This window comes from Tachysurus vachellii, chromosome 12, assembly GCF_030014155.1.
Source record: "Tachysurus vachellii isolate PV-2020 chromosome 12, HZAU_Pvac_v1, whole genome shotgun sequence".
Classification (NCBI taxonomy): Eukaryota; Metazoa; Chordata; class Actinopteri; order Siluriformes; family Bagridae; genus Tachysurus; species Tachysurus vachellii.
Genome location: NC_083471.1, coordinates 14457962 through 15410461, shown reverse-complemented (window position 1 = coordinate 15410461; position 952500 = coordinate 14457962). Strand labels below are relative to the sequence as shown.

Below are 952500 nucleotides of genomic sequence, written 5' to 3'. Positions count from 1 at the left end.
GCAGTCTGGATAAACCTTAAGTATGCTTTGTCATGCAAAAAGGATCCAGCTTCAAGATGGCGCAGCACCTGGAGTGGAATAATTGGCTTCATGAAAACGCTTTCTTCTACTGACATCTTCTAAACCCACATAGGCTGAGTTTCCATTGCAGGAACCCAGGTACGTTTTCTGGATCATTTCAGGTCTTAGTTCCTGCTTCGGAGTAGATAGTTTTTCACAAACCAGGAAGTGCTGTCTATCAGCTTGCTGTACTAAACATCACTGATACATATCTCTACATGAAGCATCAGTAACACCAACCATCTCAAAGCATTTAATCAATTCTAAAGCTTGTGTAATAATAGAGGCAACACAACACAACTGAATGCTGCAAAGTGATCTTAAATTGCTTGTGGTGTCATTATAAATGATGTTGCCATTACTTTGGAAAATTTCATAGAACAAGTTGTAATCACAGTGAAAGTGAAGGCTTCCTACTCCCTAAACATTATTCAACAACACTGCAATGGAAAAAGCTCTGACCTCGAATCTCCCTGTCAGAACAACTGGTTTGATAATACACAGCTGGATCATTCATGAAACCACAACTGATCATCCCCACAAACAATTTCAGAACATGCTCTCAGATCAATGGTAAGGAAGGAAAGCGAGAAGACAGCAGTCACCTACAAGCAGCAGAAACAACAGTTACCCTTACACAGACGACAATAAGCTATGTACTACATTATCACTATCATCTCTATCCCTACACCACATGAAAAACTCCTATACTGAAAAAGAAGCACAGGGATGTTTCTTGAAAAGATGCACACAAGCATTTAGATAAATTAGAACTCTTTCGAACCAAAAGACAAAGCAAAAAGCTCTTTGGTAAACTTTTGTGAAGCTTGGTGGTGGGAGCATCATGACATCATGAATGGAAAATGAATGGATTCTTACACTAAGACTTATTAGAGGGAAATTTCATTTTATTATCCAAGAATCTTTGAAGAAGATGGATGTTTTAACAAGACAGCGACCCCAGACATATAGAATATAGGATAACTCTGAATGGCCTAGTCCTGACTTGATTAATGGAGGAAAATTAAAGATGATTTGAAGAAGAATGGAACAAAATAAACCCGCATTGCTGTAAAAAAAAAAAAAAAAAAAAAAAAACAGGACAGCTAAACGAAAACAGGATTTATTAACTTAAAAAAGACGAAACAGGACAAAGACAACAACAGACATAGACAACAGACGAGGACAACAGAGGATTCCGCGCTGCACAAGGCAACGCGGCTCAACTAAATAGTACAAATAATTAATCCAACATGAGGGACAGGTGTGCAGAGGCGGAGAGGAAAAGACAACGGCGGGGCAGACATGTGAACAAGGAACATAAACAAAAGGCACATGGCCAAAGTCCAGGCAGAGTCCTGACAGGGATATATGTTACACAGTCTGTTCTCAAAGTAAAGAAGTAAAGAAACAAGAAAATGGTCAAGCATAAGGATGTGAGCAACTTTTGACATGGGGAGCATTGTGATGCCTAAACGACTGGGTCAGTATTGTATTTGTAGTGTGTTGCCCGTATGCCCCTAGGTGATTAGTACCTTGCAAAAGTAGTATAGTGGAGTCCATACTTTCAAGGGTACCTACAAAATATTTGGTTTTAATGTAATGGCTGATTGGTATATAATAAATAATTCTCTAAAGGCTTCTTTCCCCTCACTGTAGATAAGAATCGACGTCAGAAAAGCAATAACAGCAGCCATGTTGCAAAAGCGCACACGTCACATATGCCTAATGAGTTGTAGGAACTGCTATAATACAGTGACCGCAGGAGGCTATGTCAGTGCCACTTAAAGTTATTTGTTTTCTTCATTATTCCTGACTTGTGGCATTTCTTTGCCCACTGAAAGTCACAGGAATGAGCAGGACACTTGTCCTCACCGAGAAGGTCGTTTTGGCTACACTGTTCTCGTCAGGCAGAAGTATGTGTCATTTGTCACCGTGCCGTGTAGGAACTTTCAAACAGGCCCGTAACTGTGAAGGCCAGCGAATAAATCTTTATCACTCTGAATATAAAGTGACCCTCTCTGTCTCTCTCTGGCTATCCTTGCAAAATAACAGTGAGACAATAGTGATTTGTGTGCCCTACTTTGGCCTCCATAGGCTATGAAGGAAGCTTTGAAAAAGTCTAAAAGCAGCTTTGCCTTCACCGTGTACCGATCATTAAGGCTTTGAGGCACAGGTATAATTTGTTGGTTAATACACAAGTGTATTGGAGTTTTTATTCTGTCATAATTACATAAGTAGGATAATTCATTCTAATTTTCACCTGAAGTCTATTTCAGAGTGCAGGTATGTGTCCATGCTGATGACATAATATGGAAATTCAGACCTCAGAGGTAACTTGTAATGCTCATGCAGTGAGTGTGTTTGTGTCCCAATTATGTAGAATTCTGTCCTTGAACTTTAATGTGTCTTGTGTGATAGCTGGATTCTCAGTTCAGTTCATATTATGCAGTAGCACTGTTGCTCACACAACATTCTTAGGTCATGTAGAAAACATTTCTGTGCTGTGTCAATGTTGTCAGAGTTCCCAGAAAAGCTGACAGATTGAACATAACTGTAATTTCTCTTTTTGCCCTTGTGCAGTGGTGGAGTCATTCTACAGAAAGGTTAGACCCAGCGAATCAGTTATTAATAAATCTGATTCCGAATTATTTTTTAATATTTTATTATTAGGATTTTTTTTTTGTGGTTTGGTCTCAACGTGATACATTCAACACAACTCACACATTGTAACACACAATACATCAACCACCCTAATATTAAAATATTGGAACATAAGCAGAAATTGGTAGACTCAGATGTAATTTATATTACAGTGGAGGTAGAAATAGCAGCTGCATGCAGTTCAAAGTATGCTAAGCAGAGGGGTACAATTGTGATTAAATAGTAAATGTTTAATTATTATTAATTATTATTATTTTTAATTATGTTAAAAATTATTATTATTATTATTATTATTATTATTATTCAATTTATTTGTATAGAGCTTTTTACATTTTTCAATTCACATTGTCCCAAAGCAGCTTTACATTAGTTTAAAATTAAGTTATTATTTATCTCTAACATTTATCACTAATGAACAAACCCGAGGCGACCGTGACAAGGGAAACTGCCTGTGATGATATGAAGAAGAAACCTTGAGAGGAACCGGACTCAGAAGGGAACCCATCCTCATTATAAATAATATAAATGTAATTAATAATGTATTTTCTACAACAGTTTATAGTTGAGTGGAATCAAGCTCATGAGGAACTAATAGGTAAATCATAATAATAATAATAATAATAATAATAATAATAATAATAATAAGAAGAAGAAGAAGAAGAAGAAGAAGAAGAAGAAGAAGAATTAATTATCTTGTGCAGGATGCAGGAATACAATTATTCCTGTTATAATGTGTCATGGAAGATTGCTTGTTTCTGGCAGGTCAGCATTAATGTGGTGATCACCAAATGCTGCCTAAGCAGCCTGGTTAATAACATAAAGTGCCAGTGGAAAGAATCTGTGTTGATAGCGTGCTGTTTTGATAATCTCATGGAATAGGCCCTACATCAGACATAAAAGACCCGACATCAGTCTGTCATCCAGCAAGCTGCAATCAATTATTTAGCACTTCCTTTAACATAACATTTTAGAGATTTAATATTAATAGCTAACGGTAGTTAATCACAAACTGAGGATATATTATTACCATGTTGTTGCTCAAAATCATAAACATAAAAGAAAAAACAAATTGCGTATCTCTTGTGTAGTAATTTACTTCTGTGTTAGCTAGCAAAACTTTTTACTGGTTTACATACAGCATTACATGCTCTGGCAATCCTCACCACTGGAAAATAATAACATGATGTTTTTAAGTTTTCAGGAGATATTCTAAAGAGCATTGTGATAATAAACGGACAAACAAAGATTTACCTCATTAGCTACTTCCGGGCTTTTTATCATGAGTGTCACGTAGTCTCGTTTTCTTCTACAAACAAACAATAATAACGTCTCTTTAAAAAACAATTATTTTTGATGAAAAAGCTTTTGTAACATACATTAAACTGTTGTTGATTATTAATTGATGAAATAATATTTTAGACTATAAAAATGACAAATCCTTAAATCATTTGATGAATGGATTTTAAATGTGTTTACTATATTTCACTTTATTAATGTTGATTATTTTCTTTCTTTTTTATTCTTCAAAGTGCACCAAGCTTTATTAGGAAACACCTAGTAAACCAGGGAAGATATCTTAGATTTTCTTATATAATTCTTATAATATTTTCTTCTTATTGTTCTTATAGAGCTGTTGCTTGCACCTTCAGTGAATGAAGCAAATGTCAAATTCTGTATTTTATTGGAATAAGGAATATTAAATGTTGCTGTGATTCCAAATCTTATTATTTTCCCATAAAACAATAACAAGGTCCATTCTTCTGATATCATAACAAATGTAAAGGGTTAACGGTCAATTATAAATGTAATACTGATTCCTTTTAACTCCGTCCAGGGTGTATCCAGCCTTGATGCCCGATGACGCCTGAGATAGGCACAGGCTCCCCGTGACCCAAGGTAGTTCGGATAAGCGGTAGAAGATGAATGAATGAATGAATGATTACTTTTATCCTTTTATAGTTACATTTGATGTTATGCGAACAAGAAACACATTGATATAAACCCATGATACTGTTAAAGCGACTGTGTTAGAAAATTAATCAAGACTTTTTGACCAATCAGATTCAAGCATTTAAAATGCAACTTAAGCATTCAACAAGTATAAAATTTAGGAAAGGAATTGACCAAAACTATTCAACTCCAAACTTTTAACCAACAAGCATCCATGATTTAAATGTGTTTTGCATGTCTATAGCTAAGCTAATGAGGTTTGTTGTTGTGTTGGTGTGTGTACGTGAGGATATGATTTTGACAGACACCCAGACAGATATTTTTTCATAACCATTAGTTGGCTATTAGGGAGCAGCTTCTTCTGCTGTTTTTATCACATCTTGTCTGTGTGGATTACAGAATTAAAAACGTTGGCTGTCAGCAAGCTGTGAGAGACAGAGAGAGAGAGAGAGAGAGAGGGAGAGAGAGAGAGTGTCTGAGTGCTAGTGATAAAATGCATCGCTCGTATTGCATCTTTTCTTTTTCTCCTCTTTGTATTACAACAGTTTATTCTTTCAGTAATGAGGTTGTTGTCAGGGTCAAGGGTTCTTAATTCGTGTTAGGAATGTTTCCAGAGATATGGGTGTGTGTATACAGTACGTATATATATATATATATATATATATATATATATATATAAAGCAAACAAATCTCATTTTTCACTCAGAGGCAATAATCAATTAAAAAAAATCTGTGAAATTCTATTTTTTCCCAATTTAGTATAAAAAATATTGTTTTAATTATACTCTAATTATAATTATATTTGATAATTAGTAGTTTGCCTCTTACAACTTTAGTTCTCACAAAAACAATTATATGTATACAAATATACAGTATCTCAGAGAAGTGAAATACACCCCTCACATTTTTGTAAATATTATTTTTGTAAATATAAATATGCATTTTCACTTAGGGGTGTACTCACTTTTGCGGCCAGTGGTTTAGACATTAATGGCTGTGTGTTGAGTTATTTTGAGGGAACAGCAAATTTACACAGTTATACAAGCTGTACACTCACTACTTTACATTTCTACAAGCAAAGTGTCATTTCTTCAGTGTTGTCACATGAAAAGATATAATAAAATATTTACAAAAATGTGAGGGGTGTACTCACTTCTGTGTGATACTGTATGTATACATTATATATGTTTATATTGAATTTGTTGTATATTGCTCCAGTGGGTAACATCTCACCACTCCAGGGTCTCCAGACTGATCCTGCTTGATTACTGTGTGTGTGGAGTTTGTGTGCATTTTCCCCAAATGCTCCTATAGGATTTCTCTGGTTTTCTCGTGCTCTACAAAATCTGGTAGGAGGATTATCTACACTAAACTTCCTTTATGAGTGACTGTATGAATGATGTCCTGGTGACCTCTCCTCTGTGACTCTGGGACAGACTCCAGGATTAATATCAGCTCACTGCAACCCTTACCAGGACAAAGCGTTTACTGAAGATAAATATCTAAATGTTTTCATATAGGAGTTAAATGATGTTATGTAAGTCAACAGAACCGTTATTTGATTTGGTAGGGCTTCTTTACCTCCTGCTGCATCTTTGTTTTATCATCGATTAAGTGATGCTCAGACCACCCGAGCAGACTTCAGAGAGCCTGTGTGTGGTTTTCCTCAGCGAACTGCTTCTCTCTGATCAGACCTCACTCTTTGAAATAGTCTGGATTAATTACATTTTCACAGAATGCACTAATTTGTTCAAAACAAAAATTGTACATGAGCTATAGACAGAATTACTTGGTTCATATTATGGATTATGTTTTTCTCTCGTTCATCTGCTCAAGAATGTGGTCCAGCGGTCAGGGTTTTGTCTGTGAGTCTGAGCAGGTCTCTCAGGACCTCTCTATTTACCAGATCTGTGGTTAAATCGGATTCTCTAACTTCAGATAAACTTCTCCTGAATAAAAATGACAATCAAACAGACAGACAAACAGACAGACATTTTTATCTTTACTGATACAAATTCACCTAAAATACAGCTGGATAGGTGATTGTGTGGAATGAGGGAGACAAGGCTTCTTCTTTATTTAATTCATGTTTGGTTAATTTAAAAAAAAGAAGAAGAAGAAGAAGAAGAAGAAGAAGAAGAATGCTTCATTATTGGCACATACATTACAGTGCAGTGGAATTCTATTCTTTGCTTAGAAATTTGGGGTCAGAGCACAGGATATGCATTGAATTATGTTGTGAACTCTTGCTATGTTTTTTCAGTGATAAAAAAAATAAATAAGTGCATACAAACTATATACATATGAACATATGTACCACATACATACAGACTTCTTACTTAATTCTTACTAAAATAAACACTCCATTAACTACACCTCCTATAACTATGGATACTCTTTATAGATGTATTATAATTCCTACCCCTATCCTGCTTATTTGCATAGTCAAACATATCCACAAACAAAAAGTTTCAGAAAGTCCCATCTCCATGGTGATAATAGATCCCAAAATAGAGCTACAACAGCAGTCATTCCCAGGCGCTTTATTTATAGTCGGTTATATTCAGACCGCTTCATTTGACATATCATATACATTCACTGCTTAATCAGTTTGATCTGTTCAGGTTAAAGTTACTCATATTAATTGCTAACCAACATTCAAAGACTTTTCCTAACATGACATGATGCTCAGAAGTAATCGCAGGGACTGTGAGCAACCCAATGCAAAGATCCCTCCTGGCTTTTTTTTTCCACATTATTACCATTATGCTACCCAGATGTCTTTATATAAAAATCAGGATAACTGCCTGAAAGTGTTAGTGTTATATTTTCCATGCCTGGTCAAGCTTCTCAATTAGATAAACCATCATTACATCACATAGACCACAGAAGAACACCTTTGGTTAAGCGGTGACTCTTGAAAATCTTTTAAAAGACCAAGCTATAAAGAGAATTTCAGCACAAATTCTACCAAGAAAGCTTAATAAGTAATTAACATTATGTGTTTTAAACTAAATCTTGGAGCTTAGCTAGCTGCTTGCGATACTAAATGATGTTGGTTTAAGGGAAACATCACTTTATGGTTTAAAAGAAGAAGGCTTTATTTGTCACATATACATCTGAGCTTGTTAACAAGCTGGAGTTAGAGATAATACAGCAGCCATGGATCATATATGATAGGAACAGTGGTAGCTTGGCAGCCCTGGTGCTTGAACCTCCAACCTTCTAAGCAGAAACCCAGAGGCTTAAGCTCAGCCATTAGCCTCCAGTTCAGGTTAAATTCACACACTCAAGTTCCCTTCATTTTGAAAAAAAAAAAAAATTATTTGCATAGTCTAACATCTCCACTCAATTTTGGGGCCTCAAAAATGGCTTTATATGTATGAATAAAGAAAGAAAAATAAAGCTTTATTTGTAATTGCTGATAGGTGATGGAGGCATTGTGTTATTTTCCAAAGGTTTAAAGGTCACAGCAAGGCCAAGTGTTTTAAATAGTTCTTCAATAGCTTCCTTTAAGTTTGGATTACATTTTAAGCGTACAGAGAAGGACTAAATCTGATGTCAGTGGAGGCATCCCTGCCCATGTCATTGCTGACTTATATATAAATAATTATCTCTACTAATATTTAAGGTAAGAAATATTATTTTACAACATAACATCTGCCTTGATCATTTGTCCATTGACGTAATCAGTGGGCTTGCATTTCTATATACTGAACTGAGTGAGAAGATTAAAGCAGATCAGCCATTTGAGTCAGGGACGTGAAACACAATGACTTTATTAGCAGTAGTATCTCAATCTCCTTTCTCAGACATATCTGTTAACTTTATAAATGACACCTGCACATATAAAGACAAGTCTATTATTTCCCTTCGACATGTGCCATTCATTACTGTCACTGAAAATATAGCACACCTGTAAACAAATCATTCAGTGAATTTATCAGTGTAATACCGAATATTAGTTCTTTTTTTTTTCTTAGAAATAAAGCATGGCATACTGATATAACTTTAACTGTATTTAATACCTGAATTCAATTTTAAGTTTAATTGTAATTTAACTGTAATATTTAGTGAGGCATGAATTACAGTAATCTCTGATATATTTGAGATTTGGTACTGACTGAGCAGAACATGAGTGAATCTGCCATGAGTTTTTCTAGATTAAGAATAAAGCTAAATTGCTGTTACGATTACACCAATGAAGACCTCTCATGTACCTCTATCTCATTTAAGTTCTGCAGACACAGACCACACATTCTCACTAATTTTCCCTCTCTCTCCTTCTTTGTCTTTCTCTCTCTCTCACACTCACACACGCACACGCACACTTTTGCATAGTAACTGATCCATTCTGCCTCTCTTATGACTGTCAAAATATTTGAGCACGCCGGGTGTTTAGGAGCACCACTGAGTGTGGCCCAATAATCTCCCACTTGACTTTCCGTTAGACATGGCTGACTCCAAGTAAAAACCTTTTCCAGTCTGGCATCCACATCTGGAGGATGTGAGGCAGTGGGAAAGATTTCAGGCCTCTTTGATTAAAATCACACACATCCCTCTCCCTCTGTGACACCAGAGTTTAAAAAAGGATTTACAACAGGGAATGGAGTAATGACTTTGTAAAAATAGAATATTAGATAAGCCAGACATGTTCCTGTTAATGCAGAGGCTACACATAGATGTTTATTAGACACATCACTTTATTTACTGTATAAACAAATGTTATTCTGAGCCTTGGTTATCGCATTTTCTTGCATCTATTGGCTTCTTGTTTGTTCTTATTTTATTATTTTTAATAGGTATCCTTACTCTGTCCTTACTTATTATATATATATATAATTTTTTCTCTTATGGATTGTTATTCTTCATCTTGACCTGTAGCCCATGTTTGAAAGGCTGAATTGTAATGTAGAGTGGCTCTAGCTAGAGCAGTCCCAAAGGAAACTTGCTTACATTAGCAGGAAGCTTTTGGCTCTTAGATCAAACTGTGCTAGCGGAGAGAAGTGCCCTGCTTTTCCCATAGACTCGCAGATCCACCACAAATCCCCCGTCATTAGAACAGATGTTTGGATTAGACTTTGTAAACTATGACAGAATTTCAATTTTGGCTATCTCTTTATGATTCTCTGCGGGTAATATTACACAGCATGACATGGAAAGCTATCGCTACAGAGTGAGGCTAAGTGTGTGTGTGTTTGTGTACTGAGAAAATACTCTCAGGGCTTATTATTCCCTGTGTGTTGAAAAGTCGTGGATATGAGGGCATAGTATACTGTGCTGAGCCCTAATCGCTAAATCTTTCAGGAAGGCAGAATTTGGCACTTTTGCTGTCTATTTTTGGATAATACAAAAAACTGCCTTATAGCTTTTATGCCCAATTTTCTGAGTTGGTGGCAGCTGGCATATCAGTGCTGTCACAACATTACTGGATGTTATTTGAGAAAGGGTTAGTACGCCATCACTGCCTGTCAATTACCACACTGTCACGGCAGTTCTAATAAGTTATACAGATATAATCTGTGTAATTGAATGAGGCAGTTACTAAATCTCACCTCTCGCTACGTGCAGTAAGTGCATGGGAATTCCTGAAACCGCAATAAACTATACATCAGCTAAGCAACTCTACGCCAGCGTCCATTCCATTAGCATCTCTAAACACCCACTTGGGATTCATATATTCCAATTGGCCTGGCGTGGACTACGTGCTGACTGACCACATAAGCATAGCAGTATGTCTCTGTTAGCACAAGGCTCTCTCCCTTCACCCGACAAGAGCAGGGTGGACAGAGTTGGGAGGATCCACATCACCCATGATGAATGTTTTTCGACGGAAGAGTTGTATGGAATGTCCTTGACTTTAATCAGAACTATTTGTTCTCTCTCTCTCTCTCTCTCTCTCTCTCTCTCTCTCTCTCTCTCGCTCTCTCTGTTTGCTTTTTTTTTTTGGTCAGGGGTGTTCTGTGAGGCCCAGCTTCACCTCAGCCATGTCCATTGATAGTTTGACAGTAATGACAACATTTATCAGGAAGAAACGTGTTGGAGCTGCACTAGCGTCTCTGGGTCTCTAGGAAGTGATGAGTCTTTTGATGTGCAGTTTTACATAGCCTTGAAATCCATGAACTTACATTGTAAGCCATGTAAATAGCTATGATATGTTACAGGAGCTGCATGACTAAAATTGAACAATTTACAGTATGTTCCACTGATGTGTTAAAAGAGAATTTCAACATAAGTGCAGTCCTTCACTTTGACTGCCATGGCCTGGTTTCGGGTTCCTGGGCTTGAAACCAACCACGCCACTGGAGATTGAACTCCCAGTCTTGGTCATGCCAATTAAAAAAACAAAACAGTGGGTTTTGTCAGGAAGGTCATCCGGTGGAAAACCTGTACCAAATCTAATATGTGGATCAATTTTCTGCTGTGGTGACCCCTAACTTGAGCAGCCAAAAGACCTTCACAACAAATGTGCATGAATTAAATAAACCACTTAAAATTGCTGAAATAATAAAAGCTCCTCTACACTACTTAAAAAATGTATGTATACTTATGAAACAGTATTTTAGCTACAAAACTACACTAAAACTACACCATGATATATAATAATTTTTCACATTTACTCAACTGAACACGTTCAAATTTGAACTATTTGGACTTCATGATGATGAAGAAAAGTAAATTTATTCTTATTCTTTTTCCCCCTTTATTTTCAGCTTCATTGTGATTTTCTCATACAAGGTCACTGGAAAGTACGACCCTGTTCTCCAGATTGTATGCTTTAAATGCCATCCTGCATACAATATGTGTATTTGCTAACTCAATGCTAGAAAAACCTGAACACTTATTTGAGAACAAAATCTATTATCAGCAAGGAAATCTTCCAAAAATCATAATGCTTAAATGTAATGTTTTCCTAGATTTAATGTTTATATTCAATGGTAAAAAGTTATAATTAAAAAGAAAGTTTCAGAGTTACAAGGCAGAGTAATAAATAGCACATCATCTAAAATGATCATTCTATTGTCATATTGTTGATATACAGCATGTGCATTTTTGTGATTAGTCCTTTCCTCTGGATTTGCTCAGAAAATACTTTAATAGAAGTGCCTCAGAATACCAGTCGACGAATAATTGAAACACGCTCTATTCTTTACCAAGCCAAAAAATGACTACATAATATCAAGGTTAAATAATCTGACCACCTTTCCCTTCAAATCTCTACAGCATTTACACAAACACAAGTTTCTGAGAAGTGCAGAAGATGTTTATTGTCGTGTACACTGTGATTTTAGCCTTGATGGATATATGGATGTCCATACAGTCACAGTACAGCTGAGACATATGCCGGCTCTTTTTACAGGAATAAGCCTCATATGCTCTGAATGCGACATGTCCTTCATTTGTCTTGGTGATACACAGTTTATTCCAGCTACACAAGTGTGCCAGCATCTAAACAAAACAAGACATGATTGATGTTACAAGAAGCTGAGATAACTGTTTATCAGTCCTAAACTATGGGAAGACTGTTTCAACGAGGCCAAAACATCTCCAAACACTCATCCATTTTTTTTAGATTCCTTCTCTTGGAGTTTCCATGGAGAGCAAAGTGCCGCAAACCAAGTGATTCCCACGTTTGTCAGAGTGAACCTCCACAGGCTGCATTCTTATGCAGCACTGATTGGTATGATGTCGTTTTTCTCCCCCGCAAGTTTAATTTGGAGACCAGATAACTGTGCTGTTAAATGTTTTAAACCTAATGTAAACTAAGCAAATGGAAAAGTAAGCAAATCCAGGCACTTGTTATAAAAACGGACTTCTTATCTAATATGATTCTATTACAAGACAGCACTATTGTATTTAAAAATGTATCAGTGTTTTTTGTAGCCATGTTTTATTTTAACCAGTGTCAGTATTTTTTCTTACCATTGTCAGCATTTTGTACCACTGTTAAGGTTTAGTAGCAGTGTCTATGTTTTTGTACCACTGTAAGGGTTTGGAACCAGTGTCTGTGTTTTTGTACCACTGTTAAGGTTTAGTACCAATGTCTGCGTTTTTGTACCACTGTTAGGGTTTAGTACCAGTGTCTGTGTTTTTGTACCACTGTTAAGGTTTAGTACCAGTGTCTATGTTTTTGTACCACTGTAAGGGTTTGGAACCAGTGTCTGTGTTTTTGTACCACTGTTAAGGTTTAGTACCAATGTCTGCGTTTTTGTACCACTGTTAGGTTTTAGTACCAGTGTCTGTGTTTTTGTACCACTGTTAGGGTTTAGTACCAATGTCTGCGTTTTTGTACCACTGTTAGGGTTTAGTACCAGTGTCTGTGTTTTTGTACCACTGTTAAGGTTTAGTACCAGTGTCTGTGTTTTTGTACAACTGTTAGGGTTTAGTACCAGTGTCTGTGTTTTTGCACCACTGTTAGGGTTTAGTACCAGTGTCTGTGTTTTTGTACCACTGTTAAGGTTTAGTACCAGTGTCTGCGTTTTTTTGTACCACTGTTAGGGTTTAGAACCAGTGTCTGTGTTTTTGTACCAACATCAGTGTTTAATACCAGTTTATGTGTATTTGAACCAGTGGCAGTGTTTAATAGCAGTTTATGTGTTTTTGCAACAGTGGCAGTGTTTAATGCCAGTTTATGGGTATTTGTACCAGTAGCAGTGTTCTGCGATATTTTCTGGCTCGTCTGTGTGAGTGTTACTGTTTTGTGTACCCTTCCCAGCATTTTGAACCAGTTTCAAGTTTCATTTGTTTTGGCTCAGTATCAATATTCTATACCAGTATAAGTGTTTTGTACCATTATCAATGTAATCAGTGTTTTCTGCACCAGTGTCTGTATTTTTGTGCCAGTATCAGTGTTTTGTGTCAGTGTTTATTAACAAAAATAAACATATAATTCTTGTTGTGAAATGTTTATAGAAATAGAAAAGGAAAGATTTAAGGGAAAGCAGTTCACATTTTTTCATTTTCACAAAAATTTAACAAGCCATGGTTTTTAAGACAATGATACAATCTGTGATTATTGAAAAATTAAACATTGTTATCATCACCAAATCTCTGTGGTAGAGTTATTAGCAGAATAACCCACTCCAGACTGTGCTGTTACACAAAAAACTATCCACCTTGGTGCGGTATCACAACACCATGGCATGGATTATTTTTGTCATGTGTTACTCCTCACATCAACCATTTTTCATTGTTAATGCATTTGATCCACTAACGTCAGTGATAACCTGTGAGCCTCCATGGCACAAGACAACATCTAGAACAAGTTGTTTTCTAATTCTGTCTGTGTTTTCTAATTCTGTCTGTTCTATCTCCTGCCCACCAAATACTGTCAATGTGTCAAATACCATGTCAGGTGCAGGAAATGCTACCTGAACGAGGACAAACAATAAGAAGGATAGAGGAGATGCACTTCAATGCATTTTCCCGAACAGACATTCGTGGTGCGGGGGTTCGCCTGCCCTCACTTGACAAACAAATGACAGGAAATGACAGGCTTTGAGAAAGCACCTCGGCTCGACCTGATGGTAATCAGAGAGCAGGATTGCCGAGCTGGCAGCCCTGCTATAGCCCATCTCCCTGCACTAGAGGCAACTTATACACAGAGAGTGCTTTGCATCTTTGTCATTTTGAACAAACAGCACCTCCAAATACCAGATAGGGCCGCACATGCTGCTGTCAGCTGTGTCCGATCTGATCTGTCCGTCAATCTGTGGTCTGTGTGTTTGTGTGTGCGTGTGTGTTCTAGATTGTCGGGTGTCGTAAGAGAGAGTTAGGCTGTGGCAGGCCAAAGCTGTCAGGGGTGAACAATGAGAAAATCAATGATGTTATGCATGCCCACCTGTTCATAATCTAATCAATCACAGAATGCATAATGCAATGAGACTGTTTATTTATTGCGAGACCTGCACACCAGCAGAGCCATTCCTGACATGTGATTTCACCGTCTCGAAAATAGAATCCTTGAATCTGGAACACAGCAGTCTTTCAGTGAGCTGCCCCACTTTGTTGATGTTGTTTATGACTGTCTTGCTTTGTTGATCTTGGGGTTAAGCTAAGGGATAATTGCCGTGACCGTTCTGTCGTCTTGGCACAAGCTCTAACTGGCTCAGAGTTTATATACTGTACTGAGAGAGATATAACTTAATGAGGCAGGTTTTGTGTGTCATTATTGGCATGATTTCTTCATATGCTATGTTGCTAATATGCTATGTTACTAATCCTCATCACTGGTGCTTATTGCATCATCATGCAAGGAAATGATAACTAATTATTTATGAACATTCTTCAACAGCCACATGTAATGACCACCTTGTGTGTGTAGATGTGTGCAATTGTCTGCCCTTAATTCAATCAGATCCTCCCCTTGCCTTGCTTTTTTGTTCCAATTCGATTAGCAGGGCTAAAGCCGTCACGTTTTCCCCTGACAAAATGAATGCTTATATTAATCCCGCAATTTCCATTTAAAATGCAGGCCATCGGTTTGATTAATAAGGGGACCAATACTGAATAATTATGTCTCAGACATGCAAAGGGTAGTCAGCTATAGGCAAGAGAACAGCTGGGTTTGCTTACAGATGCCCTATGGGATCTCACAGGGGTCAAACCAAAGCAATGGCCATGACTGAGGTGATGAATCAGTTAGCCGATCTCTTCGACAATTAACAAGGCACAGCCCTTCTATTAATTTGCTGCCCCGAGAGTGGTGACTGGTCAGATGTGTCAGGGTCAAGGGTTAGAGGTTGAGAGCAGGGGTCGGGGTCAAGCCTGCCACATTGCCTCAGCAAAATTCAGAGAAGAACATAAACAAGAGATTGCAAATTCAATTGAAATGCTTTGCCTAATTCATCTCCTTCTCCCCTACCACTTACTTCTGTATTACTACAATATGAGCAGGAATGATTAGTTATATAATAGAATATGATCAGGGTGCTTTTAATTAGTAATGATCAATCTAGCTGCATTTGGCATTTGAGCATTCGATAAAAGAAAATCAATGTTAACGTATCAGGGTAGGGAGCAGCCGGTAAACAATACTGCAGATCCTGGTGAAGGGATTATAGGTTAGCATTTATTCAGTGGAGGTATTGAAACTCCCAAACCGGCAGGTGTAATATTAAACCAAGCGATCTATCATCATTCATTACGAGTACATTGATTTTAGAGCCCATTGACTTTTCCCATACCAAGCAATGTTTCACTCTGTGTGTTTTATTGAACTATTTCTGCATTGTATTATTAGATGTGCTATGGACAGACAACCTTTTGTTGGCGTAGACATGGAGATTTACTGTGGGAAGAGTTAAGACACTAAACTCTGGGAAACATGGTTTGCATTTTTTCATGCACACCTATAAACAGTGTTTGTCACTGGGGTGGTACCATCAAACATACTTATTATTCATACCTGTATTCATATTCAAACTAAAATAGGCATGGCCTTAAAATGGAAGTTTTTTGTTTTTTTTAAGATATGTATGTGCCTGTGACATTTCACTGTCCTTCAGTGCACAACACATTGCACAACAAAAAAAGGGTTGTTCAGACCCTTACTATGACAGTTGTTTTGGTTTTGCTTTCTGATCTTGTCTCCACCTCTGTTTTGTCATTGGTTGGTATTTATTTGTTTTCAGTTTAGTTTATAATTGGCTTGGAATTATGTTGACTAATGTTTGGCCTTAAATAAACACCATACTGAGTTTACTCACCTCACCTTCCTGTTACATAGAGAATAGGTTGATGATGTGAGCAAGCCAAGGATCCTACTCCGTAATGATACTGTATAAGCCACATGATGCCAAAGCACCCATGATAGTTTACCTATTCTTTCCCAAAGGTTCAAGTAGGGTTCAAGTCTTTTCACACCTTTCAGACATCACTTGTGTTAAAATGGGTTTGAAAGCAGGGGCTTACAGACCACTTCTCATTAATAGCAGAGTAATCAGTGGAGGTATTGACCTTTACAGGGCCTCTCCCCTGACGACAAAGCCAGGGCTTCAAAGTCTCTCAGTAGACTCTAGGCTAAATCCGTACAAAGCAGCACAGAGAGTTGTCAAAGAGAACATCGTTTGGACGTGTCCCGGCCTCTCGGGAACAGGTCGGCTTTTATGTCAGAAAGAAAGCGTTCCCACATGTTTGAAAATATGGTTAATGCTCCCGGGATCACGTTTCGTGGCAGCCTTCTGTACCACTTCAAAACACTCCCCTGTTAAATGGCTTCAGAGGGGGAAATTAAGCCTGACACTATTTTTGTTATGAAAACACAATTTAAGATGGGCCCGACTCCCTCCGTCACCATGGCCCCTAAATCTGTCGCTCTCTGTGACGCTAGCTGTAACGATTTGCTTCCCCTCCCTTTCTCTCTGTCTCTCTTGCTCTCAAGCTTCCTGTGGGTGGCTCTTGCCAAATAGGAGCACATATGTTTCTCTGTAATTAAACAAGCTCTTGTTAAACGGGACTGCTCTCGTCAAGTATGAATGATTAAGTAATGACGTGATCTAGGGGAAATTAATAGTTATCTCGTTCTTTCACACCCCCTCCTCTTTCTATCTGTCTCTCTGTAACTCTGGATCACTTGTATGGAGGAACTTCAGTAGTGACTATACCTCTGTTAATGCATTACTGCAGTAAATATGGGAAAGTAGTGCTCTTACCAAACTAAAACCAGGCTTGGCATTGTCTTTAACTCTGCAAGAATCTCTTGAGTATTTCAACAGTTCAGAAACTGATAACTAAGTAAAAAGTAGGGAATAAAGCACCTGGGGGTCGCACTGTTATAAGAAAATGATCAAGGACATGGTGCTGTGATGTGGCCTAAAATCTATAATGTTACAGAAAGACAAGGGGAAAGTTTCCTGTGCTGACGACTTTCCAATAACAAAACAATGTACTGCCATTTACAAAACCTTTTACTATTTTTGCTGAATGTTATTCTTACTATTGGTTTCGGGTTAACCAAAAACTTGATATCCAATTCCCAACAGGCATTGTGGCTTGTTTACACTCACTGGCCTTTTCATCACACTTACCAAACTCACACACACAGTTCACCTTTATAAACCACCCTTATAAACCAGCTTTAGTCACTACAACATGCTCTGATGAGCCTTTGTTTACTGTTTTCACCCTGTTTTTTGCCTTCCTAAGTTTGCATAGTGTTTTGGATTGTTTGCTTACAGTATAATAAAATTTTCTTACCAGCATTTGCATCTGTCTCAGCTTAAATTGGTCTTTAGCAATTAAAAAAGTAGTGATAACATCAGAAAATATTAGACTACTGCCAGAGCTCGTTACGGAAAATTAACCAACACCTTCTAACCATTTAGATTTACAGTAGGAATTCAACAGCACTGTGGTAATTGACTCCTATGTACGCATTATAAACCCAGAAAAGTGTTCCTTATTTTCAGCAACATTGCGGTCAGGCTTTGTCAGTGTTTTGCGCTGTGTGAAGTTTCACACTCTTTTCGCTGAGTTTACCCAGTACACTTTGCTGCTGAGAGCCAGCTGTTGAAGACCCAGCACATGACAGCAAGTTCACAAATAAATAAAAAAGTAGTGGGGGTAGAAACTCCAGTCAAAAAGCAAACAAAGGGACATAAACAACATATGCTTATTCTCTTGTGATTTAAAGAGCGGTTCCTCTCTAATACTTCTTGCCACAGCTGAGTGACATTTGCAGTGGCAATGGCCTCCCATCTGCCAGCCTCTAGCCTACAGGCTCATTACTGAAACACATTGAGACAGTGTGTGTTTGTATGTGTCTGAGGCCCTAAATACAGCATCGATCTCTCAGATACTCAAACACACTGTAAGCCCCTTTTCTTAGGATATAAAAATGTACTCAAATTTTGCATGCAACAGCCACAACACACACACACCTGACCTCCGACCTTCATCTGATTCCATTGCCTGGCTATCGGGTTGATGGGGGAATGGGGCGGGTGAGGGGGTTTGTTGAAGTGGTGGCTGGTGAATTTGCAGAGGCAAAACGGGTGTTTTCTCCGCAATGGAAGGCCGACAGGACCTTAAACCCGGCTCAAGGAGGCTTATGCAGATACCATGACCTTTCTTACAGAGAGCAGATTTCCCACTAAAATTACCATTACAGCTTGGCCGTCCCTCAGGAGCCAGCACTCAGACTCTCCAGCGGGGTCAGAAGTCACAATGGCACAGTGCCCGTCCTGCATGCTAACCACCCAAAAACACGTGTTAAGCACAGAGTGCACTTGCAGTGCAAGACATGCCAAAAACAAGGCACTGATGAAAGCTCACTGCAACACTGCATGAACTGAATGTTGCTCAACGTAGGTCAGTCCATGTGGAGGCTTCAAAATTTTGAATTAATTTGCAGTCTTTCAAACAGTTTTTACAATAAGAGTTAGATTTGGTCAATTTAACGATTAACAAATGTTTAGATTTATATATAAACATAAATATATGTATATAATTATATATAAATATAAATAAACAGCTGACAGTCAAGACCACTACTCTTCCTTCTCCATCTAAACTAAACTGCAAGCACTGAGCTCTGGTTTGCATATAAGTCGTGCAGATGTTTTGAAAAGAACACACTTCTAGATATTTGACCTACAGTTATTTTTGAATAATTAAAACATATTACGAGAGAGAGAGAGAGAGAGAGAGAGAGAGAGAGAGAGAGAGAGAGAGAGAGAGAGAGAGAGCATCGGGACTTACATAAACTGTACATTATGTACTATTAGTTTTCCTGATATATCACCACTGGACATTTTATTGACATTGTATTGATTTAAGATGAGAATAACAACAACTGTCAATCAACTACACAAAGATTTCTTTTATTTATTTCATAAACAAGCAAAAGCAAAAGTAGAAATTTGAAGCAGGGATGCTCTATAATTAACTATTTATTTAGATATTTGACCACAGAAGATTCATTTAATTATTTTCACTATTGAGGTGTTTGTGCTGGATTTACACAGGGAGTAGGGACACACGCTTCCTGAATGCACACACACTTTCACACACTAATTCACACCTGGCATTAGAAAATCTCATACAGTGTTGGATACAAGTTTTCACCTTCTCACTGTCACTCTTAAAAAAACACTGTTGTAAACATGTCTGCATGTTTCATACAGAGGTGGCAAGATATTCTTTAGAGAAATGTTGTCTTCTTTGAATAACAGGGAAATGTGTTCCTTATGATGCATTTTGCATGCAGAAATACATTTGGACTAAACCTGCCTGGGGTGCAAGCTTTAAAATTTTACATTTACTTTTTACTAACTAGCTCAAATTGATTATATGCACGAATCTAGGCGGACACCAAATAATGATAAGCATACTGATGCATACTGAGCTTTTCATATGAAATAGATCCAAGTAATTAAGAATATTCATTTTTGGTACAGAATTCATTCTAAATTGATAACGTCATGAGCAGCATCCTAACCACAAAGGTGACAACATGCTAAAAGCGAACATGTGCTAGTCCACATTGTTTACGACACAGAGTATGAGAGCATGTCTCGGGGTTCTGTTTTTTTGTGGAAGAAAAAAGAGAACACATTTTGCTTACTGTGAGGATATCCCTTTAATTCGGTTTTCCAGGCTCTCTAAAGGTGTTGACTACAAACCCAAAAGGACATATTTTAAGTGGCATTAAATCCTTTCCTATATTTATTCATCAAGTCTAGACTAAAGCTTTAGATGACATCGCTGAATCAACACTGATCCTTTGCCATGAACACTAATGCTTGACAACAGTTTTCAGTAATTTACAATAATTATGTTTTTGCATAATGCATGCTGGATTTTGAAATGACACCATACTTATGTATAAAAATGCAATAGCAATAAAATGTCATGAATTCTGCCAAAACTGATATATGCAACACAGCTCTTCAGGATATTACATAACATAACATACGCTGATCTATGTTCTGTAGTGCGTATCCTCACCGGGTCACAGGGAACCTTGTGACACCCTGGATGGTGCGCCACCCCATTACAGGACACAACTGCACACTATGGCTTTAGAAGATGGACACAGGTACCAATAAGCTTATAATGCAAGTTCTTGGACTGGGGAGGAAGCTAGAGAACCAAGAGGAAGCCCTGAAGCATGAGGAGAAAAATAAAACTCCACAGAAGCAAGAATCAAACACCCAACCCTGGAAATGTCATAAAAAATGGTTAATCACCAATCCACTGTGTCCCCAAAGCATTTTCTGTAGTGCAGGGTACCTGGAGTTTATCCCATGGGATTCAGGGTACAAGGTGGGGGACACCCTGGACAGGGTGCCAACCCATCATAGGACACAATCACACACACACTCACACATCCATTCACACCCTTTAGATAATTGGTTGACTGGTGGAAGAAAATGGAGTACCCAGAAGAAACCTCCATACCACCAGGAAAACACTAAGACTCTGTGCCCCCATAACATGATGTGATGTGACACAATCTTTTATGCATGATTATTCATTTAATATTTGATATGCAAATAAAAAAACAGGTAGCCTGGAGGTGCACATCATCAAAAACCTGCAAATTCTGACAGTACTGTAGGGTGTAATAGAGGCAGAATTCTAGAGTATAATGGGGCAGTACTGTAGGGTGTAATATGGGCAGTATTATAAGGTATAATGGGGCAGTAATGTAGGGCTTAATGGGGTAGTAATGTATGATGTAATAGGGGCAGTACTATGAGGTGTATTGGGGTAGTACTGTAAAGTGTAATGAGGTAGCACTGTAGGGTTTAATTGAGCATTAATGTAGTGTGTAATAAGGGAAGTACTACTGAGTGTAATGGGACAGTACTGTAATGTGTAATGGGGTAATGATGTAGGGTTTAATGGGGTAGTTATTATGGGTAGTAGTGTAGCATTTAATTGGACAGTATTGTAGGGTGTAGTAGGAGTAATACTGTAGGGTTTTATGGGGACAGTACTGTAATGTGTAATGGGGTAGTACTGTAGGGTTTAATGGGTAGTACTGCAGAATGGAATAGTTCTGTACTGTAAGGTTCAATAGGGTAGAACTGTAGAGTTCAATGGGGTAGTATTATAGGGTTTCATGGGGACAATACTGTAGGGTTTAATGGGGACAGTACTGTAATTGTAAGGGGGAAGTACTGTAGGGTTTAATGGGAAAATACTGTGGGTGTAATGGTGACAAAGTGATTGTGCTTTTGCGTGAAATGGGACAGTACTGTAATGTGTAATAGGGTAGATTTGTAGGGTTTAATGTGGCAGTACTATAGGGTTTAATAGGAGTAGTACTGTAATGTGTAACGAGGTAGTACTGTAGAGTTTTTGGGGCTGTACTGTAGGGTGTAATGGGGTAGCACTCTAATCTGTAATGGGGTAGTATTGTAGGGTTTAATGGGGTAGCACTGTAATGTAGGGTGTTTTTGTGATGGTGAACACTTTTCAGTCCTGTTCATTTTTAATTGCATGTAAGATTCATGGTCACATCGATATCTAAATAATGTTATTCAGAATCAATGACACAGTTCAGTGGATCCCAGAAGCAGTTAAATCACACATTAACCTAAGAATTAAAAACGTAGATGAATGCATGTTCAGTTATGAGCTGTGTTAATTACAAGTGTTCCGTATATATATGAAGAAAGGCTAAAGGCTTCTTGTTTAAGGTAAAAAACTAATTATGAGTAATTTAGTTATACTGTATGTCTAGGCTGTTTATACCAAATTTGTATGTAGAAAGCTGTATCTTTGGCATAAAATAGATTATTATCCGAGGAATTTGGAATAAGACATTGAGAGACAGTGACTGATTTTTACAGTGACTGGTGTTACTTAGACCAACCATTTAATTAATTTGTTTTAATATAAAATAATACCAAAAATCTGGCTTTGTCTTATTCTCTTGACATATATATTCACTACTTTAGCTGATTTACATAAAAAGCTAATTTAATTCAAGATAAAGAGCAGGAAATGCAATTGTCCAGTCATGTGATGCAGCCTTTTCAGTGAAGTTGTGCTTTCTCCTTGAGTACAATGAAAAACTGATTCAAATTACCATTACGTCCGGCTGAGACCGAATGATGGATGACTTCATGGAAAACGAACATTTCTGGAAGTATTTAGAATCGAAGGAACTACTTACTAAATTTCAAGTCAATAATTACCTCAACCATTTTCTTTACTGCTTTAGTTTCCTTCATAAATCCTACAAGGCTTAGTTATTTTACATCATTTCTAATCAACTGCTTAGTAATATAGAGGACAGACCAAAAATGCTGCATGATCATTCAGATCTAGATTTGTTCAGACACCAAGGGAAGGGTTTGTTTAACCTGTTACACAGATCGTGTTGCACTTCATGAAGATTTTACAAAATAGACTTAATGAAGACTGATGTGTGTTAGAAATGGAATAATTCCCAAAGTACTCATTGTGGTGTTCATTTCCACAGTTGAGCCTCCTTTGAGACAAAATAGAAACATCATATGGAAAGATGAATAAGTTCTATAAGCAGTATAACAGCAGCATGGCATAAATATACAGAATATCTGATGTTAAATATCAGAACACAAAGAAAAATTATGTTAATTTACTGTTGCATTTATTTTGCATTAATTCATTAATGTTACTATATATTGTCTCTCAGTGTACTGGATTTACTGAAATGAAGATAACATAAAAATAATCTCTCTCCCCACATACACACATACACACATACACACGCACACACACACACACACACACACACACACACACACACACACACACACACACATCCTTCCACCATTTACCAGGGGTTTATTTGTCTTTAATTCCCTCCCGCACAGGGGCAATCAGGGAGCAGTGACGGCTGTCATTCTGCGATGACCTCCAATAAGCACTGAGAGGCTGTGGCATGCTGATTGTAATAGGAGAGTTAACTGTGTGCGTGTGTGTATGTGTGTGTATGTGTGTGTGTGTGTGTGTGTGTGTGTGTGTGTGTGTGTGTGTGTGTGCATGAGAGCACGAAACTGTTTATTACTTCCCTAAGGGCATTATGCCAAGGTGTATTCCTGCTTCCTGCCTGTGATTTGAAGTGACAGTGTGCCAAACAAACAGGCATATGAGCTCAGGTGCTAGTGACATGCAGCCATTAGCACTTATTCTGACTGAGTGGAGCAAAGCAGCACACATGACTGTACAGTGTACATAAACTGAGGGAAAAAAGAGAAACAACTGTAGTACACGATTGAGCTCATTTATCCATTTTTCCCCTCATTCTTACATATTTTTCTTTCTATAATGGTGTAAACAACAGTTTATCACAGTGACACTACACTGCAAGAAATGGCATTTTAGCAAGTGATAGCTTTATATATCTTTAAATACATTTACCTTCCACTTTATTAGGAACACCAGCACATCTGCTCTGCTTTGTGCAGTTATCTAAATCATGTGGCAGCAGCACAATGCATACAGTTATTTAGATACAGCTCAAGAGCCTCAGAACATCAAAATGAAGAAAAACTCTGATCTCTGTAACTTTAACCATGGCATGGTTGCTCGTGCCAGATGGGCTCGGTTGAGTATCTGAGAAACTGATGATCTCCTGGGATTTTCACACACAACAGTCGCTAGAGTTTATAGAGAATTGTGCAAAAATCATTCTGGGATCTGGGGGCTGTGTACTGTAACGTCTTGTTGATGAGAGAGATGAGAGGAGAATGAGCAGATTGCTCTGAGCTGACAGGAAGTCTATAGTAACTCATATAATCACTCTATAAAACTGTGCTGAGCAGAAATGTATCTCAGAACACATGAGGTAGATGAGCTACAACAGCAGAAGTACACAGAAGACAAAACCAAGAATGAAAGGTTAAGCTGAAAAGCTCAGTGGTTAAGGTGTTGGACTACTGATCGGAAGGTCGTGGGTTTGTACCCCAGGGCCAAGCTGCCACTGCTGGGCCCCTAAACAAGGCCCTTAACCCTCAATTGCTCAGTTGTAAGTCACTCTGGATAAGGGTGTCTGCTATATGTGTCACGATGCAGGACAAAGGCGAGTGAGGATCCAAATGCAGATTTAAAGTTTAATAGTCCAAAACACAAGAAACAGATGAACAGACAGGCAGACAGAACAAGGCAGCAAACAGGGCTAACAGGACACAGGAACAGGCACACCAACATCCAACATGAGGCAACGACCAACACCAGGGAAGTGAACAAACAGAGTATAAATAAGAGACAAGAACCAATCACACAGCAGAACTAATTAGAGACAAGACAACACACCTGAGGGGATGAAGGAGTACAATTAATGTTCATGGGAACAAAAGAGTGGGCGGAGCAAACAATTAACAACCGGGAAAGACAGCAGACAGAAACAGGACAGAAACACAGACAGACTCATTACAGAGCCCCCCCCTAGGAGTGGATTCCAGACACTCCAACGCAGAACCGGAGGGCGGCGGAGCCGAGGCGGAACAGGGGGCGGGAAGGCGGGCCAGGTCCATGTGGCGGTAGAGGGCAGGGCAGAGCCGGCGAAGCTGGAGGCCAGGGCGGAGCCGGCGAAGCTGGAGGCCAGGGCGGAGCCGGCAGAGCAGGAGGCCAGGGCGGAGCCGGCAACCAGGGTGGCGCCGCAGGCAGAGTCAGCGACCAGAGCAGGACCGGAGGCCAGGGTGGCGCCGCAGGCAGAGTCAGCGACCAGAGCAGGACCGGAGACCAGAGTGGCGCCACAGGCAGAGCCAGCGACCATAACGGCGTTGGCGGCCAGGGTGGTGCTGGAGGCGCTTTGAACCTGTAAAGATGGACAGGAAAGGGAGAGACTGACAGAGACAGGGAGACAAAGCTGGGGACCACTGGTTCCGTCGACCCGGTCGGTTCGGCTGGCTCTGTCGACCTGGTAGACCCGGCTGGTTCTGTTGACCCGGTCGGTTCCATTGACCCGGTCGGTCCCATCGACCCGGTCGGTTCGGCTGGTTCTGTCGACCTGGTTGGTTCCGTCGACCCGGTCGGCCCGGTCGGATCCCGTATTTCAGCGGGTTCAGCAGGTTCGGGCGTTTCAGCAGGTTCGGGCGCTTCGGCGGGTTCGGGCGCTTCGGCGGGTTCATGTGCTTCAGCGGGTTCATGTGCTTCAGCGGGTTCAAGTGCTTCAGCGGGTTCGGGCGTTTCAGCGGGTTCGGGCGTTTCAGCGGGTTCGGGCGTTTCAGCAGGTTCAGGCGTTTCAGCAGGTTCGGGAACCTCAACAGGTTCATGTGCTTCAGCAAGCTCGGGCGTTTCAGCAGGTTCGGGCGTTTCGGCGGGTTCGGGCGCTTTGGCGGGTTCATGTGCTTCAGCGGGTTCAAGTGCTTCAGCAGGTTCGGGCGTTTCAGCAGGTTCGGGAACCTCAACAGGTTCATGTGCTTCAGCAAGCTCGGGCGTTTCAACAGGTTCGGGCGTTTCGGCGGGTTCGGGCGCTTCGGCAGGTTCGGGCGCTTCAGGTGCCTTCGGTGCTCCAGCCGGTGCCATAGGGATGCCGGCCGCCCGGACCGACGCCATCGGGGTGTCCGCCAGCTTGGCGATCAGCCGGTTCCCCCGGGCCTCGCCCGAGCTTTCCGGTCTGGCACCCATGTGGACGGGTTCGGTCACTGGTGTGCACAGGTCTGGGTCGGACCGAGGTACTGTAGGGGCCTCGGGCGTCCGTGGCTGGCCTGGCTCCGCAGCCCACGGACCCCGACGCCTACTGCCCCCCCCCAAAAAATATTTAGGGCCGGTGTCCGACTCTGTCCTGTGCACGGTTAGGGAGGACCCGCCCAGGAGCAACGCTATGTTGGCCAGGTCCGTGAAAGGCCCCACCTCTCGGCCCAATGGCACTAGGTAGCGCAGCCCGTCCTCTAAACCATGCCGGAACAGGTCCTTGAGGGCCCTCTCCCCAAAATCCACCTGATTGGACAAGTCCAAGAACACCTCTACATATTCCTCTAGTGGGGAATCCCCCTGACATAAACGAAACAAAATCTCTGCTGGATCCATTTGGTTGGTCGTTCTGTCACGATGCAGGACAAAGGCGAGTGAGGATCCAAATGCAGATTTAAAGTTTAATAGTGAACAGATGGACAGACAGGCAGACAGAACAAGGCAGCAAACAGGGCTAACAGGACACAGGAACAGGCACACCAACATCCAACATGAGGCAATGACCAACACCAGGGAAGTGAACAAACAGAGTATAAATAAGAGACAAGAACCAATCACACAGCAGAACTAATTAGAGACAAGACATCACACCTGAGGGGATGAAGGAGTACAATTAATGTCCATGGGAACAAAAGAGTGGGCGGAGCAAACAATTAACAACCGGGAAAGACAGCAGACAGAAACAGGACAGAAACACAGACAGACTCATTACAATATGCTGTAAATGTAAATGTAAATGATTATAGACACAGATTCACCTAAATGTGACAGTTGAAGACTGGCTTTTTCTGCTGATCACAGATGTAAAGAGTGATTATTTTAGTTATTATATCCTTTCTATCTGCTCAAACTATTTTGGCCTTTTTTCTGACCTATGGTCTTAAAGTGAAAGTCCTGTTGGTTAGTGTTTTTCGTTTTTCACACAATTCTGTATAAACTCTAGAGATTGTTGCGTGTGAAAATCCCAGGAGATCAGCAGTTGCTGAAATACTCAACCCAGCCCATCTGGCACCAACAACCACGCCACTGTCACAGAGCTCACGCTTTATTTTCCTGATGAATGCGTATCTTTATCTGATTTCATGTCTTGATTAGATAACTGCATGAATGTGCACAGGTTTTCCTAATAAAACGGGTGGTGACTGTATTAGACTACTACTAATCATTTTGTTCTATTGGTGGATAATGTTATTCATTTTAAGCATTTATTTCTAGAAAGAAGCAAAATGATCTACCAGTAGTATATGACACTTTAAAGCTTGAAATGATTCACATATCTAGAAATAGGTCTAATAATTCCATATTTTGTTTACTCTAATCTTTGAATAAGAAATGTTAGATAAAGTATATAAACTATTTCCTAGTTTATATTCCTAGTCATTTTTTGTAGTTTATCTGTTTAATTCTTGAAATATTTATATCTGAGCCTGTAATTGGATATAATACAAAGCTGGTGCTGTTGAATCCTGAAGGTTTATATTCATTTTTATAACTGAATATTACTCACATTCACAATAAAAATGTCTGTCTTTAAATAAATAAATAAATGGGCATCTGCTTTTCATATCTGTATTTGTATTTGTTTAGAACAGACCTGTTCATTGAGAATAATGTATTCATATTTCCTGAATGTAACTTCTTAAAGTTTCACTAGTGCCATTGTATGACTCTAAATTGGTCATAGCAAGGGTTCGTCATGCATAGCTTTCCTGTGTGGTTTAGATCCCACACACTTATTGACAAGTTCCCCAGTTGTAAAGGAATGTGTGAAGCACGTGTCTATGTCCCTTGCACTGCAGACAGAGGGGGAAAGCACACAGAGGGTGTGAAGTGATGGCATGATGCTGACCAGCTGGGCAGGAGGGGCGAGAACAGACAAGGCACGCACTGATCAGTCCAGACTGTGGGTTCAATGTGCAGCCTTTAGATCCCTCCGGGACGAGGTGTTTGTGGTCAACGGACGTGTGAAACTACAAATTGAGTTCTTGAGAGGCTTCGAAGAAAAAAAACAGAATAAAAATGTCAGCTGGAAAGCCCTCGCTTCTGAACTCTGATTCGGCTCGATAGGAAGTGTATGCATGTTAGTGGGAGAGATGCGAGGGAGCAGTATGAGTCATCTTAATTGGAAAGAGTGAGGAAAAACACACACACACACACACAGACACACACACACACACACACACACTAGTACATCCTGTCTCGGTTAATCCTTTAGAAAGTGTTGAACCCAGGTTTAGCAGGGAGTCAGAAACAACAGGCTAAGCCTTGCCTTTGAGCTTGACCTGGTTCTGTCTGTCTCACACCATGATAATGTTTGGGCCTGAGTGAATGAGATGTGTGTGTGTGTGTGTGTGTGGTGTGTATAGACTCTCATCAAGACGATGGAGTTTTTTGCTGAGGCTCTCTCTCCTTCCTAAAACGATTATGTGTCAGCAATCCCTCCAATTTGATTCTTGGTTTCACAGCCGGTGAACTCATCGCACCCATCTGAGGAATTATGCACGCAGCGAAGAACCCTCGTCTGACGGTAGGAAGCGGTGCGCTGGGGCTCGCGCCTGCTGGTCATGTGATAAGTCGGCCCTGACCGGTTCAAAGCTGATTCAGCAAGGGGCTGATTGCTGGCAGCTAATCATTTTAGCAACACCTATGAGCAGAGGCATTTTCCTCAAAAGAGGAAGAGTAGGAGAGTAAGAGAGGAGTGTTTTTTTCTCTCTCTTTATCTGTCTCTCTCTTTTGCTCCTGTCTTACCACTGGCCTTCCTTGAATGAACTCCGAGTGAACCTGCTCATGTTATTTATATATTTCATGTCTTTTTCTTCAGCTGGATGTTTTTTTCTTTCCACTGGGATTTTTTTTATTCAGTGAAGCTCTGCGTGCTCTGCAGCTCCTGCCATAATAGGTGATGTGCACAAGGTTACCTTTTTGAACTGCTCCATCATTAGCACTCCTGACTTCTTTCAAAGATTTCCTGAGTATGGGCAGGAATTTAAAATCTTTATTAGTGCAGTGTATGAGAGAATAATGAAGCAAATGTTGCTTTCTTTCCACTACTCCAGTTAATATATAAAAACATTTCATCGCAATAAGATTTTAATTGTTTGTAATAATATACTGAGATGAGCTGAAATCTAATGACACTGTAATTGGAGTCATAGCATAGTGCCCGATTCTGATTGGTCAGAAAGTGTTGATTAAATCGATTTTCTATAACTGCAGCTCTGAAAATAAGTTTGGCTAGAAGCCATGCTATTATTTCTATATTAATGTCCATGTTCTAGTAAGCGTTTCTTTCTAATTAATTAAACAGTGCTGAGACACAAAGACGCTCCAGAGATGTCATTGTAAGGAGTCTCCAGTGTCAGTATGTTGTACCAGTCAGCGTTAAAGCTATTTAACTTCTTTACGTGGACAAAAAAAGCATTTGTCAGTGTGTAATAAATTGTAATTGCAATTACTGTGTGATATGAGAAATAAAACATTTCACAAATCACATCACACCTCTCTGTCATTGATTAATTTCCTACAACAGCACAACTGTTCATTTTCCATTCCTTACTTAATAACTGGCTTTTAACAGCACAGAATTTCATACTAACTCGAATTTATTTCGGTCTTTATGCTGGGAAACTTCCCAATCTATGTATTTTGTTATAGAGTTGCATTACACAGGTGCTTCAGTTGAATTTCTGGGTGTGTTAATTAAGATTTCTAAAATGAACTTTGCATTGTTCATGTCTCGCAGGAGTCGAGAAATGGCTGACTGTTCAGAATCATTTAAAGCTATCGACTTATCAATAGCAGTCAAAATAAACACAGCAATGTCTAAAATTCTGCAAAATAATCTTATATATTTCTGATTTTAAATGTTAATAGATAATAGCGTTAGATAAATGCTCATTTATCTCCAGTGAGTAAGCCTGAGGTGACTGAGGTGACTGTTGCAAAGAAAAACTCCCTTAAATGGAACAGGTCGAGCTCTTGAAAGAAACCAGACTCAAAGAGAACCTCATCCTCATTTGGGTGACACTGTAGGGTGTGGTTATAAATTATTAACACCAGCGAGTACTGTCGAATAATGTCCTTTATATAGTCATATTCAGTTTAAGAGTTGTGTATTAATTAGTTGTGTATTGTTGTCCTCAAAAACCACATGTAGTTGGCATCTTCTCTTTGAATGTCTGCATTCTCTCGTGGGTAACGGAGCAGATTCCAGGGGTCCGAGCCTCCCAGTGCCTGTACTAGTACTACAGTTGGGTTTTGAGAGAAATGGATGGAGAATGACACAAAACAGGCTGAGATGAAATGATTGGTGTTTATAATTAGTTTGTTTGTCTACGATTAATAAGGAGGATTCATATTAAAGGATTCAGGATTCTTTCTTAAAGAGCAGCTTTGATTAAATTTATTCTTACTTTTTAGTTAATAAATTGTGCATGAATTCATAAAACTCAGTTAGTACATACCAGAACTCATCATTAGTTCATATTTATGTAAGTATTAATTCAGGTATTAATGCATGATTACTAATCTGTTAGTATAGCTGTTAATTCTGTGGTTTGAATATGAAAGTGTGCCGTTTCTTTATGAACCCCTCACTGCACCCACTGATCTCAGCTGAATGTGATCCACAATTACAGTTACAGCAGTGTTTCACTGTATGAAAGATCACAAATGATACCGAAGTCACATAGTACAGTTTGATTTTGATTCTTACGTTGCTTTCTCCACTCTGCTCTTCATATGAGTTAAAATAGGAATGTTAGCTCAAGGCCTTGTTTCACGGTCTAGTATTTTCTTAGAAGGACTCCAGCTCACAGGCAGACAATACAGTGTTCAAACACTTATCCCTGACAAAACACCCAGTAGCTTTGTGTATTTAAACTCCATCACCTGCTATCTCATATCCTGTACATCCCAATAAGAAGTGATGTTGCTATCTGAGCACTGAATTAAACAAGCATAAATGCTAGCACAGCAGGCCTTTCCCAAGCACGCCCCCTCGATGCTTATCTCTCTAAATGAGCATCTCTCACACCCCCATTGTAATAAAAATGCAATTTCTAACATCTCTACATATTATATTCACTCAAAATCATGCTGTGAAGCTCCATCTAGCACCACCATGGTGATACGTCTGTGCAAGGGAGGCTTAGCACACTAGCTTGCTTTTCTAGTTTTTCTATTTTTTTTTTTTGCCCAGAGCACAAACTCACAAGTACCAAGGCTATAAAGTTTCTTTCTTGACATTTATATATTTAATTATGTCTTTAAGCAGACTGTTTAAAAGAAAAAAGCCAAAACATGAGCTTTCAAGTGATGTGTTCTGCATATCTTTTCGTATTTCCGAGACGGGAAGCATGCGTAGATTTCTGTAGGGCAATTTAATTCAAGCACAGCAAAGAGTACCCAGGGAGCTATTAGAAAAAAAAGAACAAGGTGTTGAGGTGTTTCAAAATGCTGCTGATGGATCCTACAGAACAAACAGGGAAAATATCACAGTAGTGCACTGTTGGTAGATGCTTATATATTCCATTTCAGTGGATTAATTGTCTCAATCTGTAAATTAGTCCATAATATAAAGAATGAAGTGTCATGTACAGCTGCATATGTACAAACATAGATGTCTTAATATTTCCAGTAAAATTTATAGTAACATTAAATTACAGGAAGTTGATTCAGTGCTTCTGACTATAAGTTGAATCATGTACTTCCTTTCCCCTTTTCAGTTCTTTTCAAGCCCCAAGTAGCACCATAAGCCTAGGGTAAAAACTTCTATGTAGGCCACGGAATCCATGGAGAAAGAGCAGGGCAGAAGTAGAAACATTTAGCCGTGTGCACTGAAATGTCATGCAAACGGTGTGCAGAAAGCTCTGGTGGTAGCGAGCGAGCACTGGCAGCACTACCTGACCTGTAAGGCACGAAGGAGTAATTAGGACACTTGCAGCCTAAGGAAGTGTTATCTCTGTGGCTTTGACTTTATACGCATGTCCTTTTGGTTAAAAGAAGGTTTTCTTACTTTTATTTTCTGATCTGCACCATTTATAGGTTTGGATTGGGTCTGTTGTGAGAAGTTAAACATAGAATTGAACGTTAAAACTACAGATAAATGTCAATTGCTGTTTGAAGGTGTCTTCTGATGATGGATATTCGGTCGGGTTTTCAACCGACGTAATGTCAGAATGTTATATTGAAGAAGTTAAGTGCAAATATATGTGATAATGTATCCCATACTATGTGCTTCTAACCCATATTTGCTGCCATGTTCCCGATTCAGTTTGACAGCTAAACTAGCCTCAAGAGCAGCTAAATAAGTCCCTCGTATGTGGGGTGTTCTCACGTAGTGATGTGTGCTCTTCAATATGTGAAAAATAGTTTTAGAGGTCATATACTACCTCTAGCACCTTCGCAGACCTATATGTCTGCTCAAACCAATGAAATGACAGAGGACTTTATGACCCCCTTTTTACATATCTATCATAGGCAATTTTGCAGCTTGAACAGCGTCCTGGGCAAAGCAAGGCAGAGAGGAATAGAAGCCAATCTACAAAAGATGTCAAGGACACACTTTGAAATGAGACAGGTGCCCCATCCTCCTCCCCTTTCCATTTTGTTTCATCAATATTGAGAGCTGTTTCACTAAACCCGGGTATGAACCCTGTGCACGTGTGTGTTACGTTCTGCGGTGAAAACACTTATAGACTTTAGCAAACCTTTGTGCTATTGCCTGCTGCTGAGAGGTCAGATCAGGCTCATGCACAACGGATTTTACGACTGATGTGTTGTCTGAGCTGAAATAGCAGTGAATAAAACAAGAGCATCATTCTTACTTGATAGATTTGGAAGTCTGCGCAATACAGTATTCTATGAATCCTGGCCAGGTGAGTTGCCCTCTCCATCCAACCTCAAACCAATCCACTTGACGCATGACATCATCTAGAATGACAGGTGAATCATTTTCAGATGAAGTCTTGGATGCTATGAGACGCAATAGTTTTACAATTCAGTGCCACGTTCTTTAATCTCTCTGTGCATAAAATCCTGCCATCAGCACAACAAGGGAGCGATATTTAGCAGACAGCTCCACCCGTGCTATTGCTCCTCCATCCGCGTACTAAGCGGCAAGTCCGCGTTCCTTTGATCTCGAAGGATGATCGTCATCTGAAAAGGAGATCACTTTCCGGAGCTTTTTGGAAGAGCAAATTGGGTTTAATATTCCTCCTTTACACCATTCTCTCTTATTCATTGTGTCTTTTAAACTAAATGAATTTCTTAAGAATTTCACCTGAGATGAGGCAAGAGTGGGCAATAAAAAAAATGGAAAAACTTTTGAAGCACTTCAGATGTGGTAAGGAAGTAGGAGAAAGAAAAGCAGCTCATCACTAAAGGGCTGTTTCATCAAATCCCACCTGTGCATATGAAGTAAAATGTCTTCATTAGGCTCTGTGCTTCTCGAGAAAATATCAGGCTTTGTACAATGGCGAAGGTCCACTTGTGACCTTTCTTTGGTTTTAATCATTGCAACTCTTGACAGCTTAATAAGTTGAAGGTGCTGGAACGCAGCCTAACTTAATAAGGCCCCAGAGCCCAAGCCTTGGCCACCTATGATTGCTCCCATAAGTCTTTGCACATCTGGTGCCATGTCCTTGGGAGAGAAATATTTTCCATAACTTTCCTTATGCTCCAAAGACCTACGGCCAGCCCCGGCTTTATTGGTATTCGAATGATACAGTGCACTTTGTGGCACTATGGCAGGACCCATCCGCCTAGTGTCACACATTTATTACACTCAGCCTCTGTGGTGCAGACGCTTCACTCTGCTCTATTTTGCTCATTAAATATTACAGTAATTTATAGGTGTACTTGGTAAATCTTGGAGTCATGTTTAATTTATCTTGACGAGGTATATTGTTATATAGGATATATGCGCTCCATATTTTTTGCTTTATTACTATGGATGAATTACACCCCCTTTATGATGCAGCTAAGCTGCGTAATGCCACAAGCAGTAATGGCATTGTTTTATGGAAACTCTACTGTAGCTGTGCAGATGTATACAGTATAGGCCCATAAAGAAAACTCTGTGTATTGCTTTGCTGCATTCGACCATTACATCTATTTTAATAATTCAAAAAGGCAATGCATTTAGTTTGAAGCTATGGAGCACTGCAAAAGATATCCCAAAAATATATTTGGCACCACAAACCTTCCGGCAAACCTTAAATCAATTAAGCCGTTTCAGTTGATGAATATTGTAGAGTACAATTGTAACTTTTCTGGAAGGTTAAGTTGAGTATCTGTGCATTCAATTTCTTCTGGGAAGTTGTAATTACGACATCATGTCCTTTTTTATAGTCACTTGCTTTAAGTTGTGTTAAGTTTTTTAACTATAGAAAAGTAGAAAAAATAAAGCGTATTTTGCTTTACAATCAGTTAATGAAGCCACTATACAGTAAACTTTATTGTTACATGTCATGTGGTATTTTGTGCCAGCATATCTTATGCATGCAGGTAGCTTAATTTATTGTAAATTAAAAAAAAGCCTGAAATAAGGCTATGATTAAACTTTCTGTTAAACATTCAGTTTCAAACAAATTCAACATCAAAATCTGCATCCATTGATTCCGTCATGTTTTCTCACTTTCACGCTTCCAACTTGGAAACTCAGGGCTTATAAAAATCCTGAGTTTCTTCACTCGTCATTATGACTTTGTGATGACGTTCAACTATGGCGTAAATACGATCTTTCTGACGTGACTTGAATGCATAATCACTCAACAATGCTTTATTTATGCTTCCCACTACATAACCTCATGTATGTTTGCAAGGTTATTTATACTATCAGCGAGTGCTGTAGGTTTTCATTGAAACCCCACCTTTATCCTTTATTCTAACTGCATCTGCAATAAAAAAAAATTGTAGAAAAATACATCTCTGTAACCTTTCACGTACATCATCTGGAGAATTATTAATGTGTATTTAAACATCTTATGTAATCGACTGTTGGTGCAGTTTTGTTCTTATTTTTCTCCTTTCATTTTGAATCATGATAATTATGCTATAGTATGTTCATATTAGGCTTTAAATATAATTCTATTATTACAAGAAAAGTATAAAGTCTTTTTGGGTTCTACATCACTCACAGTTCATGCTTAAGAGGGCAAAAATGAGCATTTGGCCTTTTTTTTTTTTTCCATTTCAGTGCTTCCTCCTTTCATGGCCCTTAATCATCTGATGCAAGATGTTGTGCAATTAGTGCAGGAGTTACAATTGTACCACAGGTCATGCCCAAGATTTCTCACCTTCATACAAACAGACATTGTATGCACCAATTCTGACAACTATGCTAACAGCTATTGTAGAGCTAAGTATACCTAAGAGTTTTAGTCTTTTATTTTTTTATTTTGTTCTTTTGTATGATCATAAAGAAGTCACAGTTGTGCTGGTTCTTCTGTACTAACGATAAACACAAACATTAGTGTCTATTTGGAAATGCCAAAGTGAATATTACTTAACTTCCGACCTTATATAAGATTTTATTTATGATGTATGAGGTAGGATTATTAAACAAATGACCAGTGATGAAAAATTAGATATTATTTATTAAGAATGCATTCAGAGTAACTCTCAGCAGCCTTCTAAGCCATTCAATATGATGTACACACTAACCTCTCAATCCTCTCTCCATCCCACAGGTTTAACCGCAGGTGAGGGCAAGCTCAGATCGATAGCTCTCTGCTTGTTTTGCCAGCACTTTGCGTGCGACATAATTGGATTGACACTGACAGAGAAACAATGGCAGGCCGATTTTTTTCTTAACGCATACTATGTTCTGGCAGGCAGCTCAGGGCTGACACCTGACCCTGTGTTTAGAGACAGAGGCCCCAATGCACAGGAGGATTTTACCGACCACAGCCTCGATTTTCTGTCATCCTGGCTGGAGAGCCTGTTTCTTGGCAGACAATCCCTTCCGAGGAAAGAGGGAAAAGCGGTGAAGGGGAAAAAAATGCAGGCCTGGAAGGAAGATCATCATTTTCCCCCTCATTTCCTCCATGCGGTGGGGCTGAAGTATGGGGTTGCTTCACACCTGATGGAGGGACAGAGAGAGAGAGCGAGAGAGAGAGAGAAAGAGAGAGAAGGAGTGAGGGAGCAAAATAAAAACACTGAAAAAAAGCAGTTACGTATGAATTTGTATGTATGGATACTGTGTCAAAGTATGGAGCCAGAAATCTACTCAAATATGCAACAGATAATAGAAATATATTTTACTTATCAAAAGATTAGAATCCAAACATAAAATGTGTTTGTTTAGTATTATGCCATTTCAGACAAAACTAGAATTTGGCTAGCTCATTGGCACATTTGATGTTTCGTGGTATTTTAGAGGTCATTCAAATAAAAATAAAATAAAAATGTAAAAAGCAGAAAGTATGTTTTCAATAATACTCAAGAAAAAGTAAGAGATAAATCTCCCAAACTTGTTCAGTACAGTAACAACATGCAATTACTCGAGAATTTTGGTTTTTGTATCTTTTCAAGTCCAATTATCTCGCCGTGTTCTGAATTACATTTGATCAGGTCAAGGAACAGAGAACTAATAATGTGAAATAGTTCTAATTGGAGCACAGATTTAGCCAGAGCTTCGTTTGGACCATGCCCAGGATATCTTCAATAGCAGAACCCTGAGGCCCCTCTCTCTTTATTTCTCTCTCTCTCTCTCTCTCTCTCTCTCTCTCTCTCTCTCTCTCTCTCTCTCTCTCTCTGCTTTCTCTCACTGTCTGATCTTCATACATATTTGACCTTAAATAGAAACGGATGTGTGATTGGACCTTCAGCGAGGACAATCACAATTACTCTTTGCTCCACTTCTCCATTTGATCTCTCTAGGGCCATGAAGCGGCTCGGTCAAACCTTCCTTTTTTCCATGACTCTGCATGAGATGCTTTAATAAAGACTTTTATTCAGCTTATATTTGTATCTCTGGCATTTGGTTGGCTCCTCTTTAAGTAGGAATGAAGCTTTTGGCAAGCATCATGGTGTTTTTATAAAACTTCTTCTTCTTTTACATAGACAGAATATTTAATGTAAAAAAAGGCTGTAGATGTGAGTTTTTAGTAGTACATTACGGAATTTGGCCAAAAAGTCTAGTATTTATTAAAAATTTAAACTAATGATCAGTGTAATATTAGGTAAGTCAAATGTCGTATGTGTTTCCACTTCTTATTATTAGCACTATGCAAAAAAACTGAAGCATAAAAATCATTTCATTAAACATTCTCTTGTCACATTTCTTATAATTCCTTACTGTTTTATATTGACTAAAACACATTTGTTCATTAGACACATTCTTCTTTTTTTTTATTCCGTCTTCCCCCATCACCCCCCCAATCCCAATTCTCCACCGAGGCGCAAATTAAAATTGCGTGGCAGCAGTTGAAAAGGCCAGACGCAGGTCTTTGCCTCCAGGCCTTTTTACATCACCGTTGACAGAGAGCCATGTGAACCATGGGAAATGCTTCATCGGTCGCGACACATTATGCGCCAAAGTGAAAGCCACATTAAACTTTTCACTTACGCAGCCAATGGCTCACTTTTATTGTCCAGCCCTCAGTTGCTGACATGTCCCCTGCACCAGCCTCTAGAGAAGTTAACGAGAGCAAATGTTTCCCTCAGCTTGGGTTATTCCTCGCTTCGGCAAAACAAGCTTGAGACTCACAGAATTAAAACAAATCATATTGTGTACCTAGTACCAGAACTAGTATGTTTACGTTAAAGAAACCTAAATTGTGAAATTATGTGAACCGGCTTAAAATAGGACTGTCTCTTAAGATTGTAGACATTTAGCAGTATATACAGTATGTACTTAATCTAAAATGTACTATATGTATTATAACATTTTATTTCCAGGATCATACTGTGTGTACTCTTCTTTTTTTTCTGGGCTTAGCCGAGCTAGCCTCTGCCATCTTCCCTTCGGCATGGAAAGAGGATTGCATGCACATGCATACAAACTAACTGATCATTTTTAGGCTGACTGCATCCATGATGTTCACGTCATCTCCATTTGGATGGTTAGGAGACTCGCTGTAACTGTCTGATGGGTTGGGATTGATTCATTTGGATTTAGCTGTGGAACTGATGGGTTTACAGGTTTGGAAATCTGGGGTTGGTGTAGCCATAAGGATGACACTCATGGGCAGAACCATAAACCTTTAGTACAGCATGTATGACAAGGATTCCCATAAGGATTAGTGGTGTTGGTGGTTCAGCCATCTTCCCTGCAGACGTTCCAGCTAGATACCTGGTACAAGGCATTAATGCTAAGAAGAAGATACTTGATCATTTGTGAATATTTTGCGATGCTTAATGTGTTTAAAGTAACTATTCGAAATTAGAAAAGCCTAAAGCTCTGTGACATTACAGAGGCCATATCCAGAGGTCCTCAGTTTGGCCTAAGCTTGCTCTGCACCAGGAAAGATAGCAGATGTGGTCAGTCAGGGTAAACCGCTCTTGATCTTACCATTGGGAAGCTTGTTATGAAACCCACAAATGGCCATTATATTTGTTATCAATCTAAGTTTCTTTCAGGCTGGAGAGGAGGATCTGTGGGCTGGGGTCAGCCAAGGGACATGAGGCGAGTGAGGGGAAGTTGGAGAGGGAGATTAGGAGGAAAATAAATGTAATACAGACAAGAGCTATATTAATGGGATTATCGGCTCACAGATTTTAATATATCATCTGCGCAAATGGGAAGAGGAGTGAATCTGAGAAGGCGAAATGGGAAAATGGGGGAATAATGTTAATAGTTATTTATGGTGAGTGCTGGGCATTTGTGAAGATTGTGATCACAGACAATTTACAGGGTCGAATAACACAATGTAACAAAGCGAAGAAAAAAAAACAGTATGATGTATTTTATCTCTGAACTCAGGGCACAGTTCTTCTGAACTATAACTTTGATTTTCTTCTTGAATACTCTTTAGATACAGCTTGCAAATTGATGAGATTCATTTAGAAAGAAGCAGCCACAATGACTTTCTGTTCAATTATTCATTCATGTAGTAATCGCTCTATCCTGGTGAGGATAAAGGGAACACTAGGCACAAGGTTGTAACAGGTTGGGGATCTCGGGGCACCACATACATTTGCATGTGTTGTACATTTAGTGTACCAACAGGTTTTTAGGAAATGGGATGAACGGAGATAACCTGGAGGAAACCACACAGACATGGGGAGAACATGTAAAACTCAGAACAGTCAGTAACCTGAGATGTAGATCGAACCGAGAACCATGGAGCTGTGTGATGGAAACGCTACCCGCTGTACCACTGTGTCGCACGGTGTTAGATTACTTTTATAAATGCAGGCGACAGAGCGCTTTGACGCTCTCTTGGGGTTTTTTCTTATTTATTCAGCAGAGAGAGATGTTACAGGATCAAGTTCTCAAACCTCACATACTGAATGATCGTTAACTATTAGAATATTTAGACTGAGAACTGTACCAAAAATAATTATTTCTATTTGTATTGAAACAAATAAAAACAGTCAGAGACTTCAGAAACTCATTACTGCAGCTCATTTTTTATTTTATTTTTTTTGCACGTTTTATTTTTCTTCTGTTTGCGCAAACGTTGGTTTATTTAAGAAATAGATAATGGCCAGAACCTGAAATATTACTAGACATCTGAATTACATTGTCTCAGTAAAAAAGAAAATCCACAGTAATCACAATAACCTATGCCATTTTTCCGTATAAAAGGATTCATCAGGTTTATTGCAGAATCATTGCACCACCTTATAAACCCAGTTCTTGTAGTTCTTCCCAGGAGAAAGACAATAAAAGAAGCCTGTCACCTTTCTAAGACGAAGAAGCCTCAGTTTGTCACTAAACACAGCAGTTAACCTCCTTAATACACATTAGTTGAATCTGTGCAAATCTTATTTCTATTGCTTCTATCATGCTTTATTATTGCATGATTGCCCACAAAAATGGGAACAGTTGTTTTTCTAATGCGATTGCATGTTGGCTTCATTAAACCTGCATGCTTTGAAGGTCATGACAGAGTGAATCCATAATATAGTGACAAGCTTCACGAGCTTTCTCTTCACTTTTTCTATTTTTATCCAACACAGTCTACCAGTCTAAATAAAACAACATTCACATGCTTCTGTGCAGAAGAAACAGCTAGAGACAGAGGTGGCACCAATCCGTCCTTTTCTGATTGGCTAGGAGGATGGTACACGTTACACGACCTTGGTATGTTCCACCTTTCAAACACTCTTTATAACTTTCTGCTGGAAGTTTAGCATCTAGTCAGCTGCAACGTGTAAGTCAGCTATCTTCTGTTTTAAAATATATTAAAGACAAAACACAAAAACTGACAAACCTAGTGGAAAATTGGCATTTCATAACGTGATATCCAACCTGTAGGTACATGTTCAAGCTAGAAGGATAAGCTACACTAGCTGGTTAAATGTTTTGATGTTGTACAATATGAAAGTTAATGCTATAGATAACATATATGGGGCAGTGTTTCTAGGCAGGGGGCACATTGGCTTAGTGGTTAGCACGTTTGCCTCACACCTCCAGGGTTTGGGGTTCGATTCCTGCCTCCACATTGTGTGTGTGGAGTTTGCATGTTCTCCCCGTGCCTCGGGGGTTTCCTCCGGGTACTCCGGTTTCCTCCCCCGGTCCAAAGACATGCATGGTACGTTGATTGGCATCTCTGGAAAATTGTCCGTAGCGTGTGATTGCCTGAGTGAATGAGAGTGTGCGTGTGCCCTGCGATGGGTTGGCACTCCGTCCAGGGTGTATCCTGCCTTGATGCCCGATGACGCCTGAGATGACCCGGGAAAAGTTCGGATAAGCGGTAGAAAATGAGTGAGAGAGAGTGAGTGTTTTTAGGCAGCGAACTGCACCAGCTAACTATACCCTTAACCCACTTCAAACAAAAAATGGTAGTCGCACCTCTACTACTGGTAAAAATAAAGATGTTAAAAGTAAAGATATGTACAAAAATGGCATGACTATTTACAAATCTAAGCAACGAACCAAAATCTAAGGGCCAGATCAAGCTTGTAGTATACACAGCTCAGCAAAAAGTGCAGCTACCCAGGACCGGCTGATGTCACAGCTAAATACTGTCAGATGAGGTCCTGAGGACGACCTGGACTAAGTCTGGAATAGACCAACCAGCAAAGATTAGCAAGACATGGGTTCAAGGCTTACAGAGAAACCACTTTATGCTACCCTCAATCAAACACTGATACCTTAAACACATAATCAGTGTCAGCAATGTGGCAGTAAGTATGTTAACCTTTTCTATGGCTGATGAAAACATCTCTAGTAAAGTAATTGTTAACATAGTTTTTCACCAGGCAACTTATTTTCTTTTAATTTGAGTAATTTTATTGATTTTTATCATGTTCTTGTCACAGAATGCTGCTATTCCTTGTGTTATAGGTACTGCAAATAAGTTGCATGAAGGTTTTTCTTGTGTGTTGTATTTTCTGTCTTTATTTCAGCAGCATGTTCTGCTATGTTCTGGTTTATGTGTATGACCAGGTGCTTTTTAGTGCCCTTTTCTAAACACTTGACATGTAATTAATCACTTTGGTGGGGGCTTGCTTCTGGAATCCCAGTGTATACTAAACACGTCGTGTTACACAAGGGTCGAAAAACACAAACGTTTAAATCAGTGTGTTGTAACATGGACTCGTTTCGTGGGAGAATGCTCATGTAAGGAAAAAGGGAGGGCTTCAAGCTGTTAGCATCAAATAGCTCCATTGTCTTTTATTTGGCCACCCGGCTGGTGACTTCAGCTCAGTTGAACTGTCAGTGATTTAAAAAATCCCAACCACTGACTGACCTACAGCCCTACTGACTATCCACAGCCTAAGAGTCTTCCCCAAGCCAGTGCAGTCTTGAAAAATGAGACATTAGGCATTAGATACTTTAACATCTCCTCATTCCTCACCTCTCTGTCTCATTCACTTCCATGAAGCATACGTCTAAACTACGCAGCCCTTCCTTTTTTTCTCCCCCCGTATTGTGTGATCTGGCAACCGTCCAAACACACTGTAATGTTAAGTATCATTTACAAAGTCTGAGGCAAGATAGATACATTGCTTAAGCTCTTAGAACAGGAGAAATCGGTTTCGACAGAGCCAACATGTAGGCCTGTGTAGTGCTCAAGTCGTGCATGGAAGACATTTTTTTTTTTCCTAGACACTTCAGAGGAAGTCTCACACAGATCGTATCATTCTTTGAGTGTTTTTTTGATGGCTTCTGACACTAATGCAGCCACAGACTGAAACCGTATATATGTCTGCTTTTTGATGAGTAGGTATCTCATAACATCATCATTTAATAATTTCTGAAAGTGAAGCACAGAGTGACATGCTCTTATTGCTTTGATAATGTAAACCTGTTTTTTTTTTTTTTTCAGTCTTAAAATGTCATTAAACAAGCAAGCAGACTTTTGTTTTTGAAGAAAAGTAAACCTGAGGCACTCGGTAACTAATCTATATTTTATTGTTGTGCTCCCTGTGATAGAGGAATGCCCCTATTTAATCCCTTTGTTCGGTCACTTCAGGAATAGGTTGCTTGTTAGCTTGGCTGTTTGTTTTCTTTTTCGTCTGTCTCGTTCCCTCTCTTCTTTTCGTGCTCATGTTAAAGCTGGACTTAGAAGTTATGTGATGAATGAGTGGACGTTGTATCATTATTAAAGGTGGGAGATGATTAATAACGACCATGTGTGTTTTCCTCTGTAGTGTAAATAAAATATATCATTCACGTAATACATTCGACGGCTGGGAGAGTGATTTATGGTGTGTTAAAATGCACAGAGAGAGCCAAAGGCTGAAACCCCTCACACACACCCAGCAATGACAGTGCTTTTACTGTGGCCCAGCCATGGCTCACCCCCTCCATCCTCTCTCTATAGTAAATATATAGAGATATAGAGAGATATACATTAGACGTATAGTCACATATATGTATGAATATTTATACATTTACAGTGTTTTGGGTGGTGTGCATGTATATATATATATATATATATATATATATATATATATATATATATATATATATATATATATACATATATACATATACCAAGAATCTATATTTTATCTATAAATATATATAGTGTAGTAAGTACAATATTTCTGTCAGGTTTTGCGTTCATTACTCTTAATTTGCTGCACTATAGCTGTTTAGACATCGTGAATAGCCCCTTTGGGTCAAAGTACACTTTGTAAAGAGGCTGATTTGTCTCTCTTTCACCCTGTATGGCTTGTGAGTAAGACACAGTGCATGTGCCAGTCTGCGTGGCAGCACATCTCACCTCCAGGGCTGAGATATTGATTAAATCCAGGAGGCCCCTAATTTCTCAACTTCACTACAAGACATTTCACATATACTGTATGACCTCGAGAAAAATGCCTGGCCTGCTTAGGACGTTAGTTACGTACAATCAGAAGAATAAATCCTGTATGAGGTACTCAGTAAATGATTCTGTTTGGGTTATGCATAATGTAGATGATTCAAGTGTAAGGATAAAGTTAGTGTTGTTATTTTTTTTTTTTTGTTTGTTTGTTAGAATCATATATGACCTAGATCATATCTAGACTGTTTTTTTACTGACATTTTTCTGTAACATTTAATTTTTTCATGGAAATGCAATGTTTGGAAATACAAAATATTTTTATATCTTATATTTTTATATTTATATTTTATATGTTTTGAATCAATAATGCAATAAGTCATGAAATGTATATCTAAAAACAAAATAATAGGGTGTTTCTATACATCTTTTGCACTGCCCTGTATCTACACTGAACATGAGCTCAGCTAATACCGGAATAACATAACCTCCTTTTTTTTTAATGTCCCCTGTTTATGTGTGGTCACTGTTTCGTTATGTGGCATTAAGGTGGTTTTCATACTGGTCACGTCTGCTGAGGTCCCAGTCTGAGTGTGATTGTTCCTTACTCTCTTTGAAAATTTGGTCTGCATTCAGAGTCACTTGATACTATTGAGCTCAGGTGTTTTTGCGTTCATCTTACTCCACCACAAACCCACATGGCACTACTCACCATATACTCACAATCAATATGAATGATTCTTTATTGTTATTTTAGTGCTTTTATTATATGCAATAAGGCTTGTCACCTCTTCTTCCTCGACTACTTATGCTAAACATGTGTTGTAGAAACTACTGATGTCCTCACAGGCTAAAATACAGGTTTAATTCCTGAACAACTGCAAACTCGAGTACAAGTTGTGTTAACATTCACACAGAAATCACAGCACAAAACTCATGATTACTGCCTACAGGTAGTCTAGAGGTCGGTACCTCTGTGCACATACCAGGTCCACATGCCTGCTTTCTCATTACCACAAACCATCTTCTGTTTCAGACTAAAATACCAGTGGGAAATCCCTCTAAATGAATGTTTATAGGTTTTATAGTTATGAAAAAAAAAAACATTTTAAACATTTTAAAGCTTGGTCTATGATTAAGTTTTGTTTATTATCGGGTATATTCACCACACCAAAACAAGCATTATTGACATTTTATAATCTTTCTACCTGAAGGTGCAACTTCTGTGCCAACAAGGTGTCAATAACACGTCTACTCATACAAAAAAAATTAATATATATATTTCCTTATGCTTGTCTCAGAACTAGTGTTTTTTTTATGGTGTTCACTGGGCATTTGTTTTTTAGGTTCTGGTGCAACAGGGAGAGTGTGCCGAGAAAATCCACAACGAACACCAGCACATGGCGACTCACCTCCAAACTGCCGCTCTAGGATCAAAAACTTGTTGGAAATCTGATCTGAGATGTAGCAGTAACCTCACTCCATATCTCATACATTGAAACTGAATAAAAGTTAAATGAAGGCTAAATGGAGTCTTTTCTGAGTGACGCATTTGGATCAAAGCAGCTTCATGCTAGTTTTAACAGTTTGTTCTGGCCTGAGCTAAGTCTTATAATTGGAACAGGCAGTTCAGGCGAATATATCGCCCCGAGAAATTAACGAATCTTGACCTTAGTATTATAAGGTTGTATCTGGGTTAAAAATGAATGGGAGATAAAACCCTCGTAATGCTAAGGTCATGAAATTAGAAATATAAAACAGTCTGTCATTTGGCATTTGTATGCCATTTGCTAGTTGCCACTTTGAGAGTTAATCAAAAGGGTCAAATATTGCATTAGTGCTAATAGGTATTTGGAGCGGATTTCTTGATCTAGTCAAATGAGATTAAACTAGCACTAGCTTTCTGACATAGTAATGGATCGTAGAGAGTCTTTAGGAATATTTATCTACGTCAAGCTCCTTCTGCTTTACTGTGTACAGGACATAGTGCAGCATCTCAAAATTTGTACATTCCATGCGTAGATGCAGAGTTTAGTCCATTTATCATAAAGCAACCATTTATCAAGAAGCAACCTTAAGTGCAATTAAGACAAGAAATATTCAATTCAATTTCGATTTATTTGTTTAATGCTTTTAACAATTCACATTGTCTCAAATCAGCTTTACAGAAGTATAGAAACAGAAGAGAAGAAAAAAATATATACATTATATATACAGTACTGTGCAAAAGATTTAGGCAGGTGTGAAAAAATGCTATAAACAAAGAATGCTTTCAAAAATGGAAGTGTTAAACATTTATTTTCATAAATGAACAAAATGCATTGAATGAACAAAAGAGAAATCTAAATCAAATCAATATTTGGTGTGACCACCCTTTGCCTTCAAAACAGCAGCAATTCTTCTAAGTACACTTGCACACAGTTTTTGAAGGAACTTGGCTGGTAGGTTGTTCCAAACATCTTGGAGAACTAACCACAGATCTTCTGTGGATGTACTGTAGGCTTTCTCACATCCTTCTGTCTCTTCATGTAATCCCAGACACACTCGATGATGTTGAGATCAGGGCCATCACTTTATGCTGGTTTGAAAGCAAAAAAATAACACCAAATATTGATTTGATTTAGATTTTTCTTTTGTTCGCTCACTTTGCATTTTGTAAATTGACAGAAATAAACACTCATTATTTATATTTCTGAAAGCATTCTTTGTTTACAGTGTGAAAGCATTCTTTGTTTACTGTATATATATATATATATATATATATATATATATATATATATATATATATATATATATATATATATATATACAGTAAACATATATATATATATATATATATATATATATATATATATATATATATATATATATATATATATATATATACATAGTACTAAATAAATACTATATATCTATCCCTATCCTAATGAGCAAGCCGGAGGTGATGAAGGCAAGGAAAAACTCCTTCAAATGATATGAGGAAGCCTTGAGAGGAACCAGACTCAGAAGGGAACCCATCCTCATTTGGGTGACACTGGACAGTAAATAATGTACATGTAAATGTCCTTTCTACAACAGTTTATAATAGTTCAAGCGAGAACTCCTGAGGAACTAATGGGTCAGCACAAACTCTGAGTTCAGCACAGACCCTACACTAATTCCTTCCTGATTTATAAATATAACAGTATACACTGGAAAAAACTGCACTGTTGTTGACACACATTTAAACCTCTTCAATTTCTGACAGCCTGTTTGAGTGCACCCCGTCTACCAACGTTTGGTAGTGTGTGTTTGTGTATGTGTATGTGTGTGTGTGTGTGTGTGTTGGGGGGTAGTAGTCCTATCAATATTCATATGATGATTTGCAAGGATTACTTCATTATGATCTCCATTAATATCACTCCAATCCAGTATAAATACGCCTAATTCAACTTTGAAATACGATCTTAGAAATTAAACATCTTTGCAAAATCCATTTAGCTTGCAAATATATCATCAAGCAGGGCAAATTACAGAAAAGAGCATATCGGGAGGCGAGGAAAAAAAAAGCCGCTTATATTAATTCCACATATTGAAGGCGCAGCGAGTTTGCAGTGTTAAATACAGTTTGAAAGATGTCTGCTGTTGGCTGGACTGACAGCAGGCACCTACAGGCGGTCCCCTGATGAAACACTGCACTACTAAAATGTACTGGAGTTTGGTTTCTTTTCCTGTTTACACGTAATGGAACCAAAAAAAAGGACAGAAATCTTTGTTTACACTCTGAGTCACAAGGGAACATCCCCTGAAGCAGTAGAGAAGTGGGCAAGCTGGCTGCTGCTCTCGGACACTCTGGGAAAGTTGGAGGTGCCATCTGGCGAGAAGGGGGGCAAAGGATAGCTTAAGGTGACCTTTGACCCAAATTCCTTCTATTGCAAACATCTCCACACGGATTTATGGGCTGTTAAAGAACAATAAAGGCGCTCTGGCTTCTACTCCTCAGGTGATGTGGTCTAACCATGAGACAAGCATGAATTCATGAGGAGACAGAAAGTGGCAATCTAATCTAGCCTCATCATGGAAGTCAGTTATGTAGCTGATTTTACTGTCATGAGAGATGTAATGCTTTGAGTAGCGTGCACGTTCAAAGGCTTAAACTGTATTTTTTCAATAACTCCGTACACAAGACCTAACATATTGATGTCCACTCATTTGCGGTACACTATGGTTTAGACTTTCAAGCAAAGCAAAAGATAAAAGTAGACAGAGAAATAGAAAAAGCGGGTCAGTTAATGTTTAGTTTAATGTGCTATGTTTAGTCTTTATTCACCTGAATCTTCAGGAATAGTTATGAATGCGGTACTAATTACACTGAGAATGAGACCAGTGGGGAACCTTGTGTAGGTAAACACTCAATTGCAAATTGTAACGGTGGTATAAAAAACATGAAACCAAGCAGACCCCAAGAAAAGCATCTGAAAAGTTACCTGTCACTCAATTTCCTTATTCCACAGCTCTGATGCTTTCATTCAGACTTCCAATTTCTTCCCTCTCCCCTTCATTCTCGTTCCTTTCTCTCTTTCCCTCTTGATTTAAAGCAGGGGGATGGGTGGGTTCATAAGAGGATTCAGCTGTGAATAGACTTTTGTTTTGCTCTTTCTTTTGCCTCCTGACTGTGTCAATTGCAGGGTGCCCCTTTGCAAAGGCCCAAGCCGTCCTCAGACAGCACCCTGACCATCTAGTTAACATTCACAGGCAAACATGGGAAAGCTGTGCTTTAGAGGTAGACCCGGCGCCTCAAAGATCTCTGGATAAGTCACAATTATTATGGCACGTCATTACAGCATGTACATTTTTTCCCGAATCAGCGTACATGCTGCATACGCCTTCGCAGGAAGCTTAGAAATATGTTCAACAGAAAAAGTAGTCAGCTATTAGCTTCCCTTTCACGTATTTGCTTTGTCTGACCACAGAAAACACATGGCCTAAAGGCAGCGTATAGACGACATTGATGGAATGCATAATCACCACGTCCAGCAATTCCAGGCCCTTCTATGGAGCGGTGACATCACACATGTAACTTGCTCTGGTCAGGGTGGCATCTCGCTGTAGGAGGTGAAGAATTCCAGCCACGCGCTTTATGCCAAGCATTATGGCGCAGTAACGTCAGCTATGCGTGTGATCTCCACACAGAAGCAGAAAAGCTTCATGGCTGCATAATAATGCAAGGTTTTCTTGGACGTCTCAATCGGGGTGGAATGACCCAATGGATTCTTTGTTCTGTTCTTTTATGTGATACATTTTAAAAGCGTCAGAGCCTGGCACATTCTTGGTCTTCATAATAGACTGAATAGAAGCTAGTGAAGTGGAGACTGACTGTGTGGCATGGAAACCAGGAAAATGACCTAGCAGACCTTTTAGAAAACGACAGAAACAATAGCTTGTCTTCGATATATGGTCCTGAATTGATGTTTGAGTATTCATCAAACTTGTGTTTGATTATTTATTTACTCATCTTTATCGTGGTTAGTGTCATGGTGGATACGAAGACTAGCCGGAAATAATGTATGCGGGAATACATCCTGGATGGTACAGCAATTCATTGCACAGGACCATACACACACACACACACATCCACATGCTGACTTAATCTAGGGGCAATTTCAAGTAGCCAGTACACAGCATTTTTCTGCAAGGTGGGAGGAAACCAGACAACCCACAGTAAACCCACAATAACACAAGAAGTATATGTGAACTACCACAAGACAGTATCAGAGGGTCAGACTCAGCTTTAATGTCAATTCTGCTATATGTACAGGACATACATGTGATTTAAATTGTGTTTCTCTCTTACAGGGCAGCAACAAGAAATAGCAACAACTGAAACAAATATGTTTACATACTATCTATTGATATATAAATATAATGTTTATAAATATAAATGTAAATAAGTGTACATATACTAAGGTATATAACAGTAGAAATATATGCATATGGTTTAGAAATTAAATGTGTAAATAAATAAAGTATGTGTAAAAACTGTATTGAACTTAATTGTAAATATACAAAATAAATGTACACAAAGTATATATACATATAGTAATTAAATTTTAAATTTTATGATTTATGTTCTGTTTCTATGTTTCTGTAAAGCTGCTTTGAGACAATGTCCATTGTTAAAAGCACTATACAAAAAAATTTAATTGAATTGAATATACATATGTGTGTCTGTGTGTGTGTGTGTGTGTGTGTGTGTGTGTGTAAAGGTTGTGTGTGTGTAAAACGGTAGAATAAACAAATACGTACATAAAATTAAATTACAAGCATAACAACTATTTACAAATATTAGCAAAACAACCCACATATGGAGGTTACAATATAGACTCTATGGGGCAGTTGAACAGGAGGGGAGAGAGGAGAGTGTCCTGACTGCTGATGGATGAAACTGATCTTCAGCCTGGTGATGTAGGTCTGGAAAATCTGGATTCTTCTCCCAGATGGCAGGAGACTAAAGAACCCTAAGCTTACGGTGGACTCCGGAGTTCTGGAGCTGTGAAGCAACTCTCTCACTCTCTCTCACTCATTTTCTACCGCTTATCTGAACTACCTCAGGTCACGGGGAGCCTGTGCCTATCTCAGGCGTCATCGGGCATGAAGGCAGGATACACCCTGGACGGAGTGCATACACCCATCGCAGGGCACACACACTCTTATTCAGCATTTGTATGGAAGGACAGTATGGGCTGCAAACCTAGCACACTAGTCATCTTTGCTAATTACTATCTCAAAATTCAATGCTGCTCTTGGATTTCTTTTTGTTTCTTGGCATGGAGTCTTTTTTCTATGACAAATATGTCCTGTCTCTCTGCTTGGTTCGAGGTTACTGTGCCCTCTCTGCGTCTGTCCATGTCTGTCTGAATGGACTTCTTTTCCCCTCGCCAAAAACCTCTTACTGTTCTACAGCTTCAAGAATGAGAAGGGGAGAAAAGAGAGAAAAGATATTGTGCTCTAGGGCTCTGCCTCTCATGAAATTAATCTATTATCTTCCTGTGTGGCTGCCATGTAGTGATACAGGGTTGGCTGATGAGTCCTCTCCTCCATTGTAGCGCCGTGACATTTGGTCATTCAGTTCAGCTTGCTGACACGGGCAGGATTCACCAACGTGCTAAATTAACAGCAAGGAAAAAGAAAGAAAATCGGAGTGTCCGGAGGCTCTCTAAAGGCAGGATGGATTTGTGCTCTGTTTAAAGGCCTGACCTCAGCGCTTACTGCCAAATATGCTGGTATTATTAGGGCAGGCTAAATCACTTTTGCTGATCCAGAGATGCATGTCTTATATACGAGATGGTCTAGGTCATGCTAACCTTGGCAGAAGTTAGCTGACGATATTCTCTTCAGGCAAAGTAGAGATGGCAACTTGTCCTGACCGCATGGACACTGGTGGTCCAAATCATTTATTCAAGATTTGATAAAATCATTCACTTGTTTGTTTTTCCTGTTTAATAGAAAGTTTTGAAAAAACTTTGGTCATTTTTGTAGCCAATGATTTTCAGAATCTATTTATTCTAAGCCATCTTAAGCAGATAATTAGCATGATCTTCAATTATGTCCAAAATCTTTTGCATAATGAATTTTTTTAAACATATTGGTCAGTTCACACGGTTATTATCCTACATTTCCCACAATGCTGTTCACCTACTTGCCATTAGTGCAGCAATTCTTTAGTCTTGTACTGCGCTCTCAATTCCACCATCTCTACTCTCTTCTAAAACACTTCTGAACTCCTGTGTGTGATGTTTTCTTTTGTATTTCTCATTAATATCACCAAAACTCCACTGCCACAAATTATGTTCAACGTACAGTTTGTGGAGTTTTCATTTCTAAATTAAAATATTGAATAAAAAGCAATCTCTGTTTTGTGACCTCTGGAGAAGTAAGCTGAACTGTTCAGGCTACCGAGTCGTCAAAAGCAAGGAGGTGAATGCAAGGAGGGACAAAATGGATACTTTTGAAGGGGAGACGAGGGATGGACTATGGCAAGCTATGATGAATGGTTGCTTACAAACATTCCGAACAAAGGGTGTGTGTGTGGGTGTGTGTGTGCGTGTGTAAGGATGAGACGTTAAATAGTACTGTGGGCAGCTCCTGTCAAAAGAGTTTGGTTTTATTTATTTATGGCCGCTGTGCTTAAGAGATAGTCAAGGTTAGGCTATGTGCTCACTCTCCCACTTTTGTATGAGCCAGATCAATTTATGAAATATGTCTATTAACAATCCTGCTGATGGGGATCTCTCTCTCTCTCTCTCTCTCTCTCTCTCTCTCTCTCTCTCTCCCCCTTTCTCTCTTTCTCTTTTTCTCACTGCACTACCTCTCCATGGTAACCTGTAATTCTCTATCAAGGCCATAACTCTGGATGAAGCGCTCTCCATTTTTCTGCACTCATACATTCAGTCAGTTATTTACACTGACTCACTTTTTACCATTATCTGTCACTTCTGCTACTGGTTACATCAACATGTCTTTGTGTGTGTGTGTGTGTGTGTGTGTGTGTGTGTGTGTGTGTGTGTGTGCAGTGGGGGGATTTGGGTACAGAAAAACACCTCCTATCTCTTAGGGTAGATGTAATCCTGGTGAAGATTGATCTTAGTGAACTCCATCGATCTGAATAGTGCTGGATAGAGACTCAGTAATGTGGCTTTGGGAGGCTTGGGAGTCTCACTGTAGACATGTTAGGGGTGTCCAGGTCGACCTCTATAGCACAGAAATAAATCTAAAGAGCATCCGCTGTCTGAGCGTCTGCTCTCCGTCTCCTTGTGCTTCAATGCTTATCCTGTTCTTACTGTGTCTATGTTATTTATACAGCCTTCCCAGTTTCTTCTTCCAATTCTCTGATCCCAGTATCCGACGTTTAAAAGATACTTCATGCCTCTAGTCTAACACTTCAGAATAAACTAAAATGAAATAAAAAATATAGAAATAAATACAATAAAATTGTGTTTGTGTGAACAGAAAGTACATCTTGTTAAAAACAGAATAGAAACTCAGAGACTCAGAGGAGGATAGTGGTGCTGGTTACCTTGTGCTTTATTATCCAAAAAAAATTTTTTGTGCTATCCCAAAAGGTAAACAGGATAAAAAGAAGAAACTTACTTTGTATTGACACAACACAAGAAAACAGGAAAGTAAAAGTGGTACAAGCTGATGTCCGGTGTCTGTGAATTGGGAAGTTCAGGTGTGTTGTGGAAAGTTTTGCAGTCTGCAGTGTGGGATTGGAACCTTCATTTACTCTAATATTCATACCAGAGTTGTTTTTTATGGAGCCAATAGTTGAGAATAATTTACCACTATTCCATTTCAGTAGAGAGTCTCGTCTCCTTGTGGCCACATGGGTTTCTTTTGGGTTCTCTGGTTTCCTTTCACCTCCTAAAAACACGCTGCTTAGCAGGTCAGCTATTGTAGGTATGAATTACATTCAGTCAGTTATTTACACTGACTCACTTTTTACCGTTATCTGTCACTTCTGCTACTGGTTACATCAACATGTCTTTGTGTGTGTGTGTGTGTGTGTGTGTGTGTGTGTGTGTGTGTGTGTGTGTGTGTGTGTGTGTGTGTGGGGTGCCCTTTGATGGCCTGGCATTGCATCCATGGTCTATTCCCGCTTCATTCCCAGTGTTATGAGGAATAAAGGAATGAATGAAAATGTATCATAAAGACATTTCTCAAATTTCATACCATTTAGGAATTTTGAACATTTCTAAATTGTTTCCATTCTGGGATTCAAATGTCTACTTGGGAATTCATCGGTTCATAACCTTTCACTTTTTGCAAAAGTTCAGCAACCCAAAACCAGTTCAAGTGCATCACACACACACACACACACACACACACACACACACACACACACACACATATACACACTCACACATGCACTGATTCCCTTTTATAGTAACAATACTACAAGATACACCTCCCAAAGCATAAACTCTGCTGTTAGTTTAATGATGGCCTTGCACAGGGGTCAGATTCATTCCTCCATTTGGAAGAAATGATGGGATTGAGGGAGGACATGGAAAACAAGCGGAAGAAGGGAGGATAGTAAACAGATGGGGGGAAACTCCAGAATGGTCTGATTTGCTTTGGCTGTGCTCAGCCTGCAATTTATAGTCACAAATATAAACACCACAGAGCAACGACTAATCTTAAATGCTAGATTAAGAAATGAGGGGAATCCAAGATGAGCCCTGATTACAGGGTTAGCGAGGGATCGGATTGGCTGGTAGAATGACAGTGCTACTTAGCGAGCGGAGGGTGAAATCACGTCGGCCACTTTCTTGAAATGATGAGGAGAGATAGTGCTAAGTTTGGCTACGTTTTGTTTTACTGTTAACATATGTGTGAGTTTTGAAAAGTGATTTAACTCTTAGAAACAAATTGCAAATAAAGACCACATTCATTTTATTCAATGGTAATTCCAATGGTCATTTACCAATGTGTGTAAAAAAACATATGAAATGCATTAGATCATGAGTTGAATGTCTTCATAGTTAAATATGACCTTATTGTTATAAAGGTTGTAAAGTACATCATTATAAAGAACAGTGACACACAATAAATGTCAAGCTAAGGAATTACTTTTAATATATAGAAAGTAGATATAATGTTATACAGATAAATACTGGCTTCATAAAGAATTACCAACAATGCTTTATTCCATAATCATGCTGTTGTTATTAATCGAGTTGCAAGCGATTGTGTATCCTTCCCTCTCGTGCACCGAGTCATCTGAATGATCCCAAGTCCATGGCCTCGTTCCTCTGTGCTCCCTGCCACCAGAGTTCACAGGCTTGTAGATCTTTAATTATAGATCATGTTCTTTTGGCCCTGTTTTAGAGCGACCCCAGACTGGCTTCGCTCATGTCATCCACTTGAAAGTTTGAAAACCTCCAGTGACAGGAATATTAATGTGCCAGCAGTGTCATATCAGTTTCAGCTCATGCATATTCAATGTCCCCACAGCTCTCTAAGATTTATGTCAGACTGTGCACAAGCGTGGTTTCCCACCATTTTAGATAATAGCATGCTAAACTGATGTTATCAGAAAAAATCTCTCTCTCTCTCTCTCTCTCTCTCTCTCTCTCTCTCTCTCTCACACATTTGTTTTCACTCTCTCACTCTATCTTTCTCTTTTACCTCTTTATTCACTCTCTCTCACTCGCTCACTATCTCTCTTCTCTTTTCCCACTTTATTCTCTCTCTCTCTCTCTCTCTCTCTCTCTCTCTCTCTCTCTCTCCTACATTTGTGTGTTTGTGTGTGATTAAGCCCATTTTCACACTTCTCTTTAACTCTCAGTGTTGATATATTTGGTGAGGTACAGAATCCAGGTCCCAGGTCACGTTTAAGACAATTAGGTCTTGTGTAAACTTTACTGCTGCCTGCATCATGTGTGGAAGCTGTACACATACACTAAGCAACACTTGTAACTTTCCTGTGGCACACAGGGAAGCGCTTCTGTAGTCTGATGTCTAAAACTTAGAGATTCCCCTTAGAGGTGCTTCTTCCCTCAGGCCACTAGATTCCTCAGCACAGACGTGTCCACCTTACAAATCCCAGAGGACTCCAAAAAAAGACTCTCTGACTCTGTACTCCATTCACAAACACACTGCTACTGTAATGACACATAAACACAAGTGCACATCAATTTTACACAAGTGTTCAATTTATTCTTATTCCTAATGTCGTTATTTTCACTATATTCACAGTCTAAGAAGGAGAAGGCCAGGTTTTCATTTCAAATTCATATGTATATTGATTAGTCTCATAAGTAACCATACACTGTACGACGTGTAGCGAAATGCTTTTTGACTGTCTGTGATATACATAAGAAAAAATACAAGGAAAGAAATTTAAAGTAGCCTGAAATAAAATAACATAAAAATAGAAATAAATAGTTGCAATAAATATAGAAATAGAATTATCTGTACAAGCAAAGGAAAAATTATAGAGAAAATATTTAAATATTTAGATGAATATGAAACTTTTTCTCAACTGTATGACTAGTGGGAATAAAATGCAGCTGTGTGCAAACTGTGTGCAAAAAAAAAAACTCTGCATGTTACAGTTACAATTCTGTAATATAACTGTGTATGTGACAAATAAATTAAAGTAAACAAGTAAAATAATTATGTAAAAAAAAAAAAACAATAAATGAAGGAACCTAGTGTTCACTACTGTACAAAACTGTATACATGATAAATTGAATTTCACAAACAATCCCTGATCCACAAACAAGGAAAACAAACTTGTGGTTATAAGCTCCACCCCAAACAAGCGTAGAATCCGTCCTTGAACACTCTAAGTGTACCCCAATAACACCCTTCTAGGCCTGCACTCACTCACTTTCACAGCGAATGAAAATGCCTCATGGGTGTGTTAAGTGACTTTTACTCCCTGATGAAAAAAAGGTGGAGAAATCATGTTTTGGAAGGCGATTAGAGAACAATCCTTTTGGATTATCATTTAATTAACGGCGCTCGGGTTGTGCCCATTCTGCTGGAGCAAATGCCCAGCTGCTAATGAAGTTTAAACAGACGTTCTTTATTTAATTTGGGCTAATCACTGAGGCCTTAAAGTCCAGCCCTCTTTGATCTGGTAGTGGCAGTGTAATCTCTCTGGCAGATAGCATCTCCCATTCAGCCCCTGCTCTCTGACACAGGCTACTGTGGGAGGTCTGAGCTTAACGAAGGGTTAATTGAGACAGCCGGGGTGGAAATGCAGTCAAGTGTGTGTGAGGGTTTATGTGTACAGGAGAAAGATGGATAGATGGATATTGATATTTAAACACTTTTATTAACAGCCTGGACGTTCTGTTTTGTTTTGTTTTCTATAAGGCTTTCTGTCTTGTGAGTGCTTGTGTTAAATGATTGCATGAGAAGTTATACAGTGGTATTTAATAGCACTAAGTGGTTCTTAATAATGATCATAAATCATCATTTTATATGGTTTTATATGTTTTAAATGCTTTAGTGCTCTTATTGTTCGTTGGCATTTCTTATGTCGAAGCTTTAAAAAAAGGGGGGGGAAATGGATTCAAATAAAAGTTTTGCCTCAGAACTGTATTGGAAAGTGTCACTATACAGCATTTGCATTTGTCTTTCCTCTGTAGCTGTGTAAAGGAGATGTTTCCCACTGACTAATAAGCCTACAATATCCCTGTATCACTTACTAAGCATGAGAAAAAGGGGAAAGGCCAAAAGAAATATTCACGTTCTCTCTCTCTCCTACACTCTCTCTCCTGCCTCTTGCCAATAAGTGAGTGATTTATATTCCAATAAGACAAAAAAAAAAAAACAACACTTTGCATGTATATTCACACAGTTCTGATGATTAGCTTCTGCAGCACAGGAAGCGGAAACACACTGTTTCCTCTGACGCAGAATAGCACCACGGGTCTGTCAGCACCGACAATTAGATTTATAGCTTCAATTAGCCAAAAGTAAAATAGCCAAATTATTCATAGGCTGCTTAAAACGACGCCGAACACATTATGCATTGCTTTCTGTGAATAATTGAATCTTTCATTTGCAGAGTATGACAGAATGGCTAATTTATTAATAGACAGACGCAAAGTCGAGTCAAACTGTCTATCCTCAGGGTGGAAGCGCTTTCAAGACGAGTCCTCGTTAAAGAAGTCAGGAATTGACGAGGCCTCGTGTCGGTGGTGGTACGCGAAGTTTACCCACAAACACCAAAGTGGAAAGCGGCTTCGAGCTCAGCATGCGAGGGTCTCACGTCAGCGCCGCGAGCTCGGAGCTTCCCGCCACATGAAATATTTAATGTGCTGTGTTTATTAACAGAATGAAAGACAAAGGACTTTTTCCCCTTGACTTGTGCACACTGACATTGTGCTCATGACAAACAAGTGGAAAAAAATCAGTTCAGGTCCTTGATCCATAATGGATGACACTCCTTGCTTTTGCAAAAAGAGCATTATTGAAGAAATGGGGCAGATGTGGCGAGCTCGTTTGTCAACTTCACCATTTTGTCAACAACAACGATAGGAAGTCGCGCTCATGCCGCATTGTTAGTCACATATTGCCTCAGTGCATTTTTTAAGCCACATGATAATTATTACAGCAAAACGTGTTGCATTTAAACAACATCACATTACAGTGCTACAGTGCTTCATAATAGTATGAAGAGATCCAGTTCCTAAAGGCTACAATTTGTAATTGTCACTAGAAATTGGTGCGTTAGCATTCTCTAACTGTGCCTGGTCTAAAATATACACCAGATTTAATATTGCTCCAGATTCATATGCAGAATATTTTTACCAAATATAATAAAGCTGCACTGGTGCATTTGAATATATCTGGTTCTGGTATTAAAGCTGTCCATGTGTGTTTTATAACTATTCTAATAAAGCTTACTGGGAGGAGTGTCAGTAGATAATCACCAGATTAGCTCATTTCCTTCCCAGTTCTAATTCCTACATATTGTTTAATAGATGTGTGGCTCTTCAAACTCCTACATGCTCATGCCTGAATTACAGCCAGCCATTTCTAGGGTTTTTATAGCTTAATGTACCATACAGGAAGTGCACAGGGGAAATTCCAAACATCCATCTCAGTGAGAATGATGAATCTTTCCTCAGCCTCCTTGGCAGTGATCCTTGACCCTTAAGACTGGTTTTGTCTGTGAAATGTCAGAAAAGCACCTTTTTTTTTGTTAGTTTGAGTAATCCACTTAACTCAAGAAGTGTGAGAAAAAAGTGGGTGAGAGCAGATAACGTTCCCAAGAAGAAGACGCTCATGAGTATTAGGTTATTAAGTGTGCTTTAAAAGGAAAAAAAAATGCAGAAGAAAAAGGGAAAAGAGCCTGCTGTTTTCTGTGTTTAAGCATGATGAGCGCTTGTTATGATGGGAAAGATACATGATTGAAGTCGTCCTCAGACTTTAGTGCTGCAGATTCTACAATAATCAGTCACTACTGGTTTTTTAATAGTGATAATCATAATATATAAACTTGTTCTGTTTTGGAAACATGCTTCAAACATTTATTGGATCGTATCTTATGTGTGGGAAAAGCTGGGCTCTTCAGTATAAGTACAACACATGGACATGGACTGCAGCACACATCAGTCAGAGAGATGACAGAAAATTACTTTGTATGACATTAATGACTATAAAAATGCTGAAAAAATGAAACTCTAGGATGAAAGCTAGGTTTATTCAGAAGGAAGAATTGATTTTCACTGAAGTGTATTGCCTCACACCTTCAGGGTTGATGGTTCGATTCCCATCTCCACTCTGAATGTGAGTCAATGTTTACATGTTCTGCCTGTGCTTCAGGGTTTTCTTCAGCTACTCCGGTTTCCTCCACGAATCCAAAAATGTGCTGTGTGATATCTTTAAACTATCTGTAGAGTGTGAAAATGTGTGATTGTGCCCTGGATGTGCCCTACCTTGTATCTCGATTACACTGGGATAAGCTTCGATTTCCCTGCAACCCTGTGTAGGATAAACAGTACAGAAAATTGATCGGAGTGTGTTAATCTGCTTATACCCCATTTGCCAGCATTTACAATGAATGATGCTTTAACGCATTTGGACAATTTATACTCAGATTTAATGTTGTGGAATTTCCATGAGACAAGTTAGTTCCTGTTCTCACTTACGTTATAGCCACGATAAACATTTTCTGCTTTAAAAGCGTTTCCTACTCTCTCACTGTCTCTCTCTCTCTCTCTCTCTCTCTCTCTCTCTCTCTCTCTCTCTCTCTAAAACCACAACTTGTCATTTTAAATTTTAAAGCATAAACTCCTTTGACCTGAAGACTCCTGGGAAACTTTACACGCACCACAACAGTTACAAATCACAGAGACCTTGGTCTTTTTCTGTAAATATTAAATAAACCAAAAACTTCACCACATTAATGATTGGTGTATTGTTTAGTTTTTTTAATCCATTTATAATTAGACGGAGATTATGTGGAGCATCTGAACACATGATAAAAATCTGTCGTCAGTTGTGCAGTTATACTGAAATACTCATGCACACCTTCCTGACCATTCAGTTTTCCTTGGGATTTTGTCCAATCAGCAACAAGCACAGTGCTTTGTGTTTTCTGTTTCATATTTACTGCTGCATCACTCATTTTAAGTTCTGATTTGCTGTATGTTTGCTGGATTAATTTTGCCCCGATAGGCCACCTGTAGTCCTATTTGAATGAGAGCTTGCTTTAAGCACTAAAGCTTGCTTAAATTTGTAGTTTTAGGAATATATCCAAGCTTAAAGATTGTGTGATGTGTCTTCAACATCTCAGTGTTTATCTGTGTCTCTGGGGAGAATCTGGGTTTCGCTTCGAGCGGTGACCTGATAACATCTGCAAATAAACCACGACTTTGCCCACATGCTGCAGAGCCATGCAGCCTCACTTACTCGCTCACCCCCTCACTTCTCAGATGTTTCAACACCTCTTCAACACCCACCTTAATAAACATTTGTTTGGTGAAATTCCACACACACTCTCTCTCTTTAGTCTATTAAAAATGCATGCCTCCAGTACTCAGTTTTGTAATCGTTTGAAGTGTTTGGATGAGAGGTGTACATGCTACTTTGTACCCGACTCCAACAGAAACAAGGGGCTGGAAAATAATAATAAAATAATAATACATCATATTGTCTGTACCAGTTATTCTACACGGGGTCATGGGGAACACACACAAGGCACAAGGCAGGGGGCACCTTGGAAAGGGTACCAAACCATTGCAGGGCACAATGACACACACAGACACACAGGGATCTATCTTTCAACCACATAGGTATGAGGCAAATGTGCTAACCACTAAGCCATGAGGAGCACTTACTTTTGACTATTTCACTTTATAAAACAGTATTTTAGTATAAACAAAAAAATTACCATTACATATATTTCTCATCTAACATCATACAAATAAAATGTGGTGAAAAAGGAGCATGAATTATTAAGGTTTGAAAAGTAAGCGTGAATTACTGTGTTGTGTGAAAAAGAAAGAAAGAAAAAAACCTGTATTAATTTGAAGCATGAAGTTTTCAGAATTCTTTTGTCATTTTTCATGTCAGTCCTCACCTTGGTTGTGAATTAATGAAGGTTTGAACCTAGGATAAGGTTTTTACTATTATTTTCCTTGCTCAGTAGTAACACTAGTGTGACTTTATAGCACAGAGCTTTTGCGCAGTATTAATACAACTCGACTTCGGGGAGTGGAAAGCAACAGACAATACAAGATCATATTCATGCCTATTTGTCACTTGCTAATGAACCTTCTTCTCATTTCACAGCAGGTGCATGTCAAGCTTTCGTTCATTAACACACTGTTACATGAACGCGTGAAAGAATGAGTGAAAATAGACTTTTGGGGAAACAGTGAGGAACCAGCATGCATCATTAGTGTTCCGATTGCTCTACTGTGGCAACATCCACAAGGCTCAGCCAACTCCAGCTCTCGGCAAAATCCAGCGTCCTTCACTCTCTCTCTCTTTCTCTCTTTTTCTCTCTCTCTTTTTATCCAAGCGTCCCACATTCCTGCTACTGTACACTGCTTGTCATCCCCTGAAAATTCTCACGGAAACCAAATATGAGAAAGCGAGAGAGGGTCACAAAAAATACCACAAGAGTCTCCAACTAAGAGATGTTCTTGACCGGTCAAGAGAGAGGAAAAATAAACAAGAAGAGCATGGGAGGAGGGGGAAGGATAAGTGTTTCCGTCCTTATCCCAGCTGTTTTCCCATGGAGGAGCAGGTTTGACTATGTTTAACAGTCCTACAGTGTATAGTGAATTCAGCCCCCTAACAATTAACCAATAAATATCTCCTACACCAAACACATGTTCTATTAATAAATCTTATTCTCTAGGTATTAGTATTAATGTCTAGTATAAGGCATTTTTGTTGTTTTAAAGAAATGTACGATAAGTGTATTAGCTACAACTGAGAGTCTTTGAGACAAGCATTTGAAAGTGAATCTATAAAATATTTAGACTAATCTGATCACACATCATTTGGACATTATTTGCTTTTATTGTTGCTTGAAAATACAGCAAGATAATTGGCTTAGAAAAACATCTTAACTGAGAGAGAGAGAGAGAGAGAGAGAGAGAGAGAGAGAGAGAGAGAGAGATGTGATGCTCGCTCCACCTCTGACAGTGGCTTCACTAACAAACTAAATCTTTTCACTAAATTTCAAATAATTGGTCAAATGTGTGTGGTTATTTCTCTGTTTTAGGACACAAAACATCTCTTACAGACTGTTAACTCTACTGAGGAAGAATCATAGTAGATACCATGCAACGCCATTACTAGAAGTTTCTTAAATGTAGGATATGCCGATCGAGCAATTATAATAATTCGCCATTTGTAATAAATGGATGAAATTGAAAACATAGGTAAATTCTTCTAACTTTTTTAACCTACGATTAAGAATAAAATATGTCCAGTGGGCTGAAGAATAAACTTCTTTTTTGCATTGTGGTTACTTTGGCTTTGATTAGAGAACCTGAGGAATGACTCTTCTGGAAGCACACAAAAGCCTGTTGTGAACTGTAGGTGAACCCATCATGTGAAGACTTTATTGAGAGACGTTTTGATTTTTTTTTTTTTTTTTGGCTCCTCTCTCTCTTCAACATGATCAAAAGTTCAGAAACCTGTGTATTTTGTATTCAGGGAGGAGTGAACCTTTGAAACCCTCTGGATTAAAGAGCACTGTCAGTCCGTTTTAAAGCAGAGGAGAGAGCGGGGCTTATAGTTCACAAAGATGTGTGTGTGTGGTGTGTGTGTGTGTGTGTGTGTGTGTGTGTGTGTGTGTGTGTGTGTGTGTGATGGTGTCAGTAGGGGGACATCAGTAGGGCTGAGAGAGAGTCAGGAGTCTGTCAGTATTCCACTACAAACACCTTGTCCTGTTTCACAAGCTCCTGTGTGGGGTGTCTACGTTTTACTGCGATTCTGCATGAACCCATCCGGTTGAATTAGAACAAGATTGAGCTAAACATGTCCCCTGGTGACTGGGGTTTTGGAAAGCTGCCCTCTATGCTTTCATTTGTCCCAGAGTAAATGTATCTTGACAAGCCTCAAGAGGTTTCTGACAGATTTGCAGCTTTTACGCTGTGATGACTGAACACATCAACTCACCTACAATTATTATATCACGTAACATTACAAGACTGTGAACCGTAGTGACTGAGCTGTCCTTCTGATCATGAGCTTAGTCATACCATAGTCTGTAGTATTATAGATGCAATCAAACATATGAAAGCATGCTGTTATAGGAAAATACTCAACGTTGAGGTTATACAGGGTAAAATCACAGCATGACTTGTGTGAAGTGTTTTATTTCTCTCGTAACATAGCATGCTGCTAACTACTTTCCCTTTTTTCATGTACTAATGAATGTCACAGCATACTTTATAACAATTTGGAGTTACACTGAATGTTGTGGAACTTCTAACAAGTTATTTCCTCTTATCATTAACATTATAGCAGAGGAATGTATACAGTTGTTCCTCACCAGTCTCTCTGTTTCAGCTCGCTTACAGTTAATAAGATAAATATAAGTACGGTAGATTCCCATCTTGTCAGGATTCTAATTGGAATTTTATTATATTTTGTATAAATATATCAGTATTTCTATTCAGACTTAAATATCCTGTAGGAGCACTTGTAGGTTCCATTTGGTTCCTGTTCAGATCTATATGCAAATCCAACGTAATATTTTGAATAATCCTAAAGGTTCTAAGGCAGAAAAAAATGCTAAAAAAAAGTTGCTCTCTGCTTAGGATATTTGACATGGGACATTTCCATACATAGCTTGTTTTGAACGAACAAAATATGTACATATGGTTGATATGAGTCATGTTAAAATAAATCAACACCATCTGACCAATTAGGTTCCTGAAATCAACAATGTTTTGGTGTCAATATCAAACCGGGTGACAGCAACAATGAGTATAAATGCTTTTGATTTAGTCCAATATCAAACTTTTTACAGCCCATGAGCCCCTCACACTCATTCACAGCAGGAGCTTCTCGATCAGTCGTGTTTTCACTCCCTCCCTCTGTCCACTTCACCAGTTTGGGAATGCCCCTGATTGTTAGCTGAAATTAGCTGAACACCCAACTCAGTCACTCTCCAGCCTCTGGAGTCGCCCATCTCTCCATCCCCTTCACTCTGCTCAAGCGCCTCTCCACTCAATGAGCCTAGCACCCAGCTGGGAGGCCCATTGATGGCCCGCTACAGTCCAATTGTTTCCTTTGGGAGAGGGGTGGAGAGGCGGAGCCAGTTGTGCCGCCCAAAACCCGCCTCTACACATTGAATGCAGCCTAGCAGGTGTAAACATCCAGCACTTTGCTCCCCATGAGTGGGCAGCTAAGGACCCCAGGTAGTCACGGAGGGCTCCTCTGAGGAATTAAGAAATTAAAAAGAGGAAAGAAAGGGGGCAGAGACGGAGGAAATCGAGAGGGGTGAGGAGGAAGAGAGAGCCAGGCTATCAAGAGAAGGCCCAGGTGTTCATGAAGTGAGCGCGATAACCTTTGGCATTTCATCCTGAGTGAAAGCCAGCAAGAGCTTTTTCATGCTTCAGGAGTCGGTATAATAAAAAAGGAAGCATCTTTGCTTTCACTGTCCAGGTGAGATTGTTCGTATCCTGTGTTGTGACAATACACAGCCCACCAGGTAAAAAGAATCTGCTGCTCCCTCCAGGCTGAGACGTGATATGTTTTTTTTTCTGTTGAAAATCACTGACCCTGTTCAAAGTTAGGAAAATAAGAGAGAGCTCCCAATTTCATGTGTTTACTTGCTTAGTTGTGGATTAAAGTTATAAATTCACATTTAGAAATGTGTTTATCTGCTCTAACATGTCCTCCAAACTCAACCCTATTAAATGATCCTGTTTGTGAAAGACTTAACACCTGTGATTTTTATATTTATATAAACTCTCATTTTGTGTTTTGAGGATGAATCTGCGGAATGAAATCTCGTTAATTTAGCGTCTGTTTTCGCTCTTCTTTCGCCAGCTTTCGCTCTTTCTTTGCTCACGTAGCATTATTTACTAGAAAGATATCATTGGAGCTCTAATCCTCTTAGTGTTGGATTTCAGGTGTACTTACAGCTCCATGCACCTGCTAAACTGCCGTCTCAGAAAGCTGCACAAACACATCAACAAAAGACAAACTGCAGCATTTCCTCAGCTCTGACCAAGTGAGATACTTTAACTCTGGAACATTCATATATTATTATTATACTACTTGTCATTTATATAGTAATATCACAGAGACTTGTATGATGTACGCCTCCTAATAACCGGATTACAAAATGTGTAGTTATTCAACAGGGAACATATTTTGGATTTTTTTATATAGTGAAGCTTTCTGTTAAAGAAGCGTTTAACATTTCTGGTCTCCAGAGTCAGTGTTTTTGTAACAGTCAATAAATATCAGTTTGTCCCTTCAAGACAGAGGACTATGTGCTTTGTGGTTTGTCTGTAACATGACAAATTGTTTTCAGTCTCAGGGATGTTGAAAGACATTATATGTAACTATACTAGCATAAAAAGTCATTCATACAGTAAATAAATTAAAATTTGTAATCATGGCTAAATTGCTGTGGTAGAGAATGAGAGGAATAAAACACTCGTAGGAAAGCAATCAGCGTTGGATCGGTAACTCGGCTTTAAGTTGGGTTTTTAATTATTTTGTTCCCAAAAATAGCACAATCTGACGTGTTTGTCCTCACTTATATTACTCTGTATTACTCTTTGAGCTGTACACATGTCATGATTTGACACACACTCATTGCTGGGCTACACAGGATGTAAGCATCCATCTCTAGAAGTGACAGTGACACTACACGGTAGTTAATGGTCACTCTGCCCCTAGAGAGCTTCATCAGAAACTGAGACCTCCACCTCCTCCTCCTCCTCTGTGAATGGGTGGCAGGGAGAGAGCTTGAGAGAGAGAGAGAGAGAGAGAGAGAGAGAGAGAGAGAGAGAGAGAGAGAGAAAGAGGGAGAGAGAGGTGAGAAAGGTTAGAGAGGTATGTCCAGCTGGAGGCGGACAATATGGAATTTGAAATATTAGCCGCGGATGTGATTGAACATGGCTCCCTTATCACTAGGTTGCCAGGTCGGAGCACCATAACGATGACTTATCACAGTGGTGAGTAGCAGCGAGTATATAACAAGATTCCCCTACGTGACAAACACCACCCGCAGGACACACAGTCTTCGACCTCTTGCTGGAGGGGCTGCGAATGTGCCCCCATGCCCTTCACACACTCACACACACACACACACACCCACACACACACACACACATGCATACAGCAAGATTAATACGACCCAGGTGTAGGTCTTGGTAAAAAAGATTCTTCTGCTTCATTCTTCTTCATTCTTCTGCTTGTTCTTTAATTATGATATAAACATGTTTCACTTTTCTTGACGTGCACTGAAGATTCATATTTCAGTCTTCCTGTATAGTAAAAGGATTCATTCACAGTGACTAATTCTGTGCTGACTAGTTGCTCTATTTGTAAGCATAATTTATAATGTGACACATAATGAACTGTAAAACTAAAAACTAGAAAAAAAAGAAAACGTAAAAAAAAACGTCTTCATCAGCTCTCCCTGATCTCTGCTAAGCCATTACTCAGTTCTCTGCATGAAAGTCTCTACGTAATCAATTACATCACTTTTGAGTAAAAAGATAAATTATTTGATAGATTATTTGAAAAATAAAAGATTTCACATTTTAAACCTTATACACAATACTTTATATTTCACTATTAGAAAAATGACTAAGCTTTCCATCTGATCAAAATCATTTTGTAATTTTATTAGAACATTTTATCATGAAAATGATTAGCAATTCCAAGAAAATTATTTAAAACATATTAAAATATTCTAAAGAATATTAATAAACTATTACAACTATTACTCCAATACAGTTATTACACTTTACGATTAGTCTGTCTTTGAAATGTTTGTCATTACCCTATAAAGTTAATAAACTTTCTATAAACTTTAAATTTACTGTATATAATTCACTGTATCTATTTTGTGTTATTTGTACAGCAAGATAAGACAACAGGCTCGATACAGCATTTTTACATGCAGTGCTGTTCTGTCATGTTATTTACACTGGGTTATTTGTAATAGCACTCTGCTATTGTATTATTAGCTATATTTATATAATTTGTGTATTTTGTCTCTTATTTTACACCAACACAATCCATGACAAATTCCTAGTACATTCAAGCATAAGCACTGAACTGATTTTAATCCTTGAGTCCTTATTAGATTTATTGCTAGTTTTATTGCTATTCTTCCTATTAGTTAAAACAACAACAACAACAACAACAACAACAACAACAATAATAATAATAATAATAATAATAATAATAATAATAATAATAATAATAATAATAATTGAATTGGAGTCCAGAAACTCAGCTATTGCCAAATATGAGTTCTCAAAATGGCGTTTCTAAACAAAAAGGATTTCAGCAACAACAACAACAAGAAAAAAGTACAGATAACTAGTGACATGTTCAAATAATGCAAATTCAAATAGTTCAATAACAACTATTATTGAACATTAGGTACAATCAAGACTGTAATAAAGAGGAATACTATACAAGTACTGAGAAATTCGCCTCAAGATAATGTACAATCTATTTTCTGTAGCACTAATCCTACACAGGGTGACAGGAAATAGGGGCACAAGGTGGGGGATTCCCTGGACATGATGCCAGTCCATCACAGATCACAACTGTGCAGACACACACTCTCACATCCATTCACAATATGGACAGTTTAGAGATGCTAGTCAGCACAAAATGTGTGCTTTTGGACAGGAAGAAGTGACACCAGAAGCAGGGAGAGAACATACAAAGGAATCAGACCTCCAACCATGGAGGTACGTGGATAAGCACTAGGCACCATGTCCCTGTAACTATTGATACTGTGGCAAAGTCTATCTCAATTTATTTATTTTTTTTTTTTAAAAAAAGAAAGATAAAATGTTGCATTTTTTACAAATACTCTTAGAAATAAAATGTTCAAGCTGATGATTAATAATTTCAACATGTGAAATGTTTTCATGTGAAAACTAACTTTAATTGTACATCCAAAACTTCACTGTTTGCCTAAAAATATAATTAAATCTTTATAAGTTTGTAGTATGTACAGTAGCTTATCTATAATTTCTCTTGCTTCCAGGTCAGTTCTTCATTATTACTAGAATCAGTGCTATTCTAACACGACCTATCTAACATTGTTCCTATCTCAGATGGACTACTCATTGAATACCAGTAGATCTAAACATGATATTTTGTACCAAATACACTCCTTATATACACAGCTATTAATGGCTCAGGTATCTTTTGTCACACAAAAATGTTGTGGTACTAGCCCTCGGATCCAATAACAGTCAGGGTCAGAGGAGAAGTCACAGGTCTCTGGACTTGCTAGTCACCATTCCCATAGGGAGTGTGTGTGTGTGTGTGTGTGTGTGTGTGTGTGTGTGTGTGTGTGTGTGTGTGTGTGTGTGTGTCTGTGTGTGTCTGTGTGTGCGTGCGTGCGTGTGTGTGTGTGTGTTCACAAGGGAGTCGCTCTGAGCTATTTGCAGTCTTATCATGTAGTGTGTCTAAAGAGCTGACCAACCTCACTCCAAGCCAAGGACTGCTAACCTCTGACCCCAGTGTTAAACCAAAAACAGATGCCTTTAAACTTACTCATATCCGGCCCTTAAATAAACTGGTGAGGAATTTTTCACCCTCCTCTTCTTTCCCCACCCATTTTCATCATCTCACTGGGCATTTTTTTTCAACTCGGAGTGGTTTTTGAAGGGCTAAAACACAGTCGATTGTTTTTGTTGAGGAGGTTCATTAATTACACTGACTGTACACTTGACTTGCAGTTTTCAGGGTGGAAAAAAATATGGTTATAATGTGACCCTTGCTAAGCAGTCTGAAAACAGCACGGCTTGTCAGCAATAGTGTTCACTTGGCAAGGTCAGTGTGACTCTGTTTACTTTTGAAAAGAGTATTTATCCTCAGGGCTTTTTGAAAGCATCCTGCTAAACTTCATTCAAGAGAAGTAAAGAGAAAGAAAACACATGCACACACACACACACACACACACACACACACACACACACACACACATTCAGGCATACACTCATGTGGGAGAAAGAGAGGCATTAGGGAAGAACAACTCCTAGAATACTTGAATTCATAATAAGGAAAAGCTAAATCTGGGAGGAAGCCTGCTCTTCTGATATTTATATATTTTTATTATATTTTTATATATTACATTTTATTGGATTTTTGATTTCTATGTAATTTTACTGTTTTTTTAAGTGTATTTTATTTGATTTCTTTTTATGTTAGATTTATTAATTTATTTATACCATTTTTCTTTTCATGGTGTAGGTTGAGTTATATTTAAATCTTTTTATTTTTTTAATTCCATGACGTTTTCTGATTTTTTGCATGTTTTCATGGCGTTCCTTTATTTAGTTAGTTATTGCTTTAGTCCTTTATTTAGGTCAACTAATTATATGTATTATAATGTATTATATTTTTATATTATGACTCACATAATGAAAATAGTTGTTTTAATGATATTAGGAGATAGATAGAAGACAATAGTAAAAAAAAAAAAATGTTCGAGATGCTTTCCCAGAATTCAAACATGAGTTGGATTAAACCATCAATAATCACTATCTGCACCACAGCGCTCCAGCCCTCGCCAGACTAATGATTTATACAGCCTTATATGGGACTGATTCCTATCAGATTGATGAATGCACCAACCAATCATGTTCCCACAAACCCACAGCATGTACATACACCAATAAGTGATGATGAACGGCCCGTGTCCAGGTTATTTATGCGTCTACGGGGGCCGGCATGGGCACGAGCTTAGGGCCGAGGTTTCCTTCAGTTGTTCCCTGATAACTGGTAGGTGGTCTTTTCCTTCTTGCATTCGGCTGTTCTCATCCTCCCCTTTGGTCAGGAGGTTCTGCTTAACCTCTCACACACGTCTGCTAGCTGCAAGACTGCTGTAGAGAGGCCTCTGGTGCCCTGATCCAGCCCACGTAGCACTGCTTCACACTCCTCCACATGCGTTTTACATTCTTTATGCCTCATTTGCTGGACGTGACATTCACTAGAAGGGAGTTGGTCATAAGTGGGTATGAGTTCTGTTTGATTTGTCTGTGTTTCTGCAGTGATTTGATACTGTATGAGGATACTCTGTATATTCAGTAACTTTTCCTGTGTATTGTAATTCTTGGGCTGTACTCTCCACATTTCTGTTAGTTGAGATGAATAATTTTCACCTTAGTCTGTAAGTTTGGTTAATCAAATGTCCTCAACCCTCAACATGAACACCGGTGTCCCTCAAGTTTGGGTGCTGAGCCCACTGCTTTACTTCCTGTTCACCCACTCCTCTGAATCTCCAAACTTTTTAGTATGCAGATGATACCACAGGGGTTGGTCAGATCAGCAACAATGATGAATCGGCCTTCAGAGAGAAAATCCAAAGCCTGTTGGCATTGTGTTCCACTAACAACCCCACCCTCAATGCCACAAAGACAAAAAAGCTTGTGGTGGACTTCCAGAAATCTAACAGCAGCAGACACACCCCTATCTACATCAAGAGGACTGAGGAGGTGTTCCCGGTTCCAAGTTCCTGGGTGTTCACATCTCTTGGCATCAGAACACTTCAACTCCGATTAGGAAGGTACAACATTGTATATAATGTCTGAGAAGACTTGAAAAAGTTAATATGTCCAATGAACCTTTCCTAATTTTTACCAAACTGATACATTTTTAATCATTAAGAGTATCCTGACATGACTTCATGTGGTATGGCAACTCCACAGTGTGTGAAAGGAAATCACTGCAAAGGGTGGTGAAAACCATCCAACACATCATTGGCATACAACCTCAGGCTATTGAGTCTCTTGACCACAGCAGATGTCTATGCAGGGCACAAAATCATCCTTCCACCCTAGATACAAACTGTTTAACCTCTTTACATCTAGGAGGAGATCCAGGACCATCTGCACCCGAACCAGCAGGCCGGCGCCATTTTTTTTTTTTGCTACAGCCATAACCCTACTGAACTGTACACCACACCGCTGGAAGACTGATGGCTCACTAATATTAATTCAGTGTCTGTAATCACCCTGAGGTTCTGCTTCACCCTCAACTTGCTACATCTTTTATACATAATTGTATATGTATATAACTGGAATCGAACCCGGGGTGCAGCAATAATAATGTGGGATTCTGCCACTGGACCACCAGGAGGCTCTTACCTCTAGATATGTATATTATTTGTACAAGCACTGTATATTATCAAATCAAATCAAATTTTATTTGGTTAATGTTGGTATAATATGGTTTAATATCTTGGTTAATGTTGTACATACAATGCATATAATCACACATATTGCACAGACCTGCTATAGATTTATTTATATTTGTACATATATTTACATATTTATCTACACTTGCACAATTTTTGCTGTTTGCACTTCTGGTAGATGGTAATCCATTGCTATGTACCTGTATTATACAATGGCACTAAAGTTGTATCTATCTATCTATCTATCTATCTATCTATCTATCTATCTATCTGTCTGTCTGTCTGTCTGTCTGTCTGTCTGTCTGTCTGTCTGTCTGTCTGTCTGTCTTTTATTGCATTTTTTACAATATTCACACTCACCAGACACTTTAGTAGTAACATCTGGACACAGATGTTTGTACAATTATCTAACCAGCCAATCATTTGGCATCAGTGGAATATATAAGATTACAGTTAGCAGATACAGGTCTTCAGTTACACGGGTCACTTTATTTATAGGGCTGTTTTAACCAAACCAAAGATGACCAAAGTGCTTTACAATACAAAATATAATATCCAAAGACATTATAAACAACAATCACAATAGTACATAGCTAAGCAAAATGAATCCAAAGTCTTAAGATTAGCTACAGTATAAAAAGGTTGGGAAGGCCCTGATGTTAAAAAGTAGCTTAGGGGCAGCTACAGAAACAGCATGAGCTCCCTTAGAGTTACAGTGTGAACAAGGAATGGATAAACATTTGAAAATTTAGTCTTAAATTTGACTACATGGTCTTAGTGGCCTAGGGGCTGTATACGGCTGAAAGAGAACACGAATATATGCAGGAGTCATTTTGTGCAGTGTCTTATACATATGAGGAAAACTGGATCTCAGTGAATTTGGCGGTGAAAAGTTTGCCACCAGAATTGCAGGTTTGAATATTTAAGAAAGTGCTGATTTCCTGATATTTGATGAACAACAGTGTTATAGTTTATTCAGAATGATGCAAAAAAAACAAACAACAAAAAAGATTGTTGTACATTTTCTAATGTAGGTTTAGATCAGGTCGGTTGTTTCTAATGTTGAGTTGAAAACCACAATGAGATTGTGTGTGCTAAGAGAAGCTGCCATTACTTTTGCTCTTACCTATTCAATCATTTAGCGTATCCCATCCAGAACATTCTGTAGCTTAGCGCTGAGGTTTATTGGACTGGACTAACGAGCGACGCCTTCTCTTGAACGTTTTTATGGCTCGTCTTAGTGCTGTGGAATGGAGAGCACTGACCCCAGAGCCGCAGGTTTATGAGCTTCCTGTGGGCTTTTGAGCTTCACTTCCTTTGCCCTTCTTCCTCCTGAGCCTCTCATCTCTGCATGTTTAAGCAGACTGAGACTGAGTTTTATAGATGAGCTGATGAGGTAAAGGAGAGGATAACAGTAAAGGACAGTGTAAGATTCCTTCTTCTTTTGGTGTGTTTGAAAGTATATGCACACACCGTATGTAGCTGAGGATAAAAAAAACATAAGGGCCGAGTTGGAAGCCACACACATACAACAGGTGTTTGTGTCTCATCACAGCAGCCAAATCAGGAAACTGAACACACTGTCTTTTTAATTTCTATGCTCCAATTCAAACGGTCGGGTATACACCGGACTCTGTGCTTCAGCCTTTCTAAACAAACGTGACAGTTATTGGTCCCTCTCACCCAGAATAAAAACATGAAGCTATTTCCTGTTGTGTCTTGTTTCACAGTAGGAGTGTATTCCCATGCATTTGATAGGGCCATATTAACCGTGCACTCTTGAGCTCAGTACATAATTCATCCTGAGGTTGAAATTTACAGCTCTCTACTACATTATAAGATGCTCTATATGTGCACACCATTTAATACCTCCTCCTTTACTCCCATGATGCCATTCTTCATAAAGCGCACCACATGTCTGCTTTATGTTTGCTTAGGTCTATCAAGCGTTTCGGCAGAAATGGGCCTTCCCATAACAATAATGGTGGAGGAGTTTAAAAAGCGTTGCCATATGTGGTCATGGGGCTTGAGTTACTGGGTTTTGCTTTGCACATGCAATTCACAGAAATAAAATATGTAAAGGTGAGTTTAACAGCGAATGAATTACAATTTTCATGTGCTACTCTGACAGCATGGATTTCTCCACCTTTCAGCTTTTGAATGCAATTTATTTCTCATTCAATACCATCAGTGTTTTACAGAAGCTGACAAGGCCTTGTTTGGTTGCACTGCTTGATGTGTCAAGAAAAAAAAAAATTTCATTTGACCTCTGACTTTTTAGACCATGTGTGCATGTGTTCTCACGTATGTTTGCAAGCACATGCGTGCAACTGAGTACAAGGCAGCTCATTTCAACCATTCTAGACTAAGCTCTGCTCCCCTGGCTGAGTCACATACACTCACACCGGGTGTGCTGGAGTGTGACTCCATGATTAGGGTGAGCATACATAAGCCATGCATGGTCAGGTCTCTCAGACTCTCCTGAAAGAGAGCAAGTTGGGACAGTTAAGGCTTTTCTGACATATAACTGATTGGGTATGTCTGTGCTTGAAATGACACTGTACTTTTGGGTTAAGTTTTGTAAATAATATCAGGGCAGGACAATGAACTGGCGTCCTTCAGGATTATGGGGAAAAAAACCCTTTTTTTGTATCAGTTAAACATGTTTAATTGGTTTAAGGAGCGTTGATTTATTTTGGGGTAGCTCACTTTCTAACTATTTACAAGATGCAACATTGTAAACTGCACATATTTATGATCACTTAGAAACAAATTTTCTAGAAAGTATAGAAATGGGAAAAATACATTGTGTCAAACGGCATAATAATATCAGTAACCACTCACTACTACAGAAGGTGTACATTGTGACTCATAGTCACATTTCACTATACTACTGCACTCTGGACTGAAAATAAAACTATACAGCGTCCCTGTATCTTAAATTTAATAAATTACTCACTGAACGTGTGTCCATGTGTGTGAGTTTGTAGCATTTGTTTACACTATATCAAACCAATTACATTCAAACTTATAGGAACACCTGAGCCTCTCAAAAATACTGTATTTTTACAGACAAAATATTTACTTCTAGTCAATTAGATTAAAACTGGGGTTAGCTTGGGTTTAATTAGAAACAATAAATCATTGCTGCAATAAAGGTGCTTCATAATGATGAAAAAAAAATTGTGTGTGAGGACGAGGCATGTGTTATTTAATTATTAATTTCATATATTCCTTTTTTTTTTCATAAAATGTGCCAATAATCCTGGAACTGACTGTATGTAAAGCGCTAGCTGGCAGAACGCTAATACATCCTCCTGATATAATGAGCTCTGGCATAAAAGATGACAAGTTTGAACACTTGGTACAGCTTTTGTTTTTACTAATTCCTGCTATTCATCAATCTAAGCTATCTTTATCCTCTACTGGCCATCAGCTAAAATGAATTAGCTGGCATCAGTGTGGGAGTGATGGAGGACAGCAGTGTGAATGTGGACTTCAGAAATGCTGATTCTGATGTCTGCGAATTCTCACAGTGTTCAAGCGGATGTGAAAGCATCTCCTCCAACCAGCAGTCATTACGCAGAGCTGCTGTCAGCATTCATTCTGACACACTGGAGGAACATCTACCTGAGTCAGAATAATGTGGACTAAGCCTGAATAAAAGAAACTATTTATTCATTACTGTTGATGAAGAAAAATCAGAAAAAATAATCAAAATCAAAAATAATGCATTTAATAATCAGAAATCAGGTTGTGTCATAATCCCAAAGCTGATTATTTTCCAATAATGGCATTTGTTTAATTTATCTTATACTGCAGTATTGAGGGTATGTTAATGAATGTATTGTTTATTACTTAAAAATGGTATGTTATGCTTTTTAATCATGTTACATTTATCTTTATTTATTTGAATTATATTATATTTAATGTAATTAAACATCTGCAAAATGCTGCAAAAGGCAAGCTAGTCATCGTGAGTCATCATATGCATTATAACTGCTATAAATAGTCTCTCTCTCTCTCTCTCTCTCTCTCTCTCTCTCTCTCTCTCTCTCTCTCTCTCCCTCTCTCTTTCTCGCTTTGTTTTAATATTTCAATAAGTCATCATCATTGTCATCATAGCAGAAAGCCAGAAAGTGCAATGTCCTATGTAGTGGGATAAAATTCCCTGAGACGATATAAGAAACCTCGAGAGAAACCAGACTCAAAAAGGAAGCCATATTCTTCTGAGTGACATCAGAGATTGTGGTGAGAAATCGGAGAGAAGAGAAGTTTGTTTTGTTGATGGTCACTGATGGAGACTGCAGAGCTGTTTGTGGCAATTGCAGTCATAAACCATCAGGGTGGTTTCTAAATGGAACAATCGCATGTAGCTTTCAATTAATAAAGAACTTGAACCTATTGTCAGAGCTGCTGTTATAGAAAACGAATCAGCATATTCTGACCACTCAGAATCAGAATTAATCTGTACAAACACACACACACATACACGTACACATACACAGAGGCAGTGCAGCAAGTGTATTTGCCCACATGGTGGAGGTCATACTTTGTCATCACATCTCCAGCTTGCTGTGATTTACTCCACCTTGGTCGTGTCTGTTTTTATTGAGCTGAGATCACTGGGAATCTGGACAGTTTCAGTGTGCAGAACGCCGTTAAACAGTCAGCAGGCTGACCTCCTCACCCCTAGGACTTCTGCTGAAGATCTGTGTGTGTATGATTGTTCTTGTGTGTGTGTCTGTGAGCACACACTAGTCAGTATCAGTGTGTCTGTGTAAAAACAATTTAACTGACTGAAATCATGGAGACAGAGATGTGAGCAGTGTAAACAGATAACGATGATGATCACCATTTTCACCAAGGTGAAAAAAACAAACACAAACCTGAATGAGATGTGAAAATGTCACTTTCCTTTTCTCAGCCTCTATATTCTTGACTCTGTCACTCATAATATATTGTGTCTGCTCCTGAACTGTTTTTATTTTAATTCCCTTCATCATCACCAGGCCCCACTACATGTAAACTGGAGTCTTGTATTACTTTCCACTTGTTGAGTAGATCACTAATAGTGTTTAGTTTCATTGGCCTTTTGTATAATTACAGCTGTGGTCATAAATGTTTAGCCACTGGGTTAACAATATGCTCATGGGGAAAACTAATACTTAGGGGATTGAAGCTCCAGGTCACTGAACGTTTCTCTCCATCTCTTTTACTCCATGGGAATATTATTGTAGAGTCTACTCAACACGAATGTTTTATTTTCCTTTACACTTTGCACATTAGCTCTTTTTTATTGAGGATGGTTTTGTATTAACCTTTGCTGAAGGATTCCCCTTCACTGAAATCCCTATGCCACATCTGATATATATGAAGCAGCCTGGGAAAACACATCACATGTCACTTTAGCTGGAAAAAAAGGTCTAACGTTCTGCCAGTAATACACTTTCACATCTCTGCTAAAGAAAAACATAAATATATTGATCAAATGTGGAAATGTTTTTATTCAGGCTATATTTTCTTACTTTGCCATGGAAAATAAAAATCTGAAGTAAACGCAGTTGTTCAGACTAAAGATGAAATGTAATACTAAGGTGTTCTTCTACTGCATATTTGATTTAATTGTAACATGTGGTAGTGGAAGCCCGCTTCAATCCAGAACATATAGTCAGTGCACAGAACATGGTCAAAACTTCATTCAAATGCATACATATGTTGCACGTAGTTGAAATAAGAAACGCAATTCACTTTTATACATGCAATGTGATCACATATTCACATAGCCCTGAATAAAATCAAACCAAGAGTATGAACCGGAGCTGAGAATTGAACTCTCGCTAGACACATGGTCTTCTACCACGCATGGTTTAATACTATAGTTATACATATAGTTAACATAGTTCTCATCAGTGTCACCATCCTTGTGAGATTTCATAATGTGACTGATTGTGGGGGATGTGGTAGCTTGGCAGCCAAGGTGTTGGACTACTGATCAGAAGGTTGTGATGTCAAATCCCAGGACCACCAAGCTGCCACTGCTGGGCCCATGAGCAAGGGCCTTAACCCTCGATTGCTCATTTGTATAAAATTAAATAAAAATATAAGCTGCTCTGGATAAGGGTGTCTGCCAAATACCATACATGTAAATTTATGTTAATGCTACTCAACTCAATCATACTCAATATACATTGTTCGGTCTAGTCATTAGAAACCTGATGGTTAGGATAAGCAAAGACATCATGGAATATTATATGGAAGCTATATGTATTTTTTTTTCTTTTCTTAAATCTGACTCAGCACATATTCCTTTTTTTCTGTGCAGGTTTAAATTTGGATAATCCATAATCAAGACACAAAAACAGTCAAAGGCCAGAACCATAAAACATAGAAGTCAAAGAGAAAGCACAATAACACTTCAGAGAACACATGGACAGAAACAGCAGGGGGTTAAATAGACACACCATTTAAGGGCTATCAGCAAACAGGTGAACACAGTTGGGTACCAGACCAATGACAGGATAGGGGTGGAGACAGGACCAAACCAAAACAATGGCACATGTCAAAACAAACAAAAACACTTGGAGAATGAATGAGACTCACAAGCAGCTCTCACTGTGCTCGGCTCAGAGGGGAATTCATGATGGTCATGATTTGATCAAGTAACCGCACAGCTACGTGACACACTGAAATTTGGTTTACAACGAGAAGACTGAAATTATTAGCAAATTTACTGCAGTGTCATATCATCAAAACAGAGAAGAGTCTGTCAAGATGTCAGTGGACAGTGGAACACACAGTGACAAGGCTTGTGTTTATAGGATAACCAAGAGACTTGTACCTCAGGCACAGAATGATGTGGATGATGCTGATCAATGAAGTGTTTTGTTTCCCAATGCAGGCCTTCTGTTTGTCAGTGGAATGGAAATCATTAAACACAATTTTCAGTTATTCTATGTGAGATATATTGGCTGCTAAAATATTCCAGTTTAACTGAACAGGGGTGTAGAAACTGATGGTCTCAGTTAAGTGTAGAAACTTATTTCCAATAGTGTTTGTTATGGCTTCATCTTCAGTCCTGCTGCTCTCTCTCTCTCTCTCTCTCTCTCTCTCTCTCTCTCTCTCTGTTTTTTTCTCTTATCTTTTAGAAAAGAGCAAAGCATGATCTAACCCCCAGTTTGATGCCTTTGCTCTGAGCAGATAGTTTAGCCCAGAATAAATATTCCCTACCACTTTGATGTCAGAAGCATGTATTGCAAAAAACAACAGCAATAAAAAAGGATGACTGGGACATGTAAGCGAAAGAAAGAAAGAAAGAAAGAAAGAAAGAAAGAAAGAAAGAAAGAAAGAAAGAAAGTAGGGAATAAAAAGAGAGGAGAAAAAGCAGGATAGAAAAGGGATAGAAAAAGTGGCAGAACTGTGATGGATTCCCTCTTGGCAAGCAGAGGCCAGATGTATAATCTGGCATGTGAGCCAGCGCCCTCTCTCTATTTCCCCCCGTTGGCAAGACATGTGACGCATCAAGCGGCTGGCCGTGTTTGCACAAGCATGTCACCGTGGCTACCACAGAAGCGGGGGGGATGCTGGGGGGTCAAAACAGTCTTCACTTTATTGGCCCCTTTGATGGAGTTGCTGGCCCTGAACATTAGAACAATCACTCAAACACAGCTGACCCTCTTTCAGCCAATCGATTGGCTGCATGGTAGAAAGGGGAGAGGGTGGAGAGGGGGAAACAAATGGGGCACGTTATTGCTGGCAGAGTGCAGCTTAGGCGGGATCCAGAGGAAGGTGCCAAAGGTGAGAGACGTCTTGTGGGCGAGAGAGCGCCCTTAATCTGTTCCAGACGAGGCCATGGAGAGCTCTTCCCCCTTCTGCAATAATGACATTAGAGTAAAATGGATCCCACATATCTGACAGCAACACATTTTTGCCCTGAAGGAGAATCCTGGGCTAATTGTAATGTGCCAGAAGACGAGAGGAGGAGCAAACATGTGAAGAGCCTACCTACAGTATGGAGTGCATCTTTATGAGGGAATGTGGAAGAGAGCTGTTTTTGTTGTTGTTGTTTTTTTATTTCTCATCAGAGAGAGCAGGGGCTAAAAGAGGGACTGTGCCAGCCTGTTTGTGTATGTGTGTGAACAATTGTGTGCATTCTCTAAAAAATATGAAGGGGTTTCTAGGTCTATGCAAAGGCATATTTGTACCTAAAAATATTGACCTATATGGAGATAATATGGGTCACAATTTCCAGAAGGTTGTGTATGTGTCAACTCTGCATGTATAATCACTTTGTATACGGCCTTCATTTCTGAAACCAGTGCTAAATAAGGCTCGTTAACATTCCACTAAAACAATATCCTCCAGACTTACTCCCTCAGGATGCTAAATAAACTGCCTGAAATGACTAGGCACAGTCACTGCTGACTTCTTAGTGACCAATAAAAAGTGCATCATCACCAGGATGAGCAGCGGATCGCATCACGCTGCTTTTTTTCTTATCTGTCTGCTGAATACTTTGGTGCTGCCAATCCAGATGATCTTAGTATCTCAATTACTCTTTAAATAATCCTCAGCCAGGTTGTCTTCTCTACACTTGTGTGTCTAGAGACGGGAGAAACAGTAGAATATTATTACATACAAAGGCTCCCAGGCTCAAATATAAAAAAATATATAAAAAAGTATTCAAAATGCTGAGTGAATGTGAGCCTTAGAAGTTAATCTCTGCATAGTTGTGTGTTCTTTCTTCATTGTATGTACTGTATGTGAGTATCTGGGAAAAGTCATCATCATATATATTGTTTTGGCAAACAGCCAAAATTAGTGAAAACCTTTTTTCTTTCTTTTTTCCAGCCTATAACATAATTTGATGTCGCTCTTTGTTGTGAAAAGGTTTTTCGCAAAAGCCGTTTAGAAGAAGTTTTTATTTACTTTCCAAACCTTCCTTCGCATTTAACGATTGACAAACTTGTGTGACAATTTCAATGATTAAAGTGACTGCAAATCGACAAAGTGACATTTAAACTGAGCTTTTCTACTCAAATGAGGTATGTTGCAGTAAAGTGGAAAAAAAAAATCTAACTAAATGCCTCGATTAATTTATAGTGGAGAAAATGAAACTTGGAAGGAATTAGCATATGTAGCTAATACTGTTGAGAGAGAGAGAGAGAGAGAAACAAAAAACATTAGCAGTCGCTACACCCCAGAGACAAAGACAAGAAACAAACTACATGAGACACAAGGGACTTGCTGCTTGCTAGTGAATGAAATAGCAAAAAAACACCAGATATGATTTCTTTTTTATGATTTTTCTATATACTTTGTTCCAGTGGTTGGTTAGTTTAGTTCAAATTATCCATGACACACAAACACACACACACACACACACACAAACATAAATATGTGAATTATATAATAATGTTTAATAAATGAGACATTTAAACTACTGGAATCTTTATAAGAATTGTTTTAACCAGATTTTAAAACACTACACCTTATCTTTTCAGACTGGGATATGAAAATTTGTACACAGTATAGCAGGAAAATGGCAAAAAAAAAAAAAGTTTTCACACCACACTGTAATGACTGTAAGTGTAAGCTTCATGGGACATGCTGTAATTACCTAAGGGTGTACTATTTTCTGAATTCCTTTTATAAAGATTTCAAACTAAAATTGCACCCTTTTGCAGGATTCTCCTTATTTTGCCTACAGAAACTAAAGCAACTTCTGAATTTTCATGCAATTCGTTTTGACCTCAATTTAATCTCAGTGTCATTTTTGTATCTTTTCTACATGACATATGTGTACAGAACTGTCGCTAGCAGGCGAAGCTTGTCATCACTCAGCTGGCATTATGTTCACCTAAATAGGAGAAAAGAGCGGCATTTGCGTGTGTTAAAATAACGTGTCACCTCCGTGTTGTGCCAGATGTCTATCAGCGTTTAGGACCGATGTCAGTTTGGAAAAGCAAAACAAGCAACCCCTGTGCTGCCAAGTGCATGGCATCCATGTAAAACTCAGACACCCACTCATCGAACGCACCCTGCATTCTCTGTCTCACACACATGTGCGCATGCACACACACAAACACACACAAACACACACACACACACACACACACAAACACAGGCTCCTCTAACAGGAGTCACCTGTCAGCTTTATTTACATCGCCTGGCTTTGGCAGAAGAAGCGACAGAGTTAACACAGGTAAGAGAGAGGGTTTGGACTGGCAGGAATGGGCGAGGTGTCAGAATAACGAATAATTAATATGAATGATGGTGGAGAGTGTGTGTTTACCCAGTTCCTATATTTCAGCGTGACAGTTCAGGGTTCTCCTAAAAATTTGTGAGGAATATTTTACAGCTGTACAAGCTTGCATTAGCTTCTGTAATCTGTGATGGATTTCATAGAGTAATATTAATGAAATGTAATTCTTTTCCTAGTGAAGAAAACACTTTATTGCGCAATTTCTTTCTATGCTAACAATATAAATCTTCATTTGAAATGTTTTATAACTTTTCTATTATTCTTTCTTTGCCCTGAAATTATTCCTATTGTTATACGATGTGACACGCAGCTGTGGGAGGGCTAAACATACACATTTAATCTTTTTTTTTTTCCTTTTTCTGGATACTTCCATGTGTGCTAGTGGTGCGAAAGCGAGCGAGCTCTCCTCAGTAAGATGGAGTGCTGAGTGGGAGCAGTCCATTAGAGTGAGTAAGGGGAAGAAGCCCTGTGTTCATACTAGTATGTGGAAGTCTCATTCTGCCATACTGATAGTTCATCATTCCCCATAGCACTGTCCCAGGCTCGGCCTCGGGAACCGAGCTCTCTCGGTTTCTCTCTGTCTCTTTTGCTCTCTCTGGCTTGTTCTCGGTGATGATTATGGATCTCCCACATGGGGAAAGGCACGTCTGGGCTGGAGCTGTCACCCAGGGCAAGCTTTGTCTCTTTAAAAATAGGCCGGGGGCCTGTCTCTCTCAGTAAAGGTCGGGAGCAGGTGGTGCGAACTCATTGTCAGCTCATCGTTCCTCACCGGAATGGAGCATGTTAGATGTGTGGATCTCCTGAGAAAAGGTAGGGGGGACCTTTTCCCCCCTTCTATCCCTTCTCAGTGTGAGAAAAAGGAAGGCTTAAAGCTTCTATCAAAAACGGCTGTACAGAGGGTATCAAATCATCTCACTTCTTTTTTTACTTCTTCTTCTTTTTTTTACTTCTTTCTGTCCACTTATCTGCTTTTGCCCTCTGGTCCTGTACCTCCTGAGTGGTAACAGAGTGATGCTGACCCTGGATTGTGAACGCTTCACTTTTTCTGACTTCTGAACAAATCCCCAACCATAACACCATGCATTTCATTATTTACAACCAATATTTGATCACCAATTGGTGCATTTCTTTTTGAATTGTGACTCCGTGGAGTCTGTTCCCTGTTCATATGGCTAATGGTTTCTTATATTACCTGTTACAGCCTGTTGATAGTGGCAGCAGAGGAAATTCATCTTTACATGAAGGAATGTTCAGAGATTACTTTGTTTAGCCTGTCCAGTTCTCTCACCTCCTAATCTGTATGCTCTGATCAAAAACATCATCTTCCAGTGCTTCAAATTTCATGTAAATACTTCTGTCAATGTCATTGTGCTTGTCACCTCGGAGCTCGCTACCCGAGCCGAGTCTGTTCAGTATCAGTGGCGAATAGCTCCATTCTGCATTCTGAGATTCTGATGTTTGCCATCTCTGCTAATTCTGCGCTACATTTCTCATTAATACAACAATGAATATCACTGGAAAATGCTTTATCAGAATTTTCTTGGAAAATGTTATATCTTATTTTGTTCTTGTGAACTAAAGTAAAACCTTACATTTTCCTTATTTTTGAGATTTGACATTTTCACATATTATAAACCTTTGTAACAGTGCTGACCACCAACAGTCTCACCCCGTGATGTCAGAGCAACAAACTACTAATCTCCCACTAGAACAACAAAAACATCAGCCAACAAATCAGATATAATATATCATACTGTAATATTATATATACTGTATAAACACTTTACAATAATCCTGAACTAATACCTGAATTAATATTTAATTAAAGACAATTTAATGGTGAGTTCAGGCATGTACAGTACTATTCATGTGAGTATTATGTATTCATGTGTGAATATGTTGTTAGTTAATGTATAATTAAAATAGAAGCCTTTATTTTGTCACATATATATTACAGCACATATCCCAACTTTGGAGGTTGGAGTCAGAGGACAGGGTCAGCCATGATACAGCAACTCTGGAGTAAAGAGGGTTAAAGGCCTTGGGCCTTTTGGCAGTTTGGCAGTGCTGGGGCTTGAACCCTGATCCTCTGATCAACAACCCAGAGCTGTAACCACTTGAGCCATAAATGATGAAAGTAATTCATTCACAAAAAAAAAAAAAAAAAAAAAAGATTTTGGTGTACACAGCTGCATATGACAAATTACATAAACAGTTTAATCCAGATTCTTTCTTGTTTAATTTAGTTTGGCTCTCCATGTTAATTAATACATTAACTAACAGCCATGTACTGACATCTACTTAAGGAGGTCGTTATTCACGCATGACTTCATAAGTAATTAAGTTTAGCTCTTTATTTGTTCATGATTAGTACATGCCTGAACTCATCAATAGTTCATATTTAGCTAAGTATTAATTCAGGTGTAAGTGCAGGATTATTAAAGTGTTACCAGGATATTTCACATTTTATCTTGGAATTTTCCGGTAAACTTTCTCCACTGACAAAACGATACAAAATGACTCCTCAGATCTGAACAGGAAGTGATGTCATTTTCCACCATTTTGGTGCTGAAATATAAGCATTCTTATAATGTCATTCTTAATGTCAAGCGAATATGCATGAAACACAACAGGGTCCATCTCTTAGCTTTAATACAGATTTCATTTTCCAGATGACTGGATTATTAATCATTGGACACTGCTGAATGTTTAATTCCCATGAACTTGCCTGCTGATTTCTTTTATGTGAGGCTCCATTCATGGCGCTCTTTGGGCACAGGCCGTGGAATGTCTGATGGAGGAGTCCTCTGTTGTGGCATTGTCTGTGTCTTTGACCAAGCTTTCAGATGACACAATACAACATCATTGTCATTTTTCATCTCTTACTTTATCTCTGTTGTTCATCCTCTCCCTTATTGAAATTCACATCTCTATCTACTTTATCTCATCAATCAATAATGCCAGAACATGCAGTCCAGGCTCTTCTGATGTGTCTTGGGATTCTGGAGCACTGACCATAAAATATGTCACAGTATGTCTAGAGAGTGAGTATATGTATTTGGGCTTAAGAATTAATGAAGCACATCAGATGAGTAAATATAAATATATATTTATATTTAAATTTAAATATTAAAAAATATAAATATATATTTATATTTAAATATAAAAATATTTTATATAAATTACTATCCACCAGGTTGATTCCAGAACAATAGATTTTACTGTATATATATATATATATATATATATATATATATATATATATATATATATATATATATATATATATATATACCGTAAAACTTCAAATAATAGCCCGGGTTTCTATTTACCCAAATCGCCGAACTGCACCGGCTTGTATTTGAAACAGGCGTCTATAAGAGACAGGCCTTTAATTTAGTGTTGAGATGTTCAAGCATGACAGTAGGAGGTTACCACATTATATTACGTTTTATTTATAATTTATAGTTGTGCGTCTTCTGACTGAAAAGTCGTTGCGCTTCAGGAATTTGTCTAGCCAGCCAGCGCTTGGAGTAAAACTGTTGCATACACTTCTTTTGCCTTGGCCCTGATCATTTTACGTGAGACTCTGAGATGCTTTGCCCGCATGCTGTGGATCCACTCACACACGCTCACCTCCAGCTCTTCACTGGCCTTCTTCCTCCCTCCACCTCGCAGTCTGGCCCCGGACAGACGTTGCAGTTCAGCTTTATTTTTACGCCATTCTCGCACTCTCTTTGGATCAACCGAGAAATGTCTTGCCGCTGCTTCTCCCGAAATGTTTTCGGCAAATTTGACAACTGTCAGCTTAAATGTCAAATCATACTTTTTTCTTTTTGTCTCCATGGTGGTATTGAGAGAATTAAGAAAAACTGAATACTAAAAGAAAGTTCGTTAACCTCTTTGTTATGTTGCCATAGTGATGAGTCGTTCATGAACGGTTGCGTCTGTTATGTGAAATCTAATCAAAACATAGAACAGACGATCTGACGGGTTTTAGAAGATCAAATACAACCCGATACTAAAAAACAGACCCGGCCTCTATTTGAGACCGGCCTTTATTTACCCAAACCTGTCGACACATCAGGCGTTTAAAAGAGACAGGCGTCTATTTGGGACTCGGCTATTATTTGAAGTTTTACGGTATATATATATATATATATATATATATATATATATATATATATATATATATATATATATATATATGTTTTTCATCAATTAAGATAAATTTTTGCCTGAAATTTAATGGACATGCTTCAGCGATTACTGAGTAGACAGTGGCAAGAGGATCAGATTAAAGATTACCTTCAATAAGTGATGGTAAAGGAGGACAACGTGGCAGCTTCTAAAGATTTTCAAGCCTATTGATAATCAATCAAAATTAATTTGTGCATGATGTTGATCTCAATTTTTATCATATTATTTATGGCAACAGAGTTCTAGAGTACACATCTTCAAGAAATGTATTACACAATGTTCTTTCAGGCTTTGGGTTTTAAAACAAGTAAATAAAAAAATAATTTTATAGAGAACTCTTTGTTTCCTGTTTTTGTGTGGGGGCCCTGAACCAAAATAGATTGAAACAGACTGAAAACAGAGAAGAATGAAACAGAACAGAACAGAATGAAAAAAATTAAAATAAACGTTTTGTTGTTTTCCATTTTTCATTTTAAAAATCAAAACCACTTGAATTAGAGAACTGCGTAAAAAAATCCAGAAGTATCTCAATGACTGAAAACTATGATGAGCACAGACTGTTCAGAATAGAGACAGATTACGTATTACATTTATATTTATCTATATATTTATATTTATATGGTTCAAATCTAATAGCTTATAAACTCATCATGTTGACTTTTATCTCAAGCACTGTGAGTGATAATGCTTCTCCATGCATCAAGGAAGTGAAAGAAATTCAGGACTGGTACTGATGAGGAATGACAGGAAAGTCTTCAGTAAATAAGACAGGGATGTCAATGGCCCAAGTGAGATGTCAATATCCTGTTAGAACGATGGCCATGATGCTAGTGGAGCTTTCTCGGTATAAATAAGTAGACATCGATATCTTTAAGAATTGTTGACTGGCCGACTGGTAGATCTCACTGAATTGTCTCGCAATTTGTTTTATTTGTTTTAGCTCTCAGTTATGCTAGATAGGTTACTTTTAAAAATACTGCTTGTGCTTGTATTTACAGTTGAGACTGCATATGATCTTAGTGAAAAATGTTTTAGTCTTTATGTTGAGGTTTGGGCCTTTGATCGATGCACAGTGATAAATAGATTGACATTTTGTGGTTCAGGTGCTTGACCATCAAATTACACACAGTCTCCATGTTCAAAAACGTGTCTCTAAAGGCAAATGTTTCCATGCTCCCGAAGAGAAACTTTGCACCATGAGTCTCTCCACAAAAATGGCAGCATTTTCAGGCTCCCATGACGTTGATCCCATGATGTTTGCATTTGTGTGTGTGTGCGTCAGTATGTGTGATAGAAAGAGAAACTTGATTCATTAAGGGGAAAAGGGGTCTTTTGACCTGTCATTTTCTTTGGTGCTGTTAACAATGGCATCGCAAACAGACGGATGTTATTTTGACCTTGTGTGTCCATTACACAGGCACACATACACACTCAAACTCTCTCTCTGACCCCCCCCCCCCACACACACACACACACACACACACACACACACACACACACTCAAGAGGACCATGCTGAGTGTGTTGTGTCATCAGCTTCCATAATAAACTTGTTCAGCTGTGACAGGTGACTCAATCTCCTTTGCTTTAGTTAAAATGCTCTGGGTTTGTATTAAATTCTCAGCAACACAAATTAATGTGAAATCACAAATTACATTTAGATTACATTTTCTTTCTTTAAAAAAATCTTAAAATGTGTTTAATTATATTTCTTCAATAAAAAAATAATCCTTCTTTTCCCTGTATATACAGCCAGGAGCAGTTCATATGATCTATATTGTGTTTCTGTGTGTGTGTTTGTGTGTGCGCGTATGTGTGTGGGTGCTGGGTGTGTGTGGCAAGCTACGCTGCGTCTCTTGATCTTCCAGCTGTCCTAACATGGAGCTGTGTTGACTGTATACACAGCTGTGGGTCAGAGGCCCAGGATGGTCAGATTCAGGGTCAGTGACTGGAAGAAAAAAAGAGAGAGAGAGAGGGAGAGAGAGAGAGAGAGAGAGAGAGAGAGAGAGAGAGAGAGAGAGAGAGATTGTAAGACCAGACAGATAATCTACTTTTAGCGAATGCTAAGTGTTGTGTGTCTGCTTGTTCTAGCTGAGGAGCTACAGTCTGGTTCAGTTTGCATGTTGATTTTTGCAGGATATTTACAGAACATGACTACTATTCCTTTTTGTGTATTGGTGACTGAAATGATTTAAACATTGATATAATGAATCTAATTAGGTTGCTTTCATGGAAAATATCTATATTTTTCTCTCTCAAGTCTGTATTTGGTATATGTTGTGTGAATGCATGTATTGGATGTATTTATGACACATTAACTGCATTTCATTATATATTTAATTTAGTAGCACAGATTTGTATCATATTTCACAAAAAGCCAATTTTCCTTTAAAAACAATTCAAAGCCTTGTTCCTTACACAAAGAGAACAGCAAAACAGCAAAAAAATATGTGGTATTCAATATCATGCTGTGTGTGTGTGTGTGTGTGTGTGTGTGAGAGAGAGAGAGAGAGAGAGAGAGAGAGAGAGAGAGAGAGAGAGAGAGAGAGAGAGAGAGAGAGAGAGAGAGAGAAAGAGTGTGTGTGAATCCCAGCACAAAAACAATAGCCGGCTGAGATACTTGAAGCCCTGGTTATGGTAGTCCAAGTCCCCAGAGGAGCGATCAGTCACAGCTGCTTCAAGCGGGCCAGGGCCATCCCAGGGGTCAAACCCCAACAGTGGGGCCCAGCAAGGGTCAGGGGTCGACCATGGGAGCCTTTGCAGTGTGAAAGGTTAGGTGTCTCCCTGACACCTTAGTGGACTGGGCTTGAGATCTTTTCAGAGCTTGCAGATTTATAGATACTGATATCGAGCCCCGATTGCAAACTCCGACCACAGCTTCCATAGAGGCAGATGTTCTGAATGGTTCGTTCATAAAAAGACTGAACGATAAATAAATCAGACAGATAAGCAGAGAAGGAGAAATTAAGCCATGTTTGTCACTAAACATGCTCCTCTTCATAGCAACAAGACCTTTTTACACAAGATACCAAGGAGACTATGTGGAAGGTCACCGGACCCCCCTTCAGGGTATGTCAAAAGTGTGCGTGTGACTAGGAAGGAGAGAGCAAACCCAAAGAGAAGAACAGATGGAGTTTGTGAGAGTGAGAATGTGAGCAAGAGAGAGAGAGAGAGAGAAAGAGAACAGGAAAAAAAGACAAAAAGAAATAATCAAATTAGCTTGCAAACGGAACTGGAGATGCTGCAATGAGCAGAATCCTGCTGTGTGTTAGTTTCCCGTGAGAACGGGCGACGGGTCCGCAGCGCACACACGCACACACAGACAGTTCAAACATATTTACCCCTCGTTGGAAGGTACAAATTAAATTAGCCCCTCCACAAAGCCAGGATGCTTGCCCCTTCTGTTCTGATGTCATGGTACTGGGGTCCATGGGGCAGGGGGACTATGGCACACTGTCCTCAGTACATTTATCTTAGCGCCCATTCATCTTTACAGGCACATGCACGCACACACTCACACATCGCTGCCGTCTCTAACATACAGGATGAAAGAGCTGCCATGACCCACCACTTCCTCTGCCTGCTAGACTGGTAAAGGCATTGTGGGAGCTGAGGGCAGAGACACGGTCAAGGTCAGAATTTCACTTTGGGTGTTTGGTCATATCTCAGCTAATGAAACATGGGGATAGATGTCTAGAAAAAGTGATGAAGGTTCTTCACCTCAGCTTAGTTTGTCCAACTGCTGAAACTGGTCATACTGGTACACCATTGCCAGTGGATAGGAAAGTTGGGAATTAAAGCTACTACTGTGTCATTAAGAAACACACAGCATGTTTTGGCAGCTGGTAGAGGAGGTAAAATATGACTTACACTTATTACATTTTACAACACATTCTTTGGACCGGCATGTGCAATGAATCAATTCTATATGTTTTAATTTGTTTTGATTAATCAGAAATTTCATGTCCATGTTTCTATACAATTTAGACATCTAGTGCTCTCTCTCTCTCTCTCTCTCTCTCTCTCTCTTTTTTCTCTTCACCTCAGTCATTCCCAAGGTCTCTTAGCATTTCTGGAATGGTGAACATGTTTATTTTTATGGCTGAGAAAATAGAGTGTTGTTCCCAAGAACACTGCAATTCTCTTATTCCATAATTAAAGATATAATACACACTCAGGCATTTGGCAACTCTGTCTCTGAAGGGATGGTTGCATCTTTGGGACTGCTCATCAGAGTTTGTTTGTGTGTGTGTGTGTGTGTGTGTGAGAGAGAGAGAGAGAGAGAGAGAGAGAGAGAGAGAGAGAGAGAGCTCATACTCTTTACCTCCTCTTTCTGCCTAGAGATGATTCAACATTCCTCCTCCCTGATTCTCTCTCTTTTCTTCCCCCTGTCTTTTTTTTTCTAATATGAAACCTTGGTGGATCATAACTACTTCCAGACAGTGCACAAGGACAGAAGGGGGGAAAAGCTTTACCCTGAGACATTTCCCCCCTGCCTTCTTACAGCGCTGCATCTGCTTCCAATGACAGCACCCTCCACTTCTAACCTGCGTACCCTAACATCACTGCTTCTGCTCCACGTCAACTGTATGTCAACTTACCACCGCAGGATGTGTTTGGACTATAATTTTGATTGTTGGGATTAAAAAAGCTGCTAGTTTCCTGTTTGGAGATCAAGATATTTAAAATCTTATTGAATCAGTAAAAATAAGTAATGGTGTATCATATCATTAGGTCATTTTTGACTATACTAAATACAAACTGTTCATTGAGTCACCGTTTAAATTCATATTTAGTGCATTTTTTAGTACATGCATTCGTTTTCTATCAGGATTTTTTTTTTTCAACCTGAATCAGTAGCTTGAATCAATTTGAATCAATGAATCAAAAAGAGATTTGAATAAACTGGAATCAGTATCTATTGTAACTGTTCTGGTTCTTTTAAATAGTTCTCTTCAGCTGTGGAATGATCTTTCCTGATCATTTCATCACTCTATTTCTGCTAAATAATCCATTCCCACTGAGAATATCAAAACAACAATGTTTTATTAAAGCCCCAGTCGAACAGGAAATGCCTTATTCACATACAGCAGTAATGTGTATCATGTCAGATGAGAAAATGGGAAGCACTGGTGTGAGAACGGGTTGTGTTATTGTCTTCTTTTCCCCAAAGAGGTGGGAACATGCAAACAAACAATTCACTAGAGATTCTTCTCTCGCTCTTTCTATCTGGGAATAAAAAAGAAGGGAAAAGACGTGGGCTAACCGGAAGGCTAGTATTTCATGGCAAGAGTGAAGATATCACAGTTTGTTTATCTCTCTCTCTCTCTCTCTCTCTCTCTCTCTCTCTCTCTCTCTCTCTCTCTCTCCCTCATTCTCTCACTCTATCTCTCATTTACTCACTCGTTCTGTCCCTCTCTATTTGATGGCCTCTGACCCTGAAACTATCCAGCTGTTACAAAAGGTTAGTCAGTGTTCTGCCCGCTGGATGTGTAAACAATAGCATTGTTTATATTTTTGTTTATTAAAGCAAAAAGGGATTAGTTGTTAGTAGTTTCCTCTCAGCCTGAAGGAGGGAAAGAGCTGCCACTCAAATGTTAACTCCCCCTCTGTACACACACATATATACATGCACACACACACTCACACACTCCCTCCACAATTCAGGCTGTCACACCCTTGTCAACTCCAATAACAGAGCCCTACCTGAAATATGCAGATGGACGCCTTTGTGGAGTTCAGGGCCCTGGACAGGAGCTCTTTCTTTGGGATCCTAACCATTCTAACAGAGGCCTCGGGGCCCTGGCTCTCCTAGGGTCATAGCCTTTCACCTTCTAGGGCTTGACTTCTGCCACCATTGCCTGACAAATCACCCCCAACACACACACAAACACACACACACATACACTCAAACACGCGCATACAATAGGCCACTTGAGCCACAGCGTGAGAGAACCGGCTGTACATTAGTGGGTCCACTTACACTCCTTAACACTCTTTTTCACTTTTTCCAAACAGTTGGCAACTGTCGGGAAAAAAGAGAAAGAAGGGATGCTGAAAGTAAAAAAAAAAATTCAGGATACGGGGCGAAGGGGTGAAAAACGAAAGAGAGATGTTTGGGTCCTTTCATTTCAGAGGGACTGTGATAAATGGCTGCCCTTTTGCTTGGCTGTGTGCTCCCACCATTTGCTCTGAGCCCCAGATGAGGACAAGGAGAAAGATAGATATATATAGAGAAAGAGAGAGAAAGATAGATAGATAGATAGATAGAGAGAGAGAGAGAGAGAGAGAGAGATGGGTGCAGACCCCACCAACGTTGCTCTTTGTCTGAACTTAGCCTGATCTTAAGCCCTTCTTCTACTTTAAGCAGTAAAAAAGGGCTTGTTTGTGTGTGTGTGTGTGTGTGTGTGTGTGTGTGTGTGTGTGTGTGTATGTATGTGTGTGTGTACATGCATGTATCTGTAACAAAGGCAGAGAAGCGTTGGAGGGAGTGAAGCTGCCAGAGCCCAGTGCTGTAACTTTTCTTAGCAGCTTTTCGAGCACATTGTAGCTATGGGGCAGATTCTGTGGTGATGGGGTGAATTAAATTTGAGACCTTATCCACCCACTGCTTCACAACCTTGGCACTAAAATGCCTGGTTCTGTATGTGTTGTTGCTGTAATATAGCCGGAACATTGCATACAGTATATGCAATATTCATTTCAATACATTTTGACCTTTTCTCACCAAAATGTTTTTTTTTTTTTTGGCTAAACACTTCCCGTTATGCATTTATACAGTAAGAACTTGTAGGAATTATTAATATATTTTTTAAATCCTTTACATTTGACTTGTCAGCTTATTGTTAGGTCTAAGACAATTACTGATTACATGCAATATCAGTACGATCAACCCTACAAAAGCAAATGATCCCATTGAGAGCATTACAATCATTATAATTGGCTTTGAGAAGCTTATTTAACAGTACATTTAATAATAAAATGTATATAAATAAGAGCCCAACTTTTTGACAAAAAAGGGGATGAAAGGCCTAAGCGAATGCTATTAATGTATGGTGGGTTTAATTGTTTCCAAAAAGCCCCCAGTGGAGGCAGACAGGAACGGGAGGCTAGGATTACATGCTGCTTTAAGCCGATGCAGTGCAGAAGAAAAGGAGAAAATTGATTGGCTCTCACTATTCAGAGCATCTCCCCTCCTTCCCTTAGCTGGGAAGTCATGGTTGTGCTATATTGTGCTAAGAAGCACAGGGGGAAGAAAGTGAAGGTTATGCTCCTTTTTCTTGCCAGATCTTTCTCTCTAATCCCACCCTGGAGGCGTATGTGAAGCAGCCTCTTCTGTGAGCATGGAGAAAATACAGCCGTTTTTGGTGTGGCTGTAGCGTGCTAACTGCCTCACTGACATGAAGCATTTCTATTAGTGTTGCGGTTTCAGTGTGTGCCAGCACAAGGGGGTGTCAAATTAAGAGCACTAAGAGCATTTTTCTAAACATACAGTAGAGTACAGCATGGCTTGGTGTGGTTACTAATGCATATCCTAAACTACCACACCTGGAGATGTCCCGCACCCATAGATACTAACCACTTCTTCTGCATACAGCTCAACTTCCTGTTTAAAGCACATTGAAGCATTAACTAATTGTAATGTCACATCGACTGATATATATTTGTCTTAAGCTGCGTCCCAAATGATGTACTACACAATATGAACTTAAATTATGCACTACGTACTCTAACGTCTAGTGTATGGAGTTTACAGGAAATGTTAGTATCTCAAATAGAAAATATTTAACTAAGCGATGACAAACGATGTCAAACAGACAAGCTAGTCTTAGCACAGTGAATTTTTAAAATCCTGAAAATTACCCAGCATGTGCTAATTTAAAAGTCATTTGTAAGATGAAGTTATGGATCCTAAACTGTCTCAGTTATATTATAGAAAAAAAAGAAACTTGAGTTCTTTTAATTCTTTAATTAAAGAAGATCAGGAGTAGAATTAAAAGCCTATGAAAGGCTCTTCAGTGCTACAGCATGTACTCTTCTACTGCATGCATAATCAGCTTGTCCAAATGGTAAACTTATTAATAACAGACTGTATCACTTCTGCATATTTATGCTCTTATCCTACTTTATGAACCATATGTCTCTATAAAATTTATGCCTCAGATTTTCCTTCGACTTGAAAGCATAGACTAGCAGCATGCTAGAACTAAAATGGTTTTGTATTGTATTGTATTGTTTGAATGATAAATGATTAATACAGGTAAAAAAAAAGTTCTAGTTTCCTTATTGACCTCATTATATCTTATTGACTAGCATTTCATCAGAACATTGCTTCTGTAATTGGATTCAACTTTGCTTTAGCATGGCTATGATAAAGCTAATTAATTCTCTGTATGAATCTATGTACCAAAATGTACCAAAAGCACAGCTAAGGCTCCTTCAGGTGCTTATTCACCCGCCTTGATGTGTCTCAAAGTGTTATTATTATTATTATTATTATTATTATTATTATTATTATTATTATTATTATTATTATTATTATTATTCAGTTAGACATGCTGTAGCTACTTATGCTGCTTTCATGCTACTCTGTAAATGGTAATTTAAAATGGGTTATAATGTCATTTTCCACCTTTGTCCATAGTATTAAACAAAAATTGTATTATCTGACCATTTTGATGTTAATTAAATAATTATATTTTCAAAATTGCTAAAATATTGTTTGTAGTCCTGCCTGCATAATTTAAATATGTCCCAATACTTTAATCACAATAAAAATCAAAATTAGTATAAAAACAAGGAAAAGACAGCAAGTCTGTTGAGATTATGTAATCATGTGGGAGTCAATTTAACAAATTGAAGAGATTTTTTTTTTTACATGAATCATGGAAAGGAAAGGAAATTTAAGCTACATTTTCAAATGGTAGACAATAGACTTCCCCTTTCTCTGGTTCTCTCTTTAACTGGCTTGGGACAAAGTACATACTTAGCTTTCACAATTAACATGCTACTGTGAAATAATCTTCACTCTTGCCCAGTGGCCCAAATTTAATTCAGTCTTTCATCAGCTCCTTAATCTGAGATTACAGTCTTGAGGCAGAGTGTGTGGTGTTGGGGGTTCCGCATGGTAGAGAAGTCTCTCTCTTTTCTCCCACTGGAGAGACGGCAGATCTGCATGGGCTTTGGTGTCTGAGCCATGGGCGGGCAGAATTAGATTCTAATGCCTGTTGGGAGGCCGTACTGCGCCTATGCCACTTAGCCTTGGTGGCAAGGTCTGGAACAATGGGCTCTTTCTTAACTATTCTGTCGCTCACAAGAGAAGAGACACTAGCGTTGTCTGTTGTAGACCATGTGCTATTCAAAGAGGCTTTTAGGGCTCTGACAATATACAAAGCTGTCATTTTGCATTATGGAAGATGTTGGACAGTTGTGGCAAATCTGCACTGGTCATATCAAGTGAGCATTTATGAGTGTTTACCCACAATCTCACTGTGAAAGCCATCCCCGTTCATGCTAATAATATCAACATTAATCATACAGAATGCTCTGAACAGTGGGTGTGACTTTGTATATGTTGTTTACTTCTGTTGTGAACCATTAAATCCAGATTTAATTACCTGAGACAAACACAAATGTCTTCAATGATTGGCTTTTAATGGGCATTCAGAGTATCTACACAAAAAAAATCATTTCTGGCTAGGTCTACAGCATAATTTTATTCTAAACAAATAAGCTATTAACTGCTAGAGCAAATTGTTCTATTGTAATAGAAAAATCTGCCAGTGATTGGACTGTAATAGTCATACCATCAAAGGAAAAAAAGAAAGTGTGATTCTTTGCTCTGCTGTGCTGCATCTATTTCTGCATCTTTGACACAACACAGCTCAGTATGAACACATTCCCCCAGCATGAGACACCCCACATGAAGGAAAAGCTTGGGCCGCATTGGCATTAACCAATTTAGCAGTTTATACAAACAGCACAGCCTATGATTACTGGGTTTCCCTTAAAATAATAGTTTACTACAAGGCACGTTGAGAATCATTGGGCTTAACCCAATAGGTAATGGAGACAGAAGCCCCTGCTGTTTAAGAAAAAGAATTCTCCCACGGAGTCCTGGCTACAGTGAGGATAGTTATGTATTTAGGGATTTAAAATGCCTCGTTTAGCTTAGCATTATACTGTATTTTATCTACCATACAAAATCCCTGTATGTTTTTTTATGTTTTTATACAAAATACTAAATATTACATAAATTGTGTGAGTCATAAATGATTAAATCTGGATTAAACAAGAGAAGGGAATGTCCCACACAGCAGAACCATTGCTCATTTTGTCCCCTGTGATTCCTGGCTTTAATGTAGCCTTCTCATAGCTGTATATCAAGCTATAATTTGGTGTTGGCAGTGTAATAGTAATCATGCAGCAATAGGTCAGGAGGTGGCTGTAGCAGCTACAAAGGCAGCCAGTCAATAGTATTGGTTTTATTCCAATCAATGAAAAGGCATTTAAAGCTTGACCTTAGACCAGATGTGGACTTGGACTATGGTCAAAGTAGAGGCCATGGGGCACGATTAAACATGAATGTGAAATGATATGAATTTACATGTCCAATGATTGGAAATGGGTGCAGATCTATAAGTGATGTATACATAGATATATGGTAAGACATCTGGAGGTAAGCAATTACTAATGTTTTCCATGTACTAAACAAAACGACTGCAATATAGCAGACCAATTGATTTAAACATGAGACATAAGACAGGAACATTATTTTTCTGATGTGAAGAGAATCAGTCTGTTTATGTATTAGGTCTAAAAGATTTTTAAAAATCCCAATCGATATTGAACACTTGAACACTGCTGTCCAATAAGCAAGCTCCATTTTTCATGGTTTTCACACTCACTGTAGGTAAACATGATGCATTTATAGATGACAGGAAAGTATATGAGCAGTGGAATGATAATCTATGGATCTCAACTATATATATATATATATATATATATATATATATATATATATATATATATATATATATATATATATATATATATATATATATTAAAGAGTTCAATTCAGTGTTTGTGGACTGACTTAGAACAAAACCACAATATACAAATATATGTATAGATGTCTAATACTGAACATGATTTTATTTCAAGTATAAGATGAATTTTAGAATTATACATTACAGCAATATGAAATTCTTTCTTTGAATTTCCTAGCTTTTGGAAGTTAGGGTCAGACATGATGCAGCACCTTTGGAGCACAGAGGGTTAAAGGCCTTGGTCAAGGGCCCAACTGCAGCAGCTTGGCAGTGCTAGGGCTTGAACTCAGACCTACAGATCAACAACCCATGTATCCTGTTTGGCTGGTAAATGCATTAATTTTAACCATTCTGATCCTGGGTAAGCACAGCATCATCATATTAAACATCATATTAAACTCTTCACCCAACACATGAGCAGTGGATATCTGATAATGGATAGTTTCCTAATCCAGCTCGGGTTTGTTTATATGTATAGGGTTATCTGAGATGATATTTGCTAACGGTTCATTATTTGTTTACTCTTTATTCGTTATTTGTTCACCAGTTCTTGGTCATCCACCTATTGAATATTAAATGTTGCACAGCTTAATGCAACAACATGTTTCAAAAATAATTTCTAGACCATCTCAAATGATAAAACAATTCTTATGTCAGGCTAGTCTAGTTTAGTATACTACAATGAATGCTGCCATATAGCCCGATTATTTTAGACTCTTGTAGTCATACAGTTGAAAAGTATAAATTAAAGATGCTATTTTATATCATGCCTTTTCAAACCTCAACAGACTGAAAGTATTCCACCCTGAGGTGGTGTGATATGCTCTGACATGAAGTGGATTATTCTCATATAGCTGCATCGTCTCAAGTGTGTTATTACACTGATACCACAGATTTCCAGCAATGGCTATGTTAAATTTATTATTGACAATTTTAGTGTAATATGGTTTGATTTAAGTTTGTGAAACATCCACAGGACATGTTAGCTCTTGTTATCACTTGCATTACAGCAATAATAAATAATAATTCCCTCACAAACATTTCTTTCTCTTCTTGAAGGGGAAAAAATAGCTTTAATTTTATTTTTGTTGAAAAAAATAATTTGTTCCGAAAACCTGCCTGTGCTGGGAAAGTTTGCAAAGCACTGTGTTAATAAAACAGCTGACACTAAAAGCACTGATATCTGAGTGTTCCTTTGTAACAACAAAAAAAACAACAAAAAAAACAATTAACAATTATTCATTTCTTTGTTAATATTTTTTTCCAAAATCAGATAGAGTGTATGAGCTTGTGTATGAGTTTACACTATAGAAATATATGCAGTAATATAACATCTAACAGCTCATTAATAGAAACCATTACTGTCATTACTGTTCATTACAGTCCAGACCATGTGGTTACACAAAAAATGCTTATTTCCCTCTGAGCAATTAGATTTGAAAATTCAGCCACATAGAGATATATATTTTGTTACCTCACATGTATGTGATTAACACTCAATTAAACTGAAATATACAAAAAAAAAAAAAATCATTCAAAAATTTTTTTAAATCTGTTCACCTGTTGCAAATGTTCCTTGCAAACTAAATGAATGTTCTTCATATGAATATTTAATATGAGTCTGCATTATTTCTAGGTTCCAGTTTAAATGTAATGTGTGATAAAGTGCTGTGAACAAAAGCTCAGATCTTATCTTTTCTACTGAAGCATGGGTTCAGATTACACACAAATGAATTTCATCTAAAATGGATCATAAGTTTTTGGACTTGCGGAATTCCACATGACAGTGATGGAGAGTGCAGATCAAAGTAGCAATACTGCTCTTCACTAATATAAAAAGCATGGATTAAAACTGGCTTTAGGAAATGTTAAGAATATTAACAAAGGGACATGTCAGCTAACCATGACCACTGGAATCCAGGAATGCTGGATGTTTGATATTTGTCCATGTTTGATATTTGTACTGATGTACTGGAGTCTTTTTTTTAGTAGATTATTCAATACCATAACCTTGTTACACTCTCGCTGTGTCTCTGTCCCTCTCTCTGTCAAACACACACACAAACACACACACACACACACACACACACACACACACACACACACACACACACACTCATAGTTGCCACTTTACAGGACATGCCAGGAAATGCTGTGTTTTTGTAGAATAAACTTTGTATATTCTATCAATAGAGAACATAACCCAACCTTTCTGATGGCACTCAGCATTAGAAGCAGATGCTATCTGTTTCTTCCATGTTCCTCGCGCTGTAGTGCCAACCTGCTTAATTAACAGGGCTGTGTCCTAAATGGACCCATTGCTTTCAGAGTGGCAGCCACGTGTGACATTTGCCATAAATCCCTCTTGCAGTTAGGTGTGGAGACAGAGCTGAGGAGTGACTGACTGTCCCAGGATAGGGCAAAAAGGCCGTATACTGATCTGAGACCTGAATGTGTTGTGTTAAACGCCAACAGAAACTCAGAAACTGTTCCTAGATTGGTATATTAAATGTAGCATGAACAACAAGACAAGTTCACAAAACCTAATAATAAACAAATGAATAAATATATATTTGTTTTTAGATAAAATTGGAAATACACATAAAGTTTTCAATTTTTGAAAAAAAAAAAACAAAGCAAGTTAATGTGCAATATATTGAATATTTAGTATTCAGGATTCTGTACTATTTCTAGGTTCCTATATAAAAGAAAGCAAGTTAATATGGACCAAGTTTGTACAAACTGTTAGTACAAAAGCACAGATATGCTGTGAGACTGATCTTTTTTATTAAACATGTGTTCAGATGGCACTACAATGGATTTGATTTTGATTACAGAAAAAATACTTTTTATTGTCCTATTGCATTCACTCTGCCATGTTATTTGAGTACGTTCACCCCAAAAAATATTTGTCACAAGTCAACTGTTCAGTGAAAACTGTTCATATTCTGAATTTTCTAATGAACATGGAGAGAAAGTTCTCTCTTTTTTCTCTTCTCTTTTTATTTTGAGTTTTTATTCAAACTATACAGTAAAGTAAACCATTAATTTAAAACCATTGATAAAAAGTGATTAAAATGTAAGAAAACCATTGTAATGGCCTTGTAGTTATCCTGTATTTATAATGGATGCTACTTGAAATACATTTTGTACTACTCTTTGCTCAAATTGCACTCATGTTAGTTAAGTTACAAGTTAAGTTATTTAGTTACAAATGAAAAAGTATTTTGTAAAAATTATATTTTCCACTATACAAATGTACAAATGTATTTTACCTTAGATTCTGTTAGGTTTTTTAATGGAATTAGTAATCCTGGAATCACCCATTTAAATCATGGTGTCTTTTTCTAAACTTGCCACAATCCTTTCTGCAAAAAATCCATAAAAGGGCATCCCCATACTTCTTTTTAATGAGTTCTTACATTATCTGTTGTTGCGCAGTCTGCTTAGATAGCATCAGACCTTAGGCTAAATTTTTGGGACACACTGGATGTCCGAGAGAAACAGTCTGAGGTTGTATTTCAGTAAATTAAGCACTTGTGTTTGTTCTTTTTACATTTGACAAGTGACAAGACAAATGAGTGGCCTTGACCAGCAGCTCAGCCTCAGTTTTAATGAACAGGGATCATTGTCCAAGAGGGAGGACATAAATATACTCTCTCTCTCTCTCTCCCTCTCTCTCTCTCTCTCTCTCTCTCTCTCTCTCTCTCTCTCTCTCTCTCTCTCTCTCTCTCTCTCTCTCTCTCACACACACACACACACTCTCAAACACACTCTTACACTTCCACTTGCAAAGCCAGAGACCCTGAAGTTCAGTTAACTCACTCAAACATGCTATCCTTGACACTTTGTAATATTACAAAGTAAATCATATTTATGATTCTTAAGCCGATTTTTCTGGCTGGATCGTAGGACAGATTGTTGGAGAGACTGCCTGTAATGCAGATCGCACCTCATTGTAGGCAATTACTTTAAACTTGGCCTGCTAAGCCTTGGGGGGGGGATCAGTATGAGTCTGAAAAGGAATGGTGTCTAAATGACTTGGCATGGCAGCAATGTAAATGAAGCTGGCTCTGACACAGCCAAGGTCATGGATCCAGCTGTCAGCTTACGTTTGGGAGTAATCGTTTACAGGGTTTCATTCACCTCCTTCTCCTTCTCTCTCACTTCATTCCCTGCACGTCTGTCACTCACCTCTCCCTCTGTCCTCCGTCTTCTCCATCACAGTGTCTCTTCATCCCACTTTCTTTTTCCTCAAAGTTGGGTCCACTTCAGAATTTTACAGAAGGTGCTCAGACACTAAAAATGCAAATTGCTTTGAGAAATGGCTTTCCAAAACTTTAGTGATCTTTGCACTAATTCTGTTTCTTGCACCACACGCCCACGTGTGTGCCACTAGGAGCAAAGGCCTCATCCATCACCCTTGGACCTTTAAAAATGCTGCAGGTTGTAGAGTTCAAGTCCAGCCAAGTGAGTGGAAACAGCTGGTGCACTTCTCTGCTCTGGAGCTCCAGGGCTCAGAGCTTTGAGTCCCTCTCAGTTACACACCCTCATCTGCCTGGAATCCTGAATTTCCTGCAGCCAGATCAAATGGCAGCCCCCTTTGCTGTGTACTTTGATATATGGACACCCATTTCACCAGCCCCTCAGCATCGGGATTTACGCTTGACAACACAGTCAGTGTCACCTCCGCCTGACACACACAAGCTCTTACACACCAGAACACACACGCGGCAGGCCTCGGCCCATGGAAACATTAGGCTCCTTTGACGGCCCTCCCAGAAGTCATTTATTAAATTTGTTGTGTGCAGATATTGTTTCGGGAGGCCCGCTTAGTTTTGGATTGCACACGAGATTTTTCAATTATGTGCTTCATTTCACCGTGCTGGTGGGGGTTACCCCAGCCCTTCCCACTCCTGACCCCCCCGCCTACGGTCGGATCAAGGCCAGAGGACAAGCTTTTAATAACTTCAAAGTAAGGACACAGTACCTCCAATTTGTTTTAGTTTTTTTTTTTTTTTTTTTTTTATCAGTTCGGGAACCTTTAATCTGAATTCAGCAGGACGATCGTTATCACAAACATTTCAGCATTTACGTCTGCGCTAGCTCCAACAACAGAAATAAATCATCTGAACAGTTTGGATTGCATCAGGGTTTTCTTTTTCATGTGGTTCATGTTAGTGAGTCTGTGATTGACAGGTGCTGCTTGTTGTACAGAGGCCTAGTACCACTTTCATTGGATTATTTTACAGGTAATAAGGAGAAGCTAGTCACAGCAGGTCCGGACAAACTATCAGGATTAGCGAGGTTTACAGGGTCGTGGTTCCGCCACGGTTTAGGGTCGCCTCAGGGGTCTGCAGCTTGGATGATCCTTTGACATAATGGCACAGTTTGAGTCTTCTCACTTCTCAGATTGCATTTATGGATAAAACAAGCTATCAGCTTGTCACATGCAGTTTTATGTAGCATTTATAGTTTAACTGCTGGTTAGGGGTACCCAGTCTAAAAGGATGTGCCAGTAATAATAGTGTCTAACAATTCCTTACGTTTTAGCTGTGGTTTTGGTCTTTAGCAACTTTTACTTTAACCAATAAACAATATGGATTGCTTGCAGCTGTTTTATTTTCACTTATGTGTTTTGAATGTTGAACTGATAATATTCAGCAGTAAATTGCATGAATTATAGGAGTCTCTTATGGGGAAAAAAGTTAATTTTCTGTCATCATGGTTCATGGGGTCCAAATGCTGAAGGAAAGGAGGCGAGAAAAGGGTCTCCATAAAAGGCCTGAGTCACAGTGTGATTTAAGAGCTTTGTTTTTAGTAGCGTCACCCCATCATTACTATACAATAATTCATTACTCATGAAAGTATTTTGCCTTGACAATTCATCAGCTGGGCTTTTCTTTTGATTCTGAAATAGAGGGCCATTTGGCCTGCCGGCATTGTTTGAATAAACCGGAGAAAAGGAGGAGGTCTAACCTTGGCCCGGCTGGGGTCGAGTGTGGGAAATGAATCGTTTTGCCTTTTTTTCCTCCTTTCTGCTTTTCCACTCTCTCTCTCTCTCTCTCTCTCTCTCTCTCTCTCTCTCTCTCTCTCTCTCTCTCTCTCTCTCTCTCTCTCTCTCTCTCTCTCTCTCTCTGACTCCCAAGCTGGAGAGTGGGGAGGGCTCGACTAGACGTCCAAAATTTATATCCGAAAGCTGCAGTTTTTTTGGGGGGAGTACTGAACAAGAGGCTGCCCACCACCCTTTCTTTCTTTTTATTCCCCACTCTCATTCCTTACCAACTGTCTCTGTTAATCGTATAAATCACAGCAATAAACTGGCCTTAGCATTCAGCCGGTACAACATGACCAGTGTGTGACCTTTCTGTTTAGGACCCCCTGTGACCCTCATTCTTGGGTTCAAACGGTCAACTGCAGGTCGCAGGTTTGTGTGTGTGCCTACTTTACAATATACACTGTGTACGTCCGCATGTTTGTGCTGGTCTACAGTAAGGCTTCAACTGCCAAACACACCACAAACAAATTTACAGTATATCCACTGACGCTTGTAGGCGGTGCTTCCAGCTGTGCTTCGTCATGTATGCTGAGGAATAAGTGGATATTTAATACCTTTCCTTCTTTCTATCTATTATCCTCATTCTTCTATCTATTATGCTCTCTCTCTCCCTCTCTCTCTCTCTCTCTCTCTCTCTCTCTCTGTGTGTGTAAACACTCAGCAGGACTGGTGTGCCCCACACGGCACACAGAGAATAAAAGTGATGACTGAGGGAGGAATGTTTGACAACAGTTTTAAGCTGTCCATAAAAGCCATTAGACAGATAAATGGTGAATCTTCTGGCAGAGGTGTGTGTGTGTGTGTGTGTGTGTGTGTGTGTGTGTGTGTGTGTGTGTGTCTGTGTGTGTGTGTGTGTGTGTGTGTGTGTGTCTGGAGTAGAGTGTAAGTGAGCCACATGATGGTGATTATAAAAGTTTGACTAATGGTATTTTCTTCAAGACAAGTGCTATACTCCTTTCATTCTCTCTCTTTACAATCCCGAGCAGGTACCAGGTCACAAGGCTAAAACCGCAAGTGGCCCGATGGCCTGTTCTCTGGTGGGGGTTAGAGCAACAGTGCTTGCTTTATTTACCCTCACTGTGAGTGCAAGAGATTTGTCACAAGACTGCCTGCACTTTCCTATCCTGACCCACCTCCACAGATGGCCCTAGTGCTGAGGAATCCCCTCCCTTCCTGTACTCCTCCACTGTTTCCCTCCCTTTCTTCAGCCTTTTAGAGTTCGTTTGTTTAGCAAGATGTCGGGCCCCAGAGGGCATGTGTCTCAGATATGGAAGCCATGTTCAGCAAAGAGCCTCATCCCAGAGTGTCACTCTCAATGACCCCACAACCTTCTTGCTGATAAGAGCCGAGGCAGAGATAACTGCAGAATACTGAAGTAACAAAAAGTGGTTGTGATAAAAATGAAAACATATTTCATTATTTATCTATAAATTCTACATATGTTAAATTTTAGAAACTATTTCTTCACATGCCAAACATTCTATAGAAATGCAGTGTATCTTGTCTGTGTACGTGTGCCCACATTATCCTTGAGCTTTCTTGTCTGTAATTTACACTTGTACTCAATCAACCAAAGATAACATGCATGTCTTTTGGGTCATGAGTCAGTTCTTCAAAATCCCTTTGCACTTCACCTTATTACCGATTGTATAGTTTTCATTTGCCGCTCTGCCAGATTCATAAACAGAAGTGTAAAATAAGATTATAAAACATGTCTGATGAATCATTCTGCTGTGGACCTGACTTGGTGTTAGACATGAGGCACACATATCTTTAAACAGCAGGCAGGTGATGTTGTGCATGCAGGCCTAGCTATTGACGGTAGGTGTTAGAATTTTGCTGTAATCTCGCAGGAACATTGTAATGAGGTTTTGTCTGGCTGGGTGAGTGCCAGTCAGGCCTGCCGGTTTAGGGAGAGTTTCAAAGCAGCCAGTGATATTTATGAGACTCTGGGCCCCTAGGAAACACTGAAAGCCTGCAGTTCAATGGGCTGACTGTTCAAGCAAAACAAAGCAAAAAAAAAAACAATACTGATTCACTTGAATTCAACAAACATGGACACTAAACATAAAAGTGTACACTGTTTTCAGTTCTGTCCTTCTTTGACTTTATGAGAATCTTAGCTCTTAACTAATAAATGCAAAACCCAGGGCTTAAGTCTAATTTCAGTAAACCGTATTTGACCTCAGGGCATCCCTTATTTCCTAAACCGATAACCCAAATCCAACACCTCTTCCTAAACAGATAACCCAAATCCGACCAGCAATATCTCTCTCTCTCTCTCTCTCTCTCTCTCTCTCTCTCTCTCTCTCTCTCTCTCTCTCTCTCTCTCTCTCTTTTCATTTTCCCTCCCCACTTTTCATTCTTGACCTAGAAAACCATCAGAGCACCCCTAAGGTCACAACCAAAGTGTGTGTAATCACTTATGTGTGTGTTTGCTCATTAATGTGGAGGAGTGAGCAAATCTGCCTCTTAAGTATCTGATGGAGCTCGCTTGTCGCTGATGGCATCTGGATTCCTGCCAGGGCAACAGATCAGTCGCGCATGCCTGATGGAGTGACGCAGAGGAAAAAAGAGGGATCCAGAGGGAGAGAGATACAGGGTAGTGGAGGAGAGCACGGACACATTGCTTCTGTCCTGGCAGGAACCAATTCCACTGATAGTTTAATCAGACCTAATCTGCTTATCGGCCTCCCATGGCTCTGGTCAGCCCCAAGCGCTTAACTCAAGGCAGGCGTCCCATACAGCTCTCAAAAGCATAAGGTGGACAGTGGGTTGGGAGGAGTTGGTTGCTTTAATAAACAATTAAACGCCTCATAATTCTGGTCTGCAGGCTAGATGCCTCTCTGTTTACTCTACTTGCAGGTGGCAGCGAGAAAAAATAAACTTTGTGAGTTTTGTGTTTGATAGAGACAAAACTGCTATATTTAAATTGCATTCTAAATCTTCTCCTGTCTTTAGGTTGTTGCTTTAGTGTGTTCAAAAAATGTTAGCATGTCACAGGACAAATATTAATCAAGACATTAGATTCCCTGACAGTAATATTGACTTATGTTCACATTTATGCCCTTATAAATTGCCAGTGAAATCTTAAAAAGTGTAGGAAAAAACGAGAAGTATATTCTGTATATGTATCTGTATATAGATCTCTGATTTCATTAGACACCAACCCACATGACAGCCCTCTCCATTCTAATGACTTGTTAATGATGCTTGTTTTAATGGAGGAACCTGGCCTGTGAACCGAGACCGCTCTGTGTAGTTAACCTAATCAATACACAACATATTGATCTACGCACTCTTCTGTTGAAGCAAAGATAAGGATCAAACCTTGAGCGTACATGTGTGCATTCCTGCATACCCATAAGCCCAAGCCCAAGTTTTAATTCTCAGTTAAGCTGAGAATAGATTGCATGTTGTGTAGTGATTCTCCTGAGTGCTCTTGGTTTGTGCTGTGGGGGTGACTCTGTAGACTTCTCTGTATTTTTCCCTACCGCATTCTGCATTCTGTCCACGGATGAACATGAAAGTTTTAAAACTAGCCTGAGTGGAAAGTGATCTGGAAACTGTGTTGTGTGTTATGTAACAAATAATTGTGGCTAGGTGAGCATTTACAAGAAAACGATAATATAAGGGGGTGTGATGTGAACCAGAGCCTCATAAGCAACCTAAAGATGTTACTTTCCTTTAACTGGACATTTGAAGAATTTCTCTTGTACCACAGGATTTTGTTAACTACTTTGTCTCTTGTAGTAAAGAAGAATAGATCTTAGTTTTCATTCTGTTTAAATGGGTTATCTGCAAAACAGCAACCTATAGCAGTTAAAAGCTTCTATAATTCCACTCTCTCTTTCTCTCTCTCTCTCTCTCTCTCTCTCTCTCTCTCACTCTCTCACTCTCTTACATGAAATGATCTACTGTCCAAGTTGTAATGTTCTAGTAAATTAATCCCCTCAGATCAATCACAATCAAGAATTCATGAGTTCTGTGGTAAATATATCATATATCTCTTCTATGTAAAACAGACAATGCCTGATCCATATAAATGTGTGTGTCTGTGTGTTGTTAATATCAAGTAACTTTCTCTTTCCTGACCACTAATAGATGGCCCTTTTGACCTACAGCTGAGATCCCACTGACCCTGCCTCCTTCTGCTTTCTGGACCTGCATGAGCCATCATGATGCACTACTTCTGGTTGGAGACTCATCACGTGTAAAACCACTCGCTGCTGCTGAAAATGGCTTCACATGGTCATGTAATATATAGTTTATTAATAAAAAATGAATTAATATTTTTTAAATATAGTACATTAGCAAAGAAATGTATTTATCAATTATACAAATATTTGAGAAGCTGACAAGTTTCTCAACTCCATTCGAGGGACCGACTGTCTTTAAAGATTTAGTTTTTGAACTGAATCTCAGCTCATTATCAAGATGTTAGAGTGTTGCAAACAGAGGGAGCTCGAAACTCTTCAGGGTAGTGAGTTCCTTGAGAAAATCATGGTTTTAGAATTCATTTCTTAATAAACGTAAAATTTATTTTTATTAATATTTTTGTAAGTACTAATTAAATTCAGCTTTTATTCTATCTTTTTTGTTTGATACCTAACTACAAATATATCATCCAGCATGTTTTATATGACACTGGTTCATTAAGTGATTATTAATTAACCCTTAATTACATGCTCATAAATAGTTTATCAGCAAGCGTTTGTAAAGTGTTTTACAGTTACAGTTGTAACTGTTATTACAGTTGTCGAAATATATTAATTTCTGTTCTTAAATATATGCTTGCCGATTTTCACATACAGAGCATTCAGGTTATTGATGTTATTGCATCGTTCATAGTGTTAAACATTATTCTCAGTCAGTGTGTAATCATCAGAGTACACTGTAAAACAATCTGGATAGAGCAAAATGGATTTTATACACTCTTTTTAAATGGCTATACTGGATGGTATTGGATGTTTATTTATGTTTTATGTATGATTTATGACTGTGTTAAGCAGTTATTTGCACTGTCTTATGTCTTCATCTGGTTACTAAATTATTAACCACTCCCAGCTATCTCAGATTCAAACCTCAAAAAAAGTCCTTCCTTTTTTTCCCTTCTTGAGCCTAATACCAGTTTCCCTTGAGGTGCTCAGAGTCACCCTCAACCCCAGACAAGCACCTTCTGCTGCTCTTATCAGCTCTCTGCAAGCTGCAAGGGCAGCCACAGGATACTTTTTTTAACATAACGTGGCCTCACATCATCACAGTCCCAGCCACGGGAGGTCCACCAGATTGCATACCTTTTACAAACTCTGTTTTCATCTGGCAGGCCTGGCCAAGGTCACCTGTCTCCAGTCCCAGAGGCCCATGTCAGGTCTGTGTTTCAGCTCTGACCCGACACGCATGCCCTCTGCCTTGCTGCATAGTAAACAAACAGGAGTACAGGCCTGAAACGTGGATGAGAAGCTGGCTCACATCTCCAGATGACTCAGGAACAATATATGGATCAGGAAGAGAGGAGTGCGATAACTGCAAATTGAATATATCTTTCCAGCAAAAGTGCTGAGGCCTCTAGGGAGAAAAGAAGCTAGATTTGGTCATGTTTTATCACACCACAAAATGCATAAAGGATGAAAATATACAGATAAGAGAAATGTGGAACTAAAGGACCAACTGGCTTTAGTCTTCAAAGAAGGTAGGAAATCCAAGCAGGAAGTAAATTCAATTCTCAACAGCCTTTTGAGTGCACATCTAGAAATCACTCATTTCTCGCAGTTTCAGGTTTAATACTAAAACATGTGCTTTTAAAAATATCCATTGACATTTTATGATTTACTTGATTTTAAATGCTTTCTTCAGCTTGCGTTTAATAATCAACTTAATACGTATGTGAGTGAAGACAGGAATGAAGTGCATAACCATAATGTCTGCTTTTTTCTTTCCTTCTTTCTTTTTTATGTCAAGCATCATAATCAAAGCACCATAAACCTGAAAACAGCAAGAGAAGCACAGGTCAAAACCAGAATGTACAAAGATATAATAATGCATAAATGCGCTTTGCAAAGATTATATGTATGACACAACCGGGAATACATAAATAACTAGAAAAGCAAACAATAACTAACACAAAACAGGAGAACATAATGTAAAGCAAACCAATGACTGGACAGAGGCCTATGCAGAACTAGATTCAAGCCACACTGAGCACGCTGGGAATTGTGCAACACCGTATGAACGGAACTTGTGATGCTGTGTTGTGAGTGAATCGGTGCACTTTAAGCTACAAAGGTACTGTGACTGTGAATCACCGTACAGCAACAATCATTGTGGCTAATCTATAAAGCATGCTCATTTTAACATTTTTTAACTACTTACATATTGCTGCCATTGTTAGCCTGATTGACATTTCTATGACTCCTGCCCTGTGACCCATGATGCTGCACTGTTTGTGTCATGATGCTCAACCGCAGTCCCAGTCTAACGTCAGACTGAGTGAAAGCAACTGGCTATCAAAAGATAATCAGCACTAATAGGTACATAATGGCTAACAGTGGGCCTGTTATTTGCCTTGATACATCATCACAGACAGAGCGCATAGACGGCATGACCTTCCTTTCCCACCAGTCTGACAGTGGGTGATGCCAGAAATGCCCCCACCCCATTACACACAGACACACTTGCTTCCCAGCTCTCCAGGCTTGGCCCTGTTCTCATTCTGCATCCCCAGTTAGCTTTGTGTTTTGTTTTGTTTTTTGTTTTTTTCCCCCCTGAAAGAGGCTACGCTGAGGGTTTGGTGGTGCTTTAGACAAAGAAAGTCTTATGAAGTCAACCTCCAGACTGAGGGTCATGCCTTGAATATGAAAGAGCTAATGCGTTGTTATAGATTAGGAATGGTTACCGAATGGTCTGGCAGAAATTTCATTCATTGTCAGATGTTGCGGATGGGGCTAGCTTGAAAACATCTTGTCCTAACTACATGTGTTTTCATTTTTCTTGATTCCAGAACAACAAACAACATGTAACCATGAAAGGGCATGTCAAACCACAATGCCTCGCACAAACCTAGTCTACATAGTACACAGATGATAAGGTCAAATTAGGTCAAGAAAACAAAAGCTGCCTTTATCCCAAGTAGCAAGCATATCATTCAGTAACCCTTGACTTTACCACAGAACCAAGGTTCATCTAGACATAAAGTACATGCTACATGCTATATATGCTATATGCTATATAAGCTATTTACATTCATAAATATTTTGAATGCCCTCTGTTTGCTATATCTACCTTAGCGCTTAAAAATCAGCATGTTTCACAGAAGAAGTAACATTCCTGATGTAGTGCCATGGCAAATAGTAGGTCAAGGGATCATATGCTGACGAACTCACACATGTGAGTTCTCAAAGCTCTGCAAAGCATCCAGGAAACTTGGCCTCTGACAGCACTTGGCCGCTCTCTAACTCTCCGCAGCCGTGCCATGTAAACAAAGCCGCCTTTTGTCGAGGGCCAACGTGTCAAAGCCACCCGCTTCATGGGGTATGAGTGGTGGGGGGCCTATGATGAGCTTGGGTGTATGGGTAATTGCAGATCAATTACATTTGCTTTTGATCTCTGAGATGAGAACTCTGGTGATGGGTGAGCAAGTTGCAAAGAGGAATGCAGAAGTTGATCGTGAGGTCAGGGTGAGATGATGGTTATAGGGCAGAAAAAGAGTGAAGAAAGAAAGAAAGAAAGAAAGAAAGAAAGAAAGAAAGACATGAAGCAATACGTTGTTCCAGAACTGAATAAAACATCAAATTAATTGCCCTTAAGGATTGCTGATTTTCCTTTTCATAATATTCGTGTGTGTGTGTGTGTGTGTGTGTGTGTGTGTGTGTGTGTGTGTGTGTGTGTGTGTGTGTGTTGTACTGCAGTGCAGTACCCTCAGTCGGAGGCAGCTTGATGCTTGCTCTTGGCTTCTAGCTCTTTGAACTCAGCCTACTCACTCTGCTGTGCAGCCTGAACTGGGTTAATTGCTATTAATATTTAACACGCTACAAAAAAAAGTTTAAGCAGTGAACTAAATCAAAGCCTGAGCAAGCATCCCTCACCCCTCTTGCCCTCTGATATATGAACAGCGAAAATCATAATTACGTTATAAGCACACTGTGCATTTTAATATCTCTCTTAATGAAGAAATGATTACTACAGTTATTGACCTGGCAGTTTTTTCTGCATCAGATAGCAAATAATGTAGAAGTTTGAATTGGCAGCTTGATCATATCTGAGATATTGATATATTTTTGATGTGAGAAATGCACAGCAATGGAACACTTGAATAAGAATAAAGTGTAAAATCCAAAAATAAAAAAATCTATATTATTATATCTATAGTTATATATTAAACTTACAGGCACACTTGCTTTACTTTAATCCCATCTTGTTTTGTTATGGTTGTTTAGCCATGTCTGTGGTCAGGAGGAAATGTGATTGCGTATGTGTTATTACCTAAAGTGAACGATTTCATCACTGAGTGGCACTTCATTGCTTTGCCATGCATCCATGTTCCGTGCTCGAGGTTAGAGAGCTCAAAGAGCATGGCTAAATAAGCAGGTCCAACATGTTGCTCATCAAACAGATTCAGGTAGTACCACAACTGGATCAAGGCCAAACCTCTAAATGAAGAGTTACTGTGTCTCAGTGGCTACACTTCACTTCGCGAGAACCTCGAGAGATGACTCGTAAGTAGGTCCACCTGGGCCTTCGAGATGACCGCAAGCCACTGAAATACAACCCTGAAGTTCTCAGTCAAAAAGCCTGCTTTAATAGCATGCTGAGACAACTTTATTTCAACCTGTAAATCATGACACAGGGGAAACATTTCTTTTCTTTTTTTAGCTTCAATTAAAAAAAGTTGAAGCTTTTGTATTTAGAAAGAATCATGCGCTTCTACTTACCATGTAAATCACAGCAAGCAACCTGTCTTCAACTGAAGCGAATTAGTCCTGATTACTTAAGGTTCCAAAAAAAGAATGATTGTTTGTAGTTACAGGTTTTCCCTGTAAATCTGAACAGACCAATCTGTGCAGAGATAGAAAAAAAAGAGCTGGAAGCAATTTGCAAAGGTACCAGATTAAAGTTATTCAGCACCAAGGGTAATTTAATTACCATTCTTTAAATGTTTGAATGACTTTGACCTCTTCATTGCCCTGAGGTCACACAGGTGTATTTACTTAAGCTAAATCAGAATCAGTAACGTGAAACAAGCTCTTCAACTCAAACAGGCTTGTGCTCTCCTCATATCTTGTTCTCCCCACATCACCCCACCCTCCTAAAAATGGCTCTCAGTGTTTAGATGGAAAACTCAATTATTAGCCCGCCCATATCATTAGCTGGTGTGTTTTTAATGAATAAATCTGTTCTAGTTCTTTATTAGCCCCCAGAGTAAACATGTCAGAGCTGAGTTTGACAAGAGATTTAAAAAAAAAAGTGAGACAATAGCAGAGGGGTAAAAGAGAGAAAGAAAAGCAAAAACAGACATGTGGTGTGAACTGACGGTCTTCGCCACTGTTCAGGGCTCCCAGGCTTCAGAGTGAATAGAAACAGGTGTGTCACTGATTGTGTGGTGGGTCTGTGTGATGCCTATGTGGCATGTCTACTGCTTGGGTGATTTGGGTCAATGGAGCACATCTGGTACTAGTCACAACAGAGTGCACACGTTCCCGGGCCCTGATCCACCCCGGGAGGCTCACATCTGGGTTAGCTCTGCTGCTCCAAGGGGGGTGGATGAGGGCAGCAGGAGCTGGATTCTCCAGGTGCATCGTTGGTGAGAAGAAGGGCTTTTTGATGGACGCATCTCATCTGCACCCAAGGGTTGCCCCGGTGCCGGCTGACTGACTTTTCTGTCATGCCAATGCTGCGAGGCAGCTGGAGGGAGTGAAGGCAACACAGTCTTTTCTTTGTCTTTCTTTTTTGTTGTTTTCTTTGTGATCTTATGAGTTATGAGATGGCGTTATAGCATTTATATAAACAAATACTTGTATTGTCCTCGGATAGCAGTGTGACCTGTGTTAGTCTGGTTTAATGACCCCTGTGACTAGCTTGAGCTAATCTGCCATCTAAGACCTGTGTGTGTGTGCGTGTGTGTGTGTATGCATGCTTCATAACCTACCGGTTTAATTACATGATGAGACTGACCGCACACTAACCAGCCACGCTACAACAAAGCCTCTCTCTGTGACTAAGCCCCTGTAATGAAACACTTACAAGCTTTAGGCTGTACAGTACAGAAGAGTCTGGCTCTTGGTAATATGTGAATATGTGAAATGTGTGAGTGATCCTGGTCCTTTCGTGAGATTTTTTTATTTTTTTTTGTTTTGCTCTCCGTTTCTGAGGGGAAAGGCATGGCAACGACACTTGTTCTTGCTTTATGCTAAGCTGTTTCCTCGCCTTTTTCTGAAAAGCCATTAGCAGAACTCATATGAGCAGAGTTACAAAACAATTCATTCACACACTTTTTTTTCCCTCCTGTTCTGTTCACTGCAGGCAGCTGTGAGGGAGTCTAAGCAAAGGAAAGCAAGCAAATTACCAAACACATTATCGTAACAATTAGATAGCTCTTCAGAGACTACAGTCGTCTCTCTCTCTGTCTCTCTCTCTCTCACTTCTCGCTCTCTTGTCGCTCTACCTTCCTCTATCTCTTGTCTTTGCTCATAGTTGTAAAACTGTGCAAATGAGTGCTTTGACTCCACGGCATACAGCACATGAAATACTGTCGCACCAAACAAGCAACACTCTCCCCAATTAAATACACAATCCAAGCAATGTAGGAAGATGGCATGTGAAAGCCTATATGTTAACAACGCTTCCCAAACAAACAATTAATGAAACTTAAGGCAAGAAGCTCTGCTCCTTCACAGTGCTCTGCCAGGCATGGAGCAGCACAATGTACTCTAGCCTGAGGAAGACTTCTGAAATGGAAAGAGGCTGGAAATAAATGGAAACAGCTGAAATTTTTAAAGTTACCCAACAATGCCAAATTTTATTTGCTTTTGCTGGGTGAAATTTCGAGACCTGCATGCATCAATTGCATATCCTCGGTGCAAATATGTGGTGAATTGTGAAAACTGTTCAGAGGTCACTGTGCCAAAAGGGTTTTTCTGCCAGTAATGTACTTGGATATCTCTAATGCAAGACAACATAAGTAGATTTTACCAAAACAACATAGATTTATTTATTATTTAGTCTATTTTCCAAGCTTGTTTTGACTCTCTGTGGGCAAAGCTCATGTAAGGTTTTGTAATGTAAGGTCATGTTTAACAAATGCATTGGTAGATTCAGTCATTCTGCCTTAAGATGTCTAAAACATTGCTAGCTAAGTAAGCTTTTCTCACAATTTGATCAAATTTACATGACAAATTTAAACAGACATCCATCTAATCCATTCTGTTTGAATAATCAGAGAATGTCTGTGGTGCTCCTGCATCATTACATCATCAAAATAAAGAAGAGCAATTACATAATCAGTACAATGAGATTAAATTATTTAAATGACTTAAGGTTATGCATCAATCCATCTTCTGTAGCATTTATCCTACATATAGTCAAAAGAAGCCTGGGGCCTATTATAGGGGACGCGGGGCACCACAAGAGGGACATTGGACTGGGTGCCAACACATCACACACACATTCTTGCCAATTTAGAGATGCGAGTCACCCTACAACGCATGTCTTTGGACTGGTGAAGAAACCCAGAGTACCAGAGGAAACGCCCAAAGCAGAGGGACAACATACAAATTCAACCAGGCCTCATGGCTTAACATCAATAACAATTTAGTACATAGAGCAGAATATAATTGTCAGTCAATCATTGAGTCTTTCAGCACTGATGTTAGCATGAACAGAGATCAAGTAAGTCAAGTAAATAGATGATGATGAGATGCATCATGAGTATAAATATTACGTCTTTCACCTCGGGCACAAGATACAAATATGGTGTGGATTTTGTTGTGAATTAAAGTGAGACCTTTATCACTCTACTGTTTACCACTGTAAGTTTGTAAGTTTTAATATAAATTCTGTAATTACTGTGTTTCTATAAATAGATTTGTCCCTTTTAACATTTGGGCTAAACCCCACTTGACTTTTATTTCTGTTTGAGATCCATGCAAAAGTGAAGAATATTTGGTTTTCCCAGGTTGCCACACACTTTGAGGAGGAGAAGCCTGCAAATGGAGTCATAACACAAGACCCAATGGTGCATTTGCAACACTCTCCTTTAAACAAGTGTCAATTCAGCATCTACCATGTTTTGCTACATGTGAAGCATGAGTGCATTACTAATGATTATGTATGAAGCTGGTAATCTTAATAATATTCATACTATTAAAATATTAGAGAAATTCCCAATTGGTAGCATTTGCAGCTTGCATCACAAATGATGAAAGGACTATATAGGTTATGCATAATGTGTATATGCATGTGATTAGTGAGAGGTCTGCTGAGCCTGTTCTAACCCTGACCCAGAACCTGCTCTGCCTCTCCTGTGACTTCACCCAGCCAGAACTTTGATCAGGCATCTGTTTCATTTGCTGTATTAGATAAGCACAGACCATGTCCCTAATGACTTGAGCTCTTGACCTAAATGTGTTTTCAAATATAACCCTGTGCCCTAATAGTGGTATTTTAAGCTTCAGTTGAATTAATAAACCAATGTCAAAATACTACATTCACACACACACACACACACTCCTTTTATACAACTTCAGTCAGTTCGTAGTCAGTGAGACAGGATGTCGAGGATGTACCATGGTTTTAGGATGCTTTGGATCTTTGGCTATTTTACTGATGCGTGGGTGTGAGTGTGAAAGTGTGTTTAACATTCTTTTTGACCTCAGCAGCCAAGTCAACTAGGAAGAATGCACTCCTACTGAGTACTCCTTTTAGCTAATCCTAAACTCTGGACGTATTCATAGATCCACATCCCTGCATTAAAATGTTGGTCAAAAGAAGGTTACAGGATTAGTACAAGCTGTGCTATTATCAGTAGCTGCCAGGGTCCACTGGGCAAGACCTACATGTGAACTTTCCAACCTCGTCCACAATAACAGTAATACTACTTTAATGCCGTTCAATGTTACATTTAAGCCTCCACTAAGCAGGATTTTAAAAATAATACCCTTACACCAACTGTTTATATAAGATACACCACACTCCTGCTTTCATCGTACTCCCCACACATCCTCATGCTCACACATGCGCACACCTACACATCTACATACTAAGTCCATCATGGCTAATAGGGTGAGTTTGATCACATGCCAGCATAAGCATACTCCTGGTTTACCCTTGCTATTCTATTTTATTGGGGTGAAAAAATTTTCCCATAACCCATGTACACATTAATCATTTTTGTCAGGTGGATTTGGAGAATTTGAGGGTAACTGGAGCTGAGAAAAAGGCCCAGGTAATTAGGCAAAGTTCAACATTTTTATAGTCACCTTGTGTTCGCTGTTCTGTGTTTCCAGCTTAGGTCTTTTGTATGTGTGTAGGTGTGAGAGACTTGCAGCTTTGGAAGGAGAGAAGTGTGAGTGAGATCCAGCAGACACCCAAAGTGTGAACCTCTTTTGCAGACTGTTTTCCACTGGACAATGCTGTCTAGCAATAAATCCATGATATAACATTATTATGCCATTGTTTCCAAATGACCTGTGTTGTGGTTACCGTTCATGCCAGGGTTACAAAACTAAACAGAACATTAAATACAGATGAATCAATCAAGGTTGTGCAACAAAGAGCCAAACGATTTGTCCGAAATCAGACAAAACCCTCACAATATCACAGTGACACAAGACAACTGACTGCATCTGCAAGTTCTATTATGTGGAACAGGGCAGTTCGAGCCAGCTTCACAGATTTTAGACGAAGTAAATAACGTCACCCTCCTGGCTTGGAGCTGTCATGTGATAGGGAGTTAACTAATGGGTGGAAAGCAGCAGTCAGACTGGAAAAATATAAATTAGGATAAAAATGATTAAAAACAGCTTTTTAGCTGTAACTAATATAGCTTTAGGTAAAGCAATCTTCAACAATCCTTGTAGTTATTGTATACCAAAATTTATTTTTAATCAATTAATTATTTATTTACTTACTTACTTTAAGCTTTCATGTGTAAATGGCAATAATCTCAATTTTTTCATTAAATTTAGCAAATAATTTTTACTCACCCACAGTAAAGCTGTCTTGTCACTAAAGTTTTATTCTTGATATTGGATTAATTTTATATTTATTACCCTTGATTCATGTAAGAGCCACAAGGAGGTGTGTGAATCCTTATGATTTTTTTTTTGTATTTTAACATAAATCATTATGTTGGTTGTCTGAACACCTTTGCATTCTCATATTCTCTTTGTTTTTTTTCTAGGGCCCAAATACTTACACATTTCATTAAAGGCTCTAGTCACCATTGGTGCAGGTTAACTCTATCTAAAGTTGAGTAGGAGAGATATGATGTAATTCTAGACAAGTAAAACCTGTGATGGGTTTCATTCATATTTAGATTCACTAACTTCTTTTAGGGTAGCAGTGGTGCATATCCTGGGAACTCACACAGATATTTGCACTACCTGTGACACCTCAAAAAACACTGGTTTGAAAATTTTATGTAATAATTTAAAAGAAGTAACCTTTATTTTTGTCACATATACTATATATTACAGCACAGTGAGATTCTTTCTTCACATATCCCAACTTTCGCAGGTTAAGGTCAGAGGACAGGGTCAGCCATGATACAGCACCCGTGGAGCAGAGAGGGTTAAGGGCTTTGCTCAAGGGCCCAACAGTGGCAGCTTGGCAGTGCTGGGGCTTGAACCCGGGCTGGGCCCCATAGTAAGGCCCTTCACCCTCAGTTGTATAAAAATGTGATAAAATCTGATTCACTGTGCATAAGGGTGTCTGCCAAATGCCATAAATGTAAGGTAACAAAGCAGCTTGATAGAGCTATTTAAAATTTTCCCCAATGAGCAATCCAGAGGCATTGGTGGAGAAGGAAAAACTCACTAAAACAATATTAGGAAGAAATAGAAATTAGGACAGTGCAATTATAAACCTTTCGACTTCCCATTGTTCTTTCTACACTTATATGATGCAACAACAAACACAGGTTACTTGACCAGGGAATGCATAGCTCTAGACTCAAGTTAGTAACCATACTGTATTGTGTCCCACATTCTAATAGAACCATGCTACTATACTTCCCATGTACTCTCATTTGAATAATGAATAATATTGAGGGGAACTGCTGCATGTTTGCTTGCATCACATTATTTTTAATAATGTTTTTCTTAATTCAAAGTTGGTGTATTTCTGTATGATGATGCATTCTTTGTGCCCTTCATTTATCGTGCTTGTTCCACATTCTATTGGATTTGGGTGGATTATTATGGTTCAACAGCTATTAAACATCGTCCATATTTGCTTCCAAACTGATTATGGACCCATATTTAATGTTAATCTGCTTTCTATGCAGAATTTTACTTGGTAGATAATGTAAGCAGCAATATCATGCAAATAAAAACATGAAACATGCCAAAGCCCTGCAGTGTAATTGCAATGATTTTTAGAAGAATCACTCGTGTCTGGAGGATATGTTGTTTCCGATAATCTAGTATAGAGTTCTATAATCTTCAACCTGTGAGTATCTAGATTTATTGAATATTAAACACCATATCTGCTAATCTGATTTGTGTGTGAGAGAGAGCAAGAGAAAGAGAGAGAGAGAGAGAGATGTTTCTTGAATGATTTCATACATTGGTATGACTGATTACAGTAATGGGAAGAGAAGTAAAAACGTATGCCAAAACATTAATTATTGTGAATAATAGATAAAAGTGTACGCACATCTGGAAGAATAAAAGAAATGTTTATCCCAATATTGAATGTGGCTGAACTTTCATGCAAATGGCATTCTGTTGTGCACAGAATGCACAGATAGTCTACAATGCCATTGTTGTACTTTATGTAGTGAGCATATGCAGTAATTAAGCAACCCTTCGGAATACAACATAATAATGATACCTAGGGGTGTGGTGGCCTAGCAATTAGCAGGTTCATATTTCATAACTCCAAGGTTGGGGGTTTGATTCCCATCTCTGCCCTGTGTGTGGACTTTGCGTGTTCTCCTCGTGCTATGGGGTTTCCTACGGATACAGAGGTTTCCCCTGTTAGTCCAAAGTCATACTTTGTTGACATCTCTATATTGTCCATAGAGTGCAAATAGGTTGGTTGATACCCCATCCAGTGTGTCCCCTCCCTTGTGCCTCTAGTGCCCTGGGATAGACTCTGTGTTACCTGTGACCCTGTGTAAGCTAAGTCCTACTTAAAAGAACAGATGAATAATGATGTCTAATTATTATATGGATCATTGGTAGGAAATGTAAAATTAGAAGTTTGTGGTAGAACTGGAGTTTAACTTTGAAGTCCAAATTAATTACAAATAATTAAGCTGAATGTAAGATATTAGTATTTTTTAAAACAAGATAGGTTTTCAAGAAGGACATCTTTAATCCAAACATTGCACAATGCTATACTACAGGTAAGACGTCCCACGCCAGCTCCTAAAAACAGGATTCTTCCTCTCATGCGAAGTTTGTTTGCTGCAGGCACCTGGGTTTAGATATGGGTACTGTTGATAGGTTTGCAGCCAGAAATAGCCAAGGGTCAACTACTCTGTTTTTAAAGCTGTTATTGCTTTCTCTAGGTTTTCAACACACCTAGGACACAACCTGAAACACACATTAGTATTAGACCTGTTCCATTAGTCAACACATTATGTAGCCAACTTGAAACAACCCGTTTTGGATGTTGTGGTGTGCTACTTTGACTTTTTTTAATGTTTAATCTGCTCCACATGCTACCAGGTGATTGAAGAACCTCCAGATTGACATCTGTCAACTAGAAGGATGGACAGACTCTTGCCTGTGGGTCAGTTTTCATGAATTTTCATTTTATATCATGTTCTGGAAGGTAATGGAGACTTGCTGTGCTGTGCTGTGAATTTGACCTAAAGTCTAATGCTTGATTAAAAAAGGAAGAAGGAGAAGAAGACATGCCCGGTGGCTGAAAATAAGATCAGGTTTTCTGCAGTTATCTCCCTTACCTTCTGAGTGCAAAGGTCATCGAACAACAGAGAAAGATTCCTTTGTAATTGCCAGAGCAACCACAACAAAGTTAAGAAAGCACGCTATTTGTTTCCACTTATTGGCTATAGAATGGCAATGAGTGAAGCCTTCAAAGCATTGCTGACCTCGTCAAATGAAAATTAAACAGACCTGGCTTTGTGGGCAGAAATGTTCTTTTAAAAATCCCAGTGGGGGAGGCTGCATTGCACTACACATACTTTAGAAAGCCGTCTGTCAGGGAAAGCAATTTTGACAATGTCAATGACCCCACAGCATCACGAAAATTGTCACTTTGTTTGTACGACCAGAAACAATTGTAATCATAATCCAATCATGTACCTGCTAACACACATGACCTTTCTAAATGCTTGTTTACCCAGAAGCAGAAGTTTATTCTCAACCAGCCTCATCACATAGGCAACTTTTTTCCCCACTCTTTAAATTGGGTTGGTTGAGTCTTTTGTAAGCATCATGAGTTTTAGGATTAATGCCATTACATCCAATCCAAGACTCCTGCTTTCAGACTGCCCATCTTCATGTTTCAGCTACTGATGCAGACTTTCATTGGAGAATAATTTCCAACATGATAAATCCCACCATGCAACTCCAACATGTAATTCTAAACCTTATTATTGGGTGGCTTATGCTTGTGCAAGATGGTGAATCGCCACCCAGCCAGCAGCTATATAAGAATTAGAAATAAATATGCATTGGGACGGGATAAACATAGTGAGCACCAAATCCACCCTGAGATGGTGTGTGAAGCAGCAATTTACAGGCAACATGGGAGAATTTGCAACAGCTCCTTTTTGGTAATTGATGGATTAAATTCAGCAGAGTTAATATAGAGCATAATTGAGGTGAAAGGGAGCGCAATAAAATTATTTAGGTGTATTTAAGGAAATGTTTTGGGCAATTCATATGGACACCTCCACACGGTGAGAATATGGAGCAATCATTTTTTCTATATCAGGACCAGATAATATGTCTGTGCATGTGGAAATGTTTCATTTTAATGTCCCAGTTATGATGCACATTTATCTTTATCCCTTTTATTTTCATTGTAAGAATTTGTCATTTCTTTGTCTTTCAGAAGATCCCCAGTTATTGTATGCTAGTGATTGACATCTCAGTCATTTATAACTATAACCTGCATTTTGAAAACTGAATTTCTCTAAATATTCTGTTCATCATTGGAAAAATGTTAAATAATATTAATGAGACTAAATAATACTAATACTTTTAATACTTGTGTTAAATAATCATCATCTCTCTCATTTTTTCCCTTTTTTTACACATTTGTTAAAGACTCAATGATATGAGAGACTTTTAAATTTCAAAGACACATTTTTCACCATCCACTTGGCCTCTTTTCTGAAAGATCCATGTTTGGAAGTTCAGTGTGTTTTGTTTACTTATTAATTGCTTTTATCCTGCCTTGGAAGCGGTGAACCATGAGGTGCATATGACAGAACCCACTAGGAGGTTGTCTGAAGATGGCTTCTCTCCCCCTTGCTCTTCTGTTGATGTTTAAGCCTGGGGAGAAGCCATGGGGGTCTGTAACACTTGACGAATGACTACATTTATGATTTATGGCCCATTTGATGTACTTCAGTGTAACATTGCCGAACAGAATTCTCATAAATCATCATATCTTTGTGCTTTGTGAACTTTGCATATATTAGAGAAAAGTGTTTGCTAACTCGTTATTGCGACATGAACTGAATGCTTTTTTGTTTTCAACATATGATGGATATGGTTATATTTTTCTCATCTCTCTTGAAGGACTTAGTATTATGTTTGGCACTGCTCTTCATATATGACAGCTAAATTCATAACAGTTAAGAATACCTAAATAATTAATGTATATTATATACCTACTGTGTATTTCTAATCACAACTGTGTTTTTCTATCACACAAACATATATACACACAGGCCTGCCTCTTCTCAGGGTTGAACAAATCATAAATTATATAACATAGTTGACTAAGTGAAAGAAAATTGTTAGCTAATGATAATGCAATAACAAATTACAAGCTAGTTATTTAGTCAAGGTTATTAATGCAGGCAAAGAGAAACAAACAAGTATAAAATGATTATTTTCTTCTAGCAAAAAGTTTATAAAGTAGCACATCGCATTCTCACACTCAACACATAGTATGAGCCAAAAAGGTAAAGCTCAAACATGCATTACATGTAAAATGTAAAATTACTATTAAAACTACTACTAGCTGTCACATGTTATGTCTTAACTGTGAGCTGACTGTTGCTTATGATCCGGAGTCCTGTATATCTGTCAAATGTGCATGCCATTTAATCCATCAACTGAGATTGTTCTACCATCATAGAGATTGCATGTTAGACGTAAACATACTAGCTACAAAACAAATGAAATTGTTAGTTTTGAGAAAGACAACAGGGTGCGTTGTGTTTTCTTGTCTCCAGGATGTTTAGGAAAAAAATACAAGAACAGTAAGAACTCAAATGCTTGTCTTAGGCACCCAGGATTTTTTCTCCATCCATTATGTTCTATAGCAGAACATCTGACCTCACCAGTCCCTGCATCTCTAACATTTATATTTAACTTCAAAAAACACAAACATTTCACTACACTACCTCAAACACTGTGTATTGAATATGCTCTGTTTCCCATGTTCAAACTTCCTGATCTTTCAAGAACAAGAGCATTGGCGCTTTCAGCAAAGACTTGGTTAGCACTCAGCACTCAGTTCTCACCTGATCGAAGGAATCCCCGGAGCCCTTGGTGTGCTCACTAACAGCCAGTGATGAGTCATTTTTGTGCAGTGGCAGGTGCTTTAGCGGCATGAGCAGAAGTCTGGCTTTGGGGTTTTTTTTGTTTTGTTTTTTTTTTACACAAAGTTTCATATCTGCTCTGTAGCTGCCATTATCCCCCAACGTTCCTCACTCCCTCATGGGGCTCAATTCAGAGAATCTGCATGTGGCTGCCAAAGTTTTAGTAAAAGTTTAGGAATTGATTTGTAAGTATAAGGGAGAAATGTAGTGAAAACTTCATGTCTATACACAGCTTCTAATTAGATCTTATTATTAATTGTTATCTGACTCCCACAGAATAGCAGACCAGAGGTGGAAAAGCAAAGTGTAGTGTGGTATAGTGTAGTGTAGTGTAGTGTAGTGTAGTGTAGTGTAGTGTAGTGTAGTGTAGTGTAGTGTAGTGTAGTATAAAGGTGGTAAGGTTCATCAGTGTCTACTAAATAATGGGGGATAAGAAAGAAGCCGTAAAGAGTTGTGAATAAATACTAAATAAGTAACAATTACATTTTTGAAATTATATTAATGAACATATATATGAAATTATAGTAAATACATTGCTATGAATACACAAAGACTTCTACATGCTGGATATCTTAAAAAAGCATGTATGAACAATGAAAAACACTTAGCTAATTTTGTATTTTAATTTAGTTCTAAACTGTTGCGATTGAGTGATGGAAGCATAGTGGTTTAGTTTTTGTAGTGGTTGTGATGTTGCCTCACAGCCTTAAGGTCCCTGATTTGATCCTGAGCTCTGTTTAGTCTCTGTGTGGAGTTTCACAAAGTCTGTGTGGGTTTCTTCTGCACTCCCCAGTTTCCTTGCACCTCAGAATGCGGATGGCAGTGGATTGCAGTGGATCTTATGTACAGTATGAGTGAATGAGTGTCTAAGGAGCTTGCTTACTGGAAAGAGTAAAGTATTGGGAGAAGTTGATTCATTGATTTTCAGTAAACAATTTATACCAGTTCATCTCACACATTCATTCACATGCTTGGTAGTGGGATTTACTTTTGTGATCAAATGTACAAAAATTATAGCTGGCAGTCTTAAACAAAGCGTTTTAGTAATCTGAATAATATTTTATCATACCACAAAGATGCTTAGAGCTATGTTCACCAAACCTTCTGATTAGAAATGTATGCTGCTTATGTTTTTCGCCAACAGCTGCAATATGCAGCAAATCAAAGTCTGGACTCTGAACAATTAAAGCAGGTGTTTTGGATTTGTTTTGGAACTGAACTCTGTAGGAGGGAAGCACTCCAGATCTCTGTGTGGCATTGATGGCTAAAACTGCACAGATGGTATTTATAGTATTTATAATATTCGCTAGATATGATGGATCATGTAGGAAATGGTGTGTGTTGGTAGGATCGCAGTGATACAAGCACAACTCTAGTCAAACCCTAAGGGCGTAATAATTAGAGCAAGAGAATATCTCTGTATCTCTCTTTCTCTTCCACTGTCTGTCTCTTTGTCTCTCAACTCTTTCCCTACCTGTGGGCTGCTGGTGATGCTGTCAGCTTGTGGCTTCCAATTGAGTTCTCATTGCTTCTTTATTTTACAGCGCTACACCCTCGGATTATTATCCAGCTCTCTACACCTCCACCACTGTTCTCAAGTTCCCTTTTTGTCTTTTAGAAAGTAAGCGCTTTCTCTGTATTAAGATGTGAAATGTGTTTTGATAGTAGCGATGAAAATAGAGTGGAAGCAACACTATCACCTCCATCCCTCTGGCACTGTACCCTGCCATCTTTTAGCCTGATATTGTTTTAGGCTAAAATAAGCTTTAAGTCATTTTATTAGGTGTGTGCATGTTTGTGCGTGTGTGTGTGTCTAAGCCATGATATAATTCTGGATCAAGTACACAATACTGACAGAGGTACACACTGTGTGCATTTCTATGCCCTGGCATTAACAGGTCTAATGCCACTTTGGCTGCCTGTGAGTCCTTTTTCTCTCGATACTCAGACTTCCCCTCGAATATTTACATAAACATTGATGATTGCACACCTTGTAATAAAAAGGTGCAGATGTATGCTGTTACTGGGTACAGTTTATGGTGTTTGGAGTAAAGTAAAGAGATTTTCCACATTTGCAAATGTGTCACAAGCTACAGTACAAGAAATACACACAGATTCGGTTCAAAGGCAACGAACAGCTAATGGGTGAATATACTATATATGTGTAAATAATTTTATATATATATATAACACTCAGTATTGTGACAGTTTTATGTTTTTAAGCTACCAACAAAGCAGCCAGTCACTTTCGTTCCTTCATTCCTTGGTCAAGGTCAAGGTCATGGTGGATGCCATTCCATCACAGCGCAACACACACACTATCAGTCAAGAGAAATACAATTACATATTTGTAAATAAATCAAATAAAAATAGGCCTTGGATCATAAGTATGCTATTAAAAATTAAAAAAGAGAATGAAACACTTCTAGATTTTGTTCCTGTTATCTAGGTTGGTCTGCCAGTAATGATGATCCACAAAGGTCATGCGGGTGCCTCGGTTGCAGTTAAGCTGATTCACTGTTAAGGCAGTAATGATCTTTCTGACATGAGGAAGTCAGTACGGGTCACAGTCACGGTGTAGGACCTCTGGCATAATGTACTTCTCTGAAGCGAGTGGTCACTACCAACCACATTCAGCGTTTTCAAATCTAATTAGTCAGCTAATAAAAGTAGAGAGGCAATCAATGGCAGCCTATGGCTATTCAATTTTGCAAAGCCTAACACACACACAAAACATTCTACAGGGAAATAATTGTGCCTTAATATGATCTGGAAGAGGGGACCTATAGTTCCCTAAATAGCCTGAGAGTGAGGGTGAGAGTGGGCCAGGTAAGGCTGTGATTATTAGGATGTCAGAGCTGATGGTAGCCTAGTTGTAGGAGATATTTGCTGTGTGTGTGTGTGTGTGAGAGAGAGAGAGAGAGAGAGAGAGAGAGAGAGAGAGAGAGAGAGAGAGAGAGAGAGAGAGAGAGAGAGAGAGAGAGAGAGAGAGAGAGAGAGGCAAGAGCTGGGAAAAGGAGAGCAAATAATTGCAGCTGACAGTCCAGTCTGCCACACGGCTAATTTGGCGCTCAGGATACAGCACAAGCAGAGCAGCTTCCATTCTCTCTCTCTCTCTCTCTCTCTCTCTCTCTCTCTCTCTCTCTCTCTCTCTCTCTCTCTCTCTCTCTGTCTCTCTCTCTCACACACACACACAGAAAACATGATATCATGATTTGATATTAATGCTAGCCCAATGGTAACAGACAGCCTGTCATTTTAACTCCCTTTACATTTACTATAAACCCATTAGCTTTGTGGAGAAAATGATACAATTGTCCATTCACTGTCTTGAAGAATTTTAAAAGTCACTTTTATGTTATTATTTTTTTTAAATAAATATATTATGTGAATAAATACAAATGCATATTTGAAGACCTGGGGGTGTGTCTATCTTGTTTTTTCTTTGCGCTTCACTGTAAGTTTGGGGATGCCCACTGGCTCATGTGCATTGGTGTACAGATGACATTAGCAGCCCCATATTACCCACAACCACTTGACATTTTAATCGACATTTCCCTCAGTGCTCTTGTATTAAAGGCCACGACATTTCATTTCATTTTCACATTGCACTGATTAAAACAGGACAGTATGCTCCGAAAAGCATGAAGGACACCATTACTGATGCATCTCTATTTAAAGCCATTCAGAAATGTGATAATCTGTTAGATTTTAAAAAAAATTGAGGGTAATATGAGGTTTAAAGTAAACTTGAGCACTTTGAGGATATTACTTTATATTGATCTATTAAAATGACTTTGTTTTCTGATGCAAACAAAATAAATGCACAGTAAGGATTTTTTTTTAATTAATAAGCGCATAAGTAGAGTAAAAAAAAAGTCTTCACTAATATTGAAACATCTTGTGACTTTAGGAAGATCATGTTGACAATAAGCTGTGTATCTGAACCATCAGTCTCACTCATGCTTAAAACACCTGAGGGTGCTTCAGGTAGGACCCAGCTGTGATGCCAGCCCTATCCGCAGGCCACAGCCCACCTGCCAACCTTGATCTCTCGGTCTCACTGGCTCGCATCCCTGGAGCAAGGCGAGCCTGGCATCAACACCATACCCTCCTATAACCATCACTCGCTCTCATCATGCCTGATTCAGCATCACACCATATGACACTCTTTTGTCTACTTAGAATTCATTTACTCAGGTTTGAGCATGCCCCAGAGTATTAAGATGATGCCAAAGGATAAAGCTGGATTGGAGGGATTTAAGGGATCGTAATAATGTGTAATCATTCATACGGAGAGCAAAAGATCTTTCTATTGGCTATATATGAGATAACACATGTGAAATTATGTTTACTGGAGGTTCAGGGTGACCTCCATTTTGTCCTGAGTGTCATGAGTTTAGTCCTACGTATTGCCCAATGATGTAGGCCTCTTTCCTAATATCAGAGCTACGATTATTCTACCAATTTATACAACTAAACATAACATGGTAACCTAATTAAAGGTACTTCTGTTTGATGTAGGAATACAGGATGTAAAAAGAAGAGAGGTGAATAGGTTAATCATAGCCTGGTGGGATCCTGTGAGATGGATATGTTCAATTCTTTAATGAGTTCAATTTTACACAAAGTTATCTGTGTCAATAAAAATATGCTAGCTACGTGTAAGCGATGGGGTTGACGATAAAGATATGACACATTTACAATTACCTCATCTTCAACCTGGATATCCAGAATTGTTTTAAGGTGATGATTGACACATTTACTGTCCCACTTATAAATTGTGTAATTTCATTTAAATGCCTTTTCACATGTCACATTTCTCTATAGTTTAGAACAAAGAGGAAAAAAGAAAGCATACGGTCTATAGTGTGTGTCTGTAGGCTACTGTGAAGTATATTAAATGAAGTAAATGATTATTAGATTATTAGAAGGTGAATGTCAATTGCCTAAATCCATTGTACACACTCATTTGCATCTGTAGAGCTGAGAGCTGGTGCGATTAGAAATGAAGCAAATTGGTCTTTTCCAATGTAGGTTGGGTTTCGGTGCAGGTAGAGCAGTCGTGGAAAGATAAAGGGAAAAAATCAGAGAAGGCAGCCAAGTACAGAGCCCTTAAATTGGGAATCTATTATGGATCCCAGTACGTCTGTGCCTTCTCTCTTGCCCATAAACACACCGAAATGTGTTCAGGTGCCAGGATCCTTTATAAGTCTCCCTTCTCCACGAGTAATGTGCTTTGAATGGCTGCTAAAATGGGGCTGGGAGAATTTCATTCCCCACGCTCTCTCTGGGCGCGTCACCTTTGGCCCGACCATGATATGAGTCCTCTAGCTTTTTTTCCCTTCTCCTCTGGTGCAGTGATAGGAAGCTGAAATAAGCCTGAACCATTGGGGAGAGATGGAGGGAAGCTTATTTACAAACCCCAAGTAAGGCAGGTGCACAGTCTAAAACCCAAAGTAGCCAATCAGTTTAAACATCAGTCACTGAATTCCCTGTAGTGCAGAAAGAAGTGATTGTGAATGCTGCGATTGTAGCAATGGATAATTCAGGACCCTTTTGTTTCTGCTGCTGGACTTTGGTATTTTTCCGGTACGTACAGTATATATACCAAAAGAAAAAGAATGAGGTAGATTTACAGCTTACTGATAATTCATTAAAGTCTCTGATTAAAATAAAATTAATGCATCTGCTTTGGCTTAACATTTTAATTAATCCTCTAATAATGAGAATGGATTTTTTTAAGACAAATCATTAGCTGTAAACGTCACGATGAAATTATTTTCTATTCTTCACAAATCTACACAAATTTACTATATTTACAGGATGGAGAGCAAAATGCTGACATTTCGCATGCATCCTAAATGAAGTCATCTAGATTCCAGTGTCAGTCCCGTCTCTCCACACCCACACATGCAGTTTAAGTGAATGAATAATGAGCTACACACCCTCAAGGCATGAATCCTATGGATATGTGAAATACATATGTGATTACATATTGTGTTCAGGGCACACGCTGAAAGCTAAGACATGTGTAAATGTAATCTGTACGATGTATACATATGCAGAAGAGCTTGTGTAAGACTGCAAGTGTCTGAAAGTGATTTATGGGTACATTTATGATTGTTTGACCCCTTTAGCTTGTAAAACCTGAGACAGTATTTTGCATGCATGATTTTTTTTTAAATAATGTATATTCAGTATTTAGGATTTTATGCATTAAATCTATAAATTTCTAAAAGCATAATAGCTATTAAGCATGAGATCCTGACTCACACATCCAAAGTAGTCCAATAGGACTGTGCATTATTTAAGAAGACATTATATTGTGTATATATACTTAGTGCATTTGCTGATAACCTCTATTACATAAGCTGTAATGAAACACAAAATGTGTTCTAATGAGACAGGCACTATGCTGTATTGAACACGATTTAGAGTAGCATTATGGTGGCTAAGAGCCTCTCCATCTCATGGACGTTAGCAGTAAACCTGTTCATTATGAGGAAACTGGTCTAGATGTCTAGATCTCTAATGGCCACTGCTCTGACCTTGTCCCTTGGGGCTCTGATTGTTTCAAGCGGAAAATCCCTTTGATTGGAGCACTAGCAGTGGTCATATACACCTTCACACACACACAAACACACACACAGCGCTCTGTCTACTAGTGAGGCAGTTATAGCATGTGTGTTTTTGTTTATTGCCTTTTCTTACTGTTTCACTCTATTCAGGTCAGAGAGAGAGAGAGAGAGAGAGAGAGAGAGAGAGAGAGAGAGAGAGAGAGAGAGAGAGAGAGAGAATATGCACACCTCGGGTGAGGGTATCATAGAGGGTGTTGAAAGTTAATGGAGCGCTCCTTCCCAAACATGCTTTCCTTAGGGGGCCTCTCTCTCTCTTCACCTCCCACCACTGGGTCCCCCCTTTTATTTTCCTTGGACTAGGCCACTTTCTAGGGTTTCATCAGCTCAACTGATTACTTTGCTTAATGCTTGATTCTGGAAATAGTTGCAATCCAACCGAGGAATTCCTGAGCTGAGTCTGGGCAGAAGATGATTTTGTGTTTGTGTGAGAAACTGCAAGAGCTTCTCTGTAGTGTGTCTATACATGTTTGTGTGTGTGTGTGTATGTGTATGTGTGTGTGTGTGTGTGTGTGTGTGTGTGTGTGTGTGTGAGTGGCCTCTTTAAGGGGTCCGCTGGGCCATGGCCCCCAATAATCCCTCCTCTCAATTGTTGACCTCGTCCTGCTGAAGAGGGGGGAAAGATATACCTCTCCCACTCACTCTCTCCATGGATGGCGTAAATCCCAGAGGGTGTGTGTGTGAGTTTGTAAGAGAGAGAGAGAGAGAGAGAGAGAGAGAGAGAGAGAGAGAGAGAGAGAGAGAGAGAGAGAGAGAGAGAGAGAGTTACTTAAAGCCGAGCTAAAGAGAAATAAAAAAGGAGTGTATGTGTGCAGTACTTTTATGTTTCTGTTTACCTGACTTCCCTCTTGCTGCATACAGTTTAAGTACATAAACACACAAACCCACATTTACACACACACCGTTTAATAGTGCAGGAGTGTATGCCGGGCCATTTGAAAATGAATGTGTGGTGACTTGCATGGCCCCCTGTCCTCTCCTCTTCACCTCCCCCTCTCTTCTGCTTCCCATCTCTCCATGCTGCTCCCTTATTGGAGCTGATGGGTTTATAGAGACTTTCACACTTTAGAAACTGGGGAGGGGCACCAGCAATTTCATTTAGTTTCCCATCCTCTACTTTTCCCTCTGCCTCTCTCTCTTTCTTTTTCCATCTTGCTATCTTCTTTCACCGCGTAGGTAGATTAAAGCACTTTTATAGGATCACTAACGACAAAATGAAGCCGACTGATGATGAAAACTCAATCAGAGGAAGAAATCGAAAGAAATTAAAAGTTTCATTCATCAAAATTCCATGGATTTTAATTTCAAAGTTCGCTAAATAACTAAATAGATTCATCAAAGTTTCTGCTCATTCATCATGGTGAACTTTGAACTGTTATTCATCACAAAAAAAAACAATGCCAAAAATGGAAGAAGAGTGAAAGAAAAAAGAATTGAAAGAAGGAGAATAAAGAGAGTTCAGGAAAGACAAAAAAAAGGTGAACGAGTGTTATTTTTTCTTTACATTGTAACAGGAAGCAGAGAGCTGGTGTTTGTCAAGGGTAGAGTGATAAATGAAAACGAAGCTAAATGAAGGGAGTGAGACTCTAAATGGGCCATAGCGGAAAGCAGTGTCCCACTGTGAGGTCTGCTCTCACATAGCACCTCAGCCTCTCATCACACACAAACCAGAGGGAAGATGGGGCAAGTTGGGTCACTATAACATGTGGGCAAGTTTCCCAGCACTAACATGTAGAGGGTGGCATTCTCTGAGCCCTGGGGCATCAGCTGTTATACCAGACGGGTCACTTGGTGTAAAAGTCATAATTGAATTTGGCTGCAATTTGGAAGATTTTTATTTCAGAGTGCAGCCTTGCCCTGGAGAGGTAGTATCTTTCCCCTTGTTAGTGATGAGTAGTGAGAAGTCTCCGAGCCCCAAAATTAGTTGGCAGCCGGGAATCGTGATGTGAGTACATACACACACATATGGAGAAAGAGAGAGAATGCTGGGGGTGGGGCAGGGGGTAACAACATATTGCTAGCAGTGGTCAGAAAACCAGTCCAGAATCATATTATCCTCTCTTCTGCTGTCTCTTTATATTCAGATGGTGGGTTGAGGAAAGTAAGAGTGTTCTTTTATTCATATAGATGACCAACAGAAATGCAGAAGAATATAGGGAGGAAAAAAGGAAAGCAAGTTTAAAAAAATGTAGAACACAAAATGAGTGAAAGTGGAGAAAGCATGGTCTTATTAACTTACACTACATGATTTCTAAGTCACCGACTCTTCGTGTCTCTTCGTGGCTTTTAACTCAAAGCAAAGCCTACCCTTTGCCAGCTACTGCTACAAGCTCAAATAGTGTCTGCTCATGTATGTGAATGGTTCAGCAATGCAATTTTCTCAGTCTGCAAACAATTACTGACGTTCTGATATTTTTAAGCATAGTTCGAAACTGTGACTTGTATCAAGAGCAGCCAATAAGCATCCTGAGTGGAAAACTAATTTTGTCAGCTGTAATGCCTGAATCCAGTGTAGTAGAAGGTGTGTGTGTGTTGTGGGGGTGGAGAGATAGGGGGGAGATGGGGGAGATTGGGGGGCGCAGTTGCTAGCAAACATGATTCCTTCTGGCATAACTTCATGCAATGGTGTCATACTACTGTCATTATTCACCATAACGCCATGTCTTGTACACAGGTCTTCACATCTTAATAATGACCTTTGTATCATAAATTAACAGTAATGTTTATTACAAAGCAATGACAAAGGCATCAACAGATTAACAGCATCAGAAGAATGACTGTGTATCAGTTTACTGTATCACAGCTTTACCTTCTGCCTCCAGTGTTCATGTTGAACAGCTGTTGATGGACTTTCTCCAAAATCAGTTCTGCTGCACATATCCAGAAGTACAGGGATATTAAGAGTAAAGAGCTTGTCATGCTTCATCAAAACTCTTTTCTGAGAGCCAAACAAAACTAACTTTGGAAAGTCCTGAGGTTTAGTAGCAGCAACTCAATTGCACTGGGGGAAAAAACAGCTCCAACCAGCCAACTTGCTAAACCATTTTAATGACTGAGTAGCAGAGATAAACACTGCATTGCCTCATTTTCTATGTTCAGCCATCTGTTCCAAAATCATATGAAGTTAATTAAGAAAATTAAATGATGTACACTTCTCAGTTGCTAATATAGTATAATGTTTTGATTTAAAAGGAACACTTTCACCTTGAAACAGGAAGCAAACCTAAGCTATTTTATTGACTATGATCAACCCTGTGATAAGCTTGTTTGAGAGGAAGGTATGAGACATGAGAGTTGTGGGTCAGCCACATTTAACAATGCAATCGAATCCCTGCATTGGAAACTGCAAGTATACAGAAAGTGCAGCCACTTATAATATTTTTTTTAAAAAAGATTACAGACACAGTATGACATCACAATGCTATATTATGTTCCATGTTCAGCAAAAAATATATGCTGGTTTTGATAATGGCCTTCTTGCTTCTTGTGTGTGTGTGTGTGTGTGTGTGTGTGTGTGTGTGTGTGTGCTTATAGACACCCTGGTGTTAAGCCCGGCCAGAGACATGCCCTAGCACAATGTCAGACGCTTCACAGTTCCCATGCTATTTCACATGTTTGTAGTGAAATTAAGTGCTCATGACCAAAATACCACACGTGTGTACACACAACAGGTAAACAGGTACTAACAACAAAGAACATCAGTGTATTTGTTTGGGGTTGTTACAGTGACTTTATGTGCATTTATTTGCAACGTTATTGTTTACAATAAAACATTTTGTTTTTTAAATAATTACCTGTTCAAATATATGTAGTAAAGTTACATATACAGAAACACACTAGTTATTTTTTGACAACTACTAACTGCTGCTGCTTTATTTCAATAGAAATGAACAAAAAAAACATGACCTTGGTATTGTAAGGATAAATCTATATTCCATATCCTAATAAAAAAAGGAAAGAAAAAGTTTGCATGTATGTTTATTGGCTTTGTGTATTCCAGGATGTTTATTGACCTGTGGTAGTGAAAGAGCAGGCCTGCTTGACACATGGCATCATATAAGAAGAATGTTGTGTAAAGAAGGATTTGCTACAGAAGTCAAGGAAGTTCACATCAAGCAGAACCAGAACGTCTAGGATTAGTCTGTGCACAACCTGCATTAGGTTACACACAAAGGAACACGAATATCTGAGGTCACACACAGTGTCTATAAAATGCTGGCATCTTTCTCCTATAAATCACCCCATGGTGACAACTGGACATTTTCATGAGCTTCAAAACACAGCTGCCTGTGGCACTCTAGCATTGTGGGATAAGATATGGCATTGTGTGTGTGCCTGTGCATCCCAGCCATGTCATCCTTTATCCCTTCCTTCAATCCTTCTGTGCCACTGTATATCTCAAAATCCCTTCTTCAATTGACCCAAATCTCCTAGTACCAGTGCTACCAAATAACATCTTAATTAGGTCTCTGTCCAGGCAGGGAGCACTAAGCTCAGTAAGAGTATAAGGCATGTTCTACAGGTGCCTGCAAGCCTAAACCCAACTAAATGGGCATCACTGCACTAGGGCTTTGGTCCCTGCATGCCTCTATTTCCATTCTCACAGATTTGTCCCAGTCAAACCTTCACCCATCATCACAAAGTGTCGGTCAGATGCTAAAGCTGTAAGGCCTATGATATTTTAGAACCTCTATTACTGATGATCTCTGTCATTGTTTCCTGTTTTTGGTGTTAAGACACACTCCTTCACCCCATTAAGTTATCAGCTGTTAAAGTATATTTTGCTTCTGTGTGTAAGAAAATAACTTGCAATGCTGAGATGGCAATAGTTTGTGTATAATCTAAATAGAAAACTAAAGGCTCATTGTTGTTTAAAAATAACAGTGTCATAGTGGCAAAAGAGTTTACTACCTAACAGAATCTGTAGCTAGAAAGAGCTGCATGGTTATTCATTTTTTACAAGTTAACCAGTCATTTAAAATAGTCAACCAGTCATTTTTTCCATGATTCCCCAAAAAGCTGATTCAGAACGTGACTATTTTTAGACTAGCAATGTGAAGTTAATTAAACAATGGCAAAGAATGTGTTCAACTGCACTTCAATTAGCAGCTACACACCATCTAAAAATGATGTTTTTTCCCTTCGATGTTCTTTAGGCTACTCAATAACATTGAAATAATAACCTATAAAAGTGCACAAAAAGTTGCATTTTTACATTTGATGTAATAATAACTCTATAAATCATACAACACAACAGGACACCGATTCTGCACCAATGTGGAGGATCTAATAGCCTTCCTTACAGCTCAGAAGCCAATTTTCAATGAGTGGAAGATGTCTACCAGAGTCTGTGTTTATGTCTATATTTAGCACTAAACAAACTGAGTTGAATTAGAATTAACTCACTATGCTATCATGCAAGGATAATTTAATCATATTAGCTTTAATAAACAAGGAACTGCACAATCCCACGCACATCTTTGCACTTTCAAGCCCTAATAATTACTAGTATTGCTAGCTTTAGTGTGTACTCTTTTGACAAACTAAATAGTGCTCTAGTGTGTTCTTTCAGATGGTACAACAAACTGTAAATCTGTTTGAACAGTACAAACTGGTAAACTGTTTTTAAAAAAAGAATGTTTTTCTTTTTCTTTTCTTTTCATTCATTGCAAACTCAACATGGTCAACAATGGTAAAAAATGGTGAGAAAAAAGATACAAATGCGACAGGAGACTAAGATCAGTTGCATTACATAAGTTCTGTATATTCAAAAATGCATCAGTATTAATAGTGATCTAACTAATCTGACTTCAGATCAGTTCCACCCACATTGCTTCTCTAATGAAATGGAGCTTTGAGTGGCAACACAATAAATAATGATAGGTGAAACAACATGGGGGGTATAAAAGAGGGGAGAGAGAGAGAGAGAGAGAGAGAGAGAGAGAGAGAGAGAGAGGACCACAATGGTTCAAGAAGGCACTCTGTGCATGAGGGAACACCTACACACCCAGCTGATTCAAGCTCTCTCCTCAACCCAGTAGGGGGTGGCTTTTAGAAAGTGCATGGCCACAGATGCTGTTGGCAAACAGGCTTAATAGTCACTCAAGGGGCTGTAAAGGGCCTGACTTAGTTGGCCTCCCATGGGCTCTGGTGTGAAGAAGCTGAGAGTGGAACAGAGATTCGTGAGATTCATGCTAAAGGCTATTCGAAGAGGGAGAAATTTTTCTCCGTGAATAAACCTGACCTTGCTATTTGCACAGGGAAATGTACATAGTAGTTTATTATATTATGTACAACATATACGGAATATGAGATGTAACATGCACAGCAAATGAGAGAGCAAGAGAGAAATAGTGAGAGAGAGACAAAGAGAGATAGAGGAGAGAGGCCTGTAATACATGAGGCCTGTAATGCATGAGACCTGCCCACTTTATAGAACATTGCTCACTTTTGTCTAAATGTCATGTGCTCAGAAGTAGTGGGTGATGTGTGAGGCACTGCTCACAGCCATAGGTGTAAGATGATCCTTTAAAAATAAAGCAACTAAAACCTCGGCCTAGAGGAACTAAGCTACATACTTATGTCACAGATCTCAGTGTCTAAAGAAATTTTTGCTAAATATTTCTTTGATATTTTGATATATATATATATATATATATATATATATATTTCTTTTGATATATATATATATTGATATAGGGATGTATCAGGCTTTGGCAACATGCATATGTTTTATAGATTATATCTGAGAATGTACTTTTAACTCCTGTTGTATGTACCTGGTCTCCTGTCTACATGAAATGGCATTATGTACATTACCAAGGACAATGGCTTCAAAATATTACTAAATGTATGGACTATTAAGGTTCACTCACATTATTAGCTTTTATTGGGACATAAAAAATGTTTGCCAAAAGATTTGCATTAGTGATATGTTTTAAAAGTTTTATTACAGGTTGATATTAAACTATGATGCATCCAAACAAAGAGATAAGTGCGGTCACATTCTGTACTATAAAAGGCCAGTCCACTGCCCCTCAAGGCGCTGAGATATAGTCCTATAGCAAATGCCATCAGCAAGCATGCTCTTTACCGATGAGTAGATATTGGATGCTATGAGTGTTGTGTGGTGCTTGACCCCCTGGTGTTGAGAAGTGTTGGCTGTAATAGGTAGCTTAGCGTTAAATGTCATATGGAGGTCTCAAGTGCAGGAGAGGAGGGGCGGCCTAGAAAGGTCACCCAAGCTTTAACATCAATAGTCCTTGTTTACGATACTACAGCCAGCACTGAATGAATGCTCCAGGCTCCAAATGACATATGCTTCTCCTACAACTTTGCTGTACTGCTAAATGAGTGGCCAAATTACATGCAATATGTAGGCGTTAAATCAGTAGATCTGGCTTAAATATATATAATGAAGTAGAAAGGGGGTACATGTATATCAAAGGCCAACATGCATTGCTTATTTGTGAGACCTTTGGATATGCGTGCATTTTATGGAATGGGAATATGGAGAATGTGCAAATGCAAAATAGGAGAAAAATATTGAGCAAAGAAAGAATTGATTAAAGTGCAAGTTAAGGTATTTCACTTATAACTCACAAAGGCACAGAACTGAATACAGTCATGTTATAGTAACCATTCTCCCTCGATCTTACTCCTCAAAAAGCGTATCATGTGATCTATCTAAATCAATCAGAATACAGAAAAATTAATAATGTGGGCCTTTAGGTTAATTGTTATGTCACTTCTGCTGCTGTTTGTGCATTTTAAACAAAAAAATAACGGAAGTAACAACTATACCACATATGTGATAAGAGATTTTAAATGAATTCACAATCTACAGAAGAGTAAATGATGGAGTCCTGTTTTCTGTAGTTCTTCTACAGTGGTGATGATGGGACTCGGTGATGGCACAGTTGCAGATGTGTTATTTCAGGGCCACTGTATTATGGCTGGCTTTTTAACCATTTGGAATGTACCACATTGCTGGGGTTAATAATAGTGCATGAGGTCCAGGCTTAGAAAAAGAGAGTCTGTGTGTGTGTGTCTGTGTGTGTTTGTGTGTGTGTGTGTGTAGTTTTGGTATGGCTATGGCTGACAGTGGGCTGTTCGCTGTTCATCATTATCCACCCACCCTTAGCTTTCTGACCCCAATTACTGTTTACCCTGCTGAAACATTAGCCATTAGCCATTATTGCTCTCCCTCACAAATCCATTTCTCCCAATCTCTAATAAGCAAATATTATTCTTAAAATCCCTGTAATATTAGTAAATATTTCAGTTGAGAATTAATTACTTTCTCCCTCTCATATTCCAGAAGTCACGTAGCGCATTCTGTAGCAGTACAACAAGCCAAAATCCCAGTATGATTATTAGGCAGCTGTTTGCATGAAGACTGTGTAAATGTACAGTGTGAGTAGATCCATGTGCCCTGTATTCATTTACCCTGTTCATGTATGTGTGCTTGTGCACGTGTGTGTGTGTGTGTGTGTGTGTGTGTGTGTGTGTGTGTGTGTGTGTGTGTGCGTGTGCGTGTGCATGTGTGTGTGTGTGTGTGTTTGATGTTTGTCTCAGATAGCTGATGACTATCAGCACTCGTTAAGAAGATTAGTGAGCTCATTTGCATGCATGAGCTCATTTGCATGTGTTCGTTATCTCATTAGATTGATATCAGGGAGAAAAGGGCTTGACCATAGTGCCTACACACTCCTCTCCCACTGCAGGTGTGCAAGTATTTAATGTTGTTTAATGTGATTTCCTTACTAGATTTGGAGATTAAAATGCCATTTTGTATGTTTAAGATCTCAAAAGGCAATTGAATTGTTTACTGTTATGGAATATAGTGGTAAAATTACAGCTGTAGCTGTCATATTTTTAACAATAGCTGAAAATTGATACACTAATCATAGTATTGATTTTCTAATACAACATTTTGTAATCTGAAACTTCTAGTTAGGACTGATGGTTGTCCAGGTCTCCTACTGTCATTTCTGTAAGGCTGCTTTCACACATAATGTATACAGTAGGCATGTGTATTATAAAAATTTGAAAAAACTATTTCTTATTATTTTTTAAAAATGCAACTACTACTGGTGATTGCAGATAGATATTCAAAAAGATATTTTTTATCCTCGATGATACGTTCAAAATTCTAAAGTGTATTAGCTGACTCATGTCAGAATACATTCTGTGCAAAATTAAAAAAAAAAAATTCAAATAGACAGTGTTCATGCATTTGGTTCTCAGTGCATGCTTATGACTTTTGTTTAATGCAAAAATACCCTCGTGAAGCCAGAAGTACACTTAGTCTCCCCTTCACATAAACTGTACATTACACAACAAATGATATGTCACATGACTGCAATCTGTGGTAGAAGACAGGCAGGCTAGCACTTCTAGCGGTTCTTGCTTGTGCCAAATGGATGTCATCTCAATGTTCCATGATTTTAATTCAATCTTGAATGGTGTAAAACTCAGCAGTCCAGAGATCAGTAAAAAAGATGGTGAGACTCAAACCATGCAAGTAGATAGAGCTCACATATATTATGGTTTGTAGGGTAACACCTTAAAATGGTCTTTAATTAAAGTTTGATTAGAGCTGAAGATGATGTTGAATGACAATACTTTCAGAAATGTAGAAACCAGAAACCAGTAAATGAAATGAAAGGTCTACTCGTGGCACATCAACAGCCGTCCAATTTGCAGGATCTGTGCAATGCAATCATTTTTACATGGTACAACATTTCTACACCAGCATCCTACATCTTGTAGAATCAATGCCAGCTAGAATTCCTGCTGTTCTCAAAGCCAGAGGAGGAACAGCATGCAACTAGAGAGCTGTAGCTAATAAACCGGCAACTTGGTGTAGCGTGGTAATAACCAGTTGTTCCCTTTTTGTCATTTGTTTTTCTCTGACCTGTGTCATTGTGTGTGCATGCTTTTATTAACTGTCAGGACAATGTTAGTAAGGTCACGACATTGCTTTATGAGATCTGTCAGTACAGCCAAAGCTAAGTGCAAACCAATGCAGCCAGCGTATTTATTATCTTCGAGTCAAAGAGCTTTGAGCAGCACCACTTTAAGCTGCTCTACCAAAACTTTTTTCCTCTAACTGCTTTTCTACCTGACACTCAATAAAATGTCAGCTTATATATTTTTCCACAAATAAATCTGCACAATCTTATGAAAAATTTTATTATATTATATTTGTATCAGCCTTTTAACAATAGACATTGTTGCTAATTTGCAGATTTACAAGATTCTAGAAATTCAGAATAGTAATTCTAAATAAAAAAATTTTATTTAATCGTAATGAGCAATCCAGAGGCGACAGAGGCAAGGAAAACTCCCTGAGAAGATATGAGAACAAAACCTTTGAGTGTACTCAGTGCTTTTACAAGTATACAGCTTGTGGGTGAATATGATGATGATTGCACAGAATTCACCTACGCCTAGGTTTGGGTATTATGTACACTGTAGTTCCTGATTAATATGCTTTAAAATGAGTAACTGAGGAATATGTTAGACACATTAATGTTAGGCATATTACGATAGACATGTATTACATGCCACATCTCTTTTACAGACTAATGGTTGATGCAAACACTAGAGAATCCAATACCACCAGCAAAGACAGAGTAAATAAATAAATAAATGCATTGAATTCTCAGAATCTGGTGCATTGGTTCTGTTTGTCACATTAAAAGCCAGATTGTAATGTTTCAAGTTTAACATCTCACATGAACTAAAGAACATAACAAATGCATAGTGTTGCAAAAGTGTTGTTTTTGATGAGCTGTACAGGCAGAGGCAGGATGCACGTGTAAGAGGTGAAAAACTAGAAAATACTAGAGGCACAGAGAGCAATGTTTGTAACACAAATCTTGTTTCCTTTGGTTCCTGTTTAGCTCAGTGTGTATGTGTGTGTGTGTGTGTGTGTGTGTGTGTGTGTGTGTGTGTGTGTGTGTGTGTGTGTGTGTGTATGTGTGATAGTTCATGGTGGCCTGATCAGCATCTGATTCTTCTCTGTAGGACCGTGGTGGAAATCCACCTAAGCAAGGTGAAAGATTGTGTGTGTGTGTGTGTGTGTGTGTGTGTGTGTGTGTGTGTGTGTATGTACATGGTGTCCTGATTGGAACCTGATTCTTCTTTTTGGTAGCATTGTGAAACACCAACAAGACAATGTGACAAAATGAGACAGCTGTGTGTGTGTGTATGTGTGTGTATGTGTGTGTGTGTATGTGTGTGTGTTGTTGCCCTCAGGTGAGCAGGTAGACAGGAGAAAAAGCAAGGACTAGATGTCATCTTGCATCTCTATTCCCTTCCCAGAACTTGGTTCTTATTTAAGCAGCCATTCGGCGGAGTCCCCTATCAGTCTTCTCCTTATGTGCCATTGGGGTTATTCCACCGAAGAAGAGAGCTCTCGTTTCTGCGGCTCCTTCCCCCAGTTCAAAACACTGCCACGTTGCCTGGATCTGTTTTTTGGAACTCTTCAAATCTAAGATTTGAGTTTTGAGAACCCAAGCACATCTGAGCCAATAGGGACCCACATCCATAAGTAAAGGAGCACAAATGTATTGGGAAATCGAAAGACAAAAAAGCAGACACCTGACACCTATGAAAACTACAGTAATTTACAATCTCTCTTTCTCTCTCTCTCTCTCTCTCTCTCTCTTACTCACTCTCTCTGCCTTCAACCTGCATTTCTGGGTCACAAGAGACATTTAAACTGCACTTATAATTAACAGCTATTTTTAAACAGAGAGAGGGGAGAGAGAGAAAGAGAGAGAAGAGGGAAGAGAGAGAGAGAGAGAAGAGGGAAGAGAGGGAGAGAGAGAGAGAGAGAGAGAGAGAGAGAGAGAGAGAGAGAGAGAGAGCAAAGAAGGAAATGGAGCAGTGGAGAGGTACAAAAGCATTAAAATTGCCCCAGATTCGCTATTGAATGGGACACATCATGGCAATATGCTGGGAGATCAAAGTGAGAAAGGGAGAAAGGAGACAGGGCCGATCAGTGGGGATAAATGGATCTCTGTATAATGGCATAAGAATAGCGGCCTTATTTGCAGCTGAAACAATTTAATAACTGCATTCATTATGGGCCACTGTCCGAGACGTCTGCTATCGCACCACACCCACCCCTCCTTCTCACTGTCTGTTCAGAAGCAGATTGTGTGTTCACTGCAGTGGTAAGGCGAGCTGTATTGAGCCTGGCTGTGGCCTAAAATGAAGATGTAGCATCTCACACTGACACACCCAAATGAAAGAGGAGTAGGAGGAGGTGGCAGCAGCTATCAAAGAGCCTCCCACAGGAAGGGCTTCACTATACAGTCTGCTAATTACTGCCACTGTAAATTTGCCCACTGTATGGCTTGTGCCTGTACTTATTTATATATTTTTCCAGTTTTTTAGTTTTTCATTCATTTGCTCGGGCCTAGTGTCATGGGGACAGGATACAAGTGAAGGCTCGCTCATGCTCGCTCATGCTTGCTCGCTGTCTGTCCGGCTCCTATTGAGTTGCTATAAATGTATGAGGCTTTCTGAGGTGACGATCTTTAATGCAGTCCACTGGTGTTCTTGGGTATACAGGCTATAAGAGCACCTTTATTAAAGATGTTTTGTCTTCTGGTGTGTGTGTGTATGTGTGTGTGTGTAAGAGAGAGAGAGAGAGAGAGAGAGAGAGAGAGAGAGAGAGAGAGAGAGAGAGAGAGAGAGAAAATGTGTGTGGGAGCATGTGTGTGCGTGTGTGCTTGCCATCTTATCTCTCCATTAGCCTTTGGTGGCCTGACCAGTCCTCTCTTCCCTCTTCTGTCTGCTTTAATGGGTAATTTAGTGATGCAGGCTTGACATATACTCCTTGTTTGTTGCCATGGCTACCGGACCCTGTAGATGGCTCAATCTCTCTCTCTCTCTCTCTCTCTCTCTCTCTCTCACTGTCTCTCTCTCTGTCTGCCTATCGGTCTCTCACTTCCTCTTTTCCTCCTCCTCTTGCAAGATATCAGGTCACTAAACACACACTCGATGCCCTCTAGAGACGAATGCCACTGGCACACACCAGTACTTTTCTCTCTCTCTCAATATCTTTAGCACAACAATTTCCCTGGAAATTCCCTCTTTATGACACCCTTGTGTTACATCTGGCCTAGAACTGACCTCCGTAGCAGGGTGGATGTGCCTGAGCAGGGTTGAAACCCCTGATTAAGTGTATATAAGTAGACCTTGAAAGAGAACTGGAGGCTTATTTATATGAAACATGCATCATTTTGAAGACAGAATATTTGTGAAAATGAGAGTTTAAGAAGTAGTGCATAAATAATCATAAAGAAAATTTATTTATGTGTTAAATATAATTGATATTTATTGTTAAATGGCCATTTCAATGAAAAGAAGCACTTATGTGACCGCTTCATTCTTTCTGCCCATGTACAGTATACTGTACGCAACTCTCAGCCTTATCCCAATGTCAACAGTCTGTGGTGGACTTGATTCCTTTAGCAGTCAGTGTAAAAATGACTGGTAGGCTGTTTCTGTCTCTTTTGATTTTGTTTTATTGTCCAAGGATGAGGGAATAATAACTTGCCCTGGTGTGGTGCGCGCTGTTGTATTTTTCATCTGGCTTTATGGCCTCCGTCCTGGTGTTATGACAGAGCAGAGTCTCTGAGCGGGACTGAGCCCCTGATAAATGATCAGCTTTGTACTTCCTCAAAAAGAAATCATATCTCCAGCTCCTCTGCGGAGCACCATGCAGAGCCAGCAGTGATGGGTGGTTCCACAAAACCCAATATAAATGTTTTCCCGCTACTGCAGGAAGTCATAACATGAAGAGAGTGAAATGTATGAGGACAGACCAACAGACAGAAAGCCAGACAGACAGTCAAACAGACTATACTGTGTCTGGCACTTGATTGATTTCAGTTGTTTGATGCCAGGTCTCTATTTACTTGCTTGTAAAATTCAGTAACAATTTTACAGCAATGTGTGTTTAAGCTTGTGCAATATACTGGACCAGTTTCATGAGTAATTGTGCAACATCTGATGAGATCTGTCTCAGAATATGCTGTTGCAGTGTGTCTAAGAAATCAGAAGCATGCTGATGTTTTGTTGTGCATGATGCATGCTTACACAGCATAACACTATAGCTGTAGTAGTGAGGAGCAATTACAGACACCAGTAAGTGGGAGGGGTGCAGAATGAGGCACTAATGCCTTGGGTAAGAGAGAAGAAGAGAGCTATTTTGCACTACTTAAGTAATAGACAGAACAACTACATATAGATTCAGGAGGGAGAAAAAGAGAAGTGTGTGTGTGTGCGTGTGTGTGTGTGTGTGTGTGTGTGTGTGTGTGTGTGTGTGTGTGTGTGTGTTTGTGAGTGTGTGTGTGTGTGTGTGTGTGAGTGTGTGTGTGTGTTGGGGGTGGGGGGTCTAGTTTTTGAGGACCTCATGGTTTAAGCGCTCTCCTGTGGAACTCTTCCAGTGATTTGAGCCAAATCTCTAATGATGCATGCAATTTCTCAGCATTACACGTACTACAAGATTTTACATTGTTCTACTTTTATCAGAAAACCAAATTAGTGGTTAAGTCTACATTAAACTATCATAAATGAAAGTTAAATAACCAAATTGAGGTTTATCAAAAAGGAAAAAAGAAAGATAGAAAGTGCGTTTGACCAGCAATCTAGCTCTGGCTGTCCGGCCCATTCAAGTCGAAAGGAGGTTTTTGCTGGGATGAGTGAGTACGCAGAGTGATTTTGAATGAGGCTCCTCTTTGTATATTAATTCAAGCCATGAATGACTGACAAATTAGTTAGACACATCAATTACAGGCTGGGCGATACAGAGTGCCGCAGTACCGCAGAGTGTGCAGAGCAAACTGAACAGACCTAATACGTGCTGTTTTATAATCTATCCTTTTAATTGATCAGGAGGGCATGTGTTCACACTAAAAACAAACCTTGTCAGTTGTAAACAAATCAAATAGCCATTTCCACCCACCCCAGACTTTACTTCATGACCCAACTGGAGCAGTTTAGTAGCCTTAGGAGCCCACGATCCTCCTAAAACTATCTGGGGTTGTTGTTGCTCCCTGTATGTGCCCCCTGCCCCCTTGCCGGCCTCTTTGCTTCTGCTGTTAAAGCACACCTTCTCGCTAAAGGTCACCAGGGTCACACATCTGCATGTGAAATGTGAACCCTTTGACATTCCAGGGCTGTCCAGAGCCCCACCACTCTCTTTTGTTAGCTCAGACGCTAGAGTTCAGCCTAACAAGCTCCCCGTAGAATGAAGTGTGGTAACGTTATCTGTCTCCAGTGGCCAGCTAGTAAACAGAAAAAGCTAGTGATTAATGATTTGGTAATGCTTAAGTGTAAGCAAGATGAAATAGAATATCAAAAGCATGAGCTAGTGTGAAATAAAAGGTCACGGACCTCGGGTAGAGTTTAGGTAGATTTTGTTTAGGGAAGTGTACTGAGACTCACACAGTTATTATTATTATTATTATTATTATTATTATTATTATTATTATTATTATTATTATTTACACTCACACTATATTATTTCTATATTTGTTTTAATCTGATGAGTTAGATGCTGATTTTTTTATACAAACAGCTCAGAAAGTTCTTGCTGCACAGCAAGCGACAGACTTCTATTAATGCACTCGTTCTAATTTTACAGTTTCTATAGTAACAGATGGTTCACAAGGCCTTGTACAGTACACATGCTAAAGAATTTAATCATAAACAGACAAGAAAACGTGATGCTATTTAACAAAGAACATGTAGAAGGTTTAATGTGATAAGTTTTCTTTAAAGAGATGTTTATTAAGCTGGATGGAAGATGTCACAGTATAACATCAGTTTTCCACAAGATGACCAAGGCTATTGCAATTTCTTTGCAGTTTCTTGAAAAAGCTGTTTTATGGGGGGCTTATTCATTTCAAGAAAGAGAAATAGCTAAAAGACTAAAAGACTTTTAATAGTGATGATAACATAAGTGATAACAAGAACTAACTCTCACAGACATTTGAAAAACTATTAACTAATAACAGCTAAAAAACATGATGTGACGTTCATGAATAAATATAAAAGGAATAAAGCGTTTAGGGACATGCTATTATTGTAAAATCATTCCAACATGGATAGTTTTCCTACAAAAGCAAGCCCATGTCATGTTTTATTCCATACATATAATATGTAGAGATGGAGGGAAATCTGGGATTTGGAATGTGTGTGTAGTGTGTGTGTGTTCATAAAAGTGAAGCATTAATGTTTAAATTGAGGTAACAGCTTGATCCAAGCATTACAGTCACAGCGAGCTCCATCTTCGCCCATAGTTAAAGTACACTGTGAAAAGCCGGAGGACCCTTTCCCCACAGCATGCTTCCTTTGGCTTTTTATGATGTCCATAAAATGGAAGAGTGCAGCTTAAGTTGAACTAATAATATCAGGGCTTACAGGCCATGATTGATGATCTCCAAAGTGAGCAGGATCACTCTCATCTTTCTTCAGATTTTTATCACTGACTTGTTTGCAGTCATGTGCAATCAGAAGATCCAGGAGGGGTAACAAGTGTTTGATGTATGATCCTTGAGCCACTTTTGTCAGAGATGCATTTCTTCTTCTTTGTTTCTTTGCTCTCGGCAAGCATTGCTCTTACTCGTCTGATTCCTTCAACATGATTCCTGTGTGCGCTGTCTGTTTATTTTTTTGCTCTCTCTCTCTCTCTCTCTCTCTCTCTCTCTCTCTCTCTCTCTCTCTCTCTCTCTCTCTCTCTCTCTCTCTCTCTTCAGATGGTGGGAATGTCTGTTCTTGGGGGATGGGCCAAGAGGTAAGCCAAACATTTTTCCAGTTTGACTTTTGCCATGAAAGGCAGCAAAAAAATCAACAGTACACCACGCTCACTCCCCAAAAAAACACAGTACATCTCTATCTCTTTCTCTCTCTCACACACACATACACTCACACAAACACAAAACCCCCTTAATGTCCTGCTATCAGAGATTAAAGAGCTCTTCGGTCTTTACCTCCCTTTGAGGCCTTAATATCCTTCGAAGTGTGCCAAGAACGCACATCTTTTTAAATAATATAAATCAAGTTTATGGGTTCAACTGTTTGACTGTTTTAACTCCTCTTCTGCTCGCCAACTCTGGAGGAAATCCTTTGCATGGTGGCTTGGATTTTCTCCTGCTGTGGTTTCAGCAGGTTAAGGCCACTTCAGGGCTGAGGCCTGTCGACGGCTTTTTGACAAGTCACTCCTGTTGCTCCTGGGTCTTCAGATAAGACAGATAGTCTGACATCACTTCGGCCTTGTATATTTTCCAGAGCATTGAATCTCATCAGATCTGCTTGAGCTTTTAACAGACATGTGATCTTTAACTAGCATTAGAGATTATGATTTTTAAAATGCTTAATTTATGATCCATGACATGGATGTGACAATAAAAAAGGAGGTCAAGGTGAAGGAGTCCAGGTCTGGACGTGAGTTGATGTGAATTAACTCTGTTGACATGGCTGTGCTTGGTTGTATCCTCTCTGAAGAATTATTTCATATTCATAGCTGACGGGAGAGAGGAAGGTTTCTGTCTCTCTCTCTCTCTCTCTCTCTCTCTCTCTCTCTCTCTCTCTCTCTCTCTCTCTCTCTCTCTCTGTCTCTGTCTCTCTCTTGCTCTGTCTGTCTCTCACTCACCCTCCCCCACTCACCAAAGCAGCGCATCAGTACCTCCTCTACATGTCAGAGGCCCCTGAAATGATTGATTGTTTCTCAGTGTGTCCTGACAGGATATGTAGTAGCGTGGGGCCCCTGGGGTCTGGGACAGCACTGCTTTCTGATTAAGACCCCAGTAGTAATCATATGCACCAAGCCAGCACTGCACAACACATCAACAACAACAAAAAAAAGAGAAGAATGCTTTGCTTCATTCCTCTAAGATAACAGTTTTGTCCAGCCACAGAGCCAGCTGAAAGTTTTCTCCTCAAGTGATTGCATTCTTGCTTGGGTTCAAGAGCTGTTTATATTAGCTGCAGTGAAGAAAAAGGAAAAAGCAAAGCTGTTAAATCTGAAAAACACCATCTTTTATATATATATATATATATATATATATATATATATATATATATATATATATATATATATATATATATATATACAAGACTAAATGTATTATGACAGTACAATGTATTCTAACTGTATCATTATTCAGATCTGGACTCCTGCAAATAAATTAGTCGATTGATCTGGACTCCTGCAAATAAAATCACACTTTTGAAAAATTAAATTATTGAGGATTTCTTAGTATGTTTTCTTTGTTTCCCCATTTCCATTAGCATATTTGTACATGTCCTGCTATTAGTGTTTTTTTGTTTGTTTGCTTTGTTTTTTGTTTGATAAAAGTAGTAGCTGTCACACTCTGATTTCAAAATTGCCAATGTGTAATATTTCTCTGTGACAGTGAACTCATACTGGAAAACATATTGTCCAAAAACTCAGGATCCAATGAGAATAAAACTACTTATAATTTAGTATTTATTTCCAACATATGTTCTACATTTTCTCAGCCCCTGATACATTGTTTGGTGTTTTTTGTTCAGAATATTCTCATTTAGTTCCTTACTTTTCTAACTTTTTTCCTTTTTTGTGCATTTAGTACTATGGCTGAATATTTTGTTTTATCTATCCTTTTATAGAATACACTAAACTCCCTACTCTGTAGCAATATCTAATACATCCTGCATGGGCCGCATTAGCAGCAAGGGCACCTTATACTGCAGGACAATAGATCTACCGCAGCACAAGGACAGACCTTATTTACTACTTGAGTCCAGTGATGATCTCGAACTCCACTTATAGCACTAAGCCAGACAGCAAAGCAAGCCAAAGCTCCAGGACAGTATTGATTCTTAATTATTTCTGAGGACAGATAGCACAACTCAGAACAGATCAGGTCATAACTGGTCATCTACAGGCCTTGTCCTCTATCGCTTTCTCTCTCTCCTTAGTAGAGGAGACATGCCCTTTTAATGAGCTGGCCTCCGTGCCAGGCTGAATTATAAGACAGCCCACCTTGACCTGCCTTTATAATTCCTAATGCTCTACTTCTGCACACGTGACACACCTTCTGCTGCTACAGCTGGTCCTACATGGATTATCCTAAAGATTGTAATTCTTAGAAAGATTTGTGCTCAGTATAAATCTCACACTTGCTCAGTAGATTATCTGAGTGTAGACTGAGCTGCTGTGTTCACAAAGACTGTCCTGTGGCCATCTTAGTACACCCTGGATTTTCAACACACTGTGAACTTTTTCCATCTGTACTACAGTTTTATACTGTAATGATTTTAAAATCCCACTGTCTGGAATCATTCAGAGGATTACTTAATTTGTCAAATTAAAACAATAACATATTCAAAACAAATTACAAGGACTGAGCTTCATTATGATTCATGAAGCTGATCAGAAGCTTTGCTTTGCAGTGAGTTCATGTACGTGACACTGTTGACTTTGGTGTGGTGGCGCTGTTCAGGTTGCCTCGTCCTAGCATCTGTGTCAGGGAGCACAGCTCTGTATTAGAGGTACGACATTCAAGAGAGTCTCAACACAGATGGTTCCAGCTGCAGCTGGCACAGTGTGTTACAACACCTGAGCGTGAGGCAAGACACACACACACAAACACATGCATACACGCATACACTGACTCACAGCTGTGGGGAACAGACACACATAAAAGCGTGACTAGAACAGCAGGCAAACCATTAATAGATAACTATTTCAGGCAATAAAAATGTATAAATATGCTATATGTATACAACATAATCATGTGCATAATATCTAAGACACTAAATTACACACAAATGGCTAGATTTTATTGTTTATTTTTTATCTCATATTGCAGAGTATTCATGTTTCTTTCTTAGAGGACACACAATCAATTTACATGTTTTACATCATAGAACCAGAGCCAAAAAAAAAAGAAAAACAACTCCCTGTCACATTTGTTTATGAAAGATTCACATTATTCACTACGTCTCTGCAGGTAGTTGCCTGAACAGACATGCCGCTGTCACCCGTGCCGTTTTGATTGCAGAGAAATGGGAAAACATTGGCTTTAGTCTTGTTAACAAAATTTATTTCTCCCCAACTGACAATCCTTTAAGTAGGAGGCAGGAAACCAGCCAGAATGATGTGTCATACATTCCTGTTAGCAAGCATAGCACACATTTTAAAATGTTTCAAGACATGAATGGCTATAGATCTTCCCACCATGTGCCTGTTAATCAACAGACCTGTCTAAACTAACTCAGGTTCGGCATTTTCTATTGACAGATCAAGAGGGAGAGATGGAGGGAGAGAGAGTTTTCTTGCATTTTCTTTCAGGGCCACCAGTGTAATCACTGTCAGACTTGTACGCAGCAGCCTTTTGGACCTTCTTTCAAATCAATAGAAATACATTAGGCCTAGTGATGAGAGGAGATGGAGGGAGGATGTTATGCCAACAGTAAACAGAGTAGTGTTGAGCTCGGTTAAAATATGAGCCTGTACTGGAGTCCCGGGTGAAAATCAATTGGAAGATGAGGGAGAATAATTGCTTTGACTCACAACAGCAGTCATGCGTGTGTACGCCACACAAGAAGCAATGTGAGCAGTTGTTCAACGTGTTGCTTTTCATCGTACTGTTATTTTTTTTCTTCCTTCTCAGTTTCTCACACTCAGTCACTCATTCGGAATACTGCAAAATGTTCTTGGGTAGATCCTAGCCTTTGTATTAGACTGGCAATTGCCATTTTTGAATTATCGTGACTTCCTTACTCTCATTATGCAGACCTCAGACCACAGACTTAAGCACCATTTAGAGGTGTGTCTCAGTTACAAAATATTCTAACCTCAAGTTTTGATTCAATTTTTTTTTTATGAGTGACATCAGCTCGAGTGAGGAGCGGTATGAAGTCCAGTGCCCATACTGCGGTTCATGTAACCACAGTTCATACATTAATGTTTGTTTTGGGCTGGAGATGCACTCCAAACATGTGGAATATCATCCTAGGCCAATATTAAATATACATGTACACTCAATGCACTTTATTTATCCATTAATAGTATCATTGAAAAGGTTTTTTAATGAAAAGGTCCATGAAAAGGTTTTCTATTTTCCTTTAATTTTCACAAGATAGCAGATGAGACAGCATCTTAATCAAAAACACTGCTTATCTTAAGGACCAATTTTTTATAGAAAAAAAGTAATTGAGCTCTAAGCATAGTAGATAAGCACTTGATTAGCTTATCCTTCAAACCATGGGCACACAGAATTAAACATATTTGAACAAAAATACTTTCTTTATTTCATTAATTCAAGTCCAATACTAAATTGTGATGAAATAACATACTCCATACACGTCTATAGAGTTTGCATAGAAACATGTCTAATTCAAGTACCATCAAGCTGGTGTTTGTTTTGTTTGTTCCACTTTTTTGTTTTTTGCACCACTCTGTGTAAAGTTTCTGAAATACTGAAACCTATATATAATGGACTTATTTATCTGGAACCCACCATCCCACTGTAAGACTTACACTATATGCCCAAAAGTGTGTTATTCCCCAAACTATTGCCAGAGTTGGAGGTTTACAATTATAGAGGATGTCTTCCCTTTACTGGAACAATTAGCCCCAAATATATATTTTCTGCTGTATGCAGCAGACTGACACAACATAAGCAACAGTTATTCACTGGTTTTCATTTTGACCCTAAAGCCTGCTCTGATGTGAGCTACAAAAAGACCTGCTGTGTAGCCTGTAGTAAATGCCACCAGTTCATTAGCTCAGCATGGTCCACATTATGATTTGCACATTTTCAGTTCTCGCAGCATCACGTCTTTTCACTTCGCCACAGTTATGTCTTCAGATGATCTGTAAAAAAAGTTATTATTTAAAACAAGCCATTTTATGGATTGCTTATGTGGCATGCTTAGCACCAGATTGATTTGACCTTTTCTTGGATGCATGTACTGCAGGAAAAACACAATCCATGGCCTTTTTTCTGTATTGTTGAATTTTCAGCAATAAATATCGAAAGATGGAAACACTTTGTAATATTTACACACTGTTATTCTAATACTTCTTTTACCTCTTGCTGTCCAAATGTGTAAATGTGACTCTTAATATATGAGTCCAAAGTAACTAGAGAAAGTTGATATTACATGACATCTACCGTTGTCCTCTTATTTAACTTCATTCATTCATTCATTTTCTACCGTTTATCCGAACTATTCTCGGGTCACCGGGAGCCTGTGCCTATCTCAGGCGTCATTGGGCATCAAGGCAGGATACACCCTGGACGGAGTGCCAACCCATCGCAGGGCACACACACACTCTCATTCACTCACGCACTTACACACTACGGACAATTTTTCCAGAGTTGCCAATCAACCTACCATGCATGTCTTTGGACTGGGGGGGAACCAGGAGTACCCGGAGGAAACCCCAGAGGCACGGGGAGAACATGCAAACTACACACACAAGGCGGAGGCGGGAATCAAACCCCCAACCCTGGAGGTGTGAAGCAAACGTGCTAACCACTAAGCCACCGTGCCCCCCTATTAGTTAACTTAATAAATAAATTTATTGTGCGTTTATACATTGAATAATATTTTAGGTCATAAATGGCATAGACCTATTTTTTAATTAGGATCATGTTTCAGGTGGCAGAGTGGTGCAGTAGATATCATTGATTCCCCACAGCTTCAGGGGTGCCTGGGACAATCCTGAGCTACACTGAGTTTCCTCAGGTTATCAGGTTTTCTGCTGGTGTCATGTCAGTAGATAGACCAGCTACTCTATAGACTACTACAAATTGCCCCTAGGGCCTGAGTGTGAGTATGTTTGTGTGAGTGGGTGTCTGTGTTTGTGTGCATGATTATGATTCTTAATCCATGGCAACACCCTGACCAGGATAAAGCAGTCAGTAAATCTAAATTACATTAAAAAAATGTTCATGCATAAGATTATTCATTAAACATCGTGATGTTTGTTTTGTGCAGGTAGCCACTGTAATCAGATGTGATCAGATGCGTGATATGAACTCACACATGTGCTCCGTGATTCATAGTTAATTGAAAGTGAATGTGTCAACCACAAATATTTTTGACTCATCCACTGATTCATCTTTGCTTGAACCTCTGTGTCCTGCCAGCTCTCAGCAAAAGTACTTCCACAGAGAAGAAATAACATATATTAAGCAATTCATATTATCTGCTTAATGTAGCACATTTTGATGTGGTTAAGTTGTCATAATATGCAATAAACCCTAAAGTGGAATTTGTTATCCACTTTGGAAAATTGCTTATGATATGGCTCTTGCTGCAGTCACTGAAAAGACCTTTGGCAGATGGCAGTGCCACATTTATTGTGCCATAATTTAAACATTTCAGTAAACTCAAATTGTACCTGATTCAGTTCTTTAGCTCTTAACTAAAGTGGCTCCTCCATGATCCCACAGTGAAGCATGTGGTTTGCTAATGAAAGACGTCTTTGGTTGTTGGATGTCTGTTCTGAATTAGGCCTAGTTTAAAGCCATAATCATCAGTTCCGGTTAAATGGATTTAATCAGGGTTCAGTATGTCTTTGCCTAATTCCAGAGGAAGAAACTAATGTTGAGGATATTGACTGAGTGTTTGAGCTGGTGTGAATTACAAGTCACACAAGAAGACGTGACCCTCTTGTTGCTGTTGTAGTAGCATCAAGCAGACCCAGTTTCCCTTCCACTTAAGTGGGTTAGTGCAGTAAGTGTTAGGAAACGAGGAAGTGTAAATAGAAACCTGAGAACTGGGGCTAGTCATAAACACAAGGGTCACAGAGTGAGTAGCAGTAGTAGAAAAGTGTGTAGTCAGATTATACAGAAATTGAATGATACGCTTGTACAATAAAGGCTAGGTTTCAAATTGGTTCTATCCTTCACATTTGTTTCTGATAAGCATGTGACCAGCATGTGACCTGCTGAACATTATAAAGTGATGCAAATACAAGTGCCAGCATTACACACCATTACATAACCATCACATTCTAAGACCCCAAAGATTTTATTTATTTACAAATTTTGTTAGTGTCTTCTGAGCATTTATACTTTCTCAATTACTTTAAATTCAAGATCTTGAAATCCCCACTCTCTGTTCATATTATTTGTTTAATGCTGGTCATGCAAATAACTTGATTTTCTCATTTGATGTTGGAGTTTACTGCTGCATGATGTGAATATGATAACTGTGGAGGGTTTTACAACTTGCTAGGAGAACATGTCATATCCTTCAGTTTCTATATTCAGCTTAGACGCTACCATAAACAGTGATACTGGCCAGCAGTATTCTGGCTCAGGAACTAAACCAATTTAGTTGATGCTTTTGTGGTTGAAAAGTACAGACTTCGATTTTTAAAATAATTATTAGTACCTATTAGGGTATGAAGCATCAGAGTGGCTTTCCTGAGCATATTCTGTATCTTTGTGTCTAGGTATGGATGTATATCTAAATTTTCTGTGTGTGTGTGTGTGTGTGTGTGTGTGTGTGTGTGTGTGTGTGTGTGTGTGTGTGTGTGTGTGTTTACTCAAAGGCTAGAAAAAAGTTCATTGATTTATCTTGGTTTCAATGTGGTACAGTACAAAAATCTGCCATTTTAACATGGACTATGTAGACTTTCTATATCCAGTGTGTGTGTTGTTATGGCCTGTGGGACCTGGCATGTTCTGACTCTCTAAAGTGCAAAGGTGGGATACACACACAAATTTTCACTCAAGCTGCTCACTGAGTCATATAAAAGCAATTATCTATACATCACTCGCCAAAACAATTTGAAAACAATTAACGCTGAGGCCGGCTGTCGGTGACTAAGTGAAACTCATCCAGCGTGCAGAGCACACAGTGTAATTACTGTGTATCTAGCTGCTGAGCCTTACCATGCATTAAATGTGCCACCACAAGCATTGAGAGAGAGAGCACAAGTGTGTGTGTGTGTGTGTGTGTGTGTGTGTGTGTGTGTGTGTGTGTGTGTGTGTGTGTGTGTGTGTGTGTGTGTGTGTGTGTGTGTGTGTGTGGCATTGCATAATTGCATATCTAGACCTTTGATTGTACAGGGGTTTATTTTAGCGGTTTTAGTTGTGGCTCATTCATCTTGTTTCATTCTCACCTTCTTGTTACAAAAAACATTAGCAAGCCAGCTCCAGTTTCTCTGCTCCCTGTACCAAGATTCCTTATGCCCTCGTCTGCTTCATGCTCTGATAGTGGCATGCATGGCAAAGGTCATCACTTCAGTCTAGTTGACCTATCTCTCTGGGACAAACATCTGCCCCCTTTTTTGCCTCAGTCTGGCTGGCCATGGCTCTTTACATAAGTCTGGCTTCACTTCACTTTAAAGGCACTCTACTTGTTTTGGGGCAAGCAAAGCCAAGCAAGAGCCACTTATGTAACAGGACAGGGTAAGCTCATTATGCCTTTTCCTGGATTTGACCCTGGAAAAAAGTTGACGTGATATAAACCAATTTGCCAAATGCCCACGCACAGGCCTTGCCTTCAGGGAGCAGTTAAAGGTACTGGGTTGTAGAAGTGTTGAAGCTTGAGAAAGTGGTTGGCAAGTGCTTTTAGGAGTATTTTTAAGTGTTTATGCTCTAAGGGCATGACTGTCTGGCAAATTCTCCATGTATATATTTTAGATATATTTATATACAATTTCTATTTCTAGAAGGCCAGACCCATTTTCCAACATTTTATGACTTGGTAAGAAACATAATGCCTCTCTGATGGTGCTAATTCTTAAGTAAATATTTAGTCAAATGTGACATAGAAGAAGTCTAATATAGTGGCAGTCCTCCTGCCCCCCTGTATGCTCTGTCATGTCTGCTTGGAAGCTGTGTGTTAATCGTTAGCATTCACTGAGTCCTCCTCTCACCTGGGGCTCTCAATCCTATTAGCCTAAGTGTCCTAACTGTACAAAGTGTAGCACTGTTTGATCACTGTTGCTTAGCTGAGACACATATCCTTTTTTTCCAGTGACACCCCTGATCTTCTGTAGACCTGATCCCCTTAACTCTGCTCAGGGAGAGGGACAGTTCAGCTTCTCTACTCTCATTTTTGACAAACTGCAGTACCTGCAGACTCTTTAAGTCATGTAGTCGCTGTAAAACCTGGTGACTTATGACTCTTAGAAGAGTGCTGTTTGTGTTAGCATGTGTGATGTGGGTTTATTAATGTATTGTACTATATCACAGGACTGTTCATTTCTACAATCTTATTGGTCAGAAGGTGTGGCTTTTCTATAACTGCACAGCCACAGGGATAAACTGTGACAGTTTTTTTTTTATGTTTTTATTTAACAAAGAATAAGATCTGATTGTTAATTTTAGTGTAAGCAGACAATGGTGTAACATTTGGCATGGCAGACATGAGCACTTTGTACAATTAGTAAGTTTTCAGATAAAGGAAATTCTACAAGATAGAGGAGTTTGCACTCTGGCTTCATGATAACAGGACAAGCTCTGTTTTTGGCAGGAGATTATTTTGGTGGAGGTGTTTTATGGTAGGTTATTATTATTATTATTATTATTGTTGTTATTATTATTATTATTATTATTAATCATATTAATATTAATTTTATTATGGATTAAATTATTTTTCTTATTATTTTAAGTATCTTTCAAGATGTAAGACAGAGGGGAAAAAGGCCTGTTTATAGATGCTATAATGTCCCAACCTAGTTTCCTGGAACTTATTTTGTGGACATTCCACATCATTAAATGTGAATATTATATGTATAAATAAGTGTGTCATTCATTAATGAATGAAAATTTATACTGCACTTGTTCATTTAAACAATAGCTCTGACTTTTCAACTCTGGCCCTGATTAATTATTACCTCTTTACTGCTTTTAGCTCTTCACTCTCTCATGCACTCTCTCTCTATTTCCCTCTCTCTTTTAAGCTTTCTTACTTTCTCTCTCTATCCTTCCTTTTCTCTCTTAATCTCTGAGGCACTTCTCCATCAGTCCTGCAGTAGAGCTTCTCTCTCTCCCTGACTGGTCTCTTGCTAAAAGACCCATGTGTTTTCAAATGCTTCTGGATGGAAAATCGAAGCTCCGCTTCTCTGTTTATCAAGCAGCCGTTCTGTCACCCAGCCGGCCAAGGCACAGCACAAATTGGTGACAGCAACCCAACAGACACACACACACACACATGCACACACACGCAAACACACACACACACACACACACACACACACACTTCTCTGCAAAGTAGACTGAGAGCAGCATGGGTTGTTGTTCATTTTTATTACCTGTGTCAGGAGAAAAGAGAGGGGTGAAAGGTGGCTAATGCACACACACACATACACACACTGTGGTTAGTTAACCTACTTGTCTCATGGGGAGAAAGAAAAGATGGCTGTGTTACAGGGAATTTCTGCCTTCTGTAACCACAAGGATATAAGCAGGGTACAAATTGAGACTTCCCCAAACACCCCCTGAACTATGCACATATAAAAAAGAGAAAAAAAAGGAAAAGGGCTTACACTTTGAAACACTCTCAGACTGCTAATTTAATAAAACCTGTGCAATTTTATTTTTAGCAGATATGAGCTTAAACACATTTATGCATTAGTCAAAATATTGTATTTTAAGTTAACCACCACTCATAAAACTCTAAGTGTTCGCCACAAAAACAAAGACATTGCCTGCTATCACACTCATACACATGCTTAGAGTTCATTCACTAGGCTCAGGGTTAGCACGAAGACTTGTTGTCAAGTGCAGTTACTTAGAAATCCTAAAACATGAACTAAATGGACACTTGCAAAAGTACAACATTAAGAAATTATTCAGTGGAGAGAAATAAAAGTTTAAGTGGAGTGTTTACCGTTGCATTGACCATCAGAGTAGCATGTCAGCACAAGCAGTGATGTGATGTTGGTGACATCAAAATCATTTATTGCAATTAAATGAAGACAAATTTGATGGACATTCATGCAGTAAATATACACTGTATCATACATAAGGTTTCTTATTTATTATAGAGAGTTAACATTAGAATTGTAAATATACATAGGAAGTTAACATCAGCCTTCTAATTCGTGTTGAATTAAACCACAATATTTTTTGGGGAAAAAACTTGCCATTGTGTTAAATAGCTCTTATTTTTGACAATCTAGGTGAAAATGTTTTCTCTATAAAATGTGGCAAAATCTGAAAGGTGGTCATTTACGGCCTGTTCCAAATTTTGTAAGAGCGTATTCATGGATCCTGACCTATGCATAAGAAAATGTTATGGGTGGAAACTACACACACTTTCATGCATTTTTTCTAATTAAAGATTTCTGCTAAATGCTAGAAAAAATGTAAATAGCAGCTTTTATATATTTTCTGCACTTACATAATAGAAAAATGAGAGAATACAAAATCCATATAGTGCTTGAGAGTTTGCTTCCATTTTTTTTGTTATTTAGTTATTGTGAACTAAATATGTTTCCCCATTTGTGACTTTCCTGCCTTTAATGTTGTACCTTTGAAGTCAAGACCATTTTGTGGGAAAACATTTGAAATTACTCTTCTAATGTTAATTGGCCCACCATTATTAGACCTAGCATGGCCTCTGTGTGTTTTCCGTCAAAGAGTAGCATGCAGCCATGGAAGATGGATGAGATTCAGATCGAAGGAAATTATAGTTATTATAGTGCTGCAGGCCAATTTGCTTTGCAGATCCTTTCTATACATTTTGTGCATGTGTTGCTTTCACTATAGTAATGACCATCATCTTAATAATGCAAGCCATGGTGGAGATAAATAAAGAAGCCATAGGTTAGACAACTGAGAGCTCAACCTCTGCTCATTGTGCCTTACCCACAATGATGCCATTTAATAGGGCATTGATTCTGAGCAATGTGGGTCAATTTGTGGAGATCGATACAGTGTGTTTGTAGCTACAGGAGGGAAAGAGAGAGAGAGCGAGAGAGAGAGAGAGAGAGAGAGAGAGAGAGAGAGAGAGAGAGAGAGAGAGAGAGAGATGCCTGCAGAATACATATTCAGTGACAAACTCTTTAGAAACTTCCAATATAAATATTATATACATTTACTGACCACTTTAATAGGAATAGCTACATAAAATCATGTAGATATAGATCAGGAGCTCAAACATCATATAGGAAAAAAATTTTCTTATCACACCGCACATCAGAATGAGGAAAATGTGATCTTTGTGGCTCTGATAGTGGCATGGTTGTTGGTACCAGACAGACTGGTTTTCAGGAACATCATCAGTAGAGCATACACAGTGGGTAAAAACCTAAAAAAAAAATCCCAGTGCGAAGGAGGAAATGCCTGGTTGATTAAAGTGGGAGGAGGAGAATAGCCAGATTAGTTGAGCTGACAGGCTCAATATGATGGCTATAATAACTCAAATAATCACACTTTATACTCATGGTAAGCAGAAAAGCATCTCCTGAGACACAACATATGAAACTGTAAGGTGCATGAGCTGCAACAGCAGAACAACAAATCTTCAAGGTTCAGGTTTTGCCAGTCAAGAATGGGAATCTGCGACTAGACTGGATACAGGCTCACAAGTTCTTTGACAATATACAGCTTCCTGTTTCGAGGAAAATTAGATCTGTGTTATTAGCTTGTTTGGGTATTTTTCACAGTTTGAACAGATTGTAACAAGATTGTAACAAATTTGCATTGTTTTAAAAAATATAAACAATCTATTTATAGACATAAAACAATGTAATTAAGCAAGGTAGACTGGCATGGAAACAAGTACAGAGAACAAGGAATGTATCTGAGAGGAGTAATGTACACAGCTTAATGAGACACACTAGTTGTCTGACCCAGGTCTTACTGATGATACATGTGTATATGTTTTTACTGGCATTGCATAGTGGCACTAGGGGAATAGAGAATCTGATTTTACAGAAACTGGAACTTGCTTCAAAGAAGACAGCTACTATCCCCCTCTGATAGAGCTCAAGCTAAAGAAAACAGCAAGCCAGTAAGACGCACATATATACACACATAGTCATTACTCAAATACACCACCTCACATCTCTCTCTCTTTGCTTCAGCCTCTCGGAAAATAAATTGCATCCCTTGTTTAATGATCCTCTTCATTTCTCCCAGCTTGCACACACATCATTCCATCTCTCCATCCTTGTATCCCTGGCCCACTTTGTCTGACCGTCAAGTGTTTCTGTCACTTATGCTCAGATTTCGTCCCTGACTAATCCTTCGTCCATGCTTATACCTGAGGGTTTTGCTTTTTGACATGCTGCCAACGTATGCACTCTCTCTCAGAGGTGGGAAGATTTTGACAAAAGCCAACTGGGTTCCAATAATCCAATACATACAAATCCATCTCTTCAAAACAAACTCACACATAGACAGAAGCCTACCGTTATTCAGGCGAAATGGGCCATAGTTGGGGGATCCGCTCTTTCTTCCCTAGAGAAAATGCTTCATTAGCCAGTCTCTTTCCAGTCAGTGTGAGAGCGAGAGTGAGGGATAGGGGGTTTGTTTAATTATTTACAAAATCCTACTTAATTGGTATTAAGTTTTTAAATGGGGTCAAGTGCTGTAGTGCAATATCACACAGGCCTTTCTTTTCCTTTACTCTAAGGCATCTTAGCTGAGGCAGGATGCACAAGTGTTTCACAGACTGCACTGAATTCATTTGATTAGTGGATGAGGATTACAAAAAGGCAAGCAATAATATAATCCCCTGTCAATTTGTGACTCATTGGTTTATTATTTGGACAAGGAGCAAAGAGGTATTAAAGACAGGACTGAGATATGATATAAAATCTGAAATAATCCTGAGCAACTCCAATGATAAGTACTGTCAACTGGTGGACAAAGGGCCTAGATGCATATCCAGCATTTCAGTGGATTGAACTATGCAACATGTTGCTAACAATATGCCAGTATGAACTATGAAAACAGTGGTTGTTACACACATAACAAGTGACAGAGTTTAGATTCTCTAGTCTACTGTGAAGTAATGACATTGCTTTGAAAAAAACAATGTTTAGAGACACGATGTGTCCTACGTACAGTTAGGAAATCTTTACCAAGTATTAAAATGTTTTTAACATCATTCAGATTTGTTATTTGCTCATCCAAAGGGAATTTCATGTCTTGAAATCACTATGAACAATGAACAATCACTAATTTTAGATTAATGTCCCGGCTTAGTGGTTAGCACGTTCGCCTCACACCTCCAGGGTTTGGGGTTCGATTCCCGCCTCCGCCTTGTGTGTGTGGAGTTTGCATGTTCTCCCCGTGCCTCGGGGGTTTCCTCCGGGTACTCCGGTTTCCTCCCCCGGTCCAAAGACATGCATGGTAGGTTGATTGGCATCTCTGGAAAATTGTCCGTAGTGTGTGATTGCGTGAGTGAATGAGTGTGTGTGCCCTGCGATGGGTTGGCACTCCGTCCAGGGTGTATCCTGCCTTGATGCCTGATGAAGCCTGAGATAGGCACAGGCTCCCCATGACCCGAGGTAGTTCGGATAAAGCGGTAGAAAATGAGTGAGTGAGATTAATGCCCCTGCTCTAGCAAATCAGGTGTATATACTATCAATTTGTACTGATTTTTTAGAAAAAACAACTGTTATACCAGTGTTGATATTTAGGTGTGATAACAACGTGCTAATATGCACGTTGTTATCACACCTAAATATCAACATTGGTATAATGTGCCATGATAATTTTATATCAGTTTCATATTCACTGTCTCTTACCACTAATGCAGGTGGGATTTAGCATATTACTAGCCTGTATTGCATTTCTTTAATAAAGTTAATTTATTTTTCTGTCAAGGTCTTAGCACATAAGGCTATCGCTCATCTCCTGCTGAGTAATGTCTCCAGTGTGCTTTTGTGAAAATGGATATGTGCAAGATCTTTAGTTCTTGACTGATTTTCCTTTTTCCCCATCTTTAAGAGATCACAAACTTTGAATACTGTTGCCCCATGACCACATACCTGTCTCTCATTCTGCATGACCAGCATGCCTCCATACAGGGGGAAAAAAGCCATGCTGAGAATAGAAGTTACCCTAATGCATGTAACACGCACTTTGCATAACTTCTCCTGCACCCAGATTCACACAGGTGGGCTAGCCTGCTCTCAACTCATCCACACCAGTGACTGGCTTTGTTCCTGGCTGGGACGCTCCATTTGATGGCATGAAGAAAAGCATTCTCCTTCGAGAGAGCTCTTCACATGCAGTGGAGGGGAGCCGGGCACCGCAAAGGAGAGCACGGAAATGGCTTCTCATCAATCATGTTACACAAAGTCTCAAGGGAAGAAAGAAGCAAGTAGGCCTTCAGCTGTCTGCGTGGGCTGCAGTCTGGAGATCTGAACAGACAACCTGCTTCCTGGATGCAGACTGCATCCAGTTGGAGACAGGCATGGGCATAAGATGAACAGGTGAAGAGGTGAGGTGGAGCAACTGATAGCTCTGCCAGTTAGAATCACACACGACCCACATGAGCTAAACCAGAGTGCCCTTAATCAGTTGTGTCTAGACCACCTGGTTTAAAGACATTCCCTTATGCCTAAAAAAGTAAGGGGATTGAAAATGCAGACTGGAGAAGGAGATTGCATTTTTCCCTTTTGCTGTCAATTGCAATACAATGTAGCATTTATTCATCTACAGTTCGTGTCTCATCCTTTCCAGAGTTGCAGTCGATCTGGAGCCTATCCACAGAACACACCCTGGGAATACACCCAGAGTGGGGACCCAATTCATTTCTGGGCACCAACCACACTCAGTCGCACACATATTCAGACCTTGGGGAATTTGTTGTACCGAATCAACTTATCAGTGTGTTTTCAGAGGTAGGAGCAAACCAGAGAACCCTGAGGAAACCCATGCATACTCTAGGAAAACATTTGATACTCCAGACTGTAGCCCAAACTCAGGATCAAACCAGAGGCACTGGAGGAGTGAAGCAGCAATGCTAATATTGTACGCTGATCTAAATACTCATCAATTATGAGAGTTTAAGATGTTCCCTGATGTTCTAAGAGATGTGAGCACTCACTGAAGTATTTGTTCTCAAATAAACAGTTGGACTTTTTTTTCAGCCAGACATTCTGAGGATGGTGGTCCATTGAATTTTGATGAGCCCACTCAAGCCAGTGTCACCATTTCTTCTGGGAAGCTTTGAAGACCAAAAGCTCTCTTTCCCACGTTTTATTTTATCTGTGCTGCGTTCAGATTTTTGGGAGGAACGTGCAGGGGAAGAGCTTGGGAGATGTGTCTTTTGTTAAGTGGACCTTCCTTTGACAAACAGCAGTGAAAGGTCTGGGTATCTCAAGTGTACAGGCCTCTGTAGCATCTTTGTTTTAATATGTTAGGTTTCCCTTTCAGTGAATGGTGCTGCCATTGAACGTCTCAAAAGAACCTTTGTGATGAACATCTAAGATTCTAATATGATTTTAAACAATTCATAGTTCAAACCTTGTAGAGTAATTAGCATGCAATTAGTGGTCATAAAACCAGTTGTCCTGACTATTTTTTAGAGTCATTTTCATTTCTTTGGATGCCTTTTGGCCACAGTTAATGTGCACCACTCTAGGTATGTGCCTATCCTGAGTCATGGTTTGGAACAGCTTTGGTTCCCTTGTAAATCATTTCATGCTAAGCTGTTGTTCTGTTGGAAGACTCCCTTCCTCAATTACCCCCATGTGTATATTTTAATGCACATGGCTCTGTGAGAAACTAGGAATAGGAGTCAATGCAATGTGGGAATTTTTGTGCAAACAGGGTGGCTGTTGGATGATGTATTTTGTTTTGCTGATTAAGAAAGATCTTAGCTGTTCAGTGTTTCTAACTTGTTTCTGCTTAGTGTTTCTAAGTTAAAAATACGTTGCTTGTGCATCAGACATATGCTTGGCTCCCAAATTTGGATCCCTGTATTTCTATCATATATGTCATATCTTTGCTGAGTAATGTCATTGAGTAATGCCAGGACACTGTTGAGACTGACACGATTATTGGATACTTGTTGACGTAATGATGGTGATGCTGTTCAAACTGCAACACTTGTATATGTTTATTTCATACAATAAAACATTAGTGCCTTGTCCTGGAGATTTTCCAGTGATAACTCAATGTGTAATTTCTGCTGAATTTATTGCCATTGTGTTGTCAACTGTAGACTCCTGCCTCTCTCTCTCTCTCTCTCTCTCTCTCTGTCTGTCTCTTTCTAGTGATTGCTATAGGTCAATCAAAGTATATTTGCTTTAAGGAGTAACTTCATTAGGTGAGTCTCCATCTATTTCTCCCTTCCTGGCTCAAATCTTCTCAATTGTACTGATACATAATGAGAATCTTTTTTTCTTATATATGGGCAAATCATATGTAACATATATACATGAGTAAACTCTTCCCTCATCTGCAGCTTTTGTGATTTAGTGGCAAAATTGGAAAGAAAGAATTATTGTTAACGTGGATGTTCTATGGCTGAGTAGTCAGTAGAGCTTGGTCGTAATTCAGCCGCTGAGCATCTAGTTAGTCAATCACTTGATCTGTAATCACAAATGCTGCCAGATATTACATGAATGATGAGTGGTAATAAAAGCTCTTACTTTCCCCGCACTGAGATCTTAAGTGTTATTGGCAGGGGCCGCCTTGTCCCAGGGGAGTCTGAGCTATGAAACATAAGCCCTGATATAAACGTATGTGGGTGTGGACTGTATGAATTGTATAGAATGTAGGCTATGGCTAAGTTTATTCCAGGTCCTTTTGAGTTTATCATAGCTCATTTAGTTTTCCTTCTGAAATGATTTCATTTCAATATAGTTCACACTACAGTGCTCTGAAGTGCACTGACTTCTTATTTGTAAATCTTTCTAAATGTTTTCTCTATTTGTATATTAATTCAAGTACCTGACACAAACAATACAAGACTAAACTCACTGCCTTTTTAAAATAGTGCAAACATATTGATTTTTTGGAAGTATTACATTTCAGCTGTGTTTTCACCTTGCTCCTGGCCAAAGGACCAAGCATGACAGCTTTATTGATACAAGAGGCAATAATAATTATGGCTTGCACTATTGATTGCCTACCTGTTGATGAAATCATATTTTACTGTAGAGCTTTGTGTATATGATGCAAACCTGCAGAATGTTTAAATCTCTGTCTCAAACCAGCCATGAGTGATTGTCTGAATATAGAAGGAAGCATTCAACCTAGAGATAAAATCTCTCTCCCACACAGATAAAATGCATCAATCTTTATGTTTTAGCCAGTCTAGACAAAACATCAAATTCACTGATATTTTCTGTTCAAGACAAATAAAAAATACATGTTTTTCACCGGGCTGCAACTTTGATAGTACTTGTATAGGGGCTTGTTAGGTGGTTCCCGCCTGACTATTTCATATGATAAAGGGCCATGCTGATGCTGTTTCTGTCATGCTTGATGATGATTTGTGGTGTCAGTGTTAGATGAATACACATTCTCCCAATGGAGGATGATGTGGTTCAAATGTCCCATGGTAAATATGAATAGAGATTAATATGACAGGGGGGCATGCCACTACGAATAGATAGTGAATGAGAAAGCGGGTGAAGACGTATTGAAATAAAATTTGTTGACTGTTATATTTGTCACTAAAAGACTTTTTACACGGCTGTGTAATATGTCCTTGTGTGAACAATTTACTGTATTCCTGCTCTTTGATCTTTGCTAGACAAAAATAACAGCAGAACAAAAAGGAAAAACGAAATTTATTACTATTGAAGGGAAGGAAAATAGCTCTTTTGACTTGGGTTAAACTGTGCTGCACTAGACCGTGTTTCCTTCTTGGCTAACAGTTCAAACAAAGATTGTTCGCTCTTTTTTTTCCTCAGCCAGGGTCTTAGCCACCAGGGTGCCATTACAGAAGGATTGCAGAATGGTTTTCAGATTTAAGGGCCGAATGCTCACAAATGTTCTTGGCCTTGCTGTTCAGTGACAACACTTCCCAGTTCTGACTAGAACACCAAGGCCAATTTTGGCAGGCATGTAAGAATTTCCTCTGCTTTTATTGTATAATCCCTAAGCATTGATTTTATTCAGAGTAATAATTGTTTAAATGTTTATGCTCACTAAGTATGCAATAACATTATCTTGGTGTGTGGCCAGGTATATGTGATAAACAGCAGAGACATTTCAGAGTTAGTAGAGTCATGTCTGATTGGAATGCCAAGGAAAATTCTTCATCCTTTTACTTTGAGGAAAGGAATAATGGGGGTTTTCCACAGTCTTCTAATGATAGGTTTTCTACACTAAAGCAGTGTTGCTTAATTTAACACATAATTCAATTTGAATATTTTAATAATAATAATAATAATAATAATAATAATAATAATAATAATAATAATATAGATCTACTCATATGTATAAAGCATAAAAACCAAAGCTTTCTTTATTTTGTTTCTATATCAGAAGCCTCGAAAAGGTACCACTAGCAAAGTTCTCACTTACAGAAAACATTAACATGTTAAAACGTTACCAGTCTGCTGTTCCTTAGTAATTGAATCAAAAGGAATAGAGTGGAGATTCCCTGTGACAGGGTGATGGATATGGAATAAGTAAGCAGTGAATTTACAGAAGTTGATGGCATTTGAAAAAGAGAGCGTTTTCCACCCATCACTCCTTTTATCTTCCCTCATAAATCACTCCTGCTAGGCTGCATAAATAAGACTCATCTTGTCATCCTCTCTCTGGCACCATGTAGTTCCACTTTAACCTTTACTTGTGGCAGTGGCGCCCACATTAAATGCTGAGTGACCCTCCTGACCTTAACTATTCATATTTTATAGCTATTAAAAGACTAGGGAAATTTAGACAACAAAGTCTCAACTGTATGTGCATGTGAATATCTTTATCATCATTATCTCATAGTAATATGAGACATTAGCTTAAGTGAAATATTCCAGATGGTGCAGATAAGAAGCAGTTGTGTCTAGAACCAATGTGTACATCTTTAACTTTAGAAATTTTTCTCTGTCTTGTTCCCTGTGAATTTCATTTCACTCTCTAGTCAGTCATATAGCCGTGCTAACCTTTGACTTTGGCCCCCATTTTAAAGGCTTTGCTCTTTGCCCCAGGTCCATTAGACCTGACTAAAGTATACTTTAATAATTGCCATGGCTGCCATCAAATGAACATATGAGGGGATAGAAAAAAGGAGCTCGGCCAGTAACCTTTTGGCCCCTAGGTCAGGCCTTAGAGCAGATGTGTCCACTGAGATGATCAGTTTGACCTGCAGCTCTATACAGTATGGGTCTGAACATCAGCGTTATTGATAGAGTCTGGCAATTTTTTATAGCTCTCTCGACCTTCGACATGCAGCAGAATAAAGTGGTTCCTATCAACCTCTACCAAAGGAAAGATCAAATGGTTATGTCAAGGTTGCATTTAAATGAACATAAAGATTGATGTTTGTGTGTACATAAGCATCAGGCAAGTTTTTTGTTTATGTCTCATTTGCAAAGGAATCTAATAAATGCAAATTTCTATGAATTTCTATGAAATCAACCTTCTCTGACAAGTTACAAACAATTGAGTTTAGAGCTAGGGGCAGTTGAGATATATATATAGTAAGAAATCCAAGTACATAACTCTAACTCTTAATATTTAGAATAAAAAATAATGAAACCAATTTACAGTGGTAGATTATACTGAACAGATTGTTCCTATATAACTATTTTTCATATATAGTGTTTGTAAACTGTATACTGTATATTAGAACAAACTAAATATGAATAATGTGAGTGTGAATAATAATGCAGAGAATTCATAGCCTTTAGCAAGTTGTCTCAGTTTATTTGAAACATTGTCATCCACAGAGAATGATTGTATAAGAAGCGAACATCGTTTTATGGATGGTGTATGCATCTTATCTCTCTTTAGCAGTGACACAGCAGCTGATGTATCAAAGCCTTCAGCTGCTCACATGAAATGTTTTCTCTCAGCGTGGAAACAATGTACATAAAAAACATGACAAAACGATTTTTTTCCCTCACCTTGCTTGTTTTGCTTGGAACCCATTATTTTTCATCTAGCATTTTCACCTTTAGAATTGTTTTTCTAGTTTCCAGCATTGCATTTATTCAGCTATTCCTTGTGAATTGCATTCAAATTATTTCAGCATTTGAGGCTAGAAAAAGAAAGAGGAAATAAAAAGTAAACCCCTTGCCTGGCTGCCCCTCCCCTTAACAGTGTTAGTTTTTTCATAACTGAGGCTTGGGCTGCAGCTCAAGCACTGTGATTAAGATAAGCCAACCAGAGCTGGACAATTACCTGACGACTAACCTTTTCTGGAGCCACTTAAGGATGTAAGAACCCCTGAGAACCATTGTTTTTCATGAGTGGAACACAGCACTTGACAGCAGCAGCCTGGTGAGAGAGAAGCCAGCAGCTAGCAATATCATGTTTGAGATTACCTAATCCTCCAACACATCTGAGCTGAAGGACTTCGGTCCATCAGAGGAAAACTGAAATTGCTGTATTGAAGGAAGAATTGACTCAGGCTTAGTTTTCATAGATTTGTCATGAAGGATTTTTTTCTGAAAACAATGCAGACGTTTAGTATGGAATTTAAAATATATGTTGAATGCTACTGTGCTAAATATTTACATTTAGATTGCAAAGCTCATAGACCCCTTTACTGTAAAATATATTACACAAGCACAATCCAATCATTCAAAAATTAGCTTCATTATTTTACCGTTTACAAAAACATGATGCATAATTCTCTGAACCATAGAGATTTTTATTCCTGAACCATCCACCATCAAGGACCACAGTAGGTTTTTGGGTTACTGAAGTTTAGATTAACTCCATTAGATTCAAATGATCAATTACATAAGCTAATAACTTTAAGAATTCAAAGTAGTTTTTATAAAGGCCTGCTTTGATTTTGACCACTATAAAACCCAACCAGTTTCAGTGTTAAACTTTTTAAAATGATCGGTTCCGTTAAAGTGTGTACTGATCATTCAACCTTATTTAAATGAATATGTATATTTTTTATAATGGAGTTGTAGTCATCTATCTATGCAAAATGTACTTGTCTGACATTTTCAAATATGATAGATTACAACAAATAATGTAAGATTTGTTCAGCTGTCTGTGTTCGTGTGTGTGTGTGTGTGTGTGTGTGTGTTTGTTTCCAGGTCCCTGGGGGAGCACATGGGGAGCCCTGGCCAGAGCATTACAAGCACTCTGATCCTCTGCCCAGGTCTGCCACACAGCAACCACATCCTTTCAGGCAGCCCCCTCATACATAGACCTCGGTTCACATTTGTGCCATGTGATACATTCAGTGCTCCATTAATTTTACAGAAAATGAAATACCCAATACAAGTAGCTACAATAAACATTATTTAGTAAATTTTAAACCAGTAAAAGACAGAGTAACTGCTTGTCTGAGTCATCACAAGATAGAAAACCAGGATTAACCTGAGAAGTCAGACAGATGATCATTACCAATCCATCCTGAATCGAAAACTGTAAGTATTCCAGGCTTGTGGCTTTGTTCGGACGCAGCCCAAGCCTCCTCGTAAGGTTCATGCGCATTGTGAGGCCTTCAGAATCCAGCGTCTCTCCACTTCTGCTCCTGACATAAAGTCAGGGGTTATTTGCTGCTATTTTTACAAGAAACGGTTTGATTTGTCTTAGGCCATTACCGTCTATTACGGCTGGGAGTCTCCGGGAAGGAGGTGGGAAGCGGCAAACGCTGGCTTTCTGCCTAAAGAGAAATCAATGAAACAAATTAATCCTTCGCAGGCTGCGGTGACACTGTAATCCATCATTCAGAGGCGCTTTTACACACCGAATCAGAGAGTCTGGGCTCAGGGAGAAAGCCCCGAGGGACAGGGCTCACACAACACACTCTGGCACAACACATACACACATACATACACATACACACACACACACGTACAAGGCTAGACACACAGTAAAGACAGCTGCCACACAGCTGCAACCCTATAGTCCTGTGTGTGAACACAGAGGGATGAAAGACAGATTATAAATACAGCTACTGCATGATACAGGCCATAATCCTGTATCCTGTGTGTCTTGTGTCTATTGGGCTGTGTCCTCTTAAAGGCAGGACATTGGGATTTGCTGTTTACTTATTCACACTGCACAAAAAACAGGTATGACAGGAAAGATTTATAGGAAGGTCCACTAAAGAGGAGCGGAATACAGGAGGAGAAAGAGAAAGAGAGAGGGGAATCACAGTGGGGGTGGGCATTGAAAACAGCGATCTCTTTTCCACCCACCATCACCTCACCATGTGGTGTTGCATTGTTCATGTGGCAGCACATTCATGCACATTGTTCCAACATTCAGACCCTCTGTTGCATGCAAGCATTCCCATGGCTTCTCCTTCAGCCTGCTGAAAAGGGCAGGTGTCATCACCCACAAAATTAGGGCTGTGGTCCCTTCAGCACCACGAATGGTTAAAAGCTTTGCTATGCTTCTATACAAAGGTTATGCCCATAGACACCCCACCCCACCCAATAAAAAAATCCAGTAATACATACCACATTGTTGCCAGCCAATAAGAAATTCATAACTACACACATGATCGGGCCACGTGATCCGCAAAGGGAAGCATCTTGGTCCTTTGAGGGCTGTACACAATAATGCCCTCGATAAACCATGTGATATCAGACAAAGGGAGACTCCAGAAATGAGTGGGGGGCGAAGGAAACGACAAGATGTACATGCTTGTGGTCAATTTATTTCATTCAAATACACAATGTTTCCTCCAGTAGTGTTGTACAATTACACTAAAGGTTGAAGTCATATTTTGAAGATTAACAATAGACTGTATATCTGCTTTCATGCCAGTTGTATCTCAGGTGTATATGGTGTTCACCTGTACTCTCAAAATGCCCAGACATGCCCAAAGAAAGGAAAAGGTGTTCACCTATAAATAGGTAATACAGAACCAGGGGACACACATTAATTTCCTTGTCATCCTAATAGGGGGTGCCACTTACCTTTAACCATGCTCTGATAGAGGAGGAAGCACAGCTTTTGTTCACGCTGGCATGGGTAAATCCCAAATACCTAGAAGGAAAAGTGCAGGACACAACGAGGGGCCAAAATGGTATAATACTTGTTCTTGATGCTCTGTCAGACATGACATTAGCATCAAACGATAACAGTGAACATTAAGTAAGCCAATTATCATTTTGGAATATGAGGAGATATTTAGCAGCCACATACTGTGCAGTCATGATTAGGATAATAAAAGATGTGGCTGAGTTCATTTATCTTTATTCTTACTTACTTTCTTTTCCTTTTTTAAAAATTATATTGTTTTTTGTTCTATCTCTTTTTTTCTTTACATCTCCTTTATGCTGTTGACTTTTTCTTTTGCCTTTAGCAAAATTTTTCAAGTTAGTGGATTTACTGCTAAATTCAGTTACTATTTTATATATATATATATATATATATATATATATATATATATATATATATATATATATATATATACATTTATACAAATACACTGCAATCCAGCTGGGACAGTATAAACATGGTCAGTATTTACATTATAGTTACATTACAGCCGTTAATAGTTTATACAGTTTACACGTCTCACATGATACACAGGTAGTATCTACGCTTAATACACATTTCCAATATAATTCAGTTGTTATACAGGAAGCCTGACAAAAAACACAACTGTAAATACATTTTGTGCATTGTTTTTTAATGTTAACATAAAATTAAAGTTGCAATGCATGTTTCAGACCGGGGTATTATAAAGCTAGCCTAGAGGAATGTGTGTGTTTAGGAATGACTGCTGCATTCTTTCCTCCTCAGATCTGATAGAGCTGATACAGAGAGGTGAAAGAGGACACACACATTGTACAGTGTGAGAGAAGGACAGAGCATAAACAGAGATGTAGGCATAGCACTTCCTGTGTTTGTTTTTCAGTGTGTGTGTCTGTACTGGTTATTAATATGGTTCTCAGCCTCCAAATGTTTTTAGTTAGGATAGCAAAAGAGTTTCAAACTCTTCCAAAAGAGTTTTACTTTAATGGTTCCCTTGAAGATAAAAACCCTTAAAGGCTCAATATTTTACATTTTTCTGAATGTGTGTGAACTCTTCCACTGTCTGCCATTTTATCAATCCACTCCGAGCTCCAATTTTATGACTTCTGCATATATACGGCTGAAAGAATGTCTGATATTGCAGACAGATAATACACATCATTAAGAGAGAACAAATAGAGCTTTAAGAATGCAGTGATTCAGACAAAATATTTACAATCATTCCCATTCCAACATATTTAATGTATGTCTTAGCGAAGCATTCTTGAGTTCATGTTATCTTTATAAACAACACAATCATCGCTGTTGATTGTGTTAGCAAGTTTGGTGCATTTTCATAAGAAACAGACTGCAACTAACAGAGTTGTCACATTAAGTCACCACAGCTTTCCATATTCATGACGAACATGCTGGAACAGAGAGAGGCAGGAACAGTACGTATAGGTGGACACACACACTTTCATGAACAAATTCAATCATCTGCCTGCCAGATGCGAAGAATGACAGAAAGTGTGTCCAAAGCCCACACTTAGTCAAGTGGTTTGTCCAAAAATGACATTTCAGCATGGCAGTAATGATGAGGGAATGATTACACTCAAATACTGACAAGATGGGCAAAGATGGAAAACTGAAATTCTCAACTGCCCCTCTCAGTCTGTAGACATTCAGTGGTTAAGACCAATGCAAGAGCATCCAGGTGGTCCTATCTGACAAGAGCATAGGTTGTTTATTCAGTACAGTAATATTGTTGTGTTATACATAAACGTACAAAATATAATTTAAATATACAAAGTATACACACTGAAATGTTATACAGCAGACAATATTTTAATGTAATTCAATTATGCTTTTCTATATAAGTCACCAGGTGAAAATTAGTACCTTCGTTGTAGAAATGGATGAGAAATATCGCAGCCCCTGGGCAACAAAATCTCCTATACTGCATAAACAGTGGTATTATGTTGCTGATATTATTATGATATTATTGCACTGTGTGTGGGCATGTGTGTATAGACATACCTGCAGCTGCTCAAGTTTCATTGTTAGCCAAACCTGTCAGGAAATCAGGACAACTTATTAGCACACATAAATAGTTATGTGTTCTATTCATCACTCTCTCTCATACACACACACACACACACACACACACACACACACAAACACAAACACACACAGACACAAAAAAGTTTTTTTAATTATTTTTTTAACAGACTAATCTGTTCATCAATATAAGCATGTAAATATAATCAGATCCAAAAATGAACAAATATTATGGTTCTTTTGGTCTGTTTTTGAATCTGGATTTATTTATTTTTTTTAACTTTTGAATAAAACATGCAAATAATAACATGCATTATATGTTAAGTATAGCTTTATTTTTGTAAGGTACAGTTTGAATGAACACCCTGCTTTCAGAAAGCAGTGATTATTTTCATATTGTTTTTGGTTAAAATAGCTGTGCTCTTTTTTCCAATCTTTCACAGATACAGTAGCTAAATGAGGATTGAGCATTGATCAAGTGTCAGGACACACCAAATCACTTTCCTAATTCTTTTATGCTATGCTGGGTTTTGAAAACAAAGAAACAAGACATTTTCTACCCTCTTGTATTAGGCAGCGTCTTAGTGCACCACCACAGACACACATTCAGTGCATAACACTGCTCCCTCTCTAGGTAAGTACTGTAAAACCTAAAGCCACATTCATTTTCATAATTAAATTTAATTACTCAAATAATATTAAACATTTATTTATTCGAATAATAAATAATGAGAATATTCTTCATTGCAGTCAGTGCATGTTATATATACATTATATGTACATGTTTACATAACGTTTTAAAACATGCCCCACAACTCACCATGTGTGTGTGTGTGTGTGTGTGTGTGTGTGTGTGTGTGTGTGTGTGTGTGTGTGTGTGTGTGTGTGTGTTATACTGCTCTATGTAGGCAGTGTGATAAAACACTTTTTTTTGCTTACTCACTTTCCTTCCTACGTTTCTTTCAGTTTAAATCTGCTCATCTCTTTTTTTTTTCTTGTTTTTATTTATTTTATTTTTTTTATTATTATTGTTTTGGGGTTTTTTTGTTTTGTTTTAGAAAAGAAGACAGACACAGACAGGCCAAATTCCAATTAAGTGCCTGCTGAGTGTTGGTTTAAGTCCACCACTATGGAGATGTGCTCTGTTTCACTAGAGCTTTCTCCAGCTGAATCCTCTCTTCCAGCTTTTTCCACCCGTTTTAAATGATCAATACAGTATAAACATCCCGATCTAACGCGATTTTTGCAGTTCACCCATTGCAGATATACTTCAAATAATCATTGCTAGCTGACCTGCAAATACTCTAAACTTTGCTCTGTGATGCCCTGAAATTATTAGCACGACATAAAAAAAAGAAAAAGCATTGTTAGGATTTAGACTCATATTGTGTAATATTGTGTTCAGTGAACCGCTTTATCGCGCACGTGGTTTGAACTTAACTGCCGATTATTACAGAAATAAGTATTGAACGCTTTCCTTTAAACCAACATGCTCTTTAAGTGTTAAGTGCGGATATGCAAAATTGAGTTGTGAAACTTATTTTCCCATAAAAAGTCTGAGCAAAGTAGAATTGCTACTTACAATCCCATGGCGAACTTCACGTCCTGTCCATGTGTCCAATTTTTCTCTGCAAACTAGTTCCCTGTTCACATTGTGTAGCCTGGTGTACATGTGTCCTTGGGTTTGTAGTGGATTTTTTGTGTTTTTATTTATTTATTTATTTATTTATTTTTGGTTTGTTTGTTTTATTTGCCTTTTTTTTTTTTTTTTTTTTTTTTTTTTTGGTCAGTGAACCTCAGAGCCTAATTTGTTGTGGGTCCAAGCTTGTTGTGAACTCAGTGAATTTCTATAATCTCAGTTTCTGAGTGCGTCCAACGCAATTAGCACATGTGCTCTAAATAGATGATAGGAGGCAATAAAGCCATTACGTCCAGCAGAAAAGTGCCATGCTGATCTCACCAGCCGCTCCTGCCACCAATTTTTATATATGTCAATCATCGTCCACTTGCGTTTTCTACCTCTGAAAGATATATCAAGTTTCCTTGCATTCAGCATAGCATACACCATTATCCATAGTTATTCCCAGTGCTATACAGTCTTATTATTATATATTCGTAGTATTATATGCTTAGTATTATAAATTCCTCATGATAGTACAAATAGGTCAAAGTATAAGCACGCAATGAGGCTAGTTAGTTCAACAAGAAGTTAGTACAGCGACAACTGAGCGTGCAAAACGTCACTATTCTGGTATGAATGCAGAATACTGATGGCCGCTGTTTATAGATTGCAGCACAGTATATAACCTATTATATAGTCTTAAAAGTATTGTGCTAGTGTTAAGAGTTGCATTCTGTTTATGGGATTAGGTTTTTAAATATCAAAAAAAATGTCACGGTATTTATTTATTTATTTATTTATTTATTTATTTATTTGTGCGGTGTCCCACTTGCACGTACATTATTTCTGAAATTGTTCTTAGCTACTATCTGAGCGCCTCTCATACGTTTACTCTAAACATGTTATCACTGAATCATTTCAGAAAATTGTTTCTTTTTTTTTTTTTTGCTTACGGCTGAACTAATTGTACTTTCTACTTGTAATCAATGTGGGTTAGCTTTTCTTACTTTTAAAAAAAAGATGAATAATAAAAAAAGCCCTCGAGTCTATTTGCCATAAAATCCACTGACCGGTGCACTCTTGAGTGTGGTGTAGTATAAGAAAGTGTAAGAAATTTTGCTCATCTCTCACGACTGTGCGTTCCATTAAGAGCGATTAGATGATGTCCATTGAAAGTTGCTGATCCATAGAGAAAACGGCAGCGGATAAAAGGCGATTTCAAGTGACCTTTTCGTCCCTTTCACACCAATCTGAGCTCCTCAAATAGTTAGGGGATCAAATCGGACAAAAGCCCCCTCCTCTTCTCTTTCAGCTCCAAACTACTCAAGGCGACAAAACCCCTCCAACGGCTGTTCGGGGAAAAAGCAGCGAAGAGAAGCATCCGAATAATTGGTGCAAGCATCCTACATTTATTTGCAATAAAAAGTGGGCGAATCATCAGGCTATTATTTATTATATATTGATATTTGGTATTTTGATCCATACTGATGAATCAATCTTATCAGCCTATATATATATATATATATATATATATATATATATATATATATATATATACATACATACATACATATATATATATATATATATATATATATATATATATATATATATATATATATATATATATATATATATATATATATATATATATACATACATACATACATACATACATATATATATATATTCTAATTGATCATTCTAATTGATCTCTATTTAATCAATATAATTTTCTTTTATGTATATCTAGAAATACATTGTGCATGTAGGATTTGGGTATGTTTACTAATACCTATACCAAGAATCTTAAATAAAGGCTGTTATTTTTGTGTTTTGTTGTCAATGTGCATGTTGTATAAGTAAATTTTTTTTTTTTTTTTTTTTTTTTGCTATTATTGATTATATATCAAAAGTGTAAGGTGTTTAGTAACTATCATCTTCTCTAGGGTTGTAGTCTAAAGGATAAGAAGAATATATGACAATGCAAACCGTAGCAAACATGATTTTTTTCAAGTGTGCTTTTTATTTTTTTCTTGTTTGTATTTATTTTTCTTCTGGAGGGTGGTGGTGGTATGAATGTATAATTTTTGGCTTGAAAGAAAAAAGATCTTGAGAAGTTTCTTAGAACTCAAAATATATGTAGTTAATTTATTACTTTTAAGTGTCTAGTGTCTGCTGTGCCCTTACAGGGCTTTAACTCACTAAGCAAAGTAGCAAAGTATATTTGCTTTTGTGTTCACTTAATAGGTGGTCACTATCAAATGTGGCACTTTATTACCTTAACAGTTCTTCCTAAAGAAGTAATGAATTTAGATGACATGGTATGCATGTGTATGTGTGTATTCATTATAAAGAGTAAGATTTATAAAGAAGACCAAATTAGTTTAACAAGATCTAGTAGTAACAAGTAACACGTTTAGGTTCTTAGAATATTTATTTATTGGTTGATTTTTATTCGTGTGTTTGTTTAAATCAGCATTTTAATAATTAAAAAGATAAAACGTGGCATGTGTGAAAACACCCCTCTGGGGCAATATTTTAAATAAGATCACTTAAATTATCAATAGTTTCATAAACCTGACGGGGTTATTAAAACTTTTGTAATTTTTATCTGTTAACCAAATACAACTACGTTAACATACTAATGTCTGATAACGTCTGATCCTACATTATTAACAGTTACAACATTTAAACGCAGTAAATGTTGGATTTTATTATAATTAGTCTATATTGGTTTACTTTCAGCCGTTGTTTCATTTTCAGCCACTTATACAAGCTCAGGCCAGGTATTTACTTATTTATTTATTTCTAAATACATATAACCATTTTAGTATATCAACAGAGCAGTAATACTATTGAAAATGGCTGAAATGATTTGCCATCAGTCTGCTTTTTCCCAGACGATACGAGTTTATAAATACATATGTAGGCTAATTGCCCGAAACGCAACACCAAAGTGTATTAGTAAGTCACATCCTTTCACACTTGCTTTTTTCTCAGCTATTATTTCAGCTGGATAACTTGATCGTTTAATTGTGCTTTTAATCCGCTGACATTAACGCAAACACATTGCTATTGATCTGCTCATTATGTGGTCAAACGCGCACAGGTGAGAGTTTCAAAAAGTGATTTTGCACTTAGACTTTGAAAAAAAAGCTCGTTATAAATGGATTAAAATAAGTAAATAAAGTTAAGGGCTTGGGGAGAAAAAAAAGCAAGCTCTAACTGATCAATAGATCCGCACGTAGCAGCTATCAGTTTGCAGCTTTCACCTGCATTTAAGACGACTGGTTAAGGCTCAGCTCTACATTTTCATAGTCTTTAATAGCGAGGCGGCTATGAACCCGAATTTGCGACTTATGTGTAGTCGATGACGCGGTGAATGAAGGATTCAATTGACTTACCTATGTGTTAAGAGCGGAATTGAAGGAAACGGTGTTTCAGTGTAAAGGCGTCTCATTGCAGTGGTGTCCACTTCTCCCTGTTCTCTTGTCCTCGCGCGCTGTTTCCCTGCCTTCGCCTTGCGTTCCCATTCGCTGCCCCTCTCCCTCTCTCTTGCCTCTCCCTCGCTCTCTTCCTAGTCTGTCGAGTAAAATCTTGATGATACACTTACAGAAGTTTGCCCTTTGTCTGATTTAATCCCGTTCGTTTCACCTTTTTTCATAAGGACAGAGGGCAGCGCGGTGCGTTTGCGGAACGCTTCCAGAAGACACGCAGGGAAACTCGGCGCAAACACTCTGACGGAAACAACCGCGTAGCGAGGATCTGATCCTGTTTAATGTCTAACTTCCGAAATAGTGTTTCGCTGTAATTTGTCGGCATACGGGTTTACACAAGGTTCTATATGTAGTATTATCTGAATACTGTTTTTTTTTTACACAAAATAAATCACATACAAAATCATTTTAATGACAATCCCTCCGAACTAATAAGCGCACATTTCCAACTTATGCCAAATGTTCGGAATAACAAATGTTACCAAAGACAATAGCGCTGATCTGCGTTGCGGAAATACAGCCGATGGGTTTTAAAATACATTTAAAAAAAAATAAAAACAATTCTCACTAAATGCTATAAAAAAAATCTCTCAGTAATCTTTTGAGAAATTCCTGCTAACAATAAATGATTCACTGCTATTTCCCTGTAATTGTCTGGCTACTGTACGCTAGATGGCAGCCCGATCCAGACATTATAAGCCTGTAAAGCCTGTAGTGAAGCGCAAGCTTCAGTATTCATGCACAAAAAGCCGGTTTACAGTGCCATTACAGCAGGAACTTCCGCCCTTATTGGATCACAATTAAACAACACCGGTAAACAATAACATTCAGAATCACCTTTTAAGTGTCAAAACATTAGGCTTCACCCTCTGTGTCTAAGCTATCGAACTCAATTTTATTCCCGCTCTCCATCATGATAGCGCAACCCATTATATAGGCGCTGTTACAGCGGCCAAACTGGCAGCAGCTCCAGTGCATGCCAATAGTTTTACTTCGTCTTTTGCACAGTTCATTGATGAAAGTGTGAATTTTATTGTTGATAATAGGATGGTTGTGATTTCGTGCGTTTGGTGATGGAGTTATTATTAAGCGATTAAATGTTTGCTGGATGTATAACGTTCACATATCCAGTCAGATTTCATTCGTAGCCTAATTAAGACTACAGCTTTGAACAAAGCGTCTCAAACTTTCAGGGGTTCGACTCGAGCCCCTTTCACCCAGCGCCACTATTTATTTCACAAGAGTTCTGCTCGCCCTCAGCTTTTCACCCGGTCTAACCGGGGTTTCTTCCTCTTTAGCGACAATAGACGGTCCATTCTAATCGGGTTTCAAAGTAAATAGCGGCGCAGGGGCGAGCGCGATGGAAATCGCGCTTGTCAGACTCCCCCCACTCTCTCTCTCTCTCTCTCTCTCTCTCTCTCTCTCTCTCTCTCTCTCTCCCACCCCCACCCCCCCAGTCGTAGGTAGCAAGGAGCGAGGACTCTAACCAATGGAGTGAAGGAGGCTTGGCTAACCTTAGCCTCCCATTTTCTCTCTCCCCCCTCCATGCAGGGTTCTGACCAGTCAGTCGCCTTTGATTATCAGTTGCCAGCAGCCCCTCTCTTGGCTCCTTGACACGAGCACCATATAAGGCGCAGCGATCTCCATAGAAACGTGTCAGTTTCAATAGTAGTGTCAAAGTTCACTATATACAGACATTCGCGCAGATCTCCGTTTCGGAAACGCTGCTCCACTGGTCCTCCCGTTAAAACGCATTCATTTTTGCTGGGGTCTCCTGCTTCTTGCATATTCTATTAGTTGTTTTTTTCTCTCTCTCTCTCTTTATCCTCGCTCCGTTCCGACTGGAGAGGTGAAACTGCAATAGGCTCTCGGGCGACGTTGTTTTTCTGCTGGACCAGATGAGCTTTATTCATGAACATAGATAGAGAATTCCGCTCTTCAGTGTTTCCTTCTCTCCAACCACGAAGACGGAGAAAGGAGCGGAGAAGGGAAAAAAGAAGGGAATCTATTTCGCACCGCACTTTGGATCTCGGAAGCACCAACGAGTTTTTTAATTTTTTTATTTCGCCGTCAATGTGAAGAATATTTATGAAGATATTTTAAGAAAAAAAAACTGATTTCCGTTACGTCTGGCTTCGCTTTCTCTACGCGACCGGGGCTCCCGAATGGCTGACTGCGAGCTACCTTGGAACTGGCCTCCCGATAACTGCATATCCTAATCGGGTGCCTTTTTCTGCGACTCTTCGCGTGCTGTTTTGAATGCATCGATTGTTTTAGGTTTTTGCTGTTTTTTCTTCTTCTTGTTCTTTTTCTTTCTATGAGATTGACCGCTCCGGCTTGACTTCCGCGCTACCGTTTCCGTCCGCGATTCTACCCTTTGCAAGCTCCGACGTCCGAGCGACCGGTTCGCTTGAAAGCACTTTTCGGGCCCGAGATATGGCAATGGTAGTTAGCGTCTGGCGCGATCCGCAGGAAGACGTGGCCGGAGGAGCGGCGAGCGGCCCGAACCCCGCAGCGCAGCCGGCGAGGGAGCAGCAGCAGGCGGCGTCGGCGGCACCGCACACCCCGCAGACGCCCAGCCAGCCGGGAGCGCCGTCCACCCCAGGCACGGCCGGAGACAAGAGCAGCCAGAACTCAGGCCAGAGCCAGCAGCATATCGAGTGCGTGGTTTGTGGAGACAAATCGAGCGGCAAGCACTATGGCCAGTTCACCTGCGAGGGATGCAAAAGTTTCTTCAAGCGGAGTGTCCGGAGGAACTTAACGTATACGTGCCGTGCCAACAGGAACTGTCCTATTGACCAGCACCATCGCAATCAGTGCCAATACTGTCGGCTCAAGAAGTGCTTAAAAGTGGGCATGCGGCGTGAAGGTGAATATATATTTTTCTTAATTCAGAACACCATGTCAGATTCACCAGACAGACTTATAGAAGCCTGTTATGTAAAAGATTGCACGCAGCACAAATATATTTTTATTTTACTGTTTACTAAAGAGTGTCTGAAGAACCAAGACACATCTGTCACGCATGCACAACGAACAGATAGGCATGCTACCAACAGAAAACATTTTGTTTACTCAGTGTAATATCACGCAGCTTAGCCCATAGGCTAGATGCCTCCATTTCAAGTCAGTCAATTACAAGAGATGTAAGTGTCTTGTTTAAGTCTTAACGGTTGGAGTGTGTGTTATAGTATAAGTTAGAATGGTATAGTTATTATATATATACACACGATTTTATAGAGGCCTACTTAGCTACTAACTCGTGCATAGAGAGCGCGGTTTTCATTATTACTGGAGGAAGTTGTAGTGTGTGTGTGTGTGTGTGTGTGTGTGTGTGTGTGTGTGTGTGTGTGTGTGTATGTCTGTTTAGAGGCCTGTCCCAGTCCCAAGCATATGAACAAAGCGGTATCAACTTATGTTGAACGTCTTTGTACTGTACTACAAACGCATTTTTATCCGATTTAGTCCACTTTCTCGTTAATGTTAAATTTGGCGAATTAAATCTGAAATTCTTTTAGCTCGGAAACATAATAGGCTGTTTGTCCTCGGTCTATAGCTAAGCTAATTCAGACAGTCTATCTCACATGCAATGTTTTGCTATAATTCATATAATATATATATATATATATATATATATATATATATATATATATATATATATATATATATATAGTATTTTTTCACAGTGTATTGAGATGTCGAGACTATAGACTATAGGATATGAGCAGTGCCTTTAAAAGCTAAGTGTAAATCATCAAGGCTAACAATCAGTCATATAAATATTTCATTAAATATCAGTTTGTCGCCGTGTTTCGCGAAAGTGTGTGCGTATGGGAAGTAACGTATAGATTTGTGAATGGCATAGATGAAAAAATCAACATTAATATTTACAATCTTAGCTGAGGTTATATTTGAATCTATAAGACCAAATAAATCCAAGATATGGGTTAAAAAACACTAGAATTTTTATAAACTAATGCTGCAGTGAATACACTTCAGAACACTTAAGAACATAGTTGTAAATACAGATTATTCTGCTTTTTTTTTTTTTTTTTTTTAATAAACAAGCTTCCACACAAATGATGTTTCTCAGTTCTGGATGCACATTTCCTCTCTTTCTCTCTCTTTTTGTCAGCGGTTCAGCGAGGAAGGATGCCTCCAACCCAGCCGAACCCAGGCCAGTATGCGCTCACCAACGGGGATCCTCTGAACGGTCACTGTTACCTCTCCGGATACATCTCGCTACTGCTGCGTGCCGAGCCTTACCCCACGTCCCGGTACGGCAGCCAGTGCATGCAGCCCAATAATATCATGGGGATCGAAAACATCTGCGAGTTGGCGGCTCGCCTCCTCTTCAGTGCCGTGGAATGGGCGCGGAACATCCCTTTCTTTCCCGACCTGCAGATCACCGACCAGGTGTCACTTCTCAGACTCACATGGAGCGAGTTGTTCGTGCTAAACGCGGCGCAGTGCTCCATGCCGCTACACGTGGCGCCGTTGCTCGCCGCTGCCGGCCTGCACGCGTCGCCTATGTCCGCCGACCGCGTCGTGGCCTTCATGGATCACATTCGCATCTTCCAGGAGCAGGTCGAGAAGCTCAAGGCCCTACATGTCGACTCGGCCGAGTACAGCTGCATCAAAGCCATCGTGCTCTTTACGTCAGGTGAGTGATGAGGCCTGCATACTCGAAGGGCAGAGAGAGGAGAGAGTGTGTTTGTGCTGTACAAAAAAGGCCTACGACGCCATATAGGTTTGCAGGAAGGCGCTCGTTCTGGCTTGAGGTTTTGAGAGCAGTTTTGCACATAAATCTGTGTGAATGCATGCACGTTGTACAACCCGCACTGGAAATTAATTCGAATTATTTTTAATTGTAATAATTTTAAATAGCAGGCTGTAATAAAAGAAGAGGATTTTGCAGGTGGATTATAATTAGGTACATAATATATAAGGAGACCCATGCGATCATAAAACGATCTAAAATAAAAAAAACAATAATCTAGGATACATCTTGAAAAAATAACAAATGTTTATTTTCATTAGTAATTTGAACAAAAGCATAGGAATTAATACATTTCGTCGCATTTTGAAGACATGGTTGCATTTTGCTTTTTATTTTAATATACATCGATTGCTTATTCAGGATGGTGTGGGCGGATATTTTGTTGTCACTCTTCAGAAATTCACATTCACCGACGTCCGTATTTAAAAATGGAAAAAAGCGTAAAAATCATAACCTGCATTTAGTGAATGTACTGCTAGTTACAAAATTTACCATTACTAGACGCAATCTGTGATTGATGCGAAACACTCCACTTACTTTAATTTTATGTCTATTAAAATATCATTAAATTGATAAAATGTTATTTTTAAATCTGTTTATATAATATTATTTTTGAATGTAACAGAGGCATTTAAAAAAAAAAAAAAAAAAGGGTGATTTTTTTTAATAAAAATTGGATATATACTATCTTCTTTATTAATTAATTAATTAATTTATTTATTTATTTTGCCAGAAGTTAGGCCCTTAATTGTTTTCTTGATGTATTAATTGTGCCTTATAATTGTAGATTTTGATTGTGGTCATAGAATTTAGCGTTGAACATTTAATGTTTTTATTTTTGCAAAAGAAAAACTGTAAACGATAAACACCAAGTAGGAATAGTTTGTTTTTCTTTTTGCAAAACATGTTTTGATTGCCGGCCAAAGCGGACACACAGAGGAAATATTCTATCCGTGCAAATGCCAAACTGCCGTTTACTATCTTTGACATACAGTAGTTGATAAAAATGTTCATCTTATTTGGTATCACTATTATTTCTCGCGTCATCTCGCTTATTTCTTAAAATGCTATGATTGACTGAAGATTTACAGTTTAATAGGGCCTGGGTCTTAGGGCATTGTATAGCTTGACATAATTTCCAATACCAGGCAGTGTTACTGTTGTTTGCCTTTTTTAGATTTATTTATTTAGGTTTGTTTTTTTTTTGTTTGTTTGTTTTTTGTTTTTTACCAATATTTAGATAGGTCTACATATCAGGCATACTATTAAGTCTGTGTTCAACTTTAGTCTCACTAGTAATGACGTCAGCCTGAATCTTAGTTACCATTAGTTACCATTCTGGCAAAGTATTGCTCTTCATGGGGTCCAAGATTTTGTGCCCGGATCGTGCAACAAACGTGCACATTATAAAAAGCATAAGCTGGGTCGATTTGGAGTGTATTTCTATTTAGCTTAGCTTAAACTTGAATCTAAGGAAACAACACGTCAATACTTTAATGTCAGTTTTTTTAAAGGTAACTTAATGTTGGCTTGGCTTATCATAATCCACAATTTAGATAATGTAAGATAATGCAATGCACAGCTATCCAGTATTCATTCCGAATTGTCGTATGTTCTCCCCTAGCAGAACGTGTTATATGTCCAGTCGGTCTCGGTGTGTGTGTGCGGTCTTCCTAAGTTCAAACCATAAATTCTAAACAAATGCGCTCTTGCACTTAAGTCTTTTGTTTAATTGCACACTGTAGAGCTACAGTCATGATATTTGTTCAGGCTGCCTAAGCCTGAGGTTTCATTAATCAGAGATTTTAGACCGAACTTCCCAGTTCAAAAGTGTAAAAGGTCATAGTAATGAACCGAAGTCCAGTGTAATTAGGATCAATCTCAGTAATGCTGTAGGTGGCATGCCTTGTCTGTATAATACAATACTTTATTTTACAAACCAAGAGCATGCAAAATCTCTTTTGTTCAACCGCCATATTGTTATACTACGTACTAATTGGCCTTGTTGGATTGTGTACATTATGTCGGCGGTTGCTTAACCGAATTTAGCAGGTCATGTAACGTTTATTTATTTATTTTTATAATCTATCCATAATGTTAAGTGACTAAGACAGATTCCTCTCCCAGATAGGGATTTTTCAGGACAAAAATATGTTTGTTTTCGTGTTATGAGTTGTACCTGTTTTTACATAAATTTGAATGTCTAATCGACTAAAACCATTGTAATAAATTTGTCTTCAGCGGGTTCGCCTTTGCCAGCTCCCCCATCCACAGCAGAGCACAAGTAAATAGGAAATAAATGACTCTATAGCATCTGGAAAGTAATTAGCTCGTAATTTCAGTTATTACCAGAGCCCGTGTCTTTCAAAAAATATGTGGCTAAAATATTTCCATAATTTTATACAAAACATAGCCGCCTGCTTCCATGCTCTCCATTAGGCCGTAAAATCGAGATTTAACACTGACACATTGATAAAGATACACAAGTCTTTGTTTGGTTTGATTTAAGAGTGTGGGATGTTCTATACAGTGCAGGCGACTCTTGGGGAATTGCGCAGCCGTGTTGTTTATTTATATGACAGACACACTCATGATGCATGATGGGCTTGGGTTGGGGTTTCTTTTGTCAATAACTGCGCCAATGCTAAATAATAACCCAATCCTTTTTCTTACTATTTCTATGTTGTTTCGTGCGCTCAGACGCTTGCGGCCTGTCGGATGCGGCCCACATTGAGAGCCTGCAGGAGAAGTCTCAGTGCGCTCTGGAGGAGTATGTGAGGAGCCAGTACCCAAACCAGCCGAGTCGCTTCGGCAAGCTGCTGCTGCGACTGCCCTCCCTGCGTACCGTATCCTCATCCGTCATCGAGCAGCTGTTCTTCGTTCGCTTGGTAGGTAAAACTCCAATTGAAACCCTCATCAGGGATATGTTGCTATCCGGGAGCAGCTTCAACTGGCCCTACATGTCAATTCAATGATCCCAGCGAGCGTGCGAAACAAAAAAAAAGCAAAAGACTAAAGGACCAAACCTCTACAACCCTCCTTTCAAGAAGACTATATCTATATCTATATATATATATTAGAGGACCTCGTTTCTGATCACATTGGAAGACTTTCTTTTTTTTTGTTGTTGGACCGAAATGGAATACGTAATGTACAAAGATAAAAGCCCTGGACTAAACTCTTATGTAAATTCATCGTCATCGTCAAGAACACTCTCCATTTTTGTAAAATACTAGTCTTTATTTTCCTTTTTTTGTAAGAAAAAAAAAAGAAAAATCAAAAACAAAATACGTACAGATAAATTGAAGAACATCATATGCGCAGTAAAAATGAATCAAAACTTAGCGGGAAAGTAAAGTTCCCAAGCAATTATAAGAAATGTCCTGTGTCTGTGTATCTCTGTTTTGTATTTTTTCTGGTTCTAAACCAGTTTTTCTGTGATTCTCTACTAATGATTTTGATATAACATTTTGCTTCTTATACTGAGTGCGATATATGTTGTTGAAGCTATGTTCTCCAAGAATTAAAATTGAAGTGACAATTTAAACATAAAAAATAAAGAAAATTTTAGACAAATAAGAAACAGTCTAATCGCTATGACAATATCACTGATGGTTGAACTTTCCCCCCAATTGATGCTCTATGGACATGCAACTGCGGCAAACCTGACCTCATGGACAATTGAAGGAGAGGACGCCTTGGTCGTGTGTGTGAGTGCGTGTGTTGAGTCAATCATCAGACAAAGAGGAAAGACATGGAAAATTAAAAGCACTTTTAATATATCATTTTCAAAATACATTTTGTTTGTTTCGTCTTGATATTTTCGTTGTTTCTTTTTTATTGGTTGTTGCTTCCATTTTGCTCAATCCATGATATGTTTGTGCAGAAGGGTCGCTTGATGAAGTTGTGTGATGGTGACTATACTATTAAAAAAAAAGAAATAGGCAACCATGGCTCACTGTGAGCAGATTTCATGTGTTTCATGTTACTTAGATATCACGTTGATTGTCGGTTTCCGGCATATTATTATTATTATTATTATTATTATTATTATTATTATTATTATTATAAATTGCTAAATTCTTCATATTAGACTTTTGCTTCACTAAAGAACAGTATACACACATATGTGCCTAATTACACCACGCACCGAAGCATTTTTTGTAATACTTTGGAATAATTGCCCCAGCTGCAACTTTGTAATGAGGGTTTTGTCCATTTTTTATAAGATGAATGAGACTTGTTACAAATGCAACCACACGATTATACTTGGGGTCCATATTTTATTCCATTCAGTCTTTTGCTTGTTTTTTTAGTTCTATATTAGCATTAGACACCACACGTGTGTAGGGCACGATATGTGTGTGACGTCGTTGCCGACTGGTTCAAAGATCTATGCCTGCTTCAGCACATTAATGTTTAAAATATTTCCCAGGCTGGATTGAAGGGTTGCTTAAAATCGAGAGAGAGAGAGAGAGAGAGAGAGAGAGAGAGAGAGAGAGAGAGAGAGAGAGAGGGAGAAAACCTTCGATAGAAATAAAGACACGAGGCCTGGCTGTCACGGCAGATGAGAAAGAGAGAAATCTCCCCCAAAACCACATACTAATGTTATTTTGTTGTAGAGCTACGGATGTTTCAGTTATGCGTGATCAATCTGGGAAATGTACACTGCTGCATGTAAACCGGTCGATAGGAACACTAAATGTGATGTATTGTACAAAGACGGTGAGAAATTCGTGTTCAGACTCATATCATTGAGCAGTACTATAGGAGAGAAACATGCTTGTTTTTCACGACGGTCCCTCGCACATTCGCACACATCTGCACCCCAGTTATCAAGTTTTTGGCTTTAAACGATGCGTGGTTTTTCTCCTGCAGGCCTGAAGTCAGTGATCACCATTAATGGATTTGTCTGGTGTGGCTTTAGGAGATGAACCTTTGAAGGGAACGTGGTCTCATGTTTGGTTCTCAGTTGCATTCTACTGAATGATGGGTTTCCCAAAGAAAGTGTATAATGTGTGTTTTTCTCACGAGCTAATCAAGATTGTTTTCCGTGAGAACCTGCCAGCCACCGTTGACCATTTCGGTTTTCATGCATCTCACTGATTGGCTTGAAGCTCCAACACAGACGATTTGTGGTGTAGAGTTCAAGAGGAACAGGCGCAAAGTTTGGGGTTTATTTCTCTTTGCGATCGTTGGCAGAGATGTGTTCAATTGTGGTGACGGATTTTGCACCATGTGTTGGATTTTTGGTGTAATTTTGTGTCAGATCCGTTACTGCTGAATGTTGAATTATGCAGTCTAATTGTTGTCGCAGGACAATTAGACAAATACAATTTTATTAAACGAAGCTTTGATCATGTAAGTTATTTTGCTCCCATGTGAACAGCTATTGCAAAGAGGCTGAATTGAAACTGTGCTAAGACCACGTAGAGCCCAGACGGTTTTTTTGATTGATTACCCCAAAGGACCCGAGACAATAGCTCTTTGACTGCTCTTGGTCTTCAGTGTTTCTCAAGTTGAGGGTTTTTGAATTGAAAATAGTCGCCGAATCGCTATCAGAAACGAGAGCAAAAACACACGGGAGCTTTTGTATGAACAAAAAAGCATGTAAATTGCCTACGTTTAGAATTATTCATCCAAATGATCATACACACGTTGTCTGATTTGGACATCAGCATAGTGCTTAATTAATATGCTTACATCTATACAGTATATGTGATAGGGAATGCAAGCGTGACACTGTTTTATTGTTATCTATGCATAATGCTTCGAATACACTTTTGACCAAAACACTGCGTTCTGGAATAAAACCGAATCCTTTAAAATGTGTTAGACGCTATGCTATATAAAAAAAAAATGCTTTTATCTTATATGTAGCTATATAACAGTACTAGACCTATCTATAAAGGCAACATATCACAAAGCCTATTATTTATCAGAAGAATGGGGTTTGTTTTATTATTAACAATTTGGATGCTTGTGCTATATTATTATTATTATTATTATTATTATTATTATTATTATTATTATTATTATTATTATTATTATTTATCGATTTTACCTTATGAAGCTGTTCACTGAAAGAAAAGGGTACACAGTTATCCCATAGAAAACAAATTATTATTAATATTAACTCGGTTACATGTTGTTGAGAGGGTGTTTATCTGATACTTTCTGGATGTTTGATTATAGTTTATAGTTTATAAAGCAGCAAGCTTTTTAGGTAAAATGTGGAAAACGTATACTATGAAAAGCTCGTAAAAGTTTGAAAACCTTTGAAAGTTACTGTTACTTACAACATTAAAATACATTCAACCAATTTAAAGTTTACATTATGTAACTTGAAAAGCAAACAGGGTCTAAGTTCTATCTATCTATCTATCTATCTATCTATCTATCTATCTATCTATCTATCTGTCTATCGAAGTTAATAAATGCAGTAGAGGAAAATCATATCAACTTTAAATACAGCAGATTTTACATGAGTCGTAGTTAGGTTAGTTTGGAACGTTCTCTGTTATAGAAGTCATTTATTGTTGGGTTCTGCATAGAACCTTTGATGGTTCCTCCAGAAGGACAACCAAGGAAACGTTAAGGGTTCTAGATTTGACCTTTCCCTCCTTATAAGTGTACTATTAATATTTCTGCCTAAATCCATGTCCAAAGAACTCCCCAGTAAGCTGTAAGTCATGGATCACATCCAACACAACAGGATATAAAATGTCCCCAGTTGTGAATGTAACATAAGGGTGTGTGTGTGTGTGTGTGTGTGTGTGTGTGTGTGTGTGTGTGTGTGTGTGTGTGTGGTCAGGCCTGCATGGTGTGAGGGAAGCAGGCGAGAAAGCACAGATCGCTGTGTAAGCGATCCCTTTGTGTTGATTTAGGAAGACGTTTGCTGTATATAACGTTCAAGGCTGATAATATCATTGCCTGGCCAGATAAATAAAGCAGTGTCCAAAGCATCGGGTCAGTTATCGATCCCTTCTGCCAACTGAGAGAAAGGGAATGAGACGACACGGACGAAGAGGAGAAGGAGGTGGTGGAGGAGGAGGAGGAGGTTGAAGGAGGGGGGCGTCTCTTATTAGCATTCCATACCCATGGACCACCACTGACAATTGAAAGAGATATCTAACTCAACACCATACAGTTTCTTTTCTAGTGTTAGCCATCATTTGAGCAAACTCATGTAGGCAGCTTCTTAATGGCACTCACCCCATACATATTAACTGATCAACAATGTATTTAATGACAACTTGTGTCAGACAGTGTTAAAACCTATTGACATTATAATTATAAATACACTTTATAGCTATGATCCTGTAGACTTTGGGCCAAAACCAAAATGTTTCACATGAAATTGGAAGGAAAATTTATTCAAATTTTGTAAATAATGAAAAATAATAAACAAACAAACAAACAAACAAACAAATAAATAAATAAATAAACTATTAAAAGACTGTTTTCATAACGTAATCATTTTTATTTTTAATATTAGAATGCAAGTAGCTACAACCACTTGTAAAATGTAATAAGAAATTTGACATTAATACTACTACTACTACTACTACTACTACTACTACTACTAATAATAATAATAATAATAATAATAATAATAATAATAATAATAATAATAATCAGAAGATTATGAACATTATTTAGTATTTAAATTAATAGCCACTCCACGGAATCATTAAATAAATGCTACAATTTTGAGAAGTTCTTGGTACTCGTGACAATTTGTACTTTGGGAATATACAACTGAAATCTTGTCCAGCACTGACAGCTGTTTATCACTGAGTGAGTTCTTTCCAAGTTTTTCTCCTCCCACCCTCAGACCCGTCTCTGTCTTGCTTTGTTGGTTTAAATTATGCACGTCTCTAAGGAATGCCAGTCACGAGTCCAAACTTTGCGTCCAACCTCCCACATGAAATGATCCCCCCTTAAAGGGGGCTCAATATGTCTCAATCTGCACTTCACTTCAGTCAAACCATTTGGGTATATAAGGACAGGCTCCAGAAAAGCATTAATTAGAGAACGTTGCCTCGGACGCCTTGGACAACACTCTTCCCAACGAGCACGAGCACGACTAAAAAGTGGACAAGAAGGACACACGGAGCTTTACACGGAGCTCCTTTGGAGAAAGTAAGAAATTTGTTTTCATTTGTCCCCCTTAAACGCGCGCGTGTGTGACGAGGGACTTTTTTGTGCGCGCGCCTATAGTGAGAAGTGAGCCTGCGCGCTCCCGTGTTTGGGTAGAATAGAGGGAGGGGGGGCGGGGGTTGGGCAAGAGTAAAAAAAAAACGCTAAGAGAGCAGAGGATGTGTCCCTGTGTGTATGACTAGAGCTGTCATTAACAACAAATTAATCAGCACGTAACATTTAATGTCGAGAGGGACAGTTTTCGGTGTTTGTCTCCGTGCTAAATTACAGCCAGATAAAAATTGGGGGTGGGGGGATTTGGTCTTTAGGGTGGTCGGAAACAAAGTTTGCCTCGAAAGCGTTCAACAAGATATAGCGGAGTCAATGCAATGCTAAATGTCTTTATATATTCTGCCTGTTATTACGACTGAATACTCAGTACATCAGTTAGAAGTTAAAGTGTGTATGATGATATCGATCATTTTAATAGGATCCTTGCAAATCTACTCTATAGTATTCTTAGACTGAGACATACCTGTTGCTAAGCTTCACACAAATAATAGGCTGCTCGGACCAGCTATTCCCCATGCTTTATTCCCTGATAAACACAGTGACGTCAGACTATCGTGAAATCTTCCAAACAAAGCGCATGTAATTACTGTGTTAATTCATTCAGGCAAATATGTTTCCACGGGCCATTATGAGCACACTTTCCGATCCGCCCATCAAACATGGGCAGAAAATAATCCTGCTCTTACATACCTGCTAACGCCCTGGATTTTCAGATATATTTACTGGCTATTTTTATAATAAACACCAGATGGTTGTGCCTATGCCACCGCAGCCAGCAAGTTTCTCAATTTACTCAGCAGCACTTTGTTGCAATTACACTTCATGCTGGGACAAAATGTAACAGTGACCCATTTTCCTCCATACATTACATTTTCACTGGCCATCATATAGATGGTCCACCATCATGTTCAGAGCTCCACAGACTATATTCATTTGCGGCGAAGTTGGAAAAACAAACAAAGAAACAATTAATTAAAATGTATATTTATATATATCATATTACACACACACACACACACACAGACACACACACAAGCGTATATATATATATATGTATGTATGTATGTATATATATTTATTTATATATATATATATATATATATATATATATATATATATATATATATATATATATATATATGTATATATATGTATATATATACACATACATATATATGTATGTGTATATATATATATATATACATATATATACATGTATATATATATATATATATATATATATATATATATATATATATATATATATATATATATATATATATATATATACGCTTGTGTGTGTGTGTGTGTGTGTGTGTGTGGAATATTTAATTAGAAATTTCTGGGTAATAAATAATAATAAATAATAGTTTATGTAGGCCCAAACCTAGGATATATTTCTTTTTGTTTTTCTTTTTGTTTGTAGGTATTTTACATAGGTGTAGCTATCACACATCCAGTAAGGCACAGATGTGACCGTTTGCATGACAGGCTCAGTGAATTATGTTGTTGTTAATAACGCTCTAATTTACTTTTTATTTGACTAATTTCTCAGCACGGCTTCTATTTTCTTTGATAATAAATGACCGAAGCGTTTTTGTCGAGGGAGATTTTTCATCTCCGCCATATTGAGCGGCTCTTGACAGAGGTATTATGTCCCTTGCTCTGGTGCTGGTCTCTGATCCCGCGCCTTTCGGCCTTTTATCTCGCCTGTCTTGCCTATAGTCGTCGCAATTTGTGCGTTTGATAAATACACACACGCGCGCGCCCGCGTTCCTTTACTGAACACGTGCGCGGCGGCCACACGTAAATTGCTCCCGTACTGAGATCCAGCGGTGGGAGATTAACTAATGCCAAAGCCTGCCCGGCCTATTCCGCTTACATTATAAGAACTCACTAATGTCATTAATATAGACGATGTTTCTGTGGTGTGGTGATTTTTATTCATTTTAGTGCATTTGGTAAATATAATCCAGTCATATGCTTTGCCTAAAATTATTAAAAGCAAAAGCGAATACATATTATGTTTATTTAAGTGCAGCTGAAAACAAACTTTAGTAATTAATTGGACTTCTTTTTTCACACTGTCACACTGATTTTTGTTATACATCGAACTTATATTAATAGTAAAAATGGCCTTCCAAAGCCTCAGTTCTTAAATCTGCCATATGTGTAACCGCAAAACCAGCTTTGCTGGAGGATATGCATGTGTTCTCCAAACGATGGGGGTCGGTAGGAGCTAGAGAGAGAGAGAGAGAGAGAGAGAGAGAGAGAGAGAGAGAGAGAGAGAGAGAGAGAGAGAGAGAGTGAAGGCTGGGGGTTTAAGGGAGGGGTTTCGGGGAATGGCCTTTCTTTCAGAGTGACCTGGCCCCTCTCTTCAAAGGCAAGGCAGAAACTAACGGTCTTAATCTGAGCGAGAAAATTGTCTTCCTTCTATTAGAAACGGGGACATGTGTGTTCTTTCTCTCTCGCTCGTCCAGCTTCTGTTTTGCTTGTCATTAAAATGCAGGAGGCTCCCACACGGTCACCACACGCACCAAATATTTCATCTGCACTACAGATATCTTTGGGTGGTATTGTGGCTGAAGCTCGCTCTTATGTGCCCATTATTCTAAACAGAATAAAGAATGGTCTAAAACTGGACAGAGTGGACGAAGAGCCAGTGGTAGACTGATCTGAAAAGGTTTCTTTTTTTCTCCTTTGTGTGTGTGTGTGTGTGTGTGTGTGTGTGTGTGTGTGTGTGTGTGTGTGTTAAAACCGGGAAACAAGAGGTTCGCGATAATTCAGCTCCATACCGACACATCATCTCTCTTCCCACCACTGTGTGGTAGAGCGAAAGACCCAGCTGTAGTCTTCATCACATCACGCCTCATCTCATTTTACTGTACTGTATACAATCCAGAACAGGTACACCCACCATTAACGGTTTGCACCGGATGCATCCACGCATAGTCTTTATATACAAAATTACAGCACTCTGAAGGAGTAGTAAACGAATGAATACCGCCTTTACGCAACAAACGCACCTCAGCATATTCAGCATTGGGGTAAATAGATAGCAGCTACGTGGTATTCAACATATCCGAAAACAGGCTATAGAGAAAAGACAAACTGCATTCTCTCTGAAAATGCTGAAATGCTGAAATGTTGCATGTGACCTGTCGAAGGGATCACTGGCCGAGCTCTGACCAATCCGCATATGGAGCTCTCAATCATCTAAAGCTATATATAGGACAAAAGCACACAAAGGCACGGAGGACTTTCCCAGTCTTAAAAGGTTAATACGTTACTTTTAGAGCTACTTTGATTTTCGCAATCAAATTAATAGTTAGTGGAAACCGTCAAATAGTCGATAATATTTAACACTAGCTTATGTAAGGTATTCAAGACAATAATGTATATTAATATGATAAATAATTAGGCTATGATTTTAATAATTAGGCTTGCTTTGTCTCAAATAGAAAAAATAAAGACAAGAATAATACATAACGATGATCAATATTTTACTGATCAGCCAAAGTTTAAGTATGCTTTAAGGATTCTAGCGTAGGCTGTCTGCAAAAATTGTTTAGACTCCATGTACGACCATTATAGAATTCAAAAATAAAAAGGCTAGGTGTAAAAATAAAAATAAAAATAAATAAAACAAGAAAAAAAATTACAAATGGTTTATACTAAACGTGAAGCTGTGTGCAATAAGCTATAAAGCTAATTAATTTAGCTTTAATCTGATTTTAACACGTGTTGGACGGTTAGTAAAAAACTATCTTATAACATGTTTCCTCTGTTGTGACGTGTATAAGAAATTCAGTGAACTGAGATGATACGTTTCTGTAAAATCTTCTGTATGGGAATGATTTTCATCAACACCCAATCACTTCCACCACTTTCAGCAATATTAATGTGATTTGTTATTCATAGAAATAGAGTAAATAAGACACGACGGATTATTATTATTATTATCATTATTATTATTAGTAGTAGTAGTAGTAGTAGTAGTATTTGTTGTTATTAATTATATTGTTCTTGTATTCTGATATTCCACATCAAACCGTGGACTAGACTAGTATGAAAATGTTTATTTGTTCTACTTATGATTATTATGATTATAATAGCACGGTAATCATCATCATCATCATAATCATCATCATCATCAACAACAACAACAACAACAACAACAACAACAACAACAATAATAATAATAATAATAATAATAATAATAATAATAATAATAAACTTTGTAGACAAACTAGGCTGAGGAACGACATTTACTGTTGAAGCTTGTTCATATCCGCACATGCGCATTACCATCCTTTACAGGTATAAGTATGAAATATTACTCTATATTTGTTTATATCTAAGTTTTTCTCCCTTCCCTTATTTTCTTATTTTTATTTATTTATTTGCTTTTTTTATCCAAGAAAGTAATGAACGGCTAGTGTCGAAATACCACGTTTATACCGTGTATAAATGAATATTGCTAAGTTAAGGTACAGTAAGGTTTTACTGAGGGGGAATTCTGGGAGTTTGCGGTAGCGCGCGCTCGGGTTCAGTGGTGGGGGCTGCGCGAGCTGTTTCTTTCCGCCTTTGTTTGCTAGATGGCGCTCTGTGTTCTGGGACCCTCTGACAGAGGAATAAACAGCTCCTGCTTTATTTACTGTCTCTTCGCTTTTATACAGCGCACCATGGCTGGCTTTCATGCTTTCTACTTTTTAAATTTTTTTATAAATGACTGAAATACATTTGGCTTAAACAACACCATCCATGCGTTAAATCACAGTTCTAGAAATTCCATTTAATATATTTTATATTTATTAATGACTTTGTTTAATTACAAATAAATATCAATATGATATATATTGTAAACAACATATTGTGGGGTTATTAATTACGAATTAATGATCATTGTTATTTAGGTGAACGAATTAAGCTTATTATTTTTGTGCATTTATAGCTAATAATATAGACATTTTTATGGCCAAAGTTTGTATGATCAAAAAACAATCTTCTGCTCAGTGCTTTAAACCACGTATTAAATAGTATGAGGAACGGTCTACTTTCTGTTCCTGTTTAACACCGAGCTGTAAAAAGTTTTCCAAGTAAATGTTATTGTATCTAAATTACAGAGGAGTTTCAATCTGAACGAATACAGTGAGCGCGCAATATATATATATATATATATATATATATATATATATATATATATATATATATATATATATATATATATATATATATATATAGTGCGCTCACTGTATTCGTATATTTATTTATTTATTTATTTATTTTTAAATCGGCATCGAATAGGTTCTCGGGGCAAAGAACCAAAACGGATTTTTGCAATAATGCCTGCTTTGTTTGAGAGTATATATATCATTACGTTTTATAAAGCATTGCGGAAATAAGGAGGCATATTCACACGTTGTAAAAATGCATTGTGTGCTTTGAGAGCAGTGAAGATATATTGCTGCACTTACACTTTCTCTAAATAGAGGCTCGGCCACATTTTGACGTTGATGAATGTGCTAAGACGTGGTGAACATTTAAAGATGTCTTTTAAATGTTCAAGCAGACAGTGGAGAGAACCATCAGCTGCTCCATTCCAATCACAATGTCACACCCACAGTTTAAAGAAAACAAGAAGCAAATAGAAGCTTATATTCTACTTTAAGTTAAATATTTAACTTTGTGTAGGATACTGGGGAGAAAAATAACGTAGACTAATATAGTAATGAATAATGTTTCCTCTATTGTAGACTTTTTAGAACATAAAATAATGTACCATAAATGTTCATTAACGCATGGCTTTCTTTTAGTTATTTTTTATTAGTTTTTGTTTTATTGGTTGTGTTTATTATTATTATTATTATTATTAATATTATTATTATTATTATTACTACCAAAAGTTGTCATACTTTTAAATGACTTTTCTCTGATTTTAAAGTAATACATATAACTAAAAAATATTTTTTTGGGAAATATTCCACTTAAATAAATAAATACATACATAGCTGTCAGTTTGATCTAAATATAATAATCTCTTTAGATGTACAACTATATTACTTAATGAAATGCTAGAAAGAAAAATGCTGTAAACGATTTGTCTCTCCCAATGTTTAGTTCTCGTCTACCCCATAATGGAATGTGTGTATGTGCGTGTGCGCGCGTGTGTGTGTTTGTGTGTGTTTCTCACTCCAGGTGATCCTATAAGGGATTTCTCCTCCTGCACCAGTGTATCCCAACTTGTCTTTCATTCCTACAGTGAACGATCAAAGAAAAAAAAATAAAAAAAATAATTGCAACCACACAACCATCTGATTATGTAGAAGCAATTTTCATTTTATCGGGAAACGTTTTTGTGCACATATATATATATATATGTGCGTGTGTGTATCACATATATATATATGTGCGTGTGTATATATATATATATATATATATATATATATATATATATATATATATATATATATATATATATATATATATATATATATATATATAACCATCGCTTCCATTACAGTACTCTTTATTTCTTTAATCAAGTGTTAATAGAAACTACAAAAGTAATGATCCCGATATTAATGAATTTGTAAATTAGATTTTGAATCATTGAACTGCGTCCGTCTGTTTAATTGAGTTAATTGAACTTTCGGCCTTACAAAATACAAATAGGACATTTACTACTGCAGGGCTTAAGAAATGTCCTCTAGCGTGGAAATGAGAGAGACCTGGGACTAGAGAGAGCCTGAATCTGAGCCTTTTACACGCAGGCCTGTGAAGTGGCTTGCTGTCAGGATAGTTAGCGATGTTCTTATATGGACGTTGGCTCCACAAACTCATCTCTTGGGGTTTTAATTAACAAGCTGTCTCGAAGCTGTAGAGAGCCATCAAACAGTTTTCCCTCACCACCAAATCCTCCTTCTCCTCCGCAGCCCTGCAGCCCTTTAAACCGCTGTTATGGCTCCCAAGGCAACTTTGCGCTCACAGTTACTCCAGATTAAATGTAAACGTAAATCGTGTATGTGTGTGTGTGTGTGTGAGAGAGAGAGAGCGAGAGAGAGAGAGGTAACCGTCCCCTCCACTATTTCACTCTCACTATCAGTCTTACTCGCTCACTCGGTCCTGTACGGGTCTCAAGTCGGATGTAACGTGATCACGAGGCGGGGCGTACAGGGTCACTCTCACACACACACGCACACACACACACACACACACACACACACACACACACACACACACACACACACACACACACACCGCTGTCCATGGTCCTGTGCTCAGGTGCCCGGATGCTCTTGTCAAATTAGACAGGACAAGTTTCAAATCGCCAGTATCTGGAGACTGCCAACAGTTTACAACCTTTAACAAGGTAGCCTGACAGTGCGCGCACACACTCACACACACACACACACACACAAACACACACACACCTGTCACGCTGTGTAAGCGCCCACGCGCCTAAGCGGCGGAAAAGATAGTGTGAGATAGCTGCTCAGGTGATGGGGAATGACTGCAGCAATAACGGCCTTGAACAGGCTGCACTACTTGCACACACTATTTCTATGACCTAAGTGACGTCACCGTAAGGAAACCATTTAATTATACTGCCTACATACTGTAGGCTTAACTCATCTGTTCTGATCCAGTTTACATTTTACTAAATGTCTTCTTTTGTCTTCTCCAGCAAACAAGTTAAAATACATATTTAGATGTTGAAAAAAGCCTAAAGTTACTATATCTTTCCAATCTCATATTTCTACTTCTACATGCCATTTGTTTTGCTTTTTATGTTAAAATTGCATTTATATTCATTTTAAAACGATGGCATGGATCAGTGGGACTTGATCACTGACTAGATAATATACAAAACATGAGATTAAAGAGTTACAAAACTCAGGCATTATTAAATAAATTAATAGAGAAGAAAACACTCCAGTGAAAATACACCACCGTTACAGATGATGCAAGCTGAATATCTCCAGTTCAGTCTAAATAAAATGGAAAGTCCTTCATGAAAATAGCATGTGATTGGTTTTAATATTATAGCTTTTATTCTTTTCTTCGGTAAAACTCATTCTATTCAATTGTAAACTCTTGCGTCTGAAATCTCAAGTGAAGCGCAAATCCAACTGTTTTGTTAGGTTTTTGTTCATTTTGTTTGTTTCATAATGGTCACCACATACAAGAAGATTAATAACACATCTCATGGCTATCGTGGGCATTATTTCGATTTTAATGTATAGTTTTTTTTAAATTTAATTTTAAAGTTCAGAATCGTTCTTTACTATTATCATTAATGTATATATAATTATAGAAATAGTCGGTTGCTAAAGAATATGTAAACAAAATTAGATTGTAAACATTATGCAGTGTGAAAGCTGAAATTCAAAATATTTTCAACAGTGTGTTAATTATTACATTATACAATCACTTTTTTAAACGATTATAATTTAGTTGCTAATGAATTACAGTCAAACCACGAGAAAATGTTCGATTACATTTTTATTTCGATCGAATTTGTGTATAAACGGATGTCAGTGCTCTTTCAAAAACTACAAGCCGTGTAATTTCAGTTCATTTTGTATGGCTTACCGATTTTCCGAGCAAAAAAAATAATTATAAGCCTTGTATGAATTTTGTGAACAGTTTTATTCTTTGCTCGGTTTCTTTCTTTCTTTTTTTTCTTCAAAATGCTAAATATTTTGAAATGACCCAAGAGATTATACAATGCTATTTCGTTCACGCGATGTAAATTCTGGCGACTGATTCACTGTGACAGGTTTGATTAGAGAAAATCACTGATTTCCTGCATCGCCTTCATTCAGGTGGGAACCGACTCTTAACGCGCAAAAAGTCACGCGCTTCGTTTATTGCCGCTTTTCACCTTTGCGCTGACTCAAGGGAAGATGATGACGACAACGACGACGACAGAGAATAACAAGAAGAAGAAGAAGAAGAAGAAGAAGAAGAAGAAGAAGAAGAAGAAGAAGAAGAAGAAGAAGAAGAAGAAGAAGAAGAAGAAGAAGAAGAAGAAGCGAGAGGAGAAGGAAACGGAGACGGAGACGTGGAGAGTAAGCAGAGGCATGAAGAGGGTTGTTAGGGAGCAGTGAAAAAAACAGACGCATCCTCTTCACAGAGCCTTTTTTTAAAGAGCAGATAAGTCTTTTGAAGCATCAGGATGAATATGAATCTGATCAAAAAAAAAAAGAGGCCCGAGGACGAGCAGTGGTGTTCTAACAACACGATAATGGATCACATACATCATCATCATTAACATCATTATCATTATGTTTATCATCATCATTGTCGTCGTCGTCATCTTCCTCAGTCTTGCTTGGCGGTCACTTCAACGTATTTATTTTAAAGCAGCACATCTGGCCTGCACCTCCGCGGCCTCGCTAATTTGGGTCCGTTGGATGGCAACAACTTAATTTGAGCTTCGTCTTTTGGGGCGTTTCTTAATGAGGATGCGCGGGCGAGAGAATAATGCGTCTGCTGCTCAGGTGGGAGCTGCACCAATGTGGTTAGGCTCCGATGAGCCCGTTAGTCTTGATGAGACTCATCTATAATGTGTGAGTGAGAAGCAGGTTGATCCCCCTCCCTCACAGTCAATAAATCGTCACACACACACACACACACACACACACACACACACACACACACACACACACACACACACACACACACACACACACAGACCGACTAGACTAGGACTTATTATGGCCTATCACGTCATCGGTTATTCTAGTGCAACATCACAGGGCGATAGAGAAAGCAGGGTCCTGTAAGGGTTTTAGAGCGCCCTAATCTGGTTTCATTTGAAAGGGCCTCTTGTTGTTTGGAAAGGATCAGGTTTTTATCGTGTCCTCAGCCTGGGTCGCCCGCTTGGCACCCAACGTGGCAATTCCATCCTCACTGTAAAATGACAGCTTGTAATGCTCCGGTTACTCTGCGACCTCGAGTTCTTTTTGAGCTGAGGCTCCTTGTGCTCGACCTTAAAAGTATATATGGTGAACAAATGGACATTTACAGGCGCCATGAAAAAGTGGAGAAGGGAACAGGCCTGTGGTCGTGCTTCAGTATATGTAATCTTTAATAGCTAGAGCACCTACTGTATGAGAGGGAAACTGTTGTCCAAAGGCCAAAAAAAAGGACGCTGTTATAATCATTATCATCATCATCATCGTTGTCATCTGATAAAAATAAATAAAAGTGGTCATTATTATTATTATTATTATTATTATTATTATTATTATTATTATTATTATTATAATATTTTACTTGAAAACTTTTAGTACATTGAAACTTAAGATAATAAAAGGTACAACAGATAGTCTTTGCTAGAAAAAAGACACTAGGTAAGATTATTTAAGTTCAAAACTTCTAATGAATGACACAATCCACATTTATTTTACAGCATTGCTTTTTTTTTTTTGGAGAAAAACGTCTACCAGAGTCTGTAGCACAGAAGAAACGTTGTGGTAATGAGTAAATTAGTAACCTAACTTTGTGTTAGGATGTTACAATATTTCCACTACAATGTTGTGATATCATGTGTGTTATTTTTTGAAAAGCCCTGTGTTATGTGTAACCCTGTATAAATACAGTTTGTTCTATATCCCCAAGCTGTTTTTTTTTTCTGTTACATAAATGACTATTTGAACAGATCTCAAGTGCCTCAGTGATCTGCGATTCATGCTACCAGCTCAATTCCTGACATTAATCGCTGACCTACACTATAATTTCCAATGTTATGAAGACTCATATTGTTGAATATCTCAGTCCGTTCATCAACGTCAAACTAAACGAGTAAACTGTTTTTTTGTTGTTTTTTACGATGCATCCTCACAGGTATTTATTTATTCGTGAGAGATTCGTCGAGCAGGTAATGAAAAAAAAAGCCCGATCTGCTATAGGCTATTGCAGTCTAGTCTGGTCTATATTTCATCTGAGAACACCTCGAAGGCTATAATGTTAATAACGGTCTCACAGAACAATCTCTCCCCATCTCCTGCACTTTTCCCCCATTGTAATCTCCCATCATATCTTCACATTACCTAGACGGGGAGAAGTTTTCTTTGCTCTCCAAATCTCTCCCCAAATGTATTTGATTTCAGTGCCAGGCTTTTACTATGGGCTCTTTACGAGCTGCACTATCAGGCAGGAGGTAATTGAAAGGGCGGCATGGTCCATAGTAGCACAGCCTAAAAGCTACCATTAAAGCGACATAAAACGACTCTCTGTGCCAGCAGCTGCTGTCCAATACTGGCATCAACCCCCATATCCCCCCCCCCCACACACACACACAAATATGAGGTACGTTAAAGAGCACGATTGTGCTGACCATGTACTACACAATTACTAATCGCCATTCGTTAAAGGAGTGTGTTAGAGAGCTTATAAAAGATAGATAGATAGATAGATAGATAGATAGATAGATAGATAGATAGATAGATAGATAGATAGATAGATAGATAGATAGTACATGAGTTTTCTTAAGAAATACACAGTTTCAGACGGAAGTCCTTCATTAAGTTTTACTTCTCTACATAACTAGAATAAAAGAAGGAGCGAGAGAGAGAGAGAGAGAGAGAGAGAGAGAGAGAGAGAGAATTTTAGATTTTCTTTTATTTCAGACACAATAAAACATTGATTGTTGCAGTTTGTTGACCCGTGAAATGTAAGGGTTAGATTCCCCTTCAGAAGTGAGCATATAATTATGCAAATAGAGATCGGAGAGATGTGCTGAAGTGCTCAGGAGGACATGGAGCACATGAGAGACATTCCAACTTCACGAAGATCCCGACAACTTTGGGAAAAATACAGATTCCTGGCCTGAAAGTGCACGACAGCGGTGAAAATATCAGTAACTCTTAATGTGTGTGAATATTTTATTGCGCAACGACTTTAAAGCCTCGTTACTAAAAAACAATCAGCTGCGTTTTTGTTTCTGGGTCTATAGTACAGACCGAGGCCTGTTCACTTAAACCAGAAATTTCTCTCCTGAACAGACATCGACTTAATGTATATGGCTGAATAATTAAGACCCTTTAATGATAGTAAATTCACCCTTATCCATTATTACGCACTGCCCAAAGATACGGAATAAATCAGGCTTGGGTTGAAAAAAAACGAAAGACATTTTAGACCATAAAATGACGTTTGACTAACTGCTAAACCATAAAAATGTATTCTAATGACATGCATTTTAAAGAAAAAGGGAAAAACACCTCGAAACTGAGAGAACATTATTTTAGCCCTGGAAACTTTCCCTGCACCCTATAGGCTACCATGTGTCTTTAGGCGCAAAAGCGGCCTGCATGTTATTGGAGGAAACTTGTTGATTTGAGGCTTCATCTGATACGCGGCAGCCTTTTGACTGACACTTCTTTTGCTTAACATTGGCCTCATTGTGGAGACACGGCTCCTCTTTCGCGATCGAGTTGCGCAGCTGCCGTTAACGCGAGATGAGCAGCTCGACTAGCCGGTCAGACTCAGGTTCTTTGGGAACTCGGCGAGCCACCGGAGCTTCGAGCTTTTATCGAGCTTTGCAGATCTTTATCCCCCTTCCCCCGAAGAGTTGAACTCTAACCCGGCTACTACTTGGGCTGAAAGTAAAGCCTTCACGATAAGAATAAAAGCTGCGTCTTTAAGGTTTGAGTCTATACGGTTGGACTGTTGGCTATGTCCCAAACAACATACAGCCATTGTAATTAGCCTACCTTGCCAATGCGCCATTTGTAATTCGTTTACCTTACCAATGCGCCATTGTAATTAGCCTACCTTACCAATGCGCCATTGTAATTGGTTTAGTTACCAATGCGCCATTGTAATTGGTCTAGTTACCAATGCGCCATTGTAATTAGCCTACCTTACCAATGCGCCATTGTAATTAGCCTACCTTACCAATGCGCCGTTGTAATTAGCCTACCTTACCAATGCGCCATTGTAATTAGCCTACCTTACCAATGCGCCATTGTAATTAGCTTACCTTACCAATGCGCCATTGTAATTAGCCTACCTTACCAATGCGCCATTGTAATTAGCTTACCTTACCAATGCGCCATTGTAATTAGCCTACCTTACCAATGCGCCATTGTAATTAGCTTACCTTACCAATTCAATTCAATTTTATTTGTATAGCGCTTTTTACCATGGACATTGTCTCAAAGCAGCTTTACATAACATAAACATAGAACAGAAGATAAACATAAGGAGTAATATAAAGAATTAATATAATAAAAATTCTAAATATATATATAGTTCAATGCGCCATTGTAATTAGCTTACCTTGCCAATGCGCCATTGTAATTAGCCTACCTTACCAATGCGCCATTGTAATTAGCTTACCTTACCAATGCACCATTGTAATTAGCTTACCTTGCCAATGCGCCAACTACTTTAGACGGTTAAAATGATAGCCCTTCCCTCCCAAATGGTACTGTACTGTACTCTTCTTACTAACTCTTTAGCACGTTACTATGCAGATATTTTTTACTTATCAAAGTTAAATTTCCAACAATAAACGATAAACCTTTATTTGTGTTGATTTGTTTTTTAAGAAGACCAAACAAAAATGATCTACAGCTCGTGAAGCAAACAATTTTTGGACAACAAATGAAAGCTTGTATCACAGTGTACTGTTAAAAAGCGTTTATTTAAGGCAAAATAATTTGTGTGCATTTGGATGAAAAGAAAGCGAAAATAAATTGTAAAAGTGACCAGGTCTCTATGAAAGATAATAGGCTAAAATTATGGTCATAAATTACACTTGGGTCAAAGTTTGAAAACTACTCCTGTTCATTTTTGTCATTTAAAAAAAGACAATACAAACACAGGAAAAAAGATGAATAAAAACAAACTACTTTTGCAATAAAATATGAGTCTATTGACAGCAAATAGGACTTCATAAAAGGTAGAAATTAATAGATTAAAAAGATGATTCATGACTTACATATGAAATATATATTTTGATTTTGGTTTAAGTTTGCAGGTCTTGGGTGATAGCTTGGTTGAATGTATTATAAAATAAAATAAAATAAAAAAAGAGTAGTGTCTTCTTGGTGTTTTTTTTTTTTTTTTTTTAAATCAATGTACCAATATGCAAATTCCAAAGCTTTTACTTTCCGGTCTCGCTGCAATACACAACTACTTACAATTTAATTCTAAACTAATAATGCTGTTGACAAAACTAAAAGCAGTTTAATGTTGATAGATTTAGTGCATTTCTCAATATTTCTCCACATCACACTAATTTTGACTAAAAGATGATCATTTGGTCAAATTTGTTAAAATATGCAAATTATGCTTACAAATATTCAAATAGTCCATCTACAAAAAGGTTCAGTTAAAGCAGGGTGACGTGCTGTCATGTCTGAGCGACAGCTTAAGCCTTGACTAATACCACATTGTTCTATTTGTCTTTTGTTTATGCTAAGAAAGTGACATTATGTGCTTTAGCAAAAGCAGCGGATGTCAGTGTGATATTAAATTGTGAGACTTAACTGGCGTACATGAAAAATAGCATGTGACATTTTGAAAGGCAAACTAATTTTATGATTTAGAAATCAGTAACCCTCATTTTAAGGTCATAAATTCCAAAATGTCTTTAAACATAGAAATGGAGAATATATGGCTAAAATCATTCTTAATATGTCGTTTTAAGTTTAGTTAAAAATACTTTTGTAGGTTTAATCTTTATGATGTGGGTATGAATGTAATGGTGAGGTAAAACCTTGAGTCTAAAGGTATACTTCCAAAAGCATATGCATATTACATATGCAAAATAAGTTCCTTTAATGTAGTGCTAATATCCTTGATGTAAAATGAAAAGGATGAAAATTTCTTATGACTTTCAAGACCCTTATCAATGTAAAAGTGGGTAAAACTGAATAAAAAAAAAACTGTTCAACGTTAAAGTGGGCTAAATGACCTGTGGGTTAAACCTGTGTGTGCACATTAGGTGAGTTTAGAGTGATGTCAGGGCACTTAACGGTACTGTGCAGTGTCACCTGACAGCCTTAATATGGCAACCAAACCCACACAGTAGCCCAGGGGGAGGCACAAGCAGTATATATTGCTTTGATAATTGTGTAATGCAGAAATGCTATTCTGATTTATACATGTCGGCTCCCAACTCTACGGCTTTGGACAGCATAGAAGGAGGTTTCAGCCCTAGGTCTATATTTTCAAAGCATTAAAAGCAAAACTATTCAATAGAGCGCAACCTGGCCAAGAAGGTCTGATGCTATTCCTGTATTCTATAAATCCTCATGTTTGGCATGTTTTTGTGTAGTCAGTGTCGTAGAGCCATCTTCCTCTTCCTCCTTCTGCTCCTCTTTAGGCTCCTCTGTCAGATCTTCTTTTTGCTCCTCCTTCTGCTCCTCCTTCTGCTCTTCCTTCTGCTCCTCCTTCTGCTCCTCCTTCTGCTCCTCCTTCTGCTCCTCCACTCTGCCCTCTTCCATTTGTGCCTGGAGATGTTCGTTGAAGAATCGGAAGATGGACTTGAAGCTACTCCATGATGTCAGCTCATGCCTCTCAGTGCCTGTGAACACATTTACACACAGATTATTGTAAAAAGTCACCAAAAGCTAAATATCTGATAAACATCCACGTGTATATGTTTAGAAAAAGTGTCAAGAATGCAATTGTCCCATCTGACTTCTGCTTCTGACTTAATCATAACTGCAGTGTGTTGGTTATTATTATTATTATTATTATTATTCAGATCTTCTAATAAAACAAGTGATATGCACATGACACACAGAAACATGTAGATGTGTAGCCTTGTACTTCTTGTGGAAAAAGCTCACATTTTACACCCCACACTAATTAAAATGTTTTGCCTCTGGATAAACTTTGTTGTTGTTTTTTTTTTGTGTGTGAGAAAATTGTGTCTTGGCTGCAATCGAGCCAGTGCCATATTCAAATCATTGAATATTTAAATACATTAGGCAGATGACTTTAAATACATTTCTATTCTTGGAATTTCATTTTGTTCTAAATTACTTCAAATAATGATTACAAGTGAAGATCATATATGTGGTGGATGTAATCCTGTAATAAAAAAAGTTGTACAATTGACATACGTTCAGCAGGATTTCATTTACTTAAAAAAGTGACAGTCTCTAGCCCTATTAATCTTACCTATGCCTTAATCTTTGTAAACCTTCATATTACATTGTACAAAAAACCTTTACTGCATTACAAGACCTTAATATTTTTAAATGTGTTTTCAGAAGACATAACAGTTTTATACAAAGGCAGCGATGTGTTGAATACACCATTCAGCTAATCAATGCCTTATTAAGTTGAATAAGTTCTTGGTAGGACTAAAATAAACCTTGAGGAGAGCTTTGCTCATTACCCCCTGATTTAACAAACAGAAATGTAAACTGCAGATAAATAAATTATAAGTATGAACATATCTAACTGTAGAATCTGTTTTGAGGTGAAAATTTATTCAGCTTAACTTCAAGTGGAGCTTCTATACAGGCATTTCAATTGGTCATTTAAACAATCACACGCTGCAACAGAACACTCATATCTGAACTGCATATCATTATACCTGATTTCATGTCGTTTATTTTGAGATTTATCAGATTTTGGCTCCAACTACTGGAAGTACTACACAAGAGCCTGTGCTGTATCGTGTTCTATATATCCCCTTTCTGGCTTTTCCACTTATTAAGATGTATGCGTGGTGGTTAACAATGGAAGCAGTGACCACCAGCAGAGGAGGATTGAGTGTTCTCTCCAGTGACTGAGGCACAGCTATCAACTCATCCACAGAAAGGCTCAGTTTCTGCCTTTCGCAGCAGGTTAAAGAATTCCCATGTTCAGGTCACTGGGCTCTGAAGGAGTGACATATATACCTCAGGTCCTTAAGGTACCTCTTCACTGTGAGAAATACTATGAAGGACAGCAAGCTAGGCCTTCAGTAGCAGTCATTTTCTATCAATCTGTCAGGGTGTTGGTTGTAATTTCAGCCGTTAGTGATAATTGTAATAATTCTTGTTCACATCATGTCATTGAGTATACTTAGTCCAAAGCCAGAGATTTTATACGCTGCAACAGCTTTCCCTGCAAGAGATCTCGACAGGTTATAGCGAGGACAGGCTAGAGATATCTTTCTTGTCCAGTTGTTATTCTTTCCTCTGCATTACAACAGCATTACCTACCCGCAGGGATACAATTAAAAAGCACCTCTAAGGCTCATGCCAAAAGAGTTCTCAAATGGCCACGATACTGACCTCCATGTTTATTAGATTGACCTTTGTCTGGCCAGTATTGATGAAGATAGCTGTAGCGAGATGGGAAAGGTGTGTGTGTGTTGTTTTTTTTCTAGCTTGGCGAGTGATCAGTGCCTCAGGTCAAGTTTACGAAACTGGCAATCAGCGAGTCAATAACTCCTGCCCAAACAATCTCTTTACCTGTGTAGGTCCTGGCACAACACACCACTGGAGAAGAAGACATCGCCTCCACTGCTCTTACTAATAATTTATACCCAATTTAAAGCACACAGCCTCCAATTGTTCTTCCTTCCCCTTACTTCTCTTTCTCTCACCCTCTCTCCCCTTCAGGAGTTATCAATGGCGAGGGCTTTCTTTCTGTTACCTTGAACCAGCAATGAACTCGTGAGCAGTGAAAGCCTCTCACACTAATCCTGGCTATGGGGTCAGTAACAGTGTGTCTCCAAGCAGATATGCAAATGATCCCGGTCCCTTCGGCGACCCTGTGGGTGCTCCGCCCTCTCCGGTGACATCACCTCGTACAATGGCTTAAGAGCATGCTTCACTAATAGGCTTTTATTACACTGCCGTGCTATCTCTAAATTGCCAAGTTGTATCAAATGTAAGTAGTGTATGTGTGGATTACACTTGCTCATTTAGCCACTGAAAAAGCAAGGATAAAGACAACCAGGTGCAGTCAAGTGACAAATTAAAATTAATACTATACTATTAAATGATGCAGCCATGGATTATCACGTTTCTATGAAAAGACTGGCATCGAGAAACAAAGATGACCGTCTCTCTGTAATTGTCCAGGAAATCTGGTTTACAGGAGAATATTTTCATAAGCTGTCAGCTCTTGGAGGATATTAATGATAAATTTAATGCTAATAAGAATAAATCAAAATAAAAAAAATATTATAAAGTAAATGGACGAAGGAATTTAAGGATATAAATCAAGAAAGTTTCTATCAGTGAAAACAATGTCAAAACATTGTGTTAGTTTTAGGCTATTCTCTGTTTATTTAATAAAGTAAGCTGCATTTACACTGGAGATTAAAGCTTTGAAAATAAAGGATTTACTCTACTCTTTCTTTCTGTCTGTCTGTCTGTCTGTCTTTGTTTCTATCACTAAACTGTTCTTTATTATAACATAATAGATTGTGGAATCTGTGGCATTGAATACTTCAAGGAAAGAATTTTCATTACTTATTATTTATGTTAAAGAGTAGCAGGAAAAAAGCTGCAAATATGTACAAATAAAACAGAGCTTAAATAGGTAACACACAGAAATGATGCGTGTACATGTAATTACAGCTATAATTACATTACCAAAATCTCACACATAAGCAATTGACATTCTTGACTGAAGGTAAACTATCAAAACTAAGCCAGACAGAAAATCTAAAAATGTGCTGACTGTAATTAGTCTCCATCTGTAGCATGCCATACAAACATGACTGTTAATTGATTAAACATGACTTTCATTTAATTTTCAAAACTCTTGGCTCTCATTAGGGTCATTTTTATATTCAATAATTACACAGTTGTTGCAAAATAATGGCATCTTTGATTCCAATAATTATGTAAACATAATAAAAAAGAAATAAAAATCACCAACGACTGTGTGTACTGGGTGTTTCATTGTGTTCTGCTTCATTCTTTTAACATTAAAGCCAATGTATGGAAATCTCAAAAATGCTTATTTGTCTGCACATAAAATAAAAAGTCTTAAAAAACCCTTGTGGGTGATCTTTGAAAGGTGAACAGTGTTGAGACATTACTCCATAAGGAGCTAAGCTGGCTCGAGCAGCTCCAATCACATGGAACATAAGGGAACATGAGGACAAAGACACCACATCATGGTTGCTGTCAGTGTCCCTCTTAGTGTCCGAGTTTAATTTCTGACAGCAGTGTTCTGTGAAGTCCTGGCAGTTTGACGGTTCCTCCATTCCATGTCATGGATATGGAAAAAGGGATCTGAGAATATCTGTCCTGAGGACTAATGAGGTGAGAACAGGTGCCAATGTCATCACGCATCACACTATCATGCAACTTGGTAATGATAAACATTACATTCATATATAATCATAAGATGAAAAATTCAAATCTACATTTATTCCATTACACAAAAACCCTCCTAAGCTTCTTCTCTATTCACTGCCAATGCCAAGAGCACTTATTACAATTAATACTGTTGTGACAAAAGCCTGCCTTGTTTATACTGTGTGCAAATAATGTATGAAAAACATACACATAACCACAGAAGCAAACAGAGGCAGAACTCTTTACAGGCAGATCTAAATTGCAGACATATTACAGTGACACTGTTCACATTGTAGAGCTTCTAAAAGAACAGAAATTGAGAAAAGTTCATCAGTGTGTGTGTGTCTTAGGGTCCAACAATATATGTCACTGAGGTTGTGTGTGTGTGCATGTGTGTGTGAGTGAGAGAGAGAGATAGAGAGAAAGAGAGAGAGAGAGAGAGAGCAGTTCCAGTTGTGTATGTGCCTGATTTTTCAGCAGCATGTGTCCCTGAGGTTAAAGCATTGTGTCCCTGAGGTTCCAGCAGTGTGTGTCCGAGTTTTCTCAGTGTGTGTCACTGATATTCCAGCAGTGGGTCTCTAAGGTTCTTGTAGTCCAAGTGTCCCTGATGTTTCAAGGGACTGTGTCCCTGACTCACTGTTAAATGCAGTTTCTTTATTTATTCTTTTTGCTTTGTACCTTGATTTTGTTACAAAAAATGGTGACAAGATTTTACCAGAATGCAAAAGTCAGTGCAGTTTGTACAGTTTGATAGTTTGAGACACTGAAATGATCCAGGCAAAAGCACACTTGTATGAAAGCTTTTTTAGGGATTATTCTTTCAAGCAACAGCAGATTGAATGTATATGATGAAATAATGCTTAATGTCCTCTCCTGATAATTGTACTGGATTCCTTTCAGTATAACTAGGTAGTTCCTGGATCTTTAGGGGATAAAGGGGATAAATATCCTTCACAAACACACCGATAGAGAGAGAGAGAGAGAGAGAGAGAGAGAGAGAGAGAGAGAGAGAGAGAGAGAGAAAGAGAGAGAGAGATCATCTCTAAACAAATGATATTCCTGACTGAAGATAAAGTATCAGCTGCCTTTGAGGTACATCAACAGTAACAACACACTTGAACTACCACAAGCCAGACAAAAAAAATCTAAATTGACTGACTGTTATTAGCCTCCATCTGTAGCATGCCATTCAAACCTGTCTGTTAATTGATTAAACACGACTGGCATACTTCATCTAATTTTCAAAACTGTTGGCTCTTATTAGGGGGCATTTTGATATGCAATAATTACACTGCTGGTGCAAAAATAACAGTATCTATGAATTTAACAATTGTTTAAACAACAAAAATGAAAGAAAGTAAGGAGAGCTTGCATTACAAAATTGTTCTTACATTAACTCAATTGAAAATATCTGGGCTACAACATTATTATGAATAACACTGAATGTACAACACTGAGTTTGAGCTATAAAAGGTGAACAGTGTTGAGACATTACTCCATAAGGAGCTAAGCTGGCTCGAGCAGATCCAATCACATGGAACATAAGGGAACATGAGGACAAAAACTCCACATGATAGTTGAATTTCTGACAGCAGTGCTCTGTAAAGCCCTGGCAGTTTGCTTCCACCAGTGCATGCCTTGGACATGGAAAAAGGGATCTGAGAATATTTGTCCTGAGGACTAATGAAGTGAGAACAGGTGCCAATGTTATCACGCATCTAAGTATCACACACGTTGGTAATGATGTAAAGCTACAAATCAGAAGATGATTAATCAAATATATTTATTCCATACACACACCCCCCCCCCCCCCCCCCCCCCCCCAAAAAAAAAAAAAAAAAAAAGAAAAAAAAAAAATCCGGCTCTCTTTCTCTCTCACACACACACGCACGCACACACACACACACCACACTCAAATAAACTCTATATTGCCTCTTACTGCAAATGCCAGGAGCACTTATTACAGTTGTACAATTATTACAGTTGTGACAAAAGCCTGTCTTGTTTGTATTGAGTGCAATTAAATTAATGTATGAAAAAACATACACGCAGTTGCAGATACAAAGCAGGAAATCTATAAATACATGCACCTAAAACACAAAAACAACACTTGTCCATGAGAGGAAGGATGTGTGCTGATGTTTCCCAACTCTCTGCCTCTTTTAATTACTTTAATTAGTATTGTTCTTGGAGCAAACAGAGGCAGAACTCATTACACAAACATAAATTAGAAAGATGAATGAATGTTTCAAGCATTTTATAGAGAGACTGTGTTCAAGTTAGCACTTCACATTGTGGAGTTTGTAACAGTAAATGAGTACAGCACATGGCATGTATCCTTGAAGGACTGACGATGGGTTCCTGAGGTTCCTGCAACGTGTCCATAAGGTTCCTGCAGCGTGTCCATGAGGTTTCTGCAGCGTCTCCCTGAGTTTCCAACAGTGTGTGTCCCTGAGGTTCCAAAAGTGTGTGTCCCTGGGGTTCCATCAGTGAATGTCTATGAGATTCCAGTAGTGTGTCCCTGAGATGCCAGCAGTGTGAGTCCTTGAGTATCAAGCAGTGTGACCTTGTGGTTCCAGAAGAGCAACCCTGAGGCATCATCAGCATGTATCCTTGAGATTCCTGCATAATGTGTTCTTGAGGTTCCATCAGTGTGGGTTCCTGAGGTTCTAGCAGCTTGTTCATGCAGTGTGATCTGTAGATTCAGCAGTGCACATCCCTGAGGGTCTAGCAATGTAACCCTGAAGTTCCAGCATTGTGTCCCCGAAGTTCTAATAACATGTCTCTCAGGTTCAAGGACCTGTGTGTGTCCCTGATGCTCCAAAAGCGTGTGTCCATAAGGTTCTAAGTGTGTTTTCATGTATGTGCATGTATTCATAAGGTTACAGCAATGTGTGTCTATGAGATTCCAAAAGTGTGTGACCCTGAAGTTCCCACAGTGAGCTGTGTTGTACCTTCAGTGCCAGGTGGCTTAACTTAAGGCCTGTAAGTATTGAGCTGGTATACAGCCTTACATAAAATAGCCAGAAAATGACAGACAGACAATTGTGATAATTTGAGATTCTGCTCCAGGTAACCTTATGCCTTTGCACAACACAGTTACCTCTCTTAGTAAAGATAGCTTTAGATATCAGATGCAGTGGTACATTACTTTCTATATTAGAAGGTCAAGGATGGGCCAAACAACAGCTACTCATTAGCATGGAGGTTCAGAAGGTAAATTACATTTAAATATATATGGGTGTTAAAGTGCTCTCCACAAATTCCATCATTTTCAGTACCTCACTACACCATGTGACTCAGCCACATGAAGACACTGTAGGGGGGAAAAAAAGAACTGCATCCATGACAATTCAGCAAAATTACAGAACATTTCAAGGCTAATTTGAGCACTAATTTGTTGGCAAGTCAAACAGCCTCAGCCCACGTTAGCATGATTAAGTTAGCCTTGTTCAAATGACTGCATATCTCATAGATAAGCTGGAAGAAAAGCAAATGAAAGTGACGGGGAGGCCCAGAGAGCAAACAGCTCCTAAGCTCCTGTGGCTAATCATCATTGTGCTAGCATATTTATGAAATAGATGAGGCAGACCCAATGCTAGAACTAGCTTTTTCAAAGAGTGACTGATGTTTCGGCAGCTAGTCGAATGAGATTCAGGTGAGACACCAGGCACAAAGATTGTTTTAGTGTCTAAGACTGCACACACACGCATGCACGCATGCTCACACACACACAGCGAGCTATCCGGCATCAATTAAAAAGCCCAGCTGCTTGTCTAGCACTAGAAGCTCTTTATAATATAACTGTTGCTCCCTGAAGCCATCAGGTAAACAGGAAAAGATGAATTTTTGAATGAGGTGAGCAAAAAAAAAAAAAAAAAATATATATATATATCACATTGTAACAAACAAACTAAGGCTTAGCATCAGTGTCTGTGTACAATGCGATCCAGAAACAGGCCTGAGAGCGAACTAATTCACACAAGCTTAGCCCTGCATAATAGAATGTGTCAAGAACAAGCAATGACATGTAGCAGATCAACTGAAAAACAAATTGCATGTGCATAGATTAAACGTGTCAGACTTCCTTTGAAGAAGTTGTCACTGAAGACAAAAGCATAAAAGACACAGAAAACTTTAAAATAAGGATTTTTTTTAGTTATTTTTTATGTTACTGTAAGTGTTTACTCACCAATCAATCATATTTATCACTTGTTTATATTGTGCTTATCATACATTGTGTTTATAGAGCTGTTGCAGCACAGGCTAAACATACTACTCTTTGAATGTCATGGCAACAATTCTCTGGGCATGAAGCTAAGATAATGAGCAGTATTGCATACATTGAAGGTTATAGAAGGAAACAGGCATTGTCTGGCTTCTTCAGATAAGCCTACAGATAAACAGATGCACAAGCACAAAAACTCACAGAATACACATCACGTACACTTCCTTTTCTCACTGTTCTCCCTTTTAGCATGCAACTGACCTCTTACGCACAACGTGTTAACTCTGAACGGATGTCAGATAAGGTTAGAGTCCAAATCTCAGCAAGTCTATCCAGAAACACTCTAATAACCTCCACTGGGAAAGGCGTCCTAAAGTACAGCACTTAATTAATATAGAACAGTCCATGTTTAACACCTCCACAACAGCAAGTGAACAAACACATGGCACTTCAAAAGAATTTTCAGTTCAAGGCATTTTCTACAAATTCTTTACAGCTTGGCTACTCAAGTACACCATGTGTCTCATAAAATCAGAGACCTTGGTAAGTGAGACAGAATGTTGGATGAGTATCGGAGTGCAGAGTGAAAAGACAAATCCATCGCTGGTCAATACAGAAATAAGGGCAGAAGTCTGAGTGTGTTTACATTAGGAGTAGCAGGAGTCAAAACAGAAGCGAGCTCTCCAGACTGAATCGTGGCACATGTGTCTTCCATACTGATTGTGTGTAAACAATCAGATCAAAATGGTCAGAATGATTCACGCCAATTCACGCGTTTAAGATATCATGAGTTGAGGATGGTGATGTGTATTTCGAATAAGTAATCTGCTGTAATTTTATTTGGATTTGAATACCACTTTTAAAGATATTCTCAGAAAGGAACCTGTATATAGATTTTTATATTTAGATCCCAAAGAGTTATATAAGTATTATATATAATTTAGAAAGAATGTATGATATGGTAGTATAAAATGGTTGAATTCAACAACATGCATTCTATATACTATCAAAAACACTTAGACAAAATGGTCAGTCATGAATTCCTAATCTCATGATTAAAAAAATCTCACGGGTCCTGCTTTCCACCAACCCATGCCAGGGTTTCAAAGGATTCCAGAGGGGTCATGATTGTCACGATGTATTTTAAAAAACTTCGGTTGTCAAGTGGGTTGTCAGGTATAATGAGATCATTTGTATATTACATGCAATAGAGTAATGGAACTTCAATGCAGTTAACTGGCAATGGATTTGAGTACAATTGTAAACCCTCATAAGGATACTATCCATATAATAAAATGCATGAAAAACCAAGGTGTAAACTGTGCCTTACTGTTCCAGCAGTAATGTTTAATCCACCAAAACAACATGGTCTAATCACTGACCCAGACTTTGTTACGTCAATGAATAATAGTCATGTATGCGCTTCCACCCTCAAGACTGCTCACAACCAAAGAGCCCTTCATGCTTCTCAGGTGAAAATGCCCTATCCACTCCAGAGTGTGAGAGTTTCTTAATCTAGCTCTGATGCCATTTTCAATTAGGGTCATTTTACGAGTGGGCCCAGGTATGGTGGGTGGCAGACAGAATGGACTTAGTAGCAGCAGCTAATGCACAGGACCGCACTTCATACAGGCTGCTCTGACCTCGCTAGCCCTGCATTAGCACTGTTATCTTGGAGGGGAGGTGGAGAGATAGGTCTAGACAGGGCAGTAGGGGCGGGCGGAGCATAAATAGATCACTTAGGGGAACAAAGTGTAATTAATGGGTGGATGGAGATAAGAGGGCCTTGGCTGCTATCTGGGAATGTGCTAATAGGGTTCACATACACTCAGCGCAAGCAGGGAACAACCCCTTACAAAGTGTGTGCAAATGTGTGTGCCTGGAGCAAAAGCCAAGGTGTGGTGTAGACCTTACATTTATGTTGATATTTGAGTATATAATACAATATACTAATAATACTAGGCAAAACTAGATTTTGAAAAAATTTTACACCCATAAGGAATATATAAAGTATACATTAGCAAATGGTATGCTCTCCATTCCGGTACAGAAATATGAAAGTGGGTCGCTGATATTTCAAGGAGTTCATGCAGATAGAATCATGAAGTAGCAGGATATTTCAGCTCAAAACATGGTTGTCTCTGTAAGTGGGTTCCAAATTGACAATACAACAGCTTTCAAGATAATGAGCAAAAACACCAAATCAACACAGAAACTATTAACGGAAAACAAAACCAACACACTGCAATGACAATCTCAGACTCAGGATTGGAATTCTACTGAAAACTTGTGGACTGTTTTTTTTTTTTTTGTTATTCAACCATCACATCAAACCATGAATGATGTTATTACATTTGGCTCTGTGGCTGGACTTCAAATGAACGAGACATTGTTGTTTACTCATCTAAGGGGCCAGAGGAAGTGCTGCAGTCGGTTGAAGGTCAGGCGGCGGTGATGGTGAGGACACTAGCTGACAGGAACTTCCGGACACTGTCCTTTCTACATGGCCCCTGCGTCAGGGGCCCGGCCAGGAGCCAGCCGGGGGGTCTGTATGACCACTGGGAGGTTGTTTAAATTGGATTTCCCCTGTTTGTTTCAGCACAGACAGGGGAAGGAGGACACAGGGGCTGAGCTATGGGATTCCCCGAGCCCTCAGATTCTAAGAAATGTCCAGGAGAGTCAGAGGTAGACACAGATAAGGTTTTGTTATAATGAATTAGGCTTGAAGTCATACAGACTTGCCTAGTTCGGCTATTCTGATTGACCCTAATATACACAAAGTAACATGAAAGAAAGAAAGTAATTTGAACTTTTAAAAAAACATACCATTAACAGTAAAAAAATAAATAAAAATCTTAATGGTATATGAACCCAAGAAAACTTTACTGTACTGTAGGTTATTTTGATATTTCAGACCTATGTTTGACCTTGAAAAAGTCCAGCTGTGCTATGATAGCACTGTGGAGTGAGGATGAGACTGCAATTTGTCAGGAGATGGAATGAAAGAAAGAGGCAACAGAGGGGAGAAAAAATTTCTTCAACAGAGAAGAGTGAGCCTGGGAAATAAAGTCCACAGCAGTTCAAGACTTGACATTGGCCTTGGAATGTCTGAAGAGTGCTGATGACAGGAGAGATGGAGGGTGAAAGACTAAAAAATAAGGAAATGTAGCTCAAAATGGCAAGGAGAGATAACTAGCTGCCCAAAAGCTGTTGTAAGTGGATAATACAATCCTGTGTGTGTGCATGTGTGTGTTAGCAACTTTGACACTCAAAGCCTCTACATTATTGCTATACCTTCATCAGTAACATATCACCAATGAGTCATTTATACCTGTAACCTTCAAAAGTATCCTGCAGGTTATGGCATATAACAAATCCCAAAACACAAAAAATGATTTGAGAACACACTTTTTCAAAACTTGGATTTGCATCTTGTTTTCTGTTTTCACATTCTCAGTTTGCTGCTAATTCACTCTTTTAATAAAGGTACAAAAGGTTAACACCACTGTTATTCCTCAATCCCTTTTACTCACATTTCTTCTCCCTTGCTCACTTTGAGTTGTTCTCCTATTGTCATTTTGCCAATTTGTAAAATTACCTGCTTCTAAAGGTTCTCATAGTCAAATGAAACATTATTTTTCGGTAAAGGTTTGGCTTCTATTCGAAGAGTAACTAGTATCTGTATTATGTCCTGTATATAGTATAACTTCTATTTTGTTTAGTGTCCACACCAATTTTGACTCTGTACCCCATTCTCACACATTCCTTTTAATGGTAAAATTTCTACAATAACGTCCATGTGTAAAGAGGGTGCAATAAAAAAGATATCGCAGAACAGATCTAAATAGCAACAAACCAAATGCAGTAATGTATATTGCTTAGCAAAAATACAAAACTAAGCAGCCAGGTGTGTCAGCCCACTGATGGAAACTGCTCGAACATAATTAGCAGAGGGCTGAAAGTTCAGTTCAAACAGCCGACCCAAACATTATCTCAGCAAACACCAAATCTTGGCATCTTAAAAGAGTAGATTTCTTGTGTAAAGATTCAAACCAAGTGTAGGAAGAGTTAACCTCATGATAGGCTGCTTTACCCCCAGAGTTATGTATTTTTCATGCCATGTCAGTCTGAGAGAATAATTATCATTCACTCTCCCTGCAAATGAGAGCGAAGATGAACCGAGACATAGGTTCACCTCAGGTGTAACATAGAAGTGAACCTGAGTGAGGCAGGCTCAGTGCTGTAGCTTCCAGGCAAGGTTTACTTCCACAACTATACTGACCTCAAAAACGAGGCACATTTCAATCTGCCCTTGCTGTGAGGGCAAAAACACACACAAATCCCACCTTTATTTGATTCTGTAGACCTGTGCCTGACAAGGTCAGATGACATCTGACACACGCACCCCTCTAAATACATACCCACAACCATGTAGGACACACAAATGTAACAACTCACCGTGACCCTGGAGCCAGGTACAATTAATCAAAATTAAATCAGCGATCTCAAGCTTGGCTAGGACAAGATTACAAGGGTAGGGTGTGCATGTGATGGGTCTGTGTGTGAGAGAGGTGAGGGTCAGGAGACTCTCAATCCTGTGCTATTGACTGCAGAGGTGAGAGTCAGAGAGGAAAGCAGCAGATAGAATAAAATGATCGATATGTTTTCACCTGTCAGGAGGGAGAGAGCACTTAAAGTGGAGCAAACTTTCACCCCACAGCATATCATATTGATCAAAGGATGTAAAACTAAGCCAAAGGCGGCATGGCTACCGACCCATATGAGAAACCTGTTGTAGATAACATTGTGTGAAAACATCAAAATGGGTGTAAAGGGATCTCTGATAGCAAGTAAATAAGTGTTTATTTTATATGGCATGCCACCACAAAAAACCCCGATTTTGATTTTTACTTTTAATTAATAAACCGTAAAATGAGATAATTGATACAAACAATTAATTAGCAGAAGAATAAATTCATGTCCATCTTAACATCTAAACCAAAATCAGTTTTTATGACATTTATACTTGTTAAATATAACAAGGTCAATATCTAAACCAAACTATTTCCAGTGAAAAACCTTTCTGAGTGTTTTTTATAGAAAACACTATATAGTTATAGTGAGTTATAATACTCACTATTACGAGTTATAATACAGCAGCTATAAACAGTCGTTTCCTCACAGGGCTCCCTCTTTTTCCTCTTTCTTGAAGTTAAGACAATGCACCTTGTCATGTTAATGAGAAACTATAAAGTACAAACTCCTCTTTCCTGAAGACTCTCTTATGACAGAAAACATATTGCTACGAATTGCTGATACCAAAGACTCCCATGAATATTAAATAAGATAAAATGTCTCTTTAAAGAAAGCTTTAGTACATCACTGATTAAAATGTTTTCTTTTTTCTTTTTTTTTTTTTAAATAACAGTTTTCTTTCGCTATCTGTCACACGATTTCTGGGGAATATGCTATTACTCTGGAAACAATAACATATCATAACATTAAAGCTGAAATTACTGGTAGAGCTTAAATATAATTAATCATTCATCAACACATTTTGACCAGAGTTTTGAGGCTTCAACTGTGCTATGGTATTAAATGTTATAACAGTATGTTATGCATTATCTTTATATTATTAGTTTTGTTTTTAACTGCCAAAATAGAAATTATTTGGCAAAATGATTTGAGCAGCACTGTATTAGATATGTTCTCAACATCAAGTTCAGTCGTTCAGGTTTTAAATGGTGCCACTTTTAATATGCAGAAAGAAATATTATTTCTCCATTGTGGCTTAGAGTTCTGCTGCACTTAATGAACATGTGTGGTCCACCTTTTAATTTTTAGTGAAGTAATGATCCATTACTCATTAGCACAACGTCAACTTGCATTGGAACCATCTGAAGAAAAACACTATTACGAGTTATCACCAAGTATAATGAGAGAGCGAGAGAGCATGAGAGATGGTGCTTAAAGTGTGGGTGGAGAAAGATACTCCCAGTCATAAATCATGAACAGAACGCAGGGAGAATTTTTACGCCGATAAATTATGTCTGAGTTCAAACATCTTTTTATCTGCACTGAGCTGCTAAGTGATACGATTTCATGTATTATGGGTGCCAGTGCTTCCTTTCTCCATGAAAACCCATTGCAATTCAGCAAGTGGACTCACTTTCATCTGAAACGCTTAACATAACATCCCTCCCATGCTTCTACTTGAAGCCTAAATGCCTCGTTAATCCCTCCCTCTCCTCAACATCACCCGTGGCCATCAATCCTTGTCCAAAATGGTCAATCCTCTTGAGTTTTATTACTACCCGTCGTTGGTTATAGGGCTGCTGGCGCAATTTAAATCCTTGTTTCATTCCACATCTTTACAGTATTGACCCCAAGAGTCTCAGTAACTCCATACCAAGCCTGTTTGAAGTTCTAAAATGTTATGACGGTACTGTGCACCCGCACTGGTTTATAGATGATATATTTGATCAAGTGGGTCGACATGCTGAAGCATTTGAAACTTTACTCCAAAAGCATTTCAGTAACTTGCCAGAGGGCTACACATTGTGATGTCTGGAATAGCCAGATTATAACCATGGAAAGCCACACACATTCCCAGTGCGTGTTTGACTTTGGGTGGAAAGTGATATGTTTGTTTTTTTGGGAAAGGGACATGACATATTTTGCTTTAACTCAACAGCATTGCCACTGTGTCCCTGACCACAGCTACAAGACTAATTGCTTGTCGTAGCTTTCATGTCACTGATTAATGAGGAGTGGTCAAATGTCTCACCTAAGAGAGTTAAACAAAACTACCAAAATGCAACAGGGCTTTTTTTTCTTCACCCCATTGGATTTCACATTTTATCATTCTAAGACAGAACTCATTGTCCATTTCCAAAGCAGGAATTTTATATTCAATGTTGCTTAATTGTGTTTATATTTCTGCACACTGTCCATGTACGAAGCTGACCAAATTGATCAAAATTCATCCAGCTAGGCCTGAGTATGCAAGCTTTCATCTCTCTCCCTATATATCTCTCTGCTCTCTGTGATAAGGCTACTTATACAACCATCCTTTCTTTCGTTTACTTCATACATTAATTCAGACTGTGTTCTTTTCCCACAAACTGTTGGAGTTTGTACATATTTCTTTTGCTGTCTCAGAGGGGGGAAGTGATCTTGCACTTCTATCAGCCATGTCTTGTGTATTTTTTATCTGATTTTAACAAACAAGCAGAGCCAGATGATGGAGAGAGGGCTACAAAAGGTCTCTCTCTGCCTTCTTTTAATCCCCCTTCTCTCCCTCGACTCTCTTACCCTGTGAATGAAACTGCATTTCTGCACCAAATATACAAAAAAACAATACAAGATTACACTTTTTGCAATTACAGCAAGGCAAAAGGAAAAAAAATCTGTTCTTTGCAATATACTTTAATGGTCTTTAATGATGCAAAATACATCAAAATCAAAAAGAAAGTTAATAATTCTTTGTTCCCTTTCATAAGCTGCCATAACAGTTAGTGCTATATCATGGGACAACAATTAGTGGATAACCCTTTCAAAAGATACTGTAATAAAACAGTGAAAAATTAGAGTAAAAAAAAGCTTTAAGCATTTTAGTTGCACTGTCCTGTTCTTTACTGCTACAACCAAATGGTATTAAACTGAAGGGGATGGGAAATGGCTGACCTTAGTGAAACACTAAAGCAGGTGAGCTCGAGATGATCTTCTGCACTTCTCATTTTGATTTATATAGAGCACTTTACCCTCCCTATCATAACTAAGAGAGAGATGGAGTCATCTAATAGCAGACAGGAGAAGTGTAAAAGCTAAATAAAAGTTTATAAATGTTAGCTTGTAATAGCAAAATATTGATTTCTTCTATCTTCTTTATGGAAGTCTGGATTGGGCTTGATGGTGGGGGAAAGAATTTTTAGATAAAATGGGAGGATGATGCTTTTATAGGAAAGTGCATCACAACACTGTGTGTATATGAGTGTGTGTTAAGACAGTCGCTCTTGCTCATAGAGTAAAAAGGGATGTTTCTCTGTCTTCAACATAACCACCAACTAAGTGTCAATATTCACAATACTGAGCTGAAGTGAATTATAAATACAGAACAAATAAGGGTCTAAATTAAATATTCCCCAAGCTGTAACCTGACTGTGTGTGATCTGAATTAATACAGTTTGCCATTTTTGCCTCTCAGAGGCAAACAAAAAAGATGTTAACTGCAGGAGTTGATTAGAAACAGTAGGAGAGTGAAATGTCCATGAATGTCAATTCCTGCATTTTTGTCATGTAGACAAAAGAACAGCCTGAAATGTGCAAGCACCCTAATCAGATACTCATGTGTGTGTTCATTTGTGTGTACTAGCATGTGGTTTTTACCTCTACAAAGAGCAATAGATGCATGTACCCCAGGCACAACATGTCTACCTGAGACAGGGGATGATTTGGAAGTTCTAGGCATTGATGCTGGAACTCTAGCTCCTGCGTGTCCTCGGGCCACGGGTGGACAGGTGTTCAGCACATGCACCTGTGCACCTGTGCACTAACACACATGAGCTGTCAAAAGTGGTCCAGCCCAAGCCGACCCTTGAGAGGCCCGAGCACACCTGTGCCATTCAAATATGACCCGCTGTCATAAAGCTGGACAGTTCAGGCCGACATGAAACTTGACATGACACGGCCCATCAGTGCAGGTCAAAACACTCTCTAACGTGCATTTTCAGATGAAGCAATATAGAACCATTGGGGACAAATTCTTAAGAATGTGTTGGTTTGTTCAAGTTCTTATTAAAAATCACATGTTGAACTATCAGCGAAAAAAGTAGGAGAGAAGCTTGATAGTGGTCATGAGTGGCTTTACACTGAGCTGCATGGACAGCAGATTTGCTCCACATGCTAGCCTGAGCAATTATCAAAGCTAATCATGGCCACACATGGGAAGCTGGAAGCTTTCCTAAACATAGTGCAAGAAATGCAAAAGAAGGCCAGGCATCTAATACATATATGATATGTATATAAAAGAACAAAATAAAGATGTATCAAGTTTAAATTCCTTTCATTTTGATGCAGCTAAATCTCAAAATGTGTCTGTTTAATAGCTCATACCTGAGCACCCACGTTGACCTGCTGTTTCTGCTTTCTGGATAAGACCCATCCTGGCCTTCCAACTGGCCTGCGCATGCTACTATGCTGCCCTCAACCCCATGAATGCTGGCAGAGCCTAGTCGGTTGGGGCTAAAAAAAGGCCCCGGTGAGAGGAACAGACACAGAGTCTGCATTACCCAACTAATCCCATTAAATCAATTTCTGTGCCAAGAGACAGGGTCAGCCAGAGTACCACGTCACTCACCCACACCTTTGGCACTGACTGGGACCTGAACAGGAAGAGGGGGAGGTGGGGGTAAGGTTGGAGACGACTGACCTGGGCCCAGGTTGGAGTTGAGGAGAATGCGGGCTACCTGCCGAGGGCTGGGTCTGATGAGTAGTGAGGGCACTGTGGACTGGGATACACTGCAGTAGGCCTTTGATATAGGAGGGCTTGGGTTTAATGTGTTTACAGCAGATTGCATCATTGTCAGCAACAGGGTGAGGCACAACCGGAGTGGCCATGTGTCAGTCAGTAAAGCGCAACGAAAGTCACTCACACACACAAACACTTATTCACTCACTCACCTCCAGGTTGACATCAAATTGACACAAGCATCTACATATACAGCTTAACTTCTACTTTGACCCCCAATCTTAAGTAGCTTCGCTCTTTACTATGATGTAATGCCAGACGCAAAGTCAATGACAGTTACGAGTCATCACTGCAGAGTCAAATCTCCTACTTAACTTGAGCTGCCCCAACAGACGTGGATTTGTCCATCCTTGCAGGTGCAACTTCAGGACAGGATACTGGCCAGGCCACAAATAAAACCCCTCGTATAGGAAATTAGCCAAGCGTAAGTAATTGCATTAGTGATGCAGGTAACATATACCTCACTTCCAGGGCAAGAGTTCTTTTATCTGATGGGGCTTGTACTCAACCATCTCTTAAATAGAGTCCATGGTTAAAATGGCTTGCCTTAGACCACTTTGCATTTAATATGTGTCAAGAGGGATTAATTAGAACATAGGAAAGGATTTTGTGGATAATCCAATCTTGAAAGTGTAGGTGGTAACATTTTTTGTAGGACCTGGGTAGGAAGAGGGAAGGACAGGCAGAAAATGGATAGGTTCAGCTTGTATTGTTACAATAGCTGTTCTTGACTTTATGTATCTATTTAAAGGTAATAACTGAAGAAATGAATTTCCTGAAATCAGGATATGTAAGCATACAACTTAAAAAATACAATGAAAATAAAATTCAAAATCAATCGATTGATCCCATCACCTATTCTTCTCTATCTTTTCTCCATCTTGTGCTTTGAAAATTTCAAAAAGATAAGAGTGAGGACAAGCTCACAGCAATCTATTGGCTCACATGCTTCTAAGCCAGATGGTCTGTGTCTTAAAGCTTGGATGCTTTGCCAGTTTCAGAGTTTCTTCTAATTCTCTGCATTATACTTCTGTACAAAAAAATTTATTGCTTAACAAGAATAATCAACAAAATGCAGAACATCAGAAATGCTTGAGGAACATGTTTGGAAAGCCTTGAAATAAACTGAGATAGTGAGGCAGTCATGAGTGACAAAGCAGAAACATCAGAACACTAAAACTATTCAATGAATCAGATACTCATCTTGTCTCCAGGAACTCATTACCAGAAGAATCAATACACAGCATTCATTTACATCAACCTGTTTACACACTGGACACATTCCTCCACTGCTGGATATTTGAACTGACGATGAAAGACGACTAAATTCAATCATGCAGAAAAGACACACAATTAGATGCTCAGGTAAATATACACACGTGCACACAGGTAGATATTTCTTACTAGCTTTGAGGCATTCTATTGACATGATTATTAACACAGCTAATTTATACACCTAATACACCTAAATCTAACCTAATATCATAAATTAACAAAATAATTCTACTGGCTCTTTTATCTTTTTAAATGAAAAGTTTTTGAGCTGTTTTGTTCATAGGGATCGGTTAAATGTTCCCACATTTAGCTGTTTTTAATCTTTTTTTATCCTAAACCAACACTCATTATCCAAATTCTCCAAAATGCCAAAAAATGTAAGAACCCTAAGTAATAAGAATTCAGTGTTAAATAAACAGATATAAGGAGTGATGAGAGTGTAATCCACTTTCAGAGGAGTGCATGCATGCCAGAGAGCCTGGTGCTTTGGCAGGGCAGATGAAGATATCAAAGTGGGGGAGAGAAAGCAGACTGTGCATGCTGAGGAGGCATGGGAGGAAGACAGAGAGAAGGAGGGAGAGGGAGAATGAGTGTGTAATAGAAGAAGAAAATGATTAAGCAAAAAGTGAGAGAGAGAGAGAGAGAGAGAGAGAGAGAGAGAGAGAGAGAGAGAGAGAGAGAGAGAGAGAGAGAGATGAACAATAGAGAATGTGAGAGATAAACAGAAAGAGAGGCACGAGTCAAACTCTGGATGCTCCCTGAGCGTCTCACTGTGCAAACAGGGCACGATTTAAAGTCACACGTCCTACCCAGGGAGTTCTTCCTCTCTGACTTCCTCTCACTCACTCCTGTTTCTGTCATTCCGACAGGCCTGTAAGACCTCCTACCTTTGCACGGATCATGCAAAGAGACCTGCTGATAGCGTACAAGCCCGAAGTATGTGCAAATACCGTCGCAGTGTGATCAATTTTTAATTTCTCTGCTGGTTTTTCATGTTTGTCAGCAATGCCACGAACAGGCTCTGCTATGAGGAAAACAAGGCGAGAGCGCTTTTAACATTCACATAATGCATACAAAGCACACACGCATGTGTACGCCCTGCACACACGAGAGATTACAGCTCAGCTACTTTAATGCAGCTATCTGTAGAAATCACATTCTGACACGGAAATATTAAATATCACTACAACAACAGAGCTATGAATCTCCAAGCCAATGATAGTGGATGCAGAAGCAGTGGGATTTAGAGAGAAGTTCAGAAGTACAGTAACTAGATTGCAAGGAATGGGAAGGAACAAACCACAATAAAAATATTAGTGCTCAGGTCAAGGTCCATGTACTGTAGGAATTTCCTGAGAGTGGAAACAAATATAATAGGAGGCCTCAGTGATGGGACTGTTAACACTTTTATTACAGGCTGCCAACAGACACAAATAAGAAGAATACAAAAAGATAATATATGGGCCAAAGTTGAAAGAAAAACAGCAAAAAGAAATGTTCTATAAATACACCTATATATATATATATATATATATGAGTCTTCTTATATATATATATATATATATATATATATATATATATATATATATATATATATATATATATATATTATATATATATATATATATATATATATATATATATATATATATATATATATATATATTTATTTATTTATATAATTAAGGAAAAATGTTGCTTGAGAGATTTTTCTGGAACAAATCTGTCTGATCACCTTTATCCTACAGTGTAACATGTCTATCCCGTTAGTAGTGGTGTCTTGCAGGATGACGCCGCCGCCCCATTCAGAGAACATTGGAATGGTTTGATGAGAAGAAAAATTATGTTAATAATTGAACAGCTATTTTATAGCAATGTTTGATTGAAGAGGATAATATTTTGAGAAAATAGTGTTCATCAATAAGATATCTAGTTATCAATTTTCAGAGGCTTGTAGAATCTCGGCCAAGCTGTTTGAATATGGTATACATTTATAGCTAAAATAATATTAGAGTTTTATAATCACTCACATGGCCTATATGACTCTTTATCTGGTCAGGTGAAACGCAGAGACGCACAGATAAATCCGATCACCTCCATGCTGATAGAGCCGCTACTAATGAGTTACTGCACCCCCAAATTTCGTTTTCCAGGAGAGGAGGGGGTCTGAGGAAAGTCGATTTCCTGCGCGGTGGTGCTTATCGTAATTGCACCGCGAGGTGGCTGGGTCTGCCGTCGGTGACATCGCCAGTGAAAACGAGCAGAAAATCTAAGTGTTCCATATCAGAGAATATTTTTTCTCTGGCTAATGTGACTTAAATACCTTGTTCCACAGTCGAGTGGGCTGGCACCTGCTGCATAGGAACCGGCCAATTACCACACAGTCGCTCTAATTTTCTGATTCAATTAGAATGCTTCAGAGCTTTGCCGTCTAATTGCAAACTACTTCACAGTTACCTCTCTGATTAATCGCTGCCCATCTGCGAGCCATCAGAAAACTTGGTGGAACAAATTTGTGTATTTTAGAATGCCAGGGGACTAAAGAATCACAGCCTGCGAGGCTGCCTGAACCCTGATCCTCTGACTCACCGTGCCAAGGCAAAGCAGGGACTCTGATTCGACAGTCACACCTATCGCTTCACAGAGACACCCCTACTGTCAAAATACAAACAGACATGAAAGAAGATTCAGTTTTCCATGAAGAGTTCCTCAGTGAAGTGCAAATGTGCATAATGATTTAATTACAAGAGGAAAAAACTTGCATAATTAAGAAAAAACTAGTCATTAAAATGTCAAACTGAATTTCATTAAGTATTATATGTATGTCCTAATGCCTCAATTTGATAACCCTACTCCAGCTTCTAAGCTCTCCCCAGATCAATATGTCTGCTTTTTTATTGTGAATGGTATCTACTAAGCTCCTTCTCATGACACCAGGCCAGCTGATGTACAAGAAGCAGAGGGGGAAAAAACCAACACACCCACAGTAAAGCTGCACTGTCAAAGCAATAGCGCATTGCCCAGCCTGACCCTGCAGCCTCCCTGCTCATACACACACACCTACTGACATTTCCAAGCACAAGGACACTGGGGTGTTTGCATAGTCTGTACATAGCATTACATCATCCCAGCACCAAGTTGCCCACCTTCCCCTAAACCACTTGGCATCCACACTCAGAGCCAGCATGCAAAAAGTGCAGATGAGGTGACAAAAACGGCCCGCTTCATTTTTCTCCACCTTTCAGTAACCTTAATGAGAAAGTACAGGGGCAAAACAACAGTAAGCATATTGCATGTTGTTGCTGCAGTACTATAATGATGTATAAGCCTTTGGCTGAGGGAGAATATAATTCCGATATGTCAGATCTCTGATTTGGCCACAATTTGCATGGTTATAATAGCTTATCGACTGGCTCAAGGTTAAGGGAGGCCATGGTGGCCGGCTGTAATGACTGCATGCTGCAAGTTTATTTCAAGCTACTGGGACTCACTCACCCGAGCCCTTCTGTCAATATGCAATCTTGATAGCTTCATCTCCCTTTGAACGACTAGGCCAACGGTGACCGCTACGATTCCTCCCCCTCCCTTCAAAACCCTCATGTATCACACAAACATTTCCCATACAGATCAATAGAGGTGGCATTCATTAACCCTGGAATCTGTGCAACGCCATATTCACATATTAGGTTTATAGATTGCAATATTTGAATGCGACCGAATGTGAATTTTTTAGTCTTGCCAAAAAAAATGAAATCACATGAATTTGGACATTTTTCCAGTGAATCATCTGTTCCCAAAAAAAAAAAAATACTGAAAAAAAAAAATACTGACAGACAACCAACACAATAGTTTGTGGTTTTCTTTTTTATTGGGCTGGCATTTTTACTTTTGTTTAAATAAAAAAAATCTATTACATTCCAAAGCCTATCCATACAAATTTGTATACAGGCGCTCACATATGTTATGATGGGTTAGCATCACTATCACTGACATGGTAGAGATAACACCATCCCAATTATGCTGTCTTGGACACACAGCCTTGAATGGCTAGAAAATTTGGATTCAGTATCCTGGTTGTCCACTAATAGTGTGAATGGTTAGACAGCTGCATCACTCCAAAGGAAGCAAAATTGTGCTTTCAGAACTTATTCAGAAACATTAGTAAATGCAATATCAGTGCATTCCAGTTTAATCACAGTTAGACCAGACATCAGCAGATATATAGATAAAGCATTTTTCCAATTGTAAATCTTCTTGTAGTGTCTCTAAAAGCCATAAGAGCTAGCCTGTTTTCTCTCAGCTGTGTGGGTTTTGCAGCTTGGCTCTCATTATACAGGTAAATAAACAGCAGTGTGAGGTGGTCAGTCACCTTTGTAGCTCCAGTAAATGGTAGCCAGAGGCTAGCCACTCACTTTTACCTTTTCTACTATAGTTTTGTTGTGCCTCTGAGAGTACAAAGAGCTAGCTTTTCAGCTAAGTGTGTTTCTCTGGTTGACTGTGATTACATAAGTAAACAAACAGCGGCATGCGACCCTCAACCAGTCACCTGTGCAGGTCGCTTCCTGTGGCTCCTCTAATGGTTTAATGATGAAGCATGGTTCAAGCCACACTCTCTCTCTGTGGATACAGATAGAAAGCCATCAGCAGTCCCTGGCCTGACACACACACACACACACACACACACACACACACACACACACACACACACACACACACACACACACACACACACACACACACACACACACAAACCTAATCTACAGGCCTGGAGAGGAATTTATTGGGACAAAAGAGAAGACAAAAAGGTACTGTGGGCAAAGCTTAAAGCAGCAGGCAGCTTCTTAAATCTCTCTCTCTCTCTCTTTAGGACATTCCATTATACATATGCAACAAATATATTGCATCTACATAACTACCTATATGTAATAAGAGGTTTATACAGCTAATCCTATAGCTAAACCTAATCCTGACCTTAATACCCTCAAAGAAATGTTTTTATCCTTTCAGTTTCGAAAAAAAACCAAAAAAAAACCCCAAAAAAAAACAGACATAACTTTGGTTTGGTCATTTTTTTGTTTTAATTATTACAATCTAAACAAAAAAATTTAAAGAATGTAATTTTCTTATGTATGTATGTGTGTGTGTGTGTGTGTATATATATATATATATATATATATATATATATATATATATATATATATATATATATACATATATATATATATATATATATATAAAAACTAATTTGTAACTATAAGATCACACTAGCACTGATTTATTTTAAGAAGGAAATAATGAAAATTAGTCTCAAAGACTTAATTTGAACTTCTACGACATTGCAAACAACCAACAACAGATTTTTTTTTCACCTGTGGAGATGCATCTTGACATTTATTTTTACTTATCCAGCATCAGTACCTTGCGTCCCACCCATTTTCCACTATGTAGGCAAAGCTGCAAAAGCTGAGTGCATGAAGTGTCCAACATTTCACACTTGAATAAATGCATCATCAGGGTTCTTGAAGCACACTTATTCCTGTTGGAATTTTTAGTGTGAACACACTACTCACACTACTAATACTGCAAAATAGCATAAAATAGTGCGTGACATTTGGGACGGACCTTGAGTGTACCAAATTATACCCAGGCTACTGTATCTTTTATAAATGATCCTATGCCACAGGTTTATGGCTTTATCAGAGTATTTCACACACAGTACATTATACACACAAAGGACATGCAGATTGTCAGATAGGGAAAATGTACTATCCCCCAAAAAACATCAGCAAATTGGTTTCTGCTTAGAGTAGGCGGCAGGTTAAGATATGTGTTGGTCGTCCCTGACAGGAAACTGATCAATTCAACACACAGAGCGGTTAAAAACATAATTATTATCTGACCTTTGACTATGTAACAAAATTCACATTATCAGTGCAGGGACCTGACCTTAGACTTCTTTAAATGGGAATGTATTGATTGTCTGTGCACTGCAGACAAACACCTCACACAGCATGTCTGGGACAGCACACAGAGATGAGAGACAAGCTGACGGAGAGCTGGAGCCTTGGCAATTAAACACACACACAAACACAAACCTGGGAGAAGTTCACTGCATGAGCCAACAATGGACTGAACATGTCTGAGTGAATTAATCACAGCCCGAGTGTGTGAGTGAAAGTGAATGTGTTTTGTGCCAAGGCAGTTACAATGTTCAGGTGCTGTACAGGCCTTAGTGGACTTATTTATTAGGTGCATAACTAAATATAATAAATAGGGTAGGTGCTCACTCTGTGTTTAACAAATAGACTCAGGCTTGATTTTGAAAATTTAATTAAAGTCCATATATAATAACAAAGGTATATACACAAACAAATCCACTACAGTTCATACCATAGCATCATATTGTTCCCTGAATGTATTGCTGCACGCTTGGTGATCGCAGTTTTGCAAGTGTATCATATTGTCCAATTATTTCTAATCCATACTGGAATGTGCTGATAATTTGTAATCAAAAACACATGCCTAATGTAGGCTTTGGATTTCAAATATAAATGGAAAACAAAATTAAACTTACATGCTGAAAATGTGAACAATATTAAAATGTGTCAATTAAATTTTTGCTTTTTTATTTTCCACAGCATGTGTTTTCCATAAATAGTACTGTATCCATTATTATTTTCTCTCTCCCATGCTCTCTGCTTCTCTTCTGACAAATTAATTCAAAAATGAAACCTTATAAAGATATTATGAGGTAGGGGGCAGGGAGGGAGTTCCAAAGAAAAGAGACAGATGAAAAAAAAAGAGAGAATATCAAAGAAAATCATGGGAATGAGGTAGGAGTGGCCCTGGGCCATGAGGTCAGTCCAGTGCTAAGGCTGTTCAGGCTGCCACAGGCACTGAGCTGGAACTAAGCGAGGCCAAGCAACCGCAGACTTGGACGCCAGCCAGAGGTGGGTGTTCCTCAGGGGGCTAGATCAAGCCCCTTCACTTTTTGCTGCTCGCAAACTAATGTTTACATCAGGACCAAAACAGACAGCAAAAGAGAGATACCCCCAAAACACTCCCACCCATCATCACACACTACAGGCGAGAGAAACAGAGATGCAGTTATGTTACTGCATACATTACACACATTTTAGCTGAGCCACCCTGAAAGAGACGAGGGTTAAATAGAGACACAATGGGCCTGAGAGCCACTGCTTTGGGGTGATGACTGAGAGACAAAGAAGGCCTGTCAGACGGGCCAGACAGCTGTGATCTGGGTGTCAAACTGCCTCCTCAGGCCACCATCTGCTGACACTGCCAGATGACACAGAAAATAGGATTACAGTAACAGGGCAGAAGAGAAGCTGATGACCTAAACACTGTAATATCATTTTCTAGGAAAGAGACAACCCAGGCCGGGATAAAGAGCAAGCGGATCAGTGAGGTCAGAAAGGCCTGATGATGTGGTGTACTAATCTACTGTACAGCTCAGAAGAACATTTACCTAGAGCTTAGAAGGGAGGGATCTAATGAGTGGTTTTAAAATGTGTGCACAGAAGCAAACAACCACATTTGTAACACCACCACAATACCATACTAAAACAGGTCAACATAAATAATAGTCGAATGACGAGAAGAACTAAGGTCCATATACTGTATATTTCCCACAAAGAATTTCTGAATTTTAAACCAACATACTCTCTACAAAAAAGCATAGCACTGATTATTGCATTATGAAGCCTGTCATTTTAAGTCACTTGAACCGACATCATATACTTGCATCCTTACTATTACTTGTCAAAACCTTAATACCAGCATAGTTGCTGAGGGATCTATAAAAATGATGTGACATAGTTCACATTAACTTATGGCAGTTTTTGGGCAGGCATGCCCAGTGGAGTTTAAGGACTATGCTTCCTCTATGTTAGAGAGGCAACAATGTGGGAACCCTCAGTGGGACAGCATGAAGTGCGCGAGCTTTGAATTCGAGGTCCAGAAACAACTACGTTGAAGCTTCAGCAGCAGTCCACCCAAAGACCCGTTCCAGGAAGGGAGTCCCTTCCTGATACCACTGTCAATCCCAATCTGTCCCAATCCAGTCAGCAGGAGCCTAACTGACATGTGACTGCAAGAAGCACCTCTGGGTCACAAGGTTAGTGTAGATCTTCACAAATCTCCACAGGCATGGCATCAGATTAAAGTTAAAGGGGGGTTAACATGCCCTACAACCTTAACCCGATAAGACCCTTGAAATCTTCTGCTCTGACCTAGACTTGACTCCTTCATCTGTGGCATTAGCTACAATAATTAATGGCTGATAGGTGCCTGGTGCAATTCATTCTGATGCTTCCACTGCAGTTGGAATGGTGGCTGGCGCCAGGCTCACCTACCCCAGCTGTGGGGTAGAAAAAAAGAAAAAACGAGAAGAAAAAAACATGGAGCCATGAGCTCTGATGTCTTTGTCCTTCAAGTCTGTAATGACCATGGGTGGGTTAGGTGATGAAGACATGCACATCAACTGGAATTTGTGTCCAGCCTGAGCCAAAGAAAAGGTGGATTAAAATAGGACATAGTACATTGACCTACTTTTTTTTAAACAGCATGGAAGAGGTTGACTTTATGACACGTAGGGAAGCCAAAGGGCACTTCCATTGTTTTAATATTTATTTCCCAAAATACAAATGTTCCAGAAAACCTCAGAGACTGATGTGCACATTAAATAGAAGTAACTAATTGTAACTTGTCCAAAACAGGAGGCCATGTTTGTGTGTGGACAGTCAGTAACTGCCCCGCTGATTAGATAAGTCTTAAAATCACTCAACCACAAGCAGCGAAAGCTGTGTTTTCCACTCGCTCCCTGTGTGCTGCTCCAAGAGAGAGGTGATAAGGTGGACCATTTTGGGGTCACTGCGATTAAGTGTCTACATATACCACATTCCTGCCTGCCAGGATGAGATGCAAACGCTTCAGAATGTCTCACACTGACAGGTGTGTCTGAGTAAAGCTTCATCTCCTATAAGATACCCTGTAGTTGAGTACAGAAAAAGATAACAAAGCGTTGTAATGCCTGTTCCTAAAAGGCTCAAAATCGGGTGCCTGCACATGAACGAAAGGTGTGTGTGTGCGTGTGTGTGTGTGTCTAGGCAAGGGCAATTACCATCACATTTGAGGATGCTCAGGCCTCTCCATAATCAAGGGGTGATGGCAGAGAGGAGGCACCTGGTATGGCTCAGTGTGGAATACAGTCTCTAAGAGAAAGGATTGGGTCCAGGATTAGGAGTAATAGCATCATGGATCTTGTTACGCTGAAGCAAGTGAAGTGCAGTGCTCTGAAAGCAGTTTATAATTATGGCTTTCCAGGCCACAAACAAACCTCACTTATTACCCTTCTCCTTGGCATTTTAGCTCCAGGAAATCAGCAGCTAATTGTGATATTTCCCTAATACGCAGCACACACGGGTTGTCACAAGCTGTTTGCTCCTCGTGCCGTCGACTTGTAATAAAGTTTTTATCTGTCAGCCCAGAGTGCGTGGGAAATGAGCCAAGGTCACCGGCATGCTCTCCAACATGACGGTAAAAATATATTCCCTCAACTTTGTTTACATAATTATATAAATAATATCCCATTTTTCAGGCAAAAAGGGAAACAAATAAATATTTTAATTTCGAGGCTGATTATAAACTCAAGGACCTTCAAGGATGTTTGCTTTCTAATCATCTTCCACAATTATGTACATTGCCTAATATATTCTCAAAGCATTCTTGTTTTTTTTTTTTTTTTGCCTTGGTCTGTTTTCTCAAACAATCATTTTAAATGTGCATTTCATTAAATCATAATTGTGAGAAAAAGAAACTGAGGAAAAGGGTGGGTTGTTAAAGCTGCACACAAGCACACACACACACCACGCACGTACACAGCGAAACAGTCACTCACTGTTTAAATTTAATGACTAAATGCCATCAGTGAAAAGTAAAAATAAAAATAAGATCACAACATAACACAGAATAACACATCAGACCCTAATTAATTGATTAGTGTTCTCTAATGGAGAATTCTATTATGAGTATTACAGCCGCTTTGTGCGTAATTATTGTGACTCCCACAGTTCTTTCAACCTGCAGCAGACAAGGCAACTTCTCGCCCTTATCAAGAGCTGTCAAAGAAAGTGCCCCATTAGTCTGCCAGTGTAATAAACTGGCTGCATGCAAAACATTCACAGGGCTTTTCTTTTGTGTCTCTCTGTGTGTGCATGATAAAGAGAAGTCTTACAGGACAAGGGGAAAATGGAAATATAATAACAGCGAGTATCCTTGTCCTTAGATGAGGTCCTGTCAGAGCCAAGCGAGTGTATGTTGACTGCTGCGCTTCTCCGCATGGCAGGACATTCCAAAGTGAGCTGTTTATTAGTGCTGATGGGCAGTCGGGGACAGGCCAATGCTGATGCTATTCTTTTCCAACACTGTGCCTTGCATTATTTAGAGTGTTAACAGAATCACTGCAAAGCTTGCTAAAGCTAACAGCACCTGACTGCGATGTTTGGAATCTGTGTGTGGAGAAGTGGGAGGTGGACATGGGATTATGTGCTAGCAGCTTTTGAATAAACAGCAGCTAACAGACAACTGACTAGATAAAAGATGACTTGGTGTGGAGCTGGATACGGTTTGTTAAACAAGAAGTGCAAAATGACATGCCAAGTGTGGGTTGTGATGAGAATAAAAATACGATGATTAGGTTTTAGGCCAACATCACACTTGATTTGAGGTACGTGTACAATGAACGCAAGATGACAGTGGTAGTGACTATTTAGAGTCCTACGTGAAAGCAGTCTGTAGCTGCACAGACTGCATTTGCACTGAACTGTGGTATATACCCTGGTGGAACATTTTCGGTTGGATGAGTAGCATTGCCCCCACACAGGTTCTGGGACCACATTTGGAGCCTAAACTCAGGTGAAAAGAGTGAAAGGGTGTGTGAAAGGTGCCCTGTGATGGACTGGGGCTTCATGACGGGTGCATTCCTGCCTCTTGAACCTCTGTTTTCCTGACCAGGATAAAGAAGATAGTGAAAATGAATGAATAAATGAGCAAAACTAGCTACTGAAATGCTTACTATTTGCTTAAAATGCATACGGTGCAACACCAATAGTATATATTTTTCTATATTTATCATGAGCACACCAGGGTTCTTTAAAAGGCTCCTTTTAGGTTTCGTCTTTCCAACAGGTTTTCTTTTTAAATTCTGGACACTAATTCTCATTCATTGGTCATACTGCTAGAGTTAGAGCTATAGCTGGAGTATCACATGGCTTGTGTGTTAATTTGGCAATGCTGCTGGGAAAATACAATCCATTTATTCTAAATGTCACACAGAAAACTCCTAAAGGTATATCCCAGACACTGCACTATAAGGACACAGAGTAAATCCTATAAAAATTCAGCATTTTGTATATAACAAAATGTCTTTTAATACACACAGGTTAACATCTTAGGTTAAACCTAACCTAAAATTTCCATACATAATATGGAATAAAACATAAGGCTTAATCTGCCTTTGGCCTCAACCTGACGACACAATTCCAAAAGCAGCTCTGGAAAATATTCATGTTACTAACAGGATTAGACTTAACATAGGCATTTTGGGAACCCATTGCCCAATGACTATCCATTGACCATCATATGAACTGCACTAAGTGCTCCAGAGATGGTAAAGTGGTCCACATAGCATTAAGGCCAAAGTTTGGGGGCATCACTGACTAGCAGGGTGAAAAAGAGGGCATAAATGCTGGATCACTGCATGGTGCTTATTTATTTATTTTTTTTTGAAAAAAGTATAATTTTGCAAAGTGTAGCAACGATTTTTAACAAAGTTAGCACACCCCAAGCTTCACTGAGCTCTGATTGGATATGCTTGCTAAGTCAACATCTTCACCAGGATGTTTGCGCATCAGAAGGAGATCGTCTTGTGTCTGTGGATCTTTCTACCATTACACAGTGGAATGTCGTAATCTGAATTGTAATTTGCTTACCTTCAAGATTCACAGTCAGTGACATTCATTTGGGAAATAAAAAAATCTGGACATCCAATAAGTATAGAAATGACCTATCATGCAGTTTAATTCTGAACATGATCACTATTACAAATGATGAAGGGAAGGTGAAAGGGGACGACGACTACGCTTCACCTGACCTTTTACGTTGCTTAGCAACTAGTTTCCATTTAAAAATTGTAAAACATAAGTGAAAAAAATTGGCAGAGAGATAAGATGAGATCATAAGAAATAACAAAATGCAACAAAAAGACACAGCTGAGGCTACTGCTACATTAGTTTAGGTAAAATGAGCTGAGTCTAGGGACTCATTATGCACAGAAACATGGAATGGATACACACTGTCGTTATCTATGCATGGAAGCACAGACTGTGCATATTGATTTTTTTTTGGCCATAAAAAGAGAACAAATACTCCATTCATGCCTTATAGTTGATCCCTCTTACTTGTTCCCTCTTTTGAATGGAAATAACAGCGCTGATGCCCGTCTCTAATGAACCAATGCAGATAGCCAAGGGGGACCACAGACACTGATGTATCGAGAGGGAAGGAGGCAGTGGTCAATGAGTAGTGTGTGATCTAGTCTTTACCAAGGCCAGGAAATGACAAGGGACATGAACCACACAAGAGGAGAAGAGGCGCTACGGAGCCGTACGTAATCAAATGTGATTGAATGATCAAAGTGACCAGCCTTGAAACGACAGACCTGTGTCTTAGATACAGAGAAGTCTAAACACTGTCTCCAGAGGAGAAACAGGAGGAAAAGATCAAAGATGACTCACATGCTGACCTGGATCAGAAACAAACAGCAATAGATTGGGTAAGTAGCATCCGTATTAAGCACCAATGTTTTTCAATAACATGCCACAGAGAAGGTCGCATCCTTTACTGACCGTTCTCAAGTTCACAGCAAATGGCAGAAAAGATTGTTTTGTGTCCTGCTGCGAAGAAAACAAAACAGGGACTTCAAAAGGGAGCGGCATCAGCTCTACAAAAAGCAGACAAAACAAAAAAGTGGGGATAAAAAAAATACCACAACAAAAGAAGCACGCTACCCAAATCCCAGTGCAAATGCACCAATAAATAATAAACCTTTGAAGGATTTTTCCCTAACTCTAAAGACTGACCCTATCAAAATAATGACAAAAATCAGCGCAAAAAAAAAAGACAGCGAGGGAGAAGGAGCAAGCCTGAGAGACATCACAGAGAATAAAAGGGAGAAGCAGGCAGAAAGGGAGTATAAAATGAAAAGAAAAAAGAAATGACACAGAACTCCTTATACTGCACAATGTTGTGCTGAGATTTTCTAACTGAGGGCTTCGTTCCATAAAACTAAGTGCCAAGTGGGCCAGGGCTGCCACTCATCCTGAGCAGAAGCCGGTTCAAATACATTTAGGCCCCATGTCATTTTTTTATTTTTTTTTGGTGCAAGAAGAATAGAAAATGAAGGATGTGTCTTTTGATCCTCAAGATGGAAGAAAGTCAGAACAAAATTACAAGGTGCACAAAAACTCCATCAAACTTTCATTCAAAGCCACACAGGGGACTCGTATAAAGGGCGTGAAATTGGGGAATAAAAATAACACAAGGAAGTTGCACTGTGATACAATGTCAATATGTATATTTATGACAACTAGGGCTTCCCCTGTGAGCGTGCTCGTAAAACAGAAAGAGAAGAAAGGTAACATCGCAGCAGGGAGTCTGAGGAACTTTCAGCTTCTCCTTAGCAAACCAGTGCTGAACTCAAAATTAATGTGAAGCATATGGAATACAACGACTGGCAGATTGATTTACACTTGCTGTTTACTGAGTCAGAGCTCATCTGTCACATAACGTATGATGTATTTTACATCCATTATTTTTAACTGATAAAGCAGCAGATTAAGATGTAGTTTAATAAACATTTAAATAAAACACTCCATGAGCTATGCATCTTGGGTTCAAGACATTTAATGCTGCTAACAAAATTTAAAATTAATATAACAAAGTGATAAACATATTTTATAAAACAAAACAAAACAAAAAAAAAAAACACCAACTGCATACCAGCTGCTGACAAAAACAACTCAACAGGGCAATTCCTAATCCCAGCAGCCTCGATACACATCACATAGCCAAATACGCGGCTAAATCAGATTGTAATTAATGTCCAACCACCAAGAAAATCTAGCAGTGTACAAACAGCAGCGGAACTCACGATGAAGCCATGAAGCAATACTAAAAGTGGTGCACTATTGGCCATTCCTAATTATTTATTCTCCTCTGGCACAAGATCCAGCTGTTCTCCCTTCACTCTCTTAACACTGCTTAAAATTTCAATTCTATTTACGCTAGAAGTCGGACTTGCTGCATCTTCAGCTTATTATGGGCTTCTTTCCTGATTAAATGATCCCACCCATTGGAAGCCAAAACATTATTCCACGAGCAGTTCTTAATCATGTTGGTTAATTCTTTTCAATTCCTGAAGTCCTAATTAATGGATCATGCTAGCTTGGCTCTAGCTACTAGACAACTTATAAAAATTTTAGTGAATCGTTTTTTTAGGCAGCATGGTGGTGTAGGTGCATCTTGGGTTCAAGACATTTAATGCTGCTAACAAAATTTAAAATTAATATAACAAAGTGATAAACATATTTTATAAAACAAAACAAAACAAAAAAAAAAAAACACCAACTGCATACCAGCTGCTGACAAAAACAACTCAACAGGGCAATTCCTAATCCCAGCAGCCTCGATACACATCACATAGCCAAATACGCGGCTAAATCAGATTGTAATTAATGTCCAACCACCAAGAAAATCTAGCAGTGTACAAACAGCAGCGGAACTCACGATGAAGCCATGAAGCAATACTAAAAGTGGTGCACTATTGGCCATTCCTAATTATTTATTCTCCTCTGGCACAAGATCCAGCTGTTCTCCCTTCACTCTCTTAACACTGCTTAAAATTTCAATTCTATTTACGCTAGAAGTCGGACTTGCTGCATCTTCAGCTTATTATGGGCTTCTTTCCTGATTAAATGATCCCACCCATTGGAAGCCAAAACATTATTCCACGAGCAGTTCTTAATCATGTTGGTTAATTCTTTTCAATTCCTGAAGTCCTAATTAATGGATCATGCTAGCTTGGCTCTAGCTACTAGACAACTTATAAAAATTTTAGTGAATCGTTTTTTTAGGCAGCATGGTGGTGTAGCTCGAGGTCATGTTACTGTCTGTGTGGAGGTTCACATATTCTCTGTGTCCATGTGAGTTTCCTCTGGGGTTTCCTAGTTTATTCCCACTGCCCAAAAGCATGCCGGTAAGTGTGAATGCGTGTGCATGATACACAATGGACTAGCATTCCCATCCAGGGTGTATTCCTTGTGCTCAGTGTTCCTGAGTAAAAGCTCCGGATCCACTGCTACCATGAGCAGGAAAACGTGGCTATTGAGATTTTTTTCCGTGTTTGATTAACCCAACCAAACCCTTGTATAATGAAATACGACAAAGCATGATTATTATGTGAAGTAAAAATGAACTAAAATGTACTCTGGTCCCACTTTGTCACTCCTTTTCTAACTCCTTTAATTGCAACTGTGCTGAAATAAAACTGAACAAAAACACCAAGTGTGTACACAGCTTGAATGAACAATCAATTTGATTTAATGACTTCACTTGTTTATGGTCTGAATAGAGACATAAGGGATAAAAATCTGCTGACCTAGATTTAAAATGCTTCTAAGTCTTATCCACACAAAACACCTAACTTGAAAAGTGCAAAAACACCTGTGCTTCATCAGCCTTTTGATGCCTGACTGTATATTTAATCCTGGCTGACAGCAAACACATTGTTCCACGCTGGTCACAAGACATGTCTTTACGAGTTCATCATGGAAACGAATGGTGATAACCTTCCCGCAGTGTCCTGCTGAACTTTCCCTTCGTTACATGGGTGGCACATCCAGTTGGAAAAGAGTGATATTTCCTTTGATCTTACGGATAAGCTAGAGTTTGCAAGAAGCGAAAACAGACTGGAAAAATAAAAGAGGTCACAAAGTTGAGTGGGTCTGCGTTTCCTGGGGAAATGTGACCAAGGGCACCAACGAGCACCAGGTGCACCTGAATGCTGGGTGTGGAGGGATGAGTGAAGGTATGTCAGTCACTCTGCAAGTCTACTTTAATAGAGTCAGTAGGACTGCACAGTCAATAGCACGTGGAACAAGTGAGTGGGTAAAAAATGGTAATGGAACTCTATTGAGTCAGCATTGCATGGACCAATGACTTTCCATTGTGCAAAAAACATGGCCCAGTGGAGCTCTATGCCGTCACTGACATGGACCAGTGAAGTTACACAAGTGGTCCCAGGGCCATTGTATGCGACTGTTTTCATCAAACATGTCTTTATTAGATGCATTCATGTTACAGAGAGTTGAGCTGCTTTCAGAGATGCTTTTCAGTCCCAAATACTATTTCATTGTTCCATACTTTTTTGATTCAAATGACATTAAAATAACATTTTTATAGGGGTCTTGTTCAATAGCTAATAACAGAGCAGATTCAGGTTGAAAAAACAATTAAAAAAAGTCTGTATAAATCAGTTGACAAAAGAATCTTGCTCTAGATCAAAGGAGGCTCTTGTTTAAGTTCACTACTCCCTCTGTTCTTCTTTATTGTAAATGCAATTAGGGTTAATTACTTGTCTGTGTTCAGAACCTTGTAGTGTGCAGGACAGATAATTACAGTTCAGGTACACGCTAACTTACTTTTGTTAACAATTAATCACTGTTTACATTCAGGGCACTCTTTCCTTTGTAATTAATAATCAGGTCCAGCAATGAGTAATAAGTGCTGTGGAGGCAGATGTGTAAGGAGTGTGACTTTTTTGTGTGAAGATATGAAAATACAAGAGCTTTTAACAAGCAGAAGTGTTTGAAAAAAGAAGAGAGAATAGTTCTGTGATTCAATCCATTTAATCTAATTACCAGTTTCACACATATAGAAACCATAACAGACCAAAACTGGCACTTGTATATCATCCTGAGGACAGATCTGCTTTCTGGCTGTTCTGTGTTGGTTTGTGCAGGCTGTTTCCTGTCTGAGCTTTATCTGTAGGTCAAGCTCTTCAGCGCTACCAAGCTATGGCGCACATATTTGCACATATTTCAGCCGGCTTGAAGCTATAAAATTCTGCCAGACTTTCTGCCAAGGCACACTGACCTTCTCCTGAAGAATCCTTTTGAAAGATGGGGCGCTTGGAAAAGGAAACGAATAAAAAAAAAAATTGAAGGAGGAGAACTGGCCTACGTTTTATCATGTTGGAAACAGAGATGTCAGAATAGGACTCACAGATGGATGCATCCAGACATGCAGACACACTATACCCACATCATAAACACATGGTATGATGGTAGGAGATTCACAGATGATTAAGTGCAATAGACATGCTTTTCTCCACCTTGCTGTATCCCATCGATCCTAGTATAGGATACCACCATCAGGCAGAACCACACATGGAGTAATGAGTGTGTCTGAGTGTGTGTGAACCATTACAACATGGCCCACATACATTGCAGCTCTGCCTGTCCACAGTCTATCTAGCCTGGATTTCAAACAATCTCAGATATTAAGCAACACATCCAATCCTTTTAAATCTCAATGCGCATTATTTTTTTTTGTCATAGAAATAAACACAGCAAGATAAGACTTCAAAGTAAATTAGTGGAAAATGCAGTCCTAATCCTTGACCTGAACCGTAATCCTTGATAGGCCCAGGTCATGTATGGCCTGTATGTCTGCCAGTTTAACATCTCTCCTGTAGTTTTCACACCAGCAGTGTGAAAATAATTCTAGTGTTATAATTCTTCGTCCCATTACTTTTATATATTGTATGTTATATATCTGTTAGTGGTACAGTATAGATTATAGTCTATACCTCTATATCTTTTTTTAAACGATACATATACTATTGTAATATCACTGTTTATATGTTGGTAAAGCAACTATAAATGAAGGGTTCTGTCCCATATAAAGTAATCAGTTTAATATAACTGGTGTTGCCAGGGTTGATACAGAGCACAACCAGGGGCTGATTCTCAGAGCTCATTAAATAAAAATCATTTCTGCTCTAAAATGCTATGAAGATTTCAACCAAAGTCATGAAAAACAAGAAAAGAAATGACATACTTTAGTGATGGCACAGGAAGATCAACTCTAATCAACCCACAGCATGAGAAGCCCTTCATTATGCCATGATAATATCAACAAGATGTTTACAATCTGAAACTATGTCTAACTTGTTTATACATTTGACATGAAGGCAATCAGAACAAAAAGCTCTAATCTCACTATGTAGTGATAAGGGCTAGATCGGGCAAGACACATCCTGGATTACATTAGTTGCAGATTACAAATGTAATCCAGAATTAGGGACACACTAGATGTAATAAAGGAAACAGCATGTACACGTCTATATAATTGTCGAATAACATGACAAAAATATGCTTTCCCGTTGGTAAAGTTTTAAATTAAATAAATCAGTACCAACAGATAAACAATGCTTTGCTTGTTATGATTTTCTGAACATCTGGGAAGCGATGGAGGATCGTCAACTGTAGAGAGTCATACCTGCTGAGCGGCGACGACAGTCAGGGAGCAATGAGTCCACTGGGGTGTCCAACGGCTCAGGACTCGACACCCAGTTACAGCATCGCTGAGAGAGAGAGAGAAAGAGAGAGCGAGAAAGAGAGAGAGACAGGAACAAGCAATTAGGCGGCTTGGCGACATGGCTCTGCGACAGTTAAGAGTGTTTGTTGCTGGGGAGCGAATGCGCCTCTGCTGCTGATCTAGGGGTGACTGATCACACCGGTGACCTCGTCGACCCCCTCTGCCATCAGTCCTGTTACTGAGACAGAGCTGCTCTCATCTCTCATGTTTTCTCTCTTCATTAAGAGCCTTTTGTCCACAGTCACAGCAAGTTTAATTAGACATGCATCTCAGAAATTCGTATCTGAGATGAGGGTAAGGAAATTAGCTACATTCTGAGTTTGGTTATGACGCATTTTTCCTGATTCATGTTAGACGCTATGGGTGTTGTAGACAGTAAAGATGTTCCTAAGGAATGCAATGGAAAAGTAGGTTCTGAAGATAAGATAAAAAAAAAGACAGTTCAATTGAAGAGAGAAATGTAAACGAGATTAGCATGCTACAGCTGGCGGCCTTGTGAAGCGCTGCTTATCTGAGTATGTTTACTTTTGTAGACACTGCTCTGTCAGCCATTACAGCTCCCCCTCCTCAGCCAAGCTGTGACCCAGCCTCGTCCTGGCTCTGATTCGCACACACATACTATCTAATCCGGTGACCCCCAGACCTTACTCCCAAAACTACCCTCCCATGACAAGACCAGAGAAGAGCAGTCCCATTGCTTTGGACACCCCACTACACACATGCTCTTTCAAAATCACACACGCATGACCCTTAGAACACATGACAGGACTCAGGCCATGTCACACCTCAGCCTGTCACCATATTAACCCCTTGAGCCTGATATGTCCCCAGAGGTTACTGTACCCCAACCAACACCTCTGGGTTCAGTATCCTAGTGTGTGCAGGTAGTGTGTGTATGTGTGTATACATTCAGGATAGCCAGAGCTGAGACATTCACTGAGGAAGGATCCTTTGTTTTTTTTTTTTTGTACTTATCGTACTTGCAGACTGAGCTGCTCTTACTGAATAATAAAAATCCATATAGTGCTGTTAATACTGAGAAGGAACTGCATAGTGCAGTTCTGTCTAGCATTAACTTGAAAGGACATGGTGCATGACAAACATTAGCTATTAAACCAATACTCCCTAACAAAGAAGGGCAAACAAAATCAAACTAAACACCAGCACATACAGGTTCCCAGCTGATTTTTCAAACATGTTTTATAACACTAGCAGAGCTAGAAAGACCCCTTGTGACCTCCCCAATGCAGTGCCCCTCCTATTCTTCTCCTGCTTCTTCTTCTTCTCTAATCCTGTCAATCGTCTCCATGCTGAGTTTGGTGAGGGAATGTCACCTGCCACTGGAATAAACAATCATGCACTGTGTATTTTTAGAATTCCTGCTGCCCTAGTTGTGCAGCATGGCGCGCAGCCACCAAACGGAACGCTTCTTGACTGCTACATCAAGTGTCTCATTGTATATCCTTAATTCATGCCGTCTGGAGGAAGATGTCAGATGGGCTGGATGCAAGAGGAGGAATTTCAAAGTCGCTGGTCCCAGTCAGAGAAAGTGGTAGAGGGAGGGTGCGAGAGTTGAAAAAGGAGCTTCAATAGATTTGTCAAAGGCAAGCTGGGACCAGCTTCAGGACAGAGAGCTGGAGCCAAGGCCACCGGGTAAAAACTACAGATGGGGAAATCAGAAAGGAGGACAAATGTTTACCAGACTGGCTGAATCAGCGTTCTGAATGAGGAGATCACTGGAGACAGGATATGATACTTGCAACCATGGAATTCCATTGCAAAGTCACCATGAGGGGATTTGAGACAGGAGGTTAAAGCATATCCACATTATTACAATCTTAGGAAAAAGGGTGCAAAATTTTACTTAGGCATTTTTAAGCATGCCATACACTTAGGTTTATCTAGCACATTTATCTGTTCCCACAGAAAAGGAAAATGTGACCCCTTTTTAATTCTACATTTAACCTATGTGTACAGCATTGCAGCAAAAATGTGACATTACTTTTACAAGACATTTATAACTCACACAACAAATAAAGCCAGTGCTCTGCATCTCACTATAAAGGAAACACCATAACCCCAGAAAACTCCATATTATCTTGTCTCAATTCTTTGCCATAAATGAAAAATAGCCCAGAATGAGCGATAATGGGCCTAGCCTAGGTCCATCAGCATTAATCAGGGCCAGATGGCGACGGCGTTGTGGCTCCTGTGGGCTGTGAGACACGAGACAGGGTGCAGAAGCTTGGTGGGACACTAAGCACTTCCCTAATAGCCTGCTTAGAGAAGGTAAACTGCACACAGGTGCTGGCTCCCGCAGAGAGAGCTCTCACCAACCAACACACCACCATTAAACTCTCTGAAACATGCCTCAGATTCAAATTGGATCCATGACGATATGCAATAAGCGGGACTATGGTAAGGTCAGTTAGCAAGCTCCTTAAAACCTTAAAATCTTTCAAATCTGACTAATCATGTGTGAGTGGGTCATTTTTCTACTTACAAACAAAGAAGGGTTTCTTAGACAGTTAAATTATAAACTCTTGTGGTTTCCCCTTTAAGGATCTTCTTTCATTGATCCTAATCATTCTATATATGATGATAAAAGCAAAGTCAATGTCTACTGGTCTCAAAACAAATTTGTTCTTAGTATTTTAAATGCATTCCTGGTCTCTGTGAAAACTCAATCTTTGTCTCTTGTCTTTCTACCTCAGATAGTAACTTCTTTCACAAGCCTGTCAGTACTCATCTCTATGGTCGATCACAGCTCATTCATCTATAGTAAGTAAGATGGAGACCCATGAGAGCAGTAGAGTGCCAGAGTCTCTGACAGCACACTGGACAAGGCATACTACCTAATCTAATGCACCAGAGATCTCATTTGCTAGGATTCAATTCAATTCAAGAGTTCAAAGATACCTGCAAGTAGATGTACAGCATGTGTGAACATGGTAATCGATCTGACCTCTGCAATTATTATTATTTATAATAACACTGTTATGCAGTGTATCAGCGATTAATTAAGCTACTCACCCAATCACTCATCTATACATCCTGCACTGTAAATAGTATCATGCCTGTATTCTTATGCCTGTGCATTATGCGTGTGACTTCATATGCCATTCTTCCCCTACTCTCTTCTAACCAAGTCCACAGGGACCTTCCTACTGTATATTCTCCTTGGCTGTACATCTCAACTACCCTGGGGATACCGATGCTATGAGAAGCTCGGATTATTTCTGACTCTTTGGTACTCAAAAAAAGCCCTCCCCTTTTCTGATCCATTATGCCCATATCACCTGTCCCACTGTGTGTTGATATCTAAATTCCTCCATCTTTCTGATCTCATACTTACTGTCCTCCCACAAGTAGGGAATACTGTTGAAAGGTTTAATAAGGAGGATGAGGGCAGCAAAGGCAGCCATGGTGCCCTGCCAGGGCCGCAGTCTAAATTTCACACTACTATATTGACAAGATACAGCTACAGCAAGAAGAGGGAGGATGATCTGAGGTCTGGACTGAACTCAGAGCTATGTAAAGTGAAAAAAAAAAAGAAACATGACAGGCTTAACAGTCTTATGTGAAAAGTGGTCCAGAATTAAGCTGTTTAATGAACAAAAAAGAACAAAATTCCTGAAACACAATTCTCATTTTCATTATTCTGGCCTCTGATGTCTGTAAATCAATTAAATTGTTTTGCTTTGTAGCTCATCTGTGTTACACTCATGTAAACTGGAATAATATTCGTGTTAGTGTGTGCTCAACTCTCAAGCCTAAAAGTGTGAGAGAGACAGAATTCAAACTTAAAAGAAAAGATTAAGAAATCACCTAGAGATCTCCTAGCATCAACTAGAGATACAGAAAAATGATATGAATGACAGGAAAACTAAGTCTCTGCCTTTGCTTATATTTAAGAAAATTGTTAAAGTCAAAGTATTCACTGTAATAAAACACTTTCATAGTTATGACATGTATTACCAGGTGGTGAAGCCTATGTGTATGTTATGGATGGCTACAAGTGCTCGAGTACTTACAAAGTGACAGCAATGATTAATCATGATAGCATAATAAATGTGTGTTTAATGTTCATTTAGGCATTTATTAAAGTTAATTAATTGTCCGACAAGATGTACATTTTCCCAGAAATGAAGCCATATTCTTCATTTAAAAATTTGGTGATTTGTTAAGTGGCATTTGGGAAGGGAATTGCAGGTTAATTGGTTGGTATGACACTGTGAGTGGGGTCTATGTTGACTGCACAGACAGCAGCTGGTCAGTTCCAGAGCCTGAGATTGGACTGGTTGCATGGCAAAGTGGTATGAATTAGCCAGCTTTAAAACAATGCATTTAAAAACATATCAAGCAAAAATACGGTGCCTACTTAAAATTGAGTAACATCTTTTTCCAATGTAATGTGCGATGCTAAGAAATTAGTGAGGCAATCGAAAGCTATAGCCAAATGTTTGTCAAAGATTATTTTCTGCAAAGTGCATAAACATGTGCATAAACCGCTAGACCTCCTCTAGTGCTCACTAATGTTCTCTGTTAATATATGTGTCTATGTGTGAGTTCATGCCATGGCCATGATTTCCTCACACATCTTGTGCACATAGGATCTGCCTCCATATTTGTAGTATGAACAGCCTGAAGGTTCCCAGGTGTTGCCTCTGCACTTTGGAATCAGCTTTGAAAGGGCAACAACTGAATAAAGCTACTGGTATAATTGAGAGCCTTCTGGCCTTTGGCTTTGATTTCTCATTGACATCTGACCAAACAGGCAAACAAGACTGTGGCTTGGGACACACACACACACACACACACACACACACACACACACACACACGCACACACACACACGCACACACACACACGCACACACACACGCACACACACACGCACACACACACACGCACACACACACACACACACACACACACACACACACACAGACACACACACACACACACACACACACACACACACACACACACACTATTGGTTTCTTGCAACTGTTCCAGACGTGCCTCTGTGTTCTGAATGAAATGCCACACTGTTTGAGTTGATGTATGCAGTCAATATGTGTGAAGGTGATTGTTTATTGGGAAGTTTATAGTGAAATGTTAAAAAAGCCACTAAGGATGTATCATTTTGGTAGAACTGAGATTGAAGGAACAAAGGGAGATTTCTACCTCTTTCAGCCACTCCCTGGTGGATCTGCTGGCTTCTTGGTGCCACACGTTATGAACCGAGTCAGTCATAGCCACTGCACTTACACGTGACATCACCTCATCTTCTCTTTGGATCATCTGAGGGTAAAAGAAATAGGAATATAGAACATTAAACAAGTATTTTTGAGGAGAAAAAAGTATCGTTTCAACATAACAGATGGACTTGTCACTGGCATCATTAACAAAACACTTTGTATGTATATCCTAAGCACTAAGGGTAAGATAAAGGAGCCAGGGAAGGAGACAGCTCTGACAACAATAGGTTAACAATCACTTCACATGATCCATTTTATAGGGACTAGAGCTTGGCTTGGTGCTACATCAAAGTGTCCATGGTCATTTGAATACAGTGCCTTCCCCAAGCACAGTTAAATTAAAGGGGGTGTATAGAGATAAATGGAATCTATTAAGGCACTAAGAACTAATATATCACACTGCTGATAAGCTACTCTCGGGAACATCCTGTTAAAGAAAAGGCTAGGAAGCAGGTAACACTTGCATGCATAAACACACACACATTCACTCATACACTCGTATGCATGCCTGGCTCAAATTCCTCCCTAGGTCTGAACAGTGCCCAGGGGAATGACAAATTTGAGGCTTTAAAAGTTTTCAAAGTGTCAGTGAAACAGGGATATAACGCTGCTTAAAAGTAACCGAGCCCTACGATCGTCTAGACGCCAAAGTTGTAGACCGTCTCGCCAACAACTATAAAATAACCAGACCAGCGAAGAAAACATTGCACGTCATTGGCAAAGGGAAGCGCCTTTGGGGGATTTTATAGGAATAGCGCAACACAAATGGCATTTAATATCATAAATATCTGCATGTCATGACAAACAGCACAGAGTCGTGTAAACACAACCTCAATGTAAACATGGCAGTTGGCTAAGAGGAGAAACCGCAGAGGAAATGTGTTTTCCATTGGGAACGCAGCCACATGTGCATCAGATGTACAGCGTCGCATGCTTTTGATTGATATCCTTCAGCGCCTTGTTTGATGCACCCACATGCACTTCAACTGCCACCCATACATGTTAGACGTATAATCATGGACGTCCAAGGGTGCTAGTTTGTGCGGAAACAAAAAGAACAAGCTGAACGCATGTGAATGGATAAACTGGAATGAATTATGAATGATGTGATGGAGAGATGAATGTAGGCTAAGATTCCCATTCCCACATGCCCGTCTCTCTAAGCCTGTCAGCAGTAGTGGTTAGCGGCGAAAAGACGGACTGGGCAGCTGCTGCTCATCCATCTTCAGCTTTCGTAATGCAAGCACGGAGATGCTAATGTGCGTGGACTTGTTGCACAAAAAACCAACAAAGACAGATGTTGAAACATTTGCTTGGTTCTGCCTCCTCTACTTGTGCACTTGAGCATCTGGCCTGAAGACAGGACAGAAAAGAAAAAAAACTGGTGCAAAGATGGACACTGTTGGAAATGGACTAATTATGGCTAAGTGGGTGAAAATCCTAATTGGACTACCCAGCCTTCCAAATTACAGTTGGATCTTTTGCTGTAAAGTCATTTATTTAGTACTGCCTGTGTGGAACGGCTCGAAGGCATCCACCTTACAGTGAAGGAAACTCATTTTCAGTCTCGGGATGAGTCAACAGCTTTCCTGATACAAACTTAATCCTTAAGCTGAAAAGGTGATGCATGCCTTAACACCCCCCTGCCACTGCTGGCTTGACCTCCTTCATGACCTCTAGCATAAAAATGCAGCATTTAGCACGTTGAGCAGTCTCAAATTATAGAGCAAGCAAATTGCTTGACTTCTGCTATTTGAAATCATACTTTCTTAAAAAAAAAAAAAAATAAAATTCATAGCTGACAGCAGTGTGATGCACACATGTACATACAGAGCAGCGATAACACATCTCTCGTGTGGAGATAAATATTCATCCATTTCAGCCCTGGCCGAAACAAAGGCAAAGGCTCTCCCCAAGACTTACATCTAAACACACAGGCAAGAAGACAATTACTAAGAGCTTTGATAATTATGTGTCAAAGGCAGCGCAAGACACCAGATAATTAGGTGAGAACCAACTGGTAATCCACAATAGTGTCCCTGGGGGTAGGCAAAAAAAAAAATTAAAAATAAATAAATAAATAAATAAATAAATAAAAAATAAAATAAAATAAAAAATAAAAAATTCCAAAAACAAGGAACGATTAAAAATGAAAGAAAATCTAAACATGTCTGGATGAATGCAGGCGGACTAAAGTAACAAATAAATAAATGAATGAATAAATAAATAATAAAATAAAGCAAGCTTTTTGAGGGAGCTCAAAAACCAGAGAGAAAAGTAGATGATGTGAAGATACAGGATGCGCACACACACACAAACACACACACAGACAGACGTGAATCCAGATGCTGGCTGATTCAGGAAGCCATGCTGTTCGTATCGTTGTTGAGCTCAGCCTAATGCACCCAAACTGCTGCTATAATCCATGCACCCTGCCGCGTGGTAAAATGAAGCTTAAATATTTGATTGATTAACTGTCCAATTACGGCCAGCAAGAGCAGCAAATGCCACATATGCTCCTACAATCGCTTGCTAGAGTTGTGTGGTTCCATTTAAAGCTTGTGGTGCTATTTTGTGAGAAATTTCTAGGCTGAAATCACTCTCCACTTCAAGCTATTACTGAGGAAAACAAGATAATGGACGATGTGATGAGAAAGGCCGCCCGCATATAGCTACAATGTTAAGGGAACACTCCAGCAAACAAATAAAAAAGCAACCATTGATAAGTCTATTGTAAACATGTCTACTCGCCTCTTGCAGCTGTGACAAAGTCAGACGAGTTTTTGGAATATTTCAGGTGAACTTGTTGACTTGGTTTGTAACTTTCTTCCCATTGTCCTTATTAACTAATAAAGGAAGCTAGAGCTTAATGGTGTAAATGTAGACATATGTGTGCCATGCACGACTGGTACCCTAACAACAACCTGACTGCTGAAGGAAGTAAGTGCAACAATGATAAAAAATGTAACAACAGAAACAACACATGAAACAAGGGTTTCATGCCAGGATTCAGCTTGATATCACACCATTGGTTACAGCACACTTTGCTGCAACCCCTCTAGTCTATCTGACCTCTAGACCCATCTGGGGCTCCGGGTTGGAAAGCGGAGTGCCACAGCTCTTCACTGGCTTCAGAGGGCACAGGGCAGCCCTCAGATTTGCCCTTTGGCCTTAGCTTAGGCTGGAAAAACACCAGCAGCTGCCCTGAGGGCTGCAACACCCTCCACAGGAAGAGACAACACTCGCGCTTTCCCCTGCTTTGAAGCGGAGGATTCGAGGCCCGGCCATTCTTTGTCTTCAGAACAGGAAGGAAGGCTTAAGCACCAGGATGCTATGAGGCCCCGGGGAGCTGGAGTGTGTGCGAGAGGGGAGATCTCTCTAACCTGCGTGTGTCCGCATGTGAGTTTATATAATGCAATTGTGTAGCTAAGGTCACATGCATTTGGACGCGCCACGACAATGTTTAATAGGGAACGGCAGCCAGGTTTTGATTAATGAAAGTCAGGGAGTGGAGGCGATAACTTCCTCCTCTATTTCCTGTCTCTCAGCAGGCTGCCACGTGCATGCGGAGTGCTGTCGTCCACCGTCTGTGTGATGGGTGCGTGTGGGTGGACGACATAAAAAGGATATTGGTGAACTGCTGAGTGGAAGGACTGGGGACGGGACATGAGGATGACCCCCCCGACAATACACACACACACACACACAAACACACAAGCACGTAACAGTGCGGACACGTCAGTAAAAGTGGCTGAGGAAAGGGAAGCTGGGTAAATATTTACTGACACAGCACAAGCGGCAAGCGCTCGACACCTACTGGAAACAAAAGCAGGAGGAGAAGGAGCCGTGTGCCAGGAAAGAGCCACTGCTGCTCCACTCCACCTCCCAACATAACAGGAGGAAACAGGGAAGCATGCGGTGGATGACTGAAAAAGGGGGATGGGAGCGACAATCACAAGCCACAGAGACAACATATACACACACACATACGATCCATTCAATTGTATAAATCACAACAAAAATCAGATCACGATTCTCCATGATAAAAGACATTAATAACAAATTATGAGTTTGCTAATAAACTTCTAACAAAGTACATCCTACAAAGCTGGAAGTTCAATCATATGCCTTAATGACATACAAAAATAATCATTTAATACCAAAACTTCTTCCTTTTGTAGATTCAGCAGAAACTCAGTCAGCTGCATAGAGTCAGAGTTACTCTAACAGCACCATCTGCATTTTTATTGACAGTTCTTTAATAAAAATACAGATGGTACAAACGATAAGTCTGAAAAGATTTTTGCGACTATGTTTAATCACAATATTGATATTTTAGCTATGATATTATAGCGTCCTGTTGAGTCCTAAATCAAAGAACTGTTGTTTATGTTTGTTTCTTATACGGTGATATTTGATGATGTTCATAAAATAATGTAATGCAGTAAACACCCATCACTTTAATACAGAGGTGCCATTTCAAATGACCCATGTTTGGAAAAAAGATATTATTAGTCGCTCGTATACTATACTCAGCTTCATAACGGGCTATAAATGGATTATCAGCTTATTAAGAGATATTATATTTTTTATAAAACAGATGAACGCAGTAGCAGGTGAACACGACACTGACTCATCAGCTTTAGATTATATTGCTTATAATCTTAGAGTATAAGATGACCGGAACTGTATTTACATCTATCTATCTCTCTATCTATCTGTCTATGAAAGTGCTAACACTTATTTTAAAGCTTGACTTTCTACGTGTATAAAACCTGTATATGCAATGAATAACCTATTTGTAGCTCTATATACATGAACACCGTATGTGACTGATGTTTTACACCATAATTATTCTTGTGTTGATGTGCAACGCAATGCAACCTTCAAAACACTGATACACACTGAATAATGTACTGTATTTAACAAGCTGCGCTTCAACATTTATGGCTGCTGTTTAATTAAGCTGCCATAAATAAAAACACGGATCACCGCTATAGGTTGGAAACGACACGGATGTCTTTCAAATACGGGGAAATCGAGCTGAGATTAAATAGATGAATCGTTTAAGAGGACAGAGATCTTTCCTGGATCCGGGTGAACACTGCAGTGAGATTAGTTTATAATGCTTTATAATGTTTTTATTTAAATTCAGTGAAATCTTATTGATCACATACACAAACACAGACAGCACGATGTGCAGTAAAATGTTTTTTTTTTGACCGTTTGATACATAAAAAAAATAAAATAAAACACAGTAAAGAATTTGCAATAAAAGTAGAATTTAGCTATACAAGTAGGAAATGGGAAAACTAGAAATTCCTATAAAATTGAATTGACCTGTTATTAAAGTGATATTTCACTATACACAAATACAGACTATACGTATGCTGAGTGGACTTTTCTTACCGCCCTTTTATGAGCTAAGTGACAAGCGGAAACTCAGAGTAGAATCTGTGACTCAGTCGATATTGAGTGTAAGTGTTCGGGGTGATTGGTGGAGAGAGCAGTTCATCAGATTACATAACATCAAGTGCACATAAACTAAAGCACAACTGCTGTGTGGAGAGCAGAACTATACGAAGAAGGACTACAGACGTATTGTAGAGTTGTGTGTGTGTGTTAGACAGACAGCTGGAACTGGCACATGGGTGTTGGAGCCATGGTTTAAATCCCTGGCTCTGGTTTGCAACATCTCCACTATGGTAAGCTGGTGTTTTGTGTGTGTGTGTGTGTGTGTGTGTGTGTGTGTGTGTGTGTGTGTGTGTGTGTGTGTCAGTGAAAATCTCTTTCAGTTCCATTTAGCATTGCAAATTTTAAAGTATGCACATTTAATGCACGTGTATATAATGATGTGTATATACACTATATTCTTTTGCTATGGATACAATAATGTAAACATTCACGGAACAGCAACAACAACAACAAGCACCACAACTCAGCACTTGCTGTTTTACTCCTGTTCAGTCTGCGAGCAAAACCACGTCAGTGCCTTCAAGTATCACAAAACGACTTTAATCCACCACTAATGTACGCTCCAAGAATAAAGACACCTAAATGCCATAAATAAGCCACACGGAAAATATTACCAAAATATCAAGCTATCTATTAAGCGGTGACAAATTAAGAAAAATAAAACTATAATGAGATCTCTAATTGACATCATAACGCTTATGCAAAGGCAGAGTGGAGAACAAAACACCAACATGCATACGGAAACGGAAGCTAATTGGCAGTAAGCAGGTTAATGGACGTTTACGTTCCTTATTCTGCAGCAACACTGATTAATCCGAGCCGTGTTAGAAAAACGACGTGGAATCAGAAGACGAAAACAAACTGCCTTTTTTTCTTTGCTCGAACGCAGTGTGAAAAATATGTCCAGACTAAAATGTAATTTCTCAGCACACCTTCGTGTTTATGCAAAGTCCACGGCAATTAAAGGATGGCACCTAACTCTAATTTGCAATTAGAATTGCATTCCTCTCATGAAGCGAGATTTCAGACCGGCTGCTAATTAAAGTCCTGCATTAATTAGGGGAGATTTTTATTTATTTTTTTAAATGAAATGTTAAGAGAGACGACAATAAAGACGTCTTTATCATCTAGTAGAATCGACAAGCAGATGCTGTAAACGAGTTCCTCAAGGCTGCTTTGTCCATACAGGAAAGGCCGCCTTCGTCCTGTCTCTTTGGGCCGTGCCATAAAATAGAAAGCTAACCTCAATATTTTCCCCTCTCCGCTCGGGGACTTGCTGGCCCATTAAACTTCCCTTCCCAGGTGTCATCCTGCACATTTCCTCCATGAAACTCTCGTATAATTAAACTTTTCTAATGATTTATAAGCTATAATAATAGCCGTGAGTATTTCAGAGCAGGTTAAACTGACACCCTTTAAGTGCACGCGTGGGGCTGACCCTGTTTTAACAGAGTTTTGGATCATTGACTCGCACGGCTGAGAGAGAGGGAGGGAGAAAGATAGAGAGAGCGTGAGAGAGAATGAGAGAGAGAGATGGGTGAGAGAGAAAGACAGAGAGATAGAGAAAGACACAAGGCTGTTGTAACTCACACACCGGCTGACACACTAACACACACGCTCGGGCTGGGGTCAGGCCGCCTGAGGTGTTTACAGCAAAGCCCCTCTCGCAGTCTCAGCACTGAGACCATCTGACAGAAATATCACCTCTCAGAGTACACAGCAGCATCAAACACCGGCTATTCAGGACAAACGTCAAGTACACACACTGCTCCAACACAAACACCACAACCTCTTAACTACAGGACACGAGGAAATATCATCAATAAAGTCTGTGTAGCAATTGCCTCAAACTGAGATATTAAAACCACACACACACACACACACACACACACACACACACACACACACACACACACACACACAGAGCGCAAAGTGAACCGAGAAAAAACTAACAACTCCAAAGTAAACAAGAAAATGCTCCATTTGCAGTAACAAACTGTATCTGACTCAGATTAAAGAAAGAGGAAAAGAAATTCAAATAAAATACCAAAAAGAGGCAAAAGGAATGAAAGGAAAAAATAAAAATAAATTTAAAAAATAATAGGAAAGAAAGGGCAAAAAGTAAAGAGGAGAGAAAAAAGAAATTTGAAATAAGAAAATGCAACAAACAAGTAAAGAAATTTAAAAGGAATAATGCAAAGAGGAGAAAATGTAAAGAAACGAGAAAACAACCACTGAAAAGAAATTAAAAGAAAACAAAATATAAAAATAAAATGATAAACCAAAAGAAAAGAAAAGTTTCCCCTACACTATTGTAGGTGGTTCTTTGCTTGCCCTGGAGTGCACAAAGTGCAGGTCAGGTGTGTGAATGTGTGTGTGTGTGTGTGTGTGTGTGTGTGTGTGTGTGTGTGTGTGTGTGTGTGTGTGCGCGTGTGTGTGTGTGTGTGTGAGTGAGAGAGAGAGAGAGAGAGATTGTGTAGGAGTGGTAGTGTGACAGTTTATTATCTGTGTGTGATCATAAATGTGTGGGTTTATGTAAGAGATGGTTTTGATACTGTGTGTGTGTGCGTGTGTGTGTGTGTGTTTTCCTAAGGATGAATGTCAGCACCAGGTCAATCCTCCTCCTTCTTGCCCAGACTAGCTGCAGACGTTTTATTCCTAAACGTCAAGAAACCTTTTTCTGCCCATCTTTGGAAACGAATTCAAAAAGAATGAAAAAAAAAACTTTGGCAAAAAAAAAAAAAAGAAATAAAAAAGTGGGAAGCAATAGCTAATGAACGTGACCAATCCCCTCTCGCCTATCAGCTATCTGTCTCTAATGCTCCGTCTCTGCAGCCGAGGGGGAAAGAACTCCTGAGCCCTCCAAAAATGAGCCTCTGATAGCCCTGTTCTCAACGGCAGCCGGGCAGCAGGCCGCCAAAATTAATGGAAATATATAACAATCTGAAATTAACTTCCCATAGCCACCAGCAACGTTTTAACCAGGAGTCGCCAAGGAGAGGGGGAGCGTGAGAGACGGCGAGGAAAAGAGAGAAAAACCCATTATGAGTGCACAGCCGATCCGCTCACTCACACACACACCCACACACACACAGAGAGAGAGAGAGAGAGAGAGAGAGAGACGCTTGGCTAGGAAAATCTAACTTTTTTAGAACAAAAAAAAATCATTTTAAAAAGGTTATAATAAACATGTTTCATTCATGAGGTTTTTCCTCAAGATTTCTATAATAAAAATAAAAAGTATCCGATACACACAGGGGCCCTCTGCTGCCTTTTTATTTATTTTTTTTTTTCAAACTTTACAAACTCGTTTTTAAAAGCAGCAAAGAAACAAAATTCAGGAGAAAATGAAATCTAATAATGATCACAGAAAAACCCAGAGAAACTTTATTACACCACAAAAACACAACTAGTAATGATGAATAATAAGACGAGACTAGTTGTGTGTCCCCGTGTGAACAAAACGAAAGTCGTTTCAAATGACGAGTTCGACAGACGTTACCTTGTGATCTAAATTATGGAGTGAGAAAGAAAAGAAAAAGAAGAAAAAGAAGAGGAAGTAAAAGAAGAAGGCTAAACTCTCCTTCACAGATACACAAATTGATGTTATTCACAAACACATATTGGCAGCTGAACACAAAGGAAGTGTAATAATTATCATCTGAGGAATAAAAAAGTAATGTTGTCGTGCAATCCGTTTATTGATGGTTGTCACGCTGATGTGTATTAGTATCTTTTACTTTCTGATTAGCACAATGTCCATTATTATCCTTCATTACTGAGGATATTATTACAGAGAAAGCCTGTGTCACTCAAACACAAAGAGACAAAGTGTGGAATTTTCTAGAAAAAGCAGGCAGCCCGCTAAACACCGCCACGGTGACCTTTCCTCCCGAAAAAAACCCTTAAAGTAGAATTATCTTTTTAACTATTAAATTGCTGTCAACGATTTGTCAGAGTGTAGTCATTACGAACCTCAGCTGAAAGAAAACATTTTATTTAGTTCATTTGGAACGGTGAAAGACATTTTTTGCCATGATGAAGGTAAGTTTGAATGCGGTGATTATCTTGTCATTTGGGTTTTTTATTTTATTTTAGTAAACCCCCATCCACCCCCCACCCCCAAACTCTTCGTTCATTTTTCTCTTTATGATAATCGTGAGTGGGGGAACCGGTGTCGATTTTTGCCATCCTCTTTGTTCGGCAGCGTGTTTGACACCTTCAGACAATGCGCTGGATGACGCTTGTGTTCGGGACACAGAAATAATAAAGTACTCTTTCTTTTGATGGAAACAATAGTTCTGATCTGTCATGTCCTAAAAATGGGACATGCTATCTCTCTCTCTCTCTCTCTCTCTCTCTGTGTTTTTTTTAAAAATATTTTTGGAAGGAAAAAAAAGGACAAAAAAGGGATAAATATGTGTCATCTATCAGCGACAGCTTGGTGTCTTCTGATGAAACTTTGAAAGTTTTAAATACTCATAAGCAGTAAAGGTTCTGAAGCTGTGTGTGAGAGAGTGTGTGTGTGAGTTTTTAAAAGTGCAGTTGCTGAACTTTAAATGTACGTAGAGGTTGAGTTTTTTTTGAGATTGACCCTCAGAGAGCACACAGAAGGAACAAAAAGGGGGATCAGACAGGAACCATTTTTAGAAAGAAAATACACACACATCTATCCATATATAGACGCACGCACACACACACGCACGTGTGTATATATATATATATATATATATATATATATACACACACACGTGCGTGTGTGTGTGTGTGTGTGTGTGCGTATGCGTGTGCGTGTGTGTATGTGTGTTAAAGAGCCATAGGGGAAGAGAGCTGAACTCTTGAATGCTATCATCACAACAAATTAGACAAATAAGTAAAATAAGTGAAGAAATCCTGCTCTGTTCACATGTCTATACTCTATCTATGCGAACGCTAAAACAAAGGACAGGCAGTGCCCCCTAGTGTTTTCATCAATGAGAAAAGACCAAATCAAGAAGCCATCTCCCACAACACACAGAGAAACGGAAAGAAAGAGAAGGGGGAAAAAAAGGAAAAGAGAGAGTTGAGTCACTGGGGAGGTGGCATCACATATGAACAGCCTGAAGAGGCAGAACTGACGAGAGAGAGGGAGGGAGGAAGGAGGGTAAGAGGTTGTGAGGAGGGGGGGGGGGGATGGGTGTCTATGTGGTGGTGATGTTGGGGGGGTTAGAAGAATTCTGACATCACCAAGATGTTTTTAATGTTCCATGGAGAGCACAGAGAGAGAGAGAGAGAGAGAGAGAGAGAGAGAGAGAGAGAGAGAGAGAGAGAGAGAGAGAGGGCGATAGGCCATGCATGAAAGTGGATGTCAGGCAGTCCGGAGGAATTGTGCACTATTACAGAACACAGAGGGAAGTGGCTCTGAATAACATGCATGAACGCTCAACATCTCGGTGTAAAGCCTCAACCACAATACCATCACCAATAAAATTAAATAAATGGAATAAATAAAAATAAATACTTTTCAAAAATATAATAATAATCATAATAATAATCATAATAATAATCATAATAATTACAAGAAGAAGAAGAAGAAGAAGAAGAAGAAGAAGAAAACGAATATAGAAAGATTTTGAAAAATATATACGCACCATGATTTTAGCAACTCTTTCTTAGTTAAAAGAACACCGTGGTATCATTTGTCCTAATATCTAGAGCGTTCACAATTAGCAGAGAAAAGACTGGACAGCTTGTTGACATTCACAATTAAGTGCTCTTATTTCTCTATCATAAATGCATTTTTTGTAATAAAGCAGTGTAACAATCACTTCATTAAAATCACTTAAAGACTCAGTTGCTACGCATTCTGAAGAATATTACTGAATCAGACAAATTTAATTTGAAATGAATGAAAAAAAATACACTAAACCTAGTATAATTTTTTACAAAAACACTATACACTTTTGCTACTATACTGGAGGTGAGTGGTTCACACAGCATTCACAAGCCGTTTTGTTATGCAAAAACATATCTGAGAAATAAAACCCACGCTTTAAAAATATAAACCCTGAAATAAACTAAAAACATTTGAACAATTTGGAAAGATGCTTGTATTAGAAATGATAAATGATAATGCAGTGGAATACAGTTATTCTGATCTGCATCCACCATATCAGTCTCTCACACACCCTTGCATTTGATTGCAGGTGTGTGTGTATGTGTGTGTCATTTCCACTAGTCAGCACTTCCCCTGACTCTGAGAGCAGCAGTGGGGCATGACCCCAAAACTCAAAGAACTCATATCCCTTTCGACTGTGACAACAAAGCCACTCAACGCTACCAGTCACAGATGCCCAGTCTCTCCTTCGTTCCCCCCCCCTCGGCCCACCATCCCTCGCTCCTCCGTGACCAATATTTCACTGGGCGTGCCATAATTCACAGCACATAAAACCTTAAAATGGCACATAAAACAGTTCATCTCTTTTCAGTGTCGGTTTCCTAGGCTTAAAAATTAAATATGCTTTACCGCAGGTACATAACTAAAGCACAGACTTTTAAAAAATGGCCTCGTAAAAAAGGCCTGGGGCAGGGAAATTGGCCCTTCTGATAGGATGATGGGGAAGCTTGCTGACTCACCCAGCGAAAGGTAGTGATAAAATAATGACCAGGAAGGACTAGGTTACCTCATGTGCCTGCATTGACAGATACACACTCATATCCTTGTCTTCACCGTGTGTGTTTAAAGATTATAAGTTATCAGTGAGAGACCAGTGAGGAAGCAAGTGTTCCAGAAAGCGAGAAAAGAAATCCTCAACCCTGTTTCTCGAATGCTTGAGCACATTTTGGAAAAAGAGCCATAAAACACTCTAACGCGCAATCAAGTTTGGCTGAAAAAATAAAGGATGGCAAACGAAACTGACGGAACAAAAAGGAGTGAGATGCAGCCAAGGAAAGGAAGGAAAAACATCTGAACCGTATTGACGGCGAGACGAGAGAGCCAATATCTGATGTTCGACAAAGTTGCAGAGTGCAGTGACATTTGAAAAATATGAGGGCGAACCTTCTCTCTTTCATCAAAAGACCCTTCCAGATGCTTCACTCTTCCCTGGAGTTTCATGAGCCTCTTCTTAATGGAATACGCCTTTTAGGTAAAGATCCGCTCCAAGTTCTACTTGATTATTAAAGCTGGGTCCAAAATGGCTCATCCTTTTCCATATCTACTGGAAATTGCTTCAGCTTACTGTACATGCTAGAGGGTGTTGTTTTGGACAATAATCCAATGCTATTCATAGTGGGAGATCGAAAGTGCACTAAATCTTCTCCACTATTTACTGGATATTTTTTAAGGCTAGTATCATCTCAAATGGAACACTAACAATTTTTTTCCCCAAGCAGAGGCATAAGCAGTTTCCCAGGCGATTCAAATGATGTCAAACTCACGTAAACAAGATTGTACATATCAAAAGACATACGGAAAGAAAGATAAAGCTGATAGCCAGACTTGAATAACCACGCTTACACACAAGATGAGAACAGAGAGCATTAAAACACTGGCCAAAGACTTTGGAGAGAAATTAAATGTACTGTACAGCATAAAAGAGGATGATGGCCATAAATGTGTTGCTCTTAGATTTTATTATTGATTTATTATATTATGGTAGCTACCACTTTCTAGCCACAGTCACACTTTAACTGAAAACTTAAAACAGCAATTTTAAAATCCGTTTTGTTTTGGTTTATTTTCTGTTGGAGCGCCAGAATTTATCATTTTAAGAATTAATATCTAATATTATCACAAAACAAATATCTAAAGAGCCTCTAATCAGATCCATATTTGGCTAGCTTAACTAGAATAGATGAAATAAAAATTGTCAGAGAGAGACAAGTGAACAGAAGGAAGGAAAGAGGGATAGATGGGTGGATGGATGGAGTGAGTTAGTTTAGCTTAAACGCCACAGAACATAGAGCCAAGACTTTAAGCAGACGAAGCAAAGCAAACAAAGGCGAGAGAGCGAGAAAGAGATGGACGCGATCAGTCCAGAGCAGACTGAAGCAGCAGACCTCATGCCCTAGACTCAGTGGGAGTGAGAGAGCAGAAGAAAGATAGAAAAGGCCGTGCGAGACAGCGCGAGGGAAGACTCGGGGGTTCAGGGTTCTTTTGTGCTGGAGGGCAGAGGCGGCTCTTGATTGCTTCACATCCTCTGAATTTAGCCGAACCAAAGAACTACTAGATTAGCGCCCTCTGCTCTGTAAGCTCACAGAGCCGTTACAAAAACAAGGGATTTCTACTCAAGTTTAAGACATCTGCAGTCTGACAGTCCAGCCACTGACATCAGGAGACTGGGTGAGAAAGGAGATGTTACTGCATGGCAGGATCAGACGATTGAGGAGACTTCTGGATCTCCACATTGACAATACTGAGAGAACCAGTAAAGCATACACATCTTAGAAATGTGTGTCTGTGTGTTGGTGTGTGTTTGTGTCTGGTTTGGTGGCGTGGGGTGGGGGGTTGAGTTAGTAGTGATAAGCCTGAGTATTAAACCATTACTCCAAATTTCCTTTCATTTAAACATTTGAATGTGTGCTGCTTGTCTTGCTCATGGGAACACGGGTCAGCGTGAACATGTCAGCTTTCCCATAATGGAGGCAGGTAATCTAGACTTAACCATGGGTGCCAATATTTTTTTGTATATCTTTGTAAAACACACGGAAAAACACAATCCTTGTTAGACAAATACATTTCATGCACTTTTACCTCGAGGCTGAATCCCCAACAGTGTTCTATCAGCCATGGAACATATGTTACGGTCAACCCCGTGTAGTGAGCACATGCAGTGATGAGGAAGCCATTTTGGATTTTAACGGTGTGACATGGTAGTATAATGGATTGCATCAATGGATTGAGCTAATAAAAAATCTCAAGCATATCTGACATTAACATTTAATGATAAAACTGTCATGCTGCTTCAAAAAAAAACAACAAAAACAAAACAAGTGTCAATAGCAGGAGAATTCCTGTGATGTAAACAGTTTCACAATACTGTATTAGCTGGAAAAGCTGTAGATTTTGTGAATATATCCAGTACACATGCACATGTCTTCATAAACACAATGCACACACTGCTGCAGAGTCAACTACCCAACCTGCATGCACAACTAAGGACACACACTCTCAACCTCTCTCTCTTTTTTCCCTATTGCAGCAGAAAAGGAAACACTATTAAGATATTGGCGCCAAAGTTTTCACTCTCAGCCTTCTCCTCTCTCCCAGAGCAGGTCGGGGCAGGGGGATGTGCATGGTGCTTGATATGAACTTGGCGTAACACTGTCTTGGGGAAAAACAAAGTGATCAATGAGGGTAGACGAGGTGAGGCTCCCTAGGACAGGGCCAATCAATGCTGGAGAGAAACCTTGCCAGGGGCCCTTATGGAAATAGGAGCGCGTCCGGTAACCTCGGGAGCAAACAGGCGCGCTAGATCAATGGCACTCCGACAGAAAAAGCTCACAGCTATATCACACCGCGGCACAGTAAATATGCAATGATGAATCCCATAAGGCTCACAGTGAACTCTTAAACTGGAAGGGAGAGAGAGAGAGAGAGAGAAGTGGCTAGATGTGTAGATAAGTAGAGAATGCTGATTTTGTTGAAGGGAAAAATGAGAGGAGAGAAAATAAAAGGAAGAAAAGGAAAAACAACAGTTATTTGAGATGTAATGATTTTTAATTTACGCTGTCATGGAAACACTCGTGGGGGATGGAGGGGTCTGGCAAAATGTGAAAAGATTTTGGCCTTCATTAAGTAATATTCAATCATGTCTAATTTGACCATGTGACCATAAGACTGGAAGGAAGAAAAATGGCCAAAACACTTTGGGTCTGGTAAACAAATCAGTAAAACTAGGCTGAAGATGCTTTTCAAATACACACACACACACACACACACACACACACACACACACACACACACACACACACATATGAACAGATTTTAATGTTCATTAAGATGCTTATTATTTATAATACTTATATATAGTATAGAATAGGCACAACATTTATTATCTATACAGTCTGCTTCATTAGTCCACTACTAACTTCTGATTACTTAACTATAAATTAATAAAGAAATAAAACATAACAGGACGTGCTGTCATTCTGAAAGAATCAGTGACGGCCCGAGTGAAGCTCCTCTTACAGAGTCAAGCAACGACCAGGTTTTATTAAGAATTTATTACAAACAACACATCATACATCTGATCAGTTTGAGGTTACAGTTATTGCTGTTGAACGTTTGCTAAAGTGAATTCCTGTCTTTCTTTCTCTCTTTATGTCAGTAAGACAAAAACAATCGTTTGTCACGTGTTTTAAGAACTGTAATTGCCTTAATGTCCTGAATATTTTCCCATGTTAGAAAATGGTTTGCTGGTTACGAAATAGTGACACTGGATACATTCAAAAAGAAATAAATGCTCAATATGAAAAGCTGTATTGTTTTTTTTTGTTTGTTTTTTTTATAACAAGTCTGTTATAAAAGGTGCTACAAAAATTCTAATGTATTACATGACGTTAATGTAATCCTTTGAGCCAGAACTACTGTCAAAGCTGCTGTGGTATTAAATTCATCATCGTCGTCATCATCAACATCATCTTTTATGGCATTATTGCAAATAAAATGACTCAGTCCTCAGTTATTATTCAATAATATAAGTAATATTTAATAGTTTATTAATCCTAAATTATAATATCCAAAGCTTCTTGTGTATCCATGTCATTAAAATGGTCTAACACTTGAGGTAAAACACGCTATTGTTGCCTTGTAATGTAGAAAGAATTCCTAATACAGACTCCATGAGCAATGTGTTTACTGACATCACTCAAGAGGTGTGTTACTGATGTTAAAATTCTGAGTTTAAGAACTTATTCCCACTAAATATGGGACAAACTGTCGGCTTCAGGTGAACGTTTGAAGGACTAAAAATAATTAAACATAGATTCTGACCGATTAAAATGCTTTAAACTCCAGAAAGTCATTAACTATCTTAGTCATTCGTTACGGCGCTGCAAAATCAGATCAGGATGAGAAGTCTTGAGAAATGTTTTAGTTCGTATTTGACAAAGCGTCAGTCAGCGTTCAATGGAGCCCTGATGCATATTCTATAAAGCAGATGTATAACTGATACACATTCACATGCAAATGACCTGCAGCCATATGAGCTGCATGGGACATGACAGACAATAAGCAAGTCTAACAAACTTGTCTGTGTCAGGGTGCGTGCACGAGCGCACACACACATGCCAAAGACACAAAAACACACCTCAGACACATGTCAAATCAAAATCTCCTCTCACTTTAATGTGTATTCTGAACACAGGCCCATTCACACGCACGCACGCACGCACGTGCACACACACACACACACATTCTTGAAACGGGTCTTATCACCCGTGAGAAGATAGGCCACTCCAAACTGGCGTTTACTGATAGTTTATTTATAGAGAGCAGCGGTGAGATTTCTCTTATCTCTGTACTCGTCTGCGAGTGCATTCATCCTCTCAGCCCTGTTTATGCACTAAACTCTCTCTGCCTGTTAACAAGCAACAGCTAATTAAGTCTGAGACGAAGCAGGGAGAGAATGAGAGGGAGAGAGAAAATGAGACAGAGAGAGAGAGAGAGAATCAGAAAGAGAAACCGACAGAGAAAAAGAGACAGACAGGGAGCGAGTGAAGTAGAGAAATATAAATGGGAGGGTGAGAGAGTGACTGTCTAGTTCCTTAAAGTCCAGTTACAAAAAAGTTCACAGCAATTAATTTACTTTCACATAAGCAACCACAATCTAAATACACACCAAATCATCATGTATGATAAACCGAACACAAACATTTTGACATGTTTTCCAGTTCTAAGAAAAAAAAACAGAATACCCAATTTATTTAAAACTCAGTTAGAAGAGCAGCGGTTGATCCACACCCTATGGCTCGTATCCTCAGGAGATGGTGATTTCTAACACTGACCGTGTCTCAGCTATTCCTACATCTGTGAGCTCCTGTATTTGGAAAAGGGCAGATGGCACTTCACTATGAGTGTGTTACACTGCCCAGTGATGCAGCAGGAGCAGCAGTTCATTACCAAAATAATAAAAACAAAAACAAATAAAGTGTGTGCTAGCCTTCACACTCGCCAGGGGGTAGATATCCTCTGACAGGGGAGAACTTTTAGCCAAATTAGGGAGAAAATAGACGGAGAATCCAAGGTTTAAGATAAGCCAACTATCATTTAATGATAACTAAATCTTTGCCCTTGAACATTCCCCCTATTTTTCCGTTACATTTTTTTTTGTTGTGATGGTTATATTTATGACTGAATGTCTGAACAACATTAACATAACTAAAGGTGAAAAATGGTTAGAATTTCTCACCTTAATTAAAAAAAAAACAAACAATAAATGCTTCTGAAAATGCTCGTCTTCCAAAAATCTGTCTGTCTGTCTTTCAATCAATCCATCCATCCATCCTTCCATCCAGCCATGTCCAGTTGTCTAAAAAACATAAACTCCCCTCAGAATAAGAGAACAAAGTTGTTGTTTTTTTAGTGTAACTCAAAAACCTTTACTACACTTTTGCTAATGTTAGCAATACTCAATACTGCTCCTGAGATCTATTTACATTTATGAACTCTCTAGCGAGCCTTGCTACAAGGCAGCATGACTGGGAGGATGCATGTAGATACACGCAGTTAAGGTTTAGAGCAGTTGGTTTTCAACAGAAATGCACTCTTCCATATAAACCTGAACTCTGACTGATGGATAGAACTGATATCAGATGCTGACTGTCTATGTGCAGTATTATTCACTATGACTCCAAAGTAGGTTCACGTTAGAATAGGTTCTCATTAGAACAGATATACATTAATGATTTATGTATACATGGGTTACAGTTGCACATTACAAACCTGAAACTCTTCTACTTGAAAATTCTTCGTAATAAAACGTGGACACAATAACACTGAAGTTTGAACACTGAACACTGCATTTATACGACGTGAAACAAAGCGACGCACGGCGAAAAACATTACACATTCTAGCAAGTGAAGGCTTCGCATGAGACAGAGACATTCCAACACAGAGGAAATATAATGAAGAGTAATTCTGTCTTGTGTATCCATGTACATTCAGACCCACAAATCTGCAGCACTTTGGTAACACACCTACAAGTTCTTCCATCTAAAAAAAAAAAAGGTTTTTGACATTTAGAGCTTAATTGAAAAACTGCTCTGACTAAAGAACTTCTGAAAGCATTCCATAAAAATATGTTTTGCATGAGCACTTGTTGACGGAATTAAACAACTGCCCTTTGACTTCCATTATAAGTGGTTTGGAGTAAACAAGATTTTTTTTCTAATGTGTCAAAAAACCTGTGGCTAGATTTAAAAGAAAAAAAAACAAAAAAAAAAAAACACATTCCATCCATGTAATGAAACTACAGAAGACCTGATTTGTGTTGATCCACACTGAGAGACAGAAAGCTAATTACTCTATATGTTTCCCCCTTTTCTCTCGTTTGTATTGTTGCAGTCTGTCTAGACTTTTCTGTTGTGATGCACCTAGACAGCAAACTGAAGTCGATTAAAAAGCTTGTGTGGACAGCCCTCCGTTCTCCGAACACGAGCTGCCCGTCATGTCTCAGAAACTAACAAAAATTAGTGCCAAAACGAAGCCGGAAATACATAAATACTGCAGAAACTCTCTCTCTAGTGGAATAAAAGAAAAAAATAACAATGACTAGAAAGAAAAAAAAATACAGAGGGCATTTTTTTTGTTTTTACATTGGCTTATAGGATCCTTTTCATACAACAAAACTGAGAAATTTCAGATTTTATTATTCATCACACACATACAAAGGTAGAGGCCCTGAACTGCGGCTATAAAGCTCATTCTTAATAATCAAAGGGTAAAACATGGAATTACAAAGGAAAGCCTCAGAGTGTTACTCTAGCGTAAATACTGAATGCTGAATGGATTTCCTTGTGCGGCAAAGCTGCACTTAAGTCTACTGTACAGAAACGTATACAAGGACAAGGACAAGGACACAAATTCTCCCTTCCGCACATATTTGAATGAAGAGAGAGGAAGGAGTACGAACGAATCAACACGACTCACCTCAGAAACACAAAAAAGTACAAAAAATACTCATCTAAAAAAAAACCTTCATTAAAGAATACTTCATTTTAACTTTTGCTTAATTCTTTTTCCCAGAAGCCAAAAAATTTCTCCCTGTTTTGTTGTTTCCATGATCAGCAGTGAATATCTTTGTCATGTCAAACTCCACAGTGATGGTTCATGACTCACAATAAAGTAAACACTTCGGGCTTTTCAGCAGTATTACGGTTTCCCCCCTAGTCTTTTTCCTAGTAGGAGCAAGATATTCTTAGAAAAGCTTCAGTTTTTTATTTTTTTCCATACAAATGTTTCACACAAAGTATATAATGATACCAAACCCATTTCTACTCACTGTGATGGCCCAAGTGCTTGTTCATAAGCATCTTCACCTACTTAACAGAGGTAAAAACACCAAAGAAGAAGAAGAAGAAGAATATGGATATAATGAAAATTTCTATATATGAGCAAACTAAAGAGCAAACTGGAGGAGAGAGTGACATGAAAAATCCTCCCTGAGACGATAAGAGGAAAAACTCAAAAGGAATCCCATCTTCATCTGGGTAACACCAGAGAGTGAAATTATAAATCATTTCCCTTCTGTAACTGTACACTACAGGGTCAAACAGCACAATCTTGTAACCCTGTAAAATCTGACTTTTTGGAAATCTTACCAGGAAAAGGCACAAAATATTTGATCTTCTTTAACGCTCAAGAGTCTGAGGAGTTATTTTTTTTGGATCCTGGATGATGATGTTGTTTAGTAACTGGTTAGTCATCAGTCAGTTGTGTCTTGTCTGTCCGGTGGCGAGGGTAGAGATGATCTAGGCCAGTGTAGGAATACTTTGCGCATCTTGTTTCTTCAGAAGATGATCTGTGTATCAAGTGTATCAATTTACAGTACAGGAGCATGATGTACTGCCGATATTCAGACACTTGGACTGACAGGGCTCAAGAAGCAGAATGATATAAATTATACACAGCAGCAATAGCAGTCTTGAAAATGATCCTATATGTTCATGGTGCAGACAAGGTGTGAGGCAGAAGCCAGGTTTTCCCCTATACTGCACTAGAGCATACGCTCGGCACTCGGCACATATCTGCACAGCGACACTTTGATCCCTGTAGAAAAGTAGTGTGTTCTCAGGCAGGCTGCCTGGATACAGTATATACAAGCATGAAGCAAACATGTCGTGAAGCGCAGGGCCGAGCCATGGCGAACATTACAGTATATGCAGACGGCTGACACGGTATGTACTGAGCAGACAGGATTATGGGATGCACTGGGATGCAGAAGTATGCTTATATAAGATCTTATGTAAGGCGCCCTGTCCTCCCTGATATCACTGGCCTTTTTTCTCTGAGCTGAGCCGGGGAAGGTTACGCGAGGTTGTGCTCCAACTCGACAACCGCTCTCGTCACCTCATGGGAGTGGAAGGAGATAAAAGAAGCGAGACAGTGAAACAGATAGAGAGAGAGAGAGATCTGCACAGGCAGCAGAAAAGCAGAGCAGCTAGGTTAAACGGTCAAAAGGTGGAGGGTAAAGTGTGGATGCGGAGAGCAGAGAGCTGGCACAACAGATGTGTTTATAGACTCAGGATCTCAGGACATTAACAAAAGAACGAGATGTAGCAGGATTACATCTCTTTGCCATTTCTTCATGAATATTCATCATCATTTGCTATGTATACTTGGCTTCATTTTCACAGTTACATCAACGGCTGGACTTTACAGTACAATAGAAAAATTAAAAAACAAAAAGTAAAAGCTTTTGAAATTCTTCTATTAGGATCGCTACACAATTAATAAATCCCCATAAACAATAAGGGAACATTATAAAGGTCAGATAACCAGTGTTAGAGGATGTCATGGGAGAACCTGCATGCTACTCGCCAGCTAGTTAGTTTTAGTAATGATCAATGTCATTTGTTCTGTTTTTACATGTTTGGCTATTCAGAGAATATAACCATGAGAAAAGCAAGACTTCTGATATGGAAATCTCTTACTGTAGCAACAAATGCAAGTCAGATTTTGTTATCGTCTGAACACGTTCGTAATTTTATTAAAGTCGTACTTAGATAGATGTCTAAGCAACTATCTAAGTATTCTGTTGAATAAATAACAACAGAAACTGTCCGTTAAACTGAGTAAGAAGTCCGGACGTTCTCATCAACTTCAAATCTTTATTTTTAAATGAGTTGTGCATTGTATATATTAACTTATATTATATATAAGTAGTATAACTTACAGACTATAGAGCTTATGGTTTTAAGAAGAAAAATATACATCACTCATCATATTTACACATACATAAGCTGATAGAGACACTTTATAAAACAAGTTCTGACTTGACCATGAAAACACTACATAGTAACTAGAATTATTATAGCATTTCTGAACACTTTGGCTGGAATAAAGTATGGAGGAAATTACAGAAATTTAAGGCTGTAGTGAAACACTGGTGTGCTGACCGGTGTGAAAGAAGGAAGGGGGAAAAAAGCTAGTGCTCTCTGCCTTAACGCATCCACTCTCTCCTTTCCTCTTTCTCAGGCCTTAAGCTGTACTTTGATGTATCTATAATTAGGCCAGACAATCTATGATGTGTGGTTAAAATAAATAAATAAATAAATGAATAAATAAGATCTGGTAAAAATGCAGTGCCGAGACAGCGAGAGTATGTGAGGATGAAGTGGAGGGGGATTAATCGGTTAGTGTTTGATGTGCTTGATCAGAAACGTGTTTATTAACTGCAGAAGGCGAGCAGTAATTAACCCGCAGACAGCAAGCTTTCTGGAGCGCCGTTCATGTGTCAAACGGTCCATCTCAGCTAAAGCTAGCGGTCTTTTACCTCTCGCTCTCCTCCCCCTCACTGCTCCTCTCGCCTTTAATGCCCTCTGCGCTCCCCTCGGACCACTTTCCCGATCAATTAGCTGCTCGGCTGTTGTTTTTTTCTGTGTTCTGAGCAAGTGGAGTGCTCAAAGAATCTAAGCCTGTATGTTGTGTGCACGGCTCAGTTAATGAAGATAAACATTCTCAAAGCTCGCAAAGGATTTAATCAAGGTTGCAGAGATTACTTCTACACTAACTGTCTGTGTGTGTGTGTGTGTGTGTGTGTGTGTGTGTGTGTGTGTCTGTGGGGAGGGAGATGCTTTTAGAGTCAGATGACACATACATGCACTTTTGGGGTCAGAAGTCAGTGGTGTTGTCCTGACAGGTTTTTGAATAGGTGATTCAGACCATGGTGTCATGGGTGACACACACACCCATGCATGTGCACATGCACACCCTTTCATCACAGACTGACAACTTTTCAAATACTGACAACTGACAACTGTATCAAATAATACACAAATGTATAGAAATCAGTGACATTTAATGAAGCTTATATTATTGAATGCATCGGAAAAAGATGAAGTCTTCCTCAACATCTCACATTTTCCATGAGTGTTAAGTTGGCGTCTATTCTCTATTCTATTCTATGCACACGCACACGCACACACAGCTGTGTGAAGGATGTACATGCATTAGGGAAGTGTCAGATTTTAATGAACAGAAGCTATTGAGAACACTTGAAATTAGCCAGCCGTGATTAGAGACAGTGTCCGTTTCAAACACACACTGCTACCAGGCCAGAATAAAAAATGAGCTTGTGTGTGAAAGAGAGAAGGAATCCATATGGTTAAGAAACCTATTCATTCCAGTTTGGTATAATCGGTGTAATGGTTTGAACTGATAAGCCAGCAAGAGCTGATTGCAACAAGGAAAAACTCCCTGAAAAGACATGAGCAAAATTATGTGCAATAATTATATTATTATGAAATTGTGTGTGTGCGTGTGTGTGCGTGTGAGTGTGTGTGTGGATTTAGAATAATGAATTTGTTTAAGAAATCACAAGCAAGTAGTAGTGTGTGCAGTACATTTATACAATCCCTCCAGACTAAACTTAAACATCTTTGTCTGGTGTGTCCCCTGTCTGTGCTGCCAAAAAGATAAAGATGATTCATTTCTCTGCGCTGAAATCAGACAAGAAATGAATACGTTTGTATACTTTCTCATAGGAGAAAAGAAATATTGATATATGCTGTTTATTTTGTATTGATCCGTTATTGAAGCTGCAGACTTCATGTACTTAGGCATTTCCTGATGTTATCAAATATCCAGAGCTTAGTGTACAACCGGCTTTAAACCCCACTCCACTTCCACACCAGAAGATCTAAATGAAGTCGCTCTCTCCCAAACTATTATTAAAGTAGTTATTTAAAACACAGCAAGCCTGAACAGGATTAAACACATTCCGATGAATAAATCTGAATAAATCAACCATGTAAACAAGCATGTGAGCAATGTCCAATAGGCACCCGATCATAGTCTTTCTTTGTCCAACAAGCTTCAGATATTAAAGGAAAAACATCATGAACATTATAACTGCACTCTCCTGAAGCTTTTTTGTTGGCAACATAGGTTGTAAGGGTGTAGCAATACACTCTGGTCACTATTAGGTTCGGGTCACGATACGACACGGGCTTCACATTTTCGATTTGATTAGATTCCCAGAATATTTTGAAAAACTAAATGAAGTAAGAAAAAAATTATGATTCATATTAAATGGGTGCAATGTGCACTTTGGTCTGTATAAAACTATATAAATCAAAAATTGGTTAATACTATAAATAAAATGCACTGCAGGTTCAGCAAAGTATAAATAAAGAAATATATTAATAAATTATCCCAAAAATTCTTACTGAATAAGAAAAATAACAAATATTATGAGCTCCATTGCAGAATAAGAGCTCCAAAGTGGAAGCCATTTTCCACAACCTCTGGTGTTAACAAGAGCTTTTTATGCAAGTATATAACTTATTCTATACAACAGTAAGGTCCAGTCCACTAATCGGATTGGTGGAGCAGTGTTTCAGTAGTGCTTATATGTAGTATACATTCCACTAAGTGTATTTAAGGTAAAATTCCACTTCCTCGTTCAAAACAGTTATTACAGTAATTACAAAATACAGTGAGTTAATGACATCATTTATGACAAACACAATTTTTCAGGAATACAGCTTATGACTTAAAATGTAAAAACTCTTCAGTAAAAGGAAGAGGAAAAGGAAGAAGGGATGCTGATTTCACCTGAAGCACCTTGTACATGAAGGCACAAATCGATGTGTGAAAGCTAGCTAGCCAGCATGTTATAAAGTCAGTGCTGTTACTTTGAGTTCTATTTTCACTGTGGTGCAAAAAATAAAGGGTACATTTGTCTGTACTCTGTCTGAAATGTCCCTTATCCATCCATCCATGCATCCAATCATCCATCCATTCTCTATACCACTTATCCAGCTGGGTCATGGGGAACCCAAAGCTTATCCAAGGGGCACAAAGCAGGATACACCTTAGACAGGATGGCAGTCTATCAAAGGGCACATTCCCCTTAATCGATATCAATTTTCTGTTCATAGAATTGTTCCTCATAGAATCACGCCAGTGCCTTTATACTGAATACATTTGCATTTATGGCATTTGGCAGACACCCTTATCCAGAGCGACTTACATTTCTCCTTTATACAGCTGAGCAATTTTAGGGTTAAGGGCCTTGCTCAGGTGCCCAGCAGTGGCAGCTTGCTATCGGCACAGCTGTGATTATTCCCTCCAAATACCAGCCATGACCGCAGAAGACCGCACGCTAGCAAACTATCAGAATGATCACATCTAGACTAGCATGGACAATCTTGATATTGTGATCACACTACAAACTGCAAAGCAGTTTGAAGTGAATGTTGTATTCGATCTACTGTAAAAACGGACAAACAACGACAGCATTTACACACTGGATGTTAACAAATGTTCTCTGACTGACTGGATAGGATGAAGCCGCACACTCTCATCAATTATGCTTAAAAAATGTTACACATCATCTGCTGCGTTCCTCCCCTTCCTAATTCTCTCTCTCTCTAAAAGTTGCTAGTGCCCGAGGATAAGGATGTACTGGATTATTTAGAAAAGAGCTTTTTCCCAACAAAGCTTAACATGATGTATTTTTAATCATTCCTCTCCTGCATCTTCTTACCCACTCGGTCAGGCCTGGCTTTCCCAGCGGTGAGGCTGTGTGTGGTGTGTGTGTGTGGTGTGTGTGTGTGAGTGTGTGTGTGTGTGCAAACATCCTTTAACAAAAACAACATACACACTTACCAGCTCCACAAAAGACAGGCCTCCATAGCTGTGAGCAACCACGAAGATGTTTTTGGCGTGCGATCTGGAAATGAAATGGTCCCACACATAGAGTGTGTGCTCCTCGGGTGAACTGTTATCCTGTAAACACACACACGTACGCACACAAGAACTGTAAGAGATAACATCTGTGTACACACACAAACACACACACACACAAACAGAGAGAGAGAGAGATCCTCCCGGGTTCAATGAGCCTTGCATATTGCAAATGCCCCAAATGTAAAAACCGATAGTTCCTGTGACTGCAGGTTTAAATCTTAATTTGTACTCAGCTACACAATCAATGTGGCCTCGATACTAGCAGTAAGCACATAACTGGCCGACACCGGGGAAGGTCGCACAGCAGAACACTGTGGACAGAACACTCGTAAATAACACAGGCCCGAGGTGAGGCTGCGCCCAAATGAGAAAAGAGAGATAGAGACAGAGAGAAAGGCCAAGGATGTGCGTGGAAAGAAAAGACAGACATCGATCCATGTTTGGAGAAGCCATAGATTTGCAGCAAATGAGAATTGCTTCATTAATATCGAGCTGTGCTCTTAAATTAAGACTAATTATGAAATAGTGGATGAAATATTTCCTTTATATGGAGAGGAATTATGTCCATGTTTACCTTAAAGTGCACATGAACATGTCTTTTCAAAACATTAAAACTATTTAATACCTTCAAAACTGCTTGCCCTAGGATCATGTTGACCCAGTCATCCTAATTAAACAAGGAATAAACCTATGAATGTGCATGAACAGGACACCTGAATAGAGTTTCATGGTCATGTTCTCACTGAGGGATTTAATGGATATTTTAGGACCCCTGTTTGGATGATGGTCTGGTTTCATACTGCACTTAATTAAAAATTGGCTGAGGCATATTGACAGGTAATAACATACTTGTATAAAGCTGATGTTTCTATGTCAGAGATACCGAGATTAAAAAATGTTTAAAAAAAAAAAAGATTCTTTGGCTCAGATTATTTTAAATTCAATTTCATTTATTTGTAATTACACTTTTAACAATGGATATTTGTCTTAAAGCAGCTTTACAGAAGTATAGAAACAGAATAGAAATTGTTTAAAAAAAAGTGAGAAGAATCTTCCCTGAGAAGAAACCTTGAGAGGAACCGGACTCGGAAAGGAAGACGTCCTCATTTGAGTGACGCTGGACAGGAAATAATATAAATGTAAATAATGTCCTTTCTACAACAGTTTGTAGTCGAGTAGAATTGTGCAACCAAGAGCTCCTGAGGAAATGATAGGTCAGCGTCATTTCGGAGTTTATTATAGACTTAACACTAATGTAGGTCCAGAAAGAAGAAGCAGTCACACTGGGAACTGAAATCATTAGCTCACATCTGCAAGAACTCAATCATACACAAATGAATAAATGGAATGAATGAATATATGAATGATGTAGGTAACCCAATATACATGGCATGTTCTGTTCCCAGTTGTGACTGAAGAGTTAATTACTTCACTCTGATACAATAAACTTTAAGTTAAAACTATGACTTCAGTAAAGACTCTGATGATCAAAACCAGCGATGCTCCTGGTAACACAATCAGCACTTTCTGACTCTGAAGTCTGTATAAGCTGTCAGATGAGGATGGCTTTCCTTCTGAGCCTGGTTCCTCTTAAGATTTCTTCCACATATCATCTCAGGGAGCTTTTCCTTGTCATCATTATCGTCGACTCTGGCTTGCTCGTTAGGAATAAATTTTAAATTCATATCCAATATGTATAGAATTTCTGTAAATGTCCACTGTTATAAGTGCTGTCCAAATAAAATTGAGCTGAATTAAATTGGGTCGATTCCGGGTCCAATCATTGGGATATCTCACTGCAACTGAGCTGTGCTAATGTTTTCTCATTACGACTGAGACCAGTCGCACAGACTGGATGTTTTTATCCACATTGAAATGTGAAATGGGAAACAGACGAAACACAGGGTATGTGAAAGCACTTTTAGTCACTGCACTTCTTTAGTGACATCATAAACTGAACCCGAAGACAATGCTGCCTGAATGGTTTTTTTAATTAAAAAAAATCCGAACAAAATAATTTGCAAAATGTGATTTCATTAAAAACAAAGCCCTACACTGATATAAAAGCAGAATCAACTTTGAGTCTTGATCTTGATCACCTGAAATCACCACGCATAGACACATCCAACACACACACATACACACAGACACACACAGACACACACACAAACTTTTCTTCCATGTTTGCAACTTTGCTCGTTGTTTGGCTGGTCTCTTGCATCAGCATTCAATTAGAGATTAGGCTCCTGAACACAGCCTAATAACTGAATTAAAATCGAAGCAGCTGACAAGCGGTAAAAGATTTCTTGACAAACAGCTTGTTTATGAAAGTAAATAAAATATGAAAGGTGTAGCTGTGTGATGCAACCCAAGCAGAGCAGATTACATCCTGGACTGTCCCATTGGGGGAGGGTCAGGAGGAGGAGCGAGGAGGGAGGGGTTATTGTGGGGTGGGGGTGGGGTGTTCTGAGGTGTATATTGCATTTACATTGCATTTATAGCAACTTTATACAACTCGGCAATTAAGGGTTAAGGGCTTTGCTCAAGGCCCCAGCAGTGGCAGCTTGGTGTCCTGGGGTTTGAACTCTCAACCTTCTGATCAGTAAAACACCTTAATCACTGAGCTACCACTTTCCACTATGTGATGTATATAGTCAGTGAACACAGCTCCTCACACACGCACGCAAAAAAGCAAGAAAAACACGGATCCTCAGGTTATATTTAGGAGGTTTAAGACCTTTTCACTGTCACTTTAAATAGAATTTAAGATCAAATGCGCAGTGATGAAATATCATGTACACTCGATGCAAAAATAATTCCTGCATAAGCATAAAAGATCTACTGAAGTTTATGCTACAGCAAATAAAAAAAGAAACTTTTCTTTGACGTGCAAGTAATTCCCAGACTAAGGTGAGATTATTTGTGCTTTGCTGTTTGTTTCATACTGTTGTCTGTTTGACATAATGTCAAATTTAATTTTTTAATAGCATAAAAGGGTTAAAAAAAAGTCATCATCATACAAGAAATTAGCAATAAGTTAAAAAAAATCCCAGCACTGTGAAATTCTCCAATCTGATTGGTCAAATGGTGTTGATTAATTATCTCCAGCAGTGCTGCTAGCTTTAAGACAAATCACAGGCTTATATTAATTATATTAATGCTCTCTTTTTGCTCTACGTCTCATTCACAGGAACTTAAAATAGATAATCAAAGGCTATTAATACAGAGAAGGAAAAAGACGTGTGGTGCTTTTTAATATTTAGACGTGGCATTGCTGATAGGATGAAGCGTTCTGCAAGGAGATGTTTAACATTATGGAAGGAGTCTCCAATATCAGTGCTTTGTGGGACTGAATGTGGGAATGTGGGACTGAACCTGAGACTGGCTCTAGGAGTGGATCAGAGGATTTCTGTGATTCCTGTGATTGTAAACACAACTCGTACTCTGGTCTGCACTCATTCAGGAAGTAAAGTAACCTGCATGTGTGCGTTTTAACTGATGACAACATTGCTATTGTTACTATCCACAAATCACATGTAGTACGAGTGGCAGGGGAATGTTGTTGGACACAGAAGAGGTGAGGAGCCTTACTGAGCATTATAGCACTAAAGTAATATTATTTATAAAAAAAAAAAAAAAAAAAAAAAAAAAGTTGATCTGGTTTTGTTCTCCATGCACATTTATGATGATGAAAGATCACTCAAATAAAATAGGGTTTGATAGACACAAATCTGAAACCAGTCTGCCGGGGTATCAGAAACAACCACCTTAATGACTAACGACGAGAGAGAAACAGAAAGAGCTAAAAAGAGAGATCTTTCTCATTACACAATAACAACATATAGAATTGTTAAACAACTGATTAGTTCACTTTCACTTTGAGAAGCACTGTTAATTGCTCTGGAGTGGAAATGACCCTCGGTATTAAAGTGCAAGCGTTTTATTCCTTACTTACGCCATATTAAGGGCTTTAATTTCAAACAAATGGGAACTTTTGAAGAACGCAATATGATGCAGACACTGTGGAAACTGCTTTAGTGCTTCATAAAGAAAAAACCCCAAAGGAACTGCCAGTCCTACTTTTATTCTTTTGGATGTCAAAACAGCAAATATCACAATAAACAAATTGCATGCAGTGTGTCAGTCCTCCAGAGGTGCTCTTTCGCTATAATCATTGTGCTACTGCATGAGTGCGAGTGTGAGCAGGAATGAATAAGAGCTCGGCTCCTCTGCGACGCACTGGCAAAAGCAGGTAACGTCCCACTACCTTATCATCCAAGCACAGAGACTAACACCTGGCCCAAACACACACACAAACAAAGGTGGCCACAGAGTGTGCACACAGACTCAAACATGCGCGTACACACACACACACACACACACACACAGACATTATGCACCATATGATTGACTACCTGCTCTGATAGGGTCCACACTTATCTCAACAGAATTTGCATATTGTGTAATTATTTCCCAGGGTTAATTAGCTCGGCAAAACAGGCTGCCCTTAGAGACAGCCTCCTGGTGACAGATTCACCCGTCTCTCTCTCTCTTTCTCTCTTTCTTTCTTTCTCTCCTACCTAAACATGTGCCAGTCTGGTCAGACTCCCCGCTGTTTCTCTAACCTGCTGCACCTCAGAGAGACTAACATCAAAAGTCTGAAGGTGTGTGTCCACGTGTGTGTGTGTGTGTGTGGAATATATTCAGTCTCCATACGCACACTTGAATCGTCAGTACAGAAAGCACAGGGCTTTGAAGCGCCTCTTGAGCTGAGCTCTAGCCGAAGAGACGAGCTGGTAATGGAGGTGCTGGGCCATTACAGCACATCCTCAGAGCTCTCGGCTCCTCCTGTGATCACTGCGCTCGCTGCTCTATGTTGAATTCTTGGCTTTCCCAATTTTTAATTTTTTTTTACCGCCAACGTTCACACTTGCTCGCACACAGGATGTAAGAACAAGATGCATCGATCTCTCTGCTGAGAGAAAAATAGTGCTTTCACACTCAAAACCTGGGATATTTTGCCAGCATACCCTTACAGTCACTTTATCGTATTGCAGGAAGCATGCATTCACACTATGAAAAGGATGTGAGGTTTAAAAAAAATGATGGAATTTCCATTATTGTTGAACTGGTATGATATTTAAACAATGAAAACAATTTGAATTCTTAAAAAAAAAAAAAAAAAAAAAACAGGAAGCAAAATCTGATATTTAAAAACATTTCCACTTCCCCACCATCATCATGTGGAACACTGTTTACACCACAGTTGCCATGGTAACCAGATTCTTATTAATCACACTGGTTTTCTATGTTTCGCGTTGAACCTGCCCACAAACACCTTCCAACTGCCCCGGCTCTCATTCAGATCCTACATGCATTTCAAAAGCAGCACCGAATGTAATTATCATTATCAAGGAAAGAAAAAAACAACATGCTGCTAATTTAATCATTAAAGATTATCATTCAAAATTTATTAGCCTAATGATGGCCCTCCTTTTTTTGGGGGAAAAAAATAAATCCCAAATTAAAACCCCAAAAAAATCTAAGGATCACTCACTCAAATAAATAAATTCCATATTTTTATTTTTAAATAATTCCTGCTGCTATTTCTCAACTATACAAATCATGATTCTTGGGAAGCTTTATTATTATTCGAAAGATATTTGGGACAATATTAATTTTTCATAAACTGTTAAATGACATCTCTCTAGTTTTCTATCTAGTTTCCCCCTTTAGTCAATTCGGATAGCTCATTACATCATCAGATCCCCAACCCTGATCACCTTTATCTTCTCACTATACACATTTTTTTTGGCTTCCTTCAAAACAATGAGGCGATGTGCTATACGTTGCTGACATCTTTGTGGGTGGAAGTTTTTCATAAATTTCATGCGCTGGTATTAATTGCTAATTCATTCCATTCCTCTAATTCATTCGCTATAATTTTCAGAATGTTCTGATTCTACGGTTTGCATGTTTTATTTTGCACATTTAGACGCTAAATGTCACCAATGGCTTTCTCTTTCTTGATACTGATTTGACTCATGACTCAGAATCACTGAACACAATGCTTAATAATTACTATTAAATTACCGCTTGACTGGGAGACTATGAGACAAGATGAATGTGTCACTTTTTTTTACACCATAATGACATTCTTTCTGTTACCCACTTGGCTATAACCTACAGTCAGCAGGAGAAACGGTACCAGCTGCATGGATGTGCCACACTCCCGGTCACTCAGCCTCCCATCTGTACACCGCATGTGAGAGCATTAAGCAGAGGAAAGTGCAAATATGTACAAACAGCTGCAGACGTGGGGGATCCGAAACAAAATAGCACTAAAACAGCACCAATTTGTTTTGACAAATCCACAATTCATACCAGTCTTTCAGCACTTAGTGCCAAACGCACTGATACACTGGAGCTGGGCTCAAATGTCAAGATTACCAACTGCTAGTTGTCACACTGTGCAAACAGCACATCATGCACAAGGACAGCGGCTACAGTAGAAGGTTAACCAGGCCACAGGAAGGACATGTTTGGGAGACAAGAATGTAAAAGCTCACTGACTGCTGAGTAAGTACCGTAGAGGAAAATACTGTCGCATCCAAACGTGGTCTGTGTGGGTGTCTGGTGGGATTTTTCCTTGAGTTAGTGAGGATTTGTAAACTAATTGAGGTACAGGGTTTCAAACCTCATGAACTATTTAAATGTTAAAGCATGTTAACCTGGCTGTCCTACAGCAGACTATTTCTACAGCAATAGCTTCTAAGTTAGCATTTTACTCTTATTAATCATGATGCCATAACATGCCTGCCACTTCTCCAGGCAAGCATTAATGAGCTTCTCTTAAACAAAAACAACAAAAAAAACATGCCATGGCCACACAAGTTGACTAAACAAAGTTCTCACACAACCAAATCCTCAAAGTGATTTGGATAGCTAAGTCTCATCAGGGAACAAGCTGATTTTTCTCTGGGTAAGTTACGCATCAACAGCAGATCCATTAGAATGTGGACCTTCATTCTTCACCGGATCCATATTATCATTCAGTCGCCAGTTATCCGCACGCTTCCCTTGTCAAGAGCACACGTTCTTGGGAAATTCAATATTATCAGGTTTGAATGGTAGCAGTGTATAGGACTGCTTGGTACTGAATGATAAAGCTGGAGCCGGGTTTTGTGGTGGTGCGTGGGCTTCCTGATAGCACGAAAAAACTAGCCGTCTCAGGTTGGCTAAATAGGTACTGGCACTTCTTTCCTGTAGATTTGTTCTTCACACCTGGCCAGGCACAGACAAGGTGCCTGTTCAAAGACACAAAGGAGCGATGAAAGACCCCTCGTGTCTCGCACAAAAGGGCTAAAAAAAAAAAAAAAAAAAAAAAAAAGAGGGAAGTGGAGAAAACAACTAAAAAAAAAAAAAACATTGAGATTTAACTACTGGAGAGATCACTGGAAGCCAGTGAGATGATAACCAAAGCCAGCTGAAAGGACGAGGCCAGAATAATAACATGTTTTGTGCATGCCAAGAGACAGGAAATGGAAAAAAGAGAGGAATAGTGGGAAAAAATGTTTAATTAAAGAGATCCTAGCAGACACTCGGATACATAAAGAAGCTCGGCAGATCACTGTACAGAGGCGTGACCTTGCTACCATGGAGTTAATCTCAACAAAATTTGGTGGTGCATTGTTTCAAATCAATATCTCATTAACAAAGTACAAAAGGACCGGTGCCTGTCTGGCAGGGGTTCCTTGTTAAAAGACAGCTCTCGGCTACATATAGCCAGAAAGGTCATCTTCGTCAAATCTCGACCCGCCTCGCGCCAAGCCTGTGATTGTCAGATTAAATTACTGCTTGGGTTTAATTGACGCAGGCGAGGTGAGCGAGCAGCCACTTGTGTGAGACGTTTGGAGGAAAGGCCTGCTGTGAGGGGCCTGGCTTCGGGTCCTCGCAGCAGATTGGATGAGTTTAAGGTTGACCTGACAGGAAGATTGGGAGCAGACATCTGAGAGAAGGCCTCGTCCCTTGGAACAAGTGTAAATGCACAGCTTCAGAGAAAGACATGCACTCAGACGATGACAGGTCTGCACGCCAAAACAACACTACACACATGCGTGAACTTTCTCCGGCATAACCACCCACGTACAGTCTGAGCTATAGGATGGTGCCAGATTCTCCTTTTCTTTTGTACATACAGTTTCCATAAATCAATATTACCAGATATACTCACAAACTGAATAAGTACATCTACGGCCATGAGCGCCTGGGTTAAACAGGTGAGCACCCCTAGACTTTAGCTATTGACCCTTGCATTGGCCATGTCATAAGTTCGTAGGTTTAATTAAGCCCAGTCCAGTCAGCACGCATGTCCTTGCAATAAGGTCACAAACAAGGTCTCGGAGGCCAAAGTTCACCCGTGCTTGGGGCTTTAAGAAGTGTCCTGGAGAGATGTGAACAAAGACAGCTTCAAGGTGATGCAATAGCCAGTTGGAATACATATCGCCTCCTCCTGACAGCTCAACCCAGACCGGGTCTTATCTCAAAGACGTGCAGGTTAGTCGTGTACGAGGCAGGCATAGGGGAGCAGAACATCTCCAAAACATGGATTCCGATGCTCCCGCGAGGAATATATGAGTAGGAAAAACAAGGGATAAATAATGGATGGCGATCCTGAGGAGACAGAGGCGGCTGTTGGGTACATGCTGTGTGAACATTATCCACTACCCCAGTCTGCGTGTCACCTTGGACTGATGCTGACTCCAAATCAACACTCTCACCACTGACTTCCTCATGCAGTGGGATTGTTGAGGGGGATTTAGAGGCCATGTTAAAGGCAGGGGTCCAAGTGAACCAACATGTTTCCACTGGCACTGTATTCTTCATTCATTTACTTAAGTTAAGCGATCCAATTTTCGGCAATGGGACACAACGTTGTGGATAAATAAGTAGCCCGGGCTATTAGGCTATTCGTTTTTTTATTCATAGTTTATTAAACAAAACTAAAACATGGGACTGGCAAAAACACTGGAGCTTTTACTTGGTGTGTAGTTTAGCTAATGCATGCATAAGTTTGGATTTTAGTGGAATGGGAGCTTTTTTAACAACTTATAAATTAAATAAATACTACATCATACATTATAGCATATCTTCTTATGCATACACATATATTACACTGACTATAATTATCAGAGTAGTAATATGTACCAATATTTTTATTAATTTCAGATATATACACTGTGCTAAATCTTTGGGGTTCTAGGACATCAAACTGTAAATTGTTATTTTCTATCAAGATCTTTCATCTTCCTGAGTCATAACCATTTAAAATGTCTATTTCTTAACTGGAACACACACTTCCCGAATATTTTTATCCCCAAATCCTTACTCTTGACACAAACCAGGCCTGGGAGTTGTAAAATGATGCAAATAAGTGGTCTAAATCAGGCCATTGACCTTATACAAGAGAAGTAAAACATTGTCTAGATGATGTACAAAAGAGAAACAGAGCAAAGCCATGTACTCAAAGCGTTCAATAAACTCATGCCACCACTGCAAGGATCTGACACTTAAAGTTCTGCAGGCACTTAAGAAATGAATAAACGAAGCGACAGAGAGAGTGCGGAGAGAAGAAAAAAGAGGAACGCCGCTCAGCACAAGCTGCTGCTTCTCAATGCCCTCACTCTTTTTCTCCGTCTCTCTGTCTCTGTCTCAGAACAAAAAGCAACAATAAGAAATCCAAAAGAAAAAAGTGAGAGAGAAAAATATTCTAGTCATTTAGAAAAACGGCTCTTTTCCCTCAGGGGCTCGGGCCCTAAGCCTGTCCTGGTTAGGCCTGAATGAAATCTTTGGAAGCTTCTTAAGCCTTCAATGTGGGTTTTGTTCCTGCTATTCCTTCGCTTGGCTGACAGAAAATAGGTAACTGGATTAGGCCTCAAATTCAGAGTAAAGTGAACTCCCAAAAAAACCTTGTGTATTGAGGCCCCGCCTCTCCCTCTCCCCGGCTCCCTCGTCCACTCGGCCTCTCCAGAGACACTAGACGTGGGCCGTTGGGGCTGTGATCTTTTAAGAGTGCTAGGAGATTATGCAGGCTTGGGGGCTTCGACACTATGAACCCCGGGGGGGAGCAAAAAGTAAGAGTGCTAAAGGCAGTTAAGGGCTCCTTAACGAGGGTAAGGAAGCGTATTAATCAACTCAACTGTGGGCAGGAACAGGCTCCCCGGGCTGAGAAGAGCGACGTGCAGGTGGTCTGCAGCTCAGCAGGAAGTCAAGGAGGGGAGGAGAGGAGCCTGAGCCTGGTACAATACCGCTAGAAAAGATTAAAAAGTTCTAGAGAATGAGAGTGGGCCAGACCCGCCCACTACTCTAGGGCATGAGAGAATGGGTGGAGAAGAGAGAAAAACACACATGTGGACTCGCAAATACAAACACGCCTTTAAGCTGGGAGCCAAAGTGATATGAGCACAGTGTTTATAGACACACGCAACAGTCTGGAAAGGTGTCTGATATGTTTCAGGACACGAAGAAGAACGAGTGTCAGGGCCTGTTTAAGGAATGAATGCATGTCTGATGTTACGTGTACTCTGGTGGGCTAGTGGGTGTTGCCAGTACATCTTCATTTTCAGAAAAGCTTATTTCTGTATTTTCTTAGTTCAGGTGTTCTCACCATACAGCTCATTTAAAATGAAAGATATAAACAGTCAAAATGTGCATTAATTGTGTAAAGCAATGCTGCTCTCGATATCTGTGGTTTAGGATCCAAATCTTCCTGCATTGGGATTTAAACCACCCCGTTCCTAGAAACTACAGATTTTTCTCATGGTGTTTTTTTTTCCATCCCTCTCATACAGTTATTTTGTACCTTCCTGCAATGTGCAAAAAAGTTTTTGTTTACTTCCAAAATTAATGACAAACATAAAGCCGTATTTAAAACCATTGCAAGCCTGACCAGGCAGTTACTAAGGATGAATAACTGAATCTTTATAAAATATATTCTTGTACCATGAGCTTCGTAATTCACCCACATGAAAAACAACTTGCCTGTGTAACTTTATGGCCTTAGTCTCCTGTTACACACTTTTAGTCCCAACCAGATTCAGCGTGAACATTTGCGGGTTTAATTGTGCACCTCCTGTTTCTATCTGTATTTGTATTCTAAATAAAGTGTTGGTGTACAGAGCATGTCCAGAGTGGTTACATGTGTTCGTGTAAACAGTATAATTAGCATTTAAAACCTCTGCAGATACAGAACACACAATTTAAAACATAGTCGTAAATGATTTTAAACACAGTATAGAGTGCAAAAGAAGTGGGAAACAATGAAATTTATGCTCTGGACCATTTACACAAGTGTGATTTCTGTGCCTCATGGAATTGGTGTGGACTGAAACATTATGTTGTATTGAAAAAAGATTTTAAGAATTAGTAGAGCAACCACTACAACAGAGCAAGCACTGAGTCTCAATCTAAACCTGATCCCTGATTCTAAAACTCCATGCAACTAACAAGCACAATAAGCAAAAATACTTGATAAACTATAAGCAAAATAAGCAGAAATACTTGGCGAATGTAGAGTAAAAAAACGTAATTAACACATTTTCAGCCATGCAAAAGGCGCTTAAATGATACAGCCACGTGAAAACAGCCTGTCCCAGAACTGATGCGTGACTGTTTGCTAAATGTTTCCCAGCAAATGTTTTTCCAAATTGAACTGGATACTACTTACTTTGTTAAAAGGTTTCCTGTGGGAATTCTGTTCAGGTGAACATATCTGAGCTTACTGTACACGCACGCACACACACACACACACACACACACACACGCACAGTCACTCGCTGTCCTTGTTCTAGTTCCTTTGCTCCTGTATAGGCATGTATAATGTAAGTGCATGGAAAGGAAAGCCGGACTCGCTTAATGTGAGAGTGTCGAATTGGGAAAACCTTGGCTAGTGCTGCTCTAACGATCTCATGCTGGTAGAATTACAAAGTGCAAAAGGTTCTGGGGACAAGACGGAGTGAGGTGAGGAGAGACTGAGCTAGACCTCATTATATGAATCCTCAACTATTCCAGTTGAAATATTTATTAAGACATTATTATGGGTTCATTCCAGTGCCTCTGAGAGTGTAACACCTCGTTCCTGCTCTTTCTCACACACAGTCCCTGTGCCTGTACCTACACATGAAGACATCAGCAGGACCGGAAAGAGAGTCCTCTTCATACAGCTGGTATGCTTTCCCCTCGTCCGTGCGGCTCTCCACACCTAGTGCCGTGATGAACCGCTTACGTCAAAGTGAGAATGTCTGAAGTGTGAGGATTTACACTCTCTGATGGCTACTTCACAGAATTCCTCATCTCCTTCTTTTCCAGTGTGTGTAAGAGGAAGAAGAGGAAAAAAACCCAACAGTTGAATCCTGATGTAAATCGAAATCATTAAAATAAATGAAAGGCGTCAAAGTTACTTTGACGCGATAGGAAGGCCGTCACGGCGGCGCATGTTTGTAGAGCGTGAGAAAGCGAGCTGTACGGAATCCAATGTGATGTTAATAACGTGGATAATCATGCTTCTCAGAACAGTGCGTGTGAAGGTACCATTGGATGTGGTACAGGAAGTGTGTTGACAGCTCACACGGCGCTCGTGTGTCACGCCGGTAACACACGCATGTAGACGTGTAGAGCGGACATCAGTGAAACAAAGCGTTAGCGATCTGCCAACAGATTTTTTTTTTCTTTTTCTCTTCTTTTGTCAGACCACTACCCTGAATTACTTCAGAGCTGGTTTATCTCTTTGATTGGGCAGGTGTTATCCGTGTAAAAAACAAAAGTGCCCAGGGTGTGTGTGTGTACTGTATATAGGTGTATAGGATTAAGTGTTGTGTCCGCAGAGAGAGATAAGAGATGTGATGGGCTACTGTTGGGGAATTATGGATTTTAATGATAGTGAATCTCATGGTCAACAGCTACAGGGGATATGGCTCTGATCAACCTATTCAGCTGTGTGTGTGTGTGTGTGTGTGCGTGCGTGCGCTTAGCAATGCCGAATACTTGGCCACCATACAATTCTGTTTCATTTCGTCCATTTGCTGCTTTGCAAACATAATATCTTTTTCATCAGGATATCAATCTTGTAAAACAGTAGGCCTGCTGAATTTCCATTAGAACCTGAAAAAAATCTAAATTTAAGCATTATTTGTATTTTTATAATATCTACACACTGGAGGGTGAAAAGAAAATTCATCTTCTAATGTTTCCTGTGTACTTTCAGTCTAGCACGAAACTTTTGAATAGTTTCAACAGTATGATGGTTAATGCTTGACTTTTCTCCATATTTCCCTTTCTAATATATTAACAACAATTCGGCAATTAATTAAAACAAAAATAAAAGACTTGAGATGTAATCATGTAAGCCTTTCATTTCCAGCAGGCGTTATCGGAGACATGCACTATTGGACGTGGTGTATACAGGAAACAGGATGCAGGAAATAGGAATTTAGGATTGGACACAACTTTATGAAGACAGACTGTTTGTTTGTGGATCCTCTGTAGATTAGGAAATGTAAGATTTCGCTAAATAGCAGTAACAATGATAAAAATACTAAATAAATAAATAAAATAAATAAAGTGTGTGAATTTAGTTTCACCTTCACTGTTTATGCAGCTGCTAATTTCCATTTAGTATAAAACTATATGGCAATAAATACATATAGATATAGACAGACAGATGCATAATATTTTCTAATGATTCGCAGCAAATAAAAATTTGAATGCAGTGTTTTAATGAAGTTCGACAACCCTAGCTGTCTGTTTTAAACAGACCTGGATCATTTCTCTCATTCCATGTGTGTATGTGTGAGCGAGTGAAAAGCAGGGTGGTGGTGGTGGTGGGGATTTGGGAGGTAGTGAATATGTGAAAAGTGAGAGTAAAGAGAAGGCTTTTCTGTACACACAGACACTGGAATGCTGCCAAACTCAGCGAGGCTGACCGCACACCCGTGTGGCCCTCTCGCTCAAATCCACTAAACCCTGTCTTACCCTCTACTTCACCCACCCTCCCTCTCTCTCTCTCCCTCTCTCTCTCTCTCTCTCTCTCTCTCTCGCTTCCACCCTCCCTGCCCTCCCCTCCTCACCCCTCCCTTCCCTCTCCTTCTCTCCCACATCTCCTTTCACTCACCCGGATCAGGATGCGCTTGGTCTCGCGCTCCTTCTGTGGGTTGCGGTACTTCTCATGCCCGTCTTTCTTTTGCTTTCCCTCGCACTCTTCCTTGCGCTCGCGTTTCTCTGCCGGTTCGTCCCACGCATCAGCAGACGGATCCCTGACCCTCTCCACCTCCAGAGCATTCTCGTTGGGGTTCAGCACGATCACGCCGTAGCCCTCCTGAGACACATACACAAACAAACAAATTAACAGGCAGGAACAATGCTGTGTGCGTGCCTGTGTGTGACTGTGTGTGCAAATAATACAGAGAGGTATCCAGGGAGTGACATGGTTGCCAGAGCTGAAACCAGACAGAGGGGCACAGAGACAGGCCGGAGATCTGAGACACGCAACGAGAGAGAGATAGAGAGAGAAGGGGTGGGGGTGGGGGGGGTAATTATAGACAGTTTTAGGAAGCCAAGGAGCAACAAATTCAGGACTAGTGTGTTTCGTGTGTTTCTAAAAAAAAACTATTAAAAGCTATTAAAATCTCTCTGCTTGGTGTCCAAAAAATGACTTTGTCTACACCAAACCAGATATGTGCCTTATTTTTTTAGACTTGAAAAACCTCCATTAAAATCCTCAGTAAATTCCAGTAAGACCTGCTGAATCTAAAGCATTCGTTTTGCAATATTTTAACATAATGCATCGAGGAATGTTACAAAGTGAAATGTATAAACAGCCATAGACTCAGCACACTATTTAAATAGCTAATTAAATGATACAAACATTAGCTATGGATTAGACATCCATGTACGATTGCATGGCACTGTCAAAACATGTTCAGAACAAAATGTCACTTCACGGTCGCTGCAAAGGAAATCGGACATTTTTATGGTCAGGGAAACTCTGTGAAAGCAGAGAGATGTTTTTGTGTGTTAGAGTTACCTAATAGTCCTTTTCCACAACACTGTGCTTAAAAAAAAAAAAAAAAAGAAAAAGAAAAGAAAGAAAAAAAAAAACAACCCTGAATGCACTTTTAACACATTTTACAAACAGAAATTTATTTCAAAAAAGTGCAGTTTAAGAACGGAAAATTTGGTTTCTCATTGAAAGCTTCTTTGGTACAATATTGTAGCTGAACTGATAAAAATATGTGTCAAATTTTAGCCCGTAAATAGAACTAAACACAAATCTGATCAAAATAAAAACCCATGTCAATAAACACTATTACACTTGCTCCTGGGGTCACGCGTGCACACGTTTCAAATTTAAATGAATTATGTTGCAACGCAAGCACCAACAAAGCAAGTGTCATTTTCAACAGGCTAATTAAAAATTAAGCATCTGTCGATATCTTGCAATCATAATTAGATCGCGTGATGTAGTGCAGATGAAGCACTTTCGCATTCTAATCAATACAAATCAACTGCGGCTGCCCTCCTGCTCTGCCTGCCGTGCCACTGCAACTAATAAAGTGGAAGAAGTAATTGCAGCTAATAAAGCTCATAAAGCCAACAAAAATCCTAATAAAAGATTACAGTTTTTACAGATTAAAAGTGCTCAATCAAATTTAAATATGATAAGGAAAAAAAAGGAAGATCACAAATAAACTGATATAAAATGTATTATTATTGTTGTTGTTATTAATAATAATAACAACAACAATAATAATAATAATAATAATAATAATAATAATAACAACAATAATAATAATAACAATCTTATATAGACAACAATAATAACAACAATAATAATCTGCAGTAATTAATAACTAGAATTAGTGTATATACAGCTAAATGAATTTGGTAATCACTTTAATTCCCATTTCATTCAAAAAAAGAAAGAAAAGGAAGTTTTAATCCATTTAGCTTTGGTACCAAAATAAAAATCTTGTGGTCGTTACCACACATGAGAGTTTGTATATTCAGAGAGATTTTTCTTTCCCTGACAACTTTCTGGTTGAGGACAGAGACGCTGGCCAGGAGCAGTTAGGCTTTGTGGTTGCACGCAGTGGTGAGACAGCGTGAGTGGAGTTTAGTGTCACTGCCCACTGGTGGCAGGCGAGATAAATGACTAGAAAAGTAAGACAGGCCTTTCTCTCTCTCTCTCTCTCTCTGGCTATATCGCTAATGGCTCCTTTCCCCGGGTTAAATCTCGGAGAAGATCGAGCCTCGCTCCTGCGTTCTCTGATTAGAGCTCACAAACCACAGAGCACAGGTGTGAATGGCGTCTCTCGGGCTCATCAGTGCTCGCTAGGAACTGCAACCTTTTTTCTTTTTTTCCCCCAATTAAATGTGAATTTCTGGGAGAAATGTCCCATTTATGTGGTAATACATAAATAAATCAAAACTATTTTTTATGTTTTAACATTTTAAAAACCATACAATTCAGTTACAATTTTAGAATTATTTTATTTGAAAAATAATCCCTTTTCTGAGCAATAAATGAAGATTCCTCATTAAACCTCTACAAATCTCTCCATATCTTGGTGATAATATATATAGAGAGAGAAGCTTTTCCTAGCCACTGATCTGTGTGTATATATAAAATGCGACAGCGAGGGAGCTTATCTGTGAAATTCTACGCCTCGTGTCTGTTGAGTGGCTGGATCGGATGTCTGGCTCTTCCCATGCCCCCGTGCCCCAGGTTGGCACCTCCTCATGGGGCAGAGTAAGCAGTCCTGGCCTCTGGGCCAACGGTCTGTCTGGGTCACCGTGGCCCCTCAGTAGGGTTCAGACCTCAGTAACCCACCACTGGATGCCCTCTTAAGTGTTCTTTTGTCTGTCTGTCTCAAACTAGCTGACTCCCTTCACCCACAGCCACAATGGCCGCCGCTGCCATGCGCCTTCATCTCACCGACTGACAGAGCAGTGACGCTCGAACTAACATCCACAATATCTGACAAAAAATATATGAGTGTAAAACAACGGTTAAAAAGATTCAAGTCAGAAAATGAACAAAGAATGATTTAGGCTTATTTTTGAGACGGAAGAATTAGACGTTATAACATCAATTAAAATGCATCTTGAACAGATTTGAATTTTAACAATAAAATGAACAACAAAAAAATGCAGTAGAGCTACATTTAAAGGTCTACTGAAACAATGATATTTAAAAGGTTAAGAAGAAAAAATTAATTTAAAAATAATAATAAAATAAAAAAAATGATTCAAGAATAAAGAGAAAGAAAACAAATCTAAAAATCAGCAAAAAATAATACTACTACTTCTGCTACTACTAATACTAACAACAACAATAATAATAATAATAATAATAATAATATCCTAAGAATGTCTGGTCTGTGTCTTGGTAAAACTGTCTAGGTTTATTCTGCAGCCACTTTTTTATTTATAGAGACACTTTATAATTTTTAATAAAATATGCAGTTGGTCATTGTTTCACAAAATAGTGATGATATGCAGAATATAAACAAAGAAACAAACAAAGAAACAACTGTCATTTTAATATGATCCATTAATATTTACCATTCTCCAAAAAAAATATCTACCTGAATTATATCCTGTTTCCTAAGTGTTTACGTTGTGTGTGTGTGTGTGTGGACAGTAAATACAGTAATAACGGTGTGTCCACTAAATCAGTCCGTTTACAGGCAGCACTAATAAATTTAGCTTACAGCAGAGCCGAGCTGTCCGATTCCTCAGTCAGTCCTGTTGAAAGGAGACGTGCTTACAATAATATTGGGTCTTCAGCGGCACGCTGACAGACAACCCAGTGGTTTAGCTATTTGCGGCTCTTTGTTTGGCTTTGAAGCGAGAGAGCGAGGGAGAGAGGCTCTCTGTCGTTTTCCCACCCTTCCTCTATAGTTCTCTGATGAAGAGAGAGGCTCGTACTGCTTCGGGTCAGACAGAGAGGACGGTACTTGTCAGGTACAAAGCGTGCCCGATAGCGGTCAGGACCGTGTGTGTGTGTGTGAAAATGTGCATGCTTGCATGTAATTTTTACTCTTGCACACATCTGTATGTGTTTTTGCGTGTGTAGCCTATACAGTGTGTCTGAAAGGGAATATGTGAGCGTGATCAAAGCTGGTGGAGGACGTCTTGAGCAACACGCTGACCTTCCATTACCACAAAGCCTCAGCCTGGCCTCATGCGCCTGCGCGTCCTGTCATCTCTTTGTAAGCTCAGGGCTGGACGGGCTAGCCAATCACAAAGCAGGAGTCAGCGAGGACGGAGCAATCTCATTGGAGGAGGAAGTGGGGATAGAGGATCTGCAGAGGGCTTTATTCATACTGTGTTCATACTGCAGGTATTCGCTTAAGTAGGGCTGGGCGATATGGCCGAAAACTGTATCACGATATCAGTGTTTCATATCGGTCGATATCGATAATTATTGAACTTTTTTATGGCCCATTTAAAATAAGGACCAGGAGAAAAATATTACATCTAAACATTTTTATTTTAAGTGTTTTAAAATATGTGCAGTGTTTTGTAAACATAAATTAAACTGAGGTAGACTGAGATACATCTGTAATATAAAAAACAAACCTGATACATTACAGTAACATTGTTTGAAATATAAAACCTGCAGAAATATGAAAAAGTAACTCAAGTTATTCTTACTCTAATCATGCTTGAAGTTGAACTATTCAAGTATATTTTCGTTGACTTATAATTAGGGCTGTAGCTACTGAATATTTTAGTAATCGGGGTATTCTACCAAAAATTTCATCGATTAATCGAGTAATCTGATAAAATGTATTTTTGCTTAATTAAAGAGCAATATTAAATATACAAGAGAAAATAAGATGGGTCTCTTAAAATGAATAACTAATTTGTTTCTTTTTTTAGAAAAATGAACTTTTATTTTTTAAATGTATAGAATGCAATGCATACAACAATACTTTCTATCAAAAATAAACATTTAGATATTACCCATTGTTTCTCTGTCTGTACTTGTACTTTGAACAATGACAAAGAGTTGACTGAGAAGAATTAAGTACATTTAAGTGCCAAACATTCTGGGTTTTACATGAAGATGCAAAAACAAAAAAATAAATTAGAAAAGTATCAAAACTAAGGCATACATTAAAATAAATAGTAATAATAATAATAATACAAAAATACGGCCTTTAAGTCATGGAACTTAACTTTCAGAACTAAAAGATTCAAAATCTACAGCTCAGGCATAACAAACCTTTACTGTCTAATTTGGAATGCTTTGTGGTATTTAAGAGGCAAAAAACATGAACAGGAACCTGGACCTAGAGGCCATGCATGGTTTCACACCGAGTACTTTAAGCATATATATACACACATATATATATATATACACACACATTATATATATATATATATATTAATCAGAATATAAAAGTCTCTCTCTCTCAACGTGTGTGTGCTTTAAAAGTCTTTAAAGGAGCATGTGATTGCAACGAAAAAAGGTAAACATATCAACATGCTCAGAACTGAGGCTTGTCCTGCGGTTTGAAGAAATGTTTCCTGCTGCTGAAAACAGACGCTCTGATAGTGTCCCAAAACTTGGACATTTTCTGTCGTTTTCTCCTGATTTTTTCTTCTCATTGACATTGTTATCGCGCCCTTCCATTTTGCAGCCCACACTAACACGCGCCCTCAAATCAAAAGAACACTAACTCCTCGCGTCTCCTTCCGCTTTTACGTAAGCGCGTTGTCGCGCGCGCACACACACACACAAAATAATTGCACAAGAACGTGACGTGAGCTTTAAAATGAATTAAAAGAGGCTTCGAGGCAGAGGAATTTGCCTCGAACAATTTTTGTAATCGAATTACTCGAGGAATCGTTTCAGCCCTAGTTATAATATCCAAAAAACTGCCATACTGGCGCGCTGACTTTTCCTCTTTTATTTACAATTTCCTCGCTCGCTGTGGCACTCATTTTCTGCTTATCAGTCGCCGGTTACTGAAGAAGAATCCAGCACGAGACAACGATATGGCGCAACCAAACATGATACTGTTACATGATTGGCTGTTAGAGTGTTACTCCCCAAGTTGCTAAGTTACCAGAGAGCGAGTGCCTTTGTTAATGCTTCGCATCCTCCGTTTTCTTCCGACAAAGAATAAAAAATATCGAACGTCGTATCGAGCACATTTTATATCGCTATCGATCACGTGTCTATCGCGATACATATCGTTATCGTTTTATCGCCCAGCCCTACGCTTAAGCCTCGCATATTACTATGAGATGACACATACACATGTCTAGAGCCTAACAGCTTTGTTTTTTTTGTACTGACATGAGCCTAAATAAGGCAAAATATCTCTGTCAGTCTATATATATCCATCCATCTGTCCCTCTCATTGTAAATTATTAATAAATAAATGTATTCTTAATGGGGTCCAAGTTGGGGAATATATCAGATTTTGTTTATGAATTTATAACTGGAAATAAAGTTTTGAAATTTTGAATATTAAAAAAACAAAAAAGAAAGGACATGCTCAACATCATGACAACTGAGAATTCAAGATTTTTTTTTTACTATTTCTTGCTCTCTATTTAAATGCAAGCAGATGTTGAGCGTGTTAACTGTTTTGTACAAAAGGAGTTCCGGTGAGTCTGATCTCCACACGCCGATGGAGTCGATGGATCATAATCTTGTGAAGTCCATGCCAGCTCGAGTGCACACTGTCATTAAGGATTTCCGTTTTATCCAACTATATTTTGTGACATTTCAAATGTCTACATCTTACAAAGGAGCACATACATTAAACACATAGTATCACCATATAGATGGTAATATATTGATGTACAAAGAATTATTCTAACGCCAAAAAAAAAGTTTGAGACTGCTTGTTTTTGTTTGACAAAAATAGAGATTTGCAGATTTAATGTGGAACTAAACTAGTAATTAAACCATATACATCTAAGCTAACCAGCTAACCAATAAGAATAAACCCTTCACAAATTACACATTTATGTAAATCTATGCTTCACTGCTATAAAGTGAATGACCTTAAATAACCCTGACTAGTGTAAACACAAGCATTTAGATGTTATCATGTAATAACCGTATCAAGCTTTGTGAGCGTAAAAGCATATGATCAGCGCAAACTTTAGGAAAAAAAGATAAGAGATAAGTTTCTGTGTACTGAGAAAATAATGAAGAAACATTTTTCCTTGAAACTCGGGTAATAAAAAAAAAATCAGTATAATACATTACAGCTCTTTAGAGAACGTATACATCGTAAGCACTATGAAGAATTTTGGGGGAGGGAGAGTTAAAGAATTAATTTTTTTTTTTAAGGAAAAAAGAAAAGAAAAAAAAAAAAGAAAAAAAGAAAAGAATAACGACCTCCTCCATAAACCTTAACCCTATTACTCCTGCCTCCGAAATCCAAATTACATAAACACAGACAGAAAAGAGAGAATACAATAAAATAAAACACAAATAAAGAACGCAGATGTGTGTTTGCATTCACACAAACAGACAAGGTTGTTTACTTCACAGCATTAAGAGACCCTAGTGCTGTGTGACATTGACAGATAGGCTGTAATTTACGTGTGTTAAGGTTAAGCAGAGACGCTACACAACTGCTCCAAACCAACTTCCACAAAACACTTCCACTTTTTTTCTTTTCCATTTAACACATCCTCCGTGTTACTATAACAGCAGTTACTGCTTAATAAAGCTGCTGAAAAACCACACACAATGCACAAACATCCAGAGGGCTCCACACATGCACACAGACACACACACACACAGACACACACACACGGCTAGGAGTGTGCACGGCAGCCCCTGGAGGCTGAGGAGAGTGAGGGAGAAGGATGGCGAGAGAAGCTGCTATAGCATTAATCACAGCGCAGGTGGAATTTGTCAGAGCTATCGATTGTGTAAGTAAATGTTACAGAAATCATTTGTCAACTTTTTACAGGAGGGCAACATGTCAATCGCTCAGGAGGAAGTGACTGTGAGCGCAGGGGAAATGCCATTTACCACTACACTCCTAATACTGACACAAACAAAAATGCATTCCATGCAGCTGCCTGACACACACACACCTAACTGAGCAATACAATAAATGGTACACATGATGTGTTGTTAACATCAACACCACACACACACACTATAATCAGACAGTACAAAGACAGTCTGCTCAGTAAAGTCATTTACTACAAAGCCAGTGGTGAGTTTGACATCATTTATAAGTCTCAGCTCTGAGTATATCAGACTTTTCATACACACATCAGTGCTGAGAATGCTACAACACTGATCTGTGATCAGTGCTGCTCCTCTGGTAGTCCCTTTCCACTGATGGATGAAGTAGACTGGGCTAAAAGATAAGGATCTGCTAAGTGACCCATACGCTAGGGTCATCTGATAAGACATCCAATGAGTACAGCTAGACTACCAAAAAAAAAAAAAAAAACAGGGAAAAAAATATAAATAATTCAGTACATATTAGCACTGAACATTTTGTAGGTGATTCTGACAAAAATTACAATTGCAATTCAAGATAATTTTCAGTTTCAGGGCTGTATCAATGGTCTGTATAGTACCAGATACCTATTAAGGATAATTACTCAAATGTCTGTGGATCAAACGTGCAAGTCAAATATCTAAACACAAATTTTACTTTGGTTAGATGATGCAATTTCCAACTCAGAGCTGTTATTCAGAGTGATTTCAGTGCTAGCTGCCTGCTAGTTGTGGCTGTCTGGTCATGTGATGACGTTACATAGCACACTGCTGATATGTGGCTGCTTATGATTGGCCAAAGCAGGTCATGTGCCTATTGCTCAGGCGATTTTGTGAATACTCAAAATCTTGTATTCTTAGAAGTATAAATGAATATAAACAGATTAATTACATAACTGACAATTACACATTGACCCCGATAGTATTTATTTATTTCAAAATGAAACAATCCATAGCAAAGAGCTCAGGCCATGCCACGGGTGGGTATAAAACAGCAGGTAAAGCTCGACCCGCACTTCCCTGTTCAGCAGCCCTCTGGCCAGGTAAGACAATAGAAACAATGGAGTGAGAGAAAACACACGTAGGAGAAAGCCAAAAATAAATAATTCGGAGAGCCTTTTCACATGCCTTTAGCGATATGATTTATATTTCTATATTGTTCCCCTTCAGCATGCACATACATTTTTAATGAGGGGAATGGAGGATATAGATCATGGAATGATAGCTGCCCCCTGATATTCTTGTCTAACCGTTTCATATATAAATCACTGTATGCTACAAAATGGGAAGGAGGATGGCGGCGTTTATAGTGAGCTAAAAGTAAAAAAAAATGTTTTTTTTTTTTTTTAAAAATGGGTAATTATGCTGGGTAATTACACTGACTGTTATGAGGTAAAGTATTTTAACCTCATACAGTCACATGACTAGTGTGTTCATTAGGCTGAATTATTTTACTTTTTGGACAATTAAATAGTAATTCATGGCATAAACAAACAAACAAGCAGATAAATTATTTCAATATTTAAATATATAAATATGAATATGTAAATAATAACCATAATAATCATAATAATAATAACAATAATAATAACAATAATAATAATAATAATAATAATAATAATAATAATAATAATAATAATCCCAGACAAATAAATAAATCCCTGAGTATAGAAGTATAGAAACATCCTGTGAATTTTTCAATCATCAGCAAGTTCCACACAGACACAAACACTGCATTCACCCTGAAGATGTGGCGGCTCACTAATTGACAATGCTTTTACAATATATCTGCAATGATTTACGACCAGACATAAATCACAAATTGTCAAATCCTTTTAGCAACGCATTAGACTCGATCACACACCAGCAGTCCAGCTGGTAACCTGTAAAGTGATTCTGTAACTTCATTCATTGTGGGATAGTTTGCTCTCTCCAATCCAACCTGCGTGCCTTCACTTTTGGTCACCATAACATAGTCTCAGTGGTGTGAAGGAATGCTCCATTCTGCAGGTCAGCGCTTGGATATAAAAAGAGATTTATCACTAAAGCAGACATTTAGGCACTGATTAAAAAGGTCACAGATAGTCGAGAGGGACTTGTAGTCCCAAACTTCATATTGCCTTGTAATCTACCTCTGGCTGAGTAAGAATAATGAGTGTCCTATTGGGTATTAATCTTAGTGACCACTGCTCACTGTGGCCACCCCCTGGGTTCAAAGGTTAAAGTAGAATCCCTTCACCCCCGCTCTGTTATTGCAACCCGAGAGAAACGGAGCTGAAAGAAAAGCTGGTGGTCTCCAAGGTGTTTTTCTCATCACTGTGTTTCCAGGAATAGTTTTACATGGAATTTTTATTTGTGAGATCTTAACTATTTTCAAGGGACTGGAACATGAGCTTTCCTGGAAAAGCGGGCAGATGAGCGTAAAATAACTCAAAACATTTGACTATTTGACAGGCGACAAATTGTAACATGCGCTATGGCCAGGATAGGTTTAGTGATCAGAGGTATCAGTTGCACAAATCTCAAATGTCACAAATCATTTTTCAGCTCATGAAACCATTCAGTGAGCCCCCGTGCGCTGTCCGTGTGGGCGGAGTCATCCTGAAGAGACCACTCCCCTCCAAATAGAAATGTTTCATCAGAGGATAAAGATAATCAGTAGGAAAAACTTTTGTATTGATTTGCGGTGACTTAGCGGGATCAACTCATGCTAGCATAACAAAGCCAGTGGGTTTTCCTTTAATTTGTCACCCGTCTGGAGTAATATATCAACATACAGGTCTCCTAATGAAGGAGGGATGCAGTGTAAGTTTGAATCCTGACAGAAAGGAAGCCCACTTGTAAAAGTTTGGTAAGAAGGTGTGTTGTATTTTTTTTTTTTTTTTTGTAACCGTTGCCTTTAACCCGAAAGTTTTCAAAAGAATTTGAATCTAAGAACGGAAAAGTTGTTAATGTTACTATTACAGCCACTTCCTTCGAAGGGGGAAAAGAAGGGGAAAAAAAAAAAAAAAAAAAAAAAAAAAAAAAAAAAAAAAAAACATCCCAGTGTAAATCCCAGACATTACCAGAAAAGTTTTTTTTTTGTAGACCACCTGTTGTCTATTATTTTTACATACTGCTTACTCATAAATCATAACACTGGGTAATTAATCAAGCTGTCAAAACAGAGACTGAAGGTCACATGCTGAGGTCAAAAGGTGTCACTGGGCCAATGGAGGTCAGGGTCACACCGCATTCCTCATTATCAAGTTGGGATGAGAGAGGGCCCGAGCAAACAAAAGCGAAAGCAGATGGAGAAGGATGGAGGGTGAGAAGAGAAGAAAAGAGACAAAGAGGAGAGAGAAAAAAAATGACAAAGAAAAGTGAAAGAAGCTGTCAGCTGCCTGCAAATGAAGATGGGGAGCTGATTCGGAGAGGAGAGGCAATGTAGAGACAGAGAGACGGGGGTAGGAGGGGGTGCAGAGACAAAAGGAGAACAGGCATAAAAAAGAACAAGGGAGGAAAAAAGATAACTACAAGATGTTTCTGCCATATAGACACAAAATTGGTTGGAGAGAGTAGGCCTGGCAGTGGTCTGTAAACCCCCCACTAACCCCCCTCTTTCTAACACACACATGCTCACACACTCGTCAGAGATGTGAGGAATCAGCGGTGGCAGATATGATTGTTATCTGCTTGTCTCCTCTCTTCTAAAAGAAACGATGAAGCACAGAGATACCTTTCACTCCGGGCTGCATATCGGCTGGTTAAACACGGACAACGTGTCCAGAAACACAGAGGTCAGTCACGTTCAATACACAAACCCCATCAGATCACTTCTCTCTACTCACTCATAGGCCAGGCCTGCTGCTGCTGCTACCGTTAAATAAATAATAAATAAAAAAAAAAGACACACACAATACCACAAAGCCGATAAAATGGTTGTGTAATGATTTTTTTCGAGGCTGGTCCGGTTGGAATATGAAAAAAAACAAAAAACCACAATGGTTGAATAAAACTCATGGTGCATAAACTATTAAATTAAATTACTATGCACATTTTTCTTTCATTTCAGCAACCAGTTACAGGGGTGGGGAATTACCTGCACAGTACTTAACACTAGTTGACAAGCAACTTTGAGTGTCCGCCTGTCAAAAACTTAAGACCTCCACAACACGGCGCATAAATTACCCCAGCTTCAGAACCTCCAATAACAGTGTGACGATGAGCGAGCAAACCGAATTCAGGAACGGGAGGAAGTATAAAAAGCAGCAAAACAATTTTAAAAAGTGCATATGCGGCGCAACTCCTAATATCCCTCTCCGCGGCGTGAAATGTGAATTCTCAGTCGGTTCTCTATCAAAACATCACTCCTGAACGAGGCGCGGACCACTGCGCAAAATTAGCTGTCACCCTTTCCTCAAAATCTTTGTTAATCTCGTTTCCAGTGTTTGCGGATTTATCAGCACATGCATCAATGTCAGCTCCTTGGTTACTGAGGCGCACTACTTCACAGAAGATATAATTAAAAATGTTTGGCCGCCGAGAACAGGAATACAAGGTGGGGTAAGAGGGGATGGGGTGGTGGTGGATGTGTGGGGGGGTTCGAAACTGTGGAGCGACACCATCTTGTTGTTCACCTCGTCTTCTTTTCAGAGCGTCACAGCGCTCAGACCTGGAGTGTGTAACGACAAACAAACAGGATGGGGTTTGCGAGCTGTGACACTGCGGGTCAAGAAGGCACGGGCGGTAATGACAAATGTTTCGCAGACTAGATGGCGAACAGGCTCGACTTATTTAATGGGCAATAAACTTTCTCGGCTATGCACAACGACGGCTTTGGAAACTTATTTAAGTTGTCATAAAAATGTACACAGAATAGAATGACTAAAGGAGGAGGGGAAAAAATAGCAAAAGCAAAGCTACAAGCTCAGTTCTCAAAACATGAAAAAGCAGTCACAACAAATCAACCTGAGCCATAACAGAGCAACAAAACATCACCAAAAGCCAAAAAGCACACACGTCTTGTGAAGTGCTCCAAACTGTGCTGCAATTTCCCTATGCTAAGGTTCTCCAACTACTGTACCATCAGGCCCCTCAGTACAGCTTTATATTCCACATAATCCATCTATTCAAATATCGGGCTCATTATTTAAATTCGTACAATAATATTCCGGCTATTTATTGGAGCCATTGAGCTTTTTATTCATGAATGTTCCACTCAGAGCACATTATTTACGACATTATACGTCTCCTTGTTTCTGAGTTTATAAATTAAACCCATTCAATTCACATGAACAGTCACATCAGCTTCTGACTATAAGAATTTAACAATAAAGTTTTTAAATTACAAATGAATAACTTAATAGTAAACTTCTCTTTTCTACTACTGCAGCATGGACACGCAAGTACGACACTTTGAGGACCTCTTGCTATAAGCTACTCTAATTGCTCTGCAAGCCCAGTAGTGTGTAGCTTCTTTATTAACCAAGAATTCAGCGTTTGTTTGGTCTCCAATGACGAGCCATCTCTCCTTTCTCTCTGCCACTGTCAACGAGATGCGAACATTAACAATTCAAAAGCTGGCCGTTTCCGACACTACTTGTGGGATTAAGAGGCTGAGATGTCCAGGAGGATAGAGCAGAGGTGGCCAGATGACACCCTGCCATGCAGTCGTCATGCTCAAGGGAAAGTAAAATCGGTTGCATGCAAAACACCCCCAGCTGTGAGGAAAAGAAAGACAAAAAGCTATGAGAAGACTGTGTGTGTGTGTGTATGTGTATGTGTGTGAGAGAGAGAGTGAGTGAGTGTGTGTGTCTATGAGGATAAATATGAGAGCTTACAGTTTTTTTGATGTATGTGCAAGTCTATCTTCTCTCACAGTTCTCTAACAGCCCCGTTATTATGACCTGGCCTGAGCTCTAATGTCAAACACGGCGAGTGTTCACTACCATTACAGACAGCGCTACAGAGTTATGCTGCATTAGCAACACACTCTAGCAACAGCCTTTCATCCTTCGGTGCTCAACTTGTCTTATGCCAAATTTGACGCCTCTTTCTCTGTAGGGCTAATAATCAATGCCACTTTAGGTCAGCTCTCTGCAGAGCTCCTGACCAAGCACTACTCATATCTCTCTCTCTCCAGCTCTGCAAAGGCTTGTTAAAAGTTCACAGTGACGTCTTCGCTGAAGAATTCATGTTTCTACATAAACAAGCTCATTGGAGGCCAGGGCATGGAGTCAAGCTGGACCATTTGGCCTGTACTTGGCTTCACTTTAATTAATTTGGGAAACCAAGCTGTGGTAGACTTTAAGGCCAGGTGGAGGCCAACGTGTGAGGGCAATGTTACCCATCCTCACCAGGCCATCGTTTTCTGATGCCCTCAGATCTCCAATCTGACAGAGGAATTATCAAGCAAACGAGATCCTTTAGTCTACTTCTCTCTCAGTTGCTCTGTCAGTCTACCGCCGATGAAGGAGGACAGAGCCTTAAGTGTATGTTGCTGGCGCGGTGGGTCACTTATTCTCTTCTTCATTAGTGAGAAAATGGACTCTCGTAAATGCTTGTTAAAATCCCTACCTACACTCCTCTCTTAATGCCGACTATCCATTTGTGTCGTCTTAGCTGGCTGACAAGGCTTTACGGGAAGATTAATTGTCCTGTGTCAGGTGGCGACCAACCCCTGTCCCTCTCTCATTTCCTTTCTTCTCAACCACACATGCAATAATGGAGCCCATCTTTGTTGTAACAGTGTGATTAGTGGTGGAGAAAAAGAAAGAGGACAAGAGAACATGTGAATAGAAAATGCGAAGAAAAAAGTACTGCCCTTCATAACTTTATACAAGTGGAGATTTGAGCATGTGATTTAAGGCCAGGTGATGACACGAATCAGACATAATAATTAATTTTTAACATAAATATAAAAAATTATTTTTGAAATATAAATTGGCCATTATTTTAAAGTGCTAGGAAGAGAAAAAAAGAAAGCAAGAAAGAAAAAGACGGACAGCCTTGCTGGGAGGCGCTCGGTGTGATTCGTCATCCTGGGTCCAATGGCCATCCCTCTTGCTTACTGGAGTGACAATGGGAAAGTGCACGTCTCACTCCAGGAGCAGGAGATAATAGCTGCCCATTACCTGGCCATTCCCAAAGCTCAGAGCCTGCGAAAGCAGCCAGACTCGCGCCGCCTCCACCAAACACGGGAGTCGCCCATGAGAGTTTGATTGAGGACAAAATACCCTTCTTTTAATCTGCTGTTTTTTTCTCCTCCGCTCTTTTTTCCCATTCACACCCCTATTACTCAGAGGGAACCCCTACTCGCGGGTGATCCCCGCCATTTCTACCCCTCCCTTCAAGGAAAGAAATAGAGAGAAAGGCCCATGGTGGCTGCTGCTGAATGAGGGGGCTAGTGTCTGACTGGGCGCTGTCTCATTAAAAATGGGCAACTGTCTAATTGTCTCGCGGACCTCTGAGAGACTAGTATATTATACTCATCGCAATTAACCAAACAAAAGAGTTTAACCGCCCAAGCACTGGGGATGAGGCTTAGCCTAGAGAGAGAGACAGAGAGAGAGAGGGAGAGAGAGAGAGACAGAGAGAGAGAGAGAGAGAGAGACAGAGAGAAAGAGGGAGAGAGAGAGAGACAGAGAGAGAGAGAGAGAGAGAGAGAGAGAAAGATTGGGGTTAAATCCTCAGACAAGAAAAGAAGGCGGACGAAGAAATCCAAGAAAATCAGCATCGCTATTCGTTTCTGAGTGAAGAATTGAGTGACTCCATTCATCCTGGTCCTGATTGGTCAGCTGCCTCTATGGGGGTAGGAAAACGACAGGAGCGAGCTTGCTGTTGGTGCCACTCAGTTTGCCTGTGCTCATTTATGGCACACCTTTGTGTCGGACCTGTGTGTTTACAGCTGGGGCCCAGGGCCCGAGTACTCGCAGCTCCTATTCACGCTGGCCGTCTTTTAGCTGTGCCTGAAACACCCCTTAAGCCCACTTAACTACCATTTTCCCTCACTCTCCCAGCTCTCCTTTTGTGCTCTCCTCCATTACATCAAACGCAGGAACAAAGGCTGCAGAACAGAAACCGTGGCTGCAGAATAGACCCATCACAAATATTAATTTGAAAAGGTGTTGAAGTGCGAATCTACTTTTATGCACAAGGACAACTTGGGATCTCTCTCTCTCTCCTTCACCTCTCCTCCCACCTCCCGACTTGCTCTTGCGTGCTCTCTCTCTCTCCCTCTCTCTCTCTTCTTCAGCAGGGGGATTTCTTTATGGGCTGCAATGAGCTTGGTTTTCAGCTGCAAAAGGGGAGGCAAAAGGGGCTGGGAGTGCAATTATCCATAAGCAAAGGATTGAGATTCAGCCAGGCTAAAGACTCCACACTAGCCATTATGAGGGACTGAGATGTGAGGCTGCATTCAACTCAGCATGTCTATTAAGACACAGTGGACACACACACAAGTACACTCTCACACTCTCCCTTTTTTACACATACACACCCCCACACACAAACACACTGTCACACAGCTATAATTCAGACATGTATACACAAATTAGAGCTCAGAGACTGTGAATTTTATATACACCAACATTTGGGTTTTTTTCCTCAAACGAGATATTTTTAATAGCAACAAATCGTGGAAACCGTGAAAGAAGGGAGGAGTTATCCGAAGGCTTAAATAAATCAATTTTATTAAATCGAGTTGAAATTTCACAGTTTTTTCTTTCTTTTTTTTTCAAACATCATAATATATATTGTGCCTAATTTAGTCTACGTGCTTATAAGAAAACAATACAAACAGCGAGTTTGCAAACGAATTCTCCTAATTATCATCGCATACAAATTAAACTCGCAAGCTGCGTGAAAAAAAATACAAAAACACCCGTTTCGACAAATTACACATTTACTTCAATTGCGTATCATATGAATATCAAAAAGAGGAGAAAATGTTCTTTTGATCATAATCAGAAATTATGGAGGGGAAAAGAAAAAAACAAAAAACTAGAAAACACTTTCACTGTATAAACACACACACACACACAGTGCCTTAAATAATCATCCTCCACTCACACATTCTTCCATCTGATGCACTTCAGGTGTTTGATGTGTGAATGGCTAAGCAGACAGTATTAGCCTGAGCACAGGAGGAAATACAGACCGTGGCTTGCTTTCATGAGGCGAGGACGCTGCTGATTTTTGCCGGGTCATGCTGTCAGTGTCTGGATAACCAATAAATATTCAAAGTGTTTTGAAATAATAATAATAATAATAATAATAATAATAATAATAATAATAATAATAATAATAATACAAAATACAAAAGCTCATTCTGCTAACACTGTCCATTTCCTGTCTACATAGCAACCTGTTACCATATCAGTAATTAATTTGAACAACCACACAATCTGGAGCTTTTCACTTTTGCATCCTTTCTGATTTCAAACGCAAAGACCTAAAGGGACAATAAAGGGCACGCTTGGGCCGACGTAAACCAGACCCGTGCATGCTTCTGCAGATGTGTGTTGTGTGAGGGTTTTCGAGTTTTGATCATTAACAGAGCCGCCACAGCTCCGATCAAACCTTTTCCCAGCATGCTCCTCCACAGGCTGGGGGCCCCTCTGCAGGACCCAACCCTGCAGCACTGCTTTCTGGGCCACCACAAAACAGCCAGCGGGAATCTAAATTTCATTCAGAACCCTAACCATCCGGCCCTCCTGCCTCCACCTTTTTTCCTCTAGACTCCACACACACACACACACACTCACACACACTCACACACTCACACACACTCACACACACTCACACACACTCACACACACACACACAATTACTCATAATCTGCTTACGTGGGTAGACCGCAGTGGGTTTGCTAACATTAGCAGCGAGTAGCCCTTTTTGACAGAAGACGAGAAGAAGAAAAGAAGGCCAGTGGTCTCCAGGTGTCCAGTAATAGTCCGGAGAATTGGTTATTATTCGCCTCCGCCACACATCGAGACTTAAATATTTCACACACTATTTTTGGTCAGTATTGAGAGCGAGAGAGGGGGGATAGATGGGGAGGGGTAAGACGGAGATAAAGAAACTATCATTGCCTTTGGGCTCATCAAAGACCAGATTGATGTGAAGGAGAAAAGAGAAATGAAATGTCGCTTTTTTTTTCCCTTAAAGCTCATTCCACTTCTCATTTCAGGGCCTGGACTTTATGTGTCTTTATTTCAGTCTCAATTCTATAGCTATTCTTCTTAAGAAAACTTTATGTTTTTTATGCTAAAACTTTTTTTTGTGTGTGTGTTTTTTATAGCGCCATATTCCCAGTAGGGTGGTGTTCTTATGCCGGCCATTTTACACGAGTGCTTAAAAGTGCTCTCGTCCGTGTGCAGTTCACCCGGGCAATAAAAGGCCTTGTCTACTGTAAACCAATACTAAGGATGTTTTAACGATGTTTAAATGAACTTCACAGACGTGGTGAAGGGGAGATGACGATCCAATAACGTAAGCTGTGTTTTCTTTCTGATGTTTAATGGGGGCTCATTCTTCTTATATGGCCCTGTTTAGTTTAGTGGATGGCAAGGGCCTAACAAAATGACACTGGAAGCCTCTGCGTATTAATTCTCTTTGGTAAATGTGCAAAAAGAGACACAGAGAGAGAGCGAGAGACAGAGACAGAGAGAGAGAGTGAGTGATTTAAAACCTCTCCTCTTTTCTTTCTTTCCCCGCCTTCTCGCAATGAGAGTTCCCTGTTTGGTCAAAGCAGTAGCGTAGGGAGGAAGTGACGAAGGGTAATGCAACAGCTCAGCAGACAGAGATGAGACACGAGAGACAAAGAAAGAAAAAAAAAAGAGAGAGAGCGAGAGAGACAGGATAATGCGGAGTACGGCATTCCTTCTATTTACTCCTCCATTCAAAGCAGCTACGTCATTTTCTTTCCATAGGGGTCTAACGTGAATGCTCTCTAAAGCTCCTGGATCTCGCCTTGATCTCGGCAAACAGGAACGAGCCCCCGGTTACTTATGCATTCATTTATCTTTTCATCACACACAGCTTAGCAGCTCTTTAGTGCTTTTACGCCCTCTGTTGCTTCCCTGTCCCCTTCAAGGGGCATCTACATAGGGTGCACGTCTAACAAGGGCTAATGGTATCGCATTTTACCACCCCATTCTGAGATGGGGGTGGAGGGGGGTGGAAAAGAAAGAAAGAAAGAAAGAAAGAAAGAAAGAAAGAAAGAAAGAAAGAAAGAAAGAAAGAAAAGTGTGCACTGAGGCAAATGACCACAAACGCGGCCAGGCCCGAGTCCTAATGAATAAAAATGAAGATCTTGTCAAATGATGAAGTGACAGGTTAATTTGTAGCGCTGCAATTCTGTGTGAACAAGCAGAGGAAGTGAGGGAGTGTGAGATCGTCAGAAAAGAGCGAAGGCTAAAAGAGAGAGAGAGAGAGAGAGAGAGAGAGAGAGAGAGAGAGAGAGAGAGAGAGAGAGAGAGAGAATGAGAGTGAGAGGGAGGGTGATTAGAGAAGGAGAGAATCAAGAGCCCTTGCTTCCACTTCCTAAGAAAAGGCTGCCACCTATCTGCAAACGCAAATACAACCACAAGCGGTGCTTTCTGTAACACAAAACTCCAGGCAGCTCGAGGTCAGATTCAAATATAAGAATAAAAATCCCACAAAGCACACAGTCCTGAAGTAGGAGTGATGATGAAAGCAGAAGTATGATCAGGTGTAGACATGTGAGTTTTGCCTAAAAGAAAAAGAAAGAGGAAAGTCTGGGTTATCAAATGTATATGCAGTGCCTGGAGCAGGTGTTTGCTCTTCTGCCAGATCTTCATGCCCATACACACACACACACACACACACATACACACACAGAGACACACACACACAGAGACACACACACACAGAGACACACACACAGAGACACACACACAGACACACACACAGACACACACACACAGACACACACACACAGACACACACACACAGACACACACACAGAGACACACACACAGAGACACACAGCATTAAGATCCACAAACTCACTCTGATAGCACTGCACACCTTCAGGGCAAAAACACGCTGCACCTTTGATCACTGCAATGGCCAAATGGGTGCTATTTGTCTTCTTTGGTCTCTCCAGTGTCTGTGTATTAATGCACCTCTGATCATCATCCTGACCAGCTGTAATATTTACTCATGTGAGTTCTCTCTCTCTCTCCCCCATCTCTATAAGATGTTAAATAGAACAAGCACCGTGATTTGTTCAACAAATAAAATCTTCGTCACACGATGTACGCTGACCGACTAACTTTTTTGTAGCAGTAAAATCCATTTCCTGCTCAGTGAATATTTATTTTCATGAGCATTACTTAAAGGTGTACAATAATATTTTGTCTATTTATTACAGCCTGAGCATTACACACAAACCGCTTCCCCGGTTAACTATAAAAACTCAATTCCTCTAAATGGGTTGTGGTTTTCACTACTGTAACTAAAAAAATCAAATAAAAAAATATCACAGACCCTCTGGCTAAACATCACGGACCTCATTTTGAAAACCACAATTTTGTTATTATCAGCATGGATATTTGGGGAAAGTTTGTATTTATGTTTTCTATTTACACAACACAACAATAGGACTTACATCTTGCCTAAAATTACAGACAGACAAAATACATATAGAACACACAGACTCCTCAAATGCACATAAATTCCCAGCGTAAATGTAGATTGATTAATAAAGACCACATGTAAACAGACCAAGATTAAGAAAATCTCTGCATGGAAATATATCCTGTGAAAAGTTTCCTCTCTGCCATTTTCTATTGACTAGCGATTGACTACACAGTTACACATCTAATCCGAGCACGTCACGTCCTGTAGCATACTCACTAAATAGTCTTTAGAGCAAATAAGGCAGGCTTTAACTATAATCCGGACAAATTAAATATTTTTGTATGTAATCCATAAAACCACAAAGCTCTTAAGCCATTAATACGCACGTTGTGCAAAACACTTCAAACGACTGCAGAAAATCCGAGGTCACTCTTAAATGTACTCCATTATAATTCTGACTATAAAAGCAGTTTTAATGGTAACAAAAAGGAAGAAACTCTTCCCGCTCCCATGTTTAGCAGTATGAGTGTTTACAACAGACTGCATGCTGATTTTAATTTTCCTGTATTTTAAAAAATGTCTAATCGCTGCTATTGAGTCATTGGTCAGTGCCAGTAACAGGGATCATAATAAAGGCGTATTTATTGTATTGTATTTTTCTCACAAGGAAATTTTCAAATAAACATTGCATAACTAGGTTGGTTAGCTGTTCGAAGGCAAAGGCAGTGCAGTATCCTGTTGCATTGCAGGTTACAGGCCACAACAGGGGCTTTTTGATGCATTAGCTGTAAGCTGGAAGACAACATACCGAGCAGCCGCTTTTTCAGCCGCCAATGAGCACAGAGATACCAGAGCAAACATGTTCTAATCAGCCCACAAGCCCTTAGTCAAACACAGCATTAACAGATGCCGCTTTCGCCTCTCCTACAGAGCATTACCATCTAAATCCGTGCATCTGAGAGAGCACGACCTGAATACACCAACACGTCTGAGTGAGGGAACAGAGAGCAAACTGAGCCGAATTAAATTCGAACGCATGAGGGTGGGGTGTGACGGTTAGCTGCTGTTAACCTTAATGGAAATTGTACATGAGAAGGATGAGAATTCTGTTCATTCTTGAAAATTTAATGTAACGTGAGCAAAATGGCTTAGTGGGTAGCATATTTGCCTCGCACCTCCTGGGTTGGGGGTTTGATACCCATCTCCGACTGTGTGCATGGATGTTGTAGGTTCTCCCTGTAAGGTTTTTTTCTCAGATACTCCGGTTTCCTCCCCCATGTCTTGTAGTCAGACTGGCATCTCTAAACTGTCTGTAGAGTGTGTGTGTGTGTGTGTGTGTGTGTGTGTGTGTGAGAGAGATAGTTCTCTTTCCTAGAGCCTACGCTAGAGCTAGGTAATTTTTTATTTTTTTAAAACAAAACAAGTCTGATATGTTGACTTCTGCTTCAGCTCCAGTGTTCAATTGTTAAAACCTACTCAAGGGCTGACCTTGAAACTTTACGGGTTCACCTGCTTTGCTGAAGGCGCCTCTGACATACCTCTAGGCAAAACCTGAATGGAGGGGGAAAAAAAGAAACTTACTCTTTGTTCTTCTTTGCCCTCTACTCTTCCATGCCTTTATCTGTGGAGTTCAGTGAGGAGTCAGTGGGACATTGCTAGGTTTTGCCTTAAACAGGAGAGGAAGGAGTTTTGAAAGTGCAAAAGCACCCTACTGATATGGCATTGGCTAATGAGTGCTTCAGTGTAGGGATGATTCCTTGCTGCTGGAGGGAATCATGCACATACGATTTTGTCCAGAATGTCAAAGCATCTCGAAGATCCGTAGCAGAGCTGGATTAGAATGAACGGAGATAACAATTGCATTGTAAACAGAGTGTTAAATCTGGCAACCCTGAACTAACTGCTAGTTATAATCTGATGAGTGTTTTTGTGTGTGTACTAAAATCAGATGAATAATTTACATTTTAGTGCCTCACTAAAGTATGTATACCTGTCAGGAACAGAGCTCAGGACTGCAGGTTAGTATGTTTAAGGACACTGAGCAGAGATCATGCCACGAATCTGGTAACAAATGGCACCAAACAGACAATAAGTGTGTTATAACATGATAAGTAATAATGGTATAAAACTCACCACACACACACACCATTTTTTTCTCTGCTTTCACTTTTTCTTGTGCTTGCACAAGGATTTTGAAGCTCTTTAACTGCTGCATTACAGGGGCCTGTGCTTTGATCTTTAGCCGTGCTGCTTAAACAGGGCCTGCATATGGTTTGGGGGTGGTCTGCAATCCCGAACTGGCCCCTTTCACACAATGCACTGGTCCACATCCAGGGACCTGCATCGGCTCCTTACGGAGAGCTGACAACTTGATTAGCCCTGTTCAATAGCTGTTTCCCAGCATTCTTACCATGTACCATACACAAACATTACTTACCACATAGATATACTGCATACACACAGAGAGTCAAAAAAAGGAGATACGAGTTTTACGAAAATGTGGAATTATATTAAAGAAGAGAAAAAGGATTCTTAGAGAAGTCAGTCAATCTTATAACACACTGTTTCCAAAATACCTTTCTTTCTAACCACAAACTCCAGCCATCATATCCATCACTCCTGCCAGTGCTGAAACCTCACTATAATCATTCTGAAAGCTGGGGTACCTGAGAATTCACATTAAACCCAAATTCAACCCTTTCTTATGTAGGCGATGTGAGAATCAGAAATTAATCCTGGTATATAGATATATACACGCACGCGCACACACACACACACATATATATATCTTTATTGTCAAAGGATTGATGATTAATGAATTTTTCATTTGATGAGTCAGGTGGAACGGGTGCACACAGGCGCGAGTAGACGAATTCTAATTTCACCTCACAGTCACAATGCGTTTTTTTTTTTCTTCCCCTCTCTCTTCTCTCCCCTGCAACTACACTCTATCATAATCTATTTGCTTTTAGCACCCTGTGTAAAGGACACCAGGATCTCCCTGTCTCCTCACAATAACCCTCAGCTACACACAAACACAGCCACCCTCAGCAAAAACTCACAGTCACTTCCTTTTTCCTAATAAAGAGCTTGAATGAGTAAGTTTTTGTCCTGATAGTCCAGCCAGTCCAAAAAAAGCTACTGTTCAGTCATCTCTATACGCATTCAGGCCTACATTTATTCAATAGCTAACGTCAGGCTTGAAGAGTTTCAGAGAATAAGTAAGGACTAATATGTGACAGGACATGCTGCAATTGGAAAATAATCAATGGTGAGATGCAGCCCGATGCTATACAGAGATACTGGTGCCAGCTTAAAGGAAGGAAGCCAGATGGATGGATATACAGATGGAAGAAAGGAAGGAAGGAAGAATCACTGATGCCCTCGAGGACATTTAGATTTTTTTTTGTTTTGTTTGTGCTTTTGACATAAATTTTTTCTATGGTGAAATTGCAAGCACGTGGTTCTTCTTTTTAAACAAGACCCAGTGAAGACACATCTTAATTAGTGTCTATGATAGCTGTACTCGTTTTCAACACACAGTGGATGACTTCACATCATGCATCTTGGCTCAAATCTGTGGAAAATCTACAGTAAGTATATGTTAATATACACCTGGGATTTGAATTAAAGGTTCCACTACTGTTAGAGTTGCTCTAGAAAATTAATGAACACCTTCTGTTCAATCAGATTCAAGAATTCATCAATGCTTTATTATACGTGTGTGTAATGGGGTTTGGGGGGGTTCGGGGGTGCTGTGTGTATGATATGTCTGTATGCGTAATCAACTGCAAAATAAAATGACATACGAGCCGACATTACGTCATACTTGTTTGTATCTGGAGCTGTAGAATTCTCTGCAGGCCGAGTGAAATAAGAAGACAGCAATTTATAAATCCTATTATCTATTAATAATTAACTCTGTTGAGGAATACACATTCACACATTTTTAACCTCTGAATACAGATTTGCACGTCGTCACCTCCTAAGTACTCACCAGCATTTAATGCCGCATTTTCACAATTGTAAGATCATCCCACAGTTGTGTCTAAAGACTACATGAACTTTTTCATAACGTGGTTTTCATCTTTTTGTCATGTTTCCAGTAGAGGGATGAATGTCAAGTGCTCTGTATTTGATTTAAAAAAAAAAATGCAAGAAAGTTGTCATCACCCGCTTGCTGTCTGACAATGCAAGGAAGGTGTAACAAAAAAAAAAGACAAAACATACTGTGTCTTAAGCAAACATGGAAACAGGATGTCTTAAGCAAACATGGAAACAGAAGAAAAAATGAGTTATATATTTATTTATTCATAGGCATCTATATATATATTTTTTTTTACAAATTCAGAATATTTTCCTGAAGCCCTCTCAGATAGATTTCCATCTAAGGATAATAACATAGCTGAAGTGGGGCACGTAGGAAAAAACAGTTTGTCCATATGACCGTGTGAGCGAGAGCCAGCACTTATTTTGACAAGACGCACAAAGAGGTGGCGATAAGAGAAAATTGTAATCGATTTCAGATGCTTAAAGTATTAAAAAAAAAAGGCAAAAAAAAAAAGAAAAATGAAACCAAACAGCATGAGTGCTGAAGGGAGCCTGAGGACTTGCTGAGACTCTGAGCTGTAGTTGAGTAAATCAAGAAAACTTTGAAAGCAGAGGAAAGCGTTGGAGAGTGAGCCCCACGTCTAGCTATGGCAGGTAATCCCAGGGATCTCGTACATTGATAGACACAGAGTGGCTTTTGCAGAGACGGCATCTGTAAGTTCCTCAATGTTTTTTAGAGAAGATCTTTGTGACTGATAGGCAGAGTGGGCCACCCTTGTCTGCAAATGTCAAAAGTGAAAGGATGTGGAGGAAAGCAGACGACACCGGATGATCAACTCCAGGAAAAGCTGATGGATGTTGCTATTCAGCGGTGATGGAGGGAAGATGTCACCTATCACCACCAAATTGGAGAACCTAGTGAGTGGGGAAAGGAGGCATTAGGTCACAAAGGTTCATTTAGTCCTCAGTCAGGCAGTTAATATTGTGCCAGCGAGATTATTTGGTTTTTAGGAACATGAAGTTGTGAGAAAATACAACACGGTGCTTGAAGCTCCCTGAAGACATCAAAAAGGAATGTGTGGATATAGGTAGGTCGCTGCTAGTAACAGCGCTAAAGCCTGCTGTGCCAGCCCAAGGGGCTTAAAAAGGGCTAAAGTTAATAATCTCCCAAGGACAGACTGTGATTCCATGTCAGATCATTCCCAAGTCTGCTTCAAGTCTATCCCCAGCTGTGCACCGACCAGTGATACATATAAACACACAGACACACATGCTACATCTAGAATGCCCTTCTAAACCACCTCTAATTTCCTCTTCGGGTCTGCAAAAACGTATCTGCCAGTACCAATGTGCCTATAAGCTAAGAATCTGTCAATTAAACCCGGATAATGTAAGTGCCACACATACCACAGGGCAGCCATAGCAAAACTTCATTTATAGAAAGCCAGATTTTTTTCTGCTTGAGCCTGGAGCATTATGATGTCCGGACAGTCTGCCACTTAACTGAAACAGCCTCAAACCACAAAGAGGTAATATTTTGACACATCTGGAAAAATAGGATTTTTCACAGCAAAACTTAATAGCTTTCTTAAACTAACTGATTGGTCAATCATGCTAGTCTATCACACCATTTAAACAAATGGAATTATTTATTTTTTTTGTTTGTTTTTTTAAGTTAAACCTGCCACTCCAAGGACACTAAGAACGACATGGACCATAAATCTCACAAAGCAGTGTCCGCATGCTCAATGTTCTTTTATTTCAGAGAGAGCTTTACAGTAGAAGCACGGTCTGGCTTGGTGTTTAACAACAGAAAGTTATTGCACCAACCATCTTCCAACATGCTGTATCCTCGGGAAAGGGAATTCCAGATTTGTGTTACGATCAACAAACAAGAACAGAGCTCCACCAATGGTTCAAGGGAAAGTTTGAGGAGGTGACGAAAGCACAAGGTTGGCATTTATGTACAGCAGAAAAGACACAGAAGTATACATTATAAAGAAAAACGTTCTGAAAAACAGGCTGTTCAGAACTACTGTAAGCCCAAGATCATGTAAAAGTTAATAAAGAACAAGTCAAATTAAACAGAAGGAAAAATTTCATTAAAAACATAAATTGTAAGTGAGTAAAATATCAAAGTGCAAATTTCTCTTTAATTCAATATTGTACCATGTGACCAACAAGTGATGGTGATAAAGTGGAAATCTATTCCACATGGTAATAAGAAGCGAAAGAGCATGACCCAGAAAGCAAAACCAGGGGCAAAGAGTGCCCATGTCACATGGTTTCAATCATTTTCTCCAGTGAATAATGTGGTGTACCGTGTAAATCCGTCAGACTCTGCAGTCAGAAACTAATTAAGCCATTTGAAATAACATTGCAGGTACCTGTATGCAATCTAGCCTACTGCCGTTGATGAGTCTTTCAAGGCCTGAGGCCAGCTTCAAAAAGCTTGCTAAAAAAGCTGAAGAATTTTAATTGAACACGAAAACCTGAAGAGACTCCTAGTACCCTTCCTCCAACAACAGCGAAAGGTTAAGCATGCCCCCAGAACACAGGCTTCTCTAGTTCATCTTCAATTCCGAAAGAGGACAAAGACCAAAAAGGAACATTTGATAAATCGACAAAGTTCAGAAGCTGTCACTTTCGCTGCACACCGCTCTCTCTCTCTGCAGAATGGTCAAAGTTGATATTTCGCATGGAAAAATCACAGGGACATCCAGACGATTCACAGCTAACATCAACACAGAAATCTGCTCTGCCATGTGCATTTGCATACAAGGCAGCAAAACAGCTTCTTAAACCAGTAAGAGTCAGATCTTAAACAAAGCCTAGTACAGCTTAGAGCAAAAGAAGTGTTGATGATTATATTGGAGATGGATGCGTGTTTCACTGACCGAGAAGCAGTGCTTATTTATCAATCTCCCATAACCACAAAGCAAAGCAGTCTAGCGCTGCAGGGGCTTCTGTCAGGCTGGTGCTTCCTGCGGATGCAGAATGAGGCTATTTACAACCGAGGGCAGGAGCCCAGGGAGTCATCTCTCACTGGCCTCGTGGCGTCTTCGGCTGCAGAGGCTTGCTTGCTCGTTGTTTTTGTTTTTGGATACAATTGTTCCCACGATAGCCTCCAGCATAGTTCCAGTTCAGTAAAAAGATTGATATTCTGCTCAGAGGTGGCCACCAGAAAAGCACAGGAATCGTTGCTGTATGATTCATTACCACATAGAAATAGTCATTAGGGGATAAATTCTTTTTGAAAAAAAGAAATCTATTCTACCATATTATACGACTGTTTGAAGTTTAAAACTAGTAATATCTAACTCAAACAAACTGAACAAACTGTCCTTTTCAACTGATTTCTTTTATTCTGTCGGTCACACTGGTTTACACTTTGTGTGGTGTCTATGATGTGTTAGTGTTATCGGTTAAGAATTCTGCAAGCTTACACTTGCATAGGCTATTATAGGCTATATAATATGTGGTATTATTTCAGGTGAGACTGACTAAAGACTTGCCTCTTCAGACAGTATCTTTAATAAGACTCTCTGCACTTACTTTGCACTTAACACGTTTTGTATTTCTTCTTGCCATTGAGTTATTTGCACTTAGGTTTGAACTTTCTTGTTTTCAAACTTGTATTGTCCGTTCTTAAGGCTGAAACAGTTTTGAAGTGCAAGATGCTTCGTAGGTGCTGCACCTATAAGGGCATAATCGTTTGCTAAATGACTAAATGTAAATTTAAAGGAAACTGGTGAAATCGAACGTTTGATTCAGTGAAATAGCTTTAAAAGAATCAGCTCAGAATTTTATCGAATCTCCCATCCCTACTTAAAACTTGCTGACTCGCATAATCCGTTCAGCTTATTGTGGAAAAAGTCCTTGCTCGTTCATCATGAATTATAAAGAAGTGTTTTTAATTAGCTGAAATAGTAAAGTACTATCCCTCTTTTGAGTGTGCATTTAATCAGAAACTGAACAATAAACTCACATTCAATAAAGCACATCAATCACCTAAATGTTTTTTTTTTTTTTCACGTTTATGTTGCTTTTTGAATTGCCCCTGCAAGAGTACAGATAACTCAGGGAATTTGTGCTTTCCCCAAAACACCTGCCAACCCGCAGGGCATAACAAAGTGGTGACCATGGAGGCAGCCCTAACACCTCATGAACTATTCTCAGTGGGGACTTTGCCCCATCTTCCCTGCCCTCTCAACACACAAGCCAGGCTGGCAGTAGTGCATGTCCCTGAAGTGGGTCGCCCTTCGGCTGTGCGAGTGAGCTCTGCTCCCCATTCTGCTCGGAATGACTGAGTCTCTGGCACCCCTCGGCTCACGGGAGGAGGTTGAGGGCTTGACTAAGAGCGATTGGACCTTTCTAGGTCAGATCCCCTGACACTGCTCAGTTGGTAACAAACAGAAAAGACGATAAATAAACCAGTGACGCTGGGGAAAGAGGAACTACCTGCTTTACGTTCTCTGCTTGTCACAGCTTGTGCATGGGTACCACAAGCATTTACAATTACTGTTATGCTTAGATATATTATTTTTGCCATTTGTTTGCGTGTTCAACCCTCACCTTCTGCTCAAATTTTAAAAGAGAGAGAGAGACAAAGAGAGAAAAAGAGAGTGCAAGAGAGGTTGGAACTGGGTCAGATAAACTGCATTTGATTCATTCTGGTCAGGGGGGGAGGGAGTGAGAGAGAGGGAGAGAGACATCTCCAACTGTCTCTCATTCTTCATCTCTGAAACCTACTTGCACAGGAAAGGAAAAGGGAAAAACAGACTCCTGGCACGTTGAGTGTAGTAATCAGTAAATTCAGGTTGGCTGCCAAAACCTGACACTGAGCAAATTTGTTGTTGTGAAGCAAACAAGAAAACAAACAGAGGAAGGGTAGATAAAACCAATCAATACCTGTTAGTAGCTGGCACAATGAACTGGACTTCTCAGTTAAAACCAGCATGTGACTGCTTTATTGATGAATCAACAATTGGCAGAATCTTCAACAACAATTCAGAGTACTGCAATATACATGTCCGCACTGCAGCTAGGCGTTTTATGTGTTTGAAGGGCGAAAAATGAATGCCTGCCCCTCTGCAGTGCATTATGGGACTAACAAGCCATTGTGTAATGACCCGCTCCTACAAAACTGAAGGCATTCAAGAGCTACGGGATTAAAATTACATGAGTCAAAATTACAATGTCTTCTGTATATAATAGATGACAAACAGACACAGAATTGATTTTTTTTTTTTTAGAAAAGTGGTAGCTCAGTGGTAAAGATGTTGGACTATTGAGCAGAAGGTTGTGAGTTCAAATCCCAAGACAACTAAGTTGCCATTACTGAGCCATTAAGCAAGGCCCTTAACCCCTAAACTGCTCAAGTGTATAACTGAGATAAATGTAAGTCGACCTGGATAAATTTTCTTTTATATGTAAAAAGTATTTGTAAGTTGCTTTCTTCCTTACAGGCCTTTATTCCTTAGCTAGCAACATGTTTAAAGATTAAGAAGGCCTCAATCCTTCAGAAAAATGTTGCTGCTTAACTCCAAAGTACTCAGTAATGCTAGATGTTGTTAAGATATCAGCTTTACCACTGGTAGGTAGTAAAGCAACATTTCATAGTTACCTCCTGTTTATCTTCACAGAGGTTTAAATCATCCAACAATTCTCCAATGATAATACGTCACTACCAACCACATGGCATGATTCAGAGACTGTCTAGTAGAGGTCTTCTTGGGTCTAAAGAAATGTAACCGACCCGAAGTGACCTGAATCACTTTTTACCCGAACCCGACGTGCATAATTTTATTTTATTTTTTTAAGAAAGAACCGACCCGAGACAAACACGAAAAAATTAGACCCAAGTCGAATTTTTTTTTAACCCGACTGGACCCGAATGTTGCACACACCGATGCAGCCCTGCACTCACTAGTCAGACAGAAAAGTAACCGCTACAGCGTGGATTCAAAATTGATTGACATGTCTGTTACAAAGAAAATTAGCTTACTGCCAGCAACACAATGTCGCAAGCGGTCTTGGTAAACAGAGGAGAGGTTAGAAAAGGACTCGAGTCCATGCACACACTCAAGATACTGTAGTTCGGGCCTTCTCAGGTCCGTTCGGTAAAAACACATTCATTTTAAATTACCCGAGACCCGATGCTGCTATTATTATACCTAACCCGTGTCCGAGGTACAGGTGAAACTTTTAGACCCGAATCCGCTCGGGTCTCGGGACGGACCTCGGGTTTTCGGATCCAAGTGGGCCCATGAAGACCTCTACTGTCTAGCCACCCATTCTTCTAAGTTCCTTTCCTACTAACTGAAGGTTTAAAGATCTGTTCAACAGTGAGCTTCATAAATGTGTAAAAATTTTATTTTATAAAAAATTTAAATTTATAAAAAATTATACTACTGCGGAAATATAAACTAGAAATTATGCAATACCAAGTTAAGCATAGTGTAAGTGGGATTTTGTGTTTGTTGTATCATGCAATGCTGCAACATCTTCGCAAAGCTTTGCAAGGTCACACACTCTAGGCAGCAATAAACATGGGAACTTAAAAGGGCAATGCAAATTTCGGCATTCAGGCAACTAGAAGTACTGGGGCACTAAAAATCATCATCGCTGGGATGAAAGTGAAAAACAAAAAAAAATGACTCCCAAAAGAGATATATATATATATATATATATATATATATATATATATATATATATATATATATATATATATATATATATATAGGACCCAAGGGTATGAATGCAGGCCAAGGTCGGGAAGCTGGGATACACCACAGGGATAATTCATCTGTACAGCTTGTAGAACACGATTTGGTGAAACAACATACAACAGTAATGCATACAACAGTATGTGATTGCATTTTCTCACCCGCTCACACACAGAGATATACCAGTACACAGACACACACACACAGCAGGTTAACAAGGATGTATAATGTTTATCATGCTTGTAAGTTATCACCAACATGTTGCTGGAGCCGCTCAAGAGCATGAAAGGCAAGGCCAGACCCTATCACTCCTGTTTGTCCTCCATTGCAGCAAACCTCGATAAAGAGGCCAGCCTTGGCCATTTCAGCCACACACACACACACACACACACACACACACACACACACACACACACACACACAGATAACAGATTCCACTCATGGTGGTAGTGAAGGGACAAGTAACTTCTCTCCTCCTCTCTCTGCTTTTGAAGGAGACAGGACTGTTGTACGTCAAGGACCAGCGGCGCCGCTTCCCTCCATCGTCAAAAACAAACAAACAACTCCTCAGCCAAAGAAACTGCATCTAGTTGCGCCGTTGCCTGTGACATCTTTCCAAACGTGGGATTGAGGGGTTGCTGCTACGATGACTGACTACCCCGCGAGGAAGGGGTTGACAGGACATGACAGCATATGGCATTCCTCATAGCCAAAAAAAAGAGAAAGAAAATGTAACGGGGGAAAAGAAAACTTGACATAAGCGCAAACAAGTCAGCAAAGCTCGCCAAAGTCCTAAGAGGGTTACGGGATATACTGTCAGCATATGCATGGTGAATGACATACAGTGCTCTGATGATAACACTGTGCCAGATTACCACAGGCTTTGGTGCTGCTCCTATTTCAAAAGAGCACAGATGACAAAGGCTTTCTGGACTAGGCATTTGGTATACACAAGAAAAACGGCTGAAAGAACTATTGCTAGTGAGCGTATTGACAGAGATGACATCAATCACAGAGTGACATTTATTGAAGCAAATTCAATCATTTTGGTTTAATTGAAAAAGCAATGCTAATTTTTCTAGTCAGGCTGCCAGAAGCCAATCAGAAAATGCCTGGAAAGAGAAAAGATTGTAACCACCTTTGGAAATAGAAAGGAAGTGAAAAGTATTGTAACGTCAGCTGAAAACATAGTGTCTAGTCTAGTTCCGTATGCTAGTTCTTTCTTCCATCTAGTCGTTTTTTTCCTTGTCTCTTTTCCAGCTTTCTTTGGTGTTTTTTCTTTCTCAGACAATTTTGAATCTAAATACAGTCATAGACAAGAACCCCCAATTTTCTCTGAAATACCTCTGAAACACAAATCAGACTTTGCATTTGATTTTTGATTCAACAGATTATTTTAAATAATAAAACAACAAAACAAAAATAGCATGGACATAAATGATGGGACCCGTAATCTAATATATACTCATAAAGAGAGTGAGTCTCTGCAAACAAGTGATTTCTGTCGCACTCAATGAGACTTCAGCAACTGTTACTATCTAATAACAGGAAGTTTGGTCAACTCTTCTAGAACAAACTGCTCCAACTGTCTCAGAATTAATGGAAGCCTTCTCCAGACTGCATGTTTCAGTTCTTTCAATAGATGTTTGATAGGATTAGATCCGTGCTGATAGAAAGCCACTCCAGAACAGTCATTATCCTGTTGGAGAACCAAAGACAGAGCTACCTGACAATAAGCAGTACGTTTTGCTCTAGACACTCATGCCATGAGAATCTTAAGCTCTCATTGTGTCCTGCACAGATTTAAAGCACCCTGTGCTAGACCAAGCAAAGTAATCCTATTGTGTCATGTGTGAAATACATTTCATGCGTTTCATCTTTCCAATGCACATTATCAGGGATGCATTTTGCCTCTTAATATGCATTTTTAGTGTTCTTTTTAACAGTATCTTACTCCTGGGTCTTCATCCATTGAGTCTACTGTCACTCAAAAGGCCACAGATGGTGTGATCACACTCCGCTGTACCTTGACCTTGGAGATCAGCTTGTATCTCTTTGGAAGATTTCTTTGGATTTTGGTCTAGGATTCAAACGACCCTTCTTGATTTTCCTCTTGCACCCACATCCAGAGAGGATGACTACGGTCCCATGTACGTTACACCTCTTAATAATATTTATAACTGTAGTCATGAGAATATCAACCTACTATAAGTGTTTCTTACAGCCTTTACCTTTAACATGGTTATCTATATTTTTTGCTTTCTGATCTGTGATCCTTTGCTCTGGTTCATGTTCACTGGGGCGCACACTATGATACCAAACAACACTTTGGTAAGTAAGTACTAAATGACTGATTACAAGATTGAATACATGTGTGAAAGTTAGCTTCAAATATCACTACAATCCAATTTTTTATAGTCTTTTCCTGAAGTACCAACAAACCCTGAAGTGTCTGAAGTGAAGCAGGAAATCAGTTTTTCACAATATCTGTCTCAAAACATGCCACGTTTTTACAGCCTAACCTTACAACCTAAACTAACCCTACATTTATACAACACTTAAGTGTAACCTAAACCATGCAATGGAATACAGAAAAGATACAAAGATGAAAGCATGAACCAACAATCTGTGCAGGCCAAATCTGAACAATAGCAAAAGTACAATAATGATCCAAATGCTAAAGAAAACACAACCTGTGTGGAGCTGAGCTATAGGCATCTATGTCAGAAAATAGTCTATTTCTTAGATCCTTCTGAAGATATATCAAACAGTTTATACCCACATAGATTTCCTGAAAAATAAAGATCTCATTGAGGTTTACAAGCAATATACAGAGTTTAGACATCAGTCCCAATGTCCATGTTAGACTTGATAGTTCAGTGGATAAATCTGCCTCAATGCTTAACAGTAAGCCCTAAATCAGTTGCACAGCCATGTGCATATGGGAGTTTGTTTGCCCTGTTGATCAATTTAAAATATTTCTGATTTATCTTGCTGCCTTTTATATATTCAGGATTATATACAAGTATAGGTTTCACACCATACCCGTGAGAGTGCAGTATGCACTATGCCTACTTGTGATTTTGTTACAATCATCTAACACACTGCTATATTAAAAAACATTTATAAGACACATACCTTGGACATGAAATCTTAATGTGAGTTCAAGCAATTGCTCTAATCAATTTAATTAATGCAGCCCTTCCCCCGATCCGGGACACATTTTGGCAATGATCAATTTTGCTTAACATTCTCCAATCTTTAAGAGTCTTTCAGAACACCAACCTATCCCTAACCCTATCTCATACCCATCTATAGTCCAAACTATGGGACACCAAGCGCAGCAGTGAATATGTATCTTCCACAGGTTCTCACACCTCCCACACAGACGGATCTAGGTTTCAGGAACTTCTCACTAAGTTCGTACCACACACAAGGATCCTTCACTGAGCCCCCATAGCCCCAATCCACCCCCCACCGCTAACTCCCATGTCAACACATAGACCTACATATGAACACAAACCTGTGCACATTTCCAGCATACCTCGCCACACTCACTCGGCGGGGGGGAGGCAGTGAAGCACCTGGCGGTGGGAGGTGATTGAAATGGCACCAGAACACAGGCAGAGAGAAGAGGTGTCAGTGCATCACTATAATTAGCCCTGTTGATCCTGCAGAAAAGCGAGCCCAGAGAGCCAAGGTTGCTGTCTCTGACACACATATCACTCCCTGGGTGGAGTGTGAATGTGTGCGTGTGTGTGCGTGCATGTGTGTGTATCTGTGACAGGAGGTAGCTATGGGCTTCACACTGTCATACATGTACCTGCGCACAAAGTTGAACAGTAGCACTTCTACTCCCAAAAGGGTCGCCTTATCAACTCCAGGGGTTCTGAACGTACATGCTGTGACATTTGGGCTGACATTAAAGGAGTCTGCTGACCTTGAAAAGCAGCAAGAGGGTTCCCATATAAGCCTGATATTGTTAGAACCACTGCGAATGGGAGCAAAAACAAACAACAACAATCCATAGAAAAAATACTTAAAATAAGGTCCACCTTATAAATTACATACTTCAGTGGAGCAGTGGCAAGAGACTGCAAGGCGACACTGTAGTCACTCGCACTCATGTTGAAACTGGGTCTCAAGTCAGCTGCAGTCCAAGTCAAGTCTAGGTCATCTCACACTTGCATGCAAGTAATGTCTAGAGTCCCTAAGCTGCTATACAGGTCCAGAATTTTACATTTATTTTATATGGCTGATACTTTTTCAAAAGTGACTTACAATTGAGACAGAATACAACTAAGTACTAAAAGGCTAAAGGCCTTGATCAAGGGCTGTTATAACAGCCTCATCTTTTGGGAAGGCCACTAGAACTCGGAGAGTGGTTGTAGGGATTTGCTCACATTCAGGCACAAGAGCATTAGTGTGGTCAGGCACTAAAAAGGCCTTTTGTGCAGACTTTCCAATTCATCCCAAAAGTGATCAGCAGAGATGAGGTCAGGGCCTTGGAGACTTGGACCAGGTCTCAGGCCAGTTTTTTCAACTCATCCTTGGCAAACAAAAGGGATTGAGTCCTTTAGTTCCAGTGAAGGGAAATCTTAATTCTCCAGCATTCAAAGACATTCTATATAATTGTCTAGTTCTAAATAGGTTGGGGAAGGACCACATATAGGTGTGATGGTCAGGTGTCCACATACTTGTACTTGCCACTATAAAGTGGGGTTTCAGTGTGAAAACATGGTTATCTGGATTACCTTTAGTACTTCAATGCCATAGTGTAGAATTTTAAAGGGAAACTATTTAGTCAACACTTCATCTGTATCCTGGTGAGGGCCACAGTGAATTGTGCAAATCCCAGGATCTCTGTAACATGGGACAAAGTAGGAATACACCCTGACAGAATTCCAAAGATTGTTCAATATGCTCATTTTTTCAGACGGTGAAACCAGCATACTGAGAATACTGCCAGCTGACAAAGAGTTAACGTCCCATATGCTCAAGCCCAAGTTGACTCAATTTCAATCCAAATTTAGGGCTTATGTGAAACCAGGATGTTTATATTCAGGCATGTTCCTCCAAGAGATAGTAGGAGAAAAAAACAGTATCTCTTTAAATCTGTTTAATTGCACTGTTTTACAAGTAAGACTGGCATGAATGCTTATTGAGGCCTGTGCCAGCTGTTTAAGCAGACAGCACACCTGGGCTACTCATGGGTCTGTCTATAAAGCCTTAAGTAGGGCCAAGCTTGATGCCCCAGCTTTTGACAGTGACTTGCCCCATTGGAGTGACACTGTGATTCCAGAGAGAACCTTCGGCACGGTGCACCTTCCAGGAGTCAATTAGAGATGTTCACCAGTGCCAGAGCTTCTCTTGGCCACTGCTCTACAATCATCTGAGCCCCAAAGCACAGAGACATACACTCTCCTTGTAAAGCCACTGTACACTCACACACTTCCACTAAGGGACTGATCTTGGCAATGACAGAGTTTGGCTTCTTTATGCTTATGGAGAGGTTGTCAGTGTGCCTCAAGGACAAGCGTGTGTGTGTGTGTCTCAGTGGGGAGAGCACGTACGCCTGTCGGAGCGTCTGGCTTGTCCCAGTGCACCAGGGCTTGGTGACATAGCCCGAATGCTGATTTCTCCCTTGCGCCTTCACCCAGTGACGCCATGACTCCCTCTCCAACTCTCAGCCAGGAAAGCAAGTGACAGATCTATGCTTGTGTGCACACAAACACACACACTTATTTCTAAGAGCTGCTGAGAGTTTGGTCTCTAGAGCTTACAGGTGGAGTGGAATAGGTCTGAATATTTCCTGACAAACCCTCTTTTCCTAAGCCTGAAAGTGGGTCAGTAGCACTGCCACATTTAACCTTTCCAAGGACAACATTCTTACCTATTTACGCCCCAAAAATAGCTAGCAGGTCAGCAGATTCTCTTGCAAGCTGTTAATCAAAGTACCTAAACCTGATCCGTCCCTAATGCATGAAAGGCCTTTTTGCTCACAGACCTCACATTACGAAAGGGTTTCTTTAATAACACTGAACGAGCTGCCAATATGTTTTCACTTACGTTGTCTCCTGAGGACCAGCATTCATAAAGACAAATATGGAGAGGCCATTTAAAACCCCTTGAAACAGGGCCAGCAGTCCATCTGCATTATCGCCAGCTAGCCTTGTGGACACTGAGGTCTTTGGCCAGCTGAAAGTTAGCCAGAGGTCTTTAAAAGCAGACTTCTTGAGAAATCATTCATTTTCATCTCCTTCAGACATAAGACATGGCAAGAAAAAAAAAAAACAATTTACCGATATAGCTATGGTTTTTTGTTTTCCGTTGGACATTTGGGACCCTGTTAACCCCCATTAGTGTGGCAAGCTCCTCTCTTCGATCAAGCTCTCACAAGATGATATGGAAAGCTCCACGAGGGAGGACCAACACCCAGGATGGACCCTGACCTCATATAAAATTTAAGTGGCAGGGGCATAAATGTGCATGAGTTTGGCATTTCTTATAAAAATGTGAGAGATCTGATCAATACTGCTGTCCAATCCAGACCCCTGGCAAGTGTGTTATGTCAGGATGATGATGGTGCATCAAGATAATGCATATACTACAGATTTCTTCTGCTTTTCTATAATTTCTTCTGATACTTTATCTCTCCGATCATCTTTTGTCAGTCTCTGCTCACCCACTCCGTCTTACCATCTCTTTTCAACCTTTGAGAGTCTCGGAGAGATCTAGTGAAGACTGCCTCATATGCTGCCTGAGGCACCATGTGAAAGGATCTAAACAAGTCCATCTCGTAGAGACAGACACACACACCGTGCAGCAACAAACCACCCTCTACAGACACACACACACCTTGCTGGATGCCTGCTTGTGGTTTTAGTTTGCAGCAAAATTATCAACCAGTCCACAGCACACATGATGGTGCAGGAACCTTTACTGGATGATGAGAGCAGTTTGTCAGGCATGATGGGCTAGAAAACACCACTACTGTCCCTTGTGTCTCTGTGTGTGTGTTTCTACTCTCCACCCAGTAGCAAGTCTGTGGTTGTAAATCTTATCTCATTTGTGAATCTTTTGACCAGAAGACGACACAGAGCCTATGGATGTGCTTTTATATAATCTTCACCCAGTCTGACAGTGGGCATGTGTCTGTTTTGGCAGGTGGACTGCTCAGTAGTTCTACATATATACTCTTTTTGTCTTCCCTCCTTATCCACACTACATTTTTAATTTAGTTAAACACTTTGCCGTCTTCTTTCTTTCTTTCTTTCTGTTAAAATTGTTCTCTACTGATATTCTTTATTATTTTGGCTTTATTTATTTATTTTAGCATTCTTTCAATCATTCTTTCTTCCAATAGTTTCCTTTCTTTTGCTAATTCTTTCATTATTTTTACTACTAATTTTTAAATCTTCAAAGGTCATTTTTGATGTTTCACCAGTTCTTTCAGTAGTTCTTTTGTTAGTTCTTTCTTTCACTATATTTTCACTTTTGCTACACATGGCAAAGTATGGCATGTTTGTGGATTTTAGACAGAAATCATCTTAGCTAACTAACTAGCTAATATTCACAATACTGATATTAAGTATGTAAATGATGTTGAAACAGGGTGGAATAGTGCTGTCTGCTTTTATTGGCTTTGGGAGATTTAAATTAACCTGTGTCTAAAAAAAGCTACATCCTGAAAGAAAACTGTTAGAAAACGTTCAGTGGTTTAAGTGGACTGTTATTTTGAATTCCTGTTATGTGTTTTATAATTAATTAGCAGCAGCCTGGTAGGTTGTTTAAAACTGTGTAACATATAAAACACAGCTTCTGGCATCCAGTACACCAGATATGCAAAGACATGCTACAGATGTGCTCCAGTACAGGCACAGAGAGAGAGAGAGAGAGAGAGAGAGAGAGAGAGAGAGAGAGAGAGAGAGAGATGGAAAGAGAGAGGGGAGAGAGAGAGAGGGAAAGAGGGAAAGAGAGAGAGAGAGAGAGAGAGATATGCGTGAGGAAAATATGCGTGACTAAATACTAAATACTAAATATGCGTGAGGAAAAGATAGGCAGAAACAGTAAGCAGAACAGACTGGAATCCACATTGTGATCCACAAGATGAGCAAATACAGCCACAAAATAATGTTTTCTTCCTCTCTGATCAATTTTTAATTTAGCCAGACTGTGGCTGTCCGCTTCCCAGCCTGGGTCTTTGTAATTATTACGCTTGACAGCTGTGACCATACTGTGACTCCTGTATACAACTATTAGAGAAAAAACTAGTGCAAGAAGCTGCCTTTCAGCGTGTAAAGGTGTGTCACTGTAGGTGCAGGAAATGCAGCGTCATGCAGGACAAGACACTGACCCACACTGGGACAGCGCCAGAAGGTGTGCAGCTCCCTGCTCTTTATCACAGAGGTCTAATGTAAACAACTGTGAAGAACATTTTGATATGAAGTGGTACAGATCTATCTGTGTGTGTGTGTGTGCGTGTGTGTGTGTGTGTGTGTTGAGAGCGAGAGAGTGTGAGAGAGAGAAAGAGACAGAGAGAGAGAGTGTGAGAGAGAGACAGAGAGAGAGAGTGTAAGAGGGTGAGAGAGAGAGAGAGAGAGAGAGAGAGAGAGAGAGAGAGGGAGAGAGAGAGGCAGAAGCTGGTTTTGAAAAAGACATCAATCTGGCAAAAAAAGAGCAACATGACAGAAATTAAACAAGATTCCTGTGTTTGAGTTCAGCCGCTTCCCGGCCCCCTTTCAGCCTCCCATTGAAATTCTGGGCAGATAGAAACCCCAAGGCTTTTGACACACTTTTGAAAACACCACACCCCCTTCTTCTTTCCAGCAAGTCTCCTAACTGACTAACAAGAAGAGGGGAGGGGGAGAGACGACGATATGGATCTTATTTTTTATGAAAGTCTTTATTCTTAATGAAATGCATTTGTTCATTTTTCTCCCTCATTGATTTTTTTTTTCCAGGAACTAGTCATGTAGTATGAGAAGTGCAGAGGGCTTTTGAATACGCATGTGTGTGTATGTGTGTGGTGTTGTGGAGGAGTGAGGGCATGGAGGTTCAGTTTGCTGATGGGAGGTGGTCAAAGAAACATGGAAAAACAAGTACGCAGGGGGCCGAAGTAAGAAAAAAAGGAAAAGAAAACAGCAAGAGAGGCAGTGAGAGAAGGAGAGGAAAAGAGATAGTGAGGTATAACAGGAAAGAAAATGGAAAGAGAGAGAGAGTGTGTGTGAAAGAGAGTAAAAGAGTAGAGAGAGAAAGAGCAGGCGTGAAAGAGAGAAAGAGAGAGAGAGAGAGAGAGAGAGAGAGAGTGAGAGAGAGAAAGAGAGAGAGCGAGAACAGGCGTGAAAGAGAGTGAGAGAGAGAGAGAGAGAGAAAGAGAGAAAGGGACGGATGTTGGATGCGGCCAGCAGTACAGTCTTAGCGCATTTATGCTGCTGCTGTCAAGAGCTCGTTTTCACTCGTGCTTCCTGAGAGCCACTAGGAGAAAGAGATTTCTGAGTGAGCGGAGGAAGGGAAAAAAATCGAGAAAGGGAACTCATCATCCTTTCCAATCAAATCCCTGCATTAGCTTTGGCTACATTTCGGCTGGCTTAGTGTCAGAGTATGGAAGTGCTGCCTTAAACAACACGCTCAAAGCTCAAATCAATCCGGCGCTGAAAGTAAGCCCAGAGCGCTGAGCTGAGAGGAGAGGGAAGGGTAAATTAGCTAGTGCCACAGTTTTTTTTTTAAATAGCACAGCTTGAAATGGTGTTCAATATCTAACTTTCCACACTCCTACGTTCCAGCACACTACATCGTAATCCAGCACTGAAAGCTACCTCATACCACCTGACTCTCTGCGTTCCTGAACTTTCTTCGGCTCGAGCGCAAACTCCAGCCTGTTTCTTGACAAGGCCAGAAGGTACCGATCCAGCTGCCATGGGCCTGAAATCATGTTGGGATAAGCTGTCAGTAAGCAGGAGCTTCCGTCTCTTTTCCTCTTTCTCTCACATACGTACACGCAGAGTGTGAGGCGCCCAGGTGTCCTTGAGCCACCGTAGACTCGCACCTGTCACTTCTCTCCTTCTCAGTGGGACTAACAGCACACACCCTGCTCACACACAGGTAAACACTCAGCTGTGTGTGATTGAACACTGAGTGAGATCTGATTAATGACTACAAGGTGACATGGCGGTGTGTGTGTGTGCGTGTGTGTGTGTGTGTGTTTGTGGGGTGGGGTTGGGGGGTTGTTTGCTTCAGGACTTTTCAGGGTTTTAGAGAAGCTTGGTTATGAGAAGTTATGAGAGTGACTAACTCTAGATAGAGATTTATTTTTATTGATTTCTTTTGGGTTATGACATATAATGCACATAATACACAAAAACCTTCATACTTAGTCCAAATACTAACCCCACAGGCATCCCATCACGATCTGTGTAAATCTTGCGACAGACATGAGACTGTGAATTGATCTTTTCTGTTTGCTATAATGTTCAAGGAAGCTTTTATTAAGACTCTTCTCTGTGCTGCCAGCCAGACAGTGAATTAAACTTCAAGTCAGAAGACCTTTTCACTAACCACTAACTCATCTTTTTTCACTTTTTGTTCATTTTCCACTTTATACGGATCAGAGTGGTGTGAATCACGGGCGCACTGTGTGTGAGGTGAGAAAATTCATTCTAGATCCATGCCAGTCCACACTTTTTCACACCTAGATAAGATGTATCCATTTCAGCCAATCCACCTTCATCTATTTTTTTAGATGAAAGAAAGAAGGAGGAAACCAGAGAACCCTAAGAGAACCCATGCAACGTGCAAAAACTCTGCAGAGAATGTAACCTGAGCTCAAACTGTAAGACCTGGATCTTGGATCTGCCTGGATATGGCAACAGATATTTGTTTTAGTCACAGAAGCTATTTATATACATCTACATTTATATTATTTGCATCTAGAGTTTAATTTTTTTTATTAAAAAAAAATATGGTCAAAATGGGCAACATCTCAGTTTTAATTTCAAGATTTTAAAATTTCCTGAAATCATCTTGTGAATGAGATTTATTAGATCATATGGAATGCCGCGAGGATATAAAAACCTCACATTCAAAACAACACACCTCATTAATTGGTGTGGAAAAAAAATTAAACCAAAATGTGGAAAATACTGCAGATAGTGAAAATAGTGATAAAAATAAGTAAATAAATAAATAAATAAATCAATAACAGACACAAAAGCATGGAAGCCTTACCAGCGAGTTGGAGGAAAAAATACTAATAAATAAAGATAAAAAGTCCCTGTAGCTGTCAGAAACACTACAAAAATTACCACAGTGCTGTGTGTGCAGCCACTTTTATAGATTTCATGTGTGCGTACATTTCCTACTTGAACACACGCACTATTAACTAACTTCCAAATGCAGGAAAGTAAACAATGATTAAAAGTTACATATCCACCAAGTGCCACACTGTTTCTCAAGCAGGTGCTATCTTCAGTCACCTTTAAAAGAGCTCTAGCTTCATTATCCGCACTGACAACTCAGCTGCACTCTTTAAACCTGTGCTCTATTCACACACACAGGAAGAAAACACCTTTTGTGTGTGTGTGTGTGTCTGTGTGTATTTTTTTGAAAAGAAAACGTTGCTGCTCAATTTGAGCTAATGAACCAAACAAGGAAAAGAAAGAGCAGAAGAAAGAGAGAGAGAGAGAGACAGAGAGAGAGAGAGAGAGAGCGAGAGAGAGAGAGAGAGAGAGAGCGAGCGAGAGAGAGATAGCGAGAGAGAGATAGCGAGAGAGAGATAGCGAGAGAGAGAGAGAGAGAGAGGATGAAGCAGAGATGGACAGGTTCTACTTGATCTTTGGGCTGGTGGAGGAAAGCCCACCTGAGATGGGAGAGAGATAAAAAGCCTCTCTCGTTCTCTGCAAGCTTTCTGAAACCAACTTTCCTGGAGTCTTCTTACTTTCTCCTGTGCTGATTTTCAGTCTCTGCTCGCTTTCTCCACATTTCTCGGGCTGTTTACTCAGCTCTTGCTGTCAAATTTCATTCCTGTGAGTGTTAACTGACACTTTTTTCTTGAAATTCTAAGCTCTAACATCAGCTGACAGGATGCTGACCATCTGGAGGTACAGGGGTGATTATCAGTAACTTAATTCCATCTCACGATGCCTCACTGATAAGATTTAAAAAAAAAAAAAAAAAAAAAAAAAAAAAACACAGACTTCAGTTTTAAAAAGGTTCCAGATGAGCAGGGCCATGGGTGGCAGATGACAGGGTTAACACATGGCCAGAGGTAGTGGGCGAAGTGCTAACAAATATCACATCACCAGACAAGATGTATATAGATGTATACAGACAATATTTAAGTTCGCTAGATGCAGCACATCATCCCTGCCAACACATTTCAATTATACAACTACTGATGTTTTCCAGATGAATGTAAAATATATATTTTGACATAACATCAGGCGATATGTTGCCGCCATATCTGTACGCTGCACCACCGCAGCTTCAGGCGTCCTTGTTTATCACCCCTAAAAATCGTGAAAGCAACCTGTCACTTCAAAAAGCAGAAGCTGACGTGCAGATGCTCTCAGCAGTACGGACGCAGGCATTCTGGCCCGCAGGGTCGCTCTTCCTGTAAATGCTATTATGATGATGTCAGAGCCCAGAAGGCATGGCGCTTATTTAGTGTGATGAATGGTCAGCAGCAACCAGCTGTCACTGTACATCCCCCACAATGCACCTCTACGGCGAACGCAATAAGCCACTTTACGGTAACACACAGTCAAACGTTTATTCAAACACGCACTCTGAAGTGCTTTCAAGCACACACACACTTATCATCTCTATCCTGCATTCCACGGTTTGCGTGGAGAGGGACTTCGCCGGCAGACACAGATGCGTGTGTGTTTTATGACATTTAGATGGAAGAGAGAGGGAGATCTCCCCTAAGTCAATTTGAACGTAGAGGCCGATGAAATTATACAGGTAGCAGTGGGCGACGTGACAAACGACTAGCCTGGCGTACAGCTGGGGGAGACGCTCTCCAACAGAGAAAAGAAATGAAAATCTAAATTACAGTTTACAGTACACATAACTACAAACGGCTTGTTTCTGCTGCTTAAATCAAAGTCTACTGTATGGAGGCAGAAGAGAGGAAGCACTAGACAGAGGCTGCACAATAATATATGTACCACTTGGTACCACTCGGAGACCATAGAGGTGGCTTTGAACTGCTGTTCGGGTCTCCATCACGAAACATTTGATGTCTCTGACAGGAAGGAATGTATGTTAAATCTATAATGAATTCAGAACTCATCTGATGCTTATACGTATATACTGCACAAATGCTCCTGGTTACACAAGTCCACTTGGCTAGATACAGTTGTACAAATCACACTGTCCGGTGTCATGCAAATGAGGATGGTTTCACTTTCGAAGCTGATTCCTCTCAAGGTTTCTTCCTCATACCGTTTCAGGGAGTTTTTCTTTGCCACCTTTGCTGCTGACTTGCTCATTAGAGCTAAGTAAAAACGTATTTTTATTCTGAATGTAAATAAAAATTTAAAAAAAAAAAAAAAAAAAAAAATCTCACACACACACACACACACACACACACACACACACACACACACACAGGATTAAAAGAAAGAGCATGTATAAATAAAACTCTATATAAATAACTTTTGGGTTAGTATTAATTATTTAATTTAAAACTTGGATGCAGTTCTGCATCAATCAGAAAATATTAATTTTGTGCCATCAGACTCCAAAGTACCTCCTTCTACATGGAGTCTCAGTTCATTATTCCAGACATACCAAGGGATACTGTGTGTGTGTGTGTGTGTGTGTGTGTGTGTGTGTGTGTGTGTGTGTGTGTGTAAAACTAACATATGTGCATACACAATGATTCATTTATCATTTTTATTTTTTCTATTAATACTGTTACACTCTTTTTGCACTTTCTTGTACTGCTGCATCAACATGAATGTCTCTTATCTTAGCTGCAATAATGAATTCTAATCACCTGATGATTTACTGAAATGTATTATACTAGAAGATGTACAGCAGTATGTATTTAGGACCTTACTTACGTATTTAGCTGATGTGTGATGAGTAACGAGCAACACCAAAACAGTTATACAACCTAATGACAAATCATGAAAGGGACTTTTCTTCTTTTCTTTTGCAGTAGTAATGTGATTGGATTCACATTATAATATTGGGGAAAACATTATGTTCTAAAATATAAAGCTGCTCTCATTGTTTAAGCAAGACTTTTACCAATTATTCAGTAGTTTGTGGATTGACTCCTATGTAATTCTGACTATCAAATGGTTTGCTTAAAGTTATGGTGTAAACATTTACAGGAGGATTATCATCTGGTTATATAATCACTTTTACGCTCACGTTAATGCTTTGGAATGTCAAAACCTAGACCTGACAACAGGTGAACATACAGAGGGCCAGCTGAGCGACACCAGCGAGAACGCCATCAACACTGCTGTTACTACACAGAACACGCTAGGATTGAGTGAACATACACACCAACATAAAAATCTTGTAGACATCCAGTAGCTCTCCTGACTATAGACTGTCCTCACACCTCATGAGACGTTCACTTCTCAATTAAAACAGAGCCGTGGCGCTCAAGAGATTTCACATCTTCGCTTAAATGACCATTAATCTCTAGACAGAACAGTCAAACTAATTGATACCAATTTAAGAAGAAATTAGTCAGAAGAGCGCAATCACAATAGAAATGTTCTTGAAGCATGAGTACATGATGATGCCTCGAATGCTGGAGCAATATCACCATCAGGTTAAAGGGTTTTCTTTACCTGCATGGCCTTGTTGATGAAAGGGATCTGCGTGCCACTGTCCAGGTCCTGGTTGACGATGAGGCGTCGTGCCCACTGACCTGCTCGCACCACGCCGCTGCCCTGGATCAGCACCAGCAGCTTGTCCTGGTTCGTCAGCGCGTCCTCGCTCATGTAAATGAAGCTCTTCGGTTCGCTTTCTGTTGCGTCCACCTGCGAAGCCCAGATGCTAGTGTTTAGTACAGAAAAAACATAACGACAAACAGTGAAGCACAAAACAGATTAGAGGGATCAGGATCGAAAAATCATTCTCTCTACATCAGAAATCAACACTAACCACACTGCAAGTATTATCACATAAATCTATTTGACCTACAAATGTAAGTTTATAAGTATTTAATATACAGTTTTATCATAAACTTTAAGGTTACGATTAACTCTATATTCTCACTACAGACTGTATAACATGGTGTGAGGTTCAGTCAATACAGCAAGTTTAAATTCATTTCTGAATAGAGGAAAGAAAGAGAGGGAAGGAGGGAGAGAAGGAGTGAAAGAAAGAAAGAAAGAGTGAGTGAGTGAGTGAGTGAGTGAGTGAGTCAGTGAGTGAGAGAAAGAAAGTGAGTGAGTGAGTGAGTGAGTGAGTGAGTGAGTGAGTGAGTGAGTGAGTGAGTTAGAGAAAGAAAGAAAGAAATTTAGTTTTTCTCTCCCCATACATTGAGGCTGAATGAGCTTTTTCTCTCGTCATGTATAATGAGTGAGTTTCTGAAGCGTGTGCTGCACATTACACTACACACATCCAAGTGGAGTTTATTCTAACTGTTGAGCAGACGAGTCTGAATGGCAGCTGTGAATAAAACAGGAGGCTGTTTCTGGTGCTCAGGCTACTGATTATTACACGAGCGGTCAGAATCCTTCGGGCCGCTCCAGTCTGCGCTGCTGACTTCAGATCTGATGTCCTGCTACTCCTTATTTAAATAAAGGAGGGTAATCTGTAGCTCTGTTATAATCAGTGCTTTTGATATTGACGGCTTGTGAAACGCTCGATCCCTTGCTGTTATGTCAACAACTATATTTATTCTCCTTTCCTCAAAGAAGTGTGGGGAGACGCTAACAGTCTAGTGACTCATAGCCTGGAATCATTTGTTATGAATGGCACTATGCAGAGAGACAGACGGCTCCAGCGCTCTGTCTGTCTCTGATGATTTTATTAAAGTGCCACCGATTTCTATTACATTCTCCCTGATTGTGTTTCTCTACATGTAGCTCGGAGGTCGATGCAGGTTTGCATGATGGGTCATTTGTTTTAAAATGTTACATTCTAATCGCTACATCAGGACCTGATCCGTGTCTCTTTTCTACTACTTATTTTTTCTCTCCTTTAAATGTCCGTTGATGAAAAACCTGACAAAATCCTGCGGCTAAGTGCAGTTTGTCACACACGGCTGAACCCGTCGAATTGGCCTACTGACAGGAACCCGGGTGAGTTTCTGAGATAAACACTACACACTGTTAAAGCCGTTTACAGCTTGTAAAAACTCCCCACTTTCTCTCGTGTGATTTACAGACAGTAATATACTGCTCTTTTAACATGACGTGAATCACACCGTATTTATGAACTGCAAAGAACCCCTAAGCTTTCTAATGCGTGTTTGAGTAATATACAAGCACATATAAACAAAAATTTTAAGCAGTGAAGATTTGTACAAATGTGTATGTATAAATATATATATATAATATGCATTAAGTCATAAATTATTTAATTCAGATGAAAATAAATAGATTAAATAAATAAATAAATAAATAAATAAATCAGAGAATCAGGCTAGTGTAATCTCATGCTTTTACATCTGAATTTCTCATTAACACCCCGTTTTGTCCCCGGCGGCTTAATTCAACAGCATAAGAGCGTCTCTTTCAGCCGCACTTACTGGGAGCATCTCTTTCCTCAGCTTGCAGTCCTTCTCCAAGAGCTCATAAATATACTGCGTGATGATCTGCAGGAGAGAAGAGAGACATCTTTATTTGTACTACGAACGTAATTAAAAATAAAAATAAAAAATGACCTGCACTTGCCATCGGTATTAGGCATAACAAAGTCTGAGCTAAGTCAAATACACAGCTTCGGTATGCGTAAATTAAGATGGCTGAGGAGATGTGAGATAGTTCAGATTGTTAAATAGTGCATTTTGTTTTATAAACACGTGGGTCATTTTGTCAAACAGTCTAGGACGTGAACAGTATTACTGTGTTGTGACGCAACACACAAAAACCACGTCTGTGCACATACACTGCTACAACAATATTGAATTTAAATGAGCGGTAAACAAAGCACATGTAATTCTTTGCATATGATTGGAGCATATATATGTGTTTGTATGTATGAATCTGAGCCGCCCACTTCGAGTGAGGAAGATAATTGGGAGTGTCTGGATCGCTCTTGTTCTGAACATAGAGTACAGAATCTATCAGCCCCAAAGCCAGAAAAAATCTCCAACTACAAGCCAACAGTTGATGTAAGGTATGTTTATCCCTGCAGCTACGTGACTTAGGAGCCGGTACCCGTTGTAAATTCAACCCAGGGCCAAAAGTTTCATGCTTCAATGACATCAACAACTTTTGGTGGTTTCTTTCTTGTTCTTGTCCCCCTGAAACCCTGATACGCAGCAGCTGGAAAAACAACCCTTTATTTGATGAATCTGTGAAGCGACAGGAAGGAGCCACTCGTGTAAAGACAAATTTGGCTTGCTAGGGTCACTGGGATGACTTTAAGTATGAGAAGGAAAGAGGAGCAGAAAATTATCATCCATGCCAAGCCCTTGACGTTTGGAAGGATTTAACCGCCCACCCGGACAGACGGGAATCTGGAATGGTGCTGGAAAGCTGGGATGGTCAGCTGCTGGGGTGGCCTGAATGCCTCGTATTGTTTGTGGGAGGTCTTTCAGTTCCTGATTGGGAACAGGAGGTTAATGAATAAATGTCTGGATTACATCGAAGAGCTTAAATTAGAAGATGATTCGAGCATCGCAACTAATCTAGCGAGAAGCTAAACAGAAATACACACTCCAGCTACGTTCATACTAGCAATAAAGCAGGTGACTATTTGGTTTGTGTTTATTGGTGACGAGCCACAAAACAACAAACAAGAAATGAGATTTTATCAATACTATGTACATCTTGGTAAAGTGACAAATCCACCTAACTGGCTTGAATGATTCCTAAAACCAATCTTTCGAGCATTGAGCATGTAGTCCGACATTCCTTTACTTCCCTATTCCCAGCTTTACTTCCATTCTTCACTTAATTCCCATTTGCTTTGAATAAGAAAAATGCAAAATATCCTCTATAACCTCTCATAAAATGTGTATCAAGACATTATGAAGCAAAATAAAGCTTAGAATTAAGTAGCAGAGATCTCCGGTGCCTCGGGTGAATGTGCATAGCTAGTACAGTTAGCTTGTTTTGCTAATCTGTCACTACATGACCACAAGACACAAACCACAAGCGACTTGCAGCTTACTAGAATAAACACACGGTCTGAGTACGGCTTAGGATCTTTAGTCAGAGAAACAACTGTTGAGGAAACAAAAGTGAACCCAGACAGTATGATTTATTTAAATGTCACCGGCAGTACGTTCAATAGAAATGAGAGCATTTCCACACAGCTCAAATAAATCTCATTCTTTGTCATGCATACGAGTGGGGAAAACTGAGAACGTGGAGAGAAAATTCTTTTTGACCGTTTTATAAACGCAAAATTAAAATAAAATTAAAAAAAGAGAAATAGAAATGAAGCTAGCATAAAAACAGAAAGAAAAAAAACTAAAGAAAAAAGAAAAGATGTCAAATATATTAATAAACCTGAAAAGAGGTGAGTGGAAGAACAGAAGGTGCACATGTGTGTGATTTTCATGCATTTGCACTAAAATGCATCATTGAGCTATGTGAAAGTATTTGTTAAAAGTGAGGCAGAAGATTTTGAGTTCGAAGGCAACTTTGCTGACAGGATTTGTCATTAGGTTTGCATCGATTCTGGTAGAATTATTCTTCTCCTTACGACGCAAAGGTGGGGGGCGAGGAAGAAAAGAAAGTTATGAAGCAATCATAATACACTCATGGTAACATACTCATTTAAAGCCAAAGGACATAAGCTATTGCTTATTTGATTACAAACACCAAAAGCACATTAAGGGCCAAACGAGCTAATGCAATGAGATATTAGCAGCCATCAGCGGTCAGCCGGCCCAAATGAGATGACAGATCTATCCGCCGAATCCGCGGAAGGGGGCTGCGGGTGAAACAGTGTAAAGATATAGGCTGCTCAACGGCACCTAATTCACTAAATGTCAAGCTCTCTGATGAAGACTAAAATGATTGTGAAGTGCAATATGCTTGTGTTTAATGATATCAATAAGCCTAGCAGGAAATTTCATTTGTGTGCCGTTATTGCTTCGGCGTCTCAGGTGGCTGTGTGTGATTATAGCAGCGAAGGAGAATGTGGACAGTTCTCTAAATATACCTGGGACTGGGTCAGGAGGATTTGTGGGGTGTCTGTGTACAGGGTACCTGATCTATAGGAATAATATCGTTCACATACTGTGTGTGTGTGTGAGTGCATGTGTGTGCGTGTGTGTGTGTGTGTGTGCGCGTTAGAATGTTCTCTTTAGCTGGCAGCTGTGTGTAATGTCTGAAGCACAACCCCACAGCCGGGGTCAGAGATCTGGCTTCTTATTGGACAGACTGAAAGCTATAGATGAGTATCTGGAACATTAAATATCAACAGGGTCCTCGGGCCTATTATCTAACCCCTAGACCTCTAATTCGTCTGGCCGATCACAGGCAACAAAAAAGCAGAGCACCAAATTTGCTTCCAGTAGCAGTTAATTTCACTTTTTTTCAAGTTCATCTGGGTGAACTTTAACCCTGCGTATTTGTAAACTACGAAAGAAAAAGTGATTCTTAATGATGGTGTCGCTCAGAGCTATACCACTCTCTGAAAAAATAATATAATAAAGATAAAATAAACTAGCTATCATTATCACTACATTCCCTCTAAAATCAAATTATGGCAGGACTGTCCGTAACTGCTGGAGAAACGGCAAAGTGCATCGGAGGGAAGGAAGTCATGTAAAGGCTGAAGAAGGAACACTGAACATCTACAAAGAACTCAAGACTGGATTTGTATAGAGATTATTCAAACAATTAAAAAAAAAGAAAAACATCGTCAGCCCTGGCAGCATGCCTGTTCACCAAAATATCTGAAAATAAGCCACACAGGAGCATTAAGAAGGGGATTCCCACAGGTGCACACAGTGAGTGACAGATGAAGAATTCCCATTGTTATTATTCTATATAGCACATAGTGACCGCCTTTCCTGCCCTCTCAGAGACGCAGTGGAGAACGTTCTCTCAAGTTTGACACAATCGCGGCCGCCTGTCAGCGTAATTAGAGCGCTGCAGAGTCGCGTAATTAATATTGTCTTATTAGTTTGATAATGAAAGCCCCGCAGGTAAGAATGCTAAGTGCTTCACACCTCCCTCTCTATACGTGACGTGGATGGTGATCACAGGCTGGATGGAGACGGATGGCTTGCTCTGAAACCGGGATAGCACTTTACATCACTGAAACCTTACTTACGTCACTAGTCACCTCAGGCTGAAAAACCGTCGACTACCAGGCAGTGCCCAGCTGTAACAAATACACACAGTGAGCTGGTTTGGAAAACATTGTAAGAGACTCGAGTTTTAGTTTCCGCTGTTAACGTGGATATCAAACTGTCAAAGGAAAAAAAATAGTTTAGCCAAAACAAGTCTGGTGTCTTAGTTTGACCTGGGAGAGGAATAAAGCTAAACAAGGCTTGGAAATATATCAAATTAACAGTCAGACAAATCTGGGATTGTTCAGTGTAAATCATTTCAGGTTGCTTACATTTAGGAAAGAAATTTCACCTCCTGCATTGAAAGCATGAATCATCTCAACTTGACATTGTTTTGCGTTAATAGCGTGAAAGATTTAGACTGGATTTCAGCTTGCTTTTAGTGCTGAGTCCATTTGAAAGGCTGAATAGAGGCCCCTTTTTAATTACCTTTTTTTTAATGAATTTTTAACTTTTTTTAAATAAAAATAAAGTATCTCAGTTTTTGCAAAAGGTTAATATTTATTTATTTATTTATTTTTAAATTCAATAAAATTTTAAAGGAAAAAAAGAAGGCTCAGTTTTTGGGACAACCTGCCCTTTAAAGTAGATTGTTCTTCCTGTGCATTTTAGCACTCAGGTACACGTCTCACTTCAAACCTTAAACTAGTTTAATACTAATGATGATCTGAGGGGGGAAAAAACTACACTGTCTGACACAATAACATCACAGAGTTCAGTAACACTTGAAAGCTTTGCTCCTTTTATAGACTACACTAACCCCTAAAGTGTCACATCCACCTTACAAAAGTCTGTGTGATGTATGTCCTTAAGAACTGGATGTGTACCGAGGCATTTTTACACACAAGATTTTGAGCGAGACATTTCCTCTACTCATTAGCCAGACTAAGATCATAGCTGCAGAGCAAATCTACAGAAACAAAGCTCACACACGAACCATCCTCGCTGACTGATTGTGGGAATTTTTTTGTTTTCCCAACAAAATATTACTAAAGTCAGCTGGATCAACCCGAACCCAGCCATGTATCACGTACAAGCCTCTAAGGCACAACAAAACCAACCTGAGCATATCCGCTGCTCAGATCCTGCATGAGAAAGGCGCAAATCAGAGATCTGACCAATGAGAGAGAAGCGCATTGTATTTTGGGAAACAGGCTGCTGCCGTGAGGCCGTGCTCTAGAGATCAGGGAGGAAGGAAGTCTTAGAAGGGGGATCTGCAGGAGACCGGCTCGGAGACAGAGCGTCTGAGAGCATGGGGTCAGCATTAATCCCTGACATGTACTGTCCACTGCCAGATCACGCACTGCTCCACAGCTGAGAGGAGTGAGGGAGGGAGAGAGGGAGGGAGGGAGAGGGAGGAAGGAGACGCCACAGCAGCCTTGACCAGAGCGTCTTGTGCCAGTGGCTGAGCGATAAGAGACACAAACACACACACAAAGAGAAATCTAAGGATTCTTAATGAAGAGCACTTTGTCTTTGTAAGTTGATCTGTTTGTAAACTCCCATGTGGGGAAAATCCTCCTCAAACAAGCAGGTGGCAGATCACAGGCTCTCTCACACAAGTCACAGAAGGAAAGTGAGCCATGGGGGGAAAAGAGCAGGAGATGAATTAGGGACCTCCCAGAACGTCTCTGTAATGCTCTCCAATCCCCTGGTCCAGCTGACCTAAGGCCTGGAGCGATAAGAAGTTAGCGCTCCGGATGGAAGAGGAGGAGGGGCGTCATGTGAAACTCTGACCCTCAGCGAGACAGAGTTCCTGAAAAGGCTGTGAAAAATGAGGAGAGTTGCTTATCAGGCAGCGGCGCATTAACCCTGCCTTATGATAACGCTGAGCGCTCGTCAGCAAAGGATAATCAATAATGAGCAGTGTTTGTGTTGGTGTGGGACTCATGTGCTGGTCAGAGTCAGACTCAGAGTCAGACTCCAGGAGCCACTCAGGCTAGAGCAAGGGAACGAAGCGGACGCTGACAACAGAGGATGACGGCAGGGGAGAGGGAGGTAGGAAAAATATAGGAGACACAGAATGAGCCTGAAAGATGGAGTAAAACACAGGAATTAGGATATATTAATGCTTTAATGTAGATTTCAAGGATATTTTCTCTCCTACAGTTTTTTCTAAGCTTGAACACACTCTTTGCAGACATCACACAGTGCCAGAATCTGTGGAAGTTCTCTTGCAAAACCAGCCTAAACATGTACACAACACACACACACACACACACACACGTATATCACATAATGGCTGCCTAATGACCACCTCAGGTGTTAGTGCTAAAGGCATTACAGGGATAATACACTTTTAAAATCACACCATGCTCTCTCTCTTCCTCTTTCTCTCTCTCTCTCTCGTCTTCTCTTACTCCCCCTCTTCTGCTCCATGGGGTACGAACATGTGATGTGGGACAATAAATCATGAAAAACAGCTGCCATTTTGTTTTCCTTCTTTTTCTGCTGAATTGTTCCTCTTATCATAAAATTAAAAGGAGATTGGATGATGCCAACTCTCTGCTTCACCACCTCAGCAAACTTCATACAGAGCTGCGTCCTAAAAACACATCTACACCAGCAGTGCAGGTCGGTCACAAAAGCCAAGCAGGTCTGAAAAGTTGAAAAGCGCATCTAAAAAAATCAAAACTTCATAAACAATCTGAATGCTGATATAAAAAAAACAAGCGACAGTAAAATATTTTCCATACTGATTTCCATGCATCCTTCTATTGCTATACTGAGGTGATGAAATATATTTAACACTGAAATGTTTATTAACTTAAATGTCTGCACTGTCAAAAGAGGATAGAGGAGTTTAGACTTCCTGTTTTCTCTGTTAAATGACAAGCTGTGGTTCTGAGAGAGAGAGAGAGAGAGAGAGAGAGAGAGACAGAGACAGACAGACAGACAGAAAAAGAGAAAGGGAATCACACAGAGAAAGACAGTTGGAGAGAGAGAGACAGAGTGTGAGAGACAGACAAGGAGAGAGCAAGTAAAACAGAATAAGACAGAGAGAGAGAGAGAGAGAGAGAGAGAGAGAGAGAGAGATCAAAAGGTGGCTTGTGAAGGAGGGTTGTTTATCACAGCTATAAAGTGATAACAGGAACTAACTTCTCTCTTGAATGGTCCACATAATTAAATCTTCAGTGTAAAGCCCTGTACGTCACTGTAAATCTGTAAATCTCTAATCGACACTGTACACCATTACAATGAGTGACGTTAATCATGGTGACTGTTACAAACTCTCTATGGTATAAGTGGAATAACTGGCTGTGGTTAGAAGAAAAGACAACAGTAACAGTGTGTCGTGTCACATCACACCACCTCGGGTGTGGATTATTTCCCCATAACCACACGGTCTGGAGTGTGTTATTTTATTCTTAAATACATTCACTCACCTAAAGAATCCAAACATACATCTCCTAAATTTTATTTTTGTAAATAACCTGAGTCTCCTGGTATTTACACCATACGGTTTTCAGTATGATCTAAAAATAAACGCTTGGTGTCCATGCTGGGTTTCAGCACACAATTACTGACAGCTTTCTTTTAAATCCAGTACAAACACGTATTGTGGCTAAAGTTCACTCTGTAGTTTTATTCAGCAGAGTATTTCAGTGACCCACACTCCAGATCCAGCCCTTCAGGACATTATATAGTGGCTATTTAGTATTTTTCCCTAAAATCAGACAGCGACACAGACACGTGCTGAGGAGCAGGCGGTGCAGCGTGAGCATGAATTCACCTGTGAGAAACGTCTGTTTGCTAACATCTCAATTACTGTAAATCAGTCATAAAAAAAATCCATGTCAGGATAATGATGTCTAATTCCGATGCATTCTTAACCCTGCTAATGCTGAGAACGGGAAATGACAAATGACTCATGTACAGAAAAGAAGCCTTTTCATTTCAGTGGATAATGTAAATACAATTATTACGTATTAAATGCAGGGGGGAAATGATTTCAAACTCAAACTTATTTAAATCCTAGATCCTGACTTTTACTGCCAAGTACCGAGAGTTTTAGAGGAATTTGTCCTGGCGTACTGGTGCATACAGTAGTAATAAAGAAGCAAAGAAGCATAAATATAAAGAAACTATGAGCTGTGTAAACCAAAAATATAAGAAAATAAAATAGAAACATTAAATGTATACACTACAAAAGTGGACCAGTGTAAATGCAATTAAAAATATATGTTGTTGTGATGTGGTGAGCTGCATAAGGTTACATCCTGAATAAGAGAGAAAGGAGGAGGGTGACCTCACTGGTATCAGTGGTTTTCGAATGGGGCAAACGATATCAATGCTTTATAAATACGTACCCAAAAATTGTAGATGTACATTCACCATGCACTTTAAAGGAACGCCTGTACATTCCTGCAGTTGTCTAGTCAGCCAATCATGTGGCAGCCGGAAAAGGCATAAAATCGTGCAGATCCAGGACGAGAGCTTCGGTTAATATTCACATCAAACATCAGAATGAAGAAAAAAGTGTGGCGTGGTTGTTGGTGCCAGATGGGCTGGGTTGAGTATTTCAGCCACCGCTAATCTCCTGGGATTTTCACACACAACAGTCTCTAGAGTTTATACAGAAAAGTGTGAAAAACAAAAAATCTATTGTGTTGATGAGAGAGATGAGAGGAGAACGAGCAGACTGCTCTGAGCCGACAGGAAGTCTATAGTGACTCGTATAATCACTCTTTACAATCATGTTGAGCAGAAATGTATCTCAGATCACACAACAAGTCAAACCCTGATGTAGAAGAGCTACACATTAGGTTCCACTCCTGTCAGCCCAGAACAAGAATCTGGGGCACAGACAAAAGCACTACGGTTTTCTTATCATCTGTCAGGATTGATTGAGTCTGCGCTCATTCTTGTTCTTGACTCGGTCATCTACCTCAGGGTTTCATGTGTTCTGAGATACATTTCTGCTCAGCACAGTTGTATAGAGTGATTATACAGTATGAGTTACTATAGACTTCCTGTCAGCTCAGAGCAGTCTGCTCATTCTCCTCTCATCTCTCTCATCAACAAGACGTTACAGTACACAGCCCCCAGATCCCAGAATGATTTTTGCACAATTCTCTATAAACTCTAGCGACTGTTGTGTGTGAAAATCCCAGGAGATCATGTTTCTCAGATACTCAACCGAGCCCATCTGGCACTAGCAACTACACAACATCCACACTTTTTCCCCATTCTGACGTTTGATGTAAACATTAACTGAAGCTCTTGTACTCATGTACAGTATCTGTTGGATTTTATGCCTTGTGCTGCTGCCACATGGTTAACTGACTGGTTAACTGCAGCAAATGTGCAGATGTATCGTAGGTGTTCTTAATAAAGTGAAAGGTGTCGGATTTCATAAACAGACTAAACAGAGCATAAGACAAAATCCACCCAGACAAGTCAAACTTTTGCCCTGACCTCCTTGGAGACTAGCTCAGATTTACAGAAGACAGTGTGTGACATCTGGCAGAGTTAAAAAGAGACGTCAAGAAGAAAACGGAGAGAATATTACAACTGAGAGACTCAGAATACTGTTCAGAAGACACTAAAGCTGCAGCAGTCTTAATAAACAGCACTTTCATTAAGCTAAATTATTACAGGATTTACTGTACACTTTGTGACTTTCCTTTTCCTCTTTATTTTTCTGTAAGGCTGTGCAAACCTTTGAAGTCTTACCAAAAAAATGAGAGCATTTACATATCTCTAAGTACTGTAAGTGGGATGTATTCTCATTGCCAAGATTGCCAAGGTGTGCCCTCTGTTCCTGGAGCCATCTGCCATTTTTCATTCAATTTTCCTCCTTTCTTCCTCACTGGATTATATACAAGCTTAAAACTCAACAGGAAATCTGAACTGATGAATTAGTCCAAATTTATTGAATATATACCTCCCATAGCACTTGAACAGGGTTCTTTTATATTACATTTGAAGCGATAAAGATATTTGTATGCAATTAAAATGTAATGTGTCGTTAAAATACACTAGATATTACATCTGAATGATGTCAGTACTCTCTACACTATTACATTCTACAGTGTATTGAGACACATCACAGAGTGAGGAGGAAAAGGGGAGAGGACCACGATAAGGCAGCCATCTGGACAGGCCAGCTTCATTAGAATAGTTTGTGTGTGTGTGTGTGTGTGTGTCTGTCATGCCACAGATGCAGAGAGAGGAGTGAAAAATCCCCATTTATTAACAGCTTAATACTCTCCCATCTGGAGCTGAGCCCACACCGTGTCACCTATCACAGAGAACAGGCTTGTACAGCACCCTTCACACTCGTATACACACACACACACACACAAATACACACACACTCGTACACACACACACACACACGTACACACACACACACACACACTCATACACACACACACACACATACACACACACGTACACACACACACACGTACACACACACACTCGCACACACACACTCGTACACACACACACACACACACGTACACACACACACACACGTACACACACACACACACACACTCATACACACACACACATACACACACGTACACACACACACGTACATACACACACTCGCACACACACACTCGCACACACACACAGACATACCACACACAAATATGCACTTCATGTAGTGTGTGTATGTGTTTGGACAAGGCCTGCAAAACGCACCACAGTTAAATATCATGAATGTTATGAAGTAAAGGGAATAAATGTTCATTAACTTAATTTTAAACTTTACAGCTTTGATTGTTTCTATACTTCTGTGAAGCTGCTTTGAGAAAATGACCATTGTTAAAAGTGTAATTACAAATAAACTAATTTGAAAATACCGGTGAGAAAGCAAGTGGGTGTGCGCGCGCTCTCTCGGTGACACAAAAAGAATACAAAGCACTAAATACTTCCAATTTCAAATTCAAATTGAATAAATTTATCAACACACACACACAGAGCTGAGCTCTTTAGACTTAGTTCACTATGAAATAACCTCAAACACAACAGACACACACAGACAGAGGGGGAGAGAGAGAGAGAGAGAGAGAGAGTGAGAAATACACGCACACACCTCTGAGGCAAAATGCTCACACTTGTCAGCATTCAACAATGCAAATCCTGCAGATGATCGCTCACTCTGGAGCGCAGTGTGTGTGTGTGTGTAGGTTATCTCTGCATGCCCCCTAACGATCATGCCGACATGATGTAACAGAGAGACAGATTCGGCTGAGCGAGCACGACACAGGCGCTTTGTTTCGCCACTCTCCGCTGAGGAGCCTCTGGGTGGCCGTGAAGATTGCATTAGAGATTCCTGCTGCTGTTACACACCGCCAGCCATGCGTCCTACACCAGCTCCATTTAATCTCACACCTGACACGGACTGACTGACGAGTCCGGCTCACACCTGCTAGTAGAAAAAGTGCTGGGCTAGTGAGCCACGGTGTCGGAAAGCGGGTGAAAACAAGTTTGCCGTGGTGATAGTTTTCTTTACGGCATGAAAGAGAATTCAGAGAGCTTGAGGTTCGTGAAAAACTGATGACATTTTCACAACATGCAGATAACATATAAATATCTACCTGATATTTATGTTTGCTAACAGAGAGTTAGCAGGAGTAACAGTGCTGCATAAAAAGTTGGGTTTAAGCTGATTTTCCTGAAAGCCATTCAAACTTTTGACGGTGAAAAAGGAGGGAGAACGGATTTAACCTGAGATCATGGAGTTCCTTTCTGTGAATCAGTGAAAGATCTCAGGATAGATACTGCTACAGTTTATTACCATGTTCATTGCTATGATACTGTCACACTTAGTGCCTTAGTGTGGTGGGCGAGATGACACAAATACCAAGCAGGCTTCTCAGAGACGTGATATATCTATAGATCTATACAGTATACGTGTTCGCATGTTCACTCACACACTGCCAGGAATACAGCAGTGTTAACGTCTCAAATACCAAACTGGGTGATGATTTAAATAGCATGTGCAAAATAAACTTATAACAATTTTTAAAGATAAAATCTTTATGATATAAATATATTGTTTTTTAAATTCAATTTAATGAGGGGAAAATGCTTAAGTATCTGTAACTAACAAACTAAATAAATAAATGTTAAAACCTTTTTAATACTCAATTTTTTTGTGGCATATTTAGAGAAACACGCAAGAACAAAAGTGGAAGGAATTACTGAAAATATTAAAACTAAAAACTAAATAAATGTTTAAATGGAATTTCACTGTAAACCTGATTCATTTGTAAACATCGTAAGTAACAAGTGGGCCACTTCCTCAACTATTCTATTCATTGCAATTTGCATTAAAAAAAAATAAAAAACACACTATATCTCCAAAAAGAGTAGTGCTAGATTATTTATCATAATGGTGGTATTATACGGTCATACCGGCCAGCACTTTGGTGGGTGAGACACTGGGACAAACTTATAGCACAGCCGAGTAACCCTGATGTAGCCGCCTGCGATCTCGCGCACGTTAACACATAAAACGCTGATTATGGGCACTAATGCGAGGCACAAAGGCAGCGCTGAGTCAGCAGGTTTTCTGCGTCCGATCTGAAACAGAGTCTGCTGATTTATGTGTTCATATCAGAGATGATGGAAGGGCTGCACGCTCGCTGTGAGTGAAAAATTCACACACACAACGTGGTGACTGACAGATGAATAAATTACAGACCTTATTTTTAGAAGATATGGACAGAGTTTAAAGAGAGTGAGTTTGCCGATATTGTATCGCTGATCACATGGATTGTATGTGTGCATGTGTGTGTGTGCGCATGTGTGTCAGTAATTATTTGTTATCTGATACTTCTATTTAAATCTCATCTTAATACATGCACTAGAGGAAAGCACGGTGACGGTGAGAACCAGACTGCTACTGAAACCCTGGATCCTTGTCCAACTAACAGAACTGACTAAAATTCTGAGCCAATATACCGGCAGTGCAAAACATAACGGATGTCTAGTAAACCAATGTGAGCACCAAAAAGCACCATTTCTAATCTTTCATCTGGCATTTTTTTACCATTAAGTAAAATAAATGTAAAAATAAGTGTAAATATGAAAGTAACTGTATTTAATGAATACAAAATCATGTACATGTAGATTTTATTTATTTTATTTTTATAAACACACTGTTCCAGCAAAAGCGTATCCTCTACAATCCGTTTAACAAATCTGTATCACACAACGTATTGTATTGTAGCTAAAAATCTCTTTTGCAATGTAACGCTAAGTAGCACAAGCTTAATAAAGAATAGACGACTAAAATTAATCGGCATTTACCTTATCGCAAAAGACAAGAATGCTGCTGTAAGATTAGAATAAGTGCTGATTATTAGTAATCTCTCTAAAAAGAAGAAACGGTCATCAGCTGATGATTTACGGAGACACTTTCTCTTTCACACATTCACAAAAAAAGGACAGACCTAACCTCATCAAACCACAGCACCTTGACCTCTGTGTTCAGCTGTGTGTGTGTGTCAGTCTATTTTAATGCCTGTGTGTGTGTGTGTGTGTGTGTGTGTGTGTGTACTTGCTGCTCAGCTTCCCATTCAAACAGAGCTGAAGTGCAAATTGGACATCTGCTGCCGTGTGCATCCTCACAAAAGCGCTCGCCCACTCCTGCACAGCAGCGAGCGCTCGGCCCGCCGCTCTGTTGTTCCCATGGACGAGGGCGAGAGTGCGGCTGCACTCACTACACCATTCACACACTTCCAACCGGCCTATTCCCCTCTCCTACGCCTCTGACGTGACCATATGGGTCATGCAGGAAATTGACTGACAGTTTGTGTGTCAACGTAATGAATGTGAACATCTTAGTGACCCGGCAGCGTGGCCTTTCAGCGCTATCGTCAACAAATCCGTACAGGACCATATCTGTGAGGTGCTTCAGGATGGACTACATTACTGCAGCCTCGCTCAAATAAATGCAGATTCCATTATGAATAGAAGCTTTAGAACTCGAGTTTTATAACATCCTATAAAAATTCTATATACTAACAGATTCTCAGTATGTCATCTATAAGAGAAGAAACTTTTCTTTCACACCGGACACTATAAGCTTGAAAGCTTTGCATAAAATAACATGGTGTAAAATCTAATTATATATACTAATAATATAATATAATCTTGTTTCAAATCAAATAGATGGCGATATGACGGTTGCTGTATCTCACCGAAACTGACTTGTATCTCCTCACTGTACTAAATTTGGGTGTAAATATTTACATATTCCATTATTAACTATAACTTCCTGCCAGATTAAGAAATGTAACACTGATTTTCTCATGTGTGTCTCTAAAATCGCAGGCTCATGCACAGCTAATTAACATTAATAACACATACAAAACTCCAAAACTCACAGAGAGAGAGAGAGAGAGAGAGAGAGAGAGAGACAGACAGACAGACAGAGCTGAAAATGGCAAAACAACCACTAAACAGTGAGAAAGCACCTTCTAAATGCTGTGTACATTACTCCTTGCAAGTAATGCAGCTCAGCCTCCCACTACAGTGAATTTACACTGCAAGACGTCAGCCTCTGTACTACGTACCTGGTTACCATAGTAATCAGAGGGTGGAACAACTAGCATTGAACTTGACAGCAAATCAGTTTTCTTGCAACAAGTGTGACATCCTGTAGAAAGCGTGTTTGTATACAAACTTTGAAACGGACGCTTTGCCAGCGCAAGTCGCTGTATTTCTGAGCCAAGCTCTTAAGTCTTCCTTTATTTACAGGGTACCATTTCCTTCTTGTTGCTTGTCTGTTTTAACTGATGAACTGAAGTTTGTACATGACATCTACAATAAATTTGTGTGTGCAATAAAATAAATAAATGAAATCAATTTGACAGCATAACCCGTACATGTCTGTATGTACATCTCTGGACTCCTGAAGACTTGTATAAGATTCACATTAACGTGAAGATTTACCCAAAGTTGGAGCTGAACAGGAGCTGAAATGTTTATCCAAACTAACTTGCTTTTCACAATTACTCCACTAATCTGAGTAAATGTTCTTGTGAACAGTTTACAAATCAACTCATTTGTATCCAGATTGATAAATAACGCGGAACAAGTGTGAACTTTTCACGGGCTAAATATAAAGGAAAGTTGAACAATTCCACCTTGCTTTAAATTGAACCAAACATTCAAACACATGAACAGAAATGAACAATTAGCTACCTTTAGCTAAGCTCACTAACACCACAGCTGATCTGAAGAAGTCTAACATAACATCCACAAATGTTTTTTTTTCCTGTTGGTTTGAGCGAAGTCTCACGTCTATAATTTACAACCACGTGGAACAGTTGGTAGAGCACTCGCAGGTAATGCTGTAGTGCTGCTTTGTGAAGCGTGCGGCAAAAGGAAGGCAGACTTATTATAAAAGGTTGGTTTCTCTAAGGAGCATACCTGGATTAGAAATAAAGCACACAGGTAATCCTAAACAAGTACTATTCTGTTCTTTGAACTTCAAAAGAATAAGCAGAACAATTACAGCCAAACAGCGCAGAACAAAGGTAATGAAGCCAACACACACTTCTGATCAGCTCATGCATATTGTATGTGTTTTGGAGCGAAAGCTTTTTGGGTTTGTCCTTAAGCAGGGCACAGATGAGAGGAAGTGTCCATTTCCCAAAGTGAAGTGTGCTGACGGTGACACCACTCCACTCTGTTTCACACCACAAACACAACCTCAACCTGGCCTGGATTTCACACCAGAGACCTACAGGCAACATGTAAACCACATATAGTAAGTGTGCAGTGCTAGTATCAGTCAGTCTACAATGGTTTCTGCCAGGACAGAAGCACATGACTCAGTACTGCTGAATTCTCAAATCTGATTGGTCAGTAGAATTTGAAATATCATTTCTATGGAAACAACTCCATTGCACAAAGTTGTATAATAAACGCTCTGTACTGTAGAGTCTAAGGCTACTAATAAACGGTTTAATATAATAAAAATAGGCGGTAGCTGTTAGTACTACTGGTTACCATAGTAACCAGCATTCCAAGTCAGTTTTGGAGTTTGTATCTAAATGTCACCAGTGTATATACTGTGATAAAGAGATAAAGGAGAAGCAGGACGTGCTCTTTGCAAAGAAATGATCGCTGCGAGTCGTGTAGCATAACTCAGTCTGGTGGTGTGTGTGACTGTAGCATAACGCAGTCTGGTGGTGTGTGTGACTGTAGCATAACTCAGTCTGGTGGTGTGTGTGACTGTAGCATAACTCAGTCTGGTGGTGTGTGTGTGACTGTAGCATAACTCAGTCTTTTGGTGTGTGTGACTGTAGCATAACGCAGTCTGGTGGTGTGTGTGACTGTAGCATAACTCAGTCTGGTGGTGTGTGTGACTGTAGCATAACGCAGTCTGGTGGTGTGTGTGACTGTAGCATAACGCAGTCTGGTGGTGTGTGTGACTGTAGCATAACTCAGTCTGGTGGTGTGTGTGACTGTAGCATAACGCAGTCTGGTGGTGTGTGTGACTGTAGCATAACTCAGTCTGGTGGTGTGTGTGACTGTAGCATAACTCAGTCTGGTGGTGTGTGTGTGACTGTAGCATAACTCAGTCTTTTGGTGTGTGTGACTGTAGCATAACGCAGTCTGGTGGTGTGTGTGACTGTAGCATAACTCAGTCTGGTGGTGTGTGTGACTGTAGCATAACTCAGTCTGGTGGTGTGTGTGACTGTAGCATAACTCAGTCTGGTGGTGTGTGTGACTGTAGCATAACTCAGTCTGGTGGTGTGTGTGACTGTAGCATAACGCAGTCTGGTGGTGTGTGTGACTGTAGCATAACTCAGTCTGGTGGTGTGTGTGACTGTAGCATAACTCAGTCTGGTGGTGTGTGTGACTGTAGCATAACTCAGTCTTTTGGTGTGTGTGACTGTAGCATAACGCAGTCTGGTGGTGTGTGTAACTGTAGCATAACTCAGTCTGGTGGTGTGTGTGACTGTAGCATAACTCAGTCTGGTGGTGTGTGTGACTGTAGCATAACTCAGTCTGGTGGTGTGTGTGACTGTAGCATAACAGTCTGGTGGTGTGTGTGACTTTGCCATTAATTTCCTATTGTTGCAAGGATAAGCTTGTTTGGTTAAACTTGAACTGACAGCTGTAATCAACAGTTGTTTAGAAATATTTCTACGTATAAACAACATTTTCATCTCAACATCAACATCTCGCACGCACGCACGCACGGGCACACACTCACGCACGCACAGACATACGCACACGCACGCACACAAAGATACGCACACAAACACATGCACGCACACACATACACACGCTCACATTTATTCACTCACTCACACGCTCTCGCTCACTCACACGCTCACGCTCATATTCTCACGCTCACATTCACACTTACACTCTCACTCTCACACACACTCAATTTCACACTCATGTTCACTTTCTCTCACTCACTTACCTTTGCACACTCACATTCACACTCTCACACTCACATTCAATTTCAGACTCTCACAATGGAACTCAATTTCACACACTCACATGCACACATTCTCTCTCACTCTCATTCACACTCAATTTCACACACACTCACAAGCACTGATTCTCACACGCATGCACTTGTTCATGCTCTCGCTCACGCACTCTCGCTCACGCACTCTCGCTCACGCACTCTCGCTCACGCACTCTCGCTCACGCACAATGAGAATTTAGATTTTAAGAGGCACCTAGGACATTTTCATCCTCACTGAAGCAGTGTCTTTATGGAAGTGAGCAACGAACAAATGAGTTAATAGAAAGTGAGAGACGAAAAGAGGGAGAGACAGAGGAAGAGACTGCAACAGAAATAGAAAAGAGGGAGCTAGAAAAGGGTAAAATGTGAGAGTCATTTTACCCTGTGTGTGTGTGTGTGTGTGTGTGTGTGTGTGTGTGTGTGTGTGTGTGTGTGTGTGTGTGTGAGAAAAGAGCGAGCAAAAGAAAGAGATCTGCAGTGTTCCAGAGAGCGCTTCCAATTACTGCAGGGAATCCAATTACAAAGTTATTAAACCTGGGAAACAGAGATGCATCAAAACCATCATCAAAGTTCCCGACTAATAGTACACACTACCAAAAATCCTTTTTTCATCTAATAATACAGTGAAAGTCGCAGCGCACTTCCTTAATTTAACTACTACATCTTTAAAGAAAAGATGAGAATCCACAGAGCATGTGTGAGTATGTTACATGGATAAACTTGCCAACAAATTCTGAAAGGATTACAATGACAAAACCTGATGATGTATGAAACAGAGTGAGAGTGGAAATTACCTCTCCCAGTGCCTCGTATCTTTTCTGGTTCCACCTGTGCATCCTCTCCTTATAGTTGAAGACGAACGGCTCTCCGGTTTTTGTGTGTCGTAGCTGGCCATCTACACGAGAAAGGAACACGTTAACATCTCGACTGTTTGGAGCTTAACTATCGAAAAACTGAAATTGTACCCCAGTGATATATTAATAAGCAAAGAACAAAACATGGCGGTGTATTAATCAATGAAGCAGATAAAAAAATACAGTATAAATTATTATAGATTATAATAGATAGATAAATTAGATCAAGGCTATATTGTCCTGAAATCACACTGGTATGTGTATATATATATATATATATATATATATATATATATATATATATATATGTATGTATACACACACACACACACACACATATATATAATAATTTTATTTTTTTCATTTTTTTTTACTAGTTACACACGTTTTTTATAAGAATGTTTTCGCTCAGAAATAATTGAGTGTTTGTGCTTTAGGTTTATCTCATTTGTCTTCATTTTGTTTTAGTTTTTTTGTTCCCTTTTTGTGGGGGAAACAATGACAAACCTGACTGTTGATTAAACGGTTAATCCTGCTCAGCACAAATCATAATCACATGACAAAACACAATCTTGTCATGTTATAAGCCTTGTCAGGTGGTATTTTTATCTGAGTTTGTATTAAGAAATCCTCCACCTGGTCAGCACAGCATGACATAGTTAACACTCTTGTCACGAACAAGAAATGAAACTATACCACTAGCTTTACTTTTCTTCTTTTTTCTGAACATGGTAGTGATGATGAGTCAATACCAGGCAAGACGTTGAAATGGATGGCGCTAAGAGTCATCGTCTTCTGTGCTGCCAGTCAGAAGCAGTGAACGAGGTGCGAGCTTCGGTTCAGGCCTGCTTGATGTGCATCTCTCTTGTCTCATGCAATTAAATGTGTTTGGCTGTGGTCCCCCATCTGGCAGGTACAAGGACCGAGGATGGCTAACGCTTCTCTGGTTCCCTTTCGCATGGGCTTCTGGGACGTCTGGCGCTCCAGCATAAGACATCTGGTGTGGCAGGGCCGCTCTCGGCCATTTCTTTCTCTCTGTCTGTGCCCGTGTTCCCCTCCCACCTAAGAGCTCCAAGGGCGGGCTTGTGAATGCAAGTGTATGTGTGTGTGTGCGTGTGTGTTTTTGTGTGTGTGCGTGCTCAGACCACCACAACTGTTCACCTCCTACACAAGGCCTTCGACAAGATGATTTGAGCCAAGGCCAGGGAACTTCATTCACACTGACCCTTCCCCATTGCCAGAGCGACGCCAAGGCCAGACTGTACAGCCAAGTGCAGGAGCGGCTAAAACAGCTGGCGAGGGACCTTGGAGGTAAACAAGTGCAGTCTAACTAACAACCAACCACTGTTTACATGAAGGACCAAAAAGAGGGTGAAGAAGAGTATATGGGATGCACAAAGCAGTGTTTCCATCAATATAAAACACGTGTAATGAAACACTTTAATTATCTATCCATCCATTTTCAGTAGCGCTTATTCACAGGGAATCTGGAGTCTACAGTATGTCAGGAGACTCAGGAAACAAGGCAGGGGACACTCTGGACGGGATGCCAACAGACACACTAGACAATTTAGGGATGCCCCAATCCTGATGGGGCTGTATTATATTTGTATTAAACTGTTAATGATGAGTTTTATTGATCCCATTTGTGTTGTCTTATGTTTTACTTTTTCATCATTCTGGTGAGAAGTTGACTATCCATCTCATAACTAGTGCAGGTACAATAGTATTTAACAGAAAACATTCCGCAAGTCTTGAACTTGGAATAACAGATTTGAAGTTAACAGCAAGATCCATCTATGATTAGTGAACAGTCTACAAAATGACAAGCATAATGATGTTGAAGTTGGAAACAGCACGAATGCTGAAGCCCTGGAAGCTGATCCATAATGAACCAAGCTACACACGAGCAGGACAGAAAACATGACAAAAGCACCGCTGCATTGGCATCTTTAGGTAGAAATGAAGTCTGTAGAGGTGCCACGGTCAACAGGGAGTCAGAAAACGTTAACCAAGTCCATTATGATGATTTTATTTAAACAAATGTTTAAATAAAAAATACTCATTACAAAATAAACACCAGTGAAGATGTCAGAGTATTCATCCATATTAATATGCAAGTCATTCATTGTTATACAAAGTCCAAAAGTTCCATTCACGGCTTAAACTGAAACGTTACTATAAAAGGTTAACTTTCTGAGGAACAAAAGTTTTTGAATAAAACCATTAGAGCACAAAGTACTTTAAAAACTTTCTCCAGAAGTATTATATCGGCTCATGAGAGAACTCCAGCAGCCGAGCGAGGGGTGTGTAATACTTCTAAAAACTCGGCTCTTGAGATATAGTCCCATCTATCCTTATGATGACACGACTGGATAATGAAATGAAGCCCAATGCGGTGTTAAATCTAATTGTGACCTCTCTGATTGCAAACGCACAAAGCTAAAAGACTCAAAGCATACACACTTAACCCAAACAGCCCAAGGGCCTCATACTTTCTCAATTACCCCTGCACAGCAATTTTTTTTTCCAAAGAGAAACGTTTGCATAAGCATTTTTTATTCGGCTCGTTTTCAATCCCTCGTACTTCTGCACAGTTAGCAGGCGATAAATCCAGCACGGCTAACTCGATGAGTATTACTGTATTTGCCCTCGCTGTTAGCTGTTCAACATCATGTAGTGCTAAAAGGCCATTCATCAGCATGCGCCACTGAAATGGCGTCCACTACTAATAGAGGGTTTTTTTTTTGGTGCAAAAAAGGATGAAAGGAGTAGGCACACGCAGGAAAAAGGGATCTTGCAGGAATTGACTATGCATGTGCAGAGGAGTGAAGCACAATGCTAGGAAGGCCAGCGTCTAACAGAGGAAGACAGGGATCTAATGAAAGCTCGTGTGCAGCGGAGGTTCAGCTCCATCGCCCTCACATCAACGACTCTCCGAGGAATATGCCTCCTCAACTTTTTCTTCTTTCTTGCGTAATTAGCATGCTGTTCTCAATTTTTTTGGCTTAATTAGGTGTACATAACCTTGGATTTCCAGTAATGAACGAGCTGAAGGCTAACTGTGATGAAGCCATCATGCAGCAGGATTCTGAAAAACTTCTCTTGCAAATACATGCGCAAGTATTTTATAGGCTGCTTCATTAGAGCACCATTCAAATTAACACTCAGGGCTACAGGCCTTGGCAAAGATGCCTGCGTTTGATCTGAGAGAAAAAAGCGCTTCACAAAAGGATTAAATACGGCAAAATACGCAAATGTGTTAAGAAATAAATAAATAGTAGTGCTATATTTTCAGTGACTGAAATGAAGTATTCAAGGCAGCGACAGGAGGCTTTTTAGAGCGAGCAGCAAGGTTATGCAAATGTGGCCGTCAAGTTGAGTGCAAGGCTGAGTAAGCCACTGACAGCCCATGGCATGCACAACTTGTCCATTCAGCTGCCAGTGACTCAGGAGACTCTCAAACAGACAGCGCTATCAGAGCCAAGACGCTGCCGTCAATGGCCAATGAGGACGTTTACTCCTTCTCATCTCTCAGCACTGGAGTCTACAAACTTTTGCCTCTATTTTTAATACAGTTTTTCTCCCAGTTGTCCTCCATTCAGGTTGGTATGCAATCAAAACAAGCATAATCACGCAATAAGTTACCATCAGTGAGAATTAATAAACTCCCCCGACACAAAAATGAGTCACGTATGTCGGATCTACTTAGTTCCACCTCCCTGTGACTTAAAAACAGAGCCAATCCTGTCAGGTAAGGATGCCAGCAGTGTCTTGAGATGGTTCCTGTCAATTGTATCCCACTCTCCCACTGACTGGGTGTGAAATTCAGCTACACTTCGTGAGGCCCATTTCAGAGGTTCACCTGCTGTTCCTAATAATCCCACAAGATTTCAAGTCACGTCAAAGTGTCCCAGTTTTCCATCACACCTTCGAAACCAGTCAAACACGGATTTGGCCTGGCAAACTCCACATGTTTCAGACTGGAATGTGGGAGTGTTGGTATTTAACCTTTTTTAAGCAAGCTGACCTGTGATCAATAACTAATGACCTACAACTGACCGCCTACAACTGACTGCCACAGCAGACCACCTACAAGAAACCACCTACAACTGACCACCTAAAAGAGACCAACTACAAGAGACAACTTACAACTGACCACCCTCAACTGACCATCTACTGTACAACTGACCGTCTACAACTGACCATCTACAAGAGACAAACTATAACTGACCATCTACAACTGACCACATTAGATCTCTCCTTATTTTGTGATAGCATGTGAAAGCATGAAGCTGTTATTTAATGCAGTCCATGCTGTATTTATCCAATCAGGGCTGCTGATGGTGCAAATATGCAAATAAGAACAAGCCAGGGTTTAGGAAAGTACACAATGTGATACAGGTTATAATTTATTAAAGGTAATGTAGATGTAGTAGGTAGTGTGATACAGATTATAATTTATTTAGGTAATTTATTAACTCTGGCTAAAGTTTGAGCAGTATGAAACAATGAAATAATATAACCCAGGATGTGTTGACCTGGAGTTTACACTTGAACCAGAGGAACTATTTTATGTGTGAAAAGCTCTCATATAAAATAAGACGCTGCTACTGTGTTGGAGATGTGACTCATTTTCGTATGTGTGCTCCTGAGCTGGATGAATCACATTCACTAAGCTGCATGATCATAACCCATGCTGATAAATTCTCTGCAACATTTTTTTGTCTGTGAGTGTATACACTGCCGGCCTTGTATGTATAAAGTTTGCTTAGTCGTGTAAACAAACTTATCTGCTAAGAAGTAGCGAATAAAACATGACACAGGGTTCTGCTATAAGAAAATAATGATGACAGGGTGATGTGATGTGCCCTGACACAAAGCAGGCCTCACTGTTACCTCTCTGAATTCAATTATTTCCCTCAAACGGCAAGTGTTTTATTTCTCTTATCACCACAGCATTTTTAGCGTATTAATAAGATCATAACAATGTTTGTGAGACAGATTATTGCTTATAACAATCTATAAACAGTTGTCACCTCACGAGACTTTCGTTTCTTTCCCATGGTAAAACTTTCCCATGGTATCAAACTTAACATTATAGCTTTAACTCTGACTATTATAAAGCCCTAACATTGGAGACTCCTTCCAAAAAAATCAACATCTCCCACTATAAAACACCACATTTTGTAATCATTCTTTCTTCTTGTCAAAGCATCTTCCATAAAATTCCCTGTCTATGCTGTTACTATAGAGAAACACTCTACAGTACATCTGGTGCTATTGTCAGATGTTCTGTTCCAGAAGGTTAATAAAGACCTTCTGAGCAGCCAGAATGGAGACCTCTGGAGAAGTGTTGCAGTGTAAAACGTTCTGAAATTTTCCCAAACATCATTTCATCAAAAGCACACAAAACAGAGCGAGTCCTTTGCTATGAAATCAACTAAACCTGTTTTTGGCCTTGAACAGTGCAGCACGGTTTAATTACCAACCTTATTTTTATTCTGAGTATACAGTCTAACACATTATTTATGTTTGTGCACAGTTAATGAATTCTACTGAAGGGCCATGAAGTGGCATTACAGAGTGAATCATAACTGCAATGTTCATCCTCTGTGTGTGTTTTGACAATCCTAGAGCTCTGATTAAAGAATATAGTGTACTGTATTCATATGCTGTTTTTTTATTTATTTTGTCTATTTATTTGATTTTATTTTCCTTTTAAATTCCATGTTATGTCCTTGGTGCTCTAGCGGCACGATCCCACACTTTCAGCACCAGGGCCCGGGTTCAATTCCCAGACAGGGAACCAACCCAGCCATTGAGGGGGTTAATGCTCAGTGCAGGTCCCAAGCCCAGATTAAATGGGAGTGTTGCGTCAGAAGAGCATCAAGCTGAAAACCAATATCAAACATGCAGATCAAATAACCCATGGTGAAGATCTGAACAGGAAGCAGTGGCTAATAAAATTTGAAATTGAACTGTGCACTAATAATACATCAAATATATTTTAAGTACACAGTTTAGTCGTAGATCCCAACATCTGTAGAGTTTGTTGTAACAGAAAGGGCCACTGCTCTCATTAGATATAAATAACGTCATTACAATAAAGTGTAAAACATATTGAAAACGCTTACTGAGTGTAGATAAACTCCATCTCAATTAATTTACCAAACCAGCTATGCTATTTAAGGTCCAGTTTCTCACACTCCGTCCTATTACTATACTTTTGGAAATTTCTAACATTATAATTATTAATATAATAATTAGTCTGATTATAATACTAATACCAATTATAATACTGATTAGTCAGACAATTCCAGGCAAGATTCAGCTACCATATTTTGACCGTATTACACGCTTTGAACCTTGCGGCTTAAACAATGGCGCGGCTAATATACAGATTTTTCCCGCTTTCAATTTAAAAAAAAAAACAAAAAAAAACAAAAAACACATTCTGTGACGTGCTCAGTTTTTTTGGAGGCATGAAGCTTTCATTAGACCAATGAAATTGCCGAACGGGTTAAAGGTAGGGTCTCCAATGTTTGAGAAATGCTTCAGAAAACTGAGTCGGGATGAAAAACTAAAAATCAAAACAAAAATCAAAAGAAACGTGTAGCCAATGAGCAGAAAGGGGCGTGTCTTGTCAATATGCAGCGGAGAGAGTGTTCAGTGCGCATGAGTGACATTAGCAGAAAGCGGTTTTAACATTGACATGGATGATAAAAACAAAGAAAGAAAGCGAAGAAAGGCTTACGATAAGGCAAGAAGCAGGACCGGCTTCTTTAGGTAATATAAATAATATAGGATCGGCTTTCCAGCGCTGGAGAGAACTGAAGGAGCAGAAAGTTGGCCGCATATTCACAGATTTGAGTTTCCCCAAGTCAATAACTCCTGAGCTAAACGCTGTTACTACACAAATAACACCTCTTTTCTATCGTAGTAATGTAGAGAGGCAGCTACAACCGCATTTTGCTAGTAACAGCGTTTAGCTCAGGAGTTATTGACTCGGGAAACTCGAATCTGTGAATATGCGGCCAACTTCCTGCTCCTTCTGTTTCAGTGTACCTGTAGGCACCTGCGGCTTATTTATGTTCAAAATAATATTTTTTTTAAAATTCAGTGGGTGAGGCTTATATTCAGGTGCGCTCAATAGTCCAGAAATTAAGGTAGTTGTTTACTATTTGTAATTACCCACAAAAATTTCCTTCATAGCTGCCATAATTTTTTAATATATACAGCATATTTTCTCTACAGGTCCTTGGAGTTTAAAAAATTATACTATTTAATTAGGTTTAGCTAAACTCGTGTGTGTGTGTTTTTGTCTGTGCCACTGTGCAGTGTTTTAGCCAAGGTCAGAACAAAGCTTGTTTGCTGTGAATAAATCACTGTAGACTTTAGAGAGGGAGACGATGCATGTAGTCATTGTGTCTCTAGTCTAATAGCCCATATTAAAAACATACAGTTACTGTATAACCAACACTTACGCTCATTAAAAGCATATTCAAACTCTTCCAAAGTTTTGGGGAAGATGAGCGCAGGTTCGTCTTTCTTCATCAGCTCGTCTAAGTCAATCCTGGATAACAAATCTGAGCGGAGAAGCAAAATCATCAACGTGCCATATCAGCACTAACAACACAGACTTAAAGATGTAATATGATTCAATCAAATTATTTTGATATAAAAGATCATAAAGGGCACAATCTCAATCAAAAGTCAACGAACAATGGAAAATATTCAAAAATTGTGAAAAATTATAATGAAAAATATTCTAAAAAAAGACAGGAAAATTAAGCAATCGATTGTTTATATATTCCAGTAGCCTGTTCTCTACTTACCTTTGAGTGAAGCATTTTCCTTTTCTTCTTGTGCTGAGAGCTGAGCCATAGTTATCCACACCAAATAAAAAAGACAAAAGTCAGGCTTGACAAGCATGGACCTTCTGCTTCAGGCAGCTCACAGCAGTGTAGGCTACAAACAGACAAGAACAAAAAAGTGAAAAAGAGCAGCTTTATAAATTCATTCCTAAAGGTCTGATTGATATCGAAGGTGCAGTCATGAAGCATGAATGATTTATGTCAAATCTAAAGTTTTACAGTAGCGCTATGAACAACAGCCTGAGGGTTAAGCCTTATTCGGACCCGATCAGGTTAACAGTCAGAGTTGAAGTAACGTGTTTATTAAAGGGGAATCTTACAAGGTCGGAATCGATAATGATCGTATCAATGATTTAGAAAGATTACACCATGTTCTACCTTCTAGAACAGAACATACCCCAAGGTTTAAATATATTCATCAGAATTGACATGTTGGTAAAGTGTCTGTTAAGGAAAAGAGGTTTTGCCTTTCACTCCAGAAAGTCATCCGTTCTATCGACCAACAGGAAACCAGGCAGTTTCTTGAGTTTAGAACAGTTACAGTAAATGTTAGAACAATAACAATATTACTAAACATTTTAAACACCACTTCCTTTAGGGTTAGGAAACAGATTTCCTATCACAGGTAAATAAAGCCTATGTACAATGTTATGGTCATGTGACCTACAGGTACTACAGAAAGCTCTTATAATGAAGAAGAGGCTTGTAGTAAAAATCGAGCTACATGTGATACACATGGAAGATTTATTGTGATGAATAACTTTGTGTTATTAAGAGCAGTGATCCCTCATTCACAATTTGCACGAGTTTAATGATCACTAGCACTGTTTAAGGAAAGCTGAACACGAACTGGATGTCTGGCTTTAATCAAAGCAGAAACAAATACGTTTGGAAAACATTTTAAATCGAGGATAAAGTAGTAAATAAATGCTCTCCAGGAGCCGTTAAACGTGATTTAACCAGTCAGTCCGTCTGCTTTGTTTAATAAACACCTTCATACCCACACTGTCAGGTAGCGAGTTAGCAAAACAAAGCTAGCAACCAAAGCCAGTGTGCAGCAGCAGCTATGGTGAGTTTCTGCGTTCACACACCACGTCTCTGTGCTTCTCTTCACTTTACACGCTTTTATAAACACGGAGTTGCACCGATAAGATACTTTGAGAGCAGCTTTTTAGCTCAGCGGCTAAACTGACTGTCATTAACACTGACACTCCGTGGAGCTCGGACTAAAGTCGTGTCATTTTGTCACTGTGTTTCCTCTGGAGAAACAGGAGGTAGTTTACTGCAGAGAGGAAGCTAAACAGTGGGACCTGTGGCTTTTATTTAAACGCTCAGTTTTTTGTTTTCGGTCACGTACCATGTAACAAGCACTGCTGAGCTTTCAAACATCCTCTGCTTCCTTGTTATTCCAAACCGGAAGTAACGCCTCCACTGTGACGAAGGCGGAAGTCAGTCTCAGCCGATTGGAGGGATTTAAAACGACAGCGATGCATTTAATAAAATAAAATAAGTAAATAAAATAAATAAGTAAATAAAAAAATAAGTAAATACATAAACAAAATTAATTAATATATATATATATATATATATATATATATATATATATATATATATATGAATAAATAAAATAAATAAATAAACAAACTTAAAAAGGAAATAAGTAAATAATTAATTAATTAATTAATTAATTAATTAAAATAAGAAAATAAATAAAGAAATAAGATAAGCACATATTGTTAACGTCACAATATATTTACAAAAAAATACATTTTTAGTGTTTGGGTATAAATAGACAACTTTACATGGAAACTAGTAAGTAAGAAATAAAGAAATAGGGCATAATTCATGATAAAGGAAGAAAAATAATTGCTACAAATAATTAAAAATAAAATAAAATAATGAAGCTAAAAAACAAATAAAATTGTAAGAAGGGTTTCTAAATATTTTTGTAATAAATCTGATCCTTGTCAAGGATGAAGACATGAACACTAGATGTGAGGTAGGAATACACGTGGGATAAGTCCATCACAGGGCATCATGTATTTAGATTTAGGGCATTTGGTAGACTCACTTAACCAGAGCAATTTAGTATCAGTGAATCATCTTCAACCCGGTTCACTAGGTCGGAAACTACGAGTGCTAAAAGTCTTATAGAAACTTTTCACTTAAGAATGTAAGTGAAACACATACTGTATGATAATATGATCATTTAAGCACTTGTCTTTAGATGTCATTTGAAGACCGCCAGTGACTCTCTTTGGATTTCTAGAGGAAGTTCATTCCACCACCCCAGCAGAAGCCAGACAGAGAAGAGTCTTAATGCATGCCTTGCTTCGACTCTGAGAGTTGATGGATCCATCTAAGTAGTGCTTAGTACCAGAGGGAGTGTGGTGCAGTGCAGGGTGTTATAACAGCTTTGAGGTAAGAGGGTGCTGGTCCATTTTTGGCTTTGTAGGCAAGCATCCGTGCTTTAAATCTGGTGTGGCCAGCTACAGGAAGCCAGTGGAGGGAATGTAGTAATAGAGTGGTGTAGGTGCACAAACATTCACACACACATTCACACACACATTCACATCCTAGGAGCAATTTGAATAGTCAGTCCACCTACTGCATGTTACTGGGAGGTGATAAGCCACCGAAGAACCTGGAGGAAATCCACAGAAACACAGTGAGGGAGAAACCTGAGTTCCAGATCAAACTATGGACCCCGAATGTGTCTATGCCACCTTGCTTAATAAAGTTATAATTAAGTCGTATCTGTATATTTGTATATTAAAACAGTTTTTTAAGTAACATGAAGAAATCACAAAAATATCATAATAATTGACAGAACTTTTATTATTACAAATGCACATATGCTTAAATGGAAATGTATCAAAAACTAATAATATATAATATATCCCACATACTGACACTTTGATGTGTGTGTTGGTGTGTATGTATGGGTGTGCGTGTGTGCGTGTGGGTGTGTGGGTGTGGGGTCAGGATGTGTGATTCAGTTCAACAGCAGTTCTGTAAACCGCTTCTTCTATTTAGAGTGATGACTAATACAGGACCTCATACTAAACAAAAAAAAAAAAAATAACAAAACAATAAAACTTTATCATAAAATATCTTAAAATGAAAAGTCAAATATACAGAAAATGTGTACAGCATTCAAGTCATTCAGAGACTTCTGAACAAGATTCTGGGGCTCCATTTAAATATGTTTGCTTTAAATGATCCACTAAAATCTTTTCTTCATCTTCAAGTGAAGCTCCATCCTGCATCTCCCACCTGCAACACACACACACACACACACTAGTTCACTAATGAGTCTAAAAAGCAGTGATATTTAGTGATAACTGCACACATAATATGGACATACTGTGGCTTGAAATCAATATTGAATTAAGTTATAAATATAATAAGTCTACCGCATAATCCAACTCAGACTACTTCTTGTGGAGCAAATATCCAAAGCAAAATGAATAGCTAGGACACTGTGGTGATTCCTCGACTGTGTAAGTTAACACAGACCATACCTCAGTGTCTTGTTAGATAGTAGGCTCCTGATATCAAGTTTCATGGTGTGCAAATCCATTTCAAAGCCCACAGACCCACAAAACAAGCGATTAAATGACTCGGGAGTAGAGGTAAAGGTAGAGGTGGAAAGTAGCTCTGTTTTATTACTACATAGTAGCTGAATGTATCATGTAGCTATTTATGTAGAATTCAAATAAATTCTGGTACTTAAACTCATTTTCAGTTTCACTAAATAAATATACAATCCTAACATGGTGCTATGATGACTCCAGGTGTTGGGGGTTCGATTCCTGTCTCCGCACTGTGTGTGTAGAGTTCGCATGTTCCCCATGTGCTTCAGGGCTTTCCACCACCAGTCCAGTGAAGTGCGTTGTAGTCTCTAAATCCAAAGTGTGTATATGGGTGTGTGCAGGTGTGTGTGCGCCCTGTCCCACTGGCCTCTAGTCAGAGATGGATAAATAAACGTAACACTAGTTTTATCTTGTCCTTAAAGTACTCATTATAAACCTTATTAAAAAAGTATTCATACAGTTCATGAGTAAATATTTATATGGATTCTAATTTACTGATTTAAATGAAACTGGTTTGTATTACTGATTAGTCTTACTTTTTAATGAAAATAGCTGATTTTTTTTACTTTCATAAAGAAAAATGTGTTGTGTTTAAATTGCATTTCACACAAGTACCAATGTATAAAAACACAAAACCCTCATTTAACTTTCTATGACCTTTAACTTTCCTACAATTTACTACAATATGACCTTGTGAAATGTTCTGTTCTCTAATTTTAAATTGTTTCCTTTTCACCATTAAGTGCTTGAATATATTTATAAAGTGTAGGCAGCTTTGACCATTCATTCAAGTATACCTTTAATTGGTTCCTTTCTATATTTAACTGAAGAACACTCTGAGACAATATCCGTATTTTCAGTCGAGCATAATTTCTCTGCATTTTTCCCTCTCCTGGTTGTAAGAAGCTTTAAAACATCAAGAGAAAGGGATTATATATGTATTTCTTTCAAAATGGCAGAAAGGTGTTTGGTTTTGCATTCTCACAATGAACACTCTCAGTGTATGCGACTACACAAACGTGAACGTGTGATTTCAGCAGTGTTTATTACTAAACACATGATGGATGAAGGACATATTCTTGTATGAGCTTTAACAGAATGTATAAGTAAGGGACAATCCCTGAATATAATCTAGGATCTTTTTAGCACATGAGTATGATATGGACACTGCATTGTGCTCAGACAGCACAGAGACTGTATGGAGTAACTGCGTATTTGCTCCAACTGCGTTGTCATTTCCACTATAAACAGTTCTAGTTTATGGCAGAACAATTGCATTTTCTAACCTCTGTGTGTGTGTCATTTAATGTGTCCCTATGTAGCAGTGAGGAATTCCTTCAGAGAAGGATGTATAGACTCCATATATTGGAGAAGAAGACATGGCCTATCATCTGATGCACTTCATGCATACAAAGAAGCCCCCAGTGTAGGTGCACTCTGATGGAGCTTCTGCCTCGGTCATTGTGTATCTGTCTCGATCAGACAAGCTCTTTTTTCTTGCGTGGCCAACGCTGTCAGTGCGGTAATTACAGGCTATATGGGGAGGATTTGTTTATGTAAATATGTGTGTTTGATGCATGGGGGCCTCTCGCGCCTGTCTGCTCTCGAAGCTGTGTCTCTTTCTCCCTGTCACAGGCCCCTTAGCAGAGCCACTGGGCCTGAACCTGACAGCAACAGCTCTCCACAATGTGTGTGTTTTTCTTTCTCATACACTCCAGTTTCCTATAGCGATGCATCGGAGTACTGCCTCGGTGGCTCACAAGCACGCAGACACACTGCAGAGTACACATTCTTCACTGACAAAAAAATACTGACAAAAAAATTTGATACATACAGTAGCTTCAGTTACTCATTGTCCGGTCAGTCATTACCTCCGAGCAATAAACAAATAACAAATAACGGAGAACGCAAGCAGAACACAATATTTACAAATGTCAGCGGTGCGCCGAGGCCGACCCGGTGACTGCATAGATGGAGGAAGAGGAAACGCTGAAGCTTTTTTTTTTTTCAATGTTTAATTTTCAAATAGGATTAAGCAGAATGACATTTAGCTGAAGGTTACCCAGGCCGCTCGCGTCGCGCCGTCTTGATATTGATATTCCGCCGGCAGTGTGAAGCTTGTCAGTGGGACAAACGCACTTGATAAATGAGAAGGCCAGCAACAGGAAGGTGTTAAGTGCAAATTTGAAATTGAAGGAAGAGAGGCTTCCAACATGACACCAGTGGTAAACACTTTACTAAGAAGCGTGTCTGTTCGATATAATATGATGTGTGTACAATTTCAAATGGCTCATTTATTTTTATCTGTGTGTACGCAGAGATCAGATTTTACCGTAACAACAATAGTACCAAGTGTAAAATCTTCAGTGTTGTATTGTTGGAAGATTCGCAGGGTGCCTTGGCTTCAGCAGGGAGAATGAGATGAATTTTGGGCCGTCGAGGAACACAGCAATTCCACCAGCTTTTCTGTCTTAATAAGGCAGCTCTGATGTGCCCTTTCATTCTTATCACCATGCTCATTTGTCATGCATTAATACCATTCTCGCTGACTCTGCTCTTTCTCTGCATACAAAGCAGGCGACATGCATTAGGACTCATATATTTACTGAATTTACACCATCCGCCAGAAACGTGAGCACATGACACCATCCAGAGCGCAAACGTCGCAACCAGACCAGTGTTTGCATGCACCGTGCGCTTTTCACTAAGCAGAATGTATACAGCACATAGCAGAAGAGTCAAACAGGCACAGCACGGACTACATGTAATATCAACACATGCATTATCAACACAGATGTCCTGCTGCATTCCACAATGAAAGGATTCGATTTGAATGTCGGCCAGTGTGCCCTGAGAATCTGCCGCGTTCAAAGCCATCTATCTTCCTAGTAGGATCTGAGGTTGAGCCTGAAGATCGGACCCAGCGGACCTACACACATTAAACCCTGCTCCAGTGCAACACCGAGGCTCAGCCCCCAATAAGGGTCGAGAGGGAAACTAGCGAAGCCATTAGAGTAACTGTCAGCCCGGCCGAGTGGTTTTCCTCAGCATTCTGTGTTTCCCAGCGAACCCTTGCCAGCTCCTAGTCGCCGTCAGGTACCCGTGTTTGTTTAAACGTGTGCCTGTCAAACAAAGAGCGATGCTGCTCTCAGTGCCGGCCCACAAAAAAGGGAGCCTGACAAGTTCTGCTAATCAGAGACTTCACACATGCTTAGGACTTCAAGGATCCATCATAACGCAAAGCTAAATATTTAAAGTGCTAAACTTTGTGAAAAGGTCAGGGCTTTCCATGCGTGCCACAGGCAGGGCAGATTTGTCTACAGCGCGAAATATCGGTCTGGGGCTCTGGAAGTTCTGCCTCTTGCCCTGAGATGAGAGGATGCTGGTTCATTTCATGCTCCTAGGTTTTACCCTTTGGAACTAATATGTATAGCCAGGACGAGAATAGGTCATGGAGAAAGTCCTGGAAAGCCACCAGCTAAAACTCCAGCCAAAACTAATTTACATCCTATAATACATACTGATGCAATGTAGCTTTAGTGTCTTTTAAGTATGAATGAAACTTTTGTTGTTCTTTTTTTAATATGTGAAAACAAAGCAGAGACAAACACCACAAACTACACCAACTTCTGTACATTAGCTGAAGCATAAAAAACAGATCACCCACAGAGAGCTAGCATCCTCCGTCAGCGACTGGCCCTCGTCTCCTGCCGTTCTCCTTCGTCTCACTCCATCCATCATCTCCCCATCAGCCTCTTCCCTCTCCCTCCACTCTGATCTCTGCCAGCACAAACGCCGCTGCAGTGCCTCCACTGGCCACCACGAGACATGAGTCAAGCGGCTGATCAAAGCACCTCCAGTCAGCCCTTCCAGCACCACCTTTGAAATACTGAACCGAGAATCTCATATTTGCAGCATGGCTTTACGTGCCCAATCCCTTCCACCACTGATGAGCTCCTGCACATCAGAGAGCGCTCGGCACCAAAGAGCTCAGTTTCACACACAACGCTACTGGCCTGAGCGTCTTTGAGGCCCGCGCTAATGGTGTGGTGGGAAAATAGAAAATGACAATGTGGATTCAGGTGAGTGCTGAGAGTGTCTGAAAAGTTGCAGGACTTTCCTGTCTGATTAGTGGTCCAGAAGGAAGTAAAAATGGGTGAAAGTTCTGAAAGTAAATGAATGGAGCCTAAAATATGAGCTGATGTTTTCTAAGCAAATAACTAAATAAATGTGTTCAGGGTTTTGCCAGCAACCATGACATCCTTCTACAGTCTTTATGTCATTATCATTTACGTATTAATTTTTTTTATAATTAAATATTGATCACTAGTTCACAAAAATTAAACAAACAATAAATCAATAAATAAAATTCTGCTTTATGTTGAGGAATCCTTCTGTTTGAGAGTGCTAGATTTAACTATTGGTCTAAGAGTGTTATTTAAAATAATAATAATAATAATAATAATAATAATAATAATTATTATTATTATTATTATTATTATTATTATTATTATTGAAATTATTATTATTAAAATTATTATTTTAATTTTAAATAATAATAATAATAATAATAATAATAATAATAATAATAATAATTACAAAATTAAACCTCTTTGTTATAATCTAGTAGCTGCTTGTGATCTCAATTTACATGAAATAAATGAGAGTAGATTCAGAAATAGGCAGGTGAAAGACTTTTTTTTTTGAAAAGGCCAAGCGACTCTGCTCACACAGAGCTCACCCTCCGACTGGTGCGCTTATTTAAACACACCCAGTCCTTAACCTCTACTGGAGTTTGTCAAATAAAGCAGCACTGGCGCTCTGTTTGCCCTTGGCTCTGTCTCGTATCAAGAGTGCACTCTCCTTGTGTGGATGACACCTCTCACAGAAATAGCAGCTCCTAAGCCGCTACCCAGGACACTATCACTTCAGCTAAATCATTACCCCTCTTTGCCACTGAGCTGCCTGACAAGCCTGTGGCAAATCTGTCTCTCAAACCCAACCCGTATTGTTTCGAGTACTGGATTATCATCCGGAAAATACGTGTGAGCAGTGATATGGGCACTAAGTAGTTAACAACATTGTTTAGAAAGTATTAACCAAACAGCAAAACTTTATGTTAGTCCCACAAACCCATCTTTCTTAACACCCCCCCATCATATTACTCTCTCAAACACACACACACATGTATTCGCCATAACAAGCAGCAGTGGCAGACACCTGCTGATGGCTCCAGCGAGCTCCAGGTCCCAGGGATCAAGCAGCTCCACAGAGGCAATCCGTCTTCCCTGACAGGGCTCGGCTGCACCCCGAGAACACTATGACAGCCCTTATTTTACCACAAAGACGCCGTGCCGACACACACCGCCTCCTCACAATGCACCCATGCAACAGCGTACAACAGCCCGTACAGCACAAAGTCTCCACGAGCCACGGCCTTATAAATGAATAAACAAAGCTTTGCACTTCTAAACACACGCACATTTGTGCATACATATCCACGTATCCATACACACACAACAAGCTGTTTCTTGCTGCTCCTGCCTGAGCGTCTATAGCAACTTAAAGTGATTCAGTCTGATTTCACCTAGATGCAAGTCTACGGTGCGAGCTATTATTTATTCAGCACCTCCCTTCATAAATGATCCATATTTTAAAAGAAACACAGGCTGTAACTAGAAGGACGACAATTCTCAAATGAAATAAGTTGAAATTATGACATTCCCTTTTGTTAACATGAAGTCATTTGCTTTCACAGTCATTTAGCATCATAGATTTAGGGCTTCATCTAAAATTCCTCTTGATATCACCATTTAACCAGCGCAGGAACAGCAGCGATGTGATTACTCAGTAGTCCCTGAGTTTGAATGTGATAGCTAGTGTGACCTGAGTATCGATCTTTCCATCCACTTCCACACTCTCGGCTAAAGTGAGAAGCCAAGCAAATTACGCTCTTAACACTCAGATTTACATTTATTCATTTGGCACAAGCTTTTATTCATAGTGACTTACACGTGAAGCAGAAGCCAATTCAAGCTTCTAGCAGTTTGAGATGCTGACAGCAAACTTCTTAAAGTGTCCATCAAGTGACCAGATGCAAGTGCAAGAAAGAAGACTAGATATAATGCCAACATTAAGCCAAGCTACAAATGATTTAATAATAGTCAGGATTAAGGATGTTATCCTTCCTGCTCACTGTGGTGGTGAATCCAGAGCTTGTCCCAGGAATGCTTTGTGTGAGGAAAAAGTAAACACACCCTGGATAAGCATATATATTCATTCATACTGGACAAAGGTTGTATCACCAAGGCTTACTCTTGGTTGTAATTTTCTTGGTGTAAATTTAAGACCACTTCATCAACTGGTCATAAGACGAACTTTCATTTAGGCCGTGTGTAAAATGTATGGCTAGCAGAGAGCAGATGTAAATTCAAATCCCAGATAGTTTTTATGATAACCATTTTAAATATTAGCTAGATCATTGCCGTGGCATGTTTCAGGAGAGGGTTATTAACGATTGAAGCATTCTGTCCACACCCCTTAAGAAGTACGTTACTATAAACAAACAGTTTTATAGCATGTAGCCTACAATTTTACCTTATATCTATAGTCATTTATACAGTCTGGTAATATGTTCCATTTATACATTTATGGTTGTACCTCAGTGTCCTGTTTAATACCTTCAAAGTACTAGTGCTGCTGGTAACAAGATTTACCAATTCTGGCATAGTAACACAGCCTGATTAGTGATCACATTGATACCCAAACACAACTTATATCTGACTTCATTCATTCTTTCATCTTAAGTAGCCACTTTGTCCCGATCAGGGTCATGGTAGATCCAGGGTCTATCCCGGAAACACTGGGTGTGAGGCAGAATGCAAACTGGACAGAATACCACTCCATTGTAGGGCACTATGCTCAGTATACACTCTCTTTCACACACTCATTCATACCGTGGCAATGAAACCAGTGTAAATTCCCACTAACAGTGACCTGAGCTTTGGATTGCAATGTGGACCCTGGAGCTGTGAGGCAGCAGTTCTACCCTCAGCACCGGTGGGTTGTGGGTGAGTTGTTCCACATCCCCTGACCACACGCAATAAAAGCCTGAGCTATGGTAGTTACTTTACTCCACTCAACAGAGCATAAAGTTTATACTGTATAAGCAGCTACAGAACATATGTGAATGCTGTACTATTGTGTTTTGGACAATAGTGAACGTTTCAAACAGACTATTTCCCACCATGCTAATGGAAATTTTGGGGGGAGTTTGGAGATAATAAATCAGCGGTGTTAACTCATTAAATATCAAATGCCAGCTAATTATGGCTGCATGTGTTTTCAAACACTCTGCTTAATTTATTATTATACTCGCCCCTAATCTACAGATACAGATCGGAGGGTGCTACATTTTTTTTTAATAATGAAATGATAATGTTCTGCAAATACATCATACAATAGAGGCGTGAAATAGATAAGGAGCAAACGTGCACACCTTCATACTCTCGATCCACCTTGTAAGGATTCGCTGCTATTGTCAGGCTTTTTTAAGAGACAAATGCCAGTCTAGAACAGATTCATTCTGAAAGAGCAAGAGGTGCCTTTTGAAAAAGGGCTTGGCAGTAAATTAATATTCTTTTCTGCTGAGGAGTGGATCATTTCAGAATTATACGACACCATAACTGTGCATTTGTATATATTTCTCTGTGGAACATTACAATCTAATACATGATATACATTTAAAGATATTCCGAGTATAACCGAATGAAAATGAAACACAGTGTTAATTGTCAGAGCTTTAAACAATGACCATGCTACTCCGACTATATAAAAAGTGAGATTAACACATCCACTTAAAGCAATCTTGAATTAACAAGACTTAAAGCATTGCTGACCTCTGCCATTGAGCTCATGTGTGAAAGCCCTGGGGTAGAGGCTAGTAATGAGTGAATATATGACCACGGTTTAATATCATTCCTGAGGGGGTCAGAATCCCAGCACTGTAGCCTCATAATTACTAAAACCTCACAGAGGAGGCATGGCTCAAATCAGTCTAATTGGACTGGTAAGAAAATGAGGCCACCACTTAGATGTTCTCCACCATTCATCCTTCTTTCTTTATTTCTCCCTTTAGCTTTGGACTTCAGGAAGTTATGCATGATTTAAAGTTATTGCATTTAGTACATATCAGCAGCCAACTGGGTATTAATTAGCAGTTATTAAGGTATTTCCTGATTGTATTGATAACCTGGGGGTTATCGCGGCTTGCGGTGGGAGGAATTTAAGCTAACATTTGCCTGTAAGTAACGAGGCAGCGTCTGAGGGACGTAGTTGTTCTCAATTAGTTTATCTGGTTAAAGAGGACATTGTAGTGTTAAAACATATACAGATTATTATGAAGAAAAAGCCTGAGGTGCTTTTCCAAACACAATCAAATAGCTGGAAATTAAATTCAAAATACATATTTTGTGTTTCAGCTTTAAAGATCTGATTTGAGGCACAAATTTGATAATATATATATTTGCACCAATTATTAATAAACATTTCGATCCAATTCAGGGTATAACAACACCCTGAACAATTGCGATATTATGTTTAATACTGTACTCTTTCACATCTAAAAATAGTCTAAAAATAGTTCAAAACAAATTCGATACAAGGCCTCAGACTGTGTGCGATTTTGGGACGTGTTGACTCTGGGTTTCACAGTGAGTGCTGATGAATGAGCCAGATGGTATGTGCATACCTAAACAGGTAGCTGCTCCACATGCTGGGGAAATGGATGGGAAGCGAACACTGGCTTGCATCTGCTTTCCTGGATTTTCGAGCGTAACATCAATGGAGAGCTTTTCTGTCGCACGATCGCAAACTGACAGCACACACATAGACCTGTGGCTGCTCTCTAATATGAAATGTCATTTAGTCACCTTCATCAAAAATGCTTCTAGGCTTTGACTGTAGGGGAAAATTCGGTCTACAGAAATTTGATCCCGCAGCTCTTTTTAACTGGTCACATACGCAATGGGCTTTCAAGACAGCAAAGTAATTACATGTAATATGAATTCATTTGGAATGTTGAGCATTACTATATAACTATGATTAATTATTCATGATAACAGATGATTAGAACAATATACAGTATAAGGCATATATTGAAGTATAAATATTCATGTTAATGAATATGTATTACTTTTTTCTGTTCTATTCAATACAATCTATTCTTCTATTTTGATATCAAATACAGACCTGATACTACCCATAATGCTGAGATGTTGTTTTGGCCGTCTTACTAATAATGTATAATGTTGCTTGACCAAACGCAGGTTATTCGTGGGAATGGGGTCAACACACTGCGGAGGTAACATCTTATCAATTGAAAAATATGTATTTTCTATATTAAAATGACAGTAAACCATCTTTATTGTATTGGCAGTTCATTTGGCTTTTTTCTAGAAATAAAATTCAAATAAAAATTCAAAATGTACTCTTTCATGCTCAAAATTTGTTTTTAAAACGGTCTAGCAATAGATTTAATAATATTCTAATTGGTTTATTGTAATCTTATAACATACTAGTGAAATACTAGTTCAATCTGACAATATTCAAGAGATTTTCATTTGCTATCTGAGACCAAACGCAATGCTCTGCTATCATTGCCATCAAATCAAATAGAAATAATCGTCATCAAATATAGAATAAATGGATTGGGATATCTTTAGCAGAAATTACATTACACTGCATGACAAAGCATACGGTGCTATTTTTTCTTCGTTATCCCATATGCTAGTGTCTAGAAAAATGGTGCTTTGCTAATACTACTGACCTAACAGAGTGAAAATGGCAGTGTGAGCTAAAGAAGAATATTCTCATGTTTGCATTCAATTAGATGCACTCTATACTATCTGTGGTTTGAGAAATCACATAAAGCCTTCAGTGCATTAACACGAGCTTCTTGAATGCGTACTGTTCCCCTCAGGAAAGCTTTACAGTGGCAGTACCGAACCCTCCAAATGTCACAGCAATACTAATCTGGATATGCTGCGTGAATGTGCGCGGCAAACTTCCTGCATTGTAGCTGATAATAAAAAGGCAGAGGAATGGCCACAGGGCCTGATTTAAAACGCAGCCCTATGTTTTTGTGTTAAGGTCTTTGATTTCACCCATTTTCAGCTCTAATTTGATTTGCTTCAGTCTGAATAGGGGATATGAGGAAGCCACCTGAGGCATGGGATTAGCCAGACACAACACTATTGTTTTCTCTCATCAGCATTTATTCAGCCCTAATGCTGCACGTTATGAAGCATGAGGTTATATGTACAGATATGTGATATGTCTGTCATATCTTGGTAACAGGGACTGTGTGATTTGAGGGTATGATCTGCTGATAGAAGCCTGGAAGAAGGAGGAAATATTTGTAATACAAGCTGTACCTTTTTTTTCTCTTAGGGAAAGGCACTCTTATGTGCGCTCTCTCTCTCTCTCTCTCTCTCTATCTCTCTCTCTCTCTCACTGTCTGATCAATGCTGGTAGCAGGGTGATTTGTCAGGCAGTCTGCGTTGATTAATCTGGTGCCGGAGCCCGTATACTGGAGCTTGGCGCTGTCAGCTAGGCAGGGAAGTATCGTGGCTGCTTGGGTTGAGGGGCCGCCACCCAGGTGGCTACATTGGGGCTAAATGAGGTGTGAAGGGTTTTACACACACACACACACACACACAGACACACACACTTTTGCACAGTCCCTCATGATTTGTCGCCAGCTATCAACACATAATAAGTTATAGCCTCTGTGTCCTGTCAGTAGGCCTGTCCTCAGATTTTCAGAACTTCATGAGGGTGGAAAAACAGTAGGTAAATGCAGATTTTGACACTGAAGGTCTTTGTTACAATCTTCGGTTGAGGGCTACCCTGAAAATGACACGCACATACTAGGGATATATGTGTGTGCTCAGCTGGATGTGAAGAATGAGGAGGTGCCAGAGCCTTGTTAAGCAGTACGCGACTAATTACTACACTCATATACATCTCTGTCCCAACTCTTCCAAATTATGGAAAATTGCAGAATGCATCTATAGGCACCACCCCAGTGTCCACCTGCAGCAAGCATTGCCCATACAATTAACTTGCTCTGCACAATTATCAAGATTTTTTTTTGACACTCCTAATTGCTGTCATTTGTGATCAATTAAATCAAAGCAACTTGGCGGAGTTAACAGCTGCCTCAAAAAGACACCACAAAGATGCAAAATGTCCAGAAAATAAACACGCATAATCACCCGCATTACCACCAAGACCACGGGGAGTTGTACACCAAAAATAAATCAATCTCATCTGCCAGATTACAGCATGGAGGTGGGTGTGGATGGGAATGGGCCAGTTCTAGCCATCTAATACCAATTGTAATTAGTTACATTCAGAGCAGCCCATATTAAAGTGCTGGAGTTGTAGTAACAAACATGTCAAGCACATGTGACACCATCAAATGAGTGCATTAAGAGAAGCCTCAGAGGGCTTACTATAGCTATAAATCTACTAAGCCCAGATACGTAGCGTTTACACTTCCAGTTCCCATCTAATCTGTTTAACCTAATTACCACCACCACACAGGTAATAAAAGTCTGCAAGGCTGTTAATCCTCACACTTCATCCCGGAGAACTTGGCTGTTAGGATCATAAATTTAGCTACAAAAGGATGTGTGTGAGGAGGGGGTAAGTCATACGTGCAAGTGTTAATGCATGAGTCTGCTACTATATTACAACAAACAAATCCATTAGCAGCCCCATTCAGCAGGGTCTCTATGGTAGAGGTGACATTATAGCGTTCTCATTCCTCACTCATCACTGGTTGGTCCGGCTGTCACTCAGCCTGCCCCTCTATCCCTCTCCTGGGCTGACGCAGGTGCAACACACCAGCAGAACGAGTAAACTTTCCCCAGTTCCAGCACACTGACAGCTAAAAGGAGTCTCATTTTTGTGGCTTCACTCTCACTCTCTTCTTCTCGGAGGGACACGGCTGACTTGGAGGCAGCCCAAGGCCCCCGGCATGCTCGGCATAGCCTGAAATAAAGGAAGCCACGGACCGAAAGGAAGGGAAAGTTGAGGTGATTAATGTGAATAGGCTGAATTCTTAACACCCTCATCTTTGTTTAAATCCCTACGCTGGTAAAAGCTAAACTAAACACCCCATCAAAAGAGGAGGATGAGTGCATTGTTCGTTGTGTGACAGCACACCTGCTGGGTCCCACACCACCCATAAATCCCACCATGGACACTGAAATATATCAGAATAAATGTTCTCAGTTGTTATAGAATGCGTGAAGTGAGGTTATGCTAGCATATCTGAACTTAGCCATGTTTCCATCTAGATATTAAATTACACTTTTATGATGTATGACTGGTGCATGACATTATATGGCAACATTTTCTAATCTGAAAATATGTACGTGTCTAGAGCATGTTTTAGTATATTATGAGTTTGTTGTACACTGTTAAAGTCTTGTGAATCCTAATCCTGTTGTGTTGTGTTGAGTTGTGTTGTGTGTGTGTGTGTGTTAGAACACCATATTTCCCCTTAGACGTTAAGAGAGTACTCTCTATAATTATTTATTTAATTATTTACAACCATTCATTTCATCAGTAAGTTTACAGTTTAAGATATTTGACTTTTTGTGACTTAAAAATTCATTAATTGTGTTTTACACCGCATCATTGCTGAATTCTCTAATCATATTGGTCAGAAGTTGTTGATTTTTTTTCTATTCAACAGCAGCTCTGACAATAGTTTCAGCTGCAAGAAAAAAAAGAGGCTTATATTCATGCACTCATAATAATATTTCATCCAAAAGCATATTAAAATGGTGTCTATGAGGAAACGTTTATTTAGAATTTCTGTAAGGAGCCTCCAGTGTCAGCGTCTCGAATGTTAACTGAGGAAAGGTAGCGCTGTCAAGCCAGACTTGGTGCAATTGGATGCTTCTGTAGAGGTCAGGAACGGATGCCCTTCCCATAGGTGGATCTCAAACACGAGATGATGAAATAAAACCCAGTCACTGATGAATGATCACAACATTCATTGTGTATGTTTCCTTAATTAATGATTAATGAAATTACAGAGTTAATTTTAAACACTTAAACCTCTTGAGATAAACAGTTGAATTTTCTTAGTCCTCTGAAATATTATGAAATAATTGTCTATGATAACTGCACAAATACATTACAGATGTAGATACATGAAAAAAAAATCTGTCTTTCTGTTCTGTCTTTAATGCACGATTATAAACCTTGCAGAAAAAAGCTGACAAATAACCAACAACGTGCCAGCAAAAATATTCACACTTTAGTGGTTTACCTTAAAGTTAAACACTGCTAATGTCAGGAAGAGCTGAATTGCAAAAAATGTATCAAACTTCAATAAAGCCTGCTTATTGTACTCATGGGATTTCTGTCATAACAGTGCAAAGCCAAAAAGGTTTTACATCTCGCTAATTAATTTACTATCTCTTAAATACAGTGCTTTAATGCTACAATACACAAGCACACAGCCACGGTGTGCAATAAATCACAGGATTTGTTTCTCTCTTCTTCTTCTTCTTTTTATACATCACTGATAAACACATCCATCAGAGGCATGCTAAGTAGTTTATTCGTCTGTTTCAAGTTTCTTTGATTGACAGGTATAAGGGTTCTCAAAACCTGAAATATGTTTCCGACTCTTGTGAACTCTTGTGCCACTAAATATAGCTGCCTTTCATGAGCAAATTCTTTAATAGATATTTTCCTGTTCTACTGTGAGATGTTAGTGAATTGTAGGAATTAGTGTACTTGACTAGCATGACTGTATAATCACGGGTTTTCTTTTTTTTATACCTGCCATCAAGATGCATTTCCACCTCTTCCAGACAGCAGTTCCTGCCATTACAGACACAGTGTTAGAAAAGAGTGACAGTGAAAGAGGGGATGTCTGTAATAGTGGAGCATGCACAGCTTTGTGGCTTTAGTGTTGTGGCTGTCTGTCCCCAGGCCCAAGCCTTCACCATGAAAAAGCTTCAGGCCTGGAGCTGCTCAATCATCTAACATAAAAAGCCATGTCACTGACCAAGTTAAAGTCTGAATGGCTAGCGGGTGTTTTTTCTAGCAGTTGCTGAGAGGTCAAGGCTCTTTTTCCAAATACAGCTAGTTCATACTACTGCTACTACAGTACATCTAATTTTTTAGTAGTTAAATCAGGTACTATTTGTACTTGTATGAATTTAAAAGGTAGATGATAGCCTTTTTTATCTGAAATTAGAGAGTTTAGTTTGGAGGTTCCTTTGGGAATGGGTGCAGTAGAAGGTGCATTGATGACATCAGGTGGTACTACATGGTTGAAATAATCTTGATTAAAGACCATACTCTGCTTAAAATTCACATAATGTCATGTTTACAGCAGTCTACAAATTCTCATATATGATGTGTGGTAAGTTTCCCTTTCTGTCCAATCCATACGTGCTCTTGCTAATTCCACCAAGGTACAGTATTCTACCAACAATCCTGCCTGCCCTGCTCAGAAAGCTTGATCAATCCCAACCCCTCTGTAGAAAGTTCAAATCAATCTCACCCATTCTTGTATAAAGTCTGACCAATCCCACCTGCTCACGTAGAATGTTTAATCAATCCCTTCCTCTTTAGAAAATCTGACCAATCCCAATGGCTCCTGTAGAAAGACTGACTAATCCCACTGGCTCCTGTAAAAAACTGCCCTCCTCCATAGAAAATTTGACTAATCCCACCCACCTCTTTAAAAGTTTGATCAATCCCACTCACTCCTGTGAAACATTTGACCAAAGAAGCCCTGATGTTAAGCAGGTTAATTATGTTAAGTGGACTGAGAATGATTCTCAGTATTGAGTCGTGTTTCCATGAAGGGGAACCGAACAGACACAATCGATTTCATTTCATATCGATTACATCGTGAGCAAAAGTCTCAGTACACAGTGTATTCTGTCACAATTTGGTAACTGACATGGTTCTTTTGGCTTTGTCTCTTATCTTCTATCTTATTACACTGAATTTCAAACAAAGCAATGAGATACAAAGTGCAGTATATTAAGCAGAATTATTTATTATTATTATTATTATACATTTATTTGTTTCAGCCAGTTTAGATATCAATGTCCTGAAATTTAGTGTGTAACCCTCTAATTACTTACTAATTGCTAGCAGCATATCTGAGATTTGTATATCAATAGATCTGTTTTTAAGATTATTGTCAGGAGATGAGTGATGCCTTTCTGATTGTGTACTTGTGCCGAGGGACTGGTATGCTTTGTGTGTGTGCGTGCATGTCTCTGTATACATTTGCGTGACTGTGCTACAGTGGCTGGCCACTGGGAAATCAAGCAGCACTTTGTCATGCATCCTTAAAGGCGTGACAAAGTGTCCCGGGAGAGGGAGCCTGATTGGTCTGCCAGGATGTCAAGGCCAGCAGCTGAGTGACAGGCTGGGAAATGAGGGATGGAAGGAAGATGAGTGTCATCCGAGGGTGTGCCCTACTCACGTCATCTCTCCCGCAAAATGAGAGGGGGGTGAGGGGGGTTTGGGGGTTGTAGGGGGAGGTTGGTACAGTCATAAAAAGAGTGCAAGTCTTTAATATAGAGAAAGACACACACATACACACACACAGGAAAGAGTCACAGCAGCAAAATTACACATATCAATTACAACCAGAACTTCCTGTACCTCTAGCAAGAAGTGTGATTCTTATGAATGGCATAAATGATGATCGTGCACTTTCACAACTGCAAGGCGGGCAGAAATATGACATAATCCAGTGATTGCTGCATTAGCTACAATACACCCAGCTTCAACAGCATCTAAAGCCTTAGGCGTGCTTACATTACTCTCTATCTACACTGCAGCGGCTTCTTTTTCCGTTCAGAAAGTAATATGAAATCTGCTCTTCTGCATCACACACAACAACCACCACAACCAACACACAGATTTATGCTTGCCTTGCATTCTTTCTCCCAATTAATAGATTGCCAGCGTGTTGCATATTTTGCATGACAAAGAAGGGTAATATTAAAGCACGGCCCGTAATGGAAATGCACTCCGCAAATTAGAAAGTGCGGAAACCCAATTTTTCCGAGCTCTTTAGGAAATAAACAGTCCTTAACCAATTAAAGTGCATTGTAATAATTCCATGATTTATGACAGGTGGTTTAACTCTCAAAAACTGGGCTAACCCATATTAAGGTCACCATCCATCATGTCTGGTAGAGTGAGCTAGCAAGGAATGGTTGCTGTATTAGCTTCGTTTGATGAGAGTATGAAAGAAGTATTAGCACTTGTCAACAAAACTGCTTACAACATAACATTAGCATGCATGGGTTGCTGAGCCTATTTGTTATTCTGGCAGCCCGACATACATTGTTATGAGTTTGGGAGTGGGAGCCTGCATCTGTGTGTATGAGTGTGCGTGTGTGTGTGTGTGCGTGTGTGTGTGTCAACAGTTTGCAGCATGTTTGGTTTAGTAATATAGTGGCTAGACAAATGGGACTCTTGCTCAGCTCTGTCCAGTGTAAACTGTATGCAGAAATGGACAAGGTGGTGATACAGAGAGAACGAGAGCGAGAGAATGAGAGAGAGAATAGAAGTTAATTTATTCAGGTGCCTCTTTACATTGGCTACTGATCAGACTGAGGTATAGGGTTGCCAGAGCCTCACACTATGACACAGGGCAGTAACAGTGGCCTGTCACAAATGGCTTCCTTGGCGTACGCCATGCATACACAACTCCAGAGCTGCCTGAGCCAAGAATGCACTTAGCTCCATGTGAGCAAATGAATCGGGCCCATTTTGACTTCTAACATTACAATGTGCGACGATAGCAGGCGGCTATGGCAGAGTGGGCTCTTTGTCGACACACACGCATTCCGGCATGCTTAAACATCCACGGGAGCGTATTAACAAGAGTTTAGTGATGGGAAGAGATAATCGAGCAAGGCACTCATGTGCAGGCTGATAGTGCGATGGCGAAGACCTCGTATTCAGCTTGTCGCATGCAGGCCAATGTGTTTTTGTCTCGACCCGAAGCACATCGTCTCCCGTTACAGATAATCTCATTTTGGCCGATGCTTGATTAATTAGGTGGTCCGAGTTCCACTAGCGTTCTGAAACGCTTCCAGTGACTTAAAGTGGCCTGCCATTTTGGGGATGCTGTTTACAGAAATGAATCAAGGGAGACAGAGTGCAGTAAGCATTCAAATCCCTCCATTAGCTGACTGGTCGTAATAATGCAGCTAATGAATGTCGGAGCCGTGAACTGTCTGTAGGGAGAGACGTCTCTGTCCTGATGAAAGAGAGAACATTATACACACTCAGAAGTGTCTAACATCAAAACACATAGCAATACCGGAATAAAGCAAACAGCTGTTTACATCCCCAATGTTTCTTCTATACCAAAATAGATGATGTATAGTATACAGAATACAGTACATGATGTATGATATATATCCGTATATTTTTAATGTCTTCATTTACGACCTTAATGATCAGATTACAAACACTACACTGCACAGCAACATTAAGATCCTTTTTTGCTTTATCCCATCAGGCCACAAAGCAACAAACGCAACATAATCCCTTTGAGCTGTGTTTTTTTCTATCACACAGTCATACACTCTTGCAGATAAAGAGAACTATACCCTCCCCCTCCACTCCTCTCTGCTCAAGCCAGGCGCCGTGCTAATTCCTGTGCATTCACCTCGCTGACAGCCCCTCATTAGCTAGGGCTCTCTGCGCCGTACATTGGGCTAATTTGTGGCGCTTTGACATACACAAACCAGCAGGGGAGGGGAGGACTGGGGATAAAAACATCAACTCAATTAATAAATAATACGGGAGAGAGAGAGAGAGAGAGAGAGAGAGAGAGAGAGAGAGAGAGAGAGAGAGAGAGAGAGAGAGAGAGAGAGAGTTTAATAGCTGATAAGGGTCTCTAGGATGAAGAGAGGAGAGCAGGAGAAGAGGAGAGAGGGAAAGAGAGTATGGGGTGAAGTCATGACAGTAGCCACTTAGCACTGATCCCCATTTATGGCCTTTTCATATGAGTTAACACAGGCTAAACCATTTATTTAGAGCAATCAGGGGAGGCAACGACTGCTGAGAACACAGAGGTTATGGTTATGCTGTGTATGGCCAGTGAAGACCTTGTAGTCTCAGTGGTCATTACACAATACATAATAATACATTCTTCCAGCATCCATAGGACCCTGCCTCTTTCGATTAAAGGAATACTCCATCATTTGCAATCCTGATCTCCATCCACCTCATCTGTAGCTTAGGTGTAATTATAACAGACAGGAATTTTACCCTGGCATGGAGAAAAGCACAGAAAACCTCTTTAGTTAAAATGTATTCATAAATGAAGTCTAAGGGCAGTTGCTGAATTGTGACTGTTTAAAGCAAACTACAAGCCTTTCTCTTCAACAGTGAAGATCAGAGCAGGGCTGTAGTTAAGTAGTTACTGTAATTCCACACAACCATTTTGCGATCACATAACATCCTGTAAGGTAAATGATGCAAATTTATACAACAGAACTGTTCTCAACTCTGATTGGTCAGAATTTGTTGAGTAATTTTTTTATTGCAGCAGCTCTGACAGTTCTAACAGGTTTATATTAATGCACAGGTTCTCTAAATACAGTATTGTTTCTATGGTAACAGCTTAAGGGGACTTGTGCACAGATTATATTGTGGTTGACACACCGCATAATCTGAGGTGTATTGTGTGATTTTTTTTATTTTTATTGGAATATTTTTTATTGGAATATAATTGTAATTATTATTGTTGTTGTTGTTATTGTTGTTTTATCTATGATGCTGATATGATGAAGGTTGATTGAAGGCAATCTTAATATAATATTTATGAAGGAGTCTCCAGTGTCAGGTTGTGGACCGATGACTTTGCTCTTTCTTGGCCATATTTTTTGTCATTATTAACTGGAAATTAAAGCAAGACTAGTGAGGGAACAACTGTTTATATCTGCTATAATGTTAATCCTAACAGAAACTTTTTCTCCTCAGGGATGTTCCATAACATTAAATGGAGCAGTAACAGAGCTCAGCTTCACCATCATATCACCCTGTCATTGATTATTTTCCTGTAACAGCATGACCCATTTAAATTTATTCCACATTTACAGATTCATTTAGATTTACTTGAAAAAGTCACTCCCAATAACTGCCCTTCAAGTTTATGAGTATATTCTAAGTCAAAAGATTTTTTCAGTGTGGGGAAATGTGTTGAAATCTAAATTTGGGAATTACTACAGATTTCAAATAGAGTTGAGGGAGAAAACTGGAGTACTACATTAACACCCAACACTTCCGATCTCTGATGTGAGTAATTATATTTGCTAGACGTGTGGTGTACTATACTATGTAGCACAGAAAAGTTATAAATGACATGATAAACTGTTAAACAGCATATTTAGCATTGAGTTTTCTCACTGAAACTTCTGCATTCATAAAAAAAAAAAAAAACAAAAAAAAAACAAGCTCTGACTGTTGTGTTTATGGTGTGTGGGTAATTGTAATAATCTGCACTAAATGCTAGAGTTGTGTAATAATGCTTGGCAATAGAGGAATAATCACTGGCTGCTTTGCTAATTTTATATTCCAAAGAGGTGATTATTTCTTCCTCGACTAAAATGAGTTCTAATAGCTCTGCCAGACAGATGCTCACAGACATATAGCATGCATGCATCCACACACACACACACACACACACACACATGCGCGATTTAATGCCTACGTCTGACCCGCTACACTCCACCATTTTGACACACACACACACACACACACACACACACACTCAGGAAATGCACAGCTTTACCGATGAAAATGCAAATCCATGATAGGAAACATAAACAGAAATAAAGTCATGGAGCAGCTAATTTGCTTCAGTGTTGTGGGGTTTTTTTTCAGTATGCTAGAAGGATAACACTATAATAAGCTCTTCTCAATGCCAAAGCCGGGGAATTAGAATCGCCAAGCGGCAATCAGACAACAAAAACAAAAGAAGTCAGTTTGTAATTAGAAATCTTAGTTGGAGGATGTGATGCAGGAACAGGCCAAGAAGCCTGAAGCAAAGTACTCCAGCTGAGTACACACACACAAAAAGGCATGACAATTTGGATTTATTATCTGTGTGTATTGCCTCTACTGAGTTAGCATAACTAAATAATGAACTAAATAACGTTACACACACGTCTACAAAGAATCTAACATCAGCCCCAGTAACCAAACTAAATCCCTTAGTTGGCTGAGATTTAGTTTCTCTTAGTGTACCAAAAAAAAAAACAATCATGTAATTGATATAATTCTAGATACATTTAATGCCCATGAAGGAGCTAAAAACCTGAACACACACACACACACACACACACACACAGACAGAAAGATATACAGAGGAAGAGACACATAGACAGACACACACACCCGTACACATAAAGGAAGGCAGGACTGCAAGTGAACTTCACAATATCTTTCCAACACACACACACACACACACACACACCAAGACCTACTCATTCACCCTACAACATAAGAAGAACAATCTCAAACACACACAGTTCCATCAATACACATGCAAATGCCCCTTCACATGCTCTATACAGTAGGGATATAACACTCAACTCACTGCTCCTTTCCTGAGCTATGTTTATCTTCTACAAGCAAATCCTCTGGGGAATATGACTTAGTGTACACTGCCATCTTGTTGTCGACACTGCAATGGCACGCCTTCCTCTCCCGACGGTAAGGAAGTGAAACGCTCTTAGAGGAGAGGGAAAAAAAAACGTTTGAAGGAGGGAAATTTCATTAGAATACATATAAATCTGAGGCTATGAAAGTAAAAATGAGGGTTGAATTTAACATCTCAGGAGCATAACCGTGTTAGGATGACACGTGAAATCATCTCCCAGGGGTTTAAGTCTGCTCTGTGAATGTGAATAAAAGTGTGGAGTGTGTCTGGTGTCTGGGTGCCAGTGTGAAGAAGTGACTGTCTCACCAATCTACTGTCTCACCAGTCTACTATCTCACCAGTCTACTGTCTTACCAGCGTACTGTCTCACCAGTCTACTGTCAACTAATTAAAAAAGTTAAATACTACTATTAATAATAACAATCATAAAAACAACTTGATTATGTAGATTTACAAGTAGACTTTCAATCATTAATTCCAGTTAAGTCCTGAGATCTGTCTGAAGTTTCTGTGAATGTTCTCTACATGTCCATGTGAGTTATTCCTGGTTCACTGGTTCACCTCCAAAAAATAAGCTGGTAGGCATACTGGCTATTAGAAATTGCTCCAAAGTGTGAATGTGTGTGTGTGTGTGTGTGTGTGTGTGTGTGTGTGTGTGTGTGTGTGTGTGTTGCTGTGTGTTACGCAGGTTGACCCTGACCATGATAAAGTGGTTACAGAAGATGACTGAATGAACAAATTACTAAATAATAATTAAATTAAGTAAAAATTAACATATAAATAAAGTGCAAACAAAAAATGACTCTGGAAAGTAATTACTTCAGCACAGACAGTAGATGTATTAACATTCTAGACACTTTTATCCTATGTAATATTCATGTAAAAAACACAATTCTTCCCTATATATATATGATACTCGTAATGACAATGTTGAAGGAAGTGAAAACTTTTATAGCTATCAATATGGAATAAATACATTGATTTGAATCTAATTCTACAGAAAACTTTGCACTGTGATGCTTTACTATTAATCTATTCCTAATGTTTGTGTCCCCTGATTGTCTCCCTAATTTAATCATGTTGCTTGGTGATTCTTGCTACCAACCGGGCAGGACGACAGCCTTCCTTCATAGGAAGCATGTGAAACCAGCCGACCACACACACACAAACACACTAACACACTCGGGGGAAAGCATTATCCACCCACTTCCGTACGCGTGAAAATTCCTCCTCCTATACGTACTAAACACTAGAGTACTCGCCTCAGCCTATAAACGTGGGGAGGAAATGTCCTGTGTGACTACATCACGTTCTGTACCATTAGTATAATCACTACACAGCAACAGAGTTCCTTTTTAAAACATTTACTAGACATGGCAAGTAATTAAACCAGAAGGAAAAAATTGCTAAACGGATGATGTCTTCCTACTGCACAGTTAGTAAAAGCTCATTAAAATCACATCTGGTGGAGGCCAGTGCTCCAGGCCACGGCCAGGGCTTGACCCTTATGATCTCGTATGCACTTTATAATGTGGTTGCAGGTGAACAAATTTTTAATGGCCACCAATTTTCTAATAACAGCCCTAACTGGTCTGAAGTCAACTATCAACATCTCCATGAGAGGAAAAAAATAATTATGTCGTTTTTATAGTTGCACAGCACCACTGCTGAATTCTCTAATCTGATTGGTCAGAAGCTGCTCATTAGCTTTTTAAAACAGCATTGTTCTGACAATAGAACTGACAGTATGCCAAATGAGTAAAAAGAAAACCTTTTATTATTATTATTATTATTATTATTATTATTATTATTATTATTATTATTATTATTATTATTATTTTCCAATTCTTCTTGCAAACACAAGTCAGAAAAGTCTATAATTGTTCTAAAAAATCCATCAACAGGTGTTTAACATGTGTCTGCATTGCAATAAAATCCTCTATAGTTTATTAAGGTGCGCATTTGACTGACCCTTGTATTAATGTGTTTGTTCCATTGTAAAAACTCAGTTTCAGAGATTTAAGCTTTCACTCTCCATAAAATGTGTGTCTTTGTAGGGAGGAAACACCATTTATTTAAAAGTTAAGGAAGGAATCTGCAGTATCAGTACGTTTTTGTCTGTTAGTAGGTTTTCTGCCATGAGAAAGTGATAACAGGAACTGATTTGGCTGCTGAAGAAATCAGTTCATGTTCCTGTCTGGTTCCACAACATTAAATGTAACTTTTATCGAATACAAACAGGGAGACAATTTGAGAGTACAATAATAGTACAACTAAATGTGTTTGACAACGGGGTTTTCACACTGGCAGTTTAGTCTGAAACATGAAACATTGGTAATGTAAAAACTGTAATGTAGACTAATAAACACACTGTGGTCCTGAACCCGAGTCTAGCTGTAGGATGTGGTATGAGTTCGATAGCTGGAGCTGTGCCGGGAATCCTGTGAATGTAAATGCAGCTCGTACTAGGGTCTGCATTTGTTCAGGAAGTACAGTAACCTGTGTGTGTGTTTTAGTCTATGACGATAACATTCGTTTCTGAAACACATCTCATGTGTAGCACGAGAGACAGAAGAACATCGTCTGACACAGAAGAGCTGAGATGTTTTACTGCACAACTGCACTAAAGTAATAATTAAAAAACGATATGGTTGTGTTCAACATGCACATTTGTTATGATGTAAGATGATCACAAATGTATCAGGGTGAGTCTGAAACCAGTCCAATGCTGTGGGGCACTGGGAACAATCACACTCGGGTTCAAACCACAGCAAATGAAACAAGTGTACAAAACACACTCTAAGAGAAATGCATGAATGACATCTAATGGAGTTTCCACTGCTACTCTAGTAGAGCACTAGTTCATACCAAGGTTTACCTTCAGCTAGAACCTTCAAAAAAACCTTCACCTTCAGCTAGTTATAGACAATAGATCAGTTGCTCCAATCTTAGCAGTGTCTAAGATTTAATTAATTATTTATTTTTAGTGTGTTATTTAATTTTTATTGGCTGAAGATTTATAAAGGTGTTATTTGCATGCAGCTGAATATATGTGATCTTTACACCTAATTGTTGCTTAAAAATGTAAAATAAATACATCAAATTAGCAAAAGTTACAGCATATGCAGCTAAGAATCCAGAAAATATTAGCCTAAAAAAAATCCTACAATCAGTTCATTTGATAAGTATAAAAATAGAAAGAAGTGTACAGTATAGAAAACAGGAAATCAGAGATACTCTCCATACCCTGGAGAGTAAATCATCTCTCATTCTGTGCTAATCTCAAACTGTTATATCTATAAACACAACAGCCAGTCCAGCACTAACACACTGACCCAAACCTACACTCCCATGAACCTCGGTATGGCATGCTCCATGCGCTCTTCTTACCCCCAGTGATGGCTAAAATGGCATGACTAATATGCTTCTGCCTCCCCGATGAGGGCTAATGTATGGATTTGTTACAGGAAATCCCAGGCAGTGTAACCCCGGCTACTTTCATATCCAAACACCGAGCAGGCCTGGGGAGGAGCAGCTGCAGCTGTGTGATGCTATTAGCTGTGGTGATTAGCAAAGGGGCTCTGCGTGCCATGTGGAGTGGGAGTCAAAATAAGCAGTCTGAACCATGGGCTACTAGGGATATAGGTACGGTAATTATGGTGTGTGTTTGAGTGTGTGTGTGTGTGTGTGTGTGGCATACAATAAAACAATTGCACAAACTACAAGTAATGTCCACTGTCTACTCCCCACTTTGTTTTTAGTTTGTTTCACTACCATGATCTTTATTACATCAAATCAGGATGTGTGCAGACCGTAATGTCTTGCAGAATTCACTTAATCCAAAAAAAGTGCATTCATCTAAATTAAACTCTCTACAAACATCTGTTTCATGACACAAACTTCTGGGAGCAAAAAGTCATATCAGGTGTAAAGTTGCTGATCTTTGAGAAATAATATTTCATCTCTGACCTAAAACAGCTCACAGCTGCTTTGACTCTATAATACTTCCTGAACTGACTGTATATGCTAGCTAGCTAAGTTTAAAGAATTAAATATATATATATATATATATATATATATATATATATATATATATATATATATATATATATATACACATACACACACATGATACATGAACAACCAGCCATCCACCCATTCATCTGTCCATCCATCCGTCCATCCATCCATCCACCCACCCATCCATCCCTCTGTCCATCTATTCATCCATCTATCCATTTTCTGTACTTCTTATCCCACATAGGCTTACACAGAACCTGCCGTCTATCCCAGGGAACTCAGGGCACAAGGCTGGGGACAAACTAGATGCCAATCCATCACAGGGCACAATCACACACACCCATTCTCACACAACGGACAACTCTGAGATGCCTACAACACATCCAGAGTACCTGAACTACTAGTATTTGTAGCAAATATATTTTACCACCGAGGACACACACCAGAAAGAACTATTTTGGGATCTTTTGAAATTTCATTGTGGAAGATTCCTTTAAGAGCATCACATATATGCTTGCAATAATTTCAAATTTTTGGACATGACCACAGAATATGGGTGTGTGTTCCAAGTCCCTGTCCACATTTTCTCCAACAATTCTATAAACTGGTCAGATTCCATCTTGCTGTTATTTCTGGAGACCAGAAATTTCTTGTTATTATCTTCCATTTTCAACTCCCTCCAGATATTAGAGCTGGTCACTAGATGTAACTGGCCACATTTCGCCTCCTAAGTTTCAGGAAAAATAATTGTGTTCATTTCAGCTTCCTGTTTCTCATTTATCTATAAAGTGTTATTTGGGTTCATAGACGGAAATATTAGGTATAGATTAGAAATTATTTTAACCTCATGTCCAGGTTGTACTTGTAATTTTTCTATTGGTGAAAGTTTTTTCAATGCTTTCTAATACCATATGTGTTTTACAGAAATGTCTTACTTGTAAACATCTAAAAGAAATTCAGTAATTTGGGATGTAAATTTATTTCTTATTTGTTCAAATTATTTGACCTGACTATTATGGAATATTTGATGCAAATAGCTGAGTCCGTATTGATGGAACAAAGTCCTATATAAGAATTTCTGAGACAGGCCACTATCTATATACTATATGTCTGTATAGTTTACCAAATTTCTAATGTGACTTTGGTTCAGTCTCCCATTCTGACCTCTTTTAGGCACACATTAAAAAAAGAAACAACCTTAACTTGTATCAAACAAAGGTCTTTTCAATATTAATCCATCAAGTCTATGCGTATGATCCAAGAGATCAAAAAGTTCTTATCTCAGTTCGGTGTTTAAAATCTGTAACATACTGTACCACAAAAAGAGACAGAATTTAATACAACCATCCCTCTGCCTAGAGGAAGCTATCCAACAAAACTTAGTGACCATCTAAGGAGGACAACACTGTCCATGACCCTTAGAACAGAATCTGCACAGTGAAACATGGTGATGGTGGCATCATTTATGGGGAACCGTTCACAGTCAGGGACCCGAGTCTTAAAAAGCCAAAAGGACCCTAATGCAAAAGCTACAGTGCATGGTTTTATTACCAAGAACCTGAATGTGTTAGAATGGCCTGATCAAAGCCCAGACCTCAATATGACAGAGATTGAAAATTTACGGTCTCCATCCAATCTGACAGAGCAATTCTGCCAAGAAGAATGGGCAATTCAGGATCTGCATATGCAAAGCTGATAGAGACATCATCCCCATCATCCCAGTAGAAACACATTCTACTCTTTTGCTGAAAGCTTTTACAAATTAGGATAAATCAGAAAATCAGCTGCCAATTTGCAGAAAGTTTACAACACCACTAATAAAACTACACATCTTTCCACAGACCTGCAGTGTTTTACTTTAAATATCTAAATTGGTATATTACAGTAGCTAAAAAAAGTAGCTAACTTCTTATATCAGTGGCAACAATAGTCTGTGGAAAATGTATCATGGCTTGAGTTATCAAGGTATAATTATCATACTATGGCATCACCCAGCCCTGTTCTGAATGTGGATCACCATGTGATAATTGTAAGCTAAGGTTTCGAGTACAGGCCTTATAACAGGGTCACAGACAACAGCTGCTGTAGGGAATGGCAATGAGAGAGATGGAGAGAGCGAGATAGAGACATAGGGACAGGGAGGGCAGCATGGTGGCACATGTGTGCTTCTGTGTATCTGACCTGATTGCAAATCAGCCCAGAAATCTCTGCAGCCCAGAAGACTCTCTCTTCCCTCTCTCTCTCTCTCTCTCTCTCTCTCTCTCTGTGTTACACACACACTTCTCTCTCTTTCTCTTTCTTTCTCTCTCTCTCTCTCTCTCTCTCTCTCTCTCTCTCTCTCTCTCTCTCTCTCTCTCTCTCTCTCTCTCTCTCTCTGTCTAACAACCCCCCCCTCCCCCTTCTCTGTCTCTCCCCAAAATATTTCATGGTATAGAATCACATTTCAGATTCACACACTAAGCAGCAGATAAATGTCTGTATGTGCATGTTGTACTGAAAAAATGTTCCTAATAAAAATGAGGGAGTGTCTTTCACTATCAGTGCATGTGAGAGTGTTTGGGGCCAAAGGCTGGGTAGAATGGAGACAGGGCGGGTGGAGCTGCAGCCGGGTCCCTGCGAGGCATTTGCAATTTAAAACAGAGGCTCGGGCATAATGAAAATGTAAAGCAGTGGTTTTATTTTATTCAGTGTGGCAGATTCGGAATCCCAGAGATGCTGCACTCAAGCAATCAGTCCATTAATAATTGAATTTGGTGGAGGAAGTGTGAGAGCCGAGTGTGGAGATGCCGAACCCCACACACACACACACACAGACACACACACACACCCTGCACCCCTCACACATTGCAGCCAATTAGACATCTTCATTTGGTGACATGGGTCTGGGCACGGCGGAAGGGTTTGGCCACTTTAATGGGGTACGCCAGATCCCAGAGCAGGGGGTGGGGGAAAGAGAGAGAGAGCAAGAGAGAGAGAGAGAGAAAGAGAGAGAGAGAGAGTCAGAGACAGTGAGATGAGGCTTGTTACTCTGTCCTGAGAGACCTGGCCCCTCCAAAAAACAGCTGCATCATTCAAAGGCCGCCTCCGGGCAGAGCAGGAGTGATATAATGAACTGTGCATGAGAAAGCCAGTAACACACATGCATACACACATGCACACGCACACACTCTGCTGGTGTGCACATTGCTGCCATCTCACACCCTCCACCCACCAATCAACCCACCCCAGACACCCCGACCCCCCACGCACACACAGAGTTACACACCCTCATGATAATACATACACACAGAAGCAAGACTGCAATGAAATGATTAAATCGTTGTGGATAATGAAATGAACTACAATACTGGAACTGAGGATGCTTTCACATTTGCAGCCTGCGGTCCGGTTAAATGGAACCCTGCTGCTGTCAGATTGTGGAAGCAGGTGTGAACACACCAATCACCAATCACACTCAGGTGCACACTAAAACAACCCCTCAGTGACCAAGTGAGCTGCTTCATTACAAACTGTTTGATTTGACCCTGTATTGACCCAAATGCAGGAACTGATCCAAATATACAGTGTATTTCAGAATGCAGGCAGCATTTCGTTTTAAACTTGAGCTGATAAACTGATTTATACATTGAAGCTGAAGTAATGTTGATTATTACTCCAGTATTAACACAATGCGTTCTGGAAATCTGGACTGAACAAGGGAGTCATTCCCAATCTGAAAATTACAGATTTATATTTAAATTTTTAAACAGGGCTCTGGTGAAGCCGTCTGTATAGAGCTTCTGTAAAAAGATGTTTATTTAACATTTATGAAAGAAGACTTCAATCAACATCAATGCTTTGAGGTAAAGTTGTTCCTTTAAGCTTCCTGCCATGACGAGAGTCTTCAGGACAGATCACTTTACGGTTTCTCAGTTGTCTGACAAGCTGGAGTTATTCATCTTATTAGTCGAGAGAGAGAGAGAGAGAGAGAGAGAGAGAGAGAGAGACTGGTGAAAGAACTCATCACTTGTTATAACGTAAGTGATATAAGGAGCCAGCTTTAACATTAATAGTAACTGTAAACCTTAATAAAAAAATATAAAGGAATAAAAGGAATACAATGTGAGGATATGGTGCTACTGGAAAATAATCTCTTCAGAGTGGAAGAACATCACACTAACCAGTCACTGATTATTTTCTTTTAACTGCACACTGTTTCATGCTTCATTACTTACTTATTAAACGATTTCTTGTTCAGTTGGAAAGAAATTTCACTCAATAAGATCTGACTATTCTGATTTCAGCACCTACACAAAAACTTTTAATCTCCAGTTGAGCTGATTATTAGTGAATTATTAGGCTGGATATAAATGTAGCTACTGACTTACAGAGACTTTCATTTCCCTAAAAGTTTTCTATTAAGATATATTATTTATTGAAATGCTGTTGGATGTGCTGGAGGTGAACTTTGGAGGTATTTGCTCTGAATTATTTTCTCACTTTGTATTCTTCAGGCCAAACATCATGTTCTATCATGTTAACTATCAAATGTCCTCAGTAGGATAGAAATCAGTGCCACTTTGGAAAGAGTTCTTCATCCCTTAACACAGCTAACAACACTAATCTGTGATGATTACTGACTGTGATGAAACGTAACGAAAGCTTGTCGAGTCAGGAGCAAACTTTTGCCATCACCGTGTCTGTCTCCACCTCTTCATCTCTTTCAGCCTCTTGTTCTCCTTCTGTGTTAGCACACATCCACCTGGCTCGCTCACATTGGCTAATCAGCATGCAGCAATATGCGTTATCAAACAAGAAGAACGTCAGAGAGAGGAAGGCGAGAAAAAGAAGAGGGGTGCGACTAAGGCCACCAGCTGCTTACCGAGCCATGAGGGAGAGCTAGCCTCTGTATGATACCACCTGAGAGATGAAGAACCGCTGTGTTGTACCCACCTCCCATCATGTACACACACACACACACACACACACACACACACACACACACACACACACACACACACACACTAGTTGAGATCAGTGAAATACCCCAGGGCACATCTTCTCAGGGCCAAAAGAGGACATGCCCCAAAAAACTTTCCCACGGGTGGTGGTACAGGGGTTTGTGTCTTTGTAGGATAGATGGATATAAACAATAACAACAAAACATACACTAATCTCAGGGCCACTGAGGAATTCACACAGTGTAATTTACATCATGGAAATCTCATTGCTCTCTCTCTCTCTCTCTCTCTCTCTCTCTCTCTCTCTCTCTCTCTCCCCCCCCCTCTCTCTCTCTCTCTCTCGTTGATTTTGGTGCCTTAACCTTGTTCTAGATAGAGATATTCAGACTGTCAGTATAAACTGCCTCTGTTTTCATTTTGCATTTATTTCAATGCCAGATTCAGGGCATACATTTTTCATCACCTGCTAGGCCATGAATAAAAGATTAAAAAAACGAAGGGGAGGAAAGGAGAGAGTGAGGCCAAGGGAGAGAGAGACAGTGAGAGAGAGAGAGAGAGAGAGAGAGAGAGAGAGAGAGAGAGACATCTCTTATGTGTATAACGTCTGTGCATTGTGCTGCATGAATTGCCACTCTCTCTCTCTCTCTCTCTCTCTCTCTCTCTCACACACACACACACATAATATGAACATCAGGAGCCCTATGGCAGGGTAAAGACGTCATAATGAGGGGTGAAGCTGAGAATCCTCTCACCTTGGTGTTTTATAGGATTACTCAGGAGGTGAATTCTGCTCCCCAGTTGCAACATGGTCTCTCTCTCTCTCTCTCTATCTATCTATCTCTCTCTCTCTCTCTCTCTCTCTCTCTCTCTCTCTCTCTCTCTCTATCTATCTATCTATCTCACGCCAGGGTGTGTGTGTGTGTGTGTGTGTTTTATGTCCATGTCATGACTCTTTAATTATCATCCATGTTCATCCTTAGATCTATTTGTTGGGGAAAAAAAAAAAAAGTTTGTGTGCTGTATTTGTTAATATCAGTTTGTAACAGACCTACAGACAGACAGATAAACAGACACATAAATTGTGAAAAAAAATCCAGCCAGCCAGCCAAACAATAAAATAGTTATGTATGCTTGTTGGTCTTCACAAACACAGTGTATGTAAATTTTCTCTTACACACACAAATCTCACAACCCTGTATTCAAACAAGTTTAAGCACTAGTCTACAACAACACTGTTTGCTACTGCTGGAGAGAGCTGCACCCCAAAACCTTGTGGGTATGTGTGCGTCTGTGTGTGTGCGTGTCTGTGTGTGTGCGCGTCTGTGTGTGTGCGTGGGTTGCTGCAGGGGCACCTCAAGGCAAAAACATACACCTGCCGTGAAATAAGCACTGATGTAGCACTTTAGCAATTGAATTTCACTCTACAATGTGCTCTCGCCAAGACACACACACACGCACAATCCCTTACACACATGCACGCACACACACACACACACTCACACACACATCTACTGTATATATCATGACCTTGCAGTATATATAGCAGCCTTTCCCCTTATAGCGTCTGTGAGTGTCATCTCATTAGAAGCACAGCCGTATATACCTGCAGGACTTTCTCTCCTGGTGCCAATTTCATACAATCATTCTGAGCTGACAATTCAACATCAAAAACGAAAATATGCACAAAGCCCGAGTCGTCGATCAGAGAGCTGAGACGATACCTGCTGTGGGAACATTCAAACATCAATATGGACTTTTTAAACTTGAAGAAACACTTTAGTGTTCATCAGCAAGATTTTAGACAGACAGACAGACAGACAGATAGATAGATAGGAAGACAGAAGGAGCGAGAAAGACATGCCTAATTAGGCATGAGAAAGTGCCTTCTCAGCAAACAATAGCATGCATAAAGCTGCTTATGTCTGTTTTCCTCACTTTTTCATTGCGTGTGTGTATGTGTGTGTGTGTGTGTGTGTGTGTGTGTGTGTGTGTGCGTGTTACATAATTCCTATGTGAAAATGATGCACTTGTTCACAGCCTCTCAGAAACAATCATCTAATCCTGTATAAAGCTGTTATGTACAATATTGACCCAAAAACTTACTCACTTTCTCCCTCCCTCTCTCCCTCCTTCTCTTCTCTACAGAGAGCTCTGGGTGTTCAGATGCCTGTTCCATCCCCAAGCCCACCTCTCATCACAAACACATTTATTCAGCAGTCATTCAGACAGAAGTACTGAACTGACACTGAGAGTCGAACACTATATTATTTACCATTCAAGTGGTTTAAATGTTTAAAACACTGTTGCTTGGCAACTGGGCAATATGGACCCTGGACATGGAAGCTAGCTAATGACAAAGGCTAACAGCATATCGTTTAAACACAGCTGTTTATTAGACAGTTTTAACATGGAAAAGTGGTATGGCTTGATGTACAGAACAAAGTAGTATTTGTTTCATGATGAACTGCATTACTATATTGACAGAATACTGTATTGGAAGTCTGACAAATTACATTTATCATTTATGGCATTTGGCAGACGCCCTTATCCAGTGCAACTTACATTTTATCTCATAAATATAAATATATATATATATATATATATATATATATATATATATATATATATATATATATATATATACACACATACCAATTACTACGGTGAGGCATTAAATCACATTTAAAATCTACATGAAACACAGAGGAGTAATAAACCTCTCAGAGACATGAACTCAGGCCAATTTCCAGCCAACAGCCAATCTTCACCTAACAAACAAAATCCCAACCAGGATGGGTAAAGTTTAACATAATGCTACCTTTGAAGCATAAGAAGACAATGGATGTTTAGGAAGTGTTGCTCATGCTCTTCCACATACACAGAAGCCCGTGATTGGCTAGTGATTCTGTGATTGACAAGGGAGAGCGTGTGGCACTATCCCAGAGAATTATCCCAGTTTTGCTCTCCTGCATTTTTTGCATTGAAAATTTCTGGATGATGGTGTTTCTGGTGACTATCGGAATGAGACATATTTGGTAAAGATATTTTTCTCATCATAACATATAGCACTGAGCACCACATTGAATAACTGTCATGCGTTATATCCTATTAACTCTGAATACAATAAAAATAATCATAATAATAAAACAAAATAAATCATTTCAATATGTATCATTTTCTGAATTTTTCCACATACCTATACTGTACATTATTGATAAAGAACAGCCATGACTTTCTGTTTGTGTATAATACGCTTAATTCCTTTTGATCTTCATTAATCTACGGCAAGCGTCCATCTTTTACAACCTTAACTAGTTCTGTAGCATGCTGCGAGATGTGAATTATGAAGTTGAGAATAAAAACCAATGTTCTCAGGTTTCAGGAGCACAGCATAAGAAATTACAAGGTTCAGTCATAATTCAAGACCTCAGAGCTGCGTGCAAATTTAGTGTTCTTAAATATTGCATATCAGAATGAGCTGTTCATATGGAATTCTCTCAAATCTGGTGAATATAGTAAACTAACAGATGTGTTATTTAATGTTCTTGTTACAGTGAAGAATAAAGGAGCTGGTCTAAATAAATAAAGGTCAGATGTACATAAGGAAAGTGTGAGGGAGAAACTTCAGCGAACGACGTGGCCCGAACAGAGACCCCTCCGGCAGTCAGAGTAGATTAGCATCAAACCACACACACAGTGAAGCAGAAACATAACACACTAGCACACTGCCCTCACACACACACACACACACACACACACACACACACACACACACATGCTCCAAATGAGATCTCTTACACCAGCCCTCTGCTTGCCATCCATTTTTAATGGGCTGATTAAAAGCATGGCTTCCCCAATGAATCACACCATGCCTGAGAGAGAGAGAGAGAGAGAGAGAGAGAGAGAGAGAAAGAAAGAGAGAGAGAGAAAGAGAAAGAAAGAGAGAGAGAGAGAGAGAGAGAGAGAGAGAGAGAGAGAGAGAGAGAGAGAGAGAGAGAGAATGAGCAGAGGAGTCAAATGGGTTCACGGCAGAGGAGGAGACAGAGGGAGTGGGCAAAAGGAGGGAGGGAGAGAAGGAAGGAGGGAATAACGAATGCAGCAGTGATGTTTCTTTTGAAGCGTTCACAAGGCCACACAGTGCTAAGGGCATGACTGAGGAGGAGAGTGTAACACACACACACACACACACACATACACACACACAAACCACACACATGGAGTACAATTCTAAGGCAAACATACTGCAATCTGAAAGCAAGGACCCTCGTTATGAGACACAAAACACATCAGAGAGTAACAGAGGTGGTTTAGTCTCCCAAGCCTGGGCAACATGATTGGCAGAAAAATCCACCCTAAATAAATGACAGATCAATATTCATAATCAATATGTGATCTTCAGTGATGCAAAACCTTTATGAACTTCTTTTATCGACCTATTTTTACTTTGGTTAACTCTTTTCTACAACGCATCTTGACTGCTTGCTAGTAGTGCCTCCTGTGAGATTTACTGTATGCTGCGTTTGTGTTACTTTGTAAGTGTTCATTTCTAAGTTGTATGCCATCTTTTCCCACTTGAAAAAAACAAGGACACCTCCATAAAAGCTTTTGTTTGCTCTGCCTGAGCATGGAAAACTCAAAAAGATACTTTAACTGGACTTCAAATTTTGGACTGAAATTGCTGCAAAGCGATTAGCCTAGTGACAGCGATTAGCCTAGCAACAATATGATAAGTCTATTGTTGATGATTACCTTATCAATATACTGATTAGTATGGTCTGTGTTATAGATTTCACTGAGTGCTGTGTGTGTATATTAATAGCTCTAAAGCCAATACTGCTATAAACTCATTTCAAAGTGTTCACAGTGTGCAGCGGCATATTGATTTTATGTCACGTCGTAAACATGGAAAGCGCTAACAGCAGAATCTGACCGTTATCACTTATGTCATTGAGATCATTGAAATCTATTTTCTATTAAACTCTGTTGTAACTGCAGTTGTAATCTTCTCTCTGGAATCAACATTAAAAAAATTAAAAATTTGAACCTAAACACATCTCAAATATTTAGACAAAGTGGAATTTTCCTTTTCGATGGTATTAAGTACAAGTTTCACAGAATCGGCCACAACAAAAACAACAATAATACATACTCTGTATGCTAAAAGATAAGACATTGTGAGTCACCTTGAAAATTCTGTAACAGTAGTTCAGAGTCAGAGCTGGAGAGTTGGATTAGTGAGTTAAAGCATTTTTAGACACATACACTATGTCATAAATCATCACACCGTAGGCATGAAGGAAAGGCTGGCTAGTATCAATGTCACTGCTGATACACAGGCTTCATCAGGCTGAAAATGGGAAAGAAACTGGGGAGGCAACTAAAAAAAAACAAAGAAAAAAAAAGGCAGAGCGAAAAGAATCGAATTCAAGAGCTAGATTTAACTGAAGAGGAAACATTTTATTTGAGTTAATTGTAAATACTGTTTGCTGGTTAGTTGCCTGACAGAATGTGAAGTGTTTTATGCAGCTCAACAGCCAAAGCCAGAGGTTTGCTAGCTAGCCATTTAAATGTTAGCTATCTGTAAAACTGTGAGTAAGTGAACAATGCAGATTTTTGTGTTTTGTTGTGTTTTATTTACTTAGCTAGCTACCTATAATTTCTTTTTAACCTTTCAACCTGGTTCATCTTAAAGAGTTTTGCCAATCCCACCAAAGAAACCTCGTACTGCTTTAAAACTGACACTTTCCCAAGAGCAAATCTTTTAAAAAAAAATGAAACTGCATCTATATATGAAAAAAGCTTTAGCCTTACTAGCAGCTAACTAAGCGAGCTAGCTAGCTATTAGAAAAGGCAACAATACCTAGTGTGTATCAATTTATATTCATACATCAGAGGGTGTAGAGATGTTTTTAATACATTCTAATCTTTCTTGGGTTTTAAAAATACAATGAACAATTCATTATCGTGAAAAGCTTCACCTTCAGAGATGTAAACATGTGCCATGGTACAAAGCTGATCCATCGGCGAGTGTTCAGTTAAGATTTTCATAATAATAATAATAATAATAATAATAATAATAATAATAATAATAATAATAATAATAATAATTCATTCATTCATTCATTCATCTTCTACCGCTTATCCGAACTACCTCGGGTCACGGGGAGCCTGTGCCTATCTCAGGCGTCATTGGGCATCAAGGCAGGATACACCCTGGACGGAGTGCCAACCCATCGCAGGGCACACACACACTCTCATTCACTCACGCAATCACACACTAGGGACAATTTTCCAGAGATGCCAATCAACCTACCATGCATGTCTTTGGACCAGGGGAGGAAACCGGAGTACCCGGAGGAAACCCCGAGGCACGGGGAGAACATGCAAACTCCACACACACAAGGTGGAGGTGGGAATCGAACCCCGACCCTGGAGGTGTGAGGCGAACGTGCTAACCACCAAGCCACCGTGCCCCCAATAATAATAATAATAATAATAATAATAATAATAATAATAATACCATAGCACGATTAATCCACCCGGGACATACACACACATGCTCAGCCTGCGCTTCCTCTAAACCATGCTAAACCTGGTAAACCTGCTTTCCAATTTCCAGTCCCCCTCTCAGTGTGCACCACAGGTGAGAGATAAAAGAGAGCTGAAGAGAGCCCGCCCATGCCCCGTCTTGCCTGCTCTCATCCTGTGACCTTGTGCCAGGCCTGTCTCTCTCTATACGAGACCTTCGAGGCCCTCTACATAACCTACAACCTTCCAGACACACAAACCTACAGAGGACCAAACTACAAAGCAGAAAAGGCCAGGGACAATACAGCCACGAGCCTGGCTATGTCCAGAGTTAAATAAATAAGTACGATAATAAAACCGCTAGAGGTTCTGCAACAGGCCTGCAGAAAGCATATACACTCAGAGGCACAAGAGTTTCAGAGAGTGGATGCATACGGAGGTCACACTAGCTGATATGATGCCTATTAGTAATAAGTTATAGCTTAGCTTATTAATAAAAAAAAACATTAACATGTTCATGTTTAATCAGCCAGAAGATGTTTGGCATCCCGAATAATCATCGTTAGTTTACACTGTAGCTATGAGCTGAATCTTAGCACCATTCTAGAAATCCCTCAAACTGTAAAAATGTGATTTTTAACACTGTATATCACTGTGTGTGTAATATGTACAAATGGGCATATGGGGACATTCCAGAGATATAAAACTCTGTATAATCCGTCATCCTGGCACCGAAATCACTCGCTGAATAAAAAAAAAAAAAACGCTCTCCAAATTGATTTATGCTATATTACACCAGGATTCTGTTCAGCTGGTGGTGATTTATTTCTAAAAGCACAGTTATAGCTGGTTAAGAGCAGATTCAATTAATGCAAACTAATTCAGAGACTTGTTAAACAAGAGATCACACAGGATGTAAAAAATAACATTGTTATTCACTGTTATTTTAATGAAAGTTATTACACAGTTTGATTGCTGTCAGGCTGCAATGGCCAATATTTCTGTTATGAGGACATTTACTTTTGACCTTTAGAAAAGGAGAGTCCCATTTCTGTAAGAGTTAAATCTAAAGCTGTTTTGTGTCATGTGAGAAATGCGATAAGAGAGAGAGAGAGAGAGAGAGAGAGAGACAGACAGACAGAGAGAGACAGAAAGACAGACAGAGATGACATAATGCAGTCTTTTTTTTGTGATTGAGTCTCTTTGTGATGCGACTTGGATTTTTTTTTTTACTTTTTTGTACTGTTTGAACTGGTGAAACTACAATCACAGGATTCTCCTTCCAGTGAAGACACATATGTAATGACTTTCTATGATAGCTGTACTCACCTTCCTCACACAAAGAAATGAACTGAGCAGGGCTTTGGCTGTATGTGTATTGTGATGATGTTACATGACCTGTCATGACCCAAATCTGCAACCAGTATGAAAAATTGAGGCACTAACTTTTGTTGAGTTTTCACAAGAATAAAAATAACAAAAACAAATAAAAAAAATGTATTGTTCTTTAATAACTATGAGCTTGTCATTCTTAAATAAAACGCTGTGGGACCTGTGGTGATAGAAAAACTCTGCTTTCTATAACAGCAGATTCTGGAGCATTTTATTCCATACTTACTCACTTTCCCAACACATAGTACCCAAACAGATTGTTCCTGATATTTTGTGTATAAATTGTGTTACTGAGCTAAACAATCTTTTTTGAGTTCAGAGTTACAACTTTACGCCTCTGTGGAAAATTAGAAATATCTCTTTTTTGGCATTTTCACATACAGTCTGGTTTATTAGTTATTAATCATATTATTCAGTAACTATGATCCATTATTCAGCTGCTGCAGTGAAACTAATAGGAAATGTGTGTAGATATGAGAGTGAAGAATGTGAATCCTGACGCACTGATGTATTCTGATATATACAGTATGCTGTAAAGAGAGGAGTGGAGTAGTATAATATTCTACCCATATTTAAAGTGTAGATTTTAGTATGTGAATAAACGGATGAGATGTGTAACGTTAGGGCAGAAATGATGTATTTTATAACGAATCTGACTGGCCAGAAGGAGCCGCATCATCATTACTTTCCTAGAACAGCGTGTTTTATTCCTTAGACGTTACTCCTAAACTCTCCTCATTAGATCCTGTCTCTCTGTGAGGATGACAGTGTGGAAGATTTCTCTCCGGCTACATCAGCCTCTCAAATGAGCCCTTTCAGGACCACTGAAGCCTCATCAGCCCTTCTTTCAGTCTGCCAGTGCTAAGGCTAACCACTAACACTACCGCTAACGCTAGCGGCTCAGCATATGTTCCATTCATCGCTGCGTCACTCTTCATTTGTAATTATTTCCTCCTTTCTTCCTTTCCCGCTTGCTGCTCACTCTGTCTGTCTCTGCTGGGACGATAGAGACTGTGGCAGGATGATGACCTGTTCCAGGGTGTTAAATTTCTTGTCACAGTTGAGGAGCGAGCGAGTGGAGATGGCAGCCACTGTCACACAGACACTGTGATGCATTAAGAGTATATTAATTATCTATTTCTTGAGTGCATCTGAAGAGGACCAGACATGAAGAAGCTGTTACATGTTACAGTGAGCGTGTGATACATGAACAGCATTTTAAGGAATCAGACAGGGTGGATAATAGAGGAAGTAACTAACACCACCGAGGCCTTTAAAACATATTTAATCGTGTCTTATTGCTGCGTAGGATGTTGCAACTGTAAAAAGTCAAAATCCTCTATCTTCTACTGTTTAGAATTTTTCTGGCCCTGAGATGAACTCTGCCCCCTGCCAAAACAGAGAGCTCGGCTCTGGTTCTAGGTATACAGTATATGTTGTATTAACAAATGGGGCAGGATCTTTTTTAATGTATTTGTGTTGCTCCAAAAATGACAGAATGTTTCTTTAACATGAACAGCACATGTCTGCCAATAGAAAAGATATATTCTTAGAACCCCAAGATTGTAATGGTTTAATGGTGAAATTTTCTGTGAGGAAACGTTACTGAACATTTTTGGAAGGAGTCTCCAGTGTCAGAGGTAAAGCTGAGAGATTTTTTTTTAATTTTGACTAGGAAGTCTAGGCTTCCTTCCATTTTCATTATTTTCATCAATAAATATTTTCATCAATAAATATTGTCTCCATAAACATCTGTATATCTTTTGCTTTGTTTTGTATCCAGTCTACTTTCAGTCCCCACAAAATCTACACTAACTGAAAGTATAACATATCCACTTTATAATAATGCAGACCACAAACGTGAGCCGAACATGAGTTCCAGCTTCTAAATAAAGCCCCGGCTTTCTGCCCGCCAAGAATAAAATCTAAAGTAGGAATGAAGAGGTGAGCGTGAGTTCAGCTTGGGATTAAAAGGCTACGAAAGTTTATGTATTGCTTGAAGCTTAAGACAGAAGGGTAGGAACAAAAGAGCCCAACAGATCCCTGTCATACCTTTCATTTTCCTCTTTCTCTCACCAGCTCATTCACCAGCGCCTTAGAGCAACAAAGGCTTAATCTTACTTCAGCTGCATAAAAAAGATCATGGGATGGTCTCACTGTTAGGTACGGGGGAGTCAGACAGCACAGTGAAGTCACTCTGTACGAGCGCTACATTCTAGAAAAAAATCAATAGGAGCGAGGTCACCAGGTTATACTGCGCTAATGACCACAGTGAAGACGGCATCAAAGGGCTGGAGGAATGCAGAGAGTCCAGAGCTGAATCAAGATACAATCTCATACCAGTGCTGTAAAGACAGGATATACAGATCTTTGCAGCATTGAGGTGTAGTGTTTACACAGGGATGTTATTTAACAAGTGCATGTAAAAGAAATCTATTTCAAAAACACACACACACACACACACACACACACACACACAAACATATATGCACACACATACACACATGCATACACACACAAATATACACACATACACGTATACATACACACACATATGCACACAAACATATATACACATATACATAAACACACATATATACACACATACACGTACATATATACACACATACATGTATACATACACACATATAAACACATATACACAAGTGCACACACACACATACTTACATGGGCACATGCACACACACACGCGCGCACACACACAAACACACACACAAGGGCACACGCACACAAACACACACACACAAGCACACACACAACTCCATACCACAGAAGACACCTGCTCGCAGTCTAAAGCTGGGCTCGAGGCCTGCTGCTCCTCTTCCTGAACAAGCAGGCTTTTAATTTAGCTGCTGCAGGCCCACACTACGCACACTCTGCAGGCGCCAGAGTCAGAGCTGCCAGAGCTCCACACACCAACCTGTCTGAGAGTGAAGAGGAGTCATACAGAACCTGGGTCACCTGCAAACCCTCTGGCACCGTTTCCATGCACAGACCTCTACACAGGATCACTTCCACAAAGATGCACCTGCAGTTCACAAGTTCATTAGTGCTGTCACATTACTTTAAATAATTACATTTACATGTTAACCAGGCTGTATTCCCACCTCATGCATAGGATCCGGATTCACCGTAGGATGAACAGGATAAAGTGGTTAATTATGAATGAATGAAGAAATGATTGAACATGTTAATATTTAATCGCAATGGATAATTAATTATAGAATTTTGTATTGACACAGAACTGAAGTGAAAACTGTTTACTTATCACCTAAACACAAAAAAAACAACAAAATCTTTTATTAAATATATAAAATTTATATTAAAATTTATGTGTAAGTCTCACTTGTATTTTATCAACCTTATTTCTATTTTAATTCAGATTTTGATTTTAGGCTATGACTAATTTATTATATATTCTCAGTGGATGAAGTATAACTGGAAATGTAATAAAATATGTGAGTTAATCAGGACAAATAAGTAACTTTTGGAAATGATTGAACTGCTTATATATAATACTAATTTTGGACAAAACAAATTTATATTTAATTACTTTGATCATTAATACATTATAAAGTTATTATGATATTAATTTCTCTGTAGTTATTGAACAATTCATAGCAATTACTACATATGATAATAATAGTAACAGTAATAATAATACTAATAATACTAATAATAATAATAATAAAGAAATTGTAAGTGCTTGTAAATTGCTGTGGTATAATAGGAATAAAACACTTCAGGTTGTGCTGTTACTGGAAGTGAATTCATTTCAATAACAATATTAAGTCCCTGTGAGTCAGTAGTGAGTCACTTGAGTTTTCTTTCCATCTGCTGAAAATGTCATTTAAATGTTGATAATAATCAAATTCTACAGCATTGTTGCATAAGTACAGTATTAGTTTATAATTACACTATAGATACATATTGATTCCTTGAGTAATAAGTAATGGCACAGTGAAAAACACCACACACACACACATCTAGACACAGACAGAGTAGGTCTCTTTTCTGAAGTTTACTAGTATATGATATTAATTTACCCTCCACAGGGAGCTAAAGCTGGTAGTCTGAGCAGTAAGGAGGGACGGCTATATCCAATCCAAGAGCCATCAGTTCTCATCGGGCTTGGCCAGACCTCTATATTACTGCTGCCCTTACGCTTATAGCTCTCTCATTGCACCTGTCACCAGAGCCTGACAGCACATTACCAGCCCTGTGGCCTAGCAGGCGGGGTCCAAGCATCGCTCCCACAAACACAAGCCGTGTAAAGTGCCACCTCACAGCCTCAATGTTAATGTTGTAGAGGATCGACAGAGCACATAGGTTTACACATATGCCCAAAATACAAACAGTATTGAGTTTTGGAGATCTGCTCAGGATGATACGGACCTCTCGCTGGAAGAGTGCAAGTAATGGTTGAGAGTTATTTAGGTGAAGTTAAGAAGGCTTTGTGTCACATTAAGATCATAATCTTATCCATCAACTTGAATGAGAATCACCTTGTACACACAGTCAGCAAGTAAAGCTTCACACACACACACACACACACACACACACACACACACACACACACACACACACACACACACACACACACACACAAGCATGACTGGGGATAACCAATGAATTGGTTTTGCTGCGTGTCTGCTTCGCCTCATCAATGTAATTGCTGCATGTCTGTCAAAGACAGTGAGTGTGAAAAAGTGTCTTCCTCAGCTGCCGCCGCCGCTTGTTTTGTTCACGCACGCTCTTGTAAAGCGCCAGAAAATAAGTGGCATTCAGTGAATAGCGCTATTCTTCTCCTGACAGCTTCATATCTATCAGGTGACGGAGGGCCCCAATAGCCTACGCCACTCTCGCAAACATCTCTGACAGTGTGTTAAACTCCAGCCTCCGCCTTTCACTCACACGCGCAAAACCCTTCTCTTCAAAAAAAATAAAACACACACTTGCATACACTCTTCCCTTATTGCCACAGACACTCTGAAATGATGAGCTCTCTCTCCTTCCTCCAGCAGTTTGGAGTTTGTTTTTCTTTTTTTTTTCTTTTTTTCATTTTCCGGGCAGTGAGAGTTCTGTGTTCTGTGGTCCTTGGTGAATAACTGCCCCCTTTAACCTCCCCCGTCAGTGTTGCTTCATGTTGCTTCATTAATTGAGCTCATCAGACGCCTCTTTGATGCCTACCCCCCACCCCACCCCAACACACACCCGACCACCAATCGCACAGACAAATAGGGCAGTTGCCATGGAAACAGTCCAGACAGACCAAAGCTCCTCTTGAAACATATTTGTGCTGGAAAAAGGGAGAATCCCCTTCTTTAAAGAAGCTCTGGATCAATTCAATGATTATAAAGAGGAGAGAGAGAGAGAGAGAGAGAGAGAGAGAGAGAGAGAGAGAGAGAGAGAGAACGAAACCAGGCTAGTGGAGAAAGGAATCTGTAAGCTAATTATTCCAGCTCCATCTTTATTAGGATGGAAAGAAATGTAGCATCATTGGGTGCTGCAGTTTAATCACTTTGCACACTTTTCTCCTTCTCAGCAGTACTAATGGTCAAAGTAGTTTAGATTTATTTACGTAGTGATTTACTGCGCCACTAAAGCAAAGCTTTGTCAGCAAATATCTGCTTTAGAAAAAGTAATATTAATTAACAGCTGCAGAAAAGTTTGTTGAAAGACGGAGTAACAGCGTGACTAAACTTCATCTTAAGCCGCGTTGTCTCCTGTAAAGCTTTTTCCACATGATAGAAACATCCGATCCTAGATTTCCTTAACGGACACACACACAGCAGTGAGTAATCGCCACGCTCGATTCGCCCTGAATAAAAGCTGTGATGCTTAGTCATGAATAGCACACAGTGACTATTTTATGATTTCTCCGTTTTTATAAACATGATTTGCATTCTTTTTTCAATTAATCAATAATTCTGAATAAAAATGGTCAATAATTTTTGTCAAATGTATCATGCTAGTGTGTAAGAAAATATTTAAAAGCAATAATATAATAAATAGTACATTACATAACATAACATTAAAAGTTATATAATGCAATATCTGACGGTACAAAGTCACATTTACAAATGCACAATTACATTCTGCAAAGAATTAATACAGGCTCTGAAGTTCTGATCAGTTTCCTCTGAAGTGGAGCCTTTATTCTTATTGTCATGAGCGTTCAAAAACGATTTCCGCTACAGTGGCCTGTGAGTTCATCAGCAGGGAAATCTGTTGTCCTTCACTGGTCTATTTTAAAGGGCAAACTTTAATATGTCGTAATTAACGCTGACAAGATATATGAAATATATGGATTAAACATTTAATGAAACCATTCTGAGGTTTTTTTTTTTTTTTTTTGAAGTTCAAACAAAAGGGTATGGCAAGGATCATCAACCACTAAGAAGCAAACGACAAAAATTTTTGAGCTCGTAGTCAACTTTTTTTTTTTTATATCCAGAAAGTCACACTTATTAACAATTAATCAAAAGTTTTAGATAGTAAACAAATGCCAGTAATTACAATGCAGGGCATTCAGTGAACAGATAAATAATTTAAACTCGGACGAAAGACGAGCATCAATAATCATGACCCGCCGTCCGAGCGTGGTCACACAACCGTGAGCTCTCGGCTCCCCAATGCTATATCTCATTAGGCCAGCGATGTTAGCTGTAGGATTGCTCCGCGTTATTTTTACCCGTGGATTAACATATTCCCCCACAGTGTGCGTAGCTGAGACGAACCCTTGGCCTCCCAGAGCGCCTTCCTGACCACTGCACCCTCTGCAGCTGCCCAAGTCCATGCATCTCAAAGGCTAATTCCCTCCATATTTAAATAACATATTAAAGTTTCATTGCTAGCACCTGGGTGAAGCTGTGGCTCTGCCAGAGAGGGGGGGTTGGTGAGGGAGGGGGGAAGAAGAGGTCAGTTGTGCTTATGGGACAGGGAGGGAGGATGCACGCAAGCACACACAATCAAACACGTACAAACACACACAAACCCAATGTGCTAGCCAAGCAAGAGACTGAATCTGAAGATTTCAAGAGCTTCCTTGAATTAAAATTAGCTGCAAGCTGTTTTTATATTTACACAAATTCATATCGCAGTCCCAAAAAAGCAGCTGTGTCACCATGTATTATCGCATCGATCCAGATGTTTATAATACAGGCAATCAGACATAGACAAAAATCACAGTTAAGTCAGTCACTGTGTTCTGGATAAACCCTACTGACAACCGGGGTGAATTAAGTGCTCCAAAAGAATTATGAAATAGCGGTTTTTTTGCTTTTTTTTTTTTTGCCTGTTTGATAAAGTCACTCCTGCTTGTGCTCATGTAAAGCTCATGACAGAGTTAAAAAATAATAATTCTGGCATGAAAAATGAAACATACAAGATAAATCTAATTAGCAGAGCCCTGATATTAAAACAATAACATCTACCTCTAGAATAAATGGTTTTTATTTCCAGGATCAATATGGCACACTCAATAATTCAAGTACATTATTATTATTATAAAATAATAACCCTGCAAAACCTGTACACTGCTCAGAACATTATCAGGACCAGAGGAGAGGACTACATATTATAGATTTCATAATTTCATATCAAATGTCACATATTCCCACAGGAAGTAATTCGGTTACATCTGTAATGGGATTTTTTTTTCTAAATACAAAAATCATATGCATTCAACAATGCAAGAGAACATCATTTACACTGGACCAGTGGGGAGTATTTTTGTAAGGCCCTATTAAAGAGAGTCTGAAAAATAACCTTTCCTGTGGTTTAAATCTACAAATGCAGCCACGGAGGTTAATCCAACACTTAATTACCTTGACTTGCAGGGAAACCTTTTGTTAAGGTGTTTTCTTCCTCGAAGCAGCATATACCACAAATCCTCAAGGAACAAAATAAATAAATAAATAAATAGGAAAAAAAAAAAAAAAAAAAAAAGAGTATGAATAGCACAAGTAAACAAACCGGACGACATTATTGCATTATTGGTATTGCATATCCGAGGTGTAATGCCTCTTAAGCAAGGAAAAAGAACACTGAAGGGGCTACAGCTTCATTATGAAGAATGATCCATTATGAAGTTCTTGTACATTGTAACCCCTTTAATGGGTACTTTGTTATTGTTCTTCCGCTCCTATTGTGTAGAAAAAAATAGTCTTACTTGTACAAACATGAAAAAAAGGCAAAAAGAAAGGTGTCAGTATGTCTCCCATACATTTCTAAGCACTTAGGAAATATGAGAAATGGAAAACTCTTGCTAGAATTTTCTTAAATACATTATGTATATATCTGTACGACTGTTTAGCTGAAAAATCCTACAAAGACGAAGGACATGACGATCTGATGAAAGGCCACCATACAAACCGATTCTTTAAAGTGTGATGATAAAATTGGGTCTAATGAAAAATACCTTTTCCATAATCTTTCCCTTTTATCATTGAAAAAAGGACATTTCATTTAAAATGAATATCATTTAATTTTCTCTGATTTATTCAAGGATTTCCACAACAGTGGGAACCATCAGATTTCTTAAAACAGGCCAAGATCAGATAAAGATTGAATTATTAATGTGTGTGTAAACTGACTACAAGGAATGGATATCAAAACCAAATAGATGGTAGAGGCTGTTTGCAAAAGAATGCTTGCTCATGACAGACTCCAATACTGCATGTTTACAGATGTTCTTGGATTTGATGTGATGCCAAGGTTTATTTTCTCAGCCATATACGGTATTCCCCGTCCTATTTATATAATGAAGGATACGAAGGCATATAAGCTATACTTGGCATATAAAATGTGTTTAGTGCCATTGTTCCAGGTAGTCCAGCTGTATAAGCATTTTCTCATTCCTTACTCGTTAACATCTGCCTCCTCTGTGATCCCATTCAAGAGCAGATAGTATCTGTGCATGCGATCAGGGCAAAAGCAAGGTCAGCTGAACTCAAGCCTCCTGCCATGCCCTCTATTCTCAGTACATCTATGGACAGTGGAATCTTTTGTGGGGTTAAAATCACACACTGACACCAAGCGGTGATGCTTCATCATTTCCCACAGTGCTAATATGTGTTTTTAACGATTATCAACAACGTTACAAAAAGAAAAATCCTGCAAGATTCTTTTAGTCAAGAAATGGCCAGAATGTCTTTCTGTCTCTCAGTCAGGTAATCAGCCATCTTAGCTTGTTCATCTGATGGAATAAAAAAACATCACATCAGCATATCAAAGCTTGACTACAGCCATCCATCTAGTGTAATGCAGCTGCTTTTTATGCCTATAGAGGTGTGATAAAGAGGTGAGGCGAGTCTTACAAAGAGGCAGTGTTGTAAGAAGCATTATGCTGGTGCGTTTCGCTTTGTTTTCTTGTCATCTTTACAAATAACCCGGATAAATACGGTATTTTGGAGGGCTTTGCTCTAAAGTCTTTGTAGAATCTCTTTTCTATCCCCATCTGTAGCTGTTGCCTTTTCCCTCGCTTTGCTTGGACATGTCTGCTTAGATCTAGGATTTTTTAATGCCGTGCTCTGTGTAGCGCCACTACAAATGCGTTGATGGCTGTAAACTTTTCCCCCCACAGGAGCAAACGTTGTTGGGATAGCACCACTCTAGGGAATCCCCGACTCGGCAAAGATCTGAGGACATGTCTGCCTCGCTCTCCTTCAACTGCAAACAAAGCCCTCTCGCAGCCCAGTCCTTTCCACAGGAGTGTGTGTGTATGTGTGATGCGTGATGTATGCAGGCAGTGCCAGGATGAGACGGTGTCTATTCTCAAGCTGCAATTAGCATTATTTTTGGTCAGGCAAGTCCTGAGACACCTCTATGTCCCTTTGGGGGTCTTGTCCCTTTGGCTGGACCTCTAGCTAAAGGCATTTTTTTGTTGTTTTTTTGAGGTATGGGATCATATGGGAGACCTCCCTCTGTCATATCCTCTCGCCTCATCTTATACATAAAATATAAAACAACAGAGGGACTATCCTATGACCTTTGCTGCCCTTTCCTCTTCGCAGACACAAATGCAAACACACACACACACACACACACACACACACACACACACAAGCATACTCTCTCCGAGAGCCTCAGTTCACATCCCCCCACTGCATACGTGCCTTGATTTATTTCAGCCAGCCTTTCACCGTACGGTGATGTATTTGCGACATCTGGCGGTACTCGCTATATTCTTAGCTATAGAAAAGTGAAAGGACGACATGGTGCAGAGTGAAAGAGATCCTGGGCAAGTCGATGGACATCGCAACGAAGCAGCAGCCGCTGTCAACTAAAGTTGCGCGCCTTAAGCCGCGAGTGCTCCAGATTCTCTCCCAAAAAGCCTGCGTACCCCCAGTGGGTGGACAAAAGCAACCGTACTTGTCGAAAATGGAAGAGAGGGGGCAACGAAACAGCCATGAATCCATAGGGCCTGGAGGTCATCCTTCTTGAGATGTGGTGACATCATAACAATGGGACACAGCCTTAGAAATTCAAGGCAATCCATTCTGCGTGGGGGGTAAAGAGAAGCATGCCTTCCAGTTCCCACACATTCAGCAGGGAAAACCGAGAGACAGAGCTATGAAATCAGGAAAGAGAGAGAGAGAGAGAGAGAGAGAGAGAGAGAGAGAGAGAGAGAGAGAGAGAGAGAGAGAGCAGGACTGTGAGAGAACAGAGATACTCTCAGAGAGTGGGAGATAGAAGAGAGGGAGGGTGGATAGATGGCTAAGGAACGGACAGTTGTAAGTAAATGTAGAGGCTCACTCCAGCCTTATTCAGCTTTTTTTACAGCATCTAAAGAAGGAGATGGCTTAATTCACCCTGAATATCTAGCCCAAAAGCTTCTCTCTCTCTCTCTCTCTCTCTCTCTCTCTGCAGATCATATGGGAGATACTGACACAACATCATTGCACTTCTGGCTTTTGGATAAATTACCAAATGCAAGAGAATAACATTGCTACATAAAGAAATCACTAGCTTAAAAAACCTTAAAAAAAAAAGTCCTATCCATACCCACATCCATACCCAAATACAACACAGCCCTAGCATCTTCAAAACCAAAACAACACCTTAACTCTGAGTGCTGTAAGCTTTGCTGGTGCACTATGCAAGTACATTACATAAGCACTAGAGCTGTAATGAGACAGAATGTTCATACTGGAAGTGTTAATTAGTCTGGCCAGGCCAGGGATTCCTCAGCCTTCAATCACTGTGCTTTTCTAATCTTGCCCTTGCATTCAATTTTCCAAAAGTCCTTTTGGTTATTAGCCATATTAACAGCTTCGTCTATTTGATTGCTGCTACCACTAATATTTGATGCTACTGAAAACACTCACAACTAAGCTGATCTGTTTTAAACAAGCATGTCACATGACTATTCCCTGAGGCTGGCGGCATTTTAAAACCTGGCGAGATTTGTGTGTGTGTGTGTGTGTGTGTGTGTGTGTGTGTGTGTGCGTAGAACAATATTTAAGGACAGTATCACAGATGGCAAAATCCCTTTGTATCTCGTCACTAATTATGCTGACTTATCAAAGTCAAATATCAGTACAGAACCACATACTTTGCGCTCCTCATTTGGCTTATTAGACCAGAAGCACACTTTATACCGCATAACCCTTCTTTCAGTTTCGGTCTACCAAACGATGAGAGATTGAGTGCGCTGTGCTTTGAGCAGACCTTGACTTTTTGTCTCTCAGGGTCAAGAATGAGTAAGCAAACATGATATTTAATCATAAAAAGCTAAGTGTAAAAATAACACATCTATCTTAGTCAGGTACAGCTGTAATAAAGTAGAGCTGAAGGAGGTCTCAGTTATTGGCCGTGCCCTCTCCTGGTTCCCGTGGTGTGTGGTGTGGAGGTCGATGCTCACTGCTGGGTTTGGTTATCTGAGGACTGCAGAGCTTTCTGGATAAGCAGGAAGGAAAACAGCAGGCGTTCTGACCTCTCCCGGACCAGGAAGGGACAATCGGCTGGCCTTGAGCCAGCAGGTGGTAGGTCTTCCAAGAAAACAGAGCAAAAGAAAAAAGCAGATGAAAGATGAAGAGTCTTAAAACAAGGTATACAAGCAGACTGCCTGAAATTGAATGCTGGTTCAGAGAAGACAGAACACACTGGATTGGCCAAGACTAAAATGGACAGGTTGTGCTGAGTGACTGATTGCCTGGAATGGCTCGAGGTCATCGTTGTGCCCGCAACGGGGAGGCAGCAATGCCCCCTGGCCCAGTGCTCCATGGCCCCACTATCTGATTAGATCTGCTCCCTCTGGCAAGAGCACCCAAGTTCAAGAGGAGCAAGAGACGGATGAGATGATTGGAGAGGGAGATAAAGAAGGAGAGATAGAAAGCCTGACAAGGAACATCTTTCATCCCGAATGGCGCTTCATAACATTGCCACAGAGTATCGCACAAATTGTGCAGGCAGACAGCCACAATGCAGGCTACCATCTGACGCACACCATCTATAGCAGGAAAAGGAAATGACTTCTCGTAATAGAATAAGTACATCTGAGAGATTTGTTCCCAGCTAAGCTGGTCATGGATTCAAAGGCACGATCAGGATCACTAAATGTCTTAGCAGGGCAAATTCATTCCAGGAGCCTGTGCTTAACAGTCATGACAAAGCAGAGATATAGAGAAAATAAAGATGTTTGGAGGAAAAAAGAGAAGGAAAAAAGGGAAGAGAAAGAATCAATTCCAGAGACTTCAATCCACAGTTGGAGGGATTCAATACGCAGCTTTAGTGCTTTCAGTCCTCGTCTTTTCTTTGTGTTGCATCAAAAACAACTTGGCCTAACATAGCAAACCTGTTACATGGAGGCAAACTTCAAACCATCATATAGCGTCATGGTAACAATGCACTCATATTAACAATGTCGTTTATTTGGGGAAATGATTTAGAAAGGCGGCAAGCAAGGCCTAGTTTCCCATTTGTGCATTTCGAAAGAAAAAAGGGATAAATGTCATGTATTAATTTAGGAGTTATGCTACTTTGTCATGTGTCATGCTCAGGTATAAACAGCTCTTTTTTTAGTGTCACACACACAACTCTATAATAGAACACAAAGCAAAGCAGGCAACGAGCATATGTGGCATCAGACCTTCTCTTCATCAGCCATGAGTGAGCAACCTTCATCATCTTTCCCTGTCCTTCCAGGCCTGGCCCGATATGCTCACAGCACATGCATGCCAATGAAGGCCTAAGAAGCCCAGGTTTCAAGAGGCTAGATGACCATCTGCCCATGGGCCAGAGTGTTACGCTGCTTCAGACTCCCAATGCCCTGGGGATCTGCTCAATTAGCTTAGGAGGACAGCTCACCTTCTCATCCAGTGCTTCAGGGAATATGTCAGTGAGGCTGACGCAAGGCAGCAGGATCCTGCTTTCTAGAAAAAGGGATTACTGATACATCATTTAAATTGTCTGAGCAACAGAATTACATGAAGTCATGAAAAATGCTACTTTTACATTCATTACACCACACAATGACATGATTAAAGAGAATGTTCTTTTTCTGTTCTTTAGGTGAGAAAATTAGCACTATGAGTGTTAGTACTGCTGTATTTTGCACTTATTATTCAGGCACTGCTCAGAATGGAAGACAGATTACCTATTAAAGCCAATGGATGTTCATGTGAACATATCATGGATCATGAATATCTCATATAGAAAGTGAAGTGAATGTTAAGTCATACAAACAAGGACATCTCTGCTTCCTTTAAACACTACAAATCCATGCTTTTTCTATACCACTTATTCTACACAGAGTCACAGGGAGCCTGTAATCTATCCAAGGGGCCTCAGGGCACAAGGCGGTGGACACCCTGGACAGGGTGCCAACCCATCACAGGGGGCAATCACAAACTTACACATAACCATTCACACACTACGAATAATGTAGAAATGCCACTCAGCCTACAAGGCAAATCTTCTGACTGGTTAAGGAAACTAGAATACCTGGAGAAAACTCCTGAAGCACAGGCACAACATGCAATCATGCACGCAGGAGTCAAACCCTCAACCATAGAGGTGTGAGAAAAGAGTGCTAATCACCAAGCCATCATTCCCACCACGTTACAAGTATTTACCACAATGTCTAGACAATGTCTGTTGGGAAATACTACATAACAATAAAAGAATGCAGGGACATTGTGAATTCAATGTCATCGTTGACCCACCTCAAATTAATTATAATATCAATCACCCTACACTCCAAACACTCTGCCTGCATCTTCAGAACCAGATCCTTTTTGCTACAGTCTAATGCTAGTGCACAGTAGATCTCTGTCGTCTTGTCAATGCATGTTCACCGAAGCCCAGATGAACACTGACAGGCAGAAATCCTTCTAATTATCTGCTTCTGGCCCCGGATGCAAATGGCTGGGTGCTGACGGCGCTGCTCGGTGACTGGCAGCGCACTGACACTGGGGGACCCACTGCCTGTCAGTGGCCTCACTCTATCCAGGGACACCAGGGTGGCTTTGTCAATCAATGGCCAGACATATTATGCCACTGATGGAGCTCATTTAGACAGCTGTAAATTAGGATGGGAGATTATTGCAGATAATAGCACATTAGAAAAAAGATTGAGAGTGATCTGGATTTTAAAAACCCAATGGATCTAAATGGATCTGGCTTTAGACTGCAGAGAATTACTCTTCTGTTAGGAAGTCATTTTATTAACACTAGTAGAAGTGACACTAAATGAGTTAACCACACTGCAGAAAGTAAATTGTTGATTGCATTGAAGTATGATAATAGTTCACAGACAGAGAGAGGGAAAAAACAACAAAAGAACAGAAGCTGCTAATGTATGAAATTCCGGAGGTTTTTTGGCATATTAGGCAAAAAGCAGAGCAGACAGGAAGATGGCGGCCGTGCTGCTTGACAGTTGACTCTGTTCGATGTGACTTTCACAGTCTGCTGGCAGTTTGTGTGGAAGCCATCACATCTGTGACTCAGAGTTTGATTAATGAGCCTTTCAGCCAGCCTCTGCTGTGTGAGGTGGGGCCGCGGCCTTCTCCTAGGCTTCACTGATTCACCAGCCTCATACACAGAGAGAGAGAGACACACACACACACGCGCGCGCGCACACACACACACGCACACATCAACACTCAGAAACACTCAGAAATCACCCTCTAATACAAAGTCCTGACAAATTCAGGATTAGAAAAGTGACTGAGAAATACAAAAAACTTTACTCCAAGTAAACCGAGGAGCACAAAACATAAAGAAAAGCTAGGAAGGGAGAAAAGACATATCTTTTCACAAAGTGTTTTCAATATGACAACCTTAGAACCTCTCTGCAGCATAGAAAGGCCAAGGTGATGCTTTGACAAGTGAAGCATTTGCTTTTCCAATAACACATAGGATTTGCAATCTTCTTCAAAATCTCTGCAGCTCGGCTCACCCCTCCGCCACGAAACGCTTCAAATCCATAACAACACAAACATACTGCAATCTCTTAAAAAAGAGAAAAGGTGCAGCGATAACAATTATCCTCCAAATACCCACCAGGACACCACCTCTAAACGAGCTGATCAGTGTCTGTGGACAAAGCCCCAGCATTTTGACACATTTGTTTTTATTTCGTTCCCTGGGAAAGAAAGCTTGCCATATGGCCATCATTTGGAACAGATGGCATTTGCCCAATGGTGAAGCACACTGCCTATCACTGCAATTTAGAGCACTCCATTTCAGATCTGAAACTGCCATTTTGCTCAACAATTATTTGCCTGGGCAGCAACTACAGCTTGTAGAGTCACAGCAGTGTAAGTGTTAAAGATCGACCCAGGATTTTGACCTGAGTGCAAACTCAAGGCTGTTTGATGCAACATATTATTTCAGTGAGAATAAGAGCACAACAAAATCACTAAAAGGACAGTTCATGTAGCAATGTAGTGTTAAAGAAAGTGCTCTTGCTTTACAAAACACTGAGAAACAAATGCAGCAAATTTCTAGATTGACAGAAAAAGAACTGAGGTTTTTTTTAACAGTTAGAGCAAATTCAGAGAACAAAAATGTATATCTTTGATCAAAATTAATTAATGCATCTCCATTAAAACATCTTCCAAAGGAAAGACAGGTAAATGTCAAATTAAAGCAGACTGCAACAAAATGCCACCGCATATGAAGAAAAAACATGACAGAATGTAAGAAATGTCCTGAAGAATATGGTAGCACATATCTATGTAAAGACACATAATTATAGTAACAGTGAAATAAACTTGAGCTGCTAATGTACAGGATATTCATTCATTCATTTCATGGTCAGGTACAGAGGAACAGAGGGCGCATTCTCGTTCACTAACTAAGGGCATGTTTCGAGTACCTGTCCCTCTTCTAGCATGATTTTTGATGGTGGGAGTTAATGGGGAACTACGAAACTCCATAATGTCAGTAATAAAAGCTATAGATCAAATGTAGGATGAACTCTTTTCTGGATTGTTTTTACGTTACATTCGACTCAAAGGATACCATGCAGAGCACTAGAATATGTCATTATCTCTAATACTGTATATCAAAAAAAGGATTGAGACCAAAAATGTCCTTCTGTGTTGAAGAATCAGAGATGCACTGGTTAATGATTTTAGCATATCACTGGAAATTCTCCAGTTCAAATCCCACAGGCTGTGTATTATCCATGGCCAAGTATGCATAACTGACTCTACTGTCCGGGTGTATACAATGGACTTCCTGTCTCTCAGCCAATCACAGGCGTCTGTTATCTTATGTTCAGCTGCTTGCATGAACAACAGTTCAAAACAATGCAGTATCTTTTATCTGTACTGGACTAAATATTTTTTTACTTCACTTACTATCTGTCTATGCTACGACATGGGTGAAGCAGCCAGTGTGTAGGAATTGGCAACAATTACTTGGGAGGTGAAAATAAAAGTTTAGGCACCCAACCTGAGAATGAAGGCAAAGTGCATCCTTTCATGTAAATAGAATAGTGTCTCAGCTATAAGCTGTCTATCAGCTTAAAGTCATTGTGCCACTGATACCCTTAACTCTGGCTACAGTCTGATTGGGTCATGTCATAGTGTGAGAATATGCTTTTTCTCTCACAATCTCTTATTCTCTGTGTCAGTTGTGAGTCTGGGGAATCAGAGACTCCATTAATCAGCTCGGCTCTGCTGCAAAGTTCCATTTGAGAATGATTTATGACACCGCCAGCAGAGACGGCCAAATGACAGGTGACAAAGAAGGACACCCACACCTGTGTAAATCTGCTCTCTCTCTCTCTCCCCTTAATCTCCCATCTGGTTGGGTGTTGCAGTCAAGTTGGCACTGAAAGTTTCTCAGAATTAATGAAGTCATATCAAGCAAGACTTAACAACTTAGAGTGTAAAAGTCCACCACTGCCCACTCCCTGGACTCTACGTTTTTTATAGCCGAATATAAGGTCAGAGCTTAGAAATTATCGGGAGAGCTAGACTGGACTGGCAGGTATAGTAAATATGTAAGGAAAGGGATGGAGAGACAGCATGGGAGGGAGAGCTGGAGAGATAATTGAACGAGCAAGCGCAAAGCACAAAGCTAATGCTGATAGTTGATAGTCTCTCGAGGCAGTACCGGGATACGTGAAAGCAATGTTTCATAAACTTGTCCTATTACGCTCGAGACTCAAATGAAAGTGACAGAAATAGACCTAGACTGGGACATTGGTCTGCAGACCTGTCCCTGTTATCACTCACTCCAGTTATATAGTTTTCATCACATGCATAATACACCTACGTTCCCACGAGAGAGCTTCACAGACGAGAGAACCTGCACAGTTCTTCACCAACAGAGACTTCTAACGTCCTTCAAAAAAAGGCAGGCATATAAGTAAGTGACAGAGAAAAACAGGAAACACCTATCAGCACTGTGAGATCTGTAAAAATGTTACCTCCCCATAATTCTAGTCATTCATTACATGCTGTAAACCTGCTTGCTTTATGAATAAAGAGAGCTCTAATGAGGCAAGCCACAAAGATTTGGGCTCTTTTTTATATGAGATTACACCATATTATATAATATTTACTCTCTCTCTCTCGTCACTCCTCCTCTATTATTACATTCCCTTCTCTCTCTCTCTCTCTCTCTCTCGGGAGGCCATGCCAGTCTGCACTCAAAGTTCAGTATTACCTATTCAGCACCATTCATGAATAATCCTGCAGTAATGCCTGGGAGACAGAGCCGAATGACAGTATCTGTTTTAAACACATGTGCAACAAAGTGGCACAAGGGCGAGCAGGGTGGAGAACTCTTGTGCACACACATACACACACACACGCACACACCACCCTTATTAGGAACACCGTCCTTGGCAAGACAAGCTGCTTGCCCTTTGTTCGAAGGCACATGTAAAAATGAGGGCGGTTTGAAATGGAGCCTGTGTAGCTGCTAGACAAGGTGTGAGGGGCCCTTATGGCAGCCTGATAGGCTTCAGCGTGACAGCTCAGAATAGAGGTCTGGAGAGACGGATGAGTCTTGGCTGCCTGGAGAGTCACCCTGTCCCATAAATATTTATACTCCGAACAAGCCGAGGATGAGGAGGAGCAAAGAGGCACAACCTCAATCAGGTTCCACCTGAAGTTGGGCCACCCAAACGTATACCAGCGACAGTAAATGACTTGACTATCGGGGTGTATAACTTAAAGACCCATGGGAAAGCACAGGCTGGGTAATGTACATGTCTCATCAAAGGCAGCACTTATAAGTAAATGACAGTCTAACCTTGTCTCATTCACCTTTACTGCCTCTTTCCCCTCGTTCTCCTCTTCAGCAACCTCCGACTCTGTTTAGTGGGAAGAGGCACTCCATCAATGAGAGAATGTGTATAGAGAAGAATGCCTCCTACTGGGGAAGATACACGGATATCTGGAGGATCTCCAAGCTGTTGGGGGGTTACAAGGCAAGCTGGCCACTGCACCACTGCCACAGGGCAGTTACTGAGCATGGGCAGTGGGCAGATGATCCACAATCAGTTCATTATCAATCACACATTTTTTGCAGCCGTGGGTTTTTCAAAGGTTATACAAACTTTTGCCATTTTATGGAGTTCACTGATCAAAAGTGGCCAGAAAAAAACATGCTGAGCCCCACTGACTCATGTCACAACTTTTCAAATTGTTGGAAGGTCCTAATCTGTAGTCGGGTCAGAGATCCAGCTGACATTTGTAAACCAAACAAAACACTGATGCTAAAATGCTACAGCTAAAAGTCTCTATATAGTACCTTTCTAGCCAGCAGTGAAACACAGCAAGAGACAATAAAGCCTATTCACATAGCTGAAAATTTTTTGCTTTTCATTTGCAAATTTCAAATTTCAAATTTCATTTGCTTTTCAAATTTATAGGCGAGAAAATAGACTACATCTACACAGTTCTCCACCTCGACTGTATATATATATAGTATTAATGCACTTAACTAGCCGTACATTATTACATGACATTAGCTACCACTTTTAGCATAATCAGTCATGTTTCCAGGCAAGCAAATCCTGGTACTGGGCAACACACTGGAGCTTTCACTTACCCGCTGGGCTAGCTAATGGATTTATAATTTGTCCATGCGTGTTACATTACATTCTGCTTACATTTTGCTTTGTCTCATGAGTCAGACCTCCTTCTTAACTAAACCTGGCCTACTTTGATTGACATTGGAATCAGTGAAGCACATTTACTCAACACTAACTTCCGTACATTCATTTGTATTTCTGTTTATTCTAAAGAGGGTTGCGGGGAACCTGGAGTCTATCCCAGGACACTTAGGGCACAAGGATGTTGGCACTCTGGACAGGTGCTAACCCACTGAACACACATTCATATTCACCCATTACAGACCATTTAGAGATGTCTACAAGTAGCCTATAATGCATGACTTTGGACAGGGGAGGAAACCTGAGTACCAAGAGTAAAACATGCAAAATCCATGCATACATTTTGGAGACAGGAATCAAACCCCCAACCCTGGAGACAAACATGCTATGCACTAAAAACATCATACTCCCTCATGGCGAACATGTGAGGAAAAAAGAAAATCATATAATACCATATAAGGTGGACCTGAAGATTGTTGCTATGTTTACAAAAGAATATCAGATGAAACAGACACCAGATCTGGGATCACATTAGTGCTAATGAGGACCTCTCTTTACTTACATACAGATTACACAAAAAGACAATATTTGCTTTTGATTTTAATTACCTCATTTAAAAGTAGACATTTCAGGCTTTCATTAGACATATGTATCCTCGTGTGATAAGTATTGGCAGAGTTATCAGTTCATGTTTGCAACGTGTTTCAGGAAGATGGTCAAGGAGACAGAGATGTCTGAATGCACACCCTGGTTATTTTCTTTATTTGCCAAAAGCACAGCATTTTGTTGTTATTATGAAGGCACTCAAATAAAAGTAGACACTTCACAGTTTCGAATGATGTATTACATGTATGTGTATGATTATGAATGATGGAGTATTTTAAGTGGATTTCACGTTGAAGAGGAAAAAATGCGTCAAAACGTGTCACCGCGTTTTTGGACCCCAGGGAGTTAACATATGTGTCAGTCAAGCTTAGCACCTATCAGTGATGAGCCTTGCTCTCAGATATTTAATGTTTTAACTCATCGCAGTGTTCTAGAGCACAATACACACAGCAGCAAGCAATCAGAAATGCAGAGAAAAAGAAAACACACATGTTTACACTGACAAGAGGGATTCCACCATGTCCATGCAGCATATAGATTTCTGGGAAATGGGAAAGAGAGAGTGACAGAAAGAAGGAGAGAGACAGAACAGAGATAGATGGATGGAGAGGGAGAGAGGGAGAGGGAGGGAGAGAGAGAGAGAGAGAGAGAGAGAGAGAGAGAGATATCAAGCACTATTACCTGTTAACCAGCAGATCTGTGAAGGTCACTTGACTCACTCTGAAGGCTGGCAGCAGTTGGGCCCAGTCCCACTCTCTCTTGCTCATAGCTGACTGTTGACAAATGTGCAGGAAGTATTGTTAGTTATTAATCAGCGTTAATACGATCACAAAATTACTGCTCCAGCTGGGCTGGACTAACTAAAGAGGAGGGGGTCCTGGACGAGGTCTCTTCTACAAAATCTATCAATCATGTCTGCACAAGAAGGTTTTTATTCCTATAAGACAGCAATTAATTTATAAATCCATTTGGTGAAGGATGTAGCCATCATTTATAAAAAGATAAATCAATTTTGGTAGAGGAGCCGTTATTCTTCTAGCTGTTTTGTGTGGCAAGTTGCCCAGGTTTTTTTTTTTCTTCCCTATTTCTGAGTGAGTGAATATGTGTAGACTGGCCTTTGTTAGCAAGGCAAATAAAACCTGATTGCTTTGATTGCCTAAATGTCACTCATAACTTCAGGCAGAATTTTTATTGACAAAAAGAGAAGAACACAGTGACTCTCCTCCTCCTCATCATCTTCATCCTCCTTCTCCTCCTCCTCCCCAGCCGGCTGACTGATGGCTCATCACTCGTGGTTTTCCCCTTTTCCCTCCCCTCCATTTGATTTGATAAAGCGCACAGCCACCTGAAGCTGGGAAGCTTTTTAATCATCCTCTTAATAGGGTGCTTTATGCAAAGCAGTGCAAATGCCTGTGATAAGCAGAAAAGGATTACAAGAGATCCAGCTAGCACACAACAAAGGGTGAAGTATTAGTCTTTGAGCTTAGGAAGCACACACACAAAAACACTTCGTCCGCAACAAAAGTAGAACAAAAGTACAAAGTTCTCCTGAAGATTTCTTTCACTGATTGACCTTCAAATCTCACAAGTGCAGAACTTTCCCCGGCTTCAACCCGAAGCCTAAAGAAGTTCAATGAGACTGAAATATCTCCGAATTAAACCCAACACATATGACATCGTCCACCCACAAGAGACATGGTTTTGTTATTTCATTCTTTCAATTCACAACCACCTCAGACTTCATGAGTTCACATCTCAAGAGTTTTCAAACTTTCACCTTTTTTTTAAAGAACGTTTTTTCAGCGTTTATTCTTTGTCTCCCCCCTTCATGATAAAATATTGCAGTGGGACCATGCGACCTACAGAGAATCAGGAGTTCATCCCAGAAAAGCACTTTAAAGTTCCTCTCTGGTGTTCACCTTGCCAGCTCGGCTCCTGTGGCCTTGAGGAAAAAGCTCTCGCTTAAGCACGGAGGCAGGAGGGAGAGAAATAAAGCGAAAAATAGCTCACAGCATAAATGAACTGCTTTAAAAAAATGAGAAGGGAACGACACACCACATGACATGTACCTAGAGAGGACAAAAAAGGCTCCACTTGCATCACTTGCATTGTATTTGCATGGGAGTGAACTTGCAAGACGCAAAAATAAAAAAAAAATAAATAAATAAAGGACCAACCTGATCAAATTTAGCGTGGCCGACATGGTCAAAGTGAAAAATCGGGTTGAAGTGGGGCGGAATGTTTAGTGCGTTCGCTGCTGAGGAGAACAGGATAGACGGCTGTCCCTCGGGAGAAGATGTACTGTCTGCAGCAAGAGCTAGCTTGGACCTTAACAAGGCCTGTAAAAAAATCAGGAAAGGAAAAGCCGGAGAATGTCAGAGAGAGAGAGCGAGAGAGAGAGAGAGAGAGAGAGAGAGAGAGAGAGAGAGAGAGAGAGAGAGAGAGATATGATTTATAAAGTTAAAGCACTCACCAATTATAAGATAAATTAATAACAATTTAAGTAAATAAACACAATAATGTCTTTATATGCAAAATGCAATTGATCATCAGCAAGACAACACAGCGCTCTTCTATAACATTAAATTCTCTGAAAGGTTATTAGGTTTTCTGTCTTTTTATAAAGTAGAAAGGCAACCAAAATCCTGGACTTCATCAGCGCTCTGGTTACCATTAATATTTATGGCTTCCTTGTTGATCAACCTTATTTCTCCTGCTGATGTGCTTGGCCCAGAATCCAATGAGGGAGAGTGTGAGAGAGAGAGAGAGAGAGAGAGAGAGAGAGAGAGAGAGAGAGAGAGAGAGAGAGAGAGAGAGAGAGAGAGAGAGAGAGAGAGAGAGAGAGAGAGAGAGAGAGAGAGAGAGAGAGAGAGAGAGAGTGAGAGAGAGAGAATAGTGTGGCATAAGTTAAATAAAACCCTCTAAAAAAAGACAGCACGTGAGGTCTAAATGATTGATAGGACAAAGATAGTAACGCTCATGCGAACCAGGATGAGTCTAGACGTACATTATTATTATTAGACTACATTTTACAAGCGCCCATTAAAACGGTAAAATTAAGCAGGAATCTCCACAGGCCTATTGAACACACCAATGGACAAATGAGTACATCTCTACAATTATTCCATATCCAATTTTGGAAGTAATGGACATTTCTTTTTCTCTCTATTCCCTCAGTAATTGGCCCGACAATGGTAGAAATTAATCAGTCTTAATCCAGAATAGGATTTGAGGACAGAGATATGTATAGATGTGACACGTTGAAGCATGTCACTTAAGACTAACAGAAATAGTGCACCAGTCACAATGGCTGACTCTTCTGTCGAGCAGGAGCAGGAGATAGTTATAGAAGCAGCATTCAAGTTATAGAAGCTATAATCCCTAACCACACTCACTTTATTAAGTAAAACTTGAAGCCATTGGCATTGACCACCGTCATGCCTCTTCCCAAAAAAGTTAGAGCTATTACAAATATTTACACCTCAGATTTCAACAGGAAGGAAGCTACTACAGAAAAACGTGCTGTGACCTTGACCCTGATTGGATCAATTCCAATCCTTAGAGATAAATCTAAATTTAATATTAAACTTTGCCAATTTTATTCTAAACATCTAATTCTGTAAAGCTGAACAAAACTGAACTGATTTGAAATTCAAAGTTTAAACAGTTTAACTGCTGGTTCAAATATTTTCCCACTCATCCTCGAACTAAATCTAAATCAGAATGACACATACAGTAGGCAGACAGACAGAAGGACAGAAGGATGGAAATGATAGACACTAATAAAACAGACACATCCACCATACAATAGAAAGGATAAGAACATTTCAAGCTTACAGCCAGCACTTTTTTCTGCTGTTAGCTAGTTTTGTTTCTATGCAGTTTTTTTTTACTATTTCTCTTTCAGGTTTAATGTCTGATGTTGATGTGATTGGGCTGAGCCTTGTCACAATGGCTGATTTAACTGCAGTGTTTCTACTGGTCAGGACCGCTGCGCATTTCTGGTCAGGACAGCGGTCAGGACCGCTGCTCATTTCCTTATTTTAGTTTATGAATGACATCACTGATTATTAGAGTTAAGGAGTTAAGACTCCCAGGTGTCTGTTTTTTTTGTCTTATTAAATATCTGCTTTAGTTTAACCAGTGTTGTCTGCTTTAGTTTAACCAGTGGTGGCTTCCCCTTAACATATCCAGGTCTAACACTGGTTTGGATAATTAATTAATACCTTCTGACCAATCAGATTCAAGCTAACAATAGTTATAAAAACTAAAATAACAGATTTAAGCACAACAATGCTTTCTTAGGATATTTCTCACACAGTCATCAGGGGTTGCTCTAAACCGCCGAAATGCAAAGTGCTGTGTGTGTGTGTGTGTCTAGAGTTAAGTGTTAAACTCTTTTTGCCTGTGGATGCAGCACTGCCTAATTGCTTGGTAAAAACCAGCGCATGCCCACCTCATTGAGCTGGATGGTGTGATGGATCTGCCGCAGGTTCTGAATACCACCTGCTCCCTGGCACAACTCCAGCAACACAGCACACATTTTCTGCTCGGCCGGTTCACTGGGTCCACCTCTATCCTGCACCGGGCCACACTCCACACGCTCAAATGTACTGAGAGAGAGAGAGAGAGAGAGAAAGAGAGATGTATCCATGTAAACAGTCTCTGCTTATATAGCATGAGGAACATGAGCTGACAAATAGCTATCAGATGGGCATTGCGAGGACAATTTAGCAGTGTAACCAACGCTGAAATGTTGGCAGGCTGCCCATTACACTTTTTTCTTCATTTTATCATTGACTAAAAAAAATGTCAGGAAACTGAAAAAAATTTCAAAGCTCCACTATTTGTACTATAAACCTTCAGGTCCATACTACTCTCGACATAAAAAAAAAAAAAAAAAAAAAACACCTTCCTCCCACACCTGCTGTCACTGTTTTTCTCTCACTTCCTCACCGTTTTTTTAAGTAGTCAGGCAGCGAGATGGTGAGTGCTGGCTGTCAGACGGCCGTTAGTGGCGCTGACATTGAGGAGAAGCTGCCGAGGCCCTGAGCAGGCCACGTGTCAGCACCTGGGCCCGCATCCTTCCCTGTCCATCAGTGTGCAGGTGAAGCAAATGATTGGATCCAGTCAGCGGCTTGATTAATGAGAGGCTCGGCGGATCCAGGACAAGCTATCAATCACGTCATTAGAGCCAATGTGCCCTGAAAGAGGCAGGACACCCCCGCCGCCGACCGAACCCACTGCATTCATCTTCATCTGTGTATGCACGCCGTCAAGCGCTGCCAGGGTCACCATGATGGAGAGCAATCATCTTCTCCTCTACAAATTACTTTGCAAAGACAAGAGACTGCGCAGGGGTGTGTGTGCATGTCAGTGTGTGTTGACAAGTACGGGGGGAGGTTTTTTAGGGAATGTGCACTCCGCCGCTGCACTGTACGCTGATTGTTTACAACACAAACAGTGCTGGAAAGTGAAGGTTATTTTAATGAATAGTAATGGATCTCTTGACTGTCTGAGACAGGTGATACATAATCACTCTTCCTAGCTTTTTTCTATCCTGCCCCTTTCTGCCCTCTCTTTTTTGTCATCCCTCTTTCCTGTCATTTATGGGAAAACATTTCCTGGAATACTAGCAGTAATTTACCTTGCATTTTTCCTGCCTTGTATATATTTCTTATTTGACATGAAATCTTTTGAAATAAGGATAATTATTGAATTATTTAAGGAGCATTGTTAGTTTGTGGTAAAAGTTGTGGTAAACGTTTTTGCATTAAAAAAAAAGTAATAACGAAATGAGCAGTGATGTCATTTCTCCAAAAACATCAAGCACGCTCACAATCAAGGCTTTTTCTCCGAAGTGATGTCAGCAGTGTCGCCAGTAACAGTAAATTTGTGATCAAACGGTGTACAATTTCCCTGAATGTAAACTGCTCATTGATTAAATGACAACTTTGAAAAACTCTTAAAAGCAGAGCAAATGTCAAGATAAGTCTGGTTTGAAATTGTACATTAACATATCAGCGCAAACATGAGAGCCTTTTTTTCCTCTGGAATATATTCAATTGCATTAAGTTAAACTGTTTTATTACAAACAAATTGAAATCCCTAGAGCTACATTTTCAATCACATAACATTAACCTTTTAGTGTAAATGATTAACAAATTGCTGTGTTTCAGACTAGTGCTCAGAGGCTCACCTCTCACTGCAGAGCTTGTGTGCTTTCTGCAGCTGCATGGAGCTCCACTTAGGCCTTTTCTCTTCTAGACCCTGCAGGATCTTGTGCGTGATGGGTTTGGGCTTGATCTTCTCCAGGCCCAGGCTCACCTGCAGGCACTCAGACAGCAGTGCCAGACGCTCTTTGACCCCTCGCTCCAAGGGCTCAGTAGATACCAGCTCCAGGGTCTCGCCATTCTCCAGCCCCTGGCACAGGAAGCCGAGCAGCACCCGGATAAGCAGACCTGTGGGCCTCCGCTGTCTGCTGCTCTGGCTCTGGTGCTTCTCAGCCATGTGAAAGAGGAAGCGGACGGGCAGAGGGATGGAGGAGATGCAGGATGGGAGGTGGGTGAAGATGAAGGAGAGAGCCTGAATGGTCAGACCAGTGGTGACTGTATTTGATAGAAAAAAAGGATATGCATGAGAGGAAAATTTATGAAAAGGTATCAAGTGAAATAAGTTAGTTTGGTAAACAATCAAACATAATGAAAATCATAAATGGGGTCTAACCTGCAACCTAGAAGTCTAGTGCAGCAAAACGAATAGTTATTTAATTGATGACAATTTGCACTTCCTAAATTAATCAATCCTAAATTAAATGTTCAGGGTCAGGATCGTGGTGCATCCGGAAACGAGGAAAGTGGCACAAAAAGGCAGGAAGTGGAAGCTTAGATCAGAAGGTTGAGCTCAAATCACAGCACTGCCAAGCTGCCACTGCTGGGCCCTTGAGCAAGGCCCTTAACCAACACCAGCCCTTAACCCTCACCTGCTCAGGTGTGTAAAAGTGATAAATCGCTCTAGATGAAGCCATCTGCCAAATGCTGTACATGTAAATTAATACGATCTAACTGTAACACAGGTCTGTCATGGCGCACCACTCAGACACACATTTACACACAGCCTATCCACCTATTGTCAGGCTTTAGGGAGGTGGAAGGAAACTGGACAGCTCAGAGGAAACCCACATGTGTACAGGAAGAATGTACACAGGAACAGACCGGAACCTGAGCAAAGGGTTGAACCGGAAAGCTTGGATCTGTGAGCCAGTGATTCTGCCTGGTCCAACTTTGTTCTATGTTTATTTATTTTGAGTTTTATATTTAGAGATTTATTTGGTCCAGTGGCAGGATCCCATGCTCTCACCACCATGATTTCCAGGCAGGGAACCAACCCAATTGAATTGAACCATGAAATGATAGAGATATGAGACTGCAAATGCACTTCTTTTGTTCCTGAATTAATGACATGAAAAAAAAAGATCATGCCTGCTAGTTTAACTGTGGATTTACTGATGATTTAAACAGTATATTCTGTTTCTAGATGCTAGTTAATGTCATTTAATTCCTAAATCAGTTTTTGACCGCCTGGTTGATTTCAGACTTTACTCACTCTTGCTGCTGTCCTTCTCCTTGGCCTCCTGGGGAATATAGTTCCACTCTTTAGGAATCTTGGCCTGTACACTTTCAGGAAGGGTTTGTCTGAGCAGTGGGCTAGGACGTGCTTCACATGCCTGTATCATTCTCACTATGTGTCCTAAAAGACCTTTGGTGACTTTGTAGATGACGTCTCTGACACTCTTAAACAGCACAGGCTCTACTTTGGCTGAATCTGTTAAAAAATACAGGTTCAGTTAGTTACACAGTAAAATTAGATCTGTTCACTAATGCTAATATAAAATTTTTGCACGGTTTGTTTAAGCTGACTTTAGTTAAATTACACGCTTAATTGTACATTTTGCTACAGCATAACCGAATACAATCACTTAGACGAATTCAAATTAATCAAGCACATAACTTTCCATAAACCTTGAAGTGAACTCAACAAACCAGATGTCACTAAGAAAATAATGAATATTTGTGTGGTAGCATGGGTAAAATCTAATTTTGCTGTGGCTAGATTCTGGTAAGCAAACCACAGATCAGGTATTTTGACCACAATGAAGTTTGCCTGTCAATAATATATTTTTCACATTTCTTCCCTTTTTAACAAAATCATGTGGAAATATTTTCCTTTCCGCTACTTTATAACCTTGACATCTTCCTGCAAAAGATCAGATGAGGTAAGAAGCCAGAAGCCGGATCACATGAGGTTAGAAGCCAAAAATAAGAGCGGTAAATAAAGACAGACTGACAGTTAAGTGTACTTTGCTCATGATTTGATCTAGTTTATGGGGAGGTATGTGCTAAAGCAAAACGGACATACGCCTAATCATTTCAGTCTATAATCAGGTGGCAGCTGTCAAAATTTCAGCGATGCTCCTGCTCATCACTTCATCGTCAAAACAGTGAAGAACACTTATACACTTGGTACAAATGACAGCGGGAACAGATGTAAAGTGTTTAAATCCTGCAAGGAACGTTAACATCATTTGAGGAGACAAGCAACTGATGTTGATGATGTTGCTCATCAAAGAGTGTACCCATTTTAGAACTCATTTCCCATTGTAAAACTTTTGGTAATAAGCAGATTTAAAAGAGAAAATAGTAGAAAATGTTTACATTTCCCAGCAGCCACAGAAAAACATGATGTCAGCAACAACAGAGACTCATTCCTCCAAACTGTGAAATATTGAATTAAAAGTAAGCCAATTCTTTTGGCTATTTCCATCCTATAAGGAAAAGGAGGGGTCTCGAAATACACAAAGATGTCAAGCTAAATTAACAAAGACTACCAAACTAAAGCAATATCCTTGCTGACATTTCTGACAAGTCCAATTATGTCACTTACCAAATGGCATGCAGACAAATCCTAACACTAAGCAAAGCTCATCATAGATGCCTTTGTTCTAGCACTGGATTTCATTGGTCCTTCTGAAGTGAGCCCAATCAGCAATTAAGCCAATTACGCCTCCAGGAACGTTCGGTTACACACAAAAAGCAGGGCACACTCACAACGTGCCCTCCTTCTCCCTCTCCTAGCATACCCCCCTCTCATTTGTCTAATTTATGCAACAATAATTACCCCTCGCATGTAATAAAAACACAAAAAACGAGTGCTCTGGCTCGGCAGGAGTCCGGATTAAACCCCCAAATCAAAGGCAGTTCCAAAAGCAAAGTGTCAGGCCGTAATTGCAGTCTCTGTGTCAGTATGCTAAATCAACGTGCTAACCATTAGCACAACAGGGAATATACATGTAGCAGCTTTTGTCGAAACAGGGACAAAGAAACAAGGTTAAAATGGAAATGGCAATAAATAAGCAATCATAGGGAGAGTTGAAGGTTTAATTATGGCTTTGATTTATGAGGAGCCTCTCCTGTCCATGCATGTTACCAACTAGCCTGCTGGTCAGATTTAATACTCGGGTAATTAGGGACACAGAAGACTGGACGAGGCATGAATAAGACTTAGAGCATGGACATTGTAGCTCACTTGATTGCGTATAAGAGAAGAGTTGCTCCTTTTTTTCTTATTTTTTCTTTTTTTTTTACCTGCTAAACTGCAAAAGTGGTCCCATAGGTGTCTTCTTTCCAGGTAGCCCTCAAGCACTCGCGCTAGAGCCCTGGGGATGTTGTTTAGGGAGGACAGGACAGCAAAAATAGCTTCCACAAACTCAGCAGCAGCTTCCTGAGCCTCAGGGGACACTTCAACCTTGCTGTCCAAACACAGATCTGAAAACAGAAGAGCCAAGTAACCAGTTAACAACTTATTCTGCTGTTTCCTCTTGGGCTTTGGTGATGGTGTTGGATAATATAGAGACGGTGGAGTACGGAAACGTAAACACTTTGAAAGATTTCGCTTTATTAACATAGTATGAAGATGACTCGGTTGAATATAGGACATGGTAAATTGTTGGAGAAGCTGAGTGGAAGTACATTTGGATTACCCTGCGGACGTTCAGAAAGCACACTGGAAGAAAACCCATCCTGCTCTATATTATGGTACCTGAGAATTTAATAAATTACTGGTACACACTTCAAGGCCATGAACATCTAAAGCTTGGAGCCCAGGTAACAAAAGGCTCCATAGGAATTGTGGGTAGCTGCCTGATTTTGTACATAAACATTGTCTAATCAAGGACAGCAGAGAAATGGTTGTGATTTGACAGAATGTCCTTGTACATTTCCTGTCAGTCCTACAGTCCTGGAGCAAGATCTAGCCTTACGTCTCTCTTCAGCCAATACCTTTCTCCCTTGTAGGAGATGACAGACCTTTGAAAAGGCATGTGAATAAAATTCAACATACACTCAACATCTTTGGAAAGCACTGTTTGCACCTTTTGACAAATGATTTCACATAACATGCCTAAATTATCTGCCACATTAAAGAATTTACTTCGCGCAGCTGGTTATATATTCCTTGGCTTAACATTAGCTGATAAAGAAACAAAGAAAATTTTATCATTCTTTCCTTTTTTATGTGGTAAACTCAACGTCACAGAATATATACGTTTGTCTGTGGCTACCGAAGACAAAATCCAACTCTTGGCATCAGTGTTGTATAAAGTACTAGAAAGCAATACTTGAGTAAAAGTACAAGTATCGTACTAGAAAAAGACTTTGGTAGAAGTGAAAGTCACCTTTTAGAATATTACTCAAGTAAAAGTCTTAAAGTATCTGATATTTACTGTATTTAAGTATCAAAAGTCATTTTCTGATATTTAATGTACTTAAGTATTTGAAGTAAAAGTAAAAAGTAAAATTTCAGTGATTTTCGGTAGGCATAAGAGGCATTTCATTCGGTAGGAAGAATCTTTCATTCCAATGTACAGAAACATTTCTTGCAAATACAGCCACGTGTGTATAACGTTATCTTCTTCACCCTGTTCACCACTATCGTCGGGGTGGTCGTCTACGACAGAGGTGGCTAAACCGTGGCTCCCGAGCCGCATGCGGCTCTTTGCCCAGTTTCATGCGGTTCTTACGTTCATATAGAAGTTTGTGTGTCTTGTTAATGTGCGTGTTCGCTTCGCTTGAGTTCAATACGGTATTTTCGTCAAACGCGCATGTGAGTGGGATGAAAATACCTCAAAGTTTCCCAGTAGGAGCAAGATCATTTGAGTAAACAATTTGTGTCAAGTTCGCTCTCAAAATGGCAGGGAAAAAAAGATGATCATGTGTGCCCATGTGTATGATGTGGCTCTTTGTGGTAACACAGTAAAAAATGTGGCTCTGTTGTGGCTCAGGTTCAATTGTGCTTCCGCCTCCTTTTGGCAACATTACGCTGAAATAGAGCGTGCGGAGCGTAATGCAATCTAGGAGCAGTGATTCGCCAAACCTGCCTTATTGCAGTCGCAATTTTATTATTTTTCTTTTATTATGTAGTAACGAGTAACGAAGACGCTTAGTGGAAATATAGCGGAGTAAAAGTATACATTTTATCTAGAAAATGTAGTGGAGTAAAAGTGAAAGTTGACAAATTTAAATAGCGAAGTAAAGTACAGATACGTGAAATTTCTACTTAAGTACAGTAACGAAGTATTTATACTTCGTTACATTACAACACTACTTGGAATGAATCTGTAGCAGCATTTAGAAGTATACTGGCGTTTGGAATGGAAATCGACTTCTCAGACATTTTCAATCAGTATAAACAAACGATTTATTTAATCATCACAAGTCTGATATAAAATGAGGCAGGATACTGTCGGTTTTCAGTGAGCAACATTTTTCCTCTTTTGGGATAAAATAACTTTTTGATTTTGATGAACAAGCACTTGAGGCATCTCAGAAAGCAGAAATGGGTTTAATATCACCATTTACTTTAAGATAAAAATGTTTGTTCTGAAATAAAATATTTATTTGTTTTTTTTTCTTATTATATTCCAGGATTCTATGAACTTATTGCACGTAGTAAGCTAGGTGAAAAAGTAAAAAGGTGGAAAAAAAAAATACTTAAAGCCCTAAGTTTATTATGAGCCTAATGTACCACTGTGAAGTGTGACATGATTAAGAAATTCAATGGACACAACAAAACAGGTGAAAAGCCCATTTTTTGGGCTTTTGAGAAAAAGATTTAATGTCAAAGACTAAATATGAGAAACATGATGTTAAGTTGAAAAGAGCACTTAATTAATGAGACATTTGTGTTGACATAAGATTGTGACACTGAGTCACATTAACACTCAGAGAAACTGCTGATGAACTTCCTGATTGAAGTGATTGGAAAAACTGCATAAATGTGTAGTGTCTTGAACTCAGCTCTGGATGTACACAACCACATGCAAACTTGCATTATATCAGTGCTACATAATGAAGGGTTTAATACTGATCCACATGAATTAAACAGTTGTAGATGGAAGACCTCTAATGGTGCACTTACTGCAAAATATATGCAAAGTATTTCGTTAAACAGAAGGTGCGTGGGCTAGTACCTCAGTGCTGCTGTATGGCATGTTAGCAAAACACTGCTTTTATGTTGACACGATAAACAAGCTCATGCTCGGTCTCTTAGGCCTTTTAAAGGACATTTAAAGTTCCACACTGTTCATAAAGCTATACAGGACTGATATGTCACCAGATACAAAGTACATGATCTAGAAAGCATTGCTCAGAAGGGGTTTAATTGGAGCCAGACATGGTAAACATCCTTGAAGGATCTAAAGCAAGGGTGGGCTTCGGCAAGTGCTAACCACACAGGGAGCTGGTGACTGGGAAGAACAAGACCAAAGCAGGATTGTACATAGTGGATGACCAGGCCACTGTGTTTCTTCTTAATTAGCCGCACCGCAGCTGTAGCGCCTTGATTTACGGCTGTGTGATTCTCGCACCACAGCACTAACGCAGACGTCCTCAGCGCACTGCCTGGTTATTAATGAGGTCTCTATAATGTGAATTAATGTGAAAGCACAAAACAGTCTTTAAAGGTTACACTTCTCCGAGTGGAGGGAAAAAGGGGAGGCAAATATGGAAAGGTCATTCACTTTGCTCCCCCACGCCAAAATGAGTGTTTATTACAGAGTGTTATTGATTCAGTGATGATGAGGAGGGTGATAAGGGCGATGATGATGGGTGTGTAAAGCTGTGTACTCACAAAACGAGCACTCAAAAACCTCCTTGGCTTAAATAGCCCAATTCCATCAACATAGTGATTGCACTCTGAATGACAGATGGATTGCAGGCTGGATAGTAATTTATGGCTTACTTGCATTAAATTAGTCTAGCATGTAACGCACAAACTATACCAAAGCTTCTGCAGTCAATTACACCATTATTTAAATATGAAGTGAATTAATAAATATGAATATTATTGCTTATACCTTTACAAATGACCCAGAACTGTAATTAGTGAAGGATAATGTTGGTTATGCTTTCAAATGAGAGTTTTAGGCCTAGGGTTACAGTTAGTTTAGTTAACTAGCTTTCAACTATTTAATAACTCATTGACTTATTGTATTAATTAGCTAGCTATAGCATTATGCTATGAAAGGCCCTCTGTTCTAACTAGCTTTTGTGTGTATGTGTGTGTGTGTATGTGTGTGTGTGTGTGTGTGTGTGTGTGTTTGGGTTATTCTTACAACACTGTGCCTAGGTGCTTATAATGTCTATTAAAATAATTAGATTTAAAACAGCATTTAAAACAGATATTTATATCAGTCCTATATCCAGGATCTAGGATCTATATAATCAATCCCTTCAACCACTATGTCCCATCAATCTTTTTATAAATCTAATAACACACACAGGTTAATATCAAGTTAATTGTAAATTGAATCTATTGTGTCTCTAAATTATTGTGTTAAAAACATTCAAGAATGTGTATTGGCTGGTTTTGAATGTGCATGTTATAACTGGAATTAACCAGTTAGTTACAGAGCTATTTTGCGTTCGTGTGTGTGTGTGTGTGTGTGTGTGTGTGTGTGTGTGTATTTGGGGGATGTGGTCTTTGGGGACTCATACAGGAGTGGGAGATCAGAAGGCGCAGCAGGAGGCAGTCATGGTGCAGTATAGCCTGCAGGAGCAGAGCCGGAGAGAAGCCAGGTCCTGAGCTCACTATGTTCAGCAGCCACAGAGCCGAGTTTTCACTTTCCACCCCGCCCCTGTAACAACAGACAGACAGAAACTAATCCGTACAGCCATCAGACAACATGGATCACACTCACACACACATACACTCACACACACTCACACACTCACACACACACTCTCTCTTTATCTCTATCTCTCTCTTTTTATCTCTCTCTTACACACTCTCTCTCTCTCTCTCTCTCTCTCTCACACACACACACACAGGCTTTTATCTTGTTACACTAAATACAGAACGTACTCGAACTCAGCCTCAGGCTTTACTTTAAATGTCTCTGATTCCGCCAGCTCGTAGCTAATATGTTTGCTCGTTAAAGCTGTGAATGTGGAAAAGATGGGGGCAGCGAGTGTTCAACACTATGTTGGAGACAGAATCCAAATTTTGTTTTCGAGAAAATGTCTTATTTTATGATTAATAATAATAATAATAATAATAATAATAATAATAATAATAATAATAATAATAATTTTAAAAACTAAAATTAGTTTTGTAAATTCCTCACAAGTGAATGGAGGACACACATGATGGAGCGAAACAGAGCTGAGCTGCTGAATCACTACCATGAGGACAACATGGTGCAGTCTGCTGCCAGAGAGATGAACGCTGCACTTCAGTCCAGCGCAAGCGATTTATGGTGTCACGAGGCTGCAAATCCAGCAGATACAGTCCAACAGTTACAATAAATCTGAAAGCTGCACTACAGGGTCAGGTTTCTCTCTCTCACACTCAAACACACATCCCAAAACACTAAGTCAGAGATGTTCTACATGTCACAACATGGTTTGATTTATCCATATTCTCCTTACTCTTTTATTATTATTTTATTAAATAATCAAAACAGGCTGTTCACCAGAGCGAAGGTTTGATTTGAGTTGCCCGGCGGCTGCATGGGCTGCCGGCTTCAGCCCCCCACTCTAGGGCCTCTGAGAGGCTTGAACACATAGAGGCATGCAAAAACCTGACAAGGTAATAAAACTAAACTAATTTCAGTCCTTCAGGCCAATGGGAGCAAGGCTTGTGGTTGATTTGTGTGATCACAACGCTGAATGATATCACACGGGTGCAGAGGCGAGAGTGTTTGTGGAGGGTGATGTCAGACAACCTGACATTCGCCCCAGTTTCTCAGGACTCCTACGGCTCAGATTCAGCCTTTTACACCCCAAGCGAAAAAGCACAGTGTACATCAGCATTAAGAGCATGACCAACAGTGGCATCAGCATCTGGTCTAAATTAGCAGAGTAAAGCCAAGGGGCCTGCTTGCAGGAGTAATGCACACTTTTGTGTGTGTGGTGTGTGGTGTGTGTTGTGTGTGTGTGTGTGTAAACCACTTTTCTCTGTGCAAGCTACAAAAGCAAATCAAATGACACACATCACGTTGAATCATTGTGTTCACCAGGACGATTCTAATTACTTTTATTTAATTATGGCTATAAATTAAAAATATTCGTTTTCAAAAATGCTCTTACTGTCGGCTGCCTACTTATTTTTGCATGGAATACAAAGACCTGCTACATGCTTAACGGTTTAAATCATAACTCCCTGCACATCTTGCTGATATCCTGAAGCAGTACAGCCCATCACCAGCACACTGCTTTGACTGATTCTACAAATACTCTAGAGGATCACTCACAGCTCAGCTGACGGAACACTTTTTTTATATCACTTCTGGAAATCTGTTCAAGAATGCAAGCTTTATACACGGATTAAAATACAGATAAGACTGAGCCTTGACAATACTAGTTCTAGTCATTTATTTTGAAAAATATTTTTTACTTTGTGATTTCAGACTTAAAAATGAACAGTGCTACTGTGAATTAAGATATTAAAAAAAATGTTTTATTTCATGGTATGTAATACCTGAGCAGATCCAGTGGGAAGAGTGTAGGGTTGAAGATATTGAGCCAAAGTGGAGCACGATCAGCGTGTGCATCGGCTGGAGTGGTGGAAGATTTGGCACCAAAACCATTCTGAAAAGCTCTAGATAACACAAATAAACACAATCAATTTGATCATTTTTTTCATCTACATTTCTACAGCAGTGAATAAAGCCCTGCATCATACAGTAATCATTCTGGCATAGTATAACTGTAAATAATAATAATTTTTACCTGTAGAGCTCAGGTAAAGGAGAGATGAGGATGATGAGCACATTGAGGAGCTGATTACACAGGCTGTGGATGATGGACACCCAGCTTGTGGAAGTTTCTGAAGGCAGCTCAGGTCTGACAAGTTCCTCAACGCTGCTATACACAGACCACAGCAGCTGCTCCACACACAGCAGGATGGCTGTGATGTCCATTCTGAGGCATGAGATGATGAGTTAGTGTTGAGTTGAGTGTGTGTATCCCAAAATGCAAAATAATCCCGCAAGTAGCAGGCCACTATATCATATCACATAGAATGTTTTTATATGGTTTGAGATGTACTGTATCACATTGGCAAGTCAAAGTGAGAATGTAAATGCATCAGTCATGTGACATCTCACAACATTTACATTTATGGATTTTTGCAGACACTTTATCCAGAGCGATGTACAAAAATGCTTTGAAGTCTCTATCAATTAACACTGGTTCATTAGGATACAGACTTAGGATATCATCAACCTAAAACTCTGTTCAGGTTTTTTTTTTTTTTAAATCTACATAAAACAAACAGGGAAATTAAGTGCTAGTTTAAGTGTTTCAGGAGGAGATATGCCTTCACCCTTCATTTGAAGATAGCCAGTGACTCAGCTGTCTGGACATCTAGGGGAAGTTCATTCCACCACCTTGGTGCCAGAACAGAAATGAGTCTGGCTAGATACTTACATCTTACCCTGAGAGATGGTGGGACCAGTTGAGCAGTGCTATTAGATCGAAGGGAACAAGGCATTTAAGGGCTTTGAGGTAGGATGCTACAGGGCACCAAATCCTGCATCAGCAGGATGCGGGATAGCTTCATGTTGCAGACCATCAGACTCTGACCCAGACCCACTCTATCTTCCATGCACTACACTTTATCATCACTTGGATAGTACCTGGCTGATATCAGGCCCTGACTTTCCCTGAGTACTGGATCATGTAGGAGAAAACCGACTCCAACCTACATTGGCCCAGGCTAGCTCCTGCAATCTGACTATAAGTTTAAACAACTGTTCTAAGTAAAAATTCAAAGAAGAAATGATCAGCCAAACTCACGAAGACTGGATTCAGTTGAGGTAGGTTTATTGACAGTCGTATAGACAGCAATTAACCAGCTGGTACCAGGGATACAAGTTTGTCCAGTAGACGATACTTGCACCGAAGCACTGCTGATTGCAACAAGCTTATATACAGTTCTGACATGCCCCCCCTTTTGCCATACCCCCTTCGTTATCCAATCATAATTCCGCTCACGTACACAGTTTCGCCCGCTTCAGAAATTACCATTATTTCCACATTGGAAAGTTTTGCCCGTGCTTTAGGCCCTCTCAATTTTCCATTATTTTCCATCCGGAGGGCCCCGGTCTCATGGACTTTGGACCTACGTCATCAGGCCATGGAGTTTATAAGTTGGTTTCATGTGCTTTTTGACTTATTCTCTTTTTCTGGGGTCTTCTTTAACACAACTCAACATAACACACTTATTCATGGGTATGTATGGATTTTCCTTGTACTCTAGCACTTGTTCTCTTCTATATGATTAAAACCTGTTCTTCTACTGTTCAGTCTCTGTGAATATGGTGTGCAGTGGTCATTGGTTTACTCATTACCCCAATGGCCATGTATTGCATATGCTTACTAAGGCCCTGTTTGTGGTGTGTTCTAGCTTCAATCTCTGCATGGGTCGCACACCTTCTGGATGAAACCGACCTTTCCACACCTTCACCTACTGCTGATCTTTTTACTGAGGTCATTACTCATTATATCCAGGATATGGAGAGTCGTGGTCAACCCAGCGACACGTCTGCTGTTAAGGGGGTTGATGTCTCAACACAGACTGCTACAGTTGTTACCAAGTCTACTCAGACTCTTCCACCTCCATCTACACATACTCAGGCTACTCAAGCTCCATGGCGTGTCAATAAAAGGACTCAACACCCTCCTCGCTATGCTGTCAAACCTTTTTATGTTAAGAAGTGACTCCTTATGATTTTGCATTTCTTTATTAAAACCCTTCTGCTCAGTTTTTCCTTAATGCTGTGTGCGCGTGTCTTTTCTGCCTGTGTGTGTGTGTGAGTTGGTTTCTGTGTAGTCTTAGCCTATAGGGGTGGTTAATCAATCACTGACCTCGACGACCTGCTTGCTTCCTGACCTATGCACAGTATAACACTTGACTCTTGATGCACGTTTTTCTCATCTCATCTTTCCCCTGGGCCGTGGTGTATCTTTATCTTATAAAAAATCCCACATAATTCCCCCCTTTTGTAGCTGCAGAGCTACAAACTCGATGGAGTTATGGGTGGCAAAGGGAAGCATGTCGTATTTTATGCTGGCACAACATACATCATACATACATTATTCATGTCTAAACATTGGTCCAGAGGTGAGCGAAAAAACCCTCCCATACTTGCCAATTGATAGGGAAAAATTCTCACCTTGTCAGCTTTTTTATGCTCGACAGTGTATTCATCACCTGGACCTTGCACTTAAACATATATATCCCAGCATGTTATATGCGTTTACATGTTTTCATGTCATATTAATTATGCATTACACGTCATGTCGATTACAGATCATTTATAGTACTAGATTACTGATGTGCCCTACTTATTACATACATCATTAGTGGATACATTATAAGTGAAGGTTATCTATTACTTTTTGTGTGTGGGTTCTCTTCGTTGTTCTCTGTCGCCTCTTAGAACGGTGTACTTCTGCCCCTGGTGGCTTTGCACCACGTAGAGAGGCTTGGTGGGGAACAGGGGAGAGGTTACTAGCACTTCACCCCGTTCCCTAGGTTGCCTTCCAGCCCTTGCACTTGGTAAGGCTTCCAAGAGCTGTTCTATTTTTACGGGTTGGTCACCCCATAGTCTATCAGTCCCTGCACAAATCGTGATGGTTTCCATGTTCTTCCACATTGGTGTGTTCAAAGAATGCCACTCTAGGTTTCCCACCTTGAGTCCATACGATACCTCTCGCATCAGGTGGTATTTCGTGTATGTTACCCAAATCTGGACTCCTTCCTCGTTCAAGGGCCCGTACACCTGTTTCTCCCGTGCTGCTACCCACTTTCTGTCCATGGTGATGTAGTCTGCCTGTCGTGGAATTGGGTTGTCCCAGTGGGTCAAATTCCACTCTCCCAGCTCGTCACTCAGGATGTCCCTGCTTTGTCCCATATTCGTCATTTTTTCTCCACTCTTCCTGTTACTTTACAGGACACAAAGAACACGGGGACAAACAACACATAACACCATTCTAGTTTTCTAGGTTATAAATAGTTCTACGCAATGTGTACTACTTAGGTTTTAACTTGAGGTGCTTTGTATATACTTCATCGTTTTTTTGTTTTTTATGTAATTTTATGTTACTTATTTTTATATTTTTTATTTTTCCTTCCATCTTAACATACCACACTACATTTTATTTACAGGAATTTTATATTGTCTGGGCAGGCCAGTGCCTTTTTAGGGATGTCATATATCCCGAAGGTTTTCATTTCCATGTACTCTGGTTCAATATTTTCTACGATCTGCAGATTCTGTCCAAATATAGATTGTGTGGCATTAGAAATCATTTTACGAATTAAAGGTATCACACAGCAAGTAATCAGCATTAGTGTTAACAAGAATGTTGCTAGCACCGTCCCCATTCGTGTTAGAATAGCTCTCCAGCTTCCTGAAAACAGCCAGTACCACCAAGTTCCTCCGGTTGTATCTGGTTTGTGGGTGTTTCGCACATGTTCCATGCGCAGATCCTCCAATGCTTTGAGGGCAACGGTAAGGTTACCTCCTTCCCCTGTATGCATTGGTATTACTGAACAACATTCATCTCCAATCAGACTGCACACCCCGTCATCGGGTGCTCTCATGGTATCGATGGCAAGTCTGTTTTGTAATGCCATTACAGATACTGCATGTAATTGTCGCTCGATTCCTTGAAAAGCCAGGATTGTCGCGTTTACGAATCGCTGTTGATTATACCATATGTAGTTGATCCACTCTGCGTTTTTCTTCATTTGTAACCATGGAAAGAACACTAAGAGGTTATCCACGGCCGATTGTCCCTGTGCTCTATACTCATCCGGGATGCCTACCGGAATTCCTGCCCAGTCTACATAAACGGATTTATCCTCATCATAGCTGAACCTTTTCCGCCTCCTTGGCAATCTAGTCGGCACAGGATTCGTGATTGGTCCGAGAGTCGGTACAGGATTCTCTATCTGTCCTATGGGCAGAACCCTTAGGGCCCCAATCAGGATTACTGGGGCACAGATTCCTCCCCATTGCTCTGGAAGTTTTTGTCGCAATGACTGCCCCTGTCCGCAATACCAGAATACATCTGCTATTGGCAGCGTTCCTTTTTTCACCAGGTCGGAGATTGTCCAGATATGTTTCGATATTTTCCCGTCTACCCCCAAAGATGATACTCGTACATTTTTATTGGCTTCCCACACTTCCTCACAGTTCTTTAGTTCTCCCAGTTTTTTATGGCCATATCCTCTGTAGCAGTGGGGAAATCGTAGATCGTGTGCTATTTTCACATTTCCGGGTGGCTTGGAAGCTATTGGTCTTGTTATTAGGGAGGCTATGCTCTCACAGCTTTCTTCATACAGATGTTTAGTGCCATACCTTATTGGTGTTTCTCCAGGCTTACTTATCGGCCTTTTCACTGATGGGATAGCTGGGTCGAAGAAACGATTCAGACAGAACGGGACACATCCCTGGAATGTGCATGGTGACATAAGCTTGCAGCTCCGCATCTGGCATGTTGCTAAATTTCCTGGAATAGGGACCACCCTAACAGGTAAGTTCCTCCGAGCACATATTACACAGTCTGTTTTCACAGTTTCTTTGGCAGTGAACATCAGCCATTTAAGGTACAGATTTTCCGTTCCTTGGTTGACTTCTTCCAAGTGTTCCAGTATTGTTTGTTTTGCTTCACGCGGTACCCGTGTTTGCTGGATGCCTTCTGGGTTCTTCTTTTCCTGGCTCTTGCTGGTCATGTTGTGGGCGTATGATTTTACATTACTGCCTCTTGCGCCTCCAGTTTTTATCTTCCACATTTGAGTACAGTCTATCTGGACCTTTGTTCGCTTTATGGTTCTCAGCAGCCCTGCTGCTATTATGAGTATAGCTGCTATCGCCATCGTTATTAATATTGCAGACATTGGGTTTATTCTTCTAACATCTCTTTGGGTCATTTTCATTTGTTCTCTGGTGCCACTTGGGGCCATTTTCAGCTGCTCTGGGGTTCCCGACGGTGGCTGTGTTCCTGTTGCCGAGTTCTTGCTCTTGTTCTGGATGCTGGTCCACCCCTTATATCTTCAGGCCCTATATTTTCTATCCCTTGATCTATGCTGTCCCACCCAGCAAGTATCTGTTCCCACTCTGCCCTGTTAATAGTGGACGGTATCTCAGCCTCAGGTAGGGTTGGGCTGCCAGCCCGTTCTTGTGTTCTTGCTGCTTGGGGCAGTTCGGGAATCTGTTCCACTTCGCGTCTTAGTGCATCTAGTGCCTGTTCTACTCCTACCCTCCAGCGATTCTCCTGTTGTGGGCTGATCGCTGTCTGGGAGGTTCCTTCCTCGGGCTGCCCCAGCCTGTCGTCTCCCGGGGCCCCTACTGATGTTTCAGGTAGCACCTCTGGCGGTGCCGGACACGGATCAGAGTGCTCTTCTGGCGGCACCCTCCCTTCCTGGGTCTCGTCAGGCCGTCTTTCTTCTGGTGGTGGGTCCTCTGTTGGTGTGTCTTCGTCTTCCTGTGTCTCAGGTGTCTCAGATGTCTCTGGTGCTTCAGGTGTCTCCGGTGCTGGGTCCTGTGCCTGTCTGGTGAATACTTCTGGGGCTGAGGGTGCAGCTGGGTCTCGAGCACGTGTGCAATGATTGAGGTGGTACCATCCAGCCTTACCTTCTACCTTTACGGCTGTTGGTGTGGCTAGGGTTACCTTGTATGGTCCTGTCCTTCTTACGTCGTTCCACTTCCTTTTGAAGGCTCTGATGTACACCCAGTCTCCTGGTCCTACTTTTCGTAGTTCGTCGGGTAGTTCTATCGCTCTCGCTTCTGTTGCCCCTTTTACCTGTTGAAACAAAGTTCTGTGTATTTGGGTTAGGTGTTTTACATAACTAGCCAGTTCCTCTTCTAATTGTTCGAGTGGGGGGCCTTTGTAGGGACCTCTCAAGTACGGCACCGGCATGGGTCGACCCGTAAGCATTTCGTGTGGTGTCAAGTGTGTGATGCGATTCGTCTGCATGCGCATACTCATTAATGCCAATGGTAGTGCTTGTACCCATGTCAATTTGGTCTCTGCGCAGATTTTAGCCAATTTTGCTTTTAGTGTCCCATTAGCCCTTTCCACCATACCCTGTGACTGCGGATGATACACACATCCAAACCTGTGCTTTATCCGCAAGGCCTGCGTCACTTTGCTGGCAACTTTGTTCAAGAAATGCATACCATTATCCGAACTGATCTTATCGGGAATTCCAAATCGAGGTATCACTTCTCTACAAAGGAATTTCACTACCGTCTCGGCGTCAGCATGTGCTGTAGGATGGGCTTCCACCCACCTACTGAACCTGTCCACTACCACCAAAACATATCTTTTCCTTTCTTTCCTCTCAACCATGTCGATGAAATCAATCACTAAATGTCGGAATGGACCGTCGGGCTGTGGGATGTGCCCTATTGGAGCGGTAAAGCTTTTCCTGATATTACGTTTGGCGCATATTTCACAGCTAGTTAATACATGATCGATCGTTGGGCCTAAAAATGGCGACCACCATGTTCTCTTAAGCCTTTTCACCACCTCCCCCCTTGCGCAATGGTCCAAACCATGCGCAGTGTTGATCAGGGTAGTCAAAAGTGATACAGGGGCAACAAAGTGTCCATGTGGCCCTCGCCATAGGCCAGTTTGCCTGTGTTTCCGTGCTCCCATTTCCTCCCAACGTGTAGTCTCATGGACTGATGCTGCATTCTGTGAGGCAGCTAAAGATGCCAAGTTGGCCTCTGGTGGAGGAGTGTCATGCGGGACAGTAACTGCTAGGATATCTACTCGTTGTGATGCCACCTTTTTAGCGGCTTCATCCGCTGCCGCATTTCCCTTGGACACGAATGTGCCATCCGTTTTGTGAGCAGCACACTTCACAATAGCTAGTTTAGCTGGGAGTTTGATGGCATGTAATAGATCTGAGATGGCCTGACCATGCGTAACCGGTGAGCCGTCTGCCCTATGAAACCCGCGCTGGGCCCAGATTGGTCCGTATAAATGACACACTCCGTAAGCATATGCTGAGTCAGTGTAAATTGTGCATGTTTGTCCACTGGCCAATACACATGCTGCTGTCAATGCTTTTAGTTCTGCCAATTGGGCTGAACAGGGCTGACTCACGGGCAGAGCCTGGACGGTTTCGAAGGATGATAGGTCAAGGCTGGGGGCCACGATCGCATAACCAGCTACATTCCCCTCCGTTCCCCTAAAACACGAACCGTCGACAAAATAAGTCAGAGTTGAATGTGGCAGTGGCTGATTCTCGAGATCTTGCCGCGCTTTTAGATGCGCACTGGAGACAGCATGACAATCATGTGGCTCTCCTTCTAAAGGGGTCATCATTCTGTCCGCCGGATTTACCGTACGACATCTCTGGATTGTTAATTCAGGTGCTGACAGAATTACGTCATATCCTGTTTTCCGTGCATGGGTAATTACGAATGCTGGGCTAGTCAAGAGGGCATGCAGTGCATGGGTCGTATACAGGGTTGTTGGGTGGCCCATAGTTATCGTGGATGCCTTTTGATAAGCAAAGGCAGCCGCTGCCAACCCTCTGTAACAAGGAGGCATTCCTTTTTCAACGTTATCGAGTGACGTACTAAAGTAAGCGATAGGCTGCTTTCCCTGGCCCTGTTGTTGAGTTAAGACTGCAGTCGCAAAGCCTTGTTTCTCAGAGACGTACAGGTGAAATGGTCTGCTATAGTCTGGTCCAGCCAATGCTGGTGCGGAGCACAGATCACCTTTTAGCAGCTCAAATGCTGCGAGGGCCTCTGAGGTCCAAGTAAGAGATGCTTTTTCATTTCTCTGATCGGCTGCATGTATCAGTGCACGCAGAGGAGCTGTTTTTAACGCAAAGTCACAGATCCATTGTCTACTATAGCCCACCATGCCTAGAAAGGAAAGCATTTGTTTCACTGTTTGGGGTTTTGGGGCGGTGCGTACCGCTTCCACATGAGCTGGTGTAGGAGACCTATCTGTTCCTTGTAACATCCTACCAAGGTATTCAACTTTCTCTTTACAAAACTGCAATTTCTCTCGGCTGACTTTATGACCATTTTCTGCAAGCATGTTGAGCACTGCTAGTGAGTCCTTTCTGCACTGCTCTCTGGTTGGGCTGCATATCAACAAATCATCAACAAACTGAATTAGAATGCTAGAAATGTCAATTGAGGCCAAGTCTTCCGCCAACACACGGTTGAAGATTGATGGGCTTTCACAATACCCTTGTGGGAGCCTTGTATACGTATACTGTTTACCTTCGTATGTGAATGCAAACAGATGTCTCGAATTTGGATGTAAGGGCACACTGAAAAAAGCTGAACATAAATCTATTACCGTATACCACTTTGAGTCTTTTGGGATATTGGACAGGAGGGTGTGCGGATCGGGCACTACAGGTATCTCTGCTTGTACTACTCTGTTGACTGCCCGTAGGTCATGCACAAGTCTCCATTTGTCAGAGTTGGGCTTCTTGACGGGAAATATGGGGGTGTTGCAAGAGCTGCTAGTTGGAATTAGGACGCCTGCTTCAAGTAATCCTTGAATGGTAGGTCTAATTCCCTCTCTTGCCTGTACTGACAACGGGTATTGACGTTGATAAGGTAACCTAACATTGGGTTTAACCTGAATTTGGACTTGACCTGCTGATTTAACGAATCCTACATCCGTCTGATGCTTTGTCCACAAGATATCTGGTACCCTTTCCAGCAGTGACTCGTCTTCATCGACTCCATTCTCTGTCCTGAGTGCTAGTGTATGCGTTGACAACGGCATGTGCCTCTCTATCCATGTGTGTGTAGCTATCACGCTATCTACTGCCTTTTGTGCGAGGCGTGTGTACCTGCCATCTGGTGAAATGTGTATGTAAGCATTATGCGTCGGTTTCCACTCTCTGACTTGAGCTGCATCCCTAACCATTGGTCCTAAATCTTTCGATTCAAATCCCTCTGCTACCATGAGAGAGACATGTGGGGCTGCACTTGGAATGTGATGCCACGTTTCTAGCTCATCCTTCAGGATTGTCATGGCGGCTACTCCTTGTGGGCCTATTATCACATCTGTTGTCGTTATTTCGAACTGTTTTGTTTCCATCAATCCATTCCACAGTTGTCCATACTCTTCATTCTCGCTGTTATAGTCATAGTATAAGGTACAATGCAAGGGGCTTTTTGGTTCCTTGCAGTCTGGCCGCATGGCCTGTATCCACGTTTTCCATTTCGTGTAGGTCTGGTTTAGTCCAGATGTTTCAGGGGTGATGTATTCCAGCCAATACACTGTATCCTGTGTCCTTCCCTTGTCCGCTTCCTTTAGTAGGTGTTGACCTGCCAACGTTTCATCTGGGAAAGTTACCCAGACTCCTGTTGGGCTACAGTGTATTTTTGCAGCTAGTTTGCACAGTAAATCTCTTCCCAGTAAGTTCACTGGGGATTGGGGTGAGTATAAGAGTGGTGCCACTATTGTGGTGTCTTCAACTGTTAAGGTCTGGGGCTCCGTGAATTTCAATATCTGTGTTGTCCCCGAGAAGCCAGTAGTCTTAATCGAGTTACGTGAGAGGGGGAGTCCGGAGCCTTCCTGTCCTATACATGAGAAAGTGGCACCAGTGTCTATCATAAAGGGAACTGATTTCGTACCGTTAATAGACACCATAGTTGTTGGTTCCTGCCTTGGATGCAGTGTGGTGACGTACTGCATGTTCTCCCCCTCCGGCTTCTCTGGGCATCCTCAACTCCAATTCGCTGCAGGCCCTGTCCAGGGTCCTGCTTGTCCTGACCATTGGTTGGGACCAGTTACTATCCCTTGCTGACCTCTGTGTTCTGGCTGTCCTGGTTGATTTTCCCATGGATTGACCTGACAGTTTCTTCTGGTGTGTCCTTTTCCACCACATCCCCAACATTCAAGGGTTTGTGTTCGTGGGTTGTTTCCACTAGCCTGGGGATTCCCGAACTGTCTTGGTCCTGGGCCTTGGGCCCATCTTTGCCATCGTCCTGGCCCCTGTCTCGGGCCTGGTCCCCTCATAGGGCGGTTTTGTGGTGCCCCTTGTTGAGTACCGAGGTGGACATGTATTGGGGGCATAGCTGCTTGCGACATCATTTGTTGTTGAGTACCTGGGGGTATTTGTGCTGGAGGCAGCGTAGGTTGCTGCATGTATGTCTGTGTCGTTACTTGGGGTGCCTGGGTCGGTGCCATCTGAGTTATATTTGATGTAGCAGGTACCAGTACTGCTGCTTCAACTGTTGGGGCTTGCAGTGAGGCTTGTATCTTTCCTGATTTTTCTTTCTCTCTTCTGGCTTTGGTGAGTTCTCCTAGTTGAGTTTTGTATAGTTGTGTCATTAGTGCTTCGGTTGCATCTTTAGCTTCTCTCTTCTTTTTCCTGTGTTGTTCTATGTGATGTACGAGATGAGCTTGAAATGTTTCCCAGGGTAGGGTATTCAGGCCGACCACATTTTCTAGTGCTTCTTGTACTGCCGCTGGCATGCATCTTTTTAGCATCATTTTGAACAAGCCTTGGTTTGTCTCATTCAGGTTCCAGGCTGTACCCGTCTCTTCTAGCCATTTGGTCTGGAAGTTCTGGATGAACTTTAAGGCATTTTCTTCTTCGCCCATTGTTGTGGCTTCCAGTTTACCTGGGTCCATCTTGGTGGGGTACATGTCACGTATTGCATCCCACACGCGATTTCTGTAGGCTCCGAAGGCCAAGTCGTCATCTCTTTCTGAATCCATCGTATTCTTCAATCCTGCTTCGGATAATATTTCGGTCGCTTTGCTTTTTCCTATCACTTGGGCCAGTATGGCCTTGATATCTCCGACTGCCAGCAGGTGGCCGGTTGTTTTTTCTTCAAACTTTGTTATCCATTTCTGCCCTCCCTGGCATATGTCTGGGAGTTGGTTTGCTAACCCAGTCATATCCATAAATGACCAGGGCACATAACGCACTTCTCCTCCCTTTGCTATTAAGGGACACTGGCTCACTTCCGGTTCTTCCATCACAGTGGCTGGTAGGTCTTCTTCTGTCCCATATCTTCGCGGTGCCCTTACCGGTCTACCTGACTTTCTCTGTTGTGGACTCTCCGGCTTCTCTTGTTGACCTTTCCGGCGTCCACTACTGGGCCAGTTACTCTCCCAGCGTCTGTGATTCTCTTTCTTTTCCAGTTCGGTTAGGTTGTCATCTTCTCGTTGAATTGCTTCTTCTATTTGTCGCATTCTTTTTTCCATTTCTGCAGAACTTTTCTCCAGTGTCCTTTTAGCATATGCATCGATTTCCTCAGTGTGTTTCAGTTGTTGTTCCAGTCGGTTGAGTGACTTTACCAGTTCTTCCTGCATCTGTTGATCTTCTTTTCTTCTCAATGCTGTGGCTTCTGGCTCTATGTACAGTGTCCCCTTCACTCTTCTTTCAACAAGTCCATTTGCATTTCTTGTGTCATTGTTATCTGGTGCTGTCCTGATTCTGGTGCTTTCCTCTTCTGATATTTCTCTCCATCGTCCTTGTTCTGCGGAGTGTTCTTCATCTCGGGTGTTGTTAGCTTGACATTCTTCTTCCATCTCGCTTTCCTCCGGTGCCGAGGGTGTGCTGGTGGAGAGACCTATTTCTTTCAGATAATTGTTGCTTTCTTCTCTTAGTCCATCCAGCTGCAGCTTTCTTTTAGCTGTTATGGGTGCATCTTGATCTTCCGTTATACTGTCCTGATGACCTGTTGATTCCACTCCGTCTACGTCTCCGGACAGCTTAACTCTTCCAGTTATTGTTCCTTCAATTTTCGTCCATTTCTCATCGTTTTCTTGCACCACCATTTGTGTTACACCTGGGTATCGCTTCCTGTGTGTTTGCAGTCCACGATGTGTCATATAGGGTGGGAGCTTTTCCTCACTGCACCCGTCTCCTTCTTGTCGTCTCTTTTCTTCCTCTTCTTCCTTCTGTATCACTTTCTGTATTTCTTCTTCTCTTCTTTCTATTTCTCTGCCTTCTTCTTCAAACCAGCTAAGTATTTCTAGCCTCTTTATCCTTTTTCCTCTCGTCTTATCATCTTCTTTCCCTACTTTCCAATGTCGCAACATTTCTTTCACTTCTTCACACCTTTTTAGCCTAAATGTCCCTTCCTTCGGCCATTGCAACACTCCCTGTGTCCTGTCATGCCATTTCATCATACACTTTTTAATGTACTTTTCATCTGTTTTGTGTTTAGCAATCACCACTTCCGCCGGTGTTGGCTGACTTGTTGTTATTGCTTTCCCCATGACGCACCCTTGTCGCGCTCTGTGGGCGCTGCTTCTTTCTCCTAAGTTCTGGTTGTGTCTTGACCAAACCAAATGTACGTTTATCTGCTTGACAGTTATCGCTGGTCTGACTGGTTTCTTCCTCCTATATACCTCTGACAATGTGTTTATCTTATCTATCAATGATGATACTGCCAATCCTCTCTCCCAATTCACACTCCTTAACTCTACAGTAACTATTGCTGTAAGTCCTGAGCAGTAGTTGTTTTGGATAGGTCGAGCTTGATTGAAATCTATCGCAGGCTCGTCTTCTTCACTGTCTGGATCCTTTATAAAATCAAACAAAGGGATGGTGGCCTTAGTAGCACTAGGATCTTCCACTAGTCTCCGTAATATGGGACTTAGGAGTGTGGGTTCCCAAAGTTTTTTGAACGTTTGCGTCCAATCAATCTCAGGAAACTCAACCTGTAAATTCAACAAGTTATTCCACTTAGTCAGATACCACAATTTAGCAGCAATTAATTCTCTCGACTGCCACCTTTCAACTCCACACTTATCCTTAAATGTGCGCTCGTCCCAAAAGTGTGTTCTTATGCCTTTCGTTTCTATAAGTATATCTTGTGGTGCCATTAACTATTCAACTTGTCCGCCACAAGACTCTCAACCACCAGAGGGAGCCAATCGTACCAGGTGATAATTATTTTTACTCTGTTCGTCCTTTGGATACTAGTTTTCTTCTGATGCTTCACTGTTTCTACACTGCAGACAGTCATAAAATTCAGTAACTACCACTATGTGACCTCCCGGAAAATCCTGGAGCTTAAATCTTCTAACACGTCGGCCTTCGATGTAATACTGGGTGATTATTAAGTCACGACCTGGATTGGTAAGGAGTAGTAACACTAGTGGGCTGTCGGCCGATACCGTCAATATTCTTGGGGGGACCTGGCTTCTATATTCTTCCTCAAATCTCAAAAAACTTGGGTATAATGCTAAAACGGTGTACCACCATGTAGTCATACGTAAGCGACTTGATTATTCTATGTTCAATGTGGGTCCAGTTTTAACCCTACGTTTTATTTTGGAGTATTACCTCAGGGGTTCTTCTTCTGGTTCAATGATGCTTTCAACGTATCTTATCACTAGTCTATATTGATTGTGGGATCTAATTAATCTGTATCTTATGAGGTGTAGCTTATCGCCTTCTAGTCTGTTCTCTGTTAAATCATAAGATGGGTTTTCTAACAACAGCTGCACAATTGGATGATTAGGAGCTACTGTGCGACAAATTTCTGAGGCTATGCTAACGTTATTGCCTTCTTCGATGCCTACACAGCAGGGAACCAACATGTGGAGCGTCATTCGGGGCTATTTTTACTTTGTCTTAGTCCTATTAAATGTATTTTACCGTAGTATAACACTTATCTTTGTTTAATCTCTATATTATTTTCACTTTTCCTGCAATCTATTACTGGGGCTCTTTCGGAGTCCCTCTGCTCAGATTACTGAGCACTTAAATGAGCTGTAAGCCACTATATGCAAATTAAGTGCTATTTCTATGGCAGTCCACAGTCCACAGTCCACATACATCAACAGTCAGCCTAGTAATACATCAACAGTTATAAAAGCAAATACGACAGTTAGTGAATAAGACTAATTCCTACACACACTGAGAAACGCACTGGTAATACACTAAATCCTACAAACCTGATAAGCCAGTATTCCTACTGTACTTTTAACATTTATCAGGAAACACAATATAGGGAAATCAGCTTAGCCATACAAAATCACACAGCAGGGAAATCAACTTTTTGTCATAGGAATCACATACAGCAGGGAAATCAGCTTTTTGTCATGGAAAATTACACACAGCATGAAAATTAGCTTTTTTGTCATAGAAAATTACACACAGCAATCACACATGGCCACACAAACCCACTCTTATCACATATACATACACACAGTAATGCAGATCTGCCTTTGACACATAAAACCACACATACAGCAATGCAAAGCAACTTCAGCTTCTTTTTCACACGTAAAAAATCATACACATCAATGGAATTCCACTTCAGCGCTTTTCTCACAAGCTTCTAACACAATATCCTCACACCGATCTGACCAAGCAGCCCTGTGCCCTTCACAGCGGTATCTCAGATCCTTCCGACCATGCAGCCCTGGGGCAGCTGTTTATACAGAGAAACAAACACTTAAATTGCTGTCTCACTTGACAGCCCGCAATGAGCCTTTTCACTTACTCCTTTCTGCTCACCTTTGCTCTTTCTCTTCCCTGTATAAAGACAATGAATCTACTTTTCTCCTCTATTCACCTTTGTGCTGCAACATACCCCAGCGGTATCTCGGGAAATTTTTAACTTACACTATCTGCCCGTTCAGACCTGTCTTTACTCAATGACAGCGGTAGCCGCAGATGAAACAATAACCTTCATGTGCACAAACATTTATTACCCGCGGTCTCACATACACTTTTTACCAATCAATGTTTGCAAACTTCACATAATCTCTCCCAAATCCAGTCTTTATATCTTTCATGAAAACGAGCAATGTTTTTCTTTTTTGGTTTTATGAGTCAATTACAACTTTTAGTAAGATCTTTTGGATTTCAATAATCAAGGATTTCTTGTTAACAATCCTTTGGATTTTCTATAAGTCAATCAAACTTTAATAAATCCTTTGGATCTTTATAAAATCGAACTGCTTACTAGGTTCTTTTTAGGAGAGTCACGGAGCTGATCCGTCCCAGAAATGGGGCCGCTCCGGCCGTACAGACCACACAAGACTATAGCAGATACTTTGATCTAACAGGCGTTCTGCTTACCTTTTTCTATGATGGCCAAAGTTGTCTGGTCTGGACGGCGGCGCTATGGCTCCCCACGTCCGGGGTTCGGGGGTCCCCGCGGACTCTCCTGGCTGGCTCGCCAAAACAATGTAGGAGAAAACCGACTCCAACCTACATTGGCCCAGGCTAGCTCCTGCAATCTGACTATAAGTTTAAACAACTGTTCTAAGTAAAAATTCAAAGAAGAAATGATCAGCCAAACTCACGAAGACTGGATTCAGTTGAGGTAGGTTTATTGACAGTCGTATAGACAGCAATTAACCAGCTGGTACCAGGGATACAAGTTTGTCCAGTAGACGATACTTGCACCGAAGCACTGCTGATTGCAACAAGCTTATATACAGTTCTGACATGCCCCCCCTTTTGCCATACCCCCTTCGTTATCCAATCATAATTCCGCTCACGTACACAGTTTCGCCCGCTTCAGAAATTACCATTATTTCCACATTGGAAAGTTTTGCCCGTGCTTTAGGCCCTCTCAATTTTCCATTATTTTCCATCCGGAGGGCCCCGGTCTCATGGACTTTGGACCTACGTCATCAGGCCATGGAGTTTATAAGTTGGTTTCATGTGCTTTTTGACTTATTCTCTTTTTCTGGGGTCTTCTTTAACACAACTCAACATAACACACTTATTCATGGGTATGTATGGATTTTCCTTGTACTCTAGCACTTGTTCTCTTCTATATGATTAAAACCTGTTCTTCTACTGTTCAGTCTCTGTGAATATGGTGTGCAGTGGTCATTGGTTTACTCATTACCCCAATGGCCATGTATTGCATATGCTTACTAAGGCCCTGTTTGTGGTGTGTTCTAGCTTCAATCTCTGCATGGGTCGCACACCTTCTGGATGAAACCGACCTTTCCACACCTTCACCTACTGCTGATCTTTTTACTGAGGTCATTACTCATTATATCCAGGATATGGAGAGTCGTGGTCAACCCAGCGACACGTCTGCTGTTAAGGGGGTTGATGTCTCAACACAGACTGCTACAGTTGTTACCAAGTCTACTCAGACTCTTCCACCTCCATCTACACATACTCAGGCTACTCAAGCTCCATGGCGTGTCAATAAAAGGACTCAACACCCTCCTCGCTATGCTGTCAAACCTTTTTATGTTAAGAAGTGACTCCTTATGATTTTGCATTTCTTTATTAAAACCCTTCTGCTCAGTTTTTCCTTAATGCTGTGTGCGCGTGTCTTTTCTGCCTGTGTGTGTGTGTGAGTTGGTTTCTGTGTAGTCTTAGCCTATAGGGGTGGTTAATCAATCACTGACCTCGACGACCTGCTTGCTTCCTGACCTATGCACAGTATAACACTTGACTCTTGATGCACATTTTTCTCATCTCATCTTTCCCCTGGGCCGTGGTGTATCTTTATCTTATAAAAAATCCCACAATCACTAGTTTACTTTAGATACTTTATGTACTACATAAGTGCTACCTTGATTCTGCACTGGGTCTGGGTAGGAGTGTACAACTGTAGCACAAGTATCTCTTTGTATATAGATGCTTAAAACCCTCTTGAAACTTGAAACTTGACTTTGATATAATTTCTGATTTTAAAAGAAGATGTGCTTTTGCAGTTAATCTAAAGAAATCAACACGTTGTAAAGATTTTATGATTCATCCGTGCATCCAAACGACATTGATAATTCTCACTAAGTAATTAAAATAAATTACATTGCATGTGTCTGTTTTTCCCAAAGAACTGATATATTTCCGACTTGCTATACTGTAAATGATTTAGGTGTTAATCTACATTTCATATCTCAGCACAACCTCAGGCTCAGAAAAGGTCAGGCAAGACACCCACTAAGATCCCTTCATCAAACCTTACTTTTCATTACCATATCAAACTTCTCCTGCTTTACAATGCACTCTGTACACATCCCTCACTGGCCCAGATGGAAAGTGAAAGAAAGAGAGAGAACAAGATGAGTTTCAGAGGTCCATCTGTGTGAATGACTCGAAGCTCAGCCTGCACTCAGCAGCTCATAGCTGCGTGTCCTTGCAGCGATGCGCATCAGGGGAAACGTGAAACAAACCTTCCATCCATCCTCACCTTCCTCTCTACTCTTACTCTCCTTCCCTTGTTCCTCCCCACGGCCTCTCTGTGCTCTGCACTTTCTCATCGACTGCCGGCTGGAGAAGGAGAGCGTGCTCTGGCCGAGTCTTTAACCACTTTAACTATGTGCTAATGCAGCGCGCGAGCCCCCCCTCGATAAGGCCCAGACCCCATGGAGCATGACCGAGCAGGGCCCACAGCCAGGCGCTAGGGTTAGCGTGCTAACAAAGGGAGCCTGTTTGAACAAATCCGGAGCCCTGCGCAATCACTAAAACATGCAACACTGCCTGCTAAGCCTGTAGTTCCTGCTGGACAGATAGCCTAGTGTTTCGTAAGGCGCTGAGATATGGTGAGCTGGCCGAGGCGGTGCGGATGACTGCACCCAGTTAGACTGTAGCTGAGTGTGTGGTTTTCAGGTGATGGCCTATGCATTGGATTACCATCAAGCTTGGTTACATGTGCAATCACAACTATAGAACATTTCCAGAAACTCAAAGCCAGATTCTTCTCAACAAAATTATGCCCTGTATTTGTAGTGCATATGTGATTCATATGGATGAGAACTGCCACCCTTTAATGAAAAGGCAGCTGGTGGCTTAACATTTTAAATATGCGCAACAGTAAAGTAACTGTACAACTTAATATAACATGATCTAACAGTTTTGGTCTTAAGGTAAAGGATTGAGTCAGACACTGTTTTATGCTTTCTTTAAGGTCCTGAAGTAGCCAAGCATGATTAAACCTACATAATTTTGTTCTTAACACAGAAACACAAATCAGTCCCAAATCAGTCCCAGCTCTGGTCCGTTCATTTCTGACTGTCAAAAACATACATATTTTAAATAAAACATTTATTGACTGCTCTTAAACATCTGCTCTTAGACGCTTTATAAAGGAGTTTTGAGTAAACAGAACATTTTCTGTTTTAAGTTTTTTATTTTAAAAATGTCGAATTTAATATCTTTATTAATTACCTATACACAACAAATGGCATCAATAAGAGATTATGTTAAAAAATGTTGGACTGTTCCTTATTTATCTTAAACAACAGAACCATCAGCAATAAGAACCATTTGTTATATCTGGGCTATCTACTATCCCTGACAAGCCTGGAGACATAAAACCAGATGGTAAAAAATGATCAAAAGATCTCGACTATGTCTGTGGAAGGTCATAACCATGTGTGATGAGTTTGCCAGGTGATTTTAAGGACAGTTAAGGATGACTTGCTGTCTGGTACCTGATCTGAGAGTGTCTTTTGTAGGAGGGCCGAGCTCTGGAGTATCGCTGAAGCAGGAGCTCGAGAGTCTGTGCCAGCACCTGCGCCAGGGTCTGCTGGGCCAATAACGGGGAAACGGTGCTCCACAGGTCACTGCGCAAAGCTGAGAGGAAATAGTGCCACATCTGGATAGAGAAGGAACACCTTTCACCCTGTTCCAAAAGGGAGGAGGAGAAAGGGGAGGAAATAAAAAAAGCAATGAAAAACAATCTGAATTTAGAGATTAAAACTACAGGAAGCATGCAAGACTGAGCAAAGACTTGAAGGGGATGAGTGAGAAAGAAGAGAACAGGGGAAGGGAAGACAGAAAAAATATATGCAAAAACAAGAGGCCAGTATCTCTGAGGCTCACGCTCAGACCACCTGCACTCCACACCTGGCCCATTCATTCCCACTGAGACACAGGGCATATCGAAGGCCTGATCTGGAGAAAGCATCAGAACTCCTCAGAACATGACCCAACACAAACACACACACAGCTAAAATGACAGAAACACAAACGGCTCATGCAAAGGGTTAGGTCAAGGTTGATAGCAGAGTACTGTGTGATGAGAAAAGAGTTATGGGCATTCCGAGAGAATAAGAGAGGGTCTGGGAATTTTAAAAAAAAGTGATTTCCTTTGAGTCTAATTACTTTCAGGCAAGGAGGAAACAGCACTGCCGGTTTGCAGTGTGACCAAACACAGATTAGTAACAGCCATGTTCAACATCTTCTAATGAGGACTGGGATGAGCTCCACTACAGCCGAGCCAAGCAAAAGCAGCCTCTGAAAGCCGGAGCACACGAGTGCACCGGACAAGCACTCTGAGGGAGCTCTGACCCCCTGGCATGGGAGGAAGTGGATTCATGGAGAGACAGAAGGAAAGAGAGATGGCGAGAGGAGGGAACAGGGCTCAGGGTCAACAGGGGCCCAGACACGGGCAGTCAGTCTCACACCTGCACACAGCAGGCCTGTCTGCCCTACAACCCTCAAAGGTTGTGTGTGTGTTCACTGTCTGGTTAAGCTCTAATGGAGGCATACGTTTTAGGACCACCATAACTGACTGCTCCTGTACAGATGGTCTGCTGTAATTTTGCCTTTAGTTACAGATTGCCGCTGCTAGTAGGAGGTCACAACAAACAATACCATCAATTATTCTAGAAGATACGAAAGTGTTGGAAAATTGCAAATAGGACAACATTAAATCCTTCTATAGATACTTTATCCATGTGAACAAAAATACTACAAACATATGTGATGGCGGCTCACTTATGTCTGGACATTGTGCCATAATGTAAATACTTTCTGCTTTTTGATCACAGGACCAAAAGGGGATTTCCTTTTGGAAAACAACAAAAAAAAAATGAAATTGAAAAATTGAACCAGTAGACCTTGCGGTACTTGTACTATCTTCCAGTAAATTAAAAAAATGCTGGAACAGTCAAAGCAACTTTAATATTTTGTGTGTGCACCATTGTTAAGTTCAACAAAAAATTGTGTTGAATGCACATAATTGCAATATCTAACATAAAATATTCATATAAAAATCTGTCTGTCTGTCTATTTTTGTTATTCTAATTAAAATGATATAAAATGCTAAAATACTATAATTAAAATGAACTCATTTTAAATTGAACCAGAAGTGTTTGTGTCATCTGTACCTCGTAAAAATACTTGTCGTCCGCCCAGTAGTGACTTTCGGCATCCTGCAGTATGCTGGTGGCACACACATGGACACAGTAGCTGGTCAGATGCTCCTGAACGGCCTCCGTCACTTCCTGACTCCTCTGGACGGGCAGCAGAGTCAGAGGCCTGCAGTCAGAGACATCAAAGCCACAAGGGCCAGATTTAAGAAGGCATGCATTTCATGGGTCAAAGGGCCATTAAGTGATTAATATCAGCAAATGGCCCCGATTATTACCTGCCAATCATTCGCCACCTCTTTACTTCCTCTCCTTCCCTCTTTCCCACCATGTCTCTTACCCGTTCTCAAATCATAAGGCCACGTGTGCTGTCTGAATCAATCACTCTCTTCTACTCCGTTTCTGTATTTAATTTCTCTCTCTCTCTCTCCCTCCCTCTCTTTGGCTCTTTGCAAGCTAACATCTGTTTTCGAACAAACACACATCCTTTGCAGATAAATAGTTCTGTCAGGACTCGCAGGCTCACGCAGGTCCCGCTCTGATTCTTTACAATCCAATTACGGCATTTTAGTATTTCTGGCAATGGCCTGGCAATCTCCCTGGCTGGGAAAAACCCAGTGGACAAACTATAAATTGAGAAGCTCCCCATCAAAAATGTCTCTTGTTTTATGTACATTATGCAAAAGTTAAACTTCAATTTTCCAGACAGAACGTTCTGTTTTAATGTGCTTTATTTATGTTTTTTTTTTTGCTGTTTTTATTGTCCACAGAATTGAAAAGGATTTAATGTTGAGTGCATATGTGCTTTTTGAAACATGCAGCAGATGAAGGTGGAAAGGTTAAAATCTCGCTAAATCCTCTAACTAATCAATAAAATGTCTTGTTGATTGCCCATCTGTCCGTTTTGCTTAGTTTATATTTCAGGTAAAAAAATATATATATGTGTTATTTATTGTAGTAATAAGCAGATAATTTTATCAGCAGGCAGCAGCTGATTCAAATCACCATATAAGATCTTTGAAGGATTAACAAAAGGTCACTGGGTTAAAATGGGTGAAATCTGAAGACTACACTTTCATAAAAGGTATGCGCTCAAAACGATCCCTGCGGATGAACAATCAACAAAAGCTAAAGTTATAAACTTCAGCACATCTATGATGATACCTTCTTCTTTGAAAAACAAGGCTCTAAATGAAATTATTATGTCTTCGATTATATTGAATTCCCTCCGTGTGAATGAGCTATTGCTATAGTATAGAAAGGATATTGTCTTTGAATACTCACAATACTCTTTGACTGTGATATAAAGTTAATTAATAAATCAATAAAATTAACAAATATATAATAAAATATATTATATGTATTTGATCAATAAACGTAGCAGAAAAAATAAATGATTAATGAACTAAATTAAAAAATCACGTTATATAATTGATCGATAATTCATACAATCCACATATTTATTACTTACGTTAATATAGTAATTAATGAATTCAATGTTCCAAATGTGAAATAAATTATATTTTCTAAACAGTTTCTGGATTCTCTAAGCTGTAATATGAGGAACGCCAGTTTCAAATCACTTTTCTGTTCATTTTGTCTTCAACACTCGAATTCATTCACAAAAGAAATATGATTATCTATATTATATTATATTATAGTATAGTATCTATATTATCTATATTATTATTATACTGCATATTTTTACACTTTTAGTGTTCTAGAGAAAGAAATTAAAATTAAAATAGTTTAATGTTGTATTCAGCATGTGTAACCACCTTAAAAGCAGCCACTTACGTGCGGTTGGTGTCTCCTAGCTGGCTCTCGTAGTAAGCCAGTCTGTGGTAGATGTAGGTGCTGGAGGCCAGTATGGTAGGAAGGTTCTCGAGGGGCGACGAGTGAGGAACCTCCCTTGCCCTCTCTTCCAGTCTGGTCAGGAGATCTGAGCTCACCCGGCCAGACACCTCTATGTAGCAGGAGCTCACAGGGAGCAGAGCATCTTCTTTACACACCACAGCCAAAGGGAGGAGAGAATCCAGTTCTTCCATCACATCTGCACAGAACTGTGGGAGGACAGACAAAATATGAATGATTAAAAATGTCCAAAATACAAAAACAAAGACATAAATGGAGAGAATTATCCTGATTAATAAACAGAGATATGTAGAGTTCCGTAAGTAATCATTATACGAAAAGCAGATTCCTGCCAGTGGCTAAGCAGACAGTTGAGGGAGAGATATAATATATAGAGCAGGTATGGTGGACCATTTGTCCATTCCCAAACCACCTTTAGATCACCATACCTGCTATAGAATTCCTTGTATACAGGGGTTCTTTGTTTTTTTGCTGGTTTTGTGATTCTGGAAATAGAGTCTTACTATCCATGGTATATTATTTCAGCAGTAGGTATGAATAGTGACGCTGGTCCTCATAGGCAAAGCCACTCACACCTGGTGTCACTGATAAGCCAAGCTGGAGAGAGTCAGTCCATATCCTCATCCAGGAATCTTACCAACAGGACTGGTGTGTCGATCAGCTCCCTTACAGGTGCAGCAACATCTACAAATTGCAGGGACTGCTCCATTGCTAGCAGCAAAATCTTAATGCTAATGTATTACCAGTGCATGCCACACACAACGCAAAAGCCTTACCCGGTAGTTACCAGGAGGCATGTGGCCAAATCTGACCCGCACATGATTAACTGCTTTGGCCAGAATATGTGCCACAGAGTTGGGCATGGGTGAACTGGGACAAGCCTGATTCCCCTAAAAGCTGTCAAAAAAAGCTCCTTGTGCTGTGGCATAGCCAGCTCTTTCAGGTGCCATGTGAAATAGTGAATTCACTGTTTTGCTTTGCATTACAACATCCAACTCTACCTGAGTCCCTGCCATGTTTAAAGTGGCTGCCACAGATAGCCTAGAGCATGTCAGAGGAGCCCAGGGGCAGAAGAGGCAGGGGCAGGACCAGACTATTCTCCACGTGCTGCAGAGACCCAAGCTGAGCGAGGGAAAAAAATAGGAAATTGTCAGCCTGGACAAACCTACCAGATGCAAGCAAAGATTCATTGCTTGTGTTCTAGAATTAATTGATTGCAATTAAACCATGTTTGCTTCCCAAGTCCAGGAGAGACCAGGTTAGAGCAGGAGTGTTCAACCAAATTGCAGGCATGGATATACTAATTTTGTGAGCTTTCAATATTTAAATGCGTACAACAATTTTTTATCTATATATTGGAAGCATAGAGCTTTTACTGAACATTTCAATACGCAATACATTTAATTATGTATTGGCATTTGGATTGAATTTATCCAGTTATGTCAGACAGACTAACAACTAAAACTCTAAAAAGTGTTATACATTTTGATAAATTATAAAGTGCTGTAAAAAATATTTATATAACGTTGACCCCCCTGTCTGTTAGGCTCTGAGTCAAGGATTTGATCTGCTGTTTGACACCGGCTTCAGTAAGCAGTCAAGACAGGCTATATGCCAAGTCATAGAGCTGGCACAGGATGTGGAATATTTGAAGAAGAAAATGCAGAGAGAGAAAGCAACTCAGCAGGAAAGAGACGAATACACAAACATTGAGCAGCGACAGACTTGCTAAACCATCTCTACTCAGCATTACAAAGGATGCCAATAATTGCGGGACTGATTTTGCAAACTCAAAGACACTTACAAGCATATGATTATCAAAAGTGTACCAGTCATCCTGAATTACCTCCAACAGACACAATTAGGGTTATATAATATATACAGCATATTTCTAGAAAATCGACATTTTCTCAGACAGCTCTTTTACACTCTAAAGTAGAGAAAGGCACAGAACGCAATCACACCAACAGCCCAAATTCAACACTGAAGAGAAATACTTGCATTTGATCTGTTGAACTTTAACACAAGTAAAATTTCAACAGCTATTGGATTAAAGTGACTGAATCACTCGGGCAGAAATGGATGTGAGAGAAGTCAGGCTATTTCCTAATTCAAACACTTGCAGCCTTCTCTCCTGTGGCACTTGGAAAGAAGAGCAATACTTTATCTCATGTTTCCACATTTGTCATAAAGAAAGGTTTCTCTTTGCAAGCCCTGAGTGAGAGCATGATTTTGAATATGTGTGTATGCTGGAAAAAAAGTGTGCCTAAGGGGGCACATCACTTGAACAGACTCCTAAGGGTTATCAGGAAAAAAGGCAGCCCCAAATTGGAACATGCACACAACATTTTCAGTCTGCTTCCTCCTCGTTCTCCTCCCCTTCTTCCTCCTCCTCCTCTTTACAAAATGAAGACATCAGCCTAAAACCTTAGTAAGAACCCCAAGCAGTCCTCTGTTCCCTCCCTCTATCCACATACACACACACTGAATGAAGAGCACATCAGCATGAATGACACTGGATCAGGCCGTACCAGTGAGTTCACTGCTAAATTTATACACCTATAGAAGTGAGTTATAGCACCAGACATCTTGAAAGCAGTAAAACATGTGTGTATACCATATATAAACTCTTTGGGAGTCACCATGGCCTGAGGCCTCATGAACACAGGCAATAACGGCATGCTTTTTAAATGGAAACATTCCAATACTATCAGTCAGTGCATAAGTGAGTGAAGGAGTGACTTCATGATTCTCCACTAAATATCAGCACTCACCTACCCTAGCCTCTTCACTTCGTGCTGTCCGAGAAAGACATACACATCACCGTAAGAGCCCCTACCAAGCCTGGAGCCTCAGTGGAGGAAAGAGGCCTTGAAACAATGAGCCGGTTCGACAGTCTAGTCAATAACCAGTCTAGGAAGTACACAGCCGCACGCTCGGCACTCTCTCAAACCAAAGGTGATGAGGACTCAGGAGGTGTCTGTGAGATTTATGGCTTTCTCAAGTCCACCGCTCGGGCTCCGAGAACCTTTAACTAATACAGATCAAAGATATGGATCCCAACAGGACAGACACTGCAAGGTTATTCCTCTGTAAGCCTATAAAACATTTAAAAGCTATACTCTGTTGCAGACTTTCTAACAGCTACTTTTGAACGGTGCAGAATTTTGGGTCCTTACTGTGAGGCAGCAGGTTAAGGGCGATGTGCAGCCAGCATCATGACGATGTGCTCAATAATTCGGGCAAGATTTCAGAGTGATAAATGGTTATCCCAAAAATTATGCGGGACAACTAGGAATTTGAAGCAAGCCACGAATGTATGAATATGAAAGTGTAAAATATTGATTGTATTAATGCCTTTGGAGTGGCTATGCTCTGAAGCCGGTCCTGTGGTAGTGTACTGACACCTGCTTATGGTCCACTGTGATGCGTGTCAGAAATGGTTGTGGTTCTCAGAGTCTCAGGGCAGCAGGGGATGCACATAAATGCATGTCATAACCTTTGAGTCGAGCGCTGCTCATTTCGAAGCACTGACCTACACGGAAATGTGTTGTACAGGTCTTGAGTGTGGACAAATTCTGACACTTGTTTGTGCTGTGGTTCAGCGTCAGGATCAACATTTCTGAAGCTGTTTTATACAAATGTTTGCAACAAAATAAGAGGATCACCAGTGCTGTACTGCCAGTTGCACTGCCTCCAACATCAACCATGTGCACATTCACATTAGGTGTTTTGATGTAGATGAGCTTTAAATTGGATTCAGTTTCAAGCATGTTATATTGATTTAGGTCAGCTGATTTGACTCACACCAATGATTTGACAATCTAATGAATCTGCAGATTTATTAAACAAAACAAAACTAAACAGTTCCAAACACTTACTTCACACACAGTACTAAACAAAATCTAACATAAATGTTTTATTTTTTTGTGGAGGTCAGTGGTTATCTGGGTTTTTGTGAAGCTGAAAAGTGAGATGTATTAGGGAAGCTAAAATTTAAAGCAAAAAATAAATAACAAATAACTCCTTTAAATCTCTTTTTTTATATATAATTTTTCAAATCTATGTAACAGAGCAGCAATATTTTCGAAACCTTCTGACTTTTACAGCTTAAAAAAAATTAACGCCTTCCTCCTTTTCCAGACTTTCCAGAAACTCTGAAACAATGATGCTGCCAGCAGTAAAAAAAAGTTTCCTTTAGTGAATAAACTGCCATGCAGAGCAGCTCATCTTCACAAATTATCTATTCAACACAGAACCACATGTGCAACAGGCAACATGAAGGAAAGTCAGCCCTCTATGAGGATCCTGCCCTGATCAGAAACGTGTAAAGTCCAGATGTGTTTGCTGCATTTGTGCCAACCATTTGTACTGTTTTATTTCTTTATGAAGGCATTTCATTGTATGTCTTTACAAATATTTTCTTTTCAGCCTATTTGAGGCTCTCGATGGCGCATAGTTAAATCTCCCATTTTCATCTGCAATGCGTTTCTTTTACGACTTTAAACACACACGTGTTCACAGCAGGCCGATGGCGACATGCACTCTGCCTAGTTCAGAGGCCCACAGCTGGCGCTGAGACAGGCCATCAATTCCTCACACCAATGTAAGCGCGCAGCTCTCTGAACAGGGAAAATCGCAATGAGGGATAAAATGAGGCGAGACATCCTGGGCCAACACAGGAAACAGCTGGACACGGACTGAACTGTGGAACGTCACTCCCCTAAGACGGAGCAGATGTCACTATGGAAGATTCATGAATGGAGCTCAATGTCACTGTAGATCTAGTGTCACTGAAAGCTAATGACTTCTAAATAAAGCTAACATGGGCCGATAAAGACACTGTGTAGCATCTCTGTCTTTGTTATTTCACCTTATTTTTAGAGCTTGGCTGTATATTAAGATTACAGCAATTACATATTGGGATGAAACTTGCCTCTGCGACCTTCTTGGGCATGTCTGTCTCTAGACAAAGTTCAGCGTCCTGTCTGAGAGGAACACAGGCCAGAGGGATACTATGAGACAAGGTGGAGCTATGTGTCCTCTCCTCCTGCTGCAGAAGTTTACTGCAGACTTCTTTTAGAAACGTCTTCACACCGTGAGCCATCTGAGGAACTAATACATGAAATGCAGACCTCCACTCAAACTCCAGACACAGCACCTACACACAGATACAGCACCAGAACAATCAGGTTAGTAATACAGTACACTGTAAAAACATGACTGCCACATTAACTTACTGTATTTCTTCAATTGTATTTAACTCCAATTGTTGTTACACATACTGAAATAAAATAAAAGTTAAAGTAATCCATTGTCTTGACTACATGTGAGTTTACTCACTTTTTTAGGGGAGGGGAACTTTTCTTAGTTAAACCATCTTGAGACGTCTTACAGTGTAGAATGTAATCTGCCTTTTTATCATGAATAAGAATAAACATTGCATAATTTGGGGGTGATGTGATGAAATTCCTGAATTCCTGAAAAAGCACATCCCAGAGTGTTTCACACTTTTTATACGACAGCAAATTGTCATTGCTTATTTTTATCAATTTATTAAAGAATTGCATGTATATTTTATCCATTTAAGGTAAAGTTAATATTGTTCCTGCGATCACTTACATTATAGCAGATATAAAGTGTCATCACCTCACAGGCTCCTCTATTTCTCTTTTTCTTCTCTATTATTGTTTCAAAATATAAAGCTATGCAAAGTTCTGACAGTGGCGACTCCTTTCATGAAAGCTTCTCTAAAAATACATAAAAACATCACCATCTCTACATTTGTATGCATTTTATGCCATAGTAGTTTTTTTTTTTTGTTGTTGTTAAATCTGTTTACTGTATATCGAACATCCTTGTGTAAGTCAACTGTACATATCTACTGCCATTTAAAAAAGGGAGTTACAGCTAACACTACCAGTTAAAGCCATGCTTTTAGAGAAAATTCATTCTGACCAATCAGAATTTAGAATTCAGGATTCAACTGCATCATATCCTATTAGCTGTGTGTCTAAAAAGAGTTGTATCTTTTTAATTAAACTACTCAGATCTACAGAGTTATATTTCTGACATGTCCCAGTTTCATTTTTAATAAAAAAAAAAAATTCAAATAAAAAATTAATTTCTCTTTCACTCTTGCTCGTGGATTTCTTCTGTGCAAGTAAATATTCAAGTTACCGTATTCTTGGGGAAAAAAATGAAACCTTAAATGTTCTTACAGTAGGTTTGTCTCACTTAAAAAAAAAACTCTCAGTATGAGAGGCTTCTACTTTAGAAAGACCAAACTCTTTTCAGAGTGATTATTTTCCCCTTAATTTTTGACACCAGAGTGCTTTATTATTAGAAACCAGGCACACAGATTTTGTGTAAGAGAGTTGTATTCAAATATTCCCACACTGCACTCACACTTTTCCTCCATATTCCACACTAAACTACAACTCAAATCATGTGAATGTGGAGCAGAACATCATCTTCTTTCTTCTTTTTCGTAATATTGGTGAGATCAAAGGAAATATGTTTCTAAAGGATTTTATTTTCATTCATTTAAGTATATTATTTTATTTGGTGAATTATTTGAACTCCTGTCAATTCAATTTCTAACCCAATACTTTTGATACTGTTCAAGTATAATATTGTAACCATGACAACAAACATATGCACATTTCCTTTCCGTAATTCATTTATTTTTTCCTAGTTGGTATTATCTTGGCTGTTATCCTGATTTTTTTTTTTAACTAAACAGGATCCTTTATTATGAAGTGGACAATCAATCAATCTGTCATCAGCTTCCAGCAGGACTGTGTGATGTACCTCTGTGTTCTGTAGCAGCAGGTCTGGTGTGACTTTATCAGCTAGTGTAGACGTCTCCACATCAGCCCTGCCTTTCTTTAGGTTCCCTAAACAGCCAGAAGAGAGATACATTCCAGTTTATATACAGCTGTCATTAATACAAAGATAGAGAGTGACCTGAAACTAATTACCTATAATATATTTTAACATTTAAGAATATATGAAATATATTTCTATATATAAATTCTACACCCCTATGTTAAAATGGCAAGTTATTCTGAAAATGAGAAAATGAATCCAAGTTAAATTATGGACTGATGAGGCAAATTTCACAAGGTCTAATAATTCCAGAATTCCAAAATATGTTTGGTGCAAAAAAGAAAATCACATCACCAAATAAAGACCATGGTGGTGGCAGCATCATGCTTTAAAGCCTGCTTTTTTCAGCCAAACTTGGGGATTTTATCAAGGAGTAGGGAATCATGAATAGCTACAAATCTCAGTCGGTTTTAGTGTAAAAACTTTATGTGTCTGATAGTAAGCTAAAGCTGAAAAGAAATATCACACTTCAGCATGACAGTGACCGAAAGCATACATTCAAATCAATAAAAAAAAAATTTTTTAAAGATTTTTTGAATGACCAGGCCAGCGACCCATTTTGGATCTGTGGGCTGACCTAAAGCGGGCTATGTACAAGAGATGCCCTTACAATTTGATGGATGTAGAATGTTTTTGCAAGAAAAAAAGGGAAAATATTGCCAAGGCAAGATGTGCCACGCTGACAGACTGTTACCCAAAAAGAATGAGTGGTATCATAAAATAAAATGGTGATCAGTTTCAGTTTATGGATGTGTTTAAAGTGTCAGTTTATGGGTGTGCATACTTATGCAACCAGGTAATTCCATCTATAGTGTTTGGTGTTTTTTTTTTTTTTAATTTTCCACTTTATATTTTCTGATTGTTTTTCACTTATTTTTATATGTTGTAATTTCACATTGATGGTGGAAAAGGTTCTGATATCATTTATTATGGTTTCATTTTTTCATTTCATAACAAAATCCTGTCACTTTAACAGGGGTGTGTAGACCTTTTCTGTCCATTGTCAATAGAGGTTATACAATGGGTGGACAAATCCACGGTCGTCTATGACGCTCTGGAAAATGAATCAATAAAAGAATTGGTCTTTATATTTGAGTTGTCCTCTTCATGATGCACCAGAGACCGGAAATGTCTTTAGTCTCCCACAGGAAAAAAGCTACATTTATTTCAGAACCTGAGCTTTGTGTTCAGTCCACAGTAGGAGAGGTGGAGTTTATTTGAACCCCAGACCCTACAGCCATATAGGTGATAAACCACAGCCGGGTGGCGAGGAGGATAAGTTTGTGTGTGTGCGAGTAGGCAGCAAATTAAAAGTCCATGCATCAGGACCACATTTTTCTAATCAGACGCTTTGAATGTGAAACCCTGGGTGAGGCCATTTAGCTTAACGAGAATGAGGGGCTCGCTGGGCCGAATGAGGAAGGAAGCAGCCGGGGTGTCACTTTTTGACCTTTAAGCTCATCTGATGAATTTCTGGTAATTAAGTCATTTGATTGCCTGAATTAATGATTTGGATAACTGCCCTTTAAAGGCTGTTTACTTCTCTGTAAATTGAGGTCTTTTCTGCATGTCTTGTTTTTTAATGTAACCTTTATAGAAATTACTACATGCACCAGTCATTTTCATGGCAAGCCAAAAAAAAAAGAAGCTCTTAATTTTCATAGCAAGAGAAGCAAGGAGAGAGAGAGAGAGAGAGAGAGAGAGAGAGAGAGAGAGAGAGAGAGAGAGAGAGAGAGAGAGAGAGAGAGAGATTGTAGAGGACATTCTGAGCAGTGTATGGATAAAACATTTCAGGCCACACTGACATAAACAGCATCATATAACTGCTTGAAGCCAGACATTATTAAACTAAAAGCTTGGATGAACGCAGCTCTCAAAGATCACCTGAAAGTTTAGCATTGTGCTGCTAAAACTCTATGTTAAAAATATCTTACCAAACAGAGATCAGTAAAAATCCATTCACATAAGAGCTGTGAAATTCCATGAGATGCAAAGTAATTCATCTTATAATCAATCAAATGTTATTTCAAATCTTTAATTCCTTCATAAAATCTTAATAAGAACATTTGTGTTCATGATATACTTAAATTGGTGTTGTTTGCGTACTTCTGGGAAACAATATGACATCCTAAACTGTACCTTTAACACCACTTGATTCTCCAGCACAGTTGAGGACGCCCAGCTCAGCTGCCAGATCTTCCACTCGGTGCTCCAGCTGCAGCATTGTGTAGGCCAGCTGGACCAGGCCTCTCAGCTGCTCCGAAGTCAGGGAAAAATGCTTGTTCGTTTGGGGAGAACCTTGAGGAGCTGCAGTTGGACACAACATTAGAGGTCACTAAGGAACAGTTCATCTAGCATCCCTAAATACTTTTCAGTTTTTCTATTGAAACCTCACAACAATGTCTTTACAGAACAATGCAATTTTCAATTTTTTAACAAACGTTGACAGTATTATAGAAGTGCCACTGAAATATTTACACATTTCACATGGTACATTTTACAGACATCAAACATGGAACATTTTACAGACATGGCACATTTCACATACACATTTAACATGGCACATTTTACAGACATTTATAAAAATATGAAATGTCATTTGAAACCATTCTGAATAATTGATGTAAAAAAAATCCTACTCATATAAATGTACACAGAATGACCTAAGAAAGTCTCAATCCATTAACCAAACAAACAAACATTCTAATCTCCCAACCAACTAAGCGATCAACCAACTGTTCATTCAACCAACCAACCATCTAACCATCCAACCAACCAACTATTCACCTATTCATCCATTCAAGCAACTATCCAATCAAACACCTAATAAAGCAACCTAACATTCCAACTGTCCAAACACCCATTCCAACCCATCAATTATGTTCACCCCTCTTGTACAGATCCAGAAACATATAGAATCTATAGATCACAGCAGTGTTGTATAAAGTACTAGAAAGCAATACTTGAGTAAAAGTACAAGTATCGTACTAGAAAAAGACTTTGGTAGAAGTGAAAGTTACATTTTCGAATATTATAGTGATTTTCGGTAGGCATAAGAGGTTCTAGGGTTTCATCTTTAGGGTTTTTAGCCCTCAGTGAGAATTTAAAACAAGAAGAGTTTTATATTATATATTATATGACTACATAGTAAGCCAAAAGTTATGGTATTATTAAATGGAAAAAGTGGACACCAAAATTTTATGCATGATGTAATGATGCCACTCTTGAATCAGATCAGTTCATGCATGTGTGCATTCTCTACAAACAGGGTGTCCAATGAATGCAGTCATTAATAAAAAAATATTCACAAGACAAAGACCAAATCAATAAATGTTATTTTTTATTTAGTATTGAATGGATTGCTTGCATTAATATTTTGTTTGTGCTACAACTCTGGTAATAAGAATAGAGACATTTCACTGCTTTTGGTTGCCGTCTTTGCGGCTTTCCGCCGACTAACGTTATAGTTAAATGTCTCCAGCTCTGACTGCGCGTGCACGCTGCACGTGTCTGTGCTTCACCGTAGAGCGTGTGGAGCGTAATGCAATCTAGGAGCAGTGATTCGCCAAACCTCCCTTATTGCAGTTGCACACATTTCTTCTGATTTTATTTTGTAGTAACGAGTAACGAAGATGCTTAGTGGAAATATATCGGAGTAAAAGTATACATTTTATCTAGGAAATGTAGTGGAGTCAAAGTGAAAGTTGACATAAATTTAAATAGCGAAGTAAAGTACAGATATGTGAAATTTCTACTTAAGTACAGTAACGAAGTATTTGTACTCCGTTACATTACAACACTGCATCACAGGTAACATTAGACCTGAATAATAATATCATAATAGTAATGACAGCTTAACGTGATTAATGTGAATAATGATAGTCTTGAATCACTAAATGAGCTCATACAAATATTGTTCTCATGAAAAAAGAATATTTCAGCTTTCAACCACAACACCAGTGTACAATAGGAATCAACCATCCAAGATATGTTTCAAAATTAAACTAAAAATACCTGTTTTATCCAAAGCAACAAAAAATTAAGAAATGGTACAAGCCAAGCATCAGAGGTTAATATTAATGGTTTTGCTTAAGATCTGCGCAGTGACTTTGGCAGTCCTGGTATTTGGACTCAATCTTACCCCTTACAGACCCCCCACACACACTCTTACTCACAGCTCCACACAGCTTCACCAGTTCCCTTGAAAATTTCTCATTCAAAAAGCCTGTTCTAATGGCACAAACTTTTCTTAGCTCACCCGAAAATGACCCCTGTCTTTAATATTGCTTTTGCATCCCTGAGGCTGCCCATGCCATGACCCGGGGGATGTTCCGCATTAAAGCAGAAGAATGGGACTGGCGAGGACAGCCAAGCTGTTTCCTCCAAAGCTCAGACAAACTCGCTTTTTTGTATGTGCTTTTAAATGAGCTGTGCTAACAGAAAAGGCGTTGGGGATAAAGTCGGGCATTAACAGAAGTTAAAGTGGATAACGGAGGCATTAACAGAAGTGAAAAACTTGAGGATGATGAAGTGTGGTGAGGATTGAGAGGGGATGGGGGTAGGGAAGCAGACCCAATAACTGAAACATGATTGCCTCTGGATTCTAATGTCATTTTGTCACATTGTTAGACCAAATCTGACAATATGACAACATACTTATTCCCTTGTTCCCTTTGGTTTAATCAGGCATGCTGGGATAAGAGATAAGGGAGCTATAAATATCTTTATTTGTGTTTTTACCCCTCTCTGTCTCTTTTGCATGTCAGTCTAGGTGATTATTCTGATGCAGAAGTTGAACCTAGCAGCTGTCTAGTGGGCACCTCGTTTGTTATTATATGTGTCTTTTTGTATGCATTTGTGTGTGTGGTGTGTGTGTATGTGTGTGTGTAATCATCTCAGCTCTCCAGTGTTTTATTAATGGGTTCCAAAGGGACCAGGAGAAGCCGTGGAGCAGTGTATGGAAAAAGGTTGCATGAATGCATGGCAAGCTTCTCTAGCCCACCAGTACCATGAGCTACAAAATGAACCTCAACAATAACAACAGTGGAGCTCTGTCTGCTCCATTATCATACACATTGGCACACATATTGCATTATACATTGAATATGTGAAGGTTTATCCAGCTGCTTCACTTACTACATGTCCCCGAGTGAATTCATCTAGACGTAAAGGCAACGAGCTACAGCGGGTGAATGCCGTTTCCATCTAATGACGCATTTCATCTAAACAATGCTCAGCATCTCTGTGAAGCACTTAATAAAGCAGTATGTGCAGTGCCGTGGTCTGACTAACACACTGAATGCAGTCATAAATGGTAACACTAACTGTAAATGGCTTAGACACCATTTAAATTCTCTACTCTGATAACTGCATTGCTAAAGCTGTATAGTTGTATTAATATTTATTTATCTGAAACTGATGCTTTATCCGGGGGCACGGTGGCTTAGTGGTTAGCACGTTTGCCTCACACCTCCAGGGTTGCGGGTTCGATTCCCGCCTCCACCTTGTGTGTGTGGAGTTTGCATGTTCTCCCCGTGCCTCGTGGGTTTCCTCCGGGTACTCCGGTTTCCTCCCCCGGTCCAAAGACATGCATGGTAGGTTGATTGGCATCTCTGGAAAAATTGTCCGTAGCGTGTGAGTGCGTGAGTGAATGAGAGTGTGTGTGTGCCCTGCGATGGGTTGGCACTCCGTCCAGGGTGTATCCTGCCTTGATGCCCAATGACGCCTGAGACAGGCACAGGCTCCCCGTGACCCGAGGTAGCTCGGTTAAGCGGTAGAAAATGAATGAATGAATGAATGAATGATGCTTTATCCAGTATACAGGTCAAGAGCAGAGCTAAGCAGATGAAGTTTAAGAGCCTTACTCAACAATGCAGTCTTCTATTCAGGTTCACAGATCTGCAGTTTTTCTACTGCGGTCTTATTTACACCTGATTTCTTTAGTCCTGGCGTTTATGTTTGCCTAAATATTAGCAGTGGGTCATTACTAGCTCATGTGCGGTCAAGGAAATCTGGAGTAAGGATATTTTTTTTATCTAAAAATCACAGCATTTTTTTTAAAGCAGGGTCATTCAGCAGTTGATATAAAGGTCACTGGCATTTTTTTATTTCTTTCGTCTTTTCACTTATCCAGATAAAGAAATTAAAAAAGGAGAAAAAAATACTTTTATAAATTTGCTTGTTTAAATGTAACGCACTCCTCAATGGTTTGACACCGACTACCTGCACTGCACACACAAATCGAGGATGTCGGTCGGCTCTTGGTTGGAACTTTTTTCATTAAACATATAAACTAGCTTGAAAGGATGTTAGACAATAGTTCAAGAATCAGAAAATTGCAGTACGGCATAATGTAGTATAAAAAAAATCTGGTATATAACTAATGCTAGCAAAACACACAGAAAATGAAGATTCTAGCTGTGGTCTAATGTTTTATTTTTTTCAAGGCTATTAGATAATATGTTGGCCAAGGGCTTTCTTCATTTTTTTTGAGGCCACAAACACATTATACTACATCACCAGAGACATTATCCAGAGTGGATACAGACTGTGGCTACATAAAGTTGCTCTTACCAGGGGTTAAGGCATGACTTTCTACAGTGATTCTACATGATTTTCTACAGTCTATATTAACGCACGTAATTGCTTTGTCATACCTTTGAGTGAAATTACACTAATTATAATAATATGAGGTGATTTTAGGACATGAATACTAGTCAAATTACACAGGGTTATGTAGTGTTATGTATACAGTGTTAATGCTGCTTATCTGGGGGGGGGGGGATACAAATGTATTAATGAATTATGAATGGTACTAATCATTTTTTGGGGGAAAAAATATATAACCACAGGATTTAATTTGTTTTGGCAATATTTTGGAGACAATGTTTAAACAGAAAAGGCTTTACAAAATGTTGATAAGATGAACTAACGCTTCATCAGTAATATAACAGAGAATAACACTCCTCTTTATCAGTCTTTTGTCTCTCTATTCTTTTGGCATATATGAATCCTTTTATGAAACCTGAATCCCTTCAGCCGTGTTCATTCCTGTATCTTTATAATGTATGTGTTTGGCTCGAGCTCCACCAGCCCTACCCTTGAGCTCAGGTCATCTGCCTTGTCGACACTAACTCACACTTAGCCCTGGCATCTCACCTTCATGTTTAATAGCCTGCTGTCATGCTGGCTTGTCTTGTTCTCACACAGCCATAGCCTTGCTATTTATTGGCTCATCCATTAATGGCTTATTAAACTAGCACTCTCATTGCTAACTCTAAGTAGCCTGTGTGGGAATGGATGGCCCAGGCACTGGCAACGTAATGGGGGTTATTACAACATGGTGATGGAGAGGAGGTGGCCACCGTGCCGAAAGCAGCCAGTCGTGTCATTTACGGTCAGCAAAGGGAAGACAAGCCAGTACCATGCCAGGGGTCAATAAAAGGGCAAGGCTCTAAGATAAAGTATAAAGAAAGCAGTGATATAAGTGCCAGGAGGAGATGGATTAGTGTGAGGTAGAAAAGATATGCTGTAAAAATTGCATTTTGAGGCCATGAGCTACTAAGGAAAGTGCTTGTCAAAATAAAAATATTCAGAATAAGAGATGTTCAAGTAGCCCCTTATCAACAATTTAGCTGCAATGCTGGAGAAACTTTCAGCCCCACATCCCAACTTTAAGATAAGATGATAAGATGATAAGATGATAAGATAGATAAGATAAGATAAGATAAGATAAGATAAGATAAGATAAGATAAGATAAGATAAGATAAGATATACCTTTATTTGTCTCACAATGGGGAAATTTCTCTGTTACAGCAGCAAAGAGAAAGAAATGCAGATACTGTATATATATAAATAAAGACATAATATAGTATACAGTATATACACAACACAATGTATAAATACAAAAAAGAAAAAAGAGACCACGAGTAAGTAATTACGCTAACAGACATATTGCACACAGGTGATATTGCACGTTTTTAAAATTTCCGTTATTGCACGTGTTGTTTAAAATACTTTGTTATTGTTATTATTGCAGTTAAACAGTAATCCAGTATGTAATTATGGTGACTGGTTAACAACACAGTGGTGAAGTTCCTGCTCTATACAGATGATTTAGTCCTGCTGTCCCCCTACACTAGAACCTGTTCATCCCAGAGGACTGTTGTCATAAATGGTACAGAAGTAAACCATAAGAAAACAAGTGTCATGGTCTTCTAGAAAAGAGTAAAAGACTAATAACGTCACATTTGTACATAACATCATACCCTAAACTCCACACAACCCTGAGTGCTGAAGCTTTAACTCGGCCAGACAAAAAGCAGAGCCTTCTACGCAATCAGATCCAAATTCCACAAAATATTAACACTGATTCAAATCTGGCTGTAACTATAAATTTAACAACCACACAGATACATCAATACAAAAGAAAATATGAGGACCAATAACACCTACAGACCAAAAAAAAAACAAAGAGAGGAAACAGAGACACTGTTTATCTAGAACCATATTATTAAATATTACAGCATAGAACACAGCAAACTCCTCTCTCAGTGCTGAGCAGAATCTGAGCTGAGTACTGAACTACAACTACAATCATATTCAGAAAAGTTATTCTATGCTAGTCTAACGTTAGAATTTATTTTATATCCATAAACATTTATAAAACACAACATGCCATCTTTTTATTTTAATGAATGTACTTTTTTGTTTTCTTTTCTGTTTCTTTACATGCTGTGTCTGTGTGTGTCTGTGTGTTTGTGTGTGTGACACATTGAGAGAGTGAAAGAGAAAGAGAAAGAGAGTGTGGGAGATTTATGGCATTAAAAATAGCACAAGAAAAGAGGGAGAGTGCAAAGGGGGAAAAAGAGAACAACATGGGGAGGGAAGGAAATCCCCAAACAGTTGTTATTGATTCCAGTGTTTATGGCCGGATAGTTTAGTACCGTTTACAAAACAGAACAGATGCAGTCAGTGAGCAAAAAGGTAAACAATTGCTGTGTGGCTGACTGCCAAATCCCCGGCCTGGTGTATTAAACTGCCGCTGAAGTGCTTTTCCCCTTTGGGTTGCACTTACTGCCACTTCATCTCCACACACTCACACTGCTGTGCTCTCCTTTCATTCACTATCACAGAAACACCTATACACATACACACACACACACACACACACACACACACACACACACACACATACACACACACACCCCAACATTGTGTTGTCTGGCTACACCATGTTCTGCTCAGACCCATGGGGCCGTGCTGTACCTAGCTGGCCCATTAGTGTGGTGAATTGCATGCGTCTGACACGGGTACTAAATGTAATTATTAAATGTCTTTCACCAAATGATGCCCTGTCTTTTGGGAAATAGGCAATCATGCAATAATTTAGCCAGTGATTTTATTTCCTTTCGTCCTCTGATACTCATTCACTCTCGGTGGCTGGATCAGTCACACAGCAGTGTCATAGTGAGCAGTATACTGATAAACCAGAGCCACTGGAGAAATGCTGAGAAACACTATACAAACACAGGGAACTTGGGAATTCGGCTTCAACATGAACACTGCTGCACACCCAGCTGTGGAAATGAGGATGGCAGCCATTCCGCTGATCCTGGGATCGAGAAGCTCTTAGACAGATGTATGCATGATAAGAATTTTTATAAAACAGTTCATTCCAGTCAATTGGTTAAGTGGGATTCCAAGGGAATATATTTATATATTTAGTAAATACCACACTCTGACTTTTTACTATGTGTCGCTCCACTCGTCTGTGTTTTACGGTGTGTGAGATAGCACCAGTGGACATGGATACTAAATGGAACAGGAATACATTTCAAGAATATGGTTATTAAGGCAAAATACTACATGCAGTTTTTGGGTAGGTCTCCTGCTAAATCTATTATAGTTAAGCAAATTTTACTGGACATACTATGACTACAGTATGACACGTCTTCTGTTAAACTGTAGCAACAGTTCACTACTTTTCTGCACGCTTTTTTTTATCTGAAACAAGGTCATTTTTGAGAAACATTTAAGCTCTGCTTACTTACATAATGGCTTTGTGTGTGTGTGTGTGTGTGTGTGTGTGTGTGTGTGTATTATTGTTATTATTCTGACATATATTTTATATATTATCTTTATATTTATTCTACCTCTTACAAAGCTTCATTATTTTATTCTGAAAATAGCATAAAACAGTTTTAAATAAACAATAAGTACATGATGTTCCCCTAAAATGTTGTTCCGTAAGTCTGGTACAGTGCGCATACACAGCAAAATAAAGGATTTAATTATAACATCATCCAAGGACTACATTTATGTTTTTTAGGATAAAAATGTAAGCATATTTAATTAGATGAAACCTTTTTCTTTTTAAAAATATATTTTGATTTCTATACTTGTATGAAGATTTTCTGTCAAATTGATTACTTTATCTATAGTTAAAAAACAAATCAACTGTAGCTGTAATTAGTTGTCTAGAATGTTAGATAGCATTAAACAATTTTTTAAAAGATTCTTCATATGTAAAGCCTCGCGTTAGATTTAGTGAGATCACCTGAAAATGTTTACAACTGGATATAAACCACTACGACGTGTAAAATAATGAAGACAAATCACAGGCTGCGGTGGTTGTTTGCCTTAAGTGAGCCACTTCCAGGCAGACTGAGGAAAAAAAAAACAGGAAGTGTTCAGTCCAGGAGAGAAGACTGATCTGAGTAGGAGGGATACATTTATGTTAGGAGTATAACTACTGGTGTTCATGTTCAAGCCAAACATCACATAACAAAGGAAGGAAGAAAAAAGAAAGAACTCTGACAAGTTTATCATCCAGTCGGATCAACGGCAGAATTCTCCGCTGACTCTGACTGACAGGACAACAAAGCCTGCTCAGCATGTCGGAGGCAAAGATCCACACAGATGCAGATGTTAACAGTGGCACCAGGGGAATCTGGCGCCTTCCATATCAAAGCTGGTTCTGCTTCTTCCTATCCTGCCCCTTTAGCACAGAAAAATGGCTCTAGTGGCATGGAAAACAGAGAGAACGTATACACACACACACACACACACACACTCTTTGAACGCTGTGAGTTCGGCTTGTGCCCTTTGGGCAACGCTGTTGTTTTGATGTTTTTGTTGTTGCTGAGGTCAAAAGGCCTTAATTTAGGGCCCTGAGCCTTAAGTCGACCTTTTCTACAAGCGGTTGAGGTTGAATTATTTGTCATGTGAATATTTGAGTTAAGGCTGATGTAGTCCACTCTAAAACACACAGCACTGCATCATTTGGATGAGCTGGAAATAAAGTAGAAAAAAAAACAAAAACATTATTCTGTGTGCTGTTAACTGAGGAAAAAATGATCAACAGCAAAGTGGGGTATATTTACTTCTCTTAGAAAGTGTTGATTAATTATTTCCATAGCAACACAATAAACACAGTCTTGTAAGGTTGAATACTCTAAATACGCAGTGTTAAAAATGTGTGTAAATGCTGATAAGGTGAAATTTTCTATAAATAAACATTTCTTTTTAGAAAAGTGATGAAGTGGTAAAGAAGTGGTTTTGAGTTTTCCAACTAAGAGAAACCTTGCAGTTTTTCAGCAACATGACAAGCTGCATTTTTTTATTTTAATTAACTTCAAGAGAAAGAAAAGAAGAGAGGCTGATGAGGGAATGACAGTTTATAGCTTCTATAAAATAAGTGGTAACAGGAGCTAATTTGTTCCTTGAATGTTTCACAAGATTAACTGTAACTACAAAATGGAGAAAATGTATGATGTGAGATTCTTTAATTAATAAAAAGTGTTACTGTCAGAAGAATTGCCATGGCTTTAGAGAAATAAAGCATTTTAGGACAAGCTGTTATTGTGAAATAATAGTCTTTGGGATGGATCCGGATGGTATTATCGCTCCTTCAGCATTGTTGATTGCTGTGCTGTTAACAAAAAAATCAACCATTATCCAGTCTGTCTGTAATTAATCAGACTGTATAAATCATGCCATCTTGACATAAAGAGCAGTCGGATATAATTGTGCATTAGCGAGATTAGATGTTGTTAGTCTAAAACTGACATATTTGAAACAAATAATAGAAATAAGTGCCCCAAAATCTGGTCATTATACCAGTACACACTTCCTGGCAAGCAAGTTCTAGCAGGAATGTGTGCATCCACACTGCTCCAAAGTTTTTACATAGTCGGATATACATTCTCATATAAAGTTCACTTTTTTCTCTGGTTTCTGATGTGATCGTGAATATATTTATTCATGAGACCCTCGGTCCTTGCATTGCCAGAAGCGCAGTCCACCTGGACCACAGCAGGGGTTGCCAGCTTTCCTGTGGTGTAATATCTGATGCTTCAACCTCGCCATAAAATGAAGGAGTGACAGTAAGAGAACCGGTGACAGTTTCCACCTCAATTTTCCAGTAATATAATCTTAATACAGTTTCTTCCCTTAAGGCTTGCATGCAGTGGTGAATTGACTTTTATTCCAATCACACTATACAAACCTGGAAATGCAAAATATTCTCCTGGTAAAATGCTAAATATTCTCCTGGTCAAAGCAGAAATGCCAATCTCAACTGGTATAAGCCAGACATACTTTTTGAGCTCCTCTTCCAGCTATTTTCCATTAGACAAACACTCAATACCAAACAACTGGATAGACTCTGTAGCATGTTTTAATAAAATCAAGGCTTCTGCCTCCTGGAAAAAATATACATGAGAACCTGTGGGCTCTACTGTAATTACACACTGTAAGACACGTTTTGACATGAATTCTTCCCACTTCTCATTAAAACCACAAAAGTCTTGCGTTAGAGGATGTAAATAATCAATAGTCAGGACAGTAAACAATTCGGAGTGTAAGAGGAAAAGACTATCTAGGCACTATAATTGCATGAGTGTATGCACCATCACCATCACAGTACGTTCAGTATCTTGTATAAACGTAGAAAGTAAGACTGAAACAATTTACTGAAGTGTAATTAAATATTAAACAACACTGTACAAGGGCCTGGGAGAGACTGCATTGGCATAAGCAATACGCACCACTGTGAGGGACTACTAGAGAGAAACGGCTGTAGTGCGCTCGCAGGATAAGTGCTGACATGATAAGTGGATAGTGATACTAATAAAATTCATGGAAAATAAATTGAACCTGGGTTATTTATGGTGTTAAAAATATGATCTCAAAAAGACAAACCGAAAAAAGGTAAAAGGAGCGTTAGAAAAATATTTTTAGATCTTATAAAAGTCTAGTAGAAAAGAAAGGTTTGGTTAAAAAAAAAATTCCCAACCTCCAAAATCCGTTATTAAAATATGGAAGAAATATGGTTCAACCGTTACCATCAATCAAAAGTCTTTGAGCAGGTAAAGAGGGAATTAGTCAGAGAAACAAGGACATTTTTTTTTACATTTGTAAGTAAATTGCCCCGTGACCCGAGGTAGTTCGGATAAGCGGTAGAAGATGAATGAATGAATGAATGAATGTAAGTAAATTGCAAAAATGTAGGACCCCCCCCCCACCCCCCCACTTTATTATCATTATTACGTTTTACTATTTTACTATTACGTAATTACTATTGTGTGTTGGTTCATGACTTACTGTAATCCCAAAAAATTCCAGGTCAAAAATGTGGAATATTCAAGGGGTGAATACTTATGCAAGTACCTTATTAGTGCTGTTTACAATGTTTCTATTAAAAATGCGTTTCCTTAAACAGGGGGATACCGAGTTTGATATTAAACAGAATAAGCACCTATTTCACCTGCAGGATTATGCATCCGCATCCACACACACACACACACACACTTGTGCCCCTCCTGCCCCCATCCATGTCTCCTGCAAACGCATTGAGGTGTGATGGTATGGCTTTAAAGTGCCCCATTGTTCCAGATCAGTCGAGCCATGCATCAGACTCTGCAGTCCAGACTTCACCCCATTACTTCCAGGAAGAAGGGAAGAAAAAGGGGGTGAGAGGACATAAAGAAAGAAGGACGACCAGCAAAGCGATGGAGAAAAGATGAGCACAAAGGTCTCTGCCGTCCACATCTGATAAAAGAAGGAAGGAACACCCGTCTCTCCTTTTCAGATGCAGGGGGTTAAAAGAAGCTGCCATCTGAGTGCATGAAAAGCTGTTAAATGCTTCAGTGCCTTGACAGCATGGCATGTCAGGAAGTGCGCCGTTCTCCCCTGGGACCCTTGCCGAGCTGCTGCCTCATTCCCGGCTATGCTCCTGCCCGCGAAATGTGCTGAATGAATAAAAGCTTAATAATAACACCTTTGCACACACAGTCTGCAAAGTTCAAAAGGTTTTAAGAGCTGAATAAACAGAGAGAACATTTTTATGCACTTTTAGGACTGATTTCTCAATAACAGGGGTGTTTCCCGGCGTTTGCTTGATTAGCATCAGGGTTAGCATACTACTTAATGCAGAAGGTAAATTATTAGAGCCTTTAAAAGAACTCTGCAAATGGTGTGATCACCAGTCAGCAAGTAGGTAAATGACTGTGAACAGCTCTCATTAAAATTCTCTAATAGTACAATAACAATTGTAGTCATTAAACAGTGCCTGAAGGCAGGTGTCATAATCTAGCGTTTACATTCAGCGTACAGTCACAAATGGCTACAGCCGAGGAAAGTGGCATAGTCGTGCGCATGCATTACATGCTCGCTGCGTCCACATTAGTAGCTACTCCGCCTCTGGTGATTTATTTTAAGGATTGTTGGGCTGACGGTAGAACCTGAAGTGCTCGACCATTAAATGGCCCCAGTGATGTGGTAAAAGGGAATGGATTAAACAAAGAAAATGTTCTAGGGAGATAATATCTTTAAATTTCCTGAGTTTAAAAAGTGAAGATTAAAAAGATTGAAGGATTTCTAAGAGCAGGATGTTGTAACTATGTTAATTGCAAAGGACTTCCTACCTAAATAAACCAACCTAATTTGCTGAACTGAGTACAGTTTATTTAGGAATGGTGGGGCTAATTTCTAGGCCAGAAAAATATAATATATGCCTGTTCTGGGTCGAGGTTTTAGTTAATCTACCAAGTCTGTTTTTATTTTGGGTACAAATAAAAAGAATTAAAAACAAAAACTAACAGTCCCGACACTGTAGCTGAGACTGAGGTATACACAGAGACCACGCTGACACTGTTACTGTTTCTATCCTTTGTGTTTTTCCAACGTTTCCATGAGCATAAGGCTCTTCTGGTTTAGACCACAAACATATTAAGGTTAGGTTTGAATACAGATACAAATATTTGGAGCTAAATAGGTCCAGATAAAAAGGGCATTGTGTTACACCCATAAGAAACAAAGGTGCAAAAAGGTTCTCTAAAAACAGAGCTCCCTAAAAAGACACTTATTCAGATTCTACAGAACCTAAATACAATTTTCATGCTGTTTCACACTACACTTAGCACATAATACAGCAAATATCACACTTATAGAGAGAAGCAGGAAAGCCACTGACCTACTGATGCCTTCTTGCTTGAGCTCCTCATCCCCTTCCCTCCGTGTGTGCTATTGTCCTTCATCACCACCTCTACCTCCTTCTCCATAAGAAAGCCCAGCTCCTGTGCCAGCGTCCACAGGTAGGCCCGATTAACAAATCTCAGAATGCAATGTGGCTCAACTATGCCACTCAGGATGTGAATGTCCTCACCCAGCATGGCACAGAAAGCAGGACAGACAGCCTTGAAGTCCACAGCCAACCTTTTAAAGCCGCTTTCTCCATCTAGACAGCATGTCTGTTTTTCTCTGAGAAGCTCCAGGACCATTTTGCTCCGTAGAGCCTGATACCTCTCCAGAACCTCTGTTTCAGTGTACAGAAAGCAGAGCTGCTGCACAAGAAAAACAGTCCTTTGAGGGACTCCACAGACTTCCATGGATAACCTGTCCAGCAGGTGGCGCCGCAACAAGAGCCGGATGTCATACCAAGTTTCTTGGATGTTCAGAGTGATGTCATCATGTACAGAGCAAAGGGGTGTCAGAGAAGCCTGACTCTTTTCAGATAAAGAGTCAGAGGTAGGGAAGGCAACCCCACATTGAGAGGAGATGTTCACCAACAGCTGGAGAACTGCCTCTGTGTTAGCCTCTTCCATCTTCAGTATGTGTAGCTATAAATGAAATTATGATATTCAGTGGATAAGGAATGGGGCAATGTGGAAACGTGACAATAAAAACTATAAGGATTTTGAGAACTGACTGAGTGAATGACTCTCTACCTGCTAGACTCACTGACTGCCTGCCTGTCTTACTGACTCACTGACTGACTCACAGACTGACTGCCTGTCTGGTGATTGACTCAGAGACTAACTGAGTGCCTTCCTCACTGACTCAGTTATTGACTCAGAGACTAACTGACTGACTGACTCCTGCCTGTCTCACTGACTCAGAGATTGACTCACAGACTGACTGATTGCCTGCCTTACTGTCTGCCTGCCTATGTGTCTCAGTGATTCTCTTACTGAATGACTGACTGCTTGACTGTCTCACTGAGTCAGTGATGGACTCACAGACTGACTCATTGCCTGCCTGACTGTTTGGCTGTCTTACTGACTAAGTGATTGATTTAGTGACTGTCTGATTGACTCACTAACTGACTGAATGACTCGTTGACGTGACTGACTCACAGACTGACTGACTCATTGACTCATTGTTTTGTTGACTCATCAACATTAAACTGTAGCATTACTTATAGTTAAATACAGGGTTTTTCAGACATTATTCACCTTAGGTCTGAAATTAAACAGACTAATAATGCGATATAAAACAGATTAACTGCATATATTATAAGCTTTTATATGGTACAGTAGATTAGTTTGTATGTGATACAATGCATTACCAGCGCTTTGAGGAATTCCAGAAGCTCCTGGTGACCAGTAGAGACAGGTTTCAGCAATCTCAGATTGCTTTGACTGAACCAATTTAAACATTCTGTAGGACTGGGGATCTTCTCACCAGCACAGGACTCTCCAATCCTAGTCTGCAGTTCGCACAGGCTCTGCTCAATACTACGCACACACAAGCACATGCACACACACACACACACACACACACACACACACACACACACACACACACACACACATTTACAGTTAAATCGCAGGGTTGGCATGTCATCCCCCAGCTGTTCAACCCTACAGCCCGGATCGAGACGCATCAGCCCTAATGAACATGGACATCAATATATTTGCACTGGGATATGTGTGTGTGTGTGTGTGTATTTGTGTATTCAGTAGTCTGATGCAGACTAGCAATAAAATGGCACGTCTCTTTCATCATGCCAGCACAAGCAGAACTTCACCATAATCATGTATAAGCACTTCTGTCTCCTCTGTATATGATAAATTAGACATGACATTTTCTCCAAATCTGTCTGTCTCTCTCACATCTCACACACACACACGCACGCACACAAACACACTCTATTACAATGCATCATGTGTCTGTAAGAGAACAGCCTCCAAGCACCACCTGACTTGAGGCCTATAAACACTCAGCTGTAAACACTAAGTGATACAAAAGGCCAGATGCCTTGCAATGGCAAGACATTAAATACCATTTCAAAGTGGCACATTTTTATTTTGCAAGAAAACACAGCAAACATAAAGTGCTGTTAATTTTAACGGTGTGCACACACAGTAAACTCGGTGAACGACGTGCATGTGTTACATCGCTGGGTCTTTTTCCTACTTTAATTTTGCTCTAAGCCAGAAGTGCCAACAGGAACCCAGCAAATGTGGCTCATTTTGCTGTAAAGAGGAAATATGTATGAGGACGGGACATGACAGTGAGGACAGACTGTGCTGGAACAGTGATTCTCCCTGTTCTGGCCTTTAATGATGGCCTGAAGCTCGCAATAAAATCACTCCAACTAACAGCCAACATAAACCGCCTGTTTCACGAATGAAGATGCTGCCTACAAATGCAGCCAACCTTTTTTTTTGTTTACCTGATAATAAGACTTTTAGCAAGTTTTTATACTATTTGCTGAATGGCATTTACTTCTACTATATATATCTAAAAAAGTGTGTGTGTGTATATATATATATATATTTATATATATATATATATATATATATATATATATATATATATATATATATATATATATATATTTATATATCTTAAATATAAGGGCTAGATTAAAACTTAATTTGGTCTAAAAATTAATTTGGTCTAAGCAAAGAACTATATGACAAGGCTCTTATTTAAACTTTATTAGTCTTAATCACTTAATCGGAGTCGTCTATCTAAAACATAAAGCCCGACACATGGACTAAGTCAGTTTACTGTTTCTCGTAAAGTTGGATTTGTGCATGGTTCCACCGGAGGACTTTTACTCTAACAGCCGGGTGGAAATGAGGATCCATCTGTGCCACCATCTAGCCCTACTGCTCCATAAAACCTCCCCATTCCCATTCGCAAAACATCCTCAAACATCACTATGGCTGTCCGTCTGAGAGACCCACACACACACGCGCACGCCTGGGTAAGCAGCAAGTTCTGAGTTGGAGTTGCAGGTGGCCTGGGGCCAGCACACACTCAGTGCCCCGGCTCGTTCTGGGCACCCAGGAGGGTTGGCATCACTCTGAGGGCAGAGCTCTATAGTGACACTACACAGGTACCTGGAGGACTCAATTAGAAGCAGTTGATGGGGTTTGGGAGAGGTTATAACAGAGGAAAGCAGCAATGAATACAGATGAGCTTCAAACATGCTGTAATAGAAGTTATGCTCTGATAAGAGGGTGGGAAAATTAATAATGTTGGTTTTTAAACTTCTCAAAAGCTATGTTTATATTTAAATGCATAAAAAAGAATGAGTTTTCAATGTCTGGGCAGATATTTATTACATTACATCAGACAACTTACAGACAACAATACCATCATACTCAGGAATAATGTTTTGCATAAAGTTTGAATAGTACATTTAAACTGCTTATAATACATTTAAATAATGCACTAGAATAATTTCAATATATTTATTGCTGAATGGAATATTTCAAAATAAAAAATACAATTTGAGTCAGGCTACAACAGGACATCACTCAGTAAATACAACAACTCAAATATATAACAAGTAACACAGGATAGACTGTGCTGTTGTATAAAAATGAAAGCCATCGGGGCGGCTGTCATCCGGCCCCATGTGGAACATCCATGAGACAAATTAACTTCTGTTATTGCTTACATTAATGTAGTTATAAACTCCTCCATCCTGAAGACTTCCGCATGCCCTGGGAAGCTACAAAGCTCTGCGACTGCCCCTTGAGTCTCCTTTCACAAATGTTAAATAAATGTTTCATAAAAACAAACGTCAGCACACAAATGATTATATGTTTTTGTTGTTAAACACCGCTTTATTACTAGGATTACATTATGTAAATAGTCCACCATACAAGCCCATGTGTATGAACTGTTACTATGGAAACAAAAATGCATGGCAATGAGTGCATTAATATCGAATCTATCTTTTGTGTTACGGCTGCAGCTACTGTCTGAGCCGTGCACTTAAAAATAATGATACACACCTGCTGACCAATCAGATTTGAGAATTTAACAGAAGTATAACATGTTATGAGGATGTCCTGCTGTTCAATTCCTTGGACCAAATGATGTAACTAAAAAATATTTTCTGGGAGAAATTTCAATCCCATTCAGTGTTGTTGCAGCGCTGATCATAAAAGAGTCAGAAATCAGACAGGATTGACAAGAGAATTAATACATTTTATCTGCACATCATAAAAAACTGATTTTTACGGGAATGAAACACCTGAATGGATAACACTCAAGAATTCTAACAATTAATCCACTTCTCCCCTTTTCTATAGGACACACTATAGTTGGATTTTCAGTTTGATTAAGTGCGTGCGGGATGCCAGAGGTTCCATGTCACCCGTGTCTGTGACCTCCACTACAGAGGAAAGCTAACGACCCCCAGATCAATGGACTGCCCTATAGGATTAACGCTGTGGCTTTTTTAGACCGAGAGGGCGAGAGAAAGAGGCTCAGAAAAACAAGCAAACAAGGAAGTCGGACAATACCTTTACAGACACATGTAATAAAGTACTTGATGGAGCCAGATTCAGAAACAGAAGCCACAAAAGCAGAGGAAGTCGAGGAGAAGTCTAGCGCTAAAGTAAAAAGGATGAGGAGAGGCATTTCTTCTAAGCCCTGTCTTATGCTCTTTTTTTTCCTCTGTCCACATGTCAATCATGCTCCCTGAGACTGTAATGGTTTTCCGTCTCCGAGCGGAGCAGACATGACTAGCAGGTAAGGAGAAAAAGAGAGATAGATAGAGATAGATAGATGGATAGATAGAGAGAGAGAGAGGCAATGGCAGTCTTTCATTAGGCATGATGGCATGTTTCACAGCTCCCTGCCTTACAGAAACCCAATCCTCTGATTAGTCAGCGCTTTGACATTATCTTAAGTTCCTTGTCAAAATTAATTTGGTGTGGGTGGGCCGCGGGCCTGTCGCGCTCCAGGAGGCAGAGCGAAAGAGGAGGTGGGAAGGAGGAAGGAGTGAGGGAAAGGAAGAGATCCCTTTCGAATAAGCCCCAGCTTCAGTGAGCACCTAGCCATGTGGCCAGGAAACAAATAGCCTATCTGAATGCTATCAAAGAGCCCTTCTTTCCCCACAGAGTCAAGCAGAAACGTGTAAGCGGATCCCGTCCACTCCAAATCTGGCGTACTTAGTATCGTCCAGCGCCAGGCACCATGGCTTATTTGTCAGGATAAAACACCATGTCCACACACACACACACACACACACACACACAGACACACACACACACACAGACACACACACAGACACACAGACACACACAGACACACACACAGACACACACACAGACACACACACACAGACACACACACACAGACACACACACAGACACACACACAGACACACACACAGACACACACACACACACACAGACACACACACAGACACACACACACACACACAGACACACACACACACACAGACACACACACACACAGACACACACACACAGACACACTTCTACGAGATTGTGAGAAATGTCATGGTGCTGCAGGTATCTATTGGAAGTCGTTTCCAGAGCTGGTGTAACATGGCACCTAGCCTCCTTGGCTGACACTTCATTACGGCTCCTCTCGTTGCCGGTGGCTTCACTCGGCGTCCGAGTTGATGAAACCTAATGGATAACAGCGTTTCAATTTGAGAGAGCTAGGGCTGTTCGGCGGCCTATCTTAATCTACTTCAATTATGGCACAAATCTCGAACATCCTGGTGCTGGCCAGCTACGGTGACCCATAAATAGTCTGGAGCTCGGCATGAAAGTGGGAAGCATGTTCGTGTCTTCTTCTTCTTCTTTTCTCTCTCTGCTCTCTTTCTTCCATGAACCGGTGCTGTTTATTGAATTAGCTGGGCCACATGGGAGGTACACTCTTGTGGAGGTCATGGAGATACTGTTGTCATGTCCAAACCAATGGATTTGTGTTGCTCTAGTTCCTCTCTCTCTTTCTGTCTCTTCTGTCTTCTTTTTTCTCTGTGCTTCTCCATTATTTGGGTCTTGTCTTGTCTTGTCAGGTCTCACTTCTCACCGAACACAAAATAACCCTTTAATGCAGAGAGAAGCTGAAAAACCACCCAGTCTTGGGTAATAGTCCTTGAATTACCCAGCCAAGCATTTTCGTTTCACGACGTAGAATCTTTGATTATTACTTGTCCATCCGGAGCACAGAGTGCAGACCAGACAAAGCGAGATGAGATGTTGGTGGTAATGGAGTAGTAGTAAGGAGGAAGCTTTGTTCACATACAACATTGTCTGACACAGGGCCTACATCCTCCAAGCTGCAGAAAGGATTCAAATAAAAGAGGCTCGGACAAATTATTCCAGATTGGATAGGCCTGCTATCATGACTCGAGGGTAGGAGACACAGAGGAAGCGCAAGAGAGCAGAGGAAGTGGAAAACCAAAAAAAATGTGTGTGCCTGGTCTGGTCAAAACTAGCTATGTCCTCCAAAAGTTATCTCAGAACATGAGATTCATCTGGTGCATGATGCATGAAAAGCCAGAGAATAAAAACATCCTTTATTTAGGGAGCTCTCTTCAGGATGTCCTTCACTCAAAACAAAGCATCCATGTCTAATAAAGAGAGCTCTTTATCAGAGCATGGGGAAAAAGAGAGAGAGAGAGAGAGAGAGCGAGAGAGAGAGGCACAGATCCAGGAGTACATTCAAAGCATGTGTTTGAGTTTATTGATTTCAGGTGAAGTGGCGTGCTTTTCATCAAGTCTCAATTAATCATCTAGTCTCAATGTTATAGTATTTTAGATATTCTAAGATGAGAACAGATGTAGATGCAACATCTTACAACAAATGTAGGCTAGAGTCTAACGCAAGAAGATGGTTTTTTCAAACACAAAAAGGCCAGTGAATATACACACGCAGAGATTTACGGTGAGAGAGAGAGAGAGAGAGAGAGAGAGAGAGAGAGAGAGAGAGAGAGAGAGAAAGTCCTTGGGCTGTGCATTGAGCAAACAGATGTAAAACAATACGAAATCAAATGAAAACAAAAGCAGAGATTCGGTGCAGTTTGTGTGACGTGCAAACTCAGAGCAAAGACGTTTAAGTTCAAATCAATATTCGAATACAGTGCTGAGAGGATTTAGATTTTTTTTTCCTGAAGTGTTGCTCAAGGACAGGAACTTTGTGTGCCTGTGTGTGTGTGTTTGCATAAGTATGGATTGAAGAAGACAACTTGAACCTGTGTGCCGTGTCATGCATTGGACCTTGAGGTGAAGGAAGGAGAGCCAGACCCTGAGGCCACTGAACTAAAAGGGAAAGTTCAAGTTTTGCTTTTAAGCAAACAGACAGATTGAAGCAGACACGTGACTGCCTGAGCCGCTGACCTGCAGGAGTTGAGTTTCAGCTTCTCCTCTGTTTCACGGATCAGGACCTGGAGGTCCGAATCACCCAACACACTCAGCATGCTCGGCACAGGCAGCTCCACAAAAGCATGGTCATGTGGAGAGTCACCCTGCCGCTCCATTCCTCTGCCTGCGGAAAGAAGGAAGAAAAATATTCCACCTCAAACACATAAAAGCATATCTTTTCAAAGAAAGAATCTCCACAAAGCGTACACATGCCCTAGGGGGAAGGTCCAGTGTAGGATAAAGGGGAATATTCTTCTTGAAAGTTTTGCTGTGGAAGACATGTCTTTAGACTTCAGATGCACATTTTAACCATTGTGAACGGCCATGTTTTTTAAGAAAGGCAAATCGCAAGCATGTATTAATGATCTTATTTCCATAATCCTGTGCACACTTACAGTTTTTGAGGGAAAAAACATGGAATTGATAATGATTGCGAAATATTTGGAAAGAGTCTCCAGTGTCAAAGCTTAGTACTAGTCAAAGTGAAGACTAGAACGTTATGTTTTCAGACACAGGAAATGAAAGCTTATTTGACGAGAAAGAAGAAATGATTGTTTATGGCTGCTGTAATGTAAGTGGTAAAAGGAACGAACATCCTCGTTGTTGATCATTTTCTTAAAACTGCAAACCCCTTCCTGTGTTAATCCTCACACAGCTGAGCATTGTACAGTGTACAGTGTGTGATCTTATTATTACTGAAATACTGGTAACTGACTTCTAAGGGAAAAAAAAACCTTGCCAAAAAATTATTAGAAGTCTATTATTATACTTTTAATAAGTGTGTATTAGATTTAAAATATCTGAAGACAGCCAGGTTTGCATATGATCATTTCTTTCACCTTCACATTAGCCTACATCTCACTGCATTGACGTAATCAGACTAGTGCCAGGATATTTACATTAACATTCTTCGATGTAAGCAGTTAGTTAATCAGTTAATTAAATATGTGCATTTACATTTTCACCGGCTAAAGTGGACTGTAGGTTTCCTATATCTAAGGTCATACTGTGTTAAGAAGAAAAAAGAAGAAGCATTTATTTTGTCTGATATACATTACAGCAAAGTGAAATGTTTTTCTTCGCATATCCCAGCTTGTTAGGTAGAGCACAGGGTCAGCCATGATACAGCACCCTGGAGCACAGAGGATTAAGGGTCTTGCTCAAGGGCCCAAGAGAGGCTTGAACCACTAACCAGAATTCTTTGTTAAAAAAAACATGTGTATGTTATGTGTGCATCCATTTCTGTATGGATTGTCCTACACAGGGTCACGTGGAGCCTGAGGAGTTCATGGCACAAAGCAGGTGACACGCTGAACAAGGTGCTGACAGGGTGAACACATTACAGACAGTTTAGAGAGTCAACCAGCCTACAACACATGTCTGTAGACTGGGAGAGGAAACCGGAGTAGCCTCCGAAGCACATGGAGAACATGCAGTCTCCACACACACATACACAGGGCAGAGGCAGGAATCAAACCCACAACCCTGGATATCCATGTGTGGCAAATATGCTGGATTCAGAGATCCTTTATATTTAAATCTCATCAGAAAAGTAACCTTTTACATGTTTAAATTAAATAAGTTGTTGTTGTACTTTCGGCAGCTCTCTGTTCAGGGTCGCCACAGCGGATCGTCTGGTCCACACATTAGATTTGGTCAGGTTTACACCGGTTGGCCTTCCTGACACAACCCTCTTATTTTTGTCCAGGTTTGAAACCAGCACTAAGAGTTAACCCCTCTGCTGCTGCGTTAGTTCTGGATCTTTAAATATGTAGCTGCCATTAATCATGATTCACTTTTGCAAACCTTTGTGTTTACATTCAGGGAGAAAAAGTGCACTTATAACAGTGAATAGCTGCACTCCTAATTGCATTCACGCAATTGCGCTCTACATCAGTAGATGAATCCTACATCTACTGAAACAATGATGTCAGTGACTTAGCTTCTCTTCAGATGAAAACACTATTCACTGTAATCCATGGCTGCTTACGTACAGTGCTCTAAATGCTGATTGAACATGTCCTCGGATCTGCACAATGGCTTGTGCGATGCGATGATCTGATTCTCTTCCTACGAGACACAGCCGCCATAAATCAGTCTCTCCTGCTGGTTATCAACTGTTCGAAGACGGCTCAAGCCACAGTTCTCAATCTCTCTCAGTCAGGAACGAGTGCACTTCAATTTCCAGCTGGGCTCCATGCTAACAACGCACGTCGAAGACGGCGGAGAATCGACCGACGGCAAACTGGTGCTCTAGCGTACTTTAAATAAACAATCTATCAGCTCTCTGAGCACAACACGCTCCAGTATGCAAAGCAAAGCACAACTCGAGCGAGCGAGCGAGCGAGCGAGAGAGAGAGATGGGGGAGATAGTATCAAGGGCATCATCACAAGCCAAGTGAGTATAATAGAGAGTGTCAGTGTCAATTTGGCTTTGCTGCCACTGCTTTCCCCTTCATCTGGGCTGATTTTAATAATCCCTGTCAAACTCCAAACAGCCCGTGCTACATCCCTGACACTTCACTCTTTTTCTCTACACACAGACAGAAATCTCAACATTAATTTAGCTTGCACAAAGAGAGAGGCTGCCCAGCTGGACAAATATTATTTCCCTCACTTGACAGATTCGGCAGTTAAGCTTTCTGCTTTATTATTTTCCAAACTTCATCCCAGCCTCGAGACGTCTTTGCACGTCTGCTGGGAAGACAGAGCGGCTTCGGGATCTCGGAAGGGTTTCGTGGCCCGGCATTAGGAACTACAGTGTAATTACACTGGGACTGAGAGCGTGCCTGTGTGTTACGACGGGAGGCACATCATCGCCGCTGTGTGATCCACATGAGAGTTGTGGGAAAAGTGTCAGGTTCAGCCTGTCACCACATAGGGCCTAATTAGGCAGATGCTCCCTCCATCTTCTTTGTCTTGTTAGCTATTTCCAACTCAGACGCTGTAAAGTCCCAAAGAGAGAGAGAGAGAGAGAGAGAGAGAGAAAACCTGGATGGAGCTCTGTGTGTGTGTTTGTGTGTGTATGTGTGTGTGTGTGTTGGCTGTGGGCTGATGGATTCTCTGAGCGCTTAACAAGAAACTTGCATCCCTCTACCCCAAAGTCACAAACTGGAGAAGATGTAAAATATTTAGCAGCTGAGTGAAAGCACTGGCATTTTAAAAGCCCTGATGACATGTTTAGTTAAAACTGACCAGGTGAAACGACATGGATTTGAAGAAATATTAAATTAGACCTCTTATTCACATTTACTGTTTCTCTTTTTCTTCTTGTCATTATTAATTTTGTTGGCATTTTTTATTAGTTGCACTGCATAAATCACAGATACTTTAGGACTTTTCACACGTGAAGTAGTTCCTCTGGGTCAGTGTAAACTCCCGGTCAACACAATCCTGGGGTAACTTATTTGATCATTTCACACCGCTTATATTTTACCCAGAGTTAATAATTAATCCTGCATCACACTGTACATTCATAAACCCTTGATTAACTTTCTTATTTGCATATTTGCACAGTCAACATCCATGACTGGATAATTACAACGCATGATCATTTTAAATAACGGCTTGTTTCAACAGCATTCCCATCAAAAAATAAGTCGCTGTAAATCCTCCTTAGATGTTTAAAGTCTCCTGACACAAAAAAAACAACAGCAGAAGAATATAAAAGTGTAAATGAAATATAATCTTTTTAACTGCTGTTTGTGTGACTGTGTGTGTGTGTAAAGCTTGTTTCTGATTGGCTGTCTGTTGCTAAGCATCTAGCTGAAACATTTTAACACTACATTGATTCACACTGTACAGGTCGCACGTTATTGCTGATAGCCGTGCTTAAGAGCAGCGTTTCATAGCACCAGGTTAAAAGCCGTACTAAAGCTGCTTCTACATTACAAACGTGAAAGGTTACTGCAGGGATCAGAACGACGATAACCCAGTGTTAAGCAAAGTGTGAAAAGCCCTAAAAAGTGGTTTCTTTAAACTTTTTTCCCAGAATACATCTGAATTTCTGCAAATGTTTTTCATGATAAAATGATAAAATGTTCCTGCAGATGCTCTCCACCAGATCAAGCAGCCGTCATACACATGTTCATTCATTTGATCATTTGTCCATTTGTTTAGTCATTTATTCATTCGATCATTTGTTCATTCATTCATACAATCATTGATTCGCTCTTTCATTCTTTTATCTTTCATTCCTTCATTCGTCTTCTGTAACTGTGTTATGCTAGTCAGTATTGTGGTGGATGGAGAGCATACCCTAGCAACATTCAGTGTGAGGTGGACAAACATCCAGTCAGTCACACACACACACAGTCACACACACAGTCACACACACAGTCACACACACAGTCACACACACACACAGTGTACACACACAGCCCCCCCCCACACACACACACAGTCACACACATACACACAATCACACACACACACATACATACATACAGCCACACAGTTACACACCCACATGATTGCTGTGTTTATCTACAGGTCATATCTTATAATTTCAGACCTCAGACTAGGAAAAACAAACAAACAAAGAAAAAATAGAATTCAGATTCCCTCATGAACAGCAAACCATGCAGCACTTCTTAACTTGTAATGAGTTATAGTGTGTATACAAGTTTTCAAGTATTCTTTCAGGAATAAATGTTATTACGTCACTGTTGGACGCTGAATGGGCGGAGCTTAAAGTTTATTGATCTGAAAATTAGAAAAACGACTGATTTGTTGCTACCTTTAGTCTCTTAGCTTAAGCACAGTTTAAGCATCATTACTATGGAGGCCTACCTTATAGAATAGTCAGAGCTCATCCAGGAGGAGGTTTATAATCAGGTGGTGAATAAGTCCAAGCTACTGGGTAAGGATGATTGTGCCATACTGGTCATACTGGAACACATCTAAACTGAGTGAAGAGAAAACCGTGGACTTACAGGTTAAAGGGAAACTCGAGACTCCTCCATGTGAAGCTTCATTAGATTGTCTGCGTTTTGGGGGAAATGCTGAGAAATATAAACATTAGACGACTTTACGTGCTAAATTAGAGCACATTAAGCAAATCGCACGAAACCGACTTCAACATGTAAAACTGTAACAAAACAAACTCTACATCAAACTCTGTCTCTGCAGCGCCTCTTGTTTACAAACAGCTCCACAAAAGCGTCTCTGACAACCAGCAGGAAGTAACCATAGTAACTCCTTCCCAAAATGCTGTTTATAAAACTCATAGAGCACTATATAGTGCGCATAAGCCAATGCTTTACGCCCTTAGTAGTGCACTTAAAATAGTCCCTTCGACGCAGTTTGAAATGAAACCTACCTAAACTTCCGCTTTGTGGAACAATCCAAATCACAAACAAATGTAGGGGGAGGCTTCGGTTTAACATGTTCCTTATATGTGCTCGGGAAATACTTTATCGTGTCGATTGTATTTTTAATTTAACTGTTGTTTGGTGTATTTTACATTAGAAAAATAATAATAGTTTTTAAAGGAGACTGTGGTGTTTTTAGTAGTTATAAAATGACTCACCTTCCTCCTAATTGTACAATAAGGAGGTCCGTATCGCGGGTGTTTTCTCAAACATGCAAACGTTTATTTCTGAACGCTTCAGATATTTTTCCTTTTCTGAACATTAATATAATTTTTGATGAAGTAAACATTAGGAATATGTAATAGATACGTGTAGGAAATTCTCTGGATATGGCAGGAGCTTTGATTTGTGACTGACTCAGATTAGTTGTGTTTGTGCGGCAGTTTACACTGTCCGTGTTTGTTCAACTTTCGTTTAACTTTTGTTCCGTTTTTACAAAACAAACAAACAAACAAACAAACAGGTAAACACACACAGAAACGTCAGAACTTTGTTATGTCTGTTTTCAGAAATTATGTGCAGTAGTTTCACTTTAGTAGTTCGTTCTTGTTTAAAGTGAAAATGTTTTTCTTTATTCGTTTCAGTTTCAAGTCTGTGGAGATTCAAGATGTTGGGAAATGAGTTTGTATTTCAGATGTCGGGCCTGAAGGATCTCCAGCAGAAAACAGAGCTGCTGCAGGCCATCAGGCAGCTCCAGGGTCACTACATAGGAGGATCTGTAGGTGTTTACAAATGAGTTACACACTTAAACAATTACAACAGAACCTGGAAGACACGTAGAACATGAGTAAAAAAATTGTTTATTAGGTAAAGTTAATGAGTTGTCTGTTTTGGGCTGAAATGATTGGATGCACCTGCTTCAGTCTCTTCACAGACCTGACATGAGACAATGTCCTGGAGCTGGAGCTTTGTGTACATGGGTGTGAATCGTTTAATCAATATATTATATCAAACAAAAAAAAGACATTAATCCTACCAAATTTGGCTTTCGTCAGTGCCTCTGGGATTTCACAAACTCAAGCTGAACTAAACAAAACACTTCAGTGAATGTTACCCAGAAACACATCAAGGGCTACAGAGAGCTATTGTACATGACCGAGAACACAGCATAATAAGACAATCCTTATGCTTTCAACACACCCTGAATAAGTCACACCTACAAAAGCTTACTCATCTTTGATTGTTATATTCTAATGCACAGACTTGGCTCTGCGTGGCTCCTGCAAACGCTGTCATTCATTTTAAGTTATTGTATGATCCCAACCTGAGAATAAGTGTTGATGCTCATTTACAATGTAAGAATTAGGCTACAAGTTACAATAAGCAGCCTATGAGGCAATGAAACATTGCAATAAGGCTACACACTGCTGCCAAATATATACTTATATTAGCATTAAACAAACAGTTCATTCTGTGCAGCATGGCCAAATATAATCTACTCACCTCCAGCTTATGGACATGCTACAGGCTTCAAGCCACTGCAGAACAGTTCAGAGTATCCACTAGGGCCTGCTATTTAAGCAGTTGTTAATAAAGCATATGCCCATATACAAGTCAAATGAGTTTTATTTTTAGAGTGCAGATTGCCCATGAGTGTGTCTGGTTATAAATAAATTTGCAAAAAGGGTTTTTCTGAATTGATAATGTTCAAATCCAGTGTTAGTGTGAAATGGTCAACGGCTATAATTAGTTTGAATAAAAAGGTCTGTTATCGTTTTTGTTTTTTTTATACTGAGCACCATTTCTTTTTACAGGTTAAGATACTCTTAACTAAAGACTGTATTTGAACTAGAACTAGTGTATTAAAGTGACTGTAAGGTTGTTAGTTGAATGCTTTGTTTAGTTTTGTAAGTTAAATCTGTTGTGTTGCAGGCTTATAAAGAGGCAATGACGCATCTCATCACTGCTAAGCCAATAGCGAGCGAGAAGTTCCTTGCAGCATGCGCTGCAGGTTAGTGATGAGGATTTTGGGGATTCTAAACTTAATAATGGTGTTGAAAAATGCTTGCATAGGTAGAATTTGGTAGAATGGTTTTAAAGGAGTAATCAGGTGTTTAGAAACAAATCTCCTCTACTCACACTCAATATGGTGCCAATATGTTGTAACTGCACATACCATAGACACAAATTTCTACACATTTCCTGGTACTGAGAACAGAACTGGAACCTGCTCAACCCTCAGTTACTCAGTTGTATAAAAAATGAGATAATGTAAGTCACACTGGATGAAATGTAAATGAAATTAGTTAGGCAGCTTTACATCCAGGGTTGGGGTTTGAGTTTGCACATTCATCCTGTGTTTCAGGGGTTTCCTCCAGGTACCCTGGTTTTCTCCTGAGTCCAAAGACATGCACTGTAAGCTGATTGGCATCTCTAATTTGTCCATACTGTGTGAATAGGTGTGTGAGATTGTGGATCTGGTGTGATCTGGTTGAGCCTAGAGTCAAATGGGATACAGAAAATGGATGGATGTTTGCACTGGAGACTTCTTTCAGTAATATTAAATAAAAACGTCCACATAGAAACCATCATCATATCAACAAGAACACAGATTGGTTTTCATTGGAGTTCATGGGAAGGTTGTAACAATATTAAATTAGAGTGAATACATTAATAGAATTAATTGTGGTCATTTTTTTTATACAGTCACATGTTCATAAGCTTGGAATAAACAGGTTTTCAGTTCAGTTTCAGTTCAGTTTAGTTCTTTTCTCTGTGAAACATCTGGAAATTCTAGCCACTGGTGACAGAGTTTTAAAATGCTGGAGTGTTTTTTTAATCCTGCTTCCATGTAATAATTCACTAATCTGTTCATGCTCTATGTTTTAGGGAAATGGATAGTGACTCCTCAGTTTGTTCTGGACAGTGTAAAAAACAAGGCATGGCTACCTGAAGCCTCATACGAGTTAAACCTCACAGCTAACGTTAAGGCCCCTCTGACTGAAAACCCTCTTCACAAATGGAGGGAGAAAGTTGCCCAAGGCATCACGGCTGGTGCTTTTCAGGTCAGGAGTGCAGCGTTGCATAATTTACCAACTGGATGAAAAGCAACCTACATACAATTATTTAAAGTAAAGTCTTAAAATGTCATGTCGCTCTTTTTTCCTGAATAGGATTGGGTTGTTTATCTTGAGATTGAAGACAATGCTAGAAGAGCCATGTTTCAAAGGTGAGGACCTATAAAAACTGAAAAACCAATGTTTGTACAATGTAAAAAAAACAGCATCAGAATAACTGCATTCTGCATTTAGCTGCATTCACGTGTGTTCACTGCAGTGTCTGTCTCTCTGACTGTCTCTCTCTCTCTCTCTCTCTCTCTCTCTCTCTCTCTCTCTCTCTCTCTCTCTCTCTCTCTCTCTCTTTCTCTCTCCTTCTGCAGAATACTGAAAGCGGGGAAGGCTCGGCTCTGCACTGATAAGTCGGCCACACAAACTATTACACACGTGCTAACCAAAGACAAAACCTCTTTGAAGCTTGCTGCACCTTATTTTAACATCAGCTACATAGCAGAACATCTCTTTGGGGTAAATTATGCTTTTCAGAATTCTTAAATCTGATTGGTCAGATGTTGTGACTCTGTGTAATTTAAATCTCAGGTTGTACTGAACACCAACAACACTAATAATAATACCACCACCACCAATAATAATAATAATGTGTAATTGTTTGACTAATTGCTGTGAAATTATAAGGAAATAATCAATGATGGATCGGTGTGAGTTTGAAACCTTTCCAGTTTCAAAATATTGGCAAATTGCTGTGGTACAATAAGAGAGATTAAATACTGAACATCATGTGATGTTTTATTCCTCCAGCAAAATTGCTGCCATTAATAAATAAATCTGTGTACACGCATTAGAATGATACTGATAGGCAGTTTGTTCAGTCATAAATAGAATATCAGTCGTTTGAAGCTGTGTTGCATCATCCCCAGATGTGATGACCTGTTTGTAAGCTCTGTGTTCTTGTTCTGTTCCAGGCGGTGTGCTCGAGTTTGAACTGGTCCATTAATTTGAACAAACTGAGCCAGCAGGCAAGTTGTGTTTGCTTGGAGGTCATGGAGTGCGCTCCTGTAACAGTGGAGGATGAACCAATGGACGTTACAGATGATTCTTTTCTGTTAAAGCTAGAGGAAACACTTAAAGACTACATCACCAGAATGGAGGTGAACGCAGGCTTTTACTGAACCAGACATCTATTGAAGTAGTTTAATCATACTTACATCTAATTACATCCATTCTCAACCTCAACTTAAAGCACAAAAGGTAATGAGAATCCTTCCATTAATGCATGACCTTACGATCACCTCTCGTTACAGGTGCGGAAAAGAAAGCTGATGAACGTCCCTGGGTTTTATAGCTACTACACTCCCGTCTCTCCCAAAGTAGACAAGAAGGTGAAAACATTTCCCAGAATCATATTAATCCGTGTGTCTCACTGTGAGGCAAAATGAACATTTGGCTCATCGACTGGCTCAGGTCATTCAATTTCCTTTGTGTCACCTGTAGCACTATTAGTCCCTTCCTTTTTTGTGAAGGATACATTATATCTAAGCCATCTGATTTTAAATAAGGTGCTTTGATTGGTGGCATTGTGATTGGCATGTCCATTACAGAAACACTGGTGTCCTTATTCCCTGCTTCCTGGACACTGTGGGTTTTTCTGCACTGCTTTAACCTGTGTGACTGACAGAGTCATGCTGACCCCGCTGTTCTCTGTCCCCTCTCATTTCCTCTCCCTCACTCTCTCTCTCTCTCTCTCTCTCTCTCTCTCTCGTTCGTTGTTCTGTGCAGGACAGAAAGGTAGATTTCAGTATTGTTCAGAGCCTGGTGGAGTGCAGCCTCCTTGCCCAGGCCCTGGAAGAGGTGCAAGGTTGTCTGCACCCTGGCGTAGTTCCTCCACTCTCAGTGATCCACGTGTTCATGCAACACGCACTCCATGTACGTACACACACCCCAGCTCCACAACCAGGATGTAGCATCATGTAAAAGGAAATCTCTCAGGTGCCAGTAAACAATAAGATAGCGATGAGAATCTGTATGGATCGTGATTTCATTTCATTTCACTTCAAGGTGCAACAGTGTGATTTCTAAAATAAAACGTACACATCTTAAGACGTTTAAGGTTCTTGTTCTGTCACCTGCATAATATTTGCATAGGCAAATACTCCACATTCAAATGTCCAATGTCTCATGTTCTACTTTCCATCACTTAGCATTAGTCAGTCTAGGATTTTGAAAAAGGAAAAGGACGATAAAGAGAGAGAGAATATTACATTGACATCCACTTTATTAGGAACATCTGCAGATTTTCGCAGATTTCTAATCAGCCAATCATGTATCAGCAGCTCAAGGCATAACATCATACAGATACAAGTCAAGAGCTACAGATAATGTTCCTGTTAAACATCAGAATAAAGAAAAAGTGTCATCTCTTTCTCTTTAAATGTGGCATGGATATTGGTACCAGATAAGCTTGTTTGAGTATTTTAGAAACTGATGATCTCCTGGGATTTTCACACACGGCAGTCTCTAGAGTAGTGCAAAAAACGAAATAACATTGCACGAGAGACAGTTCTGTGGGTGGAAACACATTGTTGATGATAGAGTTCAGAGGAAAATTTGAAAAGCATCTCAGCATTCACAAAACCTCTAACAAAACAGGCTGCAACAGCAGAAGACCACATCAGGTTCCACTCCTGTCAGAATCTAAAAAGGTCATCTGGCCTTGTTCAGTTGTCCCTATTAAAGTGGACGACCACTTTACAGCCAACCAGTCATGAAGACAATCAATTTTGTCCCGGTTGACTTCAGTGTGTTGTTTAGGCTTATCTCCTGTGCAGTATTTTCTGTCAAAGTCTCCATGCATGTAAAGGATTCCTTGTTTTAAATACTGTTCAATTCACAAACTGTATTCAATTACTGTACTGAATTAAATTCAAACTGTATAAACACATCTAACTCTTAACACAGTGCATGTACAAACCTGTTTCCCCTCAGGGTGAAGCAGAGCCCTACTTTCTCAGCATGTTCAGCATTGTTCTGAACGACATACTGTGTAATAAGACGACATGGCGCGATACTGCAAGTGCCAAGTACTTCTCGAACATCCTGCAGTGTCCGCAGTGTGAGATGGGAGTGTGGCCTTTCCTGCAGACGTCCGTGAGGTACAGTATCCCAAAAAAATCTAACATCTATAATCAGACACGTGAGCATTACCATCAGGGTGGATGTTGGGTAACAGCAGGGCTGCACTTTTAATGATGCTTTAATTGTTATTGACTCTGGTGCATTGAATATGAGCACTCCATTTATATGATTTAACCACCTCTTTAATTGCATATTCTGACAGCATAATTAATTATTTCTTTCTTTATGTTTATTAAGTCTAATTGTCCTGATTAGCACTTATTGTAACTGAAAGGTAAGTAAACAGATCTCCGAAGGAGTTTATCTTCTGTTTGCTTCCTCATGACCAGCTCCTTTATAACTTATTTTTTTAAGGTTCTGCTTGGGGAGCACAGCGACCTGTCACTCATTGCCTAGCCCCGCCTCTGTGGAGCTTCTCCGTTTCCATGGCAACCTGCAAGCTTTCATCCTCAGGCTGTTTCAGTTGGAGCTACATGCCATGGACTCAGAGTAAGAGGCTCAAACTTTTCAGTCAATTCAAAGGATATGGAATCAGTCAGCTGATCATTTTAAATGTATTATATTATAGTATAATCAAAAAATATACATATATTAGAAGTAATAATCGTAATATTTTGAGCATACTGTGATGTGATGTTAAAATATGTTGGACAAACATTCCACTTTCCTCAAACCAACTTTTTAAAATGTCTGATAAGGTCATTCAGAAATCGTTGCTGTCGGGCGGAAACCTCGTCAATTTCATATTTTTTCACATATCGATGCTACTGGTCAGTCCCCACGTGGGTCTGTTATTTTTACAAGTTATTAACCAATCTAAAGTCTTGAAAATAGCTTGAACGCAAATCTCTTAACTCCATTGGACACTTCAACTGTCTGAGAAATCTCGTAACTCCACCTCTTCTTCACTCCGCGGGAGAGCTGCGCGGCATATTTCTCCTCAAGATTGAGAGTCGCAACAAATCAACACGTCTTAAAGTGATATCTAAAGTGATTTTCGTGGGGTTCAAAGAAAAAAAAATCTTGACCCCCGCTAGTTCTGTTGCTCGTCTGAGGACAGGAATTTAGCGCAAGACAATCCACTGCAACGCGGACTAAACCCTGTGCATTGCAGATAAGATAGGATTGTATCTTACAATGTCAAGGCAAACCGTTATGTTCAACCGTCATGCTCATCACTTTAAGCAAGCTGGATGGCTTTTTGCCTCGTTATTATACGTAAACATGCCGTATAACGTAGTGAAACGATAATTTGAACTTTATTAATTTTATTTTTTGGGTGAACTATCCCTTTAACTATGATTTTATCGATGTTTATCTGTGTTATTGATGTATTTTAAATATCTATTATTGCTTATTATACATGTTCATTGACGTTTTAAAATGTTTTTTTATAATATAATATTTGAATTAAATTGAATGTTTTGGATACCACTATTAAATTATTGTTTTTATTATTATTTTAATGACTTTAAGTCAGCCTACTTATAGACAATGCCTCTCTTGGCACTGTGCATGTAAAACACTGTTTTTTGGACACTAACAAGTGAAAGTAGTTAGGTTAGATACATTTGAGTAGGTCTGTTTTGTTAAAAATTGATAGCTGTAATGCTTCTGTGCAGAAAGAAACCCGTGAGCCACGAAGGTAAGTTTGCGAGCAGATTAGACTAATTTCCACCTATTAGACAGCCTAATCAGCTTATCGTGTTTTGTATTGCATCACTTATGGCAGACTTTATTGAACACTGCTGGCAGCAGCGACGTCTGTGTCCGTACAATTCTTATCAATGACAGCATAATCTCGTATCTCCCTGCTCACAAGTCATAAAGCTTGTATCTCCGATAAAACGTGACTTTGGGAAAATGATATGTTAATGTTGGTACACAACAGTATATGATAGCAATATAAGGTATAATAACTTTAACTATACAATGTTTAATAACTCAAAAAAATACGGCGTTTTTTTAATTTCCTGAAAAATAATGGTTTTGGAGATACGAGGATTCCGCCTGACAGCGACGAAATGTTTGTTCCTCATCTTTGTCCACTCTCTTTGCATTTGTCATTTTAAAAACAAACAAATAAAATAATAATAATTAAAAAAAAAGCATTAGCACTCAAGCAACACAAACTTGTGTGACCAGATAAAAAGTGAGATTTCATTGCGTCTGTGTTGCTTTGTGTAGCTCATTACAGCAGCCTGCATGGCGAGTAATGCTGCTACGGTTTTGTGCACACTCCTAACATGACCTTCTGATATTTACCCTTAACTTGGGAAGCTATGCTAACTTTAAAGCTTTTGTGAGAAATGATTAGCAGACTTTCTCTACTCCAAAAATGGGCGTTTATGACTAGTTGTTAGTAAGTTGTTAGTAACTAGCTAGCATAACCAATATTTGCTTAGATGCTACTTATAGGAAATCATTTAGAAAATTTAATTGGATTAAATTTGCTGTAGTTTTATATCACTGAGTAAACACTGACTAAAGCCTTCAGTGACCAAATAAAATAACCTAATAAAACGATTTATTGTGAAATAATAATTCAATTATGTTGAAACTATAGCTACTTCGTGTTGACTGAGCAGATCTGTTACAAGGGGCAGAGCTCATTCCTGCACTTGTGCAATGTAAATAGATAATAATAAAGAAACAAGTGATACCTGTTGCTGGGCAATATTCCAGCTCAGTTTCCCTACAGCGTAAACTGAGATTATACTGTTGGAATAAACACAGAAACACATTGCATGCTGTGCTTATAACATATGTCTCAATGTGGGCGAATTACATTTTCATTAATGATTTGTTCCCATAAAAAAGTAGGTAGATGAATCCTGTAAACATAGAAAAACATTTAGAGTTTATCTTGTGGTATGACGGAGGTTGTGAGTTGATGTTGTGCTGTGGTGTGTGTTGTAGGCGGGCAGCGGACTCACGGGGCTCCGTGCTCTACAGCATGTTCTGGAACGTGTGGGAGAAGATGACGCTGAGCACCAAAGCCCTCCAGCAGCTGGCTGAATTGCTGGTGGAAACCACACTCTGGGCTCTTCACTCCTCTGAGGTATTAAATCATGCTTATTACTCCTGCTTCTCTCTCGTGATTGTTGTTAATGATGGTAGTTTGTGAATACATGTAAATAGCTCTTCTGCTGTTTTGCATGCATGCGCATATTTACCAAACTGAATCTAAATGGTGTCATTTTTTAGTCAGTATTGACTGCTTGGTGTTGTGTTGTGTGTCGCTGTATTAGAAGTGGAAGCTGCGAGTGTTGGGCACACTGCAGGAGATTCTGGCTGTGGTGGTAGAGTACTGGGCTCAGGAGCACGCTCGGCTCAACAGCCGGATAGTACAGAAAGGCTTTCAGGACCTTGCAGAGTACATGGCTATCCTGTGCCAAGGTAACAAAAATTATTTCAATTGCAGGGCCAGGCCGGCATTAAGAGCATTTTTATACTGGCTCAGTGTCTTCAAATCCACCGTATAACGAATAACAGTGCTCAAATTAAATCCATGTTGTAAAAATACATTCAATTATGTGCTCTACTTTTATAGATCATGAGGCACCTATGCAAGTTATGTATTTTGTCATACAAATAAAGCTGAATTAAACTTATATAAAGATCAGCACTGTGGCAAGGCATCTGATCGAGCTAGGCTATATGCCAGCTTCCTTCTATAATTGGTGCAAGTCACCACATAAGGAATATAGAACTTCATAGAAAATAATACAACCCTTGTTTTTTTTAGAGCAACACATCTTACTTGTTATCCATATACAGTTACATTACCTCAACTGGATTTTTGCAGCTCATATATAAAGTTCTGCCAGGACGACATATTTTAGTAGGTCATCTTAGAAGTGATGATCACTCTGATTCCCTCCACAAAAAGCCATAGAGATTTTTCTTTTGGATTGTTGCAGAATATAAAGCAACAAAAGTTTATGATCCTTGCATGTTTTGTTCAAGATAATCTTCACCAATGAACACATCATTTATGAATTTTAAAGCCTATATACAATCAGCAAAAGAATAATGCTAAAGTTCTGACAACTCTTAAGGTTAAGGATCCACTTTGCTCTTCGTGTGCAGAAATCTAAATTTGTGCGATCTATCATCGCAGCAAGACTGCAGTAGATGAGATTTCCTGTTCACGTGGTGATGTTCAACGTCCCAGACAACCTCGGTAGTCCTGTTTAGCCAATAGTTAGCAGCCGCATTTTCTCAATAAAAGCTTAAAAAAAACACAAGCTGGGGTTTACTGATGTATTTTATGTTGTAGAATAAACGTGAAAATATCTTGAGCTTGTGTTAACCACAAACTTTATTTCAGGCATTTAACCAAAAACCCATTACAAAAAAACCCAATGACTTTAGAGTGATGGAAGCAGAAGTGCTAAAATGCTGACTTATTTCCAGCTTTTAGGACTCGTTCCTGCAGCACTTTATGGCATATATGCACTCAAATTGCTCATAATTGCCCACATCTGCACAGCACTAAAATTGCACACCTCTGCACTACTCCTAATTGTTCTACACTATTCATATCATCATCTTTCTATCATTCATTCTCTGTCTACATTCTTTTTTTATGATGTTTTCAAATTTTCTATATATTTCCCCCGTTTCGAGTTAAATTGTTTTTAGTCTAAATCTCTTTTAAGTCTATTTTTATTCTGTATGAGCTTTTTTTTATGACGGACAGAAGAAAAAAGTGTTGGGCTGCATGTCGTAATGAGATTGATTTGCGTAATTGACCAACAACATTTGAATTTAAAGTTGAACGTTTAATTCCATGGATTATTTGTGAAACAGATTCCTATTAAACCAATCGTTCTGTAACAGCTTCTGTGTTTTCTCTCTCTTGATGTCACTGAAGACTCACATGGGGATGAGTTTATAGCTGAACCTCTGACTGGTCCAAAGCAATGAAAATGGAGACTCTTTCTTTAAGTGTTAAACATTTTCTTAGAGAAACTTTCATCATATCAGCAATATGGGTTTAATTTTATGTATGAATGTTGTTATTTTAGAAATGATAATATTTACAGCCTGTGAATACATGCGAGTTTGTCTAAACTTTAAACTCCATGAGTGTTGATAATGCTCTTAAAGCCAGCCTATTGATTTTAATGTTGTCTTAATCGTTGTATTTTTCAGCGTTTTTCAAAATGTCGTCTTATTAACAGCTGCACTTACTCTCTCACTTTCGATCACCTCTCAGACCTCCATCCAGACACTCTGAGGGAGCTGGTTCCTGCCCTCCCGTCTCACCGGCTCAGGATGCTCACTGCTGATGCAATCTACAGAAACATCTGCACTAGGAACGGCCTGCTCATCCGCTCCGAGCCGCTCTCCCTCCACAAGATAGTAAGACAATGCTTTTTAGATTATTTAGGTCCTGCTCTGTTATTGCTCTGTATTCTCTCTATTACTCAGAAAATTTACATTACATTTATATTACTTGCATCAGTGTTTTCCCCCCTCACATCACAGTAAATCACAAACACTATTTTATGTAGAAAAGATTGGAATTATTACATGTAATGCTCTGGTTTATTAGGGAAATAAGTTCCAGTTATCAACATTTAGACCCAATAAGACTAAGATTTCTAGCTGTGGTACTGTCAGAACTGCTGTTACAGCAAATCACTCAAGTCACAATAAAAAGGATTTAGCAGTGATGTGAGATATCCTGTATAACTTGTATAACTTGTCCTTTTGAAAATGGATGTAGGCTACAATTACATTACAGTATTATCTTTAAACTGTAAGTTATATGTAATGTCCAAAGATACAGAAGTAGAATGAGAGAGATTAAAGTGCAGTGTTTGTGTGTTTGCAGGTTTTCTCTTACCTTAAGGCCCTGGGGCAGTTGTGTGGGTGCAAACCAAGGCATCCGCCCAAGCATCAGGCTGAGAAGACTGTCACACCCAGCTCAGACAGCCAAGGTACACGGTGAGTCTCCACACACAGACACAGACAGACACACACACACACACACACACACACACACACACACACACATTCAGTTGTGCTCAAAAGTTTACATACCATGAAAGAAATTGTTAATCATTGTTATTTATTTGGAAAATATGACTGATAGAGCAAAATATTTTTTTCTTATCTAAGGATAGTGGTCATGTGAAGTCATTAATTATCACATAGTTGTTTGACTTTTTAAAACCTAATAGTGACTGAAATCACTTAAATTACCCTGATTAAAAGTTTACATATCCTTGAATGTTTGGCCACATTATAAACACACAGGTTGAGAAACAAAGGTTTAAATGGCTGTGAAAGGAAAGTTTCCACACCTGTGACTCATTGTAATTGTAATTAGTGTCTGTGTGTAAATAATCCGTGAGTTTCTCAGCTCATGAGGTGATGCACTGACTTGGTTGGATACTGCACCATGGGGAAGACAAAAGAACTGACAATGGGCCTGTGTAATAATGTAGTTGAACATTATAAAGCAGGAAAAGGATATTAAAATATCTCAACACTTAAAAATGCTAGTCAGTGTTGTTCAAACTCTGATAAAGAGGTGGAAAATAAGAGGTTCAGAAATATTTCACCCGCTACTGCCAGAAGAATTGTCCGGGATGCAAAGAGAAAAACCAAAAACAAATTTGAGAGAAATAAGTGTGTCTGTGTGTGTTGTGTGTCTGTGTGCGTGTGTGAGTATATGTGTGTGTGTTGTGTCTGTCTGTGTGTGTGTCTGTCTGTGTGTGTGTCTGTCTGTGTGTGTGTCTGTCTGTGTGTGTGTCTGTCTGTGTGTGTGTCTGTCTGTGTGTGTGTCTGTCTGTGTGTGTAGCTGTCTGTGTGTGTAGCTGTCTGTGTGTGTAGCTGTCTGTGTGTGTAGCTGTCTGTGTGTGTAGCTGTCTGTGTGAGTTTGTCTGTGTGAGTGTGTCCATGAGTGTCTGTGTGTGTGTGTGTGTCTTTGTGTGTGAGTGTGTGTGTCTTTGTGTGTGAGTGTGTGTGTCTGTGTGTGAGTGTGTGTGTCTGTGTGTGAGTGCGTCTGTCTGTCTGTCTGTCTGTGAGTGTGTGTGTGTGTGTGTGTCTGTGTGTGTGTGTGTCTGTGAGTGTGTGTGGCTGTGAGTGTGTGTCTGTGAGTGTGTGTGTCTGTGTGTGTGTCTGTGTGTGTGTCTGTGTGTGTGTGTGTGTGTGTGTGTGTGTCTCTGGGTGAGAGTGTCTTTGTGTGTGTCTGGTTCTGTCTGTATGTCTGGGTCTGTCTGTGTGTGTGTGTGTGTGTGTGTGTGTGTGAGAGAGAGAGTGTGTCTGTGTGTGTTTCTTTACTTTGCTTAGCTGATCATGTTTTCCATAGCATAAATACTCAGTAAGACACCATCTTTCCTGGTAATCTGTTAACTCACACAGAAGCCAATAATTTCCCAGGGATTCTGGCTGGATGTCATTCCAATCACTTGCTTTTGTCCAGGAATTTGTCTGTGGGATCCCCATGCAAAATGATCTGATTATATGGATTACAGACGTCTTACTAGCTGTGCTTAAGGATCAGTAATTTGAAGAACCTGTATATATTTCTACCAGGCTGAAATCTAAACCATTTTTAACACAAAGGTTAAAAATTGGAACCGTGCAAAGTTTTAAAACTTGTACTTCTGATGAGTATATGCAGTATTTTATCAGCTGTAGTTAAATCCTTAAGTGCTTATACACAGAGCAAAGTTATGTGCACGCTGACCTATATGTTTTTCTTGGTTTATTATGTAGCGGCAATATATATCTTTTTAATGGTTTGGTGGAAATGCCAGTTACATAGTTGTACTTGCAATATTTCAAATTGTCATCAATAATCTTCAAACCCGTGCGTTTCCTGCTTCTAAAGGCCGCCATGAAAGTAATTTGAGTTGGTGTACAAGAGAAACAATGTGGAGGGTTTTGAATTAAATTCCTCCAACATACACTGGCTCTGACTCCGAGCACAAGTGGCACTCGCAGCGTTTGTTAGTCAAATCCAATCTCTAGTATTGAGATTCTGCCCTCAGTAATGCCATCGTGGTTCTCCTCATGTCTGTCATCAAATAATTTTACCCTTAATTATGTTTAGATAATTCGCCCTCATTGTTCCTCAGTTTTTTTTCAGTCTTCTATGTACCTTTATTACTGTATAATACTAATGATAAAACCTAACACAGGCACTATTAGCACGACTCACATACATCTCAGGCCCAGCAAAGGCAGACTGAAAGTGGTGTGTGTGAGAGCGAGCGAGAGAGAGAGAGCACGAGAGAGAGAGCGAGAGGTGGCTGTAATGGAGCCATTGTCCCTCATCATGGGATATTAGTCAGGGTTAAAATGGCTAATGGAGAGAGATGGGCTCCTCACGTTCTGATCAGGGCTCGGCATGTGAATAAGAATCACGCTGTTATGTGTGAACAAAACGCAGAAACACACAGGCCAGTAAACTAGTATTTTTTGATGCAGTGTGATGGAGGAGAACTAGCTAATAGGTGGAAATTGGCAACTATATTGCAAGAAAATGTGGTTAAAAAGAAAAAGAATCCTCCTACTGTAGGTGGTTACTCAGTCAACAGGAAGTGGGTGCACGTTTGTCCTGCCGTACCGAGTGCACCCTGCTGTGCGCATCCTGTGCGTTTGTGCTTTATTAATAGTGTTAAATAAAAGTAACAAGATACTGGTGTTTTACTTTTTATCATAAACTGTCTCTGATTCATTGTTGTCTTTGTTTATTTACCCTCAGTACTTTTTTCTGTCACTAATATGGTGGGATCTTGATTGTCATTGGTCAGTCAGAGAAAACAATGTAAACATCAGCCTTCCTTTGCACCTTTAATAAAGAGTAATTCAGAGTTGATTCCCAAAAGACTTTACAGTTCTACTGTACAGAGCGTCTTTCAGAATTATTGCCACCGTTCATAATTAATCATTATTCAAACTTTCCACTGAAACAAAATGAATAATTCCCTCCAGAACCCTACTTGCCTCTGCCTAGCAGTTACAACAGAGCTTTTCACAAGATAACGAGATAAATGTACTTCCAACTCAAAGAGAAACACATAATCAGTGTTTTGCAACGATAATCTACAAGTTTATCTTTTACACTGGCAGTTTGGTGTGAAACAAAGCATGTTTTTCATAAAACATTGATAATGTGAAAGCTGTCATGTGGACCAGGAAGCCACAAGGGAGGTGGTGAGAGTTCAGTTGCTGGAACTGTGCCGTGATTTCTGTGAATCTAAACACAGCTCGTACTCTGGTCTGCACTCGTTCAGGATTTACGGTAACCTGCGTGTGTGTTTTAGCCGATGACATCATAAGTTTCCAACCCACACGTGTAGCATGAGAGACAGAGGAACCTTGTGGGACACAGAAGTGGTGAGGAGCCTTACTGCATATAATAGCTCCAAAATAATTAACATTGTTAACAGAGTTCAATAGAATCAAGTGAGTCAGGAACCAGACCAGTGCTGGTGGGGCACTGGGAACAATCACACTTATATTCAGACCACAGCGAACGAAACCAGAGTGAAAACCAACTTAGTCTTGTATGAAGTTGCAAGACTTCACGCAAGACACATGCAACAGTTCAAGTTTTAGTGAATAAAGGAGTGGACCAGGGAGTGGACTCTCTGTAAGTGTCTCCAGTCTTGTTACAATTGCATCATGTAAAAATACTTGTGTGTGTGTTCATGTGTAACTGTACAGGGTTGAGCTCAAAGAGATGCTAATTTTTCTTTTTATATAGTAATTGCTGCTCATTTTTATGAAATGTTAGAATTATTCTGTAGAGAAGCATAAGATCCTGTATAGGACACTGACAACTTACATTGTGCTGCACAAATGTGTTATTTGTTATTCAGCCAAATAAACAGCATGACTCTTTAACATTACATTAATACATTTGTTGAAGACATCGGATATCCTTTAGAAATCTGATGTACTTTCAAGAGTATGATTTAGTTTCATATTTGTGACCATGCCACTGTTTGTATTGCTGCGGAAACCGCATTAATATGGAAAGAAACTGCATTGTAAATGTCTGAAGTGTGAGTGCTTTTCTCCAGCATGCCGCATTTACGGCCCTGCTCCACTCAGCATTCTCATTTCCTCGTCCTTCTTAGCATGAGAGTCCTCTCCCATCACTGTCTCCCAGCAGTGAGTCAGACAGGAACATACAGCTGCTCTCTGCAACCCATCTGCCCCAATCCAGCCCACGGTGGAGGAGCACTCACAATCCCATTTAGCCAGCTTTCTTATAGACTGTTTAGGACTTCAGCTCTGTCCTTTTGGATAAGAGGCACCACAGAGTGTCCTGGTGTGGGCTGTAGTTATAGGCCTCTAAAAGGAATTACACACTTTGATGCCTAGACCTCCCCACTTTGGCTTGACAAGATGCTGCTCTCTGGCTGTGGTACTGATCTAATGATATCTCAGGATCCATTTGGAGTGATATGTGTGTGTGTTGGAGTGAGGGGTTTTGAGCTGGTTTTATCATGTGAGATGTACAGTATGTTCTAGATGCTCTTGTAGGCAGTGAGGCAGTAAAATCACATCAAATATTCTCTCTCTCTCTTTCTCTCTCCTACATCTATCTATCTATCTATCTATCTATCTATCTATCTATCTATCTATCTATCTATCTATCTATCTATCTGTGTCAAAAAAGTTCTTTAAGTTGTGGGTTATGTTTGTTTAGAGAAAGAGAGTGTGTGGGTGGCTCAGGCTTGGTGAAGGACAGAGTGAAGAACGTGCCAAAAGGTTTCCATCGGGTCAATTTTGCAGGTAAGCTCTCATTCTCACCATTTTTACTAACACCATAGGAATTTCCAAGGTGTCTGCCAGACCTTAAAGTCATCATTTGCCCTTCAAGAGTATTTACCCATTCTTCTATATTACAGAGAGTTTCTTTGTATTTTGTTTTACTAATACACCAGGTTTCCAGGTACTTTACCTGCAGAGCCAGAAGTATGTGAGTGCCAAAGTCTGCAGAAAAACAAAATTGTGGAAAAAAGTCTGGAAATAACCTTAGTGCCACATTCCTTATTGAACTGCACAACTGGAAGAAAAAGCTTCCAATGACCTGGTTTCATAAGTGAGCACACACTGTAACTATTACTCTGCTACAGTGCCTTTTGCTTAATACAGCACTTGGGTAAGAGTATACCAGCTTAGCACATCTTGATTTGCCAAGTGTATTACACTCTTCTTTGCAAAAATGCTCCAGATCTATGAAACTGCAAGGGGATCTCCTGTGCTCAGCCCTCTTCAAGTCATTTCACAGGTTTTAATAGGATCTGACCTTTCCATTGGTGAAAAACAAAAAAAAAAACACCTTGATTTTCTTCTCCTGAAACAGCTCCATTGTTGACTTCAATTAAGTGACATTTCAGACACAACATAACAGTCCAACCATAGATCCTGAAGACGCTCACTTCTAGCTGGCTAACTGAAGTTTGTCCTATATTCATTTTCATAGTCTGTAGTTAAATTTATGAAAACGTATCATTCACCATGTCTGCAAATGATGTTACTAAGTCTACTAGTAACTGTTTTGAACTAGGAAGAGGTTTTATGTTTTAAAAACAGTCAGGCTAGAACTTAAGTACTTAACTCTGTTGTTTTATGTAGCTTTATGTCGTTTTATGTAGCACCAAGGTCCTGGAGTAACGTTGTTTCATTTCACTGTGTACTGCGTCAGCTATATATGATTGAAATGACAATAAAAGCTTGACTTGATATAGGAAGGTCTCTTGGCAGCTTCATTATGTCAGCTTTTGTCTTGTCATTTTGTCGATTTTGAAGAGACGTCCTGTTCTTCTTAATGGCTCATTTTCTTCACTTCTTCATAACTCCCTTCATTGTGTTCCATCTTACATTTAATATTTTTGAAATTCTTTACATATCTCTCTCCTGAATGATGCCTTTTGTCAGTGAGATCCTGTACATCTCAGGTCTTCAATCTTATCCACAAAAGTTCAGTGTGGCTGTAGACTTTCAGTCTCACCAGGCAGAAGCCACACCGTGTTTAATCCGTTCATCTTAGTTTCCGGTCAGCTGTCAACTGAACCTCATATTTGCTGGTAGGAAAGCCTGTAGTCACACCAGCCATCTGCAGATACAATTGAAAACCCCTGATGTACGTGATCTTTAATAGATAAATCAATAAATTGATGACTTTATTAATCCCAGAGGGAGTTTTTTGGACCATGGCTTCAGCAGTCAGATGAAATCATGATGATGTTTGATCTTTATTTGGGGTTTTTCCACTTCATCGATAATGATCACTTAATTATTAACAGCTTTGAGTTGCTGTAAGTGTGAACATAGCATTAACTTGTCACCTGTATTGTATGTCAAAAAAAGTCATGTGGAAATATTAATTAGTTAAAAGTTATAAGGTGGTATCTGCTTTCACCTTACTGAGGATTAAATGTTAATTGTCTATTATCTAGCAGTCACTGAACTGTCAGAGGGAATCTCGTCATTCCAAGGTCTGGATCTGACCTCATGTCATGCACACACTGGATAATACAGGGTTTAATTTTTTTATTTTTTATTTTAATTACTATGTTTTAATGGTGTGACCTCTATATCTGTTTATTTTTGTATTTTGTGTTATATACCGTGTGAGGTTTTATTTATTTATTTATTTAGAATTTTCGGTGTAACATCACGGCAAATTTCTTAAATTATATCAGAAAGTGTTCTGAACTCAAGTGGCATTGAACTCGATTTTAAAAGTATGACATTTTAACTTTAAACTACCTGCAGACATGCTGAATTTCTCATTTCATTCTTGAAGTTTATGAATCATTACCCTGATCACCTCTGGGCTTTGTCATGCACTACCTTTTGCATTTGACTGCTTGATCCAGACCTTGAAGTGAACACCTCTCAGACAGTCATTATTTATGTACCGCCTCTGTGCGCACATCCATTTTTTGTTTTAATAGAGCATACATTGGTATCGGAGTCAAAAGCACCCTGCGACGCCCCACGCTCTAACCCGCGGCACTGACATTTACATTCCATGCAGTGCGTATGCACCTTCAGTGCTTTAGCTTCGGGAGGAGAGAGAGGGAGATGGAGTGAAAGAGAGAGACCAGGAGGGAGAGCGAAGTACAAAGCAATACACACACACACAAACAACACTTGTCAGATCACCGGTTTAGGAATATTAAACACTACAATTAGGATTCTGCTGTGAAGTGGGAGTGAGCGAGAACCGGAGAGGTAGAGATAAAGATGAGAGCGAGTGCATGCTTGTGGCTGCAAGTTTTGGTAATTACGTAGCTGGCACTCTGAGTGAACCTGCCGAGGTGTCAGTGCTCGTCATCTCTCTACCTGATCAGGAATAGCCTCATGCCAGAACAGGGAGCAGGGGGAGGGCACAGAGAGGAGCGTGAGAGAATGTGTGTGTGAGAGAGAAAGAGAGAGCCCTACAGACTTTGCTGTTCTGCTCGTTGCCTTGCACTGTTTTTTTTTTTTTTTTTTTTCCTCTAAACTACGTGTTCCCTATACTGATGTGCAGGACATCAATTTTTGATGATGCATCCGTAGGCTCTCAGCCATGTGCTGTATTTCTGGCAGTGCTGCGGTTCTCGCAGTGTGTGCAGGTCCGTGGTGCCTTGTTAACTTCATCCTGAGCTGTCTGCCCACTGAATGCACTCTGCACTTATCTGGCTTAGGCACCGAGTGTGGAGGATTTACTGAGAAGTACAGATGCATGTGCAACACATTGTTAAGACAGTTTTGACATTTGCAATATTGGGAAGGAAAAAAGCAATATTCAAATGAGCCCTCGGACCAATCGCGATAAGATTTATGCGTGTTTTAACCCAGTCTAATCCGTGTAATCACAGTATACTATTTTTGTAGCCCAAATAAGCAGAATGTCAATAAATATGTCGGATTACTTCTCTTTGGACATTTGTAGTGTATTTGGCTAACCCTGAAGTGTTTTTGATTGCAAAGACTTACAAGGCATTTTCAAATAAAACTAAATTTAACCCTTTTAACATAACTGCTTTTGGCTCAGCAATATTCGCCCCAGGCGAAATCCCAAAATGTTTTACTTCTCCATCCTTTCACCTAAATTCCCTAGTAATTTCACAACTTTGCTTGAAGTGACACGTGTCTTGGTAGAAAAAAATATTCTCTAATTGCACAAGAACACACTATAACCCGACGCTTACAAACGGCTTTCTTTAAATCGTTACCTGCATTTATCTGAGCCATCGTGCCCAACGTCACACCTCGTTCAAGCACATAGTGCTCGAGAAAAAAAAGGAATGAAAAAAGCACCCCACGCACATTTGACATCTCTACTTAAGAGCGAAATGTCGGCTAGTTGGGGAATTTATAGAAAAGGACAGGACAGATTTTATCCTTTCCATGCTTGTAAATGCTGAGTATGCAATTATCCTTATAATGGAGGCGTTGTGTCCAAATTGGAGCCATTAAAATGATTTAACTGGGCGAAGATTGGGCCTGGCATTTGTGAGGATGTGTACACACTGGGAGTTAAGGAACGTTTAATCACTGCATTTTAGAGCCTATTAGGTGGAGAAAAAGGACCAGTGCAAGTCCAGACCAGCCGAGATGCCAAGCTACTCATTAAGTCATAGTTTTATTGCCTTCTGTTTGTTTCATTTTTTTAGAATCTACTGCTAATTAGCTTGTTTTTTTTTTTCTCCTCCTGTAAGCCTTTTGAGAAATCATTTTCACACGTTTGGCTGGTTGGCTTTTGGCTGCACTTTTCTACTGGAACTGCCATTTTCAATAGACTGTACTGTGAAGAGATCAACCGCAATTATTTTGCCGTTTTGAATTTCAGATATGTGCTTCCATTGGACTAAACGCACCAGCCTGAAGGTGATATTAAATTTTGGACATGTCCAGTGAGTATGAAGCATCTTTGGCGGTGATGCTAGCACTACCAGGTTTCATGACTTTTGTTGCCTGTGGACTGATTTAGGACTCCGTTGCAAAAGGTTTCAGCGTGGGCTGCTCTCCGTGTTGGCACTTCCACTTTATTTAACAGCTGGTATTCGGTGCTCATCAAGCAGGCCAGGGTTTCCCCCCCCCCAACCAATCCACTCTACACGAACACTGCATAGATGCAACCCCAACAGCAGCCACATATGGTCATTCCCATAAAAGCTTATTTTGTGTTTGATCTGTGTTGAAAGATCTCCTCTTGAAATGCAAAAAACGTCTTGATGTTAAAGGGGTTGCAGCATCTCTTTTTCTTTCTTTCTTTTTTTTTTTTCTTAAATCTCTATCTAGAAGAAAGGGCAGCGTCTGCAGTGTCTGCTTTTCTTCCTTTCCGCCCTTTGCTGGGTTTTATCGAGCTGGCCAAGGCTGCAGAGAGGCAGGCACCCTGGTGAGAGCTAGTAAAGCATTTATTAGCAGCTTTGCACTGGCATAATATGCTGGCAGCCAGAGAGGCACTCATGCTTGGCCTTTAACTTTCTTGTGAAGTTCAGCCATACATGAAAAAGGGGTGCAGCACAGCCTCTAATATATTCTTCATTCATATTGTATCAGAAAAGGAAGAGATGGCAGGAGGGGAGAATAGCCAAAAAGAAAATGTAAATAAAAAGCCTCTGGAGGTCGGTAATGTTGTACTATGCCGGGCTGCACCTCACACGAGTCCATTTGCGATTCCCAGCGGAGCTCCTGAACCCAGCATGTGTGAAAAGCTCTGTTGCAGGCTTTGTGCATGAGCTATGTACCATAACCTGGAGCAGCTCAACAATATGGACAGGAAGGAAGCCTCTTTTCCCGCACTCAAACTTTGGGGTGCAAGCTAGAGTGTGTAGTGCGCATGAGCTAATGGTGAGGGGGAGTGGAAAGAGGAAACGGATGAGTTCAGTTCATCAGAGATTTTCTCATCTAGAAAATTGAGGTCATTTTTAGTTCAGCGGTAATATTTTATGTGTGCGTTTAGAAACTGTGGGAATTTAGACTCTCTTTCTGGTTGCCGTCTTGCCATTTACAACGCAGTGGAGCCGATGAGGAGGGCACACCCTAATTCAGAACAATGAACTCCTGTCCTTCTCCCCTGTTTGTCTTTCAATGATATTAATGTAGGGGAGACACTCCTGCATCGAGCCTGCAAGAGGAACCAGGTGCAGACTGTGCTGAAGATCCTCAGACTGCCTGGAGTGGATGCCAATGTTAAAGGTAGGTCTCTCTGTCTCTCCTCCCTAAACCCCTTCCCATCTTGTGTAGCTCTTTTTACAGAGAGCCTTTCGTTACTCGAGAGAGAAGTGTACGTCACAGGTCTGACCTTAACAGTAGAACGAAACAGGAGTAAGTCTGCATAAATCAGTATTTCTGATCTTCTGATTTGTTTAATCTGTCGAAAAATGGCGTTTCCTTATTTTTTTTTTTTTTCATTTTTTAAGTAAGTTAAGATCTGTAGATTATGAGTATTAGAGAAGACAAAATAATCTCAGAAATTGGAATTTTGACCAGGATTATTTTTTTCTGTTGTGTTTAAAATTATATTTTCAGCAAGACCTGTACAAAATCAAAACTTTATTACCAGTAATGGATATGTTGTGTACAGTATATATATATACTCACCGGCCACTTTATTAAGAACACACTTTCTCATTCAAAATAGCCAAAAACATCCAGTGAGCACAGTTCTGCAGGCAGAAACACTTTGACGTCAGAGGAGAATGGGTTCAAGCTGATACGAAGGCTGCAGTACTTTGAATAGCCACTTTTTACAGCCATGTTGTGCAGAAAGGCACCTCAGAATGGAAACATGTCAGTAGTAGATGGGTTAAGCAGGAGATCGTACAGAGTTATACTCAATAAGAGGAATCTGAGGCAATAGTTATCTGAGGCTCACAGAATCTGGACAGTTAAAGAGTAGATAAACATTGTTTGTCTGATCATTAATCCAGTAATAAAAAAGCAGCAGTTACTGAAATATATACATCCCTGTTTTGATATCATGTGAATCGATTTTATTTTTATAGTGTTTTCTATGTTGATCATTTGAGTTTAAGTTGATGAGAGATTTGTTGGTTTGGGTTTGGGTCACAAACACTGCATCAATCTAAACTATAAACTTAGAATGTTTGTTAGAGGTTTTATAATCCAGCCCTGTTAAAGTGCTGCTTAATACATGTGTAGACCACGCAGGCTGGACTCCCTTACATGAAGCGTGTAACCATGGCAGCAGGGAGTGTGTGAAGGCTTTACTGCAGCACTGCCCCGGCCTGCAGCTGGGAAGCCAGGTAGAAGGAGTGAGTCCACTGCACGACGCCCTGAATAACCAGCACACAAACATCGCCAAGATGCTTCTGCGCCATGCAGGTTAGTACACACATATACACACAGATTACAGTGATGTGTCTGCGCCATGCAGTTTAGTACACACATACACACACACAGATTACAGTGATGCGTCTGCGCCATGCAGGTTAGCACACACATACACACACTCATTATAATGATACTGCTTTGCCATGCAGGTTAGTACACACATAAACACACTCATTATAATGATACTGCTTTGCCATGCAGGTTAGTACACACATAAACCCTCACGTACACACACTTGTCACAGTGATGATGCTGTACCATTCAGGTACACACACACACACACACACACAATGATGCTGTTCTGCCATGCAGGATGCACACACAAACACACACGCACACACTAATCACAGTGATGCTGCTCTGCCATGCAGGTATACACACATACATGGATGCTTACAAACACTCATCACAGTGATGCTGATGTTCACTTCAAGTGGTCAGGGAATTATATTTTTTCTTTTGAAATGAAAATCTTTATGGAAAATCCTGTAAACATGATATAATGAAATAAATGCACCCGTTTGGACCCACTCCTGCTTCATAGTAAGTTCTGATAGAGCCTCCAGCAAACAGTTCTGATTTTCTTTGGAATGCAACAAACCGGGAAAAATCAAGTAAATCTTACATTGTTATTAGATGGCTATTTTTGTCATCAGTAAATAATTCTGATTTGGAAAAAGCATTGTTGTGAAAGATACTTCCTTAGCTTACTCAAGTCACATTAGATAGAAAACTTGCCAGAATGTTCCACAGAGGATTGCTTGTTCTTTTTCCAAACTTCACATGTCTATTTTTTTGGTGAGCCTGTGCCCACTTGTAGCCTCAGCTTCCTGTTCTTGGCTGACAGCGCTGGTACACAGACGTGAGTTTTGTTCTGTTTTTGTAGCCCCTCAGACTACATGTTACATGTTCAACATTCTGAGGTGATTTCCTGCTCACCACAATTGTAAACAGTTGTTCTTTGGGTTATCGTAGCCTTCCTGTCGGCTCGAACCTGTCTGCTCATTCTCCTCTGTCCTCTCTCATCAACAGGGTGTTTCCACCTCGGTTCTCTTTAAACTCTGGAGACCTTAATAATCCCAGAAGTCTACAAATTTCTGAAATATTCACACCAGTCACTAAGATCACTTATCCCCCCGTTCTATTTCATATGAACATTAACTGAAGCTTGAACATTAACCAAATGATTTTATGCCTTGTGCTTCTTCCAAATGATTGCATTGCATTTGAATGAACAGTAAAGGTGTTTCTAATACAGTGTCCAGTAACCCTGTGTTTGCATGTCGGTCAGTGCTGTAGAAGTACTGTATCATTCATCTGAGCATTAATATCATATTGTCATATCGCCTTGCCCTATTGCACTTCACTTACTCATGTGCAAAACAAATGCACACACACACACACACACACACACACACACACACACGCACACAAACACGCACACACAAACACGCACACACTCTCTTCAGATCCAAAGCCCTTCTTAGGACTAAGTTGAATTTCAGTAGCACTCCCTCGTATTCCCAAGTGTACACTTTCATATGCTAACTGCCCAATCTCTTTCCTCTTCTATGAGCATTATATATGTGAGCTATTCTCTGTACATAGGCATATTAGAATATTATTTGATATTACTGTGACTCAGTATTTCAGTGAGCACGCTCTAGCTCGAACTCCTATGAGAATCATGGCAGTGCTTATTGATATTGGAAGATGGAGGCGTCTTTTCATGTAGCACAGAGAGTCAGGACGGGGGGGTGGAGGGGGAACCGTGTCATCTCTGCTTTAGTGAAGGATGCCAGTGAATACACATTTTTCACTGCAGTTAAGTACATTACAGATAATGGAGCAGTGTGGACTACCGTGCATTACATAAGATAATAAATGAGACGAGGACGTCTAAATCTGGACCTGCTTCATAGAGTAACACCTCATATCTTCAGTACTTTTCACTCAGTTCAGCTTGAAGAAATGTAAAATACTCCTGAATGTGCTATTTTTAACAAATAATTTATGAAGAATAAATTGTTTAATATTTGTAATGCCCAAGAAAATGTGAACAATGGTCTAGATACATTTTCTTGTCCCTTGTCTACATTTAATAAATGTATGTATGTGTATAAAAATAGAAAATGGAGGAGTAAATTTCAGTATGTTCATTTTTGGTCATTTTCACAATTATTAATACAGAAGAATGTGTGACTCTAGCATTGTGTTAACACAGTCAAACAGCAACATTATATTAAAATCTGTCAGTAATTTGTTCTATGCAATGTTTTCAGTGATGTCATGCAGTTTTGTGAGCACATGAATATTGTTGTGTGTCTGATTATTTGCATATCATTAAGCTATTGAATAGTGAAAGCATTAAATCGCATGTAAACACAGTGCAGGATGATGGTTAAAGGATGATGTGGGGGGGAGAAAAGGATGAAACAAACTCTTTCTCACACGCCCGACACTGCTCGCCGCTCTCCTCTGCTCCGACTAATTATAGTTAATTTGATTCCGCTCTCCCATTAACACATGTACATATTCTGGCCTCAAAAAGTAAATTAGATTGGGATTGTTTGGTCCCGGTGAGAATGTTTTTTTTTTCCAAGCCGGCGGAGATTGGCCCAATAGCAGCGAGTGAAAAGAGGTCAGAGGAGGATGTTTAGGAAAATTAGAAGTGTGATGTGTCTGGGAAGCAGACATCTACTTGAGTACCCATGACACGCGCATACACACGCATACTGAGCTTGACTTTGTGCTGCTTGTCATTCTGCTGCAGGACATTAAAAATGAAAATGTATAAAAATGTTGCTCATTTTGTGGCTACGTATGAAAAATAGGATGACTCGCACACACCGATTTGTTACATATGCACTTGTTTTATTGCGCTGATGATGCATATGCTGAGTGAATGTTACTGATGGTTTGTGGAACACACTAGCGAACTAAGCGAACACACTAGAGGCTGCTTAGCTAGCTAGCACTGTGTAGATTCTGAATGGGTTCAGTGTAGATACCAGGGGAAAAAGGTGAATATTTCAACAAAAGGAGGATCTATCCCATCATTTCATAGCTGCAGGCCTTCGTTGTTGTTTTCCCCCTCCCCCACCTGCCTTGATGCTGGCTCTCATCCATGAAGTTGTGCTTGCTGCAAATTGCTAACATCAAGAAGGATTATTAAGCGAATGCTGGAAAAGCACAATAAATCACATTTGACTAGTTTGAGAAATCTTTATAGGAAATTTTAATTAGATTTGAAACCACATACAAATGTGGCTTAGGTTTTTATTCTTTTTTGTGTTCAGATCAGATTGGCTTTGCCAAGAAGTCTTATTTAAGCTGTTTCTCTAAACAGAGTTATAGTGTTTTGTCTGCGGTTATACATTATTTAGAGTGTTTGTATGACCACCACCCCCATCTCCCTGAACTGTTCTCAGCACTTGTTATGATCGAACATGTGGGTTCGATCATAACCTCCATTCGGCTTTCAGTCCGTTTTTCCCTCTGTCCTCCTTAGCCATGCAGGCAGGCAGCACACGTTCACTTCGCTTGTGCTGATAGTTGCTTTCATCTGGGCCAAGCAGGTCAACTGATCCAGTGCCCTGAACACAGCTCTCTCAATTGCAGCATCCTCCCCATGAAATAATCATTCCTGCTTTAGGACACAGGCTCAGCTACAGGTTCAAGCTTACTCTCTGAACCATGGGCTCTTGCAGGCTGTGACTGAGAATACCTTTTGCCCTTATTTTGCCAAAAACACACACAATCACACGTGCACAACAAAGCACACAATCAGCTATCTGCTTTTTAAGACGTTTAGAATTTTCTACAATGAGAAACTCCTTCCTGATTGGAATGGAGCGTGACACACCAACAGCAGCAGCTCGAATCCAAACCGTGCTGGAGTTCGCCAGGTGGAGGAGGAGGAGGAGAGGCCAATGAAAGAGCCTTCACATGGCAGCTATGGGTTTCGAATCTTAATGGAGATGCTGTGGCTGTGAATGCACGGCTTGAATGAGGGACGGCTGACATGGTGGATTCAGGGCCAGCTTTCAAACAGGCTGTGGGGGTCCTCATGAAAGCTGGGTAGCAAGTGCTGTATGGTTAAAGGAAAAGCCTGAGCTCACATCACCACTGATAATTTATTGTTACACTGTTGAGATTTGATGGAGTAATTTTGGTGTCATGAACTGAAAATCATTATAGACTACTTTCAGTTATTAGGGCTATTTTTCTTCCTACACTTACAGAACTACTGGGAGGTGTAGGATGTGATCACCACATCTTTTTTTTTTTAAACTTAGAGAAGTGAAAGGACATGACATTTTGAAATTGGGCCTTGCTCAAGACCCCAACCAGGGGCAGCTTGATGGTACTGGGATTAGAACACATGAACTTTCTATCAAATGCTTTAACCACTGAGCAGTCGCTGACTGTCAAATTGTCTTTTTGTTAATATATATACATTTAAAAGATATGTTTTCATCAACATGCGCCTTAATACGATTCCCATTACTGACAGGAAAAGGGCACCAGACATAAAATACAGACCATACAGACCACGTTTCTTATAACCTCCATGCTTAATAACTTTTACAACGAGAATGGCACAGAAAAGAAATGATTGAGCACAGGCAATTACAAACAGCTCTTTTATTGTGACATAGTTTCCTTTTGAATATGGAAGGCACATTATTCACTAAAATTAACATGTCCTGCTGTCATGCACTTTTTTTTCCACCGAAGTGAATTCGGCTGCATTTCTGCATGAAAAAATTCCCACTGTACTTAACTCAAATGTCCAAATGGCTCAGTAAAATTAATTTGTTGGTATTTTTACGTTACGAATATTACATTTACATTAGGTTGATGTTTTTATCTAAAGCAACATACAAATGAGACAGGATACAATGACCAGTTTTAGTTGCCTGCATTGGTGAATATTTGACTACTGTAGAATAAAATATTTTTCCACATAAAATCTCTTGCATGAAAACCTACCATTGATCAGTGGAACAAAACCTGTAACTCTAAATTGAACCGAGTTTAAATATCGAACCAGTGGCATGCTCTGTGGCCAAAAGGTGGGAAACATTCAGTAGTTAAGTGACATTTTATTTATGTTGCTCATTAGGTGTTTTTTAATCATTTGGCTTTGCTCACGGGTCCAACTGTGGCTCTCTTGTTTTAACTAAAATATACATAGCACCTTAACCACTGGCCATGTGGTAAACGTTTTATACTTGTGTGGGTGAGGAGGCATGTTTGTACAAATTTCTTCCAATTTATATATATAAAAAAGCACCTAACTTTAACAACTAAAAGGGTTGCTTCTGGTTGCGGAGGTAAAGGTTTCAATTTAAATAAGGCTCAGTTTTTGAGAAGGCATATTAATTAGCTGCATTAACTAATCGTGTGTGTGTGTGTGTGCGTGCGCGCGTGTGCGTTTTGGATGATTTGCACTGAAAAAAAATCCCAGAATGTTCTGTAACAAGAGTTCTTTATATTGTATGCTTCTGGCTTGTTGTTATGGTCCGTGTGGGTTAGCTCAGTAAAACATGACTGTGCACACGTGTGTGTGTGTTTTTGTGTGTGTGTCTTGAGAGAGCATCATGTTCAAAATATGACAGTGATGCTAGCAGTTCATGTTCTGATGTTCTGTGCCAGATTACTGCTCTGCCTTTTACCTTGTTACAATCTGCAAGCAGTACATCCAGATTGTGGAGAGATGACATCTGACTGTCTCATTCTCACAGTCATGTACGCTCTATATACACACGCACACACACGCTGTTCTTTCGTCCTCCCCTCCTCCCAATTCCAACTCTTCTCTATTTCTAGTCTTTGCCTGCCCTCTAAAGGCCAAGAGGCTGCTTACCGGTTTCTGTGAGTGTCTGTGTGTGTGTGTGTGTGTGTCTGTGTGTGCATCTGTGTGTCTGTGTGCGTGTGTGTATTTGCATGCAAGTTCCTCAAGTGGCAAAAGCACAAACATTTGGGCACAAATTCTTCTGTTCCTGTTTCCACTCTGTATGTGTGTATGAGAAAGCGCATGGCATACGGCGCCTAATTACAGACATTCACATCTAATCCTCCAGGTGTTTTATTTATCTGCCAAGCACAGTTTTTGCCACAGTAAGCCAATACCTGGGCTCACTTCAATCACTCTCCATGATACACAAGCCAATATCATAGTAAATCCAGGCCAATCATGTGTGTGCATGTGTGCACTGACAGATGTGGATTTCATGGGCCATTGTGAAGAATAGGCAACAGCTCATACCATTGTCCTGGGGAGGGAGGGAGGGCTTCACGTAGCTTGCATTTATCAGCAGCTGCTTTGTGTGTGTGTGTGTGTGTGTGTGTGTGTGTGTGCTTGTTTGGGAAGGTGCACGCGCCTCAGCTTTTGTCACATTCTGGGTTTCGGCCTGTCAGACACTTTGACATGGCGACGGTAGGGAGCAGCTCTCTCTCTGAGCCGATGGGTTTGATACAGGACACCATGGGAAAGTAAACAGAAGCGTGTGTTGTATCATCCTGATTTTAAACGAGACACTTGTCTGGCAGCGAATATGAAAAGTTCTTATGTCTTTGCTTTTTATATTCATGCATGACTGAATTTCCAGAGATGTAGATTACTTTCTATAATGCTCAGTCAGTTCATTTTTATCTCCCACTTTAAATAAGGCTCAGTTCAGTTCATAGCTCATACAACTACAACTACTGGAGCAACAACTACTGTCTCAGAGTTTACCAAGGAAATATGTCAGTTCTTAACTGCTAATGGGCTGGATACTGCTAATAAGGAAAAAGCTGGGGTTATTTTCTAATTATTTGCTGTTTAAAATGTTTAATATGGACATATTAAACATTAAAAAAAAATATTTTTTTGGAAGTTATTATAATAAAATGTATTATAATACTCCATTCATAGAGACATCATTCAGTAAGATTTAAAATATTCCACCATTCTAGAGAAACTTGCTGAATTAGTTCAAATAGTACTGAAGATGGTGTGATTGGGATTATTTTTTTTATTCATTTTTTTGCTCCTGACAAACTTTCTGACCTATCCTGCCTACACGTACCGTTAGTATTATTGTTTGTGCCTCCCCTGTGTTTGTAGTGAACTCTAACGTGTTTATAGGTAATGAATTGGAACTAAGTAGTGATTTCAAGCGAAAGTATGGAGTGCTGTAAATGCATGGCCTGAGCCTTGTTCAGAATGCTCTCATGTTAATGAAAGTGGCCTTGTTTTGTATTGCAGAGTGTAGGAAGAAATAAAAACACGCCTGCTTCCACAAATCTTTTGGGTCTCATAGCATCCAGTTCCTAATGCACGTCTATTCTGAAGTGGACAAAGTGGCTAAAAGCTACAGCTTTTAATAGTTGAGAGATCTGAGTAGATTTTTAATAAGGTAGTGTTTTGTTTTTTATTAATTAATTTGTTTATTTATTTGTTTGTTTGTTTTCAATATCCTGACTGTCGCATTAGACGGCTTGTTTCTTAGCCCTATGAAAACTATTTTTGGTACATAATATGAAATAAAGAATGAGGCAGCAGGTTGTTCGTTGTTATTTATTGTTTGGTTGTGACGCAAAACCAGACAGTTTTGCGTCACAACCAAACAATAAATAACAACGAACAACCTGCTGCCTCATTCTTTATTTCATATTATGTACCAAAAATAGTTAACATGCAAGAGAGACAATAAAGAAACCACATTGAAAGTTTTTTTGCAGATATGCCTCCCTATTAAAAACTGCAGACTTGGCAGTGCAGTGGTTTGGATAACATTGCTTATAAGTGTAACCCTGATTTGTCTTACAAACTCTAAAGAAATCAGTTTAGAAAGCTCATGGTTATTTTTAACATGAATTTGTTTACTTCTCAACAAACAAAAATGTTCAGAATTTATCCAAAACAGGGTCTTACACATTACACCCTTTAAAGGAAGTCTCTGCTGCTTATTAGATGAATTGCAGTAGCGATGAATACATCGGATGTTTAGCTGAGATTTGCATCTTTGCATGTGGGCATATGAACTAACTTTCCATGTAAGCAATAAACGTGCTCTCCACAAAACTGAAAGATGCAACCTGCATGCTCTTCTTCAGTCATCCTGAACCCACTTTGTAACTTTGCATTAAAGTGACTTTGAACCCATTGATCCTGTGCCACCTACAGTAAGCATTCCTGCATTATTATTATTATTGTTATTATTTCAGAAGATCCTTTAAAGGAAACATTTGTCATGATTTTCACACCACCGATACACACTACACAACTGTACACATATTACAAGAAGCACTCGCCTCTGTCTTAAGCTGATGACCATCCAAACAAACACGTCTTACTATTCGAACTAAACATGGCTCAAAATCCTCATCCTATTTTGCTTGGATGCATTTCAAGCATGGCTGCACTGATTAAAATCTTATATTGAGGATGGTGAATATAGGAGGGAAACAGCTTCCAGCATTCATCTAATAGGCAACTCATTCGTGAGCTACTGTAGGATCAGCAAACAATAGTATGGTTAAGTAGTTAATTATAGATTTTTTTTAATACAGTAAAGTGCTACCATTCTGTTCTTGTCCTTGGGATAAGTCTATTAGAGAGAGAGAGAGTGTGTGTGTGTGTGTGTGTGTGTGTGTGTGTGAGAGAGAGAGAGAGAGAGAGAGAGAGAGAGAGAGAGAATCCTGCTGTTATGGCTTTCACTGTACTACTTGATAACACTGTTCTTATTGACAGCTGAGTTATTCTTATGTTTAATGCAAAAATATCTGCAAACATATCAGTTAAATTTTTCCTTTCTTCATTTACATCACATGCTTATTGCAAAGAAGGCATTCAGACAGTCTTCTTTGCAAAATGCTTTTTCAAGACTCTGTTTGATATAACTCAAAAGGTATTGTTTTAGTCTCATTTGTCTTCCATATTTCCCTCCTTCCTCAGTATAGCTTTGCTAAGTGCTCAGACCATCTGAATAAGATGGTGTATGCAGATAACCTGTCAGTGTGCACATTGCCTGTGACCTCGAAGGCAAACATCTACCATTATGCCTGCACTTTTCAGTAATCAGTTGCAAAGGAGAAATAATAGAGATGTTTGTTTACCAGGTCACTGGATCCTCATCTTGGCACACAGTCATTTGTGACTGAAAACCTGGTCTTTTTCTCCCATGTACAAAACAATCATGTTGGCTTTTGACAGCAGCAATTCTTCCAAGCATCAACATTTTCTCTTGCAGGATTTGCTGGAGTGCTGCTGCCAAGTTCACAAATGGGTTTTGGAGTCAAGTGCCATCAAGTACAGTTTTTCTTTAGAAATACAGTAACTGAAAGCAGAGAAAGAGGCTACACTTGACGTGGGCTGATCAAGCTCTACTTTATGCTCTAATGTCTGTCTGAAAGAGAAAGCTAATTAATAGTAGCTCAGTGGAGAGAGACACAGCAAGCACAAACAAGATTAAATATATATTTTTTAGAGCTAGTGATGAAGGCATATGGTTGATATTGATTTTAAGGCAAATGACAATATTGAAGTTAATGTCTGTGAATTTTTTTTTTTAATCAAAATCTGTTCATTTAAAACAGTAGTTTTTGTCTTCAAACTACAAGGATCAAGACCTATGTTGAAGCTTTACAAAAAGCCTTAGGTGAATCTGGCTGAGAAGATACCAAGGTATTGAAAATAATGTTAACATTTCTGAATATGTAGCTACGAACAGCCAAAGAATTTTCAAGCTATATACAGTATTGTTTTATATCATTATACATCATAAGCTAGAACTCAGACCTGGGCTCTTTTTGCAGCCCAAAAAGTCCACTATCACACTGTAGCATTAACATGAACTGGGATTCACCAGTGGACCAGAAAGAATGTGTCATCTAAGGAATCATGATTAGTTTGAGAGCACACATGGTTCACAAACTTGCAATAAGATGTTGGAATTCATTTAGTAAGTTAGTAACTTAGGAGTGTGTTTAAGTAGGCTTTAACCTTGTTGCACTTAAATTTTCTCTCACCTTAAAAAAAAGCTAATAAGGACCATAATTAGTGGTGCTGTGAAATCCTGTTATTGTAGCAACACTGTAGCAAACTGCTCGATTAGGTCAGTGTCGGTGTGTGTGACTTGATCAGACTAGCCATCATTTCATTGGCACAACTAGTGCCATGGAGTGTGAAGCAGTAGCCTCGAGGAACAAGTGGCTGGCACAATCATTGTGTGTGTGTGAGAGAGAGAGAAAGAATGGATCCACACAGTGTCCCCTGGCTGAACTCTGCTATTTTCCCCCTTATGAACTTTAAACCATTAAAAACATTTCATATTCAATTTCCAGGGTAACAGATACAATGTCTAAAGCAATCAACAGACCTTGTAGCTAACCAGAAGGCACACTTCAAGGCTGTAGATCCTCAATACAGCCTTGTAAAGCAATGCCCAGGTAGCAGCAATGCTGACTTAGAATGGTACATGCAAGGGTCATTTAAAGTTAATTGGTTCAGTGGCCATCAAATGGCAACAGAGCACCACTGGACAGATGTTTGGGAGGTGGACAGTACTTAGCACCGTGGAACCACTGACATGGTACTGGCATGTTAGTTAGGGGTTCATGTGGATGTGGCTCTGGTGTCATGTGGATGTCAAGTGTGGGGTTGCTCATGATAGTCAAGCTTTTTTTTTTTTTAAAAGTTTCTTTTATTTTTTTCGCTTGACATTACAGTATTTGAAGCTGTGCTATGCTGTGTGTTTTGTGTAATCCTGTGTGCTGGGTTGATCCGCTGCTGACTGATTTGTCATATAATACCAAAAACTGGATAAACCTGGGTAAATTCAAATCTCATCATCTACTGAGTGGTCATCATCCAAATATTATCTATCTAGCTGTGGCTATGGTCTCCTTCCTTCAGATGTAGCCAATAAACTGGCTGTATTTATATATATATATATATATATATATATATATATATATATATATATATATATAATAATTTTTTTTTTTATAATTGAACCATTTTTGTGTTGTTTTATTATGACTGTTACTGATCTTTTAAAGCACTACTGCACACATCTTTTCCATTAAACCCTGTCTTTTTCTTTATTCTTTAGGTTCTGTGCTGTTGCAGTTGCGTGACATTTCTGGTCGCACTCCTTTGGACTTGGTTTCCAGTGAGGTGCTGTGTGAGAAGCTCATACGCTGTGCTGAAGAAGGAGATGCAGCTCTGGCAGCCCAGAGCTCTGACGTAAGAGACATGACTCTTGTGGAGACCTGCTCGTGTCTCCTCAGTTGCCTCCTCCTCACCTACTTAGCCGAACAGCACATTCCCTCGTATGAAAGTGCAGAGCCAGTGCTGGAGCTCAGTCCATCTACAGCACAGACTCTGCTTAGCCTGAGCCCAGAGACAATAAGATCACACTGTAGAAACTCTACAGCAGGGGCTCTGGTCCATGACCTGAGGACTCTGATGAGTATGGAGCAGTATGTGGTGAAGCTGAGTCCTGCGCTAACACGCTGCCACGGGACACACACCAGTCTGCTCATCCAGCTGCTGAAGGACCTGCAGGCTGATGGGTTGGCACTGCTCAGCGGCGAGTCGGAACTGTGACCAACACCTAGCGTTCCATATGTACAAAGAGCTGGTTCACAATCATTTGTTGATAGGACCAACAAAAATATTCAGTCATTTTGTCATTATTGTAAATAAAATATTTTTTTATTAAAGAAAATATATTAAACTTAAGCTATAATGCTAGTATTAAGTTACTGTGTTTTATTCAATCTATTATGCTTAAACTAATGTGTAGTATCCACTCTGACCATGTTTCTTCATACTTTTCTTAATAAGCGAAAAAACACTTTTTGCACTTTTGCATTCCATAGACAATGAATAGTGATGTACATAAGTTAAGAAGTTCATCTCTATCCTTATTAAGTGTACATATTAGTAAAGAGATAATGGTTTAGATTCCACTAGAGGATGTGAGCACCTGCTTATTCTCGGAGCAAAAAGTTCCATTTGATCTGGTATCAAACACCAGGAACCTGTTAAAAGTTCAATCCCAGATTTCTAAATACCCTTCAGCAATAAACAGAAGTAGTTATGGAAAAAAGGGGGGCACGGTGGCTTAGTGGTTAGCACGTTCGCCTCAAACCTCCAGGGTTGGGGGTTCGATTCCCGCCTCTGCCTTGTGTGTGTGGCGTTTGCATGTTCTCCCCGTGCCTCAGGGGTTTCCTCCGGGTACTCCAGTTTCCTCCCCCGGTCCAAAGACATGCATGGTAGGTTGATTGGCATCTCTGGAAAATTGTCCGTAGTGTGTGATTGCGTGAGTGAATGAGAGTGTGTGTGTGTGCCCTGCGATGGGTTGGCACTCCGCCCAGGGTGTATCCTGCCTTGATGCCCGATGACGCCTGAGATAGGCACAGGCTCCCCGTGACCCGAGGTAGTTCGGATAAGGGGTAGCATATTACATATTACACGTTACTTGATATATAATAATTTTTTTAATATATAACATTAAATCTTCATCAGAATTAAACTGCTATTCTCTGATCTATAAGCTATTTGTAAAGCCAGTCATTCAGTATTCATTGTTCTTTGAACCCCAGATAACCATCAGGGACAGTGACCTGGAACCCTTCATGTGCACAATGTTTTCTAATTAATGACCTTCATCTGAAATTGTATTTAACATAAATACTTCTGTGATACAGCCATGTTTTCTTACAACCTTGGCTAGTTGTTGCTGAGTCAGTATTGATTAAAAAAAAAAAAGACACAGAACCTTAGCGTGTTTTCAGTGTTGATTGAACCTCAGCTTCAAGCATAACTAGCATTCTGTTTCTCTCGCAATAGCCTGAGAAAACAAAACACATAAGGACTAACTGGAAAGGTGTTCCAAGATGGCCGCCACACACACTGCTGACGTACAGCAATGTCCAGATACAGTATTTCTGATTCTAACCTACCTGTAGGCCACAGGGATCCAGTCTCGAATTATGAAAGAAATCCCTTGTGTTTTTCCTTTGTGGCAAATAAAGAGTTCAACCTTATCCTGAGGCATTAGTCAGCTACCCATAAAGGGATTAACTTCTGGAGATCGGGAGTGATTGTTCTTCTCCCAGCAGTAAAATGGCTAATGTATTCCAATCTTAAGTTGTCGCAACACACCACAACACAGGGTTTCATTCTGGTGAGACCACCAACAATGTGATAGACACGAACACTGGGCATGTGGCCCAGGCTGACCTGCACTTCATGCCAGGGAGCTTTGACATGGTTGAGCTGTTCTTCCAAATCCTTCTTTAAAGCTCAATAAAATCACTGTGTTTAGGTACAGTGAATTCAGCGATGTGTTAAATGTATAAAAATCCACTCGCCAGGACAGGAGAGATGACTTTGTCTCAGACAAGATCTCAGTGTACATGTGCACTCACACAACAAGGTGTCTGTGGTAAGGAGGACCGAATGACATGAAAGAGAATTATTTTGGTAGAAACAAAAGTAATATTACATTGGAAATCCAACACACATGCTTTATATTATTTAGATCAAGGTTTTGTACTCTGGTATTAAAGAGTATTTTTTTCCAATAGTACATGATCCAGTTTTATGTCTAATAAATATTTGAGGATTTTCACCTAATGTTTTATATGCTTATTATTTATTTATTTCACTTGAGCATTATTACATTAATGTTATGCTTCTAGTATTTAAGTGGTCCAACAGAAATGACACCTCACGTTATTATAATAAATCATTGTTACCTTGTAATTCAGAATTTTTACAGGTTTACTCTTTTTTCTTCATTTTCCGAAATCCAGCTATGATCATGGTGGTCTGAACTTGCTTCTCCATAATGCAAGTTTTTCTACTGGTCTAGCATCTGCCTGAACCTATAGTTCAAACCCATACACCCTCCATCTGTGTGGTAGGTTCTTCTAAATGGACTCCACAGACAACAGGTCTTATCCCCCTTGCTTAATGCTGGACGGAGATAGATCAGGCTCATCTGCGTGCCAGGTGGAGTTCAAGGTTCAAATCCTTTCACTTTACTGATCCCGTTGTAACCCTTTTGGTGAAAACCAAATAAAAATACTCTGCTTTCCTGATGCCAGCCTTTTCAGCTATACTGTGTCTTCCAAAGTTAAAGAGAGATGAGTCCGGTGAGGTGAGACAGGACAGGACAGGGCAGGATTAGTGCTAAAACCGAGATTCTGCACCTGACAGCGCAAGAGCAATAGTGGGTCTCATTAATAACAAAACTGAGTGTTCTTTCCCTCTTTCTTCATGTAGCGGTAATTATTAGCGTCTGGCTGTGCTGTTATTTGTAGTGAGGTGCAGCGTGCGATGTTCTGTGCTCATATTGAATAACAGCAGGGATCAGACAGGGGAGGGACGGCCAGACTAATAAATGATTAGGGTAGGGGAGCACAGTGGCTCAGAGCACAGGGGAGGCCCCTCTGGCCCCTTCGCATGAAACGAGCAACCCCTCGATCACTCAGTGAGTGGGTGATATGTACATGTTTGCATCAAAGCCTGATTTCTTTGCTAGGAAGCGGAGGCCCAGCTGGAGTCGAGCACACACTCTGCAACCCTGGCAGTGTGGCAGCAGGATTAATGGTGGCTGAAGAAATCAGCGATGACCGATTAGACACACATTTTTGCACAATTTCTAAAAACGCCTGTATGCACCTGCATTTTATTTGATTGCAGACCCACTGCAAAGAATCTAAGAAAGTATCTTATCTCTAAATAGCACTGCACCTCGTACACCCTGTGATCCCACCGAAACGGACCTCCATGTTTCCTTTCAACGCACTGTAGAGTCGTACATTGAAAACATCTCACACATTCTTTTCCCTCGACTGAAGACCAATACAAAAGTAATAGATGATAAAAAATATTTAATAATCTTCATATCTCTTTCTTAAAATGAACAGACATTCATCTGAGGAATTTACTGAAATATTTTAGTGGCACTCTCACGTTCCACCTTTACCAGCATTAATTCCCACCTCACCCAAACACTGAGATCTTTATATCATTAAACATCTCTAAGGGAAGTAACACACACAAAGCTTTACATCATAAATATCTTTTATACATTTACAAGCATATTATAATATATATTTACATCAATTTGAAACAAAACAGATTTAAAAATCAGTGCAAATAAAAACTGCTGTAACTTTTTTTTTACTTTTTTGCATTTTTATGGAAATGTTACATTCTACATTGATGATGTTAAAAAGGTCCACTTTGGTTTGCTTGCAAATGTAGGATTCTGAAGACAAGACTGAAACCAGTTTTTGGATAGGAGATGCGCAAGCCATACGATACGTTTACTAAAGAATTAAAAGAAAGTTGAACAGCACATACACACTCAGGCTTAGAGTAATCGTTCCCTTCACCAGATCCCAAACATTTCTTCATGAGATCCTTTTTTTAATCTAGATCACTTCGCTACCATTGGTGTCTTGTTCAATGGGGAGTGTGTTGTCTTTGTAAGGAAATGCTTTCAAACAAATCAATGGGCTTTCCATATGACAGATGTGCTTTTAGAAAAGCAGCCAAAAGGGAGTTTTTTTTTTTTTTTTAATTCTTCATAGAAGGCCCGAACTTGAATAGAAGCCTCGTCTGATGGTGCTGTGATCTTTCAACACTTGCTCAGCAGAGATCCCTCAGGAGGCTCCCTACAGGCCGAGCCGTGACCTCTCGCTCAACCGTACGGATGAAGGAGAGGAAAAAGCATGATGTGCCAAATTCAGAAAGGGTTCTGAAAAAAGAACATGCTATGCCCTCTTGGTCCTTTTCCCTCCACAGCAACGTTGGTAAACTCCTGCCCTGCACTGCACCCCTGCCAAGTCCCTGAAGCAGCTTGTCACACACTGTTGACATTTTCAAGAAAGCTATTCCCTACAATGAAGACACCCACAAAGCTGCCCTCAAAGTCTGGCTGCCTGTCATTGGTTTCAATTCTACAGTAAACAGTGGAAAAATGATGCCTTTGTAGTTTGATTAGCACGCCGCGAAACCCGCTAAAACATCCTTCATTTTGCCCACCCACAGTGACATCCATATTTGCACTGTGGCACCTCATGGCAACCCGGGAACACTGTAGAGTGGTAAGAGAGAGAGGGAGGGAGGGAGGCTGGGAAAAGATTTAGTGTGGGCTAGTATTCAGTAACCAAAATGGATTTTGTCACCAAAACTAATATGCCCCTGTAAACATGTCAGTCTTTTTTTTTACCGCAAAAAAACGAGCATGCATCATTCATCCCCTTAAAATAACCTGATTACCTAAAACAAATATCCCAGATGAATAAATACTGGCTCTCGGGCCAGGCAGTTGTTATTTTCCCCCAAACACTTTAGTTACAGCTATAAATCGAACTGTAAAGAGGCTTAGCTGACAACTCTAATAACTGCTGTGGAGGACGTCGGGTTACAGCGCACAGCCTCACCACATTGTGGAAATTACAGGGTGCAAACTACAACCTAACCATCATATTTCCCCTCCAAGATAGAGACGTGATGTGCCACTGAGGCTGGCGGCATTATCAGCTGATCCTGCTATTTGTGTCTAAAGCCATTCCCTGTCTCTGGTCTCCCTCTGCTGTGCTGGAAGGACACCTTGGCTTTTAGAGCCATCTGCCTGATGCCAGCCAGTGACAAATTGCTCCTGCCGTACGACTCTAAAAGGGGTCAAGAGTTTTTCACACTCTCCTCTGCACTAAAAGTAAACAAGTATGGCGGAAACCCTCATGGTAATAATTAAAAGTGCTCCTCTGTTTTCTCCTCTGTCGAGAAACAGAGGATGAGAGAGAGAGAGAGAGAGAGAGAGAGAGAGCAAGCGAGCGAGAGAGAAGGAAAGAAAGGAAGGAGGAACACCTAGCTGGTCCAAATCAGTGCCGGTCCTTGGCATGCTAAATCTGAGTCCATGGGAGAAGGAAGAGAGCTATCCTGGGTTATTTTTCTTTCTCTTATTTGGGCTGTGACTTGGATCCAGTTTCAGCTCTCGGTACTGCACCTGTTAAAACACACACACACACACACACAGAATCAGGTGGGCAGTGTTAAGAATGCATTGACAGTGGGGCTGTGTGGGTTGAGAAGCTTCTGAAAAGCAAACAGCACTGAGGTCAGGGTGATGGGAAACAACATCCAAGAGCTTCTTCCTGGAGCTTGTTTATTTCAGAACCCAAAATTTCCTATTCAGAGTATTATCAGGAATGCTATTTCATTTTTATGTTGGTTTTTTTTTGCCATAAAATTTCAGTGTTCACGTTGTAATAACATAACCAGACCCATATAGCACCATTATAATTCAGAGCGATGGAGCAAATCACACTGGAGTTGCTATACAAGGACTGCATCAAAGAGGTCGGGGATGGGGCACGTTCAAGATTTCCTCGCCAGCTTACATTTACCATGGTCGAACTTTCAGTTTAATCTCTTTTTGCCTGCAGGGCTGGCGACATTGAAGCGGCCTTAATCCACACATTGTGCAACCCTTTTCGCTCAAATCCCCTTTAATCAACGGACACAGGAAAGATAGTTTACTTCATTAGGCACAGATCCTCTGCAAACAGATGAGGGAAAACTAAAAGACTGTCAATTGTGGGGAAACCAGCAAATGGTTTCAGGAACTGGGGAACATTTGACTTAACCTGGCTCTATCAGGAGGCTGGGAACTTCTCCCATCAGCCGGACCTGCCTGAGCCGGATTTTCCCGGGCATGAGCCTATAAATGAGCCTGAAGGGGATTCCAGTTCATCACAGGGTACCACATACAAACTCACCCACCTATTCACATCTGGGGACAATTTAATACAGAGACTTACCCTACTTGGGAGTTGGGAGAAAACCAGAGAACCTGGAGAAAACATCACAGGTACTGAGATGTAGCAATGCTAACCTCTGTGCCATACCTGGATGCACAGACATGTTTTATTGTTGGCTATATAACCAACAATATGAAGACCAGTTCTTCAAAAGTTACAAATTAGGAGAATAATTTATTTACTGAATTAAATAGGAGCTGAAATTTATTTGGTTAAATAATTCATTAAAAGCAAAAAATATTTACATGAATTTTTAACTGCATTTAGACTTGTATTTTAATTCTTTCCAATGTAATAAAAGTGCACATTCTTGTCTCTGGTAAACACACCTACTTTACACTTCTGCGGAAAATGTTGGTGAATTCCCTTTAATCTTATTTGAGTGAGATTAATTAGTTGCATGCCAAAGTAGGAGTAAGAAGAAGAAAATCTGGACACACCAACAGAAAAGGCCACTGCAGTCTGTGCTCAGTGGTGGTGACAGGAGACAGACAGGTCAGGGTGCTTTGGATGCAGATGAGCAGGCGATTATTGTGTTATGTCTTTATGTCAGCCATGCTGCTGGCCCACAAAGCTGTCTACAGCCTATCTACTGGTGACTCATTACCATTAATGAAGCTCTATTGCTTTCAGGGAGCCAACAATCTATCTGAAAACTATTTTGGTTAGAGACGGAGAACATATCTATCCTCCATCCACGCATCACCCCTACATACTGTAATGAAGATGCAAAAACATCACAAGCTGACATCTGAGCATGCTGGTATGGTGCATACGATTAAGATGGAAGGATTTATACTGTATGACTGTTTTTAACAAAGCTTACTGGGAATATGAATAAAGCGATTATAATGACCTAACTGTTTAAAAAGAACTTCAGACCCAGATTTGAATAGAATAAACTATAGTTAATGATTACCAGAATAAGGCAAGGAGAGAGTTTCAAAAGAGCTGAAGGAAAAGTATATACTGCATTATGGGATCTCAACATGTTCTGATCTGCAGCTGGAAACCTTCCTGAACTAAGTAAACAAAAGTTTGCATGTCTAGGTGACAGGATACAGATCAATGTTCCTGAACCTAATGGAAGAAAAGAAGTGGGTGATGAAAACAACAATAAAAGTGCTATCAAAAGAGTCCTTCAGAAAAAGCAACTGCCACAGAAATGCTCAGCACGTTACAGGTTCCATTACAGTTAAAGGCTGACAGCTCCACCATCTTAATTGGAGCAACATGCATTCACCCTTTTAATGATGGAGAGCTGTCCCACCAAATAGAGCCTGCTCTCTGAGAGAAGAGCGGAGACAAGAAGAACAGACTGGGAGGAATAGACATTTCTGTGAGGAAGAAGAGCCAAATCAGTATGGTGAGATAGCAATTTGGAAAAAGTGGCTGGCACGAAGCAAACATCCACAGGAAAAGACCTTGAGCTGCTTCAAAGGCTGCTCCACCCTCACTCCTCTCCCCCACGCTGACAGCAGCAGGCTTTGAAATGTGTGCGTACAGAGGTGGAGCCATGTACACGAGTGCTTCGTTTAGCCGTGTCTCACGCACCATCCCGGGACACGATGATGCTGAACGTGCTGTCGCCCTGCCGCTGAGCAGGGAGGCGGCAGCAAATATAAATAATATAAATGAAAGGAGAACATTTTAATGATACTCTGCTATGCTCTTTACACAGGAAGTTAGAACGGGTTAAATCTTTCCTGGTTCATCTCCAGTGACACCTAACCCAGCATTAGGGCTATTAAACGCTCTCCTCAAAAAAGGCACATACTGTACGCCCACAAATGAGAGAGATCTGCTCGCATGTGTATTGTCAAGAGAAAGCGACACATGCAAGAATGGAGAAACTTTTGTTTTGTGTTGTTTTGGGATGTGCACTAATTGCTAGATTCTTGTACTGCTGATATACACAGATGAGAGCGCCAAGACTGAAGCCACAGAACATGAGGACCTCTAAAATAAGTCTGGAACGTTTCCGCAAATAGTGCTAGTCCCTTTTTTGTCTTCCCTACCAAAGCATATATGCCATATCCAGGTGATGAATCGGGCTGCGTGCGGAAACACTTTGTATGTCTTTTCATTTGCATACACCATAATGGCATTTTTGTGTGCTAATTGCTAGCACCCCACTTTACATTCTGTGTCTTTCTGGCTAATGGTATCATAAAACATACTAGAGATAGGACATGTCTCTAATACTAGGTTGCAAGTACTTAAGTCAGCAACAAGAGCTGGCCTCGTTTAACGGACATAAAAGATTCCCATGGATCAGAGAGCTAGCTTACTCAGGCATGAAATCAAACCCATTCAACCGAGGGCAATATGTACAAGGTAAAGCTTGTCTCTAGGCATATTGAATCAGAAGAAAATGCATAAGATAAAAAAATAGGTGTACTTAACAGGTAGCTACTGCACAGCAGGTAAAACATATAGGATTCCAGCAGTGTAACAAAAAAGACCCTGCAGCTCAGCATAGAGCAGCTTTACATTAAGGCTGAAAGACATTTAAATCCCTGGAGCTCTTATAAAAAGTACATTTGAAGCCTGCATGCTCACTGTAACTGCTACAGCCATGGAGTTTAAACCTTAGATTTTTCTTATGGGGAGTGAAGTACACACACCCAAACTCTGAAGTTATTTTGTATTCTTACGAAAACACCACATACTGATGAAGAGCGTCATGGTGACCTTTATATATAAAGAGTCATTAGTAGCTCATGAGTTCGGCTTGTTCTGAGGCTCCTCCAAATGATCTGTAAAGAGCCGGTTGTCTGCAGGGCTGTCGCTGTCAGGGGACAGTGCGGGAGGTTTGGGTCACAATGGGGCCTCGAAAATGGTGCTTCATTTGTCATCTGCACGAAACGCTCATGCCTGCTCCTGCCCGCAGGACACACCCTGATTCTAGGATGCTTAATTTAAGTCATTGATGTCCCTTAGCAGCACAGAGTGCTGTCCCCCTTGGGCGTGTGTAACCCAGAAAACAGAGGTGAGGTGAAGAGACCTGTGCAAGCAGCTCAGAGAGATGCAGAGCGGAACGTTCCTGAATCGTATTGCTTCACATTATGTACCTTCTCAGAGCTACATGATACATGGCTTTTTTTACGGACTAGCCCCGAGTCAATGTCCAACAACCTGGCACAGATTACCCCTGTGGTTAAGTCCTCCAGAAGTTTGTGCTGACCCTGCCTCATTAGCCAGCGCCTCCTCCAGGCCTTTCTACCTGCCGGAACCTTCTGTGCCCCAGGTGCTGTGGTTAGATGAACCCAAGGAACTCATCCAGAGCTCGTTTGGGCCGGGCCACGGAAAAGCCAAGCGGGGGTGAGAGATTATGACCCTCTAAAGATGAAAGGCTGCTTGCCACCCATGGTCCATCAAAGACAAGCGATCGGTCCTGGATCAGAGCGGCACAACGCCCCAGCAGTCAGGACCATGGGGCTTAGCTAACACAGAAAAAGCCAGATAACAAGCAGGGCCTGCGTTTACAAGCGTAGGCTTTAATTGAAGTTAAACAGTGGCACCTTCCCTTACACAATACGAGTATTTATATGAAGCAGGCTGCATGACTCTGATCACACGCTTAATATAGAGGCAGAGCAGGAGAGGATTACTTTACTTTACTCTAATGGCTTACAATAACAAAGCATGGCGAGTTACTACACAGCAAGAAGTCCATAAATCTGTGCATGGCAGCTGGTGCAGATTTCACTGATTTATATTAGATTTGAATGGCACAGACTTGCAGATCACATAGCCCATTAAGCCTAATTCACAATGCATTATAGAATTACATTTAATCAACTGGCATGAAGTTTAACTGGCAGAAAGTGTCACAGTGTAAAGTTTAAGTGGAGTTTAACCCTTACCTACTGAAGTTAATACTGGGGAGATTAGTACCAATCTGAATGGAATTTATTATAAACTGTTTATTTCAATAACATTATACTTTCTTTACATTCCTGAAAAGGCTTTTGCATTACTTTGCCTTTAGTAATTACTAGAGAGAACACTAATCTGATATCAGCACAAAATAAAAGATTGGATATTGTATAAAAAATAAAAAACCTGATCCACTCTTGTAAGAGACTATTCTAAGAGACTATTTTCTTTGTTAGGAGTCATTTATTTTATTAATAGATTTTATTATATTTATACATAATGGTAGTTATCATGTTTGCTTTATAATATAGTGTATAGTATAATCTTGATATTGGTTCCGATATCAGGTGACATTCAAGGTTTCAATTTCAGTGTAAGGACTAGAAAAGTAGAAATGATAACATGCCATGGAAATCAACCAGACACAGTCCATTAAACTGACCAAAAAAAAAAAACTGGTGACCGAATCATCAGGTTGTACAAATACCTACCTTTTGTTTTAGGAGCTACAGTTAAATGAATAGCAAAAATATAAAAATGACTCAGGGTTAACTGCAGAGAAAGTCTGCTCCTCAAACTCTCTGTGTCTAAAAGTGTGTCCTACTTCCTCTTACTAACAAACTGTATATTAGGGTTATTAGCAGCCCACAGGAGAACACTATAGATAATAACTTATTGCAGAGTACTGGTTATTCTCCAGTGTGCAACAACACTCCTAAAATAGTGTTGTTTAGGACATATAATTCCATGGACATTAATCACCTGAATATTCAAATGGCCATGTATACAGTTCACTACAGGACCTATACTGGATTGCAATAGGTTACTCTGTTACTCTCCTAATACTAGCTTACATAAAACGAAGAGCTCATATCATTTTCATATCATCAGATTATCCAGTGACTGCAGCATAATGTTTTGGCATTTGAAACTATTAAAACCTCTAAAGTAATAACCATTTGGAATAGGAACATTATTTATCAGTACTGTTTTTCTGTTCCATTAAAAAAGGTGTGACTACTAAATTAGCTATTCGTTTTAAATAGTAGTTAGCAGAGATGCTACTCGTGATCTCTCACAGATGGTGTTATATGTACAGATGAAGTCCATCTAACACCAGTTCAGGAAAGGTTGACATATCTTATGTGTTACAAGCCAAACAAACACGCTGTGAAGCTCCAGGAAGATAAATGCATTTTGATAGTTGTCCAAAGCAAAGATAAAAGCAGGTGTTAGAAGGGAAGATGGGGGTTGAAAAGTGACTGGCCACTCCATTACACCAGTAAAGTGTGTGCTGTGTAATTATTGACTGAAGAAAGTACTTCACTTGGACCTACTCCAAGAAAGATGGCTAGATGGACAGATAGTAGGGTAGGTAGTTGGTAAAAATGGAAGGTGCACCTACCACTTGCACATCGGAGGGCACTCTGGAGAGGAAGTCCAGCAGCTCATTGTTGTCAATGGTGTACGGGTCTCTCAGCTTCTTCGTGAATTTATTCACCCCTGAAAGTTGGGCAGACACAGCAGCATTACACCTCAATGAGGGAGGACAAGTGCACTTCAGCAGTGAGTCAAAAGAGGCAGCCTGCTACTCCAGCAACGCAGGATCAAAAGACTCTCTGAAACCCCATTTTCTAAGTAAAGATCAGCTGCCATTATGCCCACAAGAGCACTGCTCTCTGGCCTTTGAGAGCTGCTGCTCAAGTCTGAAAAAGTGAACAAAGGAGCACACAGACCATTAGCTATGAGGCTGTGTTTGGTCCCATCTCACCTCTTCAACAGCTTCCCTGCTGTTTTTGGTACCAGGAGTTGTACAGATGATAGACACAGTTCATCTGCAACTTTCCTGGAACTGCAGTTCTGCCTTATTCATTATATTTCAACCTTCACTTCATGTTGAATATGGAATTAAATTTTTGTACATGGCAATAGTATAGAATATTAATATGCATTAAGGGTGACATCCTCAAGAGACATTCATGACTCACCCCAGGCCAGGACGATGTATCTGAGAGGAATGAAGTAAACCATGAGCATGGCCACAAACAGTGCCACTATGGCCAGCCAGCTGAGAAAAGGCACAGTCCAGTTGAAAGTACTAGAAAAAGACACAGGTGTTCAATCAGTTTATTTGCTGTATTTACATTTAATGTTTATATAAGGTTGCCACATCATGTCTTACAAGTTTGGATGCTCTTAATCTTTTGTGTTGTTTGATATTCTGTTTAGATGACATTTACCCACAGTTTGGGATGTTCTGGATTGAAACTGGATTTCAATGTTCAGTCTAATCTTGGATTAGATATTACATTAATATTACATTGGATATTTCCTGAATCCAGAAATAAGTGAATGTCAAATGTGTGTTTGTCGTTTCGATTCATTTTCGACGTATTTTCGATTCATTCCATATATATTTATATATATATAGCATTTTCACTGATTGTGATTGTAACAAGGCAAAATTAGAAAATCATAGAACCCTTAGTTATGCTTCACAGGGTTTCATAACATTGTTGTACACCAAAACTAACAAATGGACTAGATTACACAGCAAAGCTGTGTAATCTAAAGCTGATTTTATAATAAAAATATATAAAGCTGATTTCTAAAAAAATCAAAGCTGATTTTACACCTTACACTTTATGTGCAAGGTTTTAAACTGCTTATATTTATTTTCAAACAAACACATTAGTAAGGATGCTTTTTGTGTGGTGGGATTAGAAAAAAAGAGTATTGCCTCCTCACTTTTTTATCCTCTCGCTGTAGGAGGCCACTTCATCCAGAGCACTTTGCACACTGATGCAAACAGCCTGAATGGCATACAGCTTGTTCATGAATCCTTTTCTCTCTGAGTCCTGAGAGAGAGAGAGAGAGAGAGAGAGAGAGAGAGAGATAGGTTGGGCACATGCATTATTTTTAACCTTTAAGAACAAACCAGCATAGGCTCAAGGTCTCCACCTTCTCAGTGATCTTCTCAGTGATCTTCATGCAGCATATATGAAACTTTTTTTTTTAAAGATTAAGTATCTCTACACTGACATTTTAAATGTAGAGTGTATTGATCATTTGAATTTGCTCGCTGCTTGTCCTAGGAAAGATAAGCTATGCTAGACCATTAACTCATGGTGATGTCATTGTGCACATCCTCTTCATCAACATCTTCATTTCAAGCATTTAAATGTGGAACCGTTCAACATTTGATGGTTGAGAAGAACTTTAAGACACGTCCACTGGCACCCTGATGCATGCCCTGGCCAAAACAATGTCTGCTCTGGAGTTTTTGCCAGAGAGGAAGAATGGTCATGCAACATTTAGGATAACATGAGGTAGAGAAAATGCAGTGATTAAGAGGACACCGACACAAAGGCTTCTTTAGTGTGTGAACATGCCAGGACATTCAAACACAAACAGCTAGTGTGTAACTTGCAGCGGTTTTGTTTAAGGTTAACTAACTTAGCAGAAACATGTTTTTTTCTCAAGGAAATAATGCCTTTTGTTCTGTTCACAGTTTAGCACTATTACAAGCAAGCATTTTTTCAAGGTTGCACCCTAAACTAAATTTGCATGAGTCTATGCCCGTGATAGCCTCAGCCTCAGATTGCTCATCCACCCCAGGTTTCAGTATGAGTTACTGGAGACTTCCTGTCATCTCAGTGCAGTCTGGTCATTTTCATCTGACCTCTTGTCTGATGTTACACTGTGCAGGTCCTCTACTCACAATTTTTGTAAACTCTATAGACTGTTATGTGTGTAACTCTGCAGTTTCTGTAATACTCAAACCAGCCCATCTGGCACCAACAAACATGCCTCAGTTAAAGTTGGCATGATAGAGATCACACTTTTTCTTCATTCAGATGTTTGATGTGAACATTAACTAAAGCTCTTGACTTGTATCTGCGTGACGTGATGGATTTTGCTTTTGCCACATGATTGGATTATTGGATAACTGCATGAATGTGCAGGTGTACAGGATGGTGAGCGAATGCTCTCGTGTTAATGATCATGGCCTTTTGTCTATATAGTAAAGTTGAGAGTCAGTGTGACCATTTAGCTACACACAACTCATTCCCTGATTTCAGGCCAAATTTTGGCTGAGTTTGGGAACATATGGCCAGTTTTGGCAATGGCAACAGAGTTGTCGGCCAAAAGTAACCCGGTTTTAAATGGTAACCTAAAAAATGTAATAACATTTGGAATCTGTGCCAAACATTTCCCCAACAAACATTGTGTGGCATTTCAATTTTGGCCCAAAAGGTACCCAGCTGTAGCTCTAGTCTGAGATCTGCTTTCATAGAGGCTGACTTGTGATTGTTTTCTGGCAGTCATGTCCAGCTGAGTTCATTTTTGTTATTTCATGGTGGTATGTGAGCCAGATGAACTGGTGAGTGTGGGCCATCATATTTTTGTTCATATCATGGATTGCCATTAAGTATTATTCTGAATACGCTTTTGTGATTTTTCATTTCTATAATGCTTTTAACATTAGTCTGATTACAGAACAAGAGATTGCACAAAATTAGAGGGCAATGTAGATGAGAGAAAAGTCACTTGAATACAGAGTATATAACACAATAGAGTCATGTTCTTTATTTTTTATCACTACATTACAATATGTATGGAAAAGATGTATGTCTGGAAAAAATGTCAGATGAGAACCTAGCATGGGTGATTATAAGTCATATCTATATCTCAAGGTGTTCTGTTTTCTGTGGCCAGGAAGCAGGTGTGTGGTATGGAAGCTCACAGCCAATGTCATGCCATGCCCTGCTCCATCCTGGCACTACTACAGAGGCTACGCTCACGCTCTTCATGAAGATCAATTGAAATGTCAGTGTCAGAGTGGATAATACCATCCCAGAGCTGGCCAGCGCCTTGAGCCTAAAGATCAAACACTGCTGTGCAAATGAGGACAGAGACAAAAGGAAGGGATATTTCTATACAAATGGCCTTACATAAGACGTTTCTTTTAGTTCTGTATGCCATGCAATGTCTGTGATCACTATTGTAGTGGAAATTAATGCAAGTGCACTGATGTTATGTATAATCACATATGGATTTGCATCAATTTCACACAGATTATGTGTACTCCAAACTGAACTGTACTGCCAGAATAGGAATGTCTCACACTTCCCTCTCATGTCCGAGAAAAAAGAATTGAAGGTTGAGGTATAGAGTTTTAAAAAACTTTTTTACATGCATTCACACAATTTTCCCATCCCAGGCTTCTTCCTTGTTTATACTTCATGGTATGAAAAATAACCCTAAATATGGCCAACAAAGCCGCATTGCCTCCTGAAAGCCAACACAAGACAAATAGAAATAACTAGACACTATCCTGGGGTTATTTTTCTTTGCAAATATTTGACAATATTTCTTTCTTTCCTCCTTCCTCCTTGTTGCCATCTGGTTTGTGTTATCAATTGAAACAAAAGTGGCCCATATGCACCATTGTATTGGAGACGGTGTTAGTAACACAGCTTTGAGAGATGTGGTGTGTGTGTATGTGTGTGTGTGTAAAGAGGTACAGGTCATGGGGCTCTCCAGTCTAAACCATTGCCACATGGCCCTTGAACTATGAGCTCACTCCGATTTCCTGTCTTCAAAAGTGGACTGAAGGAGGCAGGAGGTTGAAATAACATCGGCCTGGAGAGAGGCTTGTTTTCACTGCTCCTCCGCATAGCTCACTCGCACTCACTCTCACACAAATATGCAGCCATGCACGTGTGTCTGAGTGTTTGTATGTGCATATGAGGAACCTGCTAAAGAGCACCCACAAGCTTCTAACTTCAGGTCATTTGATGGAGATGCACTGTGGAAACCTGCGAATGCTACACATGCCCATTCCTCTGAGACAGGCTCGGTGGTACAGTCGACCACATGTTATATACAGACCTAGGACGTTAAAGCCATGGTGCTGTAGGGTTAATTCTATCAATACTGCAAACAAGCAACCATTATTTTATAATTTTTTTTGCATAAAATCCTGAGACTTTAGTCTTAGAACCTGTTTGTACTGAACACTGTAATACTTTATTAAATTTTCTTATCAGAACCATGCTTAGACATGGGCTCACCTTGGCTTTAGGCAAAAAGGAGCAACCAATTTAATCCAAAACTATAAATAAATATTTTAGGATTTCAGTCCAGCAATAATAATTTTGCTTATCAAATGTTTGCTTGTTTTTTTTTTTATTATAAAGAAATATTGCTGTTGGCTGGTTAAAGTTTGATACTTTGTTCAAATGTAGTTCTTCCCATTTGTGTTTATTATTGGTTTAGGTTTTGACAATGGGAGGAAATGTACATGCAATCATGTGGCCTTTTGATGTTAGATAGGTTCATTCTCATTATGTCAGAGCACAAAAAAACTATAAAGGGTGAATGGTAACAAGGTGGATTTTGTTAAAAACATACACTCTATGGCCAAATGTTTGTGAACTCCCATCCAATTACACCCATATGTGCATTTTAAACATCCTATTCCATATTTAGTGCGGCTTTACTGTTATAAAGGCCTCTACTCTTCATTGAAAGGCTTTCCACAAGGTTTTGAAAGGTTTGTGTACCTTTGCACTGCTTTAAGAAGTCCTGGCACACGGTCACCACTCCAGTTCATTTTAAAGGTGCTCAGTGGGGTTGAGGTTAGGACTCTGGACTTTGGACTTTGGTCACGACACTCAATTTCTTCTGCTCCATCCTTGACAAACCATGTCTTTATTGATCTCACTTGGTGCACAGGACATGGTCATGCTGGGACAGGATTAAGCCTCTTATTTCCAGTGAAGGGAAATAGTAAAGCTACCGCATACAAAGACATTTTGTACAATTGTATGCTTTCAACTTTGTGTTAACAGTCTGGGGCGCAGCACATAAGGTGCAGGTGTCTACATACTTTACTTTCTAAATGCTGTTTATTTTGATGATGTTCCCTGGTGGTCTAGCAGCTGGGATCCTGTGATCTCACCCCTGTGGACCAGGTTCAATTCCCAGGCAAGGTACCAACCCTGGCACTGGGGGTTGTACAAGTCAGTGAACTCTCAGTGTTGGTACCAATCCTGGATTTTTGGGTTTTTTGAATGGTGCAGGTGTCGATTCATGTCATTCTTCAAGCCCAGGTGCTCCACTAAGAGTCTCTTCAAATGCTCGTGTTTCTGATCATGTTTTCTGGAAGCTGGGTGCAAGCCCTCATCCACCAGATCAAGATAAACTTGTTAATATTTATATTATTAATTTTGTCAGATAATATTATTTATATTTCTCCCTAGAAACAAACAAATGGATAATTGCACAGTTGCAGTGCCATTTAGCCCTATAATAAAAAAAAAATTAACACGGTTCAAAATGAACGTGTTAGTCACAGAACATAGAAAAGAAAATGGTGAGTGAATTTTGTTTGCTTCCCATGATCTTCAGAAAATGTGGATGATGCAACTTTCCTGTTGAACATGTAATGTGGAATATGGCAAATATTTTATAGGAGGTATAGGACTTGCAAAATGCTGTAGAAATGCTTTGAACTGTTTATCTCAAGTATGTATGGAGGTTGTTGTAAAGTACCCTTTGGTTTACTATGTATCTTAACTTTAATTTTTATACATATTTGTGAACATAATAGCACTAAGACACAAATGGCGCCCCAATCACAGAAAATTAAACATTGTAGGCATTGTAATTAAGCAGTGTGAAAGACAAGCACATCTACCCAGAAATACTCTAAAGCTTTCCCATTACCAACCTCTTCATACAGAAGTAGCAACATGTAATGGCAAGCACAGGCACATCCATCACAGCCAGAGCCTTGCATCAGGCTATTCACACCTCCTCATTGCTACAGGAGACCCCCAGGTTCCTTACAATGAGCACGCAGCAGGGGAGGTGGGTGGTCTTGATGGGACTGGCAAGGTCCTGGGTGGGCACTTTGGATGAGACATAGCTTGTTTGTTAGAAATGGCAGAGAAAAAGGAGGGGATAGTGTGCTAGGGGTGCCAAACTTCATTTACACCAAAGCTCAAGCTGCAATGCAAGAGGACGGACCCCCACCTGGAGTTAATCCACACCCACAACCATCACACTGCTTGTTCGGTGAGAGAGAAAACACGGTACTTTGATCTGCCCCGTGCTGAAAGTAAGGGAAACAAAGCAGCTGATAAGAGATCAAGATGAAAACGGAATCATTTCAGCCAGACTATGGTACTCCCAGGATGTAGCTATTATTTGTGCATCTAGAAAAAACAAGCCTTCTCTCATTTTGAGCCAAAGGCACGTTGACCCAGACGCTTGAAATTAGAGTTTTGTCCCAGAAGAGATCAAGGAGTGGAGCTCCACACCTTCAACAGCAAATAAAGCCAAGATGAGCTCCTGCTCCACCTCTTAATACACAGACATAAAAAGAAAAAAACTTCGTTAATATTGGATGAGTGTATTAATTTTCCAAAAGTAGTTCACTGATTCATTATGAATGGAATGGAGTGATGGGAGATGTACAGGGAAATGCTTGTCAATAAAATCTTTGTGTAGGAGCACTTTGGGAGGTTAATTAAAATTGCAGTATAATTAGATCTGAGGTGTGTGTCAGACTTAGAGTAAATGAGAAGTCCCATGGCTGTTCAGTTGATCTCAATAACTACTAAATACTCTGTGCCAAAATAATCTACATAAAGAAGATACATACAAATTCATGATACACAACACAACCCCATCCCACCCAGCAATAAAAAAGCTTAAAACAAGCATCTCAGAATCTCAAATAACAAGAAATAAGTTCACAGGAGGTAGTTAGGAATTTTTCCTTTGGTGAATAAACTAGATTTTGAGAATGCTAGTAAGCATGGTGTTAAATATAATAGTCACAGTCATCCTTTTATCCCTGTAGAGGTAAACATTAATGAGCACAAACACTAATTTGTATATGAATAGAGTTACACTGGTATATAATGTGTTCTGGAAGATTCTGTAGTGCGAGTCATGTTTGTGGGTAGAGCCACAGTAAGCCATGTGAAAGAGTACAACAAAGACTCGAGTGTGCTATTCTGTACAGATCCAATGTTCCCTCTCTGTGGGATTTTTAGTCAATTTCAATTTTAATGCCAACTTCTTGATTTCAGAGAAGTTTTCTGAATAGAAGTTATGAAATGCAAAACACTAACAAGTTGGATTTAATTACTGACTGTATAGAAGATCTCATCAGAACAAATGCTCCAAAACACGTTGAACAAACAGCAATCACCACAGAACACTCCCTAGCTGGACAAAGTTGACCTCATATTTGCAAAGTTGACCTTGTTTTTTTTGGCTTTTCTGATTGCCACAGGTGTAGGTTCATGTCATGGTGTACGTACAGAGGTCTCTCTACAAGTGCTCCTGTTTCTGATCAAGTTTTCTTGTAGCTGGTTACAAGCCCTCATTCAAGAGAAACATTTCTGGGATAAGATTAATACAATTTTGTGGGATACGATTATCTTTATTACCTGGATCTATTTTGAGGCACAAAACTTTTGCATACATTACACACATCTGCACTTTATTCACTATGCATACAGTATATATATATATATATATATATATATATATATATATATATATATATATATATATAAAACCTATAATTTATACCCCTTTGCTTCAACTGATTTGCTTCTATTCTTTACTGTAATTATTTTCTCCTATTTTATTCTACTAATTTGAATTTTATGTAAATCTCAAGTCAGCAGGTGTTTTTCTGCAGTGTTTGTTCAGACATCTCTTCCCCACTGTACTGCTGCTGTGATGCATAATTCTTCTCTTAAACAGATCATGTTAAATCAATACCATATACTACAGGATTTGCATATTATTTCAGAGATTCTGGTGCTAATTTTTTTAGTAGTTTTTTCCGTTATTCTCATGAGAAGTTAGCATTTGTCTGCAAGTCTGACAACACAGAGAGATTGTTAGCCCAGTGTTTGATGGGAGAAAAACGTTTAAAATGAATCTCAGATTTAATATATAATCAGCAAGTTTCTCTGTTAGCACCTAAAACAAAAGAACTTCGTCATTATGCTTCACTTTCCCTGTCATTATTACCCAGTCATGCTTAATGTCATGTCAATAAGAATGACAAAAGTAGTAGAAACAGCAAAGTTGCTGAAAAATATGTAAATATTATGCTGTTACTGTTATATTGTTGACTGCAAGTCATTTGTGGTGGATTTTTCCGTTAAGATACAGTAACAAAGGTCAGAATCTCGGCTGGAGCGCAGCTGCTATTAGGCTCTAACGGTAAGCAAAAACAGCCGATAGATATCTCTGTGTGCTTTTGGCACCTCACCAACACAGCAGGAACAAAGCAGATGTTTTGTTTTAAGGCAGGCATTTTTAAAATAAATTATTTATCCTACTACAGTAATCCTTGGGTGAAAAGGGTGAATGTACACACTTACTGGGTAGTTTATTAGGTGCACTTTCCTTGTCTCTACAATTTTTGGCCATTTTATCAGATTGAGCTACCATATACAGTACAGTAGTTGCACTTTGTAGGTGTATAATTTCTGACTGCAGGCTCAGAGTTTTTGCTGGATGTTTGAAACACTGTGTTCTGGACATACATATTTATTACACATATCTACCTTGTTGGTGCACCATGTATAGTAAGAGACTGCAGTTCATTCTATTTAATGTATCATCTGGTTCCTCATCACCATCATGCTACAGAAGCTGATACACTCATCATTTCATCACTACACACAATACAAGTCAGTTTCACCGTAGTGACGCTCATAATATCCCGATATTCTGGTCATATTTTAGTCCCCTTTCAAAAGCAGATGGGACAGTATGGGGTAGTGTGATACAACTCCATTGTGCATCTAGTGACAAACCATGAACTGTAACATAAGTGATATAATCAAAGTACTAAAAGTAGTTCACTCTTTATTATTAAACCAAATAAGCATACAATCATTAACCAATGTTCATATCACTATTAAGTAAAATAAGGCCTAATTAACATGATTGTAGTGGTTCAGATTTGTTTCTGAAAAGTCCATTGTTCACATGTCATTTTAAAGTAAGCTCATTTATATGGACTTATCTTTTAGTCACAGACTGAAGGTGCAGGTGTACTTAATGAACATGACTTTAACGCAAAATGAAATGAAGTGTATTCTTAAAGTTGCATAACATGTGATGTTATAATTGTTTCAGGACTGCTGTTCTGAATGTCAGTTTGTTGTGCAATAATGGTTCTTCCCCAATATCTACAAAACTAATATGATGGTAAAAGTTTTTATGAATATGGATTAATTTTCTGAAAAGCATAAATAGTTTAAACACAGGAGATGCAACGCTGAAGCACTCAGTAGCCTACCATCAGCCTGCAGAGGCACTAAAATGGCAAACTGTGCATCTCTATGGCATTATTCCATCCACACGCCTCTTCTGCTGAGCCTATTGCTGTGATAGCACAGTAAACACGCGTTGAGAAGAGAGACGACAAGCCAGGACAAGGTTTATTTTAGGTCCGACCTCTGCTTACCACCACTCCCCCACTAAAACAACATCATTAGGCTCTAATGGGGCCGCCGGAGAGTGGGGTTCACCTTCGCCATTACTCCCCAGGTGTCCACACCCAGCAGGCAAGCCACTCCATCAGCCTCAAGGTCAGGCCGGATGTCGCCCCTGTTTTCCCGCCTCCGCTGACACCCCTCACCAAACGCATCTGCACCTGAAGTCATTCTCCGACCCATCGCTGTGCCCCTCGCCCCTGTAGTCACCCCCCTTCACCCGGCTATGCCTGCTCTCCTTCCCTCGACCTCTCTGGAACTTAGGGACCCGCTTCATAATGAATGGCGTGCGATTAATTTTAGCCTACACTGCTACGGATTTGCTCCTGTCCTCTCCATCTCCAAAAACAAGGTCGCCATCGAAGCACAGGCATCATGCTGCTTGGCAACAACAGGCTCGCCAATCCAAACACAATAATTGGGAAATAAAGCTTCAATTATGGCAGGATTTCTGTGGCAGCAAAATCAGTGTCCCCTAGGACTTCCTGCTACGTTAACAAAACGTTATGTACTTCTAACATGCTTTCCGAAATGTCACCAGCTCCTTCATTACAAGTTAATGTGCCTAGCTGAAATTCAGATGGTGCACAAGTGGAATTTCTACATTTTCAAGGTTTATTTAAAAGTTACGCTGCTAAAAATGACAGAAACAGAAATGGCATTCCTTCCTCTTGAAGACAAACATCAAGGATTCACTCTCATAATTAATTCATAACTCCAGTTAAAAGGGTTCTAGTAACTGGCTTCCTTGCCTGTTTGGCACAGATACTGTCCTTTTAGCTACGAGGTAAGCTACGTATTTGCTGCTTCGTTGTGAGGGGGGTCACAGAGCGACTGTCAGTCAGCCAATTTCACCACTGGCTGCTATTTAATCGGCTCATGATGAATTTCTGAGTGCAGACTGTGTTCTTCAAGACTCACACAACACACAACTAGCAAGGCATGCTATTGCTATCCCCCAGGACTCCCAAAGAAGTTGCAACAACTCAAGCAGAAACAAAAGACATAGAGACAGGAAACAAAAGACACAGGAAACATGGTTTCTCTCCAGCAAGTCTTCAGAAATAAAAGTGAAGTGATTAAGTGAAGGTCGATGTTTACATTTTTTAACCAATAGCACTTTAGGTTTCTATCAGGTCAATCAGTGACTACTATAATTACCAGCACTTCTGTGTGTCTCCAAAAACTTAAACACCTATAGTATGATTGGGTTATCTGTGCACACCTCCTACTGCCAGGCTGGTTTCTCAGAAAACAACGGGATATGAGTGACGAGTGAGACGCAGAAACACACAGCCCTGCTCAATGGGACAGACAATAAACCACAGAGGGTAAATATGGGACAAACCGACTACACTTACCACCATCACACGAATCCATTCAAAATGCCAGGAAGCCAAAATATCCTCAAGGATATGGCTTCCGGGCAGACGGCCATCATGGGAGGGGGCAGAGCCCGGCACCTTGTGGACCAGAATAAATTGAGATCTTTTTAAAAGCAAGATTATAAAAGCATTATGACAAAAAAAAAAAAAACATCGAAGGTACTGAATGAGCGACCTTGAATAAAAGGAAAGAATGAAAAATCAATCTTATGGGTTTGGCAAGAAAAAGAGACATGGTTTTGAATAGAAGACAATGGCACAAGTCTGTTATGGGTCCTCCTATTTTTTTCTTCCTTTTTTCCTTTAATAGTCAAACATGATTAAAATGCAGTTCCTATGAGTATCTCCTAAAATAAAAAAGGAGAAAAAAAACAAGAAACCCAAAACAGTCAAAAAACATCTTTTACATTCTGAAGCGTTTCATCTTTTAGAAACATGAGGAAGAAAGCAAGAAAAGATCTCGGAGCAGCAGAAACTTTTCTTCTCTTCCTTCCCTCTGCATTTTTCAGGACTTAGGGAAGAGGCGGAAAGCTCTTTACCTGAAGATATGCATAGAAAATCATGAGCTCAATAGCCCCAGAACAAGTTCTAAGTCACAGTTTTTCAAAGTATTAAAAATAATCCCCGTTGCACTCTTTAGTCCAATTACATACTAGCACACAGCTATCGCCCAGATCAACCCCATCCCTCAGATCCGCCGGGCTTAGCGCTCCATGTGCTATCTAAAGATAAGCTTTGCATGTAATGCTAGATTCCAACTGACATAATTGTGCATGAATTGGAATCAGATTTTCAGCATTTCACGGTGCTAAGAGGTTAGCTTGTGTTTTCCCCTGCGAATGTGGCCCTGGTGGAAGAGCAGAGAGATGAAGGGAATGCACAGTGAAAAAACCACAGGGAGACATAGAGAGAGGGGATCTGGATATAAAATGGGTATTAGGCTTGTCGACAGGCCCAGAGGTCATGGAAATGGAAGTATGTCGTTATGGCACCCCACGGGCACCCAAGACTGAGATACCGCAGCAGTTATTACCCAGCATGCAACTGGCAGGGCATCGATAACCACTCTGGCTTCTATCAGACAGCCCCAGCTGCTCCCATCAGCCTATTAGATGCCTGATTACTGATTGTAAATTCCAATGCAAGTCAAACCGCAAAAAAATGCCCTTTCCACACTTTTTTTTCGCTGATAGTATCTGATTTTCATTCACTGACTCAAAGGGCAACGATGAAAGATACATATATCACAGTAAAAAGAATATAGATAATAAAAATAAACAGGATTTGCACAGAAAACAATGTGTGGCTGTGTTTCTTTTTGTTCTCTGCTTTAGTGAATTCTCAGTGTTTGTTCCCTCTGTGTATCATGTTTGCTCATTTTACACACAGGAAGTACAACACAGATACACTACTACTGCCTTCTACAAACAAAACGAGGGAAAAAAAAAACCACACAAATCCACACACTTACAAACAGCTGTTGGACATGTGAGGAGGCGTGTGCTAGCTCTGGTAAGCCTGTGAGCACAACATGATTGCTGCATGTATCTTATCTGGGACGACTCCTCCCAAGGCTTTTTGTGTGTGTGTGTGTGTGTGTGTGTGTGTGTATATATATATATATATATATATATATGTCTGTGGTCTGTGCTGTGTGTGTGTGTGTGTGTGTGTGTGTGTGTGTGTGTGTGTAAGAAAATCGCTCCAGTGTTCAGCCAAGCATGCAGGCCTAATCTCAGTGCTCTTCCACCAGCTCTCTGCTCTGTCCCCTGGGACAGTGAGCCCAACGCTTTCACGCAGGCCCTGGAGCTGATTAGTCTTCTACACACTCTGGACCCAAATCCACACACCGCTAGGCTTGTGTGGTAAGTCATGCCTTTAGCCTCAAATGGTGTTGGGTTTAAAATCAGATATCCTAGAGGGGGGTGTTTGGGAATGTGATGAGCAGCAGATAATGACTAAGTATTGATGGTAAAATGAGTCCTGAGACTTTAAAATCAACACTGTATATTTGATTGCATATTCTCACCACATGCTCGCTCTATTCAACCTATTTAGTTTGGAATCACGTTATATATGTTATATAACAGAGTCTAAGGTTCTGAGCCTGAAGACAGATCTCCTTTCTCTGCATGGTTTTCGTCACAGATCTCTGGTTTCCTCCCACTTCTATCCAACATGCTTTTCTCTGGACTGACTACTCAAGAATATACTGTACCTAGGTGTGTGTGTATGTGTGTGTGTGTGTGTGTGTGTGTGTGTGTGTGTCTGTGTGTTGTATCCCTACCCTGTGTCCAGTGTTCCAGTATATCCACTAGATACACTAGAGCTTACTGAGGGTTTAATTAATATACATTTAATTAACACAAACAATAACATGCTATGAATGTGTATCTTATGAAAAATGGAACACTCAAGACCTGTTAGGTGGGTCCCAGTTTACGTTCCACTTTCCTAAAACTACAAGTTAGAGCTGCCAAATGGTGCAACAAAAATGTGTCCACACAATTTGTGGAATGATTGTGAGTCTGAATCTTGATGGAGCCACACCCCAGAGTCCAGGAGAGCATAGGTGTGTGGGGTTTCTGTGTTGTGGATGCCTGTGAGTACATGTTGGAATGTGGAAGAAGGCAAAATGTGCATTCCGATGTGTGTGTTGATGTGTCTGATGTTGTGTGATGCAATATGAGCAGCAGTTTAAAAATATACACTGGGTTTATATATCATGTGCCAGCACTCACCCCTTCTGGTAGGAAGCTGCTGTGTAATAGATGAGAATTAGCTAGTCTGGGGGAATTGGTTAACTGACAATACAGATAGTTAGATAGATATGCATCTAAATTGGTTACATAATTACTGCAAATATTTATGTTTAACAATAATTATTACCATTGTCATTAATGTCCTAACTGTCATTTAATTACACTCTGTGATTTAACGACCTTATTTGTTACTATTAATTCTGCGGACAATATAATATGGACAACAGTATAAATCTAAAACTCCTCACATATAGTGACAAAGATGGTATAAATTAAATGGCTCATAATCAACATTCTTACTATAAGACACACAATGAATATGACCCACTGCAGAAGAGCACAACTACAAGACAGCTGTGCTGCCATATTGACTATTAGCCCTAGTCTCCTAGCACTGAGCCCCAATGCTCCTATTTAAATCCACACGTATGTATTTGGTGAGGTTTAACAATAACACTGTGGTGCGAGGCAAAGCTCATTATCACCTGGGTAATTACCTGCCGTTCCGTCTGTGTGTTTACTTTAGTTCGGCGGAGCAGGTGTTAAAGATGTTTCGGCTGTTATTATGCCGGTTGATGATGTCTTTGGTGGAGACAGTGAGTTCTCCTGAGACACGCTTTTTCAACACAATATGCACACACACAGACACAAACATTGGCATGAGCCTGGCAAACAGCGGGGAGGAGGAGAATTCAACAAACACATGGCTTACTCATGTGATGTCGGAGCATAGAGCACGGCCCTTTGGCAGCAAGAAATGACTTCATTTTCGCTTGTATGTGTGTTGTGAGATACTTCTGCAGGAGAATAAAAGAAAAAAAGGCCCTGGGTTCATAACGCAATATATTATTTGGGCAACAATAACAGCAGAGAGACTTGCTGACTTCAATCCTACATCTGGTGGATAAGAAGCATTATTTCAGCGTCATGTACTGCCACAAAACTAAATCTCTAGATTTGATATAAAGCGTTCATTTCACCTGGACAGGTGTTTAGTCAAAACAATATGTCCAATAAATCCAGCTCATGATACTTTCTTCTAACCTAGAAGGAGCTGCTGGTTCTTACATTTGTTTTCCTTTTCTTTCTCCAGGTGTCTGCTCCAGTTTAACAACTCAGGTGTCCCCATCAATTAGCCTTGAATTTAGACTTTCATTGAGAGTATGCGTCTAATATCTACACTGCCTCAGAAGAAAGGCAGTTTTCACGACCGCCCAACAATCTGCTAAGTGAAAACACGTGTCCGAAGCTCAGGCCCTGCCTGTGAGGGGTCCTAGGTCCAATGGGAAGCAGGTGCTCCACTTTTTTTGCCACGTAATACCCCATTTAGCCCCAGGGCCAAAGGTTATGCAGCTAATAGCTGCCTGGTGCAGGGCGGGGAAGAGCAAGCACGAGGCCAGGCTAAAACATCTGGGACGTATTGCACATACTTGCAACATGTGCTTCAGGTTCAATTAAAATGAGGCCTTGGCACATTTATTCATCCTTTTTTTACTCTGAAACCTTCCTCCAGTAAAAAAGGGCCTCCCCTGACCTGACCTTAATATTTTACTATTTGAGCAAACAGAAGAAGTAATGAGAGTGCAGGGTCGTAGACTCTAAGAGAGATAGCGAGAGAGAGAGAGAGAGAGAGAGAGAGAGAGAGAGAGAGAGAGAGAGAGAGAGAGAGAGAAAGAAAGAAAGAAAGAAAGAAAGAAAGAAAGAAAGAAAATTCCACTTATATTTCGTTCACCCTTGAAACTACAGTGAACTTAACCAGTTTTGAAAGAATGGGACAGTGTCAGAGGAGTCGTAATCAAGAGCACATAAGACAGGAGAGGGGAAGAGGGAAAGGGAAATGGGAGAAGAAATAAAGAAGAAAAATATCCCTTTTCAACTTTGTACACAGCTGAAACAAGACACTAGCAGTCTGAAGGAGAAAGAATAGTTGACATATGAGCACAGTGCGGTTTAGTACTATATTTTTGTAGTGTATGAGAGTTTCTAGAGGGTGCTTGGAGTCATAATGATCGTAATCACAGATCCTCGATTTAATAACACTGCGATTTTCATGAAATATGAAACTAAACAGTAGGTTGGCATAAAGCTAAAACTTCAAAAGTGAAGTGGCTTTTGTGATCTAGTGCCCCGTGACTAACATGTGTTTGCTCTATAAGTCCGCCAAAGTAAATGAACACTGCCCAGGACACTATATTAGGGTAATTGTAATTGTAAGACAAACACGATGTAAGCCATCCAGACAAAACAAATGAAAATGTGGGAACAATCACCACTTGCTGGCACAAGTTTAAGCCTAATTTGTTTCAACTTTAAACCAGGTTCACCTAATCATACATGACACAACTTGTATGTTTACCTAGGTCTATCTATCTATCTATCTATCTATCTATCTATCTATCTATCTATCTATCTATCTATCTATCTATCTATCTATCTATCTATCTATCTATCTATCTATCTATCCTCTCAGATGAGGCTTCACCTTATGTTCTTCACCCTCCTCCTTTCTGACTTTCTAAGGAAGTCAGATCTTTGAATTCATTGGTGACACAAACTGAACACTTAACATTTGGTTGAGAAATAGCGTAAGCATAAACAATACATCCTGCTGCCAGTACAGTTGTGTGTACAATTAAAACACAATCTTCACCTAAAATTACCATTTAAAGAACATTTCACTGTTGTTGCGAACCACAATTCACAGCTGACACTAACCCATGTGTCATGAACCTTCAATAAACAGACCCTCTATTATATTGACCCATTTACACACAAAGGACTCAACAGCATGAATATTTTGTATATAACAAAATATCTTAATTTACCCACTTAATGTGGTTACCTCTCAATCTTCCACTTCCCTTCCCCACCACAAGTATCAGCTAGGTCTTCCCATGCATTCTGTCTGCTATTAATTACCTTTCAATGGCCCCAAGATATATCAGAAGCTCAAGAAGCTCAACACTGGGACTTTCAAATCAGGTTTATTTATGGCTGATTCGTTTACCTTTATTCTGGGCTGAAAGAAACATCTTAGTGGTTCCTTGGGCCGTTTGCACTCTGCAGTATGAACTGAAAACCCACTGCTGTCAACTTGAGCTATTTGCAATCCTGTCAAAATGTCAAAGCTCAGCAAGAGAAAACTTTTATGAACTGAACCTTAAGCATAAAAAAAGAAAAACTTTCATCTGAACTGAAAATAAATGTGAAGATTTTTTTTCTTTTTTATGCAATTACAAGGTAAATATTTGAAAATGAAACACTGTCAAAGACATCTTGAAAGCCATCTGAATGCACTAATATTTTGTTTAGCCAGTCACCTAACCGTGAATCTGCACCAGACCGCAAACTGTATGTCCCTATGAGTGATAATTACCTTGTCATCTCTGTCAATGTCCTCATCCTCATCCTCCAGCAGATCCTCCACTGCTTGCTGATGAGCGTGAAAAAAGAGAGAAACAAATGAGAATCAATTTCATGTGCACAATAACCAGCATTACTACATCCATAAAGAAAGCTATTATTTGGGAGAGAAAGTAAAGCGTTGGACCATCACCCTAATTTCTAAGCCCATTATCCATATCCTCTTGACCATGAGGTTAAAGCTTCACTTGAACCTTCAGTTTGGACACAGTGGTAAAATACACGCTTCAGTGAACCAAGACCACAAAACAATTAAAATGTCCTCCAACCCCTTTAACCAAACTTACAGCCACTTCATTCTCATTCTTCATTCTAAAAGACACACAATATAGGAAAGTGATGGACAGGAATGTCAATAAGATGCATCTTTATAATCTAAAAAAGAATGTAAGCAGAATTGTAGTTGTGCTTGGCATCCACAAAAACCCAAGGTGAACTAATATTATCCAGGCTACAGAGGTTAATTATGCTCTCCTGTTTAAGCACTCCAGAACAGCCAGATGTGTTGTACAGCCAGATGTGCAGCACTAAATATCCTTCCACACTGTATAATATCTGTTGTAAGAAACTGGACTTGAAGGACCTTGAAAAAGTTTTATTCATTGAGGTTTCATTCTTAACTATTCAGTTAATTTAAGTGTCAACTAAGCTTTGTTCAGTTATGCTGACAAGTTTCGGGGAAAAATCAGGATGTCATTGAACAAATCCTGTTCTCCTGTAAATATCTATTTTACTCTGTAATAAACACACAGGCCTGCATTGTACTGTAGAGAGATTTCTAAATGCCAGTAAAAAAAAATAAGGTGTAGTGGAGTTCACAACCAGGAACCATTTATTTGTTGAAAAGGAAATATTTGAACACAATATTATTTTCCAAACCAGTATCATTCTTCCATTCATCAGAATATAAAAACACATATGTCCCAAGAGCAAAACGCATCTTTTACTAAGCAGCTATAAAAGTGTATTCTCTTTGAATTTTTCCAAGTAAGTATTGCAACCTTCTTGTACGTTCTTGTACAGTTAAGTTAAAATTTTGCGTTCCCATGGGTTCGAGCTTAAAAAGGAAAAACAGAAAGAGCTTTTTGTTATGACCAGCTCCTGACCCGAGCTGAATGTACTAAATGACACCTGGCAGACTTTTTACAGAAAAGTCAAGACAAATTGCCTGGGTTGGTCAAGGAACCTGTTTAGGACAGAAATGTCAGGTAGTCTGGAGAGCAGAAATATTTAACCACTGAGAGGATCCAAAAGCTGCATGGAGAATATAAATAAAGTCTATGGAATAACAGTTACTATGTATTATGGAATTTTATAATTACTAAACAATTTTAATTATTATTAGAATCATTAAAACTATGATCAATTTAACTAACTGGTTAGTTTTATTTATTTATTTAGTAATTCTCTCTCTTAAATACTCAGGAACAAATATAGATGTTTTGTAAAAGACCATAAAGTACCACAAAAAGTCAAAATAATTCCTAGTACCAAGAATAATAATTTTTAAAAAATTATCTATGTGAAATTATAATGTATAATGTATTTTACAATAAAATAACCCATATTGCTGTATCAAATACAGCATTAATGACTGTTTGAAAAAAATTAAAAAATAAATACTGTCTGGAATGAATATGAAGGTGGACTGATTATTCACACACATCCTATTGCAATTTACCAAGCTGGAGAAGCCAGTACAGAGGTGCAGGCAAAATATCAGGCAATGTAGCTGGCAGACATATAAAGAGTTTATCTCGGTCAATTGAAAACACTCCATCAAGCATGTGTGGCCCCTGGGAGCCCGAAAAGAGTCCGTATCACATGCCTATTTTCATTGCCGGAGGAGGGTACATGCACAGATCGTTATTTCTCTTCTTGGGGCTCGTCTTGTCAATCACACATCAAAAGCTTCAAGGTCATGTGTAGGCTATTTACATAAGGCAATTTCTAAAAATACCCCCTTTCTTACCCCACCCCCAAAAGTATCGAGAACAGCAATTTCTTTTTATACTTTTTTGAATTTCCACATCGCATAAATGAGTTTTCTGTGACATCCAAAAATTGTTACTTAGCAAACAATAGCTTTTGTTCCTTTGTCTTGGCTAAAAGGCAGAGTGCATGCTGCCATAAGCCTCTTATGTAAATGCTGCTAGAGGCAGAAACAAAAGGAGGGTTCAGGAGAGATAGAGGAATTGCTAGGAGTGAACTGATGATGCTTTGTGCTAAAGGGTGCACAAATCTACCAGAGTAATGTGGTTTCAATAGCAGGGTTAAGTAGAGGCTAGTCTCGATTATTTGAGAGAAGAAGACAATCAATCATGCTGTGCAAATTGAGCATTTAGCAATCAATGAAGAGGAGAAAAAGCATTTTTGAGGGAAAAAAAACAAGGTCATGAATCAGTCAGAGTGGGTCTTTTACTGACAGTCAAAGAGAGAGTGAGAGAAAGAGAGAGAGTGCAAGATTCTCTGCAGTCTGGCTTTTCAGCTAGCACTGGCACCATCCCCAGCCCTGCTTGGTGACATCCATCTTGGCGGGTTAATGTACTTTTTCTCTCCTCCACTATCAGCAAAGGAAGAACTGTGCTATCTGTGCTTTTAATTCTAACCTTCACCATGACAGGTGTGCCGGGAATAGACGCCCAAGCCAGACAACCCATCCGACATGAAGATATATACTTTCATTTTTTGCCCCCATCCCTGCTCCCCTCCTCTTGCTCCTCTTTGAAATGGAAGACATCTCTAGCGTCTCCAGCTGCTCGGGGCATGGTCCTGCTTTGTATGCGGCGTGTGGATCAGGGGGACCCGGGAGAGCCCAGGCCTGGAAGGCTGATAAGGACTCTCGCCGGAGCACCTCCAGCCCAAACAGCCTCTTCACAGGCTGTCAGAGCGCTGCTGGTCAAAGGGAGGGCTTGTGCTCATGCCAATGTTGGCTGACTCTGACTTGACCCTTGCAGAGGCTGAAGTCAAAGACTGGTGCTACTGGCAAAAATAGGCAGATTGAGAGGAGAGGAGCACTAATTGGTCAATGTATTGATTTAGTGGAAGAATAAACATCGTTTTTGCTAATCAGACTTGGTTGTGTAACGCAGTTATGTATATTAAGAGAGCTAAATAGGCTAAGTAGTCAGAGGTCAGACTCAGTGCTGTTCTGTGCGGCAGAGACACTTTGTCGCTTCAGGGCTGAGCTTTACAAAGCATACACACTTATCACAGGACTGCTGGGTTTAACGCTGCAATTCTGAAATATGCCAGGGTCATGCGGTCCCACAGGTAAAAACCCTCATCATAGCTTTTCATTCCATGGCTTACATTCTACTCTAATCTGTAGCACGGTGTAGACCCTGAGGATACCTTAAAAACACAGCCAGTGTTCTGTAAACAAAACCCTGCCAGCAAGAAACACGGCTGCATCAACAACAACAGCAGAAGCCATGACAAAGATGTGTAGATCATCCACATTGTTAGCAAAATCTCAGGTACAAAAGTTCACAGGGATGAAGTGTGGGGAGCTGCCAAAGTCGCTTCTCAGCTCGCTTCAAACCTTGTCTGTGAACAACTCGGGAGCCACACTGGCACGGGGGAAATCAGCGGGGCAACAAACGCTGCCAGTTCAAAGTGACGTGACCTTTTGATTTTGTCACCTGTCAGGGGCTGGCACGGAGGAGCAGAGATATGTCTGCCAGGCGCACGAGATTCGACGTCTTGCTGGCGGGAGTGCATTGCTGGAAGAGGTGGTGGCACTGAGGTGGATTAAAGGCCCGAAAAACCTCTCCCCATCTCTTCCTCATCTTCCTCCTCCTCCTCCTCTCTCGGCCCTGCCATCACACACCCCTTGTTTTGCGTGCCATCCCAATCGACTCAGCCCACAACCAGAGCACCAGGCTGAAAGAAGAGTTAGCATGGAGCACGACTGAGAGACAGGCTCTCATTTAGTTTCCCTTTATATTTCACTGTGCAGTGATTGACACTGAAGGTGGGCTTGACAGGCTCCACATTTCCCCCCAGAGCAACCCACCTGTACCAGAAGACGGTAAAGGAAAAACACAGCCTATCCTTTATTCATGAAGCTCCATCCAAGCGGTTTGTTTTTTAAATTACACACAATGGAAAAAAAAACAGACAAAGCATTGCTCAAACCAGACAAAACGGAAGAGAGGGAAACTTTATTCAAGTATCTGTTTACCTGTAAACATGTTCAAAAAGTGCAGCTTCTTACTGAGTGCTTCAGTAAAAATACACTTGGTTCAAATCATGACCACATTTGGCTTTACCTCAAACAATGCAATATACAGTATATGATATAAAAGCAATAGGTGTCTTTTATTGTGCTGCTCTTTGACTGGCCACATGAGATGATGGCAGCTTGTTCCACATTGACATCAGACGAGAAGTTGGACAGGGTGATGAATCAATGACAGGCTTCTCCCTGAGATCAAGCCTCAGGAGAGACACTGAAGCTTCAGGTCTTCCAGCTGACTGTCTACATCACAGCGTTTAAAACAATGCACAATAGACGGCAGCAAAGACGGCAGTAGTTGGCAGCAAAGTCACTTTCAGTGGGGTGTGTAGTATTTATCACATGGAAATATGGTTTTAAAATAAGAACAATAAAAAATTATTCAATCTAGAACAGTCAGACTATGTCTTGAATATCTTTGTCACAGTGTTTAGGTATATGCAAATATGCAAGTCCTTTGTTTCAAAATGACTTACAAAAGTGTGAGAAAGATGATGGCATCTACCACATACCTCTATACACGCTTCATTTCAGCGACATGAAAAACAGCCAGAAATGAGACACAAAAGAGAGACAAAAGCACGAGGAGTGCATTATCCTTGCCCTCAAACCACTGACAAGGTTACTGAGAAGTACCTTAAAATGCTTAATTGCATACAGGCTGGTGAAAGAGATGTCACTATGTTTCTCCAGCTCTGGCAGAATTTGCTATAATTAACACCTTTGAAACATCTGGTAAAGTGTTTTCCGGGCCAGTGGATTCAGCAGCGTGGGTCTTTCAGGGCCCGCCACGGGCCCTGCTCCTCTCAATTCCAACTGAGCTGTCCAACGCTTGACTGAGCCCAAGTAGTCGTTATGGAGCCCCACCAAAACCTTCCAGAGCTCCAAACAAACTGAACTGGAAGCTGGGGGTGGAGGGGAGGTCAGTGAAGGCACTGAGATCACCGGCTCTCTACAGGAAATGGGCCAGACACTGACAGGTAATGTCAGCCTGGATTGGGTTGCCAAATTGTGGCTTTCCGAACTGTATAGCGAGGACAATTCCAACCATCACCAGTAGGAGTCTCCTTAATAACCACGGTAATATAAGGGGAAATAATAAGGTATAGAAAAAAATTCTGGCTTTCATAATGTTTGTTATAGACCAACAGGGTTGATTTACATTTTTTCTTGAATAGTTCCTGATGATTGGCAGACCTGGTCCATTTTTGTTCTGATGATCGACAGGATTGGTTCAGAAGTCATGATCTGTCTGACTTGAATCCAAAGGTGGTGGCACCCCATCTGAACCCCTAATTCATCCTCATAATATCCATTCACTGTGCCTTGGAAATTCCTCTCTAAGGAACCAAAGGGGCCTATTTATACAGTTCTCAGACCCACTAAACATCTTCCATTTGGAAACACCAGTTTGAGAGTATACTCTGGTGTTCAGAGCATAGCCTTCCCAGATGGAAAAAGAGCTTTTAACAATAACAGGCTCTGACAGAGAGGTCAGGTAATTGGTGGAGGGGTGGCATGGAGAGCACAGGGAAAGAATACGAGAGTCAGGGGTCATCTGACTACAGGTTAAGAGTTGAGCTAGCATGTCAACCCTTGAGGTAACAACCCACTTCAATTAAATGACAGCTGAAAGTGGGAGTTTTGTTATTTTCAGAATATATTGTGGTTATATATGATAAAAACTTTGTCTGATTCTGCATATTCTGAGTCTTCCTCTTGGCGTACGGCTGAGTGCTCATGTCTTTCCAAAGAGAATGACCCTTTTACAGGCTTTTGAAAAATCATAACTTTCCAAATGTTGACATTTGGCGAAGGGCAACGGTTTAATTTTACATGTTGTTTAAAACGACTGGCATTGGTTAGGTCTTTCCTTCTTTCTCTTTTCCTGATTGTGTCAGAGCCATGACTTTGGTTTCATGAAGCGGAAACCGCACAGAGGAAACCACATAACTAGAAGTTAATTCCACGGTGCATTTATAAGTCTAGGAAAAGCTGTTGAACACAAAAATTGAGAACCCCATATATACATGAGAAATGATGTTCCTTTACCTACTTACAGTGCGTTTGTGTTTTCATGTTTATTTCTTCATAACCACATTTTTAATAGCCTGTATTTATTGCAACACGGGCATATTACAGTGATACTGGAATCAGCTAAAGAAACTCACACACAAACAAAACAGCAGGGGGGTGGTCGTAAAATACTGCGGAAAAGATTTACACAGCATGCATCAACAGCCCTTCTAAATTAAGAATTATATGGTAGGCTGACTAATTCAAAGATGCAATAGGATTTCCATAAAGTTTGAACGATATGAAAAGTTCCCAGCGGTAAGAAGCAGAGAATGCAGTGAGGGGATAAGTGATGAAGTCTCATGGCAGTTGGTTGACTGAGAAAATGTTTCTCACCTCTGCAGTCATCAGATATGAGAACATGCCATCTAGCCGGCGGCACGCAACTGTCACACAAAACATACACATTCGACTCACTGTAACTTTCAATATGAGTGCATTCTCATTCATATTCATGCTATGGGATATAATACCCACCCAGGTGCTTATACAGACATACAGTATCTGGATATCACAGAATCCTATCAGTAAGCCTCACAGGCTGGGCAGCTCTTTAACTCTCAGTGAGAGGCAGGCTGGCCGCTGAGTCGTAGCAGCCTGCACTTATGTGTCAGTGGGTTTAGCCGTGAGTTAGACAGAGCGTTATTTGAAATTATATCCTGCCAACCACCAGGAGCCTGGCACTGCTACTGAAGTGACAAAAACATGAATGACAAAGTTTTACTAGGGAAATATTTTGAAAGCTTGTCATTTAACTACGCTCAAAACTGGTAAAAAAATATGTATATATAACTTAGAAAGATAAAATTTTGGAGAGCTGCACCACTGGCAAATAACAACATAGAGGTGAAATCCTGCACAGAAAAAATTATAGCTGATATCAATAAAGTTTAAGGAATATTAATAACATATCAGTTCAAATAAATGTATAGTAAATGTTGACCAAAATTCAGAAAGCTTTAGAATTTTAAAAATTGTAAAATAAAGAAAGGAAATAACTGCAGTACTTTTATGACATTCTTTAAATTGAAACAGACTTGCAGTATTGATCATGCTTTTACTCCTTTGTACAAACTGTCATAATTTATTCTTTCCTTTGAAACATGCATATAGATGACACCGATTTGACTTCAAATTGATTGTCTGACATTTATATTGATCTAATGTGCTGAAATTAAAATAAAAGGGGAGAAAAAGAAATTTAAAAATTAATTTAACTATTTTTCAAAAATGTTATGTTTCACTCAAACTGTTGCTGATCATGTACACTGCATTGTTAAAATGTAAAAATTTGAAATAAATGCAAAATAGAAGTAAGCTCTCAATTGAATTGAATTGAAATAAATTGAATTGAAAATATATACACACACTCACACACACACACACACACACACACAAAGACAAGCCCCATTTTCAAAAACCAAAAAACCCCACTTCAGTTCCTTCCCCTGGAGTTTATAATAAAGTAACTTCCTTTTCTAAATGACTGCAAGAGAGAAAGTGGCCAAGCTCATCAGTGGGTTTCAGTTTAATGAAAAGCAGACCCCATGTGTATGTACTTGTGTGTGTTTGTTTATTATGTCAGTGAGTGGAACTCTCTCGCTCTTGCCAACCCCACGAGTGGCTCATCTGTTGTGGTTACAGTCGTCAAAATGCAGAACAATAGAGTGTAAGAAAGACTGAGGTCTCATGGGGCCGCAGCTTTCACTTTCTTCGTGCGTTTTATATCCACAGATCCCAAAGGTATAACCCTTGACCCATCACCTGGTTTTGAAACCTTGACTCTTGATCCAGATTAGTTTACAGTTACCAGAAACACAGAAAAGCACATTGTATAAATGTGTGGAATAAATAATGACACGCTTAACAGTCAACACCAAACTGACAGCACAAGCAAACAGGTCAACAGGTATTAAGCAGAACTCTGTGTGTATTTCCTGACTTACAAATATAGTCTTTACCTTAAAGTCTTTATTTTAAGCATTAGGACAAATTAAAGCAAGTGTAGATAAATGTATAGATGAAGTGAACGATAGGTAAAATATATAAAGGAGATTTCTGGTTTTGGTTTCAAAGTTTTTTGCAAGCAATGTCGCCATCTACAGGAAAAAAAACAGAGCATGTTGTATGATCTGATCTCTCCTTCCACTGCACACACATTTTTTTTTACTTTCGCTCATTTTGACAACTCCACATCATAAGTCAAAAAGAACAATAAAGGGGATTTATGGGGAAAAAATATTATAATATCTTCAGGACATGCAGAAAATATAGTTCTTATATCTGATCTGGTATATTTCTACAAGGCGAAATTATTTAATCTAATTTGTATGGAAAGGATGATGGTAAAAAAATATTTTATCGCATTTTGGGGAAAAAAAGAATAATTTTAACAAGTGATATTTTTCTATGCAAATAATGCTGAATAATTAAATAAAATATAGACCACATAACATCACTACTCAGCAGTTTTTAAAATCATTTTCTTACTATAAAACAATTTGAGAATTGGTATGGATTGGATTTTTAAAATGATAAATTAAATCACATTTGTTTGATTAAAAAACAATTAAAATTGTTTCAGAAATGATGTATCTGATTATTTGAAATATTTGAAATCCAAACAAAAATATTTGAACAAAATATTCTTGAAGATGCTGCAATTTATATCACTGTGTTCATTATTAAATAGAATACGGTCAAAAATGAATAAAAAAAAATACTCATTCAATATTAGTTTTTTTAAATGCAAAATATACAATATTCATAATTCAAGCCAGTTCAAACAAGATTGTATAATATATATAATTGAAGTGAAGTCTAAAAATAATATTAGGACATTATACAGAAATATACTACACTGTCTTTCTACATAAAATTTCTCTAACATTTACAGTGAATATATTGCTCTATATTTTAGACAGAATTGAATTCCTATATATCATTTTAATAAGTTATAATTTATATTCATAATATTTCTATAATATTTCTATTTATAGATTTGAGCATTTATATGTATGAATTTTAGTATAAACGTTCAATATTCAATACTAGTATGATTCAATATCCCAAAGTTCTTTTCTTGTACTTGAGATTTTTACTGTATTTTCAGGAAAAAGAAGGTGCATAAAAGGTTGAGACGCTGCTGACGACAGTGCAGGTTCACTCACCACGTCTCCCTGTCTGTTGTCCTTTCCCGAAGCGATGAGGACATAATTCCAGGCTAGCAGGAGCAGCAGAGCCAGCGGGATCATGTAGAGCTCAAAGTTCCACACCACCACTATGTAGAGCTGTCAAGATGGACAGAGAGATGAAGAGAGAAAGAAAAGAACAGACGTGAAAGAGCAGAAGAGTGGAAAGGACACGCTGGACATTTCTCTAATTCTGCACATCATTTCATTTTCTCATTACAGAGTAGGAATTATTCTTTTTTTTTTCCTAATAGGAAAAATCACTTAAATGGAGTTACATATAACTGTACAACTTTAATTGTATTATTTTAATATTATGTTTGAAATGTAATAAAATAATATTCAATATGTTTCGGTATATTCTTCATTTCATTGTAGTCAGAGGTTACGACAGATCAGGCGTCTATACTGGGAGCACTGTGTGTGAGACGTGAATGCAGAGACATGCTTTTGGGAGGTGTGAGGAAACTGGAGGACCCTGAGGAAACCTCTGAACCTCTGAAAAGGAATTGAAATTCAAAATCAGGGATATCTATAAGGACTATTTGTAATTTGAGAGTGCGGTAAGTAAAGCAGACAGTTCTGTAAAAGAGCTGGCCTCGTCCAAAAAACACAATATAAACACCCTCGGTGGATTCAGAACCAAACCGCAGACAGACCGCTGGCCTTCCGGTGAACTACAGCGACCCAGTCCTGAATGTTTACACCATGTTCCTCTGTTGAGAAATACAGGCTGCAACTACATATTCACACTGAATCAATGCTTTTTTATGTACATAAAGCAGGCATTATAGGTTTGTGAGTACTTTGAGCCTGGGCCTTGCCGATTATCTTATCAATTTTGACACACAGCAATTTGTGAACCCGCAATATTAATTTGTGACACCTCCAGGAGATCAGCTGAAATCGATGTGTGCCTTATAGCATGTCAGAATGAATGTGCTCCTTTTTAATTAGTCAAACAAGACAATAAAAAAAATGCAAGCCCCAACTTAGGACTCTGTCCATGTTTCATTGTAATAGCTATTAATCAAATCCCACAGTTATGCCAAGGAAAATGTAACTGCTCATCAAAAACGCACCAGCCTAAGATGAAAATTTCCACATGCTGATTATTTTGGTGAAACATATTTACAACTGAATATGAAGCACAGCAGGGTGTGACAATTTCATTCACCTGTGATAATAACGAATATGGCAGAAGGAAATAGCTGATGAGTTATGTTTACTACAATGAATATTAATACCATGTTAATGTAATATTTTTACAGAGAAAATATATATATTTTAGACTACTAGTCAGTTTTCAAGCTCTTAAAACTTTATGTATATTTGAAAAGCTATAGCTCTGTGAGTAGCTGTGATGATGCCGCAGCGCTAAGTAGACTCCTACTGATGACCCTAACCTTCCTCTCTTAACAAACCACAACACACACACACACACACACACACACAGACAGAGGTGCAGTGTACTGTGAGGGGTCAGCAATACAGCCATTCATCGCTCCATTACTGCTCTGCATGAACACACTCTAGCAGAAGTGCGCGCATGCACACACACACATACATACACACACACACACACACACACACACACACACACACACACACAGGCGTATATGTAGAATGTAATCCATTATTATCCACTTTGGGTTTATATCTGAAGAAAGAAATAGTTTCCATGTAGGACAGCAAAAGAAAAATATACACAATGATTAATAGGTGAATTTTCCAAAACATTTTTACATAACATTCAGAGCAAAATAATAAAAGAAAATAATATTTCCTGTACTGTGTGTGAATGAGATGTGTGATAGTAATGAGAAGGTAAAAAAAAAAACATTACTGTTCTTTAGAGGTTTTTCCTTTAATAAAGAGATATTCGGTGAACAGGGAAGGATCGCTTTAAATAATTCAACAAGCACACACACATACACACACACCTATATATTTTTTATTTTGCCTCATTCAGGGCTCTCTTCTCTCTGTGAAAGAATTCAGCACTGTTTAAACCTTCTGTGAAAAATCCCACACTTTGCAGCAGTAGAGATTTGTTAACCATGTTTATTCTTTTTCTGCTCGAAATCTCAGTGTGCTGCAAAAAGAAAACTATGATATTCAATTCAGGAGAACAAAGATATACCCAAAAAAAATAAGCCTTTCTGCAAAAGCAGCAAAATAAAATCGTCCAAAAATAGCCTAAGGTAGAAATATCTTACTTCATGAGATTCGAATAAGAAACACATGGGGATGAAAAACATATCCCATATTTAATTACTTATATTAGTTAGTTTTTCTTTTCTTTTTTTTTTTTTTAACAGTTTTTTGTAGTCTGGCAAAATATAATATGTATTAATTTTCCTGTATATTTTATAATGTTTTAAATAAAATTACGACTGTATCATATTCATAGTATGTATTTTATATGTTGTTTATTATTTCTAGTTTTAGTATATATATATATATATATATATATATATATATATACGTATATATATATATATATATATATATATATATATATATATATATATATATATATATATATATATATATATATATATACGTATATATATATATATCAATCACAAATTTTTTCACATACATTTAATAATTTATAACATTTTTATTCCGTTTTAAATCCACAAATAATACTCTTCGAATGCATTATTTACAAATCTCTCACTTACAAAAGCAAATGCCACTTCTTTGTCTCAGCTCCTCAGCTCAGTGTCCATCTTGTTTTCATATGTCTGGCCAGTTATTTAACCTGTCGCTGGACGCACTCTGTGGAGTTCGGATTTTAGCTGAGGGCCAGAGCTTGATTGACGGCCAGCGTTAGTCGACACCTCGACCGCTCGGAGGTGACCCTTCTCCTTTACACATAGCCTGATGCCCAGACCAGGGGCCTCTATGGACCCCCTCACAGGGGAGACAGAGAGCCACAACCCCCTCAAAAAAACATCCCAAAAACAGTACTGAAATAAAGAGGGCAGAAACCAAATCTGCGGCTGTGCAACTGCAGGTTTTGTCAGAGTGCATCCAGGTAAAGTCATAATAGCCTCCGACTGTTCAGCGCTTCGCTTAGTCAATTCCCCTTGTGGGTTTGAACTGGGGTCCAACGCACAGACTGTTCAGACCGTCACACCTGCACACAGTCTCTCAGTGTCCTCTTAGTAACACGATATGCAATGAAAATCATAGTTTTTTCAACCTACTGTGTTCCTGTTTTAACAGACAGGAACACTGGGAATATCTGGAGAGTTAATGTGCAGGATTACAAAATTAAAACATTTCTTCCAACCAAGCTGGTCATTTTTTTGTTGTTGTTTATTTTTAAGTATACCTATATAGCTCCTGTTTGGATTGTCCCTCCAGATAAAAACTTCAGTAGAAATTTCTTCCATTTTATTACTGAGTGCTTCTAAACTACAAAAGTAAACATCCTTATAAAAATGGAGACATCAATAAAAAAAAGCAAAAACAAAGCAGAACCTCTTTACCTTTCATCAGGCTTCATTTTCTAATTGCTTACATTAAATTCCCAAGATATGGTCACCCAGTTAAAAAGTACATATTCATCTTCACTATAATGTGTGATTATTAGATTTTTAAGAGTCCTTGTTTTGCCGTAATGCAGTTCTCTGTTTAACGTCATTATGTTCACGTCTGCTATAAAGCCCTGCACGGGTGATTTAAATATTAATATGATTTTAAACATCAGTCATTAAAAAACTCAAGATGAAGTGTCAAAACTATCTCTCTGGTTTCAGAGAGAAATATATAAAACAGCCAAGTGTTTCAAATTGTCCTCAATTTTTTTATTATTGAAATTTTTTTTTTTTTTTGGGAGGAGAGAGTGGACTCGAAAGTTCTGGCAGGCGATTTTAATATCGTTTTGGCACTTGCAGTTATGGAGTGGGGTATGACCACTTTGGAGAATGCATTTGAGAATTAGCACATTAAAAGTGTGTTACCAACACACCCCGCAACAGCTCTTCTACTTGGAATTCAGAAATTGAGTCATCATAGTGGTGTTGATTATTTTAAATGGTGCCAACAGTGGAGAGAAATATGCCAAATGAGAGGCTGATTATGGACGTCAATAACTCATGCAGGGCTTTTTTGGCTAAGCTTTTTTTTTTCCCCAGGATGGGGGTGGTGGGGTGGGAGGGTTTATATGAACGCTCCTGTTGAGTGATGCTGCACTGCCACCTCCTGGCATTCATCAAAAGTGGAGATTTGTCAACATGCACTCAACCTTTGTGGGGATTTATGAAAATGGAGCGCTCCAAACGACTCACTTTACTTGGCTTATGCGTGTTCAATAATGTAGCTGTATCAAATACTTCGTTATTAATGATTAATTAAAGAAGAAGTAATAGTTTTTTATACTTGGGTACTTCGGATCTTTTTCTTTGCTATGGAGGGATTGGTGTAATTATTGTTTGTTAGGAAGATCAGGGCCGTGTTAATGTAAATGTTAGTGACAACTTACCTAAACTGAAAAACTGTGTCACTGAAGGAAAGACAAAACACACACAGACAGACATCATGGCACATTTGTTGCACTCTTCCTCCCTCTCTCTTTTTTCTTGGATGGGTTTATTTTATCTAAATGCAAAGCAGGTGAGGGCTGCTCCAGTTTCCTGTAGCAGCAGCTCTCTTGTCCTAGCTCTCCCACTGATAAGAGCCCTACTTTACCCCACATGAAAGCACCGGGTATCATTTTCTTACCTCCTCCTTCCAATAAAGCCCCCACAGCCAGAACACACACACACACACATCCGCACAGCGCTCCTATTCCCTATGCACAATACCTGCTCTATTTGCTCCCAATTCAAGGCCAAATTGCAGCTAAAGTTACAGCAAATTTGTTTGGAGGAAGAGTTGGTGAGGCTTGCCCACTCCAGGGAGCAACGGGGTTCAGGGTGGGGAGAGCTGGCATGAAGAGGCCTCTCTGAACCTGACACCGCCACTGCCCACAGCGGGCCACTTTCACACGGCACGGATGGGTGTCAGCGCGCTCGGCTTACAGGTGTTCAGAGAGGGAGGAAGAGTGTGTCCCTTTTGGATATGCATACACACAAGCTCAGGCTTTGTATTTGTTGGAGGTTCTGTGGTCATGAATGGCTGGCACTTCTGTGTGTATGTGTGTGTGTGTGTGTGTGTGTGTGTGTGTGTGTGTGTGTGTGTGTACGCACCCACACATGAGGGTGCTTCAACTCAGACAAGAGGCACAAGGGTTTCTGACACACTACAGCAAATGTGCAGTAAAAGTTCTCGACTTTGTGAGTGTTCCAGGAAAAAAACAACAACAGCAAAACAGCAAAGTAGAAACGTGAAAGAAAAAAAATTCACAAAGCTGTGGCAAAGGCAGCGACCTAAAAATATCAGAATAGAAAATCAGAGAGCTCTCTTCACCTCACAGCCATTTTCATGTGCACAGTGCAAGGGTTTCTATTGCTAACTTTTTGTGTTGGAGAAAACCTGAATAATATGTTCTGTGTATCAAAACTTTAACACAGGAACATGGACAGAACACGAGACTACCACTGTGAACTAATATATATATATATATATATATATATATATATATATATATATATATATATATATATATATATATATATATATATACTATATATATATATATATATATATATATATATATATATTATATTATATATATTTATTATTTTTTTTTTTTTTTTTTTTTTTAAATAACACTGACCAACTTATAATTTACACTGATATAACTTACACTCTAAACTGATATTTGACCCGATTTAAATTTTGTATCATCTCTGAAAACACTAAGTAACACAGACCTGAGATTCAATACATTACTCCTGTTTTTACAACTTTCATTGTAAATAATGTGTTTTAAGATGAACAGCTAAAAATAGGACCTTGACCTATGAGACTGATGAGGATAGAACCACTTGGAGGCTATTACAATATTGACTTTGATGGTCGGTTTTGTGCTCGAGTCTTCATCAGTAAACATTAGAAAACTTGGGCAGGAAGGAATTAGTGTTAAGTCTATAATAAACTCAGAAATGAAGCTGACCTATTAGTTCCTCAGGATCTCTTTTTTGCACAATTTCACTCAACTACAAACTTATTTATATTATTTCCTGTCCAGAGTCACTCAAATGAGGATGTCTTCCCTTCTAAGTCTGGTTCCTCTCAAGGTTTCTTCTTCATATCATCTCAGGGAGTTTCCTTTTTTACCGTCAGCTCAGGCTTGTTCATTACGGATAAATATACATTTCTTTTTAAACTTTTAAATTTTTATTTTGTTTCTCTATATTTCTGTAAATCTGCTTTGTGACAATATCCATTGTTAAAAGTGCTATACATTCATTTATTCATTCATTTTCTACCGCTTATCCGAACTACCTCGGGTCACGGGGAGCCTGTGCCTATCTCAGGCGTCATCGGGCATCAAGGCAGGATACACCCTGGACGGAGTGCCAACCCATCGCAGGGCACACACACACACACTCTCATTCACTCACGCACTCACACACTACGGACAATTTTCCAGAGATGCCAGTCAACCATGTCTTTGACCATGCATGTCTTTGGACCGGGGGAGGAAACCCGAGTACCCGGAGGAAACCCCCGAGGCACGGGGAGAACATGCAAACTCCACACACACAAGGTGGAGGTGGGAATCAAACCCCCAACCCTGGAGGTGTGAGGCAAACGTGCTAACCACTAAGCCACCATGACCCAGAAGTGCTATACAAATAAATAGAATTAAAATGAAATGAGCACAAAGTACTAAGACTGATTTGTTAAACATACTGTGTACTTTGAAAAGCTCCAAAAATGACTGCAGAATTATTTTTTCGGTGCCATATCCCAGCCCCAGGCCCCCCGCCACCCCCTCCCCACTTCCCCTCTTCCTATTTTAAGACTTACATTCACTCAAAAACAGACCTGCCTTTAAGACAAAATGGTCAAATCACCATGCAAACATTTTTAGTTAAATATCAACTAAACATCAGCGAAGAAGCAGGTGTGACCTCTTGTTTTTAGCACACTCTCTTGACATTTCTCTCTTTGGCATTTTCATTCATGTATTTTTTCCCCCGCAACAGCCGAGAAAGCGTCGTCAAAAAATGTTGAACTTAAATGTTAACAGATCGATGCAGACAGCTCCTTCTAAACTGTAGCAAAATTAAAATGTGTCAAGCGGCAAATGTTAACGGTCGACACTTCGGTCCTTAAAGACGCGTTAATGCTGCAATGGACAGATCCTGACGCATATTATGCGGTGCCACAGAGAAGGATTAGCACGACTGTCCTGTTAGCATTCAGTCAAACAGCACCCTTATGTGAAGGTGTCCTTTAAGTGACAGCACAGCTGTCCAATTAGACTTCCTTTTCACTATGTAGTGAGAGTTTCAGAGAGACAGACTGCTCCCTGACTGTATGCAGATAAAGACGCAATTTCACTGGTGAGTTTGCAAATTTTGTAAATGTGGTGTGATCTGAAAAACAGGAAGTGGTTATGTGAGTGAAAGCTGCTGGATCACTGCTCTAATACCTGGCACAATTTACTTCACTCTGCATGCCATGCCAGTACCTCAAGGCCTGTAAGTTTGTGTATGTGTGTGTGTGTGTGTGTGTGTGTGTGTGTGTGTGTGTGAAAGACTCCTTACAAGGAAAGCACAGATGCTCCTCCGAGGAGACTCCCACTCGAAGCAGCTGTTGATGTAGCAGCAAGTGTTAATGAGGAACATGATGCAGCGCCGCACCCGGTTAAAGTTCTGCAGGAGCAGCTGAGAAAGAGAGAGACGCATGTAAGTTGTGTGTTACATTCAGAACCTGTTTGACAGAAAAAAAAGTCAAGCAGACAAGGCAAAAACATTCGCATCCAGTCTAAAGCTGGTCTGGATTTTAGCAATGGTCCATATGTAGTGTATATGAAAGAATACTGAAGAAGGTGAAAGTGAAGAACATCATAACACAGAGTGGAGAGCTGCAATACTAAGTGCCAGGATTGAAAATTGAAAATAGTATTTTATGTAGAGAACATTTTGAGTCTCTCGTTTCCACAGGATAATAAATACAACTAAAGCTATTAAGCACATGCTCAGTAGAGTATATGGAATTAATGCACATTTATAAATTCTAAGTATTTCGTTGGTCATGGAATAAGGCAGGGGTCATCAGCTGGCATGATGAAGTACATGGAGGAAAAATGGAGGAATTTTCTCTAGTTTTTGAAACACAAAACCAGCCCTGGTTCTGTAGCAGAGCCTCGGTTCCAGCTTGTGCAATCATATGCATTCATGTTGATGGTTTCACTGAAGGCATCAGACCACAGATTTAGATACCGAGGTGGAGATATTACCCAGAAAGGGAAGAGTTCTCACAGATGTTCACAGATTTAAACAATTTATCCTCTCTGTTTAAAGTTTAAAGGCAACTGGTCGGAAAAGCGTGGGTTTATTTTCCTCACATCATTTTCACAACTGGTATCTCATCTGCTCACAACCTCTGGGATTTTGAGTCATTTGACACCATGAAGCATCACCACAAACCACCACATGATCAATGGAATTTAATGTGTTTCACATTAGTCTATTAGTGATCATCAGAATCACTGTTTCATTTAAAATATTGTGATATATTAGCCATAACGTAAAAAAAAATCCTTCAGTTTTCTAATATAATTTTTGTCATATCGATCATGTCTAGGTGGTTTTCCATTCACACGTTTATCAATAAACCCTATGAGGCATGGGCTTACGTATTTAGGAACTTGATAAGAACTGTTATGAAGTAAACAAATTAATAAAGTCATTATGCCATAAAAGCAAATTACAAAGCAGAAGATAAGTGTATTTTGGCAACTGCTACGTTGCCATTTGCATCAGGGCATCTGGCATGCAAGATGAGGTAAATAAACGGAAACAATCGAGCCACACTTTGAAGTCCCAGTCGGGTTTTGGCAAATATTCAGAGACTGGAAAAGCACTATTGTCCCATGGTATTGTCATCTAGGAAAAATACCAGAAAACTGCACCAAGTCAAAATGGCTTTTCAATCACACACAGAATCCAGCCAAGAGAAACTCAGAGGGCAGCTTATACCATTTCATATATTACATTACATTATATTATTTCATATTCTATTTTAGAGACATAAAAGAGGAATATGCTGCATTTGTGTTATCAACAATATAGAACTAATCATAATTCAGAATTAGTCTGAACTTCTTGTCTGGTGTTGTTAGAAGATGAAACACATGCATGCGCATAATGGCTGCGACACTACAAAGCTTTGATCATCACAAATATCTGCATTTACTTTGTCACGCTCTCTGACTGAGACTCTCTTACCTTTTAACTCCGCTACTTTGCGCGCTATTTGGCCGACAGTGTAGGTGGAAATGAGAGGTGAAGTAAGTTCTGAAAGTACTGAAAAGTACCTAGATAAAGCAGTATATGGTGTTATGGAGAAAATAAAAGGACTGCAAAAGAGCTGAGATGTCAGCTCAGAAGTTATAAAGAAGGAAAAAGTTCACATGCAGTCTGGAGCCATATAACAGCCTTTCTTATAGTTTTAGTGGGATGGGCGCAAAAACACAAGTATATTTTAAAAAATGTCAAAGTGCAGAGTCTGCGTTTTTTTCGCTGCTGCTCAGAATCTTTCAACTGTGTTGAAAACTCTGTGTATGTGTGTGTGTGTGTGTGTGTGTGTGTGTGTGAGTGTGTCAGTGACAGGTCTGATTTGGGACAGCCCCTCCGATTCAGCTCTTTGTCCGAGGGGGGACACATTGAGCAGGCCGACAATGAGGTGCATTGCTGCGGTGCCACTGAGGGCCAAACTAAAGGATGACCAATCTACTTATGCACTCCCACAAGTGACAGCATGACATTTCTATTCACCAGTTCCAGAGGAGAGTGAGGAAGAGAGAGAGAGCGAGAGAGAGAGAGACACTGCTGTCTATATTGTACATCAAGCACACATCACGATTTTATGATCACTGTGTTAATGGCAAGGTTTTAGATACCTGTTTGGAAACTCGAGGCTCTTCTTCAATATATTTCTGCTCGATGGGTATCAGTGTCCTAAGTCCTGCTTTAACCTACGCACAAACATCAGGTTATGAAAAAAATAACTTTTTACTTTTACTTGGAAATTAGTTCAATATTTGTTTCATAAATAGTCAATTCAGCCACTCTTCCTCCATTTCACACACTCTCTCGGCTGCCACCTAAAATGGCGGCCACAACGCTCATAAACACACACGCATGCACACACACACACACACACAAACAAAAGCCTAAGCAGAGAGAAGCCTTGGGTAATTAAAGAGAAAACGAGGATGAAGAGGACAGCCAGTGTTCAAACGACAGGAATGGTCGTGTTGAAGAGAGCGAAGAGAAAAAGAAGAGAGATATTGGGAGGGGGACGAGTAAGAAAAAGAGAGAGGGACTTACAGCATTATAAATCACGTCTATTTCGAGAAAGATGACCCCTTTTGTTGGCCTTGTCAGCTCCTTGCTTTTCAAGGCGTAAGCTTTCCGTTCACCATTTTGGATCTGTGGGAGAGGGACATGACAGCCGTCTGTCTGGCAATACCCAGCTGAATACACTCGCCGCGTGACCTTTGACCCCCAGCTGCTGCATCTGACAGAGAGCCCAAAACAACTGTGGCGGCTCTGACAAGTACCTGTTCATTACGCCCCGACCACTGTCAGCCACAAATTAACTATCCTGGGGGATCAGCCTGGGAGCACACATTACGCTCATGAGCTTTTTTTTCCCTTTCATTCTTTTTTCATGATTTTTTTTTTTTTTTTTGCAAAGGTTTGTTTTATCATACTCTTCAGAGCAGAGTAAAAATCTCAGTGAGTGCCGTATGGAATTTTCTTGTAGATTCTACCACATTTATTTACTAATTACCAATTAATGAGTACATATTTTATATACTTTTCATTTGCATTTAGACAGAGTGCATGGAGTGAAGAGACAAAGAACTCACGCTTAGCAGCGGAATAGCAACTTTGCCCAGGAAGTCAGCACTTCGGTCCCGATCTTCGTCATAGACCGTAACCTCCAGCACGGAGTGGATGTCTTTCACGTTGCTGATTGAAAGAGAAAGTAGAGCCGTGGTGGGAACGGAAAAGAAGTCACTGACTAATATTAAACATTCAAGAATATCTTTGAAATGATGGTAAAAAAAAATACATTTATTTAAAGCCATGGTGACAGGCTCCATTGTGTGAGGGTTAAAAAAAGATGCAGTGATTCTCCCTGTGAAATGCTATCTTTGAAAAGTAGGCTAAAGAGTGGAGGAAAATGAGGTTATTCTTAAAGAGACGGGCACTCCAAGGAGAGGCTAGATTACCCAGCTTTCTGTGGGAATTCACAAATGAATTTCCAGCCGAGCCGATTGAAAGATTATGAAAAAACATCGACGGAACAACCTCTAAATTCCAAACTAATATGAAAAATTATGTATGGCACATTACTGTATTGTACAATAATTGCACTTGCAAAGGGAGTATAATTTCCTCCTCAGGTTAATCTTCGTCCTTAAGGATAAAAAATGTACTTATATCTAACAACTCCATGTAGAGCTACGGGCATGAAACTAAATTAATAAGAGACTTAAATCAGCTTCAGCTCTTAATTGTCATTTTTTTATTTCAATACAACAATTACATTTTAAATATAGAACAAATATTTCATTATGTAGCTGTAATATTAGGAAATGCATTATTTGAGTAATGTAAATTTTGCCTACAGTGTAAGATTTATTAATTTTTAACTGATAAAAAAATTAAAAAAATAAAACTTTCACTTTCACAGTTTTGACCGCTGAACTATAATTTTTATTTATATATGATAGAAACTCACAATGTGAAGACTTTATTCCACTCAGGATTCAGGTTCTTGTACACTGTGTGTGTCTGTAAACGATCATTGCTGAGCTCCACAACACAGAAAGGGTCACTTTTGCCTGTGAGGGACACACAGACACACACAACACATTAACTTTATCAAATACCTGCTGGTGTAATCCACTGGCTGATGCATTGCAAAATGGTAGCAACACTCACTACCTGATAAAACCGGGGCAAGCTGGGCCGAAGGGCTAAATTATCCCACCCCCGCCCTTAAAACACATGATTATCATCACGCCTCTGATTTGATGTATTCATTTTTGCCTGTCTGTAGTGTCAAGGCCTCATGTCTCACTGATATGTTGACTTACACGAAGGTAGATAAGAGCCTCGTAACCGGTGCTGCCCATGGCCTTAAAACTGCTCTTTCACACAGTGTCACACACACACACACACATACACATACACACACTATCCCCGTGAGCTGATAAAAAATATCAGGCAGCACTTTCTAATGATTACAATGTCCAATTTCTTGAAAATGTGATGTTAAATCTAAAAAATTTAACGAGTCACCTAAGAGAGCTTTTATTTGTTGCGAGCAAACAAAATTTTATTAAAAACTGAGCCAGAACTCGACACATTCCTAAATCAGAATTTCTGGGTTCTTACTATAACTAATAATAAGAGTGAGGTAAAAAAAAAATGTGTCGTATAAATTCTCAGACTGCCAGTGATCTTCGAGGGTTGATAATAATGGTGGCACAAAAGCAGGACATTTACGTTGATGTGCAGAATAAATGTCACTGTGGTCAATGGAAAGTCTTGGCTGTCATGAGCCCCATCACTATCGGGAAACTCATTGATCGGCCACTGCCGGATAAGTTCATATTGGTAACAAATTCGTAAAGCCAATGCTGTCCATTATGATGCACTCATCATCTCAAATTAGCTCTCTAATTAGTATAATTTGTTTCTTTGCATATTGTTGGTTTATAGTTTATTATATAGATAATATGCTTATTAACCATGTGATGCCTTGTGAATATAAATAATACACAGTCCAGACTGACACCATGAGATTTCTTATTTTTGATGGATATCCCAGTAGCATTTGAATATTTTTTGTACAAAAAGGCATTAAGTACAAAAAGTGCTCTGCAGATAACCTGAATAAATTAGAAATGTCTGAAATATGTGTTCTTCAAGACATGTCTAATTGTTTGTACACACGCTGATTATCTCTGTCTAAACAGAGCCGTCGTATCGGCATCGTTCGGCTTTTCCCTGCTTAGAGTAGTCCGGATGCTCGAATGAATGCAAATTGATAGGCAGAAAAATGTAGAGACAAACTCCATGTCCTGTATGGTCCTTCCTATGACACGCGGTTGTCCCTGGCAACGAACTTTGACCTTGTTTGTGAGGTGGCTGTCTGAGCGCATTTCACGCTTTGGCTCGGATGAAACTTTGACTCTCCAGGTGTGGCCGGCGAGACACCGTGTGCGAGTTCATTTTGGCCCAACTGCTGAGATGAAATCAACCTCATTTTGGCTCCAATTTGATGTGCATATAAAAGGTGCAGTAATTACATTTTTCAGCATAAATGATATCAGAAACTTATCCAAATCCTAATAACCACCATGTTGTATATTTACATATATGCCCTCACACACACACATACATTCTATAAGCAGTTCATTAAACCTGGAATGACTTCATAAAAAGGATTTAAACATTTTTACAGTCACACTAATATACTTGGTCGTGATTATTCAAAGCTATAAATTGCACAACTATCCAAGCTCATGTAGTGTGGAGTCTAAACAGTGTTGGATTTATGCTAGACACTCACAAGATCCATCCATCAAGAGCATCACTGAATAGAGCTCCTTCTCCCTAAACACTGTTGGTTTTACACACTCTGCCCATTTATCCTGCTGGTTTGAGTGGAGGTACTCCAGATAAATGCCTCAATTAATTACACCAAAGAACAGCCTGAGTGAGGGGAGCAGACCAGCCTGTTGTACACTGGAGTGCAAGTGAGGTAAAAACAGAGCATGAGAATAGGTTAAGATCTCCCTCAAATCCCTCACTCTTTCTCTCTCTCTCTCTGAGCTCTCTATTAGAGGAGGCACTGTTCCATGTCCAGTAACCCTGTGCCACGGCCAATTGAGACAGCGGGGCCCTGGGAGGGCGGTGCCTCTTCGAGGAGCTTGTGAGCGGCGGCTTTATGGCGGGAGAGCAGTGTGAAATCAGAGCTCCTAAGGCGGCCTTGGTTCTCCTGGGAAGAACGGAGTGGGCTGTGAGGTCTACGTAACAGCCAGACCTCCAGATCGCTGAACTGTCACAGACAGAAGTGTGTGTGTGTTGGAAGTGTTCCTACCATCGAGTATGTCTTAATTAAAGATGACTTGAGAAGCAGAACAGACAGACCATGCTGAAGAGGTGAAGAGTGTGAAGCATTAAGGAAACTACTGCTATAATCACTTTCTTCCTGCCTTTCCATTGTCTAATTAAAAATGCGATTCTGATAGTCTTAATTTTCCTAAAGCACCTTAAAGTACAATATTATATTGAGTCAATTTCTTTGATTTTGACGCATACTCGCATCCTTTTATAGTGTAAATATTATAATATAAAAGCTTATATGTAATATAAATATATTCAATGACATGCAAATGGCACACTTAAAACATTAATATATTTTTGCAGGTGGAGATGATCAATCTTATGAAAAAGTCAAATTCCCAAATCTAGAACCAAAAAAATCCTCCAGGACACAGGGCGCAAAAAAAATCTTGCCAAAATAGCATCATTTAAATATAACCTACTCGAACTGAAAAATTATTTGAGCAAGGAGGTCATGCAGTTTCGGTGGGACCTTTTTTTGAAGGAAAATAAAACATGCAGATGTACATTTGGTTTGTGCTGGTTGTGTATTAGCAATGGAGAAAAAAGATGGTTACTGGTAAGTGTTTTTGTTAATGGCCCTGTCTCTTGTACTCCGAAATAAAAAATGCGTCTGCGTCGGCTGCCATCTCTTTTCAGCTCGTTAATACATACTGCCAGAAACTAGGCCTGTCCACGGTAGACTTAATTAAAAGAAAGAATTAATGGAAGAGGAACAGAAGCGTGGGAAAATATGTGTCAGACAGAAAAGAACAGACGGATGTGAGCTTTCTGTATATTAGTAGAGAGCCGGGAAGATTAAATTCTTGCTATTGCGATAACTACTACTGTTTATATCAGTCACCAGAGAAAAGTGGAACTAATGTTTGAGATGTGTGTGTGTGTGTGTGTGTGTGTGTGTGTGTGTGTGTGTGTGTGTGTGTGTGTGCGTGCGTGCGTGCGTGTGTGGGGGAACTCACCTGTAACATCAGCTGCCATCAGTCCCTCTGCCCGGATGACTTTCACCTGCACTACACCAACGTCTTTAATGTTGTTAAAGGATCTCAGCAGACTCTGGAGGGGTCACAGTGCATCAGCTGGTTAATCATGACAGCCTGAGCTCCTTTTGCAACATTAGTCAAATATACTATTTTCCACAGACAGCAGCAAGCATGCAAATTAAAATTAGCTCAATGAAGATAAATTCAAGTGCAATTCAGAGCAAATAATAAAAAAAATAATAATAATGATATTAATAATAATAATAATAATAATAATAATAATAATAATAATAATAATAATAATATTATAACTAAGAAAATCTGCAAAAATCTAACCCTTAACTGAAGAACTTAATTTAGTAATATTTAAAAACATAATTTGTAACAAAAAGCTCACGTTACAGTTACAAGAAATTCTTGTAGGCAAACTGAAGCAAGTTTCCATTTGCATTTTACTTATAACTGAAAGCTTTGGAAAAATGTTAACTTTCAGCTCTCACTTCCTGAATCACTGGCATATAAATATGAGATGACGCAGAGGCCTTTAGTCATTTGTTGAGTCATTCAATTCAATTCAAATTCATTTTATTTGTACAGAGCTTCTAGGAACAGTCATCATCATAAAGCAGCTTTACTGGAACACAGAAATTCTTATTTTAAAAAATTGCTGTTTACGTGTTTAAATTTAGATGTACAGTATCCCAATTGAGCAGGTCAGAAGTGACAGTAGCAAGAAAACTCTGAGACAATATAAGGAAGAAGCCTCGAGAAGAACCGGACTCACCAGGGAACTCATAAATAAATAAGTTCCTTTCTATGGTTTAAAAAAATAAAATAAAATACTTGCTACATGCCTGAAAATGGCCATATACAGTGTTAGTAATGTGCAATAATTTAAAAGTTTAGAACAATTGATATGAATTTGCCTGGAAGAAGAAGCAAGTAGAATATGTTCCCACACAGTGAGGAGGATGGTTACGCAAAAATATCTCCAAGAAGCACAGTTGGAGATTTGCAGAAGATGGTAGCACTTTATGGGTCACCAAGTCAGAATCTACAATTAGATGCCACCTCCATGCCAAAAAACATGGCCTGGAGTTCACGAGATGCTCCTGGAACCTAGTGTGGGACTGCATTCTATGCTCAGACGAGGCAAAAAATAGAGCTTTATGGAAACAAAAACTCATGGTGGGTTTGGTGTGAAATGAAGGATGGTTCAACAGAAAAGAACCTCATCCAAACTGGGAAGTATGGTGCAGGATCTGTGGTGTGGATATGGGTCTGTTTTTTCTCAAAATGCCCTGGGAACCTTATCTGTTCTACATTAAACAGTGCAATAGAGTCCATGAAGTCTGTCTCTGCCAAAAAGTTTTATCTTGGTAGTTCTGGCAAAATAGGAAAGAAATATGTTGAAAAATCTTCATAGAGGTGTTCAGTGAAGGATCCGAATCCATGAGAGAGCAGCTAGAACCTTGTGGAGAGATTCTGCACTGCGGAGCAGTTTCAGATCTTCCCTTCAAGCCCTACGGGAGAAGACGCAGCACCAAAGAAGGATTGTACAAAGTAATAAATCCAGGGGTGCCAATAATTTTGATTTTAAAAAAATGTTTTTGTTAATTTTTTATTTTATTTTCTCAGAAGAAGTTTACTTTAATTAAAGTTTAGATTTCCTTCACACATTCAGTGTGAGATTCAGCTCATTTACTATTATTCCATTTTTTTCTTACCAAGGGTGCCAATATTTCTGCAGCTATAATTCTGGACCTACTTATATGAATCTATGCGCTGCCAAATATCGACTGTTTTGTAACAGAGGGAGCCCATTTAAGCCAACTACATAACAGCCTTCCATCTATCAATCATGACCCCATCCTGTTCCTCCTAGTCCATTAGACGCCGTCGCAGATGACAGACTTTGAAAGGGTTAAACTGTTCAAAGCCGAGCGTCTTTAAGACTTATGATTTATGAGAGAGCTAATAGCGCTGGTCCAGATAAAAGCCATTCATTCAGACAGCATAATGCTTCTTAACTGCTCCTTTGTGTGTCCATTGGAACATTAAGAGGGCTGACATGTAGTGATGAAACAAGTGCAGAATCGTGCACAAGCTGCATGTTAGATAGAGACAAAAACCTTTGCGCTGCTTTACTAGAGTGTGTGTGTGTCTTGAAGTCTATATTGATTTTAAAAGAGAGATGTTGTCCTTATACCTACATATATAAATGAAAAACCTACATGGCCATTATACCAACTTCATAATCCAAAAGTTAGGCACAATCTTCTGACCTTCACACAAAAAAAAAGAAAGAAAAAACAAAAAAATAAATAAAAAGGCCATATCATGTGGTTTGGCTTTTAAATCAGGGCAAACGTACTTCACTTCAATTTATTTTTCTGTCTGGCAATAACCTACTCCTACACACACACACACACACAGAACTAATATTAATTTGACTTTTTCAAGTCAGGGCTGAACTACTGATTTAATTCATTATAAACTCCAGCAGCTTGGACTCTTATGGCCAATATTATTGTTTGAAACCTCTCTGATAGCAAATGAGAAAATGAGGGAAAGGGTGCAAAGAAGAAAATTTCGCTTTTCACATATCTTTAGTGCACAAATGGCTTTCAGATTGCTTGTTATTTATGATTATCATGGAGAACATTCGATAGGCAGGTGCATTTCCACAGCAGAGGAATTTATTATCCTTCTATAGACCACCGAAGACACGGGAAAACTCTTATTGCAGGACACAGGTTCAATCCGATTATGAGCTGTATGTGGACATGCCACGAAGTGGAACACACACATACACACGAACACGCGCACACACACACACACACACACACACACACACACACACACACACACACACACACACAGAATCGTGTTCGAAAGTGTGGACCAAAAGCTGGGGGAGGGGACAGCAGCAGGGCTGTGGCTTGACTGACAGCTTGTCACTGTGACGTCTTATTCCATCTCTGTTGTGGAGAAAATGAATGTCACCGTGCCGAGCCTTATGACTTGCTGTCATCTCGCAGACGCTCACCTTTTATCAATGCTCTAAATAACATTTCAAGCCCACCGTCTCCTGCCGGACAATCCGGTCAGGGGACATTAAATCGGATGACTGTGAAATGTCATAATAAAAATGGAATGCTAACAGCTTCCCCCCCTTCACCTCACTCCTACTTTCCCTTCTTTGCTCTTTCCTTTTACTTTCTCTCTCTCTCTCTCTCTCTCTCTCTTTCTCTCTCACATACACACTCCAGTGCATTTGTCCGCTCTCTGATTTTAAAGCGAGCGACAGGACGAGTGTGGAATTGGGTGCCACCACTTGAGCAGAGGTCACCCTGGCCCTGACGCCCATTAACGTCCATTAAACGTGAGTCCCTCGCTCTCTCGCCTTCCCTTATTAAAATGCATAATTCCTGTCTGCTTACAACAACAGCCATGGAGCAAAGCTGCACCTTCTCTTATCAGCAAAAACACATATCAGGAAATATGGCATCTTTTTTATACAGGATCTTCTTATTGGATCAGCTTTTAGACTGTAGGCTCTATCAGGAATTTCCTCGAGGGGAAAAGCTTGTTCTTAAAACCCTTTTGTATCAGTACAGGGATGAGTGATACTGTGAAAAAAAAAAAATCACAAGACCTACAAAACACAGCACATAGAAAGATCCATGGGATGTACCCCACTGTTAAAGTTTGTTAATAGTTTTTTTTAAATAATAATAATAATAATAATAATGCAAAAACCCTTTAGTTATGATGGTATGTACTCAAAAATATATATATTGTAAAAAAAAATCTATTATTTATGTATGTATTAATTAATACAAATTAATACATACAAAATACATACAAAACTTAATACATACAAAACTGAAATTTTATTTCTAGCCATCCTGATTTTCAATAATAATAACGTTTTTTGTTCATTATTTTGTGCTAATTTAATTAATGCTCTTGAAGTCTAAAAATAAGGCATACAAAATTCCTACATTTTGCTTTTGTTTTGCTTTTTTAAAAAGTGCATTTATCTGGTATAAAGCTTAAATTGTCATCATTGCAGGTCTTTATATGCCTTTTTGTAAACATAATGGCCTTCAAATTCCAAACAGAAATAAATAAATAAATAAATAAATAAATAAATAATAATAATAATAATTCTACACAAACAAAATTTAAACCGTTTCAACAATAAAGAAGCTCCAGTCTCTCAGTGAATCCTCAGGTGTGCTGTTTGTGTTTCTCACTGAACCCTAAATGAAAGCGTCTGAGGTGTGACATGACTGCAGGATGACAGGTGGAAAGCCTTTTAGCAGCAGACATCTTCATCCTGCTTCTAGGCCATTAATACACGGTGATGAGGCACTCAGCCGCCCAGCCCCGCTCATACCATATGCAAACAGCTGAAAGTCATCTGATATGCCTTTGCCAATATAATGATGTACGTGAAGCCACGGCAAAGCTGCATTAAGAGATTTAATTGCGTTTTGCACTAGCGTGGCCACCCCAACCCCCCGCAGCCCCTTGACTGTTGCAGACGGCTACAGTTTCTGCAGAGAGCATCTGCGGCTTCAAAGCATCCCCATCCACGTCAGTCTCTGCATCTAAATGCCCCCACCACCGCCACCTCCCTCACCCCTCTCCTCAACTGTAACCGCTTTCTTTGCATAGCAGGTATCAGCAATGGCTCTGTGTTCAACTGCATTAAGGCACTTTAATTCGTATGGCATCTGATTTTCTGGTGATAGAAAAAGGGAAAGCGTTTGAAGCGTAGCTCTAACCGTACCTTCGGTTATTCTCCACAACCAAACAGAGAGATCTGTTTAAGCAGCATTGTGCAGCATTAACACCGGCACTTCATGTTATCTGCCCAACTAGATAAGGTACATCTTTATTAAATTCCTTACTCTGAATGAGTGACAAGCAGAGAAAAGGGAATATGTTAATAGTGGGGGACAAATTAAAGTCCCTATTTTAAATCCACTGTCCTCCCTCCCATCACTAGCCCAGCATATCTCCCCATCAGACTGCAGGCTAGGGTGCTAATGAATGCGTAGATGCAGTGAGAGAGGGTGGGAGGATGAGAAAGGGGGAGAAAACCGAGTGCAAGAATGGGAATGAGGGAGTAAAAACGTCTATCCTTTACCGGGGTGGGAGGGGGAAAAACGAAAAGGTGAAATAGCTTTTCTTTTCATTTTGCACACCTACCCCTCCCCAGCTCCTCACCCATGGCCTGTCTCTCTCTCTCCTATTCTTCAAGAGAGCAGGATTACTCCACCATTATCGGTCTAAGAGCTCCCCCCTGTGGGTGCGTAAGTACACTGCAGAGGTGTTTAGCGCGCAACTGCTAGCCTTTTATATTAAGTAATGTGGGTCAGCCACCTGCCGTTTGGCCTGTGAAACATTTCCATTACCAACAGCGATCAGACACAACATATAAAACAAGTCGGTGTTAGAGCAGAATTAAGAGTAGAAAATGTTTCCCATGCTCTCCATCAGACAGTAGCTAGGACACCTAGCTAGAGGATTATAGTGGCCTTGTGAAAGCAACTGTGAGACAGAGCCTTTAAGCTGAAATATTCAAGGGCTTCATGTGTGCCATTATACCCAAGAGCAGATGCATCAGAGGCGGTTAGCAGCGTGATGTGCCCTCTTTTTATTTCAACTCTGTCCCCTGCTTTTGGCATGTAAAGAGGTGGCAGAGAGCCGCAAATGGCAGCGAGCAAAGGGTTAACAGGCCAAAGACAAAGCAACAGGCTGACACTATTGTACAGGCTGGAGGGCTACAGGGCCCTGGGGCCACAGAGGGCCAAAGGCCCTCACACAGGACAGTAGGCCCTTTCAGTCCCGGCCTTTCAACAGCAAACCCAGCCTCAAAAGAGCCTGTCACAGCACCGTTTCTCCCCCTCTCCTGTGACACTCTCTACCCCAATCAGCTCCTCTCCTTCTCCCTCTCTCGCACTCCTCTCCTCTCCTCTCCTCATCCCTCTCTTCAGAGAGCAAAGAGGCCCAAGGCTCTCCAGGCTTGAACCAATCTGCGGCCCCCAGAGGTTGAGCGCCTTTGAAAAGGAGGTCACATCATTGAGGTGCTGCCAGGTCTGAGAACTCGGCGCCAACAGGGACACAGTTCAACCCACAAGCAGAATATATAGAACAATATATCTAAATAGCAAGGAAGATTCTAAATAATTGTTATGGATATATAGCATTCATTTACATCCTTCTATCTGTTGAATTCCCAAAACTGACTGGTTAAGTGTTGATGAATTTTCTGTTACAGCAGCTGACAGGGCTGCGGGCTGTAAGACAAAACACAGGTTCATATTTATGAGCTTGTTTAATATGTAACAAGCTTTATATATATATAAAACCTCTGGAGAACCTCCCTTTTCTAGATGTTGTTTTTTGTATGTGCTTTGCATTTTCCTGCTTATCTTTTGGTCCAAAATCTGTCTTCACTTCAAATAAAGAGAAAATTGTTTATTCAGACCGTCCACAATGTAACTACAAATGGAATAAAAGTACATCATTTATTAATAAATAATTTATTAAATTGCTATTGTTGACAAATTGCAGTGGAAATGCTGGTATAAGAGGAATAAAACACTTTGAACTGGTAACAGTAACTTCGATTTGGACCACAGCTCATCACTTATTATTTTTCCAAAAGGACACACATTTGATCCCTTATGATTTGTATTCCTTTTATTTTAAGAAGCAAATTAGCACTGCCAACATCCATATTCTGTACACTCCTGTTGTGTCACACAGCAATTGATTTAAAAATATCTCATGTTCTCATGCTCCTGTAATTATTAGTGTGCTAACCTGCTACAGTATAGTAATACAGGCCCAAATATTCACAATTCTGTGAACTTAAAATTCATCTGCATTCTCAGAAGAGCTTCTTTACTTCCACTTACATATCTGTGTAGAATCTCTCTCCTCTCATGCGGGTCATCAAGCATGTTGACAGAAAGGTCTGAGATGGAGACTGCGGCTGAAGCGGTGAGAGTGACCAGCAGCACCAGCATGCCCTCACCCTCCTCCAGGGGCAAGTCCAGCTTGTGTGTGCACTCCTTAGACAGGACTGAGAGGTCCACCTGACACCTGGCACACACACACACATTAATATCATTAATGTCATTATCGTCAACACAAATACGAGCAGCCTGAGTTACATTACAATACCAGAATATAATATGTGTTAACATGAAAAGCTTTATAAAATATATATTACTACATTCAACCTGAAACGTGGCATCTGAACAAGCTAAAACATTGTGAATATAGTCAAAATTATATAACATTTCCTGTTAAACGACTCGTAGAGACGAGTTTCTGGACATGTTTAACAATTTTTAAGCTAACATTTTATTGTTCTATTGGCAGATTATTTTGTGAATCTTACATATTTATTACTAACAAGAAGTACAATTATCTGTTAATACAATAGAAGTAGTAACTCACAAAAGAAGACTAATCTCTACACATGGCCTTAATAATGTTAGTATAATTGAATAATTGGAAATAAATTTGTCTACGTACACAATTAACCTTCTTAGTAAATATTTCTAGAAACCATCTTCTGTACAGGGTGACAGCACATGCCCTGATAGTAGGAAGAATATATACAGTGCACATTACAGTGTGTTCCAGTTGATTAAATATAGTGCTTTTTACGCTTAAAACACTGGAGAAACTAAAGTTTTAATAGTCTCGAGAAAGTCAGACATGACAGGACACATGTTTGGTTTAAGTAATTTACTGGAGGATAAAATCCAAATTTAAGACAGCTTAAATAAAACAAGTTTAAAGTAATCCCAGTCAAATCGAGACTTTTTACAAACACCAGGAGTGAAATCCCCATGATCACACTGCCAACACTCACAGTCCTACAAAAACGCCTGACCTGGCAGGCCACAGTGTGTGTGTAACGGAAAACGTAATGGGAACATCGGTAACAGACCAGGTAATCCAGAGAGAGGGCCTGGAGAAAATGAGTATTTAAGGAAGTTGGGAGCATCCAATTACCAGAATGACAAGCAAACACATTTATACGCAGCATGTCTGTGAATGGCAAACGTGCACAAGGTGGAGTGCAGAAAAAAACACAAGCAAATCAGTCAATTCTGCCACCTCATTCCCCACTTCTGTAGCCATTAGCTCTCTTGTCTCTCAAACCTTAGGTTCGATTGTCAGGGTTAGAGGCAGGGTGCGTGTAGAACCATATTACTGCATCTTAAAACTGCCATGCACTAGAATCACTCAGTTTACAGCTTACTGAATTATATCTTAAGTTTCTATATAAGATCAATCTGTATCAGCCTGTATTAAAAAAATACTTTCATGCAGTTAATGAAAATAGCATTCATAATTCTGCAATTTATTGTTTTTAAAAATGTTTGCAGTTAAATTTACTTATGCCTTCTCACACCCTCATTTTCCCTGTATCATATTTAACAGCTGCTCTGACAGTTTTATCAGCAAGAAAATGCATCTCCTAAATGGATGCTCTATAAAATCTATAAATTTTGATGCTTTCTCTAGAGTCTAACCTGTAAAATCTCTAAAGCATCATATTTTGGCATGACTAGACACCATTAAGCCTTTATTTTTAAGTGACTAGAAAACTCCAGCAAACTGCAGACTCCAGAAATCTTCTAATATTTGGTGATAACTATAACCTTCAGAAACATTCATGTTGCTCACATCTGTGAAGACGGTAGAATTTTACTTGAAAGTCTCCACCCTCAAAAAATAAACTGCATAAGATGAAAAGGATACAAAGAAACATCAATTATTTAAAAGGGAATAAAAGCAACAAAAAAAACGGACCATCTGTTGGTGTGTTTGTATCAGTCACATAATGCGATTTTGCTAGTCACTGATATGGTAGTGACTGCAGGACAGCAAACTGAGTCACTGCTGAATCTGCTGAATGTAACTAACCACCTGGCCTGTGTATGCTATTGGTTACATAATAAAAGTGCAGTGTAAGGCGCTTTCACGCTGCCAGTTTAGTCTGAAACAGAGCGCGCTTCTCATAACACATTGGCAATGTGGACTAAGAATCAAGGTGTGAGATGTGAGACTGTGCCGTGTGTGTGTGTGTGTGTGTGTGTGTGTGTATGTGTGTGTGTGCCATTGGGAACAATCACACTCAGATTTAGACCACAGACCACAAGTGAAAACCACCTAATAAACACAGACATGACAAACCTGCCCATAAAGTCGTCTTTCTTGCCGGCGTCTCTGTCCCATACAGTGATGTCTATAAAGCCGCCTTCCTCCTCATACAAATGAAAATCAAACTGTTCTCTCCACTGAGGGTTCAATGATTTGTGTATTGTCTATAAAAGAAATGACAAAAAAAAAAAAGGGATGTAAGTTTGTATTTGAGGACAGAATATGCTTTTAAGAGAACAAAGTATGCAAATTAAAAAGAACATTTAACTGTGAGGCTGGTTTACATGAACACATACAACAGCAACATAAAATTTTAATCTGCCTTCATTATATGAAACTGACAGAGCAGCTGCACAATGAATCATATTTTAATCCTGATCATGATTTGTATCCTTAATTAATTAAACATAACTGACAGCAATGTAGGTGAGCTTAAGCAAAATCACAGTTAACGTGGGTTTAAGACCTTAAAGTCTTATTTTGTTATTTTTGTTATTTATTTCATTCATTAACTCAAAGAAATCTAATCTGAAAGCTCTGACAGTTAAACACAAGTGTTTTCTTTACATTATATTACAATTACAGCTTGCCCACTATTAATTAAAGATTAAGTATGAAATCAAATACCTATTAATCAAATTTTTCAAAAAATTAGTTTTATTCAGTACTCAGGATCAGATTCTAATACGACTTTAAATGAGTGCTTTATTAAAAGTGAGTGTACTTGTTTCTTACTCTAATCTTAGTAAGACCGCAGTAGTCTTACAGTTAAAATCCATGGGGACAAGGGGATGTGGTACAAGGGGACAAGGGGATGTGGTAGCTTAGTGGTTAAGGTGTTGGACTACAGATCAGAAGGTTGTGAGTTTGAATACCAGGTCCACCAAACTGCCACTGCTGGGCCCCTGAGCAAGGCTTTTAGCCCTCAGTTGATATTGAATGTAAGTTGCTCCCGATAAGGGTGTCTGCCAAATGCAGGGAAAGTCTGGATGTTAAACTTTTCTTTTTAATATAATATAAACTGTCATAAACCTTTCTTAGCTCACTTTCTTACTTAGAGTCCTTCTGGAGCACGAGTGTCAGACTTGTTACATTAAGTCAGCGTCTTGTGGGCCGGATCAAAAAATCGGTTTAGAAGCCAGGAACATATCAGCAACTTTTAAACATGCTAGTTTTTTTTTTTTCTGAAATAACCCATACAAAAGAGGTAATTACATAAGTATGTGTCTCCTTGCTGTGAAACCCCTTAAATGGTTCATCTGGGAAAATGGCATGATTATAGATATTAACTCATCAGTTATTAATGAAAAGCTATTGTTCATTTGCTCATTCTGTTAGCAGTTGAATTGACAATCCTGAGTTTATCGGTCACAGAACAGATCTTTTTTTGTTTGTTGTATTGTAAAACAGGCATATTTTCATTTTCCAGTCAAAAATCATAAGGGGTTCGAATATAAGGGGTTCTGGGGGCCGCAGATTTTGCAAAAAAAATAAAACTCGATTACATGGTGTCTCCAATTCGCACAGAGGGGAAATGAGCAAAATACCTTACTCAGTTCATGTCATAGCACTTTTTTCTCTCGGCTTTATTCCAAGTTGGTATTGACATCATTCTGAAGATTATCAGACACAACACTGCTGAAGACGAAGCTTGTACCGTTTGTGTTTACACAGAGATCTCCATGTTTTTAGTTAAAAGTTTTTTAATTTTTATATACAGTAAGAAGTATTAATATCCCCTTTGTATTGAGACTTGCATTTATCCAGTCAGTATTTTATATCAGAAACGTTTTTTCAATCCAATAATACCTTGCTTTTGTACTTCTGGTGGCCCATCCTGAATTTGATGTACGGGTCACTCAAGCCGTTAGCATCCATTGGCTGGAGGTTGCGACCCTCGATTAAACTGATGCTGACAATACCTCTCCACAGCTGGGCTTTCCTGTGGACATCTGATAACCTCAGACTCTGGCACTGCCAATTAAACACACACACACACACACACAGATATATGAATACTTGTTCAAATCCTACACGCACAGTCAGGATTATAGAACTCTGGTTCTACAAGAAGTGAGATGTTCGTTCGTTAAGCAGATACAGACACACACGGCACATACACACCGGCATAACAACAGCCAACAGTTCCAACACTAGCACCTCAAACGTGTTTCTGTTACACACTGGTATTAAAGAAGTCCTGTCCTTTCTGTCCAAAACTGTCCTAATTGAGCTGTCTACTGCTCTATTTGGAAAAGGAGAAATCAGGCATTATTAATCAAACACATTTATAAAAAACAAAGAAGTCTCAGTTCCTGTGCCTAATTTGGAGGCCTCATTACCATGGTATTTGTTTGAAGTGCATTTCATTAAACTGTACAAACACTTCCCTGGAAAACATACAGCTTTGATGATGAGAGCAAGCAGCTAATGCCTTTCTCTCCAGATATTAAGCGCTTTAACTTGCTGACTCTAGCTGAGCCTCTGTAAATTCCCAATCTGTATTAGTTTCACTCCAGTAGCCAGAAAGCATCGTGCCAAAAGCAAAATTTCGGAACGCAGAATCGGATCTTCTGCAGTACTAATTGCGCCTAAAAACTGCTGAAGGTTGCAATTAAAAGTATTTGGGTTGAAATGATTGTCGTTCAAATTGAGGCAGACATTCATAATCAAAAAATAAAACATGTTCTTTAGTAAAAAAAAAAAGAAAAAGAAGCTGAATTTAAATTAGGAGCAGATGAGCTGGCTGTGCTAACATTAGCGTTACTTTAGAGAATCTCACAGCCTGCGCTTTCCTGTGTGCTGATATTAAGGTTAGAGTGAAAGTCTTAATTTCAGAGCTGCATCATAATTACAAATCTTGCTTGGTTTGCTGAGTGCACCATTTATAGCATTTGCACTTCTTGAAAGAGAGATGGGGTGTATAAATAGATACACAGGCACCCAGGAGTGAAGGGAGAGGTGTGGATGTAGTTAGCGTTAGTAGTGTTCCAGTATTCCCGAGACCCACCCAACATGGCCCAGTTTGGAGCTTCAAAGACTGGTTTCAGCAGGGTGTCGTTACTCATACGGTGAAGACAAACTTTCATGTTTGTATTCCTTTCCAAAAATTTGGGTGAAGCTTTAACTAGGAGGTAGTTTACCGCAGCGCAAGACAATAGGCTAGCACACAGCTGGTGAGCAGAGCAAATTCAGTTCACATTAATTATGTCTAAATCATGTCTAAAGCTACATTTCAAGGTCTAAATACTGAACATGAACAAAAAGACACATTTTCTTTATCAACAACATCAAGGACACTCATTTGAACACAGATACATGCAGTTACACAGAGTCAAGCCCCAGATGAGCGCATGCTCGTCCATTCACAACACAACATCTGTGATGGTCCATCAACTTATAGCACAATGTAAAAGATGGAAAGAAATCAAATTTTAAATGTAAACATGTATAAATTATCTTCATGAAACAAGCAGCTCAGCTTTGCATGCCGCAGTAATTAAAATAGCAAAAGAAAAAGAAGGAATAACTTTACTTTCTTAGTTATTGCAATATACAGTGTAAAGCATAAACACATTTTATACCTAAAAATATTTCATTTATACATTACAGTTGATTATTTATTATTTCTCAGAGTTGATTATTTTTATGAGGCCCTAAGAGGTGAAATCTTTACTAAATTTGAGTTAAAATGTTTCAGCCAGTCGGCCTGCAATAACTGCGTTGAAGTTTAAACCTTGTGAAAATCAAAGAAATATAAGTGCTAAAATGTTTAAATGTATAATTTATGTGATCATCCTGATGGTGATGGTGCATGTTTGTAATTAAAAGCCTGTCGGTCAGTAGGGTAACATTTTTTTAAAGAGCATAGTTGTTAAAGCACAGAACTGAATGCTGCTTGTGAGAGATGTGATCTGGTGTGAAGTGAAAAATGTAGAGGATATAACGTGCCACATTATAGCAGCTTCTCTTCTGGTAGAAAATGAGCTTAATCCGCAAACTCGAGCTACCTCATTTGTGCCCATTGAAGTTAATAGAGTTAATTGAATTTCCTAATGGAGCTGCACTACATTTTATTGGAAACATATTATATTTGAATGAGAGTGAAAAAGCAAGCACTCCTGAGCCTTTTTCAATCCCCAAGCACAGGCAACAAGTAACACACCTCTAACCTGCAGGACACCATGGTCTCTTTACTTCATGTGGCAGTAGTTAATAACTGAGCAGGGATTTAACTAAAATAACTATATATAGTTATTTTATAGATATATATAGATATAGTATCGCACAGAAGTGAGTACACCCCTCACATTTTTGTAATTATTTTATTATATCTTTTCATGTGACAACACTGAGGAAATTACACTTTGCTAGTAGAAATGTAAAGTAGTGAGTGTACAGCTTGTATAACAGTGTAAATTTGCTGTCCCCTCAAAATAACTAACACACAGCCATTAATGTCTAAACTGCTGGCCACAAAAGTGAGTACTCCCCTAAGGGAAATGTCCAACTGCACACTGTATCAAATTGGACTGCATGGCAGAAGGAAGCCTCTTCTAAAGATGATGCACAAGAAATCCTGCAAACAGTTTGCTGAAGCAGGCTAAAGACATGTGTAACCAGGCAAGTGCCTACCAGTAGGGGGGGTGAGGTAGACTAATTATTCCAAGAGTTTTTACACAATCTTTTGTATTTATCATGCCAGAACAACTCACTGCTTTGTGAATTGATCAGAACTTACATTGCATTGTTTATCTTTATAAGCTGGACCTCCCTGAAGTGTTGGTAAGCTCAATTACCTGCTGTTGTTATTATGGTTTTGTTTCTTGACGTGGTCTTAGCGCCCTCTGATGCTGGTAGTGAGGCAGTGCATTAAGTGGCTCAGGAAGAAGGGATGCAGGGATGTAAAGCAAAGAGCACCGAGGTGGTGATTTAATCCTCACAGCCCAGCAGCTCCATTCGCAGCGTGATGCGCTCATGCCACTCCCACGGGATCACGCAGACAAATCGTGCATAGAATCGTGCACACGTTCTTTTTGTGCACATTGTTATCACTGTTGCCAGGGAAGATCTTGTCAGTGTTTTTTTTTTTGTCGTCTTGTACCACAGTCCAGGGGTCTCATTTATAAAGCGTGCGTACGCACAAAACGGGGCTGGAAACGTACGTACGCCAGTTCCCACGCAAAGGTTGTGATCTATAAAAACAAACTTGATGGGAGAATGTGCGCACCTTTAAGCAAACTTTGAGCTGTGCGTACGCACATTCTGGAGACAAAGGGAATTGGCGACACAGATGGTGAGGTCGTGAACTGAAGTTAGATTGTAGAAAATAAATGTGGGAAGAACGATTATAAGAATTAATGACATTTAATTTTCACTCCATTTCATACGTTATATCCACATTATCATGAAGATTAAATCCAACAGTGTTATTTGTGCCGATTGTTTAAGGTTACATACATCTAGTAAAATCCAAACGTAATTCAAAATGTATGAAAAAAAATAAAATAAAATAATAATAATCAGCGCTGCCTTACAGTCACATTGTCCACAACGGGAGCACAGCAGGAGATGGCGCGACTACATGTGATACAGAATAGAATGAAACACCTTTTTATTAGAGAACTGCAGAACACAGTGTAAAAACGAAATATTTTCCTTAACGTACATATATCATAAAATGTCAAAGTCTGCAAATACAGTCATGAAGCACAATCACTACTCATCAACGGTCCTAACTATTACGATGTTCATTACAAAACCGTCATGAAGAAGCATGTGTTCGCTATAACATTTTCGTCTTAAATTTTCACCACAAATTAATTCTGTGATTTTGTCAAGGTGTTAATGATCAGTCTAATTGCTAGAAACATATAAATCCTCCAGTGACCCGGGTATGTAATGCTTCATGATGGCACTGCTGGCACTGTTGGAGGATTACGCCAATGGCAGAATAAGGAGAGAACGAGTTTTCAGGGACCATGATGATGACTGGCTAATAAGCCGATTTAGATTCCCTAGAGCTGTGCTCTTGAATCTATGTGCTGAATTGGGTCCAGTATTAGAGAGGGCAACACGCCGGAACCATGCCATCCCAGTCCAAATACAAGTCCTCACCACTCTGGGGTTCTTGGCAACCGGCTGTTTCCAGCGGGAATTGGCAGACAGGTAAATTATTTATATAAAAAAAACTATAAGCAATCCTCAACTTTGACTCTAAGACCTTTTTGTATATGAAATAATTCTATTGGAATCTATCTTCTCACCCTATAGGTCTGGTATATCACAGCCGTCCCTGAGTGCCATAATATCTGTCGTTTTGAATGGTATACTTAATATGGGTAGTCGATACGTCAGGTTCCCCTACACTGTGCGAGAACAGGCCGAAATTAAAATGCAATTTGCAGCAATGTCTGGTTTCCCAAATGTAATCGGCGCAATTGACTACAGTCATGTTGCTATAAGGGCACCATCTGAAAATGAATTTGCTTATGTTTAACAATATTAAAAAGTAGAAACTGTAACAATTTTGTTTTTAATATAATTATAACAATGTTGCTTTTAATACGATTATAACCTGCAGGCGACCGTGGCTACCCCCTGAGACGCTGACTCCTCACCCCATTTTTAAACCCGCAGAGCGCAGAGGAAACTCATTATAACGAGGTCCACTCTCGTGCCCACGCAGTTGTGGAGCGTGTAAGGGGCATGTAAAAATGGGCATGTACAGGGCGGGATATGAGGCTGGTTCACGTACGCACATCTGCTGGAACATTGCTTACAGGTGTGCGTATGCACGGTTTTATAAATCGGAATTTCTTTTGGCGTACGCTATTTTTGGATTTTGGGCGTACGTAAACGTTTAGTAGGGATCCTACGCACAGTTTTATAAATGAGACCCCAGGTCTTGCCATCGTTACTGTAAGCCACTTTGTAGGCTGAAACAAAATGCACGCTTCCAAAGTCTTTAGCTCCCTGAGTGATGATTGCTGTGATCCTTTTAGGGGATAGCAAGTCCACCTGTAGCCACTCAGATCTGCTGTTGCTGGCTGCAGTCCAGGCATTGGTCTTGCCCTGCTTGTCCAGGCGGGCATAGTGCAGATGCCAGGTTAAGGCCTCAATGCCCCAAGTGCGGAAGGAACTGGAGCTTGAGAGCTGCGCATCTCCAATCAGCCGTGACTTGAAACCCAGATGGCTATGAGCAACCACTTAGTTCGCAGCCAACTAGCTCCATTCTCAGCGTGCAGGCTTTACGGCACACAACGTATAAGGTAAGAACACAGGGCAAGGTCTCAATTTGCGTTGCTGCAGGTACTATGACTATGGTCCCTGTTACTTGTCCTCAGGTTACAGGTGCTGTAGTTGATTTTTTGTTAGAACCTTTAGGGCCATAAGAAAATGCTCTTCCGGAAGGTTTGCTGTTGTCTCCTTCTGTAGTGTATGCTGAGAGAGGGTTAGTATATGCTCCCATTGTTAATGTAGGTAGTGTAGATGTATGGGTGGCATCTCGTCATATTATAGGCACTGTTCAAGTGGTGAACGTAGTAAAAACTCAAGGGCCTAATCTAGTAATTTCTCCTGAGAATGTTTATACGGCCCATGTTCATCTCCAGGTGGCTGAACAAGCACCTGGTGATGGGGTAAAGTGGCCTAATTTTGAAGGGCTGGCGGAACAGGAAGTAGAACAGGCAAAGCATCTTGTGAATAAGTATCAGTCCCTCTTTTCTGTAAGTGAGGATGATCTAGGGTGTTCATCACTAATTACACATGAGATCCCTGTGGTGGATGATAAACCAGTTCAACAGCCATATAGGCGAATCTCTCCCTCTCAGTACGAGTCAGTGCGGGCCCATATTCAACAACTTCTGGATAGTAAAGTGATCAGGGAGAGTAGTAGTCCTTATTCCTCTCCTATTGTCTTGGTACAAAAAAGGATGGGACAATTAGGATGTGTGTCGATTATCGGCAGCTTAATGCAAAAACGAGGAAAGATGCATATCCATTGCCTAGGATTGAAGAGTCTCTGGATGCGTTGACTGGGGCAATGTGGTTTTCCACTTTAGATTTAGCCAGTGGTTACAATCAGGTACAAGTGGCTGAGGCCGATAAAGCAAAGACTGCCTTCTGTATTCCATTTGGCCTATTTGAGTTCAATCGTATGCCTTTTGGGCTATGTAATGCCCCAGCAACGTTCCAGAGAATCATGGAACGTATATTTGGAGATAGGCGGTTCCACTCTTTGTTGTTGTACTTGGACGATATTATTGTTTTTTCATCTACCGTACAGGAGCATTTGGTACGGTTAGAAGAGGTATTTGTCCGGATGCAGCATGAGGGTCTTAAGATCAAGCTGAATAAGTGTAGCTTTTTCCAGAAGCAGGTAAAGTACCTAGGTCATGTTGTATCCAAACAAGGGGTTGCTACTGACCCTGGAAAAGTGGCAGCGGTGAAAGATTGGGGTCGCCCAGGGCATTTGGCGAATCTTCGGTCATTTTTAGAGTTCGCCAGTTATTATCGACGTTTTATTGAGGGATTTGCCAAGTTAGCTAGGCCCCTGCATGCACTGGTGACAAAATTAAGTGGTAACAGGAGAAAAGGGAAAACTCCACGGTTGCCCTTATGTTCCTTGTGGGATTCGGCGTGTGAGGAGAGTTTTCAGACGTTAAAGGCAAAGCTTGTTACGGCACCCGTACTTGCCTATGCAGATTTTAAGAAACCATTTGTTTTGGAGATTGATGCAAGTCATCAGGGGCTGGGTGCAGTTTTGTCCCAAGAGCAAGGGGGAAAGCTTCGCCCGATTGCTTATGCGAGTAGGGGTTTACAAAAGACTGAACAGAATATGGAGAACTATAGCTCAATGAAGTTTGAGTGTTTGGCTCTTAAATGGGCTGTATGTGAAAAAATTAGAGAATATCTGTTGGGAAATGAGTTTGTTCTTTATACTGACAATAATCCCCTCTGTCATCTGCAGACCTCGAAGTTGGGTGCCCTGGAGCAACGTTGGCTATCCATGTTGGCTTCTTTCAATTTTGTCATAAAATATCGCCCTGGAAGGGTTAATCGAAATGCAGACGCATTATCTCATCAGGGTATGGAAGATGTTTTTCCAGGTATAGAGGTCCCATTAGTGCTACGACAGCAGGTGGGTATCCAACCCCTGGAAGAGGCAGTGGTAAGGGTTAATGAAATTGCTGCACTGCCTGGACGTTCACAATCAGATTTGCGGTCTTTGCAACAGGCAGACCCCGTAATTAGCCCTATTATGAAAGCTTGGGATGTTGGTATCCCTCTGCAGGCTTTGGAGTTGTTGGAGATGGTCGAGCAGTGAAGGAGTTGACTAGACATTGGGATCGATTAAAGTAAAGGGATCGAGTAAAGTAAAGAAGTAGAGTAAAGGATGGGTGCCTTTATCGGTTAATTTATTCACCTGATGGCCATCAAGAGATCTATCAGTTGTTGTTACCTCAAAACCTCCAAAAGGTGTTTATGAGTTTACATGATGGTCATGGGCACCAAGGGGTAGATAGGACTGTTGAATTGGTTAAGCGTCGTTGCTATTGGCCAGGGATGTTGAAAGATGTGGAGCAGTGGTGCCGTGAGTGCCAGAGGTGTGTTCTGGCTAAAGCTGTTCAACCAAAGGTGAGGTCTTTTATGGGTCCATTGCAAGCATCCCAGCCTTATGACATTTTAGCAATAGATTTTACTATGTTGGAGCCTGCGAGTGATGGAAGAGAGAATGTGTTGGTGCTTACAGATGTGTTCTCTAAGTTTACTCAGGCAATTCCCACGAGGGATCAGCGAGCAAGTACTGTAGCTCAAGTTTTGGTCCGCAATTGGTTTCAGTTGTTTGGGGTGCCTCGTCGCCTCCATTCTGATCAGGGACGAAATTTTGAGAGCAATCTTATCGGTCAGTTGTGTAAACTGTATGGTATACAGAAGAGTCGCACTACCCCTTACCATCCACAGGGTAATGGGCAGTGCGAACGTTTTAATCGAACTCTACATGACCTATTGCGTACTTTGCCTCCTGAAAAAAAGAAGTGGCCTCACCATTTGCCGCAGCTTGTTTATGCATATAACACTACAGTGCATTATTCTACAGGTATGAGTCCATATTTTCTGATGTTTGGCTCGGAGCCCAGATTGCCAGTTGATTTTTTGTTCAATAATCAGTTGGAGATGACAGTGGAAGCACCTGAACAGTGGATTATGGAGCATCAGGATAGACGTCAGGTGGCATATGGGGAAGTGCAAAAAAGGCTGAGTGATAGGGTTGCCCGACTTAACCAGCACCATAAGGGTAGGATAAATGATAAAGGGTTTTGTGAGGGTGAGTTGATTTATTTAAGAAATCATCAACGTGGGCGAAATAAAATCCAGGACATGTATGATTCATGCTTGTAAAAGGTTGTTCGAGCACCAGGTGAGCAGAGTGCAGTATATTCAGTCGCCCCAGGGTCTCGGGAAGGGCCGGCGAAGCAGGTGCATTGGTCAGAAATGCGCAAGGCATTTTATGAACCCGTAGTTGAAGATGTGGGCCCTCCTGTTCTTAGTGGAGTGTCTAATTCCAACGAAGGGGCTGATACTGACTCTGCTTCGGAGGGGGATTCTGCCTCAGATGGTGATTCTGCATTGGTTGTGGTATTGCATAATGATTGTGATTTAGTTCCTTTAAGTGTTGTTAGCGAGGACCGCTCAGAGTGTTCTCTTGTCTCAGAGGAGCAGCCGTTGAGCTTGGGGCGTCCTAAGAGAAGTACAGCAGGTCAGCATTCAAACCCTTATAGACTACCAAGAACTGTGGCAGTAGCAGCAGTTAGTGAATGAATTTGGTATTTTGTGAATTTATTTTTATCGTCGGGTCGCAGGCAAGTGCTTACCAGTAGGGGGGGTGAGGTAGACTAATTATTCCAAGACTTTTTAAGCAGGTACTGGGAAGAGGCTTCGAGATTTGGGCCTTGTTTTAAAAGCACATGGGATATAATGCTGCCTTGTTTGGTTGTGTCTGAATTTGCCCCAGATGAGGTAGGCTGACTGGTTATTCTTATATTGTTTGATTTGTTTATTCATGGATATTTATTTTGATGTTATGGGCAAATTGTGTTTTTGTTTACCTAGATGCAGATGAATTAAGTAATGCTGACTGTGTATGTTGACAGTTGCTGGTATAGGTAAATATATGGGCTTTGTTTAATTTAATTAAGATGGGATAATGTTTTAATTGTAATTTTCTCTGGTAATGTGTTTTATTCAGATGTGAATAAATGCTCAATCATTGACTGATGGTTACTGTATATCTGCTATCTGCTAAAGAAGGTAAATGTGTTTCATATATTAATTAAATTGAGATTGTGCAGTTGGTAACCAGGGTTTTAAATGTTTAGTGCTTTAATAAAATATAGGATGTATTGTTAATTTTGTTTTCTTCTGTTTTAGATTTAAGTCAATTGCTGTTTCTCCTGTGTTGTTTTTGTTTGGTTCCCTGGCTGGCCGGTCTCAGAGGTGTGTGCTGCATGGTGGCAGCACGTGTATTTTGTGGATTGTTTGTGTACGAGTCCGGTTGGCTGGGGTTTTGTTTTTGCATTTCTTTTTTTTATAACACCTTCCCAGCCTTATGTCGCCAGCTTGATTTTTAGTGCTTGCTTTCTGTATGTGTGCGGGCCTTTCTGTGTATGGGATCTATGTTTGCCATGTTTTCTTGATGTGGTTATGAGTGAGGGTTTATGTTTTGAGTTGTGTTTAGTTTTATTTGAATTGTGGTGTTTTTGCTTTCCAGTGTGAATTATCAGGGAGATGTTTCCTTATGCTTTAAGGGCCTGCCACATGCCAGGAAACTAGCTAATATAGTAAAAGTGTGAGTTGGCTATTAACATCTTGGAGAGCTGAGTTATTTACATAAATCATTTTATGTCTGTTTTGTGTATATCCTTTGATGTCCTATTTTTGTAATAAATTTTTGTACCTTGAGTGACTTGAAATGTTTCTCTTTCAACTAATTTTGAAGGAGTGGCCTGGTGGTACACATGGATTACTGGAACCATGTCCCGTGGTCTGATGAGACCAAGATAAACTTATTTGGTTCAGATTGTGTCAAGCGTGTGTGATGGCAACCAGATGAGGAGTACAACGGCAAGTGTGTCTTGCCTACAGTCAAGCATGGTGGTGGGAGTGTCATGGTCTGGGGCTGCATGAGTGCTGCTGGCTCTGGGGAGCTACAGTTCATTGAGGGAACCATGAATGAAAACATGTACTGTGACATACTGAAGCAGAGCATGATCGCCTCTCTTCAGAGACTGGGCCTTAGGGCAGTATTCCAACATGATAACGACCGGGAACACACCTCCAAGATGACCACTGCACAAGGTCTCTAACATCCACCAGCTCCGTGATGTTGTCATGGAGGAGTGGAAGAGGACTCCAGTGGCAACCTGTGATGCTCTGGTGAACTCCATGCTCAAGAGGGTTAAGGCAGTGCTGGAAAATAATGGTGGCCACACAAAATATTGACACTTTGGGCCCAAACTGGACATTTTCACTTAGGGGTGTCCTCACCTTGTGGCCAGCAGTTTAGACATTAATGGCTGTGTGTTGAGTTATTTTGAGTGGACAGCAAATTTATACTTTTATACAAGCTGTGAAAAGATATAATAAAATATTTACAAAAATGTGAGGGGTGTACTCACTTCTGTGAGATACCGTATACAAAAAGAGAGAGAGACCCTATATCTTGGATCTGTAACAGTATACTGAATGAGTGTAAACTAGGCTTGTGTGATTAAACAATATTGTTTTCCATTATTATGAGATTATATTACCATGATACCTAGTGACGCTTATCAGTGGTTTTATTTTACTACCAGACCTGCCAGACTTTTGAACCACAAAACGTTGATAATGCAAGCAAATGTTAATCAGTTATCAAAACACACCAAAGAGCAGCTTTTTAGTCCCCGGGTAAAGCTAGGCCTGAGCCGAGAGACATCTGATCTCCACTCCACTCCAATATTAACAGACAGTCCCTAAAAGCCTCACCTCATTCCCTCATCTCATGAGCTCTATCCTCACACAGGTTCCCTCACTTTCAATATTCAGTAGTGTGAAATAAATAATTTTCCTGTATGGCCAATTTGGCTAACATTAAGTAAATATCTATTCAATAAAATCAGTTTATTGAGTGAATAATTATTCTGAGAGGTCTCACAGAAAAATTCTGACCTAAAACAAAATGTCAAATCTGACACTGCACAAGACACGTTAATGGTGAGGATAATAATAAAAGTTTTTAATTATAAATAAATAGATCACTATAAAGTGCTTAAAACACTTTTTATTAATTTATCAATTTTACTGTGGTTCTGCTGCGCTCTCCTTCTCAACAAAGAAATGGTCAGAATATGAACATTACACAACAGATTTCTCATACAAAAATGTGCTGTCATGTTTTTTTTTTTCTTAGTTTACCAAGTATCACAGAATCACTTTTAAAAATTCCACCATTCAGCTGAATGTTCCCACAGTCCCTGACCACACAGCTGCTGATATTATTACCTCTCCTACTCTCTTTAAACCTGATTGTGGTGAATGCTCATTTTCCTGTTTTTTTTAATTAGTTCTACAAGATTTGTGGTTTTTTTTGGCAAGATTTTAAAATAGAAATTCACAATTTAGATAAATATTTTACACAAACCATAACAGGAGAAAGTTTAATAATAAATATTTAAATATTACACAAATATTATCAACAAATGCTTCTCTTGCCAAAGAAACCGAAGTCCAAATCCTTTCAAAGTCACTGCTACTGCACGTGCACTTGTCTTCTTTCGATAGTGCAAATAAATGTGCATTAATAACAACATATACTATACATTGTATTTCAACACACACCATCATCTTCAAGAAAAAACAACTTAGCTTTGCAACAAAATGATACCAAATGATCTGGAAATAAAAAAAAAGAAAAAAGTCCATCTTAATGGTCATTTTTAAGCAAATATTTAATATAATATTTATCATAGCCTATTAATCCATAAATCCTTTACTAACATAAGAACTTAAAAACAGCCTATGGTCTATCTGTTAGCTGATAAGGTGAATCTAAAGTGTTAGATAAAGCACATGTCCAGGACAATCAACTGACAGCAGGACCTAGACTTTAGACAAATCTCTACTGCACTCTCAAATGCATCCACCAGGTGGCGCTATAAAAAAAAGCTGTATATTGCAAGCTGTAGAAAATAAAGAGCGCAACATGGAAATTAAAGTGATTAGGGCTGACTGGTGGAGGAGGAGGAAGAAGGTGCAGACGCCATTCAGTCAGAGGCAGAGAGCTGCAGAGCTCAGGGAAGGAAGGACTTCGGTACAAGCTGTGTCATGCTGTTATTACCTTACTGGATCTTTTCCAGCTCCTTCTCAAAAGCATGGTCTGTAAATGAGACAAAGCAGTTACATTGCCACTATCACCACCCCCAGTGTGATGAGCTTGTTAGAGCTAAAAATGTGAGGTTAGTTAAGCTTTAAAGGAGTACAGTGAAATGAGGAAGCTCTGTTTTGAGAGCATTATGACATCCTGTAATAGAAATAATGTGAGAGCGCTTCAGATTTATTAGGTTCCTGGGCTGTCAAAAGACTGTTGTTGACTTTTTATACTAATCCTCATGCTAATGTCTTTGTGTTTTGCGCTAGTGTTTTTTTTTTCACTAGCAAACCAGGACCCACATAAACCTTTGCTAACTGTCTGTTTAATTTTCTCTTTTTTGTTTTTTTAGTGGTTGCAGCTTTTTCTAGGTGATACCTTCACCTAGAAAGGTGATACTGGCACCATCAGAGGTAAGATTCTGCAAACCACAGTGTAATTCAGATTTCTTCTCTGACAGCAACCAGTTTACTTGTAACTAATAACCTTAACGATTAATGCTTACATCTGTGGTGCGCAGAAATGCATCTGCATTCTGTTGCTAATCTGCCTCAAGGTTTGCTGTGTTGCTCAAGGTTACTATAGACTTCATGTCAGCTTGATCCATTTTCATCATCAAGGTATTTCCACCTGCAGAACTATAGACACTGTGTGGACATTCTAGGAGATCAGCAAGTTTTTGTATTAGATGTGAATTTAACTGAAGCTCTTGACCTGTATCTGCATGATTATTTGAATTATGCTGATGCTGCATAATTGACTGATTGTATATCTACATTAGTGTTCCTAATAAACTGTCCTATGATATACACGTAATGCACTGGAATGTCCACTATTGTGTTTTTTTTCAGTAGCCAATAATCTAGCTGAAAGTGTGGCGTTTATTCAGAATTAGCAAAGGTATCACAGAGATGTCTTAAGCTCTTCTTAGCAAAGCCCCGGATTACAGTTGCTGAATGAGAACCTGCTAATTGATGATTGGAGGAGGAGGAGCAGCCAGGGGAAGCTGGGAACAGCAGCGGTTAGACATCACAGACACATCAACAATCTTCAGCTCGATTCATACACATAACATAAAAATCTGTCTCTAATTCATCCTAATGCTTAGCTTCGGAATCCCAATGCAATCAGTCCTAACATTTACAGAATTATAAAGACAATTATACAAAGCAGGGTATATTTCTCCTGTGAGCTTCCTCCATCTCTATTACACATGTAGGGGTGGAAAAATTAGACATACAAAATGAGATCTAAATCTTTACACAGAACTCTAGGTAAATCTGGAGACTAAATGCAATTAGGCTGGACCAGTCAGCGCTGAACACATTTCTCTCCTCGAGAGAGGAAGTGCTGCCAGCCAAATTCTAGCTCCTTTTTTTATGAGTGCATTTTCTTTCTCCAGTAATATATTTCTTGGCTTGAGATGAAACGTGGATTATTTTACATCAGCTAGCCCACTAAGTCTATTTGTCATGTCCTTCCAAAGAGATTGAGAGGTGAGAGTGCAAGACATGAAATATACATTTTTTTCCACAGAAGGTCATGATAAAAATCAATTTTAATGATAAGCAGGCTAAAGATCTGTCTATCCACCCCAAATCAAGCTTTGGATACTGACATACATCCACATATGGGTTAGAGGATAACTTTAAAGCCTGCTAAAAGATTAACCCCTTAATACTGTTATCTATTAACACAAATGTCCAAATCGTCCAAAATAACAGCTACAGATAAAATGTAGAGCTTTAATCCTCACAGCCTCAGAAACAACACGTGTCTGGAATATTTAGCCATCAAGGAAAAAAGGGGGAAAATGAATAATATGAAGATAGAGGGAAACACTCACAGAATCCCTGAAGTCCCCTTCCTTAGGAGTGAGATTGACCGCCAGTTCCAGAGAGCCCAGATCATGTTCGGGATAGTGGGGATCCTTCAGGTCAAGGGTCACATCCAGGGTCCTAAAGGAGAAGTGAAAAAACACTGGTCACACAGAATGTACACATACTGGCCTTTATTCAGTAAAGCTCTGTAGAAATCAGCACAGATCTGAACACAGGGAAGGAATGAAGGAGCGCAAATGATAAATCAGCTTCAAAGCTCCTGCCCACAAGTACCTTATTTATGCTTATGTTATAAAGCACATCTGAATGTAGGGGTAATTCAGGGTAGTACAGCGGGGCAGCAGGTGAATGCTGCCACATACACAGTGTGGATTACTGATTGGCGTTTTAAATGTTCTCCATGTGCCTATGGGGGATCTTTGGGTTCTCTGATTTCCTCTCATCTCCCAAAAACATGCCAGTGTGTGGACTGGCTTCTCTAAATTGCCCCTAGGTGTAAATTGGCTGCTCTGCAATAGACTGCCATCTCATCCAGAGTGTATTTCAGTCTCAAACCCAGTAATCCCAGGATAGCCTCCAGATCCACTGTAATACTGTCCTGAATATAGTGGTTTTTACATGCACACATGATTTTCACATTATCTGTTATTTTAAGGACTCCTCTGCTTACTATGTCTTATATATTGAGGTTTTTTTTTTAAATCTTGGTTTTGATTGATTTGTTAATTAAGCATTTATTCCAGTTGAAAACCAGTGAATTCCTTTGACAGTTGTACAATCACAAAGAAACACTAGATGTGTCAATTGGAAAGCAGAAGTATAAGAACATTAGCTATAGACTGTTACAAGACTGGTCTAGGACCTATGTTGTTCCAGGGACTCCAAGTAAAGATATGCAGAGCCCATGAAGTCATCCTGCAGGCCAAAGTCATAATCAAAGACCTGTAGTGGAGAGACAGAGGATGAGATACAGAGGGGGAGAGAGAAAGAAAGAAAGAGAGAGAGAGAGAGAGAGAGACTGTTAGAAAACAAGAAATATGAATTACTGAGAATATTTCTGCCACAGATATTATCTATAAAGTTTACAGTAAAAAATGCTATCTAATATAGAATAATCATTTAAGAAAACATCATATCAATCAAGTGAACTTGATTGGATTCATTAAATTTTGGTTACTTTGGCAAAATGTTTTGCTTTCACTGAAACGCAAATATATGTGTCTATCATCAGAACACTAAGCAAAATGCTTAAACTAAAAAAAAACAATGTTTTACATTGAAACAGCTCCACTGCATTCATGTTAAAGCAGCACTCAAAGTGTCATATTGTAAACAGATAAAACCCCGGAAAAGCATCTATAAGGACCCGCTTCCTCCAACACATCATATCAGTGACTCATTTCTGCTCACAGCTTACCTTAACATAGAGAGGTTCTCTTATACTGTCCACCAGCAGGGTCACTTTCTCATCCCATACCGGGTTCAGGTTCTTATAAATGGTCTTGCTGCGGAAAACCTCCTTCCCTGCGATCTTAAACTTCACATAAGGGTCACTGGTGCCTAAAATAAAACACAGTAAGAGTGAGGTTTTCATCAGCTCAGAGACCACAGTACTGTCAGAGGTAGCATGAGTCATTGTGGCCTGTTTACAGTTGTCCACTGATACTGATATGATCCTTTATATTTCCTTCTCATGAAGGTCTTTGACGTCGAGCTGATATGTTCATCATAAATAGCAATCTAACAGACACCAGTTTTCAAGGACTCACTTCAATCTTAATGAACTTAACGAACTTAAGCAATTGCATGCAAAATTTCTGTATATAACATTTGCATGAATTTATACCCCTTATTTTCGTTTTGTTTTTGTGATCTTGGAAGGTCACACAGGACAATTCCTTGGAGGTATTTAGGTCATGTGACATGGTGTGTGAGGTCTGATTAGTCCATGATTAAGATATGGCAAATTAAATTTTAGACTCAGGAAATGAATCTTAGTTCAAACAAAAACTAGATTAAAATTACTTTTACACTGTACTTTAACATTTAACTTTTTTCCACCAAATCTACATAAATATATCTCTAAACCTTAGTGTGTAATAAGTAGAACACATTCAATAATAACATACATATTTGTATGTAGTGCATAGATCAATCAGCCAGAACATCACAACATCCCGTGCTGTCAAAACAGCTCTGACTCTTCGAGGCATGAACTCCACAGGACCTCTGAACACCAGAATATTAGCAGCAGATCCTGTGCTGAAAGTTGTGAGATGAGGCGTCCAAGGACAGATTTTTTTATTTGTTTAGTACATCCCACAGATGCTCAGATGATCAGATCTGACTAGATGCTCTGACCCAGTCATCTAACCAGCACAATCTAGCCGTTGTCAAAGTCTCTCAGATTCAAACACATAATGTATCCTTATAATTTATAGTTATGTATAAGCCTAATTTACCTATTACCTATTTACCTAATTTACCTAATGTACCACAACCATGTTCTTCACATGACCTCTCAGTGGTTTTAATGTTGTGCTTGACCAACCTTATACTGTGTGTATGCAGTATACTGTATACAGTATATATAAATATATCAAATATTCTTTTACTCACTTTATAAAGATATGTGTTTTGTAATAACATGTAACTCATGCATTCATTTGTTATCTAAGAATAATCCCTTGTAGCACCACTGGCACTTATTTACTCATGTAAATAAACATGCAGCAAGTAATAAAATAATAACTGTATGTAATAACTTACAAATACGATGAGTATTTTTTTTTTGGCACAAGCAACATGTTCTGCAACAATGCTGGCTTCTGGATTCTCTTTTTCCTGTGTAATAAGGATGGACACACTATGTAATACAAGATATATGGGTCCTGGTACAATCGACCATCCAGAACCTTTTAGACTCCTTTAAATTCTAAGCTTTGTTTTTATGTCATTTCTGTGTTGATTTGTATGCACATCTAGGGTTATTATCTTGATCAAAAAAATCCATCTATAAAGGAGATATAACCTCCTGGTGGGAGCAAGTTTTTGGGTCTATTCAATCCTAGAAGGTAGTGGAAATCCTCATGTCATGATTATAACATGGAAATAGTGTGCATGGCTAAAAAGTTCGGTTTTGGTCTCGTGATTCAAGCTGTAGTCTCATTAATGCTTGGTGCCTGCATTTTGTGTGCTGCTCTAAGACAGGGTTTAGGTTTTAAGAAGATTTGCTGTAAATGAAATATTATTAGTTCTTTAGGTAATATTACTACTAGTAACAGTAATATTTTAGATTGGCACTAGATGGCACTTCTGCTCCACAGCAGCTTGTGAACAAGCAGTAAATCTGCATCAGTTATTTCGTCAGCTTCTCAACTGCAGAGTTCCCACTTTGTCCTTATCAAACTACTTAATCCATGCAGAACCATTTGTTTCTCTGTAGATTTAGCAGATTCATCAGGGGTTTTATCACAAGCCCAAAAAACATCCTGCCATATCCAGATCAGAAGGCTGTGATAAAAATAAGTATTTCAAGGTTTTTGAGCAAACAACCAGACACAATCCCTTGTGTTTTCATTTTTAAACAGAATTTCCCTTATGGGCAGATAAACCGACTGCTCCAAATATGCAGCTGAACCAATCCTCACTGCAGCCTGTATAATGAGCTAATACATCTCATCCTTTAAATTCTCAGCAGTAAATCCTACATATTCCTGACAGAGATTACACATCAACAGATTTTACTACTGAGAAAGTCACTGTTTGAACGAGGTAATTGTCTTCTATTTCTAGAATCACGTTATACAAGCACAGAAACATCCAGAGGCTGACAGATATACAGTAGAGGCCAGTAATACATGCGTCTGTGTGTATGTGTGTGTTTGTGTGCGTGTGTGTGAGTGTGAGAGAGAGAGAGAGAGAGAGAGAGAGAGAGAGAGAGATTCAGGCTTTAGGGTAAATCTTGAGATTGTAAAGATTGTATCACATAAGAAGCCAGTGTATTGAATGTAGTCTGTCAATAACAAGATGTACATTTGCTCATTATGCTAATACAAAATGAATAAGGTTACAAAGGGAGGGAACTTAATATAGGAAGTTAATATGAATTTTCCATTGTTGGTATTTGAACACACAACCTTCTATCCAGTAGTGGAAAGCCTTAACTAACTAGCCACCAGTTTTCAGAACCCTCACTGGCCATTTCCTAAAACAATTTGATTATTATTATTTTTGGATAGCTATGCCCCTCCTTGAACCGCCACCTTATTGTGGTGGAGGGGTTTGCGTGCCTGAATGATCCTAGGAGCTATGTTGTCATGGGGCTTTCTGCCCTTGGTAGGGTCTCCCAAGGCAAACAGGTCCTGGGTGACGGGCCAGACAAAGAGCGGTTCAAAACCCCTTATGAAGAAAGTTAAAGCAAGGTCCGTGACGTCGCCCGGTATGGCGCAACTGGGGCCCCACCCTGGAGCCAGGCCCGGGGTTGGGGCTCGCATGCGAGCGCCTGGTGGCCGGGTCTTACCCCACGGGGCCCGGCCGGGCTCAGCCCGAAGGAGCGACGTGGGACCGATCTCCTGTGGGCCCACCACCTACAGGAGAAACCGTAAGGGGCTGGTGCAATGTGGATTGGGTGGCAGTCGAAGGCGGGAGCCTTGGCGACCCAATCCCCGGACACGAAATCTGGCTCTAGGGACATGGAATGTCACCTCGCTGGGGGGGAGGAGCCTGAGCTGGTGCGGGAGGTTGAGAGATACCGACTAGATATAGTTGGGCTGGCCTCCACGCACAGCTTGGGCTCTGGAACCCAACTCCTCGAGAGAGGCTCTCTACTACTCTGGAGTTGCCCGTGGTGAGTGGCGGCGGGCTGGTGTGGGCTTGCTCATAGCCCCCCAGCTCAGCAGCCATGTGTTGGAGTTCACCCCGTGAACGAGAGGGTCGTTTCCCTGCGCCTTCGGGTCGGGGAGAGGTCTCTCACTGTTATTTGTGCTTACGGGCCAAATGGCAGTGTAGAGTACCCGACCTTCATGGCGTCTCTGGGAGGGGAGCTGGAAAGTGCTCCGACCGGGGACTCCGTCGTTCTACTGGGGGACTTCAACGCTCACGTGGGCAGCGACAGTGACACCTGGAGGGGCGTGATTGGGAGGAATGGCCCCCCCGACCTGAACCCGAGTGGTGTTCTGTTATTGGACTTCTGTGCTAGTCACAGTTTGTCCATAACGAACACCATGTTCAAGCATATGGGTGTCCATCAGTACACATGGCATCAGGACACCCTAGGTCGGAAGTTCGATGATCGACTTTGTGGTTGTTTCATCTGACCTCCGGCCGTATGTCTTGGACACTCGGGTAAAGAGAGGGGCGGAGCTGTCAACTGATCACCACCTGGTGGTGAGTTGGATCCGATGGCCGGGGAGGAACTTGGACAGACTTGGCAGACCCAAACGTACTGTGAGGGTCCGCTGGGAACGTTTGGCAGAGTCTCCGGTGAGAGAGATCTTCAACTCCCACCTCCGGCACAGCTCCAACCAGATCCCGAGCGAGGTTGGAGACATTGAGTCTGAGTGGACCATGTTCTCCACCTCCATTGTCGACGCGACCGCACGTAGCTGTGGCCATAAGGTCTCCGGTGCCTGTTGTGGCGGCAATCCCCGAACCCGGTGGTGGATCCCGGAAGTAAGGGATGCCGTCAAGCTGAAAAAGGAGTCCTATCGAGCCTGGTTGGCTCAGGGGACTCCGGAGGCAGCTGATAGGTACCGGAGGGTCAAGCAAGCTTCAGCCCGGGTGGTTGCAGAGGCAAAAACTCTGGTCTGGGAGGAGTTCGGTGAGGCCATGGAGAAGGACTATCGGTTGGCCTCGAAGAAATTCTGGCAAACTGTCCAGCGCCTCAGGAGGGGGAAGCAGTGCCCTGCTCACACTGTTTATAGTGGGAGTGGGAATCTGCTGACTTCGACTGGGGACATTCTTGGACGGTGGAAGGAGTACTTCGAGGATCTCCTCAACCTCACCGACATGTCTTCCACTGAGGAAGCAGAGGCAGAGGGCTCATTTGAGGACTCGTCGATCCCCCAAGCTGAGGTCACTGAGGTGGTTGAGAAGCTCCTCAGTGGCAAGGCACCGGGGGTGGAGGAGATCCACCCTGAGTACCTCAAATCTCTGGATGTTGTGGGGCTGTCTTGGTTGACACGCCTCTGCAACATCTCGTGGCGGCTGGGAACAGTGCCTCTGGACTGGCAGACTGGGGTGGTGGTCCCTCTGTTTAAGAAGGGGGACCGGAGGGTGTGTTCCAACTATAGGGGGATCACACTCCTCAGCCTCCCCGGAAAAGTCTATGCCAGGGTACTGGAGATGAGAATTCAGCCGATAGTCGAACCTCGGATTCAGGAGGAACAATGCGGGTTTCGTCCCGGTCGTGGAACACTGGACCTCACTATATATATATATCTCTATACCCTCACCAGGTTGCTGGAGGGTTCATGGGAGTTTGCCCAACCAGTCCACATGTGCTTTGTGGATCTGGAGAAGGCATTCGACTGTGTCCCTCGTGGTGATCTGTCGGGAGTGCTCTGGGAGTATGGGGTCCGGGGCCCTCTGCTAAGGGCTGTCCTGTCCCTATATGAGCGGAGCATTAGTTTGGTTCGCATTGCCGGCAGTAAGTCAGACTTGTTCCTGGTGCATGTTGGACTCCGGCAGGGCTACCCTTTGTCCACGGGAACATGGGGACCACGGGATTTCGTCTATGCTTTTTGCAGATGATGTTGTCCTGTTGGCTTCTTCAAATCAGGACCTTCAGCGTGCACTGGGACAGTTTGCAGCCGAGTGTGAAGCGGCGGGGATGAGAATCAGCAGCTCCAAGTCCGAGGAAATGGTTCTCAGCCGGAAAAGGGTGGCTTGCCCCCTTCAGGTTGGTGGAAAGCTCCTGCCTCAAGTGGAGGAGTTTAAGTATCTTGGGGTCTTGTTCACGAGGGAAGGATGGAGCGGGAGATCAACAGGCGGATCGGTGTATCTTCTGCAGTGATGCGGTCGATATACCGGTCTGTTGTGGTGAAGAAAGAGCTGAGCTGCAAGGCGAAGCTCTCTATTTACCAGTCGATCTACGTTCCTACCCTCACCTGTGGTCATGAGCTTTGGGTCATGAACGAAAGGACAAGATCCCGGATACAGACGGCCGAAATGAGTTTCCTCCGCAGGGTGGCTGGGCGCTCCCTTAGAGATAGGGCGAGGAGCTCGGTCACTCGGGAGGAGCTCAGAGTAGAGCCGCTGCTCCTCCACATCGAGAGGAGTGGAGGAGCTCGGTCACTCGGGAGGAGCTCAGAGTAGAGCCGCTGCTCCTCCACATCGAGAGGAGTGGAGGAGCTCGGTCACTCGGGAGGAGCTCAGAGTAGAGCCGCTGCTCCTCCACATCGAGAGGAGTCAGCTAAGGTGGCTCGGGCATCTGTTCCGGATGCCTCCTGGACACCTCCCTGGGGAGGTGTTCCAGGCATGTCCAACCGGGAGGAGGCCCCGGGGAAGACCTAGGACATGCTGGAGGGACTATGTCTCTCGGCTGGCCTGGGAACACCTTGGTATTCCCCCGGAGGAGCTGGAGGAAGTGTCTGGGGAGAGGGAAGTCTGGGCGTCCCTGCTCAGACTGCTGCCCCCGCGACCCGGCCCCGGATAAGCGGTATAAGATGGATTGATGGATGGATGGATGGATGGATAGCTATGAGCCATAGCAAATCAGACATTAATTAATCAATGCAGTCTGTAAACATAATGCAACAGAAAAGCGTTCTGAGTCCCTGTACTGTTATCCCATATATGGTTAATTTCAGGTGTGTTGGAGGATGTGTTAGCCTGGGTTGGGGGGTGTTAGCTTGGGGGGATCCCTCTGTTTGATAGTTGAGATCTGACTTGCAGTGGGAATTAGCCCACTCAACATATTTCAGGTCAGGAAAGTCTGTAGTTTTCAAAATGATATACAGTAGAAAGCAGTGAGAAATGTTTTCCCAGGTACCACACATACCAATCCTTCCAACTCATGAATCACCTGAACCTTCAGTAGCTAATGGATTTGTCAGAGCACTGGTCAGTGTTTGTGTCCTCTAAATCATGCTGGTGGGAGAGAAAAAAGCTTTAACCCTACCATTCAATAAGTTTTAAAGAAACCCAACTCTTTCTCATCCCATTTTCTGGTGATTACCTGACCACAGTCTACACTCATTGATCATCTCAATACCAAAGCTGTGGCTGCACAGTTCATTTAATTTCTCTGTTTGTGATCTTGTGCCACTGCCTCCATGGGCTTATCCAGCTGATAGCTGTCAAGTATATTGAGAAGTGATATGTATCAAGTCTCTGTGCCTGTAACAGTACCACTGCTCTGCACTGATGATGTTATGCTTGTGCTTCACCTGTAGATAAGCACACAGTACAAAGCATAGGCAAAACACATATTAAGCTTCACATTTTTACACATTTATGCAAGCTGGTGATGCGATAAGAGAACAGCTGTATGCTGTCATAGTAAGATATCTAATTTAAGTAATTTCAGAGAAGACAAGCGATTCCAGACTGAGCTCCTCTATAAGCAGAATAATAAGCATAAAACAGTCTTACAAACGATCCTACTGTGATTTAAACTTGTTAGTGAACAATATCGTTATTTCTCTGATTTCCAACCAAATTTGTTAATGAAAGAACAAATGAAAATGTGTGGGACGCTCCCAGGCATTCAGAGTACAGTGTAGGAAGCACACCAGCAAGATTTGCATAATGATCGCAACTTCATAAAATGACTACCAGGTGTCTCTGCAAAGCTCAGTACCTAATCTAGTCAAACAGCTTTATCAACACGTCCTCTCATCTACCCAACAGTTTATCTAACCACACACACAGAGTGCTGAGCACATACCGAGTCCCAGACCAGCATCGTGTGGAACAAACCACAGTAATGCTTCTCACAGGAGGCTATGTGGTGGAGACAAATAAATACAAACGGATGAATTAAAAATGAAACAGATCTGGTGAGGCTTAACACTATTCACTATGTAAAGTATATAATTTATGGGGAATTTATGGTGAATTGAGATGTTTGGACAATGGAAATTTTACAATCAGGATAAAAAGACAAATTTAGGTTATAATAACAGCTACATATGAAGCTTGCTGATGTTTTAATTTACAAAAATCACAAAACTGCAGTATTATCAGTTTTTGTGAGATGGGCTCAAGTAATCCATCCATTTTCTGTACCACATATCCTGCACAGGTCTGTGGGGAAACCTGAAGCCCATCGCAGGAACAAGTGTAGCATTTTTCTGTGCCTTTTTTCACTGTCCAGTTCAGTGATTTTCATATTATGGTGGATCATTCGTGGTGGAAATTCATATCCAAACTTGAAGTTGTATTTCTTATTTCTTTATAGTCATTAGCCTGTTTTAGTGGTTAGCTGAATTGAATAGGTTTAATGCTAATAGGCCTTTAAATTAAATTGGTGAATATATTCAACTGGTGTTCAATTGGAGTGGAAAAGCATTTATATCTGAATTGTTCATAAAATAAAGCTTTCCTGGCTGCAAAAGTTCTGATAACTCTATTATTTTGTGAGCCACCAAGTTATTTAAAATAAATAAAATTTAAGGGTTGTATTTAGGGGTTATCTGGGGGTCCTGGGATTCGAAACACACAATTTCTAGCTCATTGAGCACAAAAGCACCAGGAGGAGGTAAAATAAACCTGATCACAAAATGACCTAATGACCTTGCAGCATTATTATAGATCAGCAGTGGAAGACGGGCACAGGGATGTGATACGTATCACTTCTCAATATACTTGACAGCTATCAGCAGGAAAAGCTGACAGCAAACCAGTGGAACAGGATTGCAATTACAGAAAATAAATTAACTATGAGGCCACAGCTTTAACATTATGATGATTAATGGGATTGTAAACTGTGATAAAGGCAACCACCAGGAAATCAGATTATAGACAGTTCTTTCAAACTTACTGAACGATGGTGTGAAGCAAGACACTAAACAAAGCTATTAAAAATCCATAGTAACGTTGATGATTCATCCCAGTGGGGCTATTTCTTCTTTTCCTCCCAGACTGAAGCACACATGAGTGGACAGTCACAGAGTTTCACTTTTTATGGGTCTATATAACCAGCAGAGTGCATTGTCCATCCAGCAGGCTGCAAAGCATGAAATTAAGGTCCACTCGCATGGTACAGGAATTGAATTCCTAAACAGAGGCTGTAGATCTTAAGTTTTACTGTGCCCCATGAGACCTCTGATCTCAGACACTTAAACAATCATGAGTAGTATAAGGGAAGTTCAGTTACAAACACAGAAGCTAGTTATTCAGCGCTCTCTTTTCTAATGATCACATTAGCAATAGCAAGTACTGACACTGACATGTTTTATTGTTCTATGTATTCATTCAGTAAGTAGTCAGGGTTCTGATGGACTTAGCATTGATCCCAGTAACACTGTTATATACAGAACAGATATACACACTGGACCACATGCCTGCCCATTCCTGCCCATGACAGAACATACACACTCATTCACACCTGAGGCAATTTTAATGTAATATCACTGGGTATTTGGGAGGTGGAAGGAAACTAGAAGATCTGTACAAAATGCATGCAGACTCAAAGAGAACATCAAAAAAAAACTCAACTCAACCTGCTCTGCATGGTGCAGTGGCTGCCTTACAATAAATCATGAACTATGTGCAGAGATTTACAGTTCTATCTGTGTCCACATGGTTACCACCTGGTTCTCCACTTTCCTCCAACCTTACAAAAATGGTGCATAAAAATGGCCTTAATCACTATGTGTAATGTTCCGATCCATGCATGCTGCTCTCACTGTGAAATATTGTTCACTCGTGTTCATACCAAGCCATTTGTTTTGTGTAGTTTTCAAGTGTGTTACCTGCCTGCTATTCTCTCGTTTCTCGATTCTCTCACTGTGTTTTCCTGGATTTGTCTGCTTTGTTTATTGCCTTTCTTGTATGACCTTTTGCCTGAATGTAAATGCAAGTCAGCATTAACGCCTAAATCATAACCTCTATTCCCAGGACAAGCTTTGGATTCCCCACAAAACTGACCAGGACAAAGAACTTACTGGAGCCGTTATAAAAGCTACAAAATCACATACTGTATGTTCTTAATATTAGTGATTTGTTTAAACAACATACAAGATATTTATTATTGCTCCTCATCACATAACTGAGTAACAAAAGCACAGAAATGGATATTTTTTTCTCTGAACATCTGAGACAAGAAAAAAAACTGTAAACAAAAATATTGTGTGTGTGGCATGTGTGTTGTCTCTTGAAGAGTAGGTGATAATATTGTAGATGAGTAAAATATTTTCGTGGCGCAAATGAACAATTGCATACTAGGTGTATAAAATGGAAAAGTATAACACTTGCTGTACTACTGTATGCTATGTATGCTTTTTGCCTTGATATGTTCTGCCCCAGAGAGTGCTGTGGTCAAATAAATCAGCAAATACTTCATTTTAATATATATTCAGCTCATTATACTGACTTCGGAATTGCCACTTTTCACTGTAATTATATTAGTCATAATAACATTCATAAGGTCTCGCACTAATGATATCCTGCACAGCCACAGTGAGGCAGTGTGTTACTGCTTAATGCAGCGAGAGAGGATTCCCTCTACCATTCCCATCTGACATGAAATGCAGACCTATTTCTGTGTTCATTCTCACTCTATAATACATTTTTCTCTTCATAATCTGTCAAATAGAGTCATTCAAATCAACTGAATATGAGATAAGAAACAAGTGCAAAAATTCAGGATATTCAGCAGTTACTGTAATGATTCCAGGAAATGGTGCACACTATATTAAGGTTGGGACTCTTAGGCACCCTATGATTCAGTGAGTGATGATTCTCTATTATCAGTTTCTATACATATATGTTTTTTACTGTATTATTACCTTTTATTTTTAGAATATGAAGTAAAAGGTGTACCTCAGCACGAGTATGTGCAACACCAAGCAAAAGCCCAGCTTTTTAACAACAATGGATGGTTGCAAATCTTTTGATGAAATTTTAAATCACATGGTAATCCGCTTTACCCTTTCTGAATGATAAGAAAGCTTCAGCGCTGAGGGCCCTCTGTTCAACAGGAACAGCAGAAGACAGCAGTTTTTACTTCAACTCTAGATTCTGCATGGTGACTTTGTTCTTGAAATACTTTATCTTATATGACAGAGCTCTGATTCTTGTTGTCCTTTTAAATTCATGAAATGCAGATATGCCAACAAAGTCACTTTCAAAGCTGAGGGCGCAGGTCTGAGCTTTTCAAGAAAAATGTAAATTCAAGAAAAGATTCATGGGATCTGTGTGTTTTTGTTTACACACTGTCAGTGTTAAAAATGAATCCAATCAACTGCTAATGGGCCACATTAGCATAGCATTAAACAAGGAAAGTCCAGCTAATGGCTTCTGAATAATGAATTAAAAGGCTAGAAAATGTCCTGATTTTACAGTGTAGAGATGAGTAAATCACTTCAGGTATGTGAGCCTAGCTTTATGAAAGTTTCATAATTCAATATAAAAATGAACTATAACTGAAATAAAATAAAGTAGACACATTGTGGCCAAAAACAAATGAAGCATATGATACTTGGCAAAAACGCTAAAGGTATAAAAGAGTGATTTACATTATTATATTATTATAGCTATTATGTTGGCCAGGACCTTTGTGACGATTTTTCAGTACATATTGATTTTTCAGGAGCTTAAAGTGGTTTTCCTTCTTCAAGCTTTCAGCAGTTCCCCAGCAAAACTTTGAAAAATCAATACAAACAAGGGAAATCCAAGTTACATTAAGAGGGGTAGAATTTTCCAGCCCAGTAATGCACCCTGTAAGAGGTCTGATACAGGGATATAATGAAATCTTTAATCTAGCCAACAAATTATGCACAAAATCAATTAATCGGAATAAAAAGATGGAATGTCTAATGGAATGAAGGATATTGTGGAGAATTCAATTTTTTGGATATGAATATGAGTGTGCACTCAAATATATGTCTGTACCCAAAAACAGAAGATCCTGATCTGTATGTAGACATGACGGAATTGTTCATGGAACCAATTTGAGATAACCTGACATGACTTACTTTGTGAAAACGCACATTATCATGTTGAAAGCAGCCATTGCAAGATGTCTCAGAAATTAAGAATCATCAAATCTGTCAGGACTCAGCCCGGACTTTGGCCATGTGCATTTGTTTACGTTCTGTGTTCATGTGTCTGCCCCACCCTTGTCTTTTCCTCCCCGTCTCTGCACACCTGTCCCTCATGTGTCATGATTATTATTAGTATTTTTTTTTTATGTTTTGTCCTGGTGTCTATTGTTGTCGTGTCTCGAGTCGGTGTCCATGTTTCGTGTTTTTTTGTTAACAAACCCCATTTTATTTTAAGCTATCCTGCATTTGGGCCCATTTTATCCCCACGTTACTGACAAAACCAAGTCCAGTTTGGGTGAGTCTGTGCCAGGGTAGCCTCAGATTCCTGCTCCTGGCTAATAGGAGTAGAACCTTTTCTGTTGTCATAGCTCATCCACTTAAATGTCTTACATGATGTGTGTTCTGAGGTGCTTTTCTGCTCAACACAGCTGTAAAGAGTGATTATTTATTTCTCTAGCTTTCTTATTAGCTCAAACCAGTCTGACCATTATCTCTGACCTCTTTCATCAATAAGATGTTAGAACTACCAACACTAAACCATTTTTCCACAATAAAAAGAACTGACAGAATTGAGTTTTTTGGGGGTTATATGTACTTCTGATATATGTGCAAAAGAGAAACATTTCAGTTCAGGAAAACCCATAAACTGACTATCCAGCACTCACTGCTGCTTTCAAGCTCCCCTATTACATCCCTGAAATAGAAAATAAAAATGAAAACAGATACAGTACTTGCACATTGCATACTACCAGGACTCCCTGAAGTCCCTGAAGAGCTCTGTTCTGGCTCTGAAGCTGTGGATGAAAGCTGTGACACCTTCTGTTTAATCTCAGGATACAAACATATTCAGGGCACCGCAAATAAAAAAACAAAATTCACTTGGAAAGATAATTTATTCTGCATGACTGATTCAAAGGTTACTGATAAGATTTAAAGAACATACAATGATTTTGATGCAAAAAAGATGCAACAGACAATTCTTGAGATGAGCAAAAACTCCTCCTCAAACAGTCATAATTAATCCAACCCCAAAAATCTTGGCAGGCCATGAGAGCTATAAAAAGGTTACTGAATAATGCATACAGAGTCATAATTAAGTTACAATTTCAAAGTCCCTCAGGGTACAGGCCGATTACTCATGTTTGAAGTGTTACTAGGAAATGTGGAACTTGCACTACTTCTTCTACTCCTTCTCTTTCAAAGCAGATATATTTATCTGTGACCCTCTCAGGGCTGACTAATGTCCCCTCATTCAGTCAACCATGAATCTCTGTGTCCAATAGATGTTCTCTGGAACAGGGTTTCCTCTTTCTACTGTGATAGAAATGACTGTCTCTTCAGTCTGAGAACTTTACATGAACCACAACAGGAATTGAGTGGAAGAGTGTTGAGAGACCAAATTAGGAATTAATTACAAGATATATTCATTTTGTTGTGCTAAATTGTCTCAATTGACTCAAACACACACTTACTCAAGAACTTTTCATCACTTCGGGTCAGACAGTTTCCTCCTTACCAGCAGAGGCCCTTTGCACTGATCACTAATCACTTACACACCACTTCCTGTTTGGATAAGTCACTGCACCTAAATTCAGAGTAATTTACCATACTTCATTTACCTTGAACTTTTCTTTGTGCTCTCATTTACTCTTTTGGGTTTGTCTTTTGATGTGATTGTGCCTTGCTTTGCTCTGACTGTGATTTTGGATTGTGGACTATGTTCCACATTGAATAAAAATCCTGCACATAAAGCCTTTCCAAAGTCTCACATTCTACAACTTTCCTGACAAGGCTAAACATAATCAACCAAATAACTATTTACATTTGAGAGTAAGAGGGGGACACGGTGGCTTAGTGGTTAGCACGTTCGCCTCACACCTCCAGGGTTGGGGGTTCGATTCCCGCCTCCGCCTTGTGTGTGTGGAGTTTGCATGTTCTCCCCGTGCTTTGGGGGTTTCCTCCAGGTACTCCGGTTTCCTCCCCCGGTCCAAAGACATGCATGATTGGCATCTCTGGAAAAATTGTCCGCAGTGTGTGAGTGAATGAGTGTGTGTGCCCTGCGATGGGTTGGCACTCCATCCAGGGTGTATCCTGCCTTGATGCCCAATGATGCCTGAGATAGGCACAGGCTCCCCATGAATTTGAGATCAATTTGAGTCCTTTTTCAAGATACTCATTCAAGCAATGATGATGTGATGGGATCAACAATTAGATTAATCCCAGTATTACAAAAACGTGTCTATCAACACATACAGTTTAATACAGAAGAGCAAACAAACTTTAAGCATTCCCTGCTGGCAGACATGTTAACATGAGAGGTTAGAGATTATTTTATCATTAGAGATTATCATCATTGTAGACATACTGTATGTGCTATTTACTGCAAGTTTGACATGTTTGTTAAAGTTAAAATATCTGGGTACTTTAGATAGCTGTTTGTCCAGCTGAAATTCAACAGCATATTACATTACCTTTTAGTTATTCTACTTTTTTTATGTAGCCTGTGGACAAAGGTATCGTTTGATTGTTGGGCCATGTACAGTAGGGCATAATCATGAGCACCATGTTCATGGATCAATCAGCTCCCTAGTTCAGTAGTCAGGGCACTGAGTTGTTCATTTTAAGGGTTGTCTCTCTTACACTTTCAAAATCCTGCCAGTACAAAACTAAACAGTGTCTATGCTCACTATGTTCCCTTTTTGAAAAATAACTGTTAGAAGCATGTTAGTGTTGTATATGACGTTCCATTTATGTTGCGTTTAAATAGTTTTAAAAACATGTGATTTGAAGATTTGAAGAAACCACTAGGTAGCTTGAAGTAACAAGTGCCAACCCATTGCAGGGCAGAAAATGAATGAATGAATGAATGAATGAATGAATGAACAATAGGCTGGAAGCACTAGAAACAGAAACAACAAACCAAGGAACAAGAGAAAAGGACTCAACAACAGGTGCAAGACAACATGATTGTCAGAATGTCCCCCTAGTGTCCAGGCAGGCAATAGTCCCAGCCATTCCTGACAGTAACCTTGGAGATGGGAAATGGCCCGACAAAGCATGGGGCAAGCTTCCTGCAGGAGACTTTAAGTGAATAGCCAAAGACTCTGACCGTCGCGATAATGGTCTGAAGGACGGCGCTTGCGATTGGCCCAACGTGCATAGCTCCTTGAAGACATGAGTAGGACCATACAAGCTTTACTCTACACATGTCACCCCTCCTGGATCTAGATCATGGTTCCCCCGGACTTCCTGGCATGATACGCAATTGGTGCGTCAGGAGGCACGCCACAATGGGGGGTGCAGTCAGGATCTAGCCCAGACTTTTGCTGGTGTCATGTGTTTTTTGATAACGTTTTGTGTTCACGTGTCTACCCCGCCTTTGTTTAATGCCTTCCCGCCTCAGCACACCTGGTCCTTATGTGTCTAATTGTCTCCCATTTTTATTCCGGCAGCATTGCCTTAGGCGGCGCAGAATCCTCGTCTTTGTGACGTCTTTGTGTCTCTGGCCTGTTTCGATTTTCTTTTCTTTCTCCTAGTTTTTCCTGTTTTTTTTTTGTGTTATGTTTTATGTAATAAATCATGCTTTTCGCTATCCCTGCATTTGGGTCTGAAATTAATCATGAGGACAACCCCTACCACCCCTATAGAAGACATAAGTCATAATCACCTGTCTCTTTTTCTGTGGCTTAAATAGCAACAAAATATATTCCAGTATGTACATGAATGTTTACTATGCTGGGGAAAAACAGACAGTTTGCAGGATTACTTGCAGCGTGGGCAACTTTATAAATGATCTTTTTCCAAGATACAACAGAGAGCAGATGAGCAGAAAAATTATTTTCTATTCACCTTGTTTAGATTCATTAAATAAGCAAGAGAATGCAGAAAAGGGAAAAGAGAAAACGGAAAACAAAGACTCAGCGAAGGACAAGCACAGCACAAAAGTTATTTTTATATATATGTATATATATATATATATATATATATATATATATATATATATATATATATATATATATATATATATACACACATATATATATATATATATATATATATAACATGGGGAAGGGGAATAGGTGGGCACAAGGCGGAGAAACAGAACAGTGAGTTGAGCTGGGCAAGCATACAGTAAGTGAAGACACAAATGTAAACAAGAGCACATGGCAAAGAAACACAAACAATAATATAGAAAACGTCCTACCAGATTTCCTCTGGTGTTCAGGCAGGGAACCATCCAAGTGGTCCATGAAACAATTTCATTTTTGCCTCTACATACAGTAAAGCCCATGGATATGCTGACACTTAAAGTCTTACAGTTCGTTTAACATTTCTAGTGATTTTCTCGTCTTGCCTTTTCCTTGCTTCTTTGTTTTGATTCTGCATCTGTATTTTGGTGTTTCTGATTGTATATTGTAAATTGGATGGATGTTTATTCATTGTGGATTCCCTGTTATTGGCCCTGCTTGTTCTGTACCTGCTATTGTAATTAATTGAATTTGTTTTATTTCTTTCTATTTTTTTTCTATTTGATGTATTTTTGGATTAAAATAATTATTAGATATTTATATAACCTTAATATTATAGGTAGTGCTCTCTCTCTCTCTCTCTCTCTCTCTCTCTCTCTCTCTCTCTCTTGCTCTCTCTGTCTCTCTTTCTTTCTGCCCATTTCCACACCTACTCTTCTTATGGACACAAAGAAAAGGTGGGTTTGAAGCATCTGAAAGGACAAGAAGACCGACTGCTACAAGCTTCACAATGCAACTCTCCACACATGAACATAAAATCCATTGCCTCTCCTATTGTATTCTCCCAAAATTTGTTGAGCTGCAACATTCTCATCCCACCTTCACACCTATGAGAAATCAACACTTGTCATCAGTTAATGGCTATATACGGAACAGGACAAAAATGAGAGACACTTTGCCTTTTCACCAGCTCCAATGCAATCTTGAAGCTACTGAGGTTGGCAGCATCAGCTGTTTTCTGTCAGAAAATGAGCCTTCACACAACCAGAGATGACTCATGCTTAGAACAGGAGAGACTCAGCTGGAGAAGATGTTGAAGTTACACTATATGGCCTGCAGCTGTAGTCCAAAACATAATTTCTAGATTTAATTTATATAAACCGGACTGAGTGAAAACTCACTGTACTCACAAAAATCATCTTAACTGTATAAGCAGCAGCAATGTATGATGCTCCTTTCGTTAAGTGCATGTGTTAGCAGTATGAGTTAGCATACTGCATATGTGTTAGCGTATGAGTTAGCATACTGCATACATAGCATATGTGTTAGCATATGAGCAGTTGTTTGGCCTGCTCTGTTCTAGCATCCCATCAGTCCCTAATGAGCCCATTACTAGTCCAGGCAGAAGCGTCTCCCCTGGCTCCCCTGGACACACACACATGCTTCCTGAAACGCACATCACTTTCTTTATGATTCAAGAGCAACACAAATAATGACTCAGAAATGCAAACGCCATCCATCACTTCTCTGCCAGCTCTCCACAGTAATAGAAAGAAATCAAGTCAATGTGCGCTTTAAAGGAACTGGCCATCAATAAGTATTTGATTTTATTAGATTTGTATTGATCTTGGGAGTATGGCAGTTTATCTCTTAAATGTCGAACAGTGCCAACCACAACTGGAATCTTGGTTCAGTCAACAGTCAGTCCAAAAGATAGCATCCAATTTGTAACTTAAATGCTATACAAAGGTATCCACATTTACAGTGAATTTTCTGTTCTACGAAACAAAGAGTCATAAGAGGTCCATGTCTTACCTCCTCTGTCTCTAATGGCAAGATTGATGCCCTTCATCAGCACAATGTCCAATTGGTACATCCTGGGCCTAATGAGTGCAGGCGGAGCTGCATTACTCGGCCCTACGGTATTGATGCCCTGTTGGTAGAGAGAGGGATAGAGAGTTTGTCAGTAGCAACCACTGTAACAGCGACCACAACATGTACAAACTCTCACTTTTAAAATGTAACTGTCATGAAAAAATATAGTATATAATAAAGCACATTTCTGTCTAAATGACACAAGTTCTGCTGTAGTTTTACTAATAAAGTCACGGCTGGACTCAAAGTGCAATCCTGGCATTATCATGGGACTTTTCCAAAGACCTTTATCTCTTATTGACTTCTTGGTCTCAAGTAAAGCCCTTAGTCCATAACTTAATAGCTTGGAGTGGATTATAATTAACTTCTGGATATAATTAAGCCACTTCTGGATAGAAACCAATCAATGTTTTTGCCCATGAAATGTTTTTTTCTCACTCTTTCTTCAGTGGATATCTTCAAGTCTCATATTGACAACCTGTTCATACTGAACATCCTTACACACTTAGTACTGTTTAACTTCACAGTAAACAGTTGTAGATGAGTAATTGATAATAATGTCACTATCAAGAAGACCATGGCTTACGTCTGTGTCTGGTTGCTCTCAAGGTTTTCTCCGGGAATGTTTCCTTGCCAATGTCACATCTACATTTCTAGCTTGCTTTTTAGGAATCAAAAATCAACCTAACGATTTCTAAAAAGGTTTTATGATGAAGGTCCATGGTAAAAATAGCTACAAGGTATAAACCATCAATTGATTAAACATATACTGAATGGTTAATAAAAAAAGTTTAACATTATACACTTCCCTAAATCCCTTCTGTTAGAAGAAACCATTTCTACCTGCAAAAATATATATGAAATCTGGCAGGCGATGCTGTCACATCTACACAAGCATGAAGACTGAGAAGCTCAGAATAGGACAGTGTTTTTCTGCATCTTCCAGAAATGCAGCAAACCTTAACTTTATCTGCAAACAGGGAATGTACAGCATAAAAAATTGATTTCGGTAGTCATACGTGATTGTTACAATAGAATGCTCTGAGGGCATTAAATAAAAGCTACTAAAGCATTATAGCTTTGTAGATCTGTTTCTGGTCAATAAACTATTCATATACCAAGCAAATGTATAAAAGCCAACGTAAGAATAATTTTGGAAGAAAAATTGTTAATTTCCATGACAGTCGTGCCGCCCTGAAGAGTTGTACAAAATTTAAAGTCTACCTTACCAGCGCTGCCCATACTTTAACAGGAACACATAGTAAAAAAATATGTGAATATAAATTTAATATGATAATTTAAACTATATAGACAGCTGAATTTATTTAACCATATATCTTAGTACCATAACCAATATGCAATATGCCAGCTATATTATAAAGGTCAGAAATTAAAATCAAGTACCCTTAAGCTCATGCTCTCTTACTTTCATTTAAAGCTTCTCAAGGGATCACAAGCATTTTAGACTTATTAGCAAGCCTGAGAGTGGCTTTGGATAATAAGCAGCCTGAAGTTGATGGAGAGGAATTGATCTGCTATGAATAAGAGATGACGCTGATAGAGTTTCACCACCTGGAGCCCAACAAAGTTTAAAAGATTATGATGAATAGTGAATAGGATATTCAACACCATGTTTCAAATACAAGAAAAGTAATCGTGGCATGTCGACTGGAGCAGCTCGAAAGTCTCAGTAATTATCAGTAATAGTATTATCAGTCATAAAGTATAGATTAGAGACTATATAACAGCAAAGTTATTATTGAAACTGTTCAACAAATCTTAGGAATAACTTGACCTGAAATCAGCTCAAATGAATGCATTAAAAGAAGCCTCAAATAATGCATTTTTACTACTGATAATGTAGTTACTGTATTTTGCAATTATAATTCTGTTGACTTAATTCCATTCAGCTGTCTTTCTAAAAATATGTGATCGAGCAGGCTTTCTAAGAAAATTCACAGCAAAAAGATAAACAATTGTACTGTATGTTCTATGTGAATGATGTAAAATGATATACTGTTGTCAAATTTGAATTAAAACCTCCACTGGTAATGGAACAGTTGGGATTTCTCCACACTTATAAAGGCATTATTATTATTATTATTATTATTATTATTATTTTAACAATTTATTTTTAAGCTTCGAGACAAATAGGTTCAAAGAAAGAAAAAGTGTCGTAATACTTATTTCTTACAAGGAACATTGCATACAGAGTCGATAACGCTAAAGCACTACATGTTAACATGATCAATCCCATCAAGTCAGTAACAGATGTTGCTTAATTTGAGATCCAGCAAGTTCATTAAATCAGCTTCTTAATAAGCTTCCTGGTCAAATAGCTCTCATTGTCACTGAACATCATCATATTCTAAACATGCTACAACCATTCAGCATATATATTCATATACATTCAGCATAGAAAATAATACTGATAATGTAGAGCATCATAAATCACCATTTTGGACCTCATAGAAAGATGTTTTGCATGGCACATCAGTGTTCAAAGGGTGTACTGAAAATCACATAATACCTCTGAATTTGTATTTGTGGGCCAAATTTGTTTTTTTCCACTTACTGCAGGTGGCAGAAGCTGCAATCTATTTGCATTGAAATGTTTTAATGATTTGTTACAGTGTGCCAACCAAGTGTGTGATTCGTCTGTGAAGCTCCAAACAATCTTACTGTGTTCAGGGCTTGCAACTTGTAAAAACTCCATATATTCAATCACCAAAACAAAAACTAACAAAGAATATGTTTATTCTTAAAAAATAAAATGGAATCAAAGTTGAGCTATTAACCATCCACAGATCATATCTGAAAGCATTAATCAGACCACAGTAGTCTATCCTTGTATGTTTGCATTTTACAGGTCAATGCAAACATACAAGGATAGACTACTGTGGTCTGATTAATGTGATCCATAGCATTCTCAGCACTACACACATCACTGTTTGGGTTTGACTTGAGTTTAACCTCTGGAAATGTTTATAGTGGAATTACTACATAGACAAGCTTTTATTGCTTGTAGATACAGCACCAAGAAAACATTTACATAGGAAACCATTGCTTTCTCAGTCGGTTGGTTTTATATTCAAAACAACAACCAGGAAAGAATCGCCATTTAAAAGGAAAATGAATATTATTGGCAATGTGAATCCAAGTGTCTTCTATTAAAAACACTGCTCGTTTGCTACATTTACTATTTCCTAATATACTCGTGTTAAATTGAGGAGCTTATACTCAAAAGGTTCAGCAGACATGACATTATATTATTATTTGGCAAATCAAATTTTTGTATTTAAAAAACATACTGTATTATTAAGTTTTATCTCAGACACATATCACTGTTCATGATCACAAGTTTTGTTAAAGGTTGAAGCTAATTGGTCTCGTAATCTTGTAGTGTGATATGTTATTGAAATATACACCAAGAGGACGATAAAATTTTGCCACACTTTCTCATAAACAATTTTACATTGACCGGAAAAATGACATTTAAGAAGATATCAGCCTGTACATTAAATGCTCTGCAGAAGTGACATATCCCAAGTCTATTAGCATCATAACACAGAGGCATCATTCTCAATACTTAGGGGCACATTCATGATCATTGTGTATACAGAAAGATGCACATATCTGTGCTGTTATCAGTAGTTAACAGGTTTCTAATTATACAAGAACAGGTATACTTCTAGGAGCGAGACACAAATTCAGAGAATTCATCCTCTTCAGAGAATGTCATTAAAATACACTGCTGTAAAATTTTGGCTTATGTGGCATTTGTGCTGCTGTAATTTTATTAGCTGGACGCACTTGCTGCAGTATTGCAAAACGATTTGATAATACAAAAAGACTTCAAAGTAAGAGACAAATACTAAAGAAAGATTAGAGCTGATGGCAGCAGATTTCAACCACTAAAGCAGTGGCACATTAGCCTACACTGTGTTTAGTAGAAATATTGCTGATGGCTGTTTAGTATTGTACTGTATGCTGAGTTTTGCAACCTAGTTAAAAAAAATCCCAATATTTCCAATATGTTTATATACAATATGTTAATCAGTTCACACCAGATCAGGAAGAATGGCATCTGTAAATCAGGAAAAAAAATATGACACAAAGCTGACTCAGCTGCAGAGTATGATAAAAATGTACTTCAAACTGTGAAATATTTAGTGTAATAATGCAATTTATCATGTAAAACCAGCACCAGTGTCAACTTTATGGCTTCTGAAGTGAAAGTGTAACCTGAAATAAAATACATAAGCCAGGCCCAAAGGCATTGGAAAATGTGTGAAAGTGGTGATAATTCCAAGGACATCAAATATGTTTCAAAATAGCACAACAAAACTACTCCTGCTCTCAATTACACAAACTTACAGTAGTTCCGCACTAACCCCTACTGTGATTCCAAGTGACATATTCTCTATAACCAAAGTGGAACTTTTCACCGGGTGTATCACTCATCTGTGCTCACCACAAAGATTTTACTTCCTAGTTCAAAATAGTTTGGCATTAAACAAGAATAAAACATTAGACATAACATATAAACACTCATTGGATAAAGACGAAAAGAAGGAAGAGATACCAATTTTACCAGAAGCACCTGTAACTGGAACTTACACATCATTGTCAACTACTGTATCTAGCCAGCTAGCTCAAGTGGCTAACAGCTCTACTTCCGTTAGTGGAGCAAAAATAGACAGAAAAACATGTAAGAAACGTGACTATGCGAGATTAATTTCTTGTTTATAGAACTGTTGAATAAAGGCAATATCGCATTTGCAATCATGCATTTAAACTGGAAATCAGTGCGGCTGTGAAACTGTGATTTGCCCATAAGCTCGAGCCTGCAGGTCGAGTATTGTAGTTAATCATGCCGATATTACTGACGTGCAGTAATTTAGGATATTCAGTATTAAACTTCAACAGTATGGTAGGTTGTGCAATATTGCTTAAATCAAAGGTGCACACCATCTATTTGTAGCAGTTATTAATTATTTCAATGGAAAAATGTATAATATCAGGCAGAAAATTAAGATCATTCATAGATTGATAGATAATATTTCTGTTTTTGATCAGTACTTAGACTGTTTTACTCCCCTTAAAGAGACCTACTTAATTTCACTGATTTCTTCTTCAGAATAATCAACCTGTATACTGGATCACATACCCACATCTTTCTTTAAACAGATACTACCAGTAGCTACCCAAATCATTCTAAAAATAATCAATTCTTCTTTTGGCACTGGCTGAAATCTTTTAAGCTAGCGCTTATCAAATCTTTGATTAAAATACCTGATCTCGACCAAAGCTGATCTTGAGGGGAGGTTTGATATTGGCCAACTATAGGCCAATATCAAACCTCCCCTTTATCTCCAAGATTCTAGAAAGGTTGTAGCACATCAGTTAAGCTCATACCTACATAGGAATAATATTCATGAAATGTATCAGTCAGGATTTAGGTCTCATCACAGCACAGAGACAGCACTGGTTAAAGTTGTAAATGACCTGTTACTGGCCTCTGATCAGGGTTGTGTCTCTTTGCTGGTGTTGCTTGCTCTTAGTGAAGCTTTAGACACCATTGACCATGCTATTTTATTTGATAGGCTAGAACATGTTGTTGGTGTTAAAGGGACAGCCCTCACCTGGCTCAGGTCTTATTTGACGGATTGCTATCAGTTTGTAGATCTAAATGGTGACTACTCTAAACAAACTAAGGCAATGTTCAGTGTTCTGCAAGCTTCTGATTTAGGCCCATCGCTTTTCTCCATATGTATGCTACCCCTTGGTGCAATTATTCGTAAACAAGGTTGGAGCTTCCACTGTTATGCTGATGATAACAGCTATATGTTTCAGCTAAGTTAGATATGAGTCACCAGCTTCATAAGATTGAAGACTGTGTGAAGGACATCAGACAATGCCAATGCCAAATTCCTCCTGCTTAACTCTGACAAGGCAGAAGTGCTTTTACTAGGACCACAGGCAGCCAGAAGTAAGCTTTCTAACTACAGAGTAACTCTGGATGGTTTTTCAATTACATCATGTGCAGCAGTAAAAGATCTTGGTGTGATTATTGATACTGGTCTTTCATTTGAAGTTCACATAAATAATATCACAGGTGTAGCCGTCTTTCATCTCAGAAACATTGCTAAGATAAAGAATAGTTCATGCATTTGTTACCTCTAGGTTGGATTATTGTAATGCTTTACTGTCTGGATGTTCCAGTAGGAGCATAAAAAAGCTCCAGTTAGTACAGAATGTAGCAGCTAACTGTAATGTAGAGTCCTAACTAGAACCAGAAGATATGAACACATCACCCTTATCTTATACTCATTGCATTGGCTCCCAATCAAATTTCGCATTGATTGTAAAATACTACTACTAAACTATAAACCGCTTAATGTTCAGGCGCCACAGAACCTGAATGATCTTTTGGTTTTTTATGATTCGTCACGCCTACTTCGATCAAATGGTGCATGCTATTTGGTAGTACCTCAAGTAAAAAAGGCCACAGCAGGGGCAGTTCTTTTTCTTACAGAGCCCCACAGTTATGGAACAGCCCTCCAATTAGTGTTTGGAACTCAGACACAGTCTCAGTGTTTAAGTCCAGGCTAAAAACACATTTGTTTAGTCTAGCTTTTTATGAATAGCTTTCTTAGGTAAAGGAGCAGATCTGGAAGGTTCATGGGCATAGAGTGTTTGGTGAACTGATTCAAAACACTGATGCTGGCCTACAAAGCCAAAAACGGACCAGCTCCCTCTTACCTCAAAGCTCTCATCACTCCTCGCACTGCACCCTGCACCCTCCCATCTACCAGCACTGCTCAACTGGTTCCACCATCTCTCAGGGTAAGAGGCAAGTATACTACAAGACTCTTTTCTGTTCTGGCACCAAGGTGGTGGAATGAACTTCCCCTAGGGGTCCGGAAAGCTGAGTCACTGGCTATTTTCAAACGGCTATTGAAGACCTACTGTACTTATTCAGGCAACACTTCAACTAGCACTTCTTTCCCTATCTTCTAAAAAAAAAAAAATAATAATAAATACATAAAACTTTGAACAATGTTTTAAACTCATGGTATCTTAAGAAGGTATCCTAGTGAACCATCATTAATGTATCCAATGATAGAAATTTAAGCACTTATGTACATCGCTCTGGATAAGGGCATCTGCCAAATGCTGTAAATGTACATGTAAATGTAAATGTAACTGAGATGTCTGGATGCTGTTGGCTTACCACCCTCACAAGTTGCTTAGGTTTGCAGACTGTGGAGTGGTGGGACGCTTTAAATCCCAGGAAGCCCTCATGTCTGTGTAACCTTCTGGCTCTAACCTTTTAATTATGCTGTCATAGCTAGTCTTGCTGAAGTCTCCGTCTGCACTTTGCACATAATTTACATTGTCCATCACATGATTACAATCATACCTAACAATTTTCTCTCTCACTCTCTCTCTCTCTCACTATGTCCAGCTGTATATGCCACTCCCGAGCTCCCAGTGTTCCGAGTTCCTAGTCTCATCATATCCTCTTACGGAGCTCCTTCGTCAATCCTGACATTCTACCCCTGGTTGGAGTCTCGTGGCCCAGTGGTCACCCTGCCAGGGATTGATCTGTCAGTCAGTGACTCATGGGATTGCTGTGGAAGGTGCCGCCCGGAGACTGTCATGCCTGAACCAATGTTGCATCAGTGTGGTCTTTATCAGCAAAGATTTTAAGATTTTGACAGGAAGGAATTAGTGTAGGGTCCATGGTGAACTCAGAGATTGCAATGACCCCATTAGTTCCTCAGGAGCTCTCGTTTGCACTATTATAAACTGTTGTAGAAATTACATTATTTGCACTTAATTATTTACTGTCCAGTGTCACCCAAATGAGGATTGGTTCCCTTCTGTGCCTGGTTCCTCTCATGGTTTCTTCCTCATATCATCTCAGGGAGTTTTTCCTTGCCACCATTGCCTGTGGCATTGCTCAATATGTAGGGAGAGATATGTAGTATTTAAAATTTTAAATTAATATTTTTAAATTATTAATTTAAATCATTAATATTTAAAAATATGTTTAAATTTCAAACTTTAAATATACATATTCATTAATTTATTTTTATTCTTATTTTTCTTATTATTATTATAGTTATTTCTTTTTTCTCTTCTGTTTCTATACTTCTGTAAAGCTGCTTATGTGAATTGCTAAAAGCACTATACAAATAAATTGAATTGGCTTAGCTTGAGTTCCTATCGAGTAATTGTCTGGGTGATATAAGAGTGACATGGAGCTGAATGCCTCATGGACGAGCTCCTGAGTGAAGTGGAAGCTCCAGTTCAGTTCAGCCCACTCTCTATCATCCAACAGAGCGGCTGCCTTTGTATTCTTCAGCTTGCTGTTTCTGTACACTGAGGATGGAATTACAAAAGATTTTAAAAAATAATAATAATAAAATAAATAAACAAAATACCCAGTGCACCTTTTACTCATAATAACCTGATTCTGTAGCTCATGCTGTTAGCCCAGACTGTACCTGCTTTATAATCACCCAGGACAGAAACATTGGGCGATGACAAACAGACATGACAGAGGTAATCTAGCTCAAAGAAGGATCCATCAGTCTCCTAAATAATCTGATACCGATTTATCATTGCCAGTAAACACCAACAAGACTGAAAGCTTTCTCAGGTCTAATTTTTCTCCCAGCAGCGTGTGTGACAAGACAAAGGAGAAATTTCATCACACCATTCACCGTCATTTTTATTTCAAGTTGTAAGAACCTTTATAATGAGGCATTGTCTGCTTAGCATGATCCTCAAGTAATTCCCACTATATAAGTGGGATGACTTTTACAAGGTTTCTTGACAAGGAGTGGATTTTTTTTTATCTTTAAAAGCCAACCTGTCTTCCAATTAATGGTGCTGGAGGCTCTACACTCTAATATTAACCACTAAGAACTCCAGTGATAAGTATTTAGTTCATTGTAGATCATGTGGAGTAGCTAAAAGTTCAGATAAATAGTATAGAAATATATAGATATATACATTATACTGTATACACACAAAAATCAATAAAGCAGGTACAATAATTAGTAGGAGGACACAAGTCTACTCATACACAATTGCAAAGATGATCTTTCATTTCCTAGATAAGTGTGCAACATGTGTGGAGCTGTGGTTTCATCAATATACAGAGATAGACAATAGACAATGTTAAGCAACTTTTTAAGCAAAGATTTCCTCAAACAATTCATCACATCATCAAATTTATTATAAAGCTTATTATAAACTATGCAGAATAAAAATCTAATATTACTTATTATATTAAGTACCTAAGCATCCAACTGGACAAAAAGCTAGAGTGGTCCATAAACACAGAGGTCGTCTACAATAAGAGCCTTAAGCTGGCTCTATTTCATGAGGAGGCTCGTTTCTTTCAATATGTGCAACAGGATTCTCCAGATGTTCTATCAGTCTGATTTTGCATGCATCATTTTCTTTGCTGTGGTGTGTTGGGGTGCGGAAATCAAATTAAAGGTCTCAAACAGTTCTGAGTTCGTCACCCTGAAGGAGGTGATCAGGGGAAAGAATGTTGGCAAAACTGCTGGTGATTATGGACAATGACTCAAACCCGCTGCATAAAACGCTGTACAAAGATAAGAGCAGCTTCGGCAACACACCTATTAATACTGCTGCTTGAAGGAACGATATAGGAAATCGTTCCTGCCCTGAGTTTACATGTCATCTGCCCAGGTCAGATCTTTGCTTACTCAACTGGACTGAGCTACCTTTTTAGACAGACCCACACAAGAACTTTCTTTTCCTTTAGTAGTTTTATTTATTATGTCAGTAGTTTATTATAATATATTTCACATATTTCAACCCTTTGTTGCACATTTGTATGTTTTGCACATCAGACTTAGCAGATCTGTTTATTATTGCACATGTCTATTTCACATGGTGCACTGCATCACCACTGCACTTTTTGTTTATTGCTCTGTACTCTGTAATCTCAATATTCCTTTATTTCTTCTCTTTGTTTTGCATTTCCTTACTGTATATTTCAATTCAATTCAATTCAATTATATTTGTACCACACTTTTAACAATGGACATTGTCTCTTTACAGAACAACAGCTTTACAGAACATAAAATGTTTATGTAAATGTATTTGCATGTATCCCTGTTTACCACCAGGAAGGGAAAAAACTCCCTTAGATGGAAGAGGATAAAAATCTTGAGAGGAACCATCCATCCATCCATCCATTTTCTACCGCTTATTCGGGGCCGGGTCGCGGGGGCAGCAGTCTAAGCAAGGACGCCCAGACTTCCCTCTCCCCAGACACTTCCTCCAGCTCTTCCGGGGGAATACCGAGGCGTTCCCAGGCCAGCCGAGAGACATAATCCCTCCAGCATGTCCTAGGTCTTCCCCGGGGCCTCCTCCCGGTTGGACATGCCCGGAACACCTCCCCAGGGAGGCGTCCAGGAGGCATCCGGAACAGATGCCCGAGCCACCTTAGCTGACTCCTCTCGATGTGGAGGAGCAGCGGCTCTACTCTGAGCTCCTCCCGGGTGACCGAGCTCCTCACCCTGTCTCTAAGGGAGCGCCCAGCCACCCTGCGGAGGAAACTCATTTCGGCCGCCTGTATCCGGGATCTTGTCCTTTCGGTCATGACCCAAAGCTCATGACCATAGGTGAGGGTAGGAACATAGATCGACTGGTAAATAGAGAGCTTCACCTTGCGGCTCAGCTCTTTCTTCACCACAACAGACCGGTACATCGACCGCATCACTGCAGAAGATGCACCGATCCGCCTGTCGATCTCCCGCTCCATCCTTCCCTCACTCGTGAACAAGACCCCAAGATACTTAAACTCCTCCACTTGAGGCAGGAGCTCTCCACCAACCTGAAGGGGGCAAGCCACCCTTTTCCGGTTGAGAACCATGGCCTCAGACTTGGAGGTGCTGATTCTCATCCCCGCCGCTTCACACTCGGCTGCAAACCGTCCCAGTGCATGCTGAAGGTCCTGATTTGAGGAAGCCAACAGGACAACATCATCTGCAAAAAGCATAGACGAAATCCTGTGGTCCCCAAACCAGACTCCCTCCGGCCCCCGACTGCACCTAGAAATCCTGTCCATATAGATAATGAACAGGACCGGTGACAAAGGGCAGCCCTGCCGGACCAACATGCACCGGGAACAAGTCTGACTTACTGCCGGCAATGCGAACCAAACTCCTGCTCCGGTCATATAGGGACCGGACAGCCCTTAGCAGAGGGCCCCGGACCCCATACTCCCAGAGCACCCCCCACAGGTCACCACGAGGGACACAGTCGAATGCCTTCTCCAGATCCACAAAGCACATGTGGACTGGTTGGGCAAACTCCCATGAACCCTCCAGCAACCTGGCGAGGGTATAGAGATGGTCCAGTGTTCCACGACCGGGACGAAACCCGCATTGTTCCTCCTGAATCCGAGGTTCAACTATCGGCCGAATTCTCCTCTCCAGTACCCTGGCATAGACTTTTCCGGGGAGGCTGAGGAGTGTGATCCCCCTGTAGTTGGAACACACCCTCCGGTCCCCCTTCTTAAACAGAGGGACCACCACCCCAGTCTGCCAGTCCAGAGGCACTGTCCCCAGCCTCCATGCGACGTTGCAGAGGCGTGTCAACCAAGACAGCCCCACAACATCCAGAGACTTGAGGTACTCAGGGCGGATCTCATCCACCCCCGGTGCCTTGCCACTGAGGAGCTTCTCAACTACCTCAGTGACCTCAGCTTGGGGGATCGACGAGTCCACAACTGAGCCCTCAGCCTCTGCTTCCTCAATGGAAGACATGTCGGTGGGGTTGAGGAGAACCTCGAAGTACTCCTTCCACCGTCCGAGGATGTCCCCAGTCGAAGTCAGCAGATTCCCACTCCCACTGTAAACAGTGTGAGCAGGGCACTGCTTCCCCCTCCTGAGGCGCCGGACGGTTTGCCAGAATTTCTTCGAGGCCAACCGATAGTCCTTCTCCATGGCCTCACCGAACTCCTCCCAGACCCGAGTTTTTGCCTCCGCAACCACCCGGGCTGAAGCTCGCTTGGCCCTCCGGTACCTATCAGCTGCCTCCGGAGTCCCCCGAGGCAACCAGGCTCGATAGGACTCCTTCTTCAGCTTGACGGCATCCCTTACTTCCGGGGTCCACCACCGGGTTCGGGGATTGCCGCCACGACAGGCAACGGAGACCTTACGGCCACAGCTCCGAGTGGCTGCGTCGACAATGGAGGTGGAGAACATGGTCCACTCGGACTCAATGTCTCCAACCTCCCTCGGGATCTGGTTGAAGCTCTGCCGGAGGTGAGAGTTGAAGTTCTCTCTGACTGGAGACTCTGTCAAACGTTCCCAGCAGACCCTCACAGAACGTTTGGGTCTGCCAAGTCTGTCCAACTTCCTCCCCCGCCATCGGATCCAACTCACCACCAGGTGGTGATCAGTTGACAGCTCCGCCCCTCTCTTCACCCGAGTGTCCAAGACATACGGCCGGAGGTCAGATGAAACAACCACAAAGTCGATCATCGACCTCCGACCTAGGGTGTCCTGGTACCATGTGTACTGATGGACACCCTTATGCTTGAACATGGTGTTCGTTATGGACAAACTGTGACTAGCACAGAAGTCCAATAACAGAACACCACTCAGGTTCAGGTCGGGGGGGCCGTTCCTCCCAATCACGCCCCTCCAGGTGTCACTGTCGCTGCCCACATGAGCGTTGAAGTCCCCCAGTAGAACGATGGAGTCCCCGGTTGGAGCACTTTCCAGCACCCCTTCCAGAGACGCCAAGAAGGTCGTGTACTCTACACTGCCATTTGGCCCGTTAGCACAAATAACAGTGAGAGACCTATCCCCGACCCGCAGGTGCAGGGAAACGACCCTCTCGTTCACTGGGGTGAACTCCAACACATGGTTGCTGAGCTGGGGGGCTATGAGCAAGCCCACACCAGCCCGCCGCCTCTCACCGCGGGCAACTCCAGAGTAGTAGAGAGTCCAGCCTCTCTCAAGGAGTTGGGTTCCAGAGCCCAAGCTGTGCGTGGAGGCAAGCCCAACTATCTCTAGTCGGTATCTCTCAACCTCCCGCACCAGCTCAGGCTCCTTTCCCCCCAGCGTGGTGACATTCCATGTCCCTAGAGCCAGATTCCGTGTCCGGGGATTGGGTCGCCGAGGCCCCCGCCTTCGACTGCCACCCAATCCACATTGCACCAGCCCCTTACGGTCCCTGCTGCAGGTGGTGGGCCCACAGGAGATCGGCCCCACGTCGCTCCTTCGGGCTGAGCCCGGCCGGGCCCCATGGGGTAAGACCTTTAAACCCCGGGCCTGGCTCCAGAGTGGGGCCCCGGTTGCGCCATACCGGGCAACGTCACGGACCTCGTTATTAAATTACTCATAAGGGGTATTTGAACCGCTCTTAGTCTGGCCTGTCACCCAGGACCTGTTTGCCTTGGGAGACCCTACCAGGGGCAGAAAGCCCCAGACAACATAGCTCCTAGGATCATTCAGGCACGCAAACCCCTCCACCACAATAAGGTGGCGGTTCGAGGAGGGGTGAGAGGAACCAAATTTAGTGAATAGTGAATATAAATAATGTCCTTTCTCCAGTCATTTTAAATGTATGGCAACTTAATTTATTTAAATGAATTAAATTATTCTATTCTATAGGAGTGAGTAGTGGATATACAGGACTATCTACAACAAACTTTTGTGTTATATTCCATACTTAGAAATGAATTATACTGGCTTTAGTCAGCGGAGATAGAAAATTAAATTTGAAATCACTGAACAAGTCCATGTTTTTGAGGAACAGTAAACATACTGTAAAAAAATGTCTCACACCTGGTAATGCTGCTAAATAAGACATTAACAGGTTTTGTTTTGTGTTATGACATGATATTTTATTTTATATGTATTTTTTTAATGTTTTTGGTAATCTGCTTTATTCTTGTTTAAAAAGGACCCACAGACCACAAACTGTGTGAAATAATTATGAAAGGGCAAACAAAGTATTTTTTTCACATTTCAAATGACCAAAATAAAAGTATTCTTTTTCAATTAATAATTAATTACTGTATGCTGCTCTCTGGTCAGGATCGCCACAGCAGATCAGGTCCACATGTTTAGTTCGGCACACGTTTTACTCCGGATGGCCTTTCTGACACAACCCTCCCGTTTTTATCCATGCACAGTACTGGCACTGAGAGATAACCCCTCATCAGCTAGTTTAGCTCCCTGCCTGGGAATCAAACCCTGGGCCGCAACAATAAGAGCACCGGATCCTGCCTTTAATAATATTTTTATGTAATTAATTTTGGCCCAAACAGAACACAAGAGCACAATCAGCTCTGGCTAAAAATATTTTGTTAATTTATTTGTGTGCTGTGATTTTATTATATACAACACTGGCCAGTGACAAGCACTTTAAAGTAATTAGCAGGGCTTCCACTGGGTATTTCATCAAAATTAAATAGTCCCAAAGCCTCTAACTAAGTAGAGGACTGGTTGCCATTTCTAATCCTGCTCTACAAATTTCATACATTCTCTGCTCACCCAAGGGGGTGGGGGTGGGGGGTGGAGTCAGGAGGTCCTGGTAATTGGCTAATTAGTTGGATCATAATTGTCAGAGCAGAAACTACACAGGGTTTGTAACCACTACACGGCTTTGTTGGAGTAAAATACCAGTCATTTATCAGTCAAAACAAAGACCATAGCTATCAGAAGTAACTGTCTCAACTGTCTCAAACCAAGCAAGAAAAAAAAGCCATTCAATAATCATATTTAACAAAATTTTAGCTGCAGGAAAATGAGAGGCATCTCAGTCTAATCTTAAATACGGTCATTCATGCGTTTACATTATCCTGGTCCGGGTGGATCCAGAGCCTGTCATGGAAGCACTAGGCTGGAAATGGGAACACACACATTCACATTCACACACACACACACACACACACACATACACACACACACACACACACACACACTTATGGCCAATTTAGAGTAGACAATTCACCTTCCAGCTGTGGATGTGGACGAATCCAGAGCACATGCAAAACATTTAGCATTCCAAGACTGAAATAAGATGGAACACCGTCCACTGTAATAAACAAACCATCAAATTGGATAAAAGCAGATCGAAAGAAAATTAGAAGAACATTTGCTTCCTGGTTACATTATTTAAATTACATACATTATTTATAATTAAATATATTAAATTAATTATTTATAATTACATATATTAAATTAAGTAAATAACTACTTATCTAATTAAGTATAACGTACCATACATTGACTCCAGTAAGTCTCAGATCCAATCATAAAAAAACAAATAAAGATCACAAAATAGAAAAAAAAATCAGATTAAACAATCATTGTGAGTCGACATTTAATAGTTCATTAATAATTTACTGCTAATTGCTTTTTTGGATGTTTCATAGAACATTTAATGGCACCATCTGGTCCCAGACTGTGAAGGATAGGTCCATTCTTCATTCGTTTTCATATTGGTTTTGCAACAGTACTATTTTTAATTTGTGGCGTTTTATTGAAAATGCTCTACGAAATCTCCCCCAAAAATGTTAATGTGAGGTGACATTCATAATGTAAATAAACTGCTATATAATAAATATATATATACAGAATACATATAAAAATATACAGAAAGCTGACCATGAAAGGTCACCTGATCAGACATGCGCACTGTCGCTGACACTAAGCTTGTGCAGGCGATGAAAAGATGCAGGTCAATGTGAGTTCACGTCACATCCATAATACTGGAATTGCCTTTTTTTTAATGGAGACCTTTTTTATTTATTTAAATGAGAGGCATGGTTAGGAGATGGCGCTTGGTATTCTTCGGATGTAAAAGATGAAATGAGAAAAGATTGAGTACAAAATGGAACGCAATACACCTTAAGCAAAGGGGAATCGATGCTCGTGGTTTTAGATTCATACTTTAAGGGATGTTTTGAGACACAAATAAAATCAATATGGAAGAGAAAGGGTTCTTTGTTCTCCTCAGCGAAACACTGCAAAGAATGAAGTAAATACGGGATAGCATATACACCATCAGCATCAGAAGAGGAGCAGGATATATATTAGGCAGGATGAATATTTCAAAGGAAATTGAATAAAATGAATCCAGATACTTCAGCATGTCACAGTATATAAGACACATTAGCATCCAGTCCCTTTCACTGGTTTGTTCGTCAATCAAAGTGCAGCACAAATTACTTTTCCAATACTATCCTGCAATCTATCCAGCAAATCTCATGTGGATCCAAACTGAAATATCTTTGGCCAAGCTGATCACATGTGCATCTGTCTTTTAAATCAAATCTAGATACAAAAAGCAAGGCAAACACTACAGAACTCATTTAAATGCCAGGTGTAGGTAGAGCAGAGCCTTATATAAATGCTAATATAATTAAGCTAAGTAAGTGAGAGGATGAAATGAAATGAAAAGAAAAATATGCATTTAATTTTGCATATCAAGAGGAATGATATGTGGTTTGATGCTACAGCTGCACTTCGTTCTGAACCCAGTCCAGAAGCCTCATTCAGATTAAACAAAGCACGAGTAATACATACGAACTTGCTCAGATCTGCAGAGAGAGCGCTAGCTGAATTGATATGGAAGAGAATGAAGTGATATAAAGGATTAACTTTAAATACCACACACTGTGTTGTTGTTTTTTGTCCATTCCTCATTCCATTCCTTTTTCCATTCCTGCTCATTGCAATAGCATCGGTTCAATTTTCTGTCATTACAAAATAAATGTATAAAAATGTTAGATATTATTTGTGTTAATATCGTCTTGTGTCAATCACTCCAAGCCTGCATGGGTTTATGTCTCTAATTGTGGCTTTAATATAAACAAATACAGATGAAAAAAATTGTCAGCACTCCACAATTGCTGTGAAACATGATGAATAAAACACTTAAATCACTTAAGTTCCAGTTGGTAAAAGGACTTGCCATAACACCACTTTCTCTCTAACAGCACTCCATATATCATGTTTTATTTCATACATATTGCAGAAGGTCTGTTAAATTACATGAATCCATATTTAAAAAGAATTCTATAAACCCACTTGGAGGTTAATTAATGTTTCACTCCACTGATTGACGAAGTTCACTTGCATCTTGTATTCAAGTGCTTCTTTTCAAAGATGTTATTTTTTTTATACCACTGTGACAACCAGGAAATATGCTCCTTAAGAAGGCTGTATAATTCAGACAGATCATACTCGTAAACAGAAAAAAAAATGGGGGGGGGGGGGGGGTGAGACAGTGTCACAGATCAGTTTTCATTGGTAACTTTCCCTGTCCTTGCTCTAAGCTCTCTGACACAATGACCAGCCAAACTGAGACTCTGTGCTTTGACTTCAGACATAAACCCACACAACAACTATATGCCTTTAAACTTTAATGATGTTCACTTTATTTGTCTCCTTGTAATTAGTGTTGTACTGTAAATGTAGGTTGCTTTTATACATTTCCGGATTTCCCCACAGCTCCGTACTGAAAGTACGTGTAATCTATTTCATGCTGATAACCTAAGCGTGAGAGCTGTTAACACTTCAGAAGAGATCTACACTATAGCCTTGGCTTTGGAAATCTTGGGATATAATTTTAGCACATATCTGCCATTATTTCACCATCTTCAAGGAATGAGCTACCACACAGCCACAAGGGAGGAACTACCTATAATGAGATTTCCTGCCCTTGGCAACTCAAACTATTATTAACCTCTGGCGGGCTACCGTTAATCAGTCGTAGCACATTCCCCCCTGTAATCCACTCCTTACCCAGGAGCTCAGTGAACATTTCTAACCCACATTCCCTTTGTGTTAAACAGCAACAATGAGGTTAGTATCCACCTCAGGCACCCAGAGCTGTGTGGTAATGATGATAGTGATGGTCTTGGACCGGAAATGTGAGCAATTGGTTAATCCAGTAATGGCACACTTTCGTGAAGCCAAATTAGCAGGAAAGACTCCAATGAATGCAAAACGTTGACAGTGGACAGATGCAGTGTCACAAAAAGGACTGATTACAAAGCAATTTGTTTAATATGCCTATATAAGCCCATTTGCTGTTGAATATAATTACACAGTCCTGTGGAAGATTAGGTGATATAAGAGCAATGATATATGAGCAAATTTCAGTCAGATTATATACTGCAACTACACGTAAAAGCAACAATAACCCTCAGCTACCCAAATAAATTCTTTTTTTATACCATTTTAAATTGTTTTATGGATACCTCTGATCAAGACAGTATTCAAAAGAATGAATATTCAACTTTAAAGTACAGTACGTCCCTAACATTTCATATTCAGTGACATTCTGAAATTCAGTCGTCTTTTTTAACTTGAATTTTCCCACCATACTTTGACACAGACTAATATTTGAACTACTGGACTACTAATACAATCTTCTGATGGTTGCAGTGTTGGAAATGTTTGTGTCTTTAAAGCTAAAGCTTGCCATTGAAATGAATGTCATCTGGTTAAATTGAACTGGAAAAGCATGTCTTAATCTAAGTAATACACAGACTACAATAGTTTATTCTAATACTATTATTATGTCATATTATATCTGTGTAAACCGAGTTGATATTATATCAAAAAAGAGTCTTTAGAAAATATGGTCAGGTTGGAGAGAAGCTAAGATAAAGAACGGTTGCTGTGACCTACCGTCCAGTAATGAGCAGACGGAAATTGCACAGAGAAGACAATTTACTCCACAGACTTACAGAAACCCATAAAAAAAGCACTACAGCACAGGAGTTTCACAGACAAGCAAATAAATTCTCATGGAAGAATAATTTACTGAAAAACAGGAAATTAAAGTGTATGCAAAAATAACTGGTATGTCTGATAAAAAGATGAATGGACAAAAAATTAATTCACGATGAGACTTCTGGTCATTTTACAGAAACAAAAAATGAAATGAGGCAAATCTACAGAGACGAACGAGGCAGCCCGAAGAGGAAGAGCTTTACATTCTGAACAGAGGCAACAAGAAGAGGGTGAGAATTGATGTACTACAAGATAAGTGGAGTGATAGATGGATAAAAAAGACAAAGAGATAGACAGATAGAAGCAGAGATGATGCATTGGGGATTTGGAAGAAAGAGTGTGTGTGTATGTGTGTGTGTGTGTGTGTGTGTGTGAGAGAGAGAGAGAGAGAGAGAGAGAGAGAGAGAGAGAGAGAGAGAGAGAGCATGCAGAAGGAGCACAGCAGTCTCTGTCAAACATTTCCTTTGGGAGTTTGTTGTAAATGTTGTTAATACTTGAGCTTCAGTACAGTACAGTACAGTACAGTACAGTACAGTACAGTACAGTACAGTACACACATACTCGTGCACTGCTGTGGATTCAGACAGTCACATGCTGAGCAGGTGGACCCGCTATCTGTTACGTCCCTTCTTATTCTGTAAATCCCTGTAGATACTCCACAGGTAAAGCTAGACTCCAGCAGGGTTTAGCACACGTTCAGCTTGCATGGGTTTAGTCTGTTTACAAGAAACTCCATTTAGCTCTATATCTTCCATCCCAACATGCATACTGTATCAAAACCCTGCTTTGAAAACTGTATGAAAACTCACTTCTGAAAGCCAAAGGTTAAACACAACCTCCTGAAAAGAAATATAACCGGCATGTTTTGGATAACCTGATGTTTTTTTTGCATCATTAATGTCCTGAGCTGGTCTCTAAACACTAGTGTGATAACTATAATCTTTCTCTGTAGTGCAACATAATAACATTAGTAACTGCTTTTTCCTGCACTGAAAAAAATATTACTGTTCATTCCGATTTAAAAGTAAATATAATGTATTGTATAGTTTGTTTGTTTACTCAACAAAACATGATTTCACACTATACTTCATTTAATTTTAAAGCTAAAGTTTCTACTGATACTGATTCCTGTGTGATCCGTTCACGTAGCATTAACATAAATTGCTTACATTGTGAATTCTCACAAGGATGAGAACTTCATTGATGAGAACAATTTTAGAGCATATATTGTAGAACAGTGCAGTGGTACTGTGTCTGTGGGTTTGAGCTCAGTAACTGATTTTATTCAGGGCTTTGAAAATGTGATCAATTCATGCTGGATGTATGAAAACTAAACAAAATTTTACTTCAGTCATGTGGAACTGATGTACGCATTTGAATTAAGTAAATTCAATGAGCTTTTTTTTCAGTGTTGTCAAGGCCATGTTGGATCCAGTCCATCTCTCTCTCTCTCTCTCTCTCTCTCTCTCTCTTTCTCGCTCTCTTTCTCGCTCACACACACACAAAGACACATTCACACACACACACACCCCACACCCCCACATACACACCCTCACACCCACATGGTTGATGTATATTCAGCAAATGATCTACAAGTATGAAGGGAAATGCAAACCTGCACAGAGACAGCAACATCAGCTTAGGATCAACCCATGGATCCTGGAGCTTCCTGTTAAATTGTGACATTCTTCGTTTATATTGTTATTGATATTATTCTGCTGTTTTTATTGTTTTATGTAATGGTCTTAAAATAGGAAATTAGACATTCTCTTGCTGCTGATGTTTAAAACAGCAGGGTGCAGTCTTTTCTGGCAAGGGCAGGAGTGGGGGCACGTTTTCATTCCAACCAAGGTGAAGATTAAACAGGTGGAATCAGGTGTGCTTCCTGTTTGAATGGAAAGAAAACCTGCACCCATGCTGACACTGCAGATAAGATAGGACACCTCTGGGTTAGTATGCTGTGTTGTTAAAATATGAAAGCAAACCTTTTTTGTTTCCTGTATTTTATTGTTTATCGGCAATAGATGTTAGATGTTAGAGTTATGCAGTCAGTACACATGTACAGCTATAGGGTCATTTTTACTGTCAATTTCTTACCGCACCTCTGTAGATTTAATGTATGTTTCTATAACTGGCTAGTGTATGAGTAAGTATTTTACTACAGCAATACAACTTCAAATTGCTCCTATTTTGACAAACACATATTTTGAACTGAACTGAAATAAACTGTAGATGAAATACCTGTTACCTTTTCCTTGGGTGTTGTTTAATGATGATCGACTTTTGCGTCTTCTCAGGATTTTCATTGCAGCCATTGAAGAGCAATTAATATGTCAGGTTCACTGTTTCTATAACAGGTTAGAATTTCCTGTAGGTGGAGGAGGTGATTTAATTCAAATAAAGGTTGCCAACAAGCACAGTGTAGGGGGTGGGGGTGGGGTGGGGGATGGTTCTTCTGTGCAAATAAGCTTCGAGGATTCAATTAATTTTGAGAGAAAAATCCACCTGAATATATAAAGCCAATAGAATAAAGGGATATAAAGGTGGTATTTTGTATAAAGCTTTTCATCTCAGTCAGTGATTCAGTGAGGCAGGTAGCCTACCATATTACGCCAGTAATAAACAGCTTATCTCAGAAATTGCAGCGCTTTTATGCAACTGGATGAAAACTTCGATAACACCAGCAAACCAAAGATGCTTTCCCTGCAAGCACTTATACATAAAGTTAGTGTATTATATACACACATGAATGATGCTACATGATGCCTCAAAAGCAGGACCTGCTCTTTTTTCACATTTTCCATGTTGCAGTCATCAGAGCTAATTTGCTGCATTCAGTGGACAGGGACATTATTCATCCATGCACTGCGATTTCTGCCTGGACAATTTGTCATATTTTCATACCTTTTGCATGCCCTGTCCATTATCATTAATATTTGCATGCTCAGTATGGGTAGAACAAACCTGCATTAACAAGTGGTGAGTATTAGAAGATATCTCCACACGTAGATATAAATATATCCACATTCACAGGTTGCTTTACTACGTGTGCTCCTGCAGTGGAGCTCAGTGTGTTCATTCTGCTCACGTCCCGGTAGTTCATGCATTATTGGAGTCTATTGCTCTTGTTTTGTCACACTCACCCCAAGCCATGGGAACACTTTGAGAGTGTTAAGACAACAACTCTTCCCTGCTCATGTCAGTCTGATCAATGTCACTGTTCACCATTCCTGTTCTGAGTATCTCAGCATCCCTCATCCCAAGCACATTTTTTGATGTGAAAATGAGCATATTAAGCTACACATGCGCATTAAAAGTATAAGAATGATCACACAAGAGCAAACTTCCCCTATTCTTATATACTATGTACATATTACAGCAAGCAATTAAAAAGATGGCATGAATTTCCTCAGAAAAGCAGAAAGTCAAATTTGATTAAACTAAGCTAAGCAACATGCAGTTTAACACACACACACACACACACATAAACACAAACATGCAAGAAAAGTCAGGGATGAAAAACAGGTACATACTGTCAGGCTTCGTCCTACAGTGGACTGGGAGAGCGCGATCATCCAGCCATACAGCTCCACTCCACACACACAGACACACACATACACACAGACTTCTGCTGCTCCGGCTGTTCAGCCTACCTCTGGCTCACTGTCCTATATGAGCAGGATCTCTCTCTCGCTCCCTTTATCTCTCTCTCTCTCTCTTTATCTCTCTCTCTCTCTTTCTCTCTCTCTCTCTTTCTCTCTCTCTCTTTATCTCTCTCTCTCTCACACACACAGACACTCACACACACCAGGCACCTAGCAACCAGCTGACAGCGGGAGACTCTACTAAACTTCTCAAATATCCCACAAACAAACAATGGTTTGAACATATGTGGTGTTCAGAAGAAGTATTTATGATGAACATGAACATTGGTGGAAATGGGTGGACAGCTCAAAGAGTCGAAAAATCATTCAAATGTAGAGTCCAACTATTCAACTGTTACAGGTCTAATCTAATGAAAGCTCCATTAAAGCACCAGAATGTTAACAGGTTAGAGAATAGAGCTACTCATTTCCTCTCACTTTTCATTCTGTTGCTCATTCTGTATTTTTTATTTCTGTACATCTCCACTTGCAGATATTTTTAAACTTCCCTGTCCACTCATTTATCATTTATCAAAAATGCCATTGCCTATCCTTCCACCTGTCTCCCCACTTCCATCTCTCTCCTTTTTGTTCATCTCACTCTTTTCTCTTCTCACTTAAGTGTGAGCCACTCTCACTGTTAACTCACTGTTATTACTCACTGTTTCTTTTCTTTTTGTACACCCCTGCATGGTTCGAATATCAGGCAGCGAGTGCTGTCCATTTCCGGCAGGATAAAAGGTCCTCAACTCCTCCACCGCCATCAGAATCTCAAAGCTTTCTATTATAAAAAGCCATTCAGTATCAGACGAAGTCAAAGGAACCGGGGATCAAATAAAAATGCAAGAAATCTCTGGGACTAATAAAAACAGACTTATTGAAAAATAAAAGGCATCCTGTTTGTGACATTTCATGTATTGCAAAAAAATTACATTGATGCAAAAATTATTGATACATATATTTTGTGGACAAAGGTTTGTGGACATGAGACACTCACGACATGTGCAACATAACGTACTACTTCTCCTCAATTACTGTCACAAAGTTGGAAGCACACAATCATACAGAATGTCTTTGTATGCTGTAGCTGTACAATTTCTCTTCAATGAAACTAAGTGCCATAACTTGTCCCAGCATGACATTGCACAAAGCGAGCTCCATGAAGACATGGTTTGTCAGGGTGAAAGTGGGAGAACTCCTGCACAGAGACCTCACCTCAACTCTACTGAACACCTTTGGGATGAACTGAAATGTCGACTAGGTCCCAGGAAGCAAACTATCATGTTCTACAGCAAGCAATAGACTTCCTACAGGTCTTTGGGTTCTTGAGAGCTATTCAGATTGCAGTGAAGTTGCAACACTGCTGGCAAGTGAGTGATGGACCAAAACAATACAGTGGGCATAATCTGTACAGTACAGTCTTGCTAATAACATAGATATGTGGATCATACAGTGTGCATGCACACAAACACACATGCACAGAAACCTCTCTGCTGTATTTGGGCAAACCTTCCTCGCTGATTCAGTCCAGACTAAAGAAGCCATTATTGCAACCAGTGATGTTTATATTAGGTAGAAACTTTAAGGCTACCAAGAGCTGCTTGGTAGCTAACATCTAGCACAACCAGCTAACAGAAGATTAAGAAAATGTGTTTCAACCATTAAATCTTAGCCATGTTTTGTGCTGTTACATTCCAATGCCAAGTTTTAGTTTTGCTATATAAGAGTCAGCATATAATTTTACTTATTGTACTTGTACTACATACTAGTACTATAGTACAATGTACAATTGTATTGTACAATATGGGGCAGTTGTGGCCTAATGGTTAGAGCGTCTGACTCCTAACCCGAAGGTTGTGGGTTCGAGTCTCTGGCCGGCCACGACTGAGGTGCCCTTGAGCAAGGCACCGAATCCCCCCAACTGCTCCCCGGGTGCCGCAGCATGAATGGCTGCCCACTGCTCCGGGTGTGTGTTCATGGTGTGTGTGTGTTCACTGCAGTGTGTGCACTTTGGATGGGTTAAATGCAGAGAACAAATTCTGAGTATGGGTCACCATACTTAGCCGTATGTCACGTCACTCACATTAATCACATGAAAATAGTAATGTACGGCACAAATTCACTCAGTGCTTTTTTTTTGCTGCATTAATATACAAATATGCTACATATACCATATAGAGATGCCACCACATTGCACTGAATTTCACTCCTAGATACACTACAATCGCTTCTCCTGACAAACAGTGAAAGAGGTTGCGTCTGTTGTGTATTGTAAATAACTTTACACTATACGCCTGTATCGTTTGCCTGGTCTCAGAGGCACAGACCTGCAGCCCTGTGAGTCATGTTTGATGCATTAGCAATTAAGGTAAGTTTCCTAAAAGGCTCAGCTAGATGCAATGTGTTTGGCTTGACAACAATCTCAACTTCAATGTTTTAGCTTTAGAAGGTGACAGAATCCACTTAGAGCTCGAAGGCTTGAAATCCCATGAGTATTGTTTCTCGGCAATGCAATTATTCTGAATATTTTATTATGCTACGATGAGAAACTCATTTCCTCCATTCCATGTGAGGAAATTTAAAAGCTGTTCTTCTAATAATAAGAATTCAGAACTTAATATTTAGTATGAAATTGCAGATTTAAGAAAAAAAAAATCAAGCATGCACTACAGAATTGACTAAATACTACTTTTAGTGTCACGCCAACTGCTTTTTCTGTCAGACCATCCAGGCAAAGTGTCAAATGTCAGTGAAAAAAAAATTCAGTCAATGAGTTCACATCATCTTTCATGGCTCACATTTACCAAGGTGTGATATTTCAATGGCTGCGCAGAGAACATCCCTAGGAGCTTTTTATACTTTATTATTATTCACAGTGCCATCAAGTCCATTCACCTCTCGCTTGATATTCTAATAAGTAGTTTTGGCGCCCTGCCTACAAATCCTAATTCAATTCTGTAAACTAATTCCACAGCCATTATTCATTAGTGTGAATGTATGGTGTATTTTCATGCACAATAAAAATAGTTTTTTATGTTTTAACCTGAGTCCCTTAAAATAGCCTGTGAGCAGGTTTCAAATGAATAAAATGCATATGAATGATGGTGAAGAGGAGAAATAGCTGCCGAAGGTAGAGCCTTTTTATAAATTAAACAGCTCCCAGATACACAGCGTTCTGACTGTCATGTAGTGTACAGTACACAGCGTATATTGTACATTGGTATTATTGAGCCTCAGTGTCTTTTTTCAGATCTTCAAATAAAAACAATCCCCTGCATGATGACAGAATTGTTAAATTGTAGGCTAGGAACATTTGCAGTAATGCATAATAAAATACTGATATATTTATCCATTCATTTTCAAGTTTTGGGTTTTAGCCCACAATCACAAAGGTCAAATAATGTACTTCTCCTTCTAATGTACTAGCAGTACATTACTAGCAGTGAACTACTAATATTGTACTAATAATGTTCTGCTAAGTAAATGGCACAGAACACAAAAATTAGGTACAGAAGGCAAATGTATACAAAAATCTCAAATACAGCAAAGCTTAAAGGCTGGAGCATTTTTCGCTTCACCAAGGCACCACCGAGTGCTAGTGAGCCACGACCAGATCCCATCTGTCCACACTGGTTAGTCACAGCAGTATAAAAAGACTTTTGTCCCTGACCCCAACAGCAAATCCTACAGACAGCCCCAACACTTTATTCCCAGTACTTTACTATATTTACACAATTCAATCAATTTTAATCAGCTCTACAGACATACATGAACAGTTTTACCCCCAGTTCTTTGCCTCAGTAATCTACTATATTATAACATGAGCTCATGGTCTCAGAGTCATTCAGCGCTGATTGTGTGTGCAGAGTAATGTAGAGCTACAGATGTGTACAGACAGGACAGGTTTTATTTCCCTTCAGTAAAACTGTTCATGTGTAAAATAACGAAGAGCAGCAACACAGGCAAGACACCCAGAGAGCGAGAGAGGGAGAGAGAGAGAGAGAGAGAGAGAGAGAGAGAGAGAGAGAGAGATATGAGGCTGTAGTCACGGTCTAGTTCGAATCTTGTCAGCTTGCTCAGCAATGTTTCTGATTGCTGCCAGTTTCCTGAACATAAATCTTTTCATTAGATCTCTGTTTGCTCTACTCACAAAGACCAATTCCATCCTAAATGTGGCAATGTTTTTGATAAACAGATGCAGTAATCCTAAACAGACTGCAACTCTTTCTTTTCCTCTGCAGTTCCAGCTGGCACATTATCGGTTCTGTGAAACACCAGGATCACAGTTTTAGAAATGAATTGCAACTTATTTGATTTATGAAGATGTTAGCTTCACAATCACCTGTTAGCCACCACAACTAGAACATCAAGCTGTTCACAAAGGTTCCTGGTAGAAGCCCAAGATGTTCTTGTAATAATTAAGAATAAGACCTATAATTCCATACCAATATAGACATAAAAAGATAAAACAGGTTCACATTCATATTTTTAAGAAGGTGTCAAACAAATAGTAAGTTCAGAATCCATTAAGTGCCTACACACAGGAAGCCATGATGCTGTCTGAGATTAGAAGCTTGTTATTCCAGGAACAGATCTGAATGAGTTATAGACAGATGGTTAAATTTAGAGGCATAGAAAATTATATAGACTGACATGAATTCACTTTTTTAACAAAACACAATGTACTATATAATTTACAGTGTTTGCTTAACTATTTCTATTCTACATATTTAGATCAGACACTTTTAGCAATATCCAGTTTAAAGGTTACAGTATGTCCCATAAGTGACTCTTAAATTGCTCTGCTAGTATTAGCAAGGGAGACACTTGAGTTATTATTTTATCCTGATCTCTGACCCTAACACGCAGCAGGTGTAGCAGGCCAAGAAGATAACCGGACAGGGAATGTGCTGCTATACTTGCTCAGATCCAGAGATGTTCCACAGTTCCATGGTGTCACTGGTGTCAGTTTATCCAGTATCCAATACACTACCAAAAAAAGCTGGAATTCTGCACTTTAACCTCAATGGTTATTTTTAAACCCAATCTGCTGCAGTCTAGAACCAAAATAGTAAGGGTTATTGCAGTGTATACAAAAATAGGCATGTCTCATGTTGGAGAAGTAAAGATTTTCTGGATGTTGAGCTGGCAGAGACTACAGCTGGCCTCCTGCTAACTACACTGACATTCTGACCAAGTGCATACTATCACCTCCTGAGAAATATAATAACCTGGGAATGAGGCCAAAGATATACAAGACTTAGTGTCTGCAGAGAAACAGCATGAGAAAACAGAGGGACAAACAGAAAAGAAGGGCATGTCCATCGTTCTGCAATTCAGATCAAGCACAAGTACACATTTAGTGTTACATATAAATTATTTAGCAGATGCCCTTATCCAGAGCATCTTAGACAAGCAGTTTGTAGCCTCCAAAGAGAAACATATCCTAGTACAGGCTCTAAGAGAACCATGAACCTAAAATTCTGTCAGGGAGGAGTTAGGACAGCAAAATAATAAGAGAATTAGTCAGGCCTTTTCTGGATTTTGTGCTCAGTTAAATGTTTTTTGCGGTGGATCTTTAGTTTTTGTTTAAGTGCCAGCACAAAGAAGAGACTTGCAAAATCTTTGCTTATACCTTGAGAGACCATGGTTTAGAGCAGGATTTGACAAGTGTCCTTAAACGTGTGCTGCCATGCAACTGCATTCTTGTTGTCTGGTGGCATGCTGAGGAGGACCACGTCATGAGCTGTACTAGTCAAATCTCAAAATAAAAAGGGACAAGCACCTGAGTGGCCTCCATGGCCAGAAATTTACCAGACAGATTAACATAATGTCCAAGTTAATATTACAATATAATACTACAGAATATAAAATAAACAAATAACATTTGCATTATGACAAGAAAACAATAGTATGTTGTCCAGAATAATGCCAAGTTTGAGTGTTTTGAAGAGTGTGTGTGCCCTGCAATGGGTTGGCACTCCGTCCAGGGTGTATGCTGCCTTGATGCCCGATGATGCCTGAGCCCGATGACGCCTGGGCTCCCCGTGACCCGAGGTAGTTCGGATAAGCGGTAGAAAATGAGAATGAGTGTTTTGACAGATGGCATGATCTGAAAGTTTTCCAGGGAGATCGCAAGATCCTGGCATGAAGATGCATCTCCTGGGATTAACAGGAGATCCGTCCTGCTAGGATTTAATCTCAGTTGACGAGCTGCCTGACATGATAAAAGACTAGTCAAACTATGAGTTTTTGAGGTAAGAAAGGAAAGTATTGGAAAGTGTTTGGAAATCACATAAACAGCTCATGAACAGAGATACATTTTGCTGGCCACAAAATTGAGTACACCCCTAAGTGAAAATGTCCAAACTGGGCCCAATTAGCCATTTTCTTTCCCCGGTGTCATGTGACTCGTTAGTGTTACATCAGCATCATACATGTATCCAGAGGTTGTGTTTGGAAAAATAGACGTATGAATGCTGCCAGCATTGCTGCAGAGGTTGAAAAGGTGGGGGTCAGCCTGTCAGTGCTCAGACCATATGCGGCCCACTGCATCAAATTGGTCTGCATGGCTGGTCTCTAACATCCACCAGCTCCGTGATGTTGTCATGGAGGAGTGGAAAAGGACTCCAGTGGGAACCTGTGATGCTCTGAGGGTTAAGGAGTGCTGGAAAATAATGGTAGCCACACAAAATATTGACACTTTGGGCCCAATTTGGACATTTTCACTTAACGGTGTACTCACTTTTGTGGCCAGCGGTTTAGACATTAATGGCTGTGTGTTGAGTTATTTTTAAAGGAACAGCAAATGTACACTGTTATACAAGCTGTGAAAAAATATAATAAAATATTTACATATATGTGAGGGGTGTACTCACTTCTGTGAGATGCTGTATATTTGTCATTAGACACTGATCAAAATATTAACCCTATGAATGTAAATTGAGGGCTTCCTCTTTTGTTTCAAAGTTAGTCAAATGTTAAACACATTATCCAAATATTAAATCCAAAACATGTTCAGAAATGAATCGCATTATCACTCTGTGACAAATTTTACAATGAATAATGTTTTTTTTGGAAAAGGATAAACGTTTGTGTCAGATAAATGTTTGTGTTTGTTTGCTCAAAATAAACAGAATGCAATTTAACCTCATTTATTATTTTTTGACAATGCTCACGCAAATATTTTTGTTTAGTCATTTATCAAAAGTATAGTTGTGCTGCAGGGAATATCAGGGGAAAATCGCAACCATGCTTTAGGGAATAGGGAGAGAATAACCATCATACAAGAAGATATATACTGCACATTGCAGCATAGTGAAATCCTTTTCCACACAACTTGTTACAAGGTTAGGGTCAGAAATATTACACCACCCCAGGAGTAGACAAGGTAGCTCAAGGGCCTTGCTCTTCTAGAATAAAAAGGAAATAGGCTTTGGGCAGGGAATTGTAAGGGAATAGCCATCATGCTTTAGGGAACAGACAGGGATTAGACATTACACTGCAGAGAACAGGGAGTGGCCTGATAGTATACTTTATACGTAACAGGGACCAGGGAACAGCATGATATTTGTAACACAGGAAAAGTCTACTTTATCTGAAATCAGTAAATAAAAGAAATGTTCACTCTCTTTATGTAAATGTCCCATGGGTGAATTATTCGTGGCACTGATGAAATTCTGTATTTCACATCTGAGTAAGATTCACCACCATTAAATAAGCTTTACTTATCTCATATTCTAAACTGGGCAACACAGTGGTGTAGTCAGTGTTCCTGGGTCCTTGGTTTGATCCTGAACTCAGGTTAAATATAATGTGTTGTTCTGCTTGTTCACAAACCTGCATGCAGGTTTTTCTGGTTTCCTTCCACTTCCCAAAATCATTCATGTAGTTGAACCCTGGTCTGTCATGTGCCCCTAGGAATATGTGTGCATAGTTCCCTGAAATGCACTTTCCATCCGATTCCTTCTTCCTATTCAGTGTTACAAAGATCCACAATCCACCACAAGCCTGATTAAAATAAAGTAGTTACTGGGAATGCATGAAAAACTTCTAAACTCAAATTAGCTTTTAGAGTAATAACAGTTCAAATTTATAAGTGTCTTTTAGAAGAAACTGTTTTCTACCACCACAGTGGTAGAAAACAGCAAATATCTTACAAATATATCTTACAAATATTTGTTGTGAGCATTCTCACTCGAAATTTATTGGACCACAATTCTTAACAGAGATATCACACTAGTGGGTTGATAAGAGGCACTGATTTTATCAGTCATTCAAAAATCATTACAAAAGTCACAGTAAGCATTAAATCATTATGTCTGCATATTCTATTTCTCGTACTCATTACAAATTGTATTTACATTACAAACAGAAATCTGAAACCCACTTCTCTCTCATATATTATCTCTACTGCAATATATACAATGTATATACACATACGTAGAAATGCTAGAATAAGCCTTAGTGAATAACGCAAATCCTGTTTTTAAGCCTGTGTTTAATCCTGCTGGCCAGAACATGTTTGTGCCTATGAGAAACTGACAAAGTGAGAGGAGAAACAACACAACACAAACATGGCAGTCTCCATCTGTTTCATTGGGTTTTAGCTGAGCAGGACAGCACATGGCAATTGCAAATTCCAATCAGTGAAAGATGCTGCTTACTTATGCTGCAATTCAAATGATTACATTGTGTTTCTGAAGCCATATACACTGAGCAAATTTCATGGATGTGCTCACTTAATATGTTTATGTGCCCATAAATAAGGCTTCACCTTTTGAAATATTGACTATATAAAGTTTTGAAAATTTTGCAGGTATTACCATAAAAAGGAATATTTGATGCAATTTGTTTTGTATCTGTCTCTATACTGCACTTTTATTTAAAGAATCTAGCCAAGTTGTTTAATTTGGATCTTTATTTACCTCTTATTTAACACAATATTTGCATAAAGAAACTTTTTATTTTAGGTCCTCATTTTTGTCAGATTTCAGCCAGAGTGACACCCCAGACCACCACTCATATACTTCCCAGACCATCACACATATATATTCTATCCATATTGCAAAGGAGAATGTATAGGACAAAAATAAAAAACCCAAAGCATGCTTTATATAAAGAAATCTTACAAGTTTGGCTCTAGTATTAAGAGTAAACTGTGTACTACAATCTAACTTTAATTTAACCTAAGTCTGCTTTCTCTTAGCAGTCACGACTGCATGCCATATAGGTATTTATAGAGCAGAGCCGATCACAGCATAATAACATGCTCCTTTTTGTGCACGTCATGAGGACACAGAACACACTCAGTGTTTTGTATGACTCACAGTTAGACTTAAGAGACTCAAGAGAGATGTGGACGAAACAACTCTCTCAAACTCAAGACATTCCTGACAAAGAATATTATTTTAAATAATTTTCCACAACATTGTCCATAGAGAGCTATAATGAAAAGCCATAGTAAATGTACGCCTAAAAGAACCAAGAACCTGAACTTTTTTTTCCAAATAAGCTCCTACTGTCATTTAAAATCATGATACATGCATAAACCATGCTCAATAACTTGATTGAAAACAGTTTCCATGAACTCATCAAAAAGAAACTCTTGCACACTCACCAACCACCTTTCAAAGTGTGAAACCCATATATCTATACGACATTATTACACCTTATCCTCAATGGACTGAATCAAACAGTACATGCTGCCATCTCACTCTCATTTCAGCATAAAATAATGGCACCCCTGGAGTCAGCAAATCACTTTTCAATGGACATCATGACTTTATTGGAAAAGATGGGAGGAAGAGACGATGGTGAAGGAACAGATGGAGGATGCATGCTGAGGTAGGAAACGTGACTAGACATAGTGCCATCACCCTTTCATCTCTAGTGTATGTATGTACATAGAGGGGACAGAGTGTGTGTGTCTCTCTCTCTCTCTCTCTCTCATACACACATGCACACACACTCACCTGCTCCTTGTCTGTCATTGTCATTAAGCTGATTTTACCAAAATGTGTGTTTATTTACTGTTCTTAGCTTTCCCAGAACTTGATAAGAACTCAAATCCATCTGTTGTCTCTAACATGTGAGTGTGTGTGTGTGTGTGTGTGTGTGTGTGTGTGTGTGTGTGTGTGTGTGTGTAAAATAATCTCTTCTATTCACAGCTAGGCTCTGCAATGTAACAAAAAAAATCGAAATAAATAAAATAAAGCTATATATTTCTTTTACATGTTTCTCAAAACTGCTTAAAGAAATCAGATAATCCAGTTTAGTCGCCTTGACACATCAAGACCTTGTGAGATTTACTCTCCTTTATGAAAACATCTGAGATTAACATAATATCTGCTGCTATTAAAGGGAAATAACTTATTCCAAATCTGTACGATGAAAAGAAAGAAAGAAAGAAAGAAAGAAATTCACTGTGACTGAAATTGTTTATTTAAAATTAAACGTTTTTATGAAAGACAAAGTCTGATATTTACATTAATTATAAGACTAAGAATAAAGCAAAATGACTGTATTTTTAATAAAATTCAATTCAAACTGTCATTCTAAGCACCATGTGTGTTAGAATGGCTAAATTATAAATTGCATAAATATTCATAAAGCAGTAATAACCTAAAATGTCATTTTGGACTATGAAATATAATCTGCGCTAATTAAGAAACTGATTTTAAAAACCTACTTCAAATGGCCTTTTTCCACATATGAAAAATTCAAAAAGCTATAAATAGGTACGAATATGCAAATTGGAAATAGCATGGCATCCTCCCATCATCCCAATGCCACCCTTTACTCATACTGCCCTGATTACACTACTGTACTGTAAACAGCAAAAGGCCATGATGGGATAAAGAAAAAACCTTCCTGTCTGAAGATGTATCTCAGTGTCAAGACTCAGTGTCAGTGATTCAGAAATGTCAATTTAATACAGCTCAACTCCACTTTTAACAACTGACACTGTTACTAAGGGACTTTACAAGTATTGATCCTGACCTAGAAATCCTGTGAAATCATGAACAATCTTGGAGTAGCTGACTTTTGTGTGCTTTAACAGCCTTTGCACAAGATTTAATGCGGAGATTAAACTGGGCAAATAACATATTGTAAAAGATTTGTCTCTCTTGAAGGCAATATATATGACCTTTTTAAGATTTATTACAGATCCTCCTCTATTCCTCTATATTTAATTTTATTTCACATACGGCTGGATTAACCCAAGGTACCTCCCATGATGCACCAGCACAGGCAATTCAAGCAATACATTTGCTAAAATAATTCATTGCAATTGTACCTCTGAAGGAAAGCACATTCTCTACATGCTTGACCTTTTCCAAAGAGACAACATTAGAGTTTCTATTACTCAGAGAAGTGCTGACATACAGCTGGGAGAGTGAGATGAGGGTGAGAGAGAAGGGCTCTCAGTTATATAGGTCATTGTGACAGTTGGTTCAATCACACAGTGCTATGAGCGGGTCACAAATAGCCTGCACCTGGTGTGTGGGGCTTCACGTGTGTTTTGTCTCTTTATAGACATGAAACAAAAAGATGATTTGCATAACTCTGTACATTAGTCATAACATCTCTCTGTAGTTCGTATTTTCTCTCCTTCTGTCCATGTTCATTCAAATTCCATAAAAAAGATACATTTATTTTAAGCTGGGTTTACTTTGTAGGATTATTTGTCCTGATTTTGCTGTCACAGAAAAAACATCCGGGGGCACGGTGGCTTAGTGGTTAGCACGTTTGCCTCACACCTCCAGGGTTGGGGGTTCGATTCCCGCCTCCGCCTTGTGTGTGTGGAGTTTGCATGTTCTCCCCGTGCCTCGGGGGTTTCCTCCGGGTACTCCGGTTTCCTCCCCCGGTCCAAAGACATGCATGGTAGGTTGATTGGCATCTCTGGAAAATTGTCCGTAGTGTGTGAGTGCGTGAGTGAATGAGAGTGTGTGTGCCCTGCGATGGGTTGGCACTCCGTCCAGGGTGTATCCTGCCTTGATGCCCGATGACGCCTGAGATAGGCACAGGCTCCCCGTGACCCGAGGTAGTTCGGATAAGCGGTAGAAAATGAGTGAGTAAGAGAAAAAACATCACACATCATAAAAGGAATTCCTTTGTCAAAAATGTTGTCCTATAGCACATCTATAAATACATATATAAATAAATACAAACAAATATAATATAAATATATTTATTTGCTTATATTTATCATTTGCTCTGGGTTAATGATCAGAAGGTCAGGAGTTCCAGCACCACTAGTCTGTCAATGATGGACCCTTCAGCAAGGCCCTTAACACTCTCTGCTCCAGGAGTGCTGTATCATGACTAACCCTGTGCTCTACCACTGAGCTGAACCGAACACATGAATACACACACATATACACACAGACACACGCACCCACACACATGCACACACACATACACACAGGCACACACACACATACACACACATGAATACACACACACATACGCACACATACATGCACACACGCACACACACATACACACACACATGAATACACACACATGCACACACATCAACACACACATACACATATACGCACACACACATACATGCACACGCATACACACACATACTCAACTGTGGGTAAACTGCACTGAACTGTACCAAACTTGAACACTCATTAAATATACTGTACATCCATGTCTACAGCACCACCCTTATTAAACTGTTGTTTTTGCACATGCTGTCTTGCACAGTCACTCAATTTTGCACGCCACATTTCAATACTTCCCCCAACTGCTGCTATTACATAAGTGTATATTTACTATTTTGTATGTTTACTAGAACCCTCCTCGTTCAGAATCCTATATGTTTGAAATGACAATAAAAGCTTCTTGACTTGACTTGAAATTTAGATACGTGAAAAAAAGTATTGCAATACTCTATAATGTTTATGTGACAAATAAAAACGTCTTCTTCGAAAGCACAATAATTAATATAACATTACCATCCTGCATGCCTGGCCCTTTGTACCATGAGTTGTAAAGCTACAACATTTGCTAATTAACAGGAAAAATGCTTCTTCCCACAAGCTCACTATGAAGAATGGGAATCCAGCCAAGATAACATTGGCATCATCTTAAAACAAGCTTACAGGTAATAATCTTAAAAGAATGTTGTACTCCACCTGGTAGCCCTCAAGGAGCACTTAAGGCGCCCGCGAGACATGTTCTAAAAATAGCACTGGTCAAAATATAGTTCCGTCTAAAAAAAAATTTCTTGCTGTAGTTTTTGAATAAAAAATGCTTACATTAATGTAGATTTTAAAATGACTATATTTAATTTCATTTTATTTAATTAAAAATGTAAACAAAAATGTTTTATGTTTATAACAAACTCTGGCCTTTTCTGAAGTCAAATGTCAATATTGCGCGCACGTCACGTCCGACTCCTGACACAAGGAAGCTGTGCAGCAACAATGAGGAGTCAGTTGTGATTTACCCCCAAAAACATGGCAGAAAAGCGACAGAAAACATACCATTTTCACGGTGTTTGGGAGGAAGAGTTCTTTTTACGCCAGTCAAAGAAAAGTGTGTGTGTGTCTCATTTGAGGGACGACTGTTAGACAGCTTAGACAGTTCCTTGCCAGACCACCAGAGGGGGACTGGCGGATGTTTTCTCATCGCCTACCTTATTGTTTCTATGTGGGGAGTGCTACACCCTTGCTTGTCTTTTGTTCTTGCTATCTCACCTGTTCCTTACTTATCCTTGTAAGTGTTTCCTTGCCTTATATATGCCTGTCTACTTCTTTTTGTTTTTGTGAGTCACTGATGTTTGTATCTGTTAATGTTGTTGTCATGTGCAAGCCATAAGATGTTGCAATGTCCAAGTTATGTTTTGTTTATTACCCAGGAGGTCCATGTCATAATCATGCTTAGGTTTTATGTTAAATGTAAGTTTTGATTTGTATGTTGTTTCTTTAATGAAACGCTTTACCCACTGGAATCCTGTATTCGGAATGACCACATGGCTTAGTAATAAGAATCTAATCAAAGATTAGCATTATGTGCTAGTGGATTCACCATCACTCTACAATCATCGTCCACACAACACAGTAGAGGGTAAAAGAGTGAAAAATTATATGTAAGATAAACCATAGAGAAGGGCAAGCTATTAACCATCAGGACCCTGCTATACCAGATCTGTTAGTTTCATTACATTCTCCTAATCCAAATCCTGGATCCTAATGCCACCACAGGCATCCATCCATGTCAGTGCTTTCTTTCTGGGTGTGGTCAGCTTCCCTTTGATTGTTTTTTTAATTATATTTAGTAGCTGTAGTTCAAAGAAATATAGTGGCTTTACAGTATGTGTCCCAGAAAAAGAAGGAAGCATGTGTTGCAAGAGGCATGCAAGACTGAAAATTTAACAAGAAGTGGAAACTCAATGCTCTATTCACCTTCAATAATCACCCTTTCGTGGTCAGGACTGTAATAATAATAATAATAATAATAATAATAATAATAATAATAATATGTTTAATTTATATAGCACCTTTCCCAAGCTCAAGGACGCATTACAAGGTACAGTATTTCAAGACAGATGAAATATAGTGTAACATACATATACATATTCGTCGGACATTTGCCCAGGACGAAGGATCATACATATACATACATATACATATTCATCTGACATTTGCCCAGGACGAAGGATCACAGGCAGTTGTACTGGATCTGTAGCCCAGAAATACTGAGGACAAGGTGGGAACACAGACTGGATGGGAACCAGGTGCACCATGTGCATACTGCCATTCACACCTAGTGAGCCAATTCACCTTCACCTTTTTGGAGGTAGGAGGAAACTTTTTCAAACTTTTACCCAGATAGTGGCTTAAAGTCAAGAACCAAAATCTGTCACACAGAAAAGCTACCCATTTTGCTACCACGAGGGCAAGAAGTTCACACAAGATTTCAAATGTTTAATATCTGCAGAATCACACACTGCTTTTTCAACGACACATATAGCGGGACATTATTTTGCATTTCACTGGAAATGTAGTGTAAATGTTGCTAGCTAAATTATCCTTTTACTGAGTGCTGGAGATATTGAGGATAAATCAGTTTTTACATCTATCCATTTTCTCCATGCTCTTCCTGTGTCTATCCTTCTCCCATTTCACCATCCCATCTCAGCAACACCCTACAGACATAGTTCAGCCCACCTACGCCTCCAGCTGTAATCTCTTCTCTCCTCTTTCCTGCAGACTCAAAACAGTCTTCCATATTTATCAAGAAACAACATTCTTTTGCTATTTTAGTGACACTGCAATAAGGTATGTGGGGTCTGGTGTGGATGAGTCAGACTCCTGCACAGTTTAAATTAGCCAGTGTATGATTAGAGTGATTGATGGAACACTGCAGAGCTCAGGGCCTTTCTGTTTCTAAATAAAAACTTTAGAAATAAAAGACAATTAGATTTTAACACTGATTGTTATTACACTCTTGAAACACGGGCTCAGTGCTGAAGATGTTGACTACCGATAATAAGGCCGTGACTTCAAATCCCAATGCCGCCAAGTTTCCACTGCTAAGGGCATTAACCCTCAACCGCTCAGCTGCTAAATGAGATAAATGTAAGTCTCTCTGGATAAGAAAGTCTGCCAAATGCTGCAAGTGAACCTTTATGCAATTACACTTGGGATGTTGATGTGCAGTGATTTAATAGCATTCAGCCCATCACACTGCTCTATTACAGAAGCACTTATGCATATATTTAGCAAGATGACTTGCAGGACATCACAGGTGTGACTGCAGTACTCTGAACACAATTTGCATCGTGTGTCAGACCTGATTTGTGTCGTGTCACTCAAATTCCCATGACATTAAACATGTTAGTGGATTGTCTTGGGAAAGTGTCAAATCTAATCTAAAGCCAATCCTACATGTCACACTAGTGCTGACCCTGAGACTAATAGTCATAATTGGGGTGATGCATCCCTAATTACAGAAAAGAAAATATTCACATAGTGAACACTTGAGGTGATAAGCTGAGAGTTAATTTGCTAATGCCTCTGAAATACACTTAAGTCTAAGCACTGTGTTGAAACAAGAGTTATTAAACTGTGGTTAAATGTGGTTAATGTAGTTTAATTGATAAAAAGTCTATGGACGTTTATTTGTAAAAAGGGGTTTACTTGTAAAATTACTAGAAAATCTGATCTGAAGGCAGCACATGAAGCCAACACAACATGTGTGCAAATAATAACTAGAGCTAATGACAGATATCCGTTATGCACACAACAGCTAATGTCAAATGTAAGCTAACAAATGAAAAGCTCTGTCAACACAAAAGAACTTCCATTATAAACGCTAATTTCAGCTATAGAAACTAGCTAAATAAATACACTAAAATCTAACGGCATAAATATTTGTAGCAATGATCAGAACTGGCTTGTGACCATAGATTTGGTGAGAGATGATGATAATAATAATATTATTAAATAATATTATCAATCATTATCTAATGATTTTTTTTATAAAAGGCAGTTGAGAGTTGAACACTGAGAACAGAAACCTGTAGCTAGATAGTGTAGATTAAGACTAAATAGTACAGACTAACCTGATAAAAGTGTTGATTCTGATAATTTACAGAATTTTTGTAAAGAACCAGATTCGTTACAGCTGGTATTCCCAACAGCAGTGTTTGAGTGGAGTTAAAGTTAACTGTCCTCCTTGTTCCCTCTAAACAAAACACTCACAATGTGAGCATAGGGACGAGTGATTTTCAACCCACTGGTTGTACAGTATATAAGACAAATATCTAAGACAATCAAATCAACAGAAAGTAACAGGCATATATCTCTAAAGATTTTTCTAAAATCACTTGTCGCTCAAAAGAAGTAACTAAACTTTAACAAAAATCAAGATGTATGGTTATGAAGGATCATTTAAATTATGTTTGTATGAGCCAGTTTAAACCAGACTACTGCATTAATAGACATGCATGGACATCTCTCAGTAATCACTGATCACTGGATCACTGGATTTTTAAAATAATTAGCATCCCTCAAATATAGTGTGCCATCGGTTATAAAAATTATAGCAAGTAGAGAGCAAATTCCTTCTTAAATATGTAATGAGTAAAATAAAAATGACAGAAAAATCCTTGATATAATATTTCAAGCATTGTACAGCTTTTTCTTAGCCCTCTCCTGCACTGTCAGCAGAAAAACTGCACTGTAAGAATCTCAAATAATTAAAATTGACTTTTTCCCCGAAACATAAAATGTAATCAAACCAAGCTTTTAATTATATAAGTGTGTGTGTGTGTGTGTGTGTGTGTGTGTGTTTGTTTGTGTACAGGGGGTGGGGGTTGAGCGACAGGAATAAACAAAAAAGAAAAAGAGAGAGAGAGAGATGGGGAGGGGGTAAAGGGTAATGTGAAATCAGTCACTAGTGAACAGCTGTATGATTTATGGCTCTCTTTAACTCTCATTCAACTCTTACGCAAGTGTGTACACACACACTTTAGACGCACTAAAATTCCTCCTTTTGCTTTCAGTATTCCAAAAAAATCAGTTTGCTGTGACACTTGAAATTACACATTTCTTTGAGTAATTGAACGCTGAGCTTGCAAATGATCCCTTCCAGAAAAACCATAGCCTCAATATTACACTGTAACAGGGGCAAAGATATTACCTCATTAAAAAAATATCACAAGGCCATGAGGCCTGTAAGCTGTTATAGCACAGATTACAAACTAGTTAACTCGCACAAAAACTTAAACAATGACACGTAAACAATGACAAATATGCATTATCTTTATTCCTCACAGCCCAAATCTTCCTTTAAAACCTATAGATCTCCAGTTTGAATGTGACCACCTGCTTTCACTCTGAGCCTTTTGGGTGAAGTGAAAATGATTAAGTAAAGCTTTCTAGCAACATAATATCAGTGCACTCCAGCGCTGATACTCCCTCAGGTAAGTGAGAAACAACACTGTGTTTGTGCTGTGATTCTACAATGATCTTCAGCTATCTGTTGTGAGACAGTTGATACGAGAAGGTCTGAGCAATGGAGAGATGTGATACTGATATGAACATGAATTATGCCACAATACACTGTTCCAGAGCAGTGTGGGTATCACCTGGATTTAAACTGATCATGATTGTGTACATGACAGTAGTGGGAGCAGCTATGCTGTATGGGTTAGATACTGTAGAAGTGAGAAAAAGGTAGCAGAGATGAGGATGTTGAGGTTCTCTTTAGGAGTGATGAGGATGGACAGGATTAAGAACGTGCACATCAGAGGGCCAGCTCAGGTTTTGGGGAACAAGGACAGAGAGGCTAGATTGAGATGCTTTGGACATGTACAGAGAAGGGAGAGTAGTAATATTGGTAGAAGGATGCTTCTCCATGTATCATGATTTGATATTTTTTTATTTATATTTTTTATATTTTATTTTGCTATATTACAGTGTTTCTACAATTCAAGCAGTTTTCTATTAATAAACTTGTTCTAATATATTACTATTTTTATATTATTTAATTATTTAACATGTTTGTTTAATTAATTAACCTCTAAAGATTTTAAAGGGCGAAAAAGAAGCTGGGTTGTAACAACCCAATAATATAAACGATCATTTAATATGTTTAATTGTAAATTTATGAAACCATTAAGCAAATTAACAAAGACTTATGTTTAGAAACTGTTTGTTTAAACCCATCATAGCCTCCTGATGTTCCAGCAGCAGGATACCGTGCTCTAATTGCCTGGGCCTGGGTTCGATTCTCAAGCAGGGACCTAACCCAGCCACTGAAGAGTTAACTCTTAGTGCCTGTCCCAAGCCCGGATAAAATGAGAGGGTTGTAATCAGGAAGGGCATCCGGTGTACAACCTGCACAAAAATCTTATATGCGGACACGTAATCCGCAGCCAAAAGACAACATGAACTGATTACTTAATGTACTTTTCATCTTTTCTTCACAAATCTTTTCTTTCTTCTTTAATAATAATCTGAACAGAATCTGGACAAACACCTGTTTAGATGCCTGTGACCTTGTGTCCATTTCAGCATCTTTTACTTAGTACTAATAATCTAAAGAAATCCACACAGTAGCCAAATTATTAAAATAATCTAATCTTGATGCAGTGTGCAGCTTCCGTGTTGATAGAAAACATACAGTGCATGGATGACACAGACTGATGTATGAAACAGAAATACCATGCCAAACTGTATAGAAAAGAAAATGTCACTATACAGCTTCTACACAACACTTCCATTTTGTTGATTTCTTGAAAATGCCATGGCCTTTTCCAGGTTTGTTCAATCGGACCCCTTTAAACTAATTAAACTGTTAGGTGTTAAGCTCAGTGAATTGTAATGACAGGCTAAAGGGACACACACCATTTAGCACTGGATTTGAGGCTGAAGGACATTTTATACTCATGTGTATCTTTATATTTATAGCAGCTGCATGTTTTTTATATATATGTATATATTTTATATATTTACATTCGTTTATAGTAAACCTGGGAAAAATCAAACACTGAAGAGTAATCATATAGCGAAGGATCAGCTATCCAAATGTTTAATACTGGAAAGTCACCACAAAGGTAAAGCAGCTGTAATGCTGCCTGCTGTTGTGAAGTGCAGAACAATGTGAGCACCAGAAGGTGGCACCACACACACACACACACACACACACACACACACACACACACACACACACACACACAGTTTAACTTTCTGTTCTGTATATGCAGTGACGACTTGGTATGTTCTTCTGCAATTTGTTCTTCTTGCAATTTGAAAATTATATAAAAATTGAGTTTCAACTCCAGTCTCTGCAACATCAAGAGAGGATTTATTTGCTGTATTTAGACTATATTTATTATTATAAAGTTATTATAAAGCAATTTTCGTTCTTTGTGGATCTTAATGGACCATGTTAGAAAAAAGATAGATACTTAAGACACTATGACACTAAACATCAATATCACTCACTTTAATTGAAAGAAAGAAAGAAAGAAAGAAAGAAAGAAAGAAAGAAAGAAAGAAAGAAAGAACGAAAGAAAGAAACACCTGTATATTAATGGAATTATCCAATTGGCCAATCATGTGGCAGCAGCAGAGCATTAACTCATGCAGATACAGGCCAAGAGCATCAGTTAATGTTCACATCAAACATAATTGGGGGAAATGTAATCTCAGTGACTTTGGTCATGTAATTGATGGAGCAAGGCTGCTTTGAGCATTTCAGAATCTGCTGATCTGGAGTTTTAGTCTCTGTACGTTTTCACAGTTTTTGGTGTGACAAATACAAAAAACATCCAGTAAGCAGCAGTTCTGCAGAAAAAAACATTGTGTTGATTAGAGAGGTTGGGGAGAATAGCCAGACTCTTTGGCGCCTAGAGCAAGGATGAGCTGTGGTGAGCAGAAAAATATTTCACATCCTTAGGCGGACAGGCAACAACACCAAAAGAACTGCGTAAGAGATTTCACTCCTGTCAGCTAAGAGCAAGCATCTGAGGCTACAGTAAGCACAGACTTAGCCTCACTGAAAAGGTGAAAACAGCCAATGTTCTGTCCAGTTTGAGTCTATGTTCACTATAGTCAAGGATTCCTGTTCTTTTCCCCATTCTGTTGCTTAACTAAATCTCTGCATGTGGCAGGGCATACAGGCGATCACAAACTACAAGACAGCTTCACCTGCTTGTGATAGCGACGCCTCCCTCCCAGACGCGTTGAACGATTTCTACGCTCGGTTCGAGGTACAGAACAACGTAACGCCAAGGAAGACCATCCCTCCCCCGACGACCAGGTGCTCTGTCTATCCACGGCCGACGTGAGGAGATCTCTATGCAGAGTTAACCCACGGAAGGCTGCTGGACCAGACAACATTCCTGGCAGGGTGCTCAGAGAATGTGCAGAACAGCTAGCGGATGTCTTTACGGACATCTTCAACATTTCCCTGAGCAGCGCCGTTGTTCCTACGTGCCTCAAAACTACCACCATCGTTCCGGTCCCAAAGAAGTCTACAGTGTCCTGCCTCAATGACTATCGTCCCGTTGCACTCACACCCATAGTTATGAAGTGCTTCGAGAAGCTCGTCATGAGGCACATCAAGACCCAGCTACCACCCTCACTGGACCCCCTACAGTTCGCGTATCGTCCAAACCGCTCCACAGACGATGCCATTGCCACAGCCCTCCACTTAGCCCTCACCCACATGGACAATAAAGACACTTATGTACGAATGCTGTTCATAGACTTTAGTTCAGCATTCAATACAATCATCCCTCAGCACCTGATTGGGAAGCTGAGCCTGCTGGGACTGAACACCTCCCTCTGCAACTGGATCCTGGACTTCCTGACAGGGAGACCTCAGTCAGTCCGGATCGGGAACAGCATCTCCAGCACCACCACACTGAACACTGGAGCTCCTCAAGGCTGCATCACTGTCTGGTTCGGGAACTGTACGATCTCGGGTCGCACATCCCTGCAGCGGATAGTGAGGACAGCGGAGAAGATCATAGGGGTCTCTTTTCCCTCTATCATAGACACTTACACCACACGCTGCATCCGCAAAGCCAACAGCATTGTGGATGACCCCACACACCCCTCACACACACTCTTCAGCCTTCTGCCAACTGGAAAGAGGTACCGAAGCATTCGGGCCCTCACGACCAGACTGTGTAACAGTTTCTTCCCACAAGCCATCAGACTTCTCAATAACTGAACTGTACTGTACTGAGCACAACATACACACACATCATCTGTATGGACTGCATAGACCCTCATAAAACACACACACTGACACATCATACTGTTTACATGCTGCTTACAATCCAGCAAACTGTTTACATGCTGTTTTGCACACTTTTTCTGCTGTTTTTGCACAAACTGTCCCAACATTTCAGCCGTTTTTGCACATATTGCACGACTTGGTATGTTCTTCTACAATTTGTTCTTCTTGCAATTTGAAAATTATATAAAAATTGAGTTTCAACTCCAGTCTCTGCAACATCAAGAGAGGATTTATTTGCTGTATTTAGACTATATTTATTATTATAAAGTTATTATAAAGCAATTTTCGTTCTTTGTGGATCTTAATGGACCATGTTAGAAAAAAGATAGATACTTAAGACACTATGACACTAAACATCAATATCACTCACTTTAATTGAAAGAAAGAAAGAAAGAAAGAAAGAAAGAAAGAAACACCTGTATATTAATGGAATTATCCAATTGGCCAATCATGTGGCAGCAGCAGAGCATTAACTCATGCAGATACAGGCCAAGAGCATCAGTTAATGTTCACATCAAACATAATTGGGGGAAATGTAATCTCAGTGACTTTGGTCATGTAATTGATGGAGCAAGGCTGCTTTGACCATTTCAGAATCTGCTGATCTGGAGTTTTAGTCTCTGTACGTTTTCACAGTTTTTGGTGTGACAAATACAAAAAACATCCAGTAAGCAGCAGTTCTGCAGAAAAAAACATTGTGTTGATTAGAGAGGTTGGGGAGAATAGCCAGACTCTTTGGCGCCTATAGCAAGGATGAGCTGTGGTGAGCAGAAAAACATTTCACATCTTTAGGCGGACAGGCAACAACACCAAAAGAACTGCGTAAGAGATTTCACTCCTGTCAGCTAAGAGCAAGCATCTGAGGCTACAGTAAGCACAGACTTAGCCTCACTGAAAAGGTGAAAACAGCCAATGTTCTGTCCAGTTTGAGTCTATGTTCACTGTAGTCAAGGATTCCTGTTCTTTTCCCCATTCTGTTGCTTAACTAAATCTCTGCATGTGGCAGGGCATACAGGCGATCACAAACTACAAGACAGCTTCACCTGCTTGTGATAGCGACGCCTCCCTCCCAGACGCGTTGAACGATTTCTACGCTCGGTTCGAGGTACAGAACAACGTAACGCCAAGGAAGACCATCCCTCCCCCGACGACCAGGTGCTCTGTCTATCCACGGCCGACGTGAGGAGATCTCTATGCAGAGTTAACCCACGGAAGGCTGCTGGACCAGACAACATTCCTGGCAGGGTGCTCAGAGAATGTGCAGAACAGCTAGCGGATGTCTTTACGGACATCTTCAACATTTTCCTGAGCAGCGCCGTTGTTCCTACGTGCCTCAAAACTACCACCATCGTTCCGGTCCCAAAGAAGTCTACAGTGTCCTGCCTCAATGACTATCGTCCCGTTGCACTCACACCCATAGTTATGAAGTGCTTCGAGAAGCTCGTCATGAGGCACATCAGGACCCCCTACAGTTCGCGTATCGTCCAAACCGCTCCACAGACGATGCCATTGCCACAGCCCTCCACTTAGCCCTCACCCACCTGGACAATAAAGACACTTATGTACGAATGCTGTTCATAGACTTTAGTTCAGCATTCAATACAATCATCCCTCAGCACCTGATTGGGAAGCTGAGCCTGCTGGGACTAAACACCTCCCTCTGCAACTGGATCCTGGACTTCCTGACAGGGAGACCTCAGTCAGTCCGGATTGGGAACAGCATCTCCAGCACCACCACACTGAACACTGGAGCTCCTCAAGGCTCAGTCCACTGCTGTTCACTCTGCTGACTCACGACTGTGCAGCAACGCACAGATCGAATCATATTATCAAGTTCGCCGATGACACGACCGTGGTGGGTCTCATCAACAAGAACGACGAGTCAGCATACAGGGAGGAGGTGCAACAACTAACTGCCTGGTGTAGAGCCAACAACCTTTCTCTGAATGTGGATAAAACTAAAGAGATGGTTGTGGACTTCAGGAGAGCACAGAGTGACCACTCTCCACTGAACATCACGGGTCATCTGTAGAGATCGTCAAGAGCACCAAATTTCTTGGTGTTCATCTAGCGGAGACCCTCACCTGGTCACTCAACACCAGCGCCATCACCAAGAAAGCCCAGCAGTGTCTTCCTATGAAGGCTGAGAAAGGCACATCTCCCTCCCCCCATCCTGACCATGTTCTACAGAGGGACCATTGAGAGCATCCTGAGCAGCTGCATCACTGTCTGGTTCGGGAACTGTACGATCTCGGGTCGCACATCCCTGCAGCGGATAGTGAGTACAGCGGAGAAGATCATAGGGGTCTCTTTTCCCTCTATCATAGACACTTATACCACACGCTGCATCCGCAAAGCCAACAGCATTGTGGATGACCCCACACACCCCTCACACACACTCTTCAGCCTCCTGCCAACTGGAAAGAGGTACCGAAGCATTCGGGCCCTCACGACCAGACTGTGTAACAGTTTCTTCCCACAAGCCATCAGACTTCTCAATAACTGAACTGTACTGTACTGAGCACAACATACACACACATCATCTGTATGGACTGCATAGACCCTCATAAAACACACACACTGACACATCATACTGTTTATATGCTGCTTACAATCCAGCAAACTGTTTACATGCTGTTTTGCACACTTTTTCTGCTGTTTTTGCACAAACTGTCCCAACATTTCAGCCGTTTTTGCACATATTGCACGACTTGGTATGTTCTTCTGCAATTTGTTCTTCTTGCAATTTGAAAATTATATAAAAATTGAGTTTCAACTCCAGTCTCTGCAACATCAAGAGAGGATTTATTTGCTGTATTTAGACTATATTTATTATTATAAAGTTATTATAAAGCAATTTTCGTTCTTTGTGGATCTTAATGGACCATGTTAGAAAAAAGATAGATACTTAAGACACTATGACACTAAACATCAATATCACTCACTTTAATTGAAAGAAAGAAAGAAAGAAAGAAAGAAAGAAAGAAAGAAAGAAAGAAAGAAATAAACACCTGTATATTAATGGAATTATCCAATTGGCCAATCATGTGGCAGCAGCAGAGCATTAACTCATGCAGATACAGGCCAAGAGCATCAGTTAATGTTCACATCAAACATAATTGGGGGAAATGTAATCTCAGTGACTTTGGTCATGTAATTGATGGAGCAAGGCTGCTTTGAGCATTTCAGAATCTGCTGATCTGGAGTTTTAGTCTCTGTACGTTTTCACAGTTTTTGGTGTGACAAATACAAAAAACATCCAGTAAGCAGCAGTTCTGCAGAAAAAAACATTGTGTTGATTAGAGAGGTTGGGGAGAATAGCCAGACTCTTTGGCGCCTATAGCAAGGATGAGCTGTGGTGAGCAGAAAAACATTTCACATCTTTAGGCGGACAGGCAACAACACCAAAAGAACTGCGTAAGAGATTTCACTCCTGTCAGCTAAGAGCAAGCAATTGAGGCTACAGTAAGCACAGACTTAGCCTCACTGAAAAGGTGAAAACAGCCAATGTTCTGTCCAGTTTGAGTCTATGTTCACTGTAGTCAAGGATTCCTGTTCTTTTCCCCAATCTGTTGCTTAACTAAATCTCTGCATGTGGCAGGGCATACAGGCGATCACAAACTACAAGACAGCTTCACCTGCTTGTGATAGCGACGCCTCCCTCCCAGACGCGTTGAACGATTTCTACGCTCGGTTCGAGGTACAGAACAACGTAACGCCAAGGAAGACCATCCCTCCCCCGACGACCAGGTGCTCTGTCTATCCACGGCTGACGTGAGGAGATCTCTATGCAGAGTTAACCCACGGAAGGCTGCTGGACCAGACAACATTCCTGGCAGGGTGCTCAGAGAATGTGCAGAACAGCTAGCGGATGTCTTTACGGACATCTTCAACATTTCCCTGAGCAGCGCCGTTGTTCCTACGTGCCTCAAAACTACCACCATCGTTCCGGTCCCAAAGAAGTCTACAGTGTCCTGCCTCAATGACTATCGTCCCGTTGCACTCACACCCATAGTTATGAAGTGCTTCGAGAAGCTCGTCATGAGGCACATCAAGACCCAGCTACCACCCTCACTGGACCCCCTACAGTTCGCGTATCGTCCAAACCGCTCCACAGACGATGCCATTGCCACAGCCCTCCACTTAGCCCTCACCCACCTGGACAATAAAGACACTTATGTACGAATGCTGTTCATAGACTTTAGTTCAGCATTCAATACAATCATCCCTCAGCACCTGATTGGGAAGCTGAGCCTGCTGGAACTAAACACCTCCCTCTGCAACTGGATCCTGGACTTCCTGACAGGGAGACCTCAGTCAGTCCGGATCGGGAACAGCATCTCCAGCACCACCACACTGAACACTGGAGCTCCTCAAGGCTCAGTCCACTGCTGTTCACTCTGCTGACTCACGACTGTGCAGCAACGCACAGATCGAATCATATTATCAAGTTCGCCGATGACACGACCATGGTGGGTCTCATCAACAAGAACGACGAGTCAGCATACAGGGAGGAGGTGCAACAACTAACTGCCTGGTGTAGAGCCAACAACCTTTCTCTGAATGTGGATAAAACTAAAGAGATGGTTGTGGACTTCAGGAGAGCACAGAGTGACCACTCTCCGCTGAACATCGACGGATCATCTGTAGAGATCGTCAAGAGCACCAAATTTCTTGGTGTTCATCTAGCGGAGACCCTCACCTGGTCACTCAACACCAGCGCCATCGCCAAGAAAGCCCAGCAGTGTCTTCCTATGAAGGCTGAGAAAGGCACATCTCCCTCCCCCCATCCTGACCATGTTCTACAGAGGGACCATTGAGAGCATCCTGAGCAGCTGCATCACTGTCTGGTTCGGGAACTGTACGATCTCGGGTCGCACATCCCTGCAGCGGATAGTGAGGACAGCGGAGAAGATCATAGGGGTCTCTTTTCCCTCTATCATAGACACTTACACCACACGCTGCATCCGCAAAGCCAACAGCATTGTGGATGACCCCACACACCCCTCACACACACTCTTCAGCCTCCTGCCAACTGGAAAGAGGTACCGAAGCATTCGGGCCCTCACGACCAGACTGTGTAACAGTTTCTTCCCACAAGCCATCAGACTTCTCAATAACTGAACTGTACTGTACTGAGCACAACATACACACACATCATCTGTATGGACTGCATAGACCCTCATAAAACACACACACTGACACATCATACTGTTTACATGCTGCTTACAATCCAGCAAACTGTTTACATGCTGTTTTGCACACTTTTTCTGCTGTTTTTGCACAAACTGTCCCAATATTTCAGCCGTTTTTGCACATATTGTACAATATCTCAGCCATTTCGCACATACAATACAATATTTCAGTCATTTGCTGTTTTTTGCACAATTCTATATATTATCCCAAGGACCTGCTGCTAAGAAACTGTGTTCATTCTAATGTTACTGCACGAAATATTGTTTGAACATTCAGTATTCACATACAGTATATACACTGGTCGGTCGGCGCTGTTTCTGTTACTGTTTACTGTTTATTGTCTTTTGTGTATTGCATTTTTTTTTACTTTTTGTATTGTCTTCTAACTTTGTGTCTGCACTGTCTTTTGTCCTGCACTGTCTTTTGTCCTGTACTGTCTTTTGTCCTGCACTGTCTTGTCTGTCTTGTTTGTCTTGTCCTGCACTGTTTGCACCAGGTTGCACAGTTGCACTTTATGTATCTAGGGCTACTTACAAGTCTTTAGCCCTGTCTTTGTTTTATGTAGCACTATGATCCTGGAGAAACGTTGTCTCTTTTCACTGTGTACTGCAGCAGCTATATATGGTTGAAATGACAATAAAAGCTTCTTGACTTGACTTGACTTGTGTATCTGAATGACTTTATGCATTGTGCTGCTGCCACATGATTGGCTCATGACTCACAACATAGAAAGCTAGGAACATCAAAATTGAGTATTAATCTCATTTCCATGGTATCAGTAATAAGGAATCAGTTCATTCTTTCTGTATTTTCACAATTTTAGCTTCCTAGGTTAACTAGAATGACTCTGGTCTTTTGGGGTTTTCGAAAGCAAAAGAAGATCTTTGTTTTGGAGGTAAAAGATTTGAATTTCTTGCTGAAAGCAGCTTGGTGCAAACAAACACACTGGTGTTTGATTTGGTCTGAAATAAGGGAGTTTAAAAACATGGTCTTATTAGATAAGAGAGAGCACTGTGAAGTAGATAATGAAGTGGTCTTGCTGCTCTCAAACTCAGCTCTGGAAAAGCTTTAATTACAGGTTATCGCAGTTGAGCAGCTTGGATGAAGAAGAACAGGCCAAGTTGATAGGACATAATCTAAACTTTGCTGCTTTGCTGTATGTTAAATGGCCTTTGAAATCCTTTATGTTCATGAGTTATTTGGTTTGTTTGGAGATTGTGAGAGATACAGAGTCAAATATATAAACATTTCAAATTTTAAGCTATTTACAAGAGAGGTTTAAAAAATCTACATACTGTAGTGACATGAGTCTCAGGATTTGCAATAGACACTGAATCATACCGCAATCATTCTCTTTCTACTTTCTAGTTTATGTGCAGGTCAGAATATGTGCAGCTCAGAAACACAACATTTGGGACAAAGGTCTTCAAAGCAGAAGACGCCTTTACCTTTTTGCATTCTTCTGTATTTTAAGAATCGTTTGTAATGCTCATTTGTTTGCTAGTCGCTCACCATTCTTGTTGCACCTTTTTTCTTTAGTGTTGTAATTGCCTTGCGATCCGTATTTACAAGTCATTTGGTCCAGCTGAATCAGCTTCCACTTCTGCATTGATGCCTTCCACATTTGCTTGCAAACAGCTAAGTGGCAGAGCCTGTGGCTAACACATTACAACACAACATTTTTTTCTCTACTCTCAGGCTGTATGTCCACAATAGTTCATGTTATGTAGAGTGTCGCCATCTCAGATATTATGTGTCTGACCATGTTCTGTATATGCAGTGAGGACATGGTATGTACAGCTAGCAGATTGAATCCTTTCCTCCGAGTCAATTCTAGTTCAAGTCCCTTCAGTATACTGTACAAATCTGCTTCTATTTTTTGAGGCTGATCATCCTGCTTCATCATTATAAGTGGCATACAAAGCTGCTATAACAAGGAGGTCTTTGCAATTTGATAATGAAATAAAAATTGAGTTTCAACTCTAGTCTCTGCTGCATCAGGAGAGGAGTCTGGTTTTCCCTGTCATATCAGAGGCACACTAAAAACTAAGAACTGTCAGAGCCACACTAAAAATCCCATTGCCCTGAGTAAGACTAGATAGTGCAATGCTGCTCTTTCACATGACACAGTGTAAAGACATCAGCGGGTTCTGGTAAATATGATGAATCAGGAGCTGGTTTGTTTTGGACATATGAATAGCTGGTAATTTCAGAGTTATGATCAGTGCTGGCTGCTGAAGTGCTGAGTGCAGGCACACTGGTGAAGACTAATGACACTCCATCACTTGTGGCATGCCCTAGCAATATGTTAGCTATTCTCCTGATATCACTGGAGCAGTTGTATAAATCTGTACAGCTTGACCTCTCTGTAATGGAGCCTTTTGATAACTAAGGACCTAACAAACACTTGGGTCAGGATATGAATTGAACATTGCTAGCTGCTAGTTTTCCTTGGTGGGATGATTAGTCTATATTTAGTCCTACAGTCATTTATCAGGTACATATTTAACTAACGTTTAATAAAAATGTTCTTCTTTCGTCTGCTCCCTGTTCAGGGTCACAACAGCGGATCACATGGTCCGCATATTAGATTTGACACAGGTTTTACACCGCATGCCCTTCCTGACACAACCCTCCCACTTTTATCCGGGTTTGGGACCGGCACTGAGATTTAACTCTTCAGTTGTAGCGTCTAATAAATGCCTCAGTCTAAAGTTTGAACTAAAACTGTGCTGTTCCACTACAATCAAACAAGCAAATCTTTAAAAACAAATCTAGTCACTAGAGATCTTATTACCATTTACAAAGTCAACCATCCATTCTGCATGAAGTGTGAAACACCAATTACATCTGCCTCTCATTCTGTAAATGAGATAACACACTGGGACAGGTAAACAGTCATAAAGAATTCTTAAACAAACCCTGATAGTGTAACCCAGACTTCTAAATTTTACACTGTATGCATATATATTACACATAAAATACAAGACAATAAAATAAACTATTCTTCTTCTTCTTAAGGGTATATCACAACAAACATTTGCAATCATTATTTATGTGTCTTTTATTGACCAAATATAATAACAATTTAGATTACAATAATGTACATATATGCCAAAAAGAATTGATATGTTTTATACATAATTTCATGTATGCTGGGAAAACTACTTTGCCTTTCAGATTTCTTCAGTTATCCCTACAATATGGGCTAACAATCCTTAACCATCTATAGAGCTTTTGATGAAATTTTGAAGTACTCTTTTTGCTCGAACAGTGTACAGTATGTGGTCTAGTAACTAGTGATGCTCCAATATGAAATTAGCTGTTCAATACTGATAACTGAAACTTGATGGTCCTAAGTATAGACTTTTTGGGCCACTCTTACATAAAGACAACACATATGTACATATAGATTTTTTTTATAGATTCAACCTCATATTCCTGATTAAAAGCATAATTTTTGTATCTGCCAGGTGTCAGTTGCACACAGGACACAGATCTCACCTCCCAGAAAACACAGCGGCCTTCCAAGATGCCGTCACTGAACTACACTTCTTACGCTTTTTAACCTTTCTAGAAACCATGGCAGCCAACTTGTGTCTAATGACTGGACTTTACACATACAAGTTTCCATACCCATCTCAAACACACACACACGCACACACACACATACACTCTATATCACTGCAATCTAAATGCTCAGTTTGTGTTCAGTTATTATTTAGCAGTTTTTGGATTGCTGTCTGTCTTCTTGATTCACGAGTTCGTTTTGTAACCTGTTTGTAGTCTTTACCCTGTTTATGTTGTTTGCTAGTCGCACGACCTATACGTGTTTTCAGTTCCAATTTTAAAACATGTTTTGGATTTGTCTGCTTGCCTCTCCCTTGCCGTTCCGGAGATTAAAGATTAAAGACAAGTTATCATTAAAAATGGCTGCAAAACACTAACCGCTGCTTCAAACAAAACTTTTATATTTCTGAGCATGAGCTTAACATGAGCATCTGTGAACTTTCAATGCAGCGGCAATGATCTCATTTTGCTGAATCAAACTGCCAAACTGATTCTGAAGCCTGTGTCCAGAACAGGGTGCAGAGACGTTATATTTAACAGATAATTGTTTTATTGTGGGGGGGGCACGGTGGCTTAGTGGTTAGCACGTTCGCCTCACACCTCCAGGGTCGGGGTTCGATTCCCACCTCCACCTTGTGTGTGTGGAGTTTGCACGTTCTCCCCGTGCCTCGGGGGTTTCCTCCGGGTACTCCGGTTTCCTCCCCGGTCCAAAGACATGCATGGTAGGTTAATTGGCATCTCTGGAAAATTGTCCCTAGTGTGTGATTGCGTGCATGAATGTCTGTGTGTGTGTGTGTGCCCTGCGATGGGTTGGCACTCCGTCCAGGGTGTATCCTGGCTTGATGCCCAATGACGCCTGAGGCTCCCCGTGACCCGAGGTAGTTCGGATAAGCAGTAGAAGATGAATGAATGAATGAATGAATGTTTTATTGTGTCAACATGAAGATTGTATTAAATAAACTTGGCATAACATAGACCTGTAAATTCATCCTGGGTTAATTAGTGTTGATTAGTACACAAAACATTCATCACAGAGACGGAATAAGGATAATTTATTACAGGCTAATGAGAACTTAGTGGAAATGTTGGATTTCATCCTATGAACTGAAATCTTTTATTTTCATTTATCTTCAGGAACTGTATTTATTCAGTCATGGAGTTTTGTTTCCTATATATATTTATTCTGTGGTGTCTGAGGCTGGTGGGTCTAGGACACATAGGACAGTCCAATCTATATAACATTTAATTTTCCTCACAGAATAAATAAAGTTTATCTATCTATCTAACTATCTAGATAGCTATCAGGGAGAACATGTTAAACCCCAAACAGACAGAAACCCAAGCTCAGGATCAAACAGAGGTTCCATGAACTGTGAAGTGGCCATACTGTAATACCTGCTGATCCACCAAGATGCCAAATAAAAGCCTTTGGGAAAAAAAAGTGTTTTTCTCCATTTCTAACATGACACATATGCTATCAACTGTGACAATGTGTCTGACTATATGGTAATAATGTTGGAGACCATTATTAATCCATATGACAGACTTTTGAATTAAAAAAAATGATACAATTAGCATTTGTGTGTGAACATGATCTTTCAGTCCACTGACAATATCGTCATGCACAACAGCTAACGTTTTGCTATTAAAATCTTTTTTTTCCTGCAGACTGGTAAACCAAGATTCAGAAGCTTGGCCAGAAAAGTGTGTAAAAGATATTGTAAGCTTTTTGTACTGTAGCTATTATGGAATTGTCCACATCAACAGCAGACACGTGAGACTGAAGAATTTTTAATAAACCCACGCAGATGTTCTAAGAAACTCTCCACAGACAGTAAGCTGAGCTCAGAAGTGAACAGAGAACACACAGCACCATGCTCTGCAGTATTGTATGTGTCCTTGGTCACATCACAAATTTCTTCATTTTGTTTACAGCTTCACAAATGGCTTGAAACCTACAGTAAGAAGCAGCATAATGATATTTATCTGTATCAAAATATACAGTAGTTTGCATTCTGGAGAGCACAGAGTTTGAATTTTTGAACCGTATAAAAGTACAACCAAAAGGAGCAATGTTTAAAAATCTGTACATGTACTTAATACTTGCATGTAGAGTGTGAAATATTTTTTTACCTCTAGCAAAGTGCAGGAACTGTCAGAGGGAAAGGTAGTAAAAATATAATGTCATAAACTATATGTGTGTGTGTGTGGGTGTGTGTGTGGGTTTATAAGCTGTTATCTGTGACTGTATAGTAGTGGTGTATCCTTTAGGCCTCCACCTGATTCAACACACTTTCAATTATCAAATTGTTTCATTCAAAATAAAACTACAGGAAAAGCTTTCATCTTTGGACTGACAAAAAGAAAACCAGGCCTAGTCTAATTCTTTCAGATTAAAGATAACAGCCATAATTTTTCCTGTTTCTATGACAGTAAAAACTAGTTTGTTTTATCTGTAAGTAGTCAACTCTTTTCTTTAGCCTGCTGCACAGCTAAGCAACGGCACTCACTGCGAGTTCTTAAAGTAAATGCTGAGTGAGACAGAGCTGGGTTTTGTGAATAACGTTAACAAGACCACACTGTAACCCCAAGCTACAAGAGCACAATTTTTAACACCCATAGCAGTGCTACTGTTCCTAAAGCAACACCACGATATTTGAAAATATCATGGAATCTGCTATGATATGATTCTAGCCTACAACTGATATGACTAGAACTTTGCTCGGAATCTGGACTTGGCATACAGTTAAGCCATGAATTGTGATGACATAGAAAAGGACTATTTTAAAATTAAAATTCAGAGATTATTAAATTATTTCCACATCAATTTTTTTTGATAAATCTTTATTTATTCAATTGTGTTTTAATTGGATGCATTAGTCCAAATCATCAAATTGTGACACCTCTAATGTTTTGCTCCCCCCTCTTTTTCTGTACACTGATATGGAGTTAAGCTTGTCATCTCACATGTGACAACAGGATTAATAACTAACACTAGCATGATTATGAACTGTCCTGTCTCTATCTGCTCCGCAATTCTATCTCCTGAGAACTGTCAAGATATTCAGCCACATTATTCACAGCCAGGTCAATGCTAAGCCTTTAAGCTAATTATGCTTAGGAGACACAGGCTTTCTACAATAATTACATCTCTGGATGAAATAGGTATCCCAATAAATATAGAGTTGAGCAACAGATACACTCTGCACATACCCACATATCTCCAATTGCAGGATACAGGAGTCTTGCTGCAGCAGACAGACACTGCCAACAAGATGGTCGTTTTCTGGCATGTATCAAACACGAACACAACCCACGCATGCACACTTCCATTTAAAAGATGTAATGTGCTACATACACAGCTACACCTTTGGTAATTGGAGTAAAAATATATGTATTGAAGCTGTTTCCTTAGCTGATTTGTGTGCATTAAAAGGTATCGTTAATCATTAGTTCAGTTTTCATTGAAGTGCAAATTTATTTAGTTTATTTACATGCGAAACAGATTTAAAAGACAACCCTTTTTGGTGCAAATATTTCGTATCTGCTCAGTCTGTTGTGCCTAAATTTAAGAATGAAAATGACACTGAATATCAGGCTTTTGTTGTTATTTTGTGTTATTTAATTACAGTTAAGGTCCAGTATATTCATATAACCTTTCTTCTACCTTCCAGATGAAAAGTGCAGCACAAAACTTTCGTCGCATCTGAGGACCAACATTAACAATAGTGTCATGCTTCAAACAGCAGAGGTCTGTTCTTTTTTCTTTTAAAGTGATGTCAAGTAGACCTCATTTCATTTTAATGGTGTTGTTGTTGTTGTCCCTCGACTGCTCTCTGTCAATAGTCGCAACAGTGGATCATCTGATCCATATATTTTGATTTGGCACAGGTTTTATGTGCTTCCTGATGCAACCCTCCTATTTTATCTGGGCTTGGGACTGGCACTGAGAGTTAACCTTTTGCTAGCTGGGTTTATTCAAGGTCCAGGAATCTATAACCCAGGCCACAGGCAGAGAGAGTGTGACATACATCATTTCAGTTTAATAAAAAAGTTAGTTTGCAGAAAAACTAAATTTTTTTCATTTTTTCTATGCCAATCTGTACAGTTTATATTTAGAGCTCAGTGCAATCAATACATTGTAACACAGGAAATACAGTATATTATTATTGTTGTTGTAAAGTTGATTAAATAAAACTAAAGCTCAACTGTGGACCCAAAAGCCGTTAAAACTTCTATTGAGAACACTGGTTCTGCTTTTGCAGAAGTCTCAGCATCCAGCTCTAAAGCAAACTCAGTTTAAGGTTATGTAATATATCCACACAGAAAGAGAAACTAGTCTGATGCCATAATGCAAAAGAGAGTAAAAAAAAAACAAGGAGAGTTAGCTTAAAGCTAAAAATACCTTTTGTTTCTCTAAAATATTTCATTGCTCATGCATCCAAACAAGAAGCATACAACAGAGACCAACACGCCTTCAGCTTTAGTACAATCAAATGTCCTGAACCATCCAACACCTCCTCAGCATTTCCTCCATCAGGATATTGTACAGACATTTTTTTAGCTCCGGCTAGAAGAGTCAGACTATAACAAGCAGCCTACAAACAGCACATCCTCCATTTTGTGTCTTCTTATTATCATCACAAGCCTCCAAGGGTGCTGGGAAAGATAATTAAGTCGTGAAGACACACAGTGAGCAAAGCATTGTTCTTTTATTCAGCCAGAGAGCATCAGTCTGAGTAAGTTAGGTGGGTGGTCGGCCCACTGTGGTTTACCGCTCTCAGAGGAAGAGGAAACATGATGATGATAGCAACAGAAAATCAGCTCTGTTAAATGCCTGTTACAAAGGACTGATATTTCAGCCATTGCAATTCATTTGGTGCTAACTTTCTATACTCATACAGCCACATTAGTGAATTATGCAAGCCAAAGCTACACAGATGACATGTTACTGATTATGTTACATGTATTAAGATAATTTACTTGAGCTCTTGCATGTTGTTTACACAAAATGACCCAAATACAGATACATACAAACACCTTTTACCCACATCGACATTATGATATATTAAAGTATACAGGTTTTTTAAGCTTTCTTATCTTAAAAAACTCTGTGATGGGTTTTACACAGAAGCTGTAAAGTTTTCCCCAGAGGGACAAAAAACCTTTAGCTTATTAACTTACAGGTTACATACATTACTCTTCTTTTATGCAATCACATGCTACTTACTGTTGTGTTTGATGTATGTATTGTTTAAAATTTTCGCAGGACATTAAAAGGATGACAAAAGGAAGCTGTTAGTTTTGTGCATACAACTAGGGGGAGTGTGTCTTTAAAGTAGATCATAATGATTTTTACTGACATAAACTACACCTGTAGATTTGTATCTTGAAAGAAATGGTAAAAATAAAGACCCATGTCTTGTGCAGATCCCAGGACCCATCTTCATAAAAATCTCACATTGAACAACCTTAAAATCACCTTATACTGTCTGAGTTTATTTTTCTGCAACTGTTTACTATAATGATTTATAAAGTTGCTATTCAGTGTCACCAGTAGTGGATGAAGTCCTCATGGCCTCTCTGGGGCTTTTCCATGCTGCTGATGTCACATAAGGGACCAAATTCTTCAGCTACAATCTACAGTATACATCTGGATTTTGTAAACCTGCTTGTGATGATGTCTAGAATGGAGTTGAATAATAATGTATAGTCTAAAACGAAACTGTATCCTTGTGCTGCCTGAAAACCCTGAAGATTTCACACTAATGGCACAAACCTCTTAACAAACAAAGTCTTAACAAACCTTTTTTTTTTTCTTTTTTCATAAATAGGGTCCAAAAGTGAGTGTCCACTAGTGAAAATGCTCCTATTGTTCATGCAAATCCTCTGGAGTGTCTTCTGAACACAGGCTTCAACAGAAGAGATTAGACATGAGGGAAATCACAGCCCTGAAAATAATACAGAGTTTAGAATATTTAATATTCTAGATATTGAACATTTAAGGTCTTGTTACCAATTTTTAATGTAAACTAAAATCCCGGGGGGCATGGTGGCTTAGTGGTTAGCACGTTTGCCTCACATCTCCAGGGTTGGGAGTTCGACTCCCGCCTCCGCCTTGTGTGTGTGGAGTTTGCATGTTCTCCCCGTGCCACGGGGGTTTCCTCCGGGTACTCCGGTTTCCTCCCCCGGTCCAAAGGTAGGTTGATTGGCATCTCTGGAAAATTGTCCGTAGTGTGTGATTGCGTGAGTGAATGAGAGTGTGTGTGTGTGCCCTGCGATGGGTTGGCACGCCATCCAGGGTGTATCCTGCCTTGATGCCCGATGACGCTCCCCGTGACCCGAGGTAGTTCGGATAAGCGGTAGAAAATGAGTGAGTGAGATTTTCCCAGATTTGGACACCACTGTATATATTTTATGAATAAAGAAGCTTTGAGTGAGTGAGAGTTCTATCATCAGAGCAACATGTGTGTCAGGACACCAGAGAGAATAACTTCAAAACAGATTCCTGAGGCAAGGACAGAATCAGGCCAGCAGTTGGCTGAATGAAGGCATCATGTGCTCTACAAAGAGAGCTAAATCATACAATGTGTGCAAGATTTACCTCACAGGCCCTCTTACAAACATCAAACTGTAAAACTCTTACAGGAGGTTGTTGAGGATTAGCTGTCATACAGAACAAGTTAAACTGTAACACACACTTTTACTATCACACGTGGCTTGCTATAACTGGAAATGGAAATACTTCTACTTCTGATGTGACTGGCTACCCTGAAATACAAAAAAAAAATACTAAATTACGACACAAAGTCAAAAGCCGGATGGTGGCCTCTTGACAAAGTTCTTGCAATATAAACCGTCAGTGAAAAAAGAATGTCTGTGTGCACATGGCCTTGATAAAATTTAAATTGCATATAATAAAAAGATGATGACAACAAATGGCACTGATGGCAGATCTGATCAGAGGGTTCACGTTTGTCCTTGTGAAGTCAACACTACTTTATAGTGGGTCGTCTAAGTGTATATCTGCCCTTATTTTTAACTAAAGAGTGAATAGTACATTGCGTATCACACCAACTCTTTCCTCTCTCTCAAGTGACACATTTTTAAAGAGTTCAATACAGAAGAAGCATAATTATGTAAATTACATAAAGTGTCCAAGTGCAAGATAGAGGAAAATTATATGTATGGCTTTATTTATGAAGAGAGAGAATGTTCATTATGGTATGGCACCTAAGTGGGTATATATTGTTCAGTTATAAAGCTTAAAACACAATACTATTGTGTTAATGAACTATTCAGCAAGTATAATAAACCTAATAAGAAAGTACATGTAGACGGGTATAGAGGAATATAAGTCCAGACCCAGTAAGAAAATGTATAAAATATTAAAAGTATATATAAAAGCAGAACTCCTGGGAGTTTGGTGTTCTGGATCCCTCAGTCTCTGCATCATGCCAAGAAGAAAAGACAGCCAGGACAACAAAGACGTAATTGTTTTTGCTCAGCAATCTGATATATAAGGATGTATTTATAAGCCCATCTGCAAACAATTTAAAATTCATTCTACAGTGAGAAAAATTCTTTCTACAAATGGCCAATCTTCCCAGGAGTGGGCATCCCATCCCAAATTCATTCCAATGTTAGACCGTGTAATGCTCAGCAATAAATGAAAAAAATAAAAAAGATACATAATTTGAACAAAAGGGACTCTATAAAGACATTAAATGTTTATGATCTCACCATGTTTTATAAGCCCCTTCGCTCCAAAAGGAATATGGTACCACAAGTAAGGTTTAAACAACATTCTGCAATAAATGATGAGACCGAGGTGGAGAAGTTTGGTCATCATTCACAGTGCCATATTAAACCAAATTCAGCACAGGATCACAAAACTCTTCATAACTGTCGAACATGGTAGTGTGAGGGTGATGCTTTGGGCTTTTTCTGCAGCCACAGGAGCTTGGAAACTTGAGGTTATTGAGACAATGACAGGACAGCTCCATTTTCTAAAACAATATTCATGAGACAAATGTGAGGCCATCTGTCCAGCAGCTTAAGCTAGGACAAAATTGGGTCATGCGACAGGAAAATGATTGCAAGCATGCTACAAACTCTACATCTATAAAGTTAACCAAGAAGAAATATTGAAGTGATAGAAAGTCCAGACATCAGCCCAATCCAGGTGCTGTAGTGCTTTGTGAATATCTGTTACCTTTTAGGAAGAAAATACTAAATATTGTGTTTTATCTTTTGTCATCATTAGGGTTTTTTTGTTGTCATTCTTCGATTATTTTAAAGTTGGTGAGGACCACACAATTTGTAGTTAGGCTCTGATAAGTAATAATGGAATAGAAGGAGAATGTGCTTTTTTCCCCATAACTGTATATCTGCTATATTCATGTTATTATAAAAGAAATGAGACATGAGAGAAATGAGAGGAACCAGATAGCAGCAAACTGCCATAATATCTGTTTATGTCAACAGAGTAATTTGACATAATGATATTATTTGATAAATCATGTCCTTGTGTTAATGACTTTTTGCATTAGAAATCTCATATTTAAAAATAATACAAAACATGTATGCCTATTGAGTTAAATCAGCTGATTACTGAGATACTGCTTTCATTCATTCACTCCAAGACCAAGGCTGAATTACTGAGTGAGAATCTTTTTAATGACTCAGTCCTACAGTGTATTTGTGTGTGTTATTAGAGAGCACTGTGTGACTGCTAGGCTTTTAGGCTCAAACACAGGAACAGGAGTTTGTCATTTGACAATGACACGTGCAAAAGTGTTTGGTTCACACCTCAAAGTGACAACCACTGAGCCTACATAGTTCTTTGTGTTTGGAAACCACTTTAGAGTTACTGAGAAAGCAGAAAGTTTTCCTGTGTTTTCAAAGGAAATGTTTAGTTTCATTAATAACTTTATTACATTATCTGTAGATGTGAGGATGGGGCATCACTGATCTAAAACGTACTAAACAAGTAAAAGGAAATATGTTGGCTGCCTTAATAAACTTAACTGCTTTTGCTCTTGTGTAATACACAGTTCAACATAATCTGTAGGTCATGTTTGACACATGCTGGCCTTCTTGCCTAGTAACCCTCACCCCAACTGTCAGTGTGTGCAACATCAGCACCACACAAAGCTCATCCATCACTTCCTCTTTCTCATTTAGCTTCAAACCACTGCTGAGGGTTGCAGAAATAATGTTACCTCCGTGTTCCATTTCACTGTGGGCCTGATAATGAGGATAAAGTCGAGAATAAACGTGTGTTAATGAAATGTTCTGGTGATTCTACACTAAAATCTTTAATCTACATAACAACAATGCATCCTGCTCATAACTTTTTTACAGAATAAGAAACTAGTTTCGGGTTGGTTATGAGAAACGAACCGGAATAAACTGGTCTATTTGACTAATCCTGCACATTAATACACACTTTGTGGACTTACCGAATCACTCCCGTCTTTCCTCAGCTCGTCCTGACCGGAAGCGGTCGCCGAGTCCAGCACGAGCTTTTCGAAGCACGCTGAGCCCAAGGACGAGCTTTTGGGCTGAGACGCGGTTAAATGAGCCACACTGAGCCTCGGGCTGCTGTGGGCCGACACAGACACCTCGTGCGTGTAAATGTGTGTCATTGCAGCAGCTCCTTCCATAGCAGTGAGCGGTGGCTTTCCGGCTCCTTCACTGCATTTCGGTTCCGCTTTGTCGCCTTGCAGAGACGCCGGACTCGAGCTGCTCAGGTTCGGCTGAGAAGATGAAAAGATTCGGTCCAGTTTTTTTTTCCGCTTGAACATCCACAAGCCGCTCTCTTTCTTGCCGTCCGCGCTGCGCCTTTCCGATCCCAGTTTAGGGCTCAAAAACGGTTTTGTCCTTTCCTGGAAATTCTTCCACATCCTCCGCTGATAAGATGTGGAGGTCGCGTCTTGCTCCTTGCCGCTGTCACCCTTCGCTTTCTCCTCCATAGTTCCCGAGCAGCAGCCCGCCAGTCTGTAAAGCGCACGGCGTCGCCAATGTCACGTTGTGGCGCGAGGGCGCACAAACTGGATCGATCCAACAGAAGCGCTCGATACCGGGGGGCTCTTCTGTACCGCACACTGATCTAAACCAGGCGATACGCTGGATACAGTATAGAGCAAGCAGAGTTCCTGTTTTGTGTCAGCCTGTGTGTGTGAAGCCAACAGGAGGAGACTCTTAGCTAATCTATATTACACCAGCGTCACTTACTGTAACACTTAACAACATGCACACGATTCGCTTTGTACCTGTAATAGCTCACTTTTTAAAATTGTTAAAGCTTTCTAGCTTTATGTTCATTATGTTCATCTCCAGTTAAATAGCTATAGAAAGTAACCAGAACGCCAAGTTATTCACCCTTCATCATACTCATCCTCGTCCACTTTTACAGCTTCATCACACCAGGTTTATATTTCCAAATGACTCCAGTGATGGGAGAATCTCAAATGATTCTTTACGAATGACTTTTTTCACTGAGTCAGACGAGTCGATTCACAAGTACGAACGCGAAAGTGGTGAATCACACGTAAATGATTCGAACGATTCGAATGAGGAAAGTGAGTCGAAAACGATATGAATGAGAAACAAAATTAAAGTGCACCATTAAGGATTCTCGGACGCCTCCTCCCGGGCAACATCTGCTATTAGTCCAAAATCTAATCTAAAAACAAGCCTTAAAATAAATCCAAATATTTAAGGGCTACTTCGGACAAAGTTCTATTTAACACTACAAAAAAGTTCTTCAGCTGTTTTTAATTGTTTAGTGTACAAATAAATTGTCTTTGGATTTTACTACTGAGAATTTCTTTTCTTTCTGACATGATTTCATCTTTCTGTTGTTAAATAGATCCATTCAATGTTTTCTCCAATCATAATCTAAGACTAAGTCATAAACCAAGACTTTGTTTCTTTAGTTTTGTATTGGCTAATAAATAAAAGGGGTTTTATGACAAGAAACATTTTTTATTTGTATAATCAATAAAGTGGGGGGCACGGTGGCTTAGTGGTTAGCACGTTCGCCTCACACCTCCAGGGTCGGGGTTCGATTCCCGCCCCACCTTGTGTGTGTGGAGTTTGCATGTTCTCCCCGTGCCTTGGGGGTTTCCTCCGGGTACTCCAGTTTCCTTCCCTGGTCCAAAGGCATGGTAGGTTGATTGGCATCTCTGGAAAATTGTCCGTAGTGTGTGATTGCGTGAGTGAATGAGAGCGTGTGTGTGTGTGTGTGCCCTGCGATGGGTTGGCACTCCGTCCAGGGTGTATCCTGCCTTGATGCCCGATGATGCCTGAAATAGGCACAGGCTCCCCGTGACCCGAGGTAGTTCGGATAAGCGGTAGAAGATGAATGAATGAATAATCAATAAAGTTGACATTTCTAAGCTACTATTTTCCTATAAATATGATTTTCTACAGTAGGACATACTGTGGGTGACGTTAGATAAAGTCTGCAGTGAGTATATATACAGTGGGTAGAGTAGCCAAAAATTGTACTCAAGTAAAAGTACTGTTACTTCAGAATAATATGACTCAAGTAAAAGTAAAAAGTAGACATCCAAATAATTACTTGAATAAGAGTAAAAAAGTACTTGGTGAAAAAACTACTCAAGTACTGAGTAACTGTTGAGTAACGTCTGATTTATTTTTTAACACAAGACAACAATCAGACAGACAAAAATACAAAACTATCATTAGGCAAATTATGGCTCATGCAATCAATAAAATAAATTAAAATTAATTACAAAATAGCTTAAATTAAAATAATTCAGGTAAATTAAAGTACTTAATAAATAAAATTATTTATTCATTCATTCATTCATCTTCTACCGCTTATCCGAACTACCTCGGGTCACGGGGAGCCTGTGCGTCATCGGGCATCAAGGCAGGATACACCCTGGACGGAGTGCCAACCCATCGCAGGGCACACACACACACTCTCATTCACTCACGCAATCACACACTAGGGACAATTTTCCAGAGATGCCAATCAACCTACCATGCATGTCTTTGGACCAGGGGAGGAAACCGGAGTACCTGGAGGAAACCCCCGAGGCACGGGGAGAACATGCAAACGCCACACACACAAGGCGGAGGCGGGAATCGATCCCCGACCCTGGAGGTGTGAGGCAAACGTGCTAACCACTAAGCCACCGTGCCCCCCATAAATAAAATAATAATAAATAAAAAATAAATATGCACAAGTAACACAAATTTCCAAACCTTTATACTTTTTACCAGGCAGAACTAGAACGAGGCAGCCCATAAATTCTCATAAACTGTGTGTGTGTCTCCAGTGACAGAACAACAGAAGGAAACACACACATTTAATTTTTGTGTTGTGATTGTTGCACATTTGATGCCTTGATGAAAGGGCAATAATAATGAAATACATCTCTACTCCTTTAATTAATTTCAGGAAGCCTCTAGTACTTTCCTTAGTTTCAGGTAAGCTAAAGCTTCTGGTTGCAAAGCTGTTTTTGTTTCTCAAAATATCTTCCTTCATGTTCATTAGAACAAAGAAATTTATACAGGTTTGTAACATGAGAGTGAGTAAATGATGACAGAATTTTCATTTTGAGTGAACTATCCCTTTAAATATGTGTGTTCGGCGCTGCAAGAAACGACACGTCTGATGTCATGTTTGTCGGCTCTTGCGGCGCTGAGTAAAGTTGAGCACATAAAAAACGCGAAACAGCTGAACTCGACAAAACTGCTCTGTGTACTGTATGCCTGCGCCTCGTCCATTAATTCAATTGTAATAGCAGAAAAAGTTCTCCCTTACTTCTCAGCGTATGAAATACAAGGTGTGAACGTGTGAACTGACTGAAATGCGTGTCTCACGGTGAAGACTTGAGAGCTCTGTAATATGTAACATAAAAGACAAACATGCGCCTATCTATAGCAAAAAAAAAAAACATTTAGGACATCAAGTTAGATGTTGAGTTTTTGAATGCTGAAATGTCCGTTTGCTTTGGCAGACACAGAAGACACCTCATAATGTAGCTGCTCTCTCGCACTATTACTAAGGTAAACATGCTTTCAATATGAGGCCAGGGGTGCGGGTTTTCCTCCTCGTTTGTGTCTGCATTGCCGACGGTTGATTCTGACATGTTCGTGTTGCTAACTAACCCCTCCCGCAGCTGAGATTGAGTATGGTAACGTGACAAGACTGCACAACTACGTTTGATTGGTGAAACACAGTCATGTGGTAGAAGAGCCTTAGCGGAAGTTTCTCTCTGTCAAAATAAAACATTAAAATTGATGCGTAAAATACCAAAGAGGTAAAAAGAAAAGTAACGAGCTCATTGTAGCCTAATGTAGCGGAGTAAGAGTACAGTTTCTTCTTCACAAATCTACTCAAGTAAAAGTAAAAAGTATAGTGATTTAAAACTACTCCTTGAAGTATAATTTTTTCAAAAACTTACTCAAGTAAATGTAACGGAGTAAATGTAACTTGTTACTACCCACCATAAATATATATATATATATATTATATATATACATAATAATATATATATAACATTTCATTTAAAGTATAACTTGTACTACTTCTTTACAAGAACTACCCCTATAATCATAAGCCATGTTGATGATCTAATGATGCTTGGTACAATGGTAGCAGTTTGCAAGGTCATAGTTCTGACAGCAAATACTTTTAAATAATGAACTTCTAGAATAAAACACTGATCTGACAATATCTCTTACAGTATCTAAGTGCTTGCTGATTTTCCATTATTATGAAGCAGCATTGTATTTTTTCTATATGTGAAGAAATCTGTTTGGAATAAATCATGTATCAATAAATCATAAATCAATAAAAATGTAGCAGACTATGGGATTTAATCATTACTTCACCTCTGCCTACTGAGAGTAGTGCAGCAGCACTTTAAACCTTCAGTTGTCCTACTCATCTGTTCACTCTGCTTAAAAAGAACAGTTTCAGAACATTGAACATTTATACCACCATCAGTGGAGTGTTGTGCTGTCAATGATCTGCATTACATTAATTACATTAATCAAGGATTACATTAATATGACTTTGTGTTCATGTATAGTTTTCTTAACTTTTGTGTCTATCAGTGTGATTACCTTAATGTGTGTGTATCATATTTGTATTGTGGGCAGTAATGCTACAGTGGAAACATGGAAATAGACAGAAATTAAAGAAAATCATACTTATACTCTGTCAAAAATGACCTTTTGTTTAGATTAATTTTGTTACTAATAAATCTTACATGAGATTTTCATCAAGTGGCCAATCAAATGATCAAAGCATCAAAGTTAGTACAATTCCTCATGAATGGTAAAACCTCTGACACATCCTAATTATGGGGCACTATACAGTGCCCCATAATTATTTTTTAAACTGTATGAGTGTGAAATAGACACTGTGGTGGCATGAAAACCCTCAATAATGAGAATGGTGCTGGTACACAGTACACCAGTGGAATCAACATCACAGTAATGAGAAGGTAGTGAGGATGGTGAAGACACCTGCCCCAACATTAAGCTGTTTATCGTGTTCACAACACATCATAACAGTGGAGTTTTGAATTATTAATCAAAATTTGTTGACAAGTCCTTTCAACTTCTCTTTTAATTCACATTGTAATGTTATTTAGTGTAAATGGTTGTCAAGTTTACAGTCACACCCACAGAGCACTAACTGCAGTAGCTAAGCAATCAGATTAAACAACAGGAGTTACACGGGGCAGAGGGGAACCAATCTGAGGCAAGTGCTGTGTCTTAAAATGTCTTAAAATAAAAAAATTTGTTCAATACAGAATAATAGTTAGGCTGATCTGGTTTTAAACCTTAAATTATTAACATGAAAAAATGTTTTTAACAGAGAACCTTGATGCCAAAAGGTGGAAAGAGTGAACACCTGTCCAACGAGACTTTACGGCAATATAGGACTGATTTTGAAGAAGTAGGTCTATAAACATTATCGTAGAAGTCAAATGTCTTCAACTTATACCTTTTATTTTTCTGTTTTAACTGTACACCCTGTGATTTTATCATTGATCTTGCTCTGCTACACTACTACAGATGATACAAAGCAATCAGTGTTGTAGTGAAGAGTCTCATAATTGTGTTATATATTTGTACACTAATAGTACTTTCACATTGTATTCTAATAACTCAGTAATGGGGTGAGGGTAGCTCAGGTGGCCAGGGTTCATGCCTCAGTGCTCCCACTGTTGGGCCCTTGAGCATGATGACCCTGCACTCTGACCCCAACTTCCAAAGCTGAGATATGTGAAGAAAGAATTTCACTGTGCTGTAATGTTAACGTGACAAAAATGAAAGCTGGGGCTGATGTGTGTAAATAAAACTACAATATTAAACTGTGAATAAATGCTTAAAATATTCCTTTTATTATTTGACAATGTTTCACTTGCTTAAATGTTTAAGTGGAAATGTTTCTACTGACCATAATTTTTGAATAGAAAAAAAGAGAAAATTAATCTACAAATATTTCTGTAACTAAGACGATGCAAGACTATTCCAAAGTTATGAAAAGGCCTGGACAAGCCATAGACAGGACTTTTAATATCTCAACCTACAGTATTTTACTATGTTTTTTTCTGTATCATAAAAATTGAACCATTGTGTTTTTTGTGTGAATTAAAATTTTGGCTTTTTCATTTTGTAATGATTATGTAAACTTGTATACAGACAGTTGAACAACCTGTTTCCTTAAAAATAATTTTTTACCATGGCAGATTTTGGCTGTCTGTTGTCCTTACATGCAGATTAGACTGATATTGTACTACTGGGCCATTACTTGGTATAATATATAAGACATACAATCATTGTGTAACACCGCTATAAAGAGTATGCAGGGAAATACTATAATCAGGCTGCTAATAAAATCGTGAAATCAAGTTGTCTGTGCCTTAGAGCTCTGACAGTGATTATGCTGTGACCCATGTTTAATCCATGACATTTCAGTTATTTGATTTGGCCATTATTAAAAAAGCACTAATGCACTGAGATCATCAGCATGACACCACAACAACAGCTAATCAATGACTCATGTGATTTGTTGAGGTCTTCAGGGGTTTTTCACAGATTTAACTGAGTTTAATAGAAACCGTTCCCATAGCAAGTTGTGCCACTTAGCTTATTAAGATGTTTCAACAAGACTGTCAGGATTTCTAATTGTAAATATTAACATGTATACATGTATACTAATCAGACATTGCTCTCAGCGAGCTCTGGAAATCTTTCAATTTGTGCAATAAAGTACAGAAATTCTGATATCTGTATATAATAGAATATAGCAAATCTTCACCAAGGCTAAAATACATATCATGAAGTCTATTATTAATAATGTATTTTGTACTATTGAGCTTGATGAATAGTATTTATTGTGTATATAATATCAGTATTTTTGCAACATCTATCTATCTATCTATCTATCTATCTATCTATCTATCTATCTATCTATCTATCTATCTATCTATCTATCTATCTATCTGTCTGTCTGCCTGTCTCTCTGCCTGTCTGTCTGTCTGTCTGTCTGCCTGCCTTTTTCTTTCTTTCTTTCTTTCTTTCTTTCTTACTTTCTTTCTTTCTTTCTTTCCACAAGAGGTGGCGGCGCAGTGGTAGTAGCATGCAGCGGCCTCTCCGGATTCAATACGGTTCTATTTACGTTTTTTTTTAAGTTTTTATTTACTGTCTTTTGTGTACGGTCTTTTTTGTATTTTGTGTAGTCTTGTAACCTTTTGTCTGCATTGTCTTGTCTGTCTTGTTTGTATTGTCCTCCACTGTCTTGTCTGTCTGGTCCTGCACTGTTTGCACCAGTTTGTACAGATGCACTTTATGTATCTAGGACTACTTACTAAGTCCTTATAGCTCTGTCTTTGTTTTATGTAGCACCATGTTCCTGGAGAAACGTTGTCTCATTTCACTATGTACTGCAACAGATATATATTGTATGGTTGAAATGACAATAAAAGCTTCTTGACTTGACTTGACTTGACCTCTATCCTCAAAGTTTCCCTCTCAATAAATATCCATCATATTGAACCAAGATTTTAAATTCTCCATTGTAAATTATATTAATAAAGTATATTTTCTCTGTTCACAAAGGCCAGTATATATGGAGATGAGCAGACCAGAGCAATCCCTTTCCACTTTGCTAGAGAAAGCCTTCAGGATCAAAGAGGATGTAGTCAACAGTCTGCATGCTACCCAGGGATCTGTTTTAATGGAGGCATCTGCAAGGAAACTTCTAGAAAGTCACATACATATTATAACAAATATTGTCAAACAGCTCAGCAAGGACATTCAGGTATACAATTTCATACTGACAGTTAATGTAAAATTTGAGTGAGTGTATATTCACTTTCTTAAGAATTAATTAAGAAATTGGACATTGATCATTTAGAGGAGAGAACCTCATGGGTCACAATTTCTCACTCTTATTTTTATTTATCTAAGACAATTAAAAATAAATAAATCAATCAGTGTCTATGCATCATTGGTTGCAAAATGACTGAAATTACTTCCAAACCAATTTATTTAGCAAAGTGGCCTCTAAAAATGTATAGCCAGTAAGTTTACTTTTTAATAACATTATCTGTTACTCCTAGGTCCTGGAGGCTCAGATTGTTCAGAGAGACAATATAGCATCAGGGACAACTTTTGCAGTTCAAAGTCTGGATCACAAGAACTTGGCTGTGGTTGGAGATCTTCGTGGTAGAGTGGCCAGGTATCAAAAAAAAATTTGTTTATAAAGTAAAATATTAATGTCAACCGTCACAGACAATACACACTAATAATGTACGTTGTAAAGTACAGTGAGGAAAAAAATATTTGATGCACTGCTGATTTTGTACATTTGCCAACTGACAAAGTAAGGATCAGTCTATAATTTTATTAGTTGGTTTATTTTGACAATGACAATGACAATTTATTTATATAGCACAATTAATTACAACTTCCGTCGACCAATGTGCATTCCATTAGGTCATTAAAAACAGAAAAACACACAACAAACAAACTTATAAAAATTATAAAATCGTACAAATATCCCATCAGCCATACGCTTTTGAAAATAAAAATGTCTTTAGCCTGGACTTAAAAATATTAAGAGAAGAGGCTTGTCTAATGGACAGTGGCAAGTTGTTCCAGAGCCTAGGATCAGCAATACAGAAAGCACGATCTCCCCTGCACTTAAGCCTCGACTTTGGGGTAAACAATAGATCCTGGTTGGAAGACCAAAGGGATCTAGTGGGTTGATACTCAGTCAGTAACTCACTGAGATAAGGGGGGGCAAACCATTCAGAGATTTATAAACGAGGAGCAAAATTTTAAAATCCACTCTAAAACAAACAGGCAACCAATGTATTGAGTGTAAAATAGGAGTAGTATGCTCCCTATTTTTTACCCCACGCAAGAGTCGAGCCGCAGCATTTTGGACAAGCTGCAAGCGGGATAAAAAGCTGTCTGGATGATCCCAAAATAAAGCGAGTTACAGTAGTCCAGCCTAGATGAAATACAAACGTGAATTACTTTTTAAAAATCTTTAAAAGAAAGAAAAGGCTTAGCTTTAGAAAGCAGATGCAGCTGAAAAAAGCAAGCTTTGACAACTGAATTTATTTGTCTTAACAGTGAGAGACAGAATAACAATGAAAAAATCCAGAAAAATGTATTTCCAAAAAGTTAGAAATTGATTTGCATTTTAATGAGTAAAATAAGTATTTTATCCCCTATCATTCAGCAAGATTTCTGGCTCCCAGGTGTCTTTCATACAGGTAACGAGCTGAGAATAGGAGCGCTCTCTTAAATCTCAGCTACTTACCTGTATATAAGACACCTGTCCACAGAAGCAATCAATCATTCGCCAAGCAACTTGGTAAGGTGGCAACAGTTGTGGTGCGAATATTCGCAAATGGAACAAACACAAAATAACTGTCAATCTCCCTCGGTCTGGGGCTCTATGCAAGATCTCACCTTGTGGAGTTTCAATGATCATGAGAGCGGTGATGAATCAGCCCAGAACTACACGGGATCTTGTCAATGATGGAGAAATGCTACCTATGACCCCAAGAACACCATTCCCATCATCAAACATGGAGGCATCAAAGGGACGATGGACAGGGCCATGTACTGTCAAATCTTGGGTGAAAACCTCCTTCCCCTCAGCCAGGGCATTGAAACCGGGTCGTGGAAGGGTATTCCAGCATGTCAATGAACCAAAACAAATGGCCAAGGCCACAAAGGAGTGGCTCAAAATGCATTTTTCTGGAATTTTTGTTGTTATTCTGTCTCTCACTGTTAAAATTACAGACTGATCATTTCTTTATCAGTGGGCAAAAGTACAAAATCATCATGGGATCAAATAATTTCTTCTCACACTATTTGTGGACATTACTGACCATTACAGCGATGTATGCTTGTTGAACCTCTCATTCCAAAAGATGAGCTGATCCTGGTTTTGCTGCTATAACAGCCTTCAATGTTTTGAAAAGGCTAGACTAGAACTTGGAGTGTGGCTGTAAGAATTTGCTCCTATTCAGAGCATTAGTGAGGTCAGGCATGGACATCGAGTGAGAATGCAAATTAGTGTGATTGTGCACAAAATTTAGAATATGTGGCATTTATGACTGACTATTACTTACAACTGTGTGTATGCACTTGTGCTAAATACCAATATTCTTATGTGTATGGGCAGTGATATGCACAAATTTAACCCTAGTGTTATGAAATCCTCAAAAAATGACATGCTAGGTCTATTGAAAGCATTCACTTAAAGCTATTTTTGTGCTACTAGGTGTGATGCCACCATAGCCCAGCTCTCTAGAGATGTCACTGCTGGAGGACAGGAAATCTTGAAGCTCCAGCAGACAGTCACTAAAATGCGCTCTGCAATTGAGATCCGGCTCAGAGACTTGGACCTCAAGGTGAGATATTATAAATTAATAATATTTGAGGTTCATTTAAAATTGATTGTAAACTGCCTTATGTTAGGAGCCAGTATAACAACAGTAAATGAATCCAGTCTGCCGAAAGCTGTGTAAAACCTAACTAGCTGAGTGTGCCTTTCTTTGGATTTGATACCAGGCATCAAAATGTTTACTATGTTAGCGTGAACAGAGATCAGTGGAGTTAAGAGACAATGATTAACATGAAGGTAAAATAGCAGTATGGACAGACTGCATGGAAAAATAGAGACTGGACTACAAAATGCAGTACCTGAAATTTGTCCCCTGATGTCCAAAATTTGTGATAAGATGAAAGGAAGGTTTTTATGGCCCTGAATACCATTAGCATTAAAAATTGCATACAAGAAAAAACACTCGATACCAACATATGGTATTATGTTGATCTTCCATCATTGATGCTTTGGGGCTGATTGGGACTGAAATCATACATCTATATGTACAAATGTAAAACTAATATATTCTTTGCTAACCTGGTTTAGGGTGTGGAAGAGGATAGTGAAGGGTCCAAATATTTTTGGTTAACACTATGTTAAAGAATGTGTGAAACTTAAAACACACTGGTTCATCTATTTCTACATACCGTGCCCTCCAAAAGTATTGGAATGATAACGCAGATTCTATCATTTTTGCTATAAGGCATTTGTGTTTAAACTCAAAATAATGATGGATGGATGGATGGATGCTTTATTCATCCCAGTGGGAAATACACAAATTTCAGCAGTATATAAAATACTTAATTTTTTAGTATTCACAAACTAGTCTAATTTAAAAGTAATAAATATAATTAGTAATACATTTAACACATTTTTGCAAATCCAGACCTAAATCTATATCTAAATCTAAAAAATTAAAAAGTAATACATTGAAATTTAAGTTAAAACTTCTGTGCAAATCTGGGTGTTAAGGTGCATTGTATACATACTGTAGTGCAGTATTGGTCAGAACAGTAAGGAATGTCAGCATTGACCACATCCTTCTTTGTGATGCTGCCTCCCCAGCACACAGCTGCATAGAAGTGGGCACTCACCACAACAGTCTGATAGAATCTGCAGCAGCTTTTTGCAAATGATAAAGCTGTTGCTTTTGGCATTTTCCTTACAGCTCTTACAATGATTCTGTCAAGTGCAGTCTTCACAAGTGAAAGCCAGAGATTTTTTTAAACAATCAATCTAACAGGGCAAACCTGGGAAAGAAGAAACACCCTCAAGCCGCATGTTCCATCTACATATCTCCATGTAAATATCAGGAAATCCAAACTTTGGATCTCAAATCCAAAAGTCTTCAAAACAAAAACAAACAAAATAAAGACCTGTACATATACAGTAAAAAATCCTGATTTATAAGAGAGCCCCATATATACAGCTACTTATACCACATCTATGTGAATGCATACAAAGCATATATAATTTTTGATCTATGTGAGTTATAACTGCCTCTGATCTAAGGCATGGTCCAATTTCCATTGGATAACTGCTTTGCTCTCATTCTCCTTTCAAAAAGCTCATTTGCAGTATCGCATGCAGATGTCAGTACCAAACAGTAAATCATTATGATGTAAATGCGTTAAATCAATAGAGCACTCCCAAGGTGCCATAAAGGTAACTGAAAATGAAAGGGGATCAAATCAGTGAAAGCCGGAAACAACCACACATCATGTCACAACAAACAGAGAAATCAAGAGAGCTGTAGATTTCCAGCACCATACCTGGAAAGATGTGTAGCTCAGTTCCGTTTAAAATGTGGAACTGATTAGATACAGGGATGGATTTATTGAGCCCTACTAGAGGTCAAGACTGTTATTTATCAATGCTTCTAGCTCTCAAAGGAATTCTGATTAATCTCTTGTTCCTGTAGACACTCCTGATGAATCTAATCTAATTATTTTTAATTGTGTTTGCTCCATTTTGTAATTTGTACATTTTTCTAATATATACTAAAATACTAAATAGAAACTATAGTACTTGTATGCATTGAAGCAGAATGTATACTGTGCATTAGTCACACAGCATCATGTGTCATCCAATATGCTCTAAAATTAATCAGCATTGCTTTTTTCTTTGTCCTGAAAACTTTGTGTCTGACAGTCACTGATTGCCACTCGCATGAGAGTAAAACTGCCCATTATGTTCTATATGTTCTATGACAGACACTGAGGGATTCCAGCCCCGATGCACACTGTCAGGAGTTTTAAGTAAAAGAAATACTGTGCATTAAAGCATCGGACAGTCAGTGCAACAAAGTGAGACACAAGATGACATTTTCTAATCCATTCTTAAATATCAGATTCTTCTGTCATCTCCCTTATTAGATTTCAGAGTCTTTGGCACAGTTGGAGACAGCACAGTCAGAGCAGATTGTGTCACAGAAGAATACTACAAGAGAAATAAAGAGGGACATCCAACAGTTTGAAATAAGGTGAGGTAATTTTATTTATATTCACAGAATAGTTAAGAGTTCACTCCAGATTTATTTGCCCACTTAATAAAAGTGAGCATAAATTTATGAAGTTATTATATTACCATTAATGAGCACATAAAGTTGTTGAGTATAAAATGGTTTGCATATTTACAGTTAGTATTGGATGAAGCCTTGTAGGCAGTATGCACATGTGTCCTCCTTTCTGCAAATTATTATCCAATTTTTTTGTAAAATATCATAGAATTGTTTTTTGCTCCCTTTCATGTGGAGTGCCAATAATTAGTTTATTTAGAGATAATAAATAAATGAATTAATAAGGAATATTGTCTGGTAGCACTACTTATTTTTTCCTTTGCTTGATATATCACTTTGTATTTCTTCATTTGTAAGTCGCTTTGGATAAAAGCATCTGTTAATTGTAACAAAAACTTGCAGGGTGCATCAAGAAGACGTGAGGAGGGTTTGTGGTCATTTTAAGATAATAACATCTGCACTGAAAGGAAACAAACCAATTTAAAGGCCAATAAGACAGGGTTGCTGATAAAAGTGAACCACAGTTCAACCACTAATTCAAAAATAATTAGAAGTAATCTCAGAGGGAAGCATTTTACCATTTTGAACCTTTGCTCTTTTGATTTGCACTCATCTGTTATTAAACTATCCACTTTGTGCTGCTTTACTGCCATATAACACTACTAATGCTAATTTGTATCTGAGTGAGTTATGATGCTGTGATTGTGTAGGACATCCAGCGGACTGAGGAAGTTGGAGGAAGAAGCAGCTAATATCAAGAAATGGACAGAAGTGCAGCTGAGCAACATGGCCAAAACACAAACGGAAAACAGGCAACAGCTGCACACACTGCTGCAGGACAGAATGGTAAATTCTGTGTGTTTGTGTTCAGATTAAACAAGATAAGCAAGCCCTGTAGTGATAACTGGATTTCAGAACTAAAACTTAATGTCTATCAGTTGCTTGACAGGGAAACCTTTACTGCTGAGCATTGAATTATATCACAAGGTCTCAGGATGTCACTTATAGTAGGTGACAGCTATTACATTGCTGCATTAAAAAAAAAAAAAAAAAAAAAAAAAACTTATGGTCATTTGTCCATTTTGGACGTTGATTGGACAATGTGTTCTTAGACTATCGAATTTTAGTTTCTAGGGACTTGTGGGGAAATGATGACAAAATAAAAAAATCATTTTGTTCATGTTCATTACATCTTCGAGTGTATTAAACATGTCTTATCAGTTGTTGCTGAGAAATGTAACAAAAATGGAGCTCTAGGTGGTATTTCATTACTGACACTACTGTAACGGATGAATCAACAGTCTGAGCCATACAGAAATCAGCTTTTTCATAACATTCAGTGTGTTTTTCTTACAGACATTGGTAATTCTGTTCTGCTTAGCTCCTCCAAATTAAAGTACCTTAATAATGTACATTAAGTACTTTAAGATATTTGTGAACAGCAAATAATCTGATGTAAATTGAAAAAAATAAACATCACTAATTATCATCACATATCATTACTACATTTTATCATTAAAAGTTTGCTAACACATATATCCCAGCAGGTACTGAAACCCTGCTATCATTGTAAATATAGAAAGGATTACAATAACTATGAGAAGTGACTCTAGAACTCTAAGAGAAAGAAATTTGCTAGCTTGAGAGAAAAAAATGGAGAATTTGAAAGTATAGGAAAGAGCTTAGGTGGGAAGCACTGAATTTCTGGCATTATATTTGACTTGACCACAGTTTCATAATTTAATAATGCCATGTATATGTGTGTGTGTGTGTGTGGAGGTGGAGGTGGAGGAAAAGCTAAAAGCACAAGTACATCTCATTTCTGCTCACCTTGGCCATGTGGAGGAACAGTTGGAAAAGGAGTGTTCTGTAGATCATGCAAAGCAAACAGAGAGCAAAATTAATACCAGATTTCAGGCTATGGAGACCAGCTTCCAAGCCGAACTGGAGCAGATGAGGGAGGAGTATCAGTCAGGTGAGTCAGGTGATCTGGTACAGAGCAAAGGGAACTGATCATTTTCAAATGTTTGACATGCTAGTAATACTGTAAGTGATCTATTTGGGTAAAAATGTAGTATCTAATATCTTTCTTAACATGATTTAGTAACAGTCTTGCTTTATGCAATAGAGAGAGCCTCCTGGATGTGGGGGTAGTTTTAAAGATTTTTTTGTAACACATTGTTATAGATTTTCAACCTAAAAAAGACACACAAAGCCAATTCAAAAGTCAAACAGGTATATCATTTCAATGGGTTAATAAATTATTTACTCCTTCAGCAGCTCTTGCAGAGAGTTCAACCTAAAAGTGCACAGCTAATCAATGTGTGTGCCAGACAGTGATGTGATGCATGTGTCAAGTTACATTTCTAACTTTCATGCAGCCCATTAGACTGTTTCTTACCTGTAACTTTCTATTCACTAGCAATTTCCAGCTCATTCACCTAAAGTGCTAGTAACCATAGCGGTAGTATTTCCCTAGAAAGCTCCAAACACTTGACCTGAAATATTCACATCAACACCAGTAAATATGAGCAGACTCAAAGAGCTTGACAAGTAATCATTCAGCTGGTAGCTGCAAAAGGCTCTCACTCAATCTCACTGCTGAAGCAGGCTCAGGGATAGTAATGAATTATAGATGAGACTCCAGACACAAGACACACACTGACACACAAGCAGTTTTACAAGTGTTTTTAGGAGAGGGCCCTTTAGCACTTTATATATTTGTGTGTATGATGTGACACACAGGTTTCCAATCGGTCCACGATGCCATCGCTTCCCTGAAAAACATTGCTGACACCAAGGCCAAACTTGACAAAGGAGAGCTGAGGAAAGATATCAGGCAGATTCGGAGGATGATGGTTGGACATTCAGATGCCTGAGAAAAAGTAAAAGGGGGGCATGGGCTTTTAAACCAACACGGTCAATGACTTTTTAATGAATTCTCATTAGTTTGATAATAGAGAGCGTGCTACTATTCTGAGCATAATCAATTACTCATGAGTCTGATGTAAATGGAGTACAAGATGAAGCATATAGCAGTTAAATTGCTGAACAACACTTCATACTTTTTGTCTAGTTATAGAGACACGTTCATGGTATCTTACATTACAGCAGCTATAAATGTTTTCTGAACAACAGTTTTTCCTTCTCTGTAGTCTATAAAGCAAGACAAGACAAAAGGGAAAAAAGCCCTCTGTCCTACAGACTGTGAAAAACTTTCTCCTTCCATTAATGTTAAATAAACATCACTGTCACTGTTAAATAACAGCCCTATTTAAATAAAAACATAAAATCGGATTCAAGGACATAACAGCGTATTAGTATTCATTTCAAATGAGTCTACAAAATCTGCAAAATATTTTGCAGTTTAAAATTCAAAAGTAGCTTCTACTTAACTAGTTTCTAAATGTTTCTGAGCCATTAATCATTTTTATATTCAAATATTAGGCAAATATGTTACAGATGTTCTTGAGGTAATTTTAGATCTACAACACCCAAACTGGTTCTGAAAGTTCTGAATTGTACTAACAGCATTTTTCTTTCTTTTACTTGAATTGCAATTAGATTCATTGTTTCAAACACAGTGACCAATCTTTGTATTCTCGTGGAATAAATCTTCATCCACATTCTTAAGCCGTCTTGCATACGCAGCATGTTTAAGATTCCATGAGCTTCAGCTTGCATTTATTGAAATGACTAATTGTGGATTTTGAGGTGTGTTTTGGATCATTATCCTGTTGCAGAAGCCAGCCTCTTTTCACCAGTGTCATCAAAAAATTTTATTTAAACATTTTTATTTAATCAGTCTACAGCACCTGTTTTCAAAAGATTTTCGTTTGCATACATCAGAGTTTCTGTCTTGCAATATAAGGTAAGATAATGTAAGGTTTTATTCTGATGACTCTTCCCTGCAGAACATGACAAGCAACACTACACTGTGCACCATTACTCCTGTATCTGCTAAACCTTCCTGCAGGTCTTTACCTTCATTTTTAAGACAATTTTTATTTTTATTTGGACACAACTCAAGCTTTATTTTTCAATCAAATGTCTGATCAGATACCTCCAATACCACTGCAAACAAGAAAACACTCAGATTATCCTTTTTTGTTCAATTGCTTTATTGGACATAATAGAAAACAGCCCACTGTAATATGAAAGAAATCAAACAAATTCTATAGCTACTTCTGTGTTTCTTTGGGTATAAGATTAAAGTGTTTGAGAGATTCAGACGTTTGGTATTAGATTCATTTTCATCTCTGAGGAACAATGTGTCTCTGAAGCGTTTGTAAGAGGAGGACTGAGAAATAGGTTGCCATTACGGGTCGAATGGTTCTTGGCTGCGGTTGTCTGGATCGATGATACGAATATGGTGCTGTGAAAGAGGAAGTGAACTCATATTTCATATGGCTGTTGGCCATTGTGCTCTTGTGCTCTTATTTCATTGGCAGCATAAAGCATACAGGGGGAAAACTCTCAAACTTTATGATTTGGCAGCATCTGCTTTAATTAAAGCAAAAACTCTAATTTTGATGATTTTATATGCAATATCTCATGCAGCATTTTGTCTTCTCTGTGCCAAGTCAGTGTTTAGAAGTGCTTTAGGACTGGTTACTAGCCATTACCAATTGATCATCTTAGCTTTTATTTCACAGAAAACAAACCAGACACAAAAACTCACTCAATTGTGAATTTGTAAGAACTGGAAAGTTTTGAGTGTACCTAAATGGAACCGAATGGGGTCAAAAAAAGCTAAGATGATTTAATGAGAAATAAGAAGGATTAAGAATGCAGCTGCTATACTGGCTTTTGCATGGTAGAGTGCTGATGGTCCTGAGTGGATGAGACTGCGAGTCAGTGAGGCTCAGGGGTACAGCTGTTTATGGAACTCCAGCAGCCTCAAGTCTCCTGCTGCTTCAGCCTCCATCATCAGGGTCTACAGAAACAACAACTCATGTTCAGAGCAGAGTTACAATGCTATAAAATAAAGGTGGAAAGAAAAAAGCAAACAAGGACCTCAGTCCAGTTTTCTCCATGTGGTCTAAATCATGAGCCGTTTACCTTGGGAGACCTTGGGGTACTGAGCTCTACAGGCTATACACTGATTTCATTTAAAACTGCTTCAGTTTTACATGATTTACATGAACAACTCATGTGACTCATTCATGTCTGTGAGATTAAAACTGATGACTGTGTATGTCCTTACATCTATCAGCTCCAGGTCGTCTTTGGCATGCAGGTGGCGCAGGAGGTACCAGCGAGCAACTCCTGCCACCGTTTTCATGTCTCTTGAACCTGATCCATAAACAATCTTTTCCAACAGACGCCGTGTCTCCCTTAGGAAAAAGAAATTACATTTATAAAACCAGCAAAACCAAACCTCAGAGGAAGCCCATGAGTTTTGTTCAATATTTATGGCACCTGCATGCAAGTTTTACTGGTCAGCTAAATTTTTGGTCAAACAGCCAAAAAATAAAGTGAGCTTAAAGCTAGTCCTCTCTAAGCAGGTGCATTATGACTTGGCATCATTGCCCCTATCTGTCCAATGTCAGTTTTTCTTATGCCTTTCATGCCTTTGCAGTGTACTGGTAGGAATGAGCCAACTTAGAGCTTTTAGTCACACAAATGTAGTCATTTCTGATATCTTTGTCAGATTTCTATAAAACTGTGTATACAGTGCTGTTAACCCTTGTAATTTAAAAATATGATTAAAAATAAATATATATTTATTTGATTTGGGCTAACACTCTCTTATGCTCATCTAGATGTGTTACCTGGCTCCCATCTTGATGGAGAACTGGAGCAGAGCCTGAAAAAGTAAAGCCACAGGACACAGAGCCAGCTTCTGTACCTCAGTACAGGCTTCACGTACAAGACTGCTCCATTCCACTCCTCCAACTCCAGCCTAGTGTCTCACACACACACACACACACACACACACACACACACACAACAAGCTACAGTTAGTACAGTTAGTACAAGTACTGTATTTAATTTCCCTTCCCTGATGACTTATTCTCCAGCTATGAACTTTCTTTCCAAAAGTAAGTTCCAGGTCCCCCCCCCCAAGCACTAACCCCCTTTGTATTCCTTTTATACATATTACATAACCCTTCAACTGTGTATATAACAAGCTAATAAGCATACAACGATCAGGATTTAACAGTCCGAACTGAGGAAAGTAAAATCTGAAATTTGGCTGCTTTTCATTCATTCATTTTCTACCGCTTATCCGTACTACCTCGAGTCACGGGGAGCCTGTGCCTATCTCAGGCGTCATCGGGCATCAAGGCAGGATACACCCTGGACGGAGTGCCAACCCATCGCAGGGCACACACACAGACACTCTCATTCACTCACGCAATCACACACTACGGACAATTTTCCAGAGATGCCAATCAACCTACCATGCATGTCTTTGGAACGGGGGAGGAGACCGGAGTACCCGGAGGCACGGGGAGAACATGCAAACTCCACACACACAAGGCGGAGGTGGGAATCGAACCCCCAACCCTGGAGGTGTGAGGCAAACGTGCTAACCACTAAGCCACTGTGCCCCCATTTGGCTGCTTTTCCTCCATTTATTTCTATAATAAAAATGAGTGCAAGAGAAATATGGAAAGACATTTTAATCAAGAGATTGCTTTGGAATGAGTCTCTCTAATTTAATTAAAGGGACAAAGCTGGAGTCAGCTTAAACACAAGACAAATCGGGCCAAATCAGGAGGGATAATTACTACACTGTGCAAGTGAGGGAGAAAAAAAAAACACGAGGGAAAGGGAGCCATATCACCGCTGTGCTGCATTCAGACGACAGACTTACTGTTGGAAAGCATCATGACCCTGACTACACTGAATATTATGAAGCATAAAAAGAGAAAGAAGTTCATTAGGGGTGTAATGATACACAAAAATCTAATTTGGAACAATGTGATATGGTTGTCTCTCGATTTAATATGATTTTCAATACTGCAAAAATAAGTATCTGAATATGTGATTAAGGATTCATTTAACATAAATGAAGTACAATAATTGAAACTTTATAGTGACACACTGTTTATTAAGCATGACCGATTCACATATAATGAAAGAAAGCTATACATTAGAATGTAACAAAATGAAATATGGCTAATTAAACATTAGTTTTCTGACCATTTGGTGTATACGTTTGCCAGGTCTCAAATTTCTACCTCAACTACTTGTCAAAAACGACACAAAAAGATCTGATGCTAGATCTGAATTTTCAAAAAATGTTGAAAAAATTGAAACTTGTTTTCCGGTTTCTCAAAACCAGTCCAATCTTGTGTGAAATAACAGTGTACATGCCCACTCTGCTGGTGTGACTCTCAAGAGCAGATGTCACACAGCTCTCTGTAGCTTGATGCTTTAGAATAGAACATTCTCTTATACAGAGATATATTTGTTTTATCTGAAGCCAAGATCCAGTGCTCTCATTGCCACGGCCCATGTTCGATTAGCGGGCAGGGAGCTAACCCAGCCACTGAAGTGTAAACTGGGAGGGTTGTGTCAGGAAGGGCATCCGGCATAAAACCTGTACCAAATTTAATATTCGGACCAGGTGAGCAGCCGACCCGGGGAGCAGCCGTAAGAAGGAAAAAAATAATAATCTGAAGCTAAGACCTCCGAGGTGGGGATTTAGGTGCTCATCATGAACTACTTTTTGTTTCTGGCTGCTTCGATTTCTATTAAATGAATTGTATTATACACTCCTGAACAAAATCTTAAAGCCAGGAAAAATATTACAAGTATTCATACTTCGCACTGGTGAATCGTAACCAGGTTGTAAGTACTTCTTCAAAATGCCAAAAGAAGAAACAAGAGCAAGAGACAAAAAATAGAGAGTAGGCAATTTATTGAAAACTGCATTTAAACTCAAATAGGCTGGTCATCAGCTGATCTAAAGTTTAAGACCATAGCCTTTAAAAGTTAAAATCTGTGCAAAAATTTGGCTTCAATGCCATTGTCCTTCAGAAAGTCACACTGTCATGATCTCCTAATGGCAAAAGCAAAAAGGCTTTGTGTTTTTGAAAGTGGCAGGTTTGTTGAGCTGCACAAGCAAGGGCTTTCAAAATGAGCCATTGCTGCCGAGTTTGGATGCAATCGTTTTAAGTTTCTTAAATGATCCTGAGTTATGGGACAAAAAAATCAAGTGGTAGACCCAGAATAATTTCGCCTGCATTGAGCAGGAAGATCCGTCAGGCTGTCTGTGAAGACACAGGTTGATCCTCGACCCAAATTAAGGGCATTACTGATTACTGACTGCAGCTCAATAACCATAAGACGGCATCTGCGAGAGAAGGGCTTAAAGAACAAAAAACCTCTATGAAAGCCACGTCTCCTCCCACACCACAAACTTGCCCATTTGGAATTTGCAAGGGAGCAAAAACATGATACATGATTGAAAGATGGAAGAAAGTTTAATTCTTGGACAAGAAAAACATTAACCTGGATGGTCCTGATGGCTTCCAACGATACTGGCATGACAAGGAGAACCCACGGTTTTCTACCTGGCACAATGGAGGAGGCTCCATCATGATCTGGGGTGCTTTTTCGTTCAATGGGAAAATAGAGCTTCAGGTTGTGCAGGGGCTTCAAACGACGGCTGGCTATGTGGATATGTTGCAGCAGGCATCCCTCTTGACTGAGGGCCCTCATCTGTATGGTAATGACTGAGTCTTTCAACAGGACAGTGCTGCAATTCACAATGCCAGACTGACAAAGGACTTCTTCCAGGACAATAACGTTGCACTTCTGGACCATACTGTGTGTTACCCTGATCTAAATCCCCTTGAGAATGTTTGGGGATGGATGGTAAGGGAAGTTTACAAAACCGGACTTCAGTTCCAGACTGTGGATGCCCTTCGTTAAGCCATCTTCACTACATGGAGCAAAATTCCCACCAGCCTCCTGGAAACAGTTACATCAAGCATGCTGAAACGAGTGTCTAACAACAAGTTATCAACAAGAACGGTGGGGCTACTCACTACTGAGTCCTTTTTTCACACTTTTAGTTCTGTTCTGGGTATTTTTGGGCTATGGTCTTAATCTTTTGATCAGCTGATGAACAGCCTTTTTCTTCTTTTGACATTTTGAAGCAGTTCTTACAACCTGGTTATGATCCACCAGTACTTATGTTTCTTTATTATTTATACAAATACTTTAATGTTTCCCCAGGTTTTAAGATTTTGTTCAGGAGTGTATAAGGGATAAAAACACACTTTGAGGCTTAATGTTACAGGTCTGGTGTGATATGTCCTGACCCAGTAGTGGTTTCCTGTAATGGTATGTCCCAACGTTTTATTCCTCTTACACCTCAGCCATTTAAAATTTTCCTGATTAAAGAAACGGTTCATGTTGAACCATTAATATTTACATCTGATATTCTGGAATGTACAAAAAACAAATATTAATATAAACATGTGACTTGACTATGAGAGCTGCTGTTACAGAAAATTAATCAATATCTGAGTAAGCAGATTCACAAATTTAACATCACTGTGGTATAAAACCTATTACTATATAACCATGTTATAAACACTAGGTTTCAATATATAAGTAGATTTAAGCTGGCAGACATTCATCTCCATGCTTATGTACAGCTTAAACAGCTCACCCACTTTTAGAGCATTTCTTTCTACCAGAAAATGTTTGAAAGGTTCTTTTAACACCTCAGCTAATGGCACACTGTGGGCAGGTGTCATCAATCCCTCTTTCCCTCTGTAATCTCTGGACTGTTGAGTGAGAGGAGGAAATCCCTCCGGATGTCTGTGACGCAACATCGTTTGTACTTTCCTTTTGCTTTACTGTCAGCAAAACAAATATGGCTTTCCTTTCTGACCCCAGCTGAAAACAGACATGGTTTACTCTGTTCTACTGTGTGTGTCCATCTCTCATCTCCTCATCCTAGCCATGTTTACACATCTGTGCAGCAGTGTGTGTCAAAAAAAATGTATAAAAACCACTGTACCTTTGCTATTGACAGATATCAGTGATGTCACCGCCTTCTGATTCACAACACATATAAGGCCCAATAAATAATAAATAATTTGGAAAAAGCTTTTTGACTGAACTCTGGCAGCTGTTTTGCTTTTAATATGTCTGTATCACATTCACAAATATTTCACACCTTCAAATGTTAGACAATTTGGGAAAAAGGTTAATACTTATGCAATACAGTATACAGTATATTGATCATACTCCGTGATGTTTGGGTCAAATATATTATAGACATATAAATACATTCTCTTGATCTATGATCTGAAACATAGCAGGTGATAATGAGGAACACAATTATTTCTGATGGTATAACAGGTTCTGCTATACTGAAATCCCACATGTGTGAAATGTAAACTGGTATTATGCTATGAAGTGGCAGAAAGAAATTTGTTCCTGCTTTCAAACTGACTACTTATATATTGAGTTATTTTAAAGTATGTTATCATTTGTCAATTTATTTGAGCTTTTTGGCCATTAAGGAAACATAGTGAACAATTAGTTATTCTATATAGCTAACCATTTGCAATGGTTCTAAATAGCCATATTAAATCATCATGATTAGTTCTGGTTATAATGAGACGATGCAAACAAAAAAAGAAAGAAAGAAAACTGCTGCAACTGTTTATATTAAGAGCAGCAACTCTTTAATATATTTTTCAGTTTCAGCTAATTGTGGTGTGTTACCACAAATGTAGGTCACCGTGTATAGAGTTAAAGGGAAACTTAAAATGTGTATACAATAAATCTGAGTTTTGTCAAGGCGAGCATGTGTACTCACCATGCAGGGGGTGAGGGAGAGCAGGGCGAGTCGCAGCAGGCTGCTGAGCTTCCCGCTGTAGTGACCGAGCTGAGAGGCAAGCTGCAGACTCTGTCTCAGAGCCACCGATGCCTGTGCCAGCAACCCCTGAGAGCGGTACACGTCTGCCAGCCACTAACACACACACACACCAAAGAAGATTTTTTTCTTGGATTTCACTTCATCACCACACTAAGTATATCCTTTAGAATTAGCAAGTACACACTAATATGCCATAACATTAAAACCACCTTGTGTAGGCATGGACCTCTAGAAAACCTCTGCAGGTGTGCTGTGGTATGTCACCAAGACAGCAGAAGTCCTTTTCAGCCAACCGCTAGAAATGAGCACTGGATACCCGTGAACCTGTCACCGGTTCACTGGCACTGCTTTTAGTGGGTACCAACCACTGCAACCCAGGAACACCCCATAAGACCAGCTGTTTTGGAGCTGCTCTGACCCAGTCATCTAGCCATCACAATTTATCCCTTGTCAAAGTCACTCACGTCCTTGCCCATTTTTCCTGCTTCCAAAGCTTTTAGAACCGACTCTCTAATATATCCCACCTCTTGACAGGTGCCATTTTAACAAGATAGTCAATGTTATCCACTTCACTTTTCAGTCATTTTCTCCCTGTCCTGTTCTCTCTGTCAAATAAAAGCATCTCAATAGTACTAAAATATTATGATGAACAGTGGCAAGAGTTAGAGTGAGGTATGAGTTGTGTTTTGTGATCAACTGGAATCGACTGAAAGACCTCTGAACTGCACACTTGCAGTAATTACAGAGATGATTACATTTATGTCCACATTGTACAGTTTATTTTTGAATTTCAGCACAGATGTTAATCTATGCCACTGATTCCAGTATTAAATGTGCTCCTACACAAAAGTCATTGAAACCCTTTCTCTCCTTGTTTAGAAATGTTTGGGCCTACAACCATAAAGATCCAAATTCTTTATAAGAACCATCAACCTTGATAGATCAAGCTCCTTTTCCAGATGCACAATTTGTCCTAGCTATATTCTAAACCCTAACTTTCAATTTCTGACCTCAGAGCTGCTGCCAGATGGATGTTCAATATTTCTGAATCCAGCAGTGACACAGACTGCGGTGTCATTAGATAATATCTGAACAGCTGATGTCCTTTGATGGCCCTATTCCCTTTTTTGATGGGTCATTAAAAAGTGGATATGGTGTATAGAGCGAAATTAGCTGATGTGCATGAAGCAGTACTCACGTGCCAAGCAGACACTGAAGTTGGGTTGGCCATGACAGCAGCACTCAGTTGGTCCAGTACTGCTGAGGGGATGCAGTCTCTGGCATCAGACAGGAGGAGGCACTCGCACTGAACCTGCCTGAGCAACAGGAACACTGCAGGATGCTCGGGAGACACATTCAACACCTGTAACACACCGAAAGCCAAATCACATATACAGACAACTGCTGTTACGTTGCTGCTGCTGCTGTTGCGTGACTGCTGCTGCTACGTTACTGCTGAATGTGTATAATATGAGGAAAACAGATCAGCCTATAGGTTTGTGGTGATACAAATATCAGTGACAAATTCAAATAAAACTCATTGTGACTATTTAATGTGACTTTGTATGAAAAATGTGATAGAATTAATTAATTAATTAATTGTTTAATTGAACTTTTTGGTAAAAGTTCAAGAACAATGTGTTAGTGGCTCCATAGCTGGTTAGATAAGATATGTTTGGTGGCTAAACCATAAAACATCTCAAGGAACTGATTATGTAACGAGCTTCGTTGGAAAGCTATTTAGAAAAGAAATCATAGAAACTGCACTGTTAAAAAGTATATTAAACGAATATAACAATAAGAAATAACAAAACAACATTAGCTATATTTATAGTAGAAGTAGTAAAGTAGTATACCTCTTTTGCAAGTTGAAATGAAATAAGTGATCAAAAGATTTCAAAATATATATCCTAACGATGATAAAGACAAAGAAAATTTATTCAAGTGTGAAAATAGGGGATAACAAAACATGATTGGAGGAACAGATGGAGAATTCACAGATCCTCTGGCTCTGACACATGACTCATCTCTGCTATAAAAGTAGCGCATGTATGGTTATGATGGCCAGTGTTTCTGTCTGCACCTGTGGCCCAGACAGGCAGCTGAGGAGAGAGAATGAGTAGCGAGACAAAAAATAAAGCAAGAAAGAGAGAACAAGAGAACCTGTGAACACAGGGCTTCAGCTTCATCATAGTGGCCGCTCTGTTTGAGTCCTGTCACAGTCTGCTGCAGCACCCAGCCTTCCAGAGCCTGAGCCAAAAGCCCATCCTCTCTCTGCAGGCTTTTCACTGGAACACAGTGTACATACACACATATACACACACACATTTGGGAAATTTGGTACATCTTCCATTAGCATGGTCATATTATACATATATAAAAAAGCATTACATTTCAGTTGCTTAAACCGCTTTGTGATAGAATGCATTCAAATAAATTAATGATTAATATTATACTGTCACAGCAAACAGCAAATATGTACCTTGTTAAGAAAAAACAGGTTATTTTTCCCCATTCAACAGACATTGTTCATTCATCAAAAAATAAATACAAAAATAAAAATATGCATCTTATTTTTTTAACTCTGTGTGAACATGAATATCGTCGCTGTCGGGCGGAAACCTTGTATGTCCAAATTTGGTTAATTTCATATTTTTTCACATCGATGCTATTGGTCAGTCCCTGGGTCTGTTATTTTTACAAGTTATTAACCAATCTAAAGTCTTGAAAATAGCTTGAGCACAAATCTCTTAACTCCATTGGACACTCCACTGTCCACCTCTTCCTCACTCCATGGGAGAGCTACGCGGAATATTTCTCCACAAGAAGAGGCGCAACGAATCAACACGTCTTCTGAGGTAAATGTCTTCAAAACATTGGGCTCAAAGAAAAAAAATCTTGACCCCCGCTAGTTCTGGTGCTTGTCTGAGGACAGGAATTTAGCACGAGACAATCCACTGCAACGCGGACTAAACCCTGTGCACTGCAGATAAGGTACAGTGTTTTTTTAATTTCCTGAAAAATAACGGTTTTGGAGATACGAGGATTCCGCCCGACAGCGACGATATTCAAATATACATGTAAATGTGATTGATTTATTAAAAACCTATTGTATATACCATGAAAGTGATAAGCCTTATTATCAACAAATACAACATTTACTGACCTTTCTCTGACACCAGTGTCATAAGAACTTTCTCTAGACCCTCTCTGCATGGGGAGGAGCCTGACAGGGCACAGGCTACATTCTCTGTGTGACATGCAGCCATAAGCCCTGCCCAGACTGCAGGATCATCTGAACACAAGGGAGAAAGAAGAAACCATTAGATCTGTATATTCTGAAGTACATATGTTAACTAAAAATCACTCCATAAAATTCTTTCTTCAGGTACATGGAATACTACTTCCTCTTTTTGTCTGCTACAACTGAACAATATCTTTCCCTTGAACCTAGTAGGAATCTGTTTATATCTAATGCAGTGCTGATTACAACATTACATGATGTTATTTCATGCCTCCATAAAAGCTGACTCAAAACAAGCGCAGTTGAATCTGAAGGAAGTAGATTTGCTCGATGGTGGTGACGCTACCACCAGCATGCTTCACTCATTTACATCATTTGGCAGACACCCTTCTCCAGAACAACGTACAAAAGTGCTTTTAAGTCTCTATCACTGAATACGTTAACTCTAGCTCATTAGGTTACAGACTTAGGATACAATGAATCTAAAACACTGTTCAACGTTTTTTTTTCCTCAAGGGAGAAAGTGCTAGTTCAAATATTTCATGAAGAAGGTCGCCTTTCTCAGGATAATGACCAGTGTTTGGTTTCCCTCAAAATGCAGCACTTTGTGCAAAGCTAAAAAATTTACATTTTCCTCCAATCAGACCAGACAACATATTCCATGTGTCTGCTGAGTTTTCAACTTGCCTTTTAGCAAAAGCCAAATAAGATTTCATATGCTTCACTATTTTCCCATAAAGACCAGATTTGTGGAGTGGCCAGACTTTGTGGCTGTCCTACAGATTTCTTCGGCTATTGAGTTATCTTTGGCCTATTGATTGTTTTCTGACTAATGCCCTCTTTACCCAGTCACTGACTTAATAGTGGCAGAATAGTGGTTGTGTCAAATTATTTTCATATTTAGGTTATAGATTTAATGGTGTGCTGCAGGATCTTCAATGATGGGATATACTTATGTCCTAATTAATCCCTGACTGATACTTTTAAAGCACTTTGGGCTGGACTTGCTCACAGGTGGATTCCATTTAACATATATGGAACTTCGGATGGTAACTGGTTGCCCCACATCTAATCTAGTAGTTTCACACACCACTTATGCTGAAACATTTACATAAGCTGATCAGAGATTTTGTTACACAACAGTCACCTAGCATAAATATATTAATTTCACCATAACAATAATAATAATAATAATTGTACGTTTAATCTCTCTAAACATTACTAACATTTTGTCGTTCCATGGTTTAGGTGAAAGCCTCAGTTTGTCCTAAACCCACCTGGACAGAGCAGAATAGCTCTCTGGATGGTCTTTAGAGCATTTTTCCTCCTGTCTTCTCCAGAGTGTCTGCCTGAGGCCAACTGATTTATTCCACTGTACAGCAGTGCCCTCTAAAGACCAGCACAGACAATACACATTAGTAATAAGACAGACAGGCTTCTTATTCTACTGTTTTATCTGTTAAATTTATACCAACCTTTCCTAGAGTCATGCTAGCATGACATGCCACGCTACCTGCCACAGCTCCACCCTGTGATACACATAATACTTGTGCAGTACTGTGTGTTAAAGAACAATTCATTAAATAAAATCTACAAAATGTCTACTACATTTCTCGGGCATATAATCAACCAAGACATCCAAAATTAATTCCAAAAATATATGACCAGATTGACATAAAATTCTTGCTTCAAACAACATAGCTAAAACTGCATGATTTAATTTTATCAGGTATCAGGTTTAAATTAGATTGAATAGTTCCAGCTTTCAAGTAGTATTTTGGTTACTAATAATACTGTGTATTATTAAGTATAATGAGTGTGGTGAGGTTTTGTTGATTTTTTATAGAGAACAGAAAGTGTAGCAGGAATTTAGATCAACACAATATATCATCATATATTTAAAAATAGTTGGCTTACATCAGCTTTGCTGGGACAGAACTGTGGCACCAGTCTGGACAGCAGTGCCCAGAGGGATGGATTTCCTGGGTTTCTGTCACAAGTAATGGTTAAACAGAAATGTTAAAGATTCAATAAGCAATTGAATAATCATGTCACCAGTAACATTAAAGGCTCTAGCCATAACAAATATGATGCTCTGCTGTGATTTCAGGTGCTCTGTTTCTGTTTGGATATTTAATCACTACTGAAATGATTTAGACGCAAACCTTGCAAAGTTAGACTCAAAACCACAAAGAAATATGAAACTAATGGCCATTCATGTTGTTGTGCTGTGATATAGTATTGGCACTGATATTGATAACTTTTTTCTTATAGTGTTAGAAACTATCTCTGTGAGAAAATTTTGATTCGTCATTTTTTGAATCGAGTCTCCAGTGTCGGCTCTGTGTAAATGCCAAAAGAACTGTGCCGATGTTACAACATAATTGATCGCTGAATCCAACTTGTTTATCTGACATTGAATTTTTCTAGCACCAAAGTTTGACTTATTTAATGAAAGTTTCAATATGTCCCAAGTCTGGATACAGTTATAATTCTGGAGATGGCCAGTTCCACCAGATGAAGCTCCGGGTGTGTGTTCACAGTGTGTGTGCACTTTGGATGGGTTAAATGCAGAGAACAAATTCTGAGTATGTGTCACTTCACTTTCACATACCTGAATACTGCCCTGGAAGCCTCTCTCTGCACAGCACTGTAGTTGCCCTGTAGGGCCAGAAGTGTGCAAGTAAGCAGGCAGTGCTCCTCCACAGCTCCTCTCAATGCACCATCCAGCTTCAACAGCTCTGAAAGTGCAGCACTAGCCAGGGTAACATCTCCATGGACCAGGCCCAAAGCACATAAACACAGCAAACTCTCTGGAATTGGCTCCTTCAGCAAGGAGCTGGGTGAACAGGAAAACACACACACAGAATCAGTAATCTCCAACACTAGTAATGACCTGAAGAGGCATGAATTGAATAGATGAATTATAAGGCTTTAAGGTGAATTAAAGGGCTTACCACTTAAAGAGTAAAGTTTTGGCAGTGTCCATGTTCCCCAGTCGGTGCTGTAGTAAAGCTAGAGCTGTTAGTATATAAGCTTTCTCCTTCTCTTTGGAAGCTACTGCAAGAGCTTTCTCATAGGCTGGAACACAGTAAAACCCACGCACACATGAACGCACGCAAACACAAAACAAAATAAGCTTAAAAATCACAATTGACCATAATAAGCCTGAGAAATGAAAAAGAACTACAGTTACCATTAACACTCTCCTGCAGGCGTCCTGCTCGAAAGCAGGCTAGAGCCATGCCTGTGTGATCGTGCAGCTCCTCCAGAGATGTGGAGGAATAATGACGGATAGCTTCTTCCCACTGATCCATGTCACTACAAGAGAAAGTAGTAGTTTTTAGACTGTGACAGATCCAACATGTGACTGAGCTGAATTTAAACAGAACACTGTTATATCATTTTGTTTACTTTTGTTTGTACTTGAAAGGATCGGGGGGAAAAAACACACACACAAAAAAAAAACAGCCCCCTCTCTACCTCATCTGTCTATTGTGTCCTTATTCTACTCCCCATTGGCCAGCGCGATCACACACGTGTGACATCACACACTGCCCAACAACTGGCTTTAGAAATAGTAAACTCATAAGTTCAAAAACAGGTTTTTCAATTTTATTCCCAGTATAGCAAAATGTATTAAACATTCTCTCTGTGTTCTCCCCTACCCAAAATGAATCACTATTAGTAAAAAGTCAAGTGAAAAGTGTTTCTGAGTTACCAGAGGGCCCGAGCGTAGCCTCTGAGAGCGAAGCTGATTTCTTCAGTTTGTGGGCTGTTCTGGAGCAACTCCACAGCTCTAATAGAAAGTATAGATAGAAGAAGTATAAGTATAGTAGCATAAGCATAAACCTTAAACTAAATATACTCCATACATTATATAGCATATATAAACATGTCTAAAATTTCTTTATTAAGACTGTATGCCCACCTCTTATAGGCTCTAGTTGCCTGCTTTTTCAGTTGCATGTGCTCATTCAGGAAGCCCAACATCACAAAAGCTTCAGCGTCTGTCTGAATTCTCTCTATGTTTAGAGAACAACCGATGAAATCTAATCAGCTCTCATCTCACACTATTTCAAACAGTGGGATCAAATGCTCTCACCATAACAAGTCGTACCAAACACATAACAAAACCACAAGAGTCTGGGTGTGTGATTGTGTGTGTGTGTGTGACATAACCAATAATAACCAGCTGTAATCTCACCATAGAAAGCTTAAAGCAATGAAAACATATTTACTGGCATTAACTGTTTATGACAATTTCTTTGTTCTATGTATAGATTGTGTTGTAAACCCTTTTTTTAATGCAGAGCGGTTCTTTGAATGCGCAGCAGTACTGTGTCAGAGAAAAAAGTGATAAATGTGTTGTACATACCTGTATATTTGGTTAAGGCCACCTGTGCAGCCGAGACAGCGTTCATCTGGACTATGTTGTAGCGGTACAATTCTGAGTCTCGGTTACTTTTGTCCAGCAGAGTAGAACAGACCCAATATGCATAACCCTTCACGCCTTCAGTCTAATAAACACAACATCATACAGCAATGTACAGTATATTCCAAAAAAAGGTACTTATTAAGTTGTTTGTAAGGAATTAAACAGGAAACGCTTTTATAAGATAAACCAATGTCAGATATGTAATGACACACAAATATCTTTTCCAGTATCAGCATAGATAACACATAAGTGTTGTCTCATTCCACAGCTCTTTTCTGATGGTAGAAATGCTTTATTTATTAAAGAATGACATCAAAATGACTGATTCCATCCATTTATTGTACTATTGTGGGACCTCCATAAAACAGAGTTTGTGTTATCATGTATGATGTAAAAACTACAAACAGATAGAGGTTGTCATGTTTCCAGGAACAGCACAGTAAAAAAGCTCTTACACTGAAGACTTATTCCAAAAATGATAAATAAATCCCAATTTTCAACAATTTTTGTCGAATTTGTTTATGTAGAGCTTCTGACTGCCTTATTATTTATAGAGAAAAGTGCATTCATTTAAACCAGTGATTTCAATTACAGCTGTAATAGAAAATGAATGAAATAATTCTGCCCAACTGAAATAAAAATAAAAACTTATTTGGATGGTATATAACTCTTACATGAGTGCTGAGCTCAGTGGTGTGTCTGAAGAGATCCATGGTGTCATAGCTTCCTACTGTCTCAGCAATGAACGCCTGAAAGCCAACAGAGAAAATGCTTATTTCTTGTGTTAGAGAAACTTAAGACGATGCCTGGTCTTGTCTCGCCGGCATGTTCACAGTACCTGTCCAATCCAACAGTTCACATACAGCGGCTCCAGAGACTGAGCTATCTTGAAGGCCTCATGTGCAAGCTGAGAAGTGTATATATGCATAATGTAAAAAAATGTAAAATACCAAAATAAGGACATAAAATAAGTATGAGAAATGAAATCATGCACAATTTACCTCAATGTTGCCCTTCTTAAAATATAAGGTTCCAAGGTTTGTCCATGCTACAACATTCTAAAAATATACCAGAATAATATCAGTGTGACATTAAAGACTTCTAAACCTAAACGTGTTAGTTCAGGCACTGTGTGCATTTTGTTGCTGATCATGCACTTACATTTGGCTCTGTTCTGACTGACTTAATGAAACTGTGCTGTGCAAGGGCAAAGTTTTCAATTCCTGAAAGATAAGAAAATACAATCTTCAGACTTTTCTGTTGAAGCATGAAAGGAAACTCTTTGAAACCACTGCACATTAATAAATTGTTGACTTGATCACATTTACTACTTTTAACAATGTTATTAGCAGTAAACATAATGTTTTGGCTACACCTTGATGTTCTGCTGCTATTTCTTTTCCTTCAGTTACATAGAATGTATCCAAGGTCAAATAATTATGCTTGTTAGGATGCCTAGGCTTTTCCTTTATACTGTGTTTATAATATGCTATAGCGCTGCCTATAACATTAATATATTTTGTTTCTGATAAATATTTTTCTAATTTACGGTTTCTGCTTGTATGTAGTCAACTTTTTGATAAACCTTTACCACAATAACACCTTTACTTGTTTACCTTTGGTCATAGCCACAACCCCTAGTGCATTCCAGTACATGTGATTCCCACTGTCCAGCATGACTGCCTTTTTAACACACTAAACAAGACACAAATAAATTAGAGAGTTTATTTCAGTTTCACAGGAAGTGCTGAAACAGGTTGCCAGGTCAGAGGGAATACCTGCAGAGCTTTCTCCAGCAGTGACTGGACATCCTGTTCTGTAGATGTGGACCAAATCAACCTCGACTGGTGGTAATAGTTTAGGCCCAGGTCACACCACAGGCTTGGTGTATCTGGCATCAGTTTCAGAGCACGGCCATAGCACCTGGAACATGTGGATTACAAAATTTGAGGGGTGCTTAGGGTAAACTACTGACAATTAAAGAATGAAATACTTTAGTATTGAATACTGAATACTGTCTGGATCATCTTATACTATTGATATTTTTTTGTAATGATTATTATGCTGTATTATGTGCTACTAGGTCATGTACTGTGCTGTTCTGTACATTAAAGTGCTAATGTCTTTTAATGTCTGAATTACTGCTGCCATCCTGGATGAGTCCGACTGTAAATATGACATAATACTTTATTTCTTATATAAGAGACAATACATTTTATTGTACTGAATAAAAGTCACAAAGCAGTTATCATGACCGTGAAAACTTGTTCATATTTAATCACAAGAGGAGAAAAAATAAAAAGGTGAAAAAACACAACTGCTTATTTAATTATCATGTCATATGATTGTCGTGTGTATATATGCACCTCTCTCCGAGACTGAGCAGTTCATTCTGGTCCAGTGTGTGAGGCTTATCAGAAGGCTCTGTTCCACATAGCACACCAGGCACAAGCACACAGATTCGGTTAGGAGAAACAGAACTGCATTTGGTACAGGCATCTCCAAGCAACTTCCACAGACATGACAGATCCGCACGCTTCTGCACTGCCCTGTAAAAACATAAAGTCAGAGTTTATTAAAGACACTGAAAATCTGATTTTAACTTCCTGTATAAGAAAGTGAAATGATAAAATGTGAGGTGAAAATATGCTTAGCAATTTTACCTAAACAAATATGTAATGGCTTCCTGTATAAGGTCTACTGCTCTCCCATCCAGGTAATCCTCCATTGCTGTTTTAGCCATGGCCAAAAGACATTCTCCAAGTCCTGACCGCAGAAAGAAAACAAAATGTATCGTAATTTAGCTTGGTCCGGTTGATACAGACCTCTACACTTTTTGAACAAAAATTTTATAGTATAAACATTGGAAAAGTACATCTGCATTACTTTAAAAATGACAAAAAATTTTCATAATTGTAATTAAAAAAAGTTTCTGGAGCCTTGAGCATAAAGCATCATATAATGCAGTTATTCAAAGTTATTGAAACAAACCAGATATCCTGTACTACATAACAGTCTGGACACAAAATAGCTAATGGTCTTATTATCCCAATAAAAGATCAAATTTCAAAGCAATCATCTAGCCAGCAATTTGCCTTCTTCTTGTTTGTCATATCAGATGTACTTTCCACTGCACAGTGGTAAGATGTCAGGTCTCATTTGTATTTGAAAGATCTGCACTAAAATTTTTTAATTTACAAAATATTTGTGCAGAAAATATTTGTGCAGAAAATTTTTCTGCACAAAATATTTTAATTTATTCTACTGTATGACATGAAGAGTAAGTTACAAAAACATATTTTATCTAAACCTGAATAATAATTTTCAAGAGCTACATAATAAATCAATATTAACTCACCCTTCAGAGCTGGCACATACTCTTCACTTTTTATTATCTGCCGGTACTCCACTGCCGCCTCTTTGTACCTGCCCAGAATCTGTTTGATGGAGGCCATCTGGTAGAGGCTGTAGATGGAGCTGGGCTGCAGCATGTGGGCCTGAGCAAAAGCTTTGAGGGCAGCTGTAAAGCTGTGGCGGTTCAAATAGGCCTCGCCTAAACACTCCCAACACACCCAGTCCTCACGATCAGCCCTCAATGCTGCCTGCAGGCTGTAGCCAAGAACATTGAGAGGGATGTTCAAAAACATTCGCGATGCCTAATATATTTAAATATGTTAATGAATTAAAAGAAATGAATCCTACTCTGCAATAGCCTGTGCATTCTGGCCCACTTTCAGATGATACAGGCCTCTCCTCATCCAGGCCCATTTAGCTGAACCAGGAGTTGCTCTCTCTGTCACTGCCTGAAGAACTGCTAAAGCATAGTCCTAAACAAATCACTAGGATTAACAATGACAACAAATCATCCCATCAGTAGGCGTAAAACTACATTATGTGGGACACTCAAAGCACTAACCATGTCTCCCTGCTCCATGCTGAGGTCCACAGTGGCAGCGCCAGCCTCAGTGTCAGTGGAGTCCAGCTCAAACGCTTTCTTGTAGCACCCTCTAGCTCGACCCTGCTCTTTGGCCACTTCCCTGTAGTAGTGACCCAGGTAGCGAAACACAGAGCCAAGATGGGGATCCAGCTTAGCAGCCTAAAAATACAGTGAGGAGGAAATATAGTGTACTGAGCTATAAACTAAATGATTAAGTTGGAATAATCCAGAAAGGTTCTCTACTGCATCCAGGGCATAAGTGATTGCGACACATACACTAGAAATGTAGTTTATATAAAATTAATTTAGAAAATCTGGAGCATTCCTTTAAAGCCACTGAATTTAGATATAGGTATTCATTTCGAGTGTATAGCCAATGTCCAAGTGCAAAACAAGAGATAAAACTAAAGACATCACCTTCAGCAGATGAGTGTGTACTTTGCTCTTATCTCTCCGTGTGTCTTCTCCCATGTTCCAGTAAAGCTGTCCCAGTAGGAAGTACAACTCCCCACTGTCTGGCCTCTGAGACACAGCTTCAGTAAAACTACAAGACAGCAAAGATACATATGTATAAATATGTATGTACAACAAATGTTAATAGAAGTTGAGGAAAAATTTAAGAAAATAACATACCATTGCTCTGCCTGCTGGTATTCGTTTTTAGCTCTATGTGTCAGTCCCTTTACGATTAAACCTTCCACAGAGCAAGGATGTGAGCTCAGCAACTCAGAAGACACCTTTAAAATAGTCCAGTAAGGTTATTTTTGTAATAACAGGACGTAAACATTCTAAAATTGACACCCAATACATAATTGGAGACTGTACCTGCAAAGCTTCTTCAAGCTTCCGCTTTTGTAAATAGGCTCTAACTTTTAACACTAATAGAGCAGGGTCATTGTTAGCATCTGGCATCTGAAAAATAAATATTTATGTCATCCAAGAAATAAATGGACCAGCTGGAAAGCACATGGAGACCATGAAGCCAGAAGGCCACGGAGTCCAAGGTGTCTGTGATTCTACAGCCAGTTCTGTACCTGAGAAAGCATCCCTAGAGCTTCATCTGCACTGGGATCTGTTCCAGCTCTTACCAGAGCCTCCAGCTTTACTCTCATCAGCTTGTGGGTCCAGTCTTCAGAAAACCCTGTACTCGACTTCAGCCCTAAAACACACACGTTATAAAATTCATTGCAAATAAAATGCACTACTACACACCTCAAATGTTGAATGGATGTGCTTTCCTCAACTGCTTTAGACATTGAAATATATTTGATATTTAATTGTTTGTGTTAGAATCCACCTAGGACTGTGAAACAATACAAATAAAATTACACAGAGAAGTAGAACAATAAAGTGTCAAATATCACCAATATCTTCAGTCTTTTGGCTTTGTAAGAACACAAAGTTTAATATAGCAGCCTTTATTTTGTCACATATACATTATAGCACAGTGAAATTCTTCCTTCACATATCCCAACATTGGAGGTTGGAGTCAGAGGACAGAGTCAGCCATGATACACCACCACTAGAGCAGGGAGGGTTAAGGGCCCAAGAGTGGCAGCTTGGCAGTGCTGGGGTTTAAATCCTGATCCTCTGATCAACAACCCAGAGCCTTAACTGCCCCACACTGTGATAGATGGAGTACACAGATTCTATTCAAACAGTCTATAGCATGATCAACTAACAATCAGTGTGGATGAGGCAGAAATAACAGCAGTATACACCTTCATGTCAAGAAGATAAATGTATGCTTGCATTCATTTAAAGGTAATATTTTGTGTGTTACTACCACATTACTACTATGTTAAATATTTCTCATGTAAACCAACCATGTTAGCCATTAAGCTGTTAGCATTCACAATTTTACAGTAATGTATTTGCTTCAATTACATGCATTTTTATTTATATATAGACATTTTTCGGAGATGCACATTAGTATATTAATATTATGGTATATTTAGTCTCAGATTTATATACACAAACAAAACTTTTAGCTCCTCTCTGAACAGAAAGCATAATATTGTATGAGTGACTGAGGAGCTGTGAGCTTGTAAGTTTGTACCTTGGCTGGAGGACAAAGCACTATCAGTGTATTTGTGCATTTTCAGCTCAGCTTGAGCGAGACCGTACCAACCAATGATACTGGAGCGCATCTGCTTCAGTCCTGCAAACAAAAGTGCAAAAAAAAAGATTTAACATCAAAGAATTCTGTTTACTATCATCTTCCTCTTCCCCTTTACAACACGAGGCAACAAACACAACATAACATGCAAGAGGACATTTAGAGGATTTAGTTGCTTTTCATACTGCCAAAACCTTGATGAAACATTCACACATTTACATTTTACCACACAATTATATTTTATGATCACAAATGTTTACCGATACTAACCCAGGCCAAAGCTCTTGAAAGCATCCTCATATTTCTTGTCCTGTAGAGCTTTTTTACCCAGACCAAAGTGGGCCAGGGAACTAACCGCATCCAGCTCCAAGAGACGAGTATAACAGCCGACAGTTTCTTCACTGCAATCGTCTACCATCAAACATAAACTCCACATGAGCACATAACAACCTCAGAAATAATTCAGCACATATTTAGCATTCATTACCTTTAAATGAATAAACCTGAATGAATGTTTTTAATATTACATGCGCATACTCTGTTAAAATCTGCCCAAGTTCACAGTTTTATCTAGTGTGGTTTTGGTTATTGCCATGCAAAAGGATTCCTTTACCTAATAATAAATAATGTTGTGCTAGAACTTCCAGAGGATAAGAGACTTTTGGGTAAAGGGTCAGCATGAGATCACACATCTCCTTCATCTTCATTACTTCATGAGGGAGCTGGAGGAGAAATTTCATGTTTCTACTGTGCAGGTCACTGTATTTCCAACACCTAGCATACTTCACATTAATGCAAAATATATAAAAGAAGGTACGTACTTTTGAGAGGCATTTAATGTAATCCTGGATGAGTTGTTTATGATCCTCACTAGGCACATTTTCAGTTAGCCGAAGAGCTTTTTCAAATGCAGACAGGAGCTGAAAATTGAATGTAGATCATTTGTAAAAGCACATACTTAACCACATTAATATTCATTCATTCATTCATTTTCTACCGCTTATCCGAGCTACCTCAGGTCATGGGGAGCCTGTGCCTATCTCAGGCGTCATTGGGCATCAAGGCAGGATACACCCTGGACGGAGTACCAACCCATCGCAGGGCACACACACTCATTCACTCACGCAATCACACACTAGGGACAATTTTTCCAGAGATGCCAATCAACCTACCATGCATGTCTTTGGGCTGGGGGAGGAAACCGGAGTACCCGGAGGAAACCCCCGAGGCACGGGGAGAACATGCAAACTCCACACACACAAGGTGGAGCGGGAATTGAACCCCGACCCTGGAGGTGTGAGGCGAACGTGCTAACCACTAAGCCACCGTGCCCCCTCCACCACATTAATATATTCCAATAAAATTATTCAAAAGCCGTCATTTGTTGGCGTGAGAACCTTATAGAGGTAAGTCAGTATTTTCTAACTTAAATTCTATCTATAACACCTATTTCAAATTAGAACAGGACTTTGTGCAAATGAATAATAGCTCACATGTTGCTGAGTCTCATTGTCCTGCTGGTCCACTGAGACCAAGAGCAGCCTGATCAGTTCTCTCCATAATTCGATCAGCTCAAAGTTCTCAATACCGTCCTCTGCCTCTCTCACCTGAATGAGATGCTGCCACACCCTCGCCACCTGCACATCACACCACAGCAACAGCTACATCACATCATACAATGGCAACAGCACATCATACAATGGCAACAGCCGCATCGCAGCACGACAACAGCCGCATCGCAGCAAAGCAACAGCCGCATCGCAGCAAGGCAACAGCACATCATACAACGGCAATAGTGGCATTGCAGCAGTCACGTAATGGCCGCTTCGCAGCATGGCAACAGCATAATTTACATACAACAATAAACACACCAGTAATCCGACTCATTCCTATACCTGTAAGTAGTTCTTTTCTGTCTGATAAATGTCCACCAACTTCCTGCTCACTTCAAAGCATTTGACTTTATCAGAGCTGAAATTGCAGACAGTAAAAATAACATATCAGAAAATTCAAAGTAAATTATAAAGTACTATGTATTAGCCAGAGATACTCACATTTCATACAGTTTTATGAGTTTTTGATAGATTTTGGGAAGCTCGCCTTTAAAATCTGCTTGATCACTTTTTTCATATAGGTTTGCAAGGCCCTGGAAAAGAAATTCAAATAATACAAACCACTGTTATGCATAAAAATGTGTTAAAGGCACATCTGCATACAGAGGTTTTATTTTGCTGTAGAAATAACATTTTTTATTATTTCATCTCATATTACACTTTTAATACAATCAGACAGCATTTTATGAATAAATCGAGTCAAGTCAAGAAGCTTCTATTGTTATATTAACCATATATAGCTGATGCAACCTACAGCAAACAGACAATTAAAAACACAACAGGACAAGTACACAAAATAGCACTGCATACTGTGTATTATACAGTACATTGTGCTGAGGAATGTTGCTGAGGAATAGAGGAATTCTGAACAAAGAGGGTTTGAAATGTGGTGCGTAAAAATGACTAAATATCTGTGATGTAATATAACAAGATAATACATGAAGCCAGTTGCTGTATATACTACCAACCTGCCACGCAAGTAGCTGCTCAGGTTCAAGCTCTGCAGCTTTCTTGTAGGCCGTCTGAGCCTGTTCGGGCTGCTCCAGCTCACTCGCTGCAACTCCAATAAACACCCAGGCATTGTAGTTATTCTTCTCAAGCTTCAGAACAGCCTTTAGAAACACAGGTAGGTTTATACATTTCATGCAATAAGCACTGTGTTAATAAAACAATAAGTGATTTGATAAATTATCGTATATAACATCAACACTGTGGTGACAAACAGCACATTCATTATTAACACTGTGGTGACAAACAGCAAGTTCATCATTAACACTGTGGTGACAAACAGCAAGTTCATCATTAACACTGTGGTAACAAACAGCAAGTTCATCATTAACACTGTGGTGACAAACAGCAAGTTCATCATTAACACTGTGGTGACAAACAGCAAGTTCATTAACACTGTGTTGACAAACAGCAGGTTCGTCATTAACACTGTGTTGACAAACAGCAAGTTCATCATTAACACTGTGTTGACAAACAGCAGGTTCGTCATTAACACTGTGTTGACAAACAGCAGGTTCGTCATTAACACTGTGTTGACAAACAGCAGGTTCGTCATTAACACTGTGTTGACAAACAGCACGTTCGTCATTAACACTGTGGTGACAAACAGCACGTTCGTCATTAACACTGTGGGGACAAACAGCACGTTCATCATTAACACTGTGTTGACAAACAGCACGTTCGTCATTAACACTGTGGTGACAAACAGCACGTTCGTCATTAACACTGTGGGGACAAACAGCACGTTCATCATTAACACTGTGGTGACAAACAGCACGTTCGTCATTAACACTGTGGTGACAAACAGCACGTTCGTCATTAACACTGTGGTGACAAACAGCACGTTCGTCATTAACACTGTGGTGAAATGTTTTACCTTGCAGTGTTTCAGAGCTTCTTTAAACTCCTTGTTTTTTATAGCGTCCCTGGCACTTTTTAGAGCCGATTTTACGTCTTTATTTGACATTTTCTACAAAAACACAAAGGAAAATAATTTCTGTAAAGAGCTTAAAGAACAACGTCAGTTACAGAACTTTATTCGCTTTATCATTTAACCAACTAAATAAAAAGTACAATTAAACAAATCAAATATGTTTTTTCTATATTTTATAAAATATTTTTTTCCCAATAAAAAAATCATATGAAATTATTTGCATTTCATTCTCACCACAGTGCACAGCAGCTTCCGTGCACAACTGAAGAGTGCGCATGCGCCACACAATGCTTCCGTCATCACCCAGCGACAATTGTACGTCAAAAAACAAAATAATTTTAGTAGGATTCAAGTTTACACGTTTTTAAAACAGTTAAAACAGATACATTTTCAAGCTTATGTGAAATATATAATACATTAATATAAACAATTTTCCGAGATTAAAAAAGTGCAGCTTTTTTGTCATCTCAAAGAACCTTGATTGTAGGCGGGACCAATAATAATCCACCAATTACAAGCAGGACAAATGGCCGCTGGACCAATCACAATTCGCAACACTATGGCATGTATTTTGTGTGCCGCATGTTCTCCATGTGAGAATATTCAACTGCACTGGTTCCCTGGCTACAGGCAGTAATCAATGCGTTGTGTAGAAATTTATTACACGGCATTGACTTTGCTTACACGTTAAAATGAAGAGAAAAACTACACAATCAGCTGGCGATCTGGGAAATGAGGTTTGATATTTAATTTTTTTTTAATATTTAGATCTTGTTCTGTTTTAGTCATTAAGTACCAGTCTGTATGATGACTTTAAGTATTTTTCCTGCCTCTGCATAATTACAGTGGACTCATTCAGTAGACAGAATTAAAAAAAGGCTTGGAAATGGTGTAGCAGTGATACTTCTATAGGTTTACATTAACATTAACCTCTCTTGATGCTTGTGCTCTTCTCACAACGTGTTCCGTTATAGATTGAAACATTGAACCATGAGAACGAAGAGGAAACTGTAAAGAAACTCAAAGGATCCAAAAAGAAAGCAAGTGCTTTGCTCACAGGGGATGGTGTCCTTCGCCCAAATAAACTCTCTAAAGGAGAGTTGTACAAAGCCCCTACTGTGGAGGAGCTCAACCAGCTGAAGGAGGCAGAGAGTCTGTTTCACTGCAGTCTGCTCAAAATGCAGGTTAGTCCAGCATGCAGGTCCCTTTGAAGGTTGTGCTGTTAATTTAGATCAAGAATTTGCAGCAAAAATACATGGAATACAATTTTAGGTTGGGGTTTTAAAAATATGAAAACATTAATCAGTTGAGATTGTTCATTTGGTCCTAGTATCAAATGTCAGCTAATTGATCTGGGGTCTCATTTATAAAGCGTGCGTACGCCAGTTTTCGCGTAAAGGTTGTGATCTATAAAAAACAAACTTGACGGAAAAATGTGCGCACCTTTAAGCAAACTTTGAGACGTGCGTGCGCACATTCTGGAGACAAAAAGAATTGGCGACACAGATGGTGAGGTCGTGAACTGAAGTTAGATTGTAGAAAATACATGTGAGAAGAACGATTATAAGAATGAATGACATTTAATTTTCACTCCATTTCATACGTTATTACCACATTATCATGAAGATTAAATCCAACAGTGTTATTTGTGCCGATTGTTTTAGGCTATCTAGTAAATACATCTAATACATCTAGTAAAATCCAAACGTAATTCAAAATATATTAAAAATAAAATAATAATAATAATAATCAGCTCTACTCCGTACAGGGTGTATCCTGCCTTGATGCCCAATGACGCCTGAGGATAGGCACAGGCTCCCCGTGACCCGAGTAGTTCGGATAAGTGCTAGAAGATGAATGAATGAATGAATAATCAGCGCTGCCTTATAGTCACATTGTCCACAACGGGAGCGCAGGAGGAGATGGCTCGACTACATGTAATACAGAATAGCATGAAATACCCTTTTATTAGAGAACTGCAGAACACAGTGTAAAAACGAAATATTTTCCTTAATGTACATATAGCTATCATAAAATGTCAAAGTCTGCAAGTACAGTCATGAAGCACAATCGCTACTCATCATCGGTCCTAACTATTACTGTGTTCATTACAAAACCGTCTTGAAGAAGTATGTGTTCACTATAACATTTTCGTCTTAAAATTTCACCACAAATTAATTCTGTGATTTTGTCAAGGTGTTAACGATCAGTCTAATTGCTAGAAACATATAAATCCTCCAGTGACCCGGGTATGTAATGCTTCATGATGGCACTGCTGGCACTGTTGGAGGATTATGCCAATGGCAGAATAAGGAGAGAACGAGTTTTCAGGGACCATGATGATGACTGGCTAATAAGCCGATTTAGATTCCCTAGAGCTGTGCTCTTAGATCTATGTGCTGAATTGGGTCCAGTATTAGATAGGGCAACATGCCGGAACCATGCCATCCCAGTCCAAATACAAGTCCTCACCACTCTGGGGTTCTTGGCAACCGGCTGTTTCCAGCGGGAATTGGCAGACAGGTAAATTATTTATATAAAAAAAACTATAAGTAATGCTCAACTTTGTGTCTAAGACCTTTTTGTATATGAAATAATTCTATTGGAATCTATCGTCTCACCCTATAGGTCTGGTATATCACAGCCGTCCCTGAGTGCCATAATATCTGTCGTTTTGAATGGTATACTTAATATGGGTAGTCGATACATCAGGTTCCCCTACACTGTGCGAGAACAGGCCGAAATTAAAATGCAATTTGCAGCAATGTCTGGTTTCCCAAATGTAATCGGCGCATGACTGCGCTCATGTTGCTATAAGGGCACCATCTGAAAATGAATTTGCTTATGTTAATAGAAAGCATGTGCATTCTATTACTGTGCAAATCATATGTAACTCCAACGTGACCCTCACAAACACTGTGGCACGCTGGCCTGGTTCAACACATGATTCCTTTATCTTGACACATAGCAGTGTAGGGAAAAGACTAAATGCAGGCGCAGTACATGATGGCTGGCTGAGTGGCTGAGTTTAACAATATTAAAAAGTAGAAACTGTAACAATTTTGTTTTTAATATAATTATAACAATGTTGCTTTTAATATAATTATAACCTGCAGGCGACAGTGGCTACCCCCTGAGATGCTGGCTCTTCATCCCATTTTTAAACCCGCAGAGGAAACTCATTATAATGAGGTCCACTCTCGTGCCCGCGCGGTGATTTGCATTGACTATTTATGGTTAAAAATGGGCGTGTACAGGGCGGGATTTGAGTCTGGTTCACGTACGCACATCTGTGGGTGATCTGTGATTTATAAAGGGAACATTGCTTAGAGGAGTGCGTACGCACGGTTTTATAAATCGGAATTTTTTTTGGCGTACGCCATTTCTGGCTTTTGGGCGTACGTAAACTTTTAGTAGGGATCTTACGCATAGTTTTATAAATTAGACCCCTGGTCTGCACATCGTCTGTTCCCAACACAGACGTTACAAAAGTGTTTTATGGCTAAATACTTAGCTTTCGTAAAACCCATGAATATCCACCTATGAGATCATTTTCTGACTTGGAGACAATTGGTGCATATTGGACACGATTCTTTCTGTTGGTATCTCAAACATGCTTGGTATCTGTTAATACACTGTCATAACAAACAAATTAAAATTAAAATGCATCATATGGTATTTCAGCTTTTTGTATTATTTTAAAAACATTTGGTTGGATCATAGTTGACCGATGGATGCTGTTACAAATCTTTGAGACTTTTCTGGTCTTGCATGTATCATCAATATGACCTTATCATGCTCAGTGTAGCTTAAGCTCATGCTCATCTCCCTCAGATGGAGGAACTGCTGAAAGAGGTGTCACTGAGTGAGCGCAGGAAGAAACAGATGGATTCCTTCATACAGCAAATCACTGATCTTCTGAAATCTGTACCTGAAACTCCAGTGGTGGAGGTTAGGACCCAGTGTATAGAGCTCTGCTCATCTTAGCCAGGTTTTACAATTATAGTCTTCATCTTGTAATTTTATTCACTAAAGATGCTTTATGTTTTATTGTTTAGCTGTCAGACTTGTCTTGGTTATCAGAGTCGGGAATTGATGTCCCATTCATCCTGGTTCCTGAGGAGACTAAGGGCAAGTTCCACATGGAGCCACCTGACTCTGTGGACCTGATTGGGAGTTATCCTCTGGGAACTTGCATCAAACCAAGAGTTTCTGTTGATCTGGCTGTCACGATTCCTTCTGTAAGTGGTAGTTCCTGTAAAGATCCTTAGGAGCTTCCTTTTAACAGGATTTTGTTTCTTCTATTTGTTAGATGATTCATAGGCAACAATATTGGTGTGTATATATACTTTCTAATCTAGTTAGAGCTATTCCAGTGAATAAACTCTAAATATGTACTGCCATTATACCATATACAGTTTATACAGTGAATATATATTTATCATGTTGCTGTTCTTAAAATATGATGCTAGCCTGCTCCAAGTCTCAAAATAAAGGGGTGATTGCCATGATTATTTCAGATTCAGATAAATATGGTTACATTGTTTTTTTTCTCACAGAGTATCCTGCATCCGATGGATGGAATAAACCAGCGGTACTCTCGAAAGCGAGCTCTGTTTCTGGCAGGACTGGCACAGCACATTTCCACCTCTCCATTAGTGGGTCCACTGCACTATTCATGCCTCCATGGCAACCGCCTCCGCCCTCTCCTGCTTGTCACACCTTCAGGTAGGATCTTTCCTCTTCATCCTATGCTAGTAATGAGAATGCTATGGATGTTTGTTTCCCTGTAGTAATGTCAGAAAGCATCTATTAATTGTTTGCCTTTTTCTTTGGATGAAATCTAAATTTCATCAGCAAACAGCCACTGTAGATAATTGCAGATAAAAATTTGATCCATACCTGATATGGTATGGAACAGAAACCTTTATTATTGCCACATATGCATTAGAGCACAGTGGAATTCTTGGTGGTTGGGGTTTGAGCTGTGGAGATGATAAACATATAGTCAGACAAACTTTATTGATCCCTTGGGGGAAATTGGGTTACAGCAGAATAATACTAAAATTTAATACAGATCTTCTGAAACACCCTGAATATTAATTAAAGAAGGATTCAAAAAGAGAAATAATATCACTAATATATTTTTGTTTTTTTAAAAAAGGAACAAAAATGAGTCCATTATGTCTATGATAACATGTATAACACAATTATGTACAGATGGTTGTGTAGTTGTGTGTTGGTCTGTCACACAGAGATGGGCTGTTATATAGTGTCACGCTGAAAGGTTAGAAGAAATTTCCTGAAGAAGAGTCTGTTAGAAAATGAGCTTTCGGGTGTTTGACCTGTTTTGAATAGAGCCGGGTATTCTGTAGACCAAAGTAAGGTGATTAACAACTTAAACATTAAAGCATGTTATAGGAAGCTGTGTGTGTCTCTGTAGGTAAGGACAGCAACAGCATCTTATTGAAGATTCACGCCATCCCACCTCCGGACTTCCTCAAACCAAGTCGCTTCCATCCTCAGAAAAACAACGTCCGGACAGCCTGGTTTACCAGCCAAAATGCTGAGCAAGGTAACTTATGAGTATGAATCATGCTATGTTTTTTATTTTTATTTATTTAAGCCTTTAACATTTTGTTGGGATTGATTTTGTTTCTTTTAGAAAGCAGTGAGCCTCCTACTCCTAAGTATAACAGTACAGTACTAGGGGATCACCTCCCTCGCTCACACCTGCAGTTCCTCAGCGCACACTCTGATCAGTGTCCTGCCTTTCGAGATGGTGTGGCTCTGCTCAAAGTGTGGCTCAGACAAAGGGAGCTAGATCAGGTGAGTAGTGTGTGTGTGTGCGCGCATGTGTTTTAGCCTCATTTTACTCTTTGATAAGGTTTATGTTGAAATTGTTTTGTCTGAAATGTGTTTTGCATGGTTCTTTAGGGTGCTGGATGTTTTGGAGGGTTCTTAGCCTCCATGCTGCTGGCTTACCTGCTGTCCACACATAAAGTGGGGAAAACCATGAATGCCTACCAGCTGCTCCGAAACGCACTGCATTTCTTGGGTAACAATGCACTTACTAAAAAAGTTAGCTGTTTCTTCTGACATGACATTGACACTGTTTTGCTCAAATTAGATTCAGTGAAGGTTGATTATTATATTACATTATTTGAGTAATGATCTAGCAAATGGCAGAGAAACTAATGTTTATTTGTGTTTGCTAAACTAAAATTCAAGAATTATTTGTCACATAGTTATATATTGTACACAACTTGCAGTGAAATGAAAACTAGGCCTATTCCTTCCAGACTGTGCATATAGATAAACGATATTTAGTAAAACACTAAGTTAAAAAAAATAGAAGGAATAATAAGAAGTAGCAAAAGAATATGATGTAGAGTATATTATATGTAGTAACCCATGATAGTAGTACATTGTACATTACAGCACAGTGAAAAGCAAATTTTGTGTATACATATTGTATATGAATTTTTTTAAATGAATTTATTTTTTTTAATTCAATTTATTTATTTATTTTTTAGTTATATCATTACTCTTAGAGCAACTATAAGATATAATCTTTTTTCCCCTCTTTAGCTTCCACAGACCTGACTGAGAATGGAATTACTTTGGCAAAAAACCCAGATTCCAAAGCGGTAAGCTATCATCCCTCTAATATTTTGATCAATATTTAATATTTTTTTTTCTCTGAAGTAATTGCCTCTCTCCTTCATCATTAGCCTTCACTGCATGAGTTCCACAGTGCTTTCCAAGTGGTGTTTGTGGATCCCTCTGGCCACCTTAACATGTGTGCGGACATGACTGCTTGCACCTACAAACAAGTCAGTTTCAGGAGTGCTTCATTCTGGATGTTTGCTTATATATTGTGTCAAGAAATTTGCCTTCATGTTATTGATCATTTAAAGCTTTTTGATTTGTTCCCAGGTCCAGCATGAGGCATCTCTGTCCCTCAAGTTCTGGGATGATCCCACACTAGATGGCTTCCAGACTCTTCTTATGTCCCCCAAACCCATGATCAGGACATATGACAATGTCTATCAGTGAGTGTCCCACCATTTCATGTCATCTCTGGCGCTTTTCTAGTGTTACTTGTTGATTTTGTCTACTTGAAAACTTGAAAAAAAATTAAAGCATCTGTTTTGTCTGTTTTGTTTCCTCAGACTGACAGATTTGGTGAAAATGCAGGCCTCCTGTAAAAAGCTCAGTCTCCTCAGCAGTCTCATGGACCACAGTGGGAACTACATTCTTGCTGTGCTTCACTTCATCTTGTCTCTTCTACAGCGAGGACTAGGGGACAGGATCCACCTTCTAGTTCACTCACTCTCTCCAGACCCTGAAGTAAGGACATAACCACTAAGCATGAACATTTGTTTGTAATGGATATGTTTAATTTTTTTTTCTTTTGAGATATGCATAAAGAGCACAAACAGTCCAACATATTATTGTATTTCCTTTAATTGTTAATTTTTTCTCTTTGTTTGGTGTTTGTATATGCCACACAAGTACCAGTTTGAAACCATATAATCTCCATGTAACTCAAGTCTCCATCAGTGAACAGCTGATTACCTCAACAAGATAGACTTCACGTAATAATTAAACTGAATATCCTTTTATTATGCAGTTGCATTTATTGACCATATAGTATACAGTTATAGAAGGGAAATTATAACTCTCTGCTGTCACACAGATGAGGATGGGTTCTCTTCTGTGTCTGGTTCCTTTCAAGGTTTCTTCATCATATCGCCTCAGGGTGGTTTTCCTCACCACAATCACTTCTGGCTTGCTCATTTATAATTTGTATCTTGATTTTATATATTTCAAAAAGTTAAAGCTGCTTCACAGCAATTTTTATTGTTAAAGCTGCTATACCGGGGTCGGCAACCCGCGGCTCCTGAGCCGCAAGTGGCTCTTTCATCTCTCTACTACAGCTCCCTATAGATTTGGAAAATAAATATTTAATTTACATTTATTTTATTTTAGTTAGTTTTAAAAAAAAAATGAAATTCTAAGATTATGACGCTCTTGTAACATTAAAATAAACGGTGTTTAATTTGTTTGTCGCTCAAAATATGCGTCATAACTTCCAACTTGCGAAATCCGACACACAGAAGCAGACGCATTTTTGGTTTGCTGCAGCCGGCAAGTTAAAATTTTGATGTCATGAATACGAAGAGGACTCAGTTAGACATTGAATATTTTATTTGAAAGTAACCTTCAACCCAGCGTCTTTTTTGTTAAGGTTAGTTCAAACTGTTCAAAATATTTTTGTTTGCTTGCAGAAATAAAATTTTGTTTACTCGGTAGCAGTTCATTGATTTCATAAATGCAACACACTACAGTTTTTTCTATACTTTCCATAAAGGTAAAAAACAATATATGCAGTGTTCTCTTCATTTTAGATGTCAAATGGGTTTTGTGGCTCCCTGTGTTTTTTTTCTGTGGGAAACGGGTCCAAATGGCTCTTTGAGTGTTTAAGGTTGCCGACCCCTGTGCTATACAAATAAAATTGAATTGAACTTAACATTTTGTGATGTGCATAACCATACAGCAGCAAATTTAATCTGACATTAACTTTATGGCCTGATCATTTCAATGTTCATGTTTTGTTTTATGTAGTGGCCAGTGTACAGTGAACCCCCGATGCACAAGGACCAGTCGCCGGTGTCTGTTGGCTTGCTACTGAACCCTGAACGTGCCCTCTCTGTTCTGGATAGAGGACCTGCAGCAGATAGCCCTGAGGTAAAATAATCAATTTTTTCTTTCAGTCTTTGTTAAATAAAACCTTTTACAGAAGGTAACTTTAGCTCTTGTGCAGGCTGCTGAGTTCCGGCAGTTGTGGGGTTCTCGTTCAGAGCTGAGGCGCTTTCAGGATGGAGCCATAACTGAGGCAGTGCTTTGGTCTGGATCATCCACCTGCCAGAGGAGGCATGTCCTGCTGGAGATCATCACCCACCTACTGGAACTGTAAAACCACAGCACCATAACAGCAGAAGGAGATTTTTTTTTTTTTTTTCAACAGTGTGTGTTTTATGTGCTGATTCTTTTTTCTCTTTAGTCATGCAGATATACCAGAGTCAGGTGTCCGGTTTGTTGGAGGACAAATGGATGATGTCATTAAAGTTGAAAGAGAGGTATGATTTATGTTTGTTAATCATATGAAGATTATGGAATGCTTCACTGATTTATGGACAGATGGCTCAGTGGGTCTTATAGATGAATTCACTGATGGATGGATTCATTGATTGGTAGATAGTTTTGTTGATGAATTGATCAACAAAACTGTTGATCAATACATGGGTTTGTTAATGGATGTATTGATGGATTTAAAGATGGGTGGATCCCACATACTTTTGGCCATAATGTGAATGATGCATGGTGTCTTTGATGGACAGATTGTTGCATGTATGGATGGTTATGTCTATGGGTGGGTGTACAAGTTGAGAGAGCGCGGGTGTGAGAATACCAATTTACTGGAAACATAATTTACATTATTAACTACTAATATTAAAAACTATTCATTGCAATCAGAGAAAATACAAGCGTAAATAATTTAAACTTGTGTTAAAATGTCTTATAGGGTATTATAATAACACTACTGATACTACTAATAATGATGATATTGAAAATGTGTAGCCTCCTTTGAAATACCACATGTGTCTTGTCAGTTTTAGGAAGCTGTACATTATTGTTCACTTTATCATTGCTGTTTTCTAGGCATGTAGTACAGGAGAAGAGGAGAGTCTGAAGGTGGTGCAGTGCTTTGATGATCTAAGCAGAAAGCTGTGGCAGCTGGAAGGCCTGCCTCTGTCCATCACCTCAGTGCAGGGTGCGCACCCAGCACTCAGATACACACAGGTTACTACATGCCTTCACCTCTGCATTTCAGCTCATACTACAGTCTTGTAAGTACAAGCACTACCTCTGCTGGGTTTTTAATGTCTTGTTCCTCTACAGGTGTTTCCTCCTGTCCCAGTAAAGCTGGCCTACTCCTATTTTGAAAGAGAGAAGACCTCACGTGCTTTGGTTCCACACGAGGCCAAGCCCTGTCCTTATTACATCACTCCTATAAAAGGTAGGGCAGATATTTTATATCTGTCAGTTATGAAAACATAATGCCAGTGATTTAGCCTAATTGGTGTTCATAGGAATTAGACAAAACCACCACAAGAACATTTCCATCAACGCTAAGGGTTAGTTTAATTTGTTATATATATATATATATATATTATAGAATATTTTTTAGGCATATTTGATAGAACATTTTAGTTTCTGGTTCAGAAAAGGTACTGCAGATTAGTAACTGTTACATTTCACCTTATGGATTAAAAAATATTATGGATTGTACAGAAAGCAGCACAGAATAATTAACACTCTTCCATTGCAGTTTTAAAAATCTGTAATAATCTAACCAGTGATTACTAAAACTCCATGTTTACATTCACAGCATTTGGCAGCCGCCCTTAGTGCTTAAGACTCTAAATTGAATGCATGAGCTCTGGTTCACTAGGCTACAAACTTAAGATACTATTTGCCTAAATCACTGTTCAAATTTTATTTATTTATTTATTTTCAAATACACACAAGTGCTAGTTGAAGTGTTTCATGAATAAGTAGCTCTTCAACCGTTGTTTGAAAATAGCCGGTGACTCAGCTGTCTGGACCTTTTAGAGGAAGTTCATTCCACCACCTTGGTGCCAGAACACTCCTGAGCAGTCTTGAGTCTTATTGTATGCTTACCTCTTACCCGGAGAGATGGTGGGTCCAGCGGAACAGTGCTGGTAGCTCTGAGGGTGCGAGATGCAGTGCAAGGAGTAAAGAGGGCTTTGAGGTAAGAGGGAGCTGGTCCATTTTTGGCTTTGTAGGCAAGCATCAGTGTTTTGAATCTGATGCCGGGTGGTATGTGAGAACTAAGGTAGGTTGAAAACAAGTTGTGCAGCTGCATTTTGGATCATTTGCAGAGGATGAATTGCGTTCATAGGTAGAACTGCCAGCAGTGAGTTGCAGTAGTCCAGTCTTGTGATGACAAGAGACTGAACAAGTACCTGAGCAGCCTGTGTGGACAAAAATGGCAGAATCCTTCTAATGTTATAGAGAAGGAACCGACATGAGCGTTTCACATTAGCAACATGCGAGGACAAGGACAGTTGATTGTTCATGGTTACCCCAAGGTTGCAAGCTGTGACTGAAGGGGAGATCAAATCGTTATGCAGAGATATTGCAAGATCATGACCTGGGGATGAATCACCTGGGATGATCAGATCAGTAGGATTGAGCTTCAGCTTATGAGACATCATCCACGATGACGTATCTGCCAGACATGCTGAGATTTGAACAGAAGCTGTGGTATCTGAGGTTGGGAAAGCAGTGGTAAGAGAACATGTGTGAGGAATTAACTTCACAAAGAGAGTGAGTATACAGGGAGAAAAGAAGAGGACCAAGTACTGAGCCCTGTGGGATACCAGTGGAGAGTCTGCATGGAACAGATGTCACTCCCCTCCATGTTATCTGATATGAGCGTCCTTCCAGGTAGGAAGCAAACCATTCCCATGCTGATCCGCAAATCCCAAGACACTTGAGGGTGGACAAGAGAATCTTGTGGTTGACCGTATCAAACGCTGCTGAAAGGTTGATACGGATGAGGACGGATGACCGCTTGGCTGATCTAGCAACATGAAGTTTCTCGGAGATGTCCAAAAGGGTTGTATCTGTTGAATGTGCTGCTTTAAAGCCATGAGGTAGACAGAGAGGTAGACACAGTTGATTATAGACAATGCGTTCAAGAATTTTTAAAAGAAAAGTGATACCGGTCTGTAGTTACTGTTATCTGATGGATCCAGAGCAGGTTTCTTCAGGATGGGAATAACCCTTGCTCACTTGAATCAAGTTGGTACATGACCAGATGTAATGAATCCAATGATAATAGTGGAGATGAAGGGCAGAGGTTCTTGCGAGATGGTCTGGAGCATAATGATAGGGACTGGACCCAATGGGCAGGTGGTAGGATAGCAAGACTGGATGAGTTGTAGAATCTCTTCTGCTGCTACGGTTGAGAAATGCGACAACGAAGGAGTATGGGAACCCTGACTGTGAGTGAAGGTCCTGCAGATTTTCTCAGTCTTCTCATGGTAGAAAAAACAAAGTCTTCTGCAGTCAGGGAGGATGAAGCAGGTGGACTCGGGGAGTTGAGAAGAGAAGAGATAATGTTGTGGAGCTTACAAGGGGTCTTGTGCCGAAGCGTCAAGCTTTTCCTTGTAGAAACCTTTTTACTTCCTCTCAGATGATCTTAGCTCTCTTCGATTGTTATGCAACATATCTGAAAGCCAAGGAGCAGAACAAGGAGTTTTCTTGGGTATAGTGGACAGAGGGCAGAGAAAATCCATTGTTGAGGAAAGAGAGGAGATGAAAGTGTCTGTGGCTGAGTCCAAAGTTACTGAGGAAAAGGACTCAGGATCAGGAAGAGATGAAAGAGATGTAAATGTCTGTAGCAGGGGATGGTCGGGTGAAAACCAGGTCCAGGACATTACCTCCTTTGTATGTGGGGACGTTGCTGTTGCGAATGAGTCCAAAAGAGTCAGGAGGGAAGAAGATTGAAGCTTGTCAGAGAGGAGGTTGACCTCACCAAGCACTGTCGGAGGGATGCTGTCGGAAGGGAAAGCACCGAGCAGTGTGTCCATTTATTCCAGGAAGTCTCCTATGGGACCAGAAGGGCGGTAGATAACAATGATGAAAAGGTTGATTGGAGTGGTAACTGAAAAGGCATGAAATTCAAAAGAGGAGATGGTTAAATGAGACAAGAGGATACGTGTAAAACATGATCTCCTTGACAACAGTAGACCTGTACTACCACCCCTGGCCATTTCTTGTGGTGAGTGAGCGAAAGCATAGGCAGAGGATAGAGCAGCTGGTGTAGCATTGTTCTGTGGGGAGTTCCAGGTCTCTGTTAGCACAAGAAAGTCAAAGGAGTAGTGGGAAACTAACGTTGAGATGAAAATCAGCTTTCCTTAATACAGACTGGCAATTCCAGAGCCCACCTACCACCACTGTTTGAGACTCACACAACAGAGGAGGGTAGATGAGGTTACTGGAATGTGTGACCCCTGCTCTGTAGATGAGAGCGCCTGCGCCGGTAAGAGGTGACTACAGAGATGGGTTTGAGGCACATTTCTGCAGTCAACCAAGAGTGAGATTTAAAATATGGTGTGGTAGAATATATCAAACAGTACTAGACACTTATTTGCAATGCTTTAGAGAGATACTTGGAGGGATATTTACAAAGCTTCAATTTAAATGAGTAAGCCCTGCCCACAATTCACACCTTAAGGGAGACTGAAACTACTAAGAGAACTACTAAGCAAAGACCAAGCATTGTTGAACTTATGATCAACAATGCTATAGAATATAACAAAATTCAAATCACACTACTCTAGAACAAAGTGAGTTTAAGCAGATAGTACACAAAAGTCAGAATCCTACCTTATCAGAAGACAATCTATTCAAATAAAGAGAGTTAAAGCACACAATGTTTGAGCAACAGACTAGCTCATATTTTATAGTGGAAATGCACCTAAAGAATGAGTGCCTACAGAGCTACAGGTTTTATATGTATCTGTTTGTTTTTCATTCATGCTCAGTGATCTGTCACATGGAAGGTAGTGGAAAGTGGCCTAGTGACAGTTTGGCAATCCGGCATATTAAAGCAGCCTTCCACATCCGCCTTGGGGAGCTACTCAAAAATCAGCACGGCTACACTTTCCAGCCCTCACCTACACACCTGGACGTGTGGAAGGTAATGTGTGTGTTGTGTTGTATTTTTATTATTATATATTTTTGCTATTATTACATTTTTGTTGTTGTTGTTTTTCACCTTTGAGATTTAAATTATATTATTTTATATTATTACTTATACTTACTTATATACTTACTTATTTTATTATATTACTGTAAAGGCTGTTGTAAGAATAACCTTTCATCTTGTTACTAAAACTAGGATATACCTTTTTAAATGCAATTTAAAGAAAATGAAACTTAAATCCATCAAACACAACCTGCACCTTTAATATTTAATTTTTTTGTATGAAACAACAAATTGAAGGCGACAAATGAAAGTTCCATTAAATTCTTTGAACTACAATGACCATTAGAGTTAATTTTTTGGACTTGTGCAGGATGGACTGGTGTTCCGCATCCAGGTAGCATATCACCGAGAGCCACAGATACTGAGAGAAAGTGTGACTGCTGACGGCATGCTGATTCAGCGAGATAACGCAGAGGCACAGGCATTAGAGCTCGAGACCCAACACAAACCCTTCCTCACCAGCACCCTGCATGGGTACACATCACAATCACAACATTGTAGTTCTTGTCAGATGTTCATAAAGACTTGATGTTTACACATGCCCAAGCTTTTCTTACCAAACACCATGCATTGTGTCATCCAAACAAGTAAATAAGACGTCCTATAAAGTCCCCTGTATGTGTTTTTTTGTGTCAGTCTGCAGCAGCAGCAGCCATGTTTCAGTGCAGTGTGCCGTCTGGCCAAACGCTGGCTGGCTGCACAGCTCTTCAGTGCAGACATAACAGAGGAGGCAGCTGATCTGCTGGTAGCTTCAATCTTCCTACATCCGGCTCCTTTCACCCCACCAAGGTAGTTTCACATTTCACATATACTTTCCTGTTTCTCCATATTCTGGTTTTGGCTGAAGGTGATGTAGATCACCTTTTTTCTCAGTTCTCCCCAGGTTGGTTTTCTCCGCTTTCTTCACCTACTGTCCACTTTTGACTGGAAGAACAACCCTCTGGTGGTCAACCTCAATTGCAAACTCACAGGTCAGCACCAGAAAACCCCAGGTTCACTCATTTGTTGTATGGCTATAGTTTATAATTTGTTTTTGTTTTTTTTTCCCTCCTCTCTGCTGTAGCTTCTGACTACACCGAAATCAAAAACCACTTCCTGGCATCGAGGGATTCTTTGCCTGTTATGTTTATCGCCACTCCCAATGATAAGAATATCTTTGTTTGGACCAAAGAAGGACCTTCAGTTCAGGTTTCTAAACATGACATTAGGAATGCATATGTAATGATAGATATAGTGGAAATTACCATTTGGAATTTTTCTATAGTGTAGCTCTAATTGTTTAGTTTTTTCAGGGCTTTGGTTTAGTTTTTCTGGCCCAGAAATGAGCACAAACTCAGTCAGAACAGAGTTACTCGGCTCTGCAACCTTAACACAGCTTGCATTTTAAAATGTATATCAGGGCTCTTCAGGGACTTATCCGTGAAGTGCCCCTGTAGCTGTAGGGATTTATATAAACCGCCTGATCCCACTTATTTGATTTTTCAATTAACAAACGATTAACAATTACATATTTGCTCTCCCTATTGCATAGCCTCTCCCGTTCCTCCCTTGTCTCATGTTAGTAATATTTTTGTCACTGATTTTGGTTCATCATCTCGTGCTTGAAAAATGCCCTGAATTTTCATCATATATATATATATATATATATATATATATATATATACATATAATCTCGTCGCTGTCAGGCGGAATCCTCATATCTCCAAAACCGTTATTTTATAAAAATCGTTATTATTCTTGTCCTCAGACGAGCACCAGAACTATCGGCGGTCAAGATTTTTTTTCTTTGAGCCCAGTGTTTTGAAGACATTTACCTCAGAAGATGTGTTGATTCGTTGCAACTCTTCTTGAGGAGAAATATGCCGCAGAGTGAGGAAGAGGTGGACAGTGGAGTGTCCAATGGAGTTATGAGATTTGTGCTCAAGCTATTTTCAATACTTTAGATTGGTTAATAACGTAAAAATAACAGACCCACGTGGGGACTGACCAATAGCATCGATATGTGAAAAAATATGAAATTGACAAAATTTGGACATACGAGGTTTCCACCCAACAGCGACACATCTATATATATATAGGAGATGATGCAAAAACAGAGCGCGATCAATCAGTTCTACAATACCTCTTCTCTGTAGATTCTCCAGCGTGTTATGTTGGTTGCTGCAGAAAGCCTGCGTGTACTGGAGGCCCAGCTCATCAACTCCAGCCTAAAACAAGACATCCGGGTTAGTGTCATTGCTTGTAATGTTAAGCATTGATTCTGTCTAATTGATCAGAGATTAGTATAGAGTAATGTGTTTGTGTTTTAGGTGGCATTTCGGCCCCCACTGGACATCTATGATGTTCTGATTCACCTCAGACCTCAGCAGGTCCCCTTGCTGTCCAGAGCTGTTGATCCTCAGACCATCGGTCGACAAGGCACTCTGGATGGGGATGCAGCAAGCTCAGGAGGGGCTTTCCCTGTCGTGGATTTTGATCCTGTGAAATTGTATCTGTCTGAGCTCAGGGTTGGTTCCTTATAGTCCTTTGTTACATGGCAGCTTTGGTTCAACAACCAAGCATCAGTGTTAAGGTTCTGATAAACCAAAACAACTGCTGGATGTTGTTTTATAAGTGTGTATTGCATTAACATTTTGACCCTTCATGGCTCCAAAAGATGATGTTAACATGGTAATGAATGGATTCATTCATTCCATTAATAATTATTCTTTACATTCATGACCAGTCACAAGTACTCTGGTATTGGTACTACTTTTGAACCAAGGAAGTGTTCTCTGTAACTGAATACATTATTTTTCTATGTTCTGTCAGGATGCTTATGGAGATCTGGCGCTATTTTTTTGTGACCCCTATGGAGGAACTGTGATTGCAGTGATGTGGAAGCCCAAAGCTTTTCAGCCACAGCCATTCAAGGTTAGTCAGAAATCCATTTCACTCTGAAAGACATGTAGTAATACTGTCTGTTACAGTAGCCCTCTTTCCGCCCTCCTTTAGACTTCTCTGATGAATGCCAGACGAGTAGAAGTGACTGAAGACATGGCCACTACTGTCCCTAACATAGAGGCCATCGTGCAGGATTTCCGTATCATTGGGGAGGGCCTGGTCCACAAGGTGGAACTAAGGACTGAGCGATGGGTTGTCTGAATTGAGATCATTTTTCAAAAGATCATCTGTGTGCTATTTTTAAAAAAGGACATTATCTTTTATGTATATTTCAAGTTATTTGAGCTACAGTTAAGAGAATGAGTGAATGTGGATTTTTATGAAAAGCTGTTCAGTAAAAAATAATGATGTTAATTATGTGTTGATTTTTGTTCATTTTTAATAAGACCAGCAAATCTAGCTGTGTGGTGCTTCAGGTAGAACAGCACCAGAGAAAATATGTATATTTTAATAGGAATCGATAAATGAAACAAAACAGCAGCTTTACAAAAAAAAACTGCGCGTTGGTGACATCTAGTGGCCAAAGGGATGACGTGCAGGCAGCAATCTTCTGCCTGGAAGTGAAGTGGGCGTTTGCGTTTACGTCATTGGTCACGTGTTTACGGAAGACGAAATCAAGTTCTGATTGTGTTTTTTTTTTTGTTTGTTTGTTTGTTTTTTTGTCGCACGTTTCGGATCCTCGTTTCTGATGTCTTTCAGAAGACTTTCAGAGAATTAAGAAAAACTTGCTAGCAAGCGGCATTTGAGTTTGCGGAAGCTATAAGGGTCAAACTGTGTTAATGACGAATATAAATGTGAATATAAAAGTTTAATCTTTACAAAGTCCAGAAATTTCTGTTGGAAAACAACAGGATGTGAGAAGAATTCACAACAATCTGAGTGTATTTACACGGAGGGGTTATTTACTCCAACTCACGTGTGTTTCTGGTCATAACAGTGTTTCTACTTCGCTCTTAAAACACCATGAAAACATTTCCTTTCTTTTTGCTGCTGGTTTTTTCTCCACAAGCTCAGTGTTTGTACCTGAACAGAACATCAGAACAAAAACCCAATATAGTGATGGTCATGTCAGACGCTTTTGTAAGTATTCATTCATACGTTCACTTAAAAAAACAAAACATTTCTAGGTGTGTGAGACATTTAATACATTAGCATTTTTGTATAAAACAAGAAGTGGCTGAAATGTGTGTTGAGATCAGTGTGTTTGTGTTTGTACTAATCACCTACTTTTAAAATGTAGAGTATCCTGAAAATACCCTGTTTATAAAACAATTCAAATCTGGTCAGGATTATTGATCATTCGCACAGTATTCTGAGAGGTGAAGCACGATTACATTATCTCTAATTAATCTGTAAAGGTATGGGATATATCACACAACAGGTGAGCGATAAGTTCTCCAGGTTAATTTGTTGGATAAATTTTAATTGTTAGTTGATGAAACTCGTATCACTTCAGCATGACCTACTCTATGCTTTTTTAATAATTACTATTCAAAGTTACCATATCTGGAAATATAATTTTGCCAGGAAGCACAATTTAATCCAGTATAAAATGGAAATTGTAAAGTGTTAGTTGATAAAACTCACTCAGGTCACTTCATAACGACCTACACTATGGTGACAATAAAGATCAGCCAATTTTACTTTGGAAATCTTTTAATCATTCCTGTTCATAAGTCAGCATATCTAGCAATATAATTGTGCCAGGAGGAACTATTTTAATCCATTATAAAATGGAAATTTAAAATTTTTAGTTGCTAAAAGTCATTCATAGAGTAGGTTATGATAGTGACATGAGATGGTTTTACCAAGTAACATCTTAAAGTTCTAATTTTATAACAAATTGAAATAGTGCCTCCAGGTGCAATTATACAGCCAGATATGGTGATTTTGAAGAGGAATTTTTAAGAAATTCCACAGTAAAATTGCCTGATCCTTATGATTAACATAGAGTAGATCATTACAATATTTTGTGTGTGTGTATATATAGAGATATAGATATAGATATCAATCATGAACTCCACAAGAGCTCTGAAAGTGTGTGTGGTATCTGGCACCAAGATGTTTGTCCAGCACATACCACAGATGCTCAGTCTGATTGATATCTGGAGAATTTGGAGGCCAAGTCAACACCTTTTCATAATCTTGTCATGTTCCTCAACATTACTGAGTCCTAATCACTAAATACCAGGAACACCCCACAAAACCTACTGTTTGGGGACTCTGACCCAAGCTGGCCTTTGTCAGTCCCTTCTGCTGGATATAAATGGCCTAATCCAAAAATGTTCCAGGATGAACTTCTATAGTATTCACCTGCATGATGTACAACTAACCCTAATCCTGTCTGAAGTTTTTTCCTGATAATGTATTTATTTTCACCACTGATTTTGTCCTTTCCAGGATGGAAGATTGACCTTTAACCCTGGGAACAAAGTTGTCCAGCTTCCATATATTAACTACATGAGGCAGATGGGTGCAATCTTTCTTAACTCCTACTCAAATTCTCCCATTTGTTGTCCATCAAGGGCAGGTACAGTGCAGTGTCTAACTAATTTTACACTTGACGTCAGACAGCATTAGCCGGTTAACATTGATATTCTATGCATTAATGAAATTCGGTACTGATTAGAGGTTTATCCCAAAGTAACAGTGCCATTACTCCTGCTCATTACACTGTATGTGTGCACTGACAGCTATGTGGAGTGGGATGTTTGTCCATTTAACTCAGGCCTGGAACAATTATAAATGCCTTTCTCCCAATTTCACTACATGGATGGATCATCTGCAGAAAGCTGGGTATCAAACCCACCGTATGGGGAAGCTAGACTACACATCAGGGAGTCACTCTGTCAGGTGACTGGAATAAATATCATTATTTATTTAGTTTGAATTAGAGGTGCAAATGCGGAAAGTAAAAATCTATGATTTCATTTTTTTCCTGTGAGCTTTAATATTTACATTGTAATACTACAACCCGAATTCCGGAAATGTTTGGAGTTTTTTTTAAATTTGAATAAAATGAAAACTAAAAGGGGGGCACGGTGGCTTAGTGGTTAGCACGTTCGCCTCACACCTCCAGGGTCGGGGTTCGATTCCCGCCTCCACCTTGTGTGTGTGGAGTTTGCATGTTCTCCCCGTGCCTCGGGGGTTTCCTCCGAGTACTCCGGTTTCCTCCCCCGGTCCAAAGACATGCATGGTAGGTTGATTGGCATCTCTGGAAAATTGTCCGTAGTGTGTGATTGTGTGTGTGTGTGCCCTGCGATGGGTTGGCACTCTGTCCAGGGTGTATCCTGCCTTGATGCCCGATGACGCCTGAGATAGGCACAGGCTCCCCGTGACCCGAGGTAGTTCGGATAAGCGGTAGAAGATGAATGAATGAAAACTAAAAAAACTAAAACTTTCAAATCACATGAGCCAATATTTTATTCACAATAGAACATAGATAACATCATAAATGTTTAAAGAGTTACATTTGTTTAATTACACTTTTATTAAAACAGTGTTATTTGTGTTTACCTTTATCGTCCATTCTGCTTGAAACATTATTGGTCAGCAATCGTGTGGAGGCGTGGACCAGAGAAGTGGCGTTTCTTCTGAGACAGGAGGGTCGTCCAGTGGCAGACTTAGTAGGTAACAGATCCACAGTTAGAATCATGACCAAAGACTGGAACACCACAGACAGTGCTGTGCAGTGGATCAGACAGAAAGCCAAAGCTCTTTCACAGCCCTTTGCTCTGTATCTGGGGCTGAATCTACCTCATCCATACTGCACAAAGGAGCTGGGTTCCACTGCTGGAGGCTCTACTTTCCGCACCTCACCCTACTGGCTCAAAAAGGCAGGTTGTTCATCATTGCATCATTGATGCAAACAGAATAAACATTCACTATTGTAATCAAATGTAAAGAATGAATGTTAAAGAGATAATCAAAGAAATTTTTATCTCAAAATTTAATCTACTGCATATTGCAGTTTCGGCATATGTGTTTCCCATGAAGGATTTCCCTGTATTGAGAAATAAAATCTGTATATATGAAATCCACCTGGATGTTTAATGGTAGTTGTTGAATTCTGCCAACAAAATTTTAAAATGCAACCATAACACAGATACAGGCCCCCTCCAAAATTATTGGAACAGCAAAACCATTAATGATTTGAGCCCAAAATACACATATTAAGCAAGTTTGGAATTTTACATTTATTTCCTGGTATTTATATGTGGATGTAGAATATAACACATTTTGCATTAGTCACTACAAATCTTTTAGGTGAACAAACAATATTGTAACCTGTGACTGACTTGCTTTACCCATTGCCCAGGTGTGTCCTGCTAAGATTGATTGTTTAAATGTTAAATAGCTATGAACATCTACTCTTGGTTTTAGGTTTACCTGTGAAACTTCAGGACTAAAAGCTGAAACATTAAAGCATTAAAAGCTAAAATCTTGGACTGTCTTCTCCGTAAGATATTTTGATTGCAATGCCAAAGGTTTTTGATATATTGCAAAAAATAAAATAAATTAAAATTAATGTATTATATGAGAGAAAACCTAACATAGGTTTATCAGCCTTTCAAACATCGACTCAATATAGAGAAATATTTGCTTCCTCTGAAGTCTTTGTGATATCTGGGGTAAATTGAACCACATTCTAGTATAATTTACTAATTTACCTAAAACTGGAATCTAAAATGAGTTTTAGCTTAATGCTTATTGCCTGCTACAGCAAAGTGCTCATGTTTCCATTCTAACTGAATTTTGCATGAATGGGTTTTCTGCTTTTTTTCCACTGAAAGTTTCTGTGAAACATGCTGTAGTTTGAGATGAAGTCAAAAAATTAAAACGTATAACTTAGGAATGAATAACCTTATTAGACTGTATAGATTGTTTGAATTATATTGGTCACATTAGGGTTGTAGTAATAAGTTTAATAATTAAGGAATAATACAGGACAGGAAAATAATCTACCTCAAGGTAGTGTTGCAGGAATCAGTGCAGAGTTACTGTTACCACCACGAATGTGGTGCAGGAGGCACAGTGGTAGCTCGCTGATCAGATACTGCATGTGGAGCACACATTCCTGGACTCATTTGTTATTGTCCTGGGTGACTTTAACAAAGCTAACTTCACGCAGGAATTTCCCAAATGCAGACAGTCTATTAAATGTCTGACTAGAGAAGAAAACATTCTGGATCACTGTTACAATACAGTAAATAGCGCATATCACGCTGAGTCATGGTTTATTTGATTCCTGCATTCAGGCATTCAGCAGGAACTTCAGGCATTCTTTGATTGTACTGACTGGGATACACAGAGACAGTAACATCATATATAATACATAGTTACAACATATATAGTTACAACAACGACAAACCCTGGTTCACAGTCAGACTTAGACAGCTAAGGGGGAGAAGGAAGCTGCATTCAAAAGTGGGGACAGAACTAGTCTAAAGATCTTAATACAAGTTTAGCAAGGCAGTGAAAGAAGCTAAACAGCTGTACTCTGAGAAACTACAACAGCAGTTCTTAGCCAACGACTCTGCTTCTGTCTGTAAAGGGCTCAGACATATTTCTATCTGTCACCCCAAAGCCCCCACCTCTGCTAACATTTTGCGTCCAGCTAACAGCTTGAATGATTTCTATTACGCCCAGTGACACTAGCTTTCAACAACTTCTCCAGCCCATCAGCCTGACCAACCCCACCAGCAGTAGCTGAGGCCTCCTCACAGACACATACCACAATGACCCCTTACCCCCCCAGCCCAAGCACGACACTCTCCATCAAAGTGAGAGATGTTAACAAGCTTATTTTTCTAGTTTAAAGGCATGCTTAGACACTCGCACACCGTATGCATTGATCCAGTGTGGGTCAGTTTGCTACTGTAGTAGAGCCTGTGGTGTGTTTTGCTTTTAAATGATATTTTAAACTCAGTGAGCTTCGAAGGTAGGCCAGTTCTCCATTACATTGTATGCACATAACTTTGTGTTTATCCAGAGTTCCATCCAATTTTCTTTTAAAAGAGAAATTTCCGCCGAGTTACTGGTGCTCACACCATTGTAGATGCCAAAAGTGATAAACACTTGACCCCCAATATCATCTGCATGATGCAAATTATGTAAATGACGCAACTTTGTTTGTTTCAGTAATTTATTTGAGCTATTTGCGTTAAATTATTTTAACGCGATAAGGATTTTGTATTAATTGCATGTGTTAACCTTGACAGCCCTAGATTATACACATTATTATTATTATTATTATTATTATTATTATTATTATGATAACCTTTGTTTCTTATATTTATGCTTCTTTTCTATTATTCCTATGCTCCAAGACAAATTCCTGTACATGTAAACTCTACAGTACCTGGAAATAAACCTGATTCTGATTCTGATTCTGAAATTGATCATCGTTGATCTATAAAAGCACATCCCAATGTGTTTATTCCTCTTATACCATAACAATTAACAAGTTGTTAAAAACAATATTAGTTAGATGTCTTTGAATGAACCCTAACCCTACCATATTTAATGTCCCATGTTTATTGATTTATTCATTCATATACTGTATTTAAACATATATTTGGTTGCATACTGGTGCCCTAACTTATTTTTAACTTATTTTATAGAATATTCTAATTTTTATATTTTGTATTTTATGAGTTGCTCATAATGCATTGGCACATAATATATATCTCTGCCTATAACATTGATAATATTAACTTAATCTCAATTTTACAAAGGTTGCCACAGGGCAAGTTTCCCTCCCAAAGTGGTTGCCATTTTCTCAAATGCACCCTGTTGATTATTATTCGACCGTCACCAAAAACTGCAGTGGCAACTTTTCTGCACAGGAGATCAGAGACATCCGAGCCAGTTATTATGCCATGTGTGCCGAAACTGACAGCATGCTTGGTAAACAGATTCTGTTTAACATTTTATGTACCACTTCTAATCTGCTGTGATTGAACTTTTACTGAAATTTGATAACGTCTCTCTGATGCAGGTAAAGTGATTGCTGTTCTCAGAGACACAGGATTATTAAACAGCACAGTTCTGCTTTTCACATCAGATCATGGGGATCTGGCTATGGAGCACAGGCAGTTCTATAAGATGTCCATGTTTGAAGGCAGCTCTCATGTTCCCTTACTTATAATGGGGCCAGGTATTAAGTCTGGGACTGAGATCAGTTTTCCAGTCTCTCTTGTAGACCTGTATCCTTCCATACTTGGTAAATATAATGACTAATTTATTAATGCCGCTGATAAATTTGTAGACAAAGCATTTCATTTAAAAAACAAACTTACTTTTTATCTAAATAATGTCCCATGATGGATTTTAGACTTTTGCAACTGGTCAGTTGGTTTCTGATTACTTTTTATGATTTATAATAGCAGATATAAATAGAGGTTTTAAAGATTCATTGCAATGTACATGTACTTTTATGTTTTCTTTGATATTACATATGGGGTCCAGTCTTCCCTGCAAAATGACTGCAGGTTTTCTTTATATCCAGTAGAGCTTAAATTCCCAGTCATTTAAATGGCTAGTTTGTAATATTTAAAAGTCAAAATTTGTTGTCATTGTAAACTTGTATAATTTCCAATATAATTATTATTTATTTGCTTTGGCAAGAAATTAGCCTTCGCATATTTTATGTTGCATAAAATAAACAACTTTCAGACACATAAGAGACGTTTTTTCAAACAAGTGGGATCAGATGTGCTTGGCTGGAGTGAAAACCCATAGCCAGACCAGATTTAGATACTCCTTTTCTAAGACAAATGACTTAACCCATGAAGGAATTGAAATGTACAAATGCTATAGTGCAGTACACTGCTGCCTCACAAGTTATAATTATCTGTATTATGTATGTCAGACTTTGCAGGTATCCCAATACCATATGGTTTGAGTGGTTACTCTGTGGTCCCGCTGATCTCACAGGGTAATAAGCAGTCCACTGTATCTCACCCTGGCTGGATACTCAGTGAATACCATGGCTGCAATGCTAATGCCTCCACTTACATGCTGAGGATAGATAAGTGGAAGTATATCACATATTCAGATGGCTTGAGTGTCCCATCACAACTATTTGGTGAGCTATTTCCCCATTTTAATAAAGCAGTGGACTGAACATAAAGCAACAACAATCATTTGCAAGCATTTTAACAGTACAGTTTTGTTTAACTATAGTTTATTCAGCTTATAACATTATTCAGGCATGCTAGTCACTAATCATTAGGATTAACATGATGGAAGTACAATCTCATATTTTGTGATAAATACAAGCATTTTTTTTCAGACAATAAGCAATAATATTTCACTTTCATCATTACTATATTATCTTACCACAATCAGATCTGTCTGTGGATGAAGCTGAGCTAAAGAACGTGGCATCCCGTTACCCTGTTGTGTGCCAGCATCTGGACAAGCTGCTGCGCTCAGTGGTGGATTACCCCAACGTCACTGAGGCCGTCCAACAATACAACAGACAGCAGTTTCTCCAGTGGAAGCAGAGTCTTGGGAACAATTACACACAGGTCATTGGCAACCTACGCTGGCACATGGACTGGCAAAAGAATTCACGAAAAAATGAGGAAGCGATTGAGGACTGGCTTGACAACTAACACTGTTCAGAGTCATTCTCCCAAATTCAAATACATGAAGAAAGACAACTTGCATGCATGCTTTCATTTGTAATTGTGGCCTAATTTGTTCAAAAAATGGGTCCAACTGAATTTCACTAATGCTCAGTCTGCTGGTGTTACTTAATAGAATTAGATATTTTATATTAGAAATAAATCATTTTTTAAACTTTTTTGTAAATGAAATAAATCATTTAAGATGCAATGCAATCTGCAATACAAGCAACACGTGTGTATTTTAAATTGCATTCATTTATTAAATATTAAGTACACATTAGTTTGTTGTTAATGAACTTCATTTTATTTTGTTATTAATTTTGTAGTTTTATATAATTACATGGGGAAAAAACAGAAACATGTGTATATATAATACAAAGTATATATCATAACCACCTGATAGCACCGTAAACAGGCACAAAATGAAACGTCTAATCCAGAGGTGAGATGCAAACATGCTAACCAATAAACCACCTTGACTCCCATGTGACTTTATTGGCATTTTATTTGCTTGATTACTAAATATTGTTATGGTAGCATTGCTACTTCACAGCTCCAGGGTGCACAGTTCCTTCCTGAGCTTGCATTACAGTCTGTTTGGCATTTCACAAGTTCTCCCTGTGTCTAGGTGGGCTTCCTCTAAGTTCTCTGGTTTCCTCATTTCTCAACAACATCCCAGTCTGTGAACTGAATTGCCAACATTACTTTGTTTCTAGCTGAGAACCATTAAGGAGGTGTGAGGCACAATCAGCAGTTCATCTCATAGGTGTTCATTGGGGTTGAGATCAGTTCTCTGTGCAAGACACATTTACATTACATTTACATTTACAGCATTTAGCAGACACTCTTATCCAGAGTGACTTACTTTTTTTTATTTTATTTCAGTTTATACACCTGAGCAATAGAGGGTAAAGGGCCTTGCTCAGGGGCCCTGCAGTGGCAACTTGGTGGACTGGGATTCGAACCAATCACCTTCCGATCGGTATTCAAACACCTTAACCACTGAGCTACCACATCCCCCACACACAATATATAATGCTATAATCATCATATGCATATTGTGAATATGAGTCCTGGGATGAGTTGTTGATGTTGGTGATGAATGCAGCAGCAGATCTTATGTGCAAATCTACAATATTCATCATATACCTTAAACATCTCAAAAGTACCATCTGCACCTTTTAAACGTTGTGGTCTAATAGGACATTAGTCTCGTGTTGTAGTTATATGACACGCTGTAATATTGTGCACGGCCTACTGGGGGACAATAACAAGATCCAGGCTTTTTCCGCGTCAGATGCACGCACACACGCACACGCACACGCGCACACGCACACAGCGCGCGACTAAACCAGAGTTTAAAAAAAATAACGAAACGGTTTGAATTCCTACTAAAGTCGTAGATTTATTGAAGCGGTTTGTAAAGTTTCCTTAAAACAATTCCAGTTCAAGTAACAGACATTTTGGTCGATGTCTTTTTTTTTCGGTGACAGTCGAAACCAAAAATTTAACCTTCTGGCAGGATTATATGGAAAAAGTTGCGTTATTGAAATATTCTACTTCGGTGTGATGATAATTCGAAACAATATTCTGTTTGTTGTGATTTCGTTAGCTCGCTAGCTAGAGCTACTGTTTACTCACGTCGACCGAAGGATTTACATGAACTCTGTGTTGACATCTGCGTCTCAACTCAGTTCGGCTTTAGTCAACAAATACATTAAAAGAACAGTTCCGTTCCCGAGTCTGGACACGGAAAGTGAAGTGTGTATTAAACCGGAGAAGTAACAGCTGGTGTAAGAGAGTTAGCAGCCAGAACTCGTCCCATGTTTGATCAGAGTTCAGATGAAGATGTGGATCCTGAATCGGAGCAAACAGAGCAGCTCGCTGGGATTCTCATCAAGGTAACTTAATCTCTCTCTCTCTCTCTCTCTCTCTCTCTCTCTCTCTCTCTCTCTCTCTCTCTCTCTCTCACTCACCCACACACACACACACACACACACACACACACACACACTAATATTACACTGGTTAAAAATCATTTACTAAAATACTGCAAGACATTACATTTGGCTCATTGAGGTCTAGTCCAATCCTACATGATTCTATGTGTAATCAACACCTGTTCACCCCAAACACTAGAGCTTTCAAAGAACACTCCACTATGGGACAGATATGTTTATACTGACATATACGTGACGTGTTTAGTACGTGTGGTGTAAACGTGGTTATTAATACTAGTGTGTTTCTTGTCTTTTCTATTGCTGTGAGAAGTTTCGGTTGTCCGTCGCGATGACGTCACACGGGGAGCGTTGAGGGCGCAGTTATAATGGTGTGCAATAGGAGAAAAAGTTTCGCTGATCTCCAACAGGACAGGTTTCACTGTTGACTGCAAAATAACAACTTTTCTCACACAGCGTTCAATGTCGTATTAATAAGAAAATCGACATAGAATAAGTGTAGACAGGAAATAGACTCAAAGTCCCAGAATGCAACGCAGCTCTATGATGGTACTAGTTAAAAGTCTATGAGTGACATGCAAGATGTTGGTGACTGCAACACAAGCATGAAAGTTGATCATCTCATGATGACAGACAAATTATTCCTCAACATACAGATACTAATCGTCAATTTGGGGTAATCTCTTCTTAACTCTGAGCTCCTTTCCTGTGTACAGAGTCATATGTAAACAAAGCAGAATTTCTTACATGTACACTAACCTGACCCCTTATTATTATGAATACCTGTTCACCTGTGCAGTCATGCAGTTATCCAATCAGTCAATCATTAGCAGCAGCATAATGCAAAAATACAGACCAAGAGCTTCAGTTAATGTTCAAACAGAATGAAGAAAAAGTGCGATCTTTGTGACTTTAACCACGGCACAGAGTTTGATGTGAAAACAAACAGCATGCAGTGAGTGACAGTTCTGTGAATGGAAATGCCTTGATAAGAGAGGACAGATTAACAATGCTACATTGCTAGATAGTTTGAGCTGCAAGGACCGATAAAGGTACTTGTATAATCACTCTTTACAACCGTTGATGAACAGAAAAGCATCTCAGCATGCACAATACATCAGACCTTGTGGTGGTTGGGCTTCAGTAGCAAAAGATAACATTAGGTTTGACTCCTTTCAACCAAAAACAAAAACTATTATTAGTTTTGAAAATCATCAAAACAGGATAAATTGCAATAAGTGAGAAGATGACAGATATATCCAGCCTGAAAGACGTTTACAGAAAAAAAAGTCAGCTTAGAGGTTTATTGGATGTCATTGAAGATTAATTATAAGATGTTATAACATGATTCTCATAATGCTATGGTAGCTCTGTGGTTAAGACAGCAGCTTACTGGTTAAGGTGGTGGCTCTGTAATTAAGGTAAGCAAATTTTTCATTAGCTAATGTCCACTAATGTGTCTGGTGTCTTACTTTCAGTGGACCAACTATATCCATGGCTGGCAGGACCGGTGGGTTGTACTGAAGAACAACACGCTAAGCTACTATAAGTCAGAGCATGAGCAAGAGTATGGCTGCAGAGGATCACTGTGTCTCAACAAGGCTATAATCAAGGTAAGGCTCCCTCCCTGGATCTAACATCAATTCAATTAAAATTTATTTGTATAGGGCTTTTAACAATAGACATTGTTTCATCAAAGCAGAGTTATAGAACATAAACATAAAACAAAAGGCTAATGTAAAGATAAATATAATACAAAAATTCAAGATTAATATTAGATATATATTAATGTATCACCATTTCCAAAAATCTTTACAGGAAAAATACACCCTGAACTCCTTACATGTTTATCTTTAGAACATGTAAATGATGACTAACCGGATGAGCTGAGTCATTGACGTAACTTGATTTGATTGTGTTGTATAGCTGCGTTGATTCCTCATTGTATCTGGACTCTATATGCCTGGTATGTGGACAAGAAGTGTAATAAAATTCAGCATGGGTACTTGGACACAACACAGATTAGATGGTGTTGGAAATAACTGGATCATGGTTAATTTGATCATATAAATGCCCCAAACAATAAAGTGTTTGCTGGCCACTTCAGTGACAAACAGCAGATGAGGATGCTTCTTTTTAAAGACCGTTGTAAATGCTGCTAAAGATTAAACTATTATCAAAATTTAATAAAATAAAAAATTTAAAAGCACTTCAGCTCAATTCAGATTGTTTGTATTGTATGAGAAAGTATCAGGGAGTGCAGTGAAGGCATGAAAGATGGGAGTGTACTCCATAGTCTTGTTTGAACAAGCACAGCTTGTTGCCTGTCACTAAATCCTCAGAAGGGCTGAGTTCATACACAGATCTTTTGTTATAAAGCCTCAAATATGCGGAAATAGTAATGCAGAGCAGATTTTAGAACAGCTTCTCCAGTTGAGAAGTTGCAATTTCACCTGATTTTCTTTTATTAGCTCAGTCTCGATAATCCTCACATATCATAGCTCTCTAATGATGTTTTTTCCTGTCAACTGTTGCTTCCTCTTGTATTTGGTCGTATTTACTACAACTGTTGTATAATGTTTTTACTGGCCTTTAGTTCTGTTTCTTAATCAGAAGCAGACGTTGAGTTGTGACACATGCCACACTTTCCAAAGCCTGTGTGCATTGAAAATGATGCAAGAGCCATGTCGTAATTTATTAGCAAGTGGATGAAAGCCTGAGCTGAAATATAGTGTGGCGTGAATCTAACCTTTTGGCTGTCAGATCCAGATGATTACCTCGTTTATCATATTATTTTGAACTGGAAAATCATGAGCTGGGAAAAATAAGAGTGCACTGGATATTTACTACTAATACATTTACTAGTACTACTGATCATTTAATTAAAACACTTTTTCTTTATTATACTTCAGCATTTGATAGCCTGGGGAAAAGATTTGATTTGATCCTGTATTGTTTGTATGCATTTGCAATATGGTGCTATGGTATTGATATGTTTGTATGATATATAATGATGTTAATATCTGTACCTTAATGATTTTTTTCACCATTTTCCTACAGACACAGAAAAATAACTGCTTTTTTTTCTTATCAATAACGTAGGAGGTGTGCATTTTAGGTTCCAATTGCTGAAATATCTAGAATATGTAGATTTATTCTTTTATGTCTCTGCCCACAGCCTCACAAATTTGACGAATGCCGCTTTGACATCAGTGTAAATGACAACATTTGGTACCTGAGGGCTGAAGATCCTGAGCTTCGGCACCAGTGGGTTGATACCATTGAACTTCTTAAGGTAAACTTCACAATTGTTATTAATGTTGTTCATGTTTTAAATGTCTTCTATCTGGTCTGTTCTGTTTGAGTGAGAGTTAGTCATTTATAGATTAGCAGAACCTGTTTCAGGGGTCATGACTGTAAATGAGTCATGCAAATACAGTACTGTACACAGACATTTTTTTACTTACATTTACTACGTGTAAAAAATCTGTTATATCTACATAATATATATAAAACATGGCACTGCACTTTTCAATCTTAAGCTATTTACAGTGGGTAAAGAAAAGCATCACCCACTTCACATTTTGTTTAAAATGTGAATAATAATCACATTTTGTTTCTTTGTAGCCTGAAAAGAAAATGGACACAAATTTTGTTTTATCCAGCTGTGTTTATTCAGTGCAAGTGAGCATCCAAGTGAAACATATAGCAGCAATAAGCCAGGAAAAAAATTAAAACAGAATCACAGAGTTGGATAAAGGATCAAACCTTTGTGTCAGTATTTTGTTGAACTACATTCTGCATTAATTACAGCCTTTAGTCTGATGGTATACATCAGACACCAACTTTGCACTTCTAGACTTTGCAATATTTGCTCCTCTTTGCAGAACTCCTAAAGTAAAGATTTTTCCCAGACTATAGACACTGTGATAACAGCTCTGTTCACAGAACAAATTAAAGTTGAAATAGGACAGCATAAAAAATGTTTAGAAACTAAAGTGGAATGTGAAAATGACAATCTTGATGTTTTCTGTGTTCATTTTAGCATTGTGTTTTGCTGACAGTACAGTACAGTGTATATTTGCGCTATATATATATATATATATATATATATATAAAGTAAAAAATGAAATGCGTTGTCACCCTGGGTTAGTGAGTTCCTCTGCAAGACATCACGGTGTACTGACATAACATTCTCCATTATAGGAAACTGGTTAAACAAGATGTATTTTAGTCTAAATACCTGGCTGTGGTTCACAGAAACATCAGTTTTGATGTGATAGTTTTGCTAATATATTTCACATGCTCTTGAGGTTGGTCCTGATTATGTCAAAGAAACAGCTAAATGAAATATCACATTTTAAAGAATATATAGTTTGGATCAAGCCCAATTTTCCAGTGTGCCTTTCCTGTGTGCCTTAATCAAAAACTGTTATTTGTCATTTGTTGTAAGCCGTTTTCCTAGTTTATAAAGTGTTGTATTTAGTGTAAAAGGGGCTGAAATAGTAAAAAGTAAAACAATGACTGGACACTCTGGGAAGACAACGCATAAGAAATTCTAGTTGCAGCTCCTTCTGCTGGTAGGAAGTGGCAGCCAATACAAAAAAATATGGTTAACAATTTTAGATTGTTTTGGATTTTTATTGCTATTTTTCAGTGTACTTTTCAGAATTACCACGTGCTGCAACTGCTGATTTGATCCCTCATGACTAAAGAACAAATGAATATATTTATTAAATGAATAATATTTATTCAATATAATTTATATTTATATTTATAATTCAATATATAATACAAATCCCAATGGAGTATTACAGTAAGACATTCAGGTGTTTTGAAATGTTAAAAAGGTTACTGAAGCATCTTAAGCTTTAAAAATCAACAGCACTTAGAGTGGTGTAACACAAAACTGAAGCTGTTAACTTCATCTAATGTAATATTGAATCTCTCTTCCAGTCATTGTGCTGGTTGCTGGCTTAGCAGTGTTGCCATATTAAGATGATTTCTTGCCCAGTCATTGTATCTATCTATTGCATGAGTCTGTCTTATACATGTTTTATCTATCAATCAAACCATCTCTCTAGGAATCAAACCATCAAAATGTATAATTATTGCAAGCTAATTTCCAAGCTGTTAAGAAACATTTATAGGTATGTCCATTAATGTGGTAAGCCCTTTTCCATTAGGCCTCCTGTACTCACTGCTCTTGACTCTAGGATAGGATAGGATAGGATAGGATAGGATAGGATAGGATAGGACATGGCTTTTGAGACTAAAAATATTCCGTAAAGCAGTTTTCAAGCTAAGGTTGAATGTAGAGTGGATATAGTGGAATGCATATGGCTGTGAATCATGATGTTAAAGCAGGGCTCATTGTTAAAATCATTTTAGTTCATTTTTGCAGTGCTGTCACTGCCATCAATGGAATTTCTACATTTCATCTTAAAAATTGCATATTGCAGAAGTATTCAGACAGACTTAATGTTCTTATTTTTTATTACTACCAACAATTTCATACCACTGTGTTGGCACAAAAACAGCCCAGATCAACAGTACATCATACTGAATAAGTGCTTCAGTGATTTTGATATTGTTTGGCAGTATTATCTGAAGTATTTAACATACTGTAAATATTGTTAAAAAGTGCTCTCAGTGATCCTGTCATTAATTATTACTTGGGTATCGTGTCTCTCTAAATGTTCAGTTTGAGATGGCCAACCTGTATCTTTACAAATGTTCTAATTTGGTCTATAATGTGGACATGTTTTACAAAAAGAACAGGCATTGCACTGAAAAACACAATATGCAAACTGTGAAAACTACACATCAGTGGACAATCACTACCTCATGCACAGATTTCACTTCTGTTTGTATGTCTGATTTATGGTCCTAGGTGCCTGGTTCAGCAACCAGAGAAGGATTTTAAAACATTACTTCCTGACCTTTGCACAACAAATGTTTTAATTTTTTGTATACAAGAATGTTTTAATATAATGTACTTTGCACTGATGTGACATACCTCTGTGCTGTATAGATGCCTCTTGATAGTGAAGACCATACAGCTGTGTGGAATGAACCGATGAAACCAAATGAATTAATGTTCAGTGCAACCCTGATGTATAACAATTAGTCAGGGTTAGTTAATGAATTTAGGATTTGTCTATGCCTGCATAACTGGGTATTTGCTTTTTTTAATAATGATCCAGGCAAGCAAATGCAGAGAATATTTGACAGGCACACTTCCATAACTGGTAGCACAGGTAGCGCTGTCGTTCTTAAGACAAACCTTTTTTTTGCAAGTTCCTGTGGAAAATCAAATATCCTCATGTGATGTCCAAATATTCTAAGATTCTTTGCTTATAATAATCCAGGCTAGTGCTAAAGTGCAACTGTGTGTTATGTGGGCGTGTGTGTAATATCTTTGGGCGTGTGTGTAATATCTGTGGGCGTGTGCGGAATATCTGTGTGTGTTTGTGCATGTGTGGTGATTCTGGCTGCAGACAATAGGCTTGATTTTTCTCTTACAACGATGCGTTCTCTGTAAATAATACATGAGCTTGCAGCTCCTGAAGTGGTATTTACAGCACTCAGTTTTACACACTCAACCTGTGTGTATATGTTCGTGAGTGTGCAGGTCTCTCTCCCCCTCACTCGCTTCACCCACACACCTCTTTGTTTCCACTGAACTGCTGCAAGGATGGATGCTGATGACCGACTTAAGCAAGAGGTCTGTGTGTGCGTATGCGTGTGTGTGTGCGTATGTGCGTGAGTGTGTGCATGTGTATTCTCTCTTGTTCTCCCACATCCCATCCCTTTCTCAACCCTCATGCTACACACTCACACATAATGCCTTCCATGCTTAGACTGCCGCAGCAAGGCTCACATTACAAAATCAGCTGCCTTTATTTCAGACACCGCTTTTTTGCTGCTTTTGCAACACTTGAGAGGAAATAAGCAGCATTTGCAGTCTCCGTCTTGCTCTTCTACTCTGGAGAGAGGCTATTAGAAAAGACTGGGAGTGTCTGTGCAGAAAGCTGAGTGGCCATGCTTAGGCCAGCCAGCCAGGAATGTAGCAGCACGCTCTTCTGCTTTGGCTGCTGGAATGGACGAATGGTGGGCTTTAACATGTTAGCATGTATGCTGACTGAATGCATTCCCTTTTTATCTGCTGTTCCTTTAAAATAGCAGTAGAGTTGACTTGCAGTAGACTTGTTTGTCATTTAATTATTTTTCAATTTAATTGTGCTTCTAGATTAAATGGTATGGCCATATGCTTTAATGTATGTATATTATAATATAGATTTTTTTGCTTGTTCACCTTCTTCCCATCCATGAACACCTGCTTAGCAGCTAGCATGTTTCTTTTCTTTGTTTGTAATTAAGTCTATGCTTAAGCAAGATTTTTGATAATTGAACAGCATATATAAGATTTTTCAATGTAACAATATATTAATATACCTTTACCTGGTAAAGCACTTCATATATGTGCCATTTCAATGTTTCTGAAAAGATATAAAGTAATATACATATTGGCATGGTTTTTTTTAAGAGAATCTTATTCTCACTTATTTCAGTGCTGTATGGAATCCCTAACTGGCTATTTGTTAAGATGCTTTGTATTTATTTATGGCAAATGTTGCACCTACTAGGACCTAGGTGGAAAATTTTAAACTGGGGGAAGTGGCTCCACGATTGGAGAGTGGCATTTTTCTTAGTCTCAGAGATATATAGATATATATGTATGTATGTATATATATATATATATATATATATATATATATATATATATATATATATATATATATATATATATATATATTTATATTATATATATATATATATATATATATATATATATATATATATATATATATATATATATATATATATATATACAGGTGCTGGTCATATAATTAGACTATCATCAAAAAGTTGATTTATTTCACTTATTCCATTCAAAAAGTGAAACTTGTATATTATATTCATTCATTACACACAGACTGATATATTTCAAATGTTTATTTCTTTTAATTTTGATGATTTTAACTGACAACTAAGGAAAATCCCAAATTCAGTATCTCAAAAAATTTGAATATTACTTAAGACCAATACAAAGAAATTATTTTTAGAAATCTGGGCCAACTGAAAAGTATGAACATGAAAAGTATGAGCATGTACAACACTCAATACTTAGTTGTGGCTCCTTTTGCCTGAATTACTGCAGCAATGCGGTGTGGCATGGAGTCGATCAGTCTGTGGCACTGCTCAGGTGTTATGAGAGCCCAGGTTGCTCTGATAGTGGCCTTCAGCTCTTCTGCATTGTTGGGTCTGGCATATCGCATCTTCCTCTTCACTATACCTCATAAGGTACCTCATGGGGTTAAGGTCAGGCGAGTTTGCTGGTCAATTAAGAACAGGGATCCCATGGTCCTTAAACCAGGTACTGGTAGCTTTGGTGATGCTTTTAACCCAGATTCAATCTCTCTTGCTCCCATCCCCTGTAAGGCTGTTATTTAGGCGTAAGATGTTTTAATTTGGCACCCCTCTGTTTAATAACTGATGTTAAGATGCAGAAAGGACTTCTTTTTAATAATCAGGTATGTGAATAAGGCCCTTTAAATGTTATTGTGTGTGTGTGTGTGTGTGCACGCAAATGCCTTTGCAGGCTGAGTCTGGCTATGGTTCAGAGACCAGTTTGCGGCACCATGGATCCCTGCTCTCCCTCACTTCTGCCACCAGTGGTCTCTCAACCACTTCCACATCTTCCTTTAAGGTAAAAAAAAATTCCCTTAATAGTCATAAAGTACTGTTACTTATGTCATAGCAGTTCTAAAGACTAGAGATATGTGGATAGGTAAAGGTGCATGTAATGTAATGCTGTCAGCTTCTATAAAACAAAGTCCTATGCTTGAAAAACTGCTAAACACTGGTACAGATATCATAACTACTAAATAGACCAGGCTTGTGAAGATTTTGTACTTAAAACAAAGATTCAAATCAGATACATGATACATGTGTAGTATACAGGACTTAGAACACTAATTATATTTTCCACTGCATGAATATGTTCTTTTGATTGGTATGTATTGTCATTTATTACAAGAAAAAAACTATTGTTTATTGTTGGTCACTGTGCAGAAAGGCAGCAGTCTCAAAGAGAAGCTGGCAGAGATGGAGACATTCCGGGAGATTCTGTGCAAACAAGTGGACACACTGCAGCGCTACTTTGACACCTGTGCAAGTGGAGAACACAGAGAGGAATTCTTCAGGGACAAAGGTAAGACTTGAAATCCAAAAAGACAGGAACGTTTTGGCTCTGTCATCTGATCTAATAGACGTGTCTGTTAATCCATAAATATGTTGTTCATAAAATCTCCAAGGGAGTAGATGAACAATGCTGTTCCCACCTAAAAGTCACTTGTTATGTGTGTATATATATATATACACTATACAATATTTTCCAGTTCCAAAGAAGAATTCCAAAGAAATTTCCAAAGAAATTTATGTTGGTATGTTGTGTTGGTGAACACAATTAAAAGTCATTTGTACTACCTGTAGAAATCAGCTTTGAAATTTTTCTTCAACCGAGTTTGCAGAGAATTCGCTTGGGGACATTAATTAGTAGACCGATGAGTGCTGATTAAAACCTTGTAAGTGCAATCCAAATGAGAACATGTGGCAAGCTAGGCATGTACTGAAAAATATTATATTTTGTCAGTCCGTTTAATAAAAGAATTTCCAAAACATTAGTTGTATTGTGGAACACTATAAAGGCCCCAATTAACCTATCAAAAAAATAAATAAATAAAACTTTAGAGGCTGCTTTTATTCAGCCAGACCGTTAATTTTTTAACTTTATTTTAACAGGTTTATTGTCATGTGCACAGTGAAAACACAATGGTTTAGACCATACAATGAAAGTCTTATTTTGCACGTAATAGAGTAAGGTGCACTATGAGTTGTTTGGCTGCAATCAGTGGGAGTTATATGGTGTGGGGTAGTGGTGTTGTGAATAGAAGCTGTTTGTGAGTCTTTTTGTCCTTGATTTCACACTCCTGTAGTGTCTCCCAGATGGCAGAATTGTGAAAATGTTGTGTTGTGGGTGTGTATTTTCCCTGATGATGTTTTCCCCTTCTGATGACCCTGGTAGAAGTTGCTAAGGATCTCGCTCAACATGCCAAATTTCATAAGCCTTCGTAAGAAGTAAAGTCTCTGCTGGGATCTTCTCAAGAGCTGCTGAGTATTGTGAGACCAGGTGAAGTTCTCGCTGATGCAGGTTCCGAGGAATTTGAAGGTGTTCACCCTCTCTCCGCTCCTTCCTCCTACTCCTAGGATCAATAATCATCTCCTTGGTCTTATCTGCATTTAAGGAGAGATTGATTATTTTCCTGACATCAGACCTTCTACTTCTGTTCTGTACAATGTTTCCTCTCCACCAGTAATGAGTACGATGACTGTGGTATCATCCGCAAACTTTATTATCTTGGTGTTGGTTTGGGAGGCCACGCAGTCATAGGTGAACAGGGTGTACAGCAGTGGGCTCAGGACACATCTTTGGGTGTCCCTGTACTCACAGTTCTGATGCCTGATGTCCGGTTTCCTACTCTGACTGACTGGGGTAGGTCTGTCAGGAAGTTCGGTCACCCAGTTTAGAGAGGGTATCAGTCCATGGGTGAGGAGCTTTTCAAAGAGCCTGTGTGGAATAACTGTGTTGAATGCTGAGCTGTAGTCGAAGAATAGCATTCTCACATGTGTCCTTACTCTCCAAGTGTGTGAGGGTTGTGTGGATGGTAGCGTTGAAAGCATCTTCAGTGGACCGGGTTTGTCGATATGCAAACTGAAATGAGTAGAAGGTGGTTGGAATGTTCCTTTTTATGTGTGACATGACTATCCTTTCAAAAAAACTTCATCAATATTATCATGGTGCATTATCATGGTGGAATCACCAATAGCTATAAATACTGGTCAAACTTTAGTGAACAACCTTCAGGTGTCTGTTAGTAAGCTGAAGAGGATCAAATCAAGGATGGCTTACCAAAAGAAGGCCAGTGTCTAGCCAGAACTCAATGAACTCAACTGAATGAAAAGTCAAAATGTGCTATGCTGATAGACTGTTACTTAAAAATAGTGAACGGTGTAATAAAATAAATGATACAACTTAATAAAATCAATAATCAATGTAATAAAATAAAAGGTGATTCAACAAAGTAGCACTTTACAGTTGTGCACATGTATGCAACCAGGTTAATTTAAGTTCTTTTTATTTTTATCCCCTTAAAATGTTATTGGTAGTTAAGTAATTTCCTAGCTATAATAACTACTTAATCCATGTTTGTTTTCTGTTTGTCATGCAGTAATTGAGGATGAAGAAGATGATTTTGCCAGCTTACAGCCAGGTAGAGACTACCTCCTCAACAATAACAGCAGCAAAGCGAAGTGTAAGTATGATTTCATATCCTCTCTATATTGGATTTATTACTTAAATCAAAGTACATGTCTACAGTACATAGCATTTAGAAGCATGGAATTTCTTATGACATAAATAGTCACCAAAGGTAAATTAGGTTTGTAATGGTTATGTAAAGATGCCACTTTCCGCAAGAGCTGTTTGGTTTTACATGTTACCATTAAGGCCATGTATATTGTAACTTTTGCACACGTAAGAAATTCATTTCTGGATATTTTGTCTACAGACAATAAATTTTGAAAATAAAACAGGAATAAGTAGAGCAAGGTTAGAGCGTTGTTGGGGTAAGTGGAGGCACGGGGAGGCCAGAGGATTTTAATATATCACCAGTATCCAATTTGTGCTGACGGTGTTGCTCTCTTGCAGTCGAGTCATTTAATAAATGACACTGTGCAGGATAATTATGGCTTTTGTAGTGTTTTTACACAAATCTAGGATGCTAATCAAGTCTAATCATGATTACATTTGAGTTCTGTGGAAATTGATGTGAATAAAACACTGTTGTACCTGTTCTTGCTTTAGTATTCTCTATGGCCAGCTCCAGAGGGTGCATTGGCATTGATTTCAAAGGTGAAGCAATCACTTTCAAAGCCACCACAGAAGGCATACTCTCTACAATGTCCCACTGCATCGATATCATGGTCAAACGTGAGAAGACCTGGCAAAAGCGACTGGATAAAGTATGTCTGCTGAATAATTTCAATTCAATGGTTTAATGGTTAGCCTTAATGCTTTAATCTTGGTACAGCAGTACAAGAGACACCTTACACCTTTACTCCTTTTTTAGATAAAGCAGTGGTCAGACCAAATGAAAAACAAATTCTGGTTTAGAAAAGTAAAACCCATGAAGAAGACAGAACACTGTTGAACTCCAAATACATGTTTGACACACGTGTGTGTATGTATGTGTGTTCAACACTAAGGTTTTGTGGTAAAAATTTGTTTGTAGTAAAATTGTTCTCTGCCTGCTAGGATCGTCTTACTATTTCATTGCATTCATATTGCAAGAAATTGTCTAATGTTTATTTGTATATAACACCATTGCAGTTGAGATGAATGAATTGAGATATAATGCTTTATAATATAATACTACCTGCTATGTTAAGCCTAACATATTTTTTATATGTATATATTTTTTATATAATAGGTTTTCTGTAAGGAATAAAGGAAGTAAGGATTAAGAAGCTATTCCTATGTGTGAACACATTAACATGATTTAAGTGGTCCTTGCATGGTGCCTCCAATTATGACTAATATGCTTGTATATCTATGTAATAGTGCTTATGGTGTGCTGTTGACTCAACTAGTGCAAAATAGTCATGTGAAGCTGCATACTTTGAAATTGGTGCTAATTTATCTGAGCACTTATTCACAGAGCTGTGCTAGACTTCTGTAACATCTCATTGTAAAGTTTAGACTGGCCCAACCAGTTCTTGCTTATCCAGCTGAAAAGCATGACAAGCCAGGAAGTCCTTAAATTCCATTGCATTCGAAGCACTACAAAGTAAAGGGGCGTGGATCTGTGTGCCATACCGGCTGAAAAGAGACCAGTAGCAAGAAGACAACCGGCAGATCTTTAGCTCATGGCTCGAGCTCACTAGTCAGTACACTACATGGATATATCTTAATATGTTTACCAGTTCATCCAGTTTAACCCTGGCCGCTCTGGGCAGCCAAAACTGCATTGGATTATTCTTTCTATGCAGTAAGTTACCTGTTCTCTGCTCTGTTTTCAGCCTCTGTATGTGTATTAGCTTGTTTTTGTCAATTCTCTAAGTTCATTTCAACATTTTACCTGCTCTTAGCTGGCATTTTTATTTCAGGCTAGAATATTGTCTGGTTATGTGACTTACGTGGCCTCCCGTGGCACTCCTTAGCAGGTGTGATTTAAACAAGATGTAAATGTTAATGGTTGTTTCTGTTTACATTGGAGCAGAAGCAGTTGTAAGGGCTGTGTTTTTCCCCTCTCCTGTCTGTTGGGTTTTGATGGAGGTTATTGGTATTCGGAGCTCTTTGTATCTGGGACAAAGAGAGAACCCTGAGCCCATACCCAATCCCAGATGCAGAACCTTTATAAACACTAGGGATTAACCTGCTTTAACCTAGCTTCATTGTCTTAAGCCTGAGACTGGAGGTAGGACCTGTTAGAACACAAAGATATAGTCTTGATAGATATTGATTATTGGTCTTATTGTGTATGTGTGCATCTTGATTTATTCACTTTGAACAGTGAAGAATGTAAAGAGCTTAAAATGTATGCAAAGTCCTTTATTATGGTGTTCAGATGTTATGATCATGGTCATGTTGTTTTTAATTTTCTTCCACAATTCATTACCATCACTGTCTTAAACAAAGGAAAGTGAAATCTTTTAGTTTATTTTCATGTGTTGTTCAGTGCCTATGAAAATATGTATAATATTTATGATTTCTTGTAAGGAAATGCAACAGAGAAAGAAAGTTGAAGAATCCTATAAGTCAGCCATAACAGAACTGAAGAAGAAATCACACTACGGTGGACCAGACTATGAAGTAAGTCAGATTCATTTTAAACAATAAACAAAACTGTGTGCACTTCCAGTGTCTTAGACACAGCTATAGATAATACACATGATGAAGCATACTCACGTGATTTTCAGGAGGGGCCAAACAGTCTCATCAATGAAGATGAATTCTTTGATGCTGTTGAAGCAGCTCTCGATAAACAAGACAAGATTGAGGAGCAGGTAAGCCTACATTAAGTACAATTGATTAATAATATAGTGTAATTGTTTAGATCGGCACAGCTGTGTTGTTTACACAGCCTTGGGGCCTTTTAACTCATTTGACTGTTAAGGACAGCTGAATCCCATTATATAATGTTTATAGAGTCTTGTGGAATTTTGGTCCAGGCTGAACTGTAGCCATTTTACTTGATCGTGGAAAAAAGGCAACTGTCACGAGCCAGACATATTTCTCTATTTGTATTTCTCTTTCTCCATTAATTTATTAAATGTTATATTTAAAGTAGATTAAAAAATAGAAGTCTTGTAAGCTAACAGCTGTCGGTCTGTTTTTATCTGAGTAGATCCTGTCTAGTAGATTACTGTCTCCTAAAGGTTCTTCAGTTTGGTGACTATTTGGTGATATGGACTAGTATGGACAGGCATACCAACCACTATGTATTGCCACTTAATGTTTCAAGGATAGATTATATTATCTTGTCTAAGTGTATTCATTTACACTGGTCATGCTGGGTAACATGCACAGAAACACAATACAGATAGTAACCCAAGCTAATGGTTGATCCGAAGCTGTGATGTCACTATAAATGGAATAATGTATTTAAGGTCTCTCTGCCAAATGTTTTTACTATGTCTTTTTAACTGTCATTTTCTTCTGTTGTTTCAGACTGAAAAGTGCAGGACCTCTTGGCCAGTTACACTCAACTCCTCTCTTAATGCTCACAAATACACCAACAAGGTACCTGACTGAAAACTTCAGCATACCTACACAATGCCTAGGCTGTTCTTTAAGCACAAAAGCACATTCTTTCTTTGTTCTTTTCTGCCCAACAATACTCACAAAACCTTTTAAAAAAAATTTATTTTAAACTTTCAGGGGACATCAGTTAATGATTGTGTTTAGGGTTAAGTTGGTGTCATACAATATGCAAGACAGAAGACTTTTGGACATTAAGATAAATACCACCACCTTCAGAATTTGAAATCATGAATACGCAAAAATATAAATATCTTTGTAGAAAAAATGTGTTTGGCATGAAAGTTTATTAACTTTCACAACTGCTCTTCTGACTTGTCTTAATTTTGTGTAGAACAGTATTTCTTTTCTTACTACACTTTCCATCAGTCTATGGTAACTGCAGGTGTGTGAAATAAAAACTAGGTAGGCACTAAATAATGGCTCTGTCTTTACCCTGTTGATGTGGTGATGGCTCTGTCTTTACTCTGTGCATTGTATGCTTTTACTTCCTTTCTCTTTCTCCTTTGGTTCAGCCTCTTAGCCATGCTTCCTCACTGTCCTCTCTCGACTTAGTCAGTGCGTCTGATGACTTGCACAGACTGAGTGTTCAGGTATTGTCTTGTCAGTATTCTAGTGTTGTATAGGATCGATTTATTCTCATCATTTGTTACTTTTGACTCCCATTTATAATACCATCACTGAGGGAGTAAAGAGCAGCATGAATTGACTTACTGTTAGCAAAGTGTTCTGTCTGTCCTCTGTAGATACTATGGTATTTTGGTTCATATTTTAACCATTGATGATCAAAAGAAAAAGAAAACAAAGACAACAGCGCTTTCGTTTGAAGCAGCTGTATGATCATTGTGATGAAACCATCTTGGTTAAGCTATGCTATGCTCTATTTATCCGTTTCTGTTTTGGCAGTGTGTGTTGTTAACCTGACTTACACACCTATTTGATTTTGCACAGGTGGAGGAAATAATACAGAGTCACATGACTCACTCCTTACAAGATGTAGGTGGAGATGCTAACTGGCAGCTTCTTACTGAGGAGGGTGAGCTGAAGGTAAGTCAGTTTGTTGTTTCTTTTTCTTTTTCTTTTGAGCAGTTCTCATTTAACCGAAACACTTGTAGATATTGGTGGGGAACAATAAAGTGTTTTCAGTCATTTTAAATGTTTTTTGTCTGTTTGTATGATTTGCAGGTGTACAGGAGAGAGGTGGAGGAGAATGGTGTCGTGTTGGACCCTCTCAAAGCCACACATGCTGTTAAAGGGGTTACAGGTCATGAGGTCTGTCATTATTTCTGGGACACAGCCTTCCGGTATGACTGGGAAAGTGAGTTCCTTGAATTTAATCCATTTCCCAAAGAGAATGTTAATACTGAACCTAGACAGACACATCTAACTTTACTTATCTAAACCTTCCCCAGCGACTGTCGAAAACTTCAACGTAATAGAGACATTATCAGACAAGGCAGTAATTATTTACCAGACTCATAAGGTACAGTACAATTAGACCCAAACTTATTTATAGGTTTGTTTGACGTACAAGAGCATTTTCTGTCTATTTGGGTGTGTACATTGTGCATTGTTCTAATGCAGCGTCAAACTTGATTCTGTTTTAGAGGGTGTGGCCTGCTTCGCAAAGAGACATCCTTTATCTGTCAGTTATCCGCAAAATCATCTCTACCAATGAGAATGAACCAGATACGTGGATTGTGTGCAATTTCTCTGTAGATCACGATGGATATCCAGTAAGGACCATTTTTATACTTGCATGTTTCTTTTCTTAATACATAATTGACACATATGAAAGTATTGCGGATGATAAGGCTAAGAAACCCATGAAACCATACTGCATTGTTTCAAGGCATTCTTAGGATATAGAATTTATTGTTGAGCTGGTTGTTTTGTTTTAAACATGATACATTTGTTATAAAAATATACATGTCAAGAAAATGGAGAGTAATTAAACAGTTGGCACAATAGAAATAGGGTTTAACAGCCATTTACTTGGTAGAGACAATATCATTCATTCATTCATTCATCTTCTACCGCTTATCCGAACTACCTCGGGTCACGGGGAGCCTGTGCCTATCTCAGGCGTCATCGGGCATCAAGGCAGGATACACCCTGGACGGAGTGCCAACCCATCGCAGGGCACACACACACTCATTCACTCACGCAATCACACACTAGGGACAATTTTTCCAGAGATGCCAATTAACCTACCATGCATGTCTTTGGACCGGGGGAGGAAACCGGAGTACCCAGAGGAAACCCCCGAGGCACGGGGAGAACATGCAAACTCCACACACACAAGGTGGAGGTGGGAATCGAACCCCGACCCTGGAGGTGTGAGGCGAACGTGCTAACCACTAAGCCACCGTGCCCCCCGAGACAATATCAATGTTATAAAAAAAAGCATTGACACTTGACACCCACAATGATCAAAAATTTAATTGTTATATTATGATCTTAATATTTTAAATATCAGGTTAATATTGCTCAGCACTTTCATAGCCCTGTTTTATTTTCCAGCCCACAAGCAGGTGTATCCGTGCCAAAATCAACGTGGCCATGATCTGCCAGACGATAGTCAATCCACCAGAGGGCAACAAAGAGATTGGCCGAGACAATATTCTCTGTAAAATTACTTATGTAGCCAATGGTGAGTATAGTCAACAGCCATTGCAATTTACCCTTGAAACACTGATCATCTAATAGTACAGTATCCTATTACTGTATTAAATCATGTTTTACTGAATGTAGTTAATCCAGGCGGATGGGCACCAGCATCAGTCTTACGTGCAGTTGCCAAGAGAGAATATCCTAAATTCTTAAAGCGATTCACAGCGTATGTTCGAGATAAGACCAGTGACAAATCAATCCTCTTTTAAAACAGGTAATGTCAATATTTCATTTGTTAAGCAGCATTTTGTTTTTATCACATTCTGCATATTCATTACATTATCTTCATTTCCCTGTAGGTTGCCAGCCTCCCTTAAACATATCCTTAAGAGGCCTTATCCATCCATTCACACTCAAAATCTCAACCTGAAGTGCTTCAGAGAACTACTTTACCCAGAAGTCTTTCATTCGCCTTTTACATGAAATAGTATTCTGGATCAGGAATATCAATGTTCATATATAAGGTTCCAGACGGAGTATTCAGGTATTCATTTTACACAATGATTAAATGAACAGTACAGCCCTTGTTTAGGTTTTAGCAAATGGATACTTGTCTGTTTTGACTTTTATAAGAGTTCAAGTGTTTACTTATTGCATTGTACATATTTGGATTCATGTTATGTGCACATTCACTAATGTCTTTATTATAATTAAAACTCTACAAACATCTAAGGAAAAACTAAGTTAACAAAGAACTTTAAACAAATGTTTCTTTTAGTGGCCTATGTCTTAATTTTATGTATGTATGTATGTATGTATGTATGTATGTATGTATGTATGTATGTATGTGGTAGAGCTTAAAAAATGCTGGATGCAGAGGTTGATAAACTGGGAAGCACTATGATTAATTGGGTTGTTAGATACTGACAAGAGAACAAAATGGTGAAGAATAATATTCATTTTTGTGAATGTTTTGTTAAACATTTGACCAAATAATGCAGAACTACCTTTACTTGTGTAGCCCGTCTACTGTCAATAGTTGTAGAAAGGTTCCCTGAGTTCTCATCAATGAACCTGTTTGGAAATAAATTATAGATTCCCGTTTTCATGCAAATTAAATAAATAAAGAAAACAAAATACAAGTTATAAATGCTCTTTCCCCAAACCAGGGTTCGTACACATTTTTACCAATAAAATTCCATGACTTTTCTATGACTTTAAGTAAATATTCATGACCTAATGTTTCATGAAATGTATATGTATACATGTAAATAAGAAGAAAATCCATGTTACACTCAGAATATTTTTACTAAAATAAATGACAAGCTTTGTAGTGTAGAATACAAAATAACCATTTATTTAAATAACTTATTTAAATAATGTTAATTAGGGACTTTCCCGCATCTTTCTGCACTTGCTTCTGGAGTATTTCGAATACTTTCCAGTTGACGTTTGGTCCGTCCATTGAGATCTGGACAAGATTATTGATTCTGATCTCTGAGTGCAAGTTATTCATTTTTTCAGCGATGTCTTGAGCTGATGAATGGCCCATGAACTCTGAGCCGATGTATTTAGTCTTCACCTCGGACCCGTTCCATAGCCTGACATGCATGTCTAACTGTTTAGACTGTAAATAGTGATTCAGACTTTCATCAAAGAGCATAAAATAGACGCTTTGCTTCGATACATCTGTCAAAGTCAGTTTCTTAAAATAAGGAGCCAGTCCAAAAGTGCATAAATATGAGCACTTGCGTTCGCTGCGTGCAAAGCTGGCCGCTATCTTGCTGTCTGGGAACATAGTCTGAAGAAGCTGGCCTGTGTCTTCACAAGACTTGTAGGAATAGTGCGAAGCCACCTTTAGCGCCCACAGTACCTCTGCAGTTAGGGTTTTGTTTCTGGATACAGCACTCAAAATGGTCCCTTGTTTTGCAGTAGATGAGAGGGAACCACCGCAGCTGGGAGTGGGTGTCACATCAGTCGCACGGGTGAAAAAGCCAGCGATCAGGTTGGGAGCTGTTTAGCGTGGCTAGGCAGCACTGTCTCTCCCATGTTCGAAATGTCAAACGTTTTACGACACAGTGTACATTTAGCACGTTCTGGGTCCTGATCTTTCTCCAGCTACCCCTCATACTTTACATCATGAAGCCATACATTTTTAAATCTGCATTTTCCTGGCATTGCTACATAATACTAACATTAGCTGAAACTGCGTTACCCCACGCAGAGAATGTCAAGTGACGGATCGTGCGAACGTTAACTATTGTAATGTAACATGGGTGTTGGAACCATTATATGTGGGTGGGACAGAACCCCTCCACTTTTTAAGACCAATAATATTGGACCCACCCACTTTTACCGTCTCTATTCAGCACATATGTCTGTTCACTTTCACAGCGCCGCCAGTCGACTCCATTCTGCTTGAGGAATGCCCTAATAAATTAAACTGTATTCCGCGTTTTACCTACAGCATTGACCACACTCCTGCTTCCTGAAATCTATGGGCATTGGAACCATTATATGTGGGTGGGACAGGACCCACCCACGTTTTATTTGCTTCCGACGCCCGTGTAATTTAACCAATATTATCAACTATATTCGAATATAAAAGATTGTGAAACAATTTTTCCATGACTTTTCCAAAACTCTCTGTTTTAATTTATTTTTCCAAAACTTTTCCAGGCCTGCAAATTGTCATTTTAAAATTCCATGACTTTTCCAGGTTTTTCATGACCGTATGAACCGTATGAAAATTTCACATTAAAACACAAATACTTTTTGGATATATTTTAGCTCAACTCAAATGACAAATTAGCTCAATTGCATTCTCTTTTCTACCTAAATAAAAATAACATTCAGAAATAAGTGGTCAGATTATTTTAAAACAAATCAACGTTGCGGGCCTGATTCAATGCTTGGGGTCATTGAGACCAAAAACTCAGTGTTCGTTTTGCTCACACAGAAGCATCAAATGAAAACAGGATGGTAACTTATTCCACTTTTGGAGGTAATCCAAAGAACTATCGGTCTGTCTCCGTCCGCTAGCAGTTAACAATATCTGAGAAGTTGTTACTTGTCTCCGGAACCACAACAATCCGAAAGAAATGCGTTGAGCTGCGTTAGCTAGCAGTCTCTGCTCATGTACGTTGCTCTGTTCCTCTCGCTGTACTGACAAGGGGGTCTCCGGAAAATGCACGAACACACACCAATTCTCAGTCTCTCAGAAAGGTCCGTACTCAGTCAAATTATCTTGCTGACAATCGAAAGTCTGAGTCTTTACAAACTTTAAGCACTCAACATCAGAGTTTACATTTTAATTCACAACTGAAACTATATATTTTAACCTTGATTAAACATAAATTTTTTTTTTAACATTTTTTTTACAGCTATCTTGTGTTTTTTTAACTGGGCTACATCCTTCCCCTTCTAAATGTCTGGTGTCCACAACAGACTTATTTTCCTACTCCTATACAGGAAATGGGAAAGGTAGCTAACTGTTCTCTACATTTCTATCCTTTTCCAATTTTAATTAACACGCCTCTGTGTATAATGGTAATTTGCTGATCTCTGCCTTTACCTGGCTCATCATATGTTAACCACAGGTTTCACTGCTCTCTTGGGACTGCTCTCTTCACTGCTCTCTTCAGCCTCTTAAGACTTTCTGCCTCCCAAAACTCTAGGATTGTCTGCCTCTTTAGTAACTTCTGCAGCAGTATTGCCTGAGTCTTTAGCTGATTCTGGCTTTTCTTGGTCTGGATCACTTTCAGATCTCAAAGAAGAATGTGGACTAGACTCCGGTTCCATTTTATTCAGGAGTTCCTCCCCAGAACTATCATCCTCCTGTTTGTCATTTGGTTGTGGATAATCACTCGGCTCCACTTCTAAAAAAAGCTGAGGGATCTACAGCACTCCTGGTTGCCTGGCCCATATTTCTTGAGCATGTATACCAGAATCGATTGGGTCTACAATACTCAGAGGACGAGTCTGAATCTGGGGACTCCTTTGAAATTATCTGAACTTCTGTGGGGTTTGGCTTTCTTCTTTTGTAAGTCTGGGCTCAGGTCTTTGGCCTGATAGGTGACTCATCACCCACCTCCGTCCATGGGAGTGGTATAAGTTGCTCTATCATGGAGGATGTGTTCTCTATTGATTTTTTTGCTGCCTCAGGTTTGACCTTATAAACAAGTCGATTGGGCATTTTTCCCACTACAGTGTAGGGAATGTGACTCCATCGGGTCTGTAACTTGTTTGCCTTTCAGCCCCCAGTTCTTGAGTAGCACTTGGTCACTGGTTTCCAGGGACTGAAAACTAACTCTTTTGTCATAACACTTCTTATTCCTTTGGTGAGTCTTGTCAGGGCAAGTGATAAGCTCTCTGCAACTCTTCCTTCAACTTTTCCACATATTTTGTATGTCCATTTCTTTTCCCAACCAGAGATGTAACAAAGCACACATTTACATGAAGTCTGGCTTCTCTGCCGAACATAAAGTAGTAGGGTGAGTACCCTGAGCACAGGGGCGGTTCTAGCCCTTTTTTAGGGTGGCTCCAGCCCCCCTGTCTATGATCTCAGCCACCCTAAAACTATAAGTATAATTTTTACTTTAAAAAATAAACAATAAAAATTACGTAAAAATGCAGGACATGTCGTCTATGGGAAAGAAAATTATTTATCAGTTTGATCCAAGAGCGATTTTTTTTCACTTTTACGCGCGTGCGTTGTAGTCTTTCAAAAGTGCGTCATCAGCTATCTGCTCTATTTGTACGGAGAAGCACAGACACGTGCAGCGTGCACGCGCAGTCAGAGCTGGAGGCATTTATCTATAACATTAATCGGCGGAAAACCGCAAAGACGGCGACCAAAAGCAGTGAAATTTCACTATTCTTATTACCAGAGTTGATGGCACAAACAAAATATTAATGCAAACAATCCATTCAATACTAAATAAAAATAACATTTATTGATTTGGTCTTTGTCTTGTGAATATTTTTTATTAATGACTGCATTAATTGGACACACTGTTTGTAGAGAATGCATACATACATGAACTGATCTGATTCAAGACTGGCATCATTACATCATGCATAAAATTTGGGTGTCCACTTTTGCCATTTAATAATACCATAACTTTTGGCTTACTATGTAGTTATATTTCACTGGGGGCTAAGTCCCCCTAAAGATGAAATCCTAGAACCGCCCCTACCTGAGCATCACATTTGGTGCTATTGCAGGCATGGACTAAATATCCCACATGTTGTCTCGACTGATGTTTCTTTTCTTGGTTCAAGGTTCCTAACATGGCAAGTAAAGTTCCGTTGAACCTCTCTGGCTGAGGATCCCCCTGTGGGTGATATGGAGTAGGTCTTGGATGAACTGACTCTCAAAGTCCCCAAAGATTCCTGCTGGAAAATGCAACTGGTTTTATATCCTCAGGATATTCCTGGTACAGAACAGCTCCAAGCTAGCATCCACATGTAGAATGTATGGCTGCTCGGCTAAGGCTAATGCGTCAGGCAGCAGATAATCTGATGGAATGCATCGTGACAAGCCTGATCCCACCGGCTTCCAAAGGGCTTTGACTCTATAAGGTACATCTTTGTAGGATCTTATGTTTCCTGCTCTTTTGGGTTCGGGCATAACCCTTGGTTAGCTCAGAGACCTGACAAATGAAGCATAGTTTGCAATACACCGTCGATAATACCCACAAAAACCCAAAACAGATTTCAGAGTCTTCAAGTCAGTAGGCTGTGGCTAGTTGGTGACTGCCTTAATCTTCTGGTCAGGTGAAACGCCCTCTGTGGACAAAATGTGTCCAAGATGTTTGACCTTTGTCAAGAGAGATCTTTAACCCAGCCTCTTCACGTCAGCCAAGTACTTTAGGAAGTCTCCCCTCGTGTTCTTCCAAAGATTTGGCAAAAAAATCAAATCATCAAGGTAAACAAGAATTTGGAGCAGGTTCATGTCACCAACTGTTTTTTTCCATCAAGGAGGATGTTTTTCCTTGTCTTCTTCAGCCATGGCTATTTGTTAATAGCCACTTCTCAAGTCCAGTACTGAGAACCACCTGCTTCCAGACAAAGAGTCCAGTGCAACCATTGCAAGATGTGGTGTACTGATCGGAAACAGTCCAACTACTCAAAACCGGTAGTCAATACACATCCTTATGGTCAGTTGGTTGTGCACCTGGCAGTAGACCTCTAAGGTCCTTTGTAGTTTTCCACAAATTAACCTGCAGCAGCAAGGTTAATTTGCTTATAAAGTCTTCATCTGAAGCTGGGGCCTTATCAGTGACTATTAATGACCAAGCTACTACACTCTCAGGAAAAATCACCTCAGATGGAACCTCTTACAGCAATAAGGGCTTCCCTCATTCACATAAGACTGTCAGGCTGTTCAATCTTGCATTGAAAATCCTTCCCCTAACTCGTTCCCTGCCCAAGCACTTGATGGTCTGGAGAGTCTCTTTAATTTGTGCTTTTCCATATCGTCTGAGACAATAACCTGCAGTCCATGAGCCACATCTAAACCTTCCCCTCTGCACCACCTCTTCAGCTCAGAAACTAACTCTGTCTGCCATGCTTATTGTTTGGTTTTCCTCCAGTTTTTCTTTTTTCTATCTATTTTAACTTTACTGGGTACCCAAGACTAATCCCTGCGGTGCCTCTATTTTATGTAGCATGTCTACTCTCAATAGTTGTAGAAAGTTTCGTAGGTCTTGGGCTGCTATGTAAAAAACCTAATCTCTCACATTAGAACACTAGAAACAAAGTAAAGCCTGGAATATCACACATTAACACTTTAGTTACAGTACAGTAACACTTTAGAAATCTTTAGTGTGTGCTTTAGATCACTAAAATGAAAACATCAATGAATCTGTTAGGATTAATTCATAATTTCCTGTTTTCATGCAAATTAAATAAAGAAATAAATATAAAATACAAGTTATAAATGCTCTTTTCCCAAACTATTGTGCTACACCACACGATTTCACATTTAAACACAAATACTCTCAATATATAGTTGTTGGATATGTTTTAGCTCAACTCAAATGACAAATTAGCTCAATTGCATTTTCTTTTCTACTTAATATTTTTTCTATTCTCCTAAATAAAAATAACATTTATAAATAAGTGTCAGATTATTTTAAAACCTGATTCGATGCTTGGGGTCGTTGAGACCAAAAACTCAGCGGTCGTTTTGCTCACAACAATCCCTCAGATCCATGTTTAGCTGGTTAGCTAGCCCTTTCTGCTCGTGCATGTTTCTCTCGCTGTACTGACAGCGGGGTCTCCGGAAGATGCACCAACACTACGAATTTCTTTTTGGTATTCTCAGTCTCTCGGAAAGGTCCGTACTCAGTCGATTCATCTTGCTGACAATCGAAAGTGTGAGATTTTACAAACTTTAAGCACTTAACATCAGAGCTTTCATCTCAAAACTGCTCCGTTAGCCTGTTAGCATTTCCCCTCGTGCTTCACGCTTTTCGTGCGTGCTCTCCGTCTTTGTCCCCGGAGCATCCGCTTGCAAAACAAAAAATACATTAATAAAATAAAAGCCTGCTTAATCAAATACATTTTTCTAGAATATGACCACTCTGAAATTAACAGCTTTTAGAAACTAAACAAAAATACAGATTTGCAATTTTTACATTTTAAGCATTTATCAATTTTAACCTTGCTTAAACATTACCTATTTGTTTATTTATTACAACTAACTTGTGTTTTTTTATAAAGTGGGCTACACTTGTAATAGAGGACCATCATTTCATGATTTCATTGGACCTAAATAAAATGTTTCATATTTATCTATAATTCTCATTTGACAGAATGCCTCAAAGCATATACAAGAAGTGTTTGTTGTTGTTGTTGTTGTAGTAACCTGTTCTCAAAGTTTTTGTTAAGCACATTAAGATCTGTGTTAATGTTAATATTTGCACTAATTACAAAAAGCGTTGCTGTGTGAATCGTTTGTGTGAATGAATTATAGAGGGTGGTATGTATGAAAAATTATACAATAAATGGCTATTATGCCTGTTAATATGTAACACTGAGCTTTCCAGAATGTGTTTGTGTTTGTGAAATTTATTTGTGAGTATACAGTTAGCAAATATCATTCACCTGTTTATAGCACTCTAGAATGATTAAAGCTTTTGAGGATGGTAATAAAGTTTCCAGCTTTATGGTGTAATTTACAGTGCTGTTGTTATTTAATTGAGCAACATTTTTTACAGGCCATATGTTATATTTTTTGCCATTTAATTATCTGAATTAAACAAATTATTTTTAAAAAATCACCAATATATTGTAACATTAATCATGCATTGGTCCAAAGCCAGCAAGCCTCCATGGTCAGGTGGCTTGCTTGTCAGTAGAAGGCCAAAAGAGTTAGTGCTGCTGGAGATTATTCTTCTACAGAACAATATCTCAGATTAACGTGTGTGTGAGAGTGAGAGAGAGAGAGAGAGAGAGAGAGAGAGAGAGAGAGAGAAGCACTGCACTTTCTTTCAGCAGGTCTATCTTGGTTCTCAATGAGGCTCAGCCAATCAGCTTCCCTGATCTTGGTGAGATGTGATGCAGGGTGAGCTGATTGGTCATTGTATACTCTGGTGAGGAGAGTGTCTGTCTTTACTGACATAACCTTATCAAGACGTCATCAAATATCACACCAACCTCAGACTGCCTCAGTATCCAAATGCTTTCTGAAATGTTTTTGACTTTAGCACTTCAGGCTCACTTGGAGCTCATAACTGCTGGATGATTTAGTTTATGCACTTTATGGTTATTTGAATATTTACTGAACATTAAGCTAGCTTGTATGGTACATGTTCCTGCCTGATTTATATCATATATCCAGGTAAATCCTTGTTTTATGACTCAAAGACGTATTTAGATGTAAAATTCAGACCCAAATCTAGCAAAGGCCAAAAAAGCACTCTTAATCCATCTTATGTCATTTGCTTAATAAATGTAAATGCTTTACCCATACTCTCATTTTGTTGAAATGGAAATCTCTGCGGGATTTGCTCATTTAATCACGATAGCTGTCAACAATCATCCAAAACTAATATAGAACGTAAAAACCAAAATAAAACATGAAAAAGAACTCATAGACTCAAATATATTGTATCTAAGTATTAATTAAATAATAAACATTCATTAATAAATTGAAAAAAATGAGTTGGTAAATTGCTATGGTATACAATATTTGAGGCCCAGGTGGTCCGGATGCTCACACAATCCATTTGTTGTTTGTTTGTCTATAATAGTCTATAATAGTCACATCTTGTCTTGATCTGTTCCTTACATGCAACAGTATATTTTATGGTTTAAAGTTTGTGGACACCTTACTGTCACACCCGTATGTATAATCTTCACTATTCTGTTGCTACAAAGTTGAAATCACACAATGTATAGAACATCATTGTATGCTGTGGCATTACATTTTCCCTTCATTAGTGGCCCAAATCTGTTTCAGCAAGACAAGTGCAAACATCAAGCTCCATGAAGACATGGTTTGCTAGAGTTGGGTTTGAAAAGGTTGAGTCCTACAGAGAGCCTCTTAACTCTACTGAGTACCTCTAGGATGAACTGGCGCACTGACTTGACCCCAGACCTAGATCTCTAGAGCCACCCTGCAACATCCAATTGAAAGCCTTCCCAGAAGATTGTAGGTTTTTATAACAGCAATTGAGGACTAAGTGTTATAGTCAGGTTACTGTCAGGTGTCCACAAACTTTTGCCATAAAGTGTATCTCATCTTCGTACTATATTTTAATCTTATAATAATTGTGTTCATACACACCATACAGCAGAAATAAATAACAAGCAGTGAATGAATTAGAATTTTCCTATTTTTATTTATTTTTGTATATTTTTATATATTTGTTTTATTTATTTTTTTAATTATAAAAACATAAAACACTCACTCACTCACTCATTTTCTACCGCTTATCCAAACTACCTCGGGTCACGGGGAGCCTGTGGAGGTGTGAGGCAAACGTGCTAACCACTAAGCCACCGTGCCCCCAAAACACTCACTCTCACTCATTTTCTACCGCTTATCCGAACTACCTCGGGTCACGGGGAGCCTGTGCCTATCTCAGGCGTCATCGGGCATCAAGGCAGGATACACCCTGGACGGAGTGCCAACCCATCGCAGGGCACACACACTCTCATTCACTCACGCAACCACACACTACGGACAATTTTCCAGGATGCCAATCAACCTACCATGCATGTCTTTGGACCGGGGGAGGAAACCGGAGTACCCGGTGGAAACCCCCAAGGCACGGGGAGAACATGCAAACTCCACACACACAAGGTGGAGGCAGGAATCGAACCCCCAACCCTGGAGGTGTGAGGCGAACGTGTTAACCACTAAGCCACCGTGCCCCCTCCCCAAAACATAAAACAAAAAAATTCATTATATATTGGGCAGGTAGTCCATGGTTCTTTCACATTAAGTTGTACAGTAACACACAAGCAATGCTAGTATGCAATAAATGCTCCATGTGCACAGGCATGTTTTATTATTGTACATCTACAATGCGTGTACATAGGTCTTGATTTAATTCCACACACAAGCAACAGCATTCAGACCATTATAGCACCTTTGGGAAATATTTGTGTGTTTGTGCAAACCCTTACATATAATAATAATAATAATAATAATAATAATAATAATAATAATAATAATATATCAGTAATAAAATAATATCAGTTAAGTTTCCATCTGTAAAAGCTATATGCATTCAGATAAATATAGCTGGGAATAACTGCAGAAGGCTAAATTTTGCCATTTATGTCTGTTCTAACAAAAGAAATACTTGTAGGGATGAATGATGGCTCTTCATGTTGGCCAGATGACATTTTTTGTAACAAAAATATGGCCAATATTTTTGTATAAATAGTGAAATATCAAAATTAAATTATGTTCTGAATGCATCCAACAAACACAGAAGGCATCGAAAACAGTATCTGTGATGTGTAAAAGTGAAATGTCCAAATATGATCATTAATGTTGTGATTTCAGCATTCTTTGAGATTATTGTGGCACTCCATAAGTGAGAATAAAAGCGTTTCTCCCCTGGACTGCGTGCTGGAATTATTTTTTGTTTCAGCCACCCAATTGACTTTTATTTAATAGAAAAAGTACTCAGATGATCCTCAAGATGTTAAACTCTCAAGATGCTTGCTTTGTGCAGCTTCCTGGATTTCCCTGTAAATTTACTTTTGACCTAAACATACAAAATAAATAAGTCATTAGCTTATCAATCCACGGGGTAATTTTGGAAGTTCACACTCAAACAGAATGTTCTGCTTACCTATTATGTGTCATGTGACTTTTAACTAGCTGTCCAGCAGCAAGAGCAGCCATGAGTGATATCTCCCCTGCTAGTACAGTCGCACACACCACCCTGGCAAGTTGCCGGGCATTCTCACCAGGGCACATGTCACTGGCACCTTGCACGCCCAACATCTGTGTAAAAGAACAACAAAATACATTTTACACCCTGAGCTATAACATATGATCAGATATGACCTTGTTTTATGAGTCTCAGGTCCTTAAGCACTAGGGTTGGGTATCAAAAGGAATTTTCCGGTTCCAATTCTGGTTCCAGTTCTGCCTTACGATTCCCGGTTCTGATTCCGATTCCATAATAAAAGAAATGTGAAAAATAATGCACAATACTTAAACAATTCCATTTGTGTTTATTAATCACTCTTTAAATATTTTAAACAGAGCATTTCAATTCATATCAATTTAAATTTAAATAAATCCAACATCAAATTTAACATCCAGAATTACAACTTAGCAAAACAGTTAGCAATTTTTCTGAAGAAAAATTAACATGTCTGCTTTCTCTGGGAGAAGATGAGACCTTTCCTGGCTTATCGTATCTCCAGCTGTGGAGAAAACTTACTCAGAGGGACTTAAGTAAAGTTGGCTCCATATTCACAGATTTGAATTTCCCGAGTCAATAGCTCCTGACCTAAACACTCTTTTTACACAAATAACGCCTCTTTTTTATCGTAGTAATGTAAAGAGGCAGCTACAACGCAGCTACAACCCAAGATTCCTCAATATCAGCTTTCCTCCGCGTTGGACAAAATACACAAGTCTCTATGTGCGAACACCTAAGAGACAGATTCCAAGGGACCGTCAGCAAAGTGCAGAACCCGAAAAGCGAAAACAAAAAACAGTCAATAACTTTAATGTAATACACTGTACTGTCACCAAACTCAGATCACACATCACTGATGTCCTGAGTGTTGTACTACAACACTTATTTGGGATAAATGTGTTTTTGTTTATTTTTTATGATTTTTCATAATATTAAAAAATCAATAGCTTTACTGTAATACACTGTACTGTCACCAAACTCAGATCACACATCACTGATGTCCTGATAGTTGTACTACAACACTTATTTTTGGAAAATGTCTTTTTGTTTTTTTTTATGATGAGGTAGATTTGCTTCCTTGTTGTAGCTTTGGAAATTAATCCACACTTTAGACTTTTTTTAGACATGTTTAACACAAAGCGTACCTCAGCACAGCAGCTCGAGTGACTGATTTCTGTGGTAAGCTGTGTTAATTTGGTTGCGTGACTGTAAAACAATGAATATTCATGAGGTTAGACATGGCTATTTAAAGTGACCGCTCCCAGCGCTTTGCCCGTCATCGCATCGGAACCGCGTTTGGAACCGAAACTAAAAAATTCCGGTTCCTGTTAAAAAACAGAAGCGGTTCTGAATAAGAACCGGTTCTCGGTTCCCAACCCTATTAAGCACTTCTGTACTTCGCTCTGGATAAGGGCGTCTGCCAAATGCTGTAAATGTAAATGTTCAGACTTCATGTATCAACAACCATCTGGTGACCAAAATGTCTACATTTGGTCTTGAATGTGGGTTTAGTGTGTACTTTTGATTGGAATAGTTCACTACCCAAATATCTGACCAGTTGTGCTTATAATGTTCCCTCTTCACTGCTGGACAGCATAGAGGGTCTCAGTCACACTAGAACAACAGTTGGGCTATAAAGTAACCTATAATATATGGTAGTTGTATTTGATAACCTGGCAACTTAGTGAGCATTCAGTGGTGTCGATACCTGCAGACAGGCTTGCTGAGGCGCCAGATTGGTGCCTCCTCCTACAGTGCCCAGCTCAATGGAAGGCATGGTGCAGCTGATGTAAAGATCCTCTCCTGTGGGTCCTGATGCTTCCATTAAAGTGATACAGTTAGAGCTGCCCACAGTCTGAGCTGGGTCCTAACAAAATAATGTTTACAATTGCCCTCATATCAGCCTTGTTTTCTCTAGTACTTTAAAGCATAAATTTTTATGCATATGGGTGGTGGTAATATATTATATATAGGATGTACCTGTCCACATGCAATGTAAATTGCAGCAACGATGTTGGCAGCATGAGCATTGTAGCCCCCAATACTTCCTGCCATGGCAGAACCCACAAGGTTCTTATTGATATTTAAATCTACCAGAGCTTCCGTCCTGGTCTTTAAAACCTGCAGGGAAGATTCATGATCATGACAGATCCATCCTGTTTGCGATGTTGATAGTATATTTTAGTACCTTGTAAAAATTGTACCTCTCTGACAACTTGAGCAGGTATGAAAGCTTCACACACGACAGACTTGCCCCTGCCTTCAATCCAGTTAATAGCAGCTGGTTTTTTATCAGTGCAGTAGTTCCCACTAACTGCCAGGATCTGCAGCTCAGGGAATTCTTCTTTAAGCCTAGCCAGAGCCTGCTCTGTTCCCTGAGAACCCAAATGGCAATGATCATACTGAGACAACATAAAACTTTATTTAATATGTTAAAATATATTACATTGCATTACCTTTGAGATCATGTTCATCCCCATGGCATCTCCAGTTTGGGACTGGAAACGGATATACAGATTACGTGCAGCAAGGCCAATCAGGAGTTTCTCTAAACGTGCAAACCTAAAAAAGAAACAAAACCAATAGTTTCACATACACACTGTTATATACAAGATATGTTACAACAGAGTCTAACAAAAGTAAAAAGTACCAGTAATGTTCTGTGTCTTTTTGCTTACCTGCTAGTGTTGTCAAATGCCTGTTTAATGCACTTGTAACCCTCTAGGCTCTCTAGCCATGATTTGACCTCAGCAGCCTTGCAGGCAGAAGGCATGCGAACCACAGGTCCACGGGTCATGCCATCAGCCAAAAGCCTGCTGCTGGCTCCGCCAGCCAGCTTTCAGTAAATACAAGCATTTTATGCATGTTAAGGTCTGCATTAGGGTTGTTAGGGTTGTTAATATTAAATATTATTTAATGTTCTCCATATCCTAGAGCTAATTACACAGATTCATAGTAATATGATTTACTGCTATCGCTCTGCATCCTCGATTCGTGCTGGCCACAAGACAGCCCTCGGTTGTAGCCAGTGGGACCTGGAACTGCTTTCCATCCAACAGCAGAGGACCTGCAACACCCACTGGAACAGGCATATAACCAATGATGTTCTCACAGCAAGTTCCTATCACCTGTGAAAAACAGTAAGTCACTTAAAGCTGCCTCTCAACCACTGAACATGTATAAATATGGAATTATTTTTCTTCCTTACCTGAGAGTAATTGTAGTCTTTGTATGGAAGGCAGGTGAGTGCAGAAGTCCTGGGGAGTTTGGGGTGAAGCATCTTCCTGCGGATCATCACCCCTCTCACTGGGCTTTCCATCATCGCCTCCAGCTTATAGGCAGGAATGTGCTTCGCATTTACTAACATCATAATTTCATCATCGCTCAGGTATCGAGAGCCCATCTGTGAAATCAGATTATTTTCATACACACTTTTCGGAAGACACTCTCATGCACAGTGCTCTTACACAATACAGTCAAATAATGGACACAAGAGGTTTCTAATCCCTTCTTACGTCATACACTAATTGGTTAAGAGTAAGTGAGTAAAGTGGGCAAGCTCATTAGAGATTACACGGGTCACAAACAAGGATATAAGGAGCCCTATGTTATCTAGGTACTGTCTTTAAAAGTAAGAAAATACTTCAACCAGAGCAGGTTAAGCTGCAGATGGACTATTTGATTAAAAAATGAGCTTCTGTGCCGTCCTCACCTGTGGGTCTCTCAGAATGTTCAAGCATTTTTCCATTGGCCTGGGCTCTGAAGGGATGTTGGGCTGAGACTCCACCACAACACTACTTTCCAAGGTTTCTCCATCTCCCAGCACAAACATGCTTTTTGGACTTGGCTCAGTCGTGATAGGCAATGGCTTTATCACTAAATCTAAAAAAATGGCAGTTGCAGTGGTTTAGGGCTTCTAATTACTCCAAACATTTCACCTAATGGCTAAATTAAAAAAATAGTTGCTGGCAAGATGAATGTAAAACTAGAGTGAAAAAATGAAATGGATGTTACCCTGACCTCTTTCCTCTTTAGTGATGGCAGGAGGATGAGCAGTGGGCTTCTCAGTCCTGTTAGAGCAGGATGTCACTTCCTTCCTGCAGCACTGGTCAGGACACCATTTCTGTGTGAGCACGGTGGGAGGAGTAGAGACTTTAAGAGACAGCGTAGACTCTGTTTCCACCTGCTCAAAGAAAATGTACTTCACAGCCAAGAAGAGTGCAAGACCTAAAGTGATGACCTGTTCAACTTCCATGCTGATCATTCTGTAAAGATACACACTTAATAAAAATACAACATAGAAGCACAGGAGAATACACAGGAAAATAAATGAATCACTGTGTCTTTGGATGATTTTACTGTACTGATTGTACGATACGTTTAGCTTAACGGCAAGTTGATTGAAAAACAAGGATAGTATTTTTTAGAATAGAATAGAATCTCCCCCTAAACTGACTTACCTGGACAGGTAGAACTGCCACAAAGACATATCTGGCTCAATCCTCTTGGGTGAATTTAAACTCATTCCCACTTGAGGAACATCCAGCGTTCTGTTTGGAGATGCGGGATCTGCAATCCATCGACTGTGCGCGTGAACCATCACCAGGCCAAGAGACTGAAAAGGACATCCGAAACTAGTTAATTACATTTTCTAGCGCTTAGAAAAATATATTCTATAAATTACTGCAAATTGATAGATGTTTAATTTTTAGTGTTAATGCTTGACATATTTTAGTTAAATTCACTAACTAATAACTTTAGTATTGGTAGCTAGCAGTGGTTAACATTACTGGATCGCTATCTAGCATTAGCCAACATTTTAGTTAGTTAACCAAACCTACTTTAATGGGGGAAATGCTACATAATTTAAAACAAATTCTGTAATCATTCAAATATAATCTAATGCAAAATGAATGACGTCTGACTAGTGGCTCATACAAATTGATTTTAAGTAAAATTTGCAACTTTGCAACTTTTAAAATGGTTTATATATTTATTATTTTAAGAATAAATTTTTCTCTGTATGTCCTATATTAAAAAAAGGATAATCTTGGTCTTAACAGTTTGCTGGTTTATGTATAATAATCCTGCTCATGCTTATCTTAAATTGAAATTTGTATAAATTTATAGCAAATCTTCCCATATGTCCAATTTATACCATGATCATCTTGACCCTCTGTGTGACTGGATTGGGTTTGTTGTCCTCCTCTTCCTCAAGGACACGGGCAAAGTGGCTCAGCTGCCAGATAGGATGTCCCTCTCTGCTATCCCTTGATAACTATGTTAGATACATTTTAGAAAATGCTGACTCGCAACACACATACACACACACCATATTTTTATCTTCAATGCAGAATTTGGCTTACCTCAAGCACTAATGAGACACAGGCTGGGAAGAAAGTCATGAAAGCAAAGTAGTTTGCGAGGACAGACATGCATCCGAAGCCGCACATGATCTCAAGCTGGCGAACACCTATCATTCATCAGAAATGGAAGGTCAATCTTTCTGTTCATGTTTAGCTTACAGTAATCTAATACAAACTGTCACCTCAGTGCAGTTAAATTCCTAAATATAATTGGTCATAAATTGTTGATAAATTTCCAGAGCTTAACAGCAGCTCTGACAGTAGTACCAGCTGTAATACAAATCACTGGTTTAGATTAATGCGCAATTTTTTTTATTATTCATATTATTTTTTATATTAACAGATAATTCACAGGGAATTAAATAGGGGACACTCCACATAAACTAAAGCTAATAATAAAAACATTGTATTAAAAAACAAGAAGACAATCATTTCACTAAAAGAAACATAATCACATACAGTAATAACAGATTTTTGTTTTAAGACTAATCCTTTTATTTCAAAAACAGAGAACTATGAAAGAATAGATAATAATATTTATAGCTTATATAACGTAACTGATCACTGGCAAACTGATATAGTATAACAGTAATAAATCAATTGAGGATGTGCTGATGTGCTTTTATTGTAAAATATCATGTCGTGCTGTTTCAAACAGTCATGTAGTCAAAGTATCATATCACCCGGTCATATCTTATAACATATCTTGTCTTGTTATAGCCATTAATTTTTGCATACAGTGTGGTTTCATGTCTGGTTACAGAATGAAGTACAGGAAAATGTACCTGACATGGTCCCTACACCAATTACTAGACACTCGACCAGAGCATCCAAAGTGAACGTTGGACCCAGTACTGCCATTCCTCTGGCTATGTTTTCTCTAACTTCATCCTGAAGCATAAATAAATCATATCTAAATCAACACCACTGTTTCTAAAGGGAATTAGTTAATTTACAATATTACTGCAGATATTAAAAGTTAATAATTTAAATGAAGATAAATGTGACGCCATGTAGAGTACCTGTGAGTTTGAACTCAGTGCAAATTTTGCCAGAGCACATGCCTTGGAGAGGTCAATCAGGAGCAGGAAAAATGGCAGTGCCTCACTGGAGACAAGCAAAGACAAACATTACTCTAATAGCACCAAACAAGCTCTGTATTTGATTAAATATCATAAAAACAGCAGTTTATGTACTTTAAACCAGTCAGCTCCTTATCCAAAAAATGAATCACAACAGTGCTGAACACAAAACTGGAGAAGATTGTGAAAAGTCCAGCAATTCCTGATGAGAAAAAAAGGAAAAGCAAGAAATTAACATCAGATGTAGATATTGTAAATTCTAATCTATTTGACTACATAAATGCAAATCTAATAAACCTACCGAGTATATACTTTGACCCAAGCTGTCGAAGATTTTGAAATTGGAAGTAAATGTAGATGATCGCAATGCAACGTGTGATTGTCAAAATGATGATGTCACTGCTGAGGATTTGCTGTGTACATACACATTAAAGAAGAAGGTTGTCAACCATGGCTAACACTAAAATTTACAAATAATAATGGCCATAGATTTTGATAATGATGCACTGTACCTCCTCGTACTTGGGGCAGTCAAAGTTCCAACCACAAATGCGGTTATTGCCAGTAAACATGTTCATGGACATCATGCAGATGGTGAGAGTCACAGTGGCTACAATCACCTCCCAAGGATGAGAGGCAACAAACAGGCCATGGAGTCGGAAAAGTCTGCTCAGCATTTCGATCTCTCAGATGTATTGCAACTGAATAGGAACAGTGTAAAGAGTGATGGAATGTCTACTGTATACTATCCCTGTTAGACGTTCTATAACAGTCAACAGGTCAAAAATACTGGGATAAATGAAATACTGAGTGTTTGCTTCACTATTAGAGTTAACAAATGAAATATTTGAATGAAGAGAACATAAAATAATGCTGTGCTTGTTAAAGGTCTTGGGAAATGTGAGGGGTGAAATCAAAAGGCTGTTACTGGGGAATGTTCTCTGAATATAAGAGAAAATTAGCTGCATTATTTCTAGCGACCATCGTGAGTTAAAATGAAATAAATACAATGCAAGCACCACCTTCAGACCAAAGGATACAAACATAAAGCTTAGAATATACATATATATATAATATACAGATATATAGATCCATGTGATTTTAATGAACATACTGTCTGTAGAAATAATATGTAAAGATGTGACTGGAGATGTTTTTAAGATATAAAAAAGATCTGCGCTGTTTTCATCTAAATAAATAAGCCTTTTTCAATTAAGACATAATGGTTTCATTAAAGAAAATCTGAGCTCAGTACTTACCGAGGGCAGGAAAAAGAATAGATAATTACAGCAATTATGTGAAGCTGGTTAATGCATGAACCCAGAGGATGGATGGATGGTGAGGGTTATTCTCGGCCCAGTGCTAATAGGAAAAGCGGACAGTGTTAATCCATAGACGGTTGTTTAAGTGAGCTGTCCGGCGAGGAGACCAATCACCTGCCGCCGTTCGCCTGTAATGCGTGTGGAGCGATGGCATGGCACTGCGTCACTACTGCATGGAGCCAATCACATTCACGGACCGAATAAAATAATACATAAGCCCCGCCCACTTACACTGCCCCACATGGAAGGCGGTTACTGTGTGAAGACGCCTGATCTCGCCATAATTTACATCTATGTGCAATTTGTGCGTGTTTATATTTAACTATAAAGAATATAAAATGCTATAAATAAAAGCATAAAACAATAATATTAAACTAAACTGTTAATAAATTAGTTTATAGTTTATAAGTTATTTTGCCATGACAACCGTTTTTTAAGATTATAAAAAATACTAAAATAGAAAATAGAAAAAACAAAATAGTAAAAAGTCTCAGAAAAAGTGCTGTTATGTTATGTGGTTTCTTTCCTGACAAATTAGTTTAGTTTTATTTGAAACCATCCTGTATATTTTAGAAAATAAAAAATGTTCATGTAAGTGTTTCGTTTTATTTATGGTCTTGTTTATTCTTCATTAATTTATTAAAGAATAAGAATAAACCTTACAATCTCAGTAAACATGTGTAATATGTGGCTGAGTGAGCTTTAAAATTTACTCCTAGTGTTTTATTGTGTAATTATTGAAATAAAAAAAATAATAAAATGTAATCACTCTGGTGTGGGTGATAAAGGTGTCTGCTAAATGCTAGAGATCTAAATATAAATGTGAATGTAATTATATGCTACAAAATATTAACTTCTGATTATGTGATATGTAAATTGGATGATGAGAATGATGAAGATTAGTAGTAGTTGTGGATGTTGTGGCTTTCAATATGGAAAGTAAAACATGCCAAATTTAGACATGTGAGTCGTCAGTGTGAACTCCATACCGGCAGTAAACAAGGTCCCCCACCGGCATCAGACCTACAGGGTGCAGCAGGAATGAGAGGAGGGAGAAGAAGGAAAAGCAGGAGTAAAGGTCTGAGCTGGAGAGAAGGAAAGGAGATATGTTGTGTGTGCAGGAGAGTGGGTGGAAGGACGTAGTATGGAAGGGTGTGAACCTGTTTTATTATGGTGTGAACAGGAAGAGAAATGGGGTTGGAGTGATACTGAAGGATGAGTTTGTGAGGAATGTTTTTAAAGGTGAAAAAAGTGTCAGACAGGGTAAACAGACAGGGTAATCAGGGAGAAAGAGTAATCAAATAGGGTAATCAGACAGGGTAATAAATCAGACAGTGTAATCAGGGAGACAGGGTAATCAGACAGAGTAATCAATCAGACAGGGTAATCAATCAGACAGGGTAATCAGACAGGGTAAACAGACAGGGTCATCAGACAGGGTAATCAGACTGGGTCATCAGACAGGGTAATCAACCAGACAGGGTAATCAATCAGACAGGGTAATCAGATTGAAGTTAGAAACTGAAGGGTTGTTGTTGAACGTCATCTGTGACCAAAAAGGAGATACATGGATGTGTTAAATGAGGACATGAAGGTATCTGGTGTGAGATTAGAGGATTAGAGGATAGATTTAGATGGAAACAGATGATTCTCTCTGGCGCCCCCTAACGGGGAAACCCGGAAGTACAAGAAGAAGCAGAACAATATCAGAAAGCCACCATGGAACACAGGGGCAGCTGGAAACCGCAGTAGGGTCGCTATATTGTTTTCTGCGATAAGGATGCAGACATCACTTATGTGTTAGTTTGTTAATCACATGAGTCCCTGAGTTAAAGCGCATGCGATCATCCATGATGAAAATTTACTGAGCTTGTGCGCCTCTAGAACATGTTCTTACGCAGCGGTCACGTGAAAATAAAGTCGTGATCACGGCTTTTGTTAACGAGAAAGTAATAACGCATTGCCTCTTAGGACTTTCGTAGGTTGCTGAAGATGAATTAATAAATATTTTCCTCTTTTGGCCCATGCACGTTAATTAAAATGCAGTAAACAATATACAGTAAATAACTGAGGTGCCACAGCTGCGCGCGCCAAGACGAGAACAGCTCGCGCTTTCACTCGGTACATTTTCGCGCGCGAAACGTCTCGAGCTTACTGACGGAGACGGAGAACGTATGCTAAAGTCCAGTAAATATTACATTAAACAATTACAAGTAGCGTTTCGAAAAGTTAGAAAAGTTGATCAATTACGATGGAATTTGGTGTAGACAACGAGGATGTAGTTACAACAGAACCGGAGAGTGAAGAAGCAGATGAGAAGTTTTACCTGAATCGGTAGCTAACAGTTAGCTTAGCATCAGCTACCGCTAACGGCGGCTCGCAAATGTAGCAGAAGGAAACTAGCAGTCTGTTTATTTATATTTACTTTATATATATTTATATATACTTTATAGAACAACCTGCAGAATCGATAGTTAGTACAAAGTAAGCAGTCAGACATTCCAACTAAATGTTTTATATATCAGGAGCCATTTATCGGTGTTTTTGTTATTTACAGTCTGATGTTGGGTTCAGTTGGAGAACATTGTAGAGAACATTGTACTCCACCTCTTCACACTCCTCCATGGTCCTGTTCTCACTTCGGTAAACTGATTACAGTTACATTAGTATGTTAGGATATAAATGTAAAGGTTATATATATATATATGTGTGTGTGTGTGTGTGGTTTTATATATATGGTTGACTGTGTAATAAGGTATTGGACATATTTACTTTTCTGATTCATTAAGCGTTTCTTGCCAGGAATTTCTCCAGAGATTGGTCTTTTGCCTGAGAGAGGGTTAAGGAGGCCAGCTGCTAGCAGTCAGGTAACTTTCACTTTAAAATAAAACCTTGGCACATACACTGTTTGTTCAACTGTTTTTGGACACCTGGTTACTAATAGGATTGCGAATTTTTTATTTGAGAAAAAAATCTTGAAGTATAATCTTGGTTAAAAACAACCAGATTTACTGCAATTTCTACCCTGCACATTCATCAATCCCATGAACACAGCACTTCTCCAGTAGGACAGATCAGTTCTTGAATCCTGCATTCAAAATAATTTCATAAAATGTCCATCAAGGTGAGTATTTACATAAAGTATTTAAATATTACATAAAGTTATGTTTAAAACTCCCTTGTGCTTTGTGTAAGCTATTGTGCAACACAATTATACCATTGTTAATACACTTGACTGAGCAGACATTTAGGCAAGATAATAAAAGACTGTCTAAAAAGACTATCTCCCACAATCAATCCCCCCTGTTCACCCCTTCCGCTTCCATGCTCTGACTACCACAGAATTATTGATTCCAGAATTATTGATATTAAAATATATTGTATTACTTGTGTTATAACCTTTACAGATTAGGGACAGTCCATTGACAGCCTTTTTAAGTCAGAACAACACTGTTTGCAAGGAGGATGAGGAGTCAACAAAAATGGATCAATCAAACAGTAAGTACAGAAGCTGATGCTCACAAACACACAGACACATAATTAAAAAAAGTGTGACAGTCCAATGTACTAATATAAAATATCTTGACTGCATGAAGGTTCTGCAACTAGCATAGTCTTCTCACAACTCTAGATCTGAGTTTGATGCAGTTTATCTTTATCATGCTTATAAATTATCGTATACATTACACTTTGTAAAATGTATGCCTCTTGGCAATTTAATGAAATTTCTTTACCTAGTGGCTGTTTCTTGTCATTTTGATGCTATGTACTTTGTCTTTTTTGGTTTTATTGGTAGTGATTAATTGTGTCCATACAGGGAGCCCAGTGACTGTGGGAATGACTTCAAAATCTTCAAAAAACAATACAGATGCCAACCGTCTTCAGCCATACCCTGTTACCTCAGTTCAACAGCCCAAATGTCAGTTCACAAATGGTCTGTCACAGTATGCCTGCAGTGGACCAAGTTCAGTAAGCAGTCAGAGAAGTGTAAGAAAACATGAACGGGGAATGTCTAAAATAAAAAAGGACAAAGGCAGCATTTCTAAACGCAGGTGAGTAAGGTTTAACAGACAATAATGTACTAATATAGAGAATTAAATATTCGACTGGTAGTAATCCAGCAGTAATAGATTATTACGGGAACATTTTTAAAATTTGGCAGTTTATTTAATATGGCTGATCTTTTCTATGCTTAGGTCAAAGGAGCCAGTGCGCAGGAATTTATCTTCTAAAAGTGGTGAGATTGAAAAGAATGCTGTCTTATCTCATCTGTCCACAAGAGGTCAGCACAGACCAGTAGCAGGTATCTTCTCCTGCACTGTTGACAGTGTAGCACTGTTTGCGTTCATCAGTACTGTTTTTGTAACGTTATCAACAATTAGTGTCTGCAATTAGTGTAAGGTATTTAACATAGATTATTTCCAAAGTTAAATTTCAGCATAGTAAATTAACAGTTTTAAGCATCCACAGATTCCCAGATCAGTGTGATATGACAATGGAATGAAATGTGATTACGAGTAAACCATAAAATTGGGTCATAATTCTAAGCATATGTGCTATTTGTTTACAATTTGTTTTAGGCATTTGTGGTAGAGCAATTAAAAAAACAACAAGTAGCAAAAGAAAAACCTTAAGCTTTTGGAGCATCCATAAACGAAACAAATTTGGAGAGACACACCTCCATCTTGCTGTGATGAAAGGAGATCTTCAGTCTGTGAAGGACATAATTGAAGTTGGTGCCTCTGTCAATCTGGCAGATAATGCAGGTACAATTTAGAATAACACAATCCAAAAACCTGTTCTGATTGAACCATGTTTAAAGCAGGGGGTGCTGCTACAGCATGAGAGATTCATGCTTTTTTTCCTGTTGATCACTTGTGCATTGATACAGGATTTAAGGCATACTGTGCTTATTTTAGGATGGACGCCACTTCATGAAGCAGTATTGGGCCATAATTACAAGGTTGCAGAAACCCTTATTAAAGCTGGAGCTCTAGTCAATTCTGTAGGCTTTGAAGGAATCACTCCTTTACAGGATGCAGTACACCTTGGTGACTTTAAGGTGGGTGTTTCAATAGTCTCTGGACTAGTGCTCCTGCAGTATTTTCTTTTTATTAAACTATGGTCTTTTATGAATCTAGCTTGTTCATCTGCTGTTAAAGTGGGGAGCTGATCCGTTATTGAAGAATCAGAAGGGAGACAATGCCTTTGACCTCAGTCAAGACAGCGATATAGAGAAACTGCTGAGGCAATATGCTGCTAAGGCTTGTAGAGTAAGTAATGGATAGCTTTCAACAAAAGACAGCATGCTTGGCAACATAACTAAAGCAGATTTTGTATGTTGTTACAGTTCAATTTGCAATTTGCAAAAGGCAGTATTGACATGGCCCACTATTTGATTACTGATTTAGATTTGTATTGTCATTCTAGCCAGTATATAGTAGACAGAAATGCTTATTTTTCAGTGCCCTGGTGGAACATTACAGAGGTTGTGGACAGCCATGTACACAGTATATAGTACAAAAATTGAGGGAGACAAAGTGGCAGCACAAATAGACAATACCATGAATACAAGCAATAGAGTCAATACAATAAAGTAAAGATAAAGTAAAAACAATAAACAGTGTTTTTTTGAGTTAGCTGTTGTGTTGGTTAAGCCCAGACTGGCAGTGTGTATATTACTGCATTTCCAAATATATCCAGTAGGTACCAACAATGCATAACAAACGTATACGAGTGAGAGTGCAAATAAAGTCAGCAATGTGCAACAGGGAAAAAATGGATCAGCAGAAGCAATTATCTGAAATGGATCTTTAAAGTAAGCCTGTAGTGTACGATACATATTTAATTCAGTAGCTGTCCAACAATGAGAGAAATAACATAATAAAAAATTTAAAATAAGGTTTAGCCTGCAGTAGGTGCATTCAGTCCCTTACCGCCTTACAGCATTTTTAAGCAATAAGGAATATGTTGCCAAATTAAATGCATTATTTGATATAAAATACATTTGATTTGGCAAGATATTCCTTAATAAAGTGGAATCTTAATGTAATCATAATGACTATAGAGAACCAGTTCATGTAAAAGTAAACATTTTAACTTATTGGCCATTAATTGAATAGTGCTGCCACTGATTTCACTTGTAAGTTATGCAGTTGCTCTCTAACTCAAATGTAGCACATTTGAAAGCTGCATCCAATAGTTTTTTATTTTTTTTTTCTGCCTGGATTCTGTACAAATGAATATTACAGTATGGATAATCATTTAAAAGGATGGTAAATTACATCACAATCTATCTAGCAAAACAATTACTTCTTAAACAGTAAAAGAAGCTTTTATTAGCTTAATTTCTTTAGGCCTTTTCGCAGCGTAAGCTATTGTCGGTTGTGATAGAAGCTTTTGGTTGAACACCAGACTTTTCTGCTATTGCTTCCAAAAGATCCATCAATAACTCTGCAGTAGTTCTAGGCCTGTTTCCTTACTCCATCAAGGCAGATCTTTGCATTCTGGGATAGTTTCCACAAAGCAGAATTTGTAAGTTAGCCATATACCATGACTTAAGATGAATAAAATTCTGGATTTTTCATTTTAGATGAAAAGATATAAATATGTTAAAGAGAACATTCTTATCAGTTGTACTGTTATTTACATGCAAACTAGCCTGGGAAATTGCACTTTAAATTGTCCCTGAGCATGGCTTTAGTATTTAAGGAGCACATAATGAAATCATTTAATCACACAGTACATTTAATGTAGTTTTAAATCCAATTTATAATCTTTCTAATTACAGAGGCATTTATAGCATGTGTAACACAAAATATTGAGAAAATATGGACTTATTTAAATTAATTAAGTAAAAGTCTAATCCCTCATTCCTCAGGGCAATGATTTTGTGCTTACATTACATTTTTTATATATGGGTCCACATCTTGATGACTAAGACACTTTTTTGTCTTTGTCTCTTCATCATCTGTATGTATTTACACATTTTTAGCATGACTGTTACATTTTCCCCCACTCCATCATCGCTATTCTTTTAGCTGTTTATGCCCAACATTTTATGAAAAGCTATAATGCATGTAGATATGTATTATTCAACAAAGTGCTTTAAATCAATATTTCTGTTTCTACAGTACAGTTTGGTTTTTCTTCTCACCATCAGAAATGGTCAGAATCACCTGGATGCAGAATATATATAATAGATGTAGAATAATATATTCTTGGTTGCAGAATTGAGTGGGACACGTGTCAAGAGACTATAGTCTTTATACAACAAACCTTTGGCTATATCTAATTCATTGAAAAACAATATTAAAACATACCAGAAATTATATTAACATGAACATGGAATGTTTCTAATAGACATTCGACTTACAAATTTGTTAATTTTTTTCATTCCGTTGCTAGTCACTGAAATTAGTGACTTAGTCTGCTTTACATGTAAACTGATCATATTGAGTTGTAATATTAACTGATGAGACTAAAATATGCATATTTTGACACTCCTCAAATTACACTGCATCTGGTTTGGTTTTCTTTAAATACAAGCGCCCACCACACTGTAATTCACCCCAGTAGTAAGCTTTCAATGAAAGTGAGCCTGTAGAGCAGAGTGTTTCTTGCCGTGCCTGGTTTTGTGCCCTAAGGTATTATTTGGCTTGGACTGCTGCCATTTGATCCATAGATCAGCTGTTTATCTTTATTTGTCTAGGCAAACAGATGTGCTAGCCTGCCATGCCCATGTTTAGCTCAGATGAGACTATAAACTGTTCTGTAATGATGGAGCATTGGAAAATGTGTTTGAAAGGCTTTGCTGTCTGTGTTAAGTGAAGTAACTTCTGTGTCCGTGTAACTTTACCTTTGTCCATGTTTAACTGCTATCTTACTATATACAGTAATCACTACTGAATTTCTTAGATATGTAATGATATTACAAACATAATAGTACTTTTAAATTAGATACAGTGCACTTGTTGATGGTTTGCAAAGTTTCACTATATGATTATTATTCAATAGGGAAATATTATTTAATAGATAATGATTTAATATAAATGCAGTTGAAAATAGGAAAAAAAGAAGTGCTATGAAAATTAGTGCCCTAACAAATGTGATCAAATTTAGCATTTATGCGTTTTTCAAACATTATCACAGGATTGTCTCCTTATGATTTTTTTGTGACACTCAGAGAACAAGACAAAAAGAACAGAAGAGCAGTGAAGCTGAAGTTAGTTCAGCTATTTGTCCAGACACAGAGGATACCACAAAAGTACATGACACAAGTCATGAAGGTATACATGACTTTATACATGATCAATACATGAGCAATAAACATTGAATTGGTTGACTGCTTTCTATCAATTATATTGTTACATATTGTAAAAGGAAACAGTTTGTCACCTTACTGTACTGTCTTCTTATTTTTTAGTAACATCATCAGCCCAAATGTTGCCCCAACTAAGAGACCCAACAAAAGTCTCTTTAGCTGTTCAAGAGCAAGAGCCTCTAGGATATGACACCAAATCTTGCCCAGACAGTGAACCCGGCAGTGATATCACTGTGGATTACACCAAGACTCCACCATCACCTGAAAACTGGGCTTTAAATGCTACTCAGGATTACTGTGGAGTCACAGACCGTTAGTATGAGAGCTGTCTCTGCAGTGTTTGCATTTGTAGAAATAACTTTTTCAAGTGTTTTGTTTCATGTTTATGATACTGTGCAGTTGTTCGTTTCAGGGTTAAGGTTATAACATTATAATTTAGGGGGGAAAAGAAGTAGTACAGCACAGTTAACAGAATATAGTTCTGCATTTTTGTTAGCTTTGTCGTTTGCTGGATTCAGTGTTAGCTGCTTCTTCATATGATGCATCTTTATTTGGCACTTCTGTATCTACTAGTTTCAAAATATATTATCAGTGTTCAGTGTAATTGTGTATTTATTTATTTTTACTTCAGTTCACTTTATGAAAAAATAACAGTTGTGGCCATCTTAGCTCCCTTTAAGTAGTCTACATTTTTTTACAATCTGGAAAGCTGCCACAATCAAATACCCATACTCTAATTTTATCTAAGTGATTAGAAGGCAATTTTTAGGAACATATTTCATTTTATTAGCACACTTCTTCAAACTCCTTAGGTTTTATTTGAATATGTTCATGATTTTAGGAGTAGTTGATGAAACAATATTGGAAAATGACACCACCATAAATGAGGAGCTTATTGTAAATCAGGTAATGTCCATCCAGATTGATAATATTAACACAAATAGACCAGACCAGTTTGTTTTTTAAATTACTTACTGTAATATTTTTATTTGTACATCTTTATCTCAGAGTTTGGTTTCAGGTGCAAATGAAATAAAACTAAATCAGTGGAAAGATTTGTGCAAGGAGACCACTGATGATACTGTCTTGGGTGGTTCTGAAGGCGATATTGTGGAAGAGAGCAATTCTGGAGTCGCCAAAAAAAGGATGCGAAGAATGACAATGGCGAGCGATCAAAAATTCTTAGATTACTTGCTCAACTTTGATCTGAACAGTCTCTCTGTTGTAAACACTGAAATTGGAAGTATGAAAAATGGAGTTACTACACTGAACAAAAGTGTATGTAAGACTCTCTCTTCAAATCCTACTCTGTGTGAAGATACATATCTCTCACATGCTCCAAGTAACATTGATCAGGAATGTAGTATTCCTGTACTAACATCCTGCCAAATTGGAGTAAGTGAATCATGTCCAGATAAGCAATCTTTACCCTCAGAAGAATCTTCTGAATCGATCGCATCTCAGTCTCTACTTATCGGGCTAATTCATGACCATACCTACAGTCCTGAGCCTCAGGTGGGTTTAATGATGATAGGGCAGTTAAAACCAACCAATGAGCAGCTAAAACTTGTTCATTCAATTAATCAAAAACAACCATTTTTGCCACTACCCAACTTTGACAGTAATACTCTAAACTGTGTTGTAAATGGAGAAGTGATTGTAGGATCCAATGGAAACATATTCACTGAAGTGCTCCCTGCACATCATTGTCAGAGTAATGACTCAGATGAATCCGTCAAACAACCACAGAAAAAAATGGATGATGAAGTAACCCTGGTTTCATTTTGTCATCGTCCAGTCAGTTCTGCAGACATTCAGGGCATTATATGCAATGAGAGAACCTGTGCTAGCACATCAGTGTCAAAAGTACTTGACATCACCACTCTAGCTGGTACCTTAGAATTGGAAGCTAGCCCTTTATGTGAGGAAAAACAACTTGTATATAGCACGCCAATCAGTAAAAAGCCAAAAGACAATGAAATCAATATTGATAGTAGTAGAAGGATTCCCCCAGATGCTAATATTCTTACAGTCTCATTAGCTTCAGTGTGTGCCAAAGATGGTAATACTGCTGTTGAAAATAATGATGCTAAAAGTTCTGCAGATTCAGACTGCACTATGATTGAAGAGGAGGAACAGTTAGAAATCACCTACAAGGATAGAGAGGACATGATATTTCAAGCAAGGTTAAATCCTGCCCCAGTAATAAGCACTTATGAGGGAGAAAATCAGGACAAGCAGCACAACTCATGTGAAATTGGTAAAGAGCACAGCAGTGTAGAACCAACAGAGAGCACAACTGATCCATTGAGCACAGAGAGCTCTGTCAGCATGTTGACAGATTTGTCCCAGAAGCCCTTATGTATACTTCCAACACCAGATAACAATCAGTGTACAGAGAGTGCAGGACAAGTTGCTCTTCATAAAGTTGTGGAAAATGAAGAGGCCTCATATGCCGCTAAAATGAGCCAGCGGAAAAAGAAACATAAACTCGAGACGACGACTATCCACACTGACATGCTTAATGCAGGTATTTCAAACAGGATTCATTTAACATTGGATATTTGTCCTTGATAAAAATCTGTAATTTATTTCTCATACTAAGATGCTAAATCCAAGCACACTACTTGAAAGATAAAAATACATAGCAGCACCTGTATTTTGCCTCTATATATATTTATTCACATCTGTAATCTTCCTGAATAGTCACAAAGCCAGCTAAAATCTGTAAGTGGAGAAACATTCACAGAAAGAATTTTTTGGGAGAGACTCTACTCCATCAAGCCTGCAAGAGAGGAAACCTACCAGATGTTAAAAGGCTCATTAAAGCCGGAATAAACTTTAATATTGCCGACAATGCAGGTTAGCTAAAAGCTATAGATCTAACACAACACAAACAGAGCTTTAAAATATGTGTGAAATAATGATGTTTTGTAATAATAATGTTGCATTGTCAGGATGGACAGCTCTACATGAGGCCTGTGCTGAAGGTTATCCAGATGTGGTGGAGGAACTTTTGCGTGCAGGTGCAAATGTTACTAGCAGGGGACCAGAAGGATTCACTCCTCTCCATGATGCTGTAGTGTCGGGTGAATATGAGGTAAAGAAAGTTTGTTAAATCTCTAGTACCTGCCAGTATTGAATATTTAATATTGTATTAATAATTAATATTGCAGAAGAATATTCAGTTTGTTCTCTGTGTGGTGTTTAGTAAAGACTAATTTGCATTGATCAACACACATATTCCTTTATGAAAATATTTTTTACCCTTGGACCTGGCATAAAGGTGACTGCCTAGACAAACAGTAAAACTCAATGTTTATCCATAGGTCGTGTTGCTTCTTCTTCAGTATGGCTCAAATCCTCATGATAAGAATTCACACGGACAGAGTGCACTGGACCTTGCAAAACATGAAATCATCAAAGACCTGCTATTGACATTCAGAGAACCTCCTGTTGTATCTGGGAAACCAAATGAATCTTTTAAACAAGATTCTGAATTTTCACAAGGTAATATATCTATAAAATATTCTAGAGATTTATGGAGCTGAGAAGGGCAGGATATTTTAGACCTTTTGTGTTCAATTAGTTTTACACAACTACATTTAATTTTTATCTGAAATGCTTTTTCAGGTAATCAAGTTCACAGACAACCCAGACAGCCACCTTCCTCTTACAGGAGAGATGATAAGAGGAACACTGCAGGAAGCAGTGCTGGCCCTGCAAATATCTTTGTATGTAAAATTTATTAACAACAGCTACAATACTGCAAATTATTATAATGATTTAATCATTAATCGATTAATCAGTTTTAATAATTTTTAGGTTGGTCAGTTACAAACCACAAAGGCAACACCCATAGAGGTGCTATCGAAGCAGACAGGTATCATTCAGCGCTTTTTTACATTGAAATGTAAAAAATGTTTAACACCTCTGTTGGTATTGACCACAGATAAATAATTATTTAATTATGATTATGATTCTTATACATACAGCATTGGGAACTACAGAATAGAGGAAAGTAAAGACATCACTCTTCCTTTTTATTAACATGCATGCAGAGGATGTCTGTTGTTTCTGTATGCTGTTGCTGGTGTCTGACTGCTTTTGCCTTTAAAACATCATTTCATTCCACAAATATACAGTGTTGTCTTCAGCTGAAATTTTCACCATCAGTCCATGACAGTTCCAGTCTCGGGTTAAAGACTCCTGCAAGCAACTGTGCCGTTTCACTATGTTTACTTTGGACATGGAGATGCTTGTGAATTAAATTTGCGTTGTAGCACCCTGATTTACATAGTCCACATGCCCTTGAAGTCCAGTTCTGTCAGATTGAGCATTTCTTTCTTACCCTTATCCCCTTAAAGTTCCAGCTTTATTCTTTTATTATTAAAGTCATATTATTGTGTAACTACCGTAAACTTAATAAAAGACAAATATGAAGAATGTATGAATGTGTGCAGATTTATAATTGTGATGTTACTGTTAAATTTACAAAAATTTTTTTTTTTATTATTATTATTACAGGAGCATTAAGAAATGAAACTCTTATGTGCATCACTTCCATCCAACTGATTACTAAGGAAGAGTTCCTGCCATCTTACATGATGGACAGATACTGGGATTCATTCATGAACAATGATGACTGGGTCTTTTAAATGCTTGTTAGTTTAGAAAGTTTATAATAACATAAAGCTTTTTTTTTTATATGCAATATATTTGTTTAAAAAACTCTATTAACACATTTTTTTGGAATGTAATGAAAGAGCTTTGATAATTAAACTGGTTTTGAATGACAACCTTAAATGACTGAATCCGTTTGGATTGATTTTTTTCATAATAATTGTTATTTCAGTAGTTTATTCTATTATTGAGCAATTTTACCTTTATTAATACCATTTTTAGAAAGAGCTCAGTCATTGTACAGTATAGTAACAGCAGTAGTGTTTCGTGGGCGTGGCTTATGCTTGTATTCGCTCACCGCAGCCCCGCCCCTTCTTTAAGTCTGGGAGAAAAGCGCCAGGGGCTTTTACTTTCCGCTGTGCTTCATAATAGGAGAGACGAGTGGAGCTCTCACACTGACTCACTTAAAGCTGTAAGTATTCCTGATTTATTAACATGAAAACTCGTCACAGATCCGAGGAGCCCTGTAAGATGGTGCAGTTCTATTTGCTACCTAATGCAGCATTTTTAGGGAGCTGCTGTACGGCTTCTCTTTCGGATTCTCATCCTAATGCGGGCTGTTTCAGTAAATATTATAGGCATTCAATTCTGTTAATAATGCTCGTGTTTTAGGTTAACCCTTAACAAGTGGCAAAGCCTATATTAAGTGGACAGGCTGGGACAAGGACTGTTATTCCTCAGTTCAAGACGCTTTTTGATGGAACGCTACAGAAAAGAAGTGACACCGCAAGTGTGCAAGGTGAGTTTAACACGCAAGGTTAACTAGTGTTATTTAGTACAGCAGGTTTCACGACTATATGGACAAGCTGTTTGCTGAGAAATATTGAGCAAAATGACAGCACTTAGTACATTTTTTATTGGTGGCAAATTTTCAGAGGCAAATTCTATTATTCTATCTATAAGTTGGAGGTTTCGACACAGCAACTTTACAAAATTAGGAAACAACAATCAGACAGCGTGTTGACGTTTTTTTGTTTGTGCATCCTTTTGCTTTCATCAATTTGAACTTAATTTTTGGACCTTTTTGATAACTAATATATCAAGTATAAGTGCTATTCTTAAGCAAATTGTGTGTGAGAATAAAGACGTGTGGATCAATTTTTCTCATTTTCTTTTTTTTTATTTGCCCACAGAATGAAAGGGAGATGTGCTGCTTTACATAAGCTAAGGCACAAACTCTACTTGCTCTTTGTGTCATTGTCCATTGTGTGTGTGCTGAAGCTTGTCTACGTAAAGGTCTCATTGAAAAAACGCTTCTACATTGAGCCCTATGGAATTACAGTAAGATCATCCAATTCTCAGTCTAACAAAGATGCCATTGACTGCACTGCCATTTATCAGCTGGATCCAGTAGAAATTGGCAAGTCTTTGGAGATAAGGCACAGAGACATTGTGGATTTGGATGATGAGAGTGTTGTGTCCTTTACTGAAGATTGTCCAAAATACCTATCTGCAAGAGGTTACAATGGCATCTTCGTGACGGACGAGGAGCGTGACTTTCCATTAGCCTACTCTTTAGTAGTGCATAAGAACATGCCCATGGTAGAGAGGATTATCAGAGCCATCTATGCACCAAACAACATATACTGCATTCATTATGATCAGAAGTCCTCAAAATCCTTTATCACAGGAGTGAAAAACCTGGCCAAATGTTTTCCAAACATAATTATTGCCTCTAAACTGGAATCAGTACAGTATGCACACATCACAAGACTCAATGCAGATCTCAATTGCCTGTCAGACCTAATGAGGTCAGAGGTCAAATGGAAGTATGCTATCAATCTGTGTGGGCAAGACTTCCCACTCAAGTCTAATTATGAGCTGGTGAAGGAACTGAAAAAACTAGACGGTGCAAACATGTTAGAGTCAAGCCGACCAAGTGAGCTAAAGAAACAACGCTTCAGCTTTCAACATGAACTGAAAGATGTCCCATATGAGTACCAGAAATTACCCATTAGAACTACGCTACCTAAAAGCCCACCACCACATGGTATTGAGATGTTTATTGGAAGTGCCTACTTTGTCCTTTTGCGTGATTTTGTCCAGTATGTTCAGACTAGCCAGCTGGCAGAAGACTTCTTAGAATGGTCCTCTGACACCTACTCTCCAGATGAGCACTTTTGGGCAACAATAGTACGAGTGCCGGGTGTGCCAGGAGAGATCTCAAGGGCAGAGCCTGATGTGACTGATTTAAAGAGTAAAACCCGGCTGGTAAAATGGAACTATTTGGAAGGGTCTTTGTACCCTCCTTGTACTGGAAAACATATGCGTAGTGTTTGCATTTATGGTGCTGCAGAACTCAGGTGGCTCTTGAACTATGGCCACTGGTTTGCAAACAAGTTTGATCCCAAAGTTGACCCTGTCCTTATTCAATGTCTTGAGGAAAAACTTGAAGAGAGTAAAATTCAACATCGCTTGAACACAGTCTCTTAAAAAGTGGTAGAGATTGAAGACCTTTATTTATGACCTAGTTCATGGACCTAGAGGGGTTTATGCTTTTGTACTTGTTTTCTAACTAGTGAAAGTGAAAGTGACGTGACATACGGCTAAGTATGGTGACCCATACTCAGAATTTGTTCTCTGCATTTAACCCATCCGAAGTGCACACACACACAAACAGTGAACACACACACACCGTGAACACACACCCGAGAAGTGGGTAGCCATTTATGCTGCGGAACCCACAGCCTTCGGGTTACAAGTCAGACTCTCTAATCATTAGGCCACGACTGCCCTAAACTAAAAACTAAAACTGTCTTGCACCTATTATAAAGCAAAATATTATGTTTTGTGTAGGACTTTGTTTCATATGCTAGTGAAATGTTTAATGCAATACAAGCTCGAAAATAATCAATGCATTTTGCCATTAAAATCAAACCAAAACGTATGACAACAATGGCCTTTTTAAAGTGCCTTTCAGCTCCCAGATAGAGATGGTCTCTATTGTTGCCTTACTAAAGACCTATGAAAGGTATTATTAGAAAGCACAGAATACCAAATATTCTACCTCGGTTGTCTTTATTAGAATTTATTATTAAAGAAAGGCTTCAATAAAGGTTTCTCATTTATATTAATCTTTTTGTCTTTTAGGTACTGATATTGTCTCACCATACCTCTATTTCTCTATACCTCTCTTTCTCTATAACACTCTATCTTTTCTTCTCACTCTATATCTGTCTTTTTCTTTTTTCAAACACAAAATATCAGTAAGCAAGATCTTAGTTGTACAGGAACCAAAGTCAATATTCATAATTCACTTAAGAACAGTTAGGTGGAAGAATATTTCTCTTGCTTTAATAAAATTTATATTAAAGAGAAATGCCTTGTTAGATTTATTACCTTGAGCCAATCTTTATGCTTGGTGATGTGCTTAAATTTACTTAGTAGAAGAAGACATTTATGACCTCAATGGTCATTAAAATGCTTTTTTTATTTGCTACTAAGTGCATTAATCAGCTGTTAATAATTATTTCAGTTCAGCTACTCTGTCCACACCTATTGACTCAGCCTGTATAGGAAAAGAGTAAGAGAGATTTTATTTTTTTATTGCTATATCCAGAACTTGAACCAGAAATTTCTTTTAGAAACTGTTGTTGCAAACTGGAGCTAAAGAATCAAATTAATTCTCTAATCGCAGTGGGTTGAGAAACCACAGACAGGAAACACACAGAGAATTCTCTATTCTCAGTGTGTTTCCTGTCTGTGGTTTCTGTTGAAAACTTGAATTAGTTTCATTTTTGACACCAATTGTTGCTGCTAACGTGCCATACAATATATCATGGTACTTTGTTTTAAATACAGTAATTCTGTAATTACACCATTTGGCGCATCTGTACATGGGCAGCAGTAGGTATGCACCAATAATGCAGCAGAAATTTGCATAATGTAGAGTTTCTTTTTCAACAAAGTCAAGAAATGTATATGGGTACAATGGCATGATATCTAATTTATAAACTATACAAAACTATACAATGGCATGATATCTAATTTATCTAGATTCATTGAATGAGTCATTTCTCACCATCAAGTACATGAAGATGTCCTTACTGATTTATTATTTTCTTTAGCAGTTAGCAGTCTAAAGTGTGTCTAAAGTGTGTCTCCTTAAACAATGATGAAAACAATTAACAAATCGTCTGTGTCAACCTTTCAGTTATAGATTCAGTCCTGTTCTACATAGGACCTATATTGCACTTGAAGACTCCATTCTTCCTATATGTTATTGATAATTAATTCAATTAATGTATATTAGTTACACATTTACATATATATTATTATATTCATTACATGTAGATATTATATGAAGTGTACTTGTTTTTGAAATCAGAAGTTTCTGTTTTGATTTTTACCTGTACATGTAGGCGGTATTGTGATGGTAATCAAATAAGATGATAAAAGTATGCCTATGCAGTACGAGTTTATTTTACATTATAGTGAAGGGGTTTCCAGTCATATCTAGAAAGGGTGGATGTGGGAGCAGGTTTTCATTCCAAGCCATGCCTTATTTTACTGATAACCAAGGTCACAGTTTATTAAACAGGTGGAATCAAGTTTGGCTCCTGCATGATAGGAACGAAAGCCTGAACCAACACCAGCCCTTTCCAAATAAGATTGTTATAGTGCCTTGTCTGCCTATAAATTTATGGAGCACTAATATTTGCTACATTTACTACTAATATTTAACTATGCTAATTGTTAGTTCACTTACATATCCACAAGTTATTCATTTTGCCTATTCTACTTCTTCTAGTCCTTTAAGTGCTTTTCGGTGCTAAGTTTTATTAATATTAATGAAACAGATTACCAATAGAAATGAGTAATAATGACAATAAATATTGCATTAATTCCAAACATGTTAGATCTCAGAATAAAGGTCAGAGCTGCTCTATAATACCCTGAGGGACTAGGGAATAAACATACACTTCAACCGCCATTTATGTGGGAGGAATTTGGTGGAAAGTCCCTGTAAATGATGCTGTACAATAGATATTGCTGTTCTTTCTAAGATTGTGTGTATGCAGTGCATACAAGTGAGCAAAGGAAATTAGGTTTATTTAATTAATGTTTTAATTATTTTTTTCCACTGAATTTGGATTCACTATAGCATTAGCTGAACTGATTTACCAGAAATATAATATACTATACCCTAACTGGATTTTGGTAAGTCACTCTAATGTTTTGTTTTTATAGCTGATTTCTCATGCATGTGTTACTCTTTCTTCTTATTTCAGAATTTCACACTATTACCATAAAGTCATATGTCCATGCTCTCTTCATGAGCATGGTGTGAAGTGTAACTTACACCAAACAATTTTTTTTTGCTTTCTCAGACAACATGACAGTCTCTGAATATGATCAAACAACAAGCCTTCACAAGTCCAGCCTTGCAGAAACAAACCAAGAGAAATCTGCAAGCTGGCCTGAGTCAACACAGTGTGGTTTCGGTGCTCTTTGGCCTTATGTGGTTGCTGTGTGTTGCTGTCATCATAAGAGTAATCGGAGTTATAATCGTGGCCTTTGTATGTATGATGACGGCGACTTATGGGTCCGCGACAGACAAGCAAGCGCCATGGCTACAGAGACACAAACCATGTCACTCAGCAGTCTTCACAGAGTTGGCCTAAGCACATGGACTCTTCTGAAACAAAGAGCCTTTATATGATACTCTTGCTTCCCTAATCTAGAGGCCTCATTTCCAGTGAGAGAAGTACCTTCCACCTTCCACTCAACTTGCCCAAGAACAGCAGCCAGAAGTTGGACAAGCCAATCACTGGCAATGGCTTATTGACACAGCCAGGCGTGACAATGATAAGATAATTTTTAGCCAAGTAAATTGCATTTGCTCTGCTTTTTTTCACAGTGTGTTAAGCTAAGCATTTTCCTTTTAGATGATTCATAGTGATTTACTTAATTTAAAGTTTAAAACAACAATAAAGAACAATTATTTGCTTATTTGTTTGTGAAATGTTTTTGTTGTAGAAAACACCTAGTTTCCAAGCTGAGCTTAATCATTCACAGGAAATTACACTGATAACATCTTACCTCAGGGTTGAAGCTTACTTTTAACAGAGTACTGACAAAGTAATGACAATGGGTATTTTGTCACAGTGATTGGGTTGAAGCCAGATACAAATGCACAAAGTGTTTAATAAAGAACACTAACAGTGACACAGAAACAAGAGAAAAAACATTAAAATAAAGGTGAGGCTAAACAAACACATGCAAAACATGAAGCAGAAGAAAGAAACAAATAACACTTCTGTGACTGTATTGCAATGCTAGAAAGGAACAGGCATATTGTAAAAAATAAATAAATAAAACAAGGCCTCAGGAAAGGGACAAGCTGGAGTGAAAGCTGCAATCGAGAAATGTACAAGAAGTGTGGAGGGGAATGAGGATCATCACCAAATACAAAAAGGCTAGAAACCAAATGGTACTGTAGAAGGGATTTTGTAGACTAGGAATCAGTCCAGTGTCCAGTTTAATATGGGGTTCACTGAGGAGCTGCATCACCACAGGAGACACCGAGAACCTCAATTAGCTGTTCAAGAAATCCACAAAGAATTATATAGAAGAGGATGGCAGCAAAATCCGGAGCAAAATCTATCCTAAAATATAGTGTCAGTATTTGTTGTATAAGTAGGTGTTAAGCTAAGTGAAATAAGTTTAAATTAGGGATAAACCTATAAGGAAGACTCAATAGGCTATGTTTACTAAAAATCTACTCATTTAAATACATAACCCATAGACCAGTGTTAGGTAATTAAATGTCAAAATTAAACTCAAATTATAACCCATGTTTTTCCTGAAAACTGGATGCTTAAACTAATTAAGAACAAGACTTTCATTACATCTTGTAGCTAGAATGGAATTAAATATAACAGCTAACTGGAGCTGATGTTAACATATCTGGCTAACAACTAGCCCCCACTAAAACATTCTAACTGACTGGCTACCAGTCAATCCTACTGTAATGAAAGAATAATAAACATATTTGATTGTTTTGTTAGTATTTTGTACTCTATCTAAAACCTGGATAAAACAGGGTAATTGTAAAAATGCATAAAGTGTTTTTTACACATTATTATAATATTTTGTATATATTATTATAATAAAAGTTTAACAGTCTAATAAAGTGTTATTTACTATAAACAAATGTTATAATAGAATGAAAGAATTTAATTAACAATAACCACCTGCTGCCAGTAAGTAAATGAAGCTCTGAAAAGATCTTGCTAATTAAGGACAACTAAGGAGTAAAACATGATGGGTCATGTTGTTAATAGACCGCAAAAACATTTTTATTTACTTCTAATACCACAAAAATGTGCACGTGGTAACAATTGTATTATTTAATAATGCTACTTCATTATTCTATTGTTTAACCAGACATACTTAAAATCATCAGCAAAAACAAGTTGATTCTTATTCACTTGCATAATAGCAGCTATAAACAGTTTTTAAGTGTCTTTAACTTTAGCATGTCTGATAACTTAAAGAAACAGCGTTTACTCTAACAATATTACAGTCTAACAATATTACAAAATGTTGACACCAGAGATTCTTTGCTAAAATGCTAAATAAATGTCTCTTCGAATTAAACTTTACCATATCAACAGACACTTTTTAGACATTTTGATATCAACACCTTCTGTGAGATATATTCGCCATTGTAAAATATGAAAATTAATATTATACCTGGAGGTATAACGGAATCTGAATTATAGAGCACTATTTCCCTGTAAGTCAGTAAATCTACACTTAGACTACATTGTTTTTGTGAATACATAGTGAATACATTATGCAATTTCATGAGTATGTTTGATGTGTTGTTTTTTACAAAATATACACCAAACTCCTTTTTTAGTGCACTATTTAGTAAATAGGCTATAGTTTGTGACATGTGTCTAGCATATGAGCAACAATTTGTGACATTGTGGCATGTGTCTAGCATATGAGCAACAATTAAATAATAACCTTAACCTTATTTGATACCCTCGTAATAAAATAAAAAATAAATACTGCAAAATCTAGACATACATTCTATTGCAAATTAATCTTTCTTAATAGTTTATTGGTAGTTAATGAATAATATGTTTTAAGATAAACAACTGGATATTAGCTGGGATTTCAGGGTTAGTTTAGACGTTGTGTGACAAAAGGTAGCAAGAATATAAAGAGAAACACCTGGTGACCCGAAAACCATTTTTTATGCTGTCACGTATATCCTTTGAATTTGAGCTCTACTGTTTCCACTGTCTCTTTAGCTGTGAAAAATAATAATGGGGGTGTGTTGCAGGTAGATTTCATGAACTGAAGGCCTTTTGTATACTACAAGTGACAGCTTTTGCTCTTTGTAATTGTTTAGAATTACAATAACAATTGAATCAGTGCTGCACTTACCGGCTGCTGCACATATATCTGTACCATATATATATTCATAAGCCCATCTTATAAATTATTATAGAGTAATTATGTATTGCATGTACAGTACACCACCATGTTTATCTCATTTTTGTTTAAAGTAGAATATTTGAACATGTTTAAGATCATGTTAAATAAATCTTTTTTTTAAAGTTATTGAAGCAGCACTAGTTCTGAGAACTTTGGATTACAACTGTGGTATAAACAAGAAAAATAAGCCTCAAAGTACTGAGCCATAATACACTCCACAATCCAAAAGAATGCAACACAATACATGGTTTCAGTCTCAGGCCCCACAAGGCTGCAATTGTTAATGCCATGTATCATATTCTCCTTTCTAATGAACTGTCTTCTAGGTGCAGCCTGTCTAGTGCCCAGCTGGATGGGTAATTAATGAATATTTTTGAACTGCTTCATCAATAATAAAACCAGGTGGGCAGGGTTTCGTTCAATAAATGATAATAAAGATTACATGACTGAGATCTTGTTGTCATTGTCTCTGAGTGGTGACAGGTCATGGCAGGGAGCAATAGTTGGGGCAGCGTGATATAGGCAGAAGAACTGGCTGTTACATGAGCTTGTGGCTTCCTGCCCTCTCTGGAAGAAGTGTGGACAAAGAGGAGACTGCCATATGTTGGACTTGGCACCAAAAAAAGAGAAATTATTAATAGTATTATTAATCAGGAGCCACCTTCTGGTATAAAATGGTGCTACAGATGAATATTTGTTTACACAAATATGTTAAACTGAGCTGGGTTGGACTTCCCTCTTAGGAAAAAGATTTTTTTTTAAATAGGAACATGAACAATGAAAACTTCTTAATTCATCTTATGAAAGACTGAGTATGCTCTTCACTCAATAAAATAAAGGTGGCATCTGTGCTTTTCCTTGTTGTAACGGTGGTACCATATATCTTTTGTATCTTTGTTAAGTACACTATATGACCAAAATTATGTGGACATCTGATCATCAAACACGTGTGGTTCTGTTTTACATACAATCTACAAGGCTGAAAGAACAAAGAGAAAAACTTGAGTGTCCTGCACAAAGCCCTAACCTAAACCTCACTGAACACCTTTGGTATGTACTGGAATACTGACTGCACCATAGACCTCTTCACCCAATATCAATGCTCTTTTGTCTGAATGAGCTACATTGCAAACTCTAGTGGAAAGTCTTCCCAGAAGGATGGAGCTTAAAATATTATCAAAGTGGGGACTAAACTTGAAATGATATGTTCAACAAGCACATATGCATGCAATGGTGAGGATTCCACACACTTTTGACCATCATTAACTTAGAAATGTAATAGTGTACACCTTCCATAAAAGAATTAAGATATATTAAGAGACCGATGAACACTGATATACCTTTAAGTAGTGTTAATTTCGTCAGACGAGACGAGACGAAATATGTTCAACAACCTTTTTTCATGACGAGAAGACGAGACGATGACAAGACTGCAGCACTGTCCAAAAACGCTGACTATGACTAAATTAACATGCATTATTGTTGACGAAAAAAGACGAGACTAAAATGTTTTGTATAAAATAAAAACTAAGATAAAATCTCTCTTCATTTTCGTCTACAATTGTCTCTGCTTTTTCATCAGCTGTTACGCCTTTAAAATATTCAGAACGAGTTCGCGCTGTTGCTCAAGTTACAGGTCCGCGAAGCGGATCCCGCTTATTATATTGCTACCTACCAAATAAATCGTTAATTTGACTCAAAATGATGATTTCAAAAGAAGTTTATTGATTTAAAAACAATTGTATTGTTTCCGCTAAAGAAAATAGTGCGCTCCGTCTCTACGGTTAGAATCCTGTGTGTCCATGGCAACGCTCTGTTTTTCATGGCAACGGTGTGTTATAGTTCGCAGCGGTCTGTTATCAAGAAATAAAATAGTGTGTGTGTAGAAAGAATTCGTCCACACGCCGCTCAAAAATAAATAAATAAATAAATAAAAACTCCTGAGCGCAAGTCCACCCTAGGTCTAGGCTTTTTGTGTTAAATTATATTTCCTGTCGCTGCGCAGGCTCTTTTATTGTACATGACAGCTTATGTCCCGATGACCGGTCTTTGCATTACGATTAAAAGCAGTATCAATAAAGTAAAAAATGTGATGTGCAGTCAAGTTCAAGTGTATGCACTGTTTAAACGAGTGTTCTCAACTTCTCACTGATACTTTTGTGATTCGTGGAGTTTTGACAAGTTTTATAGCCTTGATATTGTTTCTTAGCCTGTTCAAAAGTGGTGACAGAAAAAACTCAGCACCCCAACCTGAAACCTCTTCCCACGCCCCTGTCACAATCACATCATAATCAAAATTAATAATTAGGCTTAAAAGCAAATGTATATGTAAGGGAATCAAGTTTAAGAATTACATGTAATATTGCTCCAAATATCATCAATAATGGGTATATATATACCTACAGTTTTGATTTTAGGCTTTTCATTAAGTTATTTATTTCCACTATAACACTTGTGTTCCTGATATTATTGCATTTAATGAGGCCTCGTTGTATTTATTCTTACAATAGATTCCAGATGTGATCAAGCTACAATTTTTTGACTAAAACTAGACTAAAATTAAAAGACTTTTAGTCGACTAAAACTTGACTAAGATACCTTGAGTTTTCTTTTGACTAAAACTAGACTAAAATGACGAGACTTAGTTGACTAAAACTAAGACTAACAAAAAAGATATGTGAATGACTAAATATGACTAAAACTAACAAGAACATTTGGCACAAGACTAAGACTAAGACTAAATTAAAAATAGGTGACGAAATTAACACTACCTTTAAGACTACATTATACAATTAAATTGAAGGAATATTGTATTCAACAATATGCATACTAAAGATATAAAAGATACTTGATCATATCAGTGCCAAATCATTGGATCAAGTCCTTTGGTACGTTCTGAAAATGTTGTAGTTAAAATATCAAATAATAAATTAATTAACTTCAAGTTAAGTTTCTCTAAGTTAAGCCAATCTCTCACTGTTTTAGTGTCAGCTCATTATAGCTGTCCAAATTGTATAATTGGCTAGGAATCAACTGTCATAAAGTTTTCCAACATTGCAGTGCTAAAAACACATTAATACAGTATATAAATGTATTTGTAGCACTGCAATATTCTGGGAACATTTATTTATATGTTATTTAAAATTACAGCATTTGGTAGTGACCAGTGTTGTATAAAGTACTAGAAAGCAATACTTGAGTAAAAGTACTAGAAAAAGATTTCAGTAGAAGTGAAAGTTACCTTTTAGAATATTACTCAAGTAAAAGTCTTAAAGTATCTGATATTTACTGTACTTAAGTATCAAAAGTCATTTTCTGATATTTAATGTACTTAAGTATTTGAAGTAAAAGTAAAAAGTAAAATTTCAGTGATTTTCGGTAGGCATAAGAGGCATTTCATTCGGTAGGAAGAATCTTTCATTTCTTCAATGTACAGAAACATTTCTTGCAAATACAGCCACGTGTGTATAACGTTATATTCTTCACCCTGTTCACCACTATCGTCGGGGTGGTCGTCTAGGGGTGGCTAAACCGCGGCTCACGAGCCGCATGCGGCTCTTTGCCCGGTTTCATGCGGTTCTTACGTTCATATAGAAGTTTGTGTCTTTTTATTGTGCGTGTTCGCTTCGCTTGAGTTTAATACGGTATTTTCGTCAAACGCGCATGCGAGTGGGATGAAAATACCTCAAAATACCCCTTTTCCACCAAAAAGAACCGGGTGCTGGTTCAGAGCTAGCACTGGTGCTGGTTCAAAGTTGGTTCCACTGGCGAACCTTCTAAGAACCGGTTTGCCTTTCCACCGGCTAGAGAGCATCACAGAGCCGAGTCTGACGTCACTGTATACGTGTCACTTTACACAGCAACTTTAGCGCAGCAGCGGCAAACACAAACACAACAATGGCGGATGTTACTTTACTGTTAATGCTCATGGCTTTGTGAACCTACATTAACACCTAAACGCGGCGAATCCAACGTGTATGTGCAGCTCCATGTAATCTGTATAAACGGAGGTTGTTATCGAGAAAGTACATAACGTTATTTTATCATTAACACAGAAAAAAGTTAGCCTTAGCATGTAGCTACTTACTATCATGTGTGCTGATAACTGATCATATCGCGGTAAAGTAAAAGTGTATTAAACATTAGTATACTTAATGTACATTATCAAACGCGCTAACAGTAGCCCCGCCCACAGCCCCTGACACAAGCGGTTCTTAAGTCTAGACCAGCAACGTTTTGGTGCTACTTTTCCTGGTTCAGAGCCGGTGCTTTGGCTGTCGAAAAAGGAAGAACTGGTTCTAAATTAGGCTCCGAACCTGCACTCAAACTGCCTTGGAGGAAAAGGGGCAATAGTTTCCCAGTAGGAGCAAGATCATTTGAGTAAACAATTTGTGTCAAGTTCGCTTTCAAAATGGCAGGGAAAAAAAAGATGATCATGTGTGCCCATGTGTATGATGTGGCTCTTTGTGGTAACAGTAAAAAATGTGGCTCTGTTGTGGCTCAGGTTCAGTTGTGCTTCCGCCTCCTTTTGGCAACATTACGCTGAAATAGAGCGTGCGGAGCTGCGTAATGCAATCTAGGAGCAGTGATTCGCCAAACCTCCCTTAATGCAGTCGCAATTTTATTTTTTTTTATTTTGTTTTGTTTTTTATTTTATTTTGTAGTAACGAGTAACGAAGACGCTTAGTGGAAATATAGCGGAGTAAAAGTATACATTTTATCTAGAAAATGTAGTGGAGTAAAAGTGAAAGTTGACAAATTTAAATAGCGAAGTAAAGTACAGATACGTGAAATTTCTACTTAAGTACAGTAACGAAGTATTTATACTTCGTTACATTACAACACTGGTAGTGACAAATTGTGTTACATTACACTATCTAATGTCTCCTAATTAAATAGATCTTATCAGAGTCACCTTATCAGTAGCGATAGTGATTTTAAAGCATGTCACATCTGGGGAAGCCTTTGTTACTCACATGCCTTGTTCTCAAATACAAAATGATTGATCACGGTCTCCAACGATACTATACCTTTATAGTGATGTAGATGAAGAAATGGCGCCACCCTGTGGTCAAATATCATACTGCTGCAATTTAATTATAACATTATAGCATAGCGCTGTTGAATTCTTAGTCTGATTGGTCAGAAGGCGTTAATTGCTTATCTGCAAAAGCAGCACCAGCGATTATTACAGGCGGATAATACAGGCAGATAATATGTTTATATTCATGCTCTTGTTTTAATCTCATGTTATTGTTCTATAGTAACAACTCTTTCACATTGACTTATATGGCAGATGCTACACATAATATAAACACTAATAAACAGGTCAATGTTGTTATGTATAAAGCAAAATGTACAATTAAACAATATCGCATAAGCAGTTGTTGTATCGAATAAAAGCACCGCAATGCGATTATAAACAAGTTTATAGTTGTTATTAAACTTATTGAAGTTCTATAAACAAGGAATTTAAATTTCAGACATTAGATCTGGACAGTGTGTGTGTGTGTGTGTGTGTATGTGAGGCTGCACATATAAATGATTTATCACTATTAATAGCTATTAAATGTTATAAATTTAATGGAATCATGGGAAAGCATTGATGACAATATCCGAAAATTCTGTTTACATTGGACAACATAACACCATGTCCAAAATGTGGTAATACTGTTTTTATTTTTTAACTTTCTACTTGTATTGTTTAAGGGATTTTACATTTCCCCAGTCAAAAGTTGCTTCACTGGAAGCCAGCAATCTACATTTGCAGCATTTTATTATATTTTACACACTGTTTATACACTATGTGAGTTAACATATACTGTATAAGCACTATGTGAGTTAACATATACTGTATAAACACTGTGAGTTACATGTACTGCATAAACACTATGTTAGTTAACATATACTGTATAAACACTATGTGAGTTAAAATTGTAATGACAGGTCGTGAGACTGAGGATCCATGTGCACGCTTCTAATACAAGCTCGAGGTACAGACAGGCATAGGTCAGAATCAGCAAACACAATATCAAAGGTGAGGCAGAAATCAGAAACGGTAATACAGGCAGAAGGTCGGTGCAGGCGGCAGACAATCATAAACTGGAGCAAAAACCAAAACAGAGTCAAAACCATGAATACACAGACAGACGAACGCTCAGACCGATAGTAGAGGCAAATCGAGACTTCGCAGAGAAGGGAAGTTCAAGTTCCTGTTTTATAGGACGCCTGTGATTGAGATCAGCTGGTGGTGCAGTAATGACAGGAGCGGTGGCTTGTGGGAGATGTAGTTCAGAAGTCGTTAGAACTCTGGTGAAGGTTCCCTCTGGTGGCGGTCAGGAGACGAGGCAGGTGCTTCATTCATAACAGAGCCCCCCCTGTGAGCGGCTCCCAAAGCGAGGACGAGCGCGCCGTCAGGGCCGCCCGCGAGGTCGAGGGGCTGGCTTGTCTGGATGGGACTGGTGAAATTCAGCAGTAAGTGAGGGGTCTAGGACGTCTCGTGCTCTCACCCATGACCGTTCCTCCGGGCCGTATCCCTCCCAATCGACCAGGTACTCGAGGTGGCCGCCACGGTGTCTGGAGTCAAGGAGGCTGCGAACCTGGTATGCCTCCTCGCCCCCGACCAGCAAGGGCGGTGGTGCTGGTGGCTCGGCAGTCTCCTCTTGCCCCCCTCTTGGACCGTCGGCAGGCTTAAGGAGTGAAACATGAACCGTGGGAGCGATGCAGTAGTCTGGTGGCAGTGCCAGGCGGCAGGAAACAGGATTCACCTGTCTGAGCACCTTAAATGGACCCACGAATCTGGCGCTGAGTTTCCTGCAGGGGAGACGGAGTCGTATGTCGCGGGTGGAGAGCCATACCCATTGCCCCAGCTGATATTCAGGATGCGGTCTACGCCGTCTGTCGGCTTGGGAATTGAATTGTGGGCCCCTGTCCGAGACGATGTCCTCGGGGATGCCGTAGAACCGGAACACATAACTGCACAAGGTTTCAGCTGTCTCGAATGCCGTGGGTAGCTTGGGTAGCGCAATCAGGCGGCACGCTTTGGAGAACCGGTCTATGACTGTGAGGATGACGGTGCAGTTATCGGACTTGGGCAGGTCGGTAATAAAATCGATGGCGATATGGGACCAGGGCCGTTGAGGGATGGGTAGTGGTTGCAGTAAGCCTGCCGGGAGCTGATGTGATGACTTGGACGTGTTGCACATGGCACACCTCCTTACAAACTCCTGGGTGTCCTGGGACAGAGAGGGCCACCAGAAAGTGTTTTGTACCAGATGGAGCGTGGCTGAGATGCCGGGATGACCGGAGCTGGGTGTAGTGTGCAACAGATGTAACAGGGCAGAGCGTAAGGTCTTGGGCACGTAGGTTTTGGTAGCGGGACAATCGTTGGGAGGTGGAGATAGCGCGTTGGCCTGGGATGCGCGCATGTCCCATTGGATGGGAGCGATAATTCGAGTCTCAAGAATAATGGTCTCTGTCTGAGAGGGCTGGTCAGGTTCATTACTCAGGCGGGAAAGTGCGTCGGCTTTGATATTTTTTGAACCGGGTCTGTACAGTAGGTTACTGTGAAATTGAATCGTGTGAAGAACATGGCCCATCTTGCTTGACGGGGATTCATCCGCTTGGCCGCACATAGGTATTCGAGGTTCTTATGGTCTGTGATAACCATGAATGGCTGTTGAGCGCCCTCTAGCCAGTGTCTCCACTCCTCGAAGGCGACCTTCATGGCCAGTAACTCATGGTCCCCCACGTCATAATTGCGTTCCGTGGCAGATAGTTTCTTAGAATAGTAAGCACATGGGAACAACTTGTTAGCCGGACCTTGTCGTTGGGAGAGAACCGCTCCGATGCCTGTGCTGGATGCGTCTACCTCTACTACGAATGGCCGAGCCGGATCAGGGTGATGCAGGATGGGAGCAGTTGTGAAGCGCTCCTTCAGCAGGTGAAACGCTCGGATAGCTTCAGGTGACCATGACAGACGGGATGAGGTCTTTTTCGTCATTAACATGAGTGGCGCCGCGACGGTGCTAAATCCACGAATGAAGCGGCGATAGAAATTTGCGAAGCCAAGAAAGCGTTGTAATTCCTTGACAGTCTGGGGATGGGGCCACTTTAACACTGCCTCCACCTTGGACTCGTCCATGGCGACCCCTCCAGCGGAGATGACGTAACCCAGGAATGACGTAGAGGTTTGGTGGAACTCACATTTCTCGGCTTTAGCATAGAGCTGATGTTGGATCAGTCTTTTCAGCACTGCACGCATGTGCTGGACGTGAGCCTCCATGGTTTCAGAGTATACTAGTATATCGTCAATGTAAACGATTACCCATCGATCCAGCATGTCTCGGAACACGTCATTGATAAAGGATTGGCTGAACAGCATGACCAAGTATTCATAATGGCCAGACTGGGTGGAGAAGGCGGTCTTCCATTCGTCCCCCTCTCTGATGCGGATCAAGTTATAAGCACTGCGTAAATCCAGTTTAGTGAAGAACCTGGCTCGGCGCAGCTGTTCCAGGGCTGAGGGGACCAGGGGGAGCGGGTAGCGGAATTTGACGGTTATGTCGTTCAGAGCTCGATAGTCTATGCACGGGCAGAGGCCCCCATCCTTCTTCTTTACGAAGAAGAAGCCAGATGATGCTGGTGACACGGAGTGCCAGATGAACCCCTTCTTCAGTTCCTCCTCGATATAAGTATTCATGGCCTCGGTCTCCGGCTGAGAGACCGGGAAGATTCTGCCTCTCGGGGTGTGGCATTGGGAAGTAGCTCGATGCTGCAGTCGCCGGGATGGTGAGGAGGAAGCTTGGTGGCCTTGACCTTGCTAAAAGCCTCTCTGAGGTCATGATATTCGGCCGGGAGGTCGAGGTTGAAGGGAGTGGCCGGCGCGGTGGTTGCGGAGTATAGTGGAAGCAGGACTTCGGAGGGCTGGTTATGTGGAGCGCAGGCTGTATCCCAGGATATAATCCGTGGTTCTCTCCAGGAGATGATCGGGTTGTGGAGCTTTAGCCAGGGTAACCCCAGGATCAGAGGATGATGGGGGGAGGTAATGAAGTAGAACCAGATCGTTTCGCTGTGATGGGGACCCACCAGTAGCTCGATCTCTTCGGTGACGAATCTTATCCGTCCTTCCCCGACGGGTCGACCGTCTATCACTTCGACTGCTGCGGGGACCTCACACTCTGTCACAGGGATGACATTGGCTTTGATACACTCCTCTGAAATGAAGTTTCCAGCAGCACCGGAGTCAATGAGAGCCTCTAATTCAATACTTCCGCCGAGTACGTTCAGGCGCATGGCGAATCGGGCACCAGTCTGCGTACGCGAGGCGAAACTAGCCACACTCACTAACTTGCTCTGCTCGTTGTGTGGTCTGACGGGACAGGAGGGCAGACGATGGCCGGTCGCACCGCAGTATAAACAGAGCCGGTGATGTATGCGACGTGCTTTCTCCGCGGGAGTGAGATGAGCGGAGGCATGGTGTGTGGGCAGAGCACCTTCAGAGGACGGAGAGTGTGTGGATGATCGCCGGGCTCGGATCAGATTGTCGAGACAGATGGACAGATTCATAAAGTCAGCCAAACTTCTCCCTTCATCACGACAAGCGAGCTCGGCTTGCAGTTCATGGCTCAGACCTTTCCGGAAAAGGAGCTTGAGAGGTCTCTCCTCCCAGCCTGCCTGAGCGGCGAGGGTGTGGAACGTTAAAGCATACTCCGCTGCGCTGTGGCTCCCCTGGGAAATATTCAGGAGACGCTCCTCTGCGCTCTCTCCTCCAGCGACATGATCGAATACGCTGTGGAACTGGGCGAGGAAGTGGCTGAAGGAAGAAAACGCTGATCCGTCCTCTCTCCATATGGTGGTGGCCCACTCCAGAGCCCTTCCGGTAAGCAGGGTGTAAACCAGGGCTATACGGCTGGCGTCAGTAGGATAAAGAGCCGGTTGTTGTGTCACAAACAGCGAACACTGCATAAGGAAGCCCCTGCATCTCGCCGGGTCTCCGTCGAATTTCTCCGGGAAGGAGAGCCGTGGATTAGTGGTCGCAAGGGATCATGCTGGCGGTTGTGGGGATACTTTGCAGGCGTTGCAGGGCTGTGACAAGTTCTCCCGTGAGTGATGCGAGGTGAGCCAGCTGTCGGGAGTGGTCGCTGACTGGCTGAACTTGAGAGACGAGCTGTGAGGCAGCGGCTGGATCATGTGGCGGCGAAGTCTTCTGTAATGACAGGTCGTGAGACTGAGGATCCATGTGCACGCTTTTAATACAAGCTCGAGGTACAGACAGGCATAGGTCAGAATCAGCAAACACAATATCAAAGGTGAGGCAGAAATCAGAAACGGTAATACAGGCAGAAGGTCGGGGCAGGCGGCAGACAATCATAAAGTGGAGCAAAAACCAAAACAGAGTCAAAACCATGAATACACCGACAGACAAGCGCTCAGACCGATAGCAGAGGCAAATTGAGACTTCACAGAGAAGGGAAGTTCAAGTTCCTGTTTTATAGGACGCCTGTGATTGAGATCAGCTGGTGGTGCAGTAATGACAGGAGCGGTGGCTTGTGGGAGATGTAGTTCGGGAGTCGTTAGAACTCGGGTGAAGTTTCCCTCTGGTGGCGGTCAGGAGACGAGGCAGGTGCTTCATTCATAACAAAAATATACTGTATAAACACTATGTGAGTTAAAATATACTGTATAAACACTATGTGAGTTAACATATACTGTATAAACACTATGTGAGTTAACATGTACTGTATAAACACTATGTGAGTTAACATATACAGTATAAACACTACTGTATGTGAGTTAAAATATACTGTATAAACACTATGTGAGTTAAAATATACAGTATAAACACTATGTGAGTTAACATATACTGTATAAACACTATGTGAGTTAACATATACTGTATAAACACTATGTGAGTTAACATATTTTGTATAAACACTATGTGAGTTAACATATACTGTATAAACACTACTGTATGTGAGTTAACATATACAGTAGAAACACTATGTGAGTTACATATACTGCATAAACACTATGTGAGTTAACATATACTTTATAAACACTATGTGAGTTACATGTACTGCATAAACACTATGTGAGTTGACATTGTGAAGGGTGTCAATGATTGTCTTCTGGACATCTCACAGATCAGCACAGATCACAATCTTCCCCATGATTGTGTAGGCTTGTGAACCAAATTGAGAGGCTCAGGAAACTTTGCAGATGTTTTGAATTGATTAGATGATTGGCATGTCACCATATTCAAATTTTTTGAGATACAATCTACAAGAGTGAATTGGTCGGTTTATGTTTAATGTGAACCAAAATCAACACGATTAAAAGAACCAAAGGCTTATACTACTTCAGTCTGTGTGTACTGAATTTATATAATACACAAGTTTCACTGTCCGAGTTGAATTACTTAAATAAATAAACTTTTCCATGACATTCTAATTTATTGAGATGTTCTTGTATAACAGAAAAGACTGGGGTATGTGTAACAATTTTATAGATGATCTGTTGAAGTCACTGACAGTGAAAATCTGGTTTGTTGATTTACTCCTTTAAAAGGGTGGAGCTGCCTGTCAACTAAAAAAGACTTTATTTTTGTGAACCAATAATGCTGTGAGCCAAAAGCCTCAGGCAAAAACAAATCTGTCTTTTACTTAGCACTATATACCATATTAAATACTTAAAGGCTTAGCTGGGCATTATGTTCAAACTAGATTGAAGTAACAAAATAAAACCAGATGATCCTATTAGGCTCCTTTGTTAGGAAGTATCCCAGTAAACACCTGGAATTGTTATGATCTAAGCTGAAAGTTTTAAACTAATAAAACAACATGATTGCCTACTAGTCACTGTGGTCAGCCTTTAGCAGGTTCTCTAGGACACAGGGTGTAGCAGGTAGGACACGTATCTTGTTCCAGATTTAGACTGAAGAGGCTTTAAAGAGTTTTGGGTAATGTGGATTATGCAACAGGCTTGTGCGCGCTCTCGTTGCTCCAGCTGTGTATGCGCGCGCGCGGCCGGAGGGAGCGTGCATGTAGTCTCACTGCCATTTTTTGTCCACTCAGCTACTGTGTGAACGACCGTGCTAAAATCACAGGGCTTTACAAAAAACAATTAAATAAAAAGGTTACTTCGCTGTTTCTTCTTCTCTTCAGCATATTTAGGGTGAGTGTTTTTCCCTCTCTCTGTGTCACACTTACTGAGACAGATCATTTAGACTGTGATTGTTTTTCCTCTAAGCAGAATAAAGTGGCAAAGTGTTATTAGTTTTATTTGTAATTACATAAAATAAACATCAGGAGCGCAAGGAAACGCTTTGCACAGACATTTATATTACATAAAACAATACACTTCCTGTATTTATTACAGCTTTTACAGCATTACAGCTTTCCTGTATTCAATAAACTGTATTCATTACAGCTTTTGGGTATTAACGTATTAATAGTATTAGTAACTTGCTCTGAGGCGGAATTGTGTGTTTGTTTTGGAGACAAAAAAGTGTATGCAACTCTAAATAACACATTGTACTCACTTCTATTGAGAATTTTAAACTCTAGAAATCACTTCCAAAACAAAGCAAACTGCAAGTTACAGTGTTTAAGTTACAATAAGAGATTGCTTACACCTCTGCAATAAAAACACACAAACACACCCCCTTTGCCTGAGTTTAGTGAATATGGCCTCTGTATTAACTGCGTCTTTGTGAACTCGGCGATTTTATCACAAACATGTACAACATTATTCTTTTTATTTATGCAATGCACTTATTTGCATGATTTTTTAAGGTTGTAAAAAAGTTTAGTTTGATTTTTTTCCAGCCTTCAGCCACCACTCTCTCAGAAACTCTCTCTCTTGCATTTTTAATACCATGAATTAAAGACACTGGATGCACTGTGAGGATTTATGTTCTTTTATCATGTGTACATTTAAACAATATGTGAAAATTAAAATGTTTGCACGTGTACCCAAGTTACTTATATAACTAATAGTATACCATTTGCTTGTAAACAGTGAATTTGCACACAGAAGATCTGTGGCTGATTTAATACTTTAATAGTTGCTAGCATGTTATGGTTAAAATAATTACAAATCATTGGCTGCAAAAAGGCTACCTGACTGAGTCCATGTAAAGTTGTCTTTACCTTAGGGGATGGCCTTTGTGTTGAGATCTGAACTGTACACCATGTTCTTTTTCAATTAGTTACACATGCTTAGATCTGGAGAATCACAGCCGCCTCAGAATATTAAAAATAAAGTTACTTTATGCAAAGTGCTTCTGCTGAGGAACTCTTTAAGAACAAGGCTTTTGTGAATTATCTTTGCATATTTGCTGGCTAGAGTTGAGATCTGTGTGAAAATGCGGTGCAGTGCAGGGCCACGCTGAGTGAATCTACACATTCTCACACATGGGCGTGCTTTTCTGCTTCACTGGTCTTTTCCCTTGACAGGGGAGCCATTGACTGCAAATACATACATGGCACACACACACACACACACACACATACACACACGTACACAGAAACGTGTACTACAGATGAACACACCCCCTTAGCATTACTGTGGACTTGCAGACTACTGAAAATAGTACTAACTTTTCATAGGTTTATCTTTAAAATTAGAGTTGTTCTGTCCATCCTGTGGTACAGGTGTTAAATAAATTCACCCTTTCATATAAGACACAGACATACAACACATCTTATTAGCACTGACTCTAAACTTGCCAAACCAGAGCAGGGTGGGGTTTGGGGCTACAGCAGGAGCTAAAAACCTTGCTTGTTTTTTTGTGTATATCTGTTGTGTATAAAGTTCTGGAGGATTTATATCTGTGTAGTTTCTGTGTTTGATATAGAAAAGCCTGTATAGAGCATATGTCTGAGGTCAAAGCACAGTGTGTCTTTGCATGTAGTAGAAATAGGGTTCTCAGAGCTATAGACCAAACAGAGCTATAAAACAAGACCTCACCGATTGTGAGAGATTTAGGATGCCTTAAAGAAAAAGGGGTCTGTTGTTTGGGCATGTTAAAGTATTTTGTCTCTCCATTTTCTTGTTATGAAATAAGTGCTGAAGGCTGTATATGTCATGGAGTGAGGAGTGAATAAATAGTGACAGATTTATACATGCATAGTTTGACAGGAATGCACATATTACTTTAAACTTAAATAGGCTTATTTTAGAACTGTTGACAATTCTAAGTTTTGTAAAACTTCTATTTGTGCTTTAATGCAGGTATTCAGAAATAATGTGTTGATAAATGTGCAAGAATGGCTAAGGGCCTTTGGTCTTTCTAAGATAAAAAGACATCTATAGAAGGTTTCAATTTTGGGTTCATTAGAAATTAGAAAATTGAAGAATTTGAGGGTGTATTCTCATTCCAGAGAGAATTTTCCTGTAGTATTGGACTGAACCCTTTAATGAGATGAGAGGAACTGGTTTGCTATGCAACCAGAAAGACCATAAAGTTTTGATAATAATTCTCTGAGTGTGATGCTTTTACTTAGTAGCTTTTGTTTTTCCTTAACTCTTTCCTTTGCTCTTTATATTGGGAAGGTTTAAGGTAAATAATATTTAAGCATCAAAGATTTTATTTAAGTCATCATACAGGCTAAAGAAACCAGCTAAAAACAATTTAGAGTATTTGCTTCAGCACTTCAAGGGCCTAACTAAAGTTTCCTTCTCAAGATGGAGTTCCCGGTGGATATATTGGCCACTATGGATCCAGGATCCCTGGAGCAGACAGCGAAAAGCTACATGTCTAAACTTTTGTACAGAAATTCAGAAATTCATGAGTACCTCAACATACCTGGATCTAAGAAAGTAAGCGCAGACAACACTATCTAGGTTTTAACCTAAAGTTCACTTTTGATATGTATTGTATTGGAAATAGATAAAACGATTAATAATGAGTTATTAAACAGAAATAAAAATTATAACTACTCTTCATTAGTTTGCATGTGCAGGTAAAGTGGCTGGTAAAGTTAATGTTTATAAGTGTAAGGATGTATAATAATGTAGTTCTAATCGTAATGACAATAAATTATTGAATATTTGTTTTGATTGATTCAGATAGAGATTGGCCTCTGTAATGTGAGTTTTGTTCCCCTTTATGGAGTTGACATTAAACAAAAGATCCTTGCACTATTTTCACCTGAAGAAACTCTTAAAGGTAACATGGTACCAACATATGATACAATAAGTATTTAAATTGACTGATTGTTGATAACACTGACAATTCACTGTTTTTATTCTGTTAGCTGTTGGACTCTACCTACTGGATCAGTGGTGGTCAGCTGAAGATATTCTTAAAACAGCAGACTCCTCACGAACAGGACTGATCAAGGTTCTTGCCATTTAATGCCACTTCAGTATCATCAGCACTCCAAATGATCAATTACAAAAAAATAAGGATAAGAATATTTAGTTTTTTCTTAACATCAGGTAAGGACTCCTGGAGAGAGGATAGTTCTGTATGTCCTTAACAGAATTATATACAGAACAAAAGAGATGGTCGGGGACGATGTACCTTTTCCTTGTCATGGAGAAGATGAAATTGCCAAAATCCTCTGGAAAAATGGCGAGGCCATTGGCTTTTATTCAGTCAAACCTGAAGGTATGCTCTGTCTGTCTATATAAACTGTAAACCTTTAGTGTAGTCAAGAGTTAAAGGTTAAAATGTTTGAATAAAATAACAAACAAAAAATGCTGCATATATGATAAAACAGCGGAGTTAAATGATCAGACAGATCTGAGACTTGTTTGGGGATGTTGGAATACTGTACTGAGCATCTCTCTGTTCGAGGAGCTTTCAGACTGGCAGTTTAGTTTTAAACAGCGCACAGTTCTATGATGAATTGGTAATGTGAAAGCTGTCATGTGGACCAGAAAGCATACCACTGTACCAAACTCAAGGCTACCTTTAGAAGGTGGTGTGAGTTCTGAGCTGCGATTCCTGTGAATGTGAACGCAACTCATACTCGGGTCGGAAGAAATGAAAACATTCCACAACATACATGTAGCGTGAGCATCAGGGGAATATTGTGGGACACAGAAGAGGTGAGATGTCTTACTGTGCATAATGCAGTAAATTAATAATAAAAAATATGTTTGAGTTACATTAAATTCTCTATATGTGTTATAGATGATGAGCACAAATGCACCAGGGTTCCATAGAATAAAGTGAGTCTTAAACTAGACTAATGCTGCAGGGTGGGGTCAAGAATAATCACAACAATCTCACCTCAGCAATAATGCCCAGTGTGAAAACTACCTGAAACTTCAAATCTTATGCTCAGGCAGAATGAAACAAAATGGTTCAATGGTCTGAGTTGTTCACTTTAACTTGTGACTCTTCCAAATTAAAAATTTCTTTTCTCAATCTTGAAATGTTGATGATGAAATGTTTAAGAGTGAGTGTGTGTGGGACAGAGAAACAGTCTTATCATATCAACAGGTGACAAATTGTGTTTGAAGTTACCAATTATTACTACTTTATACATCATATTATATCAAAAACAAGACCAGCATTAACATACTTACAAAGCAACCACAGAACTATGTTCCCATTTTTGTTTGTTCTCAATAATAGGGAGCTTGTGCAAAACATTCTTGACCCATCGTTATCAGATTCCTGTCATGGATACCATATTCATCCGGAAAGATTACCGTGGACATGGACATGGTCTACAAATGCTGGAGGACTTTATTGTCAGCTTCAGACAAGAAATCATGGGTTTGTCATATCCACTTTCTCCAGCCATGTTCAAAGGTATTGCTACAGTATAAAGCATTTCATCCTGAAGCTTGTCGGTGAATTTTTATTATTTCTCATACATGTTCCATCCTGAATTTCTTGTTGTAGTTTGTAAAAAGTATATGAGTCTTTATCCAGATGACACAGAGCTGCTGTGGGAAATAGTGGGTGTTGGCAGCCCTTTTCAGAGAATCCAAATAGCCAGAAAATTACAAGCAATGGACCTAAATGGTAAGGAGGTGCTTAATATTCAGGCTTAAAAGCTAGAGAACTGAGTTTTCTTTAATTCTGCTAATTTCATTCTAGAAAATCACCAAGTCGAGGGGGAATTGAATTTTGAAGATACAGAAGATAGTGATATCCCAAAGGAAGCTGGGATAACACAAGTACAGGAGACAATGGAGTTCATGGAGGTTGTAGTACGTAACTAATTGACTCTTAATATTTTTGAAAATTAACATGGTGATTCTCATGATATTTTATTATTTTACAAAATAAAAATAAAAAAATCATCTCTTTTTACTTGGACATCTTCAGGAGGAGGTTGTCAAGATTAAAATAACAAAAGGCAAGTATTTTAAAGAACAATATTTCATGAATGTCTTAGAATTTCTTGTTAGTTAGATAAATAAAAATAAAAATAAAAAAAAGGTCATCGGGCATCAAGGCAGGATACACCCTGGACGGAGTGCCAACCCATCGCAGGGCACACACACTCTCATTCACTCATGCAATCACACACTAGGGACAATTTTTCCAGAGATGCCAATCAACCTACCATGCATGTCTTTGGACCTGGGAGGAAACCGGAGTACTCGGAGGAAACCCCTGAGGCACGGGGAGAAAATGCAAACTCCACACACACAAGGTGGAGGCGGGAATCGAACCCCCAACCCTGGAGGTGTGAGGCGAATGTGCTACCCACTAAGCCACCATGCTCCCTTATTGCTAATACATGGCTAGTAAATTGAATGAAGGAGTAAATTTAAGTATTACACTAAAGTATTATATCAAAGGTGTTACTTCTCACCACAGTCAATATTAAATGATTGATTTATTTAGCCCTTGTGGTTCTAAGTAAAGAAAATATATTTCAGTTAAAAGTTTCAGTTAAGTATCCAGTGTTATGTGCAATACCTGTGTTATTATTAAAAGTTTCAAGCAAAGTTTCAAGTTTCAAATAAAGAGTAACTTTGTCATTACTGCTACATATTTTATATGTTAACAACTCAAGTACTGTAGATTGGAAACATGCTCATCAGCAGTCAGTAAATTTATTGAGTTTAATTTGTTCCTCATTACAGAATTACAGGACACAACAGTTATAACACTTGGCAGAAGCAGCAATCTGAAGCGTAAAAAACTTGAAGCAGACACAGAAGAGACAAATGAAAAAATCATCAGGTTATTTTTCAAACAATTAACATGCATCATTCAAGTTTATGAACTGAGCATTACCTATTATAATAATTACTAGTTAGAAAGCTCAGTTAATTTGAACTGTGTCTTAAAATATGTGTGGGTTGCAGGGTAGAAGACACTGAGTCTGATATACAGTGTGCAGAAAATGACCCAGTGCAGGAGGATGGCAAAATTTCTTTCCATTTAAAAGAGTCTGAACTCAAGGTATGGATGAGTATTACTTTGTATTGAAAAATATAAATACTAAGGATCCTGCAACTTCATTTATATTCTCATGTTGAACATATTAAAAGCTTTAATTTTGTGTTTAGTTTCTGCACAGCACCCACTATGTCAGCCAGATTTTTGCACAGCACCCATTGCGTATACTGCAATATAATTGCATATGGTACAAAATTGGCATTTATCACCTGCAGCTAAAAACACTACTGTAGAGTAGAAAATGACTGTACCTTACTTTAAGCTTCATAGTCAGCAATTACTTTGTCTGTTATGTTGAGATGATTTATAATTTATGTGTAATGAAAGCTTCTAATTATTAGTTTATGTATGCCAAGAGTGTTTTTAAAAATGCACACAAATAAGCTGGTAAATCACATACTGTGCATAAAAATGCATGTATCTGTGTGTCTGTACAGTTTGCATGGAGAACAAAAGTATGGTTGGTTGGTATACATGGTTGATAAATGAGACGGGATTTGAAAGTGCTTTGTATGTTGTAATGGCTTTTTTTTGCAGGACACAATGGAGACAGTGACACATGATTCTGGCTACCCCAAATCAGATAATACTCATCTTCACTGTGAAGAGCAAAACAAAATGATCCCTGATACTACCCAAATGTCAGAAACAGAAAACAAACAAGTGCCTGAAATGACTCCTGTTATGGAAATCCAAAGCCTAAAGTGCAGTGATCTCCAACCTATAGAATGTCAGCAGGTAGTAGAGGTGGAGATTGTTAATATGTCATTAGAAACTGATGAGTTAAAAGAAAAAGCTGGAGAGGTAAACGAAAGTAAAAATGACATTGATAAAGAGATACTATTACATGGGAGAGAAACCTCTGAAGGAATAGTAGAAGTCAAGAAAGACCAAACAGATATGGCAGAAACTATCAACAATGAAGATATAGAAGATGAAGTAGAGATGGGGAAAATATCAGTGGGTAAACATATTGTTGATGACAGAGAAGAAATAGAGAATGATATAGCTGGCACTCTGGAGGTGACTTTTTTAGGAAAAGAGCAAACTCAGCAGGTGAAAGAAAAGGACAAGGTTGAAGAGACTGGCCTAGAGGGCTTACATGAAAGAGAGCAGGTACCTGAAGACCAAGAACCAAGTCCTAATAACAAGGAGGAGAAAGTCAGTATGATGATTCAACAAGAGGAAAATGTAAACATGGCTTTCAGTTTAGGCTCAAAATGGAAACATGCTGACAAACGTAGATCAAACTACGAAACTCCATCAAAGCCCCCTAGAAGACTCAAAGATCAGACTGCAGGAAGTGAACTGACAAAAAGCACCCTCCGAAGTTCTTCTAAGAAAACAATTATAGCCACTTCCAAACAAGTGTGTACTAGACAATCCAAATTTATAAAGCAACCAGAGTTACTCAAACATATAGAAGAAGAGCCTAAATTAAAAAGATTAAAGCAGATAGAATCTCAGCCAGAAAAAGAGCAAATAGAAAATCTGACTGCAGCTCATATGGAGAATGAAGAAGGATTAAATATCAAAAAGGATTGTTTAAATCAACCAAAAACTGATGATCAAACCCCCATGGAAGTGGACAACAATTCCACTTTAGATGTTAACAATGCCAAAGCCTCTGAACCATCTGCTGTAAAACACCTAGAAGATCAGGAAGAGGAACCAGCCTCAACAGAGGGTGACAGCGACACAGATGCAATTTTAAAATGGCAAATAGCAGCCGAAACTCTTGTTGAATCCACAGAAAAACAGAAAGTCATAGAAATGACAGACAATGAAATAATTGTGGTTGAGGAAAAAAATAAAGATAGCAATATTGAAGAAAGAGAAATAAGATATGACAAGATTGGGGGAAATTTTATGCGAAAGGTGGAAGACAAAGTTCCAGATGAAAACAAGATTGACGAGGCTCAAGAGGAGGAACCTAAAAAAATTCAAAATGAGGAACCAGAAATCAATAACATTGAGTCAAGTCTTGATTATGCAGTTGAGACTATCAAGGATGTTGAGAAAATGCCGGTATTTGATGTTAATTATACTGAAGCTGTCAGAGTTGCTGAAATAGAGGTTGAAGGAAAATCTCCAGAACCATTTGAGTCTGTTAAAGAGCAAGAGGAGGAACAAGCCTCAGAAACAGGGCCAGCAGAGGAAGTTAACAGAACTGAAGAAGCCAGAACTCAGAAACAGCAAAATGTTGCTGCTATGCTTTTAAATTTTAACAAATTCCCTGTCAGACATGAAAATAATGTCAGTGAAATGAATAAGGGAATCTCACAGCCCCAGGAGGAGGTGGTTCAGGACAAGTCAGAAAGTTCTTATAACAGAAATAAGGACAATGGAGGATTAAGCCAGACAAAATGTGAAGTTGAACCTTTTACAAAAGAGCAAAATTTAGAAATGACAGAGGATGACACGATGGAGATTGAGTTAACTTTTAATAATGACAAAAAGATAGATGAAGCACAAAAAGAGGACCATGTGAAACGGATAAATACTACTCAAGATATACCATTTGCAGAACCAGAAATTCAAGATGACAGAGAGTCAAGTGAAAATGAAGAAGGTTTGAAAACATATGGTCGGAATAAACTATCTGAAGAGGAGAAGATAAAAACTGTAACACTATTAAGGCAGTCCAGAAGACTTGAGCATCAGGCGGCAGAAAGTGAATTGACAAAAAGAGTTCTGAGGAGTTCTGCAAAAGCAACTTCTAAAACAAAAGCTGTAAAGCAACAAGTGAAAACAAAACAACCTTTAGATGATCCTGAACTTGAACAGATGGAGGACGTTATGGAGACACACACTGAAACTACTGTAGAAGAGGAAATTGAGTCAGTAAACATCAACACTGAAACTGAACACAAGAAAGCAGTTGAATTAGAGGTTGAAGGAAAAGCACAATGGCAGTGTGCTGCAGAAACTGTTAAAGAGCAGGAGGAGGAACCAGCCTCAGAAACAGGACTAACAGAGGATAACTCAGAAGAAGCCACATCAGATTTTAAACTGCAAGAGGTTGCCGTTGTGATTATGGATTGTGACAAAGACTATGCAAAAAGTACGGATCCTGGTAAAGGTGTTCAGAGAACTTCACATCCACAGAAGAAGGTAGATCTGGAACTTCACATGCATAGTACTGATACAGAATCTCAGGCTGAACACACAGAAAAAAAGTGTGAAACAGATGAAACGGTGGAGAGTGAGGAAGGTGTTGTACTGAATGATGATGACAGAGTTCCAAAGGCGGTTGTTACTGATGAAGAAAACATGGAAGAGGTTCAAAAAGAAACAGACCCTGCTCAAGAAATACCAGGTGAGAAACCAAAAAGTCTGCATCTCATTGGGTCAAGTGAAGAGAATGAAGATGAGACATCAGTTGTTCCTGTTAAACTGGAAGAATGGGAAGAGAATGAGGCAACCTCGGTAACTCCATTAAGACGCTCTCCATTAAGACAGCTCAAAGATCAGGCTGCAGGGAGTGAACTGACTAAAAATGTTCTCAGGAGATCAGCACAATTGACAAACCAAGCAACTCCACAACAAAGACAAATCAAAGCCATGATACATTTAGAGGATCCTAAACAACGAGTTGAGTCTAAGAATAATGAGATGAACATTATTTTAGGGTCTGAGGTTGCAGTAGGAGGGCACATGGAGTCGGAAACTGTACATGTGTTTGCTGAAAATGATCCAAAAAATAGGATTTCAGTTGTACAGAACACCTGTGAAGAGGGAATAAGTTTGGATAAGGTTTATATAGAAGCTGAAGATCATGAGAACCCAAGGAAGTCCAATGGAAATGATGTTGAAAATGTAAGGAAAGAAAATTTTACAGAACAAGACAAGATGGCACCTGAGGATATAATACATGGAGAAACTGAACAAATCTGCACATCTGAATGTGTGAAAGAAGATGAAGACACAATACAAGAAGATAGTGCAGCTACAGAAATGGCACATAGAGAGGATTTAATGGAAACCACATCAACTTTGACACTGCAAGAAGCTTCTGTTGTGCTTGTGGATGTCACAAATGTTCACCCCAATCTAACAGGTGAGTTTTGTTCTACTTCTGCAGCGTCTCAGGAGAAGAGGAGCAATAAGCTTGAACTGAGGAAACAAGCAGTGGATATTCCTGAAGAGGTAAAGGAAGAATTACAGACTGAAGCTGTAGGGTTAGAGAACATAGAGAAGGTAAATCCCACTGAAGACAATCTCTCACATATGAATCCAGCTGCAAAGGACACAGATGTGGATGAGAGCAGGGTAGTGAACAGTATAATAGAAGATGAGGCCAGTAAGCTTAAAGAGAAATACAGTGATGAATGTAAGATGGGTGAAGACTCCAAAACAGAAAAGTTCATTCTGCAAAATCCAAGTTTAACAAAAGAATCAGATCACAATGAATGTTTAGAGACAGCTACACATGTCCAGTGCATCTTGCATCATAATAATACTGAACAGAATGATGAACTGGCCACAGATTTGGCACCAGAAGAAGTCAGGGAGAAGGGAGTTGAGTCCACTTCTATATTTACACTACATCAATCTGACTTGCATATGGATTTCCAAAGGCAATCAAGTGAAAATGAGACAGATGGAAATGAAACAACACAGCCACAGAAAGGAGAAATGCTAATCAAGGATAATGCTGCAAATGAAGATAAGGTATTGGTTGAGATGAATGTAACAGAACCTGTAACAGAAAGAAAAGATGAAGAAGGAGCCAAAGAAGCAGCAGCAATAGAACTGGGAATGGATAACACACTCATTACAAACAATGGACAAGATGGGGATATTCTTGCAGAAGAAGATGTGAAAGGTGATTTGAAAGAAACAGAAGACACTACCTTAAAATGTAAATATGCTTCAGCAGAACTGGCTTCAAAAAAAACTCTGGTAGAATGTCACCAAATAACAACATCTGTTCAAGGTGTCAGTGTCCAGGAAAACAGAAATCTCAGACCTAGTACTGTCATAGTAAAGTCTTTACATTTCCAAAATGTATGCAAAGAAACAAAAGTAAATAAAAACACAGAAGCGGAGATCTCAGATGAAGAAGATGAAACTGTATTCATAAGACACCTCAGAGGAAGAACAGTAACAGTAACACCAAGAAGAAGTTCTAAACGTATCACAGACACAAATGTTGTTGAGCTGGATATGGAGGGACATGTGACTAAATTTTGTCATGAAATAGTAGCAGTGCAAAGCACTGAAGAATCCAGGACTGCTGTAATAGAGATACATGAGACCAATTCAAAATACGACAATAAGGAAATACCAGCTGTCTCTGGAGCAGAAAGAAAAGACCAGCAGCAAGATAAAGATAAACCTGGTATTGATGTAGATAAGGTGGAGAATGTGACTGATGGAAGAAAAGATGTGGTAGAAGAAACAGTTGTTCATAAGGAGGTAGAAACAAAAGAAGGGAAAATTCTAGTAGAAGTTGATCTGCCAGAGGAGAATCAGGAGAAAGAAGTAAGAAATGCAAATTCCAAACAGGAAAGTGACCAACAAGATAATGCCCTGGAGGAAATGTTGCTTGAGAAAACATTTGAAAAAGAACATAGTAAAAAAATAAAAGAAAAATGCTTTGAAGAAGCAAAAGATAGCACTATAAATACATTGATTACCAAAGGTGTTCATGATCAAGATGCCGAAGGTGTTGAAATAAAGGCCTTAAGAAAACGAACAATAACAATCAAACCTGCCCCTGTCAGGAAATCCAAACAATTCTGCAGACAAGATCAAGGTGAAAATGAAGGGCAAACACTTGTGTGGGCAAATAATCAACATTCTGCAACTGTAGATGCAACAGAAATGGAGGTGGCCGATGTGAAGTCACAAGAAGAAAATAAAACCACTGATCAAGGAAAAGCTGAAGAAATAAAGGGCACCAATACTGTAGGTCAGGAAATCTCCCATAAAGATGAGGACCAGGGAAACACAAGAGAGGAAGAAACTTATAGAAATGCAAATAACAGACAAGAAATCACAGTGACAGAAAATAAGTCAAAGTTTCTAAACATGTCAGAAGAGGTTACGCATACCAAGATAGTGGCACAAGAAATGGACAAAGTTGAGGAGAAAAGGGAAAAACATTCAGCAACAGAGGATATAATGGAGTCTGTAAACAATGCAGGCAAAGCTGATAAAGTGGCTGGAAAACCACAAGATGTCAAAGATTCTCAAGAGGAGCAAGAGCAAAGTGAGGAGAATGCCAAGGAAATAACTGAATCCTGGGTAACTCTACATGAAACATTCACCTTGGAGCTGGATAAAGAGATTGACAGTAATAACACAGAATGTAACCAAGTTGTTGAGGAGACCAAAGCTTCAGGTCAGGAAAGTGAAAAAGAAATCACAGATACAGAAGAAGAGTATGGAGTGATGACAAAAAGGTTCCTTCGGGCTAGGAAATCAGCAGCAGCTTCACCTGCACAAGGATCAGCATGTACAAGAAGAGAATTGATGCTAGATTTTCAGAGTGAAATTGAAGATAAGTCAGGGGCAGAGGAGGTAAAAGAGGTGGTTTCAGGTAAAAAGGAAAAGAAACCTCAACAGAAAAGAACAGCCGTAGATGAGCTAACACCTCGTAGATCAAAACGGCTTGCAAGAGCAGAAATTATGTAATTTAAGGAGGAAAAAACATCTTTAGCAACATGGCTCTAATAAAATAAAAGAACATTTTTTTTTTAATGCAACTTAAGTTGAAAATACAAATTTAATATGCAAAATGTAGTCTATACTTTTATTACATTTTGTTGTTTTAACTTTTTTTTGGCTTTTTTGTGCATTCATTTCTTAACATTCTGCTTCCTCTATTAATGAACGTTACTTTAATTACTGTTACTCACAGACTTGTAATGAGTTTTCACTTTGTTATGTACTCTGTACTATGTATCTCTATATAGCTATGTTTTTCTTTATCTTGTCACAAATGTGGAAGTGGTCACTTTGTATATTTGTGCTTATGGATAATATTCAATTCCACAGTGTAATGTTTCATTTTTTTTATTTTTGTAAGTAAATAGTTTTGAATTGTTGTTTTGAATTGTTTTATTTGAAATGTCTATTTCAGCTCTTCTATAGTTATAGTACAGATCTAGGCAAATCTGTATCTGTAATGTAACAGTTTCCTGAAATATTAAAACATAAGGATTAGAAATGTTCTCTCATACTGTATGTGAAGTACACTGCAGGTAAATAGTGTAGATGGTCCACTAGTACTTCTTCAGGATCTTTGAGTATGCACTTAGTTCTTAGTATACCAATTTAACAACTTTGAAACACTTCTTTTAATCATATTATATATTTTATACTTTTGTCAACTGGACTTTATTTACTCTTAGTGAATTAGATGTTTCTTTATTCTTGTTTTAAATAAAATTTGAGAATCGCAGATGGTAACTTTTGGATCATTTTTATTACCAGTATTGCTATGGAAACTAGAAAACATAAACATGACAAGAACAAAATGAAAGAGAGATGAAGCAATATATACTTATAATTATTACTTATATTCTTATATGAGCTTCTTGTGGAAGAACATTTTGTAACATGGGTCGTGCTGAATGATTTAATCTCATGAATATAGACATTTTGACCCAAACCACATAAGGTATACTAAATACATTTCAAAACTCTTTAATAATAAGTGGAATAGACTTACATTATATAGTGGTCTGACCATAACAGTCAAATTTAATCCCTTTTTGTTGTTATAATAAACTCCACTTTTCTGTGAAGTCTTTTCACTAGATTTTGGAGCATGGCTCTGGGGATTTGAGTTCATTTGGCCAAAAGAGTGCTGCCTTAATCAACCACCTATTAAGGATGTTTTACTCATATTAACCAAGGTTCCACTGTGACTCCTTCAGATGTCATTACTGCCTGACAAATTCTTGGCAAAATTTTGTTTTTGTTCATTTTTAAAAACTATTTCTCTGTCTAGCATTTTGGATTGTTGTTTAAAGGTTGCAGCCAAATCTATTCATTCATCTTCAGTACCTGCTTTATCCTGATCAGGGTTGTAATAGATCGGGATCTTATCTCAGGACCTGGGTGCAAACAGGAATACACCCTGGATGGAACAATAGTCCATCAAACATACCTATCAACAAACAAGCATGTTTTTGAGACATTGGGGAATCCAAAGAATACCTATGTAGACAATAGAACATGCACAGAAACTGAACTAAACTGAACTGAACACAGAAACTGAAACTAAACTGAGGTTCGCACCAGGGACCATAATGAGACATCACTCAGAAACCACTGGGTGTACAAAGTCTTCCCTCAACTGTTTAAAAAAATAAAATAAAAATTAAGACCAAAATGCTTAGCTCTTCATTTACACAAAAAGAAACGTGCACGAATTGAGACTTTTATTTTGAAACAGTAAGGACCGGAAGTCAGACTCTTAATTTGGCCAACCAATTGCTCTCTGTTTTATTTAATTATTTATTCATTTAGCCAGAAAATTCGCAATTTTGTGAGAGCATTTCTTAAAATTGATATTGATTTTACACGCTTGTTTAGACAATAAAATTTAATTGACAAAATCTATATGATAATGATAACAATATCCGAACCTAAGCAGCTCGGCTAGACAAGAGCATGAATGAGGGAATTAGGGAAAGTGCATATGCAGAGTTAAAAGCACTCGGTGTTTACCAGCATGCAGGGTGTTAAAGTACCAGTGTCGGTGAAAGTGGACATTAATGTGCTGCTGGTTGCAGTCACAGCCTGTAGCCTCCTGACCAGACTGTACGGTATCCAGTTTCCCAGAGGGGTCGTGTGAGTATTATTTAATCCCTCTGTATGTGTTATTGTCTGTCTGTACACATCTCATACAGCTCTCTGTGTGCTTCAGCTTTGACGAGGTTTACTATGGACAGTTTGTGTCTCTGTACATGAAGAGGGTGTTTTTTTTTGACGAGAGTGGACCTCCTTTAGGACACATGATCCTGGCACTTGGAGGTAAGAATCGACCTCTTAGTAATATTACAGGTGTCCTGCACATTGTAGGTGTCCTGCACATTTTACTCTTATCTTATTTTCTACCAACGCACCTGATTTAACTAATCAACTAATTAATCAGGATCATTAGAATCAGAATACTTTATTAATCCACAGGGGGAATTTGGGTTTATCACAGCTCCAAGTCACCAAAATAAAAACAGATAAACAGAGACTTATATACACTCGATAGATAGATATAGAGATATAGATATAGACAGATAGATAGATATATACTGTAGATAGATATGGAATGACCGATAGATATAGATAGATAGATAGATAGATAGATAGATAGATAGATACATTATTGATCCTGGAGGAATTTCAAGCATCCTGTAGCAAACATACAGAGAAATAGGATTAGCATTATATATAATATATACAAAACAATATAAATAAAACTAAGATTTAAACAACTATACAGATACAGGAATATTGTTGTACAGCAGTTTCAGGTAATCGGATCTGTGTCAAAATATCAGAATTGTGCATCAAGTTCCATAATATAAACACAGCCAGAATGAGCTGGATGACAGATGACACTCACAGACATGTCTATCATCATGTTATAGTCAGTAATTTATCTACATGATCCTAAATTGTTTCTCTTTACAGGCTATCTAGGGGGATTTGATGGCAATTTTGTCTGGAACAGAATAGGAGCAGGTAAATTTTGTTTTTGGAAATTGTATAAACGTAACTTCTTAGTATTGTTGCGTGAAAGGTTTTAGATAATCTTACTTTTAATGATGAAACCCAAAATATATTTAAATAAGAGTTCAGCTTTACATGTGTTCCTTCATAAGTGACAAAGTAGAATTTCTCTTATTTCACATAGAGAAATAATCTAAATTAAATTTCTAATACTGAGTTTATTATAACAGCAAAGGGGAATTAAATTAAAAGTGCTATGATCAGGTGTCCACTAATCTTTGCCAGTATAATGTACATCTATTTAACTTACCATTAAAGAGTTTAGCAAACTCTTTGGTTAATCTTTTAATTAGTATACATTATATGGTTTGGGTCAAAAAGTCATGAGATTCAAATCATTCAGCACAACCAATGCTACAAAATGTTCTTTCACAAGTAGCTCATAAGAATAGAAGTAATAATTATGAGTAAATATTGTTTCACCTCTGCTTTTTGTATTAAAGAATACACCAGTAATGTTCCTGTATGGACTCTCCGAGTGATACCTGCATTGGCTGGGTCATTGTTGGTTCCCCTCGCCTACCTCCTCACGGTGGAACTGGGTTGTTCTCACTTCACTGCGCTTGGAGCTTCAGTACTGCTCATTTTAGGTAAATGCAGATTTCTGTCTCTGTAGCAGTTGCCAAAACAAACAACTGAAAAAACCTGTAAAACTATAAAAAATCTTTAAATGTTTTTCAGAGAACTCGTTGATTGTGCAGTCTCGCTTCATGCTCCTGGAGTCAGTGCTTATCTTTTTCTTGCTGCTTGCTGTTGTGTCTTATCTGCGCTTCCACAATGCACCAAACAGGTAGAAATGACAATATCCGATGGTCTGAAGCAGTTCTGGGGTGACTTCAAGGTCCTCATACTATAGACATTTTTGTAATGATAGGTTCTTTGTTTTTTTCAACCAGTTCTTTAAGCAGGTGGTTGTGGCTTATGGTCTCTGGGGCCAGTTGTTCATTTGCAGTAGGGTAAGTAGAGCATTTATTTACTGTACAGTCGGTCCATATCAAGCAGTTTTTTTGTGTACATGATCAGTCAAATTTGTAATGAATGCAGTTTATCATATATAGCAATATTTTATTGTCATTATACATTATCTCAGAATACATTTGTTTCTGCTATGGTTATTTTTTTTTTTTTTTATAAAATTTACAAATGCTCATTTGATCTGATTTGTTGATATGTTTTTGTAAGCTTTTCCCACTCATTATCTACAAGTGTTGTATATTATATTTTTGTAGTTATTAAATGATATATTATTCTACTCAGTTTTTTCTTATATGTAACATTGCTCTTTTGTTGCCAGTTTCATAGCACACCTATATATTGGATGAATATTGTGTATCAAAGAGATGTTTTCAGTTATGATAATGATCTGATAATTCTGTCATATCGACCACATAATCTAATTTTATGCTACTTTAGACAGAATGAAGAGTATCAGTATTGCTAAACTTTGTGTTCAAATCACATAAAACAGAAAATTGATAGAAGGCAATATGTTACTGTTATCATTTATTTAAGTTTCAGTAGGTTTACACATGACCTCTTAAAGTAGAACATAGACAAGAATTGTTGATTGTGTAAATGTGAATTATTCAAACTGAGATTTGTGTTGACTGTCTGTATTGTGTGTACACTGTGAGTTCCAGTTGTGCTTCTACTTCATTTGGTATACTTCAGAGTGTAATCGTCTTTATATTAATCTTGTAATCTTAAGCTTGATATTAAACATATATTATTTCCTCAGAGTAAAGTATATGGGTCTCTTCACCTACCTGCTGCTACTCAGTCTGGTGGCAGTTCACACCTGGCGTGTCATTGGAGATAAAACCTTAAGCAATGTGAGATTTTTCCAGAGAAAACTACTGACTGAAAACTAAGCTGAATTAAAGGGAATTCTGTCTGACACAGTGTCCTGTCCCCACAGGGGAAAGTGTTGCTGCAGGTTCTGGCTCGCTTCCTGTCCTTAGTGGTGCTTCCAGTTTTTCTGTATTTGGGATTTTTCTACATACATCTATCCCTACTGCACCGTAGTGGACCACATGACCAGCTGATGAGCAGCGCTTTTCAAGCCAGTCTAGAGGTACTTCTCACACAGAGTCTGTTTTCAGCACATGAAGGAGTTCATTCACTATTTATTTGGTGAAATGGTGAAACATCCAACCACGATTAAAAAAAAAGTTTGTAACAATGTTTATTTTTTGGGGGGGGTTTTACAAAAGTTTCAGCTTTAGTTAACGATTAGGGTTTATAGTTATGCACTTATTTTTTTAATAAATAAGTATTAATGGCATAAAACAGTTTTGTTAGAGTTGCAGAGTTTGAAATTCAGTGACTTTTTCTTTGTGAAGTCCTGTTAGATCACAGATGTCTTGCTGCGGAGAGTCCTGGAGAACTTTGAACTACAGCAGCACATTGCTGTTTGAAAGATAGATGTTGTTATATGTTCTGGCCATTAGAGAGTTTTAGGTTTGCAGGAGGTCTGTCTGTGCAGGTCGATCTGATAGCATGAGGTTATATTGGGTGCAGATCAAAGCATTTCGGTGTGAAGCAGACAGGCCAGAAGATTCAGTGGTCGATGTTGATTTGTCTAAAACTGTGCGGAAAATGCCTCCCACAAAACTGTGAAATATAGCAGTCCACAGCAGCGATCAGACTGTCTATTCTGGCTATAAGCTTGCTTAAAAGCAAGATTAGAATAAAATCAGGATCTAACATTTGTAACTAACTCATGGATTTAGAATTGGTAATTGTGTAATGAACAGGGTGGCTTGGCCAGGATCACTCAGGGTCAGCCTCTGGAGGTGGCGTTTGGTTCCCAAGTGACCCTTCGCAGTGTATCCAGCAAACCTGTTCCATGCTGGCTTCATTCTCATAAAGCCAACTATCCGATCAGGTCAGTCTCTGATTTGTTTCAGTAATTATTTGTGTCACACTGAGGCCTGAATCAGACATTGGAACAGACTTGCAGCCATGTATTCTTTTGTCTAACTGCGTGCAGATACGAAAATGGACGTGGCAGTTCGCACCAGCAGCAGGTGACCTGCTACCCCTTCAAAGATGTCAACAACTGGTGGATTATCAAAGATCCAAGAAAGTATAAACAACTTCCAACTACAAAACTTTCTGCTGTTCCAGTGAAACGGGGCTGTGTGTTTTTATGTCATTTTGTGATATTTATCGACCTTCTAGGCAGAGCCTTGTGGTGAGCAGTCCACCCAGACCTGTCAGACACGGCGATATTATACAGCTGCTGCATGGCATGACCTCACGGTTCCTCAACACGTAACGAAACTCCACGTTCACATTGTAACTCAAAGATTCTGGTCAGTCAGTTTGCAAGATAAAAATATTAAAAATCACATCCTTTTAGGCATGATGTTGCAGCTCCTATGAGCCCTCACTCTCAGGAAGTGTCTGGCTACATTGACTTCAATGTGTCCATGCCAGCCCAGAATCTCTGGAGAGTGGTGAGTAAACAGAATTTATAAAATGTCAAGTATGTAGACAGTCGTGTGATGCCAATAAAAATGAGTACTAGGCAAACCCCTCCTTGAGGAAACTCCTTGTGTTAAACATGAGTACAGAGATTATAAAAAGGAATTACATTTGTGCCTTTACTGGTAGAAGAATCATGTGCTTGCAATTTTGCCAGTTCCCAGTTATTTTCTGCAATAAAGGACAAAAACTTTGTAAGTTGGATCAAAAAACTCATTAAATCCTGGAGGGACTGAATATATGTGATTTGTAATATTAAACATACGTCGGGTCTCACTAGTTTTGTCAGTTTGACCACATTTGCACATTTTAAGATGGTGTAGGGAGGGAAGGCTGGTCAGTGCATTGTAATTGTAATTAGGCAGAATTGAGCCCTAAGAATTCCTACATAATCGTAAAATTATCTTCAATAAATGAATATAACTTTAATGTTTTAGGTCCTCACATTTATAGTGTAATTTTAAGAGAAAATTTTTCCATCTACTTCTAAGGACATCACAAACCGTGAGTCTGACCGAGACTTGTGGAAGACTATTCTGTCAGAGGTGCGGCTGATCCATGTCAACACTTCTGCAGTGCTGAAGGTCTGTGTTTGTGTATATTTATTTTCATGCGTTTATAAGATCTAACTGGCTATAAGAACATAAGGAACTTAAAAGACATTTTCTGTTCCATCTCGTGTAGCTGAGTGGCACATCTCTTCCAGACTGGGGGTTTCATCAGCTGGAGGTGGTGGGTGATAAGGTCTATAAAGGCTACCAGCAGAGCGGTGTGTGGAACGTTGAAGAACATCGCTATGGCAGAAGTAAGACAATGTCTTTGTCTTAAAGGAAATTGGTCCAGATTGCTAGCTGTATTTCTATCTAATCCAGAAAACCAATATCCAGAAATGGCAGCACTGTCACAATGGAGTGTAAATTCAGGCTCTGATAGATCCTCACCATCAGCTACATCAATCAAGTTCACTCAGCTACACTGATTATAACCCTGTTATCATCTGAAAAAACAGAGTGTTATCTCTGCAACTTTTTTCATGGCATGGTGGTTGATGTCGGATGGGCTGGTTTCAGTATTTCAGAAACTGTTGATATCCTTGAAATTTTACACACAAAAGTCTCTAGAGTTTATACAGAATGGTGCAAAATTGTTTACCGTGATAAGAGGGGATTTGTTGCACTACTTTAAGCTGACTGTTCTGCTATATACACAGGTCAGGAACAACGGGAGAGAGAACTTGAACTTAAGTCTCCTACTCATGTTGACTTCAGCAGAAACCTCACATTTATGGCTAAGTTCATGGAACTGCAGGTCAGTATGAAACCTACACTATGATTTTAATGAACCTCTGTGAGTTTGAGTTGCTTAAAACATCTTGCTGCTTGTGACAGTGGAAGATGCTGACTGTAAGAAGTGAAGAGTCAGAACACAAATACAGCTCTTTACCCCTTGAATGGATCACCATGGACACCAACATCGCATACTGGCTTCATCCGTCAACCAATGTAGGTTCTTTGTACATTTCTCCATATATTGTGGACACATTTACAAACTGTAATGTATTCATGTGTATTATATAAAATCTTGTCCCATCATTTCCTTCAGGCCCAAATCCACTTGATAGGAAACATAGTCACCTGGACGCTTGCAAACCTTGCTCTTCTTGTCTATGTATTCCTGTTTTTGACTTATCTTCTGAGACGACGGCGGAACATAGAGGACATCCCTGAAGGTTTGTATGTTGTAAAAATGAGTACTTAAGGCCAGGCATCACAGGTGAAAAAAATGCTATAAATGTGATTTTTGGATTCCGTTAATAACAGGAGGCATTGACTTTTGACCTAATATTTATCTTGATATGTTGCCCATGTACAAATTTTTTTGATTATACACCCACAGCTGCTTAACTAGGAACACTGCTATAATACTGGGCATGACTTTAATGAAGAACTTATAATATAATTCTTATATATATATTTTATTGTTAGAGATTTGGCTTTATGGGGTCTATTTAAGGATTATGGTGGATCTGTAAGCACGGGTTTGTTCTCCTTGTTTTGTTCACATGTAGCCTCTTGGGAGCAGCTGGTGCTGGCGGGTGTTGTGTGCTCTGGAGGATGGGCTGTTAATTACCTGCCTTTCTTTCTGATGGAGAAGACATTATTTTTGTACCACTATCTCCCAGCTCTCACTTTCCAAATTCTGCAGATCCCTGTTGTTGTGGAGCACCTGTACACTTACACACTGAGGTGAGTCTGGAGAGACAGCTATGTTTGTCATATTTGTTTCCATGCATTTGCTTGTGAAACTCTCCTCTATTTCTACCCCTAGATCACCAGTGTATCAGAAGGCATTTGGTGGAGTAATCATGGCAGCTTTGTGCTCTGTGTATATTTGCTATCGCACCTTTATCCCCCTCACGTACGGCCAGCCTGAGCTCACGTCTGAGAAGCTGAATGCACTGCGATGGAGGGACAGCTGGGATATACTTTTCCATAAACACTGATGAAGCTTTCCTCTTTGAAACACTTCCTAGAACACATTAACAAAATTGAAACCGATGGAATTTCAGTGCGTTAGATATGAAAAGATGAGTAGTTAAATCATGATTTTTATTAGAATGTGCTTAAGATGCTGTATAATAAGGTACTTGAGCCTCATGAGCCTAAATGATTTTAAAATAACGCAAGAATCTATGTTCTTGGAAACTAATGTGCCTATAATATTGTAGGGTTTCGTCTTAAGAGCTGCTAAATCTGAACATGTTCTATTTACTAAGAATGAAATATTTTTGGTATAAAATTTGCATTATCTAAAGTAGTGTAGCAAGCAACTGTATCACTGTTAACTATGTATATATAGCAAATGAAAGCATTACAGCTTCACTTTTGTTTGTACTTGATCTCAGAGTTTTTTAAACTTTGCACAACACTAATCAGTGGTACTTGAAAATAGTAAATAAATGTTTTTCTAAACTTTAGCCACAATATTGTTTGATGTATTTTCTTCATCAAGTAACATTATATTTAATGAAAATCTCAGAAATAAGCATTTTTAAAAATGTAACTTTTCAGTTACATAAAAAAAATATATATTTTGTAATCAAATAAATTTGGTTTAAAAATAAGTCTAAGTTGCATATTTTTCTTTGTCAGCACATGCAAAAACTCTAAAGTTTTTATTGGTAAAGAACATTTATTTTAAATAATATTTATTTATTTATTTATTTATTCCATTTACTTGCTTTTTATGGTCATGATAGTGGATCTGGGGTCTCATTTATAAAACTATGCGTAAGATCCCTACTAAAAGTTTACGTACGCCCAAAAGCCAGAAATGGCGTACGCCAAAAAAAATTCCGATTTATAAAACCGTGCGTACGCACTCCTCTACGCAATGTTCCCTTTATAAATCACAGATCACCCACAGATGTGCGTACGTGAACCAGACTCAAATCCCGCCCTGTACACGCCCATTTTTAACCATAAATAGTCAATGCAAATCACGAGAGTGGACCTCATTATAATGAGTTTCCTCTGCGGGTTTAAAAATGGGGTGAAGAGCCAGCGTCTCAGGGGGTAGCCACTGTCGCCTGCAGGTTATAATTATATTAAAAGCAACATTTTGTTACAGTTTCTACTTTTTAATATTGTTAAACTCACCAAGAAGCCAGCCATCATGTACTGCGCCTGCATTTAGTCTGTTCCCTACACTGCTATGTGTCAAGATAAAGGAATCATGTGTTGAACCAGGCCAGCGTGCCACAGTGTTTGTGAGGGTCATGTTGGAGTTACATATGATTTGCACATTAATAGAATGCACATGCTTTCTATTAACATAAGCAAATTCATTTTCAGATGGTGCCCTTATAGCAACATGAGCGCAGTCATGCGCCGATTACATTTGGGAAACCAGACATTGCTGCAAACTGCATTTTAATTTCGGCCTGTTCTCGCACAGTGTAGGGGAACCTGAAGTATCGACTACCCATATTAAGTATACCATTCAAAAAGACAGATATTATGGCACTCAGGGACGGCTGTGATATACCAGACCTATAGGGGTGAGATGATAGATTCCAATAGAATTATTTCATATACAAAAAGGTCTTAGACACAAAGTTGAGGATTACTTATAGTTTTTTTTTTTATATATAAATAATTTACCTGTCTGCCAATTCCCGCTGGAAACAGCCGGTTGCCAAGAACCCCAAAGTGGTGAGGACTTGTAATTTGGACTGGGATGGCATGGTTCCGGCGTGTTGCCCTATCTAATACTGGACCCAATTCAGCACATAGATCTAAGAGCACAGCTCTAGGGAATCTAAATCGGCTTATTAGCCAGTCATCATCATTGTCCCTGAAAACTCGTTCTCTCCTTATTCTGCCATTGGCGTAATCCTCCAACAGTGCCAGCAGTGCCATCATGAAGCATTACATACCCGGGTCACCGGAGGATTTATATGTTTCTAGCAATTAGACTGATCGTTAACACCTTGACAAGATCACAGAATTAATTTGTGGTGAAATTTTAAGACGAAAATGTTATAGTGAACACATGCTTCTTCATGACGGTTTTGTAATGAACACAGTAATTAGGACCGATGATGAGTAGCGATTGTGCTTCATGACTGTACTTGCAGACTTTGACATTTTATGATAGCTATATGTACATTAAGGAAAATATTTCGTTTTTACACTGTGTTCTGCAGTTCTCTAATAAAAGGGTATTTCATGCTATTTTGTATTACATGTAGTCGAGCCATCTCCTCCTGCGCTCCCGTTGTGGACAATGAGACTGTAAGGCAGCGCTGATTATTCATTCATTCATTCATCTTCTACCGCTTATCCGAACTACTCGGGTCACGGGGAGCCTGTGCCTATCCTCAGGCGTCATTGGGCATCAAGGCAGGATACACCCTGTACGGAGTAGAGCTGATTATTATTATTATTATTATTATTTTATTTTTAATACATTTTGAATTACGTTTGGATTTTACTAGATGTATATAGCCTAAAACAATCGGCACAAATAAAACTGTTGGATTTCTTCATGATAATGTGGTAATAACGTATGAAATGGAGTGAAAATTAAATGTCATTCATTCTTATAATCGTTCTTCTCACATGTATTTTCTACAATCTAACTTTAGTTCACGACCTCACCATCTGTGTCGCCAATTCTTTTTGTCTCCAGAATGTGCGCACGCACGTCTCAAAGTTTGCTTAAAGGTGCATACATTTTTCCGTCAAGTTTGTTTTTTATAGATCACAACCTTTACGCGAAAACTGGCGTACGCACGTTTCCAGCCCCGTTTTGTGCGTATGCACGCTTTATAAATGAGACCCCTGGAGCTTATCTTGGCTTGAGGTGGCAATATACCCTGACTTGAACTCCAGTACATCTGAAGGAATGGATTTCCAAATGAAACACACAGGAGGAGAACATGCAAAACCCAAAAGCTGAGGCAGCAATGCTAGTCTTTGTGCAACTCATTCATCTTATTCTATAGTGATTAAGAAAAGACATCTCTAATCAAGAAGGTAACATTGTGCTTGTTTTTGAAGGACAGACAGGGAATTTGTTGGTTTCAGGATCATTCCTGACACAGAAGATCTGCTAGTCACTCAGTCATTCTGCTTTGAGTGTAGCAAGGGTCTTCAGTTCTTCTCTCCAGTGCTCTTGCCAATGGAACATCTCTGCCTCCTGTTCCTGCCTGAATTTCTGCACGCACTCAAACTCCCCCATGATTCTCTGCTCATAATTCTGGGGTCAAACAGATACATGCAGTTAACACCACCAACACAGGAATTTCTTACCCGCAAAGAAACCTTATCAACAAAAGAACTGGTGTGCTTTGCAGCATACAAATGCAGTATTGGTCATTTACCTGATGCAGTGCATTTCGAACCTCCATAACCTTAAGCTGTGCCAATGTAGTTTTAGCTGTAGTGATGGTGGTGGTCTTTTGTTTCTGTTGCTTGACAGATGAACCATCGGTGGTTCCAAGGTAACTGATGCCTGGCCATGCTCTGTAAAAGGAAAATTGTGAATTCTAACATGCACCACTGACTGCAAACTTTATACAAGATTCCTTGTATCAGTCCTAACCTGCTCCCTCTCGCCAATAAATGTCTCTTATCATGCTCCTCCTGTAGAGTACCTGCTTGTGTTTGACGAACAGGTTTTGTGATGCTTTCCCGCTGTGGTTCTACTGCTGCAAACAGAAAGAGTTCTCAAGTTATTGATTTGCTTCATATTTCTAAGACAACACCAAGCCTCATTACAGACCACTTACATCCACCTTGGATCTCATCGACAGTCAGTATGTTGTCAAACTGGAAGAGTAAACTCTCTGTCAATGTGGCAAGTGCAGTCACAAACTCATCTGCATTCTTCTTAATGCAGGCCTTTTAGGAAGAAAACAAAACTATTACAACATTCACAGATTACAGCTATATAAGTGGATTTAGCGGTTTCAAGTGTGTATGACCTGGAGTTCCAGTCTGTTATTCTCAATAGCCTTCCTCTGTTCCTCCTGCCTGTCATCCTCAGCTGTAACCAGCCTGTTCAGTTCTTCTTCACAAGCCGGGTGGCTCAGACGTACAGACAGCTGACCCCTGTGTTTTCTCTGAGGGAGAGGGAGTGAACAACTTGAAACTTGAGTGAAAATATTATTCATATAATAGAAGTGTAAAGCATACAGAGTAATTCCACTCACCCTCTGTTGATCACTTTGTTGCTGAGTCTGTTTAAACTGCTGACGGATGAGGGACAAACTCTTGCTCAGGTCCTCCAAATGCTGATCCCTCAGTTTTGTTAGAAGCGCTTTAGGTATATCACAGACAATCTCCTCAATGGCTTTCAACTGCTTACAGAACTCTATACATAGAATTGAAGCAATAATAATCTTTACTGAAATAATCAATTTTTAAAAGTATATTCAATAAAACATTAGACCCAAGAACCTTAAACAGGCAGGGTTCAACAGTACTACTTGAAAAATTAGTCAGTAAATTTTGACTTAGTTTTCCCCAGATTTAGTTGCCATTTCCCAATCAGAGTTTTAACAACTTCATGTAGCTACTGAATGTGCTGTAAGGGAGAGCAGTATCTTCTGAATATGTAACGTATCAGATAACAGTCACTGGCTAGTGTCGTTCTTTTACAGGAGAGAGGAATGGCGTTCTTCCTACCCAGAGGTCAGGGCCAGTGCTTTCATTAAATATGCATTCCTTTATAAATAAATGGTAATATTTGTTTCCTGAGGAAAAAAGCAAACTGTGTATTTGATGGCATCTGGCCAGTGATCAGTTACAACACAAAGACTAGAGATTATAAATGTTTAAATTACTTTCTTAGCATTATGAAGGAGAGAGGCTCACCTTGTACACAGCCATGGTGGTACTCATGAGATTGGCTCTGATAGACAAGGAGTCTTTTGTTCATGTCCTCAGCACACAACTCAAATGATTCCAGAATATACTGAGGACGGCTGACTAATTGGCGCCCCTTTTTCTTGTAGAATTCCTGAAAGTGAGACAATTTAATCTGATTATTCTTAGCAGAGAAGAGTATTTATTATTATTATTTGTGCTATAATTAAAGAGATTGGTGTACCTCAGCCACCTGAAGGAGAAGGTCATTGGCTTCCCACAGAATGTTAGTGATGAAGCCCTTAAAAGTGAGGCTGAAACAATAGAAATTTACTCATCCATGTCTTATGTTGGCATAATATATTCTACAAGTAAAGTCTACTACAAAAAAAGTTATTTACGTTTCCTTTTGATCATCAGGTTTAGGGCCAAATACTTGGAATCTCTGATCAAACCGTGTAGGTCTGGTCATCCTCCTCACACTGAAAAAACAGCATGTTAAAATGTTTACAGATATTAATTGAATTCTTTATCCAAAGTAGTACAAAAAAGAATGATATTGTCTTTTCTTAGAACATTTTAATGGCTCATATAAAATGAGGTGTAATGAAGTGAAAACTAACCTGTGTGAGTTGAGTGAGTCAGCTGATTTCCTGCGCAGAGACCCTAAGCCGGACAGGTTCCTATTCTTCCCTGATCTTTGACCAGACCCTGGTAGTGGGCTTGGACGGACAGAAGCTGGTAGGTCCCAAAAACAATAGCTCTGCAGCATAACTAATTTCTTTGTCTAATAAACTAGATCTAACCAAAACTTTGACATGGCATTTGTGTAATAGAATAATCTATTTATTCTCCAATGACGTACATGAACATCAGAAATAATATGAATCAACTACAACATGAAATGCCCCTTTCATGACAGGTTTATGTCATCATAACCTGCTGTGAATAGCAGACTTCTGGTGCATGCAAACAGTTAATGCTTCACACTCTGAAACTTAGAACAAGCAAGCCATTGACTGAAGAAAACATTGATGTACCTGTTACTGTTGCCGAGTTTGTCTCTTTAAACTCCTCACTGAACTCTTGGCAGCTCTGAGGTTTGCTTATACTGAAATTTGGAAAGAACAAATTTCAAGAAGTGTCAAATTATTTATTGACTCAAACAAATGTAAAGAAAAATCAATCTTCAAATTTAATCTTTAAATGAAATTCCACTTTCAAGCTGTTTTGCAGTGGTTTTCTTTACCTTAGCAGTCCTCTGATCACCTCCACTGCTTTGTCATCCATGAAGGCAGCTCCCATGCAGCTGGGCTGGAGAAGGGGATCTGAGCAGGGGCTCCCCCCTTTCTCCTGCTTACGGGACCGTAGACGTGCAGCCACGGCAAAAGCCCCCTGCAGAGGAGCATCAGGCAGTGGAACAGCCATCGAAGGGTTCTGCAGGCAATAAGTAATAATGACACTGATGATGATGATGATGATGATCCTCATCATTTTCATAGAATGAGTAGTTGTGCACAAACATACCAGATAACAGTCCAAATACTGACTTCTCTTTCTGAGTTCTCCTATCAGGGATGAAGTTGAACTAAAAATGTCACCAGATGTTACCTGTAATGCATTCATTTGAAGAATACACATTAGAATTACACATACCTTCCATACATACATAAGGCCAGCTTGTGATCACAATAAACAGACTGTACCCTGTTATCCAGGCTGCTTTGGGTGTAGGCATGGACCCTCTCTTTCAGTTCATTCATCACAGTGTTGATAATTTTTTTGTGAGTGTTGCTCTTCATGGCCTGGAGAAATATATTACATATAATTTCTTAGAATAATGCTTGTGGTAGAGAATTCTTAAGAACCAAAAAATGGTTGTAAAATACCTCTGACTTAATCTGGACTTGGGTGTTTGTGAGTACTCTTTGGATTTTCTCCAGAAACATTAGATCCACTTTTAGAGACTGGAGCTTCTCTTCAAACATACTGATGACCTCTTTTGCCTGACCGGATTAACAAAAACATCAGTATTTAAAATCTGGTAAATAATAGACTTTTATTTATTTAATAGGATTATCACTCATATTGTGTCCTTTACCTTGTCCAGGCATTTAGACTCTGTGCCCTCCATGTCCTGCATTAGAGCCGCATCAGCTGTGTCAATGCACTTAGCCATCTTTTCCAGATGCTTTCTGTATTGCTCAATCTCTTCGGGGGTAAAATTACCACCTTCAGCAAACAGCCTTTGAAGAAAAGAGAATGGTTAATCATTTGATTCCTGATGTGTTTAGAATAAAAGAGGAAAAATATTATTAACATACTTGAAAAGTTTCATTAATTTTGCATTGGCCTCTCTAAGACCCTCTAATCTGATCTCCAGATTTTGTCTAAACTGCCTCTGTAATTCCTGGTTTTCATTGATGTGTTTATCGAAGGTGATTTGTAGTGAAGCCCTGAGTTTTACCAGCCTGTTAAAACACACATAAGAAAACAGATTTAAAATTCTGTATTAGTGCACAACTGAGGCGATGTTATATTGTTATTAGCACAGAAGCACTTACATGTCAGACTTGGTAGCAGTGTATAATGTGTCTTCCATTCTGTAGATTTTTGTACGAAAGTTTTCATTTATTTCGCGCTGTGTGACCTGGAAGCTGTTGAAGTCAGATCGCAAATCAGCAAGAGCCTGTAGAACACCGTTGCAGTGTCTATCCACACGATCTTGATGCAAGATCAATTCAGCTGGCAACACCACATAGACAGTTTACAAACAGATAGACAAGCTTTGAAATACACACTTTCAAAATACAAACCAAATATTCACACATCAGAAGGACATTCTGTTGACATTCACACACCTGCCCGGACATTGTGAACGTCCATTTCAATCCTCTTGGCTCGAGACTGATGGAGATGGAGGCGGAGGTCTAGTTCAGACCTCAGCTTCTCTTTTTTAGCTTCCACAATGGTCACTGTGTGATTCAGAACCTCCTGATTCCTCTCCTCAAGGTGATTAAAGAATTCCTCTCTCACACTGACATTGGGACACAAACCAGTCTTAGATAGTGAAAAAACACATAGCAGGTATTATTAATTTGTTGTCTTGAAAAATCCTCTTACTTTCTTTGCAATTCAACAATAAGACTTTTTGGAAACAAAGCCGCTTCCACTTCCATAGCATTCAAATGCTCTTCATCATCATCATCATGTATGACAGGGCAGCTGTAGACATTTCCCTTTAAAGTAGTAAATGTTTCATTGTTCTGAGAGTCTCTGTTATCCTGTGAGAAACAATCAACATTCTCCTAGAAAAAAGAAACAGCATGTTTTAATAAGAAGTGTGCACAAAGATGCACCACAGCATTAGCTAAATCAGGAGTGTGTGCTTGAGATATAATACTCTGGAAAGTGCTGGGGCAATGACTTACTGAGGGTGATGACTTCTTTATGCAAGATATGTGAAATGCAACTAATAAAAAGACAGAATAGTGAGAGGTCAAATGGCAAAATATTATAAGACCAGTTGAAATATTACTGATACTAAGAAGTCTAACTCACTAGGAATAAATGCAGGATAAAGTATCTGAAGCTCCTCAGCATCCTAGAGTATACAGACACAGGATTAAACAATGACATAATTAATACTTAAAATGTGACTAACTGATGGTCTAAAACTGTACCTGACTGTATACTTCATTGACTTTGAAGTACTGACTGACTGCTATGCTGTATGCATGTATTTCTTTAAGGACCATTTCAGGATAACTCTCCACTCTATGAACTCCTTGCTTATAGAAATTGGTACACCTGGAAAAGTATAAACATTTGATGTAACTTTAAGCTATGGTGATTACAACACAGAAATAAACTGATTAATTTCTGCTTACCCTTCTTTAATTTCCTCTAAAAGGTGAAGGATCTGCTCCATTCTAGTTTTGAGGGCCTTTTCTGTACTTTCCTGCCTGAGTTTGTCCATCATCACATCCAGCTGAGCCTCTTTTTTCTACCAAAGGCATAGGCAGTAAAAAAAAAAAACATCTGTCTGCATTATCAGATGTCACATTCACTTGTTCATTACCTTTTTTTTTACTATATCTCAAGGCAAACATGTTTGGAGACAATGGTATCAGTCTCACTTGATTCTTTTCTTCAAAGTTCTTGCTGACTTCTTTGAGTGAATCCTGCAGCTGCTGCTCTACCCCCTGCAGATGTGCACTGTGTACCTCCCAAACGTTAGCTGCTCCATGCACAAACTCGAACAAAAACTTACTCAAGAACGCAGCAGTTTTGGACAAAGCGTCAAATGTTTTCTGCAATGTACAGTAACAGAATTCCACCATGTCTTCAGAAAAATTGCACCTTTTCAATAAATACAAATACAAACTTACTTTCATTGCTTGTAAATGCTCCTCTGCTTGAGTCTGGCACTTGCCAATAAGAGGCACCATCTCACTATTAACAATGTGCTGTATCTCATCTGAGGTGACTCCATAGCTAGACACTTTAGTCTGTATGAGTGCATAATGCAAGCTTTAGTTTACTTTTAATTCATACTATAAAATGTAATACTAAAACATACATTCACAAAGATTGCAAACCTCAAAGCGTCCAACTTCCAGGTAACAGTCTTGCCAGGCACTCTCATAATATTCATGCAGTTTTGTCATGGTCTCTGTGTGCGTGAAATCTGGAAAAAGTGGAATACAAATCACAAATTCAGGAAAAGAAAATACAAAACTAATATATTTATGGATATTAGCATATTCTTACCAATTTGCTCATTCACCGAAGATAAAGAGGAGTACCATTCAGCAGCTAATGACTTTGAACAGTTTGGTGGGGTCATATTTCTTCATGTAGCAAAAGAAAATAAAGAGCAAAAAATTCACATTTTAAATGATGTTCACCTTCAACTGATCTGTATTTTAAACTGCTAAGCATTGTGTTTGACTACAATATGAAACTATCTAACCTGACTTGCTCCAGGATGTTGAGGCGCTGTTTGCTGTATGCTTTTTGTTTTGTCCGCATGGTGTTTAAAGTCTCTTGTACATTTTTAGGGTTTTGAGTCTCAGGGCTGTTCATAAAGTCTCTGGAGATAAAGAATAACAAGTGTGTATATAGTGTTTTCCCCTGAATTTCTATTATTTTAAATATAAAAAAAAAAAACTATAGAGTTTATTATAGATCTGATCCTGCTATGAAATTTAAGAGCACTGCCCAGCTACGGATTTACTTAAACTGGCTAAGTTCAGCGACGGCCTTGATTTTTTTCCAGTTCTGAAGATTTGTCTCCCATCTGAAGTGGCACTGAACCTCTTTCTGCAAATTCTTCTCCATCAGGTTCAAATGCAATTTTGCAACAGCTCGTCTGTTGGCCAGTAATGCCTGATTTATCATCTATTAAAAATGCACAGAGTTAAACACTGCACACTTAATAGAACCATGATTGTTTTAACATTCCAAAGTGACCTACCATAGCTTCATTATTAATAAGTCTGTGGACATCACTTGGCATAACATAACTGATTTTTTCAAGCTTTTTTGTGTATTTGCTTAGGATTGCAGTGATCTGTAAAACATAGGCAATTTATACAGTATATACTGTAGATATGTAAAATCTTATTATACATGATGATAATAACAAGTCCATTTTGATATGCTACCACTGCTGCTCTTTCACTCTCATATTTGACAAAGAGCTCATCCAACTCCTGGATACAATTTCTCCTCATAGCAGATTTATGGCTCACAGAGGTCCAAATCTCATGTAGATCCTGAATGAGAATCATGATTATTAATTATTACCAACAGATTGTTGTGTAGACAATATGACATGCCACACTATGGTATCACCTGATAGCTGAAGGCTATTAAATCTCCACTGTGTTCTGTTTTCTGCATCAGTCTCTCCACTTCCTCATCATATTCTGAGAGTTTGAGAAGGAAATCTTCTCCAGTGTCTATTAACAATGACTCAAACCCCTGAACAAAACAGAGAGACAGCTATTAAAGTAGTCACAATAGAACGATTATAATATTCATTTTCTCACATTACTGAATGTGATATACCACACTGAGCTCAGTAAAATCCATCTGAAGCTGAGTGACAGCTTCTGTGTGGTCCCTTTGTTTTTTCTCAATGAGCCGCTCAATGATGTCTGAGTCGGTCTTTATAGAAACTGCAGACAGAGTATTGACTGTTATTTCCATCTTAATGAATGAGAATGTGTACTATGATTATTTGTGAATGCTACCAACCAACTCTGTCAGGCAGTCCTCTGATCTCTTCATGATCAACCTGGTTCACACTTAATAAAGACTTTGTTCCAGAAAACAGCTGGTTTCTGTAAAAGAGCATATTACAAGTCAGAATATAAGGAATAAACATCAATTATAATCATATTTATGAGAGAATGATTGTTTTCTTCTAGAGCTTATGTGCACCTAATCAAAATTTACAGAAGACGAATGAATTAGTCAATCGGGTATGAGAAGGATCTTGCCATAAAATGTCAATAAACATGCCTACACAGATCACATTGTGATCATCTATAATCAATTATGAACAAAAACTCAGTCTTTTATTATTGTTATTCTGTCATTTTAGCAGTTACTACTGTACCTCATGATGTCCTCAGAGCACTGCTCATCCCCATTTTGACTCCTTAGAGGATGCAAATGGTATCCAGTACCTGTGTTTCCACTAACGGTGTTGTCCTCACTCAAACAACCTGCATGTGCAGCATGCCTCCTCCTCTTCCCCTCATGAAGAGACAGTGACAAGTGAGCCTACAGAGAAACTTTTTTAGCATATCAATAAGCCGAAACACTAACACACTAAAAAAATTGCACACAATTACAGTTAATAGTATAATTTGTCTTTGTTTAATTATGATTTCCTTTCAAAGGGGCCCAAAACTCTTCCAGCATGAATAATCCATGGAGACTTAATTGCCAAGGTTAGTTGGAAGAACTTGATAATCCTGCATAGACCCCTGACCTCAAACCCACTAAAACTGGAACTATGACTGCATGCCAGGCCACCTCACCCAACATTAGTGCCTGATCTCCTTAATTTGACTGAAGACAAATACCCACATCATATGTGCTCAATCTTATCCACAAAGGGCTGATGTGGGTGCAGGTTTTCTAATCAAGCAGAAGCCACACTTAAATCCACGTTTGTTGATCTCGGCTTTCAGTACTCTCGGGTGTAGCTTCTACTTGGTTGGAATGAAAACCTTTACAAACACTGAGCTGCAGAGGCATTTTTCAAATAAGAATTGTGAAATAATGCAGGGGATCCAGTGTCTCAACCTGAACAGCACACCATTCTTAAGCGAGGAAGTTTGTTTGCTTTTGCTCAGCCCTTTGAGTCAAATTTAGAGGACCTCAAACATGAAGTTCATCACACTAAGCAACTTCTTGAAAGGAGAGAGAAAGGTGAAAGTGATAGACCATCTACTTTCCTTGATTTTTATAAAGAGGTGTTTTTCCAGTTTTCACCAGAACCACAGACTTGTATTGTTTTAAATCTACAGTAAATAGGATTTGTAATGTACAGTATATAAGAATGTACATAATCTTTGTAAATTGATGGGCACTAAAATTATATTTGTATTTTTCCAAGTCGATTTCTGCAATTTCTGATTAATATTTTGTCTGTTTAATTGCAGTTGGTTTTTTTGTTTGTTTGTTTTTTTGTTTTTTTTTTTGGAAATGTATATTTTAATAAACTGTAATACACTCTTTTATCTCTGTTCTTGGTGCTTAAGCCTTATTATCTGAAAATATTTTACTTTAACCCTGTGATCTTTAACATGATCACAGGGTTAAAGTAAGTAAATTATTATTTCTACCTCTAATCAAATATGGGATTACACACTGACACTGTACCCAAAGTAGCCTTTTCCACCCCCTGGCAACCCCACATATAAAAATATAAATTGATCAGGTGTCTACAATCCTTTGGACATGTAGTGTATCGCAAGAAAAAAATTAATTTTATTTTTTTCAATCTTGTGTTCTGCAGTGAATGTACAGTATACAATGATACAATATAGTAGTGTTTTTTTTAACGTGGTTTTATTTAGTCCGAGATTTAAGAACTACAGGAAATTTCGTACACAACAGTTTTGCTACCCAACAACTCTGGTACCCAGTTGGCGTTACTAAACACAACACAACGTATTAGATATGAAATCGCTTTAACATCTTACCTGAGCGTCAAACATTTGCCGGTAAATCTTTCCGCTTGGAACAACACGAGTCTCAGTCATTGCTAACTTTAGAAGTAATGTGACTGTGAGAAACAGTCCAGGATTATTGCTGATGTGAATGTTTTAAATGTGCTGATAAAGGAAGGCCATATTCTCCAGGCTAACAGCTCGAGCGTCAACCCGTTGCCTTGGTGACAGGCGATTAAAACAGGTATGTAAGCGTGCCAGAAGGTGGAGCAGTATTTCCTCACTAAAATCACAATTAGTCCTTCACCTACTGCACAGCATACTAATCTTTCTTAACAATAAACATAGTCGTGTCCAGTCTTTCAAGTCTGAGGTCATTTCTTAAGATATCACTTTACTTTTTCAGGGTATTTCTGTGTAAGCATTGTGTTACCTTGTCGAGGTGAGCTTTTTAAAACTGTCTCTAAAGCCATGTATTCTCTCATGTAACCGCTTTGTCCTGATCACTGTAGATCCTGAGGCATGCTGAATGGCAGACCATCACAGGGCACAATACACATATTAAACTGACCACCTTTAGGTGTTATGGCAAGATGAACATATAGAAAAACTCCATACAGACAGTAACTGGATTAAACAAGCTGGTGTTGAGAGAAGACAACACTATTAACCTATTACACTATTGCCACCCAGAAGTACATTAATTAATGCTAATAGATTGAAAACAAGTGCACCATGAGTAAGGGAGCAAGCCAGCCCACTCATGTTGACATCATAACAGTATGACAATAGAGTAGTGTCAGCAGGACGCACTATAAATATATTTAAATTATTGACAGCAAAAGGTTGAGTACTTAGGAAAAGTGTTGCACTTTACCAATCGTATGCTCTCACCTTGATATGTTGAGGCAATTGGTACAGTCCAAATCTACAGACAGAAGGTCAAATGTTATCTTTACTGGGAATGATAGATAATATATATGCGATTTTGCAATGATTTCTGTACAACTCCAGCTTTAGCAAGCCCAGATAAGCCTTGCATAACATCAGTTGCTGATTAGCTATATAACAGATGGTTCCTTTGTGAGTAGAGGTAACACCACATCAGATGAGGCAGCTAAACAAGCAGCCGTAGGACATTCTAACATTAGTTGTCTTAGACCCAGAAGATGAACCTTTTCCAGATGGAGATTTAACCTCCAGGGCAAAAGTGCAGAATACAGACTCTGTATAAAAAAATCTCAACATGGTTAACAGGTTTGGGTGGGAGGGTGAGGATAAAATGAACAATCGGGCATTTGTTGTAGTCCTCTGAAATTTTGTGGCTCCTCTCTTACTATTGACTACCGTGTTTAATGATGCGCATGGTTTGGACCATTGCGCAACAAGGAGGTGATCAAAAGGATTTAAAGAGCATGGCTCAGTTGATTGATCACAGGTTGGCAAGGTGCAATGTATGTGCTGCATATAACAGAAAACACATTTCAGTCATATTCCAAAGCCAGACTGACCGTTTAGATATTGATCATTGATGTCGGGGTCATAGGTGAAGGGAAGGAGAAGGAAAAGAACGTCTTGTAGTTGTTAGGTTCAGCAGATGGGGAGCATTTGTTTAAATGACAACGTGATTCATAAAGTGTTTCAGTGCCTGATAATAAGTTATTGAGATTACGGGTCATACACACAGCCAACCAGAGTATGGCGAAAATTGCTAACGGATTTAACGGATTGCTAACGGATTTAAAAGATCTGTAAAGACCCATTAACAAGACAAGTTGAAGAGTGAAGGCGAGATCCACCAGTGCCAGTGTCACAACCACTGAATCAATAAGCCCCTAAATCACAAGAATTAGAACAACATCTGTGGGAGAGTCCTCCACCATTGCAGGATCGATGGCTAAGTTCCACTGCTCGTGAAGTCACAAACTCCATGTGTGTAATGTGTCATGACAGAAAAGGTGAAGGTTCTGGATTGGCCATCACAGTCTCCTGACCTCAGTAACACTGAGCCAGGTGAGGTGATAATCAAAAAATTTACAGGAACTGGAGGAATTTTGCCAAGAAGAATGGGCAGCTATACCACCTGAGAGAATTAAGGACTTCATGCACAATTATTATAAAACATGAGGTGGTTTGTTTATTGGCTTTACAGACCATCAAACAGAGATCAGTGATGTTTCTGATGCTTTACAGAAGCACTTTCTGGAGCCGTGCAACCTTGTTTATGAGAAACTGAGTAAATCTGGACTCACCTGCCATATCTTAGTTGAGAAGGGCACATATTAATCTATTAGAGTTTCCAAATACAACAGTGTGTTTTATTATTACATGCATTTCATACTGAAAAATCACAAAGTTGGACACTTCTGCTTCTGCCCTCATGGAGTAAGAAGCAAAGAAGGAACTCCTCTAATGAATAACCAATTATCATCACTTAGACCAGCCAACCTATTGCAAAATCCCAGATTACTTGTTTGGATATCTTAAGCAGTGCTCTTGGAGAAGAAAGTGAACCCACCTGAAAAAATACTTCTGTGATAGGTAAAAGATCTTGAAACTATTCAGGAGGAAGGGTTGTCTTTATTAAAAAGAGACAGCTGTGCATATTTTTTCTGGTATGAGCACGCAAACTGCGAACTGTTATTGGTGAAGGCAATACTGAGACGCTGGTATATGCTACAGTTTACTCTACCCGGCTAGACTAGTGATCACCATATACAGCTCCAGATACACATGCACATGCTGAGTGATATATTTAGAAGAAATTTGATTCTACATCCAAAAGAGACAAGTAAACTGACCTGGGTAAAGTGAAAAAAGAATATTTTTTATTTTATTTCTACTCCATATTATTTTATCAGGCTATTCCATTTAATTTATGATTTTATTATAGCTCATACACAAATAAAATAGGTGTGTATATATTTGCTTTAATAAGTTTGTGAGGCTGGTCCGGGGACTCAACAGAGCTTTGTGGTAAAGTGTCTTTATTTACTTTTTTGAGGATGTGTTGGACAATTCCCTCATGGAGAATAAAACAAGGTTATATTATGGCCCATTTTAGAAGATTAGGGACAGATATTGTCTTTTTGCAAGAGACACAATTAAAGAATCAAGACCAATTTCAGCTGCGTGGAAGCCAGCTAAAACATATTTCACTCTAATTATGATTTTAAATCCAGAGGTTCAGCTATACTTGTTTGGAAGCAATTACCATTAATTCCAACAAAAATTATTTCTGATTCCAGAGGTCGTTATGTTATCGTTACATGTAAACTAATATTAGGAGGTAAATATGCACCTAATGCAGATTAACATTTATATCATTTACCATTTAAGGACAAAACACCTCAGATCCACAAGAGATTTTAGAGAGATTGGGGGAAAATTCAGGATACAAAATTCACTTCTTCAAATTCCTAGCATTACTATTACAAAACACTCATTTAAGGACAATGTCTTGAAATTTTTCTGAATACTTTGAAGGAAGGTCCAGTTAAAGTAAACTGGTGTGCTATTTTGCTTACTTTTTTATTACTTTACCTGGGAACACAGTTTAACATGTGGCTTTTATACTATAATGTATAATCCTTTATTTACAAATAAGATATTTCATAAAAAGAAATACTACAGTTTGAAGAAACTCTTTACTGCAAAGGCACAGACAGACAGAGCAGGGTCAAGTTAGGGTCAAAAATCAGGGGTTTATTTTTCACGCTAGAGACAGTTTCCGGCCGACGTACAGGACTGGGTGTTCCAGTTGTTCCTCACACAGAATTAATGAAATTGGGGCATAGAAGCCTTTATTGTCACCACATATACATTTGAGAAGGTTTGCTAGTCCCTCGCAGTCATTCTGCTTTGAGTGTAGCAAGGGTCTTCAGTTCTTCTCTCCAGTGCTCTTGCCAATGGAACATCTCTGCCTCCTGTTCCTGCCTGAATTTCTCCACGTACTCAAACTCCCCCATGATTCTCTGCTCATAATTCTGGGGTCAAACAGATACATGCAGTTAACACCACCAACACAGGAATTTCTTACCCGCAAAGAAACCTTATCAACAAAAGAACTGGTGTGCTTTGCAGCATACAAATGCAGTATTGGCCATTTACCTGATGCAGTGCATTTCGAACCTCCATAACCTTAAGCTGTGCCAATGTAGTTTTAGCTGTAGTGATGGTGGTGGTCTTTTGTTTCTGTTGCTTGACAGATGAGCCATCGGTGGTTCCAAAGTAACTGATGCCTGGCCATGTTCTGTAAAAGGAAAATTGTGAATTCTAACATGCACCACTGACTGCAAACATTATACAAGATTCCTTGTATCAGTCCTAACCTGCTCCCTCTCGCCAATAAATGTCTCTTATCATGCTCCTCCTGTAGAGTACCTGCTTGTGTTCGACGAACAAGTTTTGTGATGCTTTCCCGCTGTGGTTCTACTGCTGCAAACAGAAAGAGTTCTCAAGTTATTGATTTGCTACATATTTCTAAGACAACACCAAGCCTCATTACAGACCACTTACATCCACCTTGGATCTCATCGACAGTCAGTATGTTGTCAAACTGGAAGAGTAAACTCTCTGTCAATGTGGCAAGTGCAGTCACAAACTCAACTGCATTCTTCTTAATGCAGGCCTTTTAGGAAGAAAACAAAACTATTACAACATTCACAGATTACAGCTATATAAGTGGATTTAGCGGTTTCAAGTGTGTATGACCTGGAGTTCCAGTCTGTTATTCTCAATAGCCTTCCTCTGTTCCTCCTGCCTGTCATCCTCAGCTGTAACCAGCCTGTTCAGTTCTTCTTCACAAGCCGGGTGGCTCAGACGTACAGACAGCTGACCACTGTGTTTTCTCTGAGGGAGATGGAGTAAACAACTTATTAAAATATTATTCATATAATAGAAGTGTAAAGCATACAGAGTAATTCCACTCACCCTCTGTTGATCACTTTGTTGCTGAGTCTGTTTAAACTGCTGACGGATGAGAGACAAACTCTTGCTCAGGTCCTCCAAATGCTGATCCCTCAGTTTTGTTAGAAGCGCTTTAGGTATATCACAGACAATCTCCTCAATGGCTTTCAACTGCTTACAGAACTCTATACATAGAATTGAAGTAATAATAATCTTTACTTTTATGGCACATAGTCAGTTTTGGTCCTTTGCAAAGTATTTATGAGAAGTAAATATGAGCAAGTATAAATCTGTATAAATTCTGACAAATTTTTAAAAGTATACTTAATAAAACAAAATACCAAAGAACCTTAAACAGGCAGAGTTCAACTAGTGTTAATTTCGTCAGACGAGACGAGACGAAATATGTTCGTCAACAACCTTTTTTTTCATGACTAAGACGAGACGATGACAAGACTGCACCACTGTCCAAAACGCTGACTAAGACTAAATTAACATGCATTATTGTTGACGAAAAAAGACAAGACGAAAATGTTTTGTATAAAATAAAAACGAAGATAAAATCTCTCTTCATTTTCGTCTACAATTGTCTCTGCTTTTTCATCAGCTGTTACGCCTTTAAAATATTCAGAACGAGTTCGCGGCTTCGCGCTGTTGTTCAAGTTACAGGTAAATAGTGCGCTCCGTCTCTACGGTTAGAATCCTGTATGTCCATGGCAACGCTCTGTTTTTCATGGCAACGGTGTGTTATAGTTCGCAGCGGTCTGTTATCAAGAAATAAAATAGTGTGTGCGTAGAAAGAATTCGTCCACACGCCACTCAAAAAAATAAATAATTAAAATAACTAAAAACTCATGAGCGCAAGTCCACCGTCTAGGCAGCTTTTGGTGTTAAATTATATTTCCTGTCGCTGCGCAGGCTATTTTATTGTACATGACAGCTTATGTCCCGATGACCGGTCTTTGCATTACGATTAAAAGCAGTATCAATAAAGTAAAAAATGTGATGTGCAGTCAAGTTCAAGTGTATGCACTGTTTAAACGAGTGTTCTCAACTTCTCACTAATACTTTTGTGATTCGCGGAGTTTTGACAAGTTTTATAGCCTTGATATTGTTTCTTAGCCTATTCAAAAGTGGTGACAGAAAAAACTCAGCACCCCAACCTGAAACCTCTTCCCACGCCCCTGTCACAATCACATCATAATCAAAATGAATAATTAGGCTTAAAAACAAATGTATATGTAAGGGAATCAAGTTTAAGAATTACATGTAATATTGCTCCAAATATCATCAATAATGGTGTGTGCAATACCATGTATAACTTGCATTAAGTTGGTAATTTATATATATATATATATATATATATATATATATATACCTACATGTAGGTGTATATATGTAGGTGTATATATATATATATATATATATATATATATATATATATATATATATATATATATATACCTACAGTTTTGATCTTAGGCTTTTCATTAAGTTATTTATTACCACTATAACACTTGTGTTCCTGATATTATTGCATTTAATGAGGCCTCGTTGTATTTATTCTTACAATAGATTCCAGACGTGGTCAAGCTACAATTTTTTGACTAAAACTAGACTAAAATTAAAAGACTTTTAGTCGACTAAAACTTGACTAAGATACCTTGCGTTTTCTTTTGACTAAAACTAGACTAAAATGACGAGACTTTTAGTCAACTAAAACTAAGACTAACAAAAAAGATATGTGAATGACTAAATATGACTAAAACTAACAAGGACATTTGGCACAAGACTAAGACTAAGACTAAATTAAAAATAGGTGACGAAATTAACACTAGGTTCAACAGTACTTCTTGAAAAATTACAGTCAGTAAATTTTAACTTAGTTTAGTTTAACTTAGTTACAGCTACTGTATGTGCTGTAAGGGAGAGCAGCATCTTCTGAATACGTAAGGTATCAGATAACAGTCACTGGCTAGTGTCGTTCTTTTACAGGAGTTCTTTTACCAAGAGATCAGAGCCAGTGCTTCATCAACTCCTGGCTACAAATAGTCATTCTATATTAAATAAGTTTAGGGTAATATTTGTTTCCCAAGAAAGCAATCTGTCTCATTCTGAACTTTAATCTGATGTTGAATTAAAGAGGCACCTGACCGCCGACGTGTTACAACAAAGTCTAGAGATTATAAATACATGAAATAGTTTCTTAGCATTATGAAGGACAGAGGCTCACCTTGTACACAGCCATGGTGGTACTCATGAGACTGGCTCTGATAGACAAGGAGTCTCTTGTTCAAGTCCTCAGCACACAGCTCAAATGATTCCAGAATATACTGAGGACGGCTGAACAAGCGGTACTCCGTTTTCTGGTAGAATTCCTGAAAGTGAGTTGATTTAATCGAATTATTCTTAGCACAGAAGTGTACTTATTCTTTGTGCTATAATTCAAGAGATGGGTATACCTCAGCCACCTGAAGGAGAAGGTCATTAGCTTCCCACAGAATTTTAGCGATGAAGCCCTTAAAAGTGACCCTGAAAAGACACAAATCACTTGCCCAGTTATACACAGTCTTATACTGCCATAAACTAAGAGTAAAGTGTACAACAAAAAAGTTATTTACATTTCTTTTTGATCATCAGGTTTAGGACCAAACACTTGGAATCTTTCATCAAATCGTGTGGGCATGGTCAGCCTCTTCACACTGGAAAAAAGAATATTTAAATGTTGACCAATATACACTGAATTATTTTCTCAACGAAGTACATAAAATGGATACTGGCTCTGTTAGAATTTTCCTCCATTTTAATGTACTATATAAAATGATCTGTAGTGAAGTGAAAACTCACTTCTGTAAGTTGAGTGACTCATCTGATTTCCTGTGCAGAGACCTTAAGCTGGACGGGTTTCTGTTTTTCCCTGACCTTTGACCTGGACCTGGTGGAGGGCTTGGATGGTCAGGAGCTGGTGGGTCAGAAAAGAAGCTAGATCAAAACTTTGATGTAACACTTGTGAAACACCCGAATTTTATATGCTTAGGCCCCCTTTTTAAATACTGCAAGTTTTTGGAAGCTTGAGGAATTGGACAAAAACTCTGTAAAAAGTATTTTAAGTGACAAACCATGCGGTTAATGTCATCATAACCTACTGGGACTAGCAGACGTCATGTTACACACTGTGAAACTTAAAGCAAGCAAGCCATTGACTCTTAGGGAGAAAGACTAAAGAAAACATTAATGTACCTGTTACTGTTGACAAGTTTGTCTCTTTAAGCTCCTCACTGGCCTCTTGGCAAGCTTGAGGTTTGCTTATCCTGAAACATGGAAAGAACAAAATAATGTAATGTGTGTCGTGATTCATTTCTTCCTTTTTTCACTTTCATTTTGAGTTGAAATTCATTGTGTTACTTGTGAGAGGGCATTACCGAAATGTTGAAACCACTTTAAGACAAAATAACAGTACTGGAGTTTGAAATTTACCAAGAAGAAGTTAAGAGTTGCATTAGTGATTTTTTAATTATAATCATAATCATAATTATTTATTAAATCACATAAAATTTAAGAAATATCTCAATTATCAAGCTGTTTTGCTCATGTTCTTTCTTTACCTTTGCAGTCCTCTGATCACCTCTACTGCCTTGTCATCTAAAAAGTCAGCTCCCATGCAGCTGGGCTGGAGAAGGGGATCTGCAGAAGGGCTGCCCCTCATTCCCTGCCTATGGGACCGTGTAGCCAGCGCAAACACCCCCTGCAGAGGAGCGTCAGGTAGTGGAACAGCCGTAGATGGGTTCTGCAGGCAAGAAATAATAATGCCATTGATGATGATGATGATGATGATGATGATAAAGAAAGAGATGGCCACAATCATTGTCCTCATAATTTTCATAGAATGAGTAGTTGTGCACAAACATACCAAATAACAGTCCAGATACTGACTTCTCTTTCTGAGTTCTCCTATCAGGGAACTAAAAATGTCACCAGATGTTACCTGTAATGCATTCATTTGAAGAATACACATTAGAATTACACATACATTCTTACATACATAAGGCCAGCTTTTGATCACTGTAAACAGACTGTACCCTGTTATCCAGACTGCTTTGGGTGTAGGCATGGACCCTCTCTTTCAGTTCATTCATCACAGTGTCGATAATTTTTTTGTGAGTGTTGCTCTTCATGGCCTGGAGAAATATTACATATAATCATAAATCATAGAATAATGCTTGTGGCAGAGAATTCTTATGAACCTGCAAAATGGTTGTAAAGTACCTCTGACTTAATCTGCAGTTTTGTGCTTTTGAGTACTCTTTGGATTTTCTCCAGGAACATTAGATCCACTTTCAGAGACTGGAGCTTCTCTTCAAACTTACTGATGACCTCTTTTGCCTGACCGGATTAACAAAAACATCAGTATTTAAAATCTGGTAAATAATAGACTTTTATTTATTTAATAGGATTATCACTCATATTGTGTACTTTACCTTGTCCAGGCATTTAGACTCTGTGCCCTCCATGTCCTGCATTAGAGCCGCATCAGCTGTGTCAATGTGCTTAGCCATCTTTTCCAGATGCTTTCTGTATTGCTCAATCTCTTCGGGGGTAAAATTACCACCTTCAGCAAACAGCCTTTGAAGAAAAGAGAATGGTTAATCATTTGTTTCCTGATATGTTTAAAACAAAAGAGGAAAAATATTATTAACATACTTGAAATGTTTCATTAATTTTGCATTGGCCTCTCTAAGACCCTTTAATCTGATCTCCAGATTTTGTCTAAACTGCCTCTGTAATTCCTGGTTTATACTGATATGTTTTTCCAAGTGGATTTGTAGTGAAGCCCTGAGTTTTACCAGCCTGTTAAAACACACATAAGAAAACAGATTTAAAAATTCTGTATTAGTGCACAACTGAGGCGATGTTATATTGTTATTAGCACAGAAGCACTTACATGTCAGACTTGGTAGCAGTGTATAATGTGTCTTCCATGCTGTAGATTTTTGTACGAAAGTTTTCATTTATTTCGCGCTGTGTGACCTGGAAGCTGTTGAAGTCAGATCGCAAATCAGCAAGAGCCTGTAGAACACCGTTGCAGTGTCTATCCACACGATCTTGATGCAAGATCAATTCAGCTGGCAACACCACATAGACAGTTTACAAACAGATAGACAAGCTTTGAAATACGCACTTTCAAAATACAAACCAAATATTCACACATCAGAAGGACATTCTGTTGACATTCACACACCTGCTCGGACATTGTGAACGTCCATTTCAATGCTCTTAGCTCGAGATTGATGGAGATGGATGCGGAGGTCTAGTTCAGCCTTCAGCTTCTCTTTCGTAGCTTCCAAAATGGTCACTGTGTGATTCAGAATTTCCTGATTCCTCTCCTCAAGGTGATTAAAGAATTCCTCTCTCACACTGACATTGGGACACAAACCAGTCTTAGATAGTGAAAAAAACACATAGAGGTATTATTAATTTGTTGTTTTAAAAAATCTTCTTACTTTCTTTGCAATTCAACTATGAGACTTTTTGGAAACAAAGCCGCTTCCACTTCCATAGCATTCAAATGTTCTTCATCATCATCATAATCATCATCATCATGTATGACAAGGCAGCTGTAGACATTTCCCTTTAATGTTGTGAAAAATTCTTTGTTTGGAGAGTCTCTGTTCTCCTGTGAGAGACAATCAATATTCTCCTAGAAAACAAAAAAGAAACAGCATGATGGAGAGAAGGGTGAACAAAAATCAGGAGTGTGTGCTTGAGGAGTAACATTCCTTGAAAATGCTGGGGCACAAACTTACTGAGGGTGATGTCTTCTTTATACAAGATATCTGACTTGAACCTAGAAAAGTCAGAATAGTGAGAGGCGAAATATAAAAATATTATTAGACCAGTTGAAAAAACCCTAACCCTAATCCTAAACCTAACCCTAGAACCTCTAACTTACTGGTGATAAGTGCAGGATAAAGTATCTGAAGCTCCTCAGGTTCCTAGAGTATATAGACATAGAATTAATCAAAGTCCTAATTAATACTTATGTAATGTATTAATTGGTATATGTGACTAACTGATGGTCTAAAACTGTACCTGACTGTATACTTCATTGACTTTGAAGTACTGACTGACTGCTATGCTGTATGCATGTATTTCTTTAAGGACCATTTCAGGATAACTCTCCACTCTATGAACTCCTTCCTTATAGAAATTGGTACACCTGGAAAAGTATAAACATTTGATGTAACTTTAAGCTATGGTGATTACAACACAGAAATAAAGTGATTAATTTCTGTTTACCCTTCTTTAATTTCCTCTAAAAGGTGAAGGATCTGCTCCATTCTAGTTTTGAGGGAATTCTCTGTGCTTCCCTGCCTGAGTTTGTCCATCATCACATCCAGCTGAGCCTCTTTTTTCTTACAACAGCATAGGCAGTAAAAAAAAAGACATGCATCTGCATTATCAGATGTCACATTCACTTGTTCATTATCTTTTTTTTTTACTATTATGTAAATTTTAAGGAACTATATCTCAAGGCAAACATGTTTGGAGACAATGGTATCAGTCTCACTTGATTCTTTTCTTCAAAGTTCTTGCTGACTTCTTTGAGAGAATCCTGCAGCTGCTGCTCTACCCCCTGCAGATGTGCACTGTGTACCTCCCAAACGTTAGCTGCTCCATGCACAAACTCGAACAAAAACTTACTCAAGAATGCAGCAGTTTTGGACAAAGCCTCAAATGTTTTCTGTAATGTACAGTAACAGAATTCCACCATGTCTTCAAACATCATATGATGTATTTTCATATTCATATACAGTACATTGCTGACATCTAAATACAGACAAATTGCACCTTTTCAACAAATACAGAGTGTAAACTTACTTTCATTGCTTGTAAATGCTCCTCTGCTTGAGTCTGGCACTTGCCAATAAGAGGCACCATCTCACTATTAACAATGTGCTGTATCTCATCTGAGGTGACTCCATAGCTAGACACTTTACTCTGTATGAGTGCATAATGCAAGCTTTAGTTTACTTTTAATTCATACTATAAAATGTAATACTAAAACATACATTCACAAAGATTGCAAACCTCAAAGCGTCCAACTTCCAGGTAACAGTCTTGCCAGGCACTCTCATAATATTCATGCAGTTTTGTCATGGTCTCTGTGTGCGTGAAATCTGGAAAAAGTGGAATACAAATCACAAATTCAGGAAAAGAAAATACAAAACTAATATATTTATGGATATTAGCATATTCTTACCAATTTGCTCATTCACCGAAGATAAAGAGGAGTACCATTCAGCAGCTAATGACTTTGAACAGTTTGGTGGGGTCATATTTCTTCATGTAGCAAAAGAAAATAAAGAGCAAAAAATTCACATTTTAAATGATGTTCACCTTCAACTGATCTGTATTTTAAACTGCTAAGCATTGTGTTTGACTACAATATGAAACTATCTAACCTGACTTGCTCCAGGATGTTGAGGCGCTGTTTGCTGTATGCTTTTTGTTTTGTCCGCATGGTGTTTAAAGTCTCTTGTACATTTTTAAGGTTTTGAGTCTCAGGGCTGTTCATAAAGTCTCTGGAGATAAAGAATAACAAGTGTGTATATAGTGTTTTCCCCTGAATTTCTATTATTTTAAATATAAAAAAAAAACTATAGAGTTTATTATAGATCTGATCCTGCTATGAAATTTAAGAGCACTGCCCAGCTACGGATTTACTTAAACTGGCTAAGTTCAGCGACGGCCTTGATTTTTTTCCAGTTCTGAAGATTTGTCTCCCATCTGAAATGGCACTGAACCTCTTTCTGCAAATTCTTCTCCATCAGGTTCAAATGCAATTTTGCAACAGCTCGTCTGTTGGCCAGTAATGCCTGATTTATCATCTATTAAAAATGCACAGAGTTAAACACTGCACACTTAATAGAACCATGATTGTTTTAACATTCCAAAGTGACCTACCATAGCTTCATTATTAATAAGTCTGTGGACATCACTTGGCATAACATAACTGATTTTTTCAAGCTTTTTTGTGTATTTGCTTAGGATTGCAGTGATCTGTAAAACATAGGCAATTTATACAGTATATACTGTAGATATGTAAAATCTTATTATACATGATGATAATAACAAGTCCATTTTGATATGCTACCACTGCTGCTCTTTCACTCTCATATTTGACAAAGAGCTCATCCAACTCCTGGATACAATTTCTCCTCATAGCAGATTTATGGCTCACAGAGGTCCAAATCTCATGTAGATCCTGAATGAGAATCATGATTATTAATTATTACCAACAGATTGTTGTGTAGACGATATGACATGCCACACTATGGTATCACCTGATAGCTGAAGGCTATTAAATCTCCACTGTGTTCTGTTTTCTGCATCAGTCTCTCCACTTCCTCATCATATTCTGAGATTTTGAGAAGGAAATCTTCTCCAGTGTCTATTAACAAAGACTCAAACCCCTGAACAAAACAGAGAGACAGCTATTAAAGTAGTCACAATAGAACTATTTTAATATTCATTTTCTCTACAGTACTGAAGGTGATATACCACACTGAGCTCAATAAGATCCATCTGAAACTGAGTGACAGCTTCTGTGTGGTCCGTTTGTCTTTTCTCCATGAGCCGCTCAATGATGTCTGAGTCGGTCTTTATAGAAACTGCAGACAGATTATTGACTGTTATTGCCATCTTAATGAATGAGAATGTGAGTTGATATTAAAGAATATTTATGAATGCTACCAACCAACTCTGTCAGGCAGTCCTCTAATCATCATCTGATCATCCTGGTCCATACTTAATACAGGCTTTGTTCCTGAAAACAGCTGGTTTCTGTAAATGAGTATATTACAAATCAGAATATAGGGAATATACATCCTTAGATTACATGTTCATTTATTTTAACATTTTCAGCTAGTATGACACAGTAGTGCAGCAGGGGTCCAGGGTCCCTGGTTTGATCCTGACCAGAGGATCCTGTACAGAGTTTTGCTTTTTCTTTCTGTGGGTCTCCTAAAACATGGACAAAGGTATGCTACATAATCTCTAGTTGTGATAATCTATAATCAAATTATGAACAAGAGCTCAATCTATTATTATTGTTATTTTGTCATTTTAGCAGTTACTACTGTACCTCGTGATGTCCTCAGAGCACTGCTCATCCCCATTTTGACTGCTTAGAGGAGGCAGAAGGTTTCCAGTACCTGTGTTTCCACAAATGGTGTTGTCCTCACTCAAACAACCTGCATGTGCAGCATCCCTCCTCCTCTTCCCCTCATGAAGAGACAGTGACAAGTGAGCCTACAGAGAAAAACATATTTTAATATATTAATAAGCCAACAATAACACACTAACATTGACCTCTTACAACCCAACTCGTAAGTATGATATATTTGTTGTAAAGCACACTGGTACCAAAGACAGGGACAAAGATGCAGAGAGGCAGTGATTGAGAAAGAGAGTATAATTTGTGTTTGTATGCTATTGAATAATGATTTCCTTTCACTGGAACTAAGGGGCCCCAACCTCTTCTGGCATGAACTTGCACTACATACTGTGCACTACATGTACATCCTGCACTTTAACATTTCCATATATTTTCCTTTTATTTCCGTCGTAAGAAATTACAGATTGTATACACCCAGATTCCACTCCAAGATACACATCAGAAAGAGCTCGTTCCTAAAAAGGCTTAAGTATCATAAGGTAATACGTTTAGAACTCTAAATGAATAAAAATGATTAAATTGTTAGTATGGGAGCGGCAGTAGGATATCAAGGACTGTCACTAAACAAAGGGTATGTGACTGTGATTACCATTTAAAGTATTTGGCTATTTGGGTGATAACAACTGTAACAATACCAAAACAAGGTGGACGTGACCATGATTTACATTTAAAGACATCTGGCTAGATGACAATGTGTGACCCAGCCATTGGGGAGACACTCAGTTCTTATGCTCAGTACACATTCAAAGTGAAACCATATTTAAACTACAAAGAGGAAAAACAGTATAAAATGCTTGAGAGGGATTTGTCCTGGGTTCTTCTTGACTCCGATGAACCCAAAGTGCATTGTGTATTTTGTCACTGCTACGTTGGATAAACAGCTTCTTCAATATATATATATATATGTATATATATATATATATGTATATATATATATATATACATATATATATGTATATATATATATATATATATATACATATATATATATATATCACTGATTCTTGAGATAAGGGACAAAAGTACTTTTGAAAAATGACAAACAACTCTGCATTAATTTGAACTGGATATCTTCATAAACATGGGTCTCATCTATCATACCATGAAAAGGAACAGGTTTTTTATTCAACCACTTTTTATAAAATTGTACATTTACTCGCTTAGTAAGTTGACATTTGTACAATATGTTTTTTGTGTGTTTGATCAATTCAACAACACTGTAAAGTCTTTAAGTGTGTAGAAATGGTGTGCCTTAGCAAGGTTAAGTGATAAATTGTATTGTATGCACTTTTAATATTATTTTACATTGTTTTGGAATCAGCCATTTTAAATTACCTTCATTTAGTATACTGATTTTTTCATTTTTAATATATACAATCAATGGTTTTGTGCAGACAAGACACTGATGCATGTAGATAAGATGGTGTTTTAATGTATGAACACACTCAATTGAACAAAAGAAACATAACTTTTTTTTAAAAAATTAAAAAATCTTCATCTTACGGTGTTGACACACAATTAACGGTGTTGACACACAATTGACGGTGTTGACAAACTAATCGAGAATTAAACTGATTAAAGAATTTACCTAGAATAAATTATTAAATTAATTTACCTAGTTTTAACATAGAAAAGAGAGAGAGTATCAAGGGAAAGGGTATCAAACTTCAAACAAAAAGTACCTGGTGACAGGATCTTTAAGGCACACATGAAAATGTCAAAATGTTCCTGGTATCAAAAGAAAAAAGCAAATGTATCTGGAGCTCCTCTGTTGCTCATCTATATTCAAACTAAACTGTAAATCTAACTGATTTGAAAGAGGACACAATAAGCTGAGATCTAACTAAGAAAAGTATGTAATAGTGTTAATAGTGTACAAATGTTGAAGTGTAACAGGATCCAGAATTCTCCCCATGCATTTCCTGACTACTTCCAAAGACTCACTGAAAAAATTTAACAATCAGACTCATAATGTCAGTGTTTCTGTAAATCTAAATTAGTTGAAATGTCTGTTGAAATTCCATCTATACTTTAACACAGGGATTCTTGGTCCTAATTCTCCTGCTTGTTTTACTTTTTTGTTTTGGACCCTGTCCTTCCATCTCTGTCTCTCCTTTTCTAACTGGTCTCTTCTGCTTTCTGGGTCACTGTTAATTCTTTCTCTCCTTTTTCTCTGGTACTCTTTGCTCCTCCACTGACAGTTTTGCTCTAGCCATGTCTGCCTACAGTAGAGATAAAATATCTTAAGATATTTGAAATATATTAAGATATTTTAAGTCAATCAACATGTATACTTAGATCATAATATCATGTTATGTAGTTGTTATACACTACCATTCAAAAGTTTAGGGTCACTCACTTGTTCTTTATTTATATTTTTTCCATATTACAGATAAATAATAAACTCGTCCAAACTACGGCATAACACAAATGTAACTGTGAGAATTATATTGGTGACTAAAAGCATCCAAAATAAATCAAAACTCTGTTATATTTTATCATCTGAAGTGCAGTCACCCTTTGCCTAGAAATTGCAAAACCGTACGCGTGTCATTTTTTTCAAGAAGCTTCTTAAATTTTCAATTTAGGATGAATTTTAAAGAGTATAGAAGGAGTTCATATTTAATCTATTATTGGCTGTTTTTCTTCAATATTCAGTGTAAGTCATTCATTCATTCATTCATTCATTTTCTACCGCTTATCCGAACTACCTCGGGTCACGGGGAGCCTGTGCCTATCTCAGGCGTCATCGGGCATCAAGGCAGGATACACCCTGAACGGAGTGCCAACCCATCACAGGGCACACACACACTCTCATTCACTCACACAATCACACACTACGGACAATTTTCCAGAGATGCCAATCAACCTACCATGCATGTCTTTGGACTGGGGGAGGAAACCGGAGTACCCGGAGGAAACCCCCGAGGCACGGGGAGAACATGCAAACGCCACACACACAAGGCGGAGGCGGGAATCGAACCCCCAACCCTGGAGGTGTGAGGCAAACGTGCTAACCACTAAGCCACCGTGCCCCCTAGTATAAGTCATCTATTTCAAAAATAATATTTTTAAATAAAATTTTAGTTTTCTAATAACAGAAATTAATCTGTTTGGCACAGGTATATTTTTGTCTACAAAAGTAATTTCAAGCATTACTTAATAAATATATGGGAGCACTTTTCCACTCCGTCAGCTTACATGTCAACACCTTCAGACAAAATATCTGACAGAGTTGACGTCTGACAGAGTTGACAAAACAACATGTTTTTTTCAACTTAATCATGTCTAATAAATGGTAGCCATTTTGATTTTCCTCAGTGGTCAGCTGCCACTAAACTAAACCAAAATACCAACTTTTATTTCAAAATTCTTGATTAAAATCATCCCTACTTTGAAGACAGTGTTGACACATAAAAGCTGTGACCACAAGGATTTCAACTTGTTTGCTGTATATATCCCAAAAGCAGTCAAACAGATCAGTCAAATATATTATACTTGGTAATGATTAATGTTCCAATATTTTATATATATATATACATTTAGTTCGCAGAGGTCTGTTATCAAGAAATAAAATAGTGTGTGCGTAGAAAGAATTCGTCCACACGCCGCTCAAAAAAATAAATAATTAAAATAAATAAAAACTCATGAGCGCAAGTCCACCGTCTAGTCAGGCTTTTTGTGTTAAATTATATTTCCTGTCGCTGCGCAGGCTCTTTTATTGTACATGACAGCTTATGTCCCGATGACCGGTCTTTGCATTACGATTAAAAGCAGTATCAATAAAGTAAAAAATGTGATGTGCAGTCAAGTTCAAGTGTATGCACTGTTTAAACGAGTGTTCTCAACTTCTCACTGATACTTTTGTGATTCGCGGAGTTTTGACAAGTTTTATAGCCTTGATATTGTTTCTTATTCAAAAGTGGTGACAGAAAAAACTCAGCACCCCAACCTGAAACCTCTTCCCACGCCCCTGTCACAATCACATCATAATCAAAATGAATAATTAGGCTTAAAAACAAATGTATATGTAAGGGAATCAAGTTTAAGAATAACATGTAATATTGCTCCAAATATCATCAATAATGGTGTGTGCAATACCATGTATAACTTGCATTAAGTTGGTAATTTATATATATATATGTATATACACACACACACACCCACACACACACACACACACACACACACATATATATATATATATATATATATATATATATATATATATATATATATATATATATATATATATATATATATATATATATATATACATACATACGTATATATATATATACCTACAGTTTTGATCTTAGGCTTTTCATTAAGTTATTTATTTCCACTATAACACTTGTGTTCCTGATATTATTGCATTTAGTGAGGCCTCGTTGTATTTATTCTTACAATAGATTCCAGATGTGGTCAAGCTACAATTTTTTGACTAAAACTAGACTAAAATTAAAAGACTTTTAGTCGACTAAAACTTGACTGAGATACCTTGAGTTTTCTTTTGACTAAAACTAGACTAAAATGTCTTTTAGTCGACTAAAACTAAGACTAACAAAAAAGATATGTGAATGACTAAATATGACTAAAACTAACAAGGACATTTGGCACAAGACTAAAACTAAGACTAAGGTGACGAAATTAACACTAGTACTGAGGAATGACTTTACTTAGTTATTGCTGCATAAAGGCTCACAACAGATACTGAAAGCAAATGTTCACATACTTTTGCAAGTCACAGATATGTAATGCTGAAACATTTTTCTCGATAATTAAATGAAGAAGTATAATGTTGTTGGCTCATTTGTTTGATTTTGTTCACGTTGTTTACTTTTAAGACTTGTTTGAAAATCTGATGATGTTTTGGGTCATATTTATTTAGAAATATAGGAATTTCTAGAGTTCACAAACAGTATATATACTCTTACAATATAAGAAGAAATATATATATAGGAATTTCTAGAGTTCACAAACAGTATATATATATATATATATATATATATATATATATATATATATATATATATATATATATATATATATATATATTCATGTGCCTTGTTTTTATTCCTTTATTTATTTATTTTTTTAGGACAGTCATACAAGCATTTCACTATATGTCGTACTGTGTATAATTGTGTATGCAACAAATTAAATTTATATGTTCCATAACGACTTGGTTTCCCAAGGTTGGTCTGGAGGAAATCCAGTGTCCTGCACAGAGCCATGACCTCAACCCAACTAAAAACCTTTGAGATAAACTAGGATGTTGTCTGCATCCCAGACCTCATTAATGGTCATGTGGCTGACTGAACACAAATTGGAAGAATGCCCAATCATGTCCACAAAGGTGCGAGATCCTACCCCAATTGAGCCAAAGCCACACTGGAGTCCTCGTTTTATCAGTCAATCTTGGCTTACAGTAGACTCAGGTGTAGATTCTGCTTGGTTACATGGCTGTGATTGGTCAGCTGTCTACAAACATTTGGCTTTGACAAATTTTTAGTCTACTGAACTACTGGAGATTTTCTAAATTCATACACAACAATTTTGCTACTACACAACAACATTGTCTATTTAGTTCCGAGATATAACGTTATTATTTGCCATTGCGTTCTCTAAATTAAAAAAGTAATAAGTTACTTTTACTTAAATAGCTCTAAGATATCTTACCTGAGCAGCAAAAATTTGCTGGTAAACCTTTTCTCGTGGAACAATACGAGATTCAGCCATAGTTATTGTAGTGGCTAATTACGTACGTAGTATTGAGTTACATATGTGAATGGGACGCTATTGTGAAAAGTTTGTACTTTTATTTAATGACGCAAGGTTCGAATTCCGTTCCAAAGTCAATTCGATGCTCCGTTAAACAGAACCGTTCCGAACTCAGAACTCTGTACGTCACATGTCTCATCGAACACACACACCTGGGCCTGTTTCAGAAAGAATGTTAAGTGAAAACTCTGAGTATTCATTCATTCGTTCATCTTCTACCGCTTATCCGAACTACTACCTCGGGTAAACTCTGAGTATGTTAACCCTGAAATGAGGGAAACTCTGGGTTTCCGTTTCAGAAAGGGGGTATGTTAAACCCGAGAAATCAGGTTAAGTCAAGCCCGTTTCTGAAAGAGAGGTAACCTATACTCAGAGTCAGTTACCATAGTAACTTACAATGTGAACCTAACCTGGTCGGGAGCAGGTTTTCTTCGGTAAACCCAGAGTTTCTGTCGGTCTCCTCCCCTTTTTTAAAGAGGAAGCGACGTTTAAACACCTCATTCATTGCACACATTTCAGTTACGCAGAGAGCAGCAAAGCGAATGTGGGATGTGGTAACTTAGTGGTTAAGGTGTTGGACTACTGATCAGAAGGTCATGGGTTCAAATCCCAAATCCACCAAGCTTTTGTGGACACAATTGCTCAGTTGTATAAATTGAAACAAAATGTAAGTCACTCTGGGTAAGGGGGTCTGCTAAATGCCATAAATGTAAAATGAACGAAATGGTGTGTCCTTTTATGGACGATCCTGTTGACGAAGAGTCTGTATTAATTCTTTTGAGCCCAGAGTGGATTTTTGGTCATGTCCCTATGCATTTTTATTTGAGCAGTACCGTTTTTCTTTACAGTCAATAAGATCCATAACGGGCAATTCTAGGGTCAGAGCTTTAGGGGTGCTGAGCACCCAATGAGCCCCACTGCCACCACCCACACTCTTTTCACACAAAAACAAAAAATATGTCTATTGAAAAATAACTATCATTTTAACATTGATTCAACTAACTCCGAAATCCAGATTTTTTTTGAGACCTTTTCAGAACGCGAGCTTAATTGTGAGAGTTCACACAGACAGCCCCCTGTAACAAACACACAAAACCTTCTTCACTCAGCTGGTTTTCCTGACCGTTAACTCGATTTGCCTCCTTTTGTATCAAAAATCATCAGATTGGTTATATTAGATTCAACTTTATTGTCATTGAACAAAACAACAGGTACTTGGACAACAAAATGTAATTCATCTTCTGTAAATTATTTACAAATGGCCATCTATCAAATTAATGATAAACTTTAAAAAACAAAGACACACGTACGCACTCCAAAGGTAAGCAGTTTATTTGTCGCGCTGCTGTTTTTGTTTCACGCTCTAGCAGTTAAAAAACAGAACAGCATTCTTTCTGAAACAGGCTCCTGTTCTGTGCGAGAGAAACACAACAACACTGTTCTGTGCAAGAGAAACACAACAACACTGTTCTGTGCAAGAAAAACACAACAACACTGTTCTGTGCGAGAGAAACACAACAACACTGTTCTGTGCGAGAAAAACACAACAACACTGTTCTGTGCGAGAGAAACACAACAACACTGTTCTGTGCAAGAGAAACACAACAACACTGTTCTGTGCAAGAGAAAAACAACAACACTGTTCTGTGCTTCCCCTAATCAGTGGCACTATTTAAGTTCTGCTTTGAGGTTGCGTCGGGTTTGTTGCTTTGCCGGCCACAGCTTTAGTCGGTATGTTTTGTTGTTTTCTTTGCAACTTATAAAACAAAAGTCTGCACTTTCATCCATCACCTCCTGTCTTTGTTAGACGTTAGAGAGACATGGTGTGGCTATGAAGTGTAAAATCTAGACATTTTTCTGAGCTTTCAGGAGGAATACAACTCCTTGGTGCTTGACCCCTGTGAGTTGATACTGCCTCCTATTTTTATTAGAAAATGTCTAAAAGCTAGTATTATTAGAGGTGATGGTATTTTCAGTTGGGTTTTGAAACAGAACAGAAAACGAAGGATGTATAATGTAAGAAAAGTGAAGTTTGTTTATTGGTTTTACAGACAACCATCAAACAGAGATCAGTGATGTTTCTTCTATTTGTGCATGACCAGGAGACTCAGACGCTGTCTTCATACACACTTCCTCTGTGTGTTGGCTGTTGATTAGGCCAGGTATACTGACCTATACATCAAATATCAAATATGTTTAAACTCTGTAAGCTATAGGTAACAAAATTGCTTTTAAATTGACCACTCGAGACAATATGTATTTATAGGAAATTCTAAAATACCATGTTTCAGTTGACCATATTGAATTTTATGATTCAATGTCATCAATAATTCTAAAGTGAGCATTGGATGAGGATAATGAGGATAATAATAATAATAATAAAAATAATAATAATAATAAAGTTAAAATGTTGTCTCCTGGTTAGTTGGGCTTGTATCAAATCCCATCTGTGTCTGTGTTATCAGTCCCACTGGAGTTGTCCAGTACACACTGTGTGCACTCTTTAGCGCAGTCTTTAACTGTGGCTTTTGTTCTCAAGGCACGTTTCCTGTCAGGAGACGAAACTGTTAAAAATAGTTCAGAATGGTCATATTACCATGCTTACCATCCACCTTGTTTAAATTGTTGGGATTCTTAAAAAAGAAAAACAAAGCTAAAATACAGAGGCATGGAGACATCACAGAAAATACATCAAAAAATACATATACCAACCTTCTGTAGTAAAAATTGCATCTTGGCCTGGGTGGGTAGCTGGATGACAGTTCCTCTTCAGTTGACATCCTTTCCTATAAATGATGTCATTAAAATATATGCAAAAACACCCCCTTTCGTGTACCCTTCTAGTGTACACTTTTGACTTGAATAACTTTTTTTAATAACTGAATAAATTGAATTTTAAAATTTATTAAGTTATATAAAATTTATTCAGTTAAATAAATAAATTGAATTCAGTTTTAAAAAGTGAATATTACCTTGGCATCTGAGGTACACAGGTCTTTAATATTTATGCAGACGTTGTACTCCCCTGAAGTTGGACTTTGGGAATCATCACTTGCACCTTAGGTCAAAATGAAAAGTAAATGTCAACCAACAAGAAGGAACTACATTTTGTGGTAAGTCTGGTCTGACTGTTCTACTGTAGAGTCGAAATTCAAAATTTATGTTAACTTTTGAATTTCAGTGTTTGTTAAAGGGTAGACAGACAGAACTTAGGGAAGAAAAGTATAACCAGCCACAGATAAAAGAAAGTAAAAGATAAAACTTACAATAAATACAGGAAAGAAATAAATTATATTGCAAAAACTAGAAGATTAATCACAAAAAGAGAGCACCTTTCTCATATCTCTCCTTCAAATCCTCCTCACTTGTTTGACTTTTTAGCTAAAGAGAAAAAAAAACAGTCATCTTACAACTTTTTCTTTTTAAATGAACATATATTCTGTCTACTTACATTTAATGATGTTACAATAAGCTAAAAAATGACATAGCCATTTGTCATACAAAGGCAAAAAAGGAACAAGCTGCTATAACTGTGAAATGATTCATTTACTTCCAGCCTTACTGTGGACTCAGAACTGCTGTTTAATGGCAAAGCAAAGAATGTCATGCTATCCTCTGCTGTGCCCCAAGAAGAGTTTCCCTCATTATTCTGTGAGAGGGGACAAAAAAAATAGATAATTTCTTAATTTAAACTATATAAGTACAGAGTGACTGCAAAAAATGTCTGCTCACTATGAGTACATGATAAAAAACTTTGTAATATATATATATATATATATATATATATATATATATATATATATATATATATATATATATATATATATATATATATGTATATGTGTGTGTGTGTGTGTGTGTGTGTGTATAATTGTATATGTATAATTAAATATATATGTATATATTAATATATATAATTTATATATAATAAATAAACAACAAACAAATGGATTAGGTTTAATTCTTGAGGTCATAATTGTTAGGAATATTAAATCAGTCAGTGTCTGATGAAAAATGAAGATGAAAGTCACATCATGATCACAAATATATGCTTTGAGAAATTTAGCATGTGAAAGTAGTAAGAAGAAATATTATTTTCTTTATGAAGTTTTTCTTTCACTGAATACAATATAGGCACTTTCAAATTCAAAATACTTCCCAATTCTGACCAAAATACATTATGTCATGTGGCAAAAGAGTGTTTAAGTTCTGCATGTAACATGACTGCTTACGCCTAGTGTTTTGTGGAAGTGTTTTTGTCTCCGAAGTTTCGCTTGAAGTGTGAGAATTTCTCCTTGAGTGCGGAACAGCTGGACCTGGAGCTCATCATAATGCTCTCCCAACTCTCTGAGCTGCTTGCGATAACGGTCTTTGTCCTGAAGATTTTTACAGTTCTCCTGATGGTACTCCTCTCGTGAAGATATTGCCTTGTTAATAGAAAAAAGGAACTTCACATTTAGCATATGAGAGACATGATTTATATTATATATATAATAGGTAGGTCATGTGGTATAAAAACACAGAGCAGAGTTAATTTTATCACCTTATCTCTTTCTTTAATTACTTCATCCAGCTGCTTTAAAATGTCCTCCATGCGGTTGCAGTACATTTTTGAGTCCTTCTTTAAAATCTCACACTTCAGTTCCAGTTCATCTTTCTTTTCCAGGTACTGCAGACATGAAATTTTAAATATACAAGAAAATTGTTTGCTGCTGACAATATGTTGATGTAGAGAGCTACACTCATCATATATTTTTCAAAAACCTTATCTCGGAGTTCCTCAGCATCATGTAGCTCCCTGCGTAATTTATAAAGCTCGTTGACCAACTCTTGATGTGCCCTGCTTTGTTTCTTGAAATCCCCTGATTCGATGCTTGGCTTCTCATCATTTGTTGTGATTTGCACCTTATGAAAAATAATTTTCCAAATAGTCAAGTTGCAGTTTAACTAAGAACTCTTTTCTAACTTTACTCTTTTTGGATTTTACCTGAGAAGAGCTATGAATCTCCTGCACTTGAGCACGGAGAAGATCATTTTCTTTCTGAAGCGCCAACACCATTTCTTGCCTAGGCCTCTGTTCCATAGCATTTTTCAGGGTAATAGTACGCTTGCGTTGAATCTTAGAATCGCTCTCAGCATTCATTAAGCTGTGCTTCAGCCTCTCGATCTGATGGAGAACAGAAAAACACACTGCTTTGTTAAAAACCCAATACAGATAGAAGCATGTAAATTCCACATACTGGGTCATTCTTAACTGGTCTAACCTCCAGCTGTAGGTCTCGATTACACATGAGAGCACAGTTCTTCTCCTCACTTAGTCGGTTCATGTCACTCATTAATTTGTAATTCTCATCCTTCAAGTGCCGTGCCTTGTCCCACATCTGGTCCCGTTCCTCACGCATGCGCTGTACACGCTCTTGCTGTTTGCGTAGCTCGCATTCTCGGGTCTGAAGCCGACGAACGGTGTCAGCTTGCTCAGCAACACGTGCAGATGCAACTAGTCTTGCTTTGCGCTCATCCTGAAGCGCTTTTTGAAGCCGTGTCATCTCGTTCATGAGAAACTGAGTTAACCCGGACTCACCTGCTGTATCTAAGTTGAGATGGGCACATATTAATTTATTAGTTTCCAAATTAAATATTGTGTATTTTTACTGAAGTAATTTCTCACTGAAAAATTACTAGTATGCCATTTTACAGTAGCTAACAAACCTACCAACAAGGATTGAGAAGACCCTGGATGGCTCTTTGCCTGTTATTTTCTGATACAGCTGAGGGTAGTCCAGTTCCAAACTCTCAAGGAATGCCACATAGCCTTTATAACCTGTCCTTTGTAATATATCTAGCAGGACACCTAAAAAACAATTTTTTATGTCTCTAAAAGAAATTAGACAAGAACAAGGTCATTGTGTTGTGGGGTGAAGGTTACCTACCTACTTTTCGCCGTCTAACAACAAGACTCGGATCATTATAAATCTGTTCCTCGTCCTCACCATTAAGCACCCTGCATTGTCTCAGGTATGGTATGATACGTGAAGGCTCAATGGTCTTGATGAGAAGCATTCTGTGGTCCTCCAGACGCATCCAACACTCTTCATCATCCTCAAACTCAACAGCGTCCGGTCTATCAGCCATTGTTTGTGTTGTAGTTTGTGAATGTTTCTATCTTTACCTCTTAACTGAAACTTGTTACAGGGCTGACTTCAGTAAAATATCAGCGACAAAAAGGAAATGTTGGTCAGGCATAGTTCCTTTTTTCAAGCGTAATTTGAGGTTTTTTCCATTTCCTTCTATTACTCAATTCAGTTGTGCCAGAGTGCTAAACTCGTGATAGTCAATGAAAATGAACACAGATTCTGAATCTCTAGTTAAATCAGTGAAAATGATTCTTAGATCTACAATAAAGGCATCACAAGAAGTAGCTTCAATTTAAAACTTTTTATTTGAAAATAGTTTTGGAGAAATAATGTGTAATTTTACATTTGTGCATTTCTCTGTGAACATAATCATAAAATACATTCTATATTTTCAACATAAACAACATGAGTGTAATTATCTTTCATCATTAAATATACAGTACAAAAATTAAATAATATAAATATTTTGCTATTACTAACATGCTATGCACTGATATGAATTTCAGATTGATTTCTTGGCTCACATCCAGGAAACTGTGTTGCTTGTAAATCGCTTTCTTTCATGTTGAGCAGAGACGCCTAACAAATTGGTAAACTGTCATTAATTATTGACATATACAACAGAGTTAATACAACAAAATTTCTAAAATTGGCAAAAATTGTAGGACTTTATAACTTTCATGACCATATAAAGACTCACCAATGGTTTGAGCTGATGTTCATCATCAAACTATCTTGGCTTGACTTTGTCCTTATTGTGTTCCTTAGCAAGAGCATCTTCGAACTCTTTGCACGGATTTATAGTGGCCAAGAGGGCAGGTAAGGTAAAGCATGACAAGAAGCGAGCCTTCAGAAGCAAATATGCCTTGTTGTCTTTAAACCTCTCAGACACTATCTTCCGGACAGCAGCTATCTTAACTTCATCCTCGCTGTTATTTCTGTGTTCTTCGGGTAGCAGCTGCACTGCTGACTTCAACAAACAATCTCTTCCTTTGAGCAAGGTAGTCAGTGTACTGATACTGCTAACAAATGGGGGAAGATAAGGCATATTTTCTTCCAATCCAGGCAGTGTAATTCCACCGTTCCCCTTCAACCAGTTTTTCACTTGAGTTGGTTGCTCGAAGAATATCAAGCTAGGGTCAAAAGCCGGTTGTTTCGGCTCGGGATTTGATGTTGTAGCAGCACTATGGACAGACTGCTTTCTGGCTTGGGGAGACACCTGCTGCGGCACAGTCTGAGGCCCAATTTGAGTTATCATGGGACTGATAGGTGAATTAAAACCTAACTGATCTGTTGGATGGCCTACACTGCCTACATTGACTATAACAGGATTGCTCACAAAATTGGACTGTGGAAATGCAAGTGTTGTTCCATTCACAGAAGGGAATGCAGATGTAGGGATTAGACAATGAGCTGACGATATAGCAGCATTCTCTGTAGGAAGGCTCTTGTTGATATTAGGTGCTTTGTTGTTAGTTGGAACACTAGTGACATTTGCAGTAGCAGTTGGAGGCTCATTGACTATGCAGGGTCTTGCAGTGTTGATAAGTGACAAAGAGCCATTTTGGTTCACCATTGTTGGTTGAGAAACAGGACGTAGCATACTATGGCTATGAGGAGCTGCACTGGAACCAGGACCAAAAATGTTCAACAAAGGGGCAGAAGTTTTGGATGGTGTGCTTGTGACTAAAGACACTGTAGAGTCACTGGGAACATTGATGGTTGCATCTGAACTACATGATGGTGTAATGCTTTGACTAGTTCCCACAGGGGAGGATGAACCAGCAAACAGAGTGATGGGATTCATGGGAGTCACAGATTTGTTTTGATTACATGCAGATTTAGAAAGTGTATCTTGGGCTGTAGATCCTGTAATGGAAGGCACAGTTGTGTCAGGTAGAGCTTGAGGAATAATTTTGACAGAAGCTGAAATGACACTGGGGGTTTTAGAAGAGGAGGGAAATGAAGAGACAATGTAGTTGTCTGAGACAGAGAAAGGTGAACAATTCTGACCAAGATTTGATCCAGCGGCCAGAGGTTTAATATTGTTTCCAGGTAAATCAGATGTTTGGTTGTCTGATCCTGTGCTATTGGTAGGTGCAACACAACTACTCTGGTTGACAAAGACAGATTGTTGAAATATCATCTGAACATTTTTTGGTATCGCCTGGTTTTCATTACCAGGAGCTTGTAATTGAATTTCAGCAACAGGCAGCAAACCAGTAGGGGTGAGAATCCAGGCTGTAGTTTGTGGTAATACAGCCACTTTCTGGGTGATACTACTGTTTTGTTGTTTTTTAGCTGCCTGTTTTTTGGAGAGCTTGCTTTTTCGGTCATCCAACAAAGCTTGGGCTTTCATTGTGGGTTTGGGCTTGCGTTTTGAAGTGCGAGCTTCTTCTGTAGTCTTTGTAGGTGGATCATTTGTGGACAATGAAGATGTGGGACAAGATGCTGGCTGCATCACACTTTCAGCTGGCACTACTGGTGGTGCTGGTAATACTGGCTGAGGGATTTTTGATGCATCTTGTTGACACAGCTGCAGAAGAGGTAAAATTCTCTGTACCACATTAACTGAAGTGTCACCTTTGCTATCTGTATTTGGCTGGGAAACGACAAAAGTCTGGGGAAAAATCAGCCCAGCATTCGACTTCTGACTAGCAGACTGCATGGGCTGTTTTGTTTTCCTTTCCCGTTGACGCAGTGAAGAAATTGCAATTTTGGCAGGTTGGAGAAGTAGCTGGGCATCTAAAAACTTTGGGGACAGCAGGGGGTTAGATTGTCTCTCGTTTCTTTCAGCAATTATTTCTGCTACAGTCTTAACATGATTGCTGGAACGTGGAGTATGCTTCCTGGCTGAAAGATTAAAATATAACAGATTTTGTGGTTTGCAGGTCTTATTCACAGCACTTGAATGTGAAAAGAAACACAAATGACACCTCAGATACCTGAATAGGATCTTGATCCAGGTTCTGGCATCTGAGGAGAAGAGGAAAACATGACGGTGAGTATTTTTCCAGCATCTGCTTTGCCTTTTAAAATTTCTGGGTATTACACAGTACTTTAGGAGGGGAGGCTACTGACTGTACTATGCTAATGGTGATATTGCTAAAATATATTCTCATCTGCTTGTTTAAAGAAAACTCACATAATATTATCAAATATTAAAAAATAATATATACTAATGTCCTACAATAAAGCACTCCTTGTCCTTCCGGGCCTCAATGACTTTCTTGCAACCTTCAGTGTCAACTTTAAGAACCTGTTTCAAAAGAAAAAACATTTTAAAATGCAGACATTTTCAATACTCATTTATAATAACAGAAAGGAAAGACTTCACTTACCTGCAGAAAAAACAAAAACATTGGTGATTTTAGAAGAGAGGCATCTGCTACTCTTTTTTGAATATCCGCTATATGGAAAAGAATACATGTTCACTGCTGAAAAAAGAAAGCAGCTTCCACTAGACACATACAGGAATTTATATTTTATCATTATACATCTCAAAATTACCTTCATATACCCGCCTCTCACTGAAAGTTAAAGGTATTAGCACGTTGCCAACCCATGGAGTAATGGCAAACATGAGATCATATCTCAGCTGTTCGGTGGCTACACCCTTACATCTTTTTCTTCGACCGCTTTTCGTTACATTCTTATCCTTCTCTTCATCATTCTTTTGATTTGTGCATGTAGACAAACTGGTTTTGTTTTTTGATGATCTCTGGTGGGAGAAAATATTTGTTATTGTGGTCTTTTCTATTTGTTTTGATTGTTAACTCTTGAGCCGATATATAAAGCTTTTTATTCCACAGCAAAGTTTAATTATCAAGTCTGAAGGTGCCATTTCATTTTCTGCCAAAGCACGACTTTGACAGCAGTCGAACAGCTCATCAGATTATACTAATGCGCTCGTTCTAATGTTATTGCTTTTATATTCATGCTCATGGATTTGGATGTCAGATGATCCGCACATATTCATTTATATGGTGAATCTTGCAACAGTGCTTTGCAACAGTTCCATTTCAGGACTGAGGATTATCTGGGCTCTACGTAACATTACAAGCCATTATTTTCTTTTTATAGGAAATGGATATAAAGGTCTTTGATGAAATGATAGAACAAATGTTTTATCATTCTTTTTATCATAATCATATTAATGTTAGATTTATTTATATGTTAAATATCTGACATTTTAATACAGGGTGTTTTATGGACGTTTGACAAAATAAAATGTCAAATTACAAACCATAATTGTGGACAAAATTCTTGTAGTACTTGTGTGAGGACACTTTGGGATATGCAGTTATAAAATATAAATATAATATAATCCACTCTGGCATTATAGCACCTCATCATGGACTGTTTTCTTATAACAGCAGACCTAGTCATATTTTTTTTGCTTCCTTATAAAAAGGTACCTTACCGCTTTCATGATGGATGTTCTCATGCAAATTAGGAAGTGTTTAACATCACATTCCGACACCATAATCATGGCATGCTCACTGCTCAAATTCTGTAAGTAAAATACAAGAAATCTGAATCAATACAATTATTGTAGCTTTTTCTTTTTTAAGTGCTTAAAATAAATATCTAACTTCAATAAGATTTTGAGAACTTATCTATGATGCCTTACTGACCAAAAAAAAAGTAAAAAACTTACAGATTTTTGCAAAGCAGGTGGTTCCATCCCAACATAAGTCTTCACAAGGTTTCCCAATCTGTCCAGCACTGTGTTCCGTACACAATCTCTGCTGCTCTCTTCCATCTCAGTGGACAGTCTTACCAGTGTGGTCTTCAGTTTCTTTAAAGGATTAGCCAGCTTGTTCTCATGTACAGGAATCCATTCCTTCATGTCTGGCTGGACATACTCAAGATTATGTTCATCATTTGAATAGACATTTTCATTTTCCACTGGCTGTTCACCATCACTGTCCATGTACCGCACTTCCTCCTTTTCCTCTATGGAGGTGTCGCTTTCAGGTTTGATATCATCATCTTTTATTTTTTTGAGGTCTGTCTGCCTCACTCGCCTCCTCTTTGATTTTGGCGCAGGCTTGGCTGATCTCCTTCTTCTCTTTAAACCTTTTCTCTGTATTGAAGAAAAAAGTGTGATGCTTGTAAAGTACAGAGTATGTAGTTCCCAGAACACAAGTAAGAAACATGACCAGGTCTGCTATTTTCAAAGGTGTTATTCGATCTTTTGTGAGGTGACGTTACTGTCAAACAGCACATCCAAAAATATTTTACATTTTTAAAAAATATTTTAATTTTTACATCACAGCAATTTTCCAATGATTACAATTTCTTATTAAATGAACCATGTCCTGAGTTACAGTTAATGTTGTCGTTACCTCATCCTTGATGCTGATGAGACAAAAAATGCTGTCACAATTCTGAACATTCTTTATGATTGCGGAACAGTTATAAAGTGCTGACACTGGAGAGTCCTTCCATTAACAATAAATAAATATCTATATAGAAAGCTTCATCATGTGAATTATCTTTCATATATCCATCCATCCATCCATCTTCTACCGCTTAATCAGATTTAAGAATTGTAGTATAAATTGAAAATGCCGTAGTATAAAACCTAATACTGAAGCGATACTTACTGCAGCTTTATGCATCATCCATTTCCACTTGTTCAAACACTGGCTGTCAACCCGGTTTGGAATTTCAGAGGCGATCTTAGCCCATTTCCCTGATAAAATTGTGCAATTATGATGGGCAAAAAAAAAAAAAACAAGACAAAAAGCAGGAGTATTATTTAGTCTGCAAGAGCCTTCATAAACAATAGTATGGTTTTGTTCTACCTACTGAGAGCAAGATGCTATGACTGCGCAAAAAAAAAATTCCTCACCCACACCATATTTCTCTACCAGATTTTTCAGCAGTTCCACTTCATCATCACTCCATGCACCTCTCTTTATATCAGATTGGAGGCAATCCAGATATCTGAGGATGTTGAGTAAAAAATTTATTTATAAAATATTTATAAAATATTTTTATTGCTGCATTTGTATCAAATAAATGCCAAGTCAATTCACTTTAATTCAATTGCAACTGCTTGAGAAAATCTACAGAATTGTGTGCCGACCTTTCTCGACAAGAATTGTCTGTCCTTCCAGGTACTTCCAGTTTAATTTTCCACCACTCCTTGCAGCCATACCGCTTTACTGCTTTGAGCAGTAACTGCAATAACAAGTGTAATGAAGGCCAACTCATTGCAGCAGCATTAAAAAACAGCATAATAATGATCACTTCTAACAATTACACCCCATTTGCATTCATGGTATCTCAGAATTATTGGACAATACTGTCATTTTATGTACCCACTTCACTTCTACCCTGAGGTGCTCCCAGATTGTCCTCATCTCTGCTATAGACAGTAAACCAAGCCACCCTGCTGGTGAACCACATTTCTGCAGCCTATAGTTCTGAACTTTTTTTTGGTGTCTACCCACCACTCATGACCACAGCTTAAGAAGATACGGGTTCAGATTGAGCAGTATTCAGAGACCTTCATCTATAAACTGAGCTCAGATTACAGGCCAATACAGCGACTCTGCAGCCACTGACCAGATCCTCTTAGTCCTCAAATGCAAATTTCAATAACACGGACTAATGTGCTATGATCTACAGCTATAAAATTAAACCCATCATCTACGTATAAAGGCTTCACAATGAAATCTTCCCTCCCAGCCACATGGTTTATCAAGTACATGGTTTTGATTGCTCATGATTGTCATAATTGTCAATTTTTTCGACAACTGTAGCAGATTATATGTGAGGACCATGTGGTGGTTTTTTCTTACAAAAGATTCAGAAATCATGAAGCAAGAAGCTCTCAATATTAGCTCACATGCGGTCGGTTGTTAGTTAATAATCTTTGAAAATGGACGTCAATGAATAAGCAGTTGTGTATGGGCTGCAGATGACCAGCTAATGCTTTGCTAATAATCTTGCTGGATTTTGAGTATTTATGTTTATGAGTTAAGGGATGGATAAACATCTGACTTTTTTTTTACAGAATTAGCTTAAATTTTAATATGCAGGACTGTTTCAGAATACAATTTGGTAGACGATTATATGTGCAGTTTCCCATACAATTTGTTATACCTTGCAGATAGGTACGTGTTGTATGATTTTGTAGCAAATCAGATTAGACATCCTTTAAATCACCACCTGTAGTTGTATAAAAATGCTCCAGGAGTATGTGCACATTACTGTACGTTGCAATGCTAATGCACAGATGACAAGAAGTGGCAGCAATCTATATTTCACAATTAACAATAACAAATAATGAAGCAGATTGCTATTTCTTTTGAAAATATCAAGAGTAAGAAATATGGAAGCTTTTTTTACAGAGTCTGATGTGGATATGAGATTGTCACTGGAAATTAAGTCTTTAGTGGCCCAATGTGCAGAGAGCCAGAGTCCTTAACAATGCCTGAACTCATGTACACAATATACTGATTATCAACCTAGAGAGATAATTGAGACGCAACCAAAGACAGATGAAAACTAAACTGCTGTCCATACCTGGTCCTCCTCTTTTGTCCAAGGTCCCTTTTTTATCGAAGGATCCAGAACGCATGTCCAGCGGTAGATGAGCTGTGCGCTATCACGACCTTCCATAAAGTATGAGACTGAGGAGACACATACCCAAATAAATGACAATGAATGAATGACAAATACCCAAATAAAAGCTTAATGGTGTTCAATCCAAAAGAACAGACTAAATACTATATATTGTTAATATAATAAGCGTGCATCAGGAGTCAGTGTAACTGGCAGCAAGTTTCCGCTGCTTATAATAAGTAATGAGTAAGTACTTTGAGTATATGGTATGAAGTTGCCAATCCTCATTTTCTCCAAAAGCTCTTTGAAGACCTCGTCCTCATCTTTACTCCACTCTCTCTTCCTGAACCGTTTAGAGATGTAGCGTTGATAAGTCTGGAAACACAGGAAAGCTGTCCTATTGGTCTAAAAAAGAAAAAGAGTGAGATGATGAATCATTTTGATAAGCACCAAACATGTTCTGAATGTCAAAGTTATCCAACACTCAGTTATCTAATACTGAAAACACAAACCAAAACGGCTTCTTTTGTTACACTTACCCCAAGCAATTCTGAAATTTTTTCCCAGTTGCAGTACATGTGCTGTTCTGCAACTTCTGCAAGCTTGGCAATCTCATCCTTACTCCATGTGGATTTATTAATGGAGGGATGTAAGAAATTCTGCCAGAATCTCATCAAATCATCAGGTTGTCGAAAGCCTTCAAACTGCATCATAATCATAATGACATTTTTAGTAGGAGGACATTTTAATTTCAGCTTAAAGCAATATTTGACTCGGCGGCTAGTGTCTTCTGGTGTTTCTTTAATGGTATCCACTCAGATTCTATATGATGTCCCTTTGTCACTACATTTGGATGTTTTTGGGGATTTTATTCTTATTGAAAGAGTCAGGTAAAGTAAATCAGGAAACCACCATTATTTATATTTTGGATCTAGTTAGATCTTTTCGGTTTGTGGCCTGAAAGTGATTTGTTCGCTGCCTGGTTTGCTTCCTGGTGACAATATGGCCAAGAAATTTTGCTCTGTTTCATGGGTTTCTTTGTCATTCTCTTTTTTGGCTTATATTTACATTTCATTTCATTTCATATTTATATACATCATGATTCACTGTTGCTGCCTGTGTTTCTAATAGGCCTGGATCAGGCTCAGGTAGCAGAAACTATAGTTATGTTGTCATCTGTGAGGTCTAGTGCCTACATTTTATATTACATTACTATTCTATACCTTGTACATGGAGTAAGGCCTATCCTTATTGATGGATACATAGATACAGTAGATAATCACCTGGCCAGTGGCTACAGTACATAGAATAAATTCAGGAAGAATAAGTACTTAAGCTTGCTTTATGGATGTCTTTATAAGGCCATCAAATGGGTAGAATTTTTGCATTTTTTGCATTTTACTTTTTGTAAACAAATCGACTGTCTCTAAATTATGTTTTTGATTACAGATTGCACAAGTTGTCTTTGTCAGTAAATCAGTAAACCTTCTCTTTGAGCATATTCTTAGTCTCCTGATTGTCTTACTTCTGTTGAAGCTGAAGTATTTTGAAAAACAGATTCAACATGTTTCTTGGTCAGTAACAGAAAATGGTGATGAATTACAAGAAGCACAGTACATACATCAACATTTGCTATTTTGTCCCAGTCATGATAGTCATGGCGAGACCCATACAGTTGATCCTCCTTCATTGACCTGCAAAACAATATGTTCATAAGAATAAACATGAAATACTGTCATGATTAAATGAAGTCTCACAGTTTTTCCACAGTAAATACATATCAATTTGATTCTGATTCTACTATATTATCAATTTGATTCTGTAAATTTTTATTTTACTATTTTTTTAATTAATACTTTATTAAAATACACAATACAATTAACATATAAACATGAGTGAGTGAGGTCACTCAGTAATAAATTTTACTCTGTAAACTTACTCTTAAATTTCATAAAAAATAAAAACAAAAAAAGCTTAGCTAATAACTCATTATAGGACCTTATTTCCCCAATATCCGTCTCTAAAAGGGCAATTTGCATTTGTAGTTCTTTTTTTTCTTCATCTTTTGCTTTAGACATCTTTGCAGTTAAGTACTCCATCCTATAAGACACATGAAAACAAGGCACAAGCATTGAAGCTATTATGTTACACACTTTCAAAACAAACAACACAGAGGGAAATGTGTAGCTCTTTAGACTTTTTTTTTAAACATACTTTGACAGTTTGGGCTGCAACGTGCGTTTCATAGTGTCTGTGGCTACAGATTTGATCAGTAACGTTTTTTGCCATGGCTCCCCTGAAAGACAGAAGGAAAGAATATTTGTTGATTTTTGATGTATATAGCAAACCAAAGAAATTAATCTCAACAAAACATGCAACATACATCTTCTAATTTTCCTCTCATCACAGGGCTTTGTTCCATTAGCCATCCTCTCTTTAGTTTCTTCATTGGATGGAGGGCCCTGTAGAGGAGAGCCAAAAAACAACAGACCAGCAAATGCATATTAAAAGATGAACATTTATTTAATCTGGACTATGCAAATGACTAAAATGACTTTTTCCCCACATTGTATCAAATCATTTAGTAACTTGCAGATCTTACCAAACCAGTCAGCTTGTCTTTGAAATATGGTTTCATAAAACTCCCAAGGAAGAGTCTGAGATGAGGCAGGCCAGGATAGTTAGATGAAGGACCAGAAAGTTGCTCTTCAATCTCTTTCTGTTAAAAAAAAACACAAAATAAACAAACAAAAGCTTTTTAGACTTTTATCTAATATACACTATATCAGTGTATTCAAACAATTGAGCAATCTTTAATGCCAACTAATACTTGACCTGCTGTTCACGATTTTCTTTCAGAAGCCTCTCCAGTTCAGCTAGTTTTTCTTTCAGCACTTCCTGATAAACCAAATTCATCTGAAGACAGGTTTCTAAATCTTGAGGAAGATCCAAATCCTCGTCACTATCCTCACCATTCTAATACGTTAGAAAACAAAAGTAGTCAATATTTTTTATTTTGATGAATGAATAAAAATGAATAAATAGTGATTAAGTATATACAGCTATACAAATACTCACTGAATTCATTAGACTGCCATGTTCACTGTCTAAACACACACACACACACACGTCAATACTATTTTAATATAAATCTTTAATGATTCTCATATTGACTATTAGCAGTAAAAAAAAAACTAACAATTGAAATAATTCATTGTAGAAAAAATATCTTGTCCCTACATGGCCCTCATGTACAGAAGAGACTCTCAGAACATCTGGAGGGAGAGTCTGAGACTACATTGGACACAAACTGCAGATAGAGAAAAGATTGCGATTTGGTTGAACTTGTGACCATTAACTGAAGCTTTTTGTAAATCTAGGGTTAGGGTAAGGATTAAGGTTAGTATGGGTCAGTATGGGTGGGTGATTGGGATGATTGGGGTGCAGCAAATACCAATAGAAGTTAAGACAGTAGTGCACACATGAGCCATTACAAAAAAAAGCCTAATCTCCTAGAATGTTTTATTTTATCGGCAAGAAAACTGATTTGTTGTGAAGTGAAATGCTAGTTGCAGCACCCACTGATGAACATTATTACTATGACAACCAGTAATAGGAATGCTCACTGATGACTTCATAATACAGCAACTACAGACTTGCATACACAATGCAATTTTGTTTATCTTCATGGCTGTGATGTCACAGCCATTCACAGATTTACCTGTCAGAGCATCGACCAGAGCCGCGTCTGCACCAAGCGTTCGCTCTAACTCTTCGATTTCCCTCTGTATTTGCTGTCGTTCTGCTTCCAGGTCCTCAAGTGTCTGCAAGCCACAAATGAAATACACAATCAGGCATGTGAACTGCTGCAGGACTCATTAATATGGAAATCTTTGATATAATTTTACGTACAACATCCTCCCCTGCGTTTCCACTGTCCTCAGACTCGTCAGCTGCCAGAGAGGAGAAAGAACATTTAAGCGATTGTGTGATACAGTGCGCCTTAGTGTGTCATCTTAGTTTGTTCAATGTTTGACTCACCACTGTCACTGTCTGAAGACATCAAGTCTGCAATGTTCCTACTATTTCCTAGTGTACTCTCCAGAGCCAAAATCTCATGCTGTAGTTTGCTCCTCTGAGCCAACAAGTCTTCTGAAAATGCCATTGTGTTTTCTTTATCTACATTTGCACAGATCACATAATGAAATTAACAGTGGCACAAAAATGGTGTACTAACTACATCAAAACAGTTATCTCGAAGTTAAAACCAAACCATCTCAAACTGTGCTAAATCAGCCTGACCTGTATTATACATACATGTTATATTACTCTGTACAAACGATAAACATTAACAGCTGACTGTAAACATACTTTAAAGCCTGAATCTCTCTGTCTGTACATATCAGGTCGTTAACATATTACCCAGCGTGCAATTCGAGGGATTCGACAAAGCGTTATTAACGAAGTAAAGAAACAAATAAACAAGAAGTAAACGCTTGTTTTCATGCTGCATGTTAAATTCGTTCCGTACGATCTTTTAATGAGAAGAGAATCGACATACTGACCGTATTTATTAGTTCGCTCATGTAACGTCAGCGGAACGTTTAGACACCAGACACGATTGCAGTAAACGCGCCGGAGAATTTGTGTTCACTGGCTTCAAAATAAAAGTCTATTCAAAGGACATCTATTTCTTTTTCAAGTGTCTGAAGCTGAAGAAGAAAACAGAATTTAAAAAAAGGTTATTTATAAGTTAAAAAGAACAAACGACGGAATGACCAGCGAATGAACACATTTCAAAGTTTTAAACGATTACAATGTGTAAATTGTTCTTTATTAATTTTTTTTATAATGTATTGTTATACATAGACTACGTGGGTTGTCTGCATACAGCCAAACAGCAATAATAATAACTAGAACGGTACATTTCCTGAAGAAAATGTGAATGTGCTTGCACGTGGCAAGTTCCCCTCATTGTGGTGAGTGTTTTGATATATGACATGTCCATGTTGTGCTAACTTTTTGATTTCGCTTATTTTGGGGCGGGGCTACACGTGACGTCAGTTCCCCTCATCGGGCTGGGGGCCAAGCGGTGCCTGAGCTCTGCGCACGCTGCGTGTGTGAGAGCTTAAAGGAATTTCAGGAATTTCCCATTCATTTCTATGGGTTTTTTTTGTACGCTCCCAAAAATTTCACTCACCAAGGCACATGTGCTCTGGTGATGTGACAATAAAAGTGACTTGAATTAACTGGTATAAAAACCTCCTGACCAATCAAATGTGAGAATTCAACAGCTCAATGTTTTTGAAACAATTAGCATCTCTTTATTTATAAAGAGCAGTAAATGAGAACCACAGAGATAAAGATATACAGTATAATATTTTATACTGATATAGAGTATAAAATATGCTTATATAAACACATAAATATCTGCTGATTAGTAAGTTAACAAAATGCTTCACAATAGTTTCACAATTGTTTCTGTAATAAAATTTGTACATTGGTTTAATTCAAATCACAAACAAATGAACAGTTTATTTAAAAAAAGAGATAAAAATAATAAAAAGTGCAACATACATATTATTCACCACATAGCAATAACGTTTCCAGTTTCTGTAATTAAAACCTTCATTTCATTTCATTTGTATCAAAAAAGCAAATGTCAAATTGTTAAAGTAAAAACAGGAATCTCATTTACAGATGAAAGTAAAGGTTTTGGTTTTTGAGGGAAATTGTAAATGTAAAACATTTCTTTTTTTATTATTAAATTAGTATTAAGATTATAAAGTTATTTACTAATTTTGTAACTTGAAAATGAAACAAGGGTGCAACCTGGGAAACAACAATCCAGGAAAAAACTTTTCTTTTTTTCATAAAAGTTTCAGAGATATTATCTTTTATAAACCCGTGGAATTTGACCAGCGGGGGAAAAACTCTGTAACAAATTGGCAGCTAATTTAAACAGAAACCTGTGCAACAATTTACTTTTAAAACTTAAAAGCAGAAATTGATTATTGTACTGTATGTAGTACTGTACAGTACACAGCCTTTTCTTTTACAGTACTGTATTTTTTCAATATTAATTCTATCTGAACACATACATGAATTTAGCAGGTTTATTCCTTATAAAAGCAGTATGTGACTGAACAATGCTATGCCCACAATGGTACATTAATCACATTCGAGTAATGAAAATGAAGACTTGAAAAGACTGGAATGAAATCACAGCTCTCGTATGTTACTGGCCTGGGAGACAGAATAGACTGGTATTAATTTAAAAGAGTGATATTTCTAAAGTAGAACTCTCTTTCAAGCGGACTGAACTGTTTGATAGATATGCGGAAAACAGACGGACCTCGAGAGCTGAAATTAATTTTGAGAAAGTACAACTGAGTGCATCTCAATTAGCTCCTAATTTAGTAGTCAGGACTCTGATCAGTAAGTCGGTCTTTTTAAGCTCTGTCTGTCAAAATCCTTCTAGTGCACTGGAACGTCTGTTCCCTGAAAAAATCCCACACTGCACTGCAAAGCTTAGGGAGCATCAATGCTGACTACATTTCCTTACTGGAAATGATGGCATACATTTTCTGAAGCTTTTCAGCCTGAAAAATATTTCATCTACAAATGTGATTAGCTTGTCATTGCTCTACTGTAGGATCACTGATCACTTAAATTAGTGATTTTGAACTAAATACACTGTTTGTAAGTGTTTAATGACTTAAAAGAATACACTATCTAGACTATGATTCTTCTTGGAATCACCATGACAAAAACACATGATTAAACTTTAAACTAACAAATTTCTTTGATATATAAATTTGAATATTTTATGTTTGGGATTTATGGGTAGTCATTTCACCCGAAATTGAGTCCAGTGTTCCAACTAGTTGTGAGCCAGGATCCTTATCAGTGCCTGACTTGTCTACACAATATCCTGACTCATGACCAACACATCCTTGGTTTGAACAGGCTGTCCAACCAATCAGAAGCCATACCGAGTCTACTGAAAGCCAAGATCAGCTGATTAAACATATGGACTCAGGTCTGTCTGCTGTTTGATTGGAATGAAAACCTGCACCACAAGAGCCTTTCATGCATAAGATCAGTTATCTTTAAAAAAAGTTTAACATGTAAAGGTATGTTTACACAATTGTAAAAAAGCTCTTCAGAAAAGCACCATGGGATGTCATACACTATTCAACTTCACAAACAGACAAATTCCAGTCACAGTTAATCTTCCTTTTTGACACTACTCTTTCAGAGAATGACTACAAAAAGATTCATGGCATTTTCAGCAGCAAACTACTGACCAGAAAGACATCACCCATAGATGTCACTATAAATAAAACTTGGTACACAATGTGACGTCCCACTTGATCCGTGGCTGCATTCGGTCTTGTAACATGCAGTAAGCAGCTCGAATTCCTTTGGGTTCTGCCTCCAAAGCTTCAGCAATTCTTTTCAGTTGGACAATGCTAGCTAGCATGGGTAAGAGCGTTGTCGTGGTGAGCATGTACACGTGAGCCACAGAGATAAACACGGATTACGATAGCAGTAAAATTCAAAGCATCTGATTTTGAAAGAATAAAGGAATAATAGAGGTGGTTAAGGCACTACACAGTGAAGTAAAGAAGGTGTTATTTTGGAATCTCAGTAATCTTGTCTATTGAACTCAGCAGCTCTGATACGAGGCACAAGGTCTCTCTTCCTGTCAGCAGCTGCCTGCAGACAGAAAATACACACTCCATCATCACTTGTCTGATTACTATCGTGTAAGAAATTATATTCATTCAACTGATTAACACACTCTGATCAGTGTCAGTTGCATCATATAATTTTTTCAACATACTTAATGGACATCTCAGCATCTTGGGCAACTTTGATGAGGTACTTGGAGGCCACTTGAGCATTTTGTCTCACTGAGGTCAAGGCAGCGGTTTCTCCTGCATGAAGTCGCTCATTCTCACATCTGTACACATCAAGCTGGCTCTGGGGGAAATAAAACAATGGGGTGAAAAAGACTTTTTGCCTAAGCAAAAAAACATGATGTACGGTTATAGGAAAATAATTGACGAAGCTGATGTGACTAGAATGATGAGAATAGACCAAACTGGAACAAATTTCCAGGCTATATATGTATATTTTGCACAGTTATTGAAGGGAAGTTTATTTATAACCACACTTAGGTCACCCAGTTGAGGATGGCTTCCCCTGTAAGTCTGGTTCCTCTCCAGGTTTCTTTCTATCATCTCAGGGAGTCTCCTCTGGCTCTCATTAAGGATAAACTTATAAAAGTAAATTTTATATCCTATTATTATATCCTATCATATTTATTAGCATCAGTTAAAAACAAACAGTCTGTCTCTTTTCCCATTCTGGAGGTTAATAACATGAAAATGACATAAATAAATATACAATTCAACAAACAAACACCGTCATGTTAATCAGAAACACATTTCTGTTCTTTCGGCTGCTCCCTGATCAGGGTTGCCACAACGAATCATCTGGTCTTCATATTTGATTTGGTACGGGTTTTACACTGGATAACTTTTTTGTATTACCTTTCCAATGTAAGTCTTTCCTCTGAAGGAACACATGACTGAAACAAAAGGCTGGAGATTTCTTCCAAAAATGTTTAATAAACCTCTTCTATCAGAAAAAAACTGTAACTGCTAACAGTTAAACAGTTTTTAAACTGTGGCTATTTTAAAAAAACTTTTTTTTTTTTTTTTTTTTTTTTAGAAATCTACTAGAAATGGTGAAATTGCAAGCACAGGATTCTGCTTTAAAATTCCGCCATCATTTTAAAAAATTACTAATTCTTCCAAATAAGACAGAGCTTGCTAATTTCTGTCATCACAAAATCACAAAACTCTGAAGTGACTATAAAAATTCTATAGAAATTATAACATTGACAAGCGCATTAATATAAAACCTGCGATTTTATAGTTGGCACAAGTTAATAAACCCCTTCTGACCAATCCGATTGGATAATTCACTAGCACTGTTACACAATAACAAGTTTACCATAAAGTTTAATATACAGCTTAAAATAAATTATTGTACACATACAAAAATTGTGCGTAATAATTGGGGAAAAAATAAAGGTGAAGCCAAACCTGAAGCTGCTGGACCTCTTGTTTTAATTTAGACAAACTGCTTTCAGCTTTAACAGCTCGTTTCTGTGTGGAAAATAAAAGAGAGTCTGTGTTACTTCTTGCCCCAAGATGCTCTATGTTATAGTGAAGTGAATGGAATTGTCTAAAGCACATACTGTCATGAGCTGGAGGTTTTCTTCCACAGACTGCACCATGCTCTCTAATGCTTTAGCTTCTCTCTCCTCTTTCAAATTTCGGTTGTGCAGCTCGTCTGTAAGCTGTCTGATCCTGAACAGCACAGACAGGTTTCCTGATTAGATCTACACATGTAAATGAGGCCTTGCCTCTCAGCATTCAGTGTTATTAAAAAAATCAACCTGTTATCAGTCATCCTACAGTACACACTTCAGTTACAGAGATTAGTTATGAATTCATGCTAGTATCTTACTTTGTAGAATCAACCTCAGACTTTTTTAACAGTTCTCTGATGTGTTTCCGAAGCTGAGAATTTTCTTCTCTTAGCTAGATAAGAATGAGACACACCCATTAAAACAAATCAGAGTATAAAACGAATAATGTGGCACAATCACACCACTGAGAAACCAAAAAACATGCATGATTTCACCTTTTCCTGGTAACTAATCCCATTTTCTGTACTGTTCTTCACCTGGAAGGTGAGATCAACAACCGAGGTCTCTTCATCTCCTTCATAGCTCGATGTGCTCCTTCTGTGGAAGTCACGCTGTGGTGAGAAATCCTCTTGCAGCTCCCACTCTTTTGCCGTCTCGTCTTCACAGGACAGTAGGGAGTGATCCAAGTAAGCACTGCCTTCCAGAACAGCATTCAGTCCTAACTTGTGCACCTGATCGATGCACGAGGGCTGGTAGCTTTCAGTCCATTCGTCCTCTGGTTTATAGTCAAACGACTGCTCGAGCAGTGAGGGATCTGTGAAAAAGTGACCATCATGGCTGTGCTTAAAGCCACTGGCATACTTGAATTCATCCCTCACAGAGCAAGCACCATCAAATGTTTTCTAGACAAACAAACATCACAAACATCGTTACAAATGGCATTTAGCTAGAACACAGGATCATTGGCTTTCATATTTGCATGGTTGTTAAAGAATCAATATATTTATCTAAGATCAAAAGAATCTCAGAATAACTATCAGTTTTAAAAAAGATAAGCATTTTCACTAGTGCTCTTAGACTCCATGGTGTGTCAGGTCCATTACATAGTTTCATAGTGGAAAATCTCTCTTTCTTTCTGAACAGAAATGAAGGCTTATTATACTGTAGTTCACCTCAACAGAACTGGCCATGTTAGGATGCTGATTTTTGCTCCTGATGAACTCCTTAAAGGAAAAGGGATTCAGTTCCTCTCCGTCCTCTTTTGGCTCATCTGAAGTAAATGTACAGACATTGTTAATATTGTAGTGCTCTCTGAACACTGAACACTGACTGAACACAATGCAAAGATCAAGAAGTAATAATACAGATTGTGAATCTTCGTCAAGATTGGAAAAGCATCACACAACAGAGTAGGAATCGCATTCATTTCTCTTTCTATAACCCATATTTCTATATATAAGCACCACTCAACAGACTGAGCATTTACCCTTATTTACGCTCTCTGACCCCATGAACTACACAAAAGCCCCAGTTTAGTCTCAATGCAGTGTGTCTTGATTAGCTCTGGTGTGAGAGAGAAGAACAAGACGAAGTGTAACATATCAAAGAAAAGAGATTTTACTTACCGTCTTCAATAATAAGCTTTTTCTTGGAGGTTTTGTGTTTGGACATGATTCTGTAAACAGTAGCTTACTAACACATCTGTGCTGCTCAGCTGTCAAATCTGTCACCCTGAATTAAATACCTGCATCTGACAGCCTGTAAGTCAACACAAGCCGAATGAACCAACACGTCAATGCGTTTCTCTGACAACTTCAGATATTTAGAGTAATAATTAGTTATTTGAATTCAACTTTGTCTAGATGAAAATTTGGTTTTTGCTTCCCCACCCCACACATATACGTCTTCTTCTGTTATTTCTGAATCACAGGAGAAGATTAACAGCGCCGCCTAGTGACCGGGCGGGAGCAAAGGCGTTTTAGATAAGACCACAAGAAAAAAAATAAGAATTCTAATTAAACATTAGTGACCTTGAAACAAACAAACTAAACAATAGGATAACAAAGGATAACAAGTTCACCCTGGGTAACAAACGTGGATAACATAGATAACAAAGGACAGCAAGGCCACCCTGAATACGAAGAAGCTGGGTATTGTTGGGGGAGACAGAGAGGAGGTAAAGAAGGTGCAGAGGGAACTGAAAATAAAACTTAAAGAGGCCAAAGACACATCAAGTAGAAAGATAGTGCTAGAGGAGATCAGGTCCATGGTTAGGCCATTCACAGACCCCCTTCAGTTCACCTATCAGCTGGAATTTGAGGATGCGACCATGTACCAGTATACATTTACATGGACAGGGTGGTAGCTCTGTGAGAGTCATTTTCTTTGACTTCCAGTGCCTTTAACACCATTTGTCCGACACTACTGGGTGGACATGGTGGAGGATTACAAATACTTGGGAGTTCACATGAATGATAAACTGGACTGACTAAGAACTCAGAAGCCATCTACAAGAAGGAAAAGAGCCACCTCTACTTTCTGAGGAGGCTGAGGTCCTTCATCCTCTGCAGGATGATGTTGAAGATGTTCTATGAATCTGTGGTAGACAGTGCTATCGTTTTTGCTGTTGCATGCTGGGGAAAAAGACTGAAGTTAGCTGATGCCAACAGACTGATCAAACTCATCCGTAAGGCCGGTGATGTTGTGGGGTGCAGCTGGACTCTCTGACTGTAGTATCAAATAAAAAGGATGTTATCTAAGCTACTGGCCATTCAGGATAACATGTTCCACCCACTCCATGATGTCCTGGACAGATATAGGAGTATGCTCATTTGCAGACTCATTTAACCAAGGTGCCCCACAGACTGACACGGGAAATCTCCCTACTTGTGTCCATCTTAATTTATAATTTCTCTGTACAACAACATATCTCACTGTGCAACAATACACCTTCACCTGTATAGTTATTTAAATCTTAGTTTTATTTATATTTTTTCGATATATTATCTTAGTGTCACACACTCACACACACACATTAAGACACTTTAATGTGGAGTATCAGTAGGAAAAACAAGAAGCAAAGGGAGAAAACTCCACACACACACGGAAGAGGCAGGAACAGAACCACCAACCCCCGGAGGAGAACGTTCTAAACACTAAGCTACTGTGGCTGTCCTTGAAATACGGATTGTAAGTGTTAAAAAGTATTATTTATGTATGTATTACTTTACACATAAACAAACAAACAAACAAACAAATAAAAGCACTCATTGTTTTATGTTGTGACTCTATAACAACTTTTTATTTACCTAACAATTAGTCTGAACCTTAAAAAAAAATAAAACATGGACTTTTTGTAGTAGGATCATTTATGTATTATTTAATGAGATAAAACAACACCTAATCCTCCTCAATACCACTATAAACATAGATATTAGATATCTAAAAACATAGATATAATTTGAGAAGAGGGAATGATCACAATAAAATCTCAAATGTGAGTGAAAAAAACATTTATTCACATCTATATAATATGATACAATACAATAATAAAATATTAAACATAAACTTCATGAATATCTGATAAAAAATGAAATATCTAATATTTGATTACATAATAAAAGTCAGCATCTAATGAAACCTATATAACAAAGCTTAATATATAATAAAAGTTAAATGTATAGTCGAAGGTAAATATATATATGTGCAATAAATGTAAAAAAATGTATGTGAACTCCAGCGATGTCTATACAGCTGCTCAGGAAGGAAGAAAAGTAAAAGGTTATTAATCTGTACACAATAACAACAAACACTGAAATAAATATTTACTTACATATAGAGAGCTCGAGCAACACGTGAAATAATTAGTTTATTAAACTTGAGTTGGGTATGAATCAGTTAATAGTAATCTATGATTAAATAAAATGGAAAACAAAAACAGTTCTATGTTACCAATGACCAAAAAGTGTTTAATTTACCGATGAGGATCGAATAGCAAACAATAGATTTCCTAAAATGTACTGATTACTCTTGTAAACATATGGAATAGTAGGAGGTGTAAATGTTGCTCAGACTCTATCAATGGTCTTCAGCATCTCCTGTATACGCTGCTTCATAATGCTTAACACTCAGGATTGTAAAGCTGCTGGATCGCCATAAAGCTCCAGAGGCTGCGAGAAAAGTTCCTCAAGCACCACTGTCAGCATATCCTGTACACACACACACACTCTCTCTCTCTCTCTCTCTCTTACAGCATTATAATACTGAGATTGATCAGAAAATGTAAAGCAAATTTTATATAACGTGTATTATGGCATTAGAAAAAGTTCCTCGCTTAAAGAAAGCATGGAATAAAGCCATGCTGCTTCAGGCTCCCTGATGTCTACATTCTACTGGCTGATGGCTTTAAACAAAAGCTGCAGAAAATATTCCATCCAAAAGAAAAACCAGAAGCATGAAATTACGTGATATAACCTTCTCCCAAGTTTTGCCACCAGTCATAAAGTGCTGAACAAATCTCCTACAGCTGCAGGCGGTGAGCTGTGTGTGAACAGCCAAACACAAAGAGCTCAAAGAATACATCCATAAAGCTGAAATCGTGCAGCTGCACAGGTGAGAAATGTTAGAAAAAACAGTTTTATTTACACGTTACACTGTGTTATAAGTGGTTATTTCAAAACTTACCTTTGCCTGGGGCTACACCGCCTCAATAGACTCCGATCAGATGGCTCTCCTGACAACAGGACATGTCCACCCAATCGTCCACACCCACGTGCAGGTAAGACCATCTTACCCAATTAAAGGTTTGCTGTGAAAAAAAGACAAACATATGCAACAGTGCATATGAACAAACTCCAGAAATGAATTTTACAATATAATGGACAGCGTAATGAATGTGCCTTGCCGTCCTAGTGTGGCACATGGCACATGTCTCTCACGCTTCCAGAGACTCGCTTAAGACAAAAAAGAGAAACAATTAGTTGTTGTACTTACTATAGCTTTGTGGTGCTGCCATATGGGAGTGAAAGAGTCCTCCCATGTGATGCAGTTCGAGGATCCCTGCTAATAATATCCACAACAACTTCACATCACTCAAACGCTCATCTGTTCATAATTAATGTTTTATAAATGGAATTGCCAAAAGAATGCAGAACCTCTTGGTGGTGGGAAACCACCACAGCTTGACCTCTGGACCCCTTAGCACACACAGCACGTACCTCTTAACCTCCACTGACTAGAGAGGGAAATGCGACACCAAGTGTGACTACAACATGCAAATAAGAATTTTTTATTTTTATCTCTGCTACTACGCTGAGCGTAGACTTTAATAAGACACCTCACTTTGGAAGCTATAGGAGTGGGAGTAGAGAAACTGGATGTAATGCCAAGCGTTGTGCAGCTCACCAGCACCACTGTGGTGTGAAAACTACAGCACAAATATTAGTGTGACTCTAATCATACTGTAGCAGTTCCATACAAACACACAGAAAGAACTCCACACATACTGTAACCCTTGTTCTTAAAGATTGGCACTAGAACACTTCTCCATTCCTCTGGCATCTGTTCACTCTCTAAAATCCTGCTGAACAATTTAGATAGAAACTCCTCTGCTGTCTCTTCTAGGCACTTCCACACCTCCACAGGTATGTCATCTGGATCAACAGACGTTCCACTCTTGATTCAACTCAGAGCCTTCCTCACCTCATACTTTCTAATCTTTGATGTTTCCTGCTCTACAATATTCACCTCTTCCTCCTGTCTTTCCCTCTCATTTTCCTCATTTATCAGCTCCTCAAAATATTTCTTCCATCTTCTCTGCACACTCTCCTCGCCTGTTAGCACCTTTCCATCTCTATCTTTAATCATCCTTATCTGTTGCACATCCTTCCCATCTCTATCTCGCTGTCTCGCTAATATGTACAAGCCCTTCTCGCCTTCCTTTGTGTCTAACCTGGCATACAACTCATTGTATGCTTTCTGTTTGGCCTTTGCCATGTCTCTCTTCACTCTATGCTGTAATTCCTTGTAATTCTGCATATTTTCTTCAGTCCTTTCTATGCCCACTTCTTTTTAGCTAGCCTCTTCCTCTGTATGCTGTCCTGTATGTACTTCTTCGTTCCACTACTGTCAGTGAACGCGGGATAAAAACGGACCCAAACGCAGGACAGCTTAACAAAAACGGGGTTTAATAACTTAAAAAACACGAACCAGGACACAGACATGACGACGACAGGAGACAATAACAGGAGACAATAGGATTCCGCGCTGCACGAGGCAACGCGGCTCAATTAAATAAATACAGATAATCATTACACATAAGGGACAGGTGTGCAGAGGCGGGGCAGAAAAGACAAGGGCAGGTCCTGACAGTCCCGACGGGTCCAGGAGGGGGGAGCAAGGCACACGGCGAGGCAGGTGGGGGGGAGCAAGGCACACGGCGAGGCAGGTGTGGGGAGCAAGGCACACGGCGAGGCAGGTGGGGGGAGCAAGGCACACGGCGAGGCAGGTGGGGGGAGCAAGGCACACGGCGAGGCAGGTGGGGGAGCAAGGCACACGGCGAGGCAGGTGGGGGGAGCAAGGCACACGGCGGCGCAGCCAGAGTGGCCGAGCAACGTCCACAGCCGAACAGGAGGGCCGAGCGACGTCCACAGCCGAAACAGGAGGGCCGAGCGACGTCCACAGCCGAACAGGAGGGCCGAGCGACGTCCACAGCCGAACAGGAGGGCCGAGCGACGTCCACAGCCGAACAGGAGGGCCGAGCGACGTCCACAGCCGAACAGGAGGGCCGAGCGACGTCCACAGCCGAACAGGAGGGCCGAGCGACGTCCACAGCCGAACAGGAGGGCCAAGCACAACCCCCGACGCACCACGGCCAGACCCACCTCTCAGAACCAGGAAAAGGGGAGGGAGGGCAGGGAAAAAACAAAACCTCCACAGAACAGAAAAAAACTCCAGTGGGCAAAACACGGGCCTGCAACACCCCCCGCGGACAGGACAGATGCGGGGCGATGTCACAGGACACCGAAAAAACAAAACAAAACTCGGGCTGGTGACATGGCCCGCAACCAGGAAGTGAGGCGGCGCCCCCCGCGGAAAAGCCGGAAGCGGAGCGGCGTCCCCCACCGAAAAAATGCGGACCAATGTCACCAAAACCCGCAAAGTCCAGGGAAAAAAAAAAATCCAATAAAAAAAAAAAAATGCTCCCAAGCGGCCGGTCCAGGCTGAAGCTGTCCTGCTGGGTCCTGGTCTGGCGGAATCCTTCTGTCAACAACGCGGGATAAAAACGGACCCAAACGCAGGACGGCTTAACAAAAACGGGGATTTAATAAATTAAAGAAACACGAAACAAGACACAGACATGACCAGACATGACCAGACATGACCAGACATGACGACGACAAGAGACAATAGGATTCCGCGCTGCACGAGGCAACGCGGCTCAATTAAATAAATACAGATAATCATTACACATAAGGGACAGGTGTGCAGAGGCGGGGCAGAAAAGACAAGGGTAGGGCAGACATGTGAACATGAAACATAAACAAAAGGCACATGGCCAAAGTCCAGGCAGAGTCCTGACAACTACCATGTTTCCTGATTTTCTTTTCTCCTTCCAGATGACACATCTAGCACTCTCCTTTCTGTCTCCCTTCTTACTTCTGCTGTAGTTTCACAGTCATCTGGAAGCTCTTCCTGACCACCCAATGCCTGTCTTAGCTTCTGTCTGAATTCCTCATGACATTCTTATTTTTTTCAACTTCTACCAGTTGATCTTCTTTACTATCCTTCCTCTCCTCTTCTTTCTGACCACCAGAGTCTGGCTACACTCTCTCCTACCACCACCTAGCAGTCACTAATCTCTCTCAGATTGCCTCGTCTTCATAGAATGTAGTCTACCTGCGTACTCCTACCTCCTCTCTTATATGTAACTCTGCTCCTCTCTCTTCTGGAAATAAGTGTTAACTACAGACATTTCCATCTGCTTAGCAAAGTTCACCACCATCTGTCCTTCTATGTTCTTTTACTTAACACCAAACCTGCCAATCAGTATATCTAACTTCCTTCTCTCCATCATGTCTGTCAGCTCCCTACCTTTCAGTGTTATTGTACCAACATTAAGAATTCCTATTCTTAGACTAATACACCTGCCTTTCCTCTTCTATAACTGCCTATGAACGCTTTTCCCTCCATTCCTTCCTCGACCAACAGTAGTCCAATTTTCACAGGCACCCTGTTGGTCAACAGCGATGGTGGCAATTGTCGTTAACCCGGGCTTCGACCGATCTGGTATGGAATTCTCACTGAAGATTCTCACGTTTGAATTTTGCACATTTTACGCCAGATGCTCTTCCTGACACAACCCTCCCTATTGATCCGGGCTTGGGAACGGCACAGAAGTCACTGGCTTGCAACCCCTGTGGCTAGATAAAAGTGAAATAAATATGCCATAATAATTCTAAGTATCTGTCTAACAATTCACAACATTGTCTTCTCACCATCTTCTAAGAACAGATAGTTGTGTAAATGTGTAAATCTATAGCTTGTAATCACCTTGATTTCAATTACCAAATAGTGACATTCTAGAAGAGACTAATGCCTGCTTGCTTACTTTGACCCCAGACAATGATTACAGTGTGTTGTTGCCAAGAATCAGTGAAGTTCTTCCTTTTCTTTTCTCGGCTCTCAAACTGTAGGATGCAATGTATATGTACTGTAGCCCAGCAGTCCGCAACCTTTTGTGCACCATGGACCGATTTCACCGTAAGGCATAATTTAAGAGACCAGCAGTCTGGGGACGGGGCTGGTCATTTAAAAAATATATATACAATAAGCATAACGAGTGACTGAAATAGCTTTTATTTATTTTTTCTGTGTGGCCCGGCTACAAATGACCCACGGACCAACACTGGTCCATGGCTACTGCTGTAGCCCATGAGAAGACTGACTTTGCAGAAAAAAATAACATCTACTCATTTAGTCAGTCACTTAATGTTTAACAAAAAGTAAACTAGTATTTTATACTACTTATAAATAGTACTTTATAGTATTACACATTTATAGACAATTCGATGGAATTTAAGTCAATTACTGTGTCAAAGTATGCATGGTGAGATAAATAATTAATCCCAATAGAAAAAAACAAGGCTTGAGCAGCCATTAAGGCTTTTGCACAGTGGGGGTCAGGGCCAAAGAGACAGTACAAAAGAACATGCATGTCCATAAACAAGAACTTTTCTCCTCTGTTTTAGGCTAATGCATGCTACAGAGTCTAACTTTAGACTCTAGATTACTTTTCTCCCTAATACCCATGTTGTTAAACATATTTTACAAATCTTGTACACAACTGTGGTTCATTCTTCAAGTATGTCACTGGAACCAGATGTAGGGTGTATTTTCTGGGTTTCAAGTGACTGGAGACATAAAACAAAGGTAGGAGTCTTTGGAACACATGCAGATTTGGAGTGAAGAACGTACACTGTATGCCCAGACAATATGGAGATTGTTTGACTTATTGTCTGATTTAATTGCCAAACCATTAATGAAAATTTCATAAGGGTTTCCTTAACTATTTATTTAAAAGCTAAAAGGTAAGATTTTTGTTTTATTGTAATTATGCAGATGATTAGGAAGTTCTTGTTCCTCTGATTTGAACAGTCAAACCTCCCATGAACTTTAGCTGCACAGTAAACTGCTTTTGAACCTTAAATAATGCATAGATGTACTGTCACGCTGGATTGCCCCCAAAAGTCAGAAAGGCAAATAACATAAACTCTGGTAAAAACAAAAAGGTTTTCCTATACAGTATAAAACTAGCAAAAACAGAAGTTTCAGTGTGGCATGGTGGTGCACTTATGCTGGGTGTGAATGAGAGAATGATGTTGTGCATATGCCAATTTGGAGATTCTGAGAGTCACTGCAACCTTTGCCAGTAACTAGAGAGGATTGAACTACAAACTGAAAAACATTGCTCTAAGAATTTCCTTGCACTAGTTATATCTTCCTCAGTTTAATGAAAACAAAATACACTGGCCAGTTTCTCAGGCTGGACCAGTTGCATTAAGATCCAGGAGGCCATATCAGGTACTAGACACAAACACATTCACATTATTCATTTAAACAGAACAACTCAGAATATATACACATACAGTATCACTCCTTTGTTTACAGTCACTTCTTTCACTTTGTCATTAGCTACTTAAATATTGTACAACGTGCACAAAGTTACAGAAGCAAAATTCCCAGAGATGCATTACACCAACACAATACAAATCTGTGTATAACACTGAAAAATAGTGGGAAACAATTTTTTACTCACATTTGTTGGCTTTTTTCTTTCATTTACTCAGATTAAACTACATTCTCATCTAAAATCATATTCAAGAAGTTATTCCTCTCAGGTCTCATTAAATTAAAGCAAGGCAACACAATTCTTTTATAATTTGGACAACATACTCCATTAGACATATTGCACAACACATATTCCAATATTTGTATCTGAAGTCTTCAATAAAATTTAAAAGCTAATAAGAAAAGAAGGAGGAAATCCAGTAGCATGGTTTCATTGCATAATATTAACTTACTCCTACTAACTTTAATTCATTATTAGCATCATTAATTGTTTTCAGGTGATAGATTACTTTAAATACAGCAGAGCTGTATCCATAGGATCCATAGCTGGATCCAAGGATCTTGCACACAACATGAATACTTTTATGTTGTGATTAATAATAAATTAAACATTAATCATAACAGAATATTTAGCTCTGCCTCAGATGGAGGCTGATTGCATGTGTACAGTAACCCATTTGTAATCTGACAAAGAAGGCAAAATGTTTGCAGCAATTTCTTTAGTCACAGCTCAATACAGAACACATTGACATTATCTATTGTGTAAACATGGAAACACTGCACAGCACCTTTATTACAAATAACACTGCAGTAAACACTGGTATATGAGTCCACACTGGGTCCATCTCAATTCTTTCACAATCTCTCTGTTATTATCCCTCTATATCAGTCTATATCTCCTCTGAATCTAATCACACATTAACACATATTGTAAACAAATCTTCATAGCAGATGGATTTATCTGGCCTTCGTGTCCAACCTTCAACATCCTCGTGGTCAGAGAAAAGGCAGTTGAGAGAGTGAGCGGAAGGATGGGTTCTATGAGTCAAACGAAGGATGAGGACTCTCTCCATGAGAAGGGCTGCCTTTGCTCGGGCGACTGGGTGAAAAGGAAGAACATGTGGGGCGAGAAGGAGAGACAAATAGTGGGCAAAAAGAAAGCACTGAAGTAACCCACAGGCAACTCTTTCAAAATATATTTTTTGCCGACTTATGACACTTACAGAAAAAAGTATTAAACTGTACTGTTGTTTGTCACTAGTGGGATTTTATCTCTTCAGTGTATGTTAATGTATTTTTTGGCCTAATAATACCTTAACGAAGTTTTAAATGAAGAGTAAAATTGAATGAAGATTGTTGAGAGTACCACCCCAGCGACAAAACAAAGTTACTTTTTGCAACCTTTTTCTGAACACCAATAATTCAAGGAATACAGTATCATGTTTTTCAACCAAACTACTACATCTCCAGAGTATGATCAATTACCACAAATTGATTTTGACCTGTTTACTTATACTGGGAAAAGAATAGAAAATCTCTCAGATCAAAACTTATAATAGCAGATGTTCGGCTGACAGTTTTTGCAAATGAAGCTCTAAATCTAAATGATTCATCTTGTTAGAGATGTTTCTACTTTTTCAGTGTGATAGTTGTAGCTTTGAATCCAGTTTACAGAATCAGCATTAACACATCTCTAGGGCCCCAAGCTCAATACTGAGATCGGGTAACTGTTTGTGTAAAGTTTTGCATATTCTCCATATGGTCATGTGGGTTTCCTTCTATTGTCCCAATTATGCAGGTTGGTTGACTGGCTACACATTTGGTCTTTTCACATTTGAAATAGTTAACCCTTGTTCATTGTAAACTGGGCTAAACAGAATCCTGCCATTTAAGTTTTGTTTTGTTGTGATGGTTCTCATGTTATATTTGGTACACACTGTTCAGTTTCTGATTGTGTGTCTGTTGCTGAGCATCTAGCCATAACATTCTAAAACCACAACACCACATAATTTCACACCAAACACTTTTGGCTTACTGTGCTAACCACATTTATAAATTACAAGTATGAAACACTTCTCCACACTTGGTTAAATGAAAGGTTTAGAATGTTACAGTATTTGCAGTGTGAAAAGTCCATAAATTGCCTCTAGGTGTGTGTGTGTGTGTGCGCGTGTTTTCATGGTGCCCAGCAATGGACTGGCATTCCAACCAGGAGTTTTTGACAGTGTTTTTTGTTTGTTTGTTTTGTTTTATCGTCCATTATTATTAATTGAATTTGACATAATTAGGTTTTACTTTCTTTTCTTAGTGCAGGAACAAATTCTTTGCCCTTAGTAATCTAACAAATGATACAGATGCAGTAGATAATAAATAGGTTTAAAAACATGTATTCCTTTAACTTGATGACACCATAATTTTAGCACACACAGGTTATTGTGTTTTACAATTTCTTGAGAATTTAAAGGGTTAATGTGTTTTCTACGGTGGCCGGGAAGTGCAAAACAAATTAACAAATCTGAAAACACATTAACAAATCCCAAAACACATTAACAAATCCGAAAACAAATTAACAAATCCCAAAACACATTAACAAATCCGAAAACAAATTAACAAATCCGAAAACACATTAACAAATCCCAAAACAAATTAACAAATCCCAAAACACATTAACAAATCCCAAAACAAATTAACAAATTCCAAAACAAATTAACAAATCCGAAAACAAATGAACAAATCCCAAAACACATTAACAAATCCGAAAACACATTAACAAATCCGAAAACACATTAACAAATCAGACAACCCGGAAGCGGTTGGTATAGTTTGTGAATGGAAACTTACCATCATCGGACGAGACACCTTTCATTCACCTGTATATCTTGAATGACAGGTGTCTTGTCCAATGATCGGTAAGTTTCCATTCACAAACTATACCTACCGCTTCCGGGTTGTCTGAATCGGTGCATAAAACACATTAACAAATCAGAAAACACATTAACAAATCAGAAAACACAACGACATTTCAGACAACCCGAAAGCGGTTGGTATAGTTTGTGATTGGACAAGACACCTGTCACTCAAGGTATACATGAAGTTCAACAGTCTGCCGCAGGGAAAAGTTGGAATGGATGGATGGAATGGATTACTGTGGATTAATTCTGTTATTTTCTTATATTTAAACGGAGAACTTTACACATTACACATAAGATTCCATACCTGTATATCTTGAGTGACAGGTGTCTTGTCCAATGATCGGTAAGTTTCCATTCAAAAACGATACACTACCGTTTCTGGGTTGTCTGACTTGTCGTTGTGTTTTCTGACTTGTCGTTGTGTTTTCGGATTTGTTCATGTGTTTTGGGATTTGTTAATGTGTTTTGGGATTTGTTCATTTGTTTTGGGATTTGTTAATGTGTTTTGGGATTTGTTAATTTGTTTTGGGAATTGTTAATTTGTTTTGGGATTTGTTAATGTGTTTTCGGATTTGTTAATGTGTTTTCGGATTTGATCATTTGTTTTTGGATTTGTTCATTTGTTTTCGGATTTGTTAATGTTTTCGGATTTGTTAATGTGTTTTGGGATTTGTTAATGTGTTTTGGGATTTGTTAATTTGTTTTCGGATTAGTTAATTTGTTTCGGATTTGTTAATGTGTTTTGGGATTTGTTAATGTGTTTTGGGATTTGTTAATTTGTTTTCGGATTTGTTAATTTGTTTTCGGATTTGTTAATCTGTTTTGCACTTCTCGGCCCCTTTAAAGTTGTGCAAGTCAGAAAAATACATTGTTGTTTATTGCTCAAATACAGGTGGACGTTGTTGAGATCAACTTGTTTCCCAAACCACCCTGACTTATTTGACATTCATAAACTCAAAATTAAGGCAAATAAGCTTCAAGTTTGGGAAACATAAATAAATACATATATACATGCATATATAAAACTGAAAATTAACCAAGTTGAATCAAATTCCTAATTCTTTCCTCTAGCCTCTAGAGTTCTAGTTTTAAGTCAAGCCCTAAACAAATGACTTATGGCTACATTCTAGTGTGAGAATGTAGCAGCTTTCTCAGGGAAGTAACTGAATGAGTGAGCTAGTGTTTAGCAGGGGGGCTTTTGTGTGCTCTAAGCCTGTAAGCTGCATGTAGATTGATCTAAAGAGAGAAGGAAGTGAGGTAGCAGGGGCAAAGGTCAGCAAGGCTAAAATATACTAAAGACAATTGAGAGGCTAATGTCATCTAGCAGTCACATGCTTTTATATTTAATCAGTTGATTGTGGCTTTCAATAGACTCAGCTTTGGCTTCTCTTGGTTGGAATGAAAACCTGCACCCACTGTTTCTTGATAAGATTGGACACCATTTTATTAAAGTATTCAGAATTATTCAGAGGCATGGGGAGACACACTTTAGGCGGAGGCGGGAATCGAATCCCCAACCCTGGAGGTGTGAGGCGAACGTGCTAACCACTAAATGACCGTGCCCCCCTACCACATCACATTATGTTCTACTAAACAAACACAACCAGGTGCAGAACTGTAACAGTATCAGACCTTTTATGAGGTTGACACTGCAAAAAAGGGACCCATTTCATATTTAAAACACCACAATGATGAGTGTGTAGCACACATCCTGTTTATGCTCCTTTTCTCCAATGATTCTCCTAACTTATTAATGAAAAACATACAATAAAATGCTGCGTACCCTCTAGCTTACCCAGGATGCGTCACCTAACATCACTGCAACTAGCAAGCCGATTTGCCTAGCACCATGATGAGTACTTTACAATGTCCACTTTAACCAGGAACACCAATACACCTGCTTATTTATACAGTTATCCAAACAGTAGCAGCGCATTGAATAAAAGCAGGCAGACACAGGTCAAGAGCTTCAATTACAGATCAGACATCAGAATGGGGAAAAGTGTGTTCTTTTGACTTTAATCATGGCATGATTGCTGGTGCTGATTTGAATTCAGAAACTGCTGATCTTCTGGAATATTCACACAAAACAGTCTACATGAATGATGTGCAATACAAATAAAATAGACTGAGTGAGAGTTCTGTGAGTGGAAACTTGCCAGAGTTCAGAGGAAACTTGCCAGATCACTTGCCAACACTTCAAGGAGCTCAAGGTTTTCTTGTAACTCGGATAATCACTCTTGATTACTTTGGTGATCAGAAAAGTATTTCAGCATGCACAATATTATAATAAAATTATACAGAAATTATAATGGGCATGGACTCACTCACTCTGGACAGATGGAGATCACCTGGTCTTATTCGAGTTTTCAACCGTTCAGTTTCAGTGAGTGAATGCTTCGTTCTTCCACAAAATTATCAGAATTATCAAAAAAAAAAAATTATCGCTGTTTTTACTAAATGAGAGGTAACAATAACAAAACCTTCTAAAATTACCAATGTCCAGGCCTTAGTTTCCTCATTGCTAGTTATGACTGGGTCTTAAATGAATTCTCTGAACTCACCAAAATATCAACATGCTCAGAAAAAAATAGCTTCCAGAGCATATTATTATATATTATTATTGCAAGCTATAACATGACAAGTTCAAAAATGGTACAGCTGAAGTAAGTTCTTATTATCTTTTTGAGTTTGTCATTACAGAGAACAATATTGATTTTGGTCATTTGGTTAGTTGGCATATGAAACGATCAGTTTGTGAAAGATGATTGGACATGAAACCATGCACATGGATACTCATGATGCCACACAAGAACATTATGCATAAGACATACCATTTGTGGACCTCCTCATTCGTCACTGATAGAAATTCTGAAAGAATAATGAGTTATTGGGGCTGCGTTTGGTCCGCCTGGTCAGAATAAGGGTTTGCTAAAATGGAGAGGAACAGCTTAAAGAAATAAGCATATACAGTTTTTAATTATTTTGAACATATTCCCTTTTCTCTAACATCCCAGATATTTTATGGGAAATGCACAATTAGAGCATGATCTCACAAAACTGATGACATATAAACAAATGTTGGTGTAGGGTTATGAACATGAAATGAATTTAAAACACTGTCAGGAATGAAGCTAAAGAAGCCTAACAACACAATCAGTGATGATATGCCATTGTGATCTGAAGTGAGGCACTTAAGGACCCCGAGTGGATCGTATATTGTAAGAGTACTGTAACAGGAGAAAAGGGGAGGAGAAGAAGAAGCAAAAAAGGAAACAAAGTAATCATTTTCCTCAATGTGAAAGGATCAGGTAGTGATCAAGGTACTGAAATTGCAGAGGGAATATAAGGAGTGAAGTTTGAAGATCGTCGCTCTTTCACTTCTCTTTGTAGTTAATTTCCTAGCTAGCAAATTAATCCTGCACCATCTCAATTAACCTTAATTACACACTCACATGGAGGTTGCAATGATTTCTTATTCCACCACAAATGTTTCAGCTACAGAATATATGTCAGTAAACCAGTCAACATGTGTCAATGTTAACACTATATTTAAAAATTTTGTTTAAGCCTTACATATTGAGATACCTTTAGGACAAAATAAAAAAGATAAACAAAAACAAGTATGGCAACCTGGAAAAAACCCTTCACCTGGTGAATTGCACATAGCTAAATCACTATAAATTTCATAGTGTTTTAAATATGTCTACCATTAAAATGTATAAAGAGAAAATGGTATAAAGATTCCACAGTATTTTCACTGACATTGAACATATAACTGAGTACTGATATTAAATTCAACTGCTATTTATTCATGTAATTTGCATGATTTTAACAAGTAATAGATTTAAAAAAATATTTCAATTTATTTTTTATCTTGATTTGGTAAAGTTTTCTGTAGTTTTGTTTAAATATACAGTATTTTTCTTTAACTCCTGGTTCCCTGAGAAGGAAAGAAGACACTGCGTCATGATGCTATGGGTACATTTCTTTGTGGAAGTTGTCTCTGAAGCAGACATATAGGGAAGAGGACTTACACCATGTGTTCGAGCAATGAGCGTAAGCGCTGAGAGTCTAAACTGACAACAGCAGGTGCAATCTCTACTGCTCTACTGATTCGTGGTTCAGAGGAAATAAGGCCTGCAGAAAGACTGGACAACTGGCCATAATGGCACCTTCCATGGAACATATTCCACATTGAGATGCAGGGCAGCCCTGACCATGCCAGGAGCAGACCCTAGGCAGAAGGAGGCAACTGACAGACCCTGCAGAACTCCTACCATTCAACAGAGCCATTGAGAGTCAGAAACTTCTCCATAGTCTAAAGAGGGCTTGGAGCAGCCCCCTTCAGGACCACTGAACAAAACAGAAAAAACACAAGGACACAAAAGCAGACCACCCTAATAATTGATGCAGGGGACCACAAAAGTTAGGCCCCTGAGCTTTGAGAGGAAGTGTTTCAGCTCTAGAAACACAGTCCCCATCTTCAGGCAATCTGTATGGTACAAGAGACAGGAGCCCTCCCAAATGCCATGGGTGGGGCAGCTGTCTAGGACTGCTCCCAACCCAGGAGGAAGGTCAAAAGATACTTGCAACAATGACACACCTTAAGAGGTGGACCCAAGGTGAGAAACCAGGGTCTGTCCACATATGAATGGTACAAAGCTTGTGACATGTAACCCTTGTGACCGTGAAACGGGTGCCTGCAATGGTGATAAACTCCTGTTGCTGAGCCAGATTTGAAACGGTCTCATGTGCAGCAGACCCAAAGGAATAGGCGCATGCTGCAGAAAGTAACAGTAACCTAACTCCAAGAAGGTGGTTCTCTGAGAGGGAGAAAGCACACTCATGTGAGCATGCATGACATCTCAGTGGCTGGCTGCCATGTCCCTTGACTGAGCCAAGATGAGCCAGTTGTCTGGATAATTGAGTACATGAATGCCTTGGGGTGCAATGAAGCCAGAGCAGCCTCCATGCATTTTGTGAGAGTGAGCAATGATAAGACTGGGCTGAAAGGGAGAACCTGGCTTCATCCCCGAAAGCGATCATGGGGAGTCTCCTGTGCTCTGTCAAGATGCCTATGTGAAGACAGGCATCCTTCAGGATTATCATCACAAACCAGTCCTCGTACCTGATCTGAAACACCATAATCCTGACCATTAACATCTTGAACTTGTATGTTTCAGCATACAGTTCAAAACCTGCAGGTCGAAAATTGGGCATGGGAACCAAGAAATGCCATCTGCAAAGCCAGAGGCTCTATCTGGGTGTGGAATATGCTTTATAGCCCCTTTTCCAGATGCAAGAGAAGTTCCTCCTAAAGGAAAGAGGTTTGGGCTGTGCCATCATCAGTGGCAGCACACCTTAAAATAAAGAGAAGTGGAGGCAAACTGTATTCTGTAGACTTTTCCCACAGTATCCAGTACTACGCTTCCATGCTGCCAAGTTGTCACAGAGAGGTGTTAGACTCTCGCTTTTCTTACTTTGCTTGGTGCCCTTTGCTAGCCGGGGCTAACCCAGGATGCAGAGACACATAAGGAGCATGAGCATGGGCAAGCATATCTGACCCCTGAAGCACCGGAGGTGGTGGGGTAGACAGCAGTAGAGAGTGCTGGCCGGCCACAAAGATTTTACATGAAAGGGGCACTACATGAAAGGCCTGCAATGCTAGCTGCTTGCCTTCTTTTCCTGCCTCAGAAGGCCAGGTTGGATCTGGTGGCTTCTGGGTCATAGCTCTAGCTCAGGGGTGTCAAACTCAAATTCACAGTGGGCCAAAATATAAAACTGAGATAAAGTCACGGGCCAAACTGAATATTTATTGAAAAATTAACTGCAAATGATATGTAATGTTCAACCTTGAGCTTGATATTACAAACACATAAGAAATTAAAATTGAAGTAAAAGACACATCAGTGGTATTCATTTCTTATTTAAATAAATAAAATAAATTATGCCTCTCATTGTATCATTCAATGAAAATCCAGAGCCTGAGTTTGACACCCCTGCTCTAGCTTCTCGATGCAGTTTCTTATATCTTTATCAGATTGAGCTACAGATGCCTCCTTGTGGCAGCCAAGGCATCCAGGGAATGGCTGATGGCACAGGACACCTTCTTTATGGCACAGAGGGCTAAATCTGTGGCTTGGCAGACATTTGACGCTGCCTCAGGGTTGAGCCCCTCACAGCAGATGAGCTCCTTTAGCAGGTCATCCTAGTATGCCTACAAAACCACCATTGTATGCAGTGTGGCCAGGTAGGTCTTCCCTATAAGGGCTGACATGGTCCAACAGTTCATGATGCAGTGTTGAGTTCCTTCGAAAAGGCATCCTATTTTTCCCTTATTTTTGTCAGTTTTTCCAAAGCTGTAGTTCCAATAAGAACCACAAAGGTTATTTCATGTGTTAAGTAAGTATCACTAAGTATCATTAAGTAACAAAAATATATCTCCATTTGAATGTGATATAAATATTCAAGATATCCAACATTTCATTTAAACTCTTCAAATTTTGCATTAATTGGTATAGCCTAAATAATTATTTTATCTATAGCTTTAACCATTCTGTACTAAAACATTCTTCAACAGTTTATCAATTAGTTTTAAGGTTTTGTAAATATTTTAGAATTTCTGTGAAAAAACATTTGAATAAAGTAATAATCAAGACTTTGATTAGCTACAAAAATGCACATTTTATATTATATTTATATATAATGAGTAATTAACTCATCAGACAGGATTGTTTTAGACTCACCTAGGAACTCCTGGAGGAGCACGGTTGGGACGTGAGGGCACTTGGGGTGGTGGGGCACTGTGGGGGTCTGGAGAGGCTCCAGGTCTGGAGGGAACAGGTGGAGCTCCGATAGCAGGAGGCCCAGGAGCAGCACGAGCTCCAGGGCGAGGAGGTCCAAGAGGGGCACGGCGCTGAGGTGTAGGGCTGGACATGGGGGATCTGTGCATGATTACAGTATAAACATAGAATTCATTCTATGGCTGTTTGTCACCAATTCTATTTGATAATTCGTGGATAAAAGGAACAATTTTATGTATATTGTATAAAAAAAGCTGAAAACATAACACAAATGATCTATATTACATAAATAGTGATTGCTATGTTTATAAAATAGAATAGAACACAGTTGCATATAAGATTTTAGTAATATAGCAGAAGCAGCAAAACTTGTAATATGTATAACGGTAAGAATAGTCCTATAAGATATACAATATGTTGTTATTCAGTATGTACTATACATTGCATAAGTAGTTACTATTCTATTTTTTTTTAAAAAATAAGGTTAAAGCTAAGCTTAAATCAATAAAATGAAAATAGTTTTTGCTAGTGATAGACCTTCGTCCTGAGGGTCCTCCCTGCACCTGCAGCCAAGAATCATCCACTGGAGGAGGCATGGAAGTGGACACAGTGGTTGTACTGATGTCTCCAATTATGCTCAGTGCTTCTTTGAGTGCATGGTACATGCGCAGCATCTCATCCCTGTGCTGCGCCTGTTCCGCTGATTCCTCCATCAAAGTGTTCTGATCTCCACACGAATAAAGCTGGGCCAGCAACTCAGCAAGGATGAACTCTTTAGTCTGTGAAATAGTGAAAGTGAGACAAAAGGGTAGCTATTTCTGTACCATGATGGCAGGAGAATTGACTATATCCTGCATATAATAAACAAGGACACAAACTAAACTTTAAATGAAGTTTTTTAAACAGAAAAAAAAAGGAGAATAAAATAATCACATTGATGATCATAAGATGCATAATGGTCTTGGGCATCAAATCGCGCACAGTCTTGTTGACGATAGCCATATAGGAGTCCACCAGGTTGCGGATGGTTTCCACCTGTCTCTCCAGCTGAGGGTCCATTGAGTGCATGAAACTGTCCGAGCTGCTCTCCTCACTGTTTTCACTCTGTTACACAACACAGCAGTGCAACAATATTATACATACTATTCCGGGAAACGTTTTTGAAAATGCCTTTTGAATGAATGCGTTTTAAATTTAATTTAATTTAAAAGAATTCTGTCAGCTTGCACTGAGGAAACGCTTAAACAAAGGCTTAACTGAGACATTTCAAATTTGTTTGATAAGAAGACGTTTAAGATTAAATGCTTGGTTAGTTTTGGGTTGTGACAGTGATTAGACTAAACAGTGAAGAAGTTTAATGAGATGAATAGCAATGAAGCTCATACCTTTTCTTTGTCCTTTCAGTTCAGACACAGGTCACCAGTAAAGCAAGGATAAGTGGAGGTGTTAAGAACATCAAAGCAAAGTGACAGAGCTTTTAATAAACATCACTCATATTTAACAAACACACTACAGTATATGAGTTACTGATAGAAAAGCAGCCATAATAGTCAATAAAGCCACTAAAGTCAATACTGTAAAGCCAAAAATAATAGTCAATAAAGCCATAATAGTCAATAACAGCTATAACAGTCTAATCTGTAGTCATACCACAATGCGTTCTGGGTAAACACCAGCACGCAGGAAGGAGGCTTTCCAGCTGTCCACCTCTTCTTGTGTCTCACACGCCAATTCTAGCTGCCTATAATCCTTATACACGTTTCTGTGGAGCAAAAGCAGCAAAATTCCACAGGGCTACATGTAAGGCTCTATTCTTAGATTGCATTCATAATACAAATTGCTATACAACTCTACAAATTGCATGGTTCTAAAGACCAGCAATGCATTTCTCCAAAGTGCATGTTCTCTCTTAGCAAAAATCTAATAGACTAAAAAGACTAACGGGGTACGGTGGCTTAGTGGTTAGCACATTCGCCTCACACCTCCAGGGTTGGGGGTTCGATTCCCGCCTCCACCTTGTGTATGTGGAGTTTGCATGTTCTCCCCGTGCCTGGGGGGTTTCCTCCGGGTACTCTGGTTTCCTCCCCCGGTCCAAAGACATGCATGGTAGGTTGATTGGCATCTCTGGAAAATTGTCCGTAGTGTGTGATTGCGTGAGTGAATGAGAGTGTGTGTGCCCCCTGCAATGGGTTGGCACTCCGTCCAGGGTGTATCCTGCCTTGATGACGCCTGAGGTGACCCGAGGTAGTTCGGATAAGCGGTAGAAAATGAGTGAGTGACTAAAAAGACTAACATTCAGTTCAACATGAGAAAAAAATCAACGTAATTATTGCATGTCACATCTATAGCAAGTACAAGGAATTTAGCAGATTTTCTTTGCTGGGAAAATAAGAGTGAACACTTTTTTGTTATTTAGGTGAAACAAAAAATTTCCACACAGCACTTTCATACACTTCATACAAAAATATCTTAAGTGTTAGACTTTAACAGCTGTGGCTTTTAATTTGCATTATATTTAAGTGAGTTTCAACACTGGGTATTCAGTTTTTTCTCCTTACGGGGAAATATCTGATAATCACACACAAATTACAGTACATTAACAGTAAAGGTTTCGTTGAGAAATTTTGAAGGATTCCTAATATCATTGGTACTGAAGTGGACTTATATGAAATAATGGAGCTGAACTGACCTTTGTTCAGTGTTGAAGAGGGCAAAGATGTGTTTGCTAGACATGAAGCTTTTCTCAATGTCTCGAAGCTTCAGGTTATCCACAGACAGCATGTATTTCTTCTCTTTCTCCTGTAGAGGGAAGCATTATGAGAGACAGATTGTTGACCTGGTTCATTGACGAGATCTCAAGTTAATTTTGCTCTATGAGTAACATTTCTACATGTGTACTAAATTGCCTGAGAACATTTTTGTATTGTAAATAATGGCTTTTGGACTCCTATGGCAGTAAGTCCATTTATCCAATTACATATCTTGTAATGGTTCTAATGTTAAACTTGGTTAGCTAATGACAGTAATGTGATTGTTGTTTATTAAAAAAATAATCGTAATTTTACTTTCATGACTTCTTTGAGTAAAATGTTGGGTGGGGGTTGTCTGTATAAGAAAATAAAAGGATAGATGCCATGAGAAAATTAAAGACAAGAGGAGATTTCAGGAGAAGCTAAAACTGCAATATATTACAAAAATAAAACATGCAAGAGAACTATGTCCTAGTTCATTACTAACCAAAAATGTGTTTTTAAAGAAAATGTAAATACAATGGAATGTTTTATAAAAATGTATCTATATAATATTGATTAGAATAAAAACACTCTCTTAGAGAAGGGATAGCAGAAAATATTAAATCATAATAATTGCAACAGCAGAGAAATCATCTGATTACTCCACACAGTCTCACTGTTTAAAGTAACCCTTTAAATTTAGAGTTGTCATTGCCTCATCAGCCATCAGTACATTAAATACTTTATCGACATTTCCCTGCTTAATTCTCTATAATGAAACATTAAATAAATGCTTTTCATTAGTGTTGTTATGGAAATTTAGATGTTATCCAGCTCTTCAGATTTTTTTAACACTATCCTAACACAGAAAAACACAGAGTCATTGCAAATATGATTTCCCCCATTTCTTGTTGATCTGTAGAGTTTTCAGTGATTGTTGCTCTTCAGTGTAACATTATTATTCCTTTTGCATTACACATTCGCTCAAGGAGTAAAACTGATTACATTCTTTGGACAAAAAATTAGTTTCAAGCTAATATCACTGCTTTTTTTATCCTAATGCTCATATTCACAGTCATTACCGGATGTTGACGGTCAAAAGGGATTTGTGGTGGATCAAGCTTAAATTTGTATTGCTCAAACCATGCTCTTGAAAAGTCTCATTAATGTTCAGTTTCATGTGTGCATTTGTGTGTGGGATCAGTATAAAGAGCTCTTTATGCAGTGAGCTTCAGAGGGAAAGCAGCATGGAGAAGGGTACAGTCCAAAAGCCTACACATCTGGAGATACTACAGCTTTCCAATATGGAAAGAAACTTCAACATTCCTTAGAGTCAGCCTCCCCACCCCAAACATACACACACACACACACGCACGCACAAGTCACCAGAGCACAAACACTCAGGCAAATGCCAGCTCTTCTTCTGACAGGTCTTCAACATTAGTCTGGCCTACGAAAGAGGCCAATTTTCACTTCCTGTTGAACTTTGGCCCTGTACATCCTGTTAAATTAAAAAAAAAAAAAAAAAAAAAAAAAAAAAAAACAGTAAAAAAAATTTTATGGATAAAAATGCATGCTCCACCTCCTCCTGCTGCCTTTCCTTCTCTCTTTTCCATTTCTTGCTGAAGAAAATGTGCCACGTCATTTGGTACAATCTACATTTGCTCTCAAGCTAAACTTTTCGTCTGATGAAACCTTGTTAGCGAAATGTTTTTGATGTGGTTTTGGTTTTTGGTATCTTCAGTTTTACTGCTAATGGATATTTGATAATAGCTTGAACTTTCTGACTCTTCTGATGAGCAATTTTGTCTTTTTACAGCATCTGGTTCCCAAAGCTGTCTGAGTGACCACAGAGAGATTTATTATCTGACCAGGTGTAACAGGTCAGGAGAGGAACTACTTCTGGCCACCCATGTTCCTGTCTACTCTCAGCAGCAACAAACACTGATACCTTTCTGAGGACCCTCCTCTCCGCCTCCCTCAACCCACTTTCTGCTCCCTTACTAGGACCTCCATCAGTGCGTGGCAGAAAAAGAAAGAGAGAGGGAGAGATGGAGGGAGGAATGGATGGAATGGATGGAAAGAGTTTTTTGAGAGGAGCGAGAAGATGCCAACGCCATTTGGCAACAGACGCAGGAACTCAGGGGTATCCTTTATTGTCTTTTCAAGTATTTATTGCCTGCATGTGTGCATATGAGCTTTGGAATGAAACAAGACAATGCAGGAGTCAGATTATGGATGATGACCAGTGACATAAACGAGTCTGTAGACATACCAGCTTCCTGTCTGATTATCCAGCATGTTATATTTAGTGCTGTACACTTGCACCTTGTTGTTTTACAGTGATGTCGGGTTTTCTTTAATAAAAACCAAATCCGCAGATCCAGTTTTTGATGCAGACAGAGGTAAGAATTCCTTTAAGATACTAAAGGTAATTAATACATAAACAATAATAATGCATGAAGTGTAGTTAAGCCTATTATTCTTCAAAAAGTGGCGTCTAATACTGTGTAGTAGTATAGTATAGTATAATATATTGAAATGTATTCCTCGTAAGGACTTCTCTCTTGTTTGGTAGTTCTGCATGTCTGTGGACTCTGAGGCCTGGCCTGCTTGCCCAGTGTTCAGACTACCTGTTCAGGATGTAGTAATTGTACAGTAGTCTGCACATTGGTTAGGCTGATCAGGATAAAGCACACTGAATCCTACAACATACAACCATACAAGCACATTATCATGTCTCTGGATGTGTTCAGTGCAAAAGTCTGGAAAAAGGTGAAAAACATGTTTCTATTTTACACTTTAATTTTAAAAATGAAAAGTAGTCAAAGTTTTGCTATGCCAGTCTCAGTTTACAGACTTGATTTGAAGAAATCCCTGTATGACCTCTGGTAGATATCTGACGTTTTATGCACAAAGATTGTGTAAAAAAGATTTTCTTTAAAAATTTTAGGAAGAATAATGAGCACATCTTCTTCATTATGTTCTAAAGATATGTAAACCATTGAATATAATAGTATTACTTAATTTTTCTGTGTGTGTGTGTGTGTGTGTTTGTGCGTCTGATGTACCACATGTGTATAAAAAAGAAATCTTGCACTGTGTATCATGAAAAAATAAAAATCATACCATGAAAAAGTGTATTCTTGTTGTTTCCTTCGTATCACTCATGCCATGAAAAATAAATTCCATGAATATAAAAACAGTCTTGCAACCAGAAACATTTCACATTCTTGCCGTATCACTATCCAAAATCAAAAACAGACAATGATTTGACTGTCGTCACCTCAAAACTCCTTCAGGAAAGAATGAGGATGTTTTCTATTAGCTTCAGCTTTCTGCAGACTTTACAAAATGCTGGGCTTCATAGGGGTTTGCAGAAGTGTTAGACTCGCAGTCCCTGAGTCTGGTATGTAAGGTAATGAAAACCAGATGCCCCTTCTCCAATGCCCAGAGCAGCCCCACCAGCACAGCCTGATCTAGTACAGCTTCATTCCTGATGTCTGGTGTGTTGGATGGGGTGGGGGTGAACCCACCATAGGACATGTGCATGCACACACACACACACACTCTAATCAGAGCACTGTGGAAAGGCTATGTTGTGTCATGTTTAGAGCTAAGGAATAGAGATCCAGCAATCATTTCAATGAATGAACTGAAAATACATTACAGCCAGGGCATTAATTACAGGGAAAAAGGTGTTCCAAGCCACATAGCCTAAATACACTTCAAGGCAACAAAAACTCTGAAGTATATGTGCATTAAAGTAAACATTTGATGATTTAGGCAGTGTTCAAACTGTATAAATTTCCAGTGGGTGGTTAGTTCAAAAAACTAGAAACAAAGAGTCAAATGCCAAAAATATCTAGCTACAGAGGAAAATGAAATGAATGCAGTGAAAGCTGGTTGTGATTCAAGATGACAGGCTAAAATCTTATATTCATCAAGAGCTCATCAAGATAACTAGAATTGAGCCCTGCCTGATGGGATTAAAGGTCACATGCAATAAAATAATAAGAATAATTTCTGAAAAAAAGAAATAAAAAAAAAAATTATTTCTACTTCTGAAAATGTTAAAATTGTCGAACTGAGTTCATGAACATGTTTTCAAAATACCAACCATGGTAAAGAGAAAACTCATGTATCGTAATGAAAGGAAAATATTATTGCAATTTATACTTTAGTTCGATAATGTGAGTCTCTCCTCCATAAGCATTTTGAAAAAAAGAGTAGAATATATAATCCACCTCATTATATTGGTTTGACAAACTCCAGAGAAAGAATGCACAGATCACATGGATGTAATTAAATGGGCTGTGGTGTTTTGGGGGAATTTGACTAAAGTGTGGTGAAATGACTCACCTCATCATCTTTGTACCAGGACAGAGTCTCAGCAGTCAGCACAAACCAGTACTCTTTTGCCCCTCCTTTCATGATACCAATGTTATTGATGGTTAGCCAGCCCTTTCTGATAACCTACACATAGGGATATTAAAAATGCTTAAATGCTTAGTGCATCTGATAAAGCACTGTGTGTGTGTGTGTGTGTGTGTGTGTGTGTGTGTGTGTGTGTGTGTGTGTGTGTGTGTGTGTGTGTGTGTTATTGGACATGATATGTGAGGCTCTTATACTACAGCAATTTTTTTTATTAATTAAAAAAATGTATATATTTTATGTATTAAGCCATAGTTAATGTAGAAAATCACATTCATTATAATGCCATTATAATGTCACAGCAGAATCGTTAATGAACTCGTTTTCCCAGAACACAGAAGAGTCTACAAATATGGCCTCCATGGACACAGACACCTCACACCTGGACATGTTCACATTTAACTGAATTCTGATATAGTACACCAGGTTTTAATAATCCACACACAGTCAGCTCTGTTCTACAACTGCAAGTTTTCTTAACCATGTTTCTGTTCCTGATATTTGACCTGGTTTGTTTCTTTCCTTTCCAAGTAAGCTGTGTTTTTTATTGTGTTAGCACACAAGCCCCTTAAAGTTAGTTACTATTACAGAAATGATAAGGCATTAACATACTGTATTTTGAGTTGAACTCTATCTACAACTATCTGCTGTTATAGGAAACTAATCAACTACTCAACAATAGTCTGACCAATAAGAATTAAGAATTCAACAGTGGTCTGGTATAATATTGAATATAAGGACATGTATAAGCATGTTGTATTTATGCAGTTTGGAAAATATAGTTAGCAGCATATTGTCTACACACACACACACTCACACACACACACACACACACACACACACACACACACACACACACACACACACACACACACACACACACACACACACACACACACCTTTCAGGCAAACACTCTCTGCACACTTACCATTATCTCATCCTGATTTGCCGTTTTCATAGCAACATTGGTAAAGCAAGGGAAAGGGTTTAAAAGAGGTAATTAGATAGCTGAAAAAGACAGAGTGGAGAGAAAAGTGCGACAGAAAGTAGAAACAAGTAGAGGAACAAAAAGAAATACAGAGGAGACATAACTTATAGGTGCATGCCACTCAGTGACACAATCAACAAGTTTAAGAAATAAACGCGCTTGTAATAATAGACTGTATAACACAATCATTAGGGTGTCCAAAACATTTAAAGTGTTCTATCATGCCACATGTTTTAGTGTTCAGTGAATGATGCAGTATAGTGCAGGGGTTGGCAACCCGCGGCTCCGGAGCCGCAAGTGGCTCTTTCATCCCTCTGCTGCGGCTCGCTGTAGATTTGGAAAATAAATATTTAATTTAAATGTATTTTATTTTAGTTAGTTAGTTTTTTTTTTTTTTTTAAATGTAATTCTAAATTCTAAGATTATGATGCTCTTGTAACAAAATAAACCGTGTTTAATTTGTTTGTCGTTCAAAATATGCGTCATAACTTCCGACTTGCGAAATCCGACACACAGAAGAAGACATATTTTTGGTTTGCTGCAGCCGGCAAGTTAAAATTTTGATGTCATGAATACGAAGAGGACTCAGTTAGACATTGAACATTTTATTTGAAAGTAACCTTCAACCCAGAGTATTTTATGTTAAGGTTAGTTCAAACTGTTCAAAATATTTTTGTTTTATTGCAGAAATAAAATTTTGTTTACTCGGTAGCAGTTCATTGATTGCATAAATGCAACAGAATACAGTTTTTTCTATACTTTCCATAAAGGTAAAAAACAATATATGCAGTGTTATCTTCATTTTAGATGTCAAAAGGGTTTTGTGGCTCCCTGTGGTTTTTTTTCTGTGGGAAATGGGTCCAAATGGCTCTTTGAGTGTTTAAGGTTGCCGACCCCTGGTATAGTGTGATACTGTAAAGTGTCTGAAAGAAGATGATTGTCAATTTTTAAGGCACTCTACTGTGTATGAGAAATATTCCAATTACACTGGGCAAATTAACAAATCTTTCCTTCACAATGTCTGCCCCAAACTCTCTTTTGACAATATCTATGTATTTAGCTGTATTTTAAGCAAAATGGACACTGAATAGAGATGAGGAAATCGATTCAGACTCAGGGTTGAGCTAATTTTAAGGGCTGAATAATGAAGAATGAATAAATTTTACAGAAGCCTGAAGAGTAAATTTGAAATTAACCTATTGTTATAGATACTGAAATACTTTTAACTTTTAACTACATATTTAAAACATTCGTTAATGTCCATTATAAGAAGAATGTTATAATGGTTTCTGGTTAACCAAAATAGAAAAAATGTTCAATTTGTGTAGGTGGGCTGCTGATGCCTACCTGATTCCCTGCAGCCTTCTTTTTACTCATCTGACTACTTCTCTGTTGGGCACTGTCAAGCAAATACCAACAAATTCACATCAAATTGCACAACACAGTAAACAAATAATTTTTTTTAACTATGCTGTATAGAAACACAATCTTTAATACACAACCTTTAATAAAGCCATATGATCTTACTTGGCAAAACCAATGAAATCTTCATGGTTGGTGTTCATGTAGGCCAGCTCAATGTCGATCAAAAGCATCACCTACAAAGAAAAATGAGAACATGACATGCAGTTGTATGTATTGTTATATAAGGAGTCCACATTGTTGTTGTAGTCCTTTAGAATAGGTTAGTTTGTTCATAATATAGTCCAACCTGGTCCTTTGTGCGACTCTCTCTATCTCTGATATGCTGTGTGACAATCCTCTCCATTTCCTCCCTCAGCATTGGATACTGAGCAAGCTGTTTAGCACAAAACAAAGCATATATTTAAACTAAATACTACTTTAAGAATATGACACTGGGTCATGGACACATTTACTTTTGTGTAAACCCAGTACAAAAACAGAAGCAAAAACTAGACCATATTAAAGCTTATCCTTTATCATTGAACATAACATATTACTTGAACAGACAAACACAAGACACAACACTTTTCAATACATTGTGGTAGCAGTTCTATTCTAGAGAACAATGTTAATGTGTTCAAATTGTTAGGCACATAAACGGGACAATAATCTGACATCTGATAAACTTTATGCTTCTAGGTTTATGCTAATAACTTATATGTCAATCAGTTCATGTTCAGTTCATGTGACATTATTAAATGAGTAAATCACTCACTAAATAACTTCACTGTTTATTAGTCTGTAAAAAACATTAGTGATAAGCACATATATGTTGGCTTACCTTCTTAGTGCACTGTCTGACTGTATTGACCAGTTCAGAGATGACCATGTCCACACATTTCTGACATGGCTCTTTGATCTTAGCTATCTGTCTCTTCACAATCGTCTCAAAGGCCATATCAGGGGTGAAGAGGCCAGTCCTGGGCAACGACAGACAGACAGACAGACAGACAGACAGAGAGAGAGAGAGAGAGAGAGAGAGAGAGAGAGAGAGAGAGACAGAGAGAGAGACAGAGAGAGAGACAGAGAGAGAGACAGAGAGAGACAGAGAGAGAGACAGAGACCCTTACTTGACATAAATATATTGCAATTCACGGAAAAAATGCATGTCAGTTTACACATAGCCACTATAAAAGGAACACATTTTAAGTTATATTTTAGATTTACTTTGTAGCTCATAGTTCTGTGTCTTTATTAAGTTCCTGGAGAAATGGTGTTCCATTTCACTCTTTACTACATCAGCTATGTATTTTCAAAATGACAATAATAGCTTCTTAACTTCACTTAGCCAGCTCATTCATACAATTATCCAATTAGGCATCATGTGGCAGCATCCAACAACATGTGGCAGCAGCACAATACATAAAATCCATCTCATCAGCTTAAGCCTAAACTGTGAAACCATATACTTTTTAAAGAGAAAAGAGAAGAGCTTTTTCCTAGACAACCTTTCATGAAATCCTTAGTGGGTTTTTGTTTGTTTGTTTGTTTATAGATGTTGCTGAAAACCACACAATGTTTATTCAGGCCTTAAATAAAATACGAATTTATGGTGTGCTTTCACATGTCCATGTCTTTCATGTTTCATGTTTCATGTTTTATTTATTATATTTAGTTATATAACCCACACCAAAGTGGATTTCCTGATCGTGATGAAGTAAAATGTTAACATTTTTCTGTTTCCAGTATAACAATTTCTAAAAAATAAAAAATGGTGCCACAAATTAGAAAAAAAAAGAAATAATCATCAGCCTATTGAACAGTAATATACAGTTTTTTTTTGTGCTTTGCATAATCAGAGCTTATTGGCAAGGATACTGGACATTAAATGTACCAATTAATTGGCAGTTGTGTGGGTGTGGTGTGTGTGTGTATGCTCACCTGATACCATGGATGTTTTTAATAGCATAACTGATTTCCTTGCGCAACTCTTTCTCATCAAATTCCATCTACACATTCAAAAGACAGGAAGAACAAAGGGATGTCATTATAACAAAAAAAATCTGTGTGTTTCCTGTGTGTGAGATTCGTACAGTAGAGCTGATATCATTAACCAGGTTTGGCAGAATTCCCAGGCCAACTGCATCTCAACATCAGCACAAAGACTTTAGCCCAAAAATCTATTATTTAAGAACTGGGGACACATTTATTTCCTTTTTTTGTAGTCACTGTGGTGCACACATATTTTTAATGTAATCATTATAGACATGAGGTCCGCAGTTTATTTGATTTAATTTGATTTATTTGCTATAAAGCAAGATTTCAGTGTTTTTAAACTAGCTGTTCAATTATCTGTTCCGTCCACTGTCCATCTATTGGCATGTAATATATCTCACTATTTTCTCCACTTCAGGCTTCTATTTACAATTTTCTGATCAGGAAATGTTCTCCACCCTTAGCCAGAACAGAGTTGCACAGTTATGCTTTTTGCACTGATGTTTGTGTAATGGTAGTGGTGTGGGAATGGGAGTGAAAACCATCTATATTAACATTGCCTTGTAGACAACAGATCACGCTTAACAATTACAAACTGTCAAGTTATGTGAAGTGAACTGCCCCATGTAAGAGAAATTATTCAAAGGAATTCCTTATAATCACCTTGACCAGTTCAAAGGGGAAACGCTCATGAAAAATACGGTTGATCCTGGCTCCCCCTGACAGCTCATAAGTGTCAATCTGATCACCAGATCCCTCAATACACTTCTCAAAATCCACTGCAAACTGCTGAACCATTCTGTAAGAAAAGAGAGCAGCAGCTGCCTGATACCCAGGAGCTCATGTATATGCTGAATGAATGTTCATGAAAATGAATTATCACCCAGAATTAACCTTATCACACACTTATGTACACATTTAATACATGCTAGATTTTTAAAAAATAATGACAGCACAACAATTTGACTAACTGAAGAAGGGCTTTGGTCTTGCGGGAGGGGTCATCTGGGCGGAAGTTCTTGTACTCTTCCACTTCCTTCTCAATGGACAACAGCTGACTTTGCAACTTGTTCCTCAGCCCTGGCAGTGTGTCTCGAATGTGATTGGTCAGTTGCTTCAAATAGAAAATCCACATGCAGATGTTAATCGTCTAAGCAACTCATGCGGTTACTCATTTGAATAATGACTGTGATGATAGTTAACCATAATTACAAACAAAGACTTTATTACCCCGACACTTCCTTATTTATTCTATCATTGCAAAGCCTTGCTGTTTTCCTGCAAGTTTGGAGTTTGTTTCTAGAGTATAGTTCGCTAATGTGAAATTATGACCATAGACAGATTTGTTTACTCTGCCTGTGAATCAGCTTGCTTGATTTTCTACCTCCACTTTTTACAAATTTACTTGTTGCAAGTGACTCAGGTCAAGTAAATGTGTATTATTAAAATATCTTATGGTGTGCCACATAGTATTTTATTCCTAATGTTTGAGCTAGTTGGAACTGTATTTTCTATTCTATACAAAATGACACATTGAGCTTTAAAGCAAATGTTTAATTGTAAAATTAAATCCACTGTCTCTTACCTGATTTAGGATTTTCTGCAGGTAAGGGGTCCCCATGCGATCAGCCAGGTGGCGATAGGAAGGGTGGCTGAGGAAGAACTTCCTCTCAGCTGCTATGGCAGCAGTTATGTCCTTTTTTCCATCAATATCTTTCTGACTCCGGTTCACAACTCCAATGTAGCCTACAGGGGGCATCAGATGTCAGCGAGCCAGATCACAGGCTTGTATGGTATGAGGTGTACAGCTGGGATTCTCAGTAGTGCTTTTCACACTTTGAATATTTACCCCAGATGCATTGTAAACCCTGGCTAACCAGAATCCTGGATTATCTTGTTTGATGTTTCACACTGCTCATACTTTAGCTGGGGTTTACAACTAATCCTGGATATTCATATAGTTTTAATCATCTATCTAACAATTTTAATAATGCATTTAAAAAGTGTGTGCTGGGGTAGATTGTACAGGCTTTCAACATTTTTGTCTAAATGTTATCTGGTGCAGTTGGTAGTGTTCCCACCTCACATCTCCAGGGTCTGTGGCAGAGTGCAGTGAGATTGGCTTACTGCATGTTCAGAGTTTTACATGTTCTTCACTGTTCATGTGATTTCCTCTGAGTTCTCTAGTTTCCTCCCACTTTCCAAAGGCATGCCAGTAGGAGGATTAGCTAAGATAACTTGCTTCTGTCTGTGAATTTCCATGACTGTGTATGTGAGTGTGTATATTTGTGTGTATCTCTGCCTCTGGCCAAGCGCGATCCTGACCAGAGTTAATGAGGCCAATGTATGGATTATGAATATGATTATCTTTAGCAACCATTAACCACTCTGCTTAGGGTAACAGTAGATTGAGAGCAGCACATAATAGGAAATCATCACACAAAGTGGATAAAGAGCTTGGATGAGAGAACTCCAACATGGACAGGAGGAAAACATGCCTCATTCAACATAGATAGTATGCTAAGCTCATGTTTGAACTGGGAAACCTTAAGCCAGGAAATTTTCTTTACTAATCAGTGAATTTTTTTTAGTGGAAGAGGTCACTGGTAGAAATAATTGAGAACCCCTGATCTATAGCAGTATATTTTTTATTCTGATGTTTCTAAGGATGAAGATGGATATTCACTTTCAGAAAGAAACATCAATGAGAAGTACCCTCTGTATCTCAGAGCTGACCTAAAAATAACTTGCTGACTCAGCGATGATACACATTAAATTTTAAACTGGGGACAAAGTGAACTTCTGTGAGTGAAATTTACCTCTACGCAAAGGAAGAAGCTTGTTCTCCAAGATTTCACATGCATCTGTGCCCTCATCCATCAGGTCCAGTTTAGTTATCACACCAATCGTTCTAACACCTGCTCAAAGACACACATTCACACACATACACATGCAAAGTCACACACAAAAATTAAAAATGAATACCCCAAACACGTATTACACCTTCTGTCTATTTGGCCGTTCAAGATGTGGTCACTCAGAAGCAAAACACACTAGACATGACTGCAAGACATATATGGATTAAACACTGTATTTCACACCTTGAGGGTCCACTTCCTTGGCAATCTTGAGGGCATCTGAGTTGGCGAGGTCTGAGTTGGCAGGAGAAACGGCCAGCAGAAGGCAGTTCTCCTTTGTAACAAACTGCATGATCATTTCCCTGATCTGGAATTCAATATCAGCTGGCTGGTCCCCCACCGGCACTTTGGTCATTCCAGGCAAGTCCACCAGAGTCAGATTCAATACTGGAAAAGAAAGAAAAATAGGTTTATGTGCCTTAAACTTATAAGAGGAATGATGACTATCACTTTTGACCTTCTAGCAGCATTTGTCTGGTCCCCAAATTGCTTTTTGAAAAGCTTTTATTGTATACATTTTTTAAATCAGTCACATGTGCTTTAATCTGGTCCATTATACAGTTAGGCTTGTTTGTGTATGTGATGTATGACTTACCAATTGGGGAGTAGACTCTCAGGTTGATGGGTACAGGAGAGATGCCTTTGTTCTGTCCAGTGATGCGATCTGTTTCTGCTTCGATCTCCTGACGCACTTCCTCAAAATCAGTGAACTTTTTCCCTTTGCAGTGAAGAAACTCAGCATATTCTACAAATAAATCATGACTTTATGAATGAAATTGGATGATTTCATGATTTATAGCTTGCTGAGGGCAGGAGTAGTTCAGTGCTTAAAATATTGGGCTACCGATCTCAATGGACAATTTACTCTTCTCTGTTGCTTTCAGATAAGCGCAATTCGGGCTCGAAACTGGGACAAATAGGACTAGAGCTTGGACTTTTCTGCACAACACCCACTACCTCAGCTAGATTATTGTACACCACATATTACATATATTGCACACATTTGCACAATAAATACAGTTTTGTCACCGATCCATAGTATACAGTATATATATTACAGTTCTGTGAAAAAGTAATTGTCCACCAAGCAAATGATATTTAATGTAAATGTAAAATTCAATGATTTAATAAAAATTAAATGATGATTTCATTTATTAAAGAAGAAAAGCTGTCCAAACCAGTTTGGTGAACTGGGATGTCTGGATGCTGTCGGCTTACAACCCTCACAAGTCGCTCCGGTTTGCAAACTGTGGAGTGGTGGGAGGCTTTAATTCCCAGTAAGCCCTCATGTCTGTGTCACCTTCTGGCTCTAGCCCTTTAGTTATGCTGTCATAGCTATTCTTGCCGTAGTCCCTGACTTTGCACATAATTTACTTTGTCCATCACCTGATTACAGTCATACTTACCATTAGTTCCTCAGGAGCTCTCGGTTGCACTATTATAAACTGTTGAAGAAATGACATTATTCACATTTAAATTATTTCCTGTCCAGTGTCACCCAAATGAGGATGGGTTCCCTTCTGAGCCTGGTTCCTCTCAAGGATTCTTCCTCATATCATCTCAGGGAGTTTTTCCTGGTCGCCTTTGGCTTGCTCATTAGGGATAGGGATAGATATATAGTATTTAAAACTTTAAATAAAAAAAAGTAAACTTTAATTGTATATTTATATATATACAAACTCGATTCCAAAAAAGTTGGGACACTGTACAAATTGTGAATAAAAAAGGGATGCAATAATTTACAAATCTCATAAACTTATATTTTATTCACAATAGAATATAGATAACATATCAAATGTTGAAAGTGAGTCATTTTGAAATGTCATGCCATATATTTGCTCATTTTGGATTTCATGAGAGCTATACATTCATGAGAGCTACACAAGTAGCAATAAGAGGCTGGATAAATGTACATATAAGGAACAGCTGGAGGACCAATTTGCAAATTATTAGGTCAATTGGCAACATGATTGGGTATAAAAAGAGCCTCTCAGAGTGGCAGTGTCCCTCAGAAGTCAAGATGGGCAGAGGATCACCAATTCCCCCAATGCTGCAGCGAAAAATAGTGGAGCAATATCAGAAAGGAGTTTCTCAGAGTTGCAAAGAGTTTGAAGTTATCATCATCTACAGTGCATAATATCATCCAAAGATTCAGAGAATCTGGAACAATCTCTGTGTGTAAGGGTCAAGGCCGGAAAAACCATACTGGAAGCCCGTGATCTTCAGGCCCTTAGACGGCACTGCATCACATACAGGAATACTACTGTAATGGAAATCACAACATGGGCTTAGGAATACTTCCAGAAAACATTGTCAGTGAAAACAACTCACTGTGCCATTCACCGTTGCCATCTAAAACTCTATAAGTCAAAAAAGAAGCCATATCTAAACAAGGCTCATTTAAAATGGACTGTGGCAAAGTGGAAAACTGTTCTGTGGTCACACGAAACAAAATTTCTTTTTGGAAAACTGGGACGCCATGTCATCCAGACTACAGAGGACAAGGACAACCCAAGTTGTTATCAGTGCTCAGTTCAGAAGCCTGCATCTCTGATGGTATGGGGTTGCATGAGTGCTTGTGGCATGGGCAGCTTACACATCTGGAAATGCACCATCAATGCTGAAAGGTATATCCAAGTTCTAGAACAGCATATGCTCCCATCCAGACGTCGTCTCTTTCAGGGAAGACCTTGCATTTTCCAACATGACAATGCCAGACCACATACTGCATCAATTACAACATCATGGCTGCGTAGAAGAAGGATCCAGGTACTGGCCAGCCTGGCCAGCCTGCAGTCCAGATCTTTCACCCATAGAAAACATTTGGCGCATCATAAAGAGAAAGATGCGACAAAGAAAACCTAAGACAGTTGAGCAACTAGAAGCCTGTATTAGACAAGAATGGGACAACATTCCTATTCCTAAACTTGAGCAACTTGTCTCCTCAGTCCCCAGTCGTTTGCAGACTGTTATAAAAAGAAGAGGGGATGCCACACAGTGGTAAACATGGCTTTGTCCCAACTTTTTTGAGATGTGTTGATGCCATGAAATTTAAAAACAACTTATTTTTCCCTTAAAATGATACATTTTCTCAGTTTAAACATGTGATATGTCATCTATGTTGTATTCTGAATAAAATATTGAAATTTGAACTTCAACATCATTGCATTCTGTTTTTATTCACAATTTGTCCCAAAAATGTCCCAAATTTTTTGGAATCGGGTTTGTATATATATTTTTTTCTCCCCCTTGTGTTTCCATACCTCTGTAAAGCTGATTTGAGACAATGCAAATTGTTAAAAGCGCTATACAAATAAATTGAAATTGAAAATTCGAATTCAAACCTACCTGCCCTATGTGAAAAGTAATTTCCCCTAAATCTGTTAACTGGTTGTGCCACAACTGCAAAAACTGGCAACAAATGCAATTAAGTATTTGCAATAACTACCAATGAATTTTGGCCCACTCTGCAGAATTGTCTTAATTCAGCCATTTTGGAGGATTTTCGAGCATGAACGGCCACAGTATCTCAATTAGATTTAAGTCCACACTTTGACTAGGCCACTCCAAAATCATATTTTTTTTTAGCTATTCAGAGATGGACTTGCTGGTGTGTTTCAGTTCATTGTTTTTTGTGTTCTCTTTTTTTGTTGAATCTTAAGGGGTTATTCTAAGGGGCCACAAAAGAACACCCAGTTTGCATGTTGATCTGTTGTTACCTGTTGGACAGTTGATCAGCTGCAACACTAGGGGTCGGCGAGTCACAATGCCAGATCCTCTAGGCAGAAAGTCCCTTTCAACAGAAAAAACAAATAATAACAAATCAGTCACTCATTTAAGAGGCAGAAATCATTTGGTGCATTGGGTAGACAACTTTGAGATTCAGAGTAGAAAAATAAAGGGAGTAAAAACAACCTGAACACATCTAACCTTGTTAGTAAACCTTATTAGTATACCTTAGTATCACCTTTCTTCTTTTTAATAAATTATATACATGCACAGGTGGAAACATGATGTTTTATTGTCCCACATCATCATTCAAAAAATGTGAATTTATATAGTTTGGAAACAGAAGAATAATACTTTAAGATTTTTCACATTTTCCCAAGTGTTACTGAGGATGGTAGATGGTGATGTGTGAGTTTGTACCTGTTAACAGGCAGCCAAAGAGGACCCCTGAGTAGTCCAATGAATGTGTTGGTGTTGTGTGTAGGTGGTGTGATACAGACAGCAGGCAGAGAAAAACTAAAGCCTGTGCTGTACTTTTGTTATAAATCCTGAGCAAGGAGTAAACAAACTGCAGCAAAGCTCGATACATTCTGAAGGCAGTTCTGAGGCAGCAGCCACACAGCAATGACAGCTAGCTTAAATTTTCACATGCTGACACACTTACTGACTCTCTCACAGACATTCACACCTACAGTCTCACAGCACAGCCTCAGACACTTTCATCAGTTTTTTCATCAGATTTGCTCTATTTTTTCTCTTCCATTTACTAGAATTATTACTCCTTAATATCATACACTACAATAGTTAATAGTTAATTACAATATGTATACTGTATATATTATATATACATAATTGTACATAATTTATATATACTGCAAGTACTGTAACTATTACTGTAGCTATTTTTCTGTACTTCTATAGAATTTACTTTGATTTGGTTTATTTGACCACATATCAATTATATGCATCTAAAAAGTGTCAAAGCAAACAGTCACAAAACTCTTCCTCCTTCGTTCTGGAAGCAATATTATCTGGAAAAATCGTTTAGAGATACATACTTTGAAAATCTACCAGAAACAGTAGACCATCTGGGTACTTTAGAGATCATTTCAATATATCATTTGTGAGAAAATAATTCTGATCAATGCTATTTAGAGTGTATCGTAAGCAATTTGAGATGCAGAGTAAAATTCCTTGCATGCAAAAGTCTGGTAAAGCAACTAAGATTATGGAACGGTGAAAATAATTATATTTTAATGCGTAACTACTAAGAAATAGATTATTGCTGCAAAGAAGAGAGCAGAAACTGATTGTGTTTTGATGTTAGTGGTGTTTCATTTAGCATTTTAATAGCATCTCTATATAACTCTATATAATTCAATCTAGTATCAAAGAAACGTATTTAAAGTCAATTTATTAAAATAAAAGAAATAAAAGAAATAATGAAATAGAGTTTTGATCAGAAACCTCTTAAATCTTAAATCTGAGTGATTACAAATGCCCTTTTTGGAATGTAAGTAAAAACAAGTGTCACAATTCGTGCTACATTACTGTACGCAAATAATTAAAAACTAGTTGGAAGGCCTGTGATGTAGGTTTCACTTTCCTTATGTGAGAGAGTAGGGATTAGTGGGTGGTTAGCACTCACTTCTTTAACTGTTGTTGTTTAAAAATTGGTTAATGTTTTAAACAAAAAAGTGTTTCATAAGTAAATGTTTACTACTGCTTCTTTCACCCTGTTTAACTTAACACTCACTGATGGCATTGCAGCTATGTGTGAATCTGTGCGCATGCGCAGTACAGGGGCGGCTAGTGACAGAATGTGCCTGCGCTGCTCCGAGGTCGCGCGTTACCGGCGCACAAAGCTGCCTGTGTTGGTGCAGGGTAGAGAGCACGAGCAGCTGATTGCACACATGAAACGGATGTTTTTGAATGGAGGCCTCTCCTCATCGTATAATGCTCAGTCTGTTGGGAAAACACAGACCTTCCTTGCAGTCCCTTTGGGAAAGATTATGCCTACAGTGAACAGACGTGGGAGTGTTACGTGATTACATAATGCCAATCTCTTCCCTTTCCTTTCTATAATAACACTCATGGTATGATCAAATCATGAGTTAATGGTCATGTCAAAACAACCGATAGAAAACCCGAGGGAGGATTATCCACGAATCATCCACGCATCCATTCTTGGGCTTGCGTCCATTTTTAATGTTGCTGCAGAACCTTCAGATAGCATATGCACTATAAGCAACTTAAGTGATGAATAAATAACGATATATCGATAATAAAGCACTGTAGCATGTAAAAAAGAAACAAAAATGATGTCTGAACTGTGATATAGTAAACAGGATCATCCAGCCTTTGAGCTCATCACGAACCCGCCTGTTTAAAATTCACAGAGACAGCAAGCCTCTCCATGTTCATTGAGAAAAAACACATCAGCATAATCTTCTTCCAAACCATTCTAGACTGGTTCTGGCGTAATGCATTATTTCGGTTATGTTTTTGTGGCTGTGTTTTGGTGGAGAAATAACCTATTTATAGCTACAGCACTGGCTGGAAAATGAAGAGGCTGTGTGACATGAGTGAGGGTTTTCAATTAATCTTCTTTAATATGATTAACATGCTGAATCGTGAGTTAAAGCAAATGCTTGTTATAAAAAGAATATGCTGAATTTATTATATTTAAATATGCCATAAATGTGTGATCACGTTCAGATAACTGTAAGAATGTGAATAATTAGCCTATCGCTTATGTCTGTCTTTTATTTTTAATGTATGTCATTTTTATTAGTATATAAAGATGTTACTCGTTCCCTTTGCATTACTTACTTCCCCACAAAGTTCTCCAGCACAGAGCTTTTTCCTGCGCTCTGACCGCCAACCACTGCGATCTGGGGAAGGTCCAGGTTGGCATTTTGTCCGATCGCAGAAAACGCATCCTGCATTCGGTTAACCAGCGGAATCAAATCCTCCATCCCCCGGTTTCCCATTCTGACTGCTGGCTGGGCTTCTGCTTTACAGCGAACGGGAAAAACAGCACCGAATAGAAAAAGCGCCGCTTTTTTACCGGTTCCCTTTCAACGCCTCCGTGATGTCCAGACCTCAAAATTTGCAAAATCTTCAAATGTCCAAATGCCTAGTGACAGCCTGTCTCCCCCTCTCTCCCCCTCTCTCTCCCTCACACGCACACACACACACACACACACACACACCATGAGCTGATAGGATGGTAAATCAGGGTTGCCAGATCGCTACACAATCTACTATCAGCAAACACTGGAAAAAACTGGAGTAAGGTGAGAAAATTGATCATTTACATCGTTTAAAATGATTATTCACAGAAATTTGGCTAGTTTACTTACTGACATGTTTTGAGCAGTGAAAAGAAATCAGTGGAGAGAATGCAGAGAAAACTGATCTCCTATTATTATTATTGTTGTTAGGGTTCAAGCGCGAAGCGCTGGAACACTATTGTATTCGTTCTGATTTATTATTAGGGTTCAAGCGCGAAGCGCTAGAACACTATTGTATTTGCTCAGAATTTTAGGGTTCAAGCGCAAAGCGCTGGAAACCTATTGTTTTTGTTAGGATTTTTATTAGGGGTCAAGCCCCGAAGGGGCGTAGACACCTATTGTTATCGTTAGTTTTCTTCTTCTTCTTCTTCTTCTTCTTCTTCTTCTTCTTCTTATTATTCCGTCCGTCATTGAAGTCAATGGCAGCCCATAGAACCGTACGTAGGAAAGTTATGAAATTTGGCACACATGTAGAGGCCAG

At 39.2% G+C, this 952500-nt stretch overlaps 21 protein-coding genes and 2 long non-coding RNA genes across 41 annotated transcripts; 11 read left to right on the top strand and 12 right to left on the bottom strand.

The window, feature by feature from the left end:
- Window positions 1–167124: 167124 nt before the first annotated feature.
- Window positions 167125–178838, bottom strand: LOC132854591 (uncharacterized). Of its 4 annotated transcripts, none has more exons than XR_009649269.1 (3): window positions 177408–178829; window positions 168950–172391; window positions 167125–168879 (listed from the first exon to the last, which is right to left on the bottom strand). It is a non-coding gene; the product is annotated as an uncharacterized LOC132854591 (long non-coding RNA). The 4 variants fall into 4 exon arrangements; XR_009649270.1 differs by having other exon boundaries at window positions 167125–168873; XR_009649267.1 differs by lacking the exon at window positions 167125–168879 and having other exon boundaries at window positions 169986–172045; window positions 172359–172391; window positions 177408–178815.
- Window positions 178839–179081: 243 nt separating this feature from the next.
- On the top strand, window positions 179082–186098 carry nr2f1a (nuclear receptor subfamily 2, group F, member 1a). The gene is made up of 3 exons (XM_060882901.1): window positions 179082–180369; window positions 181636–182163; window positions 184981–186098. Exons 1-3 carry the CDS (start codon window positions 179937–179939, stop codon window positions 185253–185255), a joined length of 1236 nt encoding a protein of 411 aa, XP_060738884.1. The 5' UTR covers window positions 179082–179936; the 3' UTR covers window positions 185256–186098.
- Window positions 186099–204144: 18046 nt separating this feature from the next.
- arb2a (ARB2 cotranscriptional regulator A) lies at window positions 204145–364177 on the bottom strand. The gene is made up of 11 exons (XM_060884383.1): window positions 364098–364177; window positions 362702–362834; window positions 362351–362452; window positions 354804–354904; window positions 336822–336887; window positions 334912–335103; window positions 288846–289049; window positions 274598–274717; window positions 248734–248850; window positions 243446–243530; window positions 204145–206041 (listed from the first exon to the last, which is right to left on the bottom strand). The coding sequence occupies exons 2-11, from the start codon at window positions 362796–362798 to the stop codon at window positions 205758–205760; spliced, it is 1368 nt and encodes a 455-aa protein (XP_060740366.1). The 5' UTR covers window positions 362799–362834; window positions 364098–364177; the 3' UTR covers window positions 204145–205757.
- A 1468-nt stretch (window positions 364178–365645) lies between these two features.
- Window positions 365646–497643, bottom strand: kiaa0825 (KIAA0825 ortholog). Its single transcript, XM_060884382.1, has 20 exons — window positions 497403–497643; window positions 492445–492592; window positions 486387–486555; window positions 485013–485658; window positions 471676–471843; window positions 469459–469544; window positions 467582–467806; window positions 462568–462833; window positions 460789–460939; window positions 459109–459299; window positions 440455–440646; window positions 440204–440323; window positions 438220–438359; window positions 433813–433992; window positions 431774–431992; window positions 430368–430776; window positions 428625–428781; window positions 426346–426507; window positions 424850–424941; window positions 365646–366016 (listed from the first exon to the last, which is right to left on the bottom strand). Exons 2-20 carry the CDS (start codon window positions 492582–492584, stop codon window positions 365902–365904), a joined length of 3828 nt encoding a protein of 1275 aa, XP_060740365.1. The 5' UTR covers window positions 492585–492592; window positions 497403–497643; the 3' UTR covers window positions 365646–365901.
- Window positions 497644–497857: 214 nt separating this feature from the next.
- Window positions 497858–533063, top strand: slf1 (SMC5-SMC6 complex localization factor 1). 2 transcript variants are annotated; one of them, XM_060883568.1, is made up of 19 exons: window positions 497858–498303; window positions 498425–498558; window positions 499713–499791; window positions 500670–500845; window positions 500954–501009; window positions 501220–501364; window positions 501820–502005; window positions 502159–502236; window positions 502634–502780; window positions 503840–504006; window positions 504344–504478; window positions 506909–507050; window positions 507241–507388; window positions 509214–509359; window positions 509835–509947; window positions 514674–514759; window positions 520073–520165; window positions 521132–521314; window positions 532432–533063. In XM_060883568.1, the coding sequence occupies exons 2-19, from the start codon at window positions 498448–498450 to the stop codon at window positions 532926–532928; spliced, it is 2688 nt and encodes an 895-aa protein (XP_060739551.1). In that variant the 5' UTR covers window positions 497858–498303; window positions 498425–498447; the 3' UTR covers window positions 532929–533063. The 2 variants fall into 2 exon arrangements, with proteins under 2 accessions (XP_060739551.1, XP_060739552.1); XM_060883569.1 differs by lacking the exon at window positions 502634–502780.
- A 3147-nt stretch (window positions 533064–536210) lies between these two features.
- Window positions 536211–694912, bottom strand: mctp1a (multiple C2 domains, transmembrane 1a). 5 transcript variants are annotated; one of them, XM_060882709.1, is made up of 22 exons: window positions 693916–693935; window positions 693676–693700; window positions 631384–631501; window positions 613807–613949; window positions 613252–613331; window positions 612395–612506; window positions 610519–610557; window positions 597948–598112; window positions 596172–596302; window positions 593873–594059; window positions 586914–587007; window positions 583559–583661; window positions 582681–582783; window positions 582136–582237; window positions 581706–581780; window positions 579346–579465; window positions 571649–571768; window positions 562116–562172; window positions 545798–545907; window positions 545038–545147; window positions 544455–544552; window positions 536211–538353 (listed from the first exon to the last, which is right to left on the bottom strand). In XM_060882709.1, the coding sequence occupies exons 3-22, from the start codon at window positions 631442–631444 to the stop codon at window positions 538282–538284; spliced, it is 2082 nt and encodes a 693-aa protein (XP_060738692.1). In that variant the 5' UTR covers window positions 631445–631501; window positions 693676–693700; window positions 693916–693935; the 3' UTR covers window positions 536211–538281. The 5 variants fall into 5 exon arrangements, with proteins under 5 accessions (XP_060738692.1, XP_060738689.1, XP_060738691.1 ...); XM_060882706.1 differs by lacking the exon at window positions 693676–693700 and having other exon boundaries at window positions 693916–694911; XM_060882708.1 differs by lacking the exons at window positions 693676–693700; window positions 693916–693935 and adding an exon at window positions 653795–654048.
- A 6667-nt stretch (window positions 694913–701579) lies between these two features.
- Window positions 701580–709845, top strand: fam81b (family with sequence similarity 81 member B). Its single transcript, XM_060884233.1, has 7 exons — window positions 701580–701774; window positions 702076–702194; window positions 704259–704388; window positions 706739–706845; window positions 707592–707727; window positions 708661–708856; window positions 709627–709845. Exons 1-7 carry the CDS (start codon window positions 701583–701585, stop codon window positions 709758–709760), a joined length of 1014 nt encoding a protein of 337 aa, XP_060740216.1. The 5' UTR covers window positions 701580–701582; the 3' UTR covers window positions 709761–709845.
- Window positions 709846–711012: 1167 nt separating this feature from the next.
- Window positions 711013–735355, bottom strand: skic3 (SKI3 subunit of superkiller complex). Of its 2 annotated transcripts, XM_060882903.1 has the most exons (41): window positions 735264–735355; window positions 734973–735065; window positions 734056–734199; window positions 733529–733620; window positions 733370–733445; window positions 732968–733111; window positions 732296–732394; window positions 732088–732196; window positions 731745–731885; window positions 731415–731516; window positions 730390–730514; window positions 730181–730267; window positions 729989–730092; window positions 729773–729899; window positions 729335–729514; window positions 729121–729245; window positions 728777–729027; window positions 728082–728184; window positions 727785–727967; window positions 727197–727341; window positions 727035–727113; window positions 726580–726641; window positions 726420–726476; window positions 726257–726325; window positions 726093–726167; window positions 725359–725500; window positions 724912–725005; window positions 724702–724779; window positions 724177–724301; window positions 723938–724061; window positions 723595–723819; window positions 722898–722970; window positions 722456–722509; window positions 722258–722369; window positions 720903–721031; window positions 719900–720024; window positions 718935–719099; window positions 717677–717829; window positions 712656–712786; window positions 712088–712217; window positions 711013–711817 (listed from the first exon to the last, which is right to left on the bottom strand). In XM_060882903.1, exons 1-41 carry the CDS (start codon window positions 735327–735329, stop codon window positions 711746–711748), a joined length of 4770 nt encoding a protein of 1589 aa, XP_060738886.1. In that variant the 5' UTR covers window positions 735330–735355; the 3' UTR covers window positions 711013–711745. The 2 variants fall into 2 exon arrangements, with proteins under 2 accessions (XP_060738886.1, XP_060738888.1); XM_060882905.1 differs by lacking the exons at window positions 732088–732196; window positions 733370–733445; window positions 733529–733620; ... (1 more) ...; window positions 734973–735065; window positions 735264–735355 and having other exon boundaries at window positions 732968–733108.
- A 252-nt stretch (window positions 735356–735607) lies between these two features.
- Window positions 735608–752196, top strand: nol6 (nucleolar protein 6 (RNA-associated)). The gene is made up of 26 exons (XM_060883546.1): window positions 735608–735766; window positions 736004–736213; window positions 738864–738980; window positions 739088–739270; window positions 739589–739757; window positions 740473–740604; window positions 740695–740858; window positions 740967–741087; window positions 741621–741679; window positions 741764–741865; window positions 741969–742084; window positions 742205–742382; window positions 743661–743783; window positions 743860–744008; window positions 744100–744175; window positions 744759–744899; window positions 744999–745116; window positions 748676–748830; window positions 749210–749373; window positions 749536–749688; window positions 749773–749870; window positions 749963–750087; window positions 751035–751124; window positions 751209–751406; window positions 751711–751812; window positions 751894–752196. The coding sequence occupies exons 1-26, from the start codon at window positions 735722–735724 to the stop codon at window positions 752041–752043; spliced, it is 3438 nt and encodes a 1145-aa protein (XP_060739529.1). The 5' UTR covers window positions 735608–735721; the 3' UTR covers window positions 752044–752196.
- Window positions 752197–752431: 235 nt separating this feature from the next.
- arsk (arylsulfatase family, member K) lies at window positions 752432–760963 on the top strand. 2 transcript variants are annotated; one of them, XM_060884209.1, is made up of 8 exons: window positions 752432–752922; window positions 754243–754372; window positions 754536–754695; window positions 755396–755678; window positions 758580–758751; window positions 758843–759001; window positions 759716–759931; window positions 760195–760963. In XM_060884209.1, the coding sequence occupies exons 1-8, from the start codon at window positions 752806–752808 to the stop codon at window positions 760461–760463; spliced, it is 1506 nt and encodes a 501-aa protein (XP_060740192.1). In that variant the 5' UTR covers window positions 752432–752805; the 3' UTR covers window positions 760464–760963. The 2 variants fall into 2 exon arrangements, with proteins under 2 accessions (XP_060740192.1, XP_060740191.1); XM_060884208.1 differs by having other exon boundaries at window positions 752433–752922; window positions 758843–759067.
- An 833-nt stretch (window positions 760964–761796) lies between these two features.
- Window positions 761797–787496, top strand: cert1a (ceramide transporter 1a). 2 transcript variants are annotated; one of them, XM_060884207.1, is made up of 18 exons: window positions 761797–762379; window positions 763915–764049; window positions 765615–765731; window positions 771102–771209; window positions 771575–771713; window positions 773791–773874; window positions 774426–774583; window positions 776340–776432; window positions 776540–776626; window positions 777291–777362; window positions 777896–777973; window positions 778332–778427; window positions 778566–778698; window positions 778793–778863; window positions 778988–779116; window positions 779904–780033; window positions 780135–780267; window positions 780353–787496. In XM_060884207.1, exons 1-17 carry the CDS (start codon window positions 762302–762304, stop codon window positions 780260–780262), a joined length of 1836 nt encoding a protein of 611 aa, XP_060740190.1. In that variant the 5' UTR covers window positions 761797–762301; the 3' UTR covers window positions 780263–780267; window positions 780353–787496. The 2 variants fall into 2 exon arrangements, with proteins under 2 accessions (XP_060740190.1, XP_060740189.1); XM_060884206.1 differs by lacking the exon at window positions 777896–777973.
- A 2449-nt stretch (window positions 787497–789945) lies between these two features.
- Window positions 789946–799269, bottom strand: hmgcra (3-hydroxy-3-methylglutaryl-CoA reductase a). The gene is made up of 20 exons (XM_060883677.1): window positions 799100–799269; window positions 798353–798541; window positions 798142–798253; window positions 797955–798042; window positions 797781–797865; window positions 797544–797649; window positions 796759–796865; window positions 796551–796670; window positions 795853–796007; window positions 795413–795657; window positions 795105–795274; window positions 794601–794795; window positions 794362–794520; window positions 794071–794228; window positions 793849–793954; window positions 793597–793767; window positions 793373–793513; window positions 793101–793259; window positions 791312–791466; window positions 789946–791224 (listed from the first exon to the last, which is right to left on the bottom strand). Exons 2-20 carry the CDS (start codon window positions 798515–798517, stop codon window positions 791170–791172), a joined length of 2652 nt encoding a protein of 883 aa, XP_060739660.1. The 5' UTR covers window positions 798518–798541; window positions 799100–799269; the 3' UTR covers window positions 789946–791169.
- A 4132-nt stretch (window positions 799270–803401) lies between these two features.
- On the top strand, window positions 803402–807802 carry ankrd31 (ankyrin repeat domain 31). Its single transcript, XM_060882597.1, has 6 exons — window positions 803402–803465; window positions 803743–803928; window positions 804082–804224; window positions 804304–804435; window positions 807348–807450; window positions 807588–807802. Exons 2-6 carry the CDS (start codon window positions 803856–803858, stop codon window positions 807800–807802), a joined length of 666 nt encoding a protein of 221 aa, XP_060738580.1. The 5' UTR covers window positions 803402–803465; window positions 803743–803855.
- A 2522-nt stretch (window positions 807803–810324) lies between these two features.
- Window positions 810325–812110, top strand: LOC132854384 (uncharacterized). The gene is made up of 5 exons (XR_009649249.1): window positions 810325–810347; window positions 810443–810585; window positions 810815–810995; window positions 811119–811368; window positions 812013–812110. It is a non-coding gene; the product is annotated as an uncharacterized LOC132854384 (long non-coding RNA).
- A 416-nt stretch (window positions 812111–812526) lies between these two features.
- gcnt4a (glucosaminyl (N-acetyl) transferase 4a) lies at window positions 812527–815239 on the top strand. 2 transcript variants are annotated; one of them, XM_060884081.1, is made up of 3 exons: window positions 812527–812580; window positions 812781–812907; window positions 813302–815239. In XM_060884081.1, exon 3 carries the CDS (start codon window positions 813303–813305, stop codon window positions 814599–814601), a length of 1299 nt encoding a protein of 432 aa, XP_060740064.1. In that variant the 5' UTR covers window positions 812527–812580; window positions 812781–812907; window position 813302; the 3' UTR covers window positions 814602–815239. The 2 variants fall into 2 exon arrangements, with proteins under 2 accessions (XP_060740064.1, XP_060740063.1); XM_060884080.1 differs by lacking the exon at window positions 812527–812580 and having other exon boundaries at window positions 812694–812907.
- A 17458-nt stretch (window positions 815240–832697) lies between these two features.
- Window positions 832698–846337, top strand: fam169aa (family with sequence similarity 169 member Aa). 3 transcript variants are annotated; one of them, XM_060884047.1, is made up of 12 exons: window positions 832698–832796; window positions 835311–835445; window positions 835695–835794; window positions 835883–835968; window positions 836067–836238; window positions 837214–837393; window positions 837487–837609; window positions 837685–837791; window positions 837916–837946; window positions 838683–838782; window positions 838908–839004; window positions 839539–846337. In XM_060884047.1, exons 2-12 carry the CDS (start codon window positions 835311–835313, stop codon window positions 845641–845643), a joined length of 7236 nt encoding a protein of 2411 aa, XP_060740030.1. In that variant the 5' UTR covers window positions 832698–832796; the 3' UTR covers window positions 845644–846337. The 3 variants fall into 3 exon arrangements, with proteins under 3 accessions (XP_060740030.1, XP_060740028.1, XP_060740029.1); XM_060884045.1 differs by having other exon boundaries at window positions 837685–837797; XM_060884046.1 differs by lacking the exon at window positions 832698–832796 and having other exon boundaries at window positions 835309–835445; window positions 837685–837797.
- Window positions 846338–847416: 1079 nt separating this feature from the next.
- pomt1 (protein-O-mannosyltransferase 1) lies at window positions 847417–855214 on the top strand. Its single transcript, XM_060883938.1, has 19 exons — window positions 847417–847809; window positions 847886–847992; window positions 848650–848700; window positions 849192–849338; window positions 849430–849538; window positions 849645–849704; window positions 850487–850580; window positions 850667–850822; window positions 851505–851635; window positions 851741–851836; window positions 851932–852024; window positions 852113–852209; window positions 852729–852821; window positions 852922–853042; window positions 853448–853545; window positions 853626–853739; window positions 853840–853966; window positions 854306–854483; window positions 854566–855214. Exons 1-19 carry the CDS (start codon window positions 847691–847693, stop codon window positions 854738–854740), a joined length of 2166 nt encoding a protein of 721 aa, XP_060739921.1. The 5' UTR covers window positions 847417–847690; the 3' UTR covers window positions 854741–855214.
- A 426-nt stretch (window positions 855215–855640) lies between these two features.
- Window positions 855641–867895, bottom strand: LOC132854303 (coiled-coil domain-containing protein 180-like). The gene is made up of 37 exons (XM_060882596.1): window positions 867836–867895; window positions 866239–866405; window positions 865875–865960; window positions 865686–865795; window positions 865470–865598; window positions 865280–865390; window positions 865090–865185; window positions 864850–865013; window positions 864586–864705; window positions 864384–864463; window positions 864212–864300; window positions 864002–864121; window positions 863750–863923; window positions 863501–863616; window positions 863294–863420; window positions 863172–863214; window positions 863042–863082; window positions 862734–862918; window positions 862472–862647; window positions 862175–862355; window positions 861935–862081; window positions 861712–861856; window positions 861500–861616; window positions 861317–861415; window positions 861138–861221; window positions 860860–861047; window positions 860651–860721; window positions 860234–860348; window positions 860012–860092; window positions 859855–859924; window positions 859620–859764; window positions 858956–859116; window positions 858728–858865; window positions 858533–858644; window positions 858346–858451; window positions 858125–858266; window positions 855641–858000 (listed from the first exon to the last, which is right to left on the bottom strand). The coding sequence occupies exons 1-37, from the start codon at window positions 867893–867895 to the stop codon at window positions 857866–857868; spliced, it is 4431 nt and encodes a 1476-aa protein (XP_060738579.1). The 3' UTR covers window positions 855641–857865.
- A 3685-nt stretch (window positions 867896–871580) lies between these two features.
- LOC132855280 (coiled-coil domain-containing protein 180-like) lies at window positions 871581–887861 on the bottom strand. Its single transcript, XM_060884127.1, is given in 37 exon segments — window positions 871581–871788; window positions 871913–872054; window positions 872134–872239; window positions 872321–872432; window positions 872516–872653; window positions 872735–872895; window positions 874944–875088; window positions 875173–875242; window positions 875332–875412; window positions 875558–875672; window positions 875951–876021; window positions 876316–876497; window positions 876621–876695; window positions 876790–876888; window positions 876977–877093; window positions 877189–877333; window positions 877412–877558; window positions 877653–877833; window positions 877950–878125; window positions 878212–878489; window positions 878491–878544; window positions 878650–878703; window positions 878801–878927; window positions 879008–879123; window positions 879279–879452; window positions 879590–879709; window positions 879800–879888; window positions 879972–880051; window positions 880174–880293; window positions 880436–880599; window positions 880676–880771; window positions 880866–880976; window positions 881056–881184; window positions 881273–881382; window positions 881469–881554; window positions 881856–882022; window positions 887631–887861. Coding segments are annotated over 37 exon segments (4533 nt in total). The 5' UTR covers window positions 887691–887861; the 3' UTR covers window positions 871581–871653.
- Window positions 887862–889747: 1886 nt separating this feature from the next.
- On the bottom strand, window positions 889748–893984 carry card9 (caspase recruitment domain family, member 9). 2 transcript variants are annotated; one of them, XM_060884071.1, is made up of 12 exons: window positions 893663–893984; window positions 893446–893583; window positions 892997–893322; window positions 892720–892899; window positions 892497–892637; window positions 892276–892401; window positions 891965–892159; window positions 891283–891381; window positions 891065–891113; window positions 890705–890790; window positions 890445–890518; window positions 889748–890280 (listed from the first exon to the last, which is right to left on the bottom strand). In XM_060884071.1, exons 1-12 carry the CDS (start codon window positions 893862–893864, stop codon window positions 890169–890171), a joined length of 1728 nt encoding a protein of 575 aa, XP_060740054.1. In that variant the 5' UTR covers window positions 893865–893984; the 3' UTR covers window positions 889748–890168. The 2 variants fall into 2 exon arrangements, with proteins under 2 accessions (XP_060740054.1, XP_060740055.1); XM_060884072.1 differs by having other exon boundaries at window positions 891295–891381; window positions 893663–893983.
- A 252-nt stretch (window positions 893985–894236) lies between these two features.
- Window positions 894237–905980, bottom strand: snapc4 (small nuclear RNA activating complex, polypeptide 4). Its single transcript, XM_060883400.1, has 25 exons — window positions 905819–905980; window positions 905489–905626; window positions 905360–905400; window positions 905169–905271; window positions 904526–904554; window positions 904283–904423; window positions 904050–904166; window positions 903831–903909; window positions 903662–903743; window positions 903446–903547; window positions 903069–903141; window positions 901987–902151; window positions 901702–901852; window positions 901409–901515; window positions 899964–900058; window positions 899727–899821; window positions 899479–899567; window positions 898527–898955; window positions 898290–898379; window positions 897377–897587; window positions 897208–897275; window positions 897057–897125; window positions 896812–896842; window positions 894567–896719; window positions 894237–894445 (listed from the first exon to the last, which is right to left on the bottom strand). The coding sequence occupies exons 2-24, from the start codon at window positions 905610–905612 to the stop codon at window positions 894597–894599; spliced, it is 4614 nt and encodes a 1537-aa protein (XP_060739383.1). The 5' UTR covers window positions 905613–905626; window positions 905819–905980; the 3' UTR covers window positions 894237–894445; window positions 894567–894596.
- An 881-nt stretch (window positions 905981–906861) lies between these two features.
- On the bottom strand, window positions 906862–912583 carry entr1 (endosome associated trafficking regulator 1). Of its 2 annotated transcripts, none has more exons than XM_060884077.1 (8): window positions 912302–912583; window positions 911849–911946; window positions 911171–911578; window positions 910994–911067; window positions 910722–910833; window positions 910567–910629; window positions 909297–909436; window positions 906862–909169 (listed from the first exon to the last, which is right to left on the bottom strand). In XM_060884077.1, the coding sequence occupies exons 1-8, from the start codon at window positions 912345–912347 to the stop codon at window positions 909085–909087; spliced, it is 1026 nt and encodes a 341-aa protein (XP_060740060.1). In that variant the 5' UTR covers window positions 912348–912583; the 3' UTR covers window positions 906862–909084. The 2 variants fall into 2 exon arrangements, with proteins under 2 accessions (XP_060740060.1, XP_060740061.1); XM_060884078.1 differs by having other exon boundaries at window positions 911213–911578.
- An 8083-nt stretch (window positions 912584–920666) lies between these two features.
- dnm1b (dynamin 1b) lies at window positions 920667–951942 on the bottom strand. 3 transcript variants are annotated; one of them, XM_060883049.1, is made up of 22 exons: window positions 951556–951942; window positions 948714–948787; window positions 945590–945739; window positions 945178–945381; window positions 944896–944994; window positions 943662–943822; window positions 943048–943190; window positions 942740–942875; window positions 942023–942090; window positions 940923–941061; window positions 940389–940475; window positions 940205–940275; window positions 940025–940076; window positions 938618–938629; window positions 937617–937730; window positions 933212–933321; window positions 932173–932284; window positions 931456–931626; window positions 931060–931301; window positions 930466–930663; window positions 926551–926587; window positions 920667–921903 (listed from the first exon to the last, which is right to left on the bottom strand). In XM_060883049.1, the coding sequence occupies exons 1-21, from the start codon at window positions 951714–951716 to the stop codon at window positions 926566–926568; spliced, it is 2526 nt and encodes an 841-aa protein (XP_060739032.1). In that variant the 5' UTR covers window positions 951717–951942; the 3' UTR covers window positions 920667–921903; window positions 926551–926565. The 3 variants fall into 3 exon arrangements, with proteins under 3 accessions (XP_060739032.1, XP_060739030.1, XP_060739031.1); XM_060883047.1 differs by lacking the exon at window positions 926551–926587 and having other exon boundaries at window positions 951556–951941; XM_060883048.1 differs by lacking the exons at window positions 926551–926587; window positions 938618–938629 and having other exon boundaries at window positions 951556–951941.
- Window positions 951943–952500: the final 558 nt, after the last annotated feature.

What these genes read in the sequence shown, in the direction of transcription:
- arb2a (XM_060884383.1), bottom strand. Translation starts at nt 362,798, where the DNA reads ATGCTTGTCAAGCCTGACTTTTGTCTTTTTTATTTGGTGTGGATAACT. An exon ending in CCAAGCGCATCCTGATCCGG is followed by an intron (nt 274,718 to 288,845) that starts GTGAGTGAAAGG and finishes GTGTGTTTACAG; the next exon opens with GATAACAGTTCACCCGAGGA. An exon ending in GCCTGTCTTTTGTGGAGCTG is followed by an intron (nt 248,851 to 274,597) that starts GTAAGTGTGTAT and finishes TTTTACCCTCAG; the next exon opens with ATGATCCAAAGAGAAGATGA.
- entr1 (XM_060884077.1), bottom strand. Translation starts at nt 912,347, where the DNA reads ATGTCCAAACACAAAACCTCCAAGAAAAAGCTTATTATTGAAGACG. An exon ending in GGATTAGTTACCAGGAAAAG is followed by an intron (nt 911,068 to 911,170) that starts GTGAAATCATGC and finishes ATTCTTATCTAG; the next exon opens with CTAAGAGAAGAAAATTCTCA. An exon ending in AAGAGGTCCAGCAGCTTCAG is followed by an intron (nt 909,437 to 910,566) that starts GTTTGGCTTCAC and finishes TATTTCCCCCAG; the next exon opens with AGCCAGCTTGATGTGTACAG.
- cert1a (XM_060884207.1), top strand. Translation starts at nt 762,302, where the DNA reads ATGTTTGATCAGAGTTCAGATGAAGATGTGGATCCTGAATCGGAGCAA. An exon ending in GGAATTCTTCAGGGACAAAG is followed by an intron (nt 771,714 to 773,790) that starts GTAAGACTTGAA and finishes TTTGTCATGCAG; the next exon opens with TAATTGAGGATGAAGAAGAT. An exon ending in TAACAGCAGCAAAGCGAAGT is followed by an intron (nt 773,875 to 774,425) that starts GTAAGTATGATT and finishes TTCTTGCTTTAG; the next exon opens with TATTCTCTATGGCCAGCTCC.
- gcnt4a (XM_060884081.1), top strand. Translation starts at nt 813,303, where the DNA reads ATGAAAGGGAGATGTGCTGCTTTACATAAGCTAAGGCACAAACTCTAC.
- fam81b (XM_060884233.1), top strand. Translation starts at nt 701,583, where the DNA reads ATGGAGATGAGCAGACCAGAGCAATCCCTTTCCACTTTGCTAGAGAAA. An exon ending in AGCTCAGCAAGGACATTCAG is followed by an intron (nt 701,775 to 702,075) that starts GTATACAATTTC and finishes TGTTACTCCTAG; the next exon opens with GTCCTGGAGGCTCAGATTGT. An exon ending in TCAGAGACTTGGACCTCAAG is followed by an intron (nt 704,389 to 706,738) that starts GTGAGATATTAT and finishes CTCCCTTATTAG; the next exon opens with ATTTCAGAGTCTTTGGCACA.
- ankrd31 (XM_060882597.1), top strand. Translation starts at nt 803,856, where the DNA reads ATGAAAGGAGATCTTCAGTCTGTGAAGGACATAATTGAAGTTGGTGCC. An exon ending in TACACCTTGGTGACTTTAAG is followed by an intron (nt 804,225 to 804,303) that starts GTGGGTGTTTCA and finishes TTATGAATCTAG; the next exon opens with CTTGTTCATCTGCTGTTAAA. An exon ending in ACATGACACAAGTCATGAAG is followed by an intron (nt 807,451 to 807,587) that starts GTATACATGACT and finishes CTTATTTTTTAG; the next exon opens with TAACATCATCAGCCCAAATG.
- hmgcra (XM_060883677.1), bottom strand. Translation starts at nt 798,517, where the DNA reads ATGCTGAGCAGACTTTTCCGACTCCATGGCCTGTTTGTTGCCTCTCAT. An exon ending in TGGGTCAAAGTATATACTCG is followed by an intron (nt 798,043 to 798,141) that starts GTAGGTTTATTA and finishes TTTTCTCATCAG; the next exon opens with GAATTGCTGGACTTTTCACA. An exon ending in CATCACTAAAGAGGAAAGAG is followed by an intron (nt 795,275 to 795,412) that starts GTCAGGGTAACA and finishes CCATTTTTTTAG; the next exon opens with ATTTAGTGATAAAGCCATTG.
- snapc4 (XM_060883400.1), bottom strand. Translation starts at nt 905,612, where the DNA reads ATGGCATTTTCAGAAGACTTGTTGGCTCAGAGGAGCAAACTACAGCAT. An exon ending in ACGGATATTGGGGAAATAAG is followed by an intron (nt 903,142 to 903,445) that starts GTCCTATAATGA and finishes ATTGTTTTGCAG; the next exon opens with GTCAATGAAGGAGGATCAAC. An exon ending in GAACATCCATCATGAAAGCG is followed by an intron (nt 897,588 to 898,289) that starts GTAAGGTACCTT and finishes TTCTCCCACCAG; the next exon opens with AGATCATCAAAAAACAAAAC.
- slf1 (XM_060883568.1), top strand. Translation starts at nt 498,448, where the DNA reads ATGTTGGGAAATGAGTTTGTATTTCAGATGTCGGGCCTGAAGGATCTC. An exon ending in TCACGGCTGGTGCTTTTCAG is followed by an intron (nt 500,846 to 500,953) that starts GTCAGGAGTGCA and finishes TTTCCTGAATAG; the next exon opens with GATTGGGTTGTTTATCTTGA. An exon ending in AGTGGATGCCAATGTTAAAG is followed by an intron (nt 520,166 to 521,131) that starts GTAGGTCTCTCT and finishes ATACATGTGTAG; the next exon opens with ACCACGCAGGCTGGACTCCC.
- dnm1b (XM_060883047.1), bottom strand. Translation starts at nt 951,716, where the DNA reads ATGGGAAACCGGGGGATGGAGGATTTGATTCCGCTGGTTAACCGAATG. An exon ending in TGCAGAAAATCCTAAATCAG is followed by an intron (nt 943,191 to 943,661) that starts GTAAGAGACAGT and finishes TTCTATTTGAAG; the next exon opens with CAACTGACCAATCACATTCG. An exon ending in AAAAACATCCATGGTATCAG is followed by an intron (nt 941,062 to 942,022) that starts GTGAGCATACAC and finishes GTCGTTGCCCAG; the next exon opens with GACTGGCCTCTTCACCCCTG.
- LOC132854303 (XM_060882596.1), bottom strand. Translation starts at nt 867,895, where the DNA reads ATGACTGAGACTCGTGTTGTTCCAAGCGGAAAGATTTACCGGCAAATG. An exon ending in AGAGTGAAAGAGCAGCAGTG is followed by an intron (nt 865,186 to 865,279) that starts GTAGCATATCAA and finishes TATGTTTTACAG; the next exon opens with ATCACTGCAATCCTAAGCAA. An exon ending in AACATCCTGGAGCAAGTCAG is followed by an intron (nt 864,464 to 864,585) that starts GTTAGATAGTTT and finishes TGCTACATGAAG; the next exon opens with AAATATGACCCCACCAAACT.
- fam169aa (XM_060884045.1), top strand. Translation starts at nt 835,311, where the DNA reads ATGGAGTTCCCGGTGGATATATTGGCCACTATGGATCCAGGATCCCTG. An exon ending in TTATTCAGTCAAACCTGAAG is followed by an intron (nt 836,239 to 837,213) that starts GTATGCTCTGTC and finishes TCTCAATAATAG; the next exon opens with GGAGCTTGTGCAAAACATTC. An exon ending in TAAAAGAGTCTGAACTCAAG is followed by an intron (nt 839,005 to 839,538) that starts GTATGGATGAGT and finishes TTTTTTTTGCAG; the next exon opens with GACACAATGGAGACAGTGAC.
- pomt1 (XM_060883938.1), top strand. Translation starts at nt 847,691, where the DNA reads ATGCAGGGTGTTAAAGTACCAGTGTCGGTGAAAGTGGACATTAATGTG. An exon ending in ACCTCACGGTTCCTCAACAC is followed by an intron (nt 852,025 to 852,112) that starts GTAACGAAACTC and finishes ACATCCTTTTAG; the next exon opens with GCATGATGTTGCAGCTCCTA. An exon ending in CTAAGTTCATGGAACTGCAG is followed by an intron (nt 853,546 to 853,625) that starts GTCAGTATGAAA and finishes TGCTTGTGACAG; the next exon opens with TGGAAGATGCTGACTGTAAG.
- nr2f1a (XM_060882901.1), top strand. Translation starts at nt 179,937, where the DNA reads ATGGCAATGGTAGTTAGCGTCTGGCGCGATCCGCAGGAAGACGTGGCC. An exon ending in AGTGGGCATGCGGCGTGAAG is followed by an intron (nt 180,370 to 181,635) that starts GTGAATATATAT and finishes TCTTTTTGTCAG; the next exon opens with CGGTTCAGCGAGGAAGGATG. An exon ending in CATCGTGCTCTTTACGTCAG is followed by an intron (nt 182,164 to 184,980) that starts GTGAGTGATGAG and finishes TCGTGCGCTCAG; the next exon opens with ACGCTTGCGGCCTGTCGGAT.
- nol6 (XM_060883546.1), top strand. Translation starts at nt 735,722, where the DNA reads ATGAAGAGAAAAACTACACAATCAGCTGGCGATCTGGGAAATGAG. An exon ending in CTGCTTGCACCTACAAACAA is followed by an intron (nt 741,866 to 741,968) that starts GTCAGTTTCAGG and finishes ATTTGTTCCCAG; the next exon opens with GTCCAGCATGAGGCATCTCT. An exon ending in CACACCTGGACGTGTGGAAG is followed by an intron (nt 748,831 to 749,209) that starts GTAATGTGTGTG and finishes GGACTTGTGCAG; the next exon opens with GATGGACTGGTGTTCCGCAT.
- card9 (XM_060884071.1), bottom strand. Translation starts at nt 893,864, where the DNA reads ATGGCTGATAGACCGGACGCTGTTGAGTTTGAGGATGATGAAGAGTGT. An exon ending in ATCGAGACCTACAGCTGGAG is followed by an intron (nt 892,900 to 892,996) that starts GTTAGACCAGTT and finishes GTTCTCCATCAG; the next exon opens with ATCGAGAGGCTGAAGCACAG. An exon ending in TGCAATTTTTACTACAGAAG is followed by an intron (nt 890,281 to 890,444) that starts GTTGGTATATGT and finishes GTCTCCTGACAG; the next exon opens with GAAACGTGCCTTGAGAACAA.
- skic3 (XM_060882903.1), bottom strand. Translation starts at nt 735,329, where the DNA reads ATGACGGAAGCATTGTGTGGCGCATGCGCACTCTTCAGTTGTGCACGG. An exon ending in CTCTAGGGATGCTTTCTCAG is followed by an intron (nt 730,268 to 730,389) that starts GTACAGAACTGG and finishes TTTATTTTTCAG; the next exon opens with ATGCCAGATGCTAACAATGA. An exon ending in TACACACTCATCTGCTGAAG is followed by an intron (nt 729,515 to 729,772) that starts GTGATGTCTTTA and finishes CTGTATTTTTAG; the next exon opens with GCTGCTAAGCTGGATCCCCA.
- arsk (XM_060884208.1), top strand. Translation starts at nt 752,806, where the DNA reads ATGAAAACATTTCCTTTCTTTTTGCTGCTGGTTTTTTCTCCACAAGCT. An exon ending in TTGTTGTCCATCAAGGGCAG is followed by an intron (nt 754,373 to 754,535) that starts GTACAGTGCAGT and finishes GTGCACTGACAG; the next exon opens with CTATGTGGAGTGGGATGTTT. An exon ending in CCTGTATCCTTCCATACTTG is followed by an intron (nt 759,068 to 759,715) that starts GTAAATATAATG and finishes TATGTATGTCAG; the next exon opens with ACTTTGCAGGTATCCCAATA.
- kiaa0825 (XM_060884382.1), bottom strand. Translation starts at nt 492,584, where the DNA reads ATGGAGCGGCAGGGTGACTCTCCACATGACCATGCTTTTGTGGAGCTG. An exon ending in GGAGAAGGACAGCAGCAAGA is followed by an intron (nt 430,777 to 431,773) that starts GTGAGTAAAGTC and finishes TATCAAATACAG; the next exon opens with TCACCACTGGTCTGACCATT. An exon ending in ACACCATCCAGCTCAATGAG is followed by an intron (nt 426,508 to 428,624) that starts GTGGGCATGCGC and finishes ATTTTTTTACAG; the next exon opens with GCCTTGTTAAGGTCCAAGCT.
- mctp1a (XM_060882706.1), bottom strand. Translation starts at nt 694,428, where the DNA reads ATGGAGGAGAAAGCGAAGGGTGACAGCGGCAAGGAGCAAGACGCGACC. An exon ending in TAGACGTGATTTATAATGCT is followed by an intron (nt 581,781 to 582,135) that starts GTAAGTCCCTCT and finishes GTTTGTGCGTAG; the next exon opens with GTTAAAGCAGGACTTAGGAC. An exon ending in ACAACAGACAGGGAGACGTG is followed by an intron (nt 562,173 to 571,648) that starts GTGAGTGAACCT and finishes CACGCTCATCAG; the next exon opens with CAAGCAGTGGAGGATCTGCT.